A 1,109,610-nucleotide genomic window follows, 5' to 3' on the forward strand; every position below is an offset into this window, starting at 1 on the left:
CAATGGCCAAGAATGGGAAAATTGCAAGTATAGCTTCAGGTCCAGCATAGTCCTCCTCTTTGGAACACAGTTTCTTTCCATTTCAGGACTATTAAGAAACAAACAACAACAACAACAAAAAAAAAAACAGGGAAGAAGAAAGAGGAAATTCTAAAACTTCCTTTTCACTTTCTAAATATACTTTCATTCATTTTAAAAAAATCTACCATAAAAATTGAAATTTGTTTCACTGATGAAATAGAAAGATTTATTTTAACAAAGGACTCCATTTATTTATCCATGACTGCACTGCACACACTTCTTTAAACTATAACAAAATCGAGTGCATATTTTTTGAAAACCTGGTTTTTCAAAATTTAACTGTACATATATCTGCTGTGTAAAGTGAGGCTGACTTGTAGCTTTGAAACATATGCACAGTAAGAATTCAAGAGCCAAAAATAAACCAAACAAATGACAAAAAAGAAATGTTTGTTTCATATTAGCATGAGCCAATAATGTCAGAGCCACCAATGGAATTGTCTTAGAGCTATCCCAAGCTGCGGTTTTCTGAGAAAGATAGCCTGAGCAGGGGCAGTGCAGTTTTGTAGGGTCTGGAGAAGTCAGCTGTGATATCGAAATGTGCTAATATGAATGTCTGAGCTAGCAGCACCGTTAAGACCGTGCAGGTTGCTCTGCACACGCTGATCAAGCATCAGGCTGTTTTTCTGCTGGAGACAGAAGAATGGAGGAATCTGGATACCTGAGGCTCTGGGTGCTTCCCAGGGCAGGAGGTGGCCCATTCCCAACCTAAAACTCTACCAGGAAAACCGCCTGTTCCAGAACAGATATGCCTTTTATTGATCTGTCACTTTCTTCTTTATACTTTCAATGGCAAAATTGAGATTGGAAATATTTTTGTCTTTTAGGTGTTTTTTTTTTTTAATTATGACTTGGAGTGTCAACTCTTTATGAAAAAAATAATAATGATAACTAGCACATAGTGTTTATTATTGCCAGGTACTGTTTTAAGTACTTCACATACTTTTTTTTTTTTTTCATTTAATTCTTATGACTACACTCTGCATAGTCATTTCTGGGTAAAGAAACACAAGGAAGCTAAATAAATTATTCAAGGTCATTTAGCAATGTGTATGAGACAGGGCTTGAACCTAAGGAGTCTGGCACCAGAGGTAAAACAGGAGAAGGAAGGTGACAGGGAAATCTGAAGAAGAGAAAAAAAGAAAAGAGACAACCATCAGAACAACTAGCTTTTCCCAAAGTTTTGAAGAAGATTTTAAGTCTGTTCTCTGTCCCCACAGCCCCACGTTCCCTTTGAAAAACCTCCCTTAGGACAGGATCCGAATTGAGACCAGTGCCTCTGAGAACAGAGAGGGATCCAGCTGTAGAAGTGGAGGGTTGTATACAGGAAAGGTTCTGGTGAAATTGAAAGACTGTCTAGCTACCATGTCTCCCTAGAACTTGAATCTACTGTCCCCTTGGGTTAGAAATGGAAAATACCCCTTTGGTCAGGGTGTCGTGCTCAAGAGCAGAGCAAGGTGGGGAAATACCAGTCTGCTGCTCTGTGACCCCCAGAACAGCTTCATTCCCTAGCCACTTTCGTGTCCTACATTCTCCCAGTCTCCCATGTCATCTCATTAAATGGAACCCCCATTGCTTAGGTGACCTCAACACATCATTCTGAACAACAGTGCCCAAGAGAAACAGTGGGAACCACGTAAATAAGACTGAATCCCTGATCTGATAGTATTTGTAGGTGGGGCTTTTGAGAAGTAATTAGGCCATGAGGGTAGAGCCCTTGTGATGTGATTTGTGCCCTGCTAAGAGACACAAGAGAGATGATCTCTCTCTCTCTCTGCCAAGTGAAAATAGAATAAGAAGGTAGCTGTCTCTAAACCAGGAAGAGGGCCCTCATCAGACACTGAATCTGTCAGCACCTTGACTTTAGGCTTTGCAGCCTCCAGAGCTATGAGAAGTGAATGTTTGTGGTTTAAACTAACCAGTTAGTTGATGGTATTCTGTTACAGCAAACAAAAACATATACATTAAAATATCAAAAACTAGGTGAAATTAATTTTTGTCATGTATTTTATTTAGTCCAGTAGATCAAAATAGTATATCGAATTCCATGCAATGTAAAAATCGTGGTAGTCAATGTAAAATATTAGCGAGATATTTACCTTTTATTTTTCATTATGTGTATTTCACACCTACACCACATCTCAATTTCACAGTACATTTTCTTTGGAAATTCTCGGTCTGTTTTTAGGTATTAGAAAATTCATAGTTGAAAAGTCGGAGATTGACATATCCAAGTTGTTCCAAGCATAATTGAAAGTTTTGCAGTAATTGAACATCAGCTTTTACAATTACGTGAATCAAAGAAAATAAAGCTGTTACTTTCTCATTTGCACTAGCCACACTTCAAGTGCTCAAGAAGTCCATGTGACTAGTATTGACTACTAGTAGTATTGGACAACGTAGTTCTAGAGGCTAGAGTACACGAAACTAAATAGCCATGGGTTAATCACTTCACGTTAAACGGTGACCTAAAACCGTCATTATTTACTGTTCTTCTCCTTGCTGGTCACAGTAGCACAGAAAAGGCTGGGAAGTTTGGTTTGGGGCTCCAGAGGGTATCTGATTCCTTCCTACACGGTATCCAGCCATTGGCAGTTATTTTGCAAATGTTAATCCTGCCATCTAGTGACCACTTTCTGAATGTCACATGGAAATTACCGTGTAGGAGATGCCATGCTGACCTCTGCATTGGCGCCCCCTCTGACAGCTCTGAGACTTTCTCCTGCTTGGAGAAGCCCTGTGACACTGTGCTCCTGATAGGTCATTACTGTGTTGCAGCTGCTGTAGTCATGCCTGGAGAATAAAAGCCGAATTGTCATGTCACGTCAATTTTATGTTGTCTCTTCCCCCACAACAGTAAAGTTCTTGGAGTATAATGAACATGGGTCAGGAGCATCCAGGGTGCCAAGTATTGTTATGGAAGGAGATGCCTCCTGTCCCCATAAGGACTAGAGTCCCCACTCTCCCTTTGATTGGGTTACAGTTCCTGAATCTTCTCTTTCCATATATGGGTCCCTTCTCAATTGCATTGTGAAATCTGTGAAGACAGGGTCTAGCTTACGTTTTATCCTTACTGTCTCGTTTGGTGTCTTTCCGACAGATGACAGCAGAATGGATGGATGGATGGTAGGGATGTTTCTAGAATCCACAGCTGTTTCTAGCACTCTTACCACATTTCCCCAGTTGGGGCCTCTTCCCTTTTCCACTCTCAGTATGAACATTTTCCCCCTTTCTTCAGTTCTCACTCTTCCCCTGCTTTCATTATATGCTCAGTACATACTTAGCCCATGACCCTGTCTTGGATTTTGAAAACACAGAGGTGAAGGTGGACTCTCCCTAACTTATGCCCACCAAACCTCCAAACCGACCTGCGCCTGTGCCTGAGTCTCCCTGGATTCAAGGCCATGACTTCTGACTGTGCTCTGAAGGCCCTGGCCCACTCCTTGGAATCACCTGTGAAGGTTTCCCAGCATCTGGGTCCGAACTCAGGAAATCTAATGTCATTTGTCTTGGGTGCAGGCTGGGCATCAAGCTTTTAAAATTATCCCCCAGCAACCCTAAATATCAGCCTGGATTGTGACCTGCTCTCTGCATGCTTCCCCTTTCAGCCTTCTCCAGCTTCAGCGGGCAACCTCACCCTCTTTTGCACTTCCGATTGTTTCTATTCTCTTGAATCATTTCCCAAAGCACACAGGATGCCCTGATGCCCTAAACTGTCCTGTTTAAAATAAGAACAAAAAAATCTTCCCCGGATCATCCCATATTCCCGGCAACTATCTGTTCTCTTTATTTACTTTCCAAGCCAAACACACTTCAAGAGTAAGTTGCCCACACAGGCTGTTTCTGCCTCATCAACCATTCACTCTCAAATCTCCTCCACACTGGCTTCTGTTCCCGAGTTGATGACCCTGTAATTCAAAAACACCTCTGTCAGCCCCCAAGACCCTGTGCTCTCCTATTTCTCTCTCAGGTTTTCCTTTCTGACCTCTCGCTGTTGGGAGTGCCTCAGGATGTGGTGCTCAGCTGTCTTTCTTTTTTTTACTCCATTTTTTATACTTTCCAGTCCCTGGGACCCAGGGTTTAGACACCTGCTTAGCCCATTCCATCAGTTCCATACCTGCGTGTCAAATCCTGATTTGGCCTGTCTCTCCCTTAGGTGTGTGATAGGCATCCAGGATTACACATTCCAAACCCAATCTTGATGCCTCTCTATCTCCTCTTATTGTGATTCCCATTGTGTCAGTTTCCTGTGGCTTTTGTAACAAATTACTATAGTCAGATTGGTTTAAAGCAGCACAAGTTTATAGTCTCACAATCCCGGAGGCCAGAAATCGAAAATCAGTTTCACTGGGCTGAAATCAAGGTGTCAGCAGGACCACAGCTCCTCTGGAGGCTTTAGAGGTGAATCTGTTTCTTGGCCCTCCCATTTTCTGATGGCTTCCAGCATTCCTTGGTGCATTAGTGAAGGTTTTTCAGAGAAATGGAATCAATAGTGTGTATGAGGTTTTATTAGAAGGAACTGGCAGGGCGCCTGGGTGGCTCCCTTGGTTGAGCATTTGCCTTCAGCTTGCGTCAAGGTCTCAGGTTCCTGGGATCAAGCCCTGCGATGGGCTCCCTGCTCAGTGAGGAGTCTGCTTCTCCCTCTCCCTCTGCCCCCTGGTTCCTGCCCTCTCTCTTGCTCATGCTCTCTCTCATAAATAAATACATTTTAAAAAGAAGAAGAAGGAACTGGTCTATGCAAATATGGAGGGTGAGTAGTTTACAAGATCTGCGAGTAGATACTCAGGAGGATCAGTGGTGTAAGTTCTAGTCTGAGGGCAGAAGACTAATGTCTTAGCTCCCATCCGTCAGGCTGGAGGAATTCCCTCTAAGCCTTTTTGTTCTACTCGAGTCTTCAATTGATTGGGTGAGGCTCACCCACATTAGGGAAGCAATCGGTTTCACTCAGTCTTGAGATTCAAATGTTAATTGCATCCAGAAACACCGTCAGAGACACACCCACAATGATGTTTGACCAAATGTCTGGGCAACCTGTGGCCCAGTTAAGTTGACACACAGAATTAACCATCAGAGTTGGCTTGTGATCTCATCACTCCAATCTTCAAGGCCAGCATCTTCAAATCTCTTGTGGTTCCAGAAGTTCATATTGCCTTTTCCTCTGTGTGTTTGTATCTTTTGATCTCTCTCTTATGAGGGAGGATACGTGCGTTATAAGGATACATGTGATTACATGTGATTGCACTTAGGGCCCACCCAGATAATCCAGAATAATTTCCTGTTCTTAAGATCCTTAAATACCTGCAGGGGCTCCTGGGTGGCTCAGCAGTTGAGCGTCTGCCTTTGGCTTAGGTCATGAGCCCAGGGTCCTGGGATAAATAAATAAAATTTAAAAAATTAATCATACATGAAAATATCCTTTTTCCAGGTAAGATAGCATTTACAAATTTCAAACATTAGAACATGGATATCTTTGGTGGAACATTATTCAACCCACTACAGTAATCTAGCAAAGGGCACTTTATTTTTTAATTTTTAAAAAGATTTTTATTTGTTTATTAATGAAAGACACAGAGAGAGGCAGAGACATAGGCAGAGGGAGAAGCAGGCTCCCTGTGAGAAGCCCAGTGGAAGACTTGATCCCAGGACCCTGGGATCATGAGCTGAAGGCAGATGCTCAACCACTGAGCCGCCCAGGCATCCTGCAAAGGGCACTTTAATCCACTCAGTTACTTAAACCAGAACTTTGGGACTTTGTCATGTATTCTCCCCAACTGCATCTAATATGTCGACATCTCCCATTATGTTCTTTCTACTAAATAATCTTTAATCTGCTCAGCTCTTTCCATCTCCTCTACTACCAACCCAATACAAAACATAAAGTTTTTCCTGGACCATTTTAAAGGTATGGTAGTCAGTTGTAATCTCATTTGTACAGTTACTTGTTGAGTATCTGTCTCCAGTCACTAATTTGTAAGTTCTATGAATGCAGGATCTTGTACATGTTTTGATCACCATTGCATTTTAGACTCCAGCATAGTGCTTGGGATAGATTAGGTGCTTGATAAATACTGCATGTGTGAATAGATGGATGCCACATTTCCTACCGTGGAGGAGCTCCTGATCTGACAAAGGAACCACTCAATGGCTTTTGACTTAAATGACTGTATTTGTTTATTTAGACTATTTGTGTTGAGAGCCATCGATATGCCTGACAATTTAGTAGGCTCAAAGAATTCACTAGTTAACAAATTATGTAAAACTTCTTGTGCTTAAGGAACTTTGCATTTTAGTGTGGGGAAAGACAGGTAGGAAATGTAATAAAAGTATAATAAATGCATTTAATGTGTGTAAATGTGCTTATATATAACATTAGAAAGTGATAGATGATATGAAAAAAAGAGTTTAAGTGGAATTTGTATGTGCTCATAATTTTAAACAGGGTAGAGCTTTTTGAAGTTGATATTTGAAAATAAGCCTGAAGGAGCTGAGGAGGTGAGTTGTTAATATATCTGGGGAAGAGATTTTCAGGCAGAGGGAACCATATTTGAGGGAGTCTCTGAGGCAGGAGTGGTCTTGGTCAAGTTCCAGGCGGATGAGGAGGCCGGTGTGTCTGTACTGAGAGAGGCTGAGAGGAGGAGGAGAGGTGAGGGCCCAGAGGCCATTGGGGCCACATGCTAGAGGACCTTGTAAAGCAGTGGAAGGACTTTAGCTTTTCGTCTGAGAAGGGGAGCTATCACAGGGCTTCCAGTGGATAAGGGACACTGCTATTAGACTTAACATTTTATTTATCTGTTTATTTACTTTTGCTGCTCACATATTTTTTTCTCCAAGTTTTATTTTTTAAGATTTTTATTTACTTATTCATGAGAGACACACACAGAGAGAGGCAGAGACACAGGCAGAGGGAGAAGCAGGTTCCACGCAGGGAGCCCGACATGGGACTTGATCCCCGGTCTCCAGGATCACACCCTGGGCTGAAGACGGCGCTAAACTGATGAGCCGCCTGGGCTGCCCTCCAAGTTTTTATTTAAATTCCAGCATACAGTGTAGTATTAGTTTCAGGGGTAGAATTTAGTGATTCATCACTTACAAAACTATCGCTCTGGCTGCTGCGTGGGCTGTAGGTGAGCAAGGATGGAAACAAGGACCCTGGGGGTTATTTCGGTAATCAAGGTGAAAGATAATGACGACTTGGGCCAGGGTGATAGATAGCAGCAGCAGTGGTGAGAAATGGACAGAAACAGATACATTGAGAAAATAAGGCCCACACGATTTCCTGGTAGCCTGGATGTTGGCGGGACGGTGGAGGAGATGGGTGTCAAAAATGACACCAAAGTTTTTGGTCTGAGCAACTGGAAGCTAGACTAAATTCAGTGTTTTGTCTGGGAACTCCTGCCCCAAACATCTTAATTCCCTAAAGTCACTGGAACAGCTCGACAGCCCTGCACTTTCCAGACAGCTGCACGGAGCTGTCATCCATCCTTCCCTGGAGAGTGTCTGATCCCTTCCCTAAGCTTCTGTCCCACTGCTCTTTCTCTGGCATCTGTGCCTGGGGGCCGGGGTCAGCTTGCCATCAGCACGATGCTCGGCTGCATTCCAGCCCTGCCAGGCTGTCCCGGTGTGGCCCGGGCCCTCCTGGGGGGGAGGGGGGGGGTTGGTCCGACCCTGCCGCGGTCTTTGGACGCTCGCCTTTATGTTCACACCCAAGGCTCTAGGAGGTCGGCCTGATTATTACTTGGCTCGGAAAAGTTTCTCCTTGTTCTGATCCAGCGCAGGTGAGGTTCTTCAGTAGCCCCTGAAGCTCCGTTGGCCCAGGTGCCAATTTAAGTCAAGTATGCCCTCTTTACCCAACTTCTTCCTGCATTTTTAAAAATATTCTCATTGACAGGGGGGCTGCGGCCTAGTTTATAGGGCAGGCTCAGTGAAAAGCCCACCCCCTTAAGAAGCTATAGCTGCTGGGGCGCCCGGGGGCTCAGCGGTGGAGCGGCTGCCTTGGGCCCGGGGCGTGACCCTGGGCCTGCTTCTCCCTCCACCTGTGTCTCTGTGTCTCTCTCTAGGTCTACCACGAATAAATAAATAAAATCTTAAAAAAAAAAAAAAAAAAAAAAAAGCATCAGCTACAGTGGTCAAGCAGGCTCCTCTCCCCCCCCCCCCCCCGCGTGGGGGCGCCTGTCGGCTGCTATCCCCTCGGGGCGTGTGAGCGAGGCGGTGGCGAGGATGGGGGTCTAAGGCCGGGTGGTGACCCAGCCCCTCACCCCAGCTAAGCCTCCCAAGCGAGGAGCCCGCAGGGGTCAAGCATCTCGGGTTCCTCTCCCCGCGAGACACGGGAGCGCCACGGTTTCCCCCACTTTTCAGTTGCCGAGCGGCTCCCGGTGCGCGCACAGGTGTCCTCGAGCCTACAGGGGTGCACGTGCTCGGGGAGCCGCCCCCGCGGGGCTTGCATTTAACCGACCCCCAACTAACCGTCCTGGAGCAGCGTTCGAATCGCCAGCATGCCCTGGGCCCACCCCGCCCGAACCTCAGTGCTCCCCGAACACTCCCCGGGGCCCTGCTCCCGAGGGCCCAGCCCTCCCGCACCCGGTGCCCGGTGACAAGGCGCAGGCTCGGGAGGCCGCGTGAAGCTCCCAGAAGGCTCCTCGAGTATGCAAATAAACCGGAAGTGCAGCGTGCGTGCATGCGTGCAGAGGAGCTGGAGATGGCGAACACGCTGGGTAGGCCGAGAAGCTCCCAGAAGGCTCCTCGGGTATGCAAATGAACCGGAAGTGCAGCGTGCGTGGGTTGGTGCGTGCGTGCGGCAGAGGCGGGCTGCGTCCCTCAGGGCGTTCGAAGTTGTGTGGGTGCAACTCGCTGCTCCTGAGGGGGGCGGGGAGGACGTCTCCGGTCCCCTCCCACAGCCGCCGGCACACGCGGCAGTGTCCTCGCCGGCGCGACACCTGAGTTCACACCTCCTGTGAGTGCCCCTAATTAGGGGGCCCCGGGAGGGCCGGGACCCAGCCGGGTGCACGGGCTGCCCCTTCCCTTCTAGAACCGCCGCCGCCGCCGCCGCCGAGTTTCGGGCGCGCTGGTTCCACACAGCGAACCGCGTCTGGCCCAGTGGGTCCTTGCCGCGTCGGCAGATGAAAGCACGAGAAGGTGATTTCCCTGCGCTTGGAAATCAGCGGCAGCTGAAGCCTTCATGAAGCCTTTGCTGCTCCGTGTGTTGCTTGGACCTGGTGGGGGCGGGGCGCGGGGGGGTGTCGGTGGGATTTATTTAGGGACTGTGAGCCTCGGGGCCCCCATTTCCTCCAGATGCCGCCCGGGGGGAGGTGATGGCCAAGTCCTCTGGGAACGTGAGGGGGAGGAAGCACCCCCTAGCTCTTGCCCAGGAGAACCCCGCTGGGTTTTTTTTTCTTGGGGAGGGGGGTGCATCCGGGGTTCTCTGGTATAAATCCTTGAGTTGTGGGCTGTCCTTTGATACACACACACGCCCTGCACTTACTGTGGGCCAGGAGCCGTTCTAGGGGCTAGCACGTGTTGACCTTAAGTCATACGTTACTAAGTACGTTAAGAACGAAAATCGAAATCTCACAAGAGTATGCATTGTGTTTTTTTGTGGCTATATATATATTTTTTAAAAAGTAATTATGTATCTGTGAGAGGGGGGGAAACTTCTGGAAGGGTATCCCCCAAAATGGTATAGTGGTTACCCTTCAGGGGACCGAGAGACTTCCCGACTGAGGAACTACGGTGTTTGGGAAGGAGACTTTTCATTCAGTATTTCACTCAGAGCGGTCGTTCCGTTTGGATTATTATTATTATTATTATTATTTTATTTTTTAAAGATTTTACTTATTCATGAGAGACTGAGAGAGAGAGGGGCAAGACACAGGCAGAGGGAGAAGGGGCTCCTCACAGGAAGCCCGACGCAGGGCTCGATCCCAGGACCCTAGGATCACACCCCGGGCTGAAGGCGACGCTAAACCGCTGCGCCACTGGAGCTGACCCGTTTGAATTATTTTTAACCGTGTGTGGTGTATTGGTGTTTCCGTTAAAAACACACCGCATTTATTTATTATTTATTAATTTTTTTAAATATTTTTTTCTTTATTTATTTATGATAGTCACAGAGAGAGAGAGAGAGAGAGAGAGGCAGAGACATAGGCAGAGGGAGAAGCAGGCTCCATGCAGGGAGCCCGACGACGCAGGACTCGATCTCAGGCCTCCAGGATCAGCCCTGGGCTGAAAGCGGCGCTGAGCCACCCGGGCTGCCCACATACCCCATTTATTTTGAAGAAGGAAGTGAACTTTTGCAGTTCAGATAGCGTTGTGGATAAGATGCTAGGGCTGACGCCTGGCGGTGGACACGTCCAAAGTAATGTAATGGACGGAGCACCTGGGGCAGGATGCAGGGGGCAGTGGTGGAGGAGGATGGAACTTGTTGTCCTGGGGACTACCCAGTAGCTGGAATATCAGATTGGAAGGAGAATTGGAAATAGTAGTGAAAGTTCACTTGACCTGTGCAATTTTGCACCTGAAACTCCACTGCAAATGTATATATACATCACTCTAATTCCAAGACGGTCTCAGCCTCCAAAGTCAGCCTCACTTTCTCTTACAACTAGACTCAACCCCAGGTGGTGAAAACCTATGATGTGATTGTTATCAGCGGTGTAGACAGTCACCTGGTCCTTAATAGTATATGGACATTGATCTTCTAGTGTGATGCAGAGTCCGAGGCAAATGAGAGCCAACCCTGCCACTGAGGAGCCCACGGTCCCAGAGACAACACATGCCCCATGAACTCTGACGGAGACTCTAGTGTGATAAGTCCTGCCAGAGGAATAGATAGAGGGTTATAAGATTTTCAGGGAAGAAAAGGGTTATATTCGTCAGGAGGCAATGGGGTGGTTTACAGAGTACTCTGCTTGCCATTTTGGATTTTGATAGAGGCAAGGGAGGACAGTGGCTTAGAGAGTGAAGTGTGTTTAGGAAACGGGTAAGGAAGTTTGGTTGAAATGCTCTGGCGTTTGAAAGGAAGTGGTAGGGGGAGGGTCAGCTGGCAGATGGTCTTGAGTTCCAATTTGGTCAGTAGTGGGGAACATTTAATTGTGAGCGCAGGAGGGTCAGGACTTGAGGCCCTCAGGATCTAGCAGAATCTAGCAGCACAGTGGAAGTGAAGCTTTGAAGGAGCTGGGCCTGGCAGGTGGGTTTTCAGGCTCTGGGATTAGTTGTCCAGCTGAGAGCTAATGAAAGCCCAGGAGGAGGAAAGGGGAAGAAGAGATATTCATGGTAAATTTAGCAAAGGGAACAGAAGTGATGGCTGAAGTGGGTGTCAGAGGAGAGGAAGCAGTTGGTGAAGTTTTGAGACTGGTTGGCTAAGAAGGGAGAGATGGCATGACTGGATTTGGTGGCAACTAAGGAAGAGGTTGAGTCCGTGCAGGGTGTTTTGGGGGTCCTTGAACCCAACATATAGACATTTGAGAATGGAATTCATGAGTAAAGCTGAAGATTCTGGGGGGAGCTCTGTGGTGGGAGTAGTTGGAGCCCAGATGCTACATGATCTTTGCAGTGAGAGGTTTTTGAAAAAGGAAAAAAGATCATCAAGCAAGATAAGCCTAAGAGGAGACAACAGTGAGGAGAGGGTGCATGCAACAGAATCGTAGCTATGGCAGCTTAATACAGGGGTTTGTGATAACACCTGCTGCTCACCGAGGGTTCAGGAAGGTGAGGTGAGAAAGGCCATTGTTTATGGCAGCAGAGTGGTCAGTCGTTCATGACTTTTAAGAAAACTGATTTCAATATTATTAGCTTTCATATAAAAATTCCAAATTCCAAACCTAAGCGATGTGGCCACCCTGGGCCCCCATTCCTCTCAGATGGGATATTGGCTGGAGACCCTGAATCAGGGGAGTACGGGAGGTGGGGGCTGCCCATACCAATTTGCCTGAGATGCACTCAGCCTCATGCTCACATACTTGCTGCCTGGTTGCATTTTTGGTTAAATCATGTGGAAGTGGTAAGGAAATAAAGGTCATTTAGTCTTTCAAATAGACTGTTGCTTTCAAAGTTTGGCGATGATATGCAGAACAGCAGGAGACTGGTAAGACAGGGTGCTGTGGAAGGGAGAATGGGTGTGTTAGGGCCCATATGGTGTTACTCAGGAGGAAGTACTTAAATAGAGAATGGTAGACCGAAGAGGCAAGGGAAGAAGTAATTGATAAAACCAAAATTAAATGGTGGGAGCTGAGGAAGAAGCAGTTTGAAAAGGAAAGAAACCTTTCTGCTTTTGAAATAGAATCAAGAGAGAAATGGCAAGCAGGGTGGGGGGGCCACTTGTGAGGCACAGGAGGAAATAGCAGAAGAGCTAAGATTGATGTTCTGTGTGGGTGTGCTCATAAAATGGGGCTGGGGTCAGAGCGGGACCAAGCATGGGTGGGAAGGATTCTGGGAGGAGGGCTATAATTTGGCAACCTTCAAGTGGCTTTTTTTTTTTTTTTTTTAAGATTCAGAAAAATATTCTGGGTTACCTGTGTTGCTCAGTAGGTTAAGTATCTGCCTTTGGCTCATGTCATGATCTCAGGGTCCTGGTATTGAGCACCCTGTCAGGCTCCCTGCTCAGCGGGGAGTGGGGAGTCTGCTTCTCTGTTTGCTCCTTCCTCCTGCCCATGCTCTCTCTCTCTCTCAGGTAAGTAAATAAAATCTTAAGATTATATATATATATATATATATATATATATAATCTTATATCTTAAGTTTTTAAGTAATCTCTCACTCAACCTAGGGCTTGAACTCACAACCCTGAGATCAAGAGTCACGTGCTCTACCAACTGAGCCAGCCAATTGCCCCTCAAATGGATATTCTTCAAGTATTTGTTTGATAATCATTTTGTAATGGCAGGAGAAGCTGATTTTCTCTTTAGAAATTGCAGACCTGGGGATCCCTGGGTGGCGCAGCGGTTTGGTGCCTGCCTTTGGCCCAGGGCGCGATCCTGGGGACCCAGGATCGAGTCCCACGTCGGGCTCCTGGTGCATGGAGCCTGCTTCTCCCTCTGCCTGTGCTTCTGCCTGTCTCTCTCTCTCTCTGTGTGACTATCATAAATAAATAAAAATAAAAAAAATTGCAGACCTATGTTTATATTTAAAAATTAGAGTTTATTTTGTATTTTGAATATAGTACAACATTTAGACTTTGACATTGCCTTTCCACCTCACATATTTTTTGTAGTGGTGGGTACTCTCATTTACAAAGTTTAGGAAAAACTACATAAATAGTCATCAAGTTTTGTTCAAGATGTATTTAAGATTTTTTCCTGTCCATCATGGTAGCAAAACATTTCTCATTTTCCTGTAGTTCCCACTTTCTCTGACTCTTTTTTTTTTTTGTGATAATTTTTTTTTGAACCAGACAACTCATAGAAGTCTTAACTGAGTGTTTCAAATTGAGATAATAATGTGATTCACTTGTTATTGTTACTGATACATAATACTACACCTCGCATTCTGAAGTTTCTGCATTTTGTGGGCCCCTCAGTGCTGACCGTGGCTATTCTGTCAGCGGATCTCAAGATTGTGGAAAAGGTGGGACTAATGTGGGGTGATTTTAAATATACACATTGGTGGGAGCCAGGAGTGGGCTTACATTTGGTCAGTGTGTGAAGAATATTTTATGGAGAGCTGAGTTCACTGGCAGCACCCTGGGAAATTTTTTCCCATGTTGGTTTAGTGGTCCTATTTAATAAACTGAAAATTGTAGGTGCTTGGATGGCCCACTCCTTTGTATGGATTTGGGTAGGGTTTAGGTTGCAATGTGGAATTCATTTGCTGTTGGCATATAGAGGATGTGAAAGTAGATCTATTCAAGACAGACAAAAGGACCAGTAAGCCTCAGAGGAGGACTTGCTGGTTTGTGGCAGAGGAACATAAGGAGAGGCCAACAGGGCGAGCAACGAAATGGTGGATTTTGCAGGCTCATGCCAGGCCTAGGGATTCAGAGTCGAGTGTGCCCCAATGGTGGTGTCTTGGAGTCAGAAGGGGAGGAGGAGAAGGAGAGGAAGCTCTCCTCAGATTTCAGACTTCTAGACATTTTGTGAAATATTCGTTCTAGTGAAATATCTTCAGAGTTTTAAAAATACAGCCCTATAAAAATGATAATTTAAACAATGCTTCTCTATGAATTACTTGGAGGGCTATCACTGCGAGCTTCATGTGACTGGACACACATCCTATTTCCAAATTATCTCTGGTCTGATATGAACATCCACATTGTACATTTGTGGCAACCTTCCACAGAATAGATTTCTTATGTGACAGAGCATGACATAATCACTTTCATTTCAGTTTTTCTATCCATCATAACTGAGTAGCATTGGTCACTCATACGTGCTGGGAGGAGTGACCTATGTGGATATTGTTAAGTCTCATTAAAATGTTTTAGTTAGCATTCATGGAGGGAAGGATCAACATTAGCATCATTAGGGCAGCCCCAGTGGCACAGCGGTTTAGCGCCCCCTGCAGCCTGGGGCGTGATCCTGGAGACCCTGGATCGAGTCCGATGTCAGGCTCTCTGTATGATGCCTGCTTCTCCCTCTGCCTGTGTCTCTGCCTCTCTCTGAATAAATAAATAAAATCTTAAAAACAAAACAAAAACAAAAACAAAAAACCATTAGCATCATTATGATGTTGGACATCACTCCACCTTCTTCCCTTATTTTAAATGGTCACAGGGTGAGAGTACAGTGGGATAGGCCAGATGGTCTCTAAAATATTTCCCTTTTTATTTTTTATTTATTTATTTGTATATTTTTTATTGGAGTTTGATTTGCCAACATATAGTATAACACCCCGTGCTCATCCCGTCAAGTGCCCCCCAGTGCCCGTCACCCAGTTACCCCGTCCCCCTGCCCACCTCCCCTTCCACTACCCCTTGTTCGTTTCCCAGAGTTAGGAGTCTCTCATGTTCTGTCTCCTCTGATATTTCCCACTCATTTTCTCTCCTTTCGCCTTTAATCCCTTTCACTATTTTTAATATTCCCCGTACGAGTGAAACCATATAATGTTTGTCCTTCTCTGGTTGAGTTATTTCACTCAGCATGATACTCTCCAGTTTCATCCACGTTGAAGTAAATGGTGATTATTCATCGTTTCTAATAGCTGAGTAATATTCCATTGTATATATAGACCACATCTTCTTTATCCATTCATCTTTCAATGGACACCGAGGCTCCTTCCACAGTTTGGCTGTTGTGGACATTTCCCTTTTTAAATGTCAGACAACATGACCATAAGCTAGGATGGTATTCAGGATTGAGTTTGTGCTAAAAGATAAACTGAGGCATATTAAAATGTTTGCTTGAGTAAATAGGGGTTCTGATTGGGCAGAAATGACACTAGAGTAGTTAGGAGACAGAGGGCAAGACTTTCAAAGAGAAGACTGGGAAGCAAGCAAAGGAATGATTCAACTGGCTGTGGCTTAAGCAGTTGCCTAGCTTGGGAATCTTCATTGGCTGTTTGTGATTGCTTGTCCTTAGGTTTCAGTTTCTTAACCTTGAGGCGGCATTGATGGGCTTAGGTTTTGGTTTGCTTACTAAGCTACTAAGGCATTAAAGCCACCTCAGTCTAATGGCTTCCTTGTTTAATTAATTTAACGTATGTGACCAGAATAAGCTGTATAAAGTTCTCAGGTTAGAGTTCGTGTTTGTTTGGTTTGTATTAGGAGAGCTAGGCCATTTGTAGCACCGCCTCAAAAAACTCTACTGAATTCCAGGAAGATCATTATTACATGTTTAAAACTTCTTAGAGCTAGAATACATTTATAGGCTGAATACAGTAGAGCTGTTTAGAGAACACAGGGAGGCCTTGTATTATCTATCAGTGCATAAGATATATTCTTATTTTGCCGGATTTAGGTCATGGTGTACTTTAGATGATGCCAGAGCTTATGGTTTCCATTCTGTTGTTTTCCCATGTGTTATAAGATGATCTTTTGTCCAGAATCTGGCATCCAGGACTCATGAATGGGGTGTCTTTCCTGAAATGGTCCCATTCTCACCCCTTGTAGGAAATAAAACTTTTGCAGAGAAATTCTTAAGGAACGTTGCAGGTCCCCACTGTTGCAGTTTTATCTCTTTTCCTGGTCTTTAAGTCAGTCTCTAAGAACCGTCCTGCTGTTGACCACTGTTGTATACCATGGGACTTCATGGGGGAACTCTGGGAAAAGGAGAACCTCGCGGACTCCACCTGGATGGCCCTTTCCAGGGACCAGAATCCCACCTCTTACATCAGTATATTAATCTTCTCCACAGAAAGATCATCTGCTGCTCTTATATTGGGTACATAATGAATTTCTTCATTGGATGTCTGCAATTTTAACTTTGTAGCCTGGCTTTCTTTCTGTGTGTTTCCTCTGGGCGCTTTTGTTTTGGAACATGGCTGCACTTACCAAGGGTCATAAGATGTAGCTGATGAACTCTGATTTCCTGATGCTTAGCTACCGAGTTCCCCCAAAATTCATTCCTTGTGAGTTTAGTAAAACATTTCCCAGAATATTCCAATATTATCCTTTTTTTTTCCCCTCTTGATTGATCTTGCTATGGCTATAAATTTTTTTTTTTTCTTGTCAAGTATCTATTTTCTACCTCAGTATCTGCTCCTATTTTGTCTGGAAAATAGTTGGCTAGTTTTAATTTGTTAGGGATCTGCTTCACCCTGGTACCAGGAGATTACAGTAGCTAATGATAACTAAGAGGTAATAATAAAGCATTTATTAAACATCCCTGTGGACAAGGTATTGTGTCATGCACTTTACACAGATCATCTATAATCTTTAATGCTAGGTATTATTCAGCGATTTTGCTGTGAAGATGTAAAAGTTCAGAAAGGTCACGTGCCTTGCCTTGGGCCATACAACTACCATTGGCTGACCAGGAATTTGGAAGCAGCTGATTGCCAAGCCCTTGAGCTTTCCATTATACCATACTGTCTTTTCACAAGGACTTGAGGGTTTTTGTTTGAGTTAAAGGATTTGATTTCTCCTGTCTCCAGCGTTTTCCTGTCCTTCCAGTCTCACTCATTTGCTCCTCATGTCTTCTCCATTTTCTGTCAGAACATAATCCTCCTATTTAAAAAAAATTTTTTTTTTATTTTTATTCAGAGAGAGAGAGGCAGACACAGGCGGAGGGAGAAGCAGGCTCCATGCAGAGAGCCTGATGTGGTGGATCTGGGTCTCCAGGATCACGCCCTGGACTACAGGCAGCGCTAAACCGCTAAGCTACCCGGGCTGCCCTAATCCTCCTATTGTAAACCTCCATCAAACACAAATTCCTCTTCAAAGCTGAAACTCAGTAAAACCTACCCAGTTTTGATTAACCTGTCCCATTGCAGGTGTTCTGGTTATCCCTTGTCTCTGGACAAGGTCTGAGAGCACAATTTCATCCTTAAATATAGTACTTAATTAATAAATAATTATTAACTTAAAAAATTTTAATTCCAGTATAGTTAACATACAGTGTTATGTTACTTTCATATGTACAACATAGGGATTCAGCAATTCTGTACATTACTCAGTCCTCATCAGGGTAAGTGTACTCTTCATGCCCTTCACCTGTTTTCACCAGCCCCCACCCACCTCCCCTGTGGCAACCATCAGTTTGTTCTCTTTAGTTAAGAGTCTGGTTTTTGGTTTGTCTCTCAAATTTTACGTATGAGTGAAATTATACATACTGTCTTTTTCTGACTTATTTCACCTAACATTAGATCCTCTAGATCTATTTATGTTGTTGCAGATCTTAAGATTTCATTCTTTTTATGGCTGGGTACTATTACATTGTGTGTGTGTGTGTGCGTGTATAATATATCTTTATTCATTCATCTCTCAGTGAATTTGTATTTTTGTATTCTTTGGGTAAATATCCAGTAGTGGAATTACTGAGTCATATGATAATTCAATTTTTTATTTCTTGAGGAACCCTCATACTGTTTTCCACAGTGGCTACACCACTTTGCATTCCCAACCAATGGTGCAAGAGAAGTTTTTTTCCCCTCTACATCCTTACCAACATTTGCTGTTTCTTTTGTTTTTGAAAACACTAACTTTTAAAAACAGGAGTTACATGGTTTTTAATGATTTCTAGCTAATAATCAAAAAATACAAGGCAGCTTAAAATAGCATATGTAACACTGTGCTAGATCTTTTATGTACATTAATACTTTTTCCCTATTAAAAAAAAACCTATGAGATAAAAGAAAAAACCCTATGAGATAAGGATTATTTTTTTTCCAAGTTCAAATACTGAGAAGGGAGCAGGCTCAATCAAATTAATGCCTCCTTTCTCTAATAACCAAGCTCTTTCTCCCACACTTACCTACCTCTTTACTGAATTGTTTACAATATTTATTGCTGTATACCTCTGTTATATTAGTGTTTGGAGATTAGCATTAATATTAGAATTTGCTCTGTGTTTCCTGGTAGAAGAGAAATTTAGATAAATAGATATATGGGCAGACGTAGGAAGATTGGCACAGATTGAAAGGAGAAAAGCTTATGTTAATAAGATATACATATTCTTAAACATTTAAACAAAAATTTTAAATGATAAATTTGACAGTTTTTCACTACAAATTGTAATTCAATGAAAAATAGTTGAAGTTGCTGTAATTGAATTCCAAAATGTTTTTAAATGTTTTGAAAGTGGATTATTTCAAACACTGAATCCAGTCTCCCCACCTCTGCCCCCTCGATAACAGGTCCTACATGCCATTCTGAAGGTGATCTCATTCATTGCAGAAAAACCCAGTGATCAAAAGGCCCCTTCTCTGTGTGTACGATACAGTAATCCTCCTCTCTCTATTCCATTGTTCGTGTCGGTGTATTTTTTGTCTCCACCTTTGTATTATAGACTCCTTGGGAGTGAAGACTCCCCTCTTCTTAATCTCTCCTGTCTTTTCAGGAAACTGATCAGGATCAGGCCCCCCTGTAAGCTCACAGATTAGTGGCAGACAATCACACGTGTTTTGAGGCCATGGAAAGAGACATTCATGAGTAAACAGGGGAAATAAGGCAACATGGGTGCCTGGTGGGAGAGACTGGTTGTGTAAGAGCATAACCAGCTCTGTAGTCTCACTGTCTGCATGCAGGACCTCTTGTTTGTAGTTTGGTAACCTCAGCTATGGAGATCCCAGCACTTAATGTCCTTACCCCTCCCTCCATCACAGATGGGGACACAGGTGGGGTCACAAGGCATCAGTGATCTGCCATGATATCAGGTTGGGGTGGATGTGCAGGCAGATATTTGTTTTTAAACAACCAGACAGGCTGTCTCCTGAGATCTGACCAAAACTGGAACTTGGAGGAGATTCAGCTGGCTTTGGTTCAGACCAGACAAAGTAAAACAATGCTAACAGCCAGGGGAAGGAGTCTCAAGACCCTGCCGGAAATGCTTACTCACCTTCAGCCTGATGTCCCTTAAGTCTAAGCATAAGTATGCCAGTAGCCTTTGAGTCCTTGTGCATTCCCTCACTGCACAGAACCATGGATCCTCTTTCTTCTATGGGGTGGGATAATGGTTGCAAATTTATAAATAATAACATTAAGTGATACTGTAGCTATGTTGTTAGAAATGACAGAAGCATATTCACTATATGGAAGATTCTTAGGTTATGGGAAATAGTCTCAACTTCTTAAATCCTAACACTGCTCTTTATTGAGTATTAACCATGACCAGAATGTTAGGCACATATAATTATGTGGACTCAGGTGGGTGAAGAAGGTAATGTCTCTAAGAAGAAAATAAAGTGGAGTGGAGAACTGTCAAGGATGTTGTCCATATTTGTTAATACTTTGGAAGCAGGTGGTCTGCTAAGTCTAGTGACAGCCCACCATGGCACCTTCGGACCTGATGCCTCATTGCATGGGCTTTATACAGTGCCCTTTTGGGTCAGGGCATAAGAGGTAGCTTGAAGCATAGCCGCCACGCTAATTTCATGGCTTTCGGTCTCTCTGTCTTTCACTCTCACGCACACACACGCATACGCGCATGCGTGCGCACACACACACATTTTTATGAGGCAGGGCAAGATGGAACGCAAAATGTGGTTTAACTTTCAGAACTTTAAATGAGAGCCACTTTGTTAGTGAAAAGCAAACAAACTGGCCACAGGGTCAGCATGCTCTGGAATGCAGAATTGTTTGTCGCCAGTCAAACAGCCGCCTGATGTTGGGTTTACATAATGTTTCAGCAAACTGAAACAATGAGGACATTTACCATTAACTCTAGGCCTGAACCATAAAATCAGAATAGGGAAGATCAGGGTCACTAACTCTGATCCTTAAGACCTTAAATGCACAGCTTTACCCAGGGCAAAATAGCTACTTAGACCAAGTCGTACAAATTTATTAAATGCCTAATATTTTGCCAAAGACTCTGTGGATAGGAAGATGCAAAGGTGAAGCCCTTTCAGAAGGCATGTGTTCCAGGACTGCAGTGAGATCTAGCTGGCAGGCAGAAAACTAGTAATGGTAGGGTGCCACTGTTAAAGTGATTTTCTTTTTAGCCAAAATGCCCTGTGTGAGTATAAACAGAAGAGAGTGTTAAGTTCACCTATGGAACAGTCAGAAAAGTTTTCCAGGGGAGATAGCATTTTAATTGAAACTTCAAAGAAGAGTAGTTTGCCAGGACAACAAACTAGAAGTGATGGGGTCGGCATGGTGGGTGTAAAGATAAATAAGTGTATGGTGTGAGGAGCATGGACATTCCAGAAACTACTAAAAATAACTTAGTGGTATCATATGTGAGGTGGAGAGTGGCAGGAGATGGAGGTAGGAGAGTGGTAGTCTGAATAAGAAGGGTCTTATGTGTGCATCAGGCTAAGTGCTTACATTTAATCCTGGGCAAGGAGGAATGCCAGTGAAATATTTTGAGCTGAGGTAATGATTTTGCCATGTTTGTGTCATAGATCAGTGCAATGGCCTCAAGGAGGACAAGTGGGAGGTTGGGTGACTGGAACAGGTGAAGCAGTCCTCTGGAGGTGGGGGCAGGCAAGTTTGCTGTGGATGCTCTGACTGGAATACACTGAGGAGTTGTTAGGCCCAGGTGAATTGTTAGAGACCTGCACATAGCCACGGGATTCACTAGGGGAACAGTGCGACAACAGGAATGATATGTATGGTCAGTCCTAGCTCTGAGCGAATGCCGGGGCTCAGGAATCGCTGTGCATGGCCCGAGAGCCTTGCCTGACTTCTGAGAGCCATTCTGAATTCTGGGCTGTGGGTTCAGCACTGCCCTGGGGCATCAGGGATTGGAGATCCAGGCTGTGTCAGCTTCAAGCAGGTCCTGCTTGCTCTGCCAGTGTCGGGAGCATAGCAGTGGGTCTTAATAAATACTTGTTGATTGAGTAGAGCCCCACACTATATAGGAGCAGGGATGCAGCAATGAGCATATCACACAAAGATCCAGTCTTGGAGAAGGGTATATTCCAGGTGGAGAGAAAAGTGATCAGCAAAAAAACAATGCCTAGAAAGTTAGATGGTGAAATACACTGTGAAGAAAAAACAAGGTAGAGAAAGCAGTTTGCAGTTTTAATTAAGAAGTTCAAGATATGGGACACCTGGGTGGCTCAGCGGTTTAGCGCCTGCCTCTGGCCCAGGGCTTGATCCTGGGGTACCGGGATCAAGTCCCACATTGAGCTCCCTGCATGGAGCCTGCTTCTCCCTCTGTCTGTGTCTGTGCCTCTCTCTGTGTCTCTCATGAATAAATAAATAAAATCTTAAAAAAAAAAAAGATGTTCAATATAGATTTTTCTGAGCAAAGACCTGCAGGAGGTTGGAGGCACCCATTTAGATATGTGGGAGAAAAGCATTCCAATAAGGGAAGAAGCAGGCCCCAGATGTTGAGTTGGGCATGTTGTTAGCATGTAGGGAGAAGCAGAGAGGCCAGCGTGGCCACAGTGAAGTGACCAATGGTGAAGTGTAGTGGAAGAATGGAGCTGGGAGTTAGTCCTCCACTCTGAGTGTGATGGGAAGCCCAGTTTGCTGTCCCTACTAGACATAGGCTGGACACATGCAAAAGTCATTGCATTGAAATAAGAGGTAGGAAGACTGCTCTGTATTAAAGGGGCCTAAAGAGTATAGGATGAGGAGGGAGATGGGAATGTGGGCTAATACTAAATATTACGGAATTAGTTTGCTTAGATGTGATTATTTCTATCAAAAGGAGAATATATAGGAGAATGTCATTCTGAGAAGCATGCTGAAATATTTAGGGGTGAATTATCATGATATCAGGAACTTATTTTCAAACGATTTCAAAGCAAACATAAATACATGCACCCCCCCACACACACACACACAATGGAGTGGATACACACACAGATAATGCCAAAACATAAAGTTGTATCTGTGTGGTGGGTATACAGATACTGCTTATACAAGTCTGTCCGCTTTCATTTTAGAGAATTTTCATATTGAAAAGTTGGGAAAACCCCTTTCTGCTATTGTCCATTTTTCTTGGCCCCGTTTTTGGTTGCAGTTACTTATTCTCATGAGGTTCTACCCAGCCCTGTAGGCAGTTTATTTACTTTGGATCAGAAATGTTTACCTCTGGAGACTTAGAGGAGACACAGAGCATAGGGGTTTGGATGGCATGTTGTGTGGGTGGTGTTCCAAACCCTTTTTGGCTAATGAGCCTGAAAAGAACAGGACTGTGAGTGGAAGGATGGTGTGTGCCTCACAATTTTAAAAGACACTTCTAGGCAAGGGGAGGGCAAAGAAGAAACGCAGCCTTGGAGAGGCTAATTGTTCTCTGGAGTGTGTGCTTTTCCCTGATGTCTGAGGTTCTGAATTATTCCACCATTTACTTGCTCTGTGGCTTGACGAAAGGGTGAAGTGATTTAGAAACTCGGCAGTCATCTCGAAAGTCTGTTTCCAGTCAGGCGCTTACCAGGCTCTGTCAGGGGATTGGGCTCTGGTATATTAAATCCCAGATTTAATTCAGGGGCCAATATGTCTGTGAATATTAGAGAAGCTCAACTGCCCTTTGCAAGGGTCACATCAATTCTATATGGTATTTTCCACGTGAAAGCAAGAAGTAGTGCATCCAGTAAGCTGGGATTAGCACATTGGATCTCCTGATAAAATTTCAGCATATGGTTAGGATGTGAACTTTATACACACACACCCTCTGTCAGCCACACAAGATAAAAATAAAAAATAAGTCTGGAAAATAACTTAGATCTCAGAGAAAAGAAGAATGTAGGTGATAATATATAAAGGACTTACTAAAAATCAAGTTGTTTGAGGCCTTTTATTTGGTTTAAAAAAGTCTTTGCTGTAGGAATAATCATTTCAAGCTGTGGGGGGAGGAGTAGAAAAATGGTTGCAAATTGTAGTTTTGCCTATTGTTAGTAGTGTAATAATAATAATACTAGTAACTCTAATGGCAGCTATCATTTACTGAACGCTTACTATGTGCCATTAATAGTATGTACTTTTTACATTTAACTGATTGAATCTTCATGACAGCCCTATGAGATAACTACTATTATTACTCTAATTTTTAGAAAGCTGAGATCCAGAGAAGTTAAATAACTTGTGTGAGATCACATGATTAGTTATTACCAGAGAAAGTACTCAAATGGTCTTTTGAGGTAAGCTAAATAAAACTCTCTTATTTTTCTAGAGTCCCGTTTATATTTTCTGCTCTCTCCTTGGCAAGTCTTCTCCGATCCCTCTGTAGGATTAGAATATGTTGAAAATGTTGGTCTCACACATTCCTAGCAAGCCAGGTCTTGAGAGGAGTGGTTCCAAATATGTGACTCTGGACCTCTGGGGCATCGATAATTTACTGTTATCACTAGTGGTAGTTTGATGTGTGCCATGTGTTCCACTATATGCTTTGTATGTTTTATTTCAGTATTAAAAAATACCTTTATGATCTGTTAAAAAAGTAATGTTGTAAGATAGGACTAAGTTATACCTATATATCTGGAATAAAAGTTTCACAAAACTTTTTTACTATATGTAATACACTTTGGTATTTCCCATTTTATTCATTTTAAAAATGCTGGTTGTGACATGCTAATGGATTTTATGTCTTGCTTAATGATTTATGACTCATTTTGTAGAAAAACACTTTGACTCATTTTACTTTTCATAATAATCTTCTGAAGTCAATATAATTTTAACACCCATCTTACAGATGAGAAAACTGAGTTCATTTGTTCAAGGTTATAGGAAGAGGTCAAAGTCTATACCTTATCCTTGAGATTATATGTTTTTTTTCAAAATTGATGTCAATGTGTTAAAACACAGCTGTCTAAATTCTTATTGCTTAATGCATTGTTTGTAGCCTGAATACATGGTCTTGTACATATGGAAATATGGGTACTGTTCTAGATCTAATATGTGAAGATGGGATTGTGATTTATCAAACACAAATATTTCTAAATAAAGTTGTGGTAGCTTTTAGTTATTTTACCTGTTTTCAATTATTCACTTAAAAAATTACAACTTCTGGGGATCCCTGGGTGGCGCAGCGGTTTGGCGCCTGCCTTTGGCCCAGGGCGTGGTCCTGGAGACCTGGGATCGAATCCCACATCGGGCTCCTGGTGCATGGAGCCTGCTTCTCCCTCTGCCTGTGTCTCTGCCTCTCTCTCTCTGTGTGACTATCATAAATAAATAAAAATTAAAAAAAATACAACTTTTATCCTATGGAGATCTGAGGAGTTCTTTGAAATTAAGAGTTGTTTTTTTCCAGGGAAAGGATTGAAACACAGAAGCCATACATTCAGAAGTGTGGATAGCAGTCTCAACTGGGGATTTGTGAATTACATCTTCAGTCTTATCGGCCCCCGGTGTAACTTTAGTGTATGCATCAATTATTAGTAGGCAATAGACCATAGCAATATTAGAAGTGCATAAGAGTTTGTCACCAATAGAAATTACCGGTACTTCATATTGCCTCACAATGTTGCAGATATTTCAAAATATAAGTTGTGCTTATCACTACATTGAAATTATGCTAGTTATCAGAGTCACCAGTCCTGATATTTGAAACACTGATAGAGAAGCAAACACATGTTTTAGTTTATCACAAAAGCTGTTGTTGATATTTTGGTAATTGCATTTCATTATAATTTTATGCTTCCAAATACATTAGAAAATAGAAATAGGAAAGGGTCTATAGGTCTTACCAGGCTGCCAGTGTGGGCTATGGCTCTGAAATAAATGAAGACCTTGGCTATAGATGGGGTAGGGGTTTCAACACAAGCTGATGGTCTCTGGATGCCTCTTTAGAACGGAGTCCTTATTTCTAGCCACTCAACATCAACATCATTTACTGTCCCAGTTTGACAAAGGGAGAAATGGGGCATTTGTTCATTCTAGGCAATGTGGAAACTGAGGCACAGCAAATTCTTTGGTCCTTTAAGTTTTTTTTCTCTTGTCTGAGTCTGTCCCATCATGTTCAATTTCCTGTCTTTGCCGCCTTCTTCATTGATAGGACTCTGCATCTTGTATTTGGCACACAGATTCATAGAAGGAGTGTTAGAACTAGTCTGCTGTTTTGCTGAATTTAAGTTGAGGAAGTCAGCTTTACCAGATGCTCATTGTTTATGGTGGCTGATTTTCTTGTCACTAGGGTGGGAAAAACCTACATTTCTGGACTGAGTCCTGGCACTAGTCTTCCTGAATATTCATTTTGCTTTGCAGAAGCTAAGGGCCAGGGAAATGACCAGTGGTTTAAATTATTTCTAGGCCTGCGTTACAGTGCTGTGAACATTAAATAATAAATAACAGACTTACACTCTCACAAAAGTCTCTGCTTTGATGAAGGCTTGCAGTGGTTTTCGTTCAGTCTTGTGTTAAATTTAGCCATAATGTTCTGTATATTTACAGAAAAATAAGTTATTGTGTGTTCTATGAATTGACATGTTTGACGGAGCTAAATTATTTTAATCTTGGGATCATCAGGATACATAGAGTTTAATTTACTGCTGAAATTCCTTTGAGATGATATAAACTCCCTTCCATGATGTTATCGGAGTTATCTTTCTCCTTAAAAACAAACTGAATAACTCCATTCCTTTTTTATAATCTTAACATGTTCCCTCTGTTGTCCATGGAATGGAGTTCAAGGTGTGTAAGAAGGGACATAGGATTTCATGGTCTGGGCCCTGCTGTCTCTTTATGGATGACCCTTTTCCCATGTGTTACCTAGGTCTTATCCTTTCTAAAGTCCTTGTATTTTCCTGTACTCATTCTGACTTCAATTAACTGTGAGTCTACATAGATGATTTATTCTCTTATTCTGTTCTACTTCCTGAAAAACTCATGTTAGTCCTTTCAAATCTCTTGGGCATCACCCGCGTTCTGAAGACTTCCTTTCTTTAAAAATTTTTGTTTTAGGGGCACCTGGGTGGCTCAGTGGTTGAGCCTTTGGCTTGGGCTGTGATCCTGGGGTCTTGGGATCGAGTCCTGCATCAGGCTCCCCTCCCCACAGGGAGCCTGCTTCTCCCTCTGCCTCTCTCTCTCTCTCTCTGAGTCTCTCATGAATAAATAAATGCAATCTTTAAAAAATTTTCATTTTAATTCCAGTATAGTGTGATATTTGTTTCAGGTGTACAGTATAGTGAATCAACAGTTCCATGTATCACCCAGTGCTCATCAGAATAAGTGCATTCCTTAATCCTCAAGAAGACTTCCTTTGTATTGACCTCCATTCATTGCTCCCCATCCAATAGAAGTTGGAGGATCTATTTGTATAGTAACTGGTATTATTGATCTGAAAGCATTAAGATGACTTATTTTCAGAATTATATCCTCCTTTAAGGTGGGATTCTTGAACACAAGGACAGTGTCTTCATCTCTTTATTTCTGGTGTCTAGCATGAGACAGGTGCTCTTCTGATTTTGCCTGAAGGAATATTGTGATCATGCTGACTTACTTAGTGGTGTGTTAAGAGGATGGGGTAGTAAAATTTAAGCATTATATATTGTGTGGGTCATTTCTTGTGCTCTTACATCCTCTTAGCCTACTTTTTAAAGAGGTTTATTTATTTGAGAGAGTGAGTGCGAGGGGTCAGGAGTAGCAAAGGGAGAAGGAGAGAGAGTGTCTTACACAGATTCCATGCTGAGCATGGAGCCTGATGTGGGACTTGATCTCATGACCCTGAGATCATGACCTGAAACCAAGGGTCCTATGCTTAACCAACTCTGCCACCCAGGCATCCCTGCCTACCTTTTGACTCTAGTCATTGTTATAGCAACCATATGCACTTGTGACCCAACAGCTCCTTGTCTCACCTGCACCACCTAACTTGCTTCTTGACCTGGGGCTTTTCTCATGCTTCTGCTTGTGGAGACCAGGCCACTCATTCTGCACCATGTTCACACTGGAAGTGGGAGTAAACTAAATCCTGTGGAGCAGCGGTGATAATTGCTCAATAAAAAATACAAGTCCCCATATTCCCAAGGAAGACATCAAGGTTCATTCTACAAAGCAATTCAAAGCATCCCAGAGGGGTGGAGGTCCAATTGTAATTGCCCATACCAGTGACCATTTCAACAAAGGGTCCTTGGATTGGCTTCCCCACCCCTCCCTGTTTCAGTTGGCCTCGTCCTTTACTCCTGTACCTTGGAATCAGTTCCCAAAATAAATCAGTTCCCAAAAATCTTGTCTTAGGCTCTGCTTTTGAAGAAAGCCCACACTAGAGCCCTGACTTAAAACAGTCTTCACTATGTCATGTTTTTCTTAGCTTGAAAGATGTTTGAAGACTATTTGCAAGTCTCATAAAGTGGCCAGATGGTATGGAATACAAATAAATAGGATAGCATCAACTGAATTTTATATAAATGTGCTATAATGTATGAAATGTTTTGTGAATTAGGGATTCTTATTCCTTTAGTCAGGAGACAGACTCAGACAGTTGTTCAGTTTTGTAAAAACACTTCTCCATAATTCTACAGCTGTGCCTTAGGTGGTAACTGATAGTGATGTTTTGATCACAGCTTTACAGATGGTGAGGCCCTAGATGCAGCGGCTTTCTCTGAGCAAGTGGTGAGGCCCAGAAAGACACATGCCTTTCCCATAGAAGGTCAGTTTAAGGTTTGGATGTGAAACCCTATTCTTGTATCCATTGGATGGCTTGTTCTGGTGTGTGTGTATATGTGTGCCTGTGTGGGTATACTTCCTTTTTAAGCACTAGGTATTGTTTTTAACATAATGATTTTAAATATCCCAATCTTTGGATTACAAATAGAAAAATGACATTTTTTGTAAAATGTACATTATTAGGCAGAAAAATTGGCATCTGAAACTTTGTGTATTACAGATGCATAAATTACAGAATTGTTATATCTTTTGCAGCTTAGCAGAGTCATTCAGAGTTACTCAGAGCTGGAGATCCATGTAGTTTTAGCAGAGCCAGGACTAGCCCCTAGCCTTTGGAGTCTCCTTCTCCTGGTCCTTGTGGTACACCACTCTATCTTTTCTTGAGGATCTTTCTGTTAAAGTGGAAGTTGGCATACTTTCCCTGTAAAGGCCATATAGTGTAATGTAGGCTTTGCAGGCCAGTGTTTGCTGTTGTAGCTGTTCAATTCTGCCATTATGTGGAAGCAACCATAGAGAAAACTAAAATGAATGAGCATGGCTGTGTTCCAATAAAACTTTATTTATAAATAAAGTACAGTGGCAGATCTAATTTGGCCTGGGGGCTAAATTTGCTGACCTCCTTTTTTTATACCATTGTAGTTACAGTGACTTCTACTTGTTGGTCACTAAAAGGCTGCTGGGTCCTAGAGAGTTAAAACCACCACCCAGCCTGGTGGTGAGCTGGGCTGTTGCATCACGGCCCACACATGATTGGGCTTCCTTCCAGGTTGTGTATGGTCAGACTCTGAGCCAGCAGCCAAGACAGTGAGCCTGGCACCCACAGTGCTCCAGTTTCCAGAAGGAATCACAAATACCCTTCCTGTGCAGATAAAGGAACAATTGTATTATGGGAGAACTTACTGGAAAGTAATGCAGGGTCACCAGGAAGGAAAAGGAATTCACTCCTCAGTCACAGTCTTCAGTCTGTTTGGGAGTCACTGAGACCTGGAAAGGTCAGCTAGGATGCATGTCTGATTTTGGCAGTCCTCCAGGGCTCTGCACTCACGGAATCATGATTTGGGTTTGGTGATTACAGTGGCCCACTCAGAGCTTCCTCTGGCTGCTCCTGTTGTCTCTCCCTCTTCACAGTACATGGTTCCCCCAGTATTTTAAACCCTGGCTTGGCATATGCCGATGCTAAGATTTCTATTAACCAAAATCTCCACACAAATCGTGTGGAGACGCAATTTGTCTTCTCTCACTTTTATCTTCCACAAACTTGACAACTTGACTTTTGAGTCCTCTATCCCATGCTTCCATCCCTAGATTTGGTCTCAGGTCTGAGGCCCTAGAAGACCAATGTTTTTCTATGGAAGGTCAATGCAAGGAGCTGGGGCTGAACCCTATTATGCCCATGGACTGGACGATTATCCCTGTGTGTGTGTTTGTGTATTCACATGTGTGTGTGCTCATATGTGGGTATATCTGACCTTGACTTTTAAATCAGAAGGTCACCTTCCCTTTGTGCCTCTTTGCTGAGGGAAGCTCCTTCTGCAGCCTGGGTGCCCTTAGATAGACCCAGGCATTCGCTGGCTCTCATTCTCAAGTCTTCTCTCTACTCTTTTTCATCAGGTGGATACACATCATGGTCTGTTTCAAAGTTGAAATAGTCAAGGGCTTTCAGAGGCTGAATGAAGTTTTCAGTGGACTTAATGATCTAATACTAAAAAAATATATATGTTTTACCTATTTCAGTGACCAACTGGCCACACATGCATAAAAGCTCTTAATGCAGGTTTACACTTTTAGTGCTGAGGTGCTTGAGGGGGGGAAAAAAGTCATGCATTATTACTTTTTTCCTCAAGTAGCACTCTGGCTCTTGGGAAAAGGAATGCTGGTAGTTAGTGAGAGGAAGCAGAAATGAGAAGGAAAGAAGGTAGGCAGGGATATTGGATTATTTCTTCATAAACAGCTGATTCCTTTAGCACCTGGCTTTGGCTCCTGCTGCTGTGAGAAGAATATTAACGGCTTTAATATTCCACTGTTTGTGTCTGCGAAGCATTTGATTGCTGTTCTAAGCTGCTTGGATCTCAGACTGGCAATGGGGACAGAAAATGTAGTAGTGGATATAAGAAGAAAACTAGCCAAAATGCTTTAAATCAGGTTAGCTTTCCCTTTAAAACCCATTTGGGATTCCTCTCTCTCTCCCCCTTCTTCTTCATAAATCTCTGATTTGTAGCTGCATCTCTTGCCCTGAAGAGTGGCATATTCTTAAGTGTACAGGTTCTACTGTTCTGTCCACATTATTGCTTTTTGGTTAGTATTTTTAATGGTCTATTTTGTTTTGATGAAATCCTGTCTTTTTCAGTAACACCAACGCTGACAAATGATTAATGAATACAAATGAAAAAAAAAAAACAAAAAAAAACAAAACACTTGCAGAACAGAAAAGGTGGGGGAAAAGAGACTGGGTAGATGGAGTTGAAATGGCTTTCCACCACAAGGTGGCGCTGTTAAAACACCTCATTTTAAAGTCCTAAAAACAGGTTGCAAATAAAGAAGGAAAACACAAAATTAAAGAGCCTCTCACAAGAAAATACTTTGTATCATGGGAGTGGAGTGCACGTGTGTGATGGTTATTTGTGCCTGCATGTATTTTGAACATGTAATCATTTCAGGGAAAATAAATGTTGCAGGGAGCAGTGATGGAATTGTGTTTATTTTTTTGAGGGAGGTATTCAGTGATTGATACCTTTGCAATTCAAATATTAAATATTTTTATTGGATTTTAAATCTGGTTCCAACCAGATCCTTCCTGGAATCTTCTGAAGCATGACATTGTAGACATCAGAATGATGGGTTAAGTTTACCATTGCTTAATCTGCTTGCATTCTACATAGACAACTTGCACACTAGAGGCATTTATTTGAAAACAATTAGTACCCCATCAGTGGAAACTTGAGGCTAACCAGGGTCTCAGATGTTCTTGACTGCTGTGGGAACTTGGTGTGTAGAAAGTTGGTAGGTCAATACTTGGAAAATAACTCCTTACTTTAAAACATATTGTCTATTATGTGACTCCCTTGATGCCACCACCATTGTTATTAAGAGCGAACATTTTCATGTTTGTGCACTCTCTGTATGTCTGGAGTATCATTTACTGATGGACAGAGATGAAAAGCTGATTTTTTTTCAAGCTTGTGCTTTGGAAGGAAGAGTGTTTATATAATGGTTCAGATAATCTTACTCCTGAAGAAAGGCAGGAATGGAAAATTCACTAACACAAGTGAGTAGAACACCCAGAACTTTACATGGATGTTCACTTACTTCGTCCCCATAGCAACTCTCTGAATCAGATGATGATAATATCTCCATTCTCAAGAGGGGTTCTGAGGAGTTAAGTAACCTGTCAACTGTCACAAAGCCACTGTGTGGCAGATCAGGAGTTGAGCTCAGAAATTATTCAAGGAAGGAAATGCAAGGAAATAAAAAGGAAAAGGTCTATGTTGTCTTGCAATTTGTATTTAGGTAGAGCCTCGTAATGTAATGTGGCTCTCTTTGAAAAAGAAAGCAACCTGCTTCTCCTACAAGCAGATAAGGGCTATAGATGCAGTAATACACACACACGTGTGTATTCATACATACATACATACATTTTTTCTACTTCTCATACAATTTTCACTGACTTCTGTCTTAGCAGAACTATAACATTTCCTACACTATCCAAGAAGCAGGAGGCCTGGGAAAACTAGATTTTTACTGTAGCTAGGAAAGCAGTACAAGTAGATGGTAAAGCTATAGCTGTGATAGCTCACAGCTAATTCATACTACAGAGGCGTTGACCCAGCTTGAAATACAATTCGTGATAGAGAAATCAACTGGTTCCTGCTTAGAGAAAAATTACGTTAATGGAGTCTGTAGCTCTAAGGACAGTGGTACTGAACATGCTGCCAGAATCTGAGCCTATAGCAACCTAAGAAGATCCTTTTTATTGCTTAGAAGTATCTGAAAGAGTTACACATCTATCGTTAGACTTTATAATTGACTTATATTTAGGGCAGTAGTTTTTAGCCTGTATTTGGCAGAGATACTGTGTATCCACCTGGGAAGTTGTGTAGAGGGAGGTATCTTGTATAGGGCGGGAGTACTAGTCCGTGTGAAGGGAGAATGATGTGGCAGGCAGCCGCGGTCTTCGACCTGAGCTTACTCTGGAGCAGGCAGGCTGTTTCTAATATGTATGGTACTTTTGTATATGTGGGACATTCAGTTTTGTTGCCAAATCCCATAGCACATCGGGAATCTCTAAATGGTTTATTTAGGACAATTCATCATACAGTCATACTTAAAATATTCAGGCATTTTGATGACTTTTTTTTTTAAATGAGAAAAGATCTCCTGTGTCCTATAGCTATCAGAATTGACTGTGACATAATATTTGAGAAGGAAAAAAAAATCATTCTAGATCTCAGAGAGGTGCATCAAAAAGGATTTAAATTATTAATTTGATATTTAAAAAAACAGGAAAGAATCTCATTCTGTGATGATAAATCTTGAACCAGCTAGAGCCTGATTAATATAGAAGTAAAAGCAACTGAGAAGCGTTTTGACAAGCAGAAGACCTGGCGTTTATGCTGCAGGTTCTAATTAAGTCCTCTAGGGGTTCTGAAGCAGTGACAGGAGTGTCATTTATTTGGCTGTTCCTGTGCTCATTTATGCATTTATATATATTATGAAGGGGTCTCACATGCCCACTGTAAACAAGGGAATCGGAATACCTGGATGGCCTGATAGCTTCAAGACTTCTTTGCCTATGAGAAAGGTGTGTTATTCTGTCTTCTAGAGCTTATTAATTGTATTGTCAGGATAACATCTTGATGTCAAAAAAACTGCCACCTGCTTGTTGTTGGAATTGTACTGCTGCCATTTATTTCTTTTGCTGCAGTTGAAACATGGTGTGACTCGGTCTAGTTCCCACCTCTTGGAGACCTCAGGAAACCCAGACAGGTACCTGCTTGGTTCTCCAAGGCTGCAGATATTTCTTGGTGTGCATCAGGTAGTATATACTGTACTTCCTGCATCCTGCCCATGCCCACCTGTCAGGCCCTCACCCAGAGGGTTTGGGGAATACTTGGGAGAATTTTGTTGGTTTGGGCTCAAGGTTAAGCAATCTGTTTTTTTTTTTTTAATTAATTTATTTATTTATGATAGTCACACACAGAGAGAGAGAGAGAGAGGCAGAGACATAGGCAGAGGGAGAAGCAGGCTCCATGCACCGGGAGCCCGACGTGGGATTTGATCCTGGGTCTCCAGGATCGCGCCCTGGGCCAAAGGCAGGCGCTAAACCACCGCGCCACCCAGGGATCCCAAGCAATCTGTTTTATTTAGACCTTACGAAACTTACCGTAAGGAATATTAAAAGGTCCCATAAGAGAGATTTGAAGGGTTGGCTAGAAGTTGGTTTCCTAATGAGACTTGAGTCATACTTATCTTGGTACTTAATCAGCTAATAAATTATTTTAGTATGATATTTCCTTTTTTGTTAACAAAAAGTTTTTTTCTGACTGTAAGGGTTGCCAAGAATATAGCAGCATTTTTGGTGATTTCCTGTGGTGTGCACCTTTTGCCTTTCTTTTCTCATGACACCCCACTCCTCCTCAGTATAGAGAAACAATAGAATAGAGGAAAGAGGAGACCTAGGGAAAATAACCAAATACAGGATCAGGACTCACACTGAGATTTTTGGGTTCCAGGTTCAGTGCACTGTTGTGGCATTGTTAATAGCAAACCAAGTATGTACTAGCTAATCAACAAGAACTTGAGACTGGAGCTCCAATTTTGAAATTCATGTATACCAACAGCTATTAGGAAGCAACACCCAAAGTGGATATTTATTACTAATCTGTTTACACAAAATCTCATTCTGTAAAGGAAATTAGTGGTCTGCAGCAATGACATGTCCAATAAATACAAAATAGAAAACAGAAGAGCTAGAATATAGAGATCAGGGCAAAAAGGTGATATGAACTTAACCAAAGGACTTCAAGAATGCTACATGGTAACTCTCATCAGCTGTGTTACAGTCCAGCCTCCTGCCTGGCAGCAAGCCAAGCTGAAGTCAAGTATAAAAAGGACCACAGGCAGAAAATCAGGAACATGGAAGCTTTCTCTGACAAACACATCCTCTCTGAGTGCCCAGAGTTTTCATCACTCCTTAATTACTCATGCACTGCACACTAGATCCTGAAAAAGCTTAAGACGATTGATTTATCTATCATTGAATCACCATTTAGGGTGATTAGGGTGGGGCAGGAAGCAGGTATATTTTGTTGGCAAAAGGGGCTCAGGTCAGGAGCTTAGCATCCTGAGGCTAGTCCCAGTTGGGCAAACCAAGGGTCTGCTACCTGGTGAGGGAGAGGCAGTGTGCAGGTCTGGAGCTCTGATGAAAATGTGATCTTACCTTAGTTTTATTTTTTCCTTTCACTGGTCCTAGGATAATAGGATTACAAAGTAAAAGGAAGCCAAGATTTATAATTGCTTTCTAGAGAAATATTTACCCTTATTTCTAGAAAGGAAAGGAACCTGGGTAAGGATGCCCTCTTCTTCTAGAAGATACAGAATGCTTTATTTGGCATTAGCCATAACAGAATCATCGTAATACAGGCAAGTCAAGACATGAGGAAGCGAAAGATTCAAGTTAGCCTAATTTTATTTCACAGTCTTTTGCAGACTTTCACGGGTCATACTGTGATGCAGGAAACAGGTACCTGCAAATGACCTTAGATGCATGCCTTCTCTGGATTGCCTCAACAATGATTCAGCTGGTTCTGGGGGCTTCTCTCTGCCAGAGGGAGATGTGCCAAAGTTCAGCTTCTTACCTGAGGTGGCTTTTCTCCCAGCAGGGAGGCCTGTGATCCCACCTGGGCCTCAAAATCTCTGGATACTAGGGGTCTGGCTTTCTTGGACAGTTATGCTAACAGTTAACAGCTAAACATAGCCCACCTAGCAAAAGGAGCCTGTCTGCATTTCCTATAACAAGACCACTTTCGGGGATCCCTGGGTGGCTCAGCGGTTTGGCGCCTGCCTTTGGCCCAGGGCGTGATCCTGGAGTCCCGGGATTGAGTCCTGCGTCGGGCTCCCAGCATGGAGCCTGCTTCTCCCTCCTCCTGTGTCTCTGCCTCTCTCTCTCTCTCTATGTCTATCATAAATAAATAAATCTTTAAAAAAAAAAAAAAGACCACTTTCTCCTGTATATCCTTAATAGAGGTCCCAAGGAAAGGGCACTGGGTTCCTTTGCTGGACCATAAGCCATACTGCTTGTCTAGCAGGATGCCCTGGCCACTCTCAAGAGGGCAAAGAGTCATCCCACCTCCTCTCCTCTGCTCTTGCTGAGCCTAGCTGTGTGCAAGCCTCTGCTTTCCTCAATAAAGCCCTTTCCTTAATCCATATTTGGTGACATTGCAGTTCCTCTCAGGTCCATGTGTAACAGGTTGCAATCCATGAGACTCACCTTTAGAGCAGTTGTTGTAAAAGCAACAGGAATGGTAGCCTTTTGTAACCCACATTTTAAGTAACCCAGAGGTTGATAGAGTAACAGCAAAATGGAATTTTCATCATGATTAAATATCCTCTTGTGTTCAAGATTAGCTCCGAACCTGCAGCTAACTGATTTTTCTTAGACACCATTACAGCCTCTATGGGTAGGTAAGGGTAGAATGCTCTCTCTACTTGAATTCTAACTTCATTCCTGTTAATTGTGTTGCTCTCTGTAGGTTAAGTGTTAAGCAGGCCCTAAAATGAAGTGTTTATGGTCAGAGTTCATAGAGTCCTGAGTGAGTGATACACAGCACTGTATTTAGCTTCGTCAACAGTCACTGTCACTAATGAATATTTATCCACCTCATACTGGGTGCTCTGCTCTACTGACTGCATGCTGAATGATCCTGGCATTGGTAACAAATATAGGTTCTAATGTCATGGAAACAGTAAAGCCTTATGCAAGTGTAAAGTCATCACTCAGTTTTTATTCTTTTTATTGTTGTTGGAACATTGGTTAATTCAGTTCTGTCCTCTGAATTGAACTTTAATCAGGATTAGTTTTTATGACAATTAAGGGCATTTCTCATGAATGAAGGAAAATAAGGATTGAATTGATTTTCACAAGTCCTTTTAAGCTTTGTGTCTGAATATCATAGAACCCTGTTTTTATTTATTTTTAACATAGTTTATTGTATAGATTCAAATGTCATGAGTCTATAGTGTGCCCTAACATAGAACATCTGCTTACAATTAAAGTCTTATGTCATATGTTCAGCTCACTGACGGATATTGAGTGCTATCTATCACTTTCCATATTAACAAATAACTTTATTAAATTTCAGAGAAAAATCTAAATCATTACATGAAATAGAACACTGAGTGCTACTTAAGTTGAAGTGCTATCCAAAGATAGATAATTGTAAAATAGGTTGAGAATTACGTATTGTAGGAAGATTCACTCTCTTTATTTTTAATTTTATTTTAGCACAAGATTTTATTGATCATTGATCATAGTCTTTGGTTCAAAACATGTAGTTCATTATTTTTAATATAATAATGAACACCTGTGAACCCACTGCCCATCCCCAGAACAAGGCCATCACCAAAAATAAAACCTACTCTTATTACTACGCTTTATGGTAAATTAACCTGTATTGTCTCTTATTCATTGTTTCATTGTCATCCGCAGTAGCATCATAATTATTTCCTTGAACTGACATGGTGTCTACTAAATTTTACCCCTACAGGCTGTGCAAACTGCCACAAAAGATAAAGCTTATACACCCAATACTGGATACTTTGGTTAATCAAAAATTACCATGTTCTCTGAGGAGTCCTGTTTTTGTGGTTATAGTGTCAACTGCATATCTAATGAGTGAATTATACTCCTAGCAGGTGTCAACATCCCATGTTCCTAAGGCTTCCTGACCATTTAGTTGTAATCCTTGGTTGATTGATTGATTGATTCATTTTTTTTCAGAGAACATTTCCTGAGGGCCAGGAATGGGGGCTTGGTGCTAGGGTTTCAAAAACCAGACTGGGGAGGCAGAGTTGCAGAGAGGTCATTGTAAGTGGAAGTGATAAGTGTGAGAGAGCTGTGTGCAAAGAGAGTTGCTTGTGCAGGAGAAGGTGAGGACCATTTTCTGTTTTGAGAGAGCTAGAGAAGGCCACCAGAGGAGGTGATGTTGGTCATGGGGATTTTCCTGATGAATAAAAGATGGAGGTTTAAGTCAACCCTAAATAAAGTTTACTCTAACAGAGAACAGAGGGAGTTTTGAGATTACATCTTAGTTTTGAGATTCTTAGTTTTGAGATTACCTCTTGCTCCTCTGAAAGCCTGCTGGCTTTGTCAAATTGTTCATACCTGCCACTAGCTAGAAAATGAAAAACATCAAACTACCTGGAGACCCAGTTCTTAGCTAAGGTTTATTCTGTGCAGATACTGACATAGCTAAACTTTGTGGGCAAATGGAACAATAATACACTTGCACAGTTGCCCTGTCTCAGAATGTGCAATGGGCAAATATAATGAGCATGCAAGAGCATAATTGTGAGAAGCTTTATGGCTGCAACATCTTTCCTAATCCCAAAGATAAAAAGGTGTATTGTAATATCAGTAATATTACAGTGCTATCCCCTAAGTAATTGTCAGGAGTCTTGTCTGTTATACAGGCACTCAATTTTCTGTCTTTTCTAAAATAGAAATGCAAAATCCATTTGAAAAAAAAAAAAAAAAACCCAGAACCAAACAGAATACAGTGTCCCTTGAGGTATCTCCTTCATCTCTTCGCTGGAGGTAATGGGGAAAGACTAGTAAACAAAGATTAGAAAAGCATCATTTTGGTGTACGGTCTTTATAATGATGCTATAGCAGTAATTCTTTGTTTCTTACAGTAATCAAGTCAAAGGCTTGTAATGATATGATTCTGAAGCCAGAGCAGACGGCAGATTTCTGTGGACCTGAGTCCCTCAATTAGATTTCTGTGGCTTAGCATACAGGAAGCCATCGGAGGTTAAAGACTTCATTTTTCTCAATAGTATTTCCTGAAGAAAAATGATCAGTGTGCACTTTTCCTAACCACCTCTCCATCTTGAAACATTTTATTTTCTTTGCTTTCTCCTTCCATTGTCATTATGGCTATTCATTATTGTAGTTATGATGAATGGACTCTTACTGTCTTTGTTCTCACTTTCCTGAACTATCTTCTAGTTAAGGAAAGTCTGTGCTGGTTGTTGGGGAGACCCATAGCTTATCTGGTTGGCCCAAATACCTGTGAGCAGCCCTCTGTGGTGAGAATCCAGATTAGGTTCTTCCCACTACAAACCTTAGTTTTAAAATCACTCCCATTTCATGGTAAAAAAAAAAATAATAAATTTTTTTCTCAGCAGATGGGCTGCTCTCATGACATGTACTGGAAGTTATTTCCAGATTTCAAAGAGAACATCCAGTACTTAGGGGGCAAAGGTGAGACAGCATGGTAGTGAGTAGTAAGGTATGGAGCACAATCAGATCAACCCTCTGAAGAGTTTTAAGGGTTCTTTTTCTTGCCACAGCTTTATGTTCTTGGGAGCATTAGAATGATGTTGTTTTACTTTTACTTCTTTTGACTCTGTGGGGGCCCTGTGAAGGAGGAGGAAATTTTGATACTCTTTACTTAGCCAAGCAGTGGATACTTAACCTTCAGCATCTTTGCCCTGAGAATAGATCACAGTTTGTTATGACACCTGTAGGAAGTTATAGGAAGGCCTGGAAACCCAAGAGCCAAGGTTCAATTACTCTTATCCTCCTTTGATTTTTAAGATGAGTGGGATTGGATTTTTTTTTCATTTCACGGATGTCACTTTTTCACTGATAAAAGTGAGTGGGCAACTCATGCTTACCTCTTCCACGTTGTGGGACAGGAGGAACAAGGTGGGGTAAGATGAAGAAAATTCCTGTTCATCACTCCACTAAGGCTGTGGGAGGGATTTATCCCTTCTCTTCTCACGGAGAGCACAAGTTCACAGAACAGAAACATTAATATTCTCCCTTGACTTGTAACTAGAGTATATAAAGCCTTTTAATAAGCTTTGGTGATTTCCCTGAAAACCCTAACTCATTAAAACCCTATGGTGTACTATTATTATCTTTCTCATTTTGCAGATGAGAAGACTGAGGCATAGAAGGGAAAGGTGACTTGCCCAGGTTCACACAGCTAGTAAGATGTAGAACAGGGATTCAGACCCAGTGGTATGTTCTGAAAGCCCCACTCTCAATTGGTACGCTTGGTTGATACTCCTTTTGGTGCTGGCTAGTTCTCTTCTAGTACTTCTGGGGAAAACATATGCTACATGTTCATTAAAAAAAAAAAAGCTCATATAACCTCTTCATAATACAGTATGACCTGTAATTTTGTGTCCACTACTTTACAGGTAGTATTCCAAATAGAGTGAGTCCTAATCTTAAGAAGGGATGCTCATGATTGGGAAGGGTGCTATAAACAGGGATTGTTGGCCTTCTTGACAACACAGCTACCCTTCCTAAGATTTGGGAAACTTGACACTATGGGATTAAAACCCAAAAATATAAACAAAAGAGGGAACAAAACGAACTGGCTTTGCAATTGTAAAATATGAAGGAAAGTGTAAAAAAAAGAAAATCAGTGATGGTGTTTTGGTAGTCAAGGTCAAAGAATTAATATCCTTTTTTAGAATGAACCACTTTTATTGTATAAGACTTTATAGCCTTATATAACTTATGTACTCCCCTGATGTTGGTGGCTCATGGAAACTTAGTAATGTTGCTCTAGAAAACCATAATCATCGATCTATATGAATTTTGGGTCCCCCTCTGGGGATTAAGTTTAATGTACCTTTTTATAGTTCCAGGATGCTATATGACATCTGAGCCATGAGTATTTTCCCCTAATGTGGCATTAAGATTAAAGATCTTAATTGTGTTAATTTGCAGCAAAATGAAGTTTGTTGTTGACTATTTGACTGTCCTTGTCTTTGACTCTGTGTTGCAATTTAGGGTAAGGAAATTTGCTGAAGGGTCTTGTCTATTCCTTGTGAATTTCCGAAATCAAACTGCAACAGAGATCTATCTCAGATGTCAATGCCTCCTATTGTGTACCTACCTGAAAGTCTGATTTAACCTAATACTGAGGCACTCAATTTCTTAGTTTCCCAGGTGCAACATAGGTAAACGTGCTAGCTAGTTGATGAGTGAAAGTCGTTTGGAATGGATGAAGAACAAACAGATCTTGAGTACCTATTATGTGCTAGGAATTATACTAGTGTTTATATATGTTTTCTTATTAAATTCTCAAATTCTGTGATGCAACTACTAATCACTCCATTTTATGACTGAAGAAGGCAATAGACTTTGAGTGTTTTTCCCAGGAACTCAAATAAGGACTAGGACTGAGATGGAGACACAGGTCTGCCTTGTTATAAAATACATGCTGCTTCCACCAAGCAATACTTACCATGACCCAGAAAAATGTGAGTTTGTTCATTCATTCATTCCACAGATCTTTTTTGAGCATCTGTCATGTACAGGGACTTACCCAATCTCTGGAAATTCAGTAGTGGTAAACACAGAAATTATGACTATTTTGAGACTTTGCCTTCAAGAAGGAGATGGAGGAGGTAGGCTGAGAGGAGATGATACACAGTACACAAATTCAAATTTCATGATCAGTTTTTTAATAAAAATAAAGTAGGAAGCACTGTTGGTGGGAATGTGAACTGGTGCAGCCACTCTGGAAAACTGTATGGAGGTTCCTCAAAGAGTTAAAAATCGATCTCCCCTATGACCCAGCAACTGCACTGCTGGGGATTTACCCCAAAGATACAGATGCAATGAAATCCCGGGACACCTGCATCCCGATGTTTATTGCAGCAATGTCCACAATAGCTAAACTGTGGAAGGAGCCTAGGTGTCCATTGAAAGATGAATGGATAAAGAAGATGTGGTCTATGTATACAATGGAATATTACTCAGCCATTAGAAACGACAAATCCCCACCATTTGCTTCGATGTGGATGGAACTGGAGGGTATTATGCTGAGTGAAATAAGTCAATTGGAAAAGGACAAACATTATATGGTCCTATTCATTTGAGGAATATAAAAAATAGTGACAGGGAATAAAGGGGAAAGGAGAAAAAATGAGTGGGAAATATCAGAAAGGGAGACAGAACATGAGAGACTCCTAACTCTGGGAATCGAACTAGGGGTGGTGGTGACTGGGTGATGGGCACTGAGGGGGGTACTTGATGGGGATGAGCACTGGGTGTTATTCTATATGTTGGTAAATTGAACACCAATAAAAAATAAATTTACAAAAAAGAAAGTAGTCATGGGGTCTACTTTAAACTGGATGATCAGGGAGGATCTTACTGAGCAGGTGACACTTCAGGCAAGCTTTGAATGGTCAGAAGGAGCAGCCATCTGGAAGAAGAGCTCTGAGGCAGAGGGATGGTGAGGGGAGCTGAATGAAGGCAAGAGAGGTAGAGCACATTGAGAAGGGAGAGCAGGTAGGAGGTATGGTTGGAAAGGCACATGAGCCCAAGATCATGTAGAGCCTTGTTGGCCAGAGGAAGACTCTTGGATTTAAGACTCCCCTGGAGGGACACGTGGGTGGCTCAGCAGTTGAGTGACTGCCTTTGGTTCAGGGCATGATCCCGGATTCCCGGGATCAAATCTCACATCAGGCTCCTTGCATGGAGCTTGCTCTCCTCCCTCTGCCTGTGTCTCTACCTCTCTCTCTCTCCCTCTGTGTCTCTCATGAATAAATAAATAAAATCTTAAAAAAAAAAAAAAGACTCCCCAGGAAAGTATTAAACAGAAGTGGTATGGTTTGTTTCATTTTTGAAATTCAAAGAATAAAGGGAGAGAGTGAAATCAGAATTGTCACTTAGGAAGTTAAATAATGGCCTAGGCAATGTTGCTGGTGCCATGAGCAGGGTGGTGGGGGCAGAGATGCGGACTCGTGGACACGTCTTTAGGGATGTGTCCTGGAGACAGAGTCATCAGAACTAGCTGCTGCCTCTGATACATCATGTTGTGTTGGAAATGAAGTGGGTGACTTTGCATATCAGCTTTACCCTCATCAAAATGAGGACTACCTGGATTCCAGTTGTTTAAGTTTCATTGTAGTTGTAAAATATAACAGGGAGAAGATAATTTTATCTTTGGCACACATTATAATGTATGTGAAGAAAGTGAATGCATTATTGAGAAAAATAAAACTTGAATATATGGACATGCCTTGCTTGTTCCTAGAAGGAGCAAGTTACTCAAATTGTAAGGCTATCAATTCTTTCCAAATTGTTCTACTGATTTAACATAGTTCCAGTAGTAATGTCCTTTTTGTTTGAGGGGGAACTGACAATAATTATTAAATGCATTTGAAAGAATAAACAGTAGGTAATAACAATGAGAAAACTGCCCCTGGAGACATTAATATGGCTTATAAAACTATAATACTGATATAGATAATAGTGTAAGAATCAGAGGGAAAGTCCATGGAATAGAGCAATAATGCTAGAAGTGAACATAAGTATATATGAAGTCTTTGTATAAAACCATTAAGTAATTACAAATGAGTTATGAATTCATAGATTATTCTGTAAATCATGTTTGGCCACTGATTTAATAAATTATAAGAAATAAAACATATCTTACACCAAGAAATGCTAGATAAATATTGAAATGTTACTTTGAGGTATAAGAAGAAAACTTAGATATTTTTATAATCTTAAAATAGAGATTCTTTTTATGGATGATGACGATGATAGAAGCCCAAGAGGAAAAGGAAAATTTTAAGTTCTCTGCAATTGAAAAAAAATTTAAAAATGAAAAAATTGGGAAAAATATAGAAAAAAATTGGGAAAAATATATTTAATACATTATTTTGGCAAATGATTACTATATAATGAGCCTTGAAAGAAAATCACCAGTGGACAAGAGTAGAGATTTCATAAAACTACTAATGACGAATACCAAAAACATGAAAAATGCCCTGCCCTAGTGCTAATTAAGGAAGAGCAATTAAAAGATCAATGAGATCTTATTATTTCCCCTTTAAAATTGGCAGTGATTGAGTGTCTGCCTTCAGCTCAGAGCGTGATCCTGAGGCCCTGGGATCAAGTCCCACATTGGGCTGCCCGCAGGGAGCCTGCTTCTCCCTCTGCCTGTGTCTCTGCCTTTCTCTCTCTCTCTGTGTCTTATGAATAAATAAATAAAATCTTAAAAAAAAATGAGCAGAGATGATAAAATGCTAAAATATGTGATGAGTCTATGCCTTGTTTCTAGAAATTTATCTTAAGGATGTAAAAATGTGTATAAGAAGTCAGCTATTGGGATATTTATATTATTACTCTGTGTGAGAACCAAAATGTCCCAAAGAATTGATTATATACATTATGGTGTAGGGATAACAATGGAAAACAGTCATTATATACAATGTGGTAGAAGCATATTGACATGAAAGACCTCCACAAAGTATTTCAAATGAAAATACAAAGCTCATGCAACAGTATATTAAGAAAGATTTCTGCCCCCTTTTTGGTTAAGTTGTGGGGATATGTATGATTATATATTGAAGAGATTTTGTCAAGTTGTCTCTGAGTGAATGTGATTGTAATTGGTTTTGCTATCTTTTTTACATATCTTATTTAAAAAATGTGTACTGTAAACCTATTTTAAAGCATCGTACCCAACAGCATGGGTTCTGGGTTCAGGTGGACCTGTGCACACCTACCTAGTGTCCTTTAACACTGGTTAGCTAACTAAACCTCAGGTTTCCATCTATAAAATGTACATCATAATAATACCTACCTGGTAGATGGTTATGTTAAAATAATGCATAAAAAGTGCATAGCATGTTTTTGTCACCATTATTCCTGTTATATATTTATTTTAATTTATTTTTTACTATTGATACTTTAACAATAATTTAAAAATACTCTTTTAGGGGCACCTGGGTGGCTCAGTTGTGTCCAATTCTTGATTCCAACTCAGTATGGTAAAATCAAGCCCCACATCAGGTTCCGCTCTCAGATGGGAGTTTCAGATTCTCTCTCTCTCTCTCCCCCTGCTCCCCACCCTCTCTTTCTCTCCCTAAAAAAAGAAAAATAAATGATTAAAAGAATATTATACTAAAAAAATAATTATATTTTTTTAAAATAGAATGGATTGACTCTATAATTCAATGAGGATTGGATAAGAGTCAGCTCATCATCTTGGGAAGTCAGAACCAATCAATTTGTTTATTTCTCATTTGTCCCCAAATGTTTTCTCTGGATTGCACAATGCAAGTTCCATCGGTCAGGACAAGGCAGTTACCACTCCTTACCGGGTTTATAAAACTTGGACATGAATCTTTTTGGGTGCAATCCCTGAAAATCCCACTGCTTTACAGTTTCAGTTTATCAGCTGTGAGATGACTTGCTTTTGGAGAAGAAAAATAGAATAGTACCTGAAAACACCCCTAAGTAGTCCTAATGTCTCCCTAAATAATGGATAAGCAAGATAGAGCATATTAAAGTACAGTGAGAGCCTTTAAAAGTTTGGTTTGGTGCAAAGGTTTTGTGGTACAGACACAGTACATGTGATTTCCTTGTGAAATATGCTCAGAAAGGGCTGGTGGACCTTAACTCTAAGCCCATGGGTTATTTATCACTAAACGGGTCTTTGTTTACTTACTCCTATGGTAATACCATGTATGTTCTAAAGGATAATATTCTGGGGAATCCCTGGGTGGCTCAGCGGTTTAGCGCCTGCCTTTGGCCCAGGGCGCCATGCCTGGATCCTCCTGGCATGGAGCCTGCCTCTCCCTCTGCCTGTGTCTCTGCCTCTCTTTCTCTCTGTCTATCATAAATAAATAAAATCTTAAAAAAAAAAAAGAAATAATATTTTCCAAAGCAGTGCTTCTTAGGCTTTTTGCTCAGTCACGCATACAGTTATCTGGGGCTTAAGATAAGGAGGGTGGATTGATTATGCCTTTTAGATGAGTGTCTAATTATTGTAAAACTCTTCATTCCTCATTCATTTCTTCTCTTGCTCAATTACTCCTTCCTTATCCATGGAACACATTCATCAACTGTTAGCACTTTTTCATTCAGGAATGGCTAGATTTAACAGTTGTAAGGAGGGCTTTACCCACAAACGTTTCATATTTTTATACGTTTAAACACATTGGTCTCGCCTGAAGACAGCAGGGAGTAGGTGGGTAATGAGTTACAGCACTGCTTTGCCTTGTTAAGGAACATCACCAGAATTTTTAAAAGGGGTTTCCATCTAGTCCTTCATGCCGTAAGTTAAGAAAGTGGATAAATCTCTAGAACTAGCCAGTAGAATTTTTTTTCCATCAGGCATTCATTTGAATTACAAAAGAAGAACTGGATCCAATAAGATATATGCAGGTTGACAAGTGGCTTATTTAACTTAATATGGAAAAATACAAAATAATGGAAACTAGGTCAAAAATGGCAGAAAGGATTAGGGCTTAAATGGAGACAGGCTTCCAGACAATGAAGGGAAGAGGATCTGGCAGTAATAGTGTCTGTAAAGCCCAAACCATCAGCTTCATGTCTGGCAGTAATTAGGAGGCCGAAGAAATACTTGAGTGTATCAATTGAGGACAAGAATGGAAAAGAGAAAGGTTTGATAGGCTCCATGAGGCTCAATGGTCTTACAGAGGAAGGAGAGGACTTGTAGGAGGCCGTTCTCTGAGTTAGAAGTTTTAGCAGGGGAGCCTCCTCACTGGTGTCTTTGTGGGTGGCAGGGGATTGACATGGGAGGGAAGGGAGACAGAGTAGTCAAGCGAGGAGTGGTAGGAAGAGTAGGAGACTTTCTATTGCTATGACCTGTTGGCAGTTCAAGTGCTAGCACCTGTGACTTCCTGGGGTTCTGTAGTTCGCCCTCCCCTCCTCCCTCCGTGGGCCTTGTGGCCCACCTGTCCCTGCTAATTTTAATCCATCTCCTTGGTACTAGAACACAAGAAAGAGCTTTTCAGTAGGGTCTAAGTTAGGACCCCTCCATCTTTTCTGACATCCTGCTACTGAATCCATTTCCCTCCAGCCTCCTGCTTCCCAGGGAGGGCAAGCATACTCAGACATGACAGCTTTTTGGACTTTAGCACTGGGTTCTCCAAGACTTGCCAGTCTGTTCAGTTATTTAACCAGGACACATACCAGCTGGGTTGAAGAGTGCAGCTGGATGTCTTTCAAGGCTCATCTGAACTTCAGCTGCAGTGTATTTTTTGTGTTTGTCTACATCAGGGTTGCCAGTTCCTGCTGGGAAGCTGAGCAGGAATCCTTTCTCTTCCATTTGCTCTGCAGAACACCATGTGCAAGGCAGTGTCCAGTCAACACTCTAAGGCAGTTAGGATTGCTACAGAAACAGGAGAGTGAGCTGTGCAAAAGGAACCATAGGCTCAAATAGACATGCTGGGCTTTGGAATCCGAATTCAAATATGGCTCTTTTCTGGCATTTGAAACAAATAGAATATCCCAGGAGGATGAGAAAAGCATGGTACACATGATGTCTTTGTTGAGTCATTTGTCAGCAGGGGTGGGGTGAGGCTCTGAGGCCTCTTGGAGTATGAGAAGAAATATCAAAGAGCCTACCTTAGCAAGGAGGGAAATTAACTCTCATGGGTCACCTGGCATGCCCATAGTATACTGTACCAGGAAGGATTCAGGCCTTGGCCTGTAGTGGTCTTACTGTGAGGACAGTCATGTTGTTCACATGGATGGTGTCTCCTCATATGCCTGCATGACAGTTGAATGCCCAGTTATAGGACAATTAATGTTGTGATTTGGAGGTTTTTTTTTTTCATACTTGTCTTTTCAGGACACTTTCTAGCTACCAAGATGTATCTATGCAGACCCAGCCATCCCTTTGAAGACTAAGGATAACAATTTTTGCCCTCTAAGATTGTACCTTCTTGTAGGTAGTCAGAGATAACACAAAATAAGGTATTACTTACAGAATATGATGGATGGTGATAAGTGGTATGTCAGGGAAAGATGAGAGGGGCATTAGGAGTGTCAGGGAAAGGGTTGAATTTGACTGCCTTGAGATATCCAGATGTTTGGCAGTATACCAATGTAATTTTAAATGTCTGGGCATTTATTTTCAGTTATCTGGTAGATACTCAGTTTGTGTGAATAGTAATATTCTTGTATAGTACATTATAAAATTTCTAAGCACTTTCATATCTATTCTTTTTAAAGACTCCGCCTCTGCCAGTTTCACGTACATAAGCACTTAGCTCTGTTCAGGATTGGATTTGAACTCTATTACATTTGAGTTTAACAACACATTTAGGCGACTTACTGGAAAAATGCTCTTTTCCATCCTATGAATGTCTTAATAGTGAATGGTATCAATCATTCCATCAGGAAGCCAAATAGTGAGATGTCTCCCCTGTGGCCTTGGATGACTTTTGAGAAGCTCTGGAATGAAGAATCATTGAACACAGCAGCATGTTAGGGTTCTCCTATGCTGCCTGGGATAGGTTTCTCTGTCATGTAAGCCTCAGAGAGCAAATCATCCTAGTCATGGATACAGGTAGGGACACTTCACAGTTGTTGTCACACCCAGGCCCTAGCACCTCCTCTGGATCTTGGCTATGCATTTTACTTTCACATTGAAACCACTTTGTCTAAATGAAGCTCATCATCCTTGTTTGCCCCTTCTAATCTGAGTTCTTCTCTTGAGTCTTCAATCTTTGAGGATTCCTTAGATTCTCCCATTTATCCCCCTCCCCCCCACGCCCTCCCATTTAGTAATCTGCCCATTCCTCCTGTCCTTTCTTCCAGTCACCTCTGAGCCAGGTCAGGACTTAGAAACTCCAAAGAAATGTCTGAATAATTACATTACTCTCCTTTCCTGGTCGCTTCAATTTCAGTGTCTGTTTTAGTGTTGAGCTTCTCATCCCTCCTGAGCACAGACATCATCCTCTTGCCAGACCAATCTGAAAATTCGCTGCTGGGTTTCCATTCTTTTTGCTCTTTGCCCCCCTCCTACTAGTCTCTGGTGAAAAGAACCAGCCCCCTTTCTCTTTATCCTCTCTAAATCTGACTCATATATCAAGTTCTTGCCCAGATGCAGCCTCCTCAAAGATAGGCTTGCCAGATAAAATGCAGGACACCCAGTTAAATGTGCACTTCAGATAAATATTACTTTCAGTATTTTATCAAATACTGTGTGGGATATACTAAAAAAAATATTCATTGTTTATGTAAAATTCAAATTTAATTGGATATCCTATATTTTAATTTGCTAAATCTGGCAACTCTACTCAAGTCTTTTCTGGTTATTTTGTGTAGTCCCCAGAGCCATGGAAGGCCTATAGGACTTACATTCTTGAATCTTTGTACAAAAGGATAGAGTAGTATAAGTAGTAAATTAAAAACTAGCACTGTCTGCATTCTTTGATTCAGCTATTACTAAGCAGCTACTATGTGCCATGAAATGTGTAAGGCAGTATGGGTGCAAAGGTAAAGATAGCCCCTGTTCTCAGTGGTGCCTGGCTAGAGCAGCAGGCCTCACCAGCAGGCCCCACCAGCACACAATTACAGTGCAGCATTTTCATGGCCACTGTGCTTGCTCTGGGGTGACTTCTTGGAGGAGATAGGTCTTGAAGGATGACTAGGGAGGAGTCTTTCTGGGCAGAGAGAGAAATATGCGCAGAGGCCCTACTGAAGGAGAGATTAGAGTGTGACCAGGAAGTTGGTAGAAGTTCATTGTTCTAGGGGAAGTGTATGTACAAGATAACAAACTGGTATGTCTGGAGGTCTGGTTATTAAATATTTACCAGCACACCCTGAAGATGAAGTTTGGAAGGTTGGACAAAAATTAGATCATGAAGATTTTATTTTTATTTATTTTTTAAATGAAGTACTTGTGTATTCTTTTTTTTTTTTTAAAGATTTTATTTATTTATTAATGAGAGACACACACAAAGAGAGGCAGAGACACAGGCAGAGGGAGAAGCAGGCTCCATGCAGGGAGCCCGACTTGGGACTCAATCCCAGGTCTCCAGGATCACACCCTGGGCTGAAGGCAGCACTAAACTGCTGAGCCACCGGGGCTGCCCAGATCATGAAGATTTTATATATCACACTTACGAGGCTGAATGTTGTCAGGAAAGCTGTGGAGAACCGTTGAACTATTTTAAAGAAATGACACACTCAGATTTGTATTTTGAGAAGGGACACAGAGAACAGATTCCAAGGGTCAAGACTGGCAGAATGCACACCAATTTGGTGGCAGCTACAGTGGTTCAGGCTAGTGATGCCAAGGGTGCAGGGATTTGGGGATGTACACATTCGAAAGATGTGAAGAGCATAACATCAACAGGACCTGTGGTCAAGTTGGACACAGGGTGATGGAGGGGGAGAAGTGAACATTTCTAGCTTGGGCAACTGTGGGGATGACCGCGATCTCTATCAAGGTAGAAGGCACAGGAAGTTAAGCAGGTTTGAGAAGGTGAGGATTAGGAGAAGAGCCATCTGAACGTGTTTTATCTCCCACTTGGCATTTATTATAGTTGGTTGTTTTTAGTTACTCATCTCTTCATGTGCTCTGTTACCTCCCCAGGTGGACTCTGATCCTTCTGAGGTCTCAGACTGCATTACCAACCTGGGGATGTTCCAGAGCCTTTAACTCATTACTACCCTTCACCAGTTCACCTCACTGCACAGGGCTGGGTGAAGTCCCAAGCTAAAGCTGCCAGCAGCTGTAAGCAGTATGGTCTGCAGAGTTGAACATGGCAGGAACTTTGAGCTGGGACATAATTTCATCCCAAAGATGTGTTTCTCCTCTGAGGGAAGCCAAACACCCAAGCTGACCTTGCCCCCTTCTGAGAGGGAGGACCATATCTCACAGTGGCAGCAGGAGGTTGCAGGTCAGTGGGGTGATGACCAGGCCCTCAGAGACCCTGATTTCTCTCTTTATAGAACCCCATAAATCCTTCCAAAGGGAGTAATTCCCTCAGGATCAAGAGAGTCCTCTACATTCCTAAAATCAGTGAAGGCAAAAATGTACAGGGATTTCTGAGAAAAGTAAATGTGGTGTGAGCATGATCCCTGGGTGTTACTATGCTGCAGAGAAGGTGCCCCCCCGCCTTCCTCCCTGAATGGTGTTCTTTGCTCTCAAGTTAACTCATGCTCTGGATTTGGTCCAAGTACATTTTGTTTCTTGATTTCCAGCCAGGCTTCTCTCAGCTGTGGTGCATTCTCCTCTTTGCTCTCCTCCCTCCGCTGTCCCCTTCTCTATTTTTATAATTATTTCAGCTTTTCTGTGTGACTGAACTGATACAGAGGAAAACTCACAGGCTTAGGTAGGGCTTCCACCAGAGTAAGGCCAGAGGGACTCTGAACGGTTGGCCCCTCACTCAGCAACAGCCTGCATGGCAAGGTATGTCTAAGAGCAGCTGAAGCAGAAAGCGTTTGAACTCTGCCCCTGCCAAATGACTTCCAGATGTGTAAACCCCAGCCTCCCTCTGCTCTCTGACTGTAGCCCTGCCAACATACATCTGCAGATTTCTGGTGCACAGGAAACATGAAAGAGTATCTTCGACAACATCTGTTCTCTTTCCCCAGCTTCCCCACCCCCTCATCTTCTCGGACTTTGCCCTATATTTCATCTCCCCCTAAACAAAGTCATTAAGGAATCACTGCACAACTCTCCTTGGCTCATGGATGCCAGCTTCTTACTCTCTCCCCAGAGCCTGTTCTTGGCTCTCTGGACAGTTGACTAAAGCACCATTAAAATCATTAAAGGCATATTGACTTGCTGCAGGAGAGAAGAACCGAGATTTCTCCATTTGGCTGATGCTAGTCCACAAGTTGCAAAGGGAGATTTTGGCCACCAGGAGAACAGAATAGAGGCCTGAAGATGAATACATGGGTCTCCATGAAAAGTTTGCCTGCTGGGCACCCTTGGGAGAAAGTGAGGTCTTCTTTCAGGAAGAACCTTTTTCTATGGATGTTCAGTTTCTTGGAACAAACCAAGCAGACTTCTGGAAAATTTATGTGCAGAATGAGTTCTTTGCCTTTCCCCCATCCCCTAGGGTATGGTACCCATTAGGCTAAGAGGACCTGTTCTTAATGTAACTCAAAGGGGGAGAAAAAAGAGATCCTTTTTGCAATAGGGAGCAGGAGATTTTTATGGAGCCACTTACTCTCATTAGGAAAACGACTTGATTGCTGTGTAAATAAATGCTTGACCTTCATTCTGCCCTTCATCCATATGGACCCAGAACTCTCTCCAGCTCCATCCTGGGGGACATGAAATGGAGCCAAGTGACAAAATCTGGGAGAGGGAAAGAGGGTACATTACAAAAGGGAGCAGAGAGGAACAGTTAGAGGTGAGAGGTCCTTGCTGCCCTGGGGCCTGTGTCATAGGCATGCAGGCCCACCTGGGAGCTAGTGGAGATCCCAGAGGTTAAGGAGAACTGCTCCTGATTACCCACCCAGAGTGGGCCTACCAGGTGGCTTGATTGGCGACTTTCTGGACCCTGGATGAGACTTTCCTGCCCTGTGATCTGAAGGGTATAATAGAGAGTGGGTAACATGGATGTTCTAAGCACTTCATTCTCTGGCTTTCAAATGAAGCCCTACAATTTGGCAGATATTGCTATGCAGTCAACTCCCTATTTAAAGTGAACAAGTAATCAATACAAACACCACATTGATCTCATACTTAAAGCAGAACTTGTTGCAGAAAAACAACTGGAGGAGATAAAGTTAGTTTTGGAATTCCTGTCCCTCATCTGTCTTTCTGTGCGGCTTCCCCAAAGACATTAGAATACCCCTGTGGCTACAATAGATCTTCCTGAAGAAGAGTGGAGTCTGTAGACCCTTTTCCTGTAAGGACGGTTGGGGAAAGGTTAAACTAACCTTTCTCTTCTGCATAAGAATTTGATCTTTGGTCAACTATATAGCTCCGTTACTTTGACAGCCTCTTCAGTGTAGAATGCAAACTATACCGTCTTACAGTAAAACTGACCCTTGATTGGGGAATTTTTTTTTATTGGAGTTTTATTTGCCAACCTATAGCATCCTTAAAAAACAATCTCACGAGTCTATTACAAGTATATACAATAGACATTCCCTCCATCCTTTCCCAAAGTGACCTGTGGCCACTTCTCAAGAGTAACAATATAGGAGAAAGGGAAATTCAGAGATGGTTTGACCTTACACTACTACCAAGAAATCATAACTGCCATTTACTACCGGTGCATTACAACCCAGTGCTCATCCCGCCAAGTGCCCCCCTCAGTGCCCATCACCCAGTCACTCCAACCCCCCACCCACCTCCCTTTCCACTACCTCTTGTTCGTTTCCCAGAGTTAGGAGTCTCTCGTTGTGTCACTGATATTTTCACTCATTTTCTCTCCTTTCCCCTTTATTCCTTTTCACTAATTTTTATATTCCCCAAATGAATGAGACCATATAACGTTTGTCCTTCTCCGATTGACTTATTTCACTCAGCATAATACTTGATTGGGGAATTGTATCTGCAGTCCGTAGGAACTATAGAGAACCACAAATCCCTGCTAAGAAAACCATGCTTTGGGCTTTCCTAAGTGTGGTGACTCTTGTAATGGGTGTTCTGTAGGGCTGATGAAAGCTATGTATAGGGTCTTGTTATAGAGGATATTGGCTCCTTTGGAGAGAGAGAATTTTAAGCCAGGTTAGCTCCTATACTTGGTTACTGTGCATCTCATCCCTTGTACTTGAGCTGTCCCCTGGTGAGAAGTCAGTGCTGAATGGCTGTGTCGGCTCATATATGGGCTTTCCCTGAAGGAAATCGCTGGCACTGCCCTGCTAGTGCTCTGAGGTCCTGCTCTACATACTTCTAGGTATACCACTTGTGGCCTGTGATCATCTTGTGAGTGAGAGTATCTAGCTCAGGCTAAAAAAAAAATCCTCTGATGGGTGGTTTAGAGAGTATTACTGACTGCCTGTTGACTCATCTCCTCTCTCCTTTGCAAAGATAGGCTAGGGAGTGGAAGACATACTTAGGGAACTAGAAACTTGCCCAGTGTGCCTCAGATCACACCCAGAGGACACATTCTGTCGTTAGGACTTTCAGCCTCATCTCTAATGAGGCCCAGGAAGAAAATGGGTATTACTTGATTTTGCTTCACTGTTAGAACTGCGTCACAATGATCTTCCACTTGGCTCTTATCATAAAGGCTCTAAGTTCAGAATTCAGGGAACTAGGTTGAGGGTTTCCATATTCAGAGTTTATCTATCCCAATTATAAACTCAGTTACTGGAGAAATAACTAATGATTCTAATCTGGATCAGAATTTCACTTATTACCTGTTTTCCATATTTTATTTTCTAGTTAAAGAATAGTAGTAAATGACAGTTATGATTTCTTGGTAGTAGTGTAAGGTCAAACCATCTCTGAATTTCCCTTTCTCCTATATTGTTACTCTTGAGAAGTGGCCACAGGTCACTTTGGGAAAGGATGGAGGGAATGTCTATTGTATATACTTGTTATAGACTCGTGGGATTGTTTTTTAAGAGTGCCTCCCCTTCAGTCAGTGGGCTCTGGGTGTGTGAACTGATTTAACTGGAACTCAGGTGGAGGGCCATGATTTTTCCGTTATACCCTCTGATTTCAACCTTTGTCCTCCAGCTCTTACTTTTTTTTTTTTTTTTTTTAATGTCAAGAAGCATTCTACCACTGTCCATCTGCTACCCTCAGAATACCATGATCTGTGTCACACAGCATCTCAGGTTCGAAGCAGAGCACAGCCAGATTGCACCTGTGTAAAGTTGATTGCTACCTGAGGCTTTTACTGCAGCATTAGCTAGAGTAGGAGGTGGAAGTTGTGAAGATTTGAAGTAGAACACAGATGTGTTGGATCCACCTAGGCCCCAGGGGTCAGAGTCTTTGCTGGCTTTAGGTGATTTCTACCTCCTGGCATGTTGTAAGTCTCTCCCCAGCGGTAATTTGCTTATAACCAATAGAATATGACAGTCTTGAAGGGCTGTTATTTCTGTGACTGGGTCACAAAAAAATTCTGACTTTTGTTTTGCTAGAAAACTTTGCTGGCTTGGATGAAGCAAGTTGCCATGCTGGAGAGGTCCTCATGGAAGGGAACTGGGGGGTGGTTTTCATCCCACAGCTAGCAAGTAGCTGAAGGCTTAATTCCAGCAGCCTTGAGGAACTGAATTCTGCTAATTACCACATAAGTGAGCTTTGAAGCGGGTCCTCCTGTAGTTAAACCTTCAGAGATCTCTGTCCTCTCTGAACTTGGATTGCAGCCTTGGGAGAGACTGAAGCAGAGGTCCAGTGAAGTTGGGCCTGGTTTCCTGACACACAGAAACTATAAGATTAAAAAAAAAAAAAAGTATGTTTTAGGGCATTTTGTTACCACGATGACCAATAGTCCTGGTTTGCCTGGAGTGGTTGTAGTTTTAGCACTGGTAGTTCCTTTGTTCTTTATTTATTGGGATCAAGCTGACACGTAACATTATATTAATTTCATATGTACAGCATAATGATTTGATATTTTTATGTGTTGCCAAATGACCACCATAATAAATTTAGTTAATATACATCACCTGGGCAGCCCGGGTGGCTGCCTGGGTAGCATCGCCTTCGGCCCAGGATGTGATCTTGGGGACCTGGGATCAAGTCCCACGTTGCTTCTCCCTCTGCCTGTGTGTCTGCCTCTCTCTCTCTCTCTCTCTCTCTTTCTCTCTCTCTCTCATGAATAAATAAGTGAATAAAATCTTTAAAAAAAATATCCATGGGGATCCCTGGGTGGCTCAGTGGTTTAGCGCCTGCCTTCAGCCCAGGGCATGATCCTGGGGACCTGAGATCGAGTCCTGCATTGGGCTCCTTGCATGGAGCCTGCTTCTCCCTCTGCCTCTCTCTCTCATGAATAAATAAATCTTTAAAAAAAATCCATCACCCTACATAGTTAACACATTTTTTTGTGTTAAGAACTTTCATAATGCACTCTCCTAGCAACTTTCAGATATGTAGTACAGTAATATTAACATTTCAAATATGCATTACATTTGCCTTGATATGTATTACATCTCCATAACTTCTTTATTTTATAACTGGAAGTTTTTATCTTTTGACTCCCTTCACCCATTCCTCCCACCCCTCCACACCTCTGTCTCTGGCAACCTCCAGTCTATTCTCTGTGTCTTTGAGCTTATTTTTTGTTGTTATTTGTTCATTTGTTTGTTTCCTTAGATTACACAATATTTGTCTTTGACTTACTTCCCTTATTCTAATACCCTCAGGCTCTATCCATGTTGTTACAGATGGCCAAGATTTCATTCTTTCTTATGGCTGAGTAATCTTCCACTGTACATATATAAACCACCATTTCTTTTTTTTTTTTTTAAGATTTTATTTATCTTAAATAAGAGAGAGAGAGCGAGAGAGAGGCAGAGACACAGGCAGAGGGAGAAGCAGGCTCCATGCAGGGAGCCTGATGTGGGACTCGATCCTCAGACTCCAAGATCACACCCTGGGCCAAAGAAAGCAGGTACTTAACCACTGAGCCACCCAGGCGTTCTCCACAGTTTCATATTTATCTCTGTCTTGGCCATTGTGAATAGGGTGGCACTGAATGTGGGGGTGGTGGTGCAGATATCTTTTTGAGTTTGTGTTTTTGTTTCCTTTGGACATATACTTAGAAATGGATTTGCCGGATCATATGGTAGTTCTATTTTTAATTTTTTAGAAGCCTCTATACTGTTTCCATAGTGCATGTGCCAATTTACATTCCCATCAGCATTGTACAAGTGTTCCTTTTTCTCCACATTCTTAGCAGTACTTGTTATTTCTTGTCATTCTGAGGATGGCCTTTTGAACAGGTGTGAGGTGATACCTCATTTTGGTTTCAATTTGCATTTCCCTGACAAATAGTAATGTTGAGTATCTTTTCATGTGTCTGTTGGCCATCTGTATGTCTTCTTTAGAAAACTGTCTATTTAGATCTTCTCATTTTTTAATTAGATTTTTTTTCTGTTTTTGTTTGTTTGCTATAAAGTTGTAGTTGTATGAGTTCTTATGTTTGGATACTAATCCCTTATCAGGTATATGATTTGCAAATATTTTCTTTCATTTGGTAGTTTGCCTTTTCATTTTGTTAATGGTTTCCTTTGCTCTGCAGAAGCTCTTTAGTTTGTTGTAGTCCTACTTGTTTATCTTTGCTTTTGTTCCTTTTGCTTTTGGTGTCAGATTTACAAAATTATTGCCAAGACCTTTGTCAAGGAGCATATTGCCTGTGTTTTCCATATTTTAGAGCAATTTGTTTCTAGGATTATCAGCAGCCCCAGTTTGGTGGGTCTGTCTTAGTTTTAGCATTGAAAGTTATTGAAAGTTCTGAGTTTCAGTGATCCCCACAGTCCTATACAAATCAGGATGGTTGGCTGCAATGTTTATAATACAGCAACAGATACTTAATATACTTATGCATGTGTTATTTTTTTACTTACACAGAGGTATTTTCAAAATAGATTCCTTGAAGTGGGCTCTTTAGGGTCTAAATGGTAGATTCATCTAGAATTTTAGTAGATATTCCCAAATTCCCCATTGAAGGGTTTGTACCATTTTGTACTCTGATCTGCAATATGAGAGTGCCTGTTTGTTCATGCTCTCCTAACAGTTTGTTCCCATTAGCTATTTATCTGATAATTAAGTTAATTTAATATTTGATTTTACATTAAGAGTATGCTGACTCACATTGTCTTAGAATGAAGAAATACATTTAAACATTAGTACAGAATTAAACTGCATGATTTATACTTTGTTTATTCCCACAAATTCATTTCATTGAATTTATAAAGGGGGCAAATAGACTTAACTGAATCTGGTCAGTTTATCATAGGTTGGGCGTGTGTGTGTGTGTGTGTCTTTGTTTTTCTCTCTGTGTCTCCTTGGTCTCCCTCCCCCATTACTTGGTTTCATTTAATTGATTGACTAAACTTTCCATTTCACATGCAATCTGTTGATCCATCAATGAGTAGAATAGCCCAGATGGCGTGCTTAACTTCACTACTGTACTAGGGTACGAAAGGAACATGTGATGTGGTAGAGGCAGAAAGGATGGGGGTTCGAGGGGACACCCTTGTGATTGCCACCACATCTGGCAGATTCAGATGTCTGTATTGTCAGGCAGTTAACTCATGACAATGAACATAGTTGGGGTAGAGGAAGTCAATGAGCTGTATAGTATAGGCCCTGTCTAAACAGTCCACTCCAGCAGTCTTGTGGCCATGGAGGAATGCAGGCCCTGTGTTACCATTACAATTTTTCAAGATAAACTGAAATTGTAGTTTAGAAATATAAAATATAGAAAATACAGAAAAATAGTTGTGGGTTCATTTCTGAGTTTTCTATTCTGTTCTCTTGATCTCTGCATCTGTTTTTGTGGCAGTACTATACCATCTTGATCACTCCAGCCAGTGTAGAAAACAGGATGGAGGTTCCTCAAAAAGTTAGAAATAGAACTACCCTACAACCCAACAGTTGCACTCTAGGGTATTTACTCAAATACACAGAAATACTAATTCAAAGGAATACATGTACTCCAATGTTTGTAGCAACATTATCAACAATAACCAAATTATGGAAAGAACCCAATGTTCATTGACTAATAAATAGATAAGAAGTGGTATGTGTGTACACACACAAACACATGCACACAGTGAAATATGACTCAGCCATAAAAATAGTAAAATCTTATCATTTGCAATGATGTGGATGTAGCTAGAGAGTATTATGCTAAGCAAAATAAGTCAGTCAGAGAAAGGTAAATACCATTTGATTTTACTCATGTGAAAGTTAAGAAAACAAATGATCACCGGGAGAAAAAAAAGAGGGAGGTAAACCGAGGAACAGATCTTAACGACAGAGAAGGAACTGATGGTTGGTTACCAGAGGGGAGATGGAGGGGGATGGATGAAATAAGTGATGGGGATTAAGGAGATCACTTGTGATGAGCACCAGGTGTTGTACATAAGTGCTGAATCACTGTGTTGTACACCTGCACACTCTGTGTTCACTAACTAGAATTTAAATAAAAACTGAAAACTTTAATTGTGGCTCCTTAAGAAACAAACACCATTTGCAACAAAAACCTGTCTTTAGGCCAGCTTTGCCCTACAGGCTGCCAGTTTGGGGATATGGGAATATAGAGAATGGGCTAAGGAATCAGGATTTACTGAGCTCCTATAGAACGTTTTTCACTTCATCCGAGAATAAATGTATTATCAACATAATATTCCTGATGAAGAAACTGAAACTCAGGGAGGTTAAGTAACCTAAGGTTGAATAAGAAAATTGTGGCAGATTCATGTCCACGTCTTCAGATGACTGAATCTTGATTCTTTCCACCCTTCCAAGCCAAAGTCACTGTTCTCCGTGGTGTGAATGAGCTTTCAGTTTTCCTCAGAGAAAGTTTCTGAGCTGAAATTCAAGTGTGATTGAAGTGACTCCTTGTTCCTCTTGACTTTGTTACCCAGTGGCATAAACAGAACAGAAACATTGATGTTGTTTGGGAAGCATCCTAGATGTGGCTCCCTGGGGAGTGCTCCCTCGGATATGGATATCATCCCCTGTGTGTATAGTGGCTTCCTTTCAACTGGAAGTATACTCCATGAAAATGTTTCACTTTTGCTTTTGCCTGCAGTGTTTTGAACCTCCCTGTTTCAAAACATTACAGGGGTGAAGGAAACTCAAATGAGGGCAACATTAGATTAGGAGTCCAGTGTAGACAAACTATTCTACCTTATGTTCCATACCTGGTAATGCCTGTGATCTCGTATATTGTGCCCTCTGCTTATACTCCTTGCATTCCCCAATCTGCTCCCCTAGGACAGTGTGTGAGGTGATGTGAATGGAGGATTTGTGAAGTGGTGTGAATAGGGCTCTTAGAAATTAGGCCACTGGGGAATCAATCACATCAGCTGCTGGTCCTCTTCTATTTTATAACCTGAATAGGGTTTTTAAAAATTATTATTCTCATTTTTTAATCATTTATTTGAGCTATTCTTTTATAATTCTTTTAAAGATCTTTTAAAATTTATTTGACAGACAAAAACATGAGCTGGGGAGAAGAGCAGAGGCAGATGGAGAAGTAGACCCCTTGCTGAGCAGGGAGCCCAACATGGAGCTCAATCCTGGGACCCTGAGATGATGATCTGAGCTGAAGGCAGACGGTTAACTGACTGAGCCACCCAGGCACCCCTATAAATCTACTTTTTTTTTTTATCACTTTAGTCAGTAATTCTCCCTATTTTCTTTCATGTGGGGGGGGTTTACTTTTTTTTTTAAGTTTTTAGAACTTGAATTGTCTGAATTCTTTATAGTCCAAATAAATCTGCTTCTACAAAACGAAAAATTACATAGTTAAGTGTTTTGATGCTCTTTGAATTCATTGACTATTAATATAGGAAGATGGAGGAATTAGTAATTTGGCAGCTAAGGTAACTTTGTCCTGATTGGGAACAAGTAACACTCTTTTCCTATAGTTCTGGGCACATGGAGTGGTATGACTTATAACTTGTACATTTCCCTTTTTTTTTTTTTTTTAAGATTTTATTTAATTATTTATTTGACACAGAGAGAGAAAGCAGAGAGAGAGGGAGAACCAGGCTCCCTGTGGAGCAGGACAGCCAATGCAGGGCTCTATCCCAGGATCCTGGAATCATGACTGAGCTGAAGGCAGCCATTTAACCGACTGAGCCACGCAGGTGCCCCAACTTGTACATTTCTATCCATTTTCAGTTTAACTGAAAAAAAAAAAAAGAGCAAACTTTAGCGGATTAAAATAATAGAAATTGTGTATGAGGTTTGTAAATTGTTCTCAGAAAGCTAAACTAGGGGAAAAACCAAGCTATCAACAATTTTTTATTTTTAACTTTCTAGTTTTCAGTAGCATTTTATAAAGTTAATTAGATCCTTGAATCATTTAGGAATTGATTTTGACTGCTACTAATAGAGGCTCAAAGTAATGATGGATTAAACAAAATAAGACCCTTTTCCCCAACTTTTATGTAAAACAGAAGCAAACATTCCAGAACTAGTACAGTGGCTCCATGGTCATTAGTAACCCAGGCTGCTTCTGTCTTTTTTGTTCTTCCATCCTTATTGCCTGCCTTCTATATTCAAGGTTATCCCACTCTCAGGAGATGGCTATTGAAGCTCCATTGATCACTTCTGCCCTGCAGACATGAGGAAGAAGGAAAGGAGGTAGGAAAGGCACCTGTAGTCAACTTCTTTTCAGGGTTTTTCCCTCTTGAAACATTCCCCCATAACTTCTTAAATCTCACTGCCTGCCTTTATCTCTTAAGGGAGATAAGTCTCACTGCCTGCCTTTATCTCTTAAGGGAGGTTTGTAGATGTGGTTTTACAGCTGGGCACATTGCAGTGTCTTCTAAGGAAGAAAGGAGAATGGCTCTCGGGTGGGCAAGTAGCAGGCTCTGATGCAGTTGGTGTGGTTCTGCTTCCCTGACTGGGCGCTTACCTCTAGGTGAGATGGTGAGAATGCAGAGAGAACTCAATTGTTCAGCTCATACAGAGACAGTAAAGTGAGAAGGGGTCTCACCCAGCTCTGTCTGACTTCAAAGAGTCCGAACTTGAAATTTGGATATTACATTGTTACAGAGCAGATTGGCAAAGAAGGAGCAAAATGGGGAGATGTAGAGAAAAGAAGTGATGGGTTTTTTTTAAAGGTTGGGTTGGCACATTGTCATAAAAATAGAGGAGTCTTTTGTATCTTCGTTCACATACAGTAATGTTTATGAAATTCATCTATGTTATTTTATGTATTGGTAGTTTATTCCTTTTTTATGACTCAATAGTGTTCCAGTATATACATGCACTGCAGGTAATCTACCTTCCAGTTGATACTCACTTGGGTTGTTCCAGCTTTTGACGATTATTAATAAATAGGCTGTAAACATTTATTTGTAGTTTTGTTGTGTGAACAGGTATTGAAAGAAATTTTTTTGAATACCTAGGAATGGGTATTACTGGGTTGTATGGGAAATGTATATATAACTTTCTAAGAAATTGCTGAAGAGTTTTCCCAAGTGGCTGTGCCACTTATTAAGCTCACTGGCAATGTAGGAGAGTTTCAGGGACTCTGCATTCTTGCCAGCCCCTTATAATGCCATTTTTTTTGTTTGTTTACATTTTAATAGGTGTTTTGTGGTATCTTGGTGTGACTTTCAGGTACATTTCCCTAATGACTGATGGTTTTTAAGAGTCTTTGTGTTTATTTGCCCTTCATGTCTCTTTGATGAAGTGTCTCTTCAACTCTTTTGCCCACTTTTAATTTAAGTTTGTTTTCTTACTGAGTTATAAGAGTTCTCTATGTACTCTGGATACCATTCTATTATCAGATATACCTTGCACAGTACGTGGCTTCTCTTTTTATTTGTACAATGGTTTTATGCAATATAAACTTAGAGTTTTGGTTTTGTCTGGCTTATCAATTTTTTCTTTTCTAGTTCATGCTTTTTGTTTCCTATCAAATCTTTGTCAAACCTAATGTCTTGAAGATTTTCTGTGTTGTTTTCTTAGAAATTTTATAGAATTGGGATTTTGCACTTAGGACTGTGATCTATTTACAGTCACTTTTGGTAGGTGGCATAAAGATATGGATTGGGGTTTATTTTTGTTTATCGATGTCCAAAATTTCCAGAATCATTTTTTGAAAATCCTCTCTCCTTATCTTGATGTCTTTGTCAAAAAACCATTGACTATGAATATGTGTGGGTCTGTTTCTGAACTTGATTCTGTTCTATTGTATGCATTTATCCTTTCACCAGTATCATAGTGTCCTGGTCCGTGTAGCTTTACAGGAAGTCTTGAAATTAGACATGACAGTTTTTTTTTTTTTTCAAAATTTCATTTATTTATTAGATATAGCAAGAGAGAGCATGAACTGGGGGCGGGGAGAGGGAGAAGCAGGCTCCCCACTGAGCAGGGAGCCCGATTTGGGGCTCGATCCCAGGATCCTGGGATCATGACCTGAGCAGACGCTCAACCAACTGAGCCACCCAGGCACCCCTAGACATGACAGTTCTTTATTATGAAGTAATAGAAAAACACAAACATAATACACACACACACACACACACACACACACAAACACACACTGGTCTCTGCTCCTGGATCTTAGCACAGAGCTCCTAAAACTCTTATAATTTTGTAAGTGATAAGAGCACTAGGAGCATCGGTTGTTCTAATATTTGGTCTTAACCCTGTATCCAGACCTGGGCCCCTAAATCCTTTGGAATTTCTTGGATGATTGCAGTGTCTTTTGTTCTAATGAGGTAACTCTCTGGGTGGGGTCCTGGATAGGGACTGGTCACCAGAAAGACCAAGCCATGATTAGAAGCTTGGTACTTTTTGTTCCATCCCTTATTCTCCAGAGAGGAGAGAGGCTGGACATAGAGTTAATGATCCATCATGGCCACATGATAAAGCCCCCATAAAAATCCCCAAAGTATGGGGTTCTGAGTGATTCTGAATTGATGAACATGAGCATGTGTTGTGAAAGTGGCACACCTGGACAAGGTACGGCAGTTCCACACCCCTTCCCTGTGTATCTCTTCATCTGGATGTTCTTTTGTATCATTTATCATAGTGTTTTATAATATATTTTATACTGGTGAATGTATGTCCTTGAGTTCTGTGAGCCATTCTAACATATTATTGAACCCAAGGAAGAAATTGTGGGAACTTTATAGTGAGTTAGTTACATGTTTAGGTGACAGTGTGGGCTTGTGACTGGCATCTAAAGTGGGAGGTAGAGGGAGGGTTTGTCTTGTGGGACCGAGCCCTTAACCTGTGTGATCTGATGCTGTCTCCAAATAGATGGTGTCAGAATTGAATTAAATTGTAGGATACCCAGCTAGTGTTGCCAAGAATTGCTTGGTTATGAAGAAAACCCACACATCTCATGTCAGAAGTATTGTGATTGTGGTAATAATGTGAGAGTAAAAGAGACTCAAAGGAGGACAAATTAGATTTGCTAAAACATACACCTTTTTTCTTATTTTTTTCAAAAGTGTTTTGGCTCTGTCAGGTCTTTTTCTTTTCTTTTTCTTTTTCCTTTTTTTTTTTTTTTTTTGCTTTTTTCATATAACTTTTAGAATCACCTTGTCAATTTCTTTAAAAAAAGCCTTCTGGGATTTTCATTGGGTTTGCCATGAGGTTGTATCTTAATTTGGAGAGAATTGACATCTTAGCGATACTTAGTCTTTAATTTTCTGAACATGTTTTAGGTCTCCATTTACTTAGGTCTTCTTACACATCCACTTTAAATATTTCTCAATTTATAATTGAATTCAATTTATAATTCATTTTTTTGTGTATGGAAATTATAATTTTTAGAAAATATCAGTCTTGTTTTGTGAGACCTTGCTAAACAAATTCACTAATTAATTCTAGTAGTCTGTTTGTGTGTGTGTGTGTGTGTGAGTGCTGTAAGATTTTTCTGTGTAGGGAATCGTATTTCCTGGTTATACAGGAAGTTCTCTTTCTTCCATTCCAATATGGATGCCTTTTATTCTTTTCTTGCCTTATTGGGCTGGCTAGGGCCTATAGAAAAATGTTGACTAGGGATGTTAAGAGTGCACCTTCTTGCTTTGTTCCCAACCTGAGTCAAAAAACATTCATTCTTTCAACATTAAGTATGCTGTTAGCTATAGGTTTCCCATTGATATCCTTTATGAATATGAGGAAGTTCCTTCCAGTTCTTAGTTTTTTAAAAATCATGAATGGATATCAAATTTTATTAGTTATGTTTCTGCATCTATTGAGATGATGATATGGTTTTTCTTCTTTAGTTTGCTAATAGTGACCTACACTGATTGATTTTCAAATGTTGAACCAACTTTTCCTTCCTGGGATTAATCCCATGTGGTGAGGATATATTACTCTACTGTATATTGCTAATACAGTTTGTTCATGTTTTGGTAAGGGCTTTTGCATCTCTTTTCATGAAGGATATTGATCTACAGTTTTCTTGTAATATTTGTTTTTAGGTCTCATAGTAGTTAATGTGGTTTCATGCCCACCCAGAAATACATTATTAACTACTTATTTCTGAAGTGTTCTCAAGCAGATTTATGTGTGTTCTATTTTATTCCTGTCTCCTTTTATCTTCTAATATGTCACTAAGTTGACTTCTGTGTATAAGCATTCTTCTCTAATATGAATATCAAACAAAACCACAAATAAATGTGAAAATATGATGAACTATCATCTATCCTGTCAGTCCTCTCTGATTTCCCTAAAAAAAGTCAATAGCAAATGAAAGAATGGTACAGGGGAATGAAGGGTGTTTGTGTAAGTGTTTTGGATTTCAGTCCTTGTTTCCCATCTACCTTCCTATATGCCACCATTAATTGGATAAATTCTGTGTTCTAGAAAGTATTTAAATATACTTTATATAGTTTGTCTCATAGTCTTTCTTACACCAGCTATATAAGGAGTTTATATTTTCTCATTAAAAGATAAGGAAATAAAAGTTTAGATAAACCTAGCTTGTCCAAAACAGTACTCCAGCAGGGATTTGAAGCAAGTTTGCTTGCATATATTATGTTGAACTGCCTCCATGCCAGCTTCAGCATGCTAAGACATAGAGGACAGCTTTACCCGATCCCGCTGGCTTCTGACCACATTGTTCTCTTGTTGTGGCAAGTTTGGGGAGGCCTGGTCTAATTTTGCCTTCAATATCTCTTTGGTGGCACTCAATGACATGGACATAGCTCCTGGTAGGGGCAGAATTGTAAAGTGGATGGTGGAATCTTTTCCATTTCATACCTGTCTTATCTTATAGACTCGGAAGGTGAAGCTCCCTTATGTCGATGGAGAAGTATCTATGGGCTGGTGGAGCTTATAGCTAAGAATCTCTGAAGTACTTAGGAGAGGACCTCTACCCCCAAACCCATCCTAGTTTAGGTCACAGGAGGAACCAAGAACCAGATGTGGCAAGTGGTGGACAAGGAAGAATGAGGTAGCTAAAAGGTATGCAGAAGGTCAGTGGGTAAAGAAGGGAGTAGTGAGGGGATGTGTTTGAGAGAGAGAGCTTTGAGTATGTCTTCTTCTCTCAGGTCTCTCTTATGCAGAATGTGTAGGCTAGAGGCCTAGGAGCCTGCTTTTCAGAATTTAGGAATCAGTGGTTGTGAAGCAGGGCATCTGTGGGGTTTAGAAAAGCTGAGGTGTGTGGAACTGCTCAAGGAGGCTCCCTGCCATTTCTCCACTACCCCGTCCCTATACTCCCTATACTTTATTCTGAAAAGCTGAGTTGATAATGTCTCTAGGGTGTGTTTGTCTCAGACTCAGGAAAGCCTAGAGATAATCTGGCTTCCCCTTCCTGGCTCATCCCATCACTGCCTCCAATTGCATTTCTCTAGCCTCTTGTACTCTGCTAGCCTGGAGGCAAACAGAGCACTTACTCCCTCCTTCTGCTTTCCCTCCTGTGGCAGCACCCATTCTGCAATCACTCCTTAGTACCCACTGCTCTGGAGCTACTGAGGTCCGAGTATCCCCTGTACAGCCTCTCATCCTATATTATTTGTGCCATTTGTCATCATAGAACATCCTTATTGCCATGATTTCACTTGCTGAAAATTGTTGGTACTCAAGATCCTAGAGTAGTCAGGCCCAGCCATCTTCCTTATTTCAGTGGGGAAAAAAAGGACTATTATCTGATCAGAGAAAAATCTGAAAATAAAAGAAAGCATAAAGGGAAATAAAAGTCACCCATAGCATGCCACCCAAAGATCACTATTGCTAACGTTTGTATTGCCTTGTTTCTCATTTCTAAAATGCATTCTTCAGTCATGGTTTGTATCCTGTTTCGTCACTTTTAATACTTTATTAGGAGATTTTTTTCTGTCTTTAAATATCATTTGAAGATAAATTATTAATGGCCACAGAGTATTCTGTTGTATGGATGTAAAATAATTTAGTCCACCATTGTTGGACATGGGATTGCATATAGATAAGCCTCCTAAAGTTGGGGTTTTGGGAAAAAATTTGATTTTTTTTAAAGACTTGTCTTGTATACTGCCAGATTCTTTCACAGAGAGCATGTCCCAGTGTATGCTCAGAGCAAAAGTACCTGAGATTGCACATCCAACCATGTCAGCAAAGTGTTTCAGTTTTTATTTTTGCCAATAACATAGGTAACATAGGGCAATTCCTCGAATCAATCAATTTGTTAATCAGTGAGTGTTGGAGTTGTAGCTCTGCCACTTGCTGTTTATGTGACTTCTGACATCCAGTCTCTTTCCCTGTGACAGCAAAATGGGGAATTTAATAGTATTTCCAATAGAATGGCTATAGTCATTACAGCTTATTTGCTTTCATTTCAAGGAACTTTTTTGTTTTAAGATTGTATTTATTTAGAGAACGAGCATGAGTGGTAGAGGGTAGAGAGGGAGAGAATGTCAAGCCGACTCTGCCCTGTGAGTGTAGCTTGACATGGGGCTCAGTCTCGTGACCCTGAGATCATGACCTGAGCTGAAATCAAGAGTCAGATGCTCAACTGACTGAGCCACCCATGTACCCCTCAAGGTACTTTTGATGATAAAATGAATTAGGAAATGTAAAAATATTTTGTAAACCGTGAAGTACTTCTACACTTATTGAGCACTGCTGCATGGCCCTTGAGGGTGGTGTGATGTAAGGAAAAGTGGAACATAATTTTTACAAGTGAAGAACTTTAAAAATTGGTGCTATTTTACATGTGGCATCATTATAGCAACCACATGTCCAGTATTTCCTGAAATGGTCATCCTTTTCCCTGCAAATTCCATGTGTCAGACACTGTGTTTCAATTTTTGTTCATGAAGATTAAGTATTAATCTGACATAATGCCTGTTTATGGATTGTTCATAAACTTCACTGAGGTTAATAGACTTAGGAATTATTTCTTTAATCATGTTAACTTTTTTTTTATTTTTGAAGATGCAAAAGGCTAGTTGTATGAGCATACTCCTTTTGTCACTTTTGGTGCCTGACACATAGGTGTGTGTGTGTGTGTGTGTATGTATCTATGAATATCTGTTTATAAATATATTTTTAATTGGTAAAAATGCTCTCTTCTTTCACGAATAGTATTTACACGATCAGTTTCATTTCTCCCTTCTTTGATATAAAGTTGATTTTGAATCAACTAAACACAAAGGAGTGCCTTGTCTCAGATGTTTTCTTTCTTTTTTTTAAAAAAACTTTCCAGAACTTGATCCAGCCAAGCAAAAATCTTTAATCTTAGCCAAAAGTTTGTTCTCAATTATAAATTGATATTATCCTATAGTCTTGTCCCAAAAGAAATAGTTTTGCTAAAGATAAAGGTTCTACAAAAGAAGGCATTTTCACAAGGAAAATATAAAACTATTGTTTCTGCTCTGTTACTGAGTGGGGCAGCAAGTTTAGCCCATTGGTTTCTGTACAACAGGGCTCCTGAAAGAGGAGCAGACTTTATTTTCAGTGATTACTGTGTCATTTGCAATCCTGTGTTTTGTCTGATGCTGAACAATAGGGTTAATGGATTTTGATAGGGAGCGTGTGCCCTGCATCTTACCACACATAAGACTTTAAATGAGTGCATCAAAAACATGGTACTTGTCTGTCAAATTATTCTTGGTCTTTTCTGACATAAACAGTAAGCAGAAAACTAAATTACGTTTCCAGGGGCCTGCTGATCTGCCTGTACCTGACATGAACATAAAACCAAACATAAGAGTTTCTAGCTTCAGAGCCCACACCTAGATTCTGAGCCTTTCCTGGATGGGCCTTCTGGAAATTGGCTGGGAAGCTGACAGGATGGGGCTCTTCTCCATCCCTAGGCAGCCGTCTGTTTCCCTTCTTTTATCCTACTCCTCTTCTGCCACTGAGAAGCCCTCTGAATCCTTCCCTAGGGAGCCTGAGGCTCCCAGGATGGACTGGTGTTGAAGGCCAGACACTCCCCTAGGTTACCTTGCAAACATTTATCCTCTCCATTTTTGCCCCAAGGCCAAATGGGAGTGGTGGGATGCAGGCTATCTAAATTTACGGGGAAAAAAAGTTTTGAACAGATGATTTCCTGAGTAGATAACTCTAGGAACTACTAACAACCTCATAATGCCCTGGTGAGGCCTGATCATTCCTCTTCACATGCTGGAAGTGGGGAAAATAGAGAAAGCTAGTGCTGAATCAAGATTTGTTGGTCTGTAACAACTCAGTCATTGCTAAGTTCTGGTATTCTCCTACCTGGATACACCTCGGGGTGAACACAATATCAAGGAAAGAAATGAGAATGGCCTGAGGGAGCCATGATTTTGATAGAAAAGTGTTATATCCTTTAGTTTAGGTGAGGGTAGAAAAAGTTAGAAACAATTTTGCTGGGGAACTTTATAATGCCACAGGCTTGTGACCTCGTGCTGATTTGCATGGCCATACTTGCTTGCTCTATGTATGAGTCAGGTTTGCCTGGAAAAGCAGAACTGGTAGGAGATAGGTATTACCAGAAGGCGTTGGTTTAAATGGTTGTGAAAGCTGAAATCCCAGGGCAGGCAGTCTGGGAAGGAAGGTGGAGAGCAGGTTGGAATCCCCCAGGCACAGGGGAAAGCTGTTCAGGTAGGCAGGAAGGGAAGCTCCTGTGCAGAGACAGCAGTGGTAGGCCAGATGCCACTTGGAAGATGGCTCAGGGAATGCCCGAGTCTTCTCATGGGAGTTTCCACCAATTAAACCAGGTCTACCAAGATAATCTTAGAGTCCGTGAACTAAGGATTTGAATTTAGTTTGCAAATCCCTTCATAGCAGTGCCTGGATTAGTGTTTGTTTGAATAACGAGGAGAAAGTGTGTATATGTCACAAAATAGTTTCCCCCCACCCCTACCCCTCTGTCTCCTAATTTAGCCTAGCCAGTTTGGCATACCAAAAAAAATCACTCACTCATTTCCTCCCTCCCATTGTCCCTCCATTCTTCCCTCCTTTCCTTCCCAAAGAGATTCAGAACTTTTTATTTGAGACTTAGAATTCAGGCATTTCTAAAGTGCAGATTGAATTTTTTTTTAGAATGCCTTTTATTGGAAAAATTCATGCTGTAAGCTAGAACTGTGTTGTTGTGTGTCCTCCATGTCCAAGCGCTCCTTTGGCCTCTTCCCTTCATTTCAAGATGACTGTTCATCTTTACACTCAAGGTACTGGCTGTTCTGTGTGCCACCCCCATCCCCAAATCATTCCAAGCTGGGCTGTCAGGTCCAGGAACATGGTGGGCAAAGATTTATGTGACTGGAGACTCAACCGCCAAACACTCAGAAAAATGACTTTAATATGGAAATCTCTCCCCTTGCCAAATCTGTGCACATGAAGCAGCCACAACAAACAGGGCTATAAACAATGGTAATTGTGCTCACTGCACAGCATGCACAGATGCAGCAGCTTTTCAGATTCATTTTAACAAAGGGATGAATCAAACTTCTTGTTGGCCAACAATCCCACATTGTCTTCCCACTGTACCCTCAAATGGGGCAACATTCTCTGAGCTGTGAGGAACACTGCTTGGGTGCGAAGCTATTTGGAATGGTCAGTAGATAAATGCCAACAATCCCAGGACCCAGACTTGCTTGATACTTGATCTGAACATTATACAAAGAAGGCAGCATTAAATTCAGTTCAAATAGTTTTCATCTCGGGAAGGTTCTTTTATCAATAAGGCAAATCTAGGGGTTTGACCTGGGTGATGTGTGGAATGTCTGACAGATTACTCAGCCCTTTGCCTCAAACTGGGAGACCATTTGCCTCTTTTTTCCTCCTCTGTGTTTAGCTGATGTAGTGACACGTTTGTGTGATTACAGTCTGTTATTTCCATGAGATAATAGGGGAGGCCTGAGCAGCTTGAGTGCAGGAGCTGAAAATGCGCAGATCATTTACTGTAATGACTGCACAACCTTGGAGATGATCAGTGGGGTCAGAATCCTATGACAGAGTCGTTTGTCTTAGGCATGGTGTCTGGGTTCCTACCGTGGTGAGGGAATCTTTAATAGGGAAAACAGGTCTCTTTCCTCATGGTCCTGGAAGAGATGTCCAGAATATTCCCTGTTCTTCACTCTTTCCCTCCTGTGATCTTAGAGAGAGGGGCAACTTTTTTTTTTGGTATACAGTCAGATAAGAAATAACTTAGGCTTTGTGAACCATGAGATCGCTTTTGCAACTACTCAACCCTGCCATTATAACTTAAAACTCAGCCATAAGCAGCATGTAAATGAACAAGTGGGGCAACGTTCCGATAAAACGAACACTGAAGCATTTGAATTTCATGTTATTTTTACTTTTTATCAATTTTTTTTTTTTTTACCAAATATTCTTTTGATTTGAAAAACCATTCTTAGCTTATAGGCCATATTAAAACAAGCAATAGACTGGATTTGGCCTATGGGTATATGTGTTGACCATTGTCTTAGAGCATCTCCGGTTATCAGTTAGGATTTGGAAGGGGAGATACTTGAGGGTTCCTTCCAGATACGAGGGCCTGATATTTATTTGATCAGAAGCCCTAGACCTGGTTTTAGTTTTCTCATGTGCTCCCTGAAGTCATCCTTATTTCCCTAGCTCCCTGATTTAGAATGGTTGAAAAGTCTGCAAAGAACCATATATTCAAGTCCAAACATCTTTTTTTGTTTTTACTTTCAGTTTTGTCACGTTCATTGTGGTTTTAAAACATTTTGTTTCATTTTAGCCACCTGTACTGAGAGTTTTATTGGTTTTGAGAATTGTAGTAGTTTGAATGAGATAAGTGTGTCATAGATTTTGAAGTGTGAAAAGTCACTGAATGTCAACATGCTGATGGGGCCATTTGAGGTTTTGCTGGTGCTACTTCAGCAGGGCTGGGCACCCAGCAGAGCCCACTTAAAAGCTTTGTCTTGTCTATTTCTTTGCTCTTGTCTCTGCATAGAAGAAAAGCTTTCTCTGATGTCTTTTTATTTTCACTGTGATATATTGCTTTTGTGAAGCTTTAAATGAAAGAAATACTTTTGAACATCTCTGTGTCAGGAGTGATTCTATACTTGAAAATATAATAAGGTCTTTGGATAACATTCCTTGTGAGAACTTAACCACACCTTGTAATTTTTGTTTTCCTTAGGTCTGAGCCACCTTAAACATGCTTTTAATTTTGCTACCTCTGCTCAGAGGTTTTCAAGGCCCCATGACCTCAAATAAAAGACCAATATAGAGGGATAAGAAAATGTGAGAGTGGGTCACAAAGGGCCCCCTCTTGCCTTTGTTTGCATTGAGTCTGTCCTTACAAAAGAGCTGAGAGGTAGGCTTACAACGCTCTGTCATCCCTTTGGCAGAGAACAGAACCACATCAACAGTGCCTTCTCCCTGGTATTCTTTGGCAAAGGAAGACAGAGGTAACAGTTTTGTCCATTTTAATGCACTGAAGTTTGGAAAGGATTTTGAAGTAGGGTAAATTAGATTGAAAATCACAGTGTCATTCTTCAGTCAGACGACACATGGCCTCTGAAAATGTTCAAAAGCTTTATCATTCTCGTGCAAAATGTTAGCAAGTAAGCAAGGCCTTAGCCTGCTCTGCTTAGACGCACAGCAGAAGCCAGGGCCCAGTTGAGCCTCCAGTAGGCCAAGGAGCAATCAATTGCCCCAAAGGGAGAGTCCAGCCCTGTGCTGTTGTCGCTGTTAGTGGTTGTTGCCTGTTTGGGGTCATTTTTAGCACAAGGGCAACGGCTTTTGTGTGCTCCACCTACACACAGGTAGGTGGAGATAGCCTTGAGTGTGGCTCAGGTTTTCCTGCTCTAGAAGGTAGGGGGATTGAGGAGACTCAGGATTTCATCATAGTGACAAAGAATTTACTCTGCTTCAATTTCACTGTCACTCACAAATATGGCTTGATGGCTTATGTCATACTTCTTGCTACAGAAGGACTTGGTGGCTCAGGAGCCACAGTTCTGGGCACACACCCCCTTTCTTTCTCACCACCTGCTGTACCCACCTCACCTGCTAAAGTTAGTTGTTGCATTTCTGCCTCTGCCCTGTTTCTCCAACACATATACATATGCATGCACACATGATTTCATAATTTCCCATACAAGATCAAAGGCCAGATGTGATGCTTATCTACAGCCTGCCCACAGTGTGATTGTACCTAGGTATGTAGGTGACAGGGAAGGCAGCTGTCATGCTAAGATTGAGTGCACCCTCAGAACCTTTAGCCCCAGGTATCTGTTCCTCTCATTTGCTGGTCAAGTGAATCCTATAAAAAATAGTTTGCATTTCTGTTCCCTCTCTTACCTTGCATCAAGAAGCAGAATGAATGGCTCCATGTAAAATATGACAAGCATTCATTTATTATATCAAATAATGATTGAGTGACTAACATTCAGGCACTGAGTGAGAGATAAGGGATAGAATCATGAGACAAATGATATGGCACTAACTAGGTGTGTCAGTAAGCCGTGTGACCTTGGACAAGTTACTGAACTTCTTTGGAACTGGACCTAATCTCTGCTATTGGCTCTTTCTCTGTTAGTGTGAAAATCCAACAGACATGGTGGAGGGGGAGGGGAGGGGTGGCTTCGGTTTCATGGCAGAAATGACTCCTGAAAGGAAGTTCTCTTAAGTGGCATTACTATCCAGAGGGAAGAGTAAGAAAACTGTGAATAAGACAGTGTCCACCTGGACACCAGGAGAAAGCAGCCCATTGTCAGGGGAACTAACTAGAAGTGGAAGTTGTCTTTGAAAAGTGATCATTTGCTTCTTTCATAACAAGAGGCTCTTCTGTCATACAGGTAATCTGCAGAAGAAGGAGGAGGAAGGTGTTCTCTTTGGCTGGTTGTTGCCTTGGTCTTGTGTCCCTTCCTTGAGTAGGCCAAGGGATCTGGGTACCATTCAGCAAATGGACGTTGCTTGGGTTTTGAGGATTTAGAATATAAGTGGAATGGGGAAAGCAAAGCAAGCCTCGAAGCCGCAAAGAGCCTTGCATCACACTTTTTATTGTCTTGATGTGTCTCTGTTTCTTTGTTTCTGCAAAGGGGGCTGGTCGAATTCTACATGTGTAGGTGGTTATACCACTTCAAAGTGGCCTCATACACATGCTTATTTCACTCTACCGGGGAAGCAAGGAAGAAAGGAAGGCAGATGCTGATTGGTGCCTTTGGTAATGGGCTGTCCTGTAAATAGCCTCTCTCTGAGAAGCTTTTGGACCATGACCCTCATCCACCTAGGGTGACTTCTGATTCATGTTTTTGGAGACCTTCAGCCTTGAGCTCCTTCAGACTTACACCAGGTATAAGGTTTTCATTATAAATATCAGTGGTCATACTCAGTGCCACATTCTGCACATGTGAGCTGGACCTAAGGAATGTGTCACACTGATCACTGACATGACAAGCTCTTAGAAGCATTAAATGTTGCTGAAGCAGGCATGAGGGATTCTAGATGCATAGAGTTACTGCTTCTCAGGTATTGCCATTGTAGATAAAGTACTTAGTATATATGAATGGTTCCATCTAGTTATCTTTAACCTTTCAGAATGAACTTAAGAATGAAATAGCAGTTTCTTTTATTCTTCATCCCAATAGAATGTTGAGGGAGTCTTGCTGTATTGTGCATTGAAAGCCCTCATTAGCAATGCAAGCACTTCACAAGGCAGTGAGTGACTCATAAAGGTCCAGAAATAGTAGTGAGGAAAATTGCTTTTATGTAATTTTTTCCTCAGAATATCACGCTCCGAATACTTATCATTTCAGTAGGAACACATGGGAAAGATGACATCTTCCAGGGCCCACAGGGATGCTCCATCTCCCAGAGCCATGTTATTGCCTCCAAGGCATCCAGGAGCCACCAGCAGCATTAGGGCAACTGTTGAGGCACAACAGGGGAGCAAACAGTAAAGGGAAGCCTAGAAGTGACTTCTATCTACAATTTCAGTAGTATTGCATTAAGCACATATACTTTAAAGACACTTAGGTTTATTTTTTGTTTATTATTGTTTGGCTTCCAAAAATAAACTCTTAAAAATTTCTTAAATTAGGGCAAAATACATATAAAATGTACCATTTTAATCATTTGGCACTGTATGGTTGAGTGACATTAAACACATTCACAATATTCTGCAGCCATAACCACCATCCATCTCCAGAACTTTGTCATCTTTATAAACTGATACGCTGTACCCATTAAATAATAACTCCCCACTTCCCTGCTTGACCCCCAGCCTCCCCCACTCCTGGCAACTACCATTCTACTTTCTGTTTCTGTAAACTAGAGTCCTTGAAGTAACTCGCATAGGTGGAATCACACAGTATTTGTCCTTTTGACTGGCTTACTTCACTTACCATAATGTCCTCAAGGTTCATCCATGTTGTAGTCGTGGTCAGAATGTCCCTCCTTTTTAAGGTGGGGTAATATTCCATCATATATATATATATATATATATATATATATATATATATATATATATATATCACTTTTAGTTTATCCTTTCATCTTTTGACAGACACTTGGGTTGCTTCTTCTTTTCAGCTATTGTGAATAATACTGCTATGAACATGGGCATATAAATATCTGTTGGAGTCTCCACAGATACCGTATCAACGCACAGGGAGAGCACTGGCAGAGGTTGATGGTCCAGGATTCTGAACCTAGTGGGATCGATAGAGATGGTCACCCAGACAGAGTGGGGAAGGCAACAGGGGGTGGGCTTGATCTTCATAGAGGCCTAGCCCTCTGTGAGGATTTGATCTTTAAATACTCTTTTGTGAGGTTGTGGCTAGCTTAGTGAGAGCTCCGGAAAGATGAGCCAGGACCAGCACCTCCAGGAGCCGTTCAGATGCCCACCACCAGATGACCATGCAGAGGAACCATACCAGCTCTTCTCCCCAGTGCTGCTGGTGAGCCCTGCCACACACACTTCTGCCCCTTGCCAGAGATAGTCCAGCACCAGAATGTCTGCTGGTTCTTCTAGGTCAGAAGTGAGGATCATATCAGCAGTGTTTTGGTCGTAAAGCTGTTCTGAGGTGGTAAAGATGAGCACATCTCCTGCAGCTTTCCGAATTCAGCTGGCCCTTTGGAGCCAAATCAGACTCTGAAGTTTAACACATGTCTCCCAAGGGGTTCTCAGAAGGGGGCTGTGCTGTGTGCAGCCTACCAGCTGTGAAAAGCCTCTGGATGAGAGGGCACAAGAATTGAGTATAAGCTTGCAAGTTATGGCAGAGGCTTAGGAGAGTCATCCTTGGTGGCCTGGAATGATCTGACTTGACACCAGGACATTCCCTCCTTGGGATAGGCCCAGCCAGTGTCTCAAGGACCCACATTCTTGTTCTGTGTTGACTCTCCCATTAGGCAATGAGTACTGCACCCTAGATAATGAAGTCTTGGAAAGATTAGCATTCTGCATACTTGGTTAAAAAAATTTTTTTTTGCAACTGGTGTTCTGCTTTTTCCTAGAATCTTTGCCTCTCTAAGGATTAGTCCGTCCTCTCACAAAGTAAAGAAAGAAAGGGATCCAAAAAATATTGGTCCACAATAACTTTCAATAAGCACCCCAAGCCAAGTGATAAAGATATATTACATGCTTCGAAGTTCTGTGAGAGCCCTCCCAAATCCTTGCTTCACTGCCTAAAGGGGCCCTTTGCGTTAAAATAGCTTACACTTCAGGCCTGGATTTCCAGAGGATTCATTAGTCAGTGGCAAGTGGGAGTTTTGGCCCCATGACAACTTGGAAGATTTGCCGTTGATTTGGAAAGAAGGGCAGCCTTCTGAATGTTCTGAATACAGAAAAGGGGACAGAGTTCTCAGTTGAACACTAATGAGAATAAGATGAAACTGGTTCAAAAAGATGTCCAACCAGCAAAGAGACAACTACACTTGTGTGTGTGGTGGACGATTTGAGCACGGTCATGGAGTGGACTGACACAGATAAATAGGTTGCTGTCTTTAAGAGTATCCAGGGAGCTCTCATCAGAATGTTTTTTACCCCAGAATTAAAAACAAACAGAAAAAAAACCAAAACAACTCAGTCTGTTTATAAAGGGAAGGATGTTCTTGTTGAATTATCTAGATCTCTTAGGTTTTGCTCTGTGGCCCCTTTAGACTTGAGTAGTAACAAAAGATTGCAATTTTTATGTAAGTTACCTTGGGGTTGAGATATTTAAGAAAAAGGATAGAAATTTTTTAGTGATTCACAAAGCAATAGGAAGAATTCTGCTGTAGGAATTAAAGGAAATGGGACTAGCTTTGGGCCTGTGACAACTTTGGCTACTCACAATTAGGGGTATTATTTTCCCCTTTGGGTTTTCTGCTTTCTCATTTTATAATGGAGTAGAGATGGGTGGGAGGCATCTATCTGGGTCAGATGTCTTGCTCACGATACAGGGAGCTTCAGAGATCTTCTGAGCCATCTGAAGTAGTTGGCATTGTGTTACGTCTTTATATATATGGGCCTTTTTCTGAATAGGGCTCATGACTTTGTCATACTCCTTAAAGTGGTTTATGACTCCCCAAGTATTAAGGAACCCCTGAAATGGATCTCTAAATATCTCAACAGTTTATGAACATGCTGTGGCACATCTGTGATTTGCCAGATTATTCTGGTTTATTCTGAAGAGGGGTCTGTGATGGTGTTTTCCCTAAATCTGTTGTTTTCATTGTAACTTGAGAGCAGTTGTAGGTGCATGCTGTGGTTAACTGTTTCCCTAGTCCCGACTGGACTTTCTGGGGGAAACAGTAAAGAAGTAGGAAATAGGGAGTCTTCAGCCCCTTTAATCTTCCTGGGTCCTGACTGTGCCTGTTTAGCCCAGCCTGGCAGGAGGCTCAGACAGGCCCCACTGTGAAGCCCTGCAGTTTTTGCTCTATAGCCTTTCCTGCTGGGTCCCTTTCACCCTCCCTCCAGCCTTACATCCATATCTGCCCATTTGATGTCCCCTTCTTTTTAAAAAAATTTTATTTGAGAGAGAGAGAGAGAGAGAGAAATAGCAAGAAAGAGCATGAGCATGGGGAGGGGGAGGAGCAGGCTCCCAACTGAGCAGGGAGCCAGACTCTGGGCTCAATCCCAGGACCCTGGGATCATGACCTGAGCTGAAGGCAGACACTTAACTGACTGAGCTTCCCAAACCCCACAGTGTCCCTTTCTTTAAATAATTGACTATGATTTAAAAGTAAATGGAAAGTAATCTTTGGGCAGGAAAACATTTTAATACTTTCAGGATACCCTCTGCCTCTGGGAACATATGCTGAGTTATTAACATATGTACAGTCAGAAAAAAGGTAGAGATGGGGAGGGCTGTGTTCTTTTTGAGGAGGAGAGTTCCTGGGGTGGATTTTCATACTGGGTGAACTTCTTGGGAACACCCACAAGAAGTGGCACATCAGACCATTCTGCCCACGAACATTTGAAGAAACAAGATGCAATCAAATGATCCTCTGTTCGACACACACAAAATTCAACTGTTTCAAAACACTTTCAACATGACTTTTGTTCCTTTAGATTTCTTGTTCCAAAGATTTTGCTCCGCCCAGCAGGGGATTACTGAATATTCTGAGAACTGTGTCTTCTGCCCTGAGTCTGACCTTCCCAGTGCAATGCCATGGTCCTGGGATGTTCACAGAGTGAGGGTGTTGGGGTGGGGAGATCATTCGACCTGTATTACCATATGTTGTTTATTAGGCAACATTAACAACTTTACTTTCCTTCAATTGTGGGAAGGCTGTTTCCCTGAAATGGCACCTGGGATTGTTCAGATCTAAGGCACAGGGTGAAGTGAGCTGACAAAGGTGCCACTGAGGTCCCTGCTGTTAGAGGTTAGCTTCTCTGCTCTGCCTGGGTTGCTGAAGTATGAGTGAGGGTGTGATACTGAGATGGTCCTGTGTCTCTTACATGCCACTGTCATTTTGTTTTTGGAGGATAAAAAGTTGAATTTAAGCCATTTGGATTTTTTTTTCTTTATTTTTCTCCTCCTTCCCTCCTTGAAGCTCTTCTCCATCTAAGGCATGTCAGATGCGCAGTTTTTTTTTTTTAGAGGAATTATTTTGTGGTTACAAATTCATGGATTCCATTTTGTACTTCTTTTCCTTAAAAAGGAGAAGGTGCATGTTTCAGGTGTTTGTCAGCATGAATGCCATGTGACCCCATAGTTCAGTTCACTATTTATGAAGGATGTATTTCAGTGATTTTTGAAAACTAGGGCTGATCAGTATTTCCCTTCTATTTTATGATTCTCTTTAGCCAGATTTAGCATTTTTTCTAGAGTATTTTAAGAAAGAAAATGTATAGAAACATTTCTATTCACATCACATGTTATTAAAGCCCTCTTGTGGGATGAAGTTTAACTCTTGAAAGGGGCTCTGTGATAGCTAAAAATTTGGTGTTCAGCGATTACTGCTTGTTGAGAACTCCCAAGTACACCCAGCATTGCAGTTTTTGAAACAATTATCTCTTTTTCTCTGGTTTCTCATCTCACTTGGTTCCCATAGAGAGCTGAGACAGGCCCTCTGTTTCTGTTTAAGTAAAACAACTGACATTTATGGCCTAGCCGGAAGTATAAAGGTGGGTTGAATGATTCAGGCTTCCTTTTTTTTTTTTCCTCCCAGCTGAAAATGTGATATGAGTTTGTTATATATTTGTTTAATCTTAATTCAGGCTCATCTATAAAAATCCTGCTGGGAAAAAGAAAGCAAAGCTTCAACATGTGTTGAACTTGGAATAAGAAACTTTAATCGTTAGAAAAACAAGAATGTGTAAATTTCAGATTGTAACTAATCACAATATATTCAGACAGTGGCAGGAACATTTTAGTTTCCATTTTAATATTTAGTTCACACAGTCATGCATTAAAGTGACCTTTTGAATGTGTATTTTTCTTAAAATTTTTTAGGCTTATGTTTATTTTATTTGACTGAAACTCTAGTGGCTTATATGAAATAAAGCAGATGTTTTCCATTTACAGAAGGTGCACCTGACAGCCTGCACAGGTTTGCTGCTGGCCAGCTGTTTGCTTGCAGCATCAGTGGAGATTTTAACTGCAGAGAATAAGTAAAAGGCTCCGTTTATTGGGCTCTTATGTGCTTGTCCCTAATTAATTGATTGATTAGGTACATGATAGTGAGAGGCTTACTAGATTAGTTTATTGGAGAGAAAACTTAGGACCATAGAAAGTAACTTTTCCAAAGTCACAGAGATCAAAGTTAGATAGGAAAAGTGGGGTTTCTGACAACACATGACTGCTCTATCGCCTTAACACAAACATCACTGGGTCCGTCCTGCCACTTCAGATGTGAATACGTAAGTTTGCCTTGAAACTCACGTTGATCCAAAAATGTGAGGAAAAGTCCAGCAGCACTTTTTAAGTTCCTGGGGATATATCTTGTTTTCAGGAGAGGTAGCTCAGATTTGTGATTCAGAGTGTGAGCTGTGGATCACGTGATCAACCTGTCCATGCCTCTTCATCTATAATGTGGAGGTAAGCATGGTTCTTCCTTCAGAGGGTTGTTATGAAGACTAAACTGTTTCATTCACGCCAGTGCAGGGCAACCTTGCAGGTAAGCTGTTAAGATTACTGTGGATGTTACTTCTGAACCCCGCATCCTACTTCTCAATAAATTCAGTTTATGGATGGTCTCATCCTTGAGGAGCTAGGTGACACCCCCATGACAACTCCAACATAGAACTCAGTTTTTCTGATTTTCATAAAACTGTCACTCTTTCCCCAGGCCTCTGTGTATATGTGTTTAGTAGGATTTACCAAGGGCTTTGGGGATTCAGGGGAATTTACATCTTTACTTCTCAGAAAAAGTACATAATCTCATTTGGAAATTGGGTGCAGTTTTTCTTAAAAGTCTGTATTGTTCATGTTATAGCAGTTGTTGCCTTGTTTCCTGCTAACCCTTGTCCTCACAGTCTATAACCTACCTTGTGAAGTTGTTTTCATAAATAAACAGTTGCCTAAAGAGAATCCTAGAACTAGGTGTTAACCCTGATATTGATCTCAGGGAAGATGATTCTTTTTTTTTTTTTTTTTTTTTTGAAGATGATTCTTTGTTGTGTTGATCCTCCCTTTCCCTTTCTCCCTCTCTTCTTTCCTTCCATATTCCAAAACATGAGAAAGTGCTGAATCAATCGGTGGGGTATTTTCTAATATCAAGATTGATAGCTATCTTGAAATGTCATATTGTCCTGTTTCAGTGCTGTCAAATGTTTCAAAAATCCTTCCTTTTATTCCCACTTACCTCTTGGAAGAGTTCCCTGATGGCATTCACCTGCTAGCTTTCACCCAGACTGAGTGTGGAGCCTCTGGGGAGCCATCATCTGATGGCAGGCTGCTCCCCTTGCAGATACATACAGTGCTCCCCCCGCACGCCCCCCCCCCCCCCCAGGGTTCTGTTCTGTCTCCCTTCCTGGCTCTGTGATCCTTGGAGCACACCATTGATGGGGTCAGGATGCATCTCTAGACTGCTTCCCTCCCTTCAGGGTAAGAGCTCACTCCCTCAGGGGAGAGAAGTAGGGAATGAGCAAAAAGGTGGCAAGTGGCTAGAGAAGGGGAGAAGCCAGGCAAAGAAGAGAGGAATTGATTAGAGCTGGACTGACCTGGCAGACAAAGTTTGGTTAATATAAACTGTGTGTGTGTGTGTGTGTGTGTGTGTGTATGCGTTCATGCCTGAGTGTGTGTGTATGCATACGAACACAAAATTGCGTATGTAAAAGTATATAAATAATGCATTTAAAATAATTATGATTGTAAAATTTGAAAAATATGGACAGATCCAAAGGATATAAATAAAATACTGAACATTTTACCATTTACCATTTTACCATATACCAAAGAGAAATCTTTGCTAAAATATCACTATTTTTCTTTCCACTTGTCTTTGCATGACTACACACATATCTGTATAACATACTTTAGCCCAGAAATGACCTATGCTTGCCCATTATTGATACCTCTGTTTAGGCTTGAGTGAAATACATACACTTTTATCCCCCTGGACAGAGGAAACTCACTTGCTACCTTTTCTGATTTTTACAACGTTTTCAGGGCTTATGTTCTTTTGCAGTGATGGCGCCATTTTGCTCAGTTCAGTCATGTATATCTCTGCAATTGCATTCTTGCCCACCCATTTTCGGGAAGCTTTCTTCACCTATTAAGTCGAAAAACCTCAATTTTCTGTCCCTTAGCTGGCCCCATCTGAAGCTTCACAGACAGGAATGCCCATTTTGCAATAGTTTTTATACAGGAGACACATCTTGTTCCTTCACAGGTGCCTGTGAAATGGATCATTTAAACGTTGAATAGCAAAACAGAGTAGTATTAGGTTTGTAGATATAAGCCTGGGTTCTGGTCCATTTCTTTATGCAGACTTGTCATCTACTAAATGGGATATTAAAAGCAAGCACTTGATGCAGGATATTGTAAGGAGAGATAACTTAGGAAATGTGCTAATGTATATTGAACATGATATGGGAAGTACTCAGTTTATGAATGCTATGGTTCGTCAACTGTAAGACTATAGGACAAAGTAAAGTATTCAAAGAATGTTCTCCCAAGTTAAACCATAAAGGTAGAGCTTTCCTGCAAAGAATAACTGCCCTGGGGATGAATTGAAATAGAATTCATAGACTACTACAATAGTAGCAGTATCTGTATGAGCACTCCTATGCTCTGAGCAATTCACAGTGTTCCATTTAATTTTCACTGCAATCCTATGAAGTGGGTACCACCACTTTGTCAGTTTGAATATAAATCCCAAAAGCAAGCTAGCTTAAGTGATAGGAAAATTCACTTTCTCATGATAGGAAGTTCAGAATTAGAGCCGTCTTCTTAGTTGGTTGATACATTGATCCAAGATGTCAAGTGCAACCCTGACTCTGTCTCTCAACTGCCATCCCCTATGTTGGCTTCAGTCTCAAGCTAGAAGCAAGATGGTGGCAGTAGTCCCAGACATGACAGCCAAACACAGCAAAGTCCAGAGTGAGATCATTTCTTTGTGTGGCTCTCTCTTCAAAGTGAGAATAATTTCTCCCAATGTCTGCAGTGGATTTTCCTTTACATTTCATTGTTCAGAATGTTGCCCCTTTCTGAACCAATCAATGAAACAAGCAAAGATAATTACCCTTAGATCAATTAGGTTCACTTCTGGAGTTAAAAGTGGGATTAGCTGCCCTGAGGTTCAGGCTTGCATGAGAAGGAGTGGATACCTGGCAAAACTGGGGTCTTGTTAAGGAAGAATAGATGCAGGGTTGGCACCCAGTAGCATCCAATTAAAGAATCATGTCTCTTTTTCAGATGAGGAAGCTGGCAATCACAAAGCTTAAGTAAAGTATCTGATGTCCTGTGGCTAACAAGGGGCAGAGGCAAAATTGTAATCTATAGTTCATGTGATTCCAGTGATTACACATTTCTGAAACAGGTAAATACACAATTGTCCTGGTCTTTTGCAAATACTCAAATTATTAGAGGATGATTGAAGCATGATTCTTGCAGGAATTGTAAAAGCTTATGGACCTTCTGAAACCCAACACCGAGCAGCATGGAATGCTGAAGAGTACTGTGTGTAGCCAGTGTGATCTGGCACAGAGCCAGGAGTGGGGTGGTGCCTTTGGAGAAACAGTGGAGGTGAAAAAGCTCATGCTTCACCAGTGACACATTGTACAAAGGGTATGTATAGTCTTGTGCCAGAGTCCAAGCTGTCCAAAAGATAGAGACACAGAAAGTAGAGTCCCCATTTTCATCAGTAATGTTTAATGTTTCCAGGCTGTGTATCCTTCACAAATGACTCCTTAGCTGTTAATCATGAGATCAAATAGAGGTAAATACTCTTCTCATCGATACACTTGATAAAAAGGAGAATCAAGAGGAGTTACAGTTTAGCCTGGTAGCTGGTAGCACAGGATAGAATTCTTGGGATGATTTTGACACCTGACATCTAATGGACATTCAAGTGGTCACCATGTTGCATTTCCACTTCTCCTGTCTAGTAGTCTTCAACCTCTCTATTCCTGTTGACTGTGTCCTCCTGTAGGCTTTTATGCTTGGACTTTTTTTTTTTTTTTTTTAACCATTGTTGCCTGTCATCTCTCCCTCTCTCTGTCCCCAGCAAGCCTATCCTACACACTGCCCTTGAAGGTATCTTTCTGAAATATAGACACAGTCATACCACTTCATCCTGAGTAGACTCTTGACAGGTCCCCCAAGTTCATCTCCTTCAGAATCTCATATAAAGCCTTTCACAGTCTTGTCCCAGTTTGCCCCTGGAGGACTCTTGTCCCCTTGATAACTAATGCATGTCTTTCAAGACTCAGGACATGTGTTGCTCCTGAATTCCCTGTGCTTATGGCATTACAATGTAGTGCATCTTTTCTCTCTTAGGCTGTGTCTCTCTAAACTGTGGATCATGGTTTTCTTTATATTTGTGTCTCCCATGTAGCTAGTAATTGGACCTGCAAGATCAGTGTTGTTGGAAATGAAGTAACTTTCAGTTATGTATCTTATGTATAGTTGATACTAGACTGACCAGTGCCTATGTTTCAGTTGTTCGTGTTTTTTTCTTTTTTTTTTTTAAAGCCTTTACACCATTCACTTAGGCACCCATGTCCCTCGTTAGCAACTCTTGTTTGGGGTAGTGATGCTCACCCTTAGACAAGAGCATGGATAGTGATGCCCTCTGTGCTCCCTGTTCCTTGAAAGATCACTATTATATCTTAATTTAGTATGTTTGAAATCATGAGAGCTATCAGCTTCAAGTTTGTAGTATGTGCCAGACCTTGTTTGTCATTACTGCACATGTATTAAGTCATTTAATTATTTCAGCAACAGGTTGATTTTTGTCCTACTGATTCCCTAGTGTATAAGTGAAGAAACTAAAGCACGGAGAGGTTAAGTGACTTGCCCAAGGTCATATCACTCAGTAAATGATGGAGCAGAGGTGGGAGGCCCTTGGATCAGATGTATTTTGCTCACAATAGAGAGAACCCAGGCTATCCTAGTCCAGAGCCAATGATCATGACCACTTAAGGCTCTGAAACCACTAATAATGGCCTCATTTTCATTGTATAGTCTGTTAATCATTAGTTTTTATAAAAGATGTTGTACAATTAAAAGCATGAGCAGTTGGGAGCAAATATGAATATGTTTGAATTTCCTCCTTATGATATCTCCTTGCTGGGACTCAGTTAAAATCAACACATTCTTCTTGGAATGCTTGGACTCAATACCTTTTATGTTACACTAATTTAAGTTAACAAATGACTACTCACCAAGATGGGTAACAAGAGGTCTGAGTCATTAATTTGCTAAAATGTTTTCCCTGTTGGGCACTTGAGAATTTTGTCTTCTCTTTTTAAAAAAAGGTTTATTTATTTGAGGAAGAGAGAGAGAGAGCAAGCAAGTGAGCGAGAGCACATGCACAAGTGGGGTGAGGGGCAGAGAGAGAAGCAGACTACCTGCTGAGTGGGGAGCACAGTGCTGGGCTCCATCCCAGGACCCTGGGATCATGACCTGAACAGAAGGCAGACACTTAACTGATTGAACCCAGGTGCCCCGAAAACTTTTTCTCCTTTACCCTTACTCTAACACACCCATCTTTGTCCTTCCTGCCTTGATAAGTAACAGAGTCTCGCTATAGATTGTTAATTTGCTGCCTTGTACCTTGAAGAAGGTAAACTGAATACACAACTAATAGCCTCTAAAGGAGGAGGGCTCTAGGCATCCTGCTAGGATTTGAACCTCCGGTTCTAGGGAGTCTGAGCATTTCAAGCCCTCAGACAGAAAAGCACTAAACTTTGCTATGTGTGTGTGGGGGGGAGGGTGGGGAGGGTAGGTGGGTTATGATAGGTAAATAGTGTAGAAGAAGAGGAATAAAATCAAATCCACTTTCAACATCAGGGTATAACCATCATTCTGCTTATACTTTGGAGAGAAGTAAAAGGATCCTGTCATTTGAAATATATCAGAGACTGATCTACAGCTATAGGTCTTTCTTTCTCTTGGCCTCCCCTTCTCTCTCCTCACCCAGAAGGCATTCTGCTTAAGGCCTGTGTCTGCTTGTTTTCTCTCCACACTACCACTTACAATACAATGTTTGATATAAAATATGTGCTAAACAGTGTCTTGGGAACAGGCTCCCTCTGTGGATGGGACTCTGTTCCCCAGCCAGCCTTCCATGGCCACCTGTTTGTACAGGGGTGACCAAGCCCTTCTTTGTTCTCTGGGTCTGCATTTTTCTTTCAATCAAGTGTACTGCTTAAATCCATGATACTAATGTGAAGGCTGCTCCTAAGAAGTCCCTCCTTTTAATTGCTCCCTAACTTATTTTTCTCCACAAACACTTAAGACCTGCTCAGGATTCCCTGGTGGAAGATCTTCTCATGCTTCAAGGTGGCGTAGGGAGGGAGCTGGAATACAAAATGTGTGGACTCAGTCTTATTAGAATCCACTTGGCAATGTAATATTGTTTGCTAGATTCTGTGCTGGCAGGTTGTCCTTTTACTATGCATCATGACTGATACTGAGTTATTTAAGCCTCATCTCTGTCTGTGGGAGGCAGACAGGGACAGCGAACAAACAAAAAATGCGAACACACACGTTTCTGATGATGTATTGTTTGTTCCACAGAGTGTGAAGGGTGCCATGGTTTTGAATTCCCAGCCTGGCGACATGTGTTCCTCCTGCGCCCCAACCTTCCCTATCTCGTCTAGGCCTGTTGTGAAATTCTGGATGTTGGTAGATCTTTCTAGTGCTGCCCTCAGGAGAGAGAAATCCTGCTGCAGGCTAACTCCGAGATTGGAAAAATGGAACTTCCATCACTGGCCAACTGAAGCATGGAATTATTCATTTCCTGTCATTAAGAGAGTGAAAAAGATGTCGTTCACAGAGTTCTTGAGGCTGGAAAAGCACATTATGCTAAATACCCAATTTCCTGATGGATGGTATCAGCTCTCCTAATTTTCTTGCACCAGCAGCAGCAACACTGCTTAGAGGTATTTCGGATTTTCGAGGCTGTTGGAGCACATGCCAAGTGGTCCAGGTGCTCTGTACAGTAAGGGCAGAGGGAGGATATTACACTAACTCAGACCTGGATTAAAAGAGTGATGTCAGTTTTTTCCTGAGAGATGTAGTGATGTTTAATCCTCAAGTTGCTGTAGAACTTTCTAAATATTTAGGAATTGGATCTCAGATTAAAACTTTTGAGGTTCAGGCCCACCTGAACTGGGCATAAAGCAACTAAAACAAAACAAAAGAAAAACCAAAAACCAAACTCCCATTTAAAATTGCAGTGGTATTATTTGTAGATATAACCCTTCTTAGGAGATAGATCGATCTTTCAACTAGAAAAACAAGATTGTAACAAATAGTCTATTTAGTTCAGTTTTTGATATGATAGGTTTATATCATCATAGGTTTGACTATATAGGATACTTTTTTTTTTTTTTAAATGATAGTCTTCTTTTTTTTTTTAATTTTTATTTATTTATGATAGTAACAGAGAGACAGAGAGAGAGAGAGAGGCAGAGACACAGGCAGAGGGAGAAGCAGGCTCCATGCACCGGGAGCCCGACGTGGGATTCGATCCCGGGTCTCCAGGATCGCGCCCTGGGCCAAAGGCAGGCGCCAAACCGCTGCGCCACCCAGGGTTCCCATATATAGGATACTTTTCAAGAAGTTCAAAGAATTTCATCTTCTTTCCTATCTGGTTGCAGAACACCCTCAGAAGAAACAAGATGGCAACTGAATTTCCCTTCTTACTGGTGTCAAAGGCCCTTGAGTCACAGAGAGGTTAAGTGATTTGTCTAGGGTCCCACAGCTAGAGTTGCGATATGGTGTAAAAATATATATGCTCATGTACTGTTTATTGCTGCCAGCACTTGATCTTGATCATGCATTTCAAATGATACACCTAAAGAATATACCATAGGCTACAGATTGAGGTTCAGCCTTGTTTATGCTTGGGGTTTTCCCAGTTCATTTGCCTACCACAGGAGCTTTGTGAAATTGACATTGCTATCCCCATTTCATCAATGAGAAAACTGGGACCCAAGGTGATACAGCTGCCAAAGAGAGTGATATGGTTTAGACTCAAATCTGACTCCCCTATACTGGTTGCTTGTGGAACATAGACAAGCAAAGAAGTCTAGACATGAAACAGATACAGCAGGCAGTGTGTTCACCATTCACTGACATCTGCAGGGAGTCAATATTCTAAGAGAAACCAAAGAGTAAATATTTCAGATAAAATTTGATTCGCTAGTTCCTGGTTACAATAAAATATTATGTGTTTCCTTCTGGCCAGAGCTAACATTCCGAAAGAAAGTGAGGGTTGTTGTACACAGGGTTTTGCTATGAGTGTGGAAAGGACAGGAGCTCCAAAGGAAAGGAGGAGGGCTGGAGAGGACTTCCCCCAAATGCAGCCTTGGTGGTCCTGTTTGTCTTAGGAGAGATCTGGATTTGGGCAAGGACAGCAGGCAGAGTGAGAGAAGGGGCCCTAAAGACAGCTGTTAGTGAGATGCAATTAGCCTTGAAGGGCCCAGGAACCACCTCACCTCAAGATGCTAGCAATACCATCTAAAATGCCAGAATCTCAATGGGGCAACTGAGAATCTGGCAGGGAGGATAGAAGCCCTTTATAAGTGCCAGGCTGGAGAAAGGAGAGAGTTTTGGGTTCAGGCCCTCTTTGCTGATCTGGCAGGAAAAACCCTGGCTTGGGAATCAAAGCACTGTGCTAGTATCACTTGGGAACCTCTTAGAAATCACCTGCTCAGGCCTTCTACCAGAAATCAGAAGTGCTGGAATGGGGGCCAACAGAGCAGGTTTTGGTGAGCTGTTGCGGTTTTGGATACACCTAATCTTTGAGAAGCACAGCTGTAAAACATACAGGGCCTTCTATGTGATCTCTGCTAATGGAGGGGGGGGGCTTGTCACAGGTAGCATTTTACATTTATTGGTGTGATGGTTTGATTAATAGCCATGTGGGGTACTAGGCACTAAGTTCAGACTCTGCCGGAGATGGCTGGATGTTTACTAATCTTGTGTGGTCTACTGGGCACAGAGGAAAACTACATTTCCCAGCCTCTATTGCAATTCAGTGAGCTGTGTGGGTCCTGGCCTATGGAATGTCACGGAAGTAATCCACATTAAGACGTGGGTCCTGACATTTACACTCCCAGCCTATCTGGGGCTATGAGAATAAACTTCTTTTGTATTAAGTAACTAAGATTTGGGGATTGTTCCTCATAGCAGCTTCTATTAAGTACCCTGAATAATACAGGCTGTAAAGTAAAAGACAGCAAGAAGTGGTCCAGTTTTTGCTCATTATTTCTATCCAGTGGTGATATTCAGCATGTTACCAGTTTCTGTGACCCAGTCAGTCCACACAGACACTGACTTGAACATGGGTACATCCCAGGCACCCTCTGCATTGCCACATGTTCACTCTGTAGTTGAAGGATTTGGGGGGCAAACGGGTTCCAGAAGGAAGAGGTGTTGGTTGGGAGAGTATGGAAGATCTTCAGTAGTTTGATAGCCCACCCAGCTGTGGTGATGAATGCCAGTTATATCGCTGATGCTTAGAACAATCCTGGCATAAGTAGGTGTCTAATTAATACTTTTTTTTTAGTTTAATCCAGATAATTTGAATATAATGTAGTTAAGGTCCTAATTTTAGCATTGAAGGTACAGATTGCAGACATCTGGAGTCTCTCCCAATGTAAATAATCCATGGAATCTTGGACATCCATTTGGGCTAGTTGATCTACTTCTTTGCCCTAAAGGATGGATGAAGAAGACCTCCTTTTAGAATTATGAGTCCTTGACCTTTGTTGGGTTTCTGAATCCTTTTGGTGTTTAATGAAATGTACAAGTTCCCTTCCTAAAGGAATGTAGATATACACATAAATGCAAGGGAGTGGGTTCTTTTTTAGGGGTTCATGTATCATTTGAGCTCCATTTGCAGGAATAAACAGGAAAACATGGAGGAATGGAGTTTTCTGGAAGTTGCTAAGTATGGGCCAGAACTTACTTGCCTTTAAGAGAATATGTATAACTTGTAAAAACAGGACTTGGGAGGCTTCTGCGGCATCTGTAAATTCAGTAATGTTTGAGTTTTCTCAGTTCCTGTCTTCCAGCCTATAGTAAATAGTGGCATAAACTTAAAAAAAAAAAACTCAAAAAAGGATTTGTGGCTCTCTATAGAGACACATAGTAGTTTATGTCATAATTTGTAAATTGGGTTTGACCTCTATAATAGGGCACTGCATAAAAACCTTTGTGTTATGTCCATATGCTTCCTTCTCTGTCTCAGATTCTTCTTAGAGAAATGAGGTTCTTCACGCTGCCCGAGCCTGTTTATTTTAACACCTACCATAGGGGGACCTGCCTTCCTGTTCCCCTGCTAGATATAAAAACTGTTGGATGGTGAACCCTGCAGATCTAAAGGGGGGAATTTCTGGAAGGTGGGAGGTTCAATGATTCACTTCCTGATGTTGGTGCAGTGAGAAAAATCTCGTTCATAAATGTTCTCTCACTTGTAGCAACTGTGGCTTTAGGAGGTTTTTATTACTGAATCATTCTGACTCTTTGGCATGGGCTGGAGGGATGTGAAGACACTTGTTATTCCACAGTGTAGGGCCACCCCAGGGACCAAAGATAGTCTTCCTGAAGCAGAGGTCAAGGTGATGCCAGACAAAACGAAGTGGCAATTATTTTAAGGTAGTACAAACTCAAAGATAACTCGCACGAAGGTTAAAAAAATGTTGCTACCTCTGTTGCTATGAAATGAGCCCCTACTCTTTCGTGTCTGAGAATTGAGTACTTTAGGGGAAGGGATTTAGAGAGCCTCTGCAGTCTACCAGTGAACTTGAGGTCCTGAAAACACTGTGCTGAACACCAGTGTCTGCACAGGGGCTGGCAGTGTTTCTGTTTGATCATAGCAGGTCTCTGCAGAGAAGTGTGGTGAGAGGAGAGCCAGAGGTGGGTCAAGGGAAAGGATGGGGGTGGTTTGGAGTACCTCAGCAAGAATTTGATCTTCATTCTGTTTGCCGTAAAATACTATTCAAAATCTCAGAGTGTGAGATTGAGGGAAGCAGTGCCATGATTTGTCCAGGAGATAACCGAGGAGTGGGACAGATTGGACACATCTGATGGGTGTACCAAAACAGATCAGCTACTCAGCTAACTTTGCTTTGGACCTTCTGTGGGTTTGGTGGTTGTCAGTTTCGTGCTATGGAGGAGCCCCATACACATGCGTACACATGGCCTGGCAAGGCGGACCCAAGGGCAGAGGCTGACTGGGGAAGGAGAATATGGTACTGGGAAAGAGAGAGGTGAAGCAAAGGTCAGGGATGAGGATACAGACAAAACCAGAACCAGAGAGGATGTCAGAGGTCACAGAGTCAGAACCAATGAGGAGCCATGGAACTGATAGGTTTTAGAGAGCCTTACGGTGTGGCTCACTGGAGCCACGTCCAGCACGGCAGAGCAACAGTCTTCAGAGAAAGAAGCATCGTGAGTTGGCCTGTGACAGGGCCTGTGCACTACCCCATGGGCTACGTGCAGGACTCTAACAGCTCGATCCCCACATAACCAAGTCTCAGAGAGGTTTGGTTACTCGCAGTAACCCACACATCCTGACTGCCAAGGTTGGAGCTCAGACTCCACCCTGGATATGTGTAGTAGCCACATGGGAACTTAAAGCTGGCTTTGGAGAGGGTTTGGTGTTCATCCTCATATAACAGGAAGTGGGGACTGGTCTTTCCTTCAGGATGCACGCCTATCTACTTTCTAAATGAAGATCCCAACAGGTCCCAGAGGAGCTGAAGACTGTGAAAGCTGGGCTCTGCCTGCCTTCTTTTCACATAGATGGTGGATGCAAATCTGATAGCCAGACTTTATATGAAAGTCAAGGCTATACTGGGCTTCAGGCTGAGCTGCCTTCTCCCTCTCTGAGATCTCTGCCATTCTGTGAGGTGGGTGAGTGCTCTTGTTTTTCAGAAGGAAAGAGGGAGAGAACAGAAAGTGGGTGGAGTGCACAGGTCATGAGAACATCCTTTTCTGGGGAGATGTCTTTTGTGTTTTTCTGTGGGTCAACTTTGAAAGACTGCTGATAAGATAATGAGTTCTGGAGTCAGAATGTTTGCGTTTTATCCTGGCTCTATCACTACCTGCATGCATCAGCTTGGGTAAATTATCTTACTTTCCCCGAGCCTCAGTGTCCCCATCTGTAAAATGGGCTAATAATAGTTTCTCCCTCATGCATTTGTTTTTTAGGATTGAATGAAATATAGGAAGAGGACTATGTTAGTGCCTGACATAGAGTATGCCCTCAAAAATGTTAGCTACAACCAGGGTGGTGATAATGACCTCATAGTCTATACCAGTGACTCACAACTACCCATTTTCACATTAGCACAAAGGCATTTCTCATATGCAGCTGGGAAGGTGACACTGAGTAGAGGGATATTTGGGTGGGAACTAACCTTATAAAGAGTGAGAATTTGGAGGGCTGTCCAGAGGAGTATATCAGTCCTGAACAATTACTTCTTAGCTGGTAAATCCAGTCCTCTTGGATGACTCGCTGGAGGAAGTGAACTACAGAGTCAGTCCCCCACACCACCTGCTGTGAAATGGGTGAAGCTGTAGGCCAAGTGCCAGGGGGAAAGGAGGTAGAAGGGTGATGTAGAGGGGGAAAGGTGGGGGTGAGTGGTGGGGGAGAGAACCAGTGGATAGAAACCACACCAGAATCTTACCTCAAACAGAAGACAGCTTGTGAGTCAGCATTAAAAATCCCCCTTAAAGGCCATATGTGTGACCCCATGAAAAAGTTTATCCTCCAGATGTGACATTTTAATGCGATTAAAACAAGCCTTGACAAAGTTGAGCCAGATGGGGGGCAAGGGGTAGGGGTGGTCTGTGAACTCCTGCAGGTTCTTTGTGAGGTGAAGAAAATGGGTAGGAATTCTCTCAAAAGCCTCAGCAGACCAGTAATTGCAGATTTTGTGTAGTTCTAATGAGAAAGCGTTTTAGTTTGGCAAACACATCTGTGCTGCGTGTCCCCAAAGCCCAGCAGTATTCGCCTGCTTGCCTTTTGAACTCTGAGAAGGGGCACAGCAATCTCCAGTAATCACAGGAGATTTCAGATTGCCAATGGATTTATACCAGAAACATCTTAGCATAGGGCTTAAGAAAACCTCACACTCCAATTATGTGCTGAAAAAGGTCATTGGGTGGAATTTCCTTAAGAACAATTCCAGTGTTTCATACAGAGAGAGTCCAACAGGCAGAGCCCATTTTGTTGTCCTGCTGTAAAGCCAGCTTTTTTGGCACAATTTCCATGGAAAAGTGGTGAAAAATTCAGTAGCTGTTAAGTCTGCAATTTTGGACTGCTTTTCTTTCTTTAGGGGGGCATTGGTAAAGAGGATTCTAAGAGAGTGATGTATGTGGAAAAAGCAGGCAGATTATGAAGATTTGAAAATAACAAACAGATTCTTGGGGTTCATGTGACTAGAACTCTCTTGTGTGGTTTGAAGTGCTGGGTTCTTGGATTGAATTTGCAACCTCCTCTCACTGTGGCCTTTGTTCACAAATCTTTGTCATGGTTCCTGCTGAGACAAAAAGAGAACAGAAGATAATTTTGTTCCTCCCTGTTCACACTACCTTTGGATTAGACAGGGTGAGCTCTCACTGAGAAGGTGTGTGTGTGTGTGTGTGTGTGTGTGTGTGTGTGTGTGTGTGGCATTTTTCTGTGGCTTGTACCAGATGCAGCAGTAGTGTAGTCCTCACCAGGTTGTATGAGAACCCGAAGGTCAGGAGAGGCAGTAGGTGCCAGAGGTGTGCTCAGGGAGCACGTCTGTGTATGCCTACTTCTAAGGCAGGGTCTAGTTGGTATGAGCATGTAGGTAGGTATTATTTGGTATTTACTGTTCTAGGCAGTGCATAGGATTGAGTTTACCTGTTGAGATAGACTTATCTGTCAGGGAAAAAGCTCTAGAAGGTTTGAGGTGAGCAGATTCTCTGTTAACAGCCAAGACTCTTTTCTGGAGCCTGCTCACCACTGAAGCAGTCTTCTAAAAACAACATGAAGACTTTCTACTACTATGTATTAAGAGATGTATTAGGGTTCCTACTGCTAATAGGATAGGACTTCTTACATCGAAGATCCAAAGTCCCAAGAGCCCTGGGAACTGACTTCCAGCTTTTAGCATGGCATTCTTCCCTGTGAGCCAACCATAACTGTTCCCTCCCTCCTACTGTTGACAGCAACACTCAGTGATCACCTCTGGGGTATGTCTCTCCTCATCTTATTTTCTGGTTACTCCAATTCTGGATAGTGCCCCAGCTTTTCTGGGATGGAAGAAGAAAGGTCTGACATTTGGTCCTGTGGGGATTTTCTCTTTGCCGGTGCAGCCTGTAGAACATAGAACACTGTGTTGGGTCACAAGCGCAATTTGCCAGGTACTTCTCATTCTCTCTCCTGGGTGTGTGTGTGTGTATGTAGGCTACATGTCCTAGCCTGATGGTTGGGAGAGACCATTTGAGTGGACCTGGCCAATGAATTGTGAGCAAAGGGATAGACATCGCCTCTGAGTTGGAATATTTCATTGCCAATATGAGATTTCCAGTGCTGTCTTCTCTGGGGAACGTTCAAGATGGTGACTTGACTCTGATAAAGGGACCATTTCTACTCACCTGTGATCAGCAACCTGCATTGCTTTTAAGTGGCTAACATTTTGAAGTTACTATTATGGGACCATGACCTGGCCTGACCAATGTAGGCAGTTACCTTTTATGAGAATTCAGGGTCTTCTTTCCCTGTTTTGTGTGTGTGAGTAGCCTGCTGTGTTTTTAGAGGTTCCAGAAAGGCTATTCTACTTTAGACCATTACTATATACTCATAGCCCCCACCCTGCTCCTGAGCTTGCACCACCTAGCTGAGTCCATGTGACTTAGGGCAAATCACTCTTTGTCTTTCTGAGCCTTTGCTTTCTGATTTTAAAATAAAAGATTGGGCGAGATTGCCTTCAGGGCCACAGTTGGCCCTCTGCTATGGGTCTCAGTGGATAGTTGGTCTCCTAGGTACCTGTTAGCTGGTAAGGCTAACAGCCTGAGATGATTGTGGTAGAGTTCATGGATCCTTCTCTAAGGCCACAAGTACTTCTACCCTCCACTCATTCTATCTCCATTGTCTTTACATGTTTTATTCCTTCTGCCATCATCACTGGGCCACGGGGAGGTCCATTGTCATCTCCCTAGAGAGGACTCCCTTGAAATCCAGTGTGATACAGGTCACTCACTCTCATGTCATCCAGTTTGACTTTCACCAGGGCCCTAACAATGCTTGCCATGGCCACATCTATTTATTATTTTATTGTTTATTGTCTGTTTCCCTCCAGAAAATAAATTGTACTGGAACAAGGACCTTGTCTTTGTTGTTCATGACTGTATCCCCTACACATAAAACCAAGCCGGCATGCAGGCTCTCGATAAATGCTGGTTGGATTATTGCCTCCTGTGCTAGGGTCCATGGAAGCTAAAGAGAACAGCAGCCTGAGCCATATGTGAGCCGGCCAGTGCCATGCTAAGCAGTCTGCCTCCCTGCACCTGCCCTTCTGGGCGCAGTATGCATACAAGAGCTGGTTTATTGAGAGCCTAATCAGAATAGAGGCATTTCCCCTGTTGGCTACTAGATCTGGAGGATGAAACTCTCAGAATTTAGGGATATATTCACGGTAAAGTCAAGGTAAAGTTTGGGGATTTTCCAGCAACAAATGCAGTCTGCAGTCTGCCTGTGTGGAGCAGGGCAGCAAAAGGGAGGCAGGAAGAGGTGGCCTAGGACCCCAGTAACATGGGCAGTCTTTGTGGCTCTCTGCCCCTGGCTTCAGACGAGTCCCAGAGTAAATGCTGCTTTATTTGCTTAGAATAATTAAAAAACTTAAAAGGAAGGGCTTTTAAAGAGATGCCTCCATCACCAAGATGCTCACTGTATACACTTGGCAATAAATTTCCAAGGAAGTGTGTGAACTTTGGTTTCATAAAATCTTGGTCTTCTTTTCATGATCCATTATCCCTTTAAAAATATATCTATTCAATAATAGCCAGAAAGTGAAATAAAACTCTGACAATAGAATCTCATTTGGTTTTGAAGGGGAGAATAGACTAGCTGTTTAAGTAGCATCCAAATTGCCTTGCAATGAGTTGGAAAGGGTTAGTTTGGGAGCAGACAGGTCTGCCTTCTTTTTTCACTTTTGGGTGGTATAAAATACAAAAGCCAGAACATTGAAGAACTGGTTTTTAGAGTCCCTGGCATTTTTAGAAAATGCTCATTTATTGCCAAACATCTGGTCACTTGGTTACTAATAATGTATGAGCTACATGGATGTTGGGCAAAAAGCTGGCTAAGCAAATTGGGGGGGGGGGGCGGCTATTAAATTGATTAGGTGTTTTGATACTTTCTTTAAGCTTCTGGAAAGTCAGTGAATCCAAATGTCTGATTCAGAAAGTAGAATTAATTTACCTTAAAAAAATTGGATTTTATGCATTATGCATTTTTCCTTTTCTTTCGGAATGTGAAGGGAATAGCCAAGCTACTGGCTCCTGCTTTCATACCAAGCCATTTCTGGTTGCATGAGAGGACTTTCTACCACCCAGGGGCTTCAATCTGCTTGTGATCTGGCGGGCGAGCATGCTGGGCGGCTCTTAGCTTGCTGCAGAAAATTGGGCTCAGCATACTCTGAGCACAAGGTCCAGTTTATTCATCTCCCACAGTTGGCAAAGCAGCAAATTGCTCTTTTGTGGAAGTTGGGGAGGTCACAATTGGCTGTCTGTTTCTTGATGGACACAATAAGGAGGCAGGGTGGCCCCTTTTCCCCAGGCCCAGGACAAGCGTTCGGGAGCTTTGCCTCCTGCCTTCAGCTCTCCCACTAATGGGCTTTGGCCCTGTGAGTCATTCAACCAAAAACCCTCTGTGACTTAGCTCCTTTCTTTGCAAATTGAGGGTGGTCAGATTAACTAGGGAACTGTGAGGCATGTTTGAAATGGCCTTTGCAAATGCCAGCTCATGTAAGAATGACTGGCTATCTAGACTGTGTTTTAGGGACCGACACAAAAGTTGGGGAATTTCCCTTCCTTTAGCTGGAGGTCTGTGGGTTTTCCATTTCAAAGGTAGGGCTGTTCTGGTGTAGAATTCTGATCTGGTCCCCTTCCTCTTGGGACCTGAGCCCCATGGTTAGGACTCTGTCCTTGACATCCAGAGCCCAAAAGCTCTACCATGTCCTAAACCTCTTTTACTCCTTTTGTTTCACAAAAAATCTTACATTTTCTAAGTGCGAAAGAATGTGAATACATATACATGGCTTACGTAGAAGGAAATATAGAAAGTCAAACATCACGTGGAATAAATGCATAGCTTTGAAAATAACTGAGGACACTAAAATGCAAACCACTTGAGTTAGGACAAATAGCTGCCAACCCCTAGTGGGCTAGGGGACACAAACACATGCACATTAATTGCTTTGTTAATGGCCTCTCTCTTCTTCTAGCCTTTTTAGGTGGTGATCTGGCATGCTATAATAGTTGCACACTTACTTTGAGTAATACACCCCCCCAAAAGAAAGAATGATTTATTTAAAAAATGTCCATAGCAGTGAAGTATACCAGTAAGTACATACAAGAGAGAACTGCCACCCAAATGATGATCAGTAAAGTAACCCTGGTTCCTCATCACTGTGAAGTGTTATATATATATATCGGTAAGGCTTAGAATAGGGGGCAGGGGGCAGGGGGCAGGGGGCAGGGGGCAGGGGGCTATTCAAGCTCTATTCTGATAAGCTGTTGACCCTAGTAGGAGGTTGTCATCTTAATAAGGTATATTGGAACAGTAAGGAGGATAAAAATTACTATTAAGCACAATTATTGAAATGGTAATATTTAGATTCATGCAAACACATGATATATGTGACAATATTTATTGAAAATTACTTCAAAAACAAGGATTGTAACTGTGTAAAAAGACATGTCTGTATGACTCTCCAAAATGCATTCAGAATGATAACAGTGATGTGAGTTTGTTTCCATGTTTATTATAAAACAGGAAACTTTATGATGTTGGTAATAACAAAGCACACTAAACAAGATCCTACCACTTTCTAGTGTGGGCAGAATAGAGAGAAAGATTTTTACTTCTCTTTTTTGCTAGCACCTGGCACATAGTAAGTGCTCAGTGTGCAATAGCTGGAAGTTATTGAATGAAATCCTAGGTTAGGAGTAGGCTTTCTGCCAGTGAATCTGTGCGGAGTATCTTGACCAACTAATATGTAGCCATTCCCCTTTCTGCCTTCCCCACATAATAGTTTCATCCAGGTTAGATTCAGATGTGTCCAGAGGGTTTTTAAGAAAGTAATTCAGTGCCAGGTAATTAAAAACAACATGTCAGGAAAGAAAAAAGGGACTGGATGGCTTTGGTGAGAAAGTCCTTCATTTGCCATTCAAATTATACAGTGAAGAGAGTTGAATAAATGTCTTCTAGTAGGCCTTGTCCTTGCTGAATAGTAATGAGGGGGAACATATCTCCATATCATGATCTGCCTTGTGATGTCCTGTTGTGAGTCAAAGGAAAGTGGAGAGCCATGTAGTCATCTAACTCAGACTTCTGAATGGGCATGATTTTCTCATCACCTCATATAATAAGCTGAGATTTTCTCTGAGGGGAAATAAAAGTAGTCCTTTTATGACAGGAAGTAAGGTGGCTCTTGAGACTAGAGGAGGGAGGGAAATGGTGTGTGTGTGTGTGTGTGTGTGTGTGTGTGTGTGTGTGTTGTGAAAGTATATTGTAACACACTGCAATAGTATTGGGAGCCCTGGCTACAATGATATAGAGTAAATAGAGTTGCATGTAACATATATGGAAAAAGATTTTCTCTTTTCACTGGGAAAAAAAGATGTTTCCCTTTCATCAGCAGAGGTAGATTCTCAGCCCGGATTTGCTGGAAAATAGCCTGAGGGGAAAAAGCTTCTGTGCTTGCCTGTGCTTTATGGGGAGAGTACCATTCCAGGGGAAGTGAGAGTGAAGAGATAAAAAGATGTGAGGCAGGGAGGGAGGGAGAGAAAAATACAGGGGATGTGTTACAGAGCAGACCACAGCTTCAGTCACCAAGCACAGGTGACTTCTCTGTCATGTGGGATGTCTTCAAAGCAGCCTTATGAAGAGGTGTCTCAGAATTGTTCACCCTCTTGTACTTCTGTGTTGTGTAACTGATCACCCTGGGAAACAGCTGCAGCAGCCAGTGCAAGGGTCCGTCTTGGCCACTTTTGACATGGAGGCCCATTGGTCATGGTGGTGACAGTAATACCAGTAACAGCAGGTGTTCCACCCATGGGAACATCCTGAGCCATTGCTTGAGGCTCTGTGGCTAGGAACCAATGGACGAGATATATGTCTAAGACCCAAGGCCTAAGCAGCATAAACAATCCAATACTGGTGGGCACATGTTTACTTATTTTCTTTTAAAGTTATTTATTTATTTATTTATTTATTTATTTATTTATTTATTTATTTATTTAACAGAGACAGCACAAATAAGGGGGGCTGCAGAGGGAGAGGGACAAGCAGACTTCCTGCTAAGCAGGAAGCCTGATTCGAGCCTTGATCTCAGGACCCCAGGATCATGACCTGAGCTGAAGGCAGATACTTAACTGAGCCACTCAGATGCCCCAGGTGGGCACACATTTAGATCACTGCAGCTCCTTGAGATCTTTATTCTGTTGGGTTGCCCAGTGTCAGCAGGGTGAAGGAAACACTGACTTCATGCACTGTTCTAGCAGTTGTGGTGATTGTGCTGAGTTGCTCTTTCAACAACACCAAGTAATGGTTTCAGCAATGGCAGCAGCACATAAGTTGGTCATTCCATGGAAGATGCTCAGGTTGATTTTGGAATTTTCTTTCCACAAGATGATCACTAGGACTGATTCCTTGCTGGGTAAACGTTCTTGGAATCTTGGACTTTTTGAAGGTAGAGAAGACAGTCAGTCACTCATTCTTGATAAGGAAATTTGAAGTAATTTAATTAGAATATTTAAAGATAAGTGACCTAGTTTTTATATCCCAACACAGTGAAAAGGGGCCTATCCAAGATTAGTATCATTTACCATACTTGATCACATTCCTATTTATGAAGAATTCCCTTGTCAAGGTAAAAAGAAGGAACACAGAAAGTAAAGGGTAAAGGAAAGGGGACTTATTATTTGTTACTTGGTAGTGATTTTGTTTATGTCAGTCCCTATGTGATGGCTTAGTTCACATGTGCTGTGCTATTTTGGAGGGTAAGTAATAATTGGCTGTGGAAAACTTGAATGACAAAATATCACATATTGTGAATGAGAACTGTATTTTCTCAATCACTAATAAATATTGAGGGCTAAATTGAGTTTTAAATGGTCTTTGGTTTAGGCCCAAACTAGGGGTTTTGTCTTGATGTTATGTATTTTTAAATTTGAGATTAGATTCAATGAACTTTATGTTTGAGAGTCTCCCATTCCTCCCAAGAGTACAATTGGTTAAATATAGCAAAATTAAATTCTTATATGTCAAGACATTTTCCATCTTGAAGACTAGGTTTGCTTTCTGGGTTTACAAGGCTACCAGGTCATCTCATTTGTTTAAGTGGCCTAGTTATCTTGGTGAATTTATAGCTGTGGCTACTTGAGAAAGTAATATAGCATATAGCATTAGGCCACAAAATGAATAATTGACTTGAATAGTGTATCGATTAGGACCCAATCAATGAAGAATAAGAAACTTTATGGGTTTGTGTGTGTGTGTATGTGTGTGTGTGTGTGTGTGTGTGTAGAGGGAGTATCGTATTATTTGGAGATGGAATAATAGATCTCCAAGTTTTGTTTGTTTTCCTCTTTCTATACGCCTACACAAGATTGGTGCCTATTTGCTATAGTATCCTATAGCATTTATCACATCCTGCTTTATATTCAGGCTGTTCATTTTATATCTCTCACTTTTTCAGCTAGGTTTTAAGCTCCAAGAGTTCTGTGATTATATCCTAATTTCTGTTGTAGCCTTCATACACTTTTTGAATTTAATAATTTGTGTGTTTTGATTAAGAACTGAAATTTCTAGTAAATTATCCAGAATTAGCTAAGGGTATACTTAAATTACCACAGAACTCTGTAGCTTTTTAGAAGCATTCTGACACCTTGCTTTGAATCGCATCTTGATGCAGATTCTTATAAATAACCTCCAAGAAGGTGAATGTTTCTGCATGCATATGTGGGGAATCATCTGAGACAGGCATTGACTTACAACTTCTTGGTGTTACTGAAGGTACATTCCAAGGTTGCCTCATTACATAGACCATTGAAGATGTCTGCTGATGTCCTAGATCTTTGAGGAAACCATAACCACTTGCATAGTTGCTTCCTCTGAGCAAACTTCTTTATTTGCTTGGCAAACTCTGGTTCTTATGCAACCTTGAAAACTAGGCTAAGCCCAGGTAACTGAGAGAGAGGATTCAGAAGTGCTTCTGGAGAGAATTACAGGATATTCAGATTTCCATGGAGCCAAGTTTTAGGTTGAGAAGTATTACTCTTCTTTTGGTTCTGCATATTCAACAGCAGCATTTCTATGGTAGGCTCCTGGTAAAGGTCCTAGGAACTGTTACTACTCTGACCTTCTAAGGCTTAGCAGAGAGACAGTATTCTTGAAATCAGCCTAAAGACTTTTAAAACCGTTTTTACATGTTCTGAGCAGCCATCTTTGTTTGGTTCTATTTTCCCTTGTTGCTTTCAGCCATAAGCCCCCAAATATTCAGCTGAGCCTTAAAGGTGGTAGTGGACAAGGTCGGACTGGACACCCATGGTCACCTCCCAGCACATTGGAGACTTGAATGTACAGGAAGTGGGAGGCTGTAATATCACCAACATGCCCAGTCTCTAGGGGGTGATGATGTAGAGATGTGTGACCACATGGTACTGCTTTTCTCCTTTGAATTTTAAACTCCCTACACCCTTTTGAAAGATAGCCCAGTGAGTTCAAGCTGCCTAATACCACTTCCCTAGACCCTATCCAGGGTTTTGAGAAAAGTATCCTAGGGGAAATTATGTACTTTCACCATGTCTAATTGAAGAAAAGAAAAATGTCCCTTCCAGGGCATCTGGGTGGCTTAACTGGTTAAGCACCTGACTCTTAATCTAGGCTCAGATCATGATCTCAGGGTTGTGAGGGATCCCTGGGTTAGGCTCCATGCTGGACATGGAGCTTGCTTAAGATTCTCTCTCCCCCTCTCCCTCTACTGTTACCTCTAGAGCCCCCCTTCCCCCCCCCCCCCAAAAAAAGCACTTTCCAGCCATGTCAGCAGGTTGAGCACTCACAACAGCAGCCTTTGCAGGGGTCCTGTTTGGCACTCTCCTTTAGGGGAATCTGCCCCTTCAGGTAAGCTCCTAATATGTGCAGGTTCCATTCCTCCCTCCCTGTCAGAAATACGCATGATTTTGCCTATAATTAGGTCATAGAACAGATGCTATTAATCAGATCATTACCAGTAGAAATGATATATGGCACCATACAACCTCAGATACTGAGGTTTTATCCACACTTGGAGCTTCTTGCTTTCATTTACAAAGAGATTGTAAAGAAAGGTCTCATATAAAGCTGAAATACTGCTTTCTGTTTAAAACAGGGCGCTCTCAGGAGCAGATGTTATCTGGCACGGGAGGACTTGCTTTCTTGTGCCAATGATGATTAAACAACAGCAACTAGAAAGCAGCCGTGGTACCCAGTGCCCACTGCCATTTCTCATTATTGTCAGAATGTCTTCAATTGCCCAGGGGTGTATTTTTTCCTTGTTGCTATTGGTTTAATTACGGCAGTGCCATCCTATGGGAGAGAACTAATTAACCTTCTGTTAAGAAATCATCTCTCCTATATTGTATGTGACATTAATGGCTCTGTGTGTTTCAGGGCAAATTTTAAAGGTACTTTTCTGTTGTGCGTTGTTATTGTTGACACCTTGAGAGGAAAATTTTCTAGCAAATTCAGATGTATGCAACTCTTCAAGGCTGATGTGGGTATTACATTGCTGTTAATAAGTATAAATAAAATGATGGTAAACAGAAGATAATTTAGTAAACTAGAAACAATTTCTCACAGGAATGTTTGCTACCTGAAGTAAGCAGAAAGGGCATACAGAAGTGAGAAGGGAGAGAGAAGAGAAACAAAGGAGCAGAATGCTAACATTCCCTGGGTGCCTGCCACAGGTAAGGCACTTCAGGGATCCACCACCCTGCAAAGTGGGATTTATTCTTCTCTTTAGAGGGATGAGAGAAGTCGAAGTTCTGACACAGAGCCTGTGGTCACACCAAGATTGGTTGGCATATCAAAGCCTAGGCTTTTTGTAGAGAAACAAGCAATAGCCATGGTGCTTGATACCTTCCCAGGCATTCTTCTGGCTGTGATAACCTTCACTGTCCCCAGCCGTCCAGTATGTGGCTTACCTTCTTGTAGCAGATATTTAGATCTTTATGCAATGAACTATTTTAACTTTATTTCCAGATACATTTTTTATCACAAGATCACAAGTTTTGTTTTTTTTCTGTCTTTCCTCAGTCCCATTTCAGCTGCCATGTTGTATCTTACATTTCACGGTACTTGTCTTAAGTCCTTTCTAAAAGACCATGAGGTGTAAATAAATACAAATGATTTTCACAGCAACCCAGTATGGTAAATGTAATCATTCCCTTTATATTAGAGAAGTCACTTGCCTAGTCCCACACCTTTTAAGTAGAGGAATGGGGCCTTGAACCTAGTTCTTTTGATCCTGTGTTTGTTTCACCATACCTTGTGGCTGATTTTTAAAATCACTGGTCATGGAGGGAAAAGCACTAGAATCAAGGACATATTGAATGCATAACTTATGCTGAGGTGTGGAAGAATGACATACTCTTTGAGAAAAGAGAAAACGAACTGGAAGGAATATTTTCACCTTTGTAGTAAACCAAAAGCTAAACTGGACGTAGAATATTATTAGAATGTTTCCGTAGACCCAGTACATTAATTTTCATAACTTGTTTTTGTTGTTTGAGTCTATTAATTCACATAAGTATAGGAATAATTTACAGACCCGAGTTGGTGGCCAAGATCTTATTTCTTTACTGGACTCTTGCATGAGAGTGACTCCATCCCCATTAGATCCCTTACTTAAATGTTTTCGTAGATCTTCTGAACAGAAGGTGTTACATATAATTTGAAGGCACAGTGTCTTCTCAGTTGAGCTTAAAAAATAATAGTAGACTTACCTTTGTTGTTGAGCAAGGTAATGCACAAATAAGTAACACAAATATGTGTTACTTCTTAACAGGTAACATTTGAATCCGTGTTTATATGTAAATACCCTTCCTTTTCAATGTTTGAGACCTCTGGGAAAAAAACCTTAGAGTTAAGCCAGTCCCACCTCTTCCCACCGTGCACATGACCAAACTAAAGCAGAGAAAAGGAATGTGGTTGAGTAGTTATCGAATAGGTGATAGCCTCTTAGCTCTGAGTAGCCTGGCTATGAAGACTGGAGTTACTTGTAGACGTTTTACAACAAACTTCTTTACTACAGATGCCTATGGATTTTGTCAGTGCCTTCACTGAGCAGAGTTGACCTCTTGCTTAAGGCCACATTTCTCCAGCATGATGATGAAGAGCTGCATCCCTCACTAGTCCTTCAGTGACTTTTCTTGTCCTAGTTGTATCATAAGAAAGGTCATTCATCCCACCCCCCTAAGAAGCTAGAAAGCTTCTAGGAAGTAGTTGCTTCTGAACCTCAGCCTAATAAGAATGTAGCTCCCTTTCTAAGAGGAAGCTATGCTGAAATGACTTGGTCAGATTTCAGGACATTGAAAGAGCCACATTTTCTAGTGAGAGAAATGCCACCCCGTGGTCGTTGCTATCTGCTGCTTCCATCTAAATTATCTTTAGAACAAGAGGTTGGCCCTAGATTTGTTTGTCTTGCTCTTTTTATCACCATGTTGCCAGGCAAGTGGGGTCTTTCTCTTCTTCTCATAGAAACATTTAAGTATTGGAAAGTTCTCATTATATTTAACTTAGTGGCTAGAAGGGAAAGACTGTCCTGAAGTCATCCTCCATCAGGGACTCTGGTTGAATTTACCAAGGAGTTTTGCTTTGTGGGTGATGTGCACCTGGCAAGTGGTAAGGGTGGAGCTTTTATTTCCTGGTTTCCATTTTCCTATGTACATATTTTCCCCAGGAAACCACAAAGCTGGAAGTGAGAGATGGAGGCTGGTGGGGTAAGGATGAGGAGCAGTGTTTACTGGGCCAACATGGAATTGGGATTTTTCTGGATTATTCTGGCCATAGTGCCATATCACTGTCTCGTCTTGCTCTCTAACATGTCTTTCTTTGGATGCAAATTAGGAAGCATTTCTCCTTGAGATCTTCCCTGGGAAAGGGCAGTCTCAGGATAGAGACAACACTAAGAATATGAAATAAAGAGATGAGAGACCAAACAGAGCCTCGCCTCCTTGTTTGCGCCCAGGATAGAGACTGTTTTGAAATTTTCCCTATTTCTGGATCCTCTAGTAATTAATTAAAAAATATCCTTTATTATCTAAGCCATTTTGAGTTGGGGTTTCTGTTAATTGCGACTGAAAGAATTGTAAACCCACAAGGGTGATTTCTGAGGCAGGGAAGTTCGGAGGAGGAGGAGGAGGGCAAAGCAAGCGTGCAGAACATGGCCAGAAAAATAGAAACTTTGCTCCTTTCCAATTTTGTCTGCAGATAATCTTCATTCCAATTGGCTCTCCCTCCTGCCCCCCCTCCTTTTTTCCTCCCTCCCTCCCTCCCTCCTTCCTTTTCTCTCTCTTTCTCAATCTCTCAGTCTCTTGCTGTCTTTCAGCTTATTTCCAGGGCAATATAGCTTAATGATCGTATTTTTCACTTTAATAGAAAACAGAGCTGAGTTCAAATCCCTTTGCTAGCAGTCCCAAGATGTGGTCTTATCTATGACACTTAAACTCTCATAGTCTTGGTTACCTAGTGTGTAGAGGAAAGATCATACCTGCCTCATAGAGATTGAGGGGGGGTGATGAATAAAGCAAGTGCATGAAATTCATAGCACATAGGCTGTGCTCAATACACATACATGTTCTCTTTCTCTTGCTTTGATTATCTGAGAAAGGATGGCCTCACAATGAAGTCCTAGATGGAAGCTGAAACATCTATTCAAAAGTAGCTAATCCTATGTAAATGGGGTTTCTGAATTGCTGCCACATTTTGTAAGGCTTGGAGTTTTCTATAATTAATGAAACACTTTCCCAAAAAACTTCTCAGTAGTTAGAATCCCAGTGGAAGAGCAAAATTTGGCTTTCGAAAGAGGTACTGACAAATTTCCTGATAGTCTCTTTTCAAGCGGAGCAGCTTGACGTAGTTACATGATATTGCTCCCTTAAAACATGGTGGGGTTAATTGAAGGGTACCTAAATTAATGTGGAAAGATATCATTACTTGTGCCTGGAGAAAGTTTACAACTGTGGTAAATGCTTAAAGTCATATGTTTTATTTACTATCAAATCCTATACATTTATGTTCATGAGACTCAACAGGCTCTCTTTGGATTTTTGAGTGAATGGAACCCGATACATGGCAAGATCTATGTTTTTGTGCTACTTTCCCATGATAAACCCAATGCTTTTCTTAGAAGTAGTTGACCTGTGGAGTTTATGCAAACTCCCAGTGTCCCCTCCCTGATGGTAGAGGCAGGTGAGAGCGTATGCTTACGGTCAATTCCAGTTTTGAGTAGTGCCTACTGTGGGCTTGCCAGGAGGACACTTTACAGCTGAATGTTCTAGGGCAGTATGTTAAGGTCTCTGTGGTCTGTTTTAGTATTTCTTCTCAAGTTTATTACCAGAATTTTATATATGTCATTTGTTTCCTATTTTATGCTGTTCCAAATTGTAAACATGCCACAAGTAATTTCCCCTTCTCTGTTTCTTTTAAACCTTATTTATTTTCTTTGGAATACTCACAGACACATCTTGATGTTCTGAGGCACTGTTGGTTATGTGCCCCTGTGGGATCAGACGGATTTTGACCACGAGAATTGGCATCTTCGAGATCTCATGAAAAAGTGCTCCAAATCAGCATGCTGAACCTGGGAAATGCCATCCCTTTGTTCCATTGAGTGAATGTGCGCCCCAGAGAGACAGAATGATGGATGTACTGTGATTCTTTGATGCTGTGGATGAACATTTTTAAAAATAACTTTGATTTTGAAGTAATGTTAGATTTGTAGAAAAGTTGCCAAGAGAATACAGAGTTTCCAAACATTCCTCACTCATTTTTCCCCATTGTTAACATTTTATATTACCACAGTACATTTGTCAGAACTAACAAATCAACATTGTTACAGTACTATTAAGTAAAATCCAGATTTTATATGTATTTCACAAGTTTCCATATTAATGTCCTTTTTCTGTGCCAGGATCCAACCCAGGATACCACACTGGAATTAGTTGTCATGTCTCCTGAATCTCTGGACTGTGACAGTTTCTTAGTCTCTCTTTGGTTTTTAAGGACCTTCACAGTCTTGAGAGGTTCTGGCCAGGCATTTTGTCGATGCTCTTCATTTTTTTTTTTTTAAGATTTATTTATTTATTTTTATTTATGATAGACACTGAGAGAGAGAGAAAGAGGCAGAGACACAGGAGGAGGGAGAAGCAGGCTCCATGCCGGGAGCCCGACGTGGGACTCGAACCCGGGACTCCAGGATCACGCCCCGGGCCAAAGGCAGGCGCCAAACCGCTGAGCCACCCAGGGATCCCTCGATGCTCTTCATTTTGAATGTGTCTGATGTTTTTCTCATGGTTATACTGGGTTTATGGGTGTGGGGAAGCAAACCACAGAGAATGTCCCTACTTGTCAACTTAACATGTTACTGGGGGCACATGAAATCAACATGACTTTTTACTAATGAGATTAACCTTGGTCATTTGTTAAGGTAGGGTTTGCCAGGTTTCTCCACTGTAAAGTTAGTATTTTACTTTTCTGTACTCTGTTTTTTGATGCAAATTACTGAGTCCAGCCCATGCTCAAGGCAGGGTGGGGTTGGCATTTAAGCTGCACTTCCTGAAGGCAGGTCATCTATTTACAGTTTCTTGAATTCTTCTATATGAAAGATGTGTTCCCTCTCTCCTGAATGATTTTTTTTTGAGGTGTGGCTGAAATGGAATTCCTCCGAATCAGTAAGAGTCTATTGCTGTTTGTTTGGGAGAAGTATAACTTTGGTTTTCCTATGTAGTTCCTTGGGATCATTAAGAGACATGAGGAAATTTCTGGGGCAGTCGTTTCTGCATCACTAGGACAGAAGGACCATATTCTTTAGATCCTCTCTGGCCTTTGTCCAAGCATGTGTTCCTCATGTACCCACCTAGAGCCTGTACCAGTCCTTCAGGGTCATGCTTCTGGTACTGAGGACCCTGGAATTCTCCCCCTAGATGGCCCTGCACCCACTTCCAGGACCTCTGTGGTCCTCTTCTCCAGGTGTGTCTCCAGAAGCAGACTGGGCCAGTGCAAACTTCTAGGCTTGGGGATAGTCAATAGCTGCTGTGGATGGAGTCTGGAATGCAATCTAGGTGTCCACAAATGTGTGGATAGAGGTGTTGGATTGAGCTGGGTTTGGGAAGGCAAGGGGACAGTCCACAGCTCAGAGGCTATGATTGCTTCTCCCCTTGATGCCATCCTCTGATGTCACATTCTCATCCATTTCTAAGAATTCTCATTTTGAATCTCACTATGCAGGTTGTTAGGAAAGTGTATCTGTTAAGATAGGAGAATAGAACACATTTAAAAAAAATTTTTTTTAAATATTTTATTTATTTATTAATGAGAGACACAGAGAGAAGCAGAGACATAGGCAGAGGGAGAAGCAGGCTCCATGCAGGGAGCCTGATGTGGGACTTGATCCCGGGACTCCAGGATCACAAGCTGGGCCGAAGGCAGGTGCTAAACCACTGAGCCACCCAGGCGTCCCATAGAACAAATTTTATTTAATAGTTTGCTGGGCTTATAACTGAGATATATGGCTATGGGCTTCCATTTATATTCTGTGTATGTCTTTTAAAATTTATTTAAATTCAGTTAATTAACGTATTACTGGTTTCAGAGGTAGATGTTAGTGATTCATCAGTCTTATATTTAGTGCTCATTACATCACATGCCCTCCTTAATGTCCATCACCTACTTACCCCATCCTCCTTCCCTCCTTCCCTCCAGCAACCCTCAGTTTATTTCCTATGATTAAGAGTCTCTTATGGTTTGTTTCCCTCTCTGGTTTTGTCTTATTTTTTCCTCTCTTCCCCAGTGATCCTCTGTTTTGTAATCTTTTTTTTTTTTAATTTATTTATTCATGAGAGACACAGAGAGAACCAGAGTCATAGGCAGGGGGAGAAGCCAGCTACCTGTGGGGAGCCTGATGTGGGACTCCATCTAGGACCCTGAGGTCAGGACCTGAGCCAAAGGCAGATGCTCAACTGCTGAGCCACCCAGGTGCTCTGATCCTCTATTTTGTTTCTTAAAATTCCACATATGAGTGAGATCATATAATTGTCTTTCTCTGATTGATTTACCTTGCTTAGCATAATACCCTCTAGTTCCATCCACGTTGTTGCAAATGGCAAGATTTCATTTTTTGATGGCTGAGTAGTATTCCATTGTGTGTGTGTGTATACATACATACATACATACATACATACATTCGTGTACACACCACCTCTTTATCCATTCATATCAGTGAACATCTGGGCTCTTTCCATAGTTTGGCTATCATGGACATTGCTGCTGTAAACATTGGTGTGCAGGTGCCTCTTCAGATCACTACATTTGTATCTTTGGGGTAATAAATCCCTAGTAGTGCAATTGCTGGGTTGTAGGATATAGCATATATTTTCAATTTTTTATAGTTTAACATTTAGTTATATTCTTTCTTGCACTGACTTGTTTTACTCATTCAACAAATCAATATTGGGCATCTTCTGTTAGGCTGTGTTCTAGGTATAGTAGTGCACACCCACGTAAAAATTAATTCCCTCACAAAGCTTCCATTTTAGGGAACGGAGACAGTAAAAAGAAATCAGTAAATTACACACACTTTTGGATGGTGGTAAGTGTTAGAAGAATAAAACAGGAAAGAGGGCGATAAAGTGTGGGTGGGGAGTTGCAGTTTAAATAGCATGATCTCGAAGACCTTACAGCAAAGGTGAGGCTCCAGCAAAGACTTATGGATGTCAAGGAGCAGGGCACTTGGATCTGGGAGAAGAGGCATAGGAAACAGCAAGTTCAGAGTCCTTGAGGGAGCAGGGCCTGGTGCATTCGTCTCCAAGCAGGGAGGAAGTGGGTGGTTACAGTAGTAAGTGATAGAGGTTAGAGAAGATGACTCTGGAGTGCCAAGTGGGGGCCAGTTTGTGTGTGGGGGCCACTTTGGCTTTTACTCCAGTGTGATGAAAGCCATTAGAAGGATTTGAGAAGGGCAGTAATACGAACTGCTTAGGTTTTCAAAGGGTCATGATGGCTGCTTGTGGAAAAGGGTCCAGGTAGAGCAGTAAGAGAAACCAGTGGCCAGTCAGGTCCAGAGGCTGCTGCAGTAATGTAGGGGTGGGGGATGGCTTGGGCCAGTGATTGTCATTGAACAGATCCTGAGAAGTCAGATTGTAGGGATACTATGTGTGTGTGTGTGTATACACACACACACGTTTTTTAAAAACAGATTTATTGAACCAAACCGTCCATTACACCCATTTAAAGTGTATATATAACTCACTGGCTTTTAGTATATTCACAGATTTGTGCAGTCATTACCACAATCAATTTGAGAACATTTTCATCACCTTAAAAAGATGTCCAGTACCCTTTCGCCATCATCCCTTAATCCCCCTTCCTTCAGCCCTCACAGTCACTAGTGTCTATAGACTTGCCTGTCTGGACACTGCATATAAATGGAAGCATACAACATGCAGTCCTTTGTCATTGGCTTCTTTCAGTTAAGAGAATTCATTTCGAAAATCACACTGAAAGAATTTATTGTCTGATTGGATGTTCAGTGTCAGAAAAAGAGAATAAAAATGATTCCAGTGTTTCTAATTGAGCAACTGAGATGGGGAAAACTGTAGGAAGTACAGGTGTGGAGATTATCAAAAGTTCATTTTTTAGAAATTCTAATTTGAGATGCCTATTAGATATTTAAGATGAGAAGTTAAGCTGGCATTCGATATATGATTTAGAAGTTTAAGGGAGGAGATCTGGCTAAAGATCAAAGTTTGGGAGTGATCAGCATATATATGTCAACTTTATATTAATGAGATTGTTAGTTCCTGGAGGTCATTTTACACATTGTTAGTTCCTGGATGCCCACCAGATTACATAGACCTTCCCTGTAGATGTCTCACATTCATATTAATGAATTGCTGCCTAGAAGTTGGCTTGGTCCCCACTTCTACCAACCTTGTAGCTCAACCAAGATGGCAGGCTCCACATGAAGGAGCTTTTGACCAGCCTGATGCAGCTCTTTTAAGCTATCGTGTCCGTCCACAGCAGCAGAGGAGCTCAGTCGGCAACTATGCTCCTTGGCCCACTCCCTGCACTTTGTTTCTCCCTATCCACCACTCTCCTAACAATTGGATCTTTTTAAATTTTTATCTCCTTTTTAGTATGTGACATGTAGTATCATCTCACCTACACTAAACCTTGGGAGGTCAGATCAGCCATTCTAATCCTCTTCCCCATAATCTTGCTATAGAAGAATCTGAGGAATCTTCAGCCAGCTAGTGACCATCTTACCTCTTTCTCTTTTACTTCCAAGGCAGTTTCTTGGTCTCAGCACTATTGACATTTTATGCTGCATGAGTCTTTGGGGATTTCCCTGTGCACTGCAGGGTGCTTAGCACCATCCCGGACCCTAGATGTTACCAGATGTCAGTAGTACTCCTCCACCAGTTGTGACAACCAAAAGTTTTTTTTCAGACACTGACCACTGTCACCCAGGGAGAAAAGTCCCTTCTTCCCTCCATTTAAAAAACAGTGCTTTAAGGGAAAATGTGGTCATTGTGACTATGGTTCCTTCTGCATCTAAGCAGTTCTTCACTCATTCATATACTTAACCTTTTCATTCCTTCGACTGTAATAGACTCACTAGATTGTGATCACACTTTTCTCTTTCAGTTTCTCTTTTCTCCTTTCTCTTCTTGTTGTGTCCAAGATTGCAAATCTGAGAAACCACCAAGGAGCCAACACCGATGCAAACACACGAGGGTTTATTACAAGCTCAAGCTTGGGTCCAAGTGTACCCGACACAGCGGAGCAGGGACTTGGACCCCAAGGCTAAGAGGCATAGCAGCTTTATAGGGGCCAGTGGCCAATGGGATTGTAACATACCCTGAAAATTGCACAGTCATGTTGGTCCACAAGCAGGTGGCTGATTGAATTACATTTTACCCTATAGTATCCATTTGAACTGGCCTATCACTCTGGTTGGAATTGGCGCGCAGTTTTGGTGGGCACAAGGCGAGGTTACATTGTTATGAGCCGATATCTGGTAAGGGTGTACCCAGTGGCTTGACTAGGATGGGGCTTGTGTGCCCAGCAGCTTGCCTAGCGCCTTAAGCAATAAGCAGGTCATGTGGGGGTCATACAGGAGGTGGTGGGTGCAGCACAAAATGGAGTTAGTCCTGCTCTGCTTGTCCAAGGGTAGGGAATTTTTGTTAAATTTTCTGGGTCCCACATTGTGAGTTCATCTAAGAGCCATTTGTGAAGGACAGAATGGTGATACCCATGGAAAATAAGTGTAAAAATTAAGGCACATCCACATATTATGCAAGAAAAAGGTAAAAAAAAATTTACCCTGAAAAATTAACACTATTCATCTTTAAAAAGCTTTTACATCTATACATGCACCAGAATCTGTAACATTATCTTTTCCTACCTCCTTTAGTCTTTTGATTCAAACTACCTTCAGCACCAATATCAAGTTGAATGAAAGCTCATTTGGATTTAATTTAACATTGTTGCTGTTGGTTAGTAGTATTGTAAGAGTATGGCTTCCCACTCATAGTATCCACCTTGGCTGTAGAGCGAACCAAAAGGATTGTTTTTGGGATAATACACATGAAGTTCCAATAAAAGACTTTGAAATGAACTCTTGGGAACGGTTTTTAAGCTTGTGACATCTGCTTTTCATGATTGAATTACAGTATAGAGTCAGTGTGTGGAGGCAGGTGGTGAGTTTTGTGGAACTGAGGGTATTCAGTGTGGCTTTAAAACAGTTTTGTTTCTAGCTTAGGAGATGGAGCACTGAGATAAACAGTGTTACAAATGCTTCCTGGCATCACCCAGCAACATCAATTATATTTCTCACTAAGGGCTGCTTTGCTAGGTATTGTGAGGAGTTAAAAAAGCAATCATGGATCTCAAGTAATGCTCTGTCTATGGAGGCAGGCAAGAGAAATAGAAAATGTATAGAAAATGCAAATATGTTTAACTGCATGTAGGTTTCTATTATCCTGGGGGCGAAATAATTGTTGCTGTTGCGAAGAGAATGAATAATGAGAGCCAAGTGGGGTCAGTCAGTAACCCCCAGAATAAATTGCTAATCAGAAGTGGAGCTAGCACAGGCTGATGAATAACAAGGTTACTTGATCTGAAGAAAGAACCTGCTTCCCCTCATGTTGGTAATTATATCAATATAGGGAAAGAGACAACTTGGCTTTCATTGGGTTATAGCCAGATGATGTTGTAAATCAATTACCGGTTCACAGGCACCCTCTCCTACGGTGGCCTGCCAGGGGTATATAAGCAGCAGCTGACCCCACTGTGAATTGCCCGGGGAAGCTTAATGATTGTCTTTGTACCTAGCATATGTCTGCACAGAAGAGCTTGGGCTCAAATCCATGTAGAGCCATGCTTTCAGACTTTACCGTGCATACTAATTACCTGGGGATCTTGTTAAAATGCAGATTCTGGTTCAGTAGGTCTGGGGAGGGGCTTGGGATTCTGTTTCTAATAAGGTCCCAGGTGCTGCTAGTGCTGCTGATCCATGGAACATATTTTGATTGGAACAATACAGGGAAGGGGAGTCCTGCAAGGGGAAAAACAAGTGCGATTTAAAAGGAGTGGGAATTGAAGTAAGAATGATTGAAATTCATCTTTTTCTCCAGTTGTTTGGATTTTTCTCTTCCCTCACTTCAGGGCTGTCTACCTCTTCCCTTCCTTCTATATACACTTGTCTAGGTGATCTGGATTCATTTGCCATGGCCAGGAGCCTGGGCATTCCTTTGTAACTGTTCCCCAGATAATTGTTGCATGCAGATCAACTTGAGAGCCACTGGTTTATCATCTTTAAAAACATTACTTATGTTGATGTTTGAACCTGTCTTAATTCAACACATAGAATTGTTATATGCTATTGAATTGGTAATAAATTATTTTTGTGGGTGAGAAACCATATCTATTATGTAACACTATCATTGCCCGTGAAAAGTTGAATGACACTGCTCTTTACCTAGACACCCAGGGATTTGCCAAGGCCTTGGAAGTGGACCCCTTGCCTCAGTCCCTTTGCACATAGCATCTGGTTCTCTAGGTCCTAGACAGCCTGTGGGGATCCCCGGGAGCTTGTTCCAGATGCAGAATTCTAGGTTCCTGTCCTAGACCTACTGAACCAGATTCTGCGTTTTAATCAGATCCTCCCTTTCACGGTTGAGCACGTCACCCTCGGAGTGTTGCCCCTGTCCTATCTTTGCTGCATGCGGAGAGGCCCAAAGCTCAGAATTCTGATATCCCTGTGGAGAACAGGAGTGCCTGCTGCACCTTCACCTACCCTTCCTCTCTGTGCTCATGCTGTGTGTTTCAGTCTGTCAGACTGTGGGGTAGCATGATTCATCTTGTGCAACCACACGTTTGTTGGTGGAAATTTTTCTCTTATGAAGCCAGATTCTGCCTCACTGGTTTTTGGGTCTGCACCGATTCACGAATACCAGGGTTTGGGGCGGAGAGGGGCAGTACTGAATTCACACTCAGGTTGGCGCGCAGGGTCCAGCTGGTTATGGTTTTGGTGCAACATCTTGCATTCTTGTCCTAGGACTTGTGCTCAGAGAGGGCTGCAGAATTACACTTTGGGTCTCTGTTGCTCCTCTCTGGAATATCATTTTGACAGCCCAGATTTCATGAATGTCTCCATTGATGAATGGAAGTGTCTGTACTCAAAAGTGAACATGCCAAAGGCGGCTCAGACTATTTTTCCCCCTGCAGCTTCCTGTCATTTGTGGTGTTCTCTTCATAAACCACAGGGCTCAGCGGTAACTAGCGGCTGTTTACAGAGCTCCGGCAGTAATTAAGTCAAATTGGATCTGCTCTCCTAGTATGGTGAGGACATATACTGACATCCATTATGGAAAAGCTGGATGGGGGGAGAAAAGCAATTCTTGTCAGTTTTGATACATGTTCATGGGGAACGTGGGAAGGAAGAAAAACTTCTGTGGGTGAAGGCAGAGAACCGAGTGAGAAGTGCTGCCTTTGGAACTCGAGGCACTGATCTTCTGAAGAGGAATGGAGAGGAGAGGCCAGATCTCTGGTTGGCATGAGAGGAACACAGTGGAATGGAAGGGGTCGCACTCCCTGGAAAGTGCTGGCTGGATTAGAGAGAGACATTGTGGGTAGTGTCAACACTGTGTGAAGGTCCCAGAAATATCCCATTGCAAAAGGTGGTATTGCCCCACCTCCACCCTGGTCATCTATCACTTGATTGTTTTTTGTTTTTTTCATCAAATCAATCACCTTCTGAAGTAGCCCTATTTATTTTGTTACTTGCTTAGTGTTTGTCTTCTTCACTAGAGTTTTAGCTACACGAGAACAGGAACCTTACTTGTCTTGCTTATTGCCATCCTTTTTGTGCTTGGCACTAGGACTACAAAATACCAGGAGCTGTATTAGTTTCCTGGGGCTGCCGTAATAAATCACCACAAACTGGGTGGCTTCCAACAGCAGACACTTATTCTTTCCCAGTTCAGAAGGCCAGAAATTGGAAATCAAGGTGTTGGCAGCATTGGATCCTCGAGGAGGCTCCATGGCACCATCCTGTCCATGCCTCTCAACTCCGGTGCTTGCTGGCAGTACTTAGAGCTAACTCCTTGGCTTGTGGCCGCATCACTCTAGTCTCTGCCACTATTGCCATATGGCCTTATTCTCTATGTGTGTATCAGTGTGTCTTCTCTTTTTATAGGGATATCAGTTATTGGATTCAGGGTTCACTCTACTCCAGCATGACTTTATCATAACTAATGACATTTGCAAATGACCCTATTTCTACATAAAGTTATAGTCCGTGGTTCTGAGTGGATGTGGATTCTGTGGGGAGCACTATTTGACCTACTACACATGCTCAACAAACATCATTGAATATATGAGTCATATTAGGTTTCCTTTGACTTTGAGGCTTAAGCCCCAGAGTAAATAGTGGAGAAGAAAAAAGGGAGGGGACACCTTTGGTTCTAAATAATCGCAGGGCAGTTTACCCTGTCTGCTGAGTACAAAAACCTATTGTTCTCAGAAATACTTCATTAGAAAGACATTGGAGAAGGAGCATTGTGTTTTACTGTGTGTGGATTTTTAAGCTGTGACATTTTTAAGCTGTGGAGGCAGCTGTGACATTAGCAGGGCTCTGGGATTAGCTCCTTGTGTGCAACTAGGAGGGCTCTGACACTAGACCTGGTGGTGGGCTTCTCTAAGAAACTGAGTGAGCTGGGGGCACCAGTAAGGAAAGATTCCAAAGAAAATGAAAGCATCTTTAAAAAAGCACCAAAATCGTCATAGAAAAATGAGAATTCGTTTGGATTTCTTTATACTTAAACTATGGTTTTGGATTAATTTTGAATTTTGTATGGGTCATGATATCAATTCTCTTCAATGGTTTATTCCCAACTTTATCAAATCCCTATATTTCTTAACTTTCAATCAGAATAAAGTATGGGACTGAAGACATAGCTGCCCCTTCTAAGCTGTTTGTAGTTTCTGTTTAGTGAGAGGTTTAAGTAACTGCCTTAAGTTTGAAAACTGGTTTATGTAAGACAAAGCTCAAATCAAGTTTCGGACCATAAAGAGTCAAGAGGTTCTCCTCTTCCTTGAGGTCAGAGTCGCGTTACTGTGGGATGCTGGCCAGAAGGGCCAACCAGTGACTAAGAGTACAAGGGAAGCTGTGTTCTAGTGGAGATGCCTAGCGGTCTTGTATTACTTGAAGTCCAGTAGAGTGAAAAACAATGCCTTTCCTTTGTCCTGTAACAATTTGTTTAGGAATCAAGGTGCAAGCAGATCACACCACCTAAGGAGTGACCTGTGCACGCTTGGATAGGTGATGTCCAGTGACTGGTTCAAGGTTTTCTTTCTGTATTTCTTTCTGCATTGTTCTTGCTTTGGGTATCTCCTAGGTTCTCTATTATTAGACATTATATTCTGGTCTCAGCCATTCTTGAGGATGTTTTGTTCAGGAAAAAAGAAAACAGACCACACAACTAGTTGTGAGCCAGCAAGTAATGACCCATAGAAGGGACAAGTTGCTGAGAACAAGATAGCTGATAGAGGTAGCAGGTGTAGAGGTAGAGGTAGCAGGTGACAGTCAAGACAGATCCTGTGGACATGTCTCCAGGAAGTTTCAGAAATAGTTGAAGGAGGAAAATTCCCCAGAGTGGGTTTCTTGAAGTTGTGCAAAATGGGTCATCGGACAGGTGTTCAAGGCAGGAATGACTCATGACAACTCAGAAGATAGGGAACTTGGATTGCACACTCATTCATATTCTTCTGGAGTTGCTGGGTTTTCCCTTTCAATATATCCTAATTCAGATTGTCTGCTGTTGCATTTCCCCCCCTCACTTCATCGTTCTTCACTGTCCGTTGCTATTTTGCTTCCCCAGTTGATCTTCGTGTTGCTTATAAAACGCCACACCAACAGGCACTGCACCGGCAGCCTGCTGCTGAGGTCTGGCAGCCAGCTTCACCAACGCTGTGTGTGGGACTCATGTGGGCCTGGGGCTTTGCCAGGTCCTGAAAGGCAGTTAGTGATGTTCGCTAGCAAAAGTGCTGGCTGTGTTAAGGCATTGCATGGAAGAATAATTAGCATGCAATTTTTAAAGTGTTCCTTAATTCAGAGAAGCTGTATTTGTTTTTATGTAAATAACTGACAGTGTCCTGGTGAGTAGACTCTGGAAATGAATGTTTTAAAGCATGTGGACTCATAGAAAATAGCTGGCAATTTGCACACATTTTGCATTGTATGGTTCTCATTCTTGTGAATAAAGTGGAAACATGGTCAACTGTCGTGAGTGACCCAGACCCTCCCCTTAATGCAAGGAGGTTTCCTCTGTTCCAGGGTGAGGGAGGCCCAGGGTTGCTTGTGCTACTTGCACGTGCTGAGGCCTCCATGGGTACCTACTTGATCCCAAGGACCCCTTCTGATTTGGAGTCAGTGACATCTTCTGCCCTGCAGTACAAGATTGAGTTTGAACTTTTTATGGGTTCTGATAACAGCTGGGGATTCCTTTCCCCTTCTGTTTTCCTGCCACCCACAGCCTCTCAAGAGGTAGGATAAAAGAGAATGTCGTTGCTTTTCCTTTCTTCTCTGGCTTTGATTTCTTCCTTCTCCTTTGTATTTCTGAAAACTTTAAAACAAGCAAACAACTAAAATACTATAGCTCATCCCCCTTCTGAACCTTGTTCTCCTCTGGTGTTTCCCCCCTTATTCTTACTGATTTTCTTCTCAGTTCCTTGTTCTATTTTCTCTATCTTTATGAGTTAGGATTTGGCTGCCTCAAAGTAGAACAAAGGCAGTGACTGACAGTAGCTAAATGTTTTCTCTTTCAAATGACAGTATGTGCTGGTGGGTGATCAGGAGGACTGGGCAGGTTGGCTGTGTGTGGTGGTCTAGGGACCCAGGCTTCTTCTAGTTTGTCCTCTTGGCTCTGGTCAGTGTTAACATTCCATGACCCCCCACATCTGATTTCTCTCCTGAAGGCAGGAACAAGGATGATGTGGAGATAAAGCAAGCAGATAGGTCCTAGGAGTCATTCTCAGCTCTTCCACTCACATCCTTGTGGCCATATCTAGCTACAAGTCCTGTTGGGAGAGCAGGTCTATAGCTAGTAGCCAAGTGTTCAGTTAAAGCCAAGGGGCTCTGTAATCAAAGGAAGAAAGTTGAGAATGATGTGGGGAGACAAATACCCATTCCCACCACACCACTTATGCTATTGAACTCTGTGTTGACAATGATTGAGGGTTGGGGTAGAGCAGACTAGACTGCAAGTTGCTACTGGGGAAGAATAAAAAAAGTGATACACTATTTCAGTCATTCCAGATATATCAGTTGCCCAGTGCATGCTCTGTAAATATATTGACCCCAGAAATACCACTCAGCAGGTTCTTTGGGAAGCTTAAGGAATTAAACGTCATGGGCCAATATTGATGCCAAACCAACATGAGTACCAACCCACCTCTCTCCCTTTCACTTGCTGTTAGATTTTGACAAGTGACTTGACTTCCCTGAACTTGGATTTCCACAAGTCTTAAGTAGGAATAATAATGATACCTACTTTATTGTAATGGGTAGAGATAGTACGTGAGAATTGATTTTTATGATGCATGGTACATGGTGAGCTGTCAAGAACAAATGGGCCATTTCCCATAGGAGTTGTTTTGAAAGCTCCATGTGATGTCCCTAAGTCAGAAGTCCCCAAGTGGAAATGGCAGTTGATATAGTGCCCATGATGGAATGAGGATGGATGAAGAGCTGCAGGAGCTCCTTGTGGAGCCTGAAGGAAGGAACTTTTGGGGGGTTAGATTGGGTGTTTCCAGAAGTTGACTCTGAGGACAAGTATCCTGTTTGGGGGGTGTCCCAGCAAACACTGGCAGGGAAGTGGGGAAGTGAGAGAAGGAAGCCAGGGAGGGCATTCTTGAGCAGGTACTCCTGTGTGCAGCCAGCACACTTTCCTCCTAGGGAGTTCTGGGAGACAGGGTAGAAATGTCTTAGGTTGTTCCATTCGAGGAGATAGCCATCCACCAACTTGTACCAGTTATTTGTAGAGGTGAGGTCCACTCTAGGGGATATTGACTCGCTGGCACTTCTGCCTGCCCTCCACCATCTAGCTGAGTGGGCCACAGAAAGGCAGAGAGCCGCGGTGCATTCAGCTGGAAGTACTGGGTTGGTTAGTGCTAAGGGGGCATAGATGAGGCACTCGCAGGCTAGCCTGCAGGGTGGTCTGATACGGCGTATAGACTTTCAGCCCATGGTCAGGCTGGTGTCAAATGAAGGTGGTAGAGGATGCCCATGCTCTTGTATTTTACAGCTATGCTGCCACTTTGTGCATTTGAGGATAATGCCGTCATTTGCATTGTTTAATAGTAACTAGATCCCATTGGTAACTGTCATAAATCAATGGCCAGGATCGTTTTATTTTTTCCCAAATGGAAGTTGATGTGGGAAGTGACCTCGTACCTCATGGATCAAAATAATCTGGCAGTTTATCTTGCAGTGTAAAGGCAAGATTCCTCCTGTACTGAAACATAATTATGGTCATAATGGATTGAGTGCTTTCTTGGTACTAGAAACTGCTACACACGCTGCTCTGTTATCTTACTTAATCCTCTTGACTTCCCTGTGATCTATGCATTATTCACTTTTTGCAGATAAACTTGAGGCTTAAAATTTGAGACAAAAATATCAAATGAATGCTTCTTTGCTTTTTACAAGGCGCAATGAATGCCTATCCCATGAATATACTTGGGAGTGTAGGTGAGTTTGTGCAATATTACTTTCAACTCTTCAGAACCAAGATGTCACGCCACCCACATGGAGACCTCTCTTCTGTCCTGCTCACCCTCCAGCTCTGCCTCATCACATACTCTTTTCCTTTTGTCTTTTTCTTTTTTTGCTTCTCAAGTCTCTTAAGCCTGGCAGAAGAAAGAACCTTGCTAGAAGTTAGCTTGTCAAAGTTAGCGTATGTGGTGAGAGGAGAGCAAAAAGAAACACAAGGTATTTCAGGGTATTTCACTGTTTGGCCTCAACCAAACCATGCCAGTCTTAGTGTGTGGCAGTCAGGAGGCAATCTCTATAATTTAGACGGGGAGTGCTCTGTGTAGAAGGCTAGCCTTTCAATTTACTTTAAAAAATAAATCTTGTACTTCCAAAAGGTCATATTCCTGTTGAGTAAAATCAGAGAGTTCAGATTAGTGGTGGCTTTCTGGCCATTCTGCCTTAACCCTGTCAGAGCTGGCCCACCTGGGATACAGCTAAGTAGCTGTGATGTGTTTTACATTCTTGGCCCTTTTTTCTAGGCTGCCATTATGCATGCCAGTGAGGAGAGCAAATCGTGTTACGTGGACATATTTCCAATCTGTTAGCCCAACATTTAACTCCTTTTATACAGGCTGGTAAATAGCCCTCAGATGGTAATGAATTCTAAGTGTAGCCAAGGAGGAGGAGAGAAAATGGAGCCAGTGATTTCGATGTACAAAACTCCATCCCTGCAATCCCTTGGAGCAATCTGGTACTTCAGAGCAGTCTGCCATCAGGATGCATAAATGAAAGGTCTGATTGAATTTGCACCGGGCAGCTCTGGTGAGTGAATATATTGGTAAAAATCCTTGGATGTTCTAGGGGATGCTTGTTAGCAACTGGTTACTCCCTGTGGTTTCTCTCTTATAATTGTGCACAGCAGGCTGGCATGAAGAGGGTAACCTTTTTTAGATGTGTGAAAAAGCATGCAGTTGTGCTATTATTTTGAAGTCATGACTAACACCAAAGTGAGCAACATGGAGTACATATACACAGGCGAAGTCTGCAGCAGGAGCTTTTGCAGTCTCTTCTTTTTTTTCATTTCCCAAAGCACACTTGCACTTGCTTCTTCATAGGCTTTCAAGAATAAAATCTGTATGGCAGTTTATGTATGTACATAGATACATTTAAAACTTTTTCATGGTGGTACAGGTCAGAATAAAGCACTAACTTTTTTGTTTCAGAATTACATTCATTTGTTAATTAAACGTTAATTGAGCAATGACTCTTTGCTAGGCCCTGCACTGAATACAAGTACATAAAGACAGAAGAAGACATAGACTTACAGCATTATTCATAAATCAATAATGCCATATTGCATGACTTCTTGGGTGTAAATAAAGAATGGAGAAACAATTATAAATTCATACAACTTATTCAGGTATAAATGACAGCCCCTTACAAAGCACTAATTGTACATAAGATATGCACAAAGAGAGAATATGTTTTTACTATAGATATTAATATGCAAACTCCAAATTCCTCTGTTACAGGCCTGCAGCATAGAATTTTATTATATTTTTCTTGTATCCAGGGAAATTTCTGGAACCTAAGACAGTGGTATGTATGAATGCTGGCAGCTGGACAGATATACCTGTGTTGTCTTTACTCTTTCCTTTTCAGGTACTTTGCAGCAATAGAGATGTCTCTCCTCCTATCCAGGCTTACCTTCTATACCTTTTTTCTGAGTCCCATCCCTTCTGATCCCTCTGAAATGTCTGTCCTCAGTCACTGCACCCCTTCCTGCTTCTGCAGAAGCTCTTTCAGGTCGAAGTGAGTTTCATGAAGATGTCGAAGTATTCTCAACTATCCATAGTAAAAAATCCCCTCCCTGACTCCCAGCCCCCACCTGTAACTGCTGTACCTCTTCCCTTCTCTTTATAACCAGTCTTCCAGATTGAGTTATTTGCACAGGTTTTCTCCTCTTCTCCCCCCACCCTTTTTTTAAAAGATTTTATTTTTTTGGGCAGCCCAGGTGGCTTGGCGGTTTAGCGCCGTCTTCAGCCTGGGGCGTGATCCTGGAGACCCAGGATCGAGTTCCGTGTCAGGCTCCCTGCATGGGGCCTGCTTCTCCCTCTGCCTGTGTCTCTGCCTCTCTCTCTCTCCTCTCTGTGTTTCTCATGAATAAATAAATAAAATCTTAAAAAAAAAAGGTTTTATTTATTTAAGAGAGAAAGCGAGCATGAGCAGGAGGGAGAGGCAGAGGGAAAGGGAGAAGTAGACTCTTCGCTAAGCAGGGATTCTGACATGGGGCTTGATCCCAGGACCCTGAGATTATAACCTGAGCCGAAGGCAGATGCTTAACTGGCTGAGCCACCCATGTGCCCCTTCTCCCATTTTAAGACAGCCATCTACAAATGCAACCCTATTACTCCACCAGAAAGATTTCCACCAACCCACTAATGATCTCCAAGCTAACGAATACTTTTCGTTTTGATTTTACTTTCTCTGTGCCATTGATACTGTCAGCCACTCTCACCCTTTGACACTGATTTAAACTTGTGTGCAAATATGAGATGCACTCAAGGCAAACTGTTCCATCAGTACTAGAGGTTCACTAAGTGGTGATTCAGTCATCTCCTCTTGTCTGTGACTCTCCAGTCTCACTTTCTTAAGACCTGTTTTTGACAGTCTCTTATTCGGCCTTACAGAAATATTCAGTTCAGTTTCAGTATGAGAAAAAAAACCCACAAGGACATTATACCTCACATACTATTCTTCACCTTGCTCTTTTTGTGTGATTTATTTTGAACCTTCTAACTTGTCAGCACATATAGGTTCCATTTTTTGCGAAGTACAGCGTCTTGTTGTAAACTCTCTCCTAGTAAAAGGTCCTGTTCTCCAGACCACAGAAGCTTCCTGCCTTCCTCTGAAGGCACCTCTGCAGCCCCCTTGGCAAAGATTGCTCCTGGCCCTGTTTTTGTTCCTCAGAGTCCCACCTCCCCCATCTCCTCTCCTCCTGTGCACTGCTATGTGCTTTCTTAATCTCTACTGCCTGTCCAGCTCTCTTTCCTGACATCTTTACTTACTTGCCTACTGAGTACTTCTGCTTGAATGTACTGCCAGATGTAGAAGTTAGCACGTTGGGAACTCTGTTTTCTATCCTCCTTCGTCCCCTTCCTTAAACTTGCTTTTCTTTCTAGTTTCCTATCATAGCACATCTAGTTTCCCACCCCAGAAATTGCTAATGCCAGACACCTGGAGTCATCCTTTCTTTCTCTTTCTTCTCAACTTTCACATGTAATCATCAATTCTTAGATTTCAGCTCCTAAATATTTTTTGAACACAGCAACTTACGTATATCTCTGTTGTTATCCCCTTAATACAAGCCATCATAATTTCTCATCTGAATTAATGCAGAACCTTGTCATAAATAACTCTTCCCCACTGTAAGCCATTCTACCCACCAAAGAGGGATATTTCTAAGACACAAAACATGACAAAGTTGAAATTTCTTCATGTGGCTAATAAGAGACTTCAAAGCCCAAACCTTGTTTGTCTGGTCTCCTGTCTTGTTTCTTTGTATCTGAATTTTACACAGACCAGTTTGAACTTCTTTTAGAGGTCTACATGAATCAGGCTGTTTCTCATCTCTGGGCCTTTGCTCATACTGTTCCCTTCTTTCAGAGCCCTTCTTATATGTTCATATTCCCCTTGTTCATAATCCCCAGCACAATTAACTCTTATTCACTGTCTAGTTTCAACTTAGATATAATTTCCTTTAGCAAGATTTTCTTCATTCTCATCTAAATCTGGTTCTCTACCCATTTCACATGTCCACATATAACTTCCTTCCCACTTCCCGCCATCTCACTCATTATATTCTGATGACAGTGCTTTGTAAGTGCGTGTTTCCTTATTTTCAGCTACCTGTGTGCTGTAGATCTGTTGAACCAGCAATCGTGGTTATTTTATTTGTAGCTCTGTCAATCTATCCTACTAACTAGAGGAGACCTACCAGAATGAGAGGAGATTCTCATCAAACATCCATAGAATAATTCCTAAAATGATGTCTTAGCTTCATGGGACTTGACAATTCTTTCCCAGTTTTCTTCCTGTTGATTGGAATAGTTAGAGATGTGCTTATGCCATGTCCTTCCCTTCTCCCAACCCGATTCCCCCAAATTCTACATCTTCTAATTTGTTCAGAGAACTCAAATAGAAATTGGACTCCTAGGTCCTTCCTTAATAGGATTAGGAAATGCCTAATAACCTTTTCTAGTGTTTGCCCTAGTTTATATGCACATTTCTTTTGCAGTGGTGTCCTCCCAGAGGGAAAAGGGCCCAAGGCTCTTTAGGTCTTGGAAACCTCTGCAAGTACGATTTGTCACAGTCATGGGGCTGCAGTATCATTTTGATTCCTTGGGGACCCCTTCACCATAGCTAATAGAAGATGATGGCATTGAACCAGCAGATCTGAATCCTAGAATTCTCAAGAGATGATTACATGTTAAAAGAGAAATTGAAGGGTAAGAAGAATGCAAGATGTCAAGGAAAATTAAAATTGCCCAGCAATTTACTACAGGGGTAAAAACTGATTACTGGCAGGGGAAAAAAACGTGTGCGGCCACAAGAGTGATGTGTCTATTGAGCTGTCCTTGAAGCACAGTGTCAGGGCCTATGTATCCTGAATTTAATCGCTGGGGCTAGCCTGGGGCCAGAGCAGAGTAACCTCTAGAACTTCATCCTTCTTTGACTTAGTGATGGAGAGATGTGATGGATCCACAGAATATTTCAGTTGCAGCATTTGTAAGATTTCTGATAAGGATTTGGCAAATGGGAGTGGGGGATATGGGGAATAAGTTTCTGGCTTGGATGACTAGATACATGGTGATCCCCTCAAAATTGTGAAAAAACAGCGAGAGGTAGGTTTGAAATTAGAAGATGAATAAGGTTATTTTTGATGTTTTTAGTTTGAGTTCCCTGTGGGATATTCAGGTGGAGATACAAGGTTGTAAAGCTTGTGAGAAATACTGTGCTGGACATGAGGAGTCCTCAGCATATAAATGGTAACTGAAGTCAGAGCAGTAGGAAAAATTGACTCTTAATTTTCTTTATGACTGGTAGTTTAGACAGAGGTCCCTGTTCAACTCTGCTACCCCTTTGCTCCAGATTTTTCAAAACTATCTTTCCCTTCCCTGGTTCCAGCACCATCTCCTAAAACCTCAGCACACATGGGCTATCCAGGTGCCTCTTTGTGCTAGAAAGGGAATCTGAAAGTGAGCACGTATAGCATAGGAAAAGCAGAGGAGCCCTCACATTTTAGAGGTAGGTCAAGGCAGAGGAAATCACTGGGGAAACAGAGAAGGACCTACCAAAAAAGCAGGAGGGACTCCAGGAGAGCCTTTGTCACAGAAGTCAAGATAGGAAAGCTCAGGAAAGAGAGAATGTTCAAGAAACAACTCTAAATTTTCTTCAGAGCTGGTCAGGTATGGGGCCTCAGATAATGTTCTCACAAAAGGCAGTGACCATAATTTCTCTATCACTTGTTGTTGTTTGCTAGGTTATTTATTTATTTATTTATTTATTTATTTATTTATTTATTTATTTATTTATTTTTAATGAAGTTTCTAGAAGGAGTCCATGTAAAGTAAGATGGAAGATTTCCCTTGGAGAAGCCTTTCATTTGGGGGAATTACCTGCTAGGAGAAGCTGCATTTAATGTGATTCATACACCAAATCTTGGGATGGGAAGCTCAGTCAGCTCCTATTCAGACTCTCATGCCTGGGGCAGCAATTCCATCGGCTTTCTACCTTGAGCAAGATTGCTTCTTTAATTTTGGCTCTATATTTAAGAACTCTTTCCTTGTATCAGTGAGTTCTCCTCTTGACCACAGAGATGTACATTTTACTGTAAGATGACTTTTTAAAAATTTTTAATGTTTTTAAAATTTGTTTTGCTTTTAAAGCGTTTAAGTAGATTTTATTTTTTAGCTCAGTTTCAGGTTCACAACAAAATTAGGAGGAAGGTACAGCAATTTCTCATATGCATCCTGCCTCGTACATGTATAGCCTCCCCCACTATCAACATTCCCCACCAAGGTGGTCCAGTTGTTACAAGTGATGAGCATTGATACCTCATTATCACTCAAAGTCCATAGTTTTTACATAGAGTTCACGCTTGGTGTTGTGCATTCATATGGATTTGGGCAAATTTAAAATGCTTCTCAACCTATATGTTTGGACTAGGTTACAAAAATAAGCACCAAATTATCCATTTAGAAAAGAATAATGTGGGAAGTAGGTATCCTTAATCCATCTCTAAAGGAAGAGCTTGAGTCATGATGAAGGTCATGGATGGAATAGGTATCAGTGATATCTGCTTTGCGCATTTGTAATTTTTTTAAAAAGTCATTTTGTATTTTTTTTCACAGCTGTTTTGATGACGCTGTGTCCCTAATGTTCTCTACAAATACACAACTGAGTCAGAATATTCTACTTGGGCGAAAATACTCCCAAGTACATATTCTCTTGTCTTATGCTGTCAACCACTGCTCTTTCAAGTGTGAAGTGGTAATTTCAACTACTTGGGGCCATGTTTGTGTCCGGGGTAATGGAAAGGGAGTTTTGAGTATCTGGTATTGTGTTGGGTGCCTCCCACACACACATTATTGTGTAGGTATTATTGCCCTGGTTTTACCGAAGAGGGAACGAACAGTCAGAGAGAAGGGCCATTCCGAGTCCACATCATGCAGGTTGCAAACATTCACGAATCATTCATGAAGTCCCCAATGCAGGAAGATTTAAGAAAAAGATGAGGCATACGCTTGATTTGGAGAACATAGAGCCTTTATTTTAGTGTTATTTTTGTTGCAGTGCCAATAACCACAGTATCTTTCCAGCAAGATACTGATGTTTTGTCTTTTTTCCCCACTTGCTCAAATGAGTCAGAGACTTTTAAAAGCTTAAAAAGGGAATTGATTAAACCATCCTTGGGGAAAGCATTGTGGGCTTAAGAAGGTTTGAGTGTTCTAGCTTATTTTAAAGATAGAGAATTATATTTTTAAGATAATTACATGTTCCTTTTGATAAAGCTAAAACATTCACAAACACAGGCAGAGTTTCAGATTGGTCTGCTGAGCTGGCTACAGGCTGTGGTTAGCTTGTGTTAACGAGTCTTTCATTCCCTAGGGAGAAGCAAATCCTGCAGGATCTTAGAGCATAAAGGGAGAGCAGACAGGCTCAGTGGGTCCCCCTTCATATGTTAACTCAACCCTGCCTTACTTGGAAGGTTGTGAGTGAAGCCTCACTGATGTTTAAGAAAGGATGTAGGAGGTCCTGAGAAACATTAACTGAAGTTGTGGAGCTACTTGCAGTATGTTGTTTCTTACCCCTGAAGCCTTCCATAATTTGTACTGAACTAATAATATACGTTGATTGTTCTTTCTCCATGTCCTTTGCTAGTTCCTTCACATCATCCAGCCTTTACAGCTTCTAGAGTTAGGACCCACTTCTTCCATTTGCATTCACTATCTTAAACCGACACAGCAAGTACCAGCTGGAAGTTGCTGACTTCCAAAGCCAAGTCTTCAGACCGGCTCCTGCCCTAAACTCATTAGACTGAGTTCTAATGGTCTCCTTGACATTTCCTCTTGATGTCTCATAGACTTCCAAACTCATTATGTCCAAAATGGACTGATCTCCTAATCTCCAACCCACTGCCTTTTATCAGCCTGTTCTTTCTGTATCTCAGTGAAAATCTGTTTTTCCAGTGGCTCAGGCTAAAGAATAAAGAACTTTTGAGTCATTCTTGACTTCTCCCTTTCCCTTACTCTCTACCTTTAAACTTTCAAGAACAAATCCTACTAGTTGTATCTTCAAAATATATCGGGAAGCCAGCTGCTTCCTAACGTGTATTTCTATCACCCTGTTACAAGCCATTGTCTTTTCTTACCACCCTGGTGCCAACCATCTGTTCTCAACATAACAATCACAGCGATCCTTTAAAATGGGATTTAAAAGACATGGTGTGTTCTCCTCAGAACTGACCAACTCTTCTTTGGTCATTTCCTTATCACTTGGAACACATGGTGTGTTCTCCTCAGAACTGACCAACTCTTCTTTGGTCATTTCCTTATCACTTGGAACACACGTCAAAATCGTTCAAGGTTTCTCCAGCCCTCACCACCACCATCCCATCTCCTCTTCCCACTCTCCCTCTGGCTACTTCGCTTCGGCCACACTACCCTCCCTGCTAGTCATTCTACATACAACCCTACTGGAAGGGATTGTAAAAGCACATTTCTGGGCCCCAACTCCAGAGTTTGTGATGGATTAAGGCCAGGGTGTGTCTGGTTAATTTGCATGTCTAAAAAGATTCCAGGCAGTGTGGTTACTGGTGTTGCAGGACCATACCTTGAAGACCACTGGTGGTGTGCCAGTAAACCAGACCACTGGCTGGAAGGTCTGATTTCTAGTGTCTGCTGATTTCTGCCAAGTGAATACTCCCACTGTGGCCGTTGTTAAGCTCCCAACAAGACATCAACCGGTTCACAAAATTCCTGGAATTAAACATTTGGCTCTCATGTGCACACAACCAGAATGGAACCATTGGTCTAGAACAGCTCTCCAGGTTCTGTTTGGGGGAGAGGTTGGGGAAGAGAGTGGTCATTTATTCTGCACTTGCTATATGCCGGTCATACAGGATGCTGTTTTGGTCCTTGACATAAAATGTTTCACTTGGTCCTCATAACAAATCTATAAGATTGTCTTTTTTTTTTCCTTTTTTTTTATTTTTATTTTTTTTTAAGATGAGAAAAGTGAGAAATGAAATGGCTTCTCTGAGTCACACAACTGAGATAAATCCAGGACTGCCTGAACCTAAGTTTCTTCCCCTCTTAAAAAAACAAACAAAAAATCATACCTCGAGTCTCTTTGGGTGGCATCCTCTTTTGGGAGGTAGGAGATGAAAGATGTGGGCAGCTAAAAGTAACCCACAGCATAGGTATAGATGTAGTCTGACCTTAGGGGTGACTAAAATCTGTTCAGTTGAATCTCTGGAAGGGAGCCCCGATGAGTAAGCCTATCCATGAAGTAGGCTAACTACGTGGTAGCTATAGCCCTCATTGCTGATCACAGCCCACAGGCCAAGTGCAGTTAGAGAACATGTTCTTTCCCTTAGTTACTGCCTGATAATCCAGGAACTAGTAAGTGCAGATCAAAGGGGACTGGAGAGCTCATATATTGAGAATTCTGGTGCCAGGTGCTGAAATAACCTTCCTTTGAGGGCAAGTAAATTCTCTCAATTGATGGGATAGAAGTTGCTCCAGGCAAAGGCCCCACTCCTTCCCCTGCTTAATTGCCTCACTACCCTTATTCTGGATTGAGCTTCAATCATTTTACTTTCTAAGCTTAGGAAACTCCTGGGACAGGTTTCCACTGGCATGCTTTTTGCAAGCAACAGGGGTGATTATCCAGGCATCAAAATTGCTTTTCTCAGGTCTTTTCTAGCCAAGCTCAGTCTCCATTCCTCCAAATTGCCTGGAACACTGCCCTCTCCCTCACCATCCTGTGCCGGTAGAGACCTGGTCTCAGGCTGGGCGGTCCAGCTGTCTGGTCCCAGTGAAAATACTTGAAGCCTAAGTATTAAAGATCTTATGCTAACCCCAGTGTCTAAGGCACTGCAGGGCAGAGTCCAGTGTGATGAAAATCAAGCTGCATGTTCTCACACTTTCTTATGTTACCAAATGAGGCACTTCTGATCTCCAGCTGGCCCTGAGACTTTTTAGTGGGGCAGAAAAGTAACCCTGAAGAACATCAGAGAAATTCCCATCTCTCTTTTACAGATGGGCAAGCAAGGGACATTCCATTTCTTTTATCATTACTCATTCATTCATTCAAATGCCTTTAGGCAAGATACAGTGAAAAAGTAGAGAGTAACATCAATCTGGCTGTCAGAGACCAGAGCACACTTCTAGGAAAACTTTACGAAGGATTTTTGGAGATGTAGTTATGGGAATATGGTAGATGGGAGGAAAAGAAGAGTCCCAAGACAGTTATGAGCCCAGAATCCCTGAATGTCGGAATGCTTTTTACCTGCCCTAGAGGACAAGAACCAAGTTAAAGTAAAGGCTTCAAAAAGTAAAGGCTTCCTGAGATGTTCTGCTCCATCTTGGGGCTTTTTTGTTGCCATCAGGGTAGATTGAGAAATCTGCTCCTATTTCCCTTTCTCCTAGTAAGGCCTCCTACATCTTAAGGGCAAAGAACAGAAAGCAACATGGTGCTTTCTGTCCAGTAAAAATCTCAGAAACAGTGAAGGCCATTTTTTTTTGGAGTTCACATCACTGTTCTCATCTGCCAGGGTTCTTTGAAGGGACCTAATAGCATATAGAGTACCAAAATGTCACCTTTACTATGTTAAAACCTTAGTTTGGATGATGATTCTATGATTCTAGGCAAGATATCCAGCTGTTGCTTAGCCCAGACTAAGCAGACTCACCTGTCCAGGAGCCACCATGGAGGAACAGAAGTGACTTAGCTCCTAGCATGAAAGAAGCAAGGTGCTAGGAGAAGCAGGCTCAGGTTTTTTTTTTTTTTTTTTTTTTTTTTTTCTCATTACTACTTCACTTCCTTGAAGATAGAGAAGAGAAGGGGAGATAGACCAGGATCACTGTCCCAGCAGAGCCCCCTCCCCCTCCAACTAGCATGTTAGGAATGAGGAAGAAGCAATTATTCCTAATATTCTATACTAGTCAGAGAAAGAAAAGGTGGCAGGGAGGGGTGTGCTTATATGGAAGGTCTTCCACAGAGAGTAGGTGAAAGTCTTCTACAAAGCATAACCATTATAAAACATTTCCAGCAGGGCATTTCTTTTTTTTTTTTTTTCTTTTTCTTTTTCTTTTCCTCACCTCCCATGAGATGTTGGGATGGGAAAAACTTACCTCACAGAAACTTGAGTCGCTGGCAGGCCGACCCTGAGTGGATTCCATTGACAGTCGTTTCTGGCAGTCATGAATAAGAGGAGGTAAAAGAGAAAAGGCCTAACTCAGTGAGACACCAGACTGTGGGACCTCTGAGGCTTTGGGATAAAGCAGATTTAACTTGACTCCATCTCTCCAGGACCTTATTAATGGAAGAAAGGACAATGGGGATTTTGTGTGACGGGAGTAGAATAAGGCTGAGTTTGTACTCTCTTATGCATTCAACAGAGAAAGAAGGAAAGAAGGACCAAATATGGAATTGGACTTCATTTCCAAGCGTGAACCTTCATCACTTTCATCAGTAGCCATCTGGCATGCAGTGTTCTGTGGCATTTCTCTAAAATGACTGGCAACCTCCAACAGTTTCCTTGGCACTGCTGCTGAGAAGCCTCAGTTCTTAGCAATGTGCTAGAAATAGTCACAGCTCAACACAGGCAGGTAATGACACTTATATAATCAGCACCTTATTCATTCCTGATACAACGAAACCTGCGTCCCTGTGTGATGCCTCCAGATGCATATTCAGTATGTCTTTGTTTTGCTTCTGTCTCAGGAGGCTTCTTGAAAGAGATGCCAGCAAAAGGGGAAAATCACACAAACAAAAACAAAAATCCTCCCCTCTTTTGGGGTTGCACATCACTATATTCACATACTCTCTTGTAGCATGTATTATATAGTACTAATTACCTATTTATGTAGCTGTCTCTTCCAGTAGATTTTAGCATTTAGAGGGGAGAAAACATATCCATTTTGTCTGTTTATTCTCATCACAGAGCACAGATGCTCAAAGATTTGGATGGACAAATGTTTTGGTTTTATGCTTTGTACCTTTTGTACATTTGGTTCACAACAGTTAAACCAATCACCCTTTCTCAGAATATAAATAAAACTTCCCTTTTTAAAGAATGGGTCTTTCCAAAAAGGATTTTTTCTTCTCCCAACAAGTACAGACCTTTCCTAAGATGCTATGCAAGGAACCAAGCCAACACCCACAGCAGGGCTGACCAGTAACCCCAGGACACTCTCCACAAGCACAATTGTGTTCTAGAGCTCTAGGCAACATTTGGAACTGGCAATTTGATTTGACTTAATCCAAGAATTGATTTAGGTTTTCAGGAGACCAAACGGAATCTCTTAGCATTTTGGAAGAGAAAAGAATATACACATAAACAGAATCACACACAAATATGAAAGGCCCTTTAAAAGTTGGTGATGATTATGTAATCTTATTCTATACTAGAGGGAATGGAAAACACATAGAATGAAGGATTGGACAGAACTAAGACCTTTGAGGAAAGAAGCCCCTTAGCATGGCAAGTTCTGTAACATTTTATGGAAAAAAAAAAATCCCGATTAAGCAAATAACTTTCATTAATTTGATTTGTATAATCAAATAGCTGTAGATACTTGCTCTACGTTACACCTGGTTTCTAAACCTGCTGTTCTTGTGTGTGTGGATGTGTGTGCTTACCTTTACTCGCTAATACCCACTGATGTCGAAGGCTTGTGTGAACAAGACAAGTAGCCTCAGGTGATGGCTAACTTATGTGTTGTGTTTGATACAGCAAAATTTGGGGGGAAGTAGAGAACTTGGACTTCATCTTAAAGACTGTCGTTACGGTTTTTGATTTGTTACAGATTTTTCTTGTGTAAGTTCTCCAGCCAAATGTTCTGGAGCAGAGTAACTTCTTCAGTAGTCAGTGCTTCTTGAAACTGTACACTCTGATCGTAGTTGTTTGTGTTGGCATTTGGATATCCTCTTCCAGACTCCACTTTGCAGAAATTTCATTATTCAAATGTACATGTAAATGCCAAGAAAATTTGGAATATTTGTACAAAACATGCATTTCCTACCCTATTGCCTCCAAAATAACAAGGATGTTTCGTTTGTTAAACTAGCTAGATATCACCTTTGGAAAGCAGTGTTGGTCAACTTGGGAAGCATTGAGGCTCCTTTTAAAAGTAAAAGAAAATTCCTCATTATTCCCTTGGAGGTTTATGAGAGTATCTTTTTAAAAGGGAATATCAAAGACCCATGCTTCCTTTGATGGTCATTTAAGGAAACATTTAACAATTATTTGGTAGATTTTTATAGTCAGAATTATGAAGGAAATTGAGAATAAAGTGTGTACCTATAAATGAATTCTATTGAACTCTACCCTCCAAAAGCGAATATTTTGAATCTCGATTAAATAAATGGTAGGAAAGAACTAGTAGCTTTTCACCTTAAAGACTTAAAGATTAAAGAGAAGTAAGCTTTTGAATAATATACAAATAGTTATTTTAAACCTCACTTTAAAAGTACTTCAGAGTGTGCTGTAAGAGTGTGCACTTAAAGCCTGAGCTTCCATAATGTATGGTATTAAATCGCAAATCAAATACAATGTCAATTCATTAAAAGACACAAATTGAATGGGGCCGACCCATTGTTTGAATATGTGTGGAATTTATAACTAGCATCCCCAAATAAATCAAAGTTCTGCAGAAAAAGTTGAAGTACTTTATTTAAATTGCTGGCCTTCATTTTTCTATTTCTCATTGGTGTTTGTGATATGATTGCCAGCAACACTGTTGAGGGCAGAAATGACAGAGATGATGGGGAGTCCTCTGTGAGGAAGGAAGGGCTGACAAGAAAGTAATTACCTTTGTTCAACTTATTTGTAGCTTACAATAAGAAAATACACACCAAATGCTTTGGTTATTAGAATATAAAGAACATTTTATTATGTAGAACATAATAACATAACATAACAGATTTTTTCTCCTTTAAAACAAGTATCGTTTTAAACATTTTATGATAACTAGATATTTTTAAAATTGGAGCTATCATATTACTCATGAACAGGTTGATTTTAATGTTCTATTTTCAAAATTAGGAGCTTTCTATTCCCTTGTAACTGCTGATTGAATGGAAAAAGGGTCAATAATTCAGTTGAATAATAACTGTAGTTGAATCCTGGCTATTCAGACTATGACAGGATGCTGTTCCCATTGTAATGGCAGACTCTTAATTTAAAACCCCCCAGACTTACAGGGAAAAGTCCATATTCAAGGCTTTATCCACCCTGAGCCCCATCTCTGAATTCATCTTTATGTCCCTATCTTCTGCTACAGCAGTCTTCCCTTGGAGACTGAAAAACAGGCACTTTCATTTTACCATACCACTTTTTATGCTGGTTAGGTATATTTAGAATCCCCTTTATTATTTCATTGTGGCAAATTTTTGCCCATTTGAGCCAGTTTCAATGTTATGTTCTCCAAACCAAACATCCTTGTGTTTCTTTCTTCATGCCATGTGGACTATGGCACAATTATTGGGCTTCTTTTGCTCGATAGTTCTATATTAGAATGAGAGTGTAGGGCAGCCTGTATGGCTTAGCGGTTTGGTGCTGCCTTCGGCCCAAGGCATGATCCTGGAGACCTGGGATCGAGTCCCGTATCGGGCTCCCTGCATGGAGCCTGCTTTTCTCCCTGCGCCTCTCCCTCTCTCTCTCTCTCTCTCTCTCTCATAAATAAATAAATAAATAAATAAATAAATAAATAAGTAAATAACTTGGCAAAAAAAAAAAAAAAAAGAATGAGCATGTAGATTTGAGTCAGAAATACATAGTGGTAGATTTATAGCTTTCTCTTAGAAACTACTGGTTCTGAGGTCTTAAGTTACTGAACCACTCTTAGGCTCAGTGGTCTCAAAGGAGAATAGGATTAATTACCCTTCAGGAAGTTTATAAGGCTTGAAAGAAAAGAATATATAGCCTGGTCACTCTCATATAGTAGACACTCAGTAAATGGTTGGGATGATTTTTGCTGTGTGTATGTTTATTTCTCATTATCTGAACCACTTGAATGAAGTCAGCAATTGATTGTCTTAACTCATGTTAATATTCCTAGCATGTCAAAACCTGGAGTAGGGTCATAGCTTAATAAAAGTTAAATAATGATTAAATGAATGCGTGGCAGAGAAAACTACCTCCTGAATCCTGGGCTAACAACCTATTCATTTATTTTTTTTATTTTTTAAATATTTTATTTATTTATTCATGAGAGACAGAGAAGAGGGGGGGAGGGGGAGAGAGGCAGAGACACAGGCAGAGGGAGAAGCAGGCTCCACACAGGGAGCCCGATGAGGGACTTGATCCCGGGACTCCAGGATTACTCCCTGGGCCAAAGGCAGGCGCTAAACCACCGAGCCACCTAGGGATCCTGCAACCTGTACATTTAAAGTGTTGAGAAAACCTCATACCCACTTCTAAAGTCTATTATACTCTTTTACTTTGTAATTAGCTTATCCAATTAGTTAGAGTGTGATACTAAAGAATTTGAAGGCTTTGATTCCTAAATGAAGAAGTTAACTGAGGATATTCTTAGCTACAGTGAATTATTTGGAAATGTTTGCCAACTATTCTTCTGGTAACTTGGGATGGGTTGGGGAGAGGGGTATGATCAGCAACAACACTTAACAATTGTTGATTGCTCTACTTGCCTGTTAAAGATGGGAATTTTACTTTAGAAGTTCTATCCTAAAGATGGCACTAAGGCTGAAGAACTGATGAATCAGATAATTAGGGAGGTACGAGATTATGATCCATGTCTCCCAAATCTTAACTCCTTGTATTGGATAACTTGACTGTGATGGTTAATTTTATGTATTGACTTGACTGGATCTCAATGCCCAGGTATTTGGTGAACACAATTCTTGCTGTTTCTGTGAGGATGTTTTGGGTGAGATTTACATTTAAATTGGTAGACTTTGAGTAAACCTCATTAAACCCTCTAATGTGGGTGAGCCTTATCTAATCAGTTGAAGACTTGAACAAAAGATGACTTTGCCTTGATGGAGAGGATTCTCCATCAGACTACCTTCAGCTTTGATATGCCACATTGGCTCTTCCTGGTTCTATAGCAGGCTGTCTCTGGACTGAGATGGCAGCTCCTTCTTGAGTCTCCAACTGCCAGACTCCTCCATCTGATTGTGGACTTGGCACACCTCCACAATTCCTTGAGCCAATTCCTTGAAATCTATTTCTTTCTCTCTATATATACATCCTATTGTTTTTTTGTGTATGGAGAACTCTTAACACATGGATGTATAAGACCTATAATTTTACAAATTAATGATGATTATGTTACTCTCATCTTGGCATCATTAAGCAAAATGAAACCAACTTTTACCCGATGATTTTTTAGAGTGTTTCCCAAAAGGGTCTTAATCTGTTAGATTGTGTAGCTTTTCAGTGGACTGCCTACATCAGATTCACCTGATGAATCTTCAGGAACTTGCTGAAATTCACATTTCCAGGGTTTGCCTCAGACATTTTATTATTTTCTTTTATTTTTTTAAAGATTTTATTTATTCATAGAGACATAGAGAGAGAGAGAGAGGCAGAGACATAGGCAGAGGGAGAAGCAGGCCCCATGCAGGGAACCCGACATGGGACTCCATCCCAGGTCCTCAGGATCACACCCCGGGCTGCAGGCGGCGCTAAACCGCTGCGCCACCAGGGCTGCCCTACCTCAGACATTTAAAATCCATTCTGGGGTTTGGTGATCTGTAGCTTTGACCAGTTCTCCTGATTCTTGTGCACATAAAACTCTGAGAACCACTGGTTTCTATGGTATGTGGTTTGTTATTTGCCTAGACAGTGTAATTGTTGGAGAAGGGCCTCTAATAACTAAGTCCAAGACTAGTGACTGAAGTAGGATTTAGCAGTAGGAATAACAAATACTTGGATGATAATTTCTGTATGGATTATACATTTTCTTTTAAATATGGTTGATGGGTAGATTATATATTTTACGTATGAAATCTGGTTGGTTTTATTTAGATAGGAGTATATGACAAATTCAAATTTAAAACATCATAGAAATAGCCCAAAGTGTAGTTTTTATTTTAAAAAATTATTAAGGTATAATTGACATATAAAATCATCTTAGTTTCAAGTATATAACATAATGATTCAATATTTGTATATATGGCCAAATGATTATCCCAGTAAGTCTAGTTTACATCCATCCCCCATACAAGGTTACAATTTTTTTTTTCTTGTGATGAGGACTTTTAAAGTATACTCAGCAATTTTCAAATATGCAGTACCATATTATTAACTATAGTCACCAAGCTGTATGTTATATTCCCATGACATATTTTTATTTTATAACTGGAAGTTTATACTGTAATTATTTTATCTAAGGGGATAGGGGGAAAATCCTAAGGAAGTGTACAAAGATGCAAAAGTGATTGGAGGGTGACCCTGCAGCCCATGAAGGAGAAACAAACAGGTGAGTGTATAGAACAGCAGGCAAAGACTGTCACCTGGGGCCTGGGTTTTAGAAATGCTTCTGCAGGAACTGATGGAGCACATACAGTATCCAGCTTCTGTCTGTTTCCATCCTTAATTTTCTAAAGGAAGGTGGAGGAAAGGAGGAGAGGGATGGACCCTGACTCTTGGGTAGATACCAATTGTGTAATGTATAACATATGGGATACGCTTTTCATCAACGCTGTGCCAAAAAAATCCTGACCCACCTGGTTGAGAAATGAGTGGGTTTGTGAAACAATTAGCATATGGAATAGATTCTGAAGAAAGTCATCTTAGCATCTGGTTTACTGAAACCTCACATTTCCTATAACTCTAGGACATAAGAAGAACAATTCCCATAACAGATTAAGGCCAATAACATTTGAAGAATGACTTATTTTGACCTAGGGTGACCCTAGTATTTATTAACATGGTATTGATTTCCTGTTTGCTTTTTCTAAGTCAACAAGGAAAGTGATCTTTAACCCCTAAAAAAGTTATGAGGACTAAATACTCAGACAAATGAATGTTGATGAAAGAATCTGAATCTTTATATTCATTTCAACCTCTCAGTGTGCTATTCATATGGGTTGATGAATTTTTCAGAGAAAGATTCAATGGTTTAGAGTGCTGACAAGTAGTAAAGTTTAGCTTAAGCTCAGAAACCCCATTCTGTCTCCCTTTTATATCCAGAAACTTTTGGAAATAACACTATGTGAAATCTTTGGAAGTTTAGACTACCTAGGATGTTTTTAAATCAGAGGGGTTGGACTGACACACTTTGCTCTTCAGAGAAGTATAGTTAAATTATTTAGCTATTTTAGGCAGAAGAATCTGTTAGAGACCTATAAATTTTTCATTTATTTTTAGAACCTTTGGAAAGATAATTAACTATGAAAAAAGAATCCAAAATCCTATAATTACTATTGAACAAAAAAAACCCAAAAAACAAAAAACCAAAACCAAAACAAAACAAAACAAAAAAACACCACCTCCCCTATAAAAAAAAAAACAAAAACTAGTGGTAAAATCTGAAGGCATTTTAAAATTTTATCTGGCTCATGGGACAGGGTAAAAAGTAAAATGCAAATAATACATCAACAAAATTGTTCTAGTCCAGAGGTTGACAAACTGTTGCCTGCAGGCCAAATCCAGCCCACCACCTGTTTTAATGTGGCAAGTAAGCTAAGATTTTTATATTCTCAAAGTGTTGGAAAAAATGTGGTTAAGATGAAAATGCAACAGAAGCCATGTGTGGTTGCAAAGCTTGATATTATTTACTATCTCTGTCCTTCCAGAAGAATTTTGCTGACTCCAATCTAGTCTAAATAAGAAAGAATGTAGAGCTGTTCCTTCACCTCTGTGATCCCAAGCAAACTGCACGTCTACTCTGTGTCTGCCTTCTTGTCTGTGACTTTAGGATGACTAAACCTGGTTGTCTCACACCTAAAAGTAAATGGGGGGAAAGTATGAAAACCATCACCTGCAACTAGATATTGGTTGGTGGTATCAAAAACTTATAGCCTCCTTCCATTGAAAAATAAGAGTTTCAATGGGACTGCTTTTAAATTAGGTGGAGAAAAGGCAGAATTTTATTTTGTAGTGAAATCATTTTAGGGACAACACTTTTCATCCCATTATTTGCTTTGAGCTCATATTAGTCATTGTCCCCAAATTAGACTCTGGTACTTTGGACCCAGTCTGAGCCATTGGCTTACCTTTGTTTGGCACATGAAATCTTCCTTCACAGATTTTGTGCTACACCTGGAATAGACTGTTTCAGAGTGAAGGAAAGGGAGACTATTTAAGATATTTGAAATCAAGCTGTTTCTACCTTCACTTTGGATATCTTCATATCTCCACATAAGATCCTGGGTGCTGGGAAATCACCAAGGTTTAGATACAAGTGGAATGCCAATGTCCAGAACAAGAGAACAGGGGAAATTAAAGTTTACTTCCTCCCAAGGGCTGAGAAAATTGGGAGCACACCCACAGCTGAGGCAAATAGAACTGAGGGTATCTAGTGGCATGGGGATTGCAGAATGAGGCAGTTCAATTACCAACAAATCATACTAATGGTAATCACCATGATTTAAGACCTCAAACACTCCAGATCTGGGTTAACCACTTTATGTGCGTGATCTCATTTAATCCTCACAACTATGTTGGGAGGTAGACCTGGTTATGTCTTTTTTATAGGCAAAGACATGGAGCAAGTTACAGAGAAATTAAATAATTTGTATAGGGTCAAGCTGGACAAGAGTAACAAGGAAGTTCTCAGAAAAGAGAAGCATGGATGGAGCAGGCAGGAAAACAGTTAACTGGCCCAGGCCCTGAAACCTCAAATGTGATCAGTAAACATCTGGATTTTATCATGTTGGTTACATCTCTCACCCTGGTGATACCCTGTCTAAAATTAGTTAGACTGAGAACCCTGCTGGTGGTGATTACAAACCTGATTGAGTAGTGAATTTGAGGCAGAGGTTTAAAGAGTTGTAGTTTCGTTTTGCTTTTAACCACTCGCATGCAAGTTAGTGAAATAAAAAATAACCACATTTTCTCTTTTGATTAAAGTAGGTTCTTTACTAGACATTTGCTTAGTTTACTTGAAAGCAACAAAACCTCATGTTTCACTTTTCAGACTGCTGTGAATTTCTCTAGTCAATAGTAATTGCGGTAATTCAAGAGAAGGCTTGCTATGCATCAACTCACAGTTAGAGGACCACCCCCATCCCTATTTAGGGATATGTCAGATCTTCATGTCATAGAGGTTCATAGTGTTGGACATGGAAGAGGTTTCAGGGAACATATAGTCCAATCTCCCTTATTATTCATTGGAGGATACTGAGATGCAGAGAGGCCATGTGATTTGCCCAAGGTCATGCAGTGCATTTGGTGGTGTGGACAGAGTAGTGGCCATGAGTTCTACACCATCATCTGTAGCCCTTGCTACCTCTAAATGCCCTCCCTGTCTGCAAGAGAGCCAGATCTGAGCCCCTGTAACAGCATTTTCCTTGAAGAGTCCAACTGGTCATTTGGTGGCAAAGTGGCTACGTGGGCCTGCCCTGGAAAGGCTGGTGGCTCATCCTCACAGGGATAGATATCTACTCTGGGTATGTGTTTGCTTTTCCTGTCTGCAGAATCTCAGCCAGCACCATTATCCAGAGACTCACAGAAAGCTTGACCCAACAGCTATAGATCTGATTAGGGATCTGACTTTACAGCAAAAGAGAAGTGGGAATAGGATCAAGACCATAGTTTCTGCCGATCTTACCTTGTTCTACACCATCCATTATTCAGAAGGAGCTGACCTCAGAAAATCCTGGAAATGTTTGAAGCCATGGTTGATGCACTACCTTGGAGGCAGTTCTCTGAAAGGATGGAGGGCTTTCCTTTATGATGCAGTACATACATTAAATCAGAACCCTCTCTATGACACCATGTCTCCAATAGGAAAAATACGGGAGTCTGGGAAATATGATTAGGCCATAGGGAAATCACTCCTGGTGATTTTTCCCATTGGAGATTTTGTGCTTTCTATCTGTCTCATTCTGGGCTGGAAGACTTGAAAATGATAATCTGCCAGAGGCCACAGTCACGGTCTCTTGAAGTCCAAACTATCTCTGCGGTCAAAGCACTTTAGACAATTTGTGTTCAAGGGTCCTGAACAGGCAAGAAGTCACTGTCCTGGCAGCAAGGGCAGTAGAGCTGTTTGCATAATGGGGCCAGGGGAAGTGTGTGTACAATCCTCCAATCCACTTTGGCATCCGGGGGATTCCCTCACCCACTGGATATGTGTAGCCATCTCTCATCCGGAAGGGTGTGATTTCCCAGAAGAAATGAGCATTTGGGTCACACTGACAGATAAGCCACCAAACTCTGCCATGATAATAGTGGAGGATGAAGGAATTTCCAGTAGATGGTAGAGGAGGGAGAGATTGAGAGCCGGTGTGGCCCCCAGACCGCTAACCCTAGGTAAGAGATGGTATCCAAGAGCCATGGAGGAGCTTCTTCCAAGCCACAGAATTAATTTCTGCAGCACAAGTGGAGTGTGGTGGCTGTGAAAATGAAGTCTCAGGTTTTCTGCTCCAGGAGCATAATTGACTGATGGCCCCTGCTGCTGTCCTTCTGGACCCACCACCAAATTCTCCTGCTGGAGCCTCACTTCTATAGACTCCTCTCAGCCAGTGACCAGCACAGACTGACACTAGCCCTTTCTTCTATAGGTTATAGGCAACTTTGGCTCGAGTACTTCCCATTGGCCTGGCCAAGACTTTCTGGGACTCTCCTTGCCCAGACTCCTCCTGCCTCTTACTTCTTCATAGGAATCAGACCTGCATCACAGTCTCATAGTTCTCCCCTGCCTTCTCTGGCTCCCTTCTGCTGCTGTCTTTACAAGTGCTTCCTCCAACACATCTCAGATACATCTAATTCTGTCTTGGTTTCTAACACTCAAAAGCCCTGAACTAACACAGAAGTGTTCCTGATCTTTTCATTGAGTTTCCTGTCACTAATGCTGGATGTGGGCTACCTCCTGGCCTCCTGGCTTCCCATTACAAAGGCCTGTCTTCCTCTCCCTCCTGCCCAAAGATTCTCAGTTGTCCTGGCCCAAAGATACTCCATGATGGAGTGGACATCTCCCAAAGGCCCAGTCCACTTGTGGGTCCTTTTGTCTAATACCTGCTCAGATTTTTATGTCTAAAACCTTGAGTTCAAGTCCATAACCCCTCCTCAGTAGACTGTATGCTACCCTCAGTCTCTTTACTTGAAGTGCCTCCTCTGTGTTATAGTGAATCCCACATCACTGAGGGATATCCTCAAGTGTAGTAGCCAGTCCAAGTCTGAAGACTTGTGCAGATCCAAACTTAGCATGGCCTTGTGGTGTTCCTCATGAGTCTAGCACTCTTTGCAGGGACTCATTTAATCCCTACAGTAGTTCCATGAGGTATGGACTCTTAGTATCCTCTTTTTATAGATGAAGAAATAAGGGAACATCATTTATTATTTTATTTTATTTTTTTTAAGATTTTATTTATTCATGAGAGACACAGAGAGGCAGAGACACAGACAGAGGGAGAAGCAGGCTCCCTGTGGGGAGCCCGATGTGGGACTCGATCCCAGGACCCCGGGATCATGCCATGAGCCAAAGGCATATGCTCAGCCACTGAGCCACTAAGGTTTCCCCTTAAATAACTTGCCTATGAACCTACAGTTAGTAAGTCCTTTGGAAGCAGGATTTGAGCCAAGGCAGTAAGTGGAAGAGAGAAAGGAATTGATAGAGGAGAACATTAGGTCAAAGGAAGGCCTCTTTTTGGGATCCCTGCCCCCCCCCCCCACACCTCTGGACCTGCTTTTCTTTTAAAATCAGGAACATGCATTTGTTAGACCAAATGATTTTCTGCCTGCTGGTTCATTTTCTTTCTTGCTTGTTTGTATAATGATGGCAAAACCCCCCACTGAGCTGCAGAATTCTCTGTGACTCTTAGGCTTGCTTGCTTTGTCTTCTCTCAGCTCTTCTGGGGTTGGCACCCAGAGTGCTGCAGCTTCTGGACATTCTTAGTTGCAGATATGCCAGCCACAATTGTAACCCCTGATACTGCAATAATCCAATTGCTTTCTTTCTCTTGTTCTTTTTTAAGCAAAAATAAAGAGGATATACAAACTCTGATAAGACCCTGCATAACACAAAGCTGGGGACAGATGGATGATTTTCTCCTCTGAGTTTGTGGACACCATGTGTGAACCCTCTGGCAGTGACACGTGTACAGGGTAGGGATGGGGATGGGACAGTCTTGGTGAAGTCCCTTCTTGTTACCAGCCTGGGGCCCTCCTGACCCCCAGCATGTTGGAGCAGAGTGAGACAGAGCCTGGAGGATTTGTGCAGGTGGAACAGAACAAAAGGACAGAACGAGCTGATCAGCTTTTAATGTCTAGGCGGCTAAATCGGGATTAACCTTTTTTTGGCTTTTGTGCTGATGAGATTCAGAGAGCCCGGTAGGTCGTCCAGCGTGTAAGGAGACTTTCTGCTAAATAAGATTTGTGTCATAAATAGTAGCCTAGATATGCAGCACTAGTTAAAAAGTAATAATGCGCCTAAATTGAAACCTATGTTAATTTCAAAATCTGTTGAATTAATTGGACTGATATTAGGGGAATAAAAACCTTTGTCAATTTGTTTCAAGCTTTGCCCTAATGGAAAAGATAAAACAACATAGACATTTGTTCCCACCTTCATTTTTCAGTGTATCTGTGGATGCTGTCTTCTTTCTTCCCACAAAATGATTAAGTAACTTGATGCTATTTGTTTGTATATTGTGTGATATGGAGCAAGTGCCTGGAAGTATGTATCCAGGTTAAGTCTCTGTAATTCTATTAAATGGCTAAGGATGAATGCACTTTGGGGGTATAATATTTGTAAAGTTTTACTGCATGCCAGGCACTGTCTTTTCTTTGTAAACCTTTTTACTTCTTCAAACATCCCATGTTCGAATGAGGACTCTGCCATTCAGAGATGTTAGGTAATTTGCCTGGGGCAGGTGGCAGAGCCAGCATTCGGATTCACATATGGTGACTTGAAATCCAGTGCTTTATTCCCTGCCGTATGTTTGCAGATTTACTGTGGAGTCTCTGCAGGAAAAGGTGAGATGCCAAGAGCAGAAAAACTCACTATCAGTAGGCATCTCCATGGCTACTGTGGTTGTGTGACCCTTGGAAGCCTCTTAATCTCTCTCTTTTTCCTTATCTTTAACATGGTGATAATTTTTAACATCCTGAGCTGTTTTAGTGATTACTGACATGTAGTATGAGATAGTGTGGATAAGCCCTTTAGCACGTTACCTGGTCCGCAGTTAGCTCTGCTTCCCTGGCACTGGTTCCTAGCTCTTCTTGTTGTGGTCATGCCTCGTTTTAAAGTCACGCCATTGGGTATTGTTGGCAGAGCAATTTACAGGGAATAAATGTTTAAAATATCACCCTTTTTGAAGTATGTTTCAAACCTCCTCATGTTTTACCACATCTCCTCTTGTGGTGGAGTTCTATTATACACAAGTGAGGTCACATAAAAGAAGAAAAATAAAGTTTGAATCTGGGCTGGTGGAACTCTGATCAGTGCCCTGATAGTAGGGCTCTGGGGCTTAGTGGCCTTCTATTGTATCGCCATCTGAACTCCCCTAAACTTGCTCAGTTATTTAAGGATTCTTTTTGTTTCAGTTTTTCTGCACATCTCACTAGATCAGACCAGGAGTTTTGGGTCAAAGTTAAGAACACAGTAGTGTTAGGATTTGGATATTTGGGGAGCTAAGATGTGGGATGAAATCTCTCTTTATAAGGCTTGACTCCACTTCTCATGATACCAGGCTCTGTGCTGTTAGTTGTGTCATCAGAGAAAACCACTCTGTCACAGAGGGCTTTGAGTCTTTTACAAACCCTTGGAGGGGCTCTAGATGAACCCATCAAATTCCTATCTGTAGAAAAAAAGGTGCAGCCAGTTTTCCAGTCATGTATAAATACCACCTGAGCTAATTTGAGTAGCTAACAGCCATGCATACTAGTGCCTCCAGAATTAGACTGGTCCCACAATAAGGCATCCATCTATCAGCAGAGTTGGCGAGTGCATCATTGGATGTGCACCTTTACCTCTCATTCCTGTTAAGGTTACTCTTCAGCTTTACCTTCTTTTCGTTATTCCAGCTACCTGTTGTCCTAGGATATGCTTCAACTTTCATTTCCTGCAAAGTAGTTGTTCCTTTTTACTTACACAATCTCCCATATAGATGCCTATGCAATACATGTTGTTCATATAGAGAAAACTTGTGAATACATAACCAAACCATTTCCTGGCTTTGTAACATTACATTTGACTTTAGGGGTGAATCATGGTTACAGTGTCTTTGGTCCTCTGAATCAAACTATTTGATTTTCATCACTGTCAATGCCACCCAGTTGTAATGGAGAAAGAAAATATCAGAATGTGCTGATTTGACTACATAAACATTTGTATCACACATATATCACCATGTGAAATACATCACACGCAAAGGCTCAAGTCTTTGTAACCTGGGAATTTACTCTGTCCACTTTATTCATCTTCATTTTATTGCTTAGAGGTTGGTGATTATGCACAGATTACTGTGAAAATGCTCCTTAGCACCTAGGGAGTCTGAGAACTGGCTTGGGCAGGTGTAGGCAGCTGATGCTTATTTAGATTAACAGCCTCTTTGTGTCATTCCCCACTTTCTGGAGCTGATTGAAAAATACGATTGTTCCATCACTCACAACTTATTTATGTGCACATTATATTTTGTGTAAGGATATATGAACCTGGATAGAGAAGTCACACAGTCAACTTTTTTTTTTTTTTAAGATTTATTTATTTGAGAAACTGAGAATGAGCAGGTGTGTGGGGATGGAGAGGAGCAGAGGGAGAGGGAGAGATAAACCCAAGCAGGCTCTGTGCTGATCATGGAGTCTGAGGCTGGGCTCCGTCTCATGACTCTGAGATCATGACCTGAGCCGAAACGTAGAGTCAGACGCGTAACTGACTGAGCCACCCAAGCATCCCCACAGTCAACTTTTAACATTGATTTTCATGGGTGGCCAGGATGAGATTACTAACCCTTTACACTTAAAATTTTATATCGTTTGATATGTTACATCAGATGTACTTTTTTTTAAAGTCCAGTAAAATGAAACCAAAGGCAAAATATGCTGTTATAAGAAAGAAACTTGAATTTTCTTCAAGAATTTTGATGAAGCATATTTAAGGATTCTATTATTCAGACTTAGCCTCTTAAATATAGGTGCAGAGTTTTGAACACGGAAGGATGAGATTGAGGATGGAGGTACAGAGACATCAGGAGATTTTGTGTGCATATCATTCACCTGTGGATCTTGTCAAACTGCGTTCTGATTCACTGGCTCTTGCGTGGAGCCTACATTGCTGCAGTTCTAATAAGATGCAAGTGACAACAGTGCCATGGACCAGTCCCCAGATCACACTTCGAAGAGTAAGGACTTATTACCAGAAATAGTTAACTTGGTCCTCATCATGAAAAGCAAGAAGGAAATAGTGTTGTAGTTCTACATCAGTTCCTCCTACAAAAAGAGGGGAGTTGCCAGTAATTTCTCAAGTCCCGATTAACTAGGGAAACAGCTTATCAGGGAGTTGATTCCTGTAGTGCGGTGCTTGCACAGAGTAGGTATCTCATATAAGCGATTCTATTGAAATTAGTCAAGGATGTATTTCCTCTGAAAGCATTTGTCTTAGATGAATTCATCGTTGCCTGTGTCCTCAAAGAATTTATGCTTGTGTGGTAGAAATAAGACTTAAAAGTCCTTTGTGCCTGGTAGAAAGTAGTGCTGTTTGTAGGAAAGTAGGAGGCAGGGCAGCTTAAAGGCAAGGATGAGGTAAGTAAAAGGGCTGGCATCATGGTGGGAGGCTGAACTTGGATGAAACTTATAGACCCAGAAGGGTTGGGTGGTAGGTGCAAAGAGCAAAGGTTGCCCTTTAGATGCTGTCGTTGTTTCTAGAAAGTGACTCTTGAGTGCTTGAGAGAAGCTGAGAGTTAACTAGCTTCAGGTTTCATGCAACCCAAGTAGGATTAGCCACTGATTAGCTAGGAATTGCTGACCAGGATCAGCTCTGTTCGGCAAAATCTCATTCTCCTTATCACATCCTCATATTCAATTACTCTGACTAAAAAAAGTATGGGAGTTGTGTCTGCCAGATGGTTAGCTTTGCTCTAGAAGAGCTGTTCATTAAAGTGGATTAGGGAGAAAAATACTTGGTAGGAAACATATAAATAAATGAATTACTTATTATATCTTTGTGCTGTTATTTGAAGATTCCATACAGAAATGGAAAAGGACAGAAATACTGTTCAAGTCAAATACCTGGTATTCTCCAAGCAGATTAGGCAGACAGTGGGCCCTACTGTCTGCGTCTTCAGGTTTCACACTGCAAACCATGGCTTATGGCATGTTAAATTTGTGACTGACTTGGAGTAGAGACTTGCTAGCAGTATTTTATCCATTGTCATTTTTCACATGGATAGCTTTTTATGAATATTACCATTGCCGTGTGATTTTACAGTGTGCATTATTGTTTACACATGACTTTTCATTTAAGAGCCTATTGTTTTTCCAGTGCGAGACAAAATGTCATCTGTATGAAATCCAGTGAGTTGAAAGGACTCCTTATAATGGAAACTAGATTTGAAGCAGTTTTAAAGAATTATGTTCATGGTATTAGGTTGAGGCTACTCACATTACCATATGTAGTCCAAATATAGATGGTTGTCCAACATAGAATAAATGGATTTTCCACATTCCCAATTAGCTGAGATGAATTGGTGACACTTTGTATTCATCAACCCTGTCAGGTCTGTGACCTGTGATGGTATGAACATAAAAGTGTCAACATGTGAGCATTTGCAAATTAATGCTAACCTTACAAAATCAGTGAATTCAGCATTACCTGAATTTTCTTCAAGAATTCTGATGAGGCATATTTAATGATTCTGTTATTCAGACTTAGCCTCCTAAATTAAATATAGGTGCAGAGTTTTGAACGCAGAGGGAGGAGATTGAGGATGGAGTTATAGATAGACCCCAGAAGCAGAACTGTCCAGAAGCTAAGGGTTCATCAGATCCCAGTTCTTCAACTTACCATTTCTGTGATCTTGGGTGAGTTGCTTCACTGAATTTCTTCGTTAAAACGATAATCTTGGGACCCCTGGGTGGCGCAGCGGTTTGGCGCCTGCCTTTGGCCCAGGGCATGATCCTGGAGTCCCAGGATCGAATCCCACGTCGGGCTCCCAGTGCATGGAGCCTGCTTCTCCCTCTGTCTGTGTCTCTGCCTCTCTCTCTCTCTCTGTGTGTGTGTGTGACTATCATAAATAAATAAAAATTAAAAAAAAAACGATAATCTTACACCTAACAATTTCAGAACAATTACTAAGTGTCAGATACGCTTCATAAGGATTGCTTCATTTAGTTATTACCAGTAGGAGCAACCTCACAGAGGTGTGAGGGTAGAGATACATGAAACAGTGCATATAAAGCCTCCAGAAATGGTAGTGGCTGCCAATGGTGAACATGATTTCTGCGGCTCTTCTCATCATCGTCTTCATCACTACTATCTGGAATGAAGTCTTTGTGTAAAAGAGGGAGGTCATACTTTGCTTCTCATCAAGCAGAGTCCAGCGCTGGCTGTGTTTCTTGATCCTAGCAGTTTGTAAAGTGCTGATTGAGAGGCTCTTAGGTCTGTACTGGATATATTTGAAAGATATAAATTAGGCTTTTCATTCTTCCACAGATAACTTAGAACTAAATGCCTCCCAAACTTATGTGTTTAATCACTTTGTTCAGAAACTTCCCCAAATATCTATTGATTTGTTGTACATTTTGAGGACTGAAGTAATGATGTTTTCAACAGTTATTTAGCAAGAGTAACACGTATCTTCAAATGAATAAGCATTCATTGGTAAGAGTGAAGGTGACTATAGCTCACTCAAACTCATAGAATGCTAGTTTATGACCATTGACCCCAATATAGAGTTTAGGTACCTAAAATAAGCACAGTTTTGATGGTACTAAATAAAAATTAACATAATTCTTATATTCATTTCACAGATATTTACTAGTGCCTCCATATGGCAGGCACTATTACAGATTTTGGGGATATAGCTGGGAACACTGCAGACACAAATATCTGTGGTCCAGATTCATATTCTAGTATAGGAGACACACACTCAGACAGGTAGCAAACACATGTACACATATGTACATAGATATGTGCAAATGTATGTGTAGTGTGTGTATGTATGAGTGTGAGAGAAGGGGAGAGCAAAGCTAGAATAGAAGGGCTAGGATTAAAATTTTAAACAGGGTTCAAGGGAGGACCACTCTGAGAGGGTGCATTTGAACATTGATAAGCTCAGTAATGTAGATTGTTAGAGATACCGCTTCCTCTCTAACGAGGGAGATGATACCCATGGTGTATTTTGGATGCCCTGAGATACATACTGTTAACTCTGTTTCCTAGTATATCAATACCGTGTGAATGGGAATTAGCCAGGATGAATGGCCCACAAGGAGGAGATGACTGAGTCCCTTGTGGGGCTGCATATCTCTGAGCTCAGCAGCAGTGACAGGCAGCCAGACCGGAATGGTGCAAAGAATGGGACTGAGGTTGCTTTGGCTCAGCCAGCACATGCTAAACATTTCAACCATCTAGGAAGAATTCTTTTTCATTTTCATATCTTCCCTACTTCCTTCCAAATTGTGTTGGGTTTTCTCCAGGGCTCCTTTCTCCCAGTTTTTTAGACTGGCCTGCTCCAGAAAGCCCTGGCACATCTGCCAGATGGAGCACTTGACCTTTCTTGATTTGAGAAAGATGGTGGGAAAGAATGGCCTGTGAAACTCTGTATGGCATTATGAGCATATATCCTACTTCCTCAGGAAGTACCCTGAGGTTGCCAGTGGCACTTAAATTATATGTTCATTCTTTTTAATGTCCCATCTTAGCGAGCATTTTACCGTTGTTTTGCCATATCACATTTTGGGGCTTTTGAAATCAGAAGAACTGTTAACAACTGGTAGATGTTCTGTCTTCATTTTGAGGGAAAAATAAAGACTAATTCCTGACAAATATATTTATTTACGTATTTTTTCAAATTTAGTTTTTTACTAGTAGGTAAAGAAAGTCCTGAAGTAAACCTAATTTAGGATAGGGAAAAAGATGGGAGGAAGGGCCATGGCTTCTGATGCGGGATCTTTGAGTATAATGGTCAAGGAAGAATTTTTAAGATGTTCCACAGTGCAAAAAGGGGTTTTTATTATAGCACAGCAACGGGACCCATGAGCAGAAAGAGCTTCATTGTGATTATAGGGAGTGACTGATGACATAGGGTTTTCTATCTTACAGAGATGAACGTGATGTTAGGGCTCTAGGAAATTAAATCTTTGGGTTCCTGGAGGTCTAAGGATGATTAAGATTGCGTTTTTCTTGTAAGTCATTTAGGCAGTTACAATCTGTAGAGGAGTTTCATGTCCTGCATGACTGTGATCTTTATCAGTTAACCATTGGTGTCTCTGCTGCCTTTGTTCTTAGGCAGTCACAGGGGCCTTTAGCGGATGGTGTGGCATGAGGTGAGCGAGTCAGCTCTGGCCTGCCCTTGGCTTGCCTTTTGTTCTCTCATCAGCTTCATTTCTTCCTTCTTCTCCTGCTATGAGCTACATGAGAAGTTTACCGTATAAAAGACTCTGGGTCTTTCTCGTTGCTGACTTGACAGTCTCGAGGGGTTAAAGCATTTTACACACACATACCTCAAACCACACCATTTAGTAAGCCTTTTAAAAGATGGAATTAATTTTAGGATCTCTTAAATCTTTTCTTATATGGGAAAACTAATATTTCTAGGATGGGAAAATGTTGGGTACGGAGAGCTTCCTATTTGGGTTTAGCCAGTTATCTTCTCAATAATAGAAAACCTATAAAAGACAGTGAAAACTTTAAATTTTTTACCCATGCATTTCAAAAATATTTTCGTTTTTTAAAATTTGCATTTACCCTGATACTACTTTCAAATTTCATTTTGTAGTTCTTGTGCCTCATTTATTTTCATTTTGTCTCCGTTTTTCAAGTTCTACTGGTAGAATGTGTTTGCAGCTGCTTTTCAATATTGAATGCTGGGCTTTAAGCATTTCTATCTGTATTGAGAATAGATGAGCCTATATTTCTTTGATGAAGGGACTTTTATGTCCGATTGACTTCCATTTACTGCCCATTAAAGTTATGGGTTTCCTAAGGTGCATCAGAAGGAAACTTTTGCTCTTTGTCCTCTTGATTCCTGCCGTCACACTGCTTATCCATCCTTGATGCTAGTATCACATTTACAGAGATGACATAAGTATCTCCTTCTCTGGGCCTGACTTCTCTCCTAAGCTCTGGTATCATTTCCCTCCCTTACTTGGTGGTCCTAGCCATTTCCCATTCTAAAACTGTGCTCACCTTTCTCTGAAGTCCCATTCTGGGTTTGCCTATTTCTTCCATGTACTGCCAGTCTTCACTGCTGCTGAAAACTTCCATTTGCCTTTGTTTTCCTTTCCCTCCAATCCCTGACATACGTGGCAATCATTCAGGGCCCCATGCCATTGATGCTTCCATTCTGATATCCTTCCCCTCATTTTTGTGTCCTACTACCAGCACCCCAGATTCATTGACCCCATTCTCCTCACACCCAGATTACAGCAAAGACTGTTGGACTTGTCTCCCCGTTTTGCTCCCACTCACCTCCCTTTTCTTATTTCCCATGTGGTCAATATGTATGATAAGGATGGGACTCTACCTTAGAGCTCTTGTATCCCCAGAAGAAAAATTTTCACAATGCATTCAAATTCTGTTTTTTCAAAAAGGCAAAAAAGGTCATTTCTGATACTTGCCATATGTCTCTAGTTAGAAATATGAAACTCAACATTGTGCAGATGTCTGAAAGTCATGTTATTGCAGATATGTTTATTTTCTGTGATTATTAGTTGACTACAAGAATCTCTAAGATTAAAAAAAAAAAAAGAATCTCTAAGATTTTTCTCAACTTGTAAATTTCTCAGCTCTAAATTTCCATGATAATGGTACTATAAGCAAAATCATTACCTGTGCAGCACAATGTAGGAAAATGTATAGTTTAGGGTTATAATGCATGTTAATATTTGTAAAAGGCTTATTTAAATTGAGTAAAAACATCTTTTTGTCTTAGTTTTTCAAGTTAGTTAAAATTAAAGATTTTAAATATATAGTTGTACATTCTCTTGGAAAGAGAAAAAAATAGATTTATGAAATATCTATTTTAAGCAAATATTTAAACTCAAGAAGAAATAATCCAGTCTGCCAAATGATCTTTTAAAGAAACCAGAGCAGGAATGCCTGAAGTTAACCAATAGTAGTTCTTAGTCATAGCAGGATGCAAATCATTTACTCTGAGGAAAGAATCATAATTTACTGAACCTTTCTCTTTTTGATGTGATGAACTTGGGAGCATAGCACATGCATCATTTAAAATGTTTGCCTAGAAATATGACACTAGTGCTTTGGATGGAAAACAGTACATTTTTCCTATGCCACAGTTACAGATGAACTTAGTTTTAAAACATATTATCTAATAGCAAATAATGACAGCAATAACAAAACAACAGAATCTATCATCACTGTCATAAAACCAACACACTAGAACCTCTGTACCTTTCTTTTTTTTTTTTTAATTTATTTTTTATTGGTGTTCAATTTACTAACATACAGAATAACCCCCAGTGCCGTCACCCATTCACTCTGCCGTCACCCATTCACTCTGTACCTTTCTTCCACCAACTTAGATCCAGTGTTTTCTGGTGCTCCTTGACTGGGAAAGGGAAGTCATTGCGGTCATATTTCTTAGCTGACTTCTTTTCTCTATCCACCTCTTGTATGCATGTATCACCTATTGTGAAAGGAGCCCTGAGAACACTACTAGACCTATGTCTCCAAAGATGATTCATTATTTATTTTTGCATTCTGTGGAAATTTTAATTGCCTCTTCTCTGCAGGATGTCTGAGTCCTTGTAGGACTCAGTTTGCTACAAAAAGGTGAATTCCTATGTCCCTATGGTCGGTATCACACATGGCCCTTTGAATCATGTAATTGAGCAAATCTTCAAGAAATCCAGACCATCTTAGTGACCTGATTTAACATTCAAAAACAGAGGAATCATGTGGCAGAGTGATTCTCTGTCCAAGCCACTGACGCCTGGATTGTACCCCAATTCCTTCCCAGAAACAATTTTCAGTAAAGTTACCAATGACTTCCCAAATTGCTAAATCCAATGGACGTGTTACCATCTTCTGTGACCTCTCAGTGGTTAACTATTCCCTTCCTTTGAAAAAATTTATATCTTGATTTATCTCTCGATACCACATTCTTTGGAATCCTTCCTTCTCCTCTGATAGCTGTTTCTCAGGTTCTTTGATGGTATCTCCTTATCTTACCACCCAATAATCGTGGGAGCAATAGGGCCTACCTAGTCTTGAGCCCTTTTCTGGATTTAACTTGATGCTTTCCCTCTAAGCATTTTCATCTACATCATGGTTTAAATCCTAGCTATACACAGACAAACCCAAAATTTCAGCCTCAAGCTCATATGAAGACCAGAGCCACATTAGGTGTACTGTCAGCATTGCACTTTTTCCTCACAGGTGTTCTTCCTGTTTTCCCCTGTCCATTCGTGGTACCTCTGTAGCCTAAGTGCGTGAGCCAGAAACTGAGAGTCACCTGTGACTTCTGCCTCTGCTGCACTCCTTGCATTCCGATGACACTTGCTCATAGCATATCTTAAATCTCTCTGTCTCATCCTCTTTGCCTTCCCCACCTTGGATCATCTCAAAATCATATTTGTCCTGAAAGTGCTTTCACAGCTTTCTGCCTGGAGCTTCCTACTTGTTCTGATCTTCATGCTAGCTCTTCAAGTCTCCTGCCTTTGTTCTCTGTATCCAGAATGGCCTTTAACCTTCAAATAGCCTTTTACTCCCTTATTTGAATCTTGCAATGGCTCCTTACTGCACTTAGGGCAAAACACAAAGCCTTCGACATGCCTGGTGCGCAAGACACTGTGGGATCTGGCCCCCACCTGCTCCTCTGATGGATTATTGTGCTGCTTTTTTACTGGCTTAGGATAGATCCTTAGTTACTATTTTTTGTTGTTGCTAAATCTTTCTCTCCCGCCCCACACTTTATTAAGATGAAATTGATATATAACATTATGTAAGTTCAGGGTGAACAATGTGGTGATTTGATAAACTTCTATATTATGAAATAATCACCACAATAAAAGTAGTTAACACATCCCTCACATCACATAATTACCACTTTCTGTTGTTGTTAAGGTCTATTCCCACAGCAGCTTTGAAGTATACAATATAGTGTTGTTAACTATAGTCACTGCTATACATTAGATCCCTGGAATTTATATATTTTATAACTGCAAGTTTGTACTTTATGATCAACATCTCCTGTATTCCTCACCCTCTGGTAATTGTTAATCAGCTGTTTCTATGAGTTTGATATTTTAAGATTCTATATATAAATGTAATCATACAGTATCTTTTTCATATTTATTTTACTTAGCACAGTGTCCTCATGGTCCATTCATTTTGATACAAATAGATTTCCTTCAGATGGATAATATTCCCGTGTGTGTGTGTGTGTGTGTGTGTGTGTGTGTGTGTATCACATTTTCTTTATTCATTCTTCTGTCTATAGATACTTAGGTTATTTCCATGTCTTGGCTTTTGTGAATAATGCTGCAATGAACATGGAAGTGTGGACATCTTTTTGAGGCAGTGATTTCATTTCCTTCAGATATATACCCAAAAGTAGGATTGCTGATCATATGGTAGTCCTATTTTTAATTTTTTGAGGAACCTCTGAACTATTTTGCATTGTGTCTGTGCCAGTTTGCATTACCACAGCAGTGTGCCAGATTTCCCTCTTCACATCTTCACCAACATTTGTTAATATTTTAAAAATCACTTTATTTAATAGCAAATAACAGCAGTCATTTGTCTTGTGTTTTTTTGATAATAGCCATTCTAACAAGTGTATGGTAATACATCTTTGTGGTTTTGATTTGCAATTCCCTGATGCTTAGTGATATTGAGCACCTTTTCATGTACTTGTTGGCCATTTGTGTGTCTTTTTTGGAAAAAATGTCTATTCAGGTTCTTTGCCCATTTACAAAAACAAGATTTTTATTTATTTTTTGCTGTTTAGTTGCAGAAATTCCTTATAGATTTGGATATTAACCCCTTATCACATATTTGATATGTGTGTATTTTCTTCTGTTTCCCCAAGTTGCCTTTTTCATTTTGTTGATTGTTTTGTTTGCTGTGCAGAAGCTTTCTAGTTATATGTAGTCCCACTTGTTGAAGTTTGCTTTTATTGCTTGTACATATCCAAATCAAAGCATTGGATTTGCATTTGGATATGACATATTGTATTGTGTCATATCCATTGCATTGTGCTTATGCATTTGGATATGACCTATTGCTGTGTCCTATCCAAAAAATTATTGCCAAAACTGTCATCGTGGAACTTCTAGCCTATGTTTTCTTCCATGAGTTTTATGGTTTCAGGTCTTATGTTTAAGTCTTAATTTATTTTTAGTTGGTTTGTCGAATGGTATACAATAGAGGTCCATTTTCATTCTTTTGCCTGTGAATATCAAGTTTTCCTAGCACCATTTATTGAAGAGTTTATCCTTACCTCATTGAGTATTCTTGACTCCCCTGTGATATACTAGTTGACCATACATATGTCGGTGTATTTCTGGGCTCTCAATTCTTTTCCATTGATTTCTGTGTCTGTTTTTATGCTAGTACCTTGTAGCTATGTAGTAGAGTGTGAAATCAGGAAATGTGATGCCTCCAGTATTGTTCTTCTTAAGACTGCTTTGGCTCTTTGGAGTCTTGTGGTTCCATATGAATTTTAGGATTGTTTTTCCTATTCCTTTGAAAAATGATATTGGAATTTTGATAGGGATTATATTTTATCTGTAGATGGCTTTGGGGAGTGTGGACACTTTACCAATATTAACTCTGATTCATTAACACAATATCTTTCTATATTTTTGTCTTTAGTTTCCTTCATCAGTGTCTTACAGTTTTCATTGTATAGATCATTTATTCCCTTTGTTAAATGTAAACAAGTGTTTTATTATTTTTGATGCTATTCAAATGGTTTTCATTTTTAAATTTCTTTTTTAGATAGGTCATTGTTAGAGTATAGCCAGAAAACAGATTTTTGCATGTTTATTTTGTATCCTGAAACTTCCCTGAATTCATTTATTCTAACAGTTGTTTTTGTGGGGTTTAGAATTTTCTATATATAAGGTCATGTCATCAGCAAACAGACACAGTTTTACATCTTCTTCTCCTACTTGGATGCCTTTTATTTCTTTTTCTTGTCTAACTGCTTTGGCTAGGACTTCTAGTACTATGTTGAAAAGGAGACCCATTCTATGGTGAGAGTGGAGACCTTTCTCTTGTTCTTGATCCCAGAGAAAAACAGGTGCCTGAAGAGTGGTAGGGGTCAGCTGCAGAAATAGAATTAGTGGTGTGGGCCATGGCCACCAGCAAGGGCTAGAGCCAACTGCAGGTGTACTGGCAGCTGCTGGGGCCCCACCTGTTAGTGTACTCCTGTGGCTGCAGAGTCTCACCATGGATGTTTCACAGTAGTGAAGCCCAGTGTTGAGAATTAGGCCAGTAGGGGGCAGCTACATAGCTGGAGGAGCTAGCTGCAGGCAAGTCAAGCAGTGTAGGCCAGTGCCAGGAGCCAGGGCCAGATTCAGGTCCATGAGCAGCTGTGAAGGCCCTGGCTGTCACAGGTACCTCTGTGGCTCCAGGCTCTTGAACGGATTCCCATGGTAAATACCAGAGGAAAAAAAAAATCCCTTTCTTAGTTTTTAAAACATGCTTTCCCTATATCATGGGCTTTGGATTCCAGTTCCTGGAATATCTTTGCCCAAGTCTTTCTGGCAATATGTATTCATTCCTACTAATCAGCCTAGAAGTCACATCATCAAAACTTTCTTCTAACCAGGTATCCTTGTTATAATCTCTTATTAACCCCTTTCTTTTTCACTACTAGGACTTAACTCATCTTATATTTATTTGAGACATCACCTGTCTCATATCATGCTCCCATGGAAACCTAAAGCCCTGAAGGTTCTCTCTCACTCTCACTTTCATTTCTCTTTTCTTAATGTGCAGGTCAGCACAATGGGGCTCCAGTTATGCCCATCTCTTACAGGCTCTCCAGTTAGTGAAATCAGGTTGGTAGCTTGAAATTGGCCATGGTGAGAGTATTTACCCTATGGAAATTAGTAAATCTTGCAGTGAGGCACCTTTCTCCCTAGATAGTTATTAAACATTTACCACCAAACCACTGTACACATATATGCATACATATAATCTGTTGACTAATTGATTTAACTGGTTTGTGCTAATTTATGCTTTACTCATGTATTATAATTATGTCATAGATATTATTATACTGGTAAGAAAATAACTTTAGGAGGTGCCTGGGTGGCTCAGTTGGTTAAGTGTCTGCCTTTGGCTTGGGTCATGATCTCAAGGTCCTGGGATGGAGCCCCACATCAAGCTTCCTGCTCAGTGGGGAGCCTGCTTCTCCCTCTCCTCCCTGTTCCTGCTCTCTTTGGCTATCTCTGTTGCTGTCTCTGTCTCCTTCTCTCAAATAAATAAAATCTTTAAAAACAAGAAAATAACTTTGAAATTTCCAGATTCTCATCACCTGTAGCACTTACGTAGCATAGTTGTCACTAAACACTTTTATACAATTGAAAAACATTAATTAGGTGAAGGTAAGCCTGCAAAAGAAACACTGCTGCTTATTTTGTTCTCTTTAATAATTAAAATCCTGTTGCTGACCTCTTGCAACAATCAGAATATTAATCTTCTGTTTTAAATGTTTTTAAATTATAGGACATATTCATGTTTTCTTAGTAACCTAACCCCTACTACCTTTCCCACAGCAACAATAAATAATAGAAGGCAGATGAATATTGCCTAGAAAGCTTAAGGGGAATAAATAGGAGGAAGAAGCTGTGTACCAGCCCAAATGGTCTCTCAAGTGTAAAGGCAACAGACTGACATTCTCAACATGAAATACTTTAGGGAAATAGAGTTCTTCTTGAATAATCTACTACACTATGAAATCTGGCCAACCAAGAGGTGAATCAAAATAAAGAACTCATGAAAAAGATGTAAAAGAAGTGATACTCATCTTGGAGTCCTTTTAGGTTTTAAAACTTGAAACCATTGTGAGAACTTTGATGGTAGAACTGAATCTAAATATTACAGGCATTGTGCATATAAAATGATATAACTAACAAAAGAGATGTACAGAAAGGTTAAATGGGAAGATATGTTAGATTAATACATTTTTATAGGGTATCAATGGATATTGCCTGAAGTTAAAGAAAATTGTTCTTATTTCTTGAAAGTTCTCTATATTTTTAATATTTGAAGAATCTAAAATCTAGCTATTACTTTAATTTCACTTTATTCTGCTAAATTTGAGTAAAATTAAATTCAAGCTTTTTGTTCAAAATTAAAATATGTAATATGGATTTATTTTAATAAAATGATCCCAGTCTATCCATAAATGTATTTACTTATCTTTTATTTATCCATATTCATAAAGAGATGTCTAGAAAGTTGTCTACCAAACATCTGTGGTAGTTTGGGAGACTGAAGTGATTTTTAAAATTCTGTGTTGTTCCTTGATTCTTTGGGAACACACATCAGTTTTATAAAACAATATATCCTTTATGCTTCAAATAATCACCACTTTGTTTATTGCCCCAAATCTGGTGATTATGAAGAATTTGAACTTAGACAAAAAAACACCTCGGCAGTAATTTTGTTTTGTGTGATTTAATTAAACATATTGGTGAATATGGAATCGACTCTGAGCTAGTCTTAATGTGTAAGTAATTTGGATATTGGAAATTAACTCTGCTTTGAGTTCAATTGAGGACCAAGGTTTATACAATCTTTCCTCTCTTCATTAGTGAAAAACACTGGTGAGGCATCCCAGGGCATGTTCCTGGGAAGCAAATGATTTAATTTCCCCATTTAGCCACCTTTTCTAATTACGCTAATTATAGAACAAGCTGCAGGGAGCAGGCAAGCGTGATGACTTGAATTCTACTCTAAGGATTAGTTATGAGTTGCTAAACAGAGGCACAGGATGGACTATGAAAACCATTTTTGTACCTATAATAGGTATCTGAGCAAAGAGAAGAGAAAAACTGGTTGGTCAGTGACTTGATGCTAAGTTGAGGAGAGATTCCTTTTAACAAATGACTTTAGAAATAAGACCTAAGGGATACCTGAGTGGCTCAGCAGTTTAGCGCCTGCCTTTAGCCCAGGGTGTGATCCTGGAGTCCTGGGATCGAGTCCCGCATCAGGCTCCCTGCATGGAGCCTGCTTCTCCTTCTGCCTGCCTTCCCCCCTCCCTCTCTCTCTCATGAATAAATAAAATATTAAAAAAAGAAATAAGACCTAAAACCACTGTACACTCAAATACTTATGCTTGACATATTTTAAGGGGTATACCAATACCTTGAGAAACATTTTCCTCATTAATTGGTAAATAACAGAATATTCCTATTTTGCTTCATCCCCTCCACCCCATGCTGTCTTTTCTTTTCTCTAGTGCAACTGGCATGTAAAGTTTTTCTTTGCAAATGAGTCAAAGAAAATGAAAATATTTTCATTTGAACTGGTATCACTATTCTTTAGATTAAAACTGCTTGTGTGCTGGTTTGATTTTTCCTCATGTGTTGACACTCAAAGAAGCCAGATAAGGAATTTTTTGGATGCTACTGATTTTGGAATAGGGTGGCATTTTGGGTTAGGATCTGTGTTCTCTACTTGCAGTGCTTTTCACTTTTGGAAGAACTCCTTGCCATAACTACTGAATGCTTTTACTTTCCAATGGCACTCTGTATGATCTGAGATCACAAACTTCTAAAATGATCATTGCAGCCTTCTATTAGTATAGTTTTCTCCACGTTTTGTTGTAAAGGTAAAAACTATGTTAGTTATATATTTGTTCAAGAATCTTTCATGGACTACTCTGAAGACCTAAGTACTATATTTAACATTTCTTTTAATGGGGAAAAATGGACTTGGCTTTCAAGTTCAGGTTTACAAATAAAATTTCAGAACACAAATCATTTTAATACTGTGGATTGCTAAAAAGGTAGAGTACTGAATCTATGGTGGGTACCTATTATGAGCAAGGGTTATTAGGAGGAAACAAAGTACCTACCCTTTGGGGGTGGGGACATACAATATGCAAGGAACTTATAGTGAAACTATTAATATAATACAGCAGTCTTTGAGTGCATTCATACATATAAGGATGGTTTCAAATATATATGTCATTGAAGTCAGAACCCATAAGATTATCCAACTGAAAGGATATACTTTAGTCTGTCCAGAATTGCCTTTACTTAAATCATTTGTCATATACTCTCATGTATCAGAGAGGAGATGTACATAGCAAATGTATAAGAACTATTTTCTCATACTGAGATTTTGAAGAGTCTTCCTGTAGAGGGAAATGAAGTATACATCTTAATTATTTATGCTATTACATTTTTATTACATTGCATACAACAAGTACTTATTGATTAGTGGTAGTTGGGAAGGATGCCTTATAAATACGTTTGTAAACATAGTTTTAAAAAGTCATTTGGGTTTGTATTGAAGACTTGCATCAAATATAAGTGTATGTAGTTATTTTGTTGTTTTTGTTTTAGTGTATGTAGTATTAAATGCAAATGATCAGAGAACTACTTCAGCACATTTTCTCCAGAAGAACTGCATTGTTGGTTCTTTTCTTGCCTTCTTCAAGGGAACAGATAAGTCACATTTTTTTATAGTAGAACCATGTGAATGATAAGGCATTTATTGTTTTGGATTGTTACAGGGCTAGTTGTAGAAAACCTCAGTGTGGGTAGCATGTCTTCCCTCACTAACTCCTCTCTGGAACCTTATTCATGTCCTCCCCTATCGTTCTTGTTGGTATTCTCCCCTGTGGTTATTGGAGTCAAACTCAGTTTCTCTACCTTTCCTCTAACTCATCCCTTTAGTAGTAGTCAACTTTCATTCTTCTTGCCATCCTCTGTGCCCAGAGAGTCCTGATTTGGTGTAGACATCCACCCTCTTCCTCAGGGCCATGTACTTCAGGAGGGGCTGACCCATCCTCCCTCACAGAGAGTAGATTCTAATTAATGGTTTCAGTTTGCTTGCCAGTGATTGGTTCTAGCGTTGGCTTGTGATATGTTTTAGGGCAACACTACATGAATAAAAGTATTCTGTGGACTTGTAGGTAAAAGTTAGAAAAAAAGAAAAGCTTCATTTGTTCTTACAAAAGATACAAGAAAAATACGGCTTTCTTTCTGCCTGGGAACATTGCCATACTTGGATGTGATATCTGGAATATCTACCTTTTGACATGGGATAAGCAAATTTTGAGCATAGAGTCAATACATGGAAGAGGGCAGAGCCTAAAGAATTATAAGAATTTAGAGGTAGAGCAGAGTTCAGTGACCTTTTTATGTAAAGGGCCAGATCACAAATATTTTAGGCTTTGTGTCCTATGATCTGTGTCATAACTACTCATCTCTCCTGTTGCAGCACAAAAGTGGCCACAGACAATACACACATGAATGGCCAAGGCTGTGTTCCAATAAAACTTTATTTACAAAAAAAAGAAAACAAAAAACAAAAAACGAAAGAAGAGAGCTGCAGTCTAAATTTGGTCTGTGGGTTGTAGTTGCCAAGCCCTGAACTAGAACCTACCTTGGTATGTATTATAATCTGTTTCTACTCACAATACTTCTGATACCAATGTGGGTCATTTTCCTCACACAATCAGTTCTCTCAAGAATTTTTTTTTGAGAGCTTGATCTCTATACCCTTCTCCTGTTCTGAAGGTTTGTGGGTAGGGCTGAAAGTTCCAATCCTCTAGTCACTTAATTTTTCTGGTGACCAGCCCTATCATGGGGCTGTTTGGGGGCCTTAGCCTGTCACCTCATTAGCATAAACCCAAGTGAGTAGCAAAAGGATGTCCCTATCACTCAGGAAATACCAAGTGTTTTAGGAGCTTTGTGCCAGGAATCGGGGCAGAGACCAAATACATTTCTTCTTATACCGCAGTGTGTGTCTAGAGATTGCCTATATTTGTACTTCTTTATATATGATATCATTAATTTTCTAATTGGAAACTCTAATTTTCTAATTTCTAAGTGAATCTGTGTTTTTTGTTACTTGTAGCCATAATCATGATCTGAAACAGTATGATAAGACCTATCTTGTCTGCTCCTAAGTAGTATCTATATTGCAAAAGAAGCTTTCTGCTTTCTGGAAACAATATCACTCTTTGTTCTTTAATCAACTCTTAATTTCTAATGACTCAAATCTTAGGCAAGTCTAAGTTGGTAGGAGGTGAGTTATTCTAGGACAAATGAGGTCTGATGGAGAATCCTAAATGCCATTGTGTTGGAAGTTACCCACCTTACTCTCACAGCACAGACAGAATGTACTTTGTTGGTGGCATACTCTGGTTGGTGGTTTGATGATTGCTGACCATTCTAAATGTGGATATCTCTACTAACTTTTCTCACAGAAGATCTGGTCTTCCCCATCATTATCACTTGTGAACTTCACAGGGTATTTGAAAATGTTGGTGTGACTGCTCTTCAGAAACAGTGACAAACACTGCTGTGAGAGAGGAGACCAGTTGGTTCCCTGAGAGCGCTGTAATGAAGATGCTCTGTGATTAAGTCCTTCCAGGCTTGGGTACTTCTTGCTTCTAGCCTGGGTATAAATCTTCATAATGTAACTATGAAGCTAGTAATTAAATTCTTCTGGCTACTTTGGAGTATACCAAGAATATTTTAATTACTTTTTTATGGGTTATTGTCATATATTTCCTCAGGGGGCTGCCTCATTTGAGTAATTCCATTCTTTTGGATTACATGTTGCTATTTTTAAAATAGCACTTATTCTAGACATAGTTCTCTCCCTCTCATATTGTATTTTTAACTAAACTGGGTGCACAGCCTCTTTGAGGATCATTGTGTTGGAAGTCCAAGTACTGTTAATTCTTTTGAAATAGATGAAAGCTAGAAGGGAAGAGGACACATGAGAAAGAAAACTTGATGGCAGAGACAATGAAAGAAAGCTGTTAAAACTTTCAAAACTCAAAAAAGCCTGCTTGAATGATAGATTTGATAACATATTAAGTTAAGACCTTGACCAACAAATCTTCAAGAGACTGGAGGTAAACTTACCCTTCTGCATTCAGGTTTGGACTCTACTCTTTGTCCTTAATTTGCTCTTTATTTCTACCTTTGCCCCCCCCCCCACCCCATATTCAGTTAAATTGTTTTTCTTGGATGCAGTCTGTCTCAGATGATTAAAAACAAAGTAAATAATGTTAGTATCTGCTTACGTTAGCAAGTAACACATCCTTTTATGAGGATGATGGTTTTACCATGCCGTGTGTTCAGTCTGTGACCTGCAAAATTACCATCAACAGCCACTATAAAACCAGCAGGAATAATCACAAAAGGAATTCCTTGAGAACCACTAGTTTATCTTCCGGTGGAAGGAAGTCCTCAGGGGGGCTCTATCTACATATCTGTGTAGTGAAATTTAGAATTCTTTGCCTATTCCATTGATTTGAAGCTTTACTGTTGCCATCTCTGCTTGTATTCACACTGGAAACACTTTATTTTCTATGCTGACCAGAAAGAAGGGATAGTTTGCAGTCCATTGTGTGACTCAAGAATACAAAAACAAAAACAAAACTTCAAATGTTATGCAATACCTGGCTCCTTCTTTAAATCTGCAGGGAAGTCAGTTTGATGACTTAGAGTTTCATGGGTGAATTTGATCTACACATGGAAGGTGGGAAAAAAAAATAAAAGATCAGGTTAAATGTCAGAGAGCAAGAGGCAGCCTTGTCTGACTGTGATCTTTTTTTCTGCCAAGTCAAAATACTTCCTAGATGCTTGTATTTTGTAAGGATATCCAGGGAAGAATCTTTCTCCCATAGCTCCTTATTTTGTATTCTACTAGTTTTTGAAGTTTCCAGGGTTGAGAGATTTGAATTATTTAAACTGAAAAAATAATAAAGTTGCTTTGGCTCTTTGGATTATTTTTTTTTTTTTTGAAATCTAAAAAATTTTTGTCATTAGACACAGTGGTTATGTGAACAGTTTTATTTTCTCCAAGCACATAGAGCATCAATGGCTAGGATGGACAGGGGAGGAAGTAGTGGTAGATTTGGGCATTGTATTTTACTTGCAGGGAGAGCATCTCTGTCTGCTTGGTCATTAAAGGATAGTTTTTAGTTAGATACCTCCCCCCTCATTTTTTTCTCGATAAGCACAGAAGAATCTAGAGTAGAAAATTCTTTTACTGTTATCTTAAGGAGAATTAAGCATAATAATTTTTTAGATTGATTAGAATTTCATTTCAGTACACTGTAATGAAAAATAGAGGTATATTTACCAGGATGAAGGAACTTGATCTTCCAGGACTTGGTCCTGTCTTCCTTGCATTCCTGCCTTTGCCAGTTCTCTACTGTCTCTTACCAAGCACAGCAAAATGTAGGAACAATGTGTACCCTGAAAAGAGTTAGGGATGTATTTTGTATAAATACAAAGTGTGTAAATATAATTGAAAACCTGATGAAATAGTTCTTGATTTGATCCAAGATTGAGTTGAAATTGTAAATGTCAGTTATTTTCACCTGCCCTGATTTGAAAATTGAGAGTAGAGTATAAGATGATAAAAAGAGGACCAAAACTCTGAGAACAAAGCCTACTGCCCGTTCCTCAATACTTCTATTTCCCACGGCTCCACTTTCTTTCTTAGTCTAAGGATTCCCCTTAGGCATTTGCACCCACTCCCAGTGCCTCAGTTTTCCTACTGTATTGCTATTGATTCCAAAATCTGGATCTGCAACCAAGAACTTTATCCTAAAATTAAGGGCTATGTGTGCAACTATTTCTTCACTTTGTAATTCGATGTCCCATAGGACATGTTTAGAGCTCACGTCATTCTCTTTCCCCTTCAGTCAGATATTTCCCCTCTATTCCTTAATGCTGTTCATAGTAGTCACACCATATATCCTGTTGCACACTTGTTCTTTCAACCTCAGAAGGAAACCTTATGTTTATTAATTTTCTTCATTCCCAAAGTCACCTTTTAAAAAAAGATTTGTTTATTTATTTGAGAAAGAAAGGGAAAGAATGAGTCTGGTGGGGAAGGGCACAGGGGGAGGGGGAGAGAGAATCTCCAGCAGACTCCCTGCTGAGCATGGATCCTGACATGGGGCTCAATCTCACGAACCTGAGGTTTTGTATAACCTGAGCTGAAACCAAGAATTGGACACTTAACCAACTGAGCGACCCAGGTACCACTGAAGTTACCTTTCTAAGTTAAGTCTTACTCATTTCTCCAGTTGTCTCTTGTTCTTATCTCCTAGATGGATTCCTGCCTTTGCACCTCAACCCTGGTCATCATCATTTTTTTCAGACTTAATGAGGTATAATTCACTGACAATAAACCACATATATTTGAAATATACAATTTGAGGGATTTTCAAACCATCATCACAATAAAAATCATGAACATAACCTTCATTCTCAGAAGGTTCCGCGTACCTCTTTGTAATAGGTCCCTCACTCTCCTCCTCCACATACCTTTATTCTCAGGTAGCCACTCATTTGCTTTCCCATTGCTATAGATCAGTTTGCAATTCCTAGAATTTTATGTAAATAGAATACTCTTTTTCTGAATTACTTCACTCAGCATAATTCTTTGTTTCTTTCCAATTAAGATTCCTTTTGCTTCTCTATCTTGCTTTATTACCTTTACTAAAAGCTCCAGTACAGCGTTGAATACAAGGAGTAGGAGAGGATATCTTTGCCTTGTTCATGCCAGTCTTTGAAATTAAATATAAAGTTAGCTGTAGGTTTTGCATAGCTATCTTTTTTTTTTTTTTTTTTTTTTTTTTATGATAGTCATACAGAGAGAGAGAGAGAGAGAGAGGCAGAGACACAGGCAGAGGGAGAAGCAGGCTCCATGCACCGGGAGCCCGACGTGGGACTCGATCCCGGGTCTCCAGGATCACGCCCTGGGCCAAAGGCAGGCGCCAAACCACTGCGCCATCCAGGGATCCCTGCATAGCTATCTTTTATCAGATTGGGGATTTTCTTTCTATGTCTAATTTGTTCTTATTTTCATGCATTTTACTTTTATATATGTTATAAGCCCTTGTTGCCTTAATCACTTATATTTTAGGGATCCCTGGGTGGCTCAGCGGTTTGGCTCCTGCCTTAGGCCCAGGGCGTGATCCTGGAGTCCCGAGATCGAATCCCACATCAGGCTCCCTGCATGGAGCCTGCTTCTCCCTCTGCCTGTGTCTCTCCCTCTCTCTCTCTCTGTCTGTCTCTCATGAATAAATAAATAAAATATTTTTTAAAAATCACTTATATTTTAAATAGATTTAAAATTTTTTTAAAAAATCAGTTCCAGTGCTTTTCATTCTTATGGTAATCCAGATTTCCATAAGGCATTATACTTTCCTTCTACCTGAAGGCCCTCCTTTTAATATACTTTTCAGTACAGGTCTGCTGGCTCTCAATTCTTTTGCCTTCATATGTTATGAATAAGTCTACATTTAATCTTTGTTTTGGAAAGTTATTTTACTTGGGTATAAAATTCTACATTGACAATTGTATTTTCTTTCACTCTTTTAAAGATGTTACTCATGCCTTCTACCTCATACTATTTCTAAAGAAAACCCTGCTATCATTCTTGTCTTTGTTTCTCTATATGTACTATCTCCCCCTAACCCCACTTTTAAGATTTTCTATTTATCACTAGTTTTTAACCAGTTGGATTGTGATGAACCTTGGTGTCATTACATGCATGTTTCTTGTGCTTGTGCTTTATTTATGTCCCTGAGTCTGTGGGCTTATTGTTTATAGGCATTTTTAACACATTTTTCCATTATTTCTTCAAAATTGTAGGAATGACCAAATGACCTTTTTTCTTTATTCAGAGACTCCATGCATCCTACAGATCACTAATACTCATTTCTTTTTTTGGGGACCAGAAGGATTTTCTCTGTGTGTGTCATTATGGTTAGTTTCTATTCCTATTGATGCTTTTTTATTAGTGTCTAATATTCTGTAATTCTATCAAGTTTATTTTTTATTTTAGACATTGTATTTTTTTTGTCTCTAGGAGTTCAAATTATTTTTTTTCAAGTATTTTTTAAATTTCAATTCAGTTTGCCTCTGGGAGTTCAATTTAGGTGTTCTAAAAATATCTTTTATATCTCTGCTTAAATGTTTATAGATATTTTCCTGCTTTGACATTTGGGCATTTGGATTGTAGCTATAACTTTTAAGATACTTGTTTAACAATTCTGTAATCTTTGTTATTTCACAGTCTCTTTCTGTTCATTGATTTTTATCCTCATTATGTGATGTATTTTCCCTGTCTTGCACTGGGGCTTAGAACCTCTCTCCATGCAGAAATCTGGGCAAACAGGCTTAATTCATTTACACCCCCTCTTTCAGGAATCAGTGTCTGGCAGTGCTTCCTGCCAATGTCGAAAACCTTGTTTCATATGTTTTTGTTCTTTTTAGGTGTTTTAATAAGCAGGAGGTTAAATCTGATTCGTCTTATTCCATCTTGGCCCACAGCCACAAGTTTAGGTTTTGTACTATTGCTTGAATTATTGTTCTGAATCTCTTAATTTTCTCATTCTGCTACTTAAAACCTTTTAGTGATAACCTTTTACTTTCAAGTGCAAATTCTAACCCATAGTAGAGCATCTCAGGCCCTTCATATTATGGCTCTTTCTACATTCCTTTTAGGCCATTAGTTTTCCTTTTCCTCACCCTACCTTCTACACAGATTGACACTCTATAATCAAACACACTCAACTAACCACAGTTCCTGAAATATACCATCCTAATGTTTTGATCTTGTTTTTTCTTTGTGCATAATCCTTTCCCTTCTCAGGCTTATCAGATCTTTCCTACTCTACAATACACATGTCCTAGTTCAAATATAACCTCTACTGTACAGCCTTCTGTGACTTTATCCCCACTGTCCTCAGCAAGATTATTACTCTGTTGTTCCCTCACCAGAACATTTCTGTTCCTTATGGAGCACTTAGCATGGTATTCACTAGTTTGTCTCACTAGACTGAGAAACTTTCCAGAGCAGCACTTGGAAAATTTATGCTGTAAAGGGCCAGATAATATTTTAAAGTTGGAGGGCCCTATGGGTCTTTGTTGCATATTATTCTTTGTTTTTCTTTACAACCCTTTGGAAATATAAAATTCATTCTTAGACTAGGGCCAAAGAAAAACGTGCTACCATAGACTGTAGTCTGCTTAGGAAGAGAGATTATTATATTTCATTCTTTGACCCAATAGAGTGCCTGACCCAAGAAGAAGCTCAATAAAAATGTACAGTTCTTTATTAATGACCACAAAATCTCCTATAATATTTAAATGATTCATGTGTGAAAGTAACTCTTCTAAGAACATAACATAGATTGCACCATTTGGTTTGTATAACATCAGGTCATATTGTCAGCACCATTTTATAAATTAGGCAGTGTTGGCCTGAAGAAGTTTAGGGATTTGCCTAAATCATGAAGCTTAGATGTCTTTAAAAAATTAGAAAAGGAGTAGTAAAGGTTCAGAGGCAGTGAAGTTAGAAAAGTAGTAGTTTAGGGACAGAAGCAATCGTATATGTTCTTCCTCTATTGGGTTAGATTCCCAAAGAGGACAGAATGTCCCTGCATTTGATCTATTCAGCATCTCTCTCTCTGATGGAAAACAAATGTAGATTAACATATCTAGTCTTTGACCTAAAGATTCATCAGTTTCAAGGGTAAGTAATCACATCTGCTCACTTTTATGTTTATCTTATAGTTTGGAAAAAATACCAAAATTGGGTTCCTAGGAAGATAGTTTTTACTTTTAAAAAATATGAAAAGTCTCAGACATATTACCACAATCATTTTTCTCCTTAAGTTCTAGAAAATTCTTGTTCCTCTTTAAGTTATAATAATATCCTTCAAACAACACACTTTGTCTAAATTGGTTTTCTTCAAAGCATATATTGTTGAATTAGACACTGAAGAAACATATTGTTTAAAAGCACACACAAATGCTTTATTTTTTAAGTTTCTTGACCGAAAAGGAAAAGATAGTTGTCTTTATGTTTTATAGAAAACATTACCTCATGGCTGACAATTTGTGACAGAGTGAACTAGTGTGTGCTGGTACTGAGAATCTTGATGATGCTTTTTGGAAATCCCAATAGACTAGACTTGTTAACTTAATGGAACTCCAATAATCAATCAAACCATCATCATGAACTAAAATACCCTCAATGCAGCTGCCATTTATAATTAAGTGATAATGATCTTTATAGGAAAGATTACAGTGGCATAAAAAGCACCTGCTGTCAAAATTAGCTTTTCAAAAAGCAGAGGCTGTTTCATTGCCATAACTTTAAGCAATAATTGTTAGACCAATTTAAAGCAAATTAGTAGGTGATTTAGAGTTAAATATACAATATATTTACATCAAGAACAATATTGTGAAGATAGTTAATTTTACTCACTGGAAATTAAATGCGTTTTATCAAATGACAGCTCTGCTCTTCCCTAAGTTGAAGTCTGCCAGCCAGAAGACAATCAGAAGAGGGGTATGTGGAGAGACAGAGGCACAGAACTTGAGGTGGGCTGCTGGCCAGGCAAAGGCCAAATCCTTGGAATAATGTAACTGGCATTTCTTTCATTTTCTAAGTATGAATCTCTTTGGCTTTTAATCACTGACATTTCTCCTTCCTTCCAGCATTTTGTGTTGCTTATGTCATGTATTCACACAAATCATTACAGACATCCCAAACAAAAAATACAATAAAACTAAAAAAAAAAAAAATGACGCAGTTGCAGCATAAATATGAAATACAGATGGGTTTTTACAAATAGATCACTGCCAATTCTTGCAAATGTCAGGGTTACTTGTGAGAATTAGGGAAAACTAGAGTTTTAAATGTAGTCCAACGTTCCTTTAAAAAAGAGTCCTATGCACTGCCCTTCTGTGAAGACACATCATTTCTAATCACTGTTTCAGTTTAAGTCAGGTCTTGAGGTTGAGAACTGGGGACAGGGTGAGTCAGCTTAGCTTGTCAGGGAAAACTTGAGAGGGGACAGTTATTGAGCCCCTGCTCTTGGCTTACTTGGCATAAAGCCACACATATTCCTGTAGCATAAGTAGCTACCAGGCAATGGGGCTGGGGATGAGAGCTCCTGCCCCTGACTAAATTCAAAAATGAATTTCTCGCATATCTTATGTGAGTTACAATAGCACATGCAGTGGGGGGGTGGGGCTGAGAGGTCCTCTAGCAAATGAGGTCATGGGATTACCTTTTGGTTGGTGAAATTAATCATTTAGAATGCATTTCTAAAGAGTGGAGCAAATGCTACAGGTAAGTTGGGACTGCTTATTTTACTTCATATTTTATTTATCTACTTATTTTATTTTTCACATATATAAATAGTGGCTCCCTGAAAAAAACAAAACATTTTTTTTTCATGTCCTTGATTGTGAGTTAAGTTTCTGTAGAAATGACTTTGCTTCTTTGGGATCCTATGAAATATCAGACTCCCTGGAAAGGGCTTTCCTTAGGCAATTTTTACTTTCTGTGCCTCAGTGTTTGAAATAATAGAACTTAGTTCAAAGCACTGTTGTGAGGATTAAATGAGTTTGCTTACTTATTCTCAGAACAGTGCAAAGTACACAGCAAATACCCAAAAGATGTGAGTTGTTATGGTTATTATTTTTTGCAGAGACCCTCTCCCATTCTCCCTGTAATGATGTTAATCCAGGCACTTGTTAGTTCTTGTTTGGACCCTGTAGTAATTCCCGATTGACCTCCTCATCCCCAGGATCTTCTCCATCCAATTCACCTTCCATTCTGCCGCCAGAAAGATCTGGCAGATGTCAGAGATTTTTACTGTCCTGCTCAAAAAGATTTAACTTGGAAAAAAAGCCTTGGGACCTGGGTTGCAAAGTGGTTGAGTGTCTGCCTTTGGCTCAGGGCGTGATCTCAGGGTCCCACATTGGGCTCCCTGCAGGGAGCCTGCTTCTCCCTCTGCCTGTGTCTCTGCCTCCTTCTGTGTGTCTCTCATGAATAAATAAATAAAATCTTAGAAAAGAAAAGAAAAGAAAAGAAAAGAAAAGAAAAGAAAAGAAAGTCTTTAACTCCTTTATTTGTTTTTGCAGATTCTGTACTGTTTTCCACTGTCCTGAATGGCAATAGTTGATTCACAAACTGTTCATCTGCAACACTGGTCATTTGGTCATTCCTTCCCTTCCCTGTATCATAAAATCCTTGTTTCTTTCCCCCTTCTGTGAAATGTCACCCAGAGAATGGTTTTCCTCATGTATAAAATATAGATTATAGTGTTAACTTCATTGGATCTATGAGAATTTAATAAGAGAATGTGTCTAAAGCACCATGCAAAGCAAGTGCTTGGTTACCATTAGTTTCTTTTTCTTCTTTGTCTCCATAGAATATATGTTGCCATTCCCTATTTTATGCTCAAATTAGACATGTCAAAATCTTCCTAATACTTTCTGCTGTCTCCAAGGAGGGCCTTCGAATCCCTTTCAAGCACTACACTCCAGACAGCTGCTATCCATCAGATGGGGTTCACAAATGAGATAAGACTCATTTGCCGTCTTGTCCTGGGAAATGAGAGATGACTTCCCCAGACTTCTAAATACGGTTCAGCTACATCTGTCTGCTTGTTCCCACCCCATGTCAGTCTAGCACTTTGCCTTCTGACTTTGTTTTAGTTCACATTCTAGTTCTGTTCTCTTTTGATTTCTATTTATTTCCCCATATTCTAAAAATATTTCAAAGAAACCAAAGATATGACTTAATAGGGCTTGGATATATAAAGTTATGCTATGCTGGATTGATTATAGTAACTTTGTCAGTTTGGTTTTCTTTCTCTCAAAAGAAAAATTAATTTCCCTTTTATTTATTTATTTAGATTTTTTTTTAATTTAAATTCATTTTGCCAACATATAACATCCAGTGCTCATCCCATCAAGTGCCCTCCTTAGTGCCTGTCATTCAGTTACTCCATCCCCCCACCCACCTCCCCTTCCACAGTCCTTTGTTTCCCAGTTAGGGGTTTCTCATGGTTTGTCTCCCTCTCTAATTTTTCCCCCTCAGTTCCCCTCCTTTCCCTTAGAGTCCCTTTCAATATTTCTTACATCCCTTTTGTTTTAGAAAAAAAAATTTAATCCAAAACATTTTTTTTAAGTTTGCAGACCAGAGTGAAAAACCAAAAATAAAAGAATCTGAAAGTAACATTATGTAAACAATTCCTGTAAATCAAAGAAATGTTAGTTTGAACATTTTCTCTTTTTGAATTTTGGAATTCCTTGAGTACTTTCTAGTCCTTAACTATAATCTGAAAAACCAGAATAAACCTTTCTCTTGGTTATGAGGATTTGCAAGAGATAATTCATGAAGAGTGCTTTCTTAATGCATAACCTGTCACTGAGAAAGGGTTCAAACAATCACAGAAATTGCCATTGATTTATCCAAGTGTATTTTCAATGTAAAAAAACAAAGTAATTCTGTAAAATTTCCACCAGGAGAATAGCATGTCATTTCCTTCTTCTGAAAGAATGCATAACCTTTGACAAAAATCTCAAACTTTTAGGCAAAAAGAAATTGTTTAATGAACTAATTTGCCAGATATTGAGAGATATAAAAAAGATATTTTACATGTGGATCCTCTTTTCTTTCTTTTTTATAAAATAATTATCTTCAAATGGTCTCTATAGAAAGCTAAGATGATTTTTTGAAAAATAACCTTAACCAAAGAAAATAGTGTAATGGAGCTGAATGCAAAAGTTGAACTCAGTCAGCATTAAGGTAATACTTTGAATTTAAATGTATCTCAGTGGAATGATATAGACTAAATTGTTAAAATAATGTGTCTTGATAGAGATAGAGTAAGAGCTGGAGGTGAAGATTCATTTTTTAATCTATATTTTTGTATTACTTGAATTGTTGCAATGAGCATGGACTATTATTTTTTGATGGAGGAGGATGGGGGCAAGATGGCGGAAGAGTAGGGTCTCCAAATCACCTGTCTCCACCAAATTACCTAGAAAACCTTCAAATTATCCTGAAAATCTATGAATTCGGCCTGAGAATTAAAGAGAGAACACCTGGAATGCTACAGTGAGAAGAGTTCATGCTTCTATCAAGGTAGGAAGACGGGAAAAAAGAAATAATGATGGTGAATTTTTAAAATGCCATTTCCTTTTTTAATACAAGTTGTTTTTAGTTTTGGCCCTTGGTAGAATTAGGATGCAGCAGAAATTTGTGATCTGAGTCTTCTGCCTCTTTGTTCTGTAAGGTTTGGTTCCATTTCCTTCTCTCCATAGTGAAACCTCTATATTACTTTTCTTTTATAACTTACTGCAAAAAAAAAAGGGCATGAGAAACATATGCACCCTTAAGTATAAATGATTTCAAAGAACAGATGTCAAAGAATCATATGCACTCTTAAATATAAATGATGTCAAAGAACAGATATTTTTGTCCTAAAATATATTTATTATTCATTGAAGATCAAAGTCATAGGTCAGACATATAAATCTCTCTGCTTGAATTTCCATAATCTGTCAGTAGGAGAGGGGTTTTTAAGCGAGGGCTTTGTGGATCCACAAAGTCATATCATTGATATGTTGGAAGCCATCTATTCTGCCTTCTAGGATTATTGACTGATTTATGCTGGTGATACTGTACCAGTATGTGTAGATCATATACACAATGATGTGAACTTTAAGTTGTTTGTTGTTATATCAGTGAAGAGCTCTTTAAGAATTGAGCAAATGAGTAACAATATCTCTCTTAGTTTTTTTTGAAAGGGTATTTATTTGAGAGATAAAGTGTGAGTAGGGGTACGAGAGATGGAAGGGAAAGAATCTCAAGCAGACTCCATGCTGATTGTGGAGCCTTACGTAGGGCTGGATCCCAGCACCCTGAGATCGCAACCTGAGCCAAAACCAAGAGTCAAGGCTCAACTAATGGAACTACCCAGGTATCCCTCAACCTTAATTTTAAAATGATTGCTCCAAACATAAAATAAAATAAAAAGCGATTGCTCCAAAAAATAAAATAAAATAATTGCTTCAGGTATTGAGTTGAAAGTAGACTATGGGAGGTAAGAAATGGCAACAGAAAGATCACTAAGGAGGCTACTGCAATAATTTAGTTGAAAAATGATGGTAGCATGGGTAGGGTTGAAGCAGTTATGCTACTAAGAATTTGTGAGATGCTAAATATATTTGAAGGTAGAGCCAATAGGATTTCCTAGTGGATTGACGAAAAGATGCAGGAATCACTGGTGACTCCCAAGGATTTTGGCACATAATACTAGAAGGAAGAAGTTGCCATCAGGTGCTATGGTGAATGGTGTTTCACGCTGATTCTCCTCAATAAAGTGTAGGTGAGAAGTTTCTCTAGCACCCACTAAGGGAAGTATTGGCCTTCATCTTGATGGTCCGTCTTCTCTCATCTCCTGCTTTTGTGAAGTTCTCCCACTGTTTCCAGTTTGTATATGATTTAGGTCAAGTGAATAATCTTTTTTTGTATCAGGAAGAATTTTTTTTATCACTTCAATTGCTGAGAGATCACATTTTAAGTTCAGAATCTTCATCAACTGTCTTAATAAAGCTATGATGATTTATGCTCTGATTAGTATTCATGCATCTGTATGGTACTAGAATTTAAGGAGATGTAGTTTTCTGATGACAGCACTGGGAATAAATGTCTGCTGCAGAACTCTGAAAATTTTCTAGAGTGCCTGTTTAGATCACTGCAATGCATCCAGGGTTGCTGAATTAAATGCTACCCCCAGCCCAAACTGCATTAGAAATTTTCTTTCCATTTAAGTATCTCCTGCCCCTTTATGCATGGATGACATCAGACCAATGAAATCACTGAGAAATCTGTTGATTATACACTATTTTTTTAAATTTTTATTTATTTATGATAGTCACAGAGAGAGAGAGAGAGAGAGAGAGAGGGGCAGAGACACAGGCAGAGGGAGAAGCAGGCTCCATGCACCGGGAGCCCGATGTAGGATTCGATCCCGGGTCTCCAGGATCGCGCCCTGGGCCAAAGGCAGGCACCAAACCGCTGCGCCACCCAGGGATCCCTATTTTTTACTTATGTTACCCATACCAAGAACATTGCTTGTTTCTTAATCCATCTAATTAAGAAGAAACAATAGAGAAAACATTTGTTCCTTTCTCCTTTAAAAATGTTTCCTACCTGATCTGGAGGTAGGAAACTTATAGGGCAAACAAGGTTTTTACTTTTGCAAGAACATAATTATACTTCCTCCTCGAACCCTAAATGGCATGAGAACATTTTGTGATTATATTTTCTGAGCACAGTTAAATAAATCAATGGAAACCAAGCTGAATGGCTATAAAATGTTCTGGAACAACTGTTAAATAGAATCAAGGGACTACAGAGGAGGACTGGGGATGCTTTAGCTGCAAGCCTTTTAAAAAAGGATACGGATAAAACAGTTCTCAAGGACTAGAATAAAGCTGCTCTCTTTACCAAACTACTTATGTTAGTCCTTGCATGATCTTTCCTTTTCTTCTTTGGGTGATTAGTATTCCCACTAATCATAATGAGGTAAACAATCTGTAACAAAGAAAGAATTTTACATTGATGCCATCATACAAGGGCTCTCAATGAAGACAATACAACAAATGATGTAATTGGTCTGAATAGGACCTGAACACCATTTCTCCAACTTTCGACAGAAAAGATAAAACCAACTTAAATGCACCTGTCAAGAAAAATAGCAAAACATATTTTCTCTTTCTCACTTTCTTCTCTCTCCCTCTTTTTATTCCCTCACGCACACAAGAAGGATATGCATAGTGGTCATTCCTGCACTTAGAAGGAAGTGGTCTTTCAAAACATGACAGGAAATATAATAAAGAAGAAAGACGAGGACTGGCCACTTGAAACTAGTGGATCTGTAAGCCTCCATAGACTTCTGTTTCTTCTAACAGACTTTCCCATAATTTGCTGAGTATAAATTATTAAAAGAAGTCCTAGAACCACCTTGCTTTCTCATCTTCACAGCTCCAGGCAAGAGATCATTTGAACACAGTAAACAGATTGACCATATGTTCTAGTCATAGTGTATGACTATTGTCCTTGCATATTTATTAAAACTGTCAAAGCTTCCCAGTCAGAATAATTAATTATATGATCCTCTGAGCCATAAGAGATTCTGATCTCAAAAAGTTTCATTTTGACTAAATGGATGGACTAAATGCCACTTTCAAGGTTATGAGAAATTCACATGTGTAGAGCTGATAATCATACATAGGAACAAATTTAGACTGGTTCAGCAATTCAGGAGGTAAACTCTATAGTCCTGTGCCATATGAGGCTAACTTTTCAAGTATACTTTGTTTTTTGCCTTTTTTTTTTTTTTTGGTCTTCCTATAAAACAAGCAAGAAGTGTTGCTGCCAGTAAATACCTGTTTTTTTGTTTGTTTGGGAGGGTGTAATTTAATCATGAATGGAAGTACACAGGTCCTAAATTTCAGACATTGGAAAGTTTTAGGTATTTAAGAGTTTCTGTTGCACTATAGCTATTGGAAGTATATATGTGTGTTCCCTCTATTTGGGATAACTTCTAGTAATAGTCTTTCAGTTCCATCCATTACAGAAAAATGATTATCATACTTACCTTTCCTCCATTAACAAATATAAAACTGGATGAATATTTGAAGCATCTTTTTTCAGGCATTGGAAAACAGACTGCACAGATCTATGATCCTTGGAAGAAGGGAAATAGACAAGATGAGCTCCACATTCACTCTGGCCTTTTTGTGTGTGGGTACTTTCCAAGTGGTAACACATGGAAAAAGAGCCCACACAGAAAAAAGCTATCTTGCTGAACAAAGGAAGTAAAAGTCAAAGTTTGTAGGATGTTGAAACTTGCAAGGTAAGATATTAAAGAATAAATATCAGCAATCAGAATTTGTATTTCTCTGAGTCTATAGCTGACTATGCATATATAGATGAAAATCTGCCAGTTGTGGCAGAAAATAGTTACTGATGGCTTTTAGCTGAGTGGATATTCTGAAAACATAGGATTGGGAAGTGTTGGCATTCCCAACATTCAGAGGAAGAGACTGCAATGAACATACTAGATGTTTAGTTGAGACCAGAAAGGCCATGCATCAGCAGTAAGCTACTTTAGCCCTACAGCAAGGGTTATTGTATCCCTGCTCTAACAAAGCCTTTAGCTAAACCTTTGACAGGATAGAAGTTATCTACTACTCTATTTGATGCCTTCCAAGGAAAGAAAAATCAACAAGTTTTAGAAGAAGAGAATAAGATCCAGAGTCTCAGCAATGTAACATTCACAATGTCTAAGTAATAATAAAACGTTATTAGACAAGTGAAAAAACAGAAAAATGTAAGCCACAATAAGGAGAAAAACAGTGAATAAAATAGACCCAGAGATGATATAGATATTTGAAGTATTAGACAACATTTTGAAAAACTATTGTGAAGGGTAGGTGGTTTAAAAGAAAAGAGCTTAATAATTTAATCCATGGAAAATCTCAGAGAAATAAATATAACCAATAAATATAACCAATAAAATAAAAATAACCAGTCAAAGCACTAGTGCTAAAAAATACATTATCTAAAAGGAAAAATTCACTGTGTAAGATTATTAACAGACTGGATACAGTAGGAGAAAAATCACTGAATTTTATGAGTAGGTACTAGAAATTATCTAAATGAAAGCATAACAAAGAAAAAACATAAAAATGTATTTTGTCTTAGCCACCTTGGGGGCAATATCAAACAATATAGCAATATATGGTTGGACTTTCATAAAAAAAGTATGGAGAGATTAGGAAAGGAAGATACTTGAACACATAATATCAAAACTCTTCCTAATTTGATGAAAAATACGAACAGATATAAGAATATCTGCAAACCCCAAGCAGAATAAACATAAAGAAAATAATGTGGGTGCATCATTTTCAAGTTTCTGAAAGTCAAAGATAAAATATCTATAGGAGAAAAGTCATATAAGTAAGAGCAATATTCAGAATTACTGTTGACTTAATGGAAAACAGTGTATGCCATAATACAGTTAGTGACATCTTTAAAGCACTGAAAGAAAAACAGTCAACCTAGAATTCTCACCTCAATGAAAATCTCCTTTAGAACTTAAGATGAAGTGCCAACTTTAAAAACCAGCAAAAGCAGAGTTAACCAGAAATGTTAAAAGTAGTTCTTCAGACCCAAGGGAAATAATACCAGGTAGAGAGAGACACAGATCCATATGAAGATATTAGGATGCTAAAAAAGTATTTGCATAACTGTGATTACTTAATTAATTTCTTAACTTCTTATAAGATAAAGTATATGATAATGTCACAAAGAATACATATCGTATATGTGTGTTTGCATGTTTTGAACAAAATTACCAACCAATTTAGCCTATCAGTATCTATAGAACCCTTCATCTAAAAAGTCACAGCAGAGATCCTTTTTCATGGTACGCAGAACATTCAACCAGACAGATCATAGAATGAGCCCTAAAATTATTACCGATAAGCTCAAAAAGATTGAAATACTTACTGACTACAGTAGGATCACACTGGAATTCAACAACTGGAAGACATTTAGAACATCCTCATATATTTGGAAATTAAACAGTATGTTTCTAAATTGTAGAGAGAACTCAGGAGGGAAATTTTAAAATATTTCAAACTGAATGACAATGAAAACCAAATCAAAACATTTTGTGGGATGTGGATAAACCAGTGATTAAAGTTAAATTTATGATGTCAATTCTTATTTTAGAAAACCAAAAATAGATAAAATATACAAATATATAAAAGATATATGTGTATGTGTATATGTATATACGTACATACCTGTTATATATGATATGTGTACACATATGTATATGTAAAATATAAAATCAATAATTACAACCAAGTGGAGTTTATAGCAAAGTGCAAGATTGGTTTATTATTGGAAAATCAGTTAATGTAATTCCTCATCCTAACAGATTAAAGGGAAAAACAGTATAATCATTTGAATAGATTGAATAAAGCACTGGACAAATTCAACACTATTCACCATTAAAGCTCTTAGAAAACTAGGAATTGAAGTGAACTTTTTTGATCTAATAGAACTCATCCATGAAAAATGTACAGATAATATCAGATTTCATGAAGAAAGTCTATTTTCCTCATTAAAGCAAGAATAAGGCAAGGATTTTCCACTACTTCTATTCATCATTGTACTGGGGATTGTAACCAGTGTGATCAAAGAAGAAAAAAAATCATATGGATGGGAAAGAAATGAAAAAAAATTTTATTAACAGATGAACTGATTTTGAATATAAAAATATCCTGCTTTAAAACAACTACTAAAATTAAGTGAATTTAGCAAAAATGTTGGATACAAACACCCGCATTACTAAAATTAATAGATTCAGTACGATCCCAGTAAGTATCCCAGCAGGGTTTTTGCTGTTGTTATTGTTGTTGTTGAAATTGACAAGCCAATTCTAATTGTTTATGGGGAAAGTAAAGCACTTAGAATAAAACAAAGAACAAAGTTGGACAAGTTCCATTACCTGGTTTCAATATAGAGCATAAATCTACAATAAATAAGTCAGTGTGATGCTGAAGTAGGCTAGACAAATAGATCAATGGAATAAAATAGAATCCAGAAATAGAATCACACGATTGATTTTTGCCACATGTTCCAAAGCAACTCAGTAAAGTAAGAAAAGTTTTCAGTGAAAGTGCTAGAACAATTAAATTTATCTGTATGAAAAAAAAAAAAAACCCACTAAACTCCTCTCTCTTATACACAGAAGGTATCAATAAAAAATAGTCTGGCAGAAAATATTCACAAAACGTAAATCTGACAAGTTCTTAAATAAAGAATTCCTATGATCCAATAATAAAAAGAAATAATCATTAAAAGTTGGGCAAAAGACTTGAACAGACATTTCACAATGGAAAATGTGTGAATGGCCTGTATAATAAATACGAAAAAGTCATCAATGAATTTAGTCATCAGGGAAATGCAGAATAAAACTACAACGATATATTATTGCATACCTATTAAGTTGTTTAAAATTAAAAAGACTGATCACAGCTATGTCTGTTGAGGATGTGGAATTATAATGGTTTGCTAGTGAGAGGATAGAATATTGTACTATCCAAAGAAAAAAGTTTGGCAGATTAAATTTTTTTTTACAAGTTTAAATCTGTTCTATGATCCTTTTTAGTATTTATGCAAAAGAATGAAAGCAATAGACCCCCAGAAGTTTTCTTATGGTATATTTTTGGCAGATTTGTTCTTAACGGCTTGTTTGTAATTAAAAACAGCCTAAATGTCCATCAACAAGATAATGGATGAACAATCATGGTGCAGTCATAAAATATAGTACTACTTAGCAATAAAAAAGAGAGTACCAATATACCCAGTGGCCTAGTTGAATCTTACATACATGCTGAGCAAAAGATGCCAGACACATACCAAAAGAACATGTGGGATGACTCCATTTTTATGAAATTCTAGTACAGCCACAGGTGTTCTATGGAGGTAGAGATGAGGGATGGCAGGAACTGACTGGGAAGGGGCATTCAAGGGAAAGTTCTCAGGTGGTGGAAATGTTCTCTGTGGTGACTTAGGTAATGACTACACAGAATTAAACATTTGTTAGAATTCATCAAACTACAATTAAAAATGAGTTAATTTGAACTAATAATAGAAAAAAATTAATGGCCAGAAAAGAAGAGCCTACTCCCCAGAGAATGTAGCAGGAGAGGGCACTGTACATCTTAAGGGATAGGAAGAGAGGGGAAGGGGAATTCTCAGCAGTTCCAAGCAGAAATGCACTGTTTCAGCAGGAAAGATACAAGATCTATGAGATTTCTTGGCCCTCAGTCACTAAGGTGGAGGGTGTGGTGGCACTGAATTGAGGTGTTTTGGATTAGTTACGAGGTGACTCAGAGTTCATTTCCTTTCTGATTTATAGCTCATTCTTTAAAATGTTGTCCAAAGCTAGTTTGGAAGTAGAATGGTAGATTGAGCACTCAGCCTTAAATCCAGCACCATCTCTGCTTTCCTGAATTAATGTATTTGTGTCAGATTCTTAACCCCTGTAGACTTCAGCTGTGGAATAATTTAAATTTTATTGAATAATACTGGCCAAGGATATTGGGATGTAGGAATGAAAAACTGATGAGGAAAATACTGGTCATTATTTTTTGACTGTAAAAGTGCTTTCTATCACTCTCTCTCCCTCTCCCTCTCTGCTCTGTTTCTTTCTCCTCTCTCTCTCTCTCTCTCTCTCTCTCTCAGTGAAACTAGGCTGTTACAGTAATTGATTCATGTTGTCAGCCCTTATGTAAACATCTATTTTGTTGGTAATTCTGGGTGTGTTTGCTCAAGTAATTGTGTTAACTATTAAAGGCACTTATTATACTCTGACCCTTCCTTCACATTTGTTTTTAGGATTTAGAGTGCTTTCCCTTCTGAAGAAAGGCATGCTTTTAATAAATAGCACTGTTAGAAACCTTGCAGCTCAGATTGAAGATGAGACTTTTAGCAGGGTTTCATTTAGAGAGAAACACTTAAAGTCCAGTCAATGTGTTTTTATTTTTAGACTCTTCCAAGATTTACTCAGGATAAAAAAAAATCTCATTAACTTAATATTTGATTAAACCAAGCTCAACCAGGGAAATTCCTTCATTGCTCTCCCATTAGCCTTTGGGCTTTTTTTCTTCCAGCTGTTACCTGGACCTGGTGTACTAATAAGTCACCTTTTGGGGCCAGTCATGGCTCTTTTGTCCATGTAAGACCCACCTCCATTGAGGCCATGGTTAAGCTTTGAATGTTGATTACTCTGTCTTATGTGCTTTGTCAGCTGGGCTGTGGGCATCCTGAGGACAGGGGCTGTGCTTTATTCCTTTTTAACACCAAGAGTGGTGTTTAGCACACCATGCTAAATTTGTGCTGAATACATGGACAAATGAGATATCACTGATAGTGAATAAATGAACTAACCTTGTTAATTTCTTTCTTTTTTTTTTAAATTTTTTTAATTTTTATTTATTTATGATAGTCACAGAGAGAGAGAGAGAGAGAGAGGCAGAGACACAGGCAGAGGGAGAAGCAGGCTCCATGCACCGGGAGCCCGATGTGGGATTCGATCCCGGGTCTCCAGGATCGCGCCCTGGGCCAAAGGCAGGCACCAAACGCTGCGCCACCCAGGGATCCCACCTTGTTAATTTCTTAAAGTTCATTTAGACTTTGAGAAAAAGATAAGAGGTTTTTTTGTTTTGTTTTTGAATAAAATGTAACGTAAATATTTTATAAAGGAAACTCCATTTTATATAGAATTGTAGTATATTTAAAAGTATAAGTGAGCTTGTTTTTATATCTGGAATAAATGAATGCCAAGGATAGGTATGAATACTTTTGCTTATGTGGCATGAAAGAAGGCACTTTTTTTTTTTTTTTTTTTTTTTATCTGCAATCTTGGGGCTGTGTCCTAGCTGAGTTATCTCAGTGACCCATTACAAGGCCATTTTCACCAACAAGCTACGGGGCTTGGTATAAACACATAATACGCTTCTCGGTCTTTTGTGAAGAGGATTATCGTAACTAATTGAGGAACATTACTTAGTATTTCAGCCTCATTTACATTCATGGTCAGCTAAATGGCCAACATATGTTTGCCCTAATTATTTGCCCCAAAAATGACTACCCTAATTGTTTTTCTGAGTAGAGGTAGGGTTCTTGGGAGATAAAACACCAATATTGTCTGTGTTCGTAAATGGATTTTTGGTAGGTAGACATTTTCAACCCGGCATCCATCTTTCATGGCTTCCTGGCTGGGAAAGGGGAGCACTGTGATACCTTATGGGGCATGGGTTCGAGGGGACTAGATTGCCTGGGTATTGTCAAGTTGAAAGACCCAGCATGTTGTTTTGGTGATTCTTAGTATTCATACAGTTACTGTGTTTTCCTAATAAGACTCTGAGCTATACTGTGGTGGGGTCATTAGTTTTTGTCATTTTTTTATCCCCCATTCCTTTTGCTGAGGATGTGGAACAACAATATATTCTGATGAGAGTGTAAAATGTTGTACCCTCCAAAGAGAAAGGATTTTCAGGTTAAAAATTTTTTTGACAAGTTTGCACTTTGTGAGTGATTTATTTATTTATTTTTTGTGTGTGTTTTTTTGTGAGTGATTTATAAAGTCATTGTCGAATGAATGGTTATGCTACTTAAGTAGATCAAATGCTACTTTTTAAAAAAGATTTTATGTATTCATGAGAGACACAGAGAAAGAGAGGCAGAGACACAGGCAGAGGGAGAAGCAGGCTCAGAGGACTCGATCCCAGGGCCTGGAATCATGCGCTGAGCCGAAGGCAGACGCTCAACCACTGGGCCACCCAGGCATCCCTCAAATGCTACTTAAAAGTAGTGTCTCCATCCTGATACTTAGAAAGCTAATACGTAATATTTTATCTGGACAGTTTTTGCATCGCTTACTTTCAACTTATATTGTAGTTATTTAAGTGTGTATTTAATCTTACTAATAGATTGTCACTTTTTTGCCAGAGGAAATATTTCGAATTTACTTTTACGTTTCCTATAGTGTCTACCCTTGTTCAATATGAAATAGATCATTGTTGAATGAATGAACCATAAGGAGCCTTGTAAACGTTAAAGTGATATTTATTGCTACCTTCTTATTAATGCTCTACACGTTTTATTGGAAAGCAAGGAATTTTATCTCCATTTGTATCATATCTATCAAGCATTTAGTCAATGACCATTGCTTTTCTTCCTGGACATGTGAAGATGCCTCAAGGATGCCTTGTTTAGGTAGGATATAGTGTGGGCAGCACATCCCTCTGTGGGTTCCTAATTCCAGTATTCAGAATTTCTTTAATTATTTTGCCCTTCTATTAAACAAACATGCTGATTCTCACAGAGTGCAAACAGGCAAGAGATGCTTTTAATTACATATCAATTTAGCTTATGACTGGTCAGCAACAAAATTCTAGTTATTAAAGAATCAAAGTAAGTGTGTAGCCCTTGTGCTATGGTCCTTGGTATCTGGCTTGTAATAATGAAGGTAAAACTATTTCCTCCCACCTTGTGGAACACTGTGGCAGAGAGGTCTGTAAGCTTTCCCTAACTGGTTGGACAACCTCATTCAGCCTGAGATTATGTAGGTCTAAACCCAAGGAAAATTCAGTGGTGTCTCATGCCTTCCTCAAAGTTTGAGCTAGATTCTGAAAACACCTTATATTTGCAAGTAGGAACAAGGGACCTATTTCTCAGATGCACTGGGGTTGACACATAGATTTTGAATCCTTTTTGTGGTGGGAATGGGGAAAATAGCAAAACAGAATGAGGGACAGGGATTAGCAGAATGCTCTATAAATAGAAACAGAATAAAGGAGAGGAGTAGCAAGTAGAGAAACAGGGAAGAGCCAGAACCTTGATATGTTACAGAGTCTGGAGGCATGGCAGATTTGAAGAAGGGGAAGTCAACAGAGTTAATGATCTAGAGAATGTGGAAAGCAAGAAATGAGAAAAGAAGCAATTTTACTCCTCAGGAAGGCTATTGGAGACTCCGAAGTGAGCCATTTTAAAAGCAGTCATGCGGAAATAAGCAGTGAAGAAATGGAAGCAATGACTATAATCCGCTTATTCTAGAAATGTAGCCGGGTTCTCTGGAAATCATTTTCCGTGTCTGTTACCTTTACTTTTCCTTTCTGTTGGCCTAGCTTGAGTTATAAAAACTTTCCCTATGAGTCAGGACAGGAAAAGAATTTCCTGTAGCTGGGGAATCTGGGCAGAGTTGGCAAGGTCACCTCTTTGGCCATCTTCACATTCAATTTCTTCCTCTATTTTAATAACGTTGGATGATGATGAGTGGTTCTGTTTTGACATTAGAACTACTTTCATGGTTTCCACATGCAGCAAAATAAGATCTGAGTTACCAAAAGGGCAAATTTGTTGGAATACGGAAGTGACGCTGAGGAGGAGTGGAAGAGAGGAAGCTGTGGAAGATGCTTGAGAACCATTAGTTTTGGAGATGCGGTGGTGGAGGCTGAGGGCAGCACACTTATCACAGAGGCGGAAATTCAGGGGCTTGGTGCTCAGCGTTGGCCTTGGCGAGATGGATAGGCTCTGTCAGTGCTCTCATAATGAAAGTCAAGAGAAAAGATTGCTAGTGGTTTTGCTCTTTCTGAGTTCCTGTGGCTGGGTGTGGCTCTGGCTTACCCAGGGACATTTTTTATAGACACTGGTGTTGTTGAAGTAAGGTCTGTTTACCAGTTGTCACTTACTGCTTCAAGGGATGGAGGGAGGGGGACAGTTACTGGGTGACCTAGAAGGTGAGAAAGCCTGGGTTCTGGTGACCATTTTGTCTGATATTTGCCTAGTACACAAACATCTTTGCCTTTCACCGAACATCTCTACCCAACATCTCTAAATCTTTGCTTTCTTGTCTGAAAAATGGCTTTAATAGTACCAGCCTATCTTCCAGGGTGGTTATAGGGCCAGAAGAAATGCATCAAAAAAGACTTCAAAACCAAAAAAGTATGTTACAAATAAAATGCAGTATTATCAAGCAATGAATGAAGGGAAGTAGGAGACAGTGAAGAATTGAGTCAAGGCTGGACATCCCTTCTCATTCCCATTCCTCTCATCCTTATGGGTGTAGCTGAGCCCCAGCCTCCTCATGGGCTCCATAATTCAGCACAGCCAGGAAGTGAGGAGATGGGCTCCAAAGCAAGAAATCAAAGCTCTGGGATTCTTTGGAAGCTTCAGTTTGTACAAAATGCCTTTCATTGGACCTAGCATATACTTAGCACTCAGTAACTTTTGCTATCATTCCCTCTTTTCAGATCCTCTCTTTCCAGCCAAACAATGACCTTATTAATACTCAGCAATAGATCTAAGTTTGTGGGGTCAAAAGCATACACAACATTGGGCTTTTTTTTTTTTTTTTTTTTTTTTTTAGTAGAAAATCACAACAGTGTTTCTAAATTTTTATCAAAACATGTGGTCGGTCAGTTTAGCACATTCCTAGAGACATCTTAAAACTTCTGTGAACCTCTGTAGTCTGCTTCCACATTTTGTTTGGATGTTTGTCTTCAGTAAAACTGATGGGACCTTCCAACCTGTGTCAGACCATAGCCAATTTCTAGTTAGTGGAATCATGTATCATCTACCGTGCACAAACTTTAAGATGAAGATCCATAACAGAATGACTGACTGTTTTCCAGGGACTTGATGGCAGTAGTACTGTGTGGTTGGTGAGAGAATCCAGTGTGTGGTTTGGCTTTCAACTATTTTTACCTTTATTATAAAAAATTCCAGAAAACTTAGAAAGTGAAAACAGAAATTACCAATATTTTACAACACAAATGTAACGACTATTAATATTTTGATGTGTTTTCTTCTATTTTCCTATTTATGGATGCACATAGATATTTACAGCAGCTAGAACATTTTATAAAATCTTTTTCTCTACTTCATAATTTATAATGAACATTTTCCCATAGTGCTAAAATCTTTTTAAAAACAATAGGTATATGATACTTCATCATACAGATACAGTTCTGTTCACTGCTATTTTTCTTTGATCTGATTTTTTGTTTATGCCAGGCTTATGGAATATTAATAATGGTTTCAGGTGTTTTTTTTTAATTAAATCAGGTAATATACCAATGTATTTTCATTTTAAAAGTCTCAGTTAAACAAAGTTCTCCAGTATAGTCCATCCCCAGACATAACTGTTATCAATCTTGTATGTATCTTTCCATACTTTTTTTTATGCATTTGCATTTGTATATGTGAACATTTAGAAAAGGGTTCTTTATAGCATATGCTTCTTTATAATTTCTCTAACAAACCCTTTACTATTAATTATTTAGATTGTTTCTAATTTTTATTATAATAAAAAGTAACACACAGCTTTGTACATAAAAGTTGAATATATCTCTGATCATTTCTTTGAAATAAATGTATAGAATTACTGGGTTTGAGCACATGGCTCCACAGAGATGATCTTGAGAAGATAGTATATACACTAATATATACCTTTCATTATTTAAAATCTGGAATGTCTTTAGTGATGAGCAAATATACTTATCTGTCTAATAAAAAATACACATTTGGACATCTGGGGGAAAAGTGATAGGAGAAAACCATGGGGCAAGCTAAAATACTGTAGTACTCTGAGTAATTGTGTGTAAAACAGTGTTTGATTAAAGCCAGATCTTCACTGGACAGGTAAATCAGGAAGGAGACAGACTGATAATCTGAAATCATGAGTAGTATCTTTGTATTTCAAATTGCTAGTAATCAGTATTAGCTTCAGCCCCATATAGCTTTATTTTTTTTCTTTCTCGTCTTGTATGTTAATTTGTTGTAGCTTGGCATTCTGTTACTGTTTCTGGAAAACTCATCCTACCAGTAAGCTTATATTTTAAAGTATTTTATGTGTATAAAAAATAGAACGGGACATTTGTGGTTGGTTGTAAGTTTGTTTAGACTCCTGTTTTTTTTTATCATAGAGTTGACTAAACTTTATTACTTGAAAATTGAAGTAGATGCTTATTAATAAATACATACTAAAAATACACATTGAGACACATTACAATCTTAGTTCACAATATTTTACCTCATCTTTTGAATTTGGAAAAAATCTCTTGAGAAATAATATTGTTAACTGTAAAGAAGCTTACTGGAATATTCATCAATTCTGTCAATTTTAAGACAATTAGATTTTTCTGCTAATTTCAGGGAATACTGAATTAAATGCTTTTTATTTTAAAATCATGTATAATGCAGTTTTTAATTGTTATTTTTATCTGTTTGACTATATGCATAAAGAATAGTGTGAAATGTTTGCCAAGTGTTAATGCCTATTTTTGGGTAAAATAATTTTAGATGATTTTTTTGCATTCTTTTTTTACTGTTCCTTATTTCTTAAATTTTAAATACCAAGCATGTATCATTTTTACAAAACTATCAAGTAACTTTTTAAAAATATTGTATCAGTTTACATTTCTGATATCCTTGTATGGGTGTATAAGTCTTATTATACTTTCACCATATCTTTTTATTTTAATGTTAACTCTTGATAGGCAAAAATGATGCCTTACTCTGTTATGTCTAAACATTATCTAGATTGGTTATTTTTCATTATTTCTTATTAATCATTCTTTACTGGTAAATATGCTCTTTGTCAATTTTTCTGCATTTGTCTTGTCAGTATCTGTATCATGCATGCAATTTTAAAGACTTTCTTCCTATTAAGCACTTTCTCTTTAATTGAAGTTTTTATCAAGACAATTGTAAATTCGCACCTAGTTTTAAGAAATAATACAGAGCAGCCCATTCCCCTAGTCAGGACATTGATATTGATAGAATTCAGAAATCTTAATGAAGATTTCCTCTGTTTCACTTGCACTCTGTGTGTGTGTGTGTGTGTGTGTATTGACTGCGACACAGTTTTGTCACCTGTGTAAGCTGGCATGTACCCCACTTCAGTCCAGATTCCGAACAATTCCCACAGGCAATACAAGGATCCCTTTTATAATGACAACCACCACCTTGCAGCACTCCCCACAGACCTCTGCAGCCCTGGATCTGCCCTTCATTTCTAAACACTGTCCTTTCAAAGATGTTATAAAAATAGAATTGTACAGTATGTAACCTGAACATCTGGTAAGGTTGAAGGGAACTTGCATGTCCTGCGCCCATGATATTTTCTTTTTTCTCCTCTCATAGCCGAGAGCAATTACCCAGCCTCTCTTGGCTTCACTTTTCTCTTCTAAAGCTGTTGGCCTCTAGAAACCCTCAGCTTTTCAAAGACATCCATTCTCATCTCAAGTGATTTCTGGCTGTTATAAATAGGTTTTGAAGGATAGTAAGAGCATGGAATGGTTGAGGCCAATGTTGAGAAGGAAATGAAATGAAACCTTGTCTTAAGTTTTGAGAGTGAGAAACCCCCAGAGCAGTGAGAGTACGAGGTTTCTCAAGACTGTCATAATTTCTTTCTGTAATATGTGCCCAGAGAGAAGCTATCGCAGAAATCCAGAATTCTGCCCGAGTCTCCTTATTAGCACAACCACGCAAAATTGTCAGAAACTTGAGGGAAAAGAAGAGACTCCTTTCTGTTTGCTGTCTTGTATCAAGGAAGAAAATAACACGGCCATAGAGATTCCCCAATTTTGCCAATCTGCCACCATGTCCAGATGTCTGGTCTCCCTTGGGCTGCACAGGTCCTACCATGGAACACGTCCAGGAAAAGAACTCCTGCCTATGAGGCCCACCCTTTCCAAGGCTCTGGATGGTTCACATCAGTATGATTGTCCTATGTTGGTAAATTAAGCGATTTTACCCTGCTGGAGTTGGAGCTTTGAAATAAAATCAAGCTTAAATAAATTCATAATAAATACCTGCAAAATGCAATTCAAATATGTTTTATAGGAGGAAAAAATAGATGAATATTAAACTATTAGAGTAGATAATAACATTAGGGTGTTGCTACTATAGTGAGTAGCATCTCATTCTGCAACATTGTACTGTGGAATATAGCTTATTTTTTCTTATGACATTATTATTTGAGCTCTCATTTGGGAAATGAAAATAAATCCCAGTTATTTCTGGTCCTCTCAATTCCCCATTTTCTCTTGAGTTGCATTGAAGTTTTAGGTTTTATCTGGTGCCATGTGCTATGTCAATATAGGTATTTAGGAGAGGTGAAGAGTTCAGCTTTGACGAGACTTAAGACCTCAAAACCTGATCAACATTAAAAAAATGTTTTCCTTCCACCAACAGGGTTATCAAGACTGACATTAATTCAGAAGTCCCTTAGAAGCCATATACACTTCTAGTAGGGCTGGCTTCTGCTTCACCTCCATGCTTCAGGGTAATGGTGCTAGGGGTGAGGTGTGGGAAGAAGAGGGCTCTCCTAGCTGTCTTTTAAAGACCTCATGCTGCTTAGAAGAGACATCCAACTGAGCAGGTCTTTGTGTCTAAGCCCATGCTCTGACTTCTCCCTGTCAGTCCTCATTCCTCCTGTCCCTCCAAATTCCTCCTTTCAGCAGCATGTCATCTCAAGTATCTATCCAGAAGGAAGGAATGGAAGGAAGCTAATGTGTACAGAACATTTGCTAATGTCAGGCTTTATTCCCCTTCATTTACGTCCTCTAACGCATCACCAGGTTCTGCCCTCTCAGCCTTGACAGCATACCCCAAATCCAGCTGCTGCTGCCGCCCATCCTCTGGCTGCCCCCCACCCCCGCCCCAGCCAAGCCACCACCCTCCTCCTGGATTGTTAACTTGGCTTCCTAAGTGGATTCCCTGTTTCTCTCCTTGCCTTTGCAGTTTGATCACAGTATGAGAGCTAGAGTGATTCTTTTACAACAGAAGGCAGCCATGTCCTGCCTTTGCTTAGAATGTACAGAAGCTCCATGTCATGCAGAACAAAAGCCCAAAGCCCTTATACTGGCTTGCAAAAGGCCCTACATAGTTCTCAGCCCTCCTGATTCTCTGACCTTATCACCTACCACTCACTCCCTCACTCACTCCGCTCCAGCCACTTTGGTGTTGTCACTGTTGTGTGAAAAGGCAAACACACTCCTACATCAGAGCCTTTCCACCTGCTATTTCCTCTGCCAGAAAGGCTATTCCATCAAATATCTGCATGACCAGCTGGGGGCCATTGCTTAATCACCCAGTACAGAAATGGAATATTCTAAAACATCAGCGGGCAGCTATTTACTTATTGTCTGTCTCCTTGAATCTTGCTCCCTCCCCCACCTCCAAGAAGGTATGGCTATTACCTATATTGTGAACTGTTGTGTCCCCAACTCCTGGAAGACTGTCTGGCACAAAATTTCCAATAAATGTTTTAGAATGAATCAATGAATGAATCTATATAGTAATCTGGAAAGGGAAATATTTTCTCTTCTTTTTATAAATGAAATCAACAGTGCTCAGAAAGATAAAACTGTGAATACTCACATAGGTACTAGGAGGTAGGAACAAATACCCCAGGAAACTTTTCTAGTCAGAATAGGAAAGAGACAGGACATTATGTGCAAAAAGATCTTGCAGATAAATAATATTATCTTTTCTAACATTTGGATTAATTTAGAAGGAGGTTATTTAGGAACAAGCAATGTCTTAACCTGAGGGAATGTGTTTTTGGTGGAATCTCAGACACCCTGGCAGTTTCTGCTGGGTGGTGTCTTGGCACCAGGAAACAGCTATGCTGCTGGTCTTCTGATGAGGCTGTGTGCTGGCATATGCACAGAAACTGAAAGAATAGATTCTTGACAAGCTCACTTTAATATAAAATATGCTTTTGTGGCATTCTGTCCCTGGCTCAGTGGACCTTCCTAAGGTTTCTTTCGTTAAATTTTGAAAAGAAGATTTCTTGTGAGCATTTAGTAGACACCCTGTTTTCTGTGTCTGATCTACTAATTAAGCTGTTTCTGTGTAGGAAAATGGGGGATACGGTGGGTTGCTTAATGTTTCTTTTAGAAATATGAGAATTGATGGCAAAAGTCAATAAGGGATAAATTCTTAGAAATGAAGAAACATTATTAATCTATAATTTTATAAAAGTGATCTAATTGTAAAAATTTTCTTAGGTCTGTTAAATTCACCCTTGGAACATACTGTTTGTTATTTTAATAGTTGTAAATTAATAGCTTCTTTCCCCCTTTCCCTCTTTTCTTGCTTAAAGAGAAATTTAAATACAGAACTCTAAACCCAGTATGTATGAGTTTACTCCATTAGAAAACTAAACAGATTATTTATTCCATGTAGAAAAGGTATCAAAGACAACAATACAAATTTCAACTGAGTAGATTCTATGATAGCCCATCAGTTGAAATGAGGGTTAATCTCTCCTGATAGGGAAATCTGTTTTATGGAAGAAGATAAGAGCGTCATTGTAAAAAATGAGAGACATGAAACCTCAGAAGTTTCTTTCAAATGTATCTATAAACATTATAGACCTGCTCTGCCATTGTTTTAGCCATTGGCTCTCTCAAGTTTTTGTTCCAACCAGCAAGACAAGTGGGTAAAACAAGCTTAGTTACCATAGTACTCCACCATTTGGGGACCGAGTGGGCTATGGGCAGAGATAAAGTTCTAAGTCAAAATGAAACAGCATGTTGGAGCCAAGCCAAACATCAGTTGTAGGGAAGAAATTTATCACAAAATTCACCATTACTCTGGGGAGTAATGTTTTTAAAGTCACAAAGGAAGAGGTAAAAAAGAACACAAAGGTAGTAGTTTTTCTCTCTTTCTCTGTTATTCTCCTCTTTTTTTTCCTGCCTTTTTCTTAGTTTATCTTTTTCCTATTTCTTCCATTCTCCCACTTTGGATTTTACTCACTTGGCTTTAGCTTCCTTTGGGGGCCCCTTCTTTGAGATTTATTATCCTGCTGTGGTCAGAGCCACACCATTAACTTTCCCCTTCCCTGGATCAATCTTTTCCTTATCTATATTCTTGGAATCTCTTCCTCCAGCTGAACTTGGTGGGCTCAGGTGGGATTTGAGCAGGAGGTGAGGGAGGGGTCATGGGTTGAACTCGCTTGCTAATTCCTCTTCTGTCCTCTGCTCCCTTCATGTATCCTGAGGCTCTAAAGTTGATCAACCCTGGAATTTACAGAATGGAGTAGGTGTCTCTGCAGGAAAATGGAAGGGATAGAAAACCACATCAAACAATGGTAGGAAAGATTGTATATCAGTGGTGTAATATTAAGTGATTGATTTTTTAGAAGATTTTATTTATTCATGAGAGACACAGGGGGAGAGGCAGGTTCCTCACAGGGAGCCTGATGTGGGACTTGATCCCAGGACCCGGGGGTCATGCCCCAAGTGAAGGCAGATGTTCAGCTACTGAGCCACCCACGTGCCCCTTAACAGTGATTTAAATTTTATTTAAAAATTTTAACTAATTTTAGTTAAGTTGAATTTCATTAAAGTTAACTTTATTTTCATTTCCCAGTTTTCCCTAAGAATGTATTTTTAAAACAGAAAAAAGTCCTTATGTTATACTGTTATGTGAAAATGAAAATTCTGCATTATGTATATAATCCAGCTACAAATACATAAAAATGATGGCAGAGAAATAAAACTAGAAAGAAATATACTAACCCATTAGGAGTAGCTGTGCTTGGATGGTGGGTCTAATGCTTATTTTGATATTGTTATTCTTGTTTCTAGTCTTGTAATGTCTAATTTTGCTCAAATACATATGTTTTACATTTGGTATAGAAAATATAAAGCATATTTCACTAAAAGCTCTCTTTTCCTTTCAATTAACGATGAGTTACAAAGATATGTATGTATTTAATTAAGACATTGTATATAAATTATAGTTATACTCTTCTTTTACTTGTATAAAATAGTTGCCATGGAGTAATGTAAAAACAGTATTAGACTAGAACCATGCAACTCAAACCTCAGTTCCACATGTGCCCCCCATTCACCTACGTGACCTTGGGAGACAGACTCCCTTCCCTGCTGTAGTTTGCCTACATTTGATACTGAGAAGATTGGGCCAGGTGATGCCTTCTGGTCCTTTCTGCCTCTAGATTAGTCTTGCAGTATCTTCTTTGACTTTGTGATTTCCCTGGTGTCTCCTGCCTCTCTCAGAGAGGATCTACTGATGATGGTCCAAGTTACTGTAGCCTCGGAGATTTGGCAGAATGTGAGAATTTTCTTTTTTAACATAAGCAACATTACATATGAGACAGAGTTTTTGTGACATTTATGCGTCTGTGGTATGACTATATTTTTGCTCATACATACAGAACCATTCTAGTTCTGTTTTTCCAACTCAAGAAGCAAAGATATTTTAAAGTTTAGCAATATGTTTTTAAAGAAGTTCTTTTTTTAGCCCAACTATAAAATGATTAACTATGAATGGAAGCAGTAGTGTTATACATTTACTGCTGCTTCCAGGGAGACATTTGAGGGGATTACACAATCTTAGTGCCGGGCATGTTTTCTTAGCTCCTAATCCAAGCAAATAGTCAACATTGTTGAAAATATCCTGGTACCTTGATGAAATCCTTTTGGAGTTTTTTAAAAAATATATTTTATTTATTCATGAGAGACACAGAGAGGCAGAGACTTAGGCAGAGGGAGAAGCAGGCTCCCTGTGGGGAGCCCGATGTAGGACTCCATCCCAGGACCCTGGGATCACACCCTGAGCCAAAGGCAGACACACTCAACCAGTTAGCCACCCAGGCGTCCCTGGTCCTTTTGGATTTTTGAGGCTTACTTGGTTTTGTTTGTTTCATCAGTCTGCCCACTCCTGATATTTGTGAATATACACCTAATAAAGGTACAGAAGGTACAAACTGCAACAGAAGGGTGACTGGAATTGTAGAATGGGTTGGTTTGCATATCTGCAAGGAAAAGAATTTCCCTGCGGGTAAGATTCAGTTAGGCTAAGGAGTAAACTAGCTAGCCAAGTAAATAATAAAGTTATTGATGATTGTAATATCAGTGGTGAACAACACTTACTGTGTTCCAGGCATTTAGAAAAACTTTCCAAGGTTTTAAATCATTTAATCCCTGTAAAAATTTATGAGGCAGGTGTCACTGTTATCTCCATTTGAGAAACAGAATGAGTGCCTTGACCAAGATCATATGACTGATGAGCAAAATTGGGATCTTGACCTCAGTCAAGTGTGACTCGAGAACCTGTGGCCATAACTGCCTGACTCTTTCCTTTCTGCTAGTCAGTATTTGGAGATCCATGCAGAATCCAGACGTGAGTCAGGAGCCACTTCCAGGCTCCGTGGAGTATGTATGCTCCTCAGTTTCTGTTCTCTGTTTCTGTGGCCTTGGCCTGCTATCTCTGCTTACTGGCCACATGGAGTCATCTCCCTCCTAATCATATATTTACTGGGTCTGTAGGTAGAGATTTTATTATTTTTTTTTTTTTTTGTAGGTAGAGATTTAGAAACAAATCTAACTTTAGGCAGGATGTATGGGCTCCAAAGTTTGGGGATAAACAGTAAAGCCACAAGATAGAAAAGAATGCCTATCCAGAAGTAGAGGGATCTGGATTCAATTTTCAGATATTCCCAACAGAGAGAGGAGACTCGGATCCAGTGTTTGAAGTACAGAACCTGGGATCCCTGGGTGGCGCAGCGGTTTAGTGCCTGCCTTTGGCCCAGGGTGCGATCCTGGAGACCCGGGATCAAATCCCACATCGGGCTCCTGGTGCATGGGGACTGCTTCTCCCTCTACCTATGTCTCTGTCTCTGTCTCTCTCTCTCTCTCTATGTGGCTATCATAAATAAATAAAAATTTTAAAAAAATGAAGTACGGAACCTTATAACTGTATTTTTGAAAAGTTTTCCCCAAATAACTGTTTTGAGAATCCCTAACTAGAGCTTGGAGAAAGTGAAATACTCTAAGACAGGAAGGAATGTGAATCATCATTGCCTATTTATGTTCATTAGATAGGATGATAGAGTGTATTAACAGCCTAATCCTGGAGTGCAACAGGAAAGAATAGGGATCTAGAGTCAATTTACCCGTAAGCCCCTATATTTAAGCAAGATAGGCTGAGTAGCTCCCCAATATCATGTGACTAAAGCCTCCCCAGGACCCTCCCATGTGGTGGACCTTGCTGTTGTTGCCTGATGGGCCTGGAGAGGAGGCCTGGAGAGTCAGGGTGATTTTAGATAGAAGGTGTTTATAAATTGGGTCCTTATCTGCACTAAAATCTTGGAGCATTTTAGAGCCTGGACATGAAGAGCTTTTTCTGAGAAATTAAAACCATTCGGTGAGCAGCTCATTTTCTTCTATCTAATCAGTATTCCACCCACAGATAGTGAAACCACCTCCCTCATCTCACTCTGCCCCACCCTAACCTGGCCTCCTTATGTCTTCCTCTTTCTGATGAAATCTAAGCCCTTCAATTGAGAGCATATGACTAGAAACTGAAATAGAAATTTTAACAGACATGTCAGTATATTTTTATTCATCTCAACTACATGCTAGCTTCTGCCCATTCTGGATTGTGCTTCTATTTTTTTAGTTAACTTAAATATCAAATATTTGAAACAATTCAGAAAATAAAATACCCATATTCTCATCTTCTCAGAAGTCTTTAACTAATGTTGCTATTTTTACCTTGTTTGCTCCAAATTATTTTCTTCTGTGAAGAAATAAAATGTTACGTGGCTGTCAGTGCCCACCCCCACCTTGCCTATGGCATCTTGATATTTTTTAAGGAGAATACTTAGTAACATTGATGTTTACCCTGGAAAAATGGGATTACTTGAGAACAGTAAAGGACCTTAGGGATAATATATTCCAACTTCCTTTGACAACAGAGTCCTGAAGATTCTAGAAAGCAGATAGAGTTCTGGAAATATGGTCACCTAACGATGTTTGTTTTGCTATTGACGGATTTCTGTGTTATGTTGGGATTATTCGCATTAGTGTTAGCAAGAGGGTAACATTATTACCATTTGGACTCTGAGAGTTTGTTCTCCCTCCCCAGAGCATTCTACTCTTCTTTATTCCCACTACAGTTGGGTTAATTTAGGACCTGTTAACTCTGGATGATAGTAGTAGTCACTTTGCAGGCTTTCCTGCCTCCTGGCATATTCACCTCTTACCACACATACTGTACGTGGGATGTCATCAAGCCTTTTATTTTTAACTGAAATATAATTGGTATACAATATTAATACAGTCTTTTTTTTAGTTCATTGGTGTACCCATCTCCATGCAAGTTTTGGTAAGGGGAGACAAAAGAAGAAATTCTAGTGTTTGATGCCATCATCATCATCATCATCATCATCATCCCAAACATTTATTAAAGGTTTGCTATCTGTCAAGAATTATTCTATAAACTTTGTATGAATTAATTCTTTAAGTTCTCATAGCATCTCTGACACCAGTTCTACGATTATCCCTATTTTAGGGCTGAAGCGGCTTAGGCACTAAAAGAGTAAGTAATTTGCTCAAGCTCTCCAGTTAGTATGTGGCAGAGCTAAAACTTGGATACAAGCCATCTGACTCCAAAGCATGCATTACTCACCACCTTGCCCTGTTACCTTTCAGTGCGGCTCTGGGTGACAGTGAATGAAGAGCAAGTCCATTTGGCTTTATGTTTTTGTTACTCCCTAATGCATAGTTCACTTTGTCAAATTTTTCAAAAGTCAGTGTTTTCCTTCTTTTGAATGAATTCTTTTTGGCAGTTATTTTGAAGTTGAAATATCTGGAACACCAGTATATTTTTTTTCCCCCTGGGAACAACGTCATGAAGAATAGTTCAGTTTTCAGACAAATCCGTAGTCTGTTTAAGCCTTAAGAGAGCTAAATACACTCATTTGCAATAAAATTAAAGAAAAAGAGCAATGCTGTCAAAATATTAGTAAAAAGAGAAAGCCAACTGTTAGATTTTATGTTTAGATAATTGTGTTTAAGGGAAAGGAGGAAAGAGAAGTAGAAACTTTGGAGAAGATTTTAAATTTGTGAGTTCTTTTAAGGGCTTTAGAAATAGATGTTTATTTTATCTCATTGCACTTGAAACTTAAAGCTTTTCCTTTTGTTTGATATAGTTGTGCTACTAATGTTTTTATATACCTACAACTCTGAGACAACAAGAACTTTTTATTGTTGTTTGTAGCTGATGAGAAGATGAGAGGTTTTGCTGAAGTAATTAGACAAGAGTTAAAAAAGGAGAAGAGGAAAGGGCTTACAGAGAATATATATACTTGTTTGGTAAAGAGATCATTTGAGATATAATTAGTTTAAAAAATAGGAATAGGTAGTGTATGTACATGCCTTCCAAGTGAGAAGATTATTGTGAGGAAAGGATTTTGAGTGATGTGTGGGTGCTTTTGCCGGCCAACAGTGGCACCATTTTTTTTTTTTTCAACAGTGGCAGCATTGACTCAAACCAGTATGGTAGATGGAAGGAAGAGGGAACTGTGTAACCCACTAAACGCCGATGTTCTCAAAGGGCATTTGTAATTTAACATGTTCTTTCTGTTTCTCTGGTGTAAAGTACATTCTATCAGGTTAAAAATGGATGAGATATGATTTTGAGGAAATGACGTTAGAGTTCATTCATAGGACACAAAACTAATGCACTGTGTAATTATTGTTGTTGTCTTCCACCAGTGGTGTTTTCCTTGCCATTTTCTGTGTCCTCTGTAGCACTGCTCGTATACCTCTACAGATCCTCTTCTTTGAAGTCTTGTTATTCCTGAGTTCTCATGAAGGATGTAAGGAGTGTTGCAGGAGTGGTTTCAAATAATCTGCTGTTTATTGTGGTGGGCCAGCCTTGCCCAATTAATTAGGCTCAGCACTGTCCCTATTCTACTTTTCCTATGTTTTGTTTCTTTGTTTCATGACACGGTCACTGGAGTGGACACATGTGTTTTGGCCACCACAACAGAAAGCCTGTTTCCTTATTATCCGCAAAGTTGGAACTTACAACCTTGGCTGTATTGAGAAGGAAGTCCTGGATTTGACATTGCTTTAGGGACCTAGAAACATTGCTGTTTCCAAAACATGTCACCATTTCATTAAACACTAAAGCAAGTGACTTGAACTGAATCCGTTCATGAGAACCCTACCGCCCCCCCGACTGCTCCTATTTTAGCCCATATAAAATAAACACGATTTAAATCTTACTGACAATTTCTAAAGATGCCAATATTAACAGTTAGAATCATAGATAATAATATATTTGTGAAAGGAGAAATAATAGACTTGAAAAACTAGATAATTTTCTTTTTCATTACCTAGCTGATGATATCGGCATACTTGATTTAAGATACTTACTGATTTGAAAAGTTTGTGGTATAAAGCTTAATAAGCCCTGCTTGTGTGATTCCCTTTGAAGTTAGTCCTGGAAACAATTTGTTCTTAGAAGATGTTGGAATGAGCTCTAAAAGGGACATCATTCCCTAGAGTGTATCAAATCTTACTTGTCTAAAGTTCTTGGAGAAGTTATAAATACCATGACATCCTATCTATTTTTCACTTTCTACTTAGAACTGCAGCTTGAAATCTTCCAATGAAATAGTTCAGTTGCATCACCCAACTCAAATCACTGGATGCAAAGCTTTTCCTTCTGATTTCTGAATTTGTAGGTCCCACGTGAACTGAAACTGGCAATTTCTTTCTGCTGAGTAGCAGTTTACAGAGGGTACTTTTGAAATTTTTCAAAATACAATTTCAGAGAAATGCCTTTGGATCTTTTTTCTGGGATATAGCAAGCAGGAGGGGGAAAAGTGGCTAGATTCACCATCCTTTTGTGGAGGAATATTGAAACACTCTAATTCTGCATTGATGTTCCTGAAAGTTTTTAAGGCAAGAATCTTGAAAAATACTCTATATGCACACATTTCCTACCCCTTTTATAGTTTAAGACAGGATTGAAGATGGCCACATTTTTAATTCTCAGAGGTAAAGTGTATTTTACTAGTGGAAATAAAATTAATGAAGACGATTTTTATATTTTCTTTTGCTACTTGTAACCATTCCTAGTGAATAGACATAGAAATAAAATTTTTAGTCACTCACAAAAGAAAGTTTATTTTAAAGAAATCCTCTTAATAACAATTATTTAATAATTCTTCACTATTTTCTGCTAAATGTTCCATTGGTACTTACTGGAGAAGCTACTTAAAGCATAGACTGTGCTATGTAGGGGACCTTCATCACAGAGTTAAAGAGGTTCTGGCCAGTTAGGTGTGTGTCTTGCTCCCATAGGATACATCCTATTGCAGGTACAACAGTTGTATTTGGTAGATGGCTCAGTGGGGGTACATCTGATTAGTAGCATCACATTACTTTTTTCAAAAAAAAGTAGAAACAATAGATAAGTCAGGTATAAATTAGAAAGGGAAGTGTACAGAGCTAAGAGCTTTATACTCAGATTCAGAATGGTTTCTGAAATGTATGGCCTAGAAATACTGGAATGATCCAACATCTGAACCTGTTGTTCCAACTATAGAATGCAGGTGACTGTTTACTATAAAAATTAAATGGGATACTCCATGAAAGTGTTGGGCAGATTATAAGATCCTGTACAATTGCAGCATGCCTCGTAACTTTGTGACTTCTTTTTTTTCTTTTTATTGAAATATAATTGACCTATAACATTGTATTAGTTTCAAGTGTACACCACAGTGTTTTGATATTTGTATGTATTATGAACTGATTGATTACTACAACAAATTTGGTTAACATCCATCACCGTATGTATTTACAAATTTTGTCTTAAGGCTTTTTAAACTTTGGGCAATACCAATTTCTTTAAGAAACTTCCTTTGTTAAAAAAAATAACTTTTAAATGAATAATTATAGGTTTGTGGAATTGAAGCTTGAAACGTGGGTCTGTATTTGGAAGGAGAGCACAATGCAGCCATGTTGACTCCCCCTACCTCCACCTCTAGATGGAAATACCAAGGATGCTTAGAGCCCAGAGACCAGGGCTGCAGATTGTGCCATTTATTAGCCATGTGACCTGGGGCTAGTTACTTCTCTGAGGTTTTATTCCCTTCCACTTGATGTAATGATACATATCTCTTGGGGTTGTTTTGCGAATTGGAAAGGACCCCAGTGCATCTAGTGTACAGTGCTTGGCAGATGGGCATAGTGGTAACTTACATATGTAGATCTTACTATCAAGATGATGCTGAGCACATTAAAGATGTTAACTCATCGAATCGTCACAGTATCCCAATGGGTCAATAATAAGTTATCTCCATTTTACCCATGAGAAAACAGAGATGAAGATTAAATAAGTTGCTCAGCGTCAGCTATCTAGTTAAGTGTTGGAATCAAGCTTTAAATCCAGGGAAGACTGGCATAGTGTTTGTGTGCTTAACCATTTCACTGATCTCTCTCTCAACAGGAGAGGTCTTTCCTTTAAAGGAATCCAAGTCTTTGATTGGGATTTGTGGATACTTGTGTCTTTCTCACATACAGGCTACCTTGAGTTCTACAGAAACTTCTTGGAGAAATGCTTTTTCCTAAAATAGTCTCTTAAGAATAGCATAAATTTGGGGTAGTGATAAGATTCAGTAGATTTAGTATATACAAATTTTCAAATACTTGGTTTCTTACATACACAAACTGAGAGAAGCAAAATGTGCTTGACTGCATTACTTACAAATACTATGCTTGTATTAGCATACTTGTCATTATCTAATTTCTTAGAATTTTCTTAAGCCCCATACAATTTAATGATTTCAAATAAAAGTTACTTTAGTAAGTAGACTGGTATTAGAGGAAGTTAACTGTGTGACTTTAGGCAAGTCCCATAAATTCTCTGAGTCTTACTACTATTCTGACCTGAAAAGTAGGAAATATTAATCCATCTTGTGTTCACTGTGAGAATCAGATTAGAACATTGATGTAAAAAAAAAAAAAAATAGAACATTGATGTAAATGGCTTTGGCCAACTCTCAAGTGTGACCTAAATGCAAGGATTGTTTTTGGGGTCAGAAGAGTTCCAGGATTTCATGTGATTGCTCATTCAAGTGCCTGGATAGCTGGGATGTGAAATCTGCATTCTTAATCCTAGACCTTGGCCAGTCATCTGAGATATCACCTCACTGGCAAGACTACATGGCACTTAGACCACACTGCTTAATGGACTCCTGTGAGAGGAAAGGGGTTGGCTCATCAAGCAAGATGGTCTCTCTGAATCAGGTAAGAGCTGGCCTGGTTGCCATTCACGATTCACAACTCTGAAAAATTCAGAAACCTAAAATTAAAGTAGAGAAGTTCTAGAAGTTCTGCAGCTTCACTGAGCTTGAAAACGAGAACTTCAAGGTGATTTAGTATTCATATTTTATAATAGGGCATTTGTAAAAGAAACCAAATGTGATCAGTCCCAGCGTTTTGAGCTGCCTCAAGTTTTTCCACAGGAAATCTTTTCCATTTTAGCCATAGGAATTGTTACTCTTTATTTCCTAATCCCAGTGTTTTGTGTCTGGAAGTGTCTTGAGCTCCTCAAGCCCAGCGCATCATCCAGACCCCTCCCCCCTTACACCGCTGAAGTACACTCTTGCCTTCTTTACACTACCTATAGACTCTTGACCTTTCTCCTCCTCTTCTTCAGTGTTCTTTCTCATATTCTCCCTGTCCTCTTCTCCTTGTATTCCCACTTTTGTGTCATTTGCCAACTTTTAATTATAGACATCCAAAAGCATGGAAAATTAATGCCAATAAGTTGACCATTTTTTCACACTGTACTTGGGGTCATGGGAGAGAAGGAGAAGGAAGGGATGAACTTGATATCAGAGGCAAGCCATTCTGGATAGAGTAAACAACTTTCTCTTTTAAATGAGAGCAGCTTCCTGTTCTTGGCCCCTTTGGAAGAGCTGTTTTCCCATCATGCCTTGCACTTTTCTCCCAGAACAACTGTGGCTTTCCTTCTTCCACCCTTTACTGCTGTCCTCTGGCAGTCTTTCAGTCCTTTCTGCTCCCTTCTCTTTGAGGCATCAGTGCTGGCTGGGCTGCTTTCCTGTGCCTTTCCAAATTCTTCACACTTCTCTTGCCAGTTTTGGGACGATTCATGATCTCTGCATCCAAAATATTAGTTCTAGAAAAAGATCTCCCTGATTTCCTGGTCTCAGTTGACTGAGACCTAAGCCAGAGAATGGGGCAGAAGCAAAGTTGAGATTCTTGCTGGCCCTTGGCCTGGTTCACTCTTCAGTTGTCATGTTTGCTGAGATTTCCAAGCGTGATGTGAAAGTCACAGTCTGAAATACAAATGTTCGCGCTTGGTTATTCTGTTCATTTCACATTTCAAAGTAAAGCAGATGTGGGCTACTATCTATTTAGCTCTTGCTTTCAGCTAAATTTGTGTTAATGATGTTTGAGAAATTCATATTTTGCACTTTGTCAAGTTCTTTTGTATCATTGATCTTTTTCACTTTCCTTTAGATACTTAATATCATGTTGGCTCTTGGTGTTGTTAGAAAAGCTGTTTTCTCAGATTAAAGTTAGCCTTTCTTCCCTTTGCTGTGTCATTCCTAATTATGTCCCCTTTCCTCTTACCAAGACCACCCAGAAAAATTTCTCCCTCTCAAGTGTTTACAGTCTTCGAAATCGTGCACATCAAAATGAAACATGGCTGGGTATTTGAACTTTCTAAGTACACCTCATTAATGGAGAGTCAACACAGTATATGGCATGATGAATGAAACTGTGTTTTTGACATGACTGTTTGCTCTGATAAATTTAAATGATTCTTCACCCACTAGTGCTATACCCTGAGCTTTCAGAAATACCCTAAATGTTTTGATACTGCTACATGTTGATTTCTATCACATTCACTCTAAGACTTTAGTAACATCCCTGACGGTGATGATACATGGAATCTTCTATTCAAATACATAAATTTCTTCTCTGTTCACTTTTTAATGAATAAAACAGGTGCTTTTACTGATAATATTTAGGTTAAATGGTAGCATTGTAAATTTCTCATTTAAGTGAAGACCTTGGCATATAGGTTTCACAGAACATCACAGTTTGTTCAGATGTAGTATGATGGGTCAGCAATTACCTTCAGTGTAGGTAAGTAATAAAAGCAAGTTGGCAGAACTAGAGAAAAAGTAACAGGTAGAGAATAATAAAACCCTGTGTTTACCTAAAACATTAAATACATTGGTTTGACTATTCTTCTATAGCCTTATTACCAGTTGTCAGTAACCATTCCAAATGTACTAGGTTTTGCAAACGGTTTTTTTTAACACTAGGGCTTCATGGGAAAAATAATAACAAATTGATCGTGCTTTTAGAATGCTTACTATATGTCAGGCGCTGTATTAAACACCTACATGTGTTACTTTATTTAATTCTCGGGAAAACTCAATGCAGTAGGCATTATTATCATTCTTATTTTATATATATTTTGAGACTGGTTAGACAGATTAAATAACTTAAATTACATAGAGGATGAAACCAGGATTTCAGTACATTTCTCTCAGGTTACAGACCCTGCCCTCAAAAGCATATTGCCAACCTGGAGGGAAGCTCACTTTGGGTGCCATGTTAACCTGTGGCACCCCTGTTTTTTTCCCCTCATTGATCAAAGTTATCAACCTCGCTCTTTCAGGGAAGGATGAAATTCCTTTACAAACCTATCTTAAATATGTCTTTTTTTCTTGAACAAATTGGAATTTACCACTCCCGCTTTTATTATAAAGTCTTAAATGACTAAACTGTTTTTTCTTTTTTTTTTTTTTTAAAGATTTTATTTATTCATGAGAGACACAGAGAGAGACAGAGGCAGAGACACAAGCAGAGGGAGAAGCAGGCTCCATGCAGGGAGCCCGATGTGGGACACGATCCCAGGTCTGCAGGATCACACCTCGGGCCGATGGCAGCACTGAACCACTGAGCCACCCGGGCTGCCCAACTGTTTTCCTTTTATATCCCAGTGAGGCCCACTCGAATTTCTCCTCTAGCTGTTGGGAGAGAGAACAACAGATAGCGGTCTCCAGTTTGGGGCAGCAGTTAGTCTGAGGTAGATCAGAATAATAGAAGAGAGGAAATGAATGTAGAGTAGTGAAACAACAGTGCTCTTCTACTTTCTGGTTATTTCAATCCTTGGAGCTTAAGGAAAGCCAAGATTTTGGTTTAGCACCCTACTTACGTTGTTAGTGAAGTAGCTGCAGTCCGTAATGTAGTAATTCTAAAACACCAGATTTTTGTTTTGGGAAAACTTTGAAAATGATGTTTGATTCTCATATGGAGTTTTACAGGACCATGAGAATAAAGGAGAGGAGTAGAATCTTTAAGTGGGAAAAAAAACAAAAACAAAAAACAGAATTGTTGAGGCAAAATCCCATAACGATTTCAGACAGATACAGTTTAGGGCAACAGTTATCCATTTGATTAATTTTCACCAAAAAAGAGCCACATTAGGAAGGTTTTCCTGGTTAATTACCTAATGTCTGAGTCTATCCTCAGGAAACGCAATCAGATGATTTACACACTGATGCAGGAAAGAGTTTTAACTTGAAAAAAAATTCTGGTAATTTACTTATTTTCTGAACAGGGTCAGTAAATGATTTGCAAAACAGTAGAATAAACTGGTGCTTTGTCACGTTATCTACCATATGTAAAAATTAAAGAACTTTGTATTACTTTGCCTTTCAGTATACCATATGATCTTTTTCTAATGTGGAAAAAGTTGAAACCTATTTTGTTTCTTTGAAAAATATTCCTAGGACAGAGTGAATTCCCACACCCACAGACCATAAGCTCAAAGTGTTTAAGAAAGTGTCTTGCTAGTAAATGTCATGCCAAAACCTTTGAGTCCATAAAATTAACTACATGTTGAATAGACCATCTTTGGAAAGGTAAAATAAAAAAGAATGTGGAAAGAAGTATAATTCAAGCCTCTGTCTTGCTAATCTATCTGGCTCATGCTGCAAGAGGAAAAGTTTTTTGTATGGATTCCTTTTGGAAACTTCATTAATGAATGAGAAAGTTTAAGGTTTTGAAGTCAGAAGGGTCTGGTTTAAATTGTAGCCTTGTCACTTGTCATGTAACTGAACTCAGGAGGTTCACTGCTTGGGGATCCCTGGGTGGCGCAGTGGTTTGGCGCCTGCCTTCGGCCCGGGGCGTGATCCTGGAGACCCGGGATCAAATCTCACGTTGGGCTCCCTGCATGGAGCCTGCTTCTCCCTCTGCCTGTGTCTCTGCCTCTCTGTCTCTCTCTGTGTGACTATCATGAATAAATAAAATCTTTAAAAAAAAAAAAAAGAGGTTCACTGCTTGGAGTACATCAAATTGAACGCAAGTAAGTGTAGAAAGCAAAGAACTTTATATTGCTTGTTATAAGTAAGGAGATGGGGAGAGGTTCTTTGAGAGGTCTCAAAGAACTCTGTTCTTGTGGGGTTAGTGGAAGCTCATACTCACTGTATCAGTGGGTAAGGAGTCCTGTAGTCACTTTGGTTCAACCATGCATGCCTAGTGTGCCAGTCAACATGCTGGTGCATACATCCTGTGCTCAGAAAATGGCAGAAACTCTGCCAATAGGAGGAGACCGTAGTATTATATTGATCTAAAGGTAACAATTTAGGGGGTTTCTGCACAGGTCCTCAGCTCCAATGCAACTCAGCACACCTATCCTAGCAAGGGACTTTCAGGTGTAGCACCTAATTGGTGTCTCCTTGGCTGCAAGTGTTGGTTCTGCAAAACGAAACACATCCCTTCCCTGCTTTTGTCCCTTACCCTCCTCTCTTTTGTTGATAGCTTTCAGCCCTCTTATTTAGTAACTCCCTGTTGCATCCTAGGTAGCAGTCATACCTCTTTAAGAGAATTGCTTAACTTACTTATCTTTTCACTTACCTGTTTTCACTTTTTCTCATCTGTGTAATGGACTTAACAGCAGAATATCCCTGGCAGGGTGATTGTGGAAACTCACATTAACAAGCCATGCATACAAGTTTTTAACAAATTGGTCATATGCAAAACATACCGAAAACAGAATTCACAGGAGTAAATTTGAACACCTGACTAGTTTTATTCATTGATTCGCGAATCAGACAACATTGCATCTAGCACATAGAAGGGAGGAGCTGTACAAAATAGGAGGCTAGTATAGGCAGAAGGACAAAGAGTGGATTATTTCAAGCAAGGTCATTATCCTTTGGGGATAAGAGAGATGTATTGGGTTGATTACCTCACTAGTGCTGACCAGGACATTCCAGACTGATCAATTAAGAATATATTTTTGAAGGGGCTGAAGCTTCAGTTAGATTAGATGGGTTTAGCCTAAGTGACTCCACTGAGGACTTATTTCTTTTAAATAGTAGGAACTGTTACTTAAAAAAAATAGCACATCTTCTTTTATCATAGTCATCATCATTAATAAATTCTGTTAGAGGTTTACTTTTTATTACATAAATCTTGGCCTAAGATGTGTGATCAGAGAATTAAACCACTTGAGGTAGAATGGAGTGAACCCTACACTGATGCAGCCTGGACCATGTAGGGTATGGCATAGTATCTGGTCCAAACAGTTCTTGGTTTTGACAGGATACCAAAGTGAACTGTTGTCCAGAGAGAAGGGCTGCAGATAGACCAAAGTCATCTGTCAACCTCTCAGGAATTGCTCCAGGCTGGCTCTTGTATGTTCTCCTGTGCTTTGCTTGTGGTACTTCTCAATGCCCCTCTCTTGGTTTTAGCTGCAGAGGCGAGCTGGGGTTTTTATTTCACACTTGGAGACCTAACAACCTGGACTCACTCTTTGAACCTCTGTTGGACCAGTGCTCTTCATTTTCACAAACTTGTAGCTGTACTAAGAGGTCTCATACCCCTCTGACACTGAGGTACCTGCCTTGGTAGGAAAAGACAGAGTTTTGGTCAGAAGCAGTCAAAGCATTCACATGGACTCTGGAACCATCCCTTTCTGAAGGGTGCATGGCTTAATAATTACCTGGAAAGGAGATCTTTCAGAATAGAAAATTTAAATAACTTGGCCCCCCCTTGCTATTCTTAGATAGTATATATGACAATTTAGGGTGGGCCCTTCTTTTCAGAATTGGAAAGCCCTGCCATGTAGGTAGTCTTGGGAGTTCCACCTGAGAATGAGAAACTTGTCAGTCTGTATTTCTATCAGAATTTAATTTGTTCCTCACTGTCATTTGGTTGGAACCGCACCCTGCATTTTCCTTTTTGACTTTTTGATGGGTAGCCAGGCATGGGATTAAAGGGTGATCAAAGGTGTGGGTGTCGGTTTATTACTGCCTGGTGTTAAAAACAAAAACTAAAAGGACAAACCTCCTTTTAAGAACTTAAAAAAAAAAAAACTACCAAAATGGCCATGGATATTATTTTTTGACAATCATGTGGAGCCATAATTCAACACAAATGATAACAGTGCATATTTGGCCCACAAGATACATGTGATATTTTACACTGCATTTCAAATGTGCAAGACTTATTTTCATATTGAATAGGTATAATCAAGTGAAACCAATTTTAGTGGTACAGTAAAGGCAACAGAACAACTGTCTACGTTCATTCACTTTCCTCCATTTCCATCCTTCTGGGTGTATTCACCATAGGCATAATGAGCTAATAATCAGTTGCTTGATGGACTGGCAGGAGAGCTCCTAGACATCACAGCCAGTAGCTTTATAATCCCTTGTTGAAAGTCAGTAGAGCCCTGCGGACATTCCCAATAATGGTGGAACTGAACAGATTCTTTTTTTTTTTTTAAGATTTTATTTAGTTTTTCATGAAAGAGAAGATAGAAAGAGAGAGATAAAGACAGAGACAGAGACACAGGCAGAGGGAGAAGCAGGCTAGGCTCCATGCAGGAAGCCAGATGTAGGAATTGATCCCAGGACTCCAGGATCATACCCTGAGCTGAAGGCAGATGCTTCACCGCTGAGCCACCCAAGTGTCCCCATATTTTTATATGAAGCTGTTTTCCTCTAGAAAGTGGCAAGAATAATAGAACAAATGTGAAGATTTTCCTTAAAGGATGAAGGCAGATTGGGGACTTAAACTTGCATTTAAAAATTGATTATGTGTGGAGGATGATCATATGTCTCAGTATATACTTATTGTCCTGGTAAAATTATTATTGGTGCTTCTTATTACTCTCAAAAGTTCTTGGGTTTAGATACTTAATGGTCACTGGAACGATGAAGCACATGGGAGTTTGAAGCCTGAGCACTGCCTATGCAATATTAAAATCAAAATTAGAGTACATAGATGTCACTTGGCAGCAAATATGACTTACAGAATCGTTGATATTCTTAAGAGATCTATGGTAATGAATGCTTTCTCATGGGTGTGTATTATCTAAATATTTAACTATGTCCCTTGTGCAAGATTTGAAATAATCACAGACCATTATATTTGTTATTTATACCCATTCTCCCTTTTAAACATAGTGGTGACATCTTCTAAAAACAAGTCTAGGGGATGCCTGGGTGGTTCAGTGGTTGAGCATCTGCCTTCGGCCCAAGGTGTGATCCTGGAGTCCCGGGATCGAGTCCCACATCGTGCTCCCTGCATGGAGCCTGCTTCTGTCTCTGCCTGTGTCTCTGCCTCTCTCTCTCTCTGTGTCTATCATGAATAAATAAGTAAATTAAAAAAAAAAACAAGCCTAAAAGAAATAAAATTCAGTGACAAAAATTGATGAAAGGAAGAAATAAGTTTAGTAGGAATAAAATGAAACCTGCGACATCATCATTACTCCAAATGTATGCTTTAAAGTCTCGTTAGTGACAAGCCAGACTTGTTTTTGAGCTTCCTGGCAGCCAATGAAAATAAAAATGATCAATCATAGAAGTCACATTATCCATAGAAAAGAAAACAGAATGATAGGGGTATAAGAGACATTCAGGCTGTTCAGTACTAATACTGATTACCATGGTAACTTAAACGTGCTTAGAAAACTCCATCCCCAACCTTCACCCTCACCCCGCTTTTTGTCCTGCCCCTTCCTTTGGCAACCATCCCATGGCAATTACCCTCTACTTCTCTCCCCGCCCCCTCCGAGAATTCAACTCTTACAATATTTCCTTGTACTTTTTACCCACCTGGCCAGCAACTCAACAGAGCACAGTGGATAGTTTCCTTACCTAAGCATCAGCAGTCACTGGAACCACTACCCAACCAGAGTTCTATTTGCATCTAAATTAACCTTGGCCACTCCTATGCAATGATTATACTGTACACCTGAAACTAATATTACAATGTATGTTAACTAACTGGAATTTAATAAAAACTAAAAAAAAAAAGTGATTCACAAAGTGTCTTAAAATGATTAATCTAGCCACTTCTCAAGCTACCAGCTTCTCTAGGAATCCATCTTCTTACTTACATCTTTTCTTACTTACATCTCTTGTATTGTAGCCTTGTGTTTTTTTCTTCTCATCCTTTTTTTTAAAAAAAAATTTCATTTATTTACATATGACACACACACACACACACACACACACATGCACACACACACAGAGGCAGAGGGAGAAGCAGGCTTCATGCAGGGAGCCTGATGTGGGACTCAATCCTAGGACTCCAGGATCATGCCCTGGGCCGAAGGCAGGCGCTAAACTGCTGAGCCACCCAGGGATCCCCTCTTATCCTTTTTTTTTTCTACTGCATTTCCTACCTATCCTTCCTGCCAACCTTTCCTTCACCAGTCTCCCCAATATTCTCTTCCCTGAAGTTTCCTCCAGTGTTTTGCCCTAATGGAAGCCTGACTGGTCTTTGAAAATACCACTGTTTATTTCATCTTCTTTTATCCTGTGAGGTTGCTCTTTCTTTGACATGCCACATGCCACTGAATCAGGATTGTATTGTGTTTCTCTAAATTCCTATTTCTACTTCCAGATCAATACATAATCCTATGTAAAAGAGCTTATCTTTTGAGGTCTCTGCCCTTGTGATCGTCCATTTCTTGATCCAGCCCCTGCATATGAGTCACACTTTCACTTATCACTCCAAAATTCAGGTGGACCACACTCGTAGTACCTTAGCCTCCACATTTCTTGATCTCCTTATCACATATGCGTCTGCTTCAGCAACTTACTCCAGTTTTATTTTCTGAATTCATAACTGCAATGTCATTAAAAAAAAAAAAAACCTCTCTTATCAATCTTACCTCTTTGCTTCCCTCAACCTTCTCTTGAAGCTCACTGAGACCTAAGTGTTTGAAATCTTACATCGTGTCTAGGTCTGTTACCATTCTAGAGGGTGTGTTTCCTCGTCCATTTAAATACCCCCTCTCTTCACTGTTGGCTTACTCTCTAATTTCTGCCACCAGTGTTCTTTTTCCCTCTTGTCTTTCTGCTGTACCTTTCTCACAGTCTCAACTCTGAACCCATGTAAGCCTCTGCATTTTACTTCTATACTAGCTTCCAGGCACAGCCAGAGGAAATCTCATTCCATTCAAGTGTTCATATTGATGCTATTAACAGTACCCATTCTCCAGCCTTGTTGGGGTGATCCTTCAGTCTGCAACCAGTCAGTTGTGCTTAAGGCTTTCTGGCAACTGTTGGAGACTTTTTCCTGTCATACTCCTGTGAGCAATTTGAATTCAGTTTCTGGCCCTGACCAGCACACTGTAGGTACTGAGTGTTTGTCGAATGAACGAAATGTTCATACTGGACTCCTTTTTCTCATCTGACTTCTTCCCACTTCACTGGCAACCAATAATCTTGCCTCTTTTTCATGGAGAAAAGAGAATCCATCCCAGGGAGCCTGTCTCAACTTCCTGTACCTCTCTTCTTTATTTCTAACTCGATGACAGAGGTATTCATTCATGTATCCAGGGCTCATCCCTGGATTTTGGAGGTTGTTCTCTGTAGAAGCTTCAGCTTAACTTTTCATACCACTACTATACAACCTCTAGCAATATCATGGTATACTGCATCATTAAGTTCTGTTGAATTTCTCATTTCCTAAATGTATCAGGCTTGTGTCAGATGATCCCCTCAGTTCCCTAGACCTTTAGTATTTTCAAGGCATACCTAATCATGAGAGGATGTGACCCAGGCAGACAGAAATCTTGTTTCTAGTGTCTGTAACAGGGCATCCTCACCCCGTTTAACTTTGGACTTATGAACTTTCCATCTGGGACTATGAGGCACCTGATTTGCATCGACTATATACAATCTCAAGCTCTTTGGCAGTCCAGAATTACATTGTCTTGGGGGAAGGAAATTCAGCAATATGCTAATTTTTCATTGTACATTGTACCTATAGTGCTTGGTTTGCTCTCTTTCCTTTTCTTCTTTACTTGGAATTGTGTTTCCTGTTTATATGAACTGGGGTGATACATAGGCCTCAACAGGCAATAAATCCTGCAAGTCAAAGGTAGACCGAGATAGGAAAACATTCTTTCCCCTAGCACAAGGCAGCTTTGGAGCCTGCAGTATGGTTTTTATGTTTTTTTCCTTCAATTCCCAGTGTGGATTGTGAACAAGGAAGGACCAAGAGTGGCAGACTATTTTTCTCTATTCCAGTTCTCACTCAGAAGCTCTAGGAAACAGATTGGAAATTGTGGATAGGAATAGATTTAAATAGATTTACTTGATCTGATGACTAAAGTTTAATTATGAATAGAATCAGGGAGAAAGTTATTTCTGAAGTCTCTCCTTGCTGCTTGTATTTAAATTCTCCGAGATAAAATACAAGAAAAAGTTTGTTTGAGCTATAGAATGAGCTGCATTTGGAGAAGTGACTCTATCTACTTCTGAGATACTTGCTTAATTTATTAGTATGGTTCAAATGATAGAATATTATTGTATTAGGCTTTCAAGTCAAAGCTCCCATTTTATAGATGTAGGAACTGAGATTGAGAGGGATGGATAGATCTTTGCTTAATATACAGGATTCCCCCTTTTCCCTATCTGTTCCTTTTCAGTATATATTTGCCTCCTTTGCCTGCCCCCACCTCCACAAATACACTTCCATGTTACCAATCCTAGTTTTATTCAGGGTCCATTTGCGGTGGTAGGCTGAGTGTAAAGCTGCAATTCTGGAAATGCCCCCATGCTGCAACTGAGCAGTTACAACTCAATCACTTCCTCTGTGCTCATTTCAGAAGAAAATAAAAACAGCAGGTATGTGTCCTTCAAGCACTTTGGAGCATAGAAGGAGAAATTTATAAGAAATCATATCTCACGTCCTTGAGACTATACATAATACTCAGTGAAGGCTGTCCAATATCAAATTTCCGGACAAAAATATAGGAACTGCCAAGAAGAGTTGGATTGTTTTTATCAAGTAAAGAGATAAGAGGAGCTATGAAGATGTAGAAGAGAAAAGGCAAGTCTGTTTAGAGAAGGGTTAAAAGACAGGCAACTCCCTAAAGTGACCAATTGGCCCAGATCTGCGCAGTAAATTTCTAGACAGTTTTTCAAAGTCTAAGAAATCTATGTTTATAAGACAACTAGAACACCTGCTCAAATTTCACTTTTGGGTTGCTTACGTTCTACAGACCTTAGCTTCAGTTTTAGAGGGTGTGAGTGATTAGTGAAGCTGACCCTGATCCCTATTGAATTTCTCAAATTAAATAAATTGTATTTTGTTCAGATAACGTGTGGGTACAGCCTCAGCCATCAGTGTATTTGAAGAGGAATAAACAATGGGATGAATGCTTAACCATTCCATTAAATTTTTATTTTAAGCTAGTTACAGACCCTGAGGAGGTTCCAAAATATAATATAGAGAGGTTCCACATGCTCTTTACTCAGTTATTCCTCCCCCCCACCCCTAAGTAACATCTTTGTTATCAAAGCCAAGAAATTGATGCTGACATAATCCAATTACTTAGACTATGAATTTTACTGCTATTTTATCAGTTTCTATAAGTATTCATTTTGTGTGTGTGTGTGTGTGTGTGTGTGTGTGTGCGCGTAGTTCTAAGAAATTTTATCCTATGTCTAGACTCATGTACCACCACCACAACCAAAATACAGAACTGTTCCTTCACTACAAAGGAATCCCTTTATACTGCTTTTCTGGAGTTACCTCCTATTGACTTTTTATATGACTGAATATGCCACGTAGCCCTTTACTGATCTTCATGAGATGGGAAACTTTTTTTCTTCTTGGGAAAATGATAATTCTTTTGTCTTTAAAGAATATTGTAAAAAGTTGATATGAAACTTCCTATAATATACAGCATAGGTGATATATATAATATGGCCCATGTTATGATAAAGCTCATATGACTAATATTGTTTTTGAACAATATCAAAGAAACTTTTTGGCAGGTATGAGTGACAGGTTTATAAGGAGTAAGAAGATGCTGTGTCAAATAGAAAGAAAACTCTTCTGTCTGGTTCTGTTGAATGAGGCTTTTAACCAAATTATGTAGTATTTTTCTTGTTAATAGAGTTGAAATTGATGCTCCAGCATTTCATCCTTCTTATTATGTATCATGAATAGACCGCAGAGTGTTTTAAAGGCGCATTCTTCTTTCAGGACAAAAAGAAAAGACATTTTTGGAAATTCTTTACCTAAAGGTAAAAAGTTAAAAAGCAGATGGCTTTTTTAGAGCAGGACTTTAATAAAAACCTTTATGTTGATTTGGCATCAGAAATGCTGCTGTAAACTTCCACAAAGTAAAAGAACCCACCAGTCTATCCTGATAATTAACTAAATTCTAGTTGGTGGTGTTTCCGTTCCTCTGAGACCATGCATTCTTATCATATTTCTTATAGTTAGCACCTGGGAAAAGGTGTTCCAGGATATACAGGAAGATGCCTAGGCCTTTCTTCAACATCACAGTTTAGTGGATGGGATGATACTTACCACTGTAGATACCTCTTTACACTGTGCCACCCTGGACTGCAGATGAAAGCTCACCATGGCTCTGCCCAACATGTATTGAGGGAAAGTGTTGTGTAAGGTAAGTTGGTCCCAGTAGGGGTGTCTTCTGCAGAGCCATTAGTTAAAAAGAATGATAGAACTTGAATCTCTTCTTTAAAGCCAATGATAGGGATCCCTGGGTGGCGCAGCGGTATAGTGCCTGCCTTTGGCCCAGGGCACGATCCTGGAGACCCGGGATCGAATCCCACGTCGGGCTCCCGGTGCATGGAGCCTGCTTCTCCCTCTGCCTATGTCTCTCTCTCTCTCTTTCTGTGTGACTATCATAAATTAAAAAAAAAAAAAAAAAAAAAGCCAATGATATGAGGAGGTCACCAGTTCCTGATCTTGGAGCCGTGGCTCTCAGACTTTATAATGGATAGTTATGGGTGGGGTGCTTATTAAAAATACCTCCAAGGAATATTTCTGCTGAGCAAGGCCTAGGATGGTACCTTCTCACTGAGTCCCCTCAGTATGTCTGATGCAGATATTCTTGCCCATAGGCTACATTTGGAGAAATGTGCCTAAAGATTGTGTGGTCTGTCATCCTCATTTTGATGGTTATGGAAACTGAATCCAGAGCAGTGACAAATGCCTTCTAAAAAAAAATCACAGTTCCTGGAATTTATCTTCTGACTTCCAAATTAACATCTCATATTGAAATGACAACTAAGAACATTGCTTTTTTAAAGAAAAGGAAAAATGCATGATTATGGACATAGGAAAATTTTCTTTTAGACCTAAAAATAAAGTTTGGCTGGAAATTGTGAAACCTTGGACTGGCATGTCTAAATATCAAACAGCAAAAGCTGCCCATATGGAAAGAATGCATAGGCAACATGGCACTAGGAACCACACAAGGACAAGGTCTCAGAATACAAATGATAAACTGTGTTTACACAGTTTCCCAGGAGCTCAAAGCACTTGGTAGACTATTTTCTCTTTATTGTGAATAATTCTAACACTGAACTCATTATTATTGATTCTATCTTGCCGCCATGGAGACTAAAACACAAAGAGAAGTGGCTGGTTTGTGGTAATGGAGACAACAGTGCACACAGCTAAGTGGCTGGGTAACTGCCCCAACCTCTCTTCAAATAGATGCCAGCCCATAATTAGCTGAGTCCTATGCTTCCTTATGGCTCCATTTGCATCAAGGAATGCCTTTTTAATATGATCTGGGAATACACCTTGCCAATACAGGCTTGAGATTATTTAGGCATAATGTTTTAAGGCATTGTTTAAGGTACTGTTTTAAGGACACCTGTGAAACTGAACACTCAAGCAGAATAGCTATGCCTTAGAGTAACAATGTTTGGGCAGCCTGGGTGGCTCAGTGGTTTAACGCCGCCTTCAGCCCAGGGCGTGATCCTGGAGACCCGGAATTAAGTCCCACATTGGGCTCCCTGCATGGAGCCTGCTTCTCCTTCTGCCTGTGTCTCTGCCTCTCTCTCTGTCTCTGTCTCCGGTGATAAATAAATAAAATCTTAGAAAAAAAAAAAAACAGAGTAACAATGCTCAAGACTGGGAGTCATGAAAATAGAATGGAGAAGGTTAATATACATATTGACTTGGCCCAGCACTGACAGTACTTGAAGTTCAGGATGATGTTTAAAGTAATACCTGTAGGACCACAGGAAAATGATGTTGAACCCTTCATCTCAGTATACAAATTATTTCCTTATGTTGTGAGTTAATTCTTAGGCTTAAATTAGGCACTAGAGTATGAGTCTTACTTTCCTCTTTTAGTGTTTGGTAGCTGAGAACAAAGAAAATTGCTGCACAGGGCTGAAACAGTCAATATATTGGACTACCTGACTTTTTAAATAAGTTGCATATTTCGCTAATAAGAGTTCTAAATTTCTTAGGTCTGCTCCCAGGACTGTGCATGTGTTTATTCAACCATTCTTTACTGAGAGTCTGTTACATGTCACCCAAGCAACAGGGATATTACTCAAAGTGAATAACCCATTTTCATTTATTAGCACAAAGTATTATACAATAGGTTAACTTTTTCTATTTATATGCCGTTAATTATTGCTTTACCTTCTAACTATTAGGGTATAAATATTCGAAGGATTGGCTTAACCACTATGAAGGATAAGGCAAATAGTGATTGGTGAACTAAGAATGTGAACAAAATTTGTCCAAATATTTCCTTGGCTTAAGGAATGGATCTTTTATATTTTGCAATAAATATCTTTCTTCAGCCATGTGTTTTTATAGTCCTGATCTTTAGTGTTGGACTAAATTATCTTGCTAAGTATAGCTTCTCTGCATACTTTTATTGCTTTCTCATAAGCCATAAGGATTTTTATTTTGTTAGAGGAAAGGATAAAAGAGAGAATAATTGATGACTCCTATTTATCTTAAAAATGGAAAGAGTTAATGCCAGAATTGCTTCTGTTTTCAGCTTTAATTTTTCATTCTTGTGTCCAAGGGGGAAATTTGTGCAGCAGTAATTTCACAGTATAAAAATTATTTTTCTTTAAATGCACATAGAATATTTGCTTTGTCAGAACAACTTTCTTTTTCTTTCTTCATTCCACCAAGTTGTTTGGTAGTTTAGATAATAATTCAATTTGAAAAAGGAGAAACTCAGGCTTAGAGAGGTATTAAATGACATTCTCAAGCTAGTACATTCATTTTGTGACCCAGCTGTGACCAGAATAGGTGGTGATTTTTTTCACCAAGTCATATAACCGTTAGTCTGATAGCTGAAATACAAAATATTCTCCTAGTTATAGATGAATGCACAATATGGGTAAGTTCTTTGCAAGTCATAACACATGGAGACACTACTTCCAATAGATCATGAGTATTTGTTTGCATCTGTAATTAGTCATAAAATGTTACCTATTGTGATCATTGGAAAGAATGGAGCACATTTTTCTAGTGCTATCCTAAATGTCTATTTGCAGATTTATTGCCTGGAACATATTTACTTGTTCATTGCAACATCTGCTAAACCTGTTGGTGTCTTATTAAAATAGCAGATCTAAGTATAAAGTGGTATCATTGGATATTACCCTGGGATTGGTGAGGCATATTTAATTTAGATTAAAGGTTATGTTTGAAACATGTGACACTCTCCTTATTTCAGTAACAGAGTTGTTCTGATAATAGCCATTGAGTATTTGGGGAGGAATGCCACTTGACCTCCACCCCATATAGACAAATTAATAATGATATTGACAAGTATTTGCATTATTGTTGTCAAAGGACTTTAGCAGGTATCTCATAAAGTGGGTAGATATGTAATGCTAATTAGGGAAACAATGAATACCAAGCATCCATACAGAGCTCAACTACTCAACCTGAGCAATTCAAGCAGCTTTTCGAGTTGGACCTCGATACTTTTTCCTTTTGGAAGTGGCTGGAAGATTTGGAAGTTATCTTCCTGTCTACACATTTTGAGCTTCTGTCACTCCTATCACTTTTTCAGGGTTCAGCTCAAACCTAACCACTAAATATATACCCTGTTTTTTCCTAGTCCATTTCTCTTTCTCATTTCTGGTCTCCTAAATATTCAATAACTCAATATTTTTATACTTGAATGTATACTGTCATTATTATAAAATGTTTTTAAAGTTATTGTGTGCATGATTGATTCTAGAGGATGTCATGGCAAATGTACACAGTCTAGCAAAGTCTTTTATTTGAAGGGAACATGGAGTCACTAGCTCATCTTCACATTCTCTTTTTTCTTGTACTCTTATACACACTTGCTCCAATGTTTCTCTTCTCAGGGGCCCTTCCATTACATAGCCACACACAAAAATAATCATTTAGAATAAATGTGCTTCTGGGCATGGCAGACTAGTCTCGGACTTTTCTTCTGCTATTAAGTAGGAACCTAAGGGGAAAAAAACACACAAGGCAACTGGTTTCACACATTAGATAATGGGCAGGCAGGATTATGTCTCATCAGAGAGGAGAACCAAAAAAGATGAACCCTGTGACTCACCTAGCTTTCAGGCTGTAGGTCTTCAATGGGCCCCATCCTAGAGAGAGAAAACTCAAGTAGAGTATCCAGTGGTTTCACTGAATTGATGTGACAGAGATCAGAGTTACTGGAAATGGAGGCAGTCAGAAGTGGTGGACAGAGTATGAGAATAGAGGAAACTTCTCAAAGAAGAAGCTCCACAACCCAGTTTGGGGCTGGAGGGTGAGGAGAGTGGGAACTAAACTGTATAGGTACATGGTGAAACTGTAGGAGGACATGGGATGACCCAAGAATCTGTAAACCAAACAATTCTAAGGGGGGTAACATTTTAGTTTTAACCAGGCAGTGTGGAGAGACTCAGTGAACACACGTCATTCAGAAGAAACTCCTAAAAGGTCAAACTTTAGAAGGATGGCCAAATTAGATCTGCCCTAACAGAGCCTGGAAACAAACCTTTAAAAGACCGAGTTGATCTTCTCAATTTAGCTGCCTGACAAATGGAAAGGCAACGTTCTTTAAAGGAAGATAGTGTAATTTAGATACTTGGCAACATAGAATACATAATGCAGCAACCAATTCAAAATTATTAGAGATCAAAAGAGGCACAAACATGTAACCAGTTACCAAGAGAAAATTCAGGCATAATAAAAAGACCCAGAAATAACAGAGATGATAGAATTAGCAGACAAAAACTTTAAGAGACTTTTAAAGTCTTTTGTTAAATATTCATAATTTAAAGTAAACGTGATGAGAAAAAAAAAATGGAAGATATATAAAAAAGAACTACGTGGAACTTCCAGAGCTGAAAAACTAAGTACATGAGTTGAAAAATTCACAAAATGGGCTTACTATGTCAGACATTTGTAATTCAATAGTAAGTTATGCAGATCTATTAAAAATGGGCAAAAATTTGAACATTTTACAAAATAAGATATATAAATGGCCAATTAGGCGTGAAAAGATACTGTTATTGAGTTATCAGAAAAATGGAAATTAAAACCACCATGATACTGCTGTTTACTATCAGAATGGCTAAAACCAAACTGTACCAGTGTGTCCCTCATTCATTGCCATTGGTACTATAATATGGAACCACCACATTAGAAAAGAGTCTGGCAGTTTTTGAAAAAGTTAAATCACCTTACAAGTTGGAGAGAAATGGATTTTAACCCTTTGGAAAAAGCTTTTGTTAATGTTAAAAAGAGAATATTCCTCCAGCCTGTGCCACTCTGTATACCTTGCCTTACTGAACTATTTTTTCCTTTATTTTTCATCAGCTGTTGCAAAAGTCTGATAAAAGACAAATTGAAGCATATTAAAAATTTTGAGAGTTTGAGTAAATTTTTTCAAATCAGGTAGCACCAAACTAAAAGTTGGTAGAAATGCTAAGGGCAGGAGCTGGGAGGGACTTTCAAAGGAAGAAATAGAAATAAGTAAGGAAGCTAGTTGGCAAATTGAACTCCAATTTAAAAAATAAAAAATAAAAAAGCAAGGAAGCTAGTGATTGCCTGTAGATTAAAGCCTAGATGGCAGATCATGGTTGGTTGTTCTTGGGTTTTGATTTCCTAACTTTGAGGCATTACCGGCTTAGATTTTGTATTGCTCATATAGGCTGCCTGGGTATTAAAACCACCTTAGTCTACTGGCCTCCTTGTTTAATTTAACAAGTCCATGCATTTAGGTGGTTAAGCAGGAGCTTCTTGAATTCGAGGGGTGGACAAGACGCAAGGTAGGACAACCTGGGATCAGCTCTTGCTGTGAGAGGTAAACAGAATGCCAGGAAAGCTCACATTCACCATTATCATTGTGTCACTTGCACTGTTCTTATTGATGACCGACTCAGTTTACAAATTAGATGCAGCTTTCCTTTCAAGCATTATTCAATCTTATTAGAAGGAAAGGAAGGAAAAAGAAAGAAAAAGTCCTATGGAAAGTGGCATTATAACAAGTTCAGAATATTACGTGGGTTCACGTCCATTTCTGACATAGATTTTGCAACTTCATCAGGCTCAATATCAGTCTCAAATCCCTAAGTTTTAAATGAGGGGGCAGGGGATAACATCCTGAATGTCTGCTATATTAATGGAAGCACCCCACCCAATATTAAGATCAGAAATAGTGCTCTGTAAACTTAGATGATTGCTTGATGAGTTTGTTAGTATTAGGCTTGGCAGAAGCCTGAAACAGGAAATCCAAATAACTGACATTAAAAAGACCCAGGTTTCCTTTTTTCTTTCTCCTGTTAGCTGTAAGATGTCCAGGGCTGACAAATCCGGGCCATTGTTATCAGGGACCCAGGATCCTCTTCTTTCTGCTTCATCATCTTTCGCCCCTCTCCTTCACCTTCAGAATGGTCCAGAAGGACAGTTTGAGTGCTCTGTCCATCACATTCATGTTCTAGTCAGAGAGATGGGGTGTGTAGTGGTGGAGAGAGCTGCACATGAGCCCCTCCTGGAGAATCAGCTTCCCTTAAAGAGCTTTCTCAGAAGCCCCACCCAGTTACTTCCACTTAAGTCTCACTAGTCATTGCTAGCTGCAGAAAGAGTAGGAAATACACCGTTAGCTGGGCATACTGCCTCCCTGAAATAAGTCAGATTCTCCAAGTAAGGAGGAGGGGAAAATGAAAGCTGTGTGGTTCAGCAACCATCCTTGTCATGATTCATTTCTCGCTGATCTCAGGCTTGTGAAGGCTCAAATAGCTGTTGTCAACTAACTAGGTGATTATGTTTTCCTTTTTATCCTAATTCATGTGAGGGAAACTGTTAATTCATCCATTAGGCACAGAAAACCCTTGACCCCCAAAACTGGCCACATCAAAGAAAGACCCTGTTCCGTAAGGCTGCTGAATAAATAATTACGTTTCCCAAGAATCTGTCTTCTTATAAAGTGGTTACAATTTTGATAATCCCCCTGATCAGCTTTTTGGTTATACTAACTGATCCCCTTTCTACCACAAAATACTCAGCCACTAGAGTATTGTGGGTGACGCAAAGGTAAACTGATTACAAATCAGCCTTCATGGGGATGCCTGGGTGGTTCAGCAGTTTAGCACCGCCTTCTGCCCAGGGCATGATCCTGGAGACCCGGGATCAAGTCCCATGTCGGACTCCCTGCAGGGAGCCTGCTTCTCCTTCTGTCTTCTGTGTCCCTGCCTCTCTCTCTCTGAGTGTCTCATGAATAAATAAATAAAATCTTTAAAAAAAAACAAAAAAACAAAAAGCAAATCAGCCTTCAGGATCTTTATGCCGGTTGGTTAATGTTGAAGGAGAAAGTGAGGGTGCTTTGAAGTACCTGAGACAAGTGTCTGAGTCAGATGAACCACCCTGGGCTTCTTGGCAGAAGTCAGAATGGGTTCATTCTCCTACAAACAAAAATAGACAAATGCTGTTTATTTTAATTTAGAAGTCGTTTTACTGGTGCCCAATGGCTAGAGATAATAATTAATATTAGCTGCCAAGGCCTCAGCAAAACTGAGGAAATTATTACTTTATTCATCCCTCAAATAAGATGATGGGATATTTTTCTAAATCCTTTTGATCTGCAGCAGGAGGAATGTTCCGTTTGAAAGCACTGCTATTATCAACAATAATGGAAAGGACAGTAAATGGCATCCAGACATCAGTTCTCTGGCAGGTGCTCTGTGCTGGGTGAAGTTAAGTATGGTTTCTGCCCTGTGGTCCAGATCAATTTTGTAGTCATTATTCTGTTTCATTTAGTTTCAGGACTAAATGCCCAATTGTGTAGTTAGGTTCTTGCCAGTGCATTTGTCTACAGCAGCAGCATCCATTTTGTGATGAGTCATAAGTACAAAATTGAACAGGAAGAGGAAAAATAAATGAATCATAAAGCCCCTTGAAAGCCAGCCCAAGTGCTAGTAAATGCTAAAGGGGAACATATTTACGGTAGTCAAGATAGCTTAAATGGATTAAATTGGCAGATAATTGGGAAAGGTATGTGGGAAAATTGAATGAGTGTAATGGGTAAATAGCATAGTACAAATGGACAAGTTTTGATGTCTCAATCAGGCACAGCCAAGGCCAGTGCTTACGTCACCCAGATGAAGAGGCAGGAATTTGCTTGGGCCAGAATGTTTCTGCATGTCACGCACATCTGATTTGAAGCATCTTTAACTTAGTGTTGGTTTTCAAAAGGAGTGCTTTAATTAGGCAGAGAAATGGGATACAGTCCATAATAATGAGTTTGTTATGGGAGGGCTCAGTGACCATTGTTTTCATCTCCTCATCCCAGAGGAAAGGTACTGAAGTAGGTGGTACCTGTGTACATACCCTTAGCATTGTAGAATGCCGTTTGTGATGTACATCTTCTTTGGCATAACTGTGTAGAATTAGAATTGTTACACTGCTTTTGTTCATGATAGTTTGTTCTTGATTCTTTGATTAATTCATTCAACAGCTACTTAATAATTGCTCTCTACATACAAAATACTGGAAAATAAATATTGTTTTTTAAAAAGTCATAGTTATTTGACTTAAAAGAGTCAGACATTTTTATTTTGGGAATAAAAAATATAAAGAGCGTTCATTATTTAGGCCTTTCACAGACATTGGGGTGGTAAATACCAGGTGGTTGAGAGAACTAGTCATTTGAGTCTTTTTCCTAGAAACTTGTAAAATGTCCCTTGAGGAATGAAATAGAATATAGGATCTTAAGATAAAGAATTGAAACCATCAGCCTTCCTTCTTTGTGGTTCATAAATACCCATTAAAATTTTTTTCAGTGATGTGGCTGACCAAGTAATGATGACATCAATGCATATTATTATGTTTATTGCCAGAGGACTTTCTCATTTTGCAAAAGCTTTTTAAAATATCCATTGAGATTAATTTATATTGAGTGAATATTCTGATTATTTGAGCATTTTGATATATAAATTTGAATTCAATATGATGTACTTAGCAGTAACACCATCTCAGAAATTATTTAATATGATTTGAATCTGTAGTTACTTCAGGAATTTCAAAACTAAAACATAAAGACAAAAACCACTAGGATAAACCTAGAAATTATTATGCAGGACCATGTATGGGAAGGGAAATTGAACCTTTAGGAAACCCAGGACATATCCCTACACATTATTTTGAAATAAATCTCTGATAGTGGCTTATCACTTGTGTTTTTCCCATAAAAGTAAATGAAATATATACAAGGGAAAGGGTGATAAAAGGCAAAAATCAGATGAAAGATTAGGGTGATGTGGAGGTGTTAGAAACATCTAGAAAAACTGAGCTGGGATTGTGTGTACATAAGGTTTTCTTGAACACTTCAGAGCAAAGGAACATCCTGTTTCTTTTCTTTTAATATACTTAAAACCATGGCAACCCTTCCCCTAACTCTTGCCTTAAGCAATATTACCGTGGTCTGTAAAATGACTTTTTTCTCTCTTCTTCCAGCCTTCTTGATAATGGTGATAGTAACAGTCCTCTCTTCTGTTATCTGTGGTGTAACCATTATGGCAGTTGGCCCAAGGACTGCCTAAGAAGAGAATGAAACAATACTTGAAAATAGTCTTTTGCATTGTAGTTGCAGCTCTGGTGGCTGCAAGGTATGTGAAGCTTGGAGAGTTCACCCTCTTCACTCCATTCTGTGAAGTGGAGCTCTTGCCTCCGTCTTGAATTTTAGATTTAAAACTTAGATTTTTCAATAATAGGGCTACATGATAAACTCCAGGAATGGCTGAAACCGTTTCTGAATTTGCAATGCCAAATGTAGGGTTTTATATTTTAAATTTGTCATACAGTAAAACTAGCCTTTTTGATGTGCAGTGTTATTGATTTTAACATTTGTATAGATTTATATAGTTACCACTCTAATGAGAAGACAGAGCAGTTCCATTAACCCAACAACAATGCCCCCAATACCATCCCTGCCTTTTCACATACCACCCACCGCCGCCTTAACCAAGACTTCTGGCAACCACTGACCTATTTTATCCATTTTATCATTATCCGTTTTATTGTATGTGTCAATGGTTGATTCTTTTTTATTGTGAATAGTATTCCATCTTATAGGTGTATTATGTTTCATATTCATTCTCTTGTTGAAGGACATTTGAGTTTCCAGTTTTTGCTGTCACATATAAAACTGCTATGAACAATCCTGTACACATTTTTTTTTTATGAACATAGCTTTCTTTCCTAAAAGGTAAATACCCAGGCATGTTGTATACTAAGTATATGTTTAACTGCCAAACTCTTTCCCAGAGTGAGTATATCAATATATACGAGCAGTATATGAGAGTTACAGTTGTCATGAAACTTGCCAGCATTTGGTATTATTGGTATCTTTTATTTTAGTTGTTCTAACAAATGTGTAGTACTATATCATTATGGTTTTAATTTGCATTTCCCTCTGACCAGTGATGTTATGCTTTTTCCCGTGTGCTTTGTTGCCAGCCTTATATCTTCTCTAGTCCTTGGTTTATTTTTAAATTGGATGGTTTGTTTTCTTATTGTTGGATTTTGAAAATTCTTTATATTCCAGATACAAGTCCTTTGTCAAATATGTGATTTGCATAGATTTTATACCAGTCTGCAGGTTATCTCTCTCTTATTCTCTTAACAGTGTCTTTGGTAGAGCAACAGTTGTCTTATTTATCAATTTCCATTCTTGTGGGCTGTGCTTTTGTGTTACTATTTCATTAATCTATGTGTTAATCCCTTCACCAATACCATATTTCCTTGACTATTATAGCTTTATAACAAGCCTTAATATTGGGTAGTGGGATTTCTACAACTTTGTTCATATTTTTCAGAATTGTTTTAGCTATTCTAGTTTCTTTGCTCTTTTATATAAATTTTATAATCAGCTTATCTGTACCTAAAATCCTGCTGGAATTTTTATAGGAACTGCATTAAATCTACAGATCACTTTGGGGAAAACTTACATCTTTATTATGTTAAGATTTCTAATTCATGAACATGGTATGCCTTTCCATTTTCTTAGGTCTTCTTTGATGATTTCTTTCCTCAGTATTTTTCATGGTTTTGAATATACAGACCATGTACATGTTTTTTAAGTCTTATATTTAAGTATTTTCATTTTGGTTCTATTGCAAATGGTAATGTAATTAGATTTGGGTTTTTGACTTCTCACTACTTGTGTATAGAAATACAATGGATTTTTGTGTCTTTACCTCATATCTTGCAACCTTACTGAACTTACTTACTGGTATACACTGGGCACTTTAAAGAGATTTCATGAATTGGCATAGAAAGATGTCCCCAGAAAAGAACCAAGAAAGGTGTTTGTTCAGAAGAATCAAGTTCTCACTAGTGGAATCTCACTGAGTGTTCTTTAGCAACAGAAGATTGGGGGCAGCCCGGGTGGCTCAGTGGTTTAGCATTGTCTCCGGCCCAGGGTATGATCCTGGAGACCTGGGATCGAGTCCCATGTTGGGCTCCCTGCATGGAGCCTGCTTCTCCCTCTGCCTGTGTCTCTTCCTCCCTCTCTCTCTGTCTGTCTCTCATGAATAAATAAATAGAATCTTAAAAAAAAGATTGGAAATCTTCAGAGGGACAGGGTTCTCTAAGCAGTGAATTCCTTTTTTCTATTTTTATGAATTCTCTCCATTTCTTTTCTCTTAAATGGCATTTAGCTATAAAAATTGTCATTTTTACGAGGAAAAATTGGAATTATGTAAAATTGTTTTTCCTTTTTTTTTTTTGTCCAAGAATATGGGCTTAGACTTGATTCTTAGAGTAGATTCACTCACCATTCCATTAATAAATGGAGTGTTGGTCAAGGAGAGTCCAAGTCGCCCTACCTCAACCCTCCAGATCTCCACAGCTTCTTTTCCCAGGTTTTTATTGTATATTAATGATTGATTCTGTTCTCCCTTTTTTCCATAAGGGATTTAGTTGAGTAATATCACACCTATTTTAGTATTTTACAGTACAGTATTCAGTTCATATGAAAAAGGGCTTTATAAAGAGCCAAAAAAATGATCTTGAGAGGGCGTTAGATAGATAAGGCACGCTGGGTCACGCACAGAGTGACTGAAACTCCATGTATGTAGCAGGTGCAGATGTTTTTCATTTGGGAGACAGAAAGTTTTGCTAAAGATAGGGTGCATACAGGCATCTGGATACAGTGATATTTCAGAAAAGAGGCATTTATGTCTTTGAAAATTTTCCTGAGAAGAGGTACATTTCAATCTCTCCTACTCATGCACTCACTATTAAAAACTTAAGGCAATTCTGTAAATGAAAGAAATGTATTTCTGAGAGGTGCCATATTGTTAAGGACATTTAAAAATACAGTCATCATGCATAGCTCCTAAGCTAAGTTGTATCCTATCTTTTCCTCCTTTCCAAAATATTCATTAGTTAATTTACGTCTTTCAAAGAATGTTTCTATAGAACCCTGGGTAGATTCTGTGCCCCAATAAGAAATACTGAGTTACTTTGCTCTCATGTAGTAGAAAGCAAAAGTAATAAGGAAGAAAAGTAGGTTGCCTATAAAGGAGAAAATGAATCCACGAAGGCAGATGTTGAGAACAAAATTAAAAATTTAGTTTTTAGAATTGACACCAACATCATGGCATTTAAAAATTTAGGATTCAAGCAGATAGAAGATTTGGTAGGGTTGAAGCTGATACATAGAAAATTCTTGGATACATTTGTATTCCATGGTGAGCTAAAGTGAATCTCCATTCTTTGGATTTGCTGTCATGGAAACAAATGCTATATTTAAAGTTTTGAATTTCAGGTCATCTTTGTGTTTGTATGTGTGTATATATATATATGTGCTTGTGTGATTTTTATTTTCATTTAAGGCCTCAAAAATAGAAAAGTAAAATCCAAGGATCAAAAGGACCATCACCATACCATTTAGTTTTTTACCCCAACTCCAAGTAGATTAGAACACTATGACCATTACACTGAAATGGCTATGTCTTCCTTTCTTCCCTGCCTTCTTCCCTACCTCCCTCTGTTCTCTCTCTTTTTTTTTCTTAGCAATCTCCAGTAAAATTTTCATACCTGAGTGATCTGTTCCGGTGTCTGAAGACTCACTCAGTAAAGGAAGAAAAGAAGCTCATTCTGCCTCAACGTTAGCTTTATGAGAAGAATGCTGGAGGTGCACATCCCATGTTAAGATATTGTAAGGTTTAATAAAAGTTAAACTATACAGGTAGTACTGAGAAAAAAACCAACCCTGCAGTACATCACTAGATAGAATTAATGGGCTCAGAGAAAATAAATATACTGCAATCAAAGTGAAATTAGTTTTTAATTTAATCAAATTTGGTTCTGGAAATTATAGAATTTTTATTTTTTCTGTCAGAATACAAAGGGTCTCGTCCCAGCTTTACATAAATGTATTTTTTCCCGTCTAACAACATATTTTGTGTAGGTTATGCCCTTTGCAGTTATTCCCTTGTCTTTGTGTGTCTTATTTGTGAGGGAGATGTTTTCCATCATTATCATATGTCCAGAAGTAGAAAACCAAACTGGGCTCCTAACTCACAAACCCCTCCTAACCACATTGAGCTTCACTCAATAATATCTTGCTATTGACCATTTTAATTCTTAATGAAAATTTGAAAATTCAGATTCGATGGAGCAAAATTGACTGGACACCACTTCAAGTGTTTAGTGATAATTAAATGGTCAGACTTAAATATGATTACAAATCACTGACAATATCTTCATATTAATTGCTTTATTTTGCTAGTTAGATAACTTTGGTATCAAACACCAGAGTAGCTTGGACAAGTGTAACTAAATTTTATTCATTAATAAAACAAGTTTATTTAGCACTAACTCTGTATTTGGCACTGGTATATGTCTTTCAGTGGTCAAAGATAAACAGTGTTATTTCTCTCTTCAAGAGGGCATAAAATCATGTGTGAATGATGGAACAAATAGCCAAATGGCTATTTTTATGTAAAAATACTAGTTCACAATTATTGAACTATTACTATGAACTATGTTTCATGTGTTTCAAATTATTTAACATTATGAGGAACTTAAGTGGTAAAGATTATTAGCATATCAGTTTTTTTAGGTGATCAGTCTGAGGCTTAAGAAGCTAAATAACTTGCTGTAGTCATACAACTAGAAATGCAGGAATTCAGACCTATGCCATCTGACTTTTATGTTACTGATCTGACTCTTGAAGATTAAACCTTTTAACTTACAAACCTTTTTTAGTTTGCAAAAATATAACACAAAAAATGTTTAATAAAACACGGCAAAGTAGATGCAAACGTGTGCCTAGGACATCAGAATGTAGGTGTTCAAATGTTATTATTAGTCTCTTAGAATGTATGGATTTTCACAATTCTTAATTGCCTAAACTCTACCTCATGACAGCTTTGTCATTAGAAATAAGCTAGTAATTTCTGTGTACTCCTCCATCCACAGTTTTGAGTGGAATGTTTACTGTCATTTTCTTTCATTTTAATTTTTTCCCTAATTGGGAAGTTATTTAGGAGTGCATTTTGGGTTTTCAAAAATATTTATAAATTATCTTTTAATTGTTGATTTTTATCTAAATTGCATTGTCAATTATAGTCTTTATTTATATAGGTTATTTGACATTTGTTTTGTGGTCTAATATGGCTTCCATAAGAACTGGAAAAGGAGTTTTGTGTTTATTGGGTGTATTGTCTTGAAGATATATATATATATATATAATTATTTTCTTATTTAAACCTTGCATAGTCCTAGGTGTTTCCTGGCTTGATAGAGAACTATTAAAATATCCTACTCTGAAAGTGTGGATTGGTTAATTCTTATCATTCTGTCAGATTTTATTCGATTTATATTGAGATTCTGTTTTTACTTGTAGCAAATAATTTCACACTTGTTAGAACTCATTGGTGGAATAAGTCATTTTTATTATAAAGTACTCCTCCTTATCTCTATTAATAATTTTCCACAAATACTACTTTATCCCCCTAATTTTGCCATAACAACTATTTGCCCAATGGAACTTTGGTATAGCTTTGCTTTCAGCATTTATTTTTATAAGCAGAATTTAGTTGTCTGTGTGTTGGGAGGGGCGGTTTCTTTGTCTGTTTTCCCTATTGTTGTTATGCGTTGGCAGCATAAGGTTTGCATCAGAGGGCTGACTTTCTGCCCATCTTGGCTAGAAGTTCTCTGCTGGGCTTTGGGTAAAGGTCAGAGTGCCGGTATTCTATGTTACTGATCCCTGTGAATTTTGGGAATCCTATGATCTCATGGTATGGTTGAGCAGACGGTTACCCTGCCTCTTCTTGGTTGGTAGGTGGCTCTATGGTGGACCCAGCACTTTGATGAAGCGTCAGACAGCTTGAATTTGTAAAGTGTGGCTGATGCATGTAGGTAGTGAATTTTCTAATCTAATAAAGATGTGGAAAACCAGTAACTTAAAATGTAGGAAAAAACTATAGCTGAACATATCACAAAAAGTCATTCTCCCCCGCCCCCCAAAATCAAGAATAATAGAATCTGGAAATAAACACAGAATTCGCTTACTTGAAGTCGCTATAAGAACCAGAAGAGAAAAGAAATTAGCTGTAACCACAGAAAATTTACCTCAGAAAATAATCTGAGGTTATTTTAGGTACCTCTGCCTTTTGGACTTTTCTCAGAAAGTATAGAAAGTAAATGTTAATGGTGTCTAAAAGGTGTGTAAATGTTAATGGTGCCTAATGGCCTGGCATCCTGGGAATTTACTCTGATATCTGCTTGATAGAAGCTGTCCAATCCTGATGATCACTTCCTTCCCCTCGACCTGGTTTGCAGTGGCTACACTTTTAATACTTAAGAATATCTTCCTTCAGGGATCCCTGGGTGGCGCAGCGGTTTGGCGCCTGCCTTTGGCCCAGGGCGCGATCCTGGAGACCCGGGATCGAATCCCACGTCGGGCTCCCGGTGCATGGAGCCTGCTTCTCCCTCTGCCTATGTCTCTGCCTCTCTCTCTCTCTCTCTCTCTCTGTGACTATCATAAATAAATAAGAATTAAAAAATAAAATCTTTAAAAAAAAAAAAAAGAATATCTTCCTTCAGAGAAAATGAGTGGGGAAATATCAGAGAGGGAGACAGAACATGAGAAACTCCTAACTCTGGGAAATGAAAAGAGGGTAGTGGAAGTGGGGGGAAGTGGGTGGAGGGATGGGGTGACTGGGTGATGGGCACTGAGGGGGGCACTTGACGGGATGAGCACAGGGTGTTATACTATATGTTGGCAAATTGAACTCCAATAAAAAAATAAACAAAAAAGAATATCTTCCTTCTAATTATACCCTTTGGCTTGATGGATGCAGGAATTGCAGAAGCAAATCAAGTCAGCATGATAACTCATCTTCAGTGGGTGCTTAACTGAAATGATCTTGTAAAGACACAATGTTCTCTTCTGTTGCATGTACAACTAGGTATGTGAAATGGGGCAACTGTTAATGAGTTGAAAAGTTTATTTATTAAATATGAGTCTCATTTTAAATATAGAAACAGCCCTGGGAAGGGTTTAGGTTTTCAGTGTCAATATCTTGTGTATATACTTGTACAGGAGTATTTCTGGGTCAAATTAGTACACACTTGATAATATGGATGTTCTGTTTGTGCTGTTTTAAAGGCCATAGTAAGTGCCATTAAACATAACAGTAGAAAAGAAAAGGCACATCTGTATAATGATTGGTAATTGTCCACACAATTCTCAGTTGTCTGGTGCTAGTTTCTCATTCTCTTCTCTTTTCCATGAGAATATTCAGGGAAATGCCATAGTCTGTCCACACTGATGTCTTCCTAGCTTTGTGCTTTTGTACTGACCTGTGAGGGAACTTTGTTGGAGTGTCAGCATGGCTTCAACTGACTTAAATAACAAACGGAGTAAAGTTAAGAAAATATAGTAAGTTTTTCTAATTCTAAATTATTTTCTCATTTGTATCCTTTTTCTTTGGGTTAAAAAATCATTTTGAAACATAATAAAACAGGGATAGTAATTGGGAAATTTTACATGTGCTTACTTAACAAAGTAAATCAATAATTTAAGTAGCTCCCCTGGCTTTTTTTCTTCTATGTAATTTTACAGTATTATGAAATTTAAAGCCCTAGAAATTATTGACTGAAGTCATTCACTGGGAGTTCTTTCAGAAAATATGAAGGTTGAGTGGTATTTTTAAGAGGAAAAAGAGTATTCCCAACATTCTTGTGGAATAGATTAAAGTATTTAATTAGAAAAAAAATACTAGATTTGAAGATATTGAGTGTTTTATAGCCATTCTTTGATCTACCCACTAGTTGTACTCCTTATCTAGTAGAAGTAGGTAAATGGGCCTTAAATGCACTGAGGCCAAAGCAAGGCCCCTGACTCTTGAAAAAGATTCTGTGCTTAGCATTTTCTGAGGCAGCAAAAATGGAAAACCTGTGAAATTGCTGTGTCCTTGGGCATTTCTTGAGCTTGTTTAGACCATGAATGTTCTTTCTGTGGTGATGTGGTTTGCAAGAGAAATATATATGTAAAATTGGAGATAACTTGTCATAGTTGACAAACTCACTCTTTTCAGAGAAATCTAGAAAATCCCTTAAGCTAATATTTAGGATCCATCTACACGCACACATACAGAGATCCATTTTATTTTGTGGGTTTTTTTTTTCCAAAACATTCAAAATGATTCTAAATGAATGTGCACATTATACAGATGTGTTGTCTTTCAATTTGGATTTCTCCCCATGGATTGGCAAAATCCTCAACCCATAGGTGCTGAGAAGCAGCATGCCAGCTTCAGTGCTGGTAGTGCTCTGGGATGTCCTTCACCTCACTGGTCTTTACTAGGCTGGCTCCCTTATGGTGATGCCTCTTCTGTGAAGGTGGTGATGATAGTAGTTTTTCAGGCCGGTGCTTTTAGTCTTGGCTACTCTGGCTGCTCAAGTTCTGACTACTTTTCATGTCATTCCTCCCCCTGTTTGCATTACATATATTTGTATTACTGGATATATAATAGACAGCCTTGGCTAGTTTGAAAAACATGATACTTTTGTCCAGTAGAATTTACAACAGTCATCAGAGACGAGCTCAGTTTCCTGTGCTTTTGCTAACCAGTACTCTCCTCTCGAGCTGTCCTAGGAATCTATTTCCTTAGGTCATACTTTCTTAGTTCTTGAGTCCCAGAGCAAAAAGGCCTCAGCTCTCCTCCAAGAAGTGTGCACTACATTCTTTTTAAAGGGATCTTCTTGACCAGTTTTATGATTCCTCTGTACTGTAGCGACATTTTGTTGGGAGCTGCATAGACAATATTGCATGTCACCCCATGGGTTATTTTCTAAATTCTAATGTCTTTATGACCCCTGTGGGAACTGGTGTTTATTTATTGCTGAGATTTGAGAAAGGAAGGATTGTAATAAAATGCTTCTGAAAAAACTGTCTTTGGGAACAACAGATCTTTCTAGCATTGTATTTGTGCTGTTTCTTCTTCAACACCAGCTTTCTTTCATCCCCACAGCTGCTGGGCAAGAACTGTAACTTATATTTTAATTCTGCTATCCCAGGAGAAAAGCCTTTTTCTGTGCTTCTAGTAGCTCTTTGCTCTTGTACTGAAAATGACAAGACAGAAAAGATAATTTACAGGTGGAGGGAAATCCTCAGGCCCTGTGATGGTTTTCCTACAGATGATAATAGAAATATCGGTTAAACAATTACCATCTGAAAGCACTTTAGGGAATCATATACATAAATATAACGAGCAGCCTCTATAACATTAGGATGACGTTAAAGTATGTTTATATGTTTACATACTAAACAGAGCCTACAATGCTTTATTCTTTTAATATTTACAGAGCACCTTTGCCAGCTACTGTACTAACTTCTAGGGATTTAACAACGAATTGGTAATGATCTCCACCCCCATTGCAGAAGTTCCAAACTTCAGGGAAATAACCACTGTTTGAACTCAGGACCTGGATATTTAAACATAGGCAATTGGTATCTCATTAATAAAAGATATAAAGGTATCTATCATTCACTATGATTTCTCTTACTTTCTGCCTATCTCCTGGTAGCTAGTTATTTTTGATACCTTTCTCTACTTCACAGTTAGAAATTAATGAAGCCAAGAGAAATTCTTAAGCTTTGATTCTTGTGTTTCATCTTGAAGCTACCTAAACTTGAACTCTTTGAGCAAGACTTCTTGCAGAGGTATACCAAGAGGAGAGCCTCTGTGCTGTGAAATTCCTTACACTCCTCTCCACTGCCCACTTGACATCCCCACCAGGGTTAATTGGTTGATCTAGGTCACAGTGCCAAGGAAAGGGGCTCAGCATTCCAGGCACCCCTGTGCCAGCCTGCATACCAGAGATTGGATTTGAATCCATCCAGCACAGGATGCCGGGCCATGAGAACACAAGGCAGGCCACACCAACCATAGCAGGCTTCCTGGATACCTGTGGTCCAGGTTTGAAAGCTTTTTCCCTGGTTCACTTTATAAACTTCCATTTTGGTCACTCAGACAGATGTTCCAAACTTCTATCTCTTTGTTTTGTCCTTGGTAATGAAGAAGAGGCCAGTTACAATAAATGATTCTTAGGGCTACCATCTTTTTAGGCAAGTAAATGATAAAGCAAGTAGATGATAAAATATCCCATTAATGCTGAAATTCAGCTCTCTTAGTTGGAAGTGTGCTAAAAAAGGACAGACGTAGTACATGATTGACAGGGGTCTGCTCCATGGGAATGTAATGCCTTTTATTTTTAAAAAGCCCTATTTTTGTGAAAAAGAGAGAAGCTCCTTTATATGTGTAAAAGGTGGCTTTTGTTTCACAAAATATTGAGAGATGGTGTTAGGTATTATCAAACATTTTTGCATACACATTTGCACGTACAAGTATGCTCTATATATTTGTGAGCAAATCAGAGACCTATATCTTATAAACTTGAATATTCAGTGCTTCCAGGTTTGTGGAGATTGATTAAAAAAAAAAAGTTATCCTAAAGTGAGGGATTTTTTCATAATTGATGATTTTGGACATCAGAGACCAGAACTGACCTGATTTTTGGTATTCCAGGTGGATAGGAAAACCAGGCTCTGCTTTTATCTGTGTGATACAACCTTTATTTATGACCCTAGACCAGAGCCCTGAGGATCCTGTGCCTTCCCATGTGTGCAAAGTATCTACAACTTTGCAGGTTAAAACCAAGACCTTGGCTTTATTTTGAGAACAGTGTGTACTAGGTTCCTTATTCTAATGTTTTAAGTTTTCCATTTTATAGTGATCATAACCTATTGGGGGCTTTGTTTTTAGACCAAGAAATATTTTATAAATGGTATGAAAGCTTCAAGTCTGATGACATAATGATCAGATCCCATGTTCCTGATAGACAAAAATGTTTTGATTATGAAGATGACTTAACAGTCAGGTCAGGTGCTTTAATGGAAGTAACATAGTTAGGTCTCTTTTACAAGGTGCCTGCGCTAGGTAGAAGGCAGAATTCCTCAATCAGCAGAAACTTGGGCATAGACTTTCTTGCTACTGCTTCCCTGCATACTGAGATAAAGCAAGTATGAAATCCTAAGTGGACCATTAATTTTACAAAGCACTTAGAAACTGAATTGAAAGTGCCAGTGGAGACCATTGGAAAACTATGTTGTGTGCTCTTAGTGAAAATTCTACTTACTGCCCAGCTTTAACCAGATGTAGTGTTATAACTGGCAGGGAATCAGATTGTTAAGAGTGTAGCTAACAGAGTGTAACATGATGAATCCAGGGCAAACATGGTTCCCATGTCTTGATTCCAGATTGGGACTATCTGTTAGGACATAAGTACATTATCCAGATCCATTCTCTTAGAAATGGTTCCAGAGATTTGTCCAGAGACATCAGAAAACATCCCACAAACCCACAAGTTATTTTCTGAACATATTACTTAGGAATATAATGACCATATCAGTTATCATTCAAAATTCTGTTGGAGAAGAGTGTGAAATAAGACGGAATGGTGAGATTAGGACAGTGAGAAGTGTGGCCACAGTATTTGTGAAGAACTTGCCCATTGGGCCAGGTATCTGAGGACAGAGAGAGTGACTGATGGTTTCTTCATGTTGTCTCAGCAAATCTTGTTTATTGGTAATGCTTCCATTTACCATTCCTTTTATATGAACGTGATGAGCTAGTAGTGAGTTACCATAGGTTAACCATTCTTGAAAGATAGAAAAAACAAAACTCAGGTTTTCTGTTCATTTGTTAATTTTGTAGCCATTTGTTAAACCTTTTTGAAGCAGCTTTCACCCCAAGAGTATCTAGGACAGTGGCTTCCAGTCTCCTCCTTGTAGCATGCCAAAGCGTGATCAGTCATGAGGTATGTCACAAATGATAGGGAAGGTGTCAAAAGTTGTAGCAGTTTTTGTATAAATTTAGATGAATTCAGGGTTACCATGATAATAATGTAACTCTCACTTGCCTGTGTTCTAAAATGCTTTCTGGAAAACCAAATGAATTAGATAAAGGTAGAGCACCAGGCTGAATATTTTAAACATCTGGTTGAGTTGAACAATGTGTCTTATACTGTTGGGTTTCTTACCTGTGTTAAGGGAAAAAAGTTGAGAATCTCTGTTTATCTATACTTGTCTACTGCTACAAAAGAAGCCAATCCAAACTGAAATGGCGTAAAACAAAAACATACACTTTGGTCCTAAATCTATCTGCAGCTTGGGTAAGACCCAATGGGGGATGGCTCCCCCCCAACTCAGAATCAACTGGGTCAGCTCTAGAACTAGAGATTAGAATCATCTGAGGACTTGGGGTGCCTGGGTGGCTCAGTCATGTAAGCGTCCATCTCTTGGTTTCAGCTGAGTTCATTATCTCAGTGTTATGAGATGGAGCCCCACACTGGGCTCTGTGCTCAGCGTAGAGTCTGCTTGTCTTTTCTCTCTGTTCTTCCCGCTGCTTGCACTTTCATTCTCTCCTTCCCCCTAAAATAAATAAATACAATCTTAAAGAAAAAAAAAAAAAGAATCATCTGAGAACTTGCTCACTCTAACATCTCAGGAAGGAATGTGAATTATTGTGGCCAGAGGACTGTGGCACATTGGACTTTGCCTAAATGGTCACAGCTAGCTATATACCTGGTCTTTCATTCTCTCCAAAATCCGGCACTCACCATCAGCAAGTGAAGACTGTGTTCTCTTCCCTTGATCCTAGGGAGGATGGTGAATTCTCTGATTAATAGATATGACCATAGTCTTGATAGCCTTTGACTTCAGAGGCTGGACTTCAAAAAACAATAGGGCTTTCTACCTGTCTCTCTCTCATACTCAGTACTCACCCAAACCACTTAAAGAAGACATGGGTAAGTGACCAACAATCGCAGCTAAATCTCAACCTACAGTGAGGATCAGTGTTACTGGGTCTGTGAGTAAATGAGCCTGTACTCACTCCAGCTCCCAGGTTTCAAGCCATTCTAGCTGATACCATGCAGGACAGAGACTAGCTAGCCCCACAGAAGCTTATCCAAGTTGCCAGTTTGTGAGGAGAATAGATAGTTGCAACAGATAACTGAAGTACTTTAGAGATTAAAGACAGAATATATTCCAATTTTGTTTAAAGAGCCCAGAGATTACTCTGGAACAACAATGGCTCTACTTAGGGTTCTTGCTGATAAATTTTTCTTGTGTGATTAAATAGACATGAGGCTCTTCTCAAATTTCACTCCTTTCCAGAAAGCATCCTTACTATAGAATGTAGACTCAATATAGCAAAATTGATAATTTGCAATTTCTATTATATTTGGCAATGAGTGCCCCCATTTCTTCACCTCTGTCCTCTTATTTCAGAGTTTGCTTAATGTGATAATCTTAAACTCTCAAGTTTTGAGTTGTATGGTAATGATGGGAGAACATTCTTAGTATGTTAGTGTTGGTGAATGCCAGGGTTTTGGGGCTTAGGTGTTAGGGTGAGTCCGAATTAATGAATGTACATAGGGTATTATGTGACAGTGTATAATAGAAGATAAACAAAACCAAGTTCCTTTTAATAGGGTTTTGCTGTCTTCACCATGCTCCATGCTAAATAGGAACACATTGACATATGGTTTTGCTTCTGAAATGTCAGTGTTTATTTATCCTAAGAATTCTGATAAATGTCACAATTTTCACCTTTCAGAGATAATAAATGGTAAACAAGATTTTAAAATTTATACAAATTCATCACGCAAAAAAAATTTCCTTTAGATATTAGCCATGCTGTCATTCTGTTCTTTGAGAATGTACATCAGAGACTGTCTAGAGCAGTCGTACTCAAACTTTATATGCACTAGAATCATTTGACAGCTTGTTATGTAACTAATTGCTGTGCCCTGATTCTGGAATTTCTGATTCAGTAGTAGAGTAGAGCCCCAAAATTTGCATTTCTAACAGTGCTGTTGCTCCAGGGATCACACTTTGAAAACTATTAATCTAAAGAAATAAGATAAAGGCCTATTGTGTATGTGTGTAGAGCTTTTTCTAACTGCCACTCTCTGAAATAAACTCTAAATGTAAAATAGTTCTCAAGTCGCCAGATGACAAAATAGTTTTCATTCATTTGGAGGTTAGATAAGCCATTTTTTCTCTTTGCCACATTTCATCACATATTGGGGTAAAGTTAAGAGAGGAAACAAATTGGTTCTTTCAGTCTGAATGTCATCAAGTTCTAAATGGATTCTAAAATCGAGGACGTGTCATGAGAAAGTTATTGCAGGCATTTCTCACAAATGCAAAACCAGAGAACTTGGTTAGTTTTGACGAGTTGGTTATAAAATAGCCAGAATTGTGTCTCAAATCTTTCATTAATAAAAGATACGGAAGACACATTAGATTACTCCTGAAAATTCAGAAACTGAACTAGTTCTGGTCTAGATGCCTTGGCTAGCTGAGTCTCAAGAAAACAGCAGTATCTTTAAGGAAAGGATGATAGGGTTTCTCTCCTTCACTTCTGAGACAGAAGCACCTACAACACTGAAGATTTTTTTTAAGCCTTCTAAATATTGTCAACTAACTGAATATAGTTGGATTATTCAAAGAAAAGGCCCGATCAGTAGTGCTGTAGGTTGGCACTGGAGTCATGGAATCACTTCTTATTGCAATAGTTATTGCAAAAATTTTCTTCATACACACACACACACACATATATATAAATTTAATGTGTGCATAACTTTCAAAAATATAAAATAAGAGCCATATTCTAGAATTTTAAAGAAATAAATTTGTTTTTAAAAATTAAAATAAGTAAATAGAAAAAGAGTGAAGAACATTATAGCTTATGTATATCCTCTCCATCCCAGGTATTATGTTTATTTACATTTTAGTTTGATCTCTTCAGATATTTTTTAATGTATATAAATGCATTTTTCTGCATATGGAATTTTCTGCTTATATTGCTTTGTTCCCCTTTTACTCATAAGATTGTGTTGGTAAATATTGATGAATATATTTTTTTCCTTAGATATATTTCTGTAAAAAGGATTTATATATTAAAATGAGTACATCTTTTTTAAGGCTTTTGTAAATGTAATTTCCAGAAAGTTGTACCAGTTTATTCTCTGATCAATAGTAAGAGTGCTTTATTCCCTTACTCTTTTTTTTTTTTTTTTAAGATTTATATATTTATTTGAGAGAGAGCGCCCATGCATGTAGGCTGCACAGAGATAGGGGCAGAGGGAATTTTTTGAGTAGACACTCCTAGCTCAGAGCCAACTCAGGGCTCCATCCCACCACCCACGACATCATGACCTGAGCTGAAACCAAGAGTCAAATGCTTAACCAACTGAGCCACCCAGACACCCCTATTACCTCACTCTTAAAGATACTATTATCTTTAAACTATCTTCAGCATTTTGATGAACTACAAATGGTGCCCATTGTGTTTTCTCATGCATTCCTTTTTCTACAAACACAATTTTCATAGGTTGATCAACCATTTGTATTTTTTATATTCTGAATTGTCTGACCATAACTAATGTCTGTTTTTCTATTATCACGTTTATTTTTTTCTTTATTTGTAGGAAAGTCATTATATCTTAAGTATATATTGAAATTTTTAAAACCAGTGCATCACTTGCCTTTTTGAGTTTTTGGGTTTTTTTTTTTTGTTTTGTTTTGTTTTGTTTTGTTTTTACATATAGAAGTTAATATTTTTATGGCATCCAATACCAAAGTTTATTGTTTTAAAATTCATGGTACCTGAAAAAGGCCAGCGATTTTTGTTACTGTTTTTCATCTGTGAAAAAAATACCCATTTACATTTTATTGTTGATGGTTTTGGTGAAGCCATTCTCTTTGTTCTTTTGTTCATACATTTCTGTAATCATCATCTAGGTCAAGATATACATATTACTTGGGCTTTTAGAATCCTCTCTCATGCTTTCACTCAGGTATCTCCTAACTCCTAATGGTAACCAGATTCTGATTTTCCATCACAATAAACTATTGTTTTCTTGATTTTAGGTTTATACCAAAGGAGTAAAACTGAATATGCTCTTCTGTGTCTGGAATATTTCACTAACATGTAGTTCGTAAAAGGCATGCGTATTGTAACTAATAACAGTAGTTTGTTTTTATTTTTCATTGCTATGAAATATGTAATTGCTTGAATATTCCAAAACTTGTTATTCTTTCTACTATAAATGAACATTTGGTAATTTACAGTTCAGAACCATTGCAAATAATAATTCTCATACTTGTTTTGTGATGCACATACATATGTATTTTTGTTGAACTGCTGAAGAGCTCCAAAGAGTATATGAGTAAATATTTAGGAGTTTTTCCTACTACTTAAATATCTTTACAGTTCAGACAATAATGATAATTTATAGGGCTTATAAGATATGTGTTAGTAATCTGTGTGGAAAAAACTGGCACAAAGATTGGAAGGGGAGAAATTAAAGTATGGGATGATAAAGTTCTTTTTTACATAAAGATCTGTAAAGCGATAGAATATCACATGAAAGCAGACTATGATAAGTTAAAGATGCATATTATAAACTTAAGTTAAAAAAAGTTCTTGGGATGCCTAGGTGGCTCAGTGGTTGTGTGTCTGCCTTCGGCTCGGGTTTGATTCCTGGGTGCTGGGATTGAGCCCCTCATTGGGCTCCATGTAGGGAGCCTGCTTCTCCCTCTGCCTATGTCTCTGCCTCTTTCTCTCTGTGTCTCTGATGAATAAATAAAATCTTTTTAAAAAGTTAAAAATTAAAATCCTTGCTAATAATACAACAGAAAAATGAAGTTTTTAAATAAATTCCCGAAGTAAACAGAAAAAGAAGGGTAAAGGTTCAAAGAAGAGAGGAGATAAATGCAAAACAAATATGATGGTAGATTTAAATAAACCATATAAATAATGTTATTAAATCTATACGATTTAGACACTACATTTAGAAGTTAGAGATTGTCAGATTAAATGAAAAAATAAAAGACCCAACTATATGCCATCTATTTTAAAGAAACTCACTTAAAAAAAAAAAAGATTTATTTTTAAGATTTTCCTTAGGCATTTGGTAAAATTCTTTTTTTTTTTTTTTTAATTTTTATTTATTTATGATAGTCACACAGAGAGAGAGAGAGAGAGAGGCAGAGACACAGGCAGAGGGAGAAGCAGGCTCCATGCACCGGGAGCCCGATGTGGGATTCGATCCTGGGTCTCCAGGATCGCGCCCTGGGCCAAAGGCAGGCGCCAAACCGCTGCGCCACCCAGGGATCCCAATTTTTTTTTTTTTAATTTTTATTTATTTATGATAGTCACACACAGAGAGAGAGAGAGAGAGGCAGAGACACAGGCAGAGGGAGAAGCAGGCTCCATGCACCGGGAGCCCGATGTGGGATTCGATCCTGGGTCTCCAGGATCGCGCCCTGGGCCAAAGGCAGGCGCCAAACCGCTGCGCCACCCAGGGATCCCAATTTTTTTTTTTTAATTTTTATTTATTTATGATAGTCACACAGAGAGAGAGAGAGAGAGAGGCAGAGACACAGGCAGAGGGAGAAGCAGGCTCCTGCACCGGGAGCCCGATGTGGGATTCGATCCTGGGTCTCCAGGATCGCATTTGGTAAAATTCACCAGGGAAGCCATATAGCCTGAACTTTTCTTTGTGAGAAGGTTTCTTAACTAAAAATTCAGTTTCTTAAGTTGATGTATAGCTATTGATGCTCTTTATTTATTTATTTATTTATTGAGTGTGCCCGAGTATTTAGTGCTTTTCAGGGAATTTGACCATTTCATGCTATTGTCAAATTTACTGGCATAAAAATTTTAAGATTTATTTATTTATTTGAGAGAGATAACAAGCAAGAGAGGGGAAGATAGAATCTCAAGCAGACTCCCTGCTGAGTATGGAATCTGAAGTGGGACTCAATCTCCGGACCATGAGATCACAACCTGAGCCAAAACCAGGAATTGGACACTTAACCAATTGTGGCACACAGGCACCCCAACATAAAGATTTTTATAATAGTCCCTTATTATTATTATTTTTTTACAATGAAGAATCTATAATGATGTGCCTTTTTTTCATTCCTAATACTGGCAATTTGAATCTTTTCTTTTTACTTGTTTAGTTGTCTAGCGTTTTAGTGATTTTATTAATTTTCTTTAAAAAATCACCTTTCAGGTTTACTCATATTCTATATTTCTATTTCATTGGTTTGTGTTTTGATCTATTTTATTTCCTTCTGCTTACTTTGTGTTTAAAATACTTCCTTTCTTCAGTTCTAAATATTTCCTAGTTTCTTTTCTGATTTCTTATTTGATCCATGGGTTATTGAGAAATGTGTTAGTCGATATATATTAGGGTATTTTGGATAGCTTTTTGTTATTGATTTCTAATTTAATTCTTTCCTACATTTCATATACACCATGAATCCTTTTAAATGTATTTAGAGTTAAAAAGGAAAACATAAATAAATATGGAAAGAAATCAATCAGCATGACTCCCTATATTAACAAACCAAAAACCATATGATTATTTGAGGAAATGTATTTGACAAAATTCAGCATATGTCCACAATTCCCAATGCTGCTGCATTCTCTGCAAAAGTTCTGTGAGGTAGAATTAATGGGTAGGTAGAACTAATCTGTATTTGGGGCCCCTGTAGATTCTAATCTATCATGCAAGCCAAAGAGATCAATAACAGTTTCTCTCATTTATTTACTTAAACAGAGTTTCCATGCCTGTACGAGGTCTGATCTTTCACATGCCCATTCATTTCTAGGTAGGGAAGTAGTCACCTGTTTTTGCTCATGTAGAACTGTCTTGTCCCTCTCTGGGACTTAGTTTCTTTTTTTTTTTTTTAATAAATTTATTTTTATTGGTGTTCAATTTACCAACATACAAAATAACACCCAGTGCTCATCCTGTCAAGTGCCCCCCCCAGTGCCCGTCACCCATTCACCCCCACCCCCCGCCCTCCTCCCCTTCCACCACCCCTAGTTCGTTTCCCAGAGTTAGGAGTCTTTATGTTCTGTCTCCCTTTCTGATATTTCCTACACATTTCTTCTCCCTTCCCTTATATTCCCTTTCACTATTAGTTATATTCCCCAAATGAATGAGAACATATAATGTTTGTCCTTCTCCAATTGACTTACTTTACTCAGCATAATACCCTCCAGTTCCATCCACGTTGAAGCAAATGGTGGGTATTTGTCATTTCTAATGGCTGAGTAATATTCCATTGTATACATAAACCACATCTTCTTTATCCATTCATCTTTCGATGGACACCGAGGCTCCTTCCACAGTTTGGCTATTGTGGCCATTGCAGCTGTAAACATCAGGGTGCAGGTGTCCCGGCATTTCATTGCATCTGTATCTTTGGGGTAAATCCCCAACAGTGCAATTGCTGGGTCGTAGGGCAGGTCTATTTTTAACTCTTTGAGGAACTCCACACAGTTTTCCAGAGTGGCTGCACCAGTTCACATTCCCACCAACAGTGTAAGAGGGTTCCCTTTTCTCTGCATCCTCTCCAACATTTGTGGTTTCCTGCCTTGTTAATTTTCCCCATTCTCACTGGTATGAGGTGGTATCTCGTGGTTTTGATTTGTATTTCCCTGATGGCAAGTGATGCAGAGCATTTTCTCATGTGCATGTTGGCCATGTCTATGTCTTCCTCTGTGGAGATTTCTCTTCATGTCTTTTGCCCATTTCATGATTGGATGGTTTGTTTCTTTGCTGTTGAGTTTAATAAGTTCTTTATAGATCTTGGAAACTAGCCCTTTATCTGATAGGTCATTTGCAAATATCTTCTCCCATTCTGTAGGTTGTCTTTTAGTTTTGTTGGCTGTATCCTTTGCTGTGCAAAAGCTTCTTATCTTGATGAAGTCCCAATAGTTCATTTTTGCTTTTGTTTCTTTTGCCTTCGTGGATGTATCTTGCAAGAAGTTACTGTGGCTGAGTTCAAAAAGGGTGTTGCCTGTGTTCTCCTCTAGGATTTTGACGGAATCTTGTCTCACATTTAGATCTTTCATCCATTTTGAGTTTATCTTTGTGTATGGTGAAAGAGAGTGGTCTAGTTTCATTCTTCTGCATGTGGATGTCCAATTTTCCCAGCACCATTTATTGAAGAGACTGTCTTTCTTCCAATGGATAGTCTTTCCTCCTTTATCGAATATTAGTTGACCATAGAGTTCAGGGTCCACTTCTGGGTTCTCTATTCTGTTCCATTGATCTCTGTGTCTGTTTTTGTGCCAGTACCACACTGTCTTGATGACCACAGATTTGTAGTACAACCTGAAATCTGCCATTGTGATGCCCCCAGATATGGTTTTCTTTTTTAAAATTCCCCTGGCTATTCGGGGTCTTTTCTGATTCCACACAAATCTTAAAATAATTTGTTCTAACTCTCTGAAGAAAGTCCATGGTATTTTGATAGGGATTGCATTAAACGTGTAAATTACCCTGGGTAACATTGACATTTTCACAATATTAATTCTGCCAATCTATGAGCATGGAATATTTTTCCATCTCTTTGTGTCTTCCTTAATTTATTTTAGAAGTGTTCTATAATTTTTAGGGTATAGATCCTTTACCTCTTTGGTGAGGTTTATTCCTCGGTATCTTATGCTTTTGGGTGCAATTGTAAATGGGATTGACTCCTTAATTTCTCTTTTTTCAGTCTCATTGTTAGTGTATAGAAATGCCACTGATTTCTGGGCATTGATTTTGTATCCTGCCATGCTACCAAATTGCTGTATGAGTTCTAGCAATCTTGGGGTGGAGACTTTTGGGTTTTCTATGTAGAGTATCATGTCATCGGCGAAGAGGGAGAGTTTGACTTCTTCTTTGCCAATGGGACTTAGTTTCTCAATCCTTGCTTTGTGCCCATGGTTCTCTTGTCTCTTTAATAAAATACATATTAATTTTAGTGCATTCTTTTTTTTCAAGGTTTTATGGTAGGTACAGCAGTCTATCACTATCTTCTGCATCCTAACACTGAGAGGAACTCTGTCGTAAAGGAATTAAAAGTAACCAGACAGTCATGAAGGATCTTACTAAGGAATATATAAAGAACTGTCAAAAAGCAATTTAAGAAAGCAAACAGCTCAATTAAAAAAAAATAAGCAAAAGATATTCACAGGAACTTTACCAAAAAGCTACAGAGATGACAGATAAACACATGAAAAGATGTTCACTATTGTTAGTCATTAGGGAAATGCAAATTAAGTCCACACCAAGATACCTCTACATGTTTATTACATTGGCTAAAATTAAAAAGTCTGATCGTAGCAAATGCTGATAGGGATGAGGAAGAGCTGAGTTTTTCATGTACTCCTAGTGAGAATGTAAAATGCTCTAGCCAATTAGGATAACAGATTGACAGTTTCTTAAAAAGTTAAATATACACCTACCATATGGTATACATGATCCATCCATTTCACAAATAGATATTTACCTAAGAGAAGAGAACACATATGTCCACGTAAAGACTCATACACAAGTGTTCATAGCAGCTTTATTTGTAATAGCCAAAAGTGGAAACAATCACATATTCAACAACAGGTGAATGGGTAAACAAATGTAGAGTGTCTGTACTCTGGAAAGCTCCACAGCATTAAAACAAAGGAACTATTGATCATATAACAGCATTAATGGGGATCCCTGGGTGGCGCAGCGGTTTAGCGCCTGCCTTTGGCCCAGGGCGCGATCCTGGAGACCCGGGATCGAATCCCACGTCAGGCTCCTGGTGCATGGAGCCTGCTTCTCCCTCTGCCTGTGTCTCTGCCTCTCTCTCTCTCTGTGACTATCATAAATAAATTAAAAAAAAATTTAAAAAAAACAGCATTAATGAATCTCAAAATAATAATGCTGAGTAAAAGAATCCAGACCAAAAAAAAAGACTATAGCTGTATGTTTTCTTTTCTTTTTTTTTTTTTTTTGTATGTTTTCTTATAAGTAAAATTCTAGAAAACAGACTATCTTTGGTGACAAGAAAGCAATCAGTTGTTTCCCCAGAACTAGGAAAGCAGGGAGAAGTAACAGGGATTGATGATAAAGAGCACAGCCACACTTTGGGCATGTATATATTCATTGTCTTGACTGGTGTGTGATAATGTCAAAACTTACCAAGCCGTACACTTTAAATATTTGCAATGCATCAGTTATACCTTAAGGACGCTGCAAATATTCTTTTTCAAAAAAAGGAAGTTTGGGCTTATTCTTGGCCCCGTTTTTGGGATATGGGTCCACACTACATGCATAACTCTATAAGAGACTTGTTATTTCAGAAGCATTAATGATTGAGAATGATAGTGTGAGTATATATATGATAAAATTACTTTATGCCACCTCATGATACAGGATCAGTGGAAAAGAGAAAGTGTGATCCAGGTGGCAAAGCTAACTTTTATCAAAGGAGGGTAGTAGCTCTTTTATGTTCTGGTATTCCTGAAGAAATGAAAAGATTTCATTCCCTGCCCTGACCCCCCCGACCCCCGCCTGCCACTGCAAGGGTGTATTTAACAATCTAGCAAACAGTGTGGATTTAGACTGTGATTCCCTCTCTCACATCTCATTTCCCCACATAGGAGGTAGGACATAATAACTGAAGTTGGAGAACCTGATAGAAGACTGATAAAGAGAGCTTTTGGGGTATCCTCCAAATGTTGCTTCACATTCACTTGTTGCCTATCACATGTACTTGGTATTTTTTTATGTACCTATAACATACATGTGACAGAAACACATTAAAGACAAGTTTTTGCCTTTCTAATTAGCTCAAAGCTAAATGAATAAATAATTGAGATGAGACTCAAGAGTTCTTAGAGCACAGTCCTGTTAGAAGGAGAGATGAGGTAAGGCCTTTGTACCCAACAAACTATGCCAGATTAGCAAATTTGTGGGCAGACTTAAATTACTGTAGGATAAGAAATGTGTGCTTTATTTCTTAACCATTTCTCATTTCTAGTTGACTGTCTCCCTGATTTTCTTAAGAAATTTCGTCTAGTAAATAATAAACTTACTTACACAGAAATAGTAAAATTAAATTAATTAAAATTAAATTATCATATTTAATAGAAATATTTTGGAAGATTGTCAAAGCCTCAAGTTTAGAGGCAAGTTTAGCTGTTTTTTCATTCAGCCACTCAATTAACAAATATGGTCTATACTTCTAATAAGTAACATTTTTATATAACCAGTCTTTTACTGATGGATATTTAAGTTGTTTCAAATTTTTATTATTACAAACAAATTGCAAAAGGCATGTGTATGTGTCTGTGTATAATCTTTGCTTGTCTGTGCACCTTTTTCTATTAAACATATTCCTAAAAGTGGAATTGCCGGGCCAGTGACATAAATATTTTAAATTTGCACAGATATTGCCAAGGTATTTTCTGCATTGAGTGGACTTAGCTGTGGATTTTATCTTTGACCTTGGCTGGAGTATTTCCACAGAAACATAGTCTGAAGCCAGATTATAGGAACGCAGGGAAGGGAAGAAGAGGAGACAGCCAGTGGAAACAACTCTTCAGAAGTTTGGTCATAACACTAGGTATAAGGCCCCTTCCCTCTCTCCTGATGGAAGACAACTTTACTGGACAGTCTCAGCTTCTGAGTTCCCATAGGGATCATCTGAGGACTTTGTTGTGATATTGTGACTGAATTATAGCTCAGTTTCTTCTTCCACCCAAACCATATCCCTTCATCCCCCCAGAGGCGTTGCTAGGGAGATCAAGTTACTGCACATTCATTTCCATCCCCGTCTTTTTCTTAGGCTTCACACATCTGCCAATCAAGTATTCTATACCAAGTAAATTTTGCCTTTCAAAAATAAAGTATAAATCAATTCTTGGTTTTTACCAAGAGAATTCTTTGCCTATACGAACTCAAAAAGAATTTCTTCAAATGAAGGGAAATGATCACATATGGAAACACAGATTTTTCAAGGAGAAAGAGCACCAGAAAGGATACACAGGTGGGTGGACATAAAAGTAAGCCCCCCCCCCCCAAAAAAAAGACAACAAAGTCACAGTGCATGGGGATTATATGTAGAAATAAAACATATGACAATAACAAAAGGCAGAGTGAGTGGTAACCATAACATTTGTGAGATCATAAAATATTCAAGGTAAGCTATAATTAATTGTGGGTGTGTATATTAGCTTCCAATGTAACCATTCATTTAAAAATGGTACAAAAGATATAGTTAAAAATCCAGTTGAAGAAATACAGTGAAGTATAATATTTGCTTAATTCAAAAGAAGGCAGAGAACAACAAAAGATTGAAGAACAGATTATACAGAAAACAAATATCAAATGTAGAGCTAATCTCAACTGTCAGTAGTTACATTTGCTGTAAATGGGTTAAACATCCCAGTTAAATGAGGTTATCAGAATGGACTAGACAAGACACATGCATGCATGCTCTTTCTGGATTGGCCTCAAAGTAGTGAGGCACTTTGTATGGTTTTATTTTATTTACTTACTTTTTAAAAGATTTTATTTATTTACTCATGAGAGACACACAGAGAGAGAGGCAGAGACACAGGAAGAAGCAGGCTCCCTGTGGAGTCCCAATGTGGGACTCCATCCCGGATCTCTGGGATCGCACCCTGAGCCGAAAGCAGATGCTCAACCACTGAGCCACCCAGGGGTGGGTTTGTAGGGTTTTAAAACTGTCTTTACAATGGAATTAGCTGCATGAATCTTGCCTATAAAATGTTCACACACACAGGCACGTGTATGCCATTAGGAGAGCTATACTTCAAAGATAAAGTATAGGAGTATTAAAAGTAGAAGAATAGGAAATGATATGTCATGCAGGTCTCTTGAGGGATCCTGTGACTATTCTTTATTTCCAGAGGTGGGATTTCCTCACTGGGCTTCAGGAAGGGGAAAAAAAAAAAAAAAAAAACCAAAAAAAAAAACAAATTCAAAGAGAGAACAAAAGAAAAGTTGGGAGAAGGACATAGAAAATAGAAGAGAAGGGGAAGAATGGAGAAGAGGAAGAAGGGAGAGAGGGAGTGTCTGGAAATCTAAAAGGGGAAAATAGTAGAAGAAAGGAAGGAATAGGGAAGTAGGGCAAATCGGATGGAAAAAATTGCTATCATAAAGTTTGCAAGTAATTTCTCTTTGGGCCTCGAATTTCTGGCAAATGCAGCTCACAATTCTTATGGTCTCTTCTAGTATGAACCACTCTCTAACCTTTTCCTTCTCATTTGTCTATACATTGCATTTTTAAATGCTCCCCCCCCCTTTTTTTTAGTATCAGGAAACAAGCCTTTGCTGGGTTAGGGAATAGAGCAAAATGCTTTCAGTGTGCAAGTGCCACTAATTATTTCAATTACCTGCATTCTCCTTAGCCACTCCCTGGGAATGCTAAGTGCTCCATTCCATACCACATAACCAACACTCTGTCCTCTGAGGAGGTGATTTAGTAGGTGACTTCTCCACTAGAGGGATTTTGAAAGAAATTTTATGAGAAGATTTTATATTTGAAATGATGATGAGGCTATGAACATTGGCAGCACAAAGCTGCAGAAATATTTAGCAAGACTGGAAGTAGCTCACCCAAGGACAGGGGAGTCTCAAAGAGGCCTTAGGTGAGTTTTTTTTTTTTTTTTTTTTAATAAGTAACATTTCTATGGAAGGAGAGAAATTGTTTCACATTGTTATTCCTCAAGTGGCCTCAAAACAGAGAAGGCACTTGGACTTCCTAAAGTTTTAGGACTTTAAAACTATCCTTCCAATGGAATTACCTGCATAAGTTTTGCCTGTAAAATATTCAGCACTAGCGGTCTCTGAAACAAACTGCAGTATGACCCAGTCATAGTAAGAAAATAATAAATAAAATCTTTATAAAAAAGATTACCTGATTCAAACACAGCGATGAGTATAAATAATTCATCTGTATGTCTGGTTACAACATGAAGATGACATAAAAATATCTCATTTATCTGTTGACAGAGTCACAGATACATACCACTGTTAATATTTTTCCCATCCAAGTGAACCCCAAGTTAAGAATGTTCTGAGTGAGGGGTCATGAAATTTGGAACTTCCTGACTTTTAGCAAAAGCAATTAATAGACTAGATAGAATAAAAGAGACTTATGTGATTGTTTTCTTTATGGCATAAGAATTTCCCATGATAAGAAGTAGGTAAAAAATCTGAAGCTCAATATTCAAGGTTAGTATAAACTATTAATAAGACTAGCATTCATAATATATTTTAGGCCGCTGTTGCCTTCTATCATTCTTTATCTTGTTTCTTGAGAGAAGGCAGACCTTTCCCTTCCAAAGTTGTGGTCTTAATAGCAGCCAAAATCTTGATATGGAACATACTTTGCGATTTGTGGGTATCCAGAATATGACAATAAAAATGACATATATCCTAGTAAAGCTTGGCTATGTAGTTCTATGTTAAAAAAAATCTTTCCCTTGCTTGTCCTGGAAGATCTCTTCTATATTTGGGTTCCTATCTACACCAGTGGGGAGTTGGATGTTACAATCCTTGGAATGTGAGGTCCTCTCTGCTGAGAATAAACAATCAAATCTCAGGAGATGGATGTATGTATGGCCCTGGGGTTTATAGGTGATCTGGGCCTCTGTAAAAAAAAAAAAAAAAAAAAAAAAAAAAAAATCTGAGCGATTGGAAACCTCAGACAAAATGCTGAGCCTAGGTGAGACCTATACTAACATACTGTTCCCTTTCCTGCTTGATTAAATTGTTACTAAGGAAACACCTTTGGATTGTGAAATTGGCCTTTTCTATCCACCATTCGTATGTAAAAATTAACAAGTGGGAAAGGAGGGAGCCATGAAGTACTTTGAGAACATGTGACTAGTAAGAGAGTTGCACAAAGCAGGGATAAGCCCTTTAAGGGGGAAAAAAAAAAAAAGCTTTTCAGAGGGAAGAAACTTAGAAGAGGATGTAATAAAGTAACCAAACAAGTCTTGTCAAGTTTTAAAAAGTACAATTTAGAAAATGAATGGTTAGAAATTCAGTGGGGCATGTTCATCACAAAATGCTATATAATGTTTGAAACTGTATCCTTTTGGAGCCAGGCCGGAGGCTGTCATTACTGGCCTACCAGAGAGTACTTTCTTAGCTATATTAATTCTCTTAAAAATAATCTGTTTTCTACTTTTGCTTTTCTTTTCCTGTTGAAACTGAAAAGATAGTAAATGGAAAATGAGCAGATGAAATTAATTTTCTCTATCTGGGGGAAAAGTTATTAGATGTTATGCAGTTCTAGCCATAATAAATAGCATATGTGATATGAGGAATTTTATATGATTGCTGGTATACTTTGTCATCTTCCAAGAGGAAGCTGGCTCTTGAAATACAAAATATGTACTTTTAATAAGGCACTTGGGAAATTCTGCTGGAAGTATTTGTTGAGTTGACTGGGGTGACGCTTATGTAGTTGATTCATATACAGGGCAGTCTTGCCAAGGAAACCGCATTTTACTACCCCACGGAAGTCTTCATGAGCCTGTGCACTCTGCCATCCCAGTTCATCCTGAAGGAGGCCCATATGTAGACAGCAGCAGCCCCCTGATCTCCCAGATTGCAAGCTCAGCACAGCAGGTACACAGGGTTCTGGAAGCAGCATGATCACCTACAAGACAGCACCAGCCAATACCTATGCAAGCTGACATGGACAGCTCTTTCTGCTCATTGACCCCAGAAAGGCAGGAGGAGTAAGGGGTATCACCGGGACATGGCTTTTCTAACACATCAGCACCTCTCTCCCCCAGAAGATGCCCAAACCACCCACCCTTGCTTGACACTATGTGTTCCTGCACATGACACCTGTCTCCCAGGGGGCTTTTCCTCAGATGTCTTGTTTTTTATACAGAAGCTGAAAAGTTGTCTGTAATAGAGAAAAGAGAAGCAGCTTTGCCAGTCCTGGCACATCCTTTACTTCTGGTGAGCCCACCACCTAGATCTGGAAATCCCACCCCAGGAGCTCTTCCTAGCTAGTATTATTTTGATCCTGTGCACAGCTGGCTGTGCGCCAGCTCTGAGTTATTGACATCTGGGTCAGATACTGTGCCTTGATCAAGGGAACCTCGGATTGGAATTTGCTGTCCTGATCTGCTGCCTGAGATTTGTGAGTGGAGAGGACATGCCCAGCATGTGTGCACAGAGTCCCTCATGAGTCATCCTGTATTGTGCTGGTTGAGCCTCGTCTTGCCAAGCACCATTTAGAGCTTTTGTTGGTGGGTCGTGTTGCTTTCAATTGAAGCACATGATGTACTGAAGGATCACATATCCAAGCAACATAGCCTCTCTTCACTGAGGCAACCAAACCTCTTACCTTTCAATCACTCTCCCGCTGGTGAATAACAAGCCTTTCCTCCGGGCCGTGTCCTCAGGGCAGGGAGCTTCGCTGCTCCGGGCTCTGCCGCCGAGGCCATGGAGGGAATGAAGAGAATCCGGGTGGCATTGTTGCCGACCTTGGCATAGGCCCTGGGCGTAATGTGATAATCCCAGCCTGCCAGCCCAGGGGAGGAGGCCGCAGGCATACCTTACTCAGGAATCAACTTCTGACCTCTTGGCTTTTCTACACCCCCCACCCCCGTCCCCAAAACAATTTTGGTTAAAATGCTAGTTGCTCTGTTATAAATTATCCTTTAGTTAAGGGGTTTGGCTTCTGGGTGAGTTACTGCGGTTTGAAAAGAAAAAGAAAGGAAAAAAAAATTGGAACATCTTGGTTTAGCCAAGACCCAGCGTTCCTAACCTTCCTAACCGAGGAGAAGTGAAAGCAGGCTAGAGAAGGCAACATGCAGGGGCCTGGGGATAAGTTTTCCTCACATGCTGGTTGAAACTGTAGGCTCAGAACTTGCAGATAGTGTAATTTTTTAGAAGTATCCTTTTCTGCACCTGAGTTTCTCAGGGGAGCAGGCTGAGAAGAATATGCCTTTTATGCCTTTCGACGATAGTTATTTAGGACTTTTTTCACATTCTCCACATGTGTCAGAGGGATTCCTGAGAGTGCTGGAGCTGCTTTTCTGACATGGACCTGACAGTGGTGCAGCAGGCCTGGGAGCAGAGCCGCCTGGGCAGAGGTTTCAGAGGCCCACAGGCATCGTGTCGTGTCCACCAGCAACACGGGAGAAAACCATTGCAGCCCGCAGCGTGCTAGGGGAGGGCGGTTAACTTGCACCATCGCTTGGTTCTGCAGAGAAAATGGACTACTTTTGTTTGTAATTTAAGGGCATTGCTGTGTGCGGTCACTGGCTGCTGAGTAGAAAAACAAACATGGAAATAAATGCCCAGTGTTGTTTAATGTTTTACTTTTGTCTCCATCATTCCATCTCTCTTTTCAGAAGAATAAGTCTCTTTTCAATAAAAATACTTTGAGGGCGCTTGGGTTGCTCAATGGGTTGCGTGTGTGACTCTTGATCTCAACTCAGGTCTTGATCTCAGAGTTGTGATTTGGAGCTCTGAGTTGGGCCCTGTCCTGGGTGTGGAACCTACTTTAAAAAGTAATCAATTAATTAATTAATTAAAATGTAAATGCTCAATCTTTCTTTTTTTTTTTAAGATTTATTTATTTATTTATTTATTTATTTATTTATTTATTTATGATAGACTGAGAGAGAGAGAGAGGCAGAGACACAGGAGGAAGGAGAAGCAGGCTCCATGCCAGGAGCCCGACGTGGGACTCGATCCCAGGACTCCAGGATCGCGCCCTGGGCCAAAGGCAGGCGCCAAACCGCTGAGCCACCCAGGGATTCCCTAAATGCTCAATCTTTCAAAAGTTTTTTCCTGCCCGTTTCTCTCCTTTCAGGGGCCTCTAGTTGTGCTGCCATAGGGAAGAAATGGGCCTCTGGCCTCCGGCTTGCCCTGGCATGTAGCGGCTCCTAGCAGCCATCTGCTAGGCACTGCCCCTTGGCTCCCTGAGGCTCCTATCCTTACTGGCTCCATATTTGCAGCTGGTAAGTGTGTGGCTGCTTTTGGCATAGGATGTCCCCTGCCTTCCTGTGGATATGACCTTCCCTTAGCTCTCCCTGACTGCACAGCATCACTCCTACATCTGCAACAGCCTTCTCTGCTTTTTCAGGGTTAACTAGCCTTGTTCTGGTGACAGGCCTGGCCCAGTCTCTGCCAATTTAGCATGTGTGCGACCCCTGGGGGAGTTGAGATCAACATGAGAACAATGCTCAAGCCTTTGTGATGCCCTCTCTTGTGAGGTCCGGTCCATGTGGGTGCCTGGCAGCCTGAGAGGCACCACCTAGACCTCTCGGGTCCCTCTCAGGTCTCCCACCCTTGGGAATAGAGCCCACGAAGGAGCAGTCAGGAAACATGTGTCCACTTGCTACTCTTTCCCACCTTGGTTTCCCTTTATTTTCCTCAGGAAAGAGATGAAGGAATAGGATTTTCTTGGACCCCCTTCTTCCTCTTTATCCTTGTTAAACCTTAAACTTGGGTACTGGGATAGCATCTTCATAATTCCACAGAAGTCAATTAGCTGGGCCCTCTAGGTTTGCTTTTGATATGCTAAAGAGTAGACAAAGGAATTTAGCAAAGCCTCTCTTTGCACAAAGGCTGGTTTTAAAGCCTAAAATCTCCACACAAAATGAACTTCCTGTCACATATTTCTCAAAAGTTGATCTCCATGATGAGAAAGTGTTGTAGAATATGCATTAAAAGAGCAAGTAAAAATCATCCGTTTAATATTTGCTGAAGTATTTTCAATATTTAAACCTCATGTGGCCAGGACTGCCACACTGCACATCTCCTAGGGGATGAGATCAGTGTTCCTGGCACGGTGCTGGGTGTCACTACCTTCGGTTCTTACTTTCAATGCATGTGTCCATCGTCCATCGGTAGTGAAGCTTTATGTAAAAGGAGAGGATGCCGGGAGGTAGAAAAATCTTTGTAGAATGAGGTGTCAGTCAAATTCCTAGCCAGGTTGTTTAATCATGTTTGCTCTTGTAATGGGATAATAATCAGGAAAGATTCTCATTCAAGTCAATGAATACCAAGAAATTCTAGGTGAAATATATTTTGACTCTCTGTTCTTTGACTTTCTTCAGCAAGAATGCTTCTACTTTGGCACCAAAACCATGGATGTTTTGTGTTTAACCTTTCAACTTTGCCCATGCTTCAGAAGCTCCTGTTGCTTCCGTGTTTCTACTCTGCTTGGGTAAACAGTCTGTGCTCTAGGCTTCCTTTGGTTGTTTTCTGTGACAGTTTAAAATGAATATAAAAATAAATGACATGCTGAATTGCACCCTATGAGACAGTGAATTATGTCAGTTAAAGGTGTGATTTTTAAAAAGGAAAAAAAAATTATCCACACACAAAATTATTTTTTCTCATTAAAAATAAAAAGATAATATCCCAAAAGCTTCTCTGAAACTTGATTTCCTTGCTGAACCATACACCAGAGAAATACCCTCAAATTAACTAGCCTTTATCCGATGTATTCCTTTTAATGCTGTCAGATACATTTTATGAATGTAATGACATTTTCAAGAATTCCTCTTTCAATAAACATTCACTTTAATACACTTTAAGTACTCTTTATTAAGTACTATAAAAATAATTTTTTAATGTCTGTGTGCTATTATATGTGGATTACAGTATAGATATTTTCAACTTAATGAATATTGTGGATTGCTTTCCAACAAAACCCTCCAATAATTTACATTTCCAAAAGCAGTGTAGTAGAATTTTTCCTGAATCCTTGCCAGAAATAGCTATCCTAAGTCTTTATTTTTTATAATCTGATGGCTCTAAATTATCTCACTGTTGCCCTAACAGAGTTGAATGCTTTTGGTGTTTTGCTTTCAACCGACTCTTTGTTATCCCAACAGCTATTGGGTTGTTTGCCTTGCTTTTGTTAGTTTATAAGACCTGTTTGTATACTAATGGTATTAGGCGTTTACCTATCACATATGTTGTAAATATTTGTTCCAATGTGGTCCCTTTTTCAAGCATGATTTTAAATTTTGAATATTTATTGATTTTTTTTTTAAATTTTGAATATTTAAATAAATCTTTCTTTTTAGTGGTCTGGGTTCCCAGAATTGGTAAAACAGTATCTCCTGACTCTAGAACTGTACATAAAGAATTTTGAACGGTTTTTATGGTTTTAAGTTTTTACACTTAAGTCTTTAATCCATCTGGAATTTATTTTTGTATTTGGTGTGACTTGAGGTCCAACTTAGTTTTTTCTGGATAACCAGTTCAAGCTCCATTTATGAAATTAATGACCTCTTCCGACTGAATGAAATATCACTTTAGTCCTGAATTAAACTTTATTTTATATTAGGTTTTATTTCTCTCCACTCACTTGTCTATTCCTGCTCTGCTATTATTTTTGATAGGCAGGTCCTCCTTTCACTAGCCTCAGTGACCAAAGAGAAGTATAGGGAAGAACATCCAGCAGATTGCTCAATTAGTTCATGAGAGGCAAGATGAAGGGGTAATGGAGAGGTAACACGGTAAAGAGACAAAGGGGAGAGAGAAGGCAAAGAAAAAAAAAAGACTGCAGGATAAAAGCTGTCCATGAAAAAAAAAAATACATGTAAGATAAAATCCCGATACTGCCGCTTTTTCTTCCTCCCACTCCATAGAGAAGGATGTTGTGAATATTAGCAGTGAGACACATTACCACTGTCATGATCACTTCCAAATGAGCATCATTGTGTTACTGCCAACTGCTGTGCTTGGGAAGGCCCATAAGAAAGTGGTGAGATTTCTTCCCTATGACGAGCTTTCAAGTGAGTTTGAATTGTGAATTCAAAGAGGAACATAGTTGATAAAAATGGCCCTCTGGAAGGAGAATCTTCTTTTCTACAAAATGATCAACCATACTGAATTATTAGCAGCAGAGCTGGACATTGTTTTCAAAGGTTGAATATCATGACAGATCCAACTCATTATTGCACATTTGTATTGCATTCTTTATTTAAATAGCTAAGTGCACAAAGAGAAAATTGTTTCAGTTTGAAAAAGCGTAGATTTTCCCCTTGAGTGAAAGGATTCTTTCTGCCTCAGGAGTTTTTATTTACACCAGCTCTCCCAAGGGTCTCTCCATCTGCTCATTCTTTCTCCTGGCCTCAGTTAGTGTTCTGTGTTAAGAGTACAGATTTACATAATGGGCTATTCCTTACTGGAAAGGATGTATTTTAACCCATTTTGGGAAGCATATAGTAAAAAAACAAACTCATACTGTAGATATTTGGAAGCCTTATTGTTTATTTCTTTACTTTTATATTCTTTCTTGTTTTCTACTTCAGGTGCTTTTTTAGTCTGTATGATTTTTTTGCCTTATTTAGTTAACTTATGTTATAATTTTTATAAAACTATTACAGACAGAATCTTTTCACTCTTGTCAATGAGAAGAATGTATCATTAGAACCCTTCACCTAATGTATAGTATTTGTGTTGAAGGAATGGTGTGGGAAAAATTAAGAAAGTCATTTTATTAAAGCAATTTGCAGTGATTTTGTTTGTGAACCTAATTGGGGAAATTGGGAGTTATTTGTAGAAATAAGATGATACAGAAAAATCCAAACGTCTGCTTTCTCTTCTTCTCCTCTGCATTACCTATCAATATAGTGTATTTATATTCCTCCTGTGAGGGTGGTTTATGTATAATTCTCCTAGAATAAAAGTAAACATTGCATATTATACTTCTTTATAGTAATATTTTTGAATATTTTAATTAGAATCATCAGAAAGAGGGATCCCTGGGTGGCTCAGCAGTTTGGCACCTGCCTTTGGCCCAGGGCATGATCCTGGAGTCCCAGGATCGAGTCCCACTTCGGGCTCCCGGCTTGGAGCCTGCTTCTCCCTCTGTGTCACTGCCTCTCTCTCTCTCTCTCTCTCTTTGTGTGTGTCTCATAAATTAATAAATAAATCTTAAAAAAAATCATCAGAAAGATTTGCATGAACTAGAGCTCGGAATTGTTAATTTGAAAAAATACATTAAAATGGTATATGGGATGAAGGTTTCAAATTATATTCATTTTTTATTTTTTTATTTTATTTCAAAAAATACTCTATGTATTCATGAGAGACACAGAAAGAGAGAGAGAGAGAGAAAGAGGCAGAGACACAGGCAGAGGGAGAAGCAAGCTTCCTGCAAGGAGCCCAATGCGGGAGCCTGATGGGGACTCAATCTCAGATCCTGGGATCACGCCCTGAGCCGAAGGCAGACGCTCGACCACTGAGCCACCCAGTCGTCCCATATACATTTTGTTTTTAAGTAATGCCGCTACGCCTGAAACTACATCAAAAGATACATTCCAAGACCCCTTGCCCAGCTCTTCTGTGGGATTTTTAGACAAAGACCTCTTAATTGGCTGTCAGTGAGTAACACCTCACATTCTTTTCCATCCATATGATATGGGAGAAATAAGAGAGACTTAAACAACACAATATAATATTGTTGAAAATTGTCTTATAGACACAAGCTTTGATTTCACATCTGGAGACCTGATAGTAGGGAAAAGATTCCCCTCCCCTTCCTCTCACCATTTTTCTAAAGCTGGCCTCAATTCAAGATAAAAAGAAAGTTCTAAAATTTAAGATTATTTTAGTATCAAAGGGAGACAGTGAAAACTGCGTTTTCACCAAAATTGTAGGCTTATGTCTTCTTTTTAAATTAAGCTTAAAAAAAGCCAGCCCCAACATTTTAGCATAGAAGCTCACAAAGGATAGGGCCAATGTTTAGTCAGGGGCATTCATAATACAGTGTTAATCTGATCTTGTTAATATTTTAATAGAAAAAGTATTATTGTAAATTAAAAGAAGAAAATGTATTTCTAAAAATCTTAAAACCAAAAAATCAAAATTAAAAGCAACCTTTAGAATTTAATTCAAAAATTTTGAAATGAATAAGACATAGTGAAAAAAAGGACTACATAGTAGGAACATATTTCTGAAATTAGTATCCAATATTTTTTCTCCAAATATTTCCCACTTCTTTCCTTTTATTTCAGATAGCTGGCCAGGGCATATTGTTTTCTAGACACTTTTTGGATTGAAAATTCTGAATGTCCAATATTTAAGGTAAACAGGTGGTGGTGGTGTGGATTTGAAGAGAGTGCACCAGAATGGTCCCCATGTCTTAAAGATTCTTTAGAAGTAGTGGAGAAGACCCAGTCTTAAAGCCAAAGGGACAGAAAATAGGGTTGCCTAAAATACTTCAGGGATCAGAGTGAATGTTCAAGAAGATAATAGATCAGTACATGCCTGTGTAGCCAGAAGGCCTTGAGAATCGGAAGAATGTTGCATACTCTACTATACCTTCATACTTGGTCAGCCCCCTAGAACTTAGACCCAATGCCGAAGATGAAAAGGAGAGAGAGCACAGCATGCTGATGAAAATTAGCTCTGTCATCTGACATGAAGGTTCAGAGTAGAAATTCAGTTGATTTAAAGACAATGAAATTATCTCACTAGGAGTGTGAATTGAGATTCAAAGCCACTATATTGAAAACAATAGAGAGGGAGAGAGGCGGAGTATCTGTCTCATCAGTGGGCTTTTCCCCCTTTTTACCTTTAGCTGCAGCCAGTAAAGGAAAGTTCATCTTTATCTGGCAAGAGTTTAATTTTCTTTGATGGCTGTTTGGTTGTGTGTGTGTGTGTGTGTGAGAGAGAGAGAGAGAGAGAGAGAGAGAGAGAGCGCCCCTGTGCAAGTGTGGGGAGGGGCAGAGGGAAAGAGAGAATCTCAGACTCCACACCCAGTGCAGAACCTGATGTGGGTCTTGATCTTGTGACCCTGAAGTCAGGACCTGAGCCGAAATCAAGTGTTAGATGCTTAACTGACTGAGCCACCCATGGCTTTTTAAAGCATGGCTCATATCAGTGGAATGGCAGGTATTAAATGGAGCTCCTAAGGGCTGTCTCCATGTTCTGCTGTGAGATAGTCTGCAAGTGGGAAGCCTACCATCCGTACAGTGTCAACATTTTTCCTTCTCTTTCACTTTAGTCTCTTTTCTTATGTATTTAGAGGTGTCTTGTGTTTTATTGATCAGAAAATAGAAAATAGTATAATTTTAGTATGTATCTTTGCTATGATATAGGCTATGTAGTACTTTAAAATGTTGGCTTTAGTTTACTTCTCCAGTTTTCTTTGCATCCTTTCACTGTTTTTTTCTCATTGCCTTTAAAGCTCTACTGTCATTAAATTTTTTTCTTTTGGATTTCTTTTTTACTTTATGTGATGTTATTAACTTCAGTGGTAATCCTTTTCTCCTTTCTGGTTATGTGTTTTGAATATATTCTCAGTTTTTATCTTTTATCTTATATTTTGTTTTGCTGCCTTATATTGTTTTTCCTTCCCAAATGTTTTATCATGCTGGTGTGATTTTTCTTGGTGTTAAGATTTAATCCTCTTACTCCTCTATCTTTTCTATATTCTGTTGCTTTGTTTTATTTTCTTTATCTTGAGGGGAGTGTGATTAATTTTTTTCAATAGCAAATGAGAAGCCAAGTTCAAAGCATGGTAGCACTGAACAGAGAACACTGGAAAGTTGAATGGAGAGTGTAATCATCTGGCCTAGTGCATGCTTGCTGATACTCATGTGACATTTTGTCAAATTATAGTTATTATTGACTTGGCTAATGATTTACGATATTTTAAATTAACCAATTGTCTGTCTAGACACAAACTGGAGAAACCCTCAAACTGATTTTTGAGAAATGTCTTAGCCCTGTTCATGGATTGACCTTTGACTCACTTCCATTCTGCAACAGGGAGTGCCATATACTTGTTGGACTTTCCAATTCTCAGAAAAGACTAGCAGTGCTAGGCTGAGAATGAAAATATACATCTTTGTTATAGCTTCTTCCAAGAGCAATTTGAAAGTTTATGCCAAAATTTGAAATCTGCACAGAGCAATTCCCCATTGAAGAATGAAGAATATATTCTATGGAAATACAGAAGTACTCAAGGAAACCCTGTAAGGCATGTATATAATTTGAAAACAATCTAAATGCTCACTTAATAGGACATTTTATTTTATTTAAATATATGCTACATATATGTTAAAGAATAAGTTGGTCCTCCAGGCCCAGCAGTATTAAAGATTGAATTTCTGAAGGTACGTGCTCTTACAAACATAAAACATTTAGGGGGTGCCTCAGTGGCTCTGTTGGTTAAGTGTATGACTCTTGATTTCAACTTAGGTCAGGATCTCAGGGTCATAGGACAGTCAGGCCCCATGTCGGGCTTTGTGCTGGGTATGGAGCTTGCTCAGGGTTCCCGCTCTCCCTCTCCTGCTCCTTCCCCCCACCCACCCTTAAGAAAAAAAAAAAAAAGAAAGAAAAGATTAAATATACATATATTCATGAAAATATGTAGGAGCCAAAAATATAGGGGAAAAAAGCCAAAATGGTAAGTATATGTGTTGACATGGTTGCATTGGGAGGATTTCAGTATACAGTGTACAACCAAATAATTGGTAATAACAATTTAAAAAACTTAGAAACAGGAATTTCACCCTTGAAACCTATTTCTATAGAAGTTACCTAAGAGATCAGTAGGTAATGCAGATTTAGTAATGATTTCTGGGGAATAATGAGTATAAAAGGTTAGAGTTATAAATGTTGATTGTCATTATATATACACCTTTTAAATATTGCTTTAAAAAGTTAGATAAGGATTTTGGGAAAATAATGAAAGTGGCCTAATTTTTAATCCTTTTGAACCTCTCTACAAATGCAGACAAATAATTAGGATGTCACTTTGGAATAAAAGGACCACTATCTACAATAAAACTAACAGACAAGATATTCTTAAAATTGCATGTTTAGGACAAAGCATGGCATTGTTTAACCGAGGGGTAGGCAAATAGAAGCAAAAAATCAGGAGTATTTAAAGATAATCAACAACAACAAAAAAAGATAATCAACAGGTACACAATAGAAGATATTGTAGACCAATTCAAAAACAGCAGCTAAAAATAGAAAAATTTTAAACATTTTTATAAATAACATTTTTAATATAAAAATGCTAACACATTTATAAAACATTTTTATAAAACACAAAACAGATAAAACCATTTTTATATATAACAACTTGAGGATGAGTGCAAGGGATATGGTAAGGTTTAAGAAGTCCAGAGCAGTGCTATTCACTCTCAAAACAAAACACAAACCTATGAGAAACTGACAGGAATACATTTAAATTAGTCAGAACAGTGTCAGTAGGAGCAGAAAGAAGTTTACATAGAAGTGGAGGAGGGGCACAGAGGCAAGAGATTGTCAGAAAGTAAGAGGCTATAGCTTTTAACACTTCATTAAAACTACAAAGCAGAGTTGTAGAAAAAATGGTTCTAGGAAAGCTCTTACAACCTGTCCATCTCTCCTATAAATTAAGGAAAACTAAATTGGATTCCATAACAAGTAATTACAAGGGAAAAAGGAAAGCAAGAATAAGAGGCATAACAATGTTCCCACAGAAAATTGAAGCCAAGAAGACATGCCCATAAAACAAAAAATATAACCTTATGACATAACTTTTCAAAGTGAGCTAAAAGTTAGTTATAGATGATTTGAAACATCATAAATGAAACTAAAATAGGAATTAATGATCGAAGAAAAAAATCACTTCAGAAATACAGTGTAGAATCAACAAGAGAATAAATGTATACCACCAATAACACCTGGAAGTAAATAGTAAGCAAAAAGGAAAAAAATATAGCACTAGAAAAGAGTTAAAAAAAAAAAGTGCAAAATGAAGATAGGCGAAGAAGGTCCAATATGCCTGTAATTAGGGATCCTTGAATGAGAAAACTAAGCCAATGGAAAAGAATAGTAACAACTGTAACTCAAGAAAATGTTTTTAAAATTAAAAACAAGACAAAACTATACATTGAAAGAACTCACCTTATATATGTTGAGATTTGGCATAGAATTGTGTCACTTAAAATATGTACAGAACTGCAAAGTCACATTAACATAAAACTACTGGTCTTTAAAGAAAGAGAAAAATAAATTGAGCCCTAAGAAAAAAGACCAAGACATTTCTCAAAAAAAAAAAAAAAAAAAAAAAAAAAATCTGATGACATCAAACTTCTTGATAGTAATGCTTTATGCTAAAAGATAATAGTCTTTAGCTCACATTTTCTTTTATTGAGTAAAGACTTTATAACTAGCTAAAATGACTTTCTAATAGAACATTTGCTGGCAAAGTTATGAACATGCAGTAATTCAGAGAATATTTTTTTCTGAAGAATTTACCAAAGAATGAGCCTTCAGGAAATGATAAAGAACCAAAGACAATTAACATAAGTACTGGTAATAAATATTGAATGTATATTTGCGCATAAAACTAAAACCAAATGGTAGTTATATGAGAAAACTTTAGTGTGTAATGGCTATACACTACAAAGATGGAGATATACCATAACTATCAAAATATTAAGGGAGAATAAGAAAAGCATGAAAAGTTTAAAAAGCTCACTAATTATTTCATAATTTATTATTGGGAGTACACTGATGTTGTTTCAAAGATGTTCAAGGAGATGCAGAGAATAGAAAACTAGATTATTGTCTTATAATATTCAATTTTCAAATAGAAAATAACCAAAATAGGGAAGGTGCCAAGTGTTTTATGTAACATAAAACAGTATGGCAGAATTGGAGCCAAAATACAGATCTATAAAAAAAGGGGGGAGGGTTAATTGACCTCGTAACATTTTTTCTGATTGATGAATAAAGCAACATCTAAAACTACATTATATATAAGATATCCCTAAAAGAAAGAGATTTAGAATAGCCGAAAATAAAATAATTGTCAAGGATGTATCAAGTAAATAAATCAGTGGTCAAAATATTGATATTTGACAAGGTGGAATTTAAACTGAAAAATAATGATAAGATGTTTTTACTTACTCCATATACAAAAATAAATTCAAAATGGATGAAAGACCTAAATGTGAGATGGAATCCATCAAAATCCTAGAGAACACAGGCAACAACCTCTTTGACATTGGCTATAGCATCTTCTTACTAGACACTTTGCCAGAGTCAAGGGAAACAAAAGGAAAAATAAACTATTGAGACTTCATCAAGATAAAAAGCTTCTGCACAGGGAAAAAAATAATCAACTAAAAGGCAACCTTTGAAATGGGAGAAGACATTCTCAAATGACATATCTGATAAAGAGCTAGTATCCAAAATATATAAAGAACTTCTCAAACTCAACACCCCCCAAAACATAATTCAATTAAAAACTATGTAGAAGACAAATAGACATTTTTCCAAAGAAGACACACAGATGGCCAACAAACACATGGAAAGATGCTCAAAATCATTCATCATTAGGGACATACAAATCAAAACTACAATGAGCTAGCACCTCATGCCTGTCAGAATGGCTAAAATGAACAAGACAGGAAACAACAAATGTTGGTGAGGATGTGGAGAAAGAAGAACCCTCTTACACTGATGGTGGGAATGCAAACTGGGGCAGCCACTCTGGAAAACAGTATGGAGGTTCTTCAAATAGTTAAAAATAGAAGTACCCTATGATCCACCAATGGCAGGATACTAGGTATTTACCCAAAGGATACAAAAAAAAAAATACTAATATCAAGGGATACATGCACTCTGATGTGTATAGGAGCATTATCAGCAATAGCCAGTTTGGAAAGAGCCCAGATGTCCAACAACTGATGAATGGATAAAGAAGATGTGATATACATACAATGGAATATTATTCAGCCACCAAAAGCATGAAATCTTGCCACTTGCAATGATGAGATGGAGCTAGAGCATATTATGCTAAGTGAAATAAGTTCATCAGAGAAAGACAAATACCATATCATTTCACTCATGTGAAATTTAACATCAGGGGAAAAAACAGAGAGGCAAACCAGAAAACAGATTATCAGCTATAGGGAACAAACAGTTACTGGAGGGGAAGTGAGAGGGGGATGGGTTAAATGAGTGATAGGTAGTAAGAAGAGTGCTGTGATGAGCACTGGACGTTGTATGTAAGAGATGAATCTCTAAGTTCTGCACCTGAAACTAATATTGCAATGTTTGTTAACAAACTGGAATTTAAATAGAAACTTGAAAAAAATTTCTGTCTAACTATACCATAAAAAAGAACAAAAAAGGTAAATAATGAGACATAAAGATATTTTATACAACTAAAGACTAAAATTCACAATGAAAATAAATTATGTATATTTGCACAAGACAGAAGCATCTCTTATAGGAGATTGAGTGGGAAATAGACAAAAGTTAAATAATATATCAGAAAATCTTAATATACATTTAAAATCCAAAAGAGATGAATTCGATGAAAAATTAAAGATGCTGTAGAACAAGACCAGCAAATATTTTCTGTGAGGCGCCAGGTAGTAAATATTTTAGAATTTGTATACCATACTGTCCCATTGCAAGTACTCAACTCTGAAGTAGTACAAAAACAGCCAGAGATACATAAATGAATAGGTATAGCTATTTTTCAGTAAAACTTTATTCCCACAAGTTTGCTACAGTCTGGCCCTACTGCCCTTTTGCTAACTAACTCCTGATCTAGGAAACCTTAGATTTCTGTGTGTATGTATGTATGTATCTAGATATATATACATATATATATCTTTCTGTGTAATTAAATAGATCATATATAGCTATATAGTCAAATCTATACATAACAAATACATTTTTTCTAGTGTATGAGGAGCAATCCAAAAATTGACACTAATGTAGGCCATAGAAAAATCCATAAATTGCAAGAGTTAGATATAGTACAGGAACATTTTTTTTCCTTTATATAATTACACTAAAATTAATCACACACACACACACACACACACACACACACCAAGAATACAAAACAAAACAAAAAACCCAAACCCACAAAACATTCTAACACTTGGAAACTTCTGCCATTAAATCCTATATCGATAGGACTAAAAACTGGAAGATACAGAATTTAAAAATATAATCTAAAAAGTTAAAAATTAAAACCCAAATAAACCAAAATAAGCAGAAGACTTCAGTTAAAAGCATAAATTACCACTTTAGCAAACAAAAATACTATAAAACCAAAAGGTGTGTTTTTGAACAAAATTGATGTCCTTAGCTAACTTGATCAAGAAAAAAGGGGATAAAGTATATATGTACACAATTAGAAAGTACAAAAAATAAGCCTGAAAAGAGAAAATTTTTAAATATTTTAAGAGACTACACAACTTTATGGAAATATTTTGAATACCTCAACTAAGTGGATAAATTTTTAGAATAAACGAAAACTACCAAAAAAAAATTACACAAATTAACCTAAAAATATGGAGACATTGGCTAAGTCCATCCCCACAGAAACCACTTCCAGTGGTTTTGTGCGAGAATTCAACTAAGACTTTTATGATGACATGACTGTAATACTACTTAATTATTTGAAAGAGTTTTTACTCAAAGAAGAACAAATTAAAGTTTATTTTTATGAAGTAGATGCCATATTTTAAAAACTAATACAAGAAAATACCAGAGAAGAAACAATAGACTAATCTTACTCATGAATATTGATGCAGAGGTCTCAATTAAATGTATATTAGTATACTAATATTTGTCATTATGTTACCAGATCCTTTTCATTATGTTGCCTTAGTGGAGTGCACACGTCTTACTACTTGAATTACTACAATAATCTTCTCTCTGATCTTCCTGACTCCTGCTTGTTTCTTCTTATCAAGGGGTTCTAGATTCCATTGGTGCATTAAAATCGAAATAGGAGCAGGTAGGGTTATGCAAAGATGGTTTAATGTCAGAAAAAAAACATTAAAACCTATCATACTAAGAGAGCTACATTGCAAGATCGTACAATTATTTCCATAGGTGCAGAAGCCCAGAGAAAAATCCAGCTGCTGATGTTCATGACAGTCAATAAAATGGGACTGATGGATCCTTCCTATTAAGAATAAAGTACATCTAATAACATAATCCTACCTTATGATCTGAGAATTCCACTCTAAGGAGCATAGGTCCAAAAATGTCTATGATAGCATTGTTGATAATAGCAAAAAGCTGGAAATAAGCTAAATAGTCATCAGGCTGTTATAAGAGTAGTTGGTATGAATTAACTAGCACTAAGAGACTGGCTCTATACTAATCTAACATCTACCTATGTGACTTCAGCAGAGCTATTCTGTTTCCTCAGGCTTTTGGTGTTCCTTTCTATAAAATGGAGATAACGGTACATACCCGGCAGTGTGGCAGTCAGAGAGTTAACATACATGTGAAGCCCTTTGCACACACAGCGTGAACTGCGGCAGGCACTCAGATGATGATTATCTCAGAAGTGTGCTAATGCTGCCAACCTTACTTAGCCAGGCCATATATAGCAGGGGAACCAGTAGAGCCTTAGTAATAAGACAGAAGTTACCAGTTCCTTTTCATTTTGTTGCTTCCATTGAGTTCATGGCTCTTACTACTTGCATTAACTGCAGTGACCTTCTTTCTGTGAGATCTTCCAGACTGTAATCAGGTTCCTCTTATGCAGGGGCTTTTAAACCATAGGCCGCATGCCATTAGAGTGCTGTGGACTCAGTTTGGTAGGCCAAGGCCAGAATTTTAAACGATGAACCAGAATAGAAAATATTAGTGCCTCCCAGGCTGTACAGCTGGGTTTTGTGAAGCTCTTTTGTAATTTGGTTTCTGTGTTTGAGTGTGCTAGGTTGGTAGGGAAGAGCATTTGTCATGGGTGGCCGAGTTTGGTAGGTCTCTGTGGATGACCCATTCTCTGCAGGTCAGCTGGAGGGATTGGTTGGGATGCCACGTATTCATACAGAGCTGGCCGTAGCTTTCATGAAAATGTTTAAGTTCTGTACTTCTTGAGATCTTAAGTGATCTCCCAAGCTCCGTCTCCTCTCCGGGATCGGCACCTAGTGATCTTTTTGGAGCTCACTGGACAAGTTACACTGTTGGTATTCACGTCTCTGCACCAGCAGTCCCTCCCCCTGGTTGCCCCTTTCCTTGTCAGGTGACTAATGTCTCCTCTTCAGGGTTGAAAATTTAGCTTATGCCACTTCTTTAGGGAGCATTTCCTGATTCTCTGTCTCCACAAGCGCCGTATCATTAACTTGACAGTGGTACTTGTTACAGAGTATAAAAGTTTTAGTTTATTAGTCTGTCTTGTCCACTAGAACATAAATTTCTTGAAAGCAGGGACTGTGTTCTATTCACCTAAGAGTCCTCAACTAATAGCAGAGAGACTGGCATCTTCCAGGTCCTCAATATGTTTGTTGATTGACTGATTGGTTGTGCTTACTTGGGTGGCAAACCCAGTATACATGATGGAAATACTGGGAATACCTTTGTTTTGTTTTTTAAGTTCAAAACTGGGCCTTGAATTGATATCTAGTGTATTATTTTTTATTGTAAGGCAAAGGCAAAAAAAAAAAAAAGGATCATTTGGAGTCACTGATAGAAAAGCAGATAAATGTGCTTACCCTTTGATATATTATGGTCCTTTGTCTATTAACTTTAACTAGAGTACTATAATTATGAAGCCAGGGCTTTAGTGCCTTTGATATATATATGTGTGTGTATATATATATATATATATATATATATATATATATATATATGATATATATAATATGCTATATATGAAAGACAGTTTCCTCATATCTGAAAGCAGCTAGTTAAACAAAGTTTATCTGCGAGCCGCTTTTGTGGCAACTCTCCCAGTAAACACATCCCTTGCATTATAGGGTGATAAGTCTTTTGAGCCAAAAGATATGTCAACCCATTAGTTATCAAAGAAGTGACACATGGGTAGTGAAAATTCCTTTAGATAGATTGCATGTGGATCTGATATAAATAAAATATATTGTTATTCTTCAAAGATGGATTTTCTGGGTTTTAGGCCATTTTTATTTTACATTTTCCCTCTCATTTCCTGTCTTTTGATCATTTCTTTATGGCTAACAGCTTTGTAAGAGCAGGACTATGAGGAGAATAGGGAAAAATCAAAACACAATGCTAAGTTCCTGATATTTGTGGAAATGCCAGTTAAGTTCTATTTGCCACTCACTATGAGTCAGGAGCTATAGTACGGGATGTGATGTGTGGTATGCATGACCCCATTAAATCCTGACACCAAGCCTACAAGCCTTAGCTGAGGAAATGAAAGTTTGGCAAGGTAAAGTAAGCTGTCACAGTTACATAATTAGAGTTGGTTTCTTTTTCTTTATATTTTAAAGTGGCAAAAATAAGATCAGAGAGAAGATAGAAATGAGGTGTTAAACTGAGAATTTGAGTTTGTCTTTGTATTTGCTTGCTTCAATACAAACCTACTTCCTGTCCATGGATTATAGCAAGTATCCTGGACAATGAAAAGACATACTATACTACATAGAGTTTTTGCTTATTTCGTTCATTTTGCTGTACCATTGAGAAATTAATAACAATCAAGAAATGTATTTTATACATTCTCTCATTCATTCATTTATTCATTCATTCATATTTTAGACTCCAGAGGTATAGCAAAGGCAGGAAACTTTAGAATCCATGAATTAAGGATCTAGACATATAAATAAAAGTTACAGCATTGTAACCAGGGGTATAATTGATATGAATATGCAACAATAAAAGAAAAATAAAATGGCTATTTAAGTACTTACTTCTTCCTGGAAAAATCAGGGAACATTCTGAAGAGGTACTCAACTCACAGTGCTGAAGAATGTGTTGGAGATTGCCAGCTGATTCATTGCGAGTTGATTCATTAAAAGCATGTTAACAAATATGGAGTGTGTGGTAGCAGTGCCCTGAAAAAGTGCCTCAAAGAGGAAACATCTAGAAAGCTGATAAAAGCATAAACCAAGTGATCAGAGAACATGAAGATTTCCTGTCCTGTAGGCTTTAAAGTCTGCTGAGATGACAAGTGACAAGTGAACCTGCTTGATGAATATTTGGTGATTGTCTGATGATGGAGAATGAAGGAAGGATTGGGAATAAAGGAGTTGACAACTGCTCTGAAGTACTAGGTGCCTTATCACTTTTATTTTTTCAGATTTTCTATGTTGAATGAGGCATAATCATAATAATGCCATTTCCGTGAACATTGGCAGTTCATCACAGGGTAATGGGATAAGGCTTGTCCTTCTGTCCTTCATCCCTCCTTAACTACTTCTCTTCTCTTGACAATAACATTAATTAGAAAGACCAAAAGAATGTCATTAATTAACATTGAACTTTTTGGAAGTGCCAATGTTAAGGAAATCCCCAAAGGATCCTTCAGCTATTTTTTTTTTTTTTTACACATGTGAAATAATGGAAAAGAGTAAAATCAAGAATAGAATGTGTTTTGCTTTTCCAGATCTGCTTGGTGCAAGTGCGAAAGAGACCACAGATGGAAGCTCACAGATGGAAGCCTGCTGATCATACAGCTGTTTCTTTGTTGGTATGAAAAACCAATTGTGGGTGGGAGCAATGGAGAAAGAGACAATATTAGAATGCAATGGCATTTTAATTATACCTACCATAATTCTAATGTTCTGTTCTGTGGTGAATTGTTTGGGGAGTTGTCTTGAAATTAGAATCCAGTCCCACAAACTTGAATCAATTATAGTAGTACTGTTTGGAAATATACAGAGAAGAGAGTTTGCAAAAGATTTTCCAGTAATCTTGCTTTGTAATGTTTAGACATCCTCTGATGACTCTTGGGTTGAGAGGAGAGAGAGGAGAGAAGGCCAAGATTTAAAGTGCCCTAGTACTGCTCCCTAGGGATTTCCACTGGAGAACATTCTTAACTCCTTGAACTATTTAAACTGTCTCTGAATACTCTTAACAGAAGTCACCCTGCTGGCATTGAATCCAACTTGCCTGAAAGAGGTAATGTGAGTCTAAGCTTGTGCCACCAACCCAGTTTTCCAGGAACAGAGACTTGAGAGCCAATTAAGTAGGCTACTCTCTGAGGGTTGTACCAAGTTTCATTTCATGAGTTGCTATGAGTCTTCTGTGTTCCAAGCACAGGATTGAGTGAGAGAGACACTGTTCTCACCCTCCTGGAGCTCATTGTCTAGTAGGGAAAACAAGTATAAACTAGTGGATTGATTAGTGATGGAAGTAATAGATGCAAAGTAACAAGTGGTATGAGAACATAGAAGAGTGGAATGAGAAACAGATAAGGGGGCAGCAAAGCTCTCCTGGGCAACTCGAGGCTTCCATACTGAACAGAGTACTGTGGGTTAAGGAGGAGGGGGAAAGAACTCTCAGTAGAGGGAAGAGCATGTGTGAAGGCTCTGTGGTTTAAAGGGGAGTGACTTGTTAGAGGAACTACGAGAAGACCAGTGTGCCTGGAGTATAAAGACCTAGAATAGGAGGCAGGAATGTGGGCAGGGGTTGGAGTGAAGAGAGCCTTGGAAGCCATACTAATATTTCACTTGATTCTAAGAGCAATGGGAAAACAGAAGACTTTAAAGAAATGAGGGACATGCTCCAATGTGAGCGTCCTTCAAAGGTCCATTTGACAATTGCATGCAGGTTGATTTGGAAGGTGGTTAAGTCTGGAAGCAGACGTGATGATGGAGAGAATCTCGCAGATCTGAGAGAAATTAGAAACCACATCAGCAAGGTTTGGTGACCAATTAGATGTAAATTAAGAAGGAGGAAAGGATGATAAGGATATAACCCCAAGTTATCTCAGTGAACACGTGGGTATTTGGTTGTGTCATTCGCTGACATTAAGACCCAAGAGAAGGACCGGGGTTGGTGACTGGATATGAGGCAGGAAAACCATGAGTTCAGGTTTAAACAGTTAAAGGTGGGATGCCCTCTGAGGGACACCCAGGTGAAACAGCAAAATAAAAATGAAAAAGTGGAGGTGCTGAATGACACAAACCTGAATTTGTAATCTCTCTTCTGTCACTTACTGTCCAAGAGACCTTGGGCACATTTTTAAATCTTCTTATGCATCACTTTCTTCATCTGTAAAATGGAGATAACAGTGACACTACCCTCCACCAAGTTGTTGTGAAGATTAAGTGAGAATATGCATCACAATAACAATAGATACTTAGGGATATGGCTGTGAGATGAGGTGGCAAAGGAAAGAAAGTTTTATAAGAATATATATGTTATATGTACACTTAGAAACAAAGCAAATAGTAAAATACAACAATGTATAAAAGACTAAAAATATGCACGTCAGTACTTGGCATAACATTTGGTGAACAGTCTATGAGTGTTAGATGTCTATAGCCATAGGGACCTAGAGGTCAGAGAGAAGTCTGGTTTAGAGGTATACCTTTAGTAGTCCTGGCTGTGCTGACAGTAATGAAAGCCATGGGAGTTCTGGAAATCATCTGAAGAGAGAATGTTGAGTAAAGGGGGTTAAGGATTGAACTCTGAGAAATTCAGTGGCTAAAGATCAAGTAGAGGTGAATGAGTCAGTGAAGGAACCTTAGAATGGGATAGACCATAAAGCAGTGGAAAACTGACCATGTGGGCAAGGTGTGCTTACATTTGGAAGAGTACACAAGTAATACGGCATGTTGCAAGCTGTAGGTGTGGAGAACCTCAGAGTGTGCTTGAACAGGCTCTTTGGATAATCAGGCAATTATCTTTGTTGGGAAACTATCTGATTCTTTATTTTAAATCAAATCTTGGCTTCTTTCCTGGAAGCAAAGCCAGTCAGCTGGTCACTTAGAAGATTTGAATCCATTATTTCTTATGAGATTCTCCGTCTTCAGGGAGGTACTACTTAAAACTTAGGCAATTCATATAAAATGAAAAAATAACACTGATGTCAAAGAGGAAAACAAAGTACAAAGAAAGGAAATTTCATTCTGTTCAATCAGAGTTCTGACCAGCCATATAACCTTTAACTTTTCAAGAAGAATGATTTCATTTTCTTAAATTATGATTCTGTAGACACCTATCCCTCATCCCAATTTTATTTTTTATAAAAACTGACACTTTTTATTTTATATTTGGAGAAAGTGATGATTGTCTGACCTCATAAAAAAGAGATGAGTCTTGCGGAGCCTCGGTGGCTTAGTTGGTCTAGTGTCTGATGCTTGATTTCAGCTCAGGTCATAATTTCAGGGTTGTAGATTAAGCTCTGCATCCAGCTTTGCGCTCATTGAAGAGTCTGCTTGAGATTCTCTCACCCTCTGCCTGTCTCCCCACTCATGCACACTCTAAAATAAATAAATAAAATATTTTTTTAAAAAGGGAGATTAGTCTTTTTTATACTATGTATGTATGAAAACTACTTCATTTCAGATAAGTGGAAACTTTCCAAAGGGAGAGATGGGTTTAATTATATGCCCTGCTTTTCATTGCATACATAGCATTTTCCATTAAGGCCCTGAAAAATGCTAGTTTTATTGGGAAATAAAGTAGTTAGCCATAATCACACCATGGAGAGAGCGGGAAATGAAAGAAGTAAATGGGTCATGATGAATTTATAGTTTCAGATGGCATTCTGGAGAAAGCAAGGGTCGTAACTCTTAATCGTGCTTGGATTCTGTGCCAAGGGGGGTGAGGAAATAAGAGTAGGGTGGTTTTATCACCCCTCCTCCTTTGTATCAGTTCTGCACCGAGTGAGAGCACCAAGGTTGTTGGACTGTTTGGCACCTTAACTTCCTACTGGCCCCGTTCTGAATCTGAAGCAGGTCGTTTACTTCTCTCAACACTACTTTTTAAAATCTGAATTGGAGATAATAGTCCTGCCACCCTCACATCCTTAAACATGAGAATTCCTTCAGTAGAATTGTGGATCTGCTCATCTTCATCTGTCCCAAGTTCATTTGGAAAATGTCTTTATGTTTTCCTTAATCACTGTCTTCCAAACTTCAAGATTGTCTTTATAAAAGTTACAGGCATGACTCTCAGTCAGCAAACTCACTTATGCAAAATGAATTATTTATTTTTTTCAAGCTCAATCTGATTTTTATTTTTGAGATCTTATTCTGCCAGGAAGGGTAGAAATAACCTCCATCAACTTGAAGATCTGCCTTCCCCCCCTTTTCCTGAAGTTTTTATATAAGTGTAGGAATCATACATGATGCCAAAGCTTATTCTGGAGGGGGCATTTCTTCTTGATTTTGCAGGAAGTAGCTGTAATGTACGTGCTATAACTTGGCCCTTATCATCCATCATCACTAGTCCCACCGGGAGGTCATGGGTATATGGTCTCGTCTTAATGTCTCCCCTAATTGCATGCATGCCAAGATGTGGGACTCTTTCCCTAGAGTCAGAACATAACTTCTGCCCAAGCTTCTGCCAGCTATTTGGTCTATACTAAGTTCTATTGCAGATTATTTCTGTTCCCACGCTTGTCACATTCATCATTTGTAGCTCTGTATGCATAGCCAGGTACCTACATGGTGAGAAAAGATGGAAGGAGACCACAAGAGAAGGAGGGACCAAAGTCCAGTATCTCAAATGTACTGCCCTGCCCCTTAAGTTACAGACATATAATGGAAGTTAATGCTTTCAATCATGGAGCACAAAGATGAAATGTAGTATTTGAAATGCCATTGCAGAACTTATTGTGTATACCCAACTCAGCAGAAAGGCATTTTACAAGTGTGAGTTTTGTTTTGCTTAGAATGGACTGTGACTGTAGATACTGACCTAATTAATTTAAAAATCTCCCATAGGTAATGCAAGAGGGTTCATTAGCTTAGTGAGGGGGATCTTTACATCAGAATCATTACACCTATATTAATAAGGTAGACAAGGTCTGAAACATTATGCATGCTTTGAAAAACAAGCTCGTTTTCTCTAGTGTTTGTGCTTTGACTGAAGGCCCGATTCTATGCTTTGAGGTATTATAAGCATTTTTCTTGACTTTCTCTGGATCCAATAATTCTGCATAATTTAGCAAAAGGGAAAAAAATTTGTGCCCTCACCCTCTATAGTCCACTCATAAATGTGGCTTTCTTTTGCCCTTGGTTACTTCTTGCATTAATAGTAATAGGAAGGAAAATAATTCAAAATTTAGTTTTCAGAGGGACAAAGGGATTGGGAAGCATTATTTACCTACTAGACTGAAGCAGACCTTGGTGGCCATCTGGTGCACCATGTTTTTGGGTAATTAACATGCATCCACACTTCGATTTCATTTCTTTTCTAAAGTAAATCTGAAAATGTGTGCTAACAGACTGTCTGTAACACAAAGGAGCCAATGTTAAAAAATGATTGTACTCATCTCCCTGCAAAAAAACAATGAAAAAAAAAAAAGCCCAAACTTTGTTTTGCCACCAAAGACAGAAGCTACCCCAAGAAGCTGCCAGAGTCTCTGGGTCCCAGACGGAATTGCTTGTTCTCTTTAGTCAGCACATTTGGTGAGCAGTGTTTTCAGCCCAGTAGTCCCCCTTCCTCTCCATCAGGCTTGTCATCCAGAGCCTTCAGGGAGATATTCACGTGACCAAATGTTCACGGCCACGGTTGTGTGGCCCCATTCACGGACTGGATTTTGAATCTGGGATTAGTCCTCACTGGTTAACAGCTTGAGTTTGTTTTTCCAAATGACTTTATCATAACTATAAATTCAAGTGAGTCAACCTCCTGGATGGTGGCTCAGTGTGTCTGTGTGTTGGCAATATATATTTGATTTCATCTGTAGGGAGAAAAAATTGTTCTTCCTGGCATAAAGCCTTCCAGGAGAATTCAGCAAATAGGTCACATGCACAAGTCTGAACAGTCTCTTTCGGGGAGATTTTACTTTATAGTGTCAGTGCAATTACTTCATCCACAAAATATCTAGATGTATTTCAAGTCAACCCAAACGAATAGATGAAAAGACTCAGACTGTCATGGTGAGCATAAATGCACGCATTTATTATATAAATAAAAATCTTCAGCTGAAAAAAGCGCTGAAGGTGTAAGGGTGAGAAGTAAATGAAATTTCATTGTAGAACATGAATCTCACAGCAGGAGCCTTTAAAATAGAACTATGATTGCTTTTAACACAAATTGATATATAATATTTACTTTGAAAAATGTAGAAAGGTTAGCCTGTTTGGACTGAAAACAAATTGTTTTCTGATTTAAGAACAATTCTAATTTTAGATTTTATCTAGAAGTATATATAGTAGAAAATAAATATTCTAAAGACATTGTTATATTCCCCTTTAACAGATGAGAAAACTAAGGTTTAGAAACATCAGATTCCTTGTGCGTGTTTACTTGTTTAGTTAGATTTTAAGCTTAAATATGCCCTAGATCCATTTAGTTCCTTCCTCTCTTCCTTTCTCCTAGAATTGCCCTTACCATGATTTTGCTGTTGAGATAGGTGCCTGTGGTACAAAAATGCATGAGACAAAAGACTTTAATAATCACTCTAAAAGTGGTTAGAGTTCACCTAGGTAGAGAGAGAAGATATAAGAGTCGCACAGGTGTGGAGAACTTTGGGAATAGAGAAGGGGTCCTAAGATAGTGTGTGCATGTATGCATGTGTATGTTTGTACACGTGTGGTGTGTTGGAGGAAAGAGGTCTAGGGAGTTCCTAAATTCAGAGCATTGAAGAATCCTGTATTTCCCAGGCAAAATGAGATATAACTGTTGCATTGTTTTTTTCAATGGCTCCTTTTTTATCAATTCCAGAGATGCCAGAGAAAAAGCCACAGTTGAGGCTACTTCTGACTTCAAGATGTCCACAGGTAGATGTAAGAGTAGCTTTGGGTGAGTTAGGCCATGGACATTCAAAATCAAACTCACAGCTCCTACGGTCATAAACCTTAACTCTCAGGGGTTCTTTAATGCATAGAAGTGAAAATTAAAAGTCAGAAAGTAGTGAGAGGCAAATGAGTAGGGCAAGAAATAACCTGTCCATGTGTAAGATAGCATAAGTTCAATGGAGCCAGAGTTGGAAGAGGTGGAAGATGACTTGAACCTTGTCAGTTGAGATGATCTACCAGTGCTTATCCAAATCTAATGACTATCAAGGTAAGCACACAGCCATTTATCAAATTTTAAATCAAACTGTCACCACCATCCCAGGCAGTGGGGTGTGACCCCTATTAAAGCTACCAAAACAGACCAGAGGGACAAGCACATGGGACAGGGATAGCGGGGAGGCAATGAAAACAGACAAAACACACTGAAAGACTGGGAGCCAGAAACATGCTTAAGAGGAAGCTCTGCACAAAGTGAGTTCAGCTCTCAGGTAACCACTCTCCAGGACAACATTTAAGATGAAAAAGAGTATAGTCCCATCTCTCAGAAGAGTGAGCATCAGTGAGTCTTGATTACCCCAGCAATGGGATCTCTCTGACTTTTCTCTAGGAAAAAAGGGTATCTCAGGAAGATAAAATATACTGATGGAATTAGACAAGCAGTGCCTGGATGCCCTGGGCTTGCCAGGGCCAGAAAGTCAGGAGGAGGAAAAGCTGATAAGATCTTCAGCAGCCCTCTCTGGGAGACCTCTCACCCTACCTATTGCTTCTTTCTCCCAACCTCTGATAAAGAGTAAAAGACACATTTCCAGTCCCCTGCCCTTCTTATTCCCCCCTTTTCTCTAAATCTCATAAAGAAGGGAGAAGTTAATGAGGTAGAGGGAACAGAGCTCTTGCAGAATTTTTCTATGAAAGAACCATTTTGTGGGCGTGCTAAGTTTTCTTAGACTAGAACTTTTAAGATACTGTCCCTTTTCCCTTTCTATCTAAACTGCATGTGCTATGATGAAGTACAGTAACATTCTTTTTTTCTGTAACAGTGTGCTGTGATGTCCTTAGGAAAGGAAAGAACACAGAGTGCTGTGATCAGAGTCTCTCTGCCCTTCTTGGTCATTTGGGTCTTTGGGGATACCCACATGAAATTCAAAGTCCCAGAGATGTGATAGGGGCAAGGCTAATAAAAGATGGAATGAAGAAGCAGCAAGAGTAAGCAGTGAAAACCTTTAGATCATGATGAAAGATAGAAGAGAGGGAGGGAGATTTAGGGAGGAAGGGCTTCAGACTGCAGTGTGGCTCTGGAGAGTCTTGGCCAGGCCAATGCGGCACATAGGTTACCCACAGAGGCATCCCACATGGTCAAGAAATGCTGCCTCGGTATCTCTGTTGTGCTGAGATTTGGCTAGATACTGCCAGGGAAGAGCATGACCTTGGTGCTGTTGATAGCTGACTGGCATGTTCCTTCTTGAAGGCAGGTGTGGACAGTGAACCTCCTTGTTGCCACTCAAAACAGGAAACGGGGCAAGGCTGGCCGTGGGGCCACACCCCCGTGGCAACCTGCTTCTTAGATTGTTCTGCATAACATGCCACCAAAGAAAGTGTTTGGTCCTTCTAGTTACTATGAAAGTCCCAAAGTAATCTATTCTGTTTTACAAACCATCAGAGAAAAGAATTTTAGAATCTTTCCCTTAAGGAGGTGATACATTTTTCTTTTACATTTAATGCTCATGATATGAGGAAATTCTTCTGATAGATGTTTTAAATCTTTCATGTTGCTCTGTTCAACCAATTTTGTCTCAGTTTCTTCAGTAAAGAAGAAACAGCTGATTTTCACACACCCTATAATAAATGCTTCCTCTTGCTTGCTTTACTCATTGAGGTTAAAGTAGTCAACTGATTTTAATTTTATACAGTGGCCTTATTTTTTTTGGATATATATATACATAAATATGCATTATAATATATATTTTTATGTATATGTGATATGTAGTATATATGTAACTTATTAATACACACATATATATACATATGCATATATATATACATAAAATTGGTTTATTGCTAATAGAACTAGCTGGCCTAAGAAAAATTCTGAAAGACAGTAGAAACTGCAGATGAGTGATTTTCAATACTACTTCACTGAAAAACTAAGCTGTAAAAATACTCCACTAAAAACCAAACTGGCTTTTAAGTCAACTCTACCGTTTATTGGCTGGATGAACTTGGGTATGTCATAAAGCCCTCTATAAAATGAAGAGCTGAAGTTAAATGAAATCTGAGGTTTTTTCCTGCCTCAGCAGTCTTTAATAGTGCCTTCCAAACTATTCATGCCCTGAAGTTGTAGGATTTTATGAAGATGTTACTGGTCTGGGGTGATGGGATGTGTTAAGGACGATATTTGTGTAAACTGACCGAGGCCTCTCATCCTCCATCTCAAACAGTGGACCTAGGTTAGACCTGTTTTCCCTGTGAAATTTCAGTGTCAGATTCCCATTTGTAAACATCTCTCTCTGATAAGAGGCCTTTGCTAAGTCAAAGGTAGGTAAGTTAATTGGGGTGAAACAGTGTGTTTGTTCATTGGCTTAAACCTTTTTATTATAAAATGTGATACACAGAAGATTGTGTAAGGTTGTAGGTGCATAGAAACATTTGTCTGTAAAGCAGATACACATACAACTCCATCAAGTCATGAAACAGAGCATTACTGGAACCACAGATTTCACTTGCATCCTGTACCTCTCTATCTTCACTATGTCACCAATAAAATAACTTATGGGATCTTAAGGTAACTATGGCCCTCACTTTCCTAGTACTTTTTTCTTTCTTTACATTTTTTTTTGCCACCTATATATGCATTCTTAAAAATTAGATCATTACTGCCTCCTCTTGAACTGTTCAGAAATAGAAAAATTAATTACTCCTTTATGACTTGCTTTGCCTACACACACATTTGTAAGTTTATCTACATATCTATAATTAATTCATGTCCTTTTATTTTATTTATTTATTTATTTTTAATTCATGTCTTTTTAATGTATCCCATTGTAAGAACATAAAACATTTTATATATCTATTCTACTAAGGGTGGACATGTAGGTTCTTCCAAAGAGTTGGTAATTATGAGCAATATTGCCATGAGCATTTTTAAATGTGAATCTTCCTATTCATAAGCAAACATCTTTAAGGTTTAAGTGTGGAATTACTGCATCATAGTGTTTACATACTTCAGTTTTACCAGATAATGACAAACAGTTTTCTAAAGTTACCAAAACAGTTTACACTGCTGTTGATAAAATAGCTCCTGATGCTTCTTTCTTTGCCTATGTTAAGCACTGTCACACTTTTATTCTTTTCCAATCTGCTGGGTAAGTAGTGGTATCTTCTCATGACTTTTTTATTTTTCTGATGTTCAGCATATTTTCATTGGTTAATGGCAATTTGGGTTTCTTCTTTTGAGAAATGCCTGGTCATTTGTTTATTTTTCTGCTGAATTGTCTATGCTTTTCTAATTGAGTTATAGAAATTCCTTATATATTCTGGAAAATAGCTATGTTTTGGTTAATACATGTGTCAAATATTTCAAATTCTATATTTTTATTTCTGTATGATATCTTTCAGTGAACAGAAGTTTTAATTTTAATATGGTCAAACTGATTACTCTACTAAAATGTGTGTCTATGTTAAGAATTTTCTGTAGTTCTTCAACCAACTAGGAATGCAGGGCATCTGCATGGCTAACATCATCTTGAATGGTGAAAAACTGAATGCTTTCTCCCTAAGACCAGGAACATGACAAGAATGTCTGTTTTTGCCACTTCTACTCAACATTGTAGTGGAGGTTCTTGTCAGGGAAATTAGGCAAGAAAAAGAAGTGCAATGATTTTTTTTTCCCTACCACTACCAAAGAACATGAAATTACGAAAACAAGTCTACTCACTACAGGACCAAAATCAATCAATCGATCGATCAATCAATCTTAGAACTAGGTTTAACAAAAGAAAAGTACAACGTATTACTTGAAAACTATATTAAAAGAAATTAAGACCTACATAATGGAAAGACATTACATGTGCATGGATCAAAAGACTTAATATAGTTAGGATGGCAATACTTTTTAAAATTAACTACATATTCAGTACAATCCCTATCAAAATCTAAGTCGCATATTTAGCAATAACTGACAAGCTTGTCTTAAAATTGGTGTGTAATTGCAAGGAACTCAGAAGAGCCAAGCAGTCTTGAAAAAAACATGGTTAGAGGTCTGACACTTCATATTTTCAAAACTTATTACAAAGTTGTAGTAGTCAATACAGTACCATAAGAATAGACATACAGATCACTGGAATAGAATTGAGAGTACAGAAATAAATCTTTACATTTATTATCAGTTGATTTTCAGCAGGGATGCCAAGAATAATTAAAGGAAAAGGACAGTCTTTTCAACAAGTGGTGGTGGAAAACTGGATATTGACATTCAAAAGGATGAATTTGAACTTCTGCCTCACACTATACATAAAAATGAGCTCAAAGTAGAGCACAGTTCTAAGTGTAAGTGCCAGAACTATAAAACTCTCAGAAGAAAATGTGAGGGTTAATCCTTGTGACCTCGTGTTGGTTATACAATGGTTTCTTAAATATAACACCAACAGCACATGTGACAAAGTAAAAAATGGATATTATATTTCATCAAAATTTTAAAAAACTTCTGTTTCAAAGGACACCATCGTGAAAATGGAAAGACAGTCCCACAGAATGTGAGAAAACATTTGCAAATTATATATTTGGTAAGAAACTTGTATCCAGAATACATAAAGGCCCTTACAAGTCAACAGTAAAAAAAGAAAAACATTAAAAATATGAGCAAAGGATTTAAATATGACATTTGTCCATAGAAGATACATAAGTAACCAAGCATTCAACTCTTGATCTCAACTCGGGTCCTGATCCCAGGGTTGTGAATTCAAGCTCTAGACTGAGCCCCACACTGGGCATGGAGCCTACTTCAAACAAATACCACGATGATATACCACTTCACAATCCCTAAGATGGCTAAAAAAAAGATGGACGATAACAAGTGTTGACAGATTTATGGAAAAACTGAAACTCTCATATATTGCTGGTGGGATTGTAAAGTGGTATAGCCACTATGGAAAATAGTTTGGCAGTTCTTCCCAGTGTTAAACATAATGATATCAAATAACACAACCATTCTACTTATAGGTAATGAAGACATAAGAAAAATGAAAACATTTACATACAAAAAGTTCTGTATGAATGTTCATTTAAGTATTATTCGTAGCAGCCAATGTAGAAACAACCCAAATCTCCATCCACTAATGAACGAATAAACGAAAGTTATATATCCATACAGTGAACTATTATTCAGTTATAACAAAGAATGAATTACTGACACATGATTTTTATAGTGTGGATGAACCTTGAAAACATTTGCTGTGTTACAGAAGACAGTCACAAAAGGCCAAATATTTTAGGAATCCTTCTAAATGAGATGTCCAGAGGAATCAGATCACAGAAGCAGAATGTAAATTAGTGGCTTCCAGGACCTGAGAGGAGGAGAGAGTAAGGTGATGGCTAATGGGTGAAGGGAATTTTTGGGTGAAGGTTTGAAAGTATTTTAAAATTGGATCATGGTGATGGTTGCACTACTCTGTGAATATACTAAAAGTCACTGACTTGTACACTTTAGAAGAAAGAGTTTTGTGGTATGTCATTTATATCTGAATAAAGATTCTATATAAAAAGAGTTTGTATGTATCCCAAAGTTGAAAAATAATTCTCTTATAACTTCTAAAAGTTTTATAGGTTTGCTTTTTATATTTAGCTCTTTTTTTCCAGTTGGAATTGATCTTTGTATATGGCATGAGGTACGTGTTCAAGTTCACTAATTTTGCTTACAGACACCTGTTCTAGAACCATTTATTATGAAGCTTATCTCTTCTCACTGATCTTTGGTGCCATCTCTCTTATATAGCGAGCATACATATATTTCATGAGTCTTTTCATGGGCTCTTTATCTTATTCTATTATCTGTTATTTTCCCTACTGATACCTCAATGTCTTTATTGGTATAACTTTAAAATGTTTTCAGTATCCAGTAAAATAGGTCCTCCTATATTGTTCTTTTTTATTCAGGAGTATCATTTTTATTCTTGGCATTTTCATATTATATGTATTTCCAAATTTTAAAAGTAACTCATCAAGTTGAAAAAGGAAACACACACACACCAAAAAAAGAAAAAGGAAACACACATGTATAAGCTCATTAGGATTTTTACTGGGATTGCATCACACCTACAAATCAATTTGGGGAGAACTGACATCTTTTCAGAATCTTCCATATTATGAACATGGTAGGTATCTTGTTCATTTAAGTGTTAATATTTCCAAGTACAGTTTTATAATTTTTTATCTGGAGGTCTTACAGACCTTTAATAAGATTTACATCTTGGTTCTTGATTTTTTTATACTATCATAAATGAATTCTTTTTAAAAATTATGTTTTCTTATAAATAAAAACAATTAACTTTTGTACATTGAATTTTTTGTACACTGATCTTGGTAAATCTGTTAACTTTAAGGTTGACATGTACATGCTGTTGGATTTTCTATATGCTTAATCCTATTATCTGCAAATAGTGACGGTTTTTCTTAAAATTCCTTTATTCTTCTGAAATTTCTTAAGTCACTAGATAAGATCAAAGTTGCAGAGACGTGAAGATAGCAGGAAACTTTATCATATTCCTAAGACCAAAAGGAAAACTTCCAGCTTTTCACCATTATAGGTGACATAGGCTAGACTTTCTATAGCTATTCTTTCTCAGATTAAGAAAATTTCCCTCTGTAACATACTGGATCATTGTTTCTAATTGTTTACTCCATCCCTGTGTTAGAATCATATAGTTAACATGTGCTGCCATGTACGTGCTCATTACTTCCCATTGTTGATGAAGTATATTTCCTTTTCTCTCTCTCTTTTTTTTTTAAAGACTTTATTTATTCATAGAGACACAGAGAGAGAGAGAGAGGCAGAGACACAGGCAGAGGGAGAAGCGGGCTCCATGCAGGGAGCCCGACGTGGGACTCGATCCGGAGTCTCCAGGATCACGCCCTGGGCTGCAGCTAAACCGCTGCACCACTGGGGCTGCCCCTCCTTTTCTCTTGATGTTAGACTTGGCCATGTGACCTTTCTTTGACCATTGGGTTATCAGTGAATATGATATAAACAAATAGGCTTGGTTAAGTCCACCAAGCATTGCTGAGCCCATTAGAGCAGAGCCATCCATAATCTACGTACTGACTTATAATCATTGTTGTAAGCCACCAGACTGCAGTTTTTATTATATAGCATTACTAGAGTAAAAAAAAAAAAAAAAAAAAAAAAAATCCTTCATGTTTCTTTTGTTCCTAGTTTACTCAAAGTTTTTATTATAAATGGACTTTGAACTGTATCAAATATTTTCATTTAGTGAGATGCTAATATAATTTTCCCTCTTTATTTATGCATAATTTATATTGTTTGATTTTTTTTAAATGTTAGACAGATTTCGCACTCCTGGATTTAAAAAAAGAGCCAGCTTAATATTGAGGTATTATTTTTCTTCTTAAATTTTACTAGATTTCACTTGCTTTATCTGTATGTATCTATTTAATTTTGTGCATTTATATTCATGAAGAAGATTGGCTTGCCAACTTTCTGTATCACATTGTGCTTATCTGGTTTTGTTATCAGTATTATGTCACTCTTCGGAAGAGTTGGGGTAAAATTGGAATTGTTTCCCCTTTGAATAGCATTGATAGCATTCTTTAATGAAAACATGTAGGCATAAGATTTTCTTCGAGGAGATATTTACAACTGATTATTTTTTTAATTTCTTTTTTTTTTTTTTTTGAGTGAATTTGGTTAGAATTTGCTTTTGCATTTGTGAGACACCTGAGGCTTTATTTGGGTGGCCTCAAACCAATTTCAAGGTTTCTGAATACCTTTAATGTCATACCCTAGGTCCAGTCATGCTAGGGTTGTCTTCAAACCACAGCCCTTCAGAGACAGCTTCTTTCCCTCTTCTTGTCCTTTTCTTCAGTTGCACATGTTGTCAAGACAGCCCTTTCCATAGTCCACCAGGGTTGAGAAAAGGTGGGTCAAGTCTGGGTTTTTAACCCTGAGGCAGTAGGTCCTGGGGACTCCACATCAGGAGGGACTTTATCTTACAAGTCTTGCCACTCAGGACAGAGCCTGGGTCTCTGAACTCTATCTTTGTGGTATACCTGGAAGCAGGGTTAAATGCTTGATTTTCAGACAGAAGCAGCTTTTGAAACTTCAACATTCTTATCTTTCTGATTATAGACTTTTCAACCAAAAATTGATCAAGAACTTCCCCTATGTCTTTTTAGATTTATATTGGGAAAGAGTCTGAGGGAAATCAAAATAACACAAGGGAGATGATAAAAATTACGAATATTTTAAAAAGAATTAGGCTGATGGTTCCTGATATTCTCTGGTAATGATAAATGGAAGACACTTTAGGTTCTACTTTGTTTTTATTCCTGTGAATAATATGTTCCATAGTCTGTTTTCTGACCTATCAGCTAAAATATTGAGAAGCTGTACTTTCTAGGACAGATTCTCCTTTCAAACTGGAACTGTGGTACAGGTAGTAAAGAACCATCCCTCCAGCTACAACTCCCTGTGAGATCCATTAGAAATTTCTAGAATTACTACACACATTATAAAGGAATAGGGAGGTCTAGATATGCACTTACTTTTCCTTCTTTTTTAAAAATTAAGTTTGCTGGCAGTGACAGAAGTCAAATCCTTCCAGAAAAAAATTGCTTAGGGCCACTGTGTAAGACAAAATACTGAGCTGGATAAATCTTTGGGCTGTCTGAGAGTGGCATTTCTTATTAGACTCTTAGCCAGGTAATCACCTCCAAGGCTGTCATTTCTTCAAATAAGTACGCCTCTTTCTGAGTGCTGCTTGTCCTCCTGCCTGCATTTTTTTTTTGTCCTCTTAGTCTTGACTGTCTATTCATATTTTGCCTTTTCACAAAAGGCTCCTATATGTTTATTCCCTCTGCTTGATAGAGGCTTTTCTCATGTCTTTACAGAAGCAGCTGTGATATTTGGTTTGACATTACAAATGAAGAAAATAAACCAGTTTAATAAACAGAGTTACTAATAGTTTTTCAGTGACTTGGGAGTTTCTCCTTCCACCTAACCCCCATAGTCATGCCAAGAGGCACCTCTACATAACAGTGACAATGACTGATATGGTAGTGCCCTGGGGAGCCCATCTATCACATGTGAAGTCAGTTAAGTGCTGCTTCACTTGTGCTAGATGTGGCCTCCAAGATTGGAGTTTGGCTGTGCTCCAAGGCCTTTTTCTGGCTTCTGTCCTGGTGTTTTTATATATGATATGCAGGTGTTACTGATATAATTTGTCCAGGAGTTGTATATGATGTCATGCATTCTAACCTAGATTTTCCTGTGGTCAGTATAGTACAAGACAAACCCTAAAAATGGAATCACTGATAATTACATAATAAAATAATATCTAGAAATAGCTTTATGTGCCTGTTACTGAGATGAGAGCATATGGTTATCTCTGATTTAGATTTGCTTTTGAAAGTTAATTTAATTTGGAATGAGAGATCAAGGCCAATATTTAGAAGCAAACACATGACTATAAATTTAGAATTATGAATAGAGATGATTTGATCTGTTTTGTGCATTTTAGAGATAAGGTGTCTGAAAGGACCTAGAGGAGTGGCTTGACTTGAAATGGTCTGATAGGAGCAGATGCTGTGGATTGAAATTAAGGGTGAGTTTTAGGCACGCTGAATAAAAGTGAGTTTTCCATGGCTGTTGTATTGCAATTCGCTCCAAGTACTTTGAACATCTACTCTTTATACTTCTGTCTTCCAAAACCAATTTAGGTGGTTGGGATATACCAAATGACCTATCAGTAAAGAAGAGTGATTTCTGGGAATATAATAGGACTATAAAATAGCTTCATTTGGGGATTTTATTATATCTAGGTTTATAGTAAGAAAAATGCCAAAGCAAAATAACAACTGACCTAAATATAAATGAAGTCCACATCTCCCATGATTTGCATATAACTGAAACAAAAACAAAAACAAGAGGAGAAAGGGCCTTAGGGGTCCTTGGAATTATTAAGATTTGTGACAGTTCCCGTCCTGGTTACATAATAACCTTGCTCCTTCCAAAGAGCTATGAGGAGTCTGGTAAAAAATTCAGGAAGGCTGAATTAAATGAAATGTTCTAGAAAATGAGCCAGGACATTAGACTGGATGTGGATGCTTTCTGTCCCTAAAATATCTCATCTTGTTTTTACTCCTCTCATTTTTCATCTAGCTTGTAGACAAAAATATTTCTTTATACAAATGGTTTTTCTCACTCAAAAACTTTTGGGTATTCTTAATTGTAGCAATAATGAAGTTAATAATATATAATATTTATTGAGCATCTTCTATACTGGGCATTAAATATTTTACATACATGATTATGGATCCTCATAACAAATAGTAAGCTGGCTAGTATTCTTTTCTGTCTTACACATTTGAGAGAACTGAGGTTCACAGACGTTCACTTTTTTTTTTTAGGTTCATATAGTTCATCAATGGTAAGGTGGGAATTTGAATACAGATCTGATTGGTTCTAGCTCTGTAAAGCTATATTCCTTCTCCTAATGATATATTCCTTTATATATTTACAGTGAACAGGTATAGCACACTATCTCAGTTAACCAAATAACTATTCTGAAGGTGCTATTTCTGTTTTATAATTGAGAAGTTAAGAAGCCAAAGTTCAGAGAATGGAGTGGTGTGCTGAAGTCTGCTCAACTAGAAAGAGGCACAATTTGGACTGAATTTAAATCTCTAGACCCTCACCCATGTTGCTTCCACCATACAAACTTAGCTTGGCCACAGGACTGTAGATCGGCAGGGCAGTATTAGATATTAATGCAATTTCCAAGTAGTAAAAGTTGCTATTCCTTCAGAAATAGTCAAAACAATTAAAAAGAGGGAACCACTTAGTAAAGAAGTTACTGACCTGTTTCTTCACTCTGTAGTCAGTGGAATTTAATTTCGTTTTTGGCGCTGGTCAAAGACTCACACCAAATGTCTGTTTAAGAAAAGTCTCTCCTATATTTCTGTAGCCGTGAATTAGCAAAGAAGCAAGTGAGAACAAAGAGGAGTCCATGGCTCTAAACATATGACAAAGTCCTGGGATGCAGTATATAAAAACTGAAATTATCACATCTGAGTTTGGAAAATCAGCTCCTAAGAGTTGCTGGAACAACAGCATAGGTGCGTAAGTGCAGAGATTGGTTTTTCTGTTTGAATGAGTGATGAGGCAGGGAATTCTGTTCTAAAGACTCAGCTCAGATGATCAGTATAGCCATAGATGTTTAGTGAGAATCAGTAACTGTTGTATGCCCAGGTTCCTCTTCATACCACTGTTTGTAATTGTGGGTGTGGGTGTGTGTGCGCGCGTATGCGCGCGCATGTGTATAGGCAGAGACAGGTAGAGGGAAAAAGAAATAAAGTGCAACTATGAAGTGAAAGAAAAGAGAGAAAGATCTCTAAAAAGGATCAAATGCATTATTTACAATTGATTCTACCTCCTATTTTTATTTCAGCTTGCTGAAAATATAAGGCGATTGTTGACTTAGCAACTGTCAGAGTCAGTCATTGCTTTACTTGATTTTTCTGTAGCCTTTTGAGTTTATTAATCATCTTTCATCTCTTGATCAAATGCTTTTCCCTTGGGTCTTCTATATCCTATTTCTTAATTTGTAATCTCTCTTTTAGGCTACTTTAATGTTCCTTAAATGTTCAGTTTACCCCCAAATGAATCAGTACTTAAAAAAAAACCTGTACACTTAAGACTTAATTAACTCCAAATACCATGTGTAATAATAACTACGAATGGAATTAACACTGCTGAAATATAACACAGACTCTCAGAATGTAACAAAAAGATTTGGAAAAAAAAGGAAGAGTAGAGTTATATTAGGCACATGCTAACAATTAGAATTAGGCATTTGACATGCTAGTGTAAACAAAGATTTACATAGAAATTACAAGAAACTCAGGGGTATATTTTTATATTGATTTGAGGATAAAACATGCTGAAAATACAGCACTTACCACTAACAGATACATTTTTGTGTATTTGATTGCTTATCATATTGACAGACTGATTAGAATGCAAGCTTCACAAGGGCAGGGACATTGGGAGCAGTTAATGAGAAGTTGCCACACACCATGGAACACCACTGTACTGAACTACTGTTCTTAATTCAGTCTTTGATTATGGAGCCAAAATCCAAACAAAATAAAAAGAGATAGACTGAATGATGAAAATAACAAAGTTGGTTTATCACATTTATCTTGAAGGATGTCTCTTACGCAGAGAATTAACTAATTTATTTAACGTACCCGCTAGCACCCATGGTTTTTAATACCAGAATTTGTGGTTTGTCTAATATAATTCTATATGCGTAAGTGCATATAAGCATTTCTTTTTTCTCATAACTGCCTCCTCCTGCATAGGCTTTTGAGGTGGAGATTGAATGTCTGAGAGAAAGTGTCCCCCGTGTCCAGTCATAATCAGTCCCTGCCAGAAGTGAGTTCTGACCATAATATTAACTGGTTATTTGCTTCATGTGTATAAAAAAGTGAAACTGAATAAGCTTTAAAGTCTGCATGCCAAAAGCATGTAAGAGAAACTATTCTGAGACTCTACAAAAACTTAAAAATGAGGGAGAGAAGAGGAACATTTTAAAATCAAGCATTTAAAGGTTGTGGAAAAATGAGAAAGCAGAATAAAAATGATAAAGTATTCACGAGGGAATGGTTTCAGTAATCATCTCAGCACTTGGCTGATTTTGTAACAACCCATTTTTATAGAAATTTTAAGATTTGACATAGTTTACATTCATATATTTAAAACTCTGCCCAGGAGGAAATACTTGGCATGCTTGACTTGCATGTTCTTTGTAAATGGGTGTAAGATGATTAAAAATTAATTTGATTACATAGAGCTTTGTTGCATAACTGAAAATAAAAGAATGAATTTCATCTCACATTGGGAATTGGCTATCAAGTCATAAAATTATAAGCTCACTTTCTATTAGGTGAGAAATTACCTGGACCCTGTCCTGGCCCTGACCAGTTCTTGGATGCCTTGGAGGACGTGTGCACCAGACCACAATCACCAATAAAGACCCCAGACCCCAAGCAAAGATGAGACTCATGTTCATCCCCTTTCTGTATCTCTCACTCTCTCTTTGTATCTTTAATAAACTCTACTTTCACTACAAAAAAAAATAATTTGATTCAATTTTATAATTTAAAAAATACATAGGGAAGAGATAAGGCAAACATAAATCCAGCAGTAAACATTTAGTATAGGTCCTGTGATTCAAGGTAAACAGTACTATGATAATAACCAAAGATTTTTAAGCTACAGAGTATCGTATTCATTGGCAATGTTAGACACCAACACTTTTGTTGGATGATGAATACAATAAACGTTCACAAAAGGAGTTCTAAAATTATGCAGATAAAAGATTCATGACTCTAAAGAATAGCTTTACACAGAAGGAAAGAGGATTTTATAAGGACTTTTTTTAATTACCAAAGAAATTGAGTTATAAATGATTTTTATCATTTATGATGGTGAATTCAAAATCTTAGGATTTGATACCATGGTCCCCAAACTGAGATGAAATTCATTCTTTTTCAGTTATGTAACAAATCTCTATGTATGGTAGTGCTTAGGCTAAGTTTCAATACTATATGAAGTATTGATGATTGTTTTCCTGTATTGTGTATCTAAGGGTCATTAAAAATATGTCCCACCTTTGGTCATAATTACTATAGGAAATTACAAAATTGTTGATGAGACAGAAAAATAAAATACTCTTTAAAAAGCAAGTACCAGAAAAACAACTATTTTGGAAAAAAATCAAAAATTTTTTGAGGAAATGACTTTTTTTTTCTTTTTAAAGATTTTTATTCATTTGGCGGAGAGGGGGAGAGCATAAGCAAGGAGGGCAGCAGGCAGAAGAAGAGGGAGAAGCAGGTTCCTTGCTGAACAGGGAGCCCAAAGCAGGGCTTGATCCCCAGACCCTGTAACGTGACCTGAGCTGAAGGCAGACACTTAACCAACTGAGCCACCCAGGTGCCCTGAGGAAATGACTTTTTAATATGAGACCTGAAGAATGAGTTGGAGTTCAAGTGAATAGTGAGAGAAGTCCCTTTCAGAAATGGGGAATAGTGTGTGCAGTTGACCCAGTACAGAAAGGAATTGAGAGATAGTTCCATAAATTCAGGGGAAAGATCGAGAATACTTTATACCAAATTATCAACAATAATTCCCTTGTGGAAAGGGTACTTTCATTTACTCTTGTATGTAATTAAGTGGTACAATTGTGGTGAATTCAAGCATTATTCAAAGCAAAGAAATTCAAACTCTTCTCAACACATATTCAAATTTAGGAGTTAAGACAGATGAGAAATGCTACCTGAGGGTCAATTAATGAAACATCCATTTTAGAAGGCCTGAGCTAGGCTGCTTCTCAAACATGTTTCTTTAAATTTAATAGGGATGCAGATTATCCTAAAATTTTATTAAAATGCAGATTCGAATTCAGTAGATCCAAGGCCTTCACTTGAAGATCTGCATTTTGAACAAACTCCCAACTGATAGCAGTGCTTGGCATCTTTGAGGAACAGAGTCTCAGATGATTATAACGGGACTGTTAGAATTGAGAAATGTTGATCTAGAATGTTTGGATGTTAGTGTCATCCTGATCTCCTTTTCTTGTCTCTTTTTTTTTCTACCTATCAAATCACTTTTTCTCTAAGTCTCAATTTAGGGAAGCCACACACATCAGTCAGGTGTAGAGGTTCCTCCAATAGGTCTCGGTAGCAGAGTTTCTTATTCAAGTGTTCAGAAGAATCCCTTGAGGGGCTTACCAGATATGCAGCTTTCTGACTCCCACTCAAGAGGATAAGGTGTCTAGAAATTCATGATTTCTAGATAAAACATTTCTAAGAGACTCGGATGTAAGTAGTTCTGGGATTTAATTGAGAAATACTCTGTATTTCTTTTGTCAAGGACGGTGCTCCCCAAATGTTTGGTATATAAATGAGTAACTTAGGCTCCCATCCTCTTTTCTTTTGTGATTATAAAAGTTATAAATGCTCAATCTAGGGAAAAAAATACTAAAAACATAGAAATGTAGGAAAATTTCACTGGTCATCCTCCCACTAAAAAGGCATACATTTTTTTTACTTTTTTTTTTTTAAGATTTTATTTATTTATTCATGAGAGACGCAGAGAGAGTGGCAGAGATAAATGCAGAGGGAGAAGTAGGCTCCTTGCAGGGAGTCTGATGTGGGACTCCATCCCAGGACCCTGGGATCATGAGTCAAAGGTAGACGCTCAACCACTGAGCCACCCAGGTGCCCCCATTTTTTTACTTTTAATATACTTCTTCTGGTGCTTTTTACTATACATTTTGTTTCACTTGACTCAATATACTATATGTATTCTATCCTAAATACTTTTTTGAATGAGAGAGTCCAGAGTGTTTTCCACTGCAGGGTTCAAATGAATGCATTATTTCAAAGGTTGAATTGGATAGCCCTTCAAACTTTTATATATCTATTATTGACTCATTCTTTGACAGCAGACTAATTTACTAAAAAAAAAAAAAAAATCATTACCTGAATATGGGGATTCTAAATTTTATATTCTCAGTTCATATTTCATCTCTTAAAGACCATTCTAGATTTAAAAAGTTCTGATTTTCTTAGAAATTTGCAACTGAATTATTTCTACACATAGCCATTTTCATTCCTATAGTTGAATCACAATGATTTTTATGTGTTAGATGTGTGTCACCTTTTTTTTTATTTCTAGCCAAAAAACTGAGACTTAATTATTAGCTTTTTAGTGGCCTGCCATTTATTTGAAGATGTTGACATTTGCATAGCAGTATTGTGAGAAAGGTGCCTGTATATTTAACAACCTAGTATTACCTCTTTTGTCCTTGAAAAACCAGCCAAAGGCATCATCTTTTCACTGTTCAAATCATGTGGTTTTCTGGCACTTAGTGTAGTGGAGAAGACAGGTAAGATTCAGTTCTTTGTACCAGTAGTGCTCTGCTTTACTCTTAATTCTTAATAGCACATTGGATAACTTTTCTCTTTATTTCCTCTTTTTTTTTCTACAAGTAAACATAATTCATTTATTACTCTCACTATTATATTCAGAGACAGATTTAAAACTCAATTTGTATTTTGAGTCTATGAACAAATGCTGTTAATTGATAGAAGAGTACAAATTGATTTCCTAAAAGAGACTTAAAATTGAACAACAGTCTAGCCCTAAGTAGCCCAGAAGATTTAAATCAATTTTTTTGTTGATCTGAATTACTTGCCAAGAAGTAGATTAGCTATCAGGAGAAAAATGATCCAGTGATATATAAGTATAACAGTATATGAAATGTGGCTCCTCATTCTTAGAGAAAATTGCTAAACTTTGTGATCAGAGGTATTTATTGTTTTTCAGCTTTGATAGCAGTGACAATGCACTTTTTTCCTTAAGGAAATTGTGTATGAAAGAGTAAACTGTAACCTATATTTGGGTTTGGAATGCTCAGTTAGAACTTTTAGTGCTCTGAAATGCTGGAATCAAATTCTGTATAGTCACAATTGCATGGAGTAATCATTAAGTAAAAACAGGATTTGGTTGGTGTTCGTTCTGGGTGATTTGTTTAGGCCTGGGATGGCAGGGAGTGAGTGTAATCAGTGTTTACTGAGCTTTCTTCATCTTCAGGTATCACCATTCCAGATTAACTGAAATGACTTTTAATACCCTGAACTCCGGTCTCTACACAACTTAGACATATTCAAAACTTCAATTTTCTTAACTTTATGTCCAAACAGAGAAGGATGACACATGATCTGAATCAATTGAGGACTAAGAAACATAACATTGTAAATTGTTTGCAGTTGATTTACTCATGCAGATGACTATGTTTGGATCATCAATATAATCTAGTGACCAGATCAACCATCTCAGTAATTGGGGGGAAAGGAAAACCATTGCATAGATAGATAATAGATAGATAGATAGATAGATAGATAGATAGATAGATAGATAGATAGATGTTTAAATACTTCAAGTAACTCTCAAGATAAAAAAGATAAAATTAGTCTTTAGTAGTAAAACTATATTTTGGAAGATTGCATTTCATAGGCTTAGGACTGATTTTCTTTCTGTAAGAGTTCAAGACTCATAAAATATTCAATTCTAGAGCAGGAATGATGTATTTCTCTGGGTTATACATTGCATAGGAAAAGTTTTTCAAAGCTTAAATGTACTCATCAACCTTATGTTTATAGAATACTGGTAAAAGAAATGTGTTTTTAATTTTCTTTTGGATGTTCCCAGGAGGCAAAGACCCTTCAACTTCTCATTTCAAATTCATTGGAAAGAGAAATTGGAGTCAATCATTTCCAGGAACAAGAAATCTCTATTTTTAGCCTCTGCTGATTAAGACCACGTTATCTAATAGGAAGAATGTGAACTGAATGTACCTTTTTACTCCTGAACAATACTTAGGGGGTTTTCATGATACTGACAGGGTATGTTTTTGAATAGATGCATGGATAATAAATCACTCTTATTGGAGTTCACTGAGGAACATTGTTGGGTCAAGTTGGGTCAACTGTGAATTGTGCTTCTATTTTGTGCTTTTCAAGGGAAATTCAGTTAAAGTCTTATGTCTTAAATTTTTTTTCATTTTGCTAATGTGGATCTTTGAAATTACTTCAAGTAATAAGATTGGGACAGAGAAGCAAGTTGGTTAAGGCTAAAGAGAGCAAAACAGGAAATCATAACCTAAGCTGGTCATGAAGAAATCTATGACCAAAGCAGATGAGATGCAGAGAGTGAGAAATAATAAATGTGGTAGGTGGGTGCCGAAGAGTGTGACAGAAGGAAAGTAATGGTTATATTCTAGTCAAGAGCTTTGTAGAAGTGGGAAGTAGAGGTCACAGAAGCAGAGGGAGATCTTTTAGGGAAGGGCTCAAAAACATAAATGTATCAGAAATGAGAAACAGAGAAGTTACCATTAATAAAGTATGGTTGTGCCAGAATTTGGCAACAGAGACTTAGAAGAATAAAAATCACCTGATTGCAAATTCAGAGCAAGGTTTGGCAATAGATACCCATGACAGTAGGAGAAAAGTAAAGGAGAAGCAGCTGTTGTGTAGATTTAAATAACAAGATAGAATTATGGAGAATGAGAAGATCCAAGGTCTTTCAAAGAAAAGACAAAAGCAGACCACTTCTTTCTACTTCAAGGCAGGTTGTATCCATAGAGGATGAACCACCTGGGAGAGGGCAGCTAAAGCAGTAGGAAGAAGGTGGATAATGTCCGGAGCACTTGGAGGGGGACAATACCTGGATTTTTCCACATTTGTTGACTACCTTAAATCTTATTTCTTCTTTTTCTCCTGAGACCCAAATTGCTTTCTCCCCTCTCTGCAGGTTCTTTAAATAATGACAACTTTAAAAGACTCCAGATGGTTTTGAAAAACTTGAAAGTCATCCAAGGTGCACTGTAGGCCTTTGTAGACACTCCATGTGGAGCCAGGCTGAAAACTATAGTTTTTGTGTTTGGATTATGTTTTGGAGCTGAGCTGAAGTTGCCAGAACACACACAGAAAATTTTTTAAATTAAAAGTAAGCTAGCTCCAGCCCATGTAGACTCCAGCAACAGAAAGACAGTGTGAACTCATGTAGTCTCATTGGCTTTGGTACAGTGGCACCACTGGCTTTGTGTATCATTTTGTACCATTTGGCCTTGTTGTGAGCAGAAGGCAGAGGACACAGAGATCAGTGGAGTAACTCTTTGCCTGCCTCTCAGATATCATTATAGCACCCACTCCTTCAGTGGATTTACTGTACTTGCATAGGATATTTAACCCACCATGGCTTCATTGAGAATATATCAGATTCATACACTCAACCAGTTTGTCTAGTTTTTTCTCAATCTGTTATGTAGAAAGCCAGTCTCAGGAATGAGCTATGTTGAAATGACTTTAATAGCAACCAACAAGTGTAAGCAAGCTACTTTTAGAGGATAGGAAGAGTACAGAAAGCTGAATTTTAAATTATTTTTCAAGGAATTAAGTGATTAAGAATCGAAAAACAGTCAAGGGGTTGTTTAGATTTACTGGTTTCTTGGATAGAAATAATCCAAAGTTTTAAGATACTAAAACCTGAGAACTTTGAAGGATAAAATCCACACGTGGATTCACATTCTGGATAGGTGGTATATGTGTGTATATGCGTGCACGTGTGCGTGTGTGTGTGTGTTTGTGTGTGTGTTTGAAAGAGGAAAAGGAGAAAGAGGGGGAGAGGAAAAGAGGAGGAATAAAAATTTGTCCTCTTAATGTGTTGACTGATTTATAATGATGATTTGTGCTAAAAAATATTTTTTCCAGGCTTTCCAAACCGTCTATCTGCAGACAGGTTGGCAGGGAAGGAGAAGGAGTGGATAGAAAGGTTTAGGTGTTACAGGAGTGTTACTTTTGAATATGCTTAAACTTAGGGGGAGATATTTTATTTTTAACACTATTGCAGCATCAGCTCCTTTTGTATCTCCTGTGTGAACATGAGACATGAGGGATGGATGGATACTTAACAGAAATTGGCTCAGTTGGCAAAGTTGACCCAATTAAAATATCTTTGCTTTGGGTTGAATTTTCAACTCCTTCTAGGGTACTTAATGACAGATACCAGGATTTTAAAAAATAATTCTGGTCATTTAGTTGAACAAAAAATTTCAGTTACCCTCTCTTGTCACCAGGGAGGCTGTTTGCCCTCCAGTAATTGATGTCATAAGGAATCCTTGAAACAGTTGTTAGTTCTTCAGTCAGAGATGGTGTATTCATGATTGCTGCTTGTTTTTCTCCAAACTCACATCAAGAATCTTTCCAAGGGGGGGTACCTGGGTGGCTCAGCGGTGCTAAGGTCATGATCTTGGGATCCTGGGATCCCGGGATTGAGTCTCACATTAGGCTCTCTGCAGGGAGCCTGCTTCTCCCTCTGCCTCTCTCTCTGTGTCTCTCAAGATTAAGTAAATAAAATCTTAAATTAAAAAAAAAAAAACTTTTCAAGGGATCAAGGGTAGCTTGCAGATTCAAAGAGAACTGAAATCACATACTGGTTATTGATAGAATACTCATATCATTAAGAAAGTATTTAGACACAGGCTAAGAGATTTCCATACATTTTGCAGTGATAAAAATCACCGGTAACTCTGGCTTTTTGAGCAATGCACTGTCTAATGGTATGTGAATCCGAGAGGAAGAGGGAGTTCAACAGATTTGCTTTTAGCTCTTATGAACCAAGGACAGTGTCTTCCTAACTTCAGTTATAGTGCTCTAACTTCACAGTTTTTACAACATCTAAACTCACTTGTACTGCCACTTACTGAATATTTGCTTTAAGTAGACTCACTTTTGCTTGAATCAGTTTATTTTAGGCAAAATTAAATACCATGAAAATAATTAATGTCATTGAATTCTGGCTACATACCACTATTGTCTAAAGTCTGACCTCAGTTCTGTTCTCTTCCTGTGCAAAAAAGAAAACTAGCAGGGTTAGAGGAGTGTTTGCCACTATCGTGGAACAGAGACTTCCTCCTGGACAGAGTCACGATTAGGGAAAAATAAAAGGCAGTAACAATATTATTTAAGGTGAAAATCCTGAATCTCCTGTAAACATATGCAGGACACCCAGATCTTGTCCTGTCCTGTGTCCTCAGGGCAGGTGTCCCATATCTGTGCACTCTGGAGAAAAGAAAGTGGGCTCATCACTGTGATCCCAAGTTACTCATTCACCCGAGTGTCTGCTAACTTGAGATAGGTGACTCTCCATAGTCTCTGCAACTGGGACCTACACAGCGGGATGGGAAAGGCAGCCACTGGTGCAAGGCTATATATATTTTTTATTTTTATTTTTATTTATTTATTTATTTATTTATTTATTTATTTTATTTTATTTTCCCGGCATTCCTCTGCCACAGGAGTTTAAGGAAGCACTCATAGGATGAGATGGTCCAGAGAGAAAGAAAACTTCTGGTTCTTTTACACAACTTGTCTGACACCTTCCCTGACTGCTTATTTACAATAATTTCATCCCTCATCTTATTCCCTATCACCTTTTCCTGCTCACTCTATCTATCTATACTGTGACACTTACCACCACTTACCATCTTTATATTTTGGTGTATATGTGCACATGATAATAATAAGTTTACATTTGTTTTTCTGTTTTGCTTTTTCATTTGATTAATCTATCAGTTGTGTCCCTCCTGGAACATAAGCCTAGAGTGGAGGTATCTTGGCTTCTTTTGTTCACAGCCACATCCACAGCCTTGGAGTAGTGTCTGGCCTATAGTAGGTGCTAAATAAGTATTTGTTTAATGAATAGCAATGAATGAAAGAATTGGCCTTCAGAAAGGAGTTAGGGAAAAGGGATTTTACTTCACCTATAAACATTGATATTCTTAAAGATCAGTTGAATTATGAGTGATACAATGCATGATACAAAGTGAAAAGTGTGCATTTGTTGCCTGAAAAAGCACAACCATTGGCATAGAGTTTGGGGCGCTATTTTGAGGAAGGGGGAGGGGAATAAGACGTTGACATTTTTATCCCGCTACAGCCAAGTAGGAGAGGCTTTGCAACAGGTCTTCTAACAGGTATCATTGACTTGTCATGTGTCGCAGTAATTGATATTCTGAATCCTCTGCAGTGAAGTAAGGAAATGAATCCACTCCTTGGCAGAGAAGGCTGCTTACCTGTATGCCTGAAGCAGAACTTGGGCCCTTCTGGGAAAGCTCACCTGAGGCAATGAGGTTGGCAACAGACATTCCTTAGTGCAAGATGCAGTAGGTGAGTTCCTCAGAATGTGACTCTGTGGGATAAATAATGGGTATGTAAAAAGAAAAGTAAAGGAGAGAGGAAAGTGTGGTCCAACCGGTTGGAGAGACCCAGGTTCAGCAAGGCCAGGCAGCCTATTGTAAGGCATTGATGGGCCAGTGTGCTAGTTTTTCCCAAGTATATTTCATGGCTCCCCCTTACCGCAGGATCCCACAGGACTGGTGATCTGACAGGCTCACTTTGGAAGTCTTGGGGTATGTCTGTGGGGTCCCTGACAGCCTTACAATAGGCCTGGGAGGGGCTTTACAGATGATAGTGACATTCCAGTTCCTGAAACCGGTGAATGGGTGTTATTTGCGTTGTTACTTATACACTACTCATCATACAGGCTCATTTTATCTAGCCATGACTTAGAACACATTAAAACTAAATTTAAAATATATAAATATGAATAACAAAACAGACTCTGAAAAGAAAAAAGGTGAAGCATGCATTACCTTTATGACCACACCAAGTATCTTTTAGTTGATTTTTTTTTTTTTTTTTTCCCTTTCCATAGCATGTTCTGCCATCATGACTTTTTCTTCTTGGTCGCTCCTGAAGTGGCCACTGCTGATGAACCTCTCAGGCTTCATCTCCCACCTCTCTTCCCCCAGCCCTCCTCTCAGCAATTCCAGATTCATAGATCCTCATCATTGCCTTTCCACATGTAGTTGTTCTGGTTGGAATGCCTCCTCCCAGCCCTGCTCCAAAAATTCCTATGTCTTCTTTCAGTTCAATCTCAAATGCTTCTGGAAAGCCTCTTCCATCTTCCCCTGGTGGACTTGGGTGCTCCTTTCCCCCCTGTGCCAGTAGACTTTGTGAATCTCTGTATTGAAGCAGTTGTGTATTATACTGATTTGCACATCTGGTTCCTGCCAGATTATAAACTCCTTGGGAGGAGAAATTGAATTTTTGTGTGTTTGCAGTCAGGCTGCCTTGCACCTGTCCATATTCATCTGTCTCATCTGTTTATCCATTTTTCCTTTTCATCTCTATTCATGAGTACTTCAGGTGGTTTCAAAATATGGCTGGTCACTAAAATGTGGTAATAAATACATACGGAGTAGATCTTCATTAGTGCCAAGGAAGCGGGTAGGCAGGGAGGATTGGAGCAGTGGATAGGAAGGGTATGGTATAAACAGAAGTGAAAACACTCTTGTTAGTGGGACCTGGGCTTGACATTAGGAGCTCTGAGGCTGGTGAGGGTTGCAGGCAGCTGGCTTGGCTTGGTCACCATTATTATTTGGGGATGACTGAGGAGGATTCATAAAGTTTCTCACAGTTGTTTGTTGGGCATTTCGACTTTAGCTGTCACCATCTTTTAATGGAGAAAAACGCTGTTTGTTATTACTTTTTACTACATAGAGGCCAGTGAGAATTATTGCCAAAGAAGATACTTTAGATTTAGCAGGACTATTTGTTAACATTTGATTGATTGTCAATTCATTAATTTTACCTTTAAGTTTCAGGAAAAATATCTCACATACACAACGCGTACACACATACCCACAAAAACCAAAGTACACCTAATTTGTTGTTGAGGTGTATTTCTATTTTTTTTTTCTGAGTACTCTCCCATCTTCATCTTACATTGCTCCTCTCTATTTTAAGTCCATTAAACCTAAAACAATTTGTTCTTGGTACCATTCTTTCATTCATATTTGCTGTACTCCTAGGAGATCCAAAATGTACTCCCTGAGATCTAGGATGACGATTGTTTCAACACTTTGAGTTCTGTGAGCAGTTAGTCAATGGTTAGAGGGTTTTCATTGGCATATGAGCTGGGTTGATCATAGTTTTGCATTTCTTAGAATTTGGAATCACTACTCAGATTTTGTATATATATTTTCTTCCCAATTTGGAAAAAATCAGTTGCATTTCTTATTAATAGTTACAAGCTTTAAAAAATTTGTTATCACCTCAATATTATTAATTCTGTAATGAATGCATTTTGCTTATAAATCTCCATGGACATCTTCAGTCATTTCCTAGGGTTAGACTCTTAGACATAGAATTTCAGGTCAGAGCACATAGACCTGCTTAAAGTGCATGTTTTGGAGAAAGGAAAGAAAAATATGATTTGACATGTGATGATGTGGAAGGAGATGTTATGGTTTGATTTTTATAGATTTTTGTTCCCCTCCCCCTAATCCTTTCTTTTCCTTTTACCAGTTTTCCTTCATCATCCATCATAAAAGGATGTGAGTATAGTACACTGGAACAGCCCTGTCAAGATGCCATTTCATATGGCGTACTTTGTAACTCATTTTGACCCCTCTGGATAATATTTGTGGCAGTTCAACACAAACTGCCTTTCTCTTTTCCTAAAACAGTTCTTTAGGTCAGGATTTTATAAAGACAGAAGTAGGTTTAGTTGACAATGAATAAACTCACACTCTCATGAAAACCATAGATGTGGCTGTAAATGTGAGCATAACTTTTCAGAATAATTCACAGTTTAAATGTATATATACACAGTCACATGGCTATTGATTACTAGTGTACACTGCTATTAATATACATTCCGTCCTCACCAAAGAATCACTGAAAGCCCCAGTTTGAGGTTTCTTAAAAAAAATGGTCTTGATTACATTCCCAGCCTGGGTGTACAGACCAGTCTGCCTTGCAAGACCACCATTTGCTGATTGTCCTGTGTGAACCCAACACAGTTTTCTTCTTTGAGGTCCTTGAAGTTACGGAGAATCTGTCTTTGCCTACACACTTGCTCAGAGTTCACCTTAAGCAAGTTCAGACATCATCAGTTTCATTGCTAGGGAGCTTTAACTGCTTTCCATGAGCTCTGTGAAATTCTTGTCTCTAATTACTTCCTAGTGAGATGTGGCTTCTTGTCTTTGCTGCGGGGCTCTGCACTTCTCTGGCTCTTTCATCTGAGTACACTGTGTTCTCTGGCTTGCTTCTCCTGGGTTCTGCCTGTATGTGTTCTGGATTAAATTTTGCTCTGGTTAATCAAGAGCATAACTTTCTGATGAGATTTTGAGCTGAAAATGATTATTTGCCATGATGTATAAACTTGGATACCATGACATTTACCCCTCCTTTGTGGTCCCTTAGAACACAGAGCACATTTCTCCTTTCATAATCTCCTGAATATCTGCTTTATCCAAGATTAGAGTGTAACGGGTTGCGATTTTTCTTTTATCCATCCAGCATCTTGCTCGATGGGTATAAAGTTTTGTTAAACTATTTGTTCCTACACTGCTGTCAGACAGTTGAAATACTACTTAGTTATTTCTGGTCATCATTTTGCTTCATTTCACTTCACTCTTGGAGATTACATTTATTAAAAAAATATCAAGTATTGACTCAGTGCCCAGAATGAGTTTTGGTGTGCTTCTGTCTTAGCCCATGGAAGGCTGTCACTGATCTGCATCTAGAAACTGTGTTTGTAGAACTAATTTAAGAACATGGTGTGACCATAATTTTTTTTTCAATTAGTATTTTTTTCTATAAATATCCTTATAGACATATAAAGATCAATTTAAATTTGGATTTCCACTTAACTTTATTGTTACAACTAAGTAAATGCATATAATGCCATTGGGATTATATTGATAAAGACGGATGGAGTTATGGTAAAATATAAACAAATTTAGTGGTTTAAAACAATAGCGTTTATTTGTCACTCATGCTACATGTTCTTTTGGGTTGCCAGGACTCTGTTTAATATTGTTTTTGCTTAGGTTAGTAGGCTGATGAAGGCTCTACAATGTGAACCCTCACTAATTTATACAGGGAGCCGATGGTGAAGCACTAGAGTTCTTAAAGACTTCAACCAGGTACATGGAGCCTGCTTCTCCCTCTGCCTATGTCTCTGCCTCTCTCTCTCTCTCTCTCTCTCTCTCTCTGTGACTATCATAAATAAATAAAAATTTAAAAAAAAAAGACTTCAACCAGGAACAGAACACATTATTTCAGCTTATATGTTATTAGCCAATGCAAGCCACATGGTTTTCTAAACTCCAGAGGGGTGGAGTGGTGTAATTCATTTGTCCAGAATGAGAAGAAATATTTGATATTCAGAACTAATGACTCCTCTGTATTCTACTATCAAATATTCAGCTCTCTTCCCCTCCTTCTGCCAAGTGACCTAATAATACCATTTCCAGGGAAAGGAAGACCAACACTGGAAGTACTCGTAATTTCACAAAAGGGTGTGGATGAAGCAAGTGCACAGTGGCCAAGGGAGGGTGGGAATCTAGATTAGGAGAGTCTGCTAAGTACAGCAGAGAGGGGACTGAATGTCAAATATGTGTTTGGAATTGGCAAGTCTTAAATCATTGGGCTGGTTCCTTGGGTTCACGTAAGCTAGAGGTTTAACCCAGGGATACAAGTCAAATAAGCATCAATCACTCACAACCATAACCATAAATCAGAGCAGAATAAGACTGTCCCCTATAAACACCACTGAAGAAAATTCTAGGTCTTATGCTCATTTCTCTTTTATATCTTCAGCTAGGGAAGGAAGAAGAGGGCTTACGTACACTGTTTGAAGGCAGAACACGAAAGAGACCCACAGCATGCTTGCTTTGCTGTAATAAGATCTAGGAATCTTCATAAAGGCTCTTACGTCAGACAATTATCCTTAGCCTTTTTGACTCACATACCCTGTTTAGAGTCTGATAATACAATTCATTGAAGGAAGGATGCCTTTTATTTTTTATTTTTTTAAAGATTTTATTTATTTATGAGAGAGGGAGAGGGGGAGAGAGAGAGAGAGATTGGCAGAGACACAGGCAGAGGGAGAAGCAAGCTCCATACAGGGAGCCCGACACGGGACTCAATACAGGGTCTCCAGGATCACACCCTGGGCCGAAGGCAGCACTAAACCACTGAGCTACCGGGGCTGCCCAAGGATAGCCTTTTAAATAACTGAATCTTGACCTAAACTTCATACTTCATATAAAAATTAACTAAAGTTAAAAGTAAAATAAAACTATAAAACTTTTAGAAAAAAATATAGGAGAAAAGTCTTTAGGACCTAAGAGTAAGAGGAACCCTCAAACTGACACTAGTAAGACCTGTAAGTAAGGAAGTAAGTAAGACCTGTAAGAGGAAAATTTGATAAATTGGAGCTCAATAAAATAAAAAAAAAAAAATTTACCCTGCAAAAAGACCCTGTTAAGAGAATGAAAAGACAATCTATAAACAAGAAGAAAATACTTTCCAACCACATACCCAAAAAAGGATCAATGTCTAGGCTACATAACAAAATTTAACTGTAAAGGCAAGCAAAAAATCTAATTAGCACATGGGAAAAAGACATTAAGACATGTTTTATGAAGAAGATGGAAAATAAGCACATGAAATGATGTTCACTGTAATTAGCCATTTGGGAAATGCAAATTAAAACAACAATGAAATGAGATACCACGTATCAGTCACAATGGCTAAAATAAAGACTAATGGCAATATCAAATGTTGGAGTGAGTTCAGAGAAACTGATCACCACACATTAATGATGGGAATATGCAGCAGCTCTGGAATACAATTTGGCAGTTTCTTATAAAAACCAGGCATGTGCCTTGATTTCCTTGGGGCACGATAACAAAGTAGCAAAGACCAAGTGGCTTAAGTACAGAAATTTATTTTCTCATAGCTCTGGAGGCTGGAAATCCAAGATCACCTTTTGAGGCCTCTGTCCTTGGCTTGCAGTTGGCTACCTTCTCGATGTGCCCTCACATTGTTGCCCCTTGTTCATGTTGTCTGTATCTCACTCTTTGCTTCTTAGGATGACCCTCGTCTTACTGGATTAAGGCCCACCTGTATGACTTCATTTACCTTAGTTACCTCTTTAAAGCCCTATTTCCAACTACAATTACCTCACATTCTGAGGTACTGGGGATTAGGGCTCCAAATTTGAATTTCAAGGAGACACATTCTAGCCTATTGTACCATGCAACTACCATATAACCTAGCAGTTGCACTTGAACATTTATCTCAGAAAAGGTTAGATACATGTTTTTAAAAATTGGTACATAAATATTCATAGGGGCCATCTTCCTAACAGCTTAAAACTGGAAACAAGCCAGATGACCTTCAATGGGTAAATGGTTAAATACGGTATATCCATACCATCAAATACTACTCAGCAATAAAAAGGAATGAATTATTGATACATACAACTTAGATCGATCTCCAGGGAACAGTGTTGAATGAGAAACTCCAGTAATAAAAACCATACTATAAAATTTCATTTATATATATCCTTAAAAAGGTAAAATTCTAGGATGTAGAATAGTGATTTCCAGGGATTAGGGTTGGAAGGAATGGAATGAGGACAGAGAGCTGGTTGGGGCTATAAAAGAACAAAATGAGGAATTCTCATGGTAATACAAGTGTTCTGTATCAACTGTGTTGTATCAAACAAAAAATTTTTGTTGAATATTTTTGTTTGCTCTTTTTGCCTTAATGAGTCTCGCTAGGTATTTATTAATGTTATTAATGTTTCAAATAATTAATTTTTAGTTTTGTTAATTTTCTGTATTTTGGGTCCATATTCTTTTCCATGGATTTCTGCAAATTTGTCTCTCAAAGTAGACACTCTGACAGAGTTTGCCATGCAGTGGACTTACTAGAGATTAATTCCTATGGCAGGGAGAAGGCTGAAAGCTCACTGGTCAGAAGTCTAACTGATCTATCCTGATAAAGCTCAGATAACCCTACAGGGAGCGTTATGGGTAGATAGGCTATCAGGAATGTCTTGCTTTGGGCTCAGATGTCTGGGGCTTCATATCTCCACCTCAATCAGTCACTGGATATGGGCTGCCCAAGAAGGGCATGCCCTTGGGTGAGGAGGTTCTGTATAATTGAGGCAAACCCTGAAGGCGCTGGACCACCAGAGGCTATCTGCTGATAGCTGGGGCAGTCTATCCTAATTGTTATTGATGGGTGATTGGAGTGCCACACTTCTGGTTTCACTTGTTTCCTTTCTTCGTCCCTTGAGGATACTTTTTTTTTCTTTTACTAGACACTTGAGAAGGTCTCTTAGATTATTGCTTTTGAACCATTACTATTTTTTATTATTTTTTTAATTTATTTTTTATTGGTGTTCAATTTACTAACATACAGAATAACCCCCAGTGCCCGTCACCCATTCACTCCCACCCCCCACCCTCCTCCCCTTCTACCACCCCTAGTTCGTTTCCCAGAGTTAGCAGTCTTTACGTTCTGTCTCCCTTTCTGATATTTCCCACACATTTCTTCTCCCTTCCTTTATATTCCCTTTCACTATTATTTATATTCCCCAAATGAATGAGAACATATAATGTTTGTCCTTCTCCGACTGACTTACTTCACTCAGCATAATACCCTCCAGTTCCATCCATGTTGAAGCAAATGGTGGGTATTTGTCATTTCTAATAGCTGAGTGATATTCCATTGTATACATAGACCACATCTTCTTTATCCATTCATCTTTCGTTGGACACCAAGGCTCCTTCCACAGTTTGGCTATCGTGGCCATTGCTGCTAGAAACATCGGGGTGCAGGTGTCCCTGCGTTTCATTGCATCTGTATCTTTGGGGTAAATCCCCAACAGTGCAATTGCTGGGTCGTAGGGCAGGTCTATTTTTAACTCTTTGAGGAACCTCCACACAGTTTTCCAAAGTGGCTGCACCAGTTCACATTCCCACCAACAGTGTAAGAGGGTTCCCTTTTCTCTGCATCCTCTCCAACATTTGTTGTTTCCTGCCTTGTTAATTTGCCCCATTCTCACTGGTGTGAGGTGGTATCTCATTGTGGTTTTGATTTGTATTTCCCTGATGGCAAGTGCTGCAGAGCATTTTCTCATATGCATGTTGGCCATGTCTATGTCTTCCTCTGTGAGATTTCTGTTCATGTCTTTTGCCCATTTCATGATTGGATTGTTTGTTTCTTTGGTGTTGAGTTTAATAAGTTCTTTATAGATCTTGGAAACTAGCCCTTTATCTGATAGGTCATTTGCAAATATCTTCTCCCATTCTGTAGGTTGTCTTTTAGTTTTGTTGACTGTATCCTTTGCTGTGCAAAAGCTTCTTATCTTGATGAAGTCCCAATAGTTCATTTTTGCTTTTGTTTCTTTTGCCTTCGTGGATGTATCTTGCAAGAAGTTACTGTGGCCGAGTTCAAAAAGGGTGTTGCCTGTGTTCTTCTCTAGGATTTTGATGGAATCTTGTCTCACATTTAGATCTTTCTAGAAGAAATGGACGCATTCCTGGAAAGCCACAAACTACCAAAACTGGAACAGGAAGAAATAGAAAACCTTAACAGGCCAATAACCAGGGAGGAAATTGAAGCAGTCATCAAAAACCTCCCAAGACACAAGAGTCCAGGGCCAGATGGCTTCCCAGGGGAATTTTATCAAACGTTTAAAGAAGAAACCATACCTATTCTCCTAAAGCTGTTTGGAAAGATAGAAAGAGATGGAGTACTTCCAAATTCATTCTATGAGGCCAGCATCACCTTAATTCCAAAACCAGACAAAGACCCCACCAAAAAGGAGAATTACAGGCCAATATCCCTGATGAACATGGATGCAAAAATTCTCAACAAGATACTGGCCAATAGGATCCAACAGTACATTAAGAAAATTATTCACCATGACCAAGTAGGATTTATCCCTGGGACACAAGGCTGGTTCAACACCTGTAAAACAATCAATGTGATTCATCATATCAGCAAGAGAAAAACCAAGAACCATATGATCCTCTCATTAGATGCAGGGAAAGCATTTGACAAAATACAACATCCATTTCTGATCAAAACTCTTCAGAGTGTAGGGATAGAGGGAACATTCCTCGACATCTTAAAAGCCATCTATGAAAAGCCCACAGCAAATATCATTCTCAATGGGGAAGCACTGGGAGCCTTTCCCCTAAGATCAGGAACAAGACAGGGATGTCCACTCTCACCACTGCTATTCAACATAGTACTGGAAGTCCTAGCCTCAGCAATCAGACAACAAAAAGACATTAAAGGCATTCAAATTGGCAAAGAAAAAGTCAAACTCTCCCTCTTCGCCGATGACATGATACTCTACATAGAAAACCCAAAAGTCTCCACCCCAAGATTGCTAGAACTCATACAGCAATTCGGTAGCGTGGCAGGATACAAAATCAATGCCCAGAAATCAGTGGCATTTCTATACACTAACAATGAGACTGAAGAAAGAGAAATTAAAGAGTCAATCCCATTTACAATTGCACCCAAAAGCATAAGATACCTAGGAATAAACCTAACCAAAGAGGTAAAGGATCTATACCCTAAAAACTACAGAACACTTCTGAAAGAAATTGAGGAAGACACAAAGAGATGGAAAAATATTCCATGCTCATAGATTGGCAGAATTAATATTATGAAAATGTCAATGTTACCCAGGGCAATATACACGTTTAATGCAATCCCTATCAAAATACCATGGACTTTCTTCAGAGAGTTAGAACAAATTATTTTAAGATTTGTGTGGAATCAGAAAAGACCCCGAATAGCCAGGGGAATTTTAAAAAAGAAAACCATATCTGGGGGCATCACAATGCCAGATTTCAGGTTGTACTACAAAGCTGTGGTCATCAAGACAGTGTGGTACTGGCACAAAAACAGACACATAGATCAGTGGAACAGAATAGAGAACCCAGAAGTGGACCCTGAACTTTATGGTCAACTAATATTCGATAAAGGAGGAAAGACTATCCATTGGAAGAAAGACAGTCTCTTCAATAAATGGTGCTGGGAAAATTGGACATACACATGCAGAAGAATGAAACTAGACCACTCTCTTTCACCATACACAAAGATAAACTCAAAATGGATGAAAGAACTATTTTTAAATATAAGCATTAAAGTCAGTCCATTTTCCTCTAGGGGCTACTTTAACATCATCTCATAGCTTCTGATATGTTGTATTTTTTTAAATTGTATTTATTTATTTGAGTGAGAGAGAGAGAAAGCACAGAGGGAGAGGGAGAAGCAGACTCCCCACTGAGCAGAGAGCCCTACAGGGGCCTGGATCCCAAGACCCTGAGACCATGACCTGAGCTGAAGGCAGACACCCGACCAACTGAGCCACCCAGGTGCCTCTGATATGTTGTATTTTCATTATTTCTAATTCAAAATATTTTCTCATGCCTGTTTTGATTTCTTCTGTGACCCATGGGCTATTTAGATTTATGTTGTTAATCTCCAAACATTGGGGACTTCCTAGTTAACTTTTTGTTACTGAGTTCTAGCTAATTATCATTGTGGTTAGAGGACATACTCTGAATGAGTCAGTCCTTTGCAAGCTACTAAAAATTAGTTTGGGTGCCTGGGTGGCTCAGTCTAGTCAACCTCCAACTCTTGGTTTTGGCTCAGTTCATGATCTCATGGGTTGTGGGATCACACCCTGTGGTGGGGCTCTGCAACTCAGCAGGGAGTCTGCTTGAGATTCTCTCCTATTTCTGGGAAACGAACTAGGGGTGGTAGAAGGGGAGGAGGGCAGGGGGTGGGGGTGAATGGGTGACGGGCAATGAGGGGGGCACTTGACAGGATGAGTACTGGGTGTTATTCTGTATGTTGGCAAATTGAACACCAATAAAAAATAAATTTATTATTAAAATAAAATAAAATAAAATAATTTTCTACTTGTAAAAAAAAAAGAGATTCTCTCCCTCTATCCCTCTCTCCACTCATGTACTCACTCTCTCAAATAAATCAATTAATCTTTTAAGAAAAAGAATTAATCTTTAAAAAAATGCACACTGTATGGTTTGTATTGTTATTTCATGTATATTTGAAAAGTATGTGTATTCTCCACTTGTTAGTTGTTATATAAATATTGGGTCAAGTTCGTTAACACAATTTTTCAAATCTTTTACATTAGCTGTTTTAAATAACTTGTTTTATCTCTGGCTGAGATATGTATGTGCAATTCCCTAATTAAGATTGTGGATCAGTCTCTATCCTTTTAGTTCTGTCAGTTTTGCATCATATATTTTAAATTAGTACATGAGTCGTGTATACATTTAGACTTGTCACATCTTCCTATAAAATTGATCCTTTAATCACTGTGATATCTTTCTCTTTAATGCCAGTGCCTATGTGGCTTAACTTTTTCCATCCTTCTACCTTTCTTCTGTCTGTGTCCTTATATTGAAGGTGTCTTTTGAAGATAGCCCATACTGAGTCACAGTGTTTAAAAAAAAAAAAAAATCTCTTCTTATAACTTCCATCTTTTAATTGGAGTATTTAGGTTTCTTTGTTAGTTTTCCATTTAATGTAATTGCTAGTCTGGTTAAGTTCAAGCTGACTGTTCTGTTTCCTGTCTTTCCAGTCATTTTTGGTTGCTTTGCCACTCTGTCATATCTTATTTTTGGTTATTCAAGTATTCAAAATATTTTATGTTTTGTCATCTTTTTATTATTAACACAATTTTATATACCCTAGTATTGTTTATGCTTTGCATTAAAGTATGCATCTTTAACTTAATAAAACCTGGAATTAAAATTTTGCCATCTCACAAATAATGGACAAAGCTTTCAGCTCTGTCCGCACTTCTTTGCTATTGTTCTCATATAATCAACTTTCACATGTACCTTAAATCCCATAAAACATTATTATTTTTGCTTTAAAACAGTCTTTTTGCAAAGTAAAAAATTTCATTGCATATTTACCTATCCATTTACTCTGTTCTGTTTGTCTCTTTCTGTAATCCCATGCTTCCATGTGTAATAATTTTCTTTCAATCTGAACAAAGTATTTCTTCTAGTATGGTTCTGCTAGCAACAGATATTCTCATCTTGTCTGAAAATATCTGTATTTAACTCTTATTTTTAAAGAATTTCTTGCTAGATACATAATACCTGCCTTTTTTTTCCCTCTTTCACCTTGAAACTGCTGTTCCATTGCCTTATGTCTTCCACTGTTTATGTTAATATCTCAGCTCTTAATTTTTCTTTTTCCCCTAAAGATAATATTCATCTTCAGCTGTCTGGTGGGTGGTGGCCATGGTGATGGGGGAAAAAAGAAAAAAATTCCTTAGTTAAGCACTATATCCTCTTGACAAAAGAAAAAAACAAGCCACTAACTAAATCCAACAGCCTGTATTATCTCATTGGCAATAGGGAAGCCCCTGGGAAGGAAATAAGGGCTATGGACTATTGGACATGGGGTAAGGCTGTGTTGGGAAATGAATAGTAAGAAAAATCTGCAACAGCAGCTGCATTGACCTTTTTGGTGTGAAGAGGTGGTGAAGGCAATAGTGATCTACCTGCACAACCTCAGGAGTAATACAAGCTTTTTCTAGGCCTGTTCCAGAAAGGAAACAGGTCAATATATGGATTTCAGTAAACACATAACCTTACTCTGGAATAATGTATTAGGAAGATACTCCCTTTTTCTGTGATACAAGTTTTAAATGTGACCCCCTTCCCTGGGCATTACATAGTCCTAGTATAAATGACACTGCTCAGATGACAGGCCCTCATTTTAGGAGACATCCACTGAAAGGCAGCTAAGCATCAATAGTGTATAAGAAGACATGAAACTAAGTATGGAACAAAGACTGTATTCAAGTGGTTATCACATGAGGGAGGAGTTACACTATTCCATATAGAATCATAGATCAAAACTAGGATATATGGTTAATCCTCCAATGAGAAGGATTTTTATTTGAGAGAAGGAAGACATTTCCATATTTCAAGATAGTACTTTCCCCGTAAAGGAAGTAAACAGCACATACTGGATGACTATCAATTTGGGATATTAGTGGGTGATGATAGCTATGTTTGTTTGTTTGTTTGTTTGTTTGTTTAAAGATCTTTTTTATTTTATTTATTCATGAGAGACACACACACACAGAGAGGCACAGATATAGGCAGAGGGAGAAGCAGACTCTATGCAGGGAGCCTGATGTGGGACTCGATCCTGGGACTCCAGGATCATGCCCTGAGCTGAAGGCAAGTACTCAACCACTGAGCCACCCAAGTGTCCTTGATAGCTATGTGTGATGGTTTTCTGTTGCCTCTTCCTTGCTGACAAGTTCTGTGATGGGCAGCTGTTGGGAGTAGACATGTGAGATTACCATGAGTAATAAGGATACAAAAAAGGTAGCAATATGTATAGCAATAGAAAAATATTCTTTTAGGCAATACACTAATGAAGGAAGAGATTTTAAGTCACTTGAGTGCTATGTATGTTGACTGATCAAGACTTTATTCCCAGAAATAGGAAACACGTTAATTGAGTCATAAAATATTAAGAGCTAACAATATGTGAAATTCTTATCTAATCCAGCTCCCTCATTTTATGGATGTAGAAATTGAAGCCCAGAGGAGTTAGCTTGCCTAAGGTAGTGATTCTTAAAGTGTAGTCAGAAGAACAGTTTCTGGGGAATTTGCTTAATATGCAGATCTGTGGTCCCCACGCTAGAGCTACTAACAATAAATATCTAGAAGTGGAATCCCATAATCTATATTTGAACAAACATCACAAATGACTCTGTGCACTTTGAAGAATAGTGGCCTCCATCGAAATATTGGTTACTTACAGAGCCCTGAGGAAGACACAGGACTTTGAGCTCCCAATCCATTGTTCCCATTATTCTAAATGGCCTATCCTTAAAATAAAGTCTGTTACCATCTCCTGTAAACTAATTCCCAAGCTTAGAAACAACCTTAGGAAAAAAAAAAAAAAAAAGAAAGAAACAACCTTAGAGGTGAAATTGTGTTACTATTATAAAATTGTTACTTTTTTATAAAATGCAAAAGAATAGTTTGGAAAATATTAACTAAGTGAATAAAATCAGGATGAACTCCAGGATCAGAGGCCCTGAACATTTTCCTGGTTTAGAAAATGTTGGAGCAGTTCTCTCCAACCTTGCTGGTGGAACATAGGGAGCCTGTCTTCTTGATGTGGTCTAGTCAAAGGCTGGAACCTCGGTCCAAAGTGGTAAAAAATACATACTTTGTGTATATATTTATGTTCAACACATTGACATATTTCTCATCATTTCAGAGTACAACTGACATAACTAAGCTTGGGTTAATATTTTGTTGATTAAGCCCAAATCTTTCTATAGGTGCACAATGAAAAGCATTCTTTACTAATTTTTAACAGTTTATATGGTCTATGAGAAAATACAGTAACTGAAAATAAGGAAAAATTGGATTTTACACTTAATGCATTAGGAAGAAGTAGGGCATCAAAACAGAACTGGAAGTGGTAAAAGATGAGCTGTAACTGAATATGGGCTTTGAAATATCCATGTGGTTCCAGTGTATAGAGCTTGATTTAATAGTTAAAGTTCTGCAAAGGAAGGAAGGTTACTTGGAGGTTTGTTACTAATGTCAATTCTGTTAATAATATACTTTCTAGGAATCAAGAAACCCTGTTTCTTGAATACACAGAGTTGAGAAAATAAAGTTCTACTTTTATTAACCATGGCTAACAGTCCAGTCAAACCTGTAATTAACTGTAACTAAATCTTGGGTGTCTGCAAGTATTGTACACAAAATACTTAATAATTTTAGACCACTGCCATAGTAGAGTTCTAAAGACTTCCTCCTGTGTGAGGTTTTAACTCCTTAAATGCTGCTTTTGGAGTTGAAAATCCAACAAGTAATGGGAAGCCATTTTAAGTGTGATCTGGTGAAAAGAATGCTTTAGCAATATGCTTGTGGTGTAGTACAGGTGTAAATTCATTGGAGGGAGAGGAATTTGAAGGTAGGAAAACTGAAGTTATTCCACTTTTGTAAGGTGGAAGATGATAAAGATCTGATGTAGGGTGTCATTTTCCACAACTATATGTGACCATAATGTAATCAGTGCTTTAAAATAAAGAATAGAGAAAGAATAGTTGAAGAGAGATTTAACTTTCGAGTTTGGTGACTGATGTAAGAGTACCTGCAACAGGTGTAGAAAAAAATACTGAAGTGACAACTGGGTTGGAGATAAGGATGAATTGCTTTTAGATATGTTGATTAGACTAATGATTGTCTAAAATGTACTTGGAGATAGGACAGTGAGAATTTGTGAGAGATTAGGGGGCTAGAGCTAGAGATTTGGAAATGACCTGAATTTCTATAATGATTACAACCTTGAGAGGTGAGTTTTTTAGAGGAAAGGAGAAGGAGGAGAATGCCAGAAACTGAAGGTTGGAGAATAGCTCTAGCTAGGGAATAGCACAGTGTTTCTGTTCTTGACAACAGTGAAAAGTAATCAGAGACTTCAGAATCGTGTAATGTCATGAAAGTCGAAGTTGAAGAGTTTTCAATTGAGAAGTTGTATATTGTAGAAGTCAAGAAGAATGCATATACAGGAAAAAGATGGCAAGCCAGTTTGAGAGGTTTTTATGAGGAATTAGAATAAAGGGAAGAAATAGAATACTTCAGGGAGACAAACAAGTTGATGGGTACATACGGATATAGAACAACAAGCATTGAACAATTTGAGGTGTCAAAGAGAAAAAGATAAATTCTACTGGGTGAGAAGCCAGCTGAGTTAAGCAAAGAGGAAAGAGTAATAAGAGCAATGGGATGAGAGCAGTTGAAAATGCTAGAGAATGTAAGTTCCTGGAGGAAACAGGGGAGGAAAGAGACACAGAGCCCAAATGGTGATTTTTGTATTGGTATGAGAGTGATATTTTCTCCTCTAAGGGTAGAGTCACAGTTATCTACTAGGGAGTCATGACAGAGGCAGAGAATAGGGGCAGGCCGGGGAATTTATGCTAAATGACTTTTATCCTCTTAGTGCAGAAACACAAAGCCCATAGTCTTTATTTGGTCGCATATAATAGAAACTTGATGACCTGTGGCTTAAAATATAAGTATGTTTCTTAGTTACTTAATACATAACCCAGAGTGAAGGGGTTTCAAGAATGATTTGACAACTCAAAAATGGATCAGACCAAGCTGTATCTATCTTTGTCTTTTGCTGTCCTTAGAGTGATTTTTTTCCCCCTTGATCCCCAAGCTGTTGCCTCATGGTGACAGGTTGGCAATTTGTGTTGCAGACATTACATTCTCCTGCTGCCTTAAAGACAGAAAGACTTAAGACAAAAGGCTTTTACTTTAAGACTTCTTCTTTTTAAAAATGTAGCTCTTCTGTCTTCTGGTCTGCACTGTTTCTTGCTAGAAATCTGCCTTTATTTTTGTTATTCTGTAATGGAGCTCATTTTCCTCTGGCTGCTTTTAAGATTTCCTTCGTAGCAGTTTTTCAGCAACTGAAGCACATGGATGTCCTTTTCTTAATATTCCTTCTGTTGGGAATTTGCTGCTCTTGGATCTCTGGTCTACAGATTACATCAAATTTGGAAAATTAGCAGCCATTGTTTTTTCAGATACTTTTTCTGCCTGTCCCTACTTCTGGGGAAGCCATTTGATGTCCTCACAGCTCACTGATGTGCTGTTAACATTTTTTCTCTCCGTATTATATTTTGGGTTGTTTCTATTGTTATATCTTCTTTGGTAATCTTTCTTCTGGAAAGTCTAATCTCTCAATCTCATTCAGTGAGTTTTTCACCTCAGATACTGTATTTTTCATCTCCAGGAGTTTGATTTGGCTTTTTTTATAACTAATATTTCTCTTCCTATTAGACTCATACTCTCTTCTACCTTCCCGAACATGTAAAGTATTTATAATAGTTGTAATTTTACATTGTTAGGCACTATATTTTAATTTTCTCTCTTTTTAAAATTTTTGTATTCTGTTAAAAATATGGGGATTTGTTCTGATATGAAATTACGTTACCTGGAACCAGTTTAATCCCTGGTTTTGAGCTTCATCAGGGTGGTCCAGAACAGCCTTCACTTATCCCTCACTACTGAGGCAATATTTTGATGAGGACGCTGTGTTAGGAAGTCTTTAGTCTCTGGATGTTGGAGAAACAAACTACTCCCATTTTTTTGCGTGTAAATTCCAGGCATTGTTTCATCTACCTCTTGCTGCTGATTTTCCCTTAGCCTCCATAGTTTCTCTACATGCATATTCCCCCCAATTCAGGTAAAGACTTGAATTTTGCCCTCTACAGATCTCTGCAGCTCTTTCTCTCTCTATGTAACTCTTTCCTCTCTGGTATTTTACCTTGTAAATTCTAACCACCTATTAAATTCTAAACGCTGTTTACTTAACACAGGGAACCACTAGGCTCTAACTGCGTTCCTCCTCCTGTTCTGTGGTCGACAAATATTCTCAAGGTTGTGATGGGGGACATGCATAGAACTCACTTTCTGTTTCCTTCCTCCGTGGCATCATAGTCCTGTATGGTCTATTGTCCAGTGTTTGAAAGCTGGTCCAATTTTCTAGATACCTCAGTCAGAAAGGTAAGCCTGTTAGTCTACCATTGCTATAATCAGGAGTACTTGCATGGGATGCATGAACCCATGGGCAATGATCATGCATTTAATGTGTCCCAACTTGAAGCTCGCTATCTTGAGGTATAACTTCTCATAGTCTAACAACTAATAAGCTAAAATAGAAAGTTTTACTTCCTTCTGGTCTGCTGAGAATAGAGGCATAGTAACAGAATTGGGCATTAAGAAAACCAAAGGAAAAAAAAAAAAAAAGAAAACCAAAGAAGATTTACAATAGCTGCCATGGGGAGTGTCCTAGGGAAATAATAAGAAATTAGTAATAACCTAGGAATTGTTATAGAGCTGTCCTAGTCAACCTTAGAAAAGCCCTTGATTAGAATACTCGTAACTGAGAGATGTATTTATTCACAGCATATTTTATGTTAGCATAAGTGTCTCTCTAGATTAACGTTGTATTTACATATGCTTCAACAGAAAAATAGAACTTCAATTTTCAAATTAGTCTTTCAGTAGAGTTGAATGTTAGCTTGACTCTAAAAGACCATTATATAGTTCAAGCTGTCTCACCATTTAACTTAACTACAAACACCCTTCAGGTTTCTAAAGGCAGACCACCTTTGCTTTTTGAAGGATGTAGATTGGAAGTGGTACATGGTGGGTTCATAATAAAATATTGTTAACTGGTAGCCTTAATCACCTTGATTCTATGAAACACTTAAGTGACCAGAGCTTTATCCAAAGTAGAAGTACATTCAAATGGCTCGTTAAGGAGTTAAGCTTGTCTGTGGTTTAAGCTTTACTGTGGGTTAAGGATGAGTGACATGGTGGAAGTATTAAGAAATGCACTTTTTTTTTCTGTCCATTTTATACCAATCTGGAAGACATAATGATAACTTTCATTGGTCTATAGTTTTAAGGCCAACACATTTTCAAATCACTCACTCATGCTCTCAAATTACTTTCAACTTTCAAGAGAAAAAAAGAATCTTCAAGTCCAAGCACACTTAGCTCTATGGATTGAGGGCAAGAGGCTATTTCTACAGAATATACATCCATACAAATCTAGCAAAGTTGGGAAATCTAATGGGAGTCTAAGAAAATCTAAAACCTTGTGAAACTGAACTGGAAGTGAAATTCATTGAATTTGAACCTGAGGTCCACATGTTTCCATAATACAGTCATTGCTCACAATTATTTACTTGCTATTAAAATTGAGCGAACATTGTTGGATTACAGCTGTTTAGATTTTGATAAATGATAAACAGCATTTTCTCCTTTCAAACAGGGCAAGACATCAAATTCATACTTGAGAGGGAAAAAAAAATGAGATTGAGAGAGACTAACAGGAAGTGGGTTCATTCACTTTGGAATTCTATTTATAAACAGACCGAATCAGATGGACCCAAAGCCAGAGGGTGGCCACATCTTGATCCCATAAACACAAAATTCTAATCACCTTTTAGACAACATCTTTTTGGCTTTTGTTTGGTTTTATGAATAGTAAAGTACATCAGCTATTTATATTCCTGCATGTTGGAAAGGATGGGCCTGGTTTGTATGGTTTTTTATTTTTAACAAAAATGTTCAAGTCGATCTACCTCACCCTGATCCTGCTGTCAAAAGACTGTAACTGCTGCAATTGCTGGCTGTATGAAGAGCCAGTGACTTTGCTGCCTAAAAATATAAAAAAGAAATGAAAGTATTTTAATTCTTGTATTAAAAGCAGTTTATGAAAACATGAAATTCTTAATAAAGTGAAGGCAGAATAATAATACACTATCCAAAAGTTGCTGATTTTTTATGTTCAAGATATTGTTTTTTTTTTAAAGGGAAAGAAGCAAAATTATTTTCTTTTTTCCACTTATTGGAGATGATGAACACCTACCTGATTTTTATTAATCTCAGGATTTTCATTTCAAATATGCATCTTCTTTATATTCTACCTGGTGGTTCAGAAGAAGCTCCTATATTTTAACATCAGATCCTTAGACTGGAGAGGTTAAATTACCTGCCATAGGGCACCTGTCTGGAACTGATAAACCAGAGATTTCATCAGGATTTCTCCAACATGAGAGTGATCAGAGGTCAGCTCCCGTCAGGCAGTCGTGGTTATAAAGTGTGCAACTTGGGTGCAGTTGATAGCCATGTCTCCTGCCCATCATATAGAAGTAGGTTGTTGTGAAAAAGATTAAAGGCAGCGTGTGGTGACAAACAAGCTGAGCCAATACTTTGTTTTTGGGACCCACTGTGTTTTGAACCACTGGATTGCAGTTAGCCCTTGTAGTCCATTATCTTAGAATACATGTAATGAGCCTATGAAAGAAGTATCTATGGGAAAGAAATGAGGGTTACACATGTACCTAACAGCAAGGACCCCCTTGCACTAAGAGTAATCTGGTTATTGTTTCTTTTAAAATATTTTATTTATTTATTCATGAGAGACACAGAGAGAAAGAGGGAGAGACACAGGCAGAGGGAGAAGCAGGCTCCACACAGGGAGCCCGATGTGGGACTCGATCCCGGGACTCCAGGATCACGCCCTGGGCTGAAGGCAGACGCTCAACCGCTGAGCCACCCAGGCATCCCTAATCTGGTTATTGTTGATGCATGTCCAGCCTGTAGACGGCTGAGATATTCTGAGCCTATGATATGGCTCCATACCTCAAGGAGATTAACCAGCTACTTAAAAACAAGTTGATTGTATGAGACCCCTTCTATCCTGGTAAAAGCCATGAATTGTCCTAGTTAGGATACCTGATTTCCAGTTACGCGGTTGTCTTTACTGCCTCTGGTACTTAAGCTAGCACTTTGAATTTCTGATTTATTGACATTGCCTCAAATCAGGAGAATTATTTTATAGTGGAGATATGCCAAAGGGCACATGACCATATGATCCACCTATCCTACCACATATTACATAGTGCACAAATGGTCAGCCTGAGAGAGCATTAGAATTGCCTTCTTGAAAGCACAACTGAAGTGTCCCAATTCGGGATGACATGTGAGATTGAAGTACTGTCAAGATACATATTTGTATACATAAAATATAGGGTAAAATATATGTCAATAGCCATTTTATTATTGTGTCTCCAATTAGTTAAATATATGAGTCTAGACTAGTATTCTCTGATAGAATTTCCTGCAATGATGAAAATGTTTTGTATTTTCCAATATGCTAGTAACTACATGCTAGTAACTAGTAACTACATGTGACTGTAGTTCAGATGAAATATAGCTAGTATGACTGAGGTATTGAATTTTAACTTACTTTAAAATTAAATATCCACATGCGGCTAGTGTCTTCCAAATTAGAAAGCATAGATCTAGAGGTCTTATATCCAAGAAGGGCTGTTTTTTCACAAAAGAATCCTACGCAACATAAAACTGCAGATACTGACTGGCAAACTCCCCCTCCCTCATTATAACTTGGGTAATTTGGAGTTTCTCATTTGATCATAAAGAAAAGAGCTACCATATTGGCAGGAGTAATTGATGCTGATCATCAAGAGGAGATTTATTTTGTTACATAAAATAAATAGCTGTTAAAATAATAAATAGCTGTTACATAAAGGCTCCATTTGCAACTGAGGCTCCATTTTGCAACTGAGGAGATCTAGTGAGTCATCTCATGGATATCCCATGCTCAGATTTACCTGTAAGTGAAAAATTACACTAAGGGACTGACAAGCATGGTAACGAGTGAGCCATGGGGATGAAGTTTGAGGTTACTCCCATCAAGCTAATCAGTTGGGCTCACAGATTCACTAGCTGAAAGGGAAGAGTATTGAGATTCTGTTGTAGAGGATGAAGATGATGAACTCATTTATCACCATTGTGAGCATATCGTTTCTCACCATTGTGAGCAAGTACAGTAATGGGGCTATAGTTAATTCCACCAACTTTCCTCTTGTAAGATCCTTTCCTGAACATATATTATGCTCCACCATTTTGAAGAAGCTCTGTTAGTGAGTTTAATGTAATTGCCAGTGAATTCTTAGTAATGTTCCATTTCATGATCTGGATAGTGGTTACATGAGTAAAAGTTTGGAAAAGTTTATTGACCTATACATTTAATACTTGGGACCTTTACTACATGTATATCATGGTTCAGTAAAATTATTTTAAAAATTAGAGAACTTTCATGCACTTGCTACTGCCACATCTAGAAGTGTATATGCTTCCATCTTTGTGTACTCTGCTTTCTCAAGCACACATGGAACATTCACCAAAATAAACCACATTCTGTGTCACAAAACATACTGTAGCAAATTTAAAATAATAGGAATCATACATACATAAAATACATACATACATAAAATAATAGGAATCATACCATTCCCTCAGGCCACAATGGAGTTGAATTACCAATCACTAACAGAAAGATAGCTGGAAAATCCCAAAATATTTAGAGATTACACAGAATACTTCTAAATAACACATGAATCAAAAAGAAGTCTCAAGGGAAATTAAAAAATATTTTGATCTAAATGAAATTTCAAATACAATTTATTAAAATTTGTGGAATGCAGTGAAAGTGCTTAGAGGAAAATTTACAGTGTTGAATGCATGTATATTACAAAAGAAGAAAATCTGAAATTGATAATCTAAGCTTCTGTAATAGGAAATTAGGAAAAAAGTGAATTAAATTTAGCATGAGCAAAAGAAAACATATATTTGAGGAGAAATCAGTGAAATTGAAAACAGGAAGTTAATGGAGAAAATCAACAAAGCCAAAGTTGGTTCTTTGAAAAGATTGATAAAATTTTTAAGTCTATAGCCAAGATAACTAAGAAAAAAAGAAAGAGAAGACACAGATTACTAATATCATAAGTGAAAGAGGTTAGTAAAGTTAAAAAGATTTAATATCACAAATTACTGATGATTCCATAGACATTAAAAGATAATAAAAGAAAATAATGAATGACTCTATGCTTACAGATTTGATAATCTAGATGAAATAGATCAGTTTCTTAAAATATAACATTTAAAAAAATTGAATGGGAAGAAATAAATCATTTGACTAGACCTATATTCAAGAAATTAAATCAGTAATCAGCAACTTTCCAATACAGAAAGTAGCTACTTCAGATGGGTTCACTAGTGAAATCTAGCATTTTAAGAAAGAAATTACTCCCATTTCTCTACAGTCTTTCCCAGAAAATGGAAGCAGAGGAGACACTTCCTGACTTATTCTATGAGGCCAGCATTAATCTGATATCTAAACCAAAGACATTACAAGAAAAGAAAATAACACATGATATCTCTCATGAACATACATACCATAATCCTCAACAAAGTGTTGGCAAACCAAATTCAACATGGTGTGGAAATAATTATAAACCATGTCCAACTAGCATTTATTCTAGATTTGCAATGCTAGTTCAAAAATCCAAAAAGCATTTAATGTAGTCCATCATATCAATAAGCTAAAGAAAAAAATCATATTAACAATAATATCAGTAGATGCAGAAAAAGCATTTGATAAAATTCGCTACCCATTCATGATTAAAATGTACACACACACAACTCTCAGTAAACTAGAAATAAGGAATTTCTGCAGCCTGATAAACACCATCTACAAAAAACCTAAAACATACCTAAAGTGCAAAAACTAGAGGCTTTCTGCTCTGATCAGGAGCAAGGCAAAGATTTTGCTTTGGTCACTCTTAGTCAACATCACACTAGAAGCTCTAGGTAAGACAGTAAGACAAGAAAAGGAATAAAAGATATACAGATAGAGAAAGAAGAAATAAAATCATCTTTGCAGATGATGATTATCTATATAGAAAATCCCAAATAATCAGGAAAAAAATTCTTTCAAAACTAATAATTATAGCAAGGTTGTAGGGTGTAAGGTTAATATTTAAAAGTTAGTTGCTTTCTTATAGAACAGCAATAACAGTGGGAATCTGAAATTAAAAATATACCATTTATATTAACAACAATAAAAATTAAATACTTGGATATAAATTTAACAAAATATATACATGATCTAAGTGAGAAAATGTAAAACTGATAAAGAAATCAAAGAAGATTTGAATAAAGGGAGAGGTATTCCATGTACATGAATAGAAAGATTCAGTATTATCAAGATGTCATTTCTTTCCAAGTTTATCAGTAAATTCAATCAAATCTCATCAAAATCTAAGAAATTTATTTTGAGAATTTCATCAAACTGATTCTAAACTTTATATGTAAAGGCAAAAGATCCAACAATATTAAAGGAGGAAAAGAATCTGAAGACATTACTTGACTTCAAGACTTACTTTAAAGCTTACAGAAATCGAGACAATTTGGTATTGGTAAAAGAATAGACAAATACATCAATGATGAATCCAGAAATAGACCTGTGTAAAATCAACTGATCTTTAACAGAAAAACAAAAGCAGTTCAGTGGAGGGGGAGGGTAGTGTTTTCAACTAATGGTATGGGAAAAACTGGCAAAAAAATGAATCTAAACATAGACTTTATACTTTTCACAAAAATTAACACGGAATTTATTATAGACTTAAATGTAAAATGGAAAACTATAAAATGTAAAATTCTTAGAAGATAACATAGTAGGAAATCCAGGTGACCTTGGGTTTAATGATGACTTTTTAGTCACAACACCAAATGCACAACACATGAAAGAAAAATTGAAAATGACACCATTAAAATTCAAAATTTTTGCTCTGTGAAGACATTATTAATGAAAGAATGAAAAGACAAGTCACAAGAAATAAAATAGCAACTAAAATAAGACCCTAATAGAACAGATGAAACCTAATGAAACCAAGAGCTTTTCTTTAAAAAGAATAACAAAATTGATAACCTTTTGGCCAGACTCATAGAAAAAAAAAGAGGACTCAAACAAAATCAGAAGTTAAAGAGGAGAAATAACAGCTGACATCACATAAGTACAAAGGATTATAAGAAGGGTATTATGAAAAATAATATTGGAAGTCCTAGCCACACCAATCTGATTAAGAAATAAATAAAATGCACATGGTAAGAAAAAAGTAAAAATTTCACTCTTGCAGATGATGTGATGATATATATAGCAACCCTAAAGACTCTACCATAAAGAAAAAACTCTACCATAAAACTACTAGAATTCAGTAAAGTCATAGGATACCAAATAAACATACAGAAATCCACTGCAATTATATATATACTAATAATGAATTAGAAAGGAATTTTAAAAGTCCCATTTACAATTGCACCAAAAACAATGAAAACCTTGGAAGTAACTTAACCAAGGTGGTAAAAGACCTGTACCCTGAAAAGTATAAAATGTTGATAGAAATTGAAGATGACACAAAGAAATGGAAAAGTAATTCCATTCTCATTGGTTGGAAGAACAAACATTGTTGAAATGTCCATACTACCCAAAGCAATCTGCAGATTTAATGCAATCCCTATCAAAATACCAACAGCATTTTTCACAACTAGAACGAAGAATTCTAAAATGTGTATGAATCACAAAAGACCTCAAATAGCCAAAGCAACCTTGAAAAAGAAGAACAAAACTGGAGGTATCACAATCTCAGATTTCAGATGTACTATTCAAGAATAGAATAGAGAGCCCAGAAATAAACCCAGTCTTCAACAAAGGAGGCAAGAATATGCAATGGGAAAAAGTCTCCTGAACAAATGGTGTTGGGAAAACTGGACAGCTATGTGCAAAAGAATGAAAGTAAACCACTTTCATATGCTAAACACAAAATAAACTCAAACGGATTAAAGACCTAAATGTGAGATCTGAAACTATAAAAATCCTAGAACACAGGCAGTAATTTCTCTCATATTGAGTATAGCAACATTTTTCTAGATATGTCTCCTAAAGCAAGGAAAGCAAAAGCAAAAATAAACTATTAGGACCACCTCAAAATAAACACCTTCTGCACAGTGAAGGAAACAATCAAAAAACTAAAAGGCAACCTATGGAATGGGAGAACATATTTGAAAATGACTTACCCTGTAAAGGATCAGTATCCAAAATATATAAGAAATTCTAAAACTCAATACCCAAAAAAACAAGTAATCTGGCTAAGAAATGGTTAGAAGACATAGACATTTCTCCAAAGAAGACATCTAGATGGCCATTGAACATGTGAAAAGATACTCAATATCAGTAATTGCCAAGGAAATTCAAACCAAAGCCACAATGAGATGTCATGTCACACCTGGAAGACTACAGTCAACACAAGAAACAATAGGTATTGGTGAGGATGTGGAGAAAGAGGATGTTGTGCACTGTTGATTCCTGTCTTAAGAGTGCAAACTGGTGCAGCTACTGTGGAAAACAATATGGATGTTTCTCAGAAAGTTAAAAATAGAACTATTCTATGACCCAGTAATCACACTACTGGGTATTTACTCAAAGAATACAAAAACACATATTCAGAGAGATACACACACCCCTGTTTATAGCAGCATTATTTACAACAGCCAAGATGTGGAAGCGGCTCATGTCCATCGACCGATGAATGGATAAAGAAGATGTGGTATATGTATACAGTGGAATACTATTCAGCCATAAAAAGGTGAAATCTTGCCATTTTCCATGACATGGATGGAGCTAGAGAGTATAATGTTAAGGGAAAGATGTCAGTCAGAGAAAGACAAATACCATATGATTTCACTCATGTATGGAATTTAAAACAAACGAGAAAAGGAAAGGGAAGAGAGAAATCAAGAAACAGACTCTTCACTATAGATAACAAACTGCTGGTTGCCAGAGGGCAGAAAGTTGGGGAGGGTGAGTAGAATAGGTAGCTGATGGGGATTAAGAAGGGCACTTGTGATGAGCAATGGGTGACGTATGGAAGTATTGAATCACTATGTTGTACATCTGAAGCTAACATAACACTGTATGTTAACCAACTGGAATTAAAAGAAACATTTTAAATGAAAAAAAACAAACAAACAAGTGTTGATGAGGATGGTGAGGAGGTGGAGAAAAAGGAACCCTTTTGCCTTATCAGTGAGAATGCAAACTGGTGCAGCCACTGTGGAAAACAGTGTGGAGGTTCCTCAAAAAATTAAAAATGGAATTACTGTATGATCCAGTAATTTCACTACTGGGGATTTACCTAAAGAATATGAAAAAACTAATTTGAAGAGAAATATGCACTTCTATGTTTATTGCAGCATAATTTACAATAGCCAAATTATGGAAGCAATCCAAGTGTCCATTAATAGATAAATGGAGGGCAGCCCGGGTGTTTCAGTGGTTAGTGCCGCCTTCAGCCCAGGGTGTGATCCTGGAGACCCGGGATCAAGTCCCACGTCGGGCTCCCTGAAGGAGCCTGCTTCTCCCTCTGCCTGTGTCTCTGCCTCTCTCTCTTGGTGTCTCTCATGAATAAATGAGTAAAATCTTTTTTTTTATTATTTTTTTTATTATTTATTTATGATAGTCACATAGAGAGAGAGAGAGAGAGAGGCAGAGACATAGGCAGAGGGAGAAGCAGGCTCCATGCACCGGGAGCCCGACGTGGGATTCGATCCCGGGTCTCCAGGATCGCGCCCTGGGCCAAAGGCAGGCGCTAAACCGCTGCGCCACCCAGGGATCCCAGATGAGTAAAATCTTTAAAAAAAATTTTTACTTGAATGTTCCTGTTCAACAGTATTTATAGTAGCCAAAAGTAGAAACGGTCCAAATGTTCATCAAGTGATGAGTGAATATACAAAATGTTGTATGTCCATGCAAAGGAGTGTTATTGGTGAAATAAAAGTACTAAAATATGCTACAACATGGATGAACCCTGGAAACATGCTAAGTGAAAGGAGCAAGACACAAAAGGCCACGTATTGTATGATTCAGTTTTTAAGAAATGTCCAGAATACACAAATCCATTCCATAGTGATAAAAAGTAGATTAGTGGTTCCTTAGGCCTGGGAGGAAGGGAGGAATGGACAGTGAATGCTAATGGGCATGAGGTTTTTTTGTTTGTTTGTTGTTTTTTTTTTTTTTTTGATCGATAGAAATATTCTGGAATAAGATAGTTGTAATATGACCTTGCAAATGTGCTAAACAGCACAGAACTGTATACTTTTAGGGAGTAAGGTTTATAGTGTATGGGTTTCTCAAATTTTTAGAATGCTGTATACTTTATGATTCCATTTATATGGCATTCTGGAACAGACAAAACTATAGTATTAGAAATTCAGTCCCAAGGTTCATGGGTTGGAGGAGGAGGGTATTAACTAAAAAGGGGTAGGGACTTGGATGATGGTAAATTCTACATTCTGATTGCGGTATTAGTTATACGACTGTACAGATTTGTCAAACCCATAGGACTGTACCCTTAATATAATTCAGATTTAGTGTATGTAACTTACAGTTCAATAAATCTTATCCAAACAGAGAGAAACAGGAACAGAGAATGACCAAGAATGAGAGACTACCTGAATCATGTATCACAGATCAACTTTACTTCAGGCCATATTTTTGGAAGCAGTTCTGTCCAGTAGAACCAACAGGAGCTTAGGCTTCCCTCAGTCCTAAACTCATTTCGTAGGACCGATGCTTTTATATTTGTGACTTCGGCAAGATTCTTAATCTCTATGAGCTGCAGTTTCTTTATCTGTAAATAGCAAAACAAAGAGACAAGAGAGATTAATGGTGATACCAGAACTAAGCTGAACATTTTAAAATAAGATTGTAATTCTAATATATATATATGTTATTATATATAACATTATTATGTATAATACAGTATTATATATAATACATATATATATAATATTTAGGGCAGAACAGAATATATATATAAAATATATTTGTATAAGGTGGAACAGTCATATATATATATATATTTTATATATTAAGGTTAGAGAATTCTAGAATAGTTCATAAATGTACTGTACCAGAATGTTTGAAAGCATTATTCAAAAGCAGCTGACTAGAAGAGCCTGCTTGAGAGTCAAGAACAGTGACAAGAGTGTGGTTGCCAGAGAACCGTTTGTCTGCTGGAAAGGTGACCACCGGTGCTGGGTTGTGTGTGGGTGTGTGTGTGGGGGGTGCCTAGGTAAGCAGCCCGATGGACACCTGTTTTCTGTTTTGACTGTGAGAGGCAGGTCGGGGCCTGCAGGTAGCTGCTAGCAGTGTCACACGGAGTATCCAGCTAACTTGATCTGAGCGCCATGAGCAGCCGCCTAAGGGGCCTGGGCCGTGAGCTGCTCTGTCCGGGGGCAGCCTGGGGCGGCCCCTCGGGTCACACGCGGGGAGCTCTGTGTTCCCAAGCATGACGTGAAAGTAGGGGAAGGTTTCTCCTCTGCACAGGTTTGGGAAAGGCCAGGGTTAGGGTAAGCAGCAACTGGGTTGGCTTTGGTCTGAAAACCCCTTTGCTCTCTTCTCCCCTGGTTGAAATCACAGAGTTTCACAGGCCTGTCTGTTCCCTCCTCCTTCCTGAAATCATAGCCCTGGCTCTCGCCCTCCTTAACAGTTTTGTCTGCCATACGGTTTGGCATTTTGCGAATATACTGTCTCATCATACCTTTTGTACCTGATTTTCCTTTTCCCGCGGTAGTTTTCTCTGGTAGGTGAAAGGAATATTCCCGAGGGTGGGAGGATGTCTTGGTGTACCTGCTGTTTATCCTTTAGCACCTGGAGGTCGGGGTTTACACTACCTCCCAATGAACCGGCTGGATTTACTTGAACTCTTGAATAATCTAGTCTCAACCCTCACATATTTGTCCTCAGAACTCTTAGCGTGGGGGATCCCTGGGTGGCTCAGCGGTTTGGCGCCTGCATTTGGCCCAGGGCGTGATCCTGGAGTCCTGGGATCGAGTCCCACGTCGGGCTTCTGGCATGGAGTCTGCTTCTCCCTCCTCCTGTGTCTCTGCCTCTCTCTCTCTCTATGTCTATCATAAATAAATAAATCTTCAAAAAAAAAAAAAAACTCTTAGTGGGGCACAAGTTACTTTTACCATTGCTGTTGAGACAAAACCGCTTAGAGAGATAGGTCTTTGGCCAGCTTACAATCTCTCTGAGCCTCAGCTTCCCTCTATAAAATGGGGTAAAATTCTTTTCTGGACTGTTGTAGTAAAGCGTTGATGATGTAGCACAGCCCCACGTACTGTGAGCTCAATAGATGATGACAGTGCTTGCCATGTCCTCTTTTAGAGACATTTACAAACAGCCATAAACAAAAATAGCTTGAGGAACATAAGTAGGAAAAGTAGGACTGGCCAGGAAAACTCTACGAGATGACTGGAGGCGGGGAATAAATGGGGTGAGGCACCCGCAAAGCCCTATCAACCCAGCTCAAAAAAAGAAGAGCCGCTGATGGAGTCAGGGATAGTGTCCCTCGCACGATATTTGAGGAACGTCAATAGGGTGGGGTATAGAAGGGAGAAAGATGCTGATTTTGCGTCCTGGAACCTCTCTGTTTGGCATTTCTGTGTAAGGATATGGAGTATTTCCACTAAATGAATTATAGCAATGAAGAAACCATTGAAGAAAGATTTCTGCTTGTGAAATTACTTTAAAAGTATCAGTTTTCAGATTTCTTTTTGCTTTATGCATTACGGTGCATTGCTTAATTTGCTGGTTTCGAGGCGGTATGGCCCCTTGAAGCAAAAACAGGTGCTTTTGAGAAGTAGCGAGAATTCAGAATTAATGGCATGCAAAGTTCTCTTCTGTGTCTGAAAACAGGCTATGTATCTCAAACCTTTCTCTGTGTCTGTGCCACTTAAGTGCTGGAATCATAAAACACAGGATGAGACCGAACAATTGTGTGATTGTTTTAACATCCTCAAAGAGGATTTTGGAGTACCATAAGCTGCTAATGATTTTCAGGAGGCAGGTGCAAGACATGCAATTACTTTTCCACTTCCCATCCCTTTTTATTACTTGAGAGCACTTACAGATTATTCACTGATTTCCATGGCAGAGGCTTTTTGTGAGAAAGAAATATTCCATCAGAAAACAGCAATTAAGCATTGTTCAAGATGTCTGTATTTGGAAGGAAGATAGGAAAGACAATTAAAAATGACAATTTCTCAAATCTAAAGAATTTCAAGTAGTTCTAATTAAGTTTTAAATGGTCACTGTACTTCAGTTTACTAAGATGCTGGGTTACTCAGACTCACGTTGCGGACTCTATGCAGTTTTTCTCCACAGGAAGTCAGGTGCTCTGCTTATCCACACTCATCTCAGTTGTCCTTGCCTTGTTTTTTATCTGCTGCCCATGCATTGCTTTTCCCACTGTCTTCCTAGATTCTGACTTCTTGGTACAAAAGTTTAGGCCTTGGTGTCCAACAGTAAATGAGCTTCGAAGTACAATCCTGGGAGAACCTTAGGGCTTTAAAAACAGTCTTATTTCATGGTTGTGCAAAAGGTGCTCTTAGGAAGGTGGATCGGTGGCTTCTCCTGGGATCTCCTAGCCCTCAATCCCACTACTTTCTCCTCTATCATCAGTAACTACTTTGGCTTTTACATTTTGAAGAATTTAAAAGGTATCACTGTTTAATTGCAACAGGCTGTGGAAATGCATTTTCTCATGTTCCCACAATTGTGGCTATAGCAGGCGAAAAGTAGATACCAAAATCACCAAGAAGGCAATTTATGAAGCCTGGAGGGCTGCCAGTATTGACAGATGTCGTCCCAGTTTAAAAAGCTTATCAAGGGGCCCCCAAATCAGCTCTATGAATTCAGCTACTCTTCCCTCCCCGCACCTGGTCATTATGGCAAGAGGACAGGATGGTCACATTTAGGAAGCCTGGTATTCTTGGAGAAAAGCTCTTTTATGTTCACGCTGTGATACTACAGTGGGAGCTTCAGCTTCCCTGAAGCCAATGTAGAATGGTCACTGGAGACTCACCAGTTCAGTTGGGAGCACTGCCTTTTCATTATCATTTTAGGCAACTTCCTAACAGAAGTGAAGAGAACTGGAGAATGACTTTGGGGCCAAGAGAAGAGGCAAAGACCAAGCAGCCTGTACTCCAGCCACCCAGTGTGGCAAGAATGTGTGAACTGTTTTTAGACTGGGTGCATGAACAAAGGACAGTATGCTGGTGTCCCACCAAAGTGGGCAGCAGAAAGGCAGGAATGGATCACCAGTGGGTGGTGGACCACTAAGGAGGTAGCTGAAGGAGGGGTTGAGGAGGAAGGTTAAGTCACAGCTAAATCTTCTCAGCAGAAACCATGCATCGAGGAGACGCTAGCTGTTTTCCTTGAGGAACATAGGTGCTTAGCTCAGGAAATAGGCAGTAGCCCCTGGATGGAGACCACGTGAAGGCTATGCTGTAATTGGTCAGTGCTGGAGGAGAGCCCGCAGCTACCCACCCATGAGAAGATGGCCTTCCCAGAGCAATCCCCTAAGAAAAACTGCCTCTCCATTTTCTTCTCCGGGCCTCTACACCCAAGGGAAAGAGCTGGGGATGGGGGTGGGAGGGAGAAGAGGTGTGTGGACAGCATAGGGTGTTCCTCCTCCCCTAGACAGGCCCGGCCAGTGCTAGCAGGGCAGAAGAATGCACTCTGCAGTGAGTCTGACACTGAAGTTTTAAGAGAGGACTGAATGTTAATATACCAAAGCCATTCCTTCATTGTGTGAATATTTATTCGTCACCTGCTATCTGCTAATATTCCCCTGGGTGTGGAAAATGATGAGGAAACAAAATAATAGACTCAGAGGAGACTGACAGACGCTAATGCTGAAAATGATAGGAAAACGATAAAACCTGTAAAAGCTACCCTAAAAGGAACCACAAACTAGTGGGTGAAAAGACTCCACAAAGCAAATTTGGTGGACTGATGCTTGAAAAAATAAAGCCATCTCATGTTTATATCCCAAGGAGTTAAGGCTCCTCAGAACACACAGTTGACATCTGCATTTAATGGGCACAGGGTGGATCTCAGAGGGAATGAGGTTCAGATAGGAAGAACAGCAGCAGCAAGGACAAAGTGGAGAATAGGGCAGTCAGGGAAGCAAGAAGGCCATAGGATCCCTTCTAGGGTTTTTTTGTTAGGCTAACCTTGGGGTCATTGCTGAGAAACCAGTTGAGCTGTTAGAGCTTGAAAAAGCGAATCCCTGCCATTCAGCCTCCATCCCACAGTAACACAATGAATACAGCCTGTGTGCAAGATGGAGACTGTGAGGGAGGCAAACACGAAGGAGCTGTGGAGCCTGTCCCGAGAGAGTCTGGTGGCCAAAGAAGATCTACACATAGGTTACAACTGTATTATCTCTTATTTGCATAATGCTTCATAATTTACAAGGTGTCTTCATGTATATTTGATTTGATTTTATTTTTTTATTATTTTTTTAAAGATTTAATTTATTTATTCATGAGAGACACACACACAGAGAGAGAGAGAGAGAGAGAGGGGCAGAGACCCAGGCAGAGGGAGAAGCAGGCTCCATGCAGGGAGCCCGATACAGGACTCAATCCCAGGTCTCCAGGATCACACCCTGGGCTGAAGGCGGTGCTAAACCGCTGCACCACCCGGGCTGCCCTATGTTTGATTTTAGAACATTGCTCTCAGGTAGGCCGTTCATTTTTGCATGAGGAAAGTCCAGTTCAGCAAGGTTAGGTAAATTGACCAAGATGTATAGTGCTGGCAAGTAGAGGCTTGAGCTACATCTTCAAATTCTACATTTTATTTCCATGATGTCTCACTGCATTCTAGTATTCATTCAAAGCAGTGTGTGATAGGGACACCTGGGTGGCCTCTGCCTTCGGCTCAGGCTGTGATCCTGGGGTCCTGGGATCGAATCCCGCATCAGGCTCCCTACGGGGAGCCTGCTTCTCCTCCCTCTGCCTATGTCTCTGCCTCTCTCTGTGTGTCTTTCATGAATAAATAAATAAAATCTTAAAAAAAAATAAACCAGTGTGTCATAGGTAGTGAATACATGATATTGTCCTAGAGAGTGGGGCTGGGAAACTTTCTGTAAAGGTCCAGATAATATATTAGACTTTGTATGCCATAGAGTCTCTGTTGCAGCTACTCCCGTTTTGGTGGGAAAGAAGTTGTAGACAATGTGTCTGTGAACAGGTGTGGCTGTGTGCCAGTGATACATAATATATAAAAACAGACAGCAGTTCACATTTGTCACATAGTTTGTCTGTCTTTGCTATAGAGGATAATAGGAAGACAGGCTCATCTCTTCTTGGCAGTGGTGTATGAGTAAATATTTTTTTTTTTTGAGTAAATATTTAATAAGTAGATCTCTGGGTGAGGAAAATCTGATTTGTAATGTTTGCCAATTTCTGTGTTGTAAATACTCCCTTCATGGCTGATATCAAGCTACCAGCGTGAAGTTACTGAATGCTCGGTTGGGAAGAGATGTGTAAGCCAGTCCCAGCACATTGGTGCCTGAGAGTGTCACTGAAGTTTCTGAGCTATAGGTGGGATATCAACAGGTAAAGGTAGAGTATAGATGGAAGAGAAAGAACAAAAGGAACATCATAAAAGTGGGCATGCACCACGCATGTTCTGGGAATGATGGCCATTTCAGTTGGGCTGAAGCACAGGGTATGAGTAGGGGGTAAAGGCAGGTGGATGAGTGGTCCCACCAGGTCTGGAGTGCTGACAGCCTCAAGTGCCAACCAAAGAGCTTGGGATTTGTCAAGTGGGGCCCTGTGGCTTCTGAAGCTTGTTAACCTGAGGACAGTTATGGTCAGAGCTGTAGTTTAAAGATGTAGTTAAAGATGTAGTTTTAAGAAGTGTGTAGCAGCCATCTGAAATTGGCAGAAGAGAAATTGGAGGAAAGGAGGCCTGTTGAAAGAAAGAACCATTGCTAGGATGCAAAATAGGTCAGATAGAAGTGTTAAATTAAAATGATCAATCCAGTTTGGTGAGCAAAGTAGGAGAAAGTGGGATAATTTCCCACCCAGGGTAGCATAGGTCTGATAGATTCTTTGTCCGTTTTCTTTCTTGCCTTCAACCCTTTTTTATTTCTATTCTTCATAGATTGGCTGTAGTCCCCTGAGTCTCAACTTTGGGAGTAAATCAGAATCACCTAGAAGCCTTGTGACTCGAACCCATATCTTCGGAATTCCAGGTGTTCTTTCCATGATATCTCACTGAATCCTGCTCTTTATGAAAAACAGTGTGAGATAGTGAGTTTTCAGTATAAGGAGACTGGGCTCTAGAGCAGGGCCCCACCCCAGAGTTTCCATTTCAGTAAGTCTGGGGAACAGTCTGAAAGTGTGCATTTATAACAAGTTCCCAGATAATGGTAAATTTGCTGGCTCTGTAACCACACTGTGAGAAAGACGGTGTGGCAAATACTAGGACTCTTTCAGTATGGATATTTCTGTCACCTCATACCCAAGTATGGAGTACTGAGCTCACTATTTACTCCCTAAACCTACCACACTCCCCACTTTTCCCCTATTGTAGTAAATGACAGCACATTGCACCTGGTTTTTTTTAGCAAGAAGCCTCAAAGTCGTCTTTTTCCTTCTCCCCTAACTAGTTAAATCCTGAAGCTCTGTTGCTTCTGTTCACTAAGGGTCTCTTCAGTCCATATACTGTCCTTTAGTCGCACTGCTGCCACCTTAGTTCAGGCACCAGCATCTGATGGTTCATAGGGACCTTCTGCATGAATTCCTACATTCATATGTGTCCTTCTCCAACATTCTCTGTGGGCAAGGTGACTTTTATAAAATACAAGTCTAATCACGTCACTCCTTGGTATAAAGTACTTGTTTTCATTTGCCCTTGGGATAAAGCTCCAAATCTATAACATGGTCTACAAGGCTCTGGGTGACATGGACTGCCTGTTTCTCCACACTCACTTGAGGGCACATCCCTCACTGTCTACACTCCCATCACACAGATACCCTGTCAGCCTTTGGAGCCTGCCATTCTTTCTCTAGAAGCTGGGCCTTTGGCATATAACCTTTTTCTTCACACTTTGCTTGTACAACCCCCAGCTGTTCTCCAAATCTCAGCTTAGGGGTCCCTTCCTCAATGAAGTGTTGATTTATCCACTGGATTAAGTTAAATGGACTCACTCTAGTTGTCCATGGCAGCTCTGCTTTTCTTCTTAGTATCCTCATCAAAATAAAATTACTTCTCTGAGTGTATGGATTCCCAACCAGAGTCCAAAGTGTCTGGAGAGAGAGACCATTTGTCTTATATGCCACCTTATCCCTAGTACTTAGTGCTGTGCCCATTATATAACAGGAATACAATATTTGTTGAATTGTACTCCTTCCTTATGACTTCCTCCATTTATCTCCATTCCCTCTCTTGAATGCTGTAGAACACACTAGTAGTTTTGTTTTTTTTTTAAGATTTTATTTTTTATTCAGAGAGAGAGAGAGAGGCAGAGACAGATGCAGAGACACAGGCAGAGGGAGAAGCAGGTTCCATGCAGGAAGCCTGATATGGGACTCAATCCCAGGACTTCGGGATCATGCCCTGAGCCAAAGGCAGACACTCAACTGCTGAGCCACCCAGGCGTCCCCACACTAGTAGTTTCTTATCCAACATTTCCCTCCCAGCCTTCTTCTTTGCTAACAGAACCTTGATTTTGCTTAAGTTATTGTCTATAATGTGGCCAGAGATAATTGAGGAGATTCACTGAGGAGAAAGTCATTTTCAGTGTTGATGTAGAATTAAAAACAAAGTGAACAGAAACTAAAACAAAAAAGTTAAAGACGAACAAAGCTGTTGACTTCCCAGTATGAAAGAAACTCTTCCCTTCACCCATCTACTCATCCAACAAGCAGTAATAGGCATTGGATGCTAATGGTGAGCAAAATAGATAGGACTCTCCCTTGTAACAACTAGGAATTACCTCTGTGTGTGTGTGAGTGTGTGTGTGTGTGTGTGTGTGTGTGTTGGGAGTGGGTAGCCATGTTCCAGACAGAGGGAGTATCATGTGTAAAAAACCTGGAATTGAGAATCTTCATGACTTATTGGAAAAACTGAAAACAGTTCAGCTTGAATGAAGTGGGAGATGGTGAGTTATGTGGGCTAATATATACGTAGAGGAGGATCGTGAAGGTTTTTGGTCCATATTAGGGGATTTATCCTAAGAATAATGGGAAGGTTTGGAAGGATTTGAACCAAGGCAAGGTATTTTCTACAATATCCAGGTTGATCCTGTTAGAGATTAACCTGAAGGGTGAGAGAGGAAGCAGTGAAAACAGAGCAGGCTACAGAAGGTCATTAGTCCAGTTGTATCTAAATTTTTTTCACCATGGAACACATGAAAAAATAATATTTTTCTACACATCGTTTAAACTGGAGAGCATTTGTAGCCCCTCCTTCAATAGGCTTCCAGCTGTTAGAGGGGACAGGCCTGGGGAAAGGTGCTCCCAGGCCAGAAGACTGTTCCACCTGTTGAAGAGAATATAGTATCTCGGCATTTTTTGCATACCGGTAAGCCACTTCCTGCATCTTTATTGGAAAGCTCTGATTTAAGCCTATCTCTGACACTTACCTTCTCTTTTTTAAGACCATCAATGCAAAAATGTGAAAAACTTCAAGGATAAGGAGGTCTTTTGGCTGAACTGCCACCACTTGCTTTCCAACTTCCTACTACCTCTCTCAGTCTGGGCCTCTCCTTGGGCTTCTAGATGACTCGGTGTTTTCACATTAATTGTGGCTTCTAGGCTATCTAACTTTCTGTACCTCCTTCAACTCCATACAGCCAAACCTCCAGATACCTTACCTCGGGGCTCTATGCCAAGAAGACGACAGTGGGTATGGCAGTGATAAAGCCAATTAGTTCAGTGGCACTAATGTTTAAGACAACACAGTTCTACCCCACCAGAATATAGCAACACACAGGTGTCAAGAAGGTCATTAACATGAGATTATACCTGTGGGATTTTTTGACAGGAACACACTGAAAGAGGTGAGAAGTAAAGAGGAATGGGAGGAAGTAGCAAGGATACCCACAGAGCCCCTGACTAAACCTTGCTGATAGCACAGTAATTTGCCAGGTGGATTACAGTGGTGCTTAATTTGCATAAAAAAGGAGCTAGGCCTTGCTGGAGAAGGCAGTGCCTCCAGGCTAGACCTCCATATTAAACAATACTTTGTAGTCAGAGAATTTGCTTCATCAAAAGGCTTCCTGGAGAGTGCTAACAAGCATTTAGTAATTAAATTTCAAAATATCCCCATGAAGCAGGCAGTGTACTATTTTCCTGCCTTGTTCAGAAGGAAGCTTACTGAGATTTGAAGAGGTCGAAAGGCTTGTGACAGGTGATGTCAGTAGAAGGCTAGTCTCTTCATTTCTGGGCTTCACACACATCCAATAGGAGGTGATGATTCAGTAAAGGTCTCCATGAAAGTAAATACTGCATCTGAAAAGATTAAGGCTATCAATATGGTGAGCAGACTGATGCTTCACCAATTTTGTAGACCAGTGGTTTAGACTTTGGTGACATCACATGTATCACTAGCCCACTTTCAAAGTTTGTATATAACCAGGGCCCTAACACGTGGACACTCTCGTTCAGTTTGGTGGGTTAGGACCAGGCCTGTGTATCTTTAAGTAAGTGTTTCTGAGTGATCTTAATATAGCCTGTGTTAGTTTGCTGGGGCTGTCATAACAAAATACCACAGACCCGGTGGCTTAAACAATAAGAATGTATTCTACCACAGTTAGAGGAGTCTGAGAGACCAAGGTATAGGCAGGATTGGTTCCTTCTGAGGTCTCTCTCCCTGGCTTTTCGATAACCATCTTCCCCAGTCTTCACATAGGCTTCTGTATGTACTTGACTGTGTCCCAAACTCTTCTTTTTATAAGGACACCAGTCATGTTGGAGAATCCTCCCTAGCAATGGACCCTGTTTCCCAATATGGTCACATTCTCGTGTACTGAGAGTTAGGACTAAAGCACAATGTTTGTGTGCTGTGATGGGGACAGGGTGGTGGTAGAGTGGGTAGATGAGGAAATAGTGGGGTAGGATACAATTCAGCTCATAGCATAGACCAAATGTTTGGTACTGCTATAGGCTGACTCACCCTTAGTGGGTTTTAAGATAGAATGGGCTTTAAGATGGGGAGTCTTTGCCCTTTGCTTTATAGAGAAGAGAAGCCTAGAGACTAACTCCCTTCCAAAGCTGAGTGATGGTCAGCACCACACTTTCCCATCACCACCCAGGACTGCAGGAACGTTCGTTATTTTTCCACAGAGCTGAACACGCTGCCAGACGCTCAGTCACTATAGTTCAAATGAGTGAGTGAGTGAGTGAGTGAGTGAGTGAGTTCATCCAGTGTTACTTGCCCTGGAGCACTTGTTCTCATTTCATCAGAAGAGGTTATTTCCATGTTGTGAGGGGAAATAAAGAGATGAGGATTCTAGAAATACAAATTCTCTTTTTGAGTGGCAGTTCAGATAAGCTTGGTAAAAGGAAGAGGTATTTTCCCCTTGGAGCTCTTTCTTTTCTTGGAGATATTTTCCTCCATAAAAGTATACAACAAACTTCTCTTGACCCAGAATCACTGAGAGAGGGGTTATTTGGCTCTTCTCCTTCACTTTCTCAGTATATGTCCCCATCTGGTGCCATTGACTTGATGAGCAACTAGACAGCAGTATAGTGGATGGCTGTGTCCAGGGCCAGGGGAAGATTTCTAATCCTATTCTATGTGTTACTGAGGTGGGGAAACTATCTGTAGCTTTGCTATTGAAGGTGCCTACTATGTGAAGAAAAATTGTACCTAGTACTCACTGCCACCAATCATGTTATGGCAACTGGGACTAGAGATGAGGAGGGATTTGAGGGAGACAGCTCCTTGCCACAAAACAGTCTGCTTCCCTGAGCTTACACTTATAAATGGCAAAATTATTATTCTTACCAGTGTAATTCAGAAGCCAGGGTTTCTAGAATCCCCAGGTTTTTTACTTTTCCCATCTCTATGCCGCGGAACTTCCTTGAGAACATGGTGACTAAGTACACTTGCCCCCTGGGCCTGGTGACCACACTCCCCATCCCATGGCATGTGACAGGTAGCCCTTGGATTTTGAAGAGGCTCTGTGGACCCACTGTGTGGCAGGCAGGGTGTGCCCTCGTAGCCTTTTCATGTGCAGTTTTAAAAGTCAGCAGCTGCAGTAATTTACTGTGAACTCCCCACAAGGCTTTTGAACCTAACAAGTAGATTACGTGATTTTACAAGAGCAGGGATGTGTCACCTCTACAGCTCACCTACCACAGCATATGTAACAGTTACGGGAATTTTATAAGATTCATGGCCCACCTCTCCAGAAAGGCAGAAAATTGTTCTAACCAGGCCATATGACCTTAACTGCTTTGAGACCACTGAAGAGGGAGAGAGGTTGCTTTAGTGGGGCTTAACCCCTTCTCCATCTTTGTAGCCCATGCCCCAGTGTTTATACCACTGTCCTGCACATGCACATTATACCAGTGTCCTCTCTCTCCCATGTGGACTCCTCTCTTGGAGGTTTGAAGCCTTTGGGCCATGAGAGCCTCTTGCTCCCTTTGGCACCTCTCTGTCTCTCTAAAACCTGGTGCTTGTCCACCAAGGGTGATTTTTCACATCTTCCTCAGAAGATGTTTGGTAATATCTGGAGACCTTTTGATTGTCACACCTGCTACTGGCATCCAGCAGGTAGGGGTCAGGGATGCTGCCAAACACCCCACAGCCACCCATAACAAAGAATCATCTAGCCCAACATGTTCGCAGTGTTGAGGTTGAGAAACCATCCTATGAGCAATGACCACTTTCTTACCCTGCCTACAGTTCTTGATCTGGATCGGGACCTCTTCATGCTGTCCCCTAATTCTGGTCTTTTAGAGGAGGAGATGCCCCGCACCCTTGCCCAACTTAGGAGCCCTTACTTCTCCCCCAGGGCTCCACTGCTCTGTGCATACCCCTCTTTCTCTCGCATTCTTCATCATTTTCTCCTACAGTTCTTCCTTTCCTCTTTGTCTATAGATATGGAGCAGGTTTTCCTAACTTAGTAGGAATCCACAAAAAAAAGATAGTAAATGATGGATTATTCAAAAACTCATCTCCAAAACTTTTCAAATACATACCATCTTTCTTTTCTTTTTAAGATTTTATTTATTTATTCATGAGAGACAGAGAGAGAGACAGAGGCAGAGACACAGGCAGAGGTAGAAGCAGGCTCCAAGCAGGGAGCCCGATGTGGGACTCGACCCCAGGTCTCCAGGATCAGGCTCTGGGCTGAAGGCTGCGCTAAAACCACTGAGCCACCCGGGCTGCCCCCCATCTTTCTTTTTTATTGCAGAATCTCTCCTCTGAATATAAACATCTTCTTCCCTCTGTTCTTCCCCCTTCCTGTTCATCATTCTGGATTCCTTTACCTCTGTCCCATATGAGGCCTTAGCTTAGACTTCAGGCTTCACTGGATTCAGCATCGTTGACTGCTCACTTTTTCATAAAGCTCTCTTCCTTGCTCATAGTGTGGACATTCATCTGCATCTGAAGCTGCTCTGCTGCCTCTCTTTAATAATTGTTAATAGATGATACACAGGCAAAATTCAGAATTTTTTTAAACTGAATTCTCTTGCCACATGGTGTCGATAACACAGCTCTCAGCATCTGATGCGTGAATAGTGAATTGGCAACAGGTTTTGGGTAGCATTAGAAATCTCTTTCAACAACATCTTTATAAATCAGAAATGCTGTCCCTGCCTTTGAGCCTCCCTTTCTACAGCAAGACAGAGAAATAAACACTTGCCATAGTGCACCCTCCATCTTTTACAGCCACATTCCTTCTTCCTATATGATTGGCTCCTATTATTCCACCCTTCTAAGATGTCATTCATTAGTATGACTTCAGTTTTCACTTTTATTTGGATGAATCCTATATCCAAATACCCAATTGTATTTTCTCTTAGAATAACAGAAGACACCTGTATTTTTCTCTTACCTTCTTGAAATTATCTGACTTAACAAAACTTTTGCTGTGACCTTCAGATTTTTGCTGGCCTCTGCAGCAAGAGTGGCCAGACTGGTTTACCCTTTGGATGGCTTCCTGCTGAGGCATGACTGGCCCATTTGGCTTTTCAAAGTGTTCTTTCAATACTCAAGGTCTTGGAGCCATCGCAGATTTCCTGCCCACAGAGGCATCTTCCATTCTTCCCTGAACCTTTGCCATTCTATGGTTTTTCTTACAATGTCTGCATGTCCTTATGGAAAACACAAGGATTTCTTGGGCTCCCTCACATCCCACACAGAGTGTGGTGTGTTGAAATGCCCTTGCAACGTTTTTCTGCCTGCTGCCTTCTCCAGTACGCTCATTTCTGTGTTATCTCTAAATTGGTGCCAAATTGTAGGCTGGGATTCCTCTAGGGGGTTACAGGTGAGTCTTCACTGTGACTGGGAAGGCAAGCCAATACCTCCCAAAGTCAATCATCTACTATTTATCAAGTTCTCCCCCTACCTCCCATTCCTAAGTTCACTCTCTCTTTTCCCCCACTGTTCCTCATATCAAACCAAACCAAATCAAACCAAACTAAACAAAGCTTCAGGGGTTTTCTTTTTGTGTGTCTGCCTTTCCTGACATGGAGTACATACAGTAACCTCCACATCCACCTTGGAGGTTGGGTTGGTCCAGGCTATTCTTGCCCTGGGTAAACTCTCTTTTCTGAATGCCTGTAACAGTCTGTAATACTCAAAAGATGATACTTTGTTGTATTATTAATTATATGATGTCCCATGTCCTACCTCCACAACTAGGTTGCAGGACTTTCAAGGTCCTTGTGATAGTGTAGTAAGATATTTGACCTTTGTCCCCAGTTTCTGGCATAGAACTTCTAAAACCCTTGAAATTTCCTAAGTGATAAGGGTGATGGGAGCATCTTTTGTTCTCAGGAACCTGCAAATTGAGTTAGTCACCAATGGCCAATAATTTAACCAATCATGCCTATGTAAGGAAATCTTTTTAAAAAACCTTTAATGGGGATCCCTGGGTGGTGCAACGGTTTGGCGCCTGCCTTTGGCCCAGGGCGCGATCCTGGAGACCCGGGATCAAATCCCACGTCGGGCTCCCGCTGCATGGAGCCTGCTTCTCCCTCTGCCTGTGTCTCTGCCTCTCTCTCTCTCTCTCTGTGTGACTATCATAAATAAATAAAAATTAAAAAAAAAAAACCTTTAATGTTGAGATCTGGGGAGCTTCGGGCTTGGTGAAGACATTGGTGTGCTGGAAGATGGCATACCTGAAGAGACTGTAGAAGTGCTGCATACCGTCCTCCTCCATGCCTTGCCTCTTCCATTTGGCTCTTACTGAGTTGCACCCTTTATAAAACAAACAAACAAACTTGTAAATATAGCAAAGTGTGTTCCTGAGTTCTGTAAAGCACTGTAGTGAATTATTGAATCTGAGGAAAAAGGTTGTGGGAAATCCCAATTTATCACCATTTGGTCTAAAATATGGAAGTCTTGGGATATGCAGTATGGGGACAGTCTTGTGGGACTCAGCTCTTTACATGGAGGATCTGTGCTAACTCTGGGTAGCTGGTGTTAGAATTTAACCGAGTTGTTGGACACCCAGTTGGTGTTTGGAGAATCAGAGAATCGTTTGCTGTGAGGGAAAAAAAGAAAACCCTCTTATTTGATGTCAGAAGTGAAAAAATGAATAAAAATAGCTCACTGTCATATATAGCTTTGCAATCCCAAAGTTTAGGCTTTGTATTTCAGTAGTTTTGATAGATTCTCTACTAGTATCCAAAAAAATGCTTTGAACTGGTGGGGGCAGGTCATCATATTGTGATTCATTTTGAGTTGAAACTCAAGAAAAAAAGTCAGAAACTACTAGTCGAATTCTCATACAGGGTTCTATCCTTCTTTAATAATAGAGATTGTTGCATTTCATTTAAATCCAGAATTGGATTTTGCCATTATTGCCTTAGCTTATGATAAGACTTTTTAAAAGCTGTTGACTGATGAAACATCCCTCCAGAGATGAAATTCAACCCCCAGAGTACAATGCTGTAAAGACACAATCCTCCCCATTTGCTAAGTGTCTGGTGAACTAGCAGTAAGCTGGATGTTACTTGAAACCTCTTCCATGGGAACCACATGAGCCATCGATCGTTTACCTCTGCCATACATCTAACATTTAGATATTTTCCCCTGATTTCAAAAAGGAAAATGTGGAGATAAGCAGCCTCATCTGTTTACTGAGATCTATAATGCCGATAATTCTCTTTTTTTGTCCTCGTGTCTGCCATCCAGCTACATGTTCCTGAGAGGTCTCCCCAGCTAATTCCACGTATAGAAGGAAGACAGATAAAGGTAACTGGATTTGGTGTAAGTGATTGCATTTCACTTGCTCCTCTGAATTCTTCTCTATCAAATGGCATATAAACTCTTTGAATTCATTTGGAACTCCACGTGGTGGCCATCTGTTACAGATGCAGCGATCAGCTCCCCCAGTGGTGTCAGTGGTGCTGTGGGCTCCAGAATAGCAGCTTCAGTATCATCACCCAAGAACTCCTTAGAAAATCAGATCTTGGGCCCCATTTCAGACCTCCTGAATCATAAACCCCTGGCCATCTGTGTTGTACAAAATATGAAGCCCCAGAGATTTAAATTGACTTGATATGAGATGTAGCCTGGATATTTGGATTCTTAAAGCTCCCCCACATAGTTCTTGTTTACAGCAAGGTTTGAGAACCACAGCCTTATGTCACTTTAGAGACTGGGATACTATATTTCTCAACTATTTTATGTTTTCAAATGACCCACTTCCGCCAAGTAATTTGTATCTGAGTATCATTTGGAAGGCATACGTGAAGCAGAGTCTGACTCTGTGTTACTATGCAGTTATGGTTTTCCTGTGGAAGCAGTTAAGGCACCCCACTGCTCATCCCTAGTTTCCCAGACATCAAGAGGTGAGGGATCCATTTTACTGGGCATAGGTGCAGTAGATTTAGATCCTGCAGTGCGAACAGAAACTCCCTGATTTCCTGGGTACCTGGTGATGATGGGAAATAGTTGTCCTGCTGAGCAGCTTTTTCAGTGTTAGTCCACAAATCATCTATGCAAAAGTTAGCTTAGAGCCCTTCTACCCGTTTTGTAACCATTTAATTCCTTTTAAATCCTTTACCACTTAAAACAGCTAGAGTGGTTTCATTATCTGCAAGTGAATTCTCACAGATCCATCTATATATGGTCTGAAATTATCATTGATTGTGCCTGAATTGAGCTGTTTTGTGTAATATGAGCCCTTTTCTTTCCATTTAAAAATTAGATTTTTGTCCATCAGAGACAAAAATTAGTCATAAGAAAACTACTCTGCAATCCAAACTTATGATCCTAGTTAAGAACAGCTCTTTCTAAATATTATCCCTACCCTTCCCACCAGTATACATCCCTCCCCAGCTTGAGTGTTCAAGTCATATTTGTGACAATTATAAAATTTTGTATACTGACACTTGCCCCATCCAAGTTTTAAAAACCCTTTCCATTTGGAAAGGCAAGAGTGATTCCCTTACTGCCTGGCTAAGAAATATGAGATGATTTTTTTTCACTTATTTCAGGAGTCAAAAGCAAACATGAGTTTGATCCTATAAATTCATAGATCTGCTTTATATCTACCAAAGAAAGAGAACCAAGTTTAATAAGCAACACAATTTTATTTTCAAATGATGTTTGTGATGACTACGTTGTTTTTGTTGTTGTTGTTGTTCATGTTTTTATATTAGGCATCTCTCATTTTTCAAGAGTATTTTCTACACAAAGGGTTATAATTGCTTTTGGTGACAGAAACTGATGGTCCCGCCAGGGAACAGATGGGAAGATAGAAAGCAGGAATGGGGGAGGATGTGGAAGAGGAAATGCCCAGCATGACCAAAGTGGCCACAGATTCCCTGCATCTACATGATAGAAGTTGCCGATAGGCCCCTACCCTGCATTTTAGATATAATTTAGAATTTTCTGAGTGTTTTTTAGATGTTTCCTCCTGGGTTGGTGATTGGAAGTTTTAAACCATTCTCCAAAAGCTGTTTAGATGGAATCTCTTACATAGGGATGAATGGCCATTCTTTATGGGACTTTCACACAGTGACTTATTCTAAAGAAGCATAGTAGCCAGGGTCAATGAGCCATCCTTAACATGACTGTCTCAAGTGCTTTTTTTTTTTTTTTTTTTGTAGATTATCTCATTGCCTTTCCCAAACGGGTCTGTGTTTACCAGAGTAGGTGGGTCATGACACTTTCCTACTTGGGCCCTCCCAATAAGGAGGCTTCCTTCCCCATTACCTTTGATCTTTCTTTGAAAATCATCTCAAAGAGTAGTCCCAGAATACATCAGCTTCACTCCCAGATGGTGCTGGGATATGTGTACTTAGACTCTCATTTACAAGAGAGACAGGAGGAGAGACCTGGCAGCCTAAAATGGACCAAGACAAATATGATCTTTGTGCAGCCAGGTTTTGCAGATATGTAATCATTAAAGATTATCCTCATCTACAGTGAGTCGAACCTAAATCCCACATGGAGGTTGACATACTTAGAGACACAATCTTTATTTACACTCTCCTTCCTACTCTCTGTGTGTTTATCATGTTTAATTTATTGTCGGTTTTATGCATTTTTCTTTCACTGGTTGTGGAGGTTTGTGGTTTGCCTTTTAACTTTGCAAAAGTTTGGTACAAAGGAAATTTAGAAGACCAAAACATTTTCCAAACAATTTCAAAATGAACTACGTCCCCAACTAATTTGATTTGTAGGAAAGAAAGAACAAAGTCTTGTTAACAGAGAGCTCTAAAATATAATTACTCACACGTGCGAACATGTTTAAGTGTGGGTTCTCAGTGAATGCTTATCATGCAGTGCTTTCTTGCTCTGACTGTTGCCCATTAAAAACCTCCTGTGCCATATGCAGGTGTGATTATACAGCCAACTGCCAATTCTCACTGGCTCAAGGATCCTTTTAAAAATGTCCAGATGGATATGAATGTCGGATTTGGCAGTTAAATTATAGAGCCCAATATATCTCTTCTAAGTACTCAGGCACTAAAGCAAAGTATCGATGCTTTCCTCCACCCCTGACTAGATTTCAAAAGAACAGTCTGGCTTTTAAGCTGGGAATTATATTTCCTCATTCTTCTGAATCTCAGGATAAACTTTATTATGACTTTTATCACTTTCTTTAGTCCATATATCTTATGAACAACATCAAAACTTTTTTTTTTTTTTTTTTGTAAGCTGAAAGTCAGAAATTGGCTTTTGAGGCGACTTGGTATATTTAAACAAGTGCACAGTGGAGGGGAAATAAAGCAGTGGCATTATAGCTCCCCTGGGTAGCTCCCGTCTACCCTTCAGAGAAATGGTTTACAGGAAAAGGACATGAGAACAGAGAGACAGAAAGGCATCTCCTTGATTCTTGATGGTATGAATCACAAATGCAAACATCTGCTACCTCCAAGAGAACGAGACACAGCAGCATTTGTCATCAGCACTGCTGTGGGAAACCTCCATAAATATCACCATTACTACTTCCCCTTGCCCAGATTTGAAGTCCTTAGTAGTAGTCAGGAAACTCCAGGCAATTGGTTACCTTTTCAGACAACTTTTGTGGCTGATAGAATGGGTTTGCTTCATCTAATATGCTGTGCGGTGCTTCCTTCTTGACGAGCACCTGCAGTGAATTTCTAGAGCCTAGCCCATGGTAGGTGTCTCAACAAGATGGCTCAGTGGGACAGGTCCCAGAATAGACCCAGCATAGCATAGGTAGAGGGTATGGCAAGAGGAGGCATGGGGAGTATTTAAAAACAATGAGGTATGGGGAGAGGGTAGAAGAAACAAAATGGTGTTTTCGTATTGTGCCTGGTTCGGTCCAGGTATAAGGCAACACTGTGATGGTATTTGTAGTGATGGCTTGAGGTGTGTGTGTGGGGGGGGGGGGGGGGCGGTGGGCAGTAAGCTGGTAGTGGTCCAGGATTCCCATTGTCAATAGCCAGATGACAGCCAAACTTCACTGTTGCATCTCTCATATTTGAAAGTAAGGTCAGAATAAACATTTAAGATGAAATGTAACAGGGAAAGTAGAAAGAAAATTTGGGAGTCCTGTAACTTCATATAACTTTTAAATGCTTTGGAGTGTAAGCTTTGGAGTGTAAACAGTGACAGTAGAAAGAGAAAGCAGGTTAATAGACAAGATTAAAGTAGTGATCTCACATTTTCTGGCCTGAAGGTGAATTCCCTGCAGGCAGATTCTCTCTGAACAACCTACCCCATCTGTTTCTTCCTTATATAGATGTCCAAATTACAGAATTTATTTTACTTGAGCATCACAAAAATATATATTCATGGCTAATAGATGCTTCAAATGTAATATACCTCAAGTTGAACTCCTGATCCGGCCCTAAAGTCTATGTTCTGTCTCATTGATGGCAAGCCCAGCCTTCCCATTACTCAGGCTGAAAATCTGAGTGTCACCCTGATTCTTCACTCTCTCTCTCACCCTACATCCAATTCTTCCTTGGTCTTCTCTCTTCAAAACACTTTTCCTCACTTCTCCTGTCACTACTGTGCATCTGAGGGAACATCACCTCTCCTGTTTTACCCTACTAGTCCCCCAGTTGGCACCCTTGTGATTCTAACGTTGATTCACAGCCAGAGTAGCCTTTCAAACATAAATTGGATCAAGTTACTCCTCTATGCCTGACTTTGCAATGGCTTCCTGTTTCATTCAGAGTAAAACCTCACATCCTCATCAGGCCCCCCGGAGCTCTAATGACCTGGCTCATAACCTCATCTTGTACAGGCCTTCCCCGCCCTTATTCTTTAAATACTGCAGACATGCCACGGTCTCAGGGCTTTGCCCTGCTGTTGCCTTTGCCTAAAATGCTCTCCCTCCATAGCTGACTGCCTTATTCTCCCACTCCATCTTTTCTCGCATGTTACCTTCTCAATGAGGCCTGCCCTGACCATCCCATGTATTATGATAACTGAGCCTCTCCAGCACTCCCAACCCCTCCAACACCTTACTTGCTTTATTTCTTTTCTCTTGAATACTTTGCACTTTTAATCATACTGTACCATTTATTCATTTGTTATGTTCACAATCTGTCACCCCAGCAGACTGTAAGCACCCTAACCGCAGAGGGTTTTCCTCTGTTTTGATCACTCATATATCCTAGCTGCCTGGAACAATGCTGGCACGTAGTGAGTGCTCAATTATTGCAGTGTCTGCCACACAGGGGTTTTGTGTGACTTAAACGATGCCATGCAAATGTGCAAATTCTTCATAAATATTCCTGGAATAAAAAATATGTCTAAATGATGTCATCTCAGTCATAATGTCATCAGACATTATGGCAGATGTTGCCATAATCCCAGCCTAAAGAATGAGAAGCAAATGCAAGAGAATTGAAGAACCTAACAACCCAACAAGGAAGTACTTGAGCCAGGTTGGAAACCTAGATCTCTCCTACTGCAGAGCCCAGGTTCCCTGGCTCTGTTCTACTCTCATTTATCACTTCTGTGACTCTTCTGAATAGCTGTGACCCCTTCTTAAAGTCATTCTCTCTCTTCTGACTCCAGAGACTCTCGTGTTCTTCCTCATCCTTCATGTGTGCCTCTCTGTATTTGGGGTGTGTGTGTGTGTGTGTGTGTGTGTATATATATATATATATATATATATATATATATATATATATATAAAGAACTTAAAATACAAACCTCCTGACTCCTGGTTGAGTGCTCTTTTTGTGATCAGGCTTACTTGAATACATGAATGTAAACTGATGATGTTTGAATTCACAAATCGTAATACAAAGTGATGTATACAGCAAAATCCCAGCAAAGAACATGAGGCTTTGCCTATATTTTGAGAACAGTTATTACTCAGTTGCAAGCAGAATTATTTTAAGCTCAACTTGTTTTTCATGGAGTACTATCATAGAAAATACTGGGAAGAGCCAATCAATAATTAAGCTTTGTTGACCAAGAAATAAGTTCATGCTGCTTTGGGAGCTTGGATTAGTTTGCTTTCTTTTGAGTCATTTTATAAAGGTGTGCTTTTACTTGTTAATCATGTCCTCAAGTTGGGTCAGGTCCTAGCAACCTAGAGATTGTAATGAAGGATCTTTCATTTGAGGTATGTTTGCAGTCTACTGGCTGCTAAATAAATTGTTATCATGAGTATTAAAGTGTATTTTCCCCCATTATGATGCAAAGTATATTGAAAGGACAAATCCCTGATCACTATAGGATGTCAGGTTGGGGTCATCTCTCCTTCAGCTTGCCTGCACTGATGTCTAACTATGGAAATTACAAATACTGTTTACCTAGATCCAATTCTCCCAAGACTGGAACACTGCCTGACCTGTCCACAGAATATACTTAAACCCAACCCCCCATCTGCTGGTTCTTCCCTTGACCTCATCTTTTTTTCCCTCTTAATTCTTTACTTGAATAATATTAACCTGCTTCTTGAATTTTTATTCTTTCTACTTTAAAAAATGCTTTTAAAAATCATCTATAGGAATAAGATCAGGAAAACATCAAGGATGTCTGTTCATCATTCCATCCGCATTTTACTGGAGATTCTAAGCAGTGCAGTAAGACCAGAAATCAATGAATGCATGCATGCATGAATGAATGAATGAATAAAAGTAATCCAGATTAAAAAGGAACAAGGAAAGCTGTCAATATTCACAGATAATATGAGAAACTATCTAGAAAATCACATAGAAACCAAACAGAAATAAAAGCTGCTAGGACTAACAAGTTTAGAAAGGCTGTAGGATTGGGCAGCCCGGGTGGATTAGCGGTCTAGTGCCGCCTTTGGCCCAGGGTGTGATCCTGAAGACCTGGGATCGAGTACCGTGTCGGGCTCCCTGCATGGAGCCTGCTTCTCCCTCTGCCTGTGTCTCTGCCTCTCTCTCTCTCTCTCTCTCTCCTTTCATGTCTCTCATGAATAAATAAATAAAATCTTAAAAAAAAAAAGGCTGTAGGATACAAGATCAATATAAAGCATTCCATTCTATTTCTATATACTAGCAAGAAACAATCAGAAATTTAAGTAAAACATTTCAATAAATAGCATCAAAAAATGAAATGCTTGGGGATAAATCTAACAAAAAATCAGAAAGAGCTGCGCACTGAAAACTACAAACACTATGCTGAGTGGAAATAAATAACACTTAGGTAGATGGAGAGATACATTACATTCATGAGTAAACTACTCAGTATTGTTAAGATAACAGTTGTTTCCAGATTATCAATATAATCCGGTCAAAATCTCAGTAGTTAGCAAGCTAATTCTAAAACTCACATATACAAAAAAGAAAGCCTAGAAATAAACCCACACTTTACTGTCAATTAATTTATGTCAAAGGAGGCAAGAATATACAGTGGGAAAAGTACAGTCTCTTTAATGAATGGTGTTGGGAAAACTGGACAGCCACATGCAAAACAATGAAACTGGACCACTTTCATACACCATACACAAAAATAAATTCAAAATGAATTAAACACCTAAACGTGAGACCTAAAACCATAAAACTCCTAGAAGAGAACATAGGCAGTAATTTCTTTGACACTGGCCATAGCAACATTTTTATAGATGTCTCCTTAGGCAAGAGAAACAAAAGCAAGAGTAAGCTACTGGGATTACACCAAAATGAAAAGCTCTTGCACTATAAAGGAAACCATTAACAAAGTGAAAAGGCAACCTAATGAATGGGAGAAGGTATTTACAAATGATATATCTGGTTGATATCCAGAATATATAAAGAACTTATACAAAACTACACCAAAAAAAAAACCAAAACAAAACAAAACAAAAAAACCTCCAAATAATCTGACTTAAAAATGATCAGAGGACCTGAATGGACATTTTTCTAAGGAAGACATACAGATAGCCAATTGACACATGAAAAGGGGCTCAATATCACTTAACATTAGGGAAATGCAAATCAAAACCACAATTAAATACTACCTTACACCTGTCAGAATGGCTGGAATAAAAAAGACAAGAAATAACAAGCATTGGTGAGGATGTGGAGAAAAGAGAACCCTGGTGTACTGTTGATGGGAAGATAAATTGGCATAGCCACTATGAAGAGGTATGGTGGTTCCTCAAAAAGTTAAAAATAGAAATGCCATATGACCCAGTAATTCCACTTCTGAGTATTTACTCAAAGGAAACAAAAACACTAATTTGAAAAGATATATACATCCCTATGTTTATGGCAGCATTATTTGCAATAGCCAAGTTATGGAAGTAACCCAAGTGTCTATCAATAGATAAATGTACATGTATCTCACATCTTCTTAATATGTATATGTATATACATATGTATATGCAATGTATATATATTTCACTATTGGCCATAAAAAATGATGAGATCTTGCCATTTATGACATGTGGATGGACCTAGAGTATCTCATGCTTAGTGAAGTAAGTCAGAGAAAGACAAATACCATATGATTTCACTTATATGTGGAATCTAAAACAAAACAAAACAAAACAAATGTATAAGCAAACAAATGAAAAGCAGAGTCAGACCTATAAATACAGAGAACAATCTGATGATTGCCAGAGGGGAAGGAAATGGGATAGGAAAAATGGGTGAAGGAGAGTGAGAGATACAGGCTTCCAGTTATAGAATGAGTCGTGGGGATGAAAGGTACAGCATAGAGAATATAGTCGGTATGGTAGTAGCCTTATATGGTAACAGATGGTGCCTGTACTTGTGGAGAGCATAGGGTAACATAAAGCTGTCAAATCACTATGTTATACGTGAAGCTAATGTAGCATTGTGTGTCACCTACATTAAAAAAACTTACATGTAAATGCAAAGAACTTAACATAGACAAAACAACTTTGACAAAAAAGAAAAAAGTTGGGAAACTAACACAATCACATTTTAAGACTTAAAGTAACCAAAACCCTGAGTTATTGACACAAAGATTGGCAATGCAGATCAATGAGACAGGATAGCATGGAAATAGGCCCACCATATAAGTGGACACTTGATTTTTGACAAAGTATAATGGCAACTTAGTGTAAAGAGTAGCCTTTTCAAAAACTGGATATCCATATACAAGAGATAAATTCAGTCCACAACTCACACACTATACAAACAGAAACCCAAAATGGATCACAGACTTAACCACAAAACCTAAAATTATAAAACTTCTAAAAGAAAACACAAGTAGAAACACTTGAGACTGAGTTAGTCAGAGATTTCTTAACTGTGACACCAAAACTCAGTCCTTAAAAGAATAAACTGGTAAATGGGATTTCATTAAAGTAAAGAACTTATGCTCTTGAAAGACACTGTTAAAAGAATGAAAACCAAATCACACACTGGGAGAAAATACATGCAAACCTATATCTGATAAAGGGCTTCTATGCAGAATACTTAAAGCACTTAAAGCACTCACAGAACTCAGTAATAAGAAAACAAAAGACTTAGCTAAACAGTGGGCAACAGATTTGAACAGTGAACAGACCCTTAGCCAAAGAAGGTATACAGAGGGCAAATGGAAGAAAAAATAGGAAGAAGAGATTCAGCAGCATTCGCTACTCGGGAAATGTAAATTGAAAACCCAAGAAAATACCAGTACACACCTATGAGAATGACTAAAATTAAAAAGACTAACTATACCAAGTGTTGGATTTGAAGCAACTTCCATTCTCTTACTGACTCTTCTTAATGTATAGTTAGAATGGCAACGGAGGCTCTTACTTCCCTTGTAGGATAGTAGCTCCCCCAGAAAACTCATTTAAGATTTTATAAGCTTCACGTTATTTCAGTATTCTTATTTCCACCCCCTGGTTTTAATCTTCCTTCTTTCTTTTTTTCATGGTTAGGATATCACTTTACACCCCCTATATTCATTCTGCTCGTGCTAGCTTCTTCCAGAAGACTGCTGAATCTCCAGGCATTCTTGTTAACGTTAGAGGAATTGCCTTTTCACCAAGTCAAGACATCTTCCTTGGGGACTCTCAGGAAGAAGCAAGATGAACCAGATCCTTCTCAGGACATGCCAAGGGCAGTCCTCTAGGTTTTCCTTACTTTTCCACCACTAAACTGCTAGATCCTGTCCAAAACATATGAGATCTTGGGGAGATGTTACCTTTCCTGCATTTGCTGCTGCTGGTGGGAATGGAGCCAGCCTAACACCCTTCTCTGGTCTTGGCTCTTAAATGCCTTGTACCTTTGTGTCACCAGTGGGTGAGGTAGCGTGAACAAGTAAGAGTTAGCAGTTTCTTCCATCAAGTCCCTACAGAGTCTTTGCAAAGTTCAACCTCCAGATAATTGTGTGGTTAGGGAAGTAGTAAAGGAGTTTTGAAAAAGGAACTGAGATTTAAAACAAAAGACACGCTAGACTTCGACTTTAGGTACACGTTTCCCTACCCCTTCATATCCAGGCTGGGAAGAAGCTAGCAAGTCCATACAGATGGTACCATATTGCACTAAAGGAACACATGATTTTAGGGTCAGTTTTCATGTGAAAATTATACAGTGAAACCTCATGGCAATTTTGCGTGTGAAAATCCACTAGTTTTTTTTTTTTTTTTTTAATTTCCTGGCTTATAATTTTCATTTTAGAGTTAAAAGTTGAAAAACAAAAGTTAACTTACATTGAAGTGTTCTTTGACTTAAGGAACTCCACTGTTACTATGTTTCTTAATGGGTCTTAAAAATAATAGCACTGTTTTTTAATATCTCCTCTAGCTCAGCTCGTAAGGTGCCACTTGCATGGTACGCTGCAGAGGAAGCTAGGGTAGTACTCCTGAAGTCCTGGTTTGGAGAAATGAAGAACGTGGCTCCAAGTAAGATAGATACATGCTTCCGTGTTGGCCCCGCCAGTCAGTAGCAGAGTGGCCCTGAGCCTTCTGCACAGGTGTCATGTAAATCAGGACCAACAAATATTTTTGGTAAAAGGCCAAATAGTAAATAGTTTCAGCATTGTAGGAAAAATGTCTCTGTTGCAGCTACTACTCAGTGCTGCAATTGTAGCAGGAAGGCAGCCATTGACCACAAACAAATGCATGTAGCTGTGTTCCAATGCAATTTTATTCTCAGTCACAAACTCCAGGCCAGATTTGGCCCAGGGGCTGTAGTTTGCTGACCCCTGAGACAGATAATCCCTTCCTCCCAGGGTCCCTGGAGGGCTACAGGCCATATGTAAAGTGATTAGAGCAAGGCTGTTGTGACATCAGCTCTAAGAGTCAGCTTCCTCATCCTGGGCCACTGTGAGCCCCTGTGCTGCCACCCAAGACCCCAGTTACAAGGTATTGGGGTGAGAGAGGACGTGTCTGTCAGGAGGGTATCAGACTGTTCAGGAAAAGAGTTTTCTCTCTGCATCCTTCTTACTATGTGTGAAAGTACTTTTAAAGCTCGGAGCACAGTATGAATGCCAATTGTTGTTTGTTTGTTTGTTTTCCTTCCTGGTGTCAGGGCATGGATAGAGGAAAGCATTCCCAAAGGAAGTGACCCCTTGGCCCCAGGCAGCCTCTGTTAAATCTCCCTGTAGACTTTTGAGAAAAAACAGAACTGATTAGACAGTGCCCTTCCCTGCTTCCGGATAGGTTTTCTGATTTTGTAATAAAGAAGGTTAAGGTATATGTAAGAATTTAGTTTGAGAAAAAGGTGGCATGTTCCCACAATTTCTGTTTAAGCCTCATCCCAACATGGCAGGATAAAGAAGATTTACAGGGAAATGGCTGTTGCTTTTGAATAGCAAGAAGTAGAATTCGCTCTATCACTGGTCTAGAAGATAACTCTAAAAGAAAAATTTGGTGGGAGTCTTTATTTTTTAGAAAGTGATACATTTCTACTTTACAATATTTGTGAAATGGAGGAAAGTATATGGGCACCAAACAAACAAACAAAACCCAACAAAGCTTTCCTCTCCCCCTCTAATGTTGACATTAGGTCTTTTACTCCTTATCATCTTTTACAATAGATGGAGACTCTCTCCAGCATTTTGGTTTACACAATTGGACTCACCCACCCCCCCCCAATGTTTTTACGACATCATTTTTAGTGGCTGCAGAGGATTCCAAACGTTGAGGTAAGAACATTTGGAGGCTGATCTTTCGAGACTGCCTTTTAGGAACTTTTACTCCTCCTTCGCACCTTTGTCAGAATTGGAAAAAGGAAAAGAGAGACATAGAGACATAGACAGAGGGAGACACTCCCTCCCCAAAGCAGGGAGGGAGTGAGGGAGGAGGAAATTAACACTCAATCAGTTTATTTGCCTCCTTTTTAAAGCAAGCAGTGTTAGGTTTGGTGCAGGAGAATCCTAAAGCAACATTCTAGTCCTTTCCAGCTGAGTCAGAGCTGCAGTGAGGCAACTGAACAGGAGTCTGATGTGGCAACAGGCGAGCAGGATCCACCAGTCAGCATCAGGGGCCAGCCTGTGCTAGCTGGAGCATTGCCTCAGCCACAAGACTACGTGGTGACAATTCAGGAGTTGGAGTTGACAGCATGTATTCATATTGCAGAAGCACCACATACATGCCCCATCTTGATTAATTGGGTAGTTTCATCTTAGACCTTCTCCTGTCACAGAACATTCCGTGCTTGGGCTAGGGATAATGAGTTACCCCAGGGATAACCTCTTCAGAACTCATAAATCTGTAACTCTTAGAGTAGTGAATATATCAGCCCTTGTCTAAAGATACAAAGCAATACATTAATAACATTTAATATTATAACACTTGTGTCTGGATGGATATGAAACACTGTATGTTAGCAATTAACCCCTTTTTTTGTGGCAGTAATGAATGAGATTAGAGTTGGATTTAAGGATTTGTTAAATGACAAAGTCCAGTGACCTTAATTACTCTAATCTGATCTGACCTAGATGAATGAAATGCATTTCTAGCACATAAAATGGTAAGCATTATTACCTTAATGCATAAACTGCTGGTTAGATCTCTAATGTTAAAAACAAAAATGGAATGAGAAATAATAAAATGTAAACTAATTTATGCATAAATCTCCCAAAACAAAATTAAAGGTACCTCAAATCTGGGCCACATAACATCTCCCTTCAGTCCTTCTCTAATTTCTGAATAAAAATCACTTTCTTGCTCCTCACGGTAAAAGAGCTTTCCCTACCCACTGTAAAGACAACAGATGAAAAAAGCTTGCAGAGAGAGAGTTAAAAAAAAAAAAAAAAATCCATGATCTGATTATACAGATAGAACCGGTGTTCACATTTCTGTTTATATCCTTCCAGCAAATTTTCACACACATGTATACACAGAAATATAGGTTTAGTTTCCTACTATAAGATACATATTTATTTTCCTAATATGTAAGAATAAGGGCATGTTATACATATTATTAATAACATGCTCTTTTTAGGATTAACAATACATCTTGGGCCAGTATTGTTGTTCTTCTCCCTTCAGAACACAGAGGCTTAATTGCTTTTGTTTCTCTTCAGAGCAGCTGCTACCACCCCAACTTCTTGAGGTCTGTCCCCCAGACTCACTACAGAAGACAATACAGCTTTCCAGATCCTACTTTCCTCATTGTGCATGAAGCCCACCACATACACTATTGTTAAAGATTTCACTGCTAATTAAGTAGATGATAAAACAGATGATAAGAAAAATAACCATCACGGTAGGTTCTACAGATCTGACATATGTAGACCTTCCTGGTTCCCTGACTGGGTGGTCCCTGCGTGGCATGAAAGGCTATCGATTGTCATCTTTGACCTGGCTAGGAAGCTCTTCAGACTCCCTCCCTAGGCCTTTTCCTACCTTCAGCCTCTGTAGATCCGTGATTCTTAGGCTATCTGGGAGAAGACCCAGTTGCTTTTTATTTTATTTTGCTTTGAAGTATTCTCTTTTGTGATAAAATGCACATAATATGAAATTTACCCTCTTGCCATTTGTATAGTTCAGGGTCATTAAATACATTCAACTGTACATTCAAGGACATTGTTGTGCAACTACTATCATTACTGTCCATCTCTAGAACGTTTTGCATCTTCCCAAACCGAAACTCTGTATCTGTTAAACAATAATTCTCCATTCTCCTCTTCTCCGAGCCCCTGGCAACCACAGTTCTACTTTGTGACTCAGTTTGACTCTGCTGATGCCTCATTTAAGTGCGATCATACAGTATTTGTCCTTTGTCATTGGCTTATTTCACTTAGCATGATGTCTTCAAGGTTCCTTCAAGCTGTGGCATATGCCAGAATTTTCTTCGTCTTAAAGCTCAATAACATTCCATCGTCCATCGTATAAAATATACCACATTTTTTCACCCATTCATTCACTTATGGATACTTGTGTTGCTTCTACTTTTTGGCTTTTGTGAATAATACTGCTTCAAATATGGGTGTACAAATATCTGTTTGAGTCTCTGCTTTCTACTCTCTGGATCCAGTGAAATTGTTGGATCATGTACTAATTCAGTTTCTAATTGTTTGAAGAACCACTGCTTTCTATAGAGTCTATACTATTTTACATTCCCATTATTGATGGAGGTTCCAATTTTGCCCTTGCCAAGATGTGTGATTTTCTGGGGGGGCATGTTGTTAGCATTGTTTTTGATAGTAGCCCTTCCATTGAGTATGAGATGAGTATCTTATTGTGGTTTTGATTTGCCTTGTTCTAATGATTAGTGACTTTGAGCATCTTTTCATGCGGTCATTGGCCATTTTGGGTATCTTCTTTGGTGAAATGTCTATTTGAGTCATTTGCTATTTCTAAATTGAGTTGCTTAGGGCTTTTTTTGGCTGTCATTTTGCTTTGCTTTGTTTTTTAACTTCACTTCCATTACAAATTTATACTTTTGTAAAATACAGTAAAATTCCTATCTGTGAATAGCTGGATATCCAAGATGAAGGATGTTAAGTCCGAGGGCATCTCTTTCTAGCCATAATGAAGTAAGAAGTATCGATTACCCTTCCACCTTCAATGATTAGGAAACCAACAAAATATATGAAACAATGGTTTTTGATATTGGAAAAAAGTCCCTTTAGGAGTATGATCCTTTCAGAGAAGGGAAACAAACAAGGGGATTCCTGTTTGGAGGCAGCCCAAAAGAACACATTGAGAAGATCAAACTGATCTGTGGTAATGTATATTCATTTCAGAGCAAAGCTGACTGCTGTGTAAAGGAATATGGCTAAATCCAGCACCCGGCAATGGAAATTCATATTCTCCACAATCCAATTAAAAAATTATCAGGTATGCAAAGAAGTAGGAAATATGATCTATAAGCAGAAAGAAAAATCAACTATTAGAAGATGAACTATAATAATGAAACAGAAAAACAGGGCACATAAAATATAAGTCCCATTTAAAAAATATTAAATTTAATAGATAAAAATTACTCCATCAGATTCTGTAATAGTTTCTAAATGTTTCTAATAGTTTCTAAATGTTTACTCCCAACATTTATACATATCTTAATAATTCACGGGCTATCACCCAGTCCATAGAGAACATTTGCTGTAGCTCTGCTTAGACCAATTTTTTTTTTTTTTTTTTTTTTTTTTTTTAGCTTCTTGTAGATTGACTTAGATATGTGGTCAAGGCAAAAACCACTTTTGACTATATTGCCATACAAAAGCCTCGTGTCTCCAAGTGAATTATATATCTCAGGGAATTGCAGACAGAGTGGCTTCTGCCTCACTGGGTTTCTAGCACCTTTCTGAGGTGTGGTCCTCAGAGTGAAGTGTGGCAGGGAAATTTATGAGAATCCTAATTAACACTGTCATTTTAGATAAGTAGAGGCACGAGGTTTTAAGTAAAACCCTTCTGAGCCTAATTATTTCTTATGTTAGCATGAACTTTAGAGGAAACTGTACTAAATCATTTTGGGAATAAGTCCTAAATTCACAAGATGCTGAGAACTAATTATTTAATGGATTGCATTGTAAGCATAACTCCACCGTTTAAAGACATGATTGGAAGAGCCATCCTGGAATTTCTCCCAGCTAACTCTGTGAGGCAAATGTCCATGGACACATTGTTCCCGAAGAGAATGGAGCATTTTAGGTTGTTAATTAGCAGCTGTCCTTTACACTCCTAAAGATTGCTGCTCAGCCTATCCAGGTTCACTAGTTACCTAATAAACATTAACTGTCTATAGCTATATGTCTATGCATGTTTACCTATTCTTTCATTCATTCAGATCTGCTCAAGAAATGTATAGTATCTGAGGGATTAATTTAAAAATTACACCATTGGCCTTCTTAAATTAAAACCTCTGATATAATGTTACAGAATATAGCTCTTTTGGATTCAAGTTAGATAGTTTTTCTTCTTTCCTATGGCAAAAGCACATCTGCCCAAGGGCTAGGAGTTAAGTACTTAGGTGTGGCCTGCAGAATCATTTGGCAAGAGCTGGCTGCCTAACATTTACTTTGTTGTCTACAGAGGTTCATCACTCCCTTTGGTTTCCCCCAGAATTGTTAGTGTCCATTTTCTGTGACTGAGCCATTCTGGTCTGTTGGTGAGGAAACAGGTGGCAGAGCACTGAGTGATCCCTGCCTTGTCTGGAGGTTGGCTCAGAAGAATGACAGAGGTGGTGTCCTAACTGGGCTAGGTCAAAAGTCAAAGGGGGCATGGGGAACCTGGGTGACTCAGTTGGTTAAGTGTCTGACTCGTGATTTTGGCTTAGGTCATGATCTCAGTGTTGTGAGATCGATCCCTGAGTCAGGCTGTAGTTCACTGGGGGTGGAGCCTGCTTAAGTTTCTCTCCCCCTCTCCCCCCATCACTTCTCTCTCTCTCTAAAAAAAGAAGGAAAAAAATGTGAAAGAGGGCAACTAGTTTTTTCATTTTGTAATATCAAATCTGTGTCCTTTTATTCTAATGTTCATGATCACATCTTAGGGGATGCTCTGCCAAGGTACGTGAAGAGGTGTCCCTGACTTGGGCATTCATATCTGAAACTCCTGATGAGTGCCCGGCCTGGCTGCAGACAACTGTAACACCTTTCAGAACAGCCCCTTTCCTGTTTTCAGTGGGGCACTGATCTGTGGGCTACTAAGTTTCTTTATGAATTTCAAAAGAAATTCCTTATATACATGTGGAAGCATCTTATAATGTGACAAGTGGCCACTAGGGATGAATGTTCTAATTACTTTTGGTAACAGTAAATAAAATTATTTAGAAATGGATTGGAAGTTTTCTCTATGGAGGAAGGACCCTTAGTTATCATTGAGGCTTGGATAAAGTGGCTTTCTGAAATGAGAATGTAATATTCCCGAGAGACTGAGTGTTGTATGGAATCACTTTCATTTGAAAATTTAGGGGATAGAGGTGAGTTCTTGTGTTAAAATAGAGGTGGCAAAAAATTGGATAATAAGGACTTAATTTTTTTTTCTGCCTCTTAGCTTTCCTCTTTGGCAGTCTCTGAACTTCTGTTATTGGTCATTTTTTGGTTATTGTTTTGTGTTCTCTCTTGACACCCTTGGCCAATCCCTTGGTTTCAAATATCACTATCACTTCGTAAGACAGTCAAATCTCTCTTTATAGCTATGGACTTCCTGTTAGATAATAAATCTCTGTCAGTGAAGCCATCTTGGTTGGTTTTCTCTTGCTTGTTTCCAAAAGCATCTTGACTCTTTTTCCTCTAAACAATAATGAGAGAGTGAATCATTCTGAAGCCAAGTCATGATAATATCACTCTCATGCAGTAGTAGCCTTTGTTAGTTCCTCACTCCCTACCAAAACACTGCAAATTTCTAATCTAGCATGTGAGACTTTCCTAAATATTGTCCCAACTTGCCTCTCAAAGCTCATTTCTTTTTATTTAAAGGTTTATCTATTTATTTGAGAGAGAAAGCAAGCATGTGAGAGTTCATATAAGGGGGGGGGCACGGCAGAGTTTTTTTTTGTACATATGTACAGTTTTTATTGTACATACGCAATGTTTTATGTTGCCTATAACTTACTTCAGAATGCTTCAGTATTAGCTGTGCAATATACCTTATTTATTCTAAGATGCATTTTCTTTTTTTATTATAAATTTATTTTTTATTGGTGTTCAATTTGCCAACATATAGAATAGCACCCAGTGCTCATCCCGTCAAGTGCCCACCTCAGTGCCCGTCACCCAGTCACCCCCACCCCCCGCCCACCTCCCCTTCCACCACCCCAGAGTTTCCCAGAGTTAGGAGTCTTTCATGTTCTCTAGAGAGAGAGAGAATCTTAAGCAGACTCCTTGCTGAACAGGGAAACTGATGCAGGGCTCAATCTCATTACCCTGAGATCATGACCTGAGCTGAAACTGAGAATCAGATGCTGAACCAACTGAGCCACCCAGACACCCCTAACTTTGTTTCTTGTATGCTTCATTGTCCCTTATAGTGGTTAAGACACTTTAAGGGCTTCAGGGGCTAGAAGAGAAGGAGCTTCCCAGCCTAGCAGCTGGCTAGGTCCTGGACCAAAGCCAGCCCACTTTTCTCTGCCCTGATTCCACCTCCAGAAACAACATGGAACTAGCTGATGTCAGCCAGATTTTGCCTAGAAATTCATTTCTGTTTGAGAGGTAGAGATGATCTTGGAAAGTTCTTCTGTAGTCCCAATGTAGAAAAAGAATAAATCAAATATCCTGAAAGGTAAGGATTGCCTTTGAGATGGTCCCTGGACCCCTGAGCTCCAGAGATCAGTAAGTTCTCTCTGTATTGTTGTGACCTCAAGATACGAGGTTCTCCTCTGGCAGCAGGAGACTCACCTAAAGAATGGTGAAGCTGCATGACCAACTTCAGTGCACAGAAGAACAAAGAATAGCAGGGCCTTCAGGCAGCCCACGTGAGGGGACATACCCAGAAAGCATCAGGTCACTGTCACACAGCTGTTTCCATAGCCGTCTGAGAAGAAGAACTCAGAGTCTGTTCTGTTTGTAACTGCTGGCTCAGGAGTTCAGTCAATTCCAGTAACCCTAAAGGGAGAAACTCCTCATCATGAAAATGAGTCAAAACCCAAGTTAGAGTAAGAGGTCATGAGCCTTCCTCCTGCAGTGAGGTCCCCTTCTGCAAACCCCCATATGGTTCCTAAATTTTCTAGGCAGACTAAACATGGAGACTAGCCAGTTCATCTCAGTCTCCTTCCCTCTTCTCCTTATGACTCCCAAGAAGGTGGGCTGTACTCCTCAGGCATTCCTTGGGTCAGATGAGATCATGGGCCTGAAGAATGGAGCTGGAAATGGTGCCAAAGGAGCAAGATATCTTCACCTACTCCTTTGGTCAGAGAGCTCCTGGGACTATGGGAAGTAATTCTTCTGCTGACCACAGGAAGTCCCAGGATTCTTAGCATACTGCACATTGATGACCCTATCAAATTCCATTACCCACAGGTCTTCCAGACTTTCCCACAGCCAGACTTGTCCAAATCCCAAACCTGCTCAGAAAATGTTAGCCCAAATGGTGCATGTGTTTTCAGGCTGCAGAAGTTGCACTGAGGCTCAAGTTGAAACCGCCATTCCTTTTCAAATCCATGACATCCTGAGCTGCAAGACAGAGACCAAAGCACCTCTGAACACACAGATACTGCCTTTGGAATGATTCAGAACCTCTCCTACAACAGCCCCCACTTCCAGCTCACCAGGGCCATAATTCCTCTCTGAATACCAATTGCTCCAACTTAGCGTTCTGGCACCAGCACCAGACCTGCTGTTCCCCTGTGTCCCCTGGCCTAGGACAGACCTAGGGTAGAAAACAAACTGATTCCTTCTGTAGGTAGCCTGGCTAGCTCTACTCCACTGCTCCTACGTGGCATCAGGACAAATAAATTTGATGCCCCCAAACCAAGTGGTTTCCTCTGTTTCCTACTGGGGTAATAGCTCTTTGGAAAATCTCCATTATCTTCCTCCCCTCGTGCAGCTCCTCCACTAATGTGAGGTGGAGATACCCCCAACCTTGGAGAAAATCCAGATGGACTGTTTTATGAACAGCTAGAACATCAGTAGCACCCCTTTCAAACCCTCAGAACTATCTGGCATATGCTTTTACCTAATGAGAAAGTATTATAGCACAAGCAATGCAGAATGCTGGGGTATTCATGGAACTCCAAAGGAACTATAACTTTTTTCAATAGGTCATGATGGCTCCATACCAAAGTCTGGGTAAGGGATTTGAGCCCTGGACAGAGATGGGGTTCTGCTTGTCCTTCCTTATAGGATGCAGACCTGCATCTTTTTCTCCAGATGGAGTGGATCTACCTTCCATGAATTCCCAGTCTGGGCCCATAGGACCGAACCACCCAGATCATACAGTTTCTGAGCAAATATTTGGCTGAAATTACAGGAGGTGTTTTTATAAAGAGTAGTAGAGGAATAAGGGACACATGGTTGTACCACAGTACTCCCTCCAGGATATGAAGGGTTATTAACACCGACTAGCAGATTGATCCAGGGGGCTCTCCTCTGATAGCAGATGACTCCTAATGAAAGCTAGGTACCTGGGAAGAAGAACCATCTTCTGATAATAATATGCCACATTCTGTGCCCCTCAGGTCATTGTCTTCAACCCCAACATGTCAGAGGGGGCAGATAGGCCTTCTTGGATTTGCAGGAATGGTAAGCTAAAAAATGGAAGGGACAGATGTCCACAGTTGTGCATCTAGACCTGGTCTTTCTGCAGTCATTGGGCCAGACGATACATCAAAGATCCCAGGTGATTGAAACTTCTCACCTGGCCAAGCCATCTTCAGTGGTCTTGACTGAGGGAAGCACTTGCAGAATCCCCAAATGTTGTCCGCAGAGAGGTTTCAACAGCAGTTGGCAAAGAAATGCCCAGGCCTTGTCCTTGGGGTAAGCATGGCAAGCATCAAGCCCAGCATGGAGATGACCAGGATGATCCCAGGCTCTGAATGAACATTTCCATTTTCCCCCTAAGTTTTACCAGGATGACTTTCTAAAACCAATGCCCCGCAGATGGGCGCTGGTTGGGATTTGAGTTTGGGATAGTCCTTAATGTCATGAAGGGAGATGTCAATTTAAATGTCAACACAGGATCCAACTCTCAGATGATACCTTAAAAGATGAGAGGCTTGGTGTGCCCTGGAGAGATGATGAATTACACTCAGGTGGCTCCAAGATGCTGCCTGCTTAGCAGAGGATGGTTTCCCTGCCATCTGGTGAGCATCCTCAGCAGTAGGAAGGCCTGGGGCTCAGGCCATTCCCTCCTGTGTCTCAAGGTCCAGGAGACAATAGTCATTTTGAAAAATCTCAAAGAGCCAGTCAGACCCACCAAAAGACTACTGGCCAGCTTTGTCATAGTCACTGCTATTTCTCAATTCTTCTAGAAACCCCATTAGGTTCCACACGGCTCCTCTATTTTGACATAGCTGAGGCAGAAGCCCATGAATAAATCTGTGGCCAGCCACCATGTACATTCTACTTCTGTGTTTCTCTGAAACCTCCCTCCATGTGCAGTCCATCATCAATGCTGAACTTGCCATTGGGGAACCTCAGTCTCTCCCAGATTCCATTGTATATGGTGGGCCTGATCATAGGCTCAGATGTTGGTACTTTCATTAAATAACCCCATCTTAGCATTTGCTGCTGCTTTGCTTGTGGTTCTGCTTCTGTGAATATCCAGATGTCTTCTCTCTAGTACAGCTTGTCTCCAGAGCTTTTCCTTTCTCAAACCTGCTCTCCATCGTAATGTCTTGAATATCCAAGTTTGCAGCGCCCATTTCTACCTGATACCATCATATGATCAAGACTGCAGTTGACTCAGATGACAACTACCCTCCAACTCTTATACCTAGCTTGCCATCAATGAATAGCATGCCAGGAATGGGCATTAATTACCCCCAAATCCTCAAGTTTTATGTTCTAATGCCAACCCTCAGTCTAGTGGGAATGACCTAGACACTTCTCACTCCAACCATATGCCCTTCGTGGATGCCATGGGAACCAACATGTTTTCAGTGGAGCCTGATTTTATGTCACACAAACCTGTAATGGGTTATGGAAACAGGTGCCATTTCCTTTCTGTGGCTCCAGTGGAGACAGAGGAACTTCCCAAAAGACTTTAACGTCACAGAAGAGGGCACACTTGGCCATCCCAATAACCTCCCTCAAAATTCAGCAGATGCAGCCCCTTGCAAGCTTGGGGGCCTTAGTGGTCCTGACTCCTTCACTGTGCTAAGGAAAGGCATGCCTTCTGTGTTTTTGTACCCAGATCTCTAGGATGTCACAGAGTTAGAAGTGGCCTTTAGCACTCCATCCAAGAAGCCCAGCCAGACACTGAAATAGTTCCCATGAGGAGAAGTCCCAGGCTATACACAGCATTGGGGTCCTAGACCTGGGTTTCTGCATGCAGGATAATGGCAAACCAGCCTTCAGAATGGCACTCACATTACTTGCTTGGTGGGTCTGGGGTCAGTAGAAATTCTGAGTACAGGCCCATCCATGCCCAATCTCAGTCCAATGAGATCCCTGACCTCTCTCAAGCAGGAGCAAAGTATTAATAAAATGCAAGAAGAAGAAGAAAGAGAAGGAGAAGGAGAAAGAGAGAGAGAGAGAGAGAAAGAGAGAAAGAAAGAAAGAAAGAAAGAAAGAAAGAAAGAAAGAAAGAAAGAAAGAAAAGAGAGAAAGGGAAAGAAAAGAAAGAAAAGAAAAGAAAGAAAAAAGAAAAGAAGGAGGAGGAAAAGAAAAGAAAAAGGGACTAAATTATTAACAGGTTGGGTGTAGGATAGGGATGGCAAGGACATCTTCCTTTTTTAAAAAATAATGAAGTTTAGGACATTTGTTTTTCAGTTTAAGAGCTCCTCAGCACTGTACGTCTCTCCAAATATAGCTCCTTCACCCTTTGCCATCTGCTCAGTTAAGCATCTCCTTCCCTTAGGCCTGCCCCCCACCCTAGTCTGCTCCCTCCCCACTGCCCTCTCCTCTCTTCCCCTGGGTGCTGCAGCAGGCAGCGATATTTTGGGGACACAACTGAGCAGAGCCTCAGCTTCCCAGCATAGTGTCCTCCGGATTTGGGGAAGGGGAGTGAGGTCTGTCCTTGGGCACCCTGTGGCTTTTTTCTCCCTCCATGACATTTCATTCACCAGGATGCCCTTCTTTATCCCACCCCCCCACCCCCCAACCCGCTCTTGTGGTCTGTTTCTCCTTCTGCTCAGAATTCCCAGGTGAATTTCATTAATGTGGGAGTGGAACAGATGCTAAAAGTTACCCAGTATTTTGTTTTTGTTTTTGTATTTTTGAATTTTGTGGTTACTTCTCTTTCTTCCTCCTCCCATGCACAAAACATTGTGTGTAACTTCCATTAAATTTGGTAGAAAACCACTTGCTGGGACTGTGACATCAGAAATAGGAAATAGACTGTTTCTTATAAGATTTTAAAAAGCCCTTATAAGGGACTTCTTTCTTATAAGATTTTTTTAAATCATTTTTTTTTAAAGAATTCTTTAAGGCTCAACCAAAAAATGACTTCCACAAGACTCTTCTGACCTCCCTAGAAAGACTAAATGTCATTTTCCCTTAGAACTTGCCATGCTACTGACATCTAACACTTTCTTCTGTCCTGATTTGGTTTGGTTTTGTTTTAGATCTTGCCTGTAAGTTGAAACTACATGAGAGTTGGGTCTGAGTCTGATTCAACTTTGGATCCTCCAAAGTAGTTTTTTGTTGTTGTTGTTGCATATAGATGGTTTGCATATAGCTGTTCATTGAATGTTAGGCAGATGCGTGAAATTTTTTCTTTAACCACTTTAAAGTATCCCTCACATGCAGAATGGTGGAGGGAGCAATTAGAACAAGTTGGGACATGATACTCAGTTTATGAAATTAGAAAAAAGAAGTAGCCTGGAGGAGGACATAACCTGAGCTATAAATAGCTTCAGAGAAACCAAACAGCAGATGATAAAGGCATTTCCATGAGCTGAGGGTAAAAAGCTAGCCTTCCTAAAAAGGTAGGGAAAGTTTATTGGATTGCTTCTTATCAGCACAGTTAGGCAGTATTAGGGCCTACTGTGTGGCTGCATCTGTTTGGGCCCTGTCACAAAATACTACAGGAGACTCAGTGGCTTCAAGAAACATTTATTTCTCACAGTTCTGGGGGCTGGAGGTTGGACATCAAGGCTCCAGCAGATTCGCTGTTTGGTGTGGTCTGATTCCTGCTTCACAAATCACTGTCCCCTCACTCTGTCCTCACATGGAAGAAGGGGCTGGGATCTCTTTTAGGAAAACACTAATCCTATTCCTGAGGGCTCCACCCACAGGACCAGATCATCTCTCATAGACTCTCCCTCCTAATACCAGCACACCCGGGGAGTAGGCTTCAACACATACGCATATGGACACATTTGGTCTATAAGACCGTGGTTCTGCACTGGCTCAGAAAACACCAGCCACATCAGATCAAGTGAAAAGTGAAAAGTCATGCTGATGATAACTCTACACTGCCAACAGATCCTCTTGAAGCTGTGGAAACTGGGGATTTAGATACAAATCTTTTACACAGTGTCCCTTGGGAAAAGTTGGAGTTTAAAAGTTTATCAGGTTCAGTGGCGTTACGAGATGACTTTTTTGGGGGCATCCTCAAATTATTTTCTTATTCAGAGCCGCTCGTTTCAGACAGACCCTTCTTAGTTAAATGAGGGCTTAGAATTACAATTGCCAGTGAAGAAGAGAAAAAGGCCTCTGTGTGTCTCCATTTCAGAAAATACAGTTGACCCTTGAACAACACAAGTTTAAACTGTGTGAGTTGATGAATAGGTAGACTTTTTTTTTTTTTCCAAAAACAGTACTGTAAACGTATTTCCCTCCCTTATGATGTTCTTTTTTTTTTTTTTAAAGATTTATTTATTTATTTATGATAGACAGAGAGAGAGAGAGAGAGGCAGAGACACAGGCAGAGGGAGAAGCAGGCTCCATGCCGGGAGCCTGATGTGGGACTTGATCCCGGGACTCCAGGATTGCGCCCCGGGCCGAAGGCAGGCACTAAACCGCTCAGCCACCCAGGGATTACCCCCACTATGATGTTCTTAATAATAGTTCTTCTCTATCTTACTTTATCATAAGAACATAATATATATAACATGCAAAATATGTGTCAGTTGACTATGTTATCAATAAGGCTTCCTGTAGTAAAGTTTTCAGAGAGTCAAAAGTTACCTGCAGATTTTCGGTTGTGCTGGGGATTGGCACCCCAACTCCCCTGTTGTTCATGAGTCAACTGTATTCTGAGCATATGCCTGCATCTCAATTTTTTGTGACCATCTTTTATTTTAGCTGACATTTTCCATACTGTATTTTTATTTATATTCAAGAAGGAATATTGTGAAGACTCTTCATTAATTTTTTTTTTTTTATTAAACTTGCTTAGGTGTTCTGATGATAGCACTCTGATGATAGCCTTGACAGATGGGTGTAATAAATCTGTGCTTTTTAAAAAATATATATTTTATTTATTCATGAGAGACACAGAGAGAGAGGCAGAGACATAGGCAGAGGGAGAAGCAGGCTCCCTGCAGGGAACCTGATGTGGGACTCGATCCCAGGACCAGGGATCACAACCTGAGCTGAAGGCAGATGCTCAACCACTGAGTCACTGAGGTGTCCCTAAATATGTGCTTTTTAAGAAACATCATCTTCAAGATGCTTAACTTCTAAATGCACTGATAATGAGGAGGCCCCATGGCATTGACATTGGGCACCAAATGCAAGCCACCACCGGTTCACCAGAGATTTTATCCCTTTCCTGAGTTTAATGCTCTCTATTTATCCTCAGGTGTAATCACTTTAAATAAACACAGCTTATGAAAGTTTCAACTTGCCAAATAGAAAAGCTGACAGAAGGCTATTGGCTATAGGAAGGGATCCCCTGCCATGTCAGTACTTTAAATAACAAGCTGCTCTGGAACATCTTAAAGTTTGAAAAAATTATTTCTCAGTAACTCCAAATTTTCTAGAAATGTGACATACCTGTAGTCTCTTCATTGTTCTAGCACAGACCTTGACAACTTCTGAAGTTCATTAGAAGCATAAACAGCTAACTGCCTGTGTGTTGTACTCTGTGGCTCATGAGTCTAGGATAAGAAATCAAAGGGAAAAAGAAAACTATTCCAGGACTGATATGCTATAAATCCATTTTGGGCCTCAAAAAAGCTTTTTTATTTTATTCACAGGGAAATTCTATTAAGCAGCCTTCTCATGTAAAGTAGTTTGGGTTTCTGTGAAAATACCATTGGGTTTGGCAGAGAAGCATATTATGTAGGGGAAAATCAGATCATCAGCGAATATTGCAGCTTAAATGATCCTTAGCATTCTCTTAATCAGTCCAAATCCTTCGTACTATAGATGCAGAAAGTAGGGTGGGCATCTTGGTTTTGTCTGTCTTGCATTTCTTCTTTGTTCTCAAGTCAACATTAAAAGACGGGTCCACTTCCAATGGACCGTTCCAAAGCATTCTGGCATTATTTGTGTCATTAGTTGAAGCCTTCCGAGGTGGCTCCTCTGTAGGTTCTTGACTTAGGTCACACCAGAGACACACAAGTTTTTCATGTATAGTGGGTACCAGGGAAAAGCAGCTCATCATGTAAATTGGAAGAATGCTCCACATTTATAACTGTCATCAAATGAAGCAAATTCTTAATTTTTTGTTTGTTTTGATCCATTTTGCTTTGGCTGAGCTTGGGTAGAACAGAGAATGGAATTACAAATTAGGTGACATAATCACACATTGACAGACACACGAATTTAAATGTAGCATTGCGTGTGAATTAGTCTCCATAATGTCTAAGTTACACAGTCCTTCCTTCCCCTTGCTAGTCCACCGTAAAAAAGGTAAATCAGTCTCTGGGTTAAGATCTAGGTCTTATATTCTGATCTACAAGGATGAAGAATTTGCTGCAGTGGCTTGTTATACAGACATGTTCTGTCTGGAAAACAGATAAGATATTTCTGTTAAAAATAGATACAGAGATTAGTGGTGGATAAATATCATTAAGTTTGGAATCTGGGTTAACTTTATATGAGGGTTCCAGGATTTCTGAGGCTTAATGACAGATTACAGAAATATTTGGAGGTTAAAGAGCTCATCAAATTCAGAAAAATTATATGGGCTTTAAGGACTTTTCAGACACATATACATATGTATGTATGTACTTAGAATACATCTATAAATCTATATATAGATATTTGTATGCACACATACTTAAGGAAGAAGAATGAATGACCAAGGATTTAAACTTTCAGAGACTTGTATCTTGTCCACTTCTATGGGAGAAGAGAACACTATACTGACCCCTGCTTGCTAGAGCAGGCAGACCAAAGAGAAGGGCACACAGTGCTTTCTCAATGGCCATATTAAGAACTAGGCTCCCTTGTAGGTAGAAAGGGGAGGCATCCTCTCCTGGATTCAAATCCTGTCTCTCTCATCTTACTGTTACGTGGCCTATTGAAATTACTCTACCTCACAGAGTCTCCATTTTTTCCACTTAAAGTGGGGGGTGGGGAGGAAGGAGATAGCAGTGTGAGGACAGATTGCCTATCACAAAATAAACTTTGGAGACCATATTTAATTTTAAAAATAATAAAAATTTAAAAAACAAAAAAGAAAACCAAAACCTCAAAGTCAAAAAATAGCTTTATGTAACTGGGTTTTTTTGTGTTCCTGAAGATTCTTGCCTATTCTAAACCTCCAAGGGGAGGGAGCTGTGCTTCAGTATTCTATTTATTCCCAGTTCAGTAGTTATTTATGGGTTCTAACACAAGGAAATACAGTGGTCCTTAAAGGAGAGAGTCCTAGACTTATGGAAAAAGAATTGGGCTTCAAATCTGATTTATCCTTTATCACTGACCTTGGAAAAATCATTACATTTGCTTGTATTATGATTTCGTTCTGTAGGTTGTATTATGGACCAAAAGTTGGTGTCTCTCTTGCCTAAATTCATATGTTGAAGTCCCAACCCCAATGTGATGGTATCAGGAGCCTTTGGGTGGTGATTGGTTTAGATGAAGTCATGGGGGTGCAGCCCTCACAAATGAGGTTAGTATCCTTATAAGAAGAGAAGGGGACGAGAGCTGTCTCCTTCTGTCTACCAAGTAAGGCCCAGTGAAAAGGTGGTTGTCTGCAAGCCAGGAGAGGAAGCTTTTACGATGAACCAAACTGGCTGGTACCTTGCCCCTGGACTTCCTAGTCTCCAGTACTGTGAGGAAAAAATGTTTCTTGTTTAAGATACTGAATCTGAGATATTTTGTTATAGCAGCCCAAGTTGACTAAGACAGATGGAAATAAGAATACCAATCTATTTTAAAGCATTGTTAGGTCACAAATAAGACATTGTATATAAAATCGCTGTGAACTTTCAGTCAATAAGCAAATTACAAGTGCTATGTTAGGACTTAGAGAGATGTAAAGGTGAAAAAACAAAAAGAGCCTTATTTGTCCATTCTTCATTTATTCATTCATTTAACAACTATGTATTAAGCATCTACTGTGTGCCAAATGCCCTTCTAGATTTGGGGCAGCAAATCTCACTCAGACTGTTAGTTGTCACTTTCTGGGACAGTCAGAAATTTTACTCAGATTTTCAACCATACAGGGGAGTGCCATCTCTAATGCCTGTGTTGTTCAAGGGTCACCTGTATTTTATGCTTTCTACTCGTTTGTTTAGATCATATCTCACAACTTTCTGTCCATAGATACATATTTATAGTAATTATCCAAGCCTCAAAGCCCTATCTCACTTCACTTCCCTATAAACATAATAAATGGACATTGTTATTAGTCTTCCCTTTGCCATTTCAGATTTTCTAGTTATTATCATCCTCAGACATAGAATCAGTTGTGTTGAAACCTATACTTTGGAGTCAGACAGAAGTTCACATCCCAGTTCAACTACTTACTAGATTTTTGATTTTGAGAATCTTGCCTAGGCTTTCAGAACCATAGTTTCCCTGTTTGTAAAATGGAAGGAACCATATTTAATGAGTTCATTGTGAGAATAAGAATGTTCTGAGATTTTAGAAACATACATACAGTATTTAGCACAATACCCTACATAAGGTAAATAATCACAATAACGATTTAAAAAAGAAATAGAGGCACCTGGGTAGCTCAGTCAGTTAAGCGTTGGACTCTTGGTTTCAGCTCAGGACGTTTTCTCAGGGTGATGAGATCATGCCCCATGTTGGGCTCCATGCTCAATTGGGGAGTCTGCTTGAGATTCTCTCTGTCCCTTCCCACCAGTCCTCTCACTGTCTCTCTAAAAAATATATAATGATGATGATGATAATAATAATAATAAACAAAACAGCATTTTTTTTCTTTACCCATTGTCCCTCATGGATGTGGTATTGAAAAATGGCTCACTGATGCTATTCATTTTTACCTTCTCTTTATTAAAATATTCACAGACATCATAATATAAAGCAAGAAACACAATCTAAAAGTCATATGATGCAAAATTTATCCAAAATAAATGGAAGTGAAAGTATGAAGGGAAGTAACAAGAATAAATATTTACCAAGTCATTACTGCATAAAAATGCTTTCAAAGACATTAATCTATTTACTCTTGGGTAGTAAACCTGTGGCCTCAACATTATTCATCTTCCCCGTTTTATAGACACAAAAATATGACTCAGATAGTTTGAGTGATTATGGCTAAAATTGTGCAGCCTATTCAGTGACAGGGGCAGAGCTCATGTTCAAGTCTCCTGATTTCAGGTCCCCAGGGGTGGTTACTGCTGCCCAAGAAATCCTTACAAAACTGGGGTAAGTTCCACATGATTAACTAACTTGGCTGCATTATGGGCCTCCCTCCTAATTGTTGATTTTGAGGATTATTAAAGAAAGGTGGCTAAGCTGCTTCGTACAGCATCCAGAGTTCATAGGTATGTGACAACTGAGAAGTATACAAGTCTTCTTATAGAATGAATTCAAGAGGAGCTAGAGTTTCACAGCCTCAGTAGAAAGTAAGGTCTCTGTGATTAGTGGGCTCATTGGATCACTTGTCTGGGGTTCCGCAAGGACAGCGACCACATCTTACTCCTCTGGACCACAGGTGCCAGTACAGAGCCCAGTACATAGGAAGCATCAGGTGGGGTTGGAGCGCCATGCTGATGGGCACCATGATTGACACCAGCATCACGAGCTCCACCCCATCTTGCTATGTGAGTGGAGCAGATGTCAGCAGTCCTGAGAATACACGTCACATGTTCATTTTTCATTGTTAAATTCTGCCTCCAAGTCACTGGCCTGAACAATGAGATCAAAGAGCCCTCCAACCTCCGTATCTCCCATCAGGTCTCCTTTCTTTCTGGCCTCTCATCCCAAGAAGCTTCTTTTGTAGAAGCTGAGCCAGAGCTACAGCCCTTGTTTGCCTCCCTAGGGAAAATAATTTGAAAATCAGGATATTAAATGGCCTTCTCCTTTGAGTCTCTTGAATACCCGTGTTGACTTCAACCTTCCCTATGGAAGAGAGAGGCGCTGACTGGCAGGGTGGTGAGTGGCATTTGGAAAGGAGCTGTCCTAGGCTGAAATATCTGCAAGTATCACTTAACCCTGGCTGAATTTATTGACCAGTTACTGTACTCATCACTTTCCACATGTTACACTATTTAATCCTGGATGGAGTATTCTGATGATTATTCCTAGGTTCCAGATGGGGAAGTTGGAGCAGAAAGGTGAAGTGACTTGCCTGAGGTCTCGAGAGTAAATGGCAGATCTAAGATGAAACCAAGTGTGATCCCAGGGTCCTAGGATGAGTCCCACACTGGGCTCCTTGCGGGGAGCCTGCTTCTCCCCCTCTGCCTGTGTCTCTGCCTGTCTCTCTGTGTCTCTCAGGAATAATTTTATTTATTTTTATTTTTTTAATTTATGATAGTCACACACACACAGAGAGAGAGAGAGAGAGAGGCAGAGACACAGGGAGAGGGAGAAGCAGGCTCCATGCACCTGGGAGCCCGACGTGGGACTCGATCCCGGGTCTCCAGGATGGTGCCCTGGGCCAAAGGCAGGCGCTAAACTGCTGTGCCACCCAGGGATCCCTCAGGAATAATTTTAAATAAAATCTTTTTAAAAAGAAAAAAGAAAGAAACCAAGCCATTGGACTTCACAGTTATGCTCTTTACTACATGACCTCTGGCAATGGAATAACCCTCTCAGCAGCTCCATTTCCTCATCAGTAGAGTGAATAGAGTACCAATCACTTCCCCAGGTTGTTAGGAAAAGTCATTGGGATACGATGAAAACACCCGACACTTAGTAGGTGCTTGGGGTATGTCAGTTCTCTCCTTTCCCTCATATAAACCTGATTGAAGAAGCTTACCTATTGAGTAATCCTTTAGAAATATAAAGCTAAAATTAATCCAAACCACACCAGAGCCAATGACAATAAAGTTGATTTGTTCAGACTTATTATTTTGTTGCAATAAGAGACCTGTCTCCAGTTTCCTCAGCAGACCCATGGAGCCAACCCAAACTGAAAACGCACTCAGCGATTGCAAACTCATTACTGAAACACAACAGACACTTCAAGAATCAGGAAATTCCTTTTTAAAATGATTTGCTTCTTAGCCAAAGCAGACATGGTTAAACAATACAGCAGTGCTGCTAGGGCCTTTGGGGCGCACAGTGGGTCTTTGCATTCTGGAGCAAATGGAAATCCAGGGCCACGCTTTCCAGCTGGCACACACACCCTGGGGACAAGATATGCATGGCCTTGCCTTCCAAGTTGAGAGCAATTGCTGGCAGTACACTGTGAGCATGTCAAGTTAAGGGAATCATTTTTTTTTTTTTTTAAAGGCCCCACCACTGTTTTTCTTTCTTTAGATGGTAGCCACTGAAAAGTTCTGCAAACACCTCAGCTGTGGAATATTTAATCTGACACTTGGCATGGCTCCCTTGTTGATCCAAGATGTCAAGTATGTAGTCTTTGCCTTGCAGTTGTTTCACTGCTTACTCAAAAAAGATAAACAATTGGATTTTTCTTCTCTTCGGTTCTAACCGGGTCCCTACATGGACCCTAAGAGGGTCCCTATCTGGATCCCTCTTTGATTCTCAAGTAGTAAGATGAGAGTTATAAAGCACAAGGCCATAAGATGAATAGCTTATTTAACCAGGTGGGTGGATTTAATACTCTCCCTCCACCCCATATCCCCTCTTTTGGCCCTGCTGAAAGCTTTAGGAGTCCCTGTGGTTGTGGTTTTCTCAAGGGTTTGGCAGTTCTCCTTGGGTCTGGTATTTCAGCATTTCACGTGCTCTTGTAGAAACCTTGCCAGAACTGTCCTCTCATCTTCCTTGTCAATGGGCTTTTAGTAAGAGGAGAAGGAGTATCTTACTCTGGAGTCTTCTACGCAGTCACCTTGGACGTGTCCTGGCCATATGTATTCTTCCTCTTCATTGAGGAAGTTTGCTCATTCTGCTTCTTCTGAAACTATCCCACTGAGAGATTTGTTTTCCTAAAAAGGGAATCTCCTAGGGTTCTCTTTGAATACCAGTCTCATGGTTTCTGATCCCCAGCAGGTAGGGTGGATGTTGCCACTCCTCAGAAAACACATGGATTGTAAAAAACTGACTTAGTTGGCAGTTCACATTTCTTACCAAGTGCAGGGAAAAATGGAGCTGTGGCCAACATTCCAAAGACAAGGAGAACTTTCCAAATGTTCCTAAGCTGAAGAGTTACAACAGTTGCTTAATGGAAACACAATTCCTAAAGTCCCATCCTTCCTGCAGGTGGGCCAATAAGGCTGAGGAGCATTAGAAATCATAACAAAATGCAGGCATTGATTCATTTTCCTCCATGTCAATGCTTATTTATAACAGCACCGGTTTATACATCAGGTGGCTGCCCCTCAGCCCGCATGATGGCATAATTCTGCTTCAGACAGATACTGAAACAGTGTTCATCCTTCTAAAAAGCGATGGATGCTGGATCTCAAATGCCTACTAATGGTGGCCTGTATAAATAAGTGATATACTCCCAACCAAACAGTACATAGCAATGAGACTGAACTGTTTACTCTGTGCAGAAAATACAGATTAATCTCACAAAAATAATATTACATGAAGGAAGCTGGAAATAAAAGTAAAAGCTGTATGATTCAGTTTATATAAAAGTATGAAGTAAGTCAAAACAATTTTGTGCTGCCAGATGTCAAGTAATGGTTAACCCCTGGTGGGGTTCAGGGGAAGGATGTGATTCCAGAGTGAGAGTTTGTTTCTTGTCCTTTATGATATAAAGTGTGCTTAGTTACTCATTTTGTGAAAATAGACCAAATCCTACATGTATGCTATGTTTACTTAAATAGTTTTTTATTTTTTTAAATTTTTTTAAAATTTTTATTTATTTATGATAGTCACAGAGAGAGAAAGAGAGAGAGGCAGAGACATAGGCAGAGGGAGAAGCAGGCTCCATGCACCGCGAGCCTGATGTGGGATTTGATCCCGGGTCTCCAGGATCGCACCCTGGGCCAAAGGCAGGCGCCAAACCGCTGCGCCACCCAGGGATCCCTAAATAGTTTTTTAAACACTGAAGTAAAAATAAAGGCACTCATGTGGATGAGTCTATGCATTGATGCTGTGAAAGGGATGACTGGTTTAGAAGGAGGCTAGAAATACTGAATAATGCTGGATGTTGCTAGAAAAAAATTTAGACAAGTATTTACATTAAAAATTTAATACTAATAACTAAATATCTAATACACTCCACAGCTTCAAAGTCAGCAGAAGAAAAAAAAAAGAATAAAGAACATTTCATCAAGTTAATAGAAGGTAGGAAAGATGGGAAAAATGAAATAAAATGCATAGTAAACAGAAACATAAAAAAGGTGATAGAAATTATTCTGAGTATATTATTCTTCACCATAAAACATGGATGAATTAAATTTACTCTTTAAAAGACACAGATTATAAAATAAGATTAAAACATCCACAGTCCAGATCTTGGTTCCAAAATACCACTCTCTAAAAAAAATCATAACCTCGGCTACTTGGAGACATGGTTGATTTCAGAGTTAGGGAAAGATAAATACCTATGAGTTCATGATGATATAAATAAATAGCTGAATGAGTAAATAAGAATGAAGAAAGGATTAGTCTTCTTACAGAAGAAATCCGATTAATAAATGTAGAAGCCACGAGCAAGATAGAAAATGCCATAGGATACCATAATAATTGCTGCAGGCAAGATCCACAAATAATTACTAAAATTATTGACTAAAAGTTTAAGAGAGACAGGACATTATATAACTTCAAAGTATCATCCATTCCCAGAATACAGTGAAGAAACTTGGCAGATAATACCTTAATCAAATGATCCCAGTTAACATCATCACTTGTAAGATACATCAATATTCTTTAAACCCTGATATGATACATTGTGAAGGGAAGATCTCTCTGGTGTTCTTCCCAGGAAGCATAAGTTTAATCCAATCCTGAGAAAATATCAGACAAACCCACACGAAGGGACATTCTAGTAGACACCTGATCAGTATTCCGCAAAAGTATCAAGTTCATAAAAGATAAGGAGAGACCAAGGAACTGCCACAAATTGAAAGAAACATGACAACTAAGTGCCATGATCAGAATCCTGAATTGGATCTTAGTGAAAAAACTGGTGAAATCCAAATGAAATCTATAGTTTAGTTAATAGCGTTGCAACAATGTTAGTTTTTTTGTTTTTATAAGTTTCTGTGGCTATATAAAACAATAACACTAGGAGGAGATAATAAAAGGCCTATGAATACTTTGTATGATTTCTGTGACTGTTGTGTAAGTCTAAAGTTATCTCAAAATAAAAAGATTATTTTTAAAAAGTCAGACCTGATTAAGTTGTAGAGACCTCAATAGCTTTTTAATTTCTCTATAACATAATTGATTAATCAGGTTTCTTCTATATTTTTGAGTCACTACTTATGAAATATTCTTCTAGAAAACATGAATTATCAAATGACTCAAATAAATAGCTCAGTACCTTGATAACTATCAAAGAGTGTGAAATTATACCAAAAATAATTTTCCCACCAAACACCCCCACCCCTTCCCCGCCCAAGCAGATTTTTAGGCAATTTTTACTAAATTTTAAGAAACAGATAATCTGTATATTATTTAAAAAAACTTGTTAAGGCAATAAAAAATTAGAGGGGAAAAAATGCCTACCTCATGTTGTCAGGGGAGTATAACCTTGATATCCAAATCAGATGAAAAAGTTAAAGAAAAAAATATCTAGTACCATTACTTTTATGAAGGTAGATAAAAAATACTAGAAACTCTCTGGTTAATGGGATGCAGTGTGTGCCTGCAAGTGTGCTGAGTGTGTTTATGTGCATGTGTGTCATGTCAGCCTGGAATTTGTCCCTGGAATGCAACAGGAAATCTATCAGTACCGTTTAGCATTTTCTAAGAGGCTAAATGAGACAATAAAAAAGAATGAAGAAAAACCCTTCAAAGAAGAAATACAAGTTAATCCATCTGACAGATTATTTCATCATTATGTAACCAGAGGGAAACACATTTAAAGTGCCGCATAAAAAATGCCAGTTGGGACAAGGTGGAAAGATGGAACCATGTAGTGATGTTGCCCCTGTGGGTTAAGGGTACAGGTCGTTACGGTGTTCTGGAGGATCTCTTTAAAATAGATTACATTTTTAAATATTCATGGTTTTGAGTCTCTGAAAAATCCACTTTTAGGAGTATGTTTTAAGTAAATAATAGGACAAGAGTACAAATATAATCTACAAGGATGCTTCTTTCTAAAATGACATTTACAACCAAGGGGATGTTGGCCCTTATTTCCTTTCAATCCTGGATATGATAACCTGACTTGGGATACCAAATTGGACCTAAACTGAGGACTTGACACATCTCCGTGGATCAGAAGACAACTCATAATGACTGTATCCCCTACTTCTGTGTGTTTGGGCTAATATTTAGTTGTTTACTCCTGCAAATACTAATTGTTGACTATTAATGATCAACAGATGGGAGAATCTTAGGAGTAGTCTGAGCCAGTGGTCCTCATACTTGACTATACATCAGAATTACTTGGAAGTCTTGTTAAACCACGAATTGCTGAGACAACCACTCCCCCCCCACACACACACACAGACTTTAGTAGACCCAAGAATTTACTTTTCTGACAAATTCCCAGGTGTTACTGATGTTATACCCAAAGGACCACATTTTGTGAACTGCTGTCAGGGAAACCTCTTGATTCTTTTTCTTTATTTTTGTAGTAATTGACCCGAAAGAAAATGGAGACTCTAGGACAAAAGCCATTTCTCTTTCCTCCTCTCCTCTGACATCCTGCCTTTATTTTACTTTCAGAGGAACATTTAGAGCATCCATTCTACTTGTGTGCTCTGAAACCTCACTGTAATAACCTCCTCTTGCTACAGTAAAAACAAAGAGTAGGGGTGCCTGAGTGCTTCAGTCAGTTAAGCTCCTGAATGTTGATATCCGTTGAGCTCATGTGTCTCAGGGTTGTGAGATCAAGCCCTATGTTGCCTCCGTGCTCAGTGAGGGGTCTGCTTGGGATTCTCTCTCTCTCTACCTCTACATCTTTTTATCTATCTCTCTATCTATCTATCTATCTATCTATCTATCTATCATCTATCTATCGCTATCAAAAAATAATAATAATAATAAAAAAGTCAAGCCTGAAGAGGCCTGAAGCAGATTCTCCTTGCAGCTCTTCTAATGGGATCTAGTTACCAAAGTACCAGGATCTTTCCAAAAAACACACAAGGACACTTAGCTCTTCCTACTATGTTGACACTGAAGTCATCCTTCTAAACAGGACTCTGCCTTGTATTAGTCTTCAATATCTTGGGTGGGCCACATTTTTCCAACAGTCTCTTTACATATGGCCTTCTTATCAAAAGGAAAAGAGAAATAATGATAGAAGATAACAATAAAATTATAATTTGTGTATAAAACATAATTTGTATTGTAAATAACCACTTTGAGAAAAGATACAACGAAAGAAGCATTTGGCACTTGGGCCAAAATGTGGCAAGGTCATGGTCTGATCACCTCCATCAGTAGGGAAGATTGAGAATTGAGTCTTTCCAATTGATCTGTTGCCAGAAAACACATCAGCACGAGCTGATGACTGCACTGCATGGTCTAACTTCACATTTCATTAAATTACAAAATGTAATTCAGTATAACTGAGGTAATGAGGCTTAATGTGTTGGCTTGGTACACATTAGAAGACGCAAATCGCTGGCAGCCACAATTCAGCCACTTGGTGTCTAACCCACAATCCTACCCAGAGCTCACCTGACTTAGAAACCTTTTTGTTCTTGAAATAACAAAATTGTGATTGTGATTTTATTTCTTTAAACGCATCATAAATTTCCAACTCTATATTTACTAGACCAATTTTTAATCAGAAAAATTGCCACCAGTTCTCCCATATTCAGTTTTTTTTTTTCTTTAACTTTATCAAATAGCTTGGTAGTTAAGAATATAGTCTCAGAACCTTCTCACCTGGATTCAAATTCTGGTCTGGCCATTTTTAGCAGTGTGACCTTGGTTGGTTAAGTCAGTTATCTTTTGGGTGAGGCTTATTTTCCTCAACTGTAAAATTTTCTCAGATAAATTAATTAACATAGGCAAAGTACTTAGAACAATATCTGGAATTGGGTATGTACTTAATAAATGTTAGGTCTTATTAAATATTAATTCCTTTGATGTTTTGGTAGCAGTTTCTAGGACAATCCTGTTTCAGGACATGTTCCCATAAATTAATACAACCTCATTTTCCTAAATGAGTGGACACCTGTAGGCCTTAAATAAAAGCTGCCTGACACAAGGTGAACAATAATATAGGATCTTAAATTTAGCTTCCAACATTATTTTTGTTAGCATGTAAAAATGGAAAATCTTTTAGTATGAAGTATTGAATAATTCATGGGTGACTTGTGTGTCAGGAGTAGTATCTGGAGAGCTGACCTGAAAGGTCCTGGTACAGTTGGACTTGCTGAGATGTGCCTGCCTGAGAAGTTGCTGTTCCTTCCTGAGCTGCACACAACAGGGCCTATTTCTTTTGGTTCCTGGAGGTTGGGAAAGGAGTCCCACTCATCTCCTCAGCAAGATCCGCAGCCTTGTGCATGGCCTGAGAGATGAGAGGCTCTGTGGGTGAAGACCTGACCATTCGAAAATAGAATTCTGGAAATTGAAAACTCACATTTCATGAAACGCATATATCATGATGAATTCTTTCAGATAAATATTAAATATTTGGTTGCCGGCCATGATGATAGATTTTTAGTCCAGTGATGGGCAGCACGTGACGAATAGCTTTACAACAATTCATGAGAGGAAGTCCTTACTAAAAAGAAGATTCATTTTTTTTTCAACCCTTTTGACATCATAATTGATATATAACACTGTGTAAGTTTAAAGTGTACAGCTTGTTAGTGTTATACACTTAAATATGGGAAAATGCTTACCAAAATAGTGTTAGCTGACACCCCCATCATGTCACATAACTACCATTTCTTTTTTGAAGTGAGAACAACTACCTACTCTCTTAGCAACTTTCAATTGTATGATACAGTCTTACTAACTATAATCATCACATTGTACCTTAGTTCCCCAGAACTTAATCTAAAAAGAACTTTTAATTTAAATAAGATGAGAACTCTCTGTAATTATTTTCCAGTGCAAATATGAAATATTCTTTCAGCAAATTCATTGTCTGCCAATATACAAAAGTTTATACTATATAATATGTTCTTACATTATATATGTAAAACTTCTACTTTTGTATCTGCATTCTTTTGCTAAGGAAAAGCAGTATCTCATTTGTGTTTTAATTGCATTTTTTGATTACTAGTGAGAAAGTTTCATTGTCCCTTTTTAATTCTTCTTTTGTGAATTTTGTGGGGAGGGTTTCACTTCTTTGTATAGCTCAAACAGTTTTACTCATTGCAGTTTGCTGGGGACAAGGACCATTTCAGTTATTTCCCAATTAATATGTCTTTGCTGGGCACTTATTCTCTGCCTAGAATCTCGACAGGCTCCCTTCTGAGTGGCTGCTCTCGGGAGTGTTAGCAGGCAAAGCAAAGGTCTCCATCCTTTGTGCCTATTCTTGGGGACCCATCCCCATTCTGTTTTCTCACACCTTCTTCTTTATATTTCAGTATTCCTTCTAGATCTCTGAACAACCAGCGAAACCACTCACCACTGCCCAATAATCCACATCTCTTTCTTTTTTTTTTTAATTTATTTTTTATTGGTGTTCAATTTACTAACATACAGAATAACCCCCAGTGCCTGTCACCCATTCACTCCCACCCCCCGCCCTCCTCCCCTTCTACCACCCCTAGTTCGTTTCCCAGAGTTAGCAGTCTTTACGTTCTGTCTCCCTTTCTGATATTTCCCACACATTTCTTCTCCCTTCCTTTATATTCCCTTTCACTATTATTTATATTCCCCAAATGAATGAGAACATATAATGTTTGTCCTTCTCCGACTGACTTACTTCACTCAGCATAAGACCCTCCAGTTCCATCCACGTTGAAGCAAATGGTGGGTATTTGTCATTTCTAATAGCTGAGTAATATTCCATTGTATACATAAACCACATCTTCTTTATCCATTCATCTTTCGTTGGACACCGAGGCTCCTTCCACAGTTTGGCTATCGTGGCCATTGGTGCTATAAACATCGGGGTGCAGGTGTCCCGGCGTTTCATTGCATTTGTATCTTTGGGGTAAATCCCCAACAGTGCAATTGCTGGGTCATAGGGCAGGTCTATTTTTAACTCTTTGAGGAACCTCCACACAGTTTTCCAGAGTGGCTGCACCAGTTCACATTCCCACCAACAGTGTATGAGGGTTCCCTTTTCTCCGCATCCTCTCCAACATTTGTTGTTTCCTGCCTTGTTAATTTTCCCCATTCTCACTGGTGTGAGGTGGTATCTCATTGTGGTTTTGATTTGTATTTCCCTGATGGCAAGTGCTGCAGAGCATTTTCTCATATGCATGTTGGCCATGTCTATGTCTTCCTCTGTGAGATTTCTGTTCATGTCTTTTGCCCATTTCATGATTGGATTGTTTGTTTCTTTGCTGTTGAGTTTAATAAGTTCTTTATAGATCTTGGAAACTAGCCCTTTATCTGATATGTCATTTGCAAATATCTTCTCCCATTCTGTAGGTTGTCTTTGAGTTTTGTTGACTGTATCCTTTGCTGTGCAAAAGCTTCTTATCTTGATGAAGTCCCAATAGTTCATTTTTGCTTTTGTTTCTTTTGCCTTCGTGGATGTATCTTGCAAGAAGTTACTATGGCCGAGTTCAAAAAGGGTGTTGCCTGTGTTCTTCTCTAGGATTTTGATGGAATCTTGTCTCACATTTAGATCTTTCATCCATTTTGAGTTTATCTTTGTGTATGGTGAAAGAGAGTGGTCTAGTTTCATTCTTCTGCATGTGGATGTCCAATTTTCCCAGCACCATTTATTGAAGAGACTGTCTTTCTTCCAATGGATAGTCTTTCCTCCTTTATCGAATATTAGTTGCCCATAAAGTTCAGGGTCCACTTCTGGATGTATCATGTCATCGGCGAAGAGGAAGTCAAACTCTCCCTCTTCGCCGATGACATGATACTCTACATAGAAAACCCAAAAGTCTCCACCCCAAGATTGCTAGAACTCATACAGCAATTCGGTAGCGTGGCAGGATACAAAATCAATGCCCAGAAGTCAGTGGCATTTCTATACACTAACAATGAGACTGAAGAAAGAGAAATTAAGGAGTCAATCCCATTTACAATTGCACCCAAAAGCATAAGATACCTAGGAATAAACCTAACCAAAGAGGTAAAGGATCTATACCCTAAAAACTATAGAACACTTCTGAAAGAAATTGAGGAAGACACAAAGAGATGGAAAAATATTCCATGCTCATGGATTGGCAGAATTAATATTGTGAAAATGTCAATGTTACCCAGGGCAATATACACGTTTAATGCAATCCCTATCAAAATACCATGGACTTTCTTCAGAGAGTTAGAACAAATTATTTTAAGATTTGTGTGGAATCAGAAAAGACCCCGAATAGCCAGGGGAATTTTAAAAAAGAAAACCATATCTGGGGGCATCACAATGCCAGATTTCAGGTTGTACTACAAAGCTATGGTCATCAAGACAGTGTGGTACTGGCACAAAAACAGACACATAGATCAGTGGAACAGAATAGAGAATCCACATCTCTTTCTTCCTCAACTGTTTCTCTTTCTACAAAGTCAATGGCTAGATGCATTGCCCCAAATTCCACCCATTACCAGGATTATTCTTCACCGCCCTTTTCCTAGACCATCCCTGAGTGATACTGTGGTAGAGTCCATTTCAATGGGTGCCTACATTCCAAACTGACTCAGCTATGAATGAATAACCTGTTTTTCTTTCTCTGCTTCATCTGGTCTGAAGGACTCCCATGTGGTCTTAGATGTGAGCTGAAGGAGAGATGCCAAGGAAATAGTGTTTAATGACATGGTATATTCATATATACCATGGGCTGCTTGACTGTGCAGCTTACTTAGGTCTCTGGCCTTGTTCATTTCTGATCCTGGATGTGCCACTTCCAACTTAAGATGGGCACTCTTGTGACTTTATGACCTATAGCCTAGCAGATAGAACCCAGCTATAATGGACAGCTGTGGCTTCATGGTCTCTCATGGCCCAGATCAGAAGCTCAGTCCTTTCTGGGGCCTCATAGCATAATAAGAGCTGTATTTGGAATGGTATATATGGTTCCAGACTTCGGATGGCATGACCTTGCTCCAGAATCATAGCAGTCTACATTGTGATTTTCTTATAAGGGATGACTATAACCACCACTGAATGTATTCTTTTGCTGCAGATGTCTCTAGTACCATCATATCTGTAGATTTTTTTTAAAAGGTTTTATTTACTCATTCATGAGAGACACAAGAGAGAGAGGCAGACATAGAGGGAGAAGCAGGCTCCCCACTGAGCAGGGAGCCTGATTCAGGACTCGATTCCAGGACCCAGGGGATCACAACTGGAGCCAAAAGCAGACGCTCAACCATTGAGCCACCCAAGCGCCTGTGTAGATTTTATTTTACAGGACTGATTATACCATGGCTTGTATTTGCTACTTTGGGTTGCACCTAAGCCTCTCAGCCTTGTGTTACTCAGTAAATGGGTTAGAGCAATATTCTCAGGCATGAAATATGCTGCCTCTAGAACCTCTGCTTCCATCTTAGTGGCATGAAGGGATAAAATGGAATAATCTGTCCTTTGCTTTAGAGGAATATCTAAGCATGCCCTGGACCTCTGAACTTTTAAAAACTTCACTGATGAGGAAACTCAAATCTTCTTAGAGTTTATCACCCATATTCAGGAGCAAAAGTGTTTTACAATGGCTCTCAAATCCAATGCCATTGTGCTATTCCGTGGACTGTCCCTTCATGCTGCATTATGGCATAGGGCTGAACAATTGACAGAACCCTGAGGCAAGACCTTAAATATTGTCCTTACTGCTTGAGAGGGAATTGCTTCTGATCCTCCTTCTTGATAGGGATGAAAAAGAATGCATCTGCCCGATTATGTTCCTGAGGCCATGTTGATCCATTTGAGTAGAAATACTAAATATAATGTAGCCTGTACAATTGAGGCTAATGCTTGGTTGAGTTAATGGAAGTCCATTCTCATCCACTAGAATCCACCTGCTTTTTCTAGTGGCCACACTGGTGAATTAAACAGGGATAAGATGCTGACCTACACACTAGATATCTAAGGGTAACACTAACCACTTAGATTCTGCTCAGTGATGCAAACATCTTTTGGATTTATTCTCTTGAATAGAGTAAAGGGAAGTTTCATCAATTTCTACTTTACCTTCCCTGTTATAATAGCTGTTTCACCATAAGCCAAGGAATCAGTCAGTCTAGGGTTTCTGCTAACTACTAAGCATGATCATCCAAAATATAAATTACTGAATGGAGAAATGGCCACTAACTGGACCCTTTATGAACCAGACATGGGATATGACTCCATTTATTACCTGGAACTCAGACATCACAACTCAAACAAGGGCTATGATGATGCTTTAATTCCTTGGCCATCAGTGTTCACACAGAACCTTTGCCAAAGAGTCCTCAAAACATTTAGTTATGCCCCTTTCCCCCCTAATAGTTACCCAATGAAGAGGATATTGTTCCCTTCTGATTGGAAGACACATTCCTGTACATTCTTGCAATGGTGCTGCAGGTCTTTTCTTACTAGAGCATGGACTTCTCTTTCTATCATTGAGTTTGAATCTAAGATACAGGCTCAAGTTTAGAAATTGATCTTTTGAAGCAGACTGATGGGAGTTTTTTTTATTTTTATTTATTTATGAGAGTCACAGAGAGAGAGAGAGAGGCAGAGACATAGGCAGAGGGAGAAGCAGGCTCCATGCACCAGGAGCCCGACGTGGGATTCGATCCCAGGTCTCCAGGATCGCGCCCTGGGCCAAAGGCAGGCGCTAAACTGCTGTGCCACCCAGGGATCCTCAGACTGAAGGGAGTTAAGAATTCCTTTTCTTGAGCTCTGTTACTCTTCTAAATAAGTACTGGGCCTGGTTCTCGAATTTTTCTGCCCTTCTGTTGCAAGAGGAGTGTCTTTCTATGCTGCCAATAAAACCTTCTAACATTTATATTTTGTCTTGCATTGAGGATCTGTCTCCCTCAGGATTTTGCTGTCTCTGTCCAGTACACCAGTAGGACCAGAGCAGCCATCTAGTTTCATACTCTTTCTGATGACTACTTTTCCCATACTTCTCATACTATCCTCAAATATTCCACCAACAAGTGCATTCTTTTTTAGCTCATGTCCCATTCCACCTCTCCACTGATGTAATTAATAATCGCTCCAGTGCAACATACCCCAGGGGCTGTTAGTACTCTACCTACCACTAGTTGATGGGGTTCTCATTGCCAAGCTAGCTGGCAGATACCTAGTTCAAAAATTCCAATTTAGAGTCTTCTTCCTAGCTAGAACTACTGTTGGTATCAACTCTCCTTTATCTTTTTTTTTTAATTTTTAATATTTTATTTATTATCAATTCCCCAGAAAATAGCCTCTGAGGTTGAGATTTGTATGCTGGAAATTTGCAGAGGAAAGAGAGAAGCAGTGCTGTGAAAAGGAGAAACTGAAGCACTGTGTGGTTGGAACAGAGGCCTTAGCGGGTCTCAATGGCATCTTTGGCGCTGTGATGGTGCTTCAGAGATTTCCCAAATTCAGGCAAGGAGGCCACCAGAACTAGTCATTGGATGTCAGCTTCCTTTGTCCACAGGTACTGACCTGAGACCCAGCTGTGAGCCATTAGCAGTCAGCAATTGTAGCAGTTGAGGAAATGAGTACCAAGGGCCTGAAGGGGGCATTTGAGTGGGTCGAGGACAGGATCCATCATATCATCATCCAAGTATCAAGATCCCAATGAATGCCACAGCGATTTTTGTCCTCTGTTGAATTTTAAAACTGGCAAATCAATTGAAAAAATAAGCCGAAGATAAAGAACCTGAAATTTAATGGAACAGGAAAATACCCCGCTGGGCAATATAAGCAAAATCTTTGCTCAGAGAGAGATCAGATTTCTTTGATTTATCTAAGAATTAACCCAGACTTTTGAAAAAGGAAGTATGTTTTTGAAACATTAAATAAACTATCTACAGCCTGTGAGGGTAAAGGCTACCATGGCTTTTTTGGGGGAGAGGTAAGTGTACAGTTGTTCTCCAGGCAGAAGTTCCAATTATATCTGCCAAAGATAACATAAACTTTCTATACAGAATGGAGTCTTCTTTTTCCTTCACTTTTGCTTTCCCCTTCAATTCTCCCCCCTCTATGACCATTTACTTCAGTGTGAGTCTATTAAGATGCTCTCAGTTTCTCTAGCACATTACAAACCACAAAGATTGGGGCTAGTTCATCATGGGCATCGTTTCTTTTTTCCTAGGGTAGACACAAAAAATTAAGAGCACAATTACATCTGAAACTAATGATGGACTGTATGTTGGTTAATTGAATTTAAATAAAACTAAAATTAAATTTTAAAAAAAGAGCACATCAAGAAACTATAAGGAAACAAATGATTAAGAAAATGGAGAATGTAGATTCTTGTAACATTTTAACACTCTACAAAAGCCAGGGGAACATGATATGCCAACCATAGGGAGAGACTACTATCAAGTATTCAGCAACAGTCCTGTGCATCTGTCAACCAAAATGTTAGATATTTCTTTAGCCAAAGCCTGGAGGATTTAAGAGAAGAATCAGATTATATGATCTCCATGGCTTTAATAAGAAAAGCCCCTGAGACCTTAATTGAATGTAGAAATAATTAAAGCCCTACAGATACATACACATTATGCTAATAAGAAAATACTTTGAGAACTGAAGATCATTCATGCATGCATACACACACCGGTGCACTTGCACTCACATGCACGCACACACACTCCTATATATGCTTCAGGCATGACAGAAAGACAGTGACACTTTAAAAACTAAACTATGTTTGAAGCTATAAAATGAAAATAACTACTATTCTGTGCATAATGACACGTCCCCAGTCTGTAACAGCATAGATCTCATTATCAAAGTACATTGGCCTTCATTATGTAAAGAATATTAGAACACTCATCTAAGACTGTGAATTAGGGATTGTAAACTGTCATTCCATAAATTGAGTCTGGTTCATTGATTTTCTTTTTTTCTTTTTTCTTTTTTTTTTCTTTTCTTTTCTTTCTTTCTTTCTTTTTTTTGTCTCTAGTGTCTGTTTTATCAATTTCTTTTTTCTTTTTTTTTTTGTTTTATCAATTTCTAAAAAATCAGAAGCCTTAGCAACACCAGGCTTGCCCATGTGGCACATGGACTCATCATTTCTTCTCAGCCTTCTGTATGCTCTTGCCACTCTGTTTAGGGACTTGAATGTGCAACCCTTGGAAACAGTATCACAGTGGCTAAGGAGGCAGTTTATAATAAATGAAAGTTACAAGAAGTTAAGGATACATTATATTGTTGCTTACTTAACCCTAAAGATGTGATCAAGAAAAAGAAACTAAATGAAAATCTTACTATACAAGGGCCCTTATATAAAGCAACTAATTTGACCAATTAGCCATTCATGTGGTGAAAAAATTAGACAATATAATAAGCTAAAGAAAGATAGTGCCTTCTAGATACCCATGTTGCGTGGAAGCTGTTGCTTAATGACATAAATAAGCTGTACAATAAGAAAAAAAACACCACCACCACAATTAGTATTTCTCTCTCAGTAGTTAAGATAAACAAACACTCATAAATAATTATAAATAGACTTCTTCAAATAGTGAGATTATTAGATGAGGCTTATTAACCACAGATAACACTGAGGAGATAGTTACTTGGCAGTTGTACTAGGAACACTCTTACTATCTTAGAGGCAATTCCAGGAACTAGAAGTCAAAATCAGCACAATGAACGTAAGACTAGTGAGCTGTACTTAGGAGGATGAACTTGGGAAATCCACGGTCTTTGAGATAATGGAGACTTCAGAGAATCCGCGAGGTTAGCACATTCACAGTAGCTGCTTTTGAAGGTCTGAGCACAGTTAAGCCATAGGTGTTGTGTTTTACAGAGGTGGCATCAGGTTCCTGGTGAGCTGGCCTGGAACGAAGGAAGCAATGACCTCATGATATTTGCCACACCATATGGCAGGTGGAGATTGCTCAGGGTGCCATCCAGCATCACCTCAGGACAGGAACTGTTTTAGTGACAGCAATTTGATACCTAAGGCTTGTGGAGGCTTTCACATTCTCACAGATGATTACATTCTCCAGAGAAAGACAGGACTACAGCCCAAGGACTTTACAAGAACCATGTCAAGAATGTACTAGCAATTAGAGGTGCAGCAGATGTCACAGAAGCAAATCATTGGGTTAGTATTTATCGAGCTCAGAATGAAGTGGCTGAAGGTGTGGGACCCAGGGCAGACCATGTTTAATATTACTTTGTCCCTATTATCATATTCACCATCATAAACATTCGTCCTTTTTATCACATGTGTCTTACATGACTGTGATTTCTTGTGTTCCCTCTTTAGGCTGTTTAAGGGATGTTTGGTGAATGAAGGGTAAGCTAATTCTTCTAGCCATTCTGCAGCGATTGTATGGATGAAAAGTTAAGCACTTGCTCAGGCTGCCATGGCAAATAGGCAAAACACCAAATCTAGGTCTGCTTCATCCCAGATCCCATGAATTTCACATTCTGATGTTCTGTGCATAGGGCTGGAGGAAGAGTGAAGTTATAGGTCACCAGTAAGCATACAAAGAGTAGTACTGCAGTGGAATGAGCAAGAGTGGCTGAAGGAGGTCAGCGAGGAGGATCTAAACAATAGCTTAGAGTCATGGAAGTGCCCAGAGATTGAGTGGCTTGGACAGATGGAAGCTCAGTAAGGTGGGCATGCTGGACTTAGCTTAGGGTTCAGTCTCAGACCCTAGGTGTTACAACTCTGTTTGTCACAAGGCACGGGAGTATGCACGTTACCTCTAGCTGCTGCTCTCTGTGTGATATTTTCCTTCAAGGGCTGAGAAGGTGAGAGAGATGAACGAGAAGCTCGTGCAGTAAGGCTGTGGTTTCAGGTGCAGGCCATCCTTGTTTCTGAATGCCTGTGTGGTTGTTGGATCCAAAGTCTGAGGTTTACATAAGGTTTTCTCTCACTTTATGCACACAATGAGCTTGAAAGGAGGAATAACCCAAGCAGCCACACTTTGTATCACTGCTTCTATCCCCACAAACACTCATCTGTAACCAGCAATGGGAATTATGAGGTAGGATGTGGGAACCCATTTGGCATTATGCCTGCAACTCATCATGACCCTCTATCCTTTGCTTGAAGAATTCTCAAACAGCTTTTCCAACAAAAACCCAGCAAGTATGTTTACTCTCCAGGAGTGGGGGCCCTGTCGGTCCCAGCTGGACAGCATTTTGCCTTGCTCCAGTCAGTATACATCACTGCAGAACGTGCAGGCTATCCTGGCAAGCAGCTAAGCCATTAGGCTCTTGGGTACAAGAATTAATCTGTTAACAATGCCATCTTGCTAATGTCCTTCAGTGTGGGACAACTACAAGAACAAATTGAAGCCAACAGACTTGGTTTTACACATCTAGCTGGTTTTCAACTTTTCTGACCTATGAGGCAAGAAACTGCCTGAGAAAAATGATAGAGGGGATCCCTAGGTGGCGCAGTGGTTTGGCGCCTGCCTTTGGCCCAGGGCACGATTCTGGAGACCCAGGATCGAATCCCACTTCGGGCTCCTGGTGCATGGAGCCTGCTTCTCCCTCTGCCTGTGTCTCTGCCTCTCTCTCTCTCTCTCTGTGACTATCATAAATAAATAAATAAATAAATAAATAAATAAATAAGAAAAATGATAGAGAACTCTCAAGCCATACCCAGCAAAGCATATCTCCTACAGAAGGGTTATAACAAGGCCACAGAAAGGGTATGGGTCTTTGGATATACATAAGTATGACACCTAGACTGAATTTTGAGCTCCTTTCCAAGTCCTACTAATGTTAAAAACAACACGGTAGCAAAAACAGATGGACTTCTCTCCAAAAAACCAAGGAGGGCTGCCAAAGAACCCAACCTAACAGATTGCTCTAGCCATATAAATAGGTCAAGTTAGGACCTCATGCATGCTTGCAGGGGAAGCTCTGAGAATAATGAGTGTGTATATACCTATGAACAACTAAGCATAAAGTGATAGAAACTATTTTTTGTTAGAGGCTAATGTTACTGTGGTATGGGTAAGGTGAAGGATAGCAAGATCCCTCTGATATTGCAGTAACTGACCCTTTTGGAAGGTGTCCTAAATTAGCTTCAGCAATCCTGAATTCCAAACAAGTGTCCCTATTGTCCTGGAGGAACTCTTGTGTTGTGAGTCTAGAATACCAGTAAAGGCAACATGTTACAACAATTCTGGATAAAATTCCAAGCATGGGAGCTTTTCACCTACTTCGTTATGGAAATCTGTTGCAATTACTACCAACAAAGTCAAGCGTCTTCAATTGGTTAAGTCTGTTCCAGAGGAATATACATTGTTTCCAAATTACCCTGGCTTCCTCTACTCTTGTAACCTACTGTAATTTTTTCCACAAGGGTTTTTAAGTTTTTTTGTTTGTCTAAATCTGCCCGCAGAGTATCCCTTCCAAATAGTATTCTTTTGCATTTTTATTAGGGGTAGAGTATGTTGAATGATGCCTCGTTGTTAGACCAGATTTATGAATCCTATAAAAAATGCAGTAACAGGCGATGGTTAGGATGTGTGTATGTGTGTGTGTGTGTGTGGGGGGGGTGCTGTTGAGAAGGCAGATGCATAAAAAAGATTTCCAAATACTCTTAGTGGACGTGATCATTATGGCCTTTCCCAGAGAGGCAGGGTCACATGCTGATGTTTGCACTGGCATTGCCTAAAGTGACCCTGATAGACATCTTTGGGCTGATACCTTGTCACAAACTGTGTCTCTGGACTTTAGACCCCCCCCCTTACTTGTATCACCGTACATGTCCTTTTCTCTTCTCCATCTGCTGGGGAAGCTTGGGATGATCCAGATCTCACTTTAGAACTTTAATACTTACCTTCAAAAAAAAAAAAAAAAAAAGAAAGAAAGAACTTTAATACTTAACCTTTTAGCTGCTATAGAATGAACTCCCAAAGCCCCAACCAAGTCTCATTTTGTGATTCTTGCCCTCCTACCTGGTCTTTTATTTTCCTTATTATACCTTCTTCTAAACTTGGCCTTTCAATATGAAGGCGGGAATGCTGGAAATCCAATCAGAAGGGCCTCTGGAAAGTTCTGTGCAGTTGAGTAGGGTCATTTGTCTAGTCATTGCTTGTCAGTTCCTATGCTTTCTGAAGGTCAAAGTAGTCAGTCATACAGAGAGTTGGCTGTAAGAACAATAATTACAGGAATTTTGACTTCAGAGTTTGGGAGGTGGGATGGGAAGAAAGATGTCTCTATTCTTTGCGAAGAGTAAGTTTTAGTGCACAATGAAAAACTGAGCATTTAGTTTCTTCTTTCCTCTGAGTTCTCTGTTTTGTTTGTTTTTTAAACTATACATTATAGACCGTTATTGTCTCATCAAACAAAATGAACTTACTAAGCCATATCTAATATTTTCTTTCTAATAATTCTTTCTTTCTTTCTTTCTTTCTTTCTTTCTTTCTTTCTTTCTTTCTTCTTTCTTTCTTTCTTTCTTTCTTTCTTTCTTTCTTTCTTCTCTCTCTCTCTCTCTCTCTCTCTCTCTCTCTCTTTCTTTCTTTCTTTTTCTTTCTTTCGAGAGAATGAGTGGTGGGAGAGGAGCAGAGGGAGAGGGAGAGAGAGAATCTTAAGCAGGCACCACCCTCAGCACAGAGCCTGACTCCGCTCGATCTCATGATCCTGAGATCATGACCTGAGCCAAAAATCCAAAGTTGGATGTTTAACTGACGGAGCCATGCAGATGACCCTAGTAGTTTCAAAATAATAAAGTACCTCAGTAATACGGGTATGTTCTTTCACATACACATGTAGGAAATTAGTATGTACTAGACAAAGATTAGAATGCATTTATCTACCACAGATTGAGCTCTTTCCTCCTCCTCCTCCTCTTTCTCCTCCTTCTAAATATTCAGAGTTCTATATCAAAACACATATTCAGAGACCTGCAGGGGCCAGGCAGATAACATAAATTTTACTCAGGCCAGGTACTAGTCAGAACCACACAGTGGATATGTTACATAACTGAAGATGCATGCCCTATGTAAAGGCATGAACAATTCAGTATTTTAAAGCAGAAAATCCATTGTGCAGGCCTAAGGGGACACATTGGCATAGCAGGCCTTTATTTCAAGGGTTTGCTTAGATGCCATCTCATCAGGGAAACCTTTCACGAGCTAGGTGAGGATCCCCTGTTATGTGATATTCTAGCACTTTCCATTGAATCACATATCACATTTTTATCTAATTATCTCAGTGACTATTTGTTTAATGATTGTTTAACTATTTGTTTAATGATCTGTAAAATCAGGGCCTGTGTCTGCCAGGTCACTTCTGTGACTGCATTTCCTCACCTCACATTAGGTGCCTGGCACCTAATAGGCACCTAATATGCACACAATGAGCATTTGTGGGTTACATAAACTCTTTTGGAGGGATCGTAAGGAGTACAAGTTTAGAAGTGCAGAGTAAAAACATTCTTTTCAGAAATAAATTTACTGCTTATTAATCTATCAGGCAAAGTCATATTCAATACCTACAGCATTTTCAGTCGTGTACTGTATATTGAAGAAAGAAAATAGTCACTGCCCTCATGGCAATTCACAGTCCAATTATTCAATGTGTTTTGTATTTTCTTTTTTACATTTAAATATTGCTGAATAAGATGAATCAAAGCACCTTTTTAAAAGAAAGAAAAATACTTTCCAAAGATTTTATAAAACACAGCACCTAGTTTACTCTGATTCTGCTTATCATCTTTAAACATACTAACTTCCTTATAATGTTATTTTTCATTAATATAACTCTATCCCAAACTGATGGATTCATGGAGAAAATAAAAGCAATACAATCAGAATTGCTCTGCAGTACTTGACAAATCAAAAGAAAAGAAAGGACTAATTTGGAATTATGAAAATAACAGTGCAATAAGTATAATAAGCTCTGGAATCCCTTTTACCTATTATTAAATTCCCTTGGAAAGGAGGCAGTAGACATCTTGTCTGAATAGAAGATTCAGTTGGCCTCTGGAATAGGAAAAAGGTAGAAGTAGAAATGGAAAATGGAAGTTTCTGGCTGCCAAGAATAGCTGGAACATGAGTCTGGATGAATCCTTGGCTATTAGAGAAGTAAGGAAAAGTGAGGAAAAGCATGGTCTCCCAAGTGACCATTTGTCCTTGCCCTTAGGAAAAGAGTATGATGGCAGAAATAATTTGGGACCTTAATTTCAATTCTTCCTCATTTTTTATGTGATTGTGGACAGGTTACTTAAGTAATCTGACTCCATTTTCTCCTTTGCAAGATGGAAATATTAATACCTATTTTTAAGTGAAGATTATACTTACTGTATTTTATTTTATTTTATTTTTTTATTTTTTTTTACTTACTGTATTTTAAATAAGTAACACATACACAGATCATAGTGTTACATAAATCAGAGCTCTAATTATTATTCTGTGATGTCCACAAGCATACCATAATTTCAGCTCATTTTAATGATAAACCAACTAAATTCAGAAAGGGAATTATAAAAGATATTTTATTTTTACTTTGGTTTTCTATTAAAACCTTTGGATATTTTGAATAATCATATAATGAGAAGTTATGTACTTCTTTGGGAAGGCTGTTTGACAATATCAATGAAAAATGTTTCTAAAAACCACATACAAAGCCTCAAAAAAATTAAAAGGATTGAAATCATACAAAGTATGCCCCTCCCCACTATAATAGAATAAAATTAGAAATAAAAACACAGAGAGGAACTTGGGAAATCCATAAAGATGTGGAAGTTAAACAGCACACTCCTAAATAAGTAATGAACTCAATGAAGAATCACAAAGATTAGTAGAAAATACATTGAGATGAATGAAAATAAAGACCTACGACACAAAAATTTATGGGATGCAGCTAAAGAAGTACTTATGGGAAGATTTTTAGCTGTAAAGACCTATATCAAAAAAGAAGAAATATCTCGAATCAGTAACCTAAACATCCACCTTAAGACACTGAAAAAAGAAGAGCAAGGTATACCTAAAACAAATAGATGGAAGGAAATAAGAATTGGAATGGAAATCAGTGAAATAGAGAATATATAAGCAATAGTGAAAGTCAACAACAAAATAAAAAGGTGGTTCTTTGAAAAGATCAATGAAGCTGACATATCTGGGCTGACCAAGAAAAGCAGCATACTTAGAGAACTCAAATTACACCCCAAATATCCATCAAATGATGAATGGATAAATATACTCTAGTATATCCATACAAGGGAATACTGTCAATCCGTAAAAAAAATGAAGTACTGATGCATGCAGTGATGTGGATAGACTTTGAAAACATCGTGCCAAGTGAAAACTTCAGATACAAAAGACCACAAATTGTATAATTCCATTTATATGAAGTGTCCAGAATAGTCAATTTCAGAAAAAAAACAGAAGTAGATTAACGGCTCCCTACATCTGAAAAGGATGGGAGGACTAAGGAGTGATAGCTAAAGGTATGAGATTCATTTTTAGGGTGTTGAAAATGTTCTAAAATTGATTGTGCTAATGACTGCACTGGATTGTGCACTTTATTTTTTTGTTTTTATTTTATTTTATTTTTTTTTTAATTTATTTATAATAGTCACAGAGAGAGAGAGAGAGGCAGAGACACACAGGCAGAGGGAGAAGCAGGCTCCATGCACCGGGAGCCCAACGTGGGATTCGATCCCAGGTCTCCAGGATCGCGCCCGGGGCCAAAGGCAGGTGCCAAACAGCTGCGTCACCCAGGGATCCCCTTGTTTTTATTTTTAAAAAAGATTTTATTTATTTATTCATGAGAGAGACACAGAAGAGAGGCAGAGACACAGGCAGAGGGAGAAGCAGGCTCCTCACAGGGAGCCTGATTCCTGGACCCCAGGATCACGACTGGGATTTGATCCCTGGACCCCAGGATCATGACCTGGGCCAAAGGCAGGCTCTCAATCACTGAGCCCCCCAGGCATCCCTGGATTGTACATTTTAAATGAGTGGATTGTATAGTGTATGAATTAAATCTCAAATAACATGTTACCAAAAAAAATTTGTTTAAACCCTCCTATATCCTTCTCCAAATTTTGGATGTCTGTCCTAGAAAAACCCATATGTTCTCCATAAGTTGAGTACAGAATGTTAATCAAAAAAATCTTTAAGTACATCAATGAGAAGTTTAAATAATTCATAGTAAATGTATATAATGAACAACTCACTGTCGTTAAAGAATGAGATAGATATTTTTCTGTAGTAACACAATTGTATCTTCCACACATTGTTAAGTCCCATTCATGAAAAAACTGTTTTCATGTGTACATATACCTATGTAAATACACAGAGAAAGGACTTACGGGTGTTTGCCGAACAATCAACAGTATTTTCTTCTGGGGTGAGGAGATCAGTACGTGGATGGGAAGTAAAACAGGGGAAATTGGACAGGGAACTTGCACATTTCACTGGATAAGCTTCTGTATTGTTTGCATCTTTCCAACAACAGAGTGTTTCTGTAACACCAGTATAAAATAGAAACAGAAAGCTACCTAAAATGGGTGTGGCACAGGAACCAAAATCCCAAGGCATTTTATACCATCATATTGTTGCCGAGCGTGATAAACTGAGGTCTCCGGGCAGGACTCACGTGTTGCTAGCTACTCTTATTCGAGTGGAGTTTTATTCTGTGTGATATTTATTTTGGTAGAACAAGGAAGATGGCATGCTCTGACAAGAATTATGTCTGGTGCACGTTCAGGACCGTGTGTTTATGATTCCCTCCGCCTGGAATACTCTTCCCACAAATACCCATGTCTCGTTCTCCCCACTCCTTTAGACCTTGGCTCAAATATTTCCTTCTCAGCCATTCTTGCCTCTCCATCCCACTTGAAGGGTAATAGTCACCCCCCACTAGCCCATCCCTCTTCCTGCTGTTTTTTTGTTTAGCACTTTGAACCATCGGACAGCCTACAGCATCCACTTACTTGTCTAATGTCTGTCTCCTTTCACTACCAGTGAAGTCTGTGAAGGTAGGGACATTTGTCAGATGTTTCACAGCTGTCACCCAGGATCTAGAATGATATCTGGCATGTAATATGTGTTTAATAAATTTTTGCTGATGCAGCAGAAGAATGACTCAATAACATCATTCAAGGAGATGGTGATTGTGGGAGCTACTGACACAGCTGGTATGGAAAAGGGTAGGCTTTCTGAACACTCATTGTCAAATCTTGCCCAGTGAGTGAAATAATTTAAAAACTAGACATAGGTGGCAACAAGACAGCTTCCAGATTTTTCTGCGTTTGGCCCAAACCCTTGCTCTCATTCATGTGCTAGTCATCACTGAGACTCGTAAAGAGGAAAAACACGAGAGCAGAAATGACATTTCCCTTTTTCTCCACTTCTAGTCGAGCTGAACCAATCAGAGAATCACCCAGAAAGTCTGTACTTTAATTGGGAATGAGATTTCAGGAATTTCAGAGCTTAACTTGCACGCATCAGCCCATTTTATCTGCCACCTACGTTGGGAGATGCAATGAACATAGCTCTACTTCTTTATTAAGCTGATTTTGCCATTTCTCTGTGATTGTGTCCTTCTTAGTGAGTCCTTATTTAATTACACTGTTTCTTTCTCTCTCACTGTGTCTGTGGGATGTATGAACATGAAAATGCTCCCTTCAGTTTCCAAGTCCAACAAACCAAGATACAATATGGCGACGAGGTGAGTCCTTGGATCTCTCCTTGCCTGTTAACTTACCGAGCTTGAAGGCAGAAGGTGTTAAGCTGTTTGTATCATGCAGAGGCAATTTTGACCACAGGAAAGAAGGAAAAGGAAGGAAAAACAGAAAAGACTCTAGAAATCTAGACCTAAAACTGTGAGGCACCATGTAGGCTTACAGGTTTCTTTGAGATCTTTCGAAGTGCACTGAATGTAGATCTCCCAAAAAGGGTGGAAGATAAATCTATGTTGTCATTGTTTAAAACTCCCCAAGGAGATTCTGAGTTCCCTTAGAAAGACAAGCCATTCTAATTTTAGAGAGAGCCCTCAGCTCTTCAGATTTCATCTACATCTCTTATTTCCATTTAGATGTTATGCCTCTAGTGTTTGGAGTGAAGAGAAAGACTGCCTTTCCTGGCGAAACTGGAGTAGCTCAGTGTCTCCCGGCTCTCTGGCGGAGTGGGTCGTGGCTTCACGCAGGGTATTTTATACTGAGGTGCACAACACGGGCTTCTGTAAGCATTTCTAAGAACTGGTATCAAGTCTTGAGGTCATTCTGCCAATCAGATCCCAGGCGAGCTGTTACACTCCTCACCCCATCATGACAGAGGACTCGTTGCTTGCAGGTCTGCCTATTAAAATGACAGAACAGTGCTCTGAAACAGGTTGAGTGAAGGAATAGGAGCCCCATGAATCACCCTTACGTTAGTTCTGACAGGTTTTGGAAGTGTGGCTGGTTAAGGTCTGGTTGGGTGGATACCCTCTGCTGCTCTGTCCTGTCCGAATTGCTCAGAAAGAGTCCAGAGCCCTGTATGTGCAGGGGTGCAGGTGGGGCAGGTCAAGAATCTGGGGTCAGAACAGGAGCAGCAATTCCAAAAATACTGTCAGCTGTGTGGATGGAGCCTAATGTCCCATTCAGTGCAAATGGCATGAAGCCAAAACACTAGACCAAGTCTGGGGAGGTTAACTATTGTTTGGGCTGCTTTTTTTTTTTTTTTTTTTTTAATCTTTTGGGTTTTGTACAAATTTGAAAACCACAAGAAATCAGTATTTCTCTTTCATACCCTGTCTTTCTCCATTCCTGTTTTCAGTAGATTCCACTCCGCTGGTCGAATGGAAGAAATATACTGCTCAGATCTCATATTTCCATAAGCACATCTCTTTACTCATAGTACAAAGTAGTAATTATCCCAGTAAAACAGTGATGAAATATTAATGAAGATGAAATTATGAGATCGGCACTGCTGATGGCAATACAAAGATTTATTTTTTCTATCACCTAAGTGGTTTGTATCGTACTACTTGTCCCAGGCCTCAGGGATAATTAAAATTCTTTGACTAGGCAAGTGTCTCGTGAAGTGTGTTAATGAGATTGTTTTCTGATATGCAAAAATGTCCTGACATGGTTTTCAAATGCCTGCTGCACATCCCCAACCAATTATCATACAAAATGCAACTATTTCTCTTTGTCTATCATTAGATCCTGAATAGACAGCGTTTGACTCTACTGCCTAATTCTGGCTTCATTTTCCTGTCTGATCCTATGGTAATATTGTGAGGCATTTACTTAGCAACGGGGGTAAATGTTTATTTTAAATGCGATTTCCTTTCTTTAGCCTCTTTGGAAACCTGCTTCAATTAAGAAGCATGCCCTCCGTTTCTTCAGGAGAGTGAGCATGTGTTTGCACACACACACCTTGGCTTGTTTTTTCTTTCTCCCTGTGGTGATTCTGATGAGGTGAGGGTGTGTGCTGGCAAAATTCTGAAGTGTGGGCCAGTCATGGCTACACTTTTATTAATGCAAGATGGAAAATATAATTGATGCCTGCTCAAGCTTTGTGTTAGTTTGCTAGGGATGCTGTAAGAAGGTACCACAAACTGGGTGGCTTCAACAACAGAAGTTTGTCTCCCAGTTCTTGGAGGCTTCAAAGTCTGAGATCATTGTGTTGGCAAGGGTGGTTTTTCTCTGAGGGCTGGGAAGGAGGATCTGTTCCAGTCCTCTCTCCTAGCTTCTGGTGGTTTGCTGGCTCTTTGGCGTTCTTTGGCTTGTGGAAGCGCTGCCTTCATCTTCACATGACATCCTCCCAGTTTGTATGCCTGTTATCCAAATTTCCCCTTTTTATAAGGACATCAGTCATATTGGATTAGGAGCCACCCTTCTCCAGTATGATCTGTCTTAATGTAACTAATTCTATCTGTCATGACCCTGTTTCCAAATAAGATGCTATTCTTAGATCCTGGGAATGAGGATTTCCACATAGGAGTTTGAGGGAGAGCACAATTCAACCCATAACAAGCTTCAAGTAAATAACAGACCATTTAATTCTGTGAGTATATATTGAATTGTAAGTGCAAAATAATAGAGAAGTTTTTTTTTTTTTAAGATTAACATGACATTTGCTTTCCATCTCCTAGTGTCTCTCCCAATAGGGCCCTCGTGTGACTTCCTGCACCAAGTATTAGAAAGAAGAGTTACAATCAGCAGTTAGAGGTATTGCTGTCCATAGAAGTTTGGTGTAGATTTTTCTAGTGTAAGATATAAAAGGACCTGTTATCACGTTCTTTTCATTCCAGTCACTGCTTCCTTCACTACTTCTGTTCATTTTGGTAGACATATGACACTGTGCTTCATTAAGGGGGCATAGGCTTCATGGGGGTCTGACCCTGTTCGGTCACAAGGTATCTATTAAATTGAGCCTAGAGCTTTTAAAGGTTTGTGGATTTATGTAGTACAGTAGGTTATAAGTTTAAAACTCTGTGCTCACAGGCTATCCTCTCGACCCTAAAGAATGCTGTCACAGGATACTGAGTTGGAATGGTTATAGTAAATGTCATAGTAAGTGTCCCGTATGGAAAAAAGAAAAGTTTTAATACTTACTGCTTACTTTTTTTTCTGTTCATTGAACAATAAAAGACATATGCCCATAGGCCAGAACATAATAAAACCACGTTTCCTCATTTCCTTCAGTGTTAGATCATAATGAGGAAATACTCTGCCACTCGTTCACTTTGCGAGCAGTGGAGTTCTAGCAAGCTCCGTTATAGTCCGTGCAGTGGTGCCTTTGACCCTGATTCCAGTACACCTGCCTTGTGAATAATTTTTTTTAAGATGTATGTGTTTATTTTTTATTTTATTATTTTATTTTTAAATTCAGTTTTTATTTTAATCCCACTTAACATGCAGTGTTATTTTAGTTTCAGGTGTTCAATACAATGATTTGACAGTTCCACACATCACCCAGTGCTCATTAAGAGAAGTGCTGCCTTAATCCCCACCACCTATTTCACCCATTCCCGCCCCCCCGGCCCTTCTCCCCTCTGGTGCCCATCAGTTCTCTATAATTAAGGGTCTGTTTCCTGGTTTGTCTCTATCTCTTTTTCTCTTTGCTCATTTATTTTGTTTCTTAAATTTTACATATGAGTGAAATAATCTGGCATTTGTCTTTCTTTCACTTATTTCTCATAGCATTACACTCTTTAGCTCCATCCATGTTGTTGTAAATGGCAAGATTTCATTATTTTTTATTGCTGAATAATATTCCACTGCCATATATATCACATCTTCCTTACCCATTCATCAGTTGATAGACAGTTGGGTTATTTCCATCATTTGTCTATTGTAGATAATGCTGCTGTAAACATTGGGGTGTATGTATCCTTTTGAATTAGTGTTTCCATAATTTGTGGCTAAATACCCAGCAGTGCAATGCTGCATCATAGGGTCATTCTATTTTTAACTTTTTTGCAGGAACCTCCATACTGTGTTGCACAGTGGCTGCACAAGTTTGCATTCCCACCAACAGTGCACAAGGGTTGCTTTTTCCCTACATCCTCGCTAACACTTGTTTCTTATGTTGTTGATTTTAGCCACTCTGACAGGTGTGAGATGATATCTCATTGTAATTTTGATTTACATTTCCCTGATGATGAGTGATGTTGAGCATCTTTTCATGTGTCTGTTGGCCATCTCTATGTCTTCTCTGGGGAAATATCTGTTCATGTCTTCTGCCTATTTTAAAATTGGATTATTCATTTTTTGGGTGTTGAGTTGTATTAGTTCTTTATATATTTTGGATACTAACCCTTTATCAAATATGTCATTTGCATATATCTTCTCCTATTCTGTAGGTTGCTATTTAGTTTTATTGATGTTTCCTTTGCTGTGCAGAAGTTTTCTTGTTTTGATATAATCCCAACAGTTTATTTTTGATTTTGTTTCCCTTGCCTCAGGAGACATGTATAGAAAAATGTTGCTACAGCTCCTCATGAGTCATTTTTAACTATTTGTTAACTCACCTAAAATGTCCTCTTGTGATAGCATCCCTTTTTGATATTGGCATAATAATATGTTGATCACTTCTTCTTCATATATTTTCCATATATGCTGAGAAATGATTCAAATTCTATACATCTGCAATCTTAGTCAAATGTGAAGCAAAATGTATGCTAGCAACTATAAAAACTTGTACACATTCTGTGGTATGGTATTACTAGTATATTATCAATTATTTAGCTTCTGAACTAGGGAATTGACTGTATTCCCTGGCATCACCAAAGGTTTATGGATCACACTTAAAGAAACAGTGCTACCTTGATGGGGAGACAATAAAGCTGTTTTAAAAATTATGTTAAAAACATTTAATGGAAAGGTGAGTAGGAAAGATGAAATGAAGGAATTGTGGGATGAAGGAAATAGCATGTTCTTTTATACAAACTCATTCTTCTAGTCAAATATGCCAAGGCAGGAAGTGACATCAAGAGCAACTGAAATCCTATGACCAGATGGCCCTACTCCTCCCACCCTCTCCTCCCAAAAGGAATGAAAGAGATTGAGAACCAAGTGCTCTCAAGTCAGTGGCTCCAATTTTTCCTTGTTGGGGGTCCTCTCAGAGCGCAGTGCATTCTTCTTTCTTTCTGCTGTTGCTGGTCACCCACAATGAAACTCTGGGGCATTGGTTTGCATGTTTGGCAGTGTAATAGACTAAATGTCTGTGTCTTCCCAAAATGTATTTGTTAAAACCCTATCTTCAGTATGATGGTGTTTGTAGGTGGAGCCTTTGAGAAGATTTAGGTCATGAGGGCAGAGTCCTTGTGAATGAGAATAGTGCCAGTAAGCTTCCTGCCCCTTTTTGCCATGTGAGAACAGGTCATGAAGATGGTGTTGAACCAGGAAATGGACTCTCACCAATGTCAAATCTGCTGGATGAGTTTAGACTTCTCAGCCTCCAGAACTATGAGAAGTGACTTGTTGTTTATAAGCCATGCAGTCTATGGCATTTTGTGATAGCAGCCTGAGCTAAGACAAAGAGGGAGCAGTTGGAACAGAGTTGGTTACTACCCTTATATGTCACACTAGCTTCTGCCTCTGCTTCTCTCTATGCCTGCCCATCATCAAACCATTTCCCAGCATAGAGTGTAATACCAACCACATTAATACTGTAATGACTCTGAAGGCTATTTGACTTTCAGAATGCTTTCACACTCGTTATTTCATTTGGATGTGGCTTAACTGCCCTGTCCAAACAAAGAATACTGTCCCCCTGAGCTGGAAAGAGGTTTTTTGAAGATACAATTCAGTCATAAAACCTCCTCCCTTTTGAAGAGAAACATTTATACAGTTTATGGTCTTTGCTACAACAGGAAAAGAACAAGAGCTTTCTACCATCTTACCTGTTGCTGAAATTTAGTTTTGGCCAAAAGAAAGGATGTGGAAATTTGTAAGAAATCTATCAGGATGAAAAGAAAGTTTAGGTCGTTAAGAAAGGGAGACATAAAACTCTCAAAACACGGGTGCAGCTCAGAAATATTTGACTTATCAGATATTCAGATTTGCTGACCTGGTGGCATGCTCCTCAACACTATTGAGACTCTGAAGTATCATACTCTACTGAAGACACACATTCTTCTAGTTCAGACATGTAGCTTAAGAGAGTCTTATGTATCTCTGCTGCAAGCAGCTAAAATCTTTAATCATATTAATGGTCTCTGCAAGACTTGGAATTGAAGAATACGAAGTCATTCTTAAGGACACCTGTATTTAACCTACAAACACCCAGTTTCTAGACGTGGATTAAGTTTTCTTTTTCTCTGTAGGTATTATAGTGATGGGTAGGATATGCCTCCTCCTTCCCTCCCTCTTTCCTTCTCTTCCTTCCTTCCTTCTCTTTTTTCTTTTTTTCTCCTCTCTTCACCCTCTCCTTCCTTTATTCTTTCCACAGTTACTTAGCATCTGCTATGCAGCAAGTTTGATGCTCTCCATCACAGATTATGAGATAAATACATCACTTTGCCTCCCTTAAAAATTCTTATAAACTAAGAAAGGGACCGATATTTCACCCATGTGTTATCCGCTCAAGATGAGTCTTTTCTTGCAAGTATCTTCCTTTATGTCTCAATACTACTTCTGCTTCTTGAAAAGAGATTTGTACAGCTGTGAAACTCCATTTTATCTCACATTCTTAGGGCAAAAAGCAGTGAGTTCAAATTAGTGTATGATACAGCCAGTGAACATAAAATATAATTAATGTATTCCACATCTTAATCTGAGCCCCCAAACTGGGATGTGGTTTCTCTGTAGTTCTAAAACTTGAGTTTCAGTGCTACGTGTTCCATAAGTGATGTGACTTCAATTACCTGAACCTCTTCCTCAAGCACATAAAATATAACATTGTTCAAAAGGCATGGATGAGATACCAGGGGTAGTAAGCAAAATGCCCACATGGAGGGTAATCTGGAGAGTAGGACGTAATCCCAGGAGGCATAGGTGAGGTTCCCTTGGTTGGTTAATCCTGGGTGGGAGTGTGTGGGAGATCAGAATTAGTGTATTTCTGGTTAAGTACCTAAGAGCTTTAACTTGAATATTCTCAGAGTAACAGAATAAAGTCTGCAAGCCTGTGATAGCAGGGCTGGAAACCTTGAAGTTCTATGCCTCAGTAAAATACAGCACTGAAAAAGCTGTGACCAGTGACACAGGAAGGCAACAGGGAAGTTTGTCTATCTCTGCCTGAATTCCAAAAGTTATACTTTGGATCTTCCATGCACAAATGTGGGCTTTAAATTTATGTACCTTGAAGTCCTCAAGATGTAGGAATTGCCAGACTAAGAAATTAATATCATCATGCTCCTGCATCAATGATGTACTGATGATAATTCTGGGGCACTGCCTACACTTGAAGACAACATCATTCCATGGCATATGTACTCCATGACTCCCATTGTTTAAATGCCTCTCACACTGAGCTTTCACGAGTAAATAATCTAGAATGGGGGAAGAACTAAAGACATAAGAGGTCACATAAGAAGATCAGTCTTTTATATTATAGCATATTTTAACAAAGGATATAAAATCATTGTGTTAAAATAATCAAGTTAAAAAGAATCAACTACAAAACTATACAACAAACAACAACCAAAAAGGATTAAAACAAATGAAACAGAACTTCTAAAGTTAAGCAATAAACAAACAGCTTGGTGGAACATATTAGAAACAGCTGAAGTAGAAATATTGAACCAGAACATAGGTCTGAGGAAATTAAGTAAACTCTAAATGAGAAAGTTAAAGAAATTAAAAATATGAAAGAGATTCAGTGTCATGAGGGAGTTAATGAGAAGGTCTAATATATGTCTGCTGAAAGTTTAAGAGGAAAAAGAAAAAAAAATGATGAAGAGTCAAATAGTAACAAGATGATGGCTGAGAATTTTATAAATGATGAAAAACATGGCTCTTTAGGTCCAACAATAAAATGTTTCAAGTGAAATAAAGAAAAAACTACTGACAATAGACTTGTCATAGCAACAGTAGAGGCCAGGGTACAGTTGAATGATATCTTCAGTAGAGACCAGGATACAGTTGAATAATATCTTCATGTTGCTGAGAAAAAGTAACTGTCAACCTAGAATTATAAAGTAAAACTATCAATCACGGGTGGAAGTATAATAAGGACAATTTTAGACACACAAGAAGACACAGAGGCGCTACCACCCATGTATTCTCGCTAAAGCAGTTATTCAAGGATTTACCTCAGAAAGAAGAAAATGGAACCCAGAAGGAAGAGGAGGATTTCCAAAAGCAATAGTGGGCAAAACAATTGGCAAACATAGGGTAAACCTAAACACATGTTAACAATATAAAAAATGAAAACAATTATGAAGAATGTGTTCATAAAAATCAAGTTGTACTAAAATTTTGAGAAAAATGACCTTTAAGAAAGGAATGGGTAATCATAGTTAGTTTCTAAACTTTCCCAGTTTCTAAACTGGTAACATTTGGAAATGTGGTAAAATTTTTGATTTACTTTGGACTTTATTCAGACAGGCATGCATTTTTAAAATAAATGGATAAACCATTAAGCCATAAAGATTAAATGTACCAATTGCCTAACTAATGAAACAAAAGGAAGAATTATGGAAACCAATCATTCCAATGCTTGTTTTGGGAGGGGGAGGGGAGAAAAACCCGAAAAATATGTGAGAGAGAAATCATAAAATAAAGTGACAAAAATGAAAACTGTCAGGAATAGACTAACTTTAAATGAACTAACCTCATCAGTTGAAAGACAAGGATTACCAGATTGGATTATGAAAACAAAATCCAGCTATTTGATATTTACAAAAGTTCTACATTGTCTTATTCTGTGTATCTTGGTCTGTTTGGGCCGCCATAGCAAAATACCAGGCTGGGTGGCGGAAACAACAGAAATTGCTAGAAGTCCAAGATTGAGAAGCTGTCAGGGTTGGTTTTGGTGAGACCTCCTATCCTGGCTTGTAGATGTTTGCCTTCCTACTATGTCCTCACATGGCTTTTCCTCAGAGTATACACAGATACAGAGGGAGGAAAAGATAGAAACAGAGACAGAGTTCTCTGTTCTCTTCTTATAAGAACACTAATCCTACCAGATCAAGGTCCCAGTTTTGTGACCTCACTTAACCTTAGTTACTTCTTTAGAGGCTCTGTTTCCAAATACAGCTATGCTGGGGGTTAGGGTTTCAACAAATGAATTTGAGGGATGGAGCATATATGTTCATTTTTATAACCCTGGTCTTTCAGAAAGCAAAATACCAGGCAAAAATTCCAGTGCCAACCCTTTATTTGCTGAGTGCCAGGATAGAGCAGGAGAACGAGAGGGGAAAAAGGAAGTAAAACACTGATGAAAAACAACAAAATAGGAGGACTCATGATACCTGATTTCAAAATTTGCTGTAAAGTTACGGTAATCAAGGCAACATGGTGTTGGTAAATAACAGAAAAACAGATGCATAACACAGAATAAAGGCACACACAAATACAACCAACTGATCTTTGACCCAGGAGAAAAGGCAGTCTGGTGGGGAAAGGATAGTCTTCTCAGAAATGATGCTGAATGTCAACAACTGGATGTCCATTTGCATGAGAAAAAACCGATATACAGACCTTATACCTTCCCCAACAGTTAATTCAAAATGGGTCATGGGGGAAAAAAAATGGGTCATGGAGCTCAGTATAACATGAAAAACTATAAAGACTATATGTATATATGTATATATATAGTCATAGTAATTGTACTATTATTGTACTAGTCTATATATAGTATATAGTAATTGTACTATATATAGTAATTGTACTATATATAGTAATTGTATATATAGTATATATAATTGACTTTATATATACACATATATATATTTATATATACACACACATATGTGTATTTATATATATATGTAAATTATATATATAAATATATATATATAAAGTCAATTATATATATGTGTGTGTGTATATATATATATATATAGTCAATTATAAGGAGAGTTGGCTCATTATAAAGGCTGAGAAGTTGAGAGAAGTCAGGATCTTCAGGCAGCAAGCTGGAGACCCAGGACTGCTTTTTTTGGTTCCAGTCTGAGTCAAAGGCCTGAGAAACAGGAGAGCCAATGGTTTAAGTTCCAGTCCAAGTTTGAATCTGAAGGTAGAAGACTGATGTCCCACCTGGAAAACAGTCAGGTAGAGAGTCTCCTGGCGGGATGGATTTTTGTTCTAGATAAGTTTTCAACTGACTGCTTGAAGTCCACCCACATTACGGTGAGCAGTCAGTCTGCTTTACTAGATCTACCACTTCAAATGTTAAGCTCATCCAAAAACACACTCAGAGATATACTCAAATATGTTTGGCCAAATATCTTGGCATGCCATAGCTCAATCAAATTGACATAAAATTAAGTATTATAGACTTGTGTCCAAAATATACAAAAAATTCTTAAAGCTCAATAGTAAGAAAATAGTCCAAATTAAAAACCTAAATCTCCAATTAAGATATTTGAATAGAGGGATCCCTGGGTGGTGCAGCGGTTTAGCGCCTGCCTTTGGCCCAGGGCGCGATCCTGGAGACCCAGGATCGAATCCCACATCGGGCTCCCAGTGCTTGGAGCCTGCTTCTCCCTCTGCCTGTGTCTCTGCCTCTCTCTCTCTGTGACTATCATAAATAAAAAATAAAATACTTTGTATCCTCATTTCCCATGATTGATGCAAAGGATAATGTAATTTAAAAAAAAAAAAAGATATTTGAATAGATACCTCATTAAAGGAGATATACAGATAGACATATATAAAGGGGCTCATTATTACCTGTCAGTAAGGAATTGCAAATTGAAGAAATAATAGAAACTAATGCACACCTATAAGAAAACTAAAATAATATTTTAAAAAACACTGACAGTACTAACTGCTAGAGAGGGTACAGAGCAACAAGAACTCTCATTTATTGCTAGTAGAAATACCAAATGGACAACAAATTGGAAGATAGGCTGGCAGATTCTTACAAGGGTAAAAATAGATTTATTGGACAATCCAGCTATTGTGCTCCTCAGTATTTATCCAACTAATTTGAAAGTTAAGTCCATACACAACCTTCACAGAAATAAAGTTCATGGTAACTTTATTCATAATCCCCCCCCCCCAAACTAGAAGTAACAAAGATGTCCTTCAATTGGTGAATGGATAACTGTGGTGGTATATCTATATAATGGAATATTATTCAGCAATAAAAAGAAATGAAGCCATGAAAAGACATGCAGAAGGAGCCTTAAAAGCATATTGCAAAATGAAAGAAGCCAGTGTGAAAAGGCTACATACTGTCTGATTTCAATTATATCACATTCTGAAATAGGCAAAAGTGAAAAGTAAAATGATCAATGATGCTGATCCTGGAACAGAAAAAGGGATTAGAAATCTGAATAAAATATCAACTTTCAGTTAGTAATAGAGTCTTAGTATTGGGTCATTAATTGTAACAAATTTATCATAGTCATATAAGGTATTAACAGTAAGGGCAACTGGAATGGGGTATTTGGGGCTCTCTGTGTATTATTAATTTTTCTGTAAATTTAGATTGTTCTAACAAAAAATATTTGTTTTTCTAAAAGAGTGTGGCAAGAATAATAGAAAGGAAACCAATGCAGTGTGGTGTTGCACTGGCCGCCTCTTTTCAGCAAAGTCAGACAGCGAATTAAGCTGCCATGCTCACCTGGAACACGAGTTTTCTCTGGAATGGTATAAGGGACAACTTACACCTTTGAGTAGTTAAACGGAGAGAAAAATAAGGAGAATTTGCCAATTAATAAAGAATATATAACTTTTCCAAATCTGTACCTAGTAGTATAGACTCCAGGTATGTAAAGTTAAAATTTATAGAATTTCAAGAAAAAACTTACAAATCTCCATTATATATGGATTACAATATATTTCACTGAAGAATTGAGTTCACATTCAAATAAAATTCTATTCTGTCTCAACCACAAGATAAATCTTTATGCAATAAAAACTGAGAGATAGCTGTGCCAGTAATTAGAAAATAAACATTTTATGCTCACATAGAACATTTATAAAATTTTCTTGTATGCTAGGACATAAAACAATTTTCACAAATATTGAAAAACTGGTATTATATAGCATACCTTTTCTAATCACAATGCAGTGGGCTTGGTTCAAGTTCCCTAGCAGCACGTGTTAAGACCAGAATTGATTGGAGTTGATTTATTTCTCTTGAGGCCATGAACACTAAGCAGGGGGTGAGGAAGGACCAGAGTGGATAGCTGGAGATTAAGCCCACAGAGAAACTCTGGTAAATGAGGTAAGTGTGTCTCAAAATTATCCCATCCAGAAGGTAATGGCGCTGGGGTGTTTAGGCACAAACCCCTAACGGTCATTGGCCAGGGGTTGTTACTGGTAATTCCCCCAGCACTTCCAAGCTGCCTGTATGTGGACAGAACAGTCTTCTTTGGTTTCAGAAAAGCTCTCTGGCTCAAAGCAGCTAATTGCAATCAAAAGTTACTTGGAGCACAATGAAATAATAGCATCTAAGGAATATTGATAGGTCACTGAAAAAAATCTACCATAGCAATAAAATGAGAGGGTGATACCAAAAATATAAGAAGAAACCCTATATGACTGTAAATTAAAGAATACATACATATATACATACATACACATATATATATTTATTAATTCACAGAGCAGAGAACTTAAAATTACAACTAAAGGCAAATCATAGGGACAGTAAATGGAATAGAAGTTACAAGGTAGGGGGAGGGGATGGGCACTATTGTTTAATGGGTACAGAGTTTGTATCTGGGATGGAAGTTCTTGAAATGGATAATGTTGATAGTTCTGAATTAACTTAAGGGTGACTTGGGGGATCCCTGGGTGGTGCAGCGGTTTAGCGCCTGCCTTTGGCCCAGGGCGTGATCCTGGAGACCCGGGATCGAATCCCACATCAGGCTCCTGGTGCATGGAGCCTGCTTCTCCCTCTGCCTATGTCTCTGCCTCTCTCTCTCTCTCTCTCTCTCTCTCTGTGTGTGTGACTATCATAAATAAATAAAAATTAAAAAAAAAATAAAAAATAAAAATAAAAAAAATAACTTAAGGGTGACTTGCACCTTTGAAATGGTTAAAATGATGAATTTTATTTACTGCAACAGGAAAAGAAATACAATTAAAAATATTTAGAACAGATAGTGGAAATATTATACATCAAAACTTTGGGACAAGGAACAGTGGAACTTAGAGGGAAATTCATAATCCTGAATGGACATACAAGAAAATAGAAACATACTGAAAATTAATGAGCCAAGCATACAACTCAACAGAATTTTTTAAATGACTAATTTCTATGAATGTAGAAAAAACAAATAACTCATACTCGAAAAATTGTACTAATTATACTGTCCAACAAAAAAGGTAAGATGGCACAAATTATAATGGTGGAAATAAGAGAAGGGGCAGAAATTCAAATATAAGAGAGACTAAAAAATTCATGAGTAGACACCCTTAATTCTGGGTGTAATGGAACAATGAGAATCACTCACTTCCCCACTGTAAATACCTGTCAAAGTATATAAAGAAGCTCTTCTCTTGGGCACAGGCAACACAGGCCTCTGATTCTCAAGTGAAGGAATGAAATGAGAGGATGAGGTGAGCTTCACATTTGCCCAGTTCTCTGCCTGAGGACCCTTTCCAAATGCAATATCAGAGAGTAGGGACCCATCAGGGAGCAGTAGTTGGTAGGCCTGCAAGGAGGATCCAGATTTTGGAATTTGGACACATACAGACAGTTGGGATTTGTGTAAGCAAGGTCCCAGGAGGAGAGAGTTGTGCAGAGAAAGAGGCCCAGAAATCTCTAGAAGTGTTAGTTACCTGAACTCTTTAGCCAAACATTCAGCTGTGCATGTACAAAGCAAGACTCTGGGATGCCTGGCAGAGAACAGCTTCTGGCAGACTGTCACCAAAACAGGGATTCCAAGAGTGACACGGTAATGGGGAACAATGGAGCTTTGGCAGGACGGGGTGGAGAGCCTTAGGAACAACTCAGCCACTCAAGTGAAAGAAACCCCAGAAATACCAAATCTGAGCAACAGAGCCACCTTGCCTCCATAGCGAGCATTATTATAGACTCATCCTAAAATGTCTACGAGGAAGTTTCTATAGGATAAAGCTGATCTACCATAATATTCCACCCTCCTTAAATGAAGACAATATAGGCCAAACTGTCAACAATATAGTATCCATTAAGTTGTGCACACCATAAAAATGACTAGATATATAAAGCAACGGGAAAGCATGACCCAAAGTAGGAGAGGAAACAGTCAATAAAAAAAGACATGAGGCAGATGTTGAAATTAGCACAGAAAGATATTAAAACACTGAAAAAGGAAATATATTCAACGGATTATAGGAAAGCTGGCCAGAATGAGAACATGGGTGGACAAGCTCAGCAGAAAAAGAGAAACTACAAAAAAAACAAAAACAAAACTACACACTAATTCTAAAACTAAAATAATACAATATCAAACAGTTAAAAAAATATCTGTGTTGGTTTAAAAGTAGATTAGGTGTTTAGAGTACAGATCCTTTACATTTTTTGATAGGTTTATTCCTAGGTGTTTTAAGGTTTTTGGTGCAATTGCAAATGGTATTGATTCCTTAATTTCTCTTTTTTCTGTCTCATTGTTAGTGTATAGAAATGCAACTGATTTCTGTGTGTTGATTTTCATATCCTGCCACTTTGCTAAATTCCTTAATGAGTTCTAGCAATTTTGGGGTGGAGTCTTTTGGATTCTCCACATAAAGCATCATGTCATCTGCGAAGAATGAGAGTTTGACTTCTTTGCCAATTTGAATTCCTTTTATTTCTGTTGTCTGATTGCTGAGGCTAGGACTTCTTCTTTTTTTTTTTTTTTTAAGATTTTATTTATTTATTCATGAGAAACACACACACAGAGAGAGAGAGAGAGAGAGAGAGGCAGAAACACAGGCAGAGGGAGAAGCAGGCTCCATGCAGGGAGCCCGATGTGGGACTTGATCCCGGGTCTCCAGGGTCCCACCATGCTGGGCTGAAGGCAAGCGCTAAACTGCTGAGCCACCCGGGCTGCCCAAAGCTAGGACTTCTAGTACCATATTGAACAACAGTGGTGAGAGTGGGCATCCTTGTTGTGTTCTTGACCTTAGGGGAAAGGCTCTCAGTTATTCCCCATTGGGAATTATATTCACTGTGGGCTTTTTGTAATATGGCTTTTATGATATTGAGGTATGTTCCCTCTATCCCTCCACTGTGAAGAGTTTTAAATAAGAAAGAATGCTCTACTATGTCAGATGCTTTTTTTGCATCAATTGAGAGGATCATATGTTTCTTGTCCTCCCTTTTGCTACTATGATATACCAAGTTGATTGATTTGTGGATTTTGAACCACCCTTGTAGCCCAGGAATAAATCCCACTTGATTGTGGCAAATGATGCTTTTAATGCACTATTTGATCCTATTGGCTAGTATCTTGGTAAGAATTTTGGCATCCATATTCATTAAGGATATTGATCTGTAATTCTCCTTTTTGGTGGGTGTCTTCTGTCTGGTTTTGGGATCAAGGGAATGCAAGCTGGTACAGCCATTCTGGAAAATAGAGTTTCCTCAAGAAGCTAAAAATAGAGCTACCCTATGACCCAGCAATTGCACTACTAAGTATTTTCCCCAAAGATACAAATGTAGTGATCCGAAGGGGCACCTGCACCCCAGTATTTATAGCAGCAATGTCCACAATAGCCAAACTATGGAAAGAGCCAAGATGTCCATTGACAGATGAATGGCTAAAGAAGATATGGTATATATATGTGTGTGTATGTGTATGTGTATGTGTATATATACACACACATACACATACACACACACAATAGAATATTAGAAAGGATGAAATCTTACCATTTACATCAATGTGGATGAAACTGGAGGGTATTATGCTGAGTGAAATAAATCATTTGGAGAAAGACAGTTATCATATGGTTTACTCTTATGAGGTATATAAGAAAGAGTGTATAGGATCATAAGGGAAGGAAAACTGAATGGGAAGAAATCAGAAAGGGAGACAAACCACGAGAGACTCTTAACTAGGAAAAAGAAACTGAGGGTTACTTAAAGGGATGGGGGTATAGGGTAATTGGGTGATGGGCACTAAGGAGGGCATGCGATGCGATGAGCACTGAGTGTTATATGCAACTGATGAATTACTGAACTCTACATTTGAAACTAATCATGTTCTGTATGCTGGCTAATTGAATTTAAATTTAAAGGAGTAGATTGAAAAAAAGAAGTAGATTGAGAACTGCAAAAGAAAATACTAGTGAATCTGAAAACAGGTCAATAGAAACTATCCAAGTTTAGACCCATAGAGAAAAAAAGTGAAAATAACAAATAGAGTCTCAGTGACCTGTGGTACAGGAAGCAAATATATGTATCACTGGAAACCCAGAAGGAAAGGAGAGAGAGATTAGGACAGAAAAAAGACATTTGAAAAAATAATGACTAAAAATTTTCCAAATTTGATGGTGATCATAAACCTGTATTTTTAAAAGTTTTTAAAAACTTGGGGCATCTGGGTGGCTCCATCGGTTATACATCTGCCATCGGCTCAAGTCATGAGTCCAGGGTACTGGGATCAGGGCCATGTCTGGCTCCCTGCTCAGCAGGGTGTCTGCTTCTCCCTCGCCCTCTGCCTCTCTCCCTACTCTCTCTGTCTCTCAAATAAATAAATAAAATCATTTTAAAAATCTTTAAAAGAAAAAGGCTTTAAATCCTCCTAGGAGAATAAACACAAAGAGAGCCACACCTAAGCATGTCATAATCAAATGGCTGAAGATAAATAGAAACATCTTAAAGGCAGCCAGAGAAAACTATTAAGGGAAAAATAACCTTTAAAAACCTGCTGGGATCCCTGGGTGGCGCAGCGGTTTGGCGCCTGCCTTTGGCCCAGGGCGCGATCCTGGAGACCCGGGATCGAATCCCACGTCGGGCTGCCGGTGCATGGAGCCTGCTTCTCCCTCTGCCTATGTCTCTGCCTCTCTCTCTCTCTCTCTGTGACTATCATAAATAAATAAAAATTTAAAAATTTAAAAAAAATAAAAAAATAAATAAATAAAAACCTGCTAATGGGGCACCTGGGTGGCTCATTGGTTGAGCATCTGCCTTTGGCTCAGGCTATGATCCCGGGGTTCTGGGATCGAGTCCCATGTCAGGCTCCCTGCAGGGAGCCTGCTTCTCCCTCTGCCTGTGTCTCTGCCTCTCTCTGTGTCTCTCTGTGTCTCCCTATTTTCTGTGTTCTCTCATGAATAAAATCTTTAAAATAAAACAAAACCTTGCTAATATCTTATTAGAAACAACGTAGCCATAATAAGGTAACAGAATATTTTTAAGCACTAAAAGGGGGGAAAAAAACTCAACAAAATCCCTGTTAGCCTAGAATTCTATCTCTAGTGAAATTGTCTTTCAGAAATAAAAACAAAAAAGACATTTTCTTATAAGCAAAAGCTGAGAGAATGTGTTGCCAACACAGCTTCACCACCTGAAACATTAAAGGAAGTCCTTAAATGTCCTTGTTAGAAGGTCTCTTCATCTAGAAATGAGCGCAGTGTACATTCTGAAAGGACACGTGTGTTTGAGCCAGGCATGGAGCAGAGATGGCAATGGCACTTCAGTCACCTGAGGAAAGGCTGAAATCTGCTGCTGGCATCGTGGAATGCATGTTGCAGCAGTACCTCCTACCACATACAAACAACTCTGGGTGAACTAAAGACTCAAATTTGAAGAGCAGGAGTTTAAAAGTATGAGAAGAAAAAGTAATGTCACTGGAATAAAAAATTTCTTTTTAATTAAGATAGAAAAAAAACACAATAATGTAAACAATGACAAATTTGACTATAATGTCATCAATAATAAAAACTTATACTACTAATAAAATCTTTTTCATGTCAAAAAACTTCTCACACCGGGGAAGATACTTACAACTCATGTATCAGACAAAAAGTAAAGTTCTGGAATACTTTTTTTTAAAGATTTATTTATTTTAGAGAGAAACAGACAGACAGCCCTCTGGTGAGGGGAGGGGCAGACGGAGAGGGAGAGAGGGAATCCTCAAGCAGACTCCCTGCCTAGCACAGAGCCAGACTCGGAGCTCGATCTCATATCTCCAAGATCATGATCCCAGCCAAAACCCAGAGTCAGATACTCAACTGAATGAGCTACCAGGTGCCCATAGCATACATCTTTAAATCTCCTTAAATGAGTAAGAAAAACGCAATCAACCAAATAGAAAAAAAAAAGGGTCAATTTTATCATGGCAATTCACAGAGAAAAAAATAATGGCCAGCAAACATAAGGAAAACATTTCAGCCTCACCAGTAATCAGGAAAACAAATTAAAACAACATCAAAGTACCATTTTAAACTCCCCCAAAATACAAAATAATAACTATCCTAATAGTATCAAGTACTGGCAAGAAGGTGGGAAAACAGGGACTCTTCCATATTGATTCTGGGAGTCTACTTATGCCAACCATATGGAGAGTAGTTTGACCATATATGGTCAGATCAGAGATGTGTGTGCCCCAGTGTCCTGTCTTTCCCTTTCTAGATGTCGGCTATAGGAGCGTTCTCAAACGTGAGAACAAAGATGTATGTACAGTGATGTTCACTGCAGTGTTGTTTTTAATAGCAAATGTGTGGAAGCCATCTACTTGCCCATCAATAAAGGAATGGCTTATTCGCACACTGAAGTTATGTAAATATGACAGTCTAAATGAATAAAGTTGATCTATACATTTCAACATGGATAAGTCTCAAACATAATATGGAGTGATAAAAGCAAATTGCAAAAGATACATAGTAGAATTCTATATGAAATCTAAGACCCAAAATACTAGACTAGATTCTTTATGAAATTTTACTGTATATATAGTACTTTATGTATATCTACTATATATTTTATTATATATATTACTATAGTGTGTGTGCATATATATATATATATATATATATGAATGATATAGTAAAAGTACAAATCCATGCATAAAAATGGTGTACCAACTTCAGTATATGGTGTTTTCACTATAGATGGGAAGAACACAGATGGGATAGAGCTCTGGCTATATCCAAAACATTTCATTTCTTATAAATATGGAAAGAAATATACATAATTTTTTAAGTGATAGAATCCTTTTAATCTTGGATTCATAGGTGTTTTATTATTTTCTATGTAATCTCTTTCATTTGTTTTATTTCAAATATATGTAATTTTTTTTAAATGTAAGTATAACACACTTATTGAAATTACAAAAATTCTGACCTCATAGCTTGATGAATTATCACAAAGGAAACAAATCTGCAAGTTTGATGAATGCTCAGCTCAGGTTCTTTTCAGAATATACAGATGCCTTTAGAAAACAATATGCTTCACCCCCTAGCTTTCTCTTCTTAAAACACAGCCCCAGCATTTTCTCTGTGATGGTTATTTTGGTTGTTTTCTCTGTGATGTCTTCAAAAATTTAGAAAATTTTGTCAACTCTTCTAGTTCTTCCTTCAAATTACCAAGCCTATGCCCCACGCCATCAAGCCTATCCTCCATCTCTGAATCAAATAAAACTTCTTTCACACACACATGCTCAAACAGCAAATCCAACAACTGGAGACTCTAAAGGGCAATTTAGAGTCTCAATTTAGTAGGACTTGCATATTATTGTAATTGTTACAGCAAGCAAAATGAAATAAAAGTTTAGCTTAATGTCCCAGGCATCCACCCATCAGGGAGCAACTGCCAAGCATGAGCAAATAATACCATCAGTATAAAGTACTTGCTGTTGATGATTGATACATAGACAGATGGGAAGAACCCTCAACTCTGATGAAGGTATATAAAGTAGGGCCTGGAAGTACATTTTGTCCCGAAAATAGTAAGAGTCTTGAAAGCCAGGTGAAATGCTAAAGGACCATAAGCAAATTGGTCATGAAAAATAAGAGACCCATGAAGTTCTAATAGGCGTACATTGCTTCCAGTCCAGAAACCTCACTTCTAGCTTTTACTAGCTGGGTGTGGTCACACAACTAACTGAGTTCCAGCCAAGTGACTGTGAACCAGAGTGATAGTAAAAATTTTGAAACTTGCCCTTAAACAAAGCAACAGGACTGTTCTCAGATGAAGGCAGGAATCAGAGTAGCTTTTGTTTAGAACACAAATGGAAGCTGGAGGTTGAGGTTGGCAGAACAAAAAATCAGGAGTACGGCCCCTGACGCCATCACCACTGTATAGACTATTATATGAAAGAGAAATTCACTCCATCCTCTGTAAGCCATTGGTAGTTTTGGATCTTTGTTACAGAAGCTAAGCTTGTAAGCAAACTCATACACCATCCAAATTGATGACGCTTCTCCACTGTTGAAAGAAATACACAAAGGTAGATATCAAACAAAAAAAGAGATAAGGAACAAGACACCATTATGAAATATCTTTTTAGAGTCAGTGCCCATTAGACTTTTTTTTTTTTTTTTTTAAGAGAAGTAGGGAGGAACAGAGGGAAAAGGAAAGAGAGAATCTTAAGCAGGCTCCATGCCCAGGCTCCTTCTCACAACTCTGAGATCATGACCTGAGACGAAGTCAAGAGTTGCACACTTAACTAACTGAGCCACCCAAGGGCTGCTAGACCTATTTCTTATTTACTATCATTTAACACTGATGCTGTCAGCATCTTGTCCCTATGGTCTGTCCCTATTCAGTGCTTATTTTCATTGCAGAAACCTTCTTTTAAGTGTTTTTCTTTTTTCCAGTCTACCCTACTTTTTTTTTTCTCAGTCTATGGTAAAATGAAGGAACTAGAATCTATTTTTCCCAAGAAACTAGGTATTGACTTTGTTTTGGATCAGTATAATGGTATATTTTTTCCTCTTTTGTCCCCTTCAGATATATCTCTTAGTATTAATCAGAAAAATCATTGCAGTGATTTCCCCCCCCCAGGGGAGGGGGGGACAAGGAACCCTTTTTTTGCAGCATATTATCTGTATTTTCTGTTTAATCTTTAGTCTAAATAGGGCTTTCTTTAACTGTAGTGTACAAGGCCTGTAGTCTGTTATTGGCTCCTTTTTCTCATTTTTTCACTTTATGCGGATTGACCAAAAGATAACCATGCCCCTCCCCCCCTTTTTTGCTAGTGTCCCTGGATTATTTCTGTCAGTTGGCTGATGAGTGAAAGATGTAAAAAAATACTCTCCAATTAAAATCTGGCTGAAGTCCCCAGTATGCAAAAGAATGAAAAGGTCAGTCCCAATGTGAAGAACATATTGTCATGAACGATGCTTTCCTTCTAGCCCCGTGCACTCCCCTCCAGTGTTTAGTCACCTAGAAATTGTCAGCATCTCAGGAAAATGAAAATACTTGTAAAATTCATCTCAGTTGAGGTAACATGTTCACCAAACGTATGAAGTTTTTCAGCCTAGAACATTTTTACAAAATGATCCTTCCCTGTAAACTATTTTTAAGCCAAGAACTATATTATTCTTGTAAAACAATTTAAAAGAAACTCTCTGAAAATTGAGAAAATACTCATGCTTAAAAGCTACTGCCCTTAAAATGTCCAGGAGTCCTTTTTTATAATCTTTGCCGAAATACATCTAAACATCCTCAATTAGATTCCTGCTCAGCAACTCAAATTGCTTTATAATTGTAGAGAAACCACTTACAACATACATATGTTTGCTTTTCCAGGGAAGAACATGAGCGTTCGAGAATATAAAATGCTGAGGTGAGGGGTTTGTGGTGGGAAAAAAAAAAAGTTGTGCTCTGGCTTCGTGTTTTACTAAATCTCATCGTTTCATTCCCAGCCAGCACCGCTGCATCTTGAGGTAAAGAATCGAGGCCTTGTTCTGTCATTAGTACAGGCTTCACTGTTTAAGGATGCTCTCCTTTATTTTTCTAACATTATCTTTTGCTTCCTTTCATTCAAAGATGCTACAGTTTACTGGAGTTTTAGTATAAAATCCCAACAATAGCAGTGCGTTATTTTTTTCAGTATTAAAGACTGGTTGTGTGAGAAAAGTCACCTTCTCTTGGCGTTGTACTGCCAGCGCCTTCAGAACATTTATGTTTTCATAGCTGAAGTGGAGACAAATGCTGTGGCAAAAATATCCTCTTTCCTTCACTCGCTGGCAAAAAATTACAAAGGCAGCTCTGAACTGAGACAAAGCTTTGAAAAGGAAAAAGAACATTCAAGAGCCAAAGTGTTCTCAAATTTTAATTTTCTTTTAGTCAAAAGTAGCATTTCAGAAGAAATAAAAACACCCCCTTAAGGTTTAATTAATCATTTTCATGGACTTTAATTATCATTTATGTCCTAATGGAGGATGGAAGAGCACATGTGTTTACAGTCCTACGCATCTTCTTTTATTGTCCACAGAATATTGAAAACACAACACAAGACCAGGAGGGTCCTCCTGTGAATTAGGAAGGACACATTTGCCACAGAGTTGTCCATGGAAAGAACATTAGAGTCTCTGAAATAACCCTAGTGTCTTTAAAATCAATCAAGTAATCAGTGGGAATTTACTACGTGCCTTGAGCCACGCTCATCTCTGTAAAGGAAAACACATAATCCTTTGTTCATGGAGGAAGTGAGGAGGAAATATGACACACATTAAAAATAAGAGAATAATGACAAGTCAAAGAGTCAAAGAATTGTATACCCAGAGAGCATTGTTTTGACACAACTTACTTTTCTTGAATTAGACTCTGGAGTGTTCCCATCAGTCTGCTTTGAGGGATTTCTAAGAAACAACTTGAAAGACATTCACTACAGTATTTGTTGTAAAGTTGTTGAAAACATCATTTGCCTTAAGCAAATAAACTAAAAATCATAGAAACAACAAGCAAGGAGATGTTGTGAGATACAGATGAGAGTGCCAAAGAAGTGAGAGCAAAGCTGGGGAAGGCCTTCTTGAAGGAGGGCAGACTTGAGCTGTATCTTGAAAAACGAGGGAAGGTATGACAACCAAAATGGCACCTGCAGAGAAGTCAAGACTGGAAATGTGGTCATTTAGTGTTAATTCCACAAAGGTGGATTAACACATGCTTCCCATACATCCAGTGCTGAATTTATCACCTTAAATAACAGAGTTTCTGTCCTCAAGGATCTTACATTCTAGTGACAAAAATAGCAAGATAAGACCATGAAATACTTAATTGGCCAAATAAATGATCTATTTCTTCTTTTCCTGCATTTTTAAAAAAGATTTTATTTATTTATTCATAGAGAGACAGAGAGAGAGGCAGAGACACAGGTAGAGGGAGAAGCAGGCTCCATGCAGGGAGCCTGACATGGGACTCAATCCCAGGTCTCCAGGATCACACCCCAAGCTGCAGGCAGTGCTAAACTGCTGCACTATGGGGGCTGCCCTATTTTCCTGCATTTCTTGATCATAACGTCAAGTAGAGCCAGGTATGGCTGTTCTGTCTACAGAAAACCTGTAATTATTAGGGTAGGAAGAGAAGAAAATAAACAGTAAATATTTATTGTTGCTTTCTTTTTCATTCCTTGCAGGCCAGGAAAATCAGAAACAAAAGGCCTTGAGCAGAGTGGCAGTAGGAGCTTCTGACATGTACGCCACACACACCCAAACACACAGAAGCAGAGAGAAGGAAAATCATAGGATATAGAGGAAGTGTACGTGGGCTGAAAAGAGAAAGAGAGTCATGACATTGTACTTTGAAAGAAATCAGTTGGAACTAGTGGGAGGGAGTCAAGTAGAAAGGAAACTTAACAAAAAGAGAACGCCAGTAACTACCAGCAGAGGCAGGGACCACATGGCAGCTGAGCTGGTTGCTGGGGCACCCCTGGCTTGTGGGCTGGGAACACCTGTTGGTTCTGCAGGGAGGTGGCTGCTCTCCTCATGGTGACAAAGGGCACTGCATTGGCAGCTCCTAGTGTGCGTCCTGCCACAATCCTACAACTGAAGGGTGTGCCTCTCAGGTGAGAATTTGCTGAGCCTCTGTGAACTACTCAGCATGCTTTTACTTTCCTGTCACACTCAAAGAAAGGTGTGAGTTCTGGAACCCTGCAGGAGTAGTGGCACTTACAGAAGGGGAGATCTCAACTACTTCTCGGGTTAGCTGAGTAGTAGAAAAACCCATCCTTGTCACATATGCCTGCCCCGGCACCCACATACATGCACACACACACACACACACATACACACGTGTGCAAAGTACATACAGCTGTGGAGGGCTGGTAAATTCAAATAAAGTTTAACTATGAAAATTTTGAAAATTGGATCCATAAAGCCTAGAAGTGTAGGAGTGGTGATCCTAGTGTTTCCCAAACTTACTGAATCATAAGAATCACCTGGGGCAGTTGTTAAAAATGCTATTTCCAAGGCACCTATCCTGCCAGTTGTGAGGCTATGCCCCAAACCTGGTAATCTGGCTTTTTAGCAAGTCCTCTATGCTTCCTGTATCAGGTAGGCTTGGGAAACACTGCTTCTCCCACGTGGCTCTCCCGCCTCTAGCATCCAGCGGGAGATTCACCAGTGAATCTTGGCTCCTTCCTGCTGAGCCTGCATACAGCCTCTGATTTCTCTGCAACAGCGTCCCAGGCAGTCACTATCAATCTCTCTGAGTTGCCACACGAGAGAGGACAGAGCCAGTCTATCAGCCGGTGTAATTTATGGGTGATAGAAGAACGTGATGGGAAACCTCATAAGGCAGGCCTTGTGCTGCGGGAGAAGATGCTCTCTTGCTGGCGGTGACTCTGGTTGCCGAGGTCTGGTGGCCCCTGTGGAACCTAAGGCATTGATTCTGTACAGTCCCTGATGCAAATGTTGGTACTAATCAAGTCTAAGTTACGATGTGATTGTGGCTACACAGAGTTTCACATTACGCTTGACTACAAGGCAACAGGGAGTATGTCGATGTAGCAGGGGCTCCAGCTCGCTGCTGTGTGCAAACCACATTGTTTGGAGAAGGGCTTATTCTTCTGGTTCAAGTGGATAATTAGCTAGTGCCCCGCTGCAGTTAAGCTGCCGTGGTTTCTACTTCTCTTTCCAGTGTGAGTTTCCCAACAAGCAGGCGCTGCTTTTCCAGCTAGTTAGCAAATTGGTTAAGACTTAATATTGTGATCTCTTCCATTCGCTGCTTTGCATCTGTGCACCCTTGACATATATCCTAACTTCTCTCATCTTAGTTCCTTTCTGCAAAGTGGGGATAAAGATACTACCTCACTCATGGGCCATTTGTTAGGACAACACCAGATAGTGAATATAGAGCACCTTGCCTGATGCCTGGCGGGTCATGTGGTCTCACCATGTGGAAATTCCTGTCATTATCCCTAGTCAGAAAATCATCCTTGCTGTCAAAAGCTGCCCATTGATATTGTGTGTGTGTGTGTGTGTGTGTGTGAGAGAGACAGACAGACAGACAGACAGAAAGACTTTCTCATTCAGGCTCTTTATGTTATGTTGTGGTGCCTTTAGAAGCTTGGACTGTAGACTGTTCTCTTGTTCACCTAAACACTCTCATATTATCTTTTTTCCACCGATTCACTATTTAAAGGCTTTTTCAGAGGGTCCTGTCTTGACTTTGAGAATTACTTCAGGGCACCTGAAAGAATACAGATTATACTTGCCTAGCAAAAATACTGAAACACTAATAGTGACAGGATAGATATTCTTCATATAGCCAGGAATCCATATTGCTACATTTTGGGTTGTTTCCTTAAAAAATCATTTGTTAAGGGGCACCTGGGTGGCTCAGTGGTTGAGCGTATGCCTTTGGCTCAGGTCGTGATCCCAGGGTCTTGGGATCAAGTCCTGCATCGGGCTCCCTGCATGGAGCCTGCTTTTCCCCCTGCCTGTCTCTGCCTCTCTCTGTGTCTCTCATGAATAAATAAATAAAATCCTTTTTTTTTAAAGCATTTGTTAAACCCAAGACTAAGTCATGAGCCTCTAATAAACATTCTTCTAACTTTTTTTCAAAGCACTTCACAGTTTATTGTGTCCTATTCATTTGTGTGATTTTTGGCTAAAGAGTCATCTTTTCTTTCTCAACCGTATTTTAAACATAGCTGGCATGGGCAACGGGTCCACTTCCCATGTTCCTACATTGAGGACAGTACCCAGCACAGAGCTGGTGCTGGACCTTGATGGTGCTCTGGTCAGATCACCTAGAATCCTCGTAGAGTTTCTGTGTCCCTCCCTGACTTCTGTGTGCTTTTGTTTCCAATACAATTTTTGACTTTTTTCATGAGGCTCCCATGGGACATCTGGAGTCTCATTGTTGGGATATTCAGAGATCTGGAAGTGCCTGGGGTTTTCCATCTGCCTCAACCATCCTTAGCCAATGGCCCAGCCCCCTGACCCCATAGGAGAAAAACATGCTCCTTTACAGGATTGAAGCAACCAGGAGACATTGTTGGTCTCCTCCTCCTTCCCTACTCTGCTTCCTGCACCCCCTTAGAATTTCCTCTTGCATCTCTTTAATAGATCACCTGCATACAAATCCTCAACTCAGGGTCTGCCTCTGGGGAATTCAAAGTCAGACATTAAGTAAAGTGTTTTTATAGGAACAAACCGTCCCTGAAAAGTAGGAAATCTTTGTTTATTTAATATGCCCCTCTATGGCTTAGAAAGACTGAGGGTTTGGGGGTGAGGTTTCCACTGTGTACATTCTAGAAGACACCAGATAGGAGCCAGAGATACATCAATAGAATAAGGATAAGGGAATAGCTCTTTCTGTGGCTAATAAATGACTGTGTGCCACACAAGCAGGAGAGAATGGGAAGATGATAGGGGCTTTTTGAGGTAGAAAAATGAATCTGTATTAAGAGCACCTTTAGTTTGCTGATACAAAGCACACTTGAGAGCCCTGTTTTCTTGGTAAATGGGGATTAAAAAACCTTGGCCTTTAGCCAGGTAGTGAAAAGAAATGCATATTTTTCTTAGGTGTGCCTAAAGAATTTTTAAAAACCCTTTGAAAAGCTGAGCTATGTAAACACGAGCAGAAAGGCCAAAGAAATTTCAGCTTTGTAATTGTGAAGACTGCATGCAAAAGGGAACAAGGATATTTGCAAGCTGTCAGAAAAGACCCCGCTATGCGTGGGTGTGATTATAAATCTGAATGTTTGCAAGGGATTATGTCCATGTTAAAGGACTTTTTTTTTTTTTATAGCAAATGGACAACATAGAATTTCCTCAGTGTGAAGACATTTCACATAAGACCACAGAAGATTTCAGAGGGAAAAGGCCTGAGCTAAACCAGAATAGTGCTTATTCCCATGACCATATGCGTTTATACATAGTTAAGTATATGTACACTCAATTTAAATGAAATTCCTAAAAGTAACCCACTTTCTTAGCTAAAATTACTCATGTTAACCCTTGCATTAGAAAACAAAATCTCCTAGATGTAAATACTTCTTTATATATCCTTTTCTTTTTTTTTTTTAACGATTTTATTTATTTACACATGAGAGACACACATGAGAGAGGCAGAGACACAGGAAGAGGGAGAAGCAGGCTCCACATGGGGAGCCCGGTGTGGGACTTGATCCCGGCACCCCAGGGTCATGCCACGGGCCGAAGGCGGAGCTAAACCACTGAGCCACTGGGGCTGCCCTTTATATATCGTTTTCTTAAAAAATATTTTCTTTATTTATTCATGAGAGACACAGAAAGGCAGAGACATAGATAGGCAGAGGTAGAAGCAGGCTCCATGCGGGGAGCCCGATGAGGGACTAGATCCCAGGACCCCCGGGTTCACGCCCTGAGCCAAAGGCAAATGCTCAACCACATAGTCACCCAGGCGCCCCACTTCTTTATATAAAAGACCCTGACACTGCTCCAAATTTTAGCCAACCTGTAAATTTTTCTCTGGGAATATAACTTTCTGGATGGCCACTTCTGCTCCCAAAACCATGTCAAGGTTGATTTGATTCTAGTCCAGTGGTGCAATTAAGAAATTGTGACTGGGATCCCTGGGTGGCGCAGCGGTTTGGCGCCTGCCTTTGGCCCAGGGCGCGATCCCGGAGACCCAGGATCGAATCCCACATCAGGCTCCCGGTGCATGGAGCCTGCTTCTCCCTCTGCCTATGTCTCTGCCTCTCTCTCTCTCTCTCTCTCTCTCTCTCTGTGACTATCATAAATAAATAAAAATTTAAAAATTAAAAAAAAAATTAAAAAAAAAAAAAAGAAATTGTGACTATATAGCTGGCTTCCTGTGGCCTTGAGGATTTGTCTTCTGTAGATTTTGTCCCATACAAGTGTCCTTGGGATTACATAGACTAAAGAGCAGATAAACTTTTGTGTACTTCTATAATTTTGTTCCTTAATGCTGTAAAATGTAGAAATAATTTTGAAAGTTGTGGGAGGAGTACGTGGAGGAGAAAAAGAAAAGCAAATATCCACAAAACTTTTGGCTACAGATCTCTACTGGAGTTGCCAAAAAACTAGAGAATTACACTTGTGGCTTACATCTTGAGTTCTGTAGTTTAGATGTCAGGAATAGGCCTCAGGGTCCTTATTCCCTGTTTGACTTAAGAGTCCTTTTCTGGTCATATCTTATCCACAGCAGGCACAGATTCTCCAGACTAACCTATGGAAGAGTAACAGAAATTGAAGAGACTCCATCATCCTTTTAATAATGTCTCTGCCTCGTTTTCTTTAATTTTTTTTGAGTGAGGGAATTCAAAACTCTTGAGAGTAAAAATAAATGCTTCTGCTTAATTGAACAGATAAAGAAACTGAGGTCCAGAGAGGTGGTGAAGTTGTTATCTGAGTTACACCTCAAGACTCCTGATTCTCAGACGGAGCTCCTCCTCCAAACCAGCACTACCTCTTTCCAGGACTTTGATGTAGTATTTCACCCAATCAGTACATTGCCAGTTATTTGATACCTGAAAATCAGGTAGATTATTCTCCTTTTCATCTTTTTCTCTCCAGTCTGGGGCTATGAATACATCTAAGTCTTTGTATGATTTAGGCTTTCATTTATCTTCTAACTTCTAGGGGTAAAATGATACATGTTTAACTTTTTAAGAAAATTTCAAACTGTATTTTCAAATGGTTGTACCATTTTACATTCCAAATAGCACTGCCTGAGAGCTCCTAGCTTCCTGAATTTCTCACCAACTCTTGGTATGGTGTTTTAGCCATTCTAACAGGTGTGTAGTAGTATCTCATTGTGATTTTAATTTGCACTTTTCTTACGACGGATGATGCTGAACATGTTTTTGTGTGCTTACTTGCCATCTGTGTATCTTCTCTAGTGTGGTATCTGTTCAGATTTTTTTTTATCAATTTTTACAAAACTAGATAATTTGTTCTCTTATTACTGAATTTTGAGAGTTCTTGATATAATCTAGATATAAATCCTTTATCAGATACATGATTTGAAATATTTTCTTCCATTCTATCTCTTATTTTTATTTTTTGGAGAGTATAAAAAACCTCAAATCTATACATTTCCTAAAGTCTAATTTATCAACTTTTAATATTATAGATCACACTTCTGGTGTCATAGCTAAACAGTCTTTGACCAACTCAAGGTCACAGAGATTTCCTCCTATGTTTTGGTCTATGTGATATCTTTATTATTATTTGATTTTATTTTAGTCTGTGATTGATTTTGAGTTAATATGTTTTTTAAAGATTTTATTTATTCATGAGAGACACAGAGAGAGAGGCAGAGACACAGGCAGAGGGAGAAGCAGGCTCCATGCAGGGAGCCCGATGTGGGACTCGATCCTGGGATTCCAGGATCACGCCCTGAGCTGAAGGCAGATGCTCAACCACTGAGCTACCCAGGCGTCCTTTGAGTTAATATTTTTATATGAAACAAGATATGATTCAAATTTCATTCATTGCATATGGATATGCAGTTTTTCCAGCACCACTTGTTGAAAAGATATCTTTTCTCCATTGAATTACCTTTATATCTTTGATGCAAAGTAATTATCCATGGGGGACATGGGTGGCTCAGTTGGATAGACTCTTGATTTTGGCTCAGGTCATGATCTCAGGGCCGTGGGATTGAGCCCTGCATCTGGCTCTGTGCTGGGCATGGAGCCTGCTAGGGATTCTCTCTCTCCCTCTGAGCTCCCCAACCTCTTGCACTATCTCTCTCTCTCTCTCTCTAAATAAAAAAACAACAAAAAAGTAAGTTATATATGTATGTGTGGGTTTATTTCTGGATTCTCTGCTGTTACATTAAATTTGCCTTTGTTTGTCTTTGCCACCCTGTCTTGGCTAATGAAGTTTGTCTTTTTTTAAAAAGGTTTATTTATTTTAAGAGAAAGAGGGAGAGAGAGAGAGAGTGAGCACAAACTGGGGGAGAGGTAGAAGGAGCTGGAAAGGGAGAATCTCCAGCAGACTCCCTGCTGAGCCCAGAACCCCATATGAGGTCGATCTCATGACCCTGAGATCATGACCTAAGCCAAAACCAAGATTCAGTCCCTCAACTGACTGAGCCACTCAGGTGCCCCTTGATTAATGAAGCTTTATGATAAATCTGAAAATCAGGTAGTATTATTCTCTTTTTCATCTCTTTCAGAATTGTTTTGACTATCATAGTAGGCCCCTTACATTTTCATATGAATTTTAAAACCAGCTTGAAAGAAAGCCTGAAAATATTTGGTTCTTACTTTTTGGTCCAATCTGACAATTACTGCCTTATAATTAGGATGTTAAAAGCATCTCCATTGAATGTGTTGACTGACGTTAAGTATAATTGTCACCATGTTATTTGTTTTACATTTATTCCACTCATTCTTTGTTCTCCTTTTCCTCTTTTGTCATCCCCTATCCCTTTTTTTGGCTCAACTGAGGATTTTTTATGATTCCATTTTATCTCTGTTGGCTTATTAGTTCTACTTCTTTATTTTGTTAATTTAGTGGCTGCTTTTGGGTATATACTGTACATTGTTAACTTATCATGATCTACCTTTAAGTGATATTGTGCTACCTCATACATATTTTAAGAAGGCTACCACACTATACTTAAAACTCTCCCTAGTTAGCCTTGGTAGTATTGGTGTGTTTTAATATCCTTTATCTATTATAAACCCAATAAATACTGCATTACTGATTTTTGTCTCAACAGTTAACCATTCAAATTATTTAAATCACCAGTAAATAATCTTACATACTTACTCATGTTGCTCCCATTCTGGCACTCTTCATTCATTTGTGTAGATATGTATTTCCAGGTGCTGTCATTTTCCTTCTGCCTGGTGAATTTCCTTCCATATTTCTTTTTTTTTTTTTTGCTTTTTTTTGTTTTTTCTTTTGTTGTTGTTGTTGTTGTTGTTGTTTTCCTTCCATATTTCTTGTAGTGTATTTTTGCTGGTGATGAAGTCTTTCAGCTCTATATGGTTGAAAAAAGTCATTTCTGGCTTTATGTTTGTTTAAAAGGTATTTTCCTGAAGCACAGAGTTTTAGCTTGACACTTTTTTCTTTGACATGTTGGCCGCTATCTTTTTACATTATTTCTTGTTTTAAAAAAATCTATTGTGTTTCTTGTCTTTATTTCTCTGTATGTAGCACATCCATTTTCTCTATTTTTAAGATTTTCTCTTTATCATTTTTTGAGCAATTTTATTACAGTGTGCCTTCCTGTAGTCTTTTTTGCCTTTGTGTGTGTGTGTGTGTGTGTGTGTGTGTGTGTGTGTGTGTACACTGGATTTTGTGTAGCTTCTTAGATCTATGGGTTCATAGTTTTTATTTTTTATCAAATCTGGGGGGGAAATTCTACCATTATATCTTTAAATATCTTTCTATCACCCCTCTATTTCAGGATTTTCAGTTATGCATATGTTAGGCCACTTAAATTGTTCCACAGGTGACTGGTGTTCTTTTCACTTTTTTCGATATTTTGTCTTTAATATTTAATATTAAATATTAATATTTATTGTCTTTAATATTTTGTGTTTAATTTTGAACAGTATCCATTGCTGTATCCTCAAGTCCACTCTTCTTTTCTCCTGCTGTGTCTAAGCTGGAGTTTATACTATCCAGCTCATTTTTTCATTTTGGACATTTTCATTTTCATCTTCAAAAATTTGATCTGGGTCCTTTTTATATTTCCATTCCTAACTTAGTGTTTTGAACGTGTGGAATACAGTTACAATAAGTGTTGGAAAGTCCTTGTTTGTAGTTCTAACATTGTGTCAGTTAGGGACAAGTTGTGATTGATTTTTCTTTTCATATTTTCCTTCTTTTTTTTCATACCTGGTGATTTCTTACTGGATGTTAAAGATTGTGAAGTTTTACCTTTACCTTCATGTAGGTGTTGGATATTTTCATATTTTTATAAATATTCTTGTGTTTTATTCTGGGCTATAGTGAGCTATTTGGAAACCTTTTGATCTTTTCAGGTCTGTCTCTGAGATTTGTTGTGTAGCTCCAGAGCCATGTTTAGTTTAGAGCTAATTATTCTCTACTACGGATGCAAGACCCTTGTTACTACTTCCCCAGTTCCATGTGGCTTACAAAGATTTCCTCTCTAGCTGTTGAGAATAGTGACTTCCTGACTGTATGTGAGCTGAGGGTTCTATTCCTTCTAATCCTTGTGGGTGATTCTTTTCCCAGTCTCGAGTACTTTTACCACACATGTGCACTGATTAATGCTCTGCTGAATTTGAAGGTGGACACAGTGCCATTTTCTGGAGTTTGCTTTCTATGTGAGACTTTCTTCTCCCCAGTGTGTCTTATGCACTCTAGGTGCATTGGTGTCCCTAGAAACTCAGCTCTGTCTCTTCAAATCAGGGATTCTCCTGGGCCATACCTGATTTTTCCTTTCTGCTCAGGGATCAGGAAACTTTCTCAAGGTAGTAATCTGGAGCAACAAGTCTCACTTCCTTTGTTTCTCCTATCCCAGGATTACTGTCCTTGGTTATCTAATATGCAGGGTCTTGGAAACTAATGCTTCTTCATATATGTTGTCTACTTCTTTATTTGTGTGAGGCCAGAGGGAAAACCTTGTCCCCAAAAGGGCATTCTGAAGTGGAAGAATGGAAGTCCTAACATCGTATTTAATCAAGGTTACCTTCATTTTCCAGATATAAAAATTAAGGCTCAGAGAGAGTAGATAACTTAATATCACAAATCTGGTAAGAGTTGTAGCCAGGATTAAGAATCCGCTTGTCTGAGTTCAGAGGCTTGGTGTTTCTTCACTGCTTTACATGACCCTAATGCTTGGATATTTACAATCTAAGTTTGATATAGAGATCATAACGAAGACTTAACTGCAACATATTTTTAACCAGAGAACACCAACTAGCAGAGCATTTACTGTAGGACTCTGGATGACTTTTCAATACTGAGCCCCCTGCAGAGGTTCATGGCTTTAATTTTCATATGTATTACTTACTCTACAATGCATGACACCCTTTCCTATCTGACCTTTTAAAAATAAATAATCCACTATGCTTAAGTAAAGAGCATTCTTCTGTCATACCATTTCACACTTCTCTTTGCCTTTCCAATGTACAAAGAGTGAATGTGACCAGAGGAAATTGACCATCTGCGACATAACACATGGCTCCTTTTTCTACAGTAACTGGGAGATCACAGCCCTTTCTCCAGATTTCAGAGAAAACAATGCTTCCATGCAGACATTCAGAATCAAGCATATTTGTTGCAAATAATCTTGGCCCCTTAGCCTCTGCCAGCAAAGGCAAAAGAGAAGTTTCACCAAACAGTCACTTCTTCTTTCCAACCTTAGAGTTAACTTGTTTTACTGAAATTTATGTAAGTTCATATTTTTCCTGAAAATCCTGGCATTGTATTTCACTCATGCTTATTCAAAAGTTTGAACACCATTAGGAGTCTTTCTCATAGATATATAAATTACCTGTTAATTACATAGCTGAATTAGAGGAAGGTGTTGAGTGAACCAGTGGCCTTTTTCCTTTTGATTATTCCACTCAGATAGGCTTTCGTATCTTTGAGCAAATGAGCAAGACTTAGGAGAATTGCAGGTAGGTAAAATAGGAGGATAGAGGGGGTACAAAACTAACAGAGCTATGAACTGTCAGCATATTTATGAGGTTACTGGAGATGTTACCCCTTTTTAAAAGGCAGCATTAAAGGTATTATTTATATGAAAATAATTGAATATGTATTGTGAACTATTTAGAGGAGGAACTGAAACTCAGCTTGGAAAATGACGCAGTGTTCTTTCTTGCTTTGTAACTTCTCAAATATCTTAATTTTTATCTGCAAGGGTTTTGGAGGCTTGCTGTTTGGGGAATCTGCCTGTAAAGCTGTTTCATCTCATTGACAATCTGAGATATTTCTTCTTGCTTTGGCTTCGCTGTGTGTTCTTTTACTTTGTACGTTGTCATCATTTTGAAAGATACTGTGCTGTTCTTGGATGCATTGATCAGAAAGATTCATTTAAATAATTTCCTAAAAAAAGTAATACATATACCTGCTAGACTTTCAGGTACAGAGAAGATAAATAGCTCAATTTGGAATTCACTAGAGTAGACCCAATGCTCCCATCGACACTAGGATTCATCTTTTAGAGCAATGGCCTGCTGCATATGACTTAGGATAGTTCTGTGTGCTGAATTATTTCCAGGGACTTGAATACATAGGTCAGTGAACCATAGTAACTCTTTTGGTTCTTTAAATAATTATGAAATCTTTCATTTGCATATAGTATTATAAATTTGAAAACGTTAGTCCACATTCCTAAAAGAATTTACAATCTATCCAGGGAAACAAAAGACAAATATATAGAACATTTAAGTGTTAAACTTATGGTGTGGATTATATTGGCAATAAGAAATTAAGTATTGACTAGAGAAGTTGAAGAAAGCTTTATGTAGGTGTGACCAAACTTGCTGGGTAAACAGAGGTTAGGAGAGAAGTTCTTATAAATGATGAAAAACAGCACAGGCAAAGATTGAAGAGTTGGAAATACTAGTAGGATACATGAAAGAAAGTGAGCTGTGAAGGAATCCTTCTGGGGAACCCTGGGAAATAGAGGTACTATCAGATGATGAGTAGTCTGGAAGGCCAAATAGAAGAACTTAATGCCAAAGATAACAGGACACCATTGTAGATTTTTGAGCAGATGACAACTATAAGTACACTTTCATGAAAATTAGCCTGGTCTGAAATGCAAGGTAGGTGAGGGAGAAGATGAAGCAAGAGAGACCAGCTTGAGCCTAGGAGTGTTACTCAAGTTAGGAAGACTCTATCGAGTATCCCAGAAGGGACAAAAGAGATGGAAAGGAATAGTTAATATTCTGAAGGAATAAATAAGGAGGCTTGAATGTCCCACCTTTCAGTACTCTGCATCACTGCAATGGGAGATTTCAGACAGAGAGTGGAGGACAGAGCTGTGGATCTGCCCAGTTCTGACATCATCTTACATAGATGTTTGCAACTCGACCAGTTTGGATATTAGCTCTCTGATTAACTGAACTTTCTCTAAGAAGGGACAGAGTGTGGTATGGTCTTTAAATGCCTGAGGCTTAGAACAATGAATGGCACTTTTCCCCCTTCTGAGAATAGACTGAATATTCTATTTTATTTTTTTAAAGATTTTATTTATTTATTCATGATAGACATAGAGAGACAGAGAAAGGCAGAGACACAGGCAGAGGGAGAAGCAGGCTCCATGCCGGGAGCCCGACGCGGGACTCGATCCCAGGACTCCAGGATAGCGCCTTGGGCCAAAGGCAGGCGCCAAACCGCCAAGCCACCCAGGGATCCCCCTAGACTGAATATTTTAAAAGGTAAAAATCTAGAAACAATAGTGGCAAAATGAAAGAAAAAGAATTTTCCAGGAAGGAAAGCAACTGAGAGTCAGGAAGTATAAAGAAAAAAAGAAAAGAAGAGAGGACAAAAAGTAGACTGCCCAGCTGTGGAGGGTTTGAATTCCCTTAGCTAAGATTCTGTCCCCACGTAACATCTCCGGTCTACCAGAAGAATGATAGAATTCTAAAGCTTAAAAACCAACCCCTTCCTTTTGATTCTTGAGAAAACAGATGCCAAAAGAGTCAAGTGGCTTGCTCAAAATTAGATGGCTAATGAGTACTGCAGCAGGATGAGAACACCGGTCTGTAACTCCTGCTTCACGTCTGGATTCCAGCCTCACACTTCCTTTCCTGGAAGGGATTTAGAGATTTATTCCAGCACACGGTGTTAGGACTTGCCCAGTTTACACAACTACTTTTGGGTCACTCAATTAGGCTGTCTTGTTCCATCTGTCTCCCAGATGTGAAGGATGCAGGACATACAAACTATATAAGAAAAAGTGCCATAATTAGAGAAAAATGTATTTAAGGAATGAAAAAATAAAAGAAGGCAGCCCGGGTGGCTCAGCGGTTTAACGCTGCCTTTGGCTCAGGGCATGACCCCGGGGTCCCGGGATCGGGTCCCGGGATCGAGTCCCGCATCGGGCTCCCTGCAGGGAGCCTGCTTCTCCCTCTGCCTGGGTCTCTCATGAATAAATAAATAAAATTAAAAAAAAAATAAAAGAATGAGAAATCGAAGCTAAAAAGAAAAGCATTACGAAAACAATCTTAAAAAAATAACAACATTGGAGCTCTCATATTTGCTAGTTTCAAACTTAATACAAAGCTGCAGGAATCTAAACAGTGTTGTACTAGCATAAAGACCGACATATAGACCAATGGACTAGAATAGAAAGTTCAGAAGTAAACCCCCATCCACCTGGTCACATGATGTTTGTTTAACAAGAGTGGTAAGACCATTGAATGGATAAGAATAGTCTCTTTAATAAAGCTTTAGGGAAATTGGATATCCATGTACAAAAGAATGAAGTTGAACCCTTATCTTATACCATATACAAAAATTAACTCAAAATGGATCAAAGACCTAAATGTAAGACCTAAAACAAAAAATTCTTAGGAGAAAACATAAGGTAAAAGCTTCATAACACTGGACTTGGCAAGAATTTCTTGGATATGACATCAAAAGCACAAGCAACAAAAGAAAAAAAAGGACAAATTGGACTATATTAAAATTAAAACCTTCTGTACATCGGAGGACACAGTCAACAGCAAAAAGTCAACCTAAAGACCAGGAAAATAGTTGCAAATAATATAACTGATAAGGAGTTAATATCCAGATTATAGAAACTCCTCAACTCAACAACAACAATAATAACAGAATGACCTGATTAGAAAATGATTAAAGGAGTAAATAGACATTGCTGCGAAGACTTATGTCCACTAAACACATGAAAAGACACTTATGACTAATTGTTAGAGAAATGCAAGTCAAAACCACCATGACATACCACCTCATACTTATTGTCTTTTATGTATAAAAACAAACAAAAACAAATTAAAAAAAAAAAAGAAAATAGCAAGCATTGGTGAGGATGTGGGGAAATTAGAACCCTGTGCAGGACTGATAGGATTATAAAATGGTACAGCTGCTATGGAAAACAAACAGTACAGTGGTTCCTAAATAAACTAAAAGCTGAATTACCACATGATTCAGTAATTCTGCTTCTGCATATATCAACAGGAATTGAAAGCAGGATCTTGAAGATAAATGTGTCCACCTGTATTCTTAGCAGCACTATTCACTGTAGCAAAGAGGTAGAAGCACCTCAAGTGTCCATTGACGGATAAGTGGCTAAACAAAATGTGACATATATTTACAATGGAATATTATTCAGCATTAAAAAGTAAGAAAATTTTGGCACCTGCTATAACAGAAAAACCTTGAGGACATTATGCTAAGTGGAATAAGCCAATTACAGTAAGGCAAATACTGTATAATTCCTCTTGTACAGAGTACCTAGAATAGTCAGATTCATAGAAAGAGAACACTATAGTAGTTTCCAAGGGCTGGAGGGAGGGGAAATTGTCAAGTTGTTAATTAATGAGTATATTTCAGTTTTGCAAGCTAAAAATTTCTGGAAATTGGGTGTACAAAGATGTGAATATATTTACCACTTCTGTACAATTAGAAATGCTAAAATGGTAAAGTGTTATGAGTTTTTATGTCAATTAAAAGTAAAAATAAGAAAAAAATACATTCAATACCATCATCTATTCACATCTTTTACACCCCACTCTCAGAGATGTTTATGTAATTAATGTACCTGAGAAAATTAAAATTGGCACATTTGTTGATATAAACATAGATTTGATCTATTCATGAGTAGAAAAACATATGGCTCATTTGCATAAACAACTACTCATTTTTATATTAATTTATTTTTCTTATGTTTTTAATTAAAACATGTATGGAGGAAAAATGTGATTTCAATAATTATTACTAACATATTATTATTTAAATATCATAAAGCATAAGCACAAGAGTTTAAAGAATATGAATATTTTATGAAGTAATAAGCTGAAAAATAGGATTAAGATTATTTATAGCCAGGAATAGTTATTAGAGAGTTGAAGTAATTTTCTAGGTAATTTTTTTAAAGGTTTTATTTATTTATTTATTCATGAGAGACATAGAGAGAGAGAGGCAGAGACACAGGCAGAGGGAGAAGCAGGCTCCATGCAGGGAGCCCGACGTGGGACTTGATCGTGGGTCTCCAGGATCACACCCTGGGCTTGAAGAGAGGTGCTAAATGGCTGAGCCACCCGGGGATCCCAATTTTCTAGATAATTCAGTTAAAAATCACTGCTGTTGAAAAAAATTCTTGAGAGTTAATAGTCCATATTCTATACCAGTTAAACCCAGTGGGTAATTATCTAATCTACTCTTCATCTTAACTCTATAGCTACAGATAAAGTTTAAACTTCTCACATTAATCAAATGGATTTGAGAATTGCAGTTTTATTATTATTGTCACAATAAGCAGCTCTCTCACCAAAGTTAGATTTATCTCTCTTTCTTTTAAGAGAATTTCTTTTCTCCATTGAAAGAGGATTGTTGGCTTCTTTGTCAAATATTAGTTAATAGTATATTCTTTTTAAATTTTATTTTATTTCCACTATGGTTAATATACAGTGTTATATTAGTTTCAGGTGTACAATATAGTGATTCTTCAATTCCATATATTACTCAGTGCTCATCAGGATAAGTGTACTCTTTAATCCCCCCCTCACCTATTTTATCCATCCTCCCACCCACCTCCTTTCTGATAATTATCTGTTCTCTATAGTTAAGAGTCTGTTTTTTGGTTTGTCTTTTTATTTCCTTTGTTCTTTTTTTTTATTTCTTAAATTTCACATATAAGTGAAATAATATGATATTTGTCTTTCTCTGACTAGCTTATTTTGCATAGCATTATACTCTCTAGATCCATCCATATTATTGCAAATGGCAAGATTTTGGGTTTTTTTTTTAAGATTTTACTTATTTATTCATGAGAGTCACAGAGAGAGAGAAGCAAAGACATAGGCAGAGGGAGAAGCAGGCTCCCTGTGGGGAGCCCGATGTGGGACTTGATCCTGGGACTCCAGCATCATGCCCTCAGCCAAGGGCAGATGCTCAACCACTGAACCACCCGGGCATCCCAAGATTTATTCTTCTGATGGCTGAGTAATATTCCATTCTAGGTATATACCACATCTTCTTTCTCCATTCATCAGTTGATGAACATTTAGGCTCTTTCCATAGTTTGGCTATTGTTGATAATGATGCTACAAACATTCCAAGGGGTATGTGCCCCTTTGACTCACTGTGTTTGTATCCTTTGGATAAATACCTAGTAAGTGCTAATTGCTGGTTCCTAGGCTTTTCCAAAGTGTTCACTAACTCAAGGATAAAACAAATGCACCTAGAAAACCTTCCCTGGAGGAGGAGCAACCCATTGATACCCATTTGACTAAAGGGCCAAAGGAAGGGAAATGAAATGTTAAGGCAATTTTCAAAGGTTATGGCCAATGAATTTGGTTTGTTGCTCAGAATTGTATAGTAGAAAGTGCAAAATCTCTTTCACATGATGGCTTTTGTCATGTTGTGATGGAACACAGAATCAGGAAATTATTTGAAGGATAAAATACAACTGCCTAAACAGAGCCATACTTTCTTGCTATTCCTTGTTTACTGTACTGTCCCTTTCCCTTAATCTTAACTGATGTCCATGCCTCCAACTTCTTGAAGAATGCAGTGGGGAGCATTGTTAGTCCTCCTACTTTCAGCCAAAATCTTAAATCAGCCATGCACATCTCAGTGTAACAATCAGACAAGTGTTCATTCATTTACAGCAAAAACTGACTGAGTGCCTCTCCAGTGCTTATACTGAAGCATAGGACCTCATGCTTTTGTTTCTACTTTGCAGATGGAAATTTTATGGAAGGGGAAGAAATCTTTCCATGGGCCCTTGAAATCACAGCTCAACCTGTCCTGGCCCTGACCATCAATGCTTAGGTGTCTGTAAGGCAATAAATGGTGTCTCTATACCAGAACAAATTTCCCTCAAGAAGTTCTCTTTCTGGAAAGGACAAGTGTTGTGGCCCTCCAGGACTGTTTGCTCTTTGTAGAACTGAATCGCTCACAACAGAGTTTTCATGACAAACAGGTCAAAGACCTAGTTTAGGTTTACACCAGCATTCCATAGCACCTCTGTCTCTACAGAACCTCAGGGTGAAAGTCAGCAGTTTCAAGGCTGTCTCTCTAATAGCTTTGGGCAAAGGGAAACAACTGCATTCCCCAGTGACCTGCACACATGTGTTTATGGTCATAGAAGCTGGGCTTAAAAAAAAAAAAAAAAGAAGCTGGGCTTACCCCCGGAAGACATTTGTCAGAGTTTGCTCTAGTCGTGGTGTTTTATTTGTGCTGTTTTCCTTTGCCAAGAAATCATCTTCTTTAAAAAAAAAAAAAAAAAAGTAATCAGTAAGGGAAGGATAAGATACATAATTGTGAAGCTCTAACGATGATAATAGTAATGAGAATGATGCTGATGATAGCTAACCCTGTTTCACACTCACAGTGTAACAGGCATGTGCTCTCTGGGCTTTACACATTACTATTCAGAATGGTTCTCTTAACACATTTATGAAGTAAGATAATATTAGCATTTCTGATGGACTAATGAGGAAACTGAGGTAGATAACTTCACAATACTGAACCCAAACCTTGTAGCTAGTAGGTTATACATATAAAAATTAGTTCTCACCAAAATAAATTCTAAGCAATTTAAGCAGTTAGATGCACAACATGAGATCAGAGAAGAAATAACTAGAAGGGAGCTTTTAAAAATATGTTTATCATGTCTAACAATGTGATGTGTTTTCTAGGCATGCGTACAGGTAGAAGAAATCACGAATATATCCAAAGACCTATTTTTAACTTCTAAGTGTCTAAAAGTATATATATAATTAGGAAGCAGACTGTTTTTTAAAAGCCAAAAATATTCTTAATGATTAATGCCTTCAATATGTAAAGTGCTCATGCTTCAAAAAGAAAAACAGCAATACCCTGAAAGATAAATAGTCAAAGAATAGGAACAGACAATTCACAAAAGAAAAAATAAGCAGTCCTCGTACTATATGAAAAAGAATGATAACACTCTTATTTAGTTACTACTCTAGGTCAAGAACTGTGCTCAATACTTTCATTATCTTATTAAATCTTTAAAACAACTGTATATGATGCATGCCCAAGATCTCAAAGCCAGTAAGTAGCAAGACTGGAAATCCAAGTCTGACCAACTTCAAACCCATAACTTAACCATAAAGCTGTACACTTCATCAATGGTATGCTGGCACCAGCTCATGCCCACCCACTGGAGTCTACTGTATGTGCCTCTTCCAGCTCTCTTTGTACCCTTGTCTTGGTGGTAGCTTGATGAGAATATTGATACCACAGCAATCAGCATATGCTACAAATGTAGCCCCCTCATAAAACTACTTGTTAAATATTTCTCGGCACATGGCTTACTGTCTCCCTAGAACTGAACATAGGAGCTTTAAGAATCATGTTCCAGGACCCGAACAGAGGAACTTTATCAAAGCACAAGTAATATTGCTGAACTGTTTTCCCAAATGTCAACCTTATCACTCAAATGTGAACTAAAATAAGTTAGAATACCACATTTGTCTACAAATTAGCAGATATTAAAAGAGAACAATGGTAAATCAAATCAAGATACCAAAGGCATGTAAGTTAGTTCAACCTGCATGGAAAAGCATCTGGTACTGTATCTCAAGGTTCTTTAAGAAGCTCATCTATTTCAATGTCATAATCTCATTCCTGGAAATCAGGAGGAAATTCTCAGTGCCACAGACAATGACCTGTGTGTAATGATGTTCATTTCACCATTGCTTAGTGTAAAACTTTGGAAACTGCAAACTACTTAAATAGCTAACAGTAGGACAACTGTTCAGCAGGTGTGCAGCAATCATGTGATGAGATGTAGTAAAGCTATCTAAAAAATGAAATTTTTAAAGATTTTATTTATTTATTCATTAGAGACACACACACACAGAGAGAGAGAGAGAGAGAGAGAGAGAGAGGCAGAGACACAGGCAGAGGGAGAAGCAGACTCCATGCAAGGAGCCCAATGCGGGAGTCAATCCCGGGATCACAACCTGAGCCAAAGGCAGATGCTCAACCACTGAGCCACCCAGGTGTCCCTAAAAAATGATTTTTCAATTCAAAAACATTATAAAATGATGTACAAAATGATCCATGTTACTCAAAATATGTTTTTCACCTACATACATCTTTTTGTTATATACCACAGCGAAGTTTTGCATGTTTCTTCATAGAAGTCCTGCATATATTTGATCATATCTGCATCTGTACCTAGAATGTGTGTACATATAGTACATATATTACAAATAATGTATGTGACATTGAGATATTTTTGCATATGTATATATACACATATATTTCTAAAATAAACAAATGGAAATGTATATCATGCTTACAGAATTAAAGTCTGAATATTATAAAAATATTAATTCTTCACAAGTCAATGTGCAAGTTTAATGAAATATAAAAAGAAATCTAAAATACATTTCCAATAGAATTTTTCATTTTTGGGCTTGATTAAATGATTCTGTAGTTCATCTGTAAAGTTAGGTGAGATGACAAATAATTCTCTTATTTAGGAGTTTTATTTTCCAGATTTCATAGAATGAGCATATATCACTTCTATATCTGAAAAAAACCTTAATAATAAATAATGATAATATAAATGTTTGATGCATATTAATAAGCACATAATGAAGTCTTTAGAATTGATATAGTCTTTCATATCTGTGGACCTTGAGATGAGGACCATATAAGAAGAAGAAAGCAAGTACCACAAATCTCAAGGAGAGAGATCTTTTCTATCAGGGACCTGGGGAGTCAAGAAAGTCACTATTATCCATACCTGAGGTGACCATTTGAGCAACACACTATACTCAGGGCTTGAATCTGTTCACTTGAAGTTGAGATGGTGAGCCTTCTGCCCTCTGGGAAAGCTTATTATCACTCATTATTTGAAGCCCATTGGAAACACTCCAAATTTATTGAGGGTTAGCAGCTCCCACTCCTACAGAAATGATTTTTTTTTAGGTGTCTGCCTTTGCCCTTTCTTAGGGAAGGTGCTGCTTTCAGCTTTGAGAGGGTTAAAAATAAAATGCCTAATAATATATCATGAAAATAGTTAAAATCTTGAGAGCAGTGACAGTGGCCTTAGGATTCCTGTCTAGATTAGTTTATTTCCCCCTTGAGTAAACATTGAAACCAAATGCAAGTTTTGCAATAGAGGCAACCTTGTGTACAGGAAATAGCATGGAATCTGAAGTCCAAAGACCTGGTTTGAGTCACATCTCCCCCTCTGTCTAATGGGATGATGTGAAGTAAGCCAGTAAACTGTACATTTTTTTCACATCATTCACTCATTCAGTCAACCAGTATATATTGCTGCCCTACCACATATCAAGCACTGTCTCAGCACTAGAAATCAGTAGAGATAAAAAGCCCTTACCGATGCAGATCTTACATTTTAGTTGCAGACACAGACAGCACCATCAAAATAACCAAACAAGGATTCATATAACTGTAAGGTTGTTAAAACTGCTTGCAGAAAATTTAGGGTAGGGTAATAAATAGAACATGTAGGGAGGGAAGGGAGTGGATAGGAAGAGTTGTTTGATGACCTTGTCAGGAAAGCCTTTCTAAGGTTGTGATATTCAAGCAAAAAGTCAACCCAGGGAGCTAGCCCTGGAAAGACTAGGGGAGAGCCTTGAGGTAGAAGTACAAGTGCAAAGGCCCACAGCTGAGGAAGGAACATCTAGAAGGCTGGCATAGCTAGAGTGGGTAAGCAAAGGGAGAAGTTGGTAAGCGACAAGGTCAGACTGACCTCACCACAGAGTAGTCACAGAGATGAACCAGTGTGTGAGGATGGCTACAGGGGCCAAGACATTGTCTGTACTACCTCTGTTGACTAAGTAGGAGGAGTTCTTTGTTTGGACAGAAGGAAATTTAGCAGCTGAGATTTTCCTTGAGAGGTCTTGCCAACCCCAGTTCATTCGGGCATCAGTAGAGGCTACAGCATATTCCATACAAGGTGTTTGTTTTCTGTGCAGAACCCGTCTGGGTCAGCAGCTGGCCAGGACCAACAGCTGGTCCCTTCATGCAGTAGGCATTTGGCACACAGGGGTGTACTTTAGCCATTCAGACTTGGGATGTCACATACAGGAACAAATACCTGATGGCATAAGACTTTGCTGGGAAGCCTTTCACAATGTGTGGAATGGTATAAAGAAAATGTGTATGAGGACAGCTTCACTTCTGATTGTATGTGGCTGTAAATGGGCAACACTTATTATTTAACCTTTATTGTGCCCTTTCTAGCTGGGCTCAACTGCATGTCTTGTATCTGACGTAATCTCTCATCTGCTTGACATTTGGAGAGTTATGATCAGTAGAGAATGATGTGGGAAACCAGTCTCAATCATAATCACCCTTTCCCACAGTCTAAAAGGGAGTAAGATTCACTTAGTTTAGCATTTGACAGCATAATGCAGGGTTCTCAGACTTGCCTCTCTTCCCAGACCGTCACCTCCCTTCTACTACTCTGCCATTAGTCTTGACCTTGCTGCTCTTTCTCTTGTCACTGCTACTCTGCCTACCTCTTCCTGCTGTCCCAGATCACACTGTACTTTCCTGGGGTCAATTCCTCTGTGCAGAAGTGTGGGAAGAGGAGGGAGAGGCCGCTCTGCTCAATCCGCAGGGTACTGTTGTCTCAATGTCATGATGTGGAAATACCTGCCTGTTTGCAGGATCTCCAGGCCACTGTGATCCGAGAGCACAGAACCTTTCCTAAACCTTGGTCTCAGAGAGTGCATGGGAGACCTACAAAAGTTCAAGTGGACTTGAAAGCTTTTCAAATATGCTTTCCTGTTGTTAATCTGCACATTCATCTGCACATCTGGCTTGGAAAATCTCAAGCCACAAGATCAGCTCTGTTTAGGGTGACTGGTTTGCCACTGCAGTAAAGCCGAATACAAACATGGACGAAGAGGCTGCTGGTACCCATTTGTGATGATGATGGTACCTCATCAAAGTGGGAGGTGAAACGTTAGAATCCCTAGACACTTCAAGTACACCCAGCCTGGAGAAACCGTAACAAAACATAAAAGAAAGCCAGCATCGCCATTAGCCACTCATCCCCTCAAAGCCTCTGGTGCTGAGCCAGCAATTAAGACTGCCGATTTGTCTTCCAGGTCCCACTGATCTTCCCGGGAAGGAAATGGACAGCTGTCACACTCTGGCCCACTAGGCATTGGTTGCCAACTGGGAAAGTCATCAGAAAACTTCCTTGAAATGGTCATTGGGTAAGTCATTTGGATATTGCTCTCAGCTACATCTGTTCCTCATACTGAGAGTCAGTGTGTTGGTTTCCTAAGGGCTGGCTCTTAAATCTACCATATCTTGTTTTAATAATGAACACAATCAGATTTGTTTGGACTTTGGAAAATTATACCCCCTGAAGCCCCAATTTTTTCATGCAGGTAGAGTCTAATAAAACAATTTTTAGGGGTAGAATGAAAGGTCCAGAGATGGGCAGTGTTACAGTAAGGCCACATGCTTCCTGGTGGATAGTAGAAGCAAAAGAGCACAGCGTAGAGGCTGCCAGCATGGCCCTCCCCATGTGCTCACTGATTATGTAAAGTCCTCCCTCAAGAATTTTGTTTTTCATGTCAACAGCTTGTGGCTACTTCTCTCTCATTCTTCCACCTTGTTATTGTTTTACTACAATTGTAGTCCCCTGCCCTGCAGTGAGGCCACCAAGAGTCTAAGCTCTGACTTTACAGGAGTAGAGGCCTCCGACCCCAATCCTTTAGATACTTCCTCTTGTTCCATTCACTCCAACAAATATTTACCAAAAGCCAGCTGGTATTAGCAGTGGGACTAACAAAAGTTAGTTAGTTTACCCCTGCTTCAGCGGATCTTAGAGTCTAGCAGGAGAAGGCGGACACATAGCAGGTAATGTTAATAGTTTCAGCACAGCATGTTAAGTGCTGAACTAGAAATCTGCCCCCTGTGGTGTGGGAGCCCAGCGAAGAGAGTGCCACAGCTCAGCCTGAAAGTTCAGGGAAGATTTCATGTCAGAGATTATGACTAAATCAGGTCTTGAGGGATAAGCAATATTAAAAGAAATGGGAAAGGTGTTCCAGATAGAGGAATGAGTATAGTTTAAGCCAGGGCAGAAAGTCATAAAATAGCATAGGGCCTGCAGAGAATCATAAATAGTTGATATTATTTAAGCATAAAGTGTGAGTCAAGAAGCAACAGGTGGTAAAGTTGAAGAGATTGGTAGGAAAGTGCCAGGCGCTGAGGACCTTGCAGGCCAGGCAAAATAACCTGAATTCTCTGCGTGGTATATAGTTTTTGAATGTATTGAAGTAGTGAACGATGTGGTCAGATGTAAATGTTAGATAATTTTTTAAATGTCTTGACATATGGCTTCCAGGGGAGTAATACTGAGTAATACTTCCAGGAGATGAGTTATGCAGTCCAGTGTAGAGATGATGAGTGGGCATGGAGATAGAGGGTGAAATTGAGAAATTGTTGACATGGTGATTAATTGACTAGGTGTTGGAGAGGTAAGAAGGAAGGATACGTTGAAAGTAACTCGGGTTTCCACACCCTGGCAGGGTAGATAGTGGAGCTATCAGTTGGATTAGGTATATAAATGAATGTGTTTGGAGGTACATTTGCCATGTAAGAGGCAGTGGGAGTGCAAAGCACACAGGTACCGTTCATGGAAATTATCTCTGATAGTGATTTGCAAGCTAGTGTTAAAGATTTCAAGGAGAGGATTTTTAAGTCACAGAAGCAGCTTATCCTAGAAGTTTGCTAAGCTTTCTAAAAAGAAAAAACAAAGTAAAAATATGCAGAGATGAATCTCTGATTTGGAAATACTTCGAGTGCTGTTCTCCCCATGAACCCCTGCTCTCCCACATCCACCCCTTGATGTCCTTTAGTCACCATGTCGTTAGAAACGTAATGTAATGTAATGTCCTGTAAGTCCTAAGTTCCATTGACAGAACTATGAGAATTTAAAATATTCCTCTCCCAGGATGCCAGGGTGTCTCATTCGGGTAAGTGGCCAGCTCTTGGTTTTGGTTCAAGTCATAATCTCAAGGTGGTAGCATTGAGCCCCATAGCAGGCTCCACACTCAGTGGGGAGTCTGCTTGAGGATTCTCTCTATCTCTCAAATAATAAATAATCTTAAAAAAAAACCTCTCCCATTTTGGACTTTTCCGTTATGGTATTATGGAAAATTGGTCAGAATGCAGTTTCCTATCCTCTTTGTTGTAACTTCCATTTCTTTAAATCTTTCTGTTGTTCTGTCACTATCTACATCTATATCTATCTATTATATCTCGCTCAAGAATTAGAACTCACAAATTTCTGACACTATAGTAAAAATCGGTTGCATTTGCTTGTTTACAGAGGAAGTTCACTAGCGATAACCTTTTGTCCCTTTGGCCTTCTCTTCCTTCACAACTTCAGTTTTCCTTTGAAGATTTAAGTAATTCTGTTTGAAGCATAAAAATTATGCTTGACAAAGAAATACTAAGTTTTATTGCCAGAGGTGTGATTAGGCAGGTGGATGAACTACAGTAGCTGGATTTAAGTCAAGCTGCCCTTTGGACTAGCACTATGGAATGAAAATACAATGTAAGCCATAATACATAATCCTAAATTTTCTGGTGGTCACAATAAAAAAGTAAAAAGAAAGAGATTAATTAATTTTAAGTGTTTTATTTAACCCAATATATCCAAAATATTATCATGATTTCCACATTTAATCAGTACAAGTATTTATTAATAAGGCTGATTTTTTTATACAAAATGTTCTGTTTCTGGTATGTGTTTTCCACTTAGAGCACATTTCAGTTTAGATACTAAGTTTTCATCAGAAACCTGTGATCTGTATTAGCTGTCATGAAATTAAATTTGAAAAAGTACATTCGTGTACCCAAGGAATTATTATTTTTTTAAAGATTTTATTTATTTATTCATGAGAGACACACAGAGAGAGGAAGTGACAGGCAGAGGGAGAAGCAAGCTCCATGCAGGGAGCCCGATGTGGGACTCGATCCCGGGACTCCAGGATCACGACCTGGGCCGAAGGCAGGCGCTCAATCACTGAGCCACCCAGGTGTCCCCCAAGTTATTCTAAACCTATTTAAAATTTTATAGTTGCACACTGTGTTTTATGCTCGTGGCCACCCGTGACTCCTGTGTGGGGCAGAGTAGTGGTAGACTTTTTATCCTTCCTCTCATCCCAGTCTTCTGCATGCTGTACATGAACTTTAGGTAACTGAATATTTCTGGAAGATATTTATGTAAGTTTGCAAATCACCTGAGCCTTTGAGATCTCACCTGGTAGCTCTAGTTAATGGAGCTCTCAAACTGGCTCAGTCAGGCTCCAGAGGATCTTTAGAGGATGGAGAAGAGGTCATGAGATGGTGAAATAGAATAGAAAAGCATTTGATCAAGACAGGGAGGAAGGGTGTAGTAAGTGTCCTGTAAAATAAATTTCTGCCCATTTTAAAACATTAATTGTATTGGGAAAGATTTTTGTAATTTGAAAGTTGCCTTGAAGGTAAGTTTCAGACCTTAGAGAAGGTTTCTGCTGTTGTTTGTCAGCTTGGTCAGTCAGTTGCTAGTTTCACTTTAGGTCCAGATAAATGATTAGAAAATTTCACCAATTACTCTTTGTACTGAAAAAAAGAAAAAAAATTTGCTCCAATGTGATCCTCATTACACCCCAGAAAGTAAGAATTCTTCGTGTGATGAATGTAACCTAAGATTAAAGCTCATTACCTCCATACCAATGCATGTGCACACACATCACACACATACATGTGCACTCACATGTATATACTTAAGGACATGAGTGGCTTCAGAGCAGAAAGCTTCCCTGACAAAGACCAGTGGAAGTGTTGGAACTGCATCGAACGCTACATCAGAGCTTAGCAGTCAGAAGGATTGTTTCCTTGCCCTCAGATATTTTGAGTTTCTGGTATGGGTAGAGGAGTGAGAGGTGAAGAAGCAAGGAGTCCCTCCTTCCTTCTGCCTCTCATGCCATGGACTCCAGTGGTCTGAGCATGGCAAGAGTCTGTCCTAGATGCCCCCCCCCACCGCCGACTGGGAGCCCACTTGTGGAGATGATGGGCGGGACAATTCTAGGCTGCTCCAGGCACCTCCTGACCTACCCCTCATCCTCCTCCATCATTTCTGCTCACCATCCTCCTTCTTTTGGTGATTATTTAGCAGACTTCTTGCCTTAGGAGTATTTTGACACATTCCAGGAAACATGGGCCTTTCATCTGTTTGACTTTTTGAGATGTTTTGGGCAAGCTCTGAGTCTGCTGTCTGCTTTCTTTTACCCCCTCCTCTAACTCATCATTTTCAATTTATTTTTTTAAGTTTGAGCTCATATTGCATTTAATGTTAACATTTAGATAAAAACTCTCACAACATTTCATATTTTTATCTGAGCTTTTCCTGGGTCTGAACACCAGTCAGTTAAACTTAGTAACATTTATGAAATGCTTTGTTCTAGGGTCTTTGCTGGGTGCTTTGGTGTCAAACATACTATAAAACAACAGTCAGGTGGAGGGGAAGCAAATGAGAAAATGCTGGACTTTCTTCCATACACAAACCAGTGTGGGATGAACACTTAAACACATAATTCCTAAAAGACAAATTGGTAACACAGTATATATACATTTTTCTTTGCTCTCAAAAGTTGCTCTGGTGATCTGGTTATTTGCGTTCCGATCCTGTTAGACACCAAGTGAATATTTTATGAGACCAAAGCCAAAAATGAATGGAAATCACAAAAATATCTTGCCAGGTCTTCACCTTGGATCTCTGAGTGCTTTATCGTATAGTAACAATGTGGATTGAGGCTTCATTTTTAAGCATGTTATTAGATAAATTCACTAACTTATCTTTACCCCATTAGAAACGTGGACCCTGAGATTTCATATATATTACTCATAGAGAACTATTTTTCCATTAAATACCCACAAAAACCTGGGTGCGGGAAAGCAAGACCACTGAACATGTAATATAAGCAGGATTTCACATTAAATCAGAGATTGCTTGAGGATGGGTAGGTTGGAAATGGGGAACGGCGGGCTGGAGCCAAAGGAGAGGCAGGAGAGAAGAGAAATGAGGAGAGGCCTTCCTGGCTATGGAAACAAACCTGAGCCGTGAAACAGAGTCCAGAAGGAATATATATCCATTTAACCAGCCCCTGCCCCATGGTCTCTGCCACTCGTCTCTAAATTCCCTTCTCAAAAGTATCCATGTCTTCTTCTGGTGTGAGGCTTCTGTAAGAAGGTTATTTTTACCTTCTTATTTTTACCCTCCATGAGTCAGTTATTTCACCTTAAGTGACACACACAAGAGTTGCCAGTGCTTTGAAAGGGACACACAACTCCATGACTGTGAACTTTGCTACCTCTGGGCACCTAACTGACAATCCTTTCCTGATAAGAAATTACCACTGGTAGCTCACATGGCAATTAGAATAGGAGTCGAATAAAAGTAGGAAAGATGGGCAGCCTGGGTGGCTCAGCAGTTTAGCGCTGCCTTCAGTCCAGGGCATGATCCCAGAGACCTGGGATTGAGTCCCACGTCGGGCCCCTTGCATGGAGCCTGCTTCTCCCTCTGCCTGTGTCTCTGCCTCTCTCTCTCTCTCTCTCTCTCTCTCTCTCTCTCTGTCTCTCATGAATAAATAAGTAAAATCTTTAAAAAAAAGAAAAAGTTGGAGACAGTTTGGGGGCTGGGACTGACTTGTGAGATTCAAGGGTCTGAAAAAGGAGGAAATCTTTGGTGATGGACAACAGATATAGATGGGATTTCATCAGGACCTGATTTGCTACTGAGAGAAACAGAAGAATAAGTGATGTACTAGAGAACTGTGATGGTCTGTGATGCCCTTAAGGCAGCATCCATTCTAAAACATGAAGCCTAGGTTCCAGTGAGGCTTTTCGCCAGCTGTGTCATCCTGGGAAACTCACTTAGCCCTCTAAGCATCAGTATCTCCATCCACAAAATAAGAACATCAGCCAAGATCATGTTTTAGGTTCTTTCAACTCCAAAATTTTTTTCTACTTCTTACCTTTTATGTTTTTAGTACCTTGAGAGGAATAGTTAGAAAACTGTTCACTAAACTGTAAAAACTTGGATTTTCACCAATGATCCTTTCTATGGTAGGGGAGTGCCGAGAGGAAGGGAGTCCATGTTAACTTTGCAAATCCATTGTCTTATTTGATAATATAATAATTAGGAGAAATAGGCAGGAAATTCCAAATCTGTTACCTCGTTTGGTATTTACAACAAGGAGAAATGGGCAGAAAAGCTACCATATTTACCAGTGACATTAAACTCAGAGTTTAAATGAATTTTTTGCAGAGCTGCCTAATCAAAAGGGCTGGAACTAGATTTCAGGTCTCCAGAACCCTGGGTTTGGGTACTGGTTGCATACTTGCCTATACTTTTTTGCATGATCTTTCCAGAAATGTCCAGAAACACAGGGGAGCTGCCTGAGTTGTGACATCCCCAAATGATGTCAGAAGAAGGACTCAGCTTCTCACATCATCTACACTTTTCTTTGGTCAGCCTGTAACTGTCTTTTAGCCAGTGGCCTCCCAAATAGGATGCAGACACCCCAGGCAGGCACAAATGATGTTTTAGGGTACAGAGGGTGAAATATTAAGAAAAATTCTATTACATTCCTTTTGTGTCACTCTTACAATTTATTTTTGTGTATTTTATAAGATTTATTAGCACAAATCATCATCATAAATAGCACATGTGATACAATTCATAAATGGGGCCATATGTTTTACTGATTAAATCCATGATTAAAATATTTGGAGACTGTATTTTAGAAAACAGAAGGAAGGGTATATAGGATGAAGGAAGCCATATGGCCGTTCATAGGGGTCCCTCTTTTTCTCCTCCCTTCTAATGACTTTGGCTGGGAGGTGGGCAGGGGTGTAGTAAGGGGCAGGTTCAATCAGAATCTTGAAGAAAATCCAGAAAAGTAGACTAACGAATGGAACTGCTCTGGCCGAACTGGGGCAGCTGGTCACATGCTCCCCACCAGCACAAAGATCTCTGTCTCTCTCACACACTACAGCCCTTTGTCCGTCAGAATCCACAGTTCCGTTCAGCTGTTCTTGCTGTCACTTGCCTCCTGTCTTTCTAGTCTGGTAGGCAATAAATGTCAAGCCTAACTTCACAAGCCTTTAAAAGAAACAGTTGAGAGGGAGAAAAATATATGTCCAGATCAATGAGCCTCTGGGTCTCTTCTAATGGGAAAACAAAGTCCAACCTACCCAGAGAAGAGGACTTGGGAATTTTGACATTCTTTATACTTAGAAAGGAGTTGACAACTGATTGCTCATGTTCTCCAAAGATCCTTACACTCTGCTGGGAAGATGATAAAATAGGGAGGGAATGCTCTGAGGAGGAAGAAGACTGGTGCCTTTCACCTTTGGGTGAGTGTCCCTAGGATTATTGAATCGTTAATGTAGGAAAAAGAGGAATGGCATGTCATGTTAAATAACTAAATGAGCAACTCTTACTATAATGGCAAGCAAGAGGCCATCTCTTAGGGCCCATATTTGGGACTGTGTCGAGGGGAAAGAGAGCTGTAGGTGGGGTGGAATGGTGCCTTTATGTATAAAAGAAAAAAATACAGCACCGAAGGAGTCCACCCGAGGATCAAGGTCACAAGTGTGCCTATGGCACGAAACTGCTCTCTGCACTCATTGTTGTCTGTAGACGGTAAAGGCACCATGTCATTGTTCCGGCATTTTATTGCCAGCAGGGACCGCAGACACTGTCTCACGACAGCTTGGTGGGTATGACAGGCTGGCTGGGACGGAATCTGGAGCTTTCCAAGTCTGAGCTTTCTGTCTTTAAAGTGAGTAGCGCTTACTCTGTCTGAGGGGGTCAGGGGAGGCCAGGTCTTTCGCTTCTTGGTGTTTCTGTCACTATGTTCCTTGGACAGACTCAATTTCCTTTTATAGAGAAAATCCATTTGTGAGAGAATTCTGAGAACATTCCTTTCTCCTTGGGGACGCAGTCTGATTAAAGAGGTAAGACACTAGTGTGAAATTATCAATATAAAGCAACATGTGAACCAAGACACAGCAAGTGGTAATTTCCATAAGCACCATTACGTTCCTTGAGGACAGGAGAAAGCTCTCTCACCTTGCAGGTAAATAAAGGAGCAAAGGAAGTCCTCATGGCCGCTGTCTGGTAGCCTCCTCTGCTTTCCTTCATTCTGCTGGCCATCTTTGGCTCCAGGGCCTGGATCCCAGAGGCCTAGAAATGAGACGAGTGGGATAGAGTTCATAGCTTAGCAGTGGCGGGAAGCTGTAGCTTCTAAGTCTCCCTTCCCAGCTTAGAGCCTGCACCGGGCATTCATCAGTGGCCTGTACGGAGTCGCAGAGGGAGGGACAGAGGCAAGGGAACATGGCAAACACAAAAACTGGCGACATGTGTTGATGAAGAGAACCAAATACTGACCGTCACAAATGATCATTATTGTTGTGTTATTTAAATAAAAATGAGGTTGGTTAACAAGCAGCCATGCCTAGCAGAAGGAGACGAATGCTGTTCTCTTCCTTAATAAATCCGCTGCCGTAGTGAGAGTGGTTCAGAATAAACTATTTAGAATAATTCTCTTCCATGTTCTTCTGGTAAGGAGATTTGAAAAAGCCAACCTTAACAATCACTGTGGTGGCAGTCTAACTAAAATACCACAATACATGGTATAATAAAAATCATGTTTTTTTTTTTTTCTTTTCTTAGACTTTGTATGTACATGCTCTTCCAAAAGTGTGAAGGTCTTATAACTGGGGGGGAAAAAAAAAGACTGAAAACACCAAAACTTTCCAAACTTTATACTGTCTGAAAATCTGAGACACGGAACTTATTCCTACTACACCGTGGGTTTTTACATTAACATAGCCTAAGTCAACTAGAATTCTGAGAACTTGAAAAACAATGAGAAGTAGTCAGTTGCTTGTTGTTATGTTACCTTGTTTGGCTCTGATTGTAGACATTTATGAAGGTTTCATTATTACCTCCCCCACCTTTTTCTTTTTGCTGGATTAGATTAGATGAGACTATAGATTCCATTTCTGTTCCTTTTTAATGTTTATCTTCAAATTTTTTTTGTACACACACTTAACTATAAAATGTCATCAAAGTCTGAATTTTATTTATCCTTACCTTCCTCCCAAATCAAGCAAGAAACTTGTCTACTAAACAACTTCTACTTACTACCCTTGATTTTATTATCATTAGTAGTAATAGTAGTTACTAAAGTCTTTTTTAACAGTTAACTATACTAACGGTTCCAATCAATATAGCTTTGTGACAGATTGTTCTAAAACTCAGTGACATAAAGAACCAAATTCAGTATTATGCTCATGGAAGGAATGAGTTAGGAATTGGAGCAGGGCAAATTAGAGACAGCGTGTCATTGTTTCACACTGCTTAAAGCCTCCTTTGAAAATCTGGCTGTTGGCTGGGGGCCTCAGTTTCTCCCTTTGTTTTCTTTTCCATGTGGCTTCTCCATGTAGGCTAGTTTGGGCTTCCCCACAACATGGTAGCTGGGTTCCCAGGGCAAGTCCCCAAGAGAGAGGTTAGCCATGCAGAAGCCCTGTCACCTACCCTCAGAAGTCACACATTGCCACTTTCACTGTGTCCTGCTCATTAGGCAGCCACAAAGTCTCCTCAGCTTCAAGGGCAGGGACAATAGACTCAGTCTCTCGGTGGAGGTGTGGCAGGGTTCTCCAATAGCAAGGGCCCGAAGTGTTGCTATGACCATACTTGAAAGATGCAGTCTGTCCCACTCACATATTTTGTGAATTTCCACCGGTGTCTTTATTCTTTACATTTCATGTCTGTCTCCTGGGTTTCTTTTTCTGTGATTAGTAGTTTATCAGCAACACTTACAAATATTGGGTCAAATGTTTTAGACTTTTGTTGATAATAAAATTTACATTGGCAATATTTTCATTAGCACTTTGAAAATATCATCCTATTGCTTTTTCTCCCCCTCTTACAGTACTTTTTATTGTAGTAAAATACACTTAACATAAAATTTAGTATGTTAATCATGTTTAAGTGTACAGTTCGGTGGTATTAAGTACATTTAAATTGTTGTGTGACCATCACCACCATCCAGTTCCAGAATGCTAGAACTCTACCCATTAAATAACAACTTCCAATCACCTTTCCCACAGCCACTGACAATCACCATTCTACTTTCTGTGTCTATGATTTTAACTATTGGAAGTATCTCATGTAAGTGGAATCACATAGTACTTGCCCTTTTTGTGACTGGCTTATTTCACTTAGTATAACATCCTCAAGATTCATCCATGTTTATCATGTATCAGAATTTCCTTCCTTTTTTTTCCCTTCCTTTTTAAGACTAAATAATATTCTATTGTATGCATTTATCACATTGCGTTTATCCATTGAGGGATGCCTGGATTATTTCCATTTTTTCAGTATTGTAAATAATGCTACTGTGAACACAGATGTATAAATATCTCTTTGAGACCCTGCTTTCAATTTTTTTAAACTTTATTTCTTTACATTTTTATTTATTTTTTTTTAGAGAGAGAGAGAGAAAGCACATGAGCAGGGGGGAAGGGCAGAGTGAGAGGGCAAGAATCTCAAACAGACTCCCCACTGAGTGCAGAGCCCAACATGGGGCCCAATGTGGGGCTCGATCTCACGACCCTGAGATCATAACCTGAGCCAAAATCAAGAGTCAGGCGCTTAACTGACTGAGCCTCCTAGGAGCCCCATCAGTTTTTTGAATACATACTCAGAAGTGGAATTGCTAGACCATATGGTAAATTTGTTTAGGAACTGCTATACTCTTTTCTACAGAGGCTGTACCATTACATTTCTGCAGAGTGGGAATACTTCCCCTGGAAGTTGGCAAGCCTTTTACAGGCCAGGTTTCCAAAATAGTTGAATAGACATATTCTATCAGGGCCATTGTTGTCTGAGTGGAGAGAGAGAGACTTATCATTTTTCTGTATCCAGTCTTCCCAGAATCCGTCTATCCCATTGCTTCTAAACATCTATTGTTGCTGATAGAAATCTGCTTTTATTCTGATTGTCATCTATCTTCTCTATCTGGTAACATGGTACTTTTTTTTTTTTCCTCATTATACTTGACATAAAATATCAAGTCAATTTTTGGGTCTGTATTTATTTATCTCAGTCTTATGCATACACTTTAAATCTGAAAAAGCAAGTATTTTTTTAATTCTGGATAATATCTTTTGCCATTTCCCTATTGAGTATTGTTCTTCTGTCATCCTTTATCTATTCCCTTTTCCTGGGGCCTCCGTTGGATATATTGTATCCCCTATATCTCTCAAGCACTTTTACATTTTTAAATCTATTTTTTCTCTCTGTACTGTTCTGTGGATCAGTTCCTTAGAACTATGCTTTAATTTACTAATTCTCTGTTTGACTGTCTCTAGTATCTTAAGGAAGAGGTGTTCTCACTTTCTTCGAGCATCCTTTGTATACTAATTTTAAGCTCATGTTCAGATGGCCATACTGTCTTTGTCTCTTTGTCCTTAGGTAAACTCATCTCCTAACTGCTAACTTTGTTGGCATCTGTAGTCAGTCCTCTTACATATAGAATGTCTGTCGGCAGGCTCATCTCAAGCAGCCATATATATTTTCTTCTTCCCTTTTGACAACCCTCCAGCACTGACTATAGGTTTTGTGGTTGACTCTGCTCTTTTCCTCAAGACTCAGAATTCAGATTCAGGCCTGCTCTTGGATATCCGGGGTACAAGGCTGGAAAATATTGAAAATAATTGTACCTCCGATCCCTAAGCTGGTAAACAGCTCAGTGCAGTTGCTGGCATGGAGGCTCCATTTCTCCATCCTGTCTCCCCATGCACATGGCATACTAGAAGCTTTATCTGAAGATAATGCCAGCAAATAGTGTTATTTTAGTCTCCTTTACAGGAGAGGCCAATCCACCCCAGCCTCTGATTTTAGGAGGTAAGCTGGGCTTCAGTTTTATATCCCTCAGCCTTACATAAAACAGTTTTAATTTCCAGTGTCCCCCAAGCATCAAAATCCACAGTGCCCTCTGCCAATCCAGACCTAGAGCACCCAAGGTCCCCAGACCAATGTCTCTCAACTTCAACTGATGATTCACCTCATCTTTTCACTACTTAATGGATGTCCCTCTTCTGTTGTTTGAAAATGTCTGTCTTATTTTTTAAATCATACCCATGTGTTTTAAATTTTTTCCCTCTTTTAAAAAATCTGCCATTGTTAGATGTATGGAAGATTTGGGGTGTTTAAAATTGTAAATTTGCAATGCTGTCCTAACTGGAAATATGAATTTCTCTTCATTACTCTGTCCTAATTCATTAAATAACACTTAAGATAATACAAGTATTAAAGCAGAGAAGAAAGGATGAAGGTTGTATAAGCAGTATAAAGCCCAACATCTCACTTACTCTTTTGTAATAGCTGAGGTAGAAAAAAAATTGCACAGCATTCTTTACATTAATTGGAGAATTATATAATTTGTGTTGCATGCCCAGGAGAGCCCAATGACATGATGAGAGTCCTGTCTCACTAGTTCTTCTTTGGGGGACACTCACTTTGGTAGTAGGCATTTTCCTATATAGCAAATGGTTTTAATCTTTATACTGTACTTAGGGGTATTCTATTTCTATGGCCTTCCTATTGTAAATTATATAAGCAGAATAGGCAAAATGGCAGAGAATGAGTATATTCTTAGGTGCTGACAGGAAAATTTTTCTCAATGTAGGAAATACTGAATATTCAGAGTTTTCTCTCCTATTTCTTTAAAACTCAGTGGAAAGCCAGTACTATGCATTGTTGCTTAGTATGAAAATGAGGTCCTATTTTTTTCAATTTTTAAATGATACATAAATGGAATTTTAAGAAATCAGATGATTAAACAACTTGTAGATTGAAAGTGTCTCTCTCACCCCAAGCAGCTTTTCTTCTCTTCAGAAGCCACACTTTTTTCCACATAAATAAATGTATGGCATCCACATTTCTATACCTGCTTTTCACTTCTTAACCATATACCTGGAGATTTTTTTCAGTATCAACATACATAGATTGACTTTTTTAATAGCTGGAGAGCATTCTAAGAGTGTACTGTAATTTAATCTGTCCCTTATTTATAGGAATTTAGGCTTTTTCTAGACTTTTGCTACTGCAAATCATTATGCAGTGAATATCCTTATAGATACGGTTTTGCTCACTAATGCTAATTTATTGAGAAATGTTGAGCCAAACTGCTCTCCACTGAGGTTACATCAAAATAAATCTTTAAAAACAAATGTACCATTTTCCTAAACTGAAAACACTTAAAATTTAGCACGTTTATTTCAGTCTACAATTCTATATCCACATTCAAGTTTGTAGCTGACCATACTTTTTTACATGAGGGCAATTTATGATTGGTAGTTAGATATTTTGCAAACAACTTATTTTATTAAAAAAATAAAATATTGTTCAAACTTGCACATTTTGATGACAAATTTTGGGGAAATGATCAGAAATAGGATTAATCTTTGGAATACATTTGTCTTATACTTTGGGTACTTAGCCAGTCCCTGGTCTCATTGTCTATTTTTATGTTTATATATTTTAGAACTTTAAATATATTATGCAGACAGGACAGTTACTTGACAAAAATGTTTCCACTTTGGGAAGGCTCAGAATGCCTTCATCACTCACACCCCTTTTTGGAGGATCCCTTCTCCACATAATCCCTGTCATCCTGGTCTCAGCTGTTTTCATGGAGGCTGAACACTAACCTAGGTGAGGTGGGACAGTATCCTGTGAAGACTCTTGAATCAGCAGCTCCACCAACAGCAGTGTCCTAATCAGGTCCTCACTCAGGAAGGTCAAATGAAGGACTCTCATAGGAGTCATCAAGAGTAGCAGGTAACTCTAAAAACAGAGGAGATAAGTCTCTGGGCAATGGAGAGGGTAGCATCAGCTAAGGCTGATGGGAGCTAGTCATAGGGTCACTGGGGCTCTGACATCTGAATAACTCTTTAGTCCCTGTTGGCCCAGCTGGGCAGCTCAAGGTTTTTTCCTATTGTCCTTTAATGTACTCAGTAAATAAAGTAACTTAAACATAACTTATGCTACTTGCAGCCTGAAAAGAACTGACACAATACTCTTAGCAAATAGTAAAACAGGAACATGTTTGTTTAGTCATTTAACAAATGGCAGCTGTAGGCCTGGGATGTACAAGGTGCTGGGGATCCAGTGATCAAGACAGGACAAAGGTATCCGCTATCATGGAAATTAGGCTTTTATGGGAAAGGCAGTAAAAAAATGAGTAAAAAAATGTAGCCGAGTGGTAAGTGCTATGCAAAGAAGTAGAAGGTGGTGATGGGACAGTAACCTAGTGAATGTTTTTGGAATCGAGAGATCAGATAAATCTCCTTGAAGAAGTTACCCCTAAGCTGAGACCCAAATGACAAGAGCAGTTCATTTGACAGCGAGGGGAAGAGAGACCAGCTAACAGAAAAGCCCTAAGGTAATAGTGTATATATTAGAGAAACAGAATGACAGTGCAGTAGGGGAGAAGCTTTTGTAACAGGAGGTTGGAAAGGCAGGTTGGGATTAGATCACGTACAGCTTTGCATGCCCCAGTAATAATATTCTAACTTGATGAGAAGCCATGTGAAGATTATAACTGGGGGGCCGATACGGTATGATGCATGTTTTTAAAAGTTCACTCTGTGGTGCATTACTAAGGGGATGGTAATAGTGAAGGCAGCTACCACAGTAATTTTGATGCAAAATGATGGCATCTTAGGGTAGAGTGGATGCGCTGTAGGTGGAGAAATATTTAGAATCTGGAATGTGCTTCATATGAGAGAATCTTTAAGACCTGCTGATAGATTAGCTGAGGGGGATGAGTCATGAATGAAAAAAAATTAGGAGAAAATGCACATTAAACTCTAAGTTTTCCTAAGCATTTTAAATGAAAGAATGTTATTTTCTTTTTCCACTTCCTCACCAAGTCCCATTGAGAACTCAGTAGCAAATGGATTGAACCCACTGTTAAGCACTATTTTCCTAGTCTTAGCTTTCTGAATCACAAAGAAAAGATTCTATTAGTTGAGTATGTTGCAGTTTAGAAAGCACTTTATCATGTCTCAGGTATCTGGAAAATTTCTATTCTGTATAACTTATATCCCATGGACTCCAAAGTGGTAGAAGTGGAACTGGTGAAGGCAGAGAGTTGGTTCCTAAAGGTCTAGGGCAAATCTGGGGGCATTTCCATAACTAAGATAATATGAGTTCCTCTACTCTCTCATATTGCACTATATTGGATTAATTGTGTTATCTCTCCTCCCGTATCCTGTGAGGACAATATAGGACAAGGCCCAAGTGCATTTGTTCACCACATTTATATGTATTTGGTGGCGTTGAATGAGTAAGCAAACATGCAGATGAATGAATGAATGAATGAATGAATGAATAAGTAAGTAAATAAATGAATCCTGATACCTATCCCTTGGTTGGCTCTTATAACATAAGTTCTCTAACACTGTCTTTTGGCTCATCTAAGATTGGCTCTTTGCCACAAATAGCTTTTTCGGCTACTGGTTCTAGGTCTGGGTTTCTATATAGTTCACCCATTTTCAGACCCTCCCTTTTATTTAACTGCTCTACTCTTTTCTGCCTACATGATAGTAGATTACTATATAGGATGGACATCCCCATAGAATGTTTGAAAATCCTTTTTTAAGATAGGAGAAAGTTATTTCTCAGAAACTTCTCAGGATAAACTCCCTAAATTCTGTAATCATTGATGTATTGGGGTGGGGAATGTACCAGTCTACTTCTGATGTTATATAAGGCTCTACAAAGTCCCTTTAAGCTTCAGAGTTGATCAGAAGCCATTATGTTCTATTTGGGGACCTAGATATCATATTTTAAAATAGCTTCCCACAGAGCAATTCAGAGGAGAGTACAATGTATCATTTAGGTACCAAATATTGACTATTTCTACAATGAAACAGTACAGAGAGTTCCCTTTATGTTTATCCTTTTATTGCAAATTGGCACAACCTGGTCAAAAATTCTCTGTGGTAGAAGGATATCTGCCAATAAATGAGTCTGTTGAAAGGCACACACCAAACCCAGCATCATAGGCCAACCCTGACCACAGCTGAGTGGTGTGAAGAGGGCTGACAGCCGCATGGTCACCACCCAGGCTGGAGAGCAAGGCAGTGTGAAGTGTTAATGGAAAAATCTGACTTTCTTTACTTCCAGTAACGATGAGCAAAACCAAAATGGAGCTTTCCCTGGTAAGTTTTAAAAGACAATTCCCATTTCAGAATGGAAATACTTACTAGGCTTTTACACTTTGATGTCTTTTTACATATTTCTTTCTGTACAAGAAATGTCTTTTTATAAGCTTATGTTTGCTTGAGAATGATTACTTGTTTCTATTGTAGTTAATCAGCTGATTTCCAATTAGCAATAATCCTGCCTTGGACAAACCTCATTGGCTATGATACTGCCACTGTGCAAAGCTACTCAATTGGTTTCCTATAGCTGCCCTAACAATATGCCCTACAGTGAGTGGCTGAAGCAACAAAAATTTGTTGTCTCATAGTTCTGGAGGCTAGAAGTCCAATATCAAGGTATATTGCAGGGTTAGTTCCTTCTGAGAACCGTGAGAGAAAATTTATTTCATGCTCTTGCCCAGCTTCTGGTGGTTTGCTGCCAATCTTGGGCATTGCTTGGATTACAGATGTGTCACCCTAATCTCTGCCTTCATTTTCACATGGCATTTCCCTGTGTGCTTGTCTCTTTGTTCAAACTGGACCTATAATAAAGACATAGTCATATTAGGGCCCACCCTTATGACTTCGTCTTAACTAATGACATCTGCAGTGAATCCTACCTCCAAATAAGGTCACATTCAATCCTGGGGGATGGGATCGCAACATAAGAATTTTGGGGAGACAGAATTCAACCCATAACAGTCATCAAATACTGTGCTGCACCATTCTGAAGGATTGGGTCTGTGTCTTATGACCTCTGAGCTCAAGCACAGCAACTTAAACTGTGTAAACATTCAATAAATTATAGTTGAATGCCTTAGAATTGTGGTACAAGAGCCCCTCAACAGATCCCTGTGACCTAGAGCCAGAAAGTACTAGGAGAAGTATTGCTACAACTGAATTTCCTTTTTAAAGCCAACGCCTTTTATTTGTACAACTCGTGGTTGATCAGAAAGGTTTCAGATTTCAAACAAATCTTCATTTTCTAATGGAAATAAAGTAGGACCAAGTAATTTCGAAGGCAAATCTAAGAAAAAAAAAATGGAATGAAGTAGATCATGACCAGCTGGGGAAATCTTTTGGAGATTATGGAGACCTAAGACATCTCTACTGTCTACCAGCTTTAAATTGATAAAACACAGACACAATAAATTGATAGGTGAAATTAAAAAAAAAAAAAAAAAACTAAAACAGAAAAGCCAAACAGCTTTGTTATGATGGGCAAACACTCTGTGGCCACCAGGGACATGTAGGAAGAATCCAGTGGAAACTATTTCTTAGGTTAAAATCAAGGTGCTATCTCTTAATCTGCCTTCCCACACGGGAGAGGTTGGTGCTACTGAGCAGACTGTCAGGATGGGGATTGCAGACTTGGTTCCACCAGGACAGCAATAGGAAAAAGAGTAATGAAATTTGACTGCTAGGCCACGTTGTAACTTTCATGGGCTCTTGGGTACTTTGGTCTTTGTAGGCCCCTTCTTTCAAAACAAAGGCAAAAATCAAAAATTCTATTTCATAACTGTGTTGGCATTGGTATATTAATAGTACCTATTAACACATTATTTTTGACCTCAGAGGTCATTTTTTTTCCTTCTCATTTCAAAAGCAATTAAAACATTTCCATAGCCCCTAAAAGCATTTTCAGCCCTAGGCACTGTGCCCTCCGTGCATGACTAAGGGACACGTCTACCCTCCCTGGCCACACCAGAGGGGCCTCTGGAAGATAGGCCTTGGACCTCAGTCCAGGTATATGATGTACATGATGGCTGAGAAGAGAAGAATGTCCATGGCTTCTCATAACCTCTTCCATGAGGCAGGCAGTGAAGACACGGGTGTAGCCTATTTCCTGCCTGTTAAGCCAGTAGCCCCTCCCACCAGCAAGTGAGGTGCAGGGGGAGCGGTGGACCCCACCCATCTCCATCAGCGTAGGCCCCATTCTGTCCACTTCTGTAGGCTACAGGATTAGTCCTCATTTCTCCTGTTCTGCTCTCTCACTCCTGCCCTCTCCACCTAGAAATCAAAGAAGCAGCAGAGGCACCGAGGGCAGCTCAGGTGGCTGTCAGTAGCAGGGGCAGTGGAAAGGAAGGTTCCCCTGGAATCTTTCAAAAGGGCATCAGTTGGGAGAGTGGAAAGTGAAAGGGAAGACAAATCTCATTTGTGAAGATTAATCTGTTCCAAGCAAAGGGCTGTCATGTTGAATTTGCTGTCATGTTTCATTCTAAGGACAATACTGCTCTGCCCGGAGGCATCCTCATGGCCTCTTGCAGAGGAAGGAAAGAGGCCTGTTAAGTGGCAAAGTCTAGATTCGAGGTTAGGTTTGCTGGGCTCTCAAGCCCAGATGTGGTATTTCACTGTCTACATTTTAGTTGACAGTTCGGTTCAAGAAAATTTATAATGGAGGTCGGATAGTGTGAGGAGGAGGAAACATTTTTTAAAGATTCCCACGCACGGGAGGGTGGCTTTTGCAAATTGACTCAGAAGATTTAAGTATCACAATGTGTATCTTTGCAGGTTCATTCATTTTACCCACAATCCACCAATAGCACCTTTGTGACATGCCATTGACATCTAGTAAAAATTCAGCAGCGCCTGTGAGTCTGGTGATTGTCATAACCTACTCTCAGAGTAGGTTATTAGGTTTATAATCTACTAAATAGCTGGATTAAGGAAAAGCCCTGGTTTCCACTGCAGGACCATGATCCTCTTTAAATTGTTTTTTATTTAAATACTAATACCTTTGCTTCAAAAAAAGCTGATCTGATACTTAACATAGCTTTACAGTAACAAACACTTAAATATATTGCCTGGCTTTATGAATTCAATTAAGATCTCCTTGAGTGCATCACTGCTTTAGTTATAAAAAAGAAAAAAAACCTTCACAAGCCCTCTTTTCTCCAATATTCTATTTGTCTGTTATTTAGACCTCAAAAAAACAGGTGCCAGATAAACCTTCTTCGATGCCATGATTAACTGGTTACTAAGCACAGAGTTACTACATGTAATTTCATCAAATTTTATTATTTGGTTTTCTTTGTAAATAGCTTTACTAACCTTAAAGAATTCCTTCCAAGCTCTTTTTCTTTCTTTTATTTTTTTAAAGGTTTATTTATTTATTTATGAGAGAGAGAGAGAGAGAGAGAGAGAAAGAGAGGCAGAGACACAGGCAGAGGGAGAAGCAGGCTCCATGCCAGGAGCCCAACGCGGGACTCGATCCCGGGACTCCAGGATCGTGCCCTGGGCCAAAGGCAGGCGCGAAACTGCTGAGCCACCCAGGGATCCCCTTCTTTCTTTTAAAAACATAAGTTAAATGATTTGCCTTGGTGTGAGATACAGGTCACAGATGTCCTTTCCCCCCAGCCCTTCCTTTTTTTTTTTTCTACCATAAATCACAATTTTCTTATTCTAGGGGTGAAAATACCCGTCAGAGCTCTGTAAAGAATTTCATTTTCCTTAAAAGTGATGTCATTCAGGATATGCCAGTACTTGCCAACATAGATCTCAACAGGAAAGAATTTTAAAATTAACCTGTGAAATAATGCCAAGATGTGAAGAATATCTTGCAGAAGGAAGGTTTGTCTCAACATTATAGAGGGGTGGTCTCTTCATTCTGACCTTCAGAAACTATCATGTGAAACACACCTCCTCTCCTCCTCCCTTCTGTAACCTGGCTTGTCACTTGCTCAGTAGAAAGAAGTTCCCTGCCCAAGTCAGGCAGAGCTCATTAGACACTGCATATGCCATAACCATCCCCCACCCTTCCCCAGAGGTGTTATACATCCTCTCTACCATTATCCCTGGGATGCTTTCTACTTACCAGTCCAATTCAGTTGCACGAATATTTCTACAAGTATTATAAACTATTCCCACACAGTTGTGCTTTTTATCAGTTTGTCTTCAGAGATTTTCTTTAGCATGAATAACAAATCTAGCCTTTTCTCTAAAATAGGATTAAATATATAACATGATAATATAATAATATAATATTGTGGTATTATAATTTATAATAAGAACTGTATATTTGGTCTTCATCCCATTTCTGGTACAAGCTCCTAAAACCCTTGGGCTTGCCTAACTAGTAACAATACACTATTGTGTCTTTGAAAGTTGGCAAGAGAGTAGATCTTAAAAGTTCTCATCACAAGAGAAAAAGTTTGTAACTATATGACGTGATCGGTGTTAACGAAATTTATTGTAGTAATCACTTCACTACACCATGTATGTATACACACACACACACTCATATATAAACTATATATATAGTTTGAATCATTATGTCATACACCTTAAATTAGTACAATGTTATATGTCAATGATATCTCAATAAAACTGGAAGGAAATTTTTAAGAAGAGCAATGGGAGCATCTTTTGTTTATAATATTTGGTCTCTTGGTTCCTGAAATAGCTGCAGGAGATAAAGGTGAAAGGAATGTCTTACTATTCATAACAAGCCCCTCTACCACATTTGAGTTTGTGTTGAAGAGGTGACTTGGGAAGCCCCCAAGGATGGGGCTGATGGATAGGGGAACTAACCATGGTGAGAAAGTTGGAGCTTTAAAGCCTGCCCCTCAACCTCTGGGGACAGGAGGAAGGTTGAAGTTTGAATTAATCAAATAATGGCCAGAAATGTAACCATCCAGGCCTATGTAATGAAGCTTTCATAAAAACCCAGAAGGTTGGGGTTAGGAGAGCTCGTGGGTTGCTGGGAGAGTGGCACACCCAGAATGGCATGGAAGCTCTGCAACCCTTTCCACATACTTTGCCTCCTGCATTTCTTCCATCTGGTTGTTCTTGAGTTCATTCTTTTTATAATGATGCATGTATGATAGGAATATAAGTAGGTATTCACTTAGATCTATAAATAATCTCAAAGACAACACAAATCTAACTCTGGTTTTCTTTTTTTTTAAATTTTTATTTATTTATGATAGTCACAGAGAGAGAGAGAGAAAGAGGCAGAGACACAGGCAGAGGGAGAAGCAGGCTCCATGCTGGGAGCCCGACGTGGGACTCGATCCCAGGCCTCCAGGATCGCGCCCTGGGCCAAAGGCAGGCACCAAACCGCTGCGCCACCCAGGGATCCCCTCGGTTTTCATTTTTGAACAAACCCTAGGTTGCCTGGGCTCTCTTGGGACTCAGGCCAGGTTGGACCGAAAGTGACTGCCCAAGCCTCCATAGGGCCAGGGAGTCCATTACAATTATAGTCAGAGATGAAGGTTTTGGAAATAGTGAATACTTGGCAAGTAGTTTTCATTCTATTTAATGTCATAACTCAACTTACTTTAGTTTGACTTTTCTTTTTTTTTAATATTTTATTTATTTATTCATGAGAGACAGAGAGAGAAAGAGAGATAAGCAGAGATACAGGCAGAAGGAGAAGCAGGCTCCATGCAGGGAGCCCGATGTAGGACTCAATCCTGGGAGTCCGGGATCACGCCCTGAGCTGAAGGCAGACACTCAACTGCTGAGCCATCCAGGCGTCCCAAGTTTGGCTTTTTGATACTGTCTTGACTTCTCCACTTCACCCCACACAACAGGTGATAGAACCTTCTAATTAAAATGAATTAAAATTGTGTCCTGAGAATTTCATGAACTCTGACTTAAGGTCTTTTAAGAATCAATTTAATGTCCCCAAATCTTGGAATGTTAGCATCAATTTGTATTTATCTATGATGGCACCAGTGTCTGAAAATGTATACTAGTTCACAGGATAAGTTAGCAGCCCTTTCCACAGTTGGTTAGAAACACTTGCTTAGCAGGAAGTCAGGGTTGCATACTGGATTTGTACCACTACGCACTCTGTGGAGTCTGTCTGCTACTTCTCCATGACACCCTCCTAGCTAACTCCCTTCAGCCTTTCTAACTTCCTTGAAAGGAAGGATACATTCAAGATTTTAGGTCTGAGAATCACTTAATCCTAGCATCCTAGTGGATCACCTGCATTAACCAATGCCTTCAAGCTCCTCATGTGTTTTTTCCCCTTCCTTCTTAGAATGAGTGCCTAATCAAGTATAGTTGACTCTTTCACGATGTGGCGATTAGGGGCATGAACTCCCACCCACTATTCAACCAAAACTTTTAACTCCCCCCAAAACTTAACTACTCATAGCCTACTGTTGACCTTCAGAAGCATTTTCAATAACACCTACAGTCAATTAACACATATTTTATATATGTATTCCATGTTGTATTCTTACGATGAAGTAAGGTAGAGAAAAGCAAACGTTATTAAGAGAATAATAAGGGAGAGGAAATATAATTTCAGAACCACAGCAAATTGATAAAAAAAAAAAAATCCACATATAAATGGACCGGCACAGCTCAAACCTGTGTTGTTCAAGAGTCGACTGTAATAATTCATTATTGTGGGAATGTAGATGTCTTGAAAGTGTGTTTTGAATGTAGATGAATGTTTATGGAGAAGCTGTGTTTTTAAAATCGGGCAAAGCTGGACGACAGGAGAGAAGACACTCGTGTTAACTGAATTTGGAAAGTTTGAAACTAAGAGAGTCATCTGCCTGTGGCAAAAGATAGATTGAATCTCCCCCAAAGCAATGATTTATATGAAAAGCAGACCTTTTAGAGAATGACTGGAGATGTAGGTATTTTTTAGCCATCTCCCAACTTCATGCCAGCGTGATCTTCCCAATTTGTTCGGCCTGGATATGTGGCTTATGTTATTTTCATGAGTAAATTAATAGCTATTTAAACCCTTTTGGTTGATTCCCTTCAAAGATTGTTTATTCTAACTTAGCCCATTTATATGTGGTAAGTCATTATTTCATTGCATTCTTTTAGTGTTTGGGGAGTTTGTTATTGTTTTTTAATGAAGACACAAAAGATTTGAGCCTCTTTAGAAAAGAGGAGGGTATGTGAAGACTCCTTTCATTGAGAAGTATGTGGTGGTGCGAATTTAAACATTAGCTTCTCTATCAATGTCAAAGTTTGAGAACGTTTTCGCTATCTGGGCACCATGATAGGATAGCACCCCATCTGTGATCCCCTCTACCCAGTGAGGATTTAAGTGTAGTTAACGAGAGTCAAACTAATGAAAAACAGGATTTTGGTGTTGCTGGAATATGTAGAAAAATGTGGAGTCTAAAAAAAATATTTCTCCCGCCAAGACAGCATTGAAGAAACTCGTTATTTTCCATCTGCTTATTTCTTATTCTCAGGGTGAAGTGAAAGCAAAGTTTTAAAACTTTTTTCTCTACTGCAAAATAAATATACTTCCGAAAAATCCCTATCTAGAGAATAAAGCAATTAAGAACTCTCTGGCTGTGAGGATCTAGCCCCAGCTCAACTTAAAGCAACAGTTTCATTGCTTTGCATCAAGATGTGCGTGAGAATCAGCCTGCTCTGATCAGCCAATGTGCTGAGTGACTTGACATTTTAATAAGTAAATATTCAAGCCGTCATGAAATATCCTTTGTAATTATAAACACAGGAAACTTTATGAGATGCAAGTGGATGTTAAGTGGCTCAGCAACACAAGGTCTGAGCAGTTGGTGTGCTTTCAAATTGAGACCTCAGGAAAATTAAATCTACCCAAAGACCATCACCATTTGTTTCAAAGGCTTGATGTTTCTTAAAATTTTTTCAGCTCTCTAGTTTGGAAATACAGAGAGCCTTGAATTCATTTTATGCAAGCAGCATGTGGAGGCTACTGTCTAATATCATGGCAACTTAAACAATTTTTTTGAGCCAAAACAACTCAATAGAAAGTTTAACTTCTACTTTAAAAAGATATGTAAAAGTTATTAATGCCTATGTAAATGTGCAGTACCCAGGAAATTTCCTAATTGCTACATAGTTTATTTTAATTCATTAGATATTTACTTACTAGCTCTATGAGCATAGTCCCAGGCTATGTGTTTTTAGAAAAATTAGCATTACATATGTTGCCCTATCTGTGCTTCCTGGGAAGCCAGATTATGGACATAGTCTGATATGAAAACACTTCTTTCTTTTTTTTTTTTTTTAAGCACTAGATAGCATATATTAAAGTCCCAAATTGATTTTGATCAATTTCTAAAATGTGATAAAAAGCCATAGAGATAGCAGTGGAGAGGTTTATGTTACAAGAAAATATTTAGATAGGCAGTATAGAGGATTTAAGAATATTTATAAGGCCCAGAAAAACTGGTGGAACTTTGGTAGCTGTAGATAGCTGGAGTAGAAATACATGGTTCATACATAGCAGAGAAGAACCACCAGTGAATTTATTGGTTATATCCCTGATTACCTTTTGCAAAGCATGTATGGATCATGCGTGTGTCATCAGTGAGGTTAATCAGTTAGTATCTCTCATTCCATAAATAGTAGATTTTTCCTTTCTTGATATGTATATTATCCTCGTGGTTGGCTCATTCATTGAGGAGCCATTTTTCTCCCCAAGGGCTGTTGACACACATAGGTGACATTACATGCTGTGTCACAGCGCTGGCTCTCTGCAAACTCTTGACAGGATCAGCTATATAACTTGTGGGGTCCAGTGCAAAGTGAAGGGGGGCCTTCCCCGTTCAAATTTATCATTAAGAATTCCGGGATAGTGACAGCAGAGCACTGAACTAAGCCTGAGGCATTCTCAGGAAGGGGCTCTGTGTGTCTGCACGAATCGCACACAGATGAAGCCAGACCTGCCAGCACAGACAGTCAGATTGGTGTGGATGGACTCTGTTTAGGGCAAAACTTTCCTGTCTAGCCAATATACTGATCATGGATGAGCAATCAGCGAATGCTCATGAATCCTGACATAGAGTTGCAGCATGTGTATGCCTTTGTAGGACATTTATCTAACATTACATTCACAGAGACATGTATGTGAATAAATATGTAACATGGAGTTCTGAAAACTTCTGGTATGAGAGCCTCGGGCAGATTAACTAGAATAAGATCAGTTGTCACTATCCATAAATCATATCATACGTCATGTTATGCATCACAAAGCAAACATTTTCTCGGCACCTACTCTGTGCCAGACAATTTTCATGGCATAAGGATACAACGGAGAATAAATAGACATAATCCCTGCTCTCAGAGAGCTTTCACACTACTGAATTTCTGAAATTTTGACTAACTCGCTCAGGCTTCTGGCTTTCTTAAGACCAGAAGCTGTTCTTGTCACTATTTAGAACTGAGTAGAACCAGGACTCCCTGGAAAAGAATGCACGGAAAGTCTGCCCTTGAGAGGTTTCCAAGCTGAGGACACTCCTAGGATCACTTCCCATGAGGCCAGAAGGCTCATTTACTTACAGCAATCCATGGGAAAGAAGGCAGCCCCCTTATCTTTGGTCAGAGGACACTTAACATAATCCTGAGTGACAAAGGATCGAAAGTCAACAGCATCCATCTCACAGAAATTAACAACCCTTGCTTTTCACCCTTTCAAAGAATGTACTGGTCTGGTTTGGCCTTTCTGTGCCACATTCCATTCCAGAACCCCAGCTAAAATGTTCTCAAGGGCCGACCAGAGATTCCTCCTCCTTTCTCTGTGCTGGTACAACTTGACCGCTGCTTGACATCAAGGTCAACTGGAGATTGGGAACAGTTATGTAAGTGCATTGTAAATTGAATTAGTGCTGTACACGAGCCCAGACCAAGTAACCAGGGCAGCTCCAGGCAAGTGCAGCGACGGGGCCCCAGGAGACCGCGTCGGAGGAACTGCTTGCCGATGAAAGGCAGTCATGCACCACAGGAGAAAAAGAGCACGACCCATCTTTCCCCAGCCCCTTTGAAGTCTGGGCAGGCTGCTGCCTGGTCACGTGGGGAGGAAGACCGAGGCATCAAGAGGGAGATGGTGTCAGTGTGCCAGGCAGGCACAGAGAACTGCAGCATGCAGAGCATGCACATCCTTAGAATGAGAAAAAGAAATTATTTTTCGTGTCAGAAAAGGCACCACCCATAGAGGAGAAAGAAGGCTTAGTCACGTGGAGGAGAAAAGCCCCTGGCAACCTTCTGTGCACTGGAGGACAGGCAAGAGAGCACAGGCAGGACCATCTTCCTTCTACCAGTGAGTGACCCAGTGGTTCTAGGAGAATATATGCACACAAGTATTTTTTTAATATATTTTGTAATTTATTTATTCATGAGGGACACAGACAGAGGCAGAGGGAGAAGCAGGCTCCCTACGGGGAGCCCAATGTGGGACTTGATCCTAGGACCCCGGGATCATGACCTGAGCAGAAGGCAGACACTCAATGCTGAGCCACCCAGGCATCCCATGTACACAACTCTTAAAGACTAGGGCTGAAACACCTTTTAATGCCTTTGATGACATGGGACATCCTCCCTCGAAGTAAGATATCATGCTGGAAAGAGGGGAAAATAGTAGGTGGGAGTTTTGTTGTTGTTTACAGGCAAAATGAATATAGAGGTAACTTAAAAAAAAAGATGTAGTTATTTATTTTGGAGCGGAGTAGGGGGAGAGGGAGAGGCAGAGACCATCCTCAAGCAGACTCCCCACTGAGCATGGAGCTTGATGCCGGCCTCCATCCCAGGACCCTATGATCCTGACCTGAGCTGGAATCGAGTCGGACTCTTAACCGACTGAGCCACTCAGACACCCCTATAGGAGTAATTTTTGAAAAAAAAAAAATGTATAGGATCTTATCACGATCTTGGTATATGCTAACATGGGCATCTTCAGAAGGTGAGGAGAGGCAGAGCAATGGAAAGCTGAGAGCGTGGCCTGAATAGTCCATGGATGGGGCCTGATCTCAGACTGGATGTCTGGCCAGGTTCTTAAACCCCTTCTAAGCTCCAGCCTCCTCTTCTGTAAAAGGGAATCCTGATAGTACCGACCTCAAAGGCCTTTTGTGAAATTCAATAAAGCCGAATGTCTTAGTATTTGAAAATTAGTAGCATGAAGACTCACAAATACTAACATTACTGGCTCATAGTTACTGGGGGTACTAAGTGGTCCGCATGTGTTAACCCATGTATTTCTCCTAATAGTCCTGTGAAAGAAGGGAGGTTCAGCTCATTGCCCCCGGTTGTGTATCGAGTAAGTGGTGAGCCAGGATGTACAGCCGGATGTGGCTTCAGCATTCTTGTCCTAACATAGGGCTGTGGTGATGAAGGGATTAGGGCTCATGTAGGCGCAGAGAGGAAAGGGGGGGGGGACAGAAGACCATCTCCCAGGATAGGTTTACTTCCTATAACTCGATAATCCATAAGTGTGAAGAATCAATTAAAATGACCTCTGGAATGGATGAACATTAATTATGTGGGCCAGTCTCCTTCCTGGTTATTCTTCTGTGGGTCCATTACGTGTTCATGACTCTCATGGATGCATCTTTAGTCCCTTCTGTTCTCTGCCTGAAGGCTTTGCCTAAGTGAGCATTAAATCCATATTTCTATCTTCAAAATATTTCCATCTGCCTACTAGTTATATTGCCTTTCATCTCCTCTCCTCAGGTGTACCCTTCCCTCCTGCTCATTCCTCTAACAAAGGCCTGGATATCTTTGTGAGCACCCAACAGAGCCCACCTAAGGTCCCTTTCAGCAGTGGAGGAACATCGCCCCTCTTGTAGATCTTCACCAGCCCTAAAATGTTTTGGCCACGTGGCAGGAGGGAAATGGTATTTCACTTCTTCAATTGGCATCTCCCTGACTGCTAACAAGGTCAGAACCCGTCTGTCAGTTGGGTACATTTCCCTCTATGTGGAACCTGTCCTTCAGATCTACAGAGTGCTGGTCTTAATTTTAGGAGACTTTTTGGTATTTTAGGGAAATGAAGATACTATTTCACAAATACTTTTGTTTATTAGAGATCTTGAGGTAACCATATAACAAAGACATTTCCCAGTGTATTTTAACATTTGCTTCTGCCTTTGCCTACAAGGTATTTTAAAATTTTATGTGTCCAGGTAAGGACTTCTCTTACTGAAACAGCATTTTTATCTCTTCAAAGGTTGGGATGCCTGGGTGGCTCAGTGGTTGAGCGTCTGCCTTTGGCTCAGGGTGTGATCCCTGGGTCTTGGGATCGAGTTCTGCATCAAGCTCCCCTTGGGGATCCTGCTTCTCCTTCTGCCTGTGTCTCTGCCTCTCTCTGTGTGTCTCTCATGGATAAATAAAGAAAATCTTTTAAAAAAGCTGTTTCCAACTCAACACTACATAAGTATAATCTCCCAAATTTTCTGGTAATATTTTAATGCTTATTTATTTATTTACTTTTACGTAGGCTCCACACCCAGTGTGGAGGCCAGTGCAGGGCTTGAACTCACCACCCTGAGATCAAGACCTGAGCTGAAATCAAGAGTCAGATGCTTAACTAACTGAGCCACTCAGGCACCCCTTTATTATTTTATTTTTTAAATTTAGACACATAATCTGATTTTTATATGTTGTATGTTGTAGTTATCCCATTTTTTTCCTTCGAGATATTTCAGCGTATTCATTGTTACTTTTGCCATGAATTAAAATGTCATCGTTGCCATATAGTAAGTTCCTGTGAGTACTTGGATCTATTTTCTCCTCCCTGCTTGGTTCCATTATCACATACCTCTTTGGGTGCTATTATCGTAATTGTACATGTTTAAAAATACTAAGTTTTTATGTCTGGCAGGGCAGGTACCCCTGAGATATTTAGTTGCCTTTGTCTGTTTCCCACCAGAACCAGTGTCCTGTGGACACACCTTCCGAGTGTGTTCTTGGTGTGAGCATGAGCAGAGGATGCTGTTCTTTTGCCTTATCCCCAGAATGGGACAAAATGACCAAAAACTATAGTAATTTAGGAGGCCATATTGCGTTGTTGTTCAGTGGCTGAACCCTGGAGTCAGATTGCCCAAGTTTGCATCCCTCCACCAGTACCCAGTAGCTCTGCTCTTGGACAAGCCACTGCCTTACCTAATCTCGATGCCCTTTATTTTATTATAGAAAGGGAGTGCATCAGAGTACTCAACTACCTAGGCTTGTAGTTAAGATCAACGATGGGTTAGTACACATAAAAGCCCTGAGCACAGTACCCCGTGAGTAGTAAGTGCGCCACCAGAGTTAAGTGTTGCCATTGATTATTCTGCTATTCATTATGCCAGGCCCTAGGGATGCAACAGGGAAGCAGGTGAGGCCCCTGCTTTCATGGCTCTTCCATAAACCAAGTAGATAAACAAGATAAATGCAGATTGTGAAAGTGCTATGGAGAAAATATATGGCCATGTGCTAGTGACTGAGAAAATGCCTCTCTGGGGAGGTGACACTGAAGCTGCAATTCCATAAAAGAGCAGTCAACAGAAAGAGAGCCCTCAGAAGAGGGAAAGCAGGTGCAAAGTCCCTGAAGCAAAAAAAGAGCTCACTGCGTTCAAGAGACAAAATGAAAGCTGGAGAGGCTTGAGGATAGTTAACAGGGGTGTTGGCCAAGCTGGAGGCAGGCTTGCCTCCTCCTGGTGAGTGGAGAAAGGCAACAGCCATCTCCCACAACTCTGTTTTAATCCACTGGTTTACATGGGGCCTGAGGAGCATCTTGGAATTGAAGCCTGTTCACTGTTGGGAGTCAGGCATCAGATGTGTTAGGTAGATGGAGGTGGCCTTAACAATGGAAGAACATTTTAAAATGTGAGCCCAAACCGGAAATGAGCCTGAGCACCACTGCAGGAGAGGGAAGGTTCCAGGTTAATGATAAAGGACACCATAAGTCATCTTGACCTAGGCATCCTTATGTTGTACTTGCTCACCTGAAAGAAAGGTAGGTGTGCCCACTGAAGATGCATAGCACTAAACACCATGACGTATTGGGATCCAAACATCCCTCCTGGGTACCCTGCCCCAGCACCACACTAAGCTTAGAACTGGAGTGTCTCCATCACACATTGCGAGAGCAGTGGCAAGAACTCCAGCCCTAAGGCATAGCCACCATCTTTCAGTTTCAGCACATTGGGCACCACTGATTTTGCTCTGTGGAAGTATTGTCACAGTAATACAGTTATAAAAATAGAGTTTTAACTTCAGAGACTGCAGCGCACTGGTTTGGCTGGCCAGCATTTGAAGGAAATGGCAAAGTCTGATTTAGGCACAAATTAGTGTGTCCCCATGGATTCCTTGGATGTGTTTAGAGAGGGGCCTATTAGACCAGTCTTGTCAGTGAACAGATGGGAGTTTGGAATGACCCTACACACTTGTATATTGCTGTGAGAGTGGTCACATTTCTGAGACAACTTAAATTTATCTGTATTTCATAGTTGAACTGAGAATAATTATGGATACATGAAAACCATCAGGCCATCTTGTTTTCCTTGGAAAACAAGAGATTTTTTTCAATCTCACCTTCAGTTTGTCTCCCTACTAGTCTTCCTAGAAAGTGATCATGAGAAAAGATATTTTTAAAAATAGACCAGAAGCATAGGAGCTGCAATCTCAGTGTTTTATCTGAGTTAATGGGACAGCCTACCCAATACTCTATAGAATGCTCTGCTTCCAGTAGAAGCCCTCCCAACCCTCCACCCAACTCCTACACTTGGCTTGTGATACCAAATCTAAGATGAATTTAACATAGCTGGCATGGCATAAAGATATATTTTATTGCGAAAACGACTTTTCTGGTGTCCTTTACCAATTCCCTTTGATCCCCAGACCTCACCAGTTATGCTTTCCCTTGTATACAGGCACACATACCAATGATTATTTGATTTTTAAGAGTTGACAACTGCTTAGTTCATCTTGGCCAAGTAATGTTTGCTGAATAAATGGATTTGTTTCACATTCTACACTGTTTACAAATCTCTCTCATTTTTTTTTTTTGACCTTTTCAAATGCCAGGTAAGACTGGAAGACAAAGAAGTATTATTTTTATTTAACTGATGAGTAAAACTCACCTTAGAAAGGGTAAGGGATACACTCACAATCTTGATAACAGGAAGTGAAAGAGAACTCAGATCCACATTTTCTGCTGTAGAATTCCCTATTTTTTTCCATAGAGTTCAGACATTTGTCATCTACCCATGAAAATGCTCACCATCATCTGCTGAAACCTCCAAGCTTCTCCTCATACCTTTCACAAACATTTATATTTTATACTCAACTTGTCATCCTGCTTCTCTCCAGACATGACCATGGTGCTGACCAGTAGACCTGACACAACAAGAAGAGCCCAGAGCTGGAAATCAGGAGAGCCGGGCTTTTCTACAGGGCCTTTACAGATGCCGAAAATAAAGTAAAGCAGTGTTGTTTCTCCTAGAGGATCTTACGGTCTAATCTTCTCATTGTTTGAGGACCTAATGAAGCAAATGTGCTCGAGTGGCCTGAAGTACTGGCCAGTTGGGTGATGGCCCCCCCAGAGGTAGACAGCAGTCTGGGGGAGCCATACCACTCTCTGAGTATGCTTCCTCATCTGCGGATGCCTTGGGTCCTAAATTGAAATGAAATCAGTAAATTTGCAATTGTTTTCTATATTTTCTCACTGCCTCCCCTTCTGCTCCTGGTTTGGTCTTTTTCCAGTCTGTAGACCCTTCATGGCTACAGAAAGACAAACTTTCTGTGAATTCCTGGATCCCCCTTCAATGCCTGTGTGGACCCTACAGATTTTTTTTTTTTTTTAAGATTTTATCTACTTATTCATGGGAGACTGAAAGAGAGAGAGACACAGGCAGAAGGAGAAGCAGGCTCCTCGCAGGGAGCCCGATGTGGGACTTGATCCCGGACCCTGGGATCACGCCCTGGGCCAGAGGCAGACGCTCCACTGCTGAGCCGTCCAGCCATCCATGGACCCTACAAATTTCAATGCTGAAGGAAAGTAGCAAAAGCCGTGGAGACGTGTTAAATATTGCACTCCCACCTAAGGCCTTTTCTTTTTAAAAATTTTCAACAGGGATTGAATGTACATTTAGAATGTCACTGGACAAGAGCTTTTCTCTTTCTCTGTAGGTTTCTGCCAGAACTTCAGGCAATGAGAAGGCAGGTCATTGCCAGGTTTGTGTGGTAGATTTGGGGGGAAGTGGGAAAGGGGAAGAAAGGCCAAGCCTTATAAGGTGTGATTTAATTTTTAAAATGCTTATGCTGCTCTTTATAAGAATATCCACTTAACTGGATTTCTTTCTTGCTGACAAAAGAGGCAATTGTTGTATATAAAATAAATCTGATTAAAACTCTTTCTCTGTTCCTTTCAAGGTAAAGGATGCAGACCCCAGGAACAGAACACATTTGGATTCCTAGTGTGTGCAAATGATTGTTTATGGGATGTCTGGTGCCAAGACCCACAGAAGGCTCTTGGATTGCCCTGTAAAAGTAGAGGGAATGGAAAGCTTTTCCTTAGGCATAAAAAGTTTATTTTCTTTCTCATTCTCCTTCACAGTGGTAGCTATTACTTTGTAATTTTCTTGGCATTTTGTTGGCAGCCCAAAATGACAGAAATAATATCCCTTGCGTACAGGGTGCAGTTCTGATTCATTTCGTTTAGCTCAAGTCACCACATAGAATAAAGGCAGCAGCTGCTAGGCCTTATGCATAGGTCTACACTGGAGCAAGTTCCTTTAAGCAAGTTCTTAATCAGAAGGCAGAGCAAATTCAAACCCTTTCCTCTTCTGTATCCCAGCAGGGTTTTTTAGAACACAGCAAATGGCAAGAAATGAATACAGTTTTAGTAATTATCATTGCCATCTCTTCTCTTCAGCATCCAACTGGGTAAACAACCTCTTCCAGCCCAGTCGAGCACCATTTCATATAATCCTATCTGCATGGTGTTATCTGGATGTTGGAAGAAGGTGAGTCATAAACACAGGGCAAAGTATCAGGCCTGACATAACCAGGTGTTTGAGAATGGGTGCAGTCTCCGGGATGTGGGTCAGGTGTGAGGAGCCACCAGGGGCCAGGGACCATTAAGTCAACGGATTAGTCAAAGAACGAAGTCAGAAATCCGGGCAGGCACACGGAGGTCCGGGTGTATGTGGACGCTGGTCCACAAGAGAAGTGGGGTGCTTCAAACAAGGAGGCGCAGATGCTAAGAGATAAGGTGGTTCAGGCTGCCGGATGTCTGAGTAGGTGGGACAAATCAGGGCACCTGCAGTGGCCAGAAGAGCACAACAAAGCCACTGTGAGAGCAGCTTGGCTTCTGTATCAGAGGCCACCTCTCTGCCAAAGGACGTTGATACACTGCTTCTGTTAAGCAAGGGAACAATAGCCTCGTGCAGCCTGCCTTGGAGCCTTCACGTGCAGACAAGCAGATTGGACCAGTGATGCCGAATATGGCCTTGGCTGGGAAAACACCTTCCTGAAAATACAAAGCAGGAATTCATGCCCCCTTAAAGCAGTTAATAAGTAATGAAATTCTGGAGAAGCCTAAACACTACTGTGCCACGACTGGCTTTCTAAGGGGCCAGATTTACAGCTAAGCAAACCAGGACCCAGGTGAATGCACTGATTTACCCAAGGAGGCAGAGCCCAGGACGGAATATAAGGCTTCACACCTGCTGTAATGTTATCCCACGTGGCACAATGTAAGACTTGAGCCAGGCTAGGTTGATCCTGTTAACCCAGAATCCTTTAGGATCTATGTCTGAAGGAGAATCCATCTGTGGCAGAGTTTTTGGTCTATCTGTAAAGGGCTTATTTTTCCCTTGAGGGGAAGTCAGGGTAGGAGATGCTGGTCATCACCAATGCCCTCATTCCTACAGGCCTAAGCACCTTGTAAGGCACTCCCAGGCCCAGTATGAAGTCCAGCCAACCGGAAACTCCAGACTTATGCTCAAGACAGCTTGAGCTCCAGATGTCATGTGTGTGCCAGTATCAGGAAAGTGATGGAAACTGTCCTGGACACAGTCTGTGCTATCTGGACAGCAGATAGGAATAACAGAAAAAAGTCCCTTAATTGGGCACAGTGATTATGATTTGGCATGATAGGCATTTATAAGCAGCTTAAGAGAGTTAGAGGTAGTTTGTGGGTGATGTTAAGTGATCAAATAATACTGATAATGATGATCTGGTGATGGTTCTCAGGGTGGCAGTTGTTTTTTAATTTAAAGTGTATTAATGTGTATTAGTGTATTAATACACTAACAGATAGTGTATTAATAGTTTCAGGGATAGAATTGAGTGATTCATCAGTTGCATAGAACACCCAATGCTCATTCCATCACCTCCCTCCGCTCCTTAACGCCCATCGCCCAGTTACCCCATGTCCCCCCCCACACCTCCAGTGACCCTCAGTGTGTTTCCTCTCTTACAGTTTGTCTCGCTCTCTGATTTCATCCTTTTTTTTTTTTCTGCTTTTGAGGGTGGTAGATTTAATTAAAGGGAGGAGGAGGAAGAGGAGACTTGCAGAATCTAACTTACACGTAATAGGCTAAACAAACTGGAATTCATCTTTGAGATAGGAATGGAGGGCTCCCTGGGAGCAGGGGCCAGGCCTTTTTCCTAACCTTATGCCCAGCATCTTGCTCCATACATCGCCCTGCATGGATGTCCTATTAACATTAAAGAATCGAATGAACTGGTGCCCATGACCCGTGACTCATGACCATGCCAGGGAGGGTGTACGATCAGTGTGAACTGTGTCTCACTGGGTGGCAGAGTCTGTAGCAGGGACTTGAGATACACTGTGGTTTGGCACTGCTCCATCCTTACCTCGCTCACTTTTTTTGAGGCGAGTGGTTTTTGCCTCATTGATTTTCACTGCTCATCGGGTTCCATTAGCCTATTCATTAGTGATGGCTTCATTCCTTTCCCACATACTCTGTCTCCTGAATGACATTTCTTTGTGTCATTAGCACGGACCATGATTGTGGGGTATCAACGGAATGTGGCATTTCCAGCAGGGCCTGCTGGCTGGCAAGTACCACTCGGCTCTGTCACACTGGTCCCACAGGGAGGAAGCAGCGATTTTAATTACAAAGAACAAAGAGCGCTGGTTGTCACACTGACATTGCAGTTCTAATCTCTTTCTCTCATTCTTTCTCATGCACACACACACTCTCTTATTCTAGAATGCCCTTATGTTAGTACATTACAAAAACCCCCAACCTGTTTTCTCCTGAATTCATTTCCCCCCTGGAATCACACTTGCCCCATCAGCCAAACTTGAGGCCCAGAATCATCTGTAACTCCTTGCTTTGTTCTTCCCCACATCTGGCCAGGCACCTGGAGCCAGCCAGGCTTCCAGAGAAACAGCGTAGGAACCCTCCCTTGATGTCATTGACCACTGCCGCTGGTCCAGCCCAGCTCCTGTCAGCTTTTCCCTGGACCTCGTGCCCTGCCTCTTCCCTGGCATCCTTCCCACTCCTCCTCTCTGGGGACAGTGAAGGTACAGAATGGAGAAATGATAGAGAGTGAGCATTTTCTCTGTGTCAGGCACCAATATTGAGGTGACCTCATTTAATCCTCACAAAAACCCAAAGGTGGGTGCTTATAATCATCTCCACTTTATAGGGAAGAGAGCTGATGCTAAGAAATTTTAGGTGACGTATACAGTTCACATACTAGGACGTGGCACCCCAAGGACTCAAACCCAGCTTGTCTGACTCTGAAATCCTTGGCGTTTTATTAGAACCTTGTACCTTTCTAGTTACTCAAGGGCGGAGCTTCGGAATCGCCTGGAGGGCTCCTGAAAACACCCCACAGCTCCTGATTCAGTGCATCTGGGAGGAGACAAGAACTTGATAATCTGCATTTCTAACAAGTTCGTGGATGCTGCTGCCCAGGGACCACACGAGGAGAGTGGTGGCATTGGTTTAGTCCTTCCTCCTTAGATACAGCAAGCATGGCTCAAAATTGAGATTGGAGGACTGGTTTCAAGCACTGGATCCGCCACTCATTCACCAGCTCTGTGTCTGTGGGCCACGTGATGGAACCTCAGTGAACCTCACTCTTTTCTATAAAATGGGAATATTCTGTCTAATGTGTGCTGTCACTTCCAGAGTACAATTCAGTAAGTCACGGCTGTTTAGGGATCTGAAATGACTCCTCTTAGTTTATTTCTGCTTTTTCATTTTTTTTCTCTCCCTCTCAGTGTCTTAGACACTTTGCACTTGACATTCCTCACATCTGAATGTTCTCCATTTCTCTGCACAGCTCCCTCCTCACCACTCGGGTTTCCATTAAGACTGGGCACCTCACAGAGGTTTGGTCTAGAGGAGGGAACCCCCATGCACATGGGCATTGTTTGTTTGAGAAGAGATTTGTAAGTACTGATCCGATATTTGGAATGATCGTAGATCTATTCAGGTCCCTGTTCTACAAACAGTTTTCAGTTTGGGCTTTTAAGATAATTATTCAGGGCACCTGGTGACTCAGCGGTTGAGCCTCTGCCTTCAGCTCAGGTCGTGACCCTGGGGTCCTAGGATCGAGTCCTGTGTCGGGCTCCCTGCATGGAGCCTGCTTCTCCCACTGCCTGTGTCTCTGCCTCTCTTGGTGTCTCTCATGAATAAATAAATACAGTCTTTCTTTAAAAGATAATTATTCATTTTCCTTTTTTAAAAAAGATTTAAGAGAATATGCACACAAGAGCCCGTGTGGGGGGGAGGGGCAGCGGGAGAGGCAGCCCCCCCCCCCCCCACCTCGCTCAGCAGGGAGCCCGATGTGGTACTTAATCCTGGGATCCCAGGGTCAGGACCTGAGCTGAGAGCAGAGGTCTGACTGAGCCACCCAGGAGCCCCAAGCTAATTCTTCATTTTCCTGACTTTTCAAATGTATTGGCAGGCACACATTCACTGGTGTAAGGCTAATCCATGTTTCATTTCCACTTGTCAGCCTTAGAGCCCCTTTCACTTCTTTTTCTTTGCACCCGCTCTTTTTTGTCGATGATTCTTGTGAGGTTTATCTACTTAATTAGTTCTTTAAAAACCCACTTTCTGGTATGATCTTTGTTTTCTGTTTATTTCCCTGGTTGACTTCATTTCTCGCTTCCTCCCCCAGCGCCCCCAGATGCAGTTGGACTTGCAGATCCTTGCTAGTGTTTTTCCATTTCTTTTAAGAGCCTTCCCAGCTGTACGTGTCCCTCGGATTTCACATACCTTACTCTCATGGTGGCTTGTGTCTCACGTGTCTTTCAGCGTATTTTTGTCCTCTGAGCAACCTAAATCTGCTGGCATTCGGGAGGGCCTCCATTCAGACCCAGCAGAGGATTTTCTCTGGTGTTGGTCAGGTGCCCGGGGCCTCGACCATCCTGGCTTAGTTTCTCGGTTTTGGGTTTCCCGGCTCGCGCAGGTGGTACACATTTAAACCTCAGCTCCACCCAAGGGCAGGGCCGTGGCGAGGAATTCTCAGGACAGATCTTTTTTTTTTTTTTTTCTCTTCCTCCTGGATTTGAAGCCGAGACAGAAATCCTCCTTTGGAAGGTAGGCGGAATGTTTCCTCCCCATCCTTTCACCGGGTAGGGGGTGCTTCAGGGGCCCTGAGTTCTGTGTCTTCTCTCTTCCCATGCCCTTCCTTGCAAAGGCTCCTCGGTCCTTGTCTCCTCCACCTCCACCTCGTGAAGCAGTTACAACACCGTGGTGGTGGATGGCCTCAGGGAGATTCAGCACTCGTGTTGTTCTAAATAATTGCTGGCTTTTTATATTTGGTGTCTAGGGGTTTTCCTGACTGTGTTGCTAGTTTTGCTACGCATGCCTCAAGGAAAAAAAAAATCTGGACTCTTCCTAAATCGTGCATGTGTGTTGAGGCATATAAAAAAAGGTTATTTTCGACTAGTTTACCTTATCCTTGGAAACTGCATTAACCTCAGTCTCTCTTGAGCACATTATTATCTGTTATCTTCTCTGTAGTACTCACCAGTACCTGAATGTATCTTAATTATCCATGTGTTTATTTTTGGTTCCTCCTCTTCCAGGGAAAGGTGAAGAATTTCATGACAAGGATTCCCTCTTATCTCATGGTATATTTGATTATCTAGAACAGTCCCTGGCATAGAATAAGAGCCAAAACAATGTGTTTTTATGTCAATCAACACATTGTTATTGACTCTTACTCTGTGCCAGCGACTGTTCTAGATAATCCTAGAATATTCATACACTGGGCTTTGTCCTATGCAAACTTTAAAAATAACTGTTAAAAATTATTATAAAAAGTGTCTGAAACATTAAGGTAGAAAGGCAGACCACAAACCACCTATATGAATCCCATTATAAACTACTTGTGTGTGTGTGTCTAAAACTATCTGAAGGATACACATGTAAATTAACTGCTTATTGCTGGCTGGTGAGCTTTGAGTACTTTTTTTTCCCATCTTAGTGTTTTATACCGAGTGCAGAGGATGGCATTTTCTTATAGTCAAAGGAGGGGAAAAGAAACATCATTTAAAGTCATGAGGTATTTGCGTTTCCAGGCGTATGTTACAGATGAAGCTTCCTTTGGTCTTCCTCCTAAAGACTCAGCTGTAAATTACGTGCATTGGTTTCAGCTTTCCTTGATAACCAGTATCAGGCCCTTTCGGGCTTCTTCCTTGCCATGACTGCACTCAAGGGTGTTTGCTAATGGTAATGTCTTCTTACCTCCTCACTACGCACACTAGGATCTCGGCTGGAGCTCAGTTAAGTCTGTTCTAGATTTGATACTCTGATCGACTTTAGTTCCGTTACTTTTGTTTTGAGGGAAGAGGAGATACCAAATACGCTGGTTACTGGCCTCATGAGCGGGAAGGGATGCCCGGGTCCTTTTCTTCCCCCAGTGCTCCAGCTCTGTCAGCATATATTGTGATTCTATTTTTATGCTACATATCATCTATCTCTGTTCTAAGAATAGCCCAAAATACTGTGAATTAATCCCCTTCTTTCTCAATTGCCTACAGTTCATATTGATGAGAAAATTGGGAGCTGGGGACCTAAGAATCGGTCTCTGCCCCTTCAAGGTTTCAGAGAGGTTTAGAAATAGCACAGCAATAGGCATTGTATGGGTCACATGCTTTTGGAATTTACAGAAAGTGCTTGTTGGATGAATAAAGAAGAAGCAGTGATGTGCCTGGTATTTTGTTTTTTTTTTTTGTTTTTTTTTTTGTTTTTTTTCCAGCCTTACCCACCGTTCCTCCCACTTAGCTCTAGCCACATTAGCATCACACTTGCGTCCGCAAACATTGGCCATGGTTTGTGCTCTCACTTAAACAGTGAGATTCCCTAGGCCTGGAATTTCCCTTTTTCTGTTTTCCAGGCAAATTGCTACCTACCCTTTATAATTTGGATCAGGTGTCTGCTCCTTCAGGAAACTCTTCCAAACAGCCTATTCCCAGGCAAGTTGGCTTGAGGTATCCATTCATGCAACAAGCATTTTCTGAACATCTATAGCTTATCTGTCACTGTGCAAACTGTGGAGGGACAGTAGTGAAAAAGAAAGGCTGCTTCCTGTCCTCAGGGTTCTCAGCTCCTAATGAGTGAGACTGGCTGTAAACAAAACACACAAGCCAGTGAGTGAAGTAGACGTGATCATTAATTAGTGATGATGAAAATAAGCCTGACATTCAGAAAGGACCCGAGATGGTGATAGAGGAGGGTACAGTCCTGCACAGAGCCAGGAGAGCATGTTTTTGGAAGGGAGAAGCCTCCATCAAGGCATCTTCTTGCTCTTACAGTACCCAGTGTTGCTCCATAAGTAAGCTTTTACCTCTTCTACTCTTAAGTATCTGCTTAGAGGTCTCCTCTCAGACTGAACCCTGAGCTCCCTATGGAGGGAGACAACATCCTTCATCTTAAAGCTTCCACTGCTTGGAGCTTGACACGTTGTCATGCTCAGTGAATACTTGCTGAGTGAAGGGTTGGATGGATAAATGGATGGACGAAGGGAGAGGCAAAGAGGGAATGTGGAGATTTTTGAGTGACTTTACAGACTGTCATGAGCATACTAAGACGGTGGGCACATGAGTTGTGTCTTTCCACAACGTCAGCTTTATTCAATCATAAAGGAAAGTTAAATCACAATTATAAAGGAGATTCAGGATTCCAAACTCAGTGACATTTCACCATGTGATGCAACTTGGCTTCTTTACACAGCACACAGAGCAGGACAGAAGACAAGCCACACAAGAAATGAGATAACACCAGGGGGCAGGAAGTTAATGAACTTGGAAGTTGGTCCTTGGACGAGTAGTTGAGATAAGGCCTCAGGCTGGTCCGGGTCACTCTGGGCACTTACTGCTTCTTGTTCCAGCAGGGAAGGATCTCGGTTCTCAGATCAGTCAGGCAGAGCTTTCAGAAGCAGTTGCCTTTTTAAAGTGGTCCTACCTAGGGGGGGGTCAGACAGTTTTCTACCAAAATCCTTCCCTTTTTAAAGGGCTACACTTGGTTTTGGGTCCCAGTGGACCTCCTCTGGTTCTGCTTGTGGTGAGTTCTGGGGTGTTGGCTGACCTTGGTCCCTGTGATATCTCCTGGCTCCAGTATCTTATATGCTTGCATCACTGCTTGACACAGGCTCGGGCTTGACATGAGAGACTCCATTTTTCTCTGTACACAAAATGATGTTTCAGTTGTTTGGGGGGAGGGGAAAGCATTTTTTTTCTTTCAGAATGTATACGCTGAGGAAAGGCACCTTGGGCAGAGGCAAAAGAATTTATAAGGGTAAAGGGAATTTAAATACATACTGGCTAGAGGAAACAACAAATACCTGTCTAATGAAGAGATAAGAGGAAGTGGTAGATGAGGCAAAATTAGAGACCGACAAGAAGGTTGGCCTCATCAGGTATGACTTTGTGTTACTTATGGCAGGTGCTGCTGAACCTGCTAGGTACTTCGATCATTGTGTACACCGAGGTACCCCAACCTGCTGAGCCCCCCACATCGTAGTGGCTTCAGAGGATTGAAGTTCTTTTCTGGTTGATGAAGGCAGGTGTTCATGACATTGTCTTTCTAGAAGCGACTCAAGGACCAATTCCCTCCTCATGTGGCCCTTCTAAGCCACACATATTCAGAGTCATATGCCTCCATCCAGCCAAAGTGGGAAGGGCGAGCGCCAGAGCATGGCAGGGTGATGAGGTCAGCCTCGAACACCGTCTACGGCGAGAACACAGTCACAGGTCACACCTCACTGCGAGGAAGACTAGGAAGTATAGCCTGGCTGTGTCCCTGGAGAAAGGGGAGGGAGGTTTGATGAGTACCTAGCCAGTCTCTGCTGCATTTGTCAGGGGCAGAGTGTGCTTATCCTGGACCCGGTGACGAGTGTGTTCACTTTCTTCTCCTTGGCCTTCTGGCTAGGGAGACATACTGCACCTTCAGGAAATCAGTCTAACACACAGTTCCTTGTGGAAGTTTTACAAATAGTTAAATTTGACGCTGTCACTCCTGCAGTGCACCACCGTTTTGCATAGGAGCACATGGTTCCATGAATACCAACAAGGAGTTGAAAGTCTAAACACTCAAGTACTGGCAATCCATATAATCCTTATTATAATAATAGGTAACAATACCAGTAATCCTTAAGTGTAAGGGCTGCTTTCTCACACATTTTCCCACTTAGGCAGAAATAAATCAATCAGGCTGTTTATCCAATAATTCTGGGGGGTAGATATATTCTTTAACTATTTTGAAATTATTCTTAGAGCACCTGGGTGACTCAGTGCTTGAGCGTCTGCCTTTGGCTCAGGTCGTGATCCCAGGGTCCTGGAAACGAGTTCCACATCAGGCCTGCTTCTCCCTCTGTGTCTCTGCCTCTCTCTCTCTCTCTCTCTCTCATGAATAAATAAATACAATCTTTTAAAAATAAACTAAAAAATAAAATTATTTTTAAACTACGTTTAGAGGAGCCATCATTTCTATTAGGCACCAGTGAGACCATATAAGAGGATATGTGATGAGAAGGCACTAGATGTGGTATTACTCCCTAGACTCATGCTTTTCTCACTTGGAAATGAAGTTTCTGCTACATAATTTGGATCATCCGATGTTGTGTAATGCCACCTATTCACGGAATTTCATAGTAAGGTAGAAAATGTTACGCTTGATGCATGTCAGTCCTAATACTCTGCACCCCCCATACACACACTGCCTCTCCCCTCCGCCCTTCCTTTCACTGTAATCTTCTAGCTCTACCAGAAAGTAAAGGACTGAGGGGAAAGAATACATAAAATAAGAAAGTATGTTCTATTGTTAGCATGTGGCTGTTGTATCTCAAGTCCACCCTCAGTTCCCTTGTGAATAGTTATTTCTTTGGAAACTCTTCCTGGGCAGAACCTTGTCGTCATAACCCATGTTGTAGGTACTTAGTGTGGTTCTTGACTGGAAACCAGTGACACTGGAAAGCAGATGAGTGGCAAGCAGAAAACAGAACATTGAAAGGTGATAGTCTAGAATGCATAAATTGGCATTGAAATCTAGACCTTGGAAAGGTGAATCTCTAAGAAAATGGATTAGTTCTAAAAATTAGGATATTCTCCATTTGACACTGAAATTCCTTCTCCAGTATTATGTATAGTTTGGACCTACTTTTTTTTTAAAGATTTTTTATTTATTCACGAAAGACAGAGAGAGAGAGAGAGAGAGAGAGAGAGAGAGAGAGAGAGAGAGGCAGAGACACAGGCAGAGGGAGAAGCAGGCTCCTCGCAGGAAGCCCGATGTGGGACTTGATCCTGGGTCGCCAGGATCACACCTGGGCCAAAGGCGGCACTAAACCGCTGAGCCACTGGGGCTGCCCTGGACCTACTTTTAATAAATAAGCTCACATTAGTTACATGTAGTTGTATATAAGTATAGAGCAGTATTTAAAATAATATCTAACAAAATGTTAACAGTGGTTTCATTTGGGTGATGAGTTTAAGGCTGGTTTGCATTGTTGTATTTTTCAATACTTTCTAAAGGGTGTTTACAGTGAATATTTAGTTTTATAATCATGATTTTTTAAAAAAGGAAACGTCATTTAAAAATAAGGAAAAATAAAGGAACTCTGCAAGTCTGTTTCAGCTCTTTTGAGAACATGATCCTCATCTCTTCTTTCTGTACCAAAAGAAGCAGCACTAACTTAGCCCAGCCAAGAATATGTCTACCCCAAGATGCCTCTCTAGTCCCTCTTTGGACAGACATACTTCTTCCTTGGAACTCTGACTCCCATATACATCTTTTTGGAATTGGGATGTGTATTCCAGGCTCTATAAGTAAAATGTAAATTATCCGGCACTTCTCGGGCATAATTGGCACATTTAGGAATTGAACACTTCTTTGGTGGATTGTTGTAAGTTCCAAAGGCCGTTTCACTGAACCTGGGAGAGCTGCTCTGCCTGGAGGTAGACCTCTAACCTGGGTCTGAAGAGGACAGGACTTGTTGAAGGTGATAAGCCTATGTTGCTTCCTGGGTTGTTGCTTGCATAACTGACTAGTTGGTGGTGTCACTCATTGAGATCAGGTACTCTGGAAGAAGATGAGCTTTCGTGGACCAGGTTTGTACCTAATGAACTTGAGATGTCTCTGGGAATTCAAGAGAGATGTCAAGTAGGCAGATGGATATATGAGCTGAAGTATCTAGCCTAGATCTACAAATTTGTGCTTCACTTGCAAATGGGGACAACTTGAGGTTATTAACCCAAATGATGTCTGAGAAGAAAGTCTTGAAGAACAGAGGCGTGCCTAATACTCAGCCTAGAGAAATTCCAACATTCAGCAGCATTTAAGTAGAGAATGAGCCTGCAAAGGAGGCAGAGAAGAAGCATCCCAAGAAGCAGAAGGGAGGGAAAGTCACTTGAGTACTGGTCTCAGAAGCCAAAAGGAGAAAATGTATCAAGGAGTGTGTTGTCAAAAGTTCAAAAGCTGCTGAAAGGTTGGATAAGGAGTAAAAAATATTATTTGTATCTAGAAACAAGTAGTCGCTAGTAAGCAGAGCAACAGATGAAAAAGAAATTGGAACTGGATTGAAGAGTAAATGGGAGGGGAAAAAAGAGTCTGAAACAAGGCAGCTTTTTCTGGTGCTCTGCGACAAGGAATGAGAGAGAGGGAAGAGACGACTAGAGAGGAGGAATCTAATAGTGTTTTGGTTTTTGTACTATGAATCTACATTGTACCTTTAAAAATGCTCAATATTTGGAAAGGGTATTACTGAATGTACTTTCAGTAGCAGGCTGAGCTGCACTTTTTACAGTTTTTTTGTGATGTGTGGTTCTCCAGTGGCAGAGGCCGATGTGGAGGTTCTTCTCTGGTAGAGCTACCAGTTATTGTTACCTGCAGCGAATAGGCTACTGGTGTGGACCAGGTTTACGGACCCGTTGGACGTTAACCAGTATTTTATCTGACCCCTGAGTATTACCCCAGTGTGTCTTTGTTTATTTGACCTAGGTAACCTTTTGAGTGCTCTTCGGGGCAGCATTAACATCTTATGGTTCCTCCTTTAACTTATGGGTTAAATAGAGTGGGATCTGTTTGTTTTACATGTGCTACTGACTCATGACTTTTACCTTTTTGAAAATTATACATGAATAGTTATGAGGTCGATGAAAAGAGGAGAACTGAGAGCAGACAAGCATCCGCGTTATGAAGATGGAAGGAATAGACTTAGAAAAACGTAGGCGGAGCCATAGAAAGGAAGTGAAGAATGTACAAGCAGAGCTCAGAAAATCCAAGGAGCTAGGTGACCTTCCCAAACACAAAGCCAATCATTAGGTATTGAGGCTTTTCACTTTGCAGCATACAGAATTTGCATTATGCATTCATTAAGAAATGTTGGGCCATACTTACTTTAACTGAATAAAGTGAAAAGGAGACTTTTACTCAAAGACTGAGTAGAGTTAGGCCCTTTCAGATGCAGTTGAGAATGGGAAAACAAATGCAATAGATTGGTTTAATAGTAGTGTCTTTAAATTACCAAATCAATATATTGATTTCTGGGCAGAGTTCAACGACTCCATCGGAACATCTTGATAATTTGGGAGCCTCACCGCCTCCTAATGACCCAAGACTAATGTAGGCCATGTTGCACACAGCCCAGGAATGAAGTGGTCATTATGGAAATAGAGCAGATGTGGTTAAAGGCAGCAGCACGCCATACCCCAAGCTCCCAAAATAAACTTGCTTACATAACATGTAAAAACCTCCCAATTACTCCCTCAGGTTCTCTTGGCAGAACAGCTGATTTCCACCAAGAGGAAATACTCCATTATCCAAGATAAGGAGCTCCACTCACTAAACAATTTTGTCACTCCTATAATTCTCTTTATGAACTTCCATCAGGAAGGGATTTTTTTGGCCCCTCTTTTCTCTACATAAATGGTAGTTATGTGAATCAAATTGGTCAGCAAACGCAAAACTCACTGACTTACCTGTTTTCCCACTGAGGGTCTGATTAGCTTGTGAACCGTTCCTCCTAAACGGTCATTCTAACATTGCTTATTTGAACTAGGTTTTATTCAGTGTTGCCCACCTCTTGCTGTTATCTTTAAATTGTAAATTCATTTGAGCCAGGGATCTGACTGTTCACAAATTTTGCCCATTATAGTGCTCTTTCAAACAGAAAGCAAAGTTCGTGGGTTTTTTTTTTTTTTTTTTTTTTTTTTTGATAATGAGAATAATGATGATGATGAAGACAAGAAGTTACAAATACACTTGGGGAATGTTCTGATCTAGCCCGGGGCAGGAAGACTGTTCATTATCATGGCTGGTGACGTGACACAGTCTTGGAAGCAACATCAGATACAATTGATGGATCTTGGCTCTGTTAACCCTAGAAGACAGGCTCTTCCTGATTCTAAACTTCTATGCATTGCAAATGACTAGTTAGCCTAGAAATGCGGTTACAGTGTTTGACTCATTTTTTTTTGAAAAAAGTACTTTCTCATTGGCTTTTCTTTTTCTCTGTGTAAAATCCAGATTCCCTTAGCATGCATTATCATTTGCTCCTAGGATCTGCAGTGAGCATAAGGAAGTCAGCTGTTGGATTGTTGCTACGTTGTACTAAGGAGAAAAGCCATGGTGAACACCTCATGCTGGAGCCAGAACCATATACCCATCACCCCATACCTAGAGAGCGGCGAGAGAGGGGAGGAAATACATTAGTAGGAACAAGTATTCCCCCAAGGGTGTGCGAAACCACAGGCAGGAAATAGGGAGTCCAGACATTTTTATTTGCTGCAGAGGAAGTGGCTCCCATCAGTCCATCATCTTTTGCCAGAAGGAGCTCCAATTATCTTCTATTCCTGGGGCAGCGCAGGATGGGATGAGGCCTAAGGAGATTGCTGAAGGGGTCATTTGCACAGGTCCAAAGCCCCCGGGTGATAATAACGTTAACCATCATTTATGAATATTTGATGTGTGCCAGTCCCTGAGCAGCATGCTCTCTGCACACTCTCTAAGTTAATCCTTATAATACCCTTTAGGAGGTAGGTCAAATTTTTAAAAATAATTTATTGGTTTACTTTGTCTCTACTAAACACAGGAGACATTCCTTTTTTTAAGTATTTCACTCCATTACAAACTATGTAAATGCCTTTTCTCCCTCCTCTCACAAAAATACAGTAATTTGCTTTAAAACAACGATAAGCAAGTCTTCAGGTTTTCTGACACTGGAATTACGTATTCCTCAGTGATTATGGTTTGTAAATCACTGACAGTCGGCTGAAGGCTGAGGCTCAAAAGGTCTTCTGCTTAAAAGTGCTAACAAGCTGTGGAACCTGCTCCTCTCTATATCCTAACATGCAGATGGCTTTTTTACAGACTTGGAAACTGAGGCCTAGAAACATTACGTGACATGCTTTGATCACACTGCTGGCAGTTGCTGAAGTGCAGTGTGCCTCCCAGACCTGTGTGATCCCACAGCCTTGCCCTTAGTCGTGATGTTGCGTTAGTCACGTAGAAAATTAACAGTGAGACCTCTCATCCACCTTTGACAGAACACGCATATCTCCTTGATAATCCACCCGGGACTGGAGCCTCCAGGAAGGGAGCAGCCCTGGACACATCTACCAGCAGAGCATGTGCATTCTTACCAGCCATTTGTACCCCAAAGACTCGAAGCTATAGGCTAAACATGCTTCCTTTTCAGGATGGCCAATTATACTTAAAGGGCTGGAAGAGAAATTATAACTTAATAGAAGACAATTAGAGTATGGGATTAATTGCAACACCATTATTCATTTTAAGGTAAAATACAAAACCTTTAAAGGATTGTATTGGATTGTATTGGATTAAACAACATTATGCTCTAGGACCAGAAGCTGTAGATCCCACCCCCAACCCAGCTGCCACTGCTGCCACCACCACCAGAGTTCCAGTTCTTTCTCTCCTCTGTCTGTAGAAGGACTTCAAAGCAAAAGTGCTGGAGGAACTGGTTTGGTGGACTCAGTATATTGCTGGGAACTGGAGTCCGAGCCTCCTACCCTACTGGTACTACTAATGTGCTATTCACCTAGTGTTGGTCAAGCTCCTTAGCCTCTCTGAACTCCCATTTGCTTATCGCTAAAATGGGAATGACCATGTCAACTTCTCAGAGTCGTTAGTATTAAAACAAAGGTAGAGTGTCTAGCATAGTTCCTGACATCATAAGTAGTCGATAGACTCCTTCCCATCCTTCCCGGAAACCCATCACCCTCAAACAGAATCCATCCTCTTGGCATCAAAGAGGCTCCCACTTGGCACGGAGGCTTCTCGATCCTCTCCTTAGATCACCCCCGACGAGATTCACTTAATGGATCTTGCTAGAGAGTAGCTCATGTCACTTTCAAGCTCGCTCTCTCTCTTCCCTGCTCACTTGTGTCTCTACCAAGATTTTCTCACTGGAAAGCTGGCCTTCCCCCCACCTGTGACACCTGCATACTGGCTGCGCTCCGGAGCATGCCTTGGTTGGCCGGCTCCTCTCTTACTGTCAGCAGGAATCCCCAGGCAAAAGGCCTCTCAGGCACCTGAGTGGAAGTACGAGGACACCTAAGGCTGCCGCCGGGATGGGGTGCTACTGGAAAGAGGACCTTTTCATTTTCGTGGTGATTTGTAAATGTGTACAAGTTGGGGAACGACCTCGCTCTGGATGCTAGAAGCCCCACTCTTTTTGGAGCCACTGTAGGCTGTTCAGTGTAATTTCCTAGAGGCTTCCACTTTCTGATTCGGGGTAGGCGGATCTGTTGGCCATTGTCAGGAGTGTCGAAGGGGGTTTTTGCAAACACGGAAACACACCTCATTAGCAGGTGCCTCTAAAATTGCATCCAGATGCTGTGAGCTCCCCTTACACTGAGAGATGTGGCGAAGGAAACCCATGGCCAGGGGGACCCTGGGCTGTGCTCCCGTCTCGCAGCTGATAGTGCCCCTCTCTCTGAATCCCGAGGGACAACTCCTTGGGGTGGGGTTACAGGGCTGGGGAGTTTAAAACGCAGAACAAAACAAACATATTGTTATGATAATGGGATGTGAAAGGAAGGAGGGGAGCTGTCAGGAGCCCTTTGGGAGTCACTTGACAGCATTGTTACATATGATACTTAGGGAGAGCATTTCCTTTTTGCTCAAGAATCAGCCAGTTCCCCAGGTGGGGACTGGGTAAGGTTTCCCAGCCAGCACCTTTTTGACCTGACGAGGAAGCAAATAACAATGGATGTCTTTTTGTTTCTTCTCTTCCGACAACCACCTAGCTCACGGCCTGATCGGACTACCTCCTCTTTGTTCTCCCTGGAGCGCAGGGTCAGCACCCTTTGGATGTGGTAGTAAAGATCTGTCCTCGGTGTCCACACCTGGAACTGGCACAGCTTTTAGTTCCTTTATGCTTGTGCTCCTGAAGTCTTCTTCCCATGGTTTCATGAGCCGCAGCGTCAGGACAGCCCAGCGGGAAGAGCTGATGCTGGGGCTGTCCTTCTCTTCACTTCACCCACCAGGTGGGAGGAGAGGAAGTGGAATGCTCGCATCACTAGAGCTTCTGCTTGAACTTGGGCTTCAAACCCAGCAAGAGGGTGGACTTCACCCCTCTAAGCTTTAACCTTTCACACAGCCACCTGCCCCTGCAGGGGGCCCTTCCCTTAGGTCTGCCTGCCCACATTCACCTTCTCTCATTTACACATCTGCTTCTTAAATCTGACTTGAGAAGGGATGAGAGGTAAAAGAGGACTTAAGAGAGAAAATACTCATATCGAAAGTCATTATGTCCTCAGCAGATGGAAAGAAAATAAAGAAATATTTAGAAGGCCCTTTTTTTTTTTAGATGAGTTGAAAGAATGTCTCTGTGTGGCTTGAATGGCAAGAAAAGGAAAATATTCCTCTTTTCAGTGGGTACTTCCTCTACTTCAAGTTGGCAAGAGATGCTTCAATAACAGGTTGTACAGAAAGTTACTTCAAAGACCTGGCTTTGGCACATTGGATGCTCTTGCCACAAACCGTATCCAAAAATGATTCAACTTCCCCCGTCAGTGATGTGTACACATGGCACACACACCACTAACCACACATGCACACAGTGTATGAATTCCCACATTCCTGACCACTCATGCCAGCCAGAGAATTTTTGTTTTCCAAGCTAAAAAGAAATTATCAAGTTTGTAGAAGGAGATGTGTGAAAATACCAAAGGAAAGAATGAGAATCAGTTGCTTATAAAGACAGGGCCTTACGTGCTTTGCCGCATCTTCTGTGTCCTTCCACGCTTTCTGTCGTCAGAGGTAACCAGGGAAACGGCCATCGAATCCTGTAGACGTAGAGGGGTAGGGTGTGGTAGCGGAGTCCTTTGTAGTTCTTCAGAATGGCAATGAAGTGGCTAAATCTCCTGAAGGAAAGGCATTTTCAGCTACTTCTTACGGGCACAGCATCTGTGCAGCACTTGATGGTCTTCTAGGTCATTGTTGCTCTACTTTCAGCTGGTGGGATTCTTGGAAAAGAAAGAAGCCATTCCCGGCACAATGGATCCCCTGTTAGTATAACTGAGCCCAAGAGGAAAAAACTATTTTTTATTTCGGCCTAGAGCATTAACAGACTCACAGAAAGATTTACTGGGGACACAGTGTGGTGGAAAGGTAACATTCTGCATCACAGTTCTTATTTTTATAAATCCCCGGTGTGAATTCCTGTGTTCGGAGCCAGCTTCTTATCAACAAAATTAACATTCTCTCCTGTTCTTGTCACAGCACAATTTGATCAAAATGCAAAGGAAACTCAGCTGCCTTTTCTGGAAGGGGCTACACATGAGATAAAGTTGCTACACATGAGTTTACTGATGAGCGAACTGGCAGCCTGAAGACTTTTCTGTCGATGCTGACTTGGCAGGTTTTATAAATGCCACTGCTTAGGAGTCCCCATGTCAGATGATATTTAGAAAAGCTGTTATTGACCAGTGGGATATCAAAAACCTGCATCAGGCATCCATCAGAAGCACGACTGAGGAAGGCCTTACACATCAGGGCATTTTTCCTGCTTTTCTGGAAATCCTGATTTGAATGTTAAATACTTGAAACCTGTGTATACCATGTGAGCCATTGTCGTTTTTTCTTTTTTTTTTTTTTCATTGTCGTTTTTTCATTTGAATGGGTGTTATGATCATCCAAGGAAAAGGCAGGGATTTGAATCACACTATAGAATAGGAAATGTGATAAGCAGCTAGAGAAATGTGTTAGCCATATAGACACCCAGCACTCCCCATTTTTTTTTTTCCCTGAGGAATAGCAGTGCTGATAGGTGTTAAATCACATCATAATATGCATGGTAATAAGGTCTGCTTCACAGAGACTTAAGCAGAAATCATGACTTAGTTAAATATGAGAACATAGAATCAAAAACAACTGATACCACACAAAAGACTCTCCCTTCCTGTTGTCCCCAGGTCCCCAGGACCACATATTGACATGTCTAGTTCTGGTCAATAAAATATTCTTGTTGTATGATTTCTAAGGAAGTATTGGGTTTGCAATATATCATCTCTTTAAATTATTTCAAATTGCTTTTGGAATTGCCTTTACCCGCCATTATTCTCATGAATCTTGGCAGAGTCCTAAAAAGAACCATTATCCTTCTTTTCAAACAGTCTTTTTTTTTTTTTTTTTTTTTTTTAGTTTCTGGCATTGGAGATCAGAATCAAGCACCCTGGGTAGCTTGACAATAGAAGCAATATTAGTAGACAACTGAGGAGAAACATCGATCATCAGTATTGGGCCAAACAGTAAAATTTGGTTTAAAAAGAGCGATATTAACGGTTAACATTTTCAGCAATGCCTCTTTGCCTTTGAGCTTCAGCTTAAAGAAGTCACAAGAGGTCCCTTGTGGTCTTCAGAGTTGCTTTATTGGCCTGCTTTTACAGATGAGAGCTCAGCGTCCGAGAAGTTAAGTGACTCGCTCAAGGGGCTGGAGAGAGAAGTTGGTCTCCCGTTCAGAAGCATTCCTAAAGAGGTTAGCTTTCTGCTTCTGTATTTATCCTTTTCTGAAATCTGTCCTGGGTTTTCTTTGGCATGATTCCTTTCTCTATCTAGGGAATTCCAGTTGTTTGGCAGTGAAAGACAACATGGCCAACATAGTTTTTCCATAGAATTTGGGTACATGTAGAAACAGAACATACACCTCACCGCCAAATGAGAACTAAAAGTGCTTTATGTTGCTGTATGATAAAAGGTACTAAAATCATCACATGCCTTTATTTGTAAGATGCCATCAAATGTAGAGCATCACTGATCAACTTTTCAGGGAAAAAAATTTTGTTAGGGGCATATATCACTAAGATGCATTCCATTCTAAGAAATGTGAAAATACAAAACTAATACATGTTCTATGAATGAAGTAGGAAATTACCATTGTATTTTCCTACTGAAATATGTATTGTTTTCAGTGTATGCCATTTTCAGGGTAGGAAATCTATAATCTATAGCAGAAAATCTAGAATCTTCTCTGTAACATTATTGCTTTCCTCAAAAAAAAGTTTTTGAAATATAAGGAATGAAATAAAAGTGGTAACATGTCTGCTATTCAGAGCTCTTCAGAAGTACAATCCCTGCCACTAAAAATAAGAAAGCAGAATTTTATCACCTTTCAGCACACAGAGAAATTATATCTTTTGACTCAAAAATGTTACTGTTTTATTAAAATTAAGAAAATAAAAATGCTACAGTTGACATAACTCACTTAGTTAACTCAGTTAGTAAAACACTCACTGGTGCCATGATCTTATCCCAAGAAATAAAGGAAAGCACTGGTCAGTGCTCAGATGGGACGGGGCTGGGAGAGAAGAGCTGACAGTAACTGAGTCACTTTCTTCTGGCCCATTATTTTTAAATCATTTTACATAACCAGCAGGCTGTTTTGCTTAGTAACGCCTTAAGAATTTAAGGGTTTGCCCAGAGTTGACAAAAGTCACCATCAGTCACCAGCAATCACTTCTGTAGTGGGTTCATTTTAACCTTGAAAATACCAGGATCTTATTAATGTAAATTGCTGGTAGTCTTTATAAAATCACTTGCAGGCTCAACAAAGAGACTGAAAATAATAATAATAATAATAATAATAATAATAATAATTAATAATAATGCAATAGAAGGCCAACCCTTTGCTGAGCTGTTTGAGCAGTCTGGAGATAAATTTGGGAAAGAACTCCATGTACCTGCTGCCTGAAAGGCTTTGGCTTGGTAACCAGCTTGCTGCAAGCCAGTGATGGGAAAAGAATATGTCTGTGCCCCCTGCACCCCCTGTGGGTCCAGGCCAGCTGAAGCAGTTGTCCCCTCTCTAATGAGTTAGTAACTCTGACGTCAGAATCATATGTGGGGCCCTGGCTTCATATTGGCCGTGTTTCCTGGAAAGAAAAAAAAAAAGAAGTCAAGGAGTCATTTGCTTCTAGTTTGAAGCCTAATAGCCTGCTGAAAACATTCAGATCCTGTTCACCACCGAGGACGACTGTCGTGCGGTAGATGGGGAGAGCAATGAAAAGGGAAAGAAAGACAACTTTGCACCATCGTGCTGCAGACATGACGTGTAACTCCACACCAGGGGCCCTCCCGCAGGGGCGCTGGAAGGATGTTCTTGTTACCCGACGCGCAAGACCCTGCCATTGTCTTTGGCTGCTGTGCCTGAGGAACCTCCCGGGTGCAAGCCAGGGAGCTGTGTGGTGTGGCAGCAAGGGTGTCCCGTCATCGGAATGGCGGCGGAAGGCGCTATGGAAATGAAGGTAATTTGGGCCCGTCAACTCAAGTTACAGGGAGCAGAAACAAAAGTCAAATCAAACGTTATTGTTTCCTTGCCACTGCTGAGTACAACCAAGCATATGGAAGGCTGGAATTCTCACTAGCCAAAAAAGAAAAAGAAGGAAAAATATGATCCCATCAGAAGAGATCTGATCTTCTCATTGTAAAAAATAAAAAATAAAAAAAATTGTTTTGCAGGGTTGGAGCAAAATCTGTAGACAACTTGGGCATATTTGTTCAAAGTGCCACTCGCCAGAGAAACCTTGTTCAAGATAGATCAGTTGTTTCTTTCTGGCTTAAAATGTCTGGAAAAGTCCAGGTTTTAACAGAGCTTCAAAGCAAAAGCGTGATTTAGTGATCCAGGCCGACAGGGGAATGTAGACGTTTGTCTTCACAGTGATTCATCTCTTATTCACGGGGAAATTTGGACAATTTTCTTAATCTTCACAGGCCTGTATTTTTTTTTTTTTCATTCTGGCAAATGACTTGCAGTGGTTCATAAAGGGGGACTGCAGGAGGTAAGGAGTTAAGGAGTCCCAAGGCCTTGACCCATATCTGTCACGACCGTTAAGGCAAGTTGATCACTAATAATTTCTGAGGCTCGATTTCATCAAAGATCAAATGAGGGATCTGAATGCAGAACATTCAGGCTGCTTTGCAGTTCTGAAAGTTCGGTTCTTTGATTGATTGATTTTAAAGATTTTGTTTATTCATGAGAGACACAGAGAGGCAGGGACCCAGGCAGAGGGAGTCTGATGCGGGACTCAATCCCAGGACCCCGGGGATTCTGTGTGAGACTCACATCTTTCAGGGCCCTGTTCGCACCAAGCAGTTCTGACAGCGTTTCATATTTAGGCAGGGGTTTTCATTTCTTCCTTGAGTATACCATAAAGAATCCTTGTGAAAGCCATCTGGGGTGCGGGGGGCAGTCGGCTTTGTTTAAAAAATGGTTAACTTGTGTTTAAATCTTAGTCTCGGCGGGGAGAGCCACTAATGTCCAGTTTGGACATCAGGCTCCCTCTTCTGCGAGCGGATCATGAGTAAGCAGGTTAAGGAGTAACATCAGGCTAACACCATACTCTGTAGAGCTCAGCACGGACACCCAGGCTCACACTGACTCACTTGGTAAGTGCAGCTTTGATGGAGTTTTAGTAAAATGGATTCTGAGGAGAAGAAAAATAAAAGTATTATTGGCTGGTGAGAATTAGCCAGACCAAATCAGTAAAAAAAAAAAAAAAAAAAATCATTGGGGCAAAAAAGGTTTTTCAATATGTATTTTCCTATTCTAGGAACTGCTCTGTCAGACATGGTTCTAAGCATCTCTTTTATAAATAACATCTCATTGAATCTCACAATGGCCGATGAGAGAGGTGACTAAAAAGTGCCAAGTGGGAAGATTCCCTAACCCGTTCTAGTGGACAGATGAATGCTGTGGAGCCTTCTGGAATGCTCCATCTTTGCCAGGAGTTGAAACCCCGTGGGCCTCTCACATCCAGGCCTTGCAACAGGTGAGTGAGGAGAGCTCTGAGTGCAAGGTACAGGGAACAATGGAGAGACGTGGCCAGCTGGAGAGCCTATTCTAGCTGCTTGTCACCTTGACGAAATGGGGATGTTTTTCTTCAATAAAGTTCAGAAATCTCAATATGTCTATAAAGAACTGGGCAGGCCAAACACAGTCCATCTGAGAGACAGATGGGCCTTCCTGGTCTCCAGTTCATGACCTTTGCTCCCTACTCTTTATTTGTACCTGTCACATGCTTCTGTCTTGTCACAGGGCATCTCCTGCTATGTATATACTGGAAGCCCCCAGCTTTGGGACGTGGGGCACAGTAGAGATGATCACTCAGAATGGCCACTCTCAGCAGGGTCTCACTTCCCTTCTGTGCCACTCGTCGCCTCCAAAGCTCATAGAACCTTTGCCCTAGGGAGCGTTTCAGCTCTTCCTTCCTCCTTAACTTTGTTTTACCTCAATTTTTCCCTTCTTGCCCCATAACCTATAATGGCAGAGGGTCAGCAGGCTGTCCTTGAAGCTGTAGATCCGTCAGGCGTGGGTGGCTTCCTGCAGCTGAAGAAGGCCTCAGGCATCACTGCCATTTGTGGAGGACCCACTGAGCAGCCTCATCTTCCCCCATCCTCACTCTTCAAGACTTGACTTTCCAAGCTTATTTACAGAAAATTTGAATCCTCTTCTAAATCTTGCAAGAGCTCTGCCTCAATTCCTTCTCCTACTACCTAGAATCCTCATTCAAGAACAGTGGGTTCCCCATTACCTCCTGTGTGAGACTCTCAGTGTGGTTTCCTTACCCACTTTTGGAGACAGAGAAGTCAAGGTGTGTTATGGTCACTGAAAAGGGAGCCAGGGTAGGGATAAGAACGGTGTAGACTCATTTCTCTGTAACTAATGTCTGCTATGGTTCCAGAGCAACAATATTAAACTTGGAAGGTTAGTTCTCAGGTACCATTTTGTACATACCATCCTGAAGCTAGATGGGAGATGATTAGGCCTTTCCACCCAGGTGTCCCTCAAAGGGCAGAGGCCCTATAACCCTCTCATTTTCACAAGCCCATACCTCTGTGAATTTTTTTAGAAGATTTATGTCTTGTCATGAAAGTTTTGAGCATTCTAATTCTTTCCTTTGCTGTGTTTATCTAAATTTGAAAATCTCTTAGGTTATATGCATAAAAATAGTCACTTCTGAAATATGAGCCACATTTATTCTGGCTTTCCAATATATTTTTTAATCTTGGCAATATACAGACACCAGATTGAGAACCATAGAATGATACAATCTAATCTTTAGATTAGATACAATCTAATTTTTAGGTCTCTCTAAAAAATGTAAATGATTTTTATGTGCAATATTATTTCCATGGAGTGATTTTATTACCAACGGCTGATCCTTGACATTGCTTCTTTCAATAAACATTTGTTGAAAACACAAAGGAAGTCAGTCTTCATTGAGGGCTAAGAATGTGCTGTGTACTTTAAGTATTTTATCTCTTTCAAACTTCAAAGATTCTTAGATGTATCCATCATTTTACAGATGAGAACACTGAAGCAAAGAACGAGAATGGCAAGAAAAGGAAAATAGCAGGAAGAAGCAGGAAGAACCAGATCCTAAAAAGAGAGTTGGGGGGAGTCCCTGTTAGAATTAATGTCCTTATTTATAGCGAAGGGAGGCAGAGGATGATTGTGATGGTTCATTTTGTGTATCAACTAGACTGAACTACAGGATGCCCAGATGTTTGGCCAGGCATTATTTCCGAGCGTCTGTGTTTCTGGAAGAAGTTAGCGTTTCAATCAGTAGACAGTGGAGTGCGTCGCCATCCCCAGTGTGGATGGGCATCACCCAGTTCATAGGTCAATAGACAAAAAGGTGAAGGAAAGCAGGATTCACCCCTGCCTGCCTGTTTACTTGAGCTGAGACATCAGCCTTTTCCTGAGATTTACGCCATCAGCTCCCCTGCTTCTTAGACATTCAGACTCGGACTGGAATCAGCCCACTGGCCTTCTCGGGTCCCCAGCTTGCGGATGGCAGGTTGTGGGGCTTTTTCAGCCCTCACGATCTGTGACCCAATGTCTTTTTTTTTTTTTGTTTATTTATTTATGATAGTCACAGAGAGAGAAAGAGAGAGAGGCAGAGACACAGGCAGAGGGAGAAGCAGGCTCCATGCACCGGAAGCCCGATGCGGGACTTGATCCCGGGTCTCCAGGATCGCGCCCTGGGCCAAAGGCAGGCGCCAAACCGCTGCGCCACCCAGGGATCCCTGTGACCCAATGTCTTAAGTAATCCATCCCTCTGTTCTGTTGTTGCTTCTGTTTCTCTGGAGAATTCTGACTAATACAATAGTAAGAATGTTCCCAAGCAAAAAATAACATTCAGTAAAAATGAAAGCAGAGACTTTGGAAAAATCCGAGTTTAGAAAATATAAACAGATGTGTTGTTGGAGTAAGTAAAGGACGTACAAATGAGAAGTGAAGTGAAAGAATGTCTTACCTTTAAAATGTGCTCTTTTTCAGCTTCTTAATACACACATAATCAAAAACAACGGCAACAAAAAACCCAAAGCATTTTTCTTCTGAGATTTTTCATTCTTCAAGTGTGCTAGAAAATCAAACACATTTTAGTTTGATTTTTTTAAAAAAAACTTTCTTCAACAAGAAAAAGGAAACTTTTAGTTTGTAAAAAGATTGAACTATTAAAGAAATGTATGAATTTGTTTTCAAATGCATTTATTAAACTAGAATTGCCTTCTCATGTACCCACATGAGATTTTTTTGAATTTTAAATTCAGTTAGCCAACATACAGAGAGCTTCGTTAGTTTCAGAGGTGGAGTTCAGTAATTTATTAGTTGCGTATAACCCCCAGTGCTCATCACATCACGTGCCCTCCTTAGTGGCCGCCACCCAGATACCCCATGCCCCACCCCTTCCCCTCCAGCAGCAGTTTCCTTCCCATAGTTAAGAGTCTCTCATGGTTTGTCTCCCTCTCATATCTCTTCCCATTCTGTTTTTCCCATCCTTACCCACAGACTTTTTATTCTAGGCATGGCTTTTGGATGGAAAGAACATGAATGTTCTGAAGCTTCCGTCTAGAGTGTGGCTGGGTGAAGCAAAGCACTGTGCATCCTCTCTGAGGCCTGCATTGCAGTGTACCTCAGAAGTACATGCAGTCATTTCTTTTTTTTTTTTTTTCATGCAGTCATTTCTAAAACAGTCTTATTAAAGCATTATTTACCATCAAATTCACTCATCACACATGTACAGTTCAATAATTTTTTTTTTTTTAGCCCCAGCACAAGGTTTGGGCTTGTGAGCTTGAGATCAAGACCTGAGCTGAATTCAAGAGTCAGACACTTAACCACCTGAGCCACCCAGGTGCCCCACAATTCAGTAATTCTCAGGAACCGTATAAAGAGTTGTGCAACAGACCCTCCAATCCAGCTTTAGAACATTTCCACTAACCAGAAAGTTCCCTCATGCCATTTCCCAATCACTCCCAGCTTGCATCCCTTGCCCCAGGTACCCCTGACTCTTTCTTTCTCGATAGATGGGTGTCTCATTTGATTAAGCGTCTGACTCTTGGTTTCGGTTCAGGTCACAGTCTCAGGGCTCCATGCTCAGCAGGTGTCTGCTTGAGATACTCCTCTCTCTCCCTCTGCCCCTGCTTATCCTATAAATTCATTCATTCACTCCATTTGTTCATTTTTTTTAAGATTTTATTTATTTATTCATGGAAGACACAGGGAGAGAGAGAGGCAGAGACACAGGCAGAGGGAGAAGCAGGCTCCATGGAGGGAGCCCAACTTGGAACTCGATCCTGGGTCTCCAGGATCACGCCCGGGGCCGAAGGTGGTGCTAAACCGCTGAGCCACCCAGGCTGCCCCATTTATTCATTCTTTAAAATGGAATAATACAATATGAGTCTTGAGTCTGCTGCTTTTACCTTGCATAAAGATTTTGAAGTTCATCAGTGTTACATCGTGTTATCAGTAGTTCATTTCTTTTTGTCAATAAATAGCATTATATTGTTTCTATATTTTGTTCATTGGTTTGAATTGCTTCCAGTTTGGAGCTACTATATAATAAAGCTTTAATAAACATTTATGTGCAGGTTTTTGGGTGTATATCACATGTTTATTTCTCATGGGTAGATGCTTAGAGAGTGGAATTGCTGGGTTTATATTATAAATTTACCTTAAATTCTAAGAAACTATCCACCCTTTTATTAAGTGGCTAATAGCAATTTATATTCCCATCAGGAATGTATAAGGAAGGGTTCCTTTTTCTCTATATTCTCTCCAACAAGTGGTATTGTCAGTTTTGTTTTTTTAAATTAAATCCAGTCTGGTGTGTATACGTGGGTCCCTAGTTGAAGTTTTATTTTTGCCTTTCTCTACTAACTAATAAGGTTGATTATGTTTTTATGTTCCATTTACCCATTCATATTCCCTTGGTGAAATATCTTTAAATCTTTTGGCTTCCTTATTATCACAATATCTACTTATTATATAATACTGAAAGTGTTTTTAAAGTCTAGAGACAAGTCATTTATCAGCTATATGATGTGTATTATGTCTTTCAAGGTGTGTGCCTTGTTTTTTTTCATTTTCTCGGTGATGTTTTTTTGAAAAGCAGAAGCTTTGAATTTTGACGAGGTCCAATTTTTTTCGTTAAGATCTTGATTTTGGTGTTACATCAGTGCTCGCAATAACAGATTTTTCTCCTATAATTTCTTCTGAAGTTTTTTTTTTTTATTATTGGTGTTCAATTTACTAACATACAAAATAACACCCAGTGCCCGTCACCCATTCACTCCCACCCCCCGCCCTCCTCCCCTTCTACCACCCCTAGTTCGTTTCCCAGAGTTAGCAGTCTTTACGTTCTGTCTCCCTTTCTGATATTTCCCACACATTTCTTCTCCCTTCCCTTATTTTCCCTTTCACTATTATTTATATTCCCCAAATGAATGAGAACATATAATGTTTGTCCTTCTCCGACTGACTTACTTCACTCAGCATAATACCCTCCAGTTCCATCCACGTTGAAGCAAATGGTGGGTATTTGTCATTTCTAATAGCTGAGTAATATTCCATTGTATACATAAACTACATCCACGAAGGCAAAAGAAACAAAAGCAAAAATGAACTATTGGGACTTCATCAAGATAAGAAGCTCTTCTGAAGTTTTATAGTTTTTGCTTTTCATGGAAGCCTGTGATCCCTTTTGAGTCAATCTGTGTGTGTGATGTGAGGTAAGGATCTAAGCTCTTTTTTCCCTTTCCTTTTCTCTTTCCCTTACCTTTCATATGAATATTCAGTGCTTCTCTAACCATTGTTGGAAAAAACTATCCTGAATTGCCTGGGTGACTCAGTCAGTTAAGTGTTTGACTCTTGATTTCAGCTCAGGTCATAATCTCAAGATCACAGATGGAGACCCTTGCCCCCAGCCCCACCTCATTCAGCCCCACTTAGAGCCCTGAGCTCAGTGTGGAATCTGCTTGTCCCTCTCCTTCTCCCCATTTGTATGTTCTCTCTCAGTCAATCAATCAAGTAAATAAATAAAATCTTTAAAAAAAGAAAAAACTGCCTTTTAAATCACTTTGGACCCTTTTAGTGAAAATCAATTGGCCATAAATAATAAGCTTTATTTCTAAAATTTCAATTGTGTTCCTTTGATCTAGGCGTCTGTCCTTACTCCAATACTATACTGTCATGACTGGTATAATTAACTTTATAAAAATTTTCAAATTCAGAAAGTAAAAGTCATCTAAGTTTGTTTTCATTTTGTTTTGTTCTCAAATTTGTTTCACCACTCTAAGTCCTTTTTGTTTCCATATAAATTTTAGGACCTTCTTGTCAGTTTCTGCAAAAAAATAAAATAAAAACCTGCAGAAATTTTGATAGGGATTTATTTGAAGTTACAGATTTGGGAAGAATTGCCATCTTAATACTGAATCCTCTAAAAATTGACATTAAATATCTCTCCATTTACTTTTAAAATGCTCTCACACTGTCTAGAATCTCCATTATAGGGTTGATTAGAGGTAGTAAGAGCAGACATCCTTGCATTGTTTGTCATCTTAGAAGGAAAGCATTCATTATTTTACCATGAAGCCTGATGTTAGTAGTAAGGAATTGTTTTTTTAGAAGTTGTATTTTTTCAAGTTGAAGTTTCCTTTTAGTTTGTGGAGAGTTTTTAATCATGAATGGGTTTTTGTTTGAGTCAAATGCCTTTTCTGCATCACTTAAGTGATAATGTGGTTTCCCCCTTTATTAATATATATTACATTATATGATTTTAAGATATGAAACCAGATTTGTATTGTTGAGATAAATCTAATTAAGTCATGGTATAAAACCTTTCTTTATGTTTTGAGATTTGGTTTGTTAATATTTTGTTAAGGATTTTCACACGTAATTACGTTCATCGAGGATACTGCTATGTAGTAGCCTTTCTTTCTGAAAGTCTGAGGGGGGATTTGTATTATTCCTTAAGTTGTATTACTTAATAAAATTTGCCAATGAAGACATTTTTAGACATAAATTTTTCACTGTGGGAGGATATTTCATTATTCATTCAATTTTTTTTACTTCATTTTCTATTTCTTCTTGACTTACTTTTGATTATATCTTTCTATGAAGTTCATTTAATGTAGGTTGTCTAATCTGGGATCAAGTTTTTCATAATTCTTTATATTCATTTTGATTTCTTTTAGCTTAGCATTTTAGTTTCCTATTTTATTACTGATTTTGACAATTTATGTCTTCTCATGATTTTTTTGGCAAATCTAGCTAACGTTAATTTTGTTGATTTTTGTTTTTAAAAAAGCAATTTTTGGTTTAATTGATTTTTCTCTACTGCTTTCTATTTTCTATTTCACTGATTTCTGTTTTGATCTTTATTATTTCTTTCCTTATGCTTGCTATGAGTTTAATTTGTTCTACTTTTACTAGTTTCTAAAGGTGAAAGTTGAGATTATTGATTTGAGACCATTCTTTTTTTTCTACTCTGGGATTTAAAACAATAATTTATCTCTGAGCACTGCTTTAGTTGCATCCCAAAATTCTGATATGTGTTGCCTTTTCTATTTCTTTTCTATTTCATTCAGTTCATGCTTAAAATTTTTCCTTAACTCATGAGTCATTTAGAAATGTGTTAGTTTCCAAATATTGGAGCATCTCCCAAATTTCCTTTGTTGTTAGCTAATCTGATTCTATCATGGTTAGAGTATAGACTTTGAGTGATTTCAACCCTCCTGTGCTTGCTTCGGCAGCACATATACTAAAATTGGAACGATTTCAACCCTCCTAAATTTAAGACTCATTAGTGCCTAGCATATGGGTTATTCTTGTATGTGGTCTATTTAACCATGTTTTTTTGCATTCCTTTTAGGAAAATAAATTTTTTTTGTTGGGTAGAGTGTCCTTTAAATGTCAGTTAATCAAATTGTTAATAGTCTTTATTTTTAAGAGATATTTACTTATTTATTTACTTATTTGAATGGGGTGGGAAGAGCGAGCGAGCATGTGAGCACACAAGCAGGGAGAGGGGCAGGCAAAGGGAGAGGGAGAAGCAGGCTCTCAAAAGAGCCTGATGTGGGACTTGATCCAGGACCCTGAGATCATAAACTGAGCTAAAAGCAGGCCCTTAACTGACTAAGCCACTCAGGTGTCCCTCAAGCTCATTAATAGTCTTCTTCAAATCTTCTATATTCTTACTAATTTTGTGCGTAGTTTTTCTATCAGTTACTGAAAAGAAATTACAAACTATAATGCTTAAATGTACATTTATTCTTTAAATTGTCTCTTTTCTTCATGTACTTTAGGGCTCTATTTTTAAATCCGTATGTATTTATAATTGTTATGTCTTCCTTATGTATTGACACTATTATCATTTTAAAATATCTTTTTTCTAGTAGTGTTTCTGATCTTAAGGACTGTTTTGTAATATAGCTACGCCAACTGCCTCATGGTCACTATTTGCGTAATATATATTTTCTCATCCTTTTACTTTCAAACTATCTGTATCTTTGAATCAAAGATGTAGACAGCAAATAGTTGGATCTCACTTTTCTCCAGCTTGATAATTAGTGGTTTTTGATAGCACTATTTAGTCTATTCACATTTAATGTAATTATTGATCAAGTTGGATTTACATTGCCATTCTTCTAGATATTTTTATATTGTCATATGTTCTTGTTTCTCTGTTGCTCTTTTACTCTCCTCCTTTGGGTTAAACAAACACTTGTTAGAGTAGCATTTACATTCCTCTGTTAACTTTTAATCATATTTTTTTTCTTTAAAGATTTTATTTATTTATTCATGAGAGACACACACAGAGAGAGAGAGGCGGAGAAGCAGGCTTCATGCAGGGAGCCTGACGTGGGACTCAGTCCTGGGTCTCCAGGATCACGCCCTGAAGGTGGCGCTAAACTGCTGAGCCACCCAGGCTGCCCTTAACCATCTGTTTTTAAAGTTACTTCTTAGTGGTTGCTATAGGGGTTAAAATGTGCTTCGTAATTTATCACAATCTATGTTCTGTTAATTATGACTTGATTGCAATAAAGTATAACAGCATTGCCCCAGTATAACGTAATTCTACCTCCCATTTTGTATCATTATCATATATATTACATCTCTATATATTATAAACTTAACAATATGGTGACATAATTTTTGCTTTCTATAATTTTACAATCTTAAGTCATAAAAAATGCTTTTGCAGTCTTTTACATTTTAAGACATACTTACCATTTCCAGTATCTCCCATTTTTCCCATGTGAATTCAAGTTACCCTCCAGTATTATTTTCGTTCAGCCTAAAGAAGTTTCTCTAGAATTTCTTATAAAGCATGTCTGCTAACAATACATTATCTCAGTCTTTGTTTATTTAGAAGTATAGTGGGGTTTTATTTTGCCTTCATTTTTTGAAGGATAGTTTTGTTGGCTATAAAATTCATGGTTGATAGTTCTTTCCTTTCCTCATTCAAAATAGATCATTCCACAGTCCTTTCATCTAATGAGAGGAGTTATTGATCATAATGTTATTCCTTATATGTTAAGAATTACTTTTCTCCTGTCATTTAATTTTTTCTTCTTGTCTTTCAGCAGTTTGACTAGGTGTTAATCTCTTTGTGTTTATGCTACCTGGACTTCACTGACCATGGATCTGTAGATTAGTGTTTTTCATGAAATATTTTTTCTCACTGATTTCATTTCTCTTTTCTAGCTTGGATTCCTTCTACACATATGTCAGTACATGCTTGATGTCTCACAGGTCTCTTATGTTCTGTTCACTCTTCTTTTCTTTTTATGTTCACTCTTCTTCAGTCTTTTTTCTCTACTTTCTTCATATTAAATCATTTCTGTTGCTCTATATTGAAGTTCACAGATCCATTCTTCTACAGTCTTAATTAACTCTGCTGTTATGTTCCCTAATACATTTTAATCTAAGTTATACTTTTCACCTTGAGAATTCTCATTTTTTATACTGTCTGTATGTCTTTGATGATCCTCCATTTGTTTTATCAAAATAAGCTCTTCATTTAGCACAGTGTTACATTTACAGATAAGTTGCAAGGATAATACACAGTGCCCACAACCCCATACCGTTTCCCCTATTGTTAGCATATTGGATTTGTCAAAACTGAGCCAATATTGATGCATTATTATTCATTGAAGTCTCTACTTCTCTGTTCCAGGTCTCATCCAGGAAATCACATTATCTTAAGTTTTTTACATCACTTTAGACCGTTCTAGACCATGATAGACTCTCTGTCTTTTTGTGTTTTAGTTGACCTTGACAGCAGTAAGGAATACTGGGATTTTGTAGATCTTTCTTTAATTTGAATTTGCCCCTATGTTTTTCTCATAGTTGAGTGAAATTATGGGCTTTTTGGAGGTGGATCATAAACTGTTATTCTTATATCAAAGGTATATAGTATTAACATAACTAATCACTGATTATATTAATTTTGATCACTTGGCTTTGACAATGTATGTGGTTTCTCCAGTGAATAGTTATTCTTTTCCAACTTTATATTCTTTTCCTACTTTAGAAGTAAATGACTATGCACATCTCACACTTACATTGTGGGGAGTTAACCTCTACCTCCTTGAGGTGAGAGTATCTACATAAATTATTTGAAATTCTATGTGAGAGATTTGTTTATTTTGTCCATTTTTTGTTCAATGATTTACTTGTATGTATATGGAGATACTTACTTTTTACTTCGGGCTATAATCCAATACTATATTATTGAACAGAGCTTAGAATTCCTGAAAAGAAATGATACCATATCGAAACCTAGCCCTGAGTTTAATAAGTTCTTTATAGATCTTGGAAACTAGCCCTTTATCTGATAGGTCATTTGCAAATATCTTCTCCCATTCTATAAGTTGTCTTTTAGTTTTGTTGACTGTATCCTTTGCTGTGCAAAAGCTTCTTATCTTGATGAAGTCCCAATAGTTCATTTTTGCTTTTGTTTCTTTTGCCTTTGTGGATGTATCTTGCAAGAAGTTACTGTGGCTGAGTTCAAAAAGGGTGTTGCCTGTGTTCTCCTCTAGGATTTTGATGGAATCTTGTCTCACATTTAGATCTTTCATCCATTTTGAGTTTATCTTTGTGTATGGTGAAAAAGAGTGGTCTAGTTTCATTCTTCTGCATGTGGATGTCCAATTTTCCCAGCACCATTTATTGAAGAGACTCAACACCAAAGAAACAAACAATCCAATCATGAAATGGGCAAAAGACATGAACAGAAATCTCACAGAGGAAGACATAGACTGGCCAACATGCACATGAGAAAATGCTCTGCATCACTTGCCATCAGGGAAATACAAATCAAAACCACAATGAGATACCACCTCACACCAGTGAGAATGGGGAAAATTAACAAGGCAGGAAACCACAAATGGAGAGGATGCAGAGAAAAGGGAACCCTCTTACACTGTTGGTGAGAATGTGAACTGGTGCAGCCACTCTGGAAAACTGTGTGGAGGTTCCTCAAAGAGTTAAAAATAGACCTGCCCTATGACCCAGCAATTGCACTGTTGGGGATTTACCCCAAAGATACAGATGCAATGAAATGCCGGGACACCTGCACCCCAATGTTTATAGCAGCAATGTCCACAATAGCCAGACTGTGAAAGGAGCCTCGGTGTCCAACGAAAGATGAATGGATAAAGAAGATGTGGTTTATGTATACAATGGAATATTACTCAGCCATTAGAAATGACAAATACCCACCATTTGCTTCAACGTGGATGGAACTGGAGGGTATTATGCTGAGTGAAGTAAGTCAATTGGAGAAGGACAAACATATGTTCTCATTCATTTGGGGAATATAAATAATAGTGAGAGGGAATATAAGGGAAGGGAGAAGAAATATGTGGGAAATATCAGAAAGGGAGACAAAACATAAAGACTCCTAACTCTGGTAAATGAACTAGGGGTGGTGGAAGGGGAGGAGGGCGGGGGGTGGGGGGTGAATGGGTGACGGGCACTGAGGGGGGGCACTTGATGGGATGAGCACTGGGTGTTATTCTGTATGTCGGTAAATTGAACACCAATAAAAAATAAATTTATTAATAAAAAAAAAGAAACCTAGCCCTGTAAGAAGAAATGAGGAATACCAGGAAGAGTGAGATGTTGCAAAATGTATCTAAAAGGATGCTTAAAAGTCATTTATATCATTATAGACCATTAATTTTTTGAAGACTATTGATTAAGTTTCTTTAATATCCGTTTTGTAACATATGGAAATAAAATATATGACAAAGAACACAAAGAATGGGTGGATTGTAGTTGGAAGTGTACTGCAGAGAGTTGCCTTATGCTTCTTGTGGAATACTTGAACATTTTTGTAGATGGACTCTGATAAGTTTAAGATACATAATGAAATCTCTATAACAGCCATTTAAAAAGTCAATACAAGGAGGCATAGTAAGTGATCAGTAGAAGAGATAAATTTAAAGTGCTTATAATACTTTATTCACCCAAAACTACATTTCCAATGGAATGGCTAACCTAAATTTTGAAGTAGTGAAGTAACTAGAGTTCTTATACATGGCCAATGGGAATATAAAACATACAACCTCCTTGGAAAGCTGACAGTCTTAAAAAAGTAAATGAAAACTTGTATATGACTCAGCAATTCCAGTCCTAGCTTTTCATCTCTCAGACCCCCAAAAAGAAAACATCAACCAAAAGCCTTGTTAAAAAATGTTTGTATCAGCTTCATTCATACAGCAAAAAACAAACAATAACAACAACAAAAAAAACTGGAACTAGACTGAGTGTTCATTCAAGGGAGATTGGATAAATATGTTAGGTATGTTCATTTAGTGGAGTACTGAAACAAAAGAACAAACTACTCATGAACACAACATCATAAATGATGCTCATAAAAATATAATGTGAAGTAAAATAAATCAGACACAAAAAGGTACTTTTGTGTGAAGTTCTAGGATACATCACATTCATCTGTTATAATAGAAATAACATCAGTGGTTGCTTCTGATGGGAGATAATTTACTGGAAAGGGGTGTAACAGAACTTTCTAGAGTTACAAAATGTTTTTTCCTTGATAGAAGTGGAAGTAATCTCAGTGTATCATTTGTCAAAACTAATCAAACATCTATGGTGTGTGCATTTAAGATCTATGTGTTAGTAAATTATACTTTAATAAAATACTAAATTAATTGAAGGACAGGTAACTGAAGTCAGTGAGCCCAACTTGCAGGCTGTTGAATATTTCAGTTAGGAAATAAAGACATTCTGAGGGATCCCTGGGTGGCTCAGTGGTTTAGCACCTGCCTTCAGCCCAGGATGTGATCCTGGAGTTCTGGGATCAAGTCCCGCATCAGGCTTCCTGCATGGAACCTGCTTCTCCCTCTGCCTATGTCTCTGCATCTCTCTCTCTCTTTCTCTCTCTCTCTCTCTCTCTCTCTCTCTGTTTCTCATGAATAAATAAATAAAATATTAAAAAACATTCTGAAATAAGGCAATAAGCTTAGCAACTGGGGAGAAAAGATTAGATTCAGAGGTATTAAAAAAGGGGAATCTAGGGATCCCTGGGTGGCACAGCAGTTTGGCGCCTGCCTTTGGCCCAGGGTGCGATCCTGGAGACCCGGGATCGAATCCCAAGTCGGGCTCCCGGTGCATGGAGCCTGCTTCTCCCTCTGCCTGTGTCTCTGCCTCTCTCTCTCTCTCTCTCTCTCTCTCTCTCACTGCGTGCCTATCATTAAAAAAAAAAAAAAAGGAATCTATAAGATTTGGTGGCCAATTATAAAGAAAAATAATGAAAAGAGTAAAAGAAACCTTCTAGACTTTTGGACTGAGTAACTAGGTAGGTCATAAAACCATTTTCCAAGAATAGGAAATCAGAACAAGTTTATGGGGGAAATGAGGTTAGTCTTGGTTATCAAGGTATTTAGATGCTATGTAGTTAGAGATACTTAGTATCAATTAGATCTGGATTTTGAGTGACAGATTTGGGCTAGATACGTAAATCTGAGATTCATAAAAGTTTGAAATTGACTTAAGTGACTGTCATTTGTGCTTTCTTTATAGTGTATTTTTAAAAATTCTTATATGATTTACCATGTTGATTCATGATGTAGATATTTTCATGCCATAATTTCAGGGAGAAACAGGAATTTTTACCAATATATGTTTAGTGAAGAGTATCTAGAAAAGAGTCACCTGAGAGCTAGAATCATAGAGAAAAGGATTCCTTGTGTATGTCATTTATTTTCATAATGAATTTACTCTTTTTTTCTTGTATAAAATAATACATATTCAATGAGAACTATTCTGAAAACACAGGAAATGCACCCATATTCTGACTACTTAATTTAAAACATTTTAACATTTGTTTCATGTTCTAAACTTTTCCTTTAGGATATATACACACATGAATGGGTATATTTATATGTTATATTTTTAGTGATATAAACACAATATATCATTATAAATATGAAGCCAAATCAGTTAATTTTATCTGTATATTTTTAATGGCTACACATTATTGCTAATTTTCTATAGATACATCACTAAATATTTAGCAAATAACCTGTTGCTAGATATTTAGACAAAATTTCTCACTTAAAACAATTTTTCAACAACAAAAAAAAAAAACAAAAAAAACAAAAAAACAATTTTTCTTACCGATTATTTAATTATATCCTTAGGGTCAGCTTGTAGAATTTCAATTAATGATTGAAAACACTTAAACTGGGCAGCCCGGGTGGCTTAGTGTTTTAGCGCCACCTTCGGCCCAGGGCCTGGTCCTGGAGACCGGGGATCGAGTCCCACATAGGGCTCCCTGCGTGGAGCCTGCTTCTCCCTCTGCCTGTGTCTCTGCCTCTCTCTGTGTGTGTCTCTCATGAATAGATAAATAAAATCTTTAAAAAAAAATACTTAAATGTTATGTCCAGTGATAGTGGCATGTGTTAGCTCATTTCTCTCTGAGAGAAAAAGAATAAAACATGACAAGATTACTCAAGAAAAGTATTTTAGGGCACTGACCAAAGGTACATAAGACGTTGGAAAGTGTTCACTTTTGGAAAAACTACCACCACATTGGGTAAGAATGCCTTTAGTGGCCTCCTTCCTTGGGAGAATTTTGACCTCACCTCACCCCAGCTTGAGTGTTAAAAATCTGTAATGTGACCAGCTGGAGGAGATAGATTAAGCAAAGATGGTGGATAAACTTGAAATTTAACTTTGGAGCCTTTATAATCTCTAGATGAATTTAGGATAAATTGCCACTTTCGTGGTTTCAAGTCTTCCAATACACGAATGCAGCATATCTCCGAATTTATGTAGGTTGTCTTTAAATTCTCTCTCACACACAATGGTGAATCAAAAATAGTAGGGGGAGTGGGGAATTTATTTCTACCTTCTCCATCTTGAGAAAATCTTTAATCTTTTATAATTAGGTACAATGGTAAGTGGAAAATTTCTTTGTACATTCCTTTATTGACTTGTGAATGAATTTTTTTCACTATCTAGTTTGGTGACTTAAAAAAAAACATAAATAGGTAGTGAATTTACATCCATTAAGATCATATTTTATTCTCTTTCTCTTTTAAATTGTTGAATAATAACTTTTGAATGTTAAAGCAAATTTGCATTCCTGAAGAAAACATTTCATGGCCTCGATGCATTATTCCTATCATTTATTACAAGATTTAATTTGCTGCTAAGTTGTTTTGCATTTTTACACCTGTAATTTTCCAATGTAATACCTCTGTCTGGTTTCAATAATGGATTATGCCAGCCTCCTTGTAACAGTTGGGAGATAGCCTCTTTTCCTGTTTTCTGAACAGAATATGTATCATTGTTAGAATTCAGCATGGAATCTGTCTGGGTGTGAAGTTTCTCTTTGTGAAAAGTTTATTACAAATTCAGTTTCTATAATAGATAATGGGCTGTTTAGATTTCTTCTTTCTCTTTGTGTCTTATTCTTACTGCTACTTCCTGTAGTTGTGTATTTCACTTGTGTAAGTTTTGAAATGTATTCTTGATTGAAATTTAGTTTATCTAAAACTTCAATTTTTGTAGCATTTATTTCTTATAAACCCTTTATTGTTATCTAAATCTGTATAATTTATAGATCATGTGTGGGGATATTCTGTGTCATCTCCCCACCCTGCCATCTAGGATTTATCAATTTTATCAATCTTTTTAAAAAGTTAATTCTTATTTTCTCCTTCTTAAGTCTTCTCTTTTTTTGTCTTTAGTCTTTCCCTTTTGCTACTTCGGCTTCAATTTGCCTTTTTCTTCCTTGTTGATAAAGGAAAGCTAAGTTTGTTGATTTTAAATATTCTTTTCTAATATACACATTCTTGATATAGGTTTCTGTGCACTCACTGTTAATTGCAGGCCATCTATTTTGAGAATTTGTGTTTTTATTATTCATTTCAACATGCATTATGATTTCCCTTGCAATTTTCCTCTTGACCTATGGGTTAGAAGTATGTTGTTTAGTTTTCATGTATTTGGAGATTTTTCAGATAACTTTGTTGTAAATTTCCAATTTAATTGAGATAAAAGCACATACTCTGTATAATTTTAATCCTCAACAATTTATTATTATTTTATTAATAAGAATTTGTTAATCCATGAATGTTCCATGAGCACCTCTAAAGAAATACATGTTCATGAAAAAAATGCTTGTGAAAGGAGCATATATTATGCAGTTGTTTAATATAGTGTTCTGCAAGTATCAGGTCAATTTATTTGGTTTTTTAAATATTTTATTTATTCATTAGAGACAGAGAGAGAGGCAGAAACATAGGCAGAGGGAGAAGCAGACTCCCTACAAGGAGCCTGATGTGGGACTCCATCCCAGGATCCTGGGATCACGCCCTGAGCCAAGGGCAGATGCTCAACCACAGAGCCACCCAAGTGCCCCCAGGTCAATTTATTTGATAGTGCAGTATTTTAAAATACTATTATGTTGTGAGTTTTTGTTTTTGTTTTGTCCCCTTGTTCTATCAAGTACTGCTTAAGAAATGTTAAAAATCCCTAGTGAAAGTTATGGACACCCCTTCAGTTTTATCACTTTTTATTTCATCCATTGGAAGCTTTGTTATTAAGTGCCTGCACATTTAGGGTTGCTATGTCTTCTTGGTGTCTGTATTTATTTCTAAAGGTATTTCTCACCTTAAAGTCTGTGTTGTCTGACATTAATGTTTCTTATGATTAGTGTTTCATGGTATGTCTTTTTAAATCTTTTACTTTCAATCTGTGTCTTGTTAATTCAAGCACATCTGCTGTAAATGTAAAGTACTCCACTTTAGGTAAGTGGAGCTTGCTTTATAGTCTGAAAATTCTTCTTACTGGTAAAAAAAAAAAAAAAAGTCATCCATTCACACTCAGTGTGATTATTCACATGGTTGTGTTTAAGTATACTATTTTGTTACTTATTTTTTTTTAATTTTTTATTTATTTATGATAGTCACACACACACACAGAGAGGCAGAGACACAGGCAGAGGGAGAAGCAGGCTCCATGCACCGGGAGCCTGACGTGGGATTCGATCCCGGGTCTCCAGGATCGCGCCCTGGGCCAAAGGCAGGCGCCAAACCGCTGCGCCACCCAGGGATCCCTGTTACTTATTTTTTATTTATCCAATCTGGTTGATTTGGCCTCCCCCTTCTTTCTACTTTTAAGCATCCGTTCTTTTTTATTATTCCACTTTATCTCTTCTTTTTTTTTCCATCATATATTTTGTGTGAATGTACATGCTTGCTTGCTCTAAGAATTACAATATGCATCTTTAATTATCACAGTCTAACTTAAAGTAGTATTATGCCATTTTATGAATAATATTAAAGTTTGCAGCACTATCTTTTGTTTACTTCCCCTTCACTTTGTCTTATTGTTGTCATTTGTTTTAATAATGATAATGTGTAAGCCCACAATACATTGTTACTGTTTTTGCTTTAAATAGTCAGTTGTCTTTTGAAGAATTTTAAAGGTGTAATGTTCAATAATATTCTGTGGTGTAGATGTATAATCTTTGATTAACCCATTCAGTTGATGGACATTCTGTTTCTTTTCCACTTTCTGCATATTATGAACAGTGCTGCTTTGAACATTTGTGTGCACATTTTTATGTGGTCATGTTTTCATTTCTCTTGGGTTTATGGTTAGGAGAAATTTCTGGGTTATAAAGTAATTCTGTGTTTTGAGGAATTACTGCAATGTTTTCCAGAATAGCAACATCATCTTATATTCCCACTAGCAGTGTGTAAGGGCTCCAGTTTCTCCACATCCTCACCAACATCTGTTGTTATCTGTCTTTCTGACTAACCATCCCAGTGGATGTGAATTAGTATTTCGTTGTGGTTTTGATGTTTACATCCTTTATAATGTTGAGTATCTTTTCATGTGCTTATAGGCCATTTATTATATCTTCTTCAGAGAGATATTTATTCAGATCTTTTATCCATTTAAAAAAAATTTTTAAAGATTTATTCATAAGAGACACACAGAGGCAAGAGACACAGGCAGAGGGAGACTCAGGCTCCCTGTGGGGAGCCTGATGCAGGACTCGATATGGGACCCCAGGATCACACCCTGAGCCAAAGACAGATGCTCAACCACTGAGCCACCCAAGTGCCCCATCCATTTTTAAATTCAATTATGTTTTTATTAATGAATTATAATAGTTCTTTATAGAGTATAGATACAAATCTCTTAACAACTATGTGATTTGCAAATATTTCTCCCATTCTCCAGGTTCTTTCCACTTTCTTGAGGGTGTCCTTTAGAACACAAATTCTTTTATATTTTAAGATAGTCCAATTTATCTCTTTTTCTTTTTTGTCTGTGCTTTTAGTGTCATATGTAGAAAGTCTTTATCTAACCCAAAGTCATGAAGATTTACTCCTACATTTTTATTCCTTTGTTTTTTTTTTTTTTCTAAGGAGAAGTCTAGCTTCATTGTTTTGCATGTGGGTATCTAGTTTGCCTCAGCATCATTTATTGTGATGACTATTCTTTCCTTCTTGAACTGTCTTAACCATTCAAGCACATTTTTTGAATCCTCACATTTACTGATGAAAATCATTGGTCTTGCCTTGTTGACGTATCTAGAGTTTAAAGAATGTAGGACAAGTGGATCTGAGATACATTTCCATGGAGCTGCTGAAACTGTCTTCTCCCTTACCAAGTGTCTTCCTATGTGTTTAGCTACAAATCCTTTGGCCTTAGCCAAATGGCAGCCATTGCTTCAATTCCGTATTATTCTTTCTACTTAACATATGATAGGTGGACAGTTCTAAGCAAGACACTACTGATTGACATTATCTTGAAAGCAGCTCTCACTCACTTTTTAAGAAAGCTTATTTCGGTTGTTGAGACCTTTGCAAGAGTGAGAGATTGCTATCAGATAATGTGCTAAGTCAAGAACCAAAATGGATGGAAACAATATTGTGCTAAAGAGTATTAGAAAGAAGGTGAAGCAACTTACCCTGGCAACCCCCAGGCCTCACATCTGTTGCTAAATCTTTTTTTCACAAATGGAACTACTAGCACAGCTAAAGTGCTCTTACTATAAGTTCTTTGCATTTATTTGTTTTCATAGAAAGGACTCAGTATTACAGTGATCCTCCCTCTGTTCCCTGCAGAGAGAAACAGTTACACTGAAAAAAAAAAAAAAAAAGTGTCCACAGTGCCAAGTCACCCTGTTGCCACAGCCCTAGGATACCTACTGATTCCAGGTCAGAAGTGACCCTGTTTGCACTCTTTTTTTTAACCAGTTACCCTCATAATTTTTGCATTATTGATAAGTGACTTCATATTCAGGTTGAGAAGGTTGCACAGCAAAGGGGACAAACAGATAATTCTTACATGAGGCCAGTGCTCCTTGTCATTCATTAGACAGTCTGAGTCTTTATTCAGGAAATATTGGTCCAATGCAAGCTATTGGTTAACAGTGTGGGGACAACAAGTTATGTCCCCTCACTCAAGGACCATCTTTTCAATGAGATGAAACACACACTTCCCAAATGACGCAAACCTACCATAAAGTAGCATGCAGGCAAGGGCCAAAATGAACCAGAAAAGAAAGATTCAATGAGAGCTATTTGGTGCAAAGCCTAGAAAATAGCTGAGGTTAGTAAATGTTTCCATTATTAATATTGATAAGAACAAGAAACACAGTAGTGCATCAAGTGCGAGTCAGGACGGAAGTGGCATTTGAGATCACTCTGTTCCACACTGGAAGAAGGGAATCCTTCTTTAGCTTCCTAGAAGAGCATTTGAGAGGATTATTTCCATCTTGAGAGTATTTGATTTTGTAAAATCCTAAAAGAAGACAGAGCTGTAAAACTCTGTCTAGATTCCTAGAGTATCTAGAAGCTACTTAACATTCCAAAAAGTAACAGATTAAAAAGAGCACCAGCCTTGATGTCATCTGTCCTGGGTTCGAATCATTGTTCTTCCATGGAGCATCTTTGTGATCAGCTTTTTAATTTTTTAATAGCAGAGTTTCCAGTCTTTCATCTGTAAAATGAGAATAAAAATCCTTAATCTGCTAGCATTGCAGTGAAATTTGGTATTAATGTAAGAGAGAGACATCTGTTAGATACTAACTACATTATCAATGAATATGAACTTCATAGTTAAATACAAATTATTTCTTAGCTTGCATTCTTCTCTTTCCTAAATCCACATATAGATGAGATAAATTAATGGTATCATTACCTTTTGCCTCAAATAATTTATGTTTGAACTCTGAGTCTAAAGAAAAGTCAACTGTATTGAAGTCCTGTTTGAAGACATGAATACAGTTAAATAATCACAAAGAAGAGAACGTGTCCCTTTTATAGCAGGAACAGCAAAGTGATTCATTGAAAAGATTCTGTGGTCTAATGATCTTTTTCCAAAAAAAAGCAGTTTGGGGGCACTCTAATAAAAATTTAATGGGCCAATCCACAGTACAGTGGAAAACTGACACATTTGAACATGTCCCCTGTTTGTGGAAATTTCCCTACTTTTGAATACTTGAATCCATATGCCCAGTGGCAGGCATATGCCCTTGGTCTCACCACTCAGTTCCTTTGAAATTTCTATTTGGAAGCCAGTTACATGAGGAAGAAGCAAGAGCCACAGAAACCCATTCGGTAGCTGAACTAGACCCAGTTTTCTGTGCTCATCCATGCTGTAATATAATAAAAACTCTATTTGGTCTTTGTCCTCCAGGAGGCACATGCTCACTCCAGGGGTTCCTATTCTTTTGGCACAGTTTCAAAGACCTTTGGGAATTTCTGAGTGCACCAGAGGGTCTTTTGTTACTCATAAAGAGCTCATTTGGACCACATATGAGTTTACAGTAATGAGGTGACTCAAGCTGGGTCCCTAAATATCTTTAGAATGGGGTCATTTGCCAGAAAAACTGACATGGTTAGAGGATGGGGTTTTCAGCCCTACTCACTGATTCCTAGAGTGGCTAGAGATTGAATTCATCATATGGCCAGTGATTTCATCAATCATGCCTACATAATGTAAGCATGTAAGCTTTGCCATAGGCTGTGTTTTCTAGGGGACTCAGGATAAGACGGAAGTGAAGCAAAACTTTATGTTAGAGGGAGCTGTGACTAATGGCCTGGTTGTAACATCCCATGTCTAATGTCTGCGACATAACCTGTAATGCGTATGCCAACTTCAGGCAAGGTGGACTCCACTGGAGTTATCTGCAAGTATATTTGAATATGATCTCTGGTTGTATAACCCAGAAATAGGTTTTTATTCCTCTCTCAGAGAGGTATTTGCAGGTGAAAATCTTGCCTTACATGGAAAAATAAGAAAAAACTACAAGCTTTATTGAAATCAAAGACTTCCTATTTTGGAGGAGACAGGCTATCTTTTTTTAATGATGGTGATAGATGATGGCCTGTATCGTTTTTAAAAATGTGCTTAATTCGTTAAGTAAAAATGACCATGATTTTATAAAACAAAACAAAAAACAAGAACATGCTTATGAAATTCAAAACTCGTGGAACCACTGGATTTTCCCATTAAGAGAACAGGCTCCTCACTATCCATTCTGTGGCTTTTCTTTGACCCAGATATAAGACGCACTGAGGCTGCTCTTTTCCACAACTATGAAAAGGAGTAATTAATTGGGGACTTAGGGATTATTAGTGAACCAGGGTAGGTGAATGGGTTCTTCTTGTTAGATGTTCATCTGGGATACAACAGAGAAACTACTCACTAGATACTCTGAAAAAAATTATAGAAGACCTCTCTCTCATGTAGCCATTCTCTTTTCCTGTTGCCCATGTCAGTCAGACTGTAAGATATAATCAGGTCACCTGTGTCTGCTATTAATAAGACACTGCATTCACTGAGTCCACGTCTTCCAAGGCTCCTCTGCTAAATGAGACTATAATTGTGTTCTTACAAAAATTATTGGGAAACCAGAGGGGACAGACTTCTGGCAGTAGTGAGGTGAAGAGACAGGCTAATATTCTTCACCACCAAAAGCATAAAACTGGGCCAAATTGTCAGAAAGACACCCATTTTAATGCCTGACAAATTGACCAAAGCAAAGGCAAATGACAGATTTTTTTTTTTAAGATTTTATTTATTTATTAATGAGAGACACAGAGAGAGAGGCGGAGACACAGGCAGAGGGAGAAACAGGCTCCATGCAGGGAAGCCCGACATGGGACTCGATCCTGGGTCTCCAGGATCACACCCTGGGCTGAAGGTGGTGCTAAACCGCTGAGCCACCCAGGCTGCCTGCAAATGACAAATTGAATGGTGTTTTTTCATTAAAACAAAACACAAAACTGCTAGAGCTTTAAGAACAATGGAAGTCTTTAGTCATCTTGCCTGGAGCTGTACTCATCTACTACTGGCTCCATCTCCCTTGGTACTAGAATATCGTGAGAGGGGGCCAGTCCCCAGTGGGGCAATGAAAACCAGTAATCTCAGTTGGCTTCCATTATTTGGAGCAGATAAAGGAGACCCATACTAAGCAGTGTTGTCAATAAAAGTCATCAACTTGGTAGACAACAAAAAAGAGAAATGCATAGCTCTGCTAGCCCGAGGTTGCAGCCTCAGTTGGTGAGAATGACGGACCAGCCATAAGTTAAACAAAAAGATCCTAGAGACAGTCATAAAGTATAAGCTCTTTATATATCCCATCTTCATTCATCTCTAACTCCTAACACATGCAGGGGAGACCTGACAGGTCCTGGCAGAAGGTCAAAGCTGGGGCAGACTTCACAGAAGGCTGAACCTTGAGTATACTTCCCAATCCACCACAAGATCCACCAGGAATGGGTAGGTATCTTCAGGATGAAACACCTAAGCACAATATCTGCCCTATCACCGGCTGATCAATCACCAAAAGAGACACTCTGTAGACTCCAGAGCAACCCCTAACAAGCCAGGTGAAAAAATGAAAAGAATAAAAAAAAAAAAAATCTGAGCAGATATATCAGTGACTGCACACCTTTGGAAAGACAGATTCCACAAATGAAACCCAGGTGAGTAAAAATCAAAATCCTCATCAGGGAACATCAGAATCCAGGTTTGCTTTAACATGTTATCTATAATATGTAACTTTCAAAAACAAAATATTGAGACATTCAAAGAGATAGGAAAGTATGAACCTTATTCTGGAAAAACATCAGTCAAATGCTGACATTAGCCAAGATGTCAAACAGCTATTTATAAATACAGCTAAAGAATTAAAGGAAAATAAAATGACAATGTGAAAAAAAATATCAGCACTCAGGTCTTATTTTCTGGTACCACTCTCTAATGAAAAGAAACCAAATCTTTAGAGAAATATACCAGATGAACCTGGACTGGACTGACTTGTAGTGTCAGAAAGTAAGAAAGAAAAAAAAATCTCTCAGATTGTATTATAAGTTCTCATATTTCACTCTTCAAAAATTCTTTAGAAACTCAGCAATTTTTTTCTTTCCCTCATTTATGATTATTTTTTCCTTTTCTCTGTGTTTGACCAGAGATAAAAACAGCCATGGTTCCCGTCTCTCCTAGGAGGGGTATGTCCACTTTTGGATTTTTAGTTCATCAGGTTGCTTTGCAATCTCAGCCCTCTGGTGGGCTTAAAATGATAATGATTTTCCAATTGTCTGATTTTTTTTGGTGGGAGCAACATTTTCTTGTGACTTCCCACATCTTAGAGATGAACTTCCTATAAATGTTTGAAAGCGTTCTCACAAATTCTTGTCAAGTGGTCTGGTAAAATCTCGTTGTGCAGTTTTTTTCTGATAGCATCTTCTTCTCCCCACTCTTTTTTCTGGGAAATTTGTACTCCTTCAAATCTGCAGCCACCTGCTACTTGTGCTGAAGTGCGTAACTCAGGGTTTTCAATTTCACAACTGACATATGAAGCCAGAAGAATCCCTGTTGTAGAGTCTATCCTGTGCGTTGTAGCATGTTTCCTAGCATCTCTCTACTCACTAGATGATGTTAGTTGTGTACGGCATGCCCTTTCTGTGACAACTAAAAATTTCCCTGGACATCCCCAGATACAGAGAACAACTGGTAGAGCTTGATCCTTCCTGGGATCAGGATAGGGAGCTGCTCTTGAGTGCTTTTGCTCTTGTGTTATTCTGTATCTACCTATTATAGTGGCACTCACTATATTTTCCTTTATTTGCCTATTTTCTCTGTGTCTCTCCAGTGCATGTGTGTGCTCATGTGCCTGTGTGTACATGCAGACACACTTGTGTCAGGTGAAAAGTTATTTAAAATCCTCTTATGTACTGGAGAAGGTGAATGTTAGGAGGTGGACAAAGCTGATGGGTTGTGAGGATGTAAATAATTTGAAGGAATCAAAACAGAGCTAAAGATCTTTGAGAAAAGGAAAAGATACAGGGGGACGAAGGCATGTGTGTGTGCTTGTGCACACACATGCGCATGCACATATGTGTGTGCTGACCTGAAAGTATGTTGGGAAGGGGCTGTCCATCCATCCTGTAGAAGGAAATGGGTGGGAGCCAGAGAATGGAGAGAGATCAGTGGGAAAAAGTTTGTGAGGAAAATAACGTTGGCAATTAAAGTGATAATTTAAGGAAGTTAAAGAGGTCTAATTAGGTTTTTTTTAGTTGAGTTTTCCTCTGTAGTATAACTTTGAACATTCTCTTCATTTTCTCTGAAAAGTCTTCATTACCATAGCATTGTATTAGCTTTTCTAAGGTGGCCCAGGAAGTTCCAAGTCCTACTCTGAGGTAGATGAGCTGTTAACACTCCCGAGGTGGGAGGACGTATGGTGTACGGACACTTGTTCTTAATTATTTCTTGGCACTGTTGTCCTGTTCTGTGTGCTTCTGGAAGGCTGGTTACATCCCTAATACAGAGCAGAGTTCATGGCCTGTAGGAGACTCTCAGTATTGATTGTATAGGTACAATCCTACCTACAAGAGAAGGTAATGGATGAGCATTACCTTCTCTCTCAGGACTAAGAGTGACCGGTGCATACTATTCTCCAAGCTTATGAGAAAAAGGACTAGCCTGGTCACCCAACCTGGAGAAAGGACTTTCTGTGTATTTTTTATCCTTCGATGCCAGATAAGGATTGGTCATCTTTAGATATAACGTAGGAGTGAGAGGAAGAGAAGGAGGAGGAGGATGAATAGCATTTATTGAGAATTTTCTAACATTTTTGTATCTAATAAAAGATTGAAAGATGCCCCCCCAAGTCAGTTATAATTTTAACACCAATCAGCATTGCCAAGACACATTCAAATCTCACAGATACTTAAATGTGAAATTAAAGTTAATATTAGATTTGGAAAAATAGTACATGTCATGCCCTTTTATGCATGATTTAAATAGTTAACTCATTTCATCTTTACCACTGGCCTCTAAGGAATCTTATTATTAGGTGGCAGAAGGGCCACTATGTCTGAGTCCTTGGATTTTTTTTTTTTTTTTTTTGAGTCCTTGGATTCATTCCAAGTTACGATATTCATGGAGAGCTAAGTCTCACAGACATGACAGTGAGTCCCTTGGTAATTCTGGTAGATTTGAAAAGATATAAATGCAGAAGCTGATAGACAGGATTTAAGAAAGTATATTGAACGAATAAGCAGATGTTTTATTCACAATTATTCCAAGATGTTACTATAACCCACAAATTGGGGCAGGAAACAGTTAAAACATTCACAAGCCCTGAAAGGGCCCTCTGTGCCAGGTCAGCAGTTTGAATGTGCGCCATACTGTCTGAATACTAAGCAAGACCACTTTCCTTTTGCTCTACAGCTGTGGACAGAGAAGGACATTTCTTTGAGGAGGGGAATGGTGGTGGGGGGTTGGGGATGGGACCTAGATAAAGAGTTTGTTGTTCTTGAGAGGACAGACATCTCAGCATGGTAGTAGTTTTTCCTTCCTTCCCCCCTCAACCTCCCACCCCTACCCCACAAAGGCTTGGGAACATCATGCTGAGGAGGGGAGTCAAAAAACACAAAGAAGTTTATGGAGACGCTAGAGAGAAGCAGACTAAGGAGATGTGGCCATCTGAGTGAGGAAATGAGCCGGTGGCTAGAAGTGTGGGTTCAGGAGCACAGCAGCTTCACGGGAAAGCTAGCTCCATCGGTTCTCCAGCTGTGTGACTTTGACTAGCTACACGACCTCTTCCTGCCTTGGTCTCCTCATCTGTGAAACACAGACGATACCCCATTAGGATGGGGTAAGGATTGTTAACCTCATGACTGGCACAAAGTTAAGTGCAAGATAAATGTTAGCTATGGTTATTTTGAGACTGAAAAAAATAGCATGCCTCTTGATAGATAGATGTGGACAGGTTAGTACATACAGACCCCATGTGTATCATCCCATGTGTGTGGCTGAGTAGCGTTCTGTGCAATCAGAGAAAGAAGGGAGGCAGCTAGGTATGAGAGAAGATACGACACATGACCAAGTTTGCTGGTGTGTGACCGAGAAACCAAGGCACTAGACCAGAGGCCCTTAGGACAGCCTTCACCCTCTGTGGCAGGAAAGACACACTGTCAGGTCAGAGATTGCAAGGTGCGCACTGCAGTGACTTCTGCAGCAATTGTCTGTAAACTGCAGCAATTGGCTAAATGACCCATAGGATTGCCTTGCAGGTGCAGACATTCGCCTTGAATGATGTTCTTGTCAACATCACTGTTTTGGAACACCAGTTTTCAATGTTGGCTGAATAACAGAATCATTTGGGCAGGTTTTTTTTTTAAATATTTTTTTAACTTTTATTTATTTATGATAGTCACAGAGAGAGAGAGAGAGGCAGAGACACAGGCAGAGGGAGAAGCAGGCTCCATGTACCGGGAGCCCGACGTGGGATTCGATCCCGGGTCTCCAGGATCGCACCCTGGGCCAAAGGCAGGCACCAAACCGCTGCGCCACCCAGGGATCCATTTGGGCAGGTTTTAAACATGTACAGATTTCTCAACCCTTTTCCAGGCCAACTGATTCAGGATATCTGAGAGGTTCAGGCACCCATATCTTCATGGGCAGCCAAGACTGAGAACCACTGCTTTGGAGCATCATCACTTGAAGGGGCTCTTGAAGTACAGGTTGCTGGACTCCACCCCACACGTTTCTGATTCAGTACATCTGAGGTGGAGCCCGTGTGGCAGTGCCCTTCAGCCAAAGACCACAGGGAACATACCCGTAAACAAGCTGGGTCTCTCATCCACTGCAGTGAGGGAGAACACAGACCTTGGGGAGCCCTGGATGTCTTAGTGTAAGGGTGTTAGGAAGACTCCACTATAGGATTTGCGCTTTGGTTGAGTGATTCGAAGGAAAGGGAAAGTTTAAGCAAGCAGGAGCTTGGTGTATACTGGATGTTGTCAGAAAATGAAGAAAGTTTTATGACAGGACCTTAGAATAAATTTTATCTTTAGCAAGAGAAGAAGCTATAATTGGTTGTGAAGCAGCAGCCACTCATCTTGGCCAAGAGTAGAAGTGTTTGGTCCTTTGTGAGCTGCTCGATGACCTTGTTGTTGTCTGTGTTTAGATAAAATTATGAAGTGACCTTGTTTTGTCTCATTTTATCATGATCTCAGAGCAACCTTGCATGAGGCTGTTATTCTGCAAGATCGTTGTGATCACTAGGAGAATGAGAAGGTTTTCCGTGAGCTCCAGCCCAGCTTTCAGATGTTTGTTACCACCCCTCCCCATGTTTTCCCTTTCAGGTGGGTTTCAGGTGATGCTGATACTACTAGTCCAGAGACCACCAGGCTTTTGAGAACCACTGTCTAAGAGGATGAAGAGATCTGAAAGCTGTGTTTAGAATAGGTGCAAGAAAAAAAAAAAAAGTATGAAGATAGCTTTGAAAGGAAGGGTACAGAGCTTCAGGGGAAAAACAAAACAAAGTAAGAGCAACTAGCCAAGCAGATAATGTAGCTTGGGGAAAGGAGTCCAGAAAATGTAATACACCAGCTTTAAAGATGGAAAAACCTAGCATCATCTGGTTGTGCTCTTCCTCTCCAGCTCCCAGCTGCCTTCTCTGACCAACTTCCAGCTCAGGGCTTTTGTGCATACATTTTCCTTTGCCTGCTAATTGGCCCATTTTCTACTTCATACCAGTTTTCTTCTGTATCCTCTTAAAATTTCCTGACTTCAGAGAGACCTTCCCAGACCCCTCACACTAAGGTAGCTTTCCTCTTCATCACTCCCATATCATCCTCTTGTTTTCTTCAATGTCTCCATCATGATTTATAATCAGATATTGCCTCTTACGGTGCCTGATTTAGTTTTTCTGTCTCCCCCGCTAAACTGTGAGCTGCTTGTGAGAGCATGCCTGATTTGTTGACCATTTACTCTTTCATATCTAGAAGAGTATCGGAAAGGAAAGACCACTTGCTTTCCCTGCATGTGTGAATCACAGATGAGTCCCCGTTTCCTTCTCTCTAGCCAGGGCATACTGTATGTTTAAAAATTATTTATTGCTTTGGCTTGTCAATGATACTCTTCTCTGCTTTTCATTGCTTATACGCATCCCATCAAACACTTTATATTTTTCTTTGGTTCCTTTAATGAAAAATGCAAAGCATTTGATGGGATCTCCCTGAGCAAAGAAACTGGAGTTTCACATCCTAACAAATGCTGTTTATCATCAAGCCTTCTCTATCTTGATTCAATCTGATCGTTGCTCTTCTAGTTGCCATTTTACGAGAGCAAGTGGGAACTAACCTTAAAATGAAATTTTTCCTTTGGGCATTTTATTTGTTTGAGACATTTCTTGGGTTTGTTGTTTCAATTAAGTGTTCTGACACACTTCCCTTAACCCTTTTTCCGGGGCTGGGCTTGCACAGCAGCCTTTTGGCTATGAATCTGGGACAGGAGAAGGGCTTTTGCCAAGAATCTGATCCAACAGAGCCTCAAAAATTTTAAATTTCAAGCCAAACTGGGTCCTGTTCAGATCTGGTTTAGCTGGCTCCTGGATTCTGAATGCAAACCTTTCAAAATGCTCATATAAAATGGTAACAGAGACTCTCTGGACATCCATCAAATGACACTCACCAAACATCACTTAACGAGTTAAGTGTAAATGAAACAGGAACATATGGACTCTGTTGTCTTAAAAATACACAAGGGTTTAAAATAAAGGCAAATAAAGAAGTTCCTTGGTGACATATGTTTTTGGGTTCGCTGAACCAAAGACATTGGAAAGTTCTCCAGGACATTTATCAAGTCTAATAAGCAGCTGGCTTCACCCACTCCCCTCATGGTTTGGGTATGACTACTCTTCCCTTGCACTCTGACAACCATTTGCTCTTCTCCTAAGATGGAGCTAAGTTCACTGTCATTAGTATATACAGATGTGAACAAAGCCCTAAGCTCCCTGGGCTTTGGGGGACCTGTGTTCCCCAAGCAGAGTGAGAAGAGGTGCTTTATTTCCTCTCCACCCTAACCCTTCCAACCTTCCTTCATCCCATGTTCTCCTCCAGAGCCTTGCCTCTTCCTGGTTCAGGACCAGAGGGGCAATGAGGTCTCATCCTGGGAGGAACGGGACTCCCATACCAGCCTCCACATCTCAAACACTCTAACTGGGTTGGCAGTACTGATTCCTACAGGCTTTAGTGCAGCGTGGACCCCTGAGCATTTTTGAAGGTCAGCCTTACGGCCAGGTATGCAGAACTGCTGCCGTGAGAGCCTCTCCTTGTCTGCATCTGCCTCCTACTATCCAAATTTGGAAATGGAAGGCCTGGCTTCTATAATTACCCATTAGCTCGGAGACTACTTCAGTGGGAGAAGCAGGTAGACTATCATTTTGCCTCTAACTCTGTTCTTTTAGATTATTTGTTTGAACATGGGCTTTATTTTCCTGTGGTAGGTATATAATGGACTTCACCACCACAATAAAGAATGGTTCTGCTGCCTTTGTCTCAGATAGCCATCTCATCAGAGAGTCTTGTGCCTGTGCTCTATAGGCTGTGACAATCACTGCCCCCCCCCCAAAGTTTCAGAAGTACCTCAGCCACCTCTTTTGAAACAGTGCAGTGGATACTAGGGGGATCTGCAAAGGCTGCCAAGCACCTGTTCCTCAAGAGTCTTTAGTTCCTCACAATGCGAGCAAGCAGCTCTCTGCCAGGCTGGAGAGGAATCAAGAAGTCGTGTACACAGTTTGATCCTTGGAGAAGCCTTTGGGCAGAGGGTCACCTGCTTTGCTTTCTTTCAGGTGAACAACCCAAAACAAGCAGGGAGCCTCCTCTGGCCTAGATGAGTGACTATGTAGGGACAGTCAGTGCACATTGGAATATCATGTACAGTTTGTTTTGCCTACAAAATGGATCGTTCATCTGATGTGAAAGCAGTGGCTTGCAATCCTGGGCTTTGGTTTGGTTTTGTTTGTTTCCTGCTCTAATCTCTAATCTTTTCTCCTTTTGCTCAACTATTTCTTGTTGTGACTTATTAAAAAAAAATCTGGATTTTTGTGAGTCAAGAGAATGAAGACATGGGGAAAGGGTGTCAGGGTGTGGATTAAGAATGAAAATGTCAGTTCAAATGCACAAGAAGACACCAATTGCCACTCCTAGGAAAGTCAAGAGTGAATTTTTGGTTGTGGAATCCTAACAGCTAGTAGAATGGAGTCATGCTCTGTTCTTGACAGAAATGGCTATAAAAGTGATCAAGGGTATATAAAAAAGCAGGCTATGTTTTCCTCACTGTGTTCCCCTGAGCTTCCTTGTCTCAGCTTCAGTATTTGTTCAGCAAATAAAAGCAGCTTTGAATGCCAGGAGTTAAAGGGAAGCCCATTCCTGTCTGTCTAGTATATTGGAGGAAAGAGTTAAAAACATTGTTCCTTGACATAACATGATCCCGGTCAGGCTTCTAGTCAGTACGGCAGGGTGAGATCTCCTGGTGTGAGGCCTGTTAGATGCAAAAACATGTCCAGAAGCTCCCTCCATTATCTCCATGTGCCGTTAAGCTGCCCAAGGTCTCTAAAGATTGTGAGAGGGACAGACAGTTGCATCTTCTCTGCTTCCTTGCTATTTTCCATCATCTGCTGGTATGCAGCCCTGCAGCAGCTCCCTTCCCCCTCACCCTCATTCTCCACTCGTATATTATGCTCATGGCCAAAACCAGATTCAATTACTGTGAAAAAATGAAAAAAAAAAAAAAAAGAAGAAGAAGAAGAAATTCAATTTAAGCAGGCAAAGGGTTGGATTTAAGAATACAAAAGCAGGCAGCCTTATGCATAGATCTGTTTAGCACCTAAGAAAGTCCTAACATGTTCTTTTCATTTCTATTCAAAGAATGACTAGACAGAATTCACCAGGGAACATTTTGGGGAGAATTCTTCCTTGATTGGCAAAGACAGGGGGAATGACCTCATAAATTTCTTCCATCACTAATTTTTACAAGTCTTTATGAGAATATTGGCATCGGAGGCCTTTACCCCAGAGTAAGCTGGTACCCTTTGTGGGAAACCATTTACATAGATGTGGAGCCTCATGAAATACTTGATCCAGCCAAGGTGCACTCACTGGCAGGTGAAGAAAGCAGACTTATTCTCTCAGTCAACAAAACTGCCTTCACAGTGCTTTCCTTTGCCGTAGCTCTGGTGACATTTTGAGAAGTTACTGAAAGTAGGGGTGGAATGGAAATCATCCTTTTGTTTCCCATTGCAACCTCCCCCCACCCCCAGTACGACGAACCAGGTTTCACCAGCTAAAACTGATGAAGCATAGAGTCTCTAGCACCCTCCTACAACTTCAATTCTGTTGCTTTGTGTTGCTGGTTGATGACATCAACTTGTTTGTGGCAAGAACATAAATTCTACAAATAACTGAAATATTAAACGGAAATGTTACTACTTTGCCTTGATGCACCTTCCAATGAATCTTACCAAGCCCTATCCAGAATTTTTTTTTTTTTTAACATAGCTATCTGTAGATGACCTCCATTTCTTCTTGTTTGGTTTATTTCCCCAGCAAGTCCTCTTATCTATCTGATTTCTCTGTAGTAGATGCCTGGGTTTGGCCTGACCAACCAACTCACTCTAATCCTGATTTCTGGAAACTGCTCCTGCTTCTCCAAGACTGTTGACATTCTGCAGTGAGTTCATGACCTCACTCCGGCCTCACCCCATACTCCACACCTACTCTCAGACGCTCTTGATTTGTCAGCAGTGGGCACCTGATTCAACCTGAGCCATTCAGAATCTCTCCTCAGAGAATTTAGATTCCAGCCTCTGTCATGCTGGTCTCCTTCCTAGACAAAGGAGACAGAACATTGCAGACTGTTGGCTCCTGAGTTTTATGGGGAGGAATCAAATTTTCTACCACATTAGAAGGTGAGAAAGCTGGTCTACAGGTATAAAATCAAGCAGATAAACAGGGAGAAACATAAATGAATGAAAGTTGGAGAGAAGGTATCTATAAGACTCCCAGGGTTCCAGCCTCTGATTTTCATCCCTTTCAGAGCCTGGCTGTATGCGTACCCCAGGGGCCTATGAGCTAATCATGTGTTAGAATAATGCTTTTGCCTTCAGAATTAAATTTGCTAGGGTTGGTTTCTGTTCTCCATAACCCAAAGAATTCTAATCCGTCTTATACCTTTGCCTTCAGTGACCACCTCCTCTTCTATGACTTGATCGTGGCCATTATTCTTTATGATGCCGAAGTTGTCTGATGAACTTGATGTAGCTCCCAGAGCATGGTCAGGGTGTCTCATTCCTGAGACCTGGCATAGTAGGATTTTGCTATAGGAGCACAATAAAATATTGTTTGGGTTGAATTACTCGTTGGCTAACCCTGTGGCTGATGCAGTCTCCTTTTGTGTGATTCTCTTCTGTGTCTTCTGTCTGTTCAAGGCCAGCCATTTTCCCAAAGCCAAGAAGAATCTACATAAAAATTGGACTGTCTTGGGCATCTGGGTGGCTCAGTGGGTTAAGGATCTACCTTGGGCTCAGATCATGATCCCAGGGTCCTGGGATTGAGTACTGCATGGGGCTCTATGCTCAGTGGGGAGTCTGCTGCTTCCTCTGCTCTTCCCCCCCTGCTCATGACCTCTCTCTCTCAAATAAATAAATAAATTCTTTTTTAAAAACCTGTTTATCTTCTGTCCTTTTAAAAAAGCATATTATTTCCACTCAATTCAGTACCTTTCCTAGATTGTCTCTTCACATCATCATTCATTTATGGTTTTCTGAATAAGCCTCTGCAAATCTTCTCATTATATTGAGGTGCTCCTGTCCCTGGAGTTACCTCAGTCTCTGCAGCCCAGGAAGAAAGAATATATAAACTACTTGCAGACAGCCAAAACACACACGGGTATGCAGGATACAATAAATGTCCCTGCACACAAAGCAAATTAATTTTCAGCACTGAGACTCAGAGATCAGTGAAAGTAGCTTTCACTGGGTGTGAGTCACAGGTAATCAGTCTTTGTGACATAACCTGTGAGTTAGTAAATTCTCACTGGTTTTGATGAAAAGCCTTCTTTGTCCATGTGGTTATTAGCAGGTCTGTCAAATTGCATGACAAGGTGAAATGAAGCCCTGAAATCTTACTTCTCCATGGCAGTGGAGGAAAAAAAATAAAACAAACTCCCAAATCACGTCTCATGGCTGGATCCATAGCTTTAAGAGCTGTGTACTTTAGGTTAGCAAGAAATTGGCTTTATAAGGGGCTATCTTTTTCATCAGACAACTTACCACTTGGTATACAAATTGAATTAGTGATTTAAAAAGACTCCAAAGGGGCAGAATATACTTCTATTTCTGAAGTCATATATGAGGCTGTGAGACTATGATTAGTAAACACAGGTTCTAATTTTCAGTGGCTACAAAGTGTCAAGTGTGTGAGAGCTCCATGTTGAGTGGGGAGTGCACCTTTTATAACTTTTATCAGTGCAAATTATGGTGCACCAGGTACTTACTTCTCTATAACAGGAGGGTCAAGTAGATAATTAATGAGAATTAATCTGTAAAAAGGAATACAATCTCCAATTCAAATCTTGGTTTATGACTTGGTTTATTATGCAACTATGAAACTTCAAAGAGCGCTAACTCCATGTGGCACTTTAATTACATTTTATTATATTTAAGAGCTTTATGGAAATTTTGCTCGCTGCCAAGAAATGGTTCTTGGGAACACTGGCCTCCTCAACAGGCTGCTGGGGCCCCCGTTCCCAGAGCAACTACAGAGAGATGCCGCTCTCATCTCTGAGAAAGAAGGTGCGAACAGCTGCTAGGTGAGACATTGGCTTGGGGAGTGGCCAAGGATAATTTCTCTAGAGAGGGTAGAAGCCCAGGACCCAATTCCTCCCCACTCCCCCCATAAAGGCTCCAAATTCAGACATTCCCAAGGGCAAGCGGAAAGGCTTCTGTTGAGGGACAGGCTCTTGGAGGATCAAAACCATGAAGTGTCGATTCTATGGTGACCTCAGAGATGGCTGGTTCCACCACTTGGGGGAAGAAAACCAAACAAAATAAAATGCAGACCAGTGGAGCACAGGCATCTCCTTTCATTGTACATGAACTCAACTTTCTCGATCATGTTGGCTTTGGCAGTAAGGGAAGAGACCCTTCCTTTAATAGCTGCATTGTTTTCCCAACCTCTTATCTTCATTAGAGCATGAAACTAAGGAAAAAGAACTCTTAGGTTAACATGACCTTGGGTCTGAATCCAGGGCTGAGGGCCAGGGTTCCTCCCATCTGATTCCAGCTCTGGTACTGACTTGTGCTATGGCCTTGGGCTAAGCCGCCTCGTCTCCGTGCTGGGTCTGCCTGCTGCTAAAATGACAAGCATGATGCCATCCATGCTGACCTCACTGGAACATTGTGCAGACTAGTTGAAAACTTTTTTTTTTTTTTTTTTGTCTTAGTGAATAAACGTTTTGGGTTCTTGATGATGGCAGTCTGAAGGAATGCTTGGCAAGGGGAAAAAGGAGACTAGGTTGGTTTGTTTGGCGGGGTAAGAAACAGAACAATATGTCCAAAGGTGCTCCTGCACAAAGTAAATAAAGTAACGATATTAAAAAGTGAGTTTGTTGTGAGGAGAAATTGCCCTCAGGCTTGAAGGATTTGGCTTTTTTCTCTTATCCTTACCAATAGATGAGCACCATCTTTTCAGAAATGGTAAAATCTAGGGGTCATTGGACTAAATGTACTTCACTTGAATAAAGGAGAGAAAAGATGACTCCATTTTCTCCAAGGGATGGAGAATGTTGTGGGAAAAGTGAAATAAGGGCAGCCCCGGTGGCTCAGCAGTGTAGCACCGCCTTCAGCCCAGGGCGTGATCCTGGAGACCCAGGATCGAGTCCCATATCAGGCTCCCTGCATAGAGACAGCTTCTCCCTCTGCCTGTGTCTCTGCCTCTCTCTCTCTCTTCTCATTCTCTCATGAATAAATAAATAAAATATTTTTTTAAAAGTGAAATGAGATTAGTATAAGACTGAGAATTAGAGTTATTGGCATTTTCCAAGCGTTCTTAAAAATTCTATCTATAGTATTGAAAGTAGAGAGGAGAGAATCAGAGTCCTACCTAGTGCTGTGAAACGATGGCCAGCATTGTTCACTTAGTCATTTGGTAAACATACTGTGGAGCACATTTATTGGGGTATAGTTCTTGCCCTGAGAGAGAGCTTAGTATTAATGGTAGGGATGAGTGAGAGGGGCTCATTGTAAGAGGTCAGATCAGCTCTCCCTAGTGAGGTGGTAAACTCAGGGGGCAGGACTCCCTGGGTAGAAAAATGAGGAGAGGAGTTCCCTGGGAATCAGAGGAGATTCACAGAGGAAGAATTCCAAGGAGGAAGGGCAGTTCAGAAAGGAGGGCCAAGGAGAGGGGGCTTGTGGGGAGATAGAGAGGGTGGCAGCAGATGAAGCCATAGAAGTCAGCCATGGCTGGCTATCAGGAGGGAGAGTGGGCCTGTCGTTTTATTCTGACCCCATCATGTGCTCACCCCAGGGAGCAGTGCTGAGTTCCTCAGTTCCCTCAGAAGTCAACTGGGGATAGTGGTAGTGCGTAGGCCATGGGGTTGTTGTGGGTGCTAAATGCTACCATAGGTGGTAACTCTCAGAGGTTAGAACACTGGTTGATGGGCACTGGGTGGTTCACTTGAGTAAGCATACCACTCTTGGTTTCAGATCAGTTCATGATCACAGGATCCTGGGATTGAGCCCCTTGTCCATCTCTATGCTGGGTCCTAGAATCTGCTTGAGATTCTTGCTCTCCCTCTCCCTTGGCCCCCCCCCCCCCCATACACATGCTCTCATTCACTCGCTCTCTCTCAAAATAAATAAATCTTTTAAAACAGAACAGTGGCTGACACAAAATACCTTCTCAATGCCTGGGAATTTACTGATGTCCAGGCATTAGTGGAAAAAGTCTGGTCTTGACTCCAGGGTCAGAGGGAAGCCATGAAGTTAGGGTAGGAAGGGCACTGCCATGACATAATTGGCATGGAGAATGAGGAGGAAATAAAGTGAGATGAGGTGCACGAGGAGGAGAGAGGGTTTGAGAGTAACAACAGAGGGGAGGTGATAGAACTGCATGGCAGCAGGGTGAAGGCTCTCTGCTGTCTCCCAGGCTTGTGACTTGGGCAACTAGGACACAGGGTGGTAGTTTGAAGCTGAGGAAGAAGATCTATAAGAAATAGAGGGAAGGGTGGGAAGGTGAGTTTATTGGTGTGTGAATTTCGAGGTACCCGGGAACTTACAGATGGGGCATTCTGAAGACCAGTAGAGCTGGATCTGGATCTCTGAAAACAAATCTGGACTAGGGATGCAATTTAGGGAGTCTTTGGGTTGGGTAAAATTATTTGTGAAAAGTCTAGAAAATCTAGGACAGACTAGAAAAAGAAGTATGAGGGAACCAAGAGAAAATGAAGCTGCAGGACCCAAGGGAGAAGAGTTTGATTAAACTTGGAGTTAACCCTCCTATCCGATTTTTCTGTCCCTTCTCCAGATGACCTCCACGTCCTGTACAGGCACCTGGCCTTATTTCTATTATCTTTGGTGGGCCACGACACTCTTCTCTGATTCCTTTGTTCTTCCAAGCTATACGGTTTTACACATAATTTTCTTTAAAACACCACACAACTTCTGGAGCAATATTGATAATAAAGGTCCAGGCAAAAAATTAAACATGAAGTAACTTTTTATCAAACTCCATGAATACCTATTAGATTTCTAATGAAGTACACGTATGCAACTTTAAGAGTAATTAGAAATCCAGAATCACTAAAAACAGACAAACACAGATTGTACATTTAACCACGCAAATTATTTTTTTAATTCAGCATGAAAACAAACACCATAAGCAAAGTCAAAACTCAGAAAAGTATTTGCAATTCCTATCACAGGGGGAATAACTAATCTCTCTAGTCACACAAAGAGCATCTAGAAATCAAAGCAAACAATTCTCAATGAAAATAAAAATAAGTAGGCTTGAACAGTTAACACACAGACAAAAGAAGATATGAGTGGCCTGAAGCAAAACAAAAATAAAAGATACTCCATCTCATTCATAATGAGTGAAATGCAAATTAACACCAAGATAGCATTTTGTACTTATAAGCTTAAGGGAAAATCCCCCCAAACAGCACGTTTTGTTGGTGAGACTGTTGGGAAGTAGACACTATAATTCACTGCAGATGGAAATGCAAAATTGAAATAACCTGAATAACCTTGAGGGAGGAAGATTTAGTATCAAATTTATCAAAATTACAGATGCCTTTGCTCTTTGCTTCAGAAATCTCACTGCTGAGAATCCTGCCTACAGATCCCCCTGCACACCTGCAAAGTGATAGATGGAGATTATTCACTGTGACACTGTTTGCAATAGCTAAAGGGGGGAAGCCACACAAGTAACTTCAGGAGGGTATTTGGTTGTGTGAAGTATCGTATACTCTCAGAATGTAGTAACATACAGCCATTTAAAAAAAAAAAAAATGGTGCCTGGGTGGCTCAGTTGGTTAAGCCTCTGCCTTCAGTTCAGGTCACGACCCTGGAGTCCTAGGACCAAGCTCAGTGGGGAGCCAGCTTATCCTTCTCCCTGTCCCCAGCTCCAGCCCTCTTTTGCTCATGCTCTTTCTCTCAAGTAAGTCAAAGAAATCTTAAAAAAAAGAACGAATGAAATGGATTAGATTGCACTAAGGTGGTGAGATCTCTCCAGGATGTAGTATGTTAAAGATGCAAGGGGCAGAATGGCTACGTAGTGCTGCAGTTTGTGTGAGAAAGTGGGGTGATGAGAACTTCTATCTGTATCTGCCTCTAATTCAAATATTTTGGAACACAGCTCTCTCCAGTGAATTCTATATTCTTTGGCAGTATAAACAAATATTTACTCTTATAGGTGATAGAGGAAAATGGGATAGAGGGTATATTTTTAGTGGGATATATTCTGTATGCAAAAACACAAATAATTTTTTCGATCTCCTTTATCTGTTTCACTCATCCCACCACCTGCCTTCCCTTTGGCAACTATCGGTTTGTTTTCTGTACTTAAAAGTCTGTTTGGGAGCACCTGGGTGGCTCAGTTGGTTATGTGTCTGCCTTCCACTCAGGTCATGATCTCAGGATCCTGGGACTGAGCCTTGCATCGGGCTATCTGATCAGTAGGGAATCTGCCTCTCCCTCTTCTTCTGTCTTTGAATTCTCTCTCTCTCTCTCTCTCTCTCTCTCTCACACACACACACACACACACATATACACACACACAATCTCAAATAAAATCTTTTTAAAAAATGTCTGTTTGTTCCTTTAAATTTCACTGGAATTTAATTTAGGACTGAGATCATACAGGATTTGTCTTTCTCTGACTTAGCATTATACCCTCTTAGCTCCATCAAAGTTGTTGCAAATGGCAAGATCTCATTCTTTCTATGGCTGAGTAGTATTCATTCTGTGTGTGTGTGTGTGTGTGAGAGAGAGAGAGAGAGAGAGAGAGAGGTCTTTTTCATCCATTCATCTATGGATAGACACTTGGGTTGTTTCCATATCTTGGCTATGCCACAAACCATAGGGGTGTACATATATCTTTTTGAATTAATGCTTTTGTTTTCTCTGGGAAAACTGGATCATGTGGTAATTCTATTTTACATTTTTTGAGGAACCTCCATACCTCAAATTTTAAACTACATTCAAGAGTTTTAGATTAGTAGCACTGGTATTGCTACTTTGAAATTATTTTTTCTATAGTCCTTCATATAAAACAAATGATGAATTATATTAATATTGTTAGAATTAAATTTTCTGGCATGAAAGAAAATTTTAGTTATAAAGTCAAAGAAGTTAAGTAATAATGCTAAAAATAGAAAAATCAGTGTGAACTATTATTTTTAAAAATGTTATTTGTTATTTGGCACAGAAATTGCCTAGAAAAAGTTACCTTGTGAACATACACACTCCTCATGCCCAGAATTTAGTTTTTAATATCTTTGCCCTCCCCTCACCACCTAAAGAGCCTAGATTCCTTAAGAAATATCTGATTTTTCATTTAGTGTGTGTTTGGGGGAGTGGTGGCACAGTGATGAGCAAAAAACCTTCCATGGAGTATTGCGATTCTATCAAATGACACAGAATCTAACTTGTTGAGGCTTCAACTGGCCAAAGATACAACAACTTAGACATCAGAAAGACAGTGTTTTGTAATTGACATTGAATCTATGGAAATCCATGAGTCTATAAGAATGCTCAAAAGAAAGGCATATATATATTTGTATGTCACCACCGAGGGGACTGGTAAATTGAAAGAGAAAGCATTTATCCTGCTTTTCCAGGAGAAACTGTATTTCAAGTTTACCAAATAGTTCCAGTTGATAGGGGAGACTGCTCTACCTTACAGAAGAATGGCAGTTGATATATACAAGAAGAAAATTAGATTTAGGAAATCATCATGGTACAACCACAAAAGAAATTTTTCATTCAGGCAGAAGAAATAATTGCTTTTCTGTCAGGATGGGTTTTCCAACCACCATCATGTCCCAAAGGTCCTGAGTTTGAGATCATCAGGTGAATGCTTGATGAGGTACTGGACATTGGTGTGGTACCCCCAAAACGCCCCCTATTCATGGGAGAGAACCTAGCAATGGAAGGATCAGAATGTTACAGATGCTCAGTCTAGCTTTACGAATGGTGGGACAATCCATTTGCTATGAGATATGAAATAAATTATATCATATGGAATGCACTGTGTCCCTAAATGTAGTAAATCCCTTCCTGTTTATAGGCAATATGGCAGGTGGAGGGATAAACTAAATGATGTCTTTAGGAAGTGGGCAGAGAAATCTTGAAGAAGAAATGACAAGTGGACAGATGGGAACAGAGGTAGGATGGAGACTTTTCCCCTCTACCTTGTCATGGAGCTGTGTAACTTAACCTACTAAAAAAATAGAGTAAACAAATCAAATACTTAAAAATAAGTGATTAAATATTTCACCATTCCTTGTTAAATATGAACTTGAAGATATTAAAATAGGAGAAAAAAACTTTCCAACTGTAGTCAACTAAATTCTGTTGCTTTTTATTATGCCTTTTGTGAAAAGAGGGTGGCTAATCCATAAGATTGTGGTCTTCCCATCTTCCCTGCTGTCTCAAAGTCAAGTTGATATAACTTAGCTCCACTCTTGGACTGCTGAGCGAAGAATGGTCTTTTGCATGGATATACTACTCATGTTCCTCCTCTCCCTCATGTTCCTCCTCTCCCTCACCCTACATAATCCCCCATCCCATAAGAACCTAACCTCATGGGTGTGATGAGAGATTCCATTCTGATTGCCTAGGGAGGATATCAGAAGGTCTGAGGATTTGGGTACTGATGCTTAGGAAGGACCTGGAGCTTTTCTTCACAGCAATTCAAGTCGGCCAGACCTGCCCTTGCAGCAACAAAGTTCTGGTAGATCTTTCTTCCCTTTGCTGCTTATGGATACCAAGCAGCAATCATTTAGAAGGCACTTGTGAAGTGAGATTATCCACATGTAGAATTTAGGGCAAGTTGCAAAGGGTGGGTATACCTATGAATGGGAAGACTGTATCCCTGCCTTTTCCCCAGAACCCCAGGCTCTGACCAGCAATTTTCAGCATTTATGCTTTTGTGCACACATCAAGAGAATTAGATGAACCCAACCCTTTGGTTTTCTCTTCTTGCCCATGGCGCAAATTTAAATTTTAAATCATTAAATAGAAGTGACACTTTCTCACTTCGATGCCAGGTAAGGGCCTTCAGAGTTCCCAGGAAAAAGACTGTAAGTGACCTTCTTTGTTACGATTCTTAAAACCAAATGAAAGGCATTAATGGCCTCAGGAGCAACTCACAGAAACATACAAAAAAGGATGAATTTGAAACTAACTTTCCTGGGATGATGATTCTTCTTGGGCCATCACTCGGATCTCAGACCAGAGGGCTGGGTTGGTGAGAGGATAGAAATTGCTGGTATTTGTAAGGCTCTGAATCATCCAGAAATTAAATTCAAAGCCTGATGGATGTTTGACCTAGCCAATCGCTATAAGCCCTAAATACCATTTCCTTGAGTGAAGGAGAAATTATGCTCATGGTAGAGACAAGGAAGTCAGGAAGTCAGAGAACATTAGAGCAAGAAGTTTTGAAAGAAACCCCAAGGGAAGGGGCTGTAGAAGTGAACGGTTGCAAAAAAAAAGGGAGGGGTGGAACTCGGAAGGCTAAGTCTGGGAGATTTTAAGAGTGTCTAGGCAAGGGAAACCTGATGGAGCCATTTACTTCATGAGTGTTTGAGTATCTTTGAAGTGTTGGGCATTGTGCTGGGTGCCAGCAATGCAGTGGTAAGGGGAGTAGGCATGCTTCCCGCCATAACGGAGCTACTGTAGGAAAAGGACATACATCAAACCATATCCCAAGCATCAAAGTCACAACTGTGCTAAATGCTCCGAAGGAGAGGCACTCAGTGCTATGGATATATGGCATGGGGACATTTTTCTCAGTCAACCAGGTCAGGGATCTCCCAAAGGAGCAACGCTCAAACCAAATCTTGAAGTGGGAGTAGGATAAAATTCAAGGCAGTGGGAATAGCACATGCAAGAATCCAGAGGCAAGAAGAGTGTGGCTATTTAAGGACTAGAAAGAAGGCCAGAGTGAGAGGCCAGTGCAGGATAAGAGTGTTCTTTACCCTGCTGAGAAGGATGGTTCTTTATTTGGCAGCTGTTTTCCAAACATTTCCTCCATGAGTGCTAGTCGAGGGACTGCATGACAAGGACCGTATGTCGGGGTAGAATGCCTGGGACCCCGGGGTCACAGATCCCGTGCTGCACTTGTCAACCATTCAGCAAAGATTAATTGGACCTTACTTTGTGCTAGGTTCCGACCTGGGAGAGATGGTGGTTAACACTATTCTTATTTCTCCCTGGTCTTACAATTTTTGATTGATCTACCGACTTGTGTGTTCTAAACAATCACTTAATTTTGAGACAGAACAAAGGAAGCTCTCTTGAAACCAAAACTATCATATGTCATCATAAATTGTGGTATACAGTCTCGCCAAGGTGTTTTCTTGAGATTGCTAAATATAGACCTGTGATAAAGTACAACCCAACTGACAAAGAGAACCCTGACCTTTTGGCTTGATATCACTCATCTGTGAATCTGTAGAACATGCCTTCAGTCAGATTCTCAAAGGAATCTTAAGAAAACACCTTAGTGAGACGGTATACCCTACAGGTGGTAGTTCTGAACCTTTCAACCCATGGTAGGAATACCCGGGTTTCTAAGCCAAAATGTTCCTCAGTTGTTGGGGCTGGTTGATCCTACTGAGAGGAGTGTTAAGGATCAGCTCCTTTAAAGGTTTTCGTCTTTCTCTAGTCAGCCTTTTATTTCAAGGCAAAAAGAGTGTGGGTTCTACAATGTTCAATCTTGGGAGGAACTCCAACTTGGTAATGATTCATCAATATCACTAGCAGGAGCTGAAGTAAAACCAGACGTATAGCAGATGTAATTTCAATTCCAAAGAGTCTGTAAATGCTGAGTGTGCTCTGTTTGTGTTCGACTGATGATTGGTTAATTTCTTAAATTGGACGGGTACCGCTGCCTGCCTTAACAAATAGGAAGATAGACACTCTTGTTGGCAGATTGGCTTTGCAATGCAGTTATTACATTCCCGTCTGCCAGCCTCCCACTTTATATCTCCATCCATGGAACATTGACACAGTGTTTTTAGAAAATCCTGGAATCTGTAGAATCTCCACGTGAATCATTGAAAGGTGACCTGGTTCTCATGACAAAACCAGTCTACCTTTTTTCTCTACCTTTAATCTTGGGGTATACCTTATCAAATTGTTGCCCCCTGTTAGATTAAAGACTGTATATTGATGGTGGCTCCCTCTTAGTGTGTCTGTATCGGTCTGGTATATCAATACCACTAGCTCTTGATCTTTATTGTGTGATGTAATTCACTGAGGACTGGGGGCCATCACTTCATGCCCCGTCTCTAAAAGGGACAGGCTTAGATGTAAAATTAGCCCTGTTCTAGCATCTTAAAGTGTGTTGAAGAAGACACACTAATGCACACAAACCAGTTAGAGGGCCATACTTTTGTTAGTTCGGCCCTTCCTCTTCTTAAAGATTTTCACTGTACTCGCCTTGCGGCTCCCAAATGAAGTTTATTTCTTCATCTTTCTCTCTGTATTCCTGTAGTTTCAATTCTGTCCCTGCACCATCCCCAGACGTAAAGCTCTGTCCCTCCAAAGTCAAAGATTGACTCACATCTAAGCATGTTTTGACTTTAGTAACTTCATACAAGATTAAGGAGGGATTGCATCATGAGGGCCTCTATGTTTTGACTTCTCCCTGCTATACCCTCCTTTCCTTCCCACCTTTTCTGTCTCTTTAACTCAGCCTTTGAAGTAACAAGCATGTTCTCTCTTTTACACAAAGTGGTTCACAGAGCAGTGTAGGTATTCTAAGAGAAAAAGCAGGGAGGTGATGGTTCTGTTGCTTCAGGAAAGTAAGGAGTAGGATTTACTTGTCTTGGATCCCTCCCTTCTTCCCCCAAGCAAACTTGAGAAAAAGGAGCTTTCTTTAGGATGTAATCCCAGGAAATAGGAATAAGGAATGAAGAAGTGAGACAGGAAAAGGAAGGAAGCCAACAGGAGCTTAGTTGTGCTAAGGAACTCTGGAAGATAGTATTGAAGGAAATTTTTCAAAAGGCAGGATCATGCCTCTCACACAAATGTAAAATGAATATGTATCAAGGTTTTGTCCAACTTATCAGTTATTAAGGGAATTGTCTAAATAAGACATTTGAAGTTCAAATGAAAATTTGGCATACTCTCTGCTGGGCAGGCAGATAGAATATCTGGTCAAAGACAATTAAAGTAACACAGCCTGGTAGACAAAGCCTCAAGGGTCACCAGACCGCACCTATCAGTCCTTTGAAAACACATCCAATTATCTCTTTTGTCCATTTCAAGATCTTCCACAACTTTTCCTGACAGCCTATGAAACATGTCCCAGAGTTGTCCTACCTGAATGGCAAGGAAGCTAGAGTATTTATGCATTGAGTCCAGTCTGGCATAATTGAAGACTTTTGACAGTCCGGCCCTTCCAGCACTGTGCGTGGGCCAAGCACGGTCTCCTGACCAGAAAAAAAAAAAAAAAAAAAAAAAGGGAAAAAAAAGCCCTCAGGCAGAGTCACAAGGGTTGGCAGGAAATAGCTCTCCATGTGTAGAGGTGAATGCCAAAGGGAATTGGAAGGCAGGGGGAGAGGAGAGGAGGTGCCAATACTGCCTGCTATTCTTATTTATTGATTGATTTGTTGTTTTGTTTTTTCACATTTCCCACCAGAATGTCAGTTCTCTGAGGCCAGACAACTTGTATTCTTTTTACTATCTCCTCAACGCGCTTAGCTTGCTGTCCAGCACACAGTGAGTGATCAGTAACTATTTGATGAATGTTGTTGAATAAATATGGGCCTCGTGTTGGGCCACGAAGACAGGTTGCAGTCCAGCCTCAGAGGAAGTGAGTCTTCAGGGAGTTCGAAGAGGCTCATACAGTTAGGCTTTGTGTAGTGTCCTTGGAACCAGTTACTTGCTCCATGGCCAACCTCCACCCCACCCCAAGCCTTGTTCATATTATGAACAGAAGAACACCAAGTACAGACTCTGCTTTCAACACACTTGACCAATAACACCATCTCGTAGTTTCCACCCACTGTTAATTACTATACACATGAAATGTGTATGTTCACACGCACAGAGAGGCCTTCTAGCCACTCTCCTAGACGAAGAGCAGGGAAAGAAGAACGTAGTGGAGGGGCGTTTTCTGTGGAGTGCATGGTATGCTTGTCAGGACAGGCACTGGGAAAGTCTATTTTATAAAAGCTAAATTGCTTGTAGGCATCACTGAACAGACCCAAGAGATACACTGGTTTTATTAAGCGGCCAGATGGCCTTCCAGAGTAGTCAGAAGAGGGACAGACCCCAGATGACAAATGACGAGGGGCCCTCCCTATGGGCATTTTTTTGAGACAATGTGTTGACATTAGGTATGGAATAAATCCATAACTGCGCTGCTCATGCAAATTCTCAAGAAAAGCAGGTGCTATTCACTGACCTTACCCAAGCGAAATTTTGCCAGAGAAAATAGCCCAACTCTATTTTAGATTCCGTTTCAGCAGGCATCTTCCCCAGCCCCCATGCACATGCAAAAATACTTCAAAACAAAATTTCAAACAAAAGAAACAAAGTGGGGGAAAAATAACTTGAAAATTGCCTTTCGTTTGAAATGGTTGACAGGTGTCTTGCAGAAATTCGGAGAATCATCTGGCTGCCTAGAATCTGCTCATTTTTAAATGGCATACTTGTGAAAACATCACCATTGTCAGATCATAAAGGAACATTAAAAAAAACCCAACACTGTAAAGTGGATACATGTATTTATATTGGTGTTCATACTGTATGCCAGTGATATTACATGGTTTAGAAACCTAGAAAGAACACTCTAGATTGTATAGGTTTTAGTCCTCAGGAGAAGCTTTAGGGTTTGTCCTTCGTAATGTAAATGTTCTTCATGTGTGCAGATGTGTATGTGTTTTAATGGCTGCATATGGATTTTCCAGGAAGAGATGACTCTCAGAAGCTGAGCGCTCTTTCCCAGCTAAGTAATCCATAGAGGGTAGCAGATATCCATGGAGTGGGGTGGGGGCAGGGGGGAATATGGCAATGGGCGGGCTGTGCCATATCTTCTTATTGGTCAAGAGTTTACATTTTAGGATGATTCAAAAATAATCCAGTAATTCACTAATTTTTTGAATTTGTGCTGCATCATGAGCCCTGGTCATTTTTGGTGTTATAAAGAAAGAAAAGGTTTGGTAGTTTTTATTTGTTTGTTTGTTTTTCCTTTTTTTCCTTCATGGAGCTTATGTATTGTGGAGAACAGTAGATAGATTCAGGACATACTTTACAAAACCCTAAGTGATAAATGTCCAAAATTGCAGAGAAACATTTATAGTGGAGTGCAGATGCTAAGTAAATAAATTTTAAAAATATGTGAAGGAACTATAAAAATATAATACAGGAACTTGGTGAAGGGGGGCTGAGATACAATTATGGGGATTTCAAGGAAGCCAGCAATCCATCACTTGTCAACAAGAGCTTCTGGGGCATCTTCCGCAGGCCCAGGACTGTGCTAAATGCACACAAAGAAATGTTAAATATAATTTCTGCCCTGTGGGACCCATAGACTGAAGTCAGGATGCAGCTCTGCGTAGATAGCAAAATTAGTGAGCAACTCAGATGGGTTATTCAAAGGAAAAGCCGTCAGGTTACAGGAGGAGGGTTTCCTAAAGAAAGCCTGTTTGAGGGTGTCTTGAAGAGGAGGCAAAGAGCAAGGTTTTACTCTGGCTGCTTCTACCCAAGAGATTGTCCAGGTGCAAAACCAGACCAAACTGCCACTGATTGTTACCTGTCCTAAAAATCAAAGTTCTGAACTCTTGAGAGAGTTACCATGATGGAAATGACACAAAGCAGCATCCAGAATCTAGTGCGAAAAGTAGGAAAGGACATGGACAATGGAAAATGGAGTGTCCACCACCATGGCCTCTTTTGGAACTGTCCCTGCCTGTCAGCGGATGTGAGAAACCTCTTCCTGCAAGCCCCCCTTGGCTGACTGTTTCACTCTGGGTTCTTTGCCTCCACGTAACAAATTGTGCGGCAACAGCATCCAGCAGGACCCAGATGTCCAGAAGGTAGTTATCCTCTTTCTCTTCAGATCTGAGTCCAGAGAAGCCCTATCTGGCCATTTGAGAATGAGTTCTGGTCTGCAGTTATTCTGATTACAGGGGCGTCAGCATCGGCCAAAATGCCCCTGGTGGTGACCAGGAAGCGCCTGCCCGATTCCAGGAACACGCGGGACACAGGAGCCACAGCATTCTATACAGAGCTTTCCCAGTGTCCAGAGGATCGTGTCCAGCAGAATCGGTGCGGGTTACCCTGCACCTTCTAGCTGTGACAGCCGCAGCATTGGGGAGAGCACACAGCAAGGACAGACGCCGTGTCATCCACGACAGGAGGATGGCAGCGCCTGCACAGGAGCCAGCACCTGGGTTCTATTTCTGACTTTGCCGCAGACACCCAGGCACTTTGTCCAGTAATTGTAAAGCCGTGGGTTTTAAATTGTTGGGGGAAAGTTGGGCTTCGTGGCTTTCTTTGTCCGTGGGAACGCAGAGAGAATGTTACTACTTCTTTCTATTCTTTCCAAAATTGTCATCGTCATCTCCTCATCTTCAGAATTTGACCAGGTGATGCTTTTGGTACAATCTGGGGCTGGAGAGGATGATACCTCTCTGACTTTTTTCCCTGCTCAAAAGAAGGTTAGCTCACTGGTGCACTCACACTTGGATCTAATGATGCTGGGAGTAGTTTCTGCTTGGAGTGTGGACGTTTGTCTCTCTTAACGGAAAATGGTTCGCAAAGGGAACCATTGCGAACCAATATTGTCTCCACTGATAATCGCTCATTAAGAGCTGGGCTCATTTAATTCTGTAGAAGATTAATAAGGTTCTAGAAATGTAAAGGATTTATAGTTAGCACATATCAGTCATTCAAGATATGTGTATACACAGGGAAAAATCTGAACCTAAATGAACATATTAGAGTATAGCATTCTAACTCTTGGGAAGTCCAAATAAAAGACTCTGCTCAGCATATATATTAAAAAACAAAACAAAACACCACCACCAACAAAAAACCCAGTAGGGTCAGGAGCAAGCCCTAGCAATCTTCCTTAAAGCCCCTTACTAACACAAATAAGCTAGCCGGACTTGAAGTAGACCACTTGCAACTTCATGCAGGACCTTTGGTCCCAGAGACCTTGATAAACCACCCAGAGCAAAACAGTAAACAGAGAGAGGGGCTTGCAGGAATTAGCTTTTCCTGCCCTCATCCCTGATGTGTGGAGAAGGAACGATCTGGATTAGATTTTGAGGGGAGCTCCCTAGAGAGAAGTGGACACAGGACTAGGAGCAGGAAGTCCTGGGGACAATTTATGTAAAACGACAGAGGCTCTTTCCTGTTTGCAGATCTCACGGGTTTGCCATATGGAATAGCGCTCAAGAATTTTAATACTCTGAAAGACAGTCTGTCCTTTCCAAATATTTAACCTTCTTATCCAGGTAAAAGAGAACGACTGTGGGAAAATAGGTTATTATTGCTGAGTGGAAGTCGGGGCTGGGGAGAAGGTTGCCAGCTTTCCCCGGGAGCGGGTGGGGCGCCAGCCGTTAGCCTAATGGGCCGCGATCAGTTCCTGGTGATGCCTCGGCCCTCTTGGCACCGTGGCCGGGACATGGGTTAGAGGCTCTGTTCTGTCCCCTCCTGCCCCTCCTGAACGCACGACTGCAAACGGGACCGCTGCCCGCCACCCCCGCAGGTAGCAGGGCCAGTGGAGCTTGGACCTGCCACCGCTGGCTCCAAGAACAGCTTCTTGGGGCCGGCGCTTCCGCAGAGGTCAGGGCCAGGGGCAGGGGCAGGGGCAGGGGCAGGGGGATGCGGGCCAGGCCCCCAGGCCGGGACTGTGCTCTTCCCACAGCTCTGGCCTCAGCTCCCTGCCCCCTTCCTTCTCCGCTGCCCGAGGCGGCGGGCCCCCCGACCTCACAGGGTCGCGCCCTCTGTGCCCCCTGCGCCTCGGCTCCGCTCCTGTGGCTGCAGGTGGACCGACAGACAGACGGACGGTGCGGCTCTTCCCTGCTCGTCGTCGACTCGGCCGCATCCCTCCCATAGGCAGGAGCAGCAGCTGGAGCGGCCTCCCCCAGCAGCTCTTCTGGGGACCAACTCCAGTCCCCACGGGCCCCTCCTCCAAGTCTCCAAACTTGAACAATCCGGGCATTCCCCCTTGCCTGTCACCCCTGCATCTGGGAGCCTCCCTGTGGACCTCGCACCCTGACTCTGCGCCCGGCGCCCCCCAGCACAGGCTGGCCTGGCTGCACAGCCCACGGGGTCAGGTGCAGCTGCCGCGGCTCCGTGGAGGACATCGGCCCCCTAAGAAACAGTCAAGTTTTAGTTACCATCGTGTATTAACTGTGAGTGAGTACATGAGGACAAACCGCATTCCTAGCTCTTTTTTTTTTTTTTAAGATTTTATTTACTAGAAGAGAGAGAGAACAAGAGCAGAGGGAGTGGCAGAGGGAGAAGGAGACTCCCTACTGAGCAGGGAGCCAGATGCGCGGCTTCATCCCAGGACCCCGGGATCACGACCTGAGCCCAAGGCAGATGTTTAGCCAATGGAGTCCCCCAGGCACCCCCTCCTTCCCAGCTCTTCAGTCCACAGATTACTAGGTAAGTAACAGATGCACACTGTGATCGGTGACCAATCATGTCATTTATTTCCAGAAACCACTGGATGGTTTCTATGCATCTGTTATTTGGGCCACACACGCAAACAGCAAAGTAGGTGATGATGTTGGCTCCCTGTCTCCCAGTGATAAACCCACAGGATGTTTTATAAAAACAGGTCACTGAAAGAGGGAACTGACCAGTAAAGAAAATGCAGCAGAGAAATGAAAAATGGTGTTGCTAGTTGTGACATTCAAATGAAACATAAATGGAGTTACAGAAGAGATAGGTAGCTAACGGTGAGGAACATGGACATCATTGTCGGCTCAGAGACGGTGGGTGGGGAGCCGGAGGGAGGCAGTGACACAAACTTCCCAACACAAACGAGAAAAGGTAGGTTTGGCCTAAAGAATGAAGATGTCTCAGAGGAAGGGATGCTGGCAAGACACTTTACATTAAAGACATCGAGGAGGTATTTGTGTGACATTGAAACTTGAGAGCTGATCCAAACTTAAAAAAGGAGTACGACGATTTGTTCAAGGCACAGAAAAGATGTTTGCACAGCATAGTAAATTATAAAGCAAAAAAGAAGCAAGTACTGCTCAAATCATTCTTGTTTTTATGAAAATATAAATCACATTATATCTCCATGTTTCCAATGCTTTGTAATGTGCTAAATAAATGTTGCTTTTATCGTATTTTTCATTTCCTTATACATTTGTAACTCACAAGTTTTTAATATTTTGACAAAACTTTCTAAAGTTAATAGAACAATTAAAATTTCTCTGATTATTAAAACTTTTTTGCATGACTGTAGCTTACACAATCATGTTTATAGCCCCCATTACCACACAGAGCAAAGACTGTCTGTACCCAGTTGACAATTCTTTATAGTGAATTCTGTCTAGGATGTGGATCCTGTTCTCTGGCCCAATACACCAGCCTACTTGAAATCCTTAAATCTCATGACATTTCCTGCCTTTTCACTGAGAGTTAGTAGGAAAGAGCAGTGGGTGAAAAGACAGAATGAAACCTAAGTTCTGTTGGTTTCCTGAACATAAGTCACTTAACCTGAGTTCCTATTTCCTCATATAAGAATGAAGTTCATAATCAGCTACCATGGACATTGTGGAGGAACCCAACAACACGTATGGGTGAAAGGTGTATATGTTACTTGTAAGGTACTGAGGTAGGCGGAATAATGGCCCCTGAAGATGTCCACATCCGCATCCCCAGATCCTGGTTATCTAACTGTATGTGGCACAGGGGCTTTACAGATGTGAGGAGTTGAGAATATTCAAGATGGGAAGATGATTTGAATTAACTGGGTGGGTCTTAATATAATCATGTGTGTTCCTATAAGAAGGCAGCAGAGGGATTTGACTACAGGAGAGGAGAAGATGAATTAATGAAGGAAGCACACCCTGAATGATGAGCTTTGAGGACAGGTGAAGTGGCCACTAAAGGCTGACAAAAGTCAAGGAAATGGATTCTCCCCCAGAGCCTCCAGAATGAACCAGCTCTGCTGACACTTAGCCTTGGCTCAGTGAAATGCATTTTAGAATTCTGGCCTGCACGAGAAAGAATTTATCTTGCTTGAAAAGACTAAATGGATGATAATATGTTATAGCAGCGATAGGAGACTAATACGGCTACGGACTGTGGAAATACCTTTGCGCTCGGTGAATCTGCTAATACAGCCCTTTCTCACTTAGTGTTTCTCTTGGATTCCTCCTAATCAGATCTGAGACCCTTAGGAAGCACTGGAATGCTAAATTGGAGGAAGACATACAGCTGTGCTCGTTCCCCCTTTGTCAAGTAGAACCAAGGGGAAGGGGCAAAATCCTGTCTTCTGTGTATCTTCATAATGCTTTGTTCAAATCTATCCTGATGGGTTCTTTCCAGTAGAATGAAATGATCTTTTCTTTTTGTATACCCTTTGCCAGGAAGATGAGAGTAAGCGATTTGAGACTTTGTTTTTGGATTCCATTTCAACGCACTACACATAGTGAGAAAAACTCTCTGGGCCTTCCCCCCTGAATAACAGTTATGGGAACTGTTTCTAGAGTGTTCTGACAAGGTTTATGCAGGCTGAGCTTTGGGATCCACAGAATGACTTGTTTGCATCACTGGCACTGAATGGGTTATGTGTTTGCCTCGGTGGCCCATGGAAAGTCAACTCCTGCCTTTGTGTATAGTGTTGATCTCTGCCCTCCAGTCATCTAGTTGCTGTAATTGTTGATTGACATATAAATGTTTTTAGTAGACCAAAAACAAATGTTAGTAGTGCTACAGGGGGCATGTCAGTCGCCCACCTAGTTAGGTCCAGAACTGGGAGCCAGTACATCACCTGCTGTCTTTACAGGAGGAACCCAGTATTATGGGGATAGGTCCTAACATGGGCTATTCTCGATAGGATGCCAATCAAGCTTTCTCCTGGATGGATTGGTTCAGGCCAAATGGGAGATTTCTCCAGCATTACCCTTACTTGACATTCCTTGATGGCCTCACTTGGTCCCCAGCTTTGTCAGCATGGGTGTGTCTCAGTGGAGAGCCATAGAAGGCCGTGTGCTAAAGGGAATGGCCAAAGTCTTGGTGCCAGTTCTCCCTAGAATATTCTCTAAGATAGTTTAGCAAAAGCCAGACTTAAAGTTATCGCAGTTGCAAGCAGAGGGACAGGCTGACGTTTTATGTTCCTCGTGTGAAGTATTAAAATACAATGTCGCTAGTATTTTTCCTTAAAACATTTACAAGTAGTATAATGAGGGGCCAAATAAATACAGAATTTGAAACACATGCAAGACAGTCCTTGGACTCTGCAAAAAAGTCAGAGTCATGAAAAGGAGAAAAGGCAGGAGTAAATAGGGATTTTCTAAGTTAAAAGAGACCAAAGAAACGTAACCAAATACAGTGTGATAACTTGACTGGATCCTGGATTTAAAGCAAACAAAAGTGCTATAAAACCCACCTTGGGGATGATTGGGGGAATTTAAATGTGGACAGCACGTTAAATAATGTAGAAGAAATGTTCATTTACTGGGTGGGATAATAGTACCTCGCTAGAAAAGAATGTTCATATTTATATATCATAGGATATATAAACTGAAACGTTCAGCAGTGAGGTATTTTATCAGCTGTCTTCTTTCCCATGCTTTCGATACTAAATATAAATAAAAAAGAAAAAATAGCTCAGATGTCATAAAATGTTAACAATGGCAAAACCTTGGTGAAGAGTCAGTGGATGTGTTCATTGTACTGTTTCTCAACTTTTCTCTAGAAGTGATCTTTTTTTTTTAAATCATTGGGAATTTGAATGTTTTTCAATGATCAGAAACACTCAGAGAACTGTAGCTATTTACTATTTACTTCTTCCTTCCAAGGGCATCTAGACACAGGTTTTTTTTTTGTTTTTTGTTTTTTGTTTTTTTTTTTGACACAGTTTTTAAATCCTATTGCGTATCCTTTTGTCTACCAGTTTTCACTAAAGCCATCATATCAGCAGGTAAAGTAGCCCTGAGGGTACCTTCCAACACACACCCTTTCTAGAGCTCCAAGCATGTTAATGAATGTAACTTGGCCACTGAACACAAAGGTCTTCCTTATAGGCCAAAGCCGGTTGCCCAGCGGACCCAGCCCACTTCCCTTCTCTTACAGGGGCAATGCTAATTCCTGGTTTTCTTACACAATCAGCCACCCAGCGTGGGGGCCTAGCCCTGGCTCAGCAGATGCCCTGACCTCCTGATTGTGTCTGCTCCCCAGATCCTGGAGTCCTTATTCACAAACATACAGTGGATTATATTTGCCTGGGTTGGTGGGGAGGATTTTAACTGCTTAAAGGTGACCATTGTCCCAAACTAATTAACAGCGGATGTGTTTTCCAACAGCAAAAAGTATGCAGAGTGAGTACTGCATAGATTGCAAAATTGTTGATCTTCAGGGGCCTGAAAAAGCAGGAAAAGAATAGAACTTAAAAAAAAAAAAGTAATAAGCACATTTTCAAGAACTTTTTGCTATGATTATTGGGGAAATCAAGATCTATGTTCCAAGACTTTGAAACCCTATAGTATATGGAATTCCTTAAAGTCAGAGGGAATTTCACCTAATTTTTCTTAATATTTCCATGGTTCAGAGAGACATATATGAAGATTGCTGCAAAGGAATATCTTATACTGAGGTGGATGGTAATGAGAGGCATGGTTTATCAGCTATAGCCCTCGTGCAAGTCATGCATCGTAGGCAGATTGTTTCCACAGAGGACAAAAAAGTAAACAAAAACTAGGAAGGTCCTCAACCCTCACACTTGCCATCAAAATCTCTGAGTGAATCTGTGTGAAGAAATTCCATGCTGTGTCCCTACTAACGAACTAAAAAATAAAATAAAATAAAATAAAATAAAATAAAATAAAATAAAATAAAATAAAAAACAGAAATGGTTAAGTACACTGTTATTTAGGTAATAATCACCAAGGCAAGGTGTAGAATCCATACAACACTCATTAAGTCAGTTCAAGAGTCCAACACCTCCGTAGAACAATTCATGGCCGGCGCTGACCCAAGATGTGAAATACCAGTATCACGTATCCTGTGGTATTAGAACGCTGACATTAAACATGGTAACAGCCCTGCCAACCTACGGAAGTGCCTGGTCAGCCTCTACCCCCAGCCCTTAACGTCAGCAGGCCCACAAACGGTTACAGAAAACCTTGTCTGGGGAGCAGAGGCTTCAGGTTTGCTGAAGACTGACCCGAGGAGGCTGGGCAGGTGGTAATACTATTTATTGAGCACTTACTATGAACCAGACCCGGTGCTAAGAGATTTGTCTGCAGACCTCCTCTCACCCCTACCACGACTCAGCGAGCTGGGCATTATTATTATTATTATTATTATTATTATTTTATTTGTTTTGCAGGGAGGGGGTTTGAGGATTCAAGAAATCAGGCCACTTAAGTGCACGTGGAGGGCAAACAGCAAAAGTCAGGATGGCAACCTGTTTAATCTGCTTTCAGAGCCTGTGCTTTTTTAAAAAAAAAATTTTTTTTTTATTTATTCATTTTAGAGAGAGAGAGCGTGCGCAGGTACACAGGGCAGAGGGACAGGGAGGAGACTCTGAAGCAGATGCCGCACCGCGGTGGAGCCCGATGTGGGGCTCGATCCCACCGCCGGCGATCCTGACCTCAGGGGGCAGAAAGCAGGCGTCGGGGTGTCCGAAACCGGCCGGGCCACCCAGGCTCCCCCAGAACCTGTGCTTTTAGACAACCCCGCTCGCTCCTTCAAGCAGGGACAGGGCACGGGGATCCTGTAACCGACAGCAGCCCCTCTTGGGCGGCTCTGGAGGGGCCTGCGGAGTCTCTCATACTCGTCTTTCCGGTGACCGTAGCCCGGTGGCCCGAGGGAGGCAAGGGCCGCGTCTGCAGACACAGGAGCCGCCGCTCGCGTCCGTTGACCCTCGTGGTTTCTTCAGATCCTGGTGCCGCAGCCCCGGGGACCCCCGGCTTCGGGGTGACGGCAGAAGCGCCGGCCGCTCGCCGCGGCCCCCAGAGGCGTATTTTCCCCGGGGTCCTGCCGAAAACGTGAGGTCTTCCGGCCCGAGAGCTCGGTAGGGCTGAGGGGGTCCCGGAGCCAGCGAGGCCGGCGCCTCCCAGACGGCGCGCACGGGCGGCGGCCACCCGCGGGGACTCGGGGGGGGGGGGGGGCGGGGTCGCGCTGAGGGCACCGGGAGCGGCCGGGCCGTCCGGGGGACGAGGGAACGGGTCGCCGAGCTGGCTAGCGGGGAGACGGAGTCGGGGAAGGGCCCCGGCCCGACCCGGGGAGGCTTCCCGGATGAGGAAGGTGGGCTCCAGCTGGCCGGGATTCGCCCCCAGCCGATCCGGCGCAAGCCGGAGGCTTTTACCAATTCCCGAATTCCTCCGACGTGGGGTGGTTTAAAAACGTACCAGGACTTCTGTCCTTGCGGAGGTTCGGGGAGGCTCACAGATCAGGGGGCCGTGCCCCTGGGAAGCTACCGTCTGCGGTTCCCGAGAGGAAGCGGGTGGCGGGGGAGACGGAAAGCCGGGGAGCCAGACCTCGAGGGGGCCGGGTGAGGCGCGGGCGGGCTTAGGGTTGGGGTGTGGATCCCCGCAGGCCCCGGGCTCCCGGCGGCTCTCGGGCCTGTGCCCGCCGCTGCCGCTGCCGCTGCCGCTGCCGCTGCGGGAGGGAAGCCGAGTCGGGCCCCGGAGAGCAGGAAGGGGGGGCGGGGGCGGTCCTAGGGCTGGCTCACCCCGAGGGGCGGCCCCGCCGGGTCCCCAAGGCCCTGAGGTGTCAGGTCGTTACAAAGGATAGAAAATAAACATCTGGGATTAGAAGCGCCAAGCAAGGGGCCCCTGGGTGGCTCCGACGGTTAAGGGTCCGGCTCTCGGTCTCAGCTCAGGTCTTGATCTCGGGGTCATGAGTTCAGGTCACGCGTTAGACTCCACGCCCGGCATGAGCCGACTTTAAAACGAAGTGCCAAAGAGTTTAAGTTCCGGAGGTCTAGGGGGTGGTCCTCCAAAATACAGGTGTTTTCGAACATCTCAAATGCCCATTCTGCGTGTGCGTGTGTGTGCGCGCGCGTGGGGGGGGGGGGGGCTGGGCCTGGGCCTGCTACGGCTCCCTCGCTACATCTTCCCTCGCTGAGAGGCCGCGCCTCGGGTGCACGAGAGCCGCGCGCCGCCGGAGCCCCGGTGCCCCCAGTGTTCCCCCGAACCCAGAGGCTCCGTGTCCTTAGGGATGCAGGCCGTCCACGTCGCCCTCTCCGATCGCGGGCTCACCCCTGTCCGCGGCCGAGATCTCTTCAGGGTTCCTGCGTGCCCGCCGCCCAAGAACCGCCGGCTGCCCCTGCCGAGGACGTGCCTTGCCGTGAGGCTTGCTCTGAGCTCTGCTGCCTGCTGTGCGCTGGGGGTGCCCGCCCGCGTCACCCCGAGAGGACGTCCGCCCCGTCACCCCGAGAGGACGCCCGCCCGCGTCACCCCGTGAGGACGCCCGCCCGCGTCACCCCGAGAGGACGTCCGCCCCGTCACCCCGAGAGGACGTCCGCCCGCGTCACCCCAAGAGGACGTCCGCCCCGTCACCCCGAGAGGACGTCCGCCCCGTCACCCCGTGAGGACGCCCGCCCGCGTCACCCCAAGAGGACGTCCGCCCCGTCACCCCGAGAGGACGTCCGCCCCGTCACCCCGAGAGGACGCCCGCCCGCGTCACCCCGAGAGAAACTAGAACCGCCGGAGCCCTGAGACAGGGAATCCCCGCGACCACAGGCCGTACCCGGTGCTCTCCCGGCTTGGACCCCAGGTAGGTCGGAAAGCGAGGGAGGTCGGGGGGAGCCCTCCAGGGTGCGCGGCGCAGACACGTGGCCGCCGGGCCTGCCCCGCCGCCCTCAGGGCTCGTGGAGGGCCGTGTCTGCGCCGGGGGCAGGTGCCGAGGATGACCCCACACGGGCGTTCTTAAGCTCATCGCTGCTTTGCCTGAACTTCGCCGCCTCACAGCCCTTTTTTTGGAGTAAGACCCTTTTCCTGAAGGTTCTAGCGAGCGTCACACCTACTTGGCGGAGCGAGGGGCGCCCCCGCCGGCCCCAGTGGCTGATCCACGAACCCTGTGGGGTGTCCGGGCGGCCTCACACGACGGCGGAGGACGGGGTCGCACATGGGGAGCCACGGTCCGAGCCGGGGGGGGGGGGGCGGCCAGGACGGGCCCCAGGGGCCGGGGCTGGGCTCGCGGAGGGGACGGCCGTGTGGAAGCGGCCCCGCGGCGCAGCTCCATGGCCCCGCGTCTCATTCCACACAAAGATCGCCGAGTACAGACCAGGGTCCCTGCCATTGGCTCCGAAGAAGTGGAGGTTCGGGGGCTCAAAATAATTATCGGGGCCTCCGCTGATTAGCGGTGGAGCCAAAACGAGAGTGAGCGTCCGGCCGGTGCCAAAGCCGTGTCCTCCTCCACGGTGATGCCAAGGGCAGGACGTGCTGGGCCTGGTGCCTGCGCTCCTGCTCCCTGCAGCCCGCCGTGGCCGCCAGAACTGAGGCCTCACCCGCAGAGCAGAGCGAGTGGGTCATTTACCAGATGCCACGTTCCCAGACTCTGGCCCTGGCTGTCTGATGGGGCCCCACGGGGGGCAGCACTCCGCTTTGGAATGCGAAATGCTTCCCTTCGCATTCAGATGGCTTTTCTGTTTTAAAAGCGACACGAAAAGCTTTTTTAAATTTCAAAAATGACCGCAGGGAGACTTGCACATGCCATTTTGAACTGTGACTATTGGGAAACAAATGTCTGCTTTTATTTTTAAACGTTCCTTCAACTCACGAAGACATTTAGGACACAGGAATGAAGCTTTTAAAACATGCTGCTTATCCCTGGAGTGATCCGCGCCCAGTAGAGGGAGGGCCACGTGTCCTCGGGGAGGACACGGAGATGGGGTTCTGTAGCCCAGCAGGGAGTCTCGGGGTCAGTCTGAGGGGCTTCCTGGGGTCTCCCATCGACCTGAACCCCCCCCCCCAGACCCTCAAATGGAATAGTGTCAGTGCCAGCCCACCTGGCACTGATAGGCAACCACTTAAGGAGGGCCTACAGTGCGGTTCCCTGTGTCACCCCTGCTCCGCACCTCAAACTCTAGGTATTAAGAAGTCGACCTCATTAATTATGTCTACACTTGGAAATGACTTGTGTTCACTTTTCATCTGTGTCCTACGTGGAGAGCCCTTGGAAGAAGTATGGACCATGGACACGTTCTTAATGACAAATGAATCTCAGAGATAGTAAGACACAAAGCCTGGTCGTAAAGCCCAAAGATGCCAGGGCCCTGAGTAAGGGGCGAATGAGGAAATTGCTCATAATCCCAACACCGATGCTAAGGCAGGAAGCGTTCCAAGGCAAGGAGAATTCCAAATAACGATTTTGGGGCCAGTTGCTAAAGAAATATTTGGTGAACCCAATGGAATAGACGTTTTTGTTGTTTCACAGTCTTCTATAAAATCCTCACAGCCACTTTTGAGCCTGGGTGACGGGGGAGGGGGCGCATTTCCTCTGTTTACCATTAGGGCAAATAAGAACTGTTTCCTTCCCAGTGCAACTCAGGGAAAATGAAACTTTACTTCTAACGTAGTAGGAAAAGGTATGTTCTCTGATCGTGAGATTAAAGTCTAAAAGAAGAGTCAACTACTTCAAAAAATTACTTAGAGGTTAAAATGCAACAATATATTTTCATAACCTTGACTTCATCAAGGATGCCCAGCTCAAGCCGCCTGCCACTTTCATTTATGTCTCAGCGGGTGACCTTGAACACATCAGTGCCTCTGGGTTTTTTTCTACAAACACTGGTAAAACGGCTAACCTTCAGACTGAGGGATTTGACTATTTCGATGAATACTAGTACTTGGCACAACTCCTCATGTGCAAAAAATGTCAGAAGAACCAGTAAAGTAGAAAACAAATGACAAAGACCCACGTTGGTCTGGATATATATTTTTTTCTTATCTCATTTTTCTTTTCCACTTAACTATTGACCTTCGCCTCTGCTTGCCTCTTGCAGACTCAGGGGCAGCATCACAGACACGTGGGAATAGAGAGGCCAGCTCAGCAGTAGTAGAGAGGAGGAAGTAGCAGGCAGGAGTTCTAGGCAAGTGCCTCGGACTGCCAAGTGTCTTGGCCCTCTGTGTAGACTGATAGAGGGTCCCTGAGGGACGGACGAAAGGATGAGCACAGACAGCAGTGAGCGTAGCTCTGAGGCCCAGGGTGGCCAGTCCGCCTTCCCCTGCCGACTTTGTGCACTTGGCAGGTAAGCCCAGAATTCTGGCCTGAGAAGGATTCCGAGGCAGCTCTGCGTCCTGCGTCCAAGCGCGCCGCAATGGGTTAGTGTCTGGCCTGGACACATGTGGGGAAGATGTAACAGAATAGCCCAAAGTGAACGATAAATCCTCTGCTTTAAAACAGCCCTATGAGACATGTGCTCTTAACCCCATTCTATGGAGGCAAAACTGAGGCGAAAAACTTAAAGAATTCTTCCGAGGAAGCAACTGGAGAGTGCCAGGGCTGGGGTTTGGACTTGCAGTCTGTCCCTCTGCAGAGCCTGTGCATCTGCTCCTGCACCACCTGCCCAGCTGGTGACCAGCTTTGTGAGTGGGGGGCAGAGAGTGGCCACCTCTGGGCCTTGGGGTCAGCTTTGTGCAAGTGGTGATGGCAAGGTCAACTGCGCTTCCCTCACGGGCACAGGGCTCCGTGGAGGACTGTGTCCCACAGCTGTACGGCACCGTTCACAAGCTGCAGAGAAGACCTGATGAGGTACCAGCAGCACGTAACACGAGAATCCTGCTGTCGCCTTGTCGGCTCACCTTCAGACACTGAGGTCAAACTAAAATCAACTGATTCTGAGTACCCGATTGGCTTCGAAGGGTGCTGTAAAGTCACTTTTATGAAATTCCTCCTGTGAAATGCTTCCCTCCATGAAGTCTGTGAGAGGCCTGGACGTGGGCAGCCATCTCTAGCGCTGGGGTTCCCTGCCGTCATGGGTGTTCCTCCAGGGGCCGTCCTAGATTGCTGAAATGCCGAGCTTTAGTATTGCAATAACATTGGTTTTGCCATAATATGCTGTAAAGAAGTTTTATAAAAATAAGCAACATTTTCTACGCATATTTTCTCATCCACAGCATTTGCCTATATGCGGTTTTCTGTAAGCTTTTTTCCATCCTCAAGATCACAAAAATGCTCGAGCTAATGCAAAAATACGGAAGCGATTTCAACGGGAAACCATTACCAGAATGGTTCTGCTTCATACATTTGTCAATTAAATATGTTTTCAGAAGTGCCCGTGGACTGTACCATGGCAGGTCATGAGAATATTGTCATCCTCTCCCACCCCCGGCTTTCTACTTGAATGTTATTATCTTTACTTTGTTCAAAACTGTACCTAGGCCGAGGGACAGAGTCTCACAAATAATAGTGAATTTATAATATTTCCCAATTGAAGCATTGCTATTTATCACTTACATTGCATTCTCAAAGTTGAACATACAAATATGGCAAAAACTCGAATTTCTGGGCCAACAGAATGCCACTAATTCATCCCCACTAAACAACTATTATTAAAAATGGCAAGTAATGAGTGTTGGTGAGGAGGTGTAGAAATTAGAATGCTGTGCGTTGCTGGTGGGAAGGTACAACGTCACTGCCACTGAGGCAAACAGCATGGCATTTCCTCAAAAAAATAAACCAAATTACCCTATGACCCAGCAGTTCCATTCTCGGGTGTGTGTATCCAAAAGAATTAGGGAAAGCCGGGACTCAGAGACTTGCACGCCCATGCTCGCAACAATATTATCCACAGTGGCCAAAACATGGGAACAACACAAGTGTCTAAGGTGGATGATTAGATAAACAAAATGTGGTCTATCTACTGGACGGAATGTTGCGCCGTCTTGAAAGGGGTGACGTTGTGACACGTGCTACAGGATGCGTGAACCTCGCAAACCCATTGCGAAGTGAGACTGGCCAGACACAGAGGCCACACATTACAGACACGTTCGTGGACCTAGAAAGTAAAAGAGAGGTCGCCGTGGGCTGGGAGCAGAGGGAACGTGGCGTCGTTGTTTGAGGGGCACAGTGTTTCTGTTTGCAGTGATGAATGAGTTTGGGAAATGGGAAATGCTGGTGGTTACACGGTGTGATGTAATGGAACGCCCCTGAGTTGTATGCTTTAACGTGGCTAAAATAGTAACTTTTATATATGTTTTTACCACAATTTGAAAAACAACAACACTAACGACTTCTGAGGGTAGACTCGGTGCCTTATATAGATGAACCTTGCAGAAATCACCAATGTGTGATTTAGAGCAACATCAAGAATTGCAAGCCAGAATGAACGTTTGATTAAAGAATGTGTAATGCCACTCCTTCCACAGTCCCTCTTCAGTATTCCAATCCCCAAATAGTTATCGAGTGTTGATTTTTGCACAACATGCTATTATCTGGAGCTAGAAATACAGTAGCCACGGCACCTACCCCAGAGGTGAGTTTAGGGAACATGATAGCAGGGCACACAAACACATAAGTCTGTTATTCCGATATATCATAAACATGTTGACGGAAGCATTAGCTCGCGCCAGAGTAAATAACCCAGGTATGAGCATAGTCCGGGAAGACTTCCCAGAAGGCGTGACATTCTTTCTGAGTCTTGGGGAACAAATAAAAGGGGGCACAAGACTGTGGCAGGTGAATTTGGAAACAGCAGCAGGTGCCAAATCACAGAGGCCCTCGAATAGCTTATTGACGAATAAAGCCTTCGTTCTAGACCATTCTTTGAGGAGTCTGAGAAAGGAGAGGACTGGCACTGGGATTTGTGCTTTAAAAACACTGACTTCTCTGTCCTCAGAGTTGAGGGTTCATTGTGTGAGAGTAAATGGGAGGCAGGGAGAGCGAGTAGATGGTATTGCCAGTCCAGTCCATTATTTCAGTAAATATTGAATGTCTATAATGTACGAGGCTCCATTTCCAGGCTCCTGGAACATAGCAGTAAACCAAACCCCTTCCCTCATGGAGCTAGTGGGGAGAAACAGAAAACAAACAAAATAAATTTAATCTACGAGGGCATGGGACCTTCCTTTCACTTAAAGTCTTCACTTAACCAGAAATACAAACGTGGGACGAGGTAAAAATAAGACTTTGTGGGAAGCACTGATGTTTTCCACTTTTCCCCCTTCTCATGAGAGGGAAGTTATCTCGAAGACACAGTTATAACTGTTCCGTTTGAATTAGCGTGGCCGAAATCTCTGTGGCTTCAATCCATATTGGGAAGTGTTTGAGAGAATAAAAGGAAAGACTCTCTTAATCATGTAAGTTGTCTTGCAATTAAATTAGTCCATTAGGCTATCTGTGGTTTTATCCGTCCTGGGTCTCTATGAAAATGAAGGGCCTGTCTTGTGTTTAGCGTGGGCATTCCAAGTCTGGTTCCCTGGAGGATGAAGGAATGTTAGTCATCAGTGATGGGCCATAGGTTCTTCAGAACTGGGGGTGGAGAGTCCAGCCGAGACCTTCTGTTTACCTTTTACTGTGTCAGCTGATCTTACAGAAATCCAGAAGAATTAAAAAAAAAAAAGACTTTTGTCCGGATTGGCCCTGGGCCTGACCTTTTTATGGCCATCTTGTATTGTTCTGGGTGGACTCACATGTGGTAAAGCTCACAGCCCCTCTACTCCATTGCTGTTAGGTCCAAAGCACCTCGTTGTTCCTGCGTGGCCGTTCGTAAGCTCTCACGGTGCATGGCATTGCTCTAGCGGCTTCCGTCATGAGTCGTCTACGCTCTGCAAAGCCGTTCCCCATTCTCCCTGGCCCTGAAGCCTTCCACATACTCCAGGATGCGTAGATTAGAACATATGTGTTTGAAGTGCTCCTGCAACTTCAAAGGACTGTGGAGACAGTAGGGAGGCAGCTATACTCCCCGGGGGGTGGGGGGGCTGCGGGTTCTCCTCCTTCCTCCTTCCCATCCGTCCTTTCTGGACTCTGGTTAAACCCAGCAAAGAGAAACAGTTCTTAGTAGGAAAGAGGTTGTGGGTGTAGAGGGGGAGCTTGTCCTCAGTGTACCCCCACCCACTCTGTGTGCTTCTGTTCCTTCTGGAAGCCCCTGCTCCACGCTGTCACCTGGGCACTGATGGCGTGTGTCCTGGTGTGCCCCTTCCAGAAGCTCCTCCTGCTTGGTCGTTTTCTCCACACTCCCCTAACAGACCTCAGGAATATTATTTCACATTTCCTAGAACCTTCCTCTTATCCTCCAGACTACCCCCCGCCCCATTAGGGATTTTTTTTTTTTTTTTTTTTACTTGCTGCCCGTGAACTCTTGAATTACCTCCCCTAGATCAGCCTTGTGTGTATAGATCATCAGCATTAGCCAAGATTGACCAGTTCCTACAGAAAATGACCAAAGAGAGATGCACCTGTTGGGTTGGCCTTTGTGCTGCTTCTCGTGATTAAACGTCCGGGAGCCCCTTTCTCTGCCCCCCAGGAAAGTCCAGCACAATCCAGGACCCAGAGAAAAATACATACGGAGATGGTACCGCCGTCTGTTTCATTCCATCCACGTTTTCCTGCTCGGGTTCAAAAGGAAGGTTGCTGGGGGCAGCTCTGGTGGCTCAGCAGTTTAGCACCGCCTTCAGCCCAGGGCCGGATTCCGGAGACCCGGGATCGAGTCCCACATCGGGCTCCCCACATGAAGCCTGCTTTTCCTCTGCCTGTGTCTGCCTCTCTCTATGTCTCTCGTGAATAAATAAATAAAATCTTTAAAAAAAAAAAAAAGGAAGGTTGCTGGACTGGCCCGGGCTGTGTATCTGGACGAGGCGTCCAGAACAGATGGAAGAGAAGTCGGGAAGACCACAGGCGACAGCGTAACATACAAGTGTCACGGGACTCACACCACAGATCCCAGATCCAAAGGCCGAAGGGGGTGACTTCGCAGGCCGTGGTGGCCAGGGGTGGCCAGGGGTGGCTGCGGCGGCGGGTAGCTCGTCTCACGCCCTCGCCCCCTCCTGCCTCCCGGCCCCAGGCCCCTTGCTCCGTCTCTGGGCACAGAACACACGTCGTGACACTCATCGATCAGTGTAGCCTAGAGACTACAGATGCCGTTTAGAAAGCACTTGGCCAAAACCCTGGAATGGATGAAGGGCTAAGGGGACGTGAACTATTATAATTACAGGGATTGACCCTTTTTGCCAAATAGGAAATAGGCTGCAGATACATTTACGTAACTTGGGTTTCACCGAAACTGTAAAACCGTCCCTCGGAGGACAGTTCTGCACCTGCACTTGCTGCGTCCTGAAGGTGTGAGCGTGGTGACGGCGTGCAGACCCCGGGCATCCGAGCATGGACAGAGGGGAGGCCAAGCACCCTGGCCATTCCTTCCAGTGCATGCTCGTCCTCCAGGCTCCATCCTCACTGTCGATGCTGCCGCCCACTTGCCCTTTGTCCCCAGAAGGGAAACCCGGTGACAGGGCCCTCTCTGTCCTTCCCTCCTCGCAGCCAAGCACTATAGAATTCTGAAGCGCTCCCCCATGTTGTCTCCTGCCCCCAGAGGCCGTACGTGTTCAGTTCAATTCAGGCTCACGTTCAGGTGTCTTTACTAACTACCCATCGCCCCCCACTTGTAGCTGTAATCCCCCCCTTCCAACCACGGCTTGCTTGCGGGGAGGCTTGAATGCTGATGTTCACCCTGGATCCTTTGTCTTCTGTTCCCACCTCACCACCACCCCCCAAGTCCCCCGCCAGCAACAAGAGTGCCTGGGGTGCCTGCCAGGGGTAGCAACCACCAAGATCGCAGAACCCTGTCTGTACCCCCAGAGGAACTTGAAATTACATGGAAAATGGATGTTTTTGAACGGTGACGTAACAGTAATGGCAGTGTAAGTTAGGGACTTCAGAATCATCTCTTCCTTCTCAGAAATGCTCCCATGAATCTCAGCAGCCTCTCATTCGGTGTCCTGAGCTGCCCTGGACAGGACAAGGACAAGCCTTCCCTTCCTGCCAACCCTCCCTCTGCTCAGAAAGCTGCCATCTAAGCTTTAGTGACACTGTGTCACGGGACAGCCATTGGGCGAAGAATATTACACATGTGGTCATCACAAGAAGCCCTCAAAGGAGATGCCATGACCTCCATTTCACAGGAGAAGCATTTGTGGCACAAAGAGAATAGGTGACTTGATCAAAGCCACATGAGGCAGTGGGGGATGGAACTGGGATTTGAACTTTTCTTCTTCTCTCTGCCTCCAGACTCCTTGCTCTTGCTTGGGTTGTGCTGCACCCAGATGATCACATTCACTGCTCCCTTGATCGGAATTGCCTCTTCCCCGCACGTGCCTTTCTTACATGGGTAAACACCAGAAACTCACCCTGTTCTCAGATCTGATGCCTTCCACTTTTCTAGGTGCTTTTGGAAAAATCCTGTTGTCTCACAGAAGCTTTCTGTCTAAAGGGAACTGAAAAGAGATTCCCTCATCCACATTCCAAGCAGACCAGTTCCCCTCTCTGCTCGCCAGGATTTACTTGTTTGGCCATTAAATGCTTACAGAACTCTCATTTCTATAAATCAACCGGTTGGGCTTATTGATTCCAATATAAATCTGTTCTCTTCAACGTCACTTACCTCTTCATCTGCCTTTGGTCAGCCGCTCCTCGGACTCACCTCTATGAATCCTCTCGGTTCCCCTACCTACTCCTTCACCCTCAGAAGGCAATCTTGCCTTTTGCTTTATGGAATAATTGGAGGTGACCCATCCTCCCATTCAGTAGTTGTCTGACCAACAGATCGATAACCAGGCAGGTATTTCAGTGCTGTCTCTGAGTGTCCCCAACTGAGTATATCAAGCTCTCTCCCAGCTTGCTCATTCTTCTGTATTCCCTTTCTCATTCTCTCTAGTTATTCAAGCCAAATACTTTGAGAACATCCTAGGCTCTTCCTTCTCCATCAATGCCAACATCTAAACAATTATCAGATCCTCCTAGTTTTACTTTTAAAATAGGTTCAGATTCTTCTTCTTAATCTACTTTATCACTTCTCGATTGTGATAATCTGATCTCTTTGCTTCCCAGCCCCTTCTGAATCATCCTCCACCCTGTACCTAAGGCAGTGATCAAAAGTTCAAATAGGACTACAGCACTTGCATGCTTAAACTCCTCTGGAGACTCCCATTACTGTAGAATGTATTCCAGACTCTCCAACATAGTGTATACAGTCCAGTAAGACCTGGTTATTTCCTTCATGACCTTTGCCTGTCTGCCTGGAACTTTGATCTCTGCATGTACCAAATTGCTTTTAGTGTCCAATACAGACCCTGTATATAGGCTGTTTCACACCTTCATGCGTTTGTCTGGGTCTTTCCTTCTCTACCAAGATTCCCCTCGTCATATCCTATTTCACCTGACAAACTGGTATTCATCCTTTGAGGCTCAGTCATTGGGATCACTTGGGCTAAGGCTCTTCATCAGTGTGCTCTTCTACAAATGACCTAACTATTCACCACGTTAACACTGAAATCATGTCTTTGTGTGTCACTGAGTCCTATGAGCCCATGAGCCTATTAATTTTATGCTTCCATCTTTTATGTAGTACAATTCATGAAGCACAGCGAGCGCTCAGTTGATGTTTATTTGTTGATTTTGGGGCGGCGCACAATGAGCAAAATATAGTAATAACACGATCCCTGGCCTTGAGGAGTTGAATGGTCCTCAGGGTATCGCCCCTGCCTTGCTAAATTAAATGATATTCTGCAGAGAACCATGTACATGGAATCATTGACTAATAATAAGTTCTAGTAAGTCACTAACACCCATGTAGTCTACCAGTATGTATTAGTTCATTGCATTTTAGACTTGTTTAAGACTGAAAAAATGATGTTAATTGTATTAATGTTGGCTTCTACTGGGCACCCAATGGTTTCTTAGGGCAATGGTTCAAAGGTTAGCAGTTCTAACCTGGAAACTACTTAGAAATGCTCATCCTCCATTTTTTAAAAAAAAGATTTTATTTTTATATATTCATGAGAGATACAGAGAGGCAAAGACATTAGGCAGAGGGAGAAGCAAATTTCATGCAGGGAGCCCGATGCGGAACTCAATCCCAGGACCTGGGATCACGCCCTGAGCTGAAGGCAGATGCTCAACCACTGAGCCACCCTGGCATCCCAGAAATGCTCATTCTTATACCCTATACCTACTGAATTATAAACTGTGAGGGGAGGGGCCCAGTGATCTGTGTTTTAACAAGTCTTCTAGATGATTCTGATACTCCCTGAAGTACTACTACCCACCCACAATACATAGTCTAGGTATGATAGGCTCCCTTAATTTGATGTTTTCCAGAAAGGTGAATGTGACTCATTAGGTACCAGCTCTTTATCCTAATAATGATGATGCTAAATATTGAGTATTCCCATTCATAACCAAATTACATACACGAAGAGTGTATTTTTCATTAAATGTAATTAACTATTTGGAACCATTCCTATCAAAGATATAATTGAAGTTAGGTCATCGACTGGGAAGATATGGGTCTTTGCTCCATATATATATTTCTTTCTGTTTTATTCTATTGGTTTATTTTTCTATCCTCATGCTAATATATTGATTTAATTATTCATCCTTTATGATAAATCTTAATAATCCAATGGGCACATCCCTCTTTCCTCTTCTTCATTTTCAAAGTGTCTGTGCTATTGTCCTGTATTAGTTAAACTGTAAATTTCATAAATCATTTTGTGATTTTAATTGAAATTACATGAAATTTACAAATGAAATTAAGATAATAATATTTCTCTGATACTGAGTCTATCCACATCTCAGTATGATGTATCTCTTTAATAATGCAAGGTTCTCTTTCATCCCTATATAAAGTCTTATAGTTTTTTCCATAACAGTCTTCTAGAAATTTATTCCTTGGTACTTTATGCTTTCTCTCGCTAGTATGAGTAGGTTCTTTTCTATTGCATTTTCTATCTGGCTCTTTTAGATATGCCAAGAAGCTATTGTTTCATATATTAATATTGTATCCTACAAACGTTACATGGTCTATTAGTTATAATAATTGCTTTGATTTTTTAATGTATGCATATTGCATGCACACTATGACAGTTTTCATTTTTTTTCTTTTTGGATTTCTACCTCATTTCTTTTTTTTAAGACTTATTTATTTATTTGAGAGAGAGAGAGAGTGCGCTAGTCGGGGGAGCAGATGGAGAAGGAGAGTGAAGAATCTCCAGCAGACTCCCCACTGAGTGCAGATCCCGACCCAGGGCTCAGTCTTATGACCCTGAGGTCATGACTTGAGCCAAAATCAAGATTTAGACACTTAACCAACTGATTCACCCAAGTGCCCCAACCTTGTTTTATTGACTTTTCTAGGACTTTCAATACAATATTAAGTAATAAAGATGATAGCAAGCACCCTTATCTTATTCCTACTTCAAAGAGAAAGCTTCTGAAGTTTTGCCATTAGATATGAACCACAGAATCATGATTGAGCATAAGGATATTTCTATCTTTTCCTAATTTGCTAAAAAAAATATTTTAAAAAAAATTTTTTTATTTATTTATGATAGGCACACAGTGAGAGAGAGAGTCAGAGACACAGGCAGAGGGAGAAGCAGGCTCCATGCACCGGGAGCCCGACGTGGGATTCGATTCCGGGTCTCCAGGATCGCGCCCTGGGCCAGAGGCAGGCGCTAAACCGCTGCGCCACCCAGGGATCCCGCTAAAAAAATTTTTTTTTAAGATTTTATTTATTTATTCGTGAGAGACACAAAGGGAGAGAGAGAGAGAGAGGCAGAGACACAGGCAGAGGGAGAAGCAGGCTCCACGCAGGGAGCCCGACACTCAATCCCAGGTCTCCAGGATCAGGCCCTGGGCAGAAGTCAACGCTAAACCGCTGAGCCACCTGGGCTGCCCGCTAAAATTTTTTTACCATGAATATATGCTGAATCTTATCAAAGATTTCTTTAGTAGCAGTTAAGCTGCTTTTTGTTAATATTTTAATTTTGTGAATTAGAGTTTTAAATATTGAAATGTTCCAATTCCAAGATGTATCCTATTTGGGTCATGCTGAAATAATTTCTTTGGGGGGTTGGATGGCATGGAGCCCAAAACGGAACTTGAACTCATGACCCTGAGATTAAGAACCAAGCTAAAATAAAGCATCAGTTGCCCAACTGACTCAGCCCCTGGTGAAATAATTGTTAAAACAATTCATTTTGTTATTATTTCATATAGAATTTTAACTTTTGTCCCTGAAACTTATCTGTGTTTTTTTCTTGTTCTATTATCTGAGATAATGAAAGTCATGTAAAAATAAGCTTTCTCTGTTTTACTGTCTTCTGGAAAAAGTAATTAAAGAGAATAGTGATCTTATTCTCTGAAGTTTTGGCAAGAAAAACAAGTTGTCCTTAAGACAACCTTGGCCTGGCTCATTTTGGGTTGGAGACAAAGATTTTTTTTTATTAATAACTCCTTATAGTTAATATTTATTGATCTGATGAAGTATTCTATTAATTTTGAGAAAATTTCATAATACATATATTATCTAAAAAGCTACTATTATAAAATTGTTGATTTTATACCTTGCCACTTTAATTCCTAATATTTCCTATCATCATGCATAATTTTGTGTTTCTAACATATTGTTTACATGTCTAACATATTCACTTTATTTTGTGACCAGTTTACTATGGGTTTATCTATTTTGTTATCATTTCCAGATCTTTAACTAGGTATTGTTGGCAGAGTGTTTTTTTTTTTAATTGAAGGTTAATCGACCTATAATACATTGCACAGAACTGGAGTATTCAACAGGAAATCATCACCACAATTGAAATAATGAAAATATCTATTACCTTCAACCATTTCACATGACTAGGAAATGTTTGGAGGTAATAGGTATTTGTAGATATTTTTGTAATTTTCCCCTTCTACTCTTCCTCATCTCCTGCTTTTATTCTCAAGTAATCATTGATCTGCTTTCTGTCCCTGTGGGTTAGTTTGCATTTGCCGGTATTTTATGTAAGTTGAGTCATTCAGTCATTCAGTATGTCATCACTTCTGTGTGGTTCCCTTTGCTCACACAAAATTACTCTGAGATTTATCCAAGTACATACAGCTCATTCATTTTTGTTGCTGAGGAGTATTCCATCCAGTAGGTACACTGCAGTTTGTATTCATGTGTCTAGTAATTGACATTTAGATTATTTCTTGTTTGGAGTTATCACAAATAGCTTTGCTTTGAATATTCATGTAGATTTTGCATGGTTTCCTTTCTCTTGGGTAAATACCTAGGATTAAAGCGGCTGGATATATACGGTAGTTATATGCTTAAGTTTTTAGGAAACTGCCCAACTATATTACACATTGGTTGTACAGTTGTGCATTCCCATTGGCACCATAACAGAGTTCCATTTCATTTGCATCCTCACCGACATGTACTAGGGTCAGTCTTTCGAATTTTGGCCATTCTCTTAGGTATATAGTGGTATCTCATCGTGGTTTTAATTTACATGTCCCTAATTAGTAATGAGGCTGAGTGTTGTTTCATCTCCTTATCCATCAGTGTATGGATAAGGAGATGTATCTCTGTGTATCTTCTTTAGCAAAATGTATTTTGAAATCATTGCCCATTGTTTAATTAAGTTGTTGATTTTCTTATTTTTTCATCTGAAGAGCCTTTTAAAAAATATTCTAGATATGTCTTTTGTAACTATTTGAAAATATGTTTCCCTAAAGTGTAGCTTGTCCTTTGAATCTCTTAGCACTATATTTTGAAGAAAAGTTTTTAATTTTGATGATGACCAACTTAACAATTTGTTCTTTTATGGATTGCCATGTTGCTATTGCATCTAAGAGATATTTACCTATCCTAAGGTCACAAAAGTTTTCCCCTGTGTCATTCTTCTGGAAATTTTATAGAAGTCTTAAATTTAGGTCCATGATCCATTTTGAGTTGATTTTTGTGTAGGAGGTCAGATACAGAATAAAGTTTCATTTCTTTTTTTTTTTTTAACATATGGTTATCCAATTGTTTGCGCATCATTTGTTGAAAAGACTGTCCTTTCTCCACTGAATTGCCTTGTCTTTGTACCTTTGTAGGACATCAGTTTTTCACATATGGGTGGAATTGGTACTGGGTTTTATATCTACTTCTATTGATGTGTTTGTCTATCATTACTCTAATACCGCACTGTCTTGACTAATGTAGTTTCATAATAAGTTTTATAATAAGGATGTCAGCCATTCAGTTTTGATGTTTATCAAAGGTTTTTTTTTTGTTTTTGTTTTTGTTTTGTCTTTTGGCTATTGAAAGTCCTCTCTATTTCCATATGAATTTTAGAACCAGCTTTCCAATGTTTTGCCTTCCCCCAACCATAAAAAAAAAAAAAAAAAAAAAAAAAGAATCCTACTGGGATTTTTACTGGGATTGCACTGAGTCCCTATATCAAGTTGGGGAGATTTGATATTGATTATAATATTAGGTCCTTTGATCCAGGAGCTTAGAATATCTCTCTAATTAAGTCTTTTAGAATTTCTCTTGGGACTGCTTTGTGGTTTTTAGTAGAAAGATCTTTCACATCTTTTGTCAGATTTATCCCTAAATGTTTCATATTTCAAATGTTATTATAAATGGATTTTTAAGAAATCTGTTTTTTATTATTTGCTGATAATATACAGAAATACAATTATTTTTCACATATTGCTCTTGTATTCTCAATCTTGCTAAATTTATTAGTTCTAGTTGTTTTCTGTAGGATTCCATCAGATTTTCTACATACACAACCATGTCTTCTGAGAATGAAGCTAATTTTATTTCAGCTTTATTTCACCTTTTCAATCAGGTGTCTTTTATTTCTTTTTCTTGCCTTATTATATTGGCTAGGATATAAGTACAATGTTGAATCAAAGCAGAGAGGGTATGGGGGGATCAAGAAACAAAACAAATAAACAAACATTGAAGAGCACATTTTTGGCAGGTTCCTGATCATGGGTTAGTTTTCATAGGTGGAGTAGGCGAGGAACCATTCTAAATTCAAAGAGCTCTGCATTTTAAATTATTTTGAACAGCTAAGACATTCTACTATCATCCTATTTTCAGTTAAGAGTTGCATGGAATATTGCACTTTAGATTTCTCTACATTTGATTTAGTGGTGCATCTAGGGAGTATCTGTGATTAGGGCTGACAGGTGACATATTTGAGGAGAAGGAGAAACTAGTGTAGATTTTGGAAGCTTCATGCCTGCCCATTGCATGTCACTAAGACAAATGGCAGGAGAAGAGGAAGGTCACTGGCGACAAACATTGTACCGCAGTACCTTCCAACTTCCGTGTCCTTTGCATCAGAGCATTGCCAGGAACTGTAATGAGAAATATGACTTCTGGAGATATTGAGTAACCTTGCTCTGGGCACCTCAAAAGGTACACACACACCACCTACCACCACCCCGGACTTCTTACAAAGGGCACCCTTTGTTTTGTTTTGTTTTTGTTTTTTTGTTTTGTTTTGTTTTTTAATTTATTTATGATAGTCACAGAGAGAGAGAGAGAGAGGCAGAGACATAGGCAGAGGGAGAAGCAGGCTCCATGCACCGGGAGCCCGACGTGGGATTCGATCCCGGGTCTCCAGGATTGCGCCCTGGGCCAAAGGCAGGTGCTAAACCGCTGCGCCACCCAGGGATCCCAAAGGGCACCTTTTGAAAGTTGCTGCAAATGAGACTGAGGATTTGGGATTCATAATAATAACGGCTATTCTGATTACTCAAAACACTTTTATTAGGGGTCACCTAGAAGGAACCTGACCTAGATGTTCTAATAAGCTCCTATGGTTAGTGTATGGCTCATTTTTTTTTTTTTTTAATCACATTGGCTTAAGAGACTATGTAAGTTTAAAGAGGTCTTAGTGATGTCAACCCTGCTTGGAGCACACCCAGATTCAGACACAGGGCTGAGGCCCATGTTGGAGAAGAATGCCTGTGACCGGCACAGAACAGGACAGATGGCATGAAACATGCTCAGCTAAAATGATCACTACTCAGAGGGAAGTTGACAACTTTCCGGAACTGTCACAGGAGTCCTCAACCAGTCTGGGCCCGCACCATCAAGTTATGGAGGATCAGATTTAAGAAGAACCTTAGGGATTAATTGGATCCAGTCTTCTTGTTCTACTGATAAAGGGCCTGGAAGTAAAGTGATGTATCCAAAGGCTCCCAGCCAGCTAGCCCTGAAGCCAAGGCAAGATCTCAGGTCTTCTGACTGCTAGTCAGATGCTTTTCCTACAACCCCATACTTTAGCTAGTTGATACCTGCTGCCACCTGCCCAACCACTGTCTTGTCAAATATGAAGGTAAGTGAGGAAAAAGTGTGAACTGGCCTAATTGCCTGAACACTTACAGCTCTGCTTATCCAGGCACAGTCACATATGACATTTGACAGTACACAGGGTAACATTTTCCAAATAGTTCCTACTCCTACATCCCTGTGAAAGTGAATAAAGTGAATAGCGAACAATATATCTGCCCCTTGGGGCACTCAGCGTGCCTCACTCGTACTTCCACATATTCTCCAACCTGCTGTGCATGCTCAGCTGACCACACCATGAGAAACCACATTCTCTCTTCAGGAAAGAAAATCAGGGCAGCCCGAGTGGCTCAGCGGTTTAGCACTGCCTTCAGCCCAGGGCCTGACCCTGGAGACCCGGGATCAAGTCCCATGTCGGGCTCCCTGCATGGAGCCTGCTTCTCCCTCTGCCTGTGTCTCTGCCTCTCTCCCTCTCTGTGTCTCTTATGAATAAATAAATAAAATCTTAAAAAAAAAAGAAGCAGTGCATGGGCTCGTGATGTCTGGGTGCAATTCCTTGGGTCTGCACTAGAAAGTAAGCCGTGGTCAGCTCCAGAAACACAGAGGCACCCGTCCGGGCTATTGAATCAGACAGATGTGTGTTCAGAGACCACTTTGTTCTGTTGCTGTTCTTTGACTTCACCCAATTAACTAACCTCAGTGTCCTTGCCAGAGAAGGGGAACAGTAACATCTTCCTCACAGGCCTCTTTAAATAAAGCAAGGGTGTGTAATGTGCCTGTACTTTAAGATATTCAGTAAATAAAAATTTATTTCTCCTGTCTCCTACTCTGCCACCCAAAGAAGGGCTTAACGTTTTCACAAAAAAATGTTCTTAGGATACAATACTAGTGACTCGGGCCATTTACTTAGCAGGGAGCTGGCCCTTAGCAGAAGTCTTTTCTAGCTTCAGCTCAGCACCAGCAGCTGATGGTTTTGGTTACAAGCACTGCAAGTCTCATCCATCCAAGGACGTGAGACAGGCCCGGGATGTGTGGCCAAGGTGGGAGACTTCCAAGCATGAGACGGCTGTCTGTTCCAGTGGCTGACGTGTCCGCTGTCCCAGGACGACTAGGGCTGAATGCCAACTCTCGGGGCCCCTCGCAGCCCTGAAGCCTTTGGTCATCACCTTTAGACACCATCGGCTGTCCCCGACTCACTGAGTACTGGGAAACTAACGTGGCTTTGTCCGGCCCTGCTCTGAATTAGCCTGGCAAATAGCAAGACATGGTTAGACTTGCAGGCGTCCTCTTAAGGCAAACACCTGCGAGGAAAAATGGGAGGAGTGCCAGGGGAGGCTGGGAGGACTGCGATCACAGTGTAGACCTGAGCCTTGTGGAGGAGAGGCAGAAGGAGGGCGGGTTGGGGAGGAGTCCTGCGGGGGCAAGTTTTAAGAAAGGCCAGCAAGGCGGGTGGGGGTGATGACCCTCCGGCCAGAGTGGCCCATGGAGGGACCCTGGCTCCCCAGGAATGGGGCTGCCTTAGTGTCCTGGGCGAGCACAGCCTGTGCGACTCCCCGCCCCGCACCGATTCTGGAACCGGTTTTGGAGCCCAGTGCCCGGGGCCTTGGGCAAAAGGTGGCCCAGTGGGGGGAAGTGACAGGCACACTGTCCCCGCGGCGCACACAACAGTGGATCGCTGGATGCAGAGAGCGCATGGCCGCGGCCACAAATGCCAAGGATCATCAATGCATCATCAGTGCACGACAGTAAGTCGTCGCCCCTGTGCCCCGGAGGCAGCGGCACCAGGCTGGGACAGTGACCCTACCTGTCTGTGCTCCTCTGGGGACTGCTCAGTGACTGAGCGCTCCTCGCGTGGAATATTCCACGCGCGGTACTGCGTGGGATCCTGCATAACCCCGGTTGAGGGAACAGCATCTCCGGGCTGCAGAGGGGACACCGAGGCCCGGCCAGGTTAAGTAGCTTGTCCGGGGGGGTCCCTCCAGGGACGGACAAAGCTGAGACTCTAGAAGAGACCGAGGCCACCGTGCGCCCACCTGCCAGCCCCTGCTCTTCTGCCTTCGTGCAAGTTGGAAAACCCAAGAGACCCCCCAACAATCTCAGCAGCCGTGTAACACTCCGTGAGGTCAACTGGATCCTCGCTCACACTCAGCACTTGTTGCCGTGTTAATTCTCCAACTCGGATCTTACATATCTGTTTCCTCGGCCGTGGGTGAGAAGTTGTGAGCACTTATCCTTTTTCTTTTCTGAAGGGCGTAGAGCACACCAATGACCTATTTTCCAAGCGCTCTCAAAAGCTGGAGATGTTTCTAGAGAATTATTAAAACCAATGGACCCAAGCAGCTGTTTATCAAAAGTGCATCTCCACGTCACATGACACAGAATGTTGTCTGCTCGACTAGAAACCCTGCCCAGTCCTCCTGGCTGAGCCCGAAGTTTTCCCGAGTCTCCATCCATCCTAGATGCAATTTGTTGTCAGTCACTTAGTCTGTAAACACCTCACCCCGCACCTCCTGAAACCCGGCTGGGAGCCAGAGAGAAGGTACAAAACAAGCGGAGGCCCCAGCCCCCATCTCCAAGGACGTTGCAGTTAATTTGGGGAAACAGAGGATACACTCCAGATGGAAATGTAAGATCGCTTTAAGCAACGTGCAAACATATTTTCATGCATTTGGATCAATGTGACCAGGAAAGGAAGAAAAGTCATTTGTGCGGTGAAACAACACAGTTGACTGAGGAGGGGTGGGGTAGGAGCTGGTCCTGGACCGGGTTTTTTTGTTTGTTTTTTTTTTGGGGGGGGGGGTATTTTGTTTTTAAGACTTTAAGAGAGAGGGAGAGACATAGAAGGAGAAGCAGGACTTGATCCCAGGACCCCAGGATCATGTCCTGAGGTGAAGGCAGAGGTTCAACCACTGAGCCACCCAGGCGCCCTCTGGACCAGGGGATTTAAGTTCAGCTCTGCTGTGACAGTGTGAGCTGGAGCTATAGCCACTGTTTCTGAAATTTGGTTTCTTCTCTGTAAAACCAAGGTGTTGGTCAAGAGCGGGGGTTTTCTAACTCTGCCAAGCTAAGAACCATTGTTTCTTCCTCCTCCCAATGAACCCCTTGAATCAAATCCAAGCTGGAGGTTGAGGGGAGTGAAAACTCCCTATATGTCCCACTCCTAGGAAGTCTCTTAAGCTATTCCTGCAATCGTGGATTCCCAAAGACACAATTTGAAAACCTCTGGTCTAGACGTTTTGCAAAGTAGTTTCTTGCATTAAAGTGTGAGAATTCGATGACTTCTAGAGCATGGACAGTTTAATGTGGGAAGCCGCTCTTGGTTCTATTGAGATTTGAGTGCAACTCAATTTATAAATCAATAGTCCTAGAGTAGAAGTAGAGACCGTGTATCTCTCGACGGTATGAGATGTGAGATCAATAACCCATTAGGCAAGAAATCTGGGTCATTCTTTCATTCATCAGCCTCCATCGAGTATCTTCCATGTGCCGAGCATTATAGATTCAAAATGCTGAGATTTAAATCCCTTGAGGAGTACTCAGTCTAATAGGTTCTTAGACCAGAAAACATTCTTTATTTTGAAAGGCCCCCAAAAAGGCAAGGTAAGGATGGCACGGAGTGTTCTCAATCAGAGCTTTTAAGAATGGGTTATTTATTTCGTCTAAATGGAATTAACTACTCTGAGCAGATTTAACCTGCACAAGGCAGCCTGAAGGAGGTTGTGCAGGAAGGTCCAGTGGAGAGAGGATGGCGGAGTCTTGACTCCCAGCCTGGAGCACAGTGAACTAAGTGGACTTGATCTATTAGGGATCAGAGAGCAGATGGAAAATGCTCTACATGAGTGAACTGGACTGGCCATCTTATTCTGAGATGAGGTTCAAAGAGGAATACATTCCATCCTCAACCACTTCTTGCTCCTGCCTGCTGTTAGGCTAGGAAGAGGTACCAAAAACCAGGGCATGAAATATCAGTCTACCAGAGCACCGCTCGTTCAGACACGTTTTATTAGAGTACTTGCCCCTAGAACCCGAGCATCTCTCATTTCTTAGCGGTTAAATTAAATCTTGCTCTACTGCAGGAGTGTTGTTCTGTAGCCATGGACTCATTGAGAAATTTATAGAACATTAGATTGCAGCACTTTTGTAACTGGGAGGGAAAGTGAGTGTACACAGTTTAGAAGCATTGTAATAAAAATAATTTGGAGAAAAGAGAATAGAAAACAAGGCGTAATATTAAAGGAAGCTCGTTTTATACTTACAGTTGTGTATTTATATATTAATAATTTATAAATATTTTATGTATTTGATATATTTTGTGTGCATGATTTCACATTTTTAAATTAGGAATGCAGATGAATCAATATGTATACTTATATATTTATGACTGTTATTGTATATTTATAATACAAGAGGTGCTACTTAAATACCTTTCTTTGGATGGTACCAAGATCACTTTGGAATTGAACACACATTGATTCTCATCACATAACTTAGTCATCTTGGCTTCTCTGGGCAATGAGGGTACATAGCATTTTGTGCATGTCAGCCATAAGAAAATGGAACCAAATACCGTAGATCTTGCCAAGAGGTTGAAAGGAACTGAGCCTGGAAAGTGTCCTTATGATACATATCAGTTGAACATATGGCTCCCAGGGCAGTGCCTTGCTATCACTTGACATTGGCAAAAGTAATTCCAAACAGATTACAAAAACAGAGATGGGAACTCCCAGGAACCATTACCTGATTTCACCATTTACCAACGAAAGCCAGTTTTTAGGCCTATTTTTAGGCCTATTTACTTTCTCCCTACCCCATGCATGGATTACTTGGAAACATAAATATGACATCCTATCGTTTCATTGATAGATATTTTGGTATGTTTCTCTAAAACGTGAGGACTCTTAAAAAAATCCTAAAACCATAATCAAAAGAGTTAGCATTAACGACTTACATCAAATATCTAGACAATTTTTGGGGATACCTGGGCGGCTCAGCGGTTTAGCGCCTGCCTTTGGCCCAGGGCGTGATCCTGTAGACCTGGGATCCAGTCCCACGTCGGGCTCCCGGTGCATGGAGCCTGCTTTTCCCTCTGCCTGTGTCTCTGCCTCTCTCTCTCTCTCTCTCTCTATCATAAATTTAAAAAAAAAATTTAAAAATATCTAGACAATTTTTAAATTTTCCTCACCATCTCATAATTTTTACACAATTTTTGTTTCAATTACTTCATATAAAGTCCATGTGTTGTGATTTATTGATATGTCTCTTGAATCTTCTCTCATGTATAGTAGAAATTCTGGTAAGAATATCATGCGAGCCACACGTGTAATATTAATTTGTCTATTAGTCACATTTAAAATGTAAAAAAAAAACAATTTTGCAAAAGGCAATCTCATTTCAATCTAGCCACATTTCAAGTGTCTACTATCCACATGTACGCAGTAGCTGTTGATTGGACATAGTGTAGCCATAGATCCCCTCTTCAAAGTGTGAGATGTCTGTAATGAAAACAAACACAGGAGCATAGAAAAGGATTATTTAACTCTTCCTTACAAAGAATATAGAAGGAAGATTCCCAATAGTGATGTATGCACGCTTTCGCCTCTGTCTCCCGACAGCTCAAAGCAGTACCTCTAGTGTCTCTAGGAATATGATCCTTGAGAGCAGTGGGGTGCGATCCAGGAATAAAACATGAAAGGAGGGGGAAACCTGTGCAAAAATACATAGCAGAGCTGACTTCCACTACAGGCAACGGGGGGGTCCTTTCTGCTGGGACCTTCTGAGGAATGTTCTAAAACGTGCACAGAGCTGATCCCTTGGGTCCAACAGAACAGCGCTAAGCTCGCATCCCTCAGTGCTAGAGGATGGATCTCAGGCTTTATTGCCCTCGGGCTTCTGATTATGAATGCACGAGTGAGTGGCCAGCAGTTTTGCAGAATAGAGAAAGAGCAGGAGGTATCTGACTGGAACAGAGACAAAGTTCTGGAAGGTTCTGACCCCTGAAAGCTATGCTGATCTGATCAAAACCTGTACCAGGTGTCTGGAGTGAGGAGCAAGGCCGAGAAGGTTCCAGAGTGGAACATCACAGGGATCCCACAGGATGCACTTGTGGCTTGAAAGTGAGCATGTGGTAGATAAAGGACCTTTCCCACATTCCAGAGACGTGATGTCCATCAGGACGGTGGATGGGGGACACAGTCAAGGAGGTGTCAGAAGGGGCAAGGAGAAAAGATGTTGGGAACGTAATTCCAACTAAGCTCCGACATCCACTGATACTTTTTTTTAAAGCCCTGGGATCCTCCACGTACAATTAACAGCACCTGAGATTCCAGCCAGGGTCAGCACGTTCTGGTTTCCATTCCTTCGATGTGCCTAGCGCTAGTGCCCTATCGCCTTGTTGCGGAATTAATCCTACACTTCCTAACGTGGATAGTAGCTAATCAGTGCCCAGATGTCACATGTGCTTAATAAACAACACATCCCCACCACCTTCAGCTGAGTTAATTCTGTGAAGTCATTTATTCAGAGCTGGAAGGGATCTCGGAAAGAGACGTGTCAGACTGATGCCGCTAAGTAATGCCGAGAATTCTCTTTAGAACCTTCATTAGAAATAGTCCTTTACCTGTGCTGCCGCCAGAGGGTAAGTGGGAAACCCCTGGCTAGCTGGGCTGTGACCATCTCCTATCACCTGTGTGAAGTTGTCCCGAAGCCGGGCTGCGAATTGGCCTCCACCAGTCAGGGCTGCTCTCTGCGCAGGACGCGTGCTAGAGCGAGAATGGTCAAGGTCCAGGATGCCAGCTTGTATCAAACGCCTTTTACCAAACGTGTACTGGAGAGATTGCGTGACCCCACTCGCCTGCCTTGCTGTGGCCACACTCCAGCAGGCACGTCCTCTAGAGCCACAGGGAGCTTGGCTCTGCCTCTAAAGGCCTGCGGTGGCTGTAAAAGGAATTGCGTTCATGAATCCTGCACACGTCATGGGACCTCATTCTCTTCATACCTGAATCCTACTAACTGAACAAAAATATTGCTGCCCTGGTACCAGCACAATAAATCTGAAAATCTGTACGGACTTTGGCAGTCACCTAGCGAACCGAAGCCAAATCTGCAGTTTCTAACCCAATTTCCCTTTCTACACACGCTCCCTAAAGGGAATAGCTAATTGGCACTTGGTTAAGTTGATCTACACAATAAAGGGCTCAGAGGACTCCTGGGGGTGGGGGAAGGAGATGGAGGGGTAGGAACTAACTGGGGAGCTGGGGATGAAAGCCACGGAGGAGAACCCCAATCACTGGGCCCAGTGAAGGAAACGGAACAGAAGGACAGATTCCAAGCTTGCTGTGGAGGAGGGACTGAGGGCCTCTTCAGTGTCCTTTGCAGGAAATTATAAGAAAGAAATTGCTTCTTAATTAATGTTGCCCATGGAGCTATCCCTGCTGACTGCTACACGGGTCTTTATGGGGGTTAGGCTCCTCTCCTCCAGGTGAGACCCAGACTCAGTGGGGTGCTAACCAGGTGTGGGGAGGTCTTCCACTTGCCGATATCCTTGGCCTTAGGTCTGAGTTTTCATGTTTGTCTTGGGTCCTTTTTTTTTCAAAGCCGCATTTAAAAAAAATCTCTTTCTTGGCTTCACCTTTGCACTATTTCTTCTGAGCGCAACAGCTATTGTGGTGAAGTTGCCGCTGCATTGTTAGTCATTTCATTTTGCTCGGCAGACACACACTGAGTGCCAAACGTATGGCAGCTTTGACACTGAGAAAGTGGAAGATGATCCGTGATGGGACCTTGCACGGAGAACTCTGTCTCTGCCAGGAAGGGCCCTGGAATGTAGTCCGGCGCCCCTGAGCCGGCTCAATCAAAAATGCATCCATGTTGACCTTGGTGTTCATGGTGCCGCAGGCCCTGACCTCAGGAAGCTTATTATGCCTCTTATAGCCAAGTCAGGGCACCCACCAAGAGAACATCAGCTTTGGATCGTTATACACAGGGGTGGATGAAAAGTGCAGGATTTTTGTTCATCCAGATAGATTGCCAATATTTGGAAATTTTGGCAACTGTCTTGATTTCCTTCACTTTCATCTTGAAGTTTGGCCTCGTGTTGCCATATGTTGAGTGTGAGCACTTTCAGGAATGCATAGGCTTGGCTTCAAGGACATTTTCACTTGATTGGAGGTGATAATACAACTGGAACAGAGTCATGGCATTTGATGTATCCCTCCTATTCCAGTAAAAATGGTTGGAAGATGTTCAACACCTGAAATTAGCCAGAACTTCAAGTTGTTCGCCTCATCATTAAATGTATCACTTCAGAACCTGGATTTTCTTGACATGGAAAGCTTTTTAAAAATAAATGCTTAGAGCTGGGAAGATGCCCAGCATATTAAGCCTTGAACCTTACAAAGGGAATCATTTTGTAAATGGAAATATGTCCTTTAATATAAACTGGGCGACCATTCAATCACTAAGCCTTGCCCTGCAGTATCCTCTTTAATCCACTTAGTGTTCTGTTCTTTTCCATTCATCTCGCTTGAGCCACAAATATGTTGCTTCTCGTTTTGCTCTCTGAGGATATTTTTTTTTCCTTATCATGACTGAGAGGCAGCCAGAAGAATACTTGTGCCTAGAGATGAATTATGGATCATTCAGTAGTTCCAAAAACCAAAGGGATAAGAAAAGCAATAATCCCAAGTATTCCAGTCATTCTTTTCTTACTCTCCTTTTTGAAGAGAGGGGGAAAAAAAGCTATACTTTGAAAACTCACTACAAAATTTTCTTGTTAAAATCAGAGGAACAGATATTGTGAAGAGGATAGCTAAGGATAAAAAGTGAGGTAGGTGAGCAAGAAAAAGTGTTTGTTTTTTTAATATTTTATTTATTTATTCATGAGACACAGAGAGAGGCAGAGACATAGGCAGAGGGAGAAGCAGGCTCCTGATGCGGGACTCCATCCTAGGACCCTGGGATCCTAGGACCCTGGGATCACGGCCTGAGCTGAAGGCAGATGCTCAACCACTGAGCCACCCAGGCGTCCCAAGAAAAAGTGTTTAAATGCATCTTTACCAGGTAAAATGGAGGTGATCAGTGTGCCAGCCAAGATGTGGAGACAAGAGAGTGTGGATACTGTGGCTTTATCTCCCCGAACAGCTTGCTACCCTCTAGCAAACAGGGAAAGAAAGGCCGGGTGTTCCTCTGCTGCAAAGATTCAGGCCCAGCCTGGGTGTCTGAGGCCCACTTAGGAAGGAAGACCAGTCCATTCAGAGATGATCTTCTGACCTGACAGAAAAGTGCTTCTGGATTTAGGAAGCTCAGCCTAGAACCAGGGGTCTCTGGGGCCTCCTGTCATAGGCCAAGGCAAACTAAATAAGCTAAATAATTGGTGAGTCTGGATTAACATTTATCGTCTGTGACCGGTGAGGGAGGGATCATTCACAAAGGAACATGGTCACACCTTGTGTCAGACTCAAAGATCTGACCCACGGTAAGGAAGGCTGTGCCTTCTTAGAACTGGAAAGGCAAGTTACAAAGGTAAATGTCCATCCTACAGGCAAACTGCGTGTGCAGAAAATCCAGTGAACTACTCTACAGTCTCGCTAGCAAGTATTAGACTTGAGAGGTTAAGTGATTTATGTCATAAACTTTATTGGTAAAGACTGTTTAGCATAAAAAAAAAAAGACTGTTTAGCATAGATGATGAGTGAAGGTAGTGAAGATGATTTCAGGAGGTCTGGTGCCCAGTTCTCCTATCCCCTATCTCCGAGTCCTTTTTTTTTTTTTTTTTTTTGTCTCACAGCTGGATAACAATTTCATTGCATCAGGTCTTTCAAATCACTGTGCCGGAGACCATTGTTTATACTCCAGTATCCATTTGCTTCTTCATTTTAGTGTAAGGACCCTGATTGCTCCCTAGGGTCTTCAGATTTAGCAAATAAAAATAGTTTGCCAAGATACACTTGACTTCTAAGGAAAAAAAAATTACAAGTATGTCCCAAGCGTTGCGCACGTATACGAAACAATGGATTATGTGAAAGTCAAATTGAATCGGCCACTCTTGATCATGCAGACCTACCGCTACCTGCTCATGTGTCTATCCAGCCAGGACTACACTGCCAAGGGTCAGACGATGATGTGATTTTGTAACCAAGTTCCATCCAATGAAGTGGAAGCTTACATTGGTACTAGAAAAACTCCTTTAAAGAAAAGGATGTTAAAAGAAAAAGAAGAAGAAGAAAAAGGGATGTACTCTTCCCTCCTCCACCCTCCATACTGGAGGATATGATGGAAGAAGGGGAGCAGCACAATCCTGGGCCATGGAGAGCAAGGCCCGTACCGTATCTCTGGTTGAGAGAGAAGGAGCCAGGGTCCCCGCCACCATCATGCTTCTCATATACCGACTCTGAGCTGCCTCTCTGTAAATTTCCCTTAAGGGAGAAGAAGAAGGGGTGAGGGAGAAAGGGAAAGAAAGAAAGGAGATGGAGAATGAGGGGGAGAGAGAGAGGGAGAGAACACCACTCTGGTCTTATTTAAACCACCCTTAATTTGGATTTTGTTAGGTTCAGTTGAGTCCAATCCTAACTGATGCGAAGGCTCACCTCCTTAGGGACTTGTGGGCACACCAGAACCCAAAAGAGGAAAAATCTGTGGAAAGTAGAGCATTTGAAGGACTCTGTGAGTGCTCGTGGTCTCATTTTCTGATTTTTTTTCTCATACACATGTAAACTGAGTCAGTTGCTTTCCCTAAGCCCTGGAGTTCTAACTCCTGCCCTGTGTTCTCCTGGAGGATGTTCACAAGTAAACCGTGAATCCCAGAAAAAAAAAAAAATCTCCATGCCGGTAGGACGTGAGCATAAAGCTAAATTGTGGTTAGCAATTTCCTCTAAGAAGTTGTGTGACTCTTTCAATAGAAGTATTTTGTGGATAATTTTTGAGTGTTCTGTCAAGTGGCAGGAAGAAGAGTAATCAAAAGAGTTTAATATTTTGGAGCATCTTTGGCTTTAGGAAATGTAAAAATAAATTCCTAGCAACAATGATACCTTTTATAAAAAGGAAAAGACCAATATATCATTCCTTGAAGTTTCCCAGGTCAGAATACTTATATATAAAATTCTAGTCCAAATAGGCAATGTTGATTTTTTTTTTTATTCAGCGCTTAAGATTTGCCAATTTCAACATTTTTCTCAGTGCCATGAAAAATGTTGCCACTGGCAGGCACCGCACAGCAAGTGGGAAGGCAAAAATAGTGTTAAATGGTACAAATACAGGAACAGGAGTCTCTGCATTTTCATGAATGTATCATTCAGAATCCTTGATTAGGAATCTTATTTTTCATTCCTTAAGGGATATAGAAATAGGTAGAAAGGAGAACAACAAAAGAAATAGGGCCTCCGCATGAAACAAATAAAAGCAAAACCTAGGCAAGGGCAAGACATCGAGAGATTTATATACCACTCAGTTTCTATAATAAAGCACAACTACCACCGGTGGACCTGGGAAAGGCTGAAAGGTTCAGACAAAGTTGAGGTTATTCATGGTGAGTTGAACAGTGTCTCCCCCCAAATTCATGCCCATCCAGAACCTAGAATGTGACCTATCTGGAAATGAGTTCTTCCCAGATGTACTTAGTTACGCTGAGGTCGTACTGGATTAAGTGGGTCTAACATTCAATGACTGACTGGTGCCTTTAGGAGAGGAGGAGAGGCCACACAGACATGCACAGGAAAGAGAGCCATGTGGCAACAGAGGAAGATTTTGGAGTGGTGTGGTCACAGGCCCCACATCCCAGGAGCTGGGAGGGGCGTAGGGAACAGGCACCCTCAGAGACTCCAGAAGGAGTCAGTTCTGTTGACACCTTGATTTTGAACTCCTAGCTTCCAGAACTATGAGAGAATGAATTTCTGTTGTATTAAGCCACTCAGTTTATGGTGCTTTGTTATGGTAGCCCTGGGAAACGAATGCCTCACCCGCTACCACCCACCTGTGAGGGCAAAGCACCGTGCACATCTTCAGAAGATACCACTGGACCATGGGGCACTCAGAAAATTCCAGTGCTTATTTCTCAACTTCTCTGAACCCTAGGCCAGTGGGTGCTATTGACAAGCAGTTTGGGCAGGATCTTGGTTTATTTGAAGAGCTTTTACTCTGCCTCCCAAGTTGGAAGAATTGTTAAATTTATGTCTTTTGTTGAAAGCTTGGTGGTTTTTATTTGCATTTTGTGACTTTCTTGCCTATTTTATTTTTAAAAGGGAAGAAAGCAAAGTCAAAAGAAGTAAAGCAAAGTTTTATCATCAGTCAAGGTCCCTGAGGCTCTCCAAACATAGTAACATGATCAGTGTATCATATATTCTAGGCTTGTGGGATCAGATACATAATCTGGAAGGTCTGCAAAGGTCTGCATTCCCATTGGTACCTAATCCCAAATCCATTTACCAGTATGTCCTTCCCATATGTTCTCAAGCCTCTGTCATGGATTTAACCCACCAACCCTGTTGTAGTCAAAAGGTTGGACTAGAGTCTTCTCAGACCTCTGGATCCAGCTGCCAACTTGCAGGAAACTGAGAAAACGGAGAAACGTGTTGTATGAAACCATAAATACATACCTGACAAAATCCTGAATGTGGAACACAATGCAAGGTAAATGCCCTAGTTCCTCAACAGAAAAAAAAAAAAAAAAATGGAAGGAAAAGAGAGATGGAAAGAGAACAAGTAGATTTAAAAAATGTTTAAAAGACACATGCAATTTTTTTTTTAAATGGGCAAGACTGAACTATGGTGTTTAGAGGTAATTAATTGCATGATAAAAAAAAAAAAACTACCAAGAAATGCAAGAAAGTGATTTCTGAAACTGACAAAGTGGTAGTTCTGTTGAGGAGCGCAGAGAAGGGGCTGTAATTGGGGGTGGCCCACCGAGAGGTGCTACAGGGAGATGGACTCCAATTTTGATGTTTGATGGCTGTTTTTTGGGCCCCACCACGCGCTCTCTCCATCCTGCCCCCCGTCTGGGCCAGCCGATCACAGAGTCCACGTGCTCTCTCTGTTGGCATCTGTAAGAAGTTCAGACTACGCAAGCCATTTTCAGCCCTGTGAGGACTGACTAGGACTGAAAACCCAGGACCCCGGAGGCCTATGATGAGAGTAACTTTTTCATACCCTCTTGATGCATGTTTGGGCATCTTTCACCTCAATGTCCAAACCTAATTTTGTGCGGAGGCATCCATCTCATCTCTGTAGAATGATCACACTAAGGCTTCTGGGTGGGCTGACACTGCCTCACGACTTGTTTCTGTGCTTAGAATGGTGTTGGCTCAATAACTCCGTAAGATAGCTATTTATTGTGTGTGCTCTTTTCTGTATCTTTATTTTGTTTTACAACAAGTGAGTAAAAGCAGGAACAGTAACAGCAGCCACGTCTTATGTACATCTGTAACCGCTGTGACATGTCATTTGGGAACCTCAGGCTTGGAGCAACACGTTTCTTGAAACCAAAGTACTTAGGATGGTGGTGATCCCTTAGCCTCGCATTACCCCCCATGGGCTGCACAGGTGTCTGCACATATGAAAAAACAGACACTTCCTCTGGATTTAATGGACTGACTTTAATTAGAAAAGACTCTCTGACGCTATCAGGAATGGGGCTTTAACCTTGACATACAGAGCGTATCAGTCTGGGTCCTCCTGAATTAGATCAATTCCCTACATGCCCCGTACATCCAACTATTTATCGTTTGATGCTTTTCCTTCTTGTATTTCTGACAAAGGTGATCTGAATTTTTCTCGAATACACTGCAGAGGTTACTCAAGGGGCCATACTATATACTCCTCTTAGTGCACATCACCTTGGACACAAGAAGAGACTCAAAAAAGACACAAAAAGAGACTCAAATAACATACCAGCTGCTTCCTTCATTTTTATGATAAGTCTATGTTTGTAAGCCAGGTTATTTTTGCATAGCTTTTTCATTGTATTTGTAAATTCACGAGGAAATATATCAAGCCTAGTGAGTACTATGTCTAAATATAAGTAATTGACAAATTGAAAAAAAATAAGGTTATCATATTTTCTTCTTTTTTTAACGATATCATATTTTCTATTAAGTTTCAAAAAAGATACACCATGTCATTCTCGGTCCTATTTCATAATCTTGAAATTCTATCTCCTTCAGTAGGCGTTTGTCACTATAAACTTTCCGAGTCCCGTAAGTTTTGTTATGTTGTGTTTCCACTTTTTGTTTGTTTAGAGACACTTTGGATTTCTCTTCTGGTACCTTCTTTGACTCATTGGTTTTTTAAGACTATTGTTTCATTCCCACACATCTGCAAGCTTCCCAGTGCTTTTCCTCCTGTTACCAATTTCTAGTTTTATACCATTGTGGTTGGAAAAGATACTTGATATGATTTCAATCTAATTAAAATTAAATTTATTAAGACATATTTTGTGTTCTAACATATTATCTATCCTAAGGAATATTCTATGTGTGCTTGAGGAGAAAGTGTATTCTTGCTGCCATTTCATGAAATTTTTTCTCTACTTTAATGTTAGTTTTATTGATCAGGTGTAGTCCAAAGCCAACATCTTTATGCTGATTTTCTGTCTGGATGCTCTACCCACTGTCCAAAGTGGGAGTATTGAAATCTGCTACTTGTATCATTGTCTATTTCTCCTTTCATATCTATTAGTATTTGTAAATTTAGGTGCTCCCATGTTGGATACATACATGTTTACAACCGATATATCCTATTGATGAATTGACCCTTTCACATTATGTAATTTTTTTGTCTCTTGTTACAGTTTTTGACTTAAAGTCTATTTTGTCTGATATAAGTGTAGCCACCCCTGCTCTCTTTTGGTTTCCATTTCCATAGATTACCTTTTTTCATCCCTTCACCTTGAGTTTATGTGTCTCCTTAAAACTGAATTTTACAGGAAGCATGTAGTTGGGTCTTGTTTATCTTGTTTATATGTTCAGCCACCATATGCCTTTGGATTGGAGATTTTAATCTATTTATATTTAAGGAATTATCAATAAGTATGGCCTTCCTAATGTCATCTGATTGTTTTCTGACTGACTTATGTTTCCTTTGCTCTTTCTTCCTCTCCCTTTGTAAATTAATGATTTTCCATAATGATATGCTTTGGTTCCATCCCTTTATCTTTTGTGTATCTATTATAGATTTTGCTGTGTTACCATGAGGCTCATATAAAACTTCTTATAAATGTAACAGTCTGTTTTAAGCTAATGACAGTATAACTGTGTTTGCATACAAAAACCCTACTCTTTTATTCCCCCGTGCACACACATTTTATGTTTTTGATGCCACAGTCTACTTTTCTTTTACTGTGTATCCATTAACAAATTGTTCTATTATAGTTCTTTTTAATACTTCTATCCTTAGACCTTTATACTAGAGTTAAGTGATTAACATATCCCCACATTATATTGCTGGAGTATTTTAAATTTGACTCTATATGTACCTTTACCAGTATGTTTTGTATTTTTGTATGTTTTTATGTTACTAATTAGCATCCTCTCATTTCAGTTTGAAGAACTCCTTTAGCATTTCTTGTAAGGCAGGCCTAGAAGTGATGAACTCCCTTAGTTTTTGTTTGCCTGAGCAAGTCTTTATTGTTTTATTTCTGAAAGATAATTTTGCCAGCTAAGTATTCTTGGCAAAGTGTTTTTTTTGTTGTTGTTGTTGTTTTGTTTTGTTTTGTTTTAGTTTTTTTAGTTTTTTTTTTTTTCCTTTGAGCACTTTGAAGAATGTAATGCCCCACTTTCATCTCTCCTGCAAGGTTTCTGATGAAAAACCTGCTTATAGTGTTATGAGATTTCCTTTTTAAGTGATGATCTTCTTTTCTCTTGCTGCTTTCAAGATTCTCATTCTCTTTCGTTTTTGACAGTTTCATTATCATATGTCTTGGAAAAGATGTCTTTGGGTTGAATTTGTTTGGAGACCTGTGAGCTTCATGAATTTGAAAGTCTAAATTTTTCCCCAGATTTGGAAAGGTCTCAGTCATTATTTCTTTACATAAGTTTTCTGCCCCTTTATTCCTCTCATCTCCTTCTGAGATTCCCATAATCCACCGATTATTTATTTTAATAGTAGCCACTAAGTCTTGTAGGCTTATTCATTCTTTTTCATTCTTTTTGCTCCTCTGATTTGATCATTTCTTTCTTCTGTTTGGTTGAGTGTACTGTTGAAGCTCTCTCTTGACTCTTTTATTTAGTTCATTCATTGCCTTCAGCTCCAAAATTTCTCTTTGGTTCTTTTTTTAATGTTTTCTATTTCTTTGTTGAGCTTCTCATGAAACAATTTCATGAAACTTTATATTTGTTCTCTTGTAGTTCTCTCTGAGCATCTTTAGAACAATTATTTTGAATTCTTCATCAGGCAGTTTAAGGATCTCCATATCTTTAGGTTAGGTACTAGAAGTTTACTGTGTTCCTTTAGTGGTGGTTTGTTTCCCTGATTTTGTGTGTGTGTGTGTGTGTGTGTGTGTGTGTGTGTGATGCCTGTAGTTTTGCACGGGTGTCTCTCATATGAACAGTCACTTCCTTGAGACTTTATGGACTGACTTTAATAAGAAAAGATGTTTCAACTATGTGTGAGGGCAGGCTGGAACATGCTGTGACCCCAGGCCTACTAATACAGGGTGCTCTGTGTGGGCTGTGTGACAGCTTCAGGGCTAGACACCATGGTGTCTTGTCGGCTCAGGCAGCTGGGGTTCACAGCTTCAACAACTTAATGATCTTTAGTGAGAGGTGCAGTGGTTGGGGGCTGGTCCACAGTGATGCAAGGGCCATTAGAGTTCCTCAGTAATGCCTCTAGGTCCAGCAGCTAGGGACCAGGGCAGGTAGTAGTGATGGCGGAGCTGGTGATGTACACATTAAGCTGTTGCAGGGCCAGTTGCAGATATGCCTTTGTAGTGGCCGAGTCCAGCTGAAGGCACACACACACAGTGGTGCAGACCAGGGTCAGGGCCAACTGCAGGAGCATGAGTTACCGCAGGGATCCTCATTGTTGGTATGCACTTGTGTGATGGCAGAGCTAGTCACAGGTGTGCACACAGCCATCGAGGCTGGTAAGAGGAGTTGTAGCTGTGGCATAACATGTGCATAGTTATCAGGGCTGGCTGTGGGCCTGAGTGCCCATTGACAGAAGTCAGGGGCATATACTTCTATATAGTCCCGTGCCAGAAGTCAGAGCCATCTCCAGGCCTGCAAACAATGGTTGGCCTTGGCTGTTGGTGAACACTAGTGCAGCTGTAGGGGCTAGCTTTGGGTGTACTCATGGGAGTGGGGCTTGGCTACTAGGGCCTCACGTGACCTCTTACGTGTGCATGGCCACAGAGGCCAGGGCTGGCTGCCAGTATGGATTCTGGGCTTGAGCAGGGGTGGGGGAAGGCAGTGTGGAAGGATTCAGGCATGGGCACGAAAACCTATGGGGCAAAAACATCAAGGTTGTCCACTGTGGCTGTGCCCGCTTATTAGTTTCCTTGGTAGCAAAGGCTCCTGAGGTCTTCTGTAGTGCAGTTTGCTGGGGTCCAGGATGTGAGATGTGGGATGTGTGGCAGCAGTGCAGCCTGTGGAGGCCCGGGCTGGGGGTTCCCCTGCAAGGCGAGCCCCTGGGAACCCTGGTCACTTGGTCTGCATGGCTGATACTGGTAGCCTCTGCCCTTGTCCTAGTCCCTAGCTGCCTGTCGACCTGTCCACTCTGCTGGCTCTGGGTGGGGGTGAAATTAAGTGGGTCCCCTTGCAGTGCCCCCAAAAGGCCTGGGAATCCGGCCACTCTTCTTTTCCCAGCAGGGGAACTCTCTCGGGCTGGGAGTTCTCTCTCAGCACTGAGCAGAGCCAGTCGACGATGGCAAGATGCAGGCAAATGAAGCCGTTGTACCATTTTTGTGCAGTGCTTCTCCAGCTTTTTTTGCTCTACTCTATTGCTAAAGCTGCTTCAGTGAACTCCCACAGTTCTTTTTGTTCATGAATAGTTGCCTAATTATCACTCTTTGTGGGGAGATGGAGGCTGAGTTCTCCTACACCACCACATTTGTACCATTGTATTTTTCCTTTTTTTAAAAAAAAAATTATTTGAGAGAAAGAGAGCACAAGTGGGGGGGGGGGCAGAAGGAGAGGGGGAAGCAGGCTCCCTGCTAGACAGAGAGCCAGACGTGGGGACCCCGGAATCATGACCTGAGGCCAAGGCAGACGCTTCACTGACTTAGCCACCCTGGTGCCCCTATGCTATATTTTTCTTTTAAAAAAATGTGACAAGGATCTCATATTTGGTTCTTCTTATCTGTACAGATTCTAAGAGACCTGGACTAAGATGTGTCCCTCCAGGAAGGATTTGTATTATCTTTTTCCAAGCATCCTGGGGCACCCCTGCTTCAGAAATGTTTTTAATCTAGTTTATTGAATTGGATTTTCCTGAACAATGCAAGTGATAAAAATTCAGATCCTTAATTTGTGCACGGGCAGACATATGGTTACTGCTTTCTAGAGAGATTCTTTTTTATCACCCCAGCCTGTACCTTAGACAGACAAGATTTCTTGTCAATTCCCTTTACCAGGGAACAGATTTTTTTTTTTTTATCCTATCCTTTCACTATGGCTACAACTCTTCCTAAGTATAGGGCTTATGGAAGTCTCAGTTCTTTCTCCACACTTGATGTGGGACAGAGTCTTTGCATTCACTCTACATACTCAGAAGTTCCTAGTAGGAGTAGGTTCCTTCCATGTAGATTGTGTCTCTGTTATTCATTGAACAGTCTGGTTTCGGCCCCTATCTATCTATCTATCTCTCTTTCTGTGATGCTGCCTTTGCTTTTAAAAGGCTATTAGTAAGTTTTAGGCATCATTGCCAGGTCCTGGTATTAAAACAGTTTTCCAGAATTTCTTATTCATAATCATGCTGAAGTGGTAATAGGGTTGAGAGCCATTCAAAGACCGTAATGCTTTAATAGCTATTATGTATCACAACACACTAATGACTCCACTTTTAGTCCTACCTATAACTCAGAGTTTTCCAGGTACAGTATCATGAGATTTTTTAGGGTCGTGCTAGTCCAACTTCGTTAACACCTGGCCTTATATCAGTTTTACAGCTACATGATGTACATTACTCAGTGTTTCATATTTTGCCAAAAAGTATTTAAGTCTCAACTGTGAGGAATTGTGAGTAAAGAGAAGGAAGATAAATTTTAAAGGAACTATATTTGATTTTTGGTTGCTTGGATTCCTGAAGTTGTCTTTGAGGTCACTATCTCATTTTTATCTCTGGCTGCAGATTTCTCATGTGTTAAGGATTTTTATCTTTGACAAAGAAAATTTTTCTGGAATCCAGAAGTCTGCATGCCATAATGAGGTAGATTTTTTATGTTTTTCTTTTGGAGGGTACGTAATCGCCAAGTTTGAAGGGGTGTCCTCCCGGAGTCCACAGCCTTCCCAGATCCTCCCTGTGCCACGTGGAAGGAGTCACGGTGGAGACTTTCTTAGGGTCTGTGCTCCTATTGCACCGAAAGCTATCAGCACCCACCCCTCACTAAGGACAGCAGAGCCATGGGCCCTCCCTGAACCCCGATAGGATCTGGCTTCGGGTTCTGACCATGATTTTCCTGCGCCCTCCCTCCCCGCAGCTTGCTTTCTTCCCTCTGTGCCAGAATGAGATGGGAATGTCAGACTCTGGTAAAGGTGAGTAGGGAGAATGATCTCTGCACCCCATGGGTCCCCAGGCTTCTGTTCTCTGTGCATGCACAAGCTTTGAGACAGAGAATGGGTTTCCCCCTCTGGCTCCCGCATCAACAGCGAACCATGTGCCCAGTGGGCATCCACGCTGCCTGGGTCACTAGCTGCCTCTGGTAGGGGGAAGAGAAGCTCTGCTCTTCTTACCCGGTGGAAGTGGCAGGTGCACAGCTACTGGGTGACACATGTGCTAAAGCCTCCCTGCTGGCAGCCCTGACTTGTCCTCACCCTGCCTTAGAGAGCCCGGGAAGCTCTCTAAGCTGGGTGCACCTGTTGACAGAGGGGCTGTGATCATTGGGCTCGCTGGCTCAGTGTCACTCCCACCAGGGAGCAGGAGGATCATTAAACCCCCGCTCGGCAGCGCCAACCTCCCTGGTGGGACCGGAGGGGGCAGAGGGGTCTTGAGAAAAATGCGAAGGCCTGTTGTGAATGACTGTGGTGCCAGTGAAGCTTTCCCCGGGGAAAGCCAAGAACTGTAAAGACTCCCTCCCTATCTCAGAATGCGTAACCCACTGCCCTGCAATGTGTGTAGCCCGCAGCTGGTCGGGCGCAGCCGTGGGGCTTAGAGCAGCACCTCAGAGTCTGTGCGTGGGCTCCCCTCTCTGCCCTCTGGCGGCTCAGTTCCCAGCTTGTGTGTCGAGCCTTCCTTTTGAGACAAGAAAGCAGACACTTATACGCAACATCGTCTAGATACACGCCCTCTACCATTACAGTGTAATCTGGACACTTGCCTCCTGTGACTTTAAATCTCAGGCCTATTTCATTGTCATTCCAGCTTTGGAAGCTTCCTAGTTAGTGTCCTGCGTTCAGGTGGCCGCGACTGTTATAAACCAACCGACGCCCGGCGCTTACGGTGACTAGGCCCGGGCCCGCGGGGCGCCGCGGCTGGAGCATCCGACGAAGTCCCTCTCCGCGTACAGTCGACATTCCCAGTGGAGAGACCACGCAAGGCAGCGGCACAAAATCACTAAGAACTGGGATCGGCGCTCCCAAAGGAGCAGACGGGGATGAGACGGCGCTGCAAGGCAGCTGCAAGGCGGGGTCGCGGCGGGGTCGCGGCGGGGCTGCAGCCGAACCTCCCCCCGACCCCCCGCGCCCGCTGTGGGCTGCAGGGACCAAGCCGGCGCCAGGGCGGCAGCAAGGCCTGAGGTCGAGGCGCCGAGCGCAGCCCCAGGGAGGATGCGGTCCCCGTTCTCGGCCTCTCGTCACCACCCCTCTGGCGCCCGCTGCTCCCCCCACCTCCACCCCACCCCCACCGCCGGGCTTTCTGGAAGGTCCTGTGGCCGCAGCTCCCCGCGGGGGTTCGGGCTCCGGATCTCGGGAAGGTGGGGGAGGCTGAAAGGGCCCAGGGCTCGAGGGCAGTGCTGTCTCGGGAACGGGGCACGGGGCAGTAGGGACGTGAGCCTGACGCCTCGGGGCCCGACACTCGCGAGCCGGGGGCGGGCAGGCTTCGGGGGAGCAGGGGGGGTGCGTTCGGCAGGTGGCGGCGGGCGGGTGGACCTTGCGGCAGGTGCCCCCGCGGGCTGAGGGGGTGACCGGCGCTGCCCGGCTCTGCGCCTCTGGCCACGGGGCTCCGGGCCCGGACCACGTCTACCCGTAGAAGGCAAGACCCAAGCAGACCTTGGCTCAGAAGTTTATGAAGATAATCGGGGCTGAAGCGGTGCTTCCTGACCCCTCCGCGGGACGTGCCCTCCGGGGGATGCAGGTGGGGCTGAGGCCGGGCGAGGTAGGAGGAGGCCGCCGCTCTGGGTTCCCCGGCCCTGGTTGGCCCTGGTCGGCCCTGGTCACCGGGATGTTGGCTCCCAGCTTCAGACACCTTATTTCAAAGAGTTACTTTGTCCTTTAAAAAAAAGAAAGAAAAAGCACTTACTTGCTCATCAGTTGAATTCCGTCTCCCCACGTGGTTTCTCCGGATCATCTGCACACTCTGGTTGTGAGTGTGTAATAGGAAGCCCGACAGCCTGTTTGTGTGCCTTCCTCGAAGCTGTGTCTCTTGTCTAGCCTGCCCACTACTTTATGAAGGATTCTCGAGATTCTGTGTGTGTCGGCAGGAGGGTTTGGCTGTTGTTGCTGTTATTCCTTTTTTATTTAACATCCTACCGTGGGTGACAGGAAAACGCCACCATGGCCCTCTCATAACACCGTTTAGCATCTGCATATACCCAATCATATGTGGTTGACATTAGAAAACAAATCAGTTGAACTCGGTGATTGGTTGGGTCTTCAGAAGGAAGGAAAAGATATTGAAACGATGGAAGAGCTCAAAGCACACCTCCTGCCACGTCCCCACGGCTTGGACACACAGCTTAGCATGGCCGTGTCCTCCTCTTGCAAATCCCATCGTGGAACTTAATTGGGAGCCCGCCTCCTGCCATATGACACAACCCTGGAGAGCCAAGAGCACAGCCACCTTTGAGTTCTTATGAAAGAGCCCTCCCCAGGGAGTCACAAGAGATTGTGTGTGTGTGTGTGTGTGTGTTTTTAAGATTTTATTTATTTATTCATGAGAGACACAGAAAGAGAAAGAGAGAGAGAGGCAGAGACACAGGCAGAGGGAGAAGCAGGCTCCATGCAGGGAGCCTGATGTGGGACTCGATCCAGGGTCTCTAGGATCATGCCCTGGGCTGAAGGCAGTGCTAAACCGCCGAGCCCCCGGGGTTGCCCCACAAGAGATGTTTTAAGTGAGTAATGAGCTCTCTGCTTTCAAGATAGGACCCACCCGAAGGATGTATCACAAGAAGAAGAAACAGGAAAAGAAGAAGAAATAGAAAATACTCATCTTGGGGATCCCTGGGTGGCTCAGTGGTTTGGCACCTGCCTTTGGCCCAGGGCGTGATCCTGGAGCCCCAGGATCGAGTCCCGTGTCGGGCTCCCGGCATGGAGCCTGCTTCTCCCTCCTTCTGCCTCTCTCTCTCTCTCTCTCTCTCTCTCTCCATCATAAATAAATAAATCTTATTTATTTCCTTTTTTATTTATGTAAAAATGTAATAAAAAAGTCGCAGATGAGTAAAATGAACCCTGCACATGCAAATAGATTGGATTTTTAGGTTATCTTCTTGATTGTATTCCTTGCATTTTTATAATGTAAGTAATACATCGAGTAATTCATTCTACAACGTAAATGTGAATACAGACGCATGTTTTGGGGAGATGTGCTTAAAAATCTTTTACTGATAGGAGGTAACATTTAAAATGTTTGGAGATGACTTGTGTTAACAACAGTCACAAGCTACCCTTCAGAATAATAATAACGGTGGTCAATAACTGTTGACGCCTGTCTGTTCCAGGCACAGTGCTAACAGCTACTTTACAGAAAATGTTCACAGGGCCTGAATCACACCGTCTTCATAGAACACCCTAACAGGAGTAGGAAATCTGAATTGATGGGCCTCAAGCCTGACATTTGATCCTACCTCCAAAGCAAGATCTTTCTAAAAGCAGGAACTGATCTTAATGTATTTTTTTCAATTTATGTTTATATGCAATTTATATTAAATAAGTATATAAAACCTCAGAGAAGTTTATATAGTTTAGGACTTGTTGTATCTCCTATAACTGAAGGGGTTGGAGTGTCTACGGCCTGTAATATTCCTCCGAGCCCTAACATTTTATGAGCCATGTCTGTGGGGCTGTAAATTGCCAAAGCCAAACATCCTCCCCAATATATTATGATAGGACGTCTGTTTTTATAGCGTGGGCTGCACACGTGCAGCGTGCTGTTATGTAAATCGTGATCGCAAGCGTCAACACAGATTGAGGACTCTGTGGCAGATGTCATCGGGTCTCACAAGAAATGAATATGAAGGAGGCCACATTTTGTGGATTCCATGCATACCTCCATGCCGGTCTCAGATCTCACCCGGACTGCCAGTGCCTGGTCATGCCACTGTCCTTTTGTCACCCTTGGTGTCCGGGGGCTGGCACCCAGCTCAGCAGGCTGCAGGGGTTCTTGTCGCACTTCCAGGGATGGCCACGTGGGATTCCTTTCAGTAAAATGATAGGCACATCACACACGGGTGTTCAGGCTCTGACATGCCACAGATTAACAGGCCTGCCTCTATTAAAAGGCATGTGACAGGCCTCTCAGTCCATGGCCTGCAACCCTCAAATCCTCCCTCACATTCTGGACAAGCCATTTCTACTCAGAGCCTGTCCTGATGTTTTGTTTTTTTGTTTTTTGTTTTTTCTTTTCCCTCCACTGGTTCAAGTACAAAAAAATGAAAAGGCATAGCAGTTACCATGGTTCGCTTACTTTTGAAGGCTGTGTTTCCATTTGTCGATCAGACACAGCTCAGAAGAGAAAAGCTACGGAAACTGGAAACCCTACAGCAGATGAAGGCACTCAACATAGAAAATACTAGCAAATGGTGGTTAAAAAAAAAAAAATGGAGCTGGTGTCAGACTGATGTGGGCCCAATTTTCACCTCTCCCACTCACTGCCATATAACCCCAGGCAAGCTTATGGTTCAGAAAGCTAGACCCAGTACTTAGAGGGCCAATGATGGAACTCAGTGAATTAATACATATAATAATACATACAATGCCTCTTCTCTGCCAAAGATATGGTGGAGATTTTTAATGGGATTGCTGCAGTGACCATTGAATTCAACAATCCAAACAAATGTCTGTCTCCTGAGAGAAGAGGCCCAATAAAGCATTATGTAACATTTGCGGGCGAAGGCTCTATTTGCACCTGTCACCTGGCTTCTTGCAGCTGACCAAGAGTTCATGTGTGTGATCTTTTGTTTTGTTTTGTTTTGTGTGTGTGTGTGTGTGTGTGTGTGTGTGTGTGCGTGTGATCTTTTTGCCCTTCCACTCTCTTCGGACCAAAAGAATGTTTCATTACTGTGTGAGGAGAACAGCCATAGGCCCTGAACCGCTCCTCAGTCTGCCAGGCTTTATGAAACACTCTTCTACTTGAGTTCATCTCTTGAGAGCTTATTGCGCATGTGGCATTTCTCGTGAAGTGATCTGGTGCCTGCCGTATCAGAGTATTGTGGGAAGAAAAAAAGGAGCCCCATTTTCTTTATCTTGTAGCAGCAGTAAGTCCCTGGGGAGCATTATGGCCAAAGCAGAGGCCGGATGCTGTCCTAGTGGGCTTTTGCTTGGGGTAAGAGAGACATAGTTGACTATAGGAAATCACCCTAAGTATCATCACAGGTCTCCACAGCTCACTAACACGTATCTTGTGCAAACATCACACCCCTGGTGTGGCTTCGAGCATTTTCAGTCTTTAGAAAATATAAAAGATGACCAAACTGTTTCACACAGGCATAAGGATGGGGTTACCTCTGAGAGCTCCGGGCATCTCAGCCCTACCTTTCCCCCATCGAGGCTTACTCACTTGAAAATGAACTCACGTTCTCAAACCAGAAGCCAGGAAAGAACTTCTTAGGTGGCGGCTTCTGTTTCTTGCTCTACAGCACACACTTCCCCTAAAGGCAAAGGGAAGTCTGCCTATTTTCTTGGAGTTGGTGGTAACATACAGGGAAGACAAAGCAAAATATCTTGATGAATTACCCAACTGCAATATGGAACAAATTGGGGTGGCCTCCACATTTTTTTTTTGGCTACTATAAACAAGAGAGTAATAAATATTCTAGAACATATATTTGTTTACATATTTAAGATTAGCTCCTGAGGGTAAATTCTTAAGAGAGAGAGATTACTGGAGTGAGGGGATGCACAAATAACATTTTTAATAAACACTGTTAAGGTTAACTTGCCAAAAAAAGTATGGTCATTTACATTCCCACTAACAAGGCATGGTTGTTTGCCTCTGCGTATCTTTATCAGACTGAGTGTTATCACTTTTTTAAACTTTGTCAAATTGATAAGCATTTAAAAAATCTTGCTTTTGTTTGCAATTTTCTGATTGATAGTGGAGACAAAGGCTCCCCCCCCCTTAGTCATCTTAATTGTCTATTTATATTTTATTTATCTGATCAGGGAGTGTTTTTCTTACTGATTTGGCTTTTGGTGTATTAAGGCTGTCAGCCAATGAGTCAGTATCAGCCTCTAAGGGTAAGAGAGCACCCTGAAACCCATAAAAATTAGTTATTTTCATCCTCAACTAAAATGGGACAGTCACTTCACCAGAGTGGTCACTGCTCTGAAGTCCCCAAAGAACTTTAGCCGTGGGACCCAGATCACCCAAGCTAGAACAAGACTACTACCCATCAGCTGGGAGCCCAGGGCCCCCCGCATCCTCTCTACTTGCTGGGCTCACCTCCAGAGGGCAAAATAAGCTGTGCTGTGTGTGGTGCGAACGTCTCTCACACCAGCCCAGTGAGTGCGGAGCTTTGGGTGGGGGTGCTGCCCATAAAGAAGATGTACGTGCGACAGCCGTCTGTAAATCATTATCTTAAGGCAGGGTTCTTAACCTTTTCCATGACACAGACCTCCTGGACAATCTTTAGAAGCACATGGACCTCTTTTCAGATTCAGTTTACATGCACAAAGTGAAATACTTAAGATTACAAAAGAAACGAGCTATGTAAATTGTGCTTGTCAAAATGGTTTCTAGAAACAAATTTGAGATACAGAAATATAAATACACGTCTTTCTTATGCCATCCAATGGGAACCTCTAGCAATTGGGTCTAATAACTACCGTAAATCTGGAATTCAGTGCCAAGGCTAACTATTGGCAAAAAACTATGACGTAATATAAAAATATTTGATTTCTAGTTGTGGTGAAGTCACGGGTGACACTAATACTATTGCATTGTATTGACTTAATTCGTACTTGAAAGATATGCCGAGCCTTAGAACTGTTGGAGGTTGGAGAAAATAAGATACAATTTTTATTTTATTCTATTTATTTATCCATGAGAGACACAGAGAGGCAGAGACACAGGCAGAGGGAAAAGCAGGCTCCATGCAGGGAGCCCGACGTGGGACTCGATCCTGGGTCTCAGGATCACGCCCCGGGCTGAAGGCGGCGCTAAACCGCTGAGCCACCCAGGCGTCCTGATACAATTTTTTTTTCCCATCTGAGTTCATGGACATTCTGAATTCAAAGGGTTATGGGCACCTGGGTGGCTCAGTGATTGGTTGAGCATCTGCCTTCGGCTCAGGTCATGACCCCGGAGTCCTGGGATCGAGTCCTACATTGGGCTCCCCACGTGGAGCCTGCTTCTCCCTCTGCCTGTGTCTCTGCCTCTCTCTGTTTTTCTCTCATAAATAAATAAAATATTTTAAAAAGGGGAGGGGGAAGGGAGGATAGTTAGGAGCCCTTCTATAAGGGACAGAACCACCAGTGCGAATTCAGAGGAGAATTATGCTTCTTCACTTCCTTTTAGAAGGCTCTAAAATATTTGCTTATCGTGATTTTTGCTGTACGGAAGTTTCAGACTTTTATAGAGTCTAATTTTAACTTTGTGATTTCTGATATTTCTGCATGCTCCTGCTTTATTGGTAGGTGGGGGCTTTCAATAGGAGGAAGCAAAGGTAAAGGTGTGCTAGAGTTCAAAGAAGTCAAACCCTCCTCTCTGGGGCCCGCAGGCCTGTGGCTGGTACGAGGCAGTCTCGCAGACAGTCATCTATAACTTCCAGCCAAGCCTGCAGCTGTGCAGATCTGAAGGATACCAATGCCCTAAAATGCTAATAAAGGCCTTTCCCAACCAGAGAGTATAAAAATATTCAAGCATGTCTTCTTCTAGTATTTGTATCATTTAAAATATATTCACATTCTTCTATCCGGAGTTTATATGGGTATAAGGAAAGAATCAGGAATCTGGCTCTCTTATTACCAAATGGATGGTCAGGTGTCCCAGGACTCTTTCCTCTAGTGATTGCAGATTCTGTCTTTGGGATATACTAAGCTCCTGTGAATGTTTGAGTCAACATCTAGCATTGCTTTCCATTCCATTAATTAATATACTCCACAAAGTTTAGCTAATTAGCTTTATGGTTCATTTAATATTTGATTTTTGTGGGTTACTTGGAAATAGAACAGTCATACATGGCGCACTGCTCTGATGCAGAGGGGAAGAAAGGAGAACATAGTCTCCTTCAATGTGACCGTGTCTCTGCTCCTCCATGCGGTTCCCCATCCCTCCCCGGGTCTTTTCCCCCTGGGCACAGTCACTCTGGCCTCCCTGGGGTCTCTCTTCAGATTCATTCCGAGAATAGTTCTTACTTGACATGTTTCCATCATCTGAACATCCTGTTCTCAATCTTACAACTAAGCAGCTGATTCCCCAACTAGACTGTGATCTCGTCATGACCATTTGTGTGTCCAAACAAATTCAAATTTTATTCTGTAGTCGCAAAGGCATTTTTCTGAAAGATGTTATGCGTCACACGAGGTAACCGTGGGGTCTCTGGAATGTGGAAATTGCCAGTGTTTGCTGTTGACAAGTGACCCCTTTCCCACTACCCACCCACCCTTGCTTCATCTTTCCATCTCACACTATTTCACATCTCACTTTAAATGTCTTTATTCGCAGAGTTAATAGGTCCTGGGTGTATGCTCCCCATGTATAATAGTCTTTAATGATACAATTATGTTTTTAATTACTAACTTCATATTGCTCCCTTTTGCTAGAGTCTAAGTTCCATGATGACTATGACTATATTTGCTTTGCTTGTTTCTTTCTGCTCAGCACCTAGTTCAGAACCCGGCACATACTAAGAGCTCCGTAAGTCTTTGTTGACTAAATGGCAGTTAATGCTAACCCCAGCAAGGAAGGCAGTATAACATCATGATATGAGCTTGGTTTAAAGTCAGAATGCCCGGATCTAAATCTGTATATACCATTTATTACCTGTATGACATTGGGCACATTATTAAACTTGTCAGTGACTCAGTTTACTTGCCCATAAAATGGGGATAGAAGCCTTTATAGCATAAGGTTTTATGAGGATTAAATATACAATGTGGCCACAAGAACTCAATGAATGTCAGCAACGTATCATCATGATTATTACTGGAAAGGAAGTCATTTGAAAGAAAATAAAGGTAAAGCATAGAAAATACTAAAAATCTCACTTCACACCAAGTTATTTCTTGGATTCTTTCAAGTGGAACAGAAAAAAAAAAACAAACCCTAAACTCTTCAAACAAAAGGAAAGTTTCAAGGAAATCATATTTGGCAAGGATTCCTCTAAGCATCAACTCTCCAGTAGATGAGATAAGTGGACACATGTCCCTTCCTTTTTAAACACATGAGTTCTTTCTTCCTTTAGCCAAAAATTTTTCCACGGAGAAAAAGTTGCATCGTCACAGATGAGCTGCTAACAATGCCAACAAACTTTATGACATAGCAGCTCACTTCTGGCAAAGAGCCATAGCTAAATTGAGTAGGACACTTGTTGGGGGGACAATGGCTAGAAGAAGCCTTGCATTTGCTTGCAGCCTGCTGGCCAGTGATGTCAATCATCAGCTCTCAAATCCACACCATGTGCCACAATGTGAGAAGTACCATCATCTTTGTCACCATCATCAGCATCTTTGCTATTCGTATTTACTAGTAATGGCACCTGGCACGATAAACCTCCTGAAGAGTCTACTTCTTGACTTGCGAGCTCTCTTTCTACCCTGACGCCTGCCTGAGTAACATAACCTTTGCCCCGCAGCGCGACGTCTCTGTGGAAAGAAAAAGCCAAAACTAGGGAATCTTCGACCATTAAAGAAATGAGCAGTTCGTGACACCAGGATCAGCAACGTAATGTGTCATTTAGGCGAAAAAACAAAACTCTTGTTTGACTTGCCATTTCATTTCATCAAATGTCTTCAAAATCTAAGGATGAAAAAAAAAAAAACAAAAACCCTGGCTGTGTGCCTGAGAGATCCTATCTCTTCCTCCCTGAAAATCCTCTTGAGATGCTTCCAGAAGCCTGGCCTGATGCTGGAAGGCTATGGACCCGACTCAGTGCTCCCAAGGCCCAGTGTTTCCTGACCCCCTGACCCCCTGACCCGACGCCCGGAGGCATTCCTCATAAGCATCCACTTCCACGTTCTGAAGTAGGTGGAAGCCGGGCCCCAAAGTACCTCAAAGTCAGTCAGAAAGCATGGTCACAGCCCAGGCACCGGGGGTCGTGTTGGTTTTTAAGATCCTATTTATGTATTTATTTACTTATTTGAGAGAAAGAAAAAATGCAGGAGTGGAGGGAGGGGCAGAGGGCAGGGCAGGCTCCGGGAGGGCGCAGGCCCTCGAGGTCATGACCTGAGCCCACACCCAACCCGCTGAGCGCCCGGGGAGGCGCGAGGCCTGGAGGAGGCGCCGGGCAGCTCCGCCGGAAGCCGAAGCGCCATCTGAGGGACGAGGCTCCGCCTCAGGGCGAGGGCGGGGGCGAGAGCGGGGGGCGGAGCTCCGGCCTTCAGGAGCCGCGTCGCAGAGCAGGGCGAAGGGCTGCGGAGGTGACACGTGTCGCCGCCCGCCCTGGACATGCGCATTTACAGTCTCTCTCTTTTTTTTAAAGATTTTAAAAATGTGATGATGTAGAGCGAGCACGGGGGGCGGGGGGTCGGAGGGGAAGAGCAACGCCCCAAGGGAACAGTCCCGCGCGAGCCTCGAGCTCGGCCCTCGCTCCCGCCGCAGCCCGGCCGGAAGTCGGCCCTGTGCCCCGGCCGGAAGTCGGCCCCGCCCCCTGTGCCCGCTGTCCCTGCGGAGTGCCCCTCGCTTGGCTCCTGGTAAGGGGCCCCGCGGACGGGAGCTGCCCGGGCGTCGGTCCCCGCGGCTGCAGCGGCCACCCCGCGAGGGCAGCGTGGCCCGGAAGCCGCTGGGCGCCTGCTGACCTTCCTCAGACCCACTTTCCGCGTTTGGCGGTCACGCGGCCTCGGAAAAGCTACTGACGAGCGTTGGCCCGAATGGCGCAGCCGGCAGCCGTCGCCACCCACATCCGGCACCGCGCGAGCTCTGCCGCCCCGCCGACCGTACGCTCCTCTCCACGACCTGAAGCCAGAGGCGATGGCGGAGGAAGGGGTGAAGGGGGTGAAGGCGGAGGCGGCGGAGAGGTAGGAAGACCTGGGCGTGCGAGCGAGCACCCAGGTCCCGAGGCCGCGGCCCGCGCTCCCACAGCCCCGCCGCCTGGCCTGGGCGGGAGCCGGGGCGCAAGGGGAGGGCGCCGCGCCCAGGACAGCCAAGAACGCGGACCCCGGCATCGCCCTTAAAGCATCTAGCTGTTTCTCTTCAGTTTCGGGGTTGGATTTTTCGCAACACGACCTACGTTCGGGCCAATTTTAAAGTTTACTACGGCTCCAGCTGTTAGGCAGTTACGTAAGAGCAAAAGGGATCAAAGGACCCCGAGAGTGGAGAACGCATGTTCCCCTGATTGCGTAACCGCCCCCCCCCCCCCAGCGGGCAGACCCCTCGGAGGAAGAAAAAGTCTTCTTTTTTTTCGTCCTAAAGGAAAGAAAGGAACCATGAAAAATGTTGTTGGACTCACATTTAGGGTGCTCAAGGGTTTTTTCAAAAGAAAGTTGCAAGTTACTAAAATAGATGAAAGTAGAAACCAAATTTCCCCCTCAGTAGAAACTTTAGGGGGCCTTCCCTAGAAAGTAGGAACTAAGCGTGTCCATTAAAACGACGTAGTCCATTACACCAGCGTGGTGTTCTGATGCCATTGTTCTACCAGCGTCTCTCTTCCTGTTGGTCTCTTGTCCTTTCAGGACAGGGCACTTCTCTTTCTGTCTTTGCCTCCCTGGTCCTTGGCATCACAGCAAAATCCCGTAAGCATTACAGCCTGAACGAGGATCATAGAAACATGACTTGAGTCCCCCCGCCTCAGAAGCCTGGACACCTCTTGCGATTAAGAGTCAGAGACTTGGTAGAGGCCAAAGCTGGGCAAGGTCAGGGGACAGAAGTGTGTAAAGTGTTCAGTCTCTGGACATCGTTAGCAACAACTCCAGGACATCTTTGGCCTTTCAGAGGCCAGTGTCCTGACCTGTGCAATACAGGCACAGCCAGCTGCCAGACCGGTTCCCCCACCCAGAGGCTCAGCGGCTGATGATTGCCCTACACCTGGGTCTAACTGAGCCACATTCCCTTCAGGATGCCCGACCACCACTTGGAAAATTCTGTTCCCAAGCCCGAGATGCACTCAGCCTGTTGGGACAGATGATTCAGATTCATAACACCTACTTCACACGTCTAGGAAGATCCCCTCTCAAGAGAGAGATTTCACTCCCGTGGGAGGAGGGAGAAGCTGCGGAGAGATTCCAAAGAACTAGAGAAGGATGTGGAAAGGCAGCAAGGAGAAAGGACAGGATCATGCCTTCTGGCTCTGAAGAAGGCACTTCTCTCTCCCTTGTGGTGACGCGGGCACTCGCTGCCTCCCTGGTCTTCTACTCCACCACCCACCCCTGGTTAGCCCTTCCATTTTTCTGGTCTCCACGACCTATCCAGGAAAGTAAAGGAGGATTCACACACTTAGTAAAATGCTGAAGTGGAGGACCACTGAAAACCTTCTAGCTCTCAGACTCTTTTCATGACCTTCTCTTGGGTCTCTATTCACACTTTTTCTCTTAGGACCCTCTCCTGCCACCTAGAAGCTTCAAATTGATTTCCTTGTTCCACTGCTCTGCCTAAAGCCTGCAAGTGTCCTCCCAACCTTCCTCTATCCTGCTGATGGCAAGTCTGCACCCCTTAGACTGCCTTCTGTCACCCTGAAAACTGTGGCCTAAACCTTCCTCCCCTGCCTTATTGTCCCCTCACCAGGAAACACTACCACCTTCTGAATCACGCCCATCTTTTGACCACCAGTCCAAGGAACTTCTGTCTTATTAGTCCAGTGCATGGGAGTATTTCCATATTCTGAAGTCCTGTAGAATGAAGAGGCTCACAGTCTCTCCCAGGTTTCTATGCCTTGCCAGAACCAGCTTATCTCAGTATGTAGGCCACATAGTGGCTACTAAATGTCCTGGAATTTGAAGGGGACACCTGTAGTGAGAAGAGGACTGAGATAGAGGCCTAAGCCTGTGGAACCATTTGGCTATTTGATGGCTCTGTGGTCTTGCAACCTAGTAGGGGAAGAGGTGGGTGCACGCCTCAGTAAGACACACCAGAAACCTGGGATTGCAGATTATTTTACCTGTATATTCAATATTATAACTTTATGTTTGTAAACACAAATCACTTTTGTGACAAAAATTGTAGAAAGTGGGGTTTAACCATATCTCAGTGGCTGAGTGCCTATAGAAATTGACTCCATTTTCAAAAAATTTTTGATTCTTTTTTTTTTTTTTTTTTTTTTTTTTTTGAGATTTTGTGTATTTAGAGAGAACATGCACCTGACCAGGGGCTGGCGCAGAGGGAAAGAGAGAGAGAGAAGCAGATTCCCAGCCCAGCTGGGAGCCCGACATGGGGCTTGATCTCATGCCCCTAAAATTATGACCTAAGCTGAAATCAAGAGTTGGATGCCTAACTGACTGAGCCACTCCAGTGCCCCTAAAGTATTCATGATTCTTAATCAAAAGTGAAAGGCTTGCTCCCCTTTAAGGGGTGAGGTAGATCAGAATTTCTGGGAAACATGAGATTTTTGTGGTTATTAATGGAGTTAAGAGATTAGGAATACTGGCAACTTACTCTATCTTAAACACTATGTTACATAATATGGAGAAAAAAATATGTTAACGAAAGGGTTCTTGTGAAAGTTAAAGGAGACAAGATCTGTGAAAGTATTTGCAAACATGAAGTTCTGTTTCAGTGTAACATGTAAGTAGATACGAGAGGTTCTCATTATCTGAGGTTAATTAGTACCAGAGGAGGCTTAAACTGAATCCTTTTAAAACAGGGACAAAGGTGGACATAGGAAATGGTGGAAAATATGAAAATTAAAAGTAAAAATGGTGAAAAATGTTATGAAGAAAACTTAATTACCTTATACTTAATCAACCTTAGAATGTTCTTGTGGCCATGTGCTAAATCTTAGGTCAAAGAATTAATGTTGGGGATTTGGGACACAATTTGTCTAATAAAATTGTATCATAGCACAATACAATTAATTTTATTTCATGTTTGGGTTTCTCAGCATGCCCCCAAAGAGAATTATTTCTGCAAAAGCATTAAAAGATTTCTCAATTCTCGAAGGACTGTTTTTCTTCATGGAAGTCCCATCATGTCACCACCTTCGCCAATTTTCTCTTTTCAATAATTGACTGATAAAACCTTGCTAGATTTTAATTTGTCAGGAACTTTCTACCTGATTGACTATACCTCCAACATCAATTGCATTGATGTTATAAAATCTGGAAATGTTTTCTGTGTACTTTTGTGCTTTTGGGTTTTTTTTTTTTTTTTGCATTGTTTTCCTGGTGTATTTTCAACTGGTCATCAAAAAACTATTGGACATACACATTGATATTATGAGTGGAGGTAGATACTTGAGTGGAAGAGGGATGTCAGAATGGGTCATTTCACTTTGTGAATGGTCAGTTTATTCATTTGTGTGTGTGTGTGAGTGTTATAATGACTTACTCCCTTGTATAACCTTGTACCAACAAGGCTTTGGATGATGAGGTCTCAGGTTCTGAGGACCCAGTCTCATATTTGTATTTCTGATAATATCTCTCACATCGCCTTCCTGAAACAAGTACTTGACTGCTTGTGACTGAATAAGTAAATGATTGATCAGGGGAGTGAATGAATGAATGAAGGGACTGGAGGAAGTAATGAACAGCCAGCAGCTCTGGGCTCCCACTGCAAAATTTACATTTCGGTAAGAACGCCACGCAGGAAGAGCTGTCGCAGTGGAATGGGATAAACATAACACCAGACAGAGAAAGGAATTGAGCCTTACGCCCAGTTTCTCCATCTACGAAACAGAACCACCTTCCCAGGGCTCGTGATGAACCCGTGCATGTCCCCCGCGGCCTGGCCCTTGGCAGAGCTGTAAAGGAATATCATTGCTAAAAATAACTATTGTGATAAATTCGGGCCTCTGCCCTGTGTTGAGGAACGACTTTGACTGGAGGCCCTACTATGTAGTTCAAGATCCTCACGTCATGGAGGCCCCAGGGATCTACAAAGCTGTGGGATGAACATGCTTCAGCATCGCAGGACAAAATTTTATATCAAGATTTGTAAAGAAGGATTCTGTCTTTGAATAGAAGGCAAACTTTAAGCAGCCATTTTACAGCAATATTTGTTTTCTGGAAGATTTGACTTTTGCAGACAGTCTTGAGGCTGCAGGAAGCACGTACCCCCCACCTGTCAGGGGTCCCCCACTTGGGTGGAAAATTTTAGAAAGCTCTCTGTCCTGTCATCCTCTCCACAGCTCTTAGGATGGGTCCATCTTTGTCGTTGTTTTGCGGTTGAAGAAAGTGAGCAACAGGAAGTTGTGAGTGAAAGCTTGCAGACCTGTTCCCGACAGAACATGTTTCCCCCTAAGTCCACCCGCGGACAAGGTGATTCTTCTTGTCCCTGTGACTCTGCCCTTCCACTCTCTTCTCTCCCTTGGACTCCACGTCCTCGCCAGATGCCCAGTCTCTGCAACAGCCCGGGTCCTAGCTTCCCAGAGGAAAGCAGCGTGAGGCCGTGTCTTCTCCCTTACGCCCTGTCGGGTGCAGGGGTAATGCAGAGCGGCTCCGTTTCCGAGGGAGTGCTGAGGTAGGGCCATGCTCCCAGGAGGACCGAATTGCTTTCAGTGGAACATCCCTTCTCCCCGGGACTATTTGGGCCAACACGGGCCACGTGGTGCTTTTTGAACGAACGATACTGAATGCACAGTTTCAGGTGCATCGGGCCAGTTCTTTTCCCCCCGAGAGATGTCCCACTAGTGTGGTCACAGCCCACTTTCCCGTCCTTCCCCATGCAGGTGGTGAGTGGGGAGTGGAGGCAGGTGGGGCCTCCTAGAGCCAGTGGAAGGCAGCGAATCCTGAGATACTCTGACGATCAAGACTGAAAGCCTTGAGTGCCCACGAAGATGAAAAAGGAGCCACAGCCTTAAATGGCTCTAGGGAAGGTCTTTGCCCTGAGGGGGAACTGAGATTCATTTCAGGAACCTGGGGTGGTCTGCTGTCCCAGCATCCTACCAGACTGGAAAAACAGTCCTCCAACATCCCTGCGGCGCAGAAAGAAACTAGAACCATTATCTTAGGAAGTCGGTCTGTCAACAGAAGAGTCTTGGCACTTCTCAAACACAGGAATTTATGGGCTGAAAACAGCCTTAGAATCTCCAGCACTGGCCTAGCACTGCAGCCTGAGAATAAACCACAACAGGACATAATATTCTTTCCTCCTAAGCTCCTATATAATTCTGGTTTGAATGCGTCCATACTTGTGGTTTCTATTTCTGCCCTCGTTTTGCCTCCTAACCTTCAGAAAGTCTGGTTCTCAACCTTGAACCCTGTCGGTCCGTCTCGACCTGGCCCCCACATACACACAGATGATATTGCTTTGATTAGGATTGCTTCTTATGGGACAACTGGAAGAGTGTAGAAACGAGAGGCAAGAGGTCTCACCTCACCGGGTCATCAGGGCCTCCGAAGGGAAATCAGATAGAATTCAGCTATCTGAGGGTCTGTCGGAAACAAACATGTGGGAGCCTAGGCTGAGGTTATTACATGAAGAACACATTCCCATTTGTTCTGTTTTGTGTTTTAAGGTTTTATTTATTTATGAGGCACAGAGTGAGGCAGAGACACAGGCAGAGGGAGAAGCAGGCTCCCTGCAGAAGCCCAATGGGAGACTCGATCCCAGGACCCCCCGGGTCACGGCCTGAGTCGGAGGCAGATGCCCAACCGCTGAGCCCTCCGGGTGCCCCAAACACATCACCTCTTATAAGAGGAACTGTGAGGGGAGGGCAGGCCGATGAGAGCAAGCATTTATGTGGCCCCTCTGTGTGACAGGTACCTTCCCCGTGCCGCAGAGAAGCCTCTAAACAAATGAGCCTGTGCTATGCAGACCTGTTCTTATTCACACTATACAGATGAGTAAGTTGAGGCACAGAAAAATTATTCGCTGAATACACAACTGATTAATGGTAGATGTAGCATTGAACCTGGCATTGAGGCTGCTAAGTGTATGCCGTTCACTGCCCTGCGGGGCTCCTTTTCTAGTAAAGGCTGGGATTTTATGTACCCATCTAATGTAGCCTGAACCCTCTATTTTCTTTCATTATTACTTTCCTTCTCATTCCTTTTTTTCCATTTTTTTCTTTCTGTCTCATGATTTGCCCCCAGATAAAACCAGTCCTTCCTCAGGGCCTCTTCTGTACTTAAGGTGACATTGTCAGGTGTTCAGCATCCACTCAGCCTATGAGAAGGCACTGGCACTGTATACTTTTGGAGACAGAATTTGTTTAGTTAAAGCACAGGCAGCAAGGGCGTCTGGGGAGCTCAGTCGGTTAAGTGGCTGCCTCTGGTTCGAGTCATGATCCTGGGGTCCTGGGTTCCAGCCCCATGTTGCTGAGCTCTCTGCTCAGTGGAGAGTCTGATTCTCCCTCTCCCTCTGCCCTTCCTGCTCATGTGTGAGCTCTCTCGCTTGCTCGCTCGCTCTCTCTCTGTCTCTCAAAGAAATAAAAACTTTTAAAGAAAATAAATACAACAAAGCACACACAGCAAACATATCTCTTTTCTTTATGTGTCTTAGAAGACTTTCTTCTGAAAATTCATGAAAACCTTATCCTTTCCTCTCACTGGCTAGGTTGCAGCAATGCCCTTGCGATTTTTGTCTTTATCCATCTGTAGCATTTTAGGGGCTTGATGGGTTTCTGGCTGCCCTCAATTCAACAGAAACCCTGTGACCCCCAAGTCATCCATTGAATGGTAGTCGTTTCTATGGTGATTTTCTTGTCTGTGGTCTTGTCTTTTGTGTGTGTGTGTGTGTGTGTGTGTGTGTGGTTTTTTTTTTTTTTTTCTTTTTTGAGACTGAGTTTTCCATCAAAACAAAACCAGATTCATCTGTTCCTTTCTAGCCCATTCTGTTCTTTTGAGGTGGAAGTCAGCTGTGCGGTGGGGCTGGCTCCCATCCCCTGTTAGACTGTCAGCTGCTGGGAGGATGGCACCGACGATTGCACCTTTGCCTGGTGCCTGACAAGGCCTGGCCTGCAACAGGTGCTTAGTAATTGCTAGCTAAATGAATGAAAAGACAATCCAGGAATCCTTTCTGCTACATTGGCCATATTCTCACCTGAAACTTACTCAATTGCCCTTTAGTTTAGCCAAGAATTGTTTCTTTGTGTAAGTGCCACTATTAAATTAGTGGAACCCTGACACGAGAATGGATAGATGTTGTAAGCCACACAACTGCCTTACACTTCAGGATGTCAGCTGACAAACTATTGAATCCCAACCCCATCCCAAAATGATGCTAACTGATGCTATGTGAAGGTTTATTATATTATTTTCTCCACTTTTGTAATATATTTGAAATTTTCCATAACTTTTTTATAAAGACATTTTTTTAGAGAGAGAGAGAGTATAAGCCAGGAGTGGGGAGGGGTAGAGGTAGAGGAGAGATAGAATCTTAATCAGGCTTCACAGAGTGAAGACTGACCCCAGAACTTAATCTCACCACCCTGAGTTCATGCCTGAGCTGAAATGATGAGTTGGACACCCAACTGACTGAGCCACCCAGGTGCCACTATAACTTTTATTTTTAATCTACCCACAGGAAATATTCTATTTAAATCAGGATAGCGGTGATTTTAAAGAGGTTAGTCTGCAGGAGTCCACTCAAATCTACTCTTCCATCCATATTGGAGTACTGATTTAAAAGCAATTTAGGAGCACCTGGGTGGCACAATGGTTGAGCATCTGCCTTCGGCTCAGGTCGTGATCCTGGGGTCCTGGGATTGAGTCCCACATCAGATTCTCCACAGAGAACCTGGTTCTCCCTCTGCCTGTGTCTCTGCCTCTCTGTGTCTCTCTCATGGATAAATAAATGAAATCTTTAAAATAAACACGTACATACATACATACTAAATAAATGCTACTTAGTAAAAGGGAGCTTATGAAAACATTTTAGTTTAAAACTGGATGAGTTCTTTGAAAATATTGGTTCTTTATCTTCCTTATGGAATGCAGTGTCTGGGGAACTCTCTTGACCCAAAGTGATCTATCAGTTCTGAGGTGTTCAAGGAATCTACGTTGTAACACTGCCTTTCTCTGAGGACTCAAATGGTACCGTTTAAGTAAATAAAATAGTACTCGTGAGACTATCCACTGGAAATTTTGGATATATACGATGATTCTGTGTATATGCGTGTGCATGGGTATAGATTAGACAAATATTTACAGCGAGAGATCTTTCCACTTAAATGGGAAAAAAATGTTGGCCATGCCATTACAATTTTTTTTAACATTGATAGTTATAAATGTTGAAATAGCAGGTTCCTCTTTATCACCCTGTGATTAGACTTTTCTACTCTATACTTGCGCTCATTGGCTAAGGCACTAGAATACCTTTATCTCTGTTCACATGTCCACCTCAAACTGGACAATGGCTTTTTATGGTAGTATCCATCCTCAGTTCACTGGAATTTTAAAAAATAACTTACATCAAGAAAGGAAATAACCTGGAATTACTTGTTGTTTGTGATTTTAAGAAGGGAGTGGGATCCAGGCTGCATAGACTAGACTGGGACCAGTGATTCAGTATACACTGCTTGCTCCCATTGTACACATTTCTGCAGTTCTCTGGTGCCTCATTTCCCCACTTTGTTTAACGTGCAGAGATCATTCAGTTCAGAATTGAAACCCATCAATTTAGAAGTACAAAGATTGTTCATAACATTTCCTTTTGGGGTTTTTCCTCAAATACACAATTTCTAAAGAAATTCATCCAAACCCCTTGAGAAAAACAGCAATAACACTTATTCCTCCTTGAAATGTATCCTTTTTGTTGTTTTTGTTAAAAAGTCTGCTCCACGTTTGATAGTTTTCAATTACCCTATGAATTCCTTTGGTATTGTGATTTGAGAAGTTTCTGGAATTCCCTATGAGCAGGGAAACATTTATGTGAAGACAGTGGCATCAGAGGAGATGGGAACACATCTCTAAATTCAATAGCCGAGTCTTAGTAAAGTGAAAGCTGGCAGAAATGCTGGTGAGACTGGGTGTAGGACTTGGGTCCCTAACAGAGATGCACAGGAGGAGGTCACAGCTGTCTTAAATGACAAACAGATTAGATTCTTCCAGAATTGGAGATGGTCAGAATTCTGGGCCAGGCAGAGGCAGTGGGAGTAGCTGATTTTCAGACTTTGTGCATATCGTATCTGATCTGAACTGGTTCAGTATGCTTTCTCCAGAAGAGTTTAAAAACTGAGTAAATATTAAGCTGATCTTACTGTGTGAGCCAAACCCAATTAATTTTGGTCAGTATAATCCTAACAAACTAAGATGATGCAAATGGAACATTCTGAGTTCCGCTGACCCACTTCAAATGGAAGTATATTTAATTCAAGCCAACGCATGACTTGTTGGGCATAGTCGGAATTATTTGTTTTAATGTTACTTTACTGCATGTCTCCATGTTAAGCATATGCCTGGATGCCTTCGTTCAACCAGCCTGAAAGCTACAATATCCTAAAGCAGAGCATTCAACTGTTAGTCCTTGAGGGAGTACAACCTTTGATCACAAGTCCCTTGGCCATCCACTCTGTGTTACCAGATCAAAAATAGGGCTATTTATTTCATTTGGCATGGATTAGAGAATTAAGTCAACACATCACCAAACACAAGCTACAGAAGATGTGGCTCAGACCAGGATCCTAATGCAGTCCCAGAGAAACAATTTTTATGGCACATAAAGTTTTTATTATGCATAAACTCTAAATTTATTTTTAATTTTTTTTCAAAAAAGGCTGTCAGTGGGAGGATTGCTGGCCTATAGCAAATTGCAGATTGTAAAAATCTTTCCACAATGAGGCAACATCTTTTTCCACAGTGACTCTGGTCCAGGTTCTCACAGCAATGTTCTTACCACGCTGGGTCATGGCCAGGTACCTTGGAAGTTAGACAAATAGAGCTAGCTAAGGAAATCCTAAATGATAGTTTGTCACTATGTCCTTACCCATCTCCCTCCCAGACCCCAAACCATTGGCTTCCTTGCCACTGGGCCAGTACACATCCTTCCCTCCTGTTCCACTTCTTCACACAATGGCCAGCATTCTGTACTGCTCTTGGCCTATGGTTTGGCCCAGGCACACGGGGCATTGGAATTCATCTAGCAGTGAGACTCTCATAACCCAAACTTCCTGTGCAGACTTCAAACATACACACACACACACACACACACACACGGACCAGTTCTCATGGAGCAAGAAAACAACACAAAATACACAAACTCTCTCCTTAAACCTGCCAGCAATATCCCAATAAACCCTCCTTTGTTGCTGTGGATGGAAGAAAGACTTCTGGGACCCTTCTTCTCTATTTGCAGGATGGAGCATCCTCCAAACCCCAAAAATGTAGCCTAGATTCTTTGTAGGCAGTCTCCCTAGTGAGCTCCAGATAGTTTCTGAAACAAAAGGTCAGCTTCTGAAAATACTAAGATTCGTTTTTTGTTTTTGGTTTTTTGTTTTGTTTTGTTTTGTTTTTTAAGCACTTGGTTTTCATTCTTCCCAAATCTGTTTTCTGCAGAAGCTTCCACTCTGGTAGAGAGAATATATTGACACACAAGTAATTATAAGACTTCTATGCACCAGAAAAGGAACACAGGACTCAGGTCTTTTCCAGAAGAGACTTTAAACAACTGCCATTAGATTTTCTACTCAAAGATGCAAAAGCTTCCTAGAGAAAATGACATTTGACTTTCACCCCCAAAAGACAGATTTAGTCATGATAGCCTCAACAGAAGCTCCTTTCCTACCTCAGGTATAAATACTTTGCAGAGCAAAGTATTTGCTTGATGGCAATACATGGTGCTTGAGCGACCAAGACTTGACTGTACCCATTCATCTCTCTTCTTCCCTACAATGCTGTTTAGCACCAGCTCTGAATTCCTTAGGCAGAAGTTCTATTGAATAGATCTAGTCCAGGCCTTAGGCAAGGGAGGCCAAATAGCAGTCTTCATTTTCCTTTGTCCAGTTTATGGCCTCTGTTCAAGATGTCTGGAATGACAAGTCAAGGGAAATGTTATTTCTCTTTGCCTCCCCTTCCCCCTCTCCCAAGGTCAAGGACTTTGTCCTGTTCTGAGGAGGTGGGGCACTCAAAGATGTCTCCTGTTCTGAACCTATCATGTGGCTAATCATGAAATTCTTCCTCTTTCTCTAGAATTGAAACTCTTGAGTTACAAAAAATCCTCTCTGGCAAAAGTAAACATGCTTTCTATTTATGGACTAAATAGCCGAAGAAGCCATTAGAACCAAGAGCTCCTGAGAAAATTAAGATCCTTGGGTAGCAGGACCTCAGAACCACACAGTATGCAGCAAGCCACCATGAGTCATTTTTTCCATCAATAAAAAGTTCTTAAAACTAGTGTGTACAGTAATTGGACAAAGATCTTACACTCCAAACAATTAGAAGAGCCCTGGCTCCCAGACACTAAGGATAACTGTAATAAAATGAATATGCTTGAGCAAGTCTCTAGGAAGTATGCTGCACCAAGCACAGCTAGCAAATGGGTGGTAACTAAGGCATAACAGAGCAAGTGTGTGCCTTGCTTGTAGGACCAGAGGCCTTTCACAAGTCTTCTCAGGTAGTATGATTTGGGAAGACTGCATAAAAGCCCTTTAGTTCTTCTACCAGGATGGATAAAATTCCTGCCAGCAGAGATTCATTATGCGAGAGCTTTGGCTGTCCATTCTTATTTATTTATTTATTTATTTATTTATTTATTTATTTATTTATTTAAAAAATTTTTTTAAGAAATGCAGATGCCCCTGGAAGAGGCGGTATGTCGTTAACAACCACTTGGAATGGCAGATGAGCAAACTTTCCTAGACAGTGGGAGAATGAATCAGAGGATATGAATTCTGGTGGAAAGATTATTTTGCACTGTGTCAGAAAGGGGCTCAGCAGAATTAAACCTGTGAGCATGTAAATCAGATTAAGAGGAATCCTGGATAGCCAAAATTTTTAACGCATAGTAGTAGAAGCTCTAATGGCCTGATTTCTTCTGTTCTTCACATTACAATATATCTCTAGGACTCCAGTCTCTTCCAGCAAAGGCTTTAGGTAATTGCAATTATTATTTTTTTAATTAATAGATAGATAGACATAAAATTCTACAATTTTGTACAGCTATATACGCCTATACACACACACACAGTTCTGTCTGTTTTCATGGCATGCAAGCGTGTTGTCTTCCCCTTTAAACAGGATGTTTCCATCCTCTCCCATCCTAGCCAAAGGATAAGATAACCAACCAACCAACTGTGCTGGAGGCACCTCAGGCATTGCAGGCCTGCTAATAACAGCTGCCCACACTCCTCATTTCATTGCCAGCCTGGCTCCTATTTCTTATTCCTACTTTCTTCCAGTTCTGCTTGGCCCTTGCTGGCCATGTGTCTGCTTTTACCTTTTGGATTCTGAAAGTGAGTTTTGTTTTCTCTAGTTGTTTCAGCCCTAGCCTGAGCCCAGCAGCTGACAATTTTGCTTCCTGAACACTGGGTGAAATCCCCACATAATGCATATTGGCTCTTGTGTTGCCCCGAGGGGCTTGGAGAGGCAGGGTTTGAGGGGTTCAGGCTGATGGGCTTCTGATGCTAGTTCCCTGCGATGCATGCTCATGACAGGTTCTCCTTGTAGAGAAGGAATGATAGAAATATTGGTCCCCAGCTATGGTGAGCCCTAAGAAGTTTGGAGAATTTTATAGCACAGAAGGGTATAGTAACATTTTATTGACATTTACTTATCTTTTTTTTTTTAACCCTAATTATAAAAGTAACGTGTTACAAAAAAAAAAATAAAAAAAAAAATAAAAATAAAAAAAAAAAAATAAAAGTAACGTGTTACTATAGTAAATTTGGGGAAAAATAGAAAAAAGATAATTTAAAATTTTTCATAATGCCATTACACAACCATAATCTCTAAAGATTTTGGTTTATAATTGTCCAATATTATTTCTTATATATAGTATCTGTTTACCTAGCAAAATCCAAGTCACACTAGTCATTCTAGTCTGTTTTTACTTGATTTTGCTTAATATATACAGTGAATATGGTCTTTAGTTATATTTGAAGTGTTCTATAAAAACTCTATGAATTCAATATAATGGGAAGCTGGATATGAATATATGTGACAGACATTAATAAATAAGTAGGTCAACTAGAGAGAGCTATAAAGCACAATTTAAACGTGACTTGGTGATCTAGGCTTACTCCCTTTGAGACAGTGTCACTTAGAGGAAGCAAGTCCTGACAGGCAGACCTGGACCACAAGACAGAGATTGAACTTCACTCTAGAGCACTGGACTTGGGGTCAAATATTTGAGTTGTACTTCAGATCAGTGGCACGTTCTTCAACCAATCCCTGAGCTTTTCTCAGACTGTTTACTAGTCTATGAAATTAAACTCTTCATCATGACTCTTGGGTTGTTATGAGGATAAATGAGATAATGCTTTGTGAACTAGGAAGTGGTAAGTGATTGCAGTGGTTCTTTGTCACTGAAAAATCAGATCGTTGAAGAGGGCTGGCATTTCCTTTCCTTTAAGCTCACCTCATTGCTCAAATGGAGTGGTAGAGAAAAGTTTCCAGGAAAATCTCTAGGACTCTGAATATTCCTTCCTAATGTCGACAGGGTGAATGTTTCTGATTTTTCTCCCTGTTAAGATGAGCAGGATGGACATTTCCTAGTCTTCCTTTCTTCAAAGTCCCTTTTCTAAGAAAAACAAAAATCAAAACAAAACAAAAACAAATAAAGAAAAAGCTCAATAGTTGAAAACTCATACATGCTTCCACTGACTTAAGCTAGGATGTTAAATATAAAACTCTCTGCCTGAAAGCTTAAAATAAAATTTTATGATAAGACAAACTTTAGGAAACAACTTAAAAATGTGTGGTCCCCAATAACATCAAACACTAGCCCTTTGATTGCCATGTATGTATGGAAGGGTGGGGAAAGATAAAGAAACCCAGGAAATATGGCTCACTGAGAGACTCCATTCTGCCCACAAGACTATAAAACGGGTTTTCTATTCTATCTCATAAATTAAAAGACTGTAAAACAGGGGATTCATATTCTATTATATAAACTAAAACAAATGCATTTATAATGACCAGTCACCTGTGGCCTTACCTTCTTCTCTGTTTATGTGTGTTAACTTGCGTCCTAATGCTCAACTAGATAATGAGCCCAATGAGGGCAGGATACACTTAGTATGTACTCTATGGCCTCGCAACTCTTGTCACAGCAGGAAGAGCTCATTAAAACCTACCATTCCAAAATACACCAAAATCTTTTCAAAGTCAATAATAAGGAAACAACTCAATTAAAAAATAGGCAAAAGATCTGAACAGACACTTCACCAAAAGGATATGCAGATGGCAAAAAAGTATAGGAAAAGATGTTCCACATCATAAGTCATTAGGGAAATGCAAATTAAAACAACATTGAGATATCACTTAACCTCCGGTTAGAATGGCTCAAATCCAGAACATTCACACCACCGTGCTGGCGAGGATGGGGATTAACAGGAACTCTCATTCATTGCTGCAGGAATACAGAATGTATTTTGGAAGAGAGTTTGGCAGTTTCTTGCAGCTATGAACATATTCTTAGCACGTGATCTTTGCACACCTTGATATTTACCAAAGTGAATTGAAAAGATGTTCACATTAAACACACACACACACACACACACACACACAAATGTTTATAGTAGCTTTACTCATAATTGCCAAAACTTGGAATCAGCCAAAATCTCTTTCTGTAGGTGAGTAGGTAAACAAACTGTGGTACATCCAGACGATGGAACATTGTTCAAGTATAAAAAGAATTGAGTTATCAAGCCACAAAAGACCCACAGGAAACTTAAATGCATACAGCAAAGTGAAAGAAGCCTGCCGAAAAAGACTGCATCCTGTATAATTCCTACTATCTAACATTCTGGAAAAGATAAATCAATAGAGACAGTAAAATTGGTTAGGGAAAAATTAGATGGAGCATGGGAGATTTAAGGGCAGTAAAACTACTCTACATTAAGACTGTAGCAGTGGACACATCATTACACATTTGTCAAAAGCCACGGAATGTACAACACCAAGCGTGAACTGGAAAGCAGATGATGGACTTTAGTTAATGTAACGCACCAACATTCACTCATTGGTTGAAACAAATACAGCATGCTAATGCATGTTAATTGGGAGAAGTGAAGGCTGCGCAGGGAAAATAGGAGTGCATCCTGGACTTTCTCCTCATTTTTTCTATACAGGCAAAACTCTGAAAAAATAAAGTCTAGGGGCAGCGGGGTGGCTCTGTCAGTAAACATGTGCCTTCGGCTCAGGTCATGATCTGGGGTCCTGGGATTGAGCTGGCTTCTCCCTCTCTATCTGCCCCGCCCCCCTCCGAATAAGTAAGTAAAACCTCTAAATTTTTTTAAAAAAAATAAGTGTATTAATTACTTTTTTAAAAACCCAGTTGATTGATTGGCTCCCTTTATTGGTGAGACATGGATCCCCAGAGGGTCTAGCTACTTTTTTCCTAACAGGAAATGAAACAGACCATGAGAAGTATGAAGAGCTTCCCACTGAATATGAAGTGCAAAGACACTATGGAATATAAGTTTATAGGGTTGTCTGCCAGTCGGCCTCCTTTCTTCCTGAGAGCCTTGGTCTCTTCTAAAATAGAATGTGCTGGAAATTTCACATGCGTCGGTAACAGAGTGGCTCCTCCCCACAGTCTCATGAGGGATGTGCCCTTGTGGCCCTTGTGGCCCTTGTGGAGCATAAACGCAGACAGGGAAAGGCAGATTCAGTGCATCCCTTGCTCTTCTCCTGGGGGTGTCTGACTTGTGCAGAATCATGGGTAACTTCCTAGCCAGATGAGAAGGCCTTTCTACAAAGCCAGGGACATTTTAATGTATTTGCCGTATTGATCTTTGAACTCTTCATTAAATGAGATGTACATTTGATGGACTGGAGATGTAGGAGCCAAGAAGAGGATATTCTGGGTCATATGGGGTTACCCCCTGGGAAAAAAATAAAGGAGGTAGATGGAGAAAAGGGGGTGGGGTGTATGTGTGTTGGAGTGGGGGCAGGGAGAGGGAGAGAAAGAGAGATGCTATCTTTCCAAAATCTTAAAGCATGGCTGTTTCAGTATACCTACCATGACTTGAATTCTGAATTTACACATGGCAGCATAGGGCTGCTTGCATGCTTGGGAGGAACTGAGGCATGATCCCATGCTTTGCCCACTCTTTTATTTTTGCCCTTTTGCTCGCCCGTCTCCCCCAAGCTAGTATATTTTCATAGTATTCTTCACTGTGGTCACCATAAGATTCTAATTAACTGGGAACCTCCTTCTGTCCTCCAAACCCTTTCTCAGAGTTCACATTTTCCATAAAAGCTTTCCAAAGAAGGACACATTCCTATTTGATTCATTGTGATATGTAAGGTATCCCAATCGTGAAGCTGGTTGACACTAGGCGTCCCAGGAAGAGTTAGAGATTCAGAACAAATAAGAATGTTAACCCTCGGAGGAATTTAAAGGTCCTGGAGACCAGTTTCCCCTTTTTTTTTTTTTTTGTTTTTAAGTATGAAGAAACTAGAACTTGCAAAGTAGCTTCCTCTGTGTCACAGAGCAGATCTCAGACTCAAACTCACATCTCTCAGAATCTGTTTTCTCTCCTCTTCAGGGCAGTATCCTGGATGCAAACGTCATTTCAACTTTTTTTTTTAGTTTTAAAAAACATTCATTTTAATCACAAAGCACCATTTCTTTCTTTATGCACTCATTTATTCCGGATGTGCTTGGGCCCTGCTGGCCCTAGCAATACAGGTGGATGGGACAGCTGGGGCCCTGCTGGGGTCCACCCACAGCCTGCAGCAGAATGGGCAGGAGGGCTGCACCAGAACCTCAGCCTGCTGCCCAGATCCTGGCCTCGTGGATCCTCTGTCAGGATTGGCCACTCACTCACCTGCTTTGAGCCCTTCGTTGGCTTTTCATGTCTCTAAGGCTTTATCCGAAATGTATTTTCCATAGAATAGCATTTAACAGTCTCTGTCCTCCCCCTCTTTCCTACCTCTGGCCCCCACCCACCCACCCCCTTCTTCTCCAGGCTTGCAACGCACCTATTCAAGCTGCTTGCTGCTAAAGACAAGGGGTTATTTTACTTACACTGCCTGTTCATCTGTCTCTCTGCTTTGGAAGGCCTCTTTCCCAGTCCGTGTGGGAGATACCTACTCACTAGTATCTGGTTCACCTCAGAAAGACTCATCTGCTCTAAAAGAGTGACCTAAACTACACCCCTATACACACACACACACACACACACACACCTAAACTACACTGCTACACACACACACACACACATACCCCACACTCTTCTTTTAGTCCCATTTTTTGCCTCATGCAGACTTCTGTAATGGTAACTAGAACACAACATTGTGCTGCTTGGTCTGTAAGTCCATCTCCCCACTTCTCTAAAGCAGGCCTTTTGCCTTATTTATATCGCCGTATCCCTCGGGCCTCTCGTGTGCACACAGTAGATGCTTAATCATAGCAGTCTCAAAGAGCTACCATTTGCTGATCATCTGCCATTTGCCTCGTTTGCATATCTGTTCCTTAGTCAGATGTGTCTGTGTGCATATCTATGCCTGGCTCCAAGTGTGTGTGTAGGTATATTTGTGTAGACATGGGCAATAGGTATTCTTGTTTCCTTATAGATAAGAAAGGCTTTGTAGCTTGGGGAAGGTTCTGTAAGTTGTCTAAGGACATAAAGCAAGAAGTGACAGAGGTAGAATTTGAACCCGGGGGTGAATGTCTTCAAAGAGAAAAGGAGGAATGGAGTGGAAAGAAGAGCTATATAATTTCAAATGAATGGATAGAAATACTCTACCCGAGATCGAGGGGTAAAATTGCCCCCATCAAAAGATGAACAGTGTATCTTGCAAAAGAAGATGGCCAGATTGGGGGTGTCCCTCCTGGAGGCTCAACTGGTGGTATTCTTTTTTGGGAAAGCCCAAAGCAAACATGCCTGCTGCCCCAGAACTGTCTGTACAATCCCATTGCCAGAAATAAAGTAGAGAGGAAAAAAAGGAGACCTCTAAAACCACAGTCCTTCCTCAGGAACTGCCTCTCTCTCTCTCTCTCTCTCTCTCTCTCTCTCAACAAATAAAAACTAAAAATCTGTATAGCAACCTAGAATCATGAAGAAATTCTCTATCCCCTCCACCCCCCAAAAGAAACCAACTTGCCCTTGAACTTTGTAAATAGCCCACTTAAACTATTCTGGTTTGAACATGCCCTGTGTTTCCTGGGGACTCAGGCTGATACAGATAAGAGCATAAAATTCCTGGGAAGAAATCTATATAGACCCACAGAAAAAATAGGAATTTGCAAACACACAATAACGCAGCACTAAGATGAGTTTAATAGTACCCAGTTTAATAAGAATTTGGAGAGAAGTCAGCCGCTCTTGCGGGGAGCACTGTTTGAAACACTTTCTTTGAAGGGCCATTTGGCAATACATAATGAAGTGGAAGCTGTTCCTCCACTATCTCCTAGAAATTTCACTTCCACCTCTGTGCTCTAGGGAGATTCTTACACGGGCACATGGGAAGACATGCACAGAGTGGTCATAGCAGTGTCATTTGTTATAATTTGAAAACGGAAAGAACCTAATGTGTCTACCCATCGGTGAGTCACTGAATAAGTGATAGGATATCTACACTGTGAAATTCTATATGACCGTTGGATGAGTTAGAGCTACAACATGGATATTGGAGTATCAGGAGAGATAAGTCTCAAAAGTCTACATTTTAGGGGCAAAAAAGCAAACTGTTTCATAGAAACAGTTTGATACCATTTGTCTGAATTTTTAGAACCCAAGAAACAACATTCTCTTTTACTGAGTACATGTGCAGGTAATTAGTGCTAATTGGAGAGAATTAATACTCTCCAACCTCAACCTAGCAGTTACCTCTGAGGAGCAGAATAAAAACTATAATATTTATTTCTTAAAAATCTGAAATGAACATTGCAAAATGTTAGTATTTGTTAATCCAGGTTGATAAGCCCCTAGAGTTTTGCTACGTTAATACCGTTGTATTCAGTAGGCTTGACATTTCCTCATTAAAAATATGTTTTAAAGAAATCGAACCCATGAACCCAGCCATCTAGGAAGTCACATCTAAATGTTTTAACAGCTACAAAGCAGAGGGTAGGGCATATTGTGAAAGCATGATAGAGGAGGATATGGGGATGAGTGTCGTCTCTCACGGAATTAAAGAACGGAAAGCTCATGATGGCTTGGATACACGATGCGACTAAATGTCAAGAAAGAAAACAGAATGAGTGCAACTCAGGAAACCAAGGCAGCTGTATAAACTGGGACATGGTTTGGACTGAGAATGTGGACTGCAGCGTGATGGCTGTGGGTGCCCAGGCTCATCCCTGGCACATGAACTCTGGGCTCACAGAAGCCAGGCCATTTCTAGACTCCACCCATGGAGAGACAGAGCCAATTGATAGCTTGCTTGCCTGGGTCAGGAATTTCTTGGCCTCTGGGCAGGGCCAAGCTTCCAGGTAAAGATTCTTGGGGCTGTAGCAGCTCAAGAGGCTGGGAAGGGCAAGTGCTGACCAGGGTGTTTCCAAGCATAGGGGACTGACAAATCTTATCTACAGTGGAGGTGTGCCTATTTCTAGATGAATATAACAATGAACTCAGATGACCTTACACTGGAAGCGTTACATAAGACAGTCTGCTTCCCTGATAATTTTGAGTTGGATCTTTGAAATCACCATTTTTGTCTGTTAAAAAATTGTCACGTATCTGTTATTTCATATGATTCAACCTTAGCTAATGTCCTGTGAATCTTGCACAATATGAACTGTTTTAGTGGGAAACGTGGTGACCATGGCAGTCAAGAGTACGTGAACTTTCCTGGCTGATTCACTTCCTCCACCATAAAATGGGGAGAGTGCTCTGTGCTGCTCAGCCTTAGGCAGAATTGCTTTGAAACTCAATAATGATAATAATCATCAATCACTGAAAGAGAACATGAGATCACATTACCGTGGTGCTAATATTATACACTGAATATTGTAACACTTTTGGGTGTCATCATAATTAATATTTAGTGTAAATGGGGCAGTTCATCAAAGTCATGTCACTTCACTCCATTTCCCAGAAGGTCACCACCTGAGTAGCCAGGTGTCCTCCCTACCAGGGTTAGGCCAAACATTTTGGGACATAGGTTATTCAGAAGCACACTGTGTCCCTACGGGCCTACTGGAGGTCTTGTGTCTAGATGTCCTGGGCACTCTGAGCCTTATCTCACCTTTCTGTAACACAAGGATATGGGTATGAAAGGGGGGAAAGGTGACATCTGAAAAGACACTACTGGAGCTTACCAGCCTGAAAGAACCTCCCTCCCAGGCAAGATGAAACCCTGTTGTCTCCTCTGTTCTCTATGTAAACATTCCCTAGGTCCTCCTGAGGCCCTTCAGCCTGTGGCCTCGTGGGGGTTGTTCTTTCCATTGGCATCACCCATGAAAGATCCCAAGCCCAGCAGAGGAGGAAGAGCAAGCAGGACAGTGTGTCCGCAGACGACCCTTTCCTTGCCTCTTGCCTTTTCCACTTTCCACGGGGAACCCAACAGCCATGATGGGAGCTGCTATAAACTTGCAGTTAAATGGCAGCTCAGTCTGGGGCACTTGGGTGGCTTGGTCGGCTAAGCATCCAACCCTTGATTTTGGCTCAGGTCATGATCTCGGGGTCCTGAGATAGAGCCTTTCATCAGGTTCCACCCTCAGCACAGAGTCTGCTTGAGTTCCTCTCCCTCTGTTTCTCCCCATACTCATGTGCTCTCTCAATCTTCAAATAAGTAAATAGCAGCTTAGTTATAGTGACAACAAAGTTGCGTACTCCATGCAGCATGTGAGCATTTCCTCTAGTCTGCTGGAAACAGTAGGGTTTTCATGCGCAAACTTTCCTGGAATCCCAGCATACAGTGACCAAGCCCTTGCTGGGCAGTCCTTCTCCCATCCTCCCATCCCTGACTCACTGCCTCACGCAGGAGCAGGAAACTCAGCCCATCCTGGGTAGAAGAGTGGAGGTTCAGGCAAGAGGAGGGGGAAGACATTTAGATGAAGGGGAGGGCTAGGTGACACAGCACCCACCTCACCCCCACCCCATGCACACAGACTCGTGCTCATCCATACACCCGTCACCCACCCTCTATGCTGGGTGCTCAAAGGCATCCCAAGTTTCAAATAAGCAGTGAAATGGACTGGAATGAATGTGGGGAAAACAGAATCTCTAACCTGTCTTCCCCGGACCTCTAAAAAAAATCCAGATTTCCCAAAGTAGCACAACCTCCTTTCCCTACATCCTGTCCCCCTGTCCCTAATTTAGCACTCTTCCCTAGCTGGTCACATAGGGCCTGGAATCCACCAGTCCCATTCCTTCCTTCTCACCTTTATTTTTGCCATTCCTCGCAACCTTCTAGAAACTATGTAGCCTCTCTCTCCAAATCTGTTCCTGAATTCATGCAATGAAGATTTATTGAGTGTGTTGAGCAGCGACCACGTGCCAGGCACCGTGCTGGGCTCTGGGAAGACAGCAGTATGCGCAAGAGATGGGAGCCCTGCCCCCACAGTCTCTTCCCTTCACGCCATCTCCTATTTATACTGCGACCTCCTCTTTTTCTTAACTCACAGCACAATGTCTCTTGCCATTTATTTAACAGCTAATGCTCTGCTTTATTTCTGCTTATTTTCTTGTATTGTCATTTGACATTATATAGATATCTACATGTTCTCCCTAAAGGAATTCTGTATGATCTGTGAGGATGGACACCTCTTTTAAATTCTTCTTTCTGTTTAAAATGTGTTTGGGTAACATAGGTAATGAACACCGGTAATGAGATACATGGAATAGAGGTTTCATCATCCCTTGTTTTACTATTTAGGGCCAACCCAGAGTTTCTCAACCACACCACTGACATATCATATTGACATCTAGATAATTCTTTGTTGAGGGTTTTTTTTTCTAAGCATTATCATAGGATGTTGAGCAGCAGCCCTGCCCTCTATCTGTTAGATGCCAGAAGCACCCTTGTCCCAGTTATGACCACCAAAAATGCCTCCAGGCATCCCCTGTGGGTGGGGATAAAGAGAGGGGGACGAAATTGAACTCTTGGAACCAAATCTCCAAAATGTCTTATTTTCTTATTGCTCTGTCATTAAATTCACACATATGTATGATGTTGACATTCAAAAGAGACATATTTAACTTCACATAGGATATAGTTTTCCAAGGCATTAAAAAGTGAGTAAAAGCTCAGTGCACCAAAAGCCAGTCCCCAGGGCCTACAGGGGAGGAAGGCAGACCCCAAAGGGCAAAATTTGCTCTCATTTCCTATTGTGTGTCCATGGAAAATTTCCCTAGTCCTAATATTCTAACAGCTCTAAATCAGTTAAGCCCTCAAGATGATCTCCTGGGATAGTTGATGCCTGCTTCTCTGACTAGGCTGGCTGGAATTCACAGTCAAATTCCCAATGTCCACATCCTCCCTGCAGCTCATAGTTCCAAGTTCCCATCACCATGTGACTCCACTAGTGCAGCCTGCGCCCCTTGCAAACACTGAGGAGTGCCTGGGACCAAGAAGTCAAAGGGATTTCAACTTTGCTCTTTTTTGTGGGTGTGCCAGGGAAGCACGGAGTCTCAGAACAGCCTGGGATTGAATAATCTGCCTCTGAATGGTGCCTGGAATGTGCCTTAGGAATCTCTTCTTCCTTTCCTTTCTTTTCTTTCTTTTCTTCCTTCCTTTCTTCCCCCCTTCCTCCTTTCTTTCTTTCTTTCTTTCTTTCTTTCTTTCTTTCTTTCTTTCTTTCTTTCTTTCTTTTTCTTTCTTTCTTTCTTCCTTCCTTCCTTCCTTCCTTCCTTCCTTCCTTCCTCCCTCCCCCCCTCCCTCCCTCTCTCTCTCTCTCTCTTTCTTTCTTTCTTTCTTTCTTTCTTTCTTTCTTTCTTCCCTCTCCCCACTTAACTGTAAGCTCCCTGAAGGCAGGGAGCCACCACATCCTCTCCCTCACAGCATCTCCAGCACTGAGTGCAACGGTTGGCAGGTAGATGTAATGTCCAATAAACATCTACTGATTAAATAACTTCCAGAAACATTTTTCCTTAATTTTTGACCCTACTTTGAAATGGGATTTAACAAAAATCAATTTATATTCTAATTTATCATTTGCAATACATTATGTTTTATATATTTACATTTTATAAGATGAATTTACATAATTTAAATTAACATTTAATTATATAATCTAATATAAAAGGAAAAAACATTGAGCATACTCTCTGTCTAGCATTCTACTAAGTTCTTACACATAATTCACTTCACTTAGTTTACATTTCTATATGTGTTCCCTCCTGAGTCTTAAAGATACATAGGAATAGCTACTATTCATGCAACAAAGGGTGGTACAAAGAATTTTAAAAATCAGTGATTATTTATTAAGCATCTATTCTTTACTCATTTTTTTATGCATTTGAAAGTCAAATGCTTATTGAATACGATCTGTCTCTAAGCCCCATTATTTCAACCCAGAGATATAAGAAAGAAGATACAACCCCTTCCCACCAGAAGCTTACAGATCTAGTGTAAAAGGCAGGAACCTGGGTACATAATTAGAAGGCACTGCGGTAGGAATATGAGTTCCTACAGGGCGTTGTAGGAGTGCCCAAACAAGCCAGGGGTGGCAGAGAAGATGACAGGCTACTGGCCAAAAAGGCAAGTGAGTTGAGTAGTTAAGGTACAAAGGACATCCAATGAGTAAGGCCAATGGGACGAAGAGGGGGTGTAGGCTTCAGGCTGACATGACTGCTAAAAATAAAGGCATGGACTCAAAATAAGTCTGTGCAGGAAATTGCAAAAAGCCTGGAACTTCTGGGGCATTAGGTATCACTCAGGATATGATGAAAGGTAAGGATAGAGAAGAGATAAAGCCCAGACTGTGGGAGCATCTGTGGGGTTATCCTGTGGGTAGAGGAAGCCTCTGGGAGGGATGGGAGCCAAGGAACAACAGGTGAAGGTGGTGTGTTTGCTAGTCCCCTTAGGCAGCAGCCGGGGGAGGGGGGGGGTGCTGGGGAAGGGAACTGGGCCTGCCCCGGAGCAGAAAATCAGCACAGAGGCTGTGCCATAGGAGTCAGGCAGGAGCCAGGGCAGCTGGGAAGGGGCAGCTCTGGAAGTGATGGAGAGGATGGAGTAGAGTTAAGGATACATTTGATGTCAGGGTCATTAACCTAGTCTATGAAGGCCCATGGAATCAATTCTAGGAACCCATGAATCCTCTGACATCGAGGCATGTGTGTGTGTTTCTGAGGAAGAAGATCAGCACTTGCACAGATTCTCCAGATTTTCACTTACAAGCTGATTCTAGGGCACGATCTTGCCTCCTGTACAAAGCTTCTGATTCTAGTCATCATAATGGGACCTTTCTTCTGGCTAGCCACAGGTGTCTGCTGGTGGGCAGTGGATAGGATTTGGCTAATGGCAGAATTTGATTTTAATTTGGCCGAGGAAAATAACCCTCTTCGGTAAGGACACACAGCCTAATAACTGAGGTTAGGATTAGTGAATTGAATAGTTACTACTACTCTTGGCCCATTTCTTCTGTCTTTATAACGGGGATGCGTGACTTTCATCACATAGGCCATTAACCTCATCTGCATGGTCAGACCCATACGAGAAACACTACTTGTACTTTGTTCTCATTGCTTTTCATACAGACACCCCACCCCCAATGGGAAATGGTCATCTGGTTAATTTTGGATTTTTTTTCAGTGTGTTCTAGTCCATTAACTGAGTTAGTTGTATGGCCCCGTACATTAGCTCTAACTCTCATGATGTCCATCATGGTGGGTCCCGAGGGACAGAGTAGGGCAGTGAGGTGTCTCAGAAGGAGCTTTTGGGAAGAAATCATAGGGTACAACTTTTAGCTAATTTGCTAATAATTAATGAATCTGACTTATGCTCAAAAAAGAAAGCACACATTTGTCTTTTCACCTCCGTTTTCCATGAAAATGTGCCTGTTCCCAGTTACACAAAGGAGTGCCCAACTGCCATAGTGCACCCAGACGAGTAAACACACAGCTGGACAGAATCTGGTCATTCTAGTGGAGGTCGCCCACCCCTCTTGGTGAAGCACACTGCTAGTTGAGCTGGTGTTCTGTAGTCTATTCTGGGAAAGAAGGGAAGTCAGAAGACACCTCTCAAATCCAACACGTCCATGATCAAGATGACATAGTGCTATATCTCTTTTATCTGTTTTTAGTCAGAAATATGTATATTCCAGGGACCTATATTTGTATAAAAAAGGAAGGGGCCAGCAAACATAGACCTCAGGTTTTCTGCTAACTCTTCCATATGTAATATCCTGTAGACAGGTGGTACGTCACAGGAAGGAAATATGAGCCAGGACCAAGAGCCAAGGGACACGGTTTGTTATTGCTGGCCACATTATGTTGTGTGACCTTTGGCAGGGGGGGATGATGAGGATGGAAACACTTGTTTAGAAAGTAACTTTATGGTCATATCTTCTTTGCACCCAGTATCTACATTATACTGGACTCAGCCTTAACTCTAAATGTTTGCTCAGATTATTCCATACTTGGCTTTCTCTGTTGACCTACATGGGCAAAATAGTGGAAAACAGCCCTAGTTAGACCTGTTATTTTCTGCACAACATAGCAAATGTCTTACAAATCCTGAGTGTCTTTTAAAATCCCATGCCTTATAAATCCTGAGTGCAGAGAGAGATTTTGTGTGCGATTTTCAATTTATTGGAAAATCATCTTTAATTTCCCACAACACATAAAGAATGACTCCACCTCCAGGTTAGGAGTGTTGCAAAAAATATTTTTTAGTACAGTTATTGTTAGAAAGTAGGAAATTTTTGTAAAACTGAGAGCGATGTGTGTATAGGTGTATCTATATACATATGCATGTGTTTGTATACACACATATACACACTCCACATATACACATACACTCCACATATACACATATACACACTCCACTTCACAACACTATCTCTTTTAGTAGTTGTACTATTATTGTAATTTACTGAAATACCTTACTGACTCCCTGAGAGAACTGATTTAGAAAGAAAAACACTTTGATTCTCTTTTCCCCTCTTTTCTCCTTGAAAGCAAATTAGAAACTTAGTTGCTTTACCTTTTTAGGCAGTAATGAGACCTTAGTGACCTTAGTTACTTAAAAGAGCATGGATTCTCAAGTATCATGTTTCCTCTCTGCATATACGAAATAAAAAACCAAATGCATGTTCCCAGGTGCCCCAAAATTACAACAGAATTCCTTTGGAATATGTGATCATATGTGAACTATAGTTTACCCTTGAATGTTCTAGAAAAGTAGGACATTTTTAACCAATTAATTTTTAATATTACTATATATGTCATATATTATTATTATTATGCATTAATATAAATTGAAGTTTTGAGGTGTTATGATAGAAACGGAATTTATAGTTACCAGGTCTGCTGTGAAACCCACTTCTGCATATTGGGAGCATGGAAGACCCAACTCCCTTCTGAGCGTTATTTAGATGGTGGGATAAGCTAATGAATGTTATGGCCTGAATTATGCCCACGCCCCAGCTTCATATATGTTGAAGCCCAAACGCCAGGACCTAAGAATGTGATTATGTTTGGAAATAGGAACTTTAAACACATTTAAGGTAAAATGAGGTCATATAGGTGGGCCCTGGTCCAATATGACTGATGTTCTTGGAAGAAGCAGTAAGGACACAGACATAAGCCAGAGGAAAACCGTGTAAAGGTACAGGGAGAAGACAGCCAACTACGAACCAAGGAGAGAGGCCCCAGAAAAAGAACAAACCCGTGAACAGTTGATCTCAGACATCTAGACTCAAGAACTGTGAAAAGACAGTTTTCTGTTGTTTAAGCCAGCCCCTCTGTGGTAATTTGCAACGGCAGCCCTCACAGACTAAATACCCACTAAACTATAAAACGCCATGACAGCTGGATCACTAGTTTCCTGCCTCTGACAACAGACTGTTTTTGAGGGCTTTGCCTCTATATAAACATATATGTCTAAATTCCAATTATGGTAATTCACATTGCATCATTTTTTAAAGATAGATTTATTTATTTATTTGAGAGAGAGCAAGAGAGCTCAAGATGAGGGGAGCGGGAGGGGGAGAAGCAGACTCCATGCTGAGCAAGGGAGCCCGACACAGGCCTCGATCCCAGAACCCTGAGATCATGCCCTGAGCTGAAGGCAGATGCTTAACCCATTGAGCCCCCCAGGCACCCCCACATCTCTTCATTTTAAAAAGCAACGCTGTTCAGTCCCTCTGGCTTACACCATTAGTAGCTATTACTAAATTTTCTTTGGACTTCAAAATAATGACATTTAATTTAATTTAAACTTTTCAATGATTAACTCCAGAATTCCATCTAATTTGTCTACATTATCTTTGTTGTGTCTTTTATGTGAAAGACACAATGGAAATTGTGAACTTAAAAAAAAAAAAAGACCATATAAATAACCAAAGTTGTGGTCATTGTGCACTCTCGAGTTCTTGTTAGTTTATTGCATGAGTCGCTCTGCGTGTATCTGGAACCATTTGTTTTTTATTTTTATTTTTTTAATATTTATTTATTTACTTATGATAGACATAGAGAGAGAGAGAGAGGCAGAGACACAGGAAGAGGGAGAAGCAGGCTCCATGCCAGGATCCCGACTTGGGACTCAATCCTGGGACTCCAGGATCGCACCCTGGGCCAAAGGCAGGCGCCAAACCACTGAGCCACCCAGGGATCCCCACCATTTGTTTTTAAATTTGATGTGCAAAGTCACTTTTACTGCGTGTCAGTTTAAAAAAATTAAAAGTTTAAGGCACAATGTCATTAAAGAAGGCATCACAAGGGGAAGAAAAGTATTCACAGGCACTGATGTTTGGGAATAAACAGACTTACGCAGAATTTGACCCCAAAAAAGGAGCATATAAAATACAGTTTGGAAAGTCAGAAGAAAGTATTGTCAATCTCAAGTACAGAAGGTAGCTGTGACCAAGGGAAGGGGGCAGAGGTCAGAATGGATCTGTAGTAGGGATGTCACGACAAAATACCACAGGCTGAGGAGTTTCAATAACAGAAACCTATTTTCTCACAATTCTGGAGGCTGAAGTTCACGCCCAAAGTGCAGTCGGGGTTGATTTCTGCTGAGGCCTCCCTTGCCGGCTTGCAGATGGCTACCTTCCCCCTTGTCCTCACGCGGCCTTTCCTTTGTGCGTGCGTGCAGAGGGAGCTCTCTAGCATGGCTTCCTCTTTTTGAAAGGATAACAGTCCTCTCAGATGAAGGCCCCCCTCTTACAACCTCACTTCACCCCTAAACAACCTCAGAGGCCCTATCTCCAAATACAATAAAATTGGGGCTTAGTATGAATGTAGGGGGAGCACAGTTCAGCCCGTAACATTGGTCTGTCCAGCCACTCCTTCCCCCCACGCACAAATTCATGTCCTTTTCAAATGTAGAATGCATTCACCCCACCATGCACCCGTCAGCCCCCAAGCCCCTAACCCACTCCAGCATCATTTCCAAGTTGACGCTCACTAAATGTCATCTAACTCAGGTATGAGTGAAACTTGAGGCACAACTCACCCTGAGGCAAGATTCTGCTCCAGCTGTGACCCTGTGAAATCAAACCAAGTCTGTGCTTTCAGGGTAGAGTGGGTGGCCATAACATAGGCGCTCTGGTTCCACAAGGAAGAAATCTGAAGGAGGAAAGGGTAACAGGTGGCAAGCAAATCCAAAACGTAGCGAGGGAAGTCCCATTAGAACTAGAACTTAAGGCTCAGAAATAATCCTCTTGGGCTCAACGCTCTGCTTTCTGGGCCCATGGCGGTGGTGGGGACGAGGGGGTGCCCAGCATCAGTTCCACAGCCCTGGGTGGTGCCCCCCCCCTCCACCGCCATCTATGCGGTGCCCCACCCTGCAGCGCTGTGAGGCGGTAGCCTTGGCCGCGGAGAGAAGGTGGCCCTACCCTCTGAAACCAGGGGGGAGACAGCCTTGCCCCCACCGACACCAGCCCCCTCCAGGCCTGTACAAATGATGGCAGCTCTGCTGATCTCCAAATCTCCATTGGTGTCTTTCCTTCCTTTTCTTGAAGGGTACAGCCTGCTAGCAGCTGAATCATTCTATCGCCATGTCCCATAGAATCCCAGAAGCCTGGAAACTTTCCTTTGTTTCATCCTGTCCTTGTCTCCTTCTATTCAGACTGGCAGTGTCTCCTGTGCCATCTCTATTCCTGGCTTCGGCTGAGGTGGCTGATTAAAATCGTAGGTAGTCTCTTTATAGGAAAGCGGTTTCCAACCACACCTTTGGTGTTCTATCCAGAATGTGCTTTATTATTATTATTATTATTATTATTATTATTATTATTGGAATATGGGTAGGCTGAGAATTTTCCAACTTTTCAAATTTTGGTGGTGTTGTGGCCTAAGAGTTTCTCTTCAATTTCTCTCTCTCCTTTCTCATTTTATCATAAGCAGTAGAGACTAGGCAACACTTTCAAATGTTTCCTTTGAAATCCCCTCAGCTAAGTATCTAATTTCACCACTCACCAGCTCTGCCTTCCACAGAACATGAGAACACACGTCAGCCAAGTTCTTAGCCACTTTATGACAAGAATCACCTTTTCTCCAGAGACCAATAGCAGATCTTCATTTCTACTGAGATCTCACCAGAATCACCTTTAATGCTCATATTTCTACCACTGTTCTGTTCATGATGATATGTGTATTCTCTGAGATGATGAAAGCTTCCTCTATGGCTCTCCTCTTTTCTTTCCGAGCCTTCACCGGAATCATCTTTAACATCCATATTTCTACCAACCATCCTTCAGAGCCATCTAGGCTTTCTTTAGCATGCTCCTCAAAGCTCTTCTAACCTCTACCCATTACCCAGTTTCAAAGCCATGTCCACATTTTTACATGTTTGTTACAGCAGCACCCCACTTCACTGCCCTGAAATCTGTATCAGTTTGCTTGGAATGCTAACAAAATACCACAGACTGGGTTGTTTATTTTATTTTTTATTTTTATTTTTATTTTCTTTAAGATTTTACTTATTTATTCATGAGAGACATAGAGAGAAAGAGAGGCAGAGACAGGCAGAGGGAGAAGCAGGCTCCATGCAAGGAGCCCGACATGGGACTCGATCCTGGGTCTCCAGGATCAGGCCCTGGGCCGAAGGGCTCCAAACCGCTGAGCCACCTGGGCTGCCCAGATTGGGTTGTTTAAACAACATAAATTGAGTTCCTCACAGTTCTCTATGCTGTAAGCACAAGATCAAAGTGCTATTAGGGTAGGTTTCTTTTTTTTTTTAAATTTTTATTTATTTATGATAGTCACATCACAGAGAGAGAGAGAGAGAGAGAGAGAAAAAGAGAGAGAGGGGCAGAGGGAGAAGCAGGCTCCATGCACCGGGAGCCCGATGCGGGATTCGATCCCGGGTCTCCAGGATCGCGCCCTGGGCCAAAGGCAGGCGCCAAACTGCTGCGCCACCCAGGGATCCCTAGGGTAGGTTTCTGGTAAGACTTCTTTTCCTGATTTGTAGACAGCTGCCTTCCTACCATATCCCCTGCCTTGTTCTTTTCTCTCTTCATGAACAGAGCTCTCTGGTATCTCTTTCTCTGCTTATAAGGATATCAGCCATATCAGATTAAGACACCCCCCCTTATGACCTCATTCAACCTTAATTGCCCCCCTTAAAGACTGTCTCAGAACACAGTCACACTAGAGGTTAAGGCTTCAACATACGAATTCAGTCTATCATAGAACCTAAGGAATCCATTTAAGAGCTTTGCTTTGGTTTAGAGAGAAATGAAGGATGGGCTAGAAGTAGGGATGAAATCCTCCTGGAACCCTCCAACAATATTCTGGATCTAGAGAGAACTTCAAGAAGTCATTTCTTAACATTTAGCTTCAGGAAGTGAATATCCAGCTAACCTGGAAGAGATGAGTTTCTATTTTCTTTTTAATATCCATGAGTCTCTACAACCATGTTTTTTTTTAATTATTTATTTATGATAGTCACACACAGAGAGAGAGAGAGAGAGAGAGAGAGAGGCAGAGACATAGGCAGAGGGAGAAGCAGGCTCCGTACCGGGAGCCCGATGTGGGATTCGATCCCGGGTCTCCAGGATCGCGCCCTGGGCCAAAGGCAGGTGCTAAACTGCTGCGCCACCCAGGGATCCCTCTACAACCATGTTAAATAGCCTTTCTAAGTCAAGGATTCATTTGATGATAAACAAAATCTTTTTATTTTCATTTTCCACAATCACTGAGAATGATCTGCACATCATACATTCAACAGGGATTCGTGTCATTTGCTTCACATAGCAGGGGATGACAAAGAAGGGAAAGTCAAGTTTCCTAGTCTAAAGAAGTGTAAGATAGTTGTTGAGCTAATAGGAATACTCACATGGATCAATTCATCCAGATACTTCTGTCATCAAATCACCCCTTTTACCTTAGTGGAACTGCATTAGATTGGAAATGAGAAGACCTGGACTCTGGTCCCAGCTCAACCACTAGTTAGTCATGTAGACATCATGAATTTAATCTCTCTGTATCTCTGTTTTGTTATGTGTAAAATGGTGGTAGTAGGAATAAGTGGTTGAACTAAAAAAAAATCTCTAAATACCCTTTAGCTCTTTCTAATTCTACAATTGTCATATATATATATGTATATATATACATGTCTTTATTAAGTTTATTATTTTTGGGTACAATTGTAAATGGGATGGTTTTCTTAATTTCCCTTTCTGCTATTTCATTAGTTGTGTATAGAAATGCAACAAATTTCTGTGTAATGATTTTGTACTCTGCAACTTTACTGAATTCATTTATCACATTTAGTAGTTTTTGGGTGGAGTCTCTAGGGTTTTCTACAAATAGTATCATGTCATCTGCAAACAAAGTTTTACATCTTCCTCACCAATTTGGATGCCTTTTGTTTCTTTTTCTTGTCTGATTGCTGTGGCTAGAACTTCCAGTACTATGTTGAATGAAAGTGGTGAGAGTAGACATCCTTGTTTTGTTCATTATCTTAGTGGAAAAGCTCTCACTTTTTTACCATTTCTAAAACTTCCCTGACATAGCCTTATAGGATAAGTTGTCCAACACTCCATTTATTTTTTGTGTTTCATGTTACCATGGAAACTATGTTTCACTAAAGTATTAATGCTAAATATAGCAAAAGAATTATTCCTGGGCCTTGAATATCATTCTTCTTTTATTTCTCCATATCATGTCTCTCTTTTCTCACAATGGAAGTTAGGCGAGAATTTTGTAACCCAGAATAAGGTTGAATATGATATGCCATAAGAACATGAAGAAACCAGTGGAGAATTCAGTAATGCTTTCAACCAGTTCAAAAATAAAAATTACTGTTTCTAAAAGAAGGAAATTAGCCGAACTATTGACAACATACCCCTTTCCCTTATTTTCTATGGAGGCAATATTTCATTTATAAGGAATTAGATGCTTTGGTGTTATTTGGGGGAAAGAATGAGACACAGTGTAATTTATGACCATGACAATGATCTTAATCTTTTCTTCCATTGACTCTGGGTGTCAGACACAGCTCAAGTGGAGAGGCCTGTCATTTAGAGTATAACCTTTCAGAGTGACTTGTGCATTCCTGCATGTCTAAGGTTAAACCTGTTTGACATGGTACCTGGACATATAATGCCTTGAAATTTGATTCCAAAAGTTCGTATACCAAATAATACTATTTTTTAAGGTAGGGATTGTCTTCGTTTATAAATAGAGGTTCCTTATTAGATCTTCAGATGATGTCATTGCTATATTTGCCCTGCAATCTCAGAGGATCAGGTTCAAGTCTCAAATTCTCAGACACTGGGTAAGGAGAAGCTAAGAATGTGACAAAATGATAAGCATAGTCTCCTGTAAAAAGAATTCATCCATCTTACTTTTCAGCACCTTTTGTTGGTGGATTTTATCCCTTTAATCTGAGAATCCTCCCAAAAAAAAAAAAAAAAAGCCACCTTCCTCTCAAAAGACTGACCAGGGAAAATGAAGAGGAAATAAATGTTTGAAAATGATAATTAGCTGATACATAAATACTATTGAGTAATTTATTTTGAGGACTAAATGTGCATTTCCTCTCTTTGCATAGGATACGTGCAGGGCAAAATTGCATGAAATGGTAAGAGGATTGAAGGTTGAGCACTCAAAGCCTTGGTGAAATGGATATTAGGCTTAAGCACAATATTTCAGAACACAAATTAGATAGCAGACAAACAAAGCGTGACAGAGCAGGCAAGAGATTCAAGAGGAACACTCTGCAAAGCCTGACAGGAGCAGCTAGCAATTTCTTATTTTTATCCTCATAAAGCAGAATTCCTCACAGGGCCTCCACATGCCTCAGGCTCAGACATGATTAAACACCATACCTTTTAAAATGTTTTACTATTCCAAGCTGAGGAATATATAAATAACCCCTGTCCAGCTACCACTCCTTAGCCTGGAATTTCAGCCGAGTGCCTTCTGGGCTTCAGTCGGCTCTGACTGGACTCCACACAAGAATGACAAAACATCTGCTTTGTGAGCATCCTGGGAGTCTGGACGTAAGGAGAAGTGAAGGGGACAGGGACAGCCTAGGAAGGTGGTGGCAGGAGCAGTCAGCAAAATGGAGCCCCATTGTTTCTTGCCTTGGCATATTTTAAGAAATGATGATAAAGTTGTAGCCATGTGGTGGACTGAGGGAGGTCCGAACTAACTCCCACTCAGATGGAGGACAAAAGTTCTAAAGTCCGACCAAGTGGCTGGGATGGACAGGGACACAGGGCTTCTCCGAGCAAGCAGATGTGAACATGTGTATGTGCTAGAGTTGCAGTGTGTCAGAATTCACACCTAAAGTAATAATAGGCCACCCTCACTGTGATCTGTACGGAGAAGTTCATACACCATGAGGTCCTGATTGGTGGGCAGGCCTGCTTCTTGTCTGGCCTAATCCAGCCCTGACCTGCCTCTCTAATCTTGCCTCCCACTACCACCTGGGTACCAGCCAAACTGAATATTCCTTTCACCCCCAAATGGCATCTTGATTCCTACTTCCATGCTTTTTCTTACATTGTTGAAGGCCCTGTACCCTTTTTTCTCTCTCTCCCCATCCCATCCCCCTCTCTCTTCTCTTTCACATTTAAGGATTTCTTTCCTATCAAATCCCCGTTCAAGTGTCACTCACTTCCAAAACAATTTACCTATAAATTGTGAACCACCATTTTTAAAACAATGGTCCTCAAACTATCTACCTCAAAACAAAATGCCAGTTTCTGAGCCCCAGCTCCAGACTCAGAATGAGACTTAAAGGTGGTGAAACCAGGAACCTGCATTTCAAGCAGCTCTCCAGGTCTTCTCTGCTCTTCACTATGTGAGGATATAGTAAGAAGTCAATAGTCTACAACCTGGAAGAGGGCCCTCACCAGAACCAGACTGTGCTAGCCCCCTCACCTCAGACTTCCAGCTTCCAGAACTGTGAGAAATACATCTCTGTTGTTACTCAGCCCGAACAGACTAAGACACATTCTCTCTGAGCCAGTAATTCCATCCCTGGGAATTCATCCTATAACAGCAAGTCACTTAAGAACATACATACAACCCACTGCATTGTCTATAGCAAAACACTGCAATCAAATTAAATGTCCAAAAATTGAAAACTAATTGAATGTTACATACATACATTTATACAGGCCTGCACAGGCACAGAACACTTCTAGAAACATATGCAGAAAATGATAGCTATTGCCTCTGAGGAAGGGACTGGAATGAGGCTGGGTTTGGGTGAAAGAATCACTTTTTCCTTTATATTATTTGGGATTGTGTGAATTTTTAATTAATTTATTTATTTACTTATTAATTTATTTTTACCACTTATATTATTTTTTCAATTACAAAATTAAATTACAATTTAAAAACATATTAGAGCTTGCTCAAAACTTCTTATGATAGGCTGAAAAATAGCTCTTTCACAAAAAGAAAAAAAAAATCAGGTGCTAATACCTGCGAGGTTTAAAGGACTTTGAAGACTGATTGCATTGATGCAGCCACCAAAAGCTGTAAGAAGCAAGGAACTGATTCTCCCTGAAAGTCTCCAGAGAGAGCAGACTCCTTGACACCTTAATTCTGCCCATTGAGAGTGATTGCAGACCTCTGGCCTCAACTGTGAGAGAAAACATTTCTGTCATTTTAAGCCACTATAAGTTTCTGGCAATTTGTTATAGCAGCTACAAAAATTAATATACCTCTCGATTAATTGAATATGATGCAAATATTATTAAAGATCATTGCTCTAGAAATTGAGAGGAGACTAGAGAGTGGCCAGGTCATGGGAACAGAGATGCCACTTAGGGTGTTTGTGGCAAAGGGATCATAGTGAAGAACTGTGCTTGTGAAAATGCAGAAGAAGAAAGAGTCCAAGAAACACCTTGAATAAATATTTGAAAGAATATTCACAAGAAGGTCTACAAGAGATACCGATAAGGAGAAATGAGTTTTTTAACAAGTGGTGCTGGATATCTATTCAGAAAAAAAATGAACTTTGACCCCTATATCATACCATAAACAAAAATCAATTCCAGATAGATTGCAGCTTTTAACATGAAAGGCTGAATATGATGCATATTCAAAATAGAAGAAAACATCTTTGTAAGCTTGCTGTAAGCATAACTTTCTAAGGCAGATCATAAAAGAGATAATCATAAAGTAAAAAAAAACAACAACAGTGATCAAAAGACACCAAAAAGAGTGAAAAAGAAACTCACATAGTAGAAGAAAGTCATAGTACACATGTCTGACAAACGGGTCATATGCTGCCTATACCAAGAACTCCTATTAATAAAAATGAGCAAAAAACTTGAGCAGACACTTCACAAAGAAGACAGATGTCTAAATTCGCCAAAAAGCAAATGAAAAAATATTCATCTTCATTAATCATCATGAAATGCAGATTTAAATCACAATGAGATAATATTACACAACCCCAGAGTGGGTGAAACATAAGTAAGAGGAGAATTTTTCAAGTATTTCTGAGGATATGGAGAAACTGGAACTTTCATATACTCCTGGTTAAAATATAAATGGGGAGAACCACTTTGGAAACTATTAAGATTTGCCAGTACCTACTAAAGCTGAAAATATGCATAATCTATGACTTAACATTCTGTTCCCTGAGCCCTGTAAAACTTAATACATAGGGGGCACCTGAGTGGCTCAGCAGGTTGAGCGTTTGCCTTCAGCTCAGGTCATGATCCCAGAGTCCTGGGATCAAGCCCCTCACTGGGGTCCCTGCTCAGCAGAGAGTCTGCTTGTCCCTTTTCCTCTTCCCCTTTCCCCTGCTCGTGTTCTGTGTCTCTCACTTTCTCTCAACTAAATACATATTTTAAAAATAAATAAACAAATTTAATACACATGTTCATCAGTAGGTATATTTTAGAATGTCCATAGCAGTTCTATTCATTATAGTCCCAAATCAGAAATTACCCAGATGCTCATTAATAATAGAGTAGATAAATATGTTATGGTCTAGCCACACAGTGGGATATACTGTACACCCCTGAGAGTGAATTATCTACCACTAAATTTCACGAATATCTATTTATTGTTATTTTATATATTCTAGCATTGTTTGATTTTTGGGTTTTGGTTTTACCATGTATATATTACTTTTTCAATCACAAAGTTCAATTTTAAAGATTATATTAGGGCTTGAGGGGCACCTGGATGGCTCAGTTGGTTTAGCATCCAACTCTTGATTTCAGTTCAGGTCATCATCTCAGGGTTGTGAAACTGAGCCCCACAATGGGCTCCAAGCTCAGCAAGGAGTCTGCTTGTTCCTCTCCCTCTGCTCTTCCCTCCCCACTTGTGCTCTCTCCCTAAAATAAATAAATAAATAAATAAATAAATAAATAAATAAATAAATAAAATCTTTTTAAAAAGTTTCTTGTTAGGACTTGATTTTTCTCAGAAACATGAAAGAAGCTAGACATACAAGAATATATACTGTGTGATTCCATTACATAAAAGGGAGAAAACAGCAAAACCCTATATGCTGTCAGAAGACTGGATTATGGTTATGCTGGAGGGAAGAGGTAACAGCATAGGAACTGTAAGGAAATAGCAATGACTTACTCCTTTATCAGGGTACTGATTACATGTGTTCTCTTTCTGAAAGTTCAAGCTGCACACTTATATGTACAATTCTCTATACAAATTACATTAAAATTTCTGGAAAACCCAGAGGCCTGATAAAATATGCAGATACATGGATGTAAAAATCTTGCTATGTGGGGCATCTGAGTGGCTCAGTCAGTTAAGCATCTGACTCTTGATTTTGACTCAGGTCATGATCTCTGGGTTCTGGGATCGAGCCCCACATCAGGCTTCACGCTCAGTAGGGATTCTACCTGAGATTCTCTCTCCCTCTCCCTTTGCCCCTGCTCGTGCTCTCTCTATATCTCTAAAATCAATACATAAATCTTAAAAACATATGTTGATATGTGTCCCTACATGCTACGCATGCACAGAACACTGCTTTATAGAGGGTTTAGCAAGCTTAGCAAAAGCATTCTGAAGCTGAGCACTGAAAGTCCTTGTGTCCCTTGTGCTGACTTGCCCTTTCTCATAATTTTATTTGAAGTCACACAAAGTTTGGTATTTAGGCATTTCAGCACATTTCTCTTCTCCCAGTGGAGGGGAAAAAAAGGAAATGTCACATGAAGACTTCTATATCTCAGATGCAATTCTGCAAAATGTTCTTAATCATCCTATTTTCATCTCTAAGCCAGTCTTCTTGACTTAGCAGGCTTATTTTTAGATAACTGTGCAGTTGATAGTTTAGAACAGCCTCTCCACCCACCTCCTCCTCTTTCTCTGCCAGACCCTATTCAGTTGGGAATTTACATTTTCAACTGTCCAGAAGAATTATGGTGATGTTGGGAATGAGCCCATGTGGAAAGGGCAACCATACTAATTGGATAAGACCTCATGTTTGTAGCGGAACATTCAAAAACTAAAGTAATGACCATTTAGTTTGAAACTGAGGCTTCAAGAACTAGAAATGAGCTATGAAACATTCACATTCAGGTCCCAGGGTCGTATGACCATTCTAAACCATAAGACATATTAGCCGTAAAGTCAAATATCAGGTTTTGAAAATGAAGCACCCAGCCATCTACTCGGTGACTCTCGTAGTGACTCTCTCAACAGCATCAGCATCCCCTGGGGGACTTGTCAGAAATGCACATTTTCAGGACTGCCCTAGATGTACTGAATCAGAAGTACATCTGATCTGATACATCTGATATATCTGTAGAAGTATCTAGTAATAGGGTCTACAGACCTGTTTTCACAAGCCCCCCAGGTGACTACGAGGCCCTCGGGTACAAGTGTGAGAATCACTGGTATAAACAAGTATTCTTCTACAAAAAGTTAAACGTAACCCTTGTGCTGCATCATGCAAATGCATTTTTCACTTATTTAAGTAAATATGATAGAAATTTCATTAGCATTTTTTTTTTACTTTCTCCATAAGCTAGAAATACTAAAGGAATATCTGACAACACAAACTCTCTTTCTGCACAGAGACACGGATGTGAGTGGGTGTGTGTGCATTTGCATGCTGAGGCCTGACCCGGATTGGGCCAGTGGTGCCACAGCTGTCTACTGGCTACTATAACCTGCAATTATTTCATTTGCTTGGGTTTGAAAATTTCTCTAATTTTCCAAACTCTGCCCACCACTTAGTGTGAGAACACCCAGAAATAGGTCTGCAAGTCCTTCAGTAGAGCCCAGTTCAATTTAAGGGAGCAGGTGAAAGTTTAAATTTTTCCCTCAGGGGGAATTCTGAGTGCCAGAAAAATCTCCCAGATAGGGTTTTGGAAATAACTTTTTTTTTTTTTTGTTTTTTTTTTTTTTTTTTTGCTTTGCCACTGAAGCAAACCAACTCAAGCTAAAAGGAGACAATCTTTGGACTCAACTCCCCATGGAAAAGCTCCATCATTTAAGTTGGAAAGGTTTACTGAAGTTTCATAAATGTTTATTGAGCATCCATCATATCTAAGGACCTGTGGACATATTCTACGCAATGTGAAGATCATGGGGTGCGTGATCGGATGGGGTGCCATATCCTCACCTCTCTCCCACTATGATTCCCCTTGAACAGGAGGGCTGTATGGCAAGTGGCAGACAGCCAACCTGAATTAACTTAAGCAAGAAAAAAATGGAAAGAAGGGAGAGGCAAGTCTTGGGATTTTATTGGCATATCCATCCAAACTTTGGAAAGAGCAAGGATGAAATATGCAGAACAGAAGTCTAGAAGCAGTGACTCAAACACCATCTGGAAACTCTGTGTGCATCTCTTGTCTCTGCTTCTGTTTTTGTTACCCTCTCTCTGGGGCTCTCTCCCCACCTCCATCCCTCCCTCCCTCCGCCGCTCTCTCTCCTAGCTGCTGTATTGAGATATCAGCCACGGGGCATAAAAATGACCCATTGAAAGTGCACAATCCAACAACTCTTAGTGTGTTCACAGAGATGTGCATCCACCTTCATAATGCATTTTAGAATATTTTTATTTTCTCAAAGAGAAACCTTGCACCTCTTAGCCATCACCTTCCATCACCCTCCTCCCAACCTCCCCATCACCCCCACCACTAGGAAACCACCAATCTCCCTTCTCTCTCAATAGAAAAGGCTGAATATTTCATATAAATTGAATCATACAATACATGGTCCTTCGTGAGTGACTTTTTTCTCTTAGGATGTTGTCAGGGATCATCCTTGTTGTTGCCTGGAACAGAACCTCATTTCTTTTTATGGCTGAATAACATTCTGTTTATGGAGATACTACACTTTACTTCTCTGTCAGTTGACAGACATTTCGGTTGTTTCTACTTGTGGGCTGTTATGAATAATGCTAACAGCATGTGCTTAACCCTCTCCCCCAGGTGGTGGGAATCTAGCTGTAGTCAGCTCTGTGTTCACTCCTAGTCCCTAATAACGTCACAGTCAGAGAGGAGTACTATCTTCCCTACCTGTTTTCAATGAAAAAAAGAAGGTATGTGATTGGCCTACTCAGTACAATCTTCAATCAATTTAAAGCACCGGGGAGATGGAGCTATTGAACAAGATGGCCCCTACTCCCCAAACCCCTTGTCTAAAGCAAGTGAATGAAGTATTTATATCGAAAAACGAAGGGCAGTACAAATATGCATGCTGTGAAACTTCAGTTGTGCAGCCTGTCCTCTTTTTGTCTATTTTAGCTTTTTTCTGCAAATTCACTGAACCTTAAGCATATGAGGTCAAGAGATTTGACGTCATTCGATGTGACATCACGAAGCTATAAGCTCTGCAGTCCTTCAGAAGCCCCTGGAGAGCCTCAAGAACAAACTAACCTAGAGCGAGTGCAGATTCAAAAGCAAGGAGACTAGGTGGTACGAGGGGAATCCACCCAGTCAGTCAACCATCAGATACTAATTACATACCTACTACGAGTTAGACATCACGCTAAGGAGCAAAGCTTCGAAGATACACAGTGATTTGGGGACTGCAGTGATCTTTGCTGCAGGCCTTCTTTGCTTCTTTGACTCTTTATTCTTCTCTCTTTCTTTTTTTTTTTAAACTCAGGGTGGCCTGTGAATGTACAGGCTTAGCACGGTGTGCCCCATGGTTTCAAATTTGTAGATTTGTTTCACTGTCAGTGACCCAGATTTGCTGTGCACCAAAGTGCAACAGGCTCCTCAAGACTAGGCTTTGGACCAAGGAGAGAGAACAAAGAACTCTCAAATCTGGAACAAATCAATTCTGAAAAACCATGCAAAGTTACCAGGGACTAGGGTTTTTGGTTTTATTTTGTCTTTAGCATAGGTGAGGATTGAACTTCGTAAGGACGAATTCTAAGAAGGATCATACCTTCGCATTACGTGGTCCTGCAGATTTCTTCAGATTTCTCTTCAGATTTCTCCTTTCCCTTGGAGCTCTCCCACCACCACATTATCTTATTATCCTGAGAAGTGGTCCCCTTGAAAATTTTGATTAATCTCAGTTAAAACCCTTGACTAAACTGAGACAGGGCTAGAGTTGCCAGATGCTATTGGAAAACAGTATGAAAATAAGAAGAGGTAGCATAAATAACATTGTCTGTGGAACTCCTCAAAAGTGTTCTATAACTGGGGCACCAGGGTGACTCAGTCAGTTAAGTGTCCAACTCTTGATTTGGGCTCAGGTCATGATCTCAGGGTCATGAGACTGAGCCCCACATCGGCCTCCCCACTGACCCTGGAGCCTACTTAAGATTCTCTCTCTCTTTCCCTTTGCCTCTCTCTACCCCAGCTTACACGCATGGGCACATCTCTCTCTCTCTCTCTCTCTCTCTCACTCTCTCAAAAAAGTGTTCTATAACTTCCTGTGGGACCCTGAGAAAACCACTATATTCTTTTAGCCTCTTTTTCCTCTTCTGGAAAATGAGATTAATATTACTCATCTTACAGGTTTACACCAAGGGGTAAGTAATATTTTTTCTCTTGACAAATAAATCCTGAGGGCCTATGAGGTGTCAGACACTGATTGAGATAATCAGTGACTTACACACATACAAAAATCATGCCCTTGTGGAACCTACATTCTAATAGGGGAAGCTAGATAATGAGCAAGTCAATAAGTAGCAGGGTTGCAAACTGGGGCCTCAGAAGGAAACAGCCAGTCGCGGGTTCCTGTGAAGCAGCTTAGTTCATTTCCAGGAGTGGAAATATGTGGTGTGTGGTCTGGATTTTCCATCCTGGCATTGTAACTGCCTTACATGATTCTCAAGCCACTTGTAAACTTTTATCATACATTAAAACTAGGTGATACTTGTGCTTTCTGGGAAAAAGAAAAAGGCTGTTGCTCAGGGTGGAGAGAAGACAGCAAGAGGTTGGTAGAAGGCAAGAGCAATGGAGAGAAATGTCTGGAGGTGAAGTCCAGTAAGAGATGATGAAGGTCAGTATAGAGGACTGTGGGTGCATTTTTATTTTTATTTATTTTTATTTTTTATTTTTTTGGCAAATCTCAGACTTATCAAGAAAGGAGAAACTCATGAAGAAGAGATTGTGTGGGATGGAGCCTCAGGTCACATTTGCTAAGCATTCAAGGGAAACCCCCAAATCAGGAAATCTGGGAACCTTATGACTACCTATGTGACGTTCTGTACACATAGTAAATGATAAGTGTTCCTTTGCTTCTTCCTTCTCCTTTATTTCTATAATAAAATAACAGAAAAAAATAAAAGATATGAGAATCTATTGACCTGACAAGGCACAAGGCATGGAGCTTTGAGAGATGATTTCCTACAAGGCAATACTGATGCAACATACTTATTATATACCTTTTCAAGGCTCCTCACTCCCCAGATTCTGGTCTGTCGTCACATGACAGATCCCATTGTTCTTTTCTTTACAAAGAATTGGTGCTCGAGTGGTCTTGCCTTCATTCCTTTCGAGGCTTAAGAAAATTTTCACTGGACTTCACGACCCCAGCTCAGTCCTGATGTCTAGTTTTAAATGTCTTTCCCTCGCCACACATGTGATTGAGAGATGTGTTACATTTGGTGACAGGCATGGTCTCATCTCTAACTGGTCTTGTTCCCTAAACATGTGGTGGCCTGGCTGTATGAACTCTATCCAAAGGATGCTCTGATAGACAAACCATAGAGTCAATAGGCCGAAAGCACCATTATCAGGATGGTTGTCCTGAAACAGTGTAGAGATAATCATATGTTCTTTCCTGGGGCCTCTCTTTTCTCTTTATTCTGCATTTGGACATTTCTCATCAAAGCAACAGGAGTTCATTTTTCCTCTCCTCTCTGGTATTTTTTTCTGACCTCTTTGCTTGAGAGTGACTATTTACAGGTAAGCTTGGAGATGGGAGTTTGGTTATCACTACACAATTTCATCCATTTAGCCTCCTTGTGAGGCATGCTGGAAAGATCGTAAGGTTGGTTAACATTTTGTAGATCAGTAAATACCTTGTGGGCACTTTAATTTACTTTATAGCTTTTTTCCAAGGCTGGTGAACGTCTGCAGTGGAAGAGTCAGCTCTTCCTTTAAGTGACGGAAGTAAGCCATTCTCAAGTGGAAGGAACACATATTTAAGTTTATGGCAGCTGAAGTTGGCTGAAGCTTGTTCTACTTGGAGCTTGGCAGGCCTCTCTCATATTTCTGCGTAGTCTGTGGATGAGATATCTCTTGTATTTTCCTTCACTGGGATCTTAAAAGTTAAGAATGTATTTAAAAAAAAAAAAAGAATGTATTTTTCATTTGAGACTTCAATAAAGTATGCAGCGATTATATCAACAGTGGAGCTTTGCCCCAGCCTGCAAAACCAGCAAATAGAATGTATTTACAGCATGTTTGTGTTTCACCATCATGATGCTGTGATGTGTGGGCAGCAACTTTCTTTATACAGAGATGGATTTACAGTCAAATCCCAAGAGCACATTATTTCATTCTAAACTGCCTATTCGATTGGTTTAGGCTGGAAGTCGAATTTTAATAGAAGTGGTAGTTTTGGAAATAGTTATGACTAATCATTTTGAAAATACAGGTTCCTGGTGCAAATGATCTAGTTTAAAATGGAGTTATCCCATTTATTTGGCTCAAACTCATGTCCTGAGTCCTGGGGTGGTGTAGTGGCTGATACCAATCTTTCCTTCCATCCCTCACCTTGTATGCAGCCATAGCCACAAGAACGTTGTCACAATAAATCAGAAGGAAATTTTCTTATAAGAAATGCACAAGTCTTGGGGCACCTGGCTAGCTTAGCAGTCGAGCATCTGCCTCTAGCTCAAGGCGTGACCCCGGGGTCCTGGGATCGAGTCCCGCCTCGGACTCCCTGCAGGGAGCCTGCTTCTCCCTCTGCCTGTATCTCTGCCTCTCTCTGTGTCTCTCATGAATAAATAAATAAAATCTTAAAAAAAGAAATGCACAAGTCTTCAGTGTTTGGCAGCCTCTCAAGAGAGCACTGTTTTTCAGACTTGAATTCATTTAACAAGTAATTATTAAACATATATTAAGTGCCAGATTCTGGGAAAATATTTATAGCAGTAAACCAAAAGACACATTTTCTATAGCCATGAGGCATTCTAATGCAGGAGAGTGGTATGTGGAGGATAGAAGACCATCATCAGATGATTGCATAATATGAGGTTAGCCAAGGGTAAGGGCCAAGGGAAAAAAAAAAAAAAGTTAATTTCCATAAGAATCTAACTTGTTGAAAAAGCAGATTCCTCGGTCCACCCACATTGAACTAGAGTGTTCTAAAGCTCTCTGTACCCCAAGAAAGTGTGTCCAGTGCCACTTAAAGTCCAGGGAGAAAGTCAATCTGCTGAGAGGATCCCCCTTGCTCTCTACAGCCCTGCCAGGGCAGCAGACAGACAGACTTGCCTTTGCCTTCTGCGTGGCCTCTGATACCTAGTGAGCAATCATTGGTCAAACATTTTCTACCAGCCCCGGGCACCTGCAGGTTCGGCCCGGAGCACAGTCCCCTGAGCACGCATACTCTCTCACCAGGCTGCTGTAGGCAGGAGCATGCTTAAGAGGAGAAAGCAAGTGTTAGAGAAAAGCATGTGTTACCAGGGAAGGGGTCAGTTCGGTTTTCTTCCTACTAATGACCCAAATGTCCCAGACTTTGGACCTTTACCACGCCGATGATGGGGTTTCCCAAAAAGAAGACTAAACACAAACACCTCATCCCTTGATGAGAGCCTCAAATGGGAAACGTGCACACACGTGCATGTGTATGCACATCAGGAGACAGTGAGAGAGTCCGCCACGGAGCCTCTTGAAGGAAGGGTACTTGGGCAAGGTGTGCTTTCAAAATTTACATATTTACAGACAAAATGTTATCTGTAATTTCGGAGGTAATCCGTCCAGGAGGGGACCTTCACCAGCATGCCCCCAGTTACAGGTGAGAAAAGCAAGGGCCAGCAAGGTAAACAACATCCCCAAGGGCTCACAGCAGCATGACGAGGGCTGTCCCAGGCCAGGCCAGTCCAGTGTGTGGTTCCTGGCATTAGTCTTGTCACCTGTTGAGGGAAATGCTATAATGTCACTCACACAGGCTAATGCAGTGTTATCCTCTTGTCCCACCCTGGTTAACTCTGCCTCCTGTCAACCTTTCTGCACTTGGCAACCTCCCAGGAGGATTCCCTGCCCAGGTTTCTCCTCTGCCGGCCTCTTGTTCACAAGGCCTTACCCAATCCTCACATCCTTAAATAGCAGGTGACTTGTGCACATGGCCCTCCACGGGGCGCCACATTCTCTTTCCTCTTGGCCTGTCTTCTCTTTTGGTCCATTATCTCTTTTCACCTCCTTTTTTTTTTTTATTTTAAAGATTTTATTCACTTATTTATGAGACATACAGAGAGAGAGGCAGAGACACAGGCAGAGGGAGAAGCAGGCTCCCTGCAGGGAGCTCTATGTAGGACTCGATCCGGGACCTCAGGATCATGCCCTGAGCTGAAGGCAGATGCTCAACCAGGGAGCCACCTCCTACTTTGATTATTGTGTATCACAGAGATTGAGAACATAGACGTCACTGTCAAAGAGACTGGAGTGCAAATCCTAAGTGGCCACCAATCCATCATGTGCTCTTGCAACCAGTAACTTCCTTAAGTCTGTTTTCTGATCTGGAAAATGGGAAAATAATCATATCTGCTCCATTGGGTTATCCTGAAAGTCAGTGATTAAAAAGGAAAGCACCTAGCTTAAATCCTCCCCCATAGTATGTGCAAAAATAAACATTCGTTCTTATTTTTACTATTACTAAATAATGAATAGATGCCGGGTTGTTAGACACTTGTTAGAAAATGCATCCTTTTGAATATTTAACACCCTTGACATTGTCACCTCAAAAAATACATACAAAGCTCTTGCATATAATTGCTCGAGAGGGACTCGTGGCAGCTCCCGAGGCACCCTTTCACCTCAGTTAGGGTGCCCCAGCATAGAGTGTACCTCCACTTCCAAAAAGAATATAAGATTAAAAAAAGAATATATGATTTTTAAAGGCTGAACTCATGTCTTCCAATTTTTCTGTTTCCCATAGTACCTATAATGATACCTTGTACTTGGCAAACACTCTATAAATGTTTGAAGATGTGTTGAGGCCAAATTTTCATCCTCCACTGAATGTTGGAATGAGTCACTGGATATCTGGACTTCATTTTCTTTCCTGATGGAGGGAAAAATAAATTTTACTTTCATACTCTTAAGAGGACTGGATGTTGGCACTACTTTTGCCCAAAGCATGAGTTATCAGCCCCAAATGGGACTCTCAGTTTTCAAAGTTCTGTGGCCAGTTCCAAAAAAACAACAGGACATTCAGGCCCCCAAGCCAAATCACACTGGCTAGAAGGAGAGCATGCTCTCAGCCAGCTCCTGAACGGTAAGTGCCCTCCGTCGGTGCTGGCGACCAGACGGTGGCCTCACGCAGTGGCTTCCAGGAGATCGAGTTTGGGGCATGCTCATGGAAAGCAAGCCTGGCTTTCGCTAAATAGGCCAGACGTCGAGCCAACAATTCACCAAGAACTCCGACAATGATTAACTCCTCTTGCCGATCACCTTTGTTAATGTAGACGCACTTATGAACACATGTTCCTTTACCTGCAAGAGTTGATAAAAGGGGTGTTTGTCGAGGTGCAAATATTGTCACGTGAAACCACCTATATTTTGTGTCACTGCCTCCCTCCTTCCTTCCTTTCAGGATTTGGCTTCCCTCCCCTCCCCTGCCACCCCCCCCCCCCCAGCCTCCTCTTAATAGTTTTGGCCCCATCAAGGGGCAAGCATATACTGACTTGCCAAGAGCCCATTTCTGTTTGCTGGGCTATTGGAATTGGTTTTTGCCCCTCTTGAAGTAACTTGTGGATGAATCTTGCACCCTATCACTTAATAGGACGGATGAAAATGCAGTGAGAGTTGCTAGGGAAAATAAAAGAAAAAAGTGAGGTCTCTTTTTATAACTCACGTCAGAATGAAACCTCAGACTTCACCATTCTTGTTCCCTTTTCTTTTTTGACAGATTCTAGCTTTTGTCAGCGCCTGTGTGTCTACTTGCAGCTAAACAGGCCTGCTACCCTGTGCACACGGGTGCGAGGCAGGCTCGGGGGCAGGCGTCCACCTGTTGACCTGTTGACCTGTTGACTGACGAAGGGCAGGAGGAGCGGAGGCTGGGGAAGCCCCGAGTGGATTGGTCCGAGTGGACGGTGTGCTCTGCACACGCCTTCGGCTTAGGCAGAAGGAAGTACAAAGTCAGGTTTCAGGGGCTCACCTGGCAAGGGAGGAACTAACCAGCCAACACAGGAGTCTTCTACTGACCTCAATGTGCGGAAATGAGTAAAAGGCCAGCCTCCAGGTCCCCATGGGGCGTGCATGTGCACACGCAACGTCACATCCACACAGCCACACACTGACATACAACTGCTGCATGCACGACTTTTATTTAAAAGAAAATTCTCAAGGTCTCCGTGTTTTCATCTCCACACTCCCACCAACAAGCTCGTGCCCTCTGTCCTGGCTCTTCAGTGCTCCTGTCTGTGAGCAGAAACCCGAGGAGACCTCTGGGGCTCCAGAGTCCTTGGGAACCACATGGGCCGAGGCAGTGTTCTTGCCCTGAGTCTCCTCTCCTTCCGGCCCTCGTGCAGTCCTGCATGGACGCCAGTCCTCTATCCTGTTTCTTCCTTTCCTACTGGTTTGTAGTGACCCCAGCAGCCTGCTCTAGTCACTAGTGAGTTAAACTTTCCGCCTTCCTGCCCAACCCTACCTCTTAGTAATCTTGCTAATGTATAACTTATCTTTGGAGTCAGAGATTAAAAAAAAAAAAAAAAGACCCAATCAGTGAAACCTTGTCTTTAGAACAGAGCTTTGGCTTAATAACTAGGACCAGGAGCAACTTAGATGAAATGAGGAATGTGATTGAGGCCAAAGGCCTGGAGCCCCTACTGGGGCAATGTGAGCAGGTTTACACGTAGGAAATCAGCCCTGTTCTGACCCCCATTAGGAGAGTTGGAGTCTCCCCTTTGCATTCCTTGAAGAGCTCTAATAAGCGACCTGAAGCTTGACCAGAAACCAACAGGACCTGGAACACCCAGCAAATCAAAATTCCATTTTTCTTGTTTCACACTATCTCCAAGTTTTTAAATATGACCTTCCCTTCCTCCAAACCATGAGAATCGAATTTTCTAAGCCACAAAATCATCAAGAGCAGGGTGGACAAAGCTACGCTGTAGCCTTGTTCTGTCCATCTTGGTACTGATACTGGGTGGCCTTCCCACCATGCTGTCCAGCTGGCTCGGGGACATGGTGTGATGGTCAGCCTGTTGTAGGTTTAGATGCAGCAACCCAGAGAATTTGGACTCAGGTACCCAGATCTCTGCTGCCTGCCTGGGAGCTCAGATGACCAGAACAGATCACTAAAGGGGAGTCACTCTCTCCCCTGCTCATTTCAAGGATTCCACAAATCAGCAGGAGCTAGATTCACACAAGGAATATATTTTCACTTTGAGAATATGCATTCATTCATTCATTCATCCATTCTAATTGCCAATACACAAAAACCCTGAAAACAAAAATATGAGTTGAATGGAACTAATGAGGTACATGGTCATCAGATCTTAAATTCCCCAAATGATGTTGCCTTCTTTGACACAGATTCCTCAGTTGGTCAGATGTTTAATACTTGAAGAGGCCATGACAGTTTTGTTTTTTAATATCCTCAATGGTGGTACATCATTACCTTTTGAGGATGGATTTTATTTTTTAAGGCAACAAAAAGTTATTTACACTTAAATATGAAGACTACAATTGGTCATCAAATTGATTATCGATGGCAAGCAGCTAAATGGCCCATGGTAATCCTTGCCTCCTGGTTTTTATACTCGTAGGTGATCCCTTTCTCTTGACTCAGGCTGGACTTACTTCTAAGGAATAGAATACAGCTCACTTCCAAGATCAGGTTACAAAAATTCCGTGACTTCCAACTTGCTCAACTTTTTATCTATTACTGTCTCCTTTGTTTGCTTTCTGAGGGAAGCCCCTGTCATGCTGAGAGCTGCTGAAAGAGAGGCAAGGGTCTCCCCTCTTTAGCCGTCAGCCAGAGAGGACCAGAGCTCTGCTAACAGCCACTGTAGTGAGCCTGGAGCAGAGCTACCCGTATTCAAGCCTTGAGACTTCTCTATCCCTACCTGCACCATAATTACAGCCTTACTACAGATCCTGAGCCAGAGGATCTACATAAGCTGCACCTAGATTCCTAACCCACAGAAATTGTGAGACAAGTGTTGTTGCTATGTGTTGGGGGGAAATTCGTTACACAGCAGTGGATAAAACTGATACAGATTTGTCAGGATTAAACAAGGATGTGTCCATTGAGTGCGGAGAAGCTTTTTCTTCTGTGCCTCGGAACTGACCCCTCCAAATTAATTCTTATCCTATCTTAATCAGCATATTATCTCCTTGAGCACCTATCCTCAGTGGTACAGATCTGATGCCTCCCCTCCCCTGCCTGCCTGGGGCCTCCCACATGGACTCATGGCCTTTTCACTGCTTACATATCTGTTCGACTGTGTAGGGCATGGACCAGTGTAACATAGCTATCTCCTGGGCAGATGTAAGCAGAAATTTACCCAGTAGGGTACTTCAGGAATGCCTCTTGGGCCCTTCTATTCATCTCCTGTCTTGCTCACATGACCATCCTGTCCTGCTGTCATGGTGAGGATAAGGAAACAATGTCTAAGAACATAGTAGGTACAAGGCTAGTACCATCAAAGTAATAAGCAGACGAGTGCTGGGTGCCTGATGGAGAACTGTGTCCCAGTGATGCTAAGGCCATAAGGTAGCAGATGCTCCCTCCCCCCATATTTAAGTGAACCCCACCACCTGAGCCCACCCTTGTTATCTCTACTCCTTACAACCAAACTTTTCCCCAGTCAGCCTTCTTTAGAGCTAGGTTAGAGATAGAAGGCCATTGTCATGGCTTAACAGCCATATTTAGCTTTGGTTTCCCTGCCTCTGGGAAGCTGCTCTGAAGTTCATGGCACTGTCCGGTGGCTGGAATGAGGGGGAAATGAAAAGCAAGAGAAAGAAGGGAAAATGATGCAGGGACAGAGATGAAATGAGGAAATGAAAGAGATGGAGGAGTAGGGAACAGCCAGCCACTCACTTGCCCTGACTCTGGAGCACTTTGGTTTCTCAAGGGTAGAGTTGGATCACTTCTTTTCCACCAAAGTGATGGAAAAGTCACAAGAGATATCCAATTCTACTTTTGTCATCAAGCTCTTCTTAAAGGTAGTGGCCTACTCTACGGCCTCACTACTTTTTTTGAGTAGAAAAAAATAGAGACTTTTAAAAAGTGGAATCATTGTTTTCTCAACTCAAAAGAACACTGTTTAAAAAAAAAACAAAACTGTAATTTCCATGGTAATCCCCGCCTGGCAGGTCAGGAGGCCAATGCTAACTTTCTGTCTTAGGTGCTGAATTGTATATTGCTGGTTTTCTAATGATAATATAAATGGTTACTGAGCTCAAGATTTTATAGGAATAAACTAGGTTTGTGTCCTTTGTTCCTAAGAGTTGGATAGCTATGGGGAAAAGGGTGCATAAAAAATCTTCCAATGTAAATTTTCTCTTGCCTAATTTTAAGACTACTTGCCATCCAACTTTCTCTTCCTTTTCATATCACCACCATGCTTCTTATCCAGAGCCTTCCTTTCACAGCCTGGCACCAGACACATGAAAAACATCTGCTAAGCTGCTATGTACCTTAAAGGACATCTCTGAGAACCAACAAGTTGGTCTCCCTAAGCTGACAGAGACTGTTTTCTAGAAGTCAAAAAAATCCCAAGGTACCCCTGAGATGGAAGGTTTTCCTTCTTCCTGCCCCCAGGGAGTACATGGTGATTTCCACTGAGAATCAGAGAAGTGATGTATGCCTGTTTCTCTCCTTGTGGCGATGACAAAATTCTCAATGAAGAAGAAGCTTTTCTGATTTCATCTTTCTCTTTCTTCATCAGTCTTTGGAGTCAGTAATGCTCTGTCTATAACCAGAAGTCATGTATTTAGAGTGCATTTAGGATCTCTGACTTTGCGAAGAGGGGATAGATTTTGAGCATTCCAGTGTATGTATTAGATGATTGTGAAGGTGTCTGCCTGGGGAGATACCTTTCAGTCTTCCAGAAAGGAACAGTAGTAGCATTTTAGATATTAACCTCAGGTTGACAAAGAGATTTATTGGCAAAGATCTTCAAATTGTGTCACTGTCCTACTCTTGGCAACTTTGGCAGCAATTCCCATATGGCAGTGCAGTCCAGATGACACTTGCACAACCCCTTGCCATGGGTACCCAAGGGACACATACAAGTGTGAATTCTAAGGTATAATCCCTCCCCTCCCATCAAGAAAGCATAATGTTAGTGAGTTAGGATGATGTTTATGAGAGCTGACATCTATCACTTATTTTTTTAACTTAAATATTTTCTTTATTTAAAAAATAAATCATTTACACATGTCAGTATTTTCAAGTATTCCTAGTAGCCAGTCGCCTGCCACACACATCCCAACAGATAATGTACGATATCATGGTAAGTGTGTAGGCTCTGGATGTCAGTCCTTTACTGTGGAACTTGGTCAAGTTGCTTATCCTTGGAACGTGGGTTTCTTTTGCAAAATGAAGATAATAATAATTCATAATTCATGAAGTCATTGGGGGATTGTAAAGTGCACCATTACATGTACATTTTTGGCATATTATTAACTGTTAGAAAAGAAATAATATGAGTAGTTATGGCAAAAATTTTGAAAGTGTTCCAGGCATGACTAAGAGTTCTAGAATATTGCCCACCCCGCCTATTTTCCTCTTTGACAGTGTTCTTAGTTACCTAACATCAAACACATTTGTCTACTCAGGGCTGACATATTTCAGCCCATGGGCCAAATACAGTTTACCTGTATTTGCAAATAAAGTTCATAAAACTCACTAATTTACATATTATCTGTAGCTGCTCTCTAGCTACAGTAGCAGAATTGAGTACTTATGGCAAGAGACTGGTCCTCAAAACCTAAAATGTTTACTTTCGGGTCCTTTCAAAAAAAAAAAAAAATGCCAATCATTGGTCTAGCCTGCTTTAAGACACTAATGCTATACCCACTGAACCTGTGCTGTTCATAATTTGTGGAACCCACTGCAAAACAAAAACACAGTGCCCTTTAATCCAACATTCTTGAGAATCCCAAGACATATTGAATGTCTTTAATGATATGCTGCAATTAACATTAAACCAGGCACACCATTAAATCAGGCTCAGGGACTTTCTGAGTGTGGAGCCCTGTGTAACTGTCAAGGTGACATACCAGGAAGTCAGCCATGATTTTATGTTCTCTAGACTTCACTCCTTAGTATAAATTCCATTTTCATTTTCACCCCCAAAGGGCTTATGAAGCAAAATCTGGAACATAAAAGGAAAGCATTACCAAAGTTATACCGCAAAATAACTCCATAGAACACCCACACTCCCCAGAGCATTATACGGATTTGATACAATCCCTATCAAAATATCAATGACATTTTTCACAGAAATAGGACATACAGTCCTAAAATTTGTTTGGAACCTAAAAAGAGGCTTAGTAGCCAAAGCAACTTTCAGAAAGAAGGACAATGCTGGAGACATCATGCTCTCTGATTTCAAACTTTATTACAAAGCTATAGTAATAAAAACAGTATGATATAGGCATGAAAACAGACACAGAGATCATGGAAGCAGAATAGACAGCCTAGAAATAAATCCACATATTTATAGTTTATTAATTTATGACAAAGAAGCCAAAAATATACAATAGAGAAGGACAGTCTTTAAATAAATGTTGTTGGGAATCTTAGATGGCCATATGCAAAAGAGTGAAACCAGATCATTATCTTACACCATACCCCAAAATTAACTCAAAATGGATTTCAGACTTGAAGCTAAGACATGAAACCAAAAGACTCCTAGAAAAAAAGACAGGTGGTAAAGTTCTTTACAATGATTTTTTTTTTTTAGTCTGACACCAAAAACAAAGCAACAGAAGCAAAAATAAACAAATGATACTACATCAAACTAAAAAGCTTCTGCACAACAAAGGAAACCATCAATAAAATGAAAAGGAACCTACTGAATGGGAGAAAATATTTGCAAATCATGTATATGTAATAAGGGGCCAATATCCAAAACATATAAAGAACTCATACAATTCAACAGCAAGAAAACAACCCAAACATTCTGACTTTAAAAATGGGCAGAAGATCTGAATAGACAGATTTTCAAAGAAGAAATACACATGGCCGACAGGTACATGAAGAGATGGTCTGCATCAGTGATCATCAGGTAAATGCACATCAAAACCACAATGAGATAGCACCTCCCACCTAGTAGAATGGCTACTACTATCAAAAGGACTGGAAATAAAACAAGTGTTGGCAAAGATGTGGAGAAAAGGGACCCCTTATGCGGTTGGTAGGAATGTGAACTGGTGCAACCACTGTGAAAGACGGTATGGAGTTTCCTCAAAAAATTGAAAATAGATCTACCCTAAGACCCAGCAATTCCAGTCCTGTGTATCTATCCAAAGTAAATGGAAACACTTTAAAGATATATTTACCTCCATGTTCATCACAGCTAAACTATTTGGGAGATTTCTCAGCATTGTATTTCTTACTTTATTTTATTTTATTGGCACTTTGTATTTAACTCTGTTAGTCCTCAAAACAACCAGTTATTGTCACCATTTTACATGTGCAAAAACTGAAGGAAGAACAGAGAAGTTAGGTTACTCAAGGTTAGAGGTAATATGAGCCAAGGTTATCTGACTTCAAGAGCCCTTGGCCTTCACCACTCTTGGCGTAGGTAAGTTTATCAGATCCATTAGTGGAAAGAAAGGAAGTGAACAGAGAAGAAAATCAATCAATCAATCAATCCAGATAAATGGGGTTCAGAGTTCTCTCTTAAAGTGATAACTATTCACATGAAACCTTCTTCTTCACATGATATAATGTTTACCCTCTTTATTCTTTGTATTAAATTGTTGTCTTGAATTTGCTCTCCTTTTTGGCAGTATTCTAGCCATAATACTCACTCTATCAATATTGCTTAGCTGACTCAAGGAGAGTTGTCATATTTGGTGTTTGGAGTCTGACAACTGTTAATGCATTTTTCCTTGAACAAAAAGGTGTTTGATATTTTCAACCATGTAAAACCAGAAAATAAGTCCGAAGGGCCAGAATAGCAACTCTGAGCTTATGAGAGGCCAGCATTGAAGACAGAGTAAAAATACTGAGGCTGTCTTTTTCTCATCCTTTCTATAAAATAGCGTATCTCATTCAGGTTCCTAATTTACATCCTTTTAAAAATAAAAACAATTTTTTAAAAATAAAAAAATAAAAATAATTGAAATTTGATGGGTCTTTTAAAAAGTTTGTACTCTTAAAGCACTTAAACATTGCTGTTTTGTTTTAAGAGGATTAATTTAAGGATTTAAGAGGGCTTAGTGAGTCAAGACCAGCTAGGAAGTAATTTTGCTTCTTTTCTTTGGTTACACTGATAATTGGTAAGCAAATCAGACCATCTCCCTCCTCCTGTGTCACTTATGCTATAATAACATTGGGTTGGGGGGACAGGGCAGGTAAGTCACGGGAGGATTAAAAGGAAAATAAGCCTGAGCAGATCTTCATCAGATCAATATCCCTTCTAGACTCAAGTTTTATTTCTGAGATAAGCAGGGATAACAGAGCCAGTGGTGGAGCAAAGAGCAGATTTTTCTTTTGGGCAATCCTTCTTAATCTCCCACCAGCTTTGCAAGGCCAAGAACAGTTTCAAGGTTATCTGTATACTAAGAGACCTGTTCTCTTAGTCCTTTCTCTGTTTTGTGCATCTCTAGGCCCCTGCTCTCAAACTTTAGGTTATTTATTTTTAGCCAGGTAATTTTATGTGAATTTATCAAAAGTCAAGTCAAGCTTTCATATACTGGTCTCTACAATTCATCAGGACCCTACGGTTTCCACAGCAAATGTCCTACTATCAGCTGATCCAACCCTTCTACCTTCTGAAGAAACTGGCCCTGAGATGCAGCCAGAGCTAGAGATAACATAGGAGAACCACGTACCTCGGACCAACAGTGTCCCGGCCTGTGCAGCCGGGGCGGCAGCCTGTGACACTCTCCCTGCACCATGATCTTGAGTGCATCTCTGTTCCTAGCCTCCTGGAGTCTGGCTCATTTCTCCTCTTTGTTCTCTACCCTTCCCATCTATTTTGTGAGGTCTTTGAAATCCTTCTAGTCAGTACCTTTCCTACTTTAATTCACCAGAATTGGCTTCTGCAGGTTATCACCATAAGCCTTGACCAGTACAACTGGTCGTCTAAGAAGATGGACAGTAAAAGAAAGCCCAGTAGTTTAGAGGAGGGTCATACCCTCTGAGGGAGTTGAGGGTATCTGTGCTGGTTCAATATGCCATCAAAGTTACCTGCTTCTGTGGCCAGGAGAAAGTCCTGGACTCCATGTTTTGTAATAAACAGGCCTGTCCCACCCCTCTGCTGGGCTCTCAGGCATGGACCTCAGGCCAAACAGTCAGGACCCAGCTGTCCTTACCTAAGAGATGAGAGAGTGGGAGGGTTTAAGATGGAACAGACTTGTCCCATCACATCCTCCTGAACTCGCACACACCTTCTTCCTCTCCCTTTGGTCATGGTCACTGCCACACATACACAACAACTCAGAATCAGAACATATTATCAGTAGCTAAAACTAATCGTTCATTTTCATCTTTCTTCTTCAGTAGTCGCTATGAACAAGGGTTTTATTTTTTTAAAAATTTTTAAAGATTTTTTTATTTATTCATGAGAGATACACAGAGAGAGCCAGAGACACAAGCAGAGGGAGAAGCAGGCTCCATGCAGGGAGCCCGATGTGGGACTCGATTCCGGAACCCCAGGATCACACCCTGAGTCGAAGGCAGATACTCAACTGCTGAGCCACCCAGGCGTCCCATGAGTAGGGGTTTTAAAGAAAGATAGCCTGTGTTCAAATTCCAGCCCCACTGTTCACTAGTGCTGTGATTCTCTTTAAATTCTGTGGACCTCTACATCCTAACCAGTAAAATGACGATAAAAATGGTCTCGACCTCGTAAGGATTATGAGAGTTAGAAGGGATCCACGTAAAGCCTTCAGAACAGTGACCGGTACATCATATGTGCTCATTAAACAGTAGCAGTAATCGCTGTTGTCGGTTTTAATCTACACAGGGCTTGGTACCTAGTATTTTCCCTCTGGGGATTGGGTTAAATCTCCCCATTACACGAGAGGGAAAAATATTAGGTGAGTCTTTTAGCATGCAGAGGAAATGCATATTTCTAATGTCACAACAGGATTTAACTTTACTCGGAAGCTCCAGGTAGAACGTGACTGACTGTTTTGGGAAGTGGAGTGGGTAATTACAATTCAGTCTCATTGGCAGTACGAAGGGAGGTCGCTGTTTCAGTGGCCTCACTAGGCATTTCACATGGCTGCTGGTGGCCTCTTTGTTCCAACTGCCGTGTAATATGCCACTTTGGAACCAAACAGAGATCACTGACACAGCCAAATAGATACACCTCTTTGTTCTTAACAGATGTTAGTGCATTTTAGTACAAGCAGGAGAAGTTTCAGCAGTATGTGATTTCTTTTTCTCTTTTTTCTTTCCTTTTTTTTTTTTTTTTTTTTTTTGAGATATGTGATTTCTGAGAGTGAAGTGGATAATTTCTAGAATTGCTGGCTTGGGAACTGAAATCTGCTGAGTAATCACATGACCTCAGGCAAGGGAACTATTTTGACCACTCAAAGAGAAGTGGTTTAGAAATCAAATTTTATTGTAGAATCTTTAAAAAGTACTACCTGATGCCTTTTGCCATTTGAACAATCCTATATCACATGATGACCCCACTACCCTGGGTTGGAGGTTTTCCTTTCTGGGAAATCTGGACCTACAGTTATAGCACTATGGTCAGGGAACCCTGTGACCCTGTGTGTGTCATGGGAAATGTACACGGGTTTCCTGGCAGATTTCCCCTGTGAACAAAAACAGAAATCCACCAAGAGGACTAGGAAGTTAGATCTATGACCCACAAAGGGGAAGACTGAGCCTGAGATCTGTGTGTGAACAGGTGACATGACACAAGTGGAAAGAAATGTCTGGCCAGGGAAGCCAGAGCCAATAGTTTGAGTCTTGGCTTCAATATTCACTAATTGTATGACTTCAAGCAAATAGTTGAATATCTTTATTTTTCCTCATCTGTAAAATGGGAATAAAAATAATATTATTTATCTCACAAGGCTATTGCATGAATTAGTTAATATAGGTAATGTGCTTAGAACAATGCCTAGCACACAGTAACTCCTTACAATGTTAGCTATAATTATCAGTATCTTCATTATGACTATGTTGAATGCTTTGCTACGTGTAAAGAAATGTACAAACTGAAGGCATGGTACTCGATTGATCCTTATGTCGTTTTGCTAAGGTTACCATGACAAAGTGCCACAGACTGCCTGGCTTAAATGACAAGATTTCTTTTCTGGAGGCTGGAAGTCTGAGATCATAGGTTGGTAGGGTTGACTTCTACTGGGCTTTCTCTTTTGAGTTTGTAGATGGCTGTCCTCTCCCCGTGCTCTCATGGGGTCTTTCCTCTGTATCTGTGCCCTAATCTCTTTTTATAAGGACACTGGTAATACTGGATTGAGCCCACCCTAATGACCTCATTTAACCTAAATTACATCTTCAAAGATCCTATCTCCACGTAAAGTCACATTCTGAGATGCTGGGGCTTGTGATTGCAACCTATACATTTTGGAAGGGAGACACAGTTCAGATTGTCAGTTTGGTTAAGCTGGAACTTTGTTCTCCTTATCTAAATGGTTCCTGGTTAAAATTGACCAAAAGAGGTACTTGTCTAGAAGAGAAGGAGTAGTCACCACTCTCTGGAGGTCACAGTAGTTGCTAAAAATGACAGACAGATAGGGAGATGCCAGTGAGATCCAGCATATCCTGGCTCTTCTCTGCTCTCCAGTGTTTCTTCCCGATTGCTGACCCTACTGGCTAACAAGGGATCCAAGCCCTCATCAGATATGAGGCTGAAGACCCTCAGACTTTTCCCATTCCCTTCATGATTTCACTTCAGTATTTGGACTTGGCTTGGCTTCTAGTTTTGACTAGCTGTTAAATCCTCTGATCTTCTTTTTTTTTTTTAATTTTTATTTATTTATGATAGTCACAGAGAGAGAGAGAGAGAGAGGCAGAGGGAGAAGCAGGCTCCATGCCCCGGGAGCCCGAAGTGGGATTCGATCCCGGGTCTCCAGGATCGCGCCCTGGGCCAAAGGCAGGTGCTAAACCGCTGCGCCAACCAGGGATCCCTGATCTTCTATTTCCACTGGCCTCCCACAATTGTGTCAAGTCTAGTTACAAAATAAAACTCTTATTCTATAATACTTAGAGTGACTCCACTTGCATGAGTGAACCCTGACCTAAACAGGAATAATAATAATTATTATTATTGACAACTAACACTGTACCAGAAGGGAGACTGCATACAGTTGAAGTTCTAATTATCTCAAGCTTGAGCTCCTTCAAAAGTCCTCTGAACTAGTCTGTTAAGACTAGTTCCATCTTTCCTGGCTCCAACATGTCCCACAAATGGCTGCCAGATAAAATGTCTTGAACCATATTTTTTTTAAGTAGGCTCCACACCCAGTGTGGGGCTTGAATTCACAACCCTGAGGTTGAGTCGCATGCTCTACCGACTGAGCCAGCCAGGAGCCCCTTGAACCATATTTATGTCCTCAAGTGACAGTCAAGTGAAGGCCCCAGATGACAGCTGAGTAGCAGGCCTAGAAAACAACAGGTTCAGATTAGAGCCAAAAGAGAAGGGTTTCCAGAAGGAGGTCTCCAGGAAAATAAAAAAGGGAATAGATGCAAAGTATGGGAAATATTAAGAGGGTGGTTTACAATGCTTTTGGGTCACTGGGATAAAAATAGCAATGGGGCATGGAAAATTAAGTAAATGTTTTTTAAAAAGTAATTATTAATTCTAGGGAATACAAAAAAATCATACAAGAAAAAAATACTCAAATTACAGTGCTGTACTCAAAGGTGGAAACCATAGAGGCATAATCGTGTAATATAAGTACATACAATGTTATGACTATTTATTTAACATTAGGTTGTGAAGTAAGCATATAGGGAAAATGAGAAAGGGAATAGTATAGCAGAGAAGGGGCCATAGGGGATCATGTTGAAGGCTTTGCCATGGCACCCTATGTATTCAGCTCCTTAAGGAAGTCAGAGTCAACGGGGTGCTGAGAATGGAGTCATAACCACAGGGCATCTGGGACAGAGAGTTTCAAGGAGATACAAGAATAAGTTTGTATGCTTCGGGACTGATCCAAGAGTGGGAGAGCTGAGAGCAAAAGAGGAGGTAACAGAGAAGGATATTTGAGAGGACAAAGGAGATGGATTCAGAGCCCAGATGGAGGATCTGGGCATTACTAGAAGCAGGCATGTGCCCTTCATTATATCAGATGTGAAGAAAAAACCAGATCCAGCTGCAGGAACGTTTGTATACGTAGGTCGAGGAGATGAGAGTTCTTCCTTCCTTTTACTTCATCTCTGCCTTCACTTCTTTAAGTAGGAAGTCCCAAATCATTTTCCTAGAACTGTCTCCTGTCCTAGGTTTTGGGGAAGTCAAAAAAGAGTAGAGAAAGCTGGTCTGAGAGGAGGAGATTTTAAATCAAGACCCAGATGAACGAACTTGTTGGAGTCACACAGCTAATTAGTGACAAAGCTAGGACCAGAATCCAACTGGCTCCTAGCCTAGTACTCTTTCACGACCAAATTACCATGTAATATTGAACAGATGGGAACGATTAAGGTTTAGGACCATTATAAAGACTAACATGACCCGAATTACATGAAATAAGGAACCAAGTAGAAATACATTGGAGAGATTTAAGCCTCACTTAGCGGGAAGAAGTAATTTTGCCCACTGTGAGCCCATGATTAGATTAGGGTGGATTGAACTGAATTTTAAACTTTTAGAAGGTACTGCCATCGTTGTTATCTAACCCAGCTGGGCTAGGGGAAGCCCTGGCTGCATGAAGTGGCTTCATGGAGGACTGGGAGAGGACTGAGATCAATGTCAGCCCATAATATTTACCAGCATGAACCCAGATTAACTCTTTAAATTACACAAGCCCACTGGCCATCTTCACTCTATTCCATTCAGAAGCACTAATTAATTATGCTGGAAAGTAGAAAGTGCTTGAAAATAGCTAGTATTGTTTCATCTCCATACCTGTGGGGCCTTGGTAACTTCAGTTGGGAGAGGCTCTTCTGCAAAACGTTCTTTCTGTAGACTTTTCTTTCGTGCCATTTGTGTGGCTCTTGTTCCATGTGTAGCAAATGTCTTTTATTATTATGTATTTGAATTTTCAACCTGTCTTGGACCATCGTGTTCGTTTTGATTGACATTTGGTTACCTGTCATGCAAGTCTTACTCTCCCTTCAACATTATTTAATATGATGGCTGTCAAATTATGAATGCTGGCCTTGGTCAGGCAGGTTGATCTCACTAGTATGTACGTAACGTTGGGGAGGGAGGCAATTTGGTTAATGCTCACTCTGACAAGTCATCATCAGGTTGTGCTAACTCCTAGTCCCGTTTGTCACTAAAAGCCTTCTTATTTGATACTCAGTGTTTATAATCAGTAACGATTCCTAAATATTCAACCACATGTTTACTTTCTCCCCTCCAGTTGAACTGCAATTCCCCCCACCTTCCAGTCCAGTGCTATTTTATATCCCATGTTTAGGACAGAGCTCCTGACCAGGCGAAACATGGAAAAAGCTCCTGAGTTACCAGATGGCCCCAGGCACCAGAAGGAAAATACCCCAACTGCCAACATCCATTTCTATTAGATTAATATTCTGCTAAATCCTCCTAATCTTACCTCAGACTAGATAAATACAGTTTACAGTGACTACCAGATGTCACTCTCACCTCACAGAGAGGCTCTGGAGCATCTGGGGGCAAATAACACAATGGATGCTATGGCCCCACTCACCTCCCCCAGCAGGAGGTGTAACTTTTGTAGGGGGTAGTGAAAGGATTCTAAGTGCAGAAGCCTGTGACCACCCTATCTAAAGAAAATGCCCTCCTTTCCTTTCCGTGTCATCTCGTGTCACAACATCCTGTGCATTTTCTTCATTGCACTTATCACAGTAATTTGGATTTCAGTGTTCTTGTGTGTAAACTCTACTACAATTGAAGATTCCTAAGGCCGGGAGCCGGGTCTGCGTTATTCCCTATTTAACCCCCAGGTGCCAGAAACAATGGCCGGCACCAAGTAGGTACTAGATAAATATTATTTGGATAGATGGATGAATGGGTAGATGAATTTACCCACCCTCTTCAGTCACAGGGAGCATAAGGTGGGCCCCAGGGAGCCACCCGCCTAAGAGGAATCCCAGCTCTGGCTTAACTAGGCAGGTCTCTGGTGAGATGTAACAGGGGGGATGCTAAAGTGCTGTCTGGGCCCCGCTGAGATTTAAATTTAAAGAAAAGTCATAAATGCAGGTGAAGAGTTGGGAGAGAGCCCAACACTAGCAGGAACAGAGAGAATTCCATAACTAGAAAACCACCTTTTGTCATATATCTTCGAAAACCAAGTAAGACACAAAAGCGAGTTGGACAAATGGGAAATTAGATTGAGATTAGGAGGCATTTAACACACACAGAGGGATTGACTGGCTGGTTTAAAGCAAAAAAAAAAAAAAAAAGTAGAAATACAAAGTAGGTACAACATTAGGGTGGCTTGCACGTCATTTGTGCCCCGGAGGAGCATCTCCCAGTGGTGAGAAGCAGGGAGAGGTGTCCTTAGGGTCCAATCTCCCACTCCCCGCCCTGCACCGTCCTGTCCACACTAGTCGGTTCCTGCTGCCAGGTTGCTAATCCAGCTGCAAAGGGCTGCTTCACAGCCTGCCCATTTCCTAGAGGATGCTGAGAATTAGACCCCTCTTCCTCCCATGAAAAAATACTAGCTTGGGTCTTATCCCCTCAAATCTTGATGACAAAGAATCAAACTGAAAACCTCCCTCTACTGGGTCATTTCCATCAGGGGAACAAAATGCTATAATTTTCTCATTTTAAAAATAATAATTTATTGATCTCACCTTCCCTTCAGTTATATTTCCATATACTCCCCATTTTTATTCTCATCTTTACAGCAAACCAGTGAAATGCTTTGTCTCTGCTTGCCATGCCCTCCCATCATTTGAATCTACTCTGTCCAGCTTTGGTCTCAACTATCTCACTGAATCTGCTCTTATCAGGTCACCAGTAACCCTCAAGTTGTTAAAACCAGTGGTGATGTTCAGTCCTTAATTTACGCAGGCACCAGTAGCATTTGATCCCCTGGGTTGTGTCATCCCCCTGGATATTCTTTTTTCTCTGGACTTCTAGCACACCATCCTGTCATGACTTCATTCTGTTCACTAGTCACTGCATCTCGAATACCCTTGCCAGTCTCCTCAGCAACCTGTCCTTCCAGTTGTGGTGCCCCAGACTCAGTCCCTTGTCCTGTCTTCCTCGTGCCGCACTCCCCCACTTGGTGATCTCATCCAGCCTCGGGGCTTTACTGGCGGTTCCTGTGCTGTGGGATTTCCACCTCCAGGTTGCTGGAGATTGCTCTGCTCTACTCCAGCCTGAGAGATCCACCTGCCTCACGATACCTCAACTCAGATGTCCACAAATCCAGGTCGCCCCATCTGCTTGTTCCTGTCTTCCCCACATCAGTAATGGCAACTCCACTTTTACAAATGCTCAGACTCAGAAACCTGATTGCCTCCTTCTTCTCTTATACCCTGGATCTAAACATCCAAAAATTCTTTAGACTCTGTTTTCCAAATACACGCAAATTTAGGCCATTTGCCACTTCCTCCTTGATTACCAGCCTGGTCCAAACCACCAATATCTCTCACCTGGATTAGACGGAGAACATTCTAATGAACAGTCTTGCTTCTGGCCTTGTCCACCCAGAGTCTGTTCTCAACACAGCAGCTAGAGGAGTCCTTTGCAAAAGGAAGTCAGATGGTGTTGCCCCTCTGCTCAAAACTTCCTTTTTTTTTTTTAAGATTGTATTTATTTATTCATGAGAAACACACAGACACAGAGAGAGAGAGAGAGGCAGAGACAAAGGCAGAGGGAGAAGCAGGCTCCCTGCAGGGAGCCCAATGCGGGACTCGATCCTGGGACTCCAGGATCACGCCCTGGGCCAAAGGCAGGCGCTAAACCGCTGAGCAACCCAGGAATCTCCTACTCAAAACCTTCCTGGAGTCCTACACCTCACCCAGAATAAAAACCATGGTCCTTGCAACAGCCTGCGCAGCCTTTGCCATCTGCCCCCCGCCCCTCATCTGTCTACTCATTTCTTAGTCTTTTTCTCATCACCCGCTTCTCCAGGTACTCTGGTCTTCCTCTTTGCCCCAGCCTTGCTCCTGCAGGCTCCCTCAGCCTTAGCAGCTGCTCTTCTCCTGCCTGTGAGTTTTGCCCCTGGACCTCCACGGGGCTTCCTTTCTCATCTCCTTCAGGGCTTTCATCTTCTAAGTGAGGTCCTCTCTTTATTTTACATCCCAGCCATCTCCCCTTCTCCCACTTCCCTCAACCCTACTCTATTTTTTTCTCCACAGTGCCTATTACCATCTGTTTTTATTATTTTTTTGTTGCGTTGTCTGTCTTCCCATGTTATTGTGCAAACTCCATTAAGACAGGGAGTTTCATCTTTTGTATTCTTTTTGCTTTATCCCCAGTGCTTACAACAGTGCCTAGCACATGGCAAGCAATCAGTGAGCATTCATTGAATCAATGAGAAAGCCATTCTGTACCAATGTGTTAATGATTTCTAGTATCTTCATAGGAGTGGCCTAGACTCAACTCATTCCCACAAACACAATTGTCCAACCCAAAAAAGTCATTCTAATGGAGGGATGGGAGATATGCTGTGTCACATAGATTGAGACTGTAGCATCCGACAGGCTAACGGGAAGGCACTTTGGGGTGGTTGGACACTTGTGGTACCCCTCAAATTACACTGCATTGTTGATTGCTATGTGAAAATGACCTAGAGGTGGTAGTAGGCCACAAGCTCTATATGAGTCACACAAAAGATGCAGTTGTTGACTATGTTGATGAATATGACATAATGGACATCATAGTCCCATTGTTTTATGATCTAGTCAGGCCACACTAGGAGTACTGTGTTCACCTCTGGGAGTTACTTTTCAAGAGGACTATTGTTCAGAGAAAATCATCCGGGATAGTGAAGTATCTAACCATGGCATATGAAGAACAATTGGAAGGACCATGGTGCTCAGTGGTTACATTACATTTAAGGACAAAGTCTAGGGATCCCTGGGTGGCTCAGTCGGTTGGTGCCTACCTTCCACTCAGGGCATGATCCTGGGGTCCCAGGACCAAGTCCCACATCGGGCTTCCTAGATGGAGCCTGATTCTCCTCTGTCTGTGTCTCTGCCTCTCTCTCTCTCTCTCTCTCTGTCTCTCATGAATAAATAAATAAAATCTTTTTTTTTTTTAAAAAGAACAAAGTCTAAAAATATGGGCACCTGCAACACCACTCATTCTTTCATCCTTTGTCCATGAACTATATTATTAATCAATCCTGATTCTCTTGCTGAGCTCTTAGCCCTCCAGACAGCCATGATCCAATCCACTGGAGCTGGCAACTGAGACAAAACTTACTAGTTATTCTGGCTATAAAGGAGGTATGATTTCCCCCCAAAACTGAAGCCCTGTGGCATGAAATAACTGACTAGACAAATCCCATCTACTTGCAGAGGGCAAAACCAGAACCAGTTAGTAATAAAAATTCAGGATAGAGGAGCAAAATCTAGCAGTAACAAGTGTCCAAAAGTGAGGTCTTGGAAGGTAGGGAGTCTGGAGGACCACCAGCCAAGGTGGTGGAGGAAATCTCCTTGTTAAGTGGGAACTGGCGTGGGTTACCTCTCACCTTCATCCAGTGGGTGAAGAGTGGATCTTTTCTACTTGGCTCTGTTAGGCAGAGCCAGGAGGCGGGCTGGTAAAGAAAGTCTGCAGAGCAAAACTGTTCACCTTTAAATTGCAGTAATTTTACTGGGAAAGGTAACAGAAAATCAGAACAAAGAAGAGAGTGGGTTAAGCACAGAGAGATAAAGTGATTATTACTAAGCAGAATAACAATAGCAACAAGAACTTTTTTTTCTCCTAACTTTTGGACACTCTTTGCCGTTTATCTTTCCTGTTCCCACATACTTTAACCCCATCTTTCTGGTCAGAAGCCAATTAACTTCGTTAAAAACAGTCGCTGCCAGAAGCTCTGCTTGCTGTGTTCCAAGACTTGGAAATTCCTTCCCTAATGACATGGTAGAAACTCTGTCGCCACAGTTAAGAGCAGGCTAGAGACAATTACTATATTTAAGTCATGCTTTGCAGGTTATCATAGCCACATCTGCAAGCTATTCCCTGTGTAAAGCATTTGGGGTTATTTGCCACAGAAAACTCACTGGAAAGTGCCAACAACTGCATGAGGACCTGTGACTGAGACCATTCGACGTGGCTCCAGAGGACAGACACATAACTTTCTTGTCAGCAACTCCACGCCCACCCCTGCTCCTTGGAGCCAGGCTCCTCTTATCGAGACAGGAAATCTCTAGTTGGGAGGGAATGAAGGGGTGGTGAGGAACAAATCCTCTAGCAGCCATCCACCCACCGGCCTGTAAAAGGAGAGGCCAGTCCAGAAAGCTGGTCAGCCTGAAGGCTACCCTCTCAAAAATCTCCCTGGCATTTATAAAAGGAAGAAAAGGAAAGGAGACTTCTGTCCACGATGGCACGTTCAAACAGAAATCAGAGAGTGTGTTGAGTCCCACTGAAGAGTGGACTGCTGGTATCTGTGGCCTCGAGCAAGTGACGGGCCACTCTGAGCCTCAGTTCCTTCATCTATGAAATAGGATACTAGTGCCTAAACTTAGTGCCCTGGGGCTACTGGAAAGACTAAAGCAAAGAATGAATGAGAAAGCACTTTGGAAAAAGTTCTAAGCATTATCCAGTGTCAGAATTACTACTGTGAGCATTCTTTGGAGCCTGCAATGGGAATCACCTGGAAGATTTCATACAGTGATGATTATCCTAAAACCAAGATGAGGTAAAGGCCAGTCTCATCGTAATGCTGTGTTACATGGGATCCTTTGAGAGCATCCTTTCTGAGTTTATCCAGAATGTGCAGCCTTGAGTTCAGTTGCCACCTAAAAATTGAGGGCCATTTGTTGTTTGCAGGAGTGTCTAGTCATATGAATATGTGCTCGTTATAAACCACTTAGGCAAAACTCACACCCACTTTGACCTGTACCCCGCCTACCTCTTTGTCTCATCCTCCCTTCTCCCTCTTCCTACCCTCATGGGAGTTAGACCTATCCCTGTTCTGTCACTGGGGTCAAACCCATGGGTTCATCTGGTATACAGACACCTGTATTTCTTTATGGACCGGTTATTCTGGTAGATTTTTTTTTCTCTTAATTAAATCCTTTATGTCTCCATTTACTCTCACCTGCTTGAATTTTAATTTTACTCCAGAGACAGAAGAAACACGAGAAGAAATTAGACTTCTTAAAAACCATTTAAGGAATATTTAGGAAAATGAGAAATTGAGGGCTGGCATATAGGGAAGGGAGAGAGAGCAAAAAGGTAAGATTGTACTACTGGTTCAGATGAGGTTTGTAGATACCACTTAGCTTGCCATTGGTTGCTGTCACCACATATGTGCTGCTTCAACCTGTGGCGGGGCAACTGTTCTGAGAGATTTTCTAAGACTTCCCAACCAGATTAATGAACTGTCCTAGAGTGTGATTTGTATCATGCCTGTAAGATAGAGGGGGGTGTGGGTGGCTCAGGGGGTTAAGTGTCTGCCTTCGGCTCAGGTCATGATCTTGGGGTCCTGGGATGGAGCCCCAAGTCAGGCTCCCTGCTCAGTGGGGATCCTGCTTCTGCCTCTCCCTCTGCCCATCTCCCTGCTCGTGCACTTGCTCTCAAGTAATTAAACTCTTAAAAAAAAAGATACCTGCAATATTTGTTAATCATCAGGCTCTTTAAACATCATGGTCACTATAGTCATGGAATTCTAAGAAACACCAAATACACACTAACACATTGAACAACAGATGAAAGAATGCAGGACCATCTTCTATCACTTAAGCTAAGTCTACCTCCACTCCATAGAACCAAATATAATATCTACTTCTAACCTGTGCTACACTGAGTATATCTTAAGGACATAAATGTGCTAATATATTTTATTACAACAAATTAGAAGAGAAAAAGGTAAATCAGACCCAGCCAGTAGACAAATAAATTCAGCACCTCTAAGCATCACTGTGAACCTGCTCAGTTTACTTCCTATTGTAAATATGGTTACTGTGTAATTTGATGTGTAAAGTCACAACAAGAGTAGTTTTGTGCGCTTATGCTGATTAAGTGCAAATAGATCCCCCAGCATCAATCCAGAAAGCACAGATACAGAGTGGGATGTATATATTTTAGAGGACTGGGCCTCCAGCCATCACTCAATAGATATCCATAGTTTCTTTTCCATGTCCTTTGCATAACCCTTCCAGTCCCTCATTTGGGATTTTAAAATGTATGGGAATCCTATAAATAGCTAGTCCCCAGCTCCACAGAGGTCCGTAAAGATCATCATAGGACACATAAACTATTTTCAATATTTCAAAAATCCTAATAGGGTATCACACATTTGTGTGGTAACTAAAATGCCATTTTCTTTTGGTTATGATCAGCTTAATTTAATTAACCAATGCTAGTTAGATCTGAGTTGGACATGTCTTTTTGTAGATGGTGTATGTGAAACAAGCAATTCTCAGTAAATGCAGTTAGATAAATATGTAAAAAGATAGAATCCACGTACATGGAAATGCCGTAACAAAGGGAAATAGCCCTAAAGCAGTCCTGGCTTGGTGGTGAAAATTGTGAACCCTTCAAGTAGCAACTTCTTGGGAGTAAGTTGTGGAGCAGATTAGAGATAAGAATTATTTCCTGCTGGTATGACCTCTTAGTATAAGGAATTCCCATTGTCCTGATAAAAGTTATGAATGTACTTCCTTAATTCTTATTCTCATCCAAGAGCAACCTCAATGATATTAACTATATGAATAAAATGGTAATTTGCATGCACACAAACACATGCACACACACACAAGCTGTAAACTTCAGAGGAAATATAAAGAGTGTGGAAATGAAAATGATCTTATCTTGCCTGATATGAATGTGAGCCCTTGGTAGGCTATATCTAGAACAGATTGGAAACCTTAGAAATAACCCATTACTGAAGTAATAAGCGGTTCTTTTAAGAGCATCTGTTCAAAGTTACACATACCTTATCAAATTTGAAGGACCTGGGATTTTGTTTGCTAAGAAAAAGATAGCAGATGAAGGTAGCTAAGGAAAAAGTAAGAGCAAATCAAGATACATTTACTCTTCAGACTTCCCACTGAGGCCCAAACAAGTTCACTTGATCAACAATGATATCCATTTCTGGTGTGGATAGCCTATCCTTACTTTATTCATTTGTTGACTTACTCCCTTTACTTGTTTATTTTTCTCTTTTTATATAATAGTCAACAATTTTGACTTCTAAAACCAGCCGTAGAACTGTACAGGTGAATACTGACAAAGAGCTTACAGTAGAATAGAATTCAGTAAAATAAATATGGTTGAACAACAAATACCTATTGATTACCTACTATGCACCAGATACTGTTCTAAGTGCTAGGACACAGCAGATCAAAGCAGATGCCAATTGTCACTCTGGTGCAGCTCATCTCTTGCTGTGAAGATTGTATGGCAAAGATATGCCCGGGGCACTACAGAGGTAAGAGGGTGAGTGGACCAGTCCAGTTTTGGAATCTGGTGGTAGAGTAGATTAGATTTAGTGGCATCCATTGTTCCTCATGCACAACAGCCACCCCAACATAAACCCTCAACCTGTTGAGAGACACTTAGAAAAGTGAGTTTGGGTGAATACCACATTATGTGTTATGAATTTCACAAGACGTTTTCAAGTCATTGATAATAATTAGTCCAGGAATCACCGTTTACCACTATTATCTTCACTGATAACATTTAATCCACCCAATCAAAAGTGAGCTTTTCACAAGTCTTTAGAAAGCCAAGATATGAAAAGTTGTTAATTCCTACCATTCTCATCTTCCTGGAAGATAGAGCTGACTTCTGTATCAGTTTAGTTTCCAATAAAACAAGGAACATTGAAAAGATTATCTCTGTGATTAGTTCAAAGCCAGACACTTTGAGCTTTCCAATGATGGAGCATAATCTAACATGATCTGCTTATGTGTCGAAAAATGTGTATGTACATTTTTATAAACATGTGCATGTAACGTAATTAAATGTGGCTTAGGAGATATACATGCTATATCATTAGCAGTGGTTGACTCTGGAGTGTGGAAATAAGATTGGCTGTTGGAGAAGAGAGACATTCTATGTGTGGATTCTTATATGATTGGATAATTATATGTTGCTTAGACTGTTTTTAAAATCTATAACATGCATATAAAGGCATATTTTAATTCTGTAAAAATAATACTAGCTAGTAGATAATTTATTTACCCAAACCACTCAATTTTGTTCTAATCGCCCATGGGCCTTTTTATTTTCAGCTAAATTACATGTGCTTATTTTTTATCATTTACCTGGAGATTTTCCTGATGAGAAAATGCAGAAGCATTAGCAGGAGTTTTGGGAACTGTGGGTTTTGTTAGGGGAAGTGAGGGACGGGGGAGTAGGGGTAATGATAGGCTTGGTCCTTCACCTACTCAGGTTCACTCTGCATTTTCTCATTTGTATAGTAATGTATAAAGGAAGTCAGAAATATTTTTAAAAATTAAAATTGTACAGCTAGAGGAGACTTTAGAGGTAATTTTTTATCTCTAAGGAAAATGAGGCCTAAAAATGTTAAGTGACTCACCCAACATCAGACATGCACTAAGCAATAGGGTGACATTGGAAGCCAGGTCTTTTTGTGCCATGCTATTTCTACTAAACCTCCCTATCTTTGAATCTCCAAAAGACCCATAAAGTCTAATTGAAACAGCTTTAAAATGCAAGGTTTACCAAACCTAAGTGCAGCATCTTACAATTTGGACACCAAATCATGAGATGTTCTGCCTGTAATCACTCAATTTTATGCCAGGTTCACCAAAAATATCTTCTTTAAAGTTTCCCTGGAGGTCCAGGTAATGCTTCAACCTCAAATTCAGGTAATTCTCTTAATAGCGGGGCATTTCCAGTTGGTAGTCTTTTTGGAGAGCAAGCTATGATGTCCCAGTGTCGTCTTATTCAGTCCTGATCAACTGGAGGACATCCAGGTCTGCACCAGGACACCTTCCTTCAATGATGAGTCCAATGTCCTCATCTCTCTTCCTTCAACCTTCTCTCCAAAATGGGGAGCAAATACGAAACTTTAATCCCGTGGTCATCCAGAACAATTTTAGGTGATGTAGACTCCTAGCCCAACTATTTAAGAGTTAAATCCTAACAATTGCACTCCAAAAGTGAGATCTATGGGCAAAAATATGCATTCAATTAAATTGAGCAGTGACAACAGAAAGGGGACCAAATATTTTTATAGGGAAAGTTTGTTAGTTCGGGGATTGGTGAAAGAACCTAAGATTGCTCAAGATCATTTTCAATAGGCCCAATTTGAGAAACAGAAACTTAATCATAAATTTGGTATTGCAATGAACAGTGAAGATATACACGGTTTTCATCATGCGCCCTGGCTCAAGCCCGGCATGCATTTTCCAATGTCATTTGTCAAAGCCCTTAAAGCTGAGGCTGTTAACAACAGCAGAAGAGCGCCTGTGAGTCACCACCCAGGCCTGCAGCAGAATGCCATGTACAAGCTACATTGACCTAATTGGACTGAAATTCAGAAGCTACACATTGACCTCCGAAGCAAGGACATTGGCTGTGCTTCTGGAGTCGACCCTCAGTTCACAAAGATACGAATTTGGACTAACTCCCATGCCCCTCATTTCTTCAAGTTCACTCAGGCAAAGACATTTTTTTCAAACAATTGTGTAAACAATTGAGTGGCGTCCTGACATCAGCTGGGCAACCCAAGAACTCAAGGGGCTCTTCCCTGAAATCCTCTTCTGTGTCACTCATTCTGTCTCTCCAGTCAACCACACATCAATTTCTCAAGCCCTGTGGGGATGTTGGGGGTCGATACCTAATAGTTTGCTATCTTTGCCGCCTTGCAGATGGTCGCAGGATAGAAGATAGGGATACATTTATCCCCGAAGGGGAATATCTTTTGATACAAGGTGAAAACATTTAAAAACCGAAGAAGACTGCAAAAAAAAAAAAAATGACATACTGGGTGATGCTGTTCTCCAGGAGGTATTTTTTACTCAGCTTGCTTCTCAGCACCCATAATGAGATGAGTACTATTCTCGGGAAAAGCAAAAACTTGTCACTATCTAAAGCTTCATCTACTTAAAAAAGAATATAGTGTATACATAAAGGACTCATTTACGGTATAATTGTCTACAACTGTACAGTTATTTTCCTGCATGAGTCTAACAGTTTCATAAATCTATATAAATGGAAAGATCTCCAAATTTCAGGTTAGGATATGTTTATGTATAAAATATACTTTTTTTCTCCATATAGTATCATGTTCACAATAAATGCTATAAAAAATAGTCTAGGTTATTCCTAGTTGTGTTATATTTTCCTAAGAGTTTTAAACAGGGATTTAGAATGATCTTAAACTGGAAGAGGTTGCTACCTTTATTAAATTGTCATTTTAGTAGAACCAGCTAAATCTGGATGCCAAATCCAGGAACTTCTTTTCAGTTTTGCTGAGATATAATCGACGGTATTGCACTGTGTTAGTTTAAAGGTGAACTACATAATGACCTGACTAAAAAAAAAAAAAAGTTTTTTTCCTTGTGATGACAACTCTTAGAATCTACTCTCCTAACATCCAGCAACTTTTTTGACCTAGAAATGTTTGAGTCCATGTGATCAGAGTATCTGTGTCCTGTTTTTTTCTTTTTCTTTTCTTCTTCTTCTTCTTTTTTTTTTTTTTTTTTTTGAAAATTGGGAATATGTTGCATTCCAGCTCCCAGAAATCAGAAGTACCCTTGAAATAATTAAAAGTTTGTTACCCCATCATATGCACAGAGATGAAAGGTGCAAACAGCACCCGGCTTCCAGGATGTTCCCCTACTAGGCAAAGGGAATGAACATAATGGTGAACCGCTGACAGGGCTGTCCTGTTCCTCCCAGGAACTCTGACTTTCCCTCTTGGCAGCTCAGCCAGCTTAGCCTCAACATTCTAATTGTCCTCCATTTTGCTTTTCAACTCTTCACAGGTACTAATTATCTTCAATTTATGATCACTGTGAAGCAGCAAATCAAGTTCCTTGTGTTTTTTTTTTTTTTTTCTTTCTCAACATTTTGTAAGAAGTGGGTCAAAATGGAAAATGTTGGACGTTCTAGAATTCTGATTTTTATTTTAACCAGCAGTGTATCAGGCACTTGCCTTTGAAAATTTATCATGGGGGTGGGGGTTGCCTGAGTGGCTCAGTTGGTTGAGTGAGTGACTCTTGATTTTGGCTCAGGTCATGATCTTGGAGTTGTGGAATTAAGCCTCGTGTAGGGCTCCATGCTCAGCGAGGAGTCTGCTTTGGATTCTCTCTCTTGCTCTCCCTCTGCCCCTCCTCCCATTCATGCCCTTTCTTTCTTTCTCTCTCTCTCTCTAAAATAAATAAAACCTTAAAAAAGAAAAAACAAAGAAAACCTATCATGGCACTTACAGGTTTCCCTTGAGGCTTTCTGAGATTCCTGCCCCTTCACTTGGCTTCACTACCCCTCATGGCTGGCATTCGGAGTTGATATGAAGCCCCATCTGCATAACAGCAATAGACAGGGAGGTAGTGTGAGTGAGCACGTGTTTATCCTCACACATTCCTCTCTGGTGATCTTCCCTTCAAAAGACAGTTGAATAAGAAGTTTCCAGATATGATTTAACAGAACCAAATATTTGGATTTTTTTTAAATGAATACTAAAATTCTGACTCAATATGGTACCACAAGCCAAGATGACAGAAGGTGATGCGTATGATGACAACTCATGATACAGACAAGTGAATGAAATTTCTTTTCACAGAAGAACATTCAAAATGTGGTCCACGTGCACTATTTAGAAATGTCCTCGTTAATTAAGGAGTGAAACTATAGTTTTTAATATAGTTACAGATTCATGCAGCCGTTTAATCTCCAAAAATTTCAGTTGACTACACAGATGGATTTATAACAACCTCTAATGGGTGTAACTTAAGATGGAACAGATGACTCTACCAACGGATTAATCAACCTCTTCCAAACTGCAAATTAAAAAAGAAACAAATCAAACACTGCATTTTCCTCGCAGATGTTAAGCAAAACATATTCAGTCTTACTCCTATAATTACAGCATTAGGAGAGATTTACCAACATCAAAGTAAATAAAAACACACCAAATGAAAGCTGATGAAAAACTAACAAGAGAATGAATAATAATTTTTTTTTTAAATCTCACAGCCATAGAATCTCTTATTGATTTCAATTGTGCATTCCTTCCTTTCACACGGAGAGGCCTGGAGTTAAAATAAAAATACAGGTCTTGAGACCTCGGCGACGTTCGAACCACACAGTATCTGACTACATTCATCTCCAGCATCTGCAGTTCATTTTTTTTTTAATCAAATGTTTTTGTTGTTGACTTCGTTGTTTTGGCCAACTTTCATTTAAGCATTTTTAGCACCAGAATAAAAGACACAAACAAACAAACAAACAAAAAAACATCAGTAGGGATGCCCCACATCCAGGATATTCGAAACAAATGCTCCAAATTGGCCTTGGCAGGGGTTGTACTGAGTTCAGATAGCAAGTTGTCACAAGTGATTTCCTATCAGTGACCCCCCTACCGGAAAACAGATGAGGGTCAGGGAGGACACTACTCTCCCAACAGATTTAGTAGCCAGCACCCCATCCCTTCATCTCCCCAAGGCCTCACCACCCTAAGTAAGTCACCATAGGATGGCCTACAGTCCGGCAGAGGCTGGACACCCCTGGTGCTGACTCAGTCTCCCCATGGCAGCCCTGCAGCAGGCCTTCCCATCGCCACGCAGCACTCCCAGCAGGACGGAATGATAGAGCTGCGGTGAATCAAAGCTCTAACTACTTCAGCTCCCGCCAGTCTGTCTCCACTCAAAGCGTCCATTTAGCCGGGAAGCATAGCAAAATTTATAGCCTGCACTTTTATCGTGTGGTGCTTCGACCCTGCAAGGAACCCTATACTCATGCCTGAAACCCTTTGAGGAGGGCAGACCCTCAATTTGTTGTAACCTATAGGCAAGTGCAGCCCGGGCTGCAAGTGGGTCTGAGATGAATCAGTTTGACGTTCACGAACCTCCTTAACTGTTACTTTGCATTTTACTTCTGCAGATGCCACAGGTTTATGAAACGATTGTCGCCAGCAATAATTCCATTTTTTCTATTCATTTCTTTTTTTGCACAACATATCTGTCAAGAATTTCAGATGCTGAATGTTGTCTGGGGAAATACTTCTAGAATGTCGATATGGAATGTCTTCCCCCCCACCCTCTAATTTTCAGAGTATTTGTTGATGAGGCTGGTGAGGAGATTCATGAAAATACTTGGTGTTCTCTTTATTCATACTCTCCAGAGTCCTGCCCTGGCACACCATAAAAATATATGGCATTGCTCCCCAAACCCCTGTAATATCCTAATCCACTTCCCTGCTTTAGTTTTTCTCCCTGGCAATTAGCACCATTCAACATACTATGTATAATACACAATATATACGTATCATTTATTTTGCTATCGTCTGTCTTAGTGCAGTGGAAGTGGCGTGAAGACTGGGATTTTTGTATGTTTTGCTTACTGCTGTATCTCCAGAACCTAGAACCAGACCCAGCGTTAGTAGGTGCTCAGTAAACACTTGCTGAACAACTGTCTTGCCATCATCATAAATTATTGATGTCAGGCAACGATTACCCTAGTTCATTTCTTTACTCTTAATAGTCTTCCATCCCAGACTCGCAGAGCCCTCTCCTAAAGCATCAGGCCCGGCCCAGACCTTTGTTCATCATTCCCGTCCCATCCCCATCCGTAAATCTCACCTACTCTAGTCCTGGTGGCTAATGTGATAAACTAAACCTGCAGGATAATAGCAGTTGAATGTGCTAACCAGTCACACACAATAAATAGTCATTTCGTGATTTAAAACTTAAACCTCAGGCAGTGGCCACTCAAATCCCAAGCGGCCTACCCTTGTCTCTCTGCGCCATTAGGACAATGGCAGGGAGGTGAGAGGGAGAAACCATCACAGGCTTCCAGCTCGGCCTGCGAGTGTTGGGCCAGTCATACCTAGGGCCCCGTCACAGGGCCCGGGGCTCGGTACACTTTTTCTGTAAAGAACCAGAAGGGGGCCCTGGGGGCCATACTCACTTGTGCTGTTGAGGTGTGAGCACAGCCGTACACAGTCGAATCCTGGCTGTGTTCCTGTAACACTTCGGTCACAGAGACATGTTTTCATGTCCGTGGGCCATAGTTTGTGACCTCTGTTCTGGGACCAGGGGGAATGTGAAACAATCCCAAACCTTCTCTCCAGGCTCTTCCCATCTAATATAGTTGTGTTGCTTGATCAATGCATTCAGATGTGGCCAGTAATCAAAAGTATCTGCACACCTAATGGTTATTTTTTATAAAAGGAAAAGAAAGATGATACCCACTGCTTGAAAATCACCATTCCTTCTCTTTGTAATGTGTTCATATGTACTGCCTGGCCCCTACCCCTCTCCCCCTATTCCCCCCTCCCACCCCATGGCCGCCCTGGAGGTACTCTGCTCTGACCCCCACTTCAGGAGCTACAGCGCTTCAGCAAATGCTCTTAGGTGATGGCCTCCAGGGACAAGTGCCGTCAGGATCTGCTAGTCTTTCTCTAAGGCCATAGTCTTCCTGGCAGCACCAAGGGGGACTAGGACCTGGTCCCTTCACCCAACCCCTACAAGAAGACCCCCCACCTCCCACAGGCACTTCTGCTCTAGAAACCCCCAGGCCCCCTTTCTCCTTCCTTTCCTTCTCCTAAGGTTTTCCCTGCCCAAGCCTGTTCCCTCTCTCATCTTTCACAGACCTTACCCCCCTCAGTACCCCCACCAAATCAAACCACCATACTCCCAGTTCCTCCCGCTGTCTGCCTCCCATCCCCACCACAGCCTACCCTCATTCTATTGAACTCTAGATGCTTGACACATTCATGTTATAAACCAAACCCCAATGTGGGTCAACAAATCTTGGGGTAGAAACAAACAAAAGGAAATGTCTTCTGCCTCTTCTCAGGGATTCCTTGGTCTGGTTTTAAATATTTAAATGTACTCTTCCCAAAATGTTCTCAGATTATTGTTAGGAAATCGGAGGAGTGATTGTAGCAGCTGCTCAGTTCATCTCATACATACAGAGGGTCAGGGTGGTGTTGAGAGGCAGTGCCCCCAGATACAGGACATGGCCAAGCAGCAGCATCTGGCCAGAGGTCCCGAGCGTCACTGCTCAGCTGAGACCTACACGGCGAGGACCTCCCAGGACCTGGGAGAGGTGAAAGACATAGGACCCAAACCTATTTAGATGAGAGACACCAAGTATAAGGAAACTCAGCTACAACTACTTTGGAGACCATCCAGAAGCACAGGTGTCCAAGCGCCAGCTGCCTTAGATCCCCAATGCCAAAAGCTTTCAGTTCCCCAGAATGAGCCAAGGCTCCCTTCTCTGCACCCTGCAGGCAGAGTGCCTTTCCTTAGAGAGGAGGGTTTGAGGTTTGAGGTGCCCTACTCGGCCTCCAAAAGGGCCACAGAAAAGCCCAGGGTCTCAGTAATGATGGTGGCAGCTGCTCCCAGGGGAAGTTTGGTTTCTGCAGTGTAGCTGACAGTATGAAAACAGGAGGATGTAGCACTGAGGACAGGAGAAAGAGGAGGGGCAGGAGGAGGAGAGACAGAAGGAAACAAAGTCAGATGTAAAACCAATTAAAGGGTAAGACGTTTGTTCAAGGCACTGGTAATGAGTTAATCATTGCCGTTGATCATTACCTTCTGTTGGCTCTTGACCACCTGAGACCTTGAAGAGAGCCAACAGTTCTTGTGATAAGGCAGGCTCTCCGGGGGCCCGCAGCTCTGGGAATCCATGCGTGAGAAATACAGCCAAGTCATTCCATCAACCTGGGACTCGGTCTCCTTATCTCAAGAGAAGTGAGGCTGGTATTCCATGAAGACTCTGAGCCCCATCACAGCTCCCATTCTGTGATTAGGTATGACCCGAAAAGCAGGCCAACCCCCACCCAGGGGGCTTACCAATTCCTACCTGTTTGCATTCCTTACAAACCTTGCAGAGGGTTTAGGGGCCAAGCCTGGAAATGGAATGTCTTCTTTCCTCCCACATACTACCAACTGAATGAGAGGCAGATTAGGGAGGGTAGAAAGAAAGGGATGGAGGCGAAGGGGGTGGGTTATCACTTTGTTCTCCGATGGTCAGGTGGACAGTGGCTCTCTCACTGCATCAGAAGGTTCGGGAAGATGCAGGGAATGGGTCAAAACTGGACCTGTTGAGACTGAGTTACATGGAGGGCAATAAGCAGAGGTTACAGAGAGATTTCTGGAGGCACTCTTTTTTTTTTTCCAAATGGGGAAATTTATGCCCGGGGAGGTTATGTAAACCAGTCAGGGAGGAGTCAAGGCCCAGATGTGCTAATTCCTAGTCCATTGCTCTTTCCACTCCACCCCTGCCTTCGAACTTTGTAGTAATGACAAGAGAGGGTCTCTCTCCCTCATCCACTCGTAAATCACTCATTAGTCTCTGTGGTTATTCATTTAAATGTGTGGAGAGGATAAGCCTCAGGGAACTTCATGAGGGATGCAAAAATCATCTTCGACTGTAGGCACTTACACTAGTTTCTAGTTGATGTAGACTAACATTCCATAATTTGATAGATCTGTTCCATTTTTAGTTCAAAGTATATGGAGCTAATTTACTCAGACTCTACTTGGTTCCAGTTTCTCAACATCCGAGTTTATCAAAAATATCCTCAGTGTGATTCACATGCCAACTTCAAGAAGGTGTGGTCATAAAAAAAAAATGCTATTCAAACCTTTCCCGAATATCCTCCCTTTCCCCATCCCTAATTCAATTCCAGGTATAAAGCACACACACAGAGAAGGCGTCTTCCCGGAAAGAGGTCCCCCACTTTCTCAGGAAGGGGCATCGAGGGAGCCATCAGGTTTCACTTCATAGGAATTCATTGATCCTCAGATTTTGCTCATGGTAAAGGCAGAGGCAGCAAATGTCGTGAGAAAAGTCACATTTTCCAATGTTTTCCCAGGATGTCTCACACAGTAACCATCCCTCTACAACAGATTTCTCTCTGGACTCTTCAGAGAGCTGTGCCCGATGTCTGAACTTTTCAAGTAGCCACCTAAGAACTCACAGCATCGTTGAAGTGTGCTACATTTTTTTTTCTTTTTCTTTTTCCAGTCCACATTTGCCAGGTTAAACAAGAGTGGAAACCGGACGAGGTACACTTGCAAGAATTTCTCAATCTGCCTTGCAAGAAGCTAGATTTTCAGTACATCTGCCCCCTCCTTGTCTTGTTGTTCAAGTGTTCTTTCTGGGGAGCTCTCCAGTGAAACAGCAGCATCTGGCCTTCGACAAAGATTAAAAACCTGAGGGAAAAAGACCCCCCACCAGTACCACCACCACCAACCCTTTGCTGAGAAGAGGCCGAAGAAGCTGCTGGAGGAGTTCACACTTAGAAAAAAAAAGCATTAGCAAATATAAAATGTAATTTGCTGTATGTGAACCTTAGTAAGAAAAAAAGAAAAAAAGAAAAAGCCTAATATTTACACAGCTCCTTCCACTCCATGAACTTCAAACATGACCTCCACTTTTCAGCAGGCAACCTTGGATTCACTGACTCATCCTTTTCCTACCAGGGCAGTTTCTGGCCAAGTCACACTCCATTGGCTTCCTCCGCAACATCCCTAAGCGAGACCCGGCCTTCTCTTTCCACTTCTGACATTCCTGCTGGGAGTCGGTCATCTCTCACCCGCTGACTTCTCCTGTTCCTTGTCCGAGGTTCACAGAGATGGCCAGCACGTTGAGAGCTCATTCTGGCGGAACTGAAATTCAGCAAATTGCTTTGCAAGTGCTCCTAGAGACCGAGTCCATGCCTTCTAGAGAGAATCCACTGAATTCTTCCTGAGCTCCCTTTAAAGTCCTTCCCTTGAATGTGACCAGCGGAAATCCCTACAGTCTACATTGTGCCCCACTTTTCTTTTTTCTACCTGAGATGGAGAACTACTGGTGCCCAGTTTCGTGTGTTCCCCCTTGGTTACATTAGTCAATAGAAATAAATTCTTAATCTTTCAGTTTACCTGACCAAACAAAACACCTCTGGTGTCTTTAATCCTTTTTCACAGTCTTACTTGATGCCATGTCCTACTGTTTTCATCAAGCTTTGCTTTCCCTCCTCACTTGGACCATGGAGCTGCCAACTGAATACAGTCCTCTCTAGATGATGTGACCATTGCTGATACATTGGAGATACCCTCCTGGCTGCTTCATTTATTTACGCTCCAGCCTTGAACTGGCCTTTTGAAAACCTGCTTTTGGTTTTCTGACTGTTTAACTTTGAAACCCAATTCCTTTAACATATATAACACCAACATTGCCTCTGTGGAGTTTCTTTTTCCCCAGCCTGCCCCCATTGGGCTGGCTTCCTCCCAGCAATCTGACAAATTGATTCTGAGATCTAATGCTACCCTTCCCTGTGACTTTTCCCTGATGGGAGGAAATGAGTCTGGCTGGGAAAACTCTGCCCATAAAGTCCCCAGAATTGTCAGGCTTTTCTTTGGGTCATCAGTATCAATATTAGTTCCCAATATTGTCTGCTTCCCCACACTTTGCTCAAGGGAATTTAGAGAAATATATAAAACTTTAAAATCAAGACCAGATTCTCAAACCTTAGGTATGGACATCTTTTAAGAAAAAACAATTCTTAAGATAAATGTGCTAACCTCAATTATTTAATTAAAATTATTTAATTAAAATTATTTTAATTAAAATGTTACTTAAATATCTACATGCATATAAATTCAGGCATTAACTCCTTATATCCATAGCTTTTAAACTATCAAATCAAAATATAATTATGAATTCAGCATAAATTGAAAATGCATAAAATTCAAATGAAGTAACATAGGCAATGAATTTGCATTGTGGGAATGAAATCTTCTTGCTCAATGTGAAAAGGGTGCCAATTGCCATGGCCAAGATTCTTTTAAGTTTCCTGCACCTGCAGTATTATTTGTGATGTCATGATTCCATTTTCCCAACATATTTTTTCATCCTACTTTCTCCAAACCTGTTTCTTGAGAACACTGTAATGTATTTTGACCTTCACTTGACCAGAACCCATCAATTAGGGGGTTCAACTTACCTTTCTTCTTGTCTGCCAGCATTTTGGGTTACACTGCCTTTAACTCAGGTCATGATGCTGGGGTCCTATGATCAAGTCCTGTATCAGGCTCCCCACAGGGAGTATGCTTCTCCCTCTGCTTATGTCTCTGCCTCTCTCTCTCTCTCTGTTTCTCTCATGAATAAATAAGTACCATCTTTAAAAATATAAAAAAATAATAAAAGTTACTTAAAATCCTTTTAGAGATCAAAAAGCTATCTGAGATGTACATTTGCAAATCTAAAAATACATGCAGGGGCTGAAATCTACAGACGTAGGTTCATCATGCAGATAATCCAAAATGTACTGCTTCTTTGCCATTCAAGTGAAAATATAAAATTTAAAGATTTTCATTAGGAATCCACAACCCAGGAGAACATGACCACAGACTTCGAAAGAGAGAAGTTTAGTTTGAAAAACAAGGAAGAGGTTGGAGGAGAAAGAAGCCTTGGAAAAACCTATGGACACTAGATCGTCTTAGTTAATCTGTCAACTTGCAAGGAGGAAAGAGAGACCTAAGAGGTTAAACTGTTGGTTGGGAACAGCTCCAGGTCTCTGGATACCAACTTTGTGCCCCTTTCTGCTATATCAGCATTTACCAAGCTGTTTTATATTTTATGATGCCACCTCGCATCAATAATTTGCATACACAAAGCCAACTGACTCTCCAAAAAAATTCTAATAAGCCAACACATCATATTTTTTACAATAAACCAAATAAAATACTTATACGTCCACTTAAGTTGCCATTAGTTGTCTCTTGACAGTTTTAAAGACTGCCTAGAGCTTCTAAGTGTGTTCAGATCTCTACCATTCTAAAGGACCTCCATATTCCTTCCCAAATTATTCCTCCCCTTATTTCAGGTACACTTTCTTAAAAAATGAAGTAGAATTTGATGTCTCCATTTGTTGGAGTAACCCACACACATGGGCTTCTGTTCTCATGACTCCATTGAAATTGTCCCCTCCAAGGCCATGCGAGACCCTTGTCTCATCCAGTGGACTCTGTATTACCCTATCTGGCCTTCCCAAAGGACATGAAACTCCTTCATGACTTATCTTTTATTTTTTTTTCCAAGATTTTATTAATTAATTAAGTCAGAGAGAGAGAGAGAGGGAGGTGCAGAAGGAGAGAGAGTGTCTCAAGCAGATGCTGTGCTGAGCGCCAGAACTGAATGTGGGATTCGATCTCATGACCCTGAGTTCATGACCTGAGCCCAAATCAAGAGTCAGACACTTAAGCTACTGAACCACCCAGGTGCCCCTCTTCCATGGTTTTTCCCACGTTTCTCTCCCTTTTGTCTGTCGGCTCTTCTGATTGCATTGTCATTGCATTGCATCGTCATTGTCTTTTCTGGTTTCTTTTCCGCACTTTATAAATATTGATATTCCTTAGGATTCCATAATGGACCTTGTTCTTTCCTTAAGATTTCATGTGGCTCCATGTCTGATGGTGGCCAATCAAATGTGTCCTTGCAATTCATCTTTTTCTGGAGTCCAGATACATAGTTCTGAGCAACTTTAACTTTAAAAGACAAGCAGAAGATTCATAGCCTGCAAAAAGCAAGAGACTTGGTGATAATAGTTTCTACATGGAAAGTAACAGGGGAAATGAAGAAGTTTCAAAGAGAGGGTAGTCAGCTGGTTCAGATGCCATGGTGATGTCAAAAAAGATAGGAATGGAAGTATTCTTTAGACAGCTAATTGGAGGTCACTGGAGGCCAGTGGGATGCACTGGCCTTTGTGGGATCCCAAATGCAGAATGAAGTGGGTTGGTGAGTGAGTTAGAAGAGAAAAAATACCGACTGTAAATGTAGAAAAGTTACAGCAACTTAACTGGAGAAGCAAGGGATGAGAAAACCAAGGAGAAGAGCCAGCTCTGTCGTTGACTAGCAGTGACGGAGGCAAGGGTGGTGGCGGCATGCCTCTAGCTGACTGACAGAAAGGGCAGGTATTCAAAGTGTCCCCACTGGATGGTACATCTGCCTTCTTGGAAATAGGAAAATAAGAGGTAAGATTGTCTTCTGAGGTTCATAGAGAAAATGGTGAGAGTTTTGAGGAGAGTTTAATAAAAGAAGGACCTGACCAGGCTCCTACTTAGGCTCTCACATCTCCTACAAGCTGTTGTTAGAGAGATGTTTCTGAAATATAGATCCAGTCATGACACTTTTTGGCTCCCAGTTTCCCACAAGATGAAAACCTCCCCCGTAGCATGGTGCCTGGAGCCCTCTGTGATACAGCTCCCCTCTCGGCCTGCCCTTGCCACACCACCGCCACCTCTCCCACCTGGCTTCCAGCACCAGGATTTTCTAGAGCTCTCTAGAATTCCCCTAACCTCACTACTCATCCTGGAAAACTGCCATCCACCCTTCAAAATCAAGTTTAAGAATTTCTAATTGGTCCTAGGTATAGTTTATTTTTCTTAACCTGTTTCCCTTTGCTCCAATTTCACCCCTTCTTAATTTTTTTTTATTTTTTATTTTTAGAGATTTTCTTTATTTGAGAGAGTATGAGTGCTGGGGGAAGTGGCAATCGGAGAGGGAGGAACAGACTCCCCCACTGAGCAGGGAGCTGGATGCAGGGCTTGATCCCAGGACCCTGAGGTCATGACCTGAGCCGAAGGCAGACACTTAACTGGCTGAGCCACCCAGGCGCCCCCACCCCTTATTTGTTATTGCGTTTATTTACCTTTGCACTTTGACTGTTAGGTATCTCCATATAGTGTCTCAAACCTCTCTGGGGCACTTCTTTCAATTATTTAACTAAGTAGACAAGTTCGTTTATATTATGCGCAAAATATAATCTATAATTTCGAGAAGCTCCCAGGGCAACAGTCCACCACAACATGGTGTGACTCGCTGTGGAAGAAGGTTGACTGAGCTACCCCCAGAGGAGGAGAGAGAGTGAGGCAGATGAGAAAGGTACAGGAGGCCCCTGAGGGCTTCGTGTGTGTGTTTACATGTGTGGTACTGCCCCCTCACAAAGAGGTTCCATGGTAAGTTCCATGAAGGCCAGGGTGGAGCCTTGTCCAGGAGGGTGTCCCCAGCATTGACTGTCACAGTGTTGTTGCTCAGCAAGGTTAAACATTCACTGTATTGAGGAAATCATTCTTCTTCCTTTCAGGAATTCATGGACACCTGATGTAGTTTGTTTCCATCAGAAAGATTACTCACTTTTTCTAATGTTTTGTGCCTTCCTGAAAAATGTGTTCATGACCCTTGAGGGAAAAAAAGAAGTCCTTTCTGATGCTACTCTGGAAGTCAAGTCATTCCTGCCCTCCCCACTGTCATCTGTTTCTTGCTCTGGTCTTCTGTTTCCTTAATTATTTTTTTTAAGATTTTATTTATTTATTCACGAGAGAGGGAAGTAGAGACATGGGCAGAGGGAGAAACAAACTCCCTCCACGGAGCCTGATGCAGGACTTGACCCCAGGACCCTGGGATCACAACCTGAGCCGAAGGCAGACGCTCAACCACTGAGCCACGTAGGTGCCCCTGTTTCCTTAATCCTTGATTCAACTTCTTTCACTAAGGGCCAGCCCAGGGTCAGCTCTTCTTCTGTGCCCATCACCATAGATTCAGTATCTTCCTTCCTTCATTTCTTTTTTATAAACTAATAGTTTGTCAATTTGCCTAAAAAGAAATATCTGTGACCATTTTGCAGGACTTTGTTTTTAATTCAAAGGAGAGAAATAAGAAAAAAGCCCCACTTTCCCCCTTTCAAGATAGTTCTTGCACATCATTGTTTGGTGCTCAACCTAGCATGACTTCTACTTTATATATTTGGGTTGCTAAAGAGCAGAGTCACTGTTATCTGTCTAATTCAAAATCATGATTTTCCTCTGAACTGTTCTAATCTAGGCTTTGCCAGCAGATGGGCTTATACCTAAAATAAGACTAGCTTCTCGCTTACTGGTTTTCTGTTTAAATTCTTTTTTATAGGAAGATGAAAGCCTAGGGGTTGAAATTTTCACTTTTCCTGTGATTATTTGTTGCAGAAATTTCTGGACTTGAGATTTGCAGCTGCAAAATATGCACCTGCAAAGGCTGCAGTATCCAGTCTCACTTGTCCACATGCCTCTCTCGGCTCACCTGCTCCTGATAATTCTAGATGATTCTAGACACCATTTTTTTTCCTAAGGTGGGAACCATACTCCTGCAATAAAGCCCTCTCTTGCAGACCATCCATGTCTTTCAGGTCATGTGTACATTCCCCTTTCCTCCAAAGACTAATTTTCAGCAACAAGACAACTGTTCTTATATATTTTTAAAGATTTTATTTATTTATTCATGAGAGACACAGAGAAAGAAAGAGAGAGAAACAGGCAGAGGGAGAAACAGGCTCCATGCAGGGAGCCGGACGTGGGCTGATCCCAGGTCTCCAGGATCACACCCTGGGCCAGAGGCGGCGCTAAACCACTGAGCTACCTGGGCTGCCCCAACTGTTCTTATATTAAAACTCCCTCCATTATCAAATAAGAATACATTTGGAGTGACCATATTTCTTGGAGTAAGGAGAAGAGAATCCAGGATCCATTTTAGAGTGATAGGAGACAGTCACTACATAGGCACATTTGGTCAACTGCTGACTTGTTTGGTTTCCCTGATGCAGATATGCAACTTTGGGGTCGAACTGAATTTCATGGAATGATAGAAAAAAGGTTGAGAGCTGCCACCTTCTTAGCTCTTCCCCAGTCAGCTCTTGGCCTCTATTAGAAATGTTGATCAAATATTTTAACAACACTGTTCAAAGAGGTGCCAGGTTATTAGTCTGTCCAGAGAACCCAGTGTCTTGGTTCCCTTCCTTGGTGGTAATGGATAGCTCAGAAGTCATCACTTCCTAAAACTAGCTTGTGTCGCTTTTTCCCTAACGTGTTCCCTTATCGTTGCCAGCATGCAGACTCATCAGTCACTTCTTTGATGACATGTATCCTCCTAAGGTTTTCTCGAGCTGTCCCTCCTCTGACTTGGCATTTTAATTCTGAGAAAAAAATTCACTGTAAACCCTCTCTTCCCAAACATGCTAAATAAAGCTGAGTGGTGCACGATTTGGGGATCCCCCCATCTTACCTCCCGGTTCAGAGAAGGGCCCATTTTCTCTGGGTGGAAAGTTGTAAGCATATGGAATTGGTTACTAGAAGCGTTGGTTCAGGATGTTTCTGATCCTTAAGCCAGTTCCCTAACCATGACAAAACATTCCCCACAATCTCATCGTGACTCACTTTTATTTTTAAATAACCTCTGGTGTGGAACTTTGTCAAGGCTTTTTGAAAGGTTAAAGAAATTATGTCCGCATGCTTACTTACCCTCTCAGAAAATTTTAGTAGATTAAGCACATTCTCTCCTGACAGAAATCCCTGGCTATGGTTGCCGAAGATCCCATGACCGCCCTGTAATTCATAAACATGAATGTATCTAAATCTTAATGTGTGCTCATAATAATGCTCAGTCCTATGAGGGTATAGAAAGGATATGAAGACATAAAGCTGTGATGGCACAGTCTTTGGTACTAAACAGCTTACAGTCGAGTTAGGCTAAAACATATATTACAGAATCATTGGGAAAAAAACAAGACACGTAAGTGTGGTGATGACATAAATTATGAAAGGAGTTCAGAAAATGCAGGAACAAGGGTGTTCCAAGGAACGTGAAAGAATCTTTGCAAAGGAGAGAGCCCTTTAGTTAGGTCTTGAAAGCCGAGTAGGCTTTTAGAGATGGACAGAGGAGGAGAGAGGGGCCACAGGGGCTTTCAGGCATTTCTGAAATAAAAGAAGGGGAAACAGCACAAGCAGAGACTTAGAGGTAGGATCATCTCCTTACAGTGGAGGAAACACCTGAAGCAGTCTGATAAGTTGAGAGAAACCAAATGAAGAAAAGTCTGGAGCACCCGGCCCTAAGAGTTGGAACTGGATATGATAGTTGAGACTTATTCACTGAACTTAATAGTGCCGAGAAAGAAGGTGTTTGGCAGTGGGAAACAGAAACAGGTTATTGAAGGGCTATCAAGACACTTGAAATTGAGAATTAAAAAAAAAAATTATATCAGGATAGTGTAAGTGTGAAAAAAGAGGGTGCTTGAGGAGAAATGGAAGATGCAAGGAATGGAAATAATGGACGTAAAGTTGTCAAGGAATTACTCTTGGTACCAAAATCCTTGTTTGCTAGGGCTGTCATGGCAAAGTAGTGCAGACCAGGGCGCATTAAATGGCAAATGTATTTTCTCGGATTTCTGGCGGCTCATAGTCTAAAATCAAAGTGTTGACAGAGCCACGCTCCCTTGCAAGGCTCCAATGAAGAATCTTTCCTTGCCTCTTTCAGCCTCTGGTGGCTGCTGGCCGGTCTTGGTGTTCCTTGGTCTATGGCCACATCACTCCAAACTCTGCCTCCATCCCAAATGGACTTCCTGCCTGTTTGTCTGTGTCTATGTCCTCATCTAGGCCCGCACCAATCTCGTATGACTTTCTTAATTCATTACATCTGCAAAGACCCTATTTCCAAATAAGGGCACCTTCTGAGGCTCCCCGTAGACATGAATTTGGGAGGAACGCCATTCAACCAGTGCTCAGTGTGAAATCCAGAAAGCATGGGGAGGGGCTAGGCTTACAGGACCTCAAGGAGAGGGAAGCGTAGTGAGGGAAACCTCTCTACCTTGTGTTTGTGGCCACGCTTAAAAATTAAATTGACAACACAGATTAATGGGAGAAAAGTGCACAGATTGTATTTAATATTTTTATATGTACACAGGCGTCTTCAAGAAGAAAATAAAGATGCAAAGAAGTCCTTAGGCCTGAAAGCTTCCTGAATTGTTAACTATTTTTTAATATATTTTTATGTAAATTCAATTAGCCAATATATAGTACCTCATTAGTTTCAGATGAAGTGTTCAATAATTTATCATTGCATATAACACCCAGTGCTCATCATATCACGTGCCCTCCTGTTTTACTGGAATTATTCTCCTCTCATCCAAAGGATCTGATAACTTGGGACAGAGGAGAGGAAAGAGGAAAATCCTCATTTTCTCAGACTCTTCTTTGAAATCACTGATGCTGTCCAGCCTGTCGACTGTGAGTGAGGAGATGAGGGTGGGTGAGAACCAAGCCTGTTCACGTACGAGGCCGTGACCTTTCCTCCACCCTGTGCAAGAGCCAGGCTTGGTTTGGCATCTGCAGACACCCTCAGTAAATGAGAGCCATTTTCCACAGCTATTTTCACAACATTTTGGGGACATGCAGGCAGCTGTCGCTGGTATTTTAAAGCTTCCCACAGCAGTAACGGACGCCAGGTCTCCTGGTGGTGTCGTATAAATGCCCTAGAACAGCTGGCTCATCCAAGTTTTCCTTATGATACGTTTGAATATAAACTGGGTGGATCAGGTTGGTTCTTATTACTGAGGCACAAGTGTAAAACCACATGGAACAACGAGGTCACTCCTGGATCCACTTTGCCATCAGAGTCTATCAGACATCCTTCCAAGGATCCAAATTCAGTCACCCTGAAAGGTGTCAGAATCGAACTGAAGACCCCCAGGAAATGGGTGGTCTTTACTGCATGTGTGTTACATGTCAATGAAAAGTTGGTGTTTTGTTTTTTTTTAATCTGTACGTGAACTATGTTGTATGGAAGCACTGAGAACAGATGGAAATACTCATGCTTCCTGATCAAAACTCTTCAGAGTGTAGGGATAGAGGGAACATTCCTCGACATCTTAAAAGCCATCTATGAAAAGCCCACAGCAAATATCATTCTCAATGGGGAAGCACTGGGAGCCTTTCCCCTAAGATCAGGAACAAGACAGGGATGTCCACTCTCACCACTGCTGTTCAACATAGTACTGGAAGTCCTAGCCTCAGCAATCAGACAACAAAAAGACATTAAAGGCATTCAGATTGGCAAAGAAGAAGTCAAACTCTCCCTCTTCGCCGATGACATGATACTCTACATAGAAAACCCAAAAGTCTCCACCCCAAGATTGCTAGAACTCATACAGCAATTCGGTAGCGTGGCAGGATACAAAATCAATGCCCAGAAATCAGTGGCATTTCTATACACTAACAATGAGACTGAAGAAAGAGAAATTAAGGAGTCAATCCCATTTACAATTGCACCCAAAAGCATAAGATACCTAGGAATAAACCTAACCAAAGAGGTAAAGGATCTATACCCTCAAAACTATAGAACACTTCTGAAAGAAATTGAGGAAGACACAAAGAGATGGAAAAATATTCCATGCTCATGGATTGGCAGAATTAATATTGTGAAAATGTCAATGTTACCCAGGGCAATATACACGTTTAATGCAATCCCTATCAAAATACCATGGACTTTCTTCAGAGAGTTAGAACAAATTATTTTAAGATTTGTGTGGAATCAGAAAAGACCCCGAATAGCCAGGGGAATTTTAAAAAAGAAAACCATATCTGGGGGCATCACAATGCCAGATTTCAGGTTGTACTACAAAGCTGTGGTCATCAAGACAGTGTGGTACTGGCACAAAAACAGACACATAGATCAGTGGAACAGAATAGAGAATCCAGAAGTGGACCCTGAACTTTATGGTCAACTAATATTCGATAAAGGAGGAAAGACTATCCATTGGAAGAAAGACAGTCTCTTCAATAAATAGTGCTGGGAAAATTGGACATCCACATGCAGAAGAATGAAACTAGACCACTCTCTTTCACCATACACAAAGATAAACTCAAAATGGATGAAAGATCTAAATGTGAGACAAGATTCCATCAAAATCCTAGAGAAGAACACAGGCAACACCCTTTTTGAACTCGGCCATAGTAACTTCTTGCAAGATACATCCACGAAGGCAAAAGAAACAAAAGCAAAAATGAACTATTGGGACTTCATCAAGATAAGAAGCTTTTGCACAGCAAAGGATACAGTCAACAAAACTCAAAGACAACCTACAGAATGGGAGAAGATATTTGCAAATGACATATCAGATAAAGGGCTAGTTTCCAAGATCTATAAAGAACTTATTAAACTCAACAGCAAAGAAACAAACAATCCAATCATGAAATGGGCAAAAGACATGAACAGAAATCTCACAGAGGAAGACATAGACATGGCCAACACGCATATGAGAAAATGCTCTGCATCACTTGCCATCAGGGAAATACAAATCAAAACCACAATGAGATACCACCTCACACCAGTGAGAATGGGGCAAATTAACAAGGCAGGAAACAACAAATGTTGGAGAGGATGCGGAGAAAAGGGAACCCTCTTACACTGTTGGTGGGAATGTGAACTGGTGCAGCCACTCTGGAAAACTGTGTGGAGGTTCCTCAAAGAGTTAAAAATAGACCTGCCCTACGACCCAGCAATTGCACTGTTGGGGATTTACCCCAAAGATACAAATGCAATGAAACGCCGGGACACCTGCACCCCGATGTTTATAGCAGCAATGGCCACGATAGCCAAACTGTGGAAGGAGCCTTGGTGTCCAACGAAAGATGAATGGATAAAGAAGATGTGGTTTATGTATACAATGGAATATCACTCAGCCATTAGAAACGACAAATACCCACCATTTGCTTCAACGTAGATGGAACTGGAGGGTATTATGCTGAGTGAAGTAAGTCAGTCGGTGAAGGACAAACATTATATGTTCTCATTCATTTGGGGAATATAAATAATAGTGAAAGGGAATATAAGGGAAGGGAGAAGAAATGTGTGGGAAATATCAGAAAGGGAGACAGAACGTAAAGACTGCTAACTCTGGGAAACGAACTAGGGGTGGTGGAAGGGGAGAAGGGCGGGGGGTGGGAGTGAATGGGTGACGGGCACTGGGGGTTATTCTGTATGTTAGTAAATTGAACACCAATAAAAAATAAATTTAAAAAAAAAGGAAATACTCATGCTATTCAAGTGGTGAATCTAGACTTCTTGCACTACTTTGAGTAGACATTTAGTTTGCCTTAAAAAGATTCCCCTTCCACTGCCTTTGGCCCCAAGTTTTTACAATCAACTTTCCTGGTGTCTCTAGGGGTTTTTCTATGTTGTTATTTTTTATATTAATAGGCTTTGGTAAAAAAATATTTATTTTCTGTTAATTCAGTGAATCCTGGACCCAAAGGAAGACCAGCAGCAAAAGAAAAGTGTACGGCTAATGTTGAGATAAGTCCTAAAGATAAATTTGTGTGGGTGCATTTTGAGGGGGTGGGGAGGTGGTTCATTAATGCTGCCTTGAGGATAATTAATATTGCTTTTGTTACTTGCCTGTTGCATGGTTTATTCCAATTTATTGAGAGTGGACCCCATGCTTAGAGGTTAGAGCAGAATACCATCTGGATTTGAGATCCTCCTGTGCCATTTACTAACTCGGACCTTCAGCAAGCTAACTAACCTTTTTGCACCTCTTTCTTCTGTGGATTCAATGGTAACAACTAAATCTTGGAATGTTGGGGGCCCCTGGGTGGCTCAGTGGTTGGGCATCTGCCTTCGGCTCAGGGCGTGACCCCGTGGGTCCTGGGATTGAGTCCCGCATCGGGCTCCCCACGTGGAGCCTTCTTCTCCTTCTCCCTACGTCTCTGCCTCTCTCTGTGTCTGTCTCTCTTGAATAAATAAATAAAATCTTTTAAAAAATTCATGGAATGTTGGCAAGGATTAAACTGAATGAGATAATTTAGATAAATCATTTAGCACAGTCATGCTTGGTACATCAAATTCACTCAAATACTCTTATCATTATCATCATTAATACATTTTTTCATTATGATTTTCTGAGCTTGCATCTAACTTATCTTAAAAAAAAAAACCTGTATTTGCCCCCAAAGTAATTTTGATGGTAATTCCAGCATATAGTATGACTAGTGAATAACAGGTCCCTCATGTACCTTCATTTTGTGAGTAGAACATCACATTTATTCAATGGCTATTTATAGAATTTTTACTGAGTACACAGCAGTATCTATATATGTCTCAACTTAATATACTTTTCCCCCATTTTCAGCTCACTTCTTTTTAAAAAGAACACCGTGTAGCTAAAGAACTACTTCTTTTTTTAAGATTTTATTTATTTATTCATTCATGAGAAACACAGAGAGAGGCAGAGACAGGAGAAGCAGGCTCCATGCAAGGAGTCTGATGCAGGACTCAATCCTGGGACTCTGGGATCACACCCTGATCCAAAGGCAGGCGCTCAACCACTGAGCCCCCCAGGCATCCCTCTAAAGAACTACTTCTGAAGGAACAGTGTAATATTGGTGTAGTTAGTACATGACTGTCATGCTTATTTGACTTCAAACATCTTTCTCAAGTTAAGGTGTGGTAAAGTGCAGGTTGTTGAGAATGGGCATCAAGAGCCTAGGAATCTGATATTAGCTGCCTAGCAAATAAACTAGTCCTGTGATTGCAGGTGAGCCATTTTACCTCCCTGGGCACTGATTTCTTTGATCATGAAAAGATAGTCTTCAAATAGCCTGATGATTTTTAAATCCGGTCAACTGGACTCATGAGTGGACCTAATCATATCATCCTTCCCTCTCTAGAAACATAAGCATACAAATTTATAGTTAGCATTCGATTTTAAAAGGTCCCTGGCTCTCCTCGAAGCCTACCCGGAGAAGCTCGGAGGTCCATAGGCCAGCAGTGCAGCATCCCCGGCCCAGAACAAGGCTCTCTGTTTTATGATTTTGAAATTTTAAACCACACCCCTTACACAGAGCCTCTACTCAGAAATAACAGGATTGAAGCCTCTTGCTAGATAACATGTCATCTCACACCTCCAGATAACTGACCTTGCACTACTTTAATGGCAGCTTTTGCCCAAATACGCTGACAGGAATACAGTATCTCAGGAAAAACATTTGTAATCAAAACCCTTGGGCAGATCTTGAATAATCACTTGACATCAGTTCCATGGAAACTAATTACAAGACTTGCCCTAAGCACCACAGCTTTCTAACCATTACCATGAGGAAAACTTGTGCTCATATTCTTGGGCCTCAGTCCTTCAATCCAGCTATTTTCATCAAAAGTATGTGGCATGTCTTCTTCTGTGAAGACAGAAGCCGAGGGAAAAGGGAAAGTCCTGCTGAACCAAGTATTGTAAAGTGGGACAGGAAAGGTGGTGGGTAAAGAAGAACAGAAGGTGTCCAAGAGCCCAAACAGAGCAGAATATTCATATTTTAAAATGATGCTATTGTGGATGATCCTGTTTCATAGACCAACCCGATGACCTCAGAGATCAGAATGATTCAGCCCCTCACATACCACACATGTTCTCGCTCTCTCTCACATCACATATGCACGTACACCTGCATGCACGTGCACACACACACACGTGCACACATGCAGAGGATTGATAATATCTAGACTCAAGCCAAAGCCCTGGGGCAAGAAAATATCATAGGCAAAATGCTGAGATGATCCCAATGCCCCTTGCCCTTGTATAATCTCTTCCCATCAGTGTGGGTAGAATCTGAATGTAATGATACATCACTTTCATGATTATGTTATGGCAAAGGGAATTTTCGAGATGTAATTAACTTCCCAAATCAGTGGAGTTCAAGAGAGGGAGAGTATTCAGGTGGGCATGACCTTACCACAGAAGACCTTTAAATCTGGATCCAGCGATCGAAGATGGAAAAAACTAGAAATTAGAAGTGAGTGCCAGAAGGATTTGATGTAATTTGATGGCTGGCTTGAAGGTGGAGGGGGCCACATGGCAAGGAATGTAGGGATGCTTGTAGAAGCTGAGAGCAACCCCTAGTAAGCAAATAAAAGGGGGGGGGGGATGTGAGTCCTATACATTCAAGGAACCGAATTCTGCCAACAACAAGAATGAGTTGGGAGGTGGATTTTCCTTCGGAGTCTCCAGATGAGAACGCAGTCCAGACAATACCCTGATTTCAGCCTCATGCTACCCTAAGCAGAGAACCCAGTCAAGCCGTGACGGAGGGCTGACCTACAGAGCTCTGAGCTGATTAACGGGTACTGTTTAAGCTGCTGAACTTACTATTCATTACACAGCAACAGAAAACTAATGCAGGAAACAAAGTAGAAAGATGTTTGTATCTCAGTTCTTAACAATCAGGCACATGGAAAAGATTTTTTTTTCTACCTTTTTAAAGGCAAAATTCATACGCCTTTAGGCTGTGCTTGATTTGCCTAAGCAATCAAATCAGGCTATTTTATACTCAACAAATACTTACTGAGTTTCAGGTGATATTTTAGGAACTGCATATAGAAGTATGAGCAAAGTATTAGGATTTCAGTTTTTAATGTATTGAACCGGTGAAGACCAAGAGAGAAGTAGAAGTAGAGAATTTCAGGTGACTTGGTTTAACACCCATGTCAATATCGTACAGTACATCTGCCCACATTTTAATACACACACATATATAATTTATTCTTATAGTATTTTTATAATTTATTGTCTGTGTTTCATAACTTTCATTTGATTACGTGCAGCATCTCACAAATAATGGGATTTTTAACGTGGTTCTATGCTACATCAATTGAGCAATATATTCAATTTTATACTAAATTTGAGGTTTTTGGGGGTTCATTATGTTTATTCATGAAATATTTTTGAGCATCTACTATGCGTCAGACCCACTCTTAGGCCTTAAATATGTGAGGATTAAAATGAAAAATTGTGACTTGAGCTTACAGTCTGCAGACACCAATGCACAACAATCATACATACGTTATTATTATACAAACCTAAGTATACGTTGATACCGGTTTCACCTCCCATTCAAAGCAGAGCGTGCCTATGGAACTTTCAGTAGAGTATCCCCTGCTTCCTGAAGGTTTGCTATTAAGCCACTCAGCTTTATGAAAAACCTCCATTAGTACCTGTTTAGAGGATTTTCAGCTTCGGGAGAAAAGCCTTTATCATCCTAATGTAGGTGATCCGGAAAAGTGACAAGGCAGGGGGTAAACTTTCAGAAGGCGGGGGATGACCTACCTGTACGTGTACATACTGATGCGCGTGTGCACACCTTTGTAGCTGTGAGCTCCTTCTCTGTATGAGTCTCTTTTTCTATTTAAGAACAAACTGGATGCCCTCTGGAGTAGTGGTTTTGCCCTCAGATAACATTTAAAGACAATTACCAGAGTTTAGAGAGACTGGGGGGTGGGGTGGGGGGTTAATACGTGAGGGTGGAGGCTGAAAGCCCAATCCTAGGGCTGTGGTGGTGGGGGTGGGGGGCTCATCAGGTAGGAACAGCAACGGCCAATGGCAGCTGGCCTGCTGCCGGTGTTCCAGCCAAGAGCTGACTTCCCCACCCTCTCCTCGCTGGCGATTGGTGGAACAGTGTATCACATGGTTAGATGCTGAGACTACCTGCCCGAAAAAGGGCAGGCAGCTGGGGGTGGGATAGAGCCCTGGGGAAGGGGAGATAGAGTCCTGGGGGAGGTAGGGATAGAGCCCTGGCGGGGGGGAGGATAGAGCCCTGGGAGGGGTGGGGATAGAGCCCTGGATGTGGTGGGAAATAGAGTACTCGGAGTGGTGGGCATAAAGCCCTGGGGGGGGGGAGGGGAAAGAGCCCTGAGGGGTGGGCATAGAGCCCTGGGTGGGGGATAGAGCCCTGAGGGCATAGAACCCTGGGGCGGGGGCGGATAGAGCCGTGGGGGGTGGGAATAGCATCAGGGTCCTTGCTTCTGAGGACTTTGCTAGGCAGGTCTGGAATCTAGGCCACAGACCGCCGAGGCTCTGCAGCACCTGTGCAGCCCCAGCAGGTGGGGCCTCCGGGAGACCCGGACCGCCTCCATGAGACCGCCTCCCACAAGATGGGATCCCCCGCTCCTTGATATGTATGATAGTCCTATTTACTGGCTGTCTTTTTAGTTAAAAGAATCATTTTCTTGTTTTCCATCAGATGTTGTGGGGTTATTACGTTTGCCTACTTTTCAAAGAGGGAAAGCGAGTGTGCTTGTCCTACAGGGTGGAGAATGTATGACCTTGTTAAAATCTTGAGAACTGGGAGGGTGTCAGAGTTAGAGTCCTGTGGTCTGCAGGGTTGGGCTGAGAGAAATTCACGTGTGAACATCTGGAGGAAGCCAGAGATTGGTGGGGTTTTTTTGTTTTGTTTTGTGTTACTGGAAAAAAAAAAAAAAAAGATCAGTATGACTACGGCACAGAGACTAACTTGTAGGATTTACCAAAGCTTCTTTCTCAGTAGTACTAATTCAGTGAATGACCAAGAGGTCCTTTTCTTGGTTCATCAAAAATTTACCTTGATTTTCTCCAGATGTTATGGTAAATCATTTTTCATAAATGGTTGCAACAGCCTTTAACGGTGTTTCTCACCATTTAGATTTTTTTCTTTAGTAGAGGCAATTTGAAATTTGCAAGAATTTCCTCATTCCCCAAATATAAATCCAAAGTACCTCAAGTACAGAAACTTTAGCCGGTAACTAACAATGAAGTTAAATGACTTCGGTGAGATTAACTGCAAACTAAAGGAAAATTTTGTTTATGTATGGTTTTAAATTGTTCTGCCTTTTTGTTTTCAGTATTCCTCCCGCGTGCTACCAATAACATTTATCATTGTTTTTGGCAACTCAGGTTTGAATCCTCTTTCAGTGGGGACATTCCCTAACATGATGGAAACTGCCTCCTAGTCGAAAAGCTAAAAAAAAAAAAAAAAAAACAGCTATCCAATTGCCAAGCAGGGCAGGCAGCTAGGGCAGGGCAACGTCGTTTGGTATAAAAAAATTTTAAGTGCTATAAACATTAAAGAAAACTTACATTTTGTTATGAAAGAGTTTGGAATGTTCTTCCCTTACATCTTTTCATGGCTGGCTCCCTCTTGTTACCTGGAACTTAGAGATGTCTCCCCAGACCACCCCATGCCCACCACACCACCCTGCACACCTGCAAAAGAAGTTGCTTCTGTCCATGCTGGGCCATAGTGTTAAAGGCAAGAGTTGATCTCAATGTCTTTAAAACCCTTCTTTGAAAACAAATGAAAAGTCATCAGAATCTATTTAAAAATCCCATCCAATATAAGCTGCCATAAACTTTATAGTTTTTGAAAAGAATACACATTTTTTTGGAAAGTATTTTGGCTACCTCTGGGATAATCCATTGTCTGGCTGAGTCTGTTAACAATGACTCAACTTCTGGTTACTTGACCTACAGCCAAGCAAGGGCAAGGTGTAGGGCAGTGGGAAGGGCCCAGATCGTGAGCCCGTTCTCAGCGGCCTGAGGAGTCTGGGTTGATCCTGAGAACCGCTGGCACTATTTGCAGGACGTTTACCTAGTCTGATTGCTTTTTAGGAGATCTGGCCAGCGGCGCCTGGGTGGCTCAGGTGGTTGAGCTACGAACTCTTCCTTCTCCACTCAGGTCATGATCTGGGGGTCATGGGACGGAGCCTGCACCTGGCTGCACCTCGGGGATGGGGGGGGCAGGGGAGCCAGCTTGAGATTCTCTCTCTCCCTCTGCCCCTGCTTTTGGGCCCTCTCTCACTCTGTCTCTCGCTCTCTCGCTCACTGTAGCTCTTTCGCTCCCTCTTGCTCTATCTCTCATTCTTTTTCAACGTAACTCACTCTAACCCTCTCTTTTTGCTCTGTCTCGCTCTCTTTCTCTGTCTTTCTCTTGCTCTATCTCTCTCAATCTATCTCACTCAGTCTCTCTAAAATAAACAAGAGCAGCCCGGGTGGCTCAGCGGTTTAGTGCCGCCTTCAATCCAGGGCCTGATTCTGGAGACCCGGGATCAAGTCCCACATCAGGCTCCCTGCATGGAGCTTGCTTCTCCCTCTGCCTGTGTCTCTGCCTCTCTGTGTGTCTCTCTGTCTCTCATGAATAAATAAATAAAATCTTTAAAATAAATAAATAAATAAACAAGTTTTAAAAAAAGGTTAATCTGGGTAAACTTAACAGTAGCGTCAGACAGGGGAAGTACTGGGAAGATGCTAAATTCTTGCATCCTTTGGTTTATTTAACTTCTCCAGTTTTCCTGCAGTGAGCATGCAGTGACTGGGGGAGAAGAGGAGGGAGAAAAATTAAAGAGCCTTTCACGTTTTTCCTGTGTTCTGTAGTCCTAGAAGTGATACCTGCTGGATAGCAATCTGTACCTTTTTCTGCTTATTTCTTCATACTCTTGCTCTATCTTCGGTATGAAAGCTAAAACATATTTCACTATGGAAAGATAGCTTTTTGCATTATTCCAATAATTATGAATATTGCACTCAACTGCTGAAATATTCCTTCTAATAACCAGCACTGATCAGATGGCCCGCTCAGTAATTATAGGTCTTTGCAAGAGCCTGGTTAACTGCTATACCCGTGTATCTCCAAGTGGGTTTCTTTGGTCTACCAACACCATTTGCACTGGGATGCTTGTTAAAAATGCAAGTTCCTGGGCTCTGGGGCAGTCCTACTAAATCTGAATCTCTGGGCTTGGAGCTTTAGGGTCTGCATTTTAATGAGCTCTCTGTGACTGTTAGGCATATTAGTTAGGAGGCACTGATTGAGTTAGTGCTTCCCAAATGAGTCAGGTTGGGATCACCTTGGGAGTTCATTAAAAATATATCTGCGGATAACTCCTAAAGACGTACTCCGTGTATGTCTGACGTGGGCTCAGGAACAATATTTTATGTGCCCAGATGAGTCCAGTGGGAATCAGTGGCCTCACCTGTGTGCTTGATAGCCTCATGAATGAGACCCAAAAGAAATGTCTGCATTTTTCAGAGTCCCTTTTGTCTCTGGACACAGTAGCTGAGTGAACCAAGGGTTATCTTACCCCTGAATTATTCACCAGTACAGAGGACTTTGGTGTGAATCCACAAAACTTCATTGTCTGAATTTCAATCAAGTATTTCAATGCATGTGCTCAATGTTTAAGGTGGTGGTTGAGAAGCTAGGATAATCAGTTGACCAAGGTAGTTTGCAGAGATGGTCTGAAATGCATTTTAATATCCTTGAAGGGTACAACCTAAATGTAGTCTTCACTTGGCAAAACAAAACAAAAACACCCCCCCACACACACACACACACATAGATCCACCCTCTTTTTTCCTAAATGATAGCAGAAGTCTGTTACAACTAATAAAAGACTGAAATACAATTCCTCTAATGTGGCAAGGTCCTAGTGGAACTAATGGCATTTCAGAAGCAGATGGAAGTAGCACCGTCTTCACAGCATTGAAATGAAACCTCTGGCAAATTATTAGTGACCAGCAGGAAAAAAATAGATGAAATCCTGGGTAGCAAATGAGAGCAAATGCTTGAGGTGCCCTATAAACTGTGGAGAGTTTGGTTATCAGCTAAAGATCATGAATTCTCTGAGAGACTAATAAATAGAACAATGTGTTGTATTATGCTTAGCATGTCTGGAAAGAACCGGGAATCAAAGCAAAACTGAAATTGGAGTCAGCTGTCCTACCTGGAAAAGTCACCTGTGAGGTGACTGTGAACTGCTTTTTCATGAAATGGAGTGCTGCATTAGATGCAATCACTAGCTTCAGCCTGGGACAATGCAGTAATTGCTGGTGGTGAAAAGCGATTATCAGCTTTCAGGCTGCTAAAGACTCAGGTGGCACCAACATTGTAAAGTGGCTCAATATTTGGACAATCGATTTTTTCCCCTCTCTTCCCCTAGTCTTCAAATGTTAAAGGGCCAGAGAAAAAGGGCTGAAAATTTATTGCAAGTTAAGAACGGCATCTTTACAAAAAAAATTCAACAGTTTTTCCCCAAAAAAGAAGTATGCTGTAGATCTTGAACTATGGTGTTTTCTAAAGGTTTTGTTATATCAGGAGGAAGCACAGAAATCAAAAGGGAGAAACTCCTCTAAGTCGTGTAAAATTCTTAGCTACACCTTCTAGGTACCAGGCACTGGGTCCATTAGTGGCCTAAAGGAACAGACAGCCCGGGAAATGGAAACAGACACCTAAATATTTAATCATTTTAATAAAAGACGGTGTTAAAGGCATATAAAAAATGTGAAAAGAATTAGAAGTAAAACACCCTGAAGGAATAGAAGTCAGTATAATCTCAGAGATTTCATAGCTTGCTTCCTTGCTTTCTAGATTTCTTTTTTTTAAAATATTTTTGGGAGAAAGAGCATGAGCAGGCAGAGTGGGAGGGAGAGAATCCCCACCAGACTCTGTGCTCGATCTCACGATCATGAGATCACAACCTGAGCTGAAATCAAGAATTGGTTTCTCAACCGACTACACCACCCAGGGCCCCTCTTGTAGGCCTATTTCGACTAATTTCTAGATTGGATTTTGGGAAAAAACAAAAAACAAAAAACAAACCTTGTTGTAGAAAAAATATGTGAACAGCATAGTACCTGATATGGGTCAGCAGGAATTCAGTGCTTGTTAGCTCTGTCCTTGAGTAGCTCCCAGTCTTGAGAAGGACACAGGTAAGTATCAAACCCTGATGTGTAAGCGCTCTGATAGCTGAAGTACAGGGGCCTGTGTTTTCTTGACTCTGTGTTGGCTAGCAGAGAGAAATCTCCTTGGAGAATACAAAAACAACAAGAACAACAAAAAAAAGTACAACCACAATGAGGAACAGAAGCCCAAACCCTGGAAACAGGAAAACAGAATAGAAAACACATCCTTTTACCTGCTCTGAGTTGGTACAGATCTGGCCCAAGTGGCTTTGCGTACAAGTAACCCCTTCTGGTAGACACAGGTCAGCACCTGCATCCACAAACACAGGTGGTTGCACAGCATTTTTGAAAATTTAGCCACTAAATTACAGTCTCCTGTTCCTACCCCGTGTTAATGTGGCCTTATTGTCTCTTCTCTTTAAAGAGAACCAGGGATTTAAAACCACTCAAAGGGCAGTGAAATGCAAGCAAAGTCAGTTCCTTGCACCAGTGGTTCTCCCCGCCCTCCGCCCCGCCCCTATCATGAGTCTGTGAAAGGCAGATTCCTGGGACCATCCAACATCTATAGAATTAAATAGGGGGATCCCTGGGTGGTGCAGCGGTTTAGCGCCTGCCCTTGGCCCAGGGTGCGATCCTGGAGACCCAGGATCGAATCCCATGTCGGGCTCCCGGTGCATGGAGCCTGCTTCTCCCTCTGCCTATGTCTCTGCCCCTCTCTCTCTCTCTCTCTATCATAAATTAAAAAAAAAAAAAAAAAAAAGAATTAAATAGGAATGGAACCCAGAGCATTGGTATTTTTCTCTCTCCTTTTTTTTCAGGTTCCCCAAAGGATTCTGGCAGAGGTAGCGTCTACACATCGCTTTGAGCTCTGCCTTAGATTATCCAACACATACATACTAGTCAGATACAATCAACTACTGGATCAGGTATTTTGATCCAAGAATGATGATAAAATAGATGAACCATGTTTTTTAAATGACTGCCATTTTTTTTTTAATGGTAACATTCCTGCTAAGCAGATTCGAATGTGGAATTATGAAAACAGTGCCATTCTCCCCTTTGTCCCCTTCTCACCATGACATTCACCACTCTTAAAAAAAAAAAGAAAGAAAGAAAGAAAGAAAAACATTTATTTATTGGTCACAGAGAGCACGGGCATACAAGCAGGGGGGAGCGGCAGAGGGAGAGGGAGATAGGCTCCCAGCTGAGCAGGGATCAGGCTGTGGGGCTTGAACCCAGGACCCTGGGATCATGACCTGAGGTGAAGGCAGATGTCTAACAGACTGAGCCACCCCTCAACACTCTTAATTATTTTTTTTTAAAGATTTTATTTATTTATTCACGAGAGACACAGAGAGAGGCAGAGACACAGGCAGAGGGAGAAGCAAGCTCCATGCAGGGTGCCCGACATGGGACTCAATCCCAGGACTCCGGGATCATGGCCTAAGCTAAAGACAGATGCTCAACTGCTGAGCCACCCAGGCGCCCCTCACCACTCTTAATTATTGAGTGAAGATCCTTCCGAACTTGTCTCTATACAGTTACATAATTATAAGTGTGATACGGTTAAATTTTACTTTGTTTTAATTTGACAAGAACTAGGGGTTTTTTTCCACTTAATGTGAAGAGATTTTTTTCCAAGTTTGAATTTATAAAGACATTTCATTTTTTTAATCTGTTCTTTAATATTTTAGCATAGATAGGCCATAATTTGCTTAATATTTTCCAACAGATCTGCCTTGAGGTTATCCGCCCCCCTTTTTGTTTCTACCGCAGTAAGTGTGTCCATGAAGTAGCTCTGTGAATGCTTTCTTATGCATACGTGCAAGAATTTGTTAAGGATAGCCACCTCGAAGGAGAATTTCTGAGTCAGAAGGTATGCACATATTAAGTACTGCTCATCTCAGACATTACTCTTTTACCACCACCTGATAAAAACTAAATATTACTCCTTTTTAAAAGACATCCTGATGAATGGAAAATATTTTAATCTGCATTTCCCAAATCTTGACTAGATAGAGGTTCTCTTGAGAAGTCTACAGGTCATCTCTGTTATTTCTGTGAATTGACTACTCATGTCCTTTGGCCACTTTTCTGTTGATGTGTTTGTGTTTTTTTCTTGTTGATTTATAGACATTTAAAATAGTCTGGTGGTGGGATGCTTGGGTGGCTCAGTGGTTGAGCATCCACTTTTGGCTCAGGTCATGATCTCGGGGTCCTGGGATCGAGTCCCACATCGGGCTCCCCATAGGGGGCCTGCTTCTCCCTCTGCCTGTGTCTCTGTCTCCCTCTCTCTCATGAATAAATAAATAAAATCTTTTTAAAATAATAAAATAAAATAGGCTGGGTGGTAAGTCTACCTACAAAATAATGAAAAAAATAGGAAGAAAATCACTAATTACATAATAATATGATCAGGGCACTCAACATGAAATCAGTATTGTAAACAATATTTTACATGGTCTATTTATTTATATGCCTATGGTCATATAGAGCTATTGTCTGTTTTCATCTAGTCAAATCCGACCATCAGCTCTGTGGGATCCGTTATACTTACTGTTAATACTCTTTCTGGATGTCTGTGGGGAGTGGTTGCCAGGATGAGGGCGGAAAAGCAGCGCAGAACTTGGTCAGGATTTTCAGCTGCAGTCGTACTGGTCACTGACATGCAGCTTTGAGGAAAAGCAGCTTCGAGACGGATGAGGATTGTTGAGTTCGTGTGGGGCATATTGAATTTTGGGTTCCAACCAAAATTCATGGTTGTGGTGACCAGAAATAAGTAGGAAATACATCACTCGCCAAACAGTCTCATTATGGGTGTTTGCCGCTCAGGCCTGACCTGTACTAGTTTTGCTGTGTGGGTCTGTGTTCTTTGCCTGTGAGGCTGGAGCCTGGCCATCAGCTCAGAGTACATGATGTCAAGTTCCTAGAACCAGACTGAGTAGATCTTCACTAGGTGAACTTGTTCTCAGAGTCCTGTTCCTTCATTGACATACAATACTGTGTATGTTCTTAAAATATTCCTTTTGGGCAAAAAGTTATTCCCAAGCTCAATTTGCTTTCTGGGGTAGTGTGCAGATTTGCGTGGTCTTTGTCAGCCTCTGTGGGGCTCTATGGTGGCCAGGGCCAGGAAGGGCAGAAGGGCATCCTATTCAGATTGAGAAATGGATCTTGGATTCCGGTGTGGCTTTCTGAGCAAGCGACTATGTGGAGAGAGGACCAGGTTACTCATTTCAACGAGTGTAAGAACTTCCTATTAGGTGATATAGAAGGGCTTGATTGTAAAAGTCATGAAGACAACTGGATCGGATCACGCTAAAAGGAGATACTACCCTGTTCCAAAGTGTCTCCAACTTGAAATGATCGATGAAGTGAGAAATTCTGGAGAAGGCCATACAGTTGGGTTTTTTAGGTGTGCTTGTTGGGACTGTAGTTCTGAAACACTTGTTCATATTGTTTTGATTACCTTCGTGTTATTACCAAGTGAAAATAGATGCCGTGGGATTGTTTTTTATTTTAAAAAAAAAATTATTCCCAAGCTCTTTGCAGGGTTACTACCTGTTTGTCATAATTCACACAATTTCCAACAACTGGGTAAGCAGCCAGCAGTTTTCCTGCTTCAGGGCTTTTACAGTCTATGAATGTGGACAGTTTATAGCTGTTTATAGGATCTATTATTAACCTCTATTATTGAATTATCAGCTTGATACCTGCACTAACTTTCCCATAACCTTGCAGATTTTACACTGAGACACTGAAGCTCAGAGAGAATGACTTTGCCAGAATCACACAACTAGTAAGCAAAAGCACCAGGATTTAAACAAAATCTACCTTGAGTGAGAAGGGAGTGATGTTCATGCAGAACACTGCTTAAGCTAAAAGCTCAGGAAAGGGGTCTTGGCTGGAAATACAGTTTTAGAAAACACTATGTGCTTCAAAGTTCTGGAGTCGACATGTGATTTGTGCAGTTGCAAAAGGCCTGCACTTGGTTTCGTGCTCTATTTTTGCCATCTAGAATAGCTGTTGAGCAAAGAACCCTGCATTTTCAAGATATGCCAGGCCTCACAAGTTACGGCGCAGCTAGCCCCGAGTAGATGAGATCACCAAGAGACAGGGATCACAGTAGGGCAAGGGGCAGAGTCAGGCCAGCCCGACCTGGAAGTGTTGGCAGGGGTAGAGTTGCCCATGAGGAGGGCCATGAAATAATGATGAGGAAAGTAAGAAGGAAACCATTGGGGAGGATGTGCTAGAGGAAGAGAGAGGGGTTCCCAGAGTGAAGGCTGGATCTGCAGCGTCACCAGCTATAGACGGCTCCAGGCAATCGAAAACCCAAGTGAGACCTCTGTGTTTTGAGGAGTCAGAAAGGGGGGAAATGGTACCGCAGAGGCCAGATGCAGCCCAAGTGTGAGGAGGAGATGGAGAAGTGGAGCTGGCATGTATAGTCGCAGAAAGGAAGCATCTGCCATGACAGGGAGGGTGCAGCTTGAATGAGATGAGGTGGGAGCGGACAGTAGTTTTACAATGAGAGAAATCAGACAATGGCTGTGTGTGGGGGAAGAAGGGAGGACAGGTCAGTAGTGGAAAGGAATTGAAGATTGAAGAGAACTTAGTCTGAAGTCACATATGAAAGGATGAGACAGAGGATCCCTGGGTGGCTCAGCGGTTTGGCGCCTGCCTTTGGCCCAGGGTGCGATCCTGGAGTCCCGGGATCGAGTCCCGCGTCGGGCTCCCGGCATGGAGCCTGCTTCTCCCTCCTCCTGTGTCTCTGCCTCTCTCTCTCTCTCTCTCTCTCTCTCTCTCTCTATCTCTGTCTATCAAAAATAAATAAATAAATCTTTTTTAAAAAATGAAAGGATGAGACAGATGGTGGGCGCGTGGTTGGAGAAGTGAGGCAGGATGGGGGCAGGTGGCCAAGACAAGGTGGAAGGTAAGAAACAGGAGGAGCCCTTGCTAGATGACCTCTGTTCTTTCCGGTGACATGGGAGCAAGGTTCCAAGTGTGGAAATATGGGAAAGGATGAAGGTCTTTTCTGATTGGAAAAGGAGCCAATCAGGCTTGAGTAATAGTGAAGTCAGGCTTTAGGGCCACTGACTCCCTTAAATTCACACAACATCTAGTATTTTCTTTGGTGGCTGTTTTGAATTAGAAGATTAGAGAGTCATTTTCACATTCTTGTTCAATCATTGCTAGTTCAGAATTAGGTAGGAAGGAGCCTTTCTCTGGATTGTTCTTCCTGTAGTCTGGCTCTAAAAATTATCAGAAAGGTAAGACAGAAAGAATGAGGTTCTCTGTTTACAGAGTGAGGATTCTAGGAAGTCTTGATATTTCAAATTCTCTAATTACACCGGACTTTGAGTGTATGTCATTTCTATGCAAGCCTACTAGGCTCCAGGCATTCTCACATGCACAATATCATTCATTCCTTAGAAGACTTGTATATCATTATCATCCTAAGCTATACGGGTGAAGAAACTGAAAGCCTAAGAATGAAGCAAGTCGTTCAGGGTGACAGTTATTACCAGAGTCAGGCTTTAAATCACGCCTGACACTTCTGTGACCACTGTTCTTCCCCAACCATGTGTATTAAGAGGAACTCATGTCTTAGAGTAATTTTGCACTCACAGTCCCTCTTGATCTTCATATACACCTCTGAAAGGTAGTTGTTGTTATTACCCCATTTTGCAGTTAAGGAAACTGGTTCGATGTAACGTGGCCAAAGTTAGCCAGTTACTAATCAGCCTCCAGAACTTAAAGCCTATGTCCTTTGCTCAACATAAGTTGAGGGCAGCACTCCTCCAAATGAACCGTTCCAGGTTTGCATACAGCCACTGAGATCACGATGGTGATGCTCTCTGAGGAGGCACAGCCGGGAGGCGGCTTCCTGAAAGGGGAGAAGGGTGTAAGTGAATGGAATTAAGAATTTCTCCAAAGTAGGTAGGTACAGGGAATTCAAATAGAATTGGGATTGGAGAAAACATGATAGTCATTGACTGTGAAGAGCCACCCAAGATGCTACAATGCCCTTGGGTGCCCAGAAAGAATAAGGGAAAGCAAGCAAAGCTGTCCTTTCATTTCTGGGGTCGTACTGATGTCTGTGCAGGGAGACCTTTTTACCCTGAAAGTAAATGGAGCCCAAAGAGCCGGGGGGGGGGGGGGGGGGCGGGGAAGACTGTGATCCTCTAAAGTGGATCCGTGCCTTGGTGTGCATTGAAAATTAAGTGAGTCTTGGAAGTCAGGTCTAGAGAAGGAACCAGGCCCTGCAGGGAAGGGAAATAGGGAGGCGTTGGCCAAACAAAAATAAAAACAAAAAACAGCTAATAGTGGAAACAGTGCTAAACTATAGCTTAACAAATTTCATGGAAGTTTGGATGCCCAGACATGTGTTAGATCATAGTTTGATGCGAGGTACTCGAACTTATTAAACAGTATCACGGGCAGGAATGCAGCAGAATAAAATGGAGGAAGTCCCCAACTCCCCCAAAAGTGCCATCGTTAAAGGAGAATTTTTTTTCAGTTTGGACGAGCTGGTGATAGCAACAGAAAATTATCGGAATAAACAGCAGAAGTGCCCAGGACAGCACCTTCTACGTGCAGCTGCCTCCTGGCACCTTCTGTGTTCCATTGAGAGCTGTCCCCACCCCCATCCCCACCGCCACCCTTACCCTGCTATTCTAGTCCAGACTTACCTGCCTTCCCCCACCCGTCCGCATCGGCCTGTGTGTCCTTGTCCCAGCTCTGGAAGCTCGCGGAGTCGATGCCGCAGGTCTCTCACTAGGCTGAGTAACTTCAAAGTGAGAAACTGCTTGGCTGTCCTAACACAGACTGAATCACAGCTCTGCTCTCCGTCGTAATAGAGCAAGAGAGAATGTCTAGGTTGATATCTTGTAAATCTGTGCAAATGTATGTATGTATATAGACGTGTGTACTCACACACACACACCACACACACAGTGCCATCAGCAGCTTATTTGAAGCTGATTTCCCAAAGGGGTAATGAAAATTGGAAGCTTCATCAAAATAAGATGACATGAGTAGTTGCACGTTGCCAAAACCATTAAAATGAATGAGATAGTTATGCTCCTGGCCCGGGGCCACCTTGCTTAGGCTGCAGTGCTATCAAAGCCCTGCTGGTTCATCAGCAGCCCTCCAAGGACAGCTGTTATTTGGTCGGTGAATGCGTTCTGTTTGGCACGTGTCCTCACGTTGTTGAATACTCGAACTGTCTTGTTTAGCAAAGCAGACGCAGAGGATTATATTTCCAAGGGCTTGACTGAAGACATAGCTGACTAAATATCGTTTTTTTAAAAAATCTTAATCACAGCATTTCACCCACTGCATTTTGCAGCCACATGATCTTTTTTTTTTTTTTTTTTTAAATGGGCGTTTGAAAATTCTTAAATGTTCAGAGTGGTACACCACCTTGGAAAACCATTCGCCAGTTCCTTAAAAACTTAAATAACACCAACCATGCCAACTCAGCCATTTTTCCTCTATGTGTTCATCCAAGAGAAATCAAAGCGTGTGTCCATACAAATACTCACACAAGGCTGTCCACAGCAGCTTCATCTTTGCTAATAAACATCTCACCAATTCATATTTCCACTAACAGGTAAATGGATAAGCAAGTTGTGGTACGTCCATGCAATGGAACGGTACTTGGCAGTGAAAGGAATGAGCTATTGGTACAATGCAGTAATGTGTGGGACTCTGAGCATCATTATGTGGAGTGGAAGAAGCCAGACAAAAGTGATCACATGTGACAAAGCCAGTCATTTGTGCAGGAGCACAAAGAAACCATTGATGAACTTATCTGTGGTGATGATTTCACAGGTGTAGATGCATAGCAAAACTTAGCCAGTCAAGTATTGTTAAATAGGTGCTGTTTGTTGCATTCTAAATATTGCTCTTTAGATGGGTCATAACAAAACAAAACAAAACAAAACAAAAACAAAAAACAAAAAACAAAACTAGAGAGTGTGTGGAAGAATGCAAAGGAAACAAGATTGGCCAGGATATCCCTGCTCTTCCTGAGTTGATTAAGGAGATACTGCAAAGCTGACATAATAGATTTTGGAAAAAAAAAATTCACAAAGTATATTTGTTTTGCATTAGTTATGTGTCTCTCCACCACCTTGCCCTCTTCCTCTCACCTCTTGCTCACAGTCCCCTCTTCTTGATTAAAAAGAGTTATTATTTAACTGGGGATATTTTGGTACGTTGTTAGGGATTTCTAATATCTTTCTCTTCGTCTTGGTGTAGTGTGGGAATTCTGGTACTGGGGGGGGTAAAAAAATTTAAGAGGAAAATTTGAAGATGAAATTGTAAAAAGGGTAATGAATGGAGTGGGTAGTAATAGACAAAAATTAGTGCTTGGAATGGGTTGGACATCTGCTGCGTGACAAAGCTAGGATTCAGCAGTCTGGGCCCCAGGCCCGGTAGTTAGCCTCTGTGTGTAGTGCCTGCCATCGTATGTCACGTCACAGTTATGTCAGATGGCAGGGCTCATGGGGGTAGGCTCCTGCTATCAATAATAGCACCTCCTGTCCAGTGCAGCAGCTGAAACTGAAACTACATTACACACTGTTTTCTCTTCCCTAAGCAGGACTGACCCAGGTGAGTAGCCTGTAGAGGTCCTGGGGGAAGAGAAGTTTAACCTCCTCCCTCTTCCCAAACTTGCCCCTTTTCTGTCTTCCTCTATCTTGATAGCTGTGGTTTCTGATCCCTGCCCTCCAGGCCCAAAAGGGGGAAGAGGAGCCAAAATGGCAAGAAATGTCTTGTCTAACTAGCAACATCGTGACAGGGGTTAAAGACTATCTCTTAAAGGCACATTTGTGTTTTTTTGCAGACCCTCCCTCATTATCAGATTTCTCACTTGTCCCCTGGAGTAATGTCAGTCCAACTCGTCATTGAGCTATTTCTTCACTTTGTGGTTATCTCACACTTACCCCTATTGGGATCTTTGACCCATCAAGGTAGTCCTCTGGAGCAAATCTTGTGATGACCCCGCACAAACATGCTTTCTTGTTGAACTCTGTCTGATCCATGAGAAACACTCTACCATAATAGGTCCTGACCCATTCTATGGGTTGAAGCTACCAGTACAGCCACCCCTCCTTCGCTCAGCCCTCCCCTTGACATTTCCCATAGGTAGTCAAGAGCACCAGTCCACTTAGAGCTGTAAACTGGGGAGGACATGTTTTATTAGGCTCCTTAAATTCCTTAGGTCTGGATTAAAGATGTAGGAGAAAGTAGCTCCCACCCATCCTCTTACATTGGCTGGGAAGAAGTCATGGCACATTCCCATTGTCTCCCAGAAACCCTCCTGTGACCATCAACCGCAACTAGTTTATTTTTCAGTGAGTGTTAAGAGTTGGGAACCTAGATTTTTAATAAGAAAGTTCAGTAAGGTTCCTGGGAATAACATTACTATACAGAACTCAGTAGTGTTCCTACACAGTATCCATAACCCAATAAAAAACTCTAGCACAAGTCGGAAAAACTCAAGCACAAAAGCAATAAAGCTTAAAAGATGTTCAGAAATAAATCTAACTTAATCTAGATAAGATAAAGTTAAAATACTAGTGAAGAACGTAGAAAAAATTGTGGAGAATGTAGAAGGAAATGGAGAATTGTGCCATATTTGTAGATAGAAAGGCACAATGTCATAAAGTCAGTTCCTCCAAAATTAGCTGTCAATATTCCAACTTAAAAAACTATAGTAAAATGTTTGTCATTTGAAAATGAATGCAAAATACACAAGATGAAAGAGTGAGGATTTGCAAATAATTCCAAAGAAAAGACTTGAACTGCAAGATTTTAAGGCTTACTTTAAAGCTATGGTAAAGTAAAAGTGACATATTTGTGTAGGAATAGACAAACTAAGGAACAGCTCAGAGAATCAAAAATAGATCCAATCATATATGAAAACTTGTTATAAAATGTGGCATTAAAAGTCTGTTGGAAAAGGATAAATCACTAAATACACTGGAACAAGTGGATAAAAATAGATTTCAGCCTCAAAACAGTAACAGACATAATTTCTGTGAAGATTAAAACTTGTGTTGAAAGCAAAACTTTTGGACCAAAATATCAAACTATGGGGAAAGTGGAAATCTATAAGACACAAAACCACATAACAAAAAGATGGAAAATGTGACTATGTTAAAATGCAAAATATCTGTCCAATAAAAGACCCCACAACCAATTAGAGCAAGCTATAAAGTGGCAAAAGATATTTGCAGGCATATGATAAGGAAAGGCTTGTATCCACATGACACAAAGAGCCTCCATGTCATTAAGAAAAAAAATAGAAAAATACCAACAAAGAATGTGAACATTATGAAGAGAAAAATCTGAGGGGCCAATAAACCTGTATGAAAAGAAGTTCAGTCTCGGTTTTTGAGGTGCTGGAAAGTGAAATGAATTCTGTTCTTTACACCTCACATAGGAAATAATTAAAAAGTCTTATAATACTGAGTATTGGAGAAGAAGAAAAACTGGAGCTTCCATTCACTGCTAGTGCGAGTACAGAATGATAGGAGAGCAGATTCATTTGTCCATTTCATGTTTTGCCTTTAAAAAACAAAGGCAAGTAAAATGAAGTGTTGACATTATGCAGTCTGGGTGGTGAATATAGGAATTTTAATACTACCTAAATTTTAAATTCCTTGTTAGCTTTTATTTTGAAGTAACACACAAACATTGTTAAAGTAGCCAAAGATTTCTGTGAACCCTTTACCCACTTTCCACAGAGGTTAGCACAGCACACCACAGTAGTGATCAAAGTCAGGCAATGATCATTGATACACCACTCTTACCTAATCTACAGACTTTTCTCAAATATATTCAAATTTTTTAATTGAAAAATCTTACCATCCCATGGCTCATGTCATTTTGAATATGTACCGGGCATAAATTTACAGGATGGCTCAGCCAAGTTATCAGCAAGGAGGAAAAGTATTTTTTTTAAATTTAAAAAAAAAATTTTATTGGAGATCAATTTGCCAACATATAGCATAACACCCAGTGTTCATCCCGCCAAGTGCCCCCCTCAGTGCCCATCACCCAGCCACCCCAACCCGCCACCCACATCCCCTTCTACAACCCCTTATTTGTTTCCCAGAGTTAGGTGTCTCTCATGTTTTGTCACCCTCACTGATATTTTCATTCATTTTCTCTCCTTTCCCTTTATTCCCTTTCACTATTTTTTCTATTCCCCAAATGAAGGAGACCATATAATGTCTGCCTTCTCCTATTGCCTTACTCACTCGGCATAACACCCACCAGTTCCATCCACATCGAAGGAAATGGTGGGCATTTGTCGTTTCTAATGGCTGACTAGTATTCCACTGTATACATAGACCACATCTTTATCCATCATCTGTCAATGGACACCAAGGCTCCTTCCACAGTTGGGCTATTGTGGACATTGCTGCTATAAACATTGGGGTGCAGGTTTCCCGGTGAGGAAAAGTATTTCTGGACAGAAAGTCCACCTGTGTGGATGTACTAAAGTGATGGAAAATGCTTTTTCCTGAACACATGCAGGCGAGATGAGGATCCAATCATTGAAAAGAAGGCTCCCGAGAACATTTTGATTCCATGTATTTTTATCTCTAAATGCACCAAACAGAATTGTATGAGAAAAGTGGTTTCAGATAATATGACTTACATTTTTTTATTATGAAAATTTAACATATACAAGGATAAAACATTTTTAAAGTAATAATGGAACTTGTTGAGGACACCTGGGTGGCTCAGTCAGTTCAGCATCTGACTCTTGATCTCAGATCATAATCTCGAGGTCATGATATTGAGCCCTGCATCAGGGTTCTGTGCTAAGTGCCCGGTCAGTTTGAGTTTCTGTCTCCCTTTTCCCTTGCCACCCACCCCCCAGCCCCTCGCAGGTGCTTTTTTTCCTCTCCATATCTCTCAAAAAATTTAAGAAACCAAAATATAAAAATATATGTGTAGTTTATGAATGTAGACTCAGCGAGGCTTGAATAGTGATTTTTCAAAAAATAGCTACTTGATTCACTCTCTCGCTCCCTCAACAAATTAATCGACTATCCCTTCTTCCCTATTGCCCTATTGGCCATTTTCTAAAATTTTCACTATTGGTACAAAATTGTTTGGGTTCTGAATTAAGAAAGCCACTGGGATATGGACTGTTCCTTCTTCATAAGCTTTTACAAGAGGATTAAATAACTTCACATCTCACAATGTTTAAGTGCCTGGAGACTACCCGGGGGATTCAATGATTTTTGCAAAAAGACTTCAAGGCCTCTGACTGTGGTCTGAGCCGTTGCTCAACGTCAGTGAAACACACCCACCCACGCCCGCCGACATTTCTCTCCTGTGAGACTCAATGTTAAGGTATAGATGTCCCCAGGAAGACCAAAGCCGTGTTGTGCAAGTTTGCCCCGACCTGGGATGTGTAAGCCAGATCCCTGGGCTCTCACCTTAGAATTTCCAGAGAAGGAGGCTTCAGACCTGCGTGTTTTACAAGTGTTTCAGTTGAGCCTGAGAATCAGGAAAATTGGGGAAACAGGAAAGGAAGCCACATCTGGCAGGTTTGCTGACACCTGACTTGAGCTGATGAGGCAACTTGAGATGATGTTTAAACTAGTGTTGCAATACCGATGGAAGATTAAAACTTGTGTTGAAAGCAAAACTTTGGAACCAAAATACCAAACTATGGGGAAAGTGGAAATCTATAAGACACAAAAACCACAAAACAAAAAGATGGAAAATGTGACTATGTTAAAATGCAAAATATCTGTCTAGAGCCCGTGGGCCTCCCGTGTGCTGTGGGGGTTGGGGACTGGGATGTCTATCTGTGCGAGGGGAGAAGTGGGGGGGAGGGCTGTGAAGGCCACACAACCACCCTCCTCATCCAGGTGGCCCCGTTCCATTCTATATCCATGCTCTTGAGCTCCCTGCAAGTCACCTCGCCTCCCTTTCTAGGCCTTGAGCTACCCACCTTGCTGAACCCCTAAGGTAGTGGGGAAGACAGGAATAGGAAGTGCTCGGCTGGGCATGCTCTGTGCGCCAGAGTGACCACTGCTCTGTGTTCTGTAGCTGTATAGAAAGGTGGTGTTAAAGGATCCTTCCTGTGACAACTGAGGCCAGTTACTAGCCGCCGGCAACCACGATTTGTGCCGGAAAGATGCCATAAGTTTGAAGAATTGCTCACATCCTGGGCTTTCAAATCTTAGGGAGGAAAATAGCAAAAAGGGGGGCGGGGGGGACAACACAAAAACCGACAGGCTGAGAGGCTGTTAATTTATCAATCTGCAAATCTGGGGCCTGGCCAAACTTGGTAGCTGTCAAATCAAGTATGCACCCAAATTAAAAAGCTTTCTCCATCTAGTAATGATTCACCAGAGGGCCATTCTAGGAGTTCAACTTATAAAAATTCATGGAGGAGAGAAGCGTAAAAGGGTCCAAGCCGGCATTTGATGCTACAGTTGGGGGGAAAAAAAGTCAACATAACTAATTATTTTTCACATGGCTCTTGTTTACAATATGCATCGTAAAAGAAATTATTTTCGTAATTGAGCACATTTTGCAGCTATTGTTAAAACTGGGGATAATAAAATTCGGACTATAATAATAATTACCAGATTAGGACAGACGCCAGGCTGATCATGCTAATCACGACGTTTGCCATCTCATTCAGGACTCAGAACAACCCTTTGAGATGTTAACTATTATCGTACCCATTGCATAGATCAGAAAACTGGGGCCTGGAAATGCTCAGTTCGCTCCCCAGGTGAACTGCTCTGCAGAGTCCGTAGAGTCACCCATCAGATCTATCTCCTGCTAAGTTTTCTGGACCCGTATCCCGCTTCCTTCAGGGGCTTCTCTCCATTTCTTTTTCTTGTACTGACATCTTGCCCCCGTCTGCAGTCAGGGTCATCCTGACATTCACTCTTTGGGACCGTCCTAACTCTGTAGCCACTGACGTTGCTATTTCTGCGCTTCTGTGTTGTGTCATCACCTTGACCGGACCTCAAGACCCCCGGGGGCCAATGTTACCTCCTGTGAGCTCATCCTCTTCCCCGAGTCCTTCACGGTAGCTTATACCCCTTGGGCACTTGGTAAATATGTGTTCTGTCAGTGGCGAGCATAGTACCTATATTATTGTAGCTGAAAGAATGAAAAAAATTACTGTAGACATTCAAGAACCAACTGACTTATTTTGAGATTAAAGTGATCTCAGTGAGGATCCTTTCAACTTCAAGAGCTTGTGATTCAAGATTATTAGGAGAAATGAATGAAAAAGCAGCTGCAACTCTACAGCCCCTATGTCATGGAATATACATTCTGTAAATGATTCCCTTGTCCATCTCTGCTTAGTCAGCCTGGGCTTGCTAGCACTTTCTGGCTATATCTATTTGCTCCGTGGAAAAGCAACAATTTGATAAATGAAGATTGATCGAGCTGCAGTATCCTCACGTATAGCTATTTATCATCACTAATTATGCTCCTGCCTGTGTAAGTATTTCAGGGTAATTTATAGGAACAAAGTTCATTATTCACAAAAGCCAGTGACAGATGTCCAGGATGGAGGGTTACAGCCAGCAGGTCTCACTAATCAGCGTTTCCCTCCCTCACCCTGCTGCTCAGTTGATGCCCTGTCTTCGTGATCTTTGAGAAACATGAATCAGAGTAAGTCTTTTTTTTTTTTTTTTTTTTTTTCAGAGTAAGTCTTGAGAGAGAAATCTGGAGGCAGTCTTCAAAGAATGAGTGACAGAGCCCTCTACCATTCAGCTCTTTCGAGTTTCAAATAAAAGATCAAAGGTGAATTTGGTCTTAACTTTAGTCAGAAGAATTTCCTCCAAAGCACTCTCAATGAAATGGGTACAATTCCTTCGACGAGTTAGTTACCCAAGTGGGCAGCCAGGCTCCTCGTAGTATCATTAATGAGGTAGATGATGAAAAAGTCTCTTTTAAGAGATGATTTTTTTTTAATTTTTATTTTAATTCCGGTTAGTTAACCGTGTTTTATTAGTTTTAGATGTACAATAGAGTGATTTAATAATTCTCTACATCGCTGATGCTCATCACGGCCAGTGCGTGCCTCTATCCCAATCTGCTTTACCCACCTTCCCGCCACCTGCCGGTACCCATCAGTTCTCTATAATAAAGAGTCTGTTTCTTGGTTTGTCTCTCTGTCTCTCTCTGTCTCTTTTCTTCCTCTGCTCATTTGTTTCTCCAATTACACATATGAGTGAAATCCTATGGTATTTGTCTTTTTCTGACTGATTTATTTTGTTGGGCACTGTACTTTCTTGCTCCATCCATGTCACTGCACATAGCGAGATTGCATTATTTTTTATGGCTGAGTAACATCCCATTGTGTATATGTACCACATCTTCCTTATCCATTCATCAGTTGATAGACAAGAGCTGCTGTTTATCATTCTTGAAGTGGTTGCCTTTTACTGAATCTTATATACTAAGAAAGAAATTATCTTCCTTGAGATACTAAGGCAGATGGGTTTTAAATAGATTATAAACCTGTCTGTTGCTGTTTACATCCCTCCTTCATAGAATCTACTTTGGTTGAAGTTTTAAACGTGATGGCTTTCATGTATACCAAGTATTGCCATTGCATGTGTTTGGTTGGCCACCTTAATCCATCATTTTACCTAGATGATCCCTACCAAATTAAGTCAACTCATTAGTCACTGTTAAGGAAGACAGATGTTTTAGGTTTGATCCAGTAGAAAGTGTGTTTTGTGTATGCGCCTGTGATATTTTTTCAAGAGTCTTGAATTTATTATAATGAAATGTATTTAAAGAAGCACAAAATACATGAAGGAAATTTAATTTTGTTCATAAGAATAGTACATGTGAAAATATATCTCTCTGCAATAGGGAGGAATCATACCGTTTTTTAAACTTGAGAATGGCATGTGGAAATTAGTACAAGAACAGCTAATCCCAGAGAAAATACCTCTGTAGGAACACTAGCTAGGTCACTGTTTCCTTAATTACTCACTGCCAACTGTCAGTCTAATTGCAAGTAATAAATTAGTCTTGCATGTTGAAGGTCTCTGTATTTCTGCATTTCATGGCCATTCCCAGCTCTGTATGGTCTGGACCCAAGAATAGAAGCACAAGCAGTGGATGTCTCTTCAATTCACTCCTGCCGAAAATAGTTTTCTTTTTACTTTTACCCCTGTATGTGCTCAGAAAAGAAGTGTTGGGTAATAAAATGCTGAGAGTGTTAGCTCAGCTAAATTCTGTGGGTATAAGCTTAATAAACAAATTTTGCCATGAGCAGGAAGATATTCATCATATTATGTAAAGAGTATTATAAAACAGACAAAACATTTGGTGTACCAAAGGCAAGTCTTCGGAGTTAAGTTGGGCCTGCAAAATTCAAGATTGTAAATAATGTTTACATGAGTCTGTGCCTGAAAGAAGTGAGACCATTACAGTATAGGATCTATGTCATAGTAATGGAGCTATAGATCTTTGGGTTGTGAGTCTTGGCTGCCAGGGGATACTTTAGGACAATCTAAAATGGTTCAATATCCTTGTTAACATGAACACTTTTGACAACGTTTTTGGAATTCAGCTCCATGGTTAGAGTGAATTAGAGCCATTGTTTGACTTTTCACCCAAATGGGTAGCTGCTCTTGAAACCTGCCCCTAGGCCAGAGATGGCCAACGCAAAAACTCAGGAGCCAGGGAATTGTAGTTGACCCTGGAACAACAGGGAGGTTAGAGGTGAAAACCCCTGGGCAGTTAAAAAACTGCCTGTAACTTTGGACTCCCCTAAGGCTAAAGCTTTACTATTAATAGCCTACTATTGACCACAAGCCTTACCAATAACCTAGTCAATTAACACATATTTTGTATGTTATATATAAAAACTATATTAATTACATAGGTTATATATAAACATTATATAAACAATGCACTATTTATACAAGCATATAAATATAATATCTAAATATATGATACATATATATAAATATATAATAAATATATATGACATACATATAATGTATATAATACATGTTCCTTTTTTTAAAGATTCCTTTATTTATTCATGAGAAACAGAGAGAGGGAGGCAGAGACACAGGCAGGGGGAGAAGCAGGCTCCATGCAGGGAGCACGACGTGGGACTCGATCCCAGGACCCCAGGATCACGCCCTGGGCTGAAAGCAGACACCCAACCACTGAGCCAGCCAGGCGTCCCTATAATACATGTTCTTATTGTTCAAATTCACATTGTTTCAGGGTGAGGTATAATTCCCATGAATGAAGTGGAACTTGGATAAATGATAGGGAGTGGTGAGGACTATAGCACTTGGCAGGTTCACACTCCATCTAATGGAGCAGCTGCTGTCCGAGGTTAGCCCTGCTACTGAGAGGGGAATCTGGACCCAGTTTTGTCAGATGTGACTTAACTAGAAAAGCCAGAAGACTAGGACTTTTAAGTAAAAATATTCTGATTTTTCCCATAATCAACTAACTCAGACATGTTAAAACACTGTCAAGGGCAATGAGAAGACCTTTCTTGATAAGAACTGGCTTTTGGCACACTCATTTTTAGGTTAAGGCTAGTTGGTGTGGAAATTATTAGCTTTACCTTCAGAGTCAAGGTGGCAAGAGCTGCAGGTGCATTAGTAGAGACCTGTCACCACTCCTGGGAAAGCACTTCTCCCAATCTCAGGGTTTTCTGACCATGGGTCATGTAGCAGATGAATGGTGGTCCCCAGAAGGATAGTTGCATGTTATATTCCCCTGAACCTGTAAATGTGATCTTATTTCAAAAAGAGGTCTTTGCAGGGGTGCCTGGCTGGCTCAGTCGGTTAAACGTCTGCCTTCAGCTCAGATCTCGATCCTGGCTTCCTGGGATCCTGGCATCCATGTCAGGCTCTTTGCTCAGGGGAGAGCCTGCTTCTCTCTCTGCCTCTGCCCCTCCCCACCTTGCCTCTGTGTGTGTGTGTGTGTGTGTGTGTGTGTGTGTGCTTGTGTACTCTCCCTGTTTCTATCAAATAAAATCTTTCTTTTTTTTAAAAAAGGGGGTCTTTGCAGATGTAATTTACATAGGAACCCTAAAATGATTACTCTGGATTATCTAGGTGGGCCTCAAATCCAATGCTAAGTGTCCTTTAAGAAGACACACAGAGGATGTATGTGGAGAAGACCGTAAAGATGGAGGCAGATGGAATTAGGCAGGCACAAGCATGGAATATCTGAAGCCACTAGACGCTGGAGGAGGCAATGAACAGAATCTTCCCTAGAGCCCTCAGAAGAAGCATGGTCCTGCTGACACCTTGACTTGGAACTTCCCAGCCTCTAGAACTCTTGAGAATTACTTTCTGCTCTTTTAAGCCACCAAGTTTGTGGCAATTAGTTATGGCAGTCATAGGGAACTGAATACAGGTCATTGACCCCATCTCTGTGAACAGGGCACCACACCATTACCTTTACCATCTCACATTTGAAGGTAACTCTGAGAAGGACAGATTTATCAGGAATCTATGCCAAAAATTCACTTACACTCTACTTGTCATGACCTCCAAACTCGGCTAAAATGCTTATTTTACCCACAGAGGAAATTAAGCTTCAGAGAAAAATGTCATTCAGGAGAGAGCTACGTTGGTAACCGTACCCACTGGGGCCACGCCACTGTACGGAAGAAGACAGTAGAGCGCTGAGTGTAATTACACATTCTGACTCGTAATTGCTCTTGATTCCTTTGCTCTGAATTGAATGTGAGAGCTATAACCAAGGCATTCTCGTGGGTCCGAAGGCTGTGGAGGCCACAGTCATTTTGTAAATTTTAGATACTTGCCTAAATGAGAGTTTAAAAACCAGAGTTGATGTAGCAAATTACATAAGGGAAAAATCCATTAGAGGCCATTGAGCATTAGGATTATTCAACTCATTTATTCCCTTTCCTTCCGTAAGCATGTTGAATCCCCTATGCTGTCCCCAGGATGGTTTCCCTGAAAGCCCCTAAAGTAGTTGGATGTATCTAGTTTCTCTAGCATTCCTTTATATCTAGAAGGAAAAAGAGCAAGACTATCAGACCCGTACATGGGTCCTATTTTGGGAGTGCATCTCTCCCTATACGCCTTGATCCGTGATGTACTTTCTTATAAACCTTGTGGAACCAGAATCCGCATCTCCTTTAAATTAGTATCGTCCTTTGTATTTTTTTTTTAAGGCTTTGTTTTGTTCATTCAACACCTGTCATGCACTTATCTTTGTCAGGGGCCTCTGCCGGCTGCCAAGGAGCTGACCATCTAGTTGGAGAGACAGGCATGGAACAAAGAATCACAGAGCCAAGAGGGTGAGCGTCAGAATAGAGATGTGTACACAGTGCTTGGGAAGCAGAGAAGAAAGTGACACACTGACCTGGGGAAAGTATCTTAGGGGAGTGGTCCCTGGAGCCAGGTCTTAAAGCATCTTTAAATGTGAGGCAGCTCAGGGTGTTAGGTGGAGACATGGTGATGGCGGGAGGGGAGTACACAGCAGGTTCAGGAATGGTGGAGAGTTCAAGACAGCTTGAATTACGGGCAGGGGCAGGGGGCAAGAAGGAGAAGCAAGTGGTTGCCACCCTCCTCATGGTTTCTGCTTCCTTTTCCTGCACCCCATTTCTGACTTGGCGGCCTTCATTATCCCCTGCCTGGACCTCCACATGAACCTGACCCAGCCTCAAGTCTCGCTCTGCGCAGTGCCACCAGCTCTACAGAACGATAGATCTTGTGATGCAGTTGAAAACCTGCTAGTCCATTTCTAGTGCATGTAGGACCAAAGCCCAAATGGACCTGGCCCTGCTGGCCCCTGTGGGCTTGTGTATGTCCTCAGGACTGCCCTCATGAAGTACCACGGTCTGGATGGCCGAAACAGCAGAAGTCCACTGTCTTATAGTTAGGGAGGCCAAAAGTCCAAGATCAAGGTGTCCACAAGATTTGTTTCTTCCAAGGCCTGCGGGGAAGGATCTGTGCCAGGCCTCTCTCCTTGGCTTATACGTGGCTGCCTTCTCCCTGGATCCTAATCCCTTCTTACAGGAGTAACAATCATGTTGGATTAGAGCTTACCCAATGATCTCATTTTAACTCAATTTCCCCTTCAAAGATCTTCACTCTAAATACAGTTATATCCTGAGGTACTGAGGACTGGGGCCTCAATCTATAGATGTTTAGGTGGGCATAGTTTGGCCCATAACAGAGCTCATCTCCTATCATTGCCCACACTGCATACCATGTGTTAATCTTTGTCTGGGATTTTTTTTTTTTCCTCTCTCTCTACCTGGAATGCCCTTACCACATTTTTTTGTTTGTTTTTGAGAGGCAGGGGAGTGTAATGGTTAACAGCATGGATTCCAGAACAAAAATCCGGTTTGGGATCCTGGCTCTGCCATGCCATTATTGTATGATTTTGAACTTATCACTTAAGCTACTTAATCTCACTTTTCTCATTTGTACAATGGGAACCATATCTCCTACCAAAAATTATAAAGATAAAATTAGTCAATATGTGCAGAGCACTTAGAACAGTGCCCGGGATGTGATAAATGCTGTTTAAGAGTCATCTATTATAATGACAAGGCCCTGGTGAACTCCTGTTCATCGTGAAGGCTTAAGTCAAGCATCACCTCTTCTGAGAAGCCTTCTCTGACTTTATACCTTGTATTATGTTCCCACAGAAACTTGATACCAGTTAATACGTATGGATTTGGGTATTAGTTGCCTTTCATACCATTCTGTGACTCTGTAAGATCAGAGGCCTCTCTTCTTAGAGCTCAAAGGCCCAGTGTCTAGAGTCAGACAGGTTGGGCCCACACCCAGCACCACAAATTACTGGCTACATGCTTTCAGCAGTTTTGTCTAAGCATTCTGTTCCTTTATTTCATCTGTAGAATGGACATAATAATAATGCCTACCTCACTGGGGTACTATGTAGTTGACACAAGATGTGTAAAGTGTGCATCTGCTACAGAGTAAGGACTAATGATGATGAGCTAGTATCTATTTCTATAAGTTGTATACATCCAGCATCTAGCACCTTATATGTAGCACTGAAAAGGTGAATATTAATGTTTATTCTGAATGTGATTGAAAAGACTTGAAAAGAATTCAAATGGATTGAAGCTCAATTGCTTAGGCCTAGGAGTGGTCCAAGAAAAAACAAAACAAAACAAAACAAAAACGATGAGGGCCTTCCTGAACCAAGGCAACAGAAGCAGGGTGGAGAGAGAATGAAGTTCCCAGGCTTAAATGTAGTGAGTGGAGAGAGAATGAAAGAAGTGACTCCAGTGATCCCAGGGACTTGGTGGGTGGTAATGTCATTGCCCAACACAGGAAACATGGGAGGGCAAAGATAAATAAGTCAGTTTCAGTTGTCTTGAGTTTGCGGTCCATTAAGATGGCAAAGTATAGATGTCTGCTGAGCATAAATGTCTGTATCTGCAAAGCAAGACTATGCTCTTGTAGAAAGAATTGTCCTGCAGTCAGAGGAAGATTATTGTCAGGTGAAGACGCAAGGACAGGAAGCACAGTGAAGCCCATGGCTTTCTGCTCTTTCCATCATACCTGTTGGTCTCATCTCCATTGTGAGTCCAGAGCCTCTTCATATGCAGAGTCAGGGATCCTCTACCGCAAATTGGCCTACACAGATGTAAAAAATTCTGTCTTCCTTCCTATCTACACCTGTTTCTCCTGCTTCCCATGGAAGGCCATCCATGCCTCCTAGAGCTGAATCCCTGCCAAAGCACTAAGCTGGGAAGCCTGGGAGACACATGGCCTAAAATTGCCTGTTAGGGTAATACTGACTTTACGGGGGGGGGGGGGGGCAGCACATTGGAAAAGTTAAAAAAAAAAAAGAAAAGAAAAAGTTAAAAAAAAATTCTTTCTTCCATGTCCTTTATCTGGTCTTTCTTTTCCTCTCTCTCTCTCTCTCTCTCTCTCTCTCTCTCTCAGATTTTATTTATTTACTTACTTAACAGCACAAGCAAGGAGAGCAGCAGGGAGAGGGAGAAGCAGGCTCCCCACTGATGCGGAGCTTGATCCCAGAACCCTGGGATCATGAACTGAACCAAAGGCAGACACTTCACTGACTGAGCCCCTATCTGGTCTCTTTTTAAGAAACACAAACCTATTTCTAATCATCTGGCTTCAGGGAAACCATGTGGACAAATGACTTAGAATGGGAAGAATAGTGACCAAGGGGGGTGAACCATAACATTCTTGGTTTTATTTTAGTAAAAAAAAAAAAATGTATATATAATAGAATATGAACTTGAAATGAAACTCCATGGAGAGCTGAGTAGGGTACCTACAAGCAGATTCAGGGTGGGCTCCTTGGTTTTGTTTTTTGTTTTTTAACCTCCTGTTCATAACCTATCCCAATCTGAGCCCTCCTCACTGACAGGATTTTCCCCTAGGACACACCTCCCCAGTGCTGCTCCTCACAAAAGGCAAGGGGAAGTTGACAGAGGCTGAGATCACCCCAGCATCTTTTCTTTCTTTCCAATGTCATTTTCAAAATCAGTATCTTATTATAGTTATAAATATAAGATATGCTAAACAGAAAACACAACAAAAAATATATGTATAAAATTTCTTAAGAGCCATAATCCCATACTTCCAGAGGTAACCAGTGTTAACACGTTGGTGTATTGCCTTTGCCTACTTCATGGGTATAGACGGAGATACAGACTATAAATCTAGATCTGGATGAGAGATGATAACCATAGATGTGTTTATGGATACACTTATGCTTCCAAGTACAGATAGATCTATGGTACTGGATAGAGACATCTGTCTGTTGGCAGGCCTTCCACACAGAGCTGCAGGGGTTGTTCAGAATGGTGGCACTTGGTTAGATGGAGGGACATATTTTGACTCCCAATCTGTCTTTTTCATTCAAATTAAGACATACCAGGGTGCCTGCCTTCAGCTAGGGTCTTGATCCCCGGGTCCTGGGATTGAGTCCTGCATCGGGCTCCCCACAGGGAGTCTGGTGTCCCTCTGCCTACGTCTCTGTCTCTCTGTCTGTGTTGCTCATGAATAAAGAAATAAAATCTTAAAAAAAAAAAAAAAAAAGAAAAGACGTACATTCTTTAATCCAAAATCCTTTTCTTCCTAAAAGAAAGATTTAGATTGGGTTGTTCCTCATTGGTGCCATTCCAGCTGTGCTCTTCCCAGCTATGGTTCTCCTTTAGCTGTAGCCTCTCCTGTGAACCCAGCTTTTCTGTGGGTAACCAGATCCAGGGAGTCCTCAGAGTTTCCTACCACAGAGAACTGGCTGCTCATGTTATGTCTTGGCTAAAATAATAGGCCTGCTAATTTCAAGTCTGTATATTGAGCCAGCAGCTCCAGCTTCCTTTATGCTCTGAGAGTTAGGCATGATCCTTGACCGTATTTCTCAATAGTAAAGATTCTAAAATTGGGGCTGGGTGGGGTCTTTGATGACAAAAATAATAAATTATACAGAACACTGTTGTCTTGAAAACTAAGGGCATTGGAACCCTTGAAACTACTCTGTAAGTAGACATCATCATGATCTTTAATTTACAGATGGGGCAACCAAGATCAAAAGAAGTATCTTATCTAATGTTTGAATCAACCCTAAGATTGCCTGGTGATTAGCCTGAATCGTGCTACACCGGTTCTATCTATGAGTGTTTCTCCCGAGAGATTTAGCAAACACTCAAGATGTGTATTCCAAGTATGAAACTCCTCTGTCCCAAGGTTTCAGTTCTTTCTGGCTGAGAAAGCTGTATCAGCAGCTAGGCAGGAAGATGTTAGTCCAGGGAGGTAGGCCCACCACTGAACAATCAATCGTGTGTCCATCCTAAAACCTGGTGGCACGGATCTAGTAACCTTAGAATTACATCCATCTCCGTGGGATGCTCCTGGTTTAAAATTTGACTTGGTCTGAGAATATTTTGAACTGGATAAGAGGTGTAAAGCTGTGTCTTCTGACTAGGATAATCTCATTAGAGTGCTTGGCAGCAGGCTGCCTGAGGCTTCCCTGAAGATTCATTCCACTCGGAGCACTGTCTCCCCAAAGACCATTCTTCTAGGGAGGACTTAGTGATGACATTGAAAAATGTCTGACCAGACCCATTTATAAACATAACTTACTGTTGTCAAAATTGATGAATTTGGGGTGAAGGGGTTCCTATATGTAAAGATCGTTGTCTCTTGCTGAGGATCTCCTGAAGTTCCATTTTTATTAACAAACACAAGCTTCTTCTCTCCCCCTTTCCTATCAGCTTACTGTTGATAGACTCAAAATTGTTCCTCATTGTCCTGTGTGTGGGTCACTGTGGACCTTGTTCTCTTAAATCCTGGTTTGATAACAACTAACAGGAAATCTAAAGAATTGTCACATAGAAATCTTGGGTAGGGTTGCAATGGAGAATCCAAAATAGAAAATGGAATAGAGTATGCAAGAACTTTACATTTGTATCTCATCATAGATATAAGAAGCGGCAGCCGGCTGGTGGAGGCTCGCTAGGCTGGTGGAGGCTTCTAGACTCTGCCTCCAGGAAAGGGCCCTGCCTGTACTTACTAACAGCCAGTGAATCTCAGATTAGAAAGTGACTCCCCAACTTAAATAAATCTACCTCTAAGGGGCCTGGGTGGCTCAGTAGGTTAAGCATCTGCTGTTGGCTTGGGTCATGATCTTGGGAGTCCTGGGATCGAGCCCCTCATCAGGCTCCCTGCTCAGTGGGGAGTCTGCTTCTTCCTCTCCCTCTGCCCTTCCCCCTGCTTTTGCTCTTTCTCTCTCTCTGTCAGATAAATAAATAAAATCTTAAAAAAAAAAATCTGCCTCTAACCAGGAGGCATTGAGAGGCTACAAGTACCAGTATTTCCAGGAGCACAGGCCCATCAAAGCCCCTTCAGTGTTCACACACATGCAAGATTGTACATTGCTTTTTGGCCTACGGATTACCATATCATGTGTTTTTTTTTTAATCAGGGCAAATACTTAATGATTTTATATAAAAAAAAAGAATAAATAAAATCCCAGTGGGGAGGTATTTACTATATTGTAGGAAAATATGTTCTGAATGCTGGAGATTTCGAGTCCAGAAATGAGTAGTAGTGTGGTTTTGGTCTCATGCTACTAACTCTCTTAGCCAGTTTCTGAAATCATTAGAGGGTTGGGAATGCTTCGATTCAGTGAAGGGACATCTTGACAAAAAGGCAGGATTCTTGTAAACACTACAGGGACCGACCGGCTTGAGCTGGGCCGGGCTAGGCCATCTTTCCTTTTGACGAGCTCTGTGTTTAGACCTAAAGAAATCAGAGTCACAGGGCAGGGGTGAGCCCTGAAGCACTGTATCAAGATCTATGGTTTGACAATACATATTTTTTTGGTGACCATGTGAGGATTAAATTAACATATTTAAAGTTCAAAAGGGAATAGAAATTCATTACTAGAATGGGAGAGGTCATTTTTTTCCTGGATGACTCCCAAACAGAAAATTGAGAACAGGATTCGTTGCAGGAAGAACCCAAAGGGATTGTTTTTTTCTTCAAAGAAGCCAGCAGATGTTTTCATTCTTTTTAGAGCCAATTCTCGGTTAATCAGCCATCCGATTTTCAAGTTGTTCGGTTTTTCAGTTTTGCTTTTCTTTTTCATGTCATCAGACCAGAAGTGAGCCTCTCCTAGTCCATGTTTGACGGAGAGTACTGTTAGAATATCTGCTACCAGTGTGATAGAGCAAAGAGCCAGGTAACCATAATAAGGCTTATTTTCCAATTTATCAGCATTTTGCTTTGTTTTATTCTTTACTACTGTACTCTTCATGCCAGCATGTGGGCAGGTCCGAAGAGCTCCTTCACCCTCATCCTTTCCCCAAGACTCCTATCCTTTACACACACCTCACAGCCACCCACTCCCCTTCACATGTTGTCACACAGAACAGTTACAAATTGAAGGGCAGGTTGCAGAATTTTAAAATGCTGAGTAACACTGTAGTAAATCTTTGGAGGCTTCATGAACTGAAATACTTTTTTTTTTCCAATTTGATTTTTTTTTTAATGTAGCATCAGAGATGGCATTGTCATTCATTTGTAGTACTAGATCTAAAGAGTTCCAAGATCACAGGCTATTAGGATGGGCATATCTTATAATTTTTACCTCCCATTCCAAGAAAGAAGGAAGGAATGCATCGAGTACTGTGCCAAGCCCTTTTACATCTTTGTTTCATTTACTTTTGTCAAATTCATGCTGGTCTATCACCAGCTCCACTATACAGATATATACAGATAAAGAAATTAAAGTTTCAAGAGATTAATGAACTAGGCCAAGGTCCTGGAACTAGAAAGTACAATCAGCCACCATTTCAAATTCACAATGATCTGACATCAAAGTTTTGTTTGTACCAAACCTTTACCTCCTAACTCAAGAGAGGACATGTAGTGACTTTAAATACAATCCATCCTTGCAAAGTTATTTGCAAGCATGTTACCCTTTTTTCAGTGACTTTGGATTTAAGTGAATGCACAGGAGTGTGTTTGACTGTCTGAGCCATGAGGATATTATGTTATATCCGAGAGTGGAAGAAGACTGGGGGTGTTGAAGGCTAGCGCATAGATAATTAGGAGCAGACTATATATGACTGAGCACAGGATCACAGATGTTGAGGGTAGCAACTATAATGATCTCCTGAAAAGTTTGAGATGGAAGGGATATTACAAACCAGCCAGTTGATCCTAGTATTATCCCAGTGAGGAAACTGGGGGACAGACATGTTGTGACTTGTGATGTCTCTCAAAATATGTTCTGAATAATTAAGAGTGAGGTTGAGTGAGGAAGTCAAAGACAAAAGTGGTTAGATGAACTGCCCATAACGACAAAGCTAATTAAGCCTATTCATTCTGGACTAGAACTGCTCGTAGTCTTGCGCATTTCTTCCTTTATTTGCCTGTTAACTTGTTTAAGATACCAGTTGTTCAGTCCTTACCCTGCATCAGGCAGTCTGATCAAAAACTTTTTTAAAAAATGATGTCATTTAATCATTACAACTCTTTGAAGCAGGCAGCATTTTATTATAATATTACACTGGAGGAATTCAGTTCTTAAAGGGATTTGGTAACTTGGCCAAGATCAACCAGATGACAAAGTAATGCCTGGTGCATTAACCTGATTCAGAGCTCTTAATTCTTGGAATATTCCAGAAAGGGATGAAGGGTGGGTTGCTATTACACAGTGTTTTTCCAGAAGAATTGAGACCTAGTGGTGTCTGTGATCTCTAGATCCCACAGAGAGTATGAAAGCAAAAACTAGATTCAGGGTCTCACAGTCTTCTCAGTGTCTGTCCTTCATGCCTTGTGACAGAGGGACATATTTTTTATATTTAGACCTTAAAGGTGTAACTCAAGTATAGTCACTTTGTACTGATTACCTCTGCTTTCACCCTTTACACAACTTGGAATCATATCGATCCATTCAGTAAGGCCCTCCAGAAGATCCAGCTCACACTACAATGGTGAAAAATAGATCTTTTACTGAAGGGTAGAAGGAGAACTCATCACAGCAATCAATAAATATCTTGGTTCTTCCCTGAAGGCTCTCTCTTGCCTCCAGCTGTGAATTCTACATTCTTTCTCATTCCTCACATCATCTCTACAAATCCCTTCCAGTAGAGCAATTCAGCTCTAGCCCTCTGCTCTCATACCCTGCATGGCCTGTTTCTTAGGGGCTTGATTCCTACCACACAGAAGCCTTAGCGGGTGGAATCCACAGTTGATGCAACAAAACCTTAAACACACCATTCCTTTTCTGCCTCTCCTCCCTTTTTATGTTTTCCTTAGGGGTCGAAGAATAGAGGAATAGAGTTTAAGGAAATGATTTTGGATGAGGAATTTATAGAGACTCCCATTCTCCACCTGACACTGCCCCTGCACACACACACACACACACACACACACACAGCCCTATACTCCTTTCTTTATCTCCAGGAATATCTAGTCTTCAGAGAAACGTAAAAGAATTTCTCCACCTAAACATTTTTTTTTAAAGTTACCTGAGCACAAATAGATAAAACTAACCTTTAATTATTTTTTAAAGTTAAAAACTAGGGAACAAAACCAAAAAACAAAAACAAAAACAAAACAAAAACAAAAACAAAACACAACAACAACACAAAACCTTTGTGCCAAAATGGAAACGTCCTTTCTAGACAGCTCCTAGGACAAAAAGGAAATCAAATCAGAAACTGGAGACTGCCTAAGAAATGGTGATAATAAAAGACTACATAGCAGACTCTGGAGTAGAGCTAAAGCAATGTTATAAAGAAGTTTGTATTTATGTTAATAATAAGGAATTAAGTGCTTGATTCAAAAGATTGGAAAATGAAAACCCAAGAACAGAGTAAAAAAAAATTGTAAAACCAAAAGTTGAATAAAACCAGTAAATCAATAAATCAGTCCAAGAATGGAGACTCAGTGAAATGGACCATTAGGTAATCATATCAAGAACAAAATAAAGCAAAAATATACTCAAAGGAAAAAGGAATGGGAAAATAATTACAGTGACAAAAGAAATAGAAACAATGATAAACTAAGTTCTAGACAAGTAAAATAAAAAATCTGGATAAAATGTGTGATTTTCCAGAACTGACTCCATAAGAAAAAGGGGAAAAAAAAACAACCTACATATGAATTTCCAAAGACTAAAGGAGAAACCTGTCAAAGAGCCATTGCCTAAAATCTGTTGGTTTGTGTGAATTTTTTTTTTTTTTTCTGTTCAGTTGAGTTTAAATAACATTTGAGTTATCTGTTCCATACTGGTTGGGTAAAAGTCAAGGAGAAAACCTAATGTGGGCCTGATGACTTTTAGGGGGGAATTCTATGATAAAATGACATTACAAATAAGTAGGGAGAAATACAGACTATTTGAGTAATGGTAGCAGGACAACTTGGAAAAAAAATCAGTACTTCATTATATCAAAATTTATGAGAGATTTAAGATTTAAATTTAAACAAATTATTAAAATATTAAAATAAAATATAGAAGAATGATTCTGTAATCTCGGAGTATGAAATGTTTCCCTAGGTAGGACACAAAGTCCCTGAAACAAGTTTTATAAATTAAAAAATTAGAACATATAAAAGTCAAATTTTATAAAAATTTATATGGTATATAAAAATATATACCATAAACAAGATGAATAGAAAAGCTAAGTGTGCGAAAATATAAGACACGTAAAAGACAAAATGATTGATTTCTGTAATACTTAAGTCCTAAAAATCAAAGTTTTCAAAAATAAAATGTGCATTAGAAAACTATGCTAATCTACCCCTAAATGAGAAAATCCAAGCATCTCTTCAACACACAAAGTGATTCTCAGTCTCATAAGAGACATGCACGTTTAAGTTAGCATGTGCTAGTTCCACCTATCAGATCTGCTCAGGAACACATATGTTAGTGAGTGTTTGGGGAAATAAGCATTTTGCCATATGTTTCTAAGTGGAATGTGAATGAGTGCAACCTCTTTGGGTGACAGTTCATTAGTAACCAGCAAAAATTTAAAGTATCTCTTAACTCTGCAATCTACTTCTAGATTACATTCAAATTTATGTAAAGTGAGTTTAACAGTTGATTTTAATAGGAACGGAATATCTTGGGAACAATCTCGAGAGCCATCATTAGGGAAGAAGTTGGGTAAAACATGGATTATCCAATGATGGAATACCATATAACATAAAAAAAAGAATGAAGCAGCTCTTTCTGTCCAAAGTATAATTGGATAAGTTTTAAAATACATTATTATTTGAAAAACAGTGGAATAGGATATGTAACACACTACACTTCCATAGGGTGTTTTGAAGCCCACAAATGAAAAACTAGCACATTGAAACGGCGTGGCTCATAGAGTAAAATCACAAAGCGACTTGATGTTGTGTCCCAGTGATCCATTAAAATGTATTCAGTAGGGAAGGTTCTCCACCTCTGGGTAAAAATTCTGTTCCGTGGTTTATTTTTCTGATCCCTTGTGAATTATACAAGGTTTTTGTGTGTGTGTGTGTGTGTGTGTGTGTGTGTGTCACTTCAGATCACCCACTCAAAGTAAATAATTAAAACCAACAGCCCCGTCCGTGTCACAAAGCTGCTGACTCAAAGTTCCTGGTTATCCCCCGTCTCCCAAATGAGACTGGTTCTCTCTCCAGGCCAGTCATGCTTCTCCCTATTTGTGTTGTTTCTGACACTTCCATGGTGAGATGAGGGAGGTATGGGCAACATGAGAGTGGGAACTGGACTCTACTGTCTTAAGATGGCTTTCCACTCCCTAGGTCTGATGGATCTTGGTAACTGACCTTTTCACTCAGGGTAGTGTGACCAACTCGTCCACATTACCGAGAACCTCCCAGTTTTGACAGGCAAGTTCATGTCTCTGGAATTCCCTCAATCCGGGTCAATTGGAATAGTTGGTCACCCTCTTTAGAGGTCACTGTTGTGGCCTTTTAGTGGCATCCCTCCTAGCAGTGGAGATACTGCACTTGCTTGCTTTTGATGTGTGTGGTGCAGTCTCCTTAGGGCATTGCCTTCTCTTCCTCCTGGGAAACTTGCAGCCCACCTCTAGCTTCTAACTGCCAGTGTCTCTTGTCTGCCTAGATAGATCATTATGCATGAATTAACACACACTCACTGTCCCTCTCCATCCCCCCTACCCCTGCCTGTATCTCTGTGTCTCCTGCGTGGCCCGCATCTGGTGCACAAGGATCACTCACACATTCGTCGTCTTGACAGACTCTGAGTTTGTAGATCCAAGCCACGTGACCTACGCTCCCAGGGCTCCACCTTCAGTAGCCAGCCCATCTGTCCTTGTTGGGTCTTATCTGAGACACTGTTACTGTTATCAGTGTCCTTCAGTGGGTAGGGCCATGTGTCAAACTCTCACAGTAGTTCCATGGAAGGTTCTCTGGAGGTCTGAGGTCAAGGTGTGGGAGATGGGATGTACCGCACTGCTTCATGATGACAGATAAAGCTCACTTTCCTCTTTTACCAACAAGCCACCATTTTATATCTTCAATGTGGGTATGAAATTTAAGAGTTATGCAGCTGGATTCTCAGTGTTTCCTTTGAAGATTCATATTTTGGTATCTGGCAATCTAATACCTATCATCTTAGAGTCTTAGCTGAAAGTACCATTTTAACATCCTAATTCTGTGCTTTCATATGCATGGAATAGCCCTGGAAGGATATGTGAGAGATAGTGATTGGCTCCAGGATAAGGAAGTCATTGGCAGAGAAGGAAAGGGAAGGAGACCTCTCACCATTTGCATGTCTATACCATGTGTACCGTTCAAATGTATATGCTGCACGCATATTACTTGGATGCAGGCCTCATAACTAAAATTGCCAAATTTTGCAAATAATGCTAAATCAGTAATAATGAATGGAAATGGTTCTATACAGGGTTAGGTGAATCAGTAAAACAGTGTAAAATACTGAACTAAACCTTATACTCTACATGAACTTGCCATATCATGAAGGTGAACCTCAAATCAACAGGAAAGAGTGGATTATGTGATAAATTGTGCCTCAGCAACAGGCCAGCCATTTAGATAAATAGAGTTTGGTCTCTTACTCATTCCTAAACCCACATCAATTTCAAATCGGTTAAAATTTTGAATGAAAGAAATGAAATCATAATAATAACTGATATCTGAACGGTGTTAGGATCTTGAGTGGGAAAGGTCATCAAATACGATATGAGTAGAAAAGGAGAAGTTAGATAATTAAGTACATAACAAAACTTTCAGAATTTCCCCAAATATGATTAACAACAGAAATTATACACACACAGAAAGAAAGTATCTACACGGTTTAGGTAGCATAATGTCAGAGAGGTTTGGTTTTGTGGCAGTATTGCTCAGGTGAATTTGATTTTCCACTTTTTCTTATTTCCTGCTTGTTGTTTTTAGAAATTAATGTGCATTACTTAATAATAAACCATATCTCAGCTTACATTTAAAATAATGGGAGATATTATAATGGGATGGTGAAAAGACTCCCTGTTGAAACATCATTTTCCAGTAAAATAGGCTAAATATGTCTGTTGATGAGGAAGAGATGCTCTATAGCAGGTAGTTCATCCCAGGGGCCCTACTCACAGAGTTGCTGTTCATTCCTCACTCTAAAAGGGCTGAAAATGGAATCCTTTGATGCACTTACTTAATTTGAGCTGATGTTAATGGAAGACCATCCACAGTGACATTTGAGACTTGATTCTCTTGGCAAACATGAAATGGGAAGCCTTGGTATAACCAGCATCCAACCAAATGCTGTCATGAGGGGGGGGTACATGCTCTAATTGATTTCTTTTTTCAGGCCCCAGGTTAAATTTTTCTAAGTCCAGCTGTAGAGAAAAGGGTGAGGCGGATATTTGTAGCCAGAAGATTCAGAGATAGAGAAATTATGGTGGTTCTACCTCAAAAAGTCAACATTTTCAGTGGTCAGGAGTTTTAACAAATACTGTAATCCACACTGTGTGATGAACTATTACTAAGAACCACAAAACTGATGGGAAGATACTACATTAATAGTCATGATAGCGAGATTTACCGAGTGCCTCCCCTGGGCCATGACTGTGCTATATGTTCTGTTAAGTTATCTCTACTGAGAAGTCACTTTAGAAATAAGCTGCTTTGTGAATTATTTTCAAAAAGGTAATTTCATGAAAATTAAAAAATTTTAAACTTCTCCAGCTCATCACTATCTTGACAAATACTGCTCTTCAGTACAAACATAAATAGCAATAAGAGTTCTAATACCTATTAAAATTTCCCTAAGGAATGCCTGAGTGGCTCCATTGGTTAAGCATCCAGCTCTTGATTACAGCTCACGTCATGAGCTCATGGTTGTGAGATGGAGCCTGCTTAAGATTCTCCTTCTCCCTCTCCCCTTGCCCTACTTCCTCTCCAACAAAAAATTTCCCTAAGGTTTTGAGATATAAAGGAAGATCTTTGGACTGTTATTCCATAGTAAAAAAATAAAGAGTCTATAACAGAGTCAAAATCTTCGATTCTCACAAGAGGCCAAGAGATGACAGTGACAATGACAATAGCTAGCTAATACTTACTGGCTCTTACTATATGTCAAGCACTATTCTGAGTCCTTTACATATGGGTATTATTTTAATCTACCCAGCAAGTCTGTGAGGAGTTAGATGTATTATTCCCTTAAAAAAAAAGATTTTATATTTAAGTAATCTCTGCACTCAACGTGGGATGTGAACTCACAAACCCAGATCAAGAGTCGCATGCTCCTCTAACTGAGCCAGCCAGGTACTCCAGACATATTCCCCATTTTAAGGGAACAGAACTGAATCATGAAGAACATTTTAAAACTTTCCAAGGTCACACAGGTAGTGATTCACAGTGCTGGTAACTGAACCCAGACAGTCTTGTTCTAGAGCTCTTAACACAGCACATTGTGCATTAGAGAGTCCAGCCTCTCTAGCCCATATCCCTTTGAGGAGGCCAGCTGGGGTCAAAGGCCCATGTTATCAGACTGTGGAAATAGGTCTGCATCCTTTTACTAGCAATTAGCACAATGAACAATTGTAACAATTACTTGGGTAAAATCCACCCTGCACATTATTAGGGAATTAACCAAATTGCAAAATTTGGCAATTTTTGGGAGGAAGGTTGCTAAGTTGCCAAGAGAGTTACTTTGGGGTTTTCTTATGTGTTGCTATAGGACACCTGCCTAGAAAGGCACAGTCCCTTGGATACTCCCTCTGACTGTAGAAAGCCAGATTTTCATTTTGTGTCATCGTTCTTCTCCTGTTCTTCTCCAGAAACACTGCTAAGTCCATGGAAAGTTATGACATTACAAGTCAGACCTGGTTTCAAATGCTGCCCCCAACACCCCCACCCCCACTCCAGCCAACTTAGGAGCTCTGAGACCTTGGGAAAGTAACTTAATCTCCCCAAGTTTCCGTTTTTTCATCTTCAAAAGGGGATAACACACACATGTACATGCCAGAGTTGTTGAGAGCCCCATGAGATGCTGTGATTGGTGCAGCAACTGTGTGGTCATCAGCACCCCATAATTGTTAGCCACTCGTGTTTTCGTCACCTTCTTCTTCAACATCTTCATCATAATTAGGCACCACTTGCTCTGTTGTTATCGTTCTTCAGCATGAAAAGTGATTTTCGATGTGGCTGTCATCCTTGCTTTCAATTTTTCACGACGGACAATGAGATGTTGAGACACCAAACAAAGTATGCAGTTAGGCCATTGAATTTTCTGTCTATAGCACCCTGTAAATTTGAACCAACAGAAAGGAAGGACAAGACAAGATGATAATGAGGAAAGCCCTTCCCACAGAGCATCTTTGTGGCCAAAGCTCTTGCAATAAATGCAAAGCACATAAGACGGAATGTCCCCTTATGTCACAGCTGAAAACTGTAACATAAATATTTTTGTCAGTTGGCTTTATTCTACAGATGTTTTTGAGGATTTGTTGTTGAAACAGCCAATCCACTCCTGAATAAAAAAACTTTTGGCAGTACTCAAAGTGTCAACTAATTAGATCCAAATTGCAGCTGAACATTTTGAAATGTATGCATCGCCCACGTGAATACTGAGTGAATTTATTATAAATAGAATTGCAATTGCTGTGAGAGAAGGACACTCAATGGCACGAAAGTAAACTAATTTGTGAGCATTTATTAAACACCTTATTAAGATCTCCCCTTCCAAGGGACAGTGTACAATGACGTCCATGATGAGTATTCCAGCAGTGTGCTCAGGAAAGGCTCTGCATACAAGTCAGAAAAAACACTAGAAGTTTGATGCCTAACAGGCTGGATTCTAATCTCATTCCTTTATTCATTTTGTGAAGGTTAAAAAAGTCACTTATCCATGTTGTGTAAACTGAGCCTCTACCCGTTGGGCCAAATTCCCTCCCTTCCACAAACGTTTTTACGACTGAGTTTGAATGACTTGAGGTGATGACTCACTTGAGGTACTGATTCCTCTTGAGCTCAGTGTGCAGGCTCCACATCTGTGTTACTGTCTGTTCTGAGGATAATGAGTTAGACAGAGGCTTGATTCAGCCTTTGGTAATCTTGGTTTCTGCCTTTGGATGAGATGAACTTTCAGTGGCACATTTGCCAAAGTGGATCACAATAAGCATGAAAGATAATAGATTCTAGACCGACGTTTGATGAAAATAAAACAATTGAGACAACCAAGTGGGAAAAACTGTCTGCTCTTTATGTAAAGAAGAGTTTCATAGTTTTTAGAACCATCCAGCAATGAACCTGCCTATTCTGCTACTTGATGAGTGACCCATCACTGGACCTTCTTAAACCAGTGTCAGAAAATAATTAACAAAGGGTTAGAAGGAAGAGACTCTGGTACAGATTGGTAGATATGTTAGCTTCCTTAAGTGGCTGTGACAAAGTAGACCACAAACTAAGTGGCTCAAAACAAGAGAATTTTATTGTCTCACATCTCCAGAAGTCAGAAATCAAGATGGCAGCAGGAACATGCTCTCTTTGAAAGCTCCAGGAAAAGAGTCATACCTTGCCTCTTCCTGGTTTATGGTGCTTGTCAGAAATCCTAATCCCAATCCTTGCCTTGTAGCTGTGTCACACTAACCTCTGCTTCTGTCTTCATGGGGACCTCTTCCTTCTGTGTGTGACTCCAAATAATTCTCTCCTTACAAGGATTTCAGTCATTGAGTTTAGGGTCCATCCTAACCCAGTATGACCCCTTTGATGACATCTGCAAAGACCCCATTTCCGTATAAGGTCACATTCACAGGTACAGAAGGTTAGGATTACAACCAAGGGTTAGGGGCTTGTGGAGAGCCCACAGTCCGACTCACTAGGTATGCTAGGTATGACTAATTGGCTGGTAGGAAGATCCTATCTACTGTGAGATTCCAGGAGTTGATTATTCCTTTCTACCAAAATGATGATGTTAGTTGGCCCAACAATTATTAACAATCTCCCTTAGTACTAAACAGAATAGTAAGTATTAATCTCTTGTTTAGTTTTTGGTTTTTTGTTTGTTTTTAGTGTCTGCCTTGCTGATTCTTTAAGTCTTATATTTTATGAACAAGTGGGGAACGTTAGGATGTTGCCTTGAGTCAGAGCATAAGTTGTTAATTTCTGTGTCTTTTAAAGTAACATTAAAGTTTATGGACCTCACTTTTGCTATGTATTCAAAAATACAGATATACATTACCAGACTTGAGTTATATGTTGAATGTGGGATAGACTGAACTTTTAAGAATTTATTGGCATTTTAATGATAGACCAGATTGCAAACATTAGCCCTGTATTTGCCTTTAGAAAGTGACAGACTGGTGTCACTGGTAAATCAGAAGACAGTTTCGTGGCTTAGACCTACTGTCCTCTGCTAATCTGTATGTATCTTGATGGAAAAAATGTGATGTTTTGGATGCATACGCTTAAGTGATTTAGCATCGCTGTTTTGTTTTGACAGGCAGTTTTTATATTTATTTACTACACTTCACTCAGGGTTTCTCAACCTCAGTGCTACTAGCATTTTGTGCTTGATAATTATTTACTGTGGGAGTTGTATTGTGCATTATAATATGTTTAGCAGCATCCCTGGGCTCTACACACTAGATGCCAGTAACAACTCTCCCCACCTATCCCCCTCTCCTTGACCTTGCACCCTCCCAGTGTGACAGGCAAAAATGTCTATGCACATTTCACATTTGAAATATTGGGGTGGGGAGGGGGGAGGTGATCAATGTGGCCCCAGTTGGGAATCATTGCTTTGCCAAATTTTTTTTAAGTGCTTAGTCATGGCTTCCAAATCTATTTCCTCTATCTACCCAAACCTGTGACTCAATTTAAGATTGAGCCATGAACAGAAAGACCCGTTAAGGTTTGTTTAATTCTCATGCTTTTGAGTCTTGGGATCCCTCTTAAAAATGATTGAGGAACTCCTCGAGCTTTTGTGTATGTTGGGTATAACTTATCAATATGTGCTGCATGAGGAAAAAAACATTTATGTGGTCATTGAAAAACAATAATAAACTCATTACATGCTTGTTTAAATACTATATTTTATGAATATTAACTGTATTTTTCTAAAAAAAACTGATGAGAAGAGTAGCATTATTACATTTTTCTATTTCTCCGTTGTGTCAATCTATGTTGTCTTGGTTGAAGTATATAAAGAAAATTCCACATAGATATGGTGGACAATGGAGGAGTATTTTAATAGTGTTCTTGAGTCCTTCTGGATATTTTTCTTTCATATGTCCCCAAACTTACCAGGGAGTAATTTCTTAAAGGTGACTTTGTAATGTTTAAATTATTTTATCTACCTTTCATTTTGAATGGGTCTTTTACCCATTCATCATTGGTAATTTGGAAAATACTGGTTTTCTGAGTTATGTGGTGGTTCTACCAATTTGACATATTTTATTATCAATTTTATTGTTTTAACATAAAAAAGTCAATCATGAACATAACCACCAATCTCAAAGCAATCTTTAAGATTTAGGATGTTGTCAAGCTCACAGTGGTAGATAGGAGTTTTCTACAGTTCTAATTTCCACTTGAAAGCTTGAATTTTATCATTGGCAACAAATACTGCCAGTTGTGTCCCTCAAAGTGACAGACCCACTTCATCAATTTTTGGGAAAATGTCAGACAAATACTCAAGCATGAAAACCATTATTTGTCTGTTAGTCATTTGTTCAAATAAAAAAGTGTTCTGTGAAAAATGGCTATTTAGCTTGCAACCCATACAATTAAATGTGCACTTTTCTTCAAGACAACCATTCCACTTAAGTATGCCAGGAGAGAGTTTTACATTCACTTCCTCTTTTGTCATACAGGATATATTTTAAAGTTTGCTTAATAGTTGAGATTTAATACAAGTAATCATTGTTTTATCAAAGACATTGTTTGGTTTTTTTTTTTAAGATTTTATTTATTCATGAGAGACACAGAGAGAGAGAGACGCACGGACACAGAGGGAGAAGCAGGCTCCATGCAGGGAGCCCGACGTAGGACTGGATCCCCGGTCTCCAGGATCACCCCCTGGGCTGAAGGCGGCGCTAAACCGCTGAGCCCCTCCCCCCCCCCGGGGGGGGGGGCTGTCCTATCAAAGACATTCTTAAGTAAACCTGGCTTTTTCCCCCCACTGTCAGTGCCTGGTGGTAAAGAAAATGTCTGCTAATATAGTTTGGTACCGCGCTCTTGGTTCTTGCTATGGCACCAGCATGAATCATACCAATGGTGTAAATATGAACACAGTGAAAAAAGACCAGTAATATCTTTGAACTATTATAAAAAAAAATTTGACCTTGGGAATCCCCAGAGACCCACAGACTAACTTTTAAAGAAATGCTCGTCTTTGAGGATCATTCTACAACACGCTGAATTTGAAGATTATCGAAAACATTTTCTGATAGACATACATAATAGCAGATGTACTTCTTCAAACTAGAACTTAGTAGATCTCAAGAACTGCACATGGCATTCCAGGAATATTTTTTCCTTAGCCAGTAAAACTGTGGAAAACGATGGTTGTTGCTCTGTTTACACAATCTCAGAAGTTAGAAATGTTTCTAAACATTTTAGTTTCTCTTCATAGAGCTGACATTTGCGAACTTTCCTGTATCTTTTTTTAAATTACTTTCACATTTAGCCTCGATCCTCTCAAAATAATGAATTTCAAGACCTTATGTGTCAGCACTACTTCCGGATTCTATTTTTTTTTCTCTTAAAGGATAGTTTCCAGTTCCAAGGAATTTGGAAAAGAAGCATGCGTTCATTTAGTTTCCAACAGTGCTTTGCTCAGATTAGGCACTCAAATATTTGTCAACTATAAAATTTAATTGATTTATCTTTTATAGTCTTGATAGTTTTATGGTCTGGTGATATGACTTTCAACCTTCATCCATCTAGACAGGAGAGGGCTATTTTTTAGGCCCCTGGAACATTTGAAGTCAAAAGCAGGCTCTCTATTGAAAACAGAGTGATTAAGGTAGTTTCTCATATTGAATATAAACCTACTCCTTCCCCAGTGCCATCCGTGGCACAGCCATGACAATCTGGCTGCCAGTCTTACCCACTGCCTCCTACTATCAGGCACCTGAACGTTTCTGTCTGAGAAAACTGGTAAAACTTACTCATAACTGCCATAGGGGTTCCCACCCAAACTCCATGGTCTGCCATTTGACAAGCACCCCTCCCCCTCCAAGTACCCAGGGGGAAAAGAAAAATGATATCTGACAAAAAAATAAAGTGGTAAGAATTTCTAGATTACTAAGTGAATTCTCAGATAACAGCTCTTTAGTAAACTAGATTGAAGCAAGAATATAGAGTAGTCCAAGGGGGTTGCCTCCAAGGAGGAGAAATGGAACAAACAAATTACCCTTTGCATTTCACCATATTGAGGGGTATTCTAGAGATCTGAATGGAGAGTTTGGGTATCAGTTATTAATAGGTAAATAGAAACTATCCAAATATTAAAAAGGCAGTTAACTCCTAGGAAATTTAAAAGCTACACAAGAAAAGAAAAGTGTTCACGCTGTGCTCCATGGCTCAGGTCAAGGATACTGTTCACATGGCCATAATAATGGAAATACTGCGTTGATTCACCTAAAAATTGTTGAAGATTTATGTTGGGGGTGGGTGGGGAATGAGTGGGAAAGTGCTTGTGTGTGCTTAAGTCTACAGGTGGTGGTTATAAAAGAGCCAAATCCTGGTAGAGAAAAATCATGTCTAAATCAAGATTTGCTTTATAAGTATGTTACTTCAAAAAAATGGAAGTTAGAATCAGAAAAGTGTGAAAAATGTTGAGAGTCATAGAACTTAGGAATGGGCAGGAGGATTAAGATTCAAAGTGATTATTTTTCATTTTAAGCCTTACAGAGTTATCAAAAATTGCATATATATATATATATATATATATATATATATATGTATGTATATATCTTACCTCAAATTATACTGGTACTAAATCAAAGACCTTTCACCTCCTCTGTAGGTAGCTCTGACTGTATAGCAAGACTTGTGCCTAAGAGTATCACAGCCTTGATTTTCCTTGACTTCCTCCCATCAAAATGTGTCTGCAGTATGTCATGTTTTATTAAATTTTGACTTTATATCCTTAATTAAGAGTTCGATCGGACTTCCTTTTCCAACCTGATCTGTGTGCTATATCCCACATGACAGTTCTCTCTGGCCAGATTGATCCACTTCTGATCACTTGATTATATTATTCTGTTGAAGTTAAAATGCCCCCTACCCCTCTGAATCTTTGTCTTTCACACTTCCAGTAATCACTCAAATCCTCATTCCTTCTGGAATCTACTCCTGATCACCTTAGTTGACAGTGATTTGATCTTCCTGTATACTATATGGCTTTGTTACCTTTTAATTTTTTTTATTACAAAATGCATTTTAGGTACAGAAAATGTGCATCGCATAGCTGTAAAATTTAGAATAAACTAAGCATCTAACAACTCACCTCCCAGTTTAAGAAATAGAACATTATTCTCCATGATTTCATCTCTGCACCCCACCCCACCGCACCAGGGATCTTACCAGGTCTATGATTGGGTTATTCATTTTCTTGCTCTGTGGGCTCATTATGACTAGATACATCCCTGTACAATGTTTTAATTTCTTTTTTTTACTTGAACTTTATGTAAATGAGATCCCACTTTATGTATTTTTCTTAGAATTTCTTCCCTTGCTCATTGTTTTTGAGAATTAGATACATTCTACATGTAGCCATAGTTCATTCTTTGTCATCCCTGAACAGTATTCGACTGTCTCAGTGTCCTATGAGTTATTTATAGTTTGTGTTGCTGATTAACAGAACAGGTTGTCAGTAACTTTCAGTAATATCCATTGCTGCTCTAAACTTCTATATACCTGTCTCTTGGTGCATATATGTAAGACTTCTCTAGAGCAGTGATTCTCACAGTGTAGTCCGTGAACCAGCAGCATCAGCTGCACTTGGAAACTTACTAGAAATACAAATTCACGGGCCCCATCCCGGACCTACTTAATCAGAAACTAAAAGGATGGGCCCAGGAATCTGCATTTTAACCTAACCACCAACTGATTCCGATGCACACTCAGGGTTAAGAACCACAGTTCTAGTGTGATAAGAGATTTGTTAGTTTCTCCTAGTAGTTCTGTCTATATTTAGCTGATGTATTTGAAGCTACATGACTGGGATATATGCAACCAGTATTCTAGTGTTTTTCTCATTTCCATATAGCTGTTGCGTGGTCACAAAATTGTTTTTTTGTACTAAACCTGTCTTATGCTCAAACTGATGCTCTTTCTTTCTTTCTTTCTTTCTTTCTTTCTTTCTTTCTTTTTTTTTAAATGTCTGCCATTTCTCCACAATATGTCTAAATGTAGATTTCCATTTAGCTTGCCTGGGATTTGTTGGGATGCCTGAATCTAAGAAGCGGTCTTTTCATGGAGAAATGAATTAAATTCTACAGTTCTCATGCAATTTAAAATGTGCTAAATTTTTCTATTTTCTAACAGTCTGATTACATTGGATCATCTCACCCCATGCTCATTATTTCTAGACTCTTCTTTTATATTTCCATTCACTTTCAAGTCTATTTTTCTTTAACTTTATTTATATCTGATAATTCTCAAATCTCCTGCCTTTGTGGGACTGTTGCTTATTGTGGTGTTTTGCTAACTCTTACTCATGGTGTCTCTCACCATGGTGCGTATGTGTGTGTGTGTGTGTGTGGGGGGGGTGATGATGGTTGATATCCTTGGAACTTGGTATATAGGAATTCATTTGAAGGCTGGATTTAAAGAAGATTTATGTTTACTTCTCCCATGCATCTAGGGACAGTATCAATTTGGGATCTTTGTAAACACTGTATAGAGGCAGCAAAGGCCTCAAACCTATGGTTAGAAATGCTCCAAGGAAACATCTTAAATTATTTTTCCTATCTTTATTATTTTTTATTTCAACTACATTATTTGATAGTGCCATTATTGCAAGCCATCTTCTGTCCTCTTTGAGAACACTTTTAAATAGAGATAGTAAAATGAAAGAAATAAATTCAAGAACATTTAAAAGCTAGTTAATTATAGCATTGGATTATTTTTAAGTGAAACTGCTAGCATCTCAGGCAACACAATCCAATGTGCTTTGCTTTAAAAGTAAGTTTCTGGGCATTGCCTAACACATTGGTAACAGAATGAATTGATTTTAAAGAATGCTTAAACAACCTCAAAATATGAATGAGGGAAACATACAATTCTGAGTCAATATTAAATATTTACATGGAAGTTAAGATTTAGAGACTTAGAAACTCAGACCTGGATTTACTTCTGTGAATGGTGGGATGGGATAGTGTGGGCTCTATGTAAAAGAAAATAATAGGGATCCCTGGGTGGCGCAGCGGTTTGGCGCCTGCCTTTGGCCCAGGGCGCGATCCTGGAGACCCGGGATCGAATCCCACGTCGGGCTCCCGGTGCATGGAGCCTGCTTCTCCCTCTGCCTATGTCTCTGCCTCTCTCTCTCTGTGACTATCATAAATAAAAATAAATAAATAAATAAATAAATAAATAAATAAATAAATAAAAAGAAAATAATAAATCTCCAAAATAGGCTAACTGAAAAAACACTAAAGTGGAGAATGATGTATATAGTATGCTGCCCTCCATGTAAAAATAGAGAAAGGATATGCATTTGCTTGTGTGTGCATAAGATTCCTATGGAAGGACAGTCAGGAAACCAAAACTGTCAGTTGCCTCTGGACATGAGAATTGGACAGAGGTGATATAGAGATTTTTTTTTCATGAGTTTCACTTTGAACATTTTGAGTTTTGAGCTATGAAAATATATTATGTATTCACATAAATAGATTTATAGATGCATGGATTGATCGAGAGGTAAAACGACAAAGTCCTGTATCAAGAAGAGAAAGGATAAAAATCCTATGATCATTGCAATAGATGCAGAAAAAGCATTTGACAAAGTATGGTATCCATTCGTGATAAAAAAACAAAAAACAAAAAACAAAAAAACCCAACAAGGTAGGGTTAGAGGGAGCATACCTCAACATAAGAAAAGCCATATAGGAAAAACCCACAGCTAACATTATACCAAATGGTGAGAAACTAATAGATTTCCCCCTAAGATCTGAAATACCATACGATTTCAATCATATGTGGAATTGAGAACAAATTAACAAAAAAAGAGACAAACCTCGAAACAGACTGTTAACTCTAGAGAACAAACTGACAGTTACCAGAGAAGAGGTGAGGAGCTGGGAGAAATAGGTGAAGGGGGGGGGGGGTGTTAAGAATACACTTAACCGATGAGTCTGAGTAGTGCATAGAATTGTTAAATCAGTATGTTGTAATTAAATGTAGTATACAAAAAAAAAAAACGTAATATACACTATACTGGAATTAAAAATGAATAAATAAAATGTTTTAAAAAGGTGAAAGCCAGTGAGCAAATGAATAAGACAGTGAGTGAATGTCCGTTCAGACTGGATGCACCCCAGACTAGCTCTGTGCCTTCCTCTGTAAAATGCAGGGAATGGCACCTACTTCACTGGGTTGTTGGGAGGGTTAAGTAAGTTTAGATAAGCAGGCAAGACAAAATTTGGCTCAGAGTAACTAACACAAAAACTGTTAGTATCATTATTGTTCTTACTGTAAGCCTGGTGACCTTAAACATGGACTTTGTGGTAGTTTTATATCTGGACCTCTCTGTAAGTTCTCCTGCTTACCTCCTGTGTGGTACTGTGCAGGGTTTTAAACTTCTTTCGCCCTCCCTTTCTGTCATTGTGAATAATGAATAATAATAACATGACAGTAATAATTAACTCACAAAGTTCTCTGACTTAATATTTTATTAGGAAATTATTAATTTTTTAGGTGTGATATTGTTCGTGTTGGGTGTGAAAATGGTTTCATTTTTAAGGAGTCCTTATGTTTTATAAATACATCCTAAAATATTCACATGAAGAAAAATATCTGAGATTTGCTTCAAAATAATAGAGGAATATGTGGTGGTATGGATGAAAGGAGAGTATGGCCTTGAGTTGATGACTGCCGTAATTGAGTGAACACAGGGGCTCATCACACTGTTGTCTTTTGTATATGTTTGAAGTTTTCTCTAATGGAAAGTTTTTCCCGGGATATGATCATTAACAGAGCAAATACATCAGATAGTAGCAAATATGCAGCGATGACTCAATAAATGGCCACTAGTAGTGAGTGATGGCAGTTTAAGCATTGTATTTATTTTTATTAACCTCAGGAATATGGCCAGGAACAAAAGCCTACAGCAAGGCAATGGATTAGTTAGTACATGAGGAGAAAACCAACACTTTTTTAAAAAATTATTTTTCTTTAAAAAAACAAACAGATTTTATTTGAGAGGGAGTGAGAGAACGCGCCTGCTAGCGGGGGAGGTTGAAGCAGACTCCCTCCTGAACAGGGAGCCCGACTTGGGGCTCCATCCAGGACCCTGGGATCATGACCTGAACCCAAGGTAGATGCCTAACCAACTGAGCCCCGTAGGTGCCCCTGCACTTTTTAAAAAAATTCTCCTGGTGAAGAACCCAACTTTTTGATATTTGGGGTAACACCAACCCACACACCCAGCCCCACAGCAAAGGTCTGCAGGGTCCTGACATGTAATATCCACAGGTCTCAGCCAATTAAAAATGGCAGGATTTTTGGTTAAAGAGTAAATAGACCCTGAAACATGGTAGGATCTCTCTGTCCACTGTTGAAGGGCAACAGTCATTTTACCTTCATTCCAAGCTTCAATTTTGAACTCACATGGTACCAAACAGGGCAGGTATTTGCTTTTATTCATGCAACTCTACCTTTACAATCAATTATATAATTTTCAGTCCTTGAACCTCAAAGAAGTGAATGGGAATTCCAGTAACTGATGTGTGATCAGCTTTAACTTGGATGCTCTTACATGTTAGAGGAATCGGGATTTGGAAATACTGCCTTAAAAAAAGTTTCTCCCTTAACTTACTTTATTTATTTATTTATTTATTTATTTATTTATTTATTTATTTATTTATTTTACCCTTCCCACCTCTGTTTCCACGGAGATGGGGCCAGAGGCTGTGCAGGGAGCTCACAAGAAGCCAGCAGCTGAGAATGAGAATTCTCACTTACAGTTTTCAGCTGAAAGCTATAAACTCCTTTACAAAGACCAGCTGAGTCTTCTGGCCACTATGGTCTCTGGTTTTTTACACTGATAAATAAGGTGTCTTTTTCCCCCCCTACGTGGAGGAGTAGCAAAAAACATTTTTTCATATAGACTTGAATTCTTTCGTGCAATAAGTCAAGTGTAGAGACATTCCTTAAGAAATTACTTTCAACTTTAAATGATATTGTACATTTGGAATTAAGCAATTATCACTAGCTTAATCTCTGTCCTTTCAAGCTTCTGACAGATATTTGAAGAAAAACATGTGTGAATTTACTCATTGTGTGTTATGGGTTGTAAATGATCCCATCTAATGGAATAAAACCTTAGCATCATTCAAAATCATTTGAATAAAAATAAAAATCTCAAGATTATGGCCAATCAGTGTTCATCCACAAAATGTTTTGTGAATTAAGATATAATTTACTATTGGTTCTTTGTTTTTCTTGAGCTTTTAATATTATTTCATGTTATTTGAACTTGGAAGTATTAAGTTTACTTTCTTAAATCATTTGAAAATATCTGAGAAGCCTGCATAATCAAAGATGGCAAATATTTTAAGTCATTTATATTTATATATATAAATATAAATTTTTATATATATGTGTATATATATATATATATTCCACACTACTATTTTATTTATTAGCAGCCAAGTAATCATTGAAACAGCATGAAATATAAATACGGAGTCAAAAAAAAAAAAACCCCTAGAAGGTCCTTATTAAATTTGGACCTAAGAGCCTATGCTTCAAGCTATGTTTTTTTTTTATATATTCTTTTTCTCTTCATGCCACACATCTTTATGTCTCAAAGTTTATACACTCAGCATGATTTCCAAGCACTTTTGCAGAATTTCATCATTACTGTTACATAAAACATTCAGTGATTACTTTTCATCATTAATCACACAACAGCTCTGAATTTTCCAGAATTTAGTTCGAATAAACATCAGAACTACAGGACCTCTCTTGGGGGCTTTAATAGTTTTTTTTTCTTTCCTTCTCTCTCTTTCTTTTTCTCTCTCTCTTAATTTTGTGGCCAACAGTGTAACCAAGTTGCATTTATTCCTTGGTGTTGGCTTTGTCTCTTGGCCTCTTGCATGTCTGTGCTGAGCCCTGTCTGTCCTGAGCTGAGCCCTTCTTCCACTTTCCTTTGCTCTCAGAATGAACCAGAACATCGTGTTCTGAAGCTGCCCCAGCACACATGCTTCATCAAGCCTGCCAAGTTTGCAGCTGACCAATTGGCCTACTTTAGAGGGCTTGCATTTAGAAAATTTACAACCCTTTATTTCCATCTCCCGATCACCCCTCCACCCCCCCAAAAAAGAGTGTGCCAAATGTACTGATAAATCAAGAGTCCTTTGGTTTTGTTGCAACAAAATAGGCAGTCACTTCTTTTCCTTCCTTGGCTCTCAGCCTCGTCATTCCCTCCTGAATTGATGGAAAATAGTGGTGGATGTGTCCTTACAAAGACACTCAAGAGTGAGCGCCTCTGTATTAATAACTAATTTTAAAAGAAACATACTCACAAAATGATACACTTTTCATTTTCTGAAACTGCATTTCTAAGGCAATTACCTTCTAAAAACCAACATACCGAAATGTGCCTTCTTTAAGAGTAGGAAGACAGAGTTGGAGTCTTGCTTTTTCACTGAGGTCAGTTCAATTGGGGCTTTTGTATCTCGTTATATTCAACAGTCCTTACTGGCATTTGAATCTTCTGAACTTTTTTAATAGATTCAAGACCAAGCGTGAGAGGGTGAGGATTTAATGGAGTAAAGACAGACTGTGGGACAATCCCCACATTTCTCATGATATTAGTGATTATAACATATATATGTATATATATGCTCTCCTCACTTCTTCAGGAAAAGATGTCAGATGAGATCCAGATTCTTATGGGTCCTAAAACTTATCAAATATGGAACCCTTTTTATGAAAGAGAACATGAAATTAAGTTCAAAAGTACATATGAAAAAAGAAACCATAACGAATTACACATTTTAAGAAGCATCCAGAAAAATAGCATTATTATAATTAGCATTAATTAATGAGTATGTTTACTACTACACCTTCACTGCTTGACTCACCTATATAATATTTTTTTCTCTCCTTTTTTGGCCTTATATTCTTTGGTCCTTCTTCATAGGGCAAATGTTTTATAATACCATTTCATGGAGAGATAATTTTGTCTTCTGGCATAGTAGATAGAAATATGTTTTTCGTTATCGCTGGTTTATAAAAGGTTCTTTCAGCTTTAAAACTTGTTGGTCATGCCACAGCTGAAACGATGTCTTGCTCTGGAGGTGCCTGTTGTCGTAGGAAAAGCCCTTAGAGGCTTCAGATCTTTGCTGTTGCTGGACCATTGCCCCAGCAGCTGGTCTAGCTCAGCCAGGTCCGGCATCCGGTTAGTGGTCTGGGCAGGGGAAGGGACATTGCAGAGCACAAGGTGATCCTGGTGCAGCCTTAGTCTGGAGGGCACTACACAGAGAGTGGAACAGTATCTGAATCAGAACTTTCACCTTCTCCTTGGTGCCAAGGATAAGTTCCAGATACTTACGGAGGCCCCACAGAGTACAGGATATCACTGGGGGCCAGCAAAAGTGGTCGGGTTTCTAGCAGCCCATTGACCTCACCTAGAGACCCAAGATACAGAGCACAGCCCCCTAGCTGTGGGGCAGCATGCCAAGAACCAAGATGAGCCCCAAATTTCTGAGGAAGACACCTATACCTTAGAAGGGACCCATGAAAGTAAGCAGCTATGAAACTCAAAGTTCATCAGTTTTACCAAGAATCCACCTCTAGAGGTGACTTGGTGGCTCAGTCAGTTTGGCATCCCTTGATTAGGGCTCAGGTCATGATCTCAGGGTCATGGAATCAAGCCCCCAGTGGGACTCTACGCTCAGCAGGGAGTCTGCTGGAGAGTCTCTCCCTCTACCCCTTTCCATACACTCTCTCTTTCTCTCTCTCTGACTCTCTCTTACATATAAATAAACCTTTAAAAAAAAAATTAAAAGCCACGTCTATACTCCATGCTTGGTACATGGTAAACATTTGTAGAACTGAATTCCCTAGCCACAGCGACCTCTACATAATATTTAGTATACTTAAAATTGTGGGCTCCACGGGCAGGTTCATGGCTGTATCCTTATCATTTAGAGCAGTACCTAGCACATGGTTGGTTGCTAAATAAATAAGAACTGCCTTTCTCTGAGTATTTTTCCATTTGTAGAGAGGACCAAAATTAGTTACCAGTGCATTTTATTTTTCTGGGTTAAAAGCTTCCGGATATTGCTCACTTTTAACATCTTCATCCACACTTGAGATACTCTTTCTTATGTCATCGAGCCTCCCACTCCCCCCGCCCTGTCCCCAGCCCACTACAATGGATGGCAGGGCCGGGGGTGGGGGGACTTTAAAGCATAGTTGAAGCATCATGTCATTGTCTTCTCATTTTGAGTGCATGCTCTGTTGCTGCTCAGATAGTCAAATGTCAAGACTTTCAGACTGGAATTCTTCCAAACACACTATAATGCCTGCACTTTTCCAGAGTAAAAAAGCTATTTACTTTTTTTTTTTTTTTTTTTAACATTTAGGCTAAGATGTTGGGAGATTTTTTAAAATACAAGCCAGTTTTCTTGTTTCTTGAGGATTCTGAGATGTACCTTTTGACCCAGGGGCAGAAAATAATGCAGCTAATCTGTAGATGGTTGTGGCCTTGCCATTTCTTGAGCCTACATGTCACCATGGGGAAGTCTCATTATACAGAGAGTGAGCAGGGATGGAAAGAACACACGAAATTCATAGGCTACATAGAATCTCATGGCTAGGAGTGACATAATATAATCTACTTCTTTATTAGGAAACTGAAACTCAGAGATAAATGAATTGCCCTGAGTTATAATCAAGAGTGGCATTAATCAGTTCTGTCAGGGTAGTGTAATAAAGCCATTCCTCAAACTAAGTTTTAAAACTTGTCCTATCTCTTATTTTCATCTCTCCATCCGTTCTTGCCTCTACTACTATGATAACCGTGATTAATTATGTCTGCCTCAGTAATGTTTCAAAACTCAATATTATATAAAGAGGCTCCCTGGAAGACCAAGAGAATCAGGGGTGGGTGTTACCTGGGAGGAAGTTGACTTTGGCATGGTGCTAATAAGCACCTCGTGGGCATTTGAAGAACACTTAATGAAATAAATTCAGTACAATGAATCCTTGTTCCTAACTGCCTAAACAGTGCTGCAGAATGCAACACTTGGGATTGATTTATAATTTTGCTCCATAATCATCTATTAGACCACTGCTCCAAGTCAGGCACTTTGCTCAGAGGAGCCTATCTTGATAATTAAGACATGGACCCTGCCTTCCATGTCTTAATGCAGTGGAGAAGACAGATGTATAATGTATCAGTTTCTATTGCTGTATAACAAATCACAAGTTGAGCAGCTTGGAACAGTACCCATTTATTAGTTCGCACTATGGTAGATCAGAAGTCTCAGTATAGCACGGATGGGCTATACTGGGCTAAATCATGGGTTCAGGTGGGCTGAAGTCTCCTCTGGAGCTGGGATCTTACTCCAAGCTGGTGTGCATGTGACAGCACTCATTTCCTTGAGGTTACTAGACTGAGTTCCTTACAGGGTGTCCATCAGGGACCAGTCTCAGATCCTAAAGACTGGTTGTGTTCCTTGCATGTGGCCTCCTCCACTGCCAGCCTAGCAATCTCCCTTGCCTCAGATCCCTCTCACACTTTGTGTCTTCTGAAGAAACTCATCTCTGTGCAAAGTTGACCTGATCAGATAGGTCAGTCCAGCCAAAGGGCGATCATGTTGTTTGAAGGTTAACCGATGTGGACATCTGTAAAATCCCTTTTGCCAGATAGCGTTACATGGTCACACACAGTGGGAAGGAATCATACAAAGGGGTCTTTAGGGGTCATCATAAAATTCTGTCTGCCTCATGCAACAGAAAGTTCTCACCTCCCAGAGTAAATGATATCTGGAAGATTGCTGCAATGAGCTGTGGGAAACTAGAGAGGCAAGTCAGCCTGGTGGAATAGATAGAGTTGGCATAAGGGAAGAGGTCCAGTTTGAGCTGATTGGAAAGAATGACTAGGAATGCAACAGGGAGAGAAAGGCCAGGCTCTTTGGCTTACATGCACCTGTTTTATTTTTTTCCTTGAGGTCACGGACTGTGCCTCCCTTGGAGACCCACTGCCCTAAAAAATATTAGACAATTAGTGAAACCTGAATGTTGATCTGATATTTAGGAGTCATTAATTTTTAAGAGTGATAGTGATAGCATGGATTTTTAAAAAGACTATATCCTGGCAATACATATAGACACATTGGTAAATGGAATCATAGGTCTTAAAAAATTAAAATAATAAAATTTGATTTTGAAAAAAATGTTCAGGTCTTTGAAGATAAACATGTGTGCATGTACCCTCAGCCTACATGTATCAGTTGCACAGGCTGTCAATTCTTCTTGGCTGTATGTGTTCCATGTAGAATCACTGAATGTTGGAACAGTGGGAGAACGTTGTGTCATGTACTCTACTACTTTTTTTTTTTTTTTACATAGTGGGTAGAATTGAGGCCAGGGAGCTGAAATGACTTTGCCTAAAGTCATATAGCTACAGGCAGTGCTTAAACTAGAACCAGAGTGTGCTTTGGGCTCCACTTCTCTGGTCCATAGCATAGTGTTGTTTGAGAGTTCTGATTTTGGAACCACACTGCCTGGGGTCAGTGCTTGGCCCTGCCACTTACTAAGGGGGTAGGGTAAATTAATCTTTCTGGACCTTGATTTCCCCATCTGTTAAATGGGGCACAGTAATAGCATCTATCTCTTGGATATAAACCACATGAAAGAACATCATAAATGTACTGAGTGCTGGGTCCATCCTACCATCTCCAGCTCATAACTCACTACTTCAATGGCATCGATTCTTTTCCCATCCTGGCCCAACCTGGAGCACCTCTCAGGAGTCTAATAGTCTGGTTACATCCAGTATGAAATAAATCACAATCTGTCAACCATCTATCTATATCTGCTCCAGAAAAGAATCTCTGCTGATGATGGTATGGGAGAAGAGAGTCCCTAATTTTACTCCTAATCTTTCTAACCTTTAGTTTTCTCTTTTTGCTTTTCCTGACTGTTGATAGATGCTGAAGGAGCAGGGTTCAGTGTTCTCCTCTTTCTACCCGCTTAGTATTGAGATTTGCCACCAGGAAAGGATCAGATAAGCTCAGTCAGTGGCAACTTGCTGATAAGGCTTAACCGGTGACCTCTGCTCTTAGCTGCATTTTGTACTTTTACCAAAAGTTAAAGCCTAAACCAAAGGATCTGTAATGTTACAGTTTTAGTATCAGTTAAGAGTGGGACAGGTTTGCATTTTCGTTGTGTTTTGCTGGTGAGATAAGGGACTAGGAAAGGGAGGAAACCCATGTCTTTCTTATGAATACAGGTTCCACGCCCCAGGCTGGGAGGGAGCTAAAGCTAACTAGGTGAGCAGGTAGGAAAGGAGTGTTGCATTTTCCCCAAGACTTCCTGAGGCAGCCCAGCTGGGGTAAAAATCAGCATTGCCTTCGGGGGACAAAAGGGTTGGGGTGGAAGGCAGATCTGCCAAGAAGCAAAGACTTTACTGAGAACAAAAAAGCATGCATCATCTCTAAAATGCCACAGAAGAACAGAGTGCCCCATGAGTGACCTTAGGAGTGAGTCCAAACCCAGAGGTCACACCCTTCTTTTACTTGAGCTTGGTTGGTGCAATGGGACACAGACAAATGCAAGACGCCGAGACACTAACACTCCTTTTTCCACACTCTTGGTACTTTTGGACTTGGTACACTGTCCCAAGAGTTGGGGGGTGGGAGTTGGGAGATACATTGGCCTGTGTGACCAAGAGTTGGTTGGACTCTGGAAGAGCACCGGAACTACGGCCAGGTCAACACAACAGCCCACATGGAGTTCCATCTGTACTTCCTTGTCACACAGTTCTCTGGAGATAGGAGTAAGTGGACCCATAGAAACTGGAAGACTAGATGTAATAGCTCATCTGCTAGAAGAGAAGACCTAGGTCAGGAACCTAGCAGTGACATGGAAGGAGGGAAGGGTGAGGAAGCAGAAGTTTATGTCTTCATGTTGAGGGGCCCCAGAGGTTATTAAAAGGCTTTATGCACTTTCTACAGACTTAATAGACACATGTTTTCACACCTATATGCCACTGCTTTTCCAAATGTATATGGGAACTATAGATAGTATGGTCATGTGATTAATATCATCCCTAATTTAGAAGTCCTTATTTTATCAATGAATACAGCTCCTATCTTATGGGGACCTGTGAAATATTTTTGACTTTCAAAAGAGATTCTTGTTCTTGAAAATATATGAAACATTGGGCTGTATCATTGCCTCTTCATGACCACTACCATGGGCTTCAATCATGCACCAGGTTTATGAATACAATCCCTTTGCCTACCACTTCCACCACCAGAGAGTATCTATTAGGTGTCCTGTTTGGAACATTGAATAAAATAAACGTGTCTGTTAAAAATTTCCTTTAAAATATCCCTCAGTGTATTTCTATTAAAGAAAATAATTTCTATTTTTCCCTTGAGTGAATTCACGGAACCCATCTTCCCTAATTCATCTTTCTCCATATATAGATTTGGAGGCAGATTCTTTTGGATCAGATTGAACTCTGCTTTATGAATCTTTCCTCTCCAAAAAAAAAAAAAAAGGCAAATGTGACCTACAGGAAAGATACACCTAAGTAATCTGGGATCTTGATAAGACATTAAAAGTTTGGTCCTCAGATTACTAGTTAAATAACAGTTCAAGGTCAAAGGCACACTGCTGATTTTGTCCATTTTTTCCCCCACTAAAGTAAGCTGTCAGACAATTTTTAGTGACATTGCTAACATGGCGACAAAGTTGTTGTAATTTTTGTAATTTATGAAAATACACTATAAAATACTTAAACAAGATGGAAGTAAACAAAGTGGCCTCGTTAGTCCGGAGACAGAGGTGATTAAAATTTTGTGTCTCGCTGGGTAACAGTTGTGCTTACACCTGAGGTTATTGTATTTATTTTTATTTTACAAATACTGTAGACATCAAACAAATGTTATGTATGTACAGGGTAGAAATGTGTAGTGTGCAGTGAGTTTGACGTACACCTAACTCCTTTCCTCCATCATCTTTGTCCTCCTGTTTATCATCACAGAGTCAGTTGCCCTTTGTGGGTTTTTTGGAAAATGATTCCACCTCATCTGAATTTTTCTATAATTCCCTGTAATGAAGAGTAGATATTGTGTGTATAAGTCATGGGCTTACTCTGTACTCCCATGGCCAATTCATCTGTTCTGGGCCACGGTCACCTGGTACCTTGAATTGAAAGTGGACAAGGCATAAGCTGTGTGTTTCCCCAAGAAAGAGGAAAAGTTGTTATTAGCGTCATACCAAGATTGGATTTTGGCTGTACCATTTATAAGCTGCATAATCATACTGAACAAAGTACTAAACCTTTCTGACATGCCTTTTTCTCTTCTGTTAAAAAAGAAAAAAAAAAAGAAAAACAACAACAAAACCTTGCAGGGCTGTAGTGAGCGAGGATATGAACAGAGTACCTGATGCCATTCCTAGCACGTGAAAGCTCTCAGGAAATGAGAGTTATTGATAAAGGTCGCCCTTGGCCCTGATCAGGAGAAGACAGTCTCCTTGGTTGCACCGAAGTGCAACTTAGATCAGGAAATGAGAGTCATCGGGGATCCCTGGGTGGCGCAGCGGTTTGGCGCCTGTCTTTGGCCCAGGGCCTGATCCTGGGGACCCGGGATCGAGTCCCACGTCGGGCTCCTGGTGCATGGAGCCTGCTTCTCCCTCTGCCTGTGTCTCTGCCTCTCTCTCTCTCTCTCTGTGACTATCATAAAAAAAAAAAAAAAAAAAAAATGAGAGTCATCAGTAAGTGTGGCCCTTGGTCCCGATCAGAAGATAGTCTCCTTTGGTTGCACCGAAGTGCAACTTAGATCAGGAAATGAGAGATAAAGTTCGCCCTTGGTCCTGATCAGGAGAGGACAGCCTCCCTTGGTTGCCCCCAAGTGCAGCCCAGAGCTCCCTGCCCGCAGCCCCCTGCCCCTCTGACCCGGGTCTTTAAGGCTCTGTGCGGCCCCTGTGCCAGCCGGGGTGTTTGTCGTCGTTGTCCCCCCACCCAGGAGGCCCAGCCGCATCCTGCAGCCGCCCGCAGGGGAGGGACACGGGCCAGCCAGGGGCAGGCGGGCGGGGCACCTGGCATCTGTCGCCTGTCCCGAGCCGGGATGGCCCAGGCTGGCCCCCGGGCGCCCCACCCGCCGCTAGGAAGGGTCCACGGAGAAGGCGTGCCCGTGGCCGAGCCTCAGGCCTTGGGGGGGGGGGGCTGGGAAGGTTCAGCCCCATCTGTGTTTGCACCCCGACCTCCAGTCACGATGGAGCGGCTTGAGCCTGGCTCCCTCCTGGGCCCCAAAGCCTGTTCTCTGACCCACGGACAGGAGCGAATTGAGTACATACCTGTCCCTTTGCTTTTGCTGGTGTTGGCTCGCAGGGCCCCGGGGAGGATACACTGGGGGGGGCGGGGGGGGGGGCCGGGCACAGGCCTGGGGACACCAGGTGCTGTCTCTCGGGGCGGGCCTCCTGAGGCTCGGCGGCCCTGGAAGCCACCCCCAGGAGAAAACCCGAGGGAGACCCCGTAGAGTAGATCCGAACAAATGAAAGGACGACTGGAATCCCTAACAACACAGAAGTGCTTGGAAGAAAAAGTGGGGACGGGGAAGATAGAGGAGGGAACCGTGGGAGTGGGGTGTTAGTGGGGTAAGACGGGTGAGCGATGGGCACCTGACACCTTACTATGCTCTTATCCATGCTTGAGAATTTACAAAGTGAACGCATTAAAAAAAATACTACAGTAAAATGCCCCTGTGGTCCTCCCTTCTCTCAGGCTACAATGCAAAACGTGGGTTTTCTTTTATTTTTTTTTTTAAGATTTTATTTATTTATTCATGAGAGACAGACAGAGAGAGACCAAGACATAGGCAGAGGGAGAAGCAGGCTCCTTGCAGGGAGCCCGACATGGGACCGATCCTGGGACTCCAGGATCATGGCCCACACAGAAGGCAGGTGCTAAACCCATTGAGCCACTCAGGGATCCCTGGGTTTTCTTTTAAATGTCCACTCTGTTCTGTTTCTGATATTTTCAGTTATCTTTCTTTAGCATGTCAGAATTTGGGTTTTTTTTTTTTCTGGTGATAGAAAAGTATGTTATAACTGTGATAAATTGAGAAATGCAGAAAAGAAGTGTAAGGAAGAAAGTGTAAGCCCCATGTCCTTGAATTGGTGTTGATTTTTTATGTATTTCCGTTTCTGTCTTCATATATGCGCACATACACAGATAGAAAGATATTTTCAGTATACTTAAGTGGAATCCAATTCTCCTTAACTTTATACCATGCTTTTTTCCACTTTTGGTGACCATTTTCCACACCATTAGATATTCTTCAGAAAATCACTTGTAAAAAAAAATCACTTGCAAGGACTTGGGAATATTTTTACCGTATGTGTCTTGTCGCCAGAAGAAGTTCAGAACAGAGTTTTATATATACCATGTCATACTTAAACAAAATCAAACAGGATTTTTATAACTAGCGATCACAAGGAAATTTATTTTGCACTAGATAGACGGCCTTCTTCAGAATAATTGAAGAATTGTGGCCAGATTCAGTGGAGTATTTGGCAACTACAAGTAAATAGTAAGAGGCCCGTTTTTCAACCTTCAGATGTGCTCCAAAAGGGAAATGAGAAGAAGGAATGAAAATAGAGCACAAGGGTGGGGTGTGGATGTGAAGAGCAAAGGCAGAGACAGGAGGTAGTGACTCAGCTCTCGTGCACATCCGCGGTCTCAAGGCCTTGCAGCAGCGGAAGTGATCTTGTCTTTTAATTAAGGACTGTAGAAGCAAAACTCAAAAGACTTCAGCAAAAATCACAAATATTAAGAGGAAAAGATATATTACATATGAGAAATGCAGAGGAAACAAAGTGATGGCAGGCAGACGCAAGGACAGGCCCTTCAGCAGCGATCGAGCACCTGCTACACACCTGGCCATAGCTGGGTATGAAGACGGGTGCATCAGCCACAGGCTAGGGAGGACTCTGGATAGAAGGGAGCCATCTCAGCTCCGCGTTGGAATTGCATAGGGAGAGAAATGGTTGAAGTCCAGTCAGAGCCCGGCAGAAGACCAAAGAGGTTTCACAGAAGATCAGAAGGTCTCAGGGAGAAAGCAACTTTGCAGCCAAGTTGAGAAGAATGAGACCTCACAGCATAGAACAGATGTCACTGGGGGACTTTGCACACTTGATTAGCAAAGAAAAGCAACTGTATTTTAAAATGTTTTTTCCTCATGGGCTTAAGACCCAAAATTATTTGAAACAGGTATGCATGTATTTATTTATTTGTATTTATTTATTTATTTATTTATTTATTTATTTATTTAAAAAGAAGTATTCCTGAAACATTTTGCACTGGATGGACTTTGATATTTCTAAGTATATTTCGATTAATAATGGGACTTGATATTTAAAGAAGGCTTATCGTGTATTTGTTGATCAAGATGACCCCTTATTTTCTGGGCTGTTTTCTCATATAGGACTTTCCATACCATTTGTGGTTCGTGCTACCATGTAAACAGATGTCGCCCCACTTGTTCCATTCGTTAGTTCCAAGCACAAAAGGACCCTGAGTTTTATGTTTATTTGCTGCCACCTTCCCCCCTATCCACACACATGTGCTTACTGTGCTCTTATGGTGAGTATTAAAATTCAGGTGACCAAAGGGAGGCCCTCATACAGGCAGATATGGCCAGAGTGAATGCAAAATTTCAAACATGAACTTAAAAATAAAGTTTAGTTTATTTTGAAAACCCTCACACTTGCAAAGCTGACTCAGTGTTCTTAAGTCTCAGGATTTTTTTTTTTTTTTTTTTAACGTGTTTGCAGCCTCCCTCGACTGACGCAGTGACTGTTACAGGCAGGCCAGGGGTATAATTACAGCTTTGCAAATAGAGAACCCAAAATGAAGAGGTGAGGTCAGCTGCTAGCTGCTGTGCCAGGTGGGCCCCTAAATTGTCACCTGTTGAAATGGAGCTGTTTTTTTTGCAGTGACTAGAAGCTGCATCCTCAGCAAGCTTCAGGTCCATCAAGTCACGAAGCTCTCTTTTTTAGGAGATGCCTCATGCTCCACTCACCACTTCAGTTAGAGCACTTGACCCTTGATGGTGTTGAAAATATCTGTGCATTTATGATGGGAAGATCATAAATGATCTTCTTCCGTGAAATCTATCTGAAAGGGTAGGAGGCAGAGAGTCTATTCTTACCTTCCTGTATTTTTCCTCTGATCACCAGGCCAGAATGTGTTTCACTGTGGTTAGAGTAAATAAAGACTCAGGATGACTTTTTTTTTTTTTCAAACAAAAACAAAAAAATCAGTTGTCCTGAGGAGCACTGATAATATGAAATAGTACAACTGTAGTTGTTATTCAAAGGGTCATCTTGATTTCACACAAAAAATAAATAAATAAAATTTTTAAAAAGGGGTCATCTCGGTTTCAATTCTATTAAATGTTTGTTTTTCAGAATATAGTGTTCCGTGGATCTGTTTCTAGTTTGAGCAAAGACTACTTTTCAAGGCTATGTTTTTAAAAAGACAAAGATATTTTAGAGCGTTGCATGATTCCATTCACGAAGGTTTTAGGTCCCTTGTACCGTTGTTCTTCCTCTCCTTAAGTGTGGACTTCATACCCACTGGAGGAGCCTCTGGTAGTAGAAGTGTTGCTGTGTAACTGCGATCTGGATTAATGATCTCAGGAGTGATTTGGGTGAGGATATTGTTCTGGGTGCTATTGCTGCATAACAGATCACCCCCAAACCAGTAGCTACCACTACCCCTTAGTTCTCCCAGTCTTGGGGGCTGGGAATTCAGGAAGAGCTCAGCGTGGGCAGGTGCCAGCGCTGTTGCAGCCTGGTCCTGGGGAGGCCGCTGTAACCCAAGCTGCCCTGTGCTCGCTCCCAGGCCCACAGTTGAAGAGTCCCCTGGGAGCCAGCAGGGGTGGTAAGCAGAGCCCTTCCGTCAGCATAGCGGCCTCAGGGGGGTAGTCAGACTTCCCACGTGGTGGGTGGTTTCTGCCACGGTGATTGTCCCAGAAGAACCTTCCATCCTTGCCTCTGCCACAACACAGCATCACTGCTGCAAGACTCCTTTGGTCACAAACGAGTTGCAAAGATTGGCCCCCTCTTGTTGCAAGGAATAGCAAAGCCATTATTAGGCTGCCCTCTGTGGGCTTCTGTGTTTTTCTCTGAGAATAACAGCTTAGTGTGTATTATCTTAAACGGTAGCCTGGATCCTCCTCCAGACCCCACAAGTTTGTGCATCCAGAAGCTAGTGTGGGTCTGTGTTCTAGCAAATGCTCCAAAGTATCTGTTAAACTAAACAGAGGGCCGACAAGCTCAGAACCCTGCCATCCAAATAAAGAAGTGACTTGTGGGCTACCAGCTTTTTACCTTCGATAAGTTGAAAGGCTTATCAGGCCGATAAAACCACCGTAATATGGAGATAACAGAAAAGCATGGGTTTTTAAAGGTCAAAGAGTCACAGAAATCCTGTGGTCCCACCCTTCCCCCCACCCAGGCCCTTCTCATAACCCCTTCCCCCTCTCTAGGCCCTCCTCACACCACCTTCCTCCCCCCTCTAGGGCTACCTCACCCCACTCTCCTCCCCCCCTCTAGGCCCTCCTCACCCCACCCTCCTCCCCCCTCTAGGCCCTCCTCACCCCACCCTCCTCCCCCCTCTAGGCCCTCCTCACCCCACCCTCCTCCCCCCCAGGCCTGCTTCACGCCACCTTCCTACCCGGCTAGGCCTGCCTCACCCCACCCCCTGCCCCCTCCCAGCCCTCCTTACCCAACTCCAGTTGTTCAGCTGAGGTCCTGGGAAGTTAAGTGACTTAACTAAATAACAGAGGTAGAGTGTCTATTTGTAAATGCCAGCCATTGCATCTTTTCCAAGATAAAGATAAAACATTTTGTCCGTCATCAGTCAGGTTATGACTTTATCAAAAATGGGGGGGGGGGTGACTGAGGTTTAGATCTTTTTATATATGAGCCTGAGTGAGATGAGCCGAGAGGCCTTTCCTCCTCAGCCTTTCTATCCATTCTGTTGGTCAGACAGAGGAAGGTCTCAGAAAGATGGCACCTGGGAGCCATGAGACTCCCAAGTCACCTTCTTCAGATACAGGTCAGAAAAACCAACTCTCTGGCCCTTTCCTCGTGTCTTCCAAGAAAATCTTGTCGTTTCTACACTGGGGTGTTGCTAAGTCTGGAAGGCTTCCTGTGATTTACAAAACTGCCCATCAGGAAACGGAGATGTCCCCGAGCCTGCATAAATCTGTGACCGGGGCCTGTGGGATTTCCAGGGGGTGACCCCATGTGGTCCTGTGATGTGGTAAGACACCAACCCAGCTGTTGTGGGTCAGGAAGGCAACACGTCAAGCCACCTTTTTTGCATCACAAAGGTGCAGTTTTGTCAAGAAGAACAGCATTTTTAACATCCCTATTCAGTAACTTAACAACGGAAGAAATCACACCTTCTCCTTTGAAGTTTCTATGACTTCCCTGAGCCAGAAAAGGCTCTTACTGCCTTAGCCTGTGTCAGGCCGGGCCTTATCGGAGGCTCTTCCAATTTAGTAAATTCCGTAAATTCCATATTTACCGGGCAAGACGAATGATGGAATGAGGACTTGCTCTTAAGCTAATTCCATAGGCCGGTAGATTCTGCTTTAATTCATGAAGTCGCTGTTTGTGGAAGTCACAGACTTAGAGTGAGTGTTCGTACATGTTAATTCCCCTTTTGTTCCCCTCCGCACTGTGTAGTCAGTGACTCATGTGCACAATGTTGAGTGTTTCTTTAAAATCCTCTGAATCTTGGTTAGCAAGAAAAAAAAAGTCATGCATTTGGCCTCCCAAAGTTGCTAAGCCAGAAAAAGCTTTATTAAGGCTTTCTCTTAAGCTCCATGCCTTGGTCAGGGATCTCCGGAGAACAAATAGAATATATGCCTGTGCAAGAACTAGACACTTGCATATGTATACACACACACACACACACACACAGAAAGACATTTATTTTTTATTTATTTTTTAAAAGATTTTATTTATTTATTCATGAGAGACACACAGAGGCAGAGTAAGAAGCAGGCTCCCTGCAGGGACTCGATCCCGGACCCCGGGATCACGACCTGAACCGAAGGCAGATACTCAACCACTGAGCCCCCCAGGTGTCCCTAGAAAGACATTTATTTATTTTTATTTTTTTAAAAGATTTTATTTATTTACTCATGAGAGACACACACAGAGAGAGAGAGAGAGAGAGACAGAGAGAGAGAGAGAGAGAGGCAGAGACACAGGCAGAGGGAGAAGCAGGCTCCATGCAGGGAGCCCGATGTGGGACTTGATCCTGGGTCTCCAGGATCATGACCTGGGCCAAAGGCAGATGCTCAACCGCTGAGCCACCGAGGCGTCCCCAGAAAGACGTTTAATATAAGGAATGGCTCTTGTGATTATGGAGGCTGACAAGTCCCAACATCTGTGGTCAACAAACTGGAGACCCCAGGAGAGCCAGAGATTTAATTCCATTATGAGTCCAAGAGCCCGAGAACAGGAGTATAGTTCCAGGCCGAAGCCCACAGGCTAAAGACTCAGGAAGGGCCAGCGTTATAGTTTGAATCTAGGGAAAAAATAGCATCCCAGCTCAAGGTGGCCACTCAGGAGGAGGAAACTGCCTCTTACTGGTGGGAGCCTTTTTGTTCTAGTCAGGTCCTCACCTAACTGGATGGGACCCACACATGTCAGAGAGAGACAGTGTGCTTTACTCAGCCTACCAATCCAGAACACCCTCACAGACCCAGCCAGAATGACGTTTGACTACCCCACGTCCCAGGCCAGCTGACATACAAAATGAACCATCACTCCTCTGACAAGTGCTGGTCAAACTGGAATCGTAGATGAAATTTGCATGGTTGTAACAAAAGTGATCTTCTGGTTAAAAAAGCACGTTTTATCAAAATATGTAACATATCCAGTTCTCTGAGCCTTCGGGTGTCACCGTGCACTCAGCACTTCCCATTCCAGAGCACGTGAACAAATGGGATGCCCCTTGTTCGTGTCTCTGGCAATGCATTTGCAGTGATCGTGGGGGGGGGGTCAGAAGGAGGGGGATGTTCTGTGTCGCATGTTGCCTCTGTGACGCTCCAAGACAGGGGTGTTGGTGAAAGCTTTCTGTCTTCACTCCAGAAGCTGACAGACATGCCTGTAGAGGTCCTACGGGTCATGGAAACGTTAGCACAGCTTCGTGGATAGTCTCAGCAGTGACATTCCAGTGCACAGAGTTGGGAAGCACACCATCTGCACAGTTACGATTTATCTAAAATTCAGAAATCGTCAGTGTGTTGCACTTTGATCACATTCAGAAACCGGTAGCTTTTTCCCCATTTGACAGTAGACGGTTTGGCTTGCACGGTGGAAGATCTACAACTGCAGATCTGTCAACACAGAAGCAAAAATGGGGAACCTTGCGGAGTTCTTAGAGCAGGAACAAAATTATAAGCACGATGGCTGAGGAAGGCTCGTGTTAGCGAGAATTCATGCTTCTGTTGGCTGGAATGCGCATTTTTTTTGTCATTACCATGATAAAGAGATGATATAATCTTATATACCTGCCGTGAGGCAGGTTTTGTTATCGTCCCTATGGTACAGTCTGGGAACGGAGGCCTGGTCGTGTACCTGGTTCTGAGGTCACACAGCAAGCAAGGAGCAGAGCTACCTGCAGGGATTCGAAACTGAGGAGTCCAGTTTCGCGTCTAACTACCAAGCGAGGTGTCCAGTGGGGTGATTTCTACCTTTGCCACCCAGGCAAAGCCATGTGGGCTCCAGTGACCCTGCAGGGCTGCTGGGCAAGTGCTCCCTTTTCCTGCTTTCAGGACATGCTTCTTGAGCCACAGGCAGAGGTCTAGGGGGACGAAATGAAAGCCCAGACTTAGCAGAGGGCAGAGGCTTCTCCTGCAGTCACCTGTCCTCAGAATTTTTCTTACACCCCAGCCTCATCCATCATGCAACCTGCCCTCAACCACATGCGCCTTGGAGTATTGTATTGTGCATTCCACTCAAGACTTGGGCTATGCTTTGAAGTTTTTGCTACCTTTGTATCAAAAAAATTTTTTTTGCGCAGAATTTTAATTTCCACAGCCAGGTAGCCTGCTCTGAGTAAATATCCCCCTTCTCTTATTGGTCTTCATCCACATATCAAGAGGGGGCCCTCTCTCACAGGTGGAGTTGGGGGCTGGGGATGGCGAGGTGATCTTCTGGTTAAAAGTGGTCTCTGCCTCCACAGAGGTTAAAGTCTGCTGGGGAAGCCGAGCAGTGCTCGCAGATCATTCACACGTCGTAGAAAGAGGCACCGTGACTAGGGTGTAAAGGAAGAGTGTGCTGAGCCCAGAGTGGGGGGCTGGCCTAGCCGAAGATTCCAGGGGAGCCTTCCCGGAGGTGGTGGTACATGGTGCAGCTCTGGGGAGGAAAGGGGACGCCTCAGAGGATGAACCTGCTTAGAGGCCCTCTACCCAGGCAGGAAGGAGTGTGGGGATTTTGAGGAACTGAAAGAAGGCCCGCGTGGCCGGAGAACAAAGGCTGGGGACGTGGCACAGGGAGAGGGAAGAGAAATCAGCCAGGCCGGAGACTGCCTGGCCCGTGGTAAGGATTTTGGCCTACACACGCAGAGTGGTTTCCGCAACTCTGGCTGCCCATCAGAATCACCTGGGGAGCGTTTTAGAAACACTGACCAGAGAATCTCATTCCAGAAAATTAAATCCAAACTCCTGAAAGTGAGACCTGAGTGTAGGTTTTTTGTTTATTTTTTCATTTTTAAAGCTTCCAGGTGATTGGAAATCATGACCCTCCACTTGTGGATAAACACAAGGTGTTTAAAAGGGACCACGTGTACCACGTGCTTTTAGGGCGAGAGGCATGTCATCATAGGATCGATGTTTCAGAAGCCTTCCGGGGCTGGGACCCTGGGGTTGGGAAAGCTGGGTCTGCTCTCCAAAAGAAGACAGGGCGGCCTGGGGGGCTCGGTGGTTTAGGGCCGCCTTCGGCCCAGGGCGTAACCCCAGGGTCCTGGGATCGAGTCCTGCCTCGGGCTCCCTGTGTGGGGCCTGCTTCTCCCTCTGCCTGGGTCTCTCTCTCTCTCTTTCTCTCTCTCTCTCTGTCCCTCATGAATAAATAAAATCTTTTAAAAAAGAGAGAGAGAGAAAGGAGCTGGGTTCCGTGGCTGCTGGGTGGCGCGACTTTGGGTTGGAATAGCAGCAGCGGAGCTGAAGAGACAGAGGTCGATCGGTAGGCGAGTCTGTTGGGTGCATTGCGACGCCTGGGGCTGGTGTGCAGCCCGAGGAGGGAAGCGGTGCAGGGGCGCGGCGGCTGACAGCGGGGTTGTCCTCAGGCCGAGCAAGAGCCAGAGCCACACCTGGTCCGAGGGAAGGCGGACGCGGGCTTCGGCAGGTGCAGGTGTCGGCTCCTTTCCTTGCTTCTCTCTCCTCTGGGCCTCCCCACCCCTTGCTGCTTGTTATGCACTAAAACGATGGCAGCAGGAACATCAGGAAACTACGAACCACTGAATCCAAGTCAGTGGCTTGATGGATGGGCCTCGGATCGTCCTAGAAGCAGTTCAGGGACCCACAGCCGAGCCTTCCGAGTGGATTCACGTTTCCCAGCAAAGTTGTGGCCCTTTCCTCTCCTCGGAATTGTCCGCGTTCCTCCGTCCTTCAGGCGTCTGGTGCCGCCCGACAGAAACCGCAGCCCAACAAGCTTAAATAAAAGGAACATTTTATTCCAAGAGGCTATAGATGCGTCACGCAGGTTACAGAGAGGAACTGGCAGCCGAGTTCCACGAAAACCTAAAATCACAAACTGGTGACTTTAGGGTCTCTCGTTCTTCCAATCTGCTCTGGCCTCCCTTCTCCTCACAAACTGATCCCAGGCCTCTTCTTGTCACACATGAAGGGATCAGCAGCTGTTGGCTTGTCGGTCCCTTGGTTTAGAGCTCAGACTTCAGGGAAGCTAATCTGACTCTCATCACAGACTCCAGAGTCCCGGGGAAGGCACTCGCTGGCTCACCTGCGGCTAGTTGGGATTGGCCCACGTTGACTCATTGATCCCACGTCACTGTGGTTGACATGGGTGCTCCTGGACTAGTCCTTGGGAACCGTGGTAGGACTAGGGATGGCAAGTACTGGAAAAGCAGGGGCTCGGCAAGTAGTACAGGTTGGCCACTACATCCCAACCAAGGGAATGAACCACAAGACGGAAGCGAAAGCAGTTCCAAACAGGTTGATCATTTTTACGAAATATTCCATCTCTCTAGACTGCAGTTGTTACGGCGTCTGAAGTTCCCGAGATTTCTAGAATTTTATATTAGATAGTGATGAACGTCAGGAGACTGGTGTATTATTTGGATTGTGAAGTTTTGAGCTGATTCAACAAAGCAGGGCACTAGCTCTGAAATCATACTGATTTTAAAACTATCATTTGCATTTCTGTAGTTGGATAATTATGTAGCACAGCCCAGCTCTTCTGATTCTCCTCAGTATCTCCTTAACGCTGAGACTCCCCAAAGCCCAAAGAGAAGCAGCTGGAGTTGAGCTTTCAGTCGCACTGGGGCAAAGTATGTACTTTATTCCCTAAGAAATAAAGCAGAACGTGCTAGAGGAAAAGTCATGAAGAAGCTGGTTTTGACAGTGCGTTCTTTGGAAGCTCCAAAATGAAAATGAGGTCTGAGCAGATTACTAGTGATGAAAATGATCATAAATAAAGATCTTCCATGAGCTTTCTTATGAATGAGCGTCGAAAATGACTAGGAAATAACCAGGCCCAGTATTTGCATTCGGACTTCCTAGGGTACGGCCCGCTTTGCAGACCCTATACTTCATGTGTTTGTGACCTTTGGAATTTCCCCTCAAGAAATGTAAAGTTAGGACTAACCGAATAACATGGTTAATAACATTTATAAACTCCTTGATTCTTGACTGTCCAGTAGGCAATTTCTGTTAGTTGAGCGAGAAGTCAGGGGCTGGGAGTACAGGCAGGCTTGAGTAGCCCTGCCTGGACTGGCTCCTGACAAGGCTGTGAAGTAGGTGCAGTTGGCCTTGGGTGGCCTTCCTCCTCCATCAGCAAGGACTGTGTTTGCTCCCCTTTGGTCTCTCTATACTTCCCTTTGGCTTCCACCTACTAGATGGTACCTGTAATTTGTTCCAGTCTTGTTCTTAACTCATTTTCAACTAATTGCTGCTGAGGTGTTAATTGATAATTGACAATTATCTCAGACACAGCAGAACTGTGTGGTAGAGATTCAGATTCTAGACCTGGCTCTGCTGTTATCACTCAGGGTGGGCAAAATTTTTCCTGTCCCAGATGCGTCTTCTCATCTTTAAATCAGACACGAAAGAATTAGATTGATGCTAAGCTGTCCTCCAGATATTTTGTTGGCTTCTATAACAAGAGGCTCCAGGTGTACTTAACATCTTTAAAAGGTGTGAGATGGACAGTCCTTCTTCTTCCCCAGGGTAATTCAGAACAAGGGTCAGCTCACTTTTCTGTACAGAGCCAGAGAGTAAATATTTTAGGCTTTGTGGGCCATGTAGTCCCTGTTGCAACTATTAACTGTGCTGTGGTGATGTGAAAGCAACCATAGACAACTGGACTTGTTTACACAAGCAGGTGTGGCTGGAGTTGGCCTGCAAGGTAACGACGTAAACCCCCTAGTTTAGAATAAGTTGTCTGGAACCAAGTTGCTTGAGTTCAAAGCTCATCCCTCCCAGCTCCCTAACCTTTCTGTGCTCCCCAGATGCCTTTATCTGTAAACAGTGAGAGAAACGGTACTAGACATACCTCCTAAGGTGGCTGTGGGGAATCAACGAATTCAGATGTGTTGTAAAGCACAAGGCTCAATTTATAAGTGCTGTTAACTCTTATTGTCCTTCCTCTGTTCCACCTCATTTTGTGTTTCTGTAGACTGTGTTTCTGTTGATGAGCTTGGCCCAACAACCTCTTCTGCAGGGAGGTGATCATAGGGCAAGAGCCATTCACCTGCTGGGGGAAGAAAGACCTATTCTTGTAAGGAAACTTCTCTATTCTTGAGCTTTCTGGTGGTGGAAAGTCCTAGATACAGCTAAAGCTTCTTACCAGAGCAAAAGCACATCAACGTGGCCCACCTCAGAGTAAAAGCTCTCGTGCTCACTTGTATGATACTGCTTTGAATCTAGACAAATGGCCTTGTAGCCTTCTGCAGGGTAGCCTGTTGTAAGCCAGGGAGCCTCATGTGAGGGAGAGAGTGAGCTTTTCAGACTTAGTAACCCTGGGATTTTAGTATTGCACAGGGATTGGTGAGGGAATATTCCCTGAATGAGAGGAATATTAGGATATGATTTAAATGAGCTCCACCATGGATTGAGGCACGGAGGTATGGTGGGCATGTGGGTGTGTGTGCTGACATTCATGGTTGGGTAAACAGCTTGGGAATGGACATGTATCTTTTTTTCTCATCAAATTCAGTGATTTAAAAAATAGCAGGTGCGGGGGGGTGGATGACTGGGTGGCTCAGTCAGTCAAGCATCTGCCTTTGGCTCAAGTCATGATCCCGGCCAGGGTCCTGAGATAGGGCCCTGTGTCAGGCTCCCTGCTCGGTGGGGAGTCTGCTTCTGCCTCTCTGTCTGCCCCTCTCTCTCGCTCGTTCTCCCTCAAATAAATAAAATCTTGAAAAAAAATAACAGGAATTGCCTCCACCTTTGCCACAGAATTGTGTGGTCAAGTATCTTACGGCATTTCAGGTTTGAAGAAGTCCTGCCTTAGGTTGCATCATCAGCCTGCATAGCTTCTCCGGCTTTTCAAGTGGCACAGTGCCTAAGTTATGCACAAGATTAGTCATCTTTACAAGGGCATTGTTGACAGGCCTGCCAGCATGTATACGAACCATAAATCTTTAATAACTTAACAGTGCCTATTCTATTTGGCCAGTATTTACCAGGCACTAGCTAAACTGGATTGGTACCAGTGAGGCCACAAGCTACCCCAGTGAGGCCTGCGCCCAAGTCAAGGAGCCTTAGGTACTTGTCACAATGCTGTCACTCAGGAGCTGGTGGCTTGGAGCATCAAGTAAATTTATAGCACAGAGTAGTTACCCAACTTCTCTAGGCCTCGGTCTCTGTATCCGAAAAGGAGAGGGGGTACGCTAGAAGCAGCAGGCTGCTCTGTGATTCAGGATTACCCAAGGAGAGAGCTCGGGTGGCCCCAGAGGTCTGGAATTCTGTGTTGATGAACCCAAATCCTCTGGGAGCTCTTCAGAGTTTCTCTTTGATGGGTAGTGATGATAGATGAGTGGATAATCGCAGTGGAGAGTTGCCTCGAAGCAGCCTGTCACAAATTCAGGATAAGGGGTGCATTAACGGAAGGGGGAGGGATACTGAGCACAGAGGCAGCAAGAACCATAGTCCTCAGGCGGGAGGCCCAAGTGGAGATTTGCTCCTGCTACTGGGACCTGGGCCACATCACACAGGCCTCGAGAGTCTGTTTCTTCATCTATAAGACAGAAATCGTGATGCGTGCTCTGTCTGCAACCCAGGGCCAGCGCATCATATTAAACGATTCATGGGAAAGTCCGCTTTAAACGTTGAAATCCAACACAAAAGCCATCGTAAGCACAGCTCCCTTCATAAAACGGAAAACAGAAGACATTAGTGGCTAAGAAACCGATAACCTAGAAAGCATCCTAAATCATGACTGGTCATCCATTCCTTCAGGATGCATTTTATTCATCACCGAGGAAAGGAAATCCTTGTGAACATTATGATGTATCCACCCAGCAAAGACTTGGGGTGTTAAAATAAAAGACCGTAACCGATTTTAGAAGGATCGGTCCTGTCAGAATGCAGCCTTACCTGATCTGCAGTGTTTTCTCTGTCTACACAGCTTGGCAAGACCCAGAGGCAAGGCTGTGGGCTTGGAGCTGGCGTGGGGAGGCTGATGGTAATGGGTTTCCTTTATTCTGCGAGGCTGTCTGAATACTCGGGCTAGGCTCTGTCAGAAGCACTGACAGTTCTGGACCTCCTCCAGTGGAGGGAACAAAGGCTAGGGTTTCTTTTGAAAAATTCTTTCTGAGCAGTGAGATTGTCCAACACAGTTCCCTTGATAAAGGGCTCATTATCTATCGGTATGACTTTGCCCTTAATTTTTATGCTGGCAGGGCCAACATGAGCATATTTAAGCAAATCCTTTTACCCAGACAGCTGTAATAGCACCCTTGCAATTTGTGCCTGCGCTCAAAGCTTTGGGTGTGGAATATCCTCAACCATGGGTTAAATTTCCAGTTATTCGAATCAGCAAAAAAACAAAACAAAAAAACCCCACTTTATTTGCTTGCTTCTCATTGTATTTACACTTGTCACTCTTCAAATGCAAGCTCAATTTTCAAATAAAAAAAATAGAATGTCTCAGAATTGTTTTCTTAGCTCTACTGGCACATGCTTATGGATCTAAGTGAGTTGCTTGTATTGGAATACGGTGGCTCCAGAAGGTTGAGGAAAAGTGGCACTCAGAGAGAGAAATCTGTTGTTAACAACACATGATGTAGCAGCGTGTGTGTGTGTGTGTGTGTGTGTGTGTGTGTTTCTTGTATGTGTGTCACGGAGAGAGAGACAGAGAGGGAGAGCCTGTAAATAGTGGTGAAGAAAATCTTGTATCAACCAAGTCTAAGCAAGGTGATTCTGTTTTAGTGCCTAAGAGGCAAGCCCGGAGTGTGATGTTAGTTCAGGGAGCTGAAAGCTAAGTGTCCCGTAAGCTCTGTAAAAGATTTTTAATCAAAGTGAGGTAGCTTCACAGAGCCCATGCCAAGGAGTGTCGGGAAGACAGAGGAAGACAGCCCCCAGGAGAAGGTTGCTGGGGCGGGAGGTATAGACGTGCTGCTTCCCAGGGAGGGATGGGAGGTATACTCCGCTGGGCGCCCAGGACATTTCAAGGAGGCTTTCCAAAGCCGGGAGGAAATATTCCAGAGTTTACACTGAATGTTTCCAAGGCTCATCCACATCGTGACATGGATCGGAGCTCCGTGCTTTTTTTATGGCCACGTACTATTCCATTGGGTGCACATATACCACGTTTGTTCATCTCTTCTTTAGTTGACGAACACTTGGGTTGTTTCTGGCTTTTGGCAACTTTCTGTTTGAGTCTCTTCTTGTGGTTTTAATTTGCATTTCTCTAATAACTAAAGATGTTTAGCTTCTGTGCTTGAGTTTGTCATTCGCATATCTTCTTTGGTAAAGTGTTTAAATCTTTTTCCATTTTAAAAAACTGTGTTGTTTCTTTTCATTAGTGTGCCGTGAGAGCGCCTAATGCATTCTCAATACAGGTCCTTTGTTGGATATACATTTTGTAGATGTTTTCTCCCAAGATGTGGCTTTTTATTTTCACAGGTGTCATTTGAAGAGCACAAGATTTCAGCTTTATTTTAAAGATTTTATTATTTATTTTGAGAGAGAGAGAGCAAGCAAGCAAATGAGGGGGACAGTCAGAGGGGGAGAGAGTGTCTCCATCAGACTCCACACTGACCGTTGAGCCCAACGTGGGGGCTCAATCTCATGACCCTGAGATCAGGACCTAAGCCAAAACCAAGAATGGATGCCCAGCCAACTGAGCCACTCAGATGCCCCCAAACATTTCAATTTTGATGAAGTTCAGTTTATCGGGTTTTTTTTTCCTTTGATTGTTGATGCTTTCTGTGTCCTAATTTTTAAGAAATCTTTTCTAAATCAATACCCTCTTTTAGGAATTTTGTAGGCTCTGAAATTTTTAGGTCTTTAATCCATTTCCAGTCAATTTTTTATATGGTGGCTATCAGTACTGAAGTTCATTTTTCTTTGCATGTGGTTGTCTCATTGTTCCATGCCTGCTGATGTTTTAGCACCAGTTATAGACTGGCAGCCTGGGGGCCTTTCACTCTGTCCCCAAATCTGGCTCTGACTTCCTCAGACTCTCAGAGGTTCTTTCTGAATCACACTTGCATACTATTGTTTCAACAATCACAAATACAGGAATTTGTATTGCATTTCCTTGAACCTTCCAGCCCTTTCTCCCTTGCTGAGTGCCCACTATGTACCAAGCAGACTGTTAGCTGCTGGAGTTACACAAAAATAAAAAGAAGCTGTCCTTGAATTCAAGAAAATAACTACACAAAAATTTGTTTCTGTGTTTCACATTTTATCAACTCTGAGATTATTATAGTGTAACCTTTTTTTTTTTTTTTTTAAGGCCAGCTTCTTATTTCAAGGGATTTTGAGAGCAGATACTGAGTAAAATATAACCGACACTACTAATCAAAGTGACTCATTCAGTTGCATTTCATACTGGTTGACTTATTGAGTCTTCTTCCCAACAGTTTATGAGGGTTAGACAGGGATGCCCAGAGAACAGATGATGATCAGAGAACTTGGGGTACAGGTGATTATGATCGGGCACGTTCTCTGGGTACAATCAAGAAGTTGCTACTCTTTCTAGTACTTCACCATGGTTAACAGCTTGTTCAAGCTCAGAAACAACAGAACAGGAAGTATAGTACTGGTGGCCTTATGAATTCTCTGCTTGGAAGCTTTCCAGCATTTTTTTTTTCATGTTTCTTTTAGTATGTGTTTAACCTAGTTAACCCACAATAGTGGAAGATCTTAAGCTAAGTAATACAAGGCTTGACACTCCCCCACCACCACCCTACCAAGCATTTCAGTTACCAAGGCAGGAGAGAGGAAGAATTAAAATAATAGGCCAAATTTCTTAGTGTTGGGCCCCAGTGTGGCTTGCACAGGGATCTCACCCACTGCCCTTTCTCAGCGGTTGAGTGCCTGCAATGTTTGGTGCCGTAGAAAACGGAAGACTGAAAATACATGGGCCTGTAGACCAGCAGTTTGACTTTCCAACAAGTTAGTTGTCCTCTTGGGTGTCCTTTTTCTGATTGAGGTCCACTTAAACCATAACTGACCATAAACTGGTGGTCATCGCACATATGTGGCCTAACCTAGGTTTCAAAAAATGCTGAATTAATCACCAGCACTTAGTAATTGAGAAATTGCCAATCAGATTTTGGGTTTCCAGCTTCTCTGTGAGAATTAGAAGGTCTGCAAATCTGGGCTCACGTTCCTGTGTGGTATGCTAGTACCAGCTGCTTCCCATAAGCCCAGTCATTCGTGCTCCGGTCTCTCCCAGCTGGCTTTCCTGATGACACTTTGCTACCTGGGTCCCCCAGGGCAGTGGTTCTTAGTCCTGGCTTCACATTGGAACCACGTGAGGGACTACAAAGGCCACAATGATGCCTGTGTTCTGCCCACAGAGGTTTTGATATAATCTCTCTGGGGTACAGACCAAGGCATTGGGATTTGTGAAAGCTCCCCAGGCAGTTACAAGTGCTGTAGCCAGATTTGAGGACCCCTGCTGAGACAGAGCATTGCAAACTTTAAATTGCACATCAGTCACCTGGGGATTTTGTTAAAATGCAGATTGTGGCTGAGTAGGTCCGGGATAGTGCCTGGGATGCTGCATATCTAACACGCTCCTAGATGGTGTCAGCGCTGCTGGTCTCTGGACGTCTTGTTGAGAAGTAAGGTTCTAAGGCATTTGTTGTATTTGTTTTATTTTACTTTTTGAATTCTAAACTACATCCTTGGGTTTAGAGTCTGAAGGAATTGTATTCTAGCCCTCACTTTATTACAGTAGCTGGGTGATGGTGGCAAATGAGGGTATCCTACCAGTCGTCTTTGGAGAGGACACTTAGCTTGCTGTGGCTGCTGGAAGCCTTTCAGGGTGCTTGGGGGTCCTTGTCTCTCTTAGGTCTGACTTCCAGTTGCCAGTTGTATATGACATCCCTGTCTTCCTTTGGGAAATTGTACATCCTCTGACACCTTGAGCTCTTTGGTGGTGGCACCACCTGCCAGCCAAGCCTTTGGCTGCTACTGATGGAAGGGTGGTGTTTCTGGGCCCATTTGAGCATTTCCTTGCAGCGGATTTCAGCCTGTGTTCCCAGATGCCCTAGGCCCAGAGCAAAGTCTTCCAAACCTTAGCTTCCCTGAGACTACTGGGAAGGCTTATTTAAAAAGATTGCTAGGCTCCAGCCCCAGCATTTCTGATTCAGTAAGGATAGAGAAAATGCATTTGCAACACACCCCAGGAGAGAATAACGTGGATTGCACAAAGACCTTAGAGGTTCTTCTTGACCTCACCACGTGGCTTCATATCCCAGTTACATCTTGCAAGTCCAGATAAGATTTTATTCAGGAAAAAGGTTTACTTTAAAGTTTGAGTACTGGTGTTTTGTTGCTTTTTATTATTTCATAGAAATCGATGGAAAATGAAAATTAAGAAAGCTAATGTTAGTGATACGGGGGGCAGATGTCAATATGGATGAAACAAAGACTGAAATTACTGAGTTTGTCAAAAAGAGAGCCCCATTGTCCTCCCAAGGCACACTCTTTGGACTTAGGCTCTGTGGTTCAGTGCGATGGAAAATATTAAATATAAATTGCTGAAGACCATCTTTAAAAAAAAAAAAAGGAAGGGAGCTCAATTAAAGATTTCATGCTTTTTTAAGTTTGAGGGGAATAGATCCCCAACCTAACGGTACATAAGTACCTTTCCAGGAACTCATCATGTGTAAGAAGAGGAGGTGGCTGGCAAGGTTTCTTCAGATGAAAGCCTAAAGGAAACTAAACATCACAGCAGTTACAGCTCAACTTATTGGGTTGGGTCAAAGTAATTCTACAGGGTGAGACGCTTCACTTATGGAGCGGAGGCAAACAACACATGAGGCCCTTCATTTCATAGAGTAGGTGGAAAGGCCACGGCTTGGGTGAACTTTTAGATAAAGTGGATTCTTAAACATGAAGGTAGCTCTCTATTTCTCTGTCTGTACAAGAGACCCGTTGGAGTTACAGAAAGGCCAGGACCCAAAACCTCAAGTAGGACTCACTTTCCTGTTAAGAGTGTGAGTCGCCTTTAAAAATGATTTTATTTTTGGACGATACTCAGGTTTCAGGATATTCTTTACTTCTGACACCCACAGGAATAAAAGCACCAAGTTCAGGGTTTGACAGAAGTCTAAATGCTTGTTAAAAAAAAAGAAAAAAAAAGAATATCCTTGCAAGAAAATTAAGAGCTGTAGAAAGGGCTCAGAAGTGCTGATAGAGGAATCTGGGAATAGAGGTTTAAAAAGCAGACCCCTACCCAGCCTAAGAGTAAAGGGCAGACTTAACACAGGTTGTTGGCCTTCCACCTTGGCCTCATTGTTAGGTCTGAACCAACTTCAGGGTTTTTTGGGTTTTTTTTGTTGTTGTTGTTGTTTTAGCAACTTAGTAATGATTCTTGGTGGAAGAACCTGCATTTGACATCAGATTTTCGGGACGTTGTAATTCCCGGGAGCTTGCACTGCCCGCACCCTGAGCAGCGAGAGGGGCCGCGGTCCGCCCGCCCGCCGCACATCTGCTGGCGGAGCCGAGGCTGGAAGGCACCGGCCGGCGCGCGCCCCCGTCCGCATACGCTTCCCTGTCCGCGGGCCCGCCTGGCTCCCGGCGGCGGCGCGGGCTGCAGGGGCTCGCGGCGGGCAGCGGCGCCCGCCCCTCCGGCTCCGGGTCCAACCCTGCCTTCAGCCCCGGGCGCCACGCGGGCGGCGCGACGGGGACTGCGGGGCCTCCTCGCGTCGCCGAGCCGGGACCCCGGGGCGTCCCCGCCGCCGGCACTCCGCTGGGCGCTGGGGGCTCGTCTGCCGACGCCCGGGTTAGGGACGCAGCCTGCAGGTCGGGGCTCGTCCTCCACGTCCTCCGGGCCCGGACACGCCGGCCGCGGCCGTGGGGCGGGCGAGCGCGGAGCAAGGCGCTCCCGGCGGAGGCAGCGCGCGGCCCGGGTGCCCGGGGCATCCCCGCGGCGGGGGGGCGGGGGGCGGAAGGCCGGCGGGGCGGGCGGCAGGAAGGGTCGGCGGCGCCCGAGCTCCGCCCCTCCGGCCGCCAGCCCGCGGGCCCGCACGGTGAGTGGCAGCGGCCGGGGGGCGGCGCCAGCGGAGGGGGCGGGGCCGCGCGCGCTGATTGGCGGCGGGGGCGGGGGCGGGGCCGGCGGCGGGGCGGGGGCGGCGGCGGGGCGGGGCCGGGGCGGGCCGGGGGCGGGGCGGGCCGCGGGCGCTGGAGCTGCGGGCGGACAGGCGGACGGGCGGGCGGCTTGGGCGGCTGCAGCGGAGTCGGAGGAGGCGGCGGGCGCGGCGAGCGCGGCGGGCTAGCGGGTCGGAGGCGCCGCGCTCGGACCGGGGACGGCGAGCGGGTCGGGGCCGGGTCAGAGGCGCGTCGGAGGCCGCCGCCGCTGCAGCCCGGGCCCCCGCGGAGGAAGGAAGCCGGCCGGCGGGGGAGGTAGGCGGCGGCGGCGGGTCCGGGTGTGTGTGCGCCCGGGAGGGGGAGGCCGTGCGTGCGCGCGGCGGCGGCCGCTCTCTTCCTGTCACCAGCCGCCGCCGCTGCAGAGCCGAGCCGGGAGGGAAGCGGGCCGCCGGCCTCACGGGTTCGCGGCCCGGCCCTGCGTGCTCCGGCCGCCCCCGAGCTCCCGAGTCCCGGGCCCTGTTCGGCGCTGGCCCTGCACGCCGCCGGGCTCCGAGCGCCCCGAGTTGCGGGCGCTGCGGGGCCCGTCCGCACCCCTCCGCTCCCGCGCACTTGGGAGGATCCTTACGGTCGCCGGCTGCGGTTTTCCGGGGTCCTTCACCGAGGAGAGCGCGCAGCCCGTTGCCCTGGAGTCAGCGGCGGGAGCGGAGCCTTCCCCGCGTCCTCCGGCTGCAGCGGGGTCGCTGCCCGGGCCCTTCCGCGGGGCGGCGGGGGTCCCCGGAGCTCGCCCCGAGCCCCCGCCCTCCGGAGCTGCCGGCCTCGTCTTCCGGGGTGGGGGAAGTGCGCCTCGGGGCGTCTGGGGCGGCCGGGCCTGGGCCGGTCGCAGGAGGCTCACATCGAGCGGGGTCCTCGGAACTGCCCGGAAATCCAGCTCCCGGGCGCGCGGGGAGAGCCTGGAGGGAGCTGCCCGGCGCCCTGGAGCCGGCCGGGGAGGGCCGGGCCGTCGTGGGGGACCGTCGGGCCACCCAATCCTGGCATTCGGTCCCCCAGGGCAGGAGGTGCCCCGCAGATCCCAGGACAAAGAGCCCCGGGGAGCCCAGGCCGGCCGCTCCGCACGACCCCACGGGTCCCCGGGATCCACACGCCGGTGGCCGGAATTCCAGCCCGAAATGCGAGGGTGGGAGTGGAAGGGCTGTCACACGAGTGCACAGCGCGTGTGAGCTGGACCTGGGGGACAGTCTTCGGCTTCCCTGAGTGCTATTAATATCAAAAAGGTCTCCCTCCACCCGTTAATCCCCGGTGGAGCTGCAGCACCTTTGGTGGTTTGAGTTTATTCTTCATCTGGGGGCTTTGGAAGCGACACGTTGGGTTTGTTTGTTTGTTTGTTTGTTTTTGGTATTTTTTCTATTTTCTTTTTCTGTCCCGTTCCTCTCCTCTTTGTCATTCAGTGCGAAGTAGGACTGGATAAAGCAGTTCCGGGTTTTGAGTGCAGCAGAAGACTGTCATTTCAGTGTAATGAGGTTCAAGTTTTTAGTTATGAGGCGGGACATTCGCCAAGCTTATTGACCCGGGCTTTTATGTTGGATTCTATTTTAATGTTTCATTAGCTTTGGGTCGCGTTTTGCAACTTTAAAGACGGGTAGAGAAGATGGGAGAAGACGGGAGAAGACAAGTTCATTTCTAAGGCATGCTGTTACGGTAATGGATCTTCAAGGTGGGAATCATTGGGAATTTGGTGAGTTCTCCCCAGAAGGCCACAGATGGGTTTTTATCTTTAAAAAAAGAACCTCCTCCCCATATGGGTTTTGATAGGTTACACTGTTCTTGAAATAAAACAGCTAAAAATCAGTAGAGGGTAGTTTCTTAGAAATAGAAGTTGCCTACACTTGGGGGAGCAAGTGTTTTTCGTTGTTACAAAGAAAATACCCTACGATCAGTTTGAGGGGCGGGGGTGGTGTCCCTCAGAAGTTTGAGAAGGTGTGTTTGGTTCAGAATCAAGCTTTTTTACTGGAAAGGTCAGTAGAGGAAACTACCTGCTTTGCAGAATTGTTGGGTTGTGTCACTGCTGGCCTCTTCAGCTTTTATATGCCAGTTGCAGGTAGGTCATAGATAGTGATCATTTTTTTCATGACAATGTGTATAGGTTTTTCGGTGATTGGAAGGAAGATACCGGTATATCATATTGGCTTTCCAAGTGTGACGTGCTTTTGCTTTTTAACTTCCATCTTGATTTGGAACCTGTTCTTGTCAGTTGCATAACAGAACTCTAGTGTACACATGTCTATCTGCTCTTTTATCTGCTTTTGTAAAATGATATTATCACTGTGTCTTCACATCTGTGATGCTGATAGTGTGAAAAAGCACTTCACTTCCCATCAATTAATTGTCTTCACCATTTTTCGAAATTTCTATTTATTAAGATCAGGAAATCCCCGTAGCATAAAGTTACTTTTGGGGGACAGAAGTGGTACAGATATGTTATAGTGAATACATATTCTGGTTTGGTAGTGGTGCCTTGTAGTATGTGTGCATTTATCTCCTGGAAATGCCGAGTTTTGAAGAGTTTTGTATCTTAAATGCAAACATACACCAGCTGCCCAAAACTCGTGTTATTAAAAGTGACCATACGTGTAATTACACTTTTCCACGAATTCCGTGTAATTTTAAAGGTACCGTGTTGGTTAGAATGTCCTTTTTTTTTTTTTTCTTAGGTAGTTCAGGGATCAGGTTCTAAAAAGATATCCACTCTGAAAGATTGTCCACTTGCTCATTAAAACAGGGAAAATTTCAGTTCACCTTTTGTTGTGTTTGCATTTTGTGATCTCCAGAATGCATTGTATTTAATAAAGAGATGATGAATGAGCATATTTAAAGAAACTGATTTTATGGTCAGGTATGTGATAAAAAGCTGAGATAATGGTTGCATTTGTGGTTTTGTTTTTAATTCTCTCACCTGTGGGCATACACCATGCAGAAGAAAATGGAAAGTGCTTTTCGCTGTACGTTACACGTTTTAGACAGGCTCCCCACAGATTTCTCTGTTTGGAAGGGCACAGGGATTTGCCAGTGAACTCAAGAGAATGGAGCCTCTTAGTGAAGCTCTCAGAAAATGAGGTTTTTTCTTATCAGTGGAAGGAATGGCTTGTCAATTCAGTTTTTTACCTTAGAAGGCACAAGATAAATTATATAAATTTTTAATCAGAAACTTGGGTTGTAAGTAATTTTTAAAATATTCATATTATTTATTGCTTTTTTTGTCTGGCTCCTCCACCTACATCAGTGTGATTTCTTGCTATGCCTCAGCCATCTCTCTTACTGGAATTATTTGCCTAGAAGAATGGCGATTAAAGGCCATTTCACGTGCATTATGCCAAATGAGCTGAAAAATAGGCGACGTAATTACTCATAAACTTGTCTGGCTTATGTTAGTTTTTTTTTTTTTTTTCTTTCCCCATGTATACAGTGAGCATAGCATAGTTTTTGCTGAAAAAAAAAATACTGCTATAAAAACATCTTTGGAGATTTTACCCTCCCAGCATTGTTTTCCTTAAAGTAAACCAAATACATACCCACAGGCACCGGTAGTCAAAATAGGTTCTGGTTAAGGATCACCCCCAGAGGGTACTGGCCGAAGTGTGAAGAGACTCCCCCAGTGTTCAAGAGTGAGTTAATAAAGCGAGGTGCCTGTGCAGGCAAGCCTTGTCCCTCCCCTTCCTGGCTGGACCTCATGGTCCAGACCCTGAACCCAGTGCCCCCCAGGAGCTAGGGCTGAAACCTCAGGCGGCAGCTACCTTTAGTCCCTGGAGGACCTTTTCTTTCCTCCATGAGGGCAGCTAGGGAGCAGCCACCTAACCCTGTTGAAGAGCAGCATTGGCCCCTCCCCTGTTTCCTTTGCCCTGACCTCTCTGGAGCCATCCCTCTCCCTGGGGCTCAGAGACAACTAGGTGGGCAAAGTCCACAGGCAGCCTTTTTGTCTCTCCTAATTCTGAAAAAGGAGTTAAAGGGACAGCCGAGAGTTTAATTTGGGGCTAACTTGAGGATTCCTTTACAAGAATTTGCAAGCTTTTAGAAGCAGTGCAAAAAAAAAAAAAAATTCCTAGCAAATATTTCTGTTTCAAATATGAATTGTATAAATGGCAGTAAGAGATGCTGGATACTAGTAGTGACGACAGTAGTAATGGTGGCAGTAATGACACAGCTGTGTGACATCAAGCAGATTGTTTAACTTTTCTGTGCTTGTTTCCTCATCTGCAGAATGGGGATGGTCATTGCAGTAAGGGTTCATTGAGTCCATCTGTGCAAAAGTCTTAAGAGCTGCGGCTGGCCCCTAGTAAACACTGTGGTAGTGTTAATTATATTAAGCTCTAATTATCAAGACAGAGCTAAGTACTTTACATACGCAATTTCATATAATCTTCCTAGTAACCCTGGGAGGTGTAGGTTTGCTTATTGTGTGTTTCACAAATGATAAAATTGTGCCACGGAGAGATCTGAGTAACTTGCCCAAGGTTAAAAATCCCGACAGGGATGGGGATGGCTGCCTGCATCTGAAGCTCAGTGCTTACACTAATCGTCTCATTACTTTAGGGTTGATCTAACTTCGCTCTAACTTGGATTTTTATGATGTCCAGGACACCGTATTTGAAAGGTGAAGGGATTTTTATTTTTATTTTTAAAATATTTTATTTATTTGAGAGAGAGAGCGCGCATGAGCAAGAGGAGGGGCAAAGAAAGCAGCAGATTCCCTGCTGAGCTAGGAGCCCAAAGTGGGCTCCATCCCAGGATCCTGGGATCAGGACCTGAGCCGAAGGCAGATGCTGAACCCACTGAGCCCCGCAGGTGCCCCAGAAAGGTGAAGAGATTTTTCAATGATGGTTTGGTTTTTTAGGACTCTGAATTTAGGCTGAGAGCCTGCCCTGGACTCAGAGCTAGCCTAGGGAGGATGGAGAAGTAGAAGGTAGGCAAGTGTGGATTAGGGCCCAGGAAGCCTCCATGGTTTTTGCAGCTGAGATGTAGACCCAGTGTGTGCTGGGATCCAGTACCAAGCTGCTCAATTAATCACAGGAATAGAATCGTATGCTTGGAGTGAATTCCTGATTGATTTAAAGTGATTTAAAAATATCCTGTATCCCTGTCTCGCCACCAAGTTTGCTAAATCCTTGTCCTTTGTAAAAGGAGAATGAGTAAGTTAGCAAAGTCAGAGGACTTTTCAAAGAATTTGGTTTGGTTCTTTGCCAGAATGCCTGCGGGTTAGAGGGTTCAATTGAAAATTCACATCCAGGCCCTTGTATGTTAAGAAGTCACGGGTTGCTGATTGTCAGGCATCAAACACAACTTTATTCTGAGGAACAAAATAAGAATGGCACAGTATCTTCTGTGAAAATATACATTGATCAGTGGTGTGGCAGGCAGGCAGCCTTTAAAGGGATTGAAAGACTAGAACACAGTAGTTACCCTTAAAGAAATTTCTAACTGTTGCATGTGATGTTATGTAAGAGTAAGTTAGTTATTTGTTTATAAGATTCCTTTATCTCTTTTGTTACAATAACTTACATATGCACCAGCTTGGCTCCTAGATCCTAAAATCCACATTGCTTATTTGAAAACAGTGAATGATGGACGGGTGGGTATTAGCCACACACAAAACCCTTACTATGTTAGCAATTATGTTGGAGCTAGGTGGAAGTAGTTCCTTGGACCCGTAAATGTAGCCAAAGAGATTGGAGGCATAGTGTTGTGAATCTGGGCCACATATATCCTGTGGACCTCGGTAGTTCAGGCTCCTGATTGATCCTGGGAGGGTTACGTTGCCCAGGGACTGGCAGTGTCTGAGGCTGCTGAGCCTTCTGCAGTCCTGGGGAGAACTTGAAGGTGAGAGGAAAAAAAAAAAAGGGAATTGGCCAGTTGTCTAGATGTGATAATTCTTGTGACTGTGAATTAATGCTTCGCGTATTCCCCTGTGGAGGAGCTGAGCTGTTAGGAACCGTGCATTCGGGGTCTGGGATATCGGGAGGGGGGCCTAAATGCCAGGAGGAGTACAGGTGGCAGAAAGCTTCAGCTCGGAGAGCAGAAGTGGGCAGGATTCCAGAAGTGGGCAGCCTTCCAGAAGTGATGTGCCCAGTATCCTCTCATTCACTAGTTTATAGACTTCGTTGGCAAGGAGGCGCTTTACTGAAGTCTCTTTGAAAGAAAAATTTGCATTGTCCAAGATACTGGGCCCTGAACTCGATGGAACTGCTGCCAAGTTGTGGTGGCTTTTTTTGGGCAGGTGTGTTTGTAAAAGAGCCACAAACACTACCAGGCCACCCTACAGAGAGTAAATAAAAAGCAGACATTTAGGGTTAAGCTGAGGGGTCAGAAGGTGCAGGCAAAAGTACCTGCATCGTGGACCCCGTGGACCTACCTGGGCTGTCGTTGGTCATCAAAGCAAGGTGAATTTGGGCAGTAGATTCTGGTGATGGCGAAAGCGGTGGCCTTGGAACCCAACTTCTTGCATGAGAATTGTGATTCCACCTCTCCATTGCTGAGTTTAGTGATCATGGCCAAGGTACTAAATTCTCTGCACCTCAGTTTCCTCCTGTGCGAGGTGAGAATGCTGGTAGCACTGCCTCAGGGCTCTGCTGAGTATTGAACTTGCTGATACGCATGCAGTTCCTAACCCGCAGTAGGTGCTAATGGTTTAGGGGTTAGTACACAGGGCTCCCACCACGCGTTAGATGAGGATTGAGTAGATGAGCACATGCGGCACTTCCACGATGACCACGGTGAAGGGGACAATCATCAAGATGGGCATGTGCCTGCCTCCTCCCCGGCCAAGGCCTCTCTGCACTTTGCCACGGGACACTGTGCAGTCTCTGCCCCGATGACTAGTCAGCTCTCCATTCTCTTACAAGGTTGCTCTCCATCCACTTAGTTGGCACTGACTTTTGGCCAACCTTGAATTGTTTTGATTGATCTTCCGGGCCTTGACATCGTGGAGTCACAGAAGACGTGAATGGTGTGTTCTTATAATCCTAGCATCGTAGAAGATGAGGGCTTTTGTTGATTTGGGGTTTTTTGTTTTTTTATTTTTTGTTTTTTAAAATCAGATGCAGGCCCAGAATTCTGTACGGGATTCCTCTCACACAGAAAGTAAGGTTCTCCTTTTAAAAACAGTGAGGGGAAAAAAAAAAACAAAACAGTGAGGGGTAGGAATTCATAATCATGTAGGTCTCTGGCACCTGGGTTGGGGATTGCTACCCTCCATCATTGGGCTCCTCGTGGAGTCTTTTCTTTTGGGGGTGGGGCACAGGTTTAGCTTCAGGCTGACATCCACACGGTTTTCAGGTTTGTAAAACCTGGACCAGACGTGGGGCCTCTCCTTAGTGTAGTGCCCCCTGTTTAGGAACATGCACATCTGCACAGGTGTGCTGTGATCAGGGGCCCGGTGGTTGCCGAGGGCCTTGTAGGGGAGAGAGTAATTATGAGAGAGAGACAGGGAGGGGGAGAAGGAGGATATAATAACTCTCCATTCTGTTAATCTCACCAAACTGGCCCACTGGGTTGAAATAGAACAAGCCATAGGCAGCAGCTGGTGGAAAGATCTATCCAACCTACTAGTTGAGGATTTTTTTTTTCCCCCAAAAAAAGACCTACATTGCCAGGAAAAGCTAACAAAAATTTCAAGGCAGATTTGGAGGAATTAAATTATTCTTAGGCATGTTGCCTGGTTTCCAGGCATTTAGGGATATGTAAATGTTCATGTTCTTCAGAGTTCTGTGTCTCATTTGTACAGAGTACATTAGTACTAAAAATGAGATTTGCTAGTTCTACATTTTTTATGTGAATTTCTGCAGTGGATGTTTGATTCAGGATCCATCAAAAGGAGAAGTTGTCTTCAAACATAATATAGTTTATTTTTCTAATACACCCTGCTGGTTGCTTTAGGTTTTGTTTTGTTTTCCATTTAATCTGATAATGAAATACAAATAGAATACTATCTCAAATTAATATTCTTACTACTCAGAAGTTTCCAATGTTTGTTTTTTGCTTCTTTTAATATTAACTCTCCTAGGAGTGTCATTGGACTCCCACAGAGAGGCTCTAACCACGTACAGTTCGGTACTTGACACTTCTGAATGCCAACGTCACTAGATGTGGTTGGATTTTGTGCATTAAGATGCATATACCGACAAGTTCCTAGAATACTAAACTGGGTGGCTCAGCGGTTGAGCACCTGCCTACAGCCCGGGGTGTGATCCTGGAGTCTCGGGATCGAGTCCCTCATCGGGCTCCCTGCAGGGAGCCTGCATCTCCCTGTGCTTGTGTCTCTGCCTCTCTCTCTGTCTCATGAATAAATAAATACAATCCTAAAAAATAAAACCTAGGAAGCTCCCTTTGATGCAGCGCACTGATTGTATGTGGCCGTCGTTTATTGCTTCACTGCTGGGCTAGCTTAACTGGACCCTTTAAGTTGCTTTTACTCTCTACAATAAACCTAGGGTTGAGAAATGACCGGAGTGCAAAGCGTGTACATGTACACCCTGTTCTGTTGGCAGACCACGTGCTGACTTGCTCTCTAGCGAGTCTTTAATTCCTCTGTTAAAAAAAAAAAAAAAAAAAAAAAGCAAAAACTTGCCCTACTTGTTTCCCCCCACACCAGGGCTATCTTTCCAGGGTGATCTGCAGCAACCATTTCTACTTCCTCTTCAGTTCCTTGACTCCTTCAGTTCTAGGGACTGTCCTCACTCACCTCTAGCCCGGGGTCTGCTGGTGAGGATACTGTGGTGAGCAGGGCCCCGGGTCACCTAGCCTTGCCTCAGTTTCCCCCTGCTGGAGGTCCCTTGCAGGATTTGGTCTTAGGGATCGCCTTTCACCACCAGACTCGTCTTACCCATTGTTCCCAAACATAGTGTGTCTCCAGACCTTCTCTTGGCTTTTGAGGTTGCATTCAGGGACCCCCCCCCCCCCTGTGTTTGAGCCTTGAGCCGTCCTTGCACTGGCAGTGTTTCTTCCCTGTGAGTGCCCCCTCCACGCTGGCAGTTGCACAGCCTGCCTGCCCTCAAGCCCCCCCAGGTCAGCTCCGGGTTGGCCTTTTGCACCTGTTGACTCCGGCGTGAGCAGCAGCATGCACACTCGTGCAATCCCTGTGCTGTCGTTCCATCCGTGCCCTTCCATACCCCGTGCTTCCAATGCTTGTACTAGCTCTTCCTAGAACGTGGCATCTGCTTAGTCACCTCGGCCCCTGAGGTCGTGCCGCACATTCCGCTCCGTGTTCAGATCCTGCGGCTGGACGCGGCCCCTCCTGCCTCGGAACCCAGCAGCGATCCGGCCCGGCCTCTGCTGTTTGCCTGGTGTTCTGGTCCCCTGTGGGCCGTCCCCCCGGGGGCGCTGCCACGTGCCAGCACACCTCCGGGCCCTGCCTCACGTTCCTGGAAGGCAGGGACGCTCTTCCTGAGCCCTGTGTGTATACCGCGTTGAGCAATAGTGCGCTGGCCCGTGCGTGGATGCCAAATTGATTAAATACTTGTTGAATGGAAATAGAAATTCAGATTCACACAGATGGCAGAGTGTGATGTTCATTCATAAGTCTTGTTTTTCCTTTTGCTAGGTGAAGCTCGCGTGCGGAGTGACACAGTACAAATCAGACGCCAGATGGACAGTGTGACAAGAGTGTCAGAAAGGATTGGGCCTCGCTGCGAGAATCAGCCTGGAGGCCAAGTGTTGACAAGCTGCTGAAAAGGAAGCCAGTGGGAGGACTGTGGGCCGCAGAGGAAGTGGACCCCGTCTTCAGTCACACCATTGATGGAGGACAGATGGACAGCAGGACATCCAGTCACCTCTCCTCTTAAACCTTTGGAGAGCTGTCCTCTGTCCTCTACTGGACACATATTACGAGTCTTAACATCCTCTCTGAATTCACTTTCCATAGAAACGTAAGACTAGACTTGAGTGTGTGACCAGACTCTTGAGTTGCATGGTCGCAGGTTCGCAGACATGAGTGCCGAGGGCTACCAGTACCGGGCCCTGTACGATTACAAGAAGGAGCGAGAGGAAGATATTGACCTGCACTTGGGTGACGTCTTGACTGTGAATAAAGGGTCCTTAGTAGCTCTTGGATTCAGTGACGGACAGGAAGCCAGGCCTGAGGAGATTGGCTGGTTAAATGGTTATAATGAAACGACGGGGGAAAGAGGGGACTTTCCGGGAACTTATGTTGAATATATTGGAAGGAAGAAAATCTCCCCTCCCACACCAAAGCCCCGACCACCTCGACCCCTTCCCGTGGCACCAGGTTCTTCGAAAGCTGAAGCAGACTGTGAGCAACAGCAAGGTCAGTATTAGCGAATGATTGCTTTGTGACCTTTGTGTGTGTGTGTGTGTGTGTGTTGCTGGATTTTTTTTTTTTTTTTTTTTTTTTTTTGAGAAGCCTGAGATTTGCGTCGGGCTGTAGTGCTCTGTGAAGAACTCATTTTGGCCACTTTATCTGAATTTATGTATGGTATATAAAAGCTTGATCAATCATGACAAGACTAGAAGTTTGTGGGGTAGAGAGTTGTAAGACGAGGAAGATGGTGTATGAGAACTTGCTTCGTGGGCGCCTTTAAACCCTGTTATTATTCTTGCCATGGAGTTAAACATTTACTACATTCTTCCTCTCGCAACAGGCATTAATATATTTAAATAATCACTTGGGGGAAAGTAGAGGGTAAGTCTAATGTTCATATATTTCACATTAATTTGATTTGTATGGGAAAATGTAAGAGCCATAAAGTGACCACAGGACTCCGCAGAGAAGAAAGCCTTGTTTTTATAACCTGGTATCTCCTTCTTGGTTTCCTCTCCAGAAACACGGTGGCTGAAGCTGACACCTAATCCTGTGCTCAGCATAGATGGGGAGACAGTTCTCTTCCTTCACGGGCAGTGTGATTCGTAGCATTATTGCCTCTAGTGTGCTTGGCCTTCATGAGAAAAGAAAAAAAAAAGACTGATTGTTTTTCTTAAATGGGAACCACCTTGATTGAAAAACTGCTCCTTGTTTTTTATTGGAGCTGGTCCATGCTCGAGCTTTGTGCACAGCTGGTCACTTAAGGTTTTTCTGCTGTTCAGTGTCCCACAGAGACAAGCCCTTTGCTCAGCTTTACTGTTACGACCTTTGTTAAAATGCTCATTTCCTCATTAGTACATTTCAGGCTTTCTTTTGTCTTACGTAATTTTTTTTCCCCCTCAGGCTAAGAAAGGTTTGGAAAGGTAGGTTTAAAACAGGTGAGCCCGGCTGCAGTGGTTGCACGTTAAGTACAACCTGCCTATGGCATTACAGCGTATTTCTGGAAGGGATTCTGATACTATTATGCCTTCTTAAATGTTGGCTTATTCTAGCACATAGGAGTGAAGTGACGTGAGAATAACAGAGCAGAATGCAAGGATAAATATCTGCCTTTTGGCACTGAGTAATAATACGATAGCCAATATTTTGTAGAAGTTAAGTGTTCCTGCCTAGAGACACCTGAAGGGATGTGCTCTTTCCTCCCTGCCCGACCCTGAGGGGTAGGGGTACTTGTTTGATGAACATTATACTGTTACTTTATAAGTAATGTCCAAAAAATGTCTTTTGCTCTATAGCTGAAAAGCAAAAGTTACTTTTTCTTTGCAGGTTTAAGTCAGAAAAGCTTGACCACTTCCGTATGTGTAGTTCTGCACACCATTGCATTGCACTGAGCAGATGGAAAGTGGATACGTTCTTGTTTTTTTTTCCCCACCAAACTACATATTTTTAATTTGGCTGTTTTATTTTTTAAGTTAAAAAGAAAACACTAAAGTAGGCTAATTCAAAAGGCAAAATTACTTAATTTGTCCCAGAATACAGAAGATCACAGAATCCTACAGGTATCTGTGTTGGATTAGAAAAGATTAGTTAAAACGTGGAAAAAAGGGGGTATCTTGTCAAGATTAGTGACACAGAGATTGGGAAAAAATAGTTGCTAAGCAAAATTGCATTTGATAACTACTATTAGGTGTAACTCTCATTATAAGCAAAAGGATTTTTCTCTTTTTTCATCCTAACCTATTTTACAGTGCTTTCTTTCTCATGTGATATGGTGACATTTGAGATTTTTCACAGCCTTTTCTTTTTCCTTTGTAACACATGAAAAGGCAGAGTAATTGAAAATTTTTAGCAGAATTTAGGAAAGAAACCCATAATCATGTGTGCATTCAGGTATTAGAAAGAGTGGGCCTAAATATAAATGAGAAATTAGGAGTAACCAAAAGGCAGCATCGGCAGTATGGGCAGGTCGTGAGGGGAGCGTAGAACTGAACATTAGATTTTCTGGAAATGCTGGTCTTCCATTCTGCTTTAAGTAGAATTTGTCTGAAACGAGAATTCAGTAGCTCGTACTAAGTGCATGTCAAATTGATAAGGAAAATAGTTGTAAGGATGAATATGTTGGGACACTGGGATTCTGGTGTCTTGTGCCCACGTGGATGTTTATTTGGAGGCCTTCGCAGCGAGCAATTGTGGGACAGCAAGAGAAGAGGGTTCTTTTCTTACCGTAATTGTATTTATTCTTCAGCACTTTTTTACTCCCCTGACTTGATTTAGCCTGTTTTTCGTGTTAGACTTTATGTTACTTAGAAGGTCACCCCTGAGGCCTAAGGTCAGATGCAGGTCTCCTGTGGAGATAGTGTCAAATGGAGAGTTGGTGCTCCGCCCGCCCCCAGCGGGTGTGGGATAGATAGAGGGTGCTTACATGCCTGGGTGCGTGCGAATTGTGTGGTTCTTGGCTCCTGCTCTGCTAACCTTCTCTCTCTAAAAAGTGGTGACTGGACTCTGGCCGGAAGTGGACTGTGTGAGGGATTCCTCACGTGAGAGAAGCGTTGTTTCCTTGAATGTTCTTGGAGAGAAAGCTGTGAAGTTGAGCTCTTGAAACCCATTTGAAAATCTCCTAAACCTTCCACCAGCACATTTTGCGTAAAGTCTCTTAGGAAGCCCGGCCTGTCCATCGAATTGCATTTGTTCCCTGGACATTGTTGTATTTACTGGCTTTGGCATCCTTCATTCAGTTGGCCTGGACTGCGTCCCTCCCTATTTTGTGCTGGGAAGTAGTGATGAAGAATGAAATCAAGATTGAGAGAGAGCAAGCATACCTCGTCCTTCCTCCTTCCACCTCAGGGCTGTGCTCCCTTCCCCCCTCTGGGGCGGCTCTGCCTCAGACATCCCTCCGGCGACCTACCCTCAGGTCTGCTCCGACCTCACGACCTCACGACCTCACGGAGGCTGGCCCTGCTTACCTGTTTCACGTGGTGACCTGCCCCTCTGCGTTTGCAAAAGCATTTCTTACCTCACCTGCTGTAGAATTTACCTGACGGTTATTCTCTGTTCCCTTCGGTAGATTGTCGGCTCCGTGGTGGCGGGCATCTTGGTGGTTCCTCTGTTATCCCAAGGATCTAGAATAGCGCAGCAGGTTCTTAGTGGATCAGAGGCTTGCTTTTGAGGTTCATCCTCTAGCTATTACACAGCCCAGGTGACTTGAAAGGAGAGCCACGTCCTCTGGATGTGCAGGCGCCCAAGGCCCTAGTAGCCCATCCTGTTGTTAGAATCACAGTTGTCAGAATTCGCATCACTCGCCTCTGAGGACTCTTGCAGCCTTGGCCTTGGCCCTTGCATACGGTCTACAAAACTATTCTTTTCTACTCCGTAGGGTAGAGGCAGTTCTGCTAGTGGGAAAGTGTGCTGAGCTGATAGTGGGTTCTCTTAGCCGCGTGAGCAAAGTGATTAGAACATGTGTCAAGATGAGCGAGTGTCCTCAGGCACAGATCCTATTCCCTCACCCCTCCTTTCATCTCCCTCCCTTTGCTTGGGGGCTGAAGTTGCCACCAGGAGTGTCGCATTACACTTTCCCACAACCTAGCGAAGCCCTTCTTGACCTTCTTTGGAGAGAATGTCTGCAGTGTTCTGTACAGGTGAAGGGTGTGCAAATTGGGTGTCGCATGGTCCTTAGGGGAGCCATGCTGTGGAAAGACAATACCCTAGCTCTTTCTGCATTAGGCTCTTCAGACCCTGGAACTCTGTTCCCAAACACACAACCCCATTCATCCCTGGTCCCCGTTTCCTCTGTATGCAAAGAAGGGATGGAGGTGGAGATGTGGGCATAAAGGAATGGAAGTGTATTCCTTTCTTTCATAAATAAGCCGTCCAGTGGGCTGTTGCTTGAGACAGTATTTTGTGATTCTTTAAAGTCATGCTAACGGAGAATATTTAGACTAGGGCCAAACTAGCATTTCATTACACAGACTCGTAACCATCTTAGTTTGTATGGAACACTGGAATCTGCTAACTTGAGAGAGCACGTAGGGATCCGAGTTCATACCAACCCCATCCCCCATCCACACACCCCTTTACCAGCTCCCACCTCTGTCCGGACCCTGACAGCAAGTCCCAGATAGCTGGTTCCACACGTAAAACGTAAAGCACACAACGGGTGAGGCCTGTTTTGAATTCCGATCACAATTCTTTCTGAGCAGAGAAAGAAAAGAGCCCGTAACCTGTCTTTGCTTTCAGGGTTTCTGCGGCCAAGTTATTTTTAGTTGCCACACTCAGCATTTGAGTCTTCTCCCTGGTTGTCGCTCCTCGTCTAGAAAGCAAGGCTGCAATAAATCACATATGTTGACCACACAGTGCAGTGGTCACCGAAGAGAGCGACGCGATCCCAAATCACACACCTTCGCTGATCCTCATGGTCCTAACGTATTGCTGTTGCTCAGCCATATAGTGCCTGTGGAAGTACTTTGCTTCATGAATCCCTGCCTGTAGGACTTCTGCTTTGGTTGAGCTCGTGCCTGGTCATAACGGTCTTCACCTTTTGTCCGACGTCAGTGAGACTTTGCTTGAAGTTGGAGGATCGTCCTGTTGAGCTCCCGTGGGTTGGTTGGGTAAGCTCACCTGCCTCGGGTGCTCACTGCCTAGGGACCGGGGCTGAGGCTGCTTTGGTGAGAAAAGCGGGGCTGGTTAGAGGGTTTTTGAAGATAAAGGCCTCAGAGCCCTGCCATCTAACTGCCCCCTGGAAAAACTCATCAGAACACTAGAGATTATTACCCAGGTGTAAAAATTTAAGCATTTGGCCTCTGTGTTTTAATATGACATGAAACGCATTTCCAAAAGATACCGTCAGTATAAACTGATAAAAGAGAGTAGGCCTGGAGAAAACAAATGTGATAATTATTTTTGATAAGATCAGATGAGCTTAACCACTTCTCTTAGGATCCCAGAATGTGTTACTCATGTATTAAGCCACGTGTTATAATATAGTTCTTCTGCTCAAGTACCTGCAGTTTTATTCTTTTTTTTTTTCATTTCTCATCTTTTTACTAAATTCTTGATTTTTAAGACTTTTTTTCCTGTGAATTTTAAGTTTATTTTATCTTCCCAGAAATGTGAAGAGCAAAGAAAGTGACGCTAACAATTTGCATGTCCTTGGTTTACTTGAGAAGGAAATTGATGGAGAAAAGATTCTCACATCTTTGCTGCTTTTTAGCTGAAAAGTTCTGCCCTGAGCTGGCTGGCCATGTTAGGAATTATAAACAAACCCTGAGGGAGGATAAGTAGGGAATTCCTCTTGATATCCCCAAACCGAGAGGGAGACATTCCTCCCTCCTTCCTCCAGTCTCGGTGTTTTTTTTTTTTTTTTTTTTTTAATTTAAATTCAGTTTGCCAACATATAACACCCAGTGCTCGTCCCAACACTGAGGGTGCCCTCCTCAGTGCCCATCACCCCGTTACCCCAAGCCCCTACCCACCTCCCCTTCTGCAACCCTTTGTTTGTTTCCCACAGAGTCTCTCATCGTTTGTCTTCCTCTCCAGTCTGTTATTTGATCAGGAGTTGGGTTTTTTTTCTTTCCTGGATCTGTGGTGACAGTTGAGTTCAAGGTCCCAGATAAGACCTGCCTTGAGAAAGAGTTGTCTGCTATGTTACCGTGACCCATGTCATTTAGAATCACAGGGCTATGGTATGGTTATATTTTCTTAGGTGAGATCTATGTTTAGATGATTTCATTCAGGCTTCTGGCGTTAGACATTTCATTCTGTGCTTTTTTTTACCCCCAAAGTGGGTGTAAAGGGTCCAGCATTCATATCTGTACAGCCTAAATAAAGCCTTCACACCTCTGATTCGAACAGGAGCTCTGTTAAGCGGAGTAAGCCTATTTAATAGTTTCCTAGCAACCAAGCTGATGATGATGTTCTGATGAAACTTCCCTTGTCATAAAAGTAGAACTCTGTATTTCGAAAATGTTTCTTACTTTAGTTGTCAGTAGATTCTTTGATACCTTTGACGTCCGCCTTCTCTGGTTTCTAGGTGAACGCCGCTTTGTCTAAAACAGGAGAAATTCCGATTAATGAGCACTTCTCCAGTTAAGTCAGAGTTTGAGAAAATAAACAATTGAAATTCTTAAATTCAATGACAAACGGTGCCTTACATCTGCTAAGTAGCGTCCGAAAAGGGGAGGATTTTGTACCTCTGGCAAAAAAGAATACCAAATACGTGATGCCCATTTACATATCCATGTTTTTCCTAGTAAAAGAAAACAGATGTTCGCAGTACAGCTGGCTGTTGCATATATGTGTGTCTTTGTTGCGAACAAATTTCCATGAGGAATGACATAAAATTGGTTTGAAGGCTGTAGTGGGAGAGAAAATAACTTGGTGTGATAGCTAGAAATGAGGAGCATAATTGCATGATGGATTATATCTAATGTTTTGAGGTCTTGGTTGATTTTATAGCATTCTGTACCAAAACAGTTCTTAGGCTTTCATTGAAACTAATCTAAATAGAGGAGGTCAGGGTGCACTAGAAATTGGCTTTATTTTCATTCCTTGGGTATAATTTCCCTAAAATGTCAAGTTTAACAAAATATTGTCAGAATACTTGATAAGTGTGTTATTCTTACTTACTAATTTCTATTAACGACCATGGAATTTATTTTTACTATGAGAATCCCACGCACTCCACGTTGTTAAAATGATCTGATAAAACATAGCCTCACAATTGAAAATAAAAACAAGCAGCAGATTTTCTATTCAGTTCTGTAGGCAGAGCTTTGTCCCAGTGGCTTTATGCCAGTTCGAGGATGGCTGTCATTTTCAGGAATACCTTTTCTGGACGCTGCATTGCTTGGAGGTGTTTGCTCACCTGCTTGCACTTGGTAGCATGTGCATTATGTGGTGCCCATAGGTGGTTCTAACCTGTCACCGTTTCTGATGCATATTGACGTTCTGACTGTGAATTCATTACATTGTATTGTGGGAGACTGTGTGTTAATTTGATGATCAAATTTGATATCAAGACAGTAAGGATGTTGGTATAAGTGAAATACAGATGTCTGTGATACATTTTTTTGAGTGGGAAATTCCACTCTGCTTTGCTTCTCCTAAATTCCTTAACCCGCCCCTTTGTTTTTTTTTGTTTTTTTGTTTTTTTTGTTTTTTTTTTTTACTTCCGTAACCCTTCTCATCCCAGTATTTTCGAGTTGTCAAATAAGGAGACACTGTCTCTTTTGAGTTTCGACTGTATTTTTATTTTAAACTTGCTGACACTTGATCAAATAAAGATTTCTCTATTCCTACTCGTAAGAATGGTTAAGAGACAAAAATCCAGAAACCCTGAGTTGTCACTACTAGTGTTTCCCCAGCACTTCAGCCCAGAAGCCAGAAGCAGCGTAAGTGGTGAAGGGATTTATGTAGAAAAACAAGCGAGGACGGTTGGGCAGACGTGCTTGCGTGACCTCGTTGCAAGATCTGATGTGGAGGTCGGGCTGTGAGATCAGATGGGACTGTTGCTAATGAAAGTGCCAAATTGGTAGCTCGATTTTGCAAAACCACGTACTGTATGATCTTAAGATGCACTTCACCAGTATGAGAATTTATGCTCTCCCTCTGTTGGAGGCCGCTCCGGAATTGCTGACCGCTAAATGAGTTTGTGACTTCCAGTTTGACACCTTGCGGTTCACGAGTGAATTAGGAGATGTGCGTGGAGTGCCTCCGTTGTACCACATCTGGGCGGTGTAACTAGACTTGTTGACATGATAGGAGCTCAGAGTTCCTAAGGATTTGTCTGGTGGGTGTTTTGTTGAATCCTCCAAGGTGGGTAGAGAGTGTGATGGTTAAAACGTTGGTCTGTTCGGGTGATAAAGATTTATTCAGAGCTTTTCAAATTTATGTGATAGAGGTATTAGAGTATGTGCTCAAGGGGTAACACGTTAGCGTAGGCATTGCCCAAGGCTGCATTGTGGGAAAGTTAGCTAGGTTGTTGGGGTGGTCATCCTCACCCTCCAGGCTTTACCCCGACAAAGGAAACTGCCCTAAGGCCCTCAGATGTACCACTGTCATTGCGAGAAAAAGTCAGCATTGGTTCCCACTTGTTGCTCGGTCTTGGAAGATTCAGTTGTCAAAATTATTTCAGGTTGTAAATAAGATAATCTATTGTGAAATCCTCATCAGACACCACTGGGTTTATTTTTTTTTTATCCAATTAAAAAAAAATAACTTTTCACGTTTAAGAATGTTGCTTCTTTATCAGTGAAGGGTTCACCCGAAATACATCTTTCTATCCCTGTGTCCTAATTGTAGAAACATAGTGGAATGTTTGTATCCGTACTTTATGATTTAAAAGTATTTCACAACATCACCAACTTGCTTTTTTAGGTAGTGAGAAAGTAAATTCCCCATTGTTGAAGGAGAAAGATTGATTCAGAAAAGTTAGAGCAAGATGACTGTTTCACAGCTAAATACTATTGATCATCCACTAAGGACCAAGGAATGAGATTTAGTGAATGTGGTCAGGATATATCAAAAGTATGTAGCATGGTCTTTGTACCACACTTGTCCAGAGTTGTTTTTAAATGTTGAGGAGGCGTTTTTCAAAATGTACCTTAAATTAACGAAATAAGTATCATCAAGGCCTTAAAATTAAAGAGAAAAAAAGGACTTTGAAAATGTGCAGACTTACTGTTTGCCACACATTTTGCTAGGCCTTTCGTAGACATTTTTCATTTGATTCTTTTTTTTTTTTCATTTGATTCTTATATCCACACTGCAGAGATTGCATTGTTATGATCATTTTCGAGATTAAGAAGCTAAAGCTCAAATGATTGTGTAAATATTTAAAAAGAAAGGGGGGGTGCTCCCTCAGAGAGGCATTCAGAGGGTCCGGATCCTTCCAGCAGGCAGCTGTGTGGGTCTTATTAAGCAGTCTTTTGTGAAGTTATCAGTTAACTGAAGAAAGAAGATAGTTTCAGCTTTTTGGGTAGTCTTTAATTATGCGTATCTTTTAAGTTTCATTGGCTGTTACATTCGTACAACCACACAACAAATTACCTTTGTTTTACATACGACTCTCCTCTTGGCATTTTCAAGTGTCTGTTAAGTATATTAAAGGGTTGAGTTACAAAAAGACTGACCAGGCCATGAAAGGAAGACAGTTTTGAGTACGTGTGTATACGTGGTTTTTGTTGGGAAGAAATAAAACTTGATCAGATCCTCAGAAGTTACATACCATCAATAAATGGTTTTCTTTCCATGTCTGTTATTTTGGAAGAAGTTGCTGTCTGTTTCAGATGTTTCCCTGAATTTCAGATTTTCTTCTTTCTGACTTATAACTTACATCATTTTGATTAAAACGGAGCACAGGCTGGTTATTAGCTGTTTAAAAGCCAGAAAGCTGAGGATGTCCAGCATCCGAAGTAATGCATTTTGGCAGGTAGATAGTGGCTGCTTGAAATCCCTAAGTACAAGAAATCCCAAGTTGACTCAGATGAATCTGAAATCTTCAAGCTAGGCCTAAGGTCTGTCAGAGTTAGCAGTAAACGCCACTTTAAAGACTGGCTAAATGGCTAAATTCCTTTGAATGTCAAACTTTATTTCTCAAGAAAGTCAGTCACCGCCAAGTTTATAACATAAACAATTGTGTTTCTGTTTCCAGAATTCCAAGGACAAGAGGGCAGATGAGGGCACGTGAAAGGCACAGGTGAATTTTATTTCTGGGTGTTTAAAAGGACGATATGACATTGCACGGGGGGGATAGTCTCTCAAAGGCGATGAGTGCCAGCAAAACCTCTTGGATTTTTTTTTTTTTTTTTTTTGGCTTATGCTTTTTCCCCTTGAAACATTTGAAAGTTTCCTGACTTAAAAAAAAAAAAGGCCTCTGCCTGGTGATCCTGACACCACCTCTTGAGACTTCTCCCTAGAGTTCCTAAGAAGGCAGAAAAAAAGCACTTCATATTCTCAAGAGTTAGGAAAACGAGAACTAGCAGGGAAAGTACAGTAAACTACATGGAGCTGGGTTTACAAACCCAGAGGACGTTCTGAGCACCTCTTAATAGGGGAGGCTCCCTGGCTCTCCGTCCGTAATTCAGAAGGAGCCTAGGCAGCTGTCCCCAGAATGCCCTTCTCTTCCTCTTTCTGATTTCCCCCAGTGGTGCTTTTTTATTCAGTGGAAGATCATAACTCAGAAAATAACCAGGCAGGGCTGAGGTGGTGGGACAGGGGCTGATCCTCTTACATCCTGAGAATCTTCCTTCGTAAAAGTAAAGTGTTGGAGGTGGGGAAGGGTTCGAAAGACATCTATTGACTGAGGGTTTGAATTCTGCACCATTCAGGGCCTGAGAAAGCCAGCCGGTGAAGGCAGAAGGAAGTTTCCTTCTAGGCTAGTGGAACTACACTGGAATGAAAACCACATGGGGAACTGGGCTGGGAGCTCTTTATCCTCACTGGCCAGCCAACTCTAGGTTGGAAGCCAGCACCTGGTGGATCCGGGGTAGCTCCCAGCAAACACCAGGTCTGGGTAGATTTCTCCTTGCTGAGTGATCACTAAACAGGAAAAGTACAGCTGAGCCTGCTGAACGGCATTACTCCATAAAGGAAGGGCGGGGGGGGGGGGGGAGATCAAATAGAAGATTCGAAGGAAGATCAGACCTCCAACAGTGATTTATTACTTCGAAATGACACGGCCCTAATGAAAGAGGAGCAGAAAGCAGTTAAATGTTCATGAGTTGAAAAACTGATAGGATATCAGTTGATATGAAATGATATGAAATGGGAGTGGAACTGTAAAAAGAGTGATTGCAAAGGAATTAAAATTGCAATAGCACCTTAAAATCGATTTGAGAGACAGTAAGGAGTAGAGTTAACACAGCTAAAAATAAAATTAGTGTTGTGAACAAGCAATGTAGATAAAACTCTTCCAGACTCCAAAGAAAAAGAAAAATAAGGGAGAAAGATGATAGATACATAGAAAGAAGATCTTAACATGAGAATTGTTAAGTGCTAGTAAACAGGAAATCCTATCAAGTGAAAAAGAGCAACATAATAAAAATAACCTTGCATGCGTGTGTGCACAGTGTGCACATTTGAATGTGTCCTCCACCTCGTTCATAGGAACGAGTGGAAAGCCAGCTCTAGGTATTTGTGTGTGTGGGGAAAAGTTTAAAGTATAAAAATGTCATTAAAGCATCTAGTCATAATACCTAGTTAAGTACGAAGGAACAAAATTCAGGCTTCCTCCTCTTTTGTAGCAGTAAATGCCAAAAAGATAGTAGCAGAGTTTTGAGGAGAAAAGATGGTGACTTGAGAACTCAGGGTCCTGCTTCCTTATATTTGTTTTTTTATCTTTTTTTAGATTATTTATTTATTCATAAGACACACACACACACACACACACACACACACACACAGAGGCAGAGACAGGCAGAGGGAGAAGCAGGCTTCATGCAGGGAGCCTGACACCTGCTTCCGTACATTTCACATGGAGAGGCAGGTGAGAGATACCCTCTGATATCAGCAGGAGCTCAGAAAGAGAGATTAAACTTCCCATGTCACGTGGGAAAACTTAAACACTGCTTCTCATTTAACCTTTGTGATGAGAAAGGCGGAGGCAGATGACCTTGAAGAATAATTACCCGAAGAGTAAAACTCTAAGGTGTATATTTTCCAAATACCTAGAAATAAAATGCATGTTCCAAAACACAGACTACAGAGAAAGCGTGACAGTATGATTGGTGTGGGGAAAACACCTAACCTTGGAGAACATTTTAAAGGAATACATAGATACACATAGCTGTGTAGCTGGTATCCGTACACAAATACAGACGTGTGGGTTTATGTCTACCTATATTTGTGTGTTCAACAAATGCTAGTTCTGGGTCAGGTGCCCTGCTAACATCTTACTACATTAACTTGTTACTTTTCATAAGAATTCTATGACACTGGCCGCCTTCTTATGCCTGTTGTAAAGGAAAAGAAGTTAAAGTTTGGTTAATTGATAGCCCAAGCTTACCCAGCTGGGGGAGGAGTTGGGATTTGACCCCAGACGGTCTGCCTGTTGCCCCAGTGTGTTTAAGCAGCTGTGTCCTCCTGTGAATGGCCCTCGGGTAGGAGTGTCTGTGGACACAGCCCACCGGCCGGGAGGGCACCCCTGAGCCAAAGGCAGATGATCCCCTGGCTCGCCAGTGACCTGGGATGTGGTCTGGTATTAGGCAATGAGTTCAACATCCAGATTTTTCCACTTTCAGGAAATAGACCCAAGAACAACTCGAGAGAAATGAAGCAGTGGTGTGAGTTACTCTTCCTTTTCAGCAAAAGGACCTCATCAGAACAATATGCTGGGAAGAGGTGATTAAAGTCACGTTGGAATCTCTGGGCCATAAGTGGTTAAAATAATACCCTTCAAGTTAGCACTCACAGGACTAGCGCCTCTCAGAGTGTTACACACCTATATATGTGACGTCACGTGTTTGTGAGATGACAGGTGTATGCATAAAACAGCATTCACACTTCAGGTTGTGCGTAAACGTGTCTGGTAGCACATCATATAAAGCAGCATAGACAAGTCGTCGTAGATTTAGCGATACCAATGTACCTGTGTAATTGAGTTGGCTGATTGCACTAAAATCAGCTTTTCTAAAGGATTAAAAGCTAGTTGTAACTTGTACCCCACTAGCCATCATCAGACGCTTGTAGTTACTTGTACCGGTTATATCGTAACGGTCATTTGTGGTCTCCTCTTCCCCATCAGGGAAACTTGAGAAACCCAGTCAGCTTTAACATTTAGAGGAAGTTTAAACATCGGAGCATAAAATTCACAGTTGTTTAGGTTGAAACTCTGTTTCCTGTCAGACCACATCTATCCAGCTCTTGTGCGATTGGGATCGTCTAACTGTGGCCTGCACTCAGGACAAGTTTCACAAGATGCACCCAGTGTTTACCCTTGTCTTTGCTGGCTTCCGGAGTCTGTGCATTGGACCCTGAGCCCTCCGCCTGTCTGATGGCAGTGTGGTCAAATAAGGGAATTTGCCTAATTACATAACTATTTTACTCCCTTAACTGCTTTTGGTGAATTCCAACTTAGCTGTTACATCCTTTTAGTACTTAGTATTTAGTATTTAGGATCAGCTCTAAGGGTGAAAAAACTTTTTTTTTTTTTCTGGTGCGCATTGGGGAGGCCAGTAGTGTCAGTTATGGCCTGGCTCTGAGACTAGTTGCCTTTCATATACTCTGAAAGAGAAAGATGGGGACAGTTTTACAATGACCTTTTTTCCCAGAATACAAGAGCACTGTCCCTGCCACCTCTCAGGTAACACCCCCACACAATCTGTTTTCTAAAGCCCGTTTGAAATACAGCTGAGGCTTTTGCTTAAGAATCTCTTGATTGAATGAATCACTAAGGGACCATCTTTTGCCAGCCTCAGGTGCTATGTGGAGTTCACATTCTGAAATGTTTAAAATTCTATATCCTAGCAAATTATAGTTAGGAATCTCCAAATTATGTTATCTCCCATGTAATGTATCATTTGCTAAGAGAAGGAAATGGAGAAGGCCGGGAGCAATAATACTTCTACTAACCAAAGCTTAGAATGAAGGCAAAAATACTTTGCTTATAGGAGTTGGAAAGAAGAGTCCTTGACTGATTGGTTTAGCCTTTTCCCAGAAATTCATCGGACAAAATTGATATTTAATGTTTTAGGAAAAGGCACTGTAGGCTCTGATTAATCCCGTTGCCTTATTCTGGACCTTTCGTTTATAGGCATATCACTGAATTTTTTATTTGCTAAAATGGTTGTCTTTGCTTTTTTTTTTCTTAATACTACCCTTTTTAGTTCATTGCATCTGGTTGCTGCCTTTTTCTTTTCTTAAATACATGTAGGATGAAATGTTTTACCTCTGGAGTGAAAAGTTGGACATTTCTTCCTCATGATTCTGTGGTCTGCTGGCATGCGTTGAGCATCTGCTTTGTGCAGGGCACCATGTTGTGTGCATCACCTGCATCATCTCACTCATGGTTGTTTTCAGGTTGAGTCTCAGAGAGAGAGAAACCTGCCCAAAAGCAAACGCTAGTCAAGGGTAGAGAGCTGGGATCTGCAGGCCGACTCTGACTGCAGGGTGTGTGCCTTCCCAAGCCTGTGCTGTGTCCCACCCTCAACATGAAACAGAGAAGGAAAAGAACCTCTGGCAGTATTAACTTCCCCAGAGGCCACGTCATATTAAACCCATCACTGATTCTGGAAGTGCATACTAATAAGTAAATATGAGGAAGAAGTGACCTCTACATTTCAAAGACAGCCTCACAACTCTATAATCTTGGGCCATATTCAGTTGCCCTTGTCGTAATTTAAAAATCATAAAGCTCTAGGTGTTAAAAACGCTCGATTGGCTGGTGTCTTGTTTCTGTCAAGATCACGTATTTGAACCGTTTATCAAACCAAACACTTCGATGAGACAGTATGTACAAAATCATCAGTGTCTTTAAAAGATTCCTTCCAACAAAGAGGGAAGACTGTATGAAATACTGTGAGTTCGAGCAGTGACCTCATTCCATCGAGGTGAAAGTATGGCGCTATTAGACCATCCATGGTTGGCATTTGAACCTAGATTTGGACTCGTCAAAAGCAATTACAACCTAGAAGAATGTCTGTGCTTTAATTCGGTAAAAGTTTAATCTTAGAGAAGAGATGGGCCCCAACTGAGAGTATGTGAGGCTGGATATGGGTCAGACAGCTGAGCCACTTGCTGCACGTGACCCACCTTGAGTCTTGCTCAGAGAGCCCAGCAGTCTCACTTTGGTCCCTGTGGCATTCAGGAAGGCAGAAGAAAAGTCCTGAATGCTAGGTGATTCCATTAAACCATCAGGATGGATGTAAGATACAGGATACACAGAAAGAGGCCTCCCACAGTAGGCAGGCGTGTGGATGCCTGCCCAGCCCTGGCCTCGGACGTAGAGGTAGAGGTAAGCCGTCCTGCAGGTGATCCCTCCGTAGCCGTGTTTGGGAAAACTCGCTGCTGTGAGATGGAGGTGGGCTGGGCCGATGTGATAGCATGGGGATAACCCAGGGCTGAGCTGTGGCCAAGGATTTCTCAATCCTTGAGGCCTTGGGGTCTCTTCCTCACACCGACCGGTTTTCAGACTTACCCCCTCAGTTTCAGGGTATGCTGGGAGTGTGTCTGTGGGGAAAGCCCCTGGTTTGGGATCAGTCAAGCTTGCCAGAGAAAAATGGATCTAAACAGGAATAAAATTTGCTGACCCCGGGCTCAGAGGTCAACATTTTCATTTATGTTTTTCATGACTCATTTTAAATTACAGTGCTCTACAGATATAGAAAGAAGCCTTCCTCTTCCCACCCTCCCCCAGACACCACATAATGGAAAAAGCAAGAATTTTCTGCATAAGCATGCCCCCCCCCCCTTTTTTCTTTTCTAAACAAAAAGCCTGTCTGATGGGACTTTTTTCCTGCCAGAATTCCCACTGGTCCACTGTCGCAATTTTTGCAAAAGACCATGATGAAAGAGGAAGGCCCATTTTGAGGTCTTTGCCTCTGCGTTCTGTGAAACGTGCTTGTGTTTCTGTTCTTGGTATCAGAAGAATGGTTATTTTGGAACCTACCACAGGCAAGTACGACCTGGGCTCTCTAACTTTTAAAGTCTGATTTTGATCGAAAAAAGATTGGTTAGCCGCTGTGAGGAGACACATAAAACTTTGAAAGGTTTTGATGTTTTGTTTCCTGTTGTAAAACAAAACAAAGCAAAAAAACATGTCCTTTCTTACGAACTCTGACTGGATGAGAAGATTTTCCTCAGAGAAAATTCATCTCTGGGATGAACCATCTATGTGGAGGTCATAACCTAGACCATTTTTGAAGGGAAGTTTCAGTGGATTAAATGAGGGCGGAATTTGGGAAGCTCAGAGTTCGGTTCTATCTACCACAGCTGTCGCTGGAAAAAAAACAAAACAAAACAAAAAAACCAACCCATTTTCGGCCTGGATCCTGGGCAGTCCCACAGTTGGTCACAGGCTTTTGTCTACACAAGTCACTGATGTCCCTTCACAGTGGAGGAGAGCGGTAGCCTGGGCCCGCTGGGAGTTTGGATCAACAGGCCTACCTTTCTTTCCTCCTCAGATTGTTGCCTGAGAGAAATCCGTGTCAGCCACCTGTGGGCAGACACTCGTGTCCAGGGCAGCCCTTTTTTGGCTGCAGAGGCAGTTGGGTGTGTTAAACAGAAGCTGCCCGGAGACCAGCTCCCAGCCCAGGGCTTTCAGCAGAGAGCAAGTGCTCAGTTAACTGAGGTGGCTCCGCGCAGAAACCGGAGTTCCTAGCTGTGGGATCCGGGTTCTGGATCATCTGCCGTTGAATGGTCACGTGGACCGGAGTGGCAGGGGCCTATCTGATTGAGACCATGTACAATGGTTCCTTAAGCTTCATGGACAATTGAGGAACTTCAGTTTCCTTTCTTCCTCTTGTTTACTTCCTGCTCTTCTAGAATCAAGTATTCTGGTCTCTTACAATGAGAAGATTAAACAGCTGTAATTTAAATTAAAGCATTAATTTGGAGAGTTCTGTGGCCGCGTGGATTCTGTCTTGACTAAGATGACACGCCTGTGGATTTGACAGGTGCATATAAGCTGGAGTGTGGCGTTTCGGGGGCACAGCAAAGTTCTGTGAATCGCTGATCCTTGGTGATCTTTTATTTAGACATAAAAACCCTTTACCATTGAAACAATTTGACTCAATTATTTTTTTCCCGTTTCTGGTTAGGTACAAGAGAAACAAAGCATCTGAACGTGAAACGCAGTTGTAAAGAGTACATATGCATGGGTCCAGGGCTAGGGGTGGAAAATTCTGGTCTTTCCTTCGTTGGGACTTAGTAGCAAGCATGTGTTGAAAGTTTCTTACCTAAATGGGTCTTAATTAAAGACTTTAGGGTGTATTGCTTTTAATTAGATTAGTAAGCTCCCTCAGTAGTCCTTGTGAAAACTTGTCCTCTAACTGCATATTTTATATCAAGGAAGAAGTTAAATTTCATGGTATGATGAAGAGTATTTGCTGTAACCATAATTGTAGCTCATGCTGAATGTGTGAATGCTGCTGTTCGCTGAATAGTGGACTCGTCAGATCCATGGTAATATTAAGTTTTCTCCCTTTGTTTTCTAATAACCATCCTAAGACGTCGTAGTCTTTCGGGAAATATCCATCTTTGAACTCAGGTCTCATGTGGCTGTCAGTGGGACTAGAGGTAAGAAATGATGTTCAACTGAACATCCCCTAAGATTCTGTGATATTTTATTGAATAACACATCCCATGGGTTTTATAGACAATTTCTACAGAAGTCCAAAGTAGTGTGCCGTTTGATCAACCTCCCTGCATCCCTTGGGCATGAGGAATTATTTTTGTTATTGAAGGGACAAACCAGGGGTGAAGTGACTCACAGTTAATTGCTGGATTAAATCAGGCATCCAAGTCCCTCTGCTTTGGGTTGGTTCTCTGAGACCCGGCTGCTGTCTTCAAAAGGAAGAAACCCATTTCAGTGTCCTAAAAGAACATAGCGTGCAATATGTGATGTGTCTTACAAACTCTTTTTTCCCGCCCCCTTCAAAAGAGCCTCCTGGCTAGAGGAAGATTTTGAAATACTTTTTTTTTTTACATGAGCAAATTCTTACTGTATTTCATAATTATTTATTGCACTGTAAATGTGCAACCGTCGTTGCACCTGTTGGAAAGTTTAGGAATTCTGATAAATAGGATTTTTTTCTTTGTTATTTCAAGTGGGTTGAGTATTGAATATGCTCAGTTGGGGTGTTTGCGGGCATTTGGAAGCTCTACAGGAGATGGGGTTTGTTACTGATGTGGGATCCCACAAGCAACCATTGCACTTTTGTTCATTGTCCTTTTTCATTGTTCTTGCTTACTTCGGATACACTTGTGAACAGGCTGGGCTTCGAACAATGCCCTTGTCTGATCGTTCGTCCTAATTACTGTGACTAATTTGCTGTGTGTCCTAAAGACAGTAACATACGTCACTTGGGTTTTCTCATCTGTAAGACTGAATTTATTTATTTATCTAGGTTTTTTTTTTTTTTTTTTTTTTTGGCAAGACCGAATTTAATGACAGTCTACCACACTGAGGATTTTGGCGGGGGCGTCATGGTCACAACTAAGCCCCTGAAAAATAGTTAGGCTATTAAAAATCAAGGGTTTGGTGAAAACCAAAAACTCATTGATTCACAAATTTTAAAAACACGTTTGGCAGACACACCAAAAAAGTTCTTGAACTTAATTGATAGCTTGAGATCTGAAGGAAATGAAAGAGATTGAAATTGTTCAGCCACAGGAAATAAGGACCTAGAGCCAATTTAAACATCTGAAAATTGTATGCGCCAGTGTTTTATGGAGGATAGTAATGAATTCTTTTATATTTTCTTCACTTGACTCTCCCAAGAAGAAATGAGACTAATGGCATTACAGGATTTAGCACCAGCAGTGATGTTGACCCATTTTCTGAAAGACATTCTTGACTCCTGCCTCCACTTACCATGAAGGGAGCAGTGAATTTGCCAGACACCTGTGTGCATGTTGCCTCTAACGAAAGACCACTGGCATATGCTTTGTTTCTTAAGACAGTGTGTCTTCATTTGCACTTAACAAGTCTAGTCACTTGGAAGATGTAGTCTGGTCAACTCCTGTATTCTTTTTACATTGTATGTCTTCATTACCTACACCATTTGGGGAGAAGCCAGCGCACAGTGTTTTTTTTTTTTTTTTTTTTTTTTTTTAAGATTTTATTCATGAAAGAGGCAGAGACACAGGAAGAGGGAGAAGCAGGGTCCATGCTGGGAGCCCGACCTGGGACTCGATCCCAGGTGTCCAGGATCATGCCCTGGGCCGAAGGCAGGCACTAAACCGCTGAGCCACCCAGGGATCCCAGTCCACAGTTTTAATGTGCCATTTGGATATACTCTGTACTTACTTACTGCCTTCCTTTGTAGTAATGACACCATCAAAACCATGCTGAGGAAAAAAGACTGATTTTGCTCAATCATTTATCCATTTGGTGTGTTTCTTATTGAGGAGATTGTCGGGTCTTTTTTCTTACAAAGCCAAAATCACAGTAATGTAATAATTCACAACTCTTTTGATTTTTGTGTTTAATAATCATTGAGTAGCTCATTAGCTAAAGACGTTCTGAGTCCTGACCGGAGGAGGGAGGAAAAACAATCTTTCTAAACTAGTTATTTTTTTTTTTTTTCTTAAATAGTCTTAGCAATAAAGATTGCCACCTATTGGTTAAAAAAAAGAAGTAAAACTAAAAAATGTTTGCCAGTCTGCCAATCTAACAGGTAGTGGGTGTGATCAAAACACAATTATTTTGATGGTGCTCTTAGCTGAGGTATTTGAAAATGTGTGATGAGGAACCCTTATTCAGTACTTTAACATTTTCATAGCCAGTGTCATTAAATCACAGGAGATCCAGAAGGAAAGGAAGTGTGCTGCTCTCATGGTCCCTTTTAAAAGCCTATTTTTGAGACTCTGAGAATTCTCTTTTAATTGAATATTACATGGATAGATGCATTTTTGATTAGACAAATGTTGGAGGCTTGATTTTGAAAATAGTTTTCTAACTTTATTGTTAGTTTGGGCTTTTCTTCAATCCATGCTTTGAATCCAGCATTTCCTGTCCAACCAAAATGGGATGGGCTTGGTGACATTGGCCTTCTGTGCCTCTAGGTGCCAGGATCTGTTCTTCCAGATCATGAGTGGTACATAGAGAGCACAGCCCTGGGTGAGATCATCTCCCCATAGTCACTGAACGTCAAGGTGTATTGATAATTAAACACAACAACAGCAAAGTGTGTTGTTTTTGTCTAAGTCTCAAGTGGCTACAAACATGGAAAGTGTTCCTCATAACAATTCTTTCTGCAATGTTAGGATGGATACATAGATTCAACTATTATGAGTACTTGGATTTAACTATGAAATAGTGGTGTTGCAATTTTTAAAATTATTAATGCTGTATCATCTTAAATCCACCTCTCCTCCATGTCCCCAGTAGCTAAACACCTTTCACATCTCGAGAAAATTAAAACCTACATAAATTAGTGTCTTATCTGAGATGGTCTGTGTATGTATGTGTGTATTGGTGTGTAGCCTAAGAACTTAGGAATAAAGCCACCACTCTTCCTCTGTTGTAGCCTTACTTTTTGCTCCCCTGTCTGTCCAGGTTTGTAATTTAAGCCTTTTGATGTTAGGTAGTTCTCAAATAATTATTTGATACCCTTTGGTGGCATGACATACTCCGTTCATTGTTTTGGCTAAGGTTATTTACCACCAACCCCCCCTCCACTTCGCATTGGGAACCTAGTACTGGGAAATTGGGAGGACCATATGTTATTTGCTTTAATTTTTATATAGTACACCTATATATGTGTGAGAAATAGATATAAACTGTTATAAAGCAACATATTGGTGAATTTAAATGAGTAGGCTCAATAAAAGCAAAAACCCAACAGAAGAGTGGTTGGAGTGAGTCCATAAGAAATCAAGAAACGTTTCCTGAAGAAAGTAAAATATATTTATATTTTCCAGCAGCTTCCTGTGGCTGTCAGCAGTAGGCTCATACCTAGCATCGCTGTGTAATTTGAAAAGTTGAGGTGGAGGAGAAGACAGCTTTGTGAACGTTGTCAGGGAATTTAAGACACGAGCATTTTATGTCAGAAAGTCCAAGTGCATTGTTATAATCAGGCTGTGTAATTTCCTTCTGTAAAGACCTGCCCATTTACCAGTAATGATACCTTCTTTCTCTTCTATTTTTGTCCCTTCCTTTAGGAAAAGGAATATATGCTTACTCACTATTTAAAATTCAGAGTCATTTTCCTGTTCTGGTTGGTTTTCTTCTTAACGTGAACAAAGAGTAGACCTGGGTATATGTGTGACTTTGATGTCTCTTCAATTTCTGCTGTTCCCCCCGCCCCCCAACTATCCAACTTTTTATCCCCTTTTAAATTCTACTCTTTCGACCTTCACGTGTGTAGAGTGGTATCTCTCCTTGGTCTTTTTATAGTGTGTTTCCATAAAAGCAGATACACTGGGCCTTTTAAGTGCTGCCCAGACATTATCTACTCTGGCACTTAAGTGGTCCTGTCATGATATCCTATACTTCAACACATGGGATCAGACTATTTAATTTTATAGAATATTGTGTTGGGCAGGTGGATTTTGTAACAACCATCTCTTTCTCCAGTTGACATTGGTTAGTCTAACAGGCCGTCGTAGGAATACTGCTACCCTGCTTAGCTCCTGTTGCTGTGCTAGCACGGTAATGATTTAACCTCCCATAAAGCAGCATTTTAGTAGGTGTTTATAGGCATCACTTAGCAAGCATTTCAAGTACTCTGAATGGGAACTTCTGGGGGGGGGGGTTAACACAGATACTTTCTCAATCAGGCCACTATTTGAACATTGCCACACAGAAGGGCAGATGATGGACTATTTGGTGAGCAAATGAATTAATGGGTGAATATCCATGTCGGGCCAGTGACCTTAAGTTGTTTCCTTAGAGACCTAGAGATTCCTTGGGCTATTGTTCCTTGGGTGCCCTTGTTCACAGTCATTTATTACATGCTTAGCTCTATGCCAAGTACCGGGCTGGATGCTGGGGTCACCATAATAGCTAAGTAATCTTCACTGCTTCCTGTCAAGCTCAGAACCCAGTGGAGGGAAGCAGGGCCTACCTGAGCTGAGGGCCACTGAAGCTGTGGGAGCAGTAGTGTACCTGGACCTGGGAAGCAGGATGGAGGTACCTTCCATCACCCTCTCCATCCACTTGTGCCTCCCGGCCCTTCCTCGGGTGGCTGGGGCTGCAGTGCCCCCTCCTCAGATTGTTGGAGCAGGAAGAGGGAGTGGGTGCCTCACACAGGTTCTGGGATCTCAGTGACAGGGCCCAGCAGAGGATAGCAAGGCAGTGGGACCTCCCCCCTCCCCTCAACACACACACTCTCTGACATTGCCAGACCTCCATCTCCTTTCACCAACCCCTTGTAGGTCCCGCTGCTCTGTCCGTACCCTTGCCTCTGACATCATTTGCCAAAGGAAGTGGGTTGGATTATTCCCATTGGTCTTGACAAACTTGATAGAGAAGAGCGTTAGGCTTCCATATCTATATACTACAATTTTTATTACCCATCATATCATGGAAATATGCCCATTTGTGGTCATCAAAAGTGGAGTTATTCAAAATACTTTGGGCGAACTGGACTTCGCTGGTCAAGTCTGGGGACCTGACCACCCTTTGGAACATCTCTGGGGTGAAATGTGTTCTGAGTTTTGCACAGTCAACCTAGAAATGAACTTTAGAAACATCATCCCTATGTAAGTTGGGGCCTTCCTGCATTGGTAACTACCCAGGCTAGCAAAGCTTTGTTCGCTCTTCGATGTCCCCAGACTTTTGTGCTGATGCTTGGGGATTATGAATGGACTCTCTTGGAGTTCTTGGAGTTACTTACTGTCTCTCACAACCTGCTTACCGGAGCCCCTGAGCTAAAGGAAACCTAATTCATGGCCTGAAAGGTCTTCTTAAATTGAGAATGTGTGTTTACCTTATATGCATATTACTAAAATTACCCACTGCTCCAACAACTTGTTGCCTTGTGACTCCCCAAGGGAGAAGGGAAGTGAGGGAGATGATTCATTTCCTGACAATAATAATCAACTCTTAGGTTTTGAAGATAAATCTTTAATAGCTATCAGCATACAATGGGTTACTGCTATTGCTTTCAGATAAGGATTCCATTTAAACTACCTTAGGATGTTTTTTTTTTTTTTTTTTGTTTTGGCCAGGGGGCTTCTTTAAAGTGGTAGGTGATAACTGGTTCTGTTGGTTAACCTTGCCTTTGTCATTAAGGAAGTTAAAGTTCCTGGATTCTAGATTGTATTTTATTTATTTATATTTTAAAGATTTTATTTATTTATCCATGGGGGAGAGAGAGAGAGAGAGGGGCAGAGACAGAGGGAGAAGCAGGCTCCATGCTGGGAGCCCGATGTGGGACTCAATCTGGGGACACCAGGATCATGCCCTGAGCTGAAGGCAGACAGTCAACCCCTGAGCCACCCAGGTGTCCCTCTACATTTGATTTTAAAATTGCTATTTAACAATGCATAGTGGAAGTGTATTCCTAATAAAACCTTTGCAACACAGCTCTGATTGCCATGCTGTGCATAAGATGACTCAGACTCTTGGTTCAGAAGATGAAAGGTGCCAACTAATTCTGAGTTGGTATTTCAATGTACTGTTATTTTTTTTTAAGTGATCATTTTAATAATGAGCGTGTCTTTATGAGACCTTAGGGTCCTTCAGGTTTTTTTTTTTTAAGATTTTATTTATTCATTCATGAGACACAGAGAAAGAAAGGCAGAGACACAGGCAGAGGGAGAAGCAGGCTCCGTACAGGGAGCCTGATGTGGGACTTGATCCTGGGACTCCAGGATCACACCCCGGGCCATAAGGCAGGCGCTAAACCACTGAGCCACCCAAGGATCCCCCTCCTCCAGGGTTTTACTTGTTAGGCAGAAGTAAGGGGACTGGACATTTGTGAGCCATTGACTCATAGGAAGCACATGCACAGGTGCTGAAGTCCGTCTCCAGGTTGGGATTGGGTTGTGCAGAAGGGGGTGGGGGGGGAGTCCTGTAGGGCTGATGTATCAGCCACTGATTTCTGATGGCAGACCCAGCCGCAAAAGAAAGTCAGAAACTTCTCTTGTGAGCTGAGACTACAACTCCTGTCTGTCTTTCAAATCTTCCAGCCTTTTTGTGAGTCCGTTCCTTCAGACTGTATAAGTTTAGAGTCTGTCCTTGTCCACAGAGGGAAGTACCCAGTTGACAGTGTTGAGAGGGGGAGAAAGGGGTGAACGTGTGTCATCCGTGGAGGGACGCAGATCAGTTCCGTAGGCCCCGCCCGCTTCGGTTGGGACTTGGTGGTGGAGCCTTGGCTATGCGCAGAAGGAACGGCTGACTTTGGAGATGTTCTGGTTGGATCAGGAGTCTGGGCTTGGAAAACACTGCCTCGAGTTCACTAGCAGGAATGAGGCAGAATTCAGGATTTGATGTCTTGAGACCTTACCACTTGCCAAGTGTTGAGCAACCCTTCACATCTCCCTCATTGAACTGAAGAAGAGCTATGACTTGTCTCACGGTGAGTCCAGCGCTGATGAGAAAGGTTGGCTGCTTGCGTCTCTATCCTCCGCTGTTGAGACTAAGACTTAGTCTGTCCGAGCCTACTCCACAGCCGTCCCGAACCCAAGGATCAGCAGAATTACAGGCCCAATTTCAGGCCGACTTGAGGAGGTTGTGTCTAATGATGGGCAAGTACCTACATGTGTCTTTCATTATTCCGTTGCCTTAGGAGATCCTGTTTAAGTTGGCAGATACATTTACTGAAAGCAAAGCTTGTCACTGGTGAGATTACTGATTTCACCAAAAAAGAAAAAAAAAGTGGGGCGGGGGGGGGCGCGGGTGGGAGTCAGATGCCAAGGGAGAGGGAGGAGAATGTGTAGCATTTAAAAGTGCAGTGAAGCCATCAAGTTAACAAGAAAAAGTAGAATAAAATGTGGTTTCAATTTGCTGTACTGGGCTTGGGGTGATAATGTTTCACTAGTAAACGGGAGAGAAGGAGGGTGTGCGTGCGTGCGCGTGTGTGCGTGCTCTGAATTTTGGAATCCTAGAAGTTATTTAGAAGTTTTAATTTGTTTCATTCCCCCATTTCCATACTCTGAGAGTAAATTAGTAGTTTCAGGGTACTTGGTTATGATCAGAAGGAGGATGTGCAGATTCCTAGGCCAGAGGCCCCCCGCCTTTTTTGCGGAGAGGGGCTGCATTTCATTTCCCCGAAGCATTGGGTTCCCCGGGCAGAAGGACAAGTGTGTTGCAGGGCCCGTCCCAGCGCCCCGTGCTTACCTGTGTGACACCCCACTGCTATCCAGTGGCAGCTGTCTGTGTAGCACGGTGGCTCTGCAGTCGGCCTCATTCTTCTACCTTTTTGTGGCTCCTGCTTTTGTTTTTTGTTTTTTTCTCAGATACTATCTGACACCGTGCTTGGGGAGACAAGTGAACTATATGTCTGGCTTAAGTCATTCAGGGCAAGTGTGAACTTCTTGACCTTTCTCTCTTCTTCCTGGCAGTCCTTATTATTATCTGCGTTACTGTGTTTCCCCCTAAATTAGTAATATGCATTATTTTTCCTTGAATTAAAATTTTTTGACTACAGAATTAATGGTTAGTAGAATTTCTGTGCTTCAGAGCTTCAATTTAAAATGGGTCTTCACTTCTGTCTTCATGTTTATGCTTTGAACTGTGGTTCCCCAGTTTCCAAGTATGTTTCTTGACACTTACCCTACATTTCGGATGAGGATTTGTGGGTCCCATAGGATCGGAGCTGGATTCAGAGAAAGAGCCAGCCAGCAAATGGAATAATTCTGTCTTGTGAAAGGTTCCAGCCCTTTTAAACTAGACCCGGAGAAATAGAAAACAAATATTCTTGGGAAGAAAACTGGGTTTGTTAGTACTTGGCTAGAAATTTTAGGAAAGGAAAGAACATTTCCTCTGGCCTCAGGAGCACATTCAATGTGAAATATTACTGTTTTTAAAAGAGCTAAACTTAAATTATCTTTGGGTCATATATTTGACTTGAAAATAAATGGATCTAGTTCTTATTTTAAAAAAAGATTCAGAATCATCTTTTTAATAAAATGATAGACTGGAAAGTTAGGCAAGATGCTCTCACCACATCAGCTATTAACTCAAAACAGCTGGGACTTCGAGAGGTGTTTGCAAAATATCTACCATGAGACGGGAGATTGGCGAAATGTGGTACAAGTTAGTTCCAGCTGCACACATTTGCCTTATTAGAGTTCTTTATGGTAAATGAAACGCATGCTTGGTACATACTTGGGTGCTGTCCTGTTCTCTCAGCACTTGACTAAGCAGGTGGAAAGTTGATTTAGTCGGGGGATTACTGAAAACAATGAACTGTAAACCCATCTATGTCCATGCCAGGAGCTATTACATATCCACATTGTATCTTCCCATGAATTCCCCCCCCCTTTTATTTTTGCTGCTGTTTTTGTATTTTTACAACCTTTCCAGACCCTTGAGTGATTTTTTTTTTTTTTAAGGGTTTGCCATTTGGTTGCTAACATGGTAAGTAAATGTGAGCCTGCACGCTTGAATATCCCACAGCTCAGTGGACCAGTCCACATTTGAGCAAACTTCTGATGAGAGCTCTGCGAGCTCTCTGCTCTTCTGGCTCTGAGCAAATAGAGAGCTAGACCAGGAGAGATTTGTTGCTGACAAAAGAACAATTCTGCATCCTAAATCCCAAAGTGAACTGTGTAGGTGTTTTATTGTTTTGTATAGTCAACTCCCTTCTCTTGGAGCAGGGGCCGGAATGGAACCTGTAAGTATTTTCATTACTCACTGTAACCTTTTTTTTTTTTTTATGATTTTAATACGATTTAAGAGAAGCCACCCTTGGAAGTGCTTAGCTATGGTTCATATCCATAATTATGTTTCTTGTAGGTCTTAAAACTTTATATAATACAGGGGAGTAGATTGCACGAGCACAGTCTTGCTTTTTTTTTTTTTTTTTTTCAATGAGGCAAATTAAGCAGCATCTTAAATTAAATCAAGGTTTCCTGAGGTTCTGGAATCTTTTTTTTTTTTTTTTTTTGGAATCTTATTCCTAAATTTTCCACTGGGTAACCTTGAAATTCTCTTGCCTTTGTCCCTAGTTGACACGGATCAGGCCATGGTTCGTGCCACAAATGGACCTGATGATAACTCTGTGGCTAAACTTGCTGGGGAGAAAATCCTTCAAGGGAAATAGCTCTGGAATGGCCTGCAACGCTAGTCACTGGGTTGAGCCAGAAGCTTCTTAGAGGTTAACTCCTGAGATTTTCAAGTGAGCAATAGAATTTAATAGCATCTGATTTTCCGAGATTACCTAAGAAGAATCATTTCATCCCCTAATTCTCAAAGTGCTCACTTTTTAGTCCTTGTGACATTTTTGTCAGATAAAGATTTTTCCATGCTATGGATGTAGAAGAAATATAACCCACTCTTGCTGAAAAAGGAAAGGTAGTGCTGTAAAGGAACAACAAATGGCGAGTTCAAGGCTTCTCTGGGGTCTTTGGAAGTCTTCATTCTTGAGACCGGGCTGTGTGCAAATAGCATCTTTATCTGGTCGGCCTCTGATGGAGCCACATCATCTACTTCAGCAAGGAGGTGGTAAACAAATGTCACTTGTCAGCTGCTTCTTCAGGAGTCTCGTGAACCAAGCATGAGTTTGAAGCCATGCTCTGTGAAAGAGTCCTTGGGGGAAATGGGTTCATAATTTTATGAAGACAAGAGGGTTTGGGGGGAAATGCCTAGGCCTGCTTTGAGTGAGCTGCATTCTTATTTTGATTGACAGCTTCGCTGCTCTCAGTATTTTTTTTTTTTTAAGATCCCAGCTCATTGGTCTTCTTGGGAGGGAATCAGGGCACGAGTGAAACCCACGTGTTGTGAGTGTGCAACAGCGCCTCTCTCTAGGATTGGTTGTCATTAATCGCTCTTATAATAGACTATAATACGCACATCCATAAATGTTCCTATGTCATGCAGAACCTTATGTATGCTTTGCACAATTCCCAAAAAGCAGTGATTGTTTGGAACTTCAGTCTGTAAGACATTTCGCATTAGAATGCTTAAAAAAAAAAAAAAAAAAAAAAAACAACCCACAAATACATGGGCTTTGCAGGCTTGATAACCAAGTGCCTTTCTGGTGTGGTTTTAGGCTTTGTTTCCGAAGCACCTGGTTGCAAGTGCAAGGGACACAGAATTCATAAGGGCGGATTCACAGAAATCTTTAAAACCAAGTACTTGTTTATTTAGAATAGCACATTGTTCAAAACAATATCGATGACCCCAACTATATGTTTTCCTGCTGTGTTTAATGTAAACATCCTGAATTTATTTATTGACCTGTGTCTTTCTCTACCTTTTTTTTTTTTCTTGCTGTTCTCTTTAGGTGTCTCTCTCTCTCTAGTTTGAGGATCAAAAAAAACAAAACCAAACAAACAAAAAAACCAAAAAAGTACAAAAAGCATTTTGCAATCTTTTAAGTGCTATAGAAATTTTAAGGTATAGTTGTAGTATTTCTTAAGTTTACTTTTGTGGTGTGAGAGGTTGATTGTGGTTGAAGCACAGTGAGCATGGCTGGTGTCCTCACTGATCCTTTGGTCTCAGCTTCACAAACTCTTTCATTGACCAGAGCATTGTAATGATCTTAATGAGACCCAGTCTAATGACTCATAGCAAAGTACTAAAGAGCCATATATGTGGGTGTGTGTCTTCAGAGAACATAATGCCTGGAATTCTCTAATTAGAAGAGTGTGGCTGGAGATCCTATTGAAGTCAACCCTGTACTTCTGTGTGATAACACATGAAACTTCACTGGTCATTCCTATTTTCACTGTGATGGTCGATCAGACCCTTCTGGAAGAGGCTGGTTTTTGAGCCTCACGGGGTTACCAGAGAGACCAGGAGGCACAAACAGTCTCATGGACCAAGGAGGAGGATTAGCAAGAGAGTGAGCTAATAGAGAAGAATATTGCCAACATGGGGGAAAGGTTTGGGAAAGGGAGATGGAGATGCTCAAGATCAACCTCCTGTTTCTCACTTTGGCCTAGGCCTGGCTCATTGGAGGTCAGGGCACGCACGCTGCCAGCTGTAGGTTGGTGACCCGCCAAGCCAGGGTTGCGGTGCCCCTGGCACACGTCTTGGGGTAGAGAGCCTCTCCCTCGGGGCAGGGGCACCCAAGGGGGCGGCAGCATGCTGGCTGGGGCCCTCTGGCCCTACCATGAGGTGTACCACCAGGGAGGAATGGTGCTGCGTGGGCCTCAGCCTGAGGTGGGAGAGCCAGGGAGGTGCAAGCTGCAGGGCCCCGCCTAGCTCACCTGCACTGCCTGCCACTTTACTGCTTCAGCAGTTTGTATTATAGGAGCAAGTAAAGGGATTCGTAATTCCATGAAATATGGACAGATGGGTGATAGAAGGTGCTTCTTCATCAAAAGGAGCCACAAAGTTCCCTCTACCCACAAATTTCACTCCCTCGTGTCTACTGGAGAGTCTGGCAAAAGGCAGATAGAACTGAGAGACGGTGACCCTGCTGTACATGGGGCTAACCTTTAGTGATTGCAGTGGTCCCTATGCTCTTGGCTTACTGTCTGTGGGACGTCCCCAGAGGGAATGATACAGTGGCGACAGTCCGTGAGGATGGGGGAAAGGTGCCTACCGCATCTGAAATTCCTGTTCCGATACTACTTTTTTCCTGTGTCCTGCAAGACAGTGTTCTTCTTCCTTTGTTAAACAGTCTTTGTGGAACAGATTAACATTTTCAAACATTCACTGGACATTTCAAACATTCACTGGACATTTCAAACATTCATTCATATGACCTGTTACTTGGGTTTTTTGTTTGGTTGGCTTTGGATTTTTTCCCAACACCCTAGTATTTTTTTGTTCATCAGTAATCCCGGAGTTATTCGTGTATTACATTCAAGTCCTGGGCAAGAGAAGAGCTGCTTCTTTTGGGTGTAAAAAATCTCAATGAAACATTTGCTCAGGGCTTACATTCAGTATTGTTAGCAGAAATACAGAACACATTTGCTTAATTATTTTATTGATTGAGAGAGCGCAGGTGTGCAAGATGGGTCGGAGGGGAGGGGCAGAAGGAGAAAGAGAATCTTTAGAAGGCTCCTATGTGGAGGCTGACTCATGTGGTTTGATCTCATGACCCCCCCCCCATCATGACGTAAGCCAAGTCAAGAGTCGAACGCTTAACCTACCCAGGTGCCCCTTGCTCAGTTTTTTCCAGACAGCAAGTCCAACTCCTAATAGTCATAGAGCACTTGAAAGGAAGGATCCTAGCGATGATAACCCAGTCCATATAGCTTATGTCCAAGAAAACCAGGTCCAGAAGGACTCCAGTTACAGAGGCCCCAACCACTGTTCATGAAGAACCTTACCTGTGCTGGGCACCCCACAAAGCACAAGGTGCAGTAATGAGCATCCCTGCTCTAGATGCCGGCTTTGGAGACACTTCACCATTGAGGGGAAAAAGAAACGGGGATCATTTGAACCCAAGTCACAGCACTTCCAAAGTGATTGTTCAAATTGCATTTGCATTAAACTATAAGTAAGATCTCTTAATTAAGGATCTTATATAGGTCACAGTCCGTCATAAATCTCATCTTCAGGTGGTTCTCTTAGACCGAGAATTCTTGAACAGTTTGGGAGAAAAGGACTCATTTACCAGTGCATTCAGTGATCCCATGCTCTGCATCCCCGTAAGATGGATTTGGGACACATGCTGTGAATGACCTTCCCAAGCTGACATTCTCTTGGCAGTCTTAAGCTTCTTTCTTGAAACGCTGGTTTACATCTAAAATTAGTCTTTCTTTTTCAGCTGTTCAACACAGGCAGTGTGGACACACTATACAGACCACGCACTTCCTCCTGAGAGCGAATTTCCTGGGTTTCGTCGTCAAGTAGCACCTTATACCGAGTTGTGACCTGCATAGTCAAGTGCTAAAACCATTAAAATTGACACCTTGAAAGCCATGTTAACTTGATAAACTCTCAAAATGTCAAGTGTCTGATAAGGGCAGGCTCTTGTAAACCTCTCCTTTGAAACTCAGGCATGGTGACCCCCGCTACCTTCACACACAGCCCTCTCCCAGTAAGAGCCCACAGGTCTGGAGGGCGACACTGTCAATCTACGTTCCTGTTGCCTTTCCTAAATAATAATATTGGATTTGGGTGCCTTTTCGCTTTGTATACTGTTATATAATCTGAGCTGGGAACTGTTTTCCACTTCTGGTTTCTGCCACTCATAAAAAAACATTTCACATTTGAGGAAAACAATAACCAGCTTTGACTTTTTAAAGGAAAGAGTTTTTCTTCCAGGTCCAAAAGGGAAGCAGAAATTTGAGCTGTGAAAGCCTTTTTTTTTTTTTTTTTTTAAAAAAAACATCAGTTAGGAGCTGGGTTTAAGCCTTACATTCCATATACTAGGAAAAGAATCAAGTTGTAGGACCCGGGAGCAAGCAGCACGGGTACCTACCTGTTAGAAGAGTGACGGTATTTAACAGAACAGGATGCCCTGAGATTGCTCCAACCTTGCCTGCCGCCTTTGGAAGTGCCCAGCCTGCACTTAATAGTGTCACCAACACAGCTGAGCAAAAATAGTTTTCCACTTTTTTTTTTTTTTAATGAGTGGATTCATTAAATGGCGTGTTTTGGAAAGAGGGCTGCATCCAAGACCTTGAATTGGAAGATGTGGGCCTTTAAAAAGTAGCACAGCATGGGAGCATCTTACCAGGGAGAAAGCACCCTCGCTTGGGCTCCTCCTCCTGCCTAGACTGCTCCGTAGACCTCCCTCCCTCCACCCGGCTGTGTTTGTCTGTCTTGTAGCCAGTGTCAGACATGTGATCATTCGTGTAATCTTAGAAATGACATGATGGGGGCTCGTGTTGTCAAGACGTGAACCTAAGCAGACCTTGGACCATCTCCCTTAATAGCTGGACTGTGGCAGCCTTTCCCTGATAATGGCACTTTTGTCAGCTGTGGTCAGCAGACTGCCACACGGGGTGGGGGGAGGCGACGGCTGTGTCTTCTGGAGCGGCGCTGCCCTAGTGCCATCCCCCAGTCACGTGTCGCAGGCACACTGACCCGTGAAAGTGCGGCCAGCCCCGAACGGAGATGTGCTGGGAGCGTAAAACAAGAAATAAAGAACAGAAAATAGCCCATTAGTAACTTTTATATTGATTCTATGTTGAGATAATATTTTGGATAAATAGGGTTAAGCGACAGATTACATTTTCTCCTGTTCGTTGGTGCTGGTAATGGGGCTACTAGAAAATTTTAAATTACATGTGTGGCTTATACTTGAACGCTACCATTCCAGGGTATTAAAAGTTCTTCTGTCTCCGAATCCGAATTTCTGGAATATGTTCTACTTGGTGACTGTTTCTGTAAATTCTGTTCAGCATCTTTTCATATGTATCTGTCCTTTCTTCCAAAGTAAATGATCATCTGGTAGGACGCAGGACCGTGGAGATGGTTGGTATCACAGTGTGGTTTTTAAAGATTTGGGGTGTTTGTTGGCCACCACGACTGGCAAGTTCTTCCCTCGCTGGGTAGGCAGAGGTCAGATAAGCTCAGCGTCTTGCACAATGTCATAGAATCGGAAGAAGACAGTAGAGAAATGGGCCGGTGCGGAGCAGAGTGGCTGTTCTTGATCTGGACAGCTCTTTCTTTTTTTCTAACTTGGTTGTCTGGCTCTAGGCGGTCCCAGTTGCCAGGGTGGTGGGCTGGGCTGTACCCCACACACCCCCCCCAAAAAGATGCAGTCTTTAAGGAAACCAGATGCCCTAAGGGAATCTGTGAGCCAACACTCTGGTAAAGAAGGATTTCGAGGGGTGCGGGTGGGGAGGGACCTTTATGTCTCAACGAGATGACCTCTGTCGGGGAAGTCCTGGCCCCGGGTGAGCCTGGACTAATCACCTGCCATCTCTGAGCCACTCCCGCTCTGTAACATGGAGATGCTGATGCAACCTGCCCCCACAGGGGGATGATTTCATTAAAGCAGCTTAGTGCCTGGTGCATTCTCTGTGCACCGTAGTAAGCGTTAGCGCCTCGGTACCGAGAGCCTCAGATGTGACGGGCAGCCCTGGCTGTGTCATTTCTGCCCCTGTTGGGCTGGGGATGGTTTCCTACGGCGGTCTCCGAATGCCTGAGGGGATGCCAAGAGTCCTGGGAGGAAGCGGATCCACTGCAGAGACCCGGGTTCGGGTTGCAGAGCGCCCACCTCGGAGTACCGTTACCCCGACGAACCCCTGGGCCTGCTTGGCCAGGGCCGTGTGTGCTCCCCGAGCGAGCCGGTTTTGCGGGGACGCCCCCTTCTCCCCCGGAGCCCCGCGTGTATTGGTCAGAAATCGCAAGATGCCAAGCGGGGCTGCGTTTACACGCACCTGCTCAGGGGAAGTGCGTACCTGTGGCCCCGGGGGTCCGAGGTGCAGGCGGACGTGGCCCTGCCTGCACGGATCAAGTGACCTTGCTGTCCTCTGCCCTCCCGCCTTCCCCGTACCCAGTGAGACGGACGTCCTTGATGGAGCTGTTGGCGGGACTCCTGGGAAGGAGCAGGTGCCTCGAGCCGCATCCAGGTCGGCAAGTGTCAGCCCTTCCCACCTTGCTTCCCTTGGCCTGCCTCTTAGGTGGCCCTGTCCTGGTCGTGATTTAGGGACACATCGAAGAACAAGTAGGAAGCGGCCTCCGGTTCGAGCCACACGCTGGGAGGAGGATGTTGGAGAAATGTTCTCCTTCTCTTGAGTGTGATCACCTGACAAAGTCAAAGTTTGGATCTGATGCGCAGAGAGGAGCTCCAAAGAGATTCCCGGTCCCTCGTTGGAAATTGTATAGGTTGAGGTCGCCTGATGAAACGGAATTAAATTTTTCCATTTTTTCCCCCATTCTTTTCATTCATTTAACCAGTTCGCTCCCCACCTCACCCCCCCTTACTTGAAGTAACTTTTTGCCTGCCACTGACAGGGTGCCTCCCTGTGACTTGGGTCAGCTGTGCCGTGCAATGACGTAATGGCTAAAGAGAATAGGGTTATTTGGGGGGTAATTCATCTTGAGATGTAATTCAGTGGTTTTATGTTGGCTCTGTGATTCCCTCAACTTTAACGTTCCAGTTAGAACTTTTAAGATCTAGAAATTAGTTTAGAATTACTTAGCTAAACCTTCTCACTTTACTGATATGTGGGTTGGGGGGGGTGTATTAAATGTTTTCTTCAAAGTTCCCAACCTGTTACTGAGCCTTCTAGAACTAATGCCCTCACCTGTTGCACAGTAGCTTTTCAATCGTTTTTTTGGTGTCATCCAGTTACAAGCATAGGTAAAGGTGTTTAATAGTTTTGTTTTGTTTTTTTTTAAGTAGAAGTCACAGAGACGATGCAATATGTTACAAAGCCCTTCCTAGTTTCTTCAGTAGTTTACATACCGTGGCCCCCAAAAGAGTAAAACGAGTTTGTGGCTTCAGTAGGATAATGCAAAAAGTGACCAACAGGGGGAAACCTAGTACATCCTTTTGGAATTAATGCACTTAACTTCTAGCCCCTTTGAAAAAAAAAAAAAATTACCCAAGCTCCTGTTGAAGCCAGCAAAAAACATCTGTTGTTTTATTTATAGCCTCAATTTCTAAGAAGCATATTCTATAGCAGATGAAAAAGAAGTTGACAGCTCATAATTCAGAGAGTCACTGAGGCCTAATCTGATAGAACAAAATGTACAAAACTCGCCCCCTCCTGGGGTTCAGGCCCTATCGCTTCCCTTTCCCCCCGGAGACAGAAGTGGTGCAGGAGAGAGACAGAGCCCAGGTCATCAGGGTCTGTCGGTCGTGAGGACAGAGGTGGCCCTGAGGCAGGAAGGCAGAGAGGAGCCCCCCAGGGTGGGTGATGGCTTCTCCCTCCGGGGTGTCCCCCAGGGGCAGCTCCTCCTGCCCAGCATCGCACTCATTTCCATTCTGGTTTAACCCGCGTCTTCCATCTGGGAGCTTTTAGCAGTATGACATCTTCTAACTGTCACAGTGTGTTTTCTCTCAAGAACCCCAAGTTGTTGATCAGAATGGCTGATGGAACAGTTCCGTTTCTGGGTCCAGCTTCATCTTTTTGACTTCACTCCTTTTCTTTGAACAGGTCACCCTAGCTGGTTGGACATAGCTGCTTTCCCCCTGCTGACTTGTAAGCAGTTGCAAAATACATCCACTCCTCAGATAGCAGCCGTCGATGTGTTTCTTTTTTTTCGTTTTAGCTTCTTTCTGAGAGTCTTTGTGGGAATATGGTCAGACTTCTTTCTGTAATTGATAAAGTCTTTTATATTTTGCTTCTGTTCTATCTTGTAGGGCTTCCTGTATATTTAAAACAAGGTAGATGGGTGTGGCAAAAGTAAAGTGTCTATGGCGTAGTACTATGTATCAACCTGGGTTTTTTTGTTTGTTTTTTGTTTTGTTTTTTGAGAATTTAGTGATGGTGGTCCAACTGCTGCCCAAATTGACCCTTCTAAAATAGTGACCCTTAAAAGGAAAATTGCATCTGGCGTAGAAGTCCATGAATTTCTGTACCTGAGAGGTGAGTAATCTGCTCAGTTCACTGGTGATCGTTAGTATATCATGAGCTAGGGACACTCATTAGCCCCCCAGAATTCATCACATTTATCAAAGGTAGTGAAAGCATACTGCTCCATTTTTAAGTTTTTTAATCTAAATCCTTTACAAAATTATTAAGGATTGTGCTTATTTTATCTTAAAATTGCTAACAGTTGCTTTATTATAAGTGGATAGTTTCGTGTATCAGTGATTTTTTTAAAGATTTTTTTTTTAATCTGACTACACATTTTCTTACATGATTTTTTTCTGCAGTAGCTGAATAGGGAATTTTCTGTTCATTATTTTCTGGCCCCTTGTCTTTTTTGCTTTGTTTTTGTTTTCTTCCCAATACCATAGACAGGTAATCTTTTTCCTTTTCTCTCCCTCTCTGATCATGAGCACTTTAAGTCCTTTCCTGTACCTATCAAGTGTATCTTACTAAGATTTCATTTTGGGATCCGTTGAAATAATAGTTACAACATACATGCATTTGTCAATTATTTGCCGGGCTCTTTCTCCACCTGATGATTAACCAGAATCGTCCATCTGTACCTTGCTGAAAGTGATAAGCTAGCCAGCTATATTTAGCTGAGTGAAACCTATTACATCCTTGGGGAAGAATGCGCTTAGTTTAGCCTTATGAGAAAATATTTAATAAATGCCGTCCTCAAAATATTTAGCCTGGCCGAGTGGGCTGGCAGGGTTTCAGTCCTGATAAAGCAGAGGTGATGGCGAGAAGCTGGCCCACCAGCCCAAGCTCACACTGAACACATGCCCCTCTTGTCATTAAGGGGTGTCATTGTGGGTGCCTCTTCTTGCCCATCCATTTCGATCCTTATCCTCTTCTCGTGGCTTTGTGACCCCCACCCCCTGCCAAATGGAGTCCTACAGTGCATCTCCCTGAGGAGGCACCCGAGTTTCAGGGAGGGTTTACTGCTGCACAGCTTTGGCTACTGTGCCTAACTCTTCTCAACCTGTTTCCTTAGCTGTAAAATGGAGGCAGTCACAGTACTTCACAAGGTCGCACAGATTAAATGAGATAAAACCCTGAGCACAGTTCTAGTGCTAAGTGTTAAGTACATGAGAGGTCTCAGTTATAGATAGAAGCAGCAGCAGCAGTACTAGTGTGGGTACTCGCGGTCCTGGTGGCGGTAGTATTTCCTATTCCTCTCCTCCTAGCGGGGACATAAACATCGGAGTCCCCTTGAAATGAGACCAGGTGGGAGGAGCTTCATTGGGAGGTCAGGGGAACTGAGTGCTAGTCCTCAGCCCGAACTTGACCGTGGGACGTTAGCAGGTGCTGACCCGTGTGATCCCTGTCCCCACGCGCCACAGTACGCAGGTGCACGGGGCCGCAGGGCCTCTGCTGCTAATGTCTCTCTTTCGATATCTAATTAGGTATGATATCAGATCTGATTAGATTTGATAGCCAGCCTCCCCCCTCCCCGGGTCAGTCCCATCATCTGCGGGACGCCCGTTTAGATGCTGGGCTCCTGGGAGCTGGTGGAGGCCCTGAAGCTCAGGACATCTCGGCGATAGGTATTGAAGTGGGACGGTTAGCCGCTGGGATTCCCTCTCCCTCCCACAGCGATCTGGGGGACCAGCAGCAGGGGCTTCACGGGAGCTTGTGGGCTAGGCGGAGCCCTGTGGCACCCCCCAGATCCGAATCAGGTGATTCACAAGCACGATGAAGTGTAGGAAGCCCTGCCTTTGTGAATATTCTGACACATCTGGAAGGTTAAGTTTCTGAAGTCCCTATAGAATTCGTATCTGACACTGATTTTGTTCTAGACTTGGCCGTTTCTTTGGGTGTAGCGAATCGACATTTCGGTCACCTTGGGCTGCTGTGACAAAATACGGTAGACCGAGTGGCCGAAACAACAGACGCTTACTTGTTCATCCCGGTTCAGGCAGTGGCTGGACGTCCGGGGTCCGGGACAGCTTGGTTGGGTTCTCGCAAGGGCCCTTCCCTGGCTTGCACGCCGTTGTGGCCTCTCTTCCTGCTCTCACATGGCCATCACGATGGCCCCGCTCTCGTGACCTCGGTTAAACTTAACTCCCTCTCCGAAGTCCCCTCCCCGGCTACGGCCAGGCTGGTAGTTAAAGCTCCGTCGTGGGGCTGGGGGAGAGGGCGGACGAGGCAGCGGTCGGGAGCAGCTGCTTTCTGCCGCCCACTTTGAGATGCTTCACGAAAAGTAAGACGGATTGATGGATTGATTGGTAATGAAACATGACAAATGTTGCTTGTGGGCACTCACTGTACAATTCTTTCAACTTTTGCTGTATTTTAAAACGTCAGAGAGCAAGCCCCAGCTCTCTGTGTAGTTATTAGAATCAAATCTGGGGTTCTTTCCTCTGATTTCCATCCAGGCTTTGTTAAGAGGCCGGTCCCACCCTGCTGGGCCAATCTGCCTCTTGGGCAGCTCCTCCCTCTTCTGGCACTTGCTCCTTGGTCCTGCAGCGCGTCCTGCTTTCTCGCAAGTTCCGTGAGGGTCCCGCTTAGATCAAGATGCTCCTTTCAGGTCTCCCATTTCAAACCGGTGATCTCTTAACGGGTTCTCTCTTCTGTGCTCTTTTCTGATCAGAGGATCATTAATTCTTGAGAGATGGGGGGGCCTCTCGGGTTACATGGGAAGACCCTGCTTTATGAATTTGAAACATTTTTAACATTTATATTTTTATGCATTTGACTGAAATCTGTGGTCAGATACCAGTGGGAGAGAAGCGAGTGGCTCTGCAGCTTCACCCGGAGGCCCTGCCTCCCTCTTGTTGCTGGAGGGGCTCTCGGTGCTTTCTGTTTAGGGTATTAATTACCGCATTAAGAAATACCTTACGGTGAGGGAGAAGGTGCTGCCTTGCTTATCTGGGGGGAGCGCGGGAACTAGCGTTAGTCCGGGTAGCCGTATTGAGCAGGCCAGAAGGTACCCAGGCTCCCCACGGGTGGGATCAGGCATCAGGTATCTGAGTGTTGTGCAACACCATTATCATAGCTCCCCTGTAAATTAGGGAGATTTGGCAGCAAGTTCTGGCAAAATAGGTTTCTTTCCTTACTGGGACTGACTTGTAGGCTCCCAGGGTTGGGGGCGGGTGGGGAAACAGGTACAAGCTGAACTTCGGGACACTGTTTACAAGCCTCGCAACCTTGACCACATGACTTAATTTCTGCAAGGCTCAACTTCCTCGCCTTTGGAGGCTGGATAATAAGGGCTGCTAGGAATAAAGAAATGAAAGCCTGCATGGGTGTGGGGCTGTGACTCCCAGTGGACGTTCAGGGGTATCCAGGCCACACGTGGTCCAGCACCCATCCACGGTGCTGCGTCCTGTGATTTCCCTTCCCCCTTTCTCTCTTGGCGGCTGCTCAGCCACGCTTCCTGTGAAATCTTCCTAAGCCAGTGGGCCCACTTCCCCCAAAGTCCCAGAGACTCACCTGTAAGTGACACCCTGGGGTGTGAAGAGGGGAGTCTCTTTCTTCTCACTTACCTCCTGCAAACATTTTAATGTTTGCCGTACACCGTCAGTTGTCATCTTGGACTGAGACTCCAGTTTGGGTGGCGACACTCGTGATTCATGAGGCTAGCCTGGCAAAGAGGAAGTCTGATCTTGCTTTCAGTGATCTTTCAGCCCTGAGGTTCTAGCTAAGGTCATCGTCCAAAGCAAAGCTGTAATGTCTGCTTCTGTTTAATAAGATCTCTGCCTGCTGTCTGTGTCCTATACTAGGCTGTGGTCTAGAAACAAAACTAAATGGGCAGAGATCTCAGATCCCTTTCATTTGTTTTTAAGCTGTGGAGCAGAAGGGATAAGTGGGAGAAGATAAAGATATTAAAGACTAATTAGTTTAGGGCGTCTGAAGAGATTTGCAAACTTCCTATTTAAATCTGTTGACAGGTCTTTTCATTCCCTCTGACGACTTATCTCTGAAAATAATGTAGTTATGGCTGACGATTTCTTTCCACATAGATGCGACTCCTTTTTATTTTTTCCCCCCATACTTTTTTTTTTTTTCTCCTCCCTCCTGAAAAAACAGTCCTTGTTTCTACTACGTTGGATATCATTCCAGCTCCGTTTTTCTTTTACGGTCAGAAAACTCAAGGATGATAACTCAAATACTTGATAGGGGAACAAGGGCAATATATTGAAAATAATGTGATATTTTAGGTAGGACTTCTGAAAAGATCATTTTGTTTATGTAACGAAATAATCTTTTAAAAAACATTGAAAATTATTTTTGTCTCATTTATATTACTTTCTGGTCTTAAAAGTTGCCATCACAATTAAAAATCTATAATAGTGTAAAAGATTACATCAATAATTCTAAATTCATAACAGCTACCCATTAGTTTGTGCATTCTGCGTACTGGACACTGTGCCTGCCGTGTTTATCCGTATAATTCATTCAATCCTTACTGCGTTCATAATTATTCCCATTTTACAGATGAAGAAGCTGAGGTTCAAGTTAATTAACACGTCCAAGAAATAGACTCAGTAAGTAGGGAAATCAAGATTAAATCCCCGGTCTCGTTGGCTCTAAACCACATGTGCTTTTAATAATTGCACTACTGCTGATTGAACAGGTGTGTTTCAAAGCAAAGGAAACCATACTGGCTTTGGCTTTGTTTTAGTTTTTTAGCTATACTGTCTCAGCCAGCGTGTGTTGGCATTGTGCCAGTAGAAACTTAAAAAGCTTAAATGTCAGGATATTAACCATTATGGACATAAGGCATGAATGTGCTTATACAATTTATTTCAGAAAAGCTTTGGGATTCGTTATATTTTTTTGCCCACCAGAATGTATATTTTTCATTTGAAATAACGAGAGAGGTCGTTTTCAGAGAGAAATAAAATTTTGATTCGGCAACAGTTAATCGACAAACATCTTGATTTAATATTGACCCACGCCTTGCACATACACTTTCTTTTCTGTGTATTTGTATGACATTTTAAAAGGTAAGTGGCAGTTTTTCATGTACTTCCAAGCTACTTCCATCAGTAATGAAATACTCGGCTTGGGCAGTCTCTGGAGTCCCAGAATTTCAGCTTAAACTTTCCATTCGTCCCTGCCAGGCACTGACTCTGAAATATCTTTTTTTATGGAGACCGCCTCCAAAAGGTGCAGCTGTGTGCTGGTTTCATCTTGCATTTTGTAGCGGCGTTGGCACCATTTAACGTGAGGAATGCCACTGTCTCCCACACACCACTGGTGCCCAAGGACTGTTCAGGCCTGTCCATGTTCGTGGTTTGGGAAGGGTCTGAGTTTGGCAAGAAAGCTCTCCTGTTCCATGTGATTGGTTGTCACCAGGGTTAAGGTAGAAAAATAGAACTAATGGAAAAGGCAGCGTCTTGATGTGTCATCAAAAATTCTTTCTACAGTCGGGGACACCTAATTCATTGGTGTTCCTATCAGTGTTGAAGGCTGGTTCCTCTTGGGAAACAGTCTGTGTCTTGGCTCTGTTACTTCTAGAGCCTTCTGCTGTTCTTTCTTCTTTCTCCTTAAGTAATACTGATTTCTTTTGGTGAAAACTGATCCCACTAAGTCAAAAACTTAGTGTTGGACTCTAGTGGGGGAATCTGCGTACTCATCCAGGTTCTTAAGGGTGGACTTGGCTCCCCAGACTTGCATCCTGGCTGCAGCAGGCTTCAGAGCCAAAAAGCACTCCTCATTCAGGTATAAAAATTTGTCTGGAAGATGAAACCCAGTAACAATTTATAGATAAACATCGTGAGGGTCACACTGCGTCATTTTGTGTTTTCTTTGATAGTGACCATATATGATCTGTATTTTTTTTTTTTTTAGTTCCATTATGCTTTAGTTTATTGAAATATACGATGTGGTGCTTTATCAGGGACCTTTCAAAGAACGACTTGCCACATTTGGTAGTGCCTGGCAATTGTCATTTCCTGCTGGGATGTCTTAAAACGGCATGTAATGGAAAAGGAAAGACTGACCTTGCGTACTTAATAAAATTAGAGGAATAGTTGATTTTATTTAGGATTGTTGAAATAATTAGTATTTTGCCTTGAGATACTTTTTAGATTTTTGATGTCGATTGATCCTGCAGCCTGAAGTAGAACATGTGAACTTTAAAAGACTTCTTGGGTAGGGCTTCGTGTTCCCTTATGTTTAAATATTTGAAAGGGGAAATGGACTGAATCACAGATTTTGTACTAGGGAATAGGAAATCCCTGAATTGTTATTCAAAAAATAAGGTTATAAAATTTCTCTTTTAAAACTTCCATTGCAAAACCTGAATCAGCTGTAATGATTCAGATGTTTGAATAATAGGTTGTTTTTTTTTTTTTAATAATAGTTTATGTCAACATTAACTCTGTGGGAAATCCACTAGACATGTTACAAGAATCGTACCCGTACCCTCTCTATGTACATCTAGCTTTGTCCTTGAGATTCTGGTGTCTCTTTGAGAAAAGTTCTAGTGTTGCCCTAGGTAGGTACCTGGTGGTTATCACAGTGCTTTTCAAACACTAGATGTGACTATTTTTTTATTTTTTATTTTTAGAGAGAGAGAGAATAGGGTGGGAGGGCACAGAAGGAGGGAGAAAGAGAGAATCCCAAGTAGGCCCCACGCCTGATGGCAGAGCCTGAGGCAGGGCTCGATCTTACGACCCCGAGATCATGACCCAAGCCAAAGTCAAGTTGGACCCTTAACCTCCTGAGCCCTCCCCCCCCCCCCCCCCCCCCAGTTGGACGCTTGGACGCTTCACCGCCTCTTGATGTAACAGTTTTTGAGTGAAACACATGAGATTTTGTAGCTCAGGATACTAAAGGTAAACTACCAATTTTTTTCTCCCAAGGAAACCTAGAAAAGTCTAACGTAAGAAGATTTGACGGTTTTTTTTTCCCTTTTTTCTTCTTCAAGCCAAAGGGAATACATAGAGAAGATGGAAACCCTGTTCTATATAGTAGCTGCCAGCCCAGTTCTAAAACAACTGCTGGGTGCATATTTCAATTGCAATTAGGTGAAATCTTTAATTATCAGTTAATTTAACTTTCAAATTTGCCTGCAGAAATGATGGTGTTGATAAGATTCTGGGAGGAGATAAACCTTTTATTAAGTAATTCCATTTTCAGTTGCCAACTTTAAAGATTTTTTTTTAATTAAAAAAAAAAGGCCTGAGTAAAATTTATGAGGGTGGGGACAGGGGGACGGGGCATGTGTGGCCATGTGGGATTGTGTATTTACTAGTTAATCTTCACCTTTTTGTATCTAGGGCTGTGCTCGCTAAGACCTGTAAGTTTGAGAAGCCTAAAGAGAGACACTACCGTGGATTCCAAACTAGTATTTTCTCCACACCGTTTCTCTAGCCTTGTTTTCCTCTTGCCTATGCTGATAGGACGATGCATATCAGTTTGTTCAGTGCAGAAGGCATTTTGCAGGGAGGACATTTTTGTGAGCTGATAATCTTCTGAGGCCAGAGGAAGTAGTTTATAGTTTATCAGAGGAAATGAAACGGTATATGCTCTTTTCACCTCACAGTGTAGCCTGATTTTACAAGGCTTTTAATGAAAAAGAGTAAATGAAACTTGCGATACATCTGGTATTTTCAGTGCTTTTCAGCTGTGCTCACATTATAACGTCTAGAGATGTGGGGCATGTCATTGCTGGCTTTCTTACTGTGATCGCATGTCCTAAGACATAGTACTAACCCAAACTGCATCACTAGCTCCACGCCTGGGCCTCCTGGTGGTGGTGGGGGGGGGGGGGTGAGGGTGGTGGTCGGACCCGGGAACCTGTCTTCCCAGCAAGTTCTTCAGGTGATCATGGGCTCGGGCAGGTGCGGGAGACACGGAAGAGATGTCACTCCCACTCAGCTCTGCGCCTAGTGACCGTCTAGAAAGTCAGTGGCCCGGCTGTCCCTCCCTTACGAAGTCTGTAATGTGTTCAAGTGATGGTGCCGCTGGAGAGTCACCTGGGAAGCTGCGACAGACTTTTCATGCCCTGAGTTCAGATCTCGATGAGCTCTGTGTCCAGATGCTCTGTCCCCAGGGATGGCTTTATGGTGGGATCTTAGTAGCCCAGAGCCAACTCAGGAATCTTTGGTTTGGTCTTGACAAAAACCTGTCCTTGCTCAGGCCATGGGGCTTTGCTCTCTCATACTGTGGCCGCTAGCACCCGTGGCTGTTTCAGCTGAAAAAAAATGCAGTTCATCAGTTGTGGTGTCTGCAGGTTCAAGCACTCCCAGCCACATGCGGCTAGTTGGCCGGCCACTGCTTTTTTGGATAGCACAGCCAATAACGCATCTCTGTCATCACAGAAGGTTCTACTGGATGATGCGGCTGTGGGATTTTCTTCCCCAAGCTAGCTCTCTTCCGTTTATCCTGGGTATTTGAGCGGCCAGTTGAGTTAGGTGGCCAGATCCCATGTGCCTGTCTCTCCCAGGGTGCACTGCGGTCCAGAAGGCTCTTAGACCACAGGGTTTAGGGTTCGTAAAATGGCGCAAATCATACTTAATTCTCTGAGGTTGACTGCATCAGGAATCTCATCTGTGATGACTCTTAGTATTAGGAAGATGGGCTTCATTAAAGATCTGCTTAACTGTATGAGTCATCATAATCCCACCACTAAGATCTCACTGAAAATTATACTTAACCTTTCTTAAACTATACAAATATAAATTATGTAAGTTTAATTTATAAATGTAATTATATTTATATAAATAAATATAAATTATATGTTGCCTATTTATTCCTAGGTAAGACTGCACAGTGATGAACCTTAAGTGTCAAAAAGTTACGTATTGGTGGCTAATGTAAAGGCTGCACCTGTAGGTATTTTCATGTAGACTGTCCTTTAGGTGTAGTTTGGAGTTTGAGAAAAATGAGGTGAATATATTTAGCTCCCTCTTCTGGTGTATTATGAGATGGATATTTTTACTTCAAGTGGTTTTGTGTATTTTGGGAGCGACGCCGCAGTTATAAATGTGATGTTGAGGGCCGTTGTTAGTGTGCCGTCCAGTTCATTTCTTCTTGTACCACTGCGATTGGTGAAACACGGAGCTGTCGCCTGCAAAAACCAGTCGGTGAAAGCATCACATGTTCTTAAGCTACCGACTGACCAGAATGTCAGCCAACGAAGGCTCAGGTGGCGGGGGTACACGGGCTTGATTTGAACGTTAACGGGGCCAGTGATCATTTGCAAGTGCCCTGCGTCTAAATATTTTAAAGTTATAAATCACGTGAACGGATAGTTCGGTCAAATCTGTCCCATCCTCCTACCAGGGCAGTTACTCCTTCATAGTGAATTTAATCTCGGTTTCTTGGGTCCCACGTTCTGCCCCAGAGGGTGGTGATGTGGGGAGAGTAGCCCACTTCCCCAGCCTCCGGCACATCCGAATTCAGTCCCACCATGAGCCCCACACATCCAGCCTGGGCCCAGGGCCCAGCCCCTGGGAGACCTGCCCTGGGGAGGACGGAGCTGGGGAGGAGGCTTGAGAGGCCAGTCAGGCAAGGAAGTCCTGGATTCCAGCTAAGTGTTCTGAGTGTGTCCCCGGAGAGAGGTGGGCCTGTCCTTGAAACTTGCAGGGAGAGGCCCCACGGGAAGAGGGCCCAGCACCGCGCTCCGTCTTGCTCAGGCCTGAGTTCGCTAGTGTCACAGCTCAACTGTTTTGCGTCTCACTTCTCCTCCCTGTTGCCTGATGCATTCAATCACCCCAATCGAATAACCGTAGGATTCTGTTTGTTTGCAGCCTTGGCCCTTCCGGATCTTGCAGAGCAGTTTGCCCCTCCTGACATCGCTCCGCCTCTGCTGGTGAAGCTCCTGGAAGCCATTGAAAAGAAAGGTAATCAGCGGTCGAGGGGCTCCGTTAATGTGTCATCGAGTCTTATTCCGGGGCTGTCGCAGTTTGCCTCTGTCTGTCGGGTGTCCATTAAATCCGCTACTTGCGAGCCAGACACACAAGCTCTCTGTCACCGCGTAGTGCAGAAATAACCTTGGTCCGATTTCTGACTCCACGGTAACATGTACTTACTGTATGGAAACTATTAAATGCTCCATAATTTAATAAATACAATTAACTTGCTCTTTCATGGCCAGATGGCTTTGCCAAAATCATTGACATGCCAGCTAAGATTAATAGTAGGGGTTCACTTCCAAGAATACTTGGTACACATCTAGAGTAGATATGGGATGGAAACTGGAATGTCTTTCTGGCAGCAGGCTCACAGGTTCTCCAGAGAGCTGTGTTTTGCATGCTCAGTCTGTTTTGTGTCTTAGGTCTGGAATGTTCAACTCTATACAGGACACCGAGCTCCAGCAACCCGGCTGAGTTACGACAGCTCCTTGATTGTGGTGAGTGTCGTGGCGCTAGAAAGACAAATGGGAAACACAGTCCTTACCTTTGGGTGTCCGATAAAGTGCAGAGTTCTAAGTTGGAGGGGCTCAGAAATCACGCACGGTTCCCTCTGCTCTACTAGGGTGACGGGGCAAGCCGGCACTGATCTTCGATGTCCGCGTCCTGGGTCGGGGTTTGTGTGCACGCCTGCCTGCAGGCATGTGGCCTGTCCTCATAGCCAAGAGCCTCTGGGCCCCGCAGGACTTGCAGAAGAGAGAAGAGCCCCCTTTGGGATTTCTCTGGCTCTGCCTACCGACCATCTTTCTCTGACTGTAGTTGGCTACGTCGGATTCATCTGGATCAGCTTAAAAAATATTTATGAGTCCATGTCATTTAACAAATGTCTCTTCTGACCTTTCCCATTTTCCTCTCCTTTGTAACATTTTTTTGCTCTTCCTTTCGTGGTCATTTGCTCTCTTGTGCCGTGTTTATAGGAGGTAACATCACGGGCCTGTTGCATTTGGTGGTGTACTGGTAAACCCAGCTCTCAGGGAGGCAGGGGGACCCTGGTTTGTAGCAATTGGCCACTTCCACGGAGTGAATATGCCCACCTCGGCCAGTCTCAGGCTGCCACTGTGTCATCACTGAACCCCAACATGGAAAGTAATGAGCGCAGGTGGCCCCTAAGAATAGGCCAGCTCCAGCACACCATTGGGTAAATGACACCGATTAATGCACCCAAGTGGTGGCTTCATTATTTGTTCCTTCTCTTTGCCAAACGGAATAAGACCACCCATGTGAATAAATACCCTGGCCATCATGCCAGCAAGTATTATCTTCTGTATTAACTTAACTTGCAGGATCTTTCAGGTTCTTCATTCTCCCCCAGAATTTTTTTTTAGAAAGATAATTTCAAAAAAAAAAAAAAAGAAAAGATAATTTCCCACCTCACATTATTTTAGTTGAATTTGGATGTTGGAAACCGAAAGAACGAAACCAAATTTGGGAAGAGGCTCTTCTTGTAGGAACTATGCTCATGCGAAGAACGTAGTGGATGAAAATGTGAAGTTGAGGCAGCTCATGACAATTTCTAGAAAAGATGTTCTGGGAAAAAAAAAAAAAAGATCCTATCTCTGTCTGTAAATAGTTTCACCTGAATTGCACCACCCAAGTGTTTGAAGTTTGAAAAAAAAAAAAAGAAATGTTTCAAACTTTCATTTTTATTTTGTGCATGGAAACCAGCCTCACACATGTGCAGGGCATGTGCCTTGGTGGCTGGATCTCCTGCCTTAACAGCCGGAGTAGGTCAGTAGGAGCTGACTGACAGAGAATTCTAGGTGGAACACTTGTCCATTACTTCTCACAGCCTCACCAGAGTGGTAAGGAAACAGTGAATTTTGTCCTTAGTTGCAATTGAGATACATGTTTTGGTCAAAAAATTGGTCACAGGAAGTGTGTAGACATCAGAGACCAGTGACACAGGAGTTATTTGAGAAATCGTGGTTAAGCTTTTAAATGTGACTGAATACAAATGATGCACTTCAGCTGTAGAAAACATCTTCGCATCACCTCTGAGATGGAATAACTAACCAAAAATCACGTCAGCAATGTATTTTGACAGTTTTTCTTCGCCATTGGAGATCAAAACCCACCCGGAGAAAACCGGTTTCACCTGGATTCTGTGTGATTCAAGTAGAATTTTGTGAGAAGAAAAAAGGGTAAACATCTAAATTTGGGAGTGGAGACTTTTTATAGCTTGAGGATCTTTCGGTCCATAAAAGTATTGTCATACCTTGGAGGAAGCATAAGTCCTACTTTAGAAAAAAAAAAAAAGAGAAAAGAAGTCATGGCTTTTAACCAACCTTGTAAGTTCGCAGTGTCTGGAAGGGGTAGATGTAGAGGACAACACCCACCTTTACTAGCACCCTACTATTTTGTTTCGTCTCCATATTACCCCTGTGATAGCCGTATTTGTCACTGCTGATGGCAAAGCTGGGACTTGCATCCAAATTGGTCTCATTCCAAAAGTCCTTATTCTTTTTTTTTTTCCATTGTATTGACCTAAAGTGAATTATTTTTTTGTTGTTCTCATTTGAATTTTCTCCTGATTTTATTTTATTTTAATTTTTATTTATTTTATTTATTTATTTATTTATTTTGGTGGCTCTTACCCAGAAGCAGGCATTTTCTTTAAAAGTTCTCATTACAAGAAAGAGAAATTCTGTAGCTCTGGTGGTAGGGGTCAGCTGGACTGACTGGTGATTGTAACATGACCAAAGACCAGATCGTGCTGTTAGGGTCATATACAGGGTTATAGGTCAGCTCTACCTCATTTTTAAGAGGCTTTTCTAAGAGCACACCTGTCCTCTACTCATGCCAGTAGCTTGGTTCCTAAACTGTAACAGTCAGAAATGTCCCCAGACATGGAGAGTGGGGTGTGGGGTGTGGGGCGGGGCACTAGACTTGAAAACTTCCACTGAGAACTTAGGTAGAGGTCAGCCGGGGAGGCACCCCCTGCCTTGGGGAGGAGGGGCGGGGGCTGGAGGGCTTGCTGGTCTACCTGTCTTGAGCTCACTCAGAGTGAGCTGGGACCGAAAGGCGGTGCGGGTCTCGCCCAGCTAACCCAAGTCCTCACTTAACAGACGTCCTTGGCTCTTGGAGGAGCTCACTAGGGAGGCTGTAACGCAGAAAAGGGGGCGTCCAGAACAAGTCAGGAACTCCAAGGAGCTTCAGAAGTTACCTTGGGAGAACTACAAACCAGTGTGCCGCGTCACCAACGCTCGTGGGTTTGTCGCCAAGGGGGCTTATCCCAAGACTTGAAATAAGATGATTTTCTTCGAAGGCGTGAAGCTCTTTGCCACACGCCTCACGCCTTAGAGAAGGGCTGGGGCGAGTCCCATCTCCCTGAGGACCGTGACAGCTCAGTCCTCGAGCATTAGGCCGGGGCCTGCGCGCGGGGCCGCGAGGGAGCCGCCCGGGCCCTGGGGACCCCCGGCTAGTGGAGCGAGCCAGCCCGGCGCCGGCGCAGAGGGGCAGCGGGGGACGGCCTGCGGAACGTTGGGCATCTTCATGGTTTTTACCATCACCAGGCGGTCTTCTCACCGTCTTTACGCTGGAAAAAAAATTAGGTAATATTCCTTGGGCAGCGCGACCTAGTGAGTGAAGCCTCCAGGGCATGAAGGGCCCGGGCTGGGGGCCGTGGCACGTCCCTTGGCGGCGCAGCACAAAGCTCGGCTGCGCAGGCGCAGCGGGGGCGGCGTCACTTCCGACGGGGCCTTGGCGCTCGCGCTCCCCCCGCCCCTCAGTTTAATCATTCTTTTCGCCCAGCTCGTCAATGCACGTCCTCTACCACGCGCACTCTCCTCGGCTTCCCTGGGGTCCTGGGCTCCCTCACGCGGGCCGCCCCCCGGGGTCCCTCCTCAAGGCCCCGTGCCCCAGAGGCCTCCCCCGCCGTGGGGCGCCCGCGGCCCTTCCGGCCCCAGCACCCCTCTTTCTGGGGCCACTGGGCCTTCTCCTACCCGGGCGCAGAGAGCACGGCTCGGGTTGGTGCCGCCCAAGGCGGGACTGTCCGACCCCTTTTCCCGCTGGAGGCTTTCCTGGACGGATGGGCTCATCCTGTCATTTTTCCCCCCAGAGATCTTTATGTATTTATTTGACACCGAAAGTGGAAGCGCAAGCAGGGGAGCAGCCGCTGAGGGAGAGGGAGAAGCAGGCTCCCCGAGCGCACCCAGGCCCTGAGACCATGACCTGAGCCGGAGGCAGACACTGAACCACTGAGCCCCCGGGCGCCCCTTGTCCCCCCTTCTGGGCTCGTTCAGTGCCACAGATGAGATGAGCTGTATCCTCATCAGAAGACCCTGTCAGCTTTAGGGGCCTAAACGTTCTAAGAATGTTAAAAATATTCTTCTGGCTATTTTTGAGATCGAAGGGTAAATCCCACCTATTGTTTGTTCATTCGCTCTGTTGAGCTAAATACCATGAACTCTGAGGTGCAGCATTTAGCAACGCAGAACTTAGGCAATCTCTGGTTTTGCAGCCCCTGCATTCCTGTTGGGGTTTTCCAAAAGCCTTTACTGATTAGCCATCCCTGGACAGAGGCCTTCGCAGGGCACACCCGCCCTCCAGAAGGCCTGGAAATCCTGGGGGGCCACTGGAGGTTGCCAGGGCTGCCATGACCACATGCCACAGCCTGGGGGGCTTCGAACACAAACCTGTCTTCTCACCGTCCTTGAGCCTGGACATCCCAGATCACGGCAACTTTGGTTTCCTGCGAGGCCTCTCTCCTAGGCTCACGATGGCCACCCTCTCACCGCGTCCTCACGAGGCATTCCCTCCGTGCTTCTGTTCCTAGGGTCCCTGCGTGCGTCCACGTTTCCTCTTCTTAGGAGGACACCAGCCAAGTTGGATCAGAGCCCAACCCTAAAGGCCTCATTTTAACTGAACCACCTGTTTCAAGGCCCTTTTCTCGAAATACGTTTATCTTCGGAGACCATAGGAGTTAGGGCCTCACCCTATGACTCGCAGGGGGACACAGTGCAGCTCCTAACGGGGCAATTTTTTTGTTTTTATTGTTGCCCCACAGTCTGGGAACATGCCTCTGGCATCATGGGCAGGAGCCATCACGCTCAATGCTCAGCGCTTGAGGGACAGACTTCCACAAAGAAGAATTGTTCTATTTGCAGTGCCAGGAACAACCGCTGTGAGAAGCACTGCTGATAAATACTCGAGAGTTTTATAGCTGTCCTCGCACTGCTGCCTTTCGTGTGTCACATTTAAGTCAGATGTTCAGAAAAATTGGCCCAACCGATATGTACGACATCTGAAATGCCTTTTTTAAATGTTTCTGTCGCAGATGCCGCCTCCACGGACTTGGAGATGATCGATGTGCAAGTCTTGGGAGACGCTTTCAAACGCTATCTTATGGACTTACCAAATCCTGTCATTCCAGTAGCCGTTTACAATGAGATGATTTATTTAGCCCAAGGTTTGTCTTCTGTTCTGAGAACCTCAAAGAGCATGTATTGGGATGCGGGGGTGCCTGTAAACTCTAGTAAATCCTGCATATGAAGAGTCACGTTCTAGGAGATCTTAGTGGGAACGGGCCCCCTCCTGGCACCCTCCCTCCCCAGTAGCGCCGGTTCGCCCCCTTACCAGGGCATCCGGAACAAGACCCAGGTCCTCGTTGGCCGAGGAGGACTCTCCACGGGTTGAGATGGCTAATTGTTGACCTTTTATCAGCATTAACAGAGTTCACTACGTCACTGAAGGCCACTGTGTTCCAAGTGCCATCTTTGGATTCAGGGGAACCAGGGACCCGGACCCATGGGCCGGGGTGGTTCTCCTCATTTTCCTCGAGTGGCCATTACAAGATGTGTTGAGGGAAGAGGACTCTCAGGCTTAGGAGCTTATTGCTCAGTTAAATGCTTTGGGGACAGGAAACTGTGGTTCGTAACCTTCAAAGTTAGAACGAGTGATGCTTATCTGATGCTCCTCCAAATCAGCCAATCACACTCGAAGCTGCTCAATAGAGGGCAGATCTCAGCCAGCACACCCTGATCCTCTTGCGGTTTTTTTTAACACCCAAGAGTTTCTTGCATTTCCATTTGACTTGAGATTTCTCCTTGCTCACAATGCCTTTTCTAATGAGAAGAGCAAATGTACTGTCCATTGCATCTGATGACTTGATTTAAAAGGGCTCGTTCTTCAGCTAGAAGAACAGAAATGTTCTGGGTGTTTGGTCACTGACATCTAGGAACAATCTCATCTTCCTTTTTTCTTTTCTTTCTTTTTTTAAAAAAACTCTGTAGAAGTGCAAAGCTCTGAAGAATATATCCAGCTGTTGAAGAAGCTCATTAGGGCACCTACCATACCTCATCAGTATTGGCTTACGCTTCAGTATTTGCTCAAACATTTCTTCAAGCTCTCGCAAACCTCCAGCAAGAATCTTCTGAGTGCAAGAGTACTCTCTGAACTCTTCAGCCCTCTGCTTTTCCGATTCCCAGCAGCCAGGTAAGGTAAAAGGAGAGGAGCATTGCATTTTTGGGTGATCCAAACCTGATGGGTCATTAAACTTATTCTAAGGACACTCGCTCACAGATGCATGTGCACCTTTATGCCCGACAGACACACTGACTTGAGTGTGTATAAGTGAATGTGAGTTTGTTGTTTAGGAGAAAGGTTTCTAATAAAACTCTTCTCTCCTTTCTGTAGCTCTGAGAATACTGAACACCTCATAAAAGTTATAGAAATCTTAATCTCAACGGAGTGGAATGAACGACAGCCTGCACCAGGTAATGCCTTCTGAACTGTTAAAATTCTCGTGGTTCTTTTTTTTTTCCTTTAGAATGGTAGCTTTAGACCTTCTCTGAAGTAACATGAGTTTCTTCTTAGACTCGAGATCCATAAGGTGTTGCCTTGCGATTTACAGAAAAGGGGGGCTGAGTGGTAGTATATACGGTCAACAGCACCTGCATTTCAGTATCCGTGGGTTTTAGGTGATCTTAGTTTTAGGTGAGAGTTGTTGGGAGACCTCGCCCTGTCCCTCAGTTTTGATGCTTCCAGTTGTTGCATGAATTATGGAGCTCATTTTAGTTGTTGACGTTCTTGTTTTTCTTTCTAATACTTATAAAGTAGGGGATTTATAATTACTATATAATCTGAAGTATTTTGGAATGTGTTTTTTGGAAGCAGGTATGCTGAGAAATGTCTGTCAAAATAAACATTTTCAATAATGCAAGCAGTATGAGACTGGGGTGTTCGCTGCAGCAAGTTGGAGCAGGCCAGACACTTCTTTGAAAGCACCTTGGCATTCAGTTAGCCATTTAACAAAGCAGGAAATGTAGACCATGTTAGCAGTGGGTTTAATTTAAACTGACGTATTTTTTCTTCTACTGTGGAAAGTCTCAACAAACCCCACTCTGCTGTATACTTGTTAAAAGTTAGCCACCAGAAGCTGGTCATTGAGAAGAATGATCAGGGCCCAGTAAGTGAAGTTCAAGTTTCAGAACCAGTAGAGAATGTGACTTGTGGTCTTAATTTATGCCTAGAATTAAAGTAAAACATCATGAATTCACTCTTTATTATAGGTAACTCATGCAAACTACCCAGCTTCTCCCTGTATAAATGGGCATGGGGACCCACGGATGCGCGTGCGGCCACGGGGAATTAAGTCATGCCTTTGTAGGTGCCTCACAGCCTGGCGTGGGGGTTTGCAGCCCGATGGGGCAGACCGAGAGGGACGGGCCTTGGGCTTAGAACCCACCTGTGTGCACGGCAGGATGGGATAGGTATTTGGAAGGGCTCCTGCGGCCGGGCCCAGAATATGGTATCTGGAGGTAAGAGAGGCTGCAGAAACAGTACGTGAGGGCACGTGTGGTATGTACCAGATGTTCCAGGTCCCAGCCAGCAGCATGTTCAGGGGGGCTACTCTGAACTGTAGGAGAATGGCAGCAGACACATCGGTCACCAGTGGCCTAGGGCTTTAGTCCAGGGGTGGCCAAAAGGTTTCATCTCACGCGACTCCTCGTTAATAGATTTGGGAACTCTGTGTTGGGGTTCAGAGGCTGCCTTTGGGCTCAATAGGAGAGATTCAGTGGTAGGTCACAAGTACCCTGTGCTGAGGGGACAGGGGGCGGGTGTGAAACATGACAGCTTTCGTGACTGCCCCTCTCCTTCAGCCCAGCCCAAACACCTGGATGGGGAAAGAGGCTGAGTAACAACAAAACAGGACCGTGGGCCAGAGGGCAGAGCCCTGCCTTCCACTTCCTTGTGGTGCGTGCGTTCTGTCTCAGGGACCAGGGACAGCTGAGCCCTGCTTGCAGTGAAGCGCTGAGGGTGGTCCCGGTCTCCTCAGACCCCCCACCCTTCAGGAGATGGGGACACATGGAAGTTTAAAAGCCAGCCTGAGTTTGGTAGATACCCACCAGTGGGAATCCGTGTTGGAGTTTAATCAGTCTGACTGGTGAAAACTGGTTAAACGTCCTCATCAGTTTCACTCTAATTCCACCAAAAAAACAATATCAAAAAACTTTATTTTTTTATTTATTTTTTTTACATTTATCCATTTTCGCTATGGACACTTAAGACTGCCTGCTAGGTCACAGACCCTGCTGCATTCCTCTGCCAAGAAACCGGTGTGCCAGTTTCCAAGGTGGGTTAGTCCCCCGTTGGCCGGGGTGAGTGGTAAACAACGCACTGAATGTTTACTGCTCCCCGTTTATGCAGCCTCTTCAGGAAAATTGCATCTGAGTAATCTCAAAACCCCAGGTTGAGCCATTTTTCCCTTTGTGCGGCATCTCTTAGCTATTCTGAAGAATGTATAGGCTCTTTGGGAGCCAAGAGATACTTCAGGGTATGTCTGACTTGTGGGAAAGGATGGAGGCCCTCGTCCTGAACACCTTTGTATTCAGGAACAGATTCACAAAAGTGATCGGCAGGACACGCCCTTGGGTAGAGAGATGATTCCTTAGGCCTGGTAGGAATCTGACATCTTCCTAGACTCCTCCGTCATTGCCCAGCATGTGCTGTTCCCAGAGCATCTCCAGTGGACGCTCACCCATCCTTCATTGGCAGCAACTTTTTGTCATGAATAGAAACGAGTACTTGCATGATTTGGGGGAAAGAGAGGGAAGCAAGGCTATTACGGGATAGACGGACATCTTTGGTAGCTTTTAACCTGCTAGAACTATGAAATGATAGGCAAACCTGACGATGTTTGAGGCGATGTGTCAATGCATTTACGTGAGACCATTAGCACACAGAATCTTAAGTATTAGGTGGTAGGAGGGTGTCTAACTATGAAGAGAATTGTAGAGATGTGGTGGGTGACACAAAGGATGATTGAGTAGATGGAAAAGGCTCGGAGGGAAAAAAATGGGACTTGAAATGGGCTTTGAGGAATTGGTACAGTTTGAAGAGGGGGAGAGGAAACAATATTTCACTTCAAGGAGTTCCAAAGGCTTAGTAAGAATACATTGCAGAGTACAAAAAGGATGGCTTGCTACACTAGATGTTAAGGAGTAAATGTTTTAAATGAAGAGTATCATAAAAGGCATCATTTTTGAGTTGAAAGCTTTGTCCCGCTCTTCCTTTGCTCCTAAGGAGACGGAAGCGCCCCCAGAAGTTGAGAGCATCCCTTGGTGCTGACCAAGCAGTGTGAGCCAGAAACGGGTCACCTGTGCTGCAGCTGCTGCCTGGGGTTTGGGGGGGAACCTTCATGAGCAGTGGGGCTGCATGTCATGTCCGTTCCAAAGTCCTCTGAAGTTTCCGGTACAAGCCACATGCGGTGAAGAACCCCAGGGCAGTTTTTACAGAATCACCCCACAGAGTCTCCAGTCAATCTGGGTTTGAATCAGCTCTTGCTACTTATTTATTTGCTGAGTTCCTAGCAAGTAACTCAGCCTTTCCAAACTGTGTTCTAATCTGGGAAATAGAAATAATGCCTCTCCCCGGGATGGGTGTGAGATTTGAAGGAGGTGATAAGTACTGCACCTCAGGACCCACAGCCCGTCTCTACCATCGCTCAACTCTGGGTTTTGACCCACCTTCCAGAGGGGACCCCCTTCTGCAGCTCCCAGCACCTCGCTGCCGTCAAGCCCTTCTCGCCCCTGAGCCCATGCTGCCAGCCAGCCAGCCAGCCCAGCTGGGCCTCTAGGCGCCTGTGCGGGTTTCCCTGCTAATCTGCAAAAGACACACTCACTGAGCAGGTGCTGCTCCGTGGGTGCATTGCCTGGCGGGAGCAAGGTTCCTTACTGAGTATCATGCCCTTTCCCCTGTGTGTGGCCTGGTGGGTGGAGGCACCTGGGTTTCAGTAGCAGCTCCCCCGGCCACGTGGTTCTGTGCAGTGCACAGAATGCACAACCACACAGAGCAGCGCATAGCAGTGCCGTCGACTTCATCTCACAGGTAGGTCGTGTCCCTGCCCGAGGTAACAGTGATCATGCCATTCAGTAGGTTTATGCCCATAAGACCTGGTCCTCTTAAACTTAGCTTATTCTCTAGTTTTTCCTGTTATTTTCTGCTCAGCTGCGTCGTTCCTCAAGGACACAGGCTGCTTCTCCCATTGAGCTCCTCCTAGCAGTGAGCGAAAGCAAAAGATAACAATCATCCAAATGAATTTTTGAAATTTCTTTGACAAACTAACCAACTTTCAAAGAACTTTGGCACACCCACTCATTTAAAGCATCAGCAACCCATGAAGCAAGCATCTTCCCTCTGTGGAGGGAAACTAACGTTTGAAAGGTTAAACACAGAGTCACGAGGTTCTCAGAACTTGGATAGGTCTGCTGTTCCCTTTGTTACAGAAAGTCTTAAAAATACCGAAAGCTGAACAGCAGGTTTTCTTGAATCATTAGGTGTTCTGTTTACCCTACTGATACTCAGGTAGCTAAAGCAGATTTCTATAGGGCAGCTAAGGTAAAAACAGGACCATTTAACACAGGCTGGCTCTGAATGAAACCCATTCTAAGTGTATTTACATATTTCAGATTTCATGGATATATTCAGAAATATTAATGCAGCATAATTGAAGTCTAATATTGCACCCTCAAGCCCAGAGTGGAAAATAAATGACTCTTTCTCCCTCCTGCCCTTCTACACCTGTCAGAGTTAATGTTTAACCACTGGCGCATTGCAAAACATTCATCCTGAAGAGCCCGATTCATAAATCTTGTTTTAAATGCTCTGGGCTTGGTTTTCAACCAGGACTAAAGCAAGCACTAAGGTAGAGGGAAATGACTTTCAAAGAGTTTTACTTTTCTCTGATTTATTTTTTATTGGGTTTAAAATGTGGTCTGACATTAGAGGGTTGTTTCAAAGGTGAGAAATGAAACCTTGAAAAAAATGCATATATTTAGATGGATAGGAATAAACAAAGAGGCAGGCCACACTGGGTTATAACGAAAAATAGGAAGTTTTATTGGTGCTCTGATAAAGAAATGTATTTCAGGCTGCATATATATTGATGGGGTATCGGTCAGCTTTTGTTCTCACGGCACAGTCTTCACCTCCAAGGAGGACAGCATCTGAGAGGGAAGGCAGTGCTTCATTCTGCTAAGCAACGGTCACACCTTTTCACATAGTTTGTAGAATGTATCCTATGGAAATCTGGGTTTACTTATAAATTCAAGTGAACCTTTTCCTTCGTGCAGTGTCAGAGCACTGGATGTAGACTAAAGAATTTGCATCATACTGAAAGGCCCTCTGTCCTAATTTGTCTTAAGTTAAAATTATGAAGGGAGGCATTCATTTAACCCTTGAAAATTTTGGTTATTTTTTTTTTCTTTTCACTGCAGTTTTTTTTTTTTTTTTTTTTTTTAAAAGCTGTGTGGTATGAAAGCTGGTTGGGGGAACACTCACTATCTGAAGTCGATTTGCACAGTGTGAGAGTGTTAGTCTGTACCTTTCGAACATATTTGCACAATTTAAGGATATTCTCTGCCTTGATCACACCTCCTGAGAAACAGAATGTGGCTTGTTTTCACCCCTGATATTGAGCTTTACAGAACTTTGAGGAAAGGACACGTAGTAAGACGTACCGTTTCGAAGAATCCAGAGGTGAAGTTAGTTTTCAAGTATGTAAGTTCTCCAGTGTGGCTGAGTGTTTGAGTCTCAGATACATGCTGAAATTAAAAGACAGCTTTTTTTTTTCTTTTTTTTTTTGAAAAGCATTTCCTACATGGGCATGACATCTGTACTTTTGATGTATTAGTTATTTGAAATGAATCCTAGGTTTTAATTTGTGTGACATTTTGGGCATAGGGGGAAAAGCCATGAGCCACGCAGGAGGTTGAGCATTTTCTCCCAAGGAGAAGGTACTGATTCTGTTCTACCAGCAGAGGGCTCCCTTTTTAAGCTAATGAAGAAGCGTGGCCACTTGCCCATCACTTTTCAAAGCCTAAAACTGAATGGGCAAAGGACTCCGCTCACACTTTCCGTGATATTCTAGAACCTCTATGGTAGAGGATCATACGTATTGTGAAAACCTTGCAGCAAAGTTTTCTAATCTGTTTTAAGACTTGCTTTCTCTAAGTTGAGGTTGTACTGCTTTCCAGTGGACAGTTTTGCTTCTGGGATGGAAAACACTCTAGAAAATGGGATCATCTTGGAAGGTTTGGACATGAAACATCATGTAAGTTCAGACAGGTGTGCTTTAGAGACAGATGTTTCCTTGGTTTCTGGCTTTAGAAAGACAGTTTTTAAAAGCAGGGCTGGAATCTACAGCTGAGGGTGCAAGGGTGTTTTCAGAACGGACCGAACATCTCTGTGATCAGCAGGCAGGAGCTGGAAGATTCACCTAGAGACTCTTCCTTTCCATCAGGAAGTAGGTTTTACGTGCTCTTTCGGTGGCACCAAAGGAAAGTTTGTAAGTCCACTTTTATTGTGAGGTCGGTGCAGGTAACCCTCAAGCTGGGCCAGCCCGTGTGTGGTTGATGTTAACACCTAGCTCTTCCTTGAGCTCTGCATGGGACCATGGGTCACCCTCCTAGGCAGAGTCCGAGGGTAAATAAGATAGAACCATGTTCCTTTATGGGGAATTAGAAGGTAGTTAAAAAAAAAAAAATACAAGTAAGCTAAAAATAGCAAACAGAAGAAGTTTTGTTCTAGGTGTGAAATTTTTACATGTGGCCTAAGAGTAATTAACTTCGGTTTCACTTGTTAATGTTAACTTTCTCTGGCAGAAGGAAGTGAAGACCTGGGCCAGTGGGTGGAGAAAAAGGGAGTTTAGGACCAGACACCTGAAGGCTGGTGGTGGTGGTTCTTGCCTTGATCTCTTACAAACCACTGCACATCAGGACTATGTGTGTGTGTGTGTGTGTGTGTGTATGTGTAGCCAGAGGGATTTGCTTGAAGTGCTCTTTAGATTACTTTCTGGTTTTAGCGTGAGCGATTCTGTGATTTTACATTGTGATGGTTCTGGAGATATTAGGAAAGCTGTCCATCTTAGGCTGATGGGAGTGAACATTGGCGTAGCTCAAACTTTGGTCCGGTGCCTGGCAAGTTTCTCAGGGGGCAGAGGTGCCCTGGGAAGGCCTCCCGTCCTTCTGGGCTCTCTTCCTTTGCGGCGGGCAGCAGTCACGTGGGCGCCGGGCAGACACACCTTTTCATTATCAAGACAGCCCTGTGGCCAATTAAATGTGAGTTGCCCTCGGGCCCATACGGCGGCTGCAGCGTGGGCTCCTGCCGAGCCTTCCCGGGATCCCCCCCCCCCCCGCCCCCGCCCCCGCCCCCGCCCCGGGCCGCGCGCCCCCGGGGGGCAGTCCCGGGCCACCTGCGGGGCTGCGTGTGTGAGCGCGTGGGAGGCGCGGAGTTCTGGGCCGTTCGGGAGGTTCAGGCCTTTACAAGCAGGGCTTTGATTCTATTTTTGCTGAACTAGCTCCGCCGCTTCCTGTGTCTGGCCGCGCAGCGCCTGCTCCTCGGGGCCGCAGCCGGGCAGGGAGCGCGTGTCCGGGCTCCTCCGTTAGGGCCACTTGTTAGCCCGTGACAACTTTGACTTTGCCTCGGGCTCCCCCCCCCCCCCCCCCGAAATCCCGAGCTCAGCAAATATTTGAACCTGCCCGGGTTAATGATGAAGCCGTGATCGTTATCTGCGAGCCGTGCGCCGGCCCCTCTCCCTCCGCCGCGCAGCGTCCCTGCAGCGAGCGCGGTCCCGGTGCCGGGTCCCCAGCCCGCCCCGCCCGCTCCGGGTCCCAGCCCGCGCCCCCGCCGCCCCCGCCGCCCACGGAGCGCCCCGAGCCGGCCTCGGGAGCGGGGAGCCGCGGGGGGAGCGAGGCTGCTGCCGGCGCCGGCCCCGCCGCGGGAACTGCAGACATGCACAACCTGCAAAGTAAGTTGCCCGGAGCCCCCCCCGCCCCCCCTCCCCGCTCCGTGCACGCGCGCAGCCGACCTCGCGGGTGTGCGTGAGCCGGAGTCCCATCAGGTGCCGCCTGCGGAGGGCAGATAAGAGCCCGGCGGAGACACTCCTCCCCGCGGGGGCTCGGCGGGGGGCGGCCACGGGTACCGGGGAAGGGGCGCGCTTGCAGAGTGCTCGGCGTGGACCTTGGTGCCGGGCCAGGCGGCTCGGGAGACGTGGAAAATCACCTGTCTCCCCGCGCTCCTCCCGGGCGGCTTGCCCCGGGGTCCAGCGGCGCGACCGCGCTGTGCCGCGGGCCCCAAAGGCAGGGGGTGACCCTCTGGGCTGTGAGCCTGCCCCTGGCTGCTTTGGGGGGACGAGGACACATTTGCGTTCAGCAGGAAAAAAAAATTTTTTTTTTCTGAACCTTCCTGAGGACAGATCCCACCACCCCTTGGACCTGTGTGTGTGTGTGTGTGTGTGTGTGTGTGCGTGCGCGCGCGCCTGTCATTTTGAGTTTAGGAATAGCAAAGTGTCCCCGGGAGCGGGCTGCAGGGGTTGGGTTGAGCCTGCCTTCCTCATTAATGGGGAAGATGAATTGGACCAGACGGGACACAAGTGAACGGAGCTCAGAGAATGCCTTGCTCTGCTCCACTCTTTTCCATGATTTATACGGTAGGTGGGAAGAGCCCGTTGACAATGGGAAGCGTACATTAGGCTCTAGTGAGGGTGGCAGGATTATATGCAGAAGAGCTTTAAGGAACTAAAATTAACAGATTTATAGGGGAATTGATTTCTTTACATATTTGCCAACCAGGATTAACAGTCCCCAGAGTGAGGCATTTGAGATGGAGGGAGAGAAAAAAAAAAAAAACTCAGAGTGATTACATCACTCCCCCCCCCCCCCCCCCCAGCAGCATTAAGCCCATCTTCAGACTTCTGGTGCTGCTGGTGAGAAAGAGTTTGCAAATATCATTGCTTCCTCTACCCTCCTTTCTGAGGTACAGCCTCTTTCTCTCTGGAAGTTATAACTTACCTTGACTGGACTTTGAATTAGTAACATTAAATTTCTGCAGATAATATACACATCTTCATTCCTGTTAAGATTTTTCCATCATTAGCCCTTAAGGTTTAGTTTTTACCATGTTTGGTAGAAGGAGATTTTTCTTTCAATTGTGCTTTCTCCTGTGGTACGTTTGTAACAGTGTTTAAGTTCTGGGTTGTCAGTGCATTCTGTAGGAAAGAAATTAAATATCCAGAGTTCTTGATCTCTTCTGCCTTTAATACATACAGGAGGTACTTAAGGACTGGAAAACAGACCTTAAATATGCCATTTCCATGCATTTGTAAGATTTTTAAACCGAGGCATGATCAGGCTCTCTGTAAACCCAGATGCACTGGGGGAGAGGGGAGAAAAAAAAAAAAAAGCTACGTGCTGCAGCATATCAGCTTTTGTCAACCTGCCAACAGCGGAGCGTACCATGCTGCAAGGAGTAATAAAAAAGGAATTAGAAAACTCACTGGTGGAGGAGAATAGTCAAATTAAACACCTTTTTGAAACGATGTGCATGTATACATTGCCATTCTAGTAAATGTGGGTTCTCAGTGAGGTTGGGATTGTGTTAGGGCTGGATGTCGAAGAGAAATGATGAAGCAGGAGTGGTCTGGTGACATTTTTCTGACTTGATTGGCTGGGGTGTGTGATGTAATAGGTTACAGTGCAGCCCCTTATAGGTTTTAAAATGAATTCCAAGACACCATTACAAAGAAAGCCGGACTCTTTTCTTATAACTGAGCTCAGCCAAGGAAACTCTCGCACAAATGTACAACACTGTTTGGAATATGGAAGACCTGGATTTAGAATATGCTAAGACAGATATAAATTGTGGCACAGACTTGATGTTTTATATAGAAATGGATCCACCAGGTAATACTGCAGTATTCTTTTAGAAAGCTAGTTAATTTTGTGGCTTTTTTTTTTTTTTTTTTGACAACTACTGTAACTGATCCTCTTTCGATTTCTCTTGATTAACTTGTTCTAATTTAATAAAAATTAGCTTGATCAGAGCTTGGACATTACATGCTTTGCCTGTAGAAGCAAGCAGGTCAGGCTGTGTGTGGGGAATGCTTTTTCTTACTTGAACAGATAGGAATTGGATTCCAGTTTTTCACTAGTGTCTTTTGTTAATCGAGGTCCTTTGCTATTTGTGGGTTATAGTGTTGTGTGTCGTTCATACTGTTCCTGTAATTAAAATGATGCGTCCTTTGTGCTGCTTTTCTCTTGTGACAGTGGAGGAGGACAGTGTGGTACTTTGCAGTGATAACACTTGGTACTTGAGGGAACATGTAAAACCTAGCAGTGATTGCAACTCAGTCCTAGGTGACCTGAGACTGTTCTAAATCAAATGCCGAGACTTTGCCTGTTCTTATATTAAGATACCGGAATGGGAAAAGGAGTTGGCTTCCCATTATGCAGTCTTCCCCTTTATAAAATATTCTCGATAGACTCCTGAGAGGATTTTTTTTGCATGAAATACTAACCATCCTTTAAAACTTGTGACTCAGAATTCGGTTACAAACCCTAGCCTCATTTTGCTTCCTCAATTGTAGTCCAGCACTAGCCCTGCTCCCAATTAAGAAATTCAGAAACACTGCAGTCTTTTATTTGTCACCAATTGGTACAGGAATACTGATTTGACATTGAGGAAGAGGGATAGGGTTTTTCTTCACTCTTGGCATAGAGAGAACAATTTATCCAAAAGAATATTAACGTGAATACTTAAAGAGATTTGGGTCACAGATGAGTTTCTTAAAGTGGCTTTTGGCAGGATAGTGCCTGAAATACTAAGATTAGAGAAACCCAATTCCTCCTCTTAAAACATATTGCTTGTAGATGAGTTTTATTACAGCAACAGCATTTGTGGAGGACAGAAACCAAATTTGTCTTTTATAATTAAATAAGAGGAGGAAATTAAAGCCAACCCATGTGGTTTCTCCTGCTCATATGTTCACGGTTTCCTATTTTAGATGGATTTGATCAGGCCTGAAACTTTAATATAACTAGAGCCTAGAAGTAGGAAATGCCGGGACTCTGGATTCACTCTGAAATTCATTCACATGGCCAACCCAGTGTAGTTGTGAATCTGTAAGCTGTTCTCTCCCTTCTCCACTTTCCTTTCTTTTTGATCCATCCTCTGTGAAAGATGTCTTTATTTGTTTAACAAAACGGTCCTGTTTCATAGACTTGTGAATTATTGCTCTATTTCACAGTATTCTCAAGAAACTTAAATTAGACCTAAGTATTCGACTGTAGCTGGTATTTGCAAACAACTTTTTCTTTCTCTTTCATCTGCAGCATTGCCTCCTAAACCACCGAAACCTACCACTGTAGCCAACAACGGTATGAATAACAATATGTCCTTACAAGATGCTGAATGGTACTGGGGAGATATCTCAAGGTAAGGCTACAAACACTCTTTGAGTTTTCGCTCGAGAGAGAGAATTCTAGTTTTAGAGCAAGAAATGCACCAGCATGCTAAGTTCCATTTTTAGGATATCCTCCAACATAAGCATGAAGCATAGTTGGTTGTCTTCCAGGGAAGACCAAAGAGGTCCCAGAGCACTGGGGGGACTGTGGGTGCTGGCTGCCACAGGAAATTAAATCCTCGACAAGTTGTGTTATTTGCAGAAAATGTCAGGGAAGCCCCCAGGGTGATGTGGCACTGTCTAAAGGTGGGGCCCAAAGTCACTTTCTGTTAGGGAGAACTTGTTACGGTTAATGTTCTTGTCTGAGACACATCTTAAAAGGGCATCTTTATTGGTAGCTTTTTTTGAAGGGGGAGTAAGGAGTCCTTTCAGGGATCGGATCATGTCTTGTTGTGCTCATTTGTCAGTGTGTTTGGTTAAAAAATAAATGAAAACTTTGTCCCGCAGATAGACCATTACTGAAACAGGTAGTTTTTAGGTTTGTCTTTCTGTAATGAGGTGAAATTTGTAACATTTCTATATCAACAATACATGTGATCTGTAGGGGTGGGGGTTGGGGGGGTGATAGAGGAGCTCTGTGTCCTTTGTGTTTAGTTTGCTGTGAAGCTAAATGAAGAATCCTCAAGGTGAGCTTTGTTTTTTTCATTTCAGGGAAGAAGTGAATGAAAAACTTCGAGATACAGCCGATGGGACCTTTTTGGTACGAGATGCATCTACTAAAATGCATGGTGATTATACTCTTACACTAAGGTGAGTCAGGGAAGGTAGCAAAGGTTGAGGTGTGCAAGCAGACATTAAAACACATTTATTTAGAGAAGACCGTAACGCCCTTACGTCTGTTGTATCCACAGGAAAGGAGGAAATAACAAATTAATCAAAATATTTCACCGAGATGGGAAATATGGCTTCTCTGACCCACTGACCTTCAACTCTGTGGTTGAACTAATAAACCACTACCGGAATGAGTCTCTAGCTCAGTATAACCCCAAACTGGACGTGAAATTACTCTATCCAGTATCCAAATACCAACAGGTAATCGAAACAAAATTCTCCTGTTACAGTATTTAGACAAGATACCTTCACAGCGTTGTGAAGCAGATGAATCCCATGTAATGAGATGTTAATGACTTTTTACTTGTGATCACCAAAGGACGGTTTGATAATGGCTAAAACATTGACTCAATACCTGATCGACTGATGAAGTTCTCTCTCTCTTCCATTCTCTCATTCTTCCAGGATCAGGTTGTCAAAGAGGATAATATTGAAGCTGTAGGGAAAAAATTACATGAATATAACACTCAATTTCAAGAAAAAAGTCGGGAATACGATAGGTTATATGAAGATTATACCCGTACTTCCCAGGTGAGTTTTCTGCGAAAGTCAGTTGACTCTCCAGACTCTTAGTTACTAGAATCTGAGATGTGTCCTTTCAGTTTCAAGAAAAAGGTCAAGTTGAGCTCCTGCTATTGGAAAAGATTCTGTATTTGTAAAACACTGTTGATTATTCATAGCATCTCTAGACCTTTTACATGACCCTTATAGGTTCCAGAATAATAAGTACTTATGATAATTGAAGAGGCTGCTGTGAGTGTCAAGTGGATTTGACGTGATTCCTGAGTGCACTTTTTAGTTCAGAAAACTCGTCTAACCTCTGACATGGAGATGGGACCGTTAGGCCCCGTCATAAAGAAGCAGAGGCTCCCTTTAAGTGTTTTCCTAGAGGCTTAATCTTCTCGAGGCCGCGATGTATCTAGGACCACCAGAGGGAGTAGAAGGCAACGTGGATTCCCTAAAATTGCTGATAAAGGGGAATGGCTTTTAAAACAGTGAAAAGTATAGGAGATTGTCAGGCAGTCTTCTTTCAGAGACTGGGAACATTCCCAAAGGAAATGTGAGCTTCTGTGATACTATTTTAATGGGTTTTATGAATTAGATGCCTCGCTTGCTTACCAGAGGACTTCCATGCTAGATAGTAATAGCATCCGATGTCCCGACGCGTCTCACAGTAACACCTCATCTGTCCAGTGACAGGTATGACATTGTCTTATTAACCATTGTGTTGTAGGAAATTCAAATGAAGAGAACAGCTATTGAAGCATTTAATGAAACCATAAAAATATTTGAAGAGCAGTGCCAAAGCCAGGAACGGTACAGCAAAGAATACATAGAAAAATTTAAGCGTGAAGGCAACGAAAAAGAAATACAAAGGTTGGTGAACCGGGAGGGTTGTCCTTGTGTGAAAGAGAATCAGAATCCTCTATCAGAATCAGAACTGTGGAAAGGCAATCTTGCTCTCTGTCCTTCGACGAATAATTAAAAACAACAAAACAAAACCACACGACAGCCCGAGGAAGCCTTCTTTACCTGAAGAGGCTGGTGGATAACCTATGCCTTTCTCTCGCCTACAGGATTATGCATAATTATGAAAAATTAAAGTCCCGAATTAGTGAGATTGTGGACAGTAGAAGGCGCCTGGAGGAAGACCTGAAGAAGCAGGCGGCTGAGTACCGGGAGATCGACAAGCGCATGAACAGCATTAAGCCCGACCTCATTCAGCTGAGGAAGACGAGAGACCAGTACTTGATGTAAGTCCTGGAAGCTGAACCCCCCGTAGCGCCGCCGACGGACGGTTGCCAGAATTAAGGATAAATTAGGAATGAGTTTGCCTCCTCTGTTTTCCAGGTGGTTGACTCAGAAAGGTGTTCGGCAAAAGAAGTTGAATGAGTGGCTGGGCAACGAGAATACGGAAGAGTAAGTACTTACTGCAGGTGGGAGGGAGGCGGCCAAGGACTTTCCTTGTTTGAGGGAAAGGGAGCAATTGGACCAAGTTTGGAAGAGCCCCTATAAACTGTTAAAAAAAAAAAAAAAAGGCAGAGTTTAGGGAAGGAGGACGCAGCTCTGGTTTTTCCTGACGAGGCTGTCAAGGGACACTGTGTCCTCCACGCAGGCCCTGAACATCTGAAAACTCCCAGTGTGTTTTGGGAACGATTAGGAGTGGGGAGAAGAAAGACAATTACAGTCAGTGTCGCCCTGAAGCTCAAGTATGGGTTTTGTTTGGATTATTTGCACGCTGGCAGTGCTCTTGGTCCGTTTCCTGATCAGAACTGGACAAACAGGACTGGTTGACACCTTCCTCTGGGCCCAGCTACTGCGTCGTAGTTCCTGCCTAGAAAAGAGCAGGAGGGTGACTTACTGGCATTCTCTGCCCAGTGAGATCACAGGGCTGGCTGAGCTGGGGGAGAAGGGGGCAGGCCGGGGAAGCTGTGGGTGGGAGGAGGGCGGTGGGCCTGATGCCCCCAGCCTCACCCAGGCCCTCTCCCTCCGCCTCTCTAGCCAATACTCGCTGGTGGAAGATGATGAGGACCTGCCTCACCACGACGAGAAGACCTGGAACGTGGGCAGTAGCAACAGGAACAAAGCTGAGAACCTTCTACGGGGGAAACGGGACGGCACCTTCCTGGTCCGGGAGAGCAGTAAACAGGGCTGCTATGCTTGCTCCGTGGTGTATGTATCTCCAGCCGCCGTGTGGTCAGCTCAGGGAGAGCAATGGCCAGGCCCTTGTGATGAGGGCCCCTGGGGCATAAGTAGTCTCCAGACGCGAAAGAGAAGTTTTGGATCACTGCTCTCGCTTCAGAAAAGCGAGTGTCCTCTAGGAAGGAAAAGGTTCTAAAAATACACCACCTTCCCTGAGCTCCCTTCCACTTAAGCAGAGCAATCATCCCAGACGCAGTCAGGACTTCTGGGCCCAGAGGACAGGAGAACAGAGGATAAATGCAAAGTTAAGGGCAGGCCAGCCTGAAAGACTCCTACGGATGCTTGGAGGAAGAGCGCAGCCCCCCAGCCCCGCCTGCCAGCACATACATGCATGCGGTAGCCTGTCTCTCAAGGCCACCATGTTCGATTTCTCCCATTTTAAAGATGCAAAGACAGTGGCTCCGTGAGGCTGGGTTCCGGGCGCAGGTGGCTCAGCCGCTAAGTGCCCCCTGGGGGTCCTGCCCTGGTGCAGGACCAGCTCACGAGGCATTTGTTCTCTCTCCTTCTCTCGCCCCCGCAGGGTGGACGGCGAGGTCAAGCATTGCGTCATCAACAAAACGGCCACTGGCTACGGCTTTGCCGAGCCCTATAACCTGTACAGCTCCCTGAAAGAACTGGTGCTCCATTACCAACACACCTCCCTGGTGCAGCACAACGACTCTCTCAACGTCACACTAGCCTACCCGGTATATGCACAGCAGAGGCGATGAAGCGCTTGGCCTCGGATCCTTCTCCTGAAGTGCAGCCACCCTGAGGCCTCTGGAAAGCACAGGGCTCCTCTCCAGCCTGACCTGTAATTGAGCTGCGGAAACGAAGCCGTCTGCCTGCAGATGGGACTCGAGCTTCCGACGACCACAGAGTAGAGGGGGAGACACGCAGCCCAGCACCGTGCGGTGACCATAACGTTTCTACTCTGGAGTGCTTGTCCTTACTTTAGTTTTTTTTTTTTTTTTAACCCCGGTTTTTTCGGGGGGGTTGGGGCGGGGGTTTAATTTAAGCCACAACAACCCACCACACAAAGAGAAAAAGAAATGCAAAAATCTCTGCGTGCAGGGACAAAGAGGCCTTTAACCATGGTGCTTGTTAATGCTTTCTGAAGCTTTACCAGCTCAAAGTTGGGACCTTGTAGACCAGAGGGTGGACGGGCTCCAGAGCCCCGGCCTGGGAGCACTCGAGCCGGGCTGGTTGAGCCTGGGGGTTGCTGTGCACGGTGGACCCAGACACGTCGCACTGTGGATTATTTCATTTTCTAACAAATGAACGATATGTAGCAGAAAGGCGCTTTGGCTCACAAGAGACGTTTTGGGAGAACGTCGTCGGCTCGCGTACGTTCAGAGGAGGAGAATCTGTTGTAGCGGAGTGCCAGAAAGTGTGGTGTTTAAAACTTTAAAAACAACCCCACCAACAGAAAAAAACAGAGCTTGGACAATAGGACTTTCAATGACCTTCATTATATAAAATATGTACATAACAATGGATGACTGACTAACTATCAAATAGATGGATTTGTATCAATACCAAATAGCTTCTTTTTCGTTTTGCTGAAGGCTAAATTCACAGTGCTATGCAATTCTTGTCGTTATCTCAGTTTTAAATGTACCTTCAGAATAAGCTTCCCCCACCCCAGTTTTTGTTGCTTGAAAATACCGTGTCTCTGATTCTTTTGGTTGTTGTTATTCGTTTGTGATTCTTTCCCTTTTTTTTTTAAATGTACAGGATGCCAGTAAAAAAAAAAATGGCTTCAGAATTAAAACTATGAAATATTTTACAGTTTTTCTTGTACAAAGTACTTGGCGATTAGCCCAAGGTTAAAAAGTTCATAACAGATTTTTTTTTTTTTTGGACTAAATGTTTTGTTGGGCAGTGCCTGATAAGCTTCAAAGCTGCTTTATTCAATAAAAAAAAAGAGAAAGATATATAAATATGACAAAGTATCGCTGAGTTCAACAATGTTGTTTTAAGACTCAAAATACGGTACCTGGTAATGTCTGTTTCATGAAGAATTGTGAACTTCTTGAATCTTGGGGGGGATGCAGCAAAGGGATGTACAGGCGGGTGGAGGGAGGGTGGCGGGATGGTAATGCACTTTCTCATGACTACAGAGAAGGGAGTAACTTCTAACTTCAGTCTTTTCCCACTTGGATCTGCTAGTTATCCTACATCCCTGACAAGCACGGACCCGCTGCGGCGGCAGGTCAGATACTGTAGGTCTTAGGGAGACAAAGCCAGCCTCGCGGGGCCAGGGGTCCCCACCGTTGTTTGGAACGCTGATGTCAAGGTAGAGCCGCTGCCTTGAGAACACGCGTCTCTAACACTAGACGGCCCATCACAACCAATAAATGTTCATTTCAGGAAGCGCACGATCTGAAAAAATATTTTCCTCTGCACGTGTTTCACGTGCCTGCCCTTTTCCATTCAACTGAGATCATGGAGCAAACACACACGGATCGTAGCTGCTGCTGCTGGGCTGGGCTGGGCTGTGGAGAGCTCGCTCGAGTCACGGCCGTTGGAGGAACCCTAACCGCCCCTGCAGGTCACCCGAGTCATTAACCGTACGTGCCCCCGCTGCTGTGGGGGAGAGGCAGGCCTCTTAGGGCCTCCCCTCGTGTGAGGCAGGAGGCAGCCGTCTCTCCCCGGCTTAACATAACCCATGTGGTGCAAACTGGCCGTGAGGCGGGAGCAACCGAACAGCAGTGTGGACAGGCCCAAGCCTGGGAGGGGGCAGTGGGATCTTAGGACCGCAGCTCTCCTCTGCCAGGGCTGACGCAGCCGCGGCTTTATCTCAGATACTGCGGGGAGGGCTGCTTTGTTTGGGTTTTCAATGTAGTTGCTCTTAAAAATTCCTCGGAAATAGCCTAGCAGCTGACTTAATCCACCGCAGAATGTATTTTTTTTTTCTTTACATTATTCTCTTCGTATCAAGCGCAAGAACCGGTCTTACAGCCAGACTGTCAGCCCTGAAGCCTGACTGTACTGATCTGTCTCCCTCTCATCTCCACACGGCCGAGGATTTCCCTGGTTGTGTAGTCCGTAAGTGTCAACTTTTGAAACTGTCCTTTCACTTCACACGGAAGCCCAGCGATGCTCTGATAGTAGCTTATGAACCAGCCTTATGCTGGTGGGAGGTTTTTTTGTTTTTGTTTTTGTTTTTTGTTTTTTTTGGTAGCCCATCCACACATGCTATTAACTCTGATTTTCATTGAGCATCTAAAGTATAAGATCTAAGATGTTTCATGCAAAGATAGTCTTATTAACGTTTTTTGGTTTGACACTCTTCCCCCAAGGTGGTGTGGTGTTCAGGCACCTGCCTTATTTTTGCATTTTGCAAACATAAAAATGCAAGTGGGTTTCTCTCAACAGCGAAGGCAGGATGCTTTGTTCCCTTTTACAGCGAGTGACCCCGAAGCTCTGATGTTAGGCCTCCGCCATGTGCCACTCTGAGTGCGGGTAGCGTGCCCACCGCATTCGTCCTTCTAGGTGTTTGACCAGGAGGGATCTTCGGGTTCAGTCAGTCATCTCCTAATAACACCAAGTGGCTGGTTAGTAAAAAGGGACACAGCAGAGGCACTCCTGATAACTGCTCTCATGCAGGCATCCATCCTCCCCACCCACGGTAGCATCCTCCACAGAAAAGCCAGAAGGCAAACGAGCTGCAGCAAGGCTCTGAGGGGGCTGTACCCTGGGAGCTCTGAGACCCAGTACTACACCCAAGAGAAAAATCCTAACCCCACGAGAAGGCAAAAAGCATGTTGTTTGCGACATCTGACCAGTTCGCGGCCCTTGAGCTATGTATATATGTATATGTGCATGGACTGTTTCCAGTACACCTTTCAGCCAAAACAGATCCACAGTCGTTGAGTTCAAGTACACAACCAGCACATGTCTAGTACAATTCTTGTGGATGTGTATGGGTGGGGTTTTTTTTTTTCCCTTTGAAGTGGCTTTGTTTTGTCTTCTAAAGGTGAACCTTTGCAAGTGAAGCGAGAAGTTCATAATTCTTTGGCTTTTCCCTGCTTTGTAAAGTTCCTCCTCTGGGTGAGCTGGTCTGGATGACTCGCTTAGCTTGGAAATCCTCATTTTCAGTGTGTCGAGTCGAAATGTGTTTGTGTGAGCTGTCACTGTGGGGAACCAAGTGCTTTGTCACATAGCTGGTTATGGCCTAGTAACGTGTTTGGGAGTCCTACTGATGTTCCTTCGCGGGAGAAAAAGTGCTGGTTTTAACACCTGTGCTTTTGCTATGCATGGTATCTAGTTGGAGAGCCGACCCTGAGAGTTGAGTTCAGGGTCTTCTAAGAAAGGGGCAGTTTAAAGCACAATGCCTCGCATGGGACAGAGTTCGAAAATGCCAAATTCTTATTTTTCTACAAATCGGGTTACATAAAGTATTGGTATCATGAGTAGCCAGGGAACAGAATTGGGTTCATTGGCAACACTATCCAACTTCACATTAAACTTGTCACCATGAGATAGCATTAGCTGCCCAGGATGCTGCTATTTAAAAAAAAAAAAAAAAAAAGGAAAAAAAAAAGAAAAGGCAAAACAAAAAAAAAAACTCATTTATACGTGTGTATTTTTTAAAGCTACAATCTGTTCGATGTTTTTACAAATCTGTTTATATGACATTGTTAAAATAAAAGTTGGTCTTTTGACGAGAGGGAGGATGTCATGATCAGTTGTAATTTTGCCTTTACAAGGCAACTGGGCCGGGGGTGGGGTGGGGGGAGTGCACCTCCTTGACATTTTGTTCAAGCTGTAGATTCAGTGGAGCTACGTCTTGTTTTAAGTTGCTTCAATGCATTGTATTAGGTCTTCAAACAGAATAAAGATTGTTTTGAAACTTAAGTCCTGCCTTGGAATGTCCATCGTGCAGAAGAGAGGCTTCTCAAACGGCTTCTCTCGCCTCGTGCCCGGCCCGTAGCCTCCCCAACCTGGTTTGCATCCCATTAGCCCATTACTCCATTTCTGGAAAGCGAAAGAGACGCTAGGCGGCCCCAAGGAGGATGAGTTAGTGTCACCGGCAACATTTCGCCTGGTCCTTAATGATGAAAACCCGCACCTCTGGGCCATGTCCTGTCAACGCACGTCCCTGCCGCAGGGCCACCGCCTGGCCATCCTTTCCCCCGTCCACACCAGCCACCCCCAGACCTTCAGGATTGTTCTCGACACACTGCGCTCTGTTAAGGCAGCCACTGTCTGTCCCCGGCAGCAGGGCCGGCCATGAGGCCCTGGCCCACGTGCACGAGTGGGACACGGGGTATGACGTGCACTCGGGGAGCTAAACTAGACTCTACACTGAGGTTTCTCTCTGCGGCATCTCGTCGGCATGCACAAACCATTCTTAACGTGAGAGAACTTGCCTATTTGTCTTTATTGCCGAGCACGTTCCGGGCGGGGGGCACCTTGCCTGTATGCGGCACTAGTTGAACACGTGGGGACAGTGAGGGGCCCAGATGGGAAGGCCTGGGCAGTGACGGGAGTGAGGGGCACAGGATGCCAATCTCCACGGCGTGGTGAGGCCAATCCACTTCCTGCTGCCCTCGCCAGCCCCCCTCAGTTCTGCAGCACACGGAACTCTCTAGAACCCTCTGGATTCCAGGTCCTCAGTCTTGCTGTGGCACCAACTCTTGCCAGACAAACCCTCTCTCCAAGATTTCGGAGCCCCCCCCCCCCCGATACTCTGCTGCTCAGCAGAAGCTTCTGGCTTCTGAGCTATACCATCAGTGCCTTGTTCCATTTGGATCTAGCCCAGGGGTGGGAGCAGCCTTCTGCTATTGCTAACTCTCCGCATCCCCTCACCAGTGCCTGTGGTTTCTGAGCTGTTCCATCACACAAGGAACCAACTCTCCTGATTTATTCAATCCCTTGAGCTAGAAGTTTTTTTTCCCCTGGTTGATCTCCAATTAATAAACCATCTACGTATCCACTGACCACGTCTTATACGTGATCCCATTTAATCCTTTCACAATTTTGAGGTTAAAGACCATGTCCCCATCCACCGTTCAATGATGTACTCAGATCATGCAACAGTTAGAGCCCATAGTGCAACGCCTACGGGGTCTGACTCAAGCCAGAGCTCTCCACCCCGATGCCCTAACTGCCTTCCAATGGAAAGTCATGCTAGGACGTTGAGAAAAGTTAACCGGTTACTCTTCCTGATGGGAATCTAACCATGTGGTTCTCCATCGGTGGACCGTGCACACGTGGCCAATGGCAGGAAATGGCGTAGGTTTGCTTTAGACTGGCGGGTTCCTAATAGCATTAGCACCAGCACGACTTGGAAACCTGTCAGAAGTGCAGATTCCAGGTCTTCACACCTGAACTACTCCCTCAGAGTAGGACCCAGCCATCTCTTTCAACCAGCTCTCTGATTTTAACACATCCTATAGTTCGAGGATCACTTCTTAAGATCACCTGATTGTTGAAATCGTACTACCAGTATTTTAATTAAAAGCCACCACCGTTATTGAGTGATGGAAATATATTTTACTTTGTTTTTTAAAATTTTTTATTTATTTATGACAGTCACACAGAGAGAGAGAGAGGCAGAGACACAGGCAGAGGGAGAAGCAGGCTCCATGCACCAGGAGCCCGACGTGGGATTCGATCCCAGGTTTCCAGGATCGCGCCCTGGGCCAAAGGCAGGCGCTAAACCGCTGCGCCACCCAGGGATCCCTATATTTTACTTTGTGATAGAATTTTCATTCATAGCATAGAGTCTGTATAGAAAATAGGCTGGTTTTCAGTTTCGGAAGCCTAGCCTGTTCTTAGCTATCTTTAACCAGCCGCAGCAACTTGGGCAACTCCACTCAGCCATCCAAGCCTCTGACTCCTTATCTGTGAAAATAAAGTTATGAGTCCACATACCCCCAGACGCTAGGGTGTGATGTAGTGGACTGAATGAGCCTACTCGCTCCCCTGGTTTTCCGTTTACCATGTGGCCACAGTCCTAACCCACAAGAGAACTGGCACCTGCAGATCCCCACAGCTGAATCACAACTGGCCCCTCGTGCTGTCAGTGCCCACGACCAAGAATGCATGAGCAGAATTAGAGTCCATGAACTAGCTGATGTCTTAAGGCTACATTTCAGGTGAGTCAAAATGTAGAAGACAAGTTCTTGACAACGTGAAAGGGAGTGGAATTTGGAAATGACATCTTGTTGATCTATCTAAAGCATGAGGACTGGGTCAGAGGACGTTGCCTACCAAACCCTGTGGGGCTTGGCAGGAGGCAAGCGACTGTGGTATGTGAAGAATGGATACTGTACCAGCCCATTCAACGTTTTTTTTTTTTTTTCTCAACTTTCCCCTTAAGAAGTCTGACTAAAAACAAGAATTTTGTAAAGACTTAAATGTAAGTCTAGAAACCACAAAACTCCTAGAAAAAAAAACAAACAAACAAACAACAAAAACAGGATAAAAGCTCCCAGACATGGGTCTTGGCAATCATTTTTTGGATGTGACCCCTAAAGCATAAGTGACAAAGTAAATAATAAGCGTGGGACTATGTTAAACTAAAAAGCTTCTTCACAGCAAAGGAAACGATTGACAAAATGAAAAGACAATTTGTGGAGTGGGAGAAAATGCAGACCCTCTCTCAGATAAGGGGTTAATATCCAAAATACATAAAGAACTCAGAAAACTCCAGAGTAAACCCAAAGAATCCGATTTAAAATATGCAGAATGCCCGAAGAGAAATTATTCCTCAGAAGACAAGTGAACGGCTGAAGGCACATGAAAAGGGAGCCTATGTCACTAATCAGGGAAATATGAGTCAAAACCAGGATGAGCTAGCACTTCACACCTGTCCAAATGCTTATTATTAGCAAGTGACGTAACCGAGCCGGGGACATGGTTGGTCTTGTGAGGGGAAGCAAAGTCAGGGATGACCTAATGACCATTCATGCACTGAACACCAAAAGCATCTTAGCACATGGGAGCGTCATGCTGAGCCCACCGCCCCTCCTCCTGGCCAGGGCAGCACCATGCCGAGAGATCTCCCCTGAGCTCACAACTCCTCCAGTGGAACAAGTGAGGCCAGCTGTGACATTCAGCCTCCACGGCAGTGGGGGATCAGTTCTTGAGAGCCCCTTGCTTCTGGTTTTGTCCCACAGAGATCACAGGTGATTCTGTAGGACTTAACCACATTAACCACCTGGGAATCTGATTGTAACCCTGAAAGGAGGAGGGGTTTCCCTCGACAGCAATTCCTACCTGTAGAGCCCAAGGAATAGCTCCCACCCAGCAGTTTTGCTCATCTGCAGAACCATGTCCAGGATGCTGTGTGACCAGGGAACTTGGCAGAGTTCAGGTAAGCCCAATCAGGGCCCTCAAACAAAATGGCTCTGCCAGCCCCAAAGTCTGGTCTGCCAGTGTCCAGGCAGAAAGGCTGAGTCACGGTCCCAACCGCTGCAGATCATGGTCCGCAGGCCCTACTGACAGGACAGGCTGTGTGATCCACATCATTCAAGCCAGGAGACAGGCAGGTGAAGCTCATCACCCTCAGAGCAAACCCAGTGGCCCTGTTTGGTCAGGGAACCTGGGGGCACAGGTCTGCTTAAGACCACAAAAAACCTTGGTGGCCTTGGAGCTACTTCTCCCACTGCATGAGGCAGAGAAACTAATTCATACACCATCTTATCACTGAGTGCAACCTTCAGCCTGCCTGACCAGGGAACCTGACCCAAACACACAGGACGGTGCAGAGCCCAACCGTGAGCCTTGCTTACAGCTGGACTTGCAGAGGGCACAGGCCATGGCACTTCCTGTCTGCAGAATAACACCGGGTGCCTCTCCTGACCAGGATATTCAGTGTACAACACTGCCTGGTTTGGGTCTCCAAACAATGAGCCAGGTGGGCCCTAGGACCCAACCTGTTGCCCTGCCAGGGCAAGGAAACTAATTTACAGCCCCATCTACTGCTGAGTATAGCACCCAATCCGACTGTCTAGTAAGCCTGACCAGAAAATCTAGGCAACTACACAGCCCATCCTACAGCCTCATTTGTCCAGGAAACCAAAACAGCAGTCCTATCCAGCTGTTCTGTGTCATACCATCCCTCCCACTCCTCCTGATGACCTCGGAGCGTGAACAGTTGCCTCACCCCAAAATAGATGCTAATACCAGGCCCCATCTGCCCAAGAACGTTATCAGCAGACATGTCCCAAAAACCTTAGCTGAACTGACTAATGAAAAACTGTCTCTGCCAAAATGAACTAGCAAAAGCTGGGAGGGGAAACCACTCACTCAAATGTGCAGATACCAATGTAAGAAATCAAAGATCATCAAAAATCAGGTAAATATGATGCCATCCAAAGGAACTAATAAAACTAATAACTGTCCCTAAAGAAATGGAGATCTATGAACTGTCAGACAAAGAATTCAAAATAATCCTCTTAAGGAAATTTAATGAATTACAAGAATGCACAACTAAATGAAATTAGGAAAATAAGGCATTAACAAAACGAGAAATTCAACAAAGAAAGGGAAACCATCAAAAAGAAAAACAAACCCCAAACAGAAATCCTACAGTGGAAAAATGTAATAACTGAAGTGAAGCATTCAATAAAGAGCTTCAAAAGCAGACTAGACCGTGAAGAAGGAACAAGCAATTTGCAACTTAAGACATTTGAAATTAACTAGTCAGAGGAGCAGAGAGAAAAAAGAATGACGAGTGAAGAAAGCCTACAAAATTCATAAAACACAAAGAAACATTATTCTCATTATGGAATCCCAGAGGGATGAGACAAGGAAAAGGACAAAAGGGATATTTAAGGAATTAATGGCTAAAAACTCCACCAAGATGAGGAGAGAAGCAAACATTCAGATCCAAGAGGCGAAAAGATCACAAAAAGGTTGAAACCAAAGAGGGCTACACTAAGATACATTATAATTAAATTGTCAAAAGTCAAAGACAAAGAATTTTAAAAGCAGCACGAGAAAAGAAGTTAACTCCAAGGGAACCCCTGTCCTAAGTTTATCAGCAGTTTTCTAAACAGAACGTTTCAGGCTGGGAGATAGTATGATGATATATCCAAAATATTGAGGGGGGAAAAAAACCTGTCAACCCAAAACACTATACCTAGCAAAGCTGTTCTTCAGAAATGGAGGAGGGATAAAGACTTTCCTAAACAAGCAAAAGCTGAGAGAATTCATCTCCAATAGACTTGCTTTACAAGAAATGCTAAAGGGAGTTCATAAAAACCTAAGGCAGCATTGTAAAACTCACTAGTTGTGGTAAAAACAAACAAACAAACAAACAAACAAACATAGTCAAAACTGGATTCCATAATATGGTAATGGCTGTCATTCACTTATGATTCTAGTTTAAAAGTTAAAAAACAGGAATCCCTGGGTGGCTCAGTGGTTTAGTGCCTGCCTTCAGCCCAGGGCATGATCCTGGAGACCCAGGATCGAGTCCCACATTGGGTTCCCTGCATGGAGCCTGCTTCTTCTCCTTCTGCCTGTGTCTCTGCCTCTCTCTCTCTCTCTCTGTGTCTCTCATGAATAAATAAATAAAATCTTCAAAAAAGTTAAAAAACAAATACAATAAAATAACCCAAATACAGCTATCTGTTATTAGTTACACAGACTAAAACATATAAACTGTAACATCCGTAATCTAAAATCTGAGGGGAAGGAGAATAAGTGTAAAGCTTAGGAATTCTACTGAAGCTCTTAGTTTAAAGTAAGGCACTGTAGCTTTAACACATTTTAGGTAAAACTTGGGATAACTTGGAAAAAACCTGTCATAATTTTATGAGAAACCCCCAGGGAAGATGGCAGGGTAAGAAGATCCTAAGCTCACGCTGTCCCATGGATTTAACTAGATAACACCCACATCAGTGTAAATAACCTAGAAAACAGAGCAAAGACTGGCAGAGCAGATTCTCCACAGCTAAACGTAGAGAAGCAGCCACATCGAAGTGGGACTGTCCACAGGAGGGTAAGACGCTGCGGGGCACAGAGGTGAAAGAAATGGACCCTCACACCAGGAACCCTAGGCCTGGGGAACCTGCAAAGGAAAGACAACCCTCCGTAACATTTGAGACTTTGAAAATTAGGCCAAAATGCAGGAGTTCTTACAATCAGTGAGCTTAATGTCTGGACCTTTAAAAATCTGTAGTCTCAGCTCTGGGAGACCCAAAGGGCAAGAGAAAACTGAGTCCCTGCCCTTTGAAAGACAGCACAACAGACAGCCCTGCAGAAATGCAGCATAGAAGCAATAGCTCTCAGAGCATGTGCTGGAGGGGCAGGGGTTGTCCAGACATTTCTCCAAGAACAAAAAAGCTTTTGCTTCCCGCTTCCCAGCCTAGATATGTGGACACCTACAGGAACCGGTGCAGCACCAATATTCTCCACCTAACTTGCTGTGATGATGCCCTACCCCTGCATTCTCCTGCAGACATGACCCCTGCAGCCAGGCATTTGGTCTAAGTCCCCTCCCATAGCAGACCTGTGAATATCTTGCTAACACTGCGCCCCTGCTCCCAAGTTTTCCTGCAAACCCACCCCCTCCAATGTGCCCTTAGCTGGAGCCCAACCAAACCAATGCTACAAGCCTGCCAGAGCAAGCAGACCCAACAGGGGCTGACATCACTACAGTGACTCCTCCCCTGGGGCAGGGAGAAGATATCCACACACATAGCAGTCCAAATGCAACCCCCAGAGTGGGCTCCTGGCAGGCATGGGATTTGACTGTAGGGTCTGCCCACCAATGAAAGCATCTCGAGGAATAACGATAGGGAAAGTGCCTGCAGTTAGTTCCATGCTATTGCATCTCTGGCCAAGTGCCTGACCTGACACAACTCAAGTCCACTGCAACCCCAGACTAGCCCACTAACAGCACAGGAACCAAACCCTGCCCACAACAGACAAAGTGAGCATTGCAGATGACTGGACTGAAGGAAAAAGTGGCTTGGCCACAACAGTAGGGCACATGCAACACACACAGGATGCATTGCTGAAGTGCCAGGTTCTGGTGAGCAGGGCACTATAAGGACTCTTCTTCATAAGGCCACTACTTTCAAAGTAGGGTGGACAAAATGAGGAGACAGAGGGATATCTCCTAAACAAAAGAACAGGACAAAATCCCAGCAAGAGAGCTAAAGGAAACAGAGATAACTAATATGCCTGATAGATAATTTCTAGTAATAGTCATAAAGATACTCACTGGACTTGAGAATAGAGTGGAGGACCTCAGTGAGACCCTCAACAGACACAGAAAATACACAAAAAAATCAGAAATAAAGAATGCAATAACTGAAATTAAAAATACACCAAATGAAATAAATAGTAGACTAGAGAAAGCAGAAGAATGGATTAGTGACCTGGAGGACACAGTAATGGAAAGCAATCAACCTGAACAGGGGAGAGAAAAAGTATAATTTAAAAAATGACAATAAACTAGGGGAACTCAGCAACATCATCAAGTGTACTAACATTCTCATTATAGGGATCCCAGAAGGAGAAGAGAGAGAGGCAAGCAGAAAAATTATTTGAAGAAATAATAGCTGAAAACTTTCCAATTCTGGAGAAGGATCAAGGAGGCACAGGGAACCCATAACAAAATCAACCCAGGGAGGTCTACACCAAAACACATGGTAATTAAAACGGCAAAAAAGTTGTGATAAAGAGAATTTTTAAAACATTAAGGTAAAAGAAAACAGTTAGAAGGGAAATTCCATGAGGCTATCAGTGGATTTTTCAGCAGAAATTTTGCAGGCCGAAAGAGACAAAGAAGGACACTATTTAATCATAAAGAGAACAGTCCAGCAAGAAGATATAACAATTGTAAATATTTATGCAACTGATACAGGAGTACCCAAATATATAAAGCAGCTAATAATAAACATAAATGAAGTAATTGATAGTAATACAGTAATAGTAGGAGACATTAACACTCCGCTTACATCAATGGATAGATTATCCAATCAGAAAATCAGCAAGCAAAAGGGACTTTGAATGACACATTGGACCAGATGGATCTAACAATATTCAGAACATTATATCCTAAAACAGAATACAAAATCTTCAAGTACACATGGAACATTCTACAGAATAGATTACAAATTTCAAGTCTTAACAAAATCGAAAAGAATGAAGTCATAGGTGGAATTTAAGAAACATAACAGATGAATAATGAGGAAGGGAAGGAAAAATAAAATAAGATGAAAATTGAGAAGGAGGAAAACCATAAGAGATGCTGAACTCTAGGAAACAAACTGAGGGTCACTGGAGGGGAGGTGGGTAGAGGGAAGGGATAGCTGGGTGAGGAACATTTAGGAGGACAAGCGATATAATGAGAGCTGGGTGTTATATACAACTGATGAGTCACTAAATTCTACCTCTGAAACTTATTAAAAAAAAAAAGAATGCAGTCAGACCATGCATCTATTCTGACCACAATGCCATAAAGTTAGAAATCAACCATAAGAAGAAATCTGGAAAGAACACAAATACATAGAGGTTTAATAACATGCTACCAAACCATACATCAGTCAATTATGAAATCATAAAAAAACATAAAAAAATACATGGAGACAAATGAAATTGAAAACACAAAAGTTCACAATCTTTGGGAGGCAGTAGGTGGTGTTCTAAGAGGGCAATGTATAGCAATTCAGGCCCACCTCAGAAGAAAAATCTCAAGCAACCTAACCTTACACCTCAATGATCTAGAAGAGAACAAACAAAACTCAAAACCAGTAGAAAAGAGGAAATGATAAAATTAGGGCAGAAATCAACAAAATAAAACTAAAGAAAACAACAATAGAACAGATGAATGAAACCAGGAGCTGGCTCTTTGAAAGGATCAACAAAATTGATAAACCTGTATCCAGACTCATTAAAAAAAGAGTGCTCAAACAAAATCAGAAATGAAAGGGGAGAAATAACTGACATCACAGAAATACAAAGGATTGTAGGAGATTATGAAAAATTACATGCCAACAAACCGATAACCTAGAAGAAATGGATAAACTCCTATAAACATACAACCTACCAAAAATGAAGCAGGAAGAAAGAAAATTTGAACAGACTGATAACCAGCAATAAAATTGAATCAGTCATCAGAAAACTCCCAACAGACAGAAGTCTAGGACCAGAATCCTTCAAAGGTGAATTCTACCAATTATTTAAAGAAGAGTAAATACCCATTCTTCTCAAACTATTCTAAAAAAAATGGAAGAAGGAAAGCTTTCAAATTCATTCTATGAGGCAGCATAACCCTGATACCAAAATGAAATAAAGACACCACAAAAAAGGGACGCCTGGGTGGCTCAGTGGTTTAGTGCCTGCCTTGGGCCCAGGGCATGATCCCAGAGCCCTGGGATGGAGTCCCGCATCTGGCTCCCAGCGTGGAGCCTGCTCCTCCCTCTGCCTGCGTCTCTGTCTCTCTTTCTGTGTCTCTCATGTATAAATAAATAAAATTAAATTAAAAACACCACAAAAAAGAAAACTGGAAGCCAATATCTCTGAAGAACACAGATGCAAAAACCCTCAACAAAATATTAGGAAACCAAATCCAACAATGTATTAAAAAAATACTACTCACCATGATCAAGTGGGATTAATCAATCAACATGATACATCACATCATGAAGAGAAGATTAAAAACCATATGATTATTTCAATAGATGCAGAAGGTTCAACATCTATTCATGTGATAAGAACCCTCAACAAAAGAGGCTTAGAGGGAATATACTTCAACATAATAAAGGCAATATATGGAAAAACCCACAGCTAACATACTCAACGGGGGAAAACTGAAAGCTTTGCCCCTAAGGTCAGGAACAACATAAGGATGTCCACTCTCATCAGTTTTATTCAATGTAGTACTGGAAGTCCTAGCCACAGCAATCCAACAAGAAAAAGAAATAAAAAACATCCAAACTGATAAGAAGTACAACAGTCACTCTTTGCAGCTAACATGCTACTATATATAGATAGATAGATAAATAGATATAGATTTAGATAGAAAATCCTAAAGACTCTACCAAAGACTATTAGGACTGATAAATGAATTCAGTAATATCACAGGATACAAAATCAATAACAGAAATCCATTGCATTTCTATAAACTAATAATAAAGGAGAAAAAGGAATTTAAAAATCTCATTTACAATTGCACAAGAAAGAAAAAAATACCCATAAATTAACTTAACCAAGGAGGTAAAAGACCACTACTATGAAAACTGTAAAACACAGAAGAAAGGAATTGAAGATGACAAATAAGAAAGATGTTTCACATTCATGGATTGGAAGAACAAAGATTGTTAAAATATCCATACTACCCAAAGCAAACTACAGATGTAATGCAATCCCTACCAAAATACCGGAAGCATTTTTCACGGAACTAGAAACATTTTTTTAAAACCATAAAAGACCCCACATAACCAAAGCAATCTTGAAAAACAAGAACAAAACTGGAGGTATCCCAATCTCAGATTTTAAGATACACTACAAAGCTGTAGCATCAAAACAGTATGGTACCAGCACAAAGAGAGAGACGGCCATCAAAGATGGCCATCAATGGAAAGGCCAGAAATAAGCCCGAATAAGATCAATTAATCTTTGACAAAGGAGTGAAGAATATGCAATGGGTGCAAGAAAGTCTCTTCAACAATGGAGTTGGGAAAACTGGGGAGCCAAATGCCAAAGAATGAAACTGGACTACTTTTAAAAATGTAAATATAAATTCAAAATGGATTAGAAACCTAAATATGAGAGCTGAAACCAGGAAAATCCTAGAAGAGCACAGACAGTAATTTGTGTGACATAGGCCATAACAACTAGGTATGCCTCCTGAGGCAAAGGAAACAAAAACAAAAACAAAAACTATTGGGATTACATCAAATTAAAACTTCTGCACAACAAAGGAAACAATCAACAAAACTAAAAAACAATGTACTGAATGGGAGGAAGGTATTTACAAATGACATATTCAATAAAGGATCAGCATCCAAAATATATAAACAACCAAAATAACTCAACACCAAAAAAAAAAAAAATTAATCCAATTAAAAATGAGCAGAAGACCATGTCTCCAAAGAAGACATCCAGATGACCAATAGATACATGAAAAGATGTTCAACACCACTCATTATCAGGGAAATGCAAATTGAAACCACAGGGAGGTATCACCTCCCATCTATGAGAATGGCCAAAATAAAAATACAAGAACAGCAAGTGTTGGCAAGGATGTGGAGAAAAAGGAACTCTCTTACACTGTTGGTGGGAATGCAAACTGGAGCAACCACCGTGAAAGACGGTATGAAGGTTCCTCAAAAAAATTTAAAAACAGAATTACTAGGGCACCTGGGTGGCTCCGGTCATGATCTCAGGGTCCTGGGATGGAAACCTGTGTCAGGCTCCCTGCTTATGAGGAGTCTGCTTCTCCCACTCCCTCTACTCCTCCCCTCTGCTCGTGCTCTAATAAATAAAGTCTTCTAAAAAATTTTTAAAATAACAAATAAAAACAGAATTACCATATGATCCAGCAATTCCAATTCCACTAATTGATATGTACTCAAAGAATACAAAAACACCAGTTCAAAAAAATATACGCACCCCTCTGTTTACTGGAGCATTATTTACAATAGCCAAATTATGGAAGTAGCCCAAGTGTCCACAGATAGACGAACTGATAAGCAAAATGTGTTATTTATACACACACACACTGTGAAATATTACTTAGCCATAAGAAAGAATGAAATCTTGCCGTCTGCAACAATATGGATGGATCTAGCACATGCTAAAGTGAAATGAGTCAGTCAGAGAAAGAGAAATGTGATAAGAAGTAACACATGACATCAACATGCAAAAAAAGACAGTTGGGTAAGAAACAAGGAACAATGGATCTATAAAACAATTAAGAAAATGCCAAGATTAAGTCTTTACTTATCAATAATTAAACAAGTTTAAAATATAGATCCAATAATAAACTGCCTACAAGAGACGTATTTTAGCCTTTTTTTTTTTTTCTACCAAATTTACTGTGTTTTCCACAATATGGTACTTCAGGACTTTTTAATGTAAACATTCTTGATTAACTAATTTTCAAAATAATGATACAAATTTAGCATTCTGGGATCCCTGGGTGGCACAGCGGTTTGGCACCTGCCTTTGGCCCAGGGCGCGATCCTGGAGACCCCGGATCGAATCCCACATCGGGCTCCCGGTGCATGGAGCCTGCTTCTCCCTCTGCCTGTGTCTCTGCCTCTCTCTCTCTCTCTCTGTGACTATCATAAATAAATAAATAAATAAATAAATAAATAAATAAATAAATAAATACAAACAAATTTAGCATTCTTCTTAGAATGGAAAACTTGCTTGGAGGTTACCACCTCATTCTTTTTCTCTTTTTCAAAAGTACATCTTGTAGCACCAGCTGCTTTTCTCGGAAGGAACGCTTGTTTTTTGACCGGATGTTATAGCTCTGTCGCATCATCATAAAGTTCTTCTGTATTTTAGCCTTAAAGACAAACATAAACTGACAGTGACAGAATAAAAATATGTATTTCAAGCAAATGGTAAGCAACAAAAAGCAAGAGTCGCTTGAAATATATATATTTTTATCTTTTCACTCTCAGCATATCTCCAAACGAAATATTTATTTTTATCTTTTCACCTTCAGCTTATCTTCTTATTTGAAGAAACAGCTGGAAACATCCCTAACCTGGGGAAGGAAATAGGCAACCAGACTAAGGATGAAACCAAGACAGAAATTAAAAATAAAGAGGGAATCTTAAAAGCAGCAAGAGGAAAGCTCTTAGTTGCATACAAGGAAATGCCCATAAAGCTATCAACTGATTTCTCAGTAGGAACTTTGCAGGCCAGTGGGAGTGGCAAGATATATTCAAAATGCTCAAAGGAAAGAACTACAACCATGAATACTCTATACTTGGCATAATTATACAGAATTGAGAGGGAGATAGAGATTTCCAGACAGACAAAAGTTAAAGGAGTTCATCACCCTAAACCAGCCTTACAAGAAATGGTCAAGGGAGTGTTCCAGTCCAAGGAGGTGAGGTACAAAGACCATGAAAATCTACACCATTTTGTATAGAGCAATTCCTCCCAAGGAAGAACTGAGGGCTGACTGAACAGTTTCTGCTCACCAAAGACAGGCCACCGAAAAGATGGCAAGAGAGACAGAGACACAGTCCTGAAGGGAACCTTCACCCCCAACACTGTCAACTGCAACGATGAGGGATAAGATTAAGAGACTGTGAGCAGATTCGTCTTCCCTGGTGTACAGAATAAAAGCTGCTGTTTAAAAGGACAATTAACATGTAAAGGAACCAGGCCTAGGACTGTACCAAAAGGAAGGGTAACTGCTTGTACTTCCTGTGGGTTGGAGGTGCTGGTGAGTTCCATGGTTTGTGTTCCCCCTCTAAAGTTTTTGATGGTGCCCATCGGAGCAGGATCTGGTGCCATAGAAGGTCTATCCCTTAATAAGCACTGGGTCCCAGTTGCCTGGGGGCATAGGAAAAAAAGGTATGGTTTAAAAGAGGAACTAGAATATAAAAGAGCCAGCCCTAAAAATCCGCCAAACAGTGGGGGAGCTGCTAAAACTGTCTGGGTCAGTGAGGCTGGTTTATGTTCCCTTCCTCTTATTAGCACAGAAAGAGGCAGGGTTCAGGCACCCTAGCCAGCCTACTTTCTCAAGGAGTCCCTGGCTTCTAGCCCACACCAGACTCAGCGGTCCCACCAAGGTGGCCTCAGCGTGGTGCCCATCGGGACACCCACAGTCAGTCCTCAGTACAGTTCCAGCCATCCTGCCAAGGTGACAGGCTCAAAGCATACAGGAAAGCCCTAGGCCTCCTTCACTTCAGCTCTAGACAGTTTACCAGGCACTCCCAGCATACAGCACCCCTGGACCCCACAGCCCATGCCTGATTCACCTTCAGCTGGTCCACCAGGATATCACCCTCATAAAGCATCTGGGAACCTCTGGCCTGTGCCCACTTTGGCCCCAGCTGCTCTGCCAAGGTGCCTCCAAGTAAAATTGCCCAGAATGCCCCATCTGTGCCCACTTAAGTTTCACCTGTCCTGCCAAAGTACCCTCTGCAGTGACAGCCCCTAGATCCCCCAGCTTGCTTCCACTTCAGCTTCAGCTGTCTGGCCAGGGCATCCTCCATCCAGAGAGCCCTGAGACCCCTAGCTTGTACCCATGTCAGTTCAAGCTCTCTTGCCAGGGCATCCTCTGAGCAGAGAGCCCTAGGACTGCATTGGCCCATGCTCACTTCAGCTCCAGCCATCTCGCCAGGGCAGCACCAGCACAAAGTGCCCTGGGAACCCCAGTCCCTGTCATCCACAGCTCCAGTCATCCAATCAAAGTCATCAGGCGCACACAACCTACACAGGGATAATTATACATAAAACCATTTCATCAAGTATAAAAAAATGTAGCTATCTCACCTAATTCATAGACACAGACATGAAGTCAAACAAAATGAGGAGACAGAGAAATACACTCTAAATGGGGGGAAAACACCCCAGAAAAAGAACTAAATGAAATGGAGATAACCAATCTACCTAAGAGTTCAAAACAATGGTCATAAAGATGCTCAGTGGAATGGAGATAAGAGTGAATGAACTCTGTGAGAACTTCAAGAAAGAGATAGAAAATATTGAAAGGAACCAGAGTTGAAGACTACAATAACTGAAATGGAAAATACACTAGAGGGAATCAATGGATTAAAGGATGCAGAAAAATAGATCCACAGCCTGGAAGAATGTAATGGGAAGCACTCAAGCTAAACAGAAATAAAAAATAATAATGAGAGTAGGTTATAGGATCTCTGAGATAATATCAAGCTAACAAATACCTGCATTACAGGGGGCCCAGAAGGAAAAGTGAGGCAAAGGGGAAGAAACCTTATCTGAAGAAATAATAGCTGCAAAGTCGGGAAAGGAAACAGACATCCAGGCTCAGAAAGTACAGAGTATCCTAAACAAGATGACCCAGGGAGGTCCACACCATGACATATATTAATTCAAATGTCAAAATTTAAAGGTAGAGAATTTTATTTTATTTTATTATTTTTTAAAATAAATTTATTTTTTATTGGTGTTCAATTTGTCAACATACAGAATAACACCCAGTGCTCATCCCGTCAAATGCCCCCCTCAGTGCCCACCACCCAGTCACCCCCACCCCCCACCCACCTCCCCTTCCACCACCTCTGGCTCGTTTCCCAGAGTTAGGAGTAGCAGGAGAGAAGCAACTCGTTATGTACAAGGGAAACCACATAAGGTTATCTGCTTTCTTTTTAGCAGAAACTTTGCAGGCCATAAGCGAGTGGCATGATATTGTCAAGATAGTGAAAAGAAATACCTGACAACCACTAATATTCTACTTGGCAAGGTTATTATTCAGATTTGAAGACGAGATGGAGTTTCCCCAAACAAACCAAAGTTAAAGGAGTTCATCACCACTTAACCAGCCTTCTAAGAAATATTAAAGACATTTCAAGTGGAAAAGAAAAGGTCATAATTAGAAGGAAATTATGAAGGAAAACAATTTCATGAGTAAAAGCAAACATATAGGAAAGGTATCATAGCAATCACTTACAAAGCTAGTATGAATATTAGAAGACCAAAGTAGTGAAATAAACTATATCTTAAAAATTAGTTAATGGGACCCACAAAATAAAGAAAATAAATATGACAATATATATAACATGGAGAAAGGGGGAATAAAAATGAAGTTCTTTTAGAATGTGTTTGATCTTAAGTGACCATCAACTTAATCCAGTACACTGCTATGTACTTGGGATATTATATATGAACCTCGTGGCAACCAGAAACAAAAAAACTCTCTAAAAACTACTGAAAGAACACAAAGGGTCCAAAGTTAGTAGAAGGAAGGGGAAAAAAGATCAGAGTAGAAATAAATGAAATAGACCTAAAAAAAAAAAAGGAAGAAAGAAGAAAAGATCAATGAAACCAAGAGCTGATTCACTGAAAAGATAAACAAAATTGATTTAGCCAGACTCATTAAGAACAAAAGAGAGAGGAGACAAATAAATAAAATGAGAAATGAAAGAGAAGTAACACATATGTACAAGGGATTATGAGACTACTACAAAAAAAAATCTCAGGCCAACGAACTGGACAACCTAGAAGAAATGGAGTTGATTTCCAGAAATATAGTCTTCTGAGGCTGCATCAAGAAGGAATAGAAAATTTGAACAGACCCATTACTGGTAATGAAGTTGAATTTAAAAACTTCCAACAAATGAAAGTTCAGGACCAGACAGATTTGCAGGAGAATTCCAGGAGAATGTTCTTTAAACATTTAAAGAAGAGTTAATCCTACTGAAACTATTTCAAAAAGTAGAATAGGAAGGAAAACTTCCAAATATACTCTAGAAGGCCAGCAATTACCCTAATACCAAAATCAGACAAAGACACTACAAAGAAAGAACATGATGGTTCAATATCCCTGATGACATAGATGCAAAAATCCACAACAAGATATGAGCAAAAACAATTCAACAATACATTAAAAGAATGATTTACCAAGATCAAGTGGTATTTATTTCAGGGATTCAAGGATGATTCCCTGTCCACAAATCAATGTGATACACCACATTAATAAAATGAATGATAAAAATTGTATAGTCATCTCAAAAGGTGCATGAAATTTGACATCTGACAAAATTCAATATTGTTTATGATAAAAACTTTCCAAAGTGAATTCAGAGGAAACATAGCTCAACATAATGAAGGCCATATATGACAACCCACAGCTAACATATTCTGTGAAAAACTGACAGCTTTCCCCTAAGATCAGGAAAAAGACAAAGATGCTCCCTCTGGCCACTTTTATTCAACTTAGTACTGGCTGTCCTACCTGCAGCAATCAGACAAGAAAAAGAAAGAAAAAGCATCCAAATAAAAAAAGAAGTAAAATTACCACTATATGTGGATGACAGGATACCATAAACAGAACATCCTAAACACTCCGCCAAAAAAAATTATTACAACTATTAGAAATCAGCAAAGTGGCAGGATGCACAACTAAAACACACACCTCTGTTCCATTTCTGTAGAATGATGACCAAGTAGGAGAAAAAGAAATTAAGAAAATAATTCCATTTATAATCACATTTAAAAGAGTAAAATGCCTAGGAAAAAATTCGACCAAGAATATAAAAGACCTGTACTTGCAAAACTGTAAGACACTGATGAAAGCAACTGAAGAGAACACAATTAAATGGAAAGATATATACTGTGCTCATCAATTGGAAGAATTAATATTGTTAAATTGTCCATACTACCCAATGCTCTCCACAGATTCAGTGCAATCCCTAACAAAATATCAATGGTATTTTTCACAGAATAAGATCAAATAATACTGCTATTTGTCTGGAACCACAAAGGACTACAAATACCAAAGCAATCTTGAGAAAGAACAGAGTTGGAAGCATCACACTTCCAGATTTCAAACTATACTAGAAAGCTCTCGCCATAAAAACAGGATAGCACTGGCACAAAAACAGACACAGAGATGAATGAAACAGTAACCAGAACTAAGATATATCTTATAAACTAAGATATAACATTTATATGGCCAATTGATCTACAACAAAGGAGGCAAGAATATACAAGGGAGAAAGGCAGCCTCTTTAAGTGTTAGGGAAAATGGACAGCTACATGCAAAAAATGAAGCTAGGTCACCTTCTTACACTATATACAAAAAAAGTTTAAAATGAATTAAAGACCTACATTTAAGACTTTAAAGCTTAAAACTCCTAAAAGAAAACACAGGCAGTAAATCTTGGTCACAGGTCTCAGCAATATTTTTTTGCATCTGTATGTTCAGGCAAGGAAACAAAAGTGAAAATAAACTATTGGGACTCTACCAAATCAAAAAGCATCTCAACAGTAAAGAAAATAATCTACTAAATGGAAAGGCAACCTACTGAATGGGAGAAGTTATTTGCAAATAATCTATCTGATTAGGGCTTGTATCTAAAATATCCAAAGAACTCACACAACAGCACCAAAAAAGCCAAACCAAACCAAAACAAAACAAAAGCTGATTAAAAAATGGGCAGAGGACCTCAATGGACATTTTTCCAAAGAAGACATAGAGACGGCCAAGACACATGAAACGTGCTCAACATAACAAATCATCAGGGAATGCAAATTAAAACCACAATGAGATATCACCTCGCACTTGTCGGAATGGCTAGTATCAAAACCACAAAAGGCAGCAAGTGTTGGTGAGGATGTGGAGCAAGTAAATCCTCATGCTTTGCTGGTAGGAATGTAAACTGGTGCAGCCACTATGGAAACGGTAGGAAGAGTCCTCAAAAATTAAGAACAGAAGAACCATATGATCCAGACATTCCACTTCTGGGTATTTATCTGAAGAAAACAAAAAGACTGATTCAAAAAGACACATGCATCCCTAAGGTCACTGCAGCATTATTTACAATAGCTAAGATATGGAAGCAACTCAAGTGTTCTCAACAGACGAATGGATAAACAGGTGGTGTGTGTGTGTGTGTTTTATATTATATATATATAAATGGGTATATATATAATATATATTATATATATAAAAATGTATATATATAAATGAGTATATATTATATATATTATATAATATAAATATATAATGCATTATAATATATATTATAATAATCATTGATATATTAATAACATAATATATAATATATACCCATTAATATATAATATAATATATATTATATATAATATATATTATGTAATATATATTATATATTGTATATATATAATATATTATATATTATATATATATTATATATATATACACACCCATTTTTAAATCAGCTTTTGTTTTGTTTTGGTTTGTTTATACACACACACACACACTCACAGGGGCATATTACTCTGTCATTTAAAAAGGATGGAATATTACTCAGCCATAAAAAGGAATCCATTTGCAACAACATGAATAAACCTATAGGATTTATGCTGAGATAAGTCGTAAACACAAATACCATAGGATTTCACTTAAATGTGGAATCTAAAAGAACAAATGAATCACCAAAACCAAAAAGACACTGGTTCATAAATACAGAGAACAAATTCATGGTCGCCAGTGGGAGGGGAGCTGGGGAGATGTGCAAAACCTGCAAAGAGGATTAAGAGATACAAAATTCCATTCATAAAATCAGTAAGTCACAGGAATTATAGTAACTTTATAAAATAATAGGTGGTAGCTAGACTTATCATGGTGACCATTTTGTAATGTTTTGGGATGTCCGATCACTATGTTGTATGCCCGAGACTTATATGATATTGTATGTCAACCATACTTCAAATGAAAAATATTGGAGATAACTTTTAAAACTTAAGAAAACAGAAATACAAAAGCCTAAAACTAATGGGATCCAGCAAAAGCAGCTTAAGAATGAAGTCCTAGCAATAAACTCCTAATTTAGAAGAAAGATGCCCAATAAGCAATGTAACTCTATGCCTTAAGGAACAAGAAAAAGAAATGCGCCCCCCCAAAATTTTAAAGATGAGAGCAGAAATAAACAAAATAGAGATCAGGAAAATAATAGGAAAGATTAACCAAACTAAGAACTGGTTCCTTCCAAAGATAAAACAAATTGTCAAAACTTTAGGTAGGCTAACCAAGAAAAAGAGAGAGAGAGAGAAAGACCCAAGTCCACAAAATTATAAATAAAAAAGGAGACATAACTGATGCCACAGAAATACAAAGGATCCTAAGAGACTCCTATGAACAATTACATGCCAACAAACTGGAAAACTCAGAAGAAGTGATAAAATTCTTAGAAACATACAAACTATGAAGACTGAATCATGAAGAAATTCAAAGTCTGCATAAACCAAATTACTACTAAAGAAACGGAGTATCTCCCAATATAGGAAAATCCAGGTCCAGATGACTCCACTGGTGACTATGACAAATTTTAAAGAATTAACACCACTCCTCAACTCTCCCAAGAAAACTGAAGAGGAAGGAACGTGCCCAAAGTCATTTTATAAAGCCAGCATTAGCTTTATACCAAAGCTAGGGAGCACACTCCCAAGGAAGAAAACTACAGATCAATACTCTAGATGAATATAGACCCAAAAATACTAAAAAAAAAAAAGACCCTAGTAAACCAAATTCAGCAGCACTTAGACAAATCATTCACCATGATCCTGTGGAATTTACATGGAGGATGCAAGGACAGTTCAACATACACATCAATCAATGTGAAAAATATATTAATAGAATGAAAAAAATTATAATCTCAGCAGACACAGAAAAAGCATTGGACCAAATTCAACATCCACTCAGGATTAATGAACTCTTAATGAAGTAATTAATTAATTAATGTTTAATTAACTCTTAATGAAGCAGGTAATGGAAGGAACAGACCTAACACAAAGATGCTAAATGATAAACCCACAGCTAACATCATACTCAATGAGGAAATGTTGAAAGCTTTTCCTCCAGGATCAGGAACAAACAAGGATGCCCAGTCTCATCACTCCTAGTCAACAAAATCCCAGAAGGCCTTGCCAGGGAAACCAGGTTAGAAATAAAAAGCATCCAAATAGGAGAAGAAGGAAAGTTGTCTCTATTCGTAGATGATGTGGTTTTATGTGTAGAAAATCCTAAGTTTCCACCGAAAAACTGTTGTAGCTATTCAGTGAATTTGACAAAATTGTAGGATACAGAAGTCAGCAGTTTTTCTGTATGCCCATAACAAATTGTCTTGAAAAGAACTAAATAAAAAAAAGAAAGAAAGAAAAGAATGCAATCAATTCTAGGAGGGAGGAGTCCAAGATGAAAGGGGGGGAGGAGGAGGAGGAGGAGAGACCTTAGTTTTGTCCCAGGAGTTCAGCTAGACAGCTGTTCATTCTTTCCGGACACTGGAGATCTAAGAAGCGAAGAGCTGCCTCTAGGATGGAGAGGTGGCCGCCGTCTGCAAGGTGGGGGCGATGTAGGGGAGGCCAGGTCGCGGGGGCAGCGAGCTCCTGGGAGCAGCTAGCGGGACTTCTGGAAGTCTGTGCCCATGGGGACAGCTGCCTGATAGGTGCTCAGGCAGCGGAGTGGGGGTGGAAGCCGACGTGGGACGGTGGCCTCAGGGTGCTCCAGGCCCCAGGATGCCGGGGAGGGGCCTGGGTGCGGCCAGGCTCCCAGGCACCAGGGCGGGGAGGGGCCCTGAACCAGGAGCCGGGGCACACGTGGCACAAGGGCTCCAGGAGCAGGGGCCCAGCAGATGACAGAACCAGAGTCCCCCTGCCCCAGGGGAGCCGCGTGCACCTGTGCGCCCAGGAGTCTAGAGTTAGGAGACTGGGAAGGAGGTCGCGTGCCTGAGATAGAGATGCTCTGTCCCCGGCTGAGTGAGTGGGGGTGCGGACAGTCGGAGACCAGGGAGACAAGAGGGGTTGCCTGCTTTGCCCTGGGGGTGCACCAAGGCTGGAGCTGGGGAGGCCGACGTTTTCACTCTCATCCTCTAAAGCTGCACGGAAAGCCTTCGGGGAACAAAGCCTCATAGAGATCCGAGAGCAGGTTACTTAGCCCTGCCGCCTGGCCAGGTGGCCCAGGTCTGCCCCGGGGCAGAGACACCTGAAAATCAGTGCAGCAGGCCCGTCCCCTGCATCAGCAAGAATATCCAGCCAACACCCAGCTGATCTATCACCGAGAACCCCAAACCTCCAGTGTTAGGAGACTACAGCATAGAGATCTCATGTTCTCCCCCCCTCACAGCATAGAGAACTCATGTTCCCCCCCCCCCACAGTCCTTTAGCCTTTCCATTTCAATTTTTTCTCTTCCCTTTTCCAACCAATTTATTGTTTTATCAACTCTTTTTTTAACCTTTTTAAATTATCATTTTACAGTTACATTCTATCCTTTCATTGTATTTAATTTTTGTATACATGTAGATTTTTCTTTATTTACAGTTTTGGGATGCAGTTTCTTCTAACGGACCAAAATGCACCCAGAATCTAGTGTATGGCTCTGTTCTCTTCACTTGTCTGATCATATTTGCTTTTTTCCCCTTTTTTTCTTTTGTTTTCATTTTATTAAAGTCTTTAATTTTCATCTTTAATTTTCAGTTACATTCTATCCTTTCAGTGTATTTAATTTTATTTTTGTATACTTATGTTTTTCTTTACAATCTTGAGACGTAGTTTCTTCTAACAAACTGACCAAAATGCACTCGGATATAGTGTATTGCTCTGCTCTATTCACCTGTCTGGTTAAATTCCTTTTTTTTCTGGCTTTTAATTTTTTTACTTTTACAGTTACATTCTATCCTTTCATTGTATTTATTTATACATACATACGCATATAAGTTTTTCTTTTGTTATAACTTTGGGATCTAGTTTTCTAACAGATGAACCAAAATACACACAGAATCAAGTATATTACTCTATTCTGTTCAATTGTCTGATTATATTCTTTATCTCTCTTTTTTTTTAATTTTGGGTCTCTTCTGATTTGTTTGGTATATATTTCTCTGGGATTTTTGTTGCCATATTAGTATCTTTTTCTCTTGTTTGTCTATTCTTCTGTGGACAGAATGACAAGACATGAACTAATCTCAAAAAAGAGAACAAGAGGCAGTACTGACTACCAAGGACCTAATCAGTATGGATGTAAGGAAGATGTCAGAACTTGAGTTCAGAATAACGTTTATAAAGATACTAGCTGGGCTTGAAAAAAGCATGGAAGACACTAGAGTTCCTTTCTGGAGAAATAAAAGAACTGAAATATAATCTAGTCTAAATCACAAAAGCTATTAATTAGGTGCAATAAAAATAGAGGCTTTACTTGCTAGGATAAATGAAGCAGAAGAGAGAATTAGTGATATAGAAGACAAAATGATGGAGAATAAAGAAGCTGAGAAAAAGATAAACAACTACCGGATCAGGAGGGGACAATTTGAGATAGGTGATACCATAAAGCAAAATATTAGAATAATTGGGATCACAGAAAAACAGGAAAGAGAAGGGCAAATTATAGTAGAGAACTTCCCTAATCTGGGGAAGGAAACAAGTATCCAAGTCCAAGGGACACAGAGAACCCCCCTCAAAAATCAGTAAAAATAGGTCATCACCCTGACATATAATAGTGAAACTTGCAAATCTCAGAGATAAAAAGAAAATCCTGAAAGCAACTCTGGATAAGAAGTCTGTAACCTACAAGGGTAGAAACAGTAGACTGGCAGCAGACTTGTCCACAGAGACCTGGCATACCAAAAAGAACTGGCATCCTATATTCAGGGTGCTAAATGAGAAAAATATGCAGCCAAGAATACTTTATCCAGCTAGGATGTCATTCAAAATAGAAGGAAAAATAAACACCTTCCAGGACAAACAGAAACTAAAGGAATTTGTGGTCACCAAAGCAGCCCTATAAGAAATATTGAAAGAGATCCTTTAAGCAAAAAAAGAGCCCAAAGTAACATAGACCAGAAAGGAACAGAGACAATATATAGAAACAGTGACTTTACAGGTACACTTTACCTTACAGGTAACAATGTTATAGAAACATTGTTACAGGTAAAAAATGACAATGAATTAATATCTTTCAATAGTTACTCTGAATGTAAATGGGCTAAATGCCCCAATCAAAAGACACGGGATATCAGATTGGGTAAAAAAGCAATATCCATCAATACGTTATCTGCAAGAGACTCACTTTAGACCCAAAGACATATCCAGATTTAAAATGAGGGGGTGGAAAACCATTTATCATGTTAATGGACATCAAAAAAAAAAAAAAAAGCTGAGGTGGTGATCTTATTTCAGGCAAATTAGATTTTAAACCAAAGACTGTAATAAAAAATGAGGAAGGAAACTATATTATAATTAAAAGGGTCTATCCAACAAGAAGAGCTAACAATGGTAAATATTTAAGCCACTAACATGGGAGCAGCCAGTTAGATAAGCTAATTAGTAACAAAATTGAAGACACACATCAATAATATAGTAACAGCAGAGGACTTTAACACTCCATCCACTACAATGGACAGGTAATCTAAGCAGAAGCTCAACAAGGAAGCAAGGGCTTTGGATGACATACTGGACCAGATGGACTTCAGAGATATATTCAGAACATTCCATCCTCAAGAAACAGGATACATATTTTTCTTTAGTGCACATGGAACATTCTCCAGAATACATCACATACTGGGTCACAAATTAGGTCTCAACCAGTACCAAAAGATTGGGATCATTCCCTATATAGTTTTGGACCACAGTGCTTTGAAACTGGAACTCAATCACAAGAGGAAATTTGGAAAGAACTCAAACACACAGCGGCTAAAGAGCATCCTATTAAAGAATGAATGGGTCAACCAGGAAATTAAGGAAGAATTTTAAAATTTCATGGAAACAATGAAAATGAAAGCACAAGTGTTCAAAACCTTTGGGATGCAGCAAAGGTGGTCCCAAGAGGGAATTTTATAGCAATACAAGCTTTTCTCAAGAAACAAGAAAAGTCTCAACTATATAACATGAACTTATACCTAAAGTAGCTGGAGAAAGAACAGCCAATAATGCCTAAATCCAGCAGGAGAAAAGAAATAATAAACATCAGAGGAGAAATAGAAATTAAACAAAAATAGAAATTAATAAAATAGAAATTAAAAAAAAACCTGGAAGAACTGATCAACGAAGCTAAGAGCTGTTTTGTTGTTGTTGTTGTTGTTGAAAGAATTAATAAGACTGATAAACCTCTGGCCAGACTTATCAAAAAGAAAAGAAAAAGGACCCAAATAAATAAAATCATAAATGAAAGAACAGAGATCACAACCAACATTGAAGAAATGCAAACAGGGATCCCTGGGTGGCGCAGCGGTTTGGCGCCTGCCTTTGGCCCAGGGCGCGATCCTGGAGACTCGGGATCGAATCCCACATCGGGCTCCCGGTGCATGGAGCCTGCTTCTCCCTCTGCCTATGTCTCTGCTTCTCTCTCTCTCTCTCTCTCTCTGTGACTATCATAAAAAAAAAATGCAAACAGTTACAAGAACATATTATGAAAAATTATATGCCAAAAAATTAGGCAACTTGGAAGGTTTCTGAAATGAATGCTGAAACCTACAAATTACCAAAACTGAAACAGGAAGAAATAGAAAACCTGAACAGGCTAATAACCAGCAAGGAAATTGAAGCAGTTGTCAAAACCCAACAAACAAGAGTTTAGGGCTAGATGGCTTCCCAGGTGAATTCTACCAAACATTTATTTATTTATTATTATTTTAAAAGATTTTATTTATTTATGAGAGAGAGAGAGAGAGAGAGAATGAGAGGCAGAGGGAGAAGCAGGCTCCATGCAGGGAGCCCAACGTGGGACTCGATCCCGGGACTCCAGGATCAGGCCCTGGGCTGAAGGTGACACTAAACTGCTGAGCCACCTGGGCTGCCCTCTACCAAATATTTAAAGAACTAATATCTATTCTTCTGAAGCTGTTTCAAAAAGTAGAAAGGGAAGGAGAACTTCCAAACTCTTTGAGGGCAGCATTACCTTGATCCCAAAACCAGGCAAGGACCCTACCAAAAGAGAGAATTACAGACTAATATCCCTGACGAACATGGATGCCAAAGTTTTCACCAGAATACTAGCCAACAGGATCCAACAGTGCATGAAAAGGATTATTCACCACCACCAAGTGGGATTTATTCCTGGGATGCAAGGGTGGCTCAATGTGATATACTACATTTATAAAAGGAAGAACAAGAACCATGCGATCCTCTCAATACATGCAGAAAAAGCATCTGATAAAGCAAATATCATTCTCAATAGGGAAAAACTGAGAGCCTTTACCCTAAGATCAGGAATGCGACAGGGATATCCACTCTCACCCTAGTACTAGAAGTCCTAGTCATCAGTAATCAGACAACAAAAATAAATAAAAGGCATTCAAATTGACAAATAAGTAGTCAATCTCTCATTTTTTCAAAGATGACATGATACTTTATGTGGAAAATCCCAAACACTCCACCTCAAAATTGCTAGAACTCATACAGTAATTCAACAACATGGCAAGATGTAAAATCAATGCACAGAAATCAGTTGCATTTCTATACACTAATAATGAGACAGAAGGAAGAGAAATTAAGGAGTTGATCCCATTAACAATTGCACCAATACCCTAAGATACCTAGGAATAAACCTAACCACAAAGGCAAAGGACCTGTTACTCTAAAAACTACAGAACACTTACGAGGAAATTGAAGAAGATGCAAAGAAACAGAAAAACATTCCATGCTCATGGATTGGAAGAGAAAATATTGTTAAAATGTCTATGCTACCCAGGGCAATTTACACATTCAATGCAATCCCTATCAAAATACCATGGAATTTCTTCACAGAGCTGGAACAAATAATCCTAAAATTTGTATGGAAGACCCTGAGTAGCCAGAGGAATGTTGAAAATGAAAACCAACACTGGTGGCATCACAATTCTGGACTTCAAGCTGTATTACAAAGCTGTAATCATCAAGACAGTGTGGTGCTGGCACAAAAACAGACACATAGATCCATGGAACAGAGAATAGAGAACCTAGAAATGGACCCTCAAATCTATGGTCAACTAATCTTCAACAAAATAGGAAAGAATATCTAATGGAAAAAAGACAGTCTCTTGGACAAATGTGTTCAGAAAATTGGACAGCCATATGTGGAAGAATGAAACTGGACCATTTCATCACACCATACACAAAAATAGACCCAAAATAGTTGAAAGACCTAATTGTGAGACAGGAATCCTTCAAAATCCTAGCAAACATAGGCAGCAAACTTTGTGGCCCCAGCTGCAACAACTTCTTACTAGACACATCTCCAAAGACCAGGGAAACAAAGGCAAAAGGGGACTATTGGGACTTCAAGATGAAAAGCTTTTGTAGAGTATAGGAAACAGTCAACAAAACCAAAAGACAACTGACAGAATGGGAGAAGACATTTGAAGACGTCTTATCAGATAAATGGCTAGTATCCAAAATCTATAAATAACTTATTAAACTCAACATCCAAAGAACAAACAATCTAATCAAGTAATGGGCAGAAGATATGAATGGACATTTCTCCAAGAAGACATACAAATGACAACAGACACATGAAAAAATGCTCCAGGTCACTTGGCATCAGGGAGATAGAAGTCAAAACCACAATGAGATATCACTTCACATCAGTCAGAATGGTTAAAATTAACAACTCAGGAAACAACAGATGTTGATGAGGATGAGGAGAAAGGGGAACACTATTACACTGTTGGTGAGAGTGCAAGCTGGTGCAGCTGCTCTGGAAAACACTATCGAGGTTTGCCAAAAGCTTGAAAATAGAGCTACCCTACAACCCAGAAATTGCACTACTGGATATTTACCCCAAAGATACAAATGTAGTGACCCAAAGGGGCACCTGCACCCCAATGTTTGTAGCAGCAATGTCCACAATAGCCAAAGAGCCTAGATGTCCATTGATAGATGGATAGATAAGATGTGGTGTATACACAGTGTATATACACACACACACAATGGACTACTACTCAGCCATCAAAAAATGAAACCTTGTCATTTGCAACAACATGGATGTAACTAGAGGATATGGCTCAGCAAAATAAGTCAATCAAAGAAAGACAATTATATGATCTTACTCCTATGTGGAATTTAAGAATAAAACAGAGGATCATAGGGGAAGGGAGGAAAAAATAAAACAAGACAAAATCAGAGAGGGAGACAAACCATAAGAGACTCTTGATCATAGGAAACAAACTGAGGGTTGCTGGAGGGGAGGGGGCTGGGTGGATGGGGTAACTGGGTGATGGACATTAAGGAGGGGATGTGATGTAATGAGCACTGGGTGTTATATCAGACTGATGAGTCACTGACCTCTACCTCTGAAACCAATAATACATCATATGTTAATTGAATTTAAATTAAATATAAAATTTTAACTAAAAAAGAAAAAAAACGAAAAGTAACACCATGGAAAGGTGTTTTATGTTTTAAACAGACTGGAAACAACAATCAAATTAATGTAAAGTAAAAGCTATTCGTGTTGGGGGCAAGGGAGGAAGTTTTACTATAATAAAATCTATTTCACCTAAAAAAAAAAAAAGAAATCAATTCTATTTACAATAGTATCAAAAACAACAAACTACTTAGCAATAAACTTAACCAAGGAGGTGAATAATCTCTATTCTGAAAACTACAAGTCATTGATGAAAGAAATCAAAGAAGATAAAAATAACTGCAAAGGTATTGGTATTCATGGATTGAAATAATTATTACTGCAAAAAGCCATATATAGATTCAATACAATTCCTATCAGAACTCCAAAGGTGTGTTCATAGACATAGGGAAAAAAACAAAAACAATCATAAAACTTCGGTGGAACCAGAGAAGACCCCAAATACCCAAAGTATGCCTGAAAAACAAGAACAAAGTGGGAAGTGTTGCACTTCCTGATCTCAAGTTGTGCTATAAGGTATAGTAATTGAAATAGTATGGTACTGGCCCCAAAACAGGTAGATCAATAGAACAGAACTGAGAACCCAGAAATAACCCCAAGGGAGACAAGTATACTCAATGGTGAAGAGACAGTCTCTTCAATAAATGGTGTTGGGAAAATTGGCTATGCAAATGGAAGAGAATGAAGCTAGACCTGTACCCTACAACACTCAAAAATTAACTCAAAATGGATTAAATATTTAATCCATTTACATCCATTAATATTAAATTTAATCCATTTAAACCATAATAATCCTAGAAGAAAATGGGAAAAATAACTCCTTGATGTGATCTTAGCAATGATTATTGGCTATGACACCTAGAGCATAAGCAACAAAATCAAAAGTAAACAAGTGGACTATATCAAACCGATATACTTCTGCGGAGCAAAAGAAAGTCAACAAATGAAAGAAACAAGGTCCGAAGTGGGGAAAAAATATTTACAAACTATGTATCCGATAAGCAATCAATATTCAAATATACAAAGGACTCACACAACTCCATAGCAAAATAACAATAATCCAACTGAAAATGCACAAAAGACCTAAATAGACATTTTTTTCCAAAAGAGATATATGAAGAGATAACAGGCACATGAAAGTACGTTCAATATCTCTAGTCATTAGGGAAATGCAAATCAAAACCACAAAATCACCTCACATCTGTTGGAATGGGCATTATGGAGGGGGGAGGGATAATTGGATGAGGTGGCCAAAAGTTACAAACCTCCAGTAATAAGACCTAGGAATCTAATGTATGACACGGTGGCTAGAGTTAACGCTATCTTATATATTTCAAAGTTGTTAAAAAAAAAAAAGTAAATCCTAACTAAGAATAAATCCTAAGAGTAAATCACAAGGGAAAAATTTTTTTATGTATTTTTATGAGATGATGCATGTTAACTAAACTGCGGCAATCACTTCATAATATATGTAAGTCAAAACGTTGTACACCTTCAATGTATACAGCTCTATACGTCAATTATATCTCAATAAAATGAAAGAAATAATCCCATGGTGGTAGCTTAAGTGTAAATAGATGCAATTGAATGTTAATCATCTAAACTTAAGATTAAAAAAATGATAGTATTTTGTTATCTCTAGCTTGATACACCTGTCATAAATCAGCTCAACAGAAAACCACTAAGATGCTTGGGGGTAGGGGTGGGATGAGTAATCACCAACATGCTTATCTCCATTTGCTTTCCAGAAGGAAATTTAGAAATTCTCTGCTTTCTGTAGCACTCAATCACAACTGTCTGAGGCACGACCTCTGGCTTAGCCTGTTGTTAAATAAAAAATTCTAAAGCCATACCTGGCTTGACACATGTAAAGGTTTGGCTGATAGTACGAGAACAGGACGGTCAACCTCTAACTACCTCCACTCATCACCTTACGAGCAAAGTTATAAGACAGCTCCATTCATCACCAAGACTGCTTATTAGAATTATGGTTTTGACTGGAAGATATACCATACATTCCATGACTAACCTACTGGAATCAATTTATTTATGAGCCTACTTCAGAGCTCAGTGATTTATAGTCTAAGCCTTTCCAAACCAAAAAATATGGATAACTTCATCACAATGGAGAAAATGTGCTGGTCACGTCACTTCCTGCTTACTGTCATCTGATGAGAGGCCCCGTGACACATGGTCTGGGGGCTTTAACTAGCTTTGCTGACAGCGGTAATGATCTGTTTCCTCCGGCCAGTGAGGCTGAGAGGTCTAACGACGGCTTATTCACTTATTCATTCGACAGACTTCATGGAGTACCTATCCTGTGCAGGACCTTGTGCTTCCCTCTGGGAGCCCAATGATAAAGAAGACAGGGGGCTGCCTTCCATGATCTCAGTCGGCTGGTGAAGGCAAATTCATCATGATGATAAGGGATAGAGCCAAGAGGAACGAAGAGTGAGCTTCAAGAGGCCCGAGAGAGGAGCTGGGCAAAGCTTCAGGGACGAGATACCTAAACATGTTACCTTGTTTAAAAAAATGAGCTCCACTCTTGGTCTCTCCTTGTCTTAGTTCTGGCTGCCATCACAAACATATCCTGGACTGGGTAAAGGAAAGAAAAATGACATGTATTTCTTAGCATTTCAGAGGCTGGGACATCCAAGACCAAGGTGTGGGTAAGGCCGTCTTCCCTCTGAAGGGTCTTCTCTTGGCTTGTAGGCAGCTGCTGTTGTTTGCTCAGGTGACCTCTCATTTGCGTTTGGTCTGCGTGCTCGCTTAGGTGGATGGGTGAGTGTGTGCTTGCCTGTGTGCCTCCTGCGAGGAACTCTAGGGAACACTCAGGTGTGTGTTTGTATACAGCACAACCTGAGTGTCTCCTTACTTCATCTGACTCTAATTACCCCCTAAAGTTCCCATTTCCAAACATCACATGGGGCTGGGGTTTCAGCAGATGAATTGGACAGAAAACAATTTTAGCCCATAACCTTCTCTCCAGCCTTCAAGACAGCTGGTATTTTTGTGGCAAAGCCATTGGGTTTCTTAATACAAGTGGTTTTGTTTTTTCTTTCACTACCATCATAGGCTTTATCTTCATTATAAGCTCTCCTCCCGAATTGAATGTTCCTGTCAGTGGTTCCATCAGTTGACCTCACACCCTCGCTCCAAGCAGGCTGTGGTCCCCTGTGCGGGGACAGGTTGTGGGGGCCTCACTTGCTTCTGCTCAGCATCAGGTGTCTGCATGCAGTTACACTTTTTATTCTGGATTAGAAACTCTCAACCCTGCCTTCAGGTTAGAATTAACCTGAGTGGCTATTTAATAGGAAATGAGACCCACTGAATGAGAGCCTTGGAGGTGTAGATAAAAGAAGATAATGTTTAAAAATGCACCTGGAACATGACTGGCAACTTAAAAACAGAAGCTAAAAATTATAGTTGTTGGTAAATCTTCCTCATCCAGTAAGATTAGGTTCTCATATAAACTCTATCTACAACTTTTGATCTACTGTCATTCTTACTATGGGGCTGGAGATATGATAGACCACTCAAAATGTATCTACTTAACTTCTAAAGTATTCATTTCCACCTTACTGACTTCCAAAAAAAATGTTAGTTTTACTTTTACTGAATCTTAGATACACAGCATCAGATGACTCACAATCCACACCAAAATCACAGGTCCGTTGACTGTGCTATGATGTAACAATTCTGAAAAAAATACTGTATAACATTTTATTAAATGAGAATCACAAAATTTTTAAAAGACCAACAGAAAACAGACACAAAACAAATAGTGATGGAGGAGAGGGAGGGAGAAGTTACTAAAAATAAAGACAAATCCTGTCTAAGGAAAGTTCTAATACTTTGAGGAAAACAGAGCTTCCCATCAGCCAGGAAAAAAAAAAAAAAAAGGACTACACGTTGGTTTCAGATACTTGAGAGGAATCCGCCTAAGGGGTCTTTGTAAACGATAGTAGCTCCTACACAATGTTCTTGGTTTAAAAATATCTCAGAATGTTTCATATAGTGTTCTTATTCATACTGTGGCAGAAGCCGAGCCCTGATCTGGAAAGGAGGTTCTGTGGCCTGGCTCTAAAACCTGCTCGGGGTACTTGTACATTTCCTTGCACTCTTGGAGCAACACTCCCTTTGACATGCCTGAAAAAGCTGATCTGCAAGTTCTTCAAGAGGAAAGCCCACAAAATTGCAGACCGCGGCTCCTATGCTAGACTGTTCCAGCCAGAATCTCAGTGGTAAATCTCTTTCGCCACTTAACCTTATTTTTGGCTTGTGGGTAATAGAAATTAAGGCAACTTTTCAAGAGGTCCTTGTGACATTGCTGGCAGGGCCAAATCTCTAAGCTATGCGGAACCAGACACTGCCTTCTCTTATCTAGACATCATCTTGGTCTGGTCTGGAGCCCACCTGCACCTGCCACTACACTCTATTCATTATTCTTCCATGGGATTTCCTAGTTCCAATTCCTTCATGTTTTTTAAAATGTCATCTCTTGAAGATAGATGTCAATGATGCATTTTAGCTAAGTAACACTCGTGAATCTCTGGAAGTATAGTATTCTGGCTTTTTCCTGTGGGTGGTGGAGGTGGGGGTGGGGGTGGTGAGGAGGAAAAAATGCCATCAATACATAGAACTTTTGAGAAATTTCTGCAAAAATGTGTGAGGACAGCATAGAATGGAAGGAGGATGGAAGGAGGTTCTGACCAGCCTATGATTAAAAGCATTAGAAGGAAAGGTGTCTCTGGCCATGAAATCTCAGCAGAACTCCAACAACGTATTTCCTTCCTCTTCTCAGTTCAGAGAAACTGAGGCAAGAAGTAAAGGAAGGCCAGGGCCAGTAGTCTGATGGAAAATGTTCAACCATGAGCTCTCCTGTACATCATTGAATATAGAGGACGGAAGGCACACACAGTAGCACACATCCAGAGACACCATGCAAAAAATGCCCTCCAGAGCACATATGCTAATATATAGAAAAACAACTGGGAAGTGATGGGTTTTGTGTATTTATTAGCTTATGGATTCATATGATTTAATTTTTAATGATACACATGATTATAATTTATTTGATGTTAAATTTGTATCATTTCATTTTAATAATAGCTGTGTATAACAACTAGCTTGCAAAATACAGCAAGTTGATTTTTGAGTCAGTTCCAGCATGCGCCTGGCAGTAGGAAAGAGCCTTTCTAATAGATATGTAGTGGCATCTCATTGTTGTCCTAATTTGCATTTCCCAGACGACATATGATGTGGAACATCTTTTCACGTGCTTCTTTGCCATCTGTCTATCTCCTTTGGTGAGATGTCTATGAGGTTTTTGGCTTAATTCTTAGTTGGGTTGTTTCTCTTACTGTTGGGTTTTAAGAGTTCTTTGTATATTCTGGATAATCCTTTACCAAATAAGTCTTGCAAATATTTTCTCTCAGTCTGTGACTTATCTTTTTATTTTTTCAGTGATGTCCTTTGCAGAGGATGTTTTAATTTTAATGAAGAAAATTTGAAATTTTTCTTTTTCATGAAGTCTAATTTATCAGTTCTTTGAGGGATCCTGTCTTTGGTGTTGTGTCTCTTGTCTGTCTTGATCTATTTATTTTTCCTCAGTGAGCATGGAATACCTGTGGGATTTTGAAATGTTAAAAGCCAATATCGGAGGGAGAACAAAAGTAGCACATTTTGATTGGGAGTGTCATAAAGGCCTATGGGAGATACTGTGAATCAAGGAGAGGAAAGTTTTGAAAGGCATGCAGTTTGAAGCAGGAAGAAATGTGTGGAGGTAAGAGAAAGTACGTGTGTATGCATTTGCTCCTGTTAATGCTCAGAGGGTTCAATCATTTACCTGAGGAACCACTGTCTGGATAACCATAGGAGAGTTTTCAAGAATCCAAAAGCACATTCAGATGGTGGCTTTCAAGTTTCTTCCCGACTTCATATCTTTGTCCTACTCTCGATCTGCCCATATATCGTTCATCTTTTGTTAATAGTGAAGACCATGTATGGTACAAGAAAGTCTTACTAAAAGAGACAGCTTCATGACCCTGAATTTTCCAGGGCATGCCTTGAGGTCCAAACTCCTTTAGAAACTTAAAAATCTAAGATAGTTTACTCCAGACTAAGCAACCCTGAAAACTTTCCTGAATCTAAAGGTCATTGTTTAAAGTTTTGATCTTCTTCCTGCCTAATTCTTATATCTTCTGCTAGGGGAAAAAAAAAGTCACAAAGTGATTTTTAGTTCAAAGGTCTATTTAAAGTACTTAAATATAAAATGAAAGTGCATATGCTATTTAGAGGCAACTTTGCTTCAAAGAAAAACCATTTCACAGAGACTTTTATTAATATTTAATACACCTTTGAAAGATGACATTCCTATTTGATAGGTGGAACATTTGGGTTCCAGAGGGCTCATAAAGCATCCCTATGATGACTTGTAAAGGGAGACAACATAATTAATATCTTATCACAGTCATGGTAATGATAATTACCACTGAATTTATTGAATGCTTTGTACTGAGCTCTATGTGCCATCTATGCGTTACCTTATTTCATTCCCCCCCCCCCGAATTTACAGATGAGGAAGCTGAAGCTTTAATGAGGTTATTTACACAGAATGTTAAAAAAAAATCATGCAGCTAGTTTGTGATAGAGCTGGGACCCAAACCCAGATCATCTAAGACCAGAGCCTTTGTTTAAACACAGAAGCCTATAAGCCAATTATATAAAATGCCTTTAGCCATGTGTTACATCTTAGGGAACAGGCACCCACAACAGCCTTATCTTTAGAAGGTACAGATTTGGCGACAAGAGTAAACAGATTCTCGGTGCATCGACTCTAGAATGCCATTTGTCACCCATGTGCTACACCTCCATCCATCCAAGCACTTCCCATTGGCTCTGACTCCTCTAACCAGCCCTCCCTTGCCTCTCCACTCTCACTGGATTCACTTCTCACTCATCTTTCAGTATATGTACCTTCTAACACTCATTTAGCCTGAAGTTCTATCTTCCATGTCAGTTAGGAGTAATCTTCAAATAAAAGAAAACCCATATAAAAGTGGCTTCAATAAATATTACTAGAAATATAGAGGTAGGCAGTTGGTACCACAACTGTATCATCCATGTCTGAGGTTCCTTTCATGCCTCACTGCATAGAGAATTTTTGGCCTCATGTTTCTTGCTCCTGCCCTGTTTCAGCCATCAGATTCACAATCAAGGCAGGAAGGAGAGAAAGAAATAAGCCCTCTTCTTACACTTATCCCTTTTATGAAGAAAAGGAGACTTTCCCAAATGTCTTCAGCAGAATTTTTATCTCCTTGGCCAGGACCAGGTGATTGTGGCTACCCCTAGCATCCACTGAGGTCAGGAAAGCAAGTACTTCACTTCTGCATCTGTAGTGGAAAGTGGGCCAAAAGAAATACTGGAATGGCTCCTGGGTCAGCCAGTCAGTGTGTCTACCATTGTGGCATTGAAGTCCCTCTCAGCTCTTTTCTTTAATCCTCTGTCATCCCCATGAAGATCACAAATTTTATGAATATAGAGTGATTTTAATTCTCTTTTCACTGTACCCTCCCTCACGAAGTCCTGGGGCACATGGTTGGTATTGCATAAATACCTGTAACATTGAATTAAATATAAAAAACATACCATACATATAAGGAGTGTTCTTTTTCTGACATTTTATTTTTTTTAAATTTTGAGACACAAAAAGTGAAAGAAAACCTTTGAGAAATTCTGTTGAGATTTGACTGTATTTCACTATCATGAAAAAAAAAATGCAATGCTCCAAGAAGAAGGAAGGTTGCTGAGCCCAGCACTTTCCCACTTGGCCACTTTGGTGGACAATTTCCATGGTAGCTGACCCCCTACAGAGCCTGAACGGAACACAGCACAGGAAATCAAACTTGTATTTACCTTTTGTTGGCTAAACTGTCTGCTGGGGTGGAAATTTGAAACTATTGGTTAAAGCTGAGCCTGTTACTGTTTCCATCTGAAGATAGGCACAGTGAAGGCTGACGAGACAATATTGGCTTAGCATTCCTGAAGCTTTTCTGAGCCACTCACCCAGACCTTACTCACTGCTCCTTTTATGTATCCATGACACTTCCTTGCCTTTTCTTTTCTATCTTCTACATTACCTTCCTACTCACCCCTGCTCTCCCAAACGACCTTTAAAAAAACACATTTTGGAGTCATAGGTTCAGAGTACAGAAAGAGATCCTGGGCTGAAAGAAAGGCTGAATGTTAGCCAAAGTTATCATGTAAGCTGGAAGTGGTTCCAACTTACAGCAATATTCTCAGAACAATAAAGCTGATGACAACTGTAGTAGCCAGCTTACAAAATAGCCCCCAAGATGGTTCCACTGATTCTTGACCCCTGTTATTCATGGTCTTATGTGGTCCCTTCCACACTGAATAGGGCTGACACATGTAACTATGGGGAGGCCTGCATGAGGGAAGTCTGCTAGATGTCATGAGAAAATTTTAGCAAACCCTGCTGAGAAGTCCATATGATGAAGAACTAAGGCATCCTGTAAAAACAAACAAACAAAAAAGGTAAGCCAGCATCACCTTGGCAGTCATGTGAGCACATTACCTAAGAAGCAGATCCTGAAGCCCCTCAAACCAAATGATGAGGCCCTGGCAACTGTCTTGACTGCAACTTCATGAGAATTCTCAAGCCTGAGCCATTCAGCTTAGCTTCCCCCCAAATTCCTGACCTACTACAATAGATGTTTATTGTTTTTGGAAGCCACTAATCCTAAAAGACACTATCATGCTCATTCCCTCGGTGTTTAATATTCATCCTTTAAAGTTCATCCTTATAACCACCTGATACAAGTTAAAAGGAACAGGTATTACCATTGATACTTTGCAAATGACCAGGCTCAGAAAAATGAGGGAACATGGCCAGGATCACATTGCTAATGCATGATGGCACCTGGCCAAGGACCCTGATCATTTGATTTCAAGTTTGGAATATTTTCTACAGTGGCCCTCTGTTAAACCAGTGGGGTGTGAGAAAAGTGACAACAGAGTTTTCATTTCATTCCCTGCTCCTGAGTCGTGAGTGGGTCATTGGAATAAGTACTAGACTGAGTATGTAGGACACAGTCAAGTTGACACCAGCCTCTCACCGGAATTGAAGATATTCACCTATTGCCATGGGCATCCTGAGCTCAGGAGCCATGGTCCCTGAGCTGGGTGATGGAAATGCACACACTATCTCCAAACTAAATTTCTTTTCCTTCTGTTTCTCTAGCCTCAGTCTCCCTCTGGCTATCTTTGTTTCTGTCCAAAGAAGATTTTGAACTAAGGATGAAAAGATGATGACTCAGGATGCCTATTCTTAACTCACTGTTCCCATTAGAATATGCCATTCTTCTATAGTTCAAGAGCTTCCCAGCTACTTGGAGTAAAGTTTTGGGTAGAGAACAAATGTAGAAGAAATGTCCATGTTTTCTATCACTTCTCTTTCCATCTTCTCCCATCATAGCTTCTTTGACACTACCTCCATTTCCAGAAGATCCCTGGTTCCAGGAGATAGGAAATAGCGCTGGACCACTGGATCAGGCTCACACTTTATAAATCCCTGGTTAGAGGGCAGCTCTCAAGGCTTTGGATGTAGAACATGTTTCCCCAGCTTGGACCACAGCAAAGAGAGAAGGAGCGTGGAGATGAGAGCTTTAAGCAGCTCTGTCTGCAGGACAACGAAACGGGGATTTAGTTGAGCAGGATCTTAGCAAACCATGTCAGCCAAAGTTTCCTTTCTGCTGTTGGGTCCTCCCCTCATGGCAGGGAATGACCAGCCTCTGAGCTACTTGAGGCCATATCTCCCACTGGTCCACTAGGTCACAAGAAGGCTTGGCTCCATGTTTATAGACAGAAAAGGGGAGCAGAGATCTAGGGTCAAAAGGGACTTCTGCTTTCCTAAAGCCTTTGTATGATAATAGGCTTCAGAGTTGGACACGTTCTTGGAAATAATACAGCTCAAGCATTGCATTTTACAGATGAAGGGACCAACACTGAGGGGTAATGAGGAGCACTGGGGGTGGATGATGCACCCCCGGCTCTGTGTCTTATGCCGCTTCTATACCCATAACCTATTCACCTTGGCAACAGATAACTCACAATAGCTCTTATGTTGCCATCCTTCTACTTGGCACTCATAGTTTGGGGGTTGACCAGAGCAGAGTTTGGGAGTAACCTACCCTTAGGACCTCCCCACTAGCAACCAGCTCTAGAATTCTGGAACATAACACATTTACTAAAAACTCTCACTTCACCTCTCTGGGACCTCTCTGATTTCTTTATCTGTAAAATGGGTACAATAATAATAGTCGTTTCATACAATGTTAGAAGAATTAAATGGAAGGTAAGGAACTGTGTAAAAAGCCCAATTCAGGGCCTGGCATGTAGAGAATGCCCAGGAAATGTCAGGCATTGATAAGAGACGGTCACCAAGAGAAAACATCTCTTGGAGTAGCAAAGACTCATCGTGGAGGAAGATTCATAGGAAGTTCCATCCCTCAGAAGTGGAGCATTTATCAAAAGTTGTCTGGCCACGCAACAACAAGGGGCCTAGATGCGGCCAAGGGAGAAGAGAGACCATTGTAAAGGGAGGGTCCAGGGACACAGGCGGCAGAGGGGAGAGGGGAGAAGAGATATAGACAAAACAAACAAGAGGGGGGAAAAGAAAAGGAGAAACAGGCCAGAATATTCCATTGAAGTCTCCGGTGCTGCTGGAAGGGAGCCTTTATCCTCCTAACCTTCCTGAGAAGGGAGGCCTAGCTAAGCTCTGGGAGGAACATGGTAGGATGAAGGAAACCCACAGGATTGATGGCAGAGAAATCCTTGGGCTACCCCTCCTCTGACCAGGCTCTGCAGGAGGTGGCACGGGGCCGGGGCCTACCCTCAGGCCCTCTGCTGTTGGGTTTCCCCGCTCTCTCACTCTCGGCCTTAGCATTCACCACACTGTCTTCCACAGGGGGGCTGAGCAGCAGCCTCTGGGTGCGGCTGTGGGCTCCAGCCTGCAGGACGGCACAAACCCACTCCCCCTTGCCCCTTGCTGCGGGTCACCCTGCAGCCTTACCCACTTCCTCAGTAGCATCTTCTCCCAGGAGGGCAGCTGGAGCAGGCAAGCCTGGGTGGATGTCTTATTTGTTGAAAGGCCCTAGGGGCATTTGTGGGTAGTGACCAGGTCTTAGGACCCACTTCGTAAGTCACTTGGGGCAGGCAACTTAGTCTCCGATGCCACATCCATAGAATGAAGTTAGTAAGACTCCCGTGGCTGTTGTCCCAGGGAGGAGGTTTGGATCAGGGAATTGTTAAAAAGAAATGGCCTCAGGACAATGGGTGGCAGTTAATTGCAAGCCATCCTGATTTAACCAGGACTGTCTGATGGGCAAAAAAAGTAAAAGAGGGGAGAGAGAGAGAAAGTGGGGCAGAGGGGAGAGGAGAGAGGGAGGGGGAGAAGGAGGAAAGAACTTCTTAAAACACTAAGGTAATTGCCCATAAAAGTGGACTTCGTTCCCACACTCTACCCGCAGGAGAGAGAAGTACTGGTTTTCTACTTCCAACAAAGCCTTCAAAGCATGAGGGACCCTGAGAGACCCTAGAGGGGAAGGTTCTGCCCAAGGTTCATTCTGCACGTTCCTGCTCCTAGGATGATCTCCCCGCCTGGCTTTGCAACTATTTCTAGGGTCACCCCGAAGAGATTTGGATATGGGAATCCATTTTTTTTTTAATCCATTTATTTGGTTGGAGGACCAATTAGCCCAATGGAGTAGGTGAGCCAGGAGTACAGTGGGGTTCGCCTGATGGAAGTGATACTTCCTCACAATTCTCTCAGGCTCTATTCCCTCTGTAAGTGGTTCTCAAAAAAAATGTGTCTGCCTGGGAACTTGTAAGAAACTCAAATTCTTGGATTGCACTGAGACTTACTAAATTAGAAATTTTGGGGATGGGACCCAGCGATCAATGTGTTAACAAGCCATCTAGATGATTCTCATGCTTGACCAAAGTTTGAGAGCCGCTAGGCCACACCAGTGCCCTGGAAGCTTTAAGCTACATACAAGATACCTAAGACCGTGTTATTTGAGGACTCGATTCAGAAAGTCTAGGTGAGGCCCGAGACATCTCTTGAGCTTCTAGCTGTTGCTTGTGCCCTGATATCCAGACCATACTTTGACTGGCAAAGGTCCACATCAGCGATTCACATGAGAATTCACAGGAGGATCATCTGGGGAGACGTGTAGACTATGGGTGCTTGAGCCTATCCCCAGAAACGCCGACTCCATTGTGTAAGGTTATATCCCAGCGCTGGTACTTAAAAAAGAAGTCTCCCCAGTTCTGACCAGGGTGAAAACTGCTGCCTACACCTTCAGCTTTACTACCTTCAGTTTATGGTGCTTTGATTCCTGTTTGTTTTACACCTGCTCATGAGCATGTGCCTTTACACACTCGGTCACTGTCAATGCCTGTCAGGAGGTGGCCAGCTTAGTGACATGAAGCATGTGGGAAGCATGTGGGTGCTCCAGAAGGGTGGGGAGACCGTGGAGGGTCTACAAGCTGGGAGACAGTGGCTGCTGGTGCCACACCATGTGTGTCTCGAGTCTTATCTGGGGTTGCCTCGCATTTCCTTGAGGATCACAGGGAAGATTTCAGTGGTAGGAGGTGTCTGGAAACATTGTGAAAGATGGAAATGGGCAAAAAAGATGCCCGGGTCTCTGGGATGGTACCCAGGGTTGTCTCTGCCTTCCACAGAAACCACAGGTCTGTCAGTTGTAGAGTACGGATGGTGATACAAACCATTTCTTCCATGGAAATGCTGATTACGTAGAGATGTACTCAAATTATTGTCCGCTGTTGACAATTTTCTATCAATCTGGTTCAGGATCCCTGAGGCCTACGTATGCGCGTAGGTTTTTAATTAATCTTTGTGACAGTTGTCCCACGTGCCCAGTTCCTGAATCAATTAGTGAGTTAAAGAACATCTTTGACAAGTTTATTTTACCTGTGTAAAGGGTCATGGCTTCAAGACGATGCCTATATAAAAGTAGATAACGAAGGGGATGAACTTAGTTGTGGAGCGTGGTGAGATCCCAGAGATGTCCACTCCCTTCCTCGGTAAAAGAGACTCTATAACTGTGATTAAGGATGCTGAGATGGGAAGGTTATCGTGGAAGATTTGGGGCGGAGGGGCAGTGTGGTAACAAGAGTCCTCGTGAGAGGGAGGCGGCCCAGAAGAACCCAAACAGGAGCCAGGGCAAAGCAGAGGTTGGAGAAATGGGCAGGAGGGGTCACAAACCAAAGAGGCAGGACATCTCTATTGCAGGAAAAGGCAAGGGAATGGGTTCTCCCCGAGGCCTCCTGAAGGAATGCGGCTCCTCCTGGATGGTGGCCCTTGTGTGGGACCCCTGACCTCTGACTTGTGTTGTTTCCGGTGGTTACAGCAGGAATAGAGAACTAATACCGCAGGGATAGGTGATCTAATTCCTGTGCCCCTGCGCGTGAGGAGTTACAGGGGAGTGTTTGCTGTTGGCTTGGGTGGGTGATGGTGCGCTGGGAATTCCTGCCTCTGGATTTCTATGGCAGGAGGGAGGAATCCTCACTTACCATGCCCCCTCCAGCCTTCCTCTGGCTTGTTGTCCCAGCTTCCCTGGCTGAAGCCATAAATGTCACCCCACTTCTGAAAACCTTCGAGTAAGTCACCTCCTCTTTGCCCTCCCCCTTACTTGCCAAAAATGCCAAGAGCCCCCAGTTCTCAGGGGCTCTCGGGAGCCTTCCTCACCCTGACTCACCCTCGACAACTTGCTAGTATTCTCAGGATGTCTCAACGAGGATCCCAAAGGACCACGACGCAGGTGACTTGCTGAAGGTCAGCAAGCAGCCAAATGTGACTCATCCTCCCAAGGGCTTCAGCAGCTCGGGCCCGACTCCGTGTTTAACGAGATCCTCTCAACACGCGTGGCACATTGCAAAGAAGCAAACCGTAAAGGGCCACTTGGTCCTTGAACTTGGTCTTCCTGTGCTCTTATCCACAAGCCGGGGGGTTTCTCTTCCTCTCCTAAACTTTACTCTTTGAGCTTCAAAATGTTTCACTTAAGCCCCTGTACAAAAGCAGCTATAGAAGTACCTACCTGCCGTATCAACTGCTGGAACGAGATAATTGCAAAGACACACGGTCCTCGATCCTTGGGCATTCACGATCGAAGACGTGGACAAGATAGGACATGTTAAATCTAAACATTAAATGCTGAATTTTTTTTTTAAATAGTGGACCCATTTAGGTCAAGGGTAAGTGCATGGAGAGTGAGGAACTGGGGTGGGGAGGGAGAGGGGTAGGGAGAGAGGAATGCCCCCCCTCCCCTGTTCCAAGCCTGGGCAGGAAGAAATGAGAAGTTATCTCCATTCCAGTGGTCAGTACGGAGGAGAGGTTTGTTGAAAGGCTGGCATTTCATGGACCTCAACGAACCTCTTGGCAGGACGTAGCGAGGAAGAGGAGCTGTACCCCGGCCACCTGTAGTTTAATGGGTCCCCAGGAGGACAGGGGGGTGCTGGCCTGAAAAGCTTCAGAGCAGAGTGAGTCAGCAGATGCTATTTGCTCCTAACAAGAGCCCGGCAGACAGGCCTCTCCAGGAGACACAAAATCAAGGTCCAGCTGTATCAGCTATTATGGCTGATGTTCAGCCAATTGCACCTAGAGTGAGCCGCAAAAGGCACCAATTAGCTGTTTTGATTTAGCGGCCATCGGGGAAACAACCCCGAGCTCAGCCTACCTCCAATCTTCACCTGTCGTTTTCCCCATTTTTCCCGGTTAGACAAGTGGAGAGACAGCGGCGTGGACCCCCCCACACACATCCCAGGCCTGTGCTTGCGCACGCCCACCGCCAGTGAACTGCAGGACTGAGCCAGTGCCTGAGCTGATGCACTGGAAATTGCCAGACTGTTCTCCTTCCCACCTCCTAGGAGGGGAAATGTTTCCACACTGGTGAAGACTTAGGAGATGAAGGCTGATGACAAAATATTAGGGAAACAAACCTGGTTTTAAGCAGGTACATTAACCAGGAATTAACCAGGAAGCTTCATCCTCTCTCTCTCTCTCTCTCTCTCTCTCTCTCTCACACACACACACACACACACACACACACAGAGTTCCCCCTTCCCTCTCTGTCAGGCCACAGGAACCACAGCCCAGTTACCCTCCTTCTCTGGCACGATGAATCAGGACGCAGCTTCCAGGGTTGGGGTGGGTAGAAAGCTTCCCCCAAACTCCCTTTTCAGGAAACTGTCTCACCTGCTGCTATAAATTTTTTTCATATCCAAGTAATAGATGAATGTAAGCTAAAAAGTGAAATGTTAACGGACAGGATGTGTCGAGTGCCAAAATCCTACTAGGTATTCGACAAGTATTATTTCATTCTCGACACCCCCCCGCCCCCAAGTCATATCATCCCCGTTGTATTGATGTTAAAACTGGAGCACACGAGTCATCAGTAACCTCCTCAGGGTCACAGTGCTACTTAGTGGTGGCATTGAAATGTGGACTTTGACAGTATTTTCTCCAGAAATAGTAGATTTAATATTACAGTATTCTGCTTCAGGAAAGTTTATTTTTTTTAATTTTATTTTTTTCAGGAAAGTTTATAATAGGGGCACCTGGGTGGCTCTGCAGTTGAGCGTCTGTCTTTGGCTCAGATCATAATCTTGGGGTCCCGGGATCGAGTCCCACATTGGGCTCCCCACAGGGAGCCTATTTCTCCCTCTGCCTGTGTCCCTACCTCTCTCTGGGTGTCTTTCATGAATAAATAAATAAAATAGTTTTTAAAAAAGAACATTTACAATAAAAGCTTAGAGTTTAGAGTCTTAGAAAAAAAGAAGCAGATTCTTAACACACACACATACACATACACACACTCCTTTTTGTCTCATTCCTCAGAAGCATCTACTTTTAACTCTCGGAGGCTGTGTCTTTGGATATTTACCACTATAGTTCTCAATAATATTCATATGCTTCTATCTCTTGGCTTTTAATTTTGGCAAATCTATTTAATTCTTACTATGGTAAATGAGCATTTTCACTTTCATGTTCCTTCAATGTAATTATAATCATAATTTTTAGTTAAATTCATATTCAGTGTTTTCATTTTTTTGATGACAATTCACTTCTAAGCCAAATAACGTACACTATTTACATTCCCTCTACTGTATAACTTTTTGTTTTTCCTGAAGTTAATTATTACCTAAATTTTTATTTGCTTAGTTTTTTTTTTTTTTTTTTTTTTTATCAAGGGCAAAATCTTTCTGTGTGCTCCGATAGCTATGTACCATGACTTTCAATACAGTCTTTCATATCCTCAAACCCATCACATAACTGTAAGTTTTGATATCTTTCTCTGGAGACATTTCTTTTAGAGTCTCCTGCTGTCCTGCTCCCCTTTGGGCTGATTGTTCTCTATTCTTGCTGCACAGCTGTTGTTCGGGGACTTCCCTGCACCATCATCCAGGGAATTCCCTTCACCTCCTTCCTGTGTGGATCTCTTGTTTCCTAAAATCCTTGTCTTCCCCTTTCTTAGTTTATATCTTGTTTTGGTCAGTACATCCCTCAGTAGTTTCCTGGAAAAGCAAGTAGGGTAGTTATCTGGAATTTAGTGGGGCCCCCAAAAGGAGGCTAAATGGCTTGTGGCTCCTGTCAGCTGAGAGGGCAGGAGGAAGGAACTATGAGTGTGCATGTGCGTGTGTGAGAGAGAGAATCTAGCTTCCTGGTTAATGTATCTATTTAAAAACAGGTTTATTTCACTAGTGTTTTGTTATTAGAGCCCCCTCATCTTTTTCTTCAGCATCCCCCACCCAATCTTTTCCCATTTTTTAATAATACTTGGTGTCTCCAATTTCGATGCCTCTCCAGAGTCCTATAGATGAATTGACCTGATGTGGTTCTTCCTCTGTAGACTCTGAGTTTTGACCTTGTACCGTTTCACTAAGTCATTTACCAAGCTTCCATCTTCTTTTTGTCCCCATAGCTCATCTCTCAGGGTTTTATTTGGCCTCTAGTAATGTGGAGGCAGAGTTGCTGTTGCTTGTAATTCTTGTTATTAAGGGGATGAGTTTTGAGAGGAGATTAGGCCATTGTGATTCAGCTATTGTTAAGCCCCATGTCCCTTGATCGCTGGGTGTCCTACAGAGCTGGTATCAGGCAAGGCTGGATCATAAGATGATCAATGCTCTTTACTCAATAAATGTCCCACAGGCCCGGTTTGTTATTATCTCTCTGGTCAATTGATGTCCCGAAGGCCTAGGGATTGGGATCATTTGTCAAACTTCAAGGCTCAGGCTTGCTTTTGCCCACTGCACGTCTGCTTTGATCCTGGTGAGATGCCGTTTCTTAATCCTTGAATGAATGGTAACCAAACTTTCAAGTGCCTAACAATCAGCTAGGATACTTGTTTAAAAGAGAGAGAAAGAGACAGACAGATGGACAGAGAGACAGAGAGAGACACACACATACACACAGAGAAGAAAGAAATTCCCAAGGCTTCTGAATCAGTAGGTTGCTGGACTCTGCCTTTTAAAAGTACCCAGGCAAGAGACCTCGCTTTGATCAGCATTCATCACATGCAAATCAGAGGCTCCCCTCGCAATGTTGTCTGTCCTCCCTTTTGTTCTACTTCCTAATTGATAAGGAAACTTCAGTTACAGCTCAATGTACTTTCCTTGTAAAATCGTTACTTGTCAGTCTTGTCCTGTAACCATGTTACAGCTTATTCTTACAGTTTAATTATTTATAATTCCTAAGTCATGATTTGCTTCTAGTGCCTGAAGGCACCCAATACCCCAGTGAACTCTTGGGAAGCTCGGGGGATAATAATAAACACACACTGCACACTTACTTTGCGCCAAACTTTCGTCTAAGTGCTTCACAGGGGCTTAAGCACAGCACACTCGGGGGGGGCGTACTGTACTGTCTTCATCCTCACGTTGAAGGTAGGGAAACTCAGAGTCAAATATCTTACCCAGATCACCCAGCTAATAAATCGAAGAGCTGGAAGTAACTGAAAAACAATGAGCTGCCAGCCTTTTCAACAATGATCCAGGGGCTGGAGAAACAGACCCCGAAGGCCACAGCTACTCCCACCCATCGGCTTCCTGACCAGTTAGAAGGGCTCACACAACACATGTAGACCTGAATCCAGGACAGTTCTTATGGGGTGACAACACCAATGGAGAATCCACAAATCTGCCTCAGCTGGAGCTTAAGAGTCCCTGCAGTTGAAGCTGCCTGAACATACGATTATTAGTCTCAAAAGCAGGGTGGAGATGGTGACAAAAACGAGGACACAACAGATAGGTCAGAGTCCAATTAATGCAATGGTGAAGCAAATCTTTTAGAGAACCAAATAGACTCTTTCCAAGGGTTTCTTTCCCCACTTGTAAAATGAATGCGGTGATAATGGACCTCGGGGCATCTGGGGGGCTCAGTCGGTTAAGGGTCTGACTCTTGGTTTCAGCTCAGGTCAGGATCTCAGGGTTGTGACATCAAGCCCCGTGTCAGGCTCCACACTGATTGAGGAACCTCCTTGGGATTCTCTCTCTCCCTCTCTCACTGCCCCTCTCTCACTCGCACATGCCCTCTCACTCTCTCTCTAATAAGTAAATAATTAAAAAAAAAATAATAGTGGACCTCTTCAGTAAAGCATGTGAGGATTAGTGAACTGATATTTAAATGCATCCCAGGGGCCCGGACACAAAGCCAGTGTTCAATAAATGTTAGCTCTTAGTGTTGAATCTCTTTGCTCATTCAAATCAATGAACTGGATGGAATTCTTCCTAAGAGCCAAGAGATAGATGAGTGACATTGTTGAATTTTACTTTATTTTTCTAATTTGCTTTCCACCTTCACCAAATACAAGATGGCTTTTTTTCTCTCTAAAATGAGAAATATCTTGATTTAAAACAAAATAAATCATCAAATGAGCCAGCCTCTCATAACTACTGTGGCTGTAGGACTCTCCTGTGACCTTCAGTAGCTCGCTTGAGTCCTATTACTCGATTCTGGAGCAAACACAAGCCATGTATCTGGTCTTCTTCTGCAAATACTTCCTTCCAAACACCTCCTCTCCCTTCCCCTACTCTGGTTGTGAGATCCTTAGGGATCTTAGGGAACTTATTTTGTATAAATAAGTTCTGAATGTTAACCACCATCATTTTACTATGAATAAGAATTGCCACTCGGAGGATATTCTTGTCCAACAGCAAAAATAAAATACAAGCACCAGCCATTTTATTGAGACCTCTCCTTTCTAGCAACCTAGGCTGGACTGTGACCTTTGACCTGCCCTGAGCACCACAAGAACCTTGGGGTCAGTCAGCACAAGTGGAGCAGAGCCCCCATTCCAGAACATCTCACACCTGACCCTTTGCACTGCAAAACCCCCCGGGCAGGTGCTCCCTATCTTTCTTCCTGGCTGCCAGCCAGCTCTGCCTGTTGATGCTTCCAAAGGCATCAGTTGCACCAAGGCAAGCACTTGGCTGAAGAGCCTTTTGTGGCTAAAATCCAAGATTCTCCCAAACTAACCCCAAGCCACATCTACCACTTTTCCTCTCATGTCTCCCCTGAAGGAACCCTCTCTACTCCAGGCAGAATGACCTACCTGTTGTGTCCCCTCACCCGCACATGGTGCGCGTGGTGTCCTCACCTTGCGAGGAGGTGGGCCCAATGACCTCCTGTCCTCCCTAACGTCAGGACTGTGGTAAAACCCCACTTCCTCCGTGGGGGATCCCTCCGTGCTAATTCACAGCAATCTGCCCACTCTTAATTCTCCGTGGTTGCCACCGCATACTGATTATACGCTGCCTTCTTGTGGCCCTTGTGTTTTTGTCTGCAGATATTTTATTTCCCCTAAATATAATGTTCAGGGCTTTCTCTGTGCCACTTACTTTATAAACAACTAATTATAATTTATCTATGCCTAAAATTGTTAATTTTTCACAACAAACCTGCGAGGCACGTCCTGTTGGTAGCCCCATGCCAGCCTGGAGAGAAGGGACGGAGAGGTAAGGCAAGTCAGCGGAGGTCAGTAAGCGGAGGCCGGGCACATCTAACGCCTGTGTACTTAACCACTGTGCTATGCCCTGCACACAATAGTCACTCGATAAATATTTGCTCATCAATTAATTGTTGGTTTTCCCACCCCTTCCTCTGACCCTGTCCTGCCTACGCTACCTCCTCAAAGGACGCCGGCTTGGGAAAAGGATCAGACCTCTTCATTATGTTGACCTCCTTGGGAGAGAAGTGTTCCCAAAATAGTTGAAACTGTGTTCTTTTGATTCTGTATTTCATCACTATGGTTAGTGATTCCACTCTGAAATTCTTTGGTGCCAGAACCCGTAGATATATAGCCTGTTGCAAAGTTGTTATTTTTGATATCAGAAGGTTGGGGATGTTTCTATTTGAAACATTGTCTATTTACATTCCTTAGCCCAGAATAGTCTGAAGTGTCAGTATTATGTCTTCATGTTTCTAATGGAATTTTATGATGTTAAAGCAATAATCACAAGTCCCCGCAAGGTATTTTTGCCTTCTCCAGCTTATGGGAAAGCGTATTATGATAAGGACTAAGGTTGTATTTATGAAGGGGTGCCAGTACTCCCCTCCCCAAAATGGAAGGGAGGTTGAGAGCTCATGGAATTGAGTCGTTGGCAATGCAAGGGAAGAAGCTGCCCACATTCGAGCCATGGCTCGACAGCTCCTGTGTTGTAGTGTTGTGTTGTGTGTCAGCCCACTCCTTCTGCTTTTATCCTGGCCCCGAAAATAAACTCATGCCTTCAAGGCCGTTGCTGTGGGACTGCAGGACCCAGGACCTTACACTAAATGAGCTCCTTCATTTTCTCCTAACATTATTACTGAGATAAATTCTAGTTATGGTAAATAATATCAAGGACCACCTGAAGGAGGAAAAGTCATACAAACTCATCTTGATGGTGAGTGAAAGGGATGGGGGAGGCTTGTGGCCAGTGACTGACACACCCCAGGTCTGTTGGCCTGCTATCTGCATGCTTGTGATTTTGCCAAAAAAGCCAGAGAAAAAAATGTACGGGGTGATTTGTTTCTGTGTTTGTTGTTAAAGCAAATATACCAGAACTTGTACGTTTATATCAACGTGTTCTTAAAAGTAGTCATATTAGGAAGTTGGGCACTCGCTCCTGAAGTCTTGACACTGCTTATACATTTGTGACTTATTTTTTGGAATTGCCTTCAGGACAGGACATCACAATTTATCACACGCACTGGGGCACTTTGACGGTGACAGTGGGTACTATTAATAATTTAGTTGGGATAACCAGCAAAAACTCAGTGTTGGGCAACTAGGATGGATGGTTGCTTTGCTCGAGGGTCACATCAGAAAATCAATTTTAGTCATTGTTGGACCAAAAATGTTCTTATGCAGCGGATAATTTCTTTATAAGACTTGACTAGTGATGATCTTTGATTATCTATGGAAGTGAGCCTTCCTCCCAAAAGATAAAGACTTCTCTCTGTGATGATAGTCAAAAGAACGGGTTCTGGTTTTAATGAAATTCTAAATGTATTTTGATTAAGAGAAGTATCTGTGCAATATAACGACTCAAAAGGGGAAAAGCTCGCTCTCTGGATGCAGAAGCATTATATATATCATATATACTCAAACGTTGTGCTCGAGCACCTGCTGTTAGGACTTTAGTCCGACTGAGCTCACTGGTGTAGTGGATGCTAACCGTGTTTGGATGATCTGGACACACTAAAGAGGCTTTGGAAACTGAGAGGCTGTGTTTGCAGGGAGCGGACAAGGAAAGGGCTAGAGGAGCCCACAATTACAATCAGTCTTTTTCCCTGTATTCCCTGTCGCACACAATTTGCTAGTTGGTGACCCGCAAATCTGCACTGGAGTCTCTCAATCTTTGATTTTTATCACTTCCTTGAAACTTACTTTCTATACTTGCACATTAAATCTAAACATAGTATTAGGCCCTGTATCAAAGGGAGACAGGGCGTTCTCAGTAGGAGAACACTTGGAGTAACAAACTCAGATGGTCAGATGGCTGGATGCTGTAGTCTGGCATTTATGACCCTGCTTTTAAAAAGAAAAGAATCCAAAGTTATTGAAAATTCTTGCAGTAAGTAGCATTTTTATTTAGTATTTTTGTAACGATTAACTGCTGTTCACTTTTAAACTTGTTAAAATAATCTGTTTGTCTCATTGCTGTAGAATTTTTTCCACTTTTAATGGCCTGAGAGCCTAGGACAATGCCAGGCACAGAGAAATGACTTACAAGTGGTCTAGGAATCCCCAGTAAACTTAACTCACTTCTCCATCCTTCTCATTTCTAACTAACTGAGCTGCTGTGATCTGAAGCTCTTGTCCATTGTTGTCTGAAGGATGAAATTCCACCCTTGAGAAAAGCCCTTAAACCATGGCTGCTCTTTGTGTGCTTGCAAACCTACATAGGGGACAATGCTCATAGGGCACTTACGGTGAGCTGGACACTCTCTCTCTCTCTCTCTCTCTCTTTTTTTTTAAAGATTTTATTTATTTATTCATGAGAGACACAGAGAGAGGCAGAGATACAGGCAGAGGGAGAAGCTGGCTTCCTGTAGGAAGCCTGATTCAGGACTTGATCTCAGGACCTGGAATCACACCCTGAGCCAAAGGCAGATGCTCAACTGCTGAGCCACCCAGGTGTCCCGAGCTGGACACTCTTTTAAGTGCTTTGAAAATATTTAATTTTCAAAATCATCATAGGATGTAGGGGACAGGGATCCCTGGGTGGCGCAGCGGTTTGGCGCCTGCCTTTGGCCCAGGGCGCAATCCTGGAGACCCGGGATCGAATCCCACATCGGGCTTCCGGTGCATGGAGCCTGCTTCTCCCTCTGCCTATGTCTCTGCCTCTCTCTCTTTCTCTCTCTGTGACTATCATAAATAAATAAAAAATTAAAAAAAAATAGGATATAGGGGACATTATTATCCCAATTTTATAGATTAAAAACTAAGGCAAAGAGGTTAAGAAACTTGCCCAGGGTCACATAGTTGGTGTCAGGCAGTGTACTTCCAAAGCCCATATTCTTAACAATTACAATGGAATAGACCATAATTTAGTTTGCTTTCCTTCATAACCAGAGCTAGAGACAAGGGCTTAAATGCAAGCCATTTCTTTGGGAGATGATCCCAAGTAACAGAAAGGAGAGAATGGATCAGAGGAGTGAGGCTGGAAAGGAAGAAGAGCTAATATAAGACATCATTATCCAGAGACCTCTGGGAAGTCTCCCAGAATCATCCACCCAGAGGAGGGCGGGCAGTGACAAGGACCCAAGGCCCAATCCCCTTGACTGAGGCCTGCCTCCAAAGCTAAAGCACTGTTCTACTTCTGGGCTACACTGGCACAGAGGTGGCCTGGGAGAAGGTCATGAGTGGATGTGGAGATCTGTGAGACACCCAGTAGGGGGGAGACACCCTCTGTTCAAAGTGAGTCAGGGCTGGGCCACGGCTGAAATCAGAGAAGAGCCAGGGTGAAGTGATAGCACTCGGGTGATGTTTACAACAGATCGCTTCTAGAAGTGGTACCTGCCCAGGGTGAAGTAGGGAGTGTTAGTGGGGAATGTGGTAGAGAAGATCTGGGAATGTAGACTAGATAATCCCTTCACATCGGAAATTCTAAATTATCCAAGTAAAGGTTCCCACTTGGCAACAAGTAAGTCGGTGATATTGTTGACATGATAATTACCAAGAGAAATGAGTGAGATGTATAATTTAATAAAATACTGTCAATAGCATCCAATTGCTTTTCCTCCAAGTCAGGTTCCATTTAGACATGACTCCAAGATGGTAATAGTTACAAGGGATAAATAGATCCTTTTGAAATGTATGTTAACATATTCTGGCTTTGATCAGCTGGGGGTAGGGGGTAAGTGCCTAAAGACTCTCCATCAGAGGCCATCACGACTCAGAGAACAATCTTCTCATGATAATTTCTGGGTCAGTAATACACACGTATACACAGGAATTTGCATCTGTATTTCCTTGCTAACTGAAGTCTATAAGGTAACAATGGGTTTTTTGAAAACTTGACTTCTTGCTCAACAAAATGCCATCCCTCCCCTAGATCTTGCTGAACTCCCAAGTTAGTGCCAGAAGGACACTTGGCGAAGATTTGGTTTTATCCACTGACTCACAGCTGTGGTCAAGGTTGAAGCAATGCCGACCCCGCTGCCTCCAGGACACTGGCCGATCCTAAGTTAGAAGGTTCCATTTGGTCAATTTAGGATGCTTTTGGAAGAATCATGTGTTTGGATTGTGGGGGTTGGGGGTCAGCTCAGGTCACATCAAAGCGTGGTTGAGCCCAGCCTAGGCAGCAGGTCAGGATTTGACACTGTTGGTCAACGCCTGGAGCAGAGGTCAGCTCTGTTGGTTTGACCCTTTAGTGGACTGCTAGCTCCGTGGAATCCCGTGGCCACAGACTGTAACCTCATTTCCAACAGTTGCCTCCTTCATGCCTCCTTCTTGGCTCCTACAGAGAACAAAAGAAAGACCGTGGGTGGGTCTATGCACATTCATCATGTCTATTGGGGGAAGACCCCAGAACCTCTAGTCATTTTCCCAAAGGCCCAAACTGTCAGGAAACAGGTGAAGGCAAATCAATGCCTAGAGAAACTATTATAGTAGAATAAAGGCAGCACCATTTTCTGTCCATTGTTTTTCTAAGTTGAGATCATCAATATTCACTTTCCCCTGGTTTCATTTTTGATCATTGGTGAATTCTTCCCATTAGTGATTTGATGATTATGTTGTCTCTCTGCTCCTGACTATTAATACACGCTTCCTTCTCAGGAAATGGAAAAGAGAGGTGTAATTATACTTCAACAGGGGACATGCACAGAGAATACAGGAGAATTACAGTCTCTAAGGGCAACAAATTGTGTTGAGGGGCCTCACTCTGACATCCAGGAGTCTTGCTTTCTGTGGGAAGGGTAATGCCATGTTGCCGTGTGAGTCAGTCAGAAGAAAGGGGCTGGGAGGACTCTTGCCACTGCAAAGGACAGAAACACAATTCAAATTAGCTTAAGCAAACACGGAAATGTCTTTCTCACATCACTGAGAGATTCAGAGGGTCAAGCAGCCCTTGTGCCCAAATGTATTCAAGAATCCAAATGAGGTCGACAAGATTCTTTTTCTTCATCTCATGGCTCTGCTTGTCTTGGAGTGGCTTCTGTTTCAGATGGGCCCTCTCTTCATGATGGCAAGATGGTGGTTGGAAGTTACAAGCTTAAAATGTCTCAAAATGTGTTTTCAGTGCTAGAGAAAGAGGCAGTGCCTTTCCTGGGAGCTCTGGGCTGGTCCATTAGTCAGCAGCATGGGCTGGTTATGCTGTGGTAACAATAAATCTCGAATCTGAGGCTCAACACCCAAGTTCCTGCTCACATTACATGTCTGATGTGTGTTGTTGGTCCTCAGGCACCCAGGATGTTGGACATTCCCACATTTTGTAGCTGCTCCATCTGGAACTTAATATTTCCTCTATTGCTACAGCAAAAGAAGGAGAAAATTAGAGAATTAGGCATGGGTTTTTCACTGCTTAAGGCCAGAATTGGCCAATAATACTTCCTCTTTGATCAGAGCTAGCCCGCCCAATGGCCCTGGATAACTACAAGGTGACTACGAATATGAAGGAGAATTTAGAATGTTTGATGAATCCCGCCATCCCAGCCATGGCTGGCTTGGGTCCTATGCCCATCTTTAGGTGAGGACTGGGGTTAGAGGATCATGTACTTCCACTGCTGTGCTCAGGCCACATGTCAACCCAGGGGCTAGTGGAAGAAACTCAACATGAAGTTTTTCAGAGATCCAGCAGCTCCAGGCCAAGGTCAAGTGTTGACTTTCTGCCTGGAGTAGATTTTAGTAATCAGAAAGCATAGCTTCAGCCAAGTTTCCCTAAAGAGAAATTTCCATCCAAGGTGGAGTTTAGTGAACTCCAAAGGACACAGAGCTTGTGTCGGTTGAAAGGGAGAGGATGTTGGGATTCCTGATAGTTGATTCAGACCGCATGCCTGGGAAGGCTGCCAAGGGAGGTTGATCATAAACATTTACCAGTGGCCAAGAACAGACAGTCCAGTGGGTGAGACAGACTTGCTTTTAGCAATGGTCCTGTGCATCTTCTACTTTGTGAAAAAAGTGACAGTGTGTGGTAGGCAGAATGATGTCTCCCAACAGTATCTACAACCAAATCCCCAAGAACTGCGACGGTGTTAGGTTTCTTGGTGAAGAGGAATGAAGGTTGCAGATGGAATTGTGTTTGCTGATCATCTGATTTTAAGATGAGGAGATTATCCTGGACTATGCAGGTAGGCCCAGTGTAATCATGGAGCCTTTACAAGTAGAAGAGAGAGGCCCAAGAGAGAAGCCGAGAGATGGTAGTATGAGACCTTGCTGGCTTTGAAGATGAAGGACAAAGACCATGAGCCAGACAATGAATGTGGAGAGCCTCAGAAGCTTAAAAAAGCAAGGAAACAGATTCTTCTCTAGCACCTCCAAAAGGAAGGCCCCTCTTTCCAAAGTTGATTTTAGTGCACTGAGACCTCTGTGAGACTTCGAATTTCCAGAACCATAAAATGATAAATTTGTGTTGTTTTAAGCCATAACTTTGTTTTAATTTATCACAGCAGTCATGAGAAACTATCATACTATGGCCTGAGCTTTTAGCAACGTCTGTTCAGAAAATGCATAAGATAGAGGGGTCTTTGCTTGATATGATTGGACCCTTGGGACCAGGGCAGATGGGTGGAAACCTCCCAGGCTGACCTCAGGAGATGAAAGGGACCATGGGCTGGACAAGGAGGGGAGATACTCATGGTTCCTATGATTGGGAAGTAGACCCAAACCAAAGAAGGTACCAGAAAACAAGGTCCTTCTTGGCCTGCTCTGTGCTTCCTAGGGTCAAAACAGTCCAGAGTTCGGCTATTATTTGACTATCATTTTTACCTAAAATATTGCCATCAAATTAGAATACACTAAAAGCAAACCAAAACACAAATAAACCACTGTATATTTTCCGACTAAGACAAGGTAGATGGAGAACTGAGAGTGCTCAGATTTGACAAGCCAGGAAGCCAGGGCCAAACACAAAAGCCTAGTAGCAAATGAGCCCAAGTTGAGAGTCATAGACACAGCCTGACCTTTAGGAAGGTGCCTTTATTACTAATCCTCACTAAGGTGACCCTCATGGTGTGTTCTGTATCATGGCCATACAGGAGATAACTGTGAGAACAATACTGATTTACAGTCAGCTGATAAGCTTGCACACATGCCCGTGCACACCCATGTACACACACACCGATAGACAAAGCTAAAACTTTTAGTCACTCCAATTACCTTGTCTGCTGAGAAGAATGAAGACTCAAATGGATTTCCCCCCTCCCACCTTTGAGAATTGCCCTGTGCCCAGGTAGTCTACAAACAGGGCCAGAGGAATGGGGCTTCAGTCATTGGTAATGGGAGTCAGGACATCGTCGTTCTGAAGGGAATAACAAGTGAGTGCTGCGATCATTTCACAGAGGCCAGGTAACCTTCATGCCATGAGCTAATGGTCCCAGTCTGCTTCTTAAGCAAGCATGTGTTCACACCAAGCTTGAACTCAAGTGCCTGTCAATGAGTTATCAGCACCTAAGTCATCCAGAGAAGACAAACCACACCACACTGACATGTGGATTGCATTAGTGCCCTCACTGGCAGTTACCCTTACACAGCAAAAGGAAGGAACCAACCTACTTACAGAGGCCAAAATATTTTTAGTGCCCCTTCCAGGGACAGCTCTGCTTCAGGATGGCTGAGGCTGACAACTGCTGCGATGGTTGGCCACCCCTTGCCAAGTACCCACTGTACTTGGTTTCTGGGCATGAGAAGTCTTCATGACTCCAGGACTCTTGTGACTACATTTTGCCAAGTACACATTTGCAAATGCAATGCATGAGATAGAGGAAACCCATGTCTACTGAGCATCTGTTTGCCAGGTGCACATCTATAATTTAATTTCGTCACCACAGTGACACTCTGAAGCTGATGCTGTTCTTAGAACTTGGAAAAGCAGACTAATAATGTGAAGTAAGTTGCCCAAATGGTACAGCAAGCAAGTACCAGAGCCCACAAAGATCTCCTTGGATTGTCCTTGTTTTGTACTGAAGTATCCTTTAAAAAAAAAAAAACCCACTCAAAAGGAGGAAAACGGGAATGGGAAGAAATCAGAGAGGGAGACAAGCCATGAGAAATTCTTAACTATGGGAAAGAAACTAAGGGCTGCTGAAGGACAAAGGGGTGGGGAGGATGGGATAAGTGGGTGACGGGCACTAAGGAGGGCGCGTGATGTGATGAGCACTGGGCATTATATGCAACTGATGAATTATTGAACTCTGAAACTAATGATGTTCTATATGTTGGCTGATTGACTTTAAATTAGAAAAATCTTAAAAATTAAAAAAAAATTAAAAACCACTCCCTTTTGCTAATTTTCTGTATGATTTGAATAAATTTTCTTTCTATCTCTGGAATATAATTTTCTAGTAATTGGATATGAAAAAGAGTAAAAGAGGGTAGGAAATGTATTTTCATTGGACACTTCAAAGATGAATGACATAAATTCTAGTGTGGTCATAGAGCAGGAGCTCTGAAGTCTGCTGTGTCAGTCACACTTGTCTTTATCAACTGTGAGGGTGAACCATTTAATCTTGCTAATCCTGGGACACCAGGGTGGTTAAGCCGTTGAGCGTCTGCCTTCGGGCCAGGGCATGATCCTAGGGTCCTGGGATCAAGTCCCACATTGGCCTCCCTACATGGGGCCTGTTTCTCCCTCTGCCTGTGTTTCTCCCTCTCTCTCTGTGTCTCTCATGAATACATAAGTAAAATCTTTAAAAAAATCTTGCTAACCCTTAATATGATCGTGTGTAAAAATAATACCTACTGTATATCACAGGATGGTTATAAGGATCGAATGGAACAATAGATGCAAAATTTCTCATTATTTATAAAGTGTTTTGAGCTCACAGACACCGAAATATACCAGTTAAAACTCTGGTATTGTTATCATCAAAACTGTAACGACCAGAAGTCTACACCTTTCATACAATTAGGTTCATCTTCAGATACTCCATTAACTTTGAAAATGAGCTTTAGAGTAGTTATCATAAGATTAGCTACATTTATTGAGAGCCTCCTCCATGTACATTATTTCTAATCCCCACAGCTCACTCTTTCAAGCAGATCTTATTGTCCACAATTATAACTTGAAAAACGAAGATCCAGAGGTTAAGTAACTTACTCAAGTGATGGAAGCAGGGTGGGAATTGAGGTTTGACTAATCCAAAATCTATGTTCCGTGCCTTGAAATTTTTAGGAAAAAAATACCACGATGTTATAATTTCTACTGTAATTTTTATTTATGAATTTACTACTTTGCATAGAACAAATATATAGCCTGGGGAAGGGTCTGTCCTAAAGAGTCTGCACTAGTTCCTAATTCCTGCTATAGTTTCTGCTGATCCTACATCCCCGCTCTCTCCCTTCTTACACTTGACTTGAATACACAAACGAATGTTCTGTACAAGATAAAACAGGTCAGGTCCTGCCAAAACCAACATATCCAGGATATGAGGTGGTCTGAGCTTGTGTTCCCACTGACCCTTGACCTGGTTGACCCTGGTGAGGGGCCGATTGTGCTCCCCGAGGTCAGGTTGATGTGTAGGGCAAAGGGTAAATTTTATGGTAGCTGGTCAGGTTCATCCAGTCCTGCACGTAAATGCTCCCACTCCCCTTCACCTTTCTGGACTTCCTACTTGGCTTTTATTTTAGTCTTTTGAACAAACATCCAAAGTAGAGCAAGATTCCAGCTAGATCACAGGATGGAAATGCAGTGGAGGCTGGAATGTCTTCAGGCAGAAAGAAGCCCCACAGAGCCCTCTTGCTCCCCAATCCCAGACCTGTTCAATTCTGAAGGCAGAGAGCACAGCGTAGTGGAAGGAAGATAGATAGGCTGTGGCCTGTGCTTCGACACATATCCCCACAGTCATTTTAACGTTGTGTAGACACATGTCTCAACCTCTCTGGGCTTCAGTTTTATCATCTCTCACAGGGGAATAACTCACAGAGTTATTGTGAAGATTAGCCGACCTGTGTGAAAGACAACACGGCAACCGACACACAGAAAGCACTTCATGAGTCGGCTGGGTGAAGGAGAAGGTGAGTGAATTCTCACCTCAGCTGGAGAAGGCCTGCTGTATCCCCTACACTGTGACTCTGGGATGGAGCAGAAGCATTGTATTCCCATAGAATGGTCCTCGTATGACCCAGAAACGCCTTCCTTGATTGCCTGCCAAGGTGTGACCAGACTGGGCATGACTCAGACTTGAGGCTCCCCAAGGAGTGGTACCCACTGCCCTCCATGTGATCTCTGTTTAACACAGTGTTTTCTCAAACTGCTGTGTGGGAGCCACGTGAGTCACAATCACCTCGAGTGCCTTCCAAATGCAGATGGTTGGGCTCCACTCAGATCTACAGACAGCACCTCTCAGGTGGGGGTGAGGTGGGAATCTGCATCCTTGACTCTCTCTTGGTCCAGAGCCTGAGAGAATTAACCAAGTTTAGGCTGGGCAGTGGGGGGCGGCGGGGAGGAAATGAGGCTCCAGGGGGGTGGTATCGCTGAACATTCCTCTGAGAGCCTTCTCCACTTCCCAGCTCCATGAGCGCCTGCCACTGATTCCTCAAGGGTAAACAGTCCATGCCCCGCAAGTTCCTTCCCCTCACCAAACAGAAGAGACTTTAAGACAGAGAAGAGTCTTCCAGACTTTTCTCTACTACCCAGGCTTTTCCCTGGGTTCTTCTAACAATTATAATGATATAAGAAGCTCTGCTAGGAGCTGGAGCAATGAAGAAGAATAAAACATAGTTCATATCTGGAGTGCTTACCCACAGGTGATTAAGTGGCGAGACAAGTAGCCCTTATTAAAATCATTTAGGAGAGCATAGATTGTGACAAAATTGTGACTCGTGAAAAATGGCTCCAGTGCCAGGTATCATGTGGTCCCTGTCTTGCACAGCTCATTCCCTGTGTGCCAGGAACTCTGCTTCTTTATCCTTTAAGTAGGGGAAGTGAGTATGGCTAAGCCAAGACGCAGTCCTTTGGGGATGAGTGGTGTGTTTGGGGGAAGGATGCTTTGTCAAAGGTCCTGAGCCATGGAAGGAAGAGGAAAGGGCATGGGGGATGGCTTCCGTTCAAGCAGATGCACACACCCAGGACTCTTCTGGGACGAGGGTAAAGGTTCTGACAAGAGGCATTCATTCTCCCTTTCCTGCCTGACTCCAGAGGGGCTGAAGTGGCCCAGGGCACTGTGCTGAGGAGGAAAAAAAAACCCTGATGCTTCTGCTTAGTCCCAAAGCCATGTCTAGATACCTATTTCATTTTGAAAAATTATCTTAAACTCTCTGAGGTTCCTTTTTCTCATCTACATAATGAAGAAATGATGTGATTTCAGAATGTGATGTAAATTTTTATGTCACAAGTTGGTTGTAACAGAGAGTATAGTTCATATGAAAGCGCTCAATAAGCTCTAACATGCCATCTGTGGTTTTTTTTTTTTTTAATGCACTATTCCTATTCCACAAGAGATAATAAAGATTTGAGGGGTAACTCTTGCTATTTCTCACAGCTCCCTACACAGCATCATACCCATAGCAGGTCCTCAGAATCTTCTAGAAGCCAACACCGCTAAAGCTCTCACATGCTACTCCTTTCGATGAGCCAAAGAAATGGTTCTGCTCTGTCACGTTCTAGACTAGGCGTTTGGTGTCTTAGGAGCACTTTACAGAGAAGTAAACATTTTAGATGACCTGACCTCATTAAAATCCATCCTTAATTGTCTACTCTTGGTTTTTGTCAGTCACCAGGAGCCTTGGAAGGAATGGGTCTGTGAATCAGGATGGTCAGGGAGAGTCAAGGAACCATGAGTTGGGAGGGGGTGTGTGTGGTAAGTTGGGGGACACTTCCTGCTAGTGGTGTTTTCAACTCAAAAAGCTTTCGAGGCCTCTGTTCCCAAAAGAGACCTGGAACTTGGTGCATGGGGCACCCCCAGTGGTGCTTGGAGTAACTCTTCTGACTATGGGTCCTCATTCACTTGGCCAAACAGCCAAGCATCCCGGAGAAATGCATCCCTCCCCAACTCTGGAGAACCCCATCCCCACCACTCACACTCTTCAATGCATGGGGCTTAGGCCAGATGGGGTTGGGACCTGTGACAACCTGGCCTGGTTCTCGTGCCCTCAGAAAGTCCATCCCAGATGGCGCAGCAGGGTCCGTCCTGTCTCCTATTGACAGGTCCCAACTGCTTCTACCTCAGATGCCGAACATTCTCAAGAGAAAGCTGGTCAGGAGGTTTGCCCCGGCCAGCAGTGACTAGCTGCCTGACTAGAGCAAGAGTGAACTCCTGGCAACGGTGGAGGCTGATGAGTCACCAGAGAGGTTTCCAACCTATTCTTACACCCTGAGAATAGCAGTGGTTACTCATTTGCATCAGCACACCTCTATTTTGGGCAGGTCTTCTTGGACTTGGGGTTTCCTGTAGTGTGTGTTAACTCCTCGGCCTCCCTTCTCGAGGTCCCCTCTGCTCCGACTTGGCACCGTGGGCTTGCTGAGTTCCTTGGCAACACTAGCTACTCATGATGTCAGGAAGGGGTGGAACTCCCCAAAACAAGGTTTATTACTTTCTTTATCAAGTTGCTCAGATTCTCGTCAGCTGAGATAGTATAGTTAAACGCTGGCCATTTGGCTTCGTGCCTGGAGCATGAGAGAGGACACATCACCAGTACGTCCATTTCCGTGTCCCTTCGGGGAGGTCACGAGGTTGGCACACTCCAAAGGCACATGTGGTTCTGCTTTCTCATCTATTCATGGAGGGAGGTGTGCTCAGCTATGGGCAGGGAAGCTCTGGCTCTCTCAGGGTGTGGTCCAAGACAGCATCTGTTAGAGATGCGGACTCATCAGCCCACTCCAGACCTACAGAAGCTGAGTCTGCATCTTACCAAGATCCCAGGGGATGTGTTGGGGAAGCACGAAGCCAAGCCACATACAGAGGCTCAAGTGAGCCTGACCACCCAGCACCCAAAGGACTAACCCGGGGTTAGAGGGGTGGAAGTTATAATGAGTACACTGGTCAACACTGTCCCACCAGCATCCCCCCAGTGCAGCAATGAAAGGCCTCCTCGGGTGGCCTGTGGGCATTGAGTAGGGCTCTCTGACAAGTCACTGGAGGCCACGGTGCTCGATGGACAGCCTCAGCATGGCTGTGGAGAACATTCATGAGTGCCCAAATGGAGCCTGCTGTGCACCCAGACATCTGGCAGGCTCTGCAAGAGGAGGCAGGTGCCCTGGGCTAACTCAGCACACGGAGCCTGAACTCAGTGAGGCATCAGGGGCTAGAAGTCACATCACCGTTTTTGTGACACCCCCAATGACAGCCACATCCCTGCCTACAGCAGAATCCACTCAGCTCAGAGACTCAGAATAAGGACCTGAGAAAAGATGGATGGGAGCGTGGGCTGGGAGGACATCAAGAGAAAAAAGGATCAAAGTGTTGGTGGGCGAGATGGCCTCTGTTAGGAGTATTGAAGATTTCATTGCCTCTCATGTTTCAACTTCCTTTCCTTTGCAGGATGTTTCTCCCATTTTCTCAACGGTTTTCCAAATTATCCTTCAGCTCATAAGATACTCGCTCACCCATGCTCAGAAGCTCCTGACGTCATCGAGCCCTCTCCTGCCAACACTACGTAAAGAGACCTGCTCTTGTTTGAGTGTGCTAATATTTCCCACTTTCTTCTAACTGCCTTCCTCACAGGAAGCCCAGGACAGATCCTGGGTGCAGGGAGCCCTCGCCATCCTCAGAAGACAAAGGCGAAAATAGGAAGAAGCAGAACAATGTTCATGTAATAAGTGAGTTTGCATGTCATTCTTCCTGCTGAGCCACTTGCAGCCTGAGTGGCCATTTAGGGTGGAGGGTGGAGAGTGGATGGTGGCACTCAACAGCTCAACCGCTCAGCAGCAGGCGAGCCTCTGGCTGCCGGCACGTGAGCGGAATAGACTGGCGAGTCCTGGCTCATCCCTGTGGCATCCAGAAAATGACAAAAGGGGGACATGTCATTTTACAGGTGATTAATCTGGTGTGTGGCTTACTGGATAACTTCTTCCTCCATTATTACTATCAGCCTGACCATCACTGTTGTCACAGACAACACATGTTTTTGGAGGGCTGACCGTGCAGACAGAGTTCACATCTCAAGGAGGCTAGGAGATCTGAATTCAATGGAGATCTGAATTAAGATCTATCCTTTATTGCTAGGCCAGATTGAGCAAAATCCCCAAGAAAACTTATTAAACTCAACAGCAAAGAAACAAACAATCCAGTCATGAAATGGGCAAAAGACATGAACAGAAACCTCACAGAGGAAGACATAGACATGGTCAACAAGCACAGGAGAAAATGCTCCGCATCACCGGCCATCAGGGAAATACACATCAAAACCACAATGAGATCCCACCTCACCCCAGTGAGAATGGGGAAAATTAACAAGACAGGAAACCACAAATGTTGAAGAGGATGTGGAGAAAAGGGAACCCTCTGCACTGTGGGTGGGAATGTGAACTGGTGCAGCCACTCTGGAAAACTGTGTGGAGGTTCCTCAAAGAGTTAAAAATATACCTGCCCTACGACCCAGCAATTGCACTGTTGGGGATTTACCCCAAAGATACAAATGCAATGAAACGCCGGGACACCTGCACCCCGATGTTTATAGCACCAATGGCCACGATAGCCAAACTGTGGAAGGAGCCTCGGTGTCCAACGAAAGATGAATGGATAAAGAAGATGTGGTTTATGTATACAATGGAATATTACTCAGCCATTAGAAACGACAAATACCCACCATTTGCTTCGACATGGATGGAACTGGAGGGTATTATGCTGAGTGAAATAAGTCAATCGGAGAAGGACAAACATTATATGGTCTCATTCATTTGGGGAATATAAAAAATAGTGAAAGGGAATAAAGGGGAAAGGAGAAAAAATGAGTGGGAAATATCAGAAAGGGAGACAGACCATGAGAGACTACTAACTCTGGGAAACGAACTAGGGGTGGTGGAAGGGGAGGTGGGCGGGGGGTGGGAGTGACTGGGTGACGGGCACTGAGGGGGGCACTTGATGGATGAGCACTGGGTGTTATTCTATATGTTGGCAAATTGAACACCAATAAAAAAATAAATTTATTAAAAAAAATCCCCAAGAAAACAAATTACGGTCTTGAAAGGGTAGCAAAATCTGTTCTCTGATGACATATTGTTGGCTGCCCCCCACCCCTTTCTCTAAAAAAATAAAATTACAAGTCCATTTAAACTGAAAAAAGACCAAATCTGTCCTCTGAGTCTAATAGGCTCAACTGGAGTGACACGTCCTCTCCTAGAGCAGTCCGGCTGCACCAGGGTGATAATCACAGAAAGACAGAAAGATAGAAAAGTAGCCCACGCCCACAGAAGAGGCCTGTGACTCGCAGAGGATGTGGCTCCCAAGATGTGAGAGCTACAAACACAAGTCTTCCTCCTAGAGCTCCAAGGAAGATGTGGCTGAGGTCTGGACATGCTTGGCCCTTTTCTTTCCCTCAAGTCCAAACAATGGGCATTTGCTCTTCCCTAGTCCCATCCTCCCATCTCCCCTTTCTTCCTTCCTCCCTCCCTTCCCTACCCCCGTCCCTTCCCTTCCCTCCCCTTCTCTTCCCTTCCCTTTGCCCCTTCCCTTCCCTTCCCCTTCCCTTTGCCCCTTCCCTTCCCCCTTCCTTCCCCTTTCCTTTCCTTCCTTTCTTCCTTCCTTCCTTCCTTGGATAAACTTTACTTTTTAGAGTAGTTTGAGACTTACAGGAAAATTGAGTAGAAAATAGAGAGTTCCCCTCAAATCCTTATCCCTTCCCTCTGCACAGTTTCCCCTATAATCAACATTTTGCATTAGTATGATACACTTCTTATCATTGATGAACCAATATTGATACACTATTACCAGGAGTTTATAATTTATATTAGGGTGCACTCTTTGTGTTGTATAGTTCTAAAGGCTTTGACAATTGTTCACTGTGATATTTCTGCCATTATATACCGAAGGGTTTTGCTGCCCTAAAGATCCCCATGATCCACCTATTTATCCCTCTTTTCTCCCAAATCCCTGGTGACCACTGGTCTTTTTATCATCTCTATAGGTTTGCCTCTTCCAGACTGTCATAGAGTTGGAATCATATGGTATGTAGCCTTTTCCAACTGGCTTCTTTCACTTAGCAACATGTACTCAAGTTTCCTCTATGTCTTTTAGTGGTTTGATAGCTCTTTACTTTTCATTGCTGAATAATACTCCATTGTGGTGATATTCTAGAGTTTGCTTATCCATTAATTCACCACAATTTATTTTTTATTCCTCTGTTCTTGGATTAGTTCTCAAGAGTATTTTTTACTCCTGCTTCATGTCCATAATGAGCCACTGTGAACTTCTTATCCCTCTCTACTAGCTTATATGACTACTATTCCTACCTGCATGAATACGACATGGCTCAGAGTGTTTCTGGTTGGCAGTTTTACTGCCAGTAGTATATCATCTCTTTACTTGGAAAATGGCACTTGAATACATACTTAAAACCAGTGGAATATATTTTTAAGATGGTATGCCTACAGTTATGCAATCAGTTGACTACTCGGGCTGAGAGTAATCTGTTCCTGGATGTTCCAAGCAAGGAGACTTCCACGACTAGAATTTGAAGTTAAATATCTTCCGGAATGGAGTAGAAGCTTTGTCGCCATCCATGGAATGGAAATAGGAAATATTGTAGCAGCTAGAGAGAATATTGCCCAGTAAGAGTCTAAGGATATTGGCCACATTTCATTAACGCCAAGAAAGTTTGAATAGGGTCAGAGATACCATGTTTAGGTAATATGCTGATTTAGAGGCAGATACATGGTTTAATTTAATCTTAAAATATATGAAAATGCCCCTATCAAGAGCTTCTATGACTATTACTTTGTTCTCTCAACATCATACTCCCATCCACATGGCTGTCTTGCGGTAAGGGGCTTCTATTGAGCCCATTGCTTGTGAACTAGTTCCCAGGCTATAGGCAGACTGGTCCAGGAGAGACATGGGGCTAAAGTTGGGTCAACCAGATGCAAAGAAAAGAATCAGACTCTTCGACTGTGGTTAGATTTGGAACAATTAAACTTTTATGTCACATTTTATGCTCTGGACACTAAGTTCTCCTTAGAATGAGAAAAATGAAACAGATGTATATGGGGGAGAAACAGTCTTCTTATCCTTTCTGGCTCCTGTTTCCAAGAATTTTCTTGCAGTGAACATTATGATTATCTTCTCAACATTTATTTTTTCCTTCTTTTGGTAACCCTTCAGTTTTTACTTTGATATCCACAGTTATTCCAAGCATCCCTTGGAAATGCTTTAAGTCCAGAGTTATATTATTATGGCCTCAGTTTGTCAGAATACTAATCCCTGGGCAAAGGTGTTGGCTTAGAGATAGGTGGGAACACCAAGCAGATACAGAAATGAAATAGAGGAAGGTAATTGTTGAAGGATTCAAGGAGCCAAGCTTCCTTACATTTTCTGGAGCAGCTTCTGGAAGAAATCCTCACCCTAGATGGGGAAGATGTACTGGACTCAGTTTCTGTGCCATATCAGATCCATGCACCTGCCTTGCTTACAGATCATCAAGGCCCCAGAAAGAGCCTGTTGTACCCAAGACTATGGGCACATAGTCACAGCCATTGCTATCTCTAGAGATGGAGAAGGCACGCAGCAGTGCCGCTTCCCAGAGAGATTGCTGAGTCTGTCCCCTGGCTTCATTTTGTCCCTTGGGAGCTGCAGCTTTCCCAGGAATTGCCTGAAGAAGCCTAGGGACAGAACTAGGAAGGGAAGGGGACATAAGTCCCAAGGGAATATCTCCGGTCAGCAGAAGAACAGGGACCAGGACATCGCTGATGGATAAATTCTTCTCTGTCTCCACATCCACACAGCTGACCCTGAGATACAGGAGCTGGTGCAAACTTTCTGAAGGCTCCCCATTGTACTTGCTTTTGCCCCTTCCCTACTTAATCCCCTTTCTTCCTTCTCCTGCTTCCCCAAATCACACTGCAATAAAAATTGGCCCATGAATTTTTGGGGGAGGCCTGGCTAGGACAAGGAGGATGTACGTTCATAGGTTGCTGGCAGCTCTCTGGTGACCATGTGACCCAGGGGAAGGATGAAGCTGGTAGCACGAACGGCAGGCAGGGAGCCAAAAGAGATGTGATAACATCACTGACCAGCCTGAGAAACCTTCCTACCCCCGACTTCCAGTTGCCTGAGTCGGGAAGAAGTCCATTATACTTATTTCTCTGTAATTGGCAGGTGATTCTATGGTAAGTGATAACCTTCTTTAGTTTTACCTGGATCTGTAGATTCTAGGAGGGTGTCTCTCCCTCTCATAGTCTTATAATAAATTCATTTGATCTTAAGTTACCTGAGGTTGATTTCTGGTACCTGCCATCAGTTGAATCTTAACTGATATGTCTGCCTTCCTCTTGCTACTGATGAAGAGCCCTCAGAGCCCCTTGCAGGAATTCTGATCCTTTTCACCATTGAAAAAATTCAAAATCAGTTAAAATGTATAGAGTGGATCTATAGTCATGTGTAAAATGCAGATTATTTCTGTTTCAATTAAAAAACAAACACATATAATGTTTCTTAACATTTCTGGAAGTCCTTCTAAATAAAAACCAAACAATACCCCCAAATAAGAATGGTTTAGGAATTCATCTCTGCCAAGCCAGCTTTCCTCCAGATGATAGATTTGTTAGTTAATCATTCTGAAGCCAGGATTAGAGCACAGTCAACAGTTTAATAAACCATTCATTTCCTACAGTGCTGAGTAGTTTCATGGGCTTTTACTCTTATGCCATAAACAGGACTATAAATTGTATTAGTAATTGTTTTTGAAAAGAATGTCAAGACTTCCATTCTAAAATGGCGATTGGAGGTTGCACATTTTGCTACTCCCTTTCTTCTTAAGTTCCTATGGGAAGGCCCAGTACATATTTTAGGCTAAGTTTTTTTAAAAAGAAACTTTTAACCTGAAAGAGTGAAAAGTGCTACCAACAAGAGTGCAATTAGGAAGAATTTTGCAAAATGGCATGTATAGGAGGAGATAGATGGAAGAACCAACTGGCCTAAGATTTACCCAGTGTGGGGATCCCTGGGTGGCGCAGCAGTTTAGCGCCTGCCTTTGGCCCAGGGTGCGCGATCCTGGAGACCCGGGATCGAATCCCACGTCAGGCTCCCGGTGCATGGAGCCTGCTTCTCCCTCTGCCTGTGTCTCTGCCTCTCTCTCTCTCTCTCTCTCTGTGTGTGACTATCATAAATAAATAAAAATTAAAAAAAAAAGATTTACCCAGTGTGAGGACAAGCCCACCTGTACTCCAGCAAGAACATAGCAAAATCTCAAGACATCCTGGAACAGCAGAAGCTAGGGCCAAGCCTGGGCAGTGGAGCCAGGGGCCTCTCTTGCAAGGTTTGTGCTAAAAGGAGCTTCCCCATGGGGTCACTCTGTCCTTTAGGGAAGGAGATAGAGGTCCCACTCACTTCAGGTCACTACAACACAGGAAAAATAAAAATCATAAAACAGGAAAATGAAGCAAAGAACCACAGAGGTTTGCAGAGCCGCTGAGAGCCTGGCCTTCTCCCATTGCATACACTTTCCGAGGTCGTTGTTAGAAACTGGAAAACACTTTCCAATCATTTGCCAGGAGCTTCTGAGCAATTTTCTTCAATCAGGAAGCAGTTTGAGCTTTGCTGATTATATGAAAAAGGCAAAGCCATACTAGACCTGAAGGTCTCTAGAACAGGAAGGGCCCATTTGTCATCCAAAGGTTAAGGTATGAGGGTCTAGGGAACCGATGGAAGTGTATTGATTTTAAATTGATGGGACATTGACAATGGCATCAGGTGGTGAAATTACACCCCTCGGCTCAGAGAATATTGTTTCTCATCCCAGACTCATTGTTGAAGTTGACAGGTAAATGGGTTTTTGGTAAACATTTATTTCATTTTCAATCTGGACACTCAATTGATATGGAGCAATCATGTGAGGGTAATTATAGGAGTCTGAAGGACCTTAACTCTTGCAAAAGCCTAAATATTTAGAAAGCAGGCTGTTTCTTTTACTTTTGAATTGGCAGTAGATTGCTCAAGAGAAAAATACACACCAAAGAATTAGATTCAATCCAATTCAAAAAATACGTATGTAGGTTTTCTGCGAGGCAAGGTACAGAGCTCAAGGCCAGGTCGAACTGACGGCATTTTCCTTCTCATTATCTCTCTATCCTCTCATTTAAATACCTTTTCATTAATTCTGTATATTCCACGAGAGAGTTGTCTACTCCCAGGGGGCCAGCCTTGCTCACTTGAGTTGAAAACAGCTCTTCAGGACAGATGATTAAGTTTTATTTCCCCCTTGCTGAAGGGGTAGAGGGAAGGAGGTAAGGAATGATTCCTCTAAGATTTCTCAGTGTCCCATATTGTCCTCCTCCTTCAAATTCATGGACCGCTCCCTTCCCCATTCACTCCTCATCAGGAATGTTCCACAGCAAGACTGAAATTAAAATGTGCCTTACAAAGAAGAGTAAGTAAGCCTCAAAACTCTGAGGCTCAGTGTCTTTTTCTGTGGAATGGGGTTAGTAATTCTTCCCCGGTTGGGCTATATCAAGAATTACTAAGACAATGAATTTGAAAACATGTTTCAAAGTGACAGCACCATAGAGGGTCCGGGGGATGAGTGAGTCATGGAGAGCTCAGACCAGGGACCTGGCAGCCACACTCACTGTGGGACGTGGTTTATTATTTAGCCTCTACGTTTCTCAGCTTACCTATCTGTAAATGAGGTTATGAGTGTTCCCTTCGGATAGTTTTTGTGAGAATCGATGACTTACTATATGTCAAGTTCTTAACAAATACAGGCCAGTATAAAAATAAAGGACATTGTTATTATCCTTTCAGAATTACCTTGTCATAGCCAAGAGGTCTTCTGCATCTCCATGAAATGGTAACTTTTAATACATATTCACTGGCCTTCTTGTGGTGTATGGGAGGGAGCACAGATGCAGATCCAGAGTTAAGTCTCTGCAGTCAGTTGGGGTCTACATTTTACATGGGGGTAAGGAGAGAGTTCATGGGTGGATTTTGTAGAATTAAGGAAAAGGTGCTTAAACTGGAGGATGGAAGTGATTGAGTAAGTTCAACTCTGGACAACGGAGAGGGGCATGCCACTTACAGCCCCATTTTAGGACCTTTCACATCATCAGCTCCTGTGGCCCCAGGTCCTCATCCTCTATCTTGAAAATACTGATATCTACTATGATCCCCTAACCTGGGTTAACTACTGTTAACTATGACTATAGTCATCCTAGAGGTAGTGGCAAAAAGTCCTTACCCTTCCCAAGTGGGGTCTGTATTTGTGGGATTTTAGGTGCAAGGACAGTCCAGGGAGGGATCTTGCATGAAGTGGATGAATAATGGGATAGGATGTGTGCCAGATGCTCAGGCTAGCTGAGGGCCATTGGAGATTCTAAGCACAGATGAGACTTTGACACCCATCATATCCTATATAATTTACACTACACATTTTTTAAAACCCTAAACTATAAACACAATATGCACATGTATGGTGAAACGGAAATTAATTCATGCTACATGTTCTGATTCCAAAATTCCATGTAAGTGCATGAAAGTTGGATAATACAATTAATCATTCTCTCTCTCTTTCTCACTGGCCAGGCTTTCTACTGCCCTCAGCACATTGCAAGGCTACCATTGGGCAAGCAAGCATTGCCATCTCCACATCCTTCGGCCGTGCTCACCAGCTGACTCATCTCCCCAGCTCTCTGTGGAGGCTCCTTGGGAACTGTCACCAGGCTCTGCCACCAGGGCCAGCCTGTCTCCTTTCAGCTCTCTGTACCCTTAATGATGCTCCACTTCACAGATGAAGGCAACTAACACCTCTCTCTTCAATGTCCCATCTGGAATGTGTACTGTATTGGGAAAGACAACAACAGAGTAGGTTCCTGGGAACTGCTTTCCCACCTCTTTGGGAACTGAGTAGGGGCCCCTTCCTGGTGTGTGGGATTTAATCCCTGCACTCCAGGCTCTTCAACTGGGAGGGCAGACAGCACTGCGTGGTGGGAAAGAGCTGGGGCCTTTGAGGCACAGACACCTGGGCTTGCATCCAGCTTCAGGCGCACGCGAGCTGGGTAAGGCTGCTTTGCTTTGCTGCCTGTTTCTCCCTGTGTGAATGAATATGATGAGAGTCTTTGTAGAGAGCAACTGCAGTGAGGCAGGTTGGCACGATGCCTGGCCCAGACGAAGCACTCAGTAAATGGTAGCATTTATGTATAACAAGGCCGGGTCATGTGATTTTCAGATGGATTTTCAGACGGAATTGAGATTTCAACTCAACACTTGCACCTTCTCCTGTGATTCTCATGTCCCTCATGGTGGGTCCCCTGGAGGAGCCAAGGCTGGAGACTGACTTGGACTATCAGAAAGGGTGCCCAATGCTTCATTTTACCCATCTCTCCTACAATTTGTCACCAAGTTGGGGCCCTGTCAGAAGACACACCTGGTCTATCGATGAAGAGGGAACAGCCCTGTTCTTCCCCAAGCTCCTAGAGACCACCTCACTTTCCAAGGCCCAGTAGTGGAGCAAAGGAGATGGTCCTTAAGACTTTCAGTAGGATTTTCAGATTGAACCTATTTTATAGGAAGAATTGCCTGACAGGTGAGAAAGACTAATTTGGCTGACAGTGGAAATAAGGCCTCAGGCAATTTTAGGTCTGTGGATTTTGTTAAAGCAGTTAAAAAAACAAAAACAAAAACAAAAACAAAAACAAAAACAAAAACAAAACAAAACAAAAAAAAAAACAGACCCAGGTAACACCCATCAGCATTTAGTCTCTCAATTATAAAGTGTCAGCTCCATAGCTAAGTGGCTGCTTTCAAACTCCGCATAAATGAATTCTAGAGCACTCTGCATCCCTCCTAGAGAATTGACTAGTTCTCACTTATTTGATCTCTTGAGGTCAGGGACATTACAACTTTACAGGCCCCAGTCGAGGCCTACTTCTTAGGCTTGTGGCCTGTGCAGTTACATGGGGCTCAGAGCTTAGAACAGCCCTGCACTGGGTCTAACGTCCTGCCATGAGAATATTAAATTCTTAAAATAATTATTGCTAAAGTTTTGATAATTTTCAAGTAAGAAACCCTCCATTTTTGTTTTGCACTGGCCTCCACAAATTAGGTAGCTGGTCTTGGCCCCAGTGCTTAGGCCATTGTCTGCTGTATAATAGGTGCTTATCTATTACTGGAAGAAAATTAATTATCAATAATGTAATACACTCTTGAACTCTTCGTTAGCAGTGTAATCAAGCCATGGTCCATAAAGCGTTTGAAACCCTCTCTTGTTAGATTACCTGTACAAAGGCAACAGCAAGCCTAAAGATGATAGTTAAGACCTAGAAACTGAATTTGATACATAAAATGCCAGCTACCAGCAGATTCCCTGGCAAATGAGAACAATTTCCAAGTTCTCCATGTGCCTGAGAGGGACAGCTTCTGCTATGGAAAATCTCAAAGCAATAACAGGTCAAAGTGTTGGGTAGAAACCACCAAGGTGGTGTGCTGCCATTATCAGGGTGACGCCATTACATCCCGAGAAGCGTATATTCAGATCTCATTTAAATGAGGCTCTCAGGGGGGAATTGCCCTTTATACAACAATTGATTTTTCTAAAGTGAATTATCAGTTACAGGATATTTACTCTGGTTTGTTGTTTGGGGACTTGGGGATGTGTCTGAACTACATTTAAAGAAAGAGAGCTGAAAAGCAGGGCAGCATGCAGAATTGTAATCAGAAAGTCAATGATAAAAATCATTAAAAGACATCAAGCAGAATCCAGCAAGAAAACACAACACAAAACCCGAAAAGGAAGTGGGATCCCAAAAGACAGAGCACGGTGGGAATTGATACCGAGGTTATATCATGAAAGAACCCCATTTTCCATTTCCAAAGGCTTCAGCTGGCAAGGACACTATCCACATATGTTAACTAAAACATTCTCTTTTTTATTTTTTATTTTATTTTATTTTATTTTTATTAAATAAATTTATTTTTTATTGGTGTTCAATTTGTCAACATACAGAATAATACCCAGCGCTCATCCCGTCAAATGCCCACCTCAGTGCCCATCACCCAGTCACCCCCACCTCCCGCCCACCTCCCCTTCCATCACCCCTAGTTCGTTTCCCAGAGTTAGGAGTCTTTCATGTTCTGTCTCCCTTTCTGATAACTAAAACATTCTTGTTTGAAAACAAAGTGGTGGTAAAGGGGTGACTGTGATGTCTTACAACAAAGGATGATCGAAAAAATACATAACATGAAAGGCAGAGCATCGGAAATATTGTCAGTGGTATTGTAACAGTGGTGCGGGGTGACAGACGGAGCTGCACTTGTGGGGAGCACAACGTCCAATCAATCAACTCCTCCCATCACTATGTTGTCCACCTAAACCAATGTAACGTTGTATGTCAACTCCACTTCAATAAATAAAATTAATTACCAGCTAATTAAAAAAATAATATAGGGGCACCTGGGTGGCTCAGTCGGTTAAGTATCTGACTTTGACTCGGGTCGTGATCTCAGGGTCCTGAGACTGAGCCCCATGTGGGGCTCTGCACTCAGTGGGGAGTCCATTCCTGCCTCTCTCTCTCCAACCCCCTTTCCCCACTCATGCTGTCTCTCTGTCAAATAAAATATTTTATAAATACTTTTTAAAAAATAATAAATAAGACTTTTTTCCAAAGAAAAAAAATATACAACATGCCTTCTCTGCATCTCTTCTTGTGTCTAACCATAGACGTTTATCACTGACATGTGCCAGCATTCTCTCTCAGGCCCAGCAGCAGCTGGAAGTTTCCAGAGCAATGGCAATAGCACAAGGAGTGTCTACAGCCCAAGTACAACCAGCCACAGTGAAGGCCAAAGGGGAAAGGAAGGGAAGGAAGCTGCTCTCCCTTCAGTCAGACTCTGATTTTAAGGACTCATTCAAGAATCATTTTGGATCACAGTGTGCCCTGTGCTCATGAGACCTCCATGAAGGATTGCAGCCAGGGGAATATTCGATGGTGCTAGGCCAGAAGTATAGACTATGTAACTCCTGAAGGAGTCTTTTTTTTTTGGATGGATCTAACTTGGGGGCTGTTCCCAGCCTCCCAGCCTCCCAGCCAAAAGCCAGAGCACAGGATACTGTTCCCCCAGCTAGAACATGAACACAAGCAAGAGAGGGAGAGAGAAATAAAAAAAAAAAAGTAAAAGGAGGTACCATACACAGGCAAAATACTACATTTTGTGGAACTTGAGTGTCTGCGGATAGAAAGACAAACATCTCTGAAGTTGGTGTGAAAGCCTTAGGGCCAGGAAATTTCATGTGTCCAGAAGGGATACAAATAAATGGAGATGCAAGATAAGGAGCAGATGATGAGAAGGAGGAAAGAAAAGGATTCAGGCCAGGCAAGAGCTGAGGTAGCTTAGAAGTTACGCCTTGCTTGCCTGGGGTTCTCACGGGGCCCAAGGTGAAGAGAGAGCCAGAGGTAACAGGAGAAGCACATTCTTCCATTTGTAGTTTTTTTGGTCGTCCTTCAGTTAACAAGTGAACAAATGGCATGTGGTTCTCGGCCCTCCCCAGAAAGCTACCTATGATTTTGTAATAAACATCTGTGTCCCAAAGTCCATTGGTCATGACCATCCCACAGGAAAGTTGACCCTGGCCAACTTTTTCCCCAGGCCCCACCTGCTGCCTTGTGGTGGCCTCCCCCAGTTCTGCTCCCCTTTTCCTGTATTAATCTAAACCCTCTCCTACTGCTATGCAGGAGATGCCAAAGTTGCACTCCAAAATCCCTTTGCTTTTTAAAGTAGTGGGATAGAACTCTTCATTGTCTACAGGTCTTCTCTCTGGGTTAGGTTGGAGGTGGAGGAGAGATGGGGAGGCCACACCATTCAAAGTGAGGCACGCCTTTTCAGGTGTTCTCCTAAACCAATAGTGAGGTCTCACTCCGAAGGGAATCCTACCCTTCCCCTGAACCAACGATTCAAAATCCTAGTAGCTCTTTAAAAATGGTTTAAAAAAAAAAAAAAAAAGGGTTAGGAGTCATGAACTAGGGGTGGTGGAAGGGGAGGAGGGCGGGGGGTGGGAGTGACTGGGTGGTGGACACTGAGGTGGGCACTTGACGGGGATGAGCACTGGGTGTTATTCTGTATGTTGGCAAATTGAACACCAATAAAAAATAAATTTATTGTTAAAAAAAAGGTAAAAATGATTTCCCCCCCTGCTTTACAGATTGCTATGTCACTAAAAATTCCCCTAAAATATTTTTAAGTAGTGGCATATAATTCAGTCCTGTGGATGTGACACTTTGAAAATACAATGCCCTGTTGTTGTATGTCTCATTTTAAGTTCTTTAATATTGTTGCCAATATTTTGCTATTATAAACAGGGTTAAAAAACAGATTTCTCTCTACGTATATTTATGCACATACGATTGTTTCCTTATTATAAATACATTGAAGTAGAATCAGCATATACAAATCACAAATTTAAAGCATTTAATTCTGTAGCTTCTTGTGCCTATTTTAAATAACTTGCTGGAAGTTTTACGGATGCATAAAAGACCTATGGCGCTATACCCATAGTCACTTAGAGACTAAATATTAAAAGAAGTTTATAGTATTAGAATTATTAAAGATTATAAACTAATTGAATTACCAGATAGTTAATGGTCATAAATAGCCTATCTATTCTTTGAAGGTTAAAGAAATAAGAAAAATTAAAACTTGACCAAAAGAGTTTCCTAAGGCTTTCAAGGATAAATCATTCCAAATTCACTCCTTGCTGTTGACATCTGTGACTGACATCAGCCTCAAGGTAACTATGATCTGACATATTTTATAGAGTTTGGTAGAATGGTCCAAAACTTCTAAAATAAAGGCATTAAAGGAGTTTTATTATCAAAAAAGCTTCCCTTGGGCTAGCAGTCTCATCCATTTACATTAAGGCAAGATTATTTGGAAGGACAATGAGTCAACACTGCACTGCAAATACATACTTTTGTGTTAAAAACATACTTTTGTGACTACCACCCTATACCCACTCTCTGTCCCAGTCAGTGTGGTCAAATCATGCTTATAAAATGTTTTTTTAAGTTTCACAATGATTATATATTTTCTTTGAAAGACATTAAATGTTACAGACAGGAGAATTTCATTTCAGCAATTTATAAGTAACATGTGTCAGACTAATCCTGATCACTTTACCCTGATCTTTCTTAGAAAATTTCAAGTATAAAATTAAAACTATTTGTTAAGGGATCCCTGGGTGGCTCAGCGGTTTAGCGCCTGCCTTTGGCCCAGGGCACGATCCTGGAGTCTCGGGATCGAGTCCCGTGTCGGGCTCCAGGCATGGAGCCTGCTTCTCCCTCCTCCTGTGTCTCTGCCTCTCTGTCTCTCTGTCTCTCTCTCTCTTTCTCTCTCTCTCTCTGTGTCTATCATAAATAAATAATTAAATCTTAAAAAAAAACCTATTTGTTAAAATTGACTTGCTGGGCCATAATGCAAGTCTCAATAAATCTGAAAGGACTAAAAAAACTACAGATTACATTCTCTGGCCTTAGAGGAATAAAGCTAGAAACCAGTGACAACAATATCACTAATAAAGTCTCCAACTTTTGAAAATTAAACAATAAACTTCTAAGCATTTCATTGATCTAAATTAGAAAGCACCATGAAAATTAGAAAATGTTTTGAACTAAATGAGAATGGGAACATATTTCACACTAATGATCAGGTTAGGGCCTGTTTCGGCTAGCTTCTGCTGTGTAACAAATCATTACAAAATTTAGTGGCTTAAAGACAAACAGTTTATTTATATCAAGATTCTATGGGTTGACTGGGTGGTTTGGTTCTCCTGTTCTGGCTCAACTGATAATGTTGGACTGCCTTGCATCTATGATCACACAGAAGTTGGGGAAAATGGAAGATCTAGAATGACCTTACATTATTTGGCAGTTGGTGGGCTTTTAGCCTGGATACCTTAGTTCTTTTCTATGTGGCCTCTTACCCTCTAGCAAACTAGCTTGCTCTCATTCACATGGTGTTCTCAAGTTTCCAAGTACAACAAGAAAAGACAAACTCAAATGCTTAAAAGCTTTCCAAGTCTCTGTTTGTTTTATATTTGCTAATATCTCTTGACTAAAGCAAGTCACATGGCCAAACCTAGACTCAAGGGTGGAAAATACCTCTTGATGGAAAAAATCGCTTAATTCTATTACAATAATAGGTCATGCTGACAGCGATAGGAAAAAAATTGTGGTAGGTTTTGCAGTCTATCACATAGCTTTCGTAGTACTCAGAAAAAAAAAATCTGTCTTTAAATACATTAGTAAAGAAAAAAGATTTGAGTTTTTAACTCAAGTAGCTAGACAAGCAACAGCAAATTAAACCCAAAGAAAATAGAAAGAAGGCAATAATAAAAAGTAGAAATCAATGATACAGAAAACAAACTTATAATAGGGAAAGTCAACAAAGCCAAAGTTTGTTCTTTAAAAATATTGATGAAATTGATTGACTGTTAAGCCAGAAAAATGAGGAAACACATCAATAAAGGGTATAAAATAGGGACCATCACTACAGATTATACAGATTTTACAAAGATGAGAGTATTTGTGAAGAAGTGTTTGCCAGTACATTTGAAAATTTAAATAAATGGAAAAATTCACTGAAAAATACATTAAAGTATTATAGAAAATCTTATATTTATTAAAGAAACTGTGTTTGTATTCAAAGACTTTCCCATGAAGAAAACTCTAGACTCACATGGCTGCAGCAGTGAATTCTTCCAAATATCTAAGACATAATACCAATTATACATAAACATTTCCAAAGAATGGAAAAAATAGCTGACACTTCCCAACTAGTTTTATGAGATCATCAAACCCTCATGCCAAAAATTCAGGAGGACCCTATAAGGAAAAAATAGTGGGTTTTTTTGTAAGTTTGAGAAAATTAGAAAATAAATCAATGAAATTAACCATGTTAGTGGAATAATGAAGAAAAATCATGTGATTACATTGCTAGTTACAAATCAGAATTTGGTAAAATTTAATATCCAATCATGATCTAAAAAATTTTTTTTTTGGCAAACCAAGAATAGAGGGACTTCCTTGACCTCAAAAAGCATGTATGTTTTAAAACCTACATGAAACTTTATACATAATAGTAAAATTACTTTCAAAAAGCCTTCCTGAGATCAGGAATGAGGCAAAGATGACTATTTTAACTATGTATATTTAATGCTGTACTTGAGGTTCCAGCCAGTGCAATAATATAAGGGGGGGAAAGGATGTAAAAATTGGAAAGGACGAAGTAAAACTGTCATTTTTCATGGTGACATAATTGTATGTATAGAAATTTAAAGGATACAACATTAGAATAAATAGGTGAATTTAGCAAGGTCCCTGGATACAATATCAACATAAAAAACTTAATTATATTTCTATATCTTCATGAGATAAAATTGGAAAATGAAAATTTTAACTTATATAAGTAAAATTAGAATCAAAAACTTTAAATATCTAGGAACAAATCAAAAATTTTCAAATGTGTAAGATATCAGCAGATAAAATTATAAAACACTACTGAAAGAAATAAAGAAGATCTAAGCAAGCGGAAGGATGTGTCAGTTTGAGATCAGACCACTGCATAGAGTAAAATTGTCGATTTCCCCTAAATTAACCTTGGCATTTGATAAAAATCCAAATCCAAATTCCAGAAGACCTTTTTGTAGAAACAGACACGCAGATTCTAAAAATTTTAAATGGAAACACACTGGCCCAAGAATAGCAAAAGACAAACTTAGGAATATCAAGTTAGAGGAGTTTAGCCAGTAAATATCTAGGTAGTACAAAGCGAGTTATTTAAAAAACAAAATACAAAAAACTGTTGTGCTGAGGCAGGGATAGAAAAATAAATGAAGGAATAGAGTCCAAAAATCAACTTAATCATGCTTGACAACCATTTCCACAATAAAGGTACATAGTAGTACAGTAGGAGAGGGAAAGCTTTTTTCAATTGCACAGCCATACCTCAGAGAGGAACCCTGACCTCTGCCGCACGCCATTCGCAAAAATCAGTTCTAGATGGATTTTACATCTAAGTGTGCAAAGTAAAATAATACAACCTTTAGAAGGTGACATGAGAAAATCTTCATGACCTTGGCAGTAGAAGATGGAAAATACCCCCCTTACTTAAGTATCTGGCTCAGATGTACATCTGGAAAGAGATGATCCGTTCTCTCCAGTGTTCTCTATTTTTTTTGCTCACTCTATGCTCTTTTCTCAACTTTTTATCTCATTTTCTCTCATTTCTCTTTTTTCTTCTTTCTCACATAGGTTAGCACTCACATCGTAAAGCGTTCTCAGCTTTTGTTATGTGTGTTGGTCTTGCCAGTTTTATCATGCCAGAGCTCATCGTTTCTTACTATTTGCAGTAGCGCTCAAGTTAGAGCTAGAAACGTAACAGGCCCTTCCAGAACAACTGAGAACTTCAGGGGGCCCCGCATCTCCCTGAACCTCTGCTCTGCTCTCTACCCTTTCCATGGCACAGTGTGTGAGGCCCTCTCTTCATCTGAATGCTCAGAAGTCTGACCTTAGTGTCACCTACAAGCACAGTGCTCTACCGGGTAGAACTCGGGCTGCAAAGTTACAGAGGTCTCATCTTATGCTCCCAAAGAATTTAGCATCACATAGCTGAGATAAGTGACAACGTAATTATTTTACATTTCGGGCAAGTGTGGGCTAAGTGTCATAGAAATGGCCATGAGAAGGAGTTCAGAGACAAGGGGTTCTTTCTGCCGAGGCTAACCGAGAAGGGCACTGTGACTAAGTGGCCTCTGAGATCCGTCTGGAAGATTATAAGAGGGCCTTCCAGGCAGAGTGAAAACCTAATGAGCAGTTTTTGAACTGCTGCACAATGTTTACTGCATCACTGCCTGAACAGATTTCTCCTCGATTGACTTTCTATAACCGGGGAAGAGAGCTTGCGGAGGCTAGAAGTGAATTTAGCAAGGCCAGCAGAGATGGAGCTGCTGCTCCGTGTGGATTCCGCAGCTTCAAAATCTGAGCTGTCAAAGGACTACGGTAGCAGAAGCTCTTCTCTTCTGTACACACAGGACGTCTTTTTTTCTGCTTGTGCCTTCCAGCTCAGGGGAAGGAGCTTTATAGAGACACGCCCATTTTGGGGCTATTTATTAAATCTGCTGCTGCCTTTGTGAAATTAAATAAAGAAGTTGTATTATGTTTTTTGTAAGAGTTGAAAGAAGAAGTTAGAGCAGTGAGAAGTCCACATGAGCTTTAAGATTGACCTGAGGGACAGAGGAGAGGGCCCTGATCCCTTAGTGTTGGTGTAACCGATTAGTGCTTGAGATGCAAACTCAAATGTCCACAGGGGACACCGAGGTAGAAGCAGCAGGTGGGGGGCTTGAAAATAAAAATAGGAACAGCACCCATGGGATGAGAAATGGCAATCGACACTGGAGTTGTAAGAAGTCAAATTCCCAGGCCCTACCCCCACCTACCAAATCAAAAACTCTGGGGTGGGGCCCAGCAATCTCCAGATGGTTCTGACGGATAGTAACGTCTGAGCAGTACTGCCACAAGGAAGAGTGAGACAGAGGCAAACTGATGAGCTCCCTCTCCATGTGAAAAGCCGACTTTACTCAGCTGTATTTGATTTTGTCTTGGAGGACATGGAATCTATGTTTCCAGACCTTCCAATTTTGCAAATAGAAGTCATACATCTGAATTTTTGTGTGACATCTCCTGATTTTTTTAAGTATTGGCTATAAATAAATAAGCCAACAAAAAAAACCTGCAGTGACCAAATATAGCCACGGTCAACATTTCACGATGAGCTACTAGTTTGCAATCTCTAGCACAGTGATTAAAAGCATAAGCCTTAGATTCCAACAACTCTACGCTCAAACCCTAGCTCTTCTTACATGTTTCATAGACCCTTGTGAAGATGTGGTGACATAATATGTACAAAGTGTTGATCAAAGGCTTGGCACATAGCAAGTGCTCGATAAATGATACTTTTATAATTATTCTGTTCAGGCACAGGACATGCTAGGCCTGCTGGGAAAAGGAAAGCACTGAACCAGGCGAAGAGGGAACTTGTTGGCTTCCCCAGGCTGAGTATCCAGAGTACATGGCGGTCTTGTACAGGGACCATGCTGTGCTAATAGTAGGAAAGGGATAGTCTGATGGGTTTGACCTGGTAACAGAAGCTTCCCATAATCCCGCATGTCATTCTGGACAATCTGCTCACTTCTGGCCAGAACCCAGATTGGACTGGGAGTAAAAAACCTAGCCAGTCTTCAATTCCTGGGAGCCTATATCCGCAGGCTATGTTCAAAGCAAAATGTTAAGAACAACCAGGTAACCTGTGGCAGCAGCTCAGAACCACCCTTGGACCAGTATGTCTGAGGGTATGGGGAAAGGGGAAGTGGAAAAAAGATAAAGAGTGGTGTGACCTGGAGGCTAAGTTGGCACCCAGGACTTGTGCTAGGTGGAGCAGATACCAGGTCTGTGGGCAGCCACGATTAACTCCAGACCCCGTATCTGGAGGGGCTGAGGTAGCTGATATACTTCCTGTCGTAATCTAGACCAGCTCAGCTCCTAGGCATGAATGAGCCCAAAGGCGGAAGGCATTAGAGACTCTTGAGAGTTGCTGGAAAGCTTAACAGATGGCGTAGACAACTAAGCATCATTTTTTTTAGGGAGCAAGATGCCATAGTGCCAATTAAAAGAGTCAACTTTGGGTCAGGGTGTAGGATGCCCTGAATAAAGAATCAGGGAGAAAAAAGACTATCATACTTATCTTGGTCAGAGATGAAGGAATCTCAGCACTTGGACCACAGCTCCCTGCAACTATACTCAGAACAGAGACCTTCAGTTGATTAAAATACTGTGTTCTCCTCTGCTGATGGCAGTCAAGGCATCAACATCTTTTCGAAACCCAGTTCTATCTGGACAGCCACTCTAATAGATGGAAACTGGCATATAAAGTCCCTGGCTTAGGTGCCAATTGCTTTAGGGTGAGGACAGTGAGGGTGTAGTGAGGGAGGGGGTTACTCAGAAAACGTTGTGAAACATGATTGATATGAGTCACCGCCTGTAGTTTTGATGGGGTGGGCAGGGGGCGAGCATGAAGAAAGCAGGGCCAAAGATCCCAGGAGAGATCCCACGTCTTAAAAGTGGGATCATGTTTGGTGCCATCAAGAAAAGCAGCTTCTCTCAGAACAAACAAAAATCATATTAGCAACCACCCCTCAAGGAATTCAGGCAAATGAGCAGGTTGTTGGAGAAGTGATGATGAATTCACTTTTGGGGATCCTGGTGGGACATGGCAATGGAGGTGTCGATCGCACTGTTGGGACATGTCAGACTCTTTTCAAGCACTCATGGCTCTTAGACTTGGTATCTTTGTGTGTGATGCTTTGGGAAGATGCAGGTTGGCTATTTTGTCCCTGAGAAGTTGAGGAGGGAAGGAGGCATAGGGACACCCACACATGACTACTAAGGACACTCTAACCCAAACAAGTCAAACAGAAACCACACACGCATCTCTAGGGAGGAGGCGGGTGATGGGATAATGAAGCAAGTCAGGAAGCCAAGGGTGGAGCTTGAAGAAATTCTGAGCAGGAACACGATGCTGGGGCCAGAATATGATCGGAATTATTCCATTGCTAAGGACAGGTGTCCCAAAAGGACATCCTCGTGGCCTGAGAATCCAGAACAATCACTGATGTCATCATTAGGCAACACGTACTTATTAAGCCTCAACGGGATTCTAGGCACTGTGCTTGTGGTCAAAAATCCTTTGCTCTTAAGGAACCCACAGATGGTGTACCTGGAGAGGGAGCAACTGCCAATTTGTTATAAAATGGCACAGGGGGCTTCTGCATGCAGAGGAAGCCACAGGTGCACGGCAGGGCCTAGCACAGTGTGAGAGGTAGAGCAGGGCAGAGGCTGAGAGGATGAAGTTGGAAGTGCACTGAAAGCAAATGAGAAAGATCCATTCATTTACCCATTACTGTCCATTCCCATGCCAAGTTTCCCAGGCCGCTGAGGTATTGCCCAGCAGGGGCCAAGATCGTGTAGGTGTGGGGAGCCACTCAGGGTGGGCTCTTTAAAGCAGTTCCTCCAGCTTGATCCTGGAGACAGGCCAGAGAGTTCTGGATCACCTTTTATTTATTTAGACATTCATTCACTTTTTTTTTTTTTGGAGGGTAGCATAACAGAGCACTTGTAGCTCAACTATGATAATTCTCATATGCTGGCTGGCTTCCAGATCTAAGCTGACTGAATAGACTCCCTACCTTTCAGGGCAGGCACTCTAAGGAATCCTTATGTACTGATCTCTCCAAAAAGTCTTCTGTACCAGGAGGATGAAAGGGAAGCACACCTCAGAAAGCTGTTAAGACTGCTCATGAGTTTTTTGCTCATTGCCTTTTATCACTCTTAAGTCTCTCACCTTTTTTATAAACTGAATTTTGTCCCATGTTTGGTAATTCATATTTTCAATTGCAGTAAAGAAACATATAACGCAAAGTTTATGATCTTGACCATTTTATTTATTTTTTGAGCGAGTGAGCAAGCAAGAGAGAGAGAGGAGAGAAAGAGAGAACAAGTGAGCATGTGCAGTAGGGGAGAGGCAGAGCGGGAGAGAGAATCTAAAGCTAGCTTCGGCGGGCCCAGCGCAGAGCCTGAGGCAAGGGTCGATCTCATGACCCTGAGATCGTGACCTGAGCTGAAATCAAGAGTCAGGCACTTAACTGATGGAGCCACCTCTGACAAGGGTAAGGCCTTCTCCTCTGGCAATTCTTTGAGGAGAAAGAGCTTGCTGTCCTCATGCTGACAGAGAAAGGAGTAAGACATTGTCAGTGGGGGAGCAGCAATGCCGCCACGGAAATGAATCATGGTGTGAGGCCCAGGCATAGGATGAGTTCACCCACCCAGCACCATCTCACCTGCCTGAATGCCGCCCACTACCTTGACCATTTTTAAGTGCGGTGTTCAGTAGTGTTATGTACATTCATGTTATTGGGCAACAGGTCGCCAGAACTTTTTCATCTTGCAAAATTGAAACTCTATACCCATTACACAACAACTGTCCATTTCCTCCTCCCCTAGTTCCTAGTAACCACCATTCTACTTTCTGTTTCTATGAGGTTGACAACTTTAGATCTTGTATATGCGGCATCATAACTATATTTCTCTTTTCTGTGTCCGGCTTATTTCATTTAGCATGACGTTTTCCAGGTTCAACCACGTTGTAGCACATGTCGGAAGAGTCTTTCTTTCTAAGGCTGAATCATATTCCACCAAATGCAAATCCCACATTTTTCTCATCCATTCATCCATGGCTGGATATTTGGGTTATTTTACCTCTTGGCTCTTGTAAACAATGCTGCTGTGAACACGAGTGTGCAAACATCTCTTCAAGATTCTGCTTTCAATTCTGGTGCTAAATTCCCAGAAATGGGATTGCTGGAACACGTGATAGTTCTATTTTTGATTTTCTGATGAACTGCCGTACTGCGTCCCATACCAACTGGGCCATTTTTACCGTTAGTCCTCCCATATTTTAAAAGGGGAGCCCTATAATCTCTGCTATTAGTCAGGGCTGGGTGGACCCCCCAGAGCTCCTGACCACCTTTAACTCCTGATAAGGTTAAGGCCTTCTCCTCTGGCAGTCCTTTGTAGAGAAGGAGTCTGCTGTCCTTGTGCCAACAGAGAAAAGAGTAAGACATCATCAATGGTGGGGTAGCAATCCTGCCAAGGAACTGAATCATACTAGGAGGCCCAAGTATAGGATGAATTCACCCACCCAGCACTATCTCACCTGCCAAATTGCCAACTGATCTCTGCTTCTGCCAGAGAACAGCCAATCCAGGTGTCAGGGAACCCTGTACCATTTGACAGCCTGCTCTAGCTGATGTGATAACCTTAGTGTTTGATGCCACCAAGACCCTAGATTTTTAGTAGTACGCCACTAAAATCTTTTTTTTTCTGACTCTCCAGTGTTGATTCCTACCTATCTCTGCTTCTACTGCCACAGTCCTTATAATGTCATCGATGTCCCTAGGGGGAAGTTCCTCTTTGCCTTAGATGTGTTCATTTAGAAGCCTGTGAATTCTCTCCCTAAAAGGAGCAGTGACTTTTGCCTTCAGGATGAGTTAGACTTACCTCTGGGATGGGGAGGTAAGAGAATTAGAATCTAGAGAAATATATACATATATATTATATATATATATATATATAATATATATATATATATATATATAAACACTTATCTTTACATGGAAAAGGGTTATATCCTCCAGAATAATGAAAATTTCATACTGACTAACATTCTTGAGTGGGACAGAACATGAGATCAAATGTAATTACCTCAACCTGACAACTCCATTTGTACGTAGGCAGCTTGAGAGGACTCTTCAGGGTTTGGGACCCTTGGAAAAACTACCCATTTGTCCACATAACCCGATAAAGTAAAAGAAGGAGGTGATTGATGTTGTGCTAAATCACCAGAGAATTTTGTACCTGGCATGCTCAAAGACGTCCTTCTTCCCACTTTGGTTTACTCTCCAGAGAAGTCAGATCTAAAGTTTCCAAGAAACCTAGTTCTTCACGTAGGGCCTCAGAGACCGGATAAGAAATTGGCCCCATCTGCACAATGTTTGAGCACACACAGCTGCACATATGAAAGAGGCACACAACTCCATTTTTCCCTGAGCTGTGTACACTATAATGGACAGTGACTTAAATTCCTCCCAGATTGTGGCCTTCTGCTCAGGGAGGGTGGAGGCCCTAACATGGGTGTGAGGTAGGGGTACACAGCCGAAGTCCTGCTTCAGTTTTTGTTCCCAAGTGCCTCTGACAGAGTGAGCATCTTCCCAGGGGAAACATGCTTTCTGCTTTTACAGACATGTATTTTTCACTTCCCCTGGCTCCTGAAATACACCAAGGAAAGGATCTTCTCTTGCAGTACCCGAGAAAAGCTGTTTGTGCTAGATGTTTCAAGAAACTACACATCAGTCTCCAGCAAGGAGCTCTCCTAAGGGGATGTTAGTCTAATTTTCATGTGCCTTCTGCGGGCTTATTGGACTTCAGAACCCATGCCCAGTGCTTCATGTGGTTCTACTGGAATCATCTATGGACTGCTCGGTTTTCTCCTCTGTGTATTGGGAGGTGGACCAGGATGTCTCAAATATCCCCACAAATATTCAGCGATTCCACTTGAGGAGGAGGAGCTGTAGAAAACACCTGTCAGCGGGAACTACAAAAGAGCTTCTGGCCTTTTTTGCTTTTATTCCCTCCTTGCATGTGTCTTTTAGAGAAGGAAATAGCAGGAGTTCTAAATGAGAAAGCACATGAAAGGGCTTAACGTGGTGGTGTTGAGGGGGTCCTCTGGCATCAGCTTGGTAGTTCCCAAGGCAAAGAGTCTCACTGTTGGGGAGCTTATTGTTCTTCCTGCTAGAAAAAGTCTTCTTGACATTAATCTTGACTTGTCTCCTTGTACCTTTTACCTAGTAATTCAAATCCTATTAGGATTATATGGAACAAGTCTGCTTGCTTAAATTTGCATTTTGGTGTGGTATGTGTGTGTGTGTGTACATATACTGACACCTTCACACTGGATCCCTAGAAGTGTGTGTGGTCTACTAAGGAGTGTATCTCAATGCATTGGTGTGTTTTATGATACCAGTAAGACCAGTATTATGAGTGAGGCTGATGTAATTTGGTGAACTATGATTTATGGAAACTCTTTACAGGTTAAATGGGGGAATAAAGGAGGTGGTTAACAAAAGCAAATTGTCTACTCACATGTTCATCTTGCTAAATTGACTTATAACTGATAGTGCGTTTTTTGACAAAAGTCAATTTCCTCTATAGTAGAAAATTTTCACCTTTCTTCTCCTCTTTTTCTACTTCTCTTCATGTTCCCAGTAACACATGAAACATGTGTTACACATGTTCCCAGTTCAGACTTTGGGTCAAATTTAGTCTGGGCTACTACCTGTGTGACCCAACATACATGTCTTAACCCCTCTGACCCTTAGTTTTTCTATGTGTGGAAGGAGAATAATGTCGCCCCAAAATGGCCACTGGCTAACTCCCCCTGGAAACCCTGACGATGCAAAGTTACATTGTAAATAAAAATTATGGTTACAGATAGACTTACGTTGCCAGCCAATTGTCCCTGCGATGGGAAAATTATCCATATAAGCCCATAGGAATCAAAAAGGAAAGGAAGTCAGAAAAGGTCAGAGTGACATGATGTGATACAAAACAAAACAAAACTCAGCTACAGTCTTTGCTGGCTTTGAAGATGGAGGAAGGGGATCATGTGCCAAGGAATGTGAATGGCCTCTAGAAGCTGGACAAGGCAAGAAAGTGATTCTTCCCTTCTGACACACCTTGATTTGATTTCAGCCCAGTGAAACCTGCATCAGACTTCTCCAGAATCATGAGATAATACATGTGAGTTGTTTTAAGCCACTATATCTGGTGTACATTGTTGTAGCAGCAATAGAAAACTAACGCCCTATCTATAAAATCCAGTTAATAATTGTATCCATCTTAAAATGACTGCCTAGTTGGTTCAAGTAACATGCACTGCCTGACACTTACCGAGTAGTCAGTATATAGATGCTGTTATGTTTAAGACTCCTCCCAACTTTCCCCGAAGCCACGGGTGATGGTACATTGGAGGCTCCATTGCAATCCTACTATGAATGGGTCTGCCAGCAGCAACTCTCCCAGAGCCAGTTGACAGTGGGGGGAATCGCAATTCTTTCAAATCCATTTGCCCAGGGCTGACTGTCTGCCAACTTTCTAAAGGGATTTTCATTTTCAAATGAAAGTGATAGATCTACCTGTCTGCATCTTTATGACTGTGGGAGCAAGCTTCACGCCCAAGAGCTAACTCTGCTTTGCCGACGTATTCATTCCTGTTTTAATTGTATATTTTAAAAAGAAGCCATGGATATTTCGGCTTTAAAGCAATGCCCTGTCTGTAAGCTCTTTAAACCTTGCTTCGGGAGAACAACAGCTCATATCGCAGACAAGTTCAATGAAGAGCAACGGTATTTCCGGCAGGATAGAGAATAGATCCAACACTTTCTGGGAAACTTCTCTCTTGGCCCTTTGCCTGACCACTACAGTCTCTACAGTCACCACCACTAGCCCCCACCATTTTGCAGCTACCCCAATTTTATTCCAAGAAATTGGCCAATTCTAAGGACTTTCAAAACCTTAAGTCAAAGTCTGGTTCCATTTGCCTTAGGTAGAAGCAACGAAAGGGCAAGGCCTTACAGGAGGCCTTTACTCCCTTTGGTGATACAATACACAACGTTACTAGAACACTTAGGGTAGAGACTTCACATACTAAGTCAGAAAAGTTTTATTTAGGGCCTACACAGCTGTTAGAAGATACCTGCCTCTCTCTGATTGTTTGGGGATTATCCTATAGGCCTAACCTTAATGCTGTGCTAGCCTTCACTCGGACTCTTTTAATCCCAATTCCACCTCACCAGTTGCGTTTGTTGTCTTTGGCACAGAAAATTTAAAAAGAAAGGGAACCATTGTTGATTGCACATTCAAACAAACATGGCATTCACATGGACTAGGGTGTGGTGGCAGATGCAAATCAAGAAGTCTGGTTTGGTAATGGGGTAGGGGTAGCAAGGGGAGGGCTGCTGGCTGGTCTGGGTGGGGTTTTTCTTTTTTGTTTTTGAATGGGTCAAACGTTTCAATTCCTTTCATGCTGTTGGTACATGTATGTGCAAGTTTGGGGAAGATCAGCATTTCAGAGAATGGTATGATTTTCACATTTTATTTCTATTTTTTCCAATTGGTAGAAGCAATGGAAACAGTCTGTCGAGGTCATCTTATTCCCCCCACCCCCACTCCTCCCAGCAGCCTGGTTGTAAGAATCCCAAGGGGCTTCTCATCTCTGTTCCCAGTCAGTGGAACCTTTATTTGCTTACGGTGCTTCATATCTGGGCCCCACAGAGACAGTGGGGCAGAGCCAACTAGGATGAGCCAGGGAAATAGATAGCAAAAGTGAGGAAAGATTTTGGAAGTGAGCCATACCTGGAAGGAATATGGGGATGGGAAGTAATTGTAGAGAAAAGAGAAGAGCTTTTGTGAAGAGAGCCTAATTAAAGAGTGAAGGAAGAAAAGTTCAGTGTACATTGTCTGAATGACAGGATGCCGTCCCTCCCTCCTCCAGGGGACCCAGCTCTAAGGAAAGGACCCGAGTGGCAGGAGGGTGTGTGGGGTTGAGACATGAAGAATCTTCTGACCTTACGGGAGGGATGGGTCATTTATTTTTCCAAATAATCCATACGTATTTCAGATGAGTGGCTTTCTTTCTGTCATAATGTGATTCAAACTAGATTTGGGGGAATGAATCTCTCATGAACTCCTCCAAACTTCGCAGCCAGAGGCCTGAATTCCAGAAGGAGTTTAACCTTAAAAAATACTTACGTAAAAACATTTTTTTTTTTTTAACTAAAGGAAAGCAAGACATTTTACCAACACAACGTGCTGGAATAGTTTACTACCTTCACTTTGGGAAGAGGGAAACTCAAACCTAAAAAGCACTAGTATTCTTTTTTTACTCCACTTATAAGCTGAATAAAATCATTTTTTGTCTTTGTGTGTGTGTGTATGTGTGTGTGTTGTTTTTGCTAGTTTTCCAACATTGAATCTGGATTTGATCTCTGGCAGTGCAGAAAAACTTAAAATATACTTAACAATAGCCACCCCCTTAAATCTTCTTTGGGTATCATCCCCTCAGTGTTGAATAACTTGCTTTTCCCAAGAATGAATAATGTTCAAGGCAATCTTACAGATAACTATTTCTTCTTTACCAAGGTAAAGCCCAATGCCTGAATGACAAAATCATTGGTGTTCATTGCTATTATGTTCCTAACTGTGGGGGGATGGAGGATGCAAGAGTGCATTCTGAAATGGTGGAAAGGCTGCTAAAAACGGTAAATATTGAGGTGGCCAGAAGAATGCTACACTTATTGTAAGATCATTTGAAGGGATTGTTTTAAAAAGTGGCCACACTTACAATCAAAGTTTTAAAATCAAGTCTACATTGAAGCGCCCGGGTGGCTCAGTTGGTTAAGGATCTGCCTTCGACTCAGGTCATGATCCCAGGGTCCTGGAATTGAACCTTGTATGAGACTCCCTACTTCTCCCTCTCTCTGCTCATGCTCTGTTTCTCTCAAATAAAGAAATAAAATAAAAAAAAAAATAAAAAAATAAAAAAAAAAAGAAATAAAATCATTTAAAAACTAATTAATTAAAGTCAAGTCCACCCTGACTTATTAAGTTCCTATTGTATGTCTTCAAAAGGAAGTCAATCTATCTGCTGCTATCAGAAAGCTCAAGCCTGTGGAACAACTGGAGGCCAACACAAGACAAGATTCAATCTCCCTTCTTTCTCTACACTCTAACTACAGTGTTACAACATGATAGAGATTTGCCCTCCTGCCATGAAACTGGAACACAGTGGCCAATTGCTTCCAAAATAAATAAGGGTTAGATTTCTCAGCATTTCTCGTCTTTTCCAGGTTCATTCCAAGAGCTGGGTTTTAGACAAGATTAAACATGCACACAGCTGAAATCTAACTGGGTACTATGGAAATGTTGAAAGAGTGGACTTAAATCTTAGCTCTTCAAGACAGTCTAGATTCATCCCACAGCAAATGTTACTCACAGCTGCTGCTCTTCTGGTAAACAGAAGAGAAAGGGAGAAATAAGTTATTATCTGCCTATTAAAACTACCCCAGATTAAGTGGCCAGGAGATAGCATGGTCACCATGCAACATGATTCCTTCATTCTTCCTTTTTCTTTCTTTCTCTTATTCTTTCTTTCTTTTGTTCTTTCTTTCCTTCTTTCTTTCTCTCTTTTTCTTTTTTTAAAAAATTTTACTTGACTGGAAAGACTGCCTATGGTGGTCTCTAAGTTCCAAACGAAGAGAAAAACAACTTCACTTATTAAACACTTGGTTTTGCTCTACCTTGGATGTCTCTATACCACAATAAGACTAGAATCAGAGTCTGTTTCTCCAACCTAAATCCACCTTTCTTTTTTTTTAAATTTTTATTTATTTTATTTTTTTAAATTTATTTATGATAGTCACAGAGAGAGAGAGAGAGAGAGAGAGAGAGAGGCAGAGACATAGGCAGAGGGAGAAGCAGGCTCCATGCACCGGGAGCCCCATGTGGGACTCGATCCCTGGTCTCCAGGATCGCGCCCTGGGCCAAAGGCAGGCGCTAAACTGCTGCGCCACCCAGGGATCCCCTAAATCCACCTTTCATTAAGCTCCCTTTTATTATTGGCAACTGTGATGCAGGAGAACCCTTATGACACTTTGAAAGACCTGTTTGTCATCTTTAAGGATGAAAATTATTTAAGATATGAGAGAATTAGGTGATACACATTTGGACAATTACCATTACCCTCAAAGGTCTGCTTGTCTAAGCCCATGAAAGGCAAGCAATACTCTGATTTCAATTCAAAATACACAGATTGGAGGGAAGACACCTCAGAGGTTGGCTGACTCCAGCCTTTTCATTCACTACATATAAAGGGGATATGGTATCCTTCCAGCATTTTCCTGGAGGGGTTTATTTTTCCTTCCCTCTGCATGACTTAAACAGGTCAAGAAGTCCTGCAAGCAGACATTCCCAGGTAGAAATTCCACAAATATCATGGCTACCAGCACTGGGCACAGAGCTAGAGAGAGAATGGTCTGGGTAGTCATGGTTGAACTTGGTTAAGAGGTCAGAACCAGGAGAATCTTGGTCTAGACTGCTGCCGAAAGTTGACAGAGCCACAAAATCATAATTCGCTACTCCTTTGTTGCCTACTTATAAAAGTACCATCAAGAATGGCCCATCATGGGGATCCCTGAGTGGCTCAGTGGTTTGGCACTGTCTACGGCCAAGGGTGTGATCCTGGAGTCCCGGGATTGAGTCCCATGTCGGGTTTCTTGCATGGCCCTGCCTTCTGCCTCTGTCTCTGCACCTCTCTCTCTCTCTCTCTCTTTCTCTTATGAATAAATGAATAAAATCTTAAAAAAAAAAAAAAGAATGGCCCATGATGGGGTGGTTCGGTGGCTCAGCCCATTAAACATTCGACTCTCGATCTTGGCTCAGATTTGATCTCAGGGTCATGAGTTCAAGCCCTGCATTGGGCTCCACATGGAGTGCAGAGCCTACTTAAAAAAAAAAAAAAAAAAAGAATGACCCATGATTTAGAAATGAGCATGGCTCATTCTAAATTGATTGAGAACAGCTCCCATTTTAAGATGTTCCCAGGGATTTGGTGGAGATTTATTTCTGATCTCCAAATCCTGGGTTCTAGATGAATTTCCTAAGCAAAGACATTTGGTTGCCTATGTGTGTGAATCATGAGCTTTCTCTGCCACTGGTCATATCTACTGTTGTCGTAGTACCTGGGATTCAAGCTGAACTACGGTTTACTCTAGGGTGACCAAGGAAGACCAGTAGAAGTAAGTCAAGAGAAAGTCTGTGTTGGGTTAGAAGAAACCCAGTGGGCAGTGAGGGGTGTCTAATCTAGACCAGCAGCTTCAGCCTCTTTGGGAACTCGTTAGGAAAGTAGAACCTGCAGTTCCACGAGATCTTCAAGTACTACTTGTATGCAATAAACTCCAAGAGGCAGTGCATGCTCCCATTCCCACAGATTCGGATTTAATTGGTCTGGGTTTGTGACCTGGGCAGGGAGCTTTCAGAAGGCTCCCCAGGTGATCCTAAAGTGCAGCCATGGCTGAGAACTGCCGTAGAGCTCCAGGATGTAGCCATGTGCTCTGGCTAAAAAGATGGCACTGGGTAAATAAATGCCCTTGACATTGGTTGTTATCCTTTGTTATTGTTGTTTGTATTCCTTGCAGAAATCTCCACAGACTTTTAGAGAAAAGACTTTTTAGAAAAAAAATGGGGAAAAGGCAAACCCCAGGAGAGCTGGGTAAAGAGGGAGTGAGAGAGAACTAGAAAACACAGTAAATGAGATCAAATGGATGAATATATGAAAAGCACCCAGAACAGTGGATTATACATAATCAGAGCTTTGTCAAGGTTACTGTTCTTGTTACTATTACTGTTACTTATGAAGAATGTGGACTTGAAGAGAGGGAGGATACTACAACAGCTACCTTTCATTTTGGGTCTCCCCTTTATATTTATTACCTCATGTAATCCAGATAACAACAATTTCAAGAAGATATTACCCCATTTCACAGGTGAGAAACTGAGGCTTAAAGAGGTATTTTAGTGTGCCTGGGCTGTTCTCACAGACTGCCAGAGGCTGTAGGGCTTCAACAACACATGCTTACTATTCCACATAGTTCGGGAGGCTGGGAAGTCCAAGATGAAGGTGCCAGCCAGTTCAGCTCTTGCTGAGGGCACTCTTTCTGGTTTGCAGATGGCTGCCTTATTTCTGTATCCTCACAGGTGGAGAGGGAACTCAGGTATCACCCGCATGACCTTATCTAATTTAATTACCTCCCAAGGCCCCACACTTCCCAATACCTTCAGATTTGGGATTAAGGCTTCAACACATGAACATTGGAAGGACACATTGGGTCCACAACAAGAAGCCAAGTATACTACCCAAGGTTAGAATCAAACCCAGATCCACTTGACTCTAAAGCAACACTTAGCCTCAACCAGGCTGAGGATTATTGTGTGACTGGGTTGTAGAGGATGCGAGCAGGCACATGGAGGCTGAGAAAGGGGGAAAAAGAAATAGAAATGATCTTGATAAATTCCAAATGGTATTGATTGATTAGGTCCTGCCTGTTCCCAGTTCCCAGACTCGTGCTGCCCAAAGGACAGTTACAGGTTCTAGCCCTTGGAATAAAGTAAAACTTGATTGTTGTCACAAAGCTTATCTCCGCATTCAAGAGAAACATCCTGCCCCTGGCCAGATTCCAGCTCAAGTACCTCCCCAGCCAGTCACAAAGGAGAGCAGAAAGGCTACAAATCAGAAAGGGATGAGTGCCAAGCCCAACATCTCTTATCACCAAGCTGTTAGGATCACAAAAGAGTGTCTATCAGGTTGGCTAAGGAAACCCTAGCAGCCACATGGACTGTGGCAGACCCTCAGGACCCAGAGTACCAGAGCCCCATCAGTACCAGATGCAGCCAGGGTGGGTTTGTGAAGGCAGGCCTGGCTTGAGAAAATGCATTGGGTTTATTTGGGTTTTACTTTTTTAGAGGAATTACTGTGGTAGACCAGAGAAAACTGAAAGCCTAGCATCATATTTACCTAAAATTCTAAAAATTTGATAAGGTTACACATTAAAGTCAATTGCCCAGGGCAATAAATCACAGTAGGGGGTAAAATAGCTCACCATGAAGATAAAACACCTCCCAAATATGAAACGAAACTGGGTAATAAGAGGTAACATCATTGGCTAGAAAGAGGTTACTTGTAGGGCTGGTTTGATCTTCTCTCATTTACACAATGTAATCAGGAGACAAAGACTTCGGTGGTTCTTCGATATAATTTTTTTTTCAGGTAGAAAAGAAATTGAACCACACTATTCACAGGCCAGCAGAGTAAAAATGTACCCCTGAGCCCTCTCCTCCCCAATTCTTACCTCAATAACTAAGATATGCCTCTGCTGTGCCAGGCACTGTTGTAGGCGCTTGGGCTGGTTGGCAAACCAAAGACATGAAAACCCCTGCCTTCCTGAGGTGTGCGTGATAGTGGACATACAGTAACTGTGTACACAGAGCTTTCAGCTGGGCATAATCACCTATGTTGTAAACGTAATCGAATCCCAGGAAAGTTGTCCTGGTTCAAAGACTTCAAAAAGGAAAGAGTTGAACAAACTCTGGGGTGATTTACAAACATCTCCTACCCCCTCAGTGTCAATGCTCCGAAAGTCCTTCACTTCCAGGTTAGGATTTTCAGGGGTACTTGCAAGCATTCAGTTCTCCATGTACATATAAGGACGTGCCCCTTTGACCCAGCAGAACCTGAAGCTCTGCACCACTTTTGTCCCCCACATCTCTAGCTCATGGGAAACAGTGGGTTCTTAACCTGCAAACACTACTGACGTAGTCACCAGTTTTCATTAATGAAAGGAGACCACAGAAATAGCCACAATGACATGTCTAAGCCCATGAAAGATTAGTACTAAGACAACCGTGGCAAACAGTTCTCCATTCCAGAGGCCAGAGAAAAGGGAGGAAGTGGATGTGAAGGCTGCTCAGCGCCAGAACAGGTTGATAGAGATATCTGTAGAACTTTCTTTCTTGGAAAATCCTTAAAATGAAAAAGATTCTTCTGAGCCTGAGGACATTTGGGGGTGGAGGTTTCTAAAAACAGACAGTGGCAAGAATCTCTTACGTCAATTCTAGCTTGCGGTAGCAACTTAAAAAGCATGACGCTGACCTTGAGGAGTAGAGTTCCACAGCTAGAAGGTTGGGGTTAGAGTCTCCCAAAAGGACCTTGGTCAATGAGGCACAAAGGCTCTCTGGAAGATGGAGCTTTGGCATGTTATCAACCCAATGCTTGAGCCCACTCTTGGGTGGAATGAGTGAGCTTTGATAAACTATGGTGACCCCAAAGCCAGAAGTGGCTAACATAGGATGGCAACTGTAACTGGGCTCTCAAATTATCTTGGAGGTCAGTCCTTGAAGCAGTCTTCACCTTGTCCAAAAGAACGTGGGTAAGACCTCCTATTGCTCTAGGGATGCAGGCCACAGCCTTGGTCTGTTCACTGGAAGCAATGAGATGAACGCACCCAAGGACAGAAGAGGATTTCCGCTCAGCATATATATGGGTTTTGATATGGGTAGAGGTGACACTGCTCCACTGTGAGCCAAGGTAGGACCCGGGTCCAAAGTCAAGTGTTTGCCTTTCCCCTCTCCCCTCAGCCCTGCTGTCTTCCTCGTCCTGCCAAACACATTCAGACAATCAGACAAGCAGTGGAGTCCTTGAGAACCGGATATTCCTTTTTTTTTTTTTTTTTTTAAGCACACTCAGGCAACTTTCCTGACCAGTTACAACTCTGACCTCCATTTGTACCGTACTTCAAAACAGCAAGTCTGTTCACAAAGACAAGTAATCCTGTCTTTGAAATGGTCAGGTTTATCCATGGCCTTGTCATTTTCTTGAGGCTAATTCTGAAGAGTGCGGGCTTCCTTCAACAGGTGAGCACATCAAAAAGATGTCTCCTCGGGAAGCCTGTTAGAGACAGGACGGGTGACCCTGCTTGGATTCCAAGTGTGAAAGGTACTTCTAAAAGCTTCTCTCCAGGGGTCTCATGTGTTATATCTTTTGCATCATCAGAGGAGGTATTTGAAGCCCAAATCTTCCAACTCAATGATCGGTGTTCTTCCACATCACAGTGCTTTCAAAACTTGAACGTTCTCCTTATATTCCTTACTAAATCAGAGTGCATTTTTTAGTCACTTCGTTAAGAGCCTAACTTTTTCTTCCTCCAAAAAAGATTTTCTTTGAACCTCATATTGACAAGCCACCTTCTTTCCCTCAGGCCCTAGAATCCCATGGATCTGGCTTCCAAAAGATCTCCCTCATGCTGCTTTTTCGGACCAGGAACAAGCATCACTCTGGACATCTCTGTTTGTAAAAATCATGGAATGCCTGGCCTGAGGAGGCTCTTGAGCCTCAAGCACTGTCATGCCAAATGCCCCCTTTTCAAGGGGTAGGAATCAAGTACTAGGGAGCCACCAATTATACTGGGTTCATGACTCACAACCGTGGCCTTTCTACTTTACCAGACCATACTCCACAAGCCCAGCCTCAGCTTAGAATTGTGCAGAGCCCATTCTCTGGGATCATTCTATTCTCTGCTGGGCCAGGACAGAGATAAAGTACTCAGAGAAAAATGATAGCTGATCCATTTTCTGAATAAATGTGGCCAGTCTGCGGCCTGGAGTAGTACAACGTACTACTCCACAGATAATGCTGTGATACATAAACAGGAGGAGTTGTAGGTATTGAGGCAGATGGGAGACAGAGCCTGGGTTGAGTTGTTCTCTTAGATCCTCAGATCACACCCTTGGAACTCAAACAGGACTGAACTGACAGGTCTCTGAAACTGGAGGTTCCCACGCTATTTTTTTCTGAACGTAGGGAAAGCATGTTGCCCTGAGAAAGGGTGGTGACTCCAGGAACCCCAGCTTTTCTTCTGCCACAAATCTTCTGCAAACCTTTGACACATCTTTACTTTCTCTGGGATTAGGTTCCTGGACGACTTAATCCTAGGCCTCCCCCAGTTTTAAGAGGTTATGATTTATGATGAAAATCCAATAACCTCTAGTTCAGGATTTGCAAACTCAGGTACTTAGTGGGCCAGGGAATTAACACAAAGAAGTAGGACAGTGGTATATTTAAGCAATTTTTTTGCTATTAAACATGTAGGATGACTATTCTTCCTTCTATACTAATTTTTATCAAGAAAATCCTCAAATCCAAACTTACATGTGAAAAAATTTTGATCTTTAAGCCTGACAATTCAAATATTAACAACAACAATGGTTGAACTTGTGGGGACAGATCTCCCCTCCCCAGGTCGTGAGCAGCACTGAGACCACCACAAAACTAGGCTGGCCCGGAGCCCTGTGTCCAAAGGATGCTGGCAGGTGCTTGGGAGAAAGAAAGTCCTGGAAATACATTTCTGTGCAGAAACAAAGGATTACTGTGCCATGAGTTTCCCTGCAGAGGAGGGTTCAGAGAATTCACTAGTTGGGTGGTCCAAAGGGCTCAGACAGGTCGGGCTCCGCTGTGCCCCAAGGTTCTGGGTGCCCGCAGTGCAGGGAGCGCCTGTTGTTCGATTGCAGCTCTGCTTCGAGGAATGTGAAAGTGCCTGGAGGTTATCACATTACCATCCCGAGAAAGGAAAAGGACGCCATTCCCTCAGTGCCTTGTAGGGGAGAAGCTGGCAGGGATCCAGCAGGGAAGCCTGGGTACAGACAGAAGGCTGTTCAGAGAGGCAGACAGACACCGAAGGGGTGGAGCCCACGAGGGATCAAGGAACCAAGGACCAAGCCCAGTAGTAATAATGATATGGATACAACTCCTACTTTTTGACCTCTGGCTCAGAGTGAGGAGCACCTTGTAAGCACAGTCTCACTTCATTCCTACAGCAAGGCAATGAAGGTTAGGTAACTTTCCCAAGATCGCCCAATAAAATCAAGTGTGCCTGGTTTGAAGCCTGGGTGGGGAGCCAGTGGCCAGCATAATTTTAAGAGACAGAGATGGGTCACGTTCAGTGGCCTGGTCTCTCAATGAAGGGAGCCGGCTGCAAATTCACACAAGAAAAGTCATTTCTCTTTTTTCCACAGAAGAGCCCACTTAATAGCTTCAACTTCTTTCTCGGCCAAGCTGAGGCCACTTTCTTCCCAAAGCTCCCACTTTTCTGTTGTCTCAGGAAAGTAATATTTAACAAACTTGAAAACCCAACTTTCTTGCCTGTCTCCCCAGACCTACAAGGCAGCGTTTTATTATGTGTATAGCTAGTCACATGATTGCAATCATAATAAAAGAGCCATGGACCATAGAATGACCTGATTTCTCTGAAAAGCTTTTGCTGATACAGTAACTGATTTTATTTTCCCATTAACAATGAAATTGGAAGGCTCTTTTAACAGCGTGCTGCATGGACGACCACCACTTCGGGCCCACTCAACAGCCATATTGTTCAGAGAAAACAGTACCAGCAAGGACTGCAAATGAACCCCCTGGACGGGCCTGGTACCTCGTGGCATAGTAAGTTATTTGACATTGCTGAGGCCACCACTCCTTGCCATGGAATCAATCTTTCTCTTATCAGAAAACACACAAAGGGTCACAAGTTCCATTTGAGACAATGGCTAAGGGGGCAAAGAAGGGAAAGGGCCAGATTATTTAGCTTTATGGGCATTTAGTTGATGAAAATTCCCGCGCATCTTGCTCTTACCAATTCACAGGGCAGACTAAGGGAGGCTGAGAGAAAAGAAGGGAATGAGGTGAAGAGGGGCTCATCTGGTATAAAAAGCTCAGCCACAGGGACTCCCTGGGTGGCTCAGAAGTTGAGCATCTGCCTTTGGTTCAGGGCATGATCCTGGAGTCCTAGGATTGAGTCCCACATCGGGCTCCCAGTATAGGGCCTGCTTCTCCCTCTGCCTGTGTCTCTGCCTCTCTCTCTGTGTCTCTCATAAATAAATAAATAAAATTTTAAAAAAAGAAAAGCTTAACCACAGTGAGATTAACACAGTGAATCCAGAGACAATCATCAACCCCACAGTTAATCTCCAGTGTTCTGGCTTTGACTGCTCACATCCCTGGGATCTCAGAACTTATCCATAACCAGGGCCCCTTCATCGTAGTTTGGATGGGATTTTCCAAGAGCTCTGGACTTGGCCGATTCCTTGGAAGGAACATGCTCACCGCGGTCAATGCCGCAAAAGCAGGTCTTTGCTTAGTGACCACTTTGGATGTGTCTAGGCTCTGCTTGGCACTGCGGTTGGAAGGGAAGAAGTTACAAAACCATTGACTTCATCCCTGCTCTCAAGGAGTTTATACTTGACACATGAAACAACCAGAGGAGGTTCTGAGGATATGGACCGAGGAACAGCAAACTGTTAATGCTGCTAACAGAGGAAGAGGAGTGAGATGGATGAGAGCCCGTTTAGCTCCCCACTACTACTGGCTCAAGAGCTTTATGCATAGTGAAAAGGTCCAAATTCCAGTTTTCTTGCCTGTTTCCCCAGGCCTATGATGAGGCTTTCTAGGATGTGTGAAAGGAGCTAAAAATCAAGGAGGTTATAAAAATAAACTATTTCTTATTTTTCTATTGTGAATTAAGAAGCCAACAGTTAGTTACTCATCTGTGGCTTTGTATGCATAGTGGTTGTTTGAAGTAAAGAATGAAACTGTGGGATCCAGACAATATGTGGTTATCTGGGGCTTCCACCTTCCATTATTTTTTAAAGACTTTATTTTACCAGTATTTCAATGTAAATTCTGTCTCAGTAGGCAAAGTTAAATATCACCCTTTATATAGATAATATAATCCAGGGGCTGTGTTTCCAAGAGTCAGACAATTAATGTGACTAAGGCATGGCAGTAGGGGCAGGTGGGACCTTAGGGGGGCTCCCAGGGGACTCAAGAAGAGGGCAGGCTCTGTCGCAAGCAGCCTTCATGAGCCAGTAATGTCACACAACTGCCATGTGGGGCTAGGGCCCCTGCAGCTAGCACCTCCAATTTTTCAGCAGAAGATGAAATGGTCATTTGGGTGTGAAATGTACTGATGTTTCCGTCCTTATTTAGCTCACACACACAGAGACTAAGGCAAAACCAAACGAAACCCACATCTGGATCTGATCCGCGGATCACTGGTTTAGAATGCCTGATGTAGAGCAATCTGCTCATCTTACAGATGGAGAAATAAGATCCGTAAAGGTGAGATTACTTGCCCAAGGTCCTATAATTAGCTAAACAGCCAGGACTCAGTTTTCTTGACTCTTAAATCTCGGTTACTTTTGCCATATCATATTGTCTTACAGGAAGTAAGTCTTAGAGTGCATACAGGAAGATTTAGGTACAGAAGGCCTGAGAAGGGAACTTCCCATCCTGCCCTAGCCCTCATCCCGGGTTAATGATTCACCACAAACCATCGTGGTAGGTGGACAGCCTAGGACCTCCTTGTGGCAGCCTCTCAAATCCTTGTCCACTGAGTGTTCCTTTAGGATTTGTCTTGACAGAGGGGACCTGTGGGCAACTGAAGCCATCTACAAAGAAATGTGAAGTGCAAGGCCCTGACTTATCCCAATGGGGAGTTTCAAAAGAAAATGCCCGGTGCTGAGGCTTGCAGGCAGCTACAGACTGCATGTTAGTGTCCCAGGAACAGCAAAATCTTCCCGGTTTATCATTTGGAGCAGGAATGGGCAATGGACAGCAAGTCCTACTAAGTCTCCTACCAGGAACAAAACCTCCCAAGAAAATCATCACTTGATGGCTGATAAAAATAGAATTGCAATTTATGCTTCTGTCTACTCTCTCTATCTTCAGGCTCTTAAGGTGTATTTTCCATCATAATGGCTGATTTAGATGGATTCCCAGGGTGCTGCATCACTGCTGATGACATTAATGGTCTTGGGCTCCCTGAATTTTGATTGATTGCTATAATCTGCAAAACTATTTCAGGACACAGATTTATTATTATTAAGCCTATAAAATGGTCAAAGCAAGCTGATGATGTGTGTTGTGATGCAAACATGACCAAGGGGTGGATGCCACCATTTAACTGACATGAATGGCAGGAGCAAACAGTGTTTCATCTTCCACTCCTGCTCAGCCTCTCAGGCCTCTCCCAAAGGGGTAGTGGATTGAGGCTCTGACTGCACTGGGTAGGGAGGTGGGGCTGGGGGAGGTGTACAAGGAAGACAAAATGTGTGCTATTCATTACTGTTGTGGATGCTTTAATTCCTTAAAGAGGTTCTGACAGCATTATCATTTCAGTTCATTTAGAAGTGGCTAAAAACTTATCTTTTTTTCTGGCCTCCAGATACTGCCTACCTCAAACCCGTTGCTTTGGAATGAGGGAGCAATATTGATGATATCTCCTTCAACCTCCATCAAGGATAAATGAAAAGGCTAAGCAGGGAATTCTATTTGTAGCCATTTTATCCTATTTTCCTATCCTCCCTTCAGAAAGGCTGGCTCCAGTATTAAGGGCAAGGAAATGGATCTCATGTTGGCCTGAATTCCACAAAGATATTCTCAAGATGGCCATTTCAAATTCCTTTTGAAAAAGGATGGGGCTATTGAATAAAATAATAATCCATACTTTCCATTGACATGTGAGATACAGAAATCTGAGAAGAGTTGCATTCTTTCTCTTCCAACAACAAAAAGCCAGACTTGCGTATTCACAACTATTCCTAAATTCATCAGGGAGCTGAAGTCACAAGGCAACCAACTAACTAACCAACTAATCAACTAAAACCAAGTAAACTTAGGGAAGACGTGACCTCGAGTGAAATGGGATGTGAGCACTTCTTTCCCCAGGGCTGTTGCAGCTGGACATGCCCAAGAAAGAAGGAGTCAGCCAACACTACCGGGGAATTCACTGGCTGGGGCCACATGTGGGCAAATGAGACAAGAGAATCCTGGGAGCCACTGAGAGGAGGGGAAGTCATGCGGGCGCATCTGCACTGACCTAGAAGGACTGGTGAGAAGCACAGGAAAGCAGCCCCGGGGTACAGGCTGGGAGAGTGGAAGGGCAGCCACTGCCAGGAAGCCTTGAAATTTTGCCCAGATTCTTCCCCTGCATCTCCTCTGCAGAAGAAAAGCTGTAAACTGCCCTGGGGGAGGGAGGAGAAGGCAACCAGCACTGACATCCCAGTGCAACTAGGGTGAGAAAAAAAAAACAAAAAACAAAAAACAAAAACAAAAAAACAACCTCCACCTCTGGGATAAAGAGGAGCACTATATAACGATAATGGGGTTGGTTATCCAGAAAGACAATGATCCAAAATTTGGACTCACCTAACAGCATAGCATGAAAAATACTTCAATAAGAAAGAGGCTGAAATGAAAGGAAAACATGAGTGTTATACATGGAAACTTCAGCACTCTTCTTTCAGTTATTAACATAAAGAATAAAGAAGACCTGAAAAACACTATTGACCAACTTGTCCTAACTGACGTCCAATTAACAAAAAAAGTACACGTTCTTTCTAAGTGCACATAGACCATTCACCAACACATATTCCAGCCCATAGAACAATCCCCAATAAACTAAAAAGACTAAGAACTCAGGCAAAGTACATTCTCTGGCCATAACCAGAATTAATCCAGAATTAAAAAACAGAAAGATATCTGGAAGATTCGCAAATGAAGCAACGCAAACTAACTGCCACTAAACTTCCCAGGGCTCCAAGAGAAATTCTCAGGGGCAAGTAAAAATATTTTAGCACAATGGAAATAAAACCAAAACATACCAAAATGTATGAGACACAGTTAAAGTAGTACTTAGAGGGAAATCTATGGCACAAAATGCCGACATTAGAAATCGAGTTTCAGGTTGGTTATCAAAGGTTCTACCTTAAGAAATCAGAGAAGGAAGAGCAAATTAAATCCAAAGCAAGATGGCAGGAAATAAGAAGGAGCAGCAATCAGCGAAATTTGAAATAGAACAACAACAGAAGTGTATCTCTTCCATCTTAGCATTGACTGTGCTGTAGAGATCCTATCATCCTAAAATACCATGAAGAATTCAGAGCTAACATTTCCTCGGGGTGGCCAGTGGGTTCCTAGTAGACTAATCTTCTCTCAGAGTCAGCCAGGAAAGAAGAATTTGGAGTTGGTGTCTGGGGTTGGCACTGCCCTCTGTTAGTCAGCAATGCAGGTCTTAGCCAGGACAGCTGAAGGAGACTCCCTCGACAATCCTAAACAAGACAGTGCCCCCATCCTCGGGGAGCTGCCAGTCAATCCCAGGAGATAGGCAAACACCATGGTGACATGGCCATGTGCTATGATGGACATCAGCACAGACTGAGCCCTGAGGGACCATCTCAGTTGGACCAGAGACAGTACAGTGCAGTTCTTAGGTTGACAATGCATCAACGTGAGTAAGGGGTGGAAGGATCCACACAGAACAACGGGGATTATTTTCATGTCTAACAGGTTCCAGTTTACTGGAACAAAACATGCTACACGGAAAAATCTTTTAGTTTATATGACAGTCCTCCAAATTTTGTAAGTGACATCTTGCATTATTCATTGGAGCTACTGCTGGAGTCCTATTTAGAATTTTGTGAATGTTGGCTTTTTAGCAATCGATTCAAATCTATTTAACTTTTCTATTCTTTTTTTTTTTGTAATTGTATAAGAAAGAGACAGATACAAATATGTCACAAAAATTAACCATTTCTAAGGAAAGGGACTACTGAAGGTAAGCACTCAGAGGCCAAGTTAAGGTGATAATCTATCATGTTTCAGTAGAATGATGAACGCAAACTTGTATAATGGAATACACACATTAGTAAACAAAGAAGTTATACACCTCCACTGAAATTCAGTGCAGAAAGACACTTAAAACCCCTGAAAAGTATGTTGTTAAACACTATATATAAATATATGTGTGTATGTGTGTGTGTGTGTGTGTGTGTGTATATAGAAAACCAGATCCTGACACACTAAATGAGTTCAAATTTCTGTATATCCAAGATTCTTGGTAAGACACAGTTATATTTAGATTTCCGTCAATGTTCAAAGCATTGTGCGGAAAACAAAAAGTCAGCTTTTACAATAATCCCACATAAATGGGAGTTCTACAGGCTGTGTGTGTGTGTGTGTGTGTGTGCGCATAAAGCCTTCTCTAGAAAAGCTTCCTTAGGCAGATGATTTGCCCCCAATGAAACTGGCAGGCAGTGATGGGAAGTGAGACTCAGGGAAGCCAAACACCTTCCTGGGCTAGAACAGGTACTTGTTCCAGGAAAGCCAGGAAAGACTAAATGTGTGCTCTGACAAACTACCTCAAAGCCTCACGAGAGGATAATGTGTGAGCAGTAAGGAGCTCACAGGAGGAAGAGGGAAGTTAGGCCAGGCTTTAGTGTCAGAGCACAGGCAGTGGCTCAGAAAGGAAAGTTTAAAATGCCTTCTGGAAATGAGTAAGCAGTCCACTCCATTTCCAGCACACCGAAATGTTCTAGGAGGTTTGTTTTTATTTTAAAAAAAGCTTCATTCTTGTCCCTTGAAAAGAAAGGTCTGTTGCCCTTTGGTGAGCACTTGGCTTCCAAGTGGCTTTCCCCTGGGGCCTCTCAGGGGCACGAGCTAGGCCAGACTTGCCGGCCTTGATAGACAAAGGAGAGAACTCGAGAAAGCAGTCTTACTCAAGGTGTGGTGTGTGTGCTTCCTGAAGAGGCAGGGGCATTGTCTCAAACCTCACCTCTGTTTGCAGAACACTATCTCCCCATCTTTTTACACCATTTCCCGAGTGGGGGGACCAGACACCTGTATTTAAAAAAAAAAACTTTCTCTCCTGATTCTGCTCGGCAGTCCCAGGAGAACCATTGTATTAGACAGGAAGTTCTCAAAGGACAAAGAGCTTTTTTTTTCCCCTCTAGGTCTCCGAGTAATAATTATTGAGTGTCCCCAATGGGCCAGGAGCTACCAGGGGCTGGCTGCATGACAGTGAATCAGAGGGATAACATCCTTGCCCTCATGAAACTTTTATTGGGGGGAGTCAGACACTAAACAAATAATTATAGTTAATTAAATATTTACAACTGATTTAAGAACTACAAAGGACAAACCTCTATACCCCAAGCATCTGGCCCAGCACTATATATATGCATAATAAATATTTGTCCATTGTCTGCTGTTCTACAGGTTATCTGCATTGGCGGTAGATGCCAAAGTACATTCTGGTAATAGGTAATCCTGGGCAAGAAAAAGACTATCAGATAATCTGAAGGAACCCTGGTTTAAACAAAGTCAAATAGGCTTTCTTGATGCAGGGTGCCTCTAGACTTTAACACATTGATGGGTACCGTGGTCCCTAAGACACGTCGCTGGTGTATCATAGGCACTGTCTCCCGCAGCATGGGAGGACACAGACAGGACATTTGGAACCACTTTTCTGAGGGTTTCAGAAGGAACGTCAGCGCTTGTATCTGAAGGCTAGCATCCTACTTTTCCAGTGCTGGCAGCTAGGCCCTGGAGGGTCCGGGGCTGACCTGGCTTTTCTCTGGTAACGCAATCCTGCCCCTCCACCTGGGGGACACTCTCTGTGCCCCCAGATGGGGAGAACAAGGGCAATAGCACAGCCAGGGGATCGCTTATTCGGGGAAAATGAATTGGCCTGATGCATTCAAGATACGAAGGTGCAGAAACAAGGACTGCAGTTTGAGTGCCTGGTGACCTTGCTTGGCACCACTTGGGGTTCAAGGTGAGGGCCAGGGCACAGACTCTGTGTGACACCTTTCTATCAGAGCTCTTGGCTGCCAGTGTACTGGGTCATGGCCACAGGAAGTGACGGTGCAAAACGTCATGAAACGTGGCAGCAAAAGCTGATCCCGGGAATTATCCAGACTGAAAATAGAGACCCACTTTTCCCATTAAGGGTTGTATGAGACTTCCTTATCCTAAGCAATCATTTGTTGTTTATCTGAAATTCAAATTTCACTGGGTTCCATGTTTTTTGTTTTTTGGTTTTTGTTTTTAGTCTGACAGCCCTCAGTTTTGCCCATGGGGTACTGGGCTTTGAATGCAAAGGGCAGAGGGTCCCACCCCTGGAGGTGCCATCGGGGCCAGGCCAGAAGCAGCCCGCTCCAGCTGCTGTGCAGATGTGGGGGACAAATCATGCCGGGAGGCAGTCCTACCGCTGCCCTACTTGGCCAAGATCCACTGCTGGGGAGCAGGTCAATTCCACACTTCTCATTTCAAAAGCCAGGAAAAAGAGGAGTTTTGTCAGCAATTTTTTGTTGAGTGGAATAGACTAGATCAGTGATTCTTACCCGGGGCTGTCTGGCAGTGTCCGGAGACAGTTTTGGTTATCACAGCTGGGGGTGACGGCCAGCATTACTGGCATCTAGTGGGCAGAGGCCAGGATAAACATCCTACAATGCGCAGGACAGCTCTCGCATCCAAGAACTACCCAGGCCAAAATGTCAGTAGTGCCAAGGTTCAGGAGTTGTGGACCAGAGGAAACTTAACCACATCCCCGAAGCAAGGCCCATCCTGAACAGATTTGTGACGACGATGAAGTTCTTGTCCTCTGGTCCTAATCTTTTTTAGACAGTCCCCACTCTACAGTCTGCTGTCCCTATGTGGCCCTTGGTTCCATTAGTTGAGGGAAAGCCGTATCAGGCCACTGGACCCCAATTTTTATTATAGTATTAATGACTGAATATGCTAACTTTTCAAAAACATATTCCTGTTCAAGACACAATGTGACAGCCATTGCCAGTGCCCTCTTTTGGAGGCAACCTCCCCTTTTTCCTCTCTGAAGGAGCTCCCAACTCTGTCCAAAAGAAGCAATGTGCCCAGTTAAAGACAATGACCACCCTCCCCCACCCCAACCATCCTTTCAGAAAGAGGTGGATCTGAGACAGAATATGAAGTCTAGAGGGTGGGGGTTTGGGAAGGAGACTGCTTGCCTACTGAAAGTGGGTAGACGTGGATGGCACTGAGCTTTGTTCCTTTTGTTCTCCTTCCTCTTCTCACCTAGAATGCGGATGGGATGGGTAGCAAAGGAGCAGTTGCCACCTTGCCACAGGGAAGACAAAAGCCACACACAGAAGGTGCTGGAGCAGGAGGCCACAGCGCAGGGGAGCCTCCTCTGATGTGCACCCTCTTCGTTAGTGACTCCAGACTGCTTGTGACATGAGAAAAACAAGCGACCTGGTTAAACAAGGAAGGTTGGGTTCCGAATACAGGCAACCCAACTCAGTCTTAACTGGCGCAAAGGCCTAGAGGGGAAAATGTTTAAGGCAAGCATGGGATCCAATGGTGAGATTCCAGGAGACTTGGCACTCCTAAGGAGTGAAGAGGTCTTTTAGGTATGAGGGATGGTCCCCCACACATACCCCCTGCCCTGCCTCCCTCACATGATCTAGGCTCTTCTTTTTTTTTTTTTTTGATCTAGGCTCTTCTGCCCATATGGAGCTGCCCTAGTTCTGACACAGGGAATTGATTAGATAAGCATTTGGCTGACTAATAACGGTGTCAGTCCATGCCTCAAACAGTGGACAAAATCCCACGGACACAAAGGCTTATAGGAAGGGCACTCAGGAGTTCCCCAGGAGGCCTAGCACAGATAGTAACTGGACGGCCTTTGTTAGGAACGTATCTCTTCAAATGTAGAAACATGATGCTTTTAATTGTTCTGACTTGAGAGAACATGGCCAACAAGGCTCCAAAAAGAGGTGGTCTTGGATCTTCCTTAAAAAAGACACAGGGCATTTACTGTCTCTTCATCTTCTACTCCACGTGCGGAGATCATGATCAAGAAAAGGCCATCCTGCTTTGTTAATTTTCCCCATTCTCACTGGTGTGAGGTGGGATCTCATTGTGGTTTTGATTTGTATTTCCCTGATGGCAAGTGATGCAGAGCATTTTCTCAAGTGCTTTTTGGCCATGTCTATGTCTTCCTCTGTGAGATTTCTCTTCATGTCTTTGGCCCATTTCATTATTGGATTGTTTGTTTCTTTGCTGCTGAGTTTAATAAGTTCTTTATAGATCTTGGAAACTAGCCCTTTATCTGATACGTCATTTGCGAATATCTTCTCCCATTCTGTAGGTTGTCTTTGAGGTTTGTTGACAGTATCTTTTGCTGTGCGAAAGCTTCTTATCTTGATGAAGTCCCGATAGGTCTCATTCATTTGGGGAATATAAAAAATAGTGAAAGGGAATAAAGGGGAAAGGAGAAAAAATGAGTGGGAAATATCAGAAAGGGAGACAGACCATGAGAGACTCCTAACTCTGGGAAACGAACTAGGGGTGGTGGAAGGGGAGATGGGTGGGGGGTGGGGCTGACTGGGTGACGGGCACTGAGGTGGACAATTGACAGGATGAGCACTGGGTGTTATTCTATATGTTGGCAAATTAGAACACCAATAAAAAATAAATTTAAATAAAAAAAAAAAAGAAAAAGCCATCCTTAAGGTATGGTGTGTTTACAAAAAGAATATGAGCAATCCCTCCTATCTTTAGCAGAACTCGCCTGGCTATCTAGTCTCACGGGAATGGAGCCTGGGATGAGGTATTAGTTCATCCTTCCATTAGAGACCATCAGAGAAATGACCCCTTACCCCCAATCTCCACCCCCTTTCTGACCCTTGTCAGTGTGCCCCAAACACGACTAGGGTGGGCCTGTGAGAGCCCTGCTCGTGCTTGTGGTGGGGTCATCTTCCCAGGGAGCACTAGGCCTGAAGCTGCTCCTTTTGGAGACGTCACCTTGGCCCACTTATCTTCCTGTACTTTGAGCTTCCCCATCCACACAGATGGCGGCCGTCATAATGCCTCCTTCCCGGGGTTCTTGAAAACTAGTAGGGATCGCCTTGAAAAGGGCCTAGAGTGAGCACTCGCTGAAGGTCGGCCAGCGGATTGGTGTTAGTTTTTTTTGAGTTCCATGCCATGGCACAGAGGTGAGAGGCTTCCTCCTCCCTCTGCCTCGGAAGATGGAGTGCCTGTGTCCTCCTGAGGGTGGCTCGGGGACTTGGACATCGTGTTATTATCTGATCGTCTGCTTGAGCAATCCTCAGAGGGCACACAGTGACCCATCCTGTCTCAGAGAGCTCGAGACTCCCCCCGGTAGGCACTGAAGCAGTTACTTCCTTTGGGGGTGGGAGAGGGTGATTCTCTGGCCTGTCAGGTTTGGGGTGCCTACTGCCCCCCCTTCGGGCCTTGTGATCCTGGCTAGCACTGAGCCCCAGAGGGAGCCCCACGGGCCTGGAGGCACAGAAGAAGCTAGCAGTGGCCAGCTGGGCTGCACTCATGAGGAGAGGGGAGGGAAGGAAGGCTCTCTGCACCCCAGGTTTTAGGGGTTCCCTCAGAGGCAGGCAGTCTGCATGAGGGATGAAGCCCAAGTCCTCGGGGTGCTCCTGCCAAATAGGACATAGTGTTTACGTTGGAGGACACAGCGCATGTGTAAACCATTAACAGGCCTCCCAACAAAGCGACAGGGATACAATATGCCCTTGTTCGGAGGCCTCCCTGAATCGTGCCTTTGTGTAACACAATCTGTGCAAACTGCCTCTGGGCTGGAGGCCACTGGAAGCGGGCAGAGCCTCACCTCAGGGTTTATCAAGAGGCCTTACTTACCTAAGAAACACAATAGCCCGAGTTTACCTGACCTGATTCCTTTGGGAAGGGGTGTGTGTGCATGTGTGTGCATGTGTGTGTGCATTGAGGGGTACAGGAAGTGGGTAGAGGAAACCAACTGCAACTCAAACGTAAAATTCTCACTTGCAAGATTTGTGGGAAATGGAGATGTGGGCACAAAAGTGCAGCCCTGGAAACCCCACAGGGAGGGCGAGTTCCCCAGATGCCACCGCTCAGCTCCAGACTGTGGGGTGTGTGGGCAGGACATCTGTCGTGCTGGCAAGCGCTTGGTTAAACAGTAAACAGGTTCCAGGACATTCGTTCTCCCCAGAGGAGGAAAGGGCTGCCTGCACACCCCTCACCGAGGATCCTCAAGTGGTCTGCAAACATGCTTGTTGAAGCAAGCCCCCCCTCCTCCGCGCCCTGGAACCGCAGGGGGCCCGGAAGGAACCTACAGGTGCTCTCTCCTACTCCCCTTTCAGAATGAACTCAGGGCCCTTCACAAGCCTGAGAAATAACCTCCACGTCCAATAGCGGGGGGCACAGCTGATGGCCTCTTACAAGTGCCTTTGCTAAATTCTACTCCCAGCACAACCCCACAAGGCAGTCTACATCAGCTATTCTGTCTCTTGAAGTTTACACCTTTATGAAAATTTCTAGGCCATTTCAAAATATTTTGACAGCTAATTTAAAAGGAAAGCCCTAACTAGAACAATACAGTCATCCATCAAGAGGACATTGGTTTAAGTGTAATCTTACCATGAGATACTATGCACTTAATTCAAGAATAAGGCGATGCTACATGTGTGACCTAGGATGATTCTCTGTAGTTCCTTGACTGTTGATGCCCCCAAAGCTGTGTCCATGTCCTCGTCCCCAGGCTCTGTGGATGAGCACTTCTTTGGGCAAGGGGCTTTATAGATCTAATGAAGTTAGATCTAAAATTAGATCAGTCTGGATTAGCTGGGTGGGCCCCCTATCCAATGGCAAGTATCTTTCTAAGAGATAGATGAAGATACGCAGAGAGAAGAGAAGGCCGGAAAGATACGTGAAGGCAGAGGCAGAGATTGGAATGGTGTAGCTGTAAGCCAAGGGATGTCTGGCCACATGAGAAGCTGGAAGAAGCAAGGAAAAGTTTTTTCCTTAGAGCCTCGGGAGGGGCTTCCACCCTGCCGACACCTTGATTTTAGACTTTCCAGAACTGTAAGAGAAGACATTTTTGATGTTTTATTTTTTTTTTTTTTTGATGTTTTAAGTCACCTAGTTCATGGTGATTTGTTACAACAGTCCTAGGAAATGAAAACAAGCCCCAAGAGAGATGTAAGATTAGAAAACCAAAATCAAAAAACACCACCAAAGACCATATATACAGTTTGCAGCATGGTGTCTACGCTACTAGAGACATTTTAAAAATGTATGTTTGCATAGGCATAGAATAGGACTCAAGAATAGAAAAGACACTAGTAACAGTGCTGACTCTAGGGAAAGAGTTTCTCATGTTTTGCCGTATATGGTGTCTCCTGAAGCTGGACACTTGGACAGAAAGACTAATTGCCCCTCACACCCTGATCCCTGGAGCCTGTGAATATGTATGTTAAATAGCAAGGGGAAATTAAGACTGCAGATGGGACAAAGGTTGCCGAACAGTTCAATTTAGATACGAAGATTATCCTAGACAGTCTGGGAGGACCAGGGATCCCAAGGGTCTCTGAAAATGGAAAAGGGATGCAATGCAATGTCATCTGGCAATAAAAACAAATAAAGTTTTGATACACACTACAATGTGGATGAATCTCGAAAGCATCAGGCTAAGTGAAAGCAGCCAATCACCAAGGACCATATATTGTGTTTCTATTTACATACAAAGTCCAGAATAGGTAAATCTAGAGAGATGGAAAGTCTATTAGTGGTTTCCAGAGGCTTGGGAGGATGAGGGATTAGAGGGGAGTTGAAGGCTACAGGGTTTCTTTTGGAGGTGATGAAAATGTTCTAAAGTAGAAAGACACAACTCTATGAACACACTGAAAACCACTGAGTTATACATTTAAATGGGTGAATTGTATGGCATGTGATTTATAGCTCAACAAAACTGCCCCAAAACAGTGGAAATAGAAGGGGAGCCAGAATCAAAGCAGGAGATATGACCCATGAAGATGGTCGAGGACCATGAATCAAGGAAGGCAGGCAACCTCTTAAAAAAAAAAAGGCAAAGGCCAGGCTGCAAAAACAACACTGATTTTAGGCTAGTGAGACCCAGTTCACACCTCTGGCCTTCATAAGAGAACAAATTTGTGTTGTTTCAAGCCATTAAGCTGGGTTGATTTGTTATAGCAGCAACAGAAGACCACTATAAGCACTTCTTATACCTTCTCTCTTTTGAATTTTGGGCTGTATACACATATTACCTACTCAAAATTTAAATCAAGACAAAGCAAACAACCTATTCAGGAAAATAACTTGAGCCATCTGGGAGGAAAATTTAAACATCTGTAACACTCCTCTTCATATAGATATAATACAATCCACATATGTGAGCCATCTATGGAATTAAAAATTTTTTTGATAGCCACATTCAAAAAAAGGAAAAATAAACACCTTTAATTAATTTGAGTAATAAGTTCTGTTCAGCCTATTATAGGCAATAGATACTATTATTTCCACACATAAGCAAAAAAATTATTAGAGATACTTTCATTTTTTTTTTCTCATCCTAAGTCTTTGGAATCTGGTGTAGATTTTAAAATTATAGCACATTTTGGGGTACCAGGGTGTTTCAGTTGGTTAAACATTGACTCTTGATTTTGGCTCAGGTCATGATCTTAGGATGGGGAGAGAGCCCTGTGTCGAGCTACACGCTGGGTGTGGAGCCTGCATAAGAGACTCTCTCTCTCCCTCTCTGTCCCTCCCTCCAAAAAAAAAAAAAAAAAATTATAGCCCATCTTCACTCAGACCAGCCATGTTTCCGGTGCTCAATCACCACCTGTAGTTAATGGCTACTGTGTTGGACGTGGATATATAAAACCCAAGAGGGGTAAAGAGGAGGAGGTTTTTATTACTTAAATTCTGGTTAACAGACTGTATAATATTAATTTCAGGTGTACGATATAGCGATCCAACACTGCCATACATCGCCCAGTGCTCTTCACAAGTGCCCTCCTTAATCCCATCACTTATTTTCCCCACCCCCTACTCACCTCCCCTCTGGTAATCATAAGTTTGTTCTCTAGAGTTAAGAGTCTGTTTTTTGGTTTGCCTCCTCCCCCCCCCCCCCATTGCTCATTTGTTCTGTTTCTTAGATTCCACATATGAGTGAGGTCATATGGTATTTGTCTTTCTCAGACTTCTTTCATTTAGCAAAATACTCTCTAGTCCATACGTGTTGTTGCAAATGGCAAGATTTCATTCTTTTTTGTGGCTACTATTCTGCTTATATGCATACCACATCTTCTTTATCGATGACTGCTTGGGTGGATTCCATAACTTGGCTATTGTAGATAATGCTGCTCTCAACACTGAGGTACATATAACCTTTTAGTAATTTTGTATTCTTTGGGTAAATACCTAGTAGTGTGATTACTGGATTGTATGGTAGTTCAATTTTTGACTTTTTGAGAACCCTCCATATTGTTTTCCACAGTGGCTGCACCAGTTTGCATTCCTGCCAACAGTGCAAAAGTTTTCCCCTTGAGGAGTAGGTTTTTTTGCCCTTTGAGTATCCATATGTTAAGGATGTAGTTACAAAAATACTTTCAGAAGCATAGCTCTACTAGTAAAAGAAAAAAAGTGAGAACAAAACAGTCTTAAATGCAATACAGGCATACTGTGGTCATGGGTGTTAAAAAGAATGAGTTGAAGCTGCATGGATTGACATAGACTATTGACCATAACTGTGGTATATTGCTAAATGAGACCAACCAAGTTAAAAGTGTTTTGGTAAAATTTGTTAAAGAAGATGCAGTACCTGTGTATGTATGTAAATGTGTACATGTATACTCAACCATCAGAAAGGATGAATACTTACCATTTAAACTGACGTGGATGGAACTGCAGGGTATTATGCTGAGTGGAATAACGCAATCAGAGAAAGGCAACTATCACATGGTTTCACTCATATGTGGAATATAAGAAACAGCGCAGAGGATCATAGAGGAAGGGAGGGAAAGCTGAAGGTGAAGTCACCAGAGAGGGCGAAAAATCATGAGAGACCCTTAACTCTAGGAAACAAACTCAGAGTTGAGGGAGGGGAGGTGGGTGAGGGGATGGTGTAACTGGGGGACAGACACTAAGGAAGGCACGTGATGTGGTGAGCCCTGGGTGTTATATGCAACTAATAAATCATTGAACACTATATCTGAAACTAAGTAGGTACTTTTTGTTGGCCAATTGAATTTGAATTTTAAAAAAATTGGAAATTGAAAAAAAACAATTAACATATAGACATATATGGAATTATTCACACTATATGGTTAATATTTTATTTCACACTTGGTGAAGCAGTACTGAGGTACCACAAAGAGGATTGCTAACTTTCTCTTGCACACATTTTGTGGTATGTAGCTTTATAGCTTAAAAATCAAGAGAGAGATCATCCCAGGAAAAAGTTGCTAATCAACACCCTTAGGAGCTACCCCAGTGGTTATACCATTGCCAAACATCAGCAACCACATCAAAGATCTCTCTCTCCACCGAAAACCTCATATAAGACTTACTCTCCTTTTACCAGGCACTTTTTTCTAACTAGAGGGAACATCTCAAAAAATGCTCTATGCTCTATGAAATACTATTTCTTAACGTGTACATAATGTTCCTATGCCTATAGTGGTGACCGGTCTGCAATAGAAATTGGTATCTACTCCGCCATTCATTCAAAAGAGTTTTCATTTTCCTAAGCTCACACACCCTCAAACCCATCTGATGTCCAGATAATAAAGAGGCTTTTTTAAAGCTGCAACTGGCAGGAAAAAAAAATTGCAGGAGAGGGAGCCATCATGGAGTGAATACTAAATAGAAATCAAGAGGTTCCATGCATGGATTACAAGAAAATCCTAGAGGGCCTGGGGTCTGTTCCACATTCAACATTGGTCTGTATCATTTGTTAGACGGGTCCTCCTGTTTGGTGCAGGTCCATCACCCCTGCAGCACATGCTACGGGCAGCCCTGGCCCTGCAGCCACCCTCCCATGCCCAAGGAAGGAGACTCTTGTAACTTGGGCAATCCAAACTCAGGCTTAACCCTATAGCATGCTGCCCATGTGAGGTGGGCTACCACCTGACGTCCTGAAAGTCTGTCTCTCAAAAAGCCCAATTCAGGAAGTGGCACAAACGTGTTCCTTGAATTGGCCTGTGTGACCTAGTCCTTCAGAGTATTCCTGCAGGCAAGGGATGACCTGGCAGATAGTCTGGCCAAGCCCCAGAATGTTGTCATGATATTTATGCTTTATGTCCTCTTTTTCCTACAGCAGGTACCATTCAATATGTTGAAAGAGTTCAAAGAGTGACCTTCTTTGGCATTCCTTCTCCTGGATTTTAAATATTCGTGTGTTTGGGTGTGGTGGGTGTGGTGAGGGTTCCCCTTCAGAGCAGGCCCTCAGAAGTGGTTGCGGGTCTCATTCCCCTTCCTCTCCCTGACCTTAGACACTAATTACAAAACGGCAGAGAGGATCTAGGAGATCCATTTGCTCCAAGGCACGTTCACCAGTGGCCCAGTAAATCCCAGAGCTCATGATGTGAGTTGAACCACAGATTTGTTTATTCTTAATCTGTTTGGAATATTTTAAATCGCTTGACTAACTGAACACAGTCAGGAAGAGAAAAATAATCCTAATAAACTAAAAATGAGAATACTTCAGAATTTCATTTATTTTAATACTGTTCTAAAAATAATTGGAAAATATAAACTCTGCATGGAAACACGAAGCAAATATTTATAGAACAATGGAGATGATATAGTCAGCTGTTTATGAATTTATGAATTTCTTAACAGCTTTTTTCAACTACAAATTGTATAAAATCATCCTAATTTAGAAGCATTATTTTTCCTTACTCATATTTTCGTGAAAGAATTTTACTCAGACTTTATATATCCACCTTTGACATCACAGATGTTTGGTTTTGTCATCATTTAAGCCAATTCTGATGATGATCTACAGTTTTCTGGAAAACGTCATGATCAATTCTGTCCAAATTGAGACAAACGTGTAATGCTGACACAGGAAATTTTATCCCAAGCCACAGGTGCCCATTTCTTAACGGAATAGTTTCCCCCTCTCTATTCAGTGGGTGTATCTCCAACATACTGTCTCAGTTTTTTTTTTTTTTATGTCCCTAAATATTTATTCCTGTTTTTCTTTTTTCATAAATTTATTTTTTTTTGGTGTTCAATTTGCCAACATATGGAATAACACCCAGTGCTCAGCCCGTCAAGTGCCCACCTCAGTGCCTGTCACCCAGTCACCCCCACCCCCCCGCCCACCTCCCCTTCCACCATCCCTAGTTCGTTTCCTGGAGTTAGGAGTCTTTCATTTTCTGTCTCCCTCTCTGATATTTCCTAAGTGATTTATAAAACACTTATTTTTAATGACCTCGATCACTTGCCTGTGAAGTCACATACCCAGAATGATGATGAAAACTTAAAATTTCTTCACACCTCTCTTGCAAGATCTTAGCATGTGACCTTTAAAACCATCTCCAAACAAGCAAACACTGAATTTGTTTCAGGTTCTAAGCCTTACACAAACAGTATTTAGTTGTGCAAAATACCCCATTATAGGAGATACTCAAAGATGAGGCCAGTCTTGATTTCCTGAGGGATAATTACAGGGAAAAAGTGCTTTTTATGCTCAGGCATATACAGTATAGGACTTAAGACTATATTTGGCATGCAGGATATGTAATTGATTTGCACTCTTCTTGAAGCTAAAACACCATCTTCACAGAATATATTTTAGTAGATTGCACGTTCCGGTGATGGCCGCACCAGTATGTGCCAACCCACGTACTCTTACGATGGGATATTGACACCATTCTATAGAGAAGTATGGGGTTTACATTCCCTTGAATCTAGGTTGAGCCCATGAGGGAAGGCAGTGACACCACAGGATTCCAAAGGCTAAGTCATGACAACCATACAACCTCCACGTGGACAACATGGAGGCCTTTGCCCTTGGAATCCAACCCTCATACTGGGAGGAAAAGACAACCAGGGAGAGGCTGCTTTGGGCAATGGCCTCACCTGGAGTCCCACCAACAGGTGAGCAGAGCACAGATGAAGGGACCCCACCAAGCCCTGTGCAAACTGCAGATTCAGATTTCGTGAACAAGATAAATGATGTCACTATTCTCAGCCTCTTAAGTTTTGAGGTGGTTTTTTTATGCTGCAAAAGGTCAATCAGAGCAATGCAGGTTTTTCAGTCAGTAATACATGAAAAAAAATCTTTACGGACTCAAGAGGAAGACGATTTATTTTCTTTCAACACTCAACCTATTTAAAGGGATTTTTGAAAATTTTTATTGCTATTTAATTAATACATTACATCTCTTAGTTTGTGTTTTCTGCAAATGTCACACATTGGGAAAGCATGTCAGACACTCAGACTTTGTTGGCAAAAGTACAAATTGGGGGACACATTCCTGGAAGACAATTCATACGTACCACCCTCCAAAAAACGGGGGCAAAAGTTTTTTATTTTTTATTTATTTTTTAAAAGATTTAAAAAATTTATTCATTAGAGAGACAGAGAGAGAGAGAGAGAGAGAGACGCAGAGACACAGGCAGAGGGAGAAGCAGGCTCCGCACAGGGATGTGAGACTCGATCCCATGACCCCAGGATCATACCCTGGGCTGAAGGCAGACGCTAAACCATTGACCCACCCAGGCGTCCCCCCAAGTTTTTTAAAATGTATATTTCTATGTCCTGGAAATTCCACTCAGGAATTTATCTTGAGGAAATGATAACGGACATATGCTAAGAATAGATACAAAGACGTTTACATTCTTTGTGTTAAAATATTGAACACAATCTGAATCTCAACAACATAGCATTAGAATATTACATGGCTATAAACAATGCAGAGGATGGAGATTTACTGACATGGAAACGGGTCATTATCTGAAGAAATAATGTTGTAAGGTAAGTACGTAATTCCCCTTTCACTATCTTAAAAATGCATGTGTATAAACAGTCACAGATCTAAAAGTATATATACCAAGATTCTAACAGGGATTAACTAAAATTGGTAGGATTGTGGATTTTGTTCCTTCCTTCCTTCCTCCCCTCCTTCTCCGGCTCTTCTTCTTTGCATATCTTTTTCACTTAAAGTTGCATTGCTTTTATAATGAAAAGAACATTACAATAACCTGAAAATTTTTTTTTTGCAGCCGTCTATTGGGTTTTGGAGAGAAACAGAACCAATGCAATGAACCAACAGGATGTGTGTGGGGGTGAAGAGGTTTAGAGAACTGGCTCGTGGATGAGAGAGACTACCATGACGTCCCAAGATCCGCAGGGGGTGGTCAGGCCGGAGACCCCGGGGGGCCAGTGCCCTATCCCTGGGCCAAGCCTGAAGATCTGAGAGCCAGGAGGACCAGTGGTATAATTCTGGCCCAGAGGCCAGTTTGCATAAGACTGGGGAAAAGTAGATGTTTCGGTTCGAGTCAGAAGACAGGAAAAATCTGATGTCCCAGCTGGAAAACGGTCCCTCGCTTAGGAGAGGCAGCCTTTTTGTTCCATTCAGTGATCGCATGCAGCGCATTCGCATAAAGGAAAGGCCGTCAGTTTGTCCCAGGCTACAGGTCCCATGTCAGACTCACTCACTCACAGGGCCTCCCCCACCACCACCGGGGGGCTCAGCGGTGGAGCATCTGCCTTCCACCCAAGGCGTGACCCCGGGGTCCCGGGATCGAGTCCCACCTCGGGCTCCCTGCAGGGAGCCTGCTTCTCCCTCTGCCTATGTCTCTCATGAATAAATAAATCTTTTTTTTTTTAAAGAAAGAAACACTCTCACAGTCATGCCCAGAATAATGTTTCACCAAATACCCAGGCACCCCCACAGCCCAGTCAAGTTGACACATAAAATTAGCCCTAACAGGAAAAAAAAAATTCTATGCAAACCTCACTTGGAAACAAACAAACAAACAAAACAAACAAACAAAAACAGAAATCAAGAAGATTCAGAACTGAGTCTTTTCTGAGCCTCTTAAGTCATTTGTCAAAAAAGTTAGTCGTCCCTTGTTTTAGAATGTGATTTTCCTTAATGGGCATTTTGGTCTTCGTGTGCTGGGGATGAGTAAGAGCATGTGACAGCTGTCGCCCCCCCCCCCCTTTTTTTGCTCTCTGTGCAGCTCACCTGCCGGGGGCGGGTGCTCACAGATCCAGAGAGGGTGCCTGAGCCCCGCACCCTGGGGCCACTCCCCCCCCCCCCGCCGCGAGTCCCCCGGGGGGCTGGGTGCCGACCTGTGTCCTCGCACTGCACCGCCCCGCAGGTCCCACCAGGAGGGTGCGCACCCCAAGCTGCGCTGTGCCGAAGGGGACTCCGAGTCCCTTCATGCAAGCCCCTGTGCACCTGTGCGGCCAGGTGGGCTGGAGGGGGCCCTGCGCCAGAGCCTGTCCTCCCAGCACGACCGTCGCACTGGCAAACGCCGTGGAGCGAGACCCTGCAGCTGGCTCCCGCACTCCTGCAGGCTGGCTGGTGTGGCACCGCTGCCGTCGTCGCTGCCCCAGGCCTGGCGGGCCACCTGCAGCCCCGCCGCCTTGTCGCCCAGCAGGGTCACAGCCGGTGGAGGCCAAGGAATCCGCTGAGCGCCCACAAGCCGGGCCCAAGTCCTTAGGGGCCTGTCTGATGGATCTAGGTGTCCCTGTGGCAGACTTCTGTGTCAGAGACACACACAGGTGCGTGTGGAGTGTGAGTCACGGCGTAAACGTCCTTCTTCTTAGGTTTGGGACCAAATACATCTCAGTGGCACTGATCGAGGCCTCCTCCTCCATTCCACAGTCGACAGAGGTCTTGCTAAAATGAAGATCAATGTCTTGGGTGTGGGAGAGCCACTCAGGCCATCATCTTGTCGTGCTCTGCTGTCCCCACCGCAGAGCTGTGCAACGAGTACCGACGTGAGCAGAGACGATGGACAAGAGAGCCGTGAACCCGCAGGGCTCTGCTCCAGCCGAGGGCCCGGCACCCGGCCCACAAGGTGGCCTCGGGCAGCTCGGGGACCCCAGAGCCCGAAGGGCCTGCCTGGGGGAAACCAAGTCCCAGATCTGTGGCAGCAGCCGCACAGAGGGAGTCACAAGCCCAGGACAAAGGAAGCGGCTGGTGGTAGGAGGCCAGCGGGCCTAGAGGCCGGAGCTGACCTTGCTGCACCTGCGTGGGCCTAAGCCCTCCACCCAGCTGAGGAGCAGCCCCGTGGGGATAGTACTACAGAACCAAAGCACATGCAGGGAGCTCGAAATAAAGCCCATCAGGGGGTCCTGACAATTCAAGGAGTTTACAATCGCCAGCTTCAAAAACCACTGCCACGTGGCACATGAAACATCCACAGGCTCATCAAAAGAAATTACTATGGAAATACCGTACCGCCGATTTAAAACAAACAAGCAAACAACAAAACTATTTTCATACGAAGCTTTGGATGAACTGATGAACGAAGAATTTTAAAATTCAAAATTTCAGACTATATGGCAACAGAATGCATAAACTTGTTTTGATTTACATGCAGATCGTGACGTCACTTGCAGGTTCTTGTGCAAGAAGTTGTCAGAGGAAACATTAAAAGGCCATGGCATAAATTCACACATAAAATGAAATTCAGATGCCCATTTCATGGTTGGATTGTTTGTTTCTTTGCTGTTAAGAAGTTCTTCATAGATCTTGGATACTAGCCCTTTATCTGTATTTGCACATATCTTTTCCCTTCTGTAGGTTGTCTTTTAGTTTTGTTGACTGTGTCTTTTGCTGCGCAGAAGCTTTTTATCTTGATTAAGTCCCAATAGTTCATTTTTGCTCTTGTTTCCCTGGCCTTCATGGATGTATCTTGCAAGAAATTGCTGTGGCCAAGTTCAAAAAGGGGCAAACACATGAACAGAAATCTCACAGAGGAAGACCTAGACATGGCCAACAAGCACATGAGAAAATGCTCCGCATCACCCACCACCAGGGAAATACAAATCAAAACCACAATGAGATCCCACCTCACCCCAGTGAGAATGGGGAAAATTAACAAGACAGGAAACCACAAATGTTGGAGAGGATGAGGAGAAAGGGGAACCCTCCTGCACTGTTGGTGGGAATGTGACCTGGTGCAGCCACTCTGGAAAACCGTGTGGAGGTTCCTCAAAGAGTTAAAAATAGATCTGCCCTACGACCCAGCAATTGCACTGCTGGGGATTTACCCCAAAGATACAGATGCAATGAAACACCGGGACACCTGCACCCCCATGTTTCTAGCAGCAATGTCCACAATAGCCAGACTGTGGAAGGAGCCTCGGTGTCCATCGACAGATGATGGATAGGGAAGACGTGGTCTATGTATACAGTGGAATATTCCTCAGCCATTAGAAATGAAGAATACTCACCATTTGCTTCAACATGGATGGAGCTGGAGGGGATTATGCTGAGTGAAGGAAGTTGGAGAAGGACAAACATGTATGGTTTCATTCATATGGGGAATATAAAAAATAGTGAAAGTGATTATAGGGGAAAGGAGAGAAAATGAGTGGGAAATATCAGAGAAGGAGACAGAACATGAGAGACTCTTAACTCTGGGAAATGAGCAAGGGGTAGTGGAAGGGGAGGTGGGTGGGGGGTGGGGGTGACTGGGTGGCGGGCACTGAGGGGGGCACTTGATGAGATGAGCACTGGGTGTTATGCTATATGTTGGCAAGTCAAACTCTAATAAAAAAATATACATATAGGGGATCCCTGGGTGGCTCAGCGGTTTGGCACCTGCCTTCGGCCCAGGGTGCTATCCTGGAGTCCCAGGATCGAGTCCCGCGTCGGGCTCCCGGCATGGAGCCTGCTTCTCCCTCTGCCTGTGTCTCTGCCTCTCCCACTCTCTCTATGTCTATCATGAATAAATAAATAAAATCTTTAAAAATATATATATATATATACATATAAAAAATTAAATTCAGACAGTCTCAAAACTAATTTTCATGAAAAATCATCTTTTTAGAAAAATAGTTTAGGAAAACAGTTCTATATGTACTAAAAACTTTTATATTATTTTGATATTGGGAATTTATCCTGATGTTGTCATGGTTTATATGTTACTCCTAAGTCTAGTAATGGTACACCAGATTGTCCTCAAAATTAGAAATTGCAGAAAAATATTTTCAATCTTGAGTTTAAGAATGACCACTGTCACTTTCAATATTGCTCTTAAAATAGAAATATTTTGGGGTGCCTGGGTAGCTCAGTAGGTTGAGCATCTGCCTTTAACACAAATCATGATCTCAGAGTCCTGGGATCGAACCCCATACACTGGGCTCCCTGCCTCAGTGGGGAGTCTGTTTCTCCCTCTCTCCCTCTGCTCATGCTATGTCTCTAATAAATAAATATTTAAAAATTTATATGTATAGAAATATTTCAGCACTGCTCAAAGTGTAAGTTTAATGACCTAATAAATTTGGAGAAGTGAGCCAATAAATTATTTTTGAACAATCAAGAGCACATTTATTTATGATAGAATATGACAGTATCAGAAATATTATTCATTATTTTGTTGTATTATTAATTTATTATTATTCCTATTATTAGGTTTTATAATAAAATATTTTTAAGAAAACCTTGTATTTTACTACAGTTAGTGGCACTTCCCCCCCCCCATTATTTATTTTAAAAAGAGATCGAGAGAGAGCAAACAGGGAGGAGGGGCAGAGGGAGAAGGAGAGAGAAACAAAGGCAGACTCTGCACAGAGCCCAACTCAGGGCTCAGTCTCACTACCCTGTCACAACCTGAGCCAAGAGTCAGTCACCCACCAGCCTGTGCTCCTCAGGCGACCCGGCACTTAGTCTTTTTTGAATGTGGACCCCGTATTTTCATTTTGCACGGAGGCCCGCGTATTATGGGTAACTGGCCCTGGATACAATACTGTGTTCAAGTCAACAAAAATATATACTGAGGTGTTGATTAGATGAGCCAATAAAGGGTTGATCAAGAAAAAAAGAGATGCACCTTCAAGAAACTGACATTCTACAATCCTCCAGTTGAATAATGTTCATTTATGGTACAATGTAAGTGTCATATAAAGATCAACAGAAGTATTATGAGAGTAAAGAGGGAGACGGAGCTCATCCTTTTACTTGTGACATCCCAGGACTATCAAGTAGCTTTAGGGGATAACTTACATGGTTACAACCTGAATCGATTTCTGACTCTGGGAGGCTCAGGCCTGGGTCTCCAGTTCCAGTTTACCACCAGTCCCCGACAAGTCACAAGGATCCAGGTGATTCTGTCAAAGGACAATGCCCTCATCGAGCCCTCCTCTGTTACCAGCAGCACGAAGATGAATTGTGGAAGGAGCCCACGACTGGTCCACTCCATGCTGCGATCTCTAAGAGTAGAATGGACGGACACCCTCCCACCCAAGGTCATCAGACGTTTGGAAGGTAAGTGCCCCCCCTTTTAATTTAGGTGCCCTCCCCTATCTGTCCACTTCTCTTGACTTGGGTCTTACGGGATCAACATCTGTGCTAGTAGAGCCAAATCATAGCCAGTGGCTGCTTCCTCTAACCTTCAGACCACTCAACGGCACCTTGCCGCAGCCTACACCACGGCCCTCCAACTTCACCTCGCAGGATTTTCTATGGCTGCTGAGATCCCAGCCGTCCCAGGACCCACTTGGCACCCACGTATGGACAACCCAAAAAGTACAGTACACCCCTTGAGATGAATTTCTCCTTCCATCTGCAGAATGGACAGTTGAGAGATACAGGAGCTTTATGTGGCTTCTCTGAATACATCCACTGAGACCATGTCCTCTGAGACCTCTGTGCTATGCTTGTCCTGGGTCCTGACTCTTCCTCTTTTCCCATCACTGCTGCTCCTTTACAATTTCACCTCTATATGACCTGTTACTATCCATGTAAGTTTTTGTCTCAGGCCTGATGTTTTAGGTGATGCTGCTGAGATACCAACGTGCTGTAGGTGTATTGCTGACCTGACCGTGGAAGGAGTGGTATGAACTGGGTAGGAGAAGGGACTCCAGCCAGACGCCTGAATTTGAATCCCAGCTCCTGCATTTAGCAACTGTGTGACCCCAGACAAATGGCTCGGTGTCTCTGTTTCTTATTGCCATCTGTAGAACTGGATAATAATAGAACTTACTGCCTTGTAAGTTTTTTGAGATTTGATTTATAACCGTTACCATGTGCTTCCTAAATAAGTCTTAAATAATGAAAGGATAAAAGAGTCACAGACTATCTTTGAATTTCTTTGCTAAAGAAATTCTCATCAACAAACAGAACCCACGGGCTGCTTCACCTTGTGATCAAACTGAATATGAGGAATCAAAGATAGAGGTATCTTTGGAGGTAGAACTTGGAATGAGAGAAAAATGAAGCTGAGCACCACCTACTATTTATAGTTGTGTGCTGGAGACCTGATTGTTAAATATTCAGGAATTTCTGAGCCAGCTGTTAAAATGTTATTAGCTTGAAATTGGCCACAGTAGGAGTATTTATACCATGAAAATTGGCAAATGGTACAAATTAGGACTTTAAATTTTTTCCCCCGACTCTTACAAATGCCGTGAAGACTAAGTGGAAATATTTGTTAAGCCATAAAATACTACAAAAATTAGTATTAATATTTGCCTCTCAAACTACATTGATAATGCCTTTGATCTTGGCACTGTTTGGCTCCACCCAAATAACGAGTCCTTGATGCTTCTGGCCATCACTCATTTCTTTCCAAGCGCGCAAGGAAAATAACATGGTGATCCCTATAGGACAACATGGGCTCACTAAGAAGGGCCTTATTCTTCAATCACCTTGCACAAGATACATTATAAATTTCCTCAATTACAATCAAAGTTTAAAAAAAACATTTCAAATGTAAATTTTTTGATACATTTAAAAATTAGGGGCACCTGGCTGGCTCAGTTGGTACAGCAAGTGAATCTTGATCTTGGGGTTCTATGTTTGAGCCCCACGTTGGGTATAGAGATTACCTAAAATAATTAAACAAAAACAAATAAATACTATATATACTATAAAATACTATATAGAGTATTTTTAAATTATTTATTTATATAATTTTGAGAGACCAGGACTATGTTCAGTTCTTTGTTCTCCATCCCTATCCTCACCCCTGTTCACTGACTTTGCCCAGTTCTCCTTTGTCTGTAGTACTGTCTCCTCCCCCATGCTGGCTTACCCATTCCCCAACCTCCCACCTGGCCCACCATTTTTACTTCACAGATCTCTGTCCCTGCATCAGTTTTCCTAATCTTCAGAATCAGGAGGGATGTGCCTTTCTACATATTCCCATTGTAGCCTTCTTGGACCTAGAAGAAAATAATTTATTCCTGTATTAGAAGAGCCAGCTTGCAACCATTTATAAAGAGATGACTTCTGAGTATTCCCACAAAAAGATGTTCAAGATCCATTAAGTGTAAAAATACAAAAAGAAATACATAGTTTGTCTTTAGTAGCATTTATACAAAGAGATACGTTTGGAAATATGTAGAAGAAATTCCAGTGGTCATCTCAGATGAGGGAGTTTTAGTTTTCATTATACGCTATATTTTACTGTCTTTTTTTCCATAATAAAAAGAGAGAAAGAAGCAAGTTTGCTTTCTCTTAAAAGTCTATGCATTTCTTGTTTATTGTTGTATCCCCAACACTGAGTGCAATGCCCATAGTAGGTACTCATTAAAAACTGATAAATTACTTTATAGCTTCCGCTCCCCAATAATTCCTACATGGATACATTTTCATAGAAGAGTAGTTTTTCTATAGAAGAGCTTACTGGTATGAGTAGAAAATTAGCAAATGAATCATGAATAGTTCAGAAATTTACAAGCTAATGTCTAACAGATGACACAGATATGTGCACACAATCTCACTAACATAAATCACCCACTCAGGATTCCTAAAACTACAAAGTATTTATTTTCTAATAAATCATGGGAGAGAAAGGATGCTGAGAGCAGAGGGACCATTTCTGAAGTCTCTGGTCACATCCAAGAACACATGGATCCTCAGATTTCACCATTAATGTTGGATTCACTCCATGGCAAAGACTCTTACTATTATCACTTAGGCCCTCTGGTCCTCTGTCTCAGTATATTTCAAGGAATATTTTATTGAAAGTGTTTTCAGCATGTATGAGTTGGGTATACATACTAGACATTTAATTCAAGCAGACCTAACTTTCCTGTGGTCTGTGGCTTGAACTGAAGAGTAGGTCACCAATGGGAGCAACCCCCAAAAATCTAACTTTAGATTTGAAACTATATTTACTTAATTGAAAATGTTATATCATATACATTTGTATATATAATTTTCTCCTTGATAAGAAAAATCTCAACTTCTTATTAAGACCATAGACCCCCATGGTTTGACTCCTGCCCATCTCTCCAGCTTATTTCTTTCCATTCACTCCCTTCTCCCAAGTCTTCCAGTCATACTGCCTTTGCTGTTTTTCAAATACACCAGGCTTTTTCTGGCTTCAGAGTCTTTGTACCCATTGGCCCTCCAATGGAAAGATCTACCTGGCTGACTGCTTTTGGTTTGCATCTCAGTTCAGACAAATCCTATTTGCCAGTGACGGCTTCCATGGCTCCAGATCGGAACAGTGCCCACCTCTGTCCCCCACCTCTACTTGGTCTATCACAACACGTGCTTTGTAAACAAATATCATTTATCATCATCTGAACTCATCTTGTGCATTATTATCCCTTTGCCCCTTGGTTTCCATAAGACGGAAAATGCAGATAACTTTGTCTTTTTTATTCATATCACCCCAAGCCAAGAAAACAGAGTAGGAGCATAAGAAATAGAAATGAATGACTCAATCAAGTCTCAGAGGTCTTTCTAGCCATGTGATCCCCGCTCTTTTCATGGAGAAAGAAGCAAATGATGTAGCTTCAGGAGGCCACAAACTTGCTTGAGCGAAAGACACCCCTGCACACTTTTAAGAGAACTGCTGTGCTACAAAATGCTCCCAACGCCCTTGGGGTTTGGAAACTGGAGAGCTGAGCAGATTGGAGGCTGCAAGGCACAGAAAACTTCCCTCAGAATACTGAGTAGGCCATTGCTTTGGTTTTATAAACTATTTTTGGAAATCTTACATGGGGTCAAGATTCAGAATGTTCACCAATTCCATTGGATTTCATGAATGTTCTGTATTTTTGATGTACCTGTGAATGAGATTGAGAAAAAACAATCCCTCTTAAAAAGCAGTTATGCATGTTGTCTGGGAGACATGATAAAGAATTAGAAGAAAGTAACATTTTTGACATCTACAACGTCTTTTTCATATAACTTAACAGTTTCTGTCCTATAAGCATCATTAGCCCCAGTTTGATAAAACTGTTAAGAAAGACCACACAGAACTGGATTAAGCCCCTAGTTTGTCAATCAGGATGGTCTTCAAAGCTCCAAAGCCCTCTCTTCTGCCTCACAAAGCTTCTCATGAAGCCTTTGAATAGTAGCAATCAAGAGTTCAAGATAAGGACACAGACAATTATACTACAGATCCCCTAGCTCTTGAATCCACTCTAATATATTCTAGAGTTCCATGACTAACTTTTGTCACCCTTTTATTTAACAGGATTTTGGCCAAAACCTGTTGCCTCAGTGATTCAAATGGCTCTGCGAAGACAACTTCACTGTTAATAGTAGCATGTTCTTTAACATAAAAATCCTGATTCTGGCCTCCTATGTTTACATATATTATGACTAGCTTTTATTTTTTTCATTTTTACATTCACATTACTATATCACTGTATTTTTTTATATAAGCCACCTCAAAGTCATTGTGAGATTAAGCTAAGTATAAAGAATAAATTATACTTACTGTGATAGATTACAATATTGTCTATAAATTTTCAGCTTCCTTTATCCATGGCCTTTGCCATATGCCTTAACTCCTCCAAGAAGAAGTGGAACCTCTTTTCCTATCCCTTAAATCTGGGCTACTTTTGTGACTTGCTTTAGCCAAGAGAATATGGCAAAAAAAGATAGCATGGTGGTTCTATGGACTCAAGCCTCGAGGCCTTGAACGCTTTTCATCCTCTTGAATCCTTAAGATCACCACATGAATAAGCCCAGACTGCCTTTCTGGAGGATGAGAAACATATGGACCATTGGTCCACTGTCCCAATCAACAGCCAGTCATATCTCAGAAGCAGAAACATCTAGATGGTTTGTCAATCATACCAGGTTCGTAAGGGTGCCCAGCTAAAACTAGAACAACTATCCAGTCGAGCCCAGCCTAACTAAGCTAAGCGGTTGTTTTCTTAAATATCTAAAGAAGCCATATTACCTGATAAACCTATTTTCATAATAGCCTTTATCACATATGTGCTACTACTATAAGTCATTTGCTTACATGATTCTAGGCTTTTTGAGGTTGATATAGTCTTCGTTCTACAGCTGATCCTTACAGAGGTTTAGTGAGTCATTTTTCTTCTTTTCTTATGGTCAAGTAGATCAACTTACTGAATTACAACTACAGGAAATTTAGGTAGAGCTCCTTAGCTTTAGATTTTCTAGTATCTCACTTATATACCACCTTCCCATTTGGCTTCCAATTAAACAGACCAAAGGAAAAAAAATCTATGAAGACTGAAAAACTTTTACAAAGCATTCTTATTTTGCTTCAAAAGTAACCTTAGAACACTGAAAGGGAGAAACAAAGTCAAGTTACACAGAAGAACTAACTCATCAGGGGAGGTTCTGCCCATCTCCTGACAGACTTTGATTAAGTACTGAGGAAGCCACAGGCCTTCTGAAGAATCCAGCCTGTTCTTGGTTGCCTGAACATCCCTGAAGGTTATTCTGTAGATCACTCCTCAGAGGGCCTTTGAGAATACAAATTACTCACTTGGAAATTTATGGGATGATATGTCTTGAGAATGTCTTTGAAGGTACACAAATGAACATTCTGTTTTCCTGACTACAAAACTCAGACTGTACCAAATCACAGGCCAAATTCTGTTTCTTCTCCTTGTCTCTGTCCACCAAGCATCCCTCCCCAGTGAACAGACATAAATCAGCCTCCCAGTGTGAGAATCTAACAACTTCAGGAGAGACTGGGGGTAAAGAACAGCATCCTTTCATGTTGATTCTGCAGTGTATAACTGGTAAGACTTGAGATCTCCTCCAGTAAGAGGCAGGTTAGACATTCCAGTGGTTGGCTGAAGGTTATATTATGGAAGGATGAAACAAGGTGAGAGATAACAGAATGTTGCTCAATAATCACATCTGTGCTCAGAAGGGCAAAAATATAAATTCATACACTAAAATCAGCACTTTTTAAACATTTCTCCTTGATACCCAAAGAAGACAAGATGCATTCCATTTTTCTTATACTCATTCTGCCTTCATTTTTACTTTGTTTCTTGTTGTTTCTGAGTATTTTCTCTATTCTATCAATCCCTTTCTTCCCCCAAGGACTCTGTATATGTGTGTGTGTGTGTGTGTGTGTGTGTGTGTGTGTCTGAGTGTAGGGGCGATGGGCTTTGGGGACAGTGGAGGCAGGGATGGATGGACCCAAGAATGAGAATGAGGGGGATGGACTCATGTAAGTCTAAGAAAAGTAAAAAGCCATCTAGTAAAAAATATATCCAACTGGATAACAAATTCAATTTACAAGTCTTAGGAAGGACTGAGTTATAATGAGCCACATTAAATTTGATTGTCACAAATTTTCAGAAGGACCCTCCTCATACCTCACCTCCTACAATGACAGTTATAAATCAATTCATTAACTAATAGCTCTTTGGGTTTGGCCCTCTGCCAACTAACACCCCCTATCGTCTCTGCTTTTTAGTATCAAATACAAATTTATATTCTTCACTTGTACCTTGTTTATTAGACTAATCTCATATCTCACTACTACTCATTAGGGTAAAAGTCTGCCAGCCTCCTAGGCAGAAAGGGTAACTGAGTGCTCCAACTTAGGGTTCCCCTGTGGTGTTCCTGACTGATGGGGAAAGGGCAAGTGAGCCTGGAAATTCAGGGGAGAGATGATGCTGCAGTGTAGACATGAGCAGACATTACAAATTAGCTTCCTGGGTTTGTGTTCTGTAAACTCATTGTATGGCCTCTTGTTAAAGGAAAAAGAATTCTCAAAATTGTTAGTGCTAAGAAATATTTTAGTATTTTACTTAATTTCAAAAAGAAATACCAAACAGATGCATATAGCTGTACTACTACCCTATAATTCAAATAAATCTAAGTTATTGAATTTTGCTTTTACAAATTTCAATTTATACATTCTTATAATTTAATGAAATGGAAGATTTTGGTTTTTCTCAAATGAAATCATCCCTATTCGATCTAAAAATACAAAGATGCATGGGCATGCTTAATGACTCTTTTCTTTTTTTTTGACTTGGATCTTTTATTTTTGAAAACTGTTGAGTCACAATTTTTGTTTGTTAAACAATTTAATTTTTAGTCATCAACTTATTAGGCTGATGAGCCATTTAAAACTGTGTAGCCAAATGCAATACTGGGAAAAAAACATTAAATTTCGTTGGAGAAAACATTTTGCCTGCATTTTTGTAACTCCCCATTCAGCCTCCTTGACCTGCTCCATGTGCATAACTAACCAGAAGCGCACCCACCACCATGCTTGCTGGCAGCACCGTGGGGGTGGCTGCTACGACTGAGGCCCTTGTGGAGTTAGGCCTGCCTTGGCTGCCATTTGCTGAGAGTATTCAATTTGGGCAAACACAAATGCCAATTCAGACACGGAAATTGAGTATGGCACGCAATTACAAGGTGATTGTTCAATGTCCAGAATGATTTATAGTGACGTGTGTCAACGCTCAAAGCAAAAATTATCACAGAAATCCTCTACCTCAGAGGACACATCCATGCCTACAAAATATCTTCCCAGTTTATTGTTTTGCCTGGGACTACCTGGCCTTGCTAATAGGTCTGCTACTTAAACACTGTTAATAACTTTCTGGAATTCAGAAATGCGGTACAGAGAACTCACTGGTACAGTGGGACTGGAGGAGGAGGAATTATATATAAAAGCAGTTGCTGGGATGCCTGGGTGACTCAGCGGTTGAGCGTCTGCCTTCGGCTCAGGGCCTGATCCCAGGATCCAGGATCGAGTCCCACATCGGTTTCCCCATAAGGAGCCTGCTTCTCCCTCTGCCTGTGTCGCTGCCTTTCTCTCTGTGTCTCTCATGAATAAATAAATAAATCTTAAATAAATACATTAATACATAAAAAAATAAAGGCACCTGCTAATTGAAGATAAAAAGATTATTTTTGTTCAAAAGCGCTCCTGATTTAGGTTTACTCTTCTCCCTTAGATAACACAAACTAGAAAGTTAAAAAGGTAATTCCTATAAGAAACAGTAGTTTAAAAACTTTATATCTGTGAATCCACATCTCAAGACTATTTTTGAGTTTGTCACGGTAAAGGCTGCCCCTTCATGGAATTTTAGTATCTTTTGGTGGGGGAGAGGGGATCCTTCGGCAACTAGAGAAATGAAAAAATAACTAAACTAAGCAAAAATATTTTCTGTTCCCTTTAAAAAGTTAACCTAAAAGCCCAAAAGATGATTTTGAGTTCTGTTAGATGGCAAGTGTCATACAAGGGGGCTACGTCGTCCACCAGGGCACTCAAAATTCTTCATTCAGCACCTTATTTCACTTGGTGTACCACGCATTTCCCCCTCAAATGTCCAGCTCCTATGTGTACCTCATAACCATATACACCTTCCCCACACCTTGCAGTAACTCAAGTGTCATTGTCTCCCCCAGTTTCCTACTTCTCTGTAGCAAAATATGCAGACATGCTAGCCGCGGGATATTGTTTCCTGGCACTAGGTTGAAATAATTCTGGCAACTGAGACCCCAGAGAGATTTCAGAGATTTCACCATCTGAGTGGCTAGCTGAGTTGCTTAAGATCATAGACCAACATAATAGCTCAGAGGATTATTGCAATATTGGGGAAAACATTCCAGAACAAGTCATCACTATTTACAGTAATAGCTTAAAAATGTTCCCAACATATAACTCTACTTGACTTAAAATATAACTATTCTGTATATAAGTACAGACCTATAGAAATTGGTGTGTCTGTACACATATCAGGGTAGGTAATGATATGCTCTCCAAGAACAAATCATTTGGTTTGTTTTGAAGAAATATACACTTTTCTTTTTTTACCAAGAACACCTCCTCCCTATTTTTCGAATAGATTCTTGTAGCGGAGCTGCTAGTTGTCCTCTACTACCTGTTCTCATCTTCTTTTCTAGTAAGGCAGTTTTTAACAGGCCATGGCTGCTCTAAATCGATGCCCCGTTCCTCAGCCTTCTTGCAACTGAGCCTGGTCCTGTGAGGAAGGTCTGGTCAATGAGAAGTAAACCAAAATGTCAGAGAGCAGCTCCTGGGAACCTTGCGGGAGGGTTGGCTGACACACGCCCTTTGTCTCTCTTTTTCATCACTTCACCCCTCCTGCTGCCTGGGAACAGATGCCACCTTGCACCATGAACATGAGGTCACACTGCACTGGAAAAAGCCCAGTGAACTGTTTTCTAAGGATTTCCTGGAGCAGAGCCACACACTACCAGCCCCGCACTATTTTATCCTCTCTCTTTTCCATGAGAGAGATCCATGCATGTTTCTTGAGCTCTTTTGAGTTTCTAGAAGTTCTATAAGTTTCTGTAAGTTGGGATTTTTCTGTTGCTTGTACATCAACCTCAAGTTACGAGATTCAATCGGGTATGGAGCAAATTGCTAAGTCCCCACCCCACAGCACTGACAGAGCACGAAGATATAGGGGGATACGGGAAGAGGCATTACATCTACCTGGAACAACAAAGGATTTTGAACAGATGCCTATTAAGACGAGAGGGACCATTTAGAACGAAAGTAGAGGATCTGTCCCAAGTCCACACAGGATAGGGTGAGGGTGAGTCAAATGTCAAGAGCTGTTTGAACAGCTTGATGGGATGAAATGAGGTAATCCAGACCCAAGGCCTCTTGGTCATAGGCTCAGAGGTTGGAAAGGAAGACTAGATGGAAGGGACTTTGAGAAGGTGTGTGGGCTTGGCTTGCAGGAGCTCCCCCTGCCCCCTGCAAGGTCCCACATGCGGAACAGCCCTGGGCAACTGCACTCTTGTCCCTTTAACGCCCCCACTGCAAAAATAACCCCCAGCTGCTCCAGTCGTGTGGGAGGGCACAGGGACCAGCCCGGCCCTACACTCCACACTCGGAGTTCTGAGAGGGAAGGGCAGCCCACTCAAGCAAGCATCGGATGCCTGAGGATTCCCCTTCCTTTTCCAAGGGTGGCAGCTGCAGCAAGAAGGAAGGAGCCCTGGATAAGGCTCGCAGTCCCACATACTTGGGAAGTACACAGGAACTGAGCAGAGGAGGTAGCCCTTCCTGGGTGCCCAGGCCCCACCCAAGACAGAGTGAAAAGTACAGGGGCCCAGGGCTAAAAAAAAAAAAAGGTCCACAGAAAGCCCCCACCTAGGCGGAAGTCAGGGCTCAAATGAACAGGCTCCTGTCTGCCTCCAGCATCAACCCCAGGAAGGGACAGCTGGTGTGACCTGGGCGGGACCACAAGAAAACCAGCTGGAACTAAGGCTGTAGGGACTGGAGCCCAGCAACGTCCACTTGACGTGGAAAGGCACGTGCCCCCACCCGGAGCATGGGGCGCAGGCCGGAGAGACTAGGAAATTGCCTGGGTAATCCAGGGAAGTTGCAGGTCTTTCAGCTCCGCACTATTTCAAGGTAAAGGAGTTTATTTCTACCTGTTGGTTCAAGTGTCTGCCTCATCATTTTCTTAATAGGGCTCAGACATAGGCCCCCTGTGACAGGATGACACACTTGTGTGCTCTGGTGACTCCTTTTGATGTGGAGACTTCCTCCGTTGCAGTCCTGTAGACACTTGGGCTAAGAAGACAGATACCTCCCACGCAGACAGGCCTCTCCATGTCTCAGCCCGACGGTCTCCCACTCATGAATTTGTACATCACTTCGGTGAAAGTGGCCAGAGATTCTCTAGTAACTAGAACAAGCAGACAGAAGCACAAGGGCACCCGGAGAAGTACTGGCCAAGCGCCTGACTCAGGCTGCCTGTGTCAGCTTGATAAGTCCTCCAAGGCACCCTACTATCACTGCAGTGCGAGGACTGCTGGGGGGAGACGTCGGGATGATGCAGATGATGCAAAATGCTGTTAACCTTGACTCACCCAGTTTTTAGATTAATTAGTTTGAGTATCAAGAGACTTGCTTTTCTTCTCTCTCCCCCTTTCTCCCTTTGGTCAGCTCAAAGCTCTCAAGCACCACACCACCCGAAAGCCTGCTCTTCGAGTCTCACCACCCAATGTACCGGTGAGATCCTTCGTTCAATGATATGACCACATTAGATCGTTTCCTATTACTGAAATAATCTCCACTCGCTCCTCACCCCCAACTAAACACTCTCGGGTGTTCTGAAATGAAATCACCAAATATTCAGTGAGCACCTACCGTAGGCATGCTGAGGGTTATAATGAGATCAATAAGACATAAGGGTGGTCTTTGAAGAGCTCCTGTTCTATTTGGGGAAGACACACACGCACGCGTGCACACGCAAAGTCAGTGTTCAAAGACAGCAACTGAGAAGACACATTCAAGGCTTGGTTTGTTATTTTTCCAAAGGCATGGACATAAACTGTTGTGTTATTTAATTGGGGGGGGGGGGGGACCTGTAGCCTAAGTCACAAAGGAACCAAATACAACTGTGACAGTCTAGGTTGTGAGTTGAACGGCATCCCCCTACCAGAATTCCTTTGTTGAAATCCCACCCCCGGTGCCTCAGAATATGCCCTTATTCAGAGACAGGGTCTTTACAGAAATAATTAAACTTAAATGTGGTCAATTAGTATGGGCCCGAATTTACCAGTAGGACTAGTATTGTTTTAAGGCAAAATTGGCAGAGACACAGCCATAGAGAGAAGGCAAGATGAAGGGACACGAAAGGATGCCCATCTGTAAGTCACAGAGAGAGGCCGCAGACATGTCCCTCACAGCCTTCAGAAGGCAACAACCTTGCTCACACCTTGATTTCAGACTTCTAGCTTCCAGAAATGAGAGAGAATACATTTCTAGGTCACTTTTAAAGCCATCTTGTCTGCAGTACTCTTTTATGGAAGACTGGGGAAAAGAATACAGCTTGACGCATGAGTAAGATCCGAGTAAGCCCAGGAAGATGAGGAGAGCCTAAAAGGTGAGCAAAACAGCAAAAACAATATAACCAAGCCAGTCAGGTAAGGAGTCTTCAGGCCTGTGTGTTCTACACTGAGGAATTTGGAATGTCCCTACTGATTGACCTCCAGGAGCAGGACCCATGCTATTGAGAGGAAGACAGAAATGCTAATCGTACCACGAGGAACAAAACACTTGCAGTATATTGACTATTCAGCTGGGAAAGAGGCAAGAATCAAAAACAGATCTTCCTTAGAACCTGTGTGCACAGGGCCCCCGCGCTTTGCACAGACCAGGGCAGATAGGCAGGTGAGCCATGAGAGGGTGGGGCTTGGGCAGCAGGTACATGTACAAATGTGCAGTGAGAACTGGGAGAAAGCAGAGCTGGAGAAAGGATTTGGATTATTAGAGGTGGAGATTGAAGCTGTGACAGTGAAATTTCCAAGGGAGTTCTGAATAGAAAATAATAATAATAATAATAATAATAATAATAATGGGAGTGAGGGAGAACAGAACCCAGCCCCTCCTGTACCATTGTAAAGAGTGAGAAGAGTAAGGAGACAGAAGTGTATTCCTCAAATTCTCCAGAGAAATTGAACCAACAGGATATGTACAAATAAATAGATTTATTATGAAGGACTGGCTCACAGGGGCTGGGAAGTCCATAGTTCCAGTCCAAACCCAAAGGCCAGAGCACCAGAGGAATGGCCCAAGCAGAGAGCAAATCCACCCTTCCTCTATATTTTTGTTCTTTGCAGGCCCTCAACAGACTGGATGATGCCCACCTGCCTCAGTGAGAGCTATCTTTACTTAGTCTACAGATTCATATGCTCCTCTCTTCCAGAAATATCCTTCCAGACACAACTAGGAATAATGGCTCCCAGGTAAGTGAGCAGCCTGTATTCTGTTCAAGTTGACACGTGAAACTAGCCATCACTAGAAAGTACCAGCAGAGTGGCAGAGGGAGCTTCAGGGTTACAGCATCAAAGCTTGGGGGAGGGGATGGGGGAGGCATCAAGGCTTGGGAGTGGGAGGGGAACACAGCAGCATGGTCGTGGTGCTCCGAGGGCAAAGAGGAGGAGGCCTAAGAAGTGGTGGCTGATTAAAGGTTACCGGTGACCTTTGAGAAAGCGGTTTCGATGGTATAAAAGAGGTGGGAGCCGAAGTCAGAGAAGTCAGATTCCTGGGCTCGCAGGAAGGAGTGGGTGGGAGGATGTGCAAGTGTAGCAGAGGCTGGCTTTCGGGGCTCTCGTGATGAAAGCAAGACGAACGATGGAGTCATGGCCCAGCAAAGCAGATGGAAGTAACTTCACATAAAGGGTTCTGGGGTCACAGAGACCCAACAAGCCCCACCCCAACTCCTTTATGGCCAAAATCTTGCATTAATCAAATGGCTTAAATCCGTGTAGACTTAGGTATCTGATTTAAAAATGGCCACAGTAATACCTGTGCCCAAGAGTTGCGATGATCCTATGAAAACAGAGTAGGTAACTCGCTTATTTTAAGTGTCCGGCACATAGTAAGTGCCAAAAGCTGATATAGGTACCAAAAACGGATACTGTGGAAGAGCTCTGGAACCCCAGCTTCTTATAAATAGAGTTGCCAGGTAAGACACAGGACTCCCAGTTAGATTTTCATTGCGGAAAATCCCTACTGTTTAATACAAGTGTGTCCTAATTATTGCGAGGCCACACTTAATGCTAAAAAACCACCTGTTGTTGGTGCCATCTTCTGCCACTGGTAGCATCACAGTGAGTGGATTAAAACAATACAAATTTATTATCTTCAAGTTACACAGGTCAGCAGTCTGACACGGTTCTCCCTGGGATAAAATCTGCTTCAGCAAGACTGGAAGACCTCATTCCTGCCAGAGGCTCTAGGGATCAGTCCACTTTCTTACCTTTTCCAGCTCCTGAGGCCCACTCACATCCCTTGACCCACAGCCGTCTCCCTCCACCCTGAAGGCAGCACCATCGCATGGCTCCCATCCTCCTCCTTAGTCGTCCTGCCCTCTGATTGCAGTTGGCAGAGGTGCTCCAGTCTTAGGACTCTCATTCATTGGGCCCAGCTGGATGATGGAGACGCCTCCTCCTCCTTCCAGGCACCTGCGCTTAATCACATCTGCAAGCTCTTTTACCCCATTACACATTCAAGAGTTCCCAGGATCAGGAGATGAGCCTTTGTGGGGGTGGGAAGGGGGTGTGGGGGTGTGGGGTGGACATTATTCTGCATACCACATTGTTTACCTAAAACTCTAGTTTAACTAGGTATCCTGTTTTTTGCTAAATCAGGTGACTGTGACCCTACCTATAAGACTTTAATTAATGAGGGAAAAAAATATGCTTATGTCCCTCCCCCACCCCTAGAACCCCAACTATACCTTCTATTACTTCTTGCCATTTTACAATCAACTGTATGCGTTTCACTTGACCCCTGTTACATAAATGGGTTTGAATTCAAAAATTTGATGGAACAAATCTATAGCTATTTAGGGGAAAGAAAAAAGAGAAAAAATATATAAAGAGAAATTATACTTTATTTGGATTTTCGTTCTGAAGTGCAATTTCAATTCACCTAATAGAATTTAGTAAAGAAAAATAGAAACCATTCTAGGTATTTCGGGTGGGGGAAAGAATTTAATACAGGGAACTGGATGCATACAAAACTCCTGGGACGGTTGGAAGAGGCGAGGTCGGGGAAAGACACAAGCTTTCAAATATGCTGGGAGCTTCCAGAGACAGGAAGCTCCAGGGACGGAAGGAACCTGCTGACCCTGATGTCATCTGCTTCCAGCTCCGAGGTGGATGATTCACAGGAGAATGTCTGGGCTTCTATACAAACTCTGCCCACTTCTGACAGAAGAGCAATAATGTGGCTTCTACGTCTCTCCTCCCTTCGAAATCTCACGCCAGCACCTCAGGTCATCAGTGTAGGTCCTGAAACTACTGGCAAGGGATGCTGGGAAATGTGATTCCTTCTCACAACCAGCAGGAAGTGCCTAACGGGTAAGAAGGCCTCTCTAGCTAAAGAAATGAAGGACCCCAAAGAATTGAAAGCAGAAAACTTTTGCCAAAAGAAGAAGTAAAATCATTATGCCTTTTATTATTGTAAAATATCCAAACCCTTATGGACCCAGCTGCAAGTTTTTCTTTGCAAACAATACTTTGTTGTGGGCCTGGGCAGCATGTGTCTTCTGCTCAGGTCCTGATCTCAGGGTCTCGGATGGAGCCCAACCTCGGGCTCCCCATGAAGTGGAGTCTGCTTCTTCCTCTCCTTCTGCCCCTCACCCCCGCTCATGCTCTCCTCTCTCTCTCTCAAATAAATAAATAAAATATTTTTTAAAAAAACAAAAAAACGATGCTTTGGTCATTCGCTGTGCCTGTTCCATTGTCTTCTAGGTTGTCCTGCCCCTAGGATTTCACGGACTACATACTCCTGGCTATTAGGATTTTATTTTTCCCCATCTAAAATGGCAACATATAAAAAGAGGAATGTTGCTAAATCTGTTTGTCCCTAGGACTCATTCCTGACTTATTATCTGTTGCTATGAGGACAAACTACCCTCTAAAACTTAGTGTCTTAAACAATAATTACCTTTTTATTTTCCTTCACAGTTCTGTGGGCTTGGAATTCAGGGAAGAACGGGGCACTTCTGCTCCCTGTGGTGTCAGCAGGTCACTCAGCTACATTCAGTCAGTGGCTGGCAGGGCTTGAAGATCCAGGGGACCCCACGGATGTCTGGTCCTTGGGGTCTCCCCTATGGCTTCTCTCCACCCACGTGGCTAATGTGGTCTTCCCCCCAGCTCAGGCTCAGGTAGAAAGACCCCACGCCTTGTGGCTGGGCTCCCAAGAGACGAAGTGGCACCTGCCAGGGAACCAATCCCAGAAGGTCCCCTCTGCTCTCTGCTATTGGTCAAGGAAAGTCGAAAAGCCCTAATTCAAGTGGAGGGAAAACGGGCTGTGCCTCTTGAATGGTCGAACAGCACGTGCTTTTGGAGAGGGGAGCAACTGGCCGGTGACCCCCTTTGTACGGGGACTCGACTGTTCTCCCAGCTACAAACCTTGATACTTATTCTCTTCCTCTATCCTCACATCACAATTTGGAGCATGCTGTTTTGAACTTTAACTCTTATCCTATTTCTTCTTAGCCATCGGTGGCCTCTTAACAGTTTTTGCTTATGTAGCCTATTCATAATATTCGAGCAAGTAATTCAGATTCATATACATATATATGCAAGGATGGTACACAGACGTAGTGCTGCCAATCCATGTGTTAAATATTATTTAAGTTCAACGTCCTTCTTCTGTTTTAACAAGCATAACTACAAACAGAAGATCTTGTATTATTTTTTACACTCCACTGTGAGGATCACCAATGTGTCCTTCCATTTTGGTCTCATGAAAGCTTTCTTGATTTTTCTCTTTAATTCCCTCTCTAAGCTGCAACTGCCTACCCATGAGATGACTCCATGATCTGGCTTCTCTTTTTTATCCCTTTCCTTTGCCGGGACATATCAAATACCTAATAGAGCTTGGCTTTGTCCCACATTTCATAGTAGGCATCTAATACCTAGATATCTATATTTATATCTATATATCAAGGTCTCGAATCTGAGTATTGCCAAAGCTTAAGATTTACGGCTGGATTTGCTCTTCTTTTCTTCATGTTCAGATCCTTTTTTTTTTTTTTTTTTATGTTCAGATCCTTAATGGTTGCTTAGGGCTCTCCAGCTAGTCAAGGACCCTCATCCCTCCTTAAAAAAAAAAAAAAAAAAAGCCATTTGGGAACACTGATTATAATTCTCAGAGTTCTAGCACCGGTGCCAGCAAATAGTAGGTGCTTAATAAATGTCTGTTATCCTAAATGCTGGCCTCTTCACATTTAACCATCCAAATAGAAATGTGCAGTTTGCTTCACAAGGCCTTACCAAGGAATCCTGAGACGCACAAATGCGTGCTTTTTAGGATACAAAAATAAAACTCAAATCATCCCAGAAAGCATCGGCTAGAAGGTAAAGCAGAAAGCATATATTGGACACGTTAATTTTCTTCTGGTCCTTAAAAAAGTGGGGCGGGGGGAGGTGTGGAAACCGGAGGGGCGTGCCTGAAGGCCCGGAGCAAGGGGAGAGGGATTCCAAGTGACCCCTTGTGATGGGCAGCGCGCTTCTCACCAGGATCCTCTCCAAACAGGCCTCAATGGGGGAGACGGAGGGGGGCCGGCCTCCTGCTCAGCCAGGCAGGAAGCAGGGGGCGCCCAGGACTCCCAGAGCCCGGGCAGGGCCTGCGCAGGGCCTGCGCAGGGCCTGTGCTGGCCCCGGCTGAGCTCTGGCCGCCCAGGGGACCAGGCCTCGGGGCCCCGGGGCAGGCCTGGGGGGCTCTGCCTCTCCTGTCCAGTTGAACACGGGTTCTTGCTGGTGCCCCGCAGCTGCCGAAGGCGGACTGCAGCGCCGGCCTGCATGGCCGAGGCCTACGGAACGTTCTCGGCTGGTTCTTGGAACTCAGCCCTGGGGCAGAGGGTGGGGCAAGTGCTGAGAAGCAGGAAAGACGTGCAGGGGTGCAGGGGGGTGGTGCTGGGGGCTTGAAGGGACCCCCATCCCTGGCTGCAGCCCCTGCGTCCCTTCCCTTGTCAAGCTGCTGTTCTGATGGCTTTTAGCGTGACAGTTCTTTCTCTAGCAAATGCAGAGGTTAGAGCTGCGGGGCCCTGGACTCCCTGTGGGGGGAGCAGCACCCCGATGGACAGGGAGGTCTAGCTGCTGGTTAGAGCAGTACCCCACTCCCCCCACCGGGCACTTGCAGCTCCCTCCAGGCTCCAGGCTCCCCTCCAGGTGTGGGGCGGGCGGGGGGGGGGGGAGTGCGGCTGCTGCTCTACTTGAACCCTTCATGACATTTGGGGACAGTGACAAGCCCCCTGTCACCACTGGCGGGAAAACATTCCTCTGAGCTTTCCCAGCACTTGTGTTCCCCCCGGGCCCTGCTCCCCAGCCCCTGGGCTTCTACCCATCACCCATGAACCAGAAAGGTCAGGGTACCCAGGGCCCCTGGCTGCTCTGAGTGCTCTGACCGCCTGGCCTCGTCTTATCAGGGGCGCTGGAAAAGCCAGGAGGATGGGGGGCCCTCCCATGATCTGCGGTTCTTCACCTTAGAATACCACCTCCTGACCTGGAAGAGATCGGGCCCTGGTGGGTGCCCCGTTTCTCCACCCAGCCCCCCGAAACCCTAGAAATGTCTCTGTTCAGAGGGGTGCAGCCGAGGGCGGAGACTCTAGCTGCCCTGGCCCAGCCCAGCCTTCGCACGTTGCTACCAAGCTCGAGGGGGATAGGGGGCCACGCTCCGAACCCCCGAGCCCTCATCTCCGCACCTGCCACTGTAACCACCGTGCCCACATATTCAGCGAGGCGGCGGGGCGCACGGGAGGCGGAGAGCACATCTCTCCAGGTTTCACAGGAAGACTGGGCCCGTGGGCCCGCTGCTACTCTTCACACCCCGCGGCCCAGCCACGTCCAGCTCCCGAGTAGCAGCATCACGACTGGTTCAAAGGCTTAGTGACAATAATGAAGGGGGGACAAAGACGAATTTATTTTATGTAACTGAGTGAGAAATCAACTCAGGAAAGAGCACATCAGAATTTTTTGATTTTTTTTTTTTTTTTTTGCATTTGATGTGCACGCCCAGTGCACCTGAAGTGGGTGGTGCCGGATTCGCAGGGGGGACCACGGTGTGCCAATAACCTCAGTCTCGCATGGCGCGGTCTCGCCTTCTGCGTGTTCCTTGTGTAGCTCTGTAAGGGTCGGCGGGGTGGTGTGGCCCCATGTTACAGATGGGAAGCCTGGCTTAGTGACATCGAGTCGCCCCAACCGCCAAGGCCATTTAAAGGGTGAAGGAAGACTTCCAAGTCTTCTGACTCTTCATGTCCCGTCCACAGCACTGTTGTACAGCATGAGGGATCCTTCTGGAGGAACCAGCTGTACCTCCAGGGCCCACTCTTCCTGGATTAAGAGGGTGAAGATCAGTGGAGGGGAAAAGAGGTCAGCTCAGGGTTCAAACTCTGCTCAAAACAACCTGACCGTTGCCCTACACCCCCCACACTCAACTGCCACTGCTTCTGCCTCCAGGATTTGCCCAGAAACCCGCAATCACGGCAACTGTAGCTCCTTTGCTCACACGCAAGTGCACAGAGACATGTGAGCAGAGTGCAGGGCCAGGGTCACAGGTCTGTTGTCCAGAATGATGGAGCTACAGGACTCGCGGGATAGGATGTGGAGCGAGACACCCATCCACTGCAGCCTCATCTTCCTCGCTCTGTGCCTGCAACAGAGGTGTGAACCTTAAAACTCTTGTTACCAACTCGTGGAAACATGAGATGGAGAGAAACTTAGAAACTTCAAGTAATCAGAATATGAACTGAGCGACTAGCCCGCTGTACCCATTACTCTAATCCAACACTTGAGAAAAAAAAAAGATAGTTTCAGCTCTGACCGTGCATAATTCACCAGTAGTTTTAGGAGTAGAGACTCATTTTGATTTGTTTCAAAATTCAGCTAAAAATTTCACTGTGTGGGGCACCTGGTGGCTCCGCCGGTTGAATGTCTGTCTGCCTTGGGCTCAGGTCAGGATCCCAGGAGTCAGGCCCCCTGCTCAGCAGGCGGCCTGCTTCTCCCTCTCCTGTGGCCCCTCCCTCCGGCTTGCTCTCTCTCTCTCTCTGTCAAATAAATAAATAAAATCTTAAAAAAAATTATTGCTGCTTGCTTTTACTTGGAGTTCATGTCAAGGATTTTTTTTTTTTTTTTTCACTGTTCTTTTCTATTGAGGCTCTGGAAAGTTCCGTGAATATTCAGGGTATAAAGGAGGTCTTTAAAAAACGAGACAAAAGAAAAAAAAAACCTCAAGAATGTTAGATCTTTTTTATGAAAAGTACTGAACAATAGGCTTCCCATGTTCATTATTTAAACAGATTGAACCGAAATATTTATCTGTCTGCTCTGGATTGAAAAATTGCAGATCTTTCTTTTTTGTTTTTGTTTTCTAAATCATTTCCTTTACAATGGTTTTTCATGCCCAAAAGGAGAGCATTTCGTCCTCGGAAGACCTCTGACCTCTTGGGGCCTTCGAACCGACACGCAGAAGCAGTTTCCGGTTCTGTATTGCGCAGGGGTGGGTGTGGGAGTATTTCAGGGGGGTCCCATCAAGAAGGCTGGAATACCCAAGCGTGTGAGCAAAACCTCTAACTCGGGGACCTAGAGGCCGAGAGAGGGTCACAGAGATGCGCCAATAGGGGCTCTGTTTCCGGGCGTCCCTGCCTTTGACCAAATGGTCAATTTTTAGCACAGTTATCTGGTGACACGACTTGGGCAAAAACAGTGTGGTGGTTTTGAGCTCTCTTAGTGTTGCTGGTGGTTTGAAATGCTCCCCCCACCCCCCGCCCCCAGCTCAGTATTTCTACTACAACCTTTTTTAGCCACAGAAAAAAGTCAACCAATGGTCTTAGAAAACGAACACTTCTCTTTGGTTCTTGCCTGTCTTCATTTTACAAACACACGCACACACACACACACACACACACACACACTCCTGGTGGGAACTTCCCATTCCTTTTAGTGTTCACCCCACTAGATGTGGTTGGTTGGCTGTTATCATTGACCGAATTGCTCCATTTTTGTTAGACGTCGCTTGGTGTAATCACAGAGGATGGCTGTACGCTCAAGGCTGTTAGAGCGGCAGCTTTTAAATCAAATGGATTTCCAAGGCTTCTTTCTGCCTCAGTTTCCTTATCTGAAAACCATGCAGATATGATAAGAGCGCTCCCAAAGGAGGCTGAGAAGGTTCTAGTGAAGGCCCTATTAGGTGTTCAGTAACCCTCTGGCGTGGCTGCTCTGAATTCACACAGGCGGCTCTTCCTCTGTGGGCCAAGGTCTCGCTGGGCGAAGGCTGAGGGTCCGTGGAGGCTGGGCTGTGGCCCTCGGACAGGTCAGAGCAGCGGGGCCCAGAACCCGGGACCCCAGGGTGTGGTTAGCCACCCTTCCAGGGAGCCTCGGTCTCCCTCAGCTGGTCCCAACGGCCAAAGTCGAAGTTCCCCCTTTCAGATCAAGGCGCTCTACGGCTCCTCTGCCAGCCCCGCGCCGACCCAGACGTGAGGGGAACACCGAAACCTCCCGTGACCGTGAACCCACGTGGCTACACGAAAGCGGCGCACAACACGCGGGCTTGTCACTTTTATGAGACGGTCCCTCTCGGGGAAGGCCGGAGGCTGGGGATGAGATTCAGGCCTAGAAACAGAGAAAGATCAGCCGGCCCTTATCTGTGGGAGTGTCCTGAACCAGCACCATCTTGCCGGGTAAACTGAGTCACAGGACCCCCCCCCCCACCTTGTCTTTGTGGGAGGGAAGTGCCAGAGGGATTCCCCGGGCATCCTGGGGGAGGCCACGTGTGTTTACAACTTGAGGAGGGACCTCATCCTCCACCACGCTGGCCTACAAGCTTCTTTTTTTCCTTTTTGGTTTTGTTTCTCAGAATGTGAAACTTCTCTAGCCAAAGGGGATTTTTGTTTTTTGTTTTTTGTTTTTGTTTTAATTTTTTTTTTTTTTTAATTTTGCCACACTCAAGTTCTCATGTTTTGGTCAAAGAAGAAAAATCAGGCAGCTAACTGCCCTCTCTGCCTCTCTCAGCCACTCACCAGGGCCGCACCAACCTGGAATCAGGCCCGCGCACCATTACCCCGCCTGCATCCATCCAGCAGCAGAACCTTCCCGAGAGGCCTGCGGCCCGTCGACCTGCGTGGGGACCCGGCATAGGAGAGGAGAGACCCAGGTCGGGGAGTCGGGGAGGGCTCGGTGAACTAGACTCACCTCCCCTTCTCTCTAATATCCTTCAGGGAAAAAGGCTCTCTTCGTACCTGTGCCAAGGAAGCTGATGCTCAGGGGGCAGGGGGCTGGGTGGCACCTTGGGGCTGCCTGCCGGCTGCAGAGCGTGAGCCTAGGACCTCAGGTCCCCCTTGGGTCCTCACCTGTAACTGTAAGGGGACACAGGGGCCGGACCAGGCCTTGGCTCTGCCCCAGGAAGTCTGATGCCCCTTTTCCTTCCAGATTTACCCCGCCAACCTGCACCTGCCCAAAGGGATCTACTTCCCATTTGCGAGGCTCCCCTGGCTTTCCTTCCCCGGGACTGTGGCCTCCTCTGGGTTGAACGCAGCGCTCCAGAACCATCTCTTCCCGGGCCCGTCCACACACACCTTGCCAGGCACCTGTGGGAGGCGTGGCCAGGCACACGGGGGCCTCCTTCCAAGCATCCTGACCTCGGGGCGACCTTGGGCCTGGCCGGCTGCGGAGTGTCACCTACGGGTCCTTGGGTGCACACACGTGTGCATGTGCATTGCGAGGGGAGGCATTCCAGGAATAGCTGTGGAGGGGTGGGGCTCGGGACAGGGGGGTGTGTGGGTGGGGGGGACAGGCCTGTGACCGGGTCCCCGGTGCACGACTCCCAGCGGCTGGCTGGGCGCCGGGGATTCCCGGGAGGTCAGGGCCAGTCGCCTGGCGCCCCGACTGCGCAAGGGCTGCCCGTGACTCACGCAAGAAGGCGAGAGAACAGTGACCGAATTTGAAAGAAGCAGGTCGCCTCTATCAGGGAGGCTCTAGGAGGAACAGGAAGCACCGTCCGCTGTACCAGGCTCGGAAGGGGGCCGTTCAAGGGTGTCCTCATGCCTCTGTGGTCGCTGAGCGTAGGGCTGGCAATTCAGCAACCCCCTACCCTGCAGCCCTGGCAGGGAGAATCCGGGTTCCGGGCAGCTCCCACCCCCTGTGTGACAGCTAGTGGCAGCTTCCTCAATCCGTTTTATGCGACCAGCCACAGCAGGCGGGCCCAGGGAGAGACTGCTCCCCCAAGATAAGAACCCAGGCACCAGCCTGAGCCAGACCCCACGCAGAAGCCTGTGTTCCCACATGTCTACCCCAAGGAAGACAGTCTTGTGTTTTTTGTTTTTGTTTTTCACACAAAGACATCCTACATACTGGCTGCGGTCTGTGTCCTGAGCACTCACTATATGGCAAACCCTGTGCTAAGAATTTGGGGCACACGGTCACATTTCATTCTTCTTTTTTTAAGACTTTATTTATTTATTCATGAGAGACACAGAGAGAGAGAGGCAGAGACACAGGCAGAGGGAGAAGCAGGCTCCCTGCAGGACTCGATCCCACGACCCCAGGACCACGACCGGAGCTGAAGGCAGACGCTCAACCGTGGAGTCACCCAGGCATCCTGGTCACATTTCATCCTTAAAACGATCCTGAGAGGCAGATTATTCTAGTATCTCTGTGTTATGGATGGAAGCACCAAGGGGCAGGAAACTCTGCTTACCCCATAGAGCTATTTATGTCACATATGGAATCTGAGCACAGGCCATGCTCCCTCCCAGGATGACTTTGCTTTGTCCTGATGGACAAGATGATGGTGGTGGTGGTGGTGGTGGTGGTGGTGGTGATGGTGGTGATTTAAGTCTTGGGTAGTTGGGGCGCCATTTTTTAGGCTGTGTTCTCAGGGGTGTCTCCGTGAGCCTACTGTACCTGTAGAGTGACCAGGGAATGGTGGACTGTTGAGAAATTCTTGGGGACACTGGCTCCATCGTTCTGAGGCCAGGTTGTCCCAAGGCCCACCTACAGGTGGGCTTACATGTCCCTGGCTGAGTAGGAGGTCTGGGTAGAAGGCCCCGGGCAGCACAGAACAAGGGGCCTTCTAGACGAACAGAGCCTTGCTGTTGCCCTGTTGTTCCCTCAAGACCCTAAGTGTGCTGGACCTTCCTGTTCTGCAGGGTATTTCTACTCCAGGAACTCTCCAGGAAATGACAGACAGGATAACCTGCCACTCAGATGGGGTTTTCACTCTCAAGAAAGACTGACGCCTTTTGTCCAAAAGTTCTGAAGCCTCAGCACCCTTAAAAATGAAGTTCCCAGCCGAGGAACTGGCCTGCTAACAAGTTTCCCAGGTCATTTTGATGTAAGCAGTTCTTAACAATATTCTTTGTGAAATATCACTTTGGGCCTTACGTGCCACAGGGTGTGGGTCATCTTCCCATTTGAATAAAACAAGGAAAGCAGACACCGAAATTTTCCTTGTCAAATGAGAGCCAACAACTTGGGTGTCTGGGCTCACTTCCGTGTCTTTCCAGGATATTTTTATTTTTGAAAAGGAACTAAACACAGTTTGCTCACAACCACCGCAGGCGAATGTTCTTAGAGTCCAGGGAGGGGGGAGGGGAGAAGGGGCAACAACCTGGGATGCCATCAGTTGCCTTGATGAAAATCACAGGAAAAGATCATGTAAGTATGAATGGCCTGCGCTGCACTGGGGGCAGAGGGGGCTGCTTCCCAATGGTGCCATAAAACTAAAGATTTTCAGATATAAGAACAAATATCTGGAAAACGAGGGCAGGAAAATGAGGCATTTGTGTATCAGAGGGTGGTTTCTACCTCCAGGCTCAGGCATGGAGGGTTTTTCAGGGTAGAGGGTGATGGGCCTCCCCTAATTTCCCGCCCAGCCTCCCTCCTGCTTACAGAAGTAACAGACTTGACCTGGGTTGTGATATGAAATGCATCATGAAGGCACGGGGCCCAGAACTTTCCTCCGACCTGTCTGACACTCTACCCACATATGGTTTTGCCTCTGGAAGCACTGAGAACTGTAGGACTACCCACACGAACGTGCCTGAGAGGAACTCACCCCCTTGTCATGCGCCATCTTGGTAGGGACAGCTCGCACACCCTGGCCGCTAGCTGACAGAATGAAGGTAGCCAAGGGGGCATCGGATGGATGATGGGGTGGGAGGGGGCCAACGAGATCGGTCAGGGCACCGAAAGGGGGTGTGTGTGCTCTCCCACAGCCAAGGCCAGTTCTGCTCACTCTCCTCACCCTTATGATTAGAGTAAGAACTCGCCCGCCTTCCCCACCACAACCATCAGGGCCCTCTCCACGGCTTGCCCCATTCCTTAGATTCAGTACACTAATCAGCAGTCCACACAGCTGACCCCCTCACATACCCTGGCTTCTTCCTTTTTCAAAGGAATGGAGCATGTGCGCCGTGCGTGTGTGTGTGTGTGTGTGTGTGTGTGTGTGTATGCGTGTGTGGGAGGTGTATCGAGTTCCATGGCTCCAGATGTCTTTCCCTTTATACACCCTTGGGCCCTTTCACGGATCCACCAGTTTGGACCATCCTAGGAACTGTACAGACAAGAGGCGGAGGCTGGGGACCTGTCTCCTGTGGGGAGACGATGCCCAGGTGGCGCTGAAGCTTGCCCCGTGGGCGGCTGCCTCCCCAGGATGTGCGAAGGCCCGATGTCAGCCACCTCATCCACCTGCCAGTCCCTGCACACCATCCACTGGGTCAGCAGGGCCGGGATGGAACCAGATAAGAGAAGCTGGTGGCTCCTCCTCTCCTCCTGGCCGATGCTCAGGGAGCAGACGCTCAGGCTCACAGAGCATTTTGGAAGCAAAGGTAGACAGTGACGTTGGGCAAAGGACACCCTCTTGGGGCCTCAGTTCCCTCAAATATGCAACAAATTAGTTGATCATTGATTATTTTCAGGCTCTAAAGCCGTACGATTCTGTACAATGTCACCCTTGTTAATCTGGCACACATTTCTACCGATGTGGAGAGGCATCATATGGATGTTCAATTGACATTAATTCAATTATACAAGTTTTCTCTTTTATATACTTAAAAATAAAGATGCCTTAAAATTATATTTTGCACACCCAGAAGCCTTATATATTTAGACCAACATAATAGTGGACAGAATTATATGCCCTGAACCTTGCGTAATTGCACTTTACGGGAGATTTAAATATTTTTCTAATTTACCTTTGATTGCACCTGACTTTAGAACCTAACCCCACAGAAGACACGATTCCACCCAAAGTATTATTACATGGCTACGGGTGCAGAGGAGGATCAGGAAAAGAATGTGGGTTTGAGGCAGATCGATTTGGGTCTGAACCCTGGATTCGAATCTCAGCGACATCATCTAATGCTGGTGTAATCTCAGACAAGTTACTTAAATTCTCTTGACCCCAGTTTCTTCATCGTCAAGGGAGCATGAATAACACCCACCTCACGGGATTATGTGGAGATGAAGTAAAATAGCATGTGTGACTCCACTATGGGGCATATGTGACTGTGGCACCTGGGCCTGTGTATCACCCGGTGCATGCCTTACTCGTATGCATGCTGCAGCCCATGTACCCTGGCGCAGCTAGCATTATTTCAGACGGCCGAGCAAGCACTTTAGCAGCTGTTCACGCAGGGAAGAACACCGTCCTGATGCATCCCTAACGACCCCTCCTTGAGAATCAGAGTATATTGACATGATAAGGATTTAAGAAATCCTGCAGTTAAAAAAATTAATTAATTAATTAAAATCCTGCAGTAAAAATACTAGTTTGCCTTCTTTCTAGTGTCCCTGAGACTGGGCCCCAGGACCATTTACCTTGGTGAATATTTCCAAAGTGCACGACAGGGAGCCTAGGTCACTGTTGGCATATGCTATCCTGTCTTTGAGGAGCCCCTGGCTAGGCAGATAGGCTTGGGCATACTTGTTGGGTCACGGCACAATGAAAGTCAGTGTTTCTCCATACCTCTAACACCGAATTCATCCAGGGTGCTTTATAAAAATGTATCTTCCTTGGACCCACCCCAAAGTTGAATTAGGTAAATGCATCACAAGTGTGCACTTTACTTTTTATTTATGTATTTACTTGAGAGAGAGCACAAGAGAGAGCGCATGGCGGGGGGTGGGGGCTTAGAAGGAGAGGGAGAAGCAGGCTCCCCATTGAGCAGGGAGCCTCACACATCTCGATCCCAGGACCCTGGGATCACGACCCTGAGCCAGAGGCAGATGCTTAGCCAACTGAGCCACCCAGGCATCCCCAGAAGTGTGCACTTTAAATAGGCCTTGCAAGCGCCAACTGGAGTTTGAGATACACTAGGTAGGTGTTAGGAGCTAAGTATAAGCTGGCAGTAATGGGGAGGCCTCCCCTACTCCTCGCTCTCCATCTTGAAGCTTGTGGAGCTGATTTAACATTTGGTTAAAGGGACAGAAAGGAATCTTTCCCTGCCTCTTCATGTTGGAAGCTCTAGAGGGCAGGTTCAAGGGGTGCCATGGGTCCCAGTTTCCTGTGGGGTCCTTTCATCTGATTGCTTTTCTGTGCCTGCCCCGCAGGGACAGGGCATCTTTCTCTCCATAGGACCTGTCTGCCAAAGGGTGGTGATGCATGGGAAAAGGGCTCACAGGGTGGCCTGACTCCTCCCCACCCACTGGGCCTGCTCCATGAAAGCACTCAGGGAAAGGGTGGTAGTGAAGGAGAAAAGCCACGAGGGTGGCCTACACCTCAGGGACAGAGCTATGAAAAGAACAGGATGCGCTTTACTTACAAGGGGGGCCACATTAGAGGTCAACGCCCCACAGAGAGTCCTTTAGCTATGACTCGTAGTAGGGAGGGTCTCCTGGCCGAGGGGATGGGCCTGAGCCCTTGCTCTAGCCTTTCAGGAGATATGTGGGTCTCTCGAGGGACTAGGGAAGCCCAGTCTCTCCAGTTTTACAATGCGAGAGATGTCTTCAAGGTCACGGGCCTCAGTGACCCCTCAGACATAACCACGTGCCCCTGGAGTATACGTGGGAACCTATCTCAAGATGTAGCCTTGAGGTGAGAGAGACCCAGTTGCCACATCATCTGCTTTGCTGTATAAGTTGTGTGACATCTCATCCTGACTCGGTGGTGTCTTGTCAGCTACCGACCTGCGTGCGCTCGGTTGTACATACTCAAATAATTACTCAGTTGCCTTCTTTTCCACACTGATGTGAAGATGGCTCTATGTGTTGGCCAGACTTTTGATTCCCCAACAGTAGGAAGGGCAGGTTGAACTTCAATTGTCTCGTTCGGAGCAGGAATCCAGGCTCCCTAATAGGAGGCAGGATAAGTTCTCACAGTTGGCTAACTGCTGATGGGGGCCCTCTGGGGGGAAGAGGAAGCAGAGAAGGCGCTTTGGAGGCTGGGCCAGCTAAGCAAGAGCATTAGGGGTCATGGGGAGGAGGGGCTCAGGAAGACCTTCCTGAGGTTGACCCTGCCCCCCTCTCCTCTTGGCTGAGGTTCTTCAATGAGCTTCTGGAAGCCTCCCTGCACCTAAAGCTCACCTTTCATCTCCAAATTTGATCTCCCGTTTTCTTCTTCCTGGAGAGGGGGAGACATCAACCCAGGAGGGCCGTGGAACTGAAAGTCAACCCAGTCGGGAAAGTGGGCCACCCCAGGGATGGCTTAGCCTGGTACTTGGTAAGTGGGGCAGGAAGTTATCTTGCTTCCTGTGACTGTGAGCCATGCAGCCCAGTGGGCTGTCCCCAACCACCCCCAGCAAAGCTCTACTGCTTCCCCTCACGGCGAATGCCACCTGCTGTGGCCCAGGACAGCAACGAATTCAGAAAAGCTAATGGTGATTTACGGGAGTTTGGTGTCCCTCTAAGGAGTATCTGCTCTGTAAGGTGCAGAAGGAAGGGGCAGTGGTGGAGCTGGGGTGCTCACACCATTCCTCCCCTACCCCGCCTTCACCTCTGGCCTCGTCAAATGCTCGTGGAACAGAATTTCTGGTTGAATCATATGGTTTTGGTTGAGGCAAAAAAAGAGGCTGATAAGTGGGGGAAACAGCAAAATGATTTCAAAATGCCACGATTACCATCTGATCGAATAAACCAAGTAACCTTTCTTTCCAAGTGTGACTGTCTGATGAAACTACTCTCAGTTCCTCCTCGGCCTCACTCTGCACCAGGCACGCTAGCTGCTGCCCTTGTGCATTCCATGAGATACAACTCCTCAGCTTTCCATGTCAAGGAAGGACATGTTTTCCCTCTTAGCTAACATTTCCCTTTGAGAAAGCAGCATCCGGGCTGCAGGTTTCCATTTGTGCCACTACATGGGCCATAATCCGCATCCACTTTCCATGAGACGCCCAGTGCACCAGTGAGTTTCTGACCATCACTGGGTTTCAGCTGCCCTCCGTCTGGACAGTTGGGTCCTGAGCTCTTCTCTGTTCCTAGGCTAACTGTGACACAGTGGCCCATTTCACCTCTTTCCGTTCAGAAGTGGCTCTTGTGGTCAGGGATGAGGGTGGCTGCGCAGGAGGATGAATCCCTTTACATCCCTCACAACGCCAGCAATCCCCAAACATCAGACACTTTTTAGGGCTGAAGTTAAGTCCTGAGCAGGCTTTGAAGGAAACTTAACAGAGCACTTACGTCTGGCTCAACACCTGGTGTGATGCTGCACAGCCCGAAATAGAATTTCACAAACTATGTCAAAGCCAGTGGAGATACAAGTTTTGAACAGAAAGACCATGTCCCTCTGACCACCTCAGCAGATTTCCTTCAGTCAAGCAGTAGGCCCAGTATGCGAGCAGGGTTCCAGAGTCTTCCTGACTTAGCACAAAGCTGCCACCTTGTCTTGTCTCCACTTGCGTCCTCCCATTAGTTGGCCCAATGGAGGAGGCCCTGGCTGCCTCCTCAAAGATGGATTTGCCTCCGTTCTCTGTACCACATGCAAGCAAGCTGTCATTTATACATTGCCTGGAAACCAGTAGCACAAACACTGATAAGTAAATGTTCAAATGAAGCCAAATTCCCCCTACTATTCATGAAACAAACTTGGATGCTCACTCTCAAGTGTCAATCATCTTGAATCACACTGCTGTCGAATTTAGCTAATTTTTTTTTCCAAAGCTGCATCTCCCATTAAGCCAAATGATGCCTTCAGGCACAGTAGGCCTTTAAGATATTGTACTGTATTGGAGGAGGAAAATAACTGACATGTGAAAAAAAAATGTTGTCTATTTAGACAATTGGCTATATGGCCAGGGTTAAATGTTTGTATTTCAAGTTACTATTTTTAATCCAGAGTTTTCAGGTAATTACAGCCTCAAGGAAACCACGTTGAAAATTTTAACCAGAAATTTACTCACTGTGATGGATAATTACCAAAGAATAAATAAATAGCATTCAGGAGCAGGAAAGAAAGAAGAGTTGACGTTGTTCTAAGTTGCCAACTTTGAATAGCAGAGTCTTCACCACAGCTTTGCTCCTCCTCCACACACCTATCAGCTCCACTTTCCACCTTAACCAGGAGCCCAGTGACCTTCTGCACTTCCCCTCCATCTCTATTGAAACTTAGCCAACGGAAAAGATCTGAAAGTCATTTTCATTATGGTGTAAATGACTGATAACCTAAGTGTTACATGTTTTCAGGTTATTCATTTATTTTAACATACTACATAATGTTTTAGTCTAAAGAAAGTAGCTCTAATGGGAAATTTAGCAGCCAGACCATGGATGAAAAATGATTTTTGCCAATAAGCGTGGTGGCAATGGGGGAATGACTTCTCAACCCAAGTGAGCTCTTCATGGCATAGATGTTTTATTCTATTTTTTAAAAAGATTTTATTTGAGAGACAAAGGGGGAGAGGGAGAGGGAGAGGGGAGAGCATGCACAAGAGTAGGGGGAAGGGCAGGCAGAGAGGGAGAAGCAGACTCCCCACTGAGCAGAGAGCCTGACATGGGCCTCCATCCCAGGACCCTGAGGTCATGACCTGAGCCACCCAGACACCCAGCATAGACATTTTAGTGCTACTAATGAACATGGGCTAAAACAAAATATTGGACAGATGCACTGTTCAAAAAAATAGTTGTGTTCCAAAGATCTAAGTGGCCTCACTAAATGCAGTCAATGCAGTACATGAGGTATGGGCATTTGGAAAAATTAGGAGGAATAAACACTGAGGACCATACCCCCATACATATAGACACATACACAAAAATGTTTTTAAAGAGTTAACTATACAATCTTACACTAGGGGATGGAAGTGTGGAGCAGAGAAAGGTCCCTGAGGTTCTTGGAGGACCTGAAACTAGAGGTCCATGGGACCACGACTACTGCTCTTGGGCATTCCACACATTTGGGGAGGATGGAACCTGGGGTAAGGCTAAAAAACTAGGTAACTACCATGTCACTGGTGACCTTTCTTTAGGATAATTCTAGAAGCCATTGGTCTCATGATGAAGATCAAACATCTCAGGGCCCTGGATAATCTGGCTCCTGTGGAGCGTTCACCTCTGTCCACGATCTCGCACCCTCACCCCAGCTCTTTGTGCTTCAGCCAAGGGTCTTTGCACTTCCATTTCCCAAATCTGAAACACTCTTTCTCACCCTTCAGATTGCAGCTCAATGGTTCTGGCCCCTGAGAAGCCACTCTGACACCCCTGACTAGACAAAGTCTTCTGTTTTCCCCACTCCTATTTTTTCCCTTCAAAACCATTCTTCCCAGTTTGTAATTATGTGTTTATATGATCATTAATTCATGTCTGTGTCCCCCACTGCTCTGTATATACCACAAAGATGGGAACGTTTCTCATTATTTTTACCTTTGTGTTCTCAGTGCCAAGTATAGTGTTTGACACATAAGATGTGCCCAATAAATGCTAATTATCAATACTTCTTGTCATGTGCCATGGACTGAATGTGTGTGTCCCCCACAGAATGTGTACTTTGAAGCCTAATCCCCCAGTGTGATGGTATTTAGAGGTGAGGACTTTGGGAAATAACTAGGTCATGAAGATGGAGCCTTCAGGGATGGGATCAGCACTCTTATAAGGAAAGATCTCATTCCACCACATGAGGATATGAGCAAGAAGGCGACTATCCGCAAATCAGGAAGAGGACTCTCACTGGATACCAAATTGGCCAACACCTAGATTTTAGATTTTCCAGCCTCCAAACTGTAAGAAATAAATTTCTGTTGGTTAAGCCACCCAGACCATGGTATTCTGTTATAACAGAATGAACTGACAAAGACACCAAGGCATCTCAGGTGAATCCACAGACTGTGTAATCTTGAGCATAAGGCTTCATTTCTTCGAACCTCAGTTCCCTTATCTCTACTACAGCATTAATAACAGCACCTATTTCTGAGGATTGTTTTGAACATTAAATGAACATGCAAATCACATAATACCCACCTAGCACATAAAACACTCAATAAATCTTTCCTATTACTACTGTTACAAGTTACCTCGGTGCACCAGACTTCTCATCTATAAACTGATGGTTTTGAAGGTTCCTTCTGGCTTCAAACATCCTATGACTCCTGACTAATCCTAAAAGAAAAGTTCTTTGTTACCTGGATTTGTCAACCTGACAACTTCAACAATCAATATGCTAACTTTTTCTCCAGTTAAAAAAACTCTGCAGGAACCAGCAATGATTCATCAACTTGTAATACACATGCATTTAGGGCAGGACCATTAACTTAATGAACCTGCATCCCTTGCACCAAAACTCTTCATTCTTTTCATGAGGTGCTAAGAAATGCAAAGAGGTGATTGGGAATGATGAAGTTCCTTTCCTGTTTGCTGTCCTGAAGAGGGGCGAGTTTTAAACTTTTGATGGTCTAATGACAGAGCAGATATCTTTGCCCTTATTTGAAGGGGGGGGGGAACAAAACAAAACAAAAGAAAAAAAAAACAGAAAACCCAAAGTAAGGTATTCATATTACACAAGTCAAATATTAAACAGAGAGGTCTGTGTGTCACGATATGATTTGCTATCTCTGTTGTATATCTTCCTTGATTTTAACACACATGTAAGAGGTAATGTTCATTACCTAGTAATGATAAACTATGTACAATGTTTTACCTCAAACGAAAAACATGGCCTATGCTCTTATAATGTATAATGGAAAGTTTTATACCCATTTTATGCAGAAGTAGGTTGAGGATGCATGAGGAAAGGTGATTACCTAAAAATCACACAGCTAATCAGGCATGAAACCAAGGCCAAATAAGCCCAAAGGTCTAAACTTCAAGATCAGACTTCCCACTTCCCTGTGCTTACCTGCCAAGTCCCATAAGTGTGAGCTATACTTGATGTCTGTTTCCCATAAATACATCCTTATTGATAATGTCAATAAAGTACATTTCATCATCCACTTGGAAGGGCTCTGTCTTCATCCCAGCAGTGTTTTGCCTTCCAGAAGAACAGAACAATGCACCATAGTTTCCAAATGCCTTTCATTTGTCACTGGGACCTTTGCTATTTGCATCATACTTCCTCCTTCTCAGACCTTAGCAAATATATAATACTTTGGTCCAAATAATTGTCTCTGTAATAACGACAGTTTCAATGGTAAGCACCTCTCCCCCAAATGCCTATGTCTTTCTAGTGCTTTATTTTAGGCTGAGCCATACTATCTAAAAATGTGTCAGGGACATCTGAAGCTAGAGGGGGGACAAAGTGAAAAGAAAAAAAATTATTAAAAAGAATCGATGTTGGTATAAAGCTTTATAGTTTACCAAGTCATGGGACTTCCAGCAATCTAGTGAGGTAGCTAAAGCAGGTCTCATCATTCCCCTTTTATAGATGAAGAGAATGAAATTCACTCAGATTTTCTGACTTCAGATTCTATGCTAGAGCCTCAGTTATGTGGGATTCCTGAGTACTTCATTATCATTGTGGTTTTTATTTCTTTGACCATTCAAAACCAGAAGGGCATTTGTCTGAACTTTCATCCACATGAGCAGTCAGAGAAAACAGAATTGGAATCACCAGCCAAAATTTACTTGAAATACATTTACTTATTATTCTCCAGTTATGCTTTGGACAAGTTATTTTCTTTTGGACAAGTTATTTTTAAAACAATTGTACATCAGTAAAAGTCCATAGGAACAATGAGCACTCCACAGACTTCTGATGGAGAAAGTGAATTCAGAACAGACCTTGATAGGGTGTCAAAATGGAACAATGCCTGGGCAAGTTCCATTACAGTTGTTCAAACAAAACCAAGGAAATGGGAGAAGAAAGGAGAGAAGTAAAGTATATTTATGTCCTGCAGGGCTGGAGCTCTGGCAGGAAATTCCAAGTGAGAATTCTCATCAATGCCCCCAGCACTTGACCCTGAGACTGTGGAGCCTTTGCAGAGCCAACTCCAACCAGGCACATGGTTGGCCCATCCATAGGCTCCAGAAGTTGAAGGGGCCTGGGCCTCACTGAGATGCCCTTTGCGCCCCCAAACCTGGCCACTCCATCACTAGGGCAGCTGCCCTTCTTGCTCCTACAAACCTTGCAGACTTCTAGTTTAAAGCAGGGAGAGATGCCTGTCTCCCTTCACTTCACCCTTTACATTACTCCTACATACATCATTCCTGATCCCTGCCTCAGCAAATCCTTGATGAAGGATTTGGTACCTACTAACTGGGAATGGATGACTTGAAGAGACATGCTATGTGCCTGACACAGAGTAGATATTCTCAAATTGTATTACCTAATGATCATTTGGAATGCTCATTTAAAATGCAGATTTCTGGCTCCTATCCCTGGAGATCCTGAGATAGTCTGGATTTTAATCAAATACTCCAGATGATTTTGACATAGGGGATCCGGGATCACTCTTTGAAAAACAACAAAGTGCTAAATAACTGAATAAAATAAGGAATGTATCATGAATATCACAGGTTGGAGAGAGCTCCCCACATTTGCCTTATAATAAGAATTATTGGGATTCTTATTAAGAATACTGATTCCTAGGCCTACCCCAGACCTAGTGTTCACAATCTCCAGGGAAGGCATCTGGGAATCTAGATTCTTAAATGAGGGCCCCAAATGAATCTTCTGATGGGATACCTTTGAAGAATAATACCATAGACTATGGTTTCTGTAGTTTCTCCAACACTTACTTCCTGCTCTTTGAAGCAGTGACTCGGGGTGACCACATCCTAGCAGGTACCCAAAGCTCCTATTGTCTTACTAAAACTGCTCCTTCACTGGACTACCATTTTACAGGAAACTAGATGCCTCAGCCTATCCTATCAGTTGGATACCAACTCATAAAAGTAGGCAAAAAAAAAAAAAAAAAAAAACGAATATTTTGTGTTTACTGTCTAAATATTTGTCCCTAGTATTTTAAATGATAGATTTTCAGGGCAGCCTGGGTGGCTCAGTGGTTTAGCACTGCCTTCGGCCCAGGGTCATGGTCCTGGGGCCCTGGATCAAGTCCCACATCAGGCTCCCTGCATGCAGCCTGCTTCTCCCTCTGCCTGTGTCTCTGCCTCTCTCTGTGTGTCTCATGAATAAATAACTAAAATCTTTAAAAAATAAAAAATTAAAAAAAAAATAAATAATAAATTTTCAGTTGTGTAAGCCTAATAGAGCTTGGGAATACTGATGGATTTTCAAGATTCCCTTCCATTTTATCTTTTGCACCCGTGTAATGAGGCTCGAGAATGCTAAGTATCTTCAAGGTAATGCCTGGCAATTTTGCCCACGTTTGGTTAACATATCTTTCCCTGTTTAATTTGTGCATGCTCAGTGCCCTGACATCTATTCCTTACCAGACCAGAAGTTTTTAAATGTGCAAGCCTATTGTGCCTGGGGAAAAATGTTGAACTTTTGCCTTTGTAATAAGATATGCTCCAATTACCAACTTTAGCAATTGAATATAGTTGAATAATAACTGAATGGGACACTTTGTCACTAAGTCATCATTCAAGCTCCTACTGGGGGTGGAGGGAGGAGTTGATGGAGGTCAGCCTATTCCCCCCGGGGGGAGCTCCGCCACACAAATCCACTGAGGTTTTGTTTTCTTTCTTTCTTTCTTTCTTTCTTTCTTTCTTTCTTTCTTTCTTTCTTTCTTTCTTTTCTTTCTTTCTTTCTTTTTCTTTTTTTAACAGTGTTATAAAAATGAAAAATTCCAGGAAATACAAGTCAAACTATAGATTTGCAAAATACTATAAAAACTCTCAAGTTCAATTTTTAAAAATGGTGTCATGTGTAGTATTAAGATATTTTTATCCGAGGAAAGTATGTTGAAGGGTTAGAGCAATCACCTGGACATTTCAATCTAAGAAGTGCTTTGTAGGTGGACAGGATCCAGATAGATGAGGTCATTTTCACACGGGCCAGAGATACATGAAAATTTCCCCTTACCCTACATTGCATGTTACCTCAGATTCTGAAGACATTCCAGGATCCATTGCAAGCTTTAAGCACTTGTATCTTGTTCTGATGTGTACAAAGACATTTCTGCAGAAAATTACAAGGTCTCTATCTATATATGAACCTTGAAGAAGCCAAGGATTTTTGTTCATTTTAGTCTTAGTTTTTTTTGTTTTGCTTTGTTTTGTTTTGTTCTTTCGGATGTACTATAAAGCCAATTTATTTCCTATGTCTAGGACTAAGGCTTCATTTGCCAATGAAGAAACTGCCACATGCAGACTTTTAATTTATGTATTTAGTATATATAATGTGTTCTAGAGTCTCATGAAAGTTAATTAGGGAAAACCCAGATGGCCTGGAAGCCATAGAGAACTAGGGTGTGGTCATTTGGGAAGGTTGCCCCTCCTTCTGGAAGGACACCTGGTTGGGATAAGACTGGGCCACAGAATATTGGGTCAGTAATGGTTGCCACAGTGTTAGGACAGGAGGAAGCACTCAGGAAAGATATGGTGCCCTTCCAGGACATAGGAGTCCTGATTCCTGCAATCTCGTGATGCTCATTTCACTTCGTGTGTGAACAACACTACCAAAGAGGTCATAGAAGTTTCTTGACCTCGTATTTCTACAGCAAGGAAGGACCTCACCTGCTGCCCAGCCCAAGGAGCTTTTCACTTCCAGGGATTCTTAGAAGATTCAAGAGAGTTGAAGGAGTTCTGGAAAGAGTTCTGGAAGGTGTAGGAAGACCTAAGATACAAGTAACCCACCAAAAGAGGCCAGAGGTCTCATAGGAGTGGCTCCTCATCATTCACCCCCTCTCCTATCCCTACCCCACTTTATGCCAATCCCTAGAGTTTTTTTAATAAGCCATAGACCAGGTAAGGGACCAAGCACAGGTCAATAAAAACCCCAGTTCTGTGACATTATTTAAGGGACCTCAAAGGGTCAATAATTATTCATGACCAGTGAAAGTGACACCTACTTAGTTTTCATCCTTTCTGGGGTATCACAAATAGAAATGCTTACAGCCAGGTAAGTATTCAGTGCAATAGATGGATTTCCTTGATGGTACATCTAGCCCTGTGGTGTATTCCCTGAAACTCACCAAAGATATTGCTCTCACGTGAAGACAGAAGTTGAAACACACTTTGCCTAAAGCCTCAGCTTTCTCTGGTTAGATGCCCCATGGCAGGTACCCTTCTCCAAACCCTGTGAATGGGCAGAAAATATCCTAGTCTTTGCCTTGGATTTCAGTTCAGGGAACAGAGCTGCAAAACAGGGCCAGTGGCTCTGGCCCAAAGAATATTCAGCTTTTATGCCAGTGGAATCAGAATCCCCCGTTCACTGTCCTGGCCCACCTTGAACTGGTTCTTAGAGAAATATAAATTGACTATCTTTTTTTTTTTTTTAATTTTTTTTAAATTGACTATCCTATAGTAGAGTTGCTGAGAGAAATTCTAAACCACATGTTGGTAAATGGAAGCCTCCATTAGCTCACAAACCCTTTAGGAAGCATCTGGAATGATCTTGGTTATTATCTTCGGTTGTATCCAAGCTATGGCCTTTACTTAACTCCTCAGCTCCCCTCATCTGAATCTGTTCTGATGACCACAACCCTTCTCTACATCAACACCAATTCAAGTTCTTTTTTTGGACCCATCCCTTCTTGCTCTTCCTAGGGCCACTCTCAGCCTCTGTTTCTGATTTTATCTACCCAACCAAGCCTTAGACTGACTTGTCACAGAGGATTATTCAAGCTGCACATATACATGTTGATAGCGCAACCCAGGCCCATGCCCATTAGGAAGGCCTAACTTCATCCTAGGCCCTTGCTCTGGCTCAGTGCCTCTGGCATCTGTTGCACAACTGGGCACCACAGGGATCACGGCTGCCATCCACAAAGACCAAGATGGAAAATATGAGCCATCCATTTGGCAACAATGTTGGCATCTTCTTTAATTCATGCTGCCAAGCTCTGACCAGAAAGATCTTGGCCTGCTTATTGCCCAATGCAGTCAGTCCAGACTCAGGATGGCTCATCATGGCACATAGAGCCAGGTCATGGTGGGTAAGGCCAATTATAATGAGATTTATACATGCAAGGAAAGGAAGATAAGAGAAGGGGATCTAAACTCCATATCGACTTGTGCCCACCAGACCTAAGGTAAAGGAAAATCTAGAAAATTTCATGAAATTAAACAGTTTTTAAAAATTACTATTATTTAGAAACTGACCAAAAACACTCTCCTCATTAAAAATTTTGATTTGATTTTCATAGGAAAAACTGAATATGTTCTCTGTGCCTATACAGCACATGTGATCTTTTTTCCAGGAATAAAGGAAACAGGAAACTAGATATGGAAAATGAAGTAAATGAAGTAGGATACATGCTATAATGTAGAGAAGAGCTGTGTCATTGCTGCCTAGGGTGCTAATCCTGTGTCCCAGGTCATTTTGAAAGTACCTTAAAGAAGCCAGGAAGAAAATTAAGTACTTACATACATACATTTCTCTCATTTTAATCTCTCCTCAAATCCTTCAAGGGTTACTTCCCACACTTTGCAAATAAGGAAACTGAGGCAGGCTCAGAGCAGTTAAAGCATTGCTCAAGGTTGCAGAACTAACAAGTTGTTGAGTTGGGAGCTGAGCCCAGTCTACCAGACACCAAAGCTCATAACTGCCTCCAATTAAGGGCTGTCATTAACTTAGACAACTGTCTTCTCGCTGGAGCTTATGCCAAAAGAAGTTTACCAACATTCCAAGACGATGTCATCAGGGAGTGCATGGTCAAGTTACCATTGCAGGAGTCCTTCCAGTACATTTCCCAAAACTAATGTTGGAAGTGTTGGAAGGTGAGTTTGGTAATTGGTTGAGTTTTAATAGAAGATTTATTTTAAGCGGCCTGGCCTGATGATGCAACAAGCAGGGGAATGAGCTTGGTTGGAAGATGGATTTCTGATCTTCTGGGAAGTGTTGCTGCTTTAATAAGCTTTGCCTCTCAAAGGAAATTCCTCAGGACATTCAGTCACAACCCGCTGAACTGCCAGCTCCGTAAATACACACCTGTCCATATGCCACATACATACAGGAATAGATAATTCTGTAGCCAGGGCAGTGCCACCTTCATCAGGGAGCAGTCCATTGTCAACAGCAGGGAGGACACTATTGGGGGGAAATCTTTTTTTTTTTCTTTCAGTGTGGGTCCAGTGACTGGGAACTGCAAATTAATAAAAAAGAGATTAACAGGGAAAAAGACAAGGTTTACTTATATCTACGCATGGAACCATTCAGTGATGGGTAGGAACTCACTCAATGGCCAAGGATAAAAAGAGGCTTTCTATGGGGCTTTTTGATGGCAATGGAAATGGGCAGAGTGTCTCTAAGGTAGCTGAATTCACAGGAAGCTTCCATCAGAGTGGGGTTAATGGCAGCTGTATATTCTTAGAGGCTCAGCTTTGGTCAGATAAGAGGAGTTAAAATAAGATTTCTTTCTGTACATTTTTTTAGCTCAAATGTTTTCACTTTAAAATCAACTCTAGAGGTCTGAATGGCTCCCACATTCTCCTCTGAAACTTCCCAGAAGTTTCACCAAAAAAAAAAAAAGAAAGAAAAAGAAAAAAGAAGGAAGAAGCAGCTTGATTGCTGTGGAGAAAGATTCCAATTAGAAGATTCAAGGAAAGATGTTACAAAGGGAAAGAAAAACAAAGAATAATGGTTGGAGCATATTATGAACCCAGTTTCTGAGTCAAGAAGGAAGTCAGTCAAGATTTCTACATGTTGGAGGGCACCTGGGTGGCTCACTCAGTTAATTGTCCAACTCTCGATTTTGGCTCAGGTCATGATCTCAGGATCATGAGGTCAAGCCCTGCATCAGACTCTGCACTGGGTGTGGAGCCTGCTTAAGATTCCCTCTCTTCCTCTTCCTTTGCTCCTTTCCCCTCTAACTCCCCCTCTCAAAAAAAAAAAAAAAAAAAAAGGATTTCTAGATGTTGCGTTCGAAACATCTTTAGTGAGGATGGTAGTGGTAATGTCACAGTCATGCTTACTTCCTGGAGCACAACATGGAAGATGCAGGTGTTCTAGTGTTTATGGTGATAAATTCTTTCAAATTATATCAAGTTGTCCAACTTCTGCTTGGAAGGCTTCAGGAAAAAAGGTGCTTTTAGTTACCAGGAATACCATATCAGGATGGGAGAAAAATTGAAAACATTACTAACAAAATATGTAAGACCGCATACTCTTCAGTTTACAAAGAGGTGGAAAAACAGCTCAAAAACAATGAAGAAGACTCAACACTGCTAACACAGAAGGGTAGGCTGCTATTTTTCATGGAAATATAAAATTTTTCTCTACAATCATCCCCCCAACTTAATCAAATATAATCAAAGTAAGATCACTCTTCTTTACAAAATGAGCCTAGTCTCACTAAATTTGGACTGATCATTTACATAAATGCAGCAAGAGTGGTTACTGACCACGTCGGACTTTTTGTGTTTGCTCTCCTGGGGTTATTATGAAGAATCTCAGATTAGACTTTTAAATTTCTCTTGAGGCTCATAAGCCAAGCCAAGAACTCATCAGACTTCCTCTGCAGTTCCTATAGATTTGAGTGATCTCTTCTTTTCTTGAGATTCCCCAAGCATTCTAAAGTTCCTGGGCCTTCCAGAAAGTGACCTTCTATACTCACCCATAAGGCTGGGAAATATAAGCCAATTAGCAGGCCAGCTTCTCTTTCTTTCTTTCTTTCTTTCTTTCTTTCTTTCTTTCTTTCTTTCTTTCTTTTTCTTTCTTTCTTTTCTTTCTTTCTTTCTTTCTTCTTTCTTTCTCTTTCTTTCTTTTCTTTCTTTCTTTCTTCTTTCTTTCTCTTTCTTTCTTTTCTTTCTTTCTTTCTTCTTTCTTTCTCTTTCTTTCTTTCTTCTTTCTTTCTTTCTTTCTTTCTTTCTTTCTTTCTTTCTTTCTTTCTTTCTTTCTTTCTTTTTTCTTTCTTTCGAGGGCTTTGTAAACATTGGCTCTATAAAGTCCACCTTAATTCCTTAAAATTGTCTGGTCATATCTGATTGTAAGCATGCTAGTCTCAAATAGGACCTTTCAATCAAAGCCTTGGTGATAAAACAAATTTTCTCATTTATGTCCTGTTGTAAGGAGAACAGATTCTTACTGAACTTTCAAACAATTATTTTGCAATGAAAATAAGAATATGCAATAAGAGAGTTTCTGAATTCTGGAGGGACCGGATAGGGAAAAAAAAAAGATGTGAATGAGAAATTATATTTAGGAAAGAAAACATTAAAGAAGCAGAAATGTTCCCAAAAAAAAAGACAAAACTATAAAAATTATAATTTCTTCATCTGTTCATTCAGTCCCAAGTAATTAATTCCTATTCTGCTCAATCTTAGGTTAGCAATTTGATGGACTTATAAGCTTCCCTACTAGAGTTCCAGAAATCCTCCCTCAGTCCAGTGACATGTTCTCAAAGTTATTTAAGCAAAGCCACCAGAAGCCTGTATCAGAGAGTTCTTGTTATCGACCTTTCTATGGTTCCCGGAGATAGACCTTTTGTTGAAGACAAAATATTCTGGCCTGGAGCTGATTTTAGGAAACCGCCAGCATAAAACAGTAACTATCAGACACTGACAAAATAATTAAAATGACCATGGTTAAAGTTTGATGAGAGTTCATTGTAAAAAATGATACAATTCATGAAGAAATGGGGTTGTTTATGTGACACATTGTAAGACAATGACTGGGAATTACGACTGATAACATTTTATCAAGACATATCATGGATAGGGAGGGCATGAACAACTTTCTAGGAAGTTAGTTTATATCTCTCTTTTTACAAGGTAAAAGGGAATAAGCCTTTGAGATTTTCCAGGGACTCTCCATAAAGCCTCAAAGTCAGTTCGAGGTCAAGGACACTTCATTTAGAATCTGATTTTAGGCAGTTGTCCAAAATGTCAAAGGTTTGAACATCCGATTAAGCAAGATTAGAGAGGAGGTTTTTTTTGAGGGGGGAGAAAAAGAGACAGCTAGTTTTTCTAAAATAATCAAAGACATGCTAAAGCACTGGAAATTACTTCAATGAAACACAGTGTTTCCTAGGTGGGTTAGTTAAAAGGGAATCTTTCATAATTTCTTATTAAGAACAGACTGATAGTCCAACAAACTTTGTCTTTTTAAGAGAGAAAATCAAACTTTGGCTTTGCACTGCTACATACTGATACTAAAACTCATTTTCAACCTTATAATAAATCCATTCAATCTCAGCCAGCTTGACCACATGAGATATGATTCTCTCTCTCTCTGCACTACGCCAACCTTCCATCCCCAACTCTTTACAACTTTCGAAATCCATTCATGTTTTTGTCCCTCACTTTTCTCTTTCTCATTCTGAAACAATCTTTAAACAATTACTTTAGGACAAGATTACTCTCCACCCCCCCTCCTTAACAAATACAGTCCAATATTCCTTGCATACTTGGCATTCAGAGTTTTTATGTCTTCACTCTTATTATTTCTTGTAGCTTAATTTACATATATTGATTATAATTTTCAATCATTTGTAACCTTTATTTTACAGAGAAAACTAAGAAGTAGACGATTGTGAACTGTCACATACCACTATTCTGTAGTTGAATTAGCAAATTTATCAATATATTATCTCACAAATTCTACAGGCCTATGTTGCCTCATTGTACGATTTCTCAGTGTGACAAAAAGATCATGCTCGTTAAAGGATCCAAATATCTTGAGTCTCCCTGTATAAATAAAAAACCCAAAGGTAGATAAAGTTTTATTCAGTAATTAATGGCTCAGTGTGTTATCTTATTTAAAAGTGATCTAGATATTCAACAAATATCTATCACTTAGCTCAGTATAACTTTAAGGTTTCAAACTACCAAAAAGATTTTGGAAACTACATCTAAGCAGATATATAATGAAACACAATTATTAGTGAACTGAAGTTTATAAGAGCAATGATTAAATTGGATTAAAATTAAAACTATACACTTTTATACTCTTAAATATCTAATAAATATATTAGCTTTCTCGATTAATAAACTTACATAGTCTAAAAGTATATGCATGATGCTGATAACTCAGAAGACACAGTTGTTTTTATTAAGCCAGTGATATTAAACTGGTCTTAATTACCACAGACTTACCTAAATGATGTGAATTTGAAACATAGATGTTTCAAGTTTCTATGTTTCTCGGTATTTGGGATTTTTTTTTTTTAATTTCTTATTGGTGTTCAATTTGCCAACATATAGAATTACACCCAGTGTTTATCCCATCAAGTGCCCCCCTCAGTGCCCATCATCCAGTCACCCCCACCCCCCATCCACCTCCCTTTCTACCACCCCTTGTTCGTTTCCCAGTTAGGAGTCTCTCATGTTCTGTCTCCCTTTCTGGTATTACCCACTCATTTTTTCTCCTTTCCATGTTTGGAATATTTGATTTATTTAAGCAGTTCTTTTTCTCCGCCAATTAAAGTAGAGCCCTTTTGAGGAATCTTTAAAATTAATTTGACAATACCATCCCAAGGTTAAAAAAAAAACCCAAAACACATTATATAACACGCATACCTAAACATACCCACATGTACACACATAAATGGAGATCTTAAGCTTTCCCAGTAATACAAGCCCCACTAGTCTATCGAAGAGTTAGTTTTCACCTTTGCCCCACTTTTTACCCCAACTGTTTCTGGATGGAATGTTATTTGTTCAAGAGAAGGACTCAAGCTTTTTATCGGTATTTGCAGGGGAGACCTGCAAGTTCTTTTTCTCTGCCCTGATGTGTGATCACATAGATGTTGCCGTTCAGCCTCGGGTGGCTGGGTCAATGGACTGAGACGTTCCTTTCCAGAAGCTGCTGTGCTAAGGAAATGGGATAGTGGGCTTGTTAAGGGGGAACATCGGAGCTTATCAAGAGGAGAAATAAATTTCTCACATTTTATGACAGGAAGCAGTAGTACAAGTAGAAGCAAGGCACCCCTCAGCTGAAAGCCAGAGTTCTTTCCTTGGATGTTTGCATTTGAGAGACAGGGCTTAGAGATCTTTGAGAAGACAGTTCTGGGGAGTAGAAGATTCATATTCCAAAGAGGGAGGAGAAGGATGCAACCTTTTAAAGTAACTTTAAGACATATCACGGATATGATTTTCAGGAATTTGGGCTGGAACAAACAGTAAATTCCCCTGGTAGCACCGAACTTTCTCAAGTAAGCATTTTAAAGGGAGGGAGGGGAGGCAGGTAAATACAATTATTTGTGTTGAGAGTCTGTAGCTGTTAATAGGTCCAGGTTGAAGCCTCATTAGGATGAGGGTTCAGGAGAGCCCTATTTGAGGAGGCTGAGTCCTAGCCATCTACTCTTTAGTTTTTCCTTCTCGAGTGTAGTACCTTTTCCAACGCCCCGACTTTTTAAAGTATCTGTAAGCATCATGAGACAAATGGGAGAATATGGGATTGGTAAGAAAGATAGATGAGCTTTGGGTTACTCCCAGAGCTGCATTTTCTGTTTTGTAACTTGATTAATAAGGTGAGGATGGTTTTATTTCTAATTCTTCAAAGAATGGAGTGGCAGCCTCAATAACAATACCAAGGGACAAGCCAACCCATCAAACTACATTATTTTGAATTTTCTTATTTATATCAGGTGAAAATCAAAAGATTTCCATGTTCCAGATCTTTTGGATTTAGAGCTCTGATTTTTTTTAATTCCAAAGACACATTCAACAAAGGTTTAGGACTTATTTCTTTCCTCTGAGTACCTCATTCTACGTGAGCCCAATTAGCCTATGGAGGGAAGGCTTCCATGAGAGCTTCTATCAGGCCTTGATTACCTGCCACCAAGTGGGCCATTTGCAGGAGAAAGGTGGAGGAGGGGTTTTTGGTGGGTGTACATCTTAGTTTTTGCTCTAAGCCTGATTTCTGTTCTTTAATTTGTGAAGAGAGTCTTTTAAACCAGCTGGTCTTTTGTGTGTGTGTGTGTGTGTGTGTGTGTGTGTGTGTGTGTGTCCTCTTTTCAGTATGATCTTCCCATACTGGTAATAGGATGTTTGTTTAAAGTGAGAGCCCTTCAAAAAATCTTTCAAATACAAAAGTTTTTCCAAACCAAAGGATCTATTGTCTGGCCAATGACAATTTAAGATCTCCAAGGGGATACCTGTTTCAAAGTGTGACTCAAAACCAATAAGCCTTTCTACAACTTATCCATAGACACAAGTGGTATCTCCCAAAATGGTACAAGAAGATGAAACCCCATTAACCAGTCACTCCCAACAATAGTCAAAGAGAAAGAAAGCAAAGAATCTCATTCCAAAAAGTGATGAGAATGGTGTTTTTGAAAACTTTTGTCTCTAGATTTCTAGAAAAGCGAGACCTCCTCCAAAGACCTTCCTGTCTGTCACACTAGCTGACAATGCTAGAATGGTATTTGTCAGCACTAGCAAGTAAATGAGGAAACGAAGGAGGAGGTGTTATGGACCGAGACCCTTTATTTGGATTTAGACAGACCCCCTAAGAGCTGGCAATGGTTAGCAGGACAGCAGCAGCAAATGGGGTGCCCACCCTTATTTATGCCTGTAGATGACAGATTCCCATGCCTCTCTAGTCTCATGCCTCTCTAGCCTAACAGCCTCTTCTGAGCACAGGTGCAACAATGTGCACTCCCAGGCAGACAGAGGCACCAGACAGTGGATGCTCTCACTAGATCCAGACCAAGCTCTCAGGACACAAAATGAGATAATCAGACTGGACACAACAGCCATCCCTGGGAAGGAAAGGATCTATATAATAAGAGCTCCCAAACCAAGAGCCACAAAATACAAAGAGTGAGTTTGTGAAACTGTTTTCCCCTGCCAACTTGAATGTTGGTAAGAAGAGACAAGGAGAGGTACTTATTGCCTGGCTCAACCAGACCCTGAGCACCGGTAAGGAGATCCACCAGTCAGCTGAGTCAGAGGTCTTCATCTCAGCAGCAGTCTCTAATCATCACCAAAAGGGTTAGGAGTTACACTTTCCTTCTTCCAACTCATGTCTAGTCATTGGAGGCCTGCAAATTAACTGGCAATAGGTATATTAACAAGAGAAAAGACAAGGATAATCTATGATGCGGGTGGAAGTGCTCAGCGATAAGACACTCACTCAATAGCCGGAGATAAAAAGGTTCATGTACCAAACCTCACACAAAGGGGTGGTAGTGGTGTTGGTTAGGGCTTTAATAGGAAGGTACAGAAGGTTCTGCTGTGCTTTTTGATGCTACTGGGAAGGTGCAGTCTGTCCCCACAGCAGCTGAATTTGCAGGAAACTCCCCAGGGGGAGGGGGGATTAACGGTAGTTGTATTTTCTGGAGGCTCTGCTGTAGTCAGATAACAGCAATTTAGATAAGATTTCTTTCCACATCTGCTTTAGCTAAAATGTTTTGTCTTTGACATTATCTCTATACCAACCCTGGTCTGAGTGAGTCCCCACAAGATTTAAGACTTGTATCATTAAAACTTTAAAAAAGGAAACGTTTTCAGGGAGGCAATATTTCTGTGATGGGCTCAGGTTCACTGAGGCTCCTGGTGACAGAGACTTTGCTGCCTAATACAAAGGCGCCGTGGGGTCATCAATACAGTCTCCACCCAGGCTGAGATCATCCTGGGCCTCATTCCAACAACATGAGCCCTGGCTTCTGTGCCCACAGTGAGGGCTGGCATTTCACTCCATTAAGTTCCCAAGATCCAGCACCATTATTTGTCTTCAGAAAGTTATTGCATAATATTTTAAGACTTAAGTAATTTCAGTTTCTGAACTGTTTATATATATATATATATATATATATATATATATATATATATATTGCTTTTGCCTTTTACCCACCATAAGCAGGAAAAGCAGACTAATTATATTTGGGGTTATGAATTGATTTTATAACCCCAAATACAGACTTCCCAGGAAACGCTGTTATCAGGGGAAATATCTAGAAAGAAAGGGTAAAGTTCAAAGTGCTAATTTCAAAAGGTAGTATTGCATATTTTCTATTACTTTGAATTAGTGCTATATGGCTGCAAGGAGAACATACTTCCTGTTTGTGAAAGCCACGTTCACAACTTCAGGAACTCTGCAGCTATTAAGATAACTAAGGAGGACATCTCCTGAAAAAATTATGTTCTCAAATTCATCCATTCAAACTGCTTGTACAGAACCCAAAGCATAGAAATTAAAGACAAATGAGCCACCAGGTGATCTTTTTTTGGAAGATGGAAAACCTCATAAAAAGAAAGACAGGTATATGTCTATGATATAGACTCTCAGGATGAAATTTCTTAAGGATAGGCACCATGGGTGCAGGGCTCACTAACCTGCTGGGACACCAGAAATGAAAAGCAATGGAGGATAAGAATGCAGACTGAATGGTTCAGAGTTTGGGAAACTTCTTTACAGAACTAATTTAGATATTGCTAATTCGTGGTTCAAAAGTTGGCTCCCCAAAATATTATCAAAATAACCTAGTGGTAGTAGCTAATGCTTTGCTGGGGGAGAGAGGTCGTCATGTACATTGTAGGATGTTTCACAGCAATCTTGACCTCGACCTTCTACATGCCAGTAGCACCCCCAGTCATGACAATCAAAAATGTGACATTGCTGAATGTTCCCTGGGAGGGAAAATCGGACCCAGTTGAGAACCACTGCTTTACAGGTAACTGAGAACACTACCTTGACAGTCTTAGTAGAGGCTTAAAGTGGAGAGGTCAAGGTTGAGAACATTTGGAGATTGTGAAGTCTGGTTTTTCAATGTGTGTCATTCAGTGAGGGGGTTCTGGTTAGGGTTGAGTGAGGATGGTGGTAATACAATCTTTAGAATTAGTGAACTCAGCAAGGTGAAGATTCTCAGATGAGAGGTTTGAAAATGCTCAAATTGATGTAAAATTGTCCTGTGATGTTTTCTATCAATGAGTTGATGAGTCTCTGGGGAAATTCCTGGAATGAGCAATAATGTTATTTGTAACTATTATCTTCCTGGGCGATAGCTTTCTGGAACAGTAAACTTATGCTGATGAAGACCCTAGAATAGTAAAGCCATGTCAATGTAGACTGTGAATGTAAATAGTTTTGGTTCTTGGTGGATTTTTTTTAAAGTTCCTTGTTTTTTTCCCCTTCAGGCTGCTACTTGCCTTTTGCCTACTATTAGCATATTCAGAAAGAGCTCAAACATAAGAGACCACAGAGGCAGAGGTGAAGAGCCTCGACTCTGGAGTCACTCTCAGGGCTGCACCTTGGTTTCACTACACTACGGGCTGCATGACCTGGGTGAGCAACCCGCTCTCATCAAACCTCATATACTGAGGTTAATAACAGTATCTCTCCATCCGGTTGTGGTGGAATTTGAATGAAAAAATCTGTCTAGTGCTCTGAACATAATATGCACTCCGTGGGTGTAAACCCACTATGCAGAACTGTGAAAAAAAAATGCCACAGCAGCTGTGCACCTCTGCAGGGGCCATCATGCTTTGGGGACCTCCCTCTTTGTCTTTCCCACAAGCTCTAAGAAAACACGAAGTTTAAAAAGAAGCTAAAAAAAAAAAAAAAAAAAAAAAAAGAAGCTAAAATTCTTTCTCTGTATCCTGGAAATATCACAAAGTGAGAGTGGCCAAGTGTCCTAAGCTCCTCCACCCATAATCTTAACTGAGCATGCTCCTTGAGCACCATGAACATGTGTGGGGTGCCTTAGGCTGTCATTTAGCAATGTCACTGCTGTGAAAGTTGATGAACAATAAGAGCACCATGGCACTAGCTTGGTGTAGGTTCAAAGTGACTTTTCTGAAACTCGTCCACTAGAATATTCATCTCATCTATTCTCCATGGTATGTTTTAAAGACAACACCTTGCTTTAGGAGCAATGACCTTGAATCCATTACACTGTAGAAGTCTACTCTTTGTTCTCTCCTAATTCTGAAAACAGGTCATATTCTACAAGTGGGAGACTCACTTGTACTGTGCCAGGTGCTGATGTAGGTACTTCATATAATTTTCTCATTTAATCTTCCCTCTGTAAGATAAATACTGGGATGAGAAATCTGATACAGAGTCAAAGTAACTTGCTGAGGAGAGCCCACTAATAAACAGATGGAGGCAGGATTTAAGCCTATGGCTACTGGGCTCCAAAGTCGATGATTCCTCCACTACTACAGCATGATGCCTCTATATAGCTATTTCTCAAAGCAACAACAAACAGAAAAAACCAAAGATATTAACCACATCCTAATCATAGTTTTACAGAGCCTGGGTCCATGTATAATATTTGACCAGGTGAACTGTTTCCTGGAATGTTGGCAAGGAACAGTTAGATCTAGCCTGACCACCATGAGATCACTGAGATAACTGACAACTTGAGGGAACCTTAATGTTAGTCCATTTGTAAGTCCAATTCTAACAAATGAATGACGTAGATCCAGCCCATCGGTTGACAATTAATTGCTATTGAAAGGACTAGGTGGGGAAAAAAATCCCTAGGCACCACCCTGTCCCCCAGTGCAGTTTGAGGGCTATACACATTTGGCAAAGAAGTATTAAAATAGCATAGGTTATCAACAAAATGGTAATAGGCTAAGAGAATTTCACTGGGTAACAATGTTATTGAGGAGTGACATTGGAATGAAATGCCTTCAAGAAAAGTATCTTCAAGAATAGGTTTTCTGGGATAGTATCCTTTTTTTTACAGTGATGGTGACATAATTGTTTTCAGGGAAGGTGATCAATAAATGTGCGACTAATGCAGTTTAATCTTTGGATCTCTAGAAGTTGTTATTTTTTTCTTTTTTTTTTCAACATAAATTAGACTTCTTTACTCTACCTCAGCTCTGCCCAATGCTAGCTCTCTGATTCTGTGCAAGTCACCTGGTTTCTCTGGGCCTCAATTTCCTCCTCTATAAGAAGGATTGGATATATGATATGGAGCAAGTCCCTTCCTGCTTGAGTCAAAGTGACTCAAAATGTTATTAACAGACCAGTGCCCTCTACAGGCAACTTGCTCTACACTGTGAGACTTCATTAAGCGGGATGTTAGCAAAATTTTCTTGGTATATTTAACGTGGTGACTTAGTGTCCAACAACTATATTTTGTTATCCAATAAACCACGGTTGTGAAGCAATTAAATTTTTAGATTTGTCTAGATCTCATTTCGCTGATAAGAAATGTGAGGACTACCACAGCTAGGAACTCTTCCAACCCCTTTGGAGTAAGGCTGGAGCTTGAATACAAATTTCTGGATACTCAGTTGAATGGTGTCCAGTAGTGACCTTACTAGTCCTTTATCGGTGTCTCCAAAATGCTCTTCCCTCCCCTTATCAGATAGCACTGGAACTCAGCATTTTCTAAGTTTTCTATGTACTTACTACCTTTAAGAATTGAACTGTGGATTTTTCCATTAGAGCAGGAAATGGCCACTTCAACGTTGCCTGGTAATTATATGAGCACCTCATTGTAAGGTTGCTTTCTTGCAACCTTTCCTGCTACTGAGGGGGAGGTCGTTTACTGACATTGCCAGCAGAAAATGTATGCATGCTCAATATCTGATTGATTCACTTTCAGTTCAAGGACTGCTAAAAATTTTAATCCTTCATGCTGAGACCTACTCAGAAGTTGGGACACGCTGTTCATTGCTAAGATAGGGGACATGGAAAAAAATGTTCTGTACAGTTTTCAGTAAAAATCTGAGTCTGTTTAAGCCTACCTTATAAATTTTTTACATTAATTCACATTTCAATTTTTATTATTTCCCAAGCAGCATTAGTGCCTTATAGAAAGTCATGAATTCAGATTAAGGAAAATAAGAAAATGATAGCACCTTACTCCTACCACCCATTGATCACCACTGTTAACACACGTGTGCATATATCCTGAAAGCTTTTTCTATACATTCCTGGGGTTCAGGGAGGTTGAGCCAGAAGGTACCACTTTGGCATATGGCTTATCGCTACCGAAGGCAATCAAGGCCTAACACACTCAAGAAGAGCTTTTTACCTCCCTCTTAACTGCCTAAAAACATTTAGATAGGGAGCCTATACCAGAAGAGAGCTACTACCAGAGATAACTTTTTTTTTTACATCAGAAACACTTCTCTGCACGGCATGACAAACATTTGTTTACCAAATACGCTCTTCCCATCTTCCTATGAATCATTTTCCTTCCTTTTGTAGTCCCAGACCCCTACACCCCTTTCCTTAGTTCAAGATGGCATGCAAACCTTGACTGCCTGTTGGCCTTTGACCATCTTGTGTCCATGTGAGGCTCCTGTACATACAAGATTAAATGTGTTTTTTTCCTATGAATCTGTCTTTTGTCATTTTAATTACTAGGCCAGTCAAAGAATCTAGAATCTACATACATATATGTATACATATTTTTACAAAAAAGAGATCAAGGAGATCACACAGTTTATAACCTGCTTTCTTTAATTAAAGATATTCATCTTTCCTTGACAATTCATCTTCATCTTATCTAAAGCTCAGCCTGTATTAAAATTTCCCCCACTTGTCCACAAAATCTCCTTTACAGTTGGTTTATCCAACCTGGGGATCCTGCATTGTACCAGTTATTTTGTCCTTTAAAAATCTGTAATCTAGCATGAATTCTTCCCTCTATTTATTATTATTTTTCATTAAACTCTTTGTTTAAAAAAAACAGGGCAGGATGAGGTTCTGTGTACTTTTCCTTCCTTTTCTCTTAGATTTTATTCTTTACATAAACCAGATTTTTTAGGAAATTGCCCTGCTCTCTGTCTTATCTTCCTTTGCAAGAGTTACTGCCTTCATGGTATAACAGATGGGGCACCTGGCTGGCTCAATCAGTGGAGTGTGCAACTCCTGATCTCAGGGTTGTGAGTTTGAGCCCCACACTGGGGTGTAGAGAATGAATGAATGAATGAATGAACGAATGAATAAATAAATAAATGAAAAAGGAAGAAAGAATAATGGTGTAATGGATGGTCAACTACTACAATCTGAAGGTTTGTGCTTCAAATGAAATCTGTAAACCTGATCAAACATCTCTATTTTTTAAAAAATTTCTCCCTCTTCTCCCATCTCATCCCCCTCACCCCCAGAACAAAGAAAATCAGTCTAAAGGCTGTCAGACCCTGTGATAAGCTATAGTTGTAAACAAAACAGGCCTGGCCCTTATCCTCAAGGAACTTATTATAGTCTAGTGGGGGAGTGACATCGTTAGCATTAAATGCTTAATTAAATGATGACACATACAAATGCTGAGAAGGTGAAGTATAGAATAGGAGGGGTTGGGGCATGAGAGGCAACAGCTCAGGGAAGAAAGGGGCTTGGTGTAATATATTAGGGAAGCCTTCTCCCAAGGAACAACATTTAAATTGCAGTTAGTTAAGTCGATTTGGGGGGAAGACTGCTCCAGGTGCTGGGAACAGCATTTGCAAAAGTGCTGAGATTTAGGGGTCATGTCCAGCCTCACTGGAATGAGGGGAGTGAGAGGGAAAAGACTGAGGCCAAGCTGGAAAGTTAGGCAGGGGCTAGCCCATTCGGAAGCCAAAGGCCACCTGGACAATTTTTGCACTTAATCATACAGGCAAGAGGGTGCAGTGAAGAGCTCTTGGTAGAGGAGACACATAATCAGATTTAGGTTTTACTAAGACCGCACTGACCATTGTGAGGGCAGTATACCGAAGAGAGAGGACTGGATACAAGAACTGGTTAGAATGCCATGGTGATTGTCCAACTAGGAGATAATGCTTTGGCCTAGACTGATGGGTGGAAGTGATGCAGAAGAGTGATTACACAGATCTTTAGCTAATTAGAAAATGTAGTAAAAAAGACCTGACGACTGATTGGTTAGGGAGAGGTAAGCAAGGGATGTGGGAAAAGGAGGTGCTAAAAGTAACCAGTCTGTTTCTAGCCCAGTTCAAACTGGCTTCAGCCTGAAAGGAAGTGGCTTGATTCAAGTATGGGAAAAGTCCTGGGTGTAGATCAATGCTTCAGACATGGCTGGATCCAGGAGTCCAGATAATGTCTTTAGAAGAAGGTCTGATTGTTGATCTGCTGCTTTGGCTTCATTTCTTCCCTCAGGGTGGCAAGACAGCACCTGGCAGGTCCACATTCTCATAGGCCAGGAACTCCAGCAGCAGAGAACATCTTAATATTTTCAGGAAAGATCCTAGAAATTAAGCCTAATTGGCTAGACCTAGGTAACATAACCATTTCTGGAGATTAAAAAAAAAAAAAAAAGCAGAAGCTATTTCACCTGGAGCAAATAGACCTAGGGCAGGGGAAGAAATACTGAAGGACTATTACCAGCACAGTAGGGAATGGATGCTAGGCAGACAAGAATGACTGTACTTATTACAAGTAACAACTAGGACTTTCACAGGCAGAGCTGAGTGGATGGTGGGGTCATGTGCTATCGGAAGAGTAAAGTGTTGGGAGGAAAGATCACAAGTCCAAGTCTGCACATATTCCTTTTGAGGACCTATTAAACTTATACATGCAGATGTCAAGTAGGCAGATGGATACATGGGGGGTCCAAAGCTCAGTAGAAAGTTCTTGGCAACAGTTTAGTTTTGGGAGTTATCAGTATATAGGATGTGGATAAGATCATCTGAGAAGTGTGTCAAATCAGAAAAAAAAAGTTAATAGATGAGTAGAAGAAGAAAAAGCCACGGAGCAGAATGTGAAAGATGTGTCTGCCAGGAAACCTAACAGGAATGGAACTTCAGAAGTCCAAAATATTTCCCAATGGTGAATAGGGAATGTCTAACTGTGGCTTACCTCTGAGAGATCAGATGAAATGAGGAAGTATCCATTGAACCTAACGAGCTGGAGATCACTGATGAGCTTAGTCAGTGGAACTGATTTGGATAGACGGATGGGGAAGGAAGCCAGATTGGATAGGAGGTTGAAGAGTAATGGCAAAGAGGAGGCACCTGGGTGGCTCAGTCAGTTAAGTGTCTGCCTTTGGCTCAGGTCACGATCCCAGGGTCCTAAGATCAAGCCCCAAGTCAGGCTCCCTGCTCAAAACCAAAAAAGATGGCAAAGAGTACAAGTTTACTATGAATGGCTGGAGGCTGATAAAATAACAGGGTATGAGATGAGAGTGTAAGGAAAGTTCTGTGCTTTGTCTTTTTTTTTTTTCTTTGATGGACATGAACTTTTTGAAGAGGAACAATGGAAATATACATGCTAAGAGATAGAAGAAAATGGGATCCAGAGCCCAGTGGATGGAAAGACCTTAGAATAGAGAAGGACCACCCCCTTCACTATAAATGAAAGGGAAAAGGCTGGATACTGATTCAGGAACATGTGTAGATCCCACAGCCAGAAGATGAAGTCATTTCCATATGATGCTTCTGTTGTTTCTAAGACGTAGGACATCACCTCCTTCTAATGAGGAAGGGATCTGAGGTTTGAAGGGAGGAATATTGAAACGGGGTACAGAAAAACAAAGTGGTGATGGGGCAGGATGTCAGAGCTGTGCCTGTGGCCCAGCAAAAGCAGGATTTGGCATTAATCTAGCCAACTGGTGATTTCCTACAGAAGCTCCCAGCAGCCTGAGGGCTGAACTCCAGGAGACGGGCAGCTGGTTGGCAAATGTGATGGGAGAGCACAATGAAAAGGAGTTGACCATAGAGCAAAACCCTACCAATAACACTATACATAGGGTCCAAAATGGAGAGCCTCGCTGCGCCCAGGTCAGTGAGATGACAATTAGGGGTGGATGCGTGGTGTCTGCTGAATTTGCAGCTACAGGATGTGTCCTCAAAGGCTTGTACCAGACATTGGCTAAAAGGCTGGAAATCCGTGTTGGGTAGGGAGGGAGGTGAGGATGGGAAAGCAGTGCAAACAGGGGTTCGATAATAGGAGGACCCAAAAGGGGAAGAACGGGTGTGGAAAACACAGAGGGCTGGCCATCAGCAACAGTCAGCCTTAGGGAAGATAGAAAGCCGTGCACCAAAAGCACACCGACCTAGGCGGTGGCAGGTGTCAGACCCACCAGTGGGTAACCCACGTGGTCTCGCCTCTGCTTCAGGCTCCTGATTTAAAAATAAGGCATAAGGATATCTCTTCTGTTCACCTCACCGAGCTGTTGTTGGCCATCAGGTAAAGTGCTCTAAATGTGTGAGCTGTATTGGAAAACAAACTCAAATGTCTCTTTTTTCCATTGTGGCAGAGAGGGGGTGTGTGGAAAGAGAGGTGGTTACCCAAGAACTCACCACAAAGTAGCGCTGGCCTTGCGTGCGCACCATGCTTGGGCCTGGGGAGCAGAAACAAACTGTGCACCTTCTGCCCCCAGCTGTTGCTACTGGCTGACAGCTGTTCTTCAGCATGGCTGTGGTTCTATTTTAATTTTTCGATTGTTTGTTTTTATTCCCTAACAGTCTAACCTTCCCGGATCATTCAGACACACCGAAACATTAGAGCAGGGCACGCAGCCTGAGTACCAATGGCTCAGAGTGAGAGTGTGGAGGTGACCCAGTCTCTTCCAGATGCAGCCACTGCATTTTTAACCTTTCATTCCTATTCTCTTTGTTCTTTTCTCCCTATGAATCCCCTACTCTGGAAACAAAACAAAACAAAACCCTTTTCTTCCTATGATGATCTCTTTTTCAGTAAATGGCACCACTACTCACCCAGTTGTTCAAGCCAAAACCTTGAGGTTCATTCTTGATTCCTGCCTTTCCCTGATATCCAAACCATGGGCAGGTCTGGTTGACCCTACTTGCAAGAAAAATCCACTTTTCATGGTCTGTACCACCATCGCTAAAGTCCAGCAACCATCATCTCTCATGGGGGCATCTGCAATCAAGCCTACTTGGTCTCCCTGCTTCCATGTTTCCTGCCTGGAATCTATTCTCCCACAATCCATTCTCTAGAGTCCTGTTTTTCAAAGCCTATGCCATGTATCACCTCGAGTAAAACTTGCCCCCCACCCCACTTCACTCAAGCTTCGCTAGCCTTCCTTTGAGTCCTCGACCTTGTCCAGCTGGTTTCAGCCTTTGGTCCTTAGCAGCTGTTCTCTTGTCGGAATGTTGTTCTTCCTGAACTTCACATGGCTGGTTCTTTCTTGTTATTCAAATCTCAGATTGCCATCTCCTCAGAGAGTCCTTCCCTGACCACAGAGCCAAAAGTGGGATGAATGGTTTCAAGTGTCTCACACAAGCGTATTCATCCCGTCTACCCTTCCTTTCCTTCTCGCCCTTAAAAAGTTCTCTTTAGGGGGCACCTGGGGGGCTCAGCAGTTGAGCGTCTGCCTTCAGCCCAGGGCGTGACCCCAGGGTCCTAGGATCGAGTCCCACATTGGGCTCCCTGCATGGAGCCTGCTCCTCCCTCTGCCTCTCTCTCTCTCTCTCTCTCTCTGTGTGTGTGTGTCTCTCATGAATAAATAAATACAATCTTTAAAAAAAAAAGTTCTCTCTAACCCATTTTTTAAGTTAGCTTTGGTTTATATTAAACACCACTCAGAATTCCCCAGGCACCACTTGTGTGGCTAAATTAGTGGTGCAAACATTGCCTTGGAAGTCAGACATATTCCTCCCTTCCCCTTTCCTTCTCTTCATTCCTCCTCTCTCCTTTCCTTCCCTTTCTCCTTTCTCTTCCTCCCTTCCATTACATAATTAACCCATCGGCTGTCATGATATAACAGAGTCACATCGCTAAGCACAAAGGCAGCTATGTTACAAAGAAAGGGGTACTTGATTTGAAGTCTGAACACTTGGGAGAAACTCCATTTTACCCCGATTTCTCAGGGTCAGTTTTCTTATATTTGAAGTGGCAATAAAAATCACTATTTCGCAAGTTGTTGTAGAGTGAGGCAGTAAGTGTATCAGTTACCTACTGCCACAATAATGCTGTGTAACGAGCCACCTCAGAGCCCATTGGCTTGAAACAGCCATTTGCTCCTCTCATTCTTCTTGGGGTCAGCTGGCCAGCTTCGCCCATCTGGCCAGGGCTCATGCACATATTTGCAATCAGCTGTCCCTTCAGCTGGGCCCTGCTGGCCTAGGATGACCTTTAGCTGGAGTAACTCATCTCTGTTTCCTAGGTCTCTTGTCTCCAAGTCTGGGCTTGTGTTTCTGGTGGTGGCAGGGCTCCAAGAAAGAAAACAGAAGCCACATTTCAAGTATCTGCTTGCATAAAGTTTGCTGGTGTCCCTTTGTCCAAACAAGTCACGTGGCCAAGACCACTGCCAAAGAGCACGGATACATAGAAGTATGAAAAAGCCCACTGCTCATAACGCAGTCAGTTCACCCAATCAGAATGGCTTGTGATGCCACATTAGCCTCCTCCTCTGGGAAGCCTTTCCTGATTTCCCTCAGCAGTCTTCAATATGCTTCCATCATTAATATTATTCATGGATATTTACTGAATGCCTAACACTCTCTGGACTTGCAGTAAGTGTGATAGAGTCCACCATACTGCAGGGGGAGAGGAGTAAGAGTGAATAAGCAAATGCACAAAAATATGCCTAATTGCACATACCAATATGCATTTTAAAAGTATGTCTTTGTAGCTAGTTAAAGCATGTCAGTCTCTCCCTCTCTGCTGGGGTCTCTCGAGGACAGGGACCAAGTATTTTCGTTACATCTTTTGTCCTTAGCACAGTTGTCTGGCCCATAGGTGCTTAATAAATAAGAAACTGGCAAGTGGGTAAAAGAACCTTAGAGAAGGCATGGGAATGAAAGGTGTGAAGCCAAGAACTTCGCTATGGCAGCAGCTATTCACTCTTAGGCTCTCATTTCCTTTCCCATGGAAAGACACAGGCACCGCCTTTTCCCCTGGGCCCTCCTGACACAGGTGTCTATCACCCGGCAGTGACTCTGACCAACAGCTCTGGCAGTTGTCCAGTTTTGCTTCTCTCCTAATCCAAAGAAGCATTTGCTCTCCACATCTCAGCACCTGCATAGCACTTGCATCTCAGCACTCAACACAGAAAATGGTGGTGGCAAAGTCCGAAAGGACAAGGGCCATGTGGGCCTGGGTGCCTGTCACTTCTGTTGTGGAATGTGAAAATGGAAATTCATAATTTTGAGCAGAGAAGTTCCATAATATCCCACCTCTCTCCATGTGAGTCAGAAATAGGCTTGGACTAGGATTTGCACATTTTGCCAATAATAATTAGAGCTCCTTCTTCACCTGGCTTGGTCCTAGACCCTCTATTTGAATGTTATTCAGAGCCTCTTTCCAAAGACTAATATCCTTCCTTGAAGAAACTCATTGGTTTAAAAAGTACTGATGTGACTACTTGTCGGGTTTTGAAATGCTCAGCCCCTGAGCCTCCTTCCTATATTTGAGATATCCTCGCAGCATGAGTTTTGGTAGAAAGCAGAACCTGCCTCCCATCTAGAAATGGAAAAGGCCATATTCTCGCCTTCCTTCTGTCCACGGGCAGGGGTGGGTCGTGCCCATGACTAAGCCCAGCCAGTTAGATGCTTCTGCCCAGGGCAGCGGTGCCTTCTTCCCTTATTTACCAACATAGCAGAGGCAACAGTACCAGTAGGAAACCGTGTCCCAGGGCTAGTATCCGGTAGAGCCATCTCTTACAGGTTAAACTGTGCTCCTCCAAATTCTTCCGTTGAATACTTAACCCTGAGTATCTCAGAATGTGACCTTGTTTGGAGATAGGGTCTTACACAGGTAATCAAGTTACAGGGAGGTTATCAGGGCAGCCACTAATCCAACATGACTGGTGTCCTTACAAAAAAGGGGAAATTTGGGCACAGAGACATGCACAGAAGGTAAGAGAAAATGACAATATATGCAGGGAGGCTGCCATGTGGAGATGAGGTTGGCCATCTAGAAGCTAAAGAGAGAGGCCTAGCACAGCCCCTTCCCTCCTAGCCGTTGGAAGGAACCAACACCTTGATGGCCTTCTACCCTCCAGAACTGCGAGGCAATAAAATTCTGTTGTCTACGTCACCCAGTCCGTGGTACTTGGTTCAGCCAGTCTTAGCAAATGAGTCTATTATCTTCACCAGAAAATCCCTGTGGCATGGTTTTGGCTGTAGCTCTCGAATCCTCTGATTTCTGGTTCTCCATCTTCAGGGCTTTACAGAGGCAATTAAACATCTCTGCAAGAAATCATTCTTTTGTAAGTTAGCCAAAGTTTGTTTCCAACTGAGAAACCCAACTAATGCAAATATCATGTTCTGAAGAGCTTTCCCTCTATAAGTAAATCTGGGCTTTGTTTTTTTTGTTTGTTTGTGTATTTGTTTTTGTTTTTTTCTGCCTCTCTCATTGAAACAGCTCCTACTACTTCTGAGTTCCATGGTCCAACCAAACGTTCATAGGATTGGCATATCTGCTCTTCCTCTGTGGTTTCTGGGCTTCTCACTCATCCAGTCCTACTCCTCTCTTCCTTCAGGTAATGCAAATGCAGTTTTCTTACATGTCTCCCCTTAAGGTTGGGTGATCTGTTGACCTTCTTCACTTAAAACAACCAGGATCAAATGGTTGAAGTTGTATTCCAGAGGAGATGTGCCTCTTGACACACTCTGCCAAATATCAACAGGCTGTGTTCCGGCCCCAGCACCTCACACTAAATGCTGACATTAAATGGAATATTCCAATTTTATTCGTGCTCTAGAGCGTATTGTGAGTAAGCTACTCGGTTGTCTTTACTTTGGGTTTAGTCACATTAACCCCATAACTTGAACTCTCGGCTTGCTAATACATTTTGATACGATATCCAGATTAAATCCACAGCATTAGCACTCCCTTCCTTATAAACAGATGACCCCGAGTCTATAGCCAGCGGTGGGGTGAAACTGTCTTATCTGAACACAGGTTTGCACAGGCTCAAACGGCTGGTGAATTAAAAATTTATTTTGTTGGCTGCTCTGATATTTCACAATTCAGGAGACAGAGGGAAAAACAAATATATGAGAGGAGTGGAAATTACTAAGGCCAAAGCCCTCTGTTTCAAGTTCAAGGCAGAGAAGAGGGCAAGGGGAAAAGGCTGACATGGTATGGTGCCCACTCGTTTTTGCCCATTTCTACTTCCCACAAATGAATAGGAGATTCACCTTTATTTAGGGAAGAAACATGTGCTAGACACAACAGTGACTGCCCCACAAACAGTGTTCCCCTCAGTTCTTGGAGCAGCCCTTGAAAATCACTACTGCCATTGTCATTCCCAATGACAATGAGCAAATATGTTTTCACAGTTAGTTGGCCAAGCCAGTAGCGTACATTACGCCAAAGGAAGGTCCTCCTACTACACGGAGAAAAGAACAATGTTTTCGGCATCCTCCAAGAAACCCAAGAAGCAACAGAGTCTGTTTGCTCAGAGTAGCTATAATTAAATATGACAGGAAAGTCAAGTTGCTCCTCCGAGAAGCCAACAAAGCTGGATTGCATTATCACCTCTCATTACTCCCTCCTATCGACTCATCTCTGACAACACAGGTGGAACAGCCATCTTCTGGGGCGATGCCTGGTCAACATCCAGGACCTGATTTGTTTTGTTCACTTTTGTGTAATCAGGCATTTTGTGGCTTTTCTACTCTCCTCTCTGGCTGCCTCTTAGAGTTGGAATACTTGGTGCATATTGTACAGCCGTGGATGGCTGTGGCCCCTTCTCTCCGGAGAACAAGATAGCATGGATGGTATATAAGGCAAAAAGCTCCTTTCTTCCTTTCTCCTTTGTTCCCTCGCATTAATAAGAATTTGAGTGAGTGATCTTAAGCAAACCGTTTAACCTCTTGCAACCTGGCCATTTCACCATATGTATCTGACGGCAGGGGCATGAGCCCAGCATCTCTCAGACCTCTACTCCTTCCACAAGAGGTAGAAGTCAAAACAAATGCACTCTCTTTCTTATGATGTGAATAATTGAGTGTTATTCCAATTACATGTCTCTAAGAGAGACAGCGTGTAGTGGGCATTCTTCTGAATGGCAGCTCCCACCCTGGGGATGGCAGTGGGCATCAGCCCTGACTGCAGCCCCATTCTGCACATGTCACTGGTCCCAGCCCCCCAGGTGCTGTATTTAAAAATTAGCTTCCTGGGACACCCAGGTGGCTCAGCAGTTGAGCGGCTGCCTTCGGCTCAGGGTGTGACCCCGGCGTCCTGGGATCGAGTCCCACGTCGGGCTCCCTGCGTGGAGCCTGCTTCTCCCTCTGCCTGTGTCTCTGCCTCTCTCTGTGTGTCTCTCATGAACAAGTGAATAAAATCTTTAAAAAAATAAATAATAAATAAAAATTACTTTCCCAAACTTTTTATTTTCCAAGTTACACAGGGAAAATGTTTTGCTTAGAGCACCGCTAACATGGAGCACAAAGCACAATTTGACCTGGAAGGGAAGGGCAGAGTAATTTGGCAAGTGGAGGTTGACCTGCTCTCATTCATTTTTTTTTTCTAATCAAACACCCCCGCATTGGAGATTCCAAAAATATCATGGGAAATTCTTTAGGAAATTTTCATGGTTGAGATATTTGAACCTCCTGTTGAATACAGAAAGCAAGGAGTTATACTTGGCCTCTCTGTTGCCAGAGCACAGTAATGGCCTTTCCACCGGGGGCACTGATCTGGAGCATTAATGTGAGGCTTTGAACACCCAGAAGGGTCTCTGGTGGGGCTGAGAAGGGGCTGCACCTTTGTGAATGCTGTAAGTGACCCTAGGGCCTCCTTCCTTTCTTTGCATGGAGAAAAGGGGGGGCAGAGCCAAATGATACATGAAGACTTCTTTATGTAGCAAGCGAAATAACCTACTGTTATGATTGGAACTCTCTAGCAGACTTTTTTTTTTTTTTTTTTGAAATTAGAGGGGCTCTAGGGCTTACATGGAGATGCTAACCAGAAGTTTTAAGGCTCCAATGATCCAGGTTTTTTCTCTTTTTAAAGGAAGATTGTGGTGGTAGTAGTAACAGTGTTCCCAATAGCAATAATAATAATAATAATAATAATAATAATAATCATGATTAGGTATTTATTATGTTTCAGGAATCTTTAAATGTTTTCTGTGTATTGACTCATAAAATTCTCATGATAACCACAGGAGTTAAATGCAATTATTATCTACACTTAACAAATGAGAAAACTAATTCATAGAGACTTTTCACATGGCCACATAGTTGGATCAGGATTTGAATCCAAGAAGTCTGGTTCTAAAATCCACATGTTTTAATCTCACACACACACACATGCACACACATGCACACACACGCATACACATGCACACAAACACATGCACACACGCACACACAAGCACAGTGGTCTTCACCTCCCCGGAGATCTCCCCAGGGTCATCTCTGACCTGTGATTCTCAATGGCAGCTCTGAGGTAGTTCCTGTTCACTGAAGTTGTCCCTAGTGATACTTCTTGGACACAGCCCCATCCCAGGGGCTCTCAGCACATGCTCCACTGGGGAAGTTTCTGCCACTGGAAGTGGCTTCCATCACCACTTCTTGTCATGGTTGTCACCAATGAATCATGGTTTCAGGCTTCCCTTCCGGCCAAGACTTTTTTAGGGCCCTCATGGTATCTGCTGCTTCTACAGCAACATCTAAGACTATTAGGTGCTCCATTTTACAGATGAGAAAATTGAAGCTCAGAAAATTTAAATGTCTATCCTAGGATTTTATACTAAAATCAAAGCCAGGAGTAAATCGAATCTTAGAGTGCTAATTTCAGCACACTGCTACCAGGGGTATTATCAGTCTTTTAACTCTTTGACTTTATGGGCAAAATAGTATCTTGCTGTTTTAATTTATACTATTTTGATTATACTCTTTATAATCTTCTTTCTTGCCTATTGTCCATGTCAATTTTTGTTTTTGACGGTTTATCTTACCTGAATTGACTAAGAAATCTCACTGTAAGGGAGATGCTAATTCATCTATCACATATTTGGCAAATATGTTTTCAAGTTTGTCCTCTGCCTTTAATGTTTATTTTTTAGCCTGTACAGAAATATAAAATCTTCACATTGTCAAATTCATCCACTTTTTTCTTCATAGCTTCTGCCTTAGAAAAGGCTTCTCGATCTAAAATCATCTGGGTTTTTTTTCTACCTAGAAGGTAGTTTTACTTTTATACTTAATTTTTTGGTCCACTTGGAATGTATTTAAGTATAAGTTGAGCTAAGGTTTCAACTTGAAGTTTCTCAACTGGGCAAAGTTATCCCAGAATTATTTACTAAATAATATTTTCCCCCCACTGATTTGATCTTCATCATATTTTGAGTGCAATTTATATTTGGGTTTGATTCCAGGCTTTCTATTTACTCCCTGTGATATGTTAATCCTGATTCCATATGCCCTATGATCACCCCAAGAGCGCAGACAGTAGAGGCTGCACTCCTGTCTCAGCATCTCTCCCTTGGACACAAAGGGACTTGCATCAGCACCTCAGGCCTTGTCACTTGTTCCCATCCAAGTAGAAAAGCCATGATTCTGGGCCTTGAATCAGAGTGTACACAATGCAAAAAGATGCATCCTTCAATTATGTATGTGTGAGCTTCAGGGCTGGTGCTCCATATCCCGTGGTTCTCAAAATCAAAGAGCCATTTTCTACCTGTGACTTTGTTATTAAATACAGAATCTAGAATTGGAGGCTGGCCCATAATAGGATATTTTTCTTCTTTAATCAAAAAAAGTTTTGTTCCATTTAATGTGAGATTTTGTGGAGAAGATGTCACAGCCCTTACTTTTCCATAAGGTGTGCAGGTCATAAGGAAATGTGGAAAAACATGAGAATTCAAGATCTGAGCAACTGCATGGGTAGAAATTTAACATTAATCAGGGGGAGTTGGAGACCAAATTTACTGTTTTATTATTTTTTAATCCCTGTGAAATATTCATTTCTGTGCAATGTATGGTCTGGTTCAAGTCACTTAACCATACGAAAAGAAATATAAAAATTCCTTTTATCAGAAAATGTTACACCATTTCAGGCATCTTCTAGTCCAACCTCCTTGTTTTTAAGATGTGAAAACTGAGGCCCAGAGAGCTTCCATGACCTGCTCAATAGGTGAGAGCCAGGATTTAATAGGTGGACTACACTCTGCCCTCCCTCTCTGCTCACTATATGGGAGTTAATTAAATCAAGCAACTCCACGTATCACAATTGTAATAAAATGCAAAACTCAAGTGAGGGCATGGGCTGAAAGTGGAACAGTTCTTCCAATTCATCAATCTAAATACATCTTGGATTGAGAAAATATACACTGTAAATAGCTATGAACAAACCCTCCCCCGACTTTTTCCTTTTCTGTCTTTTTCACCTTTCCCCCCCCTTCCTTCTTCCTTCCTCCCTGTCTTCTCCCCTGCTCTGGAACCTCTCCTGCCTGCCAGAAATAAACCTCGCCTCACAGGCATCTTCTTGGAGCCCCCACAGTACATTTGGCTGCAATGGATGTGCCTCTCCTGTGTAGGATGCAATCACTCTGCAGCCTCTTCTAGCCAAGCTGTGGTTCTGGGTCCCATGGTTCAGGCAGGAACAAGGCAACGTGAAATGGGTTATAGCAAAATAGGACATGGACGTGCTTGTGGACACAGAGCTCTACTCATGTAGAGCTCTTCCAAGAAGCTGGATTCCAGGTCCTCTTCCACCACACACTCTAGTCACCTTTGGAAAGGAAGATGATGACACCACTGGCTCAGGCAGCAAAGGACCCATGGGTCCTCTGTACACATCACTAGATGAATGTGAACCCTTGGTTCACTCGCCTTCTCTTATTGGTCTCTACATGGTCTCCTTTTATGTCTAGTTCTTTAATCAGTGATTTTTTTTAAGGTTTTATTTATTTATTTGAGAGAGAGAAAGAGCGAGCACAAGCCAAGGGAGGAAGAGAGGGAGAAGCAGACTCCCCACTGAAGGTGGAACTCCATCCCAGGACCCCAGGATTATGACCTCAGACAAAGGCAGATGCTTAATTGACTGAACCCCGCCCCCCACAAGCTCCCTTCATCAGTGATTGTTACCAAGGTAACAAGTAGGTACCCAGAACTGGCTACTGAAAACAAAATCCCAGACACTAATCTACATGGAACCCCACCCCTGCCCGTGTGCAGGAACTACCACCCCAAGTGCTGTGCCTTTCATCTGTCTTGAATTTCTTTTTATATGATTTTACTGCACCCATGTATTCATGAAAATGTGTTTTTATAATTTTAGTTATTTTTTAACATTATAAAAAATGGTATTCTATGATGTTGGAGCTTTTCTTCGAAATAATAAGGGAGGGGGAAGGCTGTAAGACATAGCAATGAAACAAGGCTGGCTACGATGGAAGCTGGGCGGTACGTACGTGGAGAAAAATCACAGTATTCTTTCTGTTTCTATATGTTTAAAATTTTCCATATGAAAAATCGCTAAATATTTTATTGCTAAGAATCATCCATGTTGTTACTTAGTTTCTGTGTATATCCTGCCATGAATAGTTCACAGTAAATCTGACATATTTTTGAATATAAGCAATGAAACGAAAGGAAATTTTTGATTCACTTAAAAATCCAAAGTAACAATACTTCCCTTTTTCCTACAGACTACAGTTACCTTGATTTTCTTCATGCTTCTCCCTAGTTCTGCCCCCGGCCACACCCCCAGCATCCCATGAAGCAGATCCAGCTCACAGGAAGCACTGGGTACAATCTTGGCAATCCCATTTACCTCCCACTGTTCTTTGCCACCAAGACCTTGGCTTCCTGGGGTGCCGCTGTCCTACCAGGCGCATCTTCCTTCCCTGGCCTCAGGCAGCCGAGGACCCAGAAGAGCCCTAAAAGGAGAGGGGAGGGGAGGGTGTAACTTGTTGGATTCAAGTCTCCATAGTTGCATTCCCCCTTCTGCTATGAACAACCCCTGTCTGCCAGGTCCCACACGTGAGGGCTCCCTCCCCAGGAGCTGGGCCCCAGGTGGAGCTCAACATTCAGTCTTTCATGTAAGCACTGCACTCGGTCAAATCCAGAGAAATCCTTTTTTTGTATGTGCCTCTCTTTTGCCCTGCTCAGTGAAAACTTTTGGGTTTTCATCCATGTAACATCGAATGCCACTTCCAAATGCCCTTCTAGGCTGCGCTGAGATTGACTTGCTTAGAGATGAAGCAACACCCTTTTTTCCAGGGCACCATGCTCGTTGCATGTCACCCCAAATGCTAATCATTTCTTTCTTCAAATATTTATTGGTTGCCTGTAATGTGCCAGCCACCAAGAAAGGCTCCGTGTGTACAAAGGCAAATAAGATGCAGTCTCTGCTCCTAAGACTTCCTCATTCAGTAGGGGACACAGAAAAGGACATGAACAAATGTAACAGAAGCACTTGCACTTGGGCCGCATCAGGACATCCATGGGCCCTGACACATTTGCCTTCGTTGGCCAACTTCTCACATAAAGATACAGAAAAATTATATTTTAAATGTCTACACACCAAAGAGAAATGTATATTTAATACTAATAATTACACATGAACACATTAGTTCTAATTTCCAAAGAATTTAGGACATTTTTATGAGCTCCTCAAAGTATCACGGGCCCTCCCACCTGTCTGTCTCTGGTGCCCACCAGCAGACGCGGGCCATGCGTGCCAGCTGTGTTTTTTTTTTCCTCTTTCAGAATAACTCAGCTCCACCTCTTTATTCCTTCCATCTCCTTCTGACAATAAGAATCCTCTTCTGATGATAATCCTACGTTTGGTTTCCATCCATTGAAACCATATATACTGACAAAGAATAGCGATGAAATCACATTTAAATGGTCCAGAAATATTTTCTGCTTAATGATAACTTTAGTATATATTTAACTGAGTATATTTTTAATTTATCATGAGAGCAGCCACAAATATATCTGTCAAATAATCATAGCTGAAATGTGTTGAGTTCTAACCCTGTGACCAACACCAGGTCATACATACTAACTGATTTAAGGTGACCACCGGTAGTATTGCCACTGCCTTCATCTTACAGATCAAGAGTCAGAAGCACTCAGAGGTTAAATAACTTATTTGGGGGCCACACACACTTATTGGGGGCCTAGTATAAGGCACATCCAGGTTTGAATCCATCAGGCTCCAGACCCTTAACCACTCAGCTAGATGACCTTGGACACACTTGTGTGACACATATCACACAAGGGTCTTTCTACGCAATTGTGAATTTTCTGCCCTCTACCAAACTGCAGCCTGCCAGGAGCCCACAGCCCACAGGCTGGGAACCTGTACTTAGGGTAAAATTTCTAACTTTTTATAGCGTTCAGCTGCCACTGGGACTCATTTAATACATGAAATGTTCCTATTTCGGGGACCGTCTTATGAGAACACAGGAGCCATGCTTTCCCCGTGCACCCTTGAGTTCATTCTTGTAGCTGAACATGAGCCAATGGAATGAGAAGCTGGGACATTCCCACCCCGTCCTCCCTACCCCCTAAAATGACTGAAGAGATTTGAGCTCTCCCCCTCCAAACCCCTGCATTGTTCGTGGGCTCTAGGCCTGGAATTATAGCCAGCGCCTCCCTGGGTTGTGCCTTCACCAACAATGCAGACTCACGGAAAAAGAATTTAGGTAAAAAAGATGATATGTAAGCTCCCAGGCCCACAAATGCCAAAACAATCCTTGTTTGCCAAGCAGGAGTTTATGTAATCACAAGACTCAAGACACTTTTAATTTCCAAAATGGTATTACAACCAGCACAATCATCCTGCCTAGGTAAGTGCCAAAATACTTTTCCCTAAGTCCTCCTAAAGGCTTTGGGTTGATAGAAAAATATCCTCTTGAAATGATACAGCTAACTCCAGAACTGAAGCTGCATCACAGGGGAAAGAGAGACAGGAAGGAAGCATTTGGACTGACATGTACATCATGGTGGAAGGGAAGCGATAACTGACCCATATATACAGGTTCTGGTCCAGAAATATTTTCTACTTAATGATAACTTTAGTATACAATCAAAAGCAATGATAGAAAATTATGATTTTTTTTTATATGGAGGGGCAGAGTCTGAGAGCTTGTCACTGCTTTTCATTCATACAGCTTGAAGCCAACAACGGACTGTGACTAGATAATATCCTATACAATTATGGAGGAAAAGCCATGAAAGCCGACCCAGAAGAGTCCATGAGACTGCTACAGGTAGATAACCAGGAATGAGCTAACAGATGACAGATCATGTGACCATTTAACACATCACCTCCTTTCTTGAAAAAAAAATATATATTTTTTCTGTTTTTAAAAATAGATTTCAATTCCATGGCCATCTACCATAAGTCACTGCCTCTGTATACAGAAGTGCCTAATCCCTTAGTCAGAGTTCCTGGAATGAGATTCCAGGCAGAGGCAAATGCTTCAGTAAGGGCATGTAGATAGGTGACAGATGGTGGATTTTAGCCTTTCAACACATAACCGTAACCTTATGCACTGTCTGAGTCTATTTTCAATCCCATACACAAGGGCTTATTGTTTATAATAAGCTCTCCTCCAAACCCATTTCCAGGAAAGGTTCTCTGTGTGTGTCACCCTGCATCACTTCCCGGGCTACACAGTGACCATGAAGACTCCAGGACCCAGGGCCAAGTGTCAAATGCCAATAATTGGGGGACTGGGCGGGGGGGGGGGGGGACTTGAAATTTCCAGTCCTTGCTACTATTTATACTAACGTACTGTCTCATCTAGTCTCTGATGCATCTTCGACACATTACTTAGATATTGCAGCCTTCCTTCTATTTTCTCACCTGAAATGAAAACCGATGCACATTTCACCAAGTCATCCCTACTTGTTAGAAAAGGAAGGAAGAAAAGAAAATTTTGTCTCACAGGTTAGGTTTCTATCTCAAGGTGGGAAAACTCAGTAATTTACACTCAAAAGTAAACAAGCTATACTCCCCACCCCCCCCCCCATCCCAGCCTAGGAGATGTGTAAACATTAAATGGGCAATTCTAATTTTACTCTTGGTCCTGTGTTCATGTTCTGAGTCAACTCTTGCCTTCTTTTTCTTTACTTTGAAGCTAATGAATGCAGGCCCCTGATTCCATCTGAGACCATGTAATTCCACTGGGCTTTTCAGAAGGATTGGGGTCAACACAGGGACATGCATTAGAATGAGCACAAGTTCTGGCTACACGACTCCAACTAAAATGTGAGGCAGAGAACAGCTCTGAGATTCATGAACATCAATTTACTTTGGGGAGAAGCTGGATAAAACTTTGAATTTGGTCTCAAAATAGCCTGGACAATTTTAGTTTTCTGACAGCATTTGGTGGCAAGCCTGTTAAAGAACACCATCTTGAAATTTCCCATTTGTGTGCTGTAGATAGCATATCATCTGGACACACCCAGAGCGTCAGAGGCATTAATCACCAAGGCACACCTGGCATGGGACAGTGATGTGAAGACAGGAGGAGACAGAGTTTTAGATGGACCCTCATACCTTGGGTTTTCTACCTTGCTGCCTATTTGATTGGTGAACAGCTTACCTTATTGCACACCCGGCGAGGATGTAGGGTGCAGTGGTTAAGAGCACAGATGCTATAGTCGGGAGGACATGGTTCTGAATCCCAGCCCTGCCATGCACTGGCTCTGTGATAATGGACAGGTTCCTTCACTTCCCTGAGCCTTAGCTTTGTAGGGGGACCAGGATGCCAGGACTAGCACAGGTCGGGCCCAGGTTGGGGCTCAGGACTCTTTCCCTTACCCTTGAGTATTAATTTATGTATGAAACGTACTCAATCAATTCTCACAAACCATTACTTTTCACACAAACTATTACTGGTAGCCCAACGATGTTGAACTTGAAATTATGGTTTTATTATTACTCTGGAGAAAAAAACACTTAGAAGTTGCTGTTTCTGATTCCAGTTATCAAGTCACTTTGAGGTAGACACTTTAGTTCTGGGCTGAGCTACGTTGAGAGGCTCAACAGATGCAAGGCTAGCACTCACCCACTGTTCTCAAAGAGGGGTTATAACAGGATATTCGCTGACTTGACAACGTCTTAATGCCTGGCTGCTCTTGGCAATGGCATTGGACAGTGTCACTCCTCCATGCACCATCCCTATCGTTATAATGCGATTCTGTGAGACCTGAAGAGAAACAGGAATCAGAGTCCTTACTTTGGATATTCTAAGTTATTAAAACATCTCTGAAACACTGAAATTTTTTTAATTGAACTAATTTAGTAAGAAAAGTCACTGAGGTGGGGCCCAAGGGGAACTTCACCATCAGGCACATTTGAGTGCCTTAAGCTTAAGAACAGAGTCAAGATTGGGACACCTGGGTGGCTCAGTGGTTGAGCGTCTGCCTTTGGTTCAGGTCATGATTCTGAGGTCCTGGGATTGAGTCCTGTGGGGAGCCTGTGGGGAGCCTACTTCTCCCTCTGCCTATGTCTCTGCCTCTTTCTGTGTGTCTCTCAGGAATGTATAAATCAAGTCTTTAAAAAAAATTTTTTTAAAAAAGAACAGGGTCAAGATTATCCAAGAGGAGAGCTAGTCTGGCACTGATACTATCCCTTCCAGATTCAGTCATCATCACACCGTGATCATGCCCAGTGGCAAAAGGCTGAATATATGAGAGAAGAAGACTAATCACAAAGACTCATCTTGCAGGAACCCAGCTTGCTAGGGTAGGGAGCCCCATGCCTGAGTGGAACATGGCATTCCAGGGAGAAGCACTCTCCCCTGCCAACTTCCCCTGGTCCCTAGATGGCTGATGGCAGCAGCCCCTCTGTCTGCACTAGACTGATGGACTAATGTTTTCAGGAGTGACACAGCAAGAACTAGCATCTTTTTCCATGAGTGATCGTGTTGGCCTGTGTGGACTTAGGTTCTTAGACTTCTCATGGGCAATGGCCAGGAGAAAAAGTATAGACTTCTCTTCTCAGCAAAAATAAGGAATTGGAATTATTATAAATTGAACATTCAAAGAAATGTAGAGTTATTTCATATTCCAAACCGATGAAGCAGGATATATTAGTTCTGCCTAGGTACATTTGAGTTGACAGCCTTCATAACATCTGTGTTATGTGTGAAAGAATGTGTGAAAATTGAAAATAGCCAGGAGCTAGCTCACATCTTAGGAAGAGTTGTATCTCTACCTTACTGCCTTCTAGTCCAGATTTTCCAATGAGGAATGTGCTAAAATAGAGGTGAACTTATCTTTTGAACTGGACAATTCCTTCCCCTTTGGTGACTAATTTCCAATCCTTGCCTCTCTCTGCAGTCTTACCTTTGGCCAATTTCAATTAATTATGAAAACCTGTATTCAGTTTGAGGTTCCTGGCCTTCAGAGGCAGAAATGAGTCATATCAGAATGATCTTGTCTTAGCATTCTTTTCTTTTTTAGATTTTATTTATTTATTCATGATTGACAGAGAGACAGAGAGGCAGAGACACAGGCAGAGGGAGAAGCAGGCTCCATGGAGGGAGCCCGATGTGGGACTCGATCCCTGACCCTGGGATCACACCCTGAGCCAAAGGCAGATGTTCAACCGCTGAGCCACCCAGGTGTCCCTTGTCTTATCATTCTTGAAAAAACAAACAAACAAAAAAAAGAAACTAGTTCATTAGAAATCATTGTGGTAAATATTCTTGTAACACTACTACGAAGGCATCAAGAACCAGGACCCTCATCCCAGCTTTGTTTAAAATAGGCTCAAAGATACCTTTTAAATTGATTGGTTGTAATGCAAATTGTTGGGTTTTGTATGACTGTAAATAAACAGCCTCAGGCAAAGAAATACCTTTCTCCGGTATACAGAAATGTGCTAGGAGAATTGGAAATTTTATAATTTAGCTGACCAATATCACGTTTTTTTACCTGATAATCTCCAAGCCATGCTCGACATCAATACAATCATAACCCTGTCTGCAGGTGGAAAAGGTGCCAAACACTTGTTTCCCAGTTGTGTACCTTAGCTTCCATCGTCAGCTGTGGGAGAGAAACAAAGGGGATGTTGCAGAACCCGAATTTAAATACCTGTCTCTCCAGATCTAACATTCCCACCAGCATCCCCACATCACCCTAGTTGACTGGGGTGGATGGAGTTTAGGGGAGGGTGTGCATTTGTGTGACTTGGTTGATTCATAGAATCTGGCTGGGGATTGGGCTTCAGATTGAAGGGACACTTTTCCTCTGTGGGCCTGAGGAGCTGCAGCATGATTGAGCTCTCTAGTCTTCAGACGTGAATGAGCCCATTGGGAGGGAAGACCCAGTATGACCACAATGCCATCAAGACGGACACTCACACATTTGCCTATTTAAAAGTTTTGAATATGTGGAATTTAAGAAACAAAACAAAGGGAAAAAAGAGAGGGGGGGGGCAAACCAAGAAACAGACTCTTAACTCTAGAGAACAAACTGATGGTAACCAGAGAGGAGGTGGGTGAGGGGATGCGGTAAATATGTGATGGGGATTAAGGAGGGCACTTGTCGTGATGAGCACTGGCTGATGTATGGAAGTGTTGAATCACTATGTTGTACACCTGAAACTAATAGGACACTGTATGTTAACTGGAACTTAAATAAAAAAAAATTAAAAAAAAAAAAAAGTCTTGTGTATCAGGGCAGCCCGGGTGGCTTAGTGGTTTAGCGCCTCCTTCAGCCCAGGACGTGATCCTGGAGACCCGGGATCGAGTCCCATCATGCTCCCTGCATGGAGCCTGCTTCTCTCTCTGCCTGTGTCTCTGCCTCTCTCTCTCTTTCTCTGTGTCTCTCATGAATAAATAAATAAAATCTTAAAAAAAAAAAAAACAGTCTTGTGTATCATGCTTATTGGGTACCCATCACTAAGTTCTTTAGGACACTTAGGTTAGACACATAGAAATTAGCAATCCTCCAAACTGAACCCCTTATTTTACTGACAAGTGAACTGGTCCAAAGTCACAGAGATAACAGATGGCAGGTCCATGAACAAGCTCATGGTTTTATGACTCTTAGTGTTCTTTCTATCATCTGATTCTTCTGTATGTAAAAACAAGAAGGATGTGACTTTTCTCCTGGATGTGTTCACAATAATGGGGGGGATGAGACTTCATGCAACTGATCAATAGATATCTCAACATGAGACTATAGCAGGGATGGAGCAGAGAATTAATATATGCTGAGCACCTGCACCGTATAAAGGACTTCATTATACATTTTCTCACATAATCCTTACATCAAATTACGAGAGATAGCTAATTGCCCATCTTACTGGGAAGAAAACTGAAGCTCAGGTTCTGCATTCTTCGTTAGCATGGGCATGCAGCTGTGCCTCTCTTTACACATACTCCTCTGAGGACCCAGCATCAGTGGACTCCCAAGGAGGAGCGATTCAGTCAAAAGCTGCAGGAAAAACAAAGTCTGAGTTTGGTGCTTTGCACCCGCTTTGGCACAGAGAAGCCTCAATAGGTGGAGGAAACATGGTTGGCTTCCCCATGCTTCTGTCACCACCCAGAGAAGCCTGCAACTAGTGACACAGCCACTTGCCTACGGTCTCAAATATAAATTGCCTAGAAAATTGAGCACGTTGAAGAGGAATTTGGCATCTTACACCTGCAGCGGCCCCATGTATAGATGGTCTATTCTGGGCAGGGAGTCACACAGCGTACAGCGGGGAGCTCCTGAGTATGTAGGAGACCCCAATACCCGTTTTGTGAGTTCGAGCATTTCCTGAAGAACCAGAACAGGCATGATGAGCACAGGGGTGGGGTGCTGGGTAGCTGGACACAGCTGTATTCCAGTGTTGAGGGAGAGACAGGAAGGCCAGAGTAGGACCAGTAAGGCGGTGTGGTATGTGCTGAGTTTAAGAAGGACAGTTCGAGGCAATGTGGTCTAAAGGATCTGGCTAGACAGAGAGCAGCGAGAAGCTCTTCAGGGAGGGTGTCAAGGTGAGAGAAGGAAACCCCAATGCTTAGATGGACCAGAGAACACAAAACAGAGCACGGCAGCTGGACAAGAGACAGTTTGGTGAGGACTTCTCCATGTTAGCAAGTTTACAGACTCATAATCACAACCACACCAGCCTTGATCACCCACCTACAGGATCTCCGGACTCCTCAAGGATCCCATTCCACTTTGAATACCTTTCCATGGGACCCTGACACTGTCATGTTCTCTCTACCTGTGAGATGCTGAGTCAAGAGGGAAAGAGAAAAGATGTGGTCAGAACTGAAATTTTATCACTCCTCTTCCCTAAACAAAGTAGAAGGTCAAAGCAACAGATCAACCAGATTCACATAAAAACCGAATCTGAACTTTGTGAAGGAGCCTCAGAAGGCACACAGACCATCAGGTAAAGTGTGCCAGGGAAATGAGGCCACTAGCTGTCAATGGGCATGAACTGCTCCATGAGGAATTTCCATTAGATGTAAGTTTGATGGGAGGTTCCAACACTGGATCCCCAATTTTTTTTAACTCGTGGTGACTATAAAGGTGGAAACCGGAACTGGTGTTGAGCAAAATTTCTCTCATGCAGCTAAAAAGGTGAGAATGATTTTCTTAAGGAACAAACGGAGGCCGGACATAGGGGCCGGCGCTTCCAACCGAGAGGGCAAATGCTCTGCTTAAGGACATGGGAGACCTGGAATAGGCAGTGGGCTTTTGGCAAAAAATCATGTTTGTTGCCTGTTTGTCTTTATTTCTGACTTATTCTGGTAGAGATGGGCAGATAGAAGCCTGGATCCCTAGGGTGTTGACAGGGTCGTCACAAACAGTGTCAGGGTGTGTACTCTGCACAAACGTGCCCAGAGATGGGGACAAATAAGGGCTGAGCAATCACATCTCCCCATGGAGTGAGCTCCCTGAGGGGAGGCCTTGAGATTTGGGTTCCTTCCATCAGTCTCTCTCTACAGCAGGACCTGACGCTTCGAAGTACCACTCAAGCACCCGTTAACTGAGTGAATAGGGAAATAAAGTGGTCTCAGCAGCATGGCATCAGGCTGGACGATCACAAAGAAATACTCAGGAGGCCCCTGAAAAGATGTGAGGCCACTGCCAAGGCACGTGTATCTGATATACAGTGTTCGGGTCTGCCTAGAAGGTAGGAAATGGCCAGACATGGCCAATGTGGAAAAGCCAGGAGCAGAGGTGTGGGAAGAGGGCTGGGAGAGTGGCAGGCACTGCTGTGTGCTCACGGAGCTCGGGCTCCCCTTTTTCCTTACCAACTCTATTCAGATTTTGTTTCAGGTGGCATTTATCTCTCTAAAATCTTTGCTTTCCCAGACAACAACAGAGGCATGAACATTCATCTCAAGTGGATGAGACAATGAAAAACCTGCTTTCTGGGAAAGTTTTGTTTGGCTGCCCCAGGTGTTGTCCCCTAGTCCTCTTTTTTTTTTTTTTTTAGCCCTTTGGAGCCCCTCAGTGCTTCCTGCTTTCTGCTGAGAGCAAAGACACTGAGTGCAGAGAAGGGGCAGCCATTTTGTGACCATGAGGCAACAAGCATGAGGCAAAAGGCTTACATTACAGGGAGAGGAAAGAAATATTGAAGGGGGCCTAGACCACTAAAGACCTTACAGACCCCTTGCAGAGGATTGCTCACCTCCAGACTTTTAATGTGTGACAATAACACCCCTCATCTGCTTGGTTAAGCCGCCACAGTTAGATTTGGTTACATGCAGCTGATACGACAAGCAACCACCAGGAATGTAAGCCAGCCAGGGATGCTTAGAGATACTTGAGGAGGAGACACTACTTCTTGTATCCAGTATGGTGACTTGGAATAAGACTGTTGGGTGTTCGGGAACATAGTGATTCCTCATGAAGCAGAAGGACCTGGATTACATAATTATTTTCCAACAAAGCTTTTGAAGTTACTTAAATACACTATGAAGACAGTCTGTGGACTCTCAAATACGTGTTTTTGGGATTTCCATTCTGCCAACAGCAGAAATGACCTCCAGTTGAGCAATGCCTCAAAGAACCTTCTGTCCAGATCTTCCTCAAGCTTGAGCTACAAAGAAAGTGGTACAAACCAGTTTGAGAACCTCACATGCCTTCTGTTGCCTAATGCCACGGAGCCAAAACGAACCCATTTATTTTGAATGGGTTGCTATAAACTTGATCTCCAAATTACTGGTGGGTAATTTTAGTGTTCGTGATCTAAAAGTACCCTGTGATTGTAAGGAGGAACAGTTGATATAATCAGTGTCATCAAAATAACCACCTCGTTTCACACACTAACACCTTGAGTTTGTTGACATTATTGGTAACTGTGCTACGCCTCTATTCTGCTTTCCACAACACTGGTGTGAAGTTGTGTCCTGAAGAGCTGTGGGCTCTTTGAAGTATATTTGGAGACTTTTTCTGCCCTTCGCGTCCATGCAGCTAGAAACAACAGGGAGGTGTTGATTGGTAGGTATATTTTTAGTTGAATTACTTCAGCCCCAAACAGGGAGTGCTTCAGGCAGTAAGTAGTGAGATATATCTGATTAGAACTCATAAACTTTGTTTAGGCCTCCTCCTATAGCTAAGTGGCTGGCGTGGCGTGTCATGGCTACAGGTGTGCATTTTGGTGGATGCCCTCAGGTGACCCACTCATATGAAAAAATGATGTCACTGTGACAGACTAACTACCTTTATTATTCTGTGGAACTTTGAAATTCATTTTCTAAAATATCGCCTTCCCTATTCACATCTCTGTGAGGTACTTAGATGCTATGCTAACCACTCAGCCTCCCTCCCCAATACACACACACACACACACACACACACAAACTGAAAGCCAGCTTCAATATGAGCCCAGCTCTCAATTACTTCCATAGAAGGACCAGAAATGTATGAATTATGTTCAGATGCACAAAAGCAAACACAGACTCTTGATTTTCTCTCTCAGATCCTATCTTATTCCAGAGTACTTGATTTCCGCAGAGAGCAGAGGAAAGTTAATGCTGCTGCTCTTTGTTGTGCCTTGCATGTTCCAGGCCTAACATGATGTGACTGTTTGGATCCTGCCTCTGTTGCCCATTCTTGTCTCTAGCGTGACACGGCTGACCTCATTTGTACCTAGCACCTGAAGTAGAAGCTGTGCTTTTTGCCACAGCCTCCTGCCGTGAGGGCTCAGCACCATAAAATAACCTCTTCGTTCTGTCCCTCTGTGGCTTAGGAGTCTATAGTACTTCTGGATTCTTCTACTTAGACACACGAGGCTTCTGGGGCTCCATGTGCACCAAGAAGTGTACCTCCAGCCTTTCGGAACTCCCATATGTGTGGTGCCATGCTGGCCCAGTGCTAGGCTGAAGACAGGGAGCGCCCCCATAAAGGGCTTTTGAATTAACCAATGTTTACCTTGAGATGTTTGGGGTGGGTCAGCCTGCTGTGAGAGTTTCTCCAACCTTCTTCCACATGGAATCTTTATCTTGATGGTAAGTCATTTTCCTCAATTCTGATATATTTCTTGCCTCTCTTTCTCCTCCCGCCCTGGACTCCTCTCTCTGGAACCTGAAGGGCTTTCTTACTTTCCCTTTCAGTCAGATGAAATGTATTCTTACATCATATCTTCTTTCTTCCTTTTTCTAGGTCTTATAAATAAAGCTCTGGAGTCCAAATTTACCAGACTTGACTCTAGATAAGTAAAGGGAAGATTTACAAAGTAGAAGGCTCTTTTTTTTTTTTCCCCAAAAAAGCTTGACTTTCAAGGCTACTGTCATACTATAAAATCAAAACATTAGCTTATCAACTCAGAGAGAAATGATAACCTCTGAGTTTAAGTGTCTGCCCACCCTCTCTCTTTCCCTGTGGCCATCAACTGTAAAGGCCAAAGGAATTTAAGGAAGCACGGTTTGCTAGGGATTAATATTTGAAGGGAGGAGGAAGAGAGACTAGTTTAATATTTTAAGAATATTCTCCACCGAGCTTATGGGAGAGCCACTTGTTGCATATTAACAATATGTCAGGCACTCTGTTAAGTGTTTCCCTTGCTTTTTTTCATGTGATCCTTACAGCTCCCAAAGAGGACTTTACTTATGAAGACACTAAGGTCTTAAGTCAAACTCTCTTACCTACCCATCAACCCTAACCTTTAGAAAGGTTATCAATTTGCTGAAAATCATAGAAGCCATCAGGAATGGAGCTAGGATTTGAGCCCATGGGTGTGCCTTGATAATTTGCAGAATTAGTGATGATGACACTGTGTCTCAGAGAGGACAGAGGGGTGATGACAAGTAAATCCGTTCCATATCCAAGAGCACACATCACATATTTCATTATACCTTGCTTTTTCATGTTTTTCACTAAAATTCTCATGCTCTTTGAAACACATCTGGCAAATCCAAGTATTGCTCATTGGAGGAGATTGGCAAAAATTTGGCAGAAGACAGAAGGACAAGGGCATAGAATGTTCATAAAATACCAATTCCCGGGAAACAAACTTCCATTTTCCTGGTAAGTTCATTAATTTTTCACTCACATCATTTTTGAAAAGGACTTTAACGAGCCATTTATTGGAAGTCTGTTAGAGGCCTACATTGTAGATGCTATATTTTTATTGGTTCCCTTTTTATGAAAAGGCAAAACCAAAGTACACAGTGTTCAGAGGACTTTCTTAAAATGGGAGGCATCTGAGTCACAGAAGTAAAGTTAAATTCTCTAAGCTTCCGGTCCCATAATATCTTTCTTTAAATACACTTTTGTCCTGCAGCTTAACTTTACCAAGATCACAGGATGATTCTGTAGGAAGAAGAGAATCCATCTGACCTGCCTACACGGCAGTGAAGCAACCTCCCTGGAACTCGTTTCTTTTCACACTCCAAAGAAATTATGTTTGAAACAACAGAGGTGGCAGGAATTTGGGGAAAAAAGAGTAAGTCCAATGTTCTTTAAAAAAAAAAATACAGGAAGCAGTGTTTCTTAAAGTATAGATCAATAGTGTAAAAGCCCATATTTCAATACTGTCATGTTTTGTAACTCATGCCATCTATAACTTAGAATACACTCTTAGGGAGAAAGAAAAGCAAATAGTCAAGCTTGTCTAAAGATAAATGACACAATGTTCCAGAACAGCAGTGAAAACCATTAAGATCAGTGGTTGATGCATATGAAAACACCTTAGATTACTTTAGAAGCATTCTTTCATATAATCAAAGGTGATTTTAAAAAGATGAAGACTCCAAACAAAAACAAAGAAGTGAACTGTAAGAGAAATGTGGAGCGAGAATATTATACCAGGAAACAAGAAGAGTTTTAAATACATAAAGTAGAGGAAGATGAAGGAATAAACAGGGCTATTAAGAGAGAATGCAAGACCTTTTTTTTTTTTAAAGTGGCCAAGACAACTTGAGAAATGAAATGACTTCTTTGTCTTAGTGTGTGAGCAGGATACACGGGGACAGATGCCAGAAGCAGGCACGTTTCCCAAAGGAGGAAGAAACAGAAAAGAAAATTGGTTTCCCGCCAGAACAGGTGGCGTGTTGACATGTACACATCTGACAGGCAGGATTCTGCAACTTTCCAAGGGTCTGCCCAGGCCCATGTGAGGTTGTCTCTAAGACTTCAGGGCAAGGCACCATGGGGGAGGCTCAGTGAGATGGTTTCAGATGTTTTTGGACACATGAGAGATAGCAGTGGAGGGTAAGAAAAATCATGGAGCAGCCTGCTGTTGAGCACAAGGCTGAAGGTTGGGCTAAACCGGTTCAGTGCTCATGGTCTGATATTTTTAACCATCCATTTGGGAGAAGAGCCAAATGTCTGGTTAACTTCAGTGCCGGCAGATACTCGCTCAACTCCCTTTGACCTTCTCAATACTGTGAAAGCTTCATCAGGACTTGTCTTCCTTTTTTTTTTTTTTTTCTTATCTTTTTTTTCTTTCTTTTTTTCTCCACTAGTAGCGGTACTGGAGGTTACTAAGTGGGTGGGTGGGTCTGAGATAGGGAAAGAATACGGAGGTGGGGGGGGGGGAAGTTGAGGCTAAATGTTCCGACAGAGTTTAGAATCCTCTACCGTCTGTCTAACTGCCTTTTGTTATCATCTGTGACTGGGGCTCTGTAAATGGCACACCTACCCAATCACAAAAATGTCTGAATAATAGTCTGGGGCCATATCTGGGGTAAAATCATCAAACCAAATAGTGATGACTTGAGAGTAACATTTCTGGCCTGGCAATAATTGAGAGGCAGTAGAGAGTTGTAGTTACAAGTGTGGGCTCAGAAATAGGCCTACTTGGTTTTGAATCCTCATCCTACTTATTGACTGTGATATTGGGTATTGAACATGAACGTGTTCTTGGGTATCAAAACCTCCAATGCCTTAATTCCCTCAGTTCTAAAGCAGGGATGATAACAGCACTTCTCTGGAGCAGAGGTCTCCCAATACATCCACTGCGCTATTTCTTCTCCCTCCTGGGAGCACAGGAAAACCACATTTCCCATTCTATTCCTTCACCTCTGTGGGGCCTGGTGACCAGTTCTATTAGAATGTAGACAGAAGTGAGAATGACATTCCTGGGCTGACCCCTAAAACCTCCCACGAGATCCTCTGGGCTCCTTGTCTCTTCTCACGCTCCGCTTGCCAGTGGCAGAAGATCTAGGAGAAGATTCTGAGACACCCTCCCCTGCCCCCGCAGCTGTTGCTGCCTTCCCAAATCATGGTGTGAAAACCTGCCTGCCACTCATGTGATTGACAGTGATTTAAGGAAGAAATCAATCTTTTCTTGTATGAAGTCACTAAGATTGGAGGATGTTTGTTATGAAAGTTAACCAATTCTAATACCACCTCAAACTATTAGTCACCCATGACCAAAAAAAAAAAAAAAAAAAAAAAAAACCCAAAAAACAAAAAAACAACCAAAACTACAGCATAAAGTCATTCTAAAGATTAAATTATGATGAGATGAGCACTGGGGGTGTTATACTGTATGTCGGCAAATCAAACTTCAATAAATAAATAAATAAATAAATAAATAAATAAATAAATAAATAAATAAATATTAAATTAGTTACTATACATAGAAACTATCACAACGGTATCTGATACATGCTAAGCTCTCCATAAATATTATCTCACATATCCTCATCAATAGAGAACTGGCCAGTTGGGTATAACCCAAAAACATTTGGGTAATGTTTTTGCCCAAGTAATACGATTTTCTCCTTCTCAGCAAGTTTCAGCATGGACTGGGCCATCTACCCTTCACAGTTGTCCAACTGGGTCTATGACATGCTGCAAATAATCAGTCTGGGACAGACTGGGCAAGGCAGGATATTTGAAGGGCTGGAAATCTGCAAGAACCTCTAAGTCTCAGGCATTCTAGATGCTCAGAGATACTTTTCCCAAACACCTAAGTTTCAGATGATCTGTAACACGACTTCAAGATTCCAATCAGGAATTCCGTCAGAGAAATCACACCAACTGCTTAATACTTGCGCTGCAGGGCTGTTGGGTTTCTCAACAGCATAGGCGGAGAGCTCAGCACAGAACACGGGAGGTAAGCACATGCTCGGCATCTAATAAATTGTAGCAGTACTACTCATAACAATAGTGATTATCACTATTATTTGAATCCTTTTCTCCTTAGGACTGCAAGATGTGTCTATTGCACGCTTTCTATCTTGGGCTCTTTAGAAAGCGATTTTGTAGCCTGATGCGGCTGGGGCCTTGCCCATTCTGTGATACCACCTTTCCTAACATTGCATTTACCTTTTCCCTGCCTGCAGTCAGGGGCTTGCTCTTATGCTTGCTCGACCTGATGAGGCTAACTGGCCCCTGCCCTCTATAGCATCCTGTACTTGTTCGCCAGCTCCACCCTTGTGTACTGTGGCATGTCACGCGTGAGCTAGGCAACATCGCACAGAGGTCTCAACAATAATCAGGTGGCAGACGGTGATTTTTTTTTTCAAAAAAGCATTAGTCTCAGTTCTAGAATTCCCCTTTTTTCTTAGGTTCAGGTCAATAGATAAAGACCTTAATGTTCCTTTAATGTGGGGATGAGCAAACCTGGCTGCTTATAGGTTTGGCAAACTCCGTCTGGCTGATTTCCAAGCACTATATGGCTGGCAACTTCTCAGGCTATTTCTGCCAAACGCTTTCTCCCCTTAACCTCCACGTGTGTATGTATTTCAAAGGGAATTTAGACCATAAATTTCTAATTTATTCATACCTAACTGATCAAAGCTGTGGCATCGGTCTTGATCCACACTCACAGGTTGTAAGTTCTGTTCCTGTGACCCAGGGAAACCTACAGAGGTTGGCAACAACCACCTCCGAGAGAAGAGACAAAACCGTTGTCAGGGCCTGCGACACAGCTAGCTCACATCTGTCCCGCAGACAATATTTAAATGGACTTACCCCCTTTGAATTCCAAAGGGAAGGTCAAGAAAAAGGTTCCCCAAATCTCTCTTTGGCCAGCAACATGAAATGGGAGAAGCCTGGACCCTCTCTCAGGGAGACACGTCTGGGGGCAGCGAGCCAGTTGGGAGAGTTCAGGTGCAGGAGCCTGGTTTTCCGGAGCTTAGTTTATGGGACACTGTAGACAAGACCAAGAAAACATGCCCTGTCCACATCAAGGAAAAAGGCAGGGGTGCCAGGGAAGGGAGGATGGAAGGGAGGTTGGAAGGGAGTGGAATATGACAATAACGGGGATTCTTGGTGCTCCCTCGAAGCCACTCTTTGGTGCTATGTCTGACCTGACAACAGCACACTTGGGATCTAGGGTCTTGGGGCCTCCAATTTCCAGAAGCAAAAGAAACCACTGCAATACTGGCTAGGAGAGAGTGACTATAAAAGGCAAATCTTTCCTAAAAGTGTATGGACATCAAGCAGGCCAAGTTCAGGCTGGTTAAGTGCCCAGGTTATTTTGCTGTGATCCGTTTTCTTCTTCCCTGGCAACTTTTTATAACGTTGGCTCTCCTCCCACAGATGACAGAGCATCATGTGAGTGTGCACGGAGGAGGTTCGCTCTGCAAATATTCCAGGGAAGCCTGCTCTCCTAGAAAGGCAGGTGAAAAAATGCAGCAGATTTATTTTGGCTGCCCATGAGCTAGAACAGGATGGAGGGGTCTCACCTCAGAAAGATAGGAGGTAGCCTCGGACAGTCATAAAAAATCACTAACTGTACAGACTTTATTTTTTTTTTCAGTTTACAAACCAGTTTTAAAGGAATGTTTCAAGTTAACAAAAATAATAAAATAATACATAAATAAATAAATGTTTCCAAGATGTCCCTCCCCTTCTACCCCGAGAATAGACCCACAGAGAACAAAGTTCAAAGGTATAAAAGGAAAATGTTTAGGATGTCTGCTTATCAGCAACCATGGGATGTTATGACATCAGTTATAACTTCCGAGGACAAGATGTGGTTGTTGTTGTTTTTAATTTTTTTAATAAAATCCCCTGATCCTTGGTTCTTTATTGCTGGCCTATACACCCTTGTGTCCTCTGATCCTCTTGTGAGTGGGTAGGACTCAGAACTTGCCTCTAACCCAACAGGATATAGCAAAAGTGATAGGCTATCACTTTAAGGATTATGTTGTGTTACGTAAGGCCCCGTCCTGCTGGCAGATTGGCCCACACGGCAGGGGGCTCAGGGCAGCTCGGAGGGCAGCTTCCACTGAGAGACGCAACCAGCCAGAGGCCTCAGCGTCACAACCACCAGGAAATGAATTCTCTCCAAAACTTGAGAGAGCTTAGAAGCAGACTCTCACCCAGGGAAGCCTCCAAATGAGAATGCAGCCTAGCAGACACCCTGATGACAGCCTTCTGACACCCTGAGCAGGGGACCCTGCTAAGCTGTGCCCAGACTCCTGACTCACAGAATCTGCGGGGTAATAAATGTTTTTCATTTTAAGCCACTAAATCGGTAGTCATTTGTTGTTCAGCGAGAGATAACTGACCCACCGAGTGTCTATCAACCATTTCCACTACTCAGAGGTTTCCTATTAAAGCGATGAAACACAAAGCTGAGCTCTGTAGTCCACCGATGTTATAAATGGCACAACAAGCCACGACTCCACTACTCCAAGTGACCACCCGGGGAAAATGAGATAAACATTTTGTCAGGGATAGGCCTTTCCTCACCTTTCAGCACAGTTAGGGGAAAAAAAAAACCCATAGTGAATGATAATGCATCCTTCATGCATTTGAACCCTGTGTCAGGGAAATGCTTTGCTGGAATAAAGGGAACACCATACACCAAAGCTTTCCCTACCCTAGAGGTCACTTATAGAATTTCCTTAAGGCCGCCGATCCAAGCAGATGAAATAACTAGGAGAACCCACATAGATTTACTTTTGCATCATCATTTGCCTGTAAACTGCAAATTTCAAGACTCTTACTCTGCCCACCAAGAAATCCTTACTTCTTACTAGGACATCCAAGGCCTGCAGAGTCTGGCACAGCCTGCATCTTTGACCTCCCCACTAGCATTCCAGTTTGGTACGTCTGCCCCACACAGACCTTGCTTCTGGTCCTTATGTCTGCTTCCAAGGTTTCTGTCTGGAACACTTGCCAGAATTTCCACGGTTATCTCCTCAGACTTCAGGCTTGATCATCCCCTCCCTTAGCAAGACCTTCCTCGGGTTTCCCAAAGGTCCCCTTCCTGGCCAGTCATTTGTTTTCACCTCAACTTCTTTTATTTCCTTCAACACCCCAATACTATCGAAATGTCTTGTGTATGGGTTTCTCTTCTTCTTTTTTTTTAATTTTTTTTAATTTTTGTATTTATTTATGATAGTCACAGAGAGAGAGAGAGGCAAAGACACAGGCAGAGGGAGAAGCAGGCTCCATGCACCGGGAGCCCGACGTGGGATTCGATCCCGGGTCTCCAGGATCGCGCCCTGGGCCAAAGGCAGGCGCCAAACCGCTGCGCCACCCAGGGATCCCTCTTCTTCTTTTTTTAAATTTAAATTCATGTTTATGGATTTATATATGTGATCGTTCTATGTCTCTTACCAGACTATGATGGCCACACAGTAGATGCTCAATAGCTATTGACTGAATACATCAATTGAGATATGATTACTATAAAAGACTACTAATACTTGATTTACTTTTCTTTTTTGGCTTCTTGCACACCTTCTCACAGGTCTGAAATCCCACAGGAGTTTTGCCATTAACTCAGCCAGCATTTTTCATCCACCTGCATACACAGCACTACACAAGATATCTTCAGGGCAACCACAGTTGGAAAAGACATAGTTTTGCCCTTAAGGACTATACAAATTACCTGGGTGGGAGGATGCGGCACCCACAAATTGATCAAAATCTAACTATCAGGCACTCTCCACACCAATATCTGGGCCAAACTAAATACAGAATTACTTAGGGAGTGCAAAGTGAAGTGACTAGAAAACTTTTTACAGGAGCTGATTCTTGCAATGGGTGTGTCTGTGGGAGAGAAGGCTGGGCATTCAGTATGAGGTGAGAAGACTGAGGTGAAGGCATTAAACTCCTGGAATTTATGTATGCATTTCCCAGAAGAAAATAGATCTCTAACCCTGAGCTTGCCTGAGCTTTGGAATCACTTAAAAGAAAAAAAAAAAAAAAGAAAGAAAGAAATGCTGGTTTCTACCTAACTGAAGATATCAATATTGGCCTCAACTTCAATCAAATCAGAATCTCTGGGGTTGGGTTTGGGATGGGTATTTCTCAAAAGGTTCCCCGTGAGTCAATGTGCATCCAGAGTTGAGAGCCCCTGCCAGCCTGAAACACCATAACTGGGTTCAACTGATGAGAAGTGCTCCAGGATGACAAGGGGAGGCAGCCACAGGTAGCAAGTAAGGTTCTGAAGCAGAACAGCCCGGGTTCAAACCGAAGCCTTGCAGCTTCCTTGCTGGGTGATCTTGGGCATATGGCTTAAGCTCTCTGAGCCTCGTTTACACATCTGTGGGCTGGGAATAAGAAGTGCAGTTACCTCCTGAGGTCGATGGAGCACTAAACGAGGTAAGGCTCATAAAGCATTGACACAGCCAGTGAGTGGCACATAATCAGAGATCCAACTTTTTCATCATCGTTATTATCTAGGCCCAAGATTCTCAGTTTTTCAGAAAGCCACCAGAAAGTCCAATGTCCCTTTCTGAAGTCTCTGCTTCCAACAGTTTGACAAATGATCTTAACCCCAACCACAGCCAGAGCTTAGCACAGTGACAAATTCGAGCAGGACCACAGAGAAATAAGACAGAGATGAGCTAAGTCCACCTGGGAGCAAATGCGCCTCTTAATGGAAAGTGAAATCATGAGTGATGGGGCCAGCAGGCTCCTCTGATGAGGAGCCCAAGAGCTCCCAATGTCGGAACAGCCCTTTCTGTAAAAAAGTTACAGGGCATTTAAGTGAAACGTGGCAAGGATTTTCCACATTACTTTGATCAACAGTGCTGTCTTTCCCCCTCATTAGTGTGGACACAGCCCTAGAATCCAGATCAAACCGTGAGTCACTCCCTATCTACCTCATCCTCTTCCCCATCGCTTTACTCCAAAGTGCCTCAACATGTGGCCTGCTTAATTTTTTTCAGACAAGTCAAACATTTCCTCAACTTCTCAAAGTGAGCAATGTGCCAAGAATGAAACCATTTAGATCATTTCTGCTTCTCAGAGAGGAACTTTATTCCTTGAGGTGTTCAGAATCCACAGCATGACTCTATTTTCACATTTCCATGTTATGTTTAAGGTGCGGGCCTTGTCAGTGTGGCAGGATACAAAATCAATGCCCAGAAGTCAGTGGCATTTCTATACACTAACAATGAGACTGAAGAAAGAGAAATTAAGGAGTCAATCTCATTTACAATTGCACCCAAAAGCATAAGATACCTAGGAATAAACCTAGCCAAAGAGGTAAAGGATCTATACCCTAAAAACTACAGAACACCTCTGAAAGAAATTGAGGAAGACACAAAGAGATGGAAAAATATTCCATGCTCATGGATTGGCAGAATTAATATTGTGAAAATGTCAATGTTACCCAAGGCAATTTACACGTTTAATACAATCTCTATCAAAATACCATGGACTTTCTTCAGAGAGTTAGAACAAATTATTTTAAGATTTGTGTGGAATCAGAAAAGATCCCGAATAGCCAGGGGAGTTTTAAAAAAGAAAACCATATCTGGGGGCATCACAATGCCAGATTTCAGGTTGTACTACAAAGCTGTGGTCATCAAGACAGTGTGGTACTGGCACAAAAACAGACACATAGATCAATGGAACAGAATAGAGAACCCAGAAGTGGACCCTGAACTCTATGGTCAACTAATATTCGATAAAGGAGGAAAGACTATCCATTGGAAGAAAGACAGTCTCTTCAATAAATGGTGCTGGGAAAATTGGACATCCACATGCAGAAGAATGAAACTAGACCATTCTCTTACACCATACACAAAGATAAACTCAAAATGGATGAAAGATCTAAATGTGAGACAAAATTCCATCAAAATCCTAGAGAAGAACACAGGCAACACCCTTTTTGAACTCGGCCACAGTAACTTCTTGCAAGATACATCCACGAAGGCAAAAGAAACAAAAGCAAAAATGAACTATTGGGACTTCATCAAGATAAGAAGCTTTTGCACAGCAAAGGATACAGTCAACAAAACTCAAAGACAACCTACAGAATGGGAGAAGATATTTGCAAATGACGTATCAGATAAAGGGCTAGTTTCCAAGATCTATAAAGAACTTATTAAACTCAACAGCAAAGAAACAAACAATCCAATAATGAAATGGGCAAAAGACATGAAGAGAAATCTCACAGAGGAAGACATAGACATGGCTAACATGCATGTGAGAAAATGCTCCGCATCACTTGCCATCAGGGAAATACAAATCAAAACCACAATGAGATACCACCTCACACCAGCGAGAATGGGGAAAATTAACAAGGCAGGAAACAACAAATGTTGGAGAGGATGCAGAGAAAAGGGAACCCTCTTACACTGTTGGTGGGAATGTGAACTGGTGCAGCCACTCTGGAAAACTGTGTGGAGGTTCCTCAAAGAGTTAAAAATAGACCTGCCCTACGACCTAGCAATTGCCCTGCTGGGGATTTACCCCAAAGATACAGATGCAGTGAAATGCAGGGACACCTGCACCCCAATGTTTCTAGCAGCAATGGCCACAATAGCCAAACTGTGGACGGAGCCTCGGTGTCCACCGAAAGATGAATGGATAAAGAAGATGTAGTTTATGTATACAATGGAATATTCCTCAGCCATTAGAAATAACAAATACCCACCATTTGCTTCAACGTGGATGGAACTGGAGGGTATTATGCTGAGTGAAATAAGTCAATCAGAGAAGGACAAACATTATATGGTCTCATTCATTTGGGGAATATAAAAAATAGTCAAAGGGAATAGAGGGGAAGGGAGAAGAAATGGGTAGGAAATATCAGAAAGGGAGACAGAACATAAAGACTCCTAACTCTGGGAAATGAACTAGGGGTGGTGGAAGGGGAGGAGGGCGGGGGGTGGGGGTGACTGGGTGGCGGGCACTGAGGGGGGCACTTGATGGGATGAGCAGTGGGTGTTATTCTGTATGTTGGCAAATTGAACACCAATAAAAAACAAATTTATTATTTAAAAAATAAAATAAAATAGTATTTCAAAATGGAAAAAAAAAAAAAGGTGTGGGCCTTGGGATCACACAGAACACGAGTTTGGACATCTTGGGCATAGGGACCTCAAGTCCTAGAAAGGAAAAGCTTTAGGAGCAGTGGGTTTTAGACAATGAGCAGGAAAGGGGCTGCAGGGAGAGAAAATTAACATGAAACAGTAAGAGCTCAAAGAGACATTTTCAATTTCAACAATTTCAAATTTCAACAATTTCAACAATTTCAAATGCTCTGGAAAGTCAAACAAAATAGGAATACAGAGGTGTCCTTTCAGCAAAGCAACACTGTGGTGTTCAGTAATCTTGACTTCAGTTATTATAGTTTCAAGGTCTAAAATATACATTTGGGTTTTCTTTTATAATTTAAAAAATGCAATTTCTGGCATATCGCTAAATGCTTATAAAATGAAGGCTGGAAGGAGACCCTCTGGATCCTTTGATGGTGGTCAACACTGGAATAACATTCAGGGTGACTTTTAAGTCTTTTTATTGGTCTCTGCAGTGGCATTTGAACTTTGTGTAACGAGCATTTATTATTTTTGTACTACTAAAAGATAAATTTCTAGATGAAATAAAGTGTGTGTTTTACAAAAAGACCCTGGCTCCTTTGGAAAGAAGGAGTGGTTTTAGAAAATACCCCACATCTTCTGCTTGGTGAATAAAGGGTGGTCACCGAGTATGAATTTTAAATGTTCAGGGGCTGGGAAAAGCCTTCTGCCCTGGAAAGAGAAGATGAAAAAGACTCCTGGTTGGAAGAGGACGGGCCTTCTGGCTCCCCCGGGGAGGGCGGCTGTGAGCGGCTCAGCCGGGCCTCCAAATACTCACTGCCACCACCACCACCGCCACCGAGGGGACAGCAGACGCCCCACCGCACGCGTTCACAGAGGCAGACCTCCGAGAAGCCTTCTCCTCGCCAAAGATTTAAGTCTCTGTTTCACAAATTCAATCAGTGCTTTTCATGGTTCCAAAGGACTACCATTCAACCTTTTTTTTTTTTCCTCTTCCATCATTCAACTCGGAAACATTCCTTTCTGTGGATTTTCATGAACCCCTGCCCAACACCAGGTGCAAATTGAAAAACCCCCACTGGCCAACTTCAGCATAGGGAGGACTACTGTTCTTTCCACAGAGCCCTCTTTCAGGCCAGGGGTTCAGATCTTTGCCCCTGGGCACATGAGTCAGGGGTTGCACTTTGATCCACAAGCATCACTCAAGAAAAACTCCCTCGCTGGGCCTGGCTGCCTCTGCAGAAGCCCCCACCCCCCCGTCTCTACCCCCCCAGTCTCGAGGCTCAGCTGCATCTGCCTGGGTGGACCTGGACAGACGTTGGGGAGGAAAGCTGGTGGCATTCCTTGCTCATCTTAGCCTTTAAGCATACAACAGTCCGGACCTCTAACTTTCCACCCACCGTGGTGTATGCGTAGTTGACATTATCATTTGGCAAATACTTTACAGTGAGTTACTTTCCTTGGCGTGCAGTTCAGAGACTAACGGGTGGTCCCTCTCACTCGGGGCGCTCCACACGCGGATCAGAAGCTCAGCTGTGCCACCAACGTGCAAGGAAGGACACGGGGGCCTTCAGAAACCAGCTGGTTCAAACAGGAGTTCAATTCTGGTTTCCAGTCAGCTCTGGACAGTACTTGTGGTGTGAGCAATCACCCCATTACATTTTATTTTATAAGCCTTTACTGAGCATCTACTTTGTAATTTCAGCTGCCATAATTAATCCAAACACCTATCATTTAACTGAATTGCTGCCTCCATATCTTAAGGAGGGCTTGAAAGTGCAAGATTAGTCCTACAGCCTCTGTACAAATATTTTATCCTCTGCTAATTGAGGGTGGGGTATACATGGCTAATAATAAATCCTGCTATTAGAGTTTTCCTGATGTGAATTCATTAGATTTGTCACTGTGCACTTGGTGACTAAATATGACATCCAAATTCCCCATTTGAAGTACGGGGGAGGGGGGCGTTGCTGGGGGTGGCTTGGAGTAAGGTTTTCTGGTATTATAGGCTCTGTCCACCTGTTTTACAGCTCAAAGGAGGAGTTTGGACAACATCTTGAAAGAAAGACATTGAAATACCAGGTTATAAACATTACAGAAGGCTCTGGATCCTACTCTGCACACCAGCTGTATCAGTGAGCATCCTGCAGGATACAGATGGCTCACTCACGCTGCTAATTCATGAAATGAATTAGACTCTTCACAAAGGCACAGGCGAGGTTTCAGGGAACAAGCCAGGGCAGGGCAGTGCTCCGTGGCAGGTAGCAGCTAAGAACTGCTGCTACCACTGGAAGCCCAAACACCTAAGGAGGCGGAGAGGATACCAGCAGCAGGAGGGGACAGCTAGAGAGGCAGGGTCTCACGAAAGGGACCGCAGTCTTTGGAAGAAAGACACAGACACACCCAAGCAACAGGCCATAGCGAGTCAGGGGGATTAATACCTCAATTCTCTGCCTTTCCTCCTTCCTGATCCCCTGCTGGTGTCCCCTATTAGCCAAGGCCAGCTGGGAGCTGGGTGATGGGGGAGTGTGGGGTGCATATAGGTCAGGGCCGTGGCTCCAGACAGAGAAGAACGGAGAAGGGTGGAGAGTAGGTGGGGTGTTGGGGGCACACACCACCACCTATTTTCAAGCGTGATGAGTACACAACGAAGAGCACAATGAATGCATTCTTTCCTGGAAGCTAAACACTCATGTGTCGTTAAGGAGTTGATGGCCGAGCTTGTTCTGGTACAGGTAGGAAGTCCATCTGGATGGAAGGAGAAGGCATCGTGGGCTGAGAACTGTGAGGAAAGGAATTTCAAAGCTGTGTGGCCAGAGTTTCTAGGGCAGGATGTGAGCCCCGGAAGGTGAGGAGGTCAGGTTATGGGATGCTGGGGGGGGGGTGGGGGATGGGCAGGAGGATTTGTTTTCTTTTTTTCTAGAGAGAGAGCATGCACATGCACACACACAGGGTGAGTGGGAGTGGGGGGGGGTAGACAGGGGTGAGGCAGAGGGAGAGAGAGAATGCCAAAGACACTCCACCCTGAACACGGAGCCCTATGTGGGGCTCCATCTCCCCACCCTGAGGTCATGACCTGAGCCAAAATCAAAGAGTCAGATGCTCAACTCACTGAGCCACCCAGGCACTGGGCAGTGGGTTTTTTTTTTTTTTTTCTTTTTATGGACACGCAGCAGTGAAGTGTTATCATCAGACCCATCGTTTGGAAAGGCGGTCAGCTACATCGAGATGGGATTCATGACACTGTCGAGCCTCAAACCCTTTTCTGGAAATAAGTAGAGCAAAGAGATCAGATAATCAACATAAACAAAAGAATTTTTTTCTGACCACCACAGCCCCAGAGAACCTGGTTCAGGTAACAGCTGAGGAGTCAGTACAATCACCTCCCTTTGTAACCCAATCATTTTGCTTAAACGCCTTCCCCAAAGATAACCTCCCTCTAGGTTCAAGATGTATTCTGTGGACATTCTCTGTATCTAGAACAACACTGAATGTATCGCACAGAAGGGCCGGGTCCTTTTGTGTCATAGGATGCTTGTAAAGAACCTTCCTTGGCCCAGAAGCCCCGCTGGCTGACTCTTTTGCTGCTCCATCACCTCATGTTGAAATACGTATACACCATGACTTTCTCAGTGAGTTGTTACTTTAGATTAAGCACACTGCAATGCCTTTGAATGCACCACGCTGGATCCTGCTGAGTGTCCCTCACTACCACCCCCAGTGCTAAATATGCTCCAAACATGAACAGGTATTTGTTTTTTCAAGAGCATACGGTCATTCTTTCTGCAGGAAACAACTCGTGCTTTGACAGGAGGGGCCCCTTACCACTCACCAAGGTGTCTCTCTCTAAAACAGTCCATGCCTTCAAGCACACCTACTATCTGAGTGCCAAACATTTATTCAACAGGACAACTATTTTGAACATCTATAATATACTAGCCCAGAGAGTCAATGGAAAACATTAATTTTGAACATAAAAATAAGGAAATGTGTGAGGGACTAAACAAATGACCTACCGTTACCTTTACCAAATAATATTTACAATTTTGCAGACCCTCAAAGCCTATTCAAAGACTGAATATTGTAGAAGTTTGGAATACAGCAGCAGCAGGGCTAGTGAGGAAGGTATTTTTTGGGTAAGGAAACATTTTAGCATTTGTCACATGATACCTCTTACAACATGTAGGGCCGCTAGAACTCTGGATTTAGGAGCACCAACTCCCACTCTTTTAGAACGTTCCTGAACTGTCCCCTTTTCAGGGGAGGCTCTTCAGAGGATTCCCTTCGCAGTCTCCGGGAGGCACCCCAAATTCTACATTCTGGCGGCTAGCACTGTGTAAAGTGGGGTTCTCCGTCACCCTCTTCAGGGTAACCTGGGCCATCCTGTTAAGCTGGCATTCATCAGCACCATCACTGGTTTAAATCATGCTATTTCATGCACGTCTATCACCTCCATTAGGCTGTGAACTTCCTAAACATGGGGGCCATACATGATCCAGGTTTCACAAAGTTGGCACAAGTCCTGGAAAATCATGGATTCTTTGTTCAATATGATCCTTTCCCCACAACTATAAGAGGTCCTTATGTATCACCATATTCGGATGCCTTAGCTTGCCCCCAACCAACATATGCTAGACATCAATTGCCACATAACAAAGTGCCACAGAAACACGGTGTCACCTGCAAAGTATTCTACTGGTCAAGCAGCCACAGAGGGTGTCCAGATTCAAGCCGAAGACCCTACCTGTCACTGAAGGAACGTTGAAAAATTTGTAATCATCTCTAATCTACCATGACAGCACTTGCCGGGTCTGTTAAAAGAAGACTGGCTATAATTCTTCAATCATGTTTCCTGGCTTGGGAAACAGAGTTTTAAAAAGATGGGAAAATGCATAAAGCATAACAGAAAAATCCAAATCTTCTAGTGCCTATGGCCCTGTATATCTTACTGCCCAAACAACCTGGTCAGTGGGCATCTCAAGTACATTTGGATCCCATTGTAGTCTCTAACAGTTTCCTGTCCCAGAAGGAAACTGGACATTTCAATGGTGATGAATGGAATAATTGGTATTTTTTATCAGGGGTAGGGCAGCATCAGAGATTAAAGCTGCAAGTATTAGAAAGTCCTGGGGATGGGCCTACAGTACCAAGCCCAAAAATCTTCCTTCAAGGATTCCTTTAGCTTGACTTGTGAGGGTTGACAACTTTGAGTAACTTTTGACTGGAAATTCTCCTCTACTTTGCATATTGGCAGCTCTAATCCACCCATGTACCTAAATCGGCCGTCTTGTGATCTGTTTCCCACAAGTGAGAAATAAAACCTCACCCACCTTGTTCCATGCCTGTTCAAAGTGCATGACCTGGCAAACAGACCTGGGATCAACCAAGGTGGTGGGCTATTAGGTAGTTGGAGTGAAGGACTTTACTTGGTCAACACAGAAACTAAAATAAGTCATCCTGTGAAGCTAGGTTAAATGGCATTTGAGCTAAAAGCTCTTTTGTTGAGCTTGAAAATTCTTGACCAAGGGGCGGGAGTCATAAAGTGCTTTATGAGTCATGAGAAGGTCAAAGATCACCTTTCAAGTTTGACAACTAGCCCTAGCTACTTACCGTGGCTTGCTTGCTCTCCCTTTTACACACCCTCCTCTACCCTCTTCAGCAGCTTCATCGTCTACGTCCGCGACACAGTCTATCTGTAATGAATTTGGATCCACTTCAAGGAATACACAGGAGGACTTGAGCTCCCAGAGCAGGCTGTTCTGTAGGAGGGACAGAGAAAAGAAAACACCCTGGGGCAGCTCTGTATTTCCAAAAGATTAAAAATAATTAAACAATAAGATATTCAACTTGGATTATTTCGGGACAGTGATTAATGGCTCTTCTCTTTCTAACGGTGCCCTCCCCCAAGCTAATCCTTCCCAACCTCATTTCAAAGAAAATGTTGGTTAACACTTTATTTGTTTCATTCCATGTACTCTTAAGTAAATCAGGGTTTATTATGGCCCTGACATTCATACCAGTCAGCTGCCTCCCTCTCTCCTCTCCTGGCATAATTGACGGTGAAAGAAAGAAGTCATTTTCAAAGGCAACAGGGCTTAACTGAGAATTATCTAATTACCCAAGTCAATAAAGGGTGTGTCCACCGGTAAACCACTACTGGAAGTAGAGGTCAGAGCCCAGGTACTTCCTCTCCAACATGCCCAGCACTGCGCCCACCGCAAGATAGCCACTCGATAAATGTTTGTTGCATGAATACATTATAGAAACAAGTATTTTCCTTTTTTTGATGTGGAAATTGAAACCTTCTTACAGGGACACAGACTGAGGTAAAGCAGAGGTGATGGTACACTGCTGCTCACATAGAATTTCTCAGATTCTATAATGGGCCCATGTGTCCCTTCATTGAGCATTTACTGAGCACCTACTATGTGCCAGACTCTGAATTCCATATTACAGTGCATTAAAATTGGCTTTGCTCTAGCAGAGGTGGCAACAAATTATAAAAAAATCCCCCAGCAGACAGTGGGTAGCAGGTCCATTGCACTTAGTGCACAGAACACTGAGGCACTCAGGAATTATTGGTTGAATAAAAGATAATATAGGAAAACAATAGCCAGAGATTATTTTAAGCACGACATCTCCAGTGCTCATGTCCTTGACTCTTAATGCAGCAATCTCTTGGCAGCCAAGGGTATTTTGAAGAAATGGTGGATGTTCATAGGTCATTCAATTTCAGCTGTATGAATAGAACAAAAGCATAGATTTTAGCCCTCGTGTCTCTCTTTACATTTCTGTGGTCAGACAGAGAGCCTTTTGCACTGGGAAAGTCAGAAGTTTCATTTGCAAGATGATGATTTACCCAAACCATACAGCGATTGTGGAGATCCTTCAGAAATGTGTTTAAGTCCATATAACTTCATGACAAATTTAATTTGAAATAAAGCCTTGACCTTGACTTAATGATGAGATGGACATTGAACTTAGCAACTCTTAACATGTATTTTCAACTGCTTCCCCAAAAGACTTTGTCAGCTTCCAATTTGGACTTCCTAACATAAAGCAACAGTTTTTATTCTTTAGCTCCAGTAGGTGGCCTGTAAAAACCAAGGGGTCATTCTTAATCAACTCTACTTGGTCACACCTTCCTTTATTCACCCAAGCCAGTTTTCCATTTGGACAACAGTGATTCCCCTAATAGGAAGGAATGGAGAGAGAGCCCTTATAGTGACGGGTTCAAGGAGACTGAATGGTCACAGTGTACATAAGTTGAAAAAAAGAAAAACACCTTCTCCCCTGCTCCATTGCTGTCAAAAAGCAACTAAATGCAGCCTCTATGTAGGTTGGACCTGAGCCCCTGAGCATCCCGTACTGAAATGTAACTCCCCAATCCTGACTGAAGTCCCTGTCCTGCACAAGCAAGGCTCTGAGCCTACCACCCAGGGAATGCTCTGAGGAGCCACAGAGAAATTCACTCCGTCACTTATGGCACAGGCTCCCGTGGCACTGTCCTCTTAACAACCACAGAAGCACTGAGCTGAGTGCTTTTTGAGAATATCAATACTTTCTTTCATTAACACCACAAATCAGATTTCTTAAAGGATGAAGCTTCTATAAAAACAATCTTGGTATATCTACCCGAGTGCCTGCGTTATTGGCTGCCAGCATGCTCACCTAATTTTTGGAACTCAGGAGGTGGATCAATAGGGGAAACCTGGCAGCTGCTGTCACAAACCACCCCACATTGCAGCGGTTCAGCACCACAACCATTTACTTCCTGCTCGTGTCACAGTCTCTGAGGGTTGGATGGTTCTTGTAGACAGTTAACCTCCATGGAATGACTCAAAGATCTAGTCCCCTCATAGCTCGAGCCACAGTCATCTATAGGATATGGACCATGTCGAAGGAGAAAAAAGAGCAAAGAAAACTGTCTAGCGAAGTTTATGTCCGGGCTTGGAAGGAACATATGTCACCTTTGGCCCCTACCACTGGCCAGTGTGCAGCACTGTCTCCAACTTAACTTGAAGTGAGGATAGGGAATTTCAACTTCCAGCATCCCTGGCAGCAGGAAAGGGATCAGTAAGCGCCAACCTCATGTCTGCGGTGAGGTTTATGTCTTATGACAGTAATATATGGATTGGGAGGAATGGAACCATCCTAATAGTTTAAAGCACTGAAGGAAAGATCATTCTGCATAATGCTCCCTCTGCTGTGACAGCAAAAAGGCGGGGGAGCTTAGTGCTGGGAGTGTGTGCTCACACTGCTTCTGTTCACATCATGGCTCTGTCACTTACCAGATTATGTGGTGGTGGGTAAATTGCACAATCTCTTTGTGCATCAGATTTATGTGCAAAATGGCGTTAACAATATTTACCTCAGAAAAGGTTACTGTAAGGATTAAATAAAATGAAATATTTGAAACACTTGTCCATTGTGGAGGTTGAAAGAAAGGGCAGTGATGGGGCCCACGTGTAGTTGAAGAACCCAACCTCTGAGAGGGTATGAAACGAGAGGTGCTAGTGGGCATACGTGGCAGGAGGAAGGGGGGGTTAGGAAAGTGCCCTCAAGTTGGACCAGGATTTCCCTGGATTCTCAATGGATACAAGCCAGCCAGATGTCAGATCAACCAGAGTCACCTTGTTGAAGATGAAATTGTTGTCTGCAGGAGCAACAGAAATGGAAACAGAAATGCCTCATGGATCGCAAGACGGGGAGAAAACTGAATCTTCAAGTAAGGACTAGAGCCCCTGATGGAGATCCATCAAGGAGGGGATGGATGGGATGGTCCCATGATGGAACCAGAGTCCCTTCTCACCTTCCCTTATCTTTGCTTTTCTGCTCACATTCATTTCATTCTTCTTCCACACCACAAAGGACTTTCTTTGCTTTGTCATGATGGAAAATAGCTACTACCAACGTTTATCTCTCTTCTGCAAAGGCAGATAACCAGTCTAAGCTGGCATCCTACACCTAATTCCAAATTCCTAGAAGAGGATCTGATTGGTCCAGCATGGTCAGGTGCCACCCTGGCTCCATTCAACTTTGGTCCAGGCAGGTGAGTTCATGCTACAGCAACATGGCTTCTGTAGTAATCCTGTGTTTCACGATGGGGAAGTGATGACTCCTAAAAGAAGGAAAAGCTCTGGGTAGGCTCCTTCCTTCAGGTTTCTGATCACATACTGACTTCTGACATATTTTTATGTGTTGCCATTTCCTTTGTGTATCACCTTAAGTTTTTCATGGGTTTATATCCTTTCTCCGCAATTTGGGTATGAATGTGTACCCCCAAAATTCATATGTTAGAAACTAACCTCCAAGGTGATGGTATTAGGAGGTAAGATCTCTGGAAGGCAATAAGCTCAAAGCCAAAATTCTCACCAATGGAATTAGCACCCTTACAGAGTGTCTCTAGGGTACTTCCTGGCCCCCGTCTGCCATGTGAGGATCCAACAAAAAGTCGGCAATCTGAAACTCAGAAGGGAGTGCTCACCTGACTGCCGGGGCACCCTAATCCAGGACTTCCAGCCTCCAAGACTGTGACACATAAATTTATATTGTTAATAAGCCACCCAGTCTTGGGTATTTTGCTATAGTAGCTTGAACAGACTAAGATAGCTTATAAGTAATGAAAGTAAGGATGGTGTGTACAATTTTTTTTTCTATTCTGCAGTGCTAAAGCCGTGATCTATAATAGGCATTTAAAAATATGTAATGGGGGCACCTGGGTGGCTCAGTTGGTTAAGTGTCTGCCTTTGGCTAGGTCATGATCCCAGGGTCCTGGGATGGGGTCTGGCATCGGGCTCCCTGCTCAACGGGCAGCATGCTTCTCCCTCTCCACCACTTATGCTCTCTCACACTTTCTCTATCTCTTTCAAATAAATAAATAAAAATCTTCTTAAGGAAAAAAAAAGTTTTATTAAAAAAATATGTAATGAATCAGAAAATAAACGATTAGTCTGGGGAGGGGACAAATGTTGCCAATCTAGTGGCTTTAAAAGGTCAGTGTCACACCCTTAAAAGACTGACTTGCTTAAAGAAATCAGTTGAGTCATAAAGAGATGGTACAAAAGCCAAGCTGATGCTTCCCAGTTCTTTTTTTTTTTAAACTCCCTTGCAAATGACTAATTAGAGGCTTTAAAAATTAACACTACCACTGACTACTTATTAGTTTTGTGTGTCGGTCCTCCGATGCTGCAGCTTCACCAAATACTTTGACCCTTACCTCTTTGTGCCATTACATTGCTAACACTGAATCTTCAGATAAACAGTAAAAAATATTTTTTGCCCTAATGCACTATTATGGATGCACATGGTAATTACATTTAATGCTTATTTAGTGCATTTGTTACTATAGCACTCAATTCTTAACTCTTAGTCTTTGTTGCTTATTCATTCATTTGCTATCTCCTGTTGAGTAGCTCCCATGAACAAAGCCCTGGGTATACACCACTGTATAAAGACCCAGGGTCTCCCTCCTGGAGCTCTGATGAGGGTGAGAAGTCATGGGCAGGCAGTTACTGAGGAAACTACTAGTCCACCTTTCTTGAATGTGCGGTCCTGCAGACAACAGTCACAAACAAACTTTTAAAAACCTCCTGTTCCATAGCATCTAAGCTAAAAGAATCACTTGAAAGGTTACACGGAGGTCAAGGTGAAAATGTGCACCTGATTTAATGAAATTTTATGCATTCTTTTTAGGAACCATGGTCCGTATTTTCTCTTTTTTTAAGATTTTATTTATTTATTTGAGAGAGAGCAAGGGAGAGGGACAGGGGGAGAAGCAGACTCCCCGCTGGGCAGGGAGCTGGATGTGGAGTTCAGTCCCAGGACCCTGGGGTCATGACCTGAACAGAAAGCAGATACTTAACCGACTGAGCCACCCAGGGGCTACACAGTCTGTATTTTCAAGTGGAAGACTGACCATTGTTGAAGTGAAGACTCACTTGTGTTTCTTCCTTTCTGCCTTTCCCTTTCCTCTTCTTTCCTCCCATCAATTCTCACTGGCCTGGAGTTCAATTCCCAACAGGGTTAGTAGTCAGAGAGGGCTCCGGGCCCAGGAAGTGTGGCAATAAGGGATGAATGCAGTCTTGAGACTTCAGCAAAAAAGGGATGTGCATTTAATTTCACTTTCCTCCCTCATGACAGTGAAGCCCCTCAACACCTCAGGTGGCCACAAGGTGAGAAATTTTACTGTCCTACTTGATGAGGAGAGTAGTTGGTCCTTTTCCTTGGCTATTTAACAGTTAGTCCCACAGCATCATCCAGTGAGAAGGAAAAGTTGATTGCTAATTCCCTCCACCCCTAAATAACTGACGCGACATCTCTTTGGAAACCCAATGGCACAGCTAGATTCATGTGAAAGAAAGAGGCCGCGTCAAGCTTTCTCCTACAGATCTACCCAAAGACTCCGTTCCCCCATCACCACCTTCAAATGTAACTGTGGAAGACACAACCAACCAAGCAACCAGCCAACAAATGACAGAACATTCTCAATGCAAATGGAACACAAACTTCTGATGTTGGCTAGCCTGAGAGAGACGCAAGCTTCTTGTTGGAGTTCCAGGCCCCCTTGCACATATAAGTACAAGGTTGGGTTTTGTGGTAACTTCTGGATCTCACGAGGCTGCAGAATTAGCAGTCCTTGTGTGAGAATGTGCTTCCATTATTTATTCAGAGTAAAGAGCCACATAAAAGCCCACAGGAGCTGTCAAAGCCAGCGTTCGACGAGGCCTGCGGGCAGAACTGTTCTTTCTTATGTCTTCTTCGGGGGCCCTTTCTAAAGAAAGCATCACCACATATTTAAAACATGATGGGCTTGGTCTGACTTCATTTTGGGTGGTGCAAAACTTTGTTTTTTCCCAACTTGGGAAAACAAGTACGGCCATTGCGGTTAACCTTGGGAGACTCACTACCTACTCTCTTCCCACATTTACAGATTGTTCCATTCTTACTCGGTTTCCTCTTCCAAAGAAATAGAGATTCATTGTTACACCATTATTCTATTCAGCTTTTGCCAGTTAAGTGGTAACAAATTTCAACCCTTTCTGAGATGGTTTTTTTCCTTCTAATTTCCAGGGCCCTACACCACAATGCTGAGGTTGGCCATTATCAAATTACAGCTGAGACTTGTCTGACCTAGACTTAGGTGCCAAATACATGGAGAATGATGGTCGCCAAGGGCCTTTGTACTATCTGTGTGCACTTTTAGACCTTAGTAATCTAAGTTGTAGGCTTACGAGAAATAATCCAAAAGTGGCTTTCAGAAGGCCGTTTATTAAGTGTAAAACAACTACCTTAGATAAGAACACATGCTGTATCCCCCCTCCCCCCCAATCTATGACAAACAAAAAGGCTTCCATAGATGATAAGGTGAACTGTATCCTGTGGTTAGCAGGGAGAAGTCCTTAGTGGTTGGGAGAAAATAATTCAATTTGTGTTTAAATGCCGTTTATAACTTGTTTCTTTCACAGTTGCAGCCTGTTGTTAAACGTTTAAAAGCTGTTCCAGGATTTTATGATGCCCGAATTCTTAAGGCAAAAACATGTTCACCTTTTTCAGAATTATTTTAAAAATCACTTTAAAAAATAAAAGTACAAAAAATTAAGTACAAAGTATTTAATAGACCCCAGGTAAGGAAGAGTCAAGGTCATTTGATGGCTGGGGCCCCTAGGCCAGAGGTGTTGGTGTTGGATGAATCTCTCTCCTCTTCTCTGAGACTCTATTCCCTGCCCTGTATGCACCTAGACCCCTTCCGAATTCCATCTGGATCTGAGTCGGACAGCACTGGGGACAAACTGTGGAGAATGGGGACTGAGTTTTGCCTTCTCTGTTTCAAGCCAAAAGACTACCAGGGTCTCCTCTGGCACAGAAAAAAGTTCTCCTTACAGGCATGATGTAAGAAGGAACTGGAACCCAACTCCAGGAAGCATTTGCTGCCCAGCACTGCCCTTATCTCTACCCGTGGGATAAGTGAGGATATGAGAGCACCCCAACTCACTGTGCAAGCCCCCGAGCTCTCTCTGCATCAGGTCTGCACACACTCAGAATGACTCTCACGTGAAATAGGCCTGGGCTCCAAAGCCAACTCCACCACTTACACCAGCTGTATGGTCTTGTTTCTGAGCACCTGTTCCCTTCTCTGTAAAATGAGGATAACAACTAACCCATGGCATGATGATGAGGTTTGATGAGATGCTACATGCAAGGCACTTCCTACAGCGCCTGCGACAATCATTTGCAGTTATAATAATAACTGATAAGCATGAGGCCAAGTAAGTGGTTGCTTTTAGGGGGAAGTCATTGAAGTCACAGATTCTCTCATTTTGACACAAAACGCCCATTTATATTGATGCTGTGAAAAGCAGAGTCTAAAATTCACCTCCTTGAGTCACTCCTGAAGTTAGAATCAAATTCCAGTGTCTATGCAGAGTTGGAATATGGCAGCTTCCTCATTCAAAGCAAAGGTCCTCAATAATTAAGGCAACTTAAAAATCTAACAGTTCTCCCCTCTGAGAAGTCTCCTCAATTCTTTCTCTGAAATGGGTCTTGAATCTGTTCCTTCTCCTTCTGCACTGCTTTTGTAGAGTTATAATGGCTGCATCCTGATCTCCCTGACTCTGAAGGTCTACATCCAGGCAACAGAGATAGAAAATACTAAACAAACTCAAGAACATAGTCATTTAGGGATCCCTGGGTGGCGCAGTGGTTTAGCGCCTGCCTTTGGCCCAGGGCGCGATTCTGGAGACCCGGGATCGAATCCCACGTCAGGCTCCCGGTGCATGGAGCCTGCTTCTCCCTCTGCCTGTGTCTCTGCCTCTCTCTCTCTCTCTCTCTGACTATCATAAATAAATAAAAATTTAAAAAAAATTAAAAAAAAAAGAACATAGTCATTTAAAAATTCGCATTGTAAAAATTTCCACTGCTGTGATTTTTTTTAACATACTTACTGTCATTGATATTTCAATTAACTATAAAGGAGAATATCATATTTTTGTGTTTATCAAAAAGTAAGAGGGTGGGTTAAGAGAAGCCTGGATGCAAGGCACACAGAGCCTGCACAATCTACCCCAATGTGTCTTTTCAGGCTCACCTATTGTACTTTCTCTATGAAGTCTATACTCAGTCTAGTTGAATTACAAATCACATGGCCTAGCCTCCTAAACACCCTGTTCTTTCAACCTTTAGGTCTTTGCAAACTTGGCTGCAACAGTCTCTGGAATGACCGAAAGGCTCCATTTCCACTTACAAAGCCTCTATTCAAAGGTCACCTCACAAGTGGAATAGATCTGTAGTCCAAAGAATCTGGGTTTCAATCCTGACTCTGCTGTGTCCCAGTTCCATGACCATGTACAATGAATAATCTTCAGTTTTCTCATCTGTAGGCAGCTGTAAGAACTCCACTACGCTAGGGGAAAAAAGTCTAGTCACTTGCCAGTCTCTGAGTCTCACTGGCTTGACTACCCTGTCCTTCCCAGAGACAGTATAAAGGCAAATTCAGCTCCAGTTTCATGATTTGTTTGTTTAATAGATCCCCTCTCCCCAAGTATTTTTGGGAACTGCTAAGGAAGATTGTTCAACACAGACTCTAAATCCAGACCCGGCTGATGCACGGTGTGTGTGTGGAGGCTGGAATTTTGTCCTCATTGTTAATGCCACAATCATCTCAGTCACCTAAAGGTGACTGACTTTCCTTGCCAGTTGGGGCAGATTGGCTGCCAGTCAGTAGGAAAATCCACCACCATCCCTGCCACCATCTTGATCTTCCTTGCTCAAGTCTTTGGCACCATGACTACTGTTCCTTAACAGTTCTTTTTAGAACAAGAGAGGAAGTTCCTGTCATCCATGTTTTGGTCAGTCAAGGATTTCTCAAAATGATGTGACAATACTGATTGGATCCCAAAGTTTGATAGCTCTTCTTCCCCAGGTAGTGATGTATTGGCAATACAGGGCACATGTGTATCCAGAAATCTCCAAAACTTAAACCTTGAACAAATAAATCTTTAATTGGATCAACTCTGTGGGCCACCACCACCCCTTCAGGGCTTTTCTCCCAAGGGTTCTCCCACTGTTCTCACCTAGGAGTTCAAGTCTTGCTTAAACATCAGACCATCTTATACAAACCAGCACATTCAAATCAATACTGAGACTATTACAGGAACAGTATAATCTCTCCTTTCAAAGAAGCTTCAGTTACTATCCATGTGACCATAAAATTGGGGTAAGAATATTTACCTAAAAGGATCCCAGAAAATGATAAATTAAATTATATTAAATGAGATCATTTCAAGTGCCTAGTGCACTCCCATACATAGTTCACTCTCAGGCAATGTAAACAACCAGCGCTTTAAACACCTAAGTCAAAGAGCTGCTTCTCTGGGCTCCCACAAAGATTAGTATGATTTCTGTTTAGCTCTGACTACACTGTGTGGGAGTTGTACTGCTCCCTGTTACACTGGGACTATCTCTTCCTATCTCTGTATCCTTCTCACTCTACCCCACCCTTGGCTTAGCATAGCACCTGGTATATCACAGCCCCTAGGAATCCCTAAATGAATGAGTTCAGAGGAAAATAGACCTAGGGATCCCTGGGTGGCGCAGCGGTTTGGCGCCTGCCTTTGGCCCAGGGCGCAATCCTGGAGACCCGGGATCGAATCCCACATCAGGCTCCCTGCATGGAGCCTGCTTCTCCCTCTGCCTGTGTCTCTGTGCCTCTCTCTCTCTGTGACTATCATAAATAAATAAAAATTTAAAAAAATGTTTAAAAAAGGAAAATAGACCTAAAACAAGCAGATTCCAGTTTTCCTTGGAAAGTAAATTTCAGCACATCTTTTGAAGCCTGTGTGCTCTTTCCCAACTCTAGGTGAAGGTGTTTCATTATTTCTTGAGTCTCTAGTACCAAGCCCCAGTGTCCTGTACATGGTTGGCACTTAATGGAGGTTTGTTGACAATGATAATTGAGTTAACGTTTCCTTACAACTGTTCAAACCATGACAAAATCCTAGGCATTATCATTAACCCAAATTCCTGAACACCTACCCCACAAACATACAACAAACAAAATGTCTACAGTCTTGTTGCTGGCCCCATGAGTTGCTGGTCAGAGTGCTTGGACTCATGGTCTGGCTTGTAGGTACCCATCTACTCTCTCACCCCTATTATCCCCAAGGCACCATGTTGGCCTAGAGTCTAAAAGATGCTTCAGTTCCTAACTTACCACCATTACAGGAGTGATTTCAAGATGGGAATCAGAGAGCCACATGAGAACCAAGGAGGCACCAAACTAGTGCTTCCTACGCCTAGATCTGCAGTTTCACCTGGGAAGTATATTTCAAAAATAGACTCACTCTCCTGTCCCCATCCTCCACCCCCACCCCAGGTGTTTTATTCAGAAGTTATGACGTGCACCTAGGAAGACGCATTTTCCAAAAACTCCACAGGCAGTTCTGATACAGCCATCTGGTTCTAGTGAGTGGAATCACCTTTGGAAACACACTTGGGCCATCCACCAAGGCTCAGTTAAGACTTTTCTAAACCCAATGGTCCATTGTGTTACAAGGGATGTAGAACCAAGGAAGTGGGAAGGACACACAGGGAGTGGTAGGGCAGTTTCTCAACCAACAGGATCTGTCAGATGGAGAGACCCATTTGGCAGGGATACATGGGGTACAATGGCATGGAATGTGAGAGCATAAACCCAAAGCTTAATTTAGGAAGCTATGAAGGAATTCAGGACAGGATGTGAATTAATTTTAAAAAAACAAAAAAGGTAATTCCACAAACAGAATTTTTAAGGAGCAAGGAAGGAAGGAAGCCTAAGGAAGCCACGCAGCATTTCAGGAAAGGCCGAAGAGAGGTTCAGCTCTGGGGATTTCCAGGGCACAAGACAGGAGAGATTTCATAGCCGTGGCAATAAGTTGTTGCAGCCTGAATGCACAGAGATCGGCTAAAGGCTGGACTCCTTTCTTGTTCCAATATCTAAAGCTGTGAATGCCACCTAGGAGATAAAAAAGTAAGGCAGCACAGGGCCAGTGTCAGCTATCTTGGATGTCTTACTGTGAGAGATCTAGAATAGTCTAAGTGAATCTGAAGAACAGTAAAATCAGACAATGTGATTCAAGGAAATGATTTCTTAAAAAAAAAATGGTTTTATTTATTTATTCTTGAGAGATACACAGAAAGGCAGAGACACAGGCAGAGGGAGGAGAAGGCTCCTCGCAGGGAGTCTGATGTGGGACTCAATCCCGGACCCCAGGATCATCATGCCCTGAGCCAAAGGCAGAGGCTCAACCGCTGAGCCCCCCAGGAGTACCAAGAAAATGATTTAGTTAAGAGGAAATATCTGATGCTGATGTTACTTGCCAGTAGTTCACTAGACACTTTTTGTTTTTAAGTGGAGAAAAAGATACTCAAATCATATTGTTCCCAAGCCTCTGCTTCCACACAGAGGGCCAGGAATGAATCCCCAAAGGCACAAGTTGAACTAGTTGGGTGTTCTCCAAATGGAACAAGAATCAAGAACCCAAGCATAGGTAAAAGCAGTCTCCTGACACCATGGAGTTATCTTAGAGATAACTTAGAGATATCTTAGAGATTGGCAAACATTAGCCCCAGGATGGTAGGGTGAGATGCACAACTTGGGAACATTCTTAAAGACAACGTGAGTCCTTTGTGTGAAATGAGATCCCATTTTGAATTCTGTGTAGGGTACATTACACTTGCTGCTGATATTCCTTGGGCCTCTGCTGGGCCACAGAACCTCTCCGTACCTCTCTGGCCCCTTTTTGGCCCTAGCCAAGGCATGTGGGAATCCTGGGTCCCTCCCGGTGTGCCCTGCCTATGCCACAGGGAATCAGCAGCCCAGAATCGGTCCACCAGCCTAGACTTCACAGATGCTTTTGTCCAAAACACAAAAATGCAGTAGATGTGGCATTGAGACAAATGTGAGGCTTCCTCTAGAACTGTGGGGCCACCTATGGTCATGATCAGAGAAATAGGCCACTAACCCTGCCTGATATTCTCTGGTTTGCCTTTACCAAACTAGATGCTTCAGTAGCTCCCTAACCCAACCTCCCTTGGAGCTTTGGTCTTGTAGTGGACCATGGGGTTGCCTCCCTCTACTCTCCCTCTAACAGAAACCCAAATTTGTTTAGGTATCCGTATATTCAGAAAAAACTGACTTCACTCCCAGCCCCAGGAAGGGACCTGATCGGTATAAGGAAGACCTCAGGAGTGGTTATATGACCAAATTCCAGCCAAAGAAACATGAGGGGAGATCTGAGCACTTCCAGAGAAACTTTTCAATCTTCTTAGAGAGCTGCAGGAGGAGAAAGTTTTCCCCTTTCTCTGCAGATTGCCATGCCTGGATATACCGCCCGGGACTGCTGTCGCCACCACGCCACTGGCATGATGAGGAAGACAGCATCAGAAGTGAAAGACAAGAGCGATGGTGAGAACACAGGTCTTTTAAGACTCAGCTGAACAACTGTGTCAACAGACTCTGAAGGCTACTCTGCCCTGGACTTCCAACCACGCGGAAGAATCCACTCATTCTCTGTTGGAGCAATCTGAATCAAGGTTTCTTTCCCTTGTATCTGGAAGCCTTCTCATTGGTATAAGCCCCAGGAGAAAAGTGAAGAATCCGAACACATCTTTTCCATTCTTTTCCCAAACCTCCAAAGAATGCAACAGTGGTTTCCACTTGCTATCCCAGTCTCTTGGGACGCCCCCCAGCCCACCCTCCCCCTTCCTGAATGACATTTCCTCCCCTTTGTAGCCTCCAGTATTTGTATGCTGTTTAAAACTTTCATTTAAATGATGTGAATCCAAAAGGAAGAAGTTGTTTGATGCAATGTGATTTAGGAAAGGGAAGAAGACAGAAGTAAAGATAATGGATGAAAATTATGAGCACTGCATTAAATGCCTAAAATGTCTCACATGCAGGGGCAGTCTTGGCACATATACCTCCAGTGCAAATCCGAATCACCTTTCAAACTCACTGACCCAAGGACCTTTTCTATAAAGCCGTGCTGTCCTTTACGGTAGCCAACAGCAATTAGGCACTTTTCTTGGCCAATAGCCATATTGCTTTAAATTTTTAATCAAAATCAAATTAAATGGCAATTTATTTTTTCAATTACACTAGCCAAATTTCAATTCTCAATAACAGCATGTGGCTACCATATTTGATAGAACAGATATAGAACATTTTTGTCATTGCAGAAAGTTCTATTACACAGACCCATTACAAAAGTATCTCTTTATTCAAAATAAAATGATAACCAGAGAACTAATCACAGGCTTAGGAAGCATGAACGATGGACCAGACAATGGCAAAGAGAGAGTTTTTGTTGAATCCTGGCTCTGCTTGCTTACCTGACCTCTACGAACCTTAGTTTCTACATAGTCAATGTGGCAATATTTACATCTTTCATGAATGTTATGAGGACTAAAGTTGATATATATGGAATACCTCCCTATGCGGAGTCTTATCACACAGTCGATGATCAATGACAGTATTATTGTTGTTTCTTTCCTTGGGGATTCATCATACAAAAGTTTCTTTTTTCCATACAACCTACTACACTATCTTGATTCCAAATGTGGCTCACAGATCAGCAGCAGCAGCAGCATCACCTGGAAGCTTGGTCCCACCCCATAGTTATTGAGTCAGAGCTTATACTTTAACAAGATCCCCAGGTGATTTGTATGCACATTAAAGGTTGGAAAACATTAATCCATACAGCATGGGACAAAATTCAAAACAAGGATATCATGTGACTACACAAGAAAGATCTGGATGATGGTCTATAAAAGCCATAACGCTGAGGCCTCAGCTTGAAGAGCCTATGTGGGCCTAGTGGCTGAGGCCAGCAATGATGGGAACTTGGGTCAAAAAGGAACACCCAGGACAGAAAAAGCCCTTGCACCATCCAAGCAAGATCATGCCATAAGATATGGAATCTCCCAGCTTCCTGTGTGGGTAAACTGGTAGCATCCGTGAATTCTCTAAGGAGGTATGTTATTGCTGCATAACAAATTACTCCTCAGAAATAACGATTTAAAACCATAATTATTTATGATCTTTCCTATTTCCCATGGGTCAGAAATTCAGACACGTCACTGGATCTGGAGCCCCAGCTGGAAGGCTTGCAGGCTGGGGTCTAGAATCATCTGAAGGCTTCTTCTAGCATGGTCTGGCAGTCATGGTAGCCATCAGGGGCCTAGTTAGCATTGTCAGCTGGAACACCCACACGCAGCTTCCCCACGTAGGCTGTATTTCTCAGAAAACGGTGGCTGGGCGTTAAGGACAATCAGAGGAAGAGAGGGAACACCAAATAGAAGCCCTATTACAGATTGTGTTCTAGCTTTGGAAGTCGTCCAGCACCACTGCCGTCACATTCTGTTGGGCACAGTAGTTACACAGATCTGCCTAGGATGAGAGGAAGGAAACATACACCAATGTACATCAAGGTCATATCTTGACATAAGGACATAGGTATGCCAGAGTCACAGTGTAGGAATCTATTGTGGGAAGAGATGGACATCTAATTGAGGCCATCTTATTACGGCCATCTTTGAAAAACCCAATCTGCCACATGAATATTCTTTTTGGTTCAAGTTATTCCAGATCTCAAATCACCACGCCCACCACCATCATCATAAACAAGTTCTTATTTAGTGTCTTCCATGTGGAGGGCACCATATTCTGATTCATATTTATTTTATAGAAAAAAGTTACAGGATATTCATCTCCCGTTGGTGTATCTTGTTCTTGGGAATTCTTTCATTTTTTTTTTCCAGGAAAAACAGCTTCAAAGCTAGTTTCACTTTCCATTCTTGTTCTTTTGCATTATTTCATTACAGTCAAACTCTTTGAATGTGACATCAAAGGGCTTGGAAAATAAAGTGAGAGTAAGTGGGATAGGTAGAGATAATGGCTCATTCATTGGCACTAAGTTCCCAAATAGGTTTTCAGTTGCTCTACAGCTTAAGATTTATTGAGACTTATTGCTAATGGCAAATAAAATAATTATAGCAAAATGTCCCCATGCATTAAAATTTAGATTTCCTTTTTTTTAAAAAAGCTATTTAACTACCTTGTATTTTCAGACTAAAACTTTTCTCTGTGCATTTTCATCTTTATAATAATAAAACTTTCTTGGCAAGACTGATCTCAATCTGTTTGGTGGTTCTTATATTAGAGTAAAATCAAGAAAGAGGGAGGAAAGGATATAGTTTTCTAAATATGACAGAATAAAAAAATACTAGTGTTTGTTTCTCATTAAAAAAAAAATCGGAGGCAAAACTACAATTGGATCTGGCCTATAGCCACTCATCCTAAATAATGGAGGAAGAGAAACATAAGGCAACTGGATATAGACCTGGCACAGACTTTCAGGTTTCTAATTTTACATAATCTTCTGTGTTCCCTTTCATTAGAAAGTCACATTCTAAGTTCCTATAGTTAGATGGTCTGCCCCTGTGATGGTCTTTTCTCCCCACCCACCTACCTGCTGTTAACATCCCAGGGTTCCCATTATTGCCTTCTAGAAATTTCACACACACACAATCATTCACCCCATATGTACACATTCACTCACATACACGAACTTTCACACAGTCACAGTCATTCATGTGCACAGCACTCACAAAGGTATGTGTGCACGCGCACACACACACACACACACACACACACACACAAGCTTAGCACAACCTAATCCTGACTTTGACCACCTATGCAACTACTTGGCCAATCTTCCTTGAATATCCCAGCTCCACCCATAAGCAGGAGGAAAACCTTTCACCTTTTGGGATCTATCTGGTAATAGCAACATTCACATTCAAGACTCACTTCCAAAGCTTCTTCCTCAACTCTTCCTTCCCAGAGTCCTCAACTTCTCCGGGGCCAACAGCATGTGACTCTATCCCATTCTTTTCTGCTAATCAAGACTATCAGAAAGCAACTAGAAGTCAGTGAAATTTGGCATAGGGTTAACCTTGACTCTGCAGTATTTTTAATTTCTCAAAATTCTACATTAAGTGTTACAGATTAAATTGTGCCCCCTAAAAAGATAGGTTAAGGTCCTAACTCTTGGTACCTGTGAATACGACCACATTTGAAGACAAAGTTTTTGCAGATGTAACCAAGTGAAAATGGGATCTTTAGGCTGGCACCCAATCCTCATAAGAGGAAAAGTTCAGAGACACACAGGGAGAACACCATGTGACAACAAAAGTAGAGACTGGAGTGTGGCAGCTGCAAGGCAAGGATCACCAGCTACCATCCCAAACCAGGCAGCAGGAAGGAATGACTTTCCAGTGTCAGAGGGCGCATGGTCCTGCTGATACCTTGATTTTAGACTACTCGACATGGTTACACGTCTCTAGTTGCTGAGCAATGGGAAATAGAGGAACTATCATGCCATTTCAGTAAATTTTCTCAAAGGAAGCTCAAGATACACTTTGCTCCTTTCTTCTCCATCCCTTCTTCCTTTCTTGGAACTTGGATATGATGGCTGAGTTCCAATCACCATATTGGACGCTGAGGACAAAAATCTCCTTCTAGCGACAGCAGATCAGTGAGTTGTAAGACTCAGAGTCCCTGAGGACTTTGTGAAGCAGACTTCCAGTCAGTCCTGAACTACTCACCTCCCACATGTTCACAAGAGAGAAATAAATGTCTATCTTATGAGTCTAATTTGGGTTGTTTTTTTTTGTTGTTGTTGTTTTGTTTTTTTACTGGCAGCTAATACTAATCCTAAATGATGTAGATTCATCATAGACACTTCACTAGGAGCAAAGGACAGAGCAGGGATTGACATGTGCCATCAGCTTCCCATATCGTGGAGTCTTCTGCCCTTTTAACAAAAAAAAGAAGAGGAAGCAGAGGAAGAGGAGAAGGAAGAGGAAGAAGAGGAGAAGCAGGAAGAGGAAGAAGAAAAAGAGGAAGAGGAGAAGAGGAACAAGAGGAAGAAGGAAAAGAGAAGAGGAGGAGGAGAAAAAAGGAGAGGAAGAGGAGGAGAAGGAAGAGGAAGAAGTAGTAGAAGAAGGAGGAGGAGGAGGAGGAGAAAAATAGGATGGCTCCTTCTTTTTACTTTCTAGGTAACTTCATAGACACTGCTTCCCTCACAAAAAACCTAATGCCCTCGGGTCAAGTGTCGCATACTCAGTTCTCATCTATTGTCAATAAAGTCAATAATTTTTTTTTTACATTTTTAAATTTTTCTCCATGTCTTTGTCTTTGTCAGCCACTCCTACTTTTATTGGTATATACTTTATAATCTGGTTTGTCAGAAACAGTGATGAGAGGGAACACTGTTGCCTTGTTTCTTGTCTTAGTAGGAGACATCATGCTATATACTTTACACGTGTGTCTTAGAAAATCCTTGCAAAGTCCCTGTGAGAGAAGAACTACAGTACTTCTTATATTTTCATTTAAGGACACTAAAACCAAGTGAGGTCATGCCCAAGGTTGCATATCTTATAAGTGGTCAGAGGTGAGATTTGAGCTCCCATATTCCACCTCCAGGGTCTGGCTTCTCAGCTACTATTTCAGGCACTAAGACACCCTTTGTAAAAGGATCAAGATCCCTAGATACTCAGACTTTTGAGCAAGAATAGAGATCTAGGGAGGTATGAAAATGAGCACATATTGCAAAAGTGACTCAACTGATTTTAACATTTAGAGTCTATCTGGATTATACTTTACTAGATAAAGCTCAGTAGCATCAGTCTGGTGAATTCACCATAATCGGCTCTGTTATAATTAATTAGTCACACACATGCTCCTAGACTTGACACTGTTAGCAGTTACACGACACAAATGAATGTGATGTCACCCTAGATCTCTGGGCTCCCTTTTCTAAAACGCAATGGGCATTTTCAAAGCACCGATATAGATAGTAACACCCTCTGAACTCATTTAGTGACAAGAGCAAACCCAATGAGCCTATGTGTATTGTCATCACAGGCAGCATCCTAGGTTTGTGTTGGAATGACTCACCTGCTGTAGCGGGTGGAAGAAGAAACGCATCACAATTCATTCCCATGACCAGAAACAGTTTTTAAGTGAGATTCGATTTTAGGGTCTTTCTTTAAGCAGGGAAAGCACTTCTTTCCATGTAAACTTTGCACTAAATGAGATTCAGCTGAGTTTCAGCTTAGCTGTAAAGAGCCGGAAGAGAAATTATTGCTGAATTTCTCAAAGTGCACAGTTCATGACACAGAGTAGGCCCATAAGAATAATTGCTGAGTGCCCGAGTGAATCAATGAAAGAATCACACTGAGTGGCTTATGGTGGGGGGGGGGGGGGTGAGGAGAGAGTGGGGAAGGGGATGAGTTATGTTCTTTTATCCTTATCTCTGTGTCCCCTAAATACTGCAACTGGTGCGTATTTGGATCCCAAATGAGGGTCTGAGCTGTGCACTTCCTACACACTCAGCTATTCCTCTGGGTGTGAGAAGAAAGGAGGTGAGACACGGTGCATCTGCATAAGGACCCCAGGTGTCCCACATGAGGGGCTGAATGCAGTGAGGCTGTGAAAGGCCTCCACTGTTGGCATGAAGCCTGCCCCAGCACTCCTCCACTCAGATTTGCCCTCGGGAACAGATTATAGATACTGTACTACTTTCCTGTGGCCGCTGTAACAACTTACCACCAACCAGGGCCTAAAAACACACGTTCTCTTACCGTCCCCAAGTCCAAGGTCACCATCACTGGGCTGAAATCAAGATGTCGGCAGGGCCGTGAGGGAGGTTCTCAGAAATGCTTCCAACTTCTCTCTGCTCCGGCTTCACACAGGCCTTCTCTGCATCACTCTTATTAGGATACATGTGATTACACTGGGATCCCACTCTGCTAATCCAGGACAATCTCCCCATCTCAAGAGCCTGGAACTAAATCCCAGCTGCAAAGATTTCGCCATATAAGGTAACGTTCACGGGTTCCAGGGTTTAAGACCTAATATCTTTGGGGACTACTATTCAGCCTACTGCAGGAACATAAGCCTGACCCTAGAGTCCGTGCTCAACACTCTCTTGGCCAGGTCCCCAGAAAGTATTCTATCATCCTAATGAGGGACGGCTGCTAAGCAATGACTCTAATTACAGTGTTATATGTAAATCTGCTATTTAAATGCAATTTGTTAAAGTTGTTATGATGGCTAAGGAAATACAGATTTGCTCATCATTCAGCTACTTTCCATAGTGTAGCCAACCCCAGAATTGCTTGGTTTTTGCCCAGAGCATTATTTCAACTTAACTAATGGCGTAAAAAGGAATGTGAATATATTTATATGGAATCAAGTTACAAAATGTTAAATTTAGTATACATTTTCTGAGATGTGGCTCATGTGTGACTTCCGTTCCTATCATCTTGTGTTTGCACAGCTGGCAAGTGTAAATTCACCCCAAAAACACCATTTGAAAAACCAGCAGTCATTTCATTGACCTTGAAGGTGAATTGTGTCACTTGCTGAATTCTGTGATGATCTATACTCTTTGGTCTGTTGACTTTGCAAGGAGGTAAGGGCTACGGTGTTACTCACATGTATGGGGGGGTGGGAGGAGTCCAGTGTTGGCCGAGCTTGTGTGAACCATGCCCAGAAATTTTTCCTGGTCTAACCACCAAGATGAACGCTGAGCCATCCTGTTTGTTTAAGGAAAGGTATAATCCTGGCATTGGGGAAGGGGCAGTGGGGCTCAGAGAGTTCAAAGTTCAGCTACAGCTCTAGCTACCTCAAGCTCAGAGGTCTTGGGGATGTGGAGGGAAAGAAGGTGATAAAAAGCATCAGACTATACCCTCTAACAACTGTCGTCCTATCAGTGAAGGTTCTCTTGCCCCTCTATCAGCAGTTGGTGCCTTTCACATTCTTTTCTAATGGCCTAGAAGGGGGAATCTCAGTTGTAAGAGTGGCCCTGACTACAGTTAGCGAAGCCTTGCGACGAGAATGCCTGCCCAAGTTCCTCTTCAGTCTCTAAGAGGCTCAGAATGGCTTGCGAAGGAAAATGGATCTTCAGCAGCTGCCTTCAAGGTTACCAACCCCCTCTCCCCAGCAGCCACTGCCAACCCCACAAAAAGTACACGCTCTCCTTCACAAGGACCTGAGAGGCCGCCAGTCAATGGCCAACAGAAATGGAAAATCGATTTCAGATTTATCTCCACTGGGAATTAAGTATATTCCTTAGAAATAATGAATTATGAGGTCATCGAGGGCTTGTTCTTTTTCCTGCTTGCAGAGACATTTTAATTGAAGAAAAAGTGACGAATGAACAGGACATTCTAATTCCAGTGATGTGCTTTTTCCCATTTTAATGTCAGCTGAACCACAAAAATGTTCATTTTTCTCTCTTCATTATTCCTCAGGGTTCAGGAGGACCAGTGTTGCCAAAGGGGAAAAAAACTGGGTAACTCCTGCTCCCTCCACCCAACTTCCAAAAAACAAAGTAAGATGCAGCTCTGGCCTCAGCCAGCTGGTGTTTTCCCTGTCAGTGCAGCCATTCCACTCGCCAGCAACATACTCAAAAGAAACATTCTCCATACGTCTTAGCTAATAGTGGATGCAAGGAAGACAAAGTCATTCAGAACCCACCACACTGAACAAGGTGGAGAAGCTTAAGCAAAAATAACTAGTTCGCTTTGCAAGTCTCTCAACAAGCAAACTCAACCCCCTCCTCACCCCACCCAAGTCTACAGGTACCATCTCCTGAGTGCCAGCTAGGAAAACCCTGTCAACAGACACTTTCTCATCTAATCCTTTTAGTAGCCCTTAGACACCCCCCAGCTAGTAAAATGTAGAATTGAGATTAGAGCCCAGGTGAAATAGTCTGCATTCTTAAAGACTGTGCTCTCATCCAGCAGTTCCCAAACAATTGGCACAAATCAGAATCACCTGAAGGGCTTGTCCAACCAGAAGGCTGAACCTCACTCCAGAATTTCTGATTCCATAGACTGGGGGTTCACACCTTAAGAACCAGTACTCTAATATCAACACTCTGATGATTCATAGTCATATTCTAAAAGCTCTAATCAAGGAAGAACCTCAAACACAGAACACCATTCTAAGACTTCGATCCCGTTCTCTACTTCCCAAAAGAGAATCTGAGAACAATGGCTGGAGTACCCAACGATAAATCAAAGTAGAGATGCCGATTTCTCTTCTAACAATATCTCAATTCAGAGGAAACCCCCTAGAGTGGCCCAGGACACCCATCCATGAGATGGTAGCTATGCCCTCTGAAGTGAATGCCTCTTTCACACGGGCACGGATTGATTCTATAGGAAAGACTTTCTCTTCTCTACCATCCCAGCTCTTGCATTAGTTCTCAAGTTCTCTTAATTTCAAGTACTTTGCCTTTTCTTTTTTTTTTTTTTAAGATTTATTTTAAAGAGACAGCAAGAGCACACAGAGGAGGGCAGACAGAGGGAGAGAAAGAATCTTAAGCAGGCTCTCCACTGAGCATGGAGCCCCATGAGATCCCCCCTGCTGGAGCTCCTGGCCCATCCAGGTGCCCTGTGCATTCTATGTCTTAAGCTACCCAGGCCCTACCATTTTGAAGACACAGTGAACTTGAGCCACCAATGCAGCCCAATAGCTGCAACTTCACTACCATGTTCTCTGTGAGTTGGAGCACTTCTGTCTCTCTGAGATTATGTCCCGCTGTCTCATATTCTCTCCCTTTCTTGCACTATTATTATTGTTCATTGTTTTCTCATGTATTAGCTAACTGTTGGTTGATGCAATAGTGAATTTGATGCAGTGCCATAAAAGGAAATACGTAACAGAGACAAACAGTCAAATACTTTGACTAAACTGGGCAAGGATCTAACATGACTCTCTTCTCACACTTCTCTTTCCTTAACAATATCCATGCCCTGGAGCTGAAGGAGCCACCTTTCTCCTCTCTTACATTCACTGGGGAAATTGAAGACTTTCAGAACAGACTACAAGTATACAATTCCCTCCAGTAGTGGACAGGCCTCCTGAGCCTCTATAAAACAAGGGTTACCATACCTGTATAGCTCATGGAGCTACTGTGAAGCAGGTGTGCTCCTCAACAAAGGGAGCTTAACAGGGCAAAAGCCTATTTTACCTATGGACTAAGGTTTTATGTGTTAATACCAAAAAGTCACAATTTAAAAATGGGAGATAAGACTTGAAGTTTCACCTGTCTATACTAAAAACTTATCAGAAGCTCTTTCCTTACCAAGAATTTATAAAATGGGCAGCAGTTGCCTGAAACGGCAAGGAGAACCAACATTTGTGGATGCCTACCTATGCTATTTGTGGAGGCTCCACCTATGCTATTCAATTTAGTCATCACGATAGCTCTGAGAGCATTTCATAGTCAAGAAAGCTGAGGCTAAGAAGTGCTGTAACTTGCCCAAGATCAAATTGAGCCAAGGCTGGACCTGAGATTTGTCTTTCTTCTAAATGTATGGCTTTCTAGAAAAAGGATATAGTGAAGGACAAAGATAAGCAACCTAGCAAGGAAAATAATAAAGAACATACGATGGGAAAAACTCAAAGCCATTTACATGGATCACAGAACCAGAACACTTCCAATTCTGACACCGTTTCCCGTGTGTTTTATCTTCCACATAACACCAAGCATTTAGCTCAATTCTCTGTGGATGCTGACAGATGTCCCACAAATTTAACTCATTTCTGACACCATCTACCTGAAACTAGCATTACATTCCACAGGTTAAGGCCCCAGTCCCACAAGACTGCACCCCCTTCTCCCCAGCTCAGATGCCAAATACAAGTCAAGGTTGTCCCACGACCCCCTCCTTGGGTTCCATTAATTTGCAAGAGCTGCTCACAGAAGTCAGGAAATCAAGTTACTTACTATACTGCCAGTCTATTACAAAGGAAATCACAAGATATGAATCAACAGCCAGATGAAGATACAGAGGGCGAGGTCCAAAGGCAGAAGCTTTTGTCTCCATGGAGTTCGGGCCTTGGCACAGGGATACATTCTGGTTCATCAACCCGGAAGCTCTCTGAAATCCCATTCTTTTCGGTTTTTGTGGGTACTTCACTACGCAGGTATGATTGGTTAAATCACTGGCCATGGATAACTGAACTCAGTCTCCAGCCCCTCTACCCACGGTCAGAGGGTAGGGCTGAACTTCCAAACTTCTAATCAGGGTTGGTTCCCGTGGCAACCAGCCACCTACACTTGGGGTACCTGGAGCTTTCCAAAGGTTGCCTCATTAACACAATAAAAGACACCTTAATCAATTGATAGCTTCTCAGAAAATTCCAAGGGATTTTGGAGCTCTGTTCCTGGAATGAGGAGGAAGACCAAACACATATTTCTCACTATATAAATCCTAACATCAAACCATTTAAAAACCATTAAGAAATAATTTAAAATAAAGACAGATTTGGGAAGTATTAAGAGATACTAACCAAACGTTTCAGGAAAGATTAGAGTACAACCAAGAGAGAAAAGGAGAATGGGCAACAAATGCTTGCCCATGAATATGTGAATACACTGTAACAGAGACTTGGGGAAACATGACCACTAGCATGAAGAATGGGAATGTGGACAAAGCCAACTAAAATAAAGTATTTCTTTAGTCTTGTTAAAAAGGAAGTGGAAAAGGAAGTAGAAATAAGCATGTTATATAAATGGTAAACCCTGGAAATGTGTAAAAGAATTAAAATAAATTGCCTAAAGCAGAACAAGGAGGGGGAGAAGGAGGAGGAGAAGAGAAGAGAGGGGGTGGGTGGGGGGAGGGGGAGAGCAAAGGCACAAGACCCCGGAGACAAAAGAGAGTTTCAAAAATATTTCCAAGGAAGAGACATGCAATTATTCTGATGTTTATAGAGACATTGATTTTCTGCTAATGAGGGAAAATACCAATACAAAATACTCGTAATGATTTCAAAATAAAGCTACACGGACAGGTTAAAGTGATGATAGCAGCGAAGTGTTCTTCAGAGGAAGGAACTAAATGAATTGAAAAGCTGGACTGGGGGATCCCTGGGTGGCGCAGCGGTTTGGCGCCTGCCTTTGGCCCAGGGCGCGATCCTGGAGACCCGGGATCGAATCCCACATCAGGCTCCCGGTGCATCGAGCCTGCTTCTCTCTCTGCCTCTCTCTCTCTCTCTGTGACTATCATAAATAAAAAAAAAAAAAGAAAGAAAGAAAGAAAGAAAAGCTGGACTGAAGTTTTTTCTTCTAGGTGCCTGAGAGAACCCTGGTGATTTCAATTGCCTTCCCAGCTTTGCTTTTCTCTAGCTCATTACTGAGGTGCAAGCCAGCAAGATGCTGTCACCATGCCCAGGTTATAAAGGGTTGGTTGGGAAGACACACCTGCTCCTCTCTCTCTTATAGTTAAGAGCAAACAATGCAAGGGAGGATTTATACCATGTCTGAAAATGCCCCAAACGCAATCGCTGTCTATAGGATTACTGGCGTGGACAACCCAGACTCCGACACGAATCCCACATGGAACCTATCTGAGGCAGCTGCTTTTATGGACCACAGGGTAGTAATTGAGGTTAATTGCCACTGAAAGACACACACCGTATGATCTTTTTATGTCTGTTTAGTGAGATGGTTCCAGCATCGAGATCTTTTCCCAGGGGCACCACAGTGATGTGCTCTCACAGTTTATGTGCTCCTTACATTTATGGGTTATGCACAAGCTAATGGGGCTAATTGTTACTGCTCCAGTGGCGGCCCCTTTCACATTTTCTCCTACCTCCTGCCCAAGTGTCAAACCCGTTGTCTTCTTGTGCTTTGGTTTTGTAATCTTCACCTTTTAACTACAGTTTGAAAGAAATAAAGACCAAAAAAAATAAATAAATAAAGTTAGCATGAGTGGAGGTTGGCAGCCTTGACTGTTGCTCTCTGCTCAAGAGAGATTTTTGTTTTTCGAGTCTTAGAATAAAATGATTTAAGAAAAAGATTCCTCAGCGCTCAGGCTCTGCCTTCTAGCTTCAAAGCCTTTTACAAGCTGCAATTCATTAAGGGCAATAATCATTTGAGGCCAGTGGACCGACCTCTGCAGGGAGAGGGGCCAAGCCCTTCCACCCCACCCTCTTTCCCTTTGTGTTCCCAGCCACAGAGAGCAGGAGGGGTGGAATAATGGTGCTCCCACCAGGCAGGCCGCCCCTGGCCCCCGGCCCAGGCCTGCGTTTCTTCCCTTCCTTGCCAGGGCTCCACGCTCCACTTAGCCATTGGGTACAGGCTCTTCTCTCCTCAGGCTGCATATGTCTGCTTTTCACAAAATCGTCTGCCCACATTTTGCTTTCCTTTAGACAAATGAAGAATTTCCTAGCCACAGCGCCCAACCAAGCCTAACAGTTGCCCCGTGGGATGGATTCCTCCCGCATGGCCACTCAAGGGCAGAGAAGCAAGAAGTCGCATGTCTCACTGTCACCAAGAGAGAGTCAGTGTGGCCCCCACAACCTGCAGGGTCCATTGTCCCGCATGTGGCGCTGCCATCCTAGCCAGATCTGGTTATCCCTTGGCAGTTTCCCAACCGCTACCGACAAATGGTGACCTCTACAGAGAGGGTGTGAGCGTAGCTGACTGTGGTTCTTGGTATTGGGGTCACTGAAATGAGAAGTGTGTGGTCTACGGAGGTCCCAGGGGTCATTCCACAGTTTGGGAGACCTATTTCTTTCGCCTTCTGTTCTTCTACATGTACCCCACCCAGACCCTTTCTTGGAGAGGGGGAAAAAATAATAAAGCACCCACAAGGCCCAACTATGGCATATTAAATTTCCTAAGAAAACACTAATTTTTATCGTTCTTTCTTTCCAGTTGCCTTTGCTCTCCCCATTTCTGCCCACTAGTTTAAGGGTGGAAATAAAGATAATACCCCCTTGAAACACTACATTAATTATTCCAGAGTAAGAAGGTAGATTTGGTCTACTTTTAACAGCTGATCAACTCCTAATGGTACTGAAAACCACGCATTTCATCCACACAACAACCTTACAAGCAGAAACTGGTGCCAAGACCTTCGCGGCCAGAATTCATGTGGATGAAAGTTGAGGAACCGTGCCCGAAGCCCATCCCACCACCTTCCTTTCTTCATGCTCTCTACCTCTCACCCCACCTCTCTGCTTTTCTAAGAGTCCATCTCCAAGGCATGGGTTATCTCCAGTGCTCTCTCCTCCTGCCCAAAGATTTATACCCTGCCCCACGTTAAGCCCCCACACACTCCCAGCCACACCATGAGGCTTTTCTATCTGCTCCAGCCCAAGTGGATCTCACTTTTCTTTGAATTGTTAAAATGTTCATTCTCACCGATGTTCAGAATTATAATTCTGAACTTGGAAAGAGCCTTAAAGTCCAACCCTCTCCATTTACAAAATGGAAAATTGATTCATGGCAAGCAGAAGCGACTTTGCCTTATGTCACAGCTAGTTTGTATCAGGGCAAGAGAAGAATCCAAGTCTCCTGACAGTGATCTGCCTTATAACCCCCCCACCCCTCAAAGAATGCCAGAGACAGGGATGCCTGGCGATCACCAAGGGCATCATTTAATCTCCCTGAAAAGTAATTCAGGCAAAAGGGCTACCGCTTTCACTAGAATTCATTTTATTCTACTGCGAATCAGACACTTGCCTCCAATGACGCTGGATATCACCTTGCTCTGAGCATCTCCAGCAACTTCTGTCACTTGCTGTTTACTTTTCCCCAATTCTCCCCAGTTCTGCACTTCCCTGCTCAGGTCACTAGCTGGACACGGAGCACACAGATGTATTTACTAACACATTCAGAGTTGAAAACGATCATTTTATAGTGATGCTAATTGGCATCAATATGTCCGTGAAGACGCGCTGTACGACAGGACTTAGGAAGAGGAGGTCCAGATGTCTGAGAATATACTTGTGTTGATCTTTTTCTTTTTAAACAATTTCAGATTTACAAAAAAGCTTCACAAAGAACTTTTTCCTTGAACTTTTTGAGAGTAAGTGGCTGACTGTGGTTCATGATGCACCATAACCCCTAAATACTCTAGTGTGTAACTCCTACTAAAGAAGATGTTTTCCTACATAACTATAAGTATCAAAATCCAGATATTCACACTGATACATTACTAGTATCTAATTCACAGACCCCATTTGAATTTTACCAACTGTCCCCCAAATATTCTTTATGACAAAAGTATCTAATCCAGGATCATACTTAGATTTAGTGGCCATGTCTTTTAATCCCCATCAATTTAGAGCAATTCTACAGTCTTTCTTTGATTTTTGTGACTTCTAATACTTTTGAAAGTATTACAGGCTAATTATTTATAGAAAATTCCTCAATTTGGGTTTGCCTGCTATTTCTTCATGATTAGATTAGAGTATGTGTTTTGGGTAGAAATATCACAGAATTGATGCTCTCATTGTATCTTATCAGGTGGTACATAAATTTGTTCAGTTAAAAATCTTACTAACAGAATAACACAACATCAAAATATGTAATACTTACGAAACTAGAATTTCTGAGAGAATTTACAGAAGCAAATAATAGGGAAAGACTTTAACGAAATCCTCTTTGTTTTTGATAGATCAAGGGGCAAAAAAACTAAGGGAGAAGAAAGAAAACTGTAGAAACATCATTGATCTGGCTGTCTCATTTTCTATATATTGACTTCTGAACTCTATAAATAGATAAATATTTTTCCTTATATTTTTCTTCATAATTGACATGCTTTGAGTCACAGAGAAAATAGCACTGTTTCCCAAATAAGATAGTTTATATTTTATTTTAATAAAAGTATAAAACCTTTAACTATTTTAGTATTCACACATGCTTTTAGAAACTACTCTTGGGGAAAAAAAGAGAAATTACTCTTGGGACGGAGAAAAATCACAACCATGATTCAAGAATACATAGAAAATAGTAATAATGAGAACATCATATTTTATAATCTGAAGAGATTCAATGTAATCAGAAGCATATTTGTAACATTAAATGTATTTTTAAAGAAAGTTTAAAAATGTACTAAAAATTTACTGAAGACATTATAAAGAAAGCCAAAATACCAAAAACAAAACAAAACAAAACAAACAACAACAACAACAACAACAAAAAACGGAAAAGGACTCATTAAAGAAGAAGCAAAAACTAATAAGCTGATACTGGAAGAAAAGAAAAACCTTGATAAGTACATAGAAGGGCTGCATAAATCTATGATCACTGAAGTAGAGTGGTATTGTTTCAGAATTGTACAGATGAATCAGGGAAATTATATAAAGTACCAGCAGCAGAGTTCGTGTTATAAGTATTCCTTATCCCAAGAAGGTGGCATTTTATATCAATGAAGGATGACTCATTATTCAATAAATGGAGCTGGGAAAATAGTTTAGGAAAGGAAATTAGATTTCCTACCTTATTCCATGGAGCCTTAAAATACAAATAGATTAAAGAGTTATTTGTGACATTAAAAAATTATTTCTAGGAATGCCTGGGTGGCTTAGTGGTTGAGCATCTGCCTTTGGCTCAGGTCATGATTCCAGGGTCCTGGGATTAAGCCCCACAGCGGGCTCCCTGTGGGGACCTTGCTTCTCCCTCTGCCTGTGTCTCTGCCTCTTTCTGTGTCTCTCATGAATAAATAAAGAAAATCTTTAAAAAATATATTTCAAAATACTAGAGGGGAAAAGATGACTCTTAAATCCTACATTGGAAACCATCTTCCTAAGAAGCATCAAGTATACATGGTAGCATCAAGACACTCTAAAGGAAAAAGATTAATACATTTAATTAAAGTTAAATGCCCAATTAACAACTTATTTGCATTATATAAAACAAACGGAAGATATCCCGATATATAAATAACTCTAATAGAGCAGTTAAAAATAGGAAGACCTCATTTATTGGTGATATGTATCTATATATTTCATCAATAAATACATTTTTTAAAAAAGCCAAACTACACTAATAGGCAAAAAGATTCAATTAAAGTCATGAGATAGAACTACATGCCTTTCAGTTTGACGAAGATTAACAAAGATACAGTCTACCCAAAGTTAGACTGTAAAAAATAAATCTCATATACTACTGATACAAATATAATTTAGAACATTCTTACTGGAGGGAAATATTGCAGCATGTATAAAAAAATTTAACATGCATATTCCACTTCTAGAAATGTATTTTAAAGATACAACTATGAAAGTGAGCAAAGACTTATGTTAAAATTAGAGACAAGAGACAACCCACGGGCACCTGGGTGGCTCAGTCAGCCAAGCATCCAACTCTTGATCTTGGCTCAGGTCTTGATCTCAGAGTTATGAGTTCAAGACCCACACTGGGCTCCACGCCTGGCATGGAGCTTACTTAAAAAGGAAAAGAATTAGAGACCCCCTAAATGTCCAACTATAGGGGTTTGATTGAGTAAATTATGGTACACAACAAAAATGGAATAATATTCAGCTATTAAAATCATTTTGTAGAAAATATGTAACACTGAGTGAAAAAAGCAGGGTATAATAGAATAGATTCCTCTTTTAAAGTATTTATATATATATTATTTATAATTTATATATAAATTGCTATTAGTGATATATACTATATAGTATAGCAATTTATATATAAATTATAAATAATATATATAATTTCTTTATATATAAGAAAAAAATAGATGAATTTATACCAAAATATTAAGACATTAACAACAGTTATCCCTATTTGAATGACTTTGGTTTTTCAATTGGTGATCATTGTCTTTTCCATGCTCGTTATAGTGAGCATGGCTATTTTTAGAAGCCAGAAAAAAAAAATTTACTATTTAAAAAAAATTATTTGAGCCCTGTAATGACAGTTACTAAATGTTTTTTTTTTTTTTTTTTTTTTCCCCAAAGACTGCTGGCAATGAACTTGGCTCACAACCAAAAACCAGGTCTACTCAGGTTTCCTTCTCCTCCCCCATCACTGCCCATCTACTCCTCCTCCCGTGCCTTGCATCCCCAGAGCGCTCCTCTGTACACTTTGCACACAAACAGCTCCTTCTGTGAGCCCTTTCCCAGGTTCCTACAATAATGAAAGGCCTGGAAGCCCCATCAGGCTTTGGGCTTTGACAGCAACTCCCATCTTCTGCCCTAGACCCCTAGGCAGCATATGCTCCAGCAGACTCTCATCCCTGCATGACTCTCCTGAGCCTCAGCCAGCCCCAACACAATGGGAACATCACAGCTTCTGTGGAAAGGAAGCCAAGCCGAGAGCGCAGCATGGTCAGAACAAAGTGTCCGAGCTACAGAGCAGAGTGCAGCCTGTGGCGACTGCTGTCAGTATCTGTGTGTCCAGGGCTGACAACAGAACCCCATGGAACGGCAGTGACTAACCAGAGCATCTGAGGCCAGCCCGGGATGATTTGTTCACAACCAGACAAGAGTCTTACTGCAATAATTGAACTTAATTATCCAGAACAAAACTAAGAAGGCATTGCCACTGTCCCTCCGTGCACATGGCCTGGATGGGCCTGGCTCCTCTGGACTTCTATAAGAAAAGAGGGAGAAGACACAAACAGTAGGTAGAGTGGCTTCCTGGCTACAAGGCAGTCTATTTTGGAGTCTTCCATTAGCCTCTAAGTCTCTCCCCAACTAGCTTCTGTCAACTAAAATAATTTCTAGACACCTTAACACAGTCACTCTGTAGCAGTCCCTATGAGTGGATTTGCTGCCTTCTCCTTGGGGGGCACGTGAGCGGGTGCATTCTGAGGAATGAGTGTGATGGTGAAGGCATTTCCTAAGTGAATAGATCTAGGAGGAGACCATGCACGATGAGGGGCCACTGCAGGGCTCTGGGGCCAATAGGAAAGAGGGAAAAACAAAAAGAGGGGGTGCCTAAAGTAGGGTAAGGAGATTCAGAGACACAGTTTTTCTGACTTTTTGTCTGAGGCCAGCCATGGGTTTGGAATTTCTGGCAGTCCTCAGTGCTTTCCTTAGTGGGGTGGTACGGGGGGAAAATAGGGGGCTTCTTGTTTGACGTGAGTTGGGCTCAGGGTAGTGCTATTCAACTGAGTTCCCTCCAATTCTTGTTCTGCATTTTAGGTAATAGTCATTATAAGCTTGATTTTTCCAAAGGAAATTTAATATAAAATCCATATGGATTTAAACATTTTGAAGGGTCAATTCATTTTCACACATTTAGATCCAGAGTTTTTGCTTCAGTGGCGAGCACTCACCTGTGCCTTGCTTAAGGCCTTTCTGTCTCCTTTGTTACTCATCAAAACTTATCTGTCCAATATCCTAGCTCTCTGAAAGCCTCCTTTTTCAGGGAGTGGAGGATGAAGAGTGACTGGCATGACCAAGAATCAACATTATTGAACATTCCTAGGTGCCAGTAATGTACTGGCCCACATACATTGTAATATGTTCCTGATTGCAGAGGTCCTATTATTTTCACCTAACCTATTGGGTCAAGGAAGGGACTTAGACCATAACATTGGGTGATATGGAACTCATTTCATCTATAGATACAGTGCTCTAACTAATTCTAGCTCATACCTACCGTCCAAGTCTCAAGGATCCCAGTCTTCTCCAGACAAGGCACGTGAAGAGCCACGGCCATATCTTCTCATCATCTTTTCTCTAAGAAAAGCCATTTTATTCTGTATCATCAGCTTCTGTAGCTTTAGTGAACTTCTCCCATTGGTATATGAGGAGCTTAGGAAACAGTGTTCCCTTTGAGGAAGCAATTTCAATAACTCATGATTCAGTAAAGGAGACTTCTCAGAAACATCTCCTATCAATGGACTTCAATAATGTACAAATGTCTTCCTTATCCCTTGCATGTTGCTCTAAGTTATAAGCATAATAATCATAAACAAGACTTGCTATATTGTTGCCACTTTCAACAGTATTTGTGATGATATATCCATTGTAAAAAAAAATTACAGAAGTTGGTTGTCTTTTCCTAGAATAATAACAGATCCCTGACATATAAGAAACTAGGAAAAGGATGGAAAAAAGGAAAACTAGAAGCTTAGAGTCTCCCCCAACTACTCTTCTTGTTTTTGCCCATTTTCTTTTTCTTAGGAAAATGGGGAGGTGTTTCTTTTTTTTTTTTTTTATAAATTATAGCTTTTTAGAGATATCTCCACTAAAAAATAAACAGAGCCTCTTACTAAATTGTTCCATGTCTATATTCTTTGAAGAGTTTGGGCGAGAGGGAGAAAGAAGTATTTTCCCTAACTGACCACCTGGCTCTGCTATCCCATCCCCTGTACCTCTCCCTGTCTTGAGAGCTTCCTTACTTAATTCAAGTCTTATATTTGCTTTGGGATTTCATTTAATATAGTGGGTCTTCTCTGCATGAGAATCATTTCAGTCCCACAGATAACTCTGGTTCTGGGTTCCCTTTTCTTGCAAGCCATTTCTTAGGTCACCTCATTTCTCCCATTTCTGTCTGGGGAAGGAATTGTTAAAAAAAATGAGTTCAATGTCTTATGTCCAATCAAAGTGATTCTCTTTAGACAATCAGTATTTCAGAATAATCTAAATCAGTACTAACCACTGGCATAAGGATACATGTAAAGAAACAACTAAATTGAAAGAAATAAATCCTTATATTTATGGTCAATTGATTTTTTACAATGGTGTCAAGGAAATTCAGTGGGGAAACAATCGTCTTTTTAATACAGGATGCTAGGAAACTTGTGTATTGACGTATAAAGGGTGAACTCAGACCTCACATTATACACAGAAATTAACTTAAGATGGATCAGAGACCTAAATGTAAAAGTTAAAATATCAAACATTTAGAAGAAAACAAGAGAAAAATCTTCAGGAACTTGGGTTAGCAAAAACTTCTTAGATAAAGCACCAAAAGCATGATCTAAAAAAGAAGAAAAAAATGATAAATTGGACTTCATCGAAATTCAATATTTTTGTGCCTCAAAAGACATCAAGACAATGAAACTAAGCCACAGAATGGGAGGAAATATTTTTGGAAATTACATAACTGATAAAGGGCTTATATCCAGAATATACAAAAAAAAAACTCTTAAAATTCAGTAACAAAAACACTAAGAACTCAATTAAAAATGGACCAAAGACATAAATAAACATTTCACAAAAAAAGATATTGAATGGCTAATAAGCACACAAAAAGATGGTCCACATTATTAGTCACTAGAGAAGTGCAAATCAAAACCACACTGAGATATCATATTATACCCACTAGGATGGCTGTCAAAAAGACAGATAATAGGAAATGTTGTCCAGCATGTTGAGAAATAGAAACACTCACAAAATGCTGCTGGTGGGAATGTAAAATGGTATAGATGCTTCAAAAAAAAAATGTTTAACAGTTTCTTAAAAGTTAAACATAAATTTACCATATGACCCAGCAATTCCAGACCTATATATGTAACCAAGAGAAAGGACAACATATGTCTACACAAAGATTTGCACGATTCATGGTAAACATTATTCATAATCACCTAAAAGTGAACATAACCCAATGTCCACAAATTGGTGAATACATAAACAAAAGGTGGTCTATACAACAATGGAATATTCTCAGCAATAAAAAGGAATGTAATATAGAAACATGCTTCAACATTAATAAATCTCAACAACGTTATTTTGAATGAAATGAAAGAAGCCAGACACAAAAGATTATATACTGAATAAGTCCATGTATATGAAATGTCTAGAAAAGACAAATCTACAGAAACAGAAAGTAGATTAATGGTGCTTACAGCTAGGGTTAGAAGCAGGATTAATTGTAAATGGATACGAGAGATCTTATTGGAATGATGAAGTGTTTTAAAATGATTAGTGTGCTGTTGTACCACACATTGTGGTATTGTGCTGTTGTGATTATTGTGCTGTTGTGCTTAGTAAATCTACAAAAAAAAAAAAAAGAAATCACAGAATCATATACCTAAAATGAGTGGATTTCATGATATGTAAAGTCTGTCTCAATAAGGTCAGTCACAACCAAAATAAATACAATGAAAGAAAATTGTAAAGCTCAATTTTCAATCTCACTTTCAAATATTTTCTAATCCTTATCAACCCTGGGGGCAGGGGAGCAGGAGATTGGAAAAGTGAACTGTTCTTTAACCGGAAAAAAAAAAAAAAAAGAGAATTTCTTTTCTGGAAGCATACGATGACCCATTAACAAAAATCAAGTTCAAACTAACCTAGCCATAATCAAAGAGAACGCTAGTTATCTTCTGTGCTTTTTCTCTGTAGAAGGTATCCCATCTCAATAAGAATCAGTCCTGAATCTCCTATTCTTAAGTTACATATTAAAGCAATCACCCATATCTTCTCCAAAGATCTGTTCCAAACAGAAGGAAAAGAAGAAAGGAAAGAAGTGGGGAAAGAGAAGGGAGGGAGGGAGGGAGGGAGGGAGGGAGGGAGAAGAGAAAGCTAACAGGCTTAGAAGAGACAAAGCGTTTGAGATTTGAAGAACCTCGAGCCAAACTCCAAGGTTACACAGATGTCACAAAGTTGGTGAACCAATTTCCCACAGCTCCAACTCCGGGGGCCAGTTGTCAGGAAGAAGAACCCACTGCCACTCCATCCCTTAGCACACGTGCTCCCTTACACCCTATTCCCGAATGAAAACAAAACATACGCGTTATAACCACAGGACGGCAAGCAAAAGCTCAGCTACCCCCGCCCCCTCCACTACCAGGCCCATTAGCCATAGGAGCCAGCAGAGTGATCGAGCACCCTCTCCTCTGACGGCCAGGGACATCCGCCAATGACTCCCCACGTAGGGAAGCCCCCAGGCCCGAGGAGAATGCAGCCTGTCCTCGGCCTTCAGTGCTGAAACCCAGAGTCAGCTTCATTCTTCACAGGGTGCTGTGATCTCTAACAATCCTGTTCTATTTTTTTTTTCCTTTTGAGAGGTGCTGATCATCAGTCAGGATTCTTCTAAAGAAGAAACATGTATTGTGACGTTTCAGAACACGTACACTGCAGAACCAAAAGCTGTGACCTGTTTGGCCTGGGGTTAGCCCTGAAATGACCACCAAGGTATGCGCGTGTTAAACTTCTTGTCCACACCCTGCCAGCGTCCTCATCGAAGCTCCTTCCCATCGGATTCAACTAGAGGAAGAATTCCAGCTGGGCAGGACCTGAAGAGCAATGATGCTGGGAACATGACATGGACCTAATTCTCTTTTAAGACCTGGGAACTTCGGGTAGGTAGGC

General features: G+C 41.6%; 3 protein-coding genes, 9 long non-coding RNA genes and 1 pseudogene across 62 annotated transcripts; 5 read left to right on the top strand and 8 right to left on the bottom strand.

The window, feature by feature from the left end:
- Window positions 1-8,885: 8,885 nt before the first annotated feature.
- On the top strand, window positions 8,886-501,188 carry LOC144314196 (uncharacterized). Of its 24 annotated transcripts, none has more exons than XR_013379994.1 (15): window positions 8,886-9,031; window positions 23,611-23,697; window positions 28,057-28,142; window positions 102,325-102,431; window positions 131,185-131,394; window positions 169,577-169,661; window positions 189,931-192,835; window positions 196,846-196,962; window positions 201,688-201,815; window positions 270,103-270,186; window positions 442,452-442,562; window positions 493,703-493,791; window positions 496,542-496,694; window positions 496,859-497,077; window positions 498,614-501,188. XR_013379994.1 is itself a non-coding variant. In XM_077898035.1 (12 exons), the coding sequence occupies exons 7-11, from the start codon at window positions 196,914-196,916 to the stop codon at window positions 442,548-442,550; spliced, it is 420 nt and encodes a 139-aa protein (XP_077754161.1). In that variant the 5' UTR covers window positions 8,886-9,031; window positions 23,611-23,697; window positions 28,057-28,142; window positions 102,325-102,431; window positions 169,577-169,661; window positions 189,931-192,835; window positions 196,846-196,913; the 3' UTR covers window positions 442,551-442,562; window positions 488,349-493,695. The 24 variants fall into 24 exon arrangements, 2 of the variants coding, with proteins under 2 accessions (XP_077754161.1, XP_077754160.1); XR_013379980.1 differs by lacking the exon at window positions 131,185-131,394 and adding an exon at window positions 341,870-341,929; XR_013379996.1 differs by lacking the exon at window positions 131,185-131,394 and having other exon boundaries at window positions 189,931-190,021; window positions 192,746-192,835.
- LOC144314197 (uncharacterized) lies at window positions 162,381-196,472 on the bottom strand. The gene is made up of 4 exons (XR_013380002.1): window positions 196,266-196,472; window positions 164,395-164,510; window positions 163,709-163,775; window positions 162,381-163,001 (listed from the first exon to the last, which is right to left on the bottom strand). It is a non-coding gene; the product is annotated as an uncharacterized LOC144314197 (long non-coding RNA).
- Window positions 293,192-306,938, top strand: LOC144313445 (uncharacterized). 2 transcript variants are annotated; one of them, XR_013379091.1, is made up of 4 exons: window positions 293,192-293,303; window positions 298,299-298,438; window positions 302,170-302,265; window positions 306,654-306,938. It is a non-coding gene; the product is annotated as an uncharacterized LOC144313445 (long non-coding RNA). The 2 variants fall into 2 exon arrangements; XR_013379090.1 differs by lacking the exon at window positions 306,654-306,938 and having other exon boundaries at window positions 302,170-302,320.
- LOC144315047 (U4 spliceosomal RNA) lies at window positions 458,808-458,879 on the bottom strand (annotated as a pseudogene).
- Window positions 501,189-527,520: 26,332 nt separating the features above from the next.
- On the bottom strand, window positions 527,521-530,388 carry LOC144313446 (uncharacterized). The gene is made up of 3 exons (XR_013379092.1): window positions 530,168-530,388; window positions 529,620-529,765; window positions 527,521-528,156 (listed from the first exon to the last, which is right to left on the bottom strand). It is a non-coding gene; the product is annotated as an uncharacterized LOC144313446 (long non-coding RNA).
- A 22,129-nt stretch (window positions 530,389-552,517) lies between these two features.
- LOC144314200 (uncharacterized) lies at window positions 552,518-561,023 on the top strand. Its single transcript, XR_013380007.1, has 3 exons — window positions 552,518-552,628; window positions 553,542-554,101; window positions 556,332-561,023. It is a non-coding gene; the product is annotated as an uncharacterized LOC144314200 (long non-coding RNA).
- Window positions 561,024-611,023: 50,000 nt separating this feature from the next.
- On the bottom strand, window positions 611,024-615,037 carry LOC144313447 (uncharacterized). Its single transcript, XR_013379093.1, has 3 exons — window positions 614,880-615,037; window positions 612,090-612,330; window positions 611,024-611,224 (listed from the first exon to the last, which is right to left on the bottom strand). It is a non-coding gene; the product is annotated as an uncharacterized LOC144313447 (long non-coding RNA).
- A 28,059-nt stretch (window positions 615,038-643,096) lies between these two features.
- LOC144314198 (uncharacterized) lies at window positions 643,097-696,333 on the bottom strand. 4 transcript variants are annotated; one of them, XR_013380005.1, is made up of 5 exons: window positions 696,120-696,333; window positions 687,493-687,576; window positions 653,832-653,926; window positions 647,551-647,661; window positions 643,097-646,513 (listed from the first exon to the last, which is right to left on the bottom strand). It is a non-coding gene; the product is annotated as an uncharacterized LOC144314198 (long non-coding RNA). The 4 variants fall into 4 exon arrangements; XR_013380003.1 differs by having other exon boundaries at window positions 643,100-644,697; XR_013380004.1 differs by lacking the exon at window positions 643,097-646,513 and adding an exon at window positions 646,533-647,116.
- A 79,746-nt stretch (window positions 696,334-776,079) lies between these two features.
- On the top strand, window positions 776,080-857,419 carry PIK3R1 (phosphoinositide-3-kinase regulatory subunit 1). 7 transcript variants are annotated; one of them, XM_077898038.1, is made up of 17 exons: window positions 776,214-776,232; window positions 777,522-777,649; window positions 785,504-786,226; window positions 831,145-831,237; window positions 831,672-831,746; window positions 836,582-836,713; window positions 837,537-837,738; window positions 837,940-838,019; window positions 848,913-849,015; window positions 849,695-849,793; window positions 849,895-850,075; window positions 850,280-850,405; window positions 851,109-851,251; window positions 851,452-851,628; window positions 851,726-851,794; window positions 852,377-852,547; window positions 853,098-857,419. In XM_077898038.1, the coding sequence occupies exons 3-17, from the start codon at window positions 785,890-785,892 to the stop codon at window positions 853,285-853,287; spliced, it is 2,178 nt and encodes a 725-aa protein (XP_077754164.1). In that variant the 5' UTR covers window positions 776,214-776,232; window positions 777,522-777,649; window positions 785,504-785,889; the 3' UTR covers window positions 853,288-857,419. The 7 variants fall into 7 exon arrangements, with proteins under 7 accessions (XP_077754162.1, XP_077754164.1, XP_077754163.1 ...); XM_077898036.1 differs by lacking the exon at window positions 777,522-777,649 and having other exon boundaries at window positions 776,080-776,232; XM_077898037.1 differs by lacking the exon at window positions 776,214-776,232 and having other exon boundaries at window positions 777,050-777,649.
- On the bottom strand, window positions 786,181-792,138 carry LOC144314202 (uncharacterized). 10 transcript variants are annotated; one of them, XR_013380016.1, is made up of 5 exons: window positions 791,689-792,135; window positions 790,305-790,876; window positions 789,255-789,339; window positions 788,643-788,987; window positions 786,181-786,854 (listed from the first exon to the last, which is right to left on the bottom strand). It is a non-coding gene; the product is annotated as an uncharacterized LOC144314202 (long non-coding RNA). The 10 variants fall into 10 exon arrangements; XR_013380015.1 differs by having other exon boundaries at window positions 789,255-789,479; XR_013380017.1 differs by having other exon boundaries at window positions 790,295-790,876.
- Window positions 818,041-825,688, bottom strand: LOC144314203 (uncharacterized). Its single transcript, XR_013380021.1, has 2 exons — window positions 824,873-825,688; window positions 818,041-824,084 (listed from the first exon to the last, which is right to left on the bottom strand). It is a non-coding gene; the product is annotated as an uncharacterized LOC144314203 (long non-coding RNA).
- A 143,459-nt stretch (window positions 857,420-1,000,878) lies between the features above and the next one.
- LOC144313448 (uncharacterized) lies at window positions 1,000,879-1,004,114 on the top strand. The gene is made up of 3 exons (XR_013379094.1): window positions 1,000,879-1,001,366; window positions 1,001,698-1,001,839; window positions 1,003,833-1,004,114. It is a non-coding gene; the product is annotated as an uncharacterized LOC144313448 (long non-coding RNA).
- A 14,437-nt stretch (window positions 1,004,115-1,018,551) lies between these two features.
- Window positions 1,018,552-1,073,999, bottom strand: LOC144314204 (uncharacterized). Of its 9 annotated transcripts, XR_013380027.1 has the most exons (10): window positions 1,073,810-1,073,999; window positions 1,057,228-1,057,503; window positions 1,055,483-1,055,893; window positions 1,053,979-1,054,073; window positions 1,053,155-1,053,285; window positions 1,051,780-1,051,890; window positions 1,049,907-1,050,047; window positions 1,045,652-1,045,757; window positions 1,029,015-1,029,074; window positions 1,018,552-1,019,252 (listed from the first exon to the last, which is right to left on the bottom strand). XR_013380027.1 is itself a non-coding variant. In XM_077898044.1 (6 exons), exons 2-5 carry the CDS (start codon window positions 1,051,817-1,051,819, stop codon window positions 1,029,059-1,029,061), a joined length of 303 nt encoding a protein of 100 aa, XP_077754170.1. In that variant the 5' UTR covers window positions 1,051,820-1,051,890; window positions 1,073,810-1,073,997; the 3' UTR covers window positions 1,018,552-1,019,252; window positions 1,029,015-1,029,058. The 9 variants fall into 9 exon arrangements, 2 of the variants coding, with proteins under 2 accessions (XP_077754170.1, XP_077754169.1); XR_013380024.1 differs by lacking the exons at window positions 1,053,979-1,054,073; window positions 1,055,483-1,055,893; window positions 1,057,228-1,057,503 and adding exons at window positions 1,062,032-1,062,132; window positions 1,062,220-1,062,397; XR_013380029.1 differs by lacking the exons at window positions 1,055,483-1,055,893; window positions 1,057,228-1,057,503.
- Between the last annotated feature and the right edge of the window lie 35,611 nt (window positions 1,074,000-1,109,610).

The sequence above is a fragment of the Canis aureus genome, chromosome 5 (genome assembly GCF_053574225.1).
Source record: "Canis aureus isolate CA01 chromosome 5, VMU_Caureus_v.1.0, whole genome shotgun sequence".
Classification (NCBI taxonomy): Eukaryota; Metazoa; Chordata; class Mammalia; order Carnivora; family Canidae; genus Canis; species Canis aureus.

Coding starts and splice junctions, on each gene's coding strand:
- LOC144314196 (XM_077898035.1), top strand. CDS start 196,914: ATGCCATCATCATCATCATCATCATCATCATCCCAAACATTTATTAAA. Junction 196,963..201,687: donor ATCCCAAACATTTATTAAAG/GTTTGCTATCTG, acceptor TCTTAATCCTAG/ACCTTGGCCAGTCATCTGAG. Junction 201,816..270,102: donor AGATGGTCTCTCTGAATCAG/GTAAGAGCTGGC, acceptor TTGCTTTTCCAG/ATCTGCTTGGTGCAAGTGCG.
- PIK3R1 (XM_077898036.1), top strand. CDS start 785,890: ATGAGTGCCGAGGGCTACCAGTACCGGGCCCTGTACGATTACAAGAAG. Junction 831,747..836,581: donor ACGACAGCTCCTTGATTGTG/GTGAGTGTCGTG, acceptor TTTCTGTCGCAG/ATGCCGCCTCCACGGACTTG. Junction 851,795..852,376: donor GGCAACGAGAATACGGAAGA/GTAAGTACTTAC, acceptor CCGCCTCTCTAG/CCAATACTCGCTGGTGGAAG.
- LOC144314204 (XM_077898043.1), bottom strand. CDS start 1,051,819: ATGATTGTATTGATGTCGAGCATGGCTTGGAGATTATCAG. Junction 1,050,048..1,051,779: donor CATGGCTTGGAGATTATCAG/GTAAAAAAACGT, acceptor GTTTCTCTTCAG/GTCTCACAGAATCGCATTAT. Junction 1,045,758..1,049,906: donor CCCCTCTTTGAGAACAGTGG/GTGAGTGCTAGC, acceptor CTCTCCTTTTAG/GGCTCTTCTGGGTCCTCGGC.